Raw genomic sequence first — 1,153,433 nt, forward strand, 5'->3', positions numbered from 1 at the left:
CATGGGCTAACAGGGCTTATGAGAGTTGTAGTCCTTGCGGGGTTTGTTTGTGGTTTTTTTCTTTCTTTTGAAATAAAATAAGAAACGAGAAACGCATAATGCTCGCCTCCATACCATGAATAGTCTTACTACTCTCCATCATAAGTACTCAGAGCAAGGGGTAGTGCAGGTTGCTCGTTTTCGTTACAGACTGATTATTACCCACCAGGGAGCTTTTGGCAGAAAATGCTGAAAACTGTGTATTTTAAACCTCACATGTTCAGAAACATTGGTCAGCTGAACAGTGCGGCGTCTCCTCCAAGTTGAAAAAATAACTGGCACGCGCTAAAATGTTGGGTCGGCACTTTGGGCCATTTCCCCACAGCCCAAAAGGAAAGGCCAATCCTACACAGAGGACATGAATAATGACATTCTTATAAAGGGACGCCTGGGGGGGGGGCACAGCTGGAACAGCGTGTGCCTGGGTAGCGTACAGAAAGCCGGGCCTCCCGAAGCACGAGAGAGCTGTTGCTGGCTGGCCGCTCTGTGTCCTGTCCTCAACATCTGTAACTTGTATTTTTGTTGGCATCCCCCACAGCCGAACAAGGGAGGAAAGCCCCCCACCCCCAACTTCCTGTTTTCCACCCGTTCCGGCGAATTGTTATTCCTCTCTCTCTCTCTCTCCTCGCTCTGTCGTTCACTCCCCCTCTCTCTAGTGCCACAAAGAAAGGCAGGCGCGGAGGTAAGACTCTCGAAGACCCGCTGAAATGTTGCTTCATTATTATTATATTTATTTAAGTACCTGTAGGTTGAGATATTGCGCGTGTTTGGCAGCAGCTTGCAAGCAGAAATAGTAACGTCTCTGGACCTGGACTTCTTCTCACACGCGATTTACGAAGGGGGGAGGGGGTATCCGTTCGTTCTTTACATATGGGATGGCAAATTAAGAGTATCGGTGTTTACGAGTTTCACCGAAGCTTAATTCAGCAGTCGGGAAAAGACCCCCTGTTTACATCAATAGTAATGTAGCGGGACTGTATATTGCAAAGGAGCATTTAGTACCCAGAAACGCTGCGCGCGCGGTAGTGGTAGTTATGTGCGCAGAATACAGGTTTCGTTGTGTGGACGTCTGTCATATTTGTCACATTAACAGTTCTATGCATTCAACTTGCAGAAAGATGAGCCAAGCAGTTGCTTCTGGCGGGAGCATTTTTAAACTGTATACCAGTGCTATGCAGATGCTTTGACCCGCAGGGCTATCTAGCGTCACTTGGAATTTAAAGAACCCTCCACCTTAGCTCCCAAAGCTCGTTTTGTTTTGTTTTGGAGCCTGTCTCCAAGGTTTGGGTAACTTCTAGACAACTCAAACTATTTGAAAGTGTGTGGTCGGGCGAGGCGGGGATCATTTTGCAAGATGAACAGAAATGTGCACAACAAGACTTGAGGGGTTGTGGTGACGGGCGCCACACGCTGTGTGTAATGCACGGAATGTGGGGTTGTGGAGACGGGCGCCACACGCTGTGCGTGATGCCCGGAGTTTGGGGTTGTGGAGACGGGCGCCACACGCTGTGTGTGATGCACGGAGTTTGGGGTTGAAGAGACGGGCGCCACACGCTGTGTGTGATGCACGGAATGTGCGGTTGTGGAGACGGGCGCCACACGCTGTGTGTGATGCACGGTGTTTGGGGTTGAAGAGACGGGCGCCACACGCTGTGTGTGATGCACGGAATGTGCGGTTGTGGAGACGGGCGCCACACACTGTGTGATGCACGGAATTTTGGGGTTGTGGAGACGGGCGCCACATGCTGTGTGTGATGCACGGAATGTGTGGTTGTGGAGACGGGCGTCACACACTTTGTGTGATGCACGGAATTTTGCAGTTGAGCAGACGGCCGCCACACGCTGTGTGTGATGCAAGGAATGTGAGGTTGTGGAGACAGGCTCCACACGCTGTGTGTGATGCAAGGTATTTTGGGGTTGTGGAGACGGGCGCCACACGCTGTGTGTGATGCACGGAATGTGGGAACCAGCATTCTCGGTGCTTTCCTGTAAAATCCTGGATAGCGCTGCATGTCTGGCTAGCGCTGCATAGGGGAAGCGGGTGGGGTGTTTACAGGGCGAGGGGCGGGGCTCCTCATTTGCACGCTCAAAACGATTCATGCAGTGCCGGTGATCAGGGGAGTTGCTAGGTCTGGAAAAGACCTAGGGCTATGCTGATGGCCGAACTGTTGGGACTGGGGGCTAGCTAGTCTTTTGGCTGTAGCTCCTGAAATTCTATCCGTGGCTACAACCAAAAGATCAGGGGCTATAGCCCCCTTAGCCCCCCCTAGCAACGCCCCTGCCGGTGATGTATTATACCCTGCGTCCCCGTGGCAGCTTGAGGGCATAGTGTCATGTGTACGCTGTTTGTATGGCTGTAGCCATCGGTGGGTGGGCGGGTATCCAAGTGGGCGTGGTCTCGAACATTGCCGAACGCTGCCTCCCTCATGCTGCCATGGGGGTGCCGGATATCATACAACACCGGATCTCGAATCCGGGAAAATCCGGCCCAATGACCAGCGCCGGCTCACTAGTACTGCACCCCAAGCCCACTCTACTTTCAACGAGACAATGCTGCACCCATCAGCATGGCTGTGAAATATTTACAGGGACACTACTAGTGCTAATTCCTAGTGCTGAAGTACGTGTAAAGCGTCACTACCAGATCGCCTCTGAAGTGCTTCTCTAACCCAAGCAGGGTTTTACTATCACCTCTCAGCAGGACTTCTTTACTTTTATTGGCACAGCACTGATACTTGGAAGTGGTCCTGCAATACTTTGAATGGGACGGGTTTGCATTTCCCAGCAACGCGTATATACATTGATTGGCACAGCACTGATACCTTGAAGTGGTCCTGCAATACTTTGAATGGGACAGGTTTGTATTTCCCAGCAAGGCGTCTATACATTGATTGGCACCGCACTGATACCTTGAAGTGGCCCTGCAATACTTTGAATGGGACGGGTTTGCATTTCCCAGCGAGGCGACTATACTTTTCATAGGACAGGGTCATAACCCCTGCAGCCGTCCATTTGCCTTTACTGCCAATTATTCTTTGCGCATGCACCCCAATGCATTACTCCTTATCCCCACAAATTGGCATGACACAGAATTTCAAATGACAAACTTGGCCGCAGTTTTATTTCCATGACAACAGAATTATTTGTACACATTTGTGAACTTCATTCTGTCCGTGTGGCGCTTGCTTGCTGGATTTCCTTTGCTTCCCCCTATACTTGGTATAGTAGGCCCCCAACTCCCCCGACCCATTGTACCTGTTCCAATCCTGCCCGTGCAGGTGTCCGTGGATGGGGAGAGCGCCGTTTGTTTTTGGGGGAAGCTGAGCCTTATTTGTCCCTACCAGACGCCCCCGCCGTTTAGGCCCCCAAGAGGCGCTGGTCCGGAAGAGCGAAGACCCATTCCGTTTCCTTCTGGCTCGTCCGGAGTCTATCATTTGTGCTTGGTTGCCCAAACACCGCCACGCCACTGAGTGGGTTCTCGCCCACTGTGGCTCCCCTTCTTCCTGTCTCCTTCCCCCATTCCAGTAATTTGGTAGAGATGTCCCAGAAAAGAGCCCCGTTTCCTTCGTGGGCAAGTTTTCATCCATCCGTTAGGAAGCACTCGGGTGTTTTCCCATCAATCAAGCCATGCCTGGTCTGATGGAAACCCCTGCCCCTGCAGAATTTTGCAACGGCCCTGTTCAGCTTCCTCCTTGACTTCTCCACTGCTGCATGGCTCTCTGCCCCCCTCCATTGCGCCCGGGGAATACCTTTCGACCAACCAATTTCAGTTTCGCCCAACTGCGCTGCTATTTCTTGCAATGAGCTCGTAATGTCCCTCAGCCGGACACCCCTCCCCAGGCTGGTCAGGTCGTTCCCTCCCAAGTTTATTACCAACACCTCTGGCTTCTGCCGCCTACTCCGCAATTTCCATAGTTGCCCCTCCAACTGAGCCCACTTCATCCCTGGCACCCCGTGCCACTCTTGAATTCGCCGGCCGTCAGCGCCTCCTGCTGCTGAGTCCAGCTCGCATTAGCCTTTGAGGTGCATGAGTGCCCCACTACCTACACGGTACGTTTCCTCCTTCCTTGTGCTGCTGGGAAATGACAAAAAGGAGGGAACGGCATGGTTAACTTATATTCTTGCGGGCCTGATATATCGTTTGTAACATCCTGAAGACCATCTCCCCAATTTCTTGATGTCTTCCGGCCATGCCAGCTCGGGGCCACTTCTGCCCCTACCACCTTTCCATCTTGTTCCACCTTAACCAGGGTGGGCCAGCTCTGGGACACTTCTGCCCCTGCCACCTTTCCACCTTGCTCCGCCTTGACCAGGGCGGGCCTGCTCCGGGACACTTCTGCGCCTACCACCTTTCCATCTTGCTCCACCTTAACCAGGGTGGGCCAGCCCTGGGACACTTCTGCCCCTGCCACCTTTCCACCTTGCTCCGCCTTAACCAGGGCGGGCCTGCTCTGGGACACTTCTGCCCCTACCACCTTTCCATCTTGCTCTACCTTAACCAGGGTGGGCCTGCTACGGAACACCTCTGCCCCTGCCACCTTTCCATCTTGCTCCACCTTAACCAGGGTGGGCCAGCTCAGGGACACTTTCTGCCCCTGCCACCTTTCCACCTTGCTCCGCCTTGACCAGGGCGGGCCTGCTCTGGGACACTTCTGCCCCTACCACCTTTCCATCTTGCTCTACCTTAACCAGGGTGGGCCAGCTCTGGGGCACTTCTGCCCCTGCCACCTTGCTCCGCCTTAACCAGGGCGGGCCTGCTCTGGGACACTTCTGCCCCTACCACCTTTCCATTTTGCTCCACCTTAACCAGGGTGGGCCTGCTACGGACCACCTCTGCCCCTGCCACCTTTCCATCCTGTTCCACCTTAACCAGGGTGGGCCTGCCACGGAACACTTTTGTCCCTGTCACCTTTCCATCTTGCTCCCTTTTCACCAGGGCGTGCATGCTGTATAACCACTTTTGTCCCTGCAACCCTTCATTCTCGCTTTGGAATGATCTCGCTTTGGAACCACCTTCGTAAACCACTCTTTGAGTCTCACCACTCCCCCAACCCTTCAAATCTGCAGGTGTTCCTGGGCCGAGGGCCAGAGCTCCCCACCCAATTTATCCTCGCTCTGCCTCCCCCTGCAGGATTTACCATGTTAGGAGAGCGCCGTTCCTGCCGAGTGAAGTTGAACTGTACCTTTTGTTACCCATTAGCTGTCCATCATCCCCATGAAATCCTCTGCGGATTGCTTGCCCTTGCAGAACTTCGCTGAGCTCTCATCATGCCGGAAGGGGCTGAGCCATTCTCCTTTTTACCTAAGCCACTTTTCCTTCTTCCGTCCCTCTCGCACGACAGGGCTCCCCTGTCGTGGACCCAAAAGTTAGCAGAGCCGTTACCTCTCTCCAGCATCAATCCCCCTGTTACTTGATCCCCGCCCCGGAAGGATGAAGGTTGGCTTGGCCTTGCTGAGCTGTTCAAACAAACCCCGATACCACGGACAACCCTGTCCCCGGCGCCTTGCTTAAGCCTTGTTTTAGCGAGTGGGACCTCTCCTGTTTCTCCCCGTAGCCTGTAACGCCTGCTAAATGACCCCAATCGTACCTTCCAAAATCTTGCTGACCCCAGCGCCAGGCCAAAAGCCCTTGTTTTACTTTAGTAGCGGGTTGATATCATTAAGGCTATACAACCCCCACAGCCTGCTGACCTAATCTCAACCCCTGTTCCCTTGCACCCGGCTTAACCCCTTTTATTAATCGTATCCAACCTACTGCCCTATCCCCATGGCGTTATATTGCTCCAAATGGCGAGCCACTGTGTGCACAGCATGGCCCGTTAAGTAATTTTCGCTGCTACTATCAATCGAAACTCCTCCTCCTCCAACCTTTTGTCCTCAACCCTTGGCGCTATGTTGTTCCATTTCAAGCGGCACCTGCGCCCGCTCAATCGTCCACCCAGGTACTTGCACACCCAATCAACTTGGCCCTCGTGGGCGTCTACGTGCTTCCCCTGTTGCACAACTGTATTAGTAGTGAGAACGTGCGTATTATACCCGCTGAACACCTCGCGCCTTCCTTGTCCACTGAGGCCCTTATTCCATAATATCCTCAATGTTTTGGCGATAACATTTTTTGACCCAAGAACACTCCCACTCCGTGTTTCCATTGAGCATTTTTAATTCAACCCCCAGACCCCTAGCCTCAAGCGACCTGGCTGCCGTACCATGTAATCCCACAGCCGCTCCTGTCTGTTCTGGGGACTATGTATCTGACATAAGACATGCATGTACCACCGGTCCTACACCCCGGCCCTACCCCACATAAGTCTGCTGGGATCACGCGCAAAGCTGTCTGTGCTTGCACCTTGCCACTGGGCCCTCCTTTGAAATTCCTGGCTCCGACCTAAGACAATTAAGCACACCTGGTACCTTCCTAACTGTAGCCCGTGTCCCCTAATCCGTTGTAAAGGCTGCCCAAGCCATACCCGATCGGGTTATGTTAATCGGCGCGCTTCTACATCTTAAGTACAAAACCATTGTGAACACATTACAATAGCGACCCCGGAGCCCACCTGAAGTCCCTGGCGTGGACCCGCCTGTCTGTTAAATATCATATCACATGCTTAATGGCCAGAGGTTTCTCCGGGCGGACCCAGTGCTCGAACCTGATCTGCTTCGAGTCGTCCTGCTCTCCAGACGAGATGACACTAATTCTGCCTTTATATAGCGCTATGAACCCTCCGGTATCTGTGCGCTGCTTATTATTATTGAAATGTTGGGTTTGGACCTGCCGGGATTCGAACCTGTGTCCCCGGGTTCTGCCCAGATGCAAAGTGAGTGCTCGCTCCTGTCATGCAGCTCTACTTAGGTGCTGGCCTCCTGCGAAAGAGCGTGACCCCGTATCGCATTTGTAATGCAGCCAGCTTATCACCCTGAGCCTCGCCAGCCCAGCCATCATTCATCAGCCAATCCCGAGCAACTTTACCCCTAATTACTGATTGCTGGGTCCCACATTTCCCCCCCATATTTCTGCGCAACCGCCCTGCTCAAGCGGGACTCCCTTGAACGGCCATGATTAACCCCATCGCAAGAACCATTAACCGCCACGTGCAACATACTGAACCCTCGGTTTTTACGGTCATAACTCCCCCATGGCCACACTAACCCCATCGTAGGGAACCTGCTATGCGCCTCCACCCCAAACGTGGCGAAAGACATTGCCAGGCCCCCCACGCAGGTTACAGCACCTTAACTGCCCCGCCAGGTGAAGCCTGACATCTTGAATAAAACGTGGCAACCCAACAACCGTCCGCTTTCCCCAGCTGGATTTAACACACCTGTGTCCCTATTTAAGTGTAACCGCTCGGGGCACCTTGGTTACCCTTTCCCCCTTACGTTTGCCCATACCTCTACGCGCTACCGTGCAATGAGACTGTTCCTCTATTAAACTCGCAGTTGCTGAATGGTGACATGTATTTGACCTTCCTATCCAGGAGTGCCAATCCACCCGTCTGTTTTATCTCCAAACGGCATCAGTCATAATAATCATTTTTAGCGTGCACACTTCCCTTATCCCTAGGACATTTCTTAAGCACATAAGTGCCCTAGATACCGTGTGTTAGTTAAACAAAAAGAAAGGGGCCTCCACCCCGCTGTGCGCAACCTCGAGGAACTTCTTTTCCCCTGCATACCTAAGGCACAGCCTAGCGCCATATAGACGACAGTTTAGCCCCACGACCGCACTGGGAATGAAATAGTAAAGTGCCCTAATCACAAAGGGAACATGGTGTGTACATCCTAGCGGCGTCCTTTCACAACACCACAACAACCGTCCGCTACCCCAAGATGAATTTATGGAAATAATTCCCTAATTGTACCAACCCGCATTATAAATGCACCAAATGAGCGCGACACATTTTCCCTTCTGACCCGAGCCGTACGTTCTGTTAAAATCAACACTTGAGGTCACTGACATTTTTTGCTTCAAATCCACACACTCATCCCCATCCGTGTTTCCTCCTAACCGACTTCTGAAACTGCCTGGCCCCACGTGGACCGGCCTCTTGGTTCTCCTTCACATAATCCCCCAAGATGCATGTACCCTCCATCGTCGCCTGCCGACCTTTAAACACCTCGTGTGTGGCGCAGGTCCACTTTCATGCCCCATGCCCCTTTCTCACAAATACACGGCCAAAGACTTCCTTAAACCCTTACCCCTAGGACATTAAGCAATTACGGCACCAATATATTTTCCTAATTACTGCACCAAGCTTGGATGCGACCCCAGCACCCTAGTCTTACACTTCCTGGGTCTGCGCCCGGCGGACCAAAAGCGTGGAAAACGCAGGCAAGCTACTTCATGTATATTTCATGCGCGGCCCCGTGCCCGCATTCATCTTTTAATAAAATTTGCCTGTTTTAACCTGCCCAACGCACACCCGGTGCCCCAGTCGGCCATCCGACAACTTCGAACTTGTCCATCGATGGACATCCACGCCAACAACGTGGTCAAAAATGCAAACCACGTCCCTACCTCCCGCCTGCCAAACCACACACCCGCAGCGTGTGAACCACCCAGGGAAAACAGAGACACGACCGCACTTTCCCGTTGCTCGCTTCACAACAACTTGTCCCACGCCATGCGCTTCCCTCATGCCCTGCACTGCCACGACCCCCCATATTGCAATCCTGTGTGTCTGTCGCCACCGCACGCATCTTGCTCTCAGCCGAGACCGGCACCCCTGTGCACGGTCCCGCTTTCAACCTCCAGCATTACCCTGCTCCTTACCCGCCGCACCCGGCCTCCTGGCTGCAACATGCTGCTGCTTGGCTGGAACCCACGAGAGCCGGAGCCCTTCTTCTCTGGCTGGAACACTTCTTCCGACTCTGGAACGCGACCAAGACAGCAACACGAACGAAGGGCACGAAATTTCTTCCACCTGCGAGGCGGCAACCGGGTCCCAGTGCAGGAGCGAGATGCCTGGCACCCCGGTCCCGCCTGCTTAAATCCTGATGGCCCGCCCCATTTCCTTTGTTCAGCCCTTCGCGGGCTTTTGGGCCATCAGGCCTTTGGCGCCATTCCGCCCCTCGCCTCTTTGGCGCCGTTCCGCCCCTCGCCTTTTGACCCCCAGGGGAGGGTCCCAGGTCCTGGCGGCATGACCCCGCAGGGGTTACCCTGCTGCCTCCTCCATTTTGAGCTGCTTTTTCCGTCGTCAGCTCCAGATCATTTTAGCAGAGTACCGTTGCTTTCGATGGGTTCACGTTAGCCGCCCTCGTCACACTCCATCAGGACAGCACTGCGTTCCCCAGCAGACCTGCAATACTGTTACTGGAACGGTAGCATAACTTCCTTATCAATATCAATATCTTTGATAGGAACGTATAGGTAGTATTCAATGGGACTGTGATTCCTTTAATGGGACATTGTTAAAGGGAGCACAGCAGTCCTCCTCGGCATGGCTGCTATATCATGAATGGGACAGTACAAGCACTTCGGATTTTGAACGCTATGATGTTTATGGGTCCTCCTAGCAATTTACGCCCAGGACAGTCATTCCTCTGAAAGGGCAGCACTAGAATTGTTAAGCAGGGGAGCGAGCCCTTTCTTTGAATTAGATGGTTAAATCATCATAGGTGTCTTACCTAGTCAGGGGGCTCAGAAAGCAGGCCTTACCTCCTAATATGCCCCCTGAATTCTAGCAAACCGATGGCAGCGCTCAGTGGTGGAAATGGCAAAAATGTGGTGGGGGATCGCACAAGGGCCAGGGTGGGGGGTGGAGTTTGGTGTGCAGGGGGCGTTGTCTGAGAAGGCAGGGTTTAGAGGAGACAGAGCTGGCAGTTGACCTCCGATCAAAGGAAATGTCCACAATAATAGTTTAAAATGGCGCAATTCCTTTCATGCTGCTTCTTTTCCAAACTATATATCCATTCCACTTTAAACCACTTCCATGGCACTGGTGCACCCAAAATATGATATCATTACGGTTTTGAGTAACTTGTTCTCGATAAAAATGTCACCCAGAGCAGTGAACAAAGGGCGCAGACCCGAGGTGTCCCAGCCGGGGCCGACTGGCCTAGGTTAGAGAAACATTTGGAGGCTGTGGTACTGTGTTAGCCTGCCTAGCGGGTCAAACAAGCTTTGCTAACAAGCATCCTGGCTGTGTCAGAGACCTCACCCCAAGTACACCAGTCTCCTCAAAAGTGACAGCTGAGACCCCTTCCCAGCTCTGTTGGTATCTATCACAAGCGAATCTCTTGTACTGAGGCAGTCAGAGGGAGCAATTGCACAGGTCTTCGAATGTCATCAATAGGGCTCAAGTCCAGAAAAAAGTGTGGGGGATCGTTAACATAGGCAGAGGGACTTGACGCATCCTAAAGTGAAACACGCACATTTAATTCAACTGGCCTTCTTTAATAGAAAAAAATTCAAAATAGAAATGAGCACTGCCTTTCACAAAATAATACCCCGAAAAATGACAGCTAAAGGAGATTTTCCTAGAACACTGCTGGCAAAGTATAAAAGGTGTGCACCTTTTAAGCAAACATCTATATTGAAATATTCTATGGAAATCAAAATACCAATGGAAGACGTGTGCTTTGAAGACACTTTCATGTGGTTTTGTGGGTTAGTGAGTCCAAATTCTGGTGGATGAAAACTTGAGCAAACAAGCTTTTTTGAATGCTGGCCTCAAAAACACCCATGGGGGATGGAGTCGGCACTGTGAAAAAAAAGTGGACGGACGCTGTGAACCCACATGTAATCTCGACTTGTACACTGAAAATCAGCAGCGGGCCAGGTAGAACATCCTCAGTCCAGAAACCTCTTTTCCCACATCCCAACAAATTTCCCCTCTGTTCCTTTCCCCTCCTCACACCACGACGTTTGGCTTTTAACAATACTTTGTTTTATGAATCAGAACTGAAAAGTATACACATCATAACTGAAGTACTCCAGCAATATAGGAATCCTTATAGAAATATACTAAGCAAAAAGAGTACACATGTTGCGTTTTCACCCCATCTTGAAACCTACAAATACCAGAATGAATTCCACAAAATTATAGAAAATGGCTTGTAGGCTGTCTTTAAAGACTTACTCATAACAAAAGATGAGGTGAAATGGTAACCTTTTGCATTGTTTAACAAAGGCATGGCATTCTTTAGATGATGCCAGTGAAAAGTGACATTCATCCCAAAAAAACAAATGCATTTAGCACACCAAATGCGGAGATATAAATACTATTGAAATAGTGCACAACTCTTTTTTTTGTCAACATGTTTTATGGCAACTTGTTTTTCTCTGTGCTTTTCAGTATCAAATGCGCCTTTTCAAGCCTTGTCCACAACATAGGTTCTTAAATGGACCATTACTTTAAAAGAAGTGTGTGAATAAAGAGGTGACCGTTGATGCAGAGGAAAGCTGATAGTGACGGCCGGCCGGCCGGGGAAGTTCACACCAGTGCATTCCTGTTCATCAGGGCCGCGGCGGTGAAGTCATTGCACTGGCAACACTTCAGCCATCCTTAAGAAGGCTTTTGTCCTGCTGTGTGCACTTAGGGCTGTGTTCTGCTCCGCCCCCCTACTCCATACCGTCACAAGCACTTTATTTTTTTATTTTTATTTTTTGTAAAGTAATCCAGCGCAGAGCGCTGCTAATCGCAAGGGTTTGGGGTAGCTGACTCTGGCCGGATCCCGAGAACCGGCTACACATCTTGTGCCAGATCTTGGATTCAACGAGAGCCGGCCCAATCACCAGGGCTGGCGGTGCTGCCATGTACTCCCTACCCCCACCCCTCTTCTTCTGTGTCTCTTCTCACAATCCCTCCCCCTTACTTTCCACATGCCATGGCGACTGACCACCGCACTGTTCGACTGATAAGGTAGTCCCTAAATTTGCATGTGGATTGCCATCACTGGAAGTGACGTCACAGAAAATACATCACATGGAGTGACATTAGTCGTTGATATTTGAGGGAATCATAAGAAGTCATATTAGAGGACATTGCCATGCGGGTGCCAAGGGACAAATGATGGCTCTGCACGGAGACATCATTTAGGGGTCGCCAGGGGTTGCACTTGCTACCCCTGTGGTCTCCCTTATTACCCTGAAAAAAAATTGAGGCTCCTGGGCTGTGGCCAGCAGCATGTGGCTCTTTGTTTCTGGTGTGGCTGGATTTCTGATATCTATAGCCAATGAGATAGCTCAGTGGGTTGAGCGCTTGCTGCTACAATGTGTGTGTGATCTGCAGGTTGCAGGTTCGACTCCCGGGAAGGGCAACTCAGCCCTTCATCCTGCTGAGGTTGATAAATGAGTACCAACACAGGTTGGATGATATTGTATGCATATCTGTTCTATATGAAGCTCTTAAGAATAAGTGCTATATAATAACACATCATTATCGTTTTGCCTTGAACGTCTGCTTGCATTCACAGTAATTGGTAATATGGGCCAATATGCTCTGATATAAATGATATATATGGTGATCCATTCTTGTATGAAATCTATATCACTTTACAGAGATATCGTAATCATGTTTTTTGTAGTGTACTTAGAAACAATGCTATGTGATGCCACTTCCTGTTTGTCAAGGGGTGAAAGGTGGTGTTCATCGTTTCCCATGATGTCATTTCAGGTGGGATCAATGACATCACTTCCTGTGATGTCATCAGCAGTCAAAGGTCATGTGATGTTATTTCCGCAACCCCAGGCATTTTGGTGAAAGGACGTCCTTGGCTGCGCACAATATTTGTGGTCGCTATTATTTTTACAGTTGGAGCAACAGTATAGTCTATTAAACCATGATTAATGTTTTGTTTGAATTCTTGAATCACTTCCCGAAGGATACTATACCTTGAGAAGGAAGCTTACAGAATTTCTTACCAGGCATACCACATTTCAATGGAATGTTGTGGCATTTCTAGAGCTGCTATGCTGTTAATATGACAGTACATGCACTTCTTTGCATAGCTGCAATAGGTCTGATCGGAAAATCAAGTCACTTAGGATAGCTGATGCTAGGTTAGTATCTGCACGTCTTAGTAGGGCTGCTCCAGCTCCTGCATCATGAACAGGAATCGGGAAGAAAGAGCTTCTGAGTTCCTTTACATGTGTGCAGGGGCCTGAGCGTGGGGGCTGAAATGCCCCGCTCCATCCTGCTCGGTATGTGCGAGGAGGCACAGGAGCCCCCCTTCGGAGATACAGACCTACAGTTCCCTAGCCGGCATTTCCAATGAGCTATGCAAGATTGGCAAAGCAAAACAGCCCCAGCCTTTCTTAGCTTATTGAGCATGTGCGGCTGGGGAACTGAACTGTCAAAGGAAAACAGTGTTTCCCTTTGACAGTTCAGCCAGCCCAGGAGCCCTCCCTCAGCTGGAAAAAAAACAGCTGAGCGAGTGCTCAGTGTTTCACTGGGTTCGCCCCTCAGCTCCTCCATAATGGGTGAGGGGGGCACTGGGTTGACGCCCCCCTCACCCACTACGGATGAACCACCCCTCCCCAATGTACCCGCCTGCCCCGCTTTACCTTTCCTCCATTAAAAAAACAACATTGTACACATTTTTCAGTTTTTGTATTTTTACATTTCCGGCTGGGGTCTCATCCCCCCACCTCGCACAGCAATAAGGCCTCTACCCCCAGGGGGAGGTCAGCATGCCCCACAGTTCTAAGACCTCTGGTGTAGTGGGAGGTGAACAGTGCTTGGGCTTTTGAATCGAATGGGAGAATGTTTCTGGGCTTAAACACAAGTTTTAAAGTCAGCTCTGATGACAAAACATTGTGCTATTAAAATGCATTTTTCTTTCCACAATATACATTTTGCTTCAATGTCTTGCATCCTATGAGTAGCATTTTTCTTGCATCTACGTTCTCACAGCATATTTAAAAAATAAAATCTGTAGCCACCCGTTTCCTTAATGTGTGCATTTAAATGAACCTCTGCTGTGGAGTTTCATCTGTAAATGTTCATTTCCCAGCTACAGAATACACACATTTCCATGGTAGCTCTCTGTGTTAGCAAAGCTGCACTTTGTCTCAGTCACATGTATTGGACAGTAGGCCTCCAGTTTTGGGCTTTTCCATTGAAATACAGGGCCCATTTAATTTCCTTTTTCCTTTTTCTGAAAGCATTCAGTAACCAGTGGTCGAAGTTCATGAAAGAAGTAGTGGAACTGTGTTCTCTGCTGGTCTGCCCCGCTCCCCACAAACCCCATCCACGTACCCCCTCCCACACAGAATCCAAAGCCCTAAACAAACACACCTTCTATTTATGGGAATGTTCAGTGCAGTGCACTGAAGTGCAAGCTTCAACTTCATCCTACACTTTTATTTTAAAATGAAACCAACACAGAACGGTTTCTTTTTTTATATAAAAGTATAGGAACGGAAAAACTTAAAATGAAAAAGTATAGGAACACTGCTCCCGACTGGTCCCGCCCACTTCGACCTCTGTCAGTAACCTGGTAGTTCATAATGACATGCTGCCCTTATCTCTGCCAACTGTGTGTCCTCATATTTCTGCACCATTTGGTCTTATTTTAGCCAGAGGCAGTTCATTTCTATCTTGTGTTTTATGATGTCCTATGTGGATATAATCAGTACATTTGTAAAGTTCCTTTTGAACTAAACAAATAAGTTATAAATAAATGTGTATCTTGGGGCCACATTTACCCCAATGCAGTCACTAAGTACATGTTTCCTTAAGTTGGCTTTGCAGGTTTTACTGGTGTCAAGGGCAAAGCCTACCTGAAGAGGATTCTTAAATGGCGGTGCGCGAGTTGGACAATCATTTGTGTAGCCAGCAATAATATGTCTTCTTCCTGTAACAGGAGATTTTTACTGGTATCAAGGTCAAAGACAACAAGAGAACGTGCTTCTAAATGCAACAGTGATACATTAATGTCCCCGGCACCCTAGCTATTGAAGTCACATGAGGGTGTAGGTTGTGTCTGTGGGCCATCCCATCAGGTTACTTACTGATTTAGAAACTTAAGAGTGTGTGTTCTGAAATATATTTGTGTGGTATTTTATATTGCTCCCTTCTGAAGAAGGCTTACTCTAACTGACTGATAAATACATTTATAATTGTTTTATCAAGAAACCTTGTGTGTAAGAGTTTATTTGAATTCTTGTCACTGTGAACCTCTGTGTAACTCCCCTACAGCCCTCATTGACCCCTTTTGCGATAAGCCTGGCTTCTCCACACGCTACCAACCTGTGTAGTGTAGACTTATACCAAAGGTTGGGTTTCCATTGCCAGGAGGTCAGGGTTGTTGTAGTGCACCTACAATATGCCTATATCATATGTAACTGCTGCCTGTACCATGTAATCTATGTACATTGCTGTACTATGTAAATGTTCATCTCATGCCTGTAACCGCTTCCTTAAGCGCCCTTCTACCTACGGGTCTGGAGCACTATACAAATTAATAAAACAAACAAACAAAGGGTACTGCATACAATCTTGCCTAACACAGGTAATGTGTGCATCCGACCGAAACTCACCAACACTGCAGTATTCTGAATCTGTCTCTCCCTCTGTCCCACTAACGCTCCCGCCACTCATCTTTGGTGCAGAGCCACATACAGTGAGGCCAACATTATCGGCAGTCGGGGGCTTTACAAGACCATTTACCTTAGCTCACATGACCTTGAATATCAGTGATATTTTTAAATATGGCTGTTCTGTATTTATTTATTTAGATTTATATAGCAGCGCAAAGAGCCCAAAGGCCTTGCAGCGCGGTTAAATGCGAGGTCTAAGTTACAGTGGGTGTCGGTGACGCTTTTTGGAGTCAATACAGGCTAGTTACATACATACATAATATATTGTGGCAATACAGTATGTGTAGCAACTTGGGTGAGTGAGGATGTTGGGGAGAATTCTCAAGAATGTGCTAATTTCCCTTTCCTTTTGAGACCCCCATCAACTTTGCTGGATTTCTGGAATTTAATTTTTTTACCTGGGAAGAGTCTGAGCCTTTTTTTCCCACTCTTCCATGTATTTTGTGTGTGTTTTACTTTTGTGTTCTTTTGGTTATGGAGTTTTAAGCAACTTCAATGGCATCATCTTTTTCTGTGTGTCACACAGCACCTTCGGTGAAGTGGCACAGGGGTGTCTTTCAAACTCCCCAAAGTTTAAATACCTTATCTGGGACTGACTACCGTTTCCCAGAGCATGTAAAGTTAAATTGGTTTTACTAGTCTTTTTACATTTACTGACGCAGCAAGCACTATATTCCAATAGAGTCAGAACACTCATGTAATAGTCAAATGTTACATTTTCCTCCTTTAAATGGCTGGTGGGAGTGGTTTATTTCAACTACCGTGATTTTTCGTGACCGCTAACAACGGTAGCTCAAAATAAAGCCATGTTTTTCAATATGGTGCCGAAGACCTATCTGTAAAAACAGACTCTGGTCAACTTTTTTCGCCATTTCTTTTAGGAAAAATCCTTCTTGTGTTTGTCTCTGTGCGCCAAACCAGGTTTGGTCCCTTTGTTCGTGCCCTTTGGCGGGCTTCTGTGCTGAAGCCCTCCTCTGGTGCCAGAGTGTCTGGGGTGGAGAGGATGTGAGGTAGGTGCCCGTAACTCCCTGTGCTTAGTCTCCTAGGAGACCTGAATGCATTCTGGTGTGATTGGCTGGCTGACTGTCCAGCAACGACAGCCACCCTGCTGGTTGAGTAACAGCCATTCTGAATGAATGGGGGAAAACTGTTTAAAAGCAGGCCTCTGGGACTTGGGAAGCAGAGTCGACCACTGGAACAAAAGAACGAAGACGAACTGAAGGAAGAAGACTGCTGTAACTCCTGGATGACTGGTGAAGCTCTGCTACAGGTCCGAATTTACTGAAACTCCAATCGACAGTGAAGTCCTTCACGGTTAACTTCTTCCCTTGGTTTGGTGGGAACAACAAACTCGTAAGCCACCTGGACACCATCCATAACTGGTCCAAGGTACTCACACCTTAAAGCGATGTCTTGCTACAGCTTTTGGCCTCATCCCTGGCAGTGCAGGAACCTCCCACTGCCTCCTTCTTGTCCCCACGACTGAAGCTCAGGAACTGCGAGACCTGCTCGGACCTGCCAGGAACAACTGCCTCTGCTACCGCTTTCTTTGTTAAAAAGGTACTGTGCAAACGCTGTCCGGAAATATTTTCAGCCATCGAGAAAGTGTGTGAAACTTTCCTCAACTTTGAAGTTTCGTCCTTCTCTAAACATTCCTTAACCTTTTTGCCTAGCCAAATTCTTCTAATTTCTGTGGCAAAGACTTAACCGTTATATATCAGAACTGTGCTATCCTAGACAAAAGACTCTGAACCATTGACTTTGGCCCAGGCCTGTTGAGAAGATTTGCTGGTTGTATGTAACTGAAACCCTTTGCCCTGCCTATGAATGTATTTGGGCTGTCTATTCTTATAACCTTGTCTTTTCCTCCCCTTTATAAGTATTTGAAGTGCCATTTTGCTCCCACTTAATTTTGGAGCTAAACTTGTTCATTTACTTGCCGGTTGGATTTTTGTGGTTTATTAGTGTGTGATATTGAGCTTCTGGTGCTAGTGTAATGTTTTCGAACTAAATGTGTAAATAAATGTACATTCTTTTACCAAGAAACCTTGAATAAGTGTTTATTTGAATCACTGTATTTGTTGGTCCTTTGTGTATTTGTTCTACTGCTAACTCCAACTCTTGAGATAAGTCTGACTGCTCAGCCATCGCTACCACTTTGCTGTGTAGTACAGGCTTGTACCAAAAGTGAAATTGTGCTTACACTTGTAATCTTAATTGCCTGTAGTGTTCCCAAAGGGTACTGCAGGTGATTCTGCCTAACAAAGGATGATTAAGTGAAGAGTAGGGTCTTGACTGCTTTGCGGAAGGGTGTTCCAAATTCTGGCCCAGTTAAAAGAAGGATGAAAGGATGGAAACGTAAGTGGAGCAAACATGACCAAGGCATATTTTCTGTAAGGGTATGTGTGATTTAGGGTTTACTATCTGTGATGGACTTAATCAAGAATGCCCTCTTTTAGTTTTGAGTCAAATGAGGCACTTCATCAACACCTAGTGTGAGCCAAAAGTAAAGGTATAGAATCTATGGAGTATAAATAGGAGAGAAAGGCATTGATGGATCAAAACATATCCATGTCAGTGGTTTGATTATGATTCCTACTTCCCCTCGCTCCTCTGTCACTTCATGGCACGTTGTGCTTTTTGTATTGGCAGCCTGTGGTGTTGCGCTTGAGGTAATGAGCACCAGCTGTTCTCTTCTCTGTTATTTACTTTCATTGTGAGCAACATGCCCTGTTGCTTCAGATTCATGTGCACATTATTGGAATGTATTGCCAGTCTTTGTTCATTTTATGACTGTACAGTTTGTGGGACACATGGGCGTGTTTTCATGGGCTTCAGGTGGGATGATCCACAAATCTGTTGTTTTCATGTTTGTTTGGAGTTATAGAACAAATAGTGCTATACACAACCCATTTTGTTTTTTCTTATTGCCTGACTGTTTCTGCTTAGAGACTGTTAGGACTGATTTTCTATACTCTGGCATGGTGGACAGATGTAGAGAAGGCCAAACTATATTGTGAGAGGAACATTTCTGGGAAGTTGTAGCCAAACCAGTTTAGGAAGCAGTGGTAGGAGGTATAGGCTAAGTTCTTCAGAGGTGGTGAGTTTGTAAGGGGTCCACAATGAGGTCACACAATAGGAGTCACAGATTATACTAAGACAGGATGTATAAAAATACAGTTATTTATTTATGGCAAAACACACTATAGAAAAAGGACTACTAGTAGGTACACTTTTCACACATATATATATTCACTTTGTTATAGGGCATAATACAAATCAGAAACCCCTGTAAAGGAAAGGTTAGACAAGTATTATGTACACAAAGGTCCACAGAGATGATCCCTAACTAAAATTGTCCAGCCCTAGGTTGCCTTGGGCCTTTTGCCCAATAGTTCAGGTTTAACTTCCACAGAAGGTAAGAGGCAGAATAAAATGCAGGTAGGGTCTATGGGATCCCAGTGATGAGTTCTAAGGGTTCAAGTTGGTCTAATGCCCAAAAGTAGCCCCAACAGTCAGATGTCTTGCACAAGCAAGCAATGGTAAAGCCAAAAGTGTTATAATTAATCTTTATTATATGCCCATTGACTTATAAAGGGAATATAGGGGTGGTTATAAACTCTGTAACTTACCCCCTGTACTCTGATTCTTCCCCAGACTTTGTAGAACAAAGGAAGAGGGTCCGACATTGCTTTTCCCTCTAAGAGTCGCTTTTCGCGATGCATAGGGGTTACCGGTTCGAGCTGATCTCTGATTGGTGTCTTTTACTGTTGCAAGGAATCTCGATGGGTCCATGTGATAATGTCCCTTCAAAAATGTCGTCATGCAAAACATTTGTTGAAAAATTGCCTTTTTTTGCGGATACATTATTACATGGAACATGCAGGGGACAACCCTGCAACCACCAAAACCTTTTTTTTCCAAGGGGAGTGCGGCACATCCCAGCAACCCCTGCTCCCCCTGTCCATATATATATGGGCACCTATATAATGTTGAACAAACGTTTCCTGACAACATTATGTATGGTGACCATATATATAGGGACATTATTACCTGATACCCTCTCGATCGAAGAATGCAGAAAAACTCAATGTAGCACCCCTCTCAGGACTGGACTCGGGTCAGGTATGCTATTTCGGATGGTGGTCACCACAGCGGGGCGACGCACAAACACTCAGCAGCTGCGGTCAGACTTTCCCTCCTATCTCGGATCCCTTCGATGCTATGACGCTGACAATTTGAAGGTGGTAGTCTCATAGGACCACCCGAGGATCTGCCAAGTTTCAGGCCGAAACGTGGTACGGTGATGCCAGCAGCACGGTAGCCCAAAAACAAAGCTGGTCAGCCACAGGACGGTTCCAGGGCACTTCCGAAGGCTTCCTCTGGCAGGGATCTGAGCAGACGTTGGGAATGGATGGTCCCTCCACTCCAAGGGTCGCAGCTCTTTCGCAGGACTACTAAAGATCAAGAGCAAGACAGGGCTCCTCCAGGACAGCAGCAGAAGTTGGTTGCCAAGCCTCTTTCAGTCATGTCCCAGATTTCTTTGCAGGTCTCACAGCTGGACAGTATACTTGGATCCTTCAGGTTTCTCCTGGATCTTCTTATCCTAAAAGCCAGGTAAGAGCTGCTGCCTGCACTAGGCAATAGCAGGACTACCCCACACACACATCCCAGCAGTGGTCCAAACAGGACCAGTGGCGGGAACATTCATGCATACCATTCAGACACACAGAAATCAGTTTGTGGATTGGGACCAGACAGTCCCAGCCCACATCCTGCCAGCAAACACACACATCGCCCTCCAGTATCCCGCCAAAAGTTCCTTTTGTTCCTGGGCACTGGCAGTCCTTAAAAGGATTTTACTGGCCTGTCAGGCCAGGAAGAAGGCTAAAGAACAAGATGGCAAAAGGACAGGTGAAAAATCTGTGGCACGGCCATGTTTGACCAGTAGCCACAGTTAGTAGCCAAATGAGGCAAAGGCAGTAAAGCTAAAACGAAAATCCCCAAAAAGGGGAAAAGTCATTGCTGCCACCAGCCTATCCTTTTAGCGCACCTAGAGTAACCAAACATCTTCTGAGTGTTAGTCTAGGGCAAACAAAAATGCACCCCATTGTACCGAGTGTAAGCTGCATTGTACAATGATAAAAAGTTACCACAAGTGATACAAAAGTAACCAAAAGTAGTAACATAGTAACACGACTAAGGGAAGCAAGGTTTCCCAGTACTGACAGCCTGAAGGACATATCAGTTTCCCCATAACATATGAGCACAGGCTAGTGTACTGAAGCTTAAGGCTTCACTGCACTGCACAAAGTACTCAAAAATAAAAGCAAAAAGTTTCGGGGTTCCATAAAGATGGAAGGAACGGTGCAGTAAAGAGAAACGTTTCCTAACAGGGACAGAAATGTTAGAGGATTTCAAATAATTTATTGGCTATCTTTATCAAATTGCTGTACCATATGTAAGCATATGTTTATCACTCATAAACATGACACACATTAATTGATATGGTTAACATTTTGGAGGAGGACCCCACTGCTCCCCCTCCACATGTACGATGCAGTTACTGTAATGCATGAGGATGTTGGAAGACACAGAGCATCCTAAATACATTCTTATACCCTCTTCAAGAAATTGGTAAAATTATTCAGAACTTCTCACCTGTTGTAAATTGTTTTCAAGTGCCGTCATATTTACTTGGTCGGGGCAGGCAGCGGGCTCCCACACATGGCAACGTTACTGCTGCAAGGTACTTGTGTTGTATAATCAACCCACACAGTGTAGGGCAGGGCGCGAGCAAGACTGCCATTTTGCGTAGATGTTAGTAATCATAGTTAGGAGACAAGGCCAGCGCGGCGAATGCAACATTTAATGTGCTAGGCCCTAATTTGCGAGACAAGGGAAACTTCCAGCCATGCCCAAACTCCCATGAGGACAACCCCAACCGCCATAAAGCTCATTCCAAGTTCTAACAGTGTTGCAATTAAATGTTTCTTTCCAAAAGGAATATGTCCTACAAGGCCGCAATCATAGACCGGCGCCTGGTGTGCATGTTGTCTCACACTGCCCAAAGCCTGTCCGGCCCACCACCAGGTGACCACGAGTTATAGCCCATATAACTAACTAAGCCCCAATATCCCTGAATTCCATGGCACCAGGTGACCTTCGATTACTACCCATAAAGTAACAAGTCCTGAAATGTTCGAAGAGGACAGACATTGCACGTAAATTGTATGATTTATATTTCGAGGTGCTGGAAGAGATACATTATAGTTCAAAACGAGGGTGGAGACCTTGGAGATGGATGGAACAAAAGGGAGTGAGTGAAATGTGTGTGTGGAGGTCATAGGGCCCCAGAAACTCATTTGTGCCGTCTTGAGGCCTGCTAGGTGCACAGTATAGTGATGAAGTAGCATTGTGTTAGGGGTGTAGATAATGTGTTCCTTGACCTTCTTCGGCAAGAAGAAAATGATCTCTGCAGCACCCATGTGATGGAAGACGGACGACTGGGCTGGAACTAATGACCTGGCATCCATTATGGAGCAGTTGGATCCTGTATAGGCGCACAAAAAACCAACCGCGTGGGTTTTGAATGTATGGTATTGGGTCACAATGATGCAGTGTCTCCTTTTATGCCTCTCCTGGTACCCTTTTTCGGCAGAACGTTCTTGCCAGCAGAGTTCTATGCTGTTGCTTTCATCTGTGTGTGAGATTAAAACCTTTTATCTTTCCAAGATCGACACAGGCCTTTCTTCCCGAGAGGGTTGTTTTCTCTCTGGTGTGTTCGTTCAGGGACATGCCTTCACTTGTCAAGTCCTGTTCTTTTCCAATTCTGGGTCTTGTAGTCTGGTATTTCATAATAGTAAAATGCAGAACCTCAAACCCCAGAATGAGAAAAAGAATACGACTGGTCATGCATATCCGAAATGGAATGGGACGCGTTGGGAAGGATAGCCTGCAGGTTTTTATTATAACTTTTTCCACTGATCCCTAATGAAAGTTTTGATTTCAATTGTAGGATGTTGTGATCCTCCACACTTCGAGCTCTTTTAAATGGCCTCTAGTCAAATGTCATCAGTCTCCTGCATTCTTAAGTGAGGAAAGACCAGAAGGTTGGCCTTGATCAGGCATTGCTCCAGGTGCATGGGAGCTGGTGAACATTGAGGGCTTGGCTGTTTATGCTTTTGATTGTGAAGAGTAGTGTTTTGAGCCATTTCTGCTCCATCTGTAAAAAGTGCAGGGTTTTCATTCAGGTGAAGACAGTCTTCTTTCATCGCAATAATCAGGCAGCCAGCTGCACTCCTGAGCCTATGAATTTAGTAAAATGGGGGACACACGCAGACGACATTGTCATAATCCAATCTTAAATGATTTAAATTGATGCAATGCAGTTCATCCACCTATCTCTGCTTTACAGTTCCTACCTCCATTGGTAATATTTATTTGCATTTAAAATGGTTGACATGTTGAAATGACATTGTACCACAGCCAATTCAAAACGGATCATTCAAGCAGAAATGAGTTACTCTTTATCCAACTCATGATAAAATGCAGTCTGCAACATCAATACAGTGGTCAGTAGCCTTGTTGCTGTTACAGTCATTCCCCATATGAAGGCCTGCTGGTAATGTGTCCTTCTGGGCTCTGACCTCCCCCAATCACCTTCAGTCTCCGCCCACTCCCAGCACTTGCCTTGGGGCACCCACAGGCCTGCACTAATGTATTGGCAGGTGACCACTCTTTACCAAGTGATCTCTGCCAGACACTTAACTGTTGCTTGCCACAGACTCGCTTGCACTTCCCCTCTGTGGAACTCCCAGCACTTACCCGTCCCTTCTCTCTCTCTCTGCGCTTGTACGTTTTGAATGCTCACAAGGCCTAGTAGGACCGCCTCTGTATTTTCTCCTCATTGTTATTATATTTGCCTTTCGCTCCCATGTTCCCTCCCCGTTGCCCTGTGGGCGCTTTGTAACACAATTCTTTGATGTTTAAGCGCTTTACAAATGCACAATAAATAAAATTAAAATAAATAAAACACATCTCACTGTTGAAACAGATAGAACACATTTAAGTTCTATGCAGGCGTGCATTGTCGGAGGCGGCCGTGCTAGACAGTGCAGCCTGACATGGCTCTGCCTTCGTGAAGGGTTCCTTCCTCTAATCTCTGTGGCGGTGGAGCAGAGAGCCCAGCAGCGAGGACCGCTGCGGCGTTCGTAGCATTTCTTTGCAGCTTTCTATTTTCTCGCAGCTTTCTATTTCCTCGCAGCCTAACCGTTTTAGCCCTCATCTCCCCATTCTTCCAGCCCCGCTGTCTCGCGTAATTGCCCACTTACGGCTGTTGACAGCTGGTGGCTTGTGACTCGGACTGAAGTGAGCACTTTACAGCACCTTTCCAGCTTCATGTTCAGTGCCTCATTTGGTACTGGGCTGTACCTGCGGGTAAGCGGCTAAACGCCGGTTATTGTTTCAGGCGTGCAATTGGGTCTTTTCTATCTTGGCCTTTTATTGGGTTGGTAATCTTCCCCCTACACTATGCCAGTCACGAGACTGCATACTTTGTCAGGTAGGAACAAGGGCTTAGATCTGACAATGGAAGTGGAAACCACATCCACCAAGGGGTCGGGAGGACTTAGCGCTTAGTCCGACGTCATGAGCAGGACTATACCCCCCCACACTCACCACCCTTGGCCCTTCACAGGTGTGGCAACCGCTTATTGGAAATCTTAGCACTTAGTGCTAAAAGGAGACAGAAGCTCCAGCAAGAACATCGTTTATGTTCCAAACTTCTGCATATCAGCAAAGATCTCAAGAATGACTTCATGAATGATGATAAAATTGCATGCTCCCTTCTATCAACCTCTATGCCAGGGGTGCACCACTAATTTGACAGAGGGCCGAAAGTACATAACATGATGGCTATAGTGGGCCGAAAAGTAAATGTGGGTGGGGCAGTAGGCGGGGCTGGCAGGAGGATTTTTCAACCCCCAATTTTTATTAAACACATGGAAAAAGAATGTATTTGAGGTGTAACAATTTTTATTTGTATTTCAAACTTACATTTTGTACTACACATTTTCCATTGTTATCATTTATTTCTATTTAGTTATTGCATATCGTCTATTTAATTAAATTATATATATTTTATTGACCCTTGATTGGACATTCCGTTATTTTGGACTGCTATAGTTTGCTGTTTAGATTGCTCAAGAGGAGAATTGCCTTTGTTGAGTCAGGTTTCCACAAAAAGTAAAAGATGTACATCTCCCAACTGTGCCTGTTTTAGCTTTATTATTGGGTTCACTCTTGGTGTGCGACACTATGCCCCATGGCCCCCACCAAACACTATGCCCCATGGCCCCTACCCCCAACCAAACACTATTCCCCATGGCCTCCCCCCCAACCAAACACTATGCCCCATAGCCCCTACCCCCAAACAAGCACTATGCCCCATGGCCCCCACCCCTCAACCAAGCACTATGCCCCATGACACCCACCCCTCAACCAATCACTATGATCCATGCCACCCACCCCTCAACCAAACACTATGCCCCATGGCCCCACTCCCCAAAAAACACTATGCCCATAGCCCCTGTCGAGGTGGTCATCCCGGGGTCGGCTGGGCCGTGTGCGGGCCTCCGGGCTGGGAGGCCCCAACTCCTCCCGTGTTCGCCAAAAATGAATATAAGACACACACAAGAAGCAAGGCGGTTCTGCTGTTTATTAAAACAACGGCAGGGATGGGTCTAGGATCGTACGTGTCCGTCCAGACTCTCAAAATTCGTGGGGCTCGCAGGCCCTTTTTGCCGCAGTATGACGCGCTACTTGCGTCACCTGGGAAAGTTAGCAAAAAACCTATTGCCACTCCGGATTGGTTCCTCGAGTGGTAGGGTTAGTATAGTATACATATAGAGAACAATATTAGTGGTTGAGGATGAGCCAGGTGGTATACTTGGGTTGTCCCTTCTATTATATAGTTGAAAATTGTTACACAAAGACCCCTGATGATTGGCTAACGTTACTGGCGTCAGTGATGAGTGCCCCCATGTGCTGATTGGTCCTCCCGCGAGCCCCCCAGTCTGGGACCATCGTTGTTCTCAGCTCACGGTGTACCTGTCACTAGCAACAATGTGTAACTATGTGTTTGTGCAGACAATGTGCGGGTTTGCTCATAGGCCTGAGAGCACGTCAGTGGGTGTATCCGTCACCTACGTCATAGCACTGAATATATTCTTCGTGTAGGTTGGTGCGTGAGTGGCCAGTGTGCATGGTGGCACGTGTGTTCTTGGCAGTTGACTAGGTCGTTATGGCATCTCTAACGATGTGGGTGCTTGTTGTTGAGGTCTTAGTCGAGTTCATCCATGCCGCAGGTGTCGGCTTGAGTAGGGCAGGCTGGTGGGCATATCCTTATGTTCTTGAACCAGGGTATTTTGTCATCTGGTAGATAGACGAATTCATCTCGTGGTGGGTGTCTGGGCCGTGATCCTCTAGGCCATGGTCGCGAGGAGATTGGGGGGAGCTTTTTCTCCCATTCTCCCACTTCACTCCCCCCTCTGGTCGACTTGTCGACCACAAACACATCCTTTTCTTTATCTCCTCTTACTCTCCATATTTTAGTTACTCCTCCCAGGTGTCCATAGTGGTTGACATGGTCTTCAAATGACCAGTACATATAAACACAGCTCCCTCCCTGTTTGCAGTATACCCATCTTCCAATATAGCTCCTCGGGTTTCTTGGGTTCTCAAGCTTTAGGGATGGTGGGTCTAAGTGATTGGTGATGATCTGTTTGCGCAGTTTCTCTCTTTCCTTTATTACCATGTCGGTGTGCTGGTCATCATCAGTTGGCATGAAGGGGTGCATGCTAACCATTTCGATCATTTCGCCTGTAGTGCGTGCCTTCCTGGCCTTCCAAAACCTTATTACAATCAATACAGCTGCAGCCAGTATTATGCATCCAACTATTACCTTCAGTCCGTCTGACAGCCATGATGGCATCCATGACCATAATAATGAAAACCAGCTATTATCCTTCTTTACTCCTTTACTTTCTTCCATCATTTTGGAGTGCATCTGGGCTAGTTGTGATACTGCTTCAGTAAGTGTACCATTATCTGCATCGTTAGCAGGAATAAATGTGCAGCATGATTGTCCTATTTTTGCACAAACTCCTCCTTCCATTGCTGTGAGAAGATCCAGTACTTATCTGTTCTGTAGTGCTACCATTCTTACTGCTCGCAGCTCCTCTTTTGTGGCATTGAATCTATTTACTGTTGAATTAATCATCATCATTAGTTCCCATCGGGTGATCTGGAGCCATTTAGCGTTTGCATAAGCTTGTAGTCATGGGTGTATTATTGACGAAAAGAACATTGCGGCCCTGCTGAATAATCTATGCTCTGGTGGAATAGAAGTGAGTGCTGTTTCCGACCTTCCCCAGAGGTAGTTTCCTGTCAGGGGTTCTCCTTGTCTCTTTATCCTTGTTAGGACGTTATTGTTGTTGTTGTTCTCTCCCTCCTGTGATTGTACGGATCTCCTCTTCCTCTTGTTTCCTTAATCCATTTTGGGGAAGTTGGCCATGTTCACATGTTTTTGGGGCACCACTAGTGACGGTACGTTGATGTGTACCATTGTGCATATATCATTCCACAACAGAGGCAAGGTGTGATATGCCTTATCTCCGCAGGCCCAATAGTGATCCATTATCACTGCCATTCCAGCACCCCCTCTGGTAGTTCTAACACGCTTCCGCAGTTGGTGTTATATCCCACCTCCACATCTCCTCTGTGTTGGTAGCATAACTTGGGCGCGGTCAGCGGTAGTATGCTTATTGGGTCTTCATCCTTCTCCATCCATGTCAGCATGGGTACGTATTTGCCCCATGTCGTCCAACATCTGTCGTTGTGTTCCTGTATGGTGGTGATATTTTCTCTTGTTATCATGTTGCTACCGACCACTCCTATTTCCCATTTATTGTTCATGTATACCTTCCCTGTTATTGTTATCAGTGGCCTTTCCCAACATCCTTGTGTACCAAGAACCTCAGTGGCGTACCAATCACATGGTAGGTATTGTAGTGTTATCTTCTTCGTTTCTCCCTTTTCAGGGCCACTCGTCATGTATCTGAATGCTTCAGCGTGTAAGCTACTCTTATGGTAACTCAAATATGACTTGAGGAAATTGTTTTCGTATTGGTATGTGTCTCTTGTTTCCCACTGCATTCTCACCGCCGTCCCTTGAAATCGTCCTCTCATTTGAAATAGTGCCAGATATAATATACATCGTGCCGTCTTTTCCTGTATTTCCGTGGCGACGAATGTCCGTGAAGCGCTCATGGCGTATGGGATTAATGAGCACACATAACAACTATCTTCTGTTGTCTGCTTACCAATTTGGGTCATGTGCTGGTACCACATGTTGTTTGAGACGTGTGCCGAATCTGTTATGTAATTATCAATACCTCTGTTATCAGTATATGTGCTGTGCTTAACTCTACTTCCCTTATCCGTAGGGTTGCTAGTACCACCTGACGTCATACCTGTTGCAGCCGTGGGAGGGGGCATGTTAGTTTTTGGTGCAGCCATAATATTGATAGCATAACTTTTCTGCCATACAGAGGCAGCCAGCAGACCAGTGATGACCAATACTCCTATCATTTTTATTACAAGAGCTAGTCTCACCGGCATTTTGCTCTTACCTTGCTGCAGTCCGGCAGCTTATTCTTGTGACGTTAAAGGTGCCCGCCTGAAAATCCTCAATACGCTTGTTATTATTGTCGGGGGAAAATTCTGCCGGGGTCGGCCGGGCCGTCCGCAGACCTCCGGGCAGGGAGGCCCCAACTCCTCCCGTATATCCCAAAGGAGATAGAGTATGAGACACACACAAGAAGCAATGTGACTCTGCTGTTTATTAAACACAAACGGCAGGGATGGGTCAAGGATCATACGCGTCTGACCTGACACACACACAATCGTGGGGCTCGCAGGCCCTTTTTACTGTAGTATGACGCGCTACCTGCGTCACTCTAGAAAATTAACAAAAAACGTATCGCCACTCTTAATTGGTTGCTCGAGTGGCAGGGTTAGTATAGCATACGTATAGAGAATAATATGAGTGGCTGAGGGTTAGTCAGGTGATATATCTGGGTCGTCCCTAAAATTACATACATGAGAATTGTTACATGAAGACTCCTAATGATTGGTTGATGTTAATGGCGTCAGTGATAAGAGCCCCATATTCTGATTGGTGCGCCCGTGAGCTTCCCAGCCTGGGACCATCGCTGTTCCCAGCTCTCGGTGTACCTGCAATTTGCAACAATGTTTCACTATTGGTACATGCAGACAATGTGAAGACTTATTAATGAGCTGGACGGCCGACTACTCCCACCGTTGCAGATGTCCATTGATCCTTTCAAGTGTATCTGCCTGTGTCTTGTAACGAGGGATCCAGACGCCTCCTTCCTCCTGGGTTTGGCATCTCGTCAGGTTCGGCTTGGTCACGTGGGATGGGACCGTGTTTGAGGCAGAATTCTGCACAATTAATATTGTTTTTCCACTGTGTGCCTGGTTTAATTGCAGGTGCGACTTTGATGTTGGTGCACGGCGTGCGAGGTTGCAACATCGTGCCCTTGATGGTCTGCTTTTGGAATGTGGGTTTGCAACATTACGACCTTGGCTGTCTGCTTTCCCCAGGCTCATTCTGCAGGATCAGCAACCTGACTCTTGTTCTGTTAATCGTTCACGGGAGCTCTTGCTTGCGGCCTACTCAGGCCTAGTATATAGGTGGAACCGTCTGGTGCACAGCGCTTTAGGATATAGTCTCATATTGTCTTATGACCAGTATCGTGTCTTCGTTATAATTCTCATTATGGCATCTACGTGTAGGAGAAGCATAAGCAAGCTCTTTAGATGAGTTCATGGTGCGTCTTGCGTTTCTGCATTTTTGAAAGCCTATATGGAAAATAATAAAGATGCACGTCCGTGAGTATGTCTGTCGCCTACGTCACAGCACTGAGTATATTCTTCATGTAGATTGGTGCGGGAGTGTCCAGTGTGTATGTTGGCACAGGTGTGCTATCCGTTGGCTAAGTCGTCATGGCATTTCTAACGACGTATAGTTTTAGTCCAGTTGATCCATGCCGCAGGCATCGGCATGGGCAGGGCGGGCTGCTGGGCAGGCAGATGGACACATCCGTATGTTCCTGTACCAGGGTATCTGGTCGTCTGGTAGATGGGCAAACTCTTCTCGTGGCGGGTGCTTGGGCCGTGAACCTTTAGGCCAGGCGCGAGAGGGGAAAGAGGGGAGTCTGTTTTCCATTTTCCCACTTCAGTATTGTTAGTCGTTGTTATTAAGCTCTCCCTATCAAGTAATCGTTCAGTGCCCAGGCGAAGAGCTGTTCCCACGCTAATCTTAGTGATCTACCTCTTAGAGCCGGTAAGTGCTTATGAAGATGGGGAAACGATTGTTCTATGGCCAAAACAAATGCGGTGTAATATACGCGTACCCTCCGTCCTTTTAGGTACTTTGGTCTTCTTATATGATATACAAATTGGTGTGATAGGGCTTCAGGGGTGTTATCATCCGTGGGCAGCATCTACTCCTGGGCAGAGCACACTGTTAGTTACTTATTTCCTAAACAATACAATTATACGCGGTACCTGCATGTGCGAGAGAAAAAATAGAGAAAACATAAAAGTGTTTTATATGTGTGTGTGTGCAATACCCAAGTTTGTTATACAATGTCCTTCAATTAGGGAGTGACCTTAGAGGGGAGGGGGCTGGGGCTCAATTTGGGCAGAAGTTGTTTACTTTGTGATCTCGTGACCATGGGATGGTCTGTGGGCAAGCGTCCAATGTCTATCTCAGTAGTTGCCTCTGGGGAATCTGGGGGGTGATCAGGTGTAGTGACACTGTTGTCATCAGCTGTGGTCGATGTCTCCTTCTCTGTAGCCGATGCTGTTGATGTCGTTGTTCTTCCAATGGCCCTGTCGTTAATGCTAGGGCGGGTCTGGAGTTTGTAGATCTTTACGTCGTGTAGGTGATTCCAGGCACGCTTATCCTGCAATTTCACCGCTCTGGTAGCTACCTCTTCTACCAAATGAGGACCAGTAAAGCGTGGGCCGTTCCACTTTCTATTAAAGTTGCGGTGTAGCACATGGTCACCTTTAGCAATAGTGCATAGTCCTTCCTTTCCCAGTTCCTTGTTGGTGTCTTCTTGTTGGGAACTCTTCCACCCGCCCCGCGTGCACTCCAGCTGTTGAGATACAAACGCTACACTAGTAATCAAAGAAGACACATATTGATACATTTCGTCACCAAGAACAGTTGCAGTGTTTTCATGGTCCGTGAATGCTCTGGATGTAGGCGTTAGAGGAAGGCGCATTTGACGTCCTGTCACCACTTCGTGGGGAGTGAGGTGGTGATCAGACCCTGGCCTATTCCTTAGCTCAAATAGAGCCAGTGGAAGACAGTACAACCAGCTCTTCTTGGTTGTCTGCTGAATTTTTGCAATTTCTTCTTTCAATAGGCCATTCAGGCGTTCACATATACCGTTGGCCTGCGGGTGATATGCACATGCAAATGTATCTTTAATACCCAGCAAGGACGTGATGTGCTGAAACATTTCATTAGCAAAGTGTGGGCCGTTATCTGACCGCAGCACTTCGCACACACCCCACCTGGGGAAGACCTCCCTCACTAAAAATGTAGCTGCTCTGAACGCATCCGCATGTGAGCAGGGTCCGGCCTCGATCCACCTGGAGAATGGACATACCACTACAATCATATACCTATGTCCTTGACATACATTGATCATATCAACGTAGTCAATATGAATGTGAAGGAAGGGTCCCTCTGGCCGGGGTATAGTACCTTTTATCACTTGCAGCGTGTGACCGGCCGTAAACTGTTGGCATGTGAGGCAATTGCTGATGAAATTTGTTACCTGAGAATTTAGCTCGGGGCAGAACTGATCTTCCCTAATTCATGCTGCAATTACTTTTTTTCCTGTATGTGGTGGATGATAGAGCTGTGCCAGGGCGGTGTTCAACAGTGCCAACGGCATGACCACCTTTCCAGTGTTATTTTGACGCCACAGTGTGTCAGTTGGGGACATCGTACATCCTCTTTTTACCCATAGTTCCTTTTCTGTCATTGGTGCGGCTGCCTGTAATTCCATTATCTGTGTTGCGGGGAGATGGGTGTACCCTTCTTTCATCATCATCTGTTTTGCCATCCCCCTCCTCCTTCCTCTCTCTGACTCTGGGAGGTTCCATATTTCACTAAAGTATGCCTCATGCTTGGCATGTGCGTCTGCTGTTTCATTCCCTTTCGAGATATGGTCGTCTCCATTAGTGTGTGCCGGGCATTTAATCAAAGCTATCTCCTGGGGATCATTAATTACTTCAATTAATTCTGCTAACAAAAGAGCCTATTGCACTGGGGTGCCATCAGCTCTCCTAAACCCTCTTCTTGCCATTTCATCAGCCCCGAGTGGACGGTTGACCTGACATATGCGCTATCAGAATATATAGTAACTCTTTTGTCAACGCTTTCCTTCAACGCCAAGATCAGTGCAACCAATTCCGCTGCTTGAGCCGAATAATGCTGTGGTAACTGCACGCATTGCACCGGGACATACATCAAATCTTCTGTCATTTTTACAACTGCTGCCCCAGTTCTCCTTATCCCATCACTTTGATCAATTGTCGATGACCCATCAATGTACAAAATCTCTCCACCCTTAAGTGCATCCTCTTCAACTTTTCTAGTGCATGAGTACGTTTCGATAGTCTGTGTACAATCGTGTGCATTATCACCTTCCTCAATAACCTCCGCTATAAATCTGGCTGGGTTAACTGTATTGCATCTGATAATTGACAATTTGGGTCTAGACAAGATGATCTCATAACCTGACGCCCTCTGTGTGGTTTGTGTGGACTTAGACTTATTCAATATTGCAAATAGTGCATGCTCCACAAATAGTGTGGTGGGGCACCCCATTGTAATTGATGATGATTTCTCCACCGCAAATGCAGCTGCGGTGAGACTCTGTTCACAAGGGAAATGTCCTAGCATGACAGGGTCCAAGTGACTGCTGTAGAACGCTATTGGCTTGTGTCCCATGCTGGTTTTCTGAGTCAATACTGCTTTCATTACTGCTGAGCCGCAATGCAAAAAGATAAAGAACAGTCGTTCATAATCTGGGGTGGCTAGTACCGGAGCAGTGGATATGGCGTGTTTCAACTCGTCAAATGCCTCCTTCATTTCCCTTGTCCATCCCAATGTTTTGTCCCCTTTGTGTGCTTCTCTCAATGCCTCAAGTAGGGGTCCTATGTATGAGCTGTAGTCAAAAACCCATGCTCTACAATAGTTGCATAATCCCAGGAATTGCTGCAGTTCCCTCACCATTTGTGGTTGTGGCGTGTTGGATATCGCTTGTGCTCTTTGTGGTGCAATCTTTCTTCTGTGCTGGGATATTAGTTGACCAATGTATAATACCTGTTCCTGACAGTACTGTAACTTTTCTTTGTCTACCTTGTAACCCTTTTCAGCCAACACTGTCAGCATTTTCATTGAGTCCTCCCTGCACCTTTTCTCGGTTGTGCTGCAAATTATTATATCGTCAACATATTGCAGCACCGTACTTTCTAATTCAATGTTTCCCAAGTCCATCTGTATTACTCTGTTGAAAATTGAGGGTGACTCGCAGTACCCTTGTGGTAACCTGGTGTGTTTCCATTTTGTGTTCCTGTATGTGAAGCTTGTCAATTCTTGTGAATCTGGGTGCAGGGGTATTGAGAAAAAGGCATTTTTGAGGTCAATCACGGTGAACCGTGAGGCCTCTGCCGGAATTCCACATAATATTGTGGCAGGGTTTGCTGCTATGGGCTATTCTGCCTCTACAATGTTATTCAAGGGTCTGAGGTCCTGGATAAAATGCCAAGACCCTCCTTTAGCTTTGCGCACTGGGTACACAGCCGTGTTACATGGTGATTCTGATGGTACCAATGTGCCATTATTTATCAGGGCCGTTATGGTTTCGTATATGCCTTCATCTGCCTCTTTTGATAGTGGGTATTGTTTCACTCTAGGTAGTATTGCACCCTTTTTCAGCTTTATTCTTACTCCTCCGATACTCTTTATGCAGCCCACGTCATAGGGACTGATGGTCCATAGTGATGCTGGAACCTTAGCCATATCTTCCTCGTAGAATGGAACTGGGCTAGATGCGGGTGCCTCAAGTGCCATGGCCTTTTTCTGTGCCACTTGCTTATACGTCACTCTTAGCCATATATCTACACTCATCATAAATACCATCTCACCTTCTTCCCTGTCTTCAGAAAAGAGCTCTTCATCGGACACCTGGGTGAGCCTGCATCCCTCAGCCAGGGCTATCACTGCCCTCCATGCTCTCCCTTCCCTGTCTTTGGCATGTACTGTGATATAATCAACAGTTGCTATAATACTCTCGATGCTCACTGAAATCACTTTCCCTTCTGGTTCATTGGCTGGCGTCTCAGGCCTGAACAAATATGCTGCTGGCCTCCTCCAGATCTTTCCTTCTATTCCTGGCATCCAGGCAAATGCCATGTCTGTTCCGTACTGGAACAGTTCGCCATCCACCGGCTCAGCTCGAGCTACTGTCTGGCCACAGTACGCTTGCAGTATTTGTCGTGCAGTAAGCATGTTTATTCCTGGTGTGGAGAAAATTATGCCATTCTCCGTGAAGGAGATTGTCATATTTAATCTGCTCATTATGTCCCTCCCAAGTATGTTCACTGGTGACTCCCTTGAATACAGGAGCGGGACAGACATGTCATAATCTCCAATAGATAAGGAGATGTTATCAGTAAAGGGAACCAACCCCCTAGCCCCAGAAAATCCTTGGGTGTTCATAGTCTCACCTGACATTTTGAATCTACCCTCCCTTTGCAAGACTTGGTTGCCCCAGTGTCAACAAGGAATGGTTATTTTTTGTCACCTATCGTTACCTCAATGCGTGGTTCCTTCGCACTATTAGGTGTTATCGACAGGATGGGACACACCAAGGACGTCTGTGGGCTGTCCTATTGTGGATATAATGACTGGCCGCTTCCTGTGTAAGGGTTTTGTCCCAGGATAGTCACCCTTCCCAACTGTGTTTGCTGTAGCTGTGTATCGGTGGGGGTTAACGTATGGTCCTGTATTTGAGTGAGCTGTTCCACTGGCTGCACTTGGTGTTGTTGTGTTATTGCCACCTGTTGTTGCGGCAGTGAATATGTCTGCAACTGTTGTTGTGTTGCGCTAATTGCTGCTGTGTGCTGCTCTGTTGTAGTCCCTGTGGTTGTTGGTAACCCTGCTGCTCCCTCATAGGCCGTTGTTGTCCTTGTTCCCCCCATGCTGGTGGGGAGGGTATCATTCTACACGTACGCGACATGTGTCCTAACATCCCACAAAACCAACATACAGGTGGTTCCCTGGTCTGCCATGGGAAATTTCCTGCATTATCTTGGTACCCTGGTTGCCCATTGGGGTAGAAACTCCGAAATCCTCCCCCTTGCTATTGTGCAGGTTGGCCGTATCCCCTCCCCCTCATCATTCCTCCCCTTCCCCTGATATTGTTATAATATCCATTTCCTGGTACCATATACCCTCCTCCTATGTTAGCCGTGTATGGTGGGGGTGGTGGCAGCTGTTGTGTTATAAGTCGTGGTGATTGTGGTAGTGGTGCTATTTGTAGTTGTGAGGGATCCTGTGCGGTCACTACTTGCGTGGGGTTTGGTGTCACTGTTGTTGGTGTAGTTATTAGTGCTCCTTCCATGGTGTATTTAGTCAGTTTCTTCTGCACTAATTTAGCCTCTTCCGCTTTTCTATCTTCTTCCTTTCGTTTCATCTTTTCTTGCCACATCCTACAATGGTGTACTATTGTTAATTGTATTTCCGGCCAGGCCTTGGCTTCCATCCCCACTATTTTCTTCAATTGTTTTTGTACTGTCTCCGGAAGCCCTTGTATTAGCATGTGGTAAAATATTGCCGGTGTCTTATCCCATTGCTCTCTAGTTTCCATGCGCCACTTCCCCTGAATCTCCTGGATATAGTGAACAGGGTCTTCGTTCTCACGCATCTTGCGTGATGTAATTGCTCCTATATCTGAGGTGTCTGGGTATTGTACCCTCAGAGCTTGCCATAATGCATGCCTGCAATTCGCAAATGGCGCCCCGTCATGTGATGTGTTCGTTATTGTAACCCCGGGGAAACCCGCCCTCTTCCAGATGTCATCTGCCGCATCCCCTAATATTGATATTAATAGGCCCTTCACGTCTCCTACTGCTAGTTTCTGTCCTGCAGTGTGCTTTTCCATCTCGTATATCCATTTGCCCGCTCCTCCACTTAGTGATGGGAGCCTGCACTTTATATTTTCCTTATCAGCATGCTTCCAAGGGACGTATTGTGGTCTAACCCCCCCTCTCCAATAGCGGCATTAGATTGTGTCCCATCTGTCCCCCCAGTTGTCGCAGTGTGGAGTCCATATACCCCTCCTCTTCTTCTGTGTCAACTAGATCATCTGTCATGTCCATATTACCGCTGCTTGTTGTAGCTTCCTCTTCATTTCTCCCCCTTCTCTTATTATTTTCTTTATTGAATGTGGGTGTGTGTGTCCGTTCTTCCTGCCTACGTCCGGGGAGATCTCTAAGCCTGCCGGCGTAGGGGGTGTGTCCAGGAGCGGGTGTGGGCGGACATGTTGGGCGGAATGATGCGGGTGTAACTGCACTTGTTTGCCCTCCCGCCACTTCTCGTCCTTTCTCCTCACTTCCCTCCACTTCTTCCTTCTTTCTGCATGCCCATGGTGATTCTCGGTTGGTGCGGGTGATGTACAATTTGTCTAAGCTTTCCCTACCGCCGCTTCTTCCTTCTCCCCCCATTCCTTCTTCTTCTTCGCTGCAGAATTCATCCAGGAGCGACAACCCCCAATCTGTCCTTTTCCCCCTAATCGTCACCGTTTTTAAGTCTATTAAATCCATTCCTTCCTCTTCTCCTTTACCAATTGCTCCCCTTTGCGCTGATGTTGTGGCTACTTCTGCATCCCGACATACATATGTCCTTACCCCACTCCCCCCTTTCCTCTCTCTTCTTTCCTCTTCCCTCTTCTCCACTATTTCACCACCTATTTCCTCTCTTTTCTTTTTCAATTCCTCCATCACCTCATTACTCACCTTCTCTAATATCCTTTCTTCCTCTCTCCTCCTTTCCCATCTCTCTCTCTCCCTTTCTAATATGCTTTCTATTACTTTACCTTCCTCGTATTTCCTGGTGCTCTCAGAGAGTATTTTCTTCTTCCATATTTCCATTTCCTTTTTTTTCTCTTCTTCCTCTCTTTTCCTGTCACGCTGTGCTGCTCGAGATACCCTTTCTGCTATTGCCTTCATCCTCTCAGCTTCCCTATTCCGTTCTTCAGTTCGTTCCCTCATTCTCTCTAACTCATCCTTACTTTCCTTCCTTTCTCTCCTTCTCCCTCGTTCCTCTTTCTCGAGCTGTTTGATCAGTGCATTTTGCTCATTCCTTAATTCTGCCAATCGTTCCTCCAACATCTCCTCCTCTTCTCGTGACAGCTCCCCTTCTCTCCTTTTAGCTTCCTCCCCTCTTATTTCACTGCTACCCTCATCTTCCTGGTTCTTTCTCCGTACTACCTCCTTTTCTTCTCCCGTTAGTGTCCCTCGCAATTTTAACAGCACCTGCGCTGCTACCCACTCGTCGTGTCCTATGGTTGGGATCGGTTCTTCACTATTCTTCCCTTCCTTTGCGTGCATCTTCGTACAAGTTGGGCCTACCGTACTTGTCACCTCCTCCCCCCTTGTGTAGCTACTTGTAGCTGTGTATGGTGGTGGGCTGTACGCGGGGTTCTAATATCCCTCAGCTGCCATTAGTTTTCGCCTTACAGCTTCTCGTAGTTCCGTCACAGGATATAACCCCCTTCTTCCTTCTTCGCTACTTTCGCTAGGGGCATGTCGTCGATCCTTTCCTTCTTTACTTCTATTTCATTTGCGATGCCAAGCTTTTCGTCCCACTCTCAGTCTCTTCACGCGCACTGTGTGCTATCAACCTCCTTTTCCCCGTTTCCCTCTTCCTCCTTAATTTTCTTACCCTCCTTCGTTTCCTCCACAGTGAACATCCCAGTTGGTCCTGGTCGGGACCCCTGGAACATCCTCCATAAGTTAAACACCTCCACATGATGCGCCAACTTCTTCCCCTTGTACATGTTATGTATGTGTATTATGTATGTGTGTCAGTAGTGAGTGTTGGACGTACGGGTCGAAACTGCCGTTAGGCGGCCAGGGTGTCGTCATTTTGTTGTCTGTCCCTTGTGTCCATTCTATGCTGTATTTGATCAGTTTTTCCCTATGGGGCGATAGTGTTTTACACATATGCTGGAGTGGGGTTGTGAGGGTATTCCCCCACCCTCCCGATCCTAACCTGTATGACATGGTTACACTGTGTTTTTAGCTCCCTTCAGTATAGTTGTCGTTACCTGGCCCCAAAGTTTGGGGACTTGCGACCGTCCGCTAAAAGAAAACAGTCAAATATAACAATTGCAAATATGCTGTCTTTTCCTGTGTTTGTTTTTCTGATACCGTTACGGTCCCCTGCGGCCACAGCACACGAAGCCCCCTGTGGCTGCGTGCCCTGTGTGACGTGATTATACAGCCGTCCCACTTTTCTCCTCCCCTCCTCCTCCTACCTCACTCGGCGTGGCCGGCGTTCTCCATGCGCGGTCACTTCCCCCTCTCCACCTGTCCCGTATTTGGGGTGGCCGATGACCTCCGTGCGCACCCCCTGCCCTCTATTCAATTCCCCACCACCCTTCAACAATGCTGTGTGGTCAAGGTATCCTATGAAAGCCCTACGGGTGACGTCACCGACCTCTTCCAAAAACTACTGGTAAGATCTTTTACACTTCAAAAAAGCTCGCAATAAGTTTTGACTGTTTGTCCCTGTTATTCCCACAGCTGTCCTCTTGTCACGCCTGGAACATGGTAACCAACAATACACTTGTATAATCGGACTGCGCGCGCTGCTTCGCCTCGCATGTGATACGCCCCTCAACGGGAGGGCTTAACCAGCCAATTATCTTCCGTACTAGGCAACAAGTTAGCTACCACCTACAGGAAAACGTCATCTATCTATCGAGTTTCACTGCTCGATCAATAGGGATCCTCATCTACTCATTGATCAATAACCGCCAATTCATAGGAAAGCCACACACACACACCCCCCTTACATGTGGCCATGACCTAGGCCAATCAGTGTCTACGAGCAACCGCACGTGGTGCTTTCTTGCTCCACCCACCCTTTTCCGTGACGTTGTAGTGGACGGCTCTCGTACCTGTCCTGCTACCACTCACTTCACCGTCAACACTAATTGATCAAATCTCCGTGCTGGGAGGCCCCAACTCCTCCCGTGTTCGCCAAAAATGAGTATAAAACACACACAAGAAGCAAGGCAGTTCTGCTGTTTATTAAAACAACGGCAGGGATGGGTCTAGGATCGTACGCGTCTGTCCAGACTCTCAAAATTTGTGGGGCTCGCAAGCCCTTTTTGCCGCAGTATGACGCGCTACTTGCGTCACCTGGGAAAGTTAGCAAAAAACCTATTGCCACTCCGGATTGGTTCCTCGAGTGGTAGGGTTAGTATAGTATACATATAGAGAACAATATTAGTGGTTGAGGATGAGTCAGGTGGTATACTTGGGTTGTCCCTTCTATTATATAGTTGAAAATTGTTACACGAAGACCCCTGATGATTGGCTAACGTTAGTGGCGTCAGTGATGAGTGCCCCCATGTTCTGATTGGTCCTCCCGCGAGCCCCCCAGTCTGGGACCATCGTTTTTCCCAGCTCGCGGTGTACCTGTCACTAGCAACAATGTGTAACTATGTGTTTGTGCAGACAATGTGCGGATTTGCTTATAGGCCTGAGAGCAGGCCATTCCCATCGCTGTAGGTGTCCATCTAGTCATTTCACTGTTGCAACCTGTGTCCCAGACGTGGGACCCAGGCGACTTCTTCCTCATGGGTCTGGCACCTTGTCAGGCCGGCTTGGTCACGTGTGGAGAGACCGTAGCTGGGGCAGAATTCTGCACATTTAAAGTTGTATTTTGCTTCTGTGTGCTTGGCTTTGCTTACAGGTGTGACCTTGGCGCGGGCTGGTAGCATACGAGTTGCAACATCGCCCCCTTGGCTGTGAGCTCTCGCTGGGCTCGTTCTGCGTGATCAGCATTTGTACTCTCGCTCATTCAGTGTTCATGGCAGTTCTTGCTTGCGGCCTAGTTGGGCCTGGTTCATGGGTGGGGATGTGTAATGCACGGCACCTGTGTTGCGGTTTGCCATGGCTTTATAGGCAATATTACGTCTTCTTTATATATGCGAGGGGTGGGAGAAGCGTCAGCAAGGGTATACGCGAGTGCTTTATGCGTCTTGCGTTTCTGCATTACTAAAAAACCTGTGTGAAAAATAATAAAGATGCGCGTCAGTGGGTGTATCCGTCACCTACGTCATAGCACTGAATATATTCTTCGTGTAGGTTGGTGCGTGAGTGACCAGTGTGCATGGTGGCACGTGTGTTCTTGGCAGTTGGCTAGGTCGTTATGGCATCTCTAATGATGTTGGTGCTTGTTGTTGAGGTCTTAGTCGAGTTTATCCATACCGCAGGTGTCGGCTTGAGTAGGGCAGGCTGGTGGGCATATCCTTATGTTCTTGAACCAGGGTATTTTGTCATCTGGTAGATAGACGAATTCATCACGTGGTGGGTGTCTGGGCCGCGATCCTCTAGGCCATGGTCGCGAGGGGATTGGGGGGAGCTTTTTCTCCCATTCTCCCACTTCACCCCCACTCCCCAACCAAACACTATGCCCCATGGCCCCTACCCCCAACCAAACACTATACCCATGGCCCCCACTCCCCAACCAAACACTATCCCTCATGGCCTTCACTCCCCAACCAACCACTATACCCCATGGCCCCCACTCCCACCCAAACACTATGCCCCATGGCCCCTACCCCCCAACCAAACACTATGCCCCTTGGACCCCACCCCTCGACCAAACACTATGCACCATGGCCCCCACCCCAACCAAACACTATGCCCCATGGCCCCTAAACCCCAACCAAACACTATGCCCCATGGTTCCTACCCCCCAACCAAACACTATGCCCCATGGCCCCCACTCCTCAACCAAACACTATGCTGTACGGCCCACACCCCTCAACCAAACACTATGCCCCATGGCCCCCACTCTCCAACCAAACTCTATGCCCCATGGCCCCCACTCCCCAACCAAACACTATGCCCCATGGCCCCCACTCCCCAACCAAATGCTAGGGCCCCCACCCCAACCAAACACTATGCCCCATATCCCCTACCCCCCTAACCAAACACTATGCCCCATGGCCCCCACCCCACAACCAAACACTATACCCCATGGCCCCCACTCCCCAACCAAACACTATGCCCCATGGCCCCTACCCCTCAACCAAACACTATGCCCCATGGCACCCACCCCCAACCAAACACTATGCCTCATGACACCCACCCCTCAACCAAACACTATGCCCCAGGGCCCACACTCCCCAACCAAACACTATGCCCCATGACCCCTACCCCTCAACCAAACACTATGCCACATGGCCCCCAACCAAACACTATGCCTCATGCCACCATGCTTACATACCCATACAGACCCCAAAACCCCACTCCCACCCCTGCATACAGACTAACAAGCATACACCATGCACCCATACAGACCCGAACCCCCACCACAAACCCAGCATAGAAACTCACAAGCATAGACCTTGCACCCATACAAACCTGAGGTCCCCAACTCAGCATACAAACTCACAAGCATACGCCAATATACCTTGCACCCATATAAACCCGAGCCCCCACAACTCAGCATACAAACTCACAAGCATACACCAATACACCATGCACCCATACAAACCTGAGCCCCCCCAACTCAGCATACAAACTCACAAGCATACACCAATACACCATGCACCCATACAAACCAGAACCCCCACCCTACATCTCAACATACACAGCACTTCACAAAAACACACACTCAGGCAGAGCCGACACACCCCCAGCCCTGTATCTCAACATACACAGCACTTCACAAAAACACACACAACAGGCAGACCCGACACCCCCCGACCTCCGCATCACAACATACACAGCACTTCACAAAAACACACACTCAGGCAGACCAGACACACCCCCACCCCCGCATCTCAACATACACACACAAACATACAGGCAGGACAGACCCGACACAGAAACACAAACAAGCAAACAGCGCACCCCCTAACCCCTTTAATTACTGGATGTGCTGGAAGGCAGGCTAGTTGTATTGCTGGCAATGTCTCTGGCACTACGACTGGCGTGGGCGTGGCAAGGCTGAAATACCTTCCAGCATCAAGCCTTACTGGCTACGCCAGCCATAGTGTTTGCTCTCCATTGGTGCAGCATACACGCACTACGTGACTCCTACGAGCCACGTGTTGCGTATGCCCTGAGCCAATGATGGCCAGTGTTTTGTCCGGCCCATAAGAATTACAAAGGCTTTCCTAATGGAGGGCAACCGATGCTGCTTGCGGGCTGCCCTCCATTAGGAAAGTCTTTGTTCCTCACGGGCCGGACAAAATTGCATGGTGGGCCGCAAGTTGTGCACCCCTGTTCTATGCCTTCACAGTCAATGGTAGCTAACCCCCCCTGACGATCAAGGAGTGACAAATGGGATTTCCTTCAAGAATAAGGAACCAGATATACCAGAAGGCAACATTCCGAATGGTGCCCAGCTTGTGCTATCTCAGCAAATACCAAAAGGGGTGCAGATAGGAGACAATTTAGCAATAAGTACGGAAGGGTTTGGCTGACCCTAAAATATCAGAGACTTGACAAATCCTTAAGGAGCAGATACTGTGGGACCTTGTAGCCTGCTCAAACATTGAGGACTTTCAGAGATGGGTGGTGTCTGTTGCTCCTAACATGCTCTCCTCACCTATGCCAAACCTGCAGAACCCCATTCAAATAGAACCTAAAGGAATGGGAAAATCCACACAAACTTCCCTCGTCCAGAATGGTCTTCACCACGGTTGCCAAACAGACCTTATAGAGTCCCCTTTCTCAGGTTTGCTATTGCAAGTAAAGGCCGTTATCCCTGCTCCCTGTCTGGTAGGTGAACTCGCATGGGAGGTCACTATGCCGCCCACTAATTTAGTTATCCTACCAGCCCCTCCAATTCCGAAGGAAATTCGTCATAGAAAATCAAAAATGGCGAACATTCTGGATTCTAATCTAAGGAGCTTTGCCCTGGATCCTAGAAACTTCATCATCACCAATGTTGAAAAGCCAATCCAATTTGAGTCAAGGGTGGCACTGAGGAATAAAATGTTGGCTTGGCGCAACCTCAAATTGGGTCCAAACTATGTTAGAACTCCAGATCTAAGACTGACTGATAGTACTGATTGTATCATTGTGGGATGTTTGTCCCGTAGCTTACCCTTGTACCTGAACAGAATTTCAATCTCGCAGCACACGTCCTTGTCTACCAATCTTAGAATTGTTCTGAATTGATCAGCTTAAGTTTTAGTTTTTTTATAACAGTTTAGTCTTTTTTCTCTTGGTCTGATGCTGCATACTTGCCTTCGTCCTTGTAGTTAGTTTTGGCCCTATTTAAAAGTTGTTCTGTACTTGTTTTTTGATGTTGCTAATTTATTTGTTTTTGGTTGTTTTGTACTCAGTCTTTGGGCCTGTGTTGTTCTTTTGTATTTGCTTGTTTGTTGGTGCCCTCATGCCTTAGGGTCCATGGTGCGCGGTATAAATCAAATCAAATCAAATCAAATGAGCTGTGTATGACCTCACTGCAATGAATGATGGATCGGGATGACACACTGACCTCCGTTTGATGTGAGTGAGTGCCTATCAGTAGCTCTGTGAACACAAACCAGAGATGGTTCCACAGTTCTGTTAAACCTGCTCTAAGAATGCACACTTTCGGATTTATTGAGCCTTACAAGTAAGTTAAAGCATAAAACAACATAACCTAATTCATCACAAACAAACACACAAAGGTCAACCACGATTTGTGTGAACTGGATGCCCCAAAACAGTGTTTGCACTGCATCATTGTTACGTTGGAGTAAAACACCTGGTATAATTCTAATGGTTGCATTACGATTGTGAAGCCCATGGTCCACTCTTTGGATAGCAAGTGGCTAGTGCTCAACTGTAATTGGTGCTCAGCCTTTCCAATCAGAAAGATTAAATAGTGATTAAACTGAGTTTGTTAAATACCGACCAAGGTCTGAACCCCTGCAAAATATCTCTAATTCCGCCCATTTGAATCCCCTCAAACTGGGGTCTCATCCGACCACAAAGGATATTCCAACTTTTCAGGACGAATCCCATAGGCCCTGATTGAGATTTGAAAATTGAAAATCTCATCCTTAACCCTTCCAGTAGTTATTGGGTAATTTCTATACACAAGTATTAAATACTTTTTCAAATGTACCTTACTGAATGTTGCTGTGATAGACAGTCTAAGTACGGCATAGTGACCTCCGCATACCGCCGCTGATGCTGGGAATTTAGGTGATTAGGAGCTGTTGACTTATCTAACATTGTTTTATATATGCATTTTATATATGAATTGTCTTGCTCCCAAAGTGGATTGTTATAATTTTAATGTATATGAACACATGCTGTTTTTTGTTATAAGTTTACGGTTTACAAGTGTAAAACCAAATGCTAAATAAAAAAAAACACAAATGTTCGCTCTGCATTATTGCTTGTCATATTTTCAATTTGATCTGCGCCAAAGATCCAGATATTTTCTGTAAATTCGTTTTCAGAGACTTCTCAAATTATTCTTAATGATATGAACCTTTTATATACATAAAATATATTCCTCAAACCAACCTGTCACCAGAGGTTTCATCATAACCTTCATTTTTAAGGATTCATCCAATTTGAAGAGAATTGGGTTATCTAGTCAAATTAGTTTTTTTGTTGTTGTCATTTTTTTAAATAATTTTTATCATTTTTCCAACATGGCAACCATACTGGCGGGCAAGGATCTGTGCCAGCGGTCCAGGGCAAGTACACCGGGTTTACAGAAAAGATCTGCCATTTAAGCAATAGAACCCAAGCGTCGGGTCCTTACCTATGGGCCCCTGGGCATTACCAGAGTCGGCGCAAGGGTTCTATTGCTATTAGTACCCCGGCCCGGCCCGCAAAAATTACGTAACCGGGGCACTAAAAGCTTTTTTTTGTCCCGAAACGCTGCAGCGTTTCGGGAAAAAAATAAAAGAAAATGGAAGAGAAAACAGAGTCCGTTTTCCCTTTCCATGGCGGCCATCGGGAGTAGACGCGCTGGGAACACAAGTGTTCCCAGCGCGTCCGCTCCCGAAAAAGGATCAAAAAAGAAGGTAAGTGGGGTTGGGAGGGCGGGAGTGGGACGGGGGAGAGGAAAAAAAAATAATATAAAAAGTACCCGGCAGGGGACGAGTGAAGCCCCCAGCCATGTGGAGGCGCAGAGCAGGGATGGCCCCGCTCCGAGTATCCACGCGGCTGGAGGCTTCCTTCGCAGGACCAAGAAGGCAAATTGGGGGGGCGGGTGGGAGGGAGGGAATTTAAAAAAACAAAAAAGGGGCGAAGGCAGCCTCTCAGCCGCGGGGAGGCTCAGAGCGGGGATGGCCCCACTTCGAGCCTCCTCATTGGCTGAGGGGTTGCCATGCCCCCCGCCGGGGACAAAGGCCATGGAATACCGACGGAGCGATTCCCGGCCGGTAGGGACCTGGCGAGAGCCAATCAGAATGCTTGTTGCATTCAGATTGTCTCTCGCCGGGTTACTAATATAGAATAAACAACCCAGTTCAGGCCACCCTGGAGAGAAATTGCAATATATTTTTAGAATTTGGATTTGAGCAAAGCAGAGAGGGAAAGACCTCTGAATAAATGGTTTTCTCTCCAGTGACAGTGAAACTACAGCGAAAGGAGTTATGGATGAGTCAAATCTCACATGGACGCAATTTCAGATAGGAAAACCGAAGAGTGTGGGAATAGAGAACTAGTAAATATATATATATATATATCTTATTTGCTAGGCAAACACTTTGACCAGGATCTTATAAGGACTAAAGGCATGAAATTGGTTAAACCTGTTCCTATCCCTGAATGGAGAAGAGAGAACCCCTGCTCCTTCGTATAGTTCCTCACGGAAGACAGCAGATATTGTGCAGCCTGATACTCACTCTCACTGCAGTAAGATGTTATGGAAATGACATATTTTATTAATAATAACACATGTTGTGTTAGAGCTGAAGACGTAAATCTGGGATTCCCATGGAAATCTGTTTTTCATTCTAGATGCAGGTTTTTTAACTGCATTCACATCTTTAAACTTGACGCGCTTCTCCACACCGTAGTATGTTTTCCCTTTCTAGTAAAGACATCTATTTCTGTTTGGGCCGCCTCATCACACCCTGCATGCTGGTGGTAAACAAAGACCATATTCCGAGTTTACCAAGAGAAACTACTTGCTGAATACAAATGCTGCATCCTGAGATAAGTCCAATTTCCATAAGCAACCCAAGCCAAACCATGTGCAGACCATTTGTACTATATGATGACTATAGCAATCCCTATCACTCAAGCATGCACCTGTGAAGGAAAATGTGTATTCAAACGTGTTTGTAGGGATCTGGGCGGTACATCTGGCCAGACACCACCAAACTGTATTACTGTTATTGGCAATCCGCTGGATTATGAGTGCCAGCAATGGTTGTAAATCCCCATTGGATTAGGACTCCGTGGAGATATTTGCCGGTATTACTGTCGATTTCTGCTGGTAAGGCGTCTGACTTACCTCCAGATTTTAGCTAATCCACCTGCAAACTTGTAGCTGTTACCAGGACGTTATTACTGCACCGGCCAACTTGTAATGAGGCCCAATTGTATGATGTTTACAAGAGTGCCCCACTCCTAAAGCATCTGCACAAGAGAGACTTGACTAACACATTCCATGATGAATATAAGAGCACCCTTGTCCTCAGGCATATTTAAAAGAGACATTTGTGTGTGAAATTGCACGCTGGCTATAGAAGTCACAGATGTCTCCAACATTGGAGCAAAACCCATTGAAAACAAGGCTGCTCAACGAGTGAAGCCACAAAACGCAAACGATATCTGATGACTCGACCCAACCCGTGAATATCAAATTTTTTTTTTTTTAAAGATTTGTTTAAACTTTATTTCACTAGTCTGACTTTTTCTCTTGTCTAGTCAGTCACGCTTGGTGTCGCTGGATAAGGTGCCAGCCTTCAGTATCCTTGATTGATCCTATCACCTCGTGTGAACTAACAGCCCCTTGTAACACAAAGGACCTGTCTCACCTACCCATGCCCTCACTAGGCATATCCTGGATACCAGATCTCAAAATGGCTGCCTTGTCACCTTTGATAGCAGTCCCCTTTCAGTTGCCACCACTATTCTCGTGCTATTTCTGGTATGCTGCCCGCACTAGGCCTAGATCTTTCCTGATAGGGGTGTTGGCTCAGTCCATAAACTCTGTTTTTGTTGGGTGTGTTTCTTTTGAGACTGAAAGCATGGGCTGTTTTTTATGTATCACAAACCCAGCTGTAAAGCAAAAGAGCACTGTGCTGCCAGGGGAAACTGTAACGGGGTGCAATAATAATAGGGATACGCTCAGAAGTATAGACTATTTAGAGAACACTCGGATGAACATTGCGAGAGGGGATTGAGAGGCTTACGGGCAGAGGATACAGGTTTGCAGGGCATAGACATAAATGATACTTTCATCTTTAATTTCTCTTATTATTCATGGAAAAAGCCAGGTACTAATTCAAGAATTGTTTATACAATTCAAATGGAGAAATATTGTGTAGAAAACCTGCTAGAGTGCTTGGTGCAAACGATTTCAGTGCCATATGTTGTTTTACCTGTATTAGTTTGTTTCAACATTTATGATTGTCGTTGTTTGTAACAATATTGTTTATGTTCTATTTCTTGGGCTGGTATTTGTATAGCATTTAGAATCTGGCTATATTGCTATATCTTACTGCTAGTGCTATTCCTTTATCACATACAGACATTGGAAACCTGTTTTCTTAGACAATGGCTATATGTAGTTGAGCAAGACTACAAGTCCATGTTTTGTGTTCGAAAGAGTTGTGTGTTTTTGCTTCACACAACGTTTTGCTTTTTTTTTTTTCCAAAGGATGTTCTTGGTAGTCAGGAAGTCAGTTTCATCACTCCTGCATTCCAGGCAGAAATCCACAGCATGCTGTTGGCGGTGAATGTTTTCACTGGGGAGAGGGCGGGGTGTAAATATTATGCAGGAATGTGTGTGAGCGAACAAACCTAGCAAGAGAGCCACAATCAATCAAGGTCGATACAGAGTGCTCCAGCCAGGGGCGTTGCTAGGGGGTGGCTAAGAGGGCTATAGCCCCTGATCTTTTGCTTGTAGCCCCGGATAGAATCTCAGGAGCTACAGCCAAAAGACTAGCTAGCCCCCAGTCCAAACAGTTCCAACATCAGCTTAGCCCCGGGTCTTTTCCAGACCTAGCAACTCCCCTGCCTCCAGCCACGAGAATGACACTTAAAATAGTGCATGTTAGAGTACACCTGAACAATTGTTGAAAAGGCAGATCTTTTACAAATGAAACAATGAAATATATACCAGGTAACAAACAGTACACAGAAGCATTTATCAACACATTTTCTTCATGACTTTAACCACAACATATGGCAGTATAAGAAGACAATATCATGCTGGTTGTGCCAATATATGCCAGTATTTCCATATAATAAAGCACTCATGTTGACTTTGCTCCTAATTCATCAATGCCAATGTAAGAAAAAGCAATATACGGCAGTATGCATTCCCCACCTCAGGACAAACTCAAGTTGGCTTTCCCCATAATGTGATAATGTTGCTGTAAGATAACAAGTCAAAGTGGACTAAACCTATAAGGGCCAGTGTCAACATGTAAGAATTCACTCATGTTGGCCAGTGCTACAAAACATGTCAGTGATGGCTCCTAAGCCAATACACACCAGTATCCATTCCCCACCTTAGGTCACACTCACGTTGGCTTTTCTCATGTTGCAGTAATATTGGCAAGTTTAATAAAACATGTCCAGGCTGGCTGTGCCAATATATGTAAGCACTCCCAGGAGTCAAGCCCACTTTTGGCGACCTACACCTTCACCAAATTACTTTTTACTGATTGTTTTTCCACCTTTTATTGCCGCAAGATGCAGATGGTAAGTTTGGGTAATGTATTTATGGGGCTGGGTGTAGAGGGTGTAAAGGGAGGTGCAGGGAGCCCTGCCTCCATTTTGAGGTAAAATAAATGAGGAAAATCAGTAAAAAAAGATTCAGCAAAAGTGTAGGTCGGCAAATAAATGTCGGCAATCATTCATAGAACCCTCTCATATTGGCTTTTCCTATAATGCCAGTGTAAGAAAACATGTTCATAGTGGCTACGTTGATATATGCCAGAATCCCCATATGCGAACATACTCATGTTAGTTTTGCCCATAAGACAGTGGTAATGCCAGTGTAATGAAACATGTACATACAGCCTGGCTGTGCCGATATATGCCAGTAGTCCCATATAAGAACATGCCCATGTTAGTTTTGCCCATAATGCCAACAAAACATGTCCAGTCTGACTGCACCATTATATGCTTGTAATCAACGGACACACTTGGTCTTCTGCCACATGTAAAATATAGCATGCATGACAGAGTACTATGAAGACATCTCAATGCTGTATGTATGCATGTATGTATCTGTGGTTTTATAAAGCGTGGCTATCGCCCATAGGCATCTGCATGGTATTGGGGAGAATAGCTAGTGGCAGGAAAGTAGTGTCATGTTGTCTCCCATTTCTATCCACAACGTTAAGTGGCAGTTTGGGCTAGGGTGGGGGCGGGACTCAAGGGAGGGGAAGTGATGCGGAGCAAGGGGAAGAGGTTCGGGACATTTGAATAAAGACGGAGTGGAGACCAGACGCATCCGTGTGGGCCTCCTTATTTGCTGCTGCGCTGTGTGTTTACTGCAACGGCCGGGCCATCATCTCTGGAGTGCTACGAACACTCTCACAAGTAGGTTAAATAAATAGTTCTTATGTGGTTTCCTGAAGTTAAGCAGATCGTTCTACATTTGTAGTAAAAGTGGGAGAGATTTCCACAGTTTAGCCACAAGGACCAAGAAGCACTAGCTTCCAAGTCTTTCTCTTCTATGAGGCCAAACACGAATGGTGCTATCAGCATTAGATCTTAAGAGACGTTTTAGCAATGACATTGCCATTTTTGGGTAAATGCGTAATGCAGGGTAGTTAAAAGATTTAAAAACCAAACACATAGATTTACAAATAATATGTGCTTTCACTGTGAAAGTTAATAGTCCAAGAGAGGTGTGCTCAGACTTTTTTTTACTGAAGCAAAAGTCTTACTGCTACTTTTCCAACTCCTACAACTGTAGGAACAAAGTGGATGGCAGGCCAAGATAGATGCTGTTGTTAAAGCCAAGCTGAGAAGAGATGGAGCATTTATTACCATGTCCTGTTGTAGAAAGGATACCAGCGGAGGAGTGATTATATGCACCTAAAATAAAAATAAACAAGCACTTTTTCGAGAGATGGCACCCAATTCCCTGGGGTCAAGTCACTTTCAAGGGTAATACCCAAGTTCCTACCTGTGTCCTTGGCTTTACGGGCCAAACATGAAGAGGCAAAAAGAGGAGTTCCATGGATTTAAGGCATTGGTAAGAGCTAGCACCTCTGTTTTAGCAGGGTTTAAATTTCAGTTGTTTATGGAAGGTGAGATGATTCTCCATTTTTCACAGTTGTAAGGGTAGGGCATTCCAAGCCTTGGCTCCTTGAACATGGAACGAGCGTCCAAGGCCTCGGGTTCTAACTACCCAAAGTGATTCCAGTAGGAAACCTTTAGTTGATTGAAGGTTTTTCTTAGGTTGATAGACTTTAAGCTTATCCTTCAGGTATGCTGGGGCGTTACCAAAGATACACTTGTGACCTGTAGCTAACAGCTTGAACTGAATTCTAGCTGTCACTGGGAGCCAGTGTAACATTTTCCTAGATATGGTTGTAGGCTCTAATCTTTTCATCTGAAAGATGATACGAATGGCTGCATTTTGGATTTTTTGCAGCTGTTAGATTTCAGCTTTGTTTACACCTCCTAAAAGTCCATTGCAGTAATCGATGCGTGGGAGAATCACGGCTCTCACAAGTTTGGTACGGTTCTCCACTGAGATCAGTGGTGCTACCTGCCTAAGAACTTTGAGGTGGTAGTTTGTGCTGGTGGTAATAGCAGTTACATGGGCTTCACAATCTAAGTTTGCTTGCATGTATGTGCCCAGCGTCTTCACCTTCTGAGCTACCTTGATTTGGCTGCCATCTATTGTGAAGTTGGCATATCTTTGGTCCAATTTGGATTGTGTCTGCCAGGGACAAAAGAGCATAAGCTCCGTCTTGGCCGCATTCAAACAAAGCCAGTTAGTGGACATCCAACATTTTACCATGCGGTAAACCCCATTTAGCATCTGTTGGTCATTCTCATGGTCGCTAGTAATATCTAACACCAGCTGACAATCGTCCGCGTAATTACAAAAGAATATCTGGAGTAGTCCTAAATCGCCACATAGAGGAAGAATACATATTAAACAACAGGGGGGAGAGACATGCCCCTTGTGGCACTCCACATGTTATGGTTTGTGACACGGACGCATTGTCACCCCAGTGTACACTTGACTCGCGGCCTTCCAGGAATGATCTAAGCCAAATAATGGCCTCCTCGGACAGACCTCCAACAGTTAACATCCGGTCCAGTAATATTTTGTGATTTTGCAAGTCGAAAGCTGCCGACAGATCTAATAACATCAGCAGCCCCGACTTGCTATGCTGCAGCTTAGAAAGCATATATGTCTGAAGGTCCAGTAGTGCACTTTCTGTGCCGTGATAACTTTTGAATCCTGACTGTTTTATATGTACTATGCCAGCTGCCTGGACATGGGATTGCAATTGTATAGTAGCCACTTTATCAACAAGTTTGAGAAAAAATAAGGTATTAGTGATTGGTCTTAAGTTAGCTGCATCAGTAGGTTCTAAACCTGCCTTTTTTAGCAACCGTGTAACTGCCACACTCTTGATGGACTGGGGGATAACACCTGTTTGAAAGGATGAGTTCACAAACCTACAGAGGAAAGGGACAAACAACTCCTTATGTTCCAAAATATACTTGGACGGAAGCAGCTCTCCAGGGCAGCTGGTAGGACGCATGGTTTTAAGTATGTTAAGCATGTCCGTTGTGGTAGATTCCCTGAACCTGAAGCCAACAGGCTGCTCCTGCTGTATAGGAATTGCAGGCCTCTGGTTCGGTGGTTCGAATAGGTTTTTTTTATCTGTTTCTAATATTTCCATTGGGGGTTGATTTATGGTCGGTCCCAATGCGGAGGGTACCAGAGCCTCCTTCTTAATTTTATCTTGTGCTTTCTGTAATTTATTGGCTGTCTAATCTGTCAGAAAGGTCAAAAGGATTGCTAAAATGTCAAAATCCACCCACAAACTATGTTCAAGTTATATGTGTAATGAAAGATGTAGGTAACTTAAAGTTAAAACCCAGTCTGGAGCTAATCAACTATTTAATTCTGAGCTGACAGCTTCAGCCTGGGAATGGGTAACACCTCACTGCTAGCAGGACGCCTAATTGCTGCTGGAAGGTTCTTGCATACTCAGAACAATGAACTCACTAGACATTCACCTGTGGCCCAGCCAAAGACAGTAGCAGGCTGAACACTCATCCCTACAGGGGAGGGGCCGGGAGCTTCCCAGTCAAGGAAGAGGACACCTCACCCTGAGGTGAAGGAATTTGACAGCTGTGGCCAGTGAAAGAAAAGTAAAAAAACTGCTAAAGGACTTTTGGTGTTTAAATGCCTATTTGTAATTAAGCTTTAAACACCTTTAACTTTGCCATATGAAGGAGGACAAATTTAAAAATTGGTAGTTGTAAATATAATGTTATGCTCTTTCTGTGAAGACGGGATTGAACCCTCTACTACATAAGGAACAAAAGTTACGCAAAAAGAAGAATTGTGCCAAAACTATTAATGCTGCAAGCCTAATATTGTATACCCGTGTTCTAGTGGTGATTGCACAGATATGTGCTGAATTAGTAACTGTTAGGCAAAATCTTTATGATTAAAATTTACAAAATTCCACAGAAAGACAAAGTCAGCTCTCACTGACGTAAGAATTGGAGGTAAATGTAACTCATAAAATATGTAATGCATGTGTCCAATTTTATTAGAGAGCATAATCATAGAAATGTGTATTAGTGGAAAAGTTAAGTTTTGGTCCAAATCACTGTGGGAGTTCCCAAGTCACATCATAAAATATGACAGCTCTTTCTGTCTTCCAACCAGAAAAAGGCAAGTGCATTTGACCACTCACAGCCGTATGGGTGTGGATTGTAATTCTGCCCCTACCATAAACTGAGTGATGGCACTTTGCATGATAAATATGGGAACCTCACAACACACAGGGACACTGATTCCTGACCACATCCTGACTTCCGCGTGACGCTCTGGTTCCTTACTTCTTCATCCTGTTCCAGAACTTTTCATCTTGTCCTGATTCCAGAATACTTTGCAAAACCCAGGCCACAGCATTTGCTGAACTCTTCTTCAGCTAGGACCAAATCCTGAACCGTCCCAAACTTAAGGGAATTAATTCTGATCCAGTCTGGCTTGCTACCATTAAGGCTTGCCCGCTGAAACTCACCATCCCGCTAATCTACCGTGTCCAGTGACCAGAAGGGCCAATCCAATCTGAGGTGCAGTACAATTGACCAGAACCGCCTAGCTGACCATCCCCCCAGAAGGGCCCTGTTGCCGGTAGAACCGACCCGGGAGGACCTGAACCTGACGGTCCAATCTTAATTTACAGTGGACTGTAAGTATAAATAGGAATCCTAGCAACCCATAGCAGATTTGCCTTGTCCTATCCCAATATATAACCATCCTCTCTTTAACTTAAGTACTTGTCATAGTGTTACACCAGTCTTGAAACCTTGCTTTGATTTCTTGTGCTAGTAATCATTTCTGGAAAATCCTCTTGTCTTGTGAAAATCCCAAACCCTTAAAAATCATCCCACGGGTAATCCAAGGCAGACACGGAGGTGCTGGGGTTGGTTTCCGCAGACCATTCTGGGGCTTACTGTGTTTCAAACCAGTAAGCAGCCTGAATACCCTATTTTAGAGCATAATTGTCATTGTAAAAACTGATTTCTGTTTTCATTTTCGCGTCTTTATTTTCAAAAACTCCTCTCATTCAAACGTGCATAACTTCTTCAAATTTAGAGCTAGAGGCTTAATTTAAACTTTCACTTAAACCTAAGACCTGTAATAGCTACATCCACAACTAAGGAAATTTGACCCGTTTTTATTAAAAATCGCATAGCAGGAATTAGGCGCGAATTCGCTATTTTGCAAAGGTTTTCCACGTGTATTTTCCCATTCAAAGTATTCCCAACCTCCCATTCTGATTTAAAGTGTGTCCTGTTGCTCATATTGTAGCTTGTGTTTTTAGAACCTGTTCAGCATTGCTCCCAGAGGAATTTATATCAATTTTAGGATTTTTGCACACTTTTCATTTTTTTTTTCTAAACCATTTTTCAACTGTCATTTTTAAAAGTGTTAAAGTTCCAAAACACTTTTTTCTCTTGTTTGGGGAGGGAAGATTGCATTCAAACCCTATACACTGTTCTTTACTCCTGAATACCTGCTGCTTACCTACATCTGTGTAGAATTGCTCATGTGTGAATTAAGAACTTTGCAGGGGGAAATCTTAACGTAAGCGCTATCTTTTCACAAGTGAAAACTGTTCTTTTCCCTGTGTTGTATCTTCTGTGCTGCTCAAAAGTGAATTCAATTGCTTACATATTGTATTTGTCACCACATTGGTGACTGCTGCCCCATATATTAAAACTTATGTGTGATTTGAATTTTAAATAATAAATAAATATCTACCTTTACCAACAAGCCTGATTCCTGGTCCATTCTGACCTCGGGGGTATTTTGAGAAGGGTGTGATATGAGTGGTATATCACTCAGAATATTGAACCTACAGACACAATAAATAAGTATTTCATCTGTGCATTACATGCTAGGCGAGACCCGGGTGTATTGTCTGATTGAAATCCTAAACACTACGAGCGAGTCTCACGCCAAATTGGGCGTTTCAAGTCTACAAAATACTGAAGTGATGTACCCCCACTCACTCTAGTTGTTTCTCCAAAAATAGCAACTAGGAGATTGGCTGAAAGTTGCTGGGTATATCGAGGTCCAAAGAGGTTTTGTTCAAAAGTGGTCTTGCCACAGTTTGCCGCCAGGCGAAGGGCAACATTCCCAGATTCAGCAAGGAGTTAATTAATTGGTGGCTATCGTTCAATATTAAAGGGAATAAATCCAATGCCATCTTTGAGTATCTGGAGCAGAGAGATCCTGTCTATAATCAGTCTAAAAGACTCTAAAATCCTTCCAAGCTCAATAATGGTCTTAGCTTTTCTAGGTAGGTTTTGCTGTTGTTTGTTTTTTGTTGCTTGTTTATGGTTTGCAATAAAAACATTTGAAAATTCACAATTGACACTAAAAACATACAATAGCAAATTCCTTAAACAGGTGTTATGAAAAATAAAAATTACATTCCACATTTAATCAGATTTTTAAACCTGGTTTACAACAACTAAACCACAATGTTTGAAGACATTTCTTGAGCGTCTAATATGCAGTGGCAAAATTAATTTCCGGAGTAAACCATTTTGATCTAGCTCTTTCTGGACATACTTGGACCCTAGTGGGGCGGTCTGATACAAGAGAGCTACAACACATTCCCCCAAAGCAGCTATTAGCACTTCCTTGTGGATGGCCTAATGGATGCTATGAGGTTGTACCGATAGCTTGTCGGACACTTCCTCTCTGGAGACTAGTGTACACGTTTGGCAAAAGCTAGAAGAATATGCCGAAGGTTTTACGAGAATAGGATGGCCTACACCAATATATGGCAGTAATAAACCCTGTGAACAATCTCATTGTTAATATTGCCCATCATGCAGTGATGGTAATCCCAATATGCATACTGACTGGCTGTGCCAATATAGCCCAGCAGTTCCAAGGCACAGTCAGGGCCTGATTAGGATTGCCATGTAAAATCAGAAAAGTTTCTTCTGTGATGGAACAAAACCTTTCTTATTTGCTGCATATTCTGTATGGTTCCATGTCACTTCGCCAACAGTAATTACGTCGTGGTACTTTACCACAAAGTAATTACTTTGACATTTTCCATCTATTTGTGTTTTTTTTTTTTATTTGGGAGCCTCCCATACCCCATTTTCCTTTCATTACTGCCCCTACCCCAAATCCTTCCCACCCCCTTTTCAACCTCTAGCCACAAATATATATATTTAATCGATGACTTTTTGAAGTAATTACTTTGTGGTACCACAAAGTAATTACTGTCGGCGAAACAACAGGATACTATTCTGTATCTATCTAGGTGTTTGGACAGATTATGGAGCAAATAAGAATAGTGTTGTTCCCTCTTGGAATGAGACATTTATTATTTTCCCTAGAGCTCAGACTCATGCTCCAAGTCTCATGCCACGGTCTTATGAAGACATCTTAATGCTGCCTGAGCCAATTGTGGCCCATATTGGAATAATTATCAAGAGGACGTGTAATAAAACATGACACTGCTGGTGCCTCATTCTCTCCCTGCCATCCCCAGCCACAATGGTCGGCCCTCCTCCCCTCTCCCACCTCGCCTGCACACTCCATATGCCAATCACTAACACATCTGGCTTGCACACAGACACATTCATAAAGACAACTCCATGCATATATGGATAGTTGCCTCCTTGCCTGCCCTCCATCCCTCAACTCCGTGCCATGCCACAGCGCATCCCTTTATGACCCTGTCAGAGATGCACGCAGCACATTGGTGGAAGTGGAGAAGGAACTGTTGATACTCCGGCTGCATCCAAAAAGCAGGGAGCGGCATTGGGTGAGAGGTGGGTAGGGGCATGTTGGGGCAGGACGGGTCTTCACATTTAAGTTTGCAATCATTATTGACTCTGTTTGCCTTCGTGCTTAACTAGACAATGCCTGGAATAATGTATTTATTTATTTTGGATTTGTAGAGCGCACTGCAGCCCACAAGAATCGAGGCGCTATAATGGATACTTAAGAAGGCTTGCTTGAGGGTTACATAAGCGGCCCAAGAATAAAGCTTCAAGACAGTTGCTTATATGGTTATATCACATAGTACAGAATAAACTAGATATCCAAACAATATATCAACAAAGAGAATTTTATAATGACATGGTCTGTAATAAGAGGTACAGGGAGGGTTAAATTATAGTTCAAAGCCGAGGGTGGGAGCCACGGGAGCCAATGACGCGATCGGGAATGAGTGAAGTGTGTGTGGGTTGGTGTGACCTCGAGACTGCCCCTGGGCCAGTCTTTGAGCCTGCAAAGTGCACTGTACAATGATACAGTAACATTGTTCACAAATGTAGCTCATTGCTTCTCCGGCCTTGGTTCCTTGGAGATCATGAGCCCAGTAGAACCCACATGATGGAAGACGGACGTACTGGGCTGCGACCAATGACCTGGCATCCCCTATGGAGCAGGCCGACCATGTATAGGGTCACACCAACCAGCCATGCAGATTTTCACTGTATACAATGACGTCACCTATGAGGTTATGTCTCCTTATAAGATTCTGCTTGTACCCTTTTTTTGGCAGTATGTTCCGTGGCAGTAGAGTTCTTTGCTGATGCGCCTATCTTTGCAGACATAAATACTTGTTTCACTTGCAAGAGCATATTGGGCCTTCTTCCCTAGCGGGTTGCATTTTTCTCTGGTGTGAGCGTTTAGGGGCATGCCTTCAGGGGCTAGACCGAAAAGTCTATCCCCACATGTTATTTCTTTCTCAGCCCTGCGGCCCAATCAGTTATTGGAGGGTGGACTGGGAGGCAGGAGCCCAACCGACCAGGAAGCGGGTAAGGGAGGGAGTGGGGATGGTGTTAAAAGTGCAGAGGGGCGCAATAAGTATAAAAAATAAAAATCCATGGTGGGTGCGGGGTGCCAGTCAGGGCGAATACTTACCCCGAGCAGAGGTGTAGGAAAGGTGGCTCTGGGGGGGCTAGACCGAGGGGGTCTCACAGAGCCACTTTGGGCTAGACCGAGGGGGTCTAGCCCATCGTTTTGTGTCTTTGTCAGCCCGTGGCCCAATCAGGGCTTGGAGGGCAGGTGGGGAGGTGGGAGCATGACTAGACCAGGAAGCAGCATGGGAGGGAGTGAGGAGTGTGGGAAACATGCAGAGGGGCATAAAAAGAATATAAAATAAAAATCCACGACGGGTGCAGGGCGCTGGTCAGTGGGGAGCACTTACCCTGAGCCTAGGTGTAGCCAAAGTGGCTCCGGGGGGCTAGACTGAGGGGGTCTAGCCCCTCTTGTTGTTTCTTTCTCAGCCCTGTGGCCCAATTAGGGGTTGGAGGGCGGGCTGGGAGGTGGGAACCTGACCGACCAGGAAGCGGGAAGGGGAGAGTGTGGGGAGCGTGGGAAATGCACAGAGTTGTGCAAAAAAGAATTGAACTTAAAAAACCATGAGGGGTGCGGGGCACTGGTCAGTGGGGAGCACTTACCCAGAGCAGAGCTGGAGGCAAGGTGGCTCCAGGGGGCTAGATCGAGAGAACTAGCACCTCGGTTGTTTCTTTCTCAGCCCTGTGGCCCAATCAGGGGCTGGAGGGCGGGCTGGGAGGATGGAGCTCGACCGACCACAAAGCAGACAGTGGAAGGAGTGGGGATAGTGGGAAGCACGCAGAGGGGCGAAAAAAAATATGAAATAAAAATCCATGACGGGTGCAGGGCGCTGGTCAGGGGGGAGCACATACCCTGAGCAGAGGTGGAGGCAAAGTCCGATTGCACAGCTGGATTTATAAAGAGGGTCAGAACGTCTGCATCACATATAAGGACAAAGGGGCAGTTTCACAAATCTAAAGCCAAAGAATACGTTCAATCATGTGTTTTTTTTCATTTGTATTAGTTTAAGAAATGTGCATTTCATCTTAATTTCAAAGGTGGCTTGTAAATTTCAGGGGGGCTGGACAGCAGTTTAAAAGATGGAAGATGTGCTGACCAGCCCCCCGCCTCCCTGCATGCAGTAGTATCGGGAGCCTGAGATGAAAGATGTGCTGACCAGCCCCCTTGCATGCAGTAGTATCGGGAGCCTGAGATGAAAAATGTGCTGACCAGCCCCCTTGCATGCAGTAGTATCGGGTGCCTGAGATGAAAGATGTGCTGACCAGCCCCCTTGCGTGCAGTAGTATCGGGAGCCTGAGATGAAAGATGTGCTGACCAGCCCCCTTGCGTGCAGTAGTATCGGGTGCCTGAGATGAAAGATGTGCTGACCAGCCCCCTTGCGTGCAGTAGTATCGGGAGCCTGAGATGAAAGATGTGCTGACCAGCCCCCTTGCGTGCAGTAGTATCGGGTGCCTGAGATGGAAGATGTGCTGACCAGCCCCCTTGCGTGCAGTAGTATCAGGTGCCTGAGATGAAAGATGTGCTGAACAGCCCCCTTGCATGCAGTAGTATCGGGAGCCTGAGATGAAAGATGTGCTGACCAGCCCCCTTGCGTGCAGTAGTATCGGGAGCCTGAGATGAAAGATGTGCTGACCAGCCCCCCGCCCCCCTGCATGCAGTAGTATCGGGAGCCTGAGATGAAAGATGTGCTGACCAGCCCCCTTGCATGCAGTAGTATCGGGAGCCTGAGATGAAAGATGTGCTGACCATGAGATGAAAGATGTGCTGACCAGCCCCCTTGCATGCAGTAGTATCGGGAGCCTGAGATGAAAGATGTGCTGACCAGCCCCCTTGCATGCAGTAGTATCGGGAGCCTGAGATGGAAGATGTGCTGACCAGCCCCCTTGCATGCAGTAGTATCAGGTGCCTGAGATGAAAGATGTGCTGACCAGCCCCCCGCCTCCCTGCATGCAGTAGTATCGGGAGCCTGAGATTAAAGATTTGCTGACCAGCCCCCTTGCATGCAGCAGTATCAGGTGCCTGAGATGAAAGATGTGCTGACCATCCCCCTTGCATGCAGTAGTATCGGGAGCCTGAGATGAAAGATGTGCTGAACAGCCCCCTTGCATGCAGCAGTATCGGGAGCCTGAGATGGAAGATGTGCTGACCAGCCCCCTTGCGTGCAGTAGTATCAGGTGCCTGAGATGAAAGATGTGCTGAACAGCCCCCTTGCATGCAGTAGTATCGGGAGCCTGAGATTAAAGATTTGCTGACCAGCCCCCCGCCCCCCTGCATGCAGTAGTATCGGGAGCCTGAGATGAAAGATGTGCTGACCAGCCCCCTTGCATGCAGTAGTATCGGGAGCCTGAGATGAAAGATGTGCTGACCATGAGATGAAAGATGTGCTGACCAGCCCCCTTGCATGCAGTAGTATCGGGAGCCTGAGATGAAAGATGTGCTGACCAGCCCCCTTGCATGCAGTAGTATCGGGAGCCTGAGATGGAAGATGTGCTGACCAGCCCCCTTGCATGCAGTAGTATCAGGTGCCTGAGATGAAAAATGTGCTGACCAGCCCCCTTGCATGCAGTAGCATCGGGTGCCTGAGATGAAAGATGTGCTGACCAGCCCCCTTGCATGCAGTAGTATCAGGTGCCTGAGATGAAAGATGTGCTGACCAGCCCCCGCCTCCCTGCATGCAGTAGTATCGGGAGCCTGAGATTAAAGATTTGCTGACCAGCCCCCTTGCATGCAGCAGTATCAGGTGCCTGAGATGAAAGATGTGCTGACCATCCCCCGTGCATGCAGTAGTATCGGGAGCCTGCCTCTGGCACTGAGCCATTATTTGGCTCCCAACACCAACATAGTATTCGAGCACAATTGACTCTGACAGCCTCTACCAGAGCCAGTCGGTATGACATGCTAAAAAAAATTCTATCACTGTTTGAGGGATAGAACTACAAGTGGGATAGTAGCATAACAAGCTAACGAATGGCTCTGTCATGCTATGCGGATCCCCCTCACGTCTGTTCTAAACACTTGCAGGGGAATGTCTTCATTTTCTGCGTATTTTTTTTTAATACACTTGCCTTTGCCCTCTGATTTTTGCAAATGATCAAGGGGGATACAGAAGATTTACCTGTCTGCTATCCTGCACATATCTGTACCTATTTGTGATGCATTTAACTATTCCTGTGTACTGTCTCTTTTCTTTGTAATGTGTCAAAATGTGTAACTTTAAGAAATGCACTCAGATACCCTCGGTTCCGGTGCGCTATATATATAGATATAAGGACAAATGTCCTTTGAATATAGGGTGCATATTTCTGGGCGAAAATGTTGAGGGGTGATAACGCATATCATAATCTGTGTCACAAACGTTTTGAGAACACGGCTCATTCCGTTTCCCCTAGCGAATCATTCCCTTCTTTGTTCCACGCACACGAATGACCCCCTTTTTTTTGTTATTGTCCCACAAACTTTCAAAGGTTAAACTATTGGAAAAGCTCACAATTTTACGTCCAACTAAATAAATGAAAGGGCCGCCAGGTGGCAGCATTTGATTTTTAATAAAAAAAAAGTACCTGCGCATGGTTTTGAGTGAAATAGCACACCTGAGATTAAAAAATAAACTTTATTTGCTGGAAAGGCAGGAACCTGAGTTTTGTAATGAAAGTCGAAGTTTGGCGGGGTGGTAGTGCATCCAGTATTCTGAAATACACTCTGATTTCCACTACTGTAAACTTGTAATCAGCCCATACATTGGAAACTTTAGATAGAACACACTACTATAAACACGGAAAGGGGACAAGTCCCAATGCGCCATTGTTTTTTTCCTCTGGAGTGGAGATCTGTTCTTATACAGCAATGAGGCTCATAGGTAACCAGGCAACAGAGGCCCAGGCTGCAGAGGCCTACGCAAAATCTCCAGAGTTCCCTGTAGGCCAGTCCACCCCTGAAGTCAGGGAATAAGTCATCTCGCTTCTGCGTGGAAATCAGGTGTTAGCGTCAAGATATAGTCCTCGCGCCCACTAAGATGTCAATTAAAGAGGGGAGGCGCTACAACACAACCTTCGAGTATCGATTACAAAGGATTTGGTATGTTCCCTTTTTGTAGCGTGTAAGAGCAGGTGCAGAGGTATTAGAGTACCACTGAATTGCTGCGCGCAATAGTTGTTAATTCATTCTCATTTTACGGAGGACCTTCCATAACAAAGAATCGGTCAACGGTGTCAGCAATCTCAAACCTCACACCCACCACCACCCCCTTTTGCCTTGTGGTCAGCCGATGCCCCCTTTCCGCACTAGTCATAGTTTACTTTGTGATGTGCACTATACATATCATAATCATGAGATGCTTTAATTAACATTCAAGGCTGCATTTTACACGTGAGCTGTTCATGGGCAATGATGGCTATACCTGGCATGCAAGGCTAGAACTGGGCCGATGTCGTAGGGCGCGGCACAAGAGCAAACTAGGACGTGCCCATCATATGATGGAAGTACCTCCTAATATAAGACTGCCACTAGCACCTGTGGCTGTGAGGCTGTCTCTCGGCATACAGTGATGGCTGTAGCTGGGCACATACGTGTTATTTACTGGGACGAGTATGATCAGTCCACCAATCATTCTCACTCTCTTTCAGTACTGTTTACTGGGATGATTGTAAGTATTTGGTTCGTTATTCCGGGCTTCAACCTGGGTCTCCCTCTATACCCATTACTTTTATGTCGTGGGGATCGCATCACCGGGCCTCCAGTTAGGATACGGTTCTCCTTTGATATCGTCAGGTTGGCCTATCTGTTCTCTGTTTTGCCTTCGTCCACCATGCTCCTTGGTGCCTCCAGATAAGTGGTCCCGGCGTCCCACGTACTCTTGGTCACACCACCATGTGAGCTTTTGTTTGCCTCGCTTCTTTCGGCACACTCTGCAGTGCCCTCAAGTAAGTGGTCTTGGCGTCTCATGTACTCTTGGTCACACCACCACGTGATCTTTTCTTCGCCTCACTTCTTCTACCACGCTCCTCGATGCCTCCAGATAAGTGGTCTTGGCGTCCCACATACTCTTGGTCACGCCACCACGTGATCTTTTCTTCGCCTCAATTCTTCCACCACGCTCCTCGGTGCCTCCGGATAACTGGTCTTGGCGTCCCACATACTCTTGGTCATGACACCACGTGATCTTTTCTTCTCCTTGCTTCTTCCACCACGCTCCTCAGTGCCTCCAGGTAAGTAGTCTCGGTGTCCCACATACTCTTGGTCACACCACCACATGAACTTTTCTTCTCCTTGCGTCTTCCACCACGCTCCTCAGTGCATCCACATAAGTAGTCTCGGTGTCCCACATACTCTTGGTCAAGCCACCACGTGAGCTTTTCTTTGCCTCGCATCTTCCACCATGCTCCTCGGTGCCTCCAGATAACTGGTCTCGGCATCCAACATACTCTTGGTCACACCACCACGTGATCTTTTCTTCGCCTCACTTCTTCTACCACGCTCCTCGATGCCTCCAGATAAGTGGTCTTGGCGTCCCACATACTCTTGGTCACGCCACCACGTGATCTTTTCTTCGCCTCAATTCTTCCACCACGCTCCTCGGTGCCTCCAGAGAACTGGTCTTGGCGTCCCACATACTCTTGGTCATGACACCACGTGATCTTTTCTTCTCCTTGCTTCTTCCACCACGCTCCTCAGTGCCTCCAGGTAAGTAGTCTCGGTGTCCCACATACTCTTGGTCACACCACCACATGAACTTTTCTTCTCCTTGCGTCTTCCACCACGCTCCTCAGTGCATCCACATAAGTAGTCTCGGTGTCCCACATACTCTTGGTCAAGCCACCACGTGAGCTTTTCTTTGCCTCGCATCTTCCACCATGCTCCTCGGTGCCTCCAGATAACTGGTCTCGGCATCCAACATACTCTTGGTCACGCCACCACGTGAGCTTTTCTTCACCTCTCTTCTTCTACCATGCTCCTCGGTGCCTCCAGATAAGTGGTCTCAGCGTCCTACATACTCTTGGTCACACCACCACGTGAGCTTTTCTTCTCCTTGCTTCTTCCACCATGCTCCTCGGTGCCTCCAGATAAGTGCTTTTGGCGTTCCACATACTCTTGGCACGCCACCATGTGAACTTTTCTGTACCTCGCTTCTTCCACCAGGCTCCTCGGTGCCTCCAGATAAGTGGTCTCGGAGCTCCACATACTCTTGGTCATGCCACCATGTGAGCTTTTCTTCTCCTCGCTTCTTCCACCACGCTCGTCAGTGCCTCCAAATAAGTAGTCTCGGTGTCCCACATACTCTTGGTCACACCACCATGTGAACTTTTCTTCACCTTGCTTCTTCCACCACGCTCCTCGGTGCCTCCAGTTAACTGGTCTTGGTGTCCTACATACTCTTGGTTGTGCCACCATGTGAGCTTTTCTTCACCTTGCTTCTTCCACCACGCTCCTCGGTGACTCCAGATAAGCGCTCTAGGCATCCCACATACTCTTGGCACGCCACCATGTGAGCTTTTCTGCACCTCGCTTCTTCCACCAGGCTCCTCAGTGCCTCCAGATAAGTGGTCTTGGTGTCCCACATACTCTTGGTCACACCACCACGTGAGCTTTTCCTCCCCTCGCTTCTTCCACCATGTGCCTCAGTGCCTCCAGATAAGTGGTCTCGGTGTCCCACATACTCTTGGTCACGCCATCATGTGAGATTTTCTTCTCCATGCTTCCTCCACCACGCTCCTCAGTGCCTCCCGATAAGTGGTCTTGGCGCCCCACATACTCTTGGTCACACCACCACGTGAGCTTGTCTTCTTCTCGCTACTTCCACCGTGCTCCTCAGTGCCTCCAGATAAGTGGTCTTGGTGTCCCACATACTCTTGGTCACACCACCACGTGAGCCTTTCTTCTCCTTGCTTCTTTCGGAACACTCTGTAGTGCCCTCAGGTAAGTGGTCTTGGCGTTCCATGTACTCTTGGCCACGCCACTACTTCGTGCTCGGTTCCTCCTTGGACCTTACTCAATGCAGGTTCCTTTTTTGCATGTTGTGAGTTGCAGATCTAGATTTATAACGGAGAAAGCAAAACTAGTCACCCCAGAATGCAGAGGCTGGACGGGCATCTCCTGGACGGCATCGGGCATGCTTCAATGAATGCTATTCTTACCTGTCAGCTTTGGCTCCCACATTATAATTGAGAATTTCTCTCAGTAGCTCAGCAACGTTCTAGTTCTAATTCCTCTCAGATTATCATGGGTGCCTGCCCCTGCTGACATGCTATCCATACTGTGTGTGTGTATTCCCACGAGCACACACACACACATCCCACCCACATTTTAATGAATGGACCAATGATTTATTTCTTAATGCTTACCAGAGCTCTTACCAGGACACGCGCAAGCAGTTGGTCACCATCCTCAGTGTCCAGATAAAAGCCTGTGATGTTGACCCTCATTCTTAGGCCAGGTAAACAATTAAGATAATGACCCGTCGTGAACACACACATGTCTGTGTTACACTCATGAAGGGGTTCTGTAGTAAACTCATTGCCTCTCTCCCCAAGCAGAAAAGGTATAGGTAAAAACCATGAAGTATGACTCCTTTTAGTGTTGATCTCCTAGCAATTCTCAGAACACCTGTTATCACTTGTATGTGGTTTGCCGCCCCCCCCCGTATATTCATCGCAGTCCTTTTGTGGCTTCGGTTTACTGCCTAACACCAGTGAATGCATTCAGCACTCTTCCAATGTATCACCTTTTCAGGTGAGCGTATAATTCCCTGGTTCTGGAACGTCTAGTGCTTCTATCCCTCTTAACATGGCATCCATTGTGCACACAATAGTTAGGATGTGGATCGGAGTGCTTCTAGCTCTCAGCACATGGGCCTAATTCTCTCAGGGATCTACTTTGTGACAGGTATGAAAATACCTGTACCGGCTATCCGGCCCTTTTCTGCCAGGGTTCTTCCATATGGCATGACACTACCTTTGTAAATATGTCAAGCACATGCACCCTTCACTGGCTCACATTGCCTCATCCCACTTATATCATTATTTCAGATTGTGTCTGTGAGCCACCCATCTCCTTGTTCAGCATTCCTTCACTGTCTGGAAGGTTAGCAGGCAAAGGTTGCAGTTATGCCTGCTATAGAGAATGGGCTGTTTCAGAATTTCTAGTAGAGTTATAATTGTATATAACAATGTTCTATGTAAAGCACTAATCATAGCTGTTTATGAAGTATAGTAGGCCACTAAGAACGTTTATGTAGTTACCTTGCGTCCTGACCAATCAGTGGTTTTAGATCCTTTATAGAAGTGCCATCCAGCTGATGAGAGCTTTGTCTATTGAATGGAAAATGTGCCGAACTGAAATATTCTCATATTGGCTTTTACTTTTATGTTGTAGTTATCCAGGTTGTATTTGCCTAGTTTACAAAAAAAAAGAGATGTGGATAAGGGCTCCTAAAGTATGCATGGGTCTTTCTAAATATGGTTTAATTACTTGCTATGACACCCAGTAGTGATACTATACACACGCATAAGGGCATATTCAGAGACAATATTGGTTGCCACAAAGGGTTTGGCCAAAGAATACTCCTGGTATTCGGGAACACCCAGTGGTGCACAAGGGGCAGGGTCAGGAGCGTACCCACTTCAGTGAGTGAAGATAAAAAGGAATTAGGCCTGTTAGAAGCCAACTGGATCAAAGAATGTGTAGAGGCAGCATAGTGGCTATCACCTATACTGCTGCTGCATTAACAGAATAGTACATTGAGGTTATGTAGGAAATTCAGGGCATTAAATGAATGGGTGTTCCCTGGCACACAGAAGATATGGGCACTTTTATGCCCCAGAGACTGGTATTGGTTTCACTGAAAAATGGTTCAATTCAAATGTAGTGTCACTCCCCATCTAACCTAACCATCTCCCTCTCACAGAAACCGACACGCAATTGATTCATGTAGGTACTATTTCTACTGGGGCTCAAATATGTGTCTGTTGTGGATCAAATACTACTCCTGTAAAAATATAATGTTTTTCTTGCAGCAGAAGAATAATGCATTTGTCTACTGTAGCTGACCTTAGTGTCTTGGACTATTTAATAAATTCCCCTTTAGAACTGTCTCGTATCCAATAGCCTTTACCCAGCATGAAACACAATTTGCTTGCTGTATCAGCACCGTACAAATGCACTTTAAATAAATAAATAAATATTCTGGAACATATCATCTAATTTTGAGTTTTGCTATTTTGCAGGTTCTCTGGACTAATACCAACCATATTTTGAATTTTTACAAAGTGCAGGAAATGGAGGCATCTAATAACAGGATAACGATTAACATTGGAGGTGTCAGGTTTGAGACATACTCCAGCACACTTCAGAAATTCCCTGGGACCAAGCTATCCACTCTCACTGAGCCCCATGCCTACAGCACGTATGACTTCGACCATAAGCTGAAAGAATTCTTCTTTGACAGAAATGCCAAAGCCTTTGCGTGTGTGTTGGAATATTACCGGACGGGCCACCTGCACTTCCCGGATGATCTGTGCAGATCTGTCCTGGTCGAGGAGCTGTCCTTTTGGGAGATCAGTGAGACCCAATTGGCACGTTGTTGTTGGCTTAAGCTGAATATCAAGGAGAGTAACCTTGAGGATATCAATGGTTGGGATGATAGAGATCAAAATGAAGCCCAGGGACTTATCACAGCTACGGGAAGAACAGACTTCAGCTGGAGAGCAAGATGGCAGCCGAAGATATGGGCACTATTCAACACACCATTTTCATCTTTAACTGCCATGGTAACATTCTTCCAAGTTATTGTTTGTTTCATTCATTCATTCATTCATTCATTCATTCATTCATTCATTCATTCATTCATTCATTCATTCATTCATTATTATATTATTAGTTTTTCGCTAACAATAATTCTATTGGTTGCTTTAGAGACTCCTTACCAATGTACCTGCCTACAGGGCAAACACATTAGTTATCAGTCTGTTGAACACATCTTAGAAATGTCTATTTCTACCTGCTTGAGTGCCCTCTGAAATTATATATGAGCCCTAAAAAAGTGGTCCAGGTTGGCCCATGACACATTCAGTGAAAAAATGTGTGAAACACATAATTCAGATTTAAGATGATCCGATTTATCACATAAATCAGTGGGTGTAAGAAGTGACCACTATCTTAACTCGGAGCCCCCCGGTAGATGACCCCCATGATCTTATTTTGTATCTCATGGCAAATCCATGAGATGATGTCATGTATGTGCTCATGCGCTGATAAATCTGGATGACTCTGAGTTAAGAAGGTCATCAATTCCCACTCCCACTGGATTTCATGGGTTGTGTTGTGATAAATCGGGTCACGTTAACTCTGTTTCACTACATATCAAGGGTTTTGTTATTCTACATCACCAGGGATCACTGGCCCTGTCTTTTTTTGCACCAATTATTATACACACAGAGGTCTATGGCTCTCCATTCATCTGCCTTTCAATTATCCAGAGCCTACCAGCCATGCCCGTCATCCGTGGCTAGTAGCCACATCCTTTGGCCATATCTGCTGCCCATATTTCAACACTGAGGCAAAAGGACCACAGCGTACCACCTGTGGCCATGACCCATCTCCCCATGCCCATAGCCAGTAAGACGGTTCTCCCGCTTGTGCCCATATCCCTCTCACTCAGCCCTGGCCCATATCCCCCTGAATATTAGCTTTCCAGATCCCACTGGCCGTGACGTCAAGCCGTGTCCACTGTCCACATTGTAAAAATGTGGCCAAAAGAGCAAGGACCACTGCCCATAGCCTTCGGCTCTGTCTACTGTCCCTCTTGAACCAAATATGCTAAATGGACCAGCCCTACAGGTGAGGCCCAAATCTACATCACAATTACATTTTGAAATCCTACTGACCATGGGCGCTGTACTAACGTTGGTGGCCACTTGCATATTTTCAAAAGAGATTTTTTGGACAATCCATTAGTTCCTGTGTAAAATGACTGCAAAATGATGACTAACTTATCACAATTCTACCCACAAAACAGCCCTCATCAATGGAATGTGAAATGCATGACAATTTAAAAGTCTTCCCAATCCCCACTGCAACTGTCCATGTGCCCCCATCCTCGTTTCTAGCCCCCCCCTAGTATGAATCCTCCATGACTGTCTCCTATTACCACCTTTTTTTCTTGTCGGTTTGTTTGACACATTTTTATTCAGGCATGCCTTGAGACATTTCTGTGGAAATCCTGAGGGATTTGCTGGGTAGGATAAAAGCCGCTTGTCACAAATGTACTCTCCCCAACCCCAACACCACCAATACACTTGTACATACATTTGAAACCACCCCCTTCTCCTATAAATAAAATGTTGACCACTTTTATTTTTCAACTTCTCACAGGTTTACTGTGGGAATTGCTTGCATCAAGGGAAAGAAAAGACAGATTTTCATTTCTGAAAATCCTCACTGATGCAATGCGCCATTCAAAATTTGTAAACGATATTTGTGACCAAGGGCACCTATTTTTTTGGGTAAGCAAGCAGGTTGTCATTAGTAAGACCTTTTTGCACACCGCTTAGATGTACTTAATATGGAGAAGTAGCATCTGTCCTTGTGACAAAATGATTAGAGCAAGGGATTACTACTTTGTAGATACAACTCCTACTCACCCCCACACTACTACAAAACTAGCAGTCAAACAGGCACAGACCAATAGGTATACCACCTTTGCCTCTTTGGTAAAGTGTGCCATGGCCAGCATATATTGTTTAGAAGGGATGTGAGCTTCCAAAACAGCAAGAGTACTGTTGTAAAATAAAAGAATGTTGAGCCAAGGTTCAATACACATAGAAGACCTGAATAAACTAAAAATATAAACACGCTAATTAAAGTCACTGTGACCCACCCTTGTATGAGAAGACACAGTATATGCAGACTTTAGAATGAAAATGAGGATTATGTGTCCGAAAACATGGGCGCACAGGCAATTATTTCAGATGGAAAGTCAAGTTCAATGAAGAAGTTATTTAAAAGATAAGGAGTGTGGTCCTAACAGGCGAAATTCCTTCAAGGGTTTGTGTTCTAGCACCTTGAAGTCTCTCTTGTGCTAGATGTAATTACCAATAAAAGATCTCAGTCCAAATAACCGGACAGAATAAAGGAATATGGCAAATACTACTTTATTCTTATTTTAGTAAAGCAGGGTCAACTGACAAACATCAGACAGATGCTTGCCCACTCACACACGAACTTGATTACATAGAAGTCTTATACCCCAATATGCGTCATCTATGACGTCATCCTACGTGGAAAACTATAAAACCTACTGGCAGGAAGGATTGGTTAGGGGAACATGTCTACATATAGAAAGTATATGAGTTAGTATTTCATTGGCAGTCTTTTTCTGTAAAACACATCTCAAACAACTTTTTTATTGTAATGGTGCTTGGTACATGTCCACGTCGGAGGTGGCCGTGTAAGGCAGTGCGGCCTGATGTGGCATTTGGTGTAGGGTGTTTTACAGTATTCTCACTGCGACAGGGCAGCGAGTGTCTGCGGCAGTGAGGAGTATGGCGGCACATACCCTCTGAAGTCTCCCGGAGCCCTACAGTTTCCGGCTTCCCGCCCCACAGCCCTCTGTCACATTTGCTTTTGACGGTGGCGGCTCGTGGCTCATTCTGGAGGGAGGTCTTTGTAGCTCCAACGGTGCGTTCGCTCGCTGCCATGCAGTTTCTAGGCATGATACGCGGGTAAGCGTTTGCCGTTTTTCTTTGCCTTGTAATCCCCTTAGTGATCGTGCCTTGAATCATTTTGTTTCCCGCAATCACTTCTTAAATAGCCATGTCCGTTACAAGGCTACAATCCATGCTTAGCATGGACAAGGACACAGTTTGATCCTTAGAAGCAGATCTGATTTCTACCCCTTTGCCACCCAATGATCAGATGGAGGCGGGGGTAGGGCGGATTTCTTGCCATATTCATCACACTCGCCCCGCTGGAATTTCAAGGCGGAGGCAGCCGCATCTCTGAGGTCTTAGCTTTACGTTTAAAAAGGAGGCAGATGCTTCAGAAGGAACAGCGTCTACTCTCTGAACTTTTGTGTAACAACATAAATCTTAACAGTGATATTATGAATGGGGATAGGGCTGCAGGTTTCCCCTCACCCTCCGCTATGTATGTACATCCTCACGCACCAAAGCCTCTTGAAGAACTCGGAGTGAAAAAAGGGGTGCCCTTTAAGAACAAGGAATCTGATAAGCTAGAAGACTACGATCAGAAGTGTGCCCGAACAGTAGCAACTCAGCAAATGACAAAGGGGGGGCAGTTCTAATAAGGGGCTGTGTACACCTAAGGCACCCGATAACTGGTCATCCTACAAGGGCCAGTTGTTGCAGGACCTAGTGGCATGCCTAAAACTAGAGGATTTCCAGTCCTGGGTGACATCTGTTGGTCAGCAATTTCTTGAGTCCCCCCTGTTCACCCCACAGAAGCCTATAAAATCAGAAGCGAATAGATTCGAAAAGTCCTCTCAAACCCCATCTTGCCAGCACGGGCTTCATCAGGGATGTCAAACAGATCCTATTGATTCTGCTCATCTGGTCTTGGCATCGTAAAAGAAATTAGTCGTTCCTGTTTTTTGTCCTGAGGTCGAAGTTCCACCAGAGGGTACTTTACCTTCCATCAAGTCCACAGGCCTATTGGCCTCTAATTCTCATAAGGATCCACGACTCAAAAAATCAGCAATGGTGAAAATTATGGACCCCAACCTAAGGAGCTTCACTCTGGGCACCAGAAATGTTATGATTACCAATGTTGAGAAACCGTGTCACTTTGAATCTAGGGAGGCCTTAAAAAACAAAACTCTAGCCTTGCTCAACTTAAAAATGGCTCCTAACTGTATCGGATCTCAGGATCTAAGAGTACTTCAGAGAACTGAGATTGAGAATTGGTGCAGCTTAGATAACACTGACTATATTGTTGTGGGGTGTGGCTCTAGCAGCTTACCATTGTTTCCCCATAGAATTACTACTCTGAACCATTTATCACTGCATTCTAAGTTGAATATGGTTTTGAATTGATCTGTCTTAGTCACTTAACTTGTCTGCTTTTTTGGCATTGTATTGCTTTTCTAATTCTTACATCATGTTTTCCTTTTATGTTTTATGTTTGTTCAATTTTATGTTTGTTTGTTTTTGTATGCGCCATGATGCCTTCGGGTCAATTGAGCGCGAAATAAATAAATGAATAAAACCTACCTCTAAATATGTATAATACTGATTATAGCTGACAAAATGGTAGTGAATTGGTCTATGCAACATTGTATAGCAGGTTGCCCCATAGACCCACTGATTGGTTTGCATTCCACCCAACCTTGAACTTTCGTCTCGCTAGCAGCACATAAGAAAATTGAAACCTAGGTGCTTGAGACACGTAAGATTACCCCCCCCACTTTCCCAATTAGGTCATCATCTCTCATCATTCCGTCCATGAGCCAAAGTTTCCTGTCTGTAGTTGACTTTGCCTTTGCTCTCTCTTCTAGGACATTCAAAGGAGTGAAAGCACATCACTTATCTTCATTCGAGCCCCTGTTTTTGACCTCTGAATCACGTGTGAGGAGACTGCAAATGTGTCCATTTCAACCTCCTATTTATTGTTATTTGATTCAATTTAGCTCAGTGTTATTGCTCCTTTGGCCTCTAGAGACCTGCTCACTCCACCTTACATAGACTTTGTTCACTGTTAATTGTCCAATACTTGGCACTTGTAAATGTTTTCTTCTATTTTAATCTTAGAGAAATATGTCTTACGTCCATCACTCATCCATCTGCCTTCCTTTGTGCTCTACAGTTATTTCTTGAAATCCCATCCTTGATCCAAGGCCAACATAGACTCCTCTTCATGCGCACAAAGCCTATTTCCAGCATTTCCTGACTCTTCAGCCCTGATCTGTTTCTGATGTGGTTAGAATGGATCTTCACACGACCCGGCATCCATTTTCCAATAATGGCCATCCTTGCCACGTTCTATTTATTCCTCTATAGCAAGCTTCTATGCATCTTTTCTACCTTGCGTTACTGCGTATTTACACTTATTGATCCATAAGTTACTTCATCTTCTGTGATTTTTTTTATCATTTCATACGTTTCTCTTGTCGCTCCATTTACATTGTCATCCTTTAGTATTTTCATATTGAATCAGCATATTCTCGTATATCTTCTTCATGACATCACTCTGTCCTTGTCAGAAGTCACTCAGTATTCCATAATGTCTAATGGTGTATGCAGACATCCATCCACTCTCTCAATGGAGGGTACATTCGATAAGGGTGTCTGAGTGCATAGCGTCTCTCATACACTCGATACCGTATGGGGCAACACAGGGGGTCTCACGTGCAGCTCTTCTCCTGCTGTTCCAGTATGATGGTGGTGAGGGGGCGGGAGTTATGGTATATGCATCAGCATGCTCCTTTACAGGTTTGTCTTGGTCCTCCACTGTTTGAAACAGCATCAAGACGGATCGGGTTGATGGCTTCCATCTAGTCGCGTCTTTGTTGAGATGGGTTGAGATGACGCCAGCAGATCGAATTACCGTCAAGAGAAGGTTTGACGGAATTTCTCCTAGCGGGTTGAGAGGTGAAAAGACAAGTCATCGGTTGCTTGTAGTGGGACTAGTCAGTGTCGAGACAGGAAAATCCCATCTAAGGTATCCAGAAACAAGTTGGATGCTTGTTCTGCACTTCTCTGCCTCAAGATTTTTCAGAAAACACTTGCAGGGTCTGTCACTTCCTGTGTGTAGGTATCTGGGTACTAGTGGTCTCAGCTTCCAGTAGGCCTTGTCCAGCCAGCAGATCTTTCCAAATGTTCCTCTGGGATAGTTTCAGGAAAGTGCTTGGCCCTTTCTAGGAGGTCTTTATTTTCACCTCCATAGAAGAAGACCTTTGGACAGTGTGTACCCACAACAATGTTCCAGGTAAAATGCTTCTTCTGTAGTCCTAAGATGATTCAATAGAGGAGGTGGCCTCCACCCCCTTAATGGGCAAACTGCTACAGTTGATTGGTCTATTTCTGGCTTGTTACAAGAGCTCCAATCCTGGATTCTGTGTTTAAAGTCTTGTTCCTGGTGATCTCAGTCCAAGGATGCTTTGTCTGCAGGAAGTGGGGAGTGGACACAAGAAGTGTGGGAGTCTGGGATGAATCCAAGATGGTGGGACCATTCTCCTGACTACTCTATCTCTGCCCTCTTGCCCTGCTATCCATGTGAACTCTGTTTTGTCCTGGCACAACTCTCCTTTATAGCAGTGGTTTCCAGCTAACCCTTGTGGAGATTTCCTGTTCTCTGCTGAAAGTGACGTCCTTCTCCAGAGATAAAAGGCAGGGAGGGGGGGTGTGGAGCGGTGAGGTTGGGGGAAGGATAATTCCTGGGCTGGGCCCTGGGCCCAAATGGTTTTATTGGGTAAAACTCAGTCCTATAGGTTTTAGCCCGCATAATGGTAGATTCCCAGAGGCCATCATATTAAAACTAGACATGTGCTATATTTACATTTTTACCTGCCACCAGATCATGCATTTCTGGCACCAGAATATACATTTCTGGCTCATAGCTGCCCACAGGCAGACCATGACTGCTGGAACCTAGGGTTTCATCAGTCTCTTGGCAGGAATGCACGTGTCTCTCTAAAACCAACATGTTGCCAAACTACAAGGCAACTACTGAGAAGCTAATGAAGTGCTGGGCCTTTGGAAAGAAGGGGTATATGGAGGACCCTTGTGATGACCTTTGACCCAACTCACTGGAGAAGCTGAGCCCCCTAGAGGACAGATGAAGGGCAGAACAAGAAGCAGCACCAGAAGGGACATTGAAAGGATGGAAACAATCATCTGCATAGCTCTAAGCCCTTCCCATTGGCCGTGAGAGAGGTTTCCAGGTGCCAGTAAAAGTATACCACCAAGATATGCAAGCACAAGTGTATTCCTGCAGTAAAAACATGCCATCTGGCTAGAGCTTCTATCTCCAGAAAACCATCAGAATCACTGGAAAGTCCCTATCCTCTGCCTCCAGGGGGGCTAGAGAATGGATTCTGCCACAAAAGTGTCAATCTGGATCGAAGAAAAATATTGGGAATTTATTGGTACAATGATGCCAGAACTGCCTAATAGACTCCAAATAATGACTGCATCATTTGTTTTATAATTATGCTGTTTTGGATAAGGTATGTGAAATATTTTTAGTTGACAATGCCTTCCAATAGTATTCTAATCTCAATTAAGTATATATTTCAATTGGAAAATGTTACACACTTCCAGTTAGGGAGCAAGAGACAGAACTGTGGGTAAGGGAAGGTAATTAATCTGCTCAGTCTGCAAAATGAAAATGTTCAAATATGTTGTTTAGAATTTGTTGACATCTTCCCTAATCTCGTGCTGCCATGTGCCTACAAAAGCTTTATCACCTTTACCAGCAAACCATTGAGGTAGAGCAATAACAATTATTCAAGACGCGGCTTTCCTCTAAGAGAGTGCCATGGCGATTTTTCCCTGTGTGGTACTTCTTTGAGGGAGAACCAGTCCTTTGAATGTTCTGCCCCCTCAGATAAAAAGTTGATTTCTGTTTTAATTGAATGTTTTAGTCTCTCAGAAAACATTATGTGTGCCTTTACCCCACCAGGCAACTGAATTGTTTTTCTCCAGCAGAAAAAAATCATGTGTGTGTTTCTCTCTCCAGTCATATGGCACACAGGTGGCCTTCTCCTCATCACAGATTTCCCAGAATGCAACCACTGGATGATCCATCTTTCCCTAGATACAGGGAGAGACAGCCAGAAAGGAAAAGCTTAGAATCTTGGTGAAAGGAAACTCATGAGCTCCTTACAGAAAACCATTATGGGAACACCAGAGGCCCCAGAAACTATATATGGGCCTGAATCCTCCTTCTCTTTGATTCTTCTGAAGAGACATGAACAACTAGTAGGCTGCATATTGTAGCCCCAATTGATGTTCTTGCAGTCAGCCTCAACGAATTGCTGGACATAGTCTCTTCCGCTGACATAAAGAGATGACTAGAAAGTCTTCTTTCGGGAAACTGGGTTGCAGGGGATTTTAACCCTGAGACCCTTAGATGAAACCAGGCAGAGCTTCATTGAAAGTAACACAGTGTGTGGTGAGTTCATAAATCCCCTATAATATCTGTAGGGGGCGAGATGTCAGGGATTGTGGTGATTCCCATGTTATCTGATGTGCCTATCAGAGGGTGTATGAGAAAAAAATCACAGCAGATCGAAGACCCCACAGGGATGCAGTAACTTCTTTGCAGGCACAGACAGCTAATTTCAAACATACACCTGAGTAGTACAATTCCCAGCGAGCACCACAGGGGAATGGTCTGGTCCCCAGACATCTGCATGAAAGAAAGTAGTCCTAGAATGGAGGCTTTTGAAGAAAAGAACGGGACATTCAATCTCTGGGGAGAGAAGATGACTAGAGAGGTCCAGAAGCAGCTTCCAAACCCTTGCGGGAACTAGAGAGCCAGAGCCTAAGGCTTTCCCCTGAGAAGGAGAAGGAGCTCCAAGGAAAGCATACAAATTTGCCAATCATCCGTGGATACAACGGCTGAGCTACTTGGGAGAAGGTAGTGCTTGCCTTGGCCATACTGCACCAGCTACTCTACAGAGGGCTAACCTAGAGTCCCACAGGTTAGAGGACAGGCTGTATGGAAAAAGTTAAACCCAGTGGATGGTACTGCTCCAACAAGAGAGGAGACGGAAGAAAGGTGCTACCTTATTGACCCATGGCAGGAGGGTAACAAAATATCTCCTGTCTGGCAATCATCCTGAATGGGGATGGGGACTACCTTTCAACACAGGATCTGAAAGAGACCCATGGAGGTTGTTGCTATACCAACCCTGATGTGGGAGAGACACATTGCAAATGCTGTTAATCCAAACTCTGGGAAAGACCTGTTGAGCAAACAGAGGAAACCAAAGGTCTTGTGGAGACCTGTTGGGGAATGTTGTGAAACCCAAGGTCTTTGAGAGACCTACTGTGAAAGGCTATGAGTAAAACCTGCAAGACAGAACCTGTTCCAAGAAACTGCAGAGACTGTATTCTGAGGTCTTCAGGCAGCAGTGCAAGAAGGGAGACGGAGGAGCATCTGGACGGTGAGCAAACCCGGAAGAGGCCTCTCGGGTGGAGCTATTTTTGTTATTAGTTCAAGGCATTTAAGACTAGAATTAGTCACAGCCCTCCCGGCATTCCGAAGGGCTGTGAAGACCTATCGGTGCTGTTAGAACTCTCCTGGACCTTAGTTGGTGCATTTCTTTCTCATATGATTAAATGGATGAAGACATTGTTTAGTGGCAATTGATACATCTGCGCCCAATTGCGATTAAGTTTGTCCGGTGCACGTTATAAATGCTCAAAAATCAAAATCAATTAAAGAATGCATTTGTTGGCAGAAACGTAATATTTTGTGTTGATGCTTAAGTTGAAGCTGGAGGTTAAGGACTCAGTTAGACTACATTTTGAAGAACATATGTGGCCACAATCATTGATATTGATATTGATATTTTATTTCTATCGTGCTCGTACACAAGTGTTTCAGAGCGTGACAAGGCGAGGGAGGGGAACAAGGGAGTACAAAACAGCGATCTTACTAGGCCCAGTGACATTGAGAACGCGCAAGTGCATGGGAGAGGGGGAGGGGAAAAGTGCATGGAAGGAGGGAGAAGTGGGAAGTGCGAAGCAGAAGAGAAACAGATAAATAACAATAAATAAATAATAAAGGCAACAAACAGTGGTAGTGCAGCCAGCAATTTGCAAGTGCTAGGTTTAAGGCAGCAGACAGGGTAGGTCTGATAAGTGCAGGAAGAAAAAGGGGGGCTGTATGGGTACAGATACAGACCCCAGTGCAAGGGGTGGCCCGGAGGCAGTGCGGGATCGTGGCAGGGTGAGCAGGTACACGGGCCTGGAGGACAGAGGGTGGCCAGGTGCACGGTGCCAAGAGAGAACAGATCAGCAGGGGAGAGGGGGAGCGAAGGCAGAAGAAAAGAGAACATTTGTAGAATAGTGCAGGGACTTCCAAGAATCAATTTTGTAATTAAGTGTTTGGAACAGTGATAAGGTGTTGGGAACTAGGAGCCAGGCCCATAATTATTTTGTCTCATCCTGACATTGTGTACCTTAGGCATTTCCTATCAGTAGCTTATTCCCTCGAAGGTTTTGGCTTTTGATCCAACTTTTTCCATAAAAACCAATAATAAAGGTATCTGTTAACCTACATATAGGTATGCCAATTCTATCACTGATTGGCATTGCCACAGTCTACGAAAGCATATGGGGGAGTCATTGTCACTCATTCCTTCTTACACCATTCCCAGTTTTACTTTAGTTACCCAGTTTATTCTCCCTTAAGAAATACAGAAAACCCACAAACATACACACAAACCATTCAGAAGCCTGAGCACACATATGAACTGTTTTTCTGTGGGTTCAGAAACTTCACTTTTCCGAGCTCGGTGTGAAACACACACGTGATTTGATTTCTAAGAGAGTCAACTATGTGCTTTAGTGACTGAAGCAAAAAAAAACACAACGCCATTTCTTTTTGCGGGAGTAGAGCATTCAGTTGACTGACTGAAGTCCGAAACAGAGAAGTATGCCTTTTCTGAGGGAGCACGAAGTTTAAATTGACTGACTGAAGTTAGATGAATTTATTCTGCTGCAATAGACTTTTCAGTTTTCTGAAAGAACCTCTGTTTGGCCCTTCATGTGAGTACTCTCCATTTCCTTTTGTAAACTCATATGGATGAACTGTGCCCTTAACACATGGAATCTGCGGTGTAGTGGAAGGGGTTGCCTTGGTGTAGTGCTTCCAGCTCAGCCACCTGAATACGTAAATTGACGTCAGTAAGGGAAAGCATCTTATTGGGTGCCGGTGATATTTCAATTAGCTATCCACTTTTATGGCATCTCCCCCGTTTGTATGTGTGGAAGGTTCTCCAACAGAAAAATAATTCTGATAGTGTCCCTTATAGTTTGTCTATGCATTAGGTCTCTTAAAAGATACGTCTTCAAGTGCATGGGACTCCCATTGGCTTTTCGCAGATGGATTTTCAGGCTTACCGGGGCATGGCTGACTAACAAGTTTATAGAGTGAGACAATGGGCCTCATTACGAGTTTGGAGGTAGCCATGGTTCTATTAGCGCCATAACTGCCTCCAAACGTGGGTCCGGGTCTGGGTTCCTTGAATGAGGAATTACCGGGTCATTCCAACCTTGGAAGACCCGATAATTCCTCATTCAAAAAACCCATCCCCATTCGAGCCCCCATAGGGCTCAATGGGTATGGGGCGGGAGCTAATAACGGGCCCGTTAATAAAGGGCCCGTTATTAGCTCCCTGGTCCCCTTGCGGGACCCGCAAAGGACATCTGGTCTGACCAGATGTTCAGAGCGGGTCCCGCAAGGAAACCTCATAATAGGGTGGAATGGGTTTACCGGCACCATTACCGGCACTGTTAAACCCATTCCGCCCACCTCGTAATGAGGCCCAATGCCAGTACCTTCACCTTGTCAAGAAAGGATGGGTACCCATTTTAGCCTGTGAAAGGGGGCCTACTATGAAGACATCCGGTGCCAGTCCAATCCCCAAGTTCCAACTTTTATAGGTGCAGTACCAAATTGCATCTCTCCATTCCTATGACCCAAAATGCCAGTATAGTGTTTTCTTCTCAATTCAGAAACTTAATAAAACTTGCAGGCGAACACCCTTTCCATGCTCCACAAAGAGTCTTATGAATGCTCTTGGAGAGAAAGAAACTCTCAGAGGGAGATACCTGGTATCCAAGATGCCAATGTACCTGAGAACTATGCCATCAGCGCAGCGGGAAGGTGGGGCACAGAGGGAGTAGCTGGAGATTCTATACAGCAGTCCCATAAGCCATGCACCACACAACAGCCCCAGGACGCCAGAAGAGGAGCTCAGTTCATGCCCCTTAGGCAACCAGGGACCTGGAATGGAGCAGTGGTTGCTCAACCAGAATGTACTTACCTCATGGGGGACCGCTCCTCAGTTCCCAAAGACGGCAAGCATGTGGTACAGGACAGGCCACCATTCAAGCAACAACGCAGCCCTATGCAGAAAAAAGGGGTAGAGCAAAGCTGCCATCTAAAATATTCTGTAATGCAGATCCCCCACCTGGTGGGGAACACAGGGCCAGCACGGCCAGGGCCAGAGGATCAATCGGGAAGTAAGGATCGGGTTAAAGAAGCTACAGGAAATAGGAAGGTCTAGGCTGTCCGGGTGAGGTCAGAGGAGGTGGTGGTAGCAGACTAGCAGGAGGAAGGGCAGAGGTGTGGCATTGGTTAGTGAGTTAGTGAGTTTTGGAGGAGCATACCGCCCTACAAAGGGATTGATAAACCTCAAAAAGCTTGCCAATCCAGTGCAAGTGGTACTGCGTTGTGAGTGTTCGTGAAAGAGTGACGAGAGTGTTTAGCAGAGGAAATGTAGTGGGGGAATGTGTAGTGAGTGTGTGAGTGAAAGAAGGGTGTTTGATTAGAAGGCGGGGTGGAAAATGGCATAATTGTGTGGGGTAGGGAGTAGTACAGTGGAGGAGGGAGTATCAGTGTGGGGGAGGGAATGGTAGAGTTGAGGAGGGAGTAGTAGAGTGGAGGAGGGAGTGGTAGAGTGGAGGAGGGAGTAGTAGAGTGTGGGAGGGAGTAGTACAGTGGAGGAGGCAGTAGTCGAGTGGAGGAGGTATTGGTAGAGTGGAGGAGGGAGTGGTAGAGTGGCGGAGGGAGTAGTAGAATGAATAAGGGAGCAGTCGAGTGGAGGAGGGAGTAGCCGAGTGGAGTAGGGAGTAGTAGAGTGGAGCAGGCAGTATTAGTGTGGAGTAGAGTGTAATGTAATATTTGCCTCGAAAACTCCAGTTTAAGCGGAAATGGGAGGCAGTGAAATCCCAAAATCAATAACAGAAATAGTCAAGGCAGCTGGCAAACCCATTTTATTAACAATCAACATAAAGCAGGGATCTCAGCTCTTCTCAAGCATGACAATGGTTTAAAAATATAAAATATGTCACCTACAGGTTTAAGTGATTGGCTAAGGTAATAGACTATATACACACTATATATGTGTTAGTCCTTTAATTGGCTATTGCATATCTGATTGCTCCACCTCGGACCACCTCCAAATTGATAATAAAGGATACATGTAATTTTTTAAGTAGTTCATTGGTTAGTGCAACATATATTGGGCAGCATAATATTGGGGGTTTCCATTGGTTGGCATCTTACTGACCAACCTTGAATAGCCGAAAGGTTATCAAAATATGAGCCAAGAATGGGAGTAGGGGGAGGAAGGCCTGCAAACTGTTTTTATTCAATTAAAGAAGATACCATCCCTTATTCAGTGATAGAAGTGTACCAACAAAAAGTAGTAGAACTGTGGCCTCGGCAGGGAAGAGGGTCGGTGGAAGCATAGTGCAACATGTGACAAGGTATTGCAGCCAGGGCATTTCAAAAGTCTAAGTGACTAGTAACTAAGGCTCCTATTACAACTTTACACTTGCAAAGGGACATGAGTGGATACATTCTCTATATAGAATGGTGAATATGGTCATAAAAAGTAGTGGAATGTTAAACATAAAAAAATAAAAGTAGTGGAACACTGCTCCCGACTGTTCCCGCTCACTTCGATCGCTGCCCTTGTTCCTAGGGCATGAGCCAGAGTAATCCCTTTATACAGGGCCTTGCACGGTGCTGACAAGTGAATGCAGGTGTATATCTATGTCTGGGCTAATGAACAGACACTGTTCTTGAATTATAGGTCACATGTGAGGGGACCATGTTTTGAATTATTTCACCCTGAATTTACTAAGATTTTAGCTAATATGAACGTGAGGGCTATTACTTTTATGACTGCTAGAGACTTAATTGATCCATTCCTTATAAGGTTTTAGCCTGTAATTGTTCACCACCTGGCATTCAAATGATGGTTGTTCTTTAATAAATCTTGGATAAATATGTCTTACCTTGGGAATTGTTATCTCATGTTCTCTTCTGGACCATCCAAATCCTTCCTAATCTTCTGGTAACCTTAGCCAGGGGCCATGTATCCACTGCCTGTGCCTTGCCCAAATCTGTATTACAGTGAATTTTGCAGTTTCTGTTATATGAAGCTTCAAAGCCTTCCATTCATTTTAATGCATGTTACTGGTTCCATTTTGAAAAAGATGACTGCCCATTACAGTCACGTCTCTATATGAGTGAGCTATATACCTATCTCGTTCGTCTTGCAGCTCAGTGTATACATTGCTGATGTTATGTTATATGTGTCTATATGGTTGCAATCAATATTCTTTGTGTTTAAATAATTCATAATTGACAAAGTGCGTTTTCTTTGTGTTGTGCGCACACGTGCTTCATGGCTAATGGATGCATGTATGTTTCTATTGTACGTGTCGTCATTCTCACCATTTCAGCTCACACTGGTTTTATAATTTGCTGCACATCCTTGGGGTCTAGGTGATACGGCTGTCTCAGTGAATAGCGTTTGTAGCCTTTAAGATATTGGGGCGGGGGAGGGACAGTTGCCATGAATGACGTGTTCATCTGTCTCTTGACAGTGGTATTTTGAATAATGAGGTAGTAGTGTGGAGGAGGGATTAGTGATGTTGAGGAGGGAGTAGCAGTATCAGGGAAATAGAAGTATCATCTTAGGGTGAAGGCAAGGCTTAGAAGGAGTGAGACACATTGGAGGGATAGAGGAGGATGCACTTATGGTTTAATATTACAGGTAGGTCATATCATGCTGACTATCAGTCACACAAAATATAATCAAATGAGACAACCCTGGCCTACCTAGGAATAAGGCAATAATGCCTGCATCGGATGCAAAACAGTGACTAGGCTTCACTGGACTCTACGGAGAATCATGCGATAATCACAAACATGTCAGGAACTACCATGCCTCTCGCCAGGATCGGAGACCCGGAAAATGGGCTGTCTGACATCTATAACAGCCCAGACACGGCTTGTTCTTTGAGCACCGTAATGGAGGCCTCCTACAAGTAATCAGACGCTCATTCCTACTAATATGCTCACTCTGCACTTTACACCAACAAACCATAGAACGCGCAATCAATGTTAGCCTAACTGCACACATACCTACACTACTCCTTGAACACCTCACCGTCTGTTAGAACGCAGGTATAACCCACAGGAAAATCGGCCTAGCTGCACACATTACCTTTTACACAGACACCACGGCAGCCAGAATGCAGACTCGGAGACCACCTACCTTGCGCACACATTACACTTATCTCTCAAAAACACTGCACCGCACCTTGCATTAGAATGCAGCCAACCCCGCACAAACCCCTCTGGCTGCACACATACCAAAGGCAACCAAGCACTCTATGCTACCCTACTCTCTCTGCTGACCTGGACTACGGTCCACAAGGGCGTTCAACCCACAGCGCTTTTAGATCATACCAATGGTATATAAGGCGCTATACAAATGCATCGTAACGTAACATAACATAACATATACTCTCCTGGGGAGTGGGGACACCTGGGTTAGGGAGGATGGGTGCGTTTTAGATGAGAGAGGGACAGTCATAGAGCCCTAAAAACTTAAATAAAAACATGTGAACTGTCTATGGGTGCATTATTTGAACTATTGATGACTAGAGGCACTATTGGTGTTCTTCACTATTTTAACCAGGTTTGGAATGAAGAAAATCACATCCATCCCAGATGTGAGATTCTCTAAATATTTACAAGCCTGATGCCACCTAGATTTGCTTTGAGTCTTGCAGTCATAGCTCCCAGCGGTGAGCAACCTGGAAGCGCATGGTGAGCTGCGGGCCGGCCACTGCGATAATATCGCCTACCATTATCAAATGATCCATTCTTCCGAAACTAGGAAATGAGTGTAAACCTACCCCTCCCTGTGTGCCACTTATGAAGTGTGTGCAGATGTAGAACGAATACTGCACTGAGCCTCATTTGTGCTATTCTTTTTTAGAACATTATTCATTTTATTTTCAATTAGAAAACAAAATACAATACACAATGGTAAAATGTAACAGAATTCCTAAACAGGTCATACCTTTTCACATACATATAAAATGTAGCACTTTTTATTTGCAAGAAAAGTATTGGCATTAAAGTGCGCAAGTGCAAAGTGGGAATAGGTGTAGAAGAATGAAAGCAGCCTTAAGGCAACAGTGGGAAAATTCTTAGTTAAGATTGATGATTTGAACAAATTGGTATCTTAATTGGACAAAGGCACCAGTATAGAATCCCTGCCACTGAGGCTGCACAGTGGCTAGAAACAAAAGTTGTAAAGAAAATTCAGAATCCTTAAGTTGCACCAAATAAATTTGTTTTTTAATTGTAGAATCTCAAAGTTAAACCGAAGAAGAGAAATTTGTGTTTGGCCAAACAAACATTTCTTTTCTTCGATTTAACTTTGAGATTCTCCAATTAAAAACAAAATTTATTTGGCGCAATTTAGGGATTCCAAATTGTCTTTACAGCAAAGTGGGAATAGTAATGAGGAGTGCTTTGTATGCGTGCAACATATTTCTGAGAATTCTTCATAGTTGGTCTATATGGGTATGAGAACACTACCACATTAATTTTTCAAAAAAACTAAAACATTCTTATTTGTTGGTATACATAGATGGAATCATTCTATTGTTACATTTCACAGTGGTTTATGTGTTCGAGCATTTCCCGTGGTTAGACATCAATTGGTTTTTCTTTCCTCTTTCTTTAGTTCACAACAGGATGCTTTTTCTCATAAGGTATTCTGTAGACAGAAGGTGTTTCAGCCCCTTAATGAAGATTTGCACGTCCTTGCGATAATTTGTGTAAGTGTTGTACTGGGCCTTCTTCAGGACATACAATAAATCAACCATGATCAACAAATTGCTTGACTACCCATTAAAATGTATTCAAATTCTGAATCTTGTTTGGAAGATGGGAACATTTCTTCAACTGTTTTTTCTTTACGGTTTCATGGGTATCCTCATGATGTGGTTACAACCTAGTTTCGTGGGTTGAGGCCTTGTTACTTAGATCAGTCTCTCAGCACTTGGTGATTGTGTATCTTTTCTTCTTGGTTTCATTCACTGTCCGTGATACATTTGGCGGCCATGGCTGCTCGAGATGTGGTCTGTCAGGGTGCATCTGAAGCCAAACCTATAGCCATTCCTCCATTGATTTCATGCAGAACAACGTGCACAATAAACAGTCCTTGTGTCTGTTATGGGCCACCATACCTAAGGATTTCTCCATCAGACAACCCTCTACTAAAGCATATCTTCTCTTTGGATCTACATTTTCTTTCTCCAGAAGGAACAGGACACCTTTACACAGAACAATGGACACCCTGTCCTTTTGGATTTTCACCTGCCATGCAACTGGATTTAGTAATCTCAGTGATTTAATCTTAATTCATCCACCCTTAGAAAATGTTGTTCTTGAATGAAAACTATGTTAGGTGAAGATAGTTTCAACTCCTCAAGCAAGTGACCCAAGCTTATCTTCTCAAATTAATTGGGAATATGTGAACTGTGATTGCATTACATAATATTCAGTGAACACACTTTTAAATGCAGGTTATTAATTTAAAGGAAATTCGCTGAGCATGTCTAAATTAACACAAGCACTGTACATGCCAACAGTTTGGGCTTTTGTGCAGGCACGAGAAATGCACTTGCCAGGCACTGTCGTACTGGCATTAACTGGCCATTAATGGTAGCAGGTGAAAAATGGTGCGAGACCCTGAGCATCTAATTCCTGTGCCTTGCAAATGCCTAATACTTATAAACAAGCCAAAACTGTTGGCTTTGTCAATGCTTGTTTTAAAACTTATAAATCAAGTTGCTGAAGGCAGATCTGGTTTAGGTATTTTCATTACACCAGTAGCTGTTTACAACTCCACTTTATTCATTTACTCTCAGAAGAATGCTTTGAAAAAACACTGGCAGGCACTTTGAGTTCAAGGTTTGATGGTAAGGCTTTTAATTAAAGCCAGCTGAAAAAGTTTCCTGGAGGAGGTGTTTTGGGCAAGGAGTGGCAGGGACTGGGTGAGAATGGCCATAGGGATTAGCATAGCCACAGGCAGTCAGTGGGTGGGCAAATATGCCAAACAACACATTCAAGCTTGGTGTCCCTACTCATAAGCCATTTCGTCTTATCTGTAGTCTAATGCAACAGTTGCAGTTTACAGGTTGCTCTGCCTCCTTATATCCCCAACTAAAAAAGAAAGATAGTAATTTTGGGGAAAGGGATATTATTTTTTTAGGGATGGCTAGTAGGGTTGTGACTAAACAGGAAACTCCACAGGGTTCTTCCCCAGCTGCAGTGAAATATAAATTGGTGACACTTTTGTGGTAAAAACAAAAGGAGCCGGACAGTTTTACTCAAACCATAATTGTGGAAAGCAACACTGTAGATAATAAATGCACAAAGCTACATAAGTGAACCCTGTATTTTGCCTCTCAGTGCACAACCGTAATAGGAAACCATAGCAAATATGAATTCTGAAAAACAATCACCCACTCCTTTCCATCTAATATACTTTCAATGCAGCAAACATTTCAGCGATCAGTTCTCCAATAAACATCAGCACTATCCAAGATGGCCATTCAGAGACCTCCCAACATTCCTTTGCCCCTGCACTAATAATTGAACATAATGAAAACGGTGCAACAGGAACAATAGTAAGCTTTTTAAAATGTGATCAATGCCTCAAGTGCTTCTCTGGTGCACAAGGACTATATGAGCACTTTTTTCACTTCAAAGAGGAGCACTCACGCCTTTTAAGTATAATAGTCTACCCACCAGATGTTGAAGCAAAATATGGGCAGCATAATTAAACATAAAATATAACAACAAAAATCAGATAGCAGAAACATTCCCACCCAAACAAGAGTTCAGGAAGAGGGCCTCTGTGGCTTCATTGTAATACATTGTGCATCTGTCTTCCCCTACTAATTGTTGTTCAAGCAGAGTCAGAAAGAGAAATTCTGATCTGTAGCTGTTGTTCCATTCTCATAATATCTTCCCCAACTACTTGCAATTTTGCTGTGATTTAGATATATTGAAGCATCCAAAAAGTATGAGGTTTTTGCGATGTGCACAACCAAGATCATTTCTTTAACTTAGAAGTCAAGTGTTTTCACAAGAAAGTCTCTAAACGCGGCATTGGGTTCCCACATCCGGGAGCCCCTCCTTATGTGCCAGATCTTTTCTGCATGTCCTTTCAGGAGGTTTCCCAAAGGGAAAGGAAAGCAGCTGAGTGAGGCACCTCAGCATGTCAACATCCTTGGAATCATCCTTCAGTGATCAAATTGGAAGATCTTTCTTCTAGAGCAGGTATGAAGTACAGCCATAGTTTTTTTTTGCATTGCATCAATCTCTCTGTGGCTGGGTAGAACTGCTACCCTAAGGATTATGAAGTGATCCAATTCCAGAAACGGCTTTCAAAATGTACATAATTAACCTTTTCAGGTCTTCTCTTAGACAACTCATTTGATCTTTTAAAAGTGAACTAGTACCCGCCATCACACCCACTAGGGAGATGTGTTTAGTTGATCCTTTGTGAGATCCATGGCCTGTTATGATTCAATATATGGAGTATATATTAATTTCGGATATATGAGTCATCTACAGAAGAACTAAACAACCCTGATCATGACTATTCCACCCCACAATCTGGGAGAAGAAACCGACTGCTTTTAATCTTAATATTCTGTTTTATTTAAAATGAAAAATCAGTAAGTTAAAGGTGGCACCCTATCTTTGAATGCTGCGGCAATCACCCATAATATTCCATATAAATACAGGATGTTCGGACACAGATCATGGGAACATACTTTTCATTGCATAGAGTGCTTTTCATGAAGCAAACACATAACGGATGAGGCCTTAATGCTGTACTTAAGGTCAACATTCTAGGTTTTATATGGACATCTGTTCTTCAGAAGTGGATATTGCTGGCTTAACAAACATCCTGGACTCTAACCATACTTTTCTCATAAAATGGGTGGGTCCACAAACGTTCTTAATTTTGAATGCAATTAACTTATTATTCTTGTATTTTCCATGCAAGCCTTTTTGTCAGAGTACTCACATCTGTGCCTAGAAGACAGTTTAATTAATGTAGGCCATTTGAGCAAGTTTAACACAATCTATATAAGTATGTTGAGCTGTCATTTCCTCGCAGAGTATTAAAATATAATTTGTTTATGTTTACATGTTTGTATACACATGGCTGCACAAAGTCTCGTTCCATCAGGCATTTTGCAGGGGAAAGAAACACTTCTTCCCGTAATATTTAACATTAGTACCCGGCGAGCGTCAAGCAGAATGCAACACGCATTCTGATTGGCTCTTGCCGGGTCCTTACCCAGCCGAGAATCCTTCGATTCTCTGACTGGTGTTAAGATGGATTTCTGAACTCTGTCCTGGAGGGGCAGAGGTTCAGAAGGCCAGCCTAGTTTCTTGGAACAGGGTAACCTCTGGACAAGCCAGACCAATCAGGGTAGCGATGGCGGCGGTCAAGACTAGGTCTCAAGAGGGGTGAGGGTGACTGAAAGCCTGCAATGAGCACACAAAGCAAGGACGCTTACAAATTACTCCAGACAGGTGTTATATTAAAAATATAGACACACACATTTATTACAAGGCCTTTGTAACATCAACCATAGTAAAGAATCATGGTAAAACTCCAATAAACCAACACATCACAAGCAAAACAATATATATACAAGACCAAGGGGTCTAAAGAGTTAAAAGCACGAAATATGCAGACCACCTAGATGGGGAGGAAAACAGGCAGTGCAAGTAATCGTTAGACCCAGTTCGACATCAGAGGCCACCTAACTAGAAGGAAGTCCGAGCCCTACGAAGAGTGGAGCCTTGTGCTCAAAAGTACCTGCACACACGGGTGCCAACGGGCAAAGGAGAGTCTCTTCAGGGAGATCAGGCAGTTCAGAGAGGTGAACAAAATGATGAACAGTTCCCCGCTACTGAAGCGTGGCCTCCACTTGTGGGCAGAAGCAGGGCGCGAGTGCGGAAAAGGGTTGCTGTTTACGACAGCGGTGGAGAGCCACAGGCTCCTGCGGGAGGGCGACCGGTTAGTGTATTGACTACTCACCGGTCCCCAATGCAGGCTGACACAGGCTTCTCCGGTTCCGTTTCAGTACTGGCAGGTTAAGATGCGATCAGCAGGATGTCTCGACGCCGTGTAGATTCCGCGACAGCAGGAGTCAGGGTCGAGGGTGTCCCAAAATGCAGCGAACACGCACAGGGTTGTTACCACAGCAGGGCAACTCGGCAACTGCAGGTATTCCGGTCCCAAAGCACATGTCTCACTTCAGACCTGGGAATGCCAAGTGTACGAATCGTGTGAGAGTGCCGAGGACACGGGATTAGCAGTAAGCCAGCCGGCGGTGACAGAGCAAGGTTCCTGTGTAGGCTGGTCAGTCCACTGGATGGCCCAGGGACGCTTCCGAAGGCTTACATACAGGATTTGGTGAAGATGCCGAGAATAGTTGTTCCCACTATTCTAAAGGGTCGAAGCGCCAGTACAGGCCTTCTCATTCGATCAGAGGCAGAGGGGTCTCACAGGACGACAGCAGTGCAGGGTGCCAAACCTTCAGCGGGTCACCAGTGATTCCTCGACTCAGCTTCTTAGTTGCAGGATACTCGGCTCCTTATCCTTGGTTCGTGAGAACTCAGGAGATCGACATGGTAGTGGTGTTTCCAGCCTCCTCTTATCCAGAGTTCCCTTCACGCCAAAACGGTGAGGACCCAATGGGAGATCTGCTCACAAAACACTCACACCATATCAACTATCACGGACCACGGTGGTCCCAAGCATTCAAGATACTCTAGACTCTCTGGCACCCAGGATGTGTATTGGGAACAGACATCCCAGCCCACATCCTGGAGGCACACACAAGGCAATCAGAAGCCCGCAAAAGCGTTGTGTTTCGCGGGAAAGTGCATGACCAAATAAGGACTGCCCCGGGTTGGCTCGACCTGGGGGAAGGTAAAGGGGCAAGACGGTCAGCGGACAGGACAAAGAACCTCGTGGCATGGCCATTTTGGAGGCCAGACCACCCATTTGGGCCAAACGCGGGAAGCCTGGTTAACATGGCAAAAAGGGGTTAAAAACACAAAGAAACGATAGCTGCCACCAGTCCCATCCGTGACACACTTGCACATTTCATGATAAGTCCAGCGACAGTTTCTAGGGCCATTGGAATGACTAGAGACCCAAGAGCGCGGTAATGTAAATTACGGTGCACTCTTGTTTCATGTTGCTCAAAAGCTGCAACATGAGGAAAGGACTAAGGGAAACAAAGTATCCCGGTACTGACTGTCTTAAGGGCATGTCAGTTTCCCCGTAAGAATGGAGCGAAAGCCCAGAGGAGTGCGGCGGAAGGCTGCGCTTCTCTGGCAAAGTCTAGATTAGGGTGTAAAACAACAGCAAAAAGTTTGGGGGTTGCCACATGGAAGGAAAATTACCTACAATCATGAAATCTTTCCTAACACCGGGATTCCAGCCGCCTTGTCCTTCGCCCCCCGCCTGGGACTCGGGTAAGGCTTTTAAAAAATATTTTATTCCCTTTCCTCCCTCCTGCCCCGACCCCCACTTACCTTCTTGCTCCTGCGTCCCCAGCAGGGGACGATGGCAGCTTCCAGCCGTGTGGAGACTCGGAGCGGGGCCATCCCCACTCCACGCCTCCACACGGCTGGAGACTTCCCTTGTCCCTCTCCGGGGACGCAGGTATGTTTTTTCTTTTTGTTTTACTTTTTTCTTTATTTTTTCGTCCCCCTCCCAACCCCACTTACCTTCTTTTTGATCCTTTTTCAGGAGCGGACGCTTGGAACACTTGTGTTCCCAGCGGGTCTGCTCCCGATGGACACCATGGAAAGGGCAAACGGACACCGTTTTCTGTTTCCCAGCGGCCATGTTCTTGGTCGTTTTCTTTTGTTGTTTTTCTGTCCCGAAACGCTGCAGCGGTTCAGGACAGAAAAAATTATTTTAGTGCCCCGGTCACGCAGATATTGCGGGCCGGGGTACTAATAGCAATAGAACCCTCGCGGCGGGGGCATTACCGACTCCGGTAATGCCCCGGGGTCTTTGTTAAGGGCAATACCTGAGTCGGTAATGCCCCTGCCACTTGGGTCATATTGCTTAATTAAGTTACCTCATTCAGAAAGCATCCTGTTGAATGAAATGCATTACATTTATTCAAATAGTTATGACAGATCGTTCCGTCCGAAGGGCTACCATCATATACTGGTATTTGGGTAGAATCATGTGGTGCCGGTGTGCCTATCAGTGTGTGTCCCCCATGTGAGTGTGTTGAGTTCTCCACAGCGTGGTGTTAACATGAATAGCACTTTCTTATTTTCCTATTTGTTTCTTGGTGGATATGTGCCTAGGGTTCAGCAGGCTTCCTCCCGGGCTCCCGATTCAGAAAGCACTTTTTCTGGTTAGACAGACCTTAAGCAAGCAAGCAATCACCTCAGACACTTGGGACTGCAGGCACTCCTGTGTGCAGATCTTGGCAGACCGCACTTCAGTTTTGAACATATATTACTGCAATATGATTCCAGTTCTCTGTGGACACAGACCCGTCCCGTAGTCACATAACGTGCTTCAACATCCAGCAGAAGTGGAGTCTTTTCCTTGGGAATTGATAATCATAATGATTTGTTATTTATATAGCTTCACACCAAAGCGCTGTACAAAGAACATACTTACATGCATCATCGTCATCCCAACCAAAGGTGATACTCATTTATAGACCTAGGAACGTTGAAAGGCTGAGTTGGCCTTGCCGAGATTCAAACCTGCAACCTGCAGATCACACATAGATTGCAGCAGCAACCGTGCAACCTGCTGAGCTATATTACTGGCGAGCAGGCCACCCTCTGCTCCCTCCATGGCCAACCATTCACCTAGAAGAAGAGAAGTGCTGGGATCTGAGGCTGATGCAACTGCGAGCCCTCCCAAAATCATCAGGTTTCCAGCCCGCATCCTCTCCAGATTGTGGGGAGTGACAGAGTGTGGCTCCAGCTAGCCATGAAAAGGTTATCTAGTGAGCTATTCCCTCCAAAATGCTCACAGTGCACATTCACAGCTCTACTGATGATGCATCTCCAGTGCCATTGGCACCATATTGGTCTCAAAGCAGGCATCGCGTTTCACAGATGGCTGCACACCGATCAGCAAACCTCTGTTAGGGAGAATTCTCTGTTTAGGCTGAATTTCCTAACCTAGTGAGTCCCCCAGCCGCTTGGCTGGATTTCTGGAGTTTGTTTTTTTCCATCCTGCCAAGAGTGAGACTCTTTTTCTCCCACTCTTGGACATGAATGTTTGTAATTCCTTTGAATGTCAATGTGTTCTCTGGGCTATGGGGTCTTTTACCCCATAGGGTCTCATATGTTTTTCTATGTGTGTTACACCGCACCCTCCATGCCGTAGCACTGGGGCGTCCTAGCGGACCTCCATCATAGACTCCATACCCGGGGACTGACTACTGTCTCCCCGGGCATGTAAAGTCACCATTGGCTTTACTAGACCTAAATTTAGTAACAGAACTAGTACACACCATCCTATTGTGGACGTACTAGTAGGGGTAATTCGATTACTCCTGGGTCTGTTATTCGAGGGGGCACTGTCCCATCCCCCCTCGTCGAGTTTTGGCTGGTGGCAGTGGAAACTACTTGTTATATTCGACCCCGAATATAACCCTATGGGATTCTTCCCATTGTTGGAGGTTAATACTTTTTCTCGTTAATCTCGAACATACCACCGGTTTATTTATCTTAAATAAATCTATCGGTTGGTATTTTCTGCCAGAACTCGGTTTTTAAAAATGGCGTCTGTGTTCGTCTCTGTGACTCCTAAACCAAAGGTTGAGCCCTTTGTTCCACTTTTGGCGGACCTCTACACAGAGGCCCTCCAAAGTGGTGCCATTCTGTCTGGGTACCACAGGGGGTGTGGGAGGGGGTTTAGGCACCCTGGACTGAGTTGCCTTGCCAACTCAAGTCGCACTCTGGTGTGATTGGCCCAAGTGGTGAGCCACCCCGCTCACCAGTTAGCGTGTTTTGAGTGACAGCTAGGCTGAATGAATGGGGGTTTTCTGCATAAAAGCAGGGCTTTTGGGACTGGATCCTCAGAATTCGCCACAGAACCTAAGAATCCGACGAGGGTAAAGCTGAGCCGACCTGCAACGACGACACCTCCGGTGGAGCCCTCCTGAACCGACTCACCACTTCTCGACGACAGAGGAGATCTCCCCGTCGGAGAGTCTCTTCCCCTGACTGGTGGGAACAACCAGTCCCCTTTGCTTTTTCTTCGTTCCAGGACGTAGTGGTCGAATTGCCTGTGCAGAGCACCCCGGCATCCGGATAGCCACTACCCCTGTACCGCGACCAAAAGGTGGTGCCTTGTGACGGAGCACTCCGCGGCTCGTCTCTTCCCGACGTGCATCCACCACCAGGAACAACTGCCCCTGCCGGAGCTGTCTCTCCACAAACAGGGTACCGTGTCCGCCTGGCTTCCCTTGTGTCGGGTAGTGTGAGGTGTCTGAATCTTCGCCTCTCCATTGGGTCGCCTCCAAACTTTCTCACCTCTCTGTTCTGAACTGGTCCAATCTTTCTATAACAATTTGCGACAAAGACTCAAAGTGCATTTCCACTGTGATACTTTTTTGGATATATCGCCTTGCCTCTCTCCGAGTGGGCCTGGCCTCTGAACTTTGCGATCTACAGTAGACCCTGCCTTACTTGCCTTGCATTTGTTCGTAAAAGTGTTGGTACCGAGTTGATTTCATACCCTGCCTTTTCTCTCCCGTCCTAACGAATACTAGAGTACCATCTATGTTAAAGCATTCACCTCTGTCTGCAAATAAGTGGTGCAGTTGAACCTAGACTTGTCGAACTATTGTTAGGGGGATTGATTTTTCTTATAGTAATTGTGCTTGAAGTGTTTACCGTATTAGTGCCAGTGTGTTTTCATAGATGTGTTCTTATAAATAAATAACTATATATCTTTACACCGAAGCCTTGTTCCGTGTTTGCTTGTTCTGCTGTGTAAATTGCCCTATTCTGTATATTCCACATACTGCCTAACTCTTCTTGAGGGAAGTCTGACTGCTCAGCCACAGCTACCAAGTGAATCTGAATGGTACAGACTGCTACCAAGTGGGTTTACTGCCAAACACCTGTAGTCCTAAATCTTTTGCAGTGGTCCCAGAGGGAACTGCATATGTTTCCGCCTAACAACCTCCACACATCAGAGCACGGCCTTCACCATTTACCTGCCACTCAGGCACAACACATCTATGCAGGAGGTGTCCTGGCCATAAATAAGAGCATAGAGCCACAGAGGAATATCTTTGCTCACAGCATCATCTTGGCCATTCTCCGATCTGTCTCAATTCTGCACCTGCGTTATTCATTCAATAAGGCACTATGCTGTGTCCCAACCTGTTTTTTTTAACATCTATATCAGAGGTGTCACTTTACCAAGAGTGGAAATGCTCCCTACAAATGTGGCGAGTGGCTTTGTCAATAGGTCTCAAAACATACAGCGCTCCAACATGAGTTACAATGATGAATTAAGCATGACACCATCTGCTGCTACCTGCTGTACAGTACAGTGGTGCACTGCTTTCTTATCTTCTTGTAAACCTCAAGCATGCAACAATGTTCAGTTCCACCTTTTGAGTGCATTTTTCACAAGGTGTTGCAATGGTAAATTGCGATTTCTATGAAGATTCACTATCACGGCACCTGCTTGGGTAGAATGGAGATCAAGCCCAACAAATTCCCCACAAATTCTCTTTCCTGTAACCATCAAGGTCAGAACGGTGCTGCTCTCATGGACAAGTAGTTTCAAGCAGTGCGAAAAGCATGGAATATGTTGGCACTTGCAGACATTATGTTCGCCACATTATCTGACACCACGACACTGGTGTGGTGGTATCACACCTTGCAGTGCTTCTGCAATTTTGTTCACTGTGAAGGGGCACATAGAACGGCCATTTGTTGTCATGCCAATGCATTTTTTGCTGTTGGTGGAACAACACACGCAATGTGTGTGGCATTTGAGGGATGGTGCTTATGCGTTTTGAGATGGACAGTATGGCTTTCATTGGTCCTCATAATGTTTTTACTAACCCTTCAAGCAATTCAGGCATTGCAACAGTTGAAACATATATCCACCCTCGCGGGACCCAGAAAGGACGTCTGGTTTTACCAGACGTCTGTTCCGGGTCCCGCGAGGGATCCTCGTAATTGCGCATCCCGTAATGAACAGTGCCGGTCCCGTACCGGCACCCTTCATTACGGGAGCGCAAGCCTCGTAATGAGGCCCAGTGTCTCAAAGTGAATCAGGAAGCAGTCTTTGACATGTGGTAGCCATCTTGCTGGATGCCACATGCGTGGAAATTCAGCAGGTGGCAGAGATATACCTGTGCAGAGGGATTTGCATTGGTAGTTTCACTTTCCTTAATTGTGCCACTCGCAGAATGCAGATGTCTTCCCAACATGCATCCTACTTATCCAGAAGATGTGATGGGAACCTCCTTTCAGGTAACCACCATAGATTATTTTATGTAAGGTACATGCCTCATTTGTTTCTGATGTTAAGTAAAGTATATTAGAACTTTAGTGGACCTCTCACAATTTCATTGTTGAACTCTATGGGCCTCATCACGAGTTGGGAGGTAACCCTTAAATGCGGCGTTAACAGGGAGTGCGGCATGGCTGATTTGGAGACTGGCCATGGCTGCAAGCCATGAGCACTGGCCATTGGTTACATCATTAGAATATAGTGGACACTGAGCTAGGATGCAGGGAGGGGGTGCAGTGAATAATAGGGGTGGTTTGGTTTGGCTAGGGCCATGGTGGAGCCTTATGCCTTAGGCAATTGAATGATGATTTCCATCCCCAGCATGCACTGTTGATAACGACAGACATAAGTATGCGCTGCAAAAAATATGTTTCTTAAAGGAGGTTTATAGTTCTTTCATACATATGAAAAGAAGAATTATTAATAACTTATATACAGTGATGTAACATCATGAAACATTTTAATTTATAAAACCTATTAAATTGACAGAAAACTTTTTGTTAAAGGGATGTTACGGTTAAGATGCATCTCACCCTTGGGACTCCTCTAGTCCAGTAGTTAACCAGTGGCGTCCCACCTTGGCATCTGAAATGCAGATGCAAAGGATTTGTAGAAGATTGCTAAGTGGCAGTTGGTGTGTGGAAGCTTAATATGGTCATAGGGTTATATGTACAGTTTTTGGAAGTGATTGATGCATGGATGTGTGACTGTTTGAAACCAGGCATTGAGGGAGTGTTACAAATGTAAAATTAAAAAGCGTATAAGGACTGTTCTGTGCGATGGTTTGCATGTGCCATCCGGGTCTATTAATGATCGGGGACTATGGAGACCGTGGATTCTTACAAAGGTCCATCGATCATGGTCCTTATTGTATGCTAGAGAAAATTATTTGGGACAAAAAATTGTTTGTGTCCTTTATATTTTTTTCTAGTATACAATTGTCCATTAGCACCCTGGACAGGGGAGCCAGCCAATCAGGTGGCTAGGAACGCGGGCTTGAACCGCTGGTACAAGCCCGCATTCCAAGCCGCCTGAAGGCTGCCTCCCCCTGCTGCCATCGACCCCCCCCCCAATCCTCCCAACACCCTCCATTACATTTTTTCTCACCCCTCAACCCCTACTTACCTTATTTCGGCAGTGGTGGGTGCCGCTGCTGCATTCGTTCCTTCTCTTCGCCTCCCGCAGGCTGCCATGAAAAGGGAAGAGGGGCTACGTACGGAGCCCCACCTTCCCTTTCCATGGTGGCCATCTTCGAATAGGATGTTCCTTCCTAAAGTGACATACTGCGCGCGTCCCGCTGTAAGAAGGAAAATCCTTTTTATTAGCGCCCCCGGTTTACCGCTTTGGCAACCCGGGGTGCTAATGGCCTTCATCCACCATTGCAGGTGCTGGAATGGGGGATAACGGCCTGTAGCCCTCGTTACCGCCCTCGCTTCACTTGGGCCGATAACCTGGGATGCTGGGCCGTTATCCCTGATTTTAGCTTCTGGAACCGGGGATAAATGCCACATTATTCTATTAGCATAACACAAAATGCTAATCGAAATGTTGTAGAATCTTAATGAGTATATCTACTCTATTCAGAAATGTAAAGTAGATGGAGTCTATAAGATTATTTCTTTTAGTTCTAGTTTTTTTTACTGTGCAAGGTGGTTTTGAAATGAATCTATTTTTTGTTTTATTTTGCAGCAGAGGTCTGAAAGTAAGGTGGGGAGGGAAATGAGGTAAGGGGCACCAACCACTAATATGGAGGGGCAGGAGGTGAGGGGAAGATGTTGCACGTGTGTTACATCTAAGGTAGGGAGGAGTGTTTGTCATGCTCCTTGATTACAGTTTTAAAAACACTTTGAAATTGCTCCCCCCTGCAGAGTAGTGTGTTGCAGTATATCGAGAGTACTGTTGTCTTTGGAAGATATGGATCAACAGCCTCTTTTATCACTTGCAATGTAGCTGGTTGGAATTTGTGTCTGACAAATGTAGGCTCTGTGGTTACAGTATTGGTTGAGGAAGATGAGGGAAGGTGAGGTGGAGGAAGACAGCCTACTACTTGCTAAGAAAGGATAAACCTTTCTGAAAGCCTTGGAGTGGTTGGATTTGGTGTGCCAGTGCAGTGAGGTTGTCCCGTAGGAGTAGTGTCCATTTCACTTTGGTAGCTTAAGCCTTTGGTACATTCCCAACAGTGGTAAAGAACTGCCACACCCATGATTCTCTCTGGGTGCTAGAAGTAGGCACTTCCTCTCCCTCATCTTCTTGGTCCTCTTCATTGTCTTTGGAAGTACTGTGCTTTTTGTGTTGTGTAGGTCCTCCAGCTGGTGGTGGTGGCTCTTAGGGAGGAGGGATGGCAATAGCTGATGCCATTTATAGGGTAAATAGCAGATTTGCTAATATTCTTCCAAGTATGTGTTCTGTGCTGGATTGTTAATGGATAATGAGTAAGAATAGGTGTGGGAGCTGTGCAAGGGTACATTTCGAGCTTGAAAGTTCCTAGATCAGCATAAAATGCAGTTCTGAACTGTCCACAAAGCACAGACCTGATTGCGAAGTGCGGACGCATTCGTAAACACGTCATCATGCCGTGTGCGCATGTGGTCATGTGACACTATCCGGAAAGTCAGCGATGATGACAGATGTTTGCGGATGTCAACAGACACAAAAACGGAAAAAGTTGCAATAAGTGTATAGAAGTGTTAAAAATGATGCTAGAAGGTGGGGAATAGCAGAGTTTTAAGGTGAAACCTTGTAAATTGGACAAGAATGTTGATATATATTTATGGTTAGGTTGCACTAATAAAAACCTATACAATTCAGTGTTTGTTAAAGGGACCTTATGTTAAAACCGAAATACCCTTCGCAAGTTATGGTATGGTAAGCAACCATAACTCGTGCCACCTCCGTGCACTGCTAAGACTAACACCCAGGACATCAAAGATGACATCACAAATCCGAGGCAGTTAAACAACGGAAAAGAAGCCTTTCTCAAGCTCATTGTTTGAATGACCACATTAAGAATAAGTCGTTTTCTTAGAGACAGGGTGTTCAGACACCTGCCCGACAGCGGTATTCTATCAAAAGCACAAGGTCAACAAACGTATCTCTTATGCGAGCAAAGCGCTGTCCAAAGTGGAGTTCAATGATTGTGAACAGGCACTTCTGGCAATGGTAATGGCATTGAAAAATCATTGTCCGTTTAACCAGGAGAGCACATCATACTAGTCACTCCACACCAACCCTTGTTGTATTTACAAAGTGACAAAAACAGGCTGGGAATATATCTAATTCCAGAATTACTTGCTGGATTCTGTCCATGCAAGGCTTTTATGTGCAGGTCAGGTATAGCCAAAACAAGAAGAGCCCTTTAGCACAAGGATTGGTGGACTTGAATTGATTGTGCACAAGAAAACTGTCTCGAGGATGAAAGTTTAGTGACAAAAATAAATCTGGAGGCATACCTACTATCTCCACACAAGTTTTATGAAGAGCACACTTGCCAGGGGGTACCTATATTCTATGTGGATGGGTGCTCCTACCATGTTGTCAACAATGAGGAAAAGAACTAGTGGCTGGCATTGGGAATTCATGGGTTAATGATACCCCTGAACCCTCTACTGGTTACTAAATAGGACCTCAAACTAATCAGCTGGCAGAGTTGATGGCATTATATCAAGCCATTCTGACTGTGGTACACCATCAAGTTGGTGATAAATTCTGACTCTGACTATGTCAGGAATGGGTTTGTGGAACACCTGGTCAATTGGAAGAAGCATGCTTTGGGCTAACAATAAACCTTTAAAATACAGAACATGTATCCAGTCCAATTATGATCTGGTGACCTCAAATGAGATGCAAATCTATTGGAAAAAGACTAGAGGTGATTCCAAGATAGAATTCCGGATAAGACTGTGAATGACATGGCTGACCACATGCCTAAAACAGGAGTTCTAGAGGGGGATTTCATAGATACGGAATCCCTGATGGGAGAAATTCAAGTGACCGCTGTGACCTGGTCTCAAACTGTGCCAACAATGAACCCTTAGCTGCTCAGTGAAGTAAAGATGCCTCTGATACAGACTTGATCACTGCCCAAAGAGAGAACTTTTTCATGGGAAAAACCACTCCAACTCTCTGCATTTCCTAGAGCCCCTTTGCTGTGCTAGGTTCCTCACGTTAATTGGAACATGTTAATGCCCGTCACTAAAAGTATTTAGCCACCCCCATTGACCTTGAATCATTTCCAAGGCTGGTGCACCCTCTATATTCACCCACACCCCCTTGGCACTAAAAGCTGCCTCCACTACTGTTTCAAACATAAGCAGACACAGGGTTTGTTGCACACATCAACTGGTGTCTTGCCTGCACTCATTCACAGAAAGACGCGAAGGTGGAAACTAGAATTAAAACAGGCTTTTCAGAACTGAGGTCTGTGACTGCTTTAGTTTGGGAGGCCTTGAAAGATGCAGCACGATGGACCATATTTGTCAGATCGGCCCCATATTGTATCTCATGAACAGGAAACATAATGCACAACTGGAGGTAATAACAGTTGTTAAAGTAATAGCCAGACCACCTCAGAGGCAAAACTTTTCTGAGCCTATGCAGGGTGGAGCAGGCCTCCCCACCTTCATCTGGTTGTGACATATATGCTCCACACACATATTGCAGTGCACGGCTTGAAAACCAATCATAGCCTCATTTTCAATACGCTATATTCGAACACTGACAATGAAGTCCCTTAATCAAGCAATAAGCCCGGAGCTGCAGGCCCTTACTGAGTCATAGCCCCGGGGCCCATAGTTACAGGCCCAAGCGAAGCGTTTTCAGAGTATTTGCTCCTGAAAAAAGGAGAAAAAAGAAGGTAAGTGGGGTTGGGAGGGCGGGGAGGGGATTTTTCTGGAGGGGAGGTAGAAAACACTTATCTGAATCCCTGTCGGGGGAGGATGGCAGCCTCCAGCCGTATGGTTTTCTCAGAACGGGGATTACCCTGTTCCAAGCCTCTTCATTGGCTGAGGGGCTGCCACTCCCCCCCACCCCCCGATGGATTTGAAGATTCGAGGGATTCTGCATCGGGTAAAGCCCTAACGAGGGCAAGTCAGATTGCAGGTAACAATCTGATTGTCCCTCGCCGGGGTTCTAATGGAAGATAGGATTTCTGGATTGCTGTCTATGATTTTTGAGGGCTTGCTTCCTGTCTTCATCATTCTCCTGAAAGCATCTAGTCAAAGGCTGCATTAAGCATTAGGATCAACGAAAACTACATTTTGTCAAACATGATCTCATACAGGTTTCCTGTCTGTTTGTACAACTCCTTCCCCCGGAGCTGCTGCTGGAGGCCAGGGAAGTGGGGGCAGGTGGTGGTGAGCAGCTAGCACCGCTGCTAATGGAGCCCGCCTGACTGCTTACTGCTAAACTTCTCCAGTCTCCTCCTTTCAGGCTGCTGCCTTTGCCTCCTCCAGAACAGGGGATAGAAGGACATCGCGTCATACAGCCTTTTTCATTAATACTGCCCCACAGGCAGGCTCGAACGGGCCTATTGGGCAAAGGGCCCATGGGCGAACCAAAAACGCAAAATGCTTGTGTGAGCCTTTTTTTTTGGTCAAAGTGGAGCACTTTTTTGGCCAATAGTGGCCACTTTGATGAGTTACCTCACTATGCGGCTAATTAGTTTGACCAGTGTTGCTGAATACATTTTCTTTAAAATGTACAATTTGCATCATATTGTTTCAAAAACCTCCCCCTTGGCTACTATACAAAACAGCGTCACAAAAGGAATTAATTCCCATTAGCAACTGTGGGCCACTTTTTTGTTGGTGCCCGAAACTATTTTATGCCCCAGACCGACCATGCCCACAGGTGCTATCAGTCGCTCTCCCAGTAGCTGTCTCTTTTCTACATGTGCTTTTTTTCTTTTTTTTTTACTCCCTCCTGGATTTTAAACACTTTTTGCAACTTTGCTTTCCACTCAAATTAATTTATGCACTGCTGACAGACGACATCTCTAATTTAAGTGTGCAGTAGGAGCTTGTCTTCCATTGAATTTTTCAATCATATTGCCTTGAAAGGGCAAATAAAAGAGTAGCCCAAATGGGACAGAACATATTAAATGAAAGCAAGGAATGCTTTTCTATTTCCCCAGAGCAGACTGGATCCCAGTTTCCCAGAAATGTCTTACAGCACTCTATTTCATCAGAGCAGACATGAGCCCAGTTTCTCAGAATTGGCTCACAGCACTCCATTACCACAGAGCAGACCGGACCCCAGGTTCCCAGAAATGACTTGCAGCACTCTATTACCCTGTGAGGATGGGCCTTTAATCACTTTAAGCCAAACAGGCCCACCACGTATGAAGTGTGTACACGGTTGTATATAAAGCTAGTTTATTGTACTAAACTGCAGGGAGCGGTTAGATGGTGTTGCAGAACCAAACGAACCCAAGTCTCAACAATAGAACATCATTTGGCATCTTATATACTTTATGCAACAATTAAAACACTGACAGATATAATCCACTCCCCCAAATATGATTGGCCAAAACCTCTTCAAAGAAGTCCCATCTTTTGCCAGTTCTTCCATTTTCATTTGCGGGTCTTATCTCGATTTTCATTTTCGGATCATATTCAGAACACACCGCTTCTTAGGATTGGTCCTTAGTAGGCCATGACGTCAGTACATGGTTAAACATTGGAATTGAAAACCTAATTTATTGCTAGCAATAACTGACCTAAGGCCTTTAACTTTAAGTGTGATTGCACATTGTCTATCAAATAGAGGAAGGTCTGCATGGACAGGATTTTCTTTGAACTACTGATTGCGATCTGAATCCCCCAGAGTCCTGGCGCTTATGAAGACCAACTAATTTATGCAACCACAAATTCAGAACATACAGCCTGTGATGACCTGTAAAAAAATTAAACACTGGATACCCTGGCCTCAGCCCTCATTTTAACACCAAACAAATGACCAACCCCCTCCAGTGACTTCAATACAATGAGCTAGAAAATATCTTTTCCCTTGTGCAATTGTTAAATCATAAACCTTGTCCTGTTTGTAGGTGACCTTCTTTCTAGGTGACTCATTCTTCTTTACCTCAAGAATGTCCCTGCTACTTAAAATTCATGTGCAGCAGCTAACCACAGAGATGAAAATTACTGATTTACACATTTTTCTGCTGTCTGAAAACCTGAGAAAGTCAGTTTAAAAGTCAAAAATGCATTTTGCTAGAGATTACCATGTTTTTTTGCAAAGCACCCCGTTGTGTGGATTGTGTTCATGTTGCATTTGCAGTTATAACATTGTATCTTTCTACGTGCAGGAAGATCTAATATGTATACATTCTAAACAACTGTAACATTAAAAGTAACATATCCCATCCATAATTAACTGCACTCGATACATAGATGGAATTGCCGCATTGCGCCCAGTTTGTTGCCATCCCCCCAGTCATCAATACGGTGCGTGCATCATGAATCCCTTGTAATGATGGGGACCCTTCCTGACCACCCCAACAACCCAACAGCAGACTGGACACCAGTTTCCCAGAAATGGCTCGCAGTACTCTAGTTACACAGAGCAGACCGGACACCAGTTTCCCAGAATTGGCTTGCATCACTCTATTTCCCCATAGCAGATTGGACCCCAGTTTCCCAGAATTGGCTTGCAGCACTCTATTTCCCCAGAGCAGACCGGACCCCAGCTTCCCAGAATTGACTTGCAATACTCTATTTCCCCATAGCAGACCGGACCCCACCTTCCCAGAGTTGACTTGCAGCACTCGATTTTCCCCATAGCCGGCCGGACCCCAGCTTCCCAGATTTGGCTTGCAGCACTCTTTTTTTCCCCATAGCAGACTGGACCCCAGCTTCCCAGAATTGGCTGGCAGCACTCTATTTCCCCATAGGAGACCGGACCCAAGCTTCCCAGAATTGGCTGGCAGCACTCTATTTCCCCATAGCAGACCGTACCCGAGTTTGCCAGAATTGGCTCACAGCACTTTATTTCACCAGAGCAGACATGACCCCAGTTTGGTAGAGTTGGTTCGCAGCATTCCATTAACACAGAGAAGACCGGACCACAGGTTCCCAGAAATAGCTCGCAGCACTCTATTTCCTCATAGCAGACCGGACCCCACCTTCCCAGAGTTGACTTGCAGCACTCGATTTTCCCTATAGCAGACCGGACCCCAGCTTCCCGGAATTGGCTGGCAGCACTCTATTTCCCCATAGCAGACCGGACCCCAGCTTCCCGGAATTGGCTGGCAGCACTCTATTTCCCCATAGCAGACCGGACCCCAGCTTCCCGGAATTGGCTGGCAGCACTCTATTTCCCCATAGCAGACCGGACCCCAGCTTCCCGGAATTGGCTGGCAGCACTCAATTTCCCCATAGCAGACCGGACCCCAGCTTCCCGGAATTGGCTGGCAGCACTCTATTTCCCCATAGCAGACCGGACCCCAGCTTCCCAGAATTGGCTGGCACCACTCTATTTCTCCATAGCAGACCGGACCCCAGCTTCCCAGAACTGGCTGGCAGCACTCTGTTTCCCCATAGCAGACCGGACCCCAACTTCCCAGAATCGGCTGGCAGCACTCTATTTCCCCATAGCAGACCGGACCCCAGCTTCCCAGAATCGACTTGCAGCACTCTAGTTCCCCATAGCAGACCAGACCCCAGCTTCCCAGAATTGGCTGTCAGCACTCTATTTCCCCATAGCAGACCGGACCCCAGCTTCTGAGAATTGGCTGGCAGCACTCTATTTCCCCATAGCAGACCGGACCCCAGCTTCCCAGAATTGGCTTGTAGCACTCTATTTCCCCATAGCAGACCGGACCCCAGCTTCCCAGAATTGGCTGGCAGCACTTTATTTCCCACTGCAGACCAGAACCCAATTTCCCAGAATTGGCTTGCAGCACTCTATTTCCCAGTGCAGACCGTACCCCAGCTTCCCAGAATTGTGGGGAGAGATAAATGATATTGTATCCCCTCCACTCAGGAATCTGAGGGGAATATGTCCCCCCTCTCGATTCCCCTGCTTCCTTCACACCTGCCCAAATATAATCAATAACAAAGCAAGAGGAGAGGGATAGAGATTAGAGGCTTGGAGGCCTATCTTTTCCCTTCCTGGAGCTGTTACTATTCAGTGGTCTCTGTCATTACTTTCAAGGTCCACTGAGTTTACCTGGAACTAGAATACCCTCGATAGGTTTTTCCGAGGCTATGCCACAACAGCCAAGCTCTCTGGTGTCACTTTCACTGTCCTGGCATTCAGGCGGCGCTAATCACCCATTAAGGGGTGCCTTTCAGCGGTCATCGAGTTTGGCTCTTGCATTAGGAAAGGGTCTGGAATTCAGAAACTCCCTCAGGGAGTTGTAATTTCTTGCTCACAACCTTGGAGAAGAATTCTTTTGCATTCCTCATTAATATGACACTTCTCAGGGTTGTGCCACCACATCAATCCTGTCTAGAACAAATGTGGTTGCCCTGCCACCTATCCCACTCAGGGGGTTACACCATTCGCCCTCTCTTGACTGGTGCCATGGGGTTTGTGTCACTGTAAGGATCTGAGGTAGAGAGCACATGGAGAAGCACTGTTTACCTTGAGCCAACAGGTGTACTGGCCCCACCAATTATTCCTCATCAGGGTGGGTAGTCAAGGGCTCGGCCAGGCACGCAAGAGCTCTCTGTGGGCTATCCTAACAAGGATATGTGTTTGTGACCGAGAACGTGAAATGATTACCTCCCAACATGCTCATGCCCCAAGCTATTGTCCCGTTTGCAACAGCATTGTTTCTGGGAACAGGAGCACTGTATGATTGGTTCAGCAGTGTGGGTGGTTTGGGGCGCTGGACGATGCCGGTGGTTGCAATTGTGTTGGTAACTGCATGCATGCCTGATGAATTTCGTATTGTATTAATGTGTTCAATGGTGGCATAGGGAGGTGTTGCTGTTGTTTTACTGGGCAGGCAGGGGCATATGGATTGTATTCCGTTCTCATCTTACTTCTGCATTCCCTTGTGAAAAGACCCCCCTTCCCGCTTGCCCAACGCTAGACTGACATCTCTCCCCCTCTTTGGCCCATCCCTCCAAATCCGCCTCTGCTCCCTCTGCCCCCATTGAACCCTCTTCTCCCATGTTTCTGACCTCCTTGATACCATCCAGAGTACTGTGGCTGCGGTCCACTGCTCAACTGCCCTTGTCTTCCGCCTAGCCACAGTGTTGCTATTCTTGCTTCTGGCCACACTTCTCTCTGCCCCGCTAGTTCTGTTTGGTTCCTTGGGCTGCTATTTTCAGCTGGTTTTTTTGGTACCAGTTTCTCTTCCTCTACCTGCAACCTTTACACCACTTGCTTTTCCCTCTCTTTATCCATTTACAGTGGAGTATGATTATAGTCTGTATCTCGGCCCACCTCTTTTCTTCAATATCCACTATCTTCTTAAGTGCCTTCTGCACCTCTTTGGGCAATCCTCTTTTAATAACGAAATAGAAAAGAGGAACTAATCAGTCCCACTGTTCTCCCATCTCAACTCTCCACTCTCCCCATCTCCTCCACATTTCAAAATGTACTGTGCGTGGTCTTCATCTTCCCTCATGGTATACTGCATTATGGACTGCAAGTCCGGCCTGTCGGGATATGCCCTCCACAGTGCGTCCCACAACACGATCTGATATTGTTGAAGGGTGCCCCATCATGCGCATCATCATCTAGCTTAATGCCTGGATACCCTGCCTTAATCCGCACATACCCAACCTGATCTCCCACAATTGTGAAGAGCAGACTTTTTATGTCTCCCACAGAAGTCTGTTTCTCAAATGCATATATCCATTTCCCAGCCCCTGCAGTAAGGAGAGGGAGTACTTTGATCAAGTTGGTTTTATCCATCTGGGCACAGGGGTCATACTGCACCCTTCCTGGTCATTTATGCAACAATGGCAACTGTGTGCCCATTCCTCGCTTTACCTTCCTCCCATTACTTCTCTTTTTCTTGCCCACTGCTTCCCACCCAAATCGGTTCCTCAACCGCGGACCCACCATGCTTTCTGGCCTTGGTGTGAAATCTGGTGCATTCCTGTTCCTCCTCCTCATCCTCTAACTCACCCATGGTGTCCCAATTTCCTTCCCGCAAGTCTCTGTATGAGTTCCTGTCAGACCTTACAGTCCCATACCCTACACTTTCTGCTCCTCAGTTGCCACTATTCACCTTCTCAATGTGCACATCCTTTATTGTTGTGCTCTCTAATCTAAACATAATGTCTCCGGCCCTCCATTCATCCAGCCCACACCCCGGTTTGCTTCCACTTCTCTTAATGCCCTCAACCATGCCAACTCCACTTTTATCACTTCTAATGCCTCCAGTAACTCTTTCTGTGCTTTATTATCCCATGGTGTTGTAGTGTTAGATGTTGGTCAATATGACAGTGGTGCGGTGTCGGGGGCGGGCACATATGTTGGGTTCATGTATCCCAGGGCTGGGCAGGTGGTGAGCGGATGGATACAGCCCTCCTCCGGGTAAGGGTGGCTGTGTTTCCTTAGGTACTGTTGCTGTTTCTGCTTTTGAGGTGGGGCTACCATCACACTGGGGTTTGCACCCAACAGTGTCTTCTATGTCCTCTACCATTTTCCATAAATCTAAAATCTCTTTCCTTTTATGAAGTTTTTTACCTTTGTATTTGGCAGCTAAAAAGGTGAACATATGTTCCGATATATCCCCCTGTCATTTTTTCCCTGCATGGCCAGGAGCGGGACAGCCCCTGTGTCTCTGCCACCCACTGCCTGTGATACTTCTCTATCTTATCACTATACAATGGCAATGCACTGTACATATACTCCGACTGAGTCATTCCCCCCATATTGATGATCATTATGAAAAGTTATATACCATGCACAATTTGTCATAAATGTCATTACCGGTACTCCGTTCCCCCTGTCCATGCTCCCACCCATAACCACACTCTCTCACTCCTCACACTCGACACTCACACCACTCTCACAGGCGCTCCCTCGGCCTACTCCTAATACACAATAATATTTAATAGACTAAAACAACAAACTGAAATAACAAACTAAAACAACAACCACTACTTCGTCACATGCCCCCACCCGGAATATATTAGGTACAGGAATCCGAGATCTCTAATTATACAGAGCCCCTACTTGCTATATCCTCGTATCACAATGAAAAGTATGGTGCCACATTCTCTCCTAGCACTGAAGGATCCCACACTTCTGTTTCTCTTCTTGTATACTTATAACAATAATTATACTAAAGTACAAAACCACCATGTGGTCTTTTACACACTCTTCCACTCAATCACCTGCCAGCTCCCCATTCACTTCCGCCTTCTCTTCTATGACACACACACCGTTTTTCCTGTTATTCTCCTTCCCTCTTAATGTCAACCCCTCATTGCTGTTGCTCGCAAGAGATGTACAGACATCTGCCTGTTCAACAAGCTCCTTCTTCAGGGGGTCCCAAAAACAGCCTGCACCTTCCTAGGAGCCACGCCCTACTTCAAAGAGCAGACAGGAATTCTGTGAAAATGGCTCCTATACACCACTATGGGTTGCATGCTTGGGACTGGTCACTGCAGGTGGGCTTGGCCCCTTCAGAGATGCGGCCTGGAAGCCTTCGTCTTCAGGGAAAACCTGGCCTCACGTCTGGGTCAACAAAAATGTAGAAAAGCCCCTCAACGCTCACACCAGAAAAAATACAACCCACTAGAGAAAAAAGTAGAGGACACCTCTTGCAGGGAGAACAAAGCTTTATTAAAAAAAAGAAGAAGACACGCCAGCAAAGGACTCTGCTGCCATGGAGCGCTCTGACGAAAACAACATGGACAATATATTATAAAGGTGAAAAGCTTCACAGCTGACATACATTACATAGGTTACAGATCCATGTAGCTGGTTGGTGCGTCCCTGCACATAGGCGGCCTGCTCCATATGGGATGCCAGGTCATTGGTCCCAGCATCTCATGTACATCTTCTTCCACATGGGGTTCTTCCTTGCACGTCATTGAGCTCACAGTTCATAACTGCTAATTAAAAAAGCACAATTCACAGCATGCCCTATCCACCTAGTATTGCAGACATGGGCGCAGAGGATACTTTCGAGGTCACACTATCTTACAAACCCCAGCTCGACTCTAGGATTGTCAGGGACATTCCAGCTTTTCCCAATCCGGGCTTAACTTTTTTAATTTGACCTCCCTGGCACCTCGCAGAACAAATCATACAGGCCCAGGATATTGCGCTATGATCTTTCTGAGAAATGGGTTTTCTAACAGTTTTATGGTCAGTGGTCTTGGGCTCGCCGGTATTCTGGGGTCTTGGGAGAAGGTCACCTCGACACTATATCTTGGGTTTGGGGCTGGGGTAGGTCAGAGGCTTGTGCCCTCCTTCTCATGGGATAACCGTGCTAAGGAAGCTCTTCACCTCCCCATGGCCTTGCAGGGCACATTCTTTCAGGGCTACACATTCTAACAGTATAAGATAATGAGAGGTTTATGAGTTCCTGCTGGTTCAACCTTTCCCGCTGCTTCCCAGGTGGCAACTCGATCCTATATTCACAAACGTTTCTCTTTGTTCCAGGCCTACGGTTCTGGCTGCAGTGCAGCGCCAAGCCTCAATTTCAAGATGGCTGCTTTTTCCTAAAATGGCGTTTCATATTCTTGTGCAATATAGACCTGGTCATGTAATAATCTACCCATAATGCAGCTTCTAATGGCACCACCATACCCTTTATAAGCTTCCTAAGTATCTACGTCACACTCATGGGCCTCTGCCACATTCAGAACCACTTTGGGGCCTGAGACGATCGCCCCCGGTTTCCAACAAAGGAAAGGGGATGTACATTTCTTTAGAAACACTATTTGAACTATATAGAATATGAAGGGAGAGGACGTATTTAGTAGTCTACTAATATTATTATAGCAATGTACATTTAATGAGAAATATACATGAGCTACTTTGATATATATGGGCCTAGTAAGATCGCTGTTTTTTTCTGTTTCTTTCTCTCCCTTGTTCCTCTCCCTTTTTGCCTGGTCGCGCTCTGAAACACTTGTGTACAAGCACGATATAAATAAAATATCATTTCATTTCATTTCCTTTCATATACATTGATCGTACAATGCCTTGAAAAAGCCAATTGAGCGAAACATGTGTCGGCAGTAGTTTTTCCTGTTTACTAGTCCTATTAAGCCAACGTTGATGTATTGTTTTATAAATACTAAATTGTATTAACTTGAATTTTTTCTGTTGTATATTATGACATATCAATTAAGTTTCTGCCAATTATAGACATCAATAACTCTCAGAATAGCGTGCCAACAGGTCCAGTAGTACTAGCCTATTAATTATTTTGCGTGACACAGAGTATGAGTGCCATATTCTGGTCTATGCACACAGCCAGGAAAACGTGTTTTTACTTCATCAACCAAAGCATAATGTTTGGTGTCTGACCACAAAATGATACTAATTCTATCCAGTCTTATTAATAAAAAGAAAGTACCCAAGCATCATCTTTATCTCACAACTTTACTACATATGAAAATGAAGGCAGTGATCAAAGGATCTAATTTCCAAAAATCATTGTTCTGCATGAGCCTGCCATTTTTCACACCAATCATAAAGAAATATCCTGAATGTACCCATCTGACAAAATAATGTATCTCGCTCGCCCACCAAAAAAAACAAAAAACAGATTGACCATGATTTAGAAGAATGCAAGACGCACTTCAAATTTATGCAACCAGACACTCCAGGAGAGGTTCAGATTGCATTGAAAATCCTCAGCACCAAGCATAAAGACAGATCCTTACCATTACTAGGTACATTCCAGGAACCTTTGATAGATATACTACAGAAACCTTCAGGCTCCTTGAAACAGAAGACCATAATGCAGAAAGTCAGCAACAGGCCCACATGGAGCCCTGAGGTCCCATAGACCACACGACCCTTTGCTTTTGAATGGCAGTAATTTGTGAAAGTGACCCACATTTATCTGGGGGGGGGTGGTCTCTCACATTCCCACTCAGGAGTGTATAGCAGGAGCTGGAGGGCAGCTTATTCATCATCAATGGGCAACTATCAAGTCTGGATGGAAACCAGCTCTGGCCTGGCCCTAGGTTTGGTGTCCATAATCAGCTTCCTAGTTCCCCATCCTACATATGTTCCAAGGTAAATCATTTTGTAGACTGTATGTTTGCCACATCTGCTGATGTGAGGTGCCAAGAAAATGCATTAATTGACCAGTGTGTTCAAGCCAAACATTGACATTTGTTCTCAACGTTTGTTGTCTTTGCAGTGTGTCACTGTCATCTCCCTGCTCTTCACCATCGGAGTGATCATAATCTTCTTCGAGGAGACGAAAGACCAGTTCCTTTTCGAGAGCAACATTACTCATTACTCATCCTCCAGCATTATCATGAACCTCTCAGGCGAGTTGGCGTACACCAAGTCCAACTTCCTGCTCTACTTGGAGCTTCTGTGTGTTCTCTTCTTCATCGCTGAGTTCTGCCTGCGCGTCTTCTTCTGCCCAGACAAGAAGAAGTTTATAGGAAATCTTCTGAACATTGCTGACTTCATCTCATTTTTTCCTGTCTTCATTGAATTGTTGGCTTTCGGGCGCCCTAAAACACTAGCCAAGCTTTGGATCATCCTGGGATTTATGCGTGTAACCTACATCATCAGGTTGGTGCGGTTCTTCAAACTGCTCGAAGCCGTTTTTATCATCAAGGTCGTATCAGGCACGCTTAATTCTGCAGTTCGAGAGATCCTTATTTTGCTGTTGGTTTTGACATTTGAAACCCTTTTCTTCGGTACGATAATCTTCTATGCCGAGTTTCAGGCTGTTGAGTCTCAGTTCTTTCATGAGAGATACTTTGGGGACATATATGCGTCCTGCTGGTGGGCTATTGTGACCCTGACCACAGTGGGCTACGGAGACATGTACCCGATATCCACACCTGGTAAGATAGTGGCCGCCTTGACGGCAATGTCAGGCATCCTAACCATTGTGATCCCTATCCCGATCCTAATTATCAAGTTTCAACGCTACTACTCTATAGCCAAGGCGCAGGAGAAGCTGACCATGAGCAGACGGAAACACCCCCAGTGACTCATTCTGTGACTCGTGCGCTTGTTAATGCTTTGCACACATTACATTATAGTGATGTTTTACATGTATGAAATAGAATGGAAAGTCTTGAACTAACCAAACTGTATCTTTTCTATGCAAATGTGTAGGCTATTTTTTCCCATTTCCTCTAGCTGTATCACGCATCCTTTGCGTTTAAATAGAACATCAGAGTTGGCACAAGAATTATCCAGGGGGGATGTATTAGTCGTATTCTAAGAACACCACACATTAGGTTGAAAGGCCTTTCCCGTGTTGCCACTGTTCAGCATCACCCTGCATCCCGAGGGCCTCAAAGCACATAGTATTGCACTCAAAGGACCACTGTCTATGCTGTACAGTTCTGATTGTTTTTGTGAAAGGGTGTGTGTCAGGCACAGAAATACATGTGGGCTTAGATTTCCATGCCTGTTCTCACCCCCTCGCCAGAACAATTTGTGAATAGAGGCCAGCACATACCTGCAGGGGGGCGGCATTAGCATGAACATGCAAATTCCATGTGCTTGGAAATGCAGGCAGATTTTCTGCATGGATTTTCTGTAGACTCAACACTCTATACCAAAGCGCTGTGCTGCAAACCTATGAACATGGCATGGATTTTAATTCAATGGAAAATCACTTGGCTCTACCAAGAAGTAACAAACAAGCCATTTTCCCCTGGGCAATTTAAATGACCCTTCACTGACCTTGGGGGCCACGTTTGGACATACTGCTCTTTTTTTTTCTCACTACAAAGCGGCCCCTAAAAGACACACGTCGCCACTATTTCAGCCCCAAAATACCACCATAAAGAAGGGGGTATAGCCTCACAATGTACTGTTGATCGTTTCACCACTAGGTGTCACCTTGCCATTCAACAGGGGTTAAAGAAGTCTGCACATTCATGCTAAGAGTACAAGGCACATGGTTGTCTTGGCTGAAAATCGCTTCTTATGCGCTCGGTCGCGGCTCATTGCCAAAGCGTTGATGGACCAGAAGTAAGAACACTCACCTGGGAAGCAGACAGCCACAGGAGCTGCGGTTTTGCTCCTAACCACGAATCCTCTAAAATCATTAGTTTCCCTCCCTGTGCTACTAATTATCATATGTGTGGTCAGCAATATGAACAACCATTTGTTTTTTCAATACATGCCACGCATTTGGTGGAACCTGAAAACACCTATAGCATGCCATCATTGCAACAAAGAAAATCCTTTGCTTGATTACATATTCTTTATAGTTCAACTATTTGAGGCTTCAATTATAGTGAAGCACTATATGTTAAATTATACTTTAAGCATAATAAGGTAGTATTGGGGTTCTGTCTGAGGCGGTGAAATGCAATTATCAGCCTAAATCCGTACATTTATCCAGTTTCATTACTTTTTTGTAGCGAACCTGGCATCGTAATCCTGATACCTGTCAAATGTCCCACCCCTTCTATGTAGGTACGCCACTTCCCTAGATAGCCAAAACGCTTTTTTCATTTTGCTGTTCTGAATTTTTCCTTATATTGTGTTTAAATGTCTTTTATGCAGTTTTATATTGTGAGGACATAGACAATGGTCTATGATAACGAAACAAGAATTGGCAAAGCCAACAGTTTGGGCTTTTCTCTATTTATGGCATTGCTGAAAAATGGTGTAATTACCTAGACAATTGGTAGTAGTGATTGGTCAGTGCCCACTTAATATCTATACATAAGTCCCAACTGCTGGCTTTGTTAATGCTTGTTTTTAACAGGACTTCAGTGCAAGGAACAGATAATAATCAAGTGGCTGATAGCACACTTGGTCAAATCATGTGTATTACACCATTAGCCCTTAACTACTGCAAGTAAGTGATTAACTCTCAGCAGAATGCTTAGAAACAACTCTGGCAGGCAAAGGTTTGATGTTTATTGTTGATCGGGTGTGTTTAAAGAGATCCCAGAAGGAAGTGCTTTGGCCGGGGCGGGGCAGTAAGTGGGTGAGAATGGCCATAGGGATTAGCATGGCAACGGGCAGTCAATGGGTGGGCAAATAACCAAACAACACCTACAAGCTGTGTGTCCCTCCTCACATGACATCTCAAACATAGCTTTATTCTAATACAATAGTTTTGGCTTATAGCTGAAGCTGAGGCGCCACCTAATACCCCAAATTAAAAAGGTTCTCTGAAGATGAACTAGGGGTAGTGAAAAGACAGGAAAACAAATCTGTTTTAAGGCATGCTTCTGAGCCTATTTACTGGGGTCGGAAATATTGCATATCCACCCATGGGATCCAACCAACATCAGTGGCTCAGATATCATATTATGGAGTCTGCAAGGCAAGAGCAATACTTCTTCAGCATTGGATCTTTCATGGATTCACATGGTTTGAATATTCCCTGCCGCAGGCTAGGAATCCTCAGTAACATTTTATTATAGCTTATAATACAACTTTTAGGCTTTCTTTTGTAGCACATCCATGTCTTGTTGGGTGTATTATATCCCAGCCAATGAGACGTTGAGTGACAAGCCCAACCCAAGAGACCATCTTCAGATTCTAACCGCACACTGCGTCGAGGAGTCCTCAAAGCTTTATCTCTGGGAGAAATACGGACAGAAACCAACATATTTCCATCATAACTTGAAGAGCTTTCTTAAAAACAACAGATAAGTGCTTTAACCTTTCAAATATGGAAGAAAAGTGTAAAGATCTTTTCAAAGCATGCCAGTGATGTGGAATTAAAAACGTATATGAGGGAGACAAGCATTCTGAATGCATTTATTTTCTATATCCTAATCACATCCAGAAGGATTGTGAAATTTGTGTCACATTTAGCACAAAAACCCTCAAAGATAGAAAGAGAATCTTCTAGAAGTGTGGCGGAGAACAAGTCTGACAGGCCAAAGACACATAAATGGCCCAGGTCAGAAGACAGAATGTCTTCTTCTGCTACTTTTAAAAAGAAAAAGGAAGAGAAAACAGAAATCTGTCTGGCCGCCGACGATCTCGCTGACGAGAGACCCTGCGAGAATGAAAACTACGATGGTATTCACAGGAAGCGCTATGATCCTCACTGTCACCCAAAAACCGTTGATGGCTGTTAGAGCATGGTCGTCGGCTTCATCACCGTCGACAACCCAAAACCGTAGTTGACAACCTCATCGATGCAAACCACTCAAAATAATTGTCGACGACTGTATCGACTTCACACCTGTCGATGCCAATCATATCTTCAAAGGCCAGTCAGTAGCATCAGCTGCTCCCTCCTAGACGACACCATCCAGGGAAATCCAAATAACGTCGACAGTGGTGGCGACGGAACATGGAAAGTCACCAACATCTCTCCTGTCTCCACCGTCAACCCGTTGGGGCTGAAAAAGAACATTAGAGCATCCTTGTCCATGGGGACACAGAAAAAGTTGAAAATTAGGAAAACTGAAGAAAATTAGGAAAATTAAAACACAAAAACAGACCTGAAGGCATACACAGGCCAGAAAAAAAGGATGTACGAATCAATTGGAGACTCTGTCCCTGTACAAAGCCCAATGGTCCTTAAGATATCTGTCAGGTCACTGCATTCACCAAGTATCAAAGAGGACCAGATCATAATAACCGAAAGTGGCCCATCCTCGCTTCATCTAGAGGGAGACACCAATCACCCAATAGACTCTAATGGCCCAGCCCTGTTTCCGTTATCATCAATTCTTCCAGACAAGATACATGAGCACCATATTAATTTAGAATTAGAACAGGGGTACTCACCCCAGTAACCTCAGGGAGATCAATATTTCGCCACAGGAAGAAACAGTGGAACCAAGGCTATAGGAGTTACCAGTACCTACACCTGTGGTACTGGACACCCCTTTAAGGCTAGCAGAACCTTTACTTAACCTACAGCCCTTGTTATCAATACAAGTCTTATCTACTCTTCAGTCTCTAATTCAGCAACTGGGTACTAGGCTGACACCCAGTGAACCACAACCACAGATGCTAAATGACGCACCAGGCCCTTCGGGAGAACCCTGCAGGTCTAATACTACAGCAAGGGAACAACTTAACAAACCTAGAGGTAATACCCTCACCAGACATATAAACCCACTGCCGGGGCACCTGTCAAGCCTAGGAGGCATGCATGGCGACCCAGCCCCAATAGAACACAAAGGTCTTCTCCAAAACCGCAACATTATCCATATAGTCAAGAAGAAGGAGAATTAGAGTCCTCTAGTACGGACAAAGGAGACAATGGGGACACTGACAATTCTACCACAAAATCACCACAGTTAGACAACTGGGAGGACACCGACTTGGGTCTAAACCAAGATGCTGATGAACCACCATGTCATTCTTCACCTGATGACATAACTGCATTCCACAATACAGTCTAAAAGATTGTTTCCTGTTCGATGGAATGCACAAGCACAGGAAAGCGGAAATGTCAATGCCCATTCTAGACCCTGTTTTGGAGGAAAGGTTGTTGCTCATGAAGAAACCTTTCTTAGAACTGGCATTAAAAGTCCGCCTAGAGAAAAAATATAAAGCCCCGGAGCTGTTCCCAAAATGCCTTACAACCCAACCTACCCCAGAATCAGTGATTTCAGCGTGCAGAAAATCCAATACACAAGCTCAGAAATGCGCAGTTCTGCCTGACAATGACATCAGGAAACAAGACGCATTTGGCAAGAAAATTCTAGCCATTGGAGGCACGACAATAAAGCCAGCAAATTTACTGGCAATACTCTCAAGATATGACCACGAGATGTGGGACCGGATGGCGCAGCTACTAGAGTATTTGTCAGAAGAGAAAAGAAAGCAGGCCTTAGACATCCTGCGAGAAGGGGAAGATGCTTCAAATCATGCAATCAACATCGTAGTTGATATTGCAGAGACTGGGTTTAAGCAAGTCAATAATGGCGTTGTGCTACGAAGACGGGCATGGTTAAAATGCACAGACCTCAGGGCATATGTTCAGGCAAAGGTAATAGACATGCCTTTTCGAGGGAGACCAATTGTTTGGTCCCAAAAACGACGATGCTTTAAAAGCCATAAAAGCAGACACAGATACAGAAAGATAACTTACTACGCTAACCGCGAGATGCATTTTTCACTCCTTCAGAGGAGCCTCTGGTCATTCCACAATGAAAACAGAGGCGTAAAAGGGTATCAAAGAGGAACCTCTTATTCACAAACATACTACCAGGGGTATCACAGTGCGTACCTATAGAAACAAAAGGACTGCAAACAAGTTCCAAGAAGGTGACATACAATGTCCGCTTGTAGGGGCAGTCAGCAAAAGCAAGCCTGACTCCCATCAACCAGTTGCCCACAGCCCAACTACAGCAGGTGGGAGGCAACTTATAATATCATCTATGGCAGTGGCAACAAGTAACCAATGAAGTGGGCATGTCATAGAGTTCCAAGGAACCCCTCCTCTACGCCTCCAATATTCCATCACCAACCGCACTTAAACATTCTAAAGTGCGAAAGTAGAAACACTACTCACAAAAAACGCTATTGAATTCTTCGTAGTAAAAAAACAGTCGACTCATGAAGACCAATTCTGGACCTAATAAGTCTGAACAAATATGTCAAGAAACAACATTTCAAAATGTTCACCCTAGCAAATGTCATGAAGTCCATAAAGGAGGGTGACTTCCAGGCATCACTAGACCACAAAGATGCATATTTTCATGTTCCAATTTGCAAAAGCCACTGAAAATGTCTAAGATTTGTCGTGGGCACAAATCACTATCAATTCAAAATCATCCCATATGGTCTTCGCTCAGCCCCAAGAACATTCACAAAATGCCTAGCCCTTATAGCTGTGTCGATTCAGGAGAGAAGGATATCATGTGTATCCATATCTCCACGATTGGTTAGTACGAGCTCCAAGCAGTGGAAAAGGTGATCCATCAGGTGTCCAGCACCCTCTTACACCTCGGCTTTGCAATAAATTCAAGCAAATCTTGCTTCACGTCATCGAACAAGCTAGTGTTACTAGGGGCACAGTTCAACACCAATGAGGGGCAGGTGCACCCCTCTGTGGAAAGGGCAGCGCCCATACCCCACCTAGTCATGAAATGAATTCCACAAACACCATCAGGAGCGTCATGCAACTCTTATGCACCATGTCTTCCTGCATTCCCCTAATCCAACATTGCAGGTTGAAAATGAGACTGCTACAAGAATTCCTAGCGGATCGTTGGTCCCTACTAATGGGGACGTGGAACAGCAAAATAACAACAACAAAGGTCACTCACAGACAGCTTGCGGTGGTGGCTCGTACCAGCACACATCACCAAAGGAGTCCCGTTCAGGCATCCCCCATTCCAGGAGACCATAATAACGGATGCATCACTCACAGGATGGAGCGCACACACAGACCAGTTCTCAGTAAAAGGCTGTGGGTCACAGATCGAGACACAACTCCAAATCAACATAGTGCTCAAGGCAGTAGCACATGCCCTTTGCTCATTCCAGCCAGTGCTCAAGGGGAAAGTGGTACAAATGTTCACAGACAACACGACCACAATGTATTACATGCGGAACCAGGGGGGCACGAGATCAAGGGCACTGTCCTGGGAAGCCCAACAGTTGTGACATTGGGCCATCGAAAACAAAATGCAACTACAGGCTTTTCACCACCCAGGAAAGGAAAATGAAACTACAGCTCAGCTCAGCAGAGCAACGACCAGTCACACGAATGGCAAAAGCCAGACAGGAAACTTCAACAAATCTTCAACAAGTGGGGAACACCGACCATCGATTTGTTTGCCACGTCTGAAAACAATAAATGTCTGCGGTTCACAAGCAGGTATCTGCACCATCAATCACTAGGTGATGCATTTGCACTGTCATGGGCAGGAATGTTTGCCTATGCCTAGCCTCTATCGCCAGTTTTACACAAGGTCCTCCAAATGATGGCAACATACAAGGGCACAGCCATTCTCATAGCCCCGGCATGGATGAGACAACTGTGGTTCTCAAAACATCTTACCTCTCCCAGGACTGTCCAGTCTCTTTGGGTCAGGACCCCAATCTGTTGACTATTTGCAACCAACAGGTCAGACACCACGGCCCAGGGACACAAACATTAAAGGCTTGGCTCCTGACTTCAATGAGTTCACACACATCCCGCTCATGCAAGAGTGCAGAAACATCCTAAGGGCCGACACAGCAGAGTCTACCAACAAGTCATATGTGGACAAGTGGATCTCCCAGCAAGTAGATCCGTTAAACGTGGATCCTCACCAAATCCTTCCATACCGTTTACAGTTGGCAAAAGACAGTTTGTCTCACCCACCCATCAAAGTGCATCTGGCGGAAATCTCTAGGTGCACCAGGAAGCAAGGGAAAGCTCCCATTTTCAGAGCCTGCATTGTTAAGCACTTTATGAGGGGTCTATTCTGCACTTATCCCTCTCAAAAGAAATACTCCTCAGTGGAGCTTAAACACTGTGCCAGCAGCCCTCATGAAACCCCCATTTGAACCAATGGCAACTGCGGACATAATATTTGTGTCCTGGAAGACTGCTTTTCTAGTGGCAATAACATCCTTCCGACGGGTGTCATGAATTACATGCACGGTTAGTCCTCCGTATCTACGATTTGAGACGAACAAGATCATCTTAAAAACAAACCCTACATTTGTTCCCATGGTGCTGGCAAACTTAACACCTGTAAATTGCAGCAACCCTACCGGTTTTCTCTGCACATCCGTGCACACCAGCCGAACAGGCCCTACATTCACTGGACCAGCGGAGAGTCCTGAAGTTCTACAATGACAGAACCAAACATTTTTGACAATCATCTCAAATATTTGTGGCTTTTGACCCTCCTAACAAGGGGCGACCGATTTCAAAGCAAGGTATTGCCAGATGGGCTTCCACTGCAATTTCCATGGCGCACCCCCGTGCTAAGAGGGTACTGCAAGGACCCGTCCGTGCTCATTCCTGCTAGGGCAGTGGGGTCTTCGGAAGCGCTATAGACAGGGGCTCCCCTGTCAGACATGCGCCGCACAGCAACCTGGGCAGTTCTGCACACCTTCGTCAAGCATTACTGCATGAGGGGACAAGGAGAAGCTGAAGCAAAGGTGGGAAGAGCCGTCTGACAATGCTTAGTTTATTATTTGTTTGTTATGTATTATTGTTACTAGTTTCAGTAAGGTATGTCTTCTCCCTTTACACTTGCTGTTGAACATTCTTAACTGCTGTGGCAATCTATTCAAAGCATGTGATTCCATGAAAGATCCAATGCTTGAGCAGGAGTATGTCTCTTACCTGTTACCCCTGTTCTCCAGCATTGCTGTGTTTCATGGATTAACATGCGCCCACCTACCGCCTCTAAGGGAGCAAGGCTACATTACACCAACTCTCATCCCGGTGGGGTCAGAATATGAAGATGGCCTCTTCGGTGGGGCTTGTCACTCGACGCCCCATTTGCTGGGATACAGTACACCCAAACGAACATGGATGGGATACAAAAGTGAGCCGAAATATTCTATTATAAGCTACAATAAAATGTTACTGAGGATTCCCAGCCGGTCCATGGGGAATATTCAAAGCATGTGAATCCATGAAAGATACCAATGCTGGAGAACAGAAGTTACAGGTAAGAAACATACCCCTTTCTCTCCAACTAATATGCTCTTACCAAACGTACATAGGATCTATGACTACGAGGAAAACTCCTGGGACCGATCCTTTGATCGATGCTCGAGAGCCCTCATGCCTGCCCACCGCACCACTCCATGCCTCCCGGCCACCCCTTGTTGATGCATCTTCACTACATGTGTTTTGCAACTTGATTCCATTGGAGCTGATGCCACTCTCAAATTCCTTACCATAGATGTTTCTCTCCTGCAGGGTCTCACTCACACGTTGAGAAGTCCCTTCTCCTTGCGCAGGAACCACGTATTTCAAAGCCTCTCCCAGAACCTTGTTGCTCTCTAAAAGTAACTCTCATATGTTGGGAAGATTGCCGGGGAAAAGGGGTGATATGGAATCTGCAGAATCTAATAAGAGATGAATAAGTGTTAATATCACGCTTTTGTACTTATATTCTGATATCGAAACAGTATATGTGGAGTATATGTAAAATAATTACCCTTAATACTTTGTACCTGTGTCGTCAGTCCATCTCCACTTCCTTTCTGTTTTTTGTGGCAAATGGATTTCTTTCTTCAAATAATCTTTCCTTTGAAGAATTGATGTTCACAAGTTTAATTTATCTCCGGTCTTCTGCACAGTTGAACATTAAAAAGAGGAATTGTCTAATAATCACTTGACGGATTGGTCTTTACACTCGTTGACTCCTCGCTGGTAGCCGGCAGGCTTAATCACCTTGTCTGAAATGTCCTTATCAGCTGACCGTTCCTATATAATAGCAGGTGATCAGTGTGTAACATTATGTTAAAGGACTATTCTTTCCTAACCAAACAAATAATATTAGGGCTGGAAAGGTCAGAAATCATCTCACTGTGTGCCGTTGCATGACTCTCTACAGACCTTTGGAGTTTTCAGCCATTTTTTCAGTTTCTCGCTGGGCTATAACGCACATTCTTCAGTATAAGGCTCATATCGAGTGGGAGGATAGCTCAGGGGCAATGCGTTTGTTTTGGAAGCAAGTCAGCAGCAGAGCAACAAAGGTTCATTTCCCGGTCCGGTGATTAGAGACTGGTCTCCGGTGTTAAGCATGTAATGAACGATTAAGTATTTAATTATGTATCCCTTGTTTGTCTGTGGCCAACCATCAGGTGACAATTCTGCACCCAGCAGCGACTCCACTCAGAGCTCTGAATGGAACGAACTGGAAGCACCAGACAGACTAGCAGATATGTTGTGTTGATAGTTTTGATACTGGGCCACGTGACTCCTGTAGTAATCTCAGGGCAGCTGTACTGTCGGGGGTAAGTAGGGGAAATACAACAGGGGACAAATGTATGATTGCATGGGTGCATGTGAGGTGGATCGTAGGATTTATGATGTAGAAAAGATTCATAGTTGCCAACATCGCCCACTCCAATATATGGGCGCTTACCCTATCCTGTTATTTTCTTTTCATTCTGGGATGTTTAGTCAGTGTTTTATAATGGGAAATGTGGAACTACAAGTCCCAGAATGCAAAGAAGAAAGAAAGAAAAACAAGTCTGGATAAGCACTTATAGATTGCATTGGGTCATGTTGAAACTATGCAGATGGGGCATGCGATTATTTGGAATTCGATGAATGACAACAGAATCCCATACTGCTGCGTGAGCATAGTACCAACGAAGACTTTTGGGACATTACATGTGCCCCAAAAATATTGTAAATATATGTTCTTATTGTTTATAAATCATACATGATATCTGTGTTTCAAATATGTCATGTAGTCATGTATTTTCCTCAATTGTATATGCAAATAAAGATGGATGACTGACAGCTTCTGGTTACTGAATAAAGATGGACGACTGACAGTTTATGGTTACTGAATAAAGATGGATGACTGACAGCATATGGTTACTGAATAAAGATGGACGACTGACAGCTTCTGGTTACTGAATATAGATGGACGACTGACAGCTTCTGGTTATTGAATAAAGATGGACGACTGACAGTTTATGGTTACTGAATAAAGATGGATGACTGACAGCATATGGTTACTGAATAAAGATGGACGACTGACAGCTTCTGGTTACTGAATATAGATGGACGACTGACAGCTTCTGGTTACTGAATAAAGATGGACGACTGACAGTTTATGGTTACTGAATAAAGATGGATGACTGACAGCATATGGTTACTGAATAAAGATGGAAGACTGATAGCTTATGGTTACTGCATGTACATTCCTTTGCTGAAGCGAGTGTATGCATTTCTCAATGTGAAAAGAAACATGGCAACCGCCAAAGATTGATTCTGATGAGCATCCTCTCACATAAGCACAATGAATAAACCTTGTGAGGCGGGGCCCTGGCAACCTTACACCCCCCTACAGCGCTGCTCAACTTTCTAAGCACTATAAGCATCACAACAGCTGACAACCATCCTCCCCTGCCTGTGCTTAGAATGCTTCGGTCGCTGCATGTGCATCTGTAGTTTGCATACATAGCCTTTACATGTGTACTTGAAATACACAAGCCAACGCATGGCCATTTGGAATGCATCAGTCACTACATATGCACGTGCAATACTTCAGCTATTGCATGCACTTTTGTACGTAAAAAAGAATCAGTCATTACATGCACTTGAAATGCCTCAGCCTCTGCATGTACGTTTGGAATTCATCAGGTATTACATATGCACTTGGAATGCACCAGCCAATGCATGTGCATTTGGAATTCATCAGTCATTACATGCACTTGGAATGCCTCAGCCTCTGCATGTACATTTGGAATCCATCAGTCATTACATATGTACATTGACTGCACCAGTCAATCCATGTAATTTTGGAATTCATCAGTCATTACATGCACTTGGACTGCCTCAGCATCTGCATGCATATTTAGAACTCATCAGTTATTGCAAATGCACTTGGAATGTACCTGCCAATGCATGTACATTTGGAATTCATCAGTCGTTACATGCACTTAAAATACCTTAGCCTCTGCATGCACATTTGGAGTTAATCAGTCATTACATGCATTTGGAATGCCTCAGCCGCTGCATTGATATTGATATTTTATTTGTATCATGCTCGTACACAAGTTTTACAGAGCGCGACGAGGCAAAGGAGGGGAACAAGAGGGAACAAAACAATGATCTTACTAGGCCCAGTGACATTGAGAGCATGCAAGTGCATGGGAGAGGTAAAGGGGGAAGTGCAAGGTGGGGTGTGAAGTGGAAAGTGCTGAGCAAAAATAAAATAAATAAATATAACATGAATAAATAAATAATAAAAAGCAACAAACAGTGGTAGTGCAGCCACCTAGTGGCAAGTGCAAGGTTTAAGGCAGCAGTTACGGTGTGTCTCATAAGTGCAGAAAAAAGGGGGCGGGGGCCTGTAGGGTTACAGATACAGAACCCAGTGCAAGGGATTTGCCAGGAGGCAGTGCGGATAGGTGGTAGGGTGAGCAGGTACCTGGGCCGAAAGTCAGAGGGTGACCAGGTGAACGATGCCGAGACAGAACAGACAACAGGGAAGAGGAGGAGAGAAAGCAGAAGCAAAAAGGAAGGTCTTGAGGTGCTTCCGGAACCAGAGATGGTTCTCCTTAAGTTTCAGAGTGGCAGCCAGGCTGTTCCAGATGGAGGCCCCAGCCGAAGACAGAGATCTACCCCCAGCTTGTTTCTTAGAAAAACAACTGACCCTGAGGGAGTTAGAGGTGGAGGAGTGCATTTTTTAATTTTCATTTCTTTCCCATTCTCTATTTAAGTGCATTTATCCTTTCCATTTTTCATTACCCTTGTTTCTTGTTCTCCTTTCTTAGGATCCTTCCACTACTTCCCTTTTCCCTCCTCATGCTTCCCTTTTTCAAAACTCCCTCTCTTTCCCTGCACAATCGACTTCACCGGAGGAGCAAAAGCTCCGGACAACACTGCAGGAGCAATGCAACAGCGTGGAGGAGAAGCTGGAGCTTCCTCCAACATTCCAACAAGGCTGTGTCCTTATTCCCTCTTTGCCGGAATTTCGCCGTCCACCCATCCCAAATGCGCGGATGAAAGCGCTTTAACATTTGCTGGATGAAGAATTCCAGGTGCAAGCTTCAATTAACGCTACGCGGCGTTAAATCCACTTTTCTATTTGTGCACCCACATTGTAATGCACGTGGGTGCCCCATCTAAGATGGCTGCACGGGAGTCTCAGGCTTCCACCTCTCCTTGCCCACTCCCACCCGGATCCATTGACCTCCCCTACTGGCTATCCCAACCCACAAAAGGGCCAATAACCCATTGGCAGGCGTAATCCGGCCCTACTCAGGAAGGCCCCGAGAGAAGGCTGCTTCCTGTCCCAGCCTGTCCTGGCCTGACCTGCCGTCTGTCAGAGACCCTGATCCATGGGTGCCAACAAGTCCAGACTACTACTTACTTCAGGTACTCTAACTTTCCAACAAGCGCTATCACGGAAGCGGAGTAAGTACTCTCCTAGTACAGCATTACCTCCTGCTAGCTCTGCCTTTATCAGATGCACGAACAGCTGTTGATCACTTACCTCCATTGTCTCCACATCTGATAATTTTGCGCTCAGTTGTTCAGTATAACCACCATTACTGTTGCTACACATGTGCCCCATAACCTGTATTGTACTGCACCACCTGTCCTATGCATGTAAGTAGAATCGTATGAGGACAGTCTGCTCTCCATACCAATGCCTGCAAATTACATGTCTCACACAAATTTACACGGTCGCCTTAGATTGCTCTGCCCAGAGTCTGTGATTTTGTATGCACCCAAGTACATACACCAACTGTAGCTGCACCTTGCTTATTGTTGAGATAGCCTGGCATGCTCCCATGTTGTTGCTGACCCAAGCTGCCCTGCATCATTCCTGCATGTGGTCATACTGCTATTGTCTCCAGTAGCCCTCTTCCTTACCCCCGTATTGTTCACTGTTGATGACGGCCCGCCCCCAGCTGTCCTCCACTCCAACTTGAACTTATATGTTGGATCATGTGTTGATGACCTCTAGTCAACTACCACTCTACCTGGCATGTCCGCTCATATACTGTTGATATCTTCTACCTGTATTAGCAGTTCCCGATCCTGCTAGCATGCCCCTGTTAAACTGCTGTTGTTAGACTACTGTCTGCGTTATCTGCCCCTCCACCCCGTTAGCCTACTGTTAATTTGCTGCTGTTACACTGTTGTCCTTTCGCCGACTACTCCAATCTTGATCTTTCCTACCGTGTAATAACTTCCTCATCTAACTGCCTCCATAGCAACATCACTACCCGCTTTCAACCCAACCTTCCCCACGCATTGATCTGTTTGCACTACATAGCTACCGTGAGGCTAGTGCCTCCACATGCTTGCTTGCCCAATCTCACTTTCTTGTGCACGAGGCTAGCACCTCCTATGTGGTATTTGGATTGCATATCTATTGTTTTGTATACTTGAATGAGGCTAGTGCCTCCCCATGTTTGATTGCCTTGCAACTGCCTGTGCCTGTACTGCCCTGATGTTTATTGCTGGGACTGTTTAATTAGTATGTGGCCAGAGCCTCTCCATGCCTTGCCTTATTGACCCGCAACTGCTTGAGTCCGTATTGATCTATTGCATTGATTTGTTTGTACTACACAGCTAGCTCGAGGCCACTGCCGCCTTTTGCTTACCTGCTCTAACCTGACCTGCAATTGCCATCCCCTGCACTGATTGCATGTCCGACCTCTTGCCTAGAAGCCGCATCAGCATGAGACCTAGGACCTGAATGATCCGTTTGCCCCAACCCGACCTTTGTTGACTCATGCCCGCAGGATTGTTCTCCTAGCTACTGATTGATCGTGCATGCTAGCCGCCCTACTGGCCTGTATCTGTCTATGCCGGTACTGATCTATTACATCAACTAGATTGATACTATTGTGAGCTTGAGGCCAGCGCCCGCCAAGTTTGCTGCCCTAACTTACCCGCAACTGCCATATGCCCTGCACTGATTGCATGTCCCACTCTTCTATCTGCTAACCACACTCTAGTCGGGGCCAGCGCGCTCAAGGACACTGCAAGTTCTGCTAGTCTTAGTCTGCTCCGGTGCGGCTCAGGCCTGTATTGACTACTCACCCATCCTTAAGTGATAGAGCTAACTTACTAGCTCTCCAAGAACGTTTCTGCCATCACTATCTAGCATGCTCACCCTAGCCAGACCTCCTACCTTTCACTCATTATAATAAGTATCACACTATACAACATGCTACCACACTCCCCCAGCCCCATGCTCTCACCCAATCCCCACAACACATCAACTACTAGATCACTCTCAGATATGAATGACACCCAACCTCTACCACTAAGTAATCCTTGCCCAACCTCAGCTAGGAACTTACGACTCAGAGATAGATTAGTCAAAATCTATGAGCTTCCCATCAGTTCTATTCCCACTACAACACCACTAAGGACTATGCCAACCCGGCCCTGCCAATCCACTCGAAACCCAAACCCAGCTCGTAACTCTGACCTTAGGCCTCTAAATAGTCCAGCCAAGTATAGCAAACCTAAAAAGATACAAGTCCACCACCCTACCATAGCTACCACAAGTCCTCAGATTAAGGGAGCTCTAATTAACACCAGATCGTTAGTAGCACACACTACAGATTGCTGACCTGATCCTCAGAGAAGACTTTGACTTCCTCGCCATTACAGAGACATGGCCACACCCGGCAGCAGGCCCTATGCTCATGCTAGCAGTCCCGGATAGGTACTCCATATTGAAACAAGACAGACTAAAATCTAGAGGAGGTGGTATTGCTATTATCTACAAGCAGTCAAATGCTGGGCTGCACTCAGCCCAGCATTTGACTGCTGCTTTAGACTTGTATTTGATTGCGTTTAGCCCAGAATCCGATGGCTGCACTCAGCCCAGCATTTGACTGCTGCTTTAGACTTGTATTTGATTGCGTTTAGCCCAGCATCCGATGGCTGCACTCAGCCCAGCATTGACTGCTGCTTTAGACTTGTATTTGATTGCTGCATTTACCCGATTACTGCTGCCTCTAGTATCGGATCACTGCTCTTAGCCCAGTTCTTGACTGTTGCTTTTAGCCTATTACCTAGTACCTGATTGCTGCATTTATCTTGCCTAGTATCTGACGACTGTACTTAGCCTACTCTGCCCAGCATCCAACCTAGAAGCTAAGTCCAGTCCCACTAGTTTACTAATAGTAACATTATGTACTCCTTCCTGCCTAACCCAGCCCACCAAGCATCACTCACCAATCTGATAGTCATACTTACCATTGTCTATATGACCATGCCTACATTTCTGCCCACAGAGGGCCCAGGAGCCCACATACAACCTATCTGCAAACCTTGCATTCTAGCACAGAGGAACCTTAGCCTTCGGGCTCGACTTCCCAAAATATTCTAACCCATTACTAAATACAACATTAACCTGGAACACCTTCGACCCAAATTACTTCGACCATTGGTAGCCACAGCCCCTCCCAGACGCCAATTCTACCCCAGAAACAATAAACCTATGGCCAACCTCCCTCTCACAGTGCAGCCAGAACCTGAATTAAAAGCTGCTTTAATCAATGCCAGATCATTAGTCGCTCATGCTACCGACATAGCAGATGTCATACGGGAAAAAACCTTGACTTCATCGCCATTACTGAATCATGGCTCCACGAGGCAGCAGGTCCGGCTCTCACTCTGGCCATCCCAGAAAACTATACCATCCTCAGAGCTGACAGACCAGACGCACGTGGTGGAGGAATAGCAATTATCGCCAAATCTGATCTCTCTATGAGAATCACCTCCACACCCTCCCTTAAATCCTGTGAGCTTCTCTCTATCAAACTACCCACCGCTAACTTTCAAACACTAAATATCTATCTCCTCTATAGACCCCCTGGCCCCATCAGCACCTTCAATGAAGATATCACCACTGTTATCTCTGAGAAGCTAAAAAATTCCTCTCAAACCTTAGTGTTAGGAGACTTCAACCTAGGGTTCAACGATATCAATGACCACCAGGCTACTGCGACAGCCAATACCCTGTCAGAACTAGGTTTCACGCAGACTGTGAATTCTTCCACACACACTAAAGGAAGAACTCTTGACTGGATTGCCAGTCACAACTGTAACCCTTCTATAACAGCCATTGTCCCCCAAATATGGTCAGACCATCACCTTATCTCCTTTACCCTCAACACTAAAATACCCACAGTTTCAACACCCACGCCCGCCATACCCACTCTAACCAGAAATAAGAAAAATATCACAGCGGATAATATTCTGCCCCACATCTTACCCAAACTTAATTCTCTACCTGGCCATACCGTCCCAGGCATCCTAGTGGATGAATTCAACAATGCCTTGTCCTTTGCTCTTGACAGAGTTGCTCTGCTTAAACTTAGGAATAGTAAACCAAAAAAGCATCTGAACTCCTGGTTTACACCCCACCTAAAAAACCTAAGACTACAGAAGAGAAAATGCGAAACAGCATGGAACCGGCATCCTACCGCTGAAAACAAAACCAACCTAATAAACATCTCTTCGCAGTACAAAAAAGATATTATCCTGGCCAAACAAGAAACCTATAATAACAGGATCACCCAAGCCAACTGCAGTATGAAGGAGCTATTCTCCATCTTAAAAGAATTGGAAACTCCTATCGCAGTACAGGATGACTCCATTAAAGATAAAACCTGGTGCACAGACATACAACTGGCACTAACCAACAAAGTGGCCAACCTCCAAACTAAAATTGCCCTAAAGAAAGCCGCATTACCAACCCAACCTCCGTTGGACAAAATTTCCACACCCAAACCCAAAAAATCCACCCAATTCCGCTTCTCCAAGGTCTCAGTAATTGAGGTAGAGAAGACCATTCTGACTCTTAAACCCTCTAATTGTAAAGGTGACCAATGCCCCGCACAACAGATCAAGGACGCGGCTAGAGATCTAGCCCCCTTCATCACAAAACTTATTAATGCCTCCTTCACTACGGGAACCATCCCTCACAATCTAAAGGAATCTTGGGTGCTCCCCCTTCGGAAAAAGCAAACATTGGACCCCAACATTCCCACAAATTATAGACCCATCACCACAGTGCCTTTCTTACTAAAAATATTAGACAAGGTAGCGTACACCCAAATCCAGAACTTCCTAGAGATGAACCATCTCCTTGGCGCCCGCCAATCCGGTTTCCGTCCACAACACAGCACAGAAACTGCCCTTATCGACTTAAAGGCCCAAATAGACTCACTCAGAGACCAGGGCAAATTAGCTCTCCTCCTCCTTCTAGACCTCTCAGCCGCTTTTGATTTGGTGGACCATAGAGTCCTATGCAATCACTTGGACTTGGCGGCTCACTTCTCAGGAGAGGCTATAGTCTGGATACAGTCATTCCTTAGTGACAGGACCATGAGGGTGTTCTCCCCCGCAGCGGCAGCAGACCCGATCCCCATCACCTGTGGAGTGCCCCAGGGATCCTGTGTCTCGCCGACACTGTATAACATCTTCACCAAGCCACTCTTCGACGATCTCGATAATCTGGGTATCACCTATACCAACTACGCAGACGATACCCAGATTCTCCTACCACTTACTGGGGATTACGTTGAAGATCTGGCTTTGGAGTCTATAGCATCGTTTAAGCATGGATGGCCAACCATGGCCTTTGCTTGAACGATGACAAAACAGAGCTCATCATCCTGGGTACGGCAGCCCGCATCTCCAAACTCAACCAAAACTACTCATCCTTCATCATCGATGGAAACACTATCAAGGTCGCCAGAGAAGTAAAAACCTTAGGTTTCTACCTTGATGCGACACTATCCTTAACCAAACAGGCGAACTCACTAGCCTCATCCACGGCCTATACATACAAACTAATACGAGCTGGGAAACAATTCCTATCAGATGACAGCTGTCTTATCCTAGCGAGAGCCCTCATCTTATCAAAATTAGACTATTGCAACGCCTTTACATAGGGACAACCAAAGAAATCATCAATAGAATCCAAGTGCTCCAAAACAATGCACTTAGAGCAGCCCTAAGTATCCCCAGAAGAGTACATATCTCAGAAATAAGACGCAAACACAGATGGCTCTCCACCCAAGAAAAAATTAACCTCAAATCTGCTTCCCTTATGCACAAATGCTTAAACAATAAAGCCCCCCGCCACGTCTCAGAACGCTTCAACAGAAAAAATCCCACTAGACTTACAAGGACAGTCAGCTCTAACTGCCTCCTAGTGCCTAGATTTAAACTAGCCACTATTGGAGGATCCAGCTTCCCAGTTAAGGCAGCGCAATTATGGAACACCCTACCTCATGCACTTAGATCTGACCAAACGTTCAACAGCTTCAGAAAGAACACCATAAAATGGCTCACTGAGAATGCGATATAAATGACACTCTACCTCTCTCACCTCCACTTGTACTTCACCTGACACGCAACGACCCACTATATTGCTTGCTCGCCACTGACTTGCTATACTGTTCGTTTGCCATGGATTTGATTGACTGTGTTTTATCTGCACCTGCATTTGCACTACCTGGCAGAGTCAAGAAATGTCCACTCTATAACCTGTAACTTGTAAGGTCTATGACCAAGCTGTAAATTTCCTTGTTCTCTTGCGCCCTGCTACCTCAGGGTCCGGTGCGCACAATAAATAAATAAACAAACAAACAAGTGCAGCCTCTCCATGAGATTAGCTCCTCCTATTAATGTCCTCTCTTGTGAATTACTCTCTGTTAAAGTTCCACTCACTAACGCCCAAACCCTCAATAGCCACCTGATTTACCTCCTCCTTGGCCCCCCTGGAACATTCAATGAGGACATTAACACCATTTTGTCCAGCACCTCAAAAGCTCCACACAAGTACTTATTCATGGGGACCTCAACATGGGCTTTAATGAACCATCTGACCAGCATGCTATCACTACCCTCAACACCCTTTCAGAAATAGGATTCACCCAAAGAAGCAACGCACCTACCCACGATAAAGGTAGAATACTTGACTGGGTAGCCGACTACAATTGTCAAGCCACCATCCTCTCTATCGCACCTTTAGCTTGGACAGACCACCACCTTGTGTCATTCATGCTTTCTACCAATAGACCCCTACCCCCACCAGCCACCAGGGCTCCACCCACGCTAACCAGAAATGAAAAGAGTATTACTGTGGAGAGACTTATCCCGACCTTACTCCCTACCCTCAACACGCTCCCTGACAATTCGGATCCCGAGACCTTGGTCGAAGAATACAATAAAATCATGTCCTCCTTGCTGGACCTGATTGCCCCCCTCAAATTCAGACCAAGAAAGCCCAAAAAGCATCTGAATAAATGGTTTACACCATTCCTCAAAAATCTAAGGCAGCAAAAAAGAAACTGTGAGGCCGCTGGAAAAACTACCATCAGCAGCCAACAAACTTAAACACACTAAACTTTCAGCCCTTTATAAAAAAGAAATTTGCCTAGCAAAACGAATCTCTTTCGACACACGCATATCCCAAGCCAAATCCAATAAAAAAGGAATTATTCTCTATCCTCAAAGAAATAGAGACTCCGATAGCACCACCTGACACGTGCACCAAAGACAAAAAATGGTGTTCAGAGATCCAAAACGCACTAGCCAATAAGATTTTCACTCTACAAAACAAAATCTCCTGCATAAGAGCCTCCTTAAACGACCCCCACCCGTCCAAACCAACCGAGAGTACAACAGCTTATGAATTTACCCAATTTAACTTCACAAAAGTCTCCATTCTTGAAGTGGAAAGAATCATTTTGTCACTGAAACCTTATAACTGTCAGGGTGATCTGTGCCCCGCACAGCTCATCAAGGATGCCACCCAAGACCTCTCCCCTTTCATCACAATGCTAGCTAATGCGCCCTTCTCCACTGGCACCATCCCCACCAATCTTAAACAATCCTGGGTACTTCCACTCCTAAAAAAACCCACCCTTGACCCATCCACCCCAACCAACTATAGACCAATCACGACTGTACCCTTTCTCCTAAAAATCTTGGATAAGGTTGCCTACGTACAAATCCAGAAGCACTTGGAAGCACACCATCTATTAGGCTTCCGTCCCCAACATGGAACCGAGACAGCACTCATTGACCTTAAGACCCAAGTCGATGAGCTGAAAGATAACGGTAAAGCCGCCCTACTCCTCCTCCTAGACCTCTCGGCTGCATTCAACTTGGTCGACCATACTATCCTATGCACTCACCTTAACACAGCCGCTCACTTCTCCGAAGATGCCATTACCTGGATCAGATCCTTCCTAAATGGCAGAACCATGAGGGTTTTCTCGCCCACAGCAGCGGCAGACCCTATACCCATCACCTATGGCGTGCCGTAGGGCTCATGTGTCTCGCCCACACTGTACAACATTTTTACCAAGCCCCTTTTCGATGATCTGGATCACCTCAGTATCGCCTATACTAATTATGCAGCTGATACCCAGATCCTCCTTCCGCTTTCTGGGGATTAAAGAATTTGGCCTTGGTGAATAAAGTGTACATCATCATCCAGGCATCGATGGCCACACACAGACTATGGCTGAATGATGATAAAACTGAACTCATCAACCTGGGCACCACCTCTAGCCTAAAGAAACTAGGTCCTGTCTACTTCTCATTCATAATCGATGGTAACAGTATCAAAGTAGGACAAGAGGTAAAAACGCTGGGTTTTTACCTGGACTCAAATCTGACATTCATTAAACAGGTTAACTCCTTAGCATCCTCTACGACCTACACATGTAAACTGATCCGCACAGCTAAGCCATTTCTCTCTGATATTAGCTGCACAACCCTACCCAGAGCCCTCATCTTGTCTCGCCTGGACTACTGTAACACCATCTATCTAGGGTCTACCAAAGCTATTAACAGAAACCTTACAAAATAATGCCCTCAGAGCGGCATTAGGCATCTCCAGAAGAGACCACATGTCAGTGAGCAGCCTTCAGAATAACTGGCTCCCAATCAATGACAAAATTCTCTTAAAAACTCTGTCACTCACTCACAAATCTCTTAACAACGCTGCACCCATCTACCTGGTTGACAGATTCCACAGACAGACTTCATTGAGACCCTCCAGAACAGCCTACAAAGATTGCCTCTCTATTCCTAACTTCAATCGCTCCACAATAGGCGGCAACAGCTTCCCGGTGAAAGCAGCCAAACTTTGGAACTCCCTACCTCCCTCTCTGAGAACGGATCTTCCCTACCAAAACATCCGGACTAACGCTATCCTATGGCTGAAAGCGAATGATCATTAAATGCAACAAGTAGCCAGTTTTTACTGCGAGGAGCACCGCCCCTCCACCCCACTGTTTATTTGTACATACTTTATTTTACCTACACTTGTATATACCACCAATGCCAGTAAGTTGTTTGCTTGCTCCTGTACTTTATTTTTATATATAGTGTACTTATACTTGTATGTATGTGTATAATTACGCTGTTGTAACTAAGCTTCGCATATACATGTAACTGCTGCGCCCTGTTACCTGAGGGTATGTTTGTGCATTATAAAGCAAACAAACAAACAAAGAGTAGGAAGTTTTAGTTTTTGGAGACATCAGAGATGTGGGCGGAGAATGAGAGCGTGGAGTCAAAGATGACCCTGAGATTCTTAGCCTCGCAGGTGTGGGTAGGAGGAGGGCCAAGGGAGGCTGGCCAGAGAGTGACAGGAAAAGAGGATAAAGGTGGGCTGATGAGGAGGATCTCCATCGTGCTGGCATTCAGGCAGAGATTGTTGGCAGCACACCATTCTTGAATGGCAGATAGGCAATCTGAGATGAGAGAAATAGAAGAGGTGGCCCGGGCAAGCCTGACAATGAATTGAGTGTCATCAGCATATTAGAGCAGAAAATGGCAATGCGGTGGGCGAGAGTTGCCAGGTATTGGTTGAAAAGCAATGGCGAGAGGTTAGACCCCTGGGGAACACCATAAGTAGAAAGGGAGGTAGATGAATGAAAGGACCCAAGTTGGACCTGGGAGGGTCGATCGGAGTGGAAAGAGGTCAGCCAGGCCAGAGTCTGATCAGTGATAGCTAGGTTGTCACAGAGACGGGTGAGCAGGATGGTATGGTTGACCGTGTCAAAGGCAGAAGAGAGATCAAGTAGGATGTGGACAGAGGGGATGTTAGAGTCAAGTTTGGAGAGCAGATCTTCACAGATGTTCAGGGGAGCAGTTTACGTGCTTCTGGCAGCTCTAAATCCAGACTGGTGGTCACGAAGACAACCAACAGATGTACATTTGGAATCCATCAGTCATTACATATGCACTTGGACTGCACCAGTCAATGCATGTCCATTTGGAATTCATCAGTCATTACATGCACTTGGAATGCTTCAGCCTCTGCATGTACATTAGGAATTAATCAGTCATTACATGCACTTGGAATGCCTCAGCCTCTGCATGTACCATTGGAACTCATCGGTCATTGTATATGCACTTAGAATGCACCAGCCAATGCATGTACATTTGGAATTCATCAGCTGATGCATTGGCACATGGATTTCTCCAGCCGCTGCATGTGGGCGTGCCCTTGCATTCCCCTCATACTAGGAGGAAACCCTCAAGCCAGAGAGTTGGTATTAGAATGTCATAGGTATAACGGCAAACATGTGGGCCCCTCCCGTCACTTAAATATGATATTGGTCCTCGGACTGCAGAAAGGCTGCCACACTCTTTTCTACCACAGTCGCAATCCTATGGGTATTCCTAACTCCTCCATTATTCCAGTGTGTTCAAGCATTGGGGACTGTCGGAAATGCATTGTCCCACTCTCTTTCATGGTGGGACGGCCCCCTGTTCCTAGTGCTCTTGCTTTCTATACATGGTGTGTGCATGTCTTGGTGACTGGTGCATTGTGGTACCATGTTCTTATGAAAAAAGGGTATCTGCCGCTTCCTCTTTCTCCAGAGGGGCCTTGGATCTACACCTGTATTATGAAATGTGATGCATGGGGGAGGAGTGGAAGGACCTTTTGCCCTCTCCTGTTAGTCATAAAAAGAGGTTCTGCCACAGGGCGTGATCTCGGTCCATTCCATCCTTCCTGACAAGCAAGCCATTATTTCTCTCGTAACCAATGTGTAGTGGCAGCTGCTGAATTTAATAATTGAGGGTGGGAGGTGTTGTGTAAATATTGGCACAAATATGCAAGAGTGACCGAGCGTAGTGAGGGAGCCCGGATCAAGCAATTCATAATAATTCATTAAAGTTCAAACTTGATGTTAAATTTCAATTAGCTAAAACATTGCATGTGATTCAACATTTAAACCCATCCTGCTCCCACAGACACACTTTTGTCACTCTCCCATTCACTTGGTAAACTCACTCAGATACACCTCACATCCTTACCTTTAATCTCAATCATTCCCTTCACTTGTGCACTCTCACATTCGAGAACAACTTTCGCTCACCAACCAATACCTCACATTTTTACAATCCCCGTCCATGCTCTGCTGCACCACCATTCCTTCTATTGGTTTCTAGGCCCTCCTCCTCCTCCTCCTTTGATCTCATCCAAACCAACTTGTTAGTTACAAATGATGCTGGCAGCCTGAAAAAGTCCTTTCTCGCTCCTCAGTGCTGTAGGCGGCCTTACATTGGCACATAGCGCTATACAGTGTGCTTTTGGGCACACTAGTGCTACATTGCTGACTTGCAGCCTGAAGGATTGCATTCCCACTCCACAGTGTTGTAAGTTGGGCCTACTGTGGCATGAAGCACTATACAGAAACCATTGTTTACTTTGTCTGGTCCAGACATAACATATTTACTTAATTAATTCTGTACATCCCACTCCCTTGCCTTTTGTTACCAACAACAGTCACGTCTCAAACTTTCTACTCTGGGATTAGGCCATCTTTTTAGTTGGCTAGGCAGCCCAGGAATTGTTATTTGGGAATGTACGATGGTACCATAAGTAGAAACGGCAGGTATTCTATGCATAGATATTCAACCAGGGTTGCCTGAGCATGCTCCCAAGCCCCTCAAATGCCCAACACTGCTTAGGGTCTAATTCATGGAACTTTTTGCTCAGTGCAAAGTGACTTTGCACTGCCAACAAACTCCCTGATTTACAGAGCGGTGCAAAGTGTATTTTTGCAGTGCACTGGTGCACAGTCACTTTGCACTGCAAAAATATACGTTGCACCGCTCTGTGAATCATGGTGTTTGTTGACAGCGCAGCCAGTTTGCACCATGCTAAAAGTTCCATGAGTTCGGATCTTGACCTCTATTTTATAATACTCCAAAACTGCCTTGGAATCCTAGTCTGGATATTAGCTGAACATATTTTCGTCTATTTCGCCTCTTTACGGAAGATATCTCATATATAATGGTCAAGCACACACTGATACCAATACAAGCATTTAGCCCTGCCTAACTCCGGCCCTGATTGTGAACACAAATAACCCTTACCCATGGTATTCTTCCCAGCAGAGTTGGTTTATCGAGTTTGGTGGCACAGCACATCTTTCTCAAGGATTAGACCCTTTGAAAAGATTCAATGCAGTGCAAAAGCATGGAAGCATAAAGTAACCTGCAGCAAGTGTGCTGACACTCATGTGTAACAGTCATGTAACAAACAAAACCCTATGTGTAGGTGTGGGGTGCATTTAAAAGCCCCAAACAGAAGTCCCTTCCACAGGAATGGCAGGATCTGAAACACTGAAACAAAAATGGCCTGGCATTTGCTTTTGTTTTTCAAGTAAAATTAAAGAGTCGTGTAAAAAGGGGCCTACCTGTCATTACCAATGGATAAGCAGCATTTGAATTTACAAACGAAGGAGGAATCAAAGATCCTTTTCACATGGAAAACCGCATTTTTAAACATTGAATACAAAAACAGCCTTGTGTGTGCAAATAAAACGTGTTTTGAAAAAGTAAAAGTGAAACAAATATCACTGCTCACAGAAAAATGTCAGAAAAACAAAACATGATGTGTGGGTTGACAAAGAGCAATGTATATTATGTTTCACCACAAAACTACAGTGACATTTGAAGAGCCACTTTATCTTCATGAATAAAATGACAGCCCAAGGCAGAACCTTTTGCTGACTGTGGGTAAAACTTCACAGGGCCATCTCCCACTTCCAGCCTGGATGTCACATCTCCCATCTGATGACTAACTGCAATAAAAATATCCTTCTAAAGGCATTGAAATTCAGTGTTCTCCAGACCTGCTGGCTCTGAAAGCAGGAACTTCAAGAAAAGTAATCCTTGGCTGGAGCATGACTAATATGTGTGAAAATAGGGGCACCCACTTCAAAGAGCAAGCTTCCAAAACTAAGGAAACTGATAAAGGTACAGGCTGACCCAGTGAAAACAAATTGCCGGAAGCAGGTGCAGGACAATTTGTCCCACTTGAACATTCACAGTTTCATAAACCAGTAGAAAACAAAAATCCCACCGGAAATCCCAAACCAACCAACACCCCCACTGCTGCCAAGGAGGCGGAGGTGAAGGTTGCCCCCATTCTGGACCTAGAAATGGGGGGGCCTTGAAATACACCTTCCAAAAACCAACCAAATCAGAGGCAAAAAAGACCTTTTGATCAATCACAAGCAGGTGGTAGTCAGGTAGGATATCCCTCAAATGTGTCCCCTAACTCTTACAATTACATCAGCCTAGGTATAAGGGCAACAGACCCATCTTGGGGTATGTATGGACTCCCCTGGCCTAAGGGGGGATCCATTCAGGTGAGTACGGCCCCAGTGAACTTCCATCATAACTTCCCTCAGGAGGGCAGTTATGTCCCAAATACTAGTTTAAGCTTCTTCCCCCGGTAACCTCAAAAGCCACATCCAGGACAACCCGCCTTACTCTCCACACTTTCAGGAGTCCAGACCACCACATCTGGGATAGGGGAGGCCAAGGGTGGAGGGCAATCAGGGGAATCCCCAGTACCCAGGGTACTCAGGGAGAAGGGATAGTTAACCTTCACAAGAGCAACCCAGCGTTGATCCAAGACCCCCGTGCCAGCCAGAGCGGGTGTCCCAACTGGAGAGCCAAGTCCAGAACCTTACTCAAGATCTAAGTCGCATGTTGAGGACTCACTAGAACCCTCAGATGAACATGATGGTTCGGAATAACTCCAACCAAGGGTCTGGCACCCAGGAACAATGACATGGAGAGAGCTCTGTTAACCCACCGATTCCAGAGGAGGAGGCACAGGAGGGAGGGGGATGTAAAGCCCTGAAGGAGGCATCCTTCCTCACCTGTGAAAATCCCCTAGACACCCTGGAACTAGAACTAAAATCTCCTGCCCCCGAAAATCTGCAACTCAGGGAACAGAGTGTGGGTAGGAGAAACAAAGAGACAAAAAAAAAACATTTTGTAAAGTAAATCAGTGTCCTCAAGTTTGAAGGGGAAGAATCCTTGGTGGATTCTGGGAAGAAAGTCTTCTCCTTCAAGGACGGGGGAATTTCTCCCAAACAGAAATGGTTCCCAAAAGACCACAACCAAGACTGAGTAGGTGTGGAGACTGATTCAGAATCGCCTATCCCTGAACCCCAGAATTATGATCCAGAGAACATAATGATAAATGAGGGATCCTCCCCAATAACTGGTTCTAGTGACTGTTTCCCGGTAAGGGGGGACAGCACAGAGCTAAGGGAAAAGGGGATTCTGAAATCCCATCTATTTCAGGATGCCAAATTTTCTTTACAGATTCCCGAACTCTGACAAAGCAAACTGTCCAAACTGTCCACAGTGTCGGAGTCCAAAATAAAGAAACTAACCGCCCAGCATGCCCAAAATGCCCATTTCCTTTGCACCTTGGAGGAGAAACAAGGTAGGTTCAATGCCCCCATCCCAGTGCAAGGGCAATGTGCATTTTTCGCACTGGTGGATTCTGGATCCCAAGTCACTCTTCTGTCCAAAAAGGCCTTTGAACAGCTAAATTCAGGAAGGGGGAGGGAGGAGACACCAAATCCCTCTCACCCTTCGTCTTGGACAACTCCAGAACTTTGACAGGAATGAAATTCCCATTTAGGGGACTGCGAATCTGGAAATTAAAATTGGGCAACACAAGGTGAAGCACCCGGTCATAGTCAGTCGTCCAGAGGGAACCCTCTGTCTATTAGGAAATGACCTCCTTCGGAGTATGTCTCACCTGATAGACTGTGTGAACAAGGTCCTCTGGTCTCAGACTAACCGGCCAATAAAATGAAAACAAAGCATCAACTATGTCAGTTTAAATGGCGCATGCCACATGGTTGAACACAAATCTGACCAAATTCAGTTCCAATTCCAAAACAATTAAATACCTGACATTACAGTATTTGCTGAACGACAACAAACTGGTAATGGGAACCCCTCTCCATTCCTGAAAATCAACCTTTCTTCCAGTTTCAAGTGGCATTCCACACTGGAAGGAAATACCTGGAAATGTTATAGCGATCCCCAATCTGAAAATCAAAGTCCTGTAGTTAAAAGTGATGAAAACCAGCTCCAAGCCTGGCTGATATTCAGAAAATGAGTAAACAGCGGTTCCCCCCTATTCAGTTAAATGAGGGGAGGGAGCCTGTTCTCACCCGAGTGTGCCTGAATAATGGAAAAAGCTTCATCAGAAAAGCATTGTTCAGGACACTCTCAAAGGATCCGACCATTCCCACATTTACATTGATTGATAAGTGGGAAATGGGCATGTAAACTCCCAATTCCAAACATCTGCCTAGCAGGTGTATGCTAAAAATGCTCATAGGTGATCAAAGCATAGAGCATAATTGTTGGGTGGTGCAAGATGTCCCTGCTGCATTCTATTTAGGCAGTGACATTCTCAATCGGTTCGCAATTAATTTGGACCTTATAAATTACAATGCCTGGTCCCGACTGGGGGGCAACCCTATGGGCTTTATTGATTATGAAAAGGCATTTCGGTCAGCTCATTTGCTACCGTATGCAGTTGAAGTTCAAATTGGAGAGGAGGTCACCATCCCAGGACGGGCCCGACAATTCCCACATGACTTAAAAATTAAGAGAGGACAGAAACTTCAAAATCCAGACGCTTATGTATACCTCAATCCCCATCTCCAACAGCAGGGGTTGAGGTTAAACCCAACACCATTAGTTAACTTAGAGCTCAACACCATTCCAATATTGGTGGATAACAGCGACCCTAGGAGTATCACTCTGGGCGCAGGCACCATTATTGGAATGCCGGTTGATGACCAGCATTTTTCCATGGATTTAGGAAATTAAATCATAGGACCAATCCCCAATGACTGCGATGACATTGATAATGACATACCGCCAGAAAGGATATTCACCCAGCAAGGGGGGAATTTCCTGGTGTACTCTTCCTGCCCTTACGGGGTGGAAGAGGTGACCTGTGACATCGGGAAGGATGAGGTGAATTTCCAGGTCCAAAAGGACTGCCTCTCCTACTTGAAACCCTCTGTCCAGGTCAACACCCTCACCAGAGATCTCTCCACACAGTTGAAGGAGGCCGCAAAACCCAAGGTCTTCCCAGGCTTCAGACAGATGGTTGAAGAACGGGTCATCCTCGCTGATGCCTCTGAGACCAAGGAACAACAGCAAAAGTTGAAGCAGGTGTTTTTAGATTTTCAAGATATCTTTGCTGTGGTCTCGTACGACTGTGGTTGCACCGACAAATTATAAAAAACCTAGCGTCCATTGGGATAATTTGTCCAGTACCTTTAACAATCTGGTACTGGGGATTTTAAAACCAAATGGAGACTTTATGCAGACCTTAGGGAGCTGAACAAACTGATCCACATGTCTCGATGGCCTCCTCCCTACATTGACCAGGGACTGGCCCAGATCCAGGGGTCAAAGGTGTGCATCGTCATTGACCTGACCAATGGATACTGGACAGTACCCATCAGTAGGGAGGACCAGTACAAGCTGGCCTTCACCTTTGGGGGGCAGCAGTACACATGGATCCGGACTCCCTTCGGATACATAAACTCCGGCAATGAATTCAACATCTTTCTGCATAAGGCCATGCCCGGTTTGGGTAAAGGGGTAACCTGGCCTATGTGGATGATGTCCTCATTGAAAGCTCAACTGTGGAGGAACAAATAGCGGAAATCCACTATGTTCTGACCCAGTTGAAGGTTGCCGGAGCAAATATGTCCTTCCAGAAGGCACAGTGGTGTAGGACCCGTGTAAACTTCTTGGGACATGAAATCACCCCTGAGGGTCTCTGTCCCCAGGCAAAGAAAGGGGAAGCACTACTAAAACTAAAAGACCCCACAACTCTGTGTGAACTAAAGGGCCTTCCTGGACTGACTAATTACAGTAGGAAGTTCATTGAGGATTATGCAGACATCCTGAGACCCCTAGTCCATTTGTTAAAGGGAGGAGTCGAGTGGGGTCAAGCCAAGGCAGTGAAAGAACTCAAAAGCTTACCCTGTCAAAAATAAGGAGTTCTTCTTGGAGGCGGGGTTCACGATTACATGCTTAACAGCATTATTATATCAAAAACATGACAAGGTCAATAAAGTCATATCCTATGTGAGTAAGACTTTATCCTCTGTGGAGGAAAAATTCAACAACTGTGAGAAGGTACTCCTGCCAACAGTGTGGGCATTGAAGAATTACCACACGGTCATCCAGGGGGAGCAAATCATCATGGAGATACCGCACCAACCTTTGCAATACTTCCAAAGTGACAGAATCCAAGTAGGAAATGTAAGTAATTCCAGAATTACTTCCTGGATTCTGTCCATGCAAGGCTTTCCTGTGGAGGTCAGATATGGCCAAAACAAGAAGAGTCACCTTGCGCAAGGTTTGGCTGACTTGCATGATTGTGCCCAAGACAACTTTCTCGAGGATGAAAGTCTCATAATCCAAGATAACATGGAGGCATACCTGAATTCTCCACACAAAGTCTATGAAGAAGACACGTGCCAGGGGATGCCCACAGTTTATGTGGACGGGTGTTCCTACCATGTTGACAACAACGGGGAAAAGGAACTGGTAGCAAGCATTGGGAATGCCTGGGTGGATGATGCCCTGGAACCCTCCGCTGGGTACAAGATCGGTCCCCGCAGTAGTCAGGTGGCAGAGTTGATGGCAGTTCACCAAGCCATCCTCACTGCCACACAGCACCAACTTCACAAACTGGTCATAATCACTGATTCAGATTATGTTCGGAACGGGTTTGTGGAGCACCTGGTTAATTGGAAAACGAGAGGCATGCTGTGTGCAAATAATAAACCACTCAAGCATGGCAAACTCATACAAAATATTGATGATATGGTCACCTCTAATGGGCTGACTGTCTATTGGAAAAAGATTAAGGGTCATTCCAGAATAGAGGGACCAGACAAAACTGGAAACGACCTGGCTGATCAGTTGGCCAAAACCAGAGCCATCCAGGAGGATCTCCTTGAGATTGAGTCACTGCTGGGGGAAATCCAGGTCACTGCTGTCATCGGGTCCCAAACACTTGCTCACAATGAACTCTCAACTGCCCAGTGGAGGAAAGAGACCCCAGATGCTGATTTAATCACGGCACAAAAAGGGGATCCGATTATTAGGAAATTTTACCAATACATTGAGGACCCCGTAAACTTTCCTCTGACGGAAACCGATTTCATTGGTAAAGAGGATTTCCGGGTGTTGATGAAGTTTGCCAAAATGTTCCTAATCCAGGACGGTTTGTTGGTAATGAGATCCATCTCTGGATGTGACCAGTGGGTGGTCCCTACCTCATTCCGAAGTCAGATGCTAAGTCACACCCATGACATGGCCATAGCCGGTCATCTGGGTTTTCACACTGGGTCACATACTGGCCACACATGGGGCAGGCCCTCAACTAATATTGTAAGGGGTGTCATGTGTGTGCACAATTTCAGCCAAGGTCACTCACACACCGAGCTCTCCTGCAGAAGAGAGGGATGACACTGCCTTGGTCAGATTTACAATTAGATTTCTTCGGGCCCGTGATTCATTCCTCTAGGGGGAACAAGAAAAATGTTGCTACCTCAGCATCTGCTCTATAGAACACAAGAGAAGACACTGATAAATGCCTCCACAACACATGGATATGTTGAAAATCTAAGAAAACACCTACAGCATGCTTTTTAGTACGCTCAGCGGAATCTGGAGAAATCGTCAGATGGGATGAAAATTTACTACGATTTAAAAACAACTAAAAAAGAATAGGAGACAGGGTCTACTTGTACAATTTTCAGAGGAACCAGACTAAGGAGAGTAAATTCCTCCCTTCCTGGTGAGGTCCTTTTGAAATTGTAGACAAAATGTTACCTGTCGCCTGCAGGATCTGCATCCCATAAAGGAGTGCTGTCAGAAGAGAAATGGGTCCACATCAATTAGTTAAAAAGTTGTCACCCCAGACATACTTTGCAGCTGATTGATGAGCCAAAGGAAAATCAAACAGAGGAACCATTGGTAGAATGAGAAGAAAAAGCAGAAGGAAGTATGTAGGTACAGAGGTATCTCTATATAACAAGGAGTATGTTTCTTTATTATTAATGTAAAAATGAAACCAAGGTGTAAAATCAAATTGTGTTCTTGTTCTGGGGAGTAATTTGCTTGATGTTATTGTCTAAATGTAAGGATAAGACCATAGAGAATTGTAACTGTAAGTACTGTTCCGCTGTTGTAAATCTTCCTGCAATGCTGTCATTTAAATATCCTAAAACCTGTTTTCATCTATCTCCTATTAGATAATTAACTCCATTACCTTCTAGCCTGATGAGGACCTCCTTGGGGACCAGGAAAGGGAAGGAAGGAAAGGGGGTGCTGCTCCATACCCTACAACCCATCCTGGAAGGAAATCCTGGAGTGCTGCTGCCTGATGGAAGAAAACTCCGTCAAATGAACCCCACTGTGTCCTACTCTCCCTCAACAAAAAGTCACGGCAGAGCAGGGGGGGACTATGTGGGGTATATTTACCAGCCCCAATAGAAATTCCCTGCATTACAAAACTGCATTTCCAACATTCATCCAAAAAAGGCTGTGCTTTGCCTGCCCAGCACATGTGGGGCGAGATTTTGAACACAGTAACACAAGAATGGCTGCCTTTTATTTTCCTTCATGTGAATCCAGAGAAAATAACCAAATTCAGAATGACTCTGAAGTGCTGTTCTGTCATTTAAAGACTCAAGGCTTCGCTAGAAAATTACTTGCATTCAAGACGGCATCACACTTCATTTAAACATCACACAGTTTGCTACATTAAAACACAGCCCTGCCTGTGTATTTCATTCAAGTGCCATAATATAAGACCATCCCTCCCAGAATGGCATTTTTTTCTTCATAGAGTCCAGGAAAAGCAAAGAATTCTGTTTCAAGTCTGCACGGCTTGGATTTACTTTGAAATAAACCAGCAGACGCAAATTACTGCCAAGGAAAGTTATAGCGTGGATCTCTTTCTTGCCTCATGTCAACTGCCAAGAAACTATTTGCAGCATATCTTTGTGTCCAGAAACTGACCATCTCTTTTAAAGCCTTTCTGAAGTTAATACAAAGGAAACTGTGTGTGGACGAAAACCACATTTTGTGAAATCAACATGTAAGAAAATGAACACGTGTAAATCTGATTTTGCAAAGCAGAAAAATGCTCCTTGAAAACTAAATGTGAAATAATACCGTGGCTTTCACAGAAACATAAGTGTACATGTGGATAGAAGGGCTGCAAAGTATGTATATTATGATCTCCCCCTCCCAAAAGGACTTAAAGGCATGGTCTAGTAAAAAATGTTACTGTCCCTACGGGTCGGCCATGTTTTTTTAAGGCTAAGTGGCTCGATTTTAGAAAACTTTCCTATGGACCTTACCCGAGTTTTCGTCCATTAAACGCACACGAAAACAAGCACCAAGGAGCCGCCATTTTCTGATAATCCTATATTTTCCCCGATCGCCCTGGCTGACCTGCTTTTGCGGCACTAAATCAATTCCCCCGCCCCTGAGCCTGTCATCAGCAGACTCGTACCGCCCATTTCCCAACGCCAAAGCACGTCTCGTGTCAACATTCGCTGCGCTTCAGCTAATGACGTGTTGCCATGGAAATGGCAGGACACCTCTCCCCTCAATAAGTATAAACAGACCGTTTCACTACACACAGCAGCCGATTTTCGATTCCATTCCTCTCTCTGTGTTACTTTGAGTATTCTGTGACTCGTTTCAGTGCTCTGGTCAGCTACCTTCGCCGCTTGTAGCCCGTGTGAACAGATACCAGTACCACCGCTATAAATTATTTTAGTTTGTTTAACACACAATGGCTACAATAATGCCCTACATGTACGAGCCCGAGTATACCGAGGAGGAACTACTGGAAAGGGAAGCACGCGAAAACGATGGGGATTCGGACGGCAGTTGGCAGGACGAATCAACAGATGAAGAGCCTGGGCCTAGTCAAATGGACGCCGTCTCCACCTGGTGCACATGCAATCGGTGCGAGCTAATGCCAACAGAGGACGAGAACTGCTGCTGCCGAGAAAACTCGGGATGCCTGGCCTACATTTCGGAAGGCGAGCCACGACCGCAATGCATCACAGAGCTGCCAGACTTCAGGACAGCCTGCCTCACACGGGCCGTGTTGAGAATAATGATGGTGCTTATGCACGAACTTCGAGCAACTGTTCGTCCTCGTAATCCGAGTAACGAGTAAGTATACTCTGCTTGTCATGCCACTCCTATTTCATGGTCTTCTACTATATCCAAAATTACATCTACATATCATTGTAACGCATGTAAGTCGTTGAATAGTGTGCATTGTCTAGATAGCATTTGTCTGTGTAAAATGCCATTAGTTACAAGAATTATCATTGACAACAAACGTTTATTAAACTTATCTTGGTCATTTAAAAACAGTGTTTCATTCCTTTTCACAGGTGGTACAGGCTGGTGGCCTATCGTTCCTTTACATGGTGGCTTCACGGGAGGCTTGGACACCGCGTTCGAAGAGTGATACCCGCCTGTGCCGTTCGTGCCATTAGAGAAACGTTCCCGAGTGACAGCGGTCAGTATAATCTTTAAAGTCTTGTATTTTTGTGTCATGAAAATAAGATACAAAATAAAACACCACATATATTTTAACAACGGTTGTCTTGATTTTTTAAATGAATCAAGTGTGTCTCCATTCAAGGATGGACGTCAGACATCTGTGCTCCGAATGGGTGAAGGTCTGGTTGCTGTGAAGCAGGGTGGTCACTATCTATCTAAGCTAACATAACATATTCTCGATAATGCATGCACTAAAACACACTTGTTCAAAGTCTTTCAGTAGGTTATGTCTCTATAAAAGTCACACATATATCTATACTAACATTTACCATTGCATTATACAGTCTTGACCACTATAATACACCGGTTGAAGTGTGGGTCTGTGCTCACAAGAATCTCCGGTATGTGGCATTTGTTATTGATAAGCAACGATATACTATCATTGATATAAAGGCGATATACTGTATATTGATATAAAGGCGGTTCGCGCCGGTGGATGCGCGCTGGCATGGGGGGCTGTCAGGGGCGCGAAAGGCCAAGGTGCCAAACTACATGTACACTTCAAAAGGTGTCACACGCCAAGGGGCCATTGTTCACATGGTCTCCTCAGACCCCGTGTCTCCAGGCAGGCCTCCCCTGAAGCAGGCCGCCCCCCTGCAATCCACATAAGTCTGTCTCCATTCAGCAGTCTTCCTGTGCCTTATCTGCACTTCCCAGGGCCATCCATCCCACCCCCCTGTATCAAAGGCGGTTCGCGCCGGTGGATGCGCGCTGGCATGAGGGGCTGTGACGGGCGCAAACGGCCAAGGTGCCAAACTGCATGTACACTTCAAAAGGTGTCCCACGCCAAGGGGCCATCGGTCACATGGCCTCCTCAGACCCCGTGTCTCCAGGTAGGCCTCCCCTTCAAGCAGGCCGGCCCCCTAAAACCACGACATACATACGTCATTCATTCACAAACACACCCCAGTTTCTAATACTTTAAAAACCACTCGATATGTCTCATGAGAACATCTTTGTGCTTTGCAAGTCAACTCCTGAACGTGCTACCTGGGAACCACTGAGATCTATGCTAATCTGCTCGTCGTCGTGCTATCCGTGAACTTCTGTGACCGCTTCGAGCATACCCATCAGTGCGCTACCTGTGGCCATCCACCTATTCTCCCACAACATACTGCTCTGCTTGCTGAATCCAACTGTTTGTTGGTCAAGGTAAGTCCATGTATCCTGGTCATATTTCGCAGATTTTTAAATTTCTATCTATTTTCGAGTAGAGTACACAAAAGTGCTATGTTCATTGGTCTCATTGGAATTGACTTGAGTTTCCATTGCTATGCTATCAATAGATCTATTTATTTTCATCTGTGACTATTGTCATTGAATTGCATCCTTCGGGGGTCCAGTCTATAATGTAAGCATGTTTCCTTCTCGTGCAAGACAGAACATCCAAAGGACGAGTCACATGTTCAGATTTTAGTCACATCATTTATACATTTCTGCAACTTATGCAAATACTAAGCAGCACATAATGAACTGGTATAGTTCCTGCGACCAAAACAAACCTTGCATTGATCATTGTATGATTCATTTACTTTTGTATCAAATCTTTACTCTTGAAGATTGTATAATAATGTCGATATTTACTTTTCAGATTTATCAACAATGCCTGCCTGTTCGATTAGCGGTTGCCCTTCGAAGACCCATGCGAAATCTGAAGGAACTACAATACATGTATTCCCGAAAACTGTTGATCGAATAAGAGAATGGGTCAGACATTGCGGATATCCACTGGATGAGCTGGAAAGTAGAGTCCAACAAGTCTTAGAGGACAAGAGGGGTGATCGATACCGCATCTGCAGCCGGCACTTTTCCTTGGACATGTACACAACTTCTTGGGTAACAAAGAAGAATAAACGGCGAACGACACGGAAATTGGGCGAAAACGCTATTCCCACTCTATTCGTCCACATTCCGCCACCGGTGAGTCAAGTGTCCGGATTTAGCTTTCTGCCTTGTGGTAGTGTGTAGCCGAATGGATTAATTGATATTGTAGGCGTTCTATCCCTTGTAATAATTTCGATATTGATATGAGTGTATAGTTTTTTGAATAATGACATTTATCAATATATTCTTTTCGATTTCATAACCCACAAACACAATGTATATATATATATATATATGGGGACAGGGAACTGTGCTGTATTGAGCATTTTTCAATTATTCTGTCGGATTACATGGCTATTTTTAATATTGGCATTTCATTATCAATCATTAATTGACCTTTACAACTTCTTGACTATCCCTTGAATCTGAAGCAAGAACATTTTACATCCTTGACGTGGTCGCAGTTATCAACCACTTCTAGTGCGTATCAGGTAATCTTACTAGGCTAATCCGCTACATACTTGTTTTATGCATGTCAAGTAATAGTTTTATTCTATCGTGTAATTATTTTACCGAATGTTTGGTTACTGCTTTCCAATTGATATACACCTTAGTTATCGTCCACTGGTGTTTGTTTTCCGTTATAATTAGTGTTATCCATACTAATGCAAGTACTGTCTTTCAGGGAGATGCTGAAGCATCCGCCACATCTACAACATTTCTAGATGTTTTTCAACATCAGGAGGTATGGATACTGACAGCTCCATCGAGCATCATCACCAGAGCTGGAATTCTTGTAGTTTGATTGTTCTACACAATGTTTCATTCGTGGTTAGCCGTTGATATGTACCTGTGCTGTCGACCCCAGGTGTGTGTTATGTTTTCACAATTGTAATCCTCACTAATGCAAGTACTATGTTTCAGGCAGTTAATGGAGCGTCAACCCCTGCACTTGATGCAGAGCCTGACATTCAAGAATACGAATCGGCACAACATCTTTCGGAAGTGCGCACTACATTTGCAACATCCATAGATATTCTTCAGCAGCACGAGGTATGGATAATGACAGCTCCATCATGCGTGATCATATAACGTGATTCCATTTGCTATACTTTCTTCCCTATTAACGCAAGTACTGTGTTTCAGGGAGACGACAGAGCTTCCACCACAAACACAAAATCTCATTTAGATGATGCAGATGTAAAGGAATCGTTGAAATAAGTCGATGAAATGTGATCATATTTGGATTTTCCTTGATTCATTTGGACAATGCATCTTTCACGGTTATCTCTTTATATGTACCTGTGCATTCGACCCCAAGTGTGTGTTATGTTTCCAATATTGAAAACCATACTAATCCAAGTACTGTGTTTCAGGGAGATGACAGAGCTTCCACCACAATCACAACATCTCATTTAGATGATGCAGATGTAAAGGAATCGTTGAAATAAGTCGATGAAATGTGATCATATTTGGATTTTCCTTGATTCTTTTGGACAATGCATCATTTGCGGTTATCTCTTTATATATACCTGTGCCGTCGACCCCAAGTGTGTGTTGTGTTTCCAATATTGAAAAGCATACTAATGCAAGTACTGTGTTTCAGGGAGATGTGGATGCCTCCTCTCCAATACAACCATTCATGGCAGTCCATGCAGAACCAGAGGTATGGATACTGACAGTTCCATCGAAATAGATCATCACTGGTCGAATACTTGTCGTTTGATTATTGCACACAATGTTTAAATCGTATTTGGCTATTGAGATGTACCTGTGTGTTCGTCCTCACGTGTGTTTTATGCTAACAATATTTGGATACATAGTAATGAAAGTACTGTTTCAGGGAGATGATGGAGCCTCATTCCGTGCTGTCTATGCGGATACAGAAAATATAGTCGTTGCAGCGCAAGAGGAAGGGAGGACATGCGGAAACGAATCGGAGCTACAGCGTGCAGATGTTGAAGGTTGAGTCAAAAAAGTTGCAAAGAAAAAAAACAAAAAAAGGTTAGTTACAAACAGTTCATAACTTTAAAAAAATGTTTGTGCTGGGGACTATTTTATGTTTTTTTCCAGTCAATTCTACTACACTCCATCTTGTGTTTAAACTGAACATCCCTTTTCTAATCTCTCTTCCAGTTACCCGTGGGTGTCAGAACTATACACACACAGACAGTGAAGCGAATGAGAGATGTGGCTTGCCAGACCGTGTACACTATGGAGGAACTATTAATTGAGGCGAGGCGTGTTCAGGCTCGAGATGCTCATGTCCAATGGCCAGAAAATGAATTAATTGTGTTTGGAGACTACAGCAAAGTTGCATTGGACCATAGCTACAGTGCGACCGCACCACCACAAGAAGATGTTATTGAATGTATTGAAGATAGCTCTGAAGTAGTTGCAGATAAATTTACACAATCTACACCCGCCAAAAATTTGCCACCAAAAAACCTGTCGACATTGTTGTGTTCTCCCATCAATGTTGAAGTAATAGATGTTGAAATGACAGAGAATGAACCAGCCGCAGCATCCATAGACGCATCAGAACTTGATATCAGCAATATTACTTTCCAATGTGTTGAAATCTCCACAACGTCAAAGGCCGAAACAACGTTGATGCAGGATGACAGTCTAATGAAAGAGAGCAAATACATTGTATTCGACAGTTGTTTGATGGAAATTATAAGTATGCTGAAATGTGTGCATTCCATTAGAGGGAAATTATGTGGGAAGCCCATTCATTAATGTGACTCATCAAATAAAAGGCAGAAACGTCAAAATAAATGCCGCCTGTAGATTAAATCATAGGTTCTCATGGTCTGCACAACCGATGCTGGGGAAACTGCCAGCAGGCAATCTACTGTGTTCAGCTGGATCACTTTTTAGTGGCTCCAGTTTTAGAAAGTTAGAGGCTTTCTTTCAGTTTGTGGGACTCCATTTCATTTCTAAAGCGCTGTACTACACATACCAACGTGATTATCTGTTTCCGGCCATTAGTGATGCTTGGAAAATTGAACAATTGTCTCTAGCAAGTACATTCGAAGGCAAACGATTCAGGCTAGCCGACGATGGACAGTGCGACAGCCCTGGATTTTCTGCCAAGCACTGCACCTACCACTTTCAGGACATGGATAGTAAGAAAATTGTGAGTTTGGTGGTCGTGCAGGTAACACAAGGTACATCCTCAGTGGCCACGGAGAAACTAGGTTTTATAAAATCAGTGGAATATCTACAATCGAGGGGAATGCACATGGACCTCATAGCCACGGATAGACATGTTTCAATTGCCAAGACAATGAGAGAGCAGTTCCCACATATTGAACATCAATTTGACGTATGGCATCTTGCTAAATCAATCAATAAGAAAATCTCGGCTGCAGGGAAAAAAAAAGGTTTTGAAAGTATTTTTCAGTGGTCACATTCTATCACCAACCATCTTTGGTGGAGCTCAAAAACTTGTGAGGGGTCAGTGGAAATACTACTTGAAAAATGGCGGTCACTGATGCACCACTGTACCAACGTTCACCGCTGGACAGCAAATGAACATTTCCACCAATGTGAACATGGCCCTTTGTCCCCAGAGAAGGCACGGAAGAAGAAGTGGTTGATTCCATCTTCACCGACACACAAAGCCATTGAGAAGATTGTTTTCGACAAAACTCTATCAAGAGATTTGAGAGGACTGACAGAATTCTGTCACACTGGAGATTTGGAGGTGTTCCACAATATGTGCCTAAAGTACAGGCCAAAGCGCTTGCATTTTAGCTTTCGGGGCATGAAACATCGCATTCTACTAGCAATCTAGCAATGTTGGACGTGAACAATCTAGGACTAGGGGTAAAGTAAGGATGCCTCGCTAGACTAAGGTGTTTTCAAAACGAAGTAAGCAATGGGTGATCAAACCAGTCTATGATGAAATGCAGTTTGACTTTGTGAAAGGCCTTATTGTTGCTGTGTTAGAGAAGCACAGATATGGAATTTTGGACGTTTCTGTGCAGAGCAGTGATCCATTGCCACCGAACATTGTGACTGTGCCATGCCCACCCGAAGCACAGCTGATTGTGAAGTACAAAATCCGGTTTAAATAATTGCAATACGATTGTCTTTTTGTAAATAAATGTTATTGTACAGTGTACCTGTAAACCTAACCCCTACCTTCACCATCATAGGTGGCGAACAAGCTGGGTGTCATCTTTGAATTCTCTCTATTCACCTCACATATGTGTATGTATATATTTTTCTCATGTCTCATCTCATGTAAATGTAAATGCTGCGCACTATTAACGGAGGGGAGGCTTGCGTATTGCAAATAATAAAACAAACAAACAAACAATAAATCTCACTTTTAACTCAACTCCTGTGGTACTTTATACTTTCCCTGACCTTCCACCAAAAATTAAATGTCTCAATTTGGGCTGCAAAGCTCGCAGACAACGGGGACAAAATTGGGGCACTTAGAACGCGCCAGCCAAGCGGGCCGTGGCATTTGGGAGAGAAGCCAGTTCGCATTTGCACATTGAGGCGCACTACATAGACGGATGCCTATACTACGTGATGTTGCAAATAAAGAATGCGAAGGACAGCGCACAGATGAGGCCCACAAGTCGCACTGGAAGTATAAGGGTCTATTGTTTTTTGACCTTGAGACAGGCCCATGCCGAAAGAACTACATTTGAAGGGAGTGCGCAATAACGTAAGAGACGATAAGGCAGAAAATTCAGAAACTAGACCGAGTTTCAGTTTTAGGTCGGTATACGAAAAATCATTGTCAAGAGCACGGTCCGTTTTACAGACTGCATTACGAAGAGACACAATGGAAATTTCAAATATAATGTAAGTAAATCTTTACTCGCTTTTATACCGGAATGAAGATTTAATGAATGGATGCATGAATAAATGAATGAATGAAGAGCTAGGAAAAGCAAATAAAACTGTTCGTAGTGGGCACATGGGCATGCAGGTCCACTGGTCTCACCGATCTTGCTCCTTGGCCCAGCCACTTTTCCCTGCACTACGGGACTGTCTCTGTATCCTTCAGCCCCTTCTCCCGGCATTTACCTTGCACTTACCTTGCACCTTGCACTTGCCACCAGCTGGCCCTATTATTTAATTTGTATTCAACTAACCATGTACTGCCCTTCCCCATGCGCGATCAGAAAGACACCTGGCCTAGTAGGATCGTTGTCTGTCTGCCCTTGTTCCCCACCTGCCTCGTCACGCCTAGAAACACTTGAGTATAAGCGCGTTACAAATGCCATATCATATATCATATCATTCCTCACGCATGTAGACTGTCGTTTATCATTGTGTGTTGGCCTCGATTTATCTCGTTACTTTTCGCATTGATTTTAGAGACGAACATACTCCATTGAACTATCCTTGCAAGCAAATAGTTTCTGATCGGCCGTAATAAATAAAATGAGTAATATTAATGAAGTTCGGCTAGCGAGACTAATTATCATTTTTTTGTTTTCATAACAGGTATTTGATCCCTTACTGCCACTGCCATCTGTTTGAGACACCGGCAGATGGATTCTTCAGCAGACACCTGCAGCTTCGTGTCAACAACTGGAGCACGATCACCATATCATGAGACGATCACCAAGGGCCCACATGCCCTTATGCTGTACTAGTGGCTAGAACATATCAACCTTTAGGCTGGACTAGTGCCTAGTTGATAGAACAGCCTTGTGGTTCACCGTGCTTCCAAAGTGATTCTTTTTACGAAAATGAACACCCTGTGTACCATAAAGGAACAGCGCGTGACTCAAGATGAAACGGAACAGTTATTGCGGATACAGATAAAAGAAAATAAATGGCTTCCGGAGTTCATATGTCAATTGCTGAATATTCTCTAAAGATTTAATGTCAAATAAATGTACTTTACCAAATGTACCGTGTTGCTGTTTCATTTTAAAGTACAGTTTCATATTCCGAATTGTGGCGCGCTGTGTTGTGAGTTGATCTGTGTTGGTTTCCGGGTTCTGTGTGGAGTCGCGCAGAAGACGACGGGGCTGTTTGCCTACGCAGCACAGTAACGTCACGGGGAGAGGCGGGGAATATGAATGTTTTGATAATGTCAGGCTCAGGGGCGGGGGAATTGATTTAGTGCCGCAAAAGCAGGTCAGCCAGGGCGATCGGGGAAAAGATAGGATTATCAGAAAATGGCGGCTCCCTGGTGCTTGTTTTCGCGTGCATTTAATGGACGAAAACTCGGGTAAGGTCCATAGGAAAGTTTTCTAAAATCGAGCCACTTAGCCTTAAAAAAACATGGCCGACCCGTAGGGACAATAAACATTTTTACTAGACCATGTCTTTAAACAGCCTGGCTGAGGTCTAGGAATTCATTGAACTGCAACGTCATGCCAGTTTGGCATCGAGGCAAATTTTGCACCTGCCAGTGACAAAGGCTTCAAGGGCATGTGCTCTGTTCTCATGGCACTGGCAGTGTGATAATTACAGGTTCTACCAGACTGACTGGCAGGACTGCCATCAAATACAATGGAGATGACTGGGCCCTGTGTTTTTGGCCCAAAGGTGTGATTTCATTTACATGACTCCCAGCAACCACTGGAGGACTTCAAAAGGGAGTCATGGAAACCGTTTGTCCAAGCTGACCTAGGAAGAAGACAGTTTGGCTGGGGGTTGGAAAGACCGGCCACATTTGGAAAGAATCCAGCCCATTTGATTTAAAGACCTTTTCATATTAAGACATTTCTCCCAATTCCCTGAATAGCAGTAATGTTATATTAGGCCAGCATTTTATGTGAGTTATGGACAAACCCAAAGAGACTAAGCACTTGTTCCTATCACCTGGTGAACTAAAATGGCAGAAAAAAATGCATTTCTGCGTGAAGCATCAATGGCACAGATATTAAACTTGGGGAAAATATGGCAAATATTATTATGCATATGTGTAGCCATTTGCAGAATTTTAGATATTGTGTTTCTCCTGAAAATGGCGAAATGGTGCCAAAGGACGAGGCAACATCGCACAAAATTGGCGTTTGAGCTGGAATATTCCTTGTCAAATATGGGATCTACCTATCTGATTTTTATGAGGGTGACTATTGTAAATATGATGTTTTGTTTCATAACTAATGTTTGTGAAAAATAAGCTTGTGAGACAAAGGGAGTCATAAAATGCACAAACATATGGTGAGGTCACTTCCCTTGAAGCAATCAGCCCAGAGGGATGAGGTGACGCTAGTAGTCTGGCCTATCCTATTCAGGGAGTAAGGCCAGGGTACTGATACCCAGATCTCTGATGTCATTCTGGCTGTTTAAGGGGGTCCTGGGGAGAAGAGTTTAAGGGGTAGACAGGGAGACACAGGGATATTCAACATTCAAAATTCACCCTTCAAGATTCCAAGACACCAGATCAAATCCCAGGCAGAACCACCTATCCAGACCCAGGCATACCCAATAATCCAGGGAGAAAGGAGGAATTGCAACTGATCCCCTTTAGGAGAATCCAGTGACCAGACCTTTTTGTCCAGCTGACCCATCCCGCTGTCCACTGCAACCAGACCTGGCCCGCTGTTCCCATCCGGGAGAGCCCAGCAAACCCAGTAACCAGATTCTTGACCTCGCTGCCCGTGACCAGATTCTTGGCTCTGCTGTCCAGAGACCTTGCTGGCTGATCAAATTGTCCAACTCAAGTGTCATTTGTAAGTATCACACCAACCAGTCCCCAAAACTGCATATCCCGCTCTTTTACCTTGCATCTTGTTCAAATCCTATTAAAATCCCCTAAAAACCCTAGTCATTTTCCAAATTGCCAGTATTCTCTGCTCACCTTTTTCCTAGAAGAATCTGTTTAGTCTATATCTGTTAGCATATTTATTTCTATTTCCTTCAGTTACCTGTGTAAGTCTCTAGTATCATTTCAAATAAATTAATTAATTCCCCATTGAAAATTCATGTTCATTATTGTTGCACTTTGAAAGTAACAATTTTGTCGAGTGTTGTACTAATTATAGCCTTAAAATATTGTTTCAGTAGAAGTAATCATTGTGCTAACAAAACTGATTTTTTCCCGTGTATTTTGCTTTCCTTTAAAAATTTGACTTGCATTTCCCATGATAAAACCCATACTACCATCCTATAAAAAGTCATCCCTTCCCCTCATTATCCTATCTGTTCTGTGTCTTTGTTTGCCATACCAAAAACCGATTTACGATTTTGATAGCTACGCTCATTTTCTTAGCTGTTTGCCAGTTTGAAGACTGTGTGAAATAAGAAATTGCAATTCTGCCGCATGTGATTTTTGTTGCATTGTTTTCCTCTCAAAATCGATTTCCTCACCTGTGTTCACGTTGCTTCAGTGCCCTGCGCAGAAGCCTGTAGGCTTCCTTGTCTATTTAGTGCAGCCACACAAATTTCTGTCCAAGCTATCCTACCACTAGTGTAACTGATGCATAAGTAACATGTGAAATATGAGTATGCGATTTTGCTCCTTTTGAAGGTTTTTGTTTTCTTCTTGACCTCCTATCTTGGGGTGGTGAGTCAAATTTAAAAACTGATTTTTTCCTCTTCCTTCTGACTCCTTGCCACTGCTTTCTATCCACACATAATTTAGTTAGCAGGGGTTGGGGGAAGTGTTGCTGGAGGAGTGCATAACCTATGTGTCATCTGTGATTGTGAAAAAAAGTGATTTTGCATCCATTTCTATTAAAGGTTTATGCAGATGATGTAAGAAAGTTGAATTGACTGTATTATCAAACTTTGCAATTGCATTGCCCCACCGTGGAGGCTGCTGCCCTAAAATTTGTTTTGCTCTGATTTTTCATGTGACTTCTAGAAATAAATATATATTTCATTGTTACAGACCGGCCTGGTTCATGGTCCATTGCGAAACGGGGTATTTGTTAAGGTGGGTGTGATATGGGTTGGGTGCCTTCTCAAGAAAGAACACAGGGTTCAAATAAAAATAAAAAGGCGTTTTTTATTGTGCGCCACATTCATGGTCAGTGGAAGAAGTCCCTGGCTGGAGTGTGCCGTGCCATAAAATCCGTTACACGTAGTAGGATGAATCAGGCTGGAGACCTGTCACATGCCCAGGAAACACTGCAGCAAGATAGTGCAGAGCGTGAAACCCAGTTTCTTGCACTGAAAAATTTACAAAAAGAGTGTGCAGAAAATTTAAGAGCACTGCAAAACTGCAACACGGCAACACAAGCTAAATGACCAGTCTGCTCTTAATAGACTCTTTTTGCTGGCCATTATCATATTCCATTCTGAAATAAAACAATTGAAAACTGAAAATAGTCAATTAATTATCAAAGGGCTGATTCCCAAAATGACTTTGATCAGATATATGAGCAGGAAAGTACTCTGAAACAACAGAGGACACAGCTGGATCAGGGAAAAGACCTCTTGAATCAGGATAACAGCATCCTATTACAGAGGATACATCAGTTGGAAATGAGGGAGAAAAGCAACAATCAGGATCTGAAGAACTGACCAGAATTAGAGAAGAAAGGAATGAGTGTGTAGTGTGACTGAGGCAAATAGAAGCTGAAGTATTAGCGGTAGCAACATGTAGGGATGAACAAGAGAAAGAGATTAGTCTCCTGAAGGAAAAGCGCCTTGAATATGCAATCAGCTTACAAGGCTCACAGAGGGAGAATGAATCACTTCAGCAGGAGGTGCCGCAAACATAGGATTGGTGGGTTACTCAGAGCAGGGTAAATGAGATTAATCAGGCCTTAGTGTCAGAATTAAAATGACAACCATCCGACTACCAACTGCAAATAAATAGAGACACAGGTGTGAGAGCCTCACCAAGGAAATAAAAAATTAGAAATGGGACCTGAGGCACCCTGACCAATCAGGATATGGGACAAGACCCACTGATCAAGGTGTGGCACCCCTCCCAGCAGGGGCAACATGCCAATCATTTTTATCCTCTCATGCACAAATGGGGACTGACCTCATGCATGCCACCTATCCAGAACAGGGTGACATGAGGCAGTTCAACTTACCCAGACCTAGTGCAACTGATCAGGAAGGCCAATCCCTGTATGATATTGATGAGTACCACACAGAAGGGAAAGTGGCCAGACCAGTGTATCCTGGGAAGTAAGGAATAATATGATAAGATGAAAACTATTACGACCCTTGCGGAAATCGGAAAACGATGGCGGAAATGCAATACCGCCATCGAATAGCGCTTGGTGCGACTATGACCCGTCACCGCAAAGTACGAAGCCATTAGCGACACCGTAGTGAACGCCAACGCTAACTGCACCAAGCACGCGCGCGCGCGCCATGCCAAACCGCAAACACCACCATGGCGCAAGGGTACGCCAATTCCGACCCTAGCGGACATGTACCTAACGCCATCGAGCATGGCGGAAAGTACCATTCCGCCATGGTGAGAAGTACGGCATCGCGAATCAACCGTAAACGGCCCCACTGAGTGCCTGTACACCGCTCCCTGCCCACAAAGTACAACTCCCCGTAGGTGCAATGAAGACACAATGCAACCATTGAAATGTACAAGTCACCCATGCATGCCAACGAACAAAAGAAACACAACAGGGGCCAATGGGAGCTGCAGGGCACAGATGGCACGAATACAGAAGCCATCCCAATGGACATGACCACAGTCCCCCACCAAGAAACGCACGCAAACACAGGCACCTGTGACCAGCAATATTCCGAGAATCACATCATTCCACCAGTCCACCTGGCTGACCGGCATCTGTCACACAAAACCCAATCCCCCGCCCCTGAGCATGACAACATTCAAACTGTCATATTGGCAGCCCCCATCCCTGACCTCACGGGCTTCGTAGGCAAACGCGCCCAGTACAGTACCACGCAACTAAACTCCGAAGCTGGAACCCAATGCAGATCTCCCCACAATACATCGCCCCCCAAATAGGCATATGCCACATCACTTGCAAAGAAAAACGCTACACGGCCCAAATCAGAATGGAAATTTAATGCACATCAAAATCACCAAGCCCATACAGCCATCAGGCCATGAACTCCAAAACACTTTTCACCATTGTGGGCTGCATCCGCAAGAAATGACCAGCCACTACTTGTGTGACGCCCTGTTCCCTCATGGTACACAGAGCCACATTCACGTACGAAAAGGCAACATGGAAGCGCACAGAACCGCAGGGCCGTCCCAATGGGGAGGCACTAGTCCAGCTGAAAGGCCGAAATGTTGCTCCGAGCCACCAGTACTGCGTAAGGGCATGTGGGCCATTGGCGATCGTCCCATAAGATCGTAATGCTGCTCCACTGATTAACACGAAGCAGCAGGTGTCGGGAGTAAAACCCATCTGCAGGAGTGGCATACAGATGGCAGTGGCAAAAGGGGAGGAGATACCTGTCAACCAAAAGAAAAGAAAAAGAACAGAATGGCCATCAGAACTACATTCGAACAACTCACTCCAATGATCACACTAAATCCACAGCCATATGCATGCTAGCCCACTCCAAAGGATCATCACCACCACAAAACCACTTGCGACTCATAACCATCTATATCGAGGTGCCAACACCATCACAAACGAGTGTACCTGTGCATGCGTGTGTCAAAACAGAATCCATCAGATGGGAATGTTAACGTGCATGGACACAAGTGTCTGAGGGCGCGTCGAGACAGGGAGGGCTCAACAAGGCCAGATAGACGATGGTCCCACTATGGCAGCCCTGCATCACATAGCGTAGGGGAGGCGGATAGATCCCAAGAAGCCCTGTACATGGCAAACTCTGTATCAAATCACCTGCCCATGCATCCATCCATCATTCCCTCATCCCGGGATCAAAACGCCTGAATAATTACTCACATGACATTAGAAACATCCATTGAGTCTGTGCGTTATGCAGCCTGCAAAATCCACAGTGCCCCAGCCCGTAATTCCAGTGTCGTGAAGTAACATTTATTTGGGAACGGCCGGCCTCATCGCCGACGTAGCTATTGCGCATCCCAAACTATTCATATCAATCATTGCTTCCTCGCCATGGCCCCTGTCTCAAGGACATTGAACAATAGAACGTTATATTTGCAGTCAGACCTGTGGGCATCTCCTCGCCGCTAGCTGGAAACCGAAAGCGCCGCCCTTCGAATTCCTCATTTGCAACATCACGTCGAAAAGGCATCTGTGGCCGTTTGAAATCACTAATTATTCCATCGAGTGCGGCTGTGTGTGAAAATGGCAACTGCCTTCACCCACAAATGGGACGCCCCGCCCGTCGTTGCAACTCGGTACAGTGATGCATGAGGGCCCACCGTTACTCGAGTACTACGTTCCACTGACCCTTCACAAGTCTGTTCGCGACTGCACAGATAGTATGGGAAACAATGGGACCACAGCAGAATGAACATATCAACCAATCTTACACGGCCATCGGGTACAAATACATGATTGCAATAGCAAGATGCCATTCCCCGAATTGCAGCGTTGTGCGCGGGACGTGCCCGGCCAAAGGGGAGAGCAGTTTGCACAGGTGGAATGAATCACCACAGGTGGAGGCCATACAGCCTGAAAACACATAAATTGCACAGCCAGTCTCCTCCCACAACCACACCGAAATGCTACCGGCAGGACTCGCGATGTTGGCCCTGGGGGACCTGATAGCACTGCAAGTACTCCAACTCCAAGAAGAAGACGAACACCAACTACAACCGGCCGCACGGAGGAGACGCAGGAGGAGGAGGAGGGCAAGGCAGGGCCAGCAAGGGCCGCCAGCACAGCCACTACCACCACGCAGGCAGCCCGCAATCCCACGCCTCCGAGCACATCCGTTCAACCTCACTGATGAGCAGATCCACACCCTCTACCGTCTGGACCGGGACACCATAGCCGCCATTGTGGACATGACACAGGCTGACCTTGTCAGCATGATAGATAGCCCAACCGCCATCCCACCCCTACTGAAGGTGGTGTCTGTACTCCACTTCCTGGCCACAGGCACCTACCAGCACACAGTCGGACAGTTGCATGGCATTTCTCAGCCACTGTTCTCACGGACACTATTTCAAGTGCTCGATGCCCTCCTGCAGCACGCAGACGACTACATCTCTCTACCATGCTCGGAGCAGGAAATTACGAACACAAAAGTGGGATTCCATGCACTTGCCGGCATACCGGGTTGCATTGGTGCCATCGACTGCACCCATGTTGAATTGGTCGTCCCACATGCCATGGAGGCCCAGTACCGCAACCGAAAACAATTTCATTCCCTGAATGTAAAAATGGTGTGTGACTCCAACAGGATCATTACACATTGTTGTGCCCGATTCCCTGGATCAACCCATGATTCTATGGTCTTGAGGAACTCTACAATACCACGCTACATGGAGCGACACGCAGGGAACAGATCCTGGCTACTCGGTGAGTCTCATTACATGCATGATTATGTGGGGTATGTGATTTGGCAATGACCTGGCAGGAAGGGGGGGGGGGGGGTGTGCGTACGTAGCAATGGCATTCCACATCATGCGTTTCTCGTCCACATACAGGTGATGCTGGATATCCACTGAAGAGATGGCTCCTCACACCAGTCCGGAACCCACGGGACCAGCATGAGGAGGACTACAACCATGCCCACTCACGTACCCGTGTAGTCATCGAACAGGCATTCGGCCTACTGAAGACTCGTTTCCGCTGCCTCAGCAGGTCTGGCGGGGCACTCCTGTACCGCCATGAGAAGGTTGCAAAGATGGTCATGGCATGTGTCATGCTCCACAACATGTGCGTACGTAGAAATGTGCCCATGCCCCCTGACGCAGAACTGCAAGCACCTGATGATGGTCATGATGAGGGTGGGGATGTGGCAGCACCTCATGGAGTCTGCGAGGCACCGGAGGCCCGTGACATTCGTCAGCATCTCATTGATGCATGCTTCTAGCACTCACGCCTGGTGGCTGATACATGGACACGGGACTCGTGGCACTGTGTGTGTCTGGGACATGCACAATATGGACTGTACGACTATGATGGCCTAGTACACAAAGATCAATGTCCACACATCTCATTGGTTGATCGTGCACTGTTTATGGCATATGTGATATCATGTTGAACACCCTATCGACCCGCCACCCAAGTGAGCCCAACACACCCCCTCCACCCTCCTACCTCCCCCCCGAACACCAGTGTCCAAAGATGCTCATTGTCAGTGGGCAGTCGCTATTGCAAGGCCCCTCTGCGGGTATCAGGGGCACCCCTGCCTGTGGAGCGCAGGTTCCTCCCAGATCTACGTTGGGGGCTGCCCTGGACGGAACTTGCAACGGATGATGTGTCTGCCTGCTCACGTCCATGCATGTCCCTAAGGGTTTGCGAGAGCTCAGTGAGCACACGGCGCACTGCGGCAAGTTCGGCACATACGTCTTTGGACGTCGCATGCAGTTCCCCCCTCAGGCTCTCGGTGCTTCTCTCCATTTGTGCCCTTAGCGTCTCTGTACCTCTCTCCATTTCTGCCCTAAGTGTCTCAGTTGATGTTTCTATGTCTGCCTTAGTGCCCCCACATTCATCGGCATGGTCCTTGAGGAGCGTGGCCATTTGCTGCTGTTGCACGATTAACTGGTCGAGGGACTGTTGCCTCTGCTGGGCCATGGCCATTTGCGGGGGTGTCACAGAGGGGCTGTTGTCCTCATGTTGCCTTGCCACAGGGCTTGTGGGGGATGGCCAGTCGTCGTCTTGTGGGTGCCCCTGCGTGGTATCCTCATGTTGTACGGGATGGGACAGACAGGGGGATTGGGACAGGTCATGGATGGGTCTGACTTCGACATCCCCGTCTTCGGTGTCCGAGCATGCTGCCATCAATGGGGTGTCACCTATGGTGCTGCTGCCACCAGAGGCAGTGCCTTCTGTGGCATCCATTGGGGGGACCTGTGGTGGTGGTGTTGTGGGCATGCTGGCTGCTGGGGTGCCTGTTGATGTTCCCTCCTCTGTGCTGCCACCTGATTTGTGCTGCTGCCGTGTCTTGATGCGTGCAGCTGAGGTGGAGGGTCTCTGGCCGTTGGTCTTGGCCCTCTTTGCAGGTGTGCTGGTAGGGGTGTCCTGAAGCTCGTCGTTTGGATCGGACCCTGTGGTGGAGTAAAGGAGGGCGAGGGTTATTGATGGGTCTGTGGGAATTGGAATGGCATTGTATCACATGCATTGGAGTGGTACCTGAGGGTGATTTGGGTCAGGGCCTTGGAGGTGCTTTCATTTGTGTGTGGAGTGAGGGTGCAGTTGTTTGGCAGCCTGCAGTTAGGGTGTGCCTGCTGCACGTGTAGTGCGTGTTTTAGGGGTTTTTAATTATTTATGTATTTATTGTGGGTTTTGACGTGCGCTATCAGGCCGATGTGTGTGGACGTTCTCCTGGACATGTGTTTCTGTTGCACTATGTGGACGCATGGTACTTCACATGGATGGACTGTGTGGATTTGGCATTGTTTTATTTGGCCCACCTACCTGAATCTTCGGATGTCTGCACTCCTTTCTCCATCCCTCCGACTCCCTCTATGCTCTCCATTCCGATGGTGGAGGCACAGATTTCTTCCCAGGGGGTCAACTTGATGGGTGATTCAGGGCCTCCCCCGGTGGCTGTGGCAATGTTGCGGTTGGCAGAGAGTATGCTGCGGACGCGTATCCGCAGGTCGTCCCATCGCTTGCGGCATTGCTGTGGGGTGCGGGGTGCGGTCCCCACCGCACTTACCCGCTGTGCCACCAGAGCCCATATGGTCTTCTTGTTTGCAAGTGCCGTTCTGGTCATTTGCGTGGAGAAGACGACGGCAGCATTCTCCTGGAGGGTCTCTGTTAGCACGGTGAGTTCCTCACGGGAGAAGTGGACCTGCCGCTTGCGGTCGCACGCTTTCTTCGCTACTTTTCCCATTTTTCTTGGTTTCGCTAGGGTGGATGACGGGTTGGGGTGTGTTTCAGGGTAGTGATTTTAGTGGTTGTGTGGTTTTAGTGGTTTTATAGGTGTACGGCGGGATGTTTCCCGTTCCGGGGCCATGTTTTAACTTGCGTTTCCGTATATTTCCGGTCACCGTACTTTCCGGTAGGCGCACACTGCGGTGACCGCTAAGAGGGGTGGCGGTATTGCACCTAGGGCGCCGTACGGCGGCGGTGTGGGCCGTTTTGGGGTCATTTCCGCCATCGCGGACTTTGCACTTCCGCCATGGCGTGGTGCTCGTGCCCGATGGGTCGGAATGGGCCGCACTTTGCTCCTTCGTGCAATGGCGGAAACGCTATTTACGCTGTGGCGGTCCGGTCAGTCACTTTCCGCAAGGGTCGTAATGAGGGCCAGGGTCTTAAATTGGCTGAAGAGGTGGCTACAAAGAGATCACCTTGCTTGCTTTGCTGAAGGAGAAAAGCCAGACCCTCAGCCTAGGAAGGGCATTCTACAAATGTTTGTATATTCAGGGGAAGGGGGAAATTCCCCAGACTCCCTGGTAGGTGAGATGAGGAAACTGGGTTCAATCCTGGGCCTGAAAGGAAATCCAAGGTGAGTGACCCTGAGAGTTCACTTTGGTCCAGGTGGGAGGAGTCCATACCCCGTAGTTCTGGGAGATATTCTCAGCCACGTAGAGATAGGGAGGGCCTAGAAGACAGAGAAGGGAGTACCGGTAGCAGTTCTGAGTCAGAAGGTGAATGGACTCATGTGCATAGGAAGAAAAAGACAGCGAAGCAGAGCAAGAGTTTTGTGAAAGACCCAATAAAACAAATCAAGGCCATAAAGAGCTTCCTGACCCCATACCACAAAAAAGCCAAGTATTTGTTATGGGAGCACGTGGAACTTTATGAGCAGATGATGGAATTATTTCAGATCGGGAATGATGTGAATTGTAAAGCATTTGTTAAATGAACGTTCACACCTGAGTACTCCAGTTTCTTTGAAGGACTAGAGGACCAGGATCATCATAAATGGTACACTTATAAAGTTGCCATACTAAAAAAATGTTCCACCCATAGGAACTCACAAGAAGCCCGTCCAGCTGCATACAACTTGGAGTATGGGGAAGATCAGGCACCAAGGGAGTTTGTGCAGGAGTTTCTCATACTTCCTCACTAGTGAACACCAATAGTAGGGAGTTCATAAATACATATTTTCATGCTCTCCCCAAGTACATAACGACTCAGTTGGTGCGTCACTTTCATGAGCCTAGGACCCTGGATAGGGTGATTGAGCAGGCCACTAGTATTTAAGAGGTCCAAAAGCATGCTGAGAGTAAAGTTACAGTCAGAACCCCTAGACCATCTAACAGCCCTGCTGCTACAAAGGTGGCAGTGGTAAAAATGTTCCCTCTACTGGATATGTAGATGGGGGGCCTAAAAGTAACCCTCCTGCCATCAAGCAAAATTGAAAGCAGAAGTGACCCCCAACCTGGCCCAATCGAATGGTAGTCAGGTGGGGGTCCAGAACAATGATCCATCTGACCCTGCCACCTATATATGTCCTAGGTACAAGGGAACTAAACCAATCCTGAGGTATGTATACTCTCCCCTGGCCCAAGGGGGGGAACTAATCAGGTAAGTACTGCCCCGGGAAACTTCCCACCAAACTTCCCTCAGGAGATAAGTATCACTCCACCTCCCAATCTGAACTTCTTTTCTAGATTTTCCCTAAACCAGAACTTCCGAAACAATCCTCCTCTCTCTCCCCGGTTCCAGGACAATAGATCTCTGAACCCGGGAGAAGGGGGATTCAGGATGGGAAATTATGGGGGGATTTCCAGTACCTGAGCTACTATGAGAGAAGGGACTGTTACCCCCTACAGGAGCAGCAGAGGTATGACTTGAGAACCCCCTACCAACAAGACAAGGTCTTGCAACTGGAGCGACAGGTCCAGCAACTGACCAATGATCTGGGGTGCATGTTGAGGGCTCAGTCCCACTATCAACCTTACCCTGCTTCCCAGAATTCCCCAACACCTAGATCTGATACGCCAGGGGTGAAATGACGGGAGGAAACCTCCGACAAACCACAGGCTCCAGAGGAGGGGGGACGGGTGGAGGGGAGATTTCAAGCCCTTGAGGAATCTTCCTTTCTCACCCAAACAGAACCCCTAAAAACCTCTCCGCCTGTAAGAGTCTCTTCTACCCCAAAATGGTAGAACAGAAAGAGCAAAGGGTAAGTCGGAGAGGCCAAAGAAGAACCCACTTTGTAAAGGAAGTCCAGATTATCCCCTTTGTAAGAGAAGAATCGCTGGAAGATTCAGGTAGGCTGACCTTCTCTTTCAAAAACGGGGTATCCTTCACAAAGAATAATGGGTCCAAGAGAGCCTGAGTGGGACAGGTTAAGTATGGAGACTATGGAATTTAGAGAAATAAATATTGCCTGCCAGAAGTAAGTAATTTAAATACATATACAAAACAAGCCATCTTGCCAAATCCAATATCTTTTTTTGTGTAATTAGGACCCAAAGGTAACAGAATATCATACCCAATTATTCTTGTTCCCTTTGGATTACAGGCCAAACTTGGATTTGTCTTTGGAAATAAGTTTTGAAAATAATTAATTTGCACACCTCAACCCTCCTGATGAACCATCCAAAAAGGATGGAGAAACACGTGTCGAGGGGATTTTGAATCTTTATTTAAATGTTTATTGTGTTGAAATGACAATTTGAATTGGAGGGGATATTGAATCTTTATTACTTTGAAACAACAATTTGAATTGTTATAACTACAGTTGTGTAAGAGAATTTGCTGTTGCAAGAAAACTCATTTTGTTACATCCATTGAAATTGTGATTTAATTGGTTACATTACAGCATCTCTGTATGAATATAATACTGAGTGCATCCAGACCAAACACAAACTAATAAATAACTATTCAAACTGGAAGTTGGAGCGCATCGTCATCTCTGTTGCTAGTCTTAATTTATTACATGCACTGGTCAGTCACAGTGATTCAGAGACTGGTGCTGCATACAACGTTATTTCAATATAAATAACTATAATAGAAAGCTCGCCACAGTTGTTCAGACTGGTTCAATCCCATAACTATAAGTTAGGAGACTCACCTAGAACCAGAAACTATTCAACCGCAAACATGTACGCCACACAGATGTGAATTGGAGGGGGTGCCCTGTCTCTGAAAAGGTTTTGAGAACTGTTGCCAGCTAACGGGGGAAAGCCAAGGAGCTGGGGAAAAGGAGGATTCCCCAACAACTCCCATTGCGAGTTGGCAAGTTTTTTTTACAGATTCCCGAAATTCGACACAGAAAATTGCCCAAAATCATACAGTGTCAGAGTTCAATATTAAGAAAATGACCACCGGGGGGGCTGTCAAATAGCACATTGGAGGAGAAAAAGGCATATTTTATGCATCAGTTAAGGTGCAGGATCAGTGTGAATTATCAGCTCTGATGGATACTTGGTCCCAAGCCAATCTCCTGTCAAAAAGGGCCTTTGACCAACTAAACTGAGGATGGGGGAGGGCCACCAAATTCCACTCACACCACTTCCTGACAACTCCAAAATTTTGACAGGAATTATATTTCCGTCGAAGGGACTGCGGATCTGGACATAGAAATTGGACAGCACCGGCTGAAACATCCAGTGATCGTTGTGACTCCAAGATGGCACACCTTCTCCTTAGGAGGTTATCACCTCTGATCAACTGTGTAAACAAGGTCCTCTGGACTCAGACTAGCCATCCTATCTAATTAAAAGTGAGTACGAATTTTGTAAGCCTCAATGGTAGCTGTCACATAATTGAACACACTTCTGAGAATGTAGAGTTCCATTTAAAAAATAACCAAGTCCAGGACATCACTGTCATCTCTGTAGGAGAATAAACTGGTGATTAGAACCCTTCTCCATTCTTGAAAATCAACCTTTCTCCCAGTTTTAAGTGGCAATCCACACTGGAAGGGAACGCCTTAAAATGTTACACCAGTCCAAAATCAGAAGAAACCTTGAGTCCTGTGAAACCAGACAAGGAGGAATCTGCTCAAAGTCTGAAGAACATTCAGAAAAAGGGCAAACAGTTGTTTTTCCCCATTCAGTTAAATGGAAGGGAGGAACCAGTGCTCCCCAGAGTATGCCTGAATAATGGAAGGAGCTACATCAGTGAAGAATTATTCAGGAACCTCCCAAAAGATCAGACCATTCCACCATTTAAATTGATTGACAAATGTGAAGTTGGTCTGGAAACCCCAAATTCCAAACATCTCCTGCCTAGCAGGCGTATGCTAAAGATTTCCACTGGCAACAAAAGCATAGACCATAATTTTTGGGTTGTGAGAGATGTCCCTTCCGCCTTTTAAGTGACATCCTCAACCGATTTGCATTAAATTTGTACCTAATTAATAATAAAGCCGGTCCTGACTGGGGAGTAACCCAATGGGCTTTGTCAACATTGAAAAAGCAGTCCGATCAGCTCAATGGCTGCCTTATGTGGTTGAAGTTCAAGTGCGAGAAGAGGTTACCATCCCAGGACAGGGGTGACAATTTACTCTTCCCCTCAAAATTAAGCGAGGACAGAACCTCAACATCTGGACGATATCAAAATTTTAATTCCCATCTCCAACAACAAGGTTTATATTTAAATCTGACACCTCTAGTAGACCTAGAACACAACACTTTTGAAATATTGGTGGATAACAGCGACCTTCGAAGTTTCACTTTGGGTGCAGACACCTTTATTGGAATGGCGGTTGATGCCCAACATTATTCTATGGATTTAAGTAATGAATTCAAGGGACCAATCCCAAACGACTGTTTCGACGTCAGTGACGGTATTCTTCCAGAAGAGATTTTTACTAGGCATGGGGGGAATTTCCTGGTGTTCTGTTCCTGCCCCTACGTTGTGGAAGAGGTGACCTGTGACATTAGGAGGGAGTAGGTAGTGTTCAGAGTCAAGGACAACTACGTCAAATCCCCTGTCCAGGTCTTCACCATCAAAGGGGATCTCTCCACCCAACTGGAGGATACCTCCAAAATTGCCAAGCCTGAGGTCTTTCCAGGTTTCAGGCAGATGGTCGATGAAAGGATCAATCTGGCTGATTCCTGTGAAACCGAGGAGCAAAGATGAAACCTAAAGCAGGTCTACCTGGAATTCCAGGAAATATTTTCAGTGGACCCCGAGATGGCTCCTGTATTTATGAAACAATACCGGTTACCTCTCGCATCCATGCATTCCCTCACAGAGATTATTAAGAATGTAGAATCCTGTGGGATAATTTGTCTTATCCACAGTATCTTCAACAACCCAGTACTGGGGACCCTCAAACCAAATGGCCAATGGAGACTATGAGCAGACCTGAGGGAGTTGAACAAACTAGTCCACATTTCTAGATGGCCCCTTTCCTACATCGATCATGGGCTGGTCCAGATCCAAGGGTCAAAGGTGCACACCGCCATTGACCTAACCAACAGTTACTGGACAGTATCAGTGAGAAGGGAAGACCAGTACAAGCTTGCATTTACCTTTGTGGGGCAACAGAACACATGGACTTGAACCACCTTTGGATACATAATCTCTGGCAATGAGTTTAACATCTTCCTAAATAAGGCCATGCCCAATTTGGGTGAAAGGGGAAACCTGGCTTATGTGGATGATGTTTTGATCAAGATATCAATTGTGGAGAAACATATAGCAGAAATCCGCTATGTTCTTAACCAGTTGCAGAAGGCCAGAATGAAACTGTCCTTTCAGAAGGCAAAGTGGTGTAAGACCTGATTGAACTTCTTAGGGCACGAGATCACACCTATAAGTCTTAATCCCCAGGCGAAGAAGGTGGAAGCCTTATTGAAATAAAAAGACTGTACAACTCTGTGAGAAATAAGAAGTCTTCTTGGACTTACTAATTATAGGCAAAAGTTAATTAAAGACTATGCAAAGGTCACGCAACCCTTAGTTCATTTATTAAAGGCCAGAGTCAAGTGGGAGTGGGGTCCAGAACAATCCAAGGCAGTTAAACAACTGAAAAGAAGCCTTTCCCAGGCTCCTTGTGTGGCTTAACCCATAAAGAACAAGGAGTTCTTCTTGGAGACAGGGTTCTCTGGTTCTTGCCTAACAGCGGTATTCACCAAAAGCATGACAAGGCCAACAAGTCATCTCATACTCAAGCAAGACTTTGTCCTCTGTGGAGGAAAAATTCAATAACTGTGAAAAGGCACTCCTGGCAATGGTGTGGACACTGGTAAAATTACAGTTAATTCATACAGGGGGAGCACATCATTGTCAAAACTCCTCATCAACCCTTGCAATATCTACAAAAAGACAGAATCCGGGTGGGGAACATTAGTAATTCCAGAATTATTTCCTGGATTCTGTCTATGCAAGGCTTTCCTGTTGAGGTCAGATATGGCCAAAACAAGAAGAGTCCCCTAGTGCAAGGGTTGGTGGACTTGCATGAGTGTGCTCAAGAAAACTGTCTTGAGGACGAAAGTCTAATGACCACCAACAACATGGAGGCATACTTAACTTCCCCACACAAGGTCTATGAAGAAGACACATGTCAGGGGATACCTACAGTTTATGTGGATGTGTGCTCCTACCATGATGGTAACAATGGGGAAAAAGAACTGGTGGATGGCATTGGGAATGCCTGGGCGAATGATACCCTGGAATCCTCTGCTGGTTATAAAACAGGACTCTGAAATAGTCAGGTTGCAGAATTGATGGCCATTCCTCAAGCCATCCTCACTGCAGTGCACCACCAACTCAATGAACTGGTCATAATCACTGACTCTAATTATGTCAGGGATGGGTATGTGGAACACCCGATTAACTGGAAGAATCGAGACATGCTTTGTGCCAACAACAAACCCCTAAAACATGCCAAACTGATCCAGTCAATCAACGATCTGGTGACTTCCAATGAGATGACCATCTATTGGAAGAAGATAAGAAGTCATTCCAAAATAGAGGGGCCAGATAAGACTGGGAATGACCTGGCTGACCATCTGGCTTTAACGGAAGCCTTGCAGTGGGATTTCATAGAAACAGAATCCGTGCTGGGTGAAATCCAAATGACAGCTGTCACCAGGTCACAAACTAGGGCTAACAGCGAACGTTCAACAGCCCAGTGGAGTAAAAATACCCAAGATGCAGATTTGATCACTGCACAGAAAGAGGACCTGATCATTGGGAAATGTTATCAACAAATGGAAGACCCTGGAAGCTTTCCTCTAACAGAGTCGGATTAAGCTGTTAAAGGGGATTTGCGTGTGTTGATGAGGTTTTCCAAGATGTTCTGGATCCAAGACAGTTTATTGGCAAGGAGAGCCCTATCTGGCTCGGTTTTGTTTCCTGGTACCCACCTCATTCCGAAGCCTGATGTTGAACCATGCCCATGACCCGACCAATGCCGGTAATAGGGGGTTTCATATGACATTGGAAATCTTGCGCATGGTTGCATTCTGACCACACATGGGCCAGGACTTCAGCACTTACCTAAAGGAGTGTCTTGTGTGTGCTCAATTCCAACCCAGTTCACTCACACACAGATCTCCCCCTACAAAAAAGGGAAATGATACTGTCTTGGTCAGATTTGCAAGTCGATTTCATCAGGCCAGTTATTCTGCTTGTTCACAAAGATGGTAGAATGTCTTCCAGTCCTGAATTGTAAGGTGGAGAAAGCTGCTGCACTAATTAGCATCCACATCCTCTCTCGTTTCAGCTTCCCGTAAAGGATTGAGCCAGACCGAGGAAGCCATTTTACCAGTGAAGTGATGCCAAAGTTGCGGGAGATTCTAGGATTAAAAAGAAAACTCCACATTGCCTACCGCCTGGCATCAAGCAGAGGGAGTAGTGAGGTACAACAAAATGATGGTGAGTATCTTAAAAAAGTTTGTGGCAGACTCTGGACCCAGTTGGGACATCCAATTGCCGTTTGTCCTGATGCCGATTAGGTCGACACTATCTTCTTCAACAAAGATGTCTCCATTTGAACTCATGACCAGACGAAATTTGGTTTTACCAGAGCATCTGTCTGCTCTATAGGACTCAGGCGTAGACACTGATAAATGCATCCACAAATCATGAGAACATTGAAAAGTTAAGGAAGCTCCTCCAGCATGCTTTTGCTTATGCTCAGTGCAATTTAAAAAAGTTGACTGAAGGAATGAAGACCTACTTTGATCTAATGATCACCAAGAAAGAGTATGAAATTGGTGACAAGGTTTACCTGTACAATTTTCAAAGTAATCAGGCCAAGGCGAGGAAATTCCTCCCATTTGGCATGGTGCCTTTGAAATTGTAGATATAATATCACCTGTTGCTTACAAGATCTGCATCCGAAAAGGAGAACTGACAGCAGAAAAATTGGTCCAGATCAACCAGTTGAAAAGCTGTCATCCCAGACACGCTTAATGACTGATTGATGAGCCAAATGAAAGTTGAGCAGAGGAACCATCTGAAGAATGAAAAGGAAGGATGAAAAATTGGTATATATATATATATATATATATATATATATATATATATATATATATATATATATATATATATATATATATATAAAACAAAGTAATTTACATAGTGTTATTGTACACATGAAAAAATAAATAAAATGTGTTTTGTGAAATTGAAATGTCAGGTTGTAACTGTATGTTGTTGTTGTAAATTCTATGAAAATCTTCCCAGGGAAAAATGTGTGTAAAAAGTACTGTAACTCTTTGTACTAACTTCCTTAACTTCCAGCCTGGGGGTGAGAGTGCAGTCCAATGAGAACTCAAGGGACCTAGAAAGGACGGAAGCAAGGGATGGCCATGCTATGCCCTCCAACCCAAAGATGGAAGGGAAGGTCAGAGTGCCCACTCCCAAAAGAAGGAAGAAAAGGGGGTAGCATGCCATACCCCACAACCCAGAGATGGAAGAGGAGGCTGGAGTGCACACTCCATGATGGAGGAAATGATGCCCAACGAAACCCCAATCTGCCCTGCTCTTCCCTAACAAATAGTCATGGAAGAACACGGGAGGGGGGATGTGAGGTGTTGCACATGAATGACAGGATTTTAAACACTGAAACACTGAAACAAAAATGGTCTGGAATTAGTTTTTGTTTTTCTAGTAAAATTAAAGAGCCATGTGCAAAGGGGCCTAACTGTCATTACCAATGGATAAGCAGCATTTTAATTTACAAAAGAAGGAGGAATCAAAGGTCCCTGTCGCATGGAAAACAGTATTTTTAAACATTGAAGACAAAGACCCCTGCACATGTGTGTGCAAATAAACATTTTATTTGAAAAAGCAAAAGTGAAACAAATCACTTGTAACAGAAAAATGCAGGAAAACAAAACATGATGTGTGGGTTGACAAAGAGCAATGTATATTATGTTCCATCGAAAAAACTCCAGTGACAATTGAAGAGCCACTTTGTCTTCATGAAAAAACTTCACAAGGACATCTCCCACCTCTAGCCTGGAAGTCACATCTCCCATCTAATGACCAACCGTAATAAAAATGTCCTGTTAAAGGCGTCGAAATTCAGTGTTCTCCAGACCTGCTGGCTCTGAAAGCAGGGACTTCAAGAAAAGTAATCCTTGGTTGGAGCACAATTCATAGGTGTGAAAATGGGGGAACCCACTTCAAAGAGCAAGCTTCCAACACAAAGGCGACTGATAAAGGTACAGGCTGACCCAGTGAAAACAAATGGCCGGAAGCAGGGGCAGGACCATTTGTCCCACATGAACATTCACAATTTATTTAAAAGGACCATTATCATTTAAGCCTTTTTCTCAGCCAACATAAGGTGGATGGATTTCATCTATGAACAATTTATTATGTGATTTCCAGGCGATTGTGGGGATATAAGATTCATCTTCGTGTGAATCTGGGAACTGTAAGGGCCAGTTAAACTAGGTTTCTGGCTGATCTGAACATGTTCCAAATGTGGTAGTTGGTGAGTGGGTGGAAATTGAAATTAGGGATATGCTTAATAACTTACATATTCATAACTGTTGTGCTTTTTATGGAAATGGCAGAAAGATGCCACATCACCGTGCTACATGGTACAGATTTGGTGGTCGGCTTATCTAATTCCCCATGATTAGCGGAAACAGAAAATATGTTTAGTCTGGCAGTTGATGGTATAATTTTTAAGTTGTGATACATAACTAGTTTTTGACAACAAGTTGAAAGGAGAACAAAGGATGATGACACATGGGCATTGCCATATGTGGCTCCAAACCCCTAAACCAATCCTGACTTTGAGGCTGAGTTTGGGAGGAGGGAGAGGGGTAACTGTCCAATCCTAGTAGCAGGGATTGTTGCGGGGTACTTTCCCAATAATGTAAAATTGGTGGTGTCATCACTGCTATATAAGGGGGACCGCACTAGGACACGGACAGAGAAAAAGGAGAAAGACAGACAAGAGACAGACCATCAGGCAGGCTTCTGAAACTTACCATATGACAGCTGTAAGGAGACACCAGAGGAGATTGCTGAGAGTGCATCTGGGCTGACCGGTCTATTTCTAGGAAGGTCTCAAAGCTGACTGGGTCCTATGGTGGAGAGTGGGAGGACATCTTTGGAAATGGAGAGACCAGACCCCTGCCCTATCTTTCTAGACTGTCATGAGATGCAGCTGACTTTCCTGAACCTTAAACAGAGGCTTGCTATGTAAGTAGAACTGATCCCTGGGAAACCAAAAGGTGGGGGAGTCTGCTTGCATTTTATCCTTTCCCTTTATAGTGGGTGGGGAGGGGGCGGAAAACCTGTGTAGATCCTTAGCCTTTGTAACCAAAAACATTAATTTAATGACTTCCCCATTTGGCAGAACACTACAGGTGAATTTTGTTAAAATTCGAAATTAAAAAAGTTCACTCCCCATTGTGCGCTGATTTATTGGGTAATCCTTGTTGTTCAGTTGACCCCAACTTCTTTGAGGAAGAGGGGTGTCTTTGTTCTTAAATCAGTCCAACCTTCTTATCCAGCTTCCTCAACACAGGCCTTTCAGTAAGGGGGGTCTGAAATCCAGAATTCCCCTAAACATTCCAATATTTTTGTCTGCCTTCCCAACATAGACCAAAGCAAGGGGGGGGTCTGAAAAACAAAGTGATACATCACACTGTGTTTATTTTAAACCAAAAGTGTGGGCGATATTATAATTGCCATATGTATGTTTACCAATCTTGAAATCCTACTGGTACCCTTTTAAGCCTGCAGAAAAATCAAAATCGCACATTAGATAAGTGCCTTCTTTATGGATCAGTGCATTTATTTAGTGAATTGAACTTTACAGAAAGGGAAGAATTGTAATGGTCTTTTTAACTCCCTTTTGTGATTTATTTATGCTGAGAAAAGTTGATTGTGTTGCACCATAGATAAACAGGGTAATTCATAGAATTTCGCAGAAAAGTGTCGCAAGCAGCTGGCGCAGAGTGTCCGCGTGCGATTGTCTGCGCCAGGCACGTGCGCTAAAACCGATTTCCGCGCACAGCGTATTCATGGATTTTATGCTCCCAAACCAGCCGTGGCGCAGAGTATCGCAGCGACCCTGCAGCAGCGCCAGTAACGCCCCCAAGAACGCCCTCGCGCAAGGAAAAGCCATCAAAATCGCTAAATCATCGCAAAGGGCTGCGCTAACCCTGGACCAGTTTACAGGGCTGCCAAACAAGGAACGCAAAGCGGGTAACATGCATATCAGGGGTACGCGTGAAGTTACACACGCGATTAGCCAGGGTGCCAGGGTACGTGTATTTTAGGGGTGCGCGGGAAGTTCAACACGCGATAGTCCAGGGAACGTGTATTACAGGGGTACGCGGGAAGTTCAACACGCGATTGTCCAGGGAACGTGTATTACAGGGGTACGCGGGAAGTTCAACGCGCGATTGTCCAGGGAACGTGCATTACAGGGGTACGCAGGAAGTCTTACATGCGATTAGCCAGGGCACGTGTAATACAGGGGTACGCGGGAATTATCACACGTGATTTGGCAGGGTACGTGAATTACAGGGTTGCGTGGGAATTATCACACGCCATTTTGCTGGGTACGTGTATTACAGGGGTGTGTGGGAATTATCACACGCGATTAGGCTGGGTGGGTCCTCACAGGTGTTCCCTGTACACCCTCCACGGCCCCTGCAGGCAGCCCACAAAACAGGGGACTACCCTGCACACCTGCTCATGTCCCCCTGCACTCCCACCACCCAGCCACCAGGGGCACCCACCACCAGGCCCCCACCCATGTCTCCTACCAGCCCCCACCCCCCAGCAGTGCAGGGGCAGCCTCCACCAGGCCCCCACTCATGTCCCCCACCACCCCCAGCCCCCAGCCACCAGGGGCAGCCTCCACCAGGCCCCCACTCATGCCCGACTCATGTCTCCCACCACCCCCACCCCCCAGCACTGTGGGGCACCTGCCAGCAGGCCCCAACCCATGTCAGCCACCACCCCCACCCCCCAGCAGTGCAGGGGCATCCTCCACCAGGCCCACACTCATGTCCCCTATCACCCCCACCCCCCAGCAGTGCAGGGGCAGCCTCCACCAGGCCCCCACTCATGTCTCCCAGCGTGCTACGTGTATTCCAGGGGTGCGCGGGAAGTTCCACTCGCGAATAGCCTGGGCGCGTGTATTTCAGGGGTGCGCGGGAAGTTCCACACGCGAATAGCCTGGGCGCGTGTATTTCAGGGGTGCGCGGGAAGTTCCACACGCGAATAGCCTGGGCGCGTGTATTTCAGGGGTGCGCGGGAAGTTCCACACGCGAATAGCCTGGGCGCGTGTATTTCAGGGGTGCGCGGGAAGTTCCACACGCGAATAGCCTGGGCGCATGCATTTCAGGGGTGCGCGGGAAGTTTTACACGCGATTTCAGCAGGGTACGTGTATTTCAGGGGTGCGCGGGAATTCTCACACGCGATTTGGCTTGGTACGTGTATTACAGGGGTGCGTGGGAAGTTACACACGCGATTAGGCTGGGTGGGTCCTCACAGGTGTTCCCTGTACACCCTCCACGGCCCCTGCAGGCAGCCCACAAAACAGGGGACTACCCTGCACACCTGCTCATGTCTCCCACCACCCCCACCCCCCAGCAGTGCAGGGGCAGCCCCCACCAGGCCCCCACTCATGTCCCCTATCACCCCCACCCCCCCAGTCACCATGGGCACCCTCCACCAGGCCCCCACTCATGTCTCCCACCACCCCCACCCCCCAGCAGTGCAGGGGCAGCCCCCACCAGACCCCCACTCATGTCCCCTATCACCCCCACCCCCCCAGTCACCAGGGGCACCCTCCACCACCCCCACCCCCCAGCAGTGCAGGGGCAGCCCCCACCAGGCCCCCACTCATGTCCCCTATCACCCCCACCCCCCCAGTCACCATGGGCACCCTCCACCAGGCCCCCACTCATGTCTCCCACCACCCCCACCCCCCAGCAGTGCAGGGGCAGCCCCCACCAGACCCCCACTCATGTCCCCTATCACCCCCACCCCCCCAGTCACCAGGGGCACCCTCCACCAGGCCCCCACTCATGTCTCCCACCACCCCCACCCCCCAGCAGTGCAGGGGCAGCCCCCACCAGGCCCCCACTCATGTCCCCTATCACCCCCACCCCCCCCAGTCACCAGGGGCACCCTCCACCAGGCCCCCACACATGTCTCCCACCACCCCCACCCCCCCAGTCACCAGGGGCACCCTCCACCAGGCCCCCACCCATGTCTCCCACCACCCCCACCCCCCCAGTCACCAGGGGCACCCTCCACCAGGCCCCCACACATGTCTCCCACCACCCCCACCCCCCCAGTCACCAGGGGCACCCTCCACCAGGCCCCCACCCATGTCTCCCACCACCCCCACCCCCCCAGTCACCAGGGGCACCCTCCACCAGGCCCCCACTCATGTCTCCCACCACCCCCACCCCCCAGCAGTGCAGGGGCAGCCTCCACCAGGCACCCACTCATGTTCCCTATCACCCCCACCCCCCGCCACCAGGGGCACCCTCCACCAGGCCCCCACTCATGTCTCCCACCACCCCCACCCCCCCAGTCACCAGGGGCACCCTCCACCAGGCCCCCACCCATGTCTCCCACCACCCCCACCCCCCCAGTCACCAGGGGCACCCTCCACCAGGCCCCCACCCATGTCACCCACCACCCCCACCCCCCAGCAGTGCAGGGGCAGCAGGCAGTCAGGCAGCAGCAGGTGGGAGCGTGCTCGGGCTCTGGGGGGCAGTAGTTCGGCCTTCCGGGCAGGAGCGTGGTATTCCGTGTGCGTACGCGTGGCCAGCTTGGTACGGAGTGATTTGGCACGTGAAAATCCTGCACGTCAGCGTGAAAACTGAGGAAAGGCCCTCAGCGCGTAAGCACGTTTGTGACGTGACCCGCACAGGTGTTTCCCACACAGCACGTGATGACAGAGCACACGTGGAAAGACTGCACGTCAGAGTGTAATCGCGTGTGATTGGTGGAAATGGCCCTACACGCAGAAGTGACAAAGCATGTAATTGGTGGAAATGGCCCTAGCGCGTACACGCCGCGTAAGTGACGCTGGATGTGTGGGCCTGTATAAAAGGTACGTGTAGAACACGTTTTCCTTGTACGTGCTTTTCGTGGAGAGCGAGTGGGTGAATTCTGTACTTCTTGTCGTTTCACACGCGATTTACTTTACGGCGTTTCAAGTTCGTATTCCCTGTTACCTCTGACAGATTTTTCTCTTTTTTCTCTTTTACTGGTTTACCTGGGCCTGTTCCCTCAAACAGTGTTCCCTTCTACTGTTGTCCTGTCTCCTCAGACAGCGTACAAATCTTCTTTTGGCGGGGGTGTTGCCAACCAAACGTGCTCCTTTTACACGCTCGTTTACCAGGCAGACGGTGAGTCACGCACGTATCTAACATCTGTGCTTGCCCTGTGTGTAGCCTACCCCTTCAGAGGTCATTCTAGGCTGCGTGTGACACGCATACGTTCATTCTTGTGTTACTGGGTGCCACAGCGTAGTGCAGGTTTTTCTTTCTGCACACGTGGTCTAGGAGGGGTTGCGTGCACGTCATCTCCCTTTTTTGGGCCTCCTGTGCGTTGCGTGACCCGTCATCTTTCCCCAGGGGTTACAATCAGCCTTGCTAGAGCACTAGGGTACAATTACCATCTGGTACCCAACCCCTTTGACCCCCAATTGCCCAGGACAATAGTCTACATCCACTCCCATACGCACATTAACATCAGTGCCATGGCTGGGAGGCGAGGATTCCGTAAGGGTGGCAAAGGTGGAAGAGCCACAAGTGGTGGCCGTGGTGGATCCGGTAGGGGACGTGGTCGTAACTTGCAGGGTGAGCCTGTCCCCCCATGTGTGGAGGACCAGTCACGGGCACCCATAATCCCCCCCTCCCCCCCTCCCGTTGAGGCTGATGTGGCTGACACCATCCATGCTCAGCCCTTGTTGGACCAGCCCATTGTGGCACCAGACCTGGCTGACTCCATGGCTGACTTCCAGGTCAGCAGGGCTACGACACGTGCGCTGGTGCACGTTGATGCCATCATGCCACGTGGATCTGGGGCAGCAAGGTCATCTGCTGCACCAAGGAGGCAGGGCGGAGAGGCTGCAGGGGCAGCTGCGGCTCCATCCACCCCAGCCCTCACACACCCAGCCAGGACAGTGTCGGTCCTAGTCCATGCTGCTGACATTCCCCCTGACACCATCACACTAGAGCCAATGCCTGCACCAACTCCCATGCTGAGTGTGCAATCCCACCCTCCTGATACAGAGTCCACCAGGGCTCCTGCCCCTAGTGTCCAGAGCGGCGCAGGACACTCAGGATCACCACCACCTTCCAAGCGGAAGAGGAAGAGTGCTCGTCCGGCACAGGCTGATGCCCCAGACACGGCTACACAGTCCGGCCCGTCCAGGAAGCCCAGCTTCACGGATGACGAACTGAATGCACTTGTCGAGTATGTGTCCGGACATGACAACGAGATGGTCATTGTTGCAGGATCCAAGACCACACCTGCACAACGCCAGGCACACTGGCAGACCGTTGCGGACATCGTAAGTGCCCTTGGAATCGTGAGGCGCACAGCCAATGATTGCTATAAGCGTTGGAATGACCTAAAGCGCAGGGCAAAGAGTAAGCTGGCCTCAAGTCATGCCGCAACTCTAGTGACTGGAGGTGGGTCTCCAGTAGTAGACATGGAACTCACTCCACATGAGTCAGTCGCTGGGACCTACGTCACGGAGGAACAGATCCAAGGCGTGGGAGATCTGGCTGATTACGAGGCATTGTCCGGTGAGTGCACATGCATGTGTGTGTCATCCATGTGCATGGTGTGTGTGTGAGGGCTTCTGTTTGTGTGCCAGGTGAGAGTGTGTGCGCCTGAGTCGTATGGGTCAGCCATGTGCTTCATGCAATACTTCCTGCGCAGCTGCATTTGGCCATAGCAGTATCCCTTCTGCCAACAGTAGACATCTAGCCCAACTGCACGCCAGTTGCCCTTGAAGTGTCACCTTGCCACAACATTGTTGCTTATTTTTCACTGTTCATTCAGTCAGATTGTTTGCATTCCCCCACTTTTACTAGCCATGTCGCTGTCCACTAGTCACATGTCTGACATGGCAATGGTGAAGTGGAGTGACTTTGTTACCTGGATATCATTTGTACACACATGTCCCTGTGCAATTGGACCATTTCAGACTGGCAGCTCCAGGTGAAAAATCTGACCTGTTAGAATTAGAAAAGCAATTACATGCGGGAACTGGACTGAATGAATAGGTGCTGCCCTCCTCTCCATCTTCACTCAATAGCAATGGTACATGCCATCTGTGTGATGGCATGTGTGTTTCACCTGGCAATCACAGGCCAATGTGTGATGCCACTGCCAGGCAGCATGCAGAAAATGTGTTCATTTTCCATCTTGGTGTCATCAGTGTGTGCCATTTGCCTGCACTTCATACGCAGTGAGGGTGCATGCATGGGAGGGTTTTAGTCATGTGGGACATGTGCCAATCAAGTACTGGTTCTCTTGCTTCTCAGCCCTCATTGTGTGCCATGGTGCTAATGCCTGTTTCCATTTCTTTGTTTTCATGTCTTTGCAGGGGAAGACGCACCTGATACTGCTGGGGTTGTGGAGATGGTGCAGACCCAGGAGGGGTCCGAGGGCCGACCAACCACCAGTGAGGGACGTGGTGTGGTGGTGGGGGAGAACCCACAAGTGCTGCAGGTCGTGCTCTCAAGGGGTGTCTCTGGCTGCACCTCCCCCGAGCTGTACTCAGGTGTTGATTCGGATGAGACCTACGTGCCGTCGCAGGTGAGTGTTCCAGGGAGGGATTCTGTTCTGTCTCACCCACCTGCACCAGGGTCAGAACCCTCCATGGGGATGTCAGTGTTGGCAGCTACGCCTTCGGTGGTTACGGATGCAGGGTCACACTCCGCGACATCTGATCCTGTTCCTGGGCCAGCAGATCAGAGGGGGAATGCAGTCCTGCAGCCTCAGGCAGTGCCGGCACAGCAAGGCGCAGTTCGCCTTGCCCCAGACAGGTGTGGTGCCCGCCGACGTGGTGGCCGTACGCCACCCGGCAATACCGCATGGGAGCAATCCATTTACGGTATGGCAACCCAACAGGCTGCATCATCTGAGATGATGACTCAGGCCATGGATATCGTGGCCACTTCCATTGTCCCCCCAGAAAGGCTGATGGAGCGACTAGAGCAGGCAACCGACTCCATCTGCCAGTCACACAGGGAGGACATGTTGGGGTCCAACAGGGACAGGCGGGCGGCACTGGCGACTCTGCAGGAGGCCATCTCCATTGAGTCCCAGGGCCACAGGGAAGCCCTGAGGCAGGAGCTCCTTCACCTCAGGACGACTCTTGTTGAGCTTGAGGCTTCAACACACCAAAGGACAGAACAGCAGCTGGAGCGTCTCACCCGTACGCTCTCAGCTGAGATGCAGGTAACGAGGGCAGAGGTCCGGGCATCCCGTGAGTTGTTGCATGGGGACCTCCGCACACTCATCCTCCAGAACCAGACCTACCACACCCGCATGCTTGCAGCCATGGAGGAGCAGACTAGGGCCTTGCGTGGGCTGCCTCCCATAGTGCAACCACCTCCGGATGCAGCTGCACAGGGTGATAATAGCGACAGCAGTGATACTCCCACAACAGGGTAGCCGTGTGGGCCATGAGCCCATGGAGGTGTTTTATTTTCCCAGGATCCACGCAGGTGGGTTCTGGTGTGCATCCTGTCCTCGGACCTCCTGGGTGGCCTCCCCAACCCCCCCGGGCCCATCAATGGCCATTTTTGACTGTTTCTTATTTTTATTTTTATTGTTATTTCTTTTATTCCCTATTTTTTTGGGACGATTTGTTGGCTTCCGTGGTTCCTGTGGGCATACGCTGCATTGTGGCTGGGCACATGCAGGCTTGTAATGTATTTGGTTCAGATGCTTGGGTTTGAGTCACACACACCCCTCCTGCTTCCCGTTTCCATGGGCTTGCAAAGGGTGTGCCCAAGTGACAGTGAATTACACAGTGACGTTGGACTCCCATGAGCTGTGTGGGCAGTCTGTAGTCAATACTGTGTATACATTCCTAGTGCATATTGCTGTTGTGTTGTACACTGCATGTTGCATTGATGTGTAACTCATCTTCTGTGTCTACCTCCCAATTTGCAGGTCCCTTCCTCATGTCTACACAAGGACCTCTAGTCTGGAGATGGGGTCCATGTTGGCAGCAGTGCACCTACAACTCTACATGGCGCCAACACTGCACAGTTGGTAGTGGTGGGAGTGCAGGCATTTCCAGGTGGTGAGACTACTAATATGTAACATTTGTGATGTCATGTTAATGGTACTACGTGCTCAAGTATGTTGTTTGTCCGGCATTGCTGTGAGCATTTCAGGTGTTGCAGGTTTCTAATAGGGACACTGTACATAGTGAGACTAGTGTCATGTTGTGGGGATTACTTTGTTTACCTGCAATTAGCATGACATGGCACGGTGTGTCGTGTGGCGGTGCTGGGGTTGGGTTGGCTGACATGGCACTGTCCTCTTGTTGCATTTTGCAAGTGGGTAATCATTTTAGCTGCTTGAATGTGTAACTTCACAAAACTGCATTGGTGGTGTCTGTGTGGGTAGGGATGCACACATTGTGACACTTCCAGGTGAACAATCTCAGGCTGATATGGTATTCACGGTTCATTCTCCAGACATTCAGGATCAGTGTCAGGTTGAGTCATCATTGATTGTCAGATGGAATGTGCCAGGGCAGTGTGCACTCCACAGGGGTGTGATTTCTATGTGAAGTCATTAGCCACTAGCTGTGTACGGGCTGCCTCCCCCGTGCCCTTTCCCCTCCCATGCGCAGTGGCTGTGCATGTGGTTGGGGATGTGGCGCCACCACCATGTCCACGGCCAGGCCCCGGCGTGTTGCAACGTTGTGCAGGACACATGCTGCCACTATGATCCTGCACACTACTGGGGGAGTGTATAACAGCTGCCCGCCAGAACGGTCAAGGGAGCGAAAGCGTGAATTTAGCACTCCAAATGTGCGCTCCACTATGCCCCGGGCCGTAATGTGGGCTGTGTTATATCTTACCTCGGGTGGCGTGGTGGGGTTCCGAATTGGCGTCATCATGTGGGGGCTGAGAGGGTAGGCACTGTCCCCTGTGGAGGTGGTGATTGGTATCATTGGTGGGGTTGTGACCTTGCTCAGTATCCAACATGCATGCATGTGCAGTGGCATACATACTCACCAAGCAGCCATGTATCGCCATGCCGCTCAGCTTCTAGGTCCCGGCTTAGGGTGGACATTCGGTAAATGAAGCTGTCGTGGGTGGAGCCGGGATAGTTGGCATATACTGAGGTGATGATTCCCTTGGCATTACATGCTACCTGCACGTTGATGGAATGCCAGTGCTTGCGGTTCCTATAGATGTGCTCAGATGCCCTGGGGGGACGTAGAGCCACATGGGTGCAGTCGATGGCACCTAGCACTTTGGGGAATCGTGCCACACCGTAAAAATCCAGGGCGGCAGCATGCCTTTCCGCAGGTGTTCTGGGCAGGTATATGTGCCTGCGGACTGATGGGCGTGCAGTCATGATGTTCAAGACCTGGTGTAGGCAGCGTGACTGGGTGGCCTGTGACACCCCACCCACTATGGCACTTGTCCGCTGAAATGATCCAGTGGCTAAGAAGTGCAGTACATTGAGGACCTTCTCCAGGGGGCTGAGTGCTTGGGAGCACAGGGTGGGTGATGTGTGGTCATCCTCCCACTCACTCACCAGGTCCAGTATAATGTGTGGTGGAAACCTGTACCTCCCATACACCTGGTCATCAGGCATCCCGAAAAGGCTGGTTCTGGGTGTGAATATTCTGGCCCTGACTATCCTCCTCCTCCTCCTTTGGTAGCCCACTGCCACTGCTGCTAGGAACGGTATGTTCATCCTGGCGTCTGAGCTTGTTATTGTTAAAGTGCGCAAATTTATGCTTTGCACGTGTTCTAGGCGAGCGTGTGACCCGCGCACCCCTGGAATCCAGTTCCCAGTCCAATAGCGTGTGGAAATTCACACGCACCACGGGATACAGCGTGTGACCCGCGCACCCCTGGAATCCAGTTCCCAGTCCAATAGCGTGTGGAAATTCACACGCACCACGGGATACAGCGTGTGACCCGCGCACCCCTGGAATCCAGTTCCCAGTCCAATAGCGTGTGGAAATTCACACGCACCACGGGATACAGCGTGTGACCCGCGCACCCCTGGAATCCAGTTCCCAGTCCAATAGCGTGTGGAAATTCACACGCACCACGGGATACAGGTTCGCTGACGTACTTGCGTGTGTAAGTGCCCGCGCACCCATGAAATACACGTACATAGGCCAATCGCGTGTACGCGCACTTTTGTCCAATTACACGCGATGACACTCTGACGTGCAGTATTTCCACGTGTGCCCCGTCATCACGTGCTGAGTGGGGAACACCCGTGCGGGTCACGTCACAGACGCGCTTACGCGCTGAGGGACTCTGGTCCAATAGAATCGCGTATGCGTGCTGACGCGCTTACGCGCTAAGGGCCTTTCCTCGGATTTCACGCTGACGTGCAGGATTTTCACGTGCCAAATCACTCCGTATCAAGCTGGCCACGCGAAAACACACGGAAGACCACGCTCCTGCCCAGAAGGCCGAGTTACTGCCCCCCAGTGCCCGGAGCAGCCTCCCACGTGCCATCTGCTGCTGCCTGCCTGCCTGCCTGCTGCCACCGTGCCCTGCCATTTGGTGCCTGCACATCAGCCATCTGCAGGGGTCCAGTTGCTGTGTCCACCCCTGCTGGAACTGAAGACTCCCGACTGGGATTACATCCCTCCACAGCCCAGCCCCAGGACACAGTTGCCCACCCACACCTGCCTCTGGGGTTGCCATGTCGGGCACTTCCACATCTGGCACCAGTGGCAACCCCAGGCCAGAGGGGCAGAGGGGCACCAGCTTCACTGCCACCGAAGTTGGTGTCCTGGTGGAGCATGTCCTGGGGCAGTATGATGCCCTCTTTGGATCGTCCCGCGCCAGCAAGGAAGGACGGCAGAGGATCTGGGCCGACTGTGTGGTTGCCATCAACGCGGAGGGGGTGGCAACCCGCGACGTCCTGAAGATCAAGAAGCGCTGGGAGGACTTGAGGTCCAGGACCCTTGTGAAGGCCCGGCGCCTCGTGGAGGGGGGCCGGGGCCGCATGAGTTCCATCCAGATGAGGGTCCTGGAACGCGTATGCCCAGCGCTCCACGCCCAGATCCTTGAGAGGGAGGCCCATCTGGAGTTGAGCGGTAAGTGTCCAAGCATTACTGTGTGAGACAGGGCATGTTGCGGTGTGCTGGTTCTATGATACTTGCCTGTATGTGTGCCATAGGCCATGTATGCATGTATGTGTGCAGGGGCATCATGGTAATGCATGTGCGACCAGTGATGTGTGACCCACATGGTTGTTGCATGTGTTCAAATGCCGCATGGGGAGCCCTATGCAGATTTTGAACATGAGAGCATGCCAGTCTCTGTACCTGGACATGGGTGGGGGTGAGGGATGGGTGCTGATGCCAGGTACATATATGGTAGCCATGTCTGTGTGCCTGACCTGCGTGTCTGTGACTTGTGCATGCCATGGATGCATGACACATGTGTGTGACAATGCACAGATTCAGTGAAGCAGCCAAATTACCCTTGTATCCGCTGTGTTTGGTGTGTTTGGGGCCAGATGGATGTGACTGAGGTGAAGTGTGTGCATGTGATAGGCATGAGCCATGATGCATGTGAGTTACATATCATTGAATGTTTCAAGAGTCCATTGGACATGCATGGAAATGTCCATGGCATGCACCATGCCTGTTACTGTGTGTGTTTTGCCTGGACTGACCCATGTGTTGTGGAGGGACATGATGGAAGTGTACTTTGACAGTGGTGCTCATCTGCTATTGCTTCCTGACTAGGGGACCATTGTACAGTGCCCTGATGCTTGTGTTCTTTGTCTCCCTCTACGCAGCGGCTAGTGAAGAAGAGGGCGGAGACGGCGCTGTGGAGCAAGGCGGCGGGGATGCCCCCACGGCTGCAGCGGAAGGGGTGGGTGAGCCCCCACAGGGGCCTGCTACGGTGGGAGACGGTGAGGAGCCATCCAGGTTGGTGGTTTGCACAGAGGAGGAGGAGGCCGCCACTGGGGCACACATGGGGCCTGGTGGGGGCATCCCTGCTGGTGCAAGTGGTGCAGTCCAGGGGCAGGAGGCAGCACAGGTCACCGTGGAGGGGCCTGTGCATGTCGCTGTCCCTGACCCTGTGAGTGCACCACCATGCACCAGCAGGGATGCCCCATCCCAGGCCCGTCCGCAGGTAGAGGGGATGTCCATGTCACCTGACTCCCCTCCACCTGCGGACGTGGGAACCCCTGGCCGTGTGGAGAAGGTCCTGATTGGGGTCGCGATGCGCACGGCTGTGATTCGTGATGCTGTGCGTGCTTCCCGGGAGGAGCACGCACGTCATCACGAAGTGCACCGTGCCGACGTGGCCCAATTGGGATCGGCCATGTTCGGGGGTTTCCTGCATGTGTTGGCCAATGTGGCGGCCCTCTCCTCCTCTGTGCAGGCTATCCACCAGTCGTTCTCCTTGCCGTCTTCCAGCCAAGATGCCACCAGGGCCCCCTGTGGACCTGCCCCGACCAATGCAGCCAGCTCGGTGGGGATCCCATCCCTGCCACAGTTGGGAGTCGGAGGTCCAGCAGGGGTGGACAACACAGCAACTGGACCCCAGCAGATGGAAGATGTGGCAGCATCATCAGGCAGGGCACGTGCACGACGGCGTCGGTGGTTTCCATCAGCCTGGATGCCGTCGTGCTGGCAGAGGCAGTGGCGTCGGAGGCAGCAGCGGGCTCGACGTGGGAGGTATCATGGCTCGGGTCCATCAAGATCAGAGAGGCAGGCATCGGCCGGAGGGCAGGGCAACCCTGGGATGGTGGTGTCTTCCGTGTGGGAGCAGTTGGTCCAGCGGATAGGTGCGGAGCGGCAGCGGGCGGAAGAGGAGCGGCTCGCCATGGTCAGGGCAGAGTTCTCCATGCGTCGGGCGTTGAGGCGGGCTGAGTGCCTCGAGGAAGCTCGCAGGGAGTTTGAGCTGAACATGGGGTTATCCCTGCGAGACCTCGGGCCAGGACAGAGTCCCGCCTCCAGGACATCGACATGGAGTTCGATGATGCCCTGGCCAGCAACATCAACAAGTGAGCCGCAGGACTTGCCCGCTGCCTTTGTATATAGTTATATAGTTAGTTAGTGTTAGGTTTCCTTTATTTGTTTTTATTATTTTGGACCGCTCGGACAATGGCCACTTTTTTGTATATATTTTTTTCATTAGGTAGTAGTAGGTTTCCTTTATGGTGTTGGGCTCATGGACCCTGGTACATTCCTGTATTTAGTTTGTTTTTTGAAGGAACATTTTCTTTTTTTCATTATTGTGTTCACCATGTGGAAATGGTTTTTCATTCTTTTGCTTCTACTTGATATTGCTTTGGTCAACATTTGTTTTTGTATTCCTTTTTCGTTTTTTGATTTTTACTTTTGTTCTCCAACATGGACCATTTATTTTGTTATCCACATAGTTGTATGTTTGATTTCTTTACTTATTTTTAATCTTTAATACATTTTTTATTTTTACTTCCACTTGTGTTATTTTGTCTTTGGTTTCATACATGTCATGATATGGGTTTTGACATTCACTTGCAGCCATTGTGTATGTGTGTGTGACGGACATGTGTTCATTTACATACTTGCCATTGGGGTTGTGTCATGTAATTGCATTCACTATGTGGGTGGATGCAATCCTTGCCTGGGTGTTTGTGCTGGGTATGCTGCCCATTACTGCCTTGATTGTGTATCGTCAGGACCTGGGGGCAGGGGGACATGGGTGGGTGCCTGGTGGAGGCTGCCCCTGCACTGCTGGGGGGTGGGGGTGGTGGGAGACATGGGTGGGGGCCTGGTGGAGGCTGCCCCTGCACTTCTGGGGGGTGGGGGTGATAGGGGACATGGGTGGGGGCCTGGTGGAGGGTGCCCCTGCACTGCTGGGGGGTGGGGGTGATAGGGGACATGGGTGGGGGCCTGGTGGAGGGTGCCCCTGGTGGCGGGGGGGTGGGGGTGATAGGGGACATGGGTGGGGGCCTGGTGGAGGGTGCCCCTGCACTGCTGGGGGGTGGGGGTGATAGGGGACATGGGTGGGGGCCTGGTGGAGGGTGCCCCTGCACTGCTGGGGGGTGGGGGTGATAGGGGACATGGGTGGGGGCCTGGTGGAGGGTGCCCCTGCACTGCTGGGGGGTGTGGGTGATAGGGGACATGGGCGGGGGCCTGGTGGAGGGTGCCCCAGGTGGCGGGGGGGTGGGGGTGATAGGGGACATGAGTGGGTGCCTGGTGGAGGCTGCCCCTGCACTGCTGGGGGGTGGAGGTGGTGGGAGACATGAGTGGGGGCCTGGTGGAGGGTGCCCCTGGTGGCGGGGGGGTGGGGGTGATAGGGGACATGAGTGGGTGCCTGCTGGAGGCGGCTGCCCCTGCACTGCTGGGGTGTGGGGGTGGTGGGAGACATGAGTGGGGGCCTGGTGGAGGGTGCCCCTGGTGGCGGGGGGGTGGGGGTGATAGGGGACATGAGTGGGTGCCTGGTGGAGGCTGCCCCTGCACTGCTGGGGGGTGGGGGTGGTGGGAGACATGGGTGGGGGCCTGGTGGAGGCTGCCCCTGCACTGCTGGGGGGTGGGGGTGGTGGGAGACATGAGTGGGGGCTGGTGGAGGCTGCCCCTGGTGACTGGGGGGGGTGGGGTGGGGTGGTGGGAGACATGAGTGGGGGCCTGGTGGAGGGTGCCCCTGGTGGCGGGGGGGTGGGGGTGATAGGGGACATGAGTGGGTGCCTGGTGGAGGCTGCCCCTGCACTGCTGGGGGGTGGGGGTGGTGGGAGACATGGGTGGGGGCCTGGTGGAGGCTGCCCCTGCACTGCTGGGGGGTGGGGGTGGTGGGAGACATGAGTGGGGGCTGGTGGAGGCTGCCCCTGGTGACTGGGGGGGTGGGGGTGGTGGGAGACATGAGTGGGGGCCTGGTGGAGGGTGCCCCTGGTGGCGGGGGGGTGGGGGTGATAGGGGACATGGGTGGGGGCCTGGTGGAGGGTGCCCCTGCACTGCTGGGGGTGGGGGTGATAGGGGACATGGGTGGGGGCCTGGTGGAGGCTGCCCCTGCACTGCTGGGGGGTGGGGGTGATAGGGGACATGGGTGGGGGCCTGGTGGAGGGTGCCCCTGCACTGCTGGGGGGTGGGGGTGATAGGGGACATGGGTGGGGGCCTGGTGGAGGGTGCCCCTGGTGGCGGGGGGGTGTGGGTGATAGGGGACATGGTTGGGGGCCTGGTGGAGGGTGCCCCTGCACTGCTGGGGGGTGGGGGTGATAGGGGACATGGGTGGGGGCCTGGTGGAGGGTGCCCCTGAACTGCTGGGGGGTGGGGGTGATAGGGGACATGGGTGGGGGCCTGGTGGAGGGTGCCCCTGCACTGCTGGGGGGTGGGGGTGATAGGGGACATGGGTGGGGGCCTGGTGGAGGGTGCCCCTGGTGGCAGGGGGTGGGGGTGATAGGGGACATGAGTGGGTGCCTGGTGGAGGCTGACCCTGCACTGCTGGCGGGTGGGGGTGGTGGGAGACATGAGTGGGGGCCTGGTGGAGGGTGCCCCTGGTGGCGGGGGGGGTGGGGGTGATAGGGGACATGAGTGGGTGCCTGGTGGAGGCTGCCCCTGCACTGCTGGGGGGTGGGGGTGGTGGGAGACATGAGTGGGGGCCTGGTGGAGGGTGCCCCTGGTGGCGGGGGGGTGGGGGTGATAGGGGACATGAGTGGGTGCCTGGTGGAGGCTGCCCCTGCACTGCTGGGGGGTGGGGGTGGTGGGAGACAGCCTCCACCAGGCCCCCACCCATGTCTCCCACCACCCCCACCCCCCAGCAGTGCAGACATGGGTGGGGGCCTGGTGGAGGCTGCCCCTGCACTGCTGGGGGGTGGGGGTGGTGGGAGACATGAGTGGGGGCCTGGTGGAGGCTGCCCCTGGTGACTGGGGGGGTGGGGGTGGTGGGAGACATGAGTGGGGGCCTGGTGGAGGATGCCCCTGGTGGCGGGGGGTGGGGGTGATAGGGGACATGAGTGGGTGCCTGGTGGAGGCTGCCCCTGCACTGCTGGGGGGTGGGGGTGGTGGGAGACATGGGTGGGGGCCTGGTGGAGGCTGCCCCTGCACTGCTGGGGGGTGGGGGTGGTGGGAGACATGAGTGGGGGCCTGGTGGAGGCTGCCCCTGGTGACTGGGGGGGTGGGGGTGGTGGGAGACATGACTGGGGGCCTGGTGGAGGGTGTCCCTGGTGGCGGGGGGTGGGGGTGATAGGGGACATGGGTGGGGGCCTGGTGGAGGGTGCCCCTGCACTGCTGGGGGGTGGGGTTGATAGGGGACATGGGTGGGGGCCTGGTGGAGGGTGCCCCTGCACTGCTGGGGGGTGGGGGTGATAGGGGACATGGGTGGGGGGCCTGGTGGAGGGTGCCCCTGCACTGCTGGGGGGTGGGGGTGATAGGGGACATGGGTGGGGGCCTGGTGGAGGGTGCCCCTGGTGGCGGGGGGGGTGGGGGTGGTAGGGGACATGAGTGGGTGCCTGGTGGAGGCTGCCCCTGCACTGCTGGGGGGTGGGGGTGGTGGGAGACATGGGTGGGGGCCTGGTGGAGGCTGCCCCTGCACTGCTGGGGGGTGGGGGTGGTGGGAGACATGAGTGGGGGCCTGGTGGAGGCTGCCCCTGGTGACTGGGGGGGTGGGGGTGGTGGGAGACATGAGTGGGGGCCTGGTGGAGGGTGCCCCTGGTGGCGGGGGGGTGGGGGTGATAGGGGACATGGGTGGGGGCCTGGTGGAGGGTGCCCCTGCACTGCTGGGGGGTGGGGGTGATAGGGGACATGGGTGGGGGCCTGGTGGAGGGTGCCCCTGCACTGCTGGGGGGTGGGGGTGATAGGGGACATGGGTGGGGGCCTGGTGGAGGGTGCCCCTGCACTGCTGGGGGGTGGGGGTGATAGGGGACATGGGTGGGGGCCTGGTGGAGGGTGCCCCTGGTGGCGGGGGGGTGGGGGTGATAGGGGACATGAGTGGGTGCCTGGTGGAGGCTGCCCCTGCACTGCTGGGGGGTGGGGGTGGTGGGAGACATGGGTGGGGGCCTGGTGGAGGCTGCCCCTGCACTGCTGGGGGGTGGGGGTGGTGGGAGACATGAATGGGGGCCTGGTGGAGGGTGCCCCTGGTGGCGGGGGGGTGGGGGTGATAGGGGACATGAGTGGGTGCCTGGTGGAGGCTGCCCCTGCACTGCTGGGGGGTGGGGGTGGTGGGAGACATGGGTGGGGGCCTGGTGGAGGCTGCCCCTGCACTGCTGGGGGGTGGAGGTGGTGGGAGACATGGGTGGGGGCCTGGTGGAGGCTGCCCCTGCACTGCTGGGGGGTGGGGGTGGTGGGAGACATGAGTGGGGGCCTGGTGGAGGGTGCCCCTGGTGACTGGGGGGGTGGGGGTGGTGGGAGACATGAGTGGGGGCCTGGTGGAGGGTACCCCTGGATGGTGGGGCTGGGGGTGGTGGGAGACATGAGCAGGTGTGCAGGGTAGTCCCCTGTTTTGTGGGCTGCCTGCAGGGGCCGTGGAGGGTGTACAGGGAACACCTGTGAGGACCCACCCAGCCTAATCGCGTGTGTAACTTCCCACGCACCCCTGTAATACACGTACCAAGCCAAATCGCGTGTGATAATTCCCGCGCACCCCTGAAATACACGCGCCCAGGCTATTCGCGTGTGGAAATTCCCGCACCCCCCTGAAATACACGTACCCTGCTGTAATCGTGTGTGGGACTTCCTGCGCACCCCTGAAATACACGCGCCCAGGCTATTCGCGTGTTGAAATTCCCGCGCACCCCTGAAATACACGTACCCTGCTGTAATCGCGTGTGGGACTTCCCGCGCACCCCTGAAATACACGCGCCCAGGCTATTCGCGTGTTGAACTTCCCGCGCACCCCTGAAATACACGCGCCCAGGCTATTCGCGTGTGGAACTTCCCGCGCACCCCTGAAATACACGCGCCCAGGCTATTCGCGTGTGGAACTTCCCGCGCACCCCTGAAATACACGCGCCCAGGCTATTCGCGTGTGGAACTTCCCGCGCACCCCTGAAATACACGCGCCCAGGCTATTCGCGTGTGGAACTTCCCGCACACCCCTGAAATACACGTACCCTGCTGTAATCGCGTGTGGGACTTCCCGCGCACCCCTGAAATACACGTACCCTGATGGAATCGCGTTTGGAACTTCCCGCGCACCCCTGAAATACACCTACCCTGATGGAATTGCGTGTGGAACTTCCCGCGCACCCCTGAAATACACGCGCCCAGTATATTCGTGTGTGGAACTTCCCGCGCACCCCTGAAATACACGTACCCTGGCTAATCGCGTGAAAAACTTCACGCGAACCCCTGAAATACACGTAGCCCGCTCCCCCAGGCCCGATCGCGTGAAAAACTTCACGCGAACCGCTGAAATACACGTAGCCCGCTCCCCCAGGCCCGATCGCGTGAATAACTTCACGCGAACCCCTGAAATACACGTAGCCCGCTCCCCCAGGCCCGATCGCGTGAAGTTGTACCCTGCTGAAATCGCGTGTGAGACTTCCCGCGCACCCCGGTATACACGCACATGTATTTTTTGTCAGCGGGTGTCCGTGTTTGTGGGTACCCCTTTGCACGTCATTTGTCCTGAAGGGCCACAGTATAGGACATTCATCATGGCAGTATATAGGTGCTATTTGTTGACGCACCTTTTGGCGCACATTTCTTACAGCCGCAGAGACGCTACCGCCTGCTTTCTTGTGGCGGTCGTGTTTGTGCCTGTGCGCTGGTTTGAGCGTGCGCTTTTTTGCCCTATTCTATTCCATGAATACGTGTTGTAGGCGAGCGTGTGGGCGTTCCGCGCACTTGTGCCCTGTACTTCCCCCGTGACGCCCACGTTTTTGCAAGTTGTTCCCCATTCCGAGTGTTACGCCCGTGTTCCGCCTACTTTTGTTGCGTGCGCCGCGCTATGTGCGAATTTCGCTGTGGCCTGTGCGATTTTCGCTGTGACCTGGCGCACGCTGTTAGATGGCCTGTGCGCCAACGTGCGCGGCGCACTTTTTTATCGCACATCCGCTGGTTTTCTCGCGCACGGCCTTCCATGAATCGACGTGCGCTGCTTTTCGTGCGATTTTCGCACTTGCACTGCGATTTTCGCTATTCCACTGCGATTCGCACGTTTTTGCCCACTTGCGCCGCGCTAATTATTCCATTAATCGGCCTGAAAGTGGTGTTTTGACCTTTTCGTGCTAATTTCTATTACTTTTAATTTAAATAAATACCAATATATTTCCCTTACACCGGCCTGGTTCTTGGCTCATTGTTAGCTCAGGGGAGAGGGATCCAAGGGGCATGATATGTGTCTGAGATAGGGCAAAAAAAAAATCATCTGTTAAACAGTTTGTTGCATAAAAACTTGAGTGGGGAGGGAAGGACCGCCCCGTGTTGAAGGTGGCTTCTCAATAAACCATTACACAGGGTCCTTGAGCTCTTTAGTGACGGCTATTTGTAGCAATGTATTATTAGAATATCACACTGTTCCTTTCTCTTTCGTGAGTGCCAAGTTTGCAACATACCCTAGAATGTGCCAACAGAATCATAGCGGCTCTTCCTGCCCTTTTGTTCTGCAACTGCATTCATCTTTCTCAGAGTCTGTTCTAGACCAGGACACATCTTGTCTCCAGGCTCCTCAGCCCCAGAGTAGTTTTCCAGAATGGCCCATGGAAAAAAAAAGTATAAATGAATCCTGGATGAAAAAGGCACCACCCTTTAACTGGGTGGCCCAAGCCCATCTCCAGCCCATTATACATCCCAGGGTTGCAGGGACTGCGGCGCGTTAAGGTGCAAGCTTGCAGGGTTACAGGGAGGTGTACATGTCATTGCTACTCCCTGGGCACATTACTGTCCACAAACAGCCCTGCCTCTATCTCCATACCCTGTGTGCTCCCCGGAGCCTAGCCCAGATCCACACCTACCCATTCTTGTTTCACTATCACAGCTTTTGACAAAAGGCAGTGTAGCCATGCATGTCCAAATATTGCATGTTATGTGTAGACTTCCTCAAAAATGCATGCAAAATCAGCATGCAGCAAACAATGTTCCCTTAATACATACTCTCCAAAGTAGAGGTGGAGTAGGGTGTGTCCTTACGTGCACTATGCGGAGGTGAGCTCTAGATCTGAAGGCATCACTTAATCGCATTGCATATTCATAGTACCTGGACATATGATAGCAAAAGCCAGCAGATAGCAAATGCCTGACAAATGCCTGTATCCATGCTATCTCAAAGCCAGATGTATTGCTTGTTTCTCTTCCATCCCAAAATCCTCCTGCAACTCCCATTACGCGCCACACCCATTGCCTTCCCTGCATTTTACATCAAGCGGCAACTGCAGGGATGACTGGTGGAGCCCAGATATTGCAACTTAATCGGTTAAGTAGCAAATGTCGCGATGTAAGTCTTCAGTGACATGCAGTTAGTTGTATGACTGGGCGCGTCAAGTAGCATGGGAGTATTTTGTAGTGCGCCCCCTTTTCTGCACATTTTCACAAATGGAATGCAAATTGCGAGTATGCAATTAAATTCGAGTTCAGCGAAATGTGCATTGGTAGTAATCCAAGCATTTGTGCTTCCGCATCTGTTCGATAATCAGGCCCTTGGTGACCTTGCTCGTTACTTTATTATTCATTTGAAAACCGCACTTGAAAATGGAATGTGTTGTTAGAGGATTGAGGCAGTCTTAAATGGCCTTCCATCTTTACGTTAGTACTTCAAATGTGGTATCTAACGTTACGATGTGGATAATGTCTATGATTAGAAAGTTAGTGCACAACCAAATAGGATGGAACGCTTCCTTCACACTTGCTCACTAATCAATTCGCAAATCCACCGCTAGAGGGCGACGTGTCCCCACTTCGGAAAATAATTCGTGAAACCCCCAACAAGAAAGCTATCACTGCTGAGACCAGTAAATATTTGCATGCAGTTGATATGCATTTCTGCGTGATTGTTCCTAGGTCTCTATGACATTATACTTACATTTGATATGCACAAAATCAACATTGCAACAAAGCACCTCCTACAGCACAGCAACGTGCTAATAGTGATCGAATATAAATTTTGAAAGTAGAATATAGCCTCTCTGCTCTTTCTCATCCAAAACTTCCTGGGCTGTCTTCCGAGTTACGTCATGGGTACCAGCGGTGTGCCATGTGTACTCTGCCCTGATTAACACAACACCACAGCGCCATTCACTCTCCTCAGGGCACACCCAAAATCCTCCTACTTCTTCTGACCCACAGAATACTTGTTCGGGGACTCTGGTCGTATTTTGACCAATTTTATAGGGCTTTAAATGTGCAAGACTAGCAGGGGCTCAGCTCCAGCAGTCTCCAAAAAGCAGTGGCTGGGGCCCTGGCAGGGCTCACCTCCGACTAGCACTAGATACACCAGCCCACTCAGACAGTCCGTTTACTAAAGCACTGCATGGTTAAAGGGCTGCCTGCAGGTGCAAGTGCTTTTGATTAGAAAAAGGATAGGCATGCTGCTCCTTGAGTGAAAGGGTTGCCTGCAGGGAGTGATCTACACTCACTAAGAAACAGTAGTAGGGCTGGATCACTCGGCCTCTCCTTTTATTTCTTATTGAGGAGCCACTACCCAGCAGACAGCCCTTTCATAAAGGCGCTGCATAGTTAAAGAGCTGCCTTCAATTGTCAGTGTTTCTGATAAGAAAATCAGATTCTGGAGCTAGGTTACCTCTGGTGGAACCACAAGGACGGGAAGTTGGCCACCCTCTCACCCTGACTGTGATCTTGGCCACCATCAACGGCAAGGGGAGGTAGCCGACCAAGGCCTTTATTTCCTTGCCGAGGCATAACATCCTAGCAAACGAGCTGAACTCCTACAAAGAGAGCTCACTATGGGCCTCATCACGACTTTGGCGGTAACACTTAAATCCGGCAGTAGCGCTATTACTGCCGGATTTAAGGGTCCGCCAAATCAGGACTTCGGAAGATTTTGCCCCAGCTCTCAGCCGCCGGCGGTAAGAGCGCAAAAATTCCCCATTGAGCCCAATGGGGAATGGGGCATTCCCGAATGGGCTCAATGGGGAATGGGGATTAACATTAATAGCGGAACACGAGTTCGGCGGTAGGGCAGATAGCGCCGGCGCTAATGGCGCCGGCTTTACCACCCAAGTCGTGATCAGGCCCTATGTCTCGAAAAAAGGAAAGTACTACTTAGGGCAGAAAGACCAAGCCCCAAAGGAAACGAATAAAGACAGGAAGAACATTGCACTGACACCAATATGGGATTCTGTTAATCATGTAACCTCAGTGACGGTAGAGACTTTACCTGAAGAATTTGCTACCATGACTGTGATGCTGGAAATGCATCGGAGGGACAGGGCTTCCGTATCCTTGTCCTTTACTGCCTTTTTATCGTGTGTTCTGTCGTGTTTTCCGCGCAGGAGTTCATGTGGGACTCCTGGCAGTGCAGCTCTCTCTCTTTTGGTGAACAGACCCATGTTTTGTGAATATTTTGTGTATGTTTGTGGGCACCTGTGGGTGGCCCGCAGAGCAGGGTATGGGCTGGTGGCAGCTCCATGCTGAATTTGCGAGGTGCGTTGAGTATCCTACATTTTGGGATACCCCGGCCCTGCCGTTGGAATCAGTTGATTCCTGATGGAAAACAAGATGGCCCCTGTGGCCTCTTGCTTTCTATTCCCGGTTACCTTGTTTTTCCAAAGTCCTGGGAAGCGCTGACTCTGTCCCTTCCCCCTGACTGGCTATTGGGTGGAAGTTCCATATATGGTGTTGTTGTGAAGTCCAGTCCAGACTGGCTGGAGCCTTCCCAGTGACTGTATGTTGTGGGTACACCCTGTGGGTGGGACCTGGGTGTATGGAGTGTGTGACCATTATGCACTTCTTGTTGTGGCTGTCTGGTTTCTGGTATGAGAGACAAAGACTGAGACAGCCCTTCCCGAAACTGGCCTGAATGCAGTGTGTAGTGTTGAATGGCTGGGTACTTGTCCCAATCCACATTCCTTGTTGTGAGTGTCTGAGAGGGAGGAGGATTGGCCTGATTGGCTGACTGACTGCATGAATGCCCTTCTGTATGATTGGCTGCTGAGAGTGACCTAGCAGTGTGGATGAGAGACAGGATAGTATAACAGGGGACCTCTCACCACTGGAAATTGTTCAGAAGCTGTGTCTACAGTTGAAGAGTAACTGGAACTGCTGATCCTCGACGCCCAGCTGGAAGAAGAAGACTTGCTGTTGCATTTGCTTTGACCTGATCTGAAAGCTGCCGAATTCGTTGAAAACTGATCCGAGAGGGACCATCGAGCACCGCTAACCTTCACCGAAGCTCCCTGGAAGTCAGACCCTCGAAAGGCTGCCGACCTGAGGCAGGACTGCCGAGGAGAACGAAGCAAAGCACCCGGACTTCACAGCTCTCGAAGTCTATTGCCATCGACCAGGGTTCGCAGGTTTGTGTAACCACTGAAGGCCCGTCGAAGTTGTGTTGCCCAGCCGTGGGGACCACTTGACGCCATGCCGCCGACGACCGGAGCCGCCCGCTCCTTTGCCTAAGAACATTTGAATCAAAGGACTCCCTTGTCTGCAACGTCGACCGCTTTGACCCGCCGGAGAAAGTCGAGGACGACCAACGCGCCGAGGAGTATCCGCTGGTGGGTTTCCCGCCACCTGAAGGCCACAAAGACTTCGACGACTCAACGCCCTTGTTGGGCCACAGTTCTTCTGAAACTCTTTGCGGTCCTGAACAATCCATCGCCGAGGTGCCCCACCACCTCATCCTCGCAGGACCTTGCTGACGAGCACCGCCTGGATCGACGTCGTGGTCTCATCACCCTTGAACTGCTCATCGACGCCGTCAACGCCAAGTTCACCATCTTCGTCGCCTCTCGACGATCCGTGGCTCCTGCTTTAAAGGGAGTCACTCAAGAAGGATCCTTCGACACGTCTTCGAAGAACTCTACTCCACCAGGAACATTGGGGGGGTAAAACATTATAGGAGGAAATAAGACTATTGAACAATATATGGACTGGGCTTGTGCTATATATCTTTATTTTACAGGTTGCCCAGGTGGGGGGATCTCCACACAGAACTGTGTCTAGTGGTAGGGGCCAGAACTCTGCCTATTGTTTCAACCATCTTGCATTCTTTCCTATCTCTATTTCTGGTGTCCTTGTTATTGATCTGTGTGACATTCTAACAGTATAGTTCATGCACTTTAATGAGATCTGATAATATTGGTGGTACCACTTTTGAATTGCATATATTTATCATTATTGATTTCCGAGTACAAAGTGCGTTATTGTGATCGTGTACATACCTTTGAATATTAATTATATAAAGACTGTGTTTTCAGTAATACAGTGTGTGGACATTCCATTGTGGGGGTTCGGGGACTACACTGTACTTAAGAACCAGCCTGCATCACCTCCCGAGAAGCTAGGCCTTGATTGCTCGTCCATTGCTACCGAATAGCGAATCTTGGCTGGGGTCCTCTGTGCCTCTCCTCTACCATATAGAGAGCGGAAGTACAAGCATATCTTTACAATGACCTTCCCAATAAGTGACATTTGGCATAATCTGTGACACTGAAGAAGGGGGAATCTTAAACTTATTATTTATTCTCTGTAAACAAATTCTTTATAAAGTTCAGATCCATCCTGAGAATGTAGGTAGTTGAAACACAAAGAAATATCCTGACATTTCAGCTACAGTTTATTGCATTCCCATCTGTTATTTTGGTCCTACACTTTCTAAAGCCTTTAATGCACTTTCTCTGTATTGGTTGGTCATTGGCACCCTGGAAGTGATGCCACACTGCAAAATCAGGCAAGTTTCCCCCCTCCTACAGTTGGACCTGTGTAGCAGTGACCTGATTGTGCCCATGCAATTGCACTCATGCGCGGATAGTTTACAATTACATCAAGGGTTTTCTATCCAGCAGTGCAATATTTGAATGGCTACATGTACAGGATCAAGTGGAGGGATGGAGAGTGCCCTGTTTAGCACAAAGGTGGTCTCTTCCACTCATGGCTAGAGCAGAACGACATACAGAAAGACATGAAAGAGAGCAGGGTGAATCGCAAGACAGCGGGTTTCTTGAAGCTGCTGAAGCAACTGAATAGGTTACACCCACATCCAAGCAGACATCCTTGGGCTGCATTTTGCATAGATCTTTATAGCCAAAATACAAACATGGTTGCTGTCCACTATCTCAGAGATAGGTGATAGGGAGATTTATCATTTGTATGCTTCATTGCTTCATCCCCTCTCCTAGTGAGACCCTCCAGCACTTTTTGATGGACTTCTGGCCCTTTTTCTTTCAATCCTAAATGAGTGAAGCCTTTTCCCACTGATTCATTCTTGTGGGCTCTGTCTTTGGGAACTTTATTCTTTGTACTCTACCTGTACTATGGAGTCTGTCTGCTCCATAGCTCTTAAAGGCATCTGTATTTTACTACTGCAGCACATAGCTCCTTATGGGCAGTGTTTCTGGGGACCCTTAGCGTCCTCCCTCCTTTAAGATTCCTTTTTCTGTATCCTCAAGTAACTACAGGTTTAAGGTGAGAGATACTTAGTATATCTCCCAAAACTCTATAGTCTGAGAGATTGGCACACACCACCGTAGGTGGGGTGCCAAAGGGATACAGAGTATCCCCCTTCTCTCTGCTCCTGTGACTTTTTAGTCACATAGACAATCTCCTAGTTATGGCTGGTGGCAGTGGACATGCTCTACCAACTATTATGTAATTTTTGTACCGCAAGCTATGTACATAGCCCCGGGAGTTCACAATAGGGGCACGCAAGTACCAACTTGGGACCTCCCTTCTATTTCGACCATTACTAGCATGGTTGTTCTTTGTTAGCCCTTCCACTGCCATTCTGGGAGGGGGAGGTCACTGTGTGTGTTTTGCCTTTGGCGAGAACCCTCGAGTGTCCCCGCCTAGGCTCCAGAGTGTCTGGGCAGGAAGTGGGGGGGGATTTCCCACCCATGTTCTTTGACTGCCAAAGTGCCTGAATAGGACCAGCTCCCACAGGGGGTCTGGCTGTCCTGATTGGGCAGCCAAACGCCCCTTTCTGTAAACTGCTGAGAGATATTGCAGATGAGTGTGTGCTAGAACTGTATAAAAGTTGAAGCTTGTCAACTACTGGAAGCTGAAGTAACCAAAGAAGAAGACAACCATAGATGCCAGCAGACCCTTTCCAACACCGCAAAGCGACCACTGCTGTCCTGACCCTGTTTTTTGTGCGACAGACAAGCTCTGAAGAGGATGACTGCTTCCCTTTGGCTAGTGGGAACAAGCAGTCCCAATACAAACTTTGAATTGAGCCCTCTCCAGAGGTCCTAGGAGTTTCTAGAGCTGCAGAACCCCAATACCAGGAGACCTGCTGCCCATTTTGAGTACATCATCGTGGAAAGGCTGAATCTGTCCAACTCTTTGCTGAGCCCATAGGGATAGTCCAGAGATCTGATCCAACATGCACAGACCCTCTCATCAGAGCGTGGGACTGCAGGCAGTGAAGAAGATTGACCGGGTGATCAAGTCCTTTAATGGTGCTGAAGAAAACGTGCCAAAACCTCAGAGTGAACCAATAAGTTGCTGAAAGCCGTGTCAAAGGCTTTCCCTTGAGACTGCTGCTGAGAGATCCCGTCCACTGTCCTGCCTTCAGTCATTAGACCTAGGAATCCGGAGGTCGGGTCCAGTGCAGCAACATTGTAGAGCATCCAGCATGAACATTTTATTCTAACCTAAGGTACTGTAGGAAAAAAGGTATTGCTTACCTGATTCCAATAAGTTGCTCCAGAGCATTGGAGTGCATGTAGAGGTGCCCAGGGTAACCCCCTCTTACCTCCGACGCAAGCCGCTGCTTGTGTCCCTTCATTTAGTCCTTTGAAGGTCTCACTTGTTAGTTGTTAAATGTCTGCTTCTATAACACTAGAGATGGAAGAAACCCACAGGAGCTTTTCATATTCTGCTGCTTGTCAAGACTTTAAGCCCTCTCCGAACTGCATTCAGCTAGGGTTGCACTTTAGGACTTAAAAGACTTACTGGGCGAAGAAACAAACTCTCTCTAGAACCTTGACTGGCTAATGTTACACTAACTAACTATTTTCCTCCGTTTAAGTGACTTTGCTGTATGTGTTTGCAGAGTAAATGGATTTCTGTATGAACTGTTAAAATCTGCAGGTGAGCGGAATAACTGATAATATGATAACATTATCTTTTCCCTTTCTAACATTATTTGTTTGTTTGTTTTAATATTTGTATCAGGGCGCAATAAGCATCAAGAGGCTTGTTCAGCTTCGGTTAAATTGCTGTACAAGAACATACATTATATACAATAAGTTGTAGACAGGCAATATGTACAGAATACAGGCTTAAGACAGGCGGGTTGCACATTGCAGCAAAAGCACCGTAGGTAGTATATACAGTATGTACAGTCGGAGGGGGAGTTGCAATATATATGTAGTGAGAGGTCAGAGGTCGTTTTCCTTGATCCAATGGATGAGGTTGGACCTAAAGCATAGGTAGGGTAGGTCTTCCCTCAGGGTCAGACGGAGGGAGTTCCAGTATTGGGCAGCTTTGACCGAGACACTGCTTCCACCAGTCTTAGTGCGTTTAAATCTGGGCACCGTTAGGAGGTTGGCATTAGCCGTTCTCGAGGGACGGTTGGAGGATTGTCTCGTAAATCTAGCTATGTGGTATTGTGGGGCGGCTTGGTGGAGACATTTGTGTGTCAGGAAGCTGTTTTGAGGAGGTTTTTATCTTTCGTGGAGAGCCAGTTTTTAGATTTTCTGAGGTGTGGGCTTTCTTAGGGATGCTTATGGCTGCTCAAAAGGCATTATTTTGTAGAATCTGAATCTTATTGGTGATGAATTTGTTGCTCCCTACATATAAGGCATTACAGTAATCCAGTTTGGATAAGACAAGGGCTCTTGCTAGGGTGATGCAGTTGTTGGAGGAGAGGAAAGGCGTGGCTGCTCTGATTAGTTTACACGTGTAAGCAGTAGAGGAGGCCATGGAGTTGACTTGTTTTTTGAAGGTTGATGTGGAATCTAACATTGCTAAAATGTAACCACAAACAAACGCAAAAGTGAAAGTGAAAGTGAAGTGTATCTCAAGTATTCCTAAGTGTTATAATGTAAACATATAAAGTATTTAAAGTGATTCTCGTGTATATATAATAAATATATAATTTTATATAAATTATAAGTGTATGAGTTTCTTTGGTGCGCATGTCTAACTAGGTTCAGTGTACTTACAGCTCACATCTTCCCCTTAAGATAAACCTGACTGCTCTGCCACTCTTCCAAGGTCCTGAGTTAGCACATACTGATACTAAGAGTTTGAGATCTACAAACCACTGGGATAGCTAACTAAAATCTTACTAATAGCAGGACTTTAGGAACACACCCCTAACAATAGGCATACACTTGAAGATCATCTTGGTCACTGAAATTCGTGATGCTCCCCGTCCACATTAGAAGGCCAACTCCAAGCGTTCATGGGATTACACACACGACTTTTCAGAATAACATTCATATCCGCCACAAGACAGGAAGGAGTTTCTTTGGGATAAGTAATGTACCAAGGGGTCCCAACAAGTTATATCGGACCTCCTGGCTGTGATGAGATGCCATCTGCCAGGGCGTAAAAACCTTAGCTTTTTGATTATTAATATTGAAATAATTCTCTCTCCAAGAGAGAGTCGGCTAATCAAACCCCCCTTTTATAAATGCTGCATACCAGTTATAATGCACACATGTGCCTTGCTGCAACCAGTCACCTGGCATCTACAGAGCTAGCTCTGCAGTGGCAAAGTGCAGGATCAAATGCCATATGTGCATCCCTGACAGCTGCTAAGACACAAAGTACCTGCAAAGGGTGTGATTTAACTGTTTACAACTCCAATCTAGGTTAAAATTATTGTGAAATCTAGACAGTCTGGTGGCAAGTAAATCTGTAAATTTAAACCACGCCTGATTTGGCATTGTAACTGCTTGAATCATACAATTATGATGCCACGGCAATTTGATATCACACTAGTGTGAGCACAGTAAGCAGAGTCTACCTATGGCAGGACAGATATATATTGATGTCTAGGCTGACTGTCTCCATAACTGTCACATGGAACAATAGCCAGGATGCTGTCCCTATTATTATCCATCAGGAAGGGACACACCTACCCCACGGGCATAGAAACCTTCCCCAGTAGGATCTCCTGGAACAGTGCTTCAGTTGCAGCACTGACTATGGAGTCTCATTCAAGCCAGATGCCATGGGAAAGGGGACAGGGACATTATTTAGGGGTCTCCAGGTTCACATCTGCGACCCCTGTGGTCTCCCTTGCTACTCCTGTAGTCTCCGTGCTACCCATGAAAATAAAAATAATAAAACATCATTTTTTTATTGAGGCTCCTGGGCTGTGGTCAGCAGCAGGAGGCTCTTTCTTTCTGGAGTGGCTGGTTTTCTGATAGCTATAGCCGGTAAGATAGCTCAGTGGGTTGCACACTCGCTGCTGCAATGTGTGTATGATCTCCAGGTTGCAAGCTCGACTCCCGGCAAGTTCAACACAGCCTTTCATCCTGCTGAGGTTGATAAATGAGTACCAACACAGTTTGAGTGATATTGTATGTATATTTGTTCTATATGAAGCATTTAAGCGTAAGTGCTATATAATAACACAACATTATCGTTTGACCTTGGACATCTGCTTGTATTCACAGTAATTTGGTAATATGGGCCTATACGCACTGATATTAATAATACATATAATACATATGGTGATCCATTCTGGTATGAAATGTATTTCACTTAACAGTGCTGTTATAACCATATTTTTCTTAGTGTACCTATAAACTGTTTTATCAAGAGGTGAAAGGTTGTTTTCCATCGCTTCCTGTGATGTCACTTGGGGTTGGGGTAAAATGACATCACTTGGTGAAATGACATCCCTGAAAAGGGAGGGGTTAGAGTAGCCAGAGAGCGAAGGCAGGCGTTTGGAAGGGGCCCAGCATCTTGCTTTTTGTTAAGGTTCTCTTACATTTCCCTTCCCATCAATTTTCTGTAAGCAATGTATTCTGGGTGTGATGTCATAAGCTAAAGGGCACTTGTTACAACAATGGGTATTGGACCCCTTACAGAAGGCTTGCTTTGGACCAATCTCCTGTGGCATTGTGCTTTTAAAAGGAGAGGGATGCTCCCTTGCTTTGATTCATTCCTGGAGTTCCACAAGAACAAGAGTAATTCACTTGGACCTCTGTTGGGGATGCAGTTTTTCCCAAAGTCCCTTGCAAGGGAAGTGAAGATAGAAGACATTTAAGGCAAAGGGGAGGTCTGTCTCCTAACCATCTCCAAGTACCACGTCTTCAGGGTGGCTGCACTGGAACCAGGGCTCTGTCACTGGAGGTGAAGAAACCCTTGCAGGTACCAGCCAAGCACCTTTGAGTGGGGGTGCAAGGGAAGGACCTTCTCCTGGATCCCCTGGATTTAGGACTCCCAACAAACCAGAGGTCCACAAGCAGCTGAAATCCTGTTTCATCCCTTTGAGCCATCTTCGAGACAATTTGATGGTGCTTGACACCATTTGAGCCAATCCAGGACCCGTGGTTCTGCTGGTGCTGCTTTTGGCACCCCTTGAAGTTCAAGCTGCTTATCTGCATTTGCAAACTGTTTCAACACTGTCTCTCACCAGTGAAGATCACTGCTGCCTGCACTCAAGTGCTGGCACGCGATGGTGGAAGCATCCAACTTGCTACATCGGTATCCCTACATATTATCCCCACCAAAAATATCGCTGTACATATGGTTGTTTGTCTCGCCATAGGCGATATTTTTTGGGGGGATAATTTGTGGGAGCGGAAAGTTGCGGGGGTGTCCAGCGCACAATTAAAAATAATGCAGGGTTTGCAGTGGTGTCCCCCGCAGGGCCCATGGCTCAATAACACAGAAAAAATATGGTATTTATGTATCGCAATATTTTTGTGGGGATATTAACACATGGAACCGCTACATCCTGAGCACAGCATTGACCCAATCAGACCTTGTCTTAACCCAACTTGACCGCTCGCTGGACTCACTGAAAAGCTATAGTGTAACTCCCCGGCTCGACCCAGCAGAAGCATAATTTCAAACCGACTCAACCGCCAACTCTAAAACTGTTGTGGCCCATCAACTCACACCATTTCGAGCATTGACTTTATCCACTAAGAGCACCAATTTTAGACCAAACTCGACGCTGACACACAGCTAGATCAATGCGACTCAATCCACTTGACACTAGCTTGACTGCCTGGAAGCACATAGAAGCCCGGCTCAACGATGTTGAGCACACAAGACAAAGAAAGAAGATACTATGAAAAGGCCCTACCATTTGGAAATGCCCTGACTATTAACAGCTCGAAATCTAAAATGCTGGTGATTTATGCAGGGTGCAGGAAGTTGTCTACTAGTTGGTATCTTAACTCAATTAACATAGAAGAAGTGCGCCATGTGAAATATTTGGGATTTAACATCAATGGCGGAAAGAACAGAACAGTGTTAATCGAGTAAGTGGTCACTAGAGCAAAACAGATGTCCTGCCAAATGAAATCCCTCCATCGCCAGCTTGGAAGGTTCATTCTTAGACCTTTGCTCAAATTCTTGGAATCGGAGATGGTGTCAACGGTAAGCTTTAGCTCAGACATTTTTCATCAACTAACAAAATATGGTCTTAATTATGAAGATTGGCTTCTATGGAAAAATGTTTGGACTTACCAAGATCAGTTCCGATTTCGATTATTCGACATGAATTAGGCCTAAACTCAATAAATTATAAAAATCTGTTGGAATAGAGCTCTTTTATTTTCCAAAATTTGTCATCCAGCGATGCACTCTATATTTGGGCACATGGATCCATTAAAGGCATCGAGAATGTGCTGGTTCAGTCAAGTTGTGAATTTCTCGACACTGCATCAACTAGCTTAGACCAAGTAGCTGCAAATGATACACTAGCCAGGAAGACGTGCGGAGAATACAACTGGATCAAGATTGGTGATAAAGCAAGGTCGTATAAGTTAAATAATGAGGCTGGGGAATTGCATAGGAAAAGAGAAGTCTGTGCTCCCCATTCGCTTCTGTATCCTTCATGGGTTTCTTTGCAGATGCCTGCTGCGTTTCTGTTTAAATGTGTTGTCAACAGAAGAGAATGGTTTTAGATGGAACCTGAAAGATATAAATGATGCAAAATCTAGGCACTGTTTTGGGCCTGTAGAGTGTCTGAGGCATCTGATGGTTTGTGAATGTCCAGCTTTGAAGGCACTGTTTTGGGCCTGTAGAGTGTCTGAGGCATCTGATGATTTGTGAATGTCGAGCTTTGAAGTGACTTAGAAACAATTCTTTGGGAAGTAATGTGAATTACTCTGGATTACAACCTTGGGTATCTTTTGAGGAAACTGTTCATTCTGTTCACTGCTCAAAATCTACATTATTGGCTTCGTACTTTTTTCTGAGGAAATTGAATCTGTCTTAAACATCATTTTGGTATTAATTGGAAATATTTTATTCTTTTTCTTTTTTCCATGTTCAAAATGTTAACTTAAGTGATTGTAATATATTTATGTATTGTTGTGTTAAGACCTATTTATTTAGGTCACATGAGGCAAATAAAATAATTTAAAGAAAGAAAAAGGCCCTCCCTTCTGCTTCACTTTTTGGAACAGTTTTAAGCCCCCCTCTCTGCACTTTTCTACAGGACATCTTCTAGAACATTGGCAGTGTGCCAATTCAGTGCCTAAACAGACCCGCTCATCTTCCCAGAGTGCTATTCAATCACAGCTTTCATTTTCTGTGTTTATTTACAGGAATGGGGTTTTACTTGATTTTATAAGTGATTTGCAGTTGAGTGTTTAATTGAAAGTATATATTTTATAGAATTTTGATTGGACATTCATTTGTTTTTTCAGTTTTTGTACAACTGTTGTTTGTCTTGTTATTATCAGATCCCAATTTGCTTGAAAATATAGCCTGCCCTCGGCCTGCACTACCAAATGAGGCAAAGGAGGTATACCTGTAGGACTGTGCCAGTTTCATCCTTATGATTAGGTTTACTATTGGGTTAGTAGTAGTGTGGCGTCGAGTAGGAGGTTTATGCACAACTCATCTCTGTACTGCTGCAGAGAACTAGTAATTTCATCCCGTTGACTTCCCCATGAATCCAGCTGCTTGATTCGAAGAAGTGCACAGTCCTCACAGTGGAGGCCAGTGTGCAAGGATTAGCGGCAGACCTCATGCAAAGGGCTGCTGACGTTATAGACATAGTTGCCTTTGCATCAGAATCCTTGAACACATCTGAAGCAAAATGCAGTCATTGAGAGGGAAATACTGCCTCATTAATGAGCTACAGAGGACTTTCGTGCACATATTTGGTAAAGCCATTTCATGCTGCACACCTACCATCAGGGAGGCTGAGTACGTGGGTGCTCTGGGACCTGCCACCCAAGAAAGGCCATCTGCATACCGGGAAAGACTATCTGCGTGAAAGTCCCTATACTTGTGACTTTTTCGGGCACCTGCCCCTCCCTACCCGAGGGAAAACCTGAAGTCAGTTCCCCTGCCTACCATAAACCCCTAGTTCATCTGGGAACACGTTTGCTGTACAGTTTGCTGTATAGTGCACATTATAAATACTCTATAAATAAAAGTAAATAAATAAGGCAGGAAGAAGACTGCATCTTCTCCTGAACCATCCAGCCTCTAAGAAGCAAGAATGTCCATTCGACTTAGAGGGCATGTCAGACTGCAGAAACAAGATAGCTGGTTGTCGTTTTGGTGCGTGCACTACTGCCAGAAATGACCCACATCCTTGGGCACAAGATGAGTGTGTTGTATCTTGTGTCACAGGCACCATGGAAGTCACACGAGGAGTAATTTCAGAGGAGAAGTAGTTACTGCAACTAGGAGCTGATCAGATCCTAAAAAAAGCCATATAATGAGCTCAAGCGGGACGCCCAGATGAGAAGAAATTAGACCTGACACTTTTATGCATTAATTGTAGCAGAATTGTAAATAGAGTTGAGCCGACTTGTATGAAATGGTGTGTTGGTGCAGCCTAGGTCCCTTAGGAGCATGCCAATAACGTTGCCCAATGGGACCGATGTGGGAATGGACCCGCCAAGGACAGACTCACAATGGCTACTCATGGCCAACAAGGTATGCAGTCTTTATATCGAAATATTTTATAAAGAATGAACATATATCGAATATTTTATAACGAAATATTTAATGGAGAATGCGCTTAGGGGTCGGGTAAAGGGTTAGACATTGTTGGGAAACGGTTTTGGTGGGTTTTTAGGGGTTGGAAACGAGGGTTTGATTTAAAAAAAAGTGCATTCTCCATAAAAACATTTGCTATAAAATATTCGATATATGTTTATTGTTCATGAAACATTTCGATATAAAGACATGTAACCGGCCAACAATGACTTTGAAATTGAATTACTTGTTGGGAATAGTGTGACATGCGCAACAGCATCTACAAGCTAAACACCAAGGGTGTCCACGATGAACTAGAACAGCGTGCTCCCGAAGTACTCTTTATGCACAAAAGTACCATCAAGCCAACGCACAAGATCTTTCATGAACTGTTCAGAAGAGAATCAGTGGCATCCAGATGCCTAAGGGCTTGCTGCGCTATATAAATAAATACAATGGCCCTCATTACGACCCAGGCGGTAAGTTACCGCCTGGGTCGTACCCTTACTACGTTTAAACTACGTTTACACCATGGTGGATGGCGGATTTACCGCCCCATTCCAAGGTGAGTGGGGCGGTAAATCCCCATTTCTCATTTACCCTTCCCCATTCCCATTTTTGCCCCATCGGGCATAATGGGAGTGGGGAAGGCGCTAATTACGCCACCGTAAATTACGGTGGCATAATTAGCACCATGGTCCCTTAGCGCCATGGATTTTAACGCCTGCAAAAAGCAGGCGTTAAACTCACCATGGCGCAAAGGGACCTCGCAATCAGGCGTTAAGGGTCGGCGCCGTTTACGGCGCCGTTAACCCCTTAACGCCTGACTCGTAATGAGGCCCACTGCAATACAATATAATACAGCGACCATTGGGCAAACAGGGATTCAGCCCCCACCTATGAAATATTGGGCTATGTTGACTTGACCTGGCTGACCTACAGAGCCGTAGCTGGATCGAATCGACGCAGAGAATGAACGGCAAAGGGCTGTTGTAAAGCCTTAATGCTAGACATTCAGAGTGCACTTCTGAATCACAGACTCACCATTACTAATGTAAAGCATTTCATAGTTAGCAACTGCATTCAGGTGATATATTTTTAGGCAGTTGAAGTCATGATGGGGTGTTAATACTTGCATGTCAGGGGAATGTTTGAACGAGTAGGCGGGAGACATGAGGCAGCTTGTAAATAAAGTAAAGAAGTTAGATGCCCCCACAAAAGTACGTTTGCTCCTCCTCCACAGTCTATGAAGTTAGCCCCTCTCCTAACATTTGATGGGTTAGTCCCCACCCACTGGAAATGTGTGACCCCGGAAGAGAATGGTAGAGTGGTGGAAATTCCGAGAAGCAAGACAGGACTTAACTCTGGCAGAGCCCAGGGCGAGGAAAAGAAATGTGGCGCCCCTCCACCCCCGACCTTATTGAAGTGATTACCTCTCCACTCCAGCATGGGAGCAGGGACTTAATCACTTCAATAGTGCACCAATGCAAATCAGCATTGGGCAACCTTTCAAAAGTTGTCCCATGCTTGTTTAGCATCAGCACCCTATTGATAGGAAATGCACCCCGCTCCCGTGCTGGCGCTGGCGCGTTGGGGCACATTTCCTTTCAAAAGTGCCTTCACCCACCACGCCAGCGTGTGGGAGCCCTTGAAAGACTCCATGGAGTTGGCGTGGCAGGGGAGGATAGCTCAGCGGCAACGTTCTCGCCTTGGAAGCAAGATGACACAAAGCAACACAGGTCCGATCCCCGGGTCCGCTCTGGGTATTTAAGCGTTTAAGCGCGTTCGCAACTAAGACAAACAAAAAAAACCAATTCCTGTAACAGCGCCTCGATGCCCGCGGGCTGTGTGAGCGCTTTAAAAATGCAAAATAATAATAATAATAGGGGGGCTAATGTGGCAGCCCGGCTGCCGCTCAGGTTGCCCGGGTCTAAAGCCAGCCCTGCCGGGAAACAGCACACCACAATCCGGTGTCCTTTCCTCAAGTGTGTCACGTCCCACGGGAGCCACCTCAGCGCAGGGGATGATGGGGATTTGGCATGCAGAAGGCAACAATGGGAGAGAGAGCAGCAGCACGTGCGTGCTACGCGTTTAAGCTCACGAGTTGCCGTTTCTCAGACTCAGAGTGTGTATACATTTAATGAAGAACAATTGGCTCAGCATAGCAGAGTGAGAAGCAGCCTTACTGGGATTTCACTTCCTAGAATACCACCATGCCCGGTAAAGCAATTGCAAATTGAAGAGAAGAGAGGTCATTGCAAGTCACAAGTTCTGCTGTCAGCTACATGAATCCAGCCATGACATGCCTGCATAGCTACTTACTCAGGTTTTTAGTGTAGAGCAACTACTCCAAAAGAGTGTGTTGCTTTAATTATAGCATTACTCATGACAGAGGAAGAAACTGTCAACCACTATTTGATTACAGTGCAGCTTACAGCTGGAGTTCCTTTCTTTATTATATTAATCATAGTGCTTGGCCTGCTTCTGAAAACCAGGTAAGCCACCTCAATAGACTATCTACACCCAGATGTCTCCACAGTTCGGAAGAAGCCCAGCCCTTGCAGGGATGGGCAAAACACCTCGCTCACCAACTCGACCCAGGAGAAGCATTGTGTCAACCCGATTCCACCACCAACTCGATGGCCCGGTGGGCAAGGCTCCTCACCGTTCCAATCAAATGCTTCCCAACTGGGAATCAGAACTGCATGTGGACTACACTTCTTCAAACATGTCAACAAAAGGCCTCCCTTTGCATTGATTTCACAATGCCATTGTTAGGATATGCCGTTTAACCTGTTCTATCCTTGCAATTATTAAATGTGTTGGTATAGTCCTTAGCTCTAGTACTGGTTGCATAGTGATGTTCACTCAACTCCTTAGGCATTAGAATCATGTTCCCAAGCATGGACACCTTTGCTCATGGCTTCTCCATTGGCCTCACATCTAACCCCCTGAGAATCCCTTGACTGTCCTTTATAAACAGTGTGCTCTGAAGACCTGACACTGCCCCCTAACAGTAGGGAACTCTGGATAAGCATTATCTGCTGGCACCCCCCAAATATACCGGACAGAGTTTTCCAGATAAAGCCTACGCTGAGAATACCCTACTCTGGATCACTAGACACCATAACATCATTAATGAGCCTTTCAAAAGGAAGCACCCTATAGAACTACCGATGGAGCTGATCGAAGCATGCACGTTTTGAGAGTAAGGATGTGCCCTCCATCTAGCTCGGGTTTCAGCAAGTATGGGTACTCAGGGATTTAGTCGTAGAATGGGATGAGTTTGACACTTCAGCCATGCCTGACCCCTCAATGAGAAGGAAGACAGTATGACTTTCCTCAGTGGATAAGTGCTGTATATACGTGACAACGTATGCCTCCCTCTTCAAGCATGTCATTTCAGAAAAATCAGTTACACTGTGGTTAACTGGTTTTTCAAGCTATAAGGTCCTTCGTTATTCAGACTACTACAATTGGTTTGGCAGGCTTGTGCCATGTTGGAACATTCGGTTCATTTTAGCACCACACAAGCCAAGACGCAGGTGCAGCGAGCTAGGACATGAAGCTACCTCATCATCTTATTAGCCTCGTTTCTCTCATCACCCGTGCCTTCTGCCATGAAATCTTCTTTGTACCTGGCCTTGCAGTGTATTCTCATCCTTGGAATGCAAAGGGAGTGAGGGCACTTGCTAGCGTGTCTGGAACGCCAAGTTCAAGCCCTATTACCATCCTTGAAGCACGTGACAAGTAACCACGATTCTGTCCATTCTGTAAGCTTTTAAATGCTTTAAATGAATTAATCTTGGCATCCTTTGTGTTCTTTCTTGCACCTTAATGTGAAACGATTCATCCTCCACACAGTCGTTCTTCTTCAGCATACATAGCTGACCTCGATTTCTAGGATCTTGACTTCAGGCCAGACAGCCTTGCCACGCAGCTTCAGCAACCTGGTTTTCTACTGCAACACAGCTTTACATTCACCTTTCGTGGTTTTGGCTTATTTATTTAATGAGACCAATGTCCAGTTTCTATTCAATGGCGGCATCACCTGCACTCAATTTACTACTTATTGCTAGCCTATATGATGACTTGATCTATCTTGCATTTCAGCGTCTGTACATTCTTCATGCTTCTGATTTCTGCAGAGCCTTTCTACTGTGTAATCATCTTCTTTTACACTTGAGAGTTTACTTGATTCTTTACTTTGTCCTTCCTCCTCTAGGATCCATACATTGTCTTCTTTCAGTATCTCAGGACGTCGTGAACACTTTCTTATGATGTCACTAGTTCATTTTCATTAGCTCCTTCTCATATTTTTTCAGGGAGCTCCTCCTGAAGGCTGTCATCAACTCGAGGGTACATTCAATATGGTCTCCTAAATGGATATTGTCTTCCATATGCTTGTTGTATTATTGGTACAGTAGCTGAGGTTAGACAGGGCATGGTCTCCTGATTCCAAGTCAGGGGAGGTAGGAGGGCAGGATCTCCTGCGGATATGTACATCTCCTCCTCTACAATAATAATAATAATAATAATTATTATTTTGGATTGAGAGCAGCACAGTGTAAGAGAAGCTTATCTGGAGTTAAAGTCCCAGACCTCCTTCTGATGGAAAGACAGCGGACGGGCCCAGATACAGATTGAAGGAAACGATTCATGGATGATTTTCTGCTTCAAATGATGTTCTGCAGCCTCCATTAACCCTCAGTGGTTATGTATAGCATGTGTACTAAAATCCATGTGTATTTAAATTACTACATGTTATCAAATTATTTTGCAAACAGCATAATGGTGTAATGAGCATGTATTCCTGCAGTTGTTAATTTATCATATGTCTATGTATTTTGTCTTTGCCTAACGTTAAGTCGAATAAAAGTATTGTTAACTGATTGACAGAAAGAAGGGACCCAGGCTGTGGCGGGATGCTGCCAAAGAAGGGACCCAGGCTGTGGAGGGATGCTGCCAAAGAAGGGAACCAGGCTGTGGCGGGATGCTGCCACAGCCCTGCTGACTGATGCCCATTTGTTCCAGAGGGGGAGATTTAAACCAGTCCTTAAGAAGGTGCCCACCTCTTTGTAATACAGCCAGAGGAAATTCCAATGTAAGTATCATGCCAAGGGGAAATATCATTTAGTGGGGAAAATACTCTCAAGAGGAATAGATTAAATCCTTGCCCCTTTCATTTGTAAGTACCAAGGGACGGGGGTATATAAATTGACTGTACATCCTGGAAAATTAGAACTAATTTCTAAAGCATATGTGCTTCTGATATTCTAGATTTCATCAAGTAGATCCTATGGTCTGTATATGGTGAGATCGCACAACGCTTTCTCTGTGCATTTTGCAAGCACGGAAGAGTAAAAGACATCTGACTGTGTGCATACCTAGAAAGATAAAGTAATTGAAGTAATTTCCTGGTTAAACCACTAAGCACAGTTCTGATACTGGTGCTGATCCATTCAAGAAAAGGGGGAAAGGGTTATTAACTGCCCCCTATTTTCCTGCCTTTATGTTGCCAATTGATTGATTGATTGATATTTTATTTCTATCCCGTTCGTACAAAAGTGTTTCAGAGCGCGACAAGGCAAGGGAGGGAAACAGGGGAGAACAAAACAGAAATCTTGCTAGGCCCAGTGACATTGAGAACGTGCAAGTGCATCGGAGAGGGGGAGAGGAAAAGTGCATGGAAGGGGGGAGAGGTGGAAAGTGCGAAGCAGAGGAGAAACAGATAAATAACAATAAATAAATAATAAAGGCAACAAACAGTGGTAATGCAGCCAGCAATTTGCAAGTGCTAGGTATAAGGCAGCAGACAGGGTAGGTTTCATAAGTGCAGGAAGAAAAAGGGGGGGGCTGTATTGGTACAGATACAGACCCCAGTGCAAGGGGTGGCCCGGAGGCAGTGCGGGAGGGTGGCAGGATGAGCAGGTACCTGGGCCCAAAAGACAGAGGGTGGCCAGGTGCATGGTGCCAAGAGAGAACAGATCAGCAGGGGAGAGGGGGAGCGAAGGCAGAAGAAAAGAGGAAGGTCTTGAGGTGCTTCCGGAACCGGAGATGGTTCTCCTCAAGTTTTATAGTGTCAGGGAGGCTGTTCCAGAGGGAGGCTACAGCCGAAGACAGAGATCTACCGCCAGCACGTCTCTTAGAAAAACGACTGACCCTGAGTGAGTTGGAGGTAGAGGAGCTAAGAGCTCGAGAGGGGAGGTATTTGCGGAGGGATAGCTGAAGGATGAAGAATTGAAGATGACAAATTAACATGTTTACATAGTAATGCAATAGAAACACCACTGAAGGAAATTTAGAAAATATATTTTTCATTTTTTAAGTGACTCACATGCAGGAATGTTAGGCAGCTTGTCTTGCAATTGAGTTTTCTAGAACATGATTTTAACTCCTGTCTGTTTCATTGAGTAGAGCAGAATGGTTTATTACCATGAATAAGACGTACAAAGATTTAGATATGAAGTTTCTCATAACCAATAATGAGTTTTTCGTTTGTTCTTGAATTCAGAGTCTTGCTTTTCCTGAAAGGGGCCCTGTTATGTAAATCATAATTATTTTGCTCTGCTCTGACTTTACCAGGCATACTTTACAGATTTGTTGTACTCTGCTTGATTTATACTCAGGCACTGAGTCAAGGAAGCAGATATAAGCATTACTGCAGGTTGCTGATATCAATCTATGTTGTCAGAGTTATCAGCGACATGGAAATAGCAAGGCAAATCATCATAGTTATAAGTTACAAGCTGTTAATGTTATTCGCAGCTGGAGTAAGGCGATATATCTGCTTCTTATGGCGGTGGCTGGAACAGATTTGACGTTTTGCTTGATAACTTATTTTTGGTAAAAAGTAGCTTTGCGAGACAAAGAAAGGTCATAAATGCAGACACATAAATGATGTCAGTTCCCCTGAACCAATCAGCCCAGGGAAAGGAGGGGACACTGGGAGACTGCCCAATCCCAGCAGAGGGGTAAGGCCAAGAATTCTTCCCCCCCCAGGTTGTAAAACCGATGATGTCATTTTGGCCATATAAGGGAGGGACAGGGAACACAAGAGGATCCACTGACAATCCACTGAACCCCGACTTCAAGATCCAGGGAGACAGAGAAACATTGATCTATCCAGATCCAGGCACATACCCCAGAATCCATGGAGAAATTAGGGGAGGCAGCTGATCCCATTCAAGTGAGCCCGGTGACCAGATCCCATGCCTAGCTGTCCAGCATCCCATCCAACTGTCCACAGTGACCAGACCTTGCCTAGCTCTCCAGCATCCCATCCAGGAGAGCCCAGTGACCAGACCCCTTGGCCCAACTGTAGAGAGTGGCCAGATCCCTTGGCATAGCTATCCAGAGACATTGCTGGCTGTCCTGAACCCCAAAATCAAGCTTACATTGTAAGTATCACATCGCCCAGTCCCGAAATTGCATATCCTGCTCTTTTGACCCTTGAACCCCATTGAAATCCCAGTCAAAATCCGAAATTGCCAGTGTGATCTGTTCACCTTTCCGTGCACAAACCTGGATTATCCTGTGTATGTTAGTGCATGTCTTTGAATAATCCTTCCATAGTCTGTATAAATCCTTAATATTATTTTGAAGTAGGTCAATTCATTTCCCCATTGAAATTCATGTCTGTTATTGTTGCCATTCGAAACCAATAATTTTATGGAGTGTTTTTACTAAATATAGACATTAAAAGATAGCCTAAATAGAATTAGTCATTGTGCAACAAAAAACGAATTTGCCTCTGTTCTGTGTGCCTTAACCTTGAACTCTAATTGCATCCATCCCATAGAAAAATCCAAACTGTAATCCCAGTTAGAGTAACCCCTTCCTCAAGAATTTTACCTGCATATGCCTCTGTTCCTTGTCCTTGAAACCGATTTTCCTATTTTGACAGCTAAGCCCTTTACTTGGCTGCTGTCAGCACCAATCCTGTGTGAAACTAAATTCCCATTTGCGCGTGTGTGTTTTCTTTTGCATTTCTGTCATTTTCCTAAAATCGATTTTCTTACCTGTGTTCACGTTGCCTTGGTGCCTTGCTAGTAGTTTGTAAGCCGACCGGTCAAGTGGCACAGCGAGGAGAGCGCTCGCTTTGACATCTGTGCAGAGCCTGCTAACGCAGGTTCGAATCCCGGCGGGGCCAAACTCAGCCTTTCATCCTTCCAAGGTCGATAAATGAGCACCACACACCGTGGGTAATAATAAGCAGCGCTCAGATACCTGAGGGTTCGTAGCGCTATATAAATGCCAAAATAAATAAAAAATAAGCTTCCTTATCACTCGAGTGTAGCAACACAAATCTATGTCCTAGCTATCCTAATGCAGTTGGAAACGTCTGTGCAAGTAACAAGTAAAATACGGTTATGCTGTTTTGCTCCTAAAATGAGTTTTCATTTTCTTTTTTGGCCTCCCATCTTGGGGTGGTGGGTGTCATGATCACTGTTCCCAAGGAGCCAGGACCAGCCCAACGTCCTTGGGAGCAGGCCCCTAACCCTAATCCTAGGCACCAGCCGGTCCCTACTGGGAACTTTTGGACCCTGTCCTGGCGCCGGTGGCACCAGGCTCATCAAAACCATCGGTCCCGGCACTTAAAGCGCCGGGCTCATAATTGGTGTGAAAGTGCTTGGGTGGACTTACCTGCAGCAGACCATGCTGCTTACTTACCAGCCACTAAGAAGCCCTCTGTGAACAGGAACTACTTTCTTACCTGGGTGGGGCAGCTCCACTCCCTGGATACAGCACTGGAACTCTTCTGGAAACTGGAACTCTTTTCTTACCTAGGCGGGGCCGTGGAAGAAGACGCCTCATCACTCCAAGGCTATTTAAACCACACCCGATAGATGAAACGTGCTTCGCGTTATTCTGCATCTGCAGCAGAACGCTCACCGAGTCTGTTCCAGCCTTTCCTCTTTCGATCCTGAACCTGCAAGAATTATACTTACCATTCCTGTATCCAGTCAACATCAGCACCTACAAAAGACAAGAAACAACAGGTTAGCAAGACAAACTCTACACACGGTGCTTTCTCACCTGATCCATCAGCAGTGGCCGTGTCTTCACGCTGCACCTTCGCCTGCAAAGACAAAAGCATTGTTATACTTACCGGCACGCCGTGAATTCCGGATTTCTTCATTCTGCATCGCCGCCTGAGAAGACAAAGTATAGTTAAAACTTACTAGCATTCCGCTGACTCCGGCGCTGCAAACCAACATCTGAAAGACAAAAGAAAAAGACATTAAGAAGGTATTTACTCACGCCCATCACGCTCGTCGCAATAAAACGCCTGCGAATACTCCGGCGTCTCTTTAACACGAACTAAGCTGCAAGGAAAGAGACAGTTAGAGCGCTTGCCATACTTACGAATTTCCAGGCGCTTCACTCCATCTTCCATCCCAAGAGCCCTGCAATACATAAGGGAAAAGCATTATACAGAGTCTTCAATATTAACGTGCCACGCATTTAAAGACTATAAAGACAAAAGGTGTCCAGAAACTCACCGCTCGTGCAGATAACGACGGTAACCATCCTCTGAATTCAAGAGGCCAATGTTTCACCAGTGAAGGAACTGGCAACGGCACCCTGCACCAGACGCAGATGGAGAGCCCAGCATTCACCTATCTAAGGTGAGCACGTTGACCTGGGGGGGGCTCTACAGAAAATCTGGGAAGAGAGAGAGAGGGACATTCAACAACCCAGGCCATTAACCCCCATATTCTTTCACCTGCAGAAACCTCACTCTTCGAGTTCGACACACAGTGCGAAGAGGTTCGACCCCAGAAGCCAATCGAGTCCTGCACATCACTTTTCGAGTCACAGACACCTTCCTGCCAAGACCCGCGCCTCCGTGGGAATCAGGTGAGCGTTACAGAACGCGAAGCCCACCACAATACTCCTACCCAGGCGCAATGGAAACCTCAGACACTGATCAACTAGCCCAGTTGCTCGGAGAATTAAGAGCAGAAGTACATGCAGCTCGTCAGGAAACGAACTCTCTAAGAAGAGAACTGATAATTTCCAAAGAGCGAACTGAGGACCTCGCTAGGCAGTTGCTACAAACGCAGGCAGGACAGACACCTTTGCCCGTTCCAGGAGGAAGTTATCCTTCTGCATCATCTTTAAATCCAGTGCAAATCAATCTGCCCGGTAATGTGCCCTTGGCTCCGCCCGAACGCTTTTCTGGTGATCCAAAGAAATTTGCGGTGTTCATCAACCAGTGCCGCTTACACTTCTTATGTCGACCAGCTGCTTTCCCAACAGACCAGACCAAGGTGGCTTTCGTGCTTTCTTATCTCAGTGGCAGCGCCGCAGATTGGTCGATCCCTTTAGTCACCCAGGATGATCCGGTTTTACATGATTTCCAGGCCTTCCAGTCCAGCATGGAGAAACTGTTCGCAAGACATGCACAAGGGCAGGCCTTGGACAATGAACTTCTTTCATTACGACAGGGTAATCAAGACCTCTTGACTTATATATCCTCATTCACCAGACTTATAGTGGAAACTCAATGGCCCGAGGATAAGAGAATAACGCTTTTCTACAGAGGCCTGCATGGAGAGCTCAAGGATGTGTTAGCTCAAGTTGTGAATCCTCCACAAGAATGCTCAGACTATATTGACTTAGTTGTCCAATTGGACCACAGACTGCAGAACAGGAAGGCAGATCGTTCCATATTTGATACCCGAGTGTTTTCTAAACCACAAACCTCTACTAGGGGAACTGACACGGTGGAACCCATGCAAATAGGGGGCATGAAAGGACCTTTAACCCAGAAAGAGCGGGAAAGAAGAAGGCAGCTGCAATTATGCCTCTATTGCGGAAACTCAGGACACTTTCTTCGGGACTGTCCAGTGAAACCAGCTAAGAAGGCTGTAGGAGCCGCGGATACCTGTACCACAAATTCTGAGCAGGGAAACGACCTAGCCCGACAAGAGTAGAGGTCCTCTTGCCGAGCGTTAAGATCTGTCCCGTGACCTTGCATTTCGTGGTACCCATGGTCCTCATTAGTCCTGAACGTCCGGATCGTTTGCATGCAATTGAAGCTTACATCGACAGTGGAGCAATCGGAAATTATGTGGACCGTGAAATGGTATCAAGGATGAATCTACCCCTTGTCCCTAAGGCTGTAAAAGACGTCATTACTACTGTGGATGGCACGGAGATAGCCTCCGGACCAGTAACGCATGCCACCCAAGAAGTGACGCTAGTGAGTCAAGATGGACACCGGGAGAGAATCGTGTTTGATGTGATCAAGGCTCCTCAGTTCCAGATCATTCTGGGAATCCCTTGGTTAGAGAAGCACAATCCTCAGATCGATTGGCGAGCAAAGACGGTTCAGTTTCCAGAATGTTTTACCACTTGTTATCCTAGGCCTGATGTTTCACTGGCGGCAATCTCTTCGGAGGAGGTTCCCAAATTACCTCCCGAATACCAGGAATTCCAAGACGTCTTCCGGAAGGATCAAGCTAACACCCTGCCTCCTCATAGGTCTTACGACTGTCAAATAGATTTGATACCCGGAACAACTCCTCCTTGCAGCAGGATTTATGCCCTCACCGAGCCAGAGAATCTTCACCTTAGACAATATTTGGACCAATACCTAGCTAACGGGTTTATTCGTCCTTCAAAATCTCCAGCTTCATCGGCTTTGTTCTTCGTTCCGAAAAAGGAAGGAGACCTTAGGACTTGCGTAGATTATCGCGCCCTGAATCAAATCACCGTTAAAAACAGATACCCGTTACCTTTGATCCCTGAACTCCTGGACCAAGTCAAAGACGCATGTATATATACAAAATTGGATCTCAGAGGAGCCTACCACTTGGTACGGATAAAAGAGGGCGATGAATGGAAAACGGCCTTCCGCACCAAGTACGGGCTATTCGAATATCAAGTGATGCCCTTTGGACTTTGTAACGCTCCTGCCGCTTTCCAATATTTTATGAACAATGTCCTTAGAGAACTCATAGACGTGTGTGTTGTTGTCTACATTGATGACATCCTTGTCTATTCATCATCCGAAGAGGAACACCAGAGACACGTTAAAAAGGTTCTCGAGAGATTGCGCCAACATAATCTTTTTGCTAAGCTTGAAAAATGCGTTTTCAACGTAACTGAAGTCGAGTTCCTGGGATTCATATTGTCACCTAACGGAGTCCATATGGATTCAAAGAAAGTCGATGCAATCATCAAGTGGCCATCACCAACCTCTGTAAAAGGAGTTCAAAGCAGGTTAGGCTTCGCTAACTTTTACCGCAGATTTATTCCTGAATTTTCTCGGATAGTCCAGCCCATCACCGCTCTGTTAAAAAAGAACAAACGTTTTGAGTGGTCTTCTGAAGCAGAACAAGCTTTTCAGGACTTAAAAGCTAAATTCATTTCTGCACCTGTTCTAAAACATCCTCGCCCAGAACTCCCCTACATCATGGAAACGGATGCTTCTAGTCTTGCTATGGGGGCAGTTTTATCACAAAGAGATCCGGTCACACACCAGTTACACCCTGTAGCCTTTTGGTCCCGCAAGTTTTCGGCTCCCGAGATCAACTATTCAATTACAGACAAGGAACTTTTAGCTATCAGATCGCCTTTAAAGCATGGCGGCATTATCTTTTAGGAGCCAGACACACAGTCACCGTAATGACTGATCACCGCAATTTACAATATCTAAAGACGGCCAAAGCTCAGTCTTCCAGACAGCTTCGCTGGGCTCTGTTTCTGGCTGAATTTGACTTTATAATTACTTATCGACCAGGCAGTAAGAACGGAAAAGCAGATGCCCTCTCCCGGATGGGAGTAGATGAACATTTGACCAATCCAGAACCAATACCCATAATCCCAGAACAAAGGATTTTGGGTTTGGTCAGCACTCAATCTTTTGAAGACATCAAGACCACGGTTAAATCACTCCTAACTCCGGCCGATTTGCAGGACTGGCAATTAAAGGGAAAATAATTCTCAGTGGATCAAGACCTACCATATTTCCGAGGACGATTACACTTGTCCTGTGAGAAAATACAAAAACAAGTAATTTCCTGTTATCACGACTCTCTAATGGAAGGTCACCCTGGCATTACTAAAACCATGGAAAAGATTAAAAGACATTTCTGGTGGCCATCATGGAAAAAGGATATTAGAGACTTTGTAATCTCCTGCGGTGTGTGTGCCCAGAATAAAAGTCAGAAGCAGAAACCAGCCGGCCTATTACAGCCACTAGACATCCCTCCCTGTCCATGGCATACCTTGTCCATGGATTTTATCACGGACTTACCTCCATGCTCGGGGTATACTACCATTTTAGTAGTCGTGGATCTATTCTCCAAGATGGCTCACTTCATTCCCCTGAAGGGTCTACCTTCAGCCTCAGTATTGGCTCGAGAATTCTTGGAAAACATTGTTCGCTTACACGGTTTTCCCTCGGTTTTAGTCTCCGATAGGGGAAGTCAATTCATCTCCCACTTCTGGCGCAGTTGCTGTCGTCTAGCCCAAATTGATGTAAGACTTTCGACCAGTCACCATCCCCAAACTGACGGACAAACCGAAAGGACAAATCAGACACTAGAACAATATCTACATTGCATGCTCCAACAAACCCCTGGAAGGATATTCTTTGGATCGCTGAATACGCTTACAACAATTCGACTCATTCTGGAACCGGGAAGACTCCTTTTTTCCTATTATACGGACACCATCCTAGAACCTCCAACCTGGATCCTCCCCAAGAATTTGAAGAACCTGCTGTGGATCACTTGCACTCAGAAATCACCCGTGCTTTTAAGGAAGCCACTGCCCATCTGCAAAGAGCTAAAGCTCAATTCAAAAAAGGAGCAGATCGACACCGTAAAGAGGCCCCTCACTACGCTGTAGGAGATCAGGTCTGGTTATCCACTAAGCACCTGCCTCTAAAAGGACCCCGCACCTTCATCCCGAGATACCTTGGACCCTATCTCATATCTGCCATAATTAATCCGGTGGCTGTCAAATTGGAATTACCTACGCATATGAAAATACATCCAGTATTCCATGTCTCCTTATTAAAACCAGTACAACCAGAAACCCGATTGACTGAACTTCCAGAACCGGTTTTAGTAGATGGAGAACCTGAATTCGAAGTGAAGAACATCCTAGACTCCAAAATCTCCAAATCTAAGTTATATTATCTGGTTGATTGGAAAGGATACGGCCCCCAGGAGAGGTCTTGGGAACCCTCAGAATATGTCCACGCACCTCGTCTGGTCAAGAAATTCCATCTGAATCACCCCAAAAAGCCAAAACCCCCGGAGAAGACATGCTTAGGAGGGGCCTTGAGGGGGGTGCTGTCATGATCACTGTTCCCAAGGAGCCAGGACCAGCCCAACGTCCTTGGGAGCAGGCCCCTAACCCTAATCCTAGGCACCAGCCGGTCCCTACTGGGACCTTTTGGACCCTGTCCTGGCGCCGGTGGCACCAGGCTCATCAAAACCATCGGTCCCGGCACTGGAAGCGCCGGGCTCATAATTGGTGTGAAAGTGCTTGGGTGGACTTACCTGCAGCAGACCATGCTGCTTACTTACCAGCCACTTAGAAGCCCTCTGTGAACAGGAACTACTTTCTTACCTGGGTGGGGCAGCTCCACTCCCTGGATACAGCACTGGAACTCTTCTGGAAACTGGAACTCTTTTCTTACCTAGGCGGGGCCGTAGAAGAAGACGCCTCATCACTCCAAGGCTATTTAAACCACACCCGATAGATGAAACGTGCTTCGCGTTATTCTGCATCTGCAGCAGAACGCTCACCGAGACTGTTCCAGCCTTTCCTCTTTCGATCCTGAACCTGCAGGAATTATACTTACCATTCATGTATCCAGTCAACATCAGCACCTGCAAAAGACAAGAAACAACAGGTTAGCAAGACAAACTCTACACACGGTGCTTTCTCACCTGATCCATCAGCAGCGGCCGTGTCTTCACGCTGCACCTTCGCCTGCAAAGACAAAAGCATTGTTATACTTACCGGCACGCCGTGAATTCCGGATTTCTTCATTCTGCATCGCCGCCTGAGAAGACAAAGTATAGTTAAAACTTACTAGCATTCCGCTGACTCCGGCGCTGCAAACCAACATCTGAAAGACAAAAGAAAAAGACATTAAGCAGGTATTTACTCACGCCCATCACGCTCGTCGCAATAAAACGCCTGCGAATACTCCGGCGTCTCTTTAACACGAACTAAGCTGCAAGGAAAGAGACAGTTAGAGCGCTTGCCATACTTACGAATTTCCAGGCGCTTCACTCCATCTTCCATCCCAAGAGTCCTGCAATACATAAGGGAAAAGCATTATACAGAGTCTTCAATATTAACGTGCCACACATTTAAAGTCTATAAAGACAAAAGGTGTCCAGAAACTCACCGCTCGTGCAGATAATGACGGTAACCATCCTCTGAATTCAAGAGGCCAATGTTTCACCAGTGAAGGAACTGGCAACGGCACCCTGCACCAGACGCAGATGGAGAGCCCAGCATTCACCTATCTAAGGTGAGCACGTTGACCTGGGGGGGGGGGCTCTACAGAAAAGCTGGGAAGAGAGAGAGAGAGAGAGAGAGGGACATTCAACAACCCAGGCCATTAACACCCATATTCCTTCACCTGCAGAAACCTCACTCTTCGAGTTCGACACACAGTGCGAAGAGGTTCGACCCCAGAAGCCAATCGAGTCCTGCACATCACTTTTCGAGTCACAGCCACCTTCCTGCCAAGACCCGCGCCTCCGTGGGAATCAGGTGAGCGTTACAGTGGGCTAGATTCAAAATCCCTCTTCATTCTGACTCCTTGCCTCTACCTTCCATCCACAAAGAGTTTAGTTAGCTGAATGTGGGGGTGATTGTTGCAGGGGGAGTGCATAACCTGAGTGCTATCTGTTATTTAAAAAAACGATTTTGCTTATGTTTGCTATTAAAGATATCCGTACATTTTGTTAGAAGTTGAATTAACTGCATTGTGAGACTCTTTGCATTTGTATCGCCACTCAATTGGTGACTGCTGCCCAATTCTTTGATTTTGCCCATAGTTTTCATTCTTTGTATTTGTATTGCCACCCCATTTGTGACTGTGGCCCAATTATTTGATTTTTCTTGATTTTCCATTAAACCATGAACATTTATAAATATATTGTTACACAGCAGCCTGGCTCCCAGCCCGTTGTGACACGGGGTGTTTGTTAAGGTGGGTGTGAGACGGCTTGGGGGCCTACTCAAAAAAAGACCCCAGAGTTAATTAAAATAAAAAGCGTTTTTATTGTGTGCCACATTCATTGTCAGTGGAAGAAGTCCCTGGCTGGAGTGTGCCGTGTCATATAACCGTTGCAGGCCGAGATAGGAAATGTATAATTTTTACATGCTACTGCATGTTTTCTTCTAGGAAAGAAACCCTGAAAGCTCTTCTCTGAACTATTTTACAAACGTGTTATAATTTTGGCATCTTTTAGTTCACAAAGCTTACTTCCCTGTACGTGTAGTGATATTTCTCTTACCTTTTCTTACATAAAGATTATATTTTTTAAAAATTACAGTGTGGGGACATTCTCGCATTTTGCATAAATGAAAACTGTGTACTCTACCTGTAAACCAACCCAGCCCACCTCCTAAGAGTTAGGCCTGGGCGGCGCTTCCACCCAACCACTTGTCCTAACAGCGCCCGAGTCAGGAAGATATACCTAAAGACTCGGCCCACGTGGCTTAACGAAACCTTTTCTAAGACCAGGAAACACTCTCACTTCACGTCCAGGTCAGGGCCCGCTCCAGTAGTCATTGCACGCATGCAGAATTGAATTGACTACTCATTTAAAGCGTCCTATTGAACCTAGGTATCGCGCTGGCAAATTTGTCCCATTTCTTCCCACTCCTTTCCACCTACAGCCCCTACCCTGTTTTAATATCTGATCCCATGTGCAGGGCGTCACAGTGAGATGCAACCACTAAACAGCCACATAGTAACTCCCCTTGGGGCATTTAGCTGGGTCCAGCATGGGTTTAACAACCTGGCCTTCCACCCAGGGCACATCCATTTCCTGGCCAGCCAGAAACTTCCCTTAATCATTCTGGAAAAAAGGGTAAAGCGGGTGGGAGCCGGATCACACCCCTGTCTAGCACCCATCCCTACAGAAAATTGCCCCATCAGTTCTGCATTGGGGTTGTAGCTGAGTCTTGCCGCATTACCACCGTGAAGCACCTCCAGTAACTCTGTGTGCCCTTCTCTCGGATCTTTCCTACTCGGTGATCCCACAGCTAATCCAGATCAAAAGCCGCTTTCAGACCCACACATCTCTCTCTCTCACACTTTCTCTTGACCTCACCGGGGAGTCTAGTGCAGTCGGGGTGGAATCACTAAACGACAAGCCTATGAAATCATTAGCAGCTGAATGGGGAGATTGCAAAGGGACTGGATGCTGAAAGCATAACATGTAATGTAATGTACGCAAATGTCACTCTGTGATGCTGAACAACCTCCTCCCCCAGCCTGCATAGGAATCAGTGCACGGTATTTAAACATGTTTCAATGGGACTTCCATTGGTTGGATGTAGCATTGATATGATATGATATGTTATTTATAACGCACTTAATACCCAGAGGTTTCTAAGCACCGACCAGGGATCGAACCTGTGGTGCTGTGTGTCGTTTTACTTCCAAGGCGAGCACGTTGCCTCTGAGCTATCCTCCCAACACAATGGAGCTGAAGCTCTGTTGTGATGTGTGAAATGTTCAGTCACGGGTTGAGTATAGCACCTTCCTCAGTTTTCCAAGAGGTCAATTCTAAGGCATGAATATAGTTCAAATGTTTCTTAGCCAAAAATTATCATATGGCCCTAATCCTCTCATTTATCGCTATCATTTTAAAGAGAATATTGGTGCCTTCTTTGCAAGGGCATGACTCGTAAAGTGCTGCTGTGTCTTGGTACAGGACATCATTCTCCACTTCTGCAACCGATAGTAATGAAACAGTGCATACCCCTCTACGGTTGGTCTCTCATGTATAATGTAGGTCTGTTTCCGAGTGGTACAGTCCTGTCTTTTGGGCTGCTAGGGGATACACCATTCTGTTGTACATCATTTACAGCCTGGGTAATTGGGAACTAAAGGTGTGGTGTGACAGAGATCATAGCACGCTGTATGAGCTGCAGGCATAGAGCCTCAGACAATGATTTAAAATCTTAGAAGTATTTAATCAGCAAGCAGCGGTGGACAGCTCATCAGGTAATAGTCATGTGATGACCACCACTTCAGCTTGCATATTGTGTGAGCTTTGCCAATGGTTATTTGGAGTGTTGCTAATTTGTGTATGTGTGTATGTGCTAAAGGTATTCTGTGTTTAGCTTGTATACTGATGTTGTATGTGTGCGTATTCATACGTTGCAATTTAATGTCAGTTGTTTAGTATGAAGTGTGGTGTGAAGATTTTACTAAGAGTATATGAGTTCTGAGCTAGTGACTGGTAATTGTGAGTGTATGTGTTGAGGTTATTTAATATAAGGTGTGACTGTAAGTGCATGTTTTGAAGTATTTAAGATAGGTTATGACTGCTGGTCTATTTTAGGTCATTTAATATATATTGCAAACTAATTTAAGTTATCTAAATGCTATGGAGGAGTGCCTCTAGACCATATTGCATGTGTGCTAGTGGTGTGCATTGTAAAGGTAACCTATGTGTGTCCTTGTGATTTTTGAGGAGGAGTTAAGGGTCCAACAATGTTGAGTTTATTTTATGTTACATTTAGTTTTAGTGTTGCTTAAACATTGTTTATGTTTTGTGTTTAATAATAGGTCTCACTGCATTCCCAACATCTATAGACTTCACGTTTTCCAACTGAGTTTTTTAAGAGGCTATTGTATGATTTCGATGTTAGTTATGTTGAAAGATGTGTGTTGGGTGTGGCGGATCCTCTTTGCATTTAGCCATGTTTTTCACATTTCATTCGTGCACTTGTAGGCTGGCCCAATTGTGTGTGGCATGCTGTGTAAATAACAAAAACAAAATAACGACAAACATTTTAAACAACACCTGAATGACGACAGAAAGTCGAGGTCTTTAGTAAAAGTATATATGGGGGTGGGGTAAGGGATTAAAAAGGGGTAGCGTAAAAAGGCTATTGAAACGGGGATTTGGAAGGCAGAATCCCTCAAATAAAAAAATTTAAAAGTTGACTTTTTTCATTATTCAGTTGTTGTTTATAATGTATGTCGTTATTTAGGGTGTCCTTATAAAGACATGAAGGAACCCCAGTGTGTTGGGTGTGGCTGATCATCTCATGAATGTGCCAGATGATTTTTCATTTTTCATTTTGTTTTCTACCTTTGACCCTACTGCGCATGCATGGCAGCCCTACTTCTAATTTCACCAAATACTTTTTAATTCATGGTTGGATTTCATTTCTTTTTGTCCCATTCACTCCACTGCACCTGAATGATGGACGATTTTCATTTCTTTTTGTTGCATTCACTCCACTGCACTTGACTGATGGATGATTTTAATTTCATTTTGTCCCATTCACTCTACTGCACCTGAATGATGGATGATTTTAATGTCTTTTTGTCCCATTCACTCTACTGCACCTGAATGATGGATGATTTTAATGTCTTTTTGTCCCATTCACTCTACTGCACCTGAATGATGGATGATTTTAATGTCTTTTTGTCCCATTCACTCCACTCCACTGCACCTGACTGATGGATGATTTTCATTTCTTTTTGTCCCATTCACTCTACTGCACCTGAATGATGGATGATTTTAATGTCTTTTTGTCCCATTCACTCCACTCCACTGCACCTGACTGATGGATGATTTTCATTTCTTTTTGTCCCATTCACTCTACAGTACTTGAATGAATAGTTATGTGTTCTTTGAGGGCTGCAGATGTTTTGTTTTACAGTATATTTTTCATTCCGTTTTGTCCCTCTATGTGGCCTGCACATGTATGGGGGCCATCTCCCACATTTAAATGGCTGTAAGATGACGCTTGAACAGTGGATAATAATCAGAAGGATGTTTTGCATAGAACATACCTGTGCAACACTAGTGTGGGCAAGGGGTTTGCCCACAACCAGTGGTGGACAAGCATGTTTTTCACCAATTTCTTTTGGGAGAGGTAGCATTAAAACGTTTACAATGAAGACTAGGACTGGTAGTCATGAAGAGTATTGGCAATTAATCCAGGCATCCCTGCACAGATCTGACTCATCCCGTCACTATACCGACCACAGGAATATGCCTTAAGAATGGAAACATCAGACCAGTGTGACTATACATCAAGTGAAAACTACTGTTATATACATTATATAATACATTGAAACAGTAGTTGCTATGATGACCCCAAAACCAAAGTTCTCACAAGAGGAAGCTCCCATCTGCAAATGGCGGTATTCTGCAAAAGTCAGAGGACTGGCCCAAGTCTTTGCCCTGCAAACCACTTGCCCAAGGACCATGGCCATTATTATTGGTATTTCTATTGAGTGTGGACCTAGCTTAGGGAAGCAATAGATCACCTTACAATGTATACTGGGAAGTACACAGTGAGGAGAACAGAGATACAAAAGATTGGGGAACTAACAATGGAGGAGGGCGGGTAATTTGACAGCAAGAGATCTACAAGCAACCAGGGGAGGACTCAAGTGGTGCAGATTGCCCTGTCTAATGTTATGTGGGAAGTGGAGGGCGTGTGGACCTATCTGTTAGAGAAGAGCGATTCCTTGACGAAGTGTGTCTTGAGCTAGTTCTTAAAATGTTGAAACAAAAAGAGGTGAGGCTTGTGTTGATGCTGAGGAGGTACCAGAGTCTGGGGGTGTAGACTGAGAAGGCCTGTCTTCTGGTTCTCTCATTCCTGCTCTCCAGAAATGCTGAGCTTCTAAGCAAGGCAGATTGGGGACTTGAGGGCGATGACCTTTTTGATAATGAAGCAGAATTTGAAGGTGATATTTGCTTGCAGCAGGAGCCATAGCAGTTTGTTGAGCGTCGGGGTAATGTGGTTAAATTCGTGGAGTCCTTTGATGAGTCATGCCACAACATCTAGGGCAAATCTCAGGGGTGCAAGGGTGGTCACTGGAAGGCCTTCCTGAAGGGATTACCACCATCCAGATGGGAGAAGACAAAGGCTTGGACAGCAGATCTGAAACTCTTTGCTGGGATAAAGTGCTTGAATTTCCATAGGATGGCAAGCTGGTACCAAGCTAGTTGTGTCTAACTTGCTAGGTACTCCTTGAAAGGGAGGTGTCTGTAACTGTAGAAACCAAGGGGTTTTGCCTAATTGGTCAGCTGGGGTGTGAGGCCCTTACATTTCATATGGGAGAGCCAGGTGTGGATGTCAGGGTGTTCATTAATGTTGGCCAGCAGTAGGAATTTGGTCTTGGAGGGATTGTGTGTCAGGAGCGCTGGACATCCAGGACTGGATTAATGTGAGGCAGCCCTCAAGACTGTCTATGTCTTTGATGAAGGATATCCTGAGGTAGAGCTGTGTGAAATCTGCATAGTGGAGGATATGGATTTTGTGTGGCGCCAGGAGGGTTGCACGGGTCCAATGTAAAGTTTGAAGATCAGAGTGGACAGGATGGTTCAGTGGCAGAAATCTCCAGGTGATGGGTAGAGTTGGTGATCTGAAGGAATACATGTGGAAGAATTGGTAAAGGTTAGCAAGGTAGGATTTAGACAGCTGAGGACAGTCTCTGCGATCCCCATGTAGTAATGTAGAATGTTGGTATGTGTCTAGTTGTCTATTTTGTCAAATGCTACTGAGAAGTCAAGAAGGCAAGGATAACCATTGTCAGGGATGGTAAGGGCATCATCCATTACTTTGATGTTAACTTGTTTCTGTGCTGCATCTGTGCCTGAAGCCAGATTGGAAAGACTATAGGAGGTTGTTGATGTTGATGTTTTGGAGGAGTCGCATTACTGCTGCTTTCTCAAGGATCTTACCTACGAAGGGAAGATGGGTGATGGGGCAGTAGTTGCCAAGGTCGTTGGGGTCCAGTGTTGGTTTCTTGAGCAGTGGGAGGATTTGTCTGGTCTTGATGGTCAAGGGGCTGGTGCTGTCAATGAGGGAGCTGTTGATACCCGCCAGGTAAGGTTGCTTCGGACAGAAGATTCTTGAATAAGGAGGAAGGGAGGATGAGTTTGCATACATTGTGATCCTGAGGCATGCTAGGTTGGCAGTGAGGTCTTCCATGGTGAGTGTCTTGCAAGTTGACTTGGTAGGGGTTGTTTTGTGAGATGGGATGTGTGGTATGCTGAGAGCTGTTGCTTTGGGGCCTATGTGGTAGTGGATCCTGCTGATCTTGTTGCTGAAGAAAGAGTTGATGGCAGTGGGTTTTCGATGGAGTGTGACCTGGTGGGTTGGACAGAGGGTTTATGTAATGCCTGATGACTTTGAAGAGAGCCCTGCTTTCGTTGTTGGCCTTGGCTATGGTGTTATGGTAGAAGTAGGCCTTAGCAGTGGTGGTCAGTCATCTGTGTGTAGCACAGAGTTCCTTGGGCATGGCAAGGTTGGATGCCTGCAGGATTGTTGGCAAGGCTTTTCTTGTTTGCTGATGGTTCTTATGTTGCCATTGAGTTATTGAGTGTACTAGGGTGTGGGAGGTTTAGGCTTGATGGTGTGTTGTTTCATCAGGGAATGGTGGTTGATGTTGGTTGGGAGGATGGTGTTGAGTTCTTGGTGAAGCGAGTCACAGTCCTTATTCATCTGAGGCCGATTGGCCCTAGTCAGGAGGACGTTGGCAAGCTTTGAGAGCTTCCACTGGAACGTTCTTGAATGATCTGAAGGCTTGTTTGCTGAGTTTCAGAAGGGTGTGGCTGGGGTGATGTGACTTATGTCAAAAGGGAATGCCAAATGGTCCGACCAGTTGAGCAGAATTGGAGAGCTCTGATGGAGGGCGGGCAGGGTGGTGACAATGATGTCGAGGATATTACCCTTTCTGTGTGTTTGGTTTTCCATGTGCTGTGTGAGGTACAGTTTGTCAAGAAAGAAGTGGAGATCTTCCTTCATGGACTTGGTTGCTAGTTTGCCAGGGATGTTGAAGTCACGAGGAAGGTGTTGTTAGAGTGTGTGAGAGACACAGTGGTGAGCAAGTCTGTGAAGTCTCTGATGATGTACGTTTTGGGTTTGGGCGGTTTGTATATAGGGTGGAAGGTAAATGAGTCCGTTGGGAGAGTAGGAAGTGGCATGAGAGGTTGTGGCAAGATGGTGGTGATGTTCGGGTAGGTGCATGCCCATGATGCCATATGCATGATGACAAGGCCTCTGCCCATTTGTTTGTATGGTCTTTTTTTAGAATGCTATAGTCGGTGTAGTTGTGGACGTCTAGGATGTGGGCGTAGATGGATGTCATCCAGGACTCGGTAATGAACATGGCATCCACGTCTTGTGTGGTGATGAGGTCGGCAATATCTGTTGTGTGGTTGATTGCTGCCACCACTCTCATATACCTATTCTTAATCAAGAAGGCAGAGGCCTCAGAAACTGAGTAGGATAACGTCACAGTATTCTGTAACCATCTAGTCAGTGAGACATGTTCAGGTTTTGTGCCCCCTATCAGATGGTCAAAAGCAACAAGTGAGCGCTGTCTATTGTAAAAAGATGCATTCTTGCCAAATAAACCAAAAGCATTGCAATGCCATCCACACAGTTTCCCCTAGCCTCTTCCTCCATCAAAGATGAAGTCACTCAATGCAGGAAGAACGATCTCCTGGCTCATATGAAACTTTGAGCATACCTTAGGCTTGAAGGTAGAATGACAGAACCCAGTTTATCCATTAGGTAAGAGGCTCACAGAGGGGTGCACCTATTTCTACATTTCTCTGAGCTGAAGTTATTGCAATGAAAGGAAAACATTTTCATGGTCAAAATGTAATGTTGGGGGGACTCAAAAAGATGGGCCGAAGCACCTGGAGAACCAACTTTAAATCTTAGGGAGGAACAAGTCAACTATGTGAGTGTCTAGCACCTGCAAAGCATTTAAGAAGCCTCCCAACTAAATACTCATCCCTCGAGGTGCCAACCCAGGTATCCCTAAACCTGCTGATGGCTGCCCACTGAGCTCTATGAATGGAGACCACTAACCCTAGCGAAAACCCATCCTGAAGGAACTGAAGTACGGCAGGCGATCTCAGGAACCGAGACCACAGCGATCTGGTGCATGTCTAGTAGGGGTTTCAATGCCTATTATACAGTCTTATGGCGGAGCACTCCCTTGATTACTGGATAAAGAGGGTGAGATTATCAACAATACCCCTTGTCTGCTCAGCCTTCCTTCCAAACTTCACAGTGACCAATACCATTTGTTTGTCTAAGTTGGGAGTCAGATATCTGGAAAAAAGAAATTGGAGAATTCAAAAGGGAGCAAAGACTATCTGAGCCAGGAGCGGGAACCATGACCTTCGGGGCCAAAAGTTGGGCACTTCAACAAAATCTGATGTGCTGACCCTGAGCCTAAAGATCGATTTGAACTCGGGAGGATAGCTCAGCGGCAACGTGCTCGCCTTGGAAGCAAGACGACACGGAGCAACACAGGCTCGATCCCCAGATCTGCCTTAGAAACCTCTGGGTATTAAGCACATTATAAATAACCAATTATATCATATCATGTCATTTGACAAAATGGGAAAGTGTGGGAATGTGTAAAGGAAATCCGTCAGCCCCCTCAGAGTCAATGCTTCCGTTTCGCATGACTTAGGACTGGGAAACCTGGTCCAAGATAGGGCAGCAAAAATGTCCAGGCCTGGCTGTAGACGAGCTTAGAGAGAAAGAAGATGGCGTTCCACCCAAAGGCCAATTGAATATGCCAACACCTGTAGTACCTTAGACCTTTGGGTGTCTTGGGGTTGGTTGGGTCATGGCCAAAGTGGCCATCACCTGTGGCCACTTTGCTGGTGTTATGGCCTCTGGCCATGGCCCTGCCCCCTCCAAGGCACCCACAGTAGCCACTGGCCATGGCATGTGATGATAGCAAGGGCTAATGTAGCCAGGGCCGCCCCAGTCATGGCCCAGAACCCACCAAGACATCTGAATTGGCATTACAGGTCACGGCTTGTATCGGCTTTGCTGGGTGTACGGCCTTCTGGTTTGCTTTGGGCCTACAAATTCACCCTTTGGCCATGCCCAATGGGCACTTGGTCCTCACTGCGGGTCTGTGTGCAAGTAGAAGCCATGCAGCCTGGGTCAGCTAGCTTTATGCCAAGGCTTCAGGCATGTCCTGGCCGGCTCTGACAGCCATGCTGGGTGGGTAGGTTGAGCTGTGCCGAAAGTATAAGCATTTGAAAAAGCGCGCCTCCTTTGGAAAATCTAACATCGACATACTTAGAGTGTTGCTATTGATCAAACTGTATTGGTGGCTGGATCACCGCAGATGTAAGTACTGGGGCACTGAGATGAAAACGATGGATGTAGCGGTAATGCACAACGTAGAGATGGGTCTTTGAAACCCTTACCTTTCCCAGAAGGAAAATGCTCAAACAGAGCATGTGCGTTTCATTTAATGTTTACATTTTTTACCATTGAAGTATGGGTGTGAATTTAATAATGTCCTTTCTGAAGACGAATCCTTGCACGCGCCTCACCTGAAATGTGCACCCTTCACTCCCAGGGTTGTTGGCCTGGCCGTAGCCTTCCACCCACATGGGTTTCAGAGGGCCAATGCCGGCATGGGTGTCAGAACATGCCAGAAACATAGATATACAAGGGTTGCTTTCAGGGCACTTGCATCAACAGTTGTGACCCATGACCCATGCTAAATAAGGAAACCTGCTTGCAGTCATTGCCGGCTTCGATCATCGCGTCCTGCAACCAGGTAATACGATAATGCTTCATCTTCCTTATATGGTGCCATGTGTTTTTACTAGTCACATTTTCATTTTTCACCATTTCTTTTTTCAGTGCATATGGGAAAAATGGGCGTCAACCAGCGGACTCAAATCAACCACAATCACCTTTTCCAAACATGCCATCTGTATATCCTTTTGTTTTTGTTTTTTTATAAATAGATATTATAGGTGAATTTCTCTGCAATTGATTTCCTGCACTAAAAATGAGGGACGAATGTTCTGTTCTACAAATACTAGATACGCGTGGTATGCAGGCTTTATATCGAAAATGTTATCTTAACGGTTGGGGAAGGTTTTTAGGGGTGGGAAACAGGGGTTTGCGGGGGACGCCGGACCCCACCCAAAAAAAAGGTGTTATATTTTTCGTTATAGAATATTTGTTAGAAGTGCATTCTTCATAAAATGTTTCGTTATAAAGATATGTAATCGATACAGGTCATGTAACATCCTAATAAGAAAATAACCCAGCAGGAAGGACCGGATCTGCTTTGCGTATTCTTGCCACGTAGAGCAATGAGCTGGGAGCATCATGGCGGCTTCACTAGATGTAGTCGTTGATATTCCCCACTGGTATTAAAATAAACTCACAAAAAGAAATACCATACAATGAGTAAATAACAGAGACAAGACTAGCAATTCTTCCGCTAAGACAGCCTCCCGAATGCTGCAGTGGGAGTCTTGTTAACATTAACAAGATTTCAATATACACAAAACTGAATGTTGCAAGATGTACAAGAGACGTTACCAAAAACCTTGTTTTATTGATAAAAAAAGAATAAATATGAACATGGACAGTTGATATGAGGTTGACACGGGTTGAAGGCATTCTCACAGTACACAAATCAGAGGATCGGATGTGCCAGAACAGAAAAAGAATATACATGTGCATACATCCGTTGCAGTGAAAAACAGAAAAGGTTACAGAAGACAAAAATGTAAACTGCTGCGCGCTACTTTCTGGCGCGCATGACCTCAAAAAACACATTCAGTGGTTTCATCGGCAAAAGTTTGAAAGTCGTAAATGTAACCCCGCTAAAAATCATTAGGGTGGTAAATTAGATACATTTATATTGAAGGGGGCAGTTTTTAAGGGCGCATGGGGCAAAAAATGGTGTGGCAGGGTGCGGGACAAGGAAACTGCGGATTGGCGCCCCATTCATTATAAGGAAAGATCAATTTCTTGGATGAAACTTACCACTACTATATTTTTGTGGACGAGAGCACGTAGAACCCTGAAGCCGGAACGTTTTGTGTGATAAAGCTCTCCACTCTTACCATTGAATGGAGAATGGATTGTGTAACTAGGGAAATCCTGGGGGGGGAAAGGGGGTGCAGCTGTGGGCCAATCACAAACCTGGCCTTGAATGCAGTGGATGCCACCTGCCTTTGATTCATTGCTTGATGGGGTGGTCACTAGACGTTCCTGACAATGTGATTGGCCAAAATAATTCAGACCATCAAGTTGGCTGACGCACTCCATCATGCCATGAAGGATCCTGGGATGGTTGTGCCCTTTTTTGGGTATGTTCCGCCTCGAGATGGGAAGGTGAGCGGGATGGAATGGCGAAGGCTTTTCCGCTATTCTATTGGGCCAGATGTGACGGTGACAAACATCACAAGACTTGAGGTGATAGTATCACTTCTTTTAATTGTCCGTAAGATGCATCACCAGGGCTTTTTTTCCGATCTTTCCTTCTGAAAATGGGGGGTTGCCAACCGGTTACCAGACTCTGCCTGGCCCATGGGCAATTGGGCAATGCCTGAACAAGAAGCGCAACATGCTAGCGAGGGCCACTTGTTTGGATTAAAGTGGGACACTTTTTTGACCAATGTGGACCAGTTTGATGAGTTACTTCACTATGTGGCTAGTATTTTTGACCATTTGTTGCCGAATAAACATTCTTGAAATTGCACAATTTGCATCACAATTAATAAAAAAACTCCCCCTTTGGTACTGTTCAAACAGTCTGTTACAAAAGGAATGAATTGCCCTTTGCAACTGTGGGACACTTTTTCATTGGTGCCCGAGACAATTTTATGCCTCATTCCGACCTTGCCGGTTACTCACTTCCTGCATAACCTGGAAGACAGGGGGGGGGGGGGGCTGCTTCACAAAATGTGTCCCTCATGAAAATGTGGCGATGCCCGTGAGCGTCTCAGTTGGGCACGCGCTACTTTATACGTGATTCACAAAGCTTACAAGGGAACCAATCTGGAGATGCCTGGAGCATCTTTCAGACGCGCCTGTGCAAATGGCATTCACAATGGTTGCGCAATGGTAGGGTTGTGACAAATATTCACCCTGCAAGAATAAGTGGGTGAAAATGAGATTTGTACACATCATGAATGGACGAAAATCAGTAATCATTGTATTTGTGGTAAAGTAATTCCTCAAAAATGCGTTTGGTGGATTTTAAAACCTGCAAAACTGTAGGAAAAAAGTCAGAATTGAATCCGTTGCTGGAGATTTTCTCAGCAAACTAAGCAAAATGATTTCACTGTACTAATAAAATGCAACAGTAGTTTATGTGCAGGTTTGTACCTAGTAAAGTAAGCGGGTAACTCAAGTGAGTTGTTTCAAACTAGAGTTTTCAACTTATTGTAGAACAACTTGCAAATTAGTTTTCTGTTGGATTTCTTTTTAGGAAGTTGAATTATTACAAATCCAGCAAAACTATAATTTGTAGGATTCATTTCAGTAATTTCGCCCGAGATAGTTGAAAGAAAAATATAATACTCTTGAATTTCACAAAACAGGAGCACTTAAATGCAGCATTTCTCAAAATTGGAGGACAGGAAATGACCAAGTTTCGCACATACCAATAGCATCTCAGAAATCCCCCCGTCGTCACGCCTCCAACGCAAGGCTTTGCGGATCAGGTACCAGGTAGCCGGGGCAAATCCGAGATGCTTACAGGCAACTCCAGATCTTCTCCAGGGCAAATCCATGTGACTCAGTCTCAGGTCTGATGTATTTGCGCGCTGTATAAGTGTAAACCTTCACCTCCACCCTTTGGTCCAGCAAAGGCTGGAGGTAAAGGCGGCAAAGTCATGACGTAACACAGATCCCTTGTCCATGGAGTTTTGGAAAATGTAAAACATAAACCATTTTAGCTGCTGTAGGCTTGAAGGAGAAAACACATCTACACACACTTTTCCAATGTGCTTAGGGATTAGGAAACATCATTTTGTGTGATAACATATTGCGTCACAAAGAATGGTTCTGGGTGATTCCATCGAATCTATTTTTTCGAATCCGATTTGGTCGAGCTTTTTTTCACTCTAACTCGATTTGGCCGCAAATATATGCCGGGGGGAAAGCCCCTGCATCCCCGCCCTCCGACCCCCACCTCTATTTATATTCACAATCCTCCCCCACCGCCACATATATTTGCGGTCAATTTCGGTTAAAAAAACTGCGACCAAATCGAATTCGACCAATTGCACGGCGCAGATCTGCCGCTGTCATGAAGAAGAAGTTTGCAAAATGTTTGTAACTATGGTCCCCAGAGATTGTTTTTGGAAGCACTAGACACACCCGGGGCACATGGTTGAGTGTGAGCAAGGAGGTGGCAAGCGCACGACCACTAAGCAGCATCGTGTGGTGTATTGTGGGTGAGCAAAGCCCCTTCACGGGTTTCCGTTTCCTGTCCTTGAAACGTATTGCCTTAAAACCATGCACATACATCAGTGATCTGCCCAAAGCAACTTTCTTCTGTCTGTGGAAGAAATACCACTGATTCAAAATTGCCTCTCCATACTCGTTAATATCACACCAGGTGGTATTGGCTATGATATCGGTATTACTGATGGATATGTGGAATTCATACCAGTGTTGCATATTTCACTGGTAACTACTGCCTGTGTTCAAAGTACCAGTCGCAGAACGTATATGTTTCTGCGCTTTCTGCGTTTGTATACATTTTGCCCGTGGTACATTTTACCATTGTGGGAGAAATACTACAGTGAAACAAAAGTACTTTTCTATAGTTCAGGGCAGATCCTTTGCAGATATTACCACTTCTGCATTGTTATTTAAAGCACAATTTACACCAGCTCAGAGTTTATCTTATGTTAATACCACCAATTCAAGACTTATTTTTCTGTGATGGAGATCAGCGGTAGTAATGCATTTACCGCAGGTGGCAATAGTATCTTCATCAGTAAATGAACAGGAAAAGAGTGGAGCAGAGTTTCCAGTCCAGTGGCATGTCACCCTTCTGGAATAAGCAGTACTCTACCACTGGGGGTATTTACCATTTACAGCTGGGGCTTGCCTCAGAAACCTTTCCAGTGGGAAGTCATTTGGATCAAGCTGTTGCCACTGGACCCCCAACATTAGAAGCCTCGGGCGCCCCTCATATCCGCTTCAGTCAATGACAAATCAATGCATTCACAAAACAGGATACATTTCCATGGAAGAGAGAAATCCAGAAAAGAAAGCAAACAAAAAAAAGGGTTCCTAGTGATTCCATAGACAGCCAAACCATCAACAACCATATCATTGACACAAAAAGCATCGAAAAAAAACATTGAATCCATTTTTTTTTTAATGGGGGATTCCTCCCACCCCCTTTTTAAAACATTAAAACACATTTTTACTAAACTAAACCCTTTACCATTTTAAAAAAATGCATTCAATACATTTTTTCGATGCCTTTTTTTCAATGGTATGGTCTGTCGATGCTTAGGATTCGATGCAATGACCGGATACCAAAAAACACATGTCACCTATATTTTGGAATGTTCTATCACAGCTTGTTCCTATGTGGAATGTGGAAAAGGGTAGGCGTGGAAAGGGTTCAAGATTCCACCGCGAGGATTAGAAAAGCAATCGCAGGGGTCCAGCGCCTTGTCAGTAGTTAGTACTCATCATGGTCCATTCAACAGAATCCCCGCCTGAAGAACGAATGCATGGATAAAGGAAAAGTCCCACAGCGCCCACCAACAAACCACCTCCATTGGAACCAATGTCAAGAGGACTGGAGGGAGCATTCGGAATCCTGGAGTCGCCATGTTTGTTTGCGGTTTTTGCAGGTGCCCAGTGACTCTGGAATCCATTGGCCAGCTTTCTCAGTTCTCTTCGATATTTCCACCAGCCGACAACGTCTCAGCCGCGTCAGTGGCAAATCTTCTCTGTCATTTCTCTCTGCCGGAAAAGAGAAGAAAGCAATCAGGCTGTTAATGCCAGAGGTCTCTCAGGTTCATGCTACCGATTCAAATTATCAGGGTCAGGGCCACGTAATCAGAAGAAAGGTTACAAAACCAATTTCAAAGCAGCAAATCTCCACACTGTTGGGAAAGGCATGGTAAGTGCAGCACAGCGATTTTAGTCTTCATGGCACCCCCAATCTGATACAGCCCCATTTATGTGCTTTTGTAAATTTTGGGGCAGATTCGTAATGCTGTAAGTGGGCCGGGGCTAGCTGGGGCAGAGAACCAGCTGTCTCCAGCAAATGGTTCTGAGATGGCAGACTGCCGGGGCTCCCAAAAGTCCCCAGCTCAACCAATGAGACCTCTAGAGGCGAGAGAGTTTCAGGCTTTAGGAAAAAAGGCCTTTTCTCCAATAGTAGTGGCACCAGCACCTGCCAGGCACCCTTTTAACCAAGAGAGGAACGGGGCTGGTGCCATCAGAGAAAAGGCAAAGCAGCTAGAAGCTACGGCTTTTTCCAAAGCCTGAAGCTCTTGCTTATTAGCGAGAGCTTCAGGCTTTAGACAAAATGGACTTCACCTTTTCTTCCTTAATGGTTGCGCTGACTCCCACCTTGCATCCCTTCAATTAAGAGATGCAGCGATCACCATCTGGTGGTGATCGATGCATCTCTTAATTGAGGGGAGGCCTGGTGGGTGCAGGTGCCACCATTAAGGAAGAAAAGGTGTGGATCTGATCCCAGCCAGGCATCCCTTTATGTAAGAGATGCAGGGATCATCACCTTCGCACCCCAGTGAGAGGGTGACGATAACTGCAAAAAGGATGCCTGGCGTGGTGCGAAAGGTGGCACTCGCCTGCCACCCATTGGGCCAGGCCCTCTTTAGTCCATGCCTCTTTAGAGAGCACCCCCTCGATTTTCTATGCCACTTAAAGCACTGTGCTGGCTGGCTGCAAGACACTGATTCCCAAGGGGTCCTGCAACTCGCGCATTCAGAGTGACATGGTCCTAAAGGGCTCATTACTGTATATGCATGTTTAGAATTTACAAGCTCTGTTTGAGCGCTAGGAAGGGACGCATGAATGGAATGATGCATTCAACGCATGAACATTGCAATTCTTTACAGGTAGGGTGACCAGACGTCCCGGTTTTGCCAGGACTGTCCCGGTTTTTGATGCTCTGTCCCCCTTTCTCAAGATTATGTTTCCATTGGAAACTGTAGTGGTCCTGGTTCTTTTTAGTCGGTCTTCATAGCTGGCAGGAATGAATGCACAATCTCACACATAACGAATGCTGCATTTTACAACTTAAGATAGTGTTAGTTTGTGATAAATTAATTATAATATGTGTTTATTTGAATATTAAGACTTAAACCCACTTCCCCTCCAACTGCTACTGAAGTGTAGTGCCTTGACAGAGACTTTCAAGAGTTAGTCCTACTTTTATGCTAGTCGCCCTAATTCCGGTTTTCTACTTTTTAAATCTGGTCCCCCCATTGCAGGGGGGGTTCTAACAGTGGCCTGCACAGACCACTAGCTCCATTGTGCTTTCCCCGTTCTGGTAATCCGACAAGAGATCACAGGCCCTGGAGAAGGCGTTGCAAGTCACAAGCCCTTCCAGGGGCCTCCCGTTGAGAATGTCGCGTGCACCTGTCACGCCCCACAAGCGATCTGATTTAGAAAGATTAGTTTGTGACCTGCTCTACAAATATCATATACCATTACACAATAGCCTCTGCCTACAACAAACGCACGTGTGCACACACATGCACACACACACTCGCACGGTCGAACGCACACACACACGTGACAGTCATACAAAGATACACACACTCTTGAGTGTGACTGTGTGGGACGGACACACCCTCCTAATTTAGCAGCCTTCGGGGAACCGGACGTGGTGTGCCAATAGGGAATGACATCAGTATCACGCAGGCTTTATTCGGTGTGAGTACCATCAAAGCACGCAATAGGGAACGTGGTGATTGACAGAAGTGACATCCTCTCCATTGTTTATTTATTTATTGTCGTTTTTAGTTCAATTGAGCTTTTACATCAGTACACATACAAATACATAATGGGAGGGAAGTGCCATGTTATCAGTTACGGGTGGGCGTGGACTGTACAAAGGCCCATTGTAAACTATGTTCCACGCGCTCAAGAGCAAATTGTTACATTCAAACATGAAAGTCATTATATCTAAACCACAACCACAAAAAAAGAACCACACACGCATCAGAACCTCACAACATTTCATACGAATTTAGAAAAACGAAAAGAAAACGAAAAAAATGACCTTTGTGAGCAAATTACACTCAGTGGGGTGCATCAATATACGCCTTGCTAACCACACAACGCCAGCAAAGCGGACCCTGAACCCGCAAAACAGCTGCTGCCAGCCTGTCACTGAAGTCTCCGTGTCACGCACCGGGCCGCTCCCCAGTCCCTGCGCCAGGGTGACCAAGAGCACCTTCCTGCCAAGCCCCCGACTCAACCTCTTTCACCCCCATCCAACCTCCGCCTGAAATCCTTGCTTTTACCAGTAGCAAAACACAATGCTTCCTACTTAGGTCACATATGGCCCCTTACTACCCCCAAAAGGGGGCAACCCAAAATCAGGCCCGTTATCAACAATGAGAGAAACATGCTGGAGGCCCGCCACATCCTTGCTATCGCAGGAACCTGCCTATCTCGAGCCTCAACCCCATCTAAACTGTTCTTCTTCCATCCAGTTATAGAAAATAGGATATGTTTGGGGGAACATCGAGCAACGCAAGAGGATGAGTGCGCAAATGAAACAACTCATCCTCTGATCACATGCTAACATGGTGTGCTTACTTGGAAACAGTAACCCGTAGGTGTAAATCTGCGGCCAGACCACTACCCAGAATGCTTCATTGCTGGCAGAGACAGCCTCATTTTCACCTAGCTAGTAAGCCACCCTCTCGACCTAAATACTGACTCACACCCTCAACTTCGATTCCTCATGCACTACTAACTTAAACGACACTCACTTTCAACCACCCCAGGAATAGCCCTATACCCCCCTCTATCCGCTGACGACTTTGCTTCTGGGTCTGCAACATCCCCATCGTTTGTGACACCCTTCCACCCTGTTATCCATCCCACGTCCTCCCCTTCTCACCACTCCTCGCGTTCCCCCAAGCTCTCCTCACTGTGCCACTTTTCACCCACCTCCACTACTGAAGCGCTACCTGTGCTTCACTCTTCCAAATCTTCCTGTGCATCTAATGATCCCTTTGATCCTCAAACTATCAAGGAACTCACACCTGTTACCTCCACCCACCTCTCGGCCCTATTCAACCTATCTCTCTTCTGGCTTCTGCCCGGATTGCTACAACAGCCACCATAATAAAAGTACCTGCCGTCAACCTGATCAATCCTCATACTACCGACCGACCTCTCTAAAATCCCTCAAAGTCTTGTCTTCAGTCGTATTGTCAACTATCCTCAAACGTAATAACTCCGCTCACACCTAATCTGGTTTCCGGTCTAAACATTTCAGATTTCTCTCACAGCTCCAAATTCTCAACCACTGTACATCATTTCCCCCTTTTCCCCTTCTTCATGATATGATATGATAGGTTATTTATAACACGCTTAATACCCAGAGGTTTCTAAGCGCAGACCCGGGATCGAACCTGTGTTGCTTCGTGTCGTCTTGCTTCCAAGGCGAGCATGTTGCCGCTAAGCTATCCTCCCGGGACAAACATCCTCATTGTATCTGACCTTTCTGCTGCCTTTGACACTTCCCTCCTGCAAACTCTATCCTCCTTTAGTTTAAAAAACACACCACTTGACAAAACAGGAAGTGCTATCGCATAGCATTGTACACTACAAAAAATATGGTTACGATATCACTATAATGTGATGTACATTTCATACAAGAATGGATCGCCATATGTATCGTTAAGATCAGTGTGTGTAGGTCCATATTACCAAATTACTGTGAATGCAAGTACCATGACCAAATGATAATAATGTGTTGTTATATCGCACTTACGCTTGAGCGCTTTATATAGAAAAAATATACACCCAATATCACCCAACCTGTGTTGGTACTCGTGTATCGACCTCAGAAGGATGAAAGGCTGAGTTGAGGCGTTTAAGAACAGACTAAATCAGTGACTCACCCCCTGAAGTGTGCCTGAAATAAACCTTTAATGAGCCGAGCAATTATTGTATAGAATTCCAGAAAGACCCATTATTTGGTATTCCTAATCTTTCTTATTTAGGGTCAGTGCTGAAAGTGTTAGACTTGTGTCTCTCCTTTTCTTCTTTTTCTTCTTTTTTTAAGGGGCTTTAACAAGAAAGTCAGCACTCCAAAACTAAAGAGCCACATGGTGCTGGCCACAGCCCATGAGCTTGCATTACAAAAAACAAAAAATGTTTTAAAAAAAAAATCTTTTTTTTTCTTTTTTCTCGAGTTCGCAAGGGTGACCACAGAGGTCGCAAAGGAGACCTCAGAGGTCGCAAGGGAGACCTCAGAGGTCGCAGTTGCGACCTCTGGCGACCCCTAAATGATGTCCCTGGCCACTCCTCACAGCTCTGCAATCTATCTGTCCCCCGCCCCACCGGGCTTCCTCCAGATTCTGCTCCTCTTCTTTACTAACCAAACTCCACTCAAAATCTCTGCCCAGACATCAAAGCTTCCTCATCAATGGGCCTCTTCAAAACAAAACTCAAGCTTCACTGCCAGTGTCCGAAGGCACCTCTGCTACTCACCCCAAGGGATCACCTAACCCACTTCTTGCAACCTAATCTCTCAGGATCATGCCTTATGACTGGCCATTGGCTCATCATGTGAGATTATTCATGTCATATACTCTTCCATGTCCCTGGTATATGTTTTTGTATAATACCCTTCCATCTCCATGTAGAAAGTTTAATATACAGGCAGCCTACCCTGGGAATGCCTATGCCCTCCATTGATGCTTATTATGTAAATACTTTTTGTTAGCAGCAAAGCACTTTGGGTATGATGCAAGAAGGCCAAAACCACTTGTTACCTTATGATTGTCAAGCACTCTGTTGCTTTCGAAAGCAGGTATGTGCTAAGAAAATAACATAATGATAATAATAATAATAATACTAATATTATTATTATTAACAATCATGATAATAACAGGGATTTGACCTCTTAAAGCAGGATTGCTTTTACCCAATCCCATGTGACCTTTTGCCTTTATGAAGACTGGGTCACCAACTCCTTCTTTGATTCCTTTGGACTGGTACAAAAAGAACAGAGGAATTAGTTTGGACCTTCCCGGGAGAGCAGTCCTCTCCAAGGTCCTCCAGTTGTGAGGAGAAGGCAGGTGTTCCAAGGCAGAGGCAGGTTCTGCTCACCACCCCGTCCCCAGGGATCATTGGAGGTGGACTGCTGTTGGACCAAGCCCAGTGCTTTAAGTGGGGTAAGAAATTGAGGGGGGGCCCTCGTTTGGGGGCGTGGCTTTCATTGTGGGCGTGGCCTAAAAGTGCACAAATCATAGTAAGGTGCGCAAACAAATATATAAATGTATGTGAGCATTTATATGTTTGTATGCGTACTACTATGGTGTGTGTACTTTTCAAGCCATATTTTATAAACATAGCAATGTTACATATTTCTATGTTTATAAAAGGTGGTTTGAAAAGTGCACAAACCATAGTCAGTTATGCACACTTGTGTGCTTACCTTACTATGGTTTGTGTACGTTTCAAGCCACCTTTTATAAACGTAGATATTTGTAACATGTTTCTATGTTTCTAAAAGATGGCTTGACACGTAAACAATTCAAGGCATGACGGACAAAACAAACCGCAAGTGGCTTTGTCCGTCGACAAAGCTTTATAAAAGATGCCTTGAATTGTGCACGTTTCAAGCCGTCTTTTATAAACATAGAAATATTTCTACCTTTATAAAAGATGGCTTGAAACGTACACAGTTCAAGGCATCTTTTATAAAGCTTTGCCGACGGAGAAAGGCACCTCGGGCTCTGTGATCTATCTGCTATCACTGAGCCCGAGGTGTCTTTCACCCTCTGCGAACCCGCGGGCTCCATGATTTAATCTGCATATTAGATCACGGAGCCCGCGGGGGTCAGTGACCTGGGGAGGGAAAACAAAGGGACAGTAACTTCCTCTGATGACCCTGATGAGGGGTCATCAGAGGGAGTTACACTAACTGACAGAAGTGCCGCCAGCCTCAGCGTCGCTGTCGCTGGCTGGCACTTCTGTCAGCTTGGCCAACATAATGACGGGCGCATCTCCCGTCGCGGCTGCGGCCGCGGCGGGATAATGCTTCCCGCAATGTTGTGTGGGACGGGGGGCCCCGGCTGGGCCCCGGCTCAGCCCCACTTTCTGGAGACTGCCGGGGCCCGGCCCCGGCAGGCCCCGGCCCACTTAAAGCACTGACCAAGCCCTACACTCTCGGCCAGCTGCACTGGTAACTGGGCTCCTCACATAGGTGAATACCTCCGGCAGGGCTGATCTAGATTCCCCTGTGAGGCAGTGACGAGAAAAGGACCAATGTTATCCCTGGTTTGGGCATTATAGCACAAGACGAAGCAAAGCAGCTGGATTTCTGCCATCTACAGCTTTGAAACACCCCCAAACTAGAGGTGCCCATGTTTGAAAGCGTTTGAACCACCAGGTGCATTCATGGAACTGGCTTGACACTGCATCACACACAGCAGAGACTGTGATCTGTTCAGCTTAAACAACCAGCGGGCCATTGCAGACGGCTTTAAGTTGCCACCTCTTCTGACATTGCATCGGACCATCAGGATCATAGCTTTAAACTACCCTGGACCTAGACTAGAACCGCTGGAAGCATTACATCACTCCTCTGCCAACTCTGTTTTTACCAACATCCCAAACCAGCTCGACCCTCGGTGAGCCCTCCTAATTTCATCATTTGAACACCGTCTTATAACAGCATGGAGCTACAGATTTGAACCGCATCAACACCAGCCTGCTGTTTGAAAAATCATGATTCGCTGGATCCAAACCTGGTTCGGCCCATGCAGATACCATCCTGAAGCCTGGCTCAACATTGTCAAACTGCCCAAGAACTGAGAAGGTAATGTTGAGAGGCACCAGCCTCCTTAGTGCTAAATTACCCATGTGTACCTTTTTCTACAAGACTTATGGTCATTGGCGACATTGTTTGCAGTTTCTTGCATTTCACCCCAGCTAAATAAACCGGAGTGCTTGTACCATGTATATTTTGAAAATTCCCAGGTATGGCTCAGGAGAACGACATCATGTAGGTAGGCAATGCTGAAGTCCTCTGACCCAGACATGATCTGATTCGCCATCCTTTAAAAGGCGGCATGGGCATTTCTTTCTAACCCAAAAGGAAAAACAGTTAACTGGTTGTGCCCTTCTGGAGTGCAAAACGCTGAGTTCTCCTTTGCTTTGTCAGTTAGGCAAATCTGCCAGTGGTCAAAAGTTCTCATGAATTTGACAGTGACTAATCTGTCAATAAATTAATCTGCCCTAGATACAGGGTGTGCATCTGTTTTGGTGACAGAATTGAGCCCTCTGTAGTCCACGCAAAAGCAGACTTCAGTTTTCCAACTATTGGACTTTTTAGGTCCCAGTACCACAGGACAAACGCTGGGTCTGTGGGACGGCTCAATCACCACTAAGGTCCAACAACTAGGAGGCATCCAGCTTGACGGTGTCCTTGTCAGACCTTCAGTGAATTCTACTCTTCACCAGCTCGCTGTTTCGAGTGTCAATATCATGGATGCACAAAGCAAACGTTCCTGCAGTCAGCAAGATCAGACTGACATATTGGGCTAGCAAAAGCCGGCAGTCCCACAACTGCTGTTTCTTAGGTCTGAGGATTTCTGAACTCCCTTCATAGACCCATCTGCTCATGAAACAAGTCTGGGAGGGGACTGGTCTCCTCCTCAGTCTCGTCATCAGTCACAAGAGCCATCATCAAGTCACCCCTGCTGTAGTGAGGCTGCAGCCGATTGACATGGACCCTATGAGTCTGCCTTGAGGTCTATTTGTCAGTTAGTTAGTTAACCTCGCTGATAATTTCCAGAACCACATAAGTCCAAGACCAATTATGAAATGGGCTGCGCTTGACCTCTGCATGAGAGTATATTCCGGCTCACTTTAAAGGAAAATCATTTTCTCAGTACATCCTGAACATCAATGGGGCTACCCCCAAGCTTGTTTCTCTGCCTGTTCATGCAGACAAGTAAGAGTGACACAGTCTATGCATTTCAAAAGTCACCCAGACTTGGACTTCCAGCTGATGACACATCACTCAGTTCTAGCAGGCCCTTAAGGTTGTAAACTACTTTGTATTCCATCTAAGGTGTGGTTATATGCCTGTAGGCAACCTTGGCATCACTGAACACCATAGTAAGCATCTCAGGGGCCACTAGGTGCTCTCTGGCAGGTGCAGGCACCTCTGTAGACTGTGGATATGGACTGGGTAGTAACGGTGCACCTGGTCTTTCACCATCTCCAGAGCTCCTGGGCCCGTTCCCTCAAGTGCTGTTTACCACCCTCCTTCTTTGGCACAAAATCTATCGACCATGGCAATGATTTTGGTGTTGGGCAAGTCATTCCACAACAGAGAGCCCACTGGAATTGCATCTTTGACAGCAATATGGCGCTATGAGTTTCTCCCCTCCAAATCTATTCTACGATAGTCAGTGGGCAAAGGGTAAGGCCATCAAATCCCCTAAATAAGTTGTCTGAACCAGGAATGATCTGATCATCTTGCACCCACCATCTGCAATAAATCTTCCAAGATGGGGCGAGCAGAAATGGAATCACTCTGTCTTAGAGCCCATGCAGTGGGTCTCACAGCAACTGAAGAGCCAGAACAGCCAGGATCCCTGTTCCACCTCATTGAACCATTCACACCACAGTCAAACTGTGTTCACCGCACTCGAACCAGAGGAACACACTGGTGCTGCTTTTGGCACTTTATCGAATTTCAAGCTATCACTGCTTTGCATACATCGAACCGGCTCGACATGGTATTATGGCAAGCAGATCACATCACTTGTTTGACTCAAACAACCAGCTCACTGCTGCAGACAAACTCGAACCGCCATCTCGTCGAACCCTGCATTGGATAATCAAGATCACTGCATCAAACTGACGGCCCTCGACTTAAACCGCTGGAGCATCGCGTCTCACCAACCTGAACCAGCAGTTACCACTGTCTCGCAGCCAACTGATGCTCAAACTGACCCTAGTGAGCCATCCGCACCTCACAACCCGTTCACTACACTCAAGCCCCACCAAACTCTCACTTCGAACAAATTAGATATCAGCATGCTGCTTGAACCAGCACGACTCGCCGCATTCGAACCGCAACTGTTGAACCAAAGAACATTGTAATAAGGTACTTGTCCAAATGGTCTACTTTTGAGACCCTAGTCACCAGTAAGACATCTTGTTTTTCTTCAACAAAATATCCTTTTTGAACCATGGTCGCAGTTATTGTCCTCTCTTCCCTAAAGAAAGTATCTAGAGTGTATCTACAGTCTTGTTCTGAATTTCTTTGTCTTCTTTTGCAGCAGTGTTTTTTTAATGGTATTTTTTAATATTTTGTTGACAATTCATTTGTTTAGTATTTATATTTTTCTAAAACATTTATTCTTTTATTTTAGAATTGTGTTATGTTGACAACCCTTCTAAGAGTATAGTCTTCCAATGGCCCAAGTTACCACAAACGGCGAAGCAGGTATAGTTCTTAGCCGTGCCTGTTTTATCCCCATGATTGGCCTAACTGTTGTTTTATTGAAGTGTGGGGCCTGAGCAGGTGCTGTATCCACTGCTCATCTCTGTACTCCTGCAGAGAAGAAGTCAATTCGTCTCGTGTCATTTTTTTGCTTAAGTGAAAGCAGTAACCAACCTCTCCTTCTTTCACATCCGGCAATGGAGAGAAACCCGTCCATAGAATCAAACGTGTCGTCATCATCTCCCGACTCATCTAATGTAATGAAATCTACAGTAGACTGGATTACTGACAACATTCTTGCAGAAGTGACAAAGTGTCTACAGTCAAGAAGCCCGCCTGATCTTTGGCCAATAAGGTTCTGACCATGCCTTGTAGTTTCTCCACTGACTACCGTAATGAGGTGACTTTTTAGTTGTCTGACCTACAAGCCTACCATGGGCAAGCACTACGGTACCTTGTAAAGCATTGGCACATTACTAGCTGAACAGATACCTAACGCCAACCAAGGCTTCCCAAAACCAACTGGTTATCCTCCAGATTAAACATAAACATTTTAATGGTAGATTGCTCAACTGTCAAGGTGCTTCACTCCCCGCCCCCCTCCCTCTCTTAAGTGTGGCCAGATGATTTACCCAGGATAGTCAACACCACTTCATCTCTTTAACCATCCCTGTTATAGGTGTATGTAGAACCATGGTCTCATTGCTAATGCTATATTGCAATATAACAGAACATAACGTGACACTGTGGCAGACTCCCAAGTCTGACCGATGCAGAGTCAATGACGTGCTTTGTGTCCTTAAGCACTCTGCCTAGAAGCACCAGCTCACCTAGAGTTCAGGCCAAAAAAATCTTTCGTAACCATGACCTTATCGAAGAGACCCCTCAAATAAATCAGCGCTCTTTTGTTTGCTTTTTAGGGAGCTGTTGCAAAATTGGCAAATTCCGATTTTTGACATACAACCCCTCTCAAATATTGTTGGGGGCCCTAGGGAAATGAGCAGAAGGGATTTGTCATATGTGACTTCCTGGTAGGGCTACAACATGCTCAGGCTGAGAAGACTGACCAATGTGGAGCCAATGACATGATTTGTTTCTTACAGTTCTTTGCACAGAAGCACACGCCTAATGTTTGGTCAAGTAAAATAATGCATACCATTAAAAAAAAAAAGAAACTCCATTTATTGGAAGCCACCAATTGTTTCAAAGTTGTTTCAAAGATGAGCCATCACTCCCCCACCAAAAAAGACCCAAATGCTCCCTTCTCTGGTCAGCAGAGATAACACTTTTTAATTAATGGAGAAATGGCACCTCTTGATGAAAGGAAACAGCCATTTGCCACAGGACAGAGTCAAGGAAGGGTGTGAGGGGTGGAGTCTCTTACCTTCGAAGACCCCACGTCATGGCCTAAAAAAGAACAGATATTTACATCTTCAAATCAAGAGCAGTAGAAGACGTCAAACCCAGAAACGGTGAGTCTGGAGCAGTGTGTTTCTGTGTGTGTGCGATTTCTATGTGTATGTCTATGCGCTTGTGTGTGCATGTTTGTGTGTGTGACAAGCTATCTTTGCGGTACAGTTTCTGCTGTGTTACCTCTTTATTTGTTTCAGATGCCTAGCAATGGAGTGGAGTGTTTTGCTATATGCCTACACAGAGCTACATTATCTATGCCATGCCCAGTTTTAAAGTGAAGCATCCGGTTAGATTTGGTATGCTACATTGTTTTATGTAATGCTATGCCATGTCATGCTTTAAGCTGTAGAAACATCTTGTGTAATACCTTGCTCTGCTGGTATAAATGTGTTCTTTTCCCAAAGCTAATGCATGTTAACTAGAATGTACCCGAGTGGTACTGTATGTACATATTCACTCATTCAGGAGAAGGGGGGATATTATGTTGGTTTCCATTTGTACTAGCTGGGTAGGTCATGTTATATTATGTTGTAGAGAGCTGATAGCAACCCCCTAAACATACAAAAAAGAAAGAAAAACCTGAAGGTTAAACTAGGAAATCTAATCTGTTAACTAGACCATACACCCCTGTTTTGACCCAACATTCGCATGACGCTCTCTATTAACAGTGACAGGGACATCCCAATGCCCTACACTCTATTGAAGGCTATACCAGCCAAATAGTTATCACAATTCAATGATAGGCTTTTAGTCAGTAATAGACATTAAATAATGTTCTTCGTCAAATAGATTCAATCCTTAGTTTCTTCATCAAGTGCATATTTTATTCATACAATTCAGCTCAACGTGTTTCCGGATGGACATCCCTTCTTCAGGAGAAAATCAATTGTAATCTGTGAAATTAACACAGATGCAAACCATCAGTAACCTTATCCATCATTTATAAAGGTAGATGCTGAAAAAGAATATGGAGTCAGTAATTGACCTGATACAAAGTAAGAGGTCTCTAGGGTAAAAGTTTTCAACACCAGTGGGGTGCCAACTAAAGAATACCACACGGTGTACAACAAAGTACCAATATTCTGTAAATATTATCATTTTAATCAATCAGTTGAAACTTAAAACCAAAGGTATATATAAAGAGAGGGCCCGAAAAATGTCCTACCTTTCATAATTAATCCTTGGTTACATGTAATAAAGATGCTGTGTGCAAAGAAAAAGTGGGGCAGTCTGAGTAAGTTATATTTGTTCACTTACTTTCTTGACACTGATTCAGTGTTTCCAATCAAAATGGCGACTACCTCGAGGTAACTCCATCTCTACTGGCCGGTAGAATCTTGACCTGTTCTTGAAGAATTCACTACTGAACTCATACTTGCTGAAATCTTAAATAAGTTATTATTTATTCATTTTTTGTCGAATATTCTACACTTTAGATCTGCTTTCCTGAAATGTTTTTAACTATATTATTGAGTATGATAGCCTTATTTTATATATTTCTAATTTCGATTGTTCACTACACTTCCCCACAGGAGTCATTATAAACTTACTCCAAATGACCCACCTTTTCTTTGCAGACAGCATATCTATTGCACGTTTCACATTGTATTAGATAAATGAACAACCCCATTGGGAACCTATTCTCTTTACATAATTGGCAGTCCATTTGCCAGGATTACTTGATTTCTCCCCTGCGCCTGAAGTGTTTGTATAATTTTCAATAGACAGCAGCTTCATTCTATAGAATTCTTTGTAATCCTGGTGTGCAGTGTGTTATCCACAATCCAATGTTGTTGCTCTATATTAACAGGACACAGCAACTGCAGCCTAGGGTGAGAAGGCCAGTCAAAGCAGGGATTATGCAAATTAACGTCCATAAGCGCCCAGCCTCAGCCTAAAAGGATACGTGCCTCACGCACTAATATAACCATTTGATTAAAGCCCCTAGCAGGTCCCAGGAACCTCCCGTGAGGCTGGACTGGGGCTTCTGTTCCCAAGGAAGCTGCGGTTGCAATCCCACCATCAGTTAAATGTGTCCATTGCTCCTTTTAGCTTTCCCATTTATAGAACCATGCTGTTTCGTGGCTGTCCGGTACTCAGCGGAATGACTAGAGGGGCTTTGCACACTGTGTTTTCCTGGGCATGTTTTCTACATGCCTTGGCTCACCATGACACTATGGAAGGCTCAGATGTCTGACCGCGGCTAAGCCATAGACTGGCTTGGTGTTCTTAAGCACTTTGCGCAGAAGCCCAGGGTTTTGGTGACCATTACATAAATAAATGAGGAAACCAACAAATATGAGTTCTTTTGCTTGCTTTTCCAGGAGCTGTTGCAAAATTGACAAATTCGGATTTTTGACATACAACCTCAGCAAATGTTTTTGGGGGCCCTAGGGAAGTCGGTAAAAGGGCTTTGCTGCCCGTATTTACTGGAGCATCGCTTCAGCATGTCCCACCTCACCATGCAGTGAGTACATTCCAGACATAACCCCTGGTCCAGCGGACACCTCTTCTCCAGAGATCTCTGGTTTCGGCGCTGTGCCCCATAGAATACATTCATACATTAATTCAGTGCAATTGTACACATAGCACTTCCACCTTTTCCTTCTCATGCCTTTCTGAGCACCTTATCTATCCCCAACCTCATCTCAACTATCTACCTTACTTTGCTCCTCTCTACCATTACTGAATGTTCTATCCTACTCCTCCTTCACCTCTGTGACAGGCAACAGTGCTCCGACACCATGAACAATGGCAGTAGGTGCTGTACAAATGCAAGATAACATAACATTCCTGTCCCCTCATATTGCTCCATATTCTAATCCACCCCTCACGTCCCCCGCAACTCGAATCAGTTACATGCTACTGCTGCAATAGCTACAAAAATCCTAAAACAAAATAAAAATAAGCATGTTTAGATTAGCAAAGGGCAAAAAACATTGGAGGGCTTAAGCACCCCTAGCCAGACCTAATGATAACTGGACTCAGTTACAGAGAGGGTATATTGGGTTACCCTTAGCTGCAGCCTCCCACCCCAGCCTCCTGCCAGAATGCTATGCCATTGATACTTCCTGAATCTGTCTGAGCACATGTTATCAGGCGAAGGGCCGCTTCACCTTACAGGAAAGCATGACTCATGGTAGAGGAAGCCACCCACCCATCCCCTTTGAGGTCTGCTCATTTAATCAGCTGCAAGGAAATTCACCCTTAGCAAGCTAGGCATCGTTCAGTAACCTCGGCATTCCTGTCACACAGCTGAGGGCAGGCTCATAAACACAGTGGGCCTCATTCCGAGTATGGCGGTAAGGGATAGCGGCCACCGGTAACGAGACCGGTGGCGGTAATCCCTTACCGCCATACTCCGAGTTCCCTTTGCGCCCTCGCCCTTAATGCCTGCTTTGAGCAGGTGTTAAAGTCGAGGGCGCAACGGGGCCTCCAAGCCAATAACGGTGACCGTAATGAACGGTCACCGTTATTTGCATCTTCCCCGTTCCCATTGAGCCCTATGGGGGCTCATTTGGGAATGGGGAAGAGCCTTGGTGAATGGGGAATTACCGCCCCGCCAACCTTGGAATGGGGCGGTAATTCCGCCATCCACCAAGGCGCTGCCGGTCCGGGTACCGCGTCAACCAAGGCGTTAATAGCGCCATTGGTTAGCGCCGTACTCGGAATGAGGCCCAGTGCCTCCCATATTTATGTCTGCATGCATTCTACTTCCACTTGCATTCACTTTAGTTTGATGAAGGACCTCCCCTCTCCAGTATCCCATGACCAAAGAGAAACAGTCCTCCCCCTAGTCCTGCTTTGCTTGCCAAGCTTCTACAAAACTCTGGCAACACAATACACTTGTCTTTTTGATGCTGTTGAATCCACGTGTTGTTTTTCCTTTAAAGAGTACTCCTGATACAATTAGCTACACAGGAAGTGCTTTATACTTTGCATCTAGGAGCTTAGAAAAGGTGTGATATAGTGAAACTCCTGTACTATGCAGCCCATGCGCTGGTCAAAAGTAAATTTCTAGAGGAGACACTTAACTGCTTAAAGCATTGCCCTCTTTTCTAGATAATGATGGCTGGTACAACGGGCATTTGTTCACCTGGGTAATGGCGCAAAATGTCGCCCTCAGAATTCCGACTCCCGAAATATGTATGTGGTGTAAAGGGGGATGAAAAAAAGAAATCTGGATTTTCGGCCGTCGGAATTCTGGAGGTCGTAGTAATCACATAGATGGGTTTACCTGTAGTCCTGGTCAGTCATATCGTTGATCAGCCGTATTGATGGTGAGCTATATGGTAGATGCTGGTGTGCCGCTTGGACCAGCACGACTCGCCGCATCCGAACCTGGTTCGACCTGCAACTGCCGAACCGTCGGACATTGAAATAAAAACAGAATGTTTTTTACAGAAGATTTCCCCATGTAACCAGTGCACTATGCACCAGCTGCCCATATGGTTCCTTACCAGGAGAGCACATCAAATAAAGCACAGATATGGGGCCAACCCACAGTGTACAAGCGCAAATGACTGCGGGCCTGATGGGAGTTGTGGCAAACACTGGAGTTTAAGGCTGACATCATCCCTTCCAGCACAACCATTCTAATGTGGCTGGAAGGATTACCGAGACAGGGAACGTCGTATTTTCCAACTGAAAAAGCTCATAGAATCTTTTGATGTGGGTTCAATGTGTGCACCAGGGTCACTACGATGATTTCTAAAAACTCTGCAACATTTCTTATTTAATAAAGTCTTGTTGAGCCTCCAGTAAATTAGAAAAGTGGTGTTGCCAACTAGGGAAATAAGTTGTCTTTAATGGAAAACCTTGTCTAGAAATGTAAAGACACCTCACATGGGCTGTATTTAAGCTCCTTTTTTTAACAGAACTGGTCTCCGGTATTAAGCGCGTTATAAAAGAATAATTATAACATGCAGAAGAAGGGCTCTGCAAAAGAGAATGCCCTTGCAGGGTCAGCCCTCAATGGATTATGGTCACAAGGACTGTTGTCAGACCGTAAATCAATCACACGTAAAAGCTGTCTGGCCGCCACATTCACAATTTAACAGAATATGGTGCTTTTAAGAAAAGTGTTGCTTCTCCATGGAACAATTTTCAATTTTGTCATGCACGTCAGAATCGGACCCTCAGTGTTTCATCTCTCTGATGTCCAAAAATGCAGTGTTATTTCATTTAACAATAATAATAGAAAATATCACTGTGCTTATTTTATTTTACATGTATATCAGCGCAAAAAGCCCTGAGGCATCTTGGCGCTAGTTACAGAAAGTGCATGCACATTTCATAAGAGTTTAATGCGTATGTGGGTTACAGTGTATGTGTACATTATGGTAAAGCCTCGCCTCATGGAAAGTGGGGCTACTTCAGCGGTACAAACAAGCATAAGGACAAAATCAGTAGGTGGGCACAATCTGGAAAAGCCTCGCCTCATGGTACAGGGGCGCTACATCAGAAGTACAAGCACGCATAATGACAGAATCAGTGGGTGTGCACAGTATAGTGAGGCCTCGCCTCTTGGAGTGGTGGCTATGGCAGAAATGCAAACAAGCAAAGGGCTTCAAATGCTGGAGTATTCATACTTTGAGCTCACATGTGGTACTCCCCACGTACCATTTATCACATGGACACATGAGCACATACACTACAAAAGTGGTGTTGCATGTAATAAGTTGTTTTATGTCGCTCACAGTGCCTAAGCTAAGATGTACATAATTCTTGGATGACAGTGCATTTGGACACACCTTACATTTAGTATATATGAAGAAGCCTTTAACAGAATTAGCTAGTACCTCCAACTTCCTTCCTTTTAAATGGATGTAAAAAACTAGCAACCAATGTATCCAATGTAACTGCACTGGTTACCTGTCCAACCTCTGATCTCGGGCCCAGGTCTTCCTCCCTTGCCAGTCGCACACCTGCACTGCCTTCCAGGCAACCCACACACTTGGGGACTGTTTTCAGTATCCCTACAGTCCTACTACCAGCACTCGACACCTGTTGTCTGCACTTACCCTAGCACTTGCCACCTGCTGGCCGTACTTTTACTTATTGTTTATTTATTCTATTATCCCATGAACTGCACTGTCCCCTCCCCATACCCCCCGCACGTTCCCACTTCCCACTTCCCATGCACTTGCGCGATCTGAATGACACCTGGCCTAGTAGGATCATTGTCTGTCTTCCCTCTGCCCCCTCTCCCTTGCCTTGTCACGCCTTGAAACACTTGTGTATAGGCACGTTATAAATATCATATCATATCATATCCTTTAGGCTAGGTGCTTTCCTGAAAGTGAGACTGGGATTTGATGGCAGCAAGGAAGACAATTCTCTATCTAATTTAAGAACATGTCACTTGTCCGAATTGTCTCAGCTGCTTGACCATAAGTTAATATGAGTCATGTCTGATTAACCCCTTCCGGGTCTGGTGGATGCTGGTCCCTTGACAAACTTTGTCGATCCAGACCTCTTGCTTTCACATATGCTCTTCTAGCCACCTGTGTTGCACATCCTTGTGCCCTGAACATACAAGCAGCCTTGGAGCATGTGATATCGAAATCCTCCAGATGCCTGCAATTGCCTCAATATCTGACAAATCACCATATGGCATGCCTTTTTTGCAACTGGTAGGGTGGTTTACTGGAAGCATGAATGGGAATACCAGAACTGTTAGGTTTAATGTATAGGGCAGTATGAAAACCTGCGATGTCTAAGTTGACTACAAAATCCAAAAATATGACACGAGTTCCACTATGGCTTTCCGTAAAATGAAAATTGATATTATTCCCATTAAGTTGTTCAACAAATGCACACCAATCAATACTGGTGCCCTTCCAAATAACGAACAGGTCATCTATGTATCACCACCAGGAAACCATCTTGTCAGTACACACATTATTGGACTCAGAAACAATTGTTTCTTGCCACCACCCCATTGTCAAATTTACATAAGATTGGCAAACATACTCCCCATTGCTGTACCTTGCAGTTTGAGTTAAAAGACCTAATTGAAAAGGAACACCTTATTAGTAAGACACAATTCCAAAATGTCAATGATCACAACAGTATGGGAAAGAAAATTGAGGGAGTGTTGACTCAAAAAGTATTTGCATGCTTTCATAAAGACATTATGTTCGATAGAAGTATAAAGTAAGACCACATCAAGTGTGGCCATCATGAGGCCAGGCTTACAAGGTACCTCACTGATGTGCTTTAAGAAATCCTTAGTGTCTCGCAAATATGATGGTAGGCTAGGCACAAATGACATTAAAGTCTTGTCGACAAATTTCAAAAGATTTTCCAGCAAAGATCCTGACAAGTCACAATAGGTCTGCCCTGTGGTCTAAACAAGTATGTATGAATTTTGGGCAGAAAGTATATGCTGGGACAGTAAAAGAATTTGGTGACAAAACAACACAAGTGTCCAGATCAAGAATGCCCCTATCTATCCACTTCTGGAGCAGCAAATTGTTTGTACATCGGAAAAAGGACTGACCCAAAAATTTGGAATAACATAACTTATACTTCAATTGTCGATTGACTTGTCACATCGATTTAATAAGACTATGTTAGTGCCCTTGTTTAAAGATGACTTCTGGAAATGTAGAAAATTCAACGTCTCTTGCTGGTGGATGGTGAGATTATATCTCCTGCTGTAAACATTGGTGTTTCTTAGTTTGGGCAGATCATCAATAACTAGATCTTCAAATGCCTCCAGACATCCTCTGACTGAAAAAGTAGGATTGAATCTGGACTTATTCTTAAGCTGCATAGTACTGACCCAGTTAGGATTAATGTCCAAATCTTGAAAGTCTGAATCAGAAATCACATCTGCAACATTATCATCGGAAAATGTGACCAGGTTAGTTAAAGAGATTTTCAAATCAGTTTTACCATTTTGGAACACACTGGGAGTTGGCTTATTAGGGTTCAAAGCGAAAAACATTTTGAGTTTAAGCATCCTTATAAAATGGTCAAAGTCAATGCGAGTCTGAACATAATCATAGTTCATTTAAGGGCAGGACTTGAAACCCAAACGCAGTACCTGCGCTGTTTCTCAGTTAAGATGTAAGCAGACATGTTAACTAACCACTGTAGTAATGATACTACAGTGGAAGCAATTATTTCTTTCATCTGCCCCATAACGAGTTCATCTGGTTAGGGGGAACATCCCTGATCACACTACACAGTTTTCCACAGCAGGTCTTTTTCCTATTGTTTTCATGCATCCACGTCCTCTTCCGTGGCCCCTTCCCTGTTTCTGCAGTTTACCATCTTAACAAAGGAGCCGCATTTCCTCTAAAAAAATGTAACTTTAACATTGGTGTATTCGTATCATTATTGGATACATCTGATTCAGAGGAAGAAGATGCAACCTTGGAAATAGTGACGTCTGTAGAAAGTTGCCGTAGATGATCAAATCTCCTCGCAAAAGTATAAATATGACTTGATTCATAATCGTTTTTATCATGGATGAATTTACGATGTTATCGTTGTTTTTTTCTTTAAACTTTCTTTATTATTTCAAGATACCAAACACTCAAATGAATAAGCAAATCATCCACCTACCCCCCACCCTCAAATCCCCAACTGCAGACTCACAACTATGCCATCCCAGAACATAACCCATTCAGTGTCCATTTTAATACCGCCTTGAGCCACCTTTGTACTGTCCCAAGTTGTCAATCATATACACAGGATATTCCACCCCAGCAGCGTACACATTCCTCCTCCCTCTTAGCTGTCCGGTGTGGTATCAGGGGAGTAAACTGCCTGTGCCATATCCATTTGATATTGTCTATATGGGGCCCAATAATCTAACGGCAGACTGGCATTTGGAAACGTGAGGCGAACATGGTTTCCCATCGTTCACATAAGTCCATACAGTTCAGCCATTTAGCGAAAGTAGTCGGGGTCGCTTCGCCTATGCTCTAGCCACAAGATATCTAGCCATCACAGATGCCATACCCAGCAGTTTATTTTCAGTACGGCTACCCCCCTCAATCAATGCCAAAAGCCACATTTCAGGCAAATATACTTGCACTGATGGCAACATAAATGACATGGCCTCTTCAATTTTCCCCCAAAAAGTCCTAATTCTTGGGCAGCTCCAACATACGTGATAAAAGTCTGCACGCTCTACCCCACATCGTTTACATGCCGATGAATGATTTGGAAAGCATCTACTGAGAGTGAGCAGGGTGTGGTAGGCCTGATGTATGTACTTGTAGTGAATTAGCCTATTCCGGGAGTTCAGCGATATATGTCGTGTTTGTGTGAAAACGTGCTTCCATTGCTCCTCCCCCAGTGCTTTCCCACGAGAGGCCTCCCAATTGGTCTTGAATGAGAGCTTTCACATCACCTTCCTCTTTCTTACCATCTTATTAATTGTGGATACTACCTTTACCGATGATGTGGGGCAGACTATAGAGCACAGGGCTGGTTGGCGGAGTGGTGCTTGTGGGAAACCCGGCCATTTAACCTTGAGGATCCAAGTTCGTCCCATAGTATAAACTGCCGTCCTGCACTAAATCCCCCAGGGTTTGTATTCCGAGCGCCTGGAACCGTTCCTTAAAGGATCTCTCAAACGTAAGCAGAATCCCTATTACATTATACACTGGCAGCTCAGGCACACAATGCAGAATGGATTGCAATAACAGGTTGACCCTTTCCCAGGCCCTACAGGTTATCTCCACGGGCTGAACCTCCTCCCTCGGTACTGTGTCCCTGTTACCCTACAGCATACCCAAAAGAGTGGAGGGATGAGCGAGAGCCTTGGCCAACCTAGCATGCGGAGCCGCTGTGTCCAGAGGGTCCCAACCAGATATGTTCTGCACCTGAGCAGCCAGATAATAAAGATATACATCAGGGTATTCCAAGCCCCCTCCCCCGTACGGTCTAGTGAGAGTATCATACGTGATCCTAGGTTGCTTGCCCACCCACACAAATTTTGTAATTAATTTCTTAATACGAGCCCAATAACTTGCTGGGGGCCTTATCGGTACATTATTATATACATAAAAAGTCTGGGCAGTATCACCATTTTCGCCAAAGTGATTCGGGTGGCCTGAGACAAAGGAAGCCGTAACCACACCTCCACTTTCTGTTCCACGCTCTCTAACGAGCGAAGGTAATTATCTTTATATAGCTTATCCTTGACCGTGGACACCATAATACCAAGGTAACGGATACCATCCGTACATCACCGAAATTCCTCACCCACATCCGTTTTCTGAACTTCCAGGGTTAAAGGGAGTACCTCCGAGGTCTCCCAATTAATTCTAGATCCAGACAGTTCCCCAAACCTAGTCACCCCCTGCATCAATGGGGGCAAGTTCTGGCACAGGTGCTTAACATTAAGAAGAACGTCGTCAGCATACAAAGATATAATGGACAGATGTGTGTATGCATATATGTGTATGCATATATACCTCTCTGCGCATGGGATTCTCTAACATGGCATGCCAGAGGCTCCATTGCCAGCACAAATAAAACCGGGGAAAATGGGCACCACTGCCTCGTGCCTCGCGAGGGATATATCTGCCTTGAGACTAGGCCATTAGTGTATACCACTGCCTTGGGCACCGAGTATAGGAGCTTAATCCATTTAATATCCGTGAGACACAGGCCAGACCGACAGAGGACTTCAAACAGAAAAGGCCATTCTAGCGAATCAAAAGCCTTTTCGGCGTCCAATGCGGCCACTACCATCGGTATGTCTTGGTTAACGTTATGCAACAGGGTGACTAGGCGCCGAAGATTATTTTGAGTAGAACGTCCAGGGATAAATCCCGCCTGATCCGGCAATACCAAGGCAGGCATATGGGGAAGTAACCGCTTAACTAGAACCTTGGCCATGATTTTATTGTCTGTGTTCATAAGCGAAAGTGGTCTGTAAAATGATAAACGCTGGGGGTCCTTTCACAGGCATCAACAGTACAGTGATCAGAGCAGATCTGGTGGACTCAGGAAGAATACCGCTGGCCATGGCGCTATCATACATAGCCAGGGGATGGGGAGTGACCAAGTCTATGCAGGCCTTATAGAATCCGGCCGTAATGCCTTCTACCACGGGGCCTTCCGTTTGGGGAGCGACTTTATAGCCTCATGAACCACTTCTTCCATAATAGGCTCGTTAAGAATGCCGCCCTGTTCTGGGTCAAGCCAGCCTAAGGCCACCTCACCCAAATACTGCAGTAATTCATCATGCCCGGGCGTGGGCCACGACATATATAACTGTTCACAATACCGCCGGAACCTTTCATTTATCCTCTCTAGATCCCATATACAAACACCATCGTCCCCCTCTATTTCAGTTATGCAGGTAGATGGTCGCTCTTTACGAATATCCCAGGCCAGGGTCTTATAGGTCTATCACCTTCCCCATATTTCACTGCTTGTATTGGATCTCCCAGGTATCTATCCTCACCAATCGCCAACTCTTGCAGCCTCTCCCTGAGCCGCTTCAGTTCCTTGCGAAGTTCAGGAGTATCCTGGGTACTCTGCTTCATTCCCCCCTCCCTGATCTTGTCCTGTAGTTTCCTAATGGACCTTCTATTGGCTTTCAACACTCCTCCTTGCTTGGAAATGCAGCACTCCCGTATATAGACTTTAAATGTTTTCCACACTATGCCTGGGTCTGGAACTGACCCTACATTGGACTGAAAAAATACATCTACATCATTTTCTATCTCAGACCGAAATGCCCCATCCTGAAGCGCAGCTGCCCGGAATCACCAACGCAAATAATTAGGTGAGCGTGACGCAAAGTTGAACTTGACCACCACAGGATAGTGGTCTGACAAGGTTCGGTGCAGAATACGTCCTTTGGAGGCCGCACCCAGCATGGGCCCAGAGGCCATCACATAATCTATCCTAGTCGAGCTACCATCTACTCCCGAATAAAATGTGAACTCCTTATCAGTGGGATGCCACTTGCGGCACACATTGTGTAAGTCATGGGCCAATGCAATACTATTCCATGCTCTAGCCGCATGCGGGAGGCTCCGCTGCATCGACATGGCTCTGTCCATATGCAGTGTGAGTGCCACATTAAAGTCACCAGCACAAACCGTTTCATACCCAGGAAATTTATAGAGATGGCTTGCACATGTATGAAAAAAATCTGGAGAGTCCACGTTTGGGGCGTACACATTCACAACCAGGAGATTCAACCCCATTACTTCCCCTGCCAGTATTAAAAACTTGCCCTCCTCATCCAATATTTGATCATGAAATCTGTATTGCAGTGACCTGCGCATGTATGTGCCAACGCCTCTGGAGTGAGAAGAATAGGACGAGGTGTACCTATAAGAGCCCCAACCCGCCAAGTTGGGAGGGGCAAGGCAAATGGATTAAGCTCCTATACTCGGTGCCCAAGGCAGTGGTATACACTAATGGCCTAGTCTCAAGGCAGATATATCCCTCGCGAGGCACGAGACAGTGATGCCCATTTTCCCCGGTTTTATTTGTGCTGGCAATGGAGCCTCTGGCATGCCATGTTAGAGAATCCCATGCGCATAAAGGTATATATGCATACACATGCCCTGTCTCCTGAAGACATAATATATTCACCCCATGATTCCTACAGTAATTGGCTAATAACCTTGTCTTCTTCTGGTTAGTGAGACCCCGGATGTTACAGGACATCACTGCCACACTTTTCCCGGGGCTACTACTTGTTGAAGCCAAAGCCATTCACCCAATACATAGGAAGCAAACCACTCTTTCACGTGTTAATAACAATCAACCCACATACAGCATTTCCTATACCAATTACTTTCCTCAAGCGACCAACCGGAGTCCAGTTAACCACATGATCAACCCCTTCCAGGTGGTTAGCCCCTGCAAGAACAGCACCTCCATCGGACAATACATACCGATAAATCACAGCACCCTTCTGGTACAAAGTTGAAGTCACCCCCCCAACTAACAAAAACAGGCAACCCACAACAAGACTCCCCCCCCCATCCCACCTACGCCAGAAACAGTAACCTACTGGCACACCGACCCTTCCCCCCTACCGGCCCAACCAAACCCAACAAGCACCACAGCATCTGCGGTAACTGGAGCACTGGGGGCAACCCAAGCGCTCCTTATGGCAACGACTCATGAGTAACACAGCCCTCCCATGTCCCCCGCCACTCCAAGATAAGGCACTCAATAACCTCCCCACATATATGCAAATTCCCACGCTGCAGGATATCAATACCATATTCAGCCGGGTGCCACGGCAACCCCTTAGGCTCCGGCAGGCTTCTTGCAAATTGTTCAGCAGCCTCTGGTACAGTAAAAAACACCACTGACCCATTATGCTGCACTTGCAACTTGGCCGGATACATCATTGAGTACCCTATTTCCTTACGTGTCAGGATACTCTTGGCCACTTGGAAGTATTTTCTTTGATCCTGAACTGCTGGACTGAAATCTGGTAACAACGTATGGTGGAGCCCCCCCAACGCAGCTCCCCCGTCTCTCGGGCTGCTCGTAGTATAGCGTCCCTGTCGCGGTAACAAAAGATCCTCGCAATGATGGGGCGCTCTGGGGTGCCTGGGGGCAGTCTGGCAGCTGATGAACGGTGAGCCCGCTCCACCATAAACATACTGGACAGCGAAGGTTTATCAAGTACAGTGTTAGGAGAAGGTGGTGGGATGTGAGAAGGTTCATGGGCGAACAGATGTCTTAGAACCACTTGTCCCACCTGTGTATCTGTCTTGGAATGAGTGTCAATGCAGTAATACTGAGTGAAAGAGTGTATTGAGCTCAATGTAGCTGCTTTGCAAATGCTGTCTAGAGGGACATTTGCAATGAAAGTCACAGTGGCTCCTGTGCTCCTTGTGGATTGAGATCTAGGCATGACATGAAAGGCAGTGTTTTGTTTGATAATGAATAGCACAATGGTATACATCTGAGTATCCATCTGGAGATGGCATTTTTGGAAATGCGGTCTCCTTCTCTGCCGGTAGCTATGGAGACAAACAGTTGGTCTGATTTTCTTAGCGATCTGGTCTTGTTTACATAGTAAAGGACCACCCTCCTCACATCTAGCGTGTGGAGTTTTACCTCAGCTGAGCTAGTGGGGTTCTGAAAGAAAGCCAGTAGCTCAATAAACTGGTTTACGTGAAATTTAGAGTTGAACTTAGGAAGGACGAATATGTAAAACCAGCTTATCCTTGTGTACAACAAAGAAAGGATCCTGCACTGACAATGCTTGTATTTCACTCTCTGTTCTTATGGAAGTAATAGCCAATAAGAAGGCAGTTTTGTAAGTTAGGTGTTTGAGACTACATTTATGCATCAGCTCGAAAGGAGATTCCATGGGCTTAGCGCGTACAACATTGAGAACCTATCCTGGCGGCGGATTAGAAATTGGAGGGTGACGTCTCTTTACCCCCTCCATGAATGCTTTGATGACAGACACCTTGCACCATGAGACTTTATTGTGTGAGGTGGTGTTGGCTGACAAGATCGCCAGGTGGAACTTTAAGAAGTTGAATACTCATCCCGAATCTAGCAAGTGTAGCATATAAGTAAGAATATGGGATGAAGTACATTCTATGGGATTAATTTGTTTAGGCTGGCCCCAAATAACAAATTTCCTGTACTTGTCGAAGTAACAGTGCCTAGTGTTAGGTTTTCTTGCTTCTTTCAAGATATCCATGCACCTTTGTGGTAGGTTAAGATGTCCAAACTCTATGACTTCAGGAGCCATGCTGCCAAGTTCATTGAGTTAGGTCGAGGGTGCACTGTTAGCCCCCCGTGCTGAGTGAGTAGATTGGTTGGGCATGGGAGCTTGATGGGATCGCACATTGCCAGTCTGCACAGATGTGGATACCATGGTTGTCTTGCCCACATAGGAGCAACTAGGAGGTTGTTGACCACCTTCTTCATGAGAGGTGTTGGGGGGAAAAGCGTAAGCAAATTTCCCTGACCATTTCATCCATATGGCGTTCCCCTTGGAGCCTGGCTGGGGGAACCTGAATGCAAAGTCTGGGCATTGACTGTTTTCGCTTGTAGCGAACAAGTGTTTTGTGGGACAATCCCATAGAGAGAAGAGGTGCTCTACAACCCCTGTGTGTAGTCGCAATTTGTGTTCCTCTGGTAGGGGATCTCTGCTCAGTGAGTCTGCCAGAGAGTTGAGTTCCCCTGGATGTTAGGAATATCTTCCGTTTGAGTGCCCATCTCCAAATTTGTTGTGCAAGCCGGGCCAGATTTGGAGAACGTGTGCCCCCTTGTTTGTTGATGTACAACATCGCTGTAGTGCTGTCTGTCAAGACTTGCACAGATTGGTTCATTAGGTGAAACTCGAATGCCCGAAGGGCCTTGAATACTGCCAGTAGTTCCAGCAGATTGATGTGGTTCTGAGAAGCCCGCATGAGACCATAGACCATGAGATGTGTGGTGAAGGTAATGAGCCCCCCACCCAGTGAGTGAGGCATCTGCCCTGACAATCGCTTGTACTTTCGGATCGTGGAAGGGTTTCCCCCTCAGCAGATTTTCTACTAGTGTTGGCGAAATGACCACTAGATCATCCCATTGACCACTTGCCTGAGATCATTGTTTAACAACCACCCCTGCCTAGGTCGCATGCGCAGGTGCGCGTGTGGTACCAGGTAAATGCAAGATGGCATCATGTCCAGCAAACGCAAAGCTTTGCGCACCCTCATCTGGCGGCCGGCCTGATAATGTGGTATTTGCAGTAACATGTTTTGGACTCTTTCCTCTGACGGAAAGACCAACACCTCTTCTGTGTTTAAGCTCCTTGCAACTGTTTGGTTATGATTGGCACTAGGCTTGATTTTCTTTGAATGTTTTGCCTGCAAATTAGGGGAGACTCCCCCGTAATCAGCCAGTCATCCAGCCACCACCACCAGTACCTTTGTGAATACCCTTGGAGCATATGTTATTCCGAAAGGCAGCACTTTGAATTGGTAGTGCTGGTTCTGTATCTTGAAACGCAAGCATCTTATGTGCCCTGGGAACATTGAAATATGAAAACAGGCATCTTTCATATCCAGTGTTGCCCTGCAATCCCCCTTTTTTAGTTGGCGGATTACCTTTTGTAGCGTAGTCATGCAGAACTTTTGTGGCTTGACATATTTGTTTGCAGGGTGAAAACCTAATACAAGGCGCATAGTTAGATCTTTCTTTGGCATAAGGAAGTAAGTTGAATAAATACCCTTGATTACCTGGTTGGCTGGCACGACTTTTATGGTGTCCTTTTGGAGCAGCATGAGGTTTACCTCGAAGAGGATGCATTGGTTTTCTTTGAAGTGGGTTTTCTGTCATGTGGGGCGGTCCCGGCTTGCCTGAGAAGCTCTATACAATATTTGCCTGCTACGGTGGACAGCACCCATTTGTCTGAGGTGATTCCCTCCCATGCTTGGGTGAAGTTGGAAATGCGTCCTCCTACTGGAGAGTCATGGGAGGGCAACTGAAGCGGGATGCCACTGCTTCCCTGACCGCAAGATCTGTGCAGTCTTCTCTAGAAATTTTGAGAGGCTTGGCCTTGATTGTTCCCCCAGGACGTACCTTGACTTTGATTATAGGAACCCCTCTGGGCGAATTGTCCTCGTGTGTGACGAAAATTCCAGTTCCCCCTTTGGCCAGGAGGTTTATTAGTTTAGAGGTTTATTAGTCAAGTGGCTCAAAGATTTCAATGTATCATACACCTCCTTGGCTGTCTTCAAGACGTCCTCGATGGCCATGTCAAAGAGTACATTGGGCTCGACGGGCATGTTAATAAGAAGAGTAGCCTACATTTCTGGCTTAAATCCGGATTGGCGTAACCAAGCGTGACACTTAATAATGGTACCCTCGGCTATGATTCTTCCGGCTTTGTCAGCGGCGTCAAGGCCACTCTTTAGCAGGCAGCTTGGCACTGCCCTCCCTTCTGCAGCCACCAGTGCTAACTGAGTTTTGAGGGGTTCAGGGGCTGACAAGAGTAACACAACAACATTGTCCCATTTATGGCAGTTATAACTAGCTAATAAGGTCAAATTATTAGCAGTTTGGTCTGGAATGCAGCAGAAGAGGCCACATTCCTGCCCATTGTGTAAAGCCTCTTGCTTTCTTTATCTGGGGGAGCCTCAGAGGAGGCTAGGGCAGTACCGGCTCTCTTTCTTGTTGTAGTAACAAATGAGTGAGTCAGGCTTTAGTTGACCCCTAATGTACAGTGGGTACGATGGTGCAGATCTGAAAGGTTTTTCAATGCGTGGGTTCACAGCCCTCGTCTGATTGGGTGTCTCCAGTGAGGGTTGTACCTTCCACTGGACAGACTTTAGTAGTGGAATAAACTGGGTTTATCTCGCAAGATTTTGTCAACGAAATCCTTGTCCTGTGGATCCTACCTTGTCCTGTGGAAGTACCTCATTTAGGAGAGGTTGATTATCAATGGGTGAATCTACAATAGGGGGACTTGATCAACTGGTGAATCTATGATGTACATGTCTGGATCAGGGTCACCCTCATCCTCCTCATATCCCGATAATAAGGGTCTGCGGGTTCTTGGTCATAGAGCTCTTCATGATCAGTGTACGGGTCATATAGTTCAATTATAATTGGATCTTGCACTGGTTCACCGGGGTGGGACCTTTAAGCAGGGGATTCAACAGGGTTTTGCGACCCAGCGGCCGCTGTTGTGGGAGGGGTGGAGTGAAAACCTGTGAAGTAGCTAGGGTCTTTCTCATAAAAATTTGCCATGAAAGACATTCTTCTGATGACCCTATCTATATCTTCAGCTGACCATTGGGCAGAACTAGGAATGACCATAGATTGGGGTGGGAGACCTAGGTCTTCTGGAGTGGGTAGGATAACTTTAGAAGGTGTAGCCTTCTTCTTTAAGGCTGAAGACAGGGAATCCTGTGACTGAGGTTCCTTACTCTTATGAGGGGACCTATCCTTCTTTGTCCTATCCCTAAAAGGGGTCTAAGAGGAGCTCTTCTTAGACCGCCTTGAGTTTACAAGGCTCTCCGGTACATGCTTTTTAACTAACTGAGCAAGGAACATCGAATCTTGGCTATGGTTAGCTCCGAAGTTTCGTCAGCCGGCTCACGATCTTCGGGAATATTTTTATCCACAACGTCTGTTCTGTCTCTTGACAGTATGGACCTGTAATGTGGCAATCTCGATCTGGAGTGCCCAGAGGACAGCCATTTGCTCGACACGTGTGACGAGTCTCGGCGGTGGGTTTTGTGTTTGGTGGGGGGTTAGTGAGAGCGCTTTCACCGTCGGGTTTTGTCCAAGTAACATTGCCGCTGCCCTGTCTGTTGGCGTCAGGGGCCTGTGCTTGGGAAACCAGAGTAACTCCGTCACCTTTGCCGTCGGATACTGCGCGCTACTGCCGTCACTAAATGCACCTTCAACCTCCATGGCCTTGTCTCGAGTTGCCTGGGGTGATGGGCCCAGCGTTTAGTTAAGCGGTCCTTCAATGTCTTGGGTTTTAAGAGCCTACACACCTGACAGGGACTGTTGACGTGGTCCTGAGGGAGGCACAAGTTACACACAGGGTGTTTGTCGACCCACAGGAACTTTTTGTTGCACTTGGGGCACAATTTAAAGGGGTCCTTTCCATAACGAAATGACATGGCAGTTAGGCGATTGTAGTGTAGGAAAAGGGGTATATACATTCTAGTATGACCTCCACCCTCTCTCCCTACTATGTGGGCCGATGCCCGGAGCGGCCTTCCAAGGCCGTAATGGATCCGTCGACGGGAGTCTTCAACAGTCGTATCCTTTCTCCACCTCTGTCGGATGGTCTCGATAGCCAGTGGATATAAGGGGTTATAAAGGATAGTAAGAGAAACTATCGTTAATTGTATAATAATAAATGCCGATAAGCCAAAAGGGAACTCTGCAAAACAGCGCTTGTCGATGATGGCGGAAAAAAACAATCTGAGGGAACTTGACGCGTGAAGGACCAAGGGTACAGTGGACGTCACACTAGGGATAGTATTACTGACACGCCCTGTTGACGTCTCTTTTCGAGTTTGGAAAACAACAACTGTAATACTCTGAAGCTTCCAATAGATGTCGGCCTATGCACAGCATGTGATCTAAGCAGATTCCACAAGCCTCAGAAATATATATATATGTATACATATTTAATTTAATTAAGCACACCATCTGCACGTAGAATGAAAAGAGATTACCATACAAAACCCGCCCCAAAGGAAGGACAGAGAAGATGCAACGGACAGGAGAAAGTAGCACTTTAAGCGTAGTTACAGGGATGGTAGGTAAGGTACTACCATAAAAAGAATATATGTAGAAAACAGGAGCATTTGTGACCTAACCAGCCTCCAGGGTCCAAGTGGACCGAGGAGGCAGTACTGTGTCAACGGTACCTGGATTCAGTTCTTGGTGGGCTGACGAGATGATCAGGCTCAGTTCGGGCATGTAGGATCGTGGATGTCCCGGCAGTAAGAGGGCGTCGAGTAGGGACTTATGTGGGTGCTCTGTGCTATAGAACAGCGGCTCTTCAAAGATGCAGGTTGGGTCAGTCCCAGGAATGCTTCGCCATTTGTGAGGCCGAGTTGGGCTTTAGCTACTGCTTGAGGTCGATGAATGACAGCCCAGCTGTTTGAGTTAGCGGGCGATGGCCGCCGAAGTGGAGAGCTTGGGTGAGTCAGTGAGTGACTGTCCAGTGATTCGTTTCAGGTTCAGGTGCTGAGCAGTTGCTTTGTGCCTACCAAGTGATGAGGTTTGGTTGGGACACAATGATACATCAAGCTGGTGGAAGGTGCAAGCAAATGTTCAATTGGTGGAGGAGAAAAGCAGCAAGCGCTGGCAACTTCCCTCTTGTTCCAGGTGCGGTGAACACAGAGCGACCGGTTTGGTGCGGTGAACAGGGAGCTTTGGCTGGTCTGGTCCTCCGGTTGCTGTGAGGTCCTTTCGGGGGGGCTCGAGGATAGGATGATTCCTGTTCAGGGTCTTCTCTCCCAGCTCAGAAGATTCCAGTACAGAGTGGTAGGTCTTCATCCACAACAGAGGTTACTCCAGATGTGCCCTGCGAGTGGTAGGGGACACATCTTGGTTCTGCCTTGGATGATCCTTCTTCACCTCTTCACCTCAAGCTGAGGGCTTTGGAGAGTACAACTCTCCCAAAGGAAGTCCAGTAAGTTCTTCAGAACGACTATGCAGGCTTAAAGGATCCAAGAGGAACTCACCTAATCTGCTGAAGGAATGGAAGATCTCTTCTTTTAAGGGCAAAAGGTGATTGGACTAAAGTTAGCCTGCCTTAGTGGTCCAATCCCTCCCGTGGATCAGAGCAGACTTTGCCCTTTTGATGTCACAGAGGTAGTGGAGGGGACAAGAAAGAGAGAGAGAGAGAGAGAGAGAGAGAGAAAGAGAGAAAGAGAGAGAGAGAGAGAGAGAGAGAGAGGAAGTGAAAAACAAGATGGTGAAAGCCTCCTTCCCTTGACTAGAGTCTCCTGCCTGTTATGGTCCCGCCCTTTCCCTTTTTACTGAGAAGAAAGACCTTTAGATATTCAGCACCCTGGTGTGAGGCTACTCCTTTTCAATGGGTTTGCTCCCTTGGTTCCTGGGATAGCTGCCTGCTGTGCGGCTGTCTCGGGTGGAGGGCATTACCGGCCCTCACAAAGAGATCACAGAGGAGGCTCGGCCTTCCGGGTCTCTTCATGCTATTAGGCAGGCTAAACCCAGCTGACCAGAAAACACATCACCTTCCGTAGCTGAGCTGGCTCATGAGAGCTGACACATGTGCAATATAAATTGGAATGTGGTGGTTGTGATCATATGTAGCACCATGTCCTATGCTTACAAGTAGGCATAACTCTTATGTAAAGTTTACCCTGCCACCAGCATTGGCAATCTATGATCACCATGCTGCCACCGCGCTGCAGGGACTTGGATGCCTCTGCTGCTGTCAAGTAGGCATTGTCTGACCTCGGGAACCTGCTCTGTGCAACGAGGAGAGCGGGTACAGCCGGTCTGGCTTCTTATGCAGCAGGGCACAAGCACACTATGCTTTTGGCTTGGAGTTGACAGTATTACCTACATCATTCTATTTATTAATAAAAATAAAAAAGCCTGGTATTTGCATCCTTGCCAGATGGCAATTCCTCACAGTGTCTTTTCCGTAATTTTGATTATTTTGCAGTTTCACCACAATCAGGTGCATGGCCTAGTTTATGAGGAATATGGGCTGGTAGAAGGATTATATTTACCCAAAAACATATTGATGTACATTGATCTCAAACTTTTTTAAATATCTCAGAGAGCCCCAATTAAAAGACTTGGATTGGTGAAAGTGTTGTAGCGTGTTGTTTGATAAGCTTTTTACTGCACAGAATTTGTATTGTACTGTGCTGTTGTTGGTAATCTTAAAACCTTGAATCGTCCTTGAGGGGACAAGAGGCTCTACATCAGCACCAATACGCGATTTTATAGAGATTTCAAGCGGTTTCTGACAAGGCAGAGCCTCTGAAATGCACCACAGAATGGCCATGAATACAGGTGAACTGTCAGTAAAAGAATGCCTGCTTGCAACCTCCCTATGGGTTGGAAGGAGCTGTCTGGAAGACACCATGTTCCCATATACACACCAGTCCCCCTCTGCCTACAAGTGCTGCATTGCGTCCCTTGAATTAGAAAAGCACCTGCACCAGAGGCTGCTCCTCATATACTGAAGTCTTTTAAAAAGTTGATTTCACTCCTGGGTAGTTGGCATAAAGTAGATACATGTGAACACGAAACGGCTCCCAAAATAAAGCATCTTGCAGAAATAAGCAACAAGTCCCCTGAGAGACATTGCAAACATTTTCATGTATGGTGCTAGCCGAGCCATTTTACTCTACACCGTGCACTCTGTCACTTAGTGAGGAATCGCATCCGCCCCATGTCTCCACTGTGTCCTGCCTTTCCTTTTTGACTCGTCTCTTGAATGCATGTTGGCTTTCTGATTGTACCAGAAATGGACTGTGAGAGCTTTTGTATATAACCTTGACTGGACAGTAACCTTTTATCATTGGGCAAAAATTGTATTTTTGCTGTGTTGCAACTAACCAAAGATCCACGACCTTGCAGAGATAAGCCTGCTGTTCTGTCCATGTTACCAAAACTGGACAAGAAGGTCTTATAATTCACTTGTATTCCAATCTTTTGGATCCCTTCTGGTGTATTAGATGTGTGGGGCTGAATGATGGTTTAGAAACCGATATTCATCCCTGGACCACTTGTGCCTCGGAAGTTGATTTGTCACACATACACTAAGGAGAGACAAAAAAAGGTCACCCATAAAATGATTAACAGACTAGTTGAGAGCGGAAAAAGATTCCACTTCACCTAAGGGTAAGGTAAAATAGTTACCTAGCCAAAGCAAAAGGTTCTGGGGTTGACACAGGTCAGAAAGATTTATCATAGATATCAAAATCTTACCTAACGGGCATTAATGTTTATTATACTGCTCTGGAAATATAATTCCAAAGGCATGATGAGATGGTGCCACATCTGGGAATTAAACTCAGTGGTGCATTTATATTTCTGTGATGTATGCATCCTCTCCCTCAAAAACGAGGTAAGGGGTGCTTTAATGATGTGTACAAATTTGAGGTCTGCTTCCTTGAAATCCTAACAAAATGTTTTTTGTTTTTTGAGTGTGCATAATGGAGGTTGGCACTTACTTTGAGGAAACAAAGCCAAGCTATGATATAAGGAATAGCTTGGTGTCAAAGGCCTCCACTTCTTTCCCCAAGTCTGTTTTTTTGATGTCTTATGTTTAATTATTGGGCTGGGGCAGACACTTGTGAATTTGGGATTGCTAATGGCCCCTTTCCCTGTCACAGCTCACGGGAAAGATGCCATAAGCATTCCAAAGCCCCTCATTCTGCCTATTCTTAGGGTGACCAGATTTTTAAAAAAAGAAACCCGGACATACCACCGAAATAGAAGTAGGACTAAGGTAAATACACATAAAACTTTAGTCCTACTTCTATGTCGGTGGCCTGTTGCAGGGGGCGCAGAGGGGGTGTGCTAGCATGCACACTCCTCTCATTGGAGGAGAGCGCTGGGGAGGGGAAGGGGGAGGAAATGGGGGCGTGAAAAGCATTTCATGCCCCCATTTGCGCAAAAAGATTTGCGCCGGGGCCCGATTTTGCGATTTCGAAATTGGGTCCCAGCAAAAAAAGTGACCATATCCAAAACCCCGGACAGGGTTTATAAAAGTAAAAAACTCCCGGGACCCCCGGATATCGGGTGATTTCCCCGGACTGCCCCGAGAAAACCGGGACGTCGGGTCACCCTACCTATTCTCCACACAAAATCGCTGCACCACATAAGCCTGAAACAGTGCAATGCATGCACACTTCTGCATGCTTGTGTAAAACAATTCTGTGATGTGAAGACAAGCAGGGCAATACACAGAGATGTCTAGTTGTCTTGTGGAGGTAAGACATTTTCAGGCATCATGTAAATGTTTTTCTTGATTTCAAGAATAAGAGGTGTTTAAAAAGGTTTTTAAAATGGAGAGGAGCATGGTTATGAGGGGAGCGCCATCACGGGGAATGAATTGTCCTTTGAATTATTTATACTGGATTTCCTTCGGCCACAAGGTGCTCTGCAGATTCCCCGACATGCTGTTCAACCCGTGAAGCTGCGCGGCTGCATTCCTCCTAGCACAGCAAAGAAGCCGCTTGCAAAGAAATGAAAGCTGTAAATACAGGTCCCCGGAGGACAACAATATTCATCAAGATGGCTCCCATCCTTCCCCTCATGCCTTCAAGATGGCAAATGTGTCAGCCAGCAGGAAGGATTATTTTAATTAGCATTTTTCCACCAACACGCTTTTTCTCTTCTTATAATGGACAGACCAGCTTTCTCAGAGAATACGCATGCAGTGTAGAGAAAATACAGCGGGAGGAAAAATGAACAACGAGGAGCTTGAAATCCGCTGTCCCTTCCCGGAATAGCCAAGTATAGCCTGATTGCTTACCAGCAATCCAGCAATCTTAATTACTCTGAGTCCAAGTCTTCCTCGTCACAGTGTTGGGGGTTTGTCCTGACCCCCATCGATAGCCGTAAACCCCCCAGTACCCAAGGACTCACACCACACACGTCCTTCGGTCTCGGGCTTCCCGGTCGCACTGACGCGGCCGGGAAAACCCCCTTTATTTATGCTGCACGCGGCGGCGTGCAACATCACGCCGCCGCGTGCGCGTCCCTTCAAGAGGCAGCACCACACTCCTCCTTCTTCAGGAGGACAAACAAGAAACACTTTAATAATACACACTGCAAATCAAACAACTCTACTTAACTCAACACTTCAAACAGTTTCCCCACACACCACTTTATTATCAACACCCGGGTCCCCTTACTCAACAATCCCCGGACTTAGGTCGATCAGTCAAATGTCCCAGCACGCTTACCTCCGGCACAGGTAGTCTATCCGCAGGCGTTCCCCTGACAGGGGACTCAGGTGTGCTGGAGGGGCCTCCTCCGTCGTCAGGCATCTCCATTAGGTCCGGTTCCGGGGGTTGGTCAGTTCTTGGGTCCCCCAGCTTCTTGAAGAAGCTGACATTCCGGGTGACAGCGGACCTTCCGTCCGAGGCAGTCACCATAGACCCCTTGACGGCCACAACGTCCAACGGCTCCGGCTCGTAGGGAAGGGAGAGTTTTCCATGGGGGTGACTGTTGCGGATGAAGACCTCGTCACCTGGCTCCAGCCGCTGCGGGTGGAGCCCTCTTCTCTGTTCTCCTGCTCGATCCTCAACCGCCGGTCCACCTTGACCTATTGATTGTCGATCCTCAACCGCCGGTCCACCTTGACCTATTGATTGTCAATCACCCCCGGCTCCTTCTCCCCGACCTCAGGTATCAGACCCCTCGGGTAGCGCTTGAACAAAGCCTCAGCCGGAGCCACCCCCGTGGACGCATGCCGGGTGGTGCGGTACACCCGCAGAAACTGATAGAGGGCTCTCTGGAGGGACTGTCCCTGGCCTTGGGCGATCCTGAATGTCTTGTTCAGTGTCCTCATTAACCTTTCGGCTTCACCATTTGCCCTAGGCCACAAGGGGGTTCTCTTCTGGTGCTGTACCCCGCAGCTCTCCATCAACTCTGAGAACCGTTCACTCTGGAAGGGCGCCCCATTGTCAGAGCACAGCGTGTGGGGGAACCCATGGGCCGCAAACACCTTCTCCACGGCCACCACCACATGTTCGAAGGCCAGAGAGTCCATGAACTCCACCTCCGGATACCTTGAGTATTCATTGACGATCACGAGGAAGTGGGTGCCCATGGTTGTTGACCCGAAGTCTGCATGGACCACTTCCCAGGGTTGCGTGCCTCGAGGCATTTCCTCAATGGCAGGTTCTCGCTGTAGGGGAGATGCAGCTTGACACCAGACACAGGCCGCCACAAAATCGTCCACCTTCCTCTCCAGTTCAGGGAACCAAACCTTCATTCGTAGCCTGGCCTTGGTCTTTGCCGTGCCCTTGTGTCCATGGTGGGCGAGGGTGATCACATCCTTTACCTTGGACTGAGGGACTACTATCCGGTCACCTCTGAGCAGCAGGCCTGACGCTGAGAATGACAGTTCCTCCCTGACCTTCCACAGCTGCTCCAGTCCCGTCTTGGCCTCTTGAGTCCGCCCCGCCAAGGATTCCATCACCGACTTCCAGGAGCCTTGCTGCATGGAATGCTTTAGGATTTGGAATCACTCATCTTCGGCAGCGGCAGCCTCAAGCTCGGCCAGGGGCATTGCGTTGGACGTGGCCGCCTCCACCACCATTTGGACATGATCATCGGCCTCCTCAGCACATGTGTCATATTCTACTCCCCCATGCGCTCCCGGGTGCCGGGAGAGATAGTCCGCTGCGTTGTTCGCCCCCGGCCGATACACCAAGGTGACCCCGTACTCCAGAAGAACGAACATCCACCGCTCGATCCTAGCCGGTGGTTTCGAGGATGACCCTGCCAGAATGGGAAGCAGGGGCTTATGGTCTGTCACGACTGTCACCAGGTGCCCCAGGACATAGAGCCTGAAGTGCCTGCTGCCCCAGAGAACCGCCAGCGCCTCACGCTCGATCTGTGAATATCTTTGCTCCGTTTCAGACAGCGCCTTGCTGACGTAGGCCACTGGACGAACACCCCTGTCACGATCTATCTGAGTTAGCACGGCGCCCGGGCCAAATGGGCTGGCGTCCACGATGACCTCCGATGGTAAGGCCGGGTCGAAAAATGTCATGGTGTCCTCAGCCGTCAGCGCACCCTTGATGTCCTCGAACGCCGCCTGATCAAGTGGGCCCCAGTGCCAGGTGGATTCTTTCTTCGTCAGGGCCCTGAGGGGCTCAGACCTGGAGGCGAGATTTTGAATAAATCTCCCACAGTAAGTGACCATGCCGAGAAAGCTCCTCACATCGGACACCGACTCGGGTGGCTGTGCCTTCTTGATGTCCTGGACCTTCCTGGGATCCGGCGACACACCCCCCTCTTTGAAAACAAAGCTGAAGAATTCGATGGAGGGGCGCAGGGGGACATTTTTCCTTGTGAAGGGTGAGGCCAAGTGACTGCAGTCTCTCGAATGTCTTTGTCAGCCTCCGTAGATGGTCCACCTCTGTCCTCGCGAACACCAAAATATCATCACTAATGTTCAGAACGTCCTCCAGGTCTGCGAGGGTGCCTCGGATGATATTCTGAAAAACCTCTGCTGCAGAGGACACTCCGAAGCTAAGTCTTTTGTAGCGGTAGAGTCCCCGGTGGGTGGTGAACGTGGTGATGTACCTAGATTCCAGGTGGAGGACCACCTGATGATAGCCCGCCCGGAGGTCCAGCTTGGAAAAGAAACGAGGCCCCTGCACCTCCGCAATGATGTCATCAATGGTTGGGGTAAGGTGCCTCTCCCTCTTAATGGCCTTGTTCGGCAGCCTCATATCAACACAGATACGGACAGAGTCAGGTTGCTTGGGTTTCCTTGCCATGACAATCGGGGACACCCAGGGGGTCGGGCCCTCCACCTTCTCAATTATGTCGAGGTTAACAAGGTTGTCCAGTTCCTTGTCCATCTGCTCCCGAAGGTGGAATGGAACCCTGCGGTGTTTCAGGGCGATGGGCTGCATGGACTCATCAATATGCAACGTCACCGGGTCACCAGCCATCTGTCCGATTCCATTAAAGAGAGCGGCATACTTATCGAGCAGGTCGTTAATGTCCTCCAGGTACACGGAGTATGCGAAACTGACAATGCCGAGGGCCTCAGCTGCGGCACAGCTCAACAGAGTGTTCGTGCTTACTGGCGTTACGTAGAACCGGGCAGTGATCTGTGAGCCATCATACTCCACCTTCGCCACAAATTCCCCACCAAGTGGGATTGGTTCCAGCCCCCCAAACGCAAAAATGCAAGCTTTTGGTGTGATTAGCTTGGGGGGCATGTACATGGCATCATAATGTCCCCAGGCCATCACATTGACTGACGCCCCCGTGTCTACCAGGACCGAGACTGGCGAGTGATTGACCTCCACCACACATCTTGGCTGTCTCCTGTTCTTCCCTCTCAGGACTCCCACACTGGAGACAAAGAAAATGTTCTCTTCCTCCTCTTCGCCTGCCTCATCCACCTGGGCCTCTTCCTCGCTCTGGTCAACCTGGGCAACATTCGGCGGGTGGTTCTGGCGCAGGAACCCGGACCGGCCCGGGCCTCTCGGCACCATCACGGGCAGGGCTGCCTTGCACACCTGAGAAAAATGATCATGCAGGACACACCTACCACTTGTCCTTCTCGCCGCTGGACACTCCATCGGGTGGGGAAGATCATACCCACACTTCTGGCAAGATTCACCCGCTCTTCCAGCTCTGTCACGGGGTCCTACCCCAGGTCTTCTGAAGCCTCTTCCACCTCGCCACACGGCACACACCTCCTCAGACTTGACTGAGCCGGACCCCGCCTCCATCCTGGCTGCTCGAGCCTCAGCCACCTCGTGGCACCGGCCCAGTTCAAGGATGCGGGGCAGTGCGAGGCCCGGCTCTCTCAGGACCTGTCTTCTGAATTTGCCCGAGGAGCACGCCTGGATCTGCATGGTTCGTATCATGTCCTCTGTGTCGCCCCACGCACATGCCAACGAGAGGCACCTAAGACGTCCATAAAAGATGTCCAACGTTTCATCTTCCTTTTGTTTTGCAGAGAGCATTACGAATCTTTCATAGTCCGAGTTGGCAAGGGGCAGAAAATGAGCCTGGAGGGCAGTCTTTGCCGCATCATAGGAGCCATCCCCTGGTGGAAGCGACTCAAATATCCCCTGGACCGAAGGCCCCGCCGAATACAGCATAGTCGCCAGCCTACTGTCATCATCCGTCACCTGTGCGCCCCTAAAGTACATATCGAGGCGATCAACCCACCTCTTCCATCGGAGCCCAATGCTGGATGGCGGGCCCGACACATCAAACTCAGGGATGGGTTGCAGGGCCGCATGGGCTCGTGCTTGAGCCATGACGGGAAGACCTTGCTGGGTAATCGGCTGCACCGCTGTTGGCGGGAGCCTGGCCTCCTCCTAGAGGTTGAGGGGGTTGCTGTTGAACCGCTCCCTGGGGCGGTGCCTGAGGCAAAGGAACCTGGCCTCCAACTAGAGCTTGAGGGGGTTGCTGTGGAACTACTGCCTGTGGTGGTGCCTGAGGCAATGGTGCCTGATCCACTGCTGGAGCTGGAGGGGCTTGCTGTTGAGCTGTTGGCTGTACATCGTCCTGGGGAGGCTGTTGAATTGTTGGCAGCCCACCGTCTTGATCATCAGCCTCACTCATGGGTTTGAGTGCACAGGTACCCCCAGCATAGACCTTGGGGGCCGAAACTCAACACCCACCACCACCACGAATTACTGATGCCCCACCGAAGAAGATGAAGAAGATCTCTCCAGACTGCCTCATGCGCAAACACAGCAACTGGACATGACGAAGAACCAAGAAGAAGAAGATGGAGGGTCCACCGCTGCAGCAGTCTTCACTGATGATGAAGAGGATGAAGAAGAGGAAAACTCTCCAGCCTGATGATGAAGGGGATGAAGAAGTGATCAGAACCCCAGCTGCAGTAGCACCCTGTGGGCACAGATGTTCCAAAAATTGAGCCAAGAAAGAGATCTTGGCAATGGAGGCCCAGCCATTGTAGCCCTTCTCCTTGCTTGCACTCGACGTAGGAGACCCAAGATTTGAAGAAAAATCAAAAAGAAAGGGCATGGGTATGCAGGTATGACTGCCTGCTAGCAGTGTGTCCAAAAATTTGGCCTGGATGCCATTCACCGCCGAAACCGGAGCTCAGTGAAGTTCCACGGCCCCACATACAAAATGGCCACCAGCCGGTTATGTGATGCACAGCCTACGGCACGAAACGAAATGCTGTGATTCCGTTTCAGGGAAAAAATTGCAGATTTCGTCACCGCCGGGCCCAGGCATCATCCCCCACTCGTCGCCACTGTTGGGGTTTGTCCTGACCCCCATCGATAGCCGTAAGCCCCCCAGTACCCAAGGACTCACACCACACACGTCCTTCGGTCTCGGGCTTCCCGGTCGCACTGATGCGGCCGGGAACGCCCCCTTTATTTATGCTACACGCGGCGGTGTGCAATGTCACGCCGCCGCGTACGCATCCCTTCAAGGGGCAGCGCCACACACAGTCCCTGAACTACTAACTCGAGTGACAGGAAGTCATGGTCAGTCAGAAGTCCTCTAACACCCAGCTGAGTGCTGCCTTAGAAAATTGTGAGAACAAAACATTTTTTAGGGGGCCTTTCTCCCGCGTTTTGTGGTTCACTAAAAAGGATTCCCCCAAAAGCAGAAATAAGGAATCATTCTTTCCTATATATGGCAAGTATGTCATTTATGGTTTGCCACGGTCGCACCTGCGACCCCTTCGTTCACCCTTGCTACCCTTGAGATTTCCCTTGCTCCCCCTAAAAAAAATAATTCAAAAATATGTTGTTGTTGTTGTTGGGGTACCTGGATTGTGACCAGCAGCATGTGGCTCTTTGTTTCTGGAGTGGCTGGTTTTCTGATAGCTATAGCCGGTAAGATAGCTCAGTGGGTTGAGAGCTCGCTGCTGCAATGTGTGTGTCATCTGCATGTTGGAGGTTGGAATCCTGGCAAGGTCAACTCAGCCTTTCATCCTGCTGAGGTTGATACACGAGTACCAACACAAGTTGGGTGATATTGTATGTATATTTGTTCTATAAAAAGCGCTTAAGCATAATGCTATATAATAACACACTATTATCTTTTGGCCTTGGACTTCTGGTAATGTGGACCTATACGCACTGATATTAACTACACATATGGTGATCCATTCTTGTATGAAATGTATATCACTTTACAGTGATATCGTAACCATATTTTTAGTAGTGTACTTAGAAACAATGCTATATGATGCCACTTCTTGTTTTTTCATGGGGTGAGAGGATATGTTCCATCGCGTCCCGTGATGTCACTTCGGGGTGGGGTCAAATGACATCACTTCCTGTGATGTCACCACAGGTCAAGGGTCGTGTGATGTCATTTCCGCTACCCCTGATATTTGGGTGAAATGACGTCTCTGACATATGGACCTTCAAATGTATCTTTCATTTATTAATTGAGATCGGAGGTGCTTATCCACTCTACTGAGAATCATTAGGCTGTTTGCCCTGAGGGTTAACAAACATGCTCTTGCAGCAGGTGGACCGCTGCCCCACAGTTTGTTTCCCCAACAATCTGGTTTCTGAATGGGTTTCTGGCATCCTGATAAAGAAGTAGATTAGTCCCTAGCCATAGCAAGCATGGGCAAAGCCAACTGGGCATTTGTAAAGGTTTACTTGCTTTGGAAGTCCTGTAGATATGCGAGAAATTACGTAAAATAGCCCAGCTTCAAATTAGATGACTGGTTAAAAATGAAAAAAAATATGTGCAAGGGCTAAGTGAAGATTTCACTGAGAGGTTGTGCATTTGGCAGCTCCTGTTGGCTCCCAAGGGTGTCTCCAGCGAGCAGGAAGCAGTGCCATGAAAGCCTCAGAGCCACATGGAGCGCTAGCTGCATGGCTAAGTGTAGTCTGCACTGGGAAGCTCCCCTGGGTGCCTCGAGCCAACAAGAGGATAAGGGACTTAAGTGGGTGCCTAGTGCTTTAAGGAAGCATCGTTTTGATGGGGGCTTTAATTAGGGGGCATGGCCATAGGAAGTGGGGAGGAGTTGGTAGGGGATGGGGGAATTTGGAGAGAAGAGGCGTAGTGGGGCGGGGTCATAGTCAGAGCCAAGCAGGAGGGGTGGAGTGCATTGGTGTGCCTTCTTTTGTCTTGTTAATGAACTGCCCGGATGGAGTCCAAGGTGATTAAGAAACAAAAGGAGAGGGCGCACCAAAAGACTTGCAGTGACTCTCCTTTTCTTAGCCAGAGGCGTCAAACCTCTCAGGCAGCCCTTACCTCAACATAGACTTGTGTTTAAGGGCTGTCGTCGAGGTTGGGGCCTCTCCCTTTTGTCTAATTAGAAGCTCCGTTCTCGCAAACAAGCCTTTAACCATGCAGGCTCAGGCTGTCTTAGATGGCACCTCTAGGGTTAGTCAGGGCGGAAAACGGCAGAGCCCCGTCTCGGGAGCATTGTGAAGACTGCCAGGGCTCAGCCCTGCTAGCCCCGGCACACTTAAAGCCCTGGGGTTGTCATAAAAGACTGGGCACCACGCATAGAGCGAGCAAGTCGCAGTGCAGAGTGCACAGTTTGCACGGAGAGAAAACAAAAAAAAACAGTAAGAAGTGAAAAGAACTTTCAAATTACTGGTATGCAAACTTCAGATCACCTCGTTATAACCTGTGGAGTACCAGTATAATATTTTCTTGGTTTGTAATGCACTTCCCCTTGCCCTCTCTGGCCTTTACCAGCTCGTGAATGTTTCAGGCTTCTAGAACCATGCCTCCCATGCCCTCTGCTCCACTCCTCTTTTAACTCCTTCCTTTCCGCCTGGTCACCCTTGGCGCTTTGCAAAACAAACACATAATAAATAAAAGCGCTCTGATGGGACCAAAAGGCTACATGTTTTTTTTTTAAACACCTACAAATATTGAAGAACAAAGTTTTTGCTTTCAAGAGTGGGTGGGACAATATGGGTGCTGCCGCCAACAAAGATGCAAGAGGGCGAGGCCAGCATCGATGCTGGGGGCTGGTGTCCTTTATTTGGAGGCAATGTTGGACCCACCTGCTCAGGCATTGATTAGAGTGCAGCTGAGGGGAGCAGCGCTGTCAGGAGGCAGGGGCTTATTACCGGTTTCACTGATGCCCGGGGGCCACCAGGAGTGCGTGAGTGGTAAAGGATGGTGTGGTGGGCCGCAGCGCAGCTGCGTGTGTCTAAGAGGCCACTGATAGGTGTGATTGTCTTTCCTTGCACCGATCTGAATGTGGGAGCTAGTGACCGCATGGACATCTCAGGCAGTAGCACATGGAGTTAGGGCTCAGCTTGTGCTTTATCCTGGAAGCGGCTCAAAACTCGAGTCAGGCTCGAGCCAGCCACTGGGCCCTAGTCCATCTGGCTTGCCCACAGAGCCATATAGAACCAGACACACGTTTTAGGTCTTGCGAGGCAAAGGGATGCCTCAAAGCAGCTGGTGGTTGGTGAATACTAACCTGGGATGCAGGTCAGGTTTATTTTGCAGGACATTGAATATATGATGGTAAGACTAGGGTGAAATGTCCAGTCTCTCAGAGTAGGTAAGGACAAACGTGTCATAAAATGGTGTCCGTCAAGGATGAAATATCGGGGGAGCTGGTTGACTGGCGATATGAGACTCATGATGGACATTAATCGGATATTGGCGATGGAGAGTCAGCAGACCTGATGCATTGGGACGCCCTCAAACTATCGTTGGGGGGGTAAAGTGAGTGCACTGAAAATGACAGCAGCGCTGTGGATCACCTCCATCATGAGCATATTCCCTCATCCACCTTGTAAATCCATGATGAAAAAGGAGGACAGTATGGTTCTATCATTTTTATGGGAGCACAATCTGCCCAGACTTAAACTTTGGAAACTACAGCTTCTGATTTCGCTAGATATCACCTGGCGTGTATGTCAAGACATTTCCTGCCATTCTTGAGGGAGCCTTTTGATTTTTGGTCGATTGCTGAGGCGAGCATGCCTGGTCTGTTGGAACCCTCAGCTTTGCTATTCACCACGGGCAAAGGGAGGGGCGAGAGGTCTGTTCTGACTGAATTTCTGCGGTCCTGCTGGAAAGATATAACAGTATCTTTAAACATGGACGCAGGTCAGATGGGTTATGCATCTATATGGTTGAATCCTTCCATAAAGCTCAACAATAACATTCTGTTTTGGCCAAATTGGTATTTGGAGGGATCGAGGACGGTTGGAGACCTTTTTGGAGAAGGATCTTGGTTCTCATTTCATGACCTGAAGGTCAAATACGGCTTTGAAGTTTGCACATTTGGAGAGTACGGTCTCTTAGATCAGCTGTGCCAGTGTTTGATTCCATTGCCCATTTGGGAGGTCAGGAGCAGACAGCCACGGCGATGTACAAACTCCTGAGTGGTGGTTCAGTGGGGAATACACAACTCCTGGAATCTTGGTCGGCTCGCCTTCAGGATGAGATGCCGTGACAATGTGGGAGACACTTTGTAGGAATATTGCCCGGATGCCAATTAACATTGGAGAGAGGGCTCGTCAGGTGAAGTTGCTGAACAGGTTTTTTTAGACTCCTGAGCGGATGTGAAATCAAGAATTGAGCCTGTCGGACGCATGCTGGGGATGTGGCCGGTCAGTAGGAACACTTAGGGGGTTGCTATAAGGTCAAATCGTTCTGGAGCGATGTGACGAGTGTAATGAACATGGTCCTTGGAGTGGACAGAGAGTATGACCTTGGAACTTTGATTTCAGGAGAGGACACTGATCTGGAGGAGCTGTCATACCATCAGGTGACTTTACAAAATGCAGTCTGGTTGCAGGAAATATACCCTATCTGCAATGTTGAGAAGATTGCCATGCGGCAGCAGAGGGAGAGCAACATTTTTGCGGACATTTGAAGTGGATTTCTTGGTATTACCCAAATTGACCTTTTACAATTGACCTTTTGCACAATTTACCTAATTATAATGGTCCTAATGGACCTTCTGTACAATTGACCTTTATATTATTTTAGTTATTTTATATATGTATTACGTTGGTTTGGATTATAAATAATATAAGGGGATTGGGTAGGGGGTTGTGGGGGGTTTGATTGGTTGGGGGGCTGTGGGGGGTTTCCCCTCGCATATATGTCCTAATTGACCTTCTAAATGAGGTCAATTCTCCCGATGTCAATTCTCCCGAGGTCAATTGTGAAAAGGTCAATTAGTAAACAACTGATTTCTTGAATCTGATTTAGAGTAATTTTCGGTTTGGTGGTGTGTACCTGGAATCTGGAAGATAAGATAAGTTCTTTTTTTGAAGAAAAAAATGTAAATTAATTGTATACATTTTTCATGATGCTGTAATGAGGGAAGGGGGGAGGATGGTAATATTTAAACATTTTCATCTTATTGATTGTTGCTATGCTTGTTCTTTAGCATTGCTTTAGTGGAATTCTGATGCACTTGTTTATGCTAAGACCAAAAATCTTTAATAAAAAATAAATTTAAAAAGAGTGGGTTATTTAGGAGTATATGGAATCCTACAGGAATGGGCCATCGAATTGCTGAATACGCTACCCCGGGAGTACTGGTTTTTAGGTTTCTTTTCTTCTTTGAAATCCCTTTCAGAACACAAGCATCATTGAAAGTGCTGGCAAAGGGGAAGGCAGGATAACAGTTGTGGCACATTCAGATGCTGATATCAGGAATGAGCTGATAATGCAAGGTTCTAAGGCTCCCCCTGGCCAGAAAAGGCCTTCCAGCCTGAGTCGAGAGGCCAGAGCGTGGGAAGGGCTATTTCCAAGGGCTAAGTACCATTGCTGACCGATGCAGGCTCTGAACCCTGCTTTATCCCCATTAGCCCCGAGTCTAAAGAGCTAATGGGTCCTTGGTTTTTAAGGGACAACAGCTTTTCATGGTGGCAGCTACCGATATTCCTAAAAAAAAGTTTTAAAAAAAAGCTAAAAAGAAGATGGCTTCTGGGTTAAAGGCAAGCGGAGATCTTGGGAGAGCCCCTTTACTATTTTGCTGTCACCTAGCGGGGGATGCCAGCTCAGCCAGGGACGCAGCTGCTGGGCAACCATAGGTATGTGTATATCGGGGCCATTGGGCAAAAAGGTGCATGGTTCCAGTGGCCGTGCAGAGCTGCCATGGGGGAGAGGGCATGTGAATGAAAAAAAATGAAGAGAGCAGAAGAGTATCCCCAACTGGCAGGGAAGCAGGGTATGACTGGTAAATAATGCCTGCTTTCCTGGCTCGTTGATTGGCTGGCATCCACACTGTGGGTGCTAAGATTTTTGAACCGGCTATCTAACAGATTCCGCATCTTGCCTTTTTCATTCACTGTCATTTAAGCCTCCAGTCCATAATGCAGGTGAGGCATTAACTATCGTTATTGACCAGTCCCCCCACTGCTAATAATGGAACAGCGTTTTACACTGAAGCCCCAAGCGCTTATGTCTGGCGTGACTTCAATAGCAAAATGATTTCCTCAGTGCACACACTGATTTATTCGCGCCTCGCATTTGATTAGTATGTTGACATTTTCATGTTACCCACCCACGACCACTGCACCTTCTTGAAAGGGCGCGTTCACTGCAATTAAGAGCCGGCCCAATCGTTACTTTGCATAGACACTAATTATGACAATGTCATTCCTCAAAGTCCAGGCGCCTGAACTTTTCAGTCGGCTGCTGTCACATTACTGCACAGAAGATGAGAGCCAGCTGCAAGGGCAATTAATAGCAACGCACTGGGCCAATTAAATGGGTTGGATGCATTAACAGAAGCTATGATATAGCTGCTGTGTTCCCATTGGCTGGAAGTGGACTATTTTCGGTGGCCTTTGCCTAGAGTGGGCTTTGAAATATCAAAACGTATAGCACTAAATTGCTGAAATGGGAAGGTAAAAAGTAGCATGCAGTATACATCATATATTTATTTATTTTATACCTCATGGGTATAGTATGCTGCGTGTATTCCACTTTAGAGTTGCAGATCTAAATCGCTGTGCGGGCATCACTCTCTGAAATCTGTGCCTCCGCTGTATGAGCTCAGATTTACTACAGAAGGGTTAGAAGAGAGCATCCTGCGTAAAGTGTTCCTTACTCTGCGCTATACGAATATTGCAGTCACTGCTGAATGAGGCAAACGGGCCAGTTCCTGTGTATAGGCTTACTAAACTCCAAGGCCACCTGCAGTATTGTTTGTTTCCCAAATGGTAGGGGGTGTTTTATTCCTTATAATACATGGTTACACTATCCTCGCCTTTATCTTGAAGTCTCGCTGCCTCTGATGCACGAGACCTTCTAGTTGATATGTGTCCCAAACGTACAATCAGGACGCTTGGCATTAACTCACCGATCTGAAAAGCATATTTCCTAGCTTTTTGCATGAAATTGAATTTGAAAGCCAGCTTTGTAATTTGATGTAACCTGCAGATGATGACTGTTTTTTCTGTAAGTGACGAAATCTTCACATTACTACGTATGTTTCCGTATCGACGCTAGTTATGTCTTTCATTTGCTTGCACCCTGCCGCTGCTCACTGCACCCTAAGCCTCCTTTGCTGCTCCTGCTTGCCCCCACCCTCTCTCAACTCCCCTATGAATTCCTTGTTTGCATGTATTGTTATAACTCCTGCAGACAGCTGATCCCACTGACTTCTTTCCCCTTCTACCCCACACAGGGGTCAAGTCCTAAAAATAAAAGAGGAGGTGTGGGGGGACTCATCAAAAAACGGAATGGGATGTGATGTTGCCAGAGATTAGCGTATCCAGGGCTGTCACAAGACGTGGTGAGGCCCGGGGCAAAACTTTTGGTGAGGCCCCCTTACAATATTTTACACTAGGCCAGCGGCAGCACCTACGCAAACAGGAGACTCGAGAAATCTGTCCTTGAGTTTGAGTGCAGATTCCCAAATATGGTTTATGTTACGCTCACCTGGCTCCCACAGGGGCGTGGGTCGGACCCGGACAGCTGCGGTCTCCACCCACGTGATGCGTAGTGCAGCGATGACTGACTGGATCTGCCCTCCTAATCTTGTCTGCTTAACCCGTAGAAATATTCTCCTGCAAGTGGAGAGATGGATTTAGCCACTTGTGGATTCAAGTGATGGCACCCCCACAGTCCTCCCCAACTAATCACATCCGAAATGCCCTCACAGCAATCTCACCTTATATTGTTGAAAGATGAGCTCTCCATCCTGCATGGATTTGCAGGTGCACGTCGATTCCAGTTACTTCACTGGTTTGAAGGCTCGGGAGAGTTCCAGAGAGTATTGACTCTGAGGTTCCTGGTGAGGACCAGTAAATATTAACAGGGTAATTCATAGAATTTCGCAGAAAAGTGTCGCAAGCGGCTGGCGCAGAGTGTCCGCGTGCGATTGTCTGCGCCAGGCACGTGCGCTAAAACCGATTTCCGCGCACAGCGTATTCATGGATTTTAGGCTCCCAAACCAGCCGTGGCGCACAGTATCGCAGCGACCCTGCAGCAGCGCCAGTAACGCCCCCAAGAACGCCCTCGCGCAAGGAAAAGCCATCAAAATCGCTAAATCATCGCAAAGGGCTGCGCTAACCCTGGACCAGTTTACAGGGCTGCCAAACAAGGAACGCAAAGCGGGTAACGTGCATATCAGGGGTACGCGGGAAGTTATACACGCGATTAGCCAGGGTACGTGTATTACAGGGGTACGCGGGAAGTTCTACACGCGATTGGCCAGGGTACGTGTATTACAGGGGTACGCGTGAAGTTTTACACGCGATTAGCCAGGGCACGTGTATCACAGGGGTACGCGGGAATTATCACACGCGATTTGGCTGGGTACGTGTATTACAGGGGTACACGGGAAGTTTTACACGTGATTCGGCTGGGTACGTGTATTACAGGGGTGCGCGGGAATTCTCACATGCGATTTGGCCAGGTACGCGTATTACAGGGGTGCGCGGGAATTATCACACGCGATTTGGCTTGGTATGGTCAAGTGGCACAGCGAGTAGAGCACTCGCTTTGACATCTGTGCAGAGCCTGCTGACGCAGGTTCGAATCCCGGCGGGGCCAAACTCAGCCTTTCATCCTTCCGAGGTCGATAAATGAGCACCACACACCGTGGGTAATAATAAGCAGCGCTCAGATACCTGAGGGTTCGTAGCGCTATATAAATGCTAAATTATTATTTTATTATTACGTGTATTACAGGGGTGCGTGGGACGTTACACACGCGATTAGGCTGGGTGGGTCCTCACAGGTGTTCCCTGTACACCCTCGACGGCCCCTGCAGGCAGCCCACAAAACAGGGGACTACCCTGCACACCTGCTCATGTCCCCCTGCACCCCCACCCCCCAGCAGTACAGGGGCAGCCTCCACCAGGCCCCCACTCATGTCTCCCACCACCCCCACCCCCCAGCAGTGCAGGGGCAGCCCCCACCAGGCCCCCACTCATGTCTCCCACCACCCCCACCCCCCCAGTCACCAGGGGCACCCTCCACCAGGCCCCCACTCATGTCTCCCACCACCCCCACCCCCCCAGTCACCAGGGGCACCCTCCACCAGGCCCCCACTCATGTCTCCCACCACCCCCACCCCCCACCATCCAGGGGCACCCTCCACCAGGCCCCCACTCATGTCTCCCACCACCCCCACCCCCCAGCAGTGCAGGGGCAGCAGGCAGTCAGGCAGCAGCAGATGGCAGGTGGGAGCGTGCTCGGGGCTCTGGGGGGCAGTAGTTCGGCCTTCCGGGCAGAAGCGTGGTATTCCGTGTGCTTACGCGTGGCCAGCTTGGTACGGAGTGATTTGGCACGTGAAAATCCTGCACGTCAGCGTGAAAACCAAGGAAAGGCCCTTAGCGCGTAAGCGCGTCTGTGACGTGACCCGCACGGGTGTTTCCCACACAGCACGTGATGACAGAGCACACGTGGAAAGACTGCAAGTCAGAGTGTAATCGCGTGTGATTGGTGGAAATGGCCCTACACGCAGAAGTGACAAAGCGTGTAATTGGTTGAAATGGCCCTACATGCAGAAGTGACAAAGCGTGTAATTGGTGGAAATGGCCCTAGCCGCGTAAGTGACGCTGGACGTGTGGGCCTGTATAAAAGGTACGCGTAGAACACCATTTCCTTGTACGTGCTTTTCGTGGAGAGCGAGTGGGTGAATTCTGTACTTCTTGTCGTTTCACACGCGATTTACTTCACGGCGTTTCAAGTTCGTATTCCCTGTTACCTCTGACAGCTTTTTCTCTTTTTTCTCTTTTACTGGATTACCTGGGCCTGTTCCCTCAAACAGTGTTCCCTTCTACTGTTGTCCTGTCTCCTCAGACAGCGTACAAATCTTCTTTTGGCGGGGGTGTTGTCAACCAAACACGCTCCTTTTTCACGCTCTTTTACCTGGCAGACGGTGAGTCACGCACATATCTAACATCTGTGCTTGCCCCGTGTGTAGCCTACCCCTTCAGAGGTCATTCTAGGCTGCGTGTGACACGCATACGTTCATTCTTGTGTTACTGGGTGCCACAGCGTAGTGCAGGTTTTTCTTTCTGCACACGTGGTCTAGGAGGGGTTGCGTGCACGTCATCTCCCTTTTTTGGGGCTCCTGTGCGTAGCGTGACCCGTCATCTTTCCCCAGGGGTTACAACCAGCCTTGCAAGAGCACTAGGGTACAATTACCATCTGGTACCCAACCCCTTTGACCCCCAATTGCCCAGGACAATATTTTACAGCCACTCCCATACGCACATTAACATCAGTGCCATGGCTGGGAGGCAAGGATTCCGTAAGGGTGGCAAAGGTGGAAGAGCCACAAGTGGTGGCCGTGGTGGATCCGGTAGGGGACGTGGTCGTTACTTGCAGGGTGAGCCTGTCCCCCCATGTGTGGAGGACCAGTCAAGGGCACCCATAATCCCCCCCCCCCTCCCGTTGAGGCTGATGTGGCTGACACCATCCATGCTCAGCCCTTGTTGGACCAGCCCATTGTGGCACCAGACCTGGCTGACTCCATGGCTGACTTCCAGGTCAGCAGGCCTATGACACGTGCGCTGGTGCACGTTGATGTCACCATGCCATGTGCATCTGGGGCAGCAAGGTCATCTGCTGCACCAAGTAGGCAGGGCGGAGAGGCTGCAGGGGCAGCTGCGGCTCCATCCACCCCAGCCCTCACACACCCAGCCCGGACAGTGTCGGTCCTAGTCCATGCTGCTGACATTCCCCCTGACACCATCACACTAGAGCCAATGCCTGCACCAACTCCCATGCTGAGTGTGCAATCCCACACTCCTGATACAGAGTCCACCAGGGCTCCTGCCCCTAGTGTCCAGAGCGGCGCAGGACACTCAGGATCACCACCACCTTCCAAGCGGAAGAGGAAGAGTGCTCGTCCGGCACAGGCTGATGCCCCAGACACGGCTACACAGTCCGGCCCATCCAGGAAGCCCAGCTTCACGGATGACGAACTGAATGCACTTGTCGAGTATGTGTCCGCACATGACAACGAGATGGTCATTGTTGCAGGATCCAAGACCACACCTGCACAACGCCAGGCACACTGGCAGACCGTTGCGGACATCGTAAGTGCCCTTGGAATCGTGAGGCGCACAGCCAATGATTGCTATAAGCGCTGGAATGACCTAAAGCGCAGGGCAAAGAGTAAGCTGGCCTCAAGTCATGCCGCAACTCTAGTGACTGGAGGTGGGTCTCCAGTAGTAGACATGGAACTCACTCCACATGAGTCAGTCGCTGGGACCTACGTCACGGAGGAACAGATCCAAGGCGTGGGAGATTTGGCTGATTACGAGGCATTGTCCGGTGAGTGCACATGCATGTGTGTGTCATCCATGTGCATGGTGTGTGTGAGGGCTTCTGTTTGTGTGACAGGTGAGAGTGTGTGCGCCTGAGTCGTATGGGTCAGCCATGTGCTTCATGCAATACATCCTGCGCAGCTGCATTTGGCCATAGCAGTATCCCTTCTGCCAACAGTAGACATCTAGCCCAACTGCACGCCAGTTGCCCTTGAAGTGTCACCTTGCCACAACATTGTTGCTTGATTTTTCACTGTTCATTTAGTCAGATTGTTTGCATTCCACCACTTTTACTAGGCATGTCGCAGTCCTCTAGTCACATGTCTGACATGGCTATGGTAAAGTGGAGTGACTTTGTTAACTGGATATCATTTGTTCAAACATGTCCCTGTGCAATTGCACCATTTCGGACTGGCAGCTCCAGGTGAAGAATCTGACCTGTTTGAATTAGAAAAGCTATTACATGCAGGAACTGGACTGAATGAATAGGTGCTGCCCTCCTCTCCATCTTCACTCAATAGCAATGGTACATGCCATCTGTGTGATGGCATGTGTGTTTCACCTGCCAATCACAGGCCAATGTGTGATGCCACTGCCAGGCAGCATGCAGAAAATGTGTTCATCTTCCATCTTGGTCTCATCAGTGTGTGCCATTTGCCTGCCCTTCATACGCAGTGAGGGTGCATGCATGGGAGGGTTTTAGTCATGTGGGACATGTGTCAAACAAGTACTGGTTCTCTTGCTTCTCAGCCCTCATTGTGTGCCATGGTGCTAATGCCTGTTTCCATTTCTTTGTTTTTATTTCTTTGCAGGGGAAGACGCACCTGATACTGCTGGGGTTGTGGAGATGGTGCAGACCCAGGAGGGGTCCGAGGGCCGACCAACCACCAGTGAGGGACGTGGTGTGGTGGTGGGTGAGAACCCACAAGTGCTGCAGGTCCTGCTCTCAAGGGGTGTCTCTGGCTGCACCTCCCCCGAGCTGTACTCAGGTGTTGATTCGGACGAGACCTACGTGCCGTCGCAGGTGAGTGTTCCAGGGAGGGATTCTGTTCTGTCTCACCCACCTGCACCAGGGTCAGAACCCTCAATGGGGATGTCAGTGTTGGCAGCTACGCCTTTGGTGGTTACGGATGCAGGGTCACACTCCGCGACATCTGATCCTGTTCCTGGGCCAGCAGATCAGAGGGGGAATGCAGTCCTGCAGCCTCAGGCAGTGCCGGCACAGCAAGGCGCAGTTCGCCTTGCCCCAGACAGGTGTGGTGCCCGCCGACGTGGTGGCCGTACGCCACCTGGCAATACCGCATGGGAGCAATCCATTTACGGTATGGCAACCCAACACGCAGCATCATCCGAGATGATGGCTCAGGCCATGGATAGGGTGGCCACTTCCATTGTCCCCCCTGAAAGGCTGATGGAGCGACTAGAGCAGGCAATCGACTCCATCTGCCAGTCACACAGGGAGGACATGTTGGGGTCCAACAGGGACAGGCGGGCGGCACTGGCGACTCTGCAGGAGGCCATCTCCATTGAGTCCCAGGGCCACAGGGAAGCCCTGAGGCAGGAGCTCCTTCACCTCAGGACGACTCTTGTTGAGCTTGAGGCTTCAACACACCAAAGGACAGAACAGCAGCTGGAGCGTCTCACCCGTACGCTCTCAGCTGAGATGCAGGCAACGAGGGCGGAGGTCCGGGCATCCCGTGAGTTGTTGCATGGGGACCTCCGCACACTCATCCACCAGAACCAGACCTACCACACCCGCATGCTTGCAGCCATGGAGGAGCAGACTAGGGCCTTGCGTGGGCTGCCTCCCATAGTGCAACCACCTCCGGATGCAGCTGCACAGGGTGATAATAGCGACAGCAGTGATACTCCCACAATAGGGTAGCCGTGTGGGCCATGAGCCCATGGAGGTGTTTTTTTTTCCCAGGATCCACGCAGGTGGGTTCTGGTGTGCATCCTGTCCTCGGACCTCCTGGGTGGCCTCCCCAACCCCCCCCGGGCCCTTCAATGGCCATTTTTTATTTTTTTTTATTTTTATTTTTATTTTTATTTTCATTTTTATTTATTTTATTCCCAAATTTTTTGGGACGATTTGTTGGCTTCCGTGGTTCCTGTGGGCATACGCTGCATTGTGGCTGGGCACATGCAGGCTTGTAATGTATTTGGTTCAGATGCTTGGGTTTGAGTCACACACACCCCTCCTGCTTCCCGTTTCCATGGGCTTGCAAAGGGTGTGCCCAAGTGACAGTGAATTACACAGTGACGTTGGACTCCCATGAGCTGTGTGGGCAGTCTGTAGTCAATACTGTGTATACATTCCTAGTGCATATTGCTGTTGTGTTGTACACTGCATGTTGCATTGATGTGTAACTCATCTTCTGTGTCTACCTCCCAATTTGCAGGTCCCTTCCTCATGTCTACACAAGGACCTCTAGTCTGGAGATGTGGTCCATGTTGGCAGCAGTGCACCTACAACTCTACATGGCGCCAACACTGCACAGTTGGTAGTGGTGGGAGTGCAGGCATTTCCAGGTGGTGAGACTACTAATATTTAACATTACTGATGTCATGTTAATGGTAGTACGTGCTCAAGTTTGTTGTTGGTCCGGCATTACTGTGAGCATTTCAGGTGTTGCAAGTATCTAATAGGGGCACTGTACATTGTGACACTAGTGTCATGTTGTGGGGATTACTTTGTTTACCTGCAAATAGCATGACATGGCACGGTGTGTGGTGTGGCGGTGCTGGGGTTGGGTTTGCTGACATGGCACTGTCCTCTTGTTGCATTTTGCAAGTGGGTATTCATTTTAGCTGCTTGAATGTGTAACTTCACAAAACTGCATTGGTGGTGTCTGTGTGGGTAGGGATGCACACATTGTGACACTTCCAGGTGAACAATCTCAGGCTGATATGGTTTTCACGGTTCTTTCTCCAGACATTCAGGGTCAGTGTCAGGTTGAGTCATCATTGATTGTCAGATGGAATGTGCCAGGGCAGTGTGCACTCCACAGGGGTGTGATTTCTATGTGAAGTAATTAGCCACTAGCTGTGTACGGGCTGCCTCCCCCCGTGCCCTTTCCCCTCCCATGCGCAGCAGCTGTGCATGTGGTTGGGGATGGGGGGGCACCACCATGTCCACGGCCAGGCCCCGGCGTGTTGCAACGTTGTGCAGGACACATGCTGCCACTATGATCCTGCACACTACTGGGGGAGCGTACAACAGCTGCCCGCCAGAACGGTCAAGGGAGCGAAAGCGTGACTTCAGCACTCCGAATGTGCGCTCCACTATGCCCCGGGTTGTAATGTGGCCTGCGTTATATCTTACCTGGGGTGGCGTGGTGGGGTTCCGAATTGGCGTCATCATGTGGGGGCTGAGAGGGTAGGCACTGTCCCCTGTGGAGGTGGTGATTGGTATCATTGGTGGGGTTGTGACCTTGCTCAGTATCTGACATGCATGCATGTGCAGTGGCATTCATACTCACCAAGCAGCCATGTATCGCCATGCCGCCCAGCTTCTAGGTCCCGGCTTAGGGTGGACATTCGGTAAATGAAGCTGTCGTGGGTGGAATCGGGATAGTTGGCATATACTGAGGTGATGATTCCCTTGGCATTACATACTACCTGCACGTTGATGCAATGCCAGTGCTTGCGGTTCCTATAGATGTGCTCAGATGCCCTGGGGGGACGTAGAGCCACATGGGTGCAGTCGATGGCACCTAGCACTTTGGGGAATCGTGCCACAGCGTAGAAATCCAGGGCGGCAGCATGCCTTTCTGCAGGGGTTCTGGCCAGGTATATGTGCCTGCGGACTGATGGGCGTGCAGTGATGATGTTCAAGACCTGGTGTAGGCAGCGTGACTGGGTGGCCTGTGATACACCACCCACAATGGCACTTGTCCGCTGAAATGATCCAGTGGCTAAGAAGTGCAGTACATTGAGGACCTTCTCCAGGGGGCTGAGTGCTTGGGAGCACAGGGTGGGTGATGTGAGGTCATCCTCCCACTCACTCACCAGGTCCAGTATGATGTGTGGTGGAAACCTGTACCTCCCATGCACCTGGTCATCAGGCATCCCGAAAAGGCTGGTTCTGGGTGTGAATATTCTGGCCCTGACTATCCTCCTCCTCCTCCTCCTTTGGTAGGCCACGCCCACTGCTGCTAGGAACGGTATGTTCATCCTGGGTCTGAGCTTGTTATTATTTTTAGCGCGCAAATTAATGCGTCGCGCGTGTTGTAGGCGAGCGTGTGACCCGCGCACCCCTGAAATCCAGTACCCAGTCCAATAGCGTGTGGAAATTCCCGCGCACACCGGGATACAGGTGCGCTGACGTACTTGCGTGTGTAAGTGTCCGCGCACACCTGATATACACGTACATAGGCCAATCGCGTGTACGCGCACTTTTGTCCAATTACACGCGATGACACCCTGACGTGCTGTCCAATTACACGCAATGAGACTCTGCCGTGCTGTCCAATTACACGCGATGACACTCTGACGTGCAGTCTTTCCACGTGTGCTCTGTCATCACGTGCTGTGTGGGAAACACCCGTGCGGGTCACGTCACAGATGCGCTTACGCGCTGAGGGCCTTTGGTCCAATAGATTCGCGTATGCGTGCTGACGCACTTACGCGCTAAGGGCCTTTCCTCGGTTTTCACGCTGACGTGCAGGATTTTCACGTGCCAAATCACTCCGTACCAAGCTGGCCACGCGTAAGCACACGGAAGACCACGCTCCTGCCCAGAAGGCCGAACTACTGCCCCCCAGAGCCCCGAGCACGCTCCCACCTGCCATCTGCTGCTGCCTGACTGCCTGCTGCCCACGTGCACTGCCATTTGCTGCCTGCACATCAGCCAGGGGTGCTGTTGCTGTGACCACCCCTGCTGGAACCGAAGACTCCCGACTGGAATTCCATCGCTCCACAGCCCAGCCCCAGGACCCAGTTGCCCACCCACTCCTGCCTCTGGGGTTGTCATGTCGGGGCAAACACCATCTGTGACCACTGACAACCCCCGGCCAGAGAGGCAGAGGGGCACCAGCTTCAGTGCCACCGAAGTTGGTGTCCTGGTGGAGCAAGTCCTGGGGCAGTATGATGCCCTCTTCGGAAGTTCCCGCGGCGACAAGGAAGGACGGACTCGGATCTGGACTGACATCGTGACTGCCATCAACGCGGAGGGGGTGGCAGTCTGGGACTTACAACATGTCAGGAAGCGCTGGGAGGACTTCAGGTCCAGGACCCTGAACAAGGCCCGGCGCCTCTTGAAGGCAGCGGATGCCAAGGGGCGCCGGGGCCACTTGTCGGAAGAACAGATGGGGGTCCTGGAACGCATATCCCCAGCGCTCCACGTCCAGGTCCTAGAGAAGCAGACCCGTCTGGAGTCGAGCGGTGAGTGTACATGCATCCTGATTGTGAGCAGTGCGTGTGGTGATTATTCGGCATTGTGCCGGTTGCACATCTGTTTGTATGGGGTCGAGTATGGGTGGGGGTGTACAGGGCCGTGGGGCTGACACATGCGAGGGCTGTAATGTGTGAGACATGGATGGTGCTTGTGTGTGTGGGCTTGCATGGCAAATGCAGTTGTGCGTGCACACATGTTTGGATGAATGTGTATGTAAGTAGACATGTCCGTGATGTCAGGCATGTATGTTGTTTTCGGCTGCATGTATGAGCACTGTGTACATGTGCATGTGTGGGTATTTGTCAAGGGTGCAACAGTGATGCAACATGGATGCATGTGACAGCAGTATGTGGAAGCCTGATTGGCAGATGTGACATGGATGCCCGTCTGAACAGTGCAACACTTGGCAGAGGTGTAGACATGCATGCAAGTGTGGTGCTGTGTGTACATGTGTGGTGCACTTCCTGTGTTGCATGTGATGTCTGGCTCCTCTTTGGCTGCTGATGCTGTTGTATGTGTAGGGATGGTGGTGGCAGTTGCGATATGGCTGTGGTATGGCTCATGTGTGTGAGTTGCAATGACATGTGTGTTGGGGATTGTGATGACATGTCTGAGGTTTGCCAATGCCACTCATGTGCAACTGTCATGCGTGTATGTGTCCATTGTACAGTGCCCTGATGCCTGTGTTTTTTTTCTCCCTGTCTGCAGCGTCAACTGATGAAGAGGGCGGAGAAGGTGCTGTGGAGCACAGCGGCGGGGATCCGACCGCCAGACGGAGACGCAAGGCCCGGCTCCCCTCCCGTGTTGTCATCTCGTCGGGGAGTGAAGAGTCCGGTGCCGCGTCCCAGGCCGCAGCTGCCGGGAGGAGGTCCAAGAGGCGGAGATTGCAGTTGGACTCCTCGGCAGCAGAAGGGGCAGCTGGGACCCCACAGGGCCCAACAGGGAAAGATGGCACAGAGCCATCCAGGTTGGTGGGGGGTTTGGTGGAGGAGGGGGCCGTGCAAGCACCAGAGACGGGGTCTGGAGGTGGGGATCCCACTGGTGCTAGTGGTGCAGTGCAGGACCAGGGACAGGAGGCAGCACAGGCGGCCGCGGAGGTGCCTGTGTGCAATCCTGTCCCCGATCCTGTCCCTGCATCATCTTGCACCAGCAGGTATGCCTACGTCCAGACCCGTTTTCAGGCAGGGGATGAGCTGACGTCAACTGGCCTTCCTCTGCCTGCGGACGTGGCCATCCAGGTCCGGGTTGAGCCTGTCCTGGCTGGTGTGGCGTTGCGTCAACGGGCCATGCGAGGTGACCTGCAGTCTTTTCATGGAGAGACTGCACGTCATCTCGAATGGCTCGTTGACCACGTCAGCCTGCTGGGACAGGTCACCCAGGCCGGATTCCTCCATCTGATGGGGCTTGCTCCGACCCCCTCCTCAACTGGACCCCCTACGCGCCAGTCATCCTCTGTGCCATCTTCCCACCCATCAGTCACCTGGGTGCCCTGTGGAGCTGCCTCTGACGGTGCGGCCAGGCTGGTGGAGGAGGCATCCCTGCCACAGTCGGGAGTCGGAGGTCCAGCAGGGGTGGCCACATCAACAACTGCACCCCAGCCGGCGGAGGATGTGCAGGCAGCAGGAGGCAGTGCACGGGCAGAGGCAGAGCAGCAGCAACATGGTGGGAGACATGAAGGCTCGGGGCTTTCGACATCGGAGGGGCAGGCATCGGCCGGAGGGCAGGGGGACCCAGGACAGAGAGTGTCTTCCGTGTGGCAGCGGTTGGGCCACGCCTTAGGTGCGGAGCGGCGGCGGGCGGAAGAGGCGCGGCTCACAATGGTCAGGGCGGAGAACTCCATGCGGAGGGCCCTGAGGCGGGCCGAGTGCCTCGAGGCAATCCGCAGGGGGTTGGAGGAGGACACGGCGTCGTCCCTGCGGACCCTCGGGGCCATGGAACTGGACCGCCTCCGGGACATCGAACAGGAGTTCGATGATGCCCTGGCCCGGGACACCACAGAGTGAGCCGCTGGACTGGCCCGCCGCCTTTGTATATAGTTCTTTAGTTTAAGGTTTCCTTTCTTTCTTATTATGATTTTGAGTCGACGGACACTGCTCCACTTTTTGTATATAGTTGATTTTTAGGTAGGTTTTTTAGTAGGTTTCCTTTGTTCAGTTGGGCTCATGGACCCTTGGTAGTTTTTTACATAGTTCTTTATTGCATGGAGATTTTTTAACTTTTGACTTTGGGCAAATATTTTTTGGATTCTGATTTGCAGTTTTGTGTTTTTATACGGACATGCAGCTTTTTTTTTCTCATTCACATTGTAGTTTGTTTTCTTTCTTTAGCATTCTTTATTTTTTTCAATACAATTTTGTTTCCATATTTCACTGTGTGGTATCATCTCATTGGTGTCATGCATGTCATGTTGTGTGTTTTCCCATTCAATTGCAACCATTGTGTGTGACGGACATGGGTTCATTAGCTTAATGAACATTGGGGGTGTAACATGTGATTTCCATTTCCATGTGGGTGAATGGGTTACTTGGTAGGGCTTTTTGGCTGTGGAGGCTGTCCATTACGCACATGATTGGGGATTGTGAGGACCTGGTGGGGGCTGCCCATGGTGGCTGGGGGGTGGGGGTGGTGGGAGACATGAGTGGGGGCCTGGGGAAGGGTGACCCTGGATGCTGGGGGGTGGGGGTGGTGGTAGACATGAGTGGGGGCCTGGTGGAGGCTGCCCCTGCACTGCTGGGGGGTGGGGGTGGTGGGAGACATGAGTGGGGGCCTGGGGGAGGGTGACCCTGGATGCTGGGGGGTGGGGGTGGTGAGAGACATGAGTGGGGGCCTGGTGGAGGCTGCCCCTGCACTGCTGGGGGGTGGGGGTGGTGGGAGACATGAGTGGGGGCCTGGTGGAGGCTGCCCCTGCACTGCTGGGGGGTGGGGGTGGTGGGAGACAGGAGTGGGGGCCTGGTGGAGGGTGACCCTGCACTGCTGGGGGGTGGGGGTGGTGGTAGACATGAGTGGGGGCCTGGTGGAGGGTGACCCTGGATGCTGGGGGGTGGGGGTGGTGGGAGACATGAGTGGGGGCCTGGTGGAGGGTGCCCCTGGTGGCTGGGGGGTGGGGGTGGTGGGAGACATGAGTGGGGGCCTGGTGGAGGCTGCCCCTGCACTGCTGGGGGGTGGGGGGGTGGGAGACATGAGTGGGGGCCTGGTGGGGGCTGCCCATGGTGGCTGGGGGCTGGGGGTGGTGGGAGACATGAGTGGGTGCCTGGGGGAGGGTGACCCTGGATGCTGGGGGGTGGGGGTGGTGGTAGACATGAGTGGGGGCCTGGTGGAGGCTGCCCCTGCACTGCTGGGGGGTGGGGGTGGTGGGAGACATGAGTGGGGGCCTGGGGGAGGGTGACCCTGGATGCTGGGGGGTGGGGGTGGTGGGAGACATGAGTGGGGGCCTGGTGGAGGCTGCACCTGCACTGCTGGGGGGTGGGGGTGGTGGGAGACATGAGTGGGGGCCTGGTGGAGGCTGCCCCTGCACTGCTGGGGGGTGGGGGTGGTGGGAGACATGAGTGGGGGCCTGGTGGAGGGTGACCCTGCACTGCTGGGGGGTGGGGGTGGTGGTAGACATGAGTGGGGGCCTGGTGGAGGGTGACCCTGGATGCTGGGGGGTGGGGGTGGTGGGAGACATGAGTGGGGGCCTGGTGGAGGGTGACCCTGGATGCTGGGGGGTGGGGGTGGTGGGAGACATGAGTGGGGGCCTGGGGGAGGGTGACCCTGGATGCTGGGGGGTGGGGGTGGTGGGAGACATGAGTGGGGGCCTGGTGGAGGCTGCCCCTGCACTGCTGGGGGGTGGGGGTGGTGGGAGACATGAGATGGGGGCCTGGTGGAGGCTGCCCCTGCACTGCTGGGGGGTGGGGGTGGTGGGAGACATGAGTGGGGGCCTGGTGGAGGCTGCCCCTGCACTGCTGGGGGGTGGGGGTGGTGGGAGACATGAGATGGGGGCCTGGTGGAGGCTGCCCCTGCACTGCTGGGGGGTGGGGGTGGTGGGAGACATGAGTGGGGGCCTGGTGGAGGGTGACCCTGCACTGCTGGGGGGTGGGGGTGGTGGTAGACATGAGTGGGGGCCTGGTGGAGGGTGACCCTGGATGCTGGGGGGTGGGGGTGGTGGGAGACATGAGTGGGGGCCTGGGGGAGGGTGACCCTGGATGCTGGGGGGTGGGGGGGTGGGAGACATGAGTGGGGACCTGGTCGAGGCTGCCCCTGCACTGCTGGGGGGTGGGGGTGGTGGGAGACATGAGTGGGGGCCTGGGGGAGGGTGACCCTGGATGCTGGGGGGTGGGGGTGGTGGGAGACATGAGTGGGGGCCTGGTGGAGGCTGCCCCTGCACTGCTGGGGGGTGGGGGTGGTGGGAGACATGAGTGGGGGCCTGGTGGAGGCTGCCCATGGTGGCAGGGGGGTGGGGGTGGTGGTAGACATGAGTGGGGGCCTGGTGGAGGGTGACCCTGGATGCTGGGGGGTGGGGGTGGTGGGAGACATGAGTGGGGGCCTGGGGGAGGGTGACCCTTGATGCTGGGGGGTGGGGGTGGTGGGAGACATGAGTGGGGGCCTGGTGGAGGCTGCCCCTGCACTGCTGGGGGGTGGGGGTGGTGGGAGACATGAGTGGGGGCCTGGTGGAGGGTGACCCTGCACTGCTGGGGGGTGGGGGTGGTGGTAGACATGAGTGGGGGCCTGGTGGAGGGTGACCCTGGATGCTGGGGGGTGGGGGTGGTGGGAGACATGAGTGGGGGCCTGGTGGAGGGTGACCCTGGATGCTGGGGGTTGGGGGTGGTGGGAGACATGAGTGGGGGCCTGGGGGAGGGTGACCCTGGATGCTGGGGGGTGGGGGAGGTGGGAGACATGAGTGGGGACCTGGTCGAGGCTGCCCCTGCACTGCTGGGGGGTGGGGGTGGTGGGAGACATGAGTGGGGGCCTGGGGGAGGGTGACCCTGGATGCTGGGGGGTGGGGGTGGTGGGAGACATGAGTGGGGGCCTGGTGGAGGCTGCCCCTGCACTGCTGGGGGGTGGGGGTGGTGGGAGACATGAGTGGGGGCCTGGTGGAGGCTGCCCATGGTGGCAGGGGGGTGGGGGTGGTGGTAGACATGAGTGGGGGCCTGGTGGAGGGTGACCCTGGATGCTGGGGGGTGGGGGTGGTGGGAGACATGAGTGGGGGCCTGGGGGAGGGTGACCCTGGATGCTGGGGGGTGGGGGTGGTGGGAGACATGAGTGGGGGCCTGGTGGAGGCTGCCCCTGCACTGCTGGGGGGTGGGGGTGGTGGGAGACATGAGTGGGGGCCTGGTGGAGGGTGACCCTGCACTGCTGGGGGGTGGGGGTGGTGGTAGACATGAGTGGGGGCCTGGTGGAGGGTGACCCTGGATGCTGGGGGGTGGGGGTGGTGGGAGACATGAGTGGGGGCCTGGTGGAGGGTGACCCTGGATGCTGGGGGGTGGGGGTGGTGGGAGACATGAGTGGGGGCCTGGTGGAGGGTGACCCTGGATGCTGGGGGGTGGGGGTGGTGGGAGACATGAGTGGGGGCCTGGTGGAGGCTGCCCCTGCACTGCTGGGTGGTGGGGTGGTGGGAGACATGGGTGGGGCCTGCTGGCAGGTGCCCCACAGTGCTGGGGGGTGGGATTGCTGGGAGACATGGGTGGGGGCCTGGTGGAGGGTGCCCCTGCACTGCTGGGGGGTGGGGGTAATAGGGGACATGAGTGGGGGCCTGGTGGAGGCTGCCCCTGGTGGCTGGGGGGTGGGGGTGGTGGGAGACATGAGTGGGGGCCTGGTGGAGGCTGCCCATGGTGGCAGGGGGGTGGGGGTGGTGGGAGACATGAGTGGGGGCCTGGTGGAGGGTGACCCTGGATGCTGGGGGGTGGGGGTGGTGGGAGACATGAGTGGGGGCCTGGTGGAGGCTGCCCCTGCACTTCTGGGGGGTGGGGGTGGTGGGAGACATGAGTGGGGGCCTGGTGGACTCTGCCCCTGCACTGCTGGGGGGTGGGGGTGGTGGGAGACATGGGTGGGGGCCTGGTGGAGGGTGACCCTGGATGCTGGGGGGTGGGGGTGGTGGGAGACATGAGTGGGGGCCTGGTGGAGGGTGACCCTGGATGCTGGGGGGTGGGGGTGGTGGGAGACATGAGTGGGGGCCTGGTGGAGGCTGCCCCTGCACTGCTGGGGGGTGGGGGTGGTGGGAGACATGAGTGGGGGCCTGGTGGAGTCTGCCCCTGCACTGCTGGGGGGTGGGGGTGGTGGGAGACATGAGTGGGGGCCTGGTGGAGGCTGCCCCTGGTGGCTGGGGGGTGGGGGTGGTGGGAGACATGAGTGGGGGCCTGGTGGAGGCTGCCCATGGTGGCAGGGGGGTGGGGGTGGTGGGAGACATGAGTGGGGGCCTGGTGGAGGGTGACCCTGGATGCTGGGGGGTGGGGGTGGTGGGAGACATGAGTGGGGGCCTGGTGGAGGCTGCCCCTGCACTGCTGGGGGGTGGGGGTGGTGGGAGACATGAGTGGGGGCCTGGTGGAGTCTGCCCCTGCACTGCTGGGGGGTGGGGGTGGTGGGAGACATGAGTGGGGGCCTGGTGGAGGCTGCCCCTGGTGGCTGGGGGGTGGGGGTGGTGGTCGACATGAGTGGGGGCCTGGTGGAGGCTGCCCATGGTGGCAGGGGGGTGGGGGTGGTGGGAGACATGAGTGGGGGCCTGGTGGAGGGTGACCCTGGATGCTGGGGGGTGGGGGTGGTGGGAGACATGAGTGGGGGCCTGGTGGAGGCTGCCCCTGGTGGCTGGGGGGTGGGGGTGGTGGGAGACAGGAGTGGGGGCCTGGTGGAGGCTGCCCATGGTGGCAGGGGGGTGGGGGTGGTGGGAGACATGCATTGTTGATCAGTAGTGCAAGGTGACATGTGGGTTGGCTGGGGGGCATGCCCATGGTGGATGCGCTGCCTGCGGGACATGAGCATGGGTGCAGGGTAGTCCCCCGTGGTGTGGGCTGCCTGCAGGGTCCGTGGAGGTTGTGGAGCGTACACCTGGGAGGGCCCACACGGCCAATTCACGTGTGGTACTCCCCAGAACCCCTGAAATACACGTACCCTGATGAAATCGCGTGTGGAACTTCCCGCGCACCCCTGATATACACGTACCCTGCTGAAATCGCGTGTGGAACTTCCCGCGCACCCCTGAAATACACGTAACCTGCTGAAATCGCGTGTGGGACTTCCCGCGCACCCCTGATATACACGTACCCTGCTCGCACTGGGCCAATCGCGTGTGGAACTTCCCGCGCACCCCTGAAATACACGTAACCTACTGAAATCGCGTGTGGAACTTCCCGCGCACCCCTGATATACACGTACCCTGCTGAAATCGCGTGTGGAAATTCCCGGCACCCCTGAAATACACGTACCCTGCTCGCACTGGGCCAATCGCGTGTGGAACTTCCCGCGCACCCCTGAAATACACGTACCCTGATGAAATCGCGTGTGGAACTTCCCGCGCACCCCTGAAATACACGTACCCTGCTGAAATCGCGTGTGGAAATTCCTGCGCACCCCTGAAATACACGTACCCTGCTCGCACTGGGCCAATCGCGTGTGGAACTTCCCGCGCACCCCTGAAATACACGTACCCTGCTGAAATCGCGTGTGGAACTTCCCGCGCACCCCGGAAATACACGTACCCTGCTGAAATCGCGTGTGGAACTTCCCGCGCACCCCTGAAATACACGTACCCTGCTGAAATCGCGTGTGGAAATTCCCGCGCACCCCTGAAATACACGTACCCTGCTCACACTGGGCCAATCGCGTGTGGAACTTCCCGCGCACCCCTGAAATACACGTACCCTGCTGAAATCGCGTGTGGAACTTCCCGCGCACCCCTGTAATCCACGTACCCGGCCAAATCGCGTGTGAGACTTCCCGCGCACCCCGGTATACACGGCACACGTATTTTTTGTCAGCGGGTGTCCGTGTTTGTGGGTACCCCTTTGCACGTCATTTGTCCTGGAGGGCCACAGTATAGGACATTCATCATGGCAGTATATAGGTGCTATTTGTTGGCGCACCTTTTGGCGCACATTTCTTACAGCCGCAGAGACGCTACCGCCTGCTTTCTTGTGGCGGTCGTGTTTGTGCCTGTGCGCTGGTTTGAGCGTGCGCTTTTTTGCCCTATTCTATTCCATGAATACGTGTTGTAGGCGAGCGTGTGGGCGTTCCGCGCACTTGTGCCCTGTACTTCCCCCGTGACGCCCACGTTTTGGCAAGTTGTTCCCCATTCCGAGTGTTACGCCCGTGTTCCGCCTACTTTTGTTGCGTGCGCCGCGCTATGTGCGAATTTCGCTGTGGCCTGTGCGATTTTCGCTGTGACCTGGCGCACGCTGTTAGATGGCCTGTGCGCCAACGTGCGCCGCACACTTTTTTATCGCACATCCGCTGGTTTTCTCGCGCACGGACTTCCATGAATCGACGTGCGCTGCTTTTCATGCGATTTTCGCACTTGCACTGCGATTTCCGCTATTGCACTGCGATTCGCACGTTTTTGCCCACTTGCGCCGCGCTAATTATTCCATGAATCGGCCTGTAAGTTCATAGAGTTCAATATGTCCGATGTTCACTCTTTTTCCCCCCTTCCTTTCTTGTCTTGCAGCTGGCTCGTGAAAAGATGCTCTTGTGGCAGCTGGTGGGGCTCAGGTAAGAGTCTGTATTACCCAGCGCTGTCCGGTAAATGTTGCACGAGGAAAACGTGTTGTTTTGTCTCTCTTTACAGATGCGGCACATGAAAATATGGAGAGTCACAAAAAGATGCCTCCGGTGGTAAATCAGGTAAGTCTATGGTGGTAAGAATTATATTTGTTGGTTCCCTCGGCTCACCATGTGGTTTTCTTTTGTCTCCTAAGTGCCGAAGTTCGGCGAAGAAATGATGGAGGCAGCGCCGACCCGAAAGATGCTGTGAAGACTGGCGAGTATGGCGCGGTGCTGCAGCTGGAGGTGCGACGCGTGCAGAAATGATGTTCTTTACAGGTCGGGAGACAAGATGGATCCAGAATCAGGTGTGGAATAGAAATAAGTTTGTTTTCTAACCTTGTCCCTTTCTTTCCTCTTTGTTTTAGGAGCTCCGGATTCGTGGCAGAAGACTGGATGCAGTCTGCAGGCACGGTGAGTGTTACGCTGCTGGATGCAGAATAACGCTAAGCGTGTGTTGCTGGTCGGGCGTGGTTTAAATAGCCTCAAAAGTAGTCCCAGGTAAGAAGTCCCTAGAACCACACCCGAGTAAAAAATAGTCCCTGTAGAAAAATAGTCCCTTTCAGGCTTCATGTTGGATTTGGAGTCATTTGCAGCATGGTCTGCCTGAGGTAAGTAATGACTACTAAGGCGCCAGGACTGATATAAGTCTGGAAGCGCCCGAGCGGCGTATTGTTGTGCTTCTGTAAGTGTTGGAACACGAAGCGCAGACGTTTTTACTGCACTACTCCACACGGCATTGTGAGCCGTAGCTCTTGCCGTACCGCTTCCTGGAGGAGGCATGTCTTCAGCGCTCCACGTGACCAAGCACGTGACTAGCCCACGGGCTTTTAATAAGTCTGGAAGCGCCCGAGCGGCGTATTGTTGTGCTTCTGTAAGTGTTGGAACACGAAGCGCAGACGTTTTTACTGCACTACTCCACACGGCATTGCGAGCCGTAGCTCTTGCCGTACCACTTCCTGGAGGAGGCGTGTCTTCAGCGCTCCACGTGACCAAGCACGTGACTAGCCCACGGGCTTTTAATAAGTCTGGAAGCGCCCGAGCGGCGTATTGTTGTGCTTCTGTAAGTGTTGGAACACGAAGCGCAGACGTTTTTACTGCACTACTCCACACGGCATTGCGAGCCGTAGCTCTTGCCGTACCGCTTCCTGGAGGAGGCGTGTCTTCAGCGCTCCACGTGACCAAGCACGTGACTAGCCCACGGGCTTTTAATAAGTCTGGAAGCGCCCGAGCGGCGTATTGTTGTGCTTCTGTAAGTGTTGGAACACGAAGCGCAGACGTTTTTACTGCACTACTCCACACGGCATTGCGAGCCGTAGCTCTTGCCGTACCGCTTCCTGGAGGAGGCGTGTCTTCAGCGCTCCACGTGACCAAGCACGTGACTAGCCCACGGGCTTTTAATAAGTCTGGAAGCACCCTTGCGGCGTTAAGCCCGGCGGTGACAAGGCCGCTAACTGTGCTGTTGTGCGGCTGTTGGCGGAGGGCGGTGAGGTGACTTTGCTAGATATTGGTAATATTTGCTATAATTCCAATCTCACAGAACCATTTACGAGACTCTGTTTAATCCAACTTTAGCTCATCTTTCAACCTATGTTATTAATATTGTATATCTCAGTGTCTAATTCACAATAAGGGAAAAGTTGTATAACTTCAAATTTCTTTACCTGATTCATCCAAATGTTCACTTTGAAAACAGGCATGCCTTCTGATGCTATTAGAGATTTAATGGTGAACCCGCCAAATGTTATGCCAAGTTCGTCGGATCATGAACCTCTCCCACAAACTCCCCTAAATAAGAACACTCCTAAAATACAGGATAAGTCTAAAAGTGGGACGCGCATCTCAAAGAAAAACATCATTTTAACTCCAACTAATAAAACTCCTAGCCAACATGATATTCGCAATTTTTATGAAAAATTGCAAAGTGGTAGAGCTATGACCGAGCCGACCGACTTGGCTTCTCTTGCGACTACTTTAACTAATTTGCCCGTAGCTAAATGTATTCCAAGTGATCCAAGTTCACCGAAAATCCTTGTCTTAAATAATGATATCCTTGTTCCCCCCTTAAGTGTTACTATTTCCGATCAAACTTTACTAACCATATCACATTCTCCAATCAAAAAAACCAAACTCGTTCAAACATTTGCCACAGTCATTGAAGAATCTATGCAAGAGTCTGTAAATATAATAAATGAAGGTCATACTTCAGCACGAGAAACATCTATCTTGAATGGCTCGATGGCATCTGTAATTATTGAAAATGTAGGGCAAGTTAGCCCAATTAAGTCTCTTTCACCCCCATGCCCCACCTCTTCTGAATGTAGGGACTTAGAAAGTTCGAGGGCTTCAGTCATGACTGATTATGCACAACCATGCTCCATGGATTCGACAAGAAAGGATGAGGTCTCTTTTTTACAACCTACACCTCGCCGATGTCTAACTACTGACAGAAAAAAACAAGCCACTCTGTCTTTACCCAATCCTGCCCTCATAGAAATCACTTTGGGGGCCATTAATACCACTATATCTAGCCTATTTAAGCTCTTTGATTCTTTGGACCAGAAAATAATTGCTCAAACAAGTAAGCTAGACTATATTAGTGAGTGGATGAGAGACAATACAGTTAAATCTAATAAAAGTTTCTCACTAGAAAACTTGGAGCAAAGAATCAGCCTCCTTGAAACACACATATTATCTCAGCAGGGTTTGGTTGAAAATTCTGGTGTGCCTATCATGCAACGTCTTCGAACCTTAGAAACTACAAGCCAAGCACCTTATATCACTAACTCAGTATTACCAACATTTTCCAAAATTATTCGACCAATTGAGTGTGTCGAAGAAGTTACGACCACAAAAAACAATGAGTCTTGGATTAGTGTAGACTCCCCGGCGATGACTGTCGATCAACCTACTGTTAATCCTAATCCTCGTGGTTGTCCCAAGCAAAATCCATCAAAAAATAGCCGCACAGCCGTGAATAATAGGAAATTAAAAGCTGTGCCAGTAAGATTGGTATAAAAAAACAGTCCCAAATTAATCCTATGATAGAAGCCCCAAAAATTAATAAGTGCCTTCCATCTACCCCCATAATTAGTGGTGGTGAAATCACAAACAGAGACACGGTTGCTACGTCCAGTGATCTCCCAGTTGCGTCATGTAATTCATCTCTTCCACAAGTTGTTTTTAAGGAGGATCTAGCCTCTTCGGTTGATTATGACCCTCTGATTGAGTTGGTAAATGTATTAACATCAAATTCTGATAACACATTAGCAAGACAAGTATCGCCTGCTGCACAAACGACTCCCGCACATTATCAAACAACTTCAATTGGTGAAGTCAAGCGAGCACAGAAAGTCGTCCCCATAACAGGCGTTGATGATCGTCTAAGCTCATTAAGAGATGCAGTAGATTCTTATTTATTAAAAAGAATCTCAGAGGTTCTGCCTGAAGTTTCAAATGGTAATGGCCAGCCGCCTCACAGTCAAAAGCCACACATTGATAGCGTAATTGAGGTACCTGCCTGTAAAAACAGACCGGTTACCTGTTCAATTCTGAAACCACTTCCATGCAATAGTCGTCATAAACAAGATTTTATAAAACAAAACACCGGAAAGAATTCAGAAACTAGCAAAGCTGGTATAAAATCTCATATAAATGATGCCAGTGCTGCCTTGTCAAAGAAATTTAATTCATTCCATACTTTAATCTTGAAGTGTCGAGACGGGCCCTTCCCAAAATACGACTTATGTCGAGCTAGTGTCTTTAACATTTTTGGAGATATTGAAGGTTTGGATGCTATTTCTTCCACCGATATAGATCAAATAGAGTTTTTGTGTGACAAGAACCTTTCCATAATTAGATTGTGGATAAAATCGGAAATTGTCCGCAACACCCTATGGAATGCTAGAATGGACCTTTTTAATCTTGGTTTCTTACTAGCACAAGATCCAGCACGACAACCTCTCAAGGAGTCTAACACCAATGAGTCCTCAGTTGGTAATAATCTTCAACCATTGTGTGATTGTAACTACTGTTTGAATGAATCACTTTCAGATCTTGTGGCTCCTGCCAATCCTTGTTTATAACCACGAGCAAATTCTTCCATTACTGAAATTTCACTTGCTTGTTGGAACACCCGAGGCTCCTCTCACTTGCAATGGACATTAAATAACCAGCTGAATACATATGATATAGTAGTACTACAGGAAACATGGTTACTAAAGCCGCCTACATGGGATGACCATGATCTTATTCTTCTTCCAGCAGAACATAGTGGCAAAGGTAGACCTACTGCTGGTTTGTTAGTAGCGGTGAAAGTGAGTAAGGGTTATAAAATCTCGCCCTGGCAAGCACCAAACAAATATATACAAATGGTTAAGATTTCTTTCAACACACAAATATATGCTCTTATCAATGTGTATCGAAATCCTGTAGGTATTACTGATGAGTTTCTATACTGCTCTATCGTCCCTCTTTGAATTGATCTCTGCTCAGGGCAATATCTCTGGAATTCTAGTAATGGGTGATTTAAATTTCTCTTGTGTTGAGTCTGATACAAGGAGCAAAAATCGCGATGGTGTAAGATGGTTATCTTTTAGGAAAGATCTGGATTTAAAAATTGCAAATGGTGCAATCGTAGGAGACATCCCTTCAATGACCACTTGGGAGCGAGGTAACTCAAAAACCACAATTGATTACATTTTTATGTCCAACAACATCTTTATGAACACTACCAAATTTGTTGTTGTAAAACAAACAGCTAGTGATCATCATCTTTTATCGTTATATTGGTCAGTCGAAATGACAAAGGCCCTCATTACGACCCTGGCGGAAATCGCGGTGCTAAATGCACCGCGGAGCACGGCGGAAAGCTGCCGATAGCGCCATGGAGGTTGGCGGATTTTCCGCCCCATGCCGACCTTGGCGGGGCGGTAAATCCCCATTCCCCATTTTACCCTTCCCCATTCCCATTTTTGCCCCATAGGGTATAATGGGAGTGGGGAAGGCGCTAATTGCGCCACCGCAAAATACGGTGGCGTAATTAACATCAAGGTCCCGTAGCGCCATGGATTTCACCGCCCGGAAAAACCAGGCGGAAAACGTTCCATGGCGCTACGGGAACTCGTAGTAGGGCGGACGGGTCCGCCGCGAATAACGCTGGCGCAAACCCACTCCGCCAGGGTCGTAATGAGGGCCAAACTGTTTAAAAATTGTACGTCGTTATGAACAGACTTTGTTAGTTAACAATGGCAAAAATCGATTTAAATGGTCCATTAACAAATTACTAGCATTGAATGGAGCAATTTTAAATAATCAATGTTCTCAAGAGTTTGCATCCTATATAGACGTATTAAGCACCTTTGCAAATCTCCAGCCTGTTCAGAATAGGCCACCCAGGAGTCACGTTCATGGGTTTGATTTGGCTCTCTGTGAGAGAAAGAAAGCTTACAGAAGGGAAATCAGAAAACTTCGGAAACTACCATTAGATGATCAGATTAAAGTGATTAGATCTGCCAAGTCAAGATATCGAAATTGGGTACGGTCAAGGAAGGCTGCATTATACCAACTAGATAGTGAAAAATTTCTACGAGCATGTCGTAATAAAAACTCTGCTCTGGTCTGGGAACTGCTAAATAAATGTAGCACAGCACCACAAGTATATCTCCAACTTAATGGTGTCACAGAAACTGCGTGGGTTGCACATTTTTCCACACTATATGATGATCCCGAGATGAGATGTTACAAATATATTGGCAGTTCTGCAAAATGTTGGAATTTGCAATGTACAAGAAATATCATTCAGTCCTTTATTAAAACATCATCCTCGTCAAGAGCAGCAGGCCCTGACGGACTCTCAAACTGGATGTTTAAACAAAATATAAATGAATGGGCATTAATCTTGAACAACACATTTCATTACATTTTGCAAACTAAATGTATACCAGACTCCTGGCGTTCATCTGTGATTATCCCGATCTATAAAAAGGGTGATCGCATGGACGCCAAAAGTTATCGTCCAATAGCGCTATTGGATGCTCCAGGGAAGATTTTCACTAAGTTGGTATTAAGAGATTTCAACCTTTGGTCATCAACAGCTAGTCAACGTGACCCAGCACAAACTGGTTTTGTGGCTGGCCTGGGTACTGGTGTTAACTTACTCACTCTAAATGCCATCAGACAACAAGCACAGAGTAAGAGACAGCCTAGATACTTTGCTTTTGTGGATCTTCACTCCGCCTTTGATTCGGTATCACGACCAAAACTCATTGATAAATTAATCAAGGCGGAGTGTCCCTCTACTCTTATTGATATCATTTTTGCTCTTCATTCAAAAACCAAGGTCTTTGTAAGATTAAATGCTGAGGGCCTGCTAACATCTCCAGTTTACACGCATAGAGGGTTGAAGCAGGGGTGCAGTTTAGCGTCAGCCCTGTTTAACTTTTTTATTAATGACGTACGCTGGAAATTTAGCCAAATAATGGCTGATGCACCGAAACTAAACGGTGTCAAAACCAATGCATTATGGTATGCGGATGATCTTGTCCTAGTGTCAAAAACACCCAGTGGCTTACGCAATCTGTTGTCAGTACTTTGCTGCTACTTCAAAGAAAATGAATTAGTAGTAAATACTGCTAAAACACAGATTGTTACGTTTGTCCCTAAAGGCCAACGCAAGCATTTGTTAGAATGGCAAATAGAGTGAACGCCCATAAAGATAGTTCCAAACTATGTTTATTTGGGCGTCATTTTTGACGGTTGTCCCACATTAGAGTCGCAGCTGAATAAGATCAAACAGAAGCTAACTCTGGCAATCTGTCAAACACGAATAATTGTTGCCAAATATGGCAAATTTTCAATTAAAGCAGCTCTCGTATATTGGAATCAAAAAGTTGTCCCAACTATTCTTTATGGCTTAGAAACGCAAATTGTTCCCTCTGGATTTCTTAATTTAATAGAATCCAAATTCTGGCGTGCCATTTTGCGTCTACCACAATGTATTCCCCGGGTGATGATGCGATATGAATTGGGCCTAATTTCATTATCTGCCCTACATAATTGGCGCGTATGCGCCTTATTACGCAAATGGTTGCTTTCCACACGAGACACCTCTACATTGTCATCTATTTCTAGTTATCTACTTGAATCATCAGAAGAGTTTCCCAAACATTGGTCCACAAATGTCCTTGCCATTATGGTGAATGCCGATATATCGCTTGATCTTTTAATGGTTCATCCGGAGCGAGCAAAGAAGAAAGTATACATGATGGACTGGATTGACACTCGAGCAAAGTGCTTAACTTATAAAGATTTTGACTCTGCAATATTTGGACCTAAATGCTATAAAGATACTGCATCCTACTTGTGTTTAGCCCCTTCTGCTGCTATTAGATCTAACATTCTACGGTTGCGAATCAATATTTGGCCCACTCGGGAGGTTAAATCAAGAAGAAAGCAAATATCATCAGATCTTAATTGGTGTAGGTTTTGTCAAAATCCAGCTATTGTTGAGACTCTGCAACACTTATTATTGGAATGTTCAGCCCTCTCGAGTTTAAGAAGTATTCATTTCGTCAACTATCTCTCGTATTTTGCACAAATGGACCCTAGTAATAGATGGGTGGCTCTAGCGGCAACAGAATGTACTACAGGCATAAGGGTTGCTACCATTAACTTTTTAAAAGGCTTGAATATGGAATGACAATGTTACTTGAAGATGTCTGTCTGTAAATGTATATTAATGTTTGTTACATTGTTCATACTTTTCGAAAATTTGGATTTTTTATGTATAAATTGAAAAAGTTGTAATTTCAACTATATTCAATAATAAAAAAAATAAATAAAAAAAAGATAGCCCCTAGCCGGGGCTGCTGAGGTTTTACTAAATGTCTAGATGCCGACTCCTGGGGCTGATGGGCTTGGTCCGGATGCCTGGGGGTAGGCATCATGACAGTTTATTACTACAACTGCAAATCAAATACAGCAAAGTTAAATTTCTCTACTGAAGAAAGGTTTATGGCAGACTAACTTATGTATCATATGCATAAATATATATAGGATGGCATGAGCTCTCTGCTCTGCCACCTCCAACTCTCTGCGGGTCAGTCACTTTTCCAAGCAAAGATTTGGGGGCAGATCTCTTTCTTCGGCTGGGGCCTCCCTGTGAAAACAGCCTCCCTGCCTCTCTGAAACTTGAGAAGAACCATCTCTGGTTCCAGAAGCAACTCAAGACCTTTCTCTTTGCTTCGGCCGTGTCTCTTCTTCTCCCTTGCTGATCACCTGCCTGATCCATGCACTGCTTACCCTCTGAATTCGTGCCCAGGTCCCTACCTGTCCAGTTACAATCCCGCACTGCCTCTTGGCTCCCCTGCACTTGTGGTCTGTATCTGTAACCCTACAGTCCCCTCTCTTGAACTTATTCTCCACCCGTTGGCTGCACTTATGAGTACCCGCACATGCCACCTGTTGGCTGCAGTCTTGTTTCTCCTTTCTTCCTGCACTCTCAATCCTACCCCACCCTCTGCACTTCTCCCCTCCCCTCCTTACCTGCTCTGACACGATCTGAATGACACAAGGCCTAGTAAGTTCAGTGTTTAGTCCTCCTTTTTTGTTTCCCCTCCTTGCCTTGTCGCGCCTCGAAACACTTGTGTACGGGCGCGTTATAAATGCCATATCATATCATTATGGAGCCACCTGCCCCTATGTGCGCATTAAACACACACATACTAAAGACTAAACCAAACAAGGGTTGTTTGAGGGGGCTTCTCACTCCCAAGAACATGTTTGAAACATTGGGTGAAAATTATGCATTTTACAGCACTTTCTTCGCAAAATTGGGTAGAAATCCATACAGTTTGCAATTGGTTTTCTATGGAAGCACATGGAAAATCCCAATAGTTGTAAATCACAAACCGTGCACAAAAACATTTTCCAATACATTTCATGCTACCTTTCCACACAACATATGCTAGTATAAAATATATATTCATGCTTGTTTTTCTCATGTATGTCCATGCAGGCTGCATCAATATGTGCCATTATTACCATGTACGGACTCCCAGCCAGTAGAAATGCCATGCCACAGAAACTCTCAGCCAGTAAAAATGCCATGCCACAGAAAGTATGTCCAGGCTGACTGTGCACCATTAGTGTTATTACTGGCTATATTGGCCTAAATTCAATGTGGGCCAATTTAGCCAATTAGTATGTTTGCTTTAACTTTGATGTATAGTTCTGTGCATCAAGGGTAAAGCAAAAAAGAGCATTGGCAATGCTAACAGTTTGGGCTTTCGTGTAGGCATGGGAAAGGCACTTTGTATTGGTATTAGCTGGCCGTTGATGGTGCCAGGTGCAAAATGGTTTCAGTACCTGGGCAGCTAATAGCAGTGCCTGGAAAATGCCTAATACTTATACACAAGCCAAAACTGTTGTCTTTGCCAATGCTTGTTTTTAACAGGACTTCAGCTAAAGACATGCAGGGTGCTTTTAAATCGAGTGGCCGAAGGCAGACCTGATCAAGACATTTTTATTACACCAGTTCTGTGTTTACAACCTCAATGAAGTCATTAATTCTCAGATGACTCCTTTGAGAAAACATTTTCAGTCACATTGAGGGCAAAGTTTGATGGCAAGGCTTGTTTAAAGCTAGCTCAGAGTTCCAATGAGGAGGTGTTTTGGGTGGGGAGGGCAGGAACTGGATGTGCATTTCCATAGGGATTAACATTGGCCATGAGAAGTCAATGTGTGGGCAAATAACTAAACAACATCTACAAGCTTTGTGTCCCTCCTCATATGCCATCTCTTCCTATCTGTACTCCTTCCTGTCATTGCGACGGATCTTCCCAGATCCAGGATCTCGCAAAAAATTACTCACCAGATCTCAGATACAGCTCCACAATCTGGAAATCTATGTGCACTATATATTTATTTTAGAGTGCTGTGGTATGGTAGTGCTTTAAACTATGTTGGGCAGGGATTTGAACCTGTGGTTGTTAGGTTCCAAAGTGAGGCACTTCCCCATAAGACCACTTGAGGGTCTGAGTGGGAGCCCTGTGAAATCACTTGTCAATGTTGCACTGTACGGGAACAATTTATATGGTTTTTGTAGGTTTAAAAGGGGTGCAGATTTTGAACTTTGCTGATGATAAATCCTCTGAGGGGAAGAGGCAAATGTTCATGGGGTGACTAAAATACCTGCCCTACACCCTCCTAATCCTCCTGTCGCTGGACCCTCTTTTACTGCGGCAGGAGGGATGCCCCAGAAAAAAAGTCTATTTCCACCTCTGTCTGTTTGCTAAAGCAATAGTTTTGGCTTATTGGTGGCACACCGAATAACCCCAAAAAAAAGAATGCAGTGCTGTGGATGCAACACATTGAGCAGATTGTTAAGGAGGGGCATCAGTTTCAAACATGCAGAACACAAAAATCTATCCATGCAATATCAACAGACTCACTTTGATAAAACCAAAGTCTTAACTTCTGGTCTCAGCTTTTAGATAGCCCACCTCACCAGATATTAGCATAGTATTATGAAAGTAAACAGCCTCTGAATTGGGGTGAAAGATACCACTAGTGGCCAAAGGGAAGGTGCAATAGCTATTCGGCTTTCTAGCTGGGCTCAGGGAATTCGGAGGGAAGTGGGAGCAGGGCTGGCTGAAGATTTGTCAGGGCTGGCGGGGGCCCATTTCTTTTTGATGTTTGGGGGCAACCCTTGTCTTACTGATTGGAAAAATAGTCCAAGGCATCTGTGGAGTGCTTAAATCAATAAGGAAGTCAAAATAATGCAGCCAGGTGGTTAAAAGCTGCAGATTATCAGTAGGTTTCTGTGTCATAAGACTGCCAATATGGGGGAAACTACTTGGGGTGCCTTTTCAACTGTAAAAGCTGAAAGAGCCAGATGCCATCCCTCAGTGAGACCGACAGCGCAATGGGTTTATTGGCCACACTCACTTTTCGCTTACAAAGCTGTCACCCAGCCCCTGACGTGCTGACCAACAGAGCATGGCCAGACGGAACAAGACACAGGGGGTCATTATGACCCTGGCGGTAGGGGGTTAACGAGGCCGGTAGAGCTGCCGGCCCTGTTAACCCCTTACCGCCTCATTACAAGTCTCCTCACGGGACCCGCTATGGCTGCCTGGTTTTACCAGGCGCCCTTAGCGGGTCCCGCGAGCAGACCAGCATGCTCCCCATTCCCATTGAGCCCTATGGAGGCTCGAATGGGAATGGGGATGTACCAGGTCTGGGTTCCTTGAATGAGGAATTACCGGGCCCTCCAGGGTCCGAATGGGCCGGTAATTCCTCATTCAAGGAACCTGTTGGGTGTCCTGACCCACGTTTAAGCTATCATGCTACAACATTTGGTGCTGTGGGCTTAGAAAATTCAAGATGGCGGAAAACCCACATGTGCGCCGAAATCCAGGAAAGCTGTGCAGTTTGTGCGCACACCAAAATGGTTGCCTCACTTGCCACCCACCAGTGCGAGAATGAAAGGCCGGGTTGCCATGAGGGAAATGGGTTGCCAAAGGAAAAACAGTAGCGCCGGTTAGCTTCAAAGCGCTTTAAAACCACCATTGGACTACCCGCACAGTAGTCTGAAACCATTGGGAATGGCAATGCTGATTGCCAAATGCAACCTAGAATTGTGGGGAATTCATTTCTTAAATCCCAAAAATGGGTGCAGTACCAGTACTCACCACTATCCAAAAGCCGGCGTTTTAAAACCACCCTGTGTTTCTCTGAAGGCAGGCTCAAAATGCCTATTTTCAAACATTGCAACATGTGCAAAATATTCACTGAACACCAGCAGACATTTGGCAGAATGAGGTTTTGTGTGCTTACAAAATCTGGGAAATGAAGAGCCCAAAACAATGCTTATAACAAAACTGCTATGGAGTCAGCAGTTTAAGTTGCACTGGATTTAAAGACACTAAAATCGAAAATGTTTAGATTAAATGAGTGACCTATGTTTGGTGTCACATGCCTTTGTAACTGTTGAAATGTCATAGTTTTGCACTTAGAATCAGCATTCTAGCTGCATGTGTAAAATTGCAAGTTAATTTAAAAAGCAACAAAAAAACATGACAGTTAGCTGAAAGTCTTGCTTAAGGAACTTGATTCTGCCTGGCAACTACCCCCATCAGGAGTGAAACTTGAGTCACAACTGTGTTCCCAGGCCCATCTGCCTTTTGCTGGCCACACTAAGGATATGCCATCTCTCTGATAATTGAATTAAGGGGAGCCCCACAGAATACAGGAGCTCTGAACAAAGCCTGTCTTGACTCAGGCAAAGGTTTTATTACAGCGGTCGTAAAATGTAGCTTCCTCTTGGCAGAAGCTGGGAGGGGCACTGCCTGTGAGAGCAAGCTGGCTTGGCAGAACTGGATAAACCAGTATTTCCACCATGTGACCTGGGAAACCACACCCCTTTGTAGCCAGAATATTGTTTAGAAAAAGATGAATAACTCATGGTGCGGACATGTGAAAATTTTATAAATGATACCATAATTCTTGTGATTTTTCTGCCCACAGTTTAAGAGGTTTTTAGAACCGGTGGTATGTTCAGGGGGGTGTTAGCGGAAAAGTGGATATTACTCTAAATGTATGCATGTTAAAAATCTGAAACTTCATCAGTTAATGTCCATACTCCCTGCGCACATGTATGTAAAGTTGGGTCAATGTCAGAAATTGAAAAATCAGTTAAAAAGTCAATTATGTGCCATTTCTGAATGCAAGCTCTTAGAAACAGCAGATTTGGACAGAGACATGGCTAAATTCAGCCACACCATGTATATGTAATTTCAAGCAACTGTGTAACTGTGAAATATGTCTTTTGTTATCAAATATAGAATATGTGCAATCTGACAGGGGAGTGTCCTATCTGCAAGCCATAAAATGACATCACTCTGACTCACAGTTCCTTCCCCAATCAAGTGAGGAATGGAAATTTGACCAATGACAAGGGAGAGGGGCAAGTTTAGTTATGACCAACACACACACCCACTTGCAGAACATATAAATGGACCACTGAAACTTAGGTAGAGACCTTCAATTCCATCTGCCGCTGGAAGCTCTGCCGGAAAAATCCATACTTACCTCCATCAAATTTCAAAGAGCCAACACTTAGACTCCAAGATAAACAGAGACTTCAGAACCTTAACCAGAAAGGCCACTGCCAGCAAGAGTATTTGTCAGCAGGCCTCAAAATATTTTTGCAACTGAACTCTTCAGACAGCCGGGCGAGCCGTCTGAATTTTGCCAAGAACTTTTGCAAGAACCCGGTGACAGAAATATCCAAAGAGAAGGCAGGACCCGACCCAGAGAACCGGTGCCTAGCAGAGACCAGGCCATTGTATCCAGAGTGCTGACCCCGATGCTGTGAGCAGTTCCAGAGACCAGACACTGTGAAGTGCAGAGACCAGAGGCGAGTCTAAAACCTGACCAGATCCGTGGCGTGGCCCATTTCACTCAAGAATATAGTGTGAGTACCTAGAAAACTGTGCAGAACCCAATCTCTTAGTTAAAATAATATAATCCAAGCTATTTTAATCTAAGTAGAACTGCCTCCTAACTGTCACCTGTCATTTGTAAGCTGTCACTTGTCATTTTCTAGTTGCAAGCTGCACTTGTCTTTTTGAGCTTTTAAAATTTCAAATCTGAAAAACGACCTTCACAAAATCGCTCATATCTCCGCGACCGTTTGTCTTAGAGACTTGCAATAACTTTCATCTGAAAGCTTAGAATCGTGGCTTTCCTACGAACCTAGAACCGCATTAGTTTTACCGCAATCGCGGAACACGCATCCGCGAATTTTACCGCGATTTGCAAAATTCTCCACGTGTGAAAACAGCAGTTTGCTTGCCTTTCATTTGCCAGAAATTCGTTTAACCTGCTAATCATTCCTGAATCATTGCAAGAGTGAGCCTGAGCTAATATTAACTAGATACCATTCACCCTGAATCTCTAAAGGGAATTAAAAGCATTTTAGCATATTTTTTTAATTCATTGCCAGCACATATCAAAGCAATTTGGGCCTGTGTTTTCAAACTTCTGTAGTCTAAGCTTGCTGGGGTGAACTGAATTACAGTTGATTGCATTTCTGAGAACTGTGTGCTTCCTTCCATTTCCTTGCATTGTATCAAGGGGAGGAGGGGATTGCCAGAGAAAAGTGATTACATTGTTTTGTTGAAATCATATTGAGTATTTTCTATACTGCATTTCATTCATTCAACCTTGCATTTCCTTGAACCCTATAAAGCATTCTCTACCACATTATACTTCTGTACCTATTTACCACTGTGCTACCTTATCCATTTCATGTCAACTCCTTATTGATTATAGAGAAGCGTGTTAGTGCCAGATTCTCCGTTGTTAATCTTTATCATATCAGATTAAGTGTGATATTCAATTATTAATTTATTATAAGGTGTGACATATATATATCTATTGTTTAAATTATCAAATAAACCTTTTAACTTGCAAAACAGAACTACTTCTTGGCTCAGTGGGGTCAGGGGGATTCCAAGAGAGGGGTGTTATATAGGGGTAGTCATCCAGAACGCATGAACTGGACATAAAGATATATCAATAAGGGTTTTCATTCAGTATTATAGACTAGGCGTTGACTTAGCTGTAGTGTTGAATTGAATCCTCTTACAAACTGGGGGCTCGGCCGGACGTTTGGGTTAGAATACCACTTGTGCAGCTTAATACAGTGTGCTAACTGACGGGATACATACATCCGGTCGGATCACCACGCTGCATTACGCTGTGAAGCATTCCTCAAAAGGGACACTCCAAGAAAAGTTCTGTTCTGCAAAAATAAAATACAAACTTCTGTAAGTCAGGACAGAGACCAATCTCTAGAATGACGACCTTAGTAGACATGAAAATAGCCAGAGAGCACTTCTTACATAAGTTATTTGTGAGAGGTGAATGGGCTGAGCAGGGCCAGGATGCCTGGTTGCAGGCCATCACGCGACAGGTCACTGAAACAGGGTCAGACCTATGGAGAGATCAGGGTCCATTACATGTGGCCCTGAGTGAACTATATATGGCTCCTAAAGCCAAAGAGGAACACAATAAGATTGCCAGGATAGCAGCATACCTGTACCTATATATGGGAGACATGCAGGATAGATGTGCTGAAAGCCAAAATCTGGCAAATAGGCAACAGGTGGTGTTAGAGAAGGTCCAATCTGACCTGGTCTCTTCTGAGCAGAGGCTGCAGGGGAGCCAGGAGTCAGAAAATGACAGCAGGCAGTACATCATTAAAATAAAAGAGGATATGGGCATCCTACAACAGGAAAAGACAGACCAGGATACCAGATTTCTGGCCCTGCAGAAGGAGCACCAAGACAGTTTGGACTCCTTACTGCAGAACCAGAAAAAGTTGGAGCAACAGATCAATTTCAACAGGGCATGCGCGGAGCAGGTAGTCACCCTGCAAAGCCAGCTAGAGAGAAAGAGGAGAGCAATAAACTGATTCTGAAAGACCTGGATACCCAGGCAGAGTTTGATCAGGAGCGCCAGAAAGCTGGTGCCTTCCAAAGGCAGAGGGACGACCTGGCGGCACAAATGCAGGCTCTTAGTCAGGAAAGAGACGCCATAGGCCAGGAAGTCTGCCATTTAAAAAGGAAAATGGAAGAAAATCACCTGGCCCTCCAGGGGCTGGGTGACCTCCAAAAAGAAAACCAGAACTTGTTAGAGCACACCAGGAGGGTGGAGGATGCTCTAGCAAGAAAGGAGCAGGCCAATAGGGACACAGCTCAGGAGGTAAACCTCCTGCAGCAAAGACTGGCCCAGTTCTCCAGGACCAACCAGGAAGCACAGAGGGAAAATGAGGCCCTCTGTCAACACAATGATAGGCTCCAACAACACGTAGCGATGCAGGAGAGACTGATAGAGTCTAGTAAGGCCTTAACTGAGGAACTGAAGGCACAAATGCAGGCTCTTGCATTGCAACAGGGAGCAGGGGCGGATAGAGATGAGGTTCGCTGGGAAATGGAAACTCCGGAGCATAACCTCAGGAGCCCTAGTACCAGAGGCCCTCATACCTCTCAGTCCCTGGACTCTGCCACCCCCATGTCCCCTGGCGCACACGAGCACAGGGCCACAGGGATGGCAGATTACTATCCAACCAGAAGCATGGGGCTCATAGGCCAGTACCACTCAGGAATGGAGGGGTGGGCATCCGGGTATGGGCACCCAAGTACAGTACAGTTCAATGGGGAACCCCAGGAGAGTAGGCCCATTAAGGGCATCCTGAAAACCTCTACCCAGTTAGGTCAGTGGAGGGGGTACCCATCAAATCCTGGCAGCAAGGAGGAATCTGAAGACTCCTCTGAACTGCGCAGGACACAGGAGACCAGGTCCCCACATTCTGCCAGCCATTCCCAGGCTCGCAGAATCCGGGAAAACCTGGAAGAACAGACGGGAACCTCTGGGAGCAGTGCCTCTGAGTCCGAGGACGAATGGACAAGGGTTACCCGAACCAAAAAGGCCAATAAGGCAAAAAGGGCCTTGCTTAAGGACCCCTTAAAGCAGATTAAGGCGATCAGGAGCGTCATCACGCCTTACCATAAGAACGCTAAGTATTCTGTTTGGGAGCACTTAGAGTTGTTTGAACAAATGATGGAGACTTTCCATTTGAAGGACAGCCAAAGCTGTATTCAATATGTAAAGTGGACCTTCTCCCCGGAATACTCCAGTTTCTTTGCGGGGCTGGAGGACCAAAATCATTTAAGATGGTCCACCTATAAGGCGGCCATCTTGAAATATTTTTCTGTTCACAGAAATCCTCAAGAGGCTCGCAAGGCAGCCTACAATTTGCAATGTGGGGAGGATCAGGCCCCACAAGAATTTGTGCAGGAGTTAAAGCGTGCTTTTGCACAGACCACAAGAAGGGTGCGCACGGATAGCAGAGAATTTATGAATACGTTTTTCCATGCCTTGCCCAAATATATCATGACCCAGATCGTGAGGGATTTTCACGAGAAAAGATCTTTAGACTGGGTCATTGAACAGGCTACCCGGATCTATGAGGTGCAGAAACCGATAGATAGCAAAAGTAATGCCCAGAAAAACCCCAAAGCCAACAGCACCCCTGCTGCTGCCAAGGTGGCAGAGGTAAAGGTCACCCCCGTTTTGGATTTGGAGATGGGGGGGCCTAAAAACCTACCTGCACCTAATAATGCTAGGCCCAGGAGGTCCTCGGGTCAGTCACAGACAGGGAGCCAAGGAGGCAGCCCCACAAATGGGGTCCCTCGTTCTCCTGATTATGTAAGTCCCCGTTACAAGGGAAATCGACCCATCCTGGGTTATGTGTGGACTCCTCCAGCCCAAGGGGGGGGATCCAGCCAAGCACCTAACCCAGGGAACTTCCCTCCAAACTTCCCACAGGAGGGCAGAAATTTACCAAACCCTGGGCAGAACTTTTTCCCCAGATATCCACCCGACTTTCAGCCCCAAAACCATCCATCCTTCTTTCCCCAATTCCCTGAGCCCAGACCACTGAATCCGGGAGAGGGGAGGCCAAGGGTGGAGGGGTACCCAAATCTTCCCAACCCGGGGTATTACCAGAGGAGGGACAGCTACCCTTCCCGGGATCAGCCCAGGGGAGAAAACAGGGCCCCGTATCAGCCTGAGCGGGTTTCCCAGTTAGAGCGCCAGGTTCAAAACATGGCGCGGGATCTGGGTCACATACTGAGGGCTCAGCAGAACCCTCAGATGGGCGTGCCGGCGCAGAACGCACCCAACTCTGGACCTGGTGCTCCAGAACAATGACGGGGGCAGCACCCCGATAACTCACCGGTTCCCAGGGAGGAGGCACAAAGGAAAGGGTGGTGTAAAGCCTTGGAGGAAGCTTCCTTCCTCACTTGTAAACAGCCCCTGGAAACCCAGGAACCGGAAACAAAATCTCTTGCCCATGAAAGTCTGCCTCCTAAGGAGCAGAGGGGGGGTAGGAGAAACAAAAGACCCAAACAGACTCAGTTTGAGGAGGAGGTACAGATCTTCCAATTTGAGGGAGAGGGATCCTCAGAGGATCCTGGGAAAAGGATCTTCTCCTTCAGAGAGGGGGGAACTCCTCCCAAAGAAAAATGGGTCCCTAGGGATGCAAATCCAGACTGGGGAGATGTGGAGACTGAGCTACCGCCGCCCACCATCTCATCCCAGAACCAACATCAAGAAAATCCCCTGGTTCAAACCCATCCTGGGGACTGCCTCCAAAAAGGGGGGGGCGGCCCAGAACTGGAACCAGGGGAACCCACAATGGCTCTGATCTCCAGTTGCCAAATTTTTCTTTCAGATTCCCAAGGCTCTCCACAGAATTCTGCCCAAATCTCTTCTCTAGCGATGTCCAAAACCAGAAAATTAGCCCACCAGTTGTCCAAAAGTGTACATTATCTGTGCCCCCTTGAGGAGAAGGAGGGAAGATATTATGCCCCGGTACAAGTACAGGGGCAGGGTACAATCTCGGCACTGGTGGACACTGGATCTCAAGCTACCCTTCTGTCCAGAAGGGCCTTTGACGAACTGAATGCAGGAAGGGGAGAGAATTACCAAATTCCTCTCACCTCTCTTCCTGGGCAACTCCAGAACTTTGACGGGAAGGAAATTCCCGTTGAGGGGACGGCAGACTTGGACATAAAAATTGGGCGACATAAGTTGAAACACCCGGTCATAGTTGTGACCCCAGAGGGCACCCCTTGTTTACTAGGGAATGACCTCCTGAGAAGGTTGTCACCCCTAATAGATTGCGTAAACAAGGTCCTCTGGACCCAGACTAGCCGACCAATAAAATTAAAACAGAGTGTCAACCATGTTAGTTTAAACGGCACCTGCCACATGGTTGAACAAAAATCTGACCAAGTAGAATTTCACTTCCAGAACAACCAGATTCCAGACGTGACAGTAATAGCAGTAGGACAACAGACTGGTGATGGGGGGTCCTCTCTGTTTCTGAAAATCAACCTTCCTTCCAGTCTAAAGTGGTATTCCACGTTGGAAGGAAACACTCTGAAATTCTATACCAATCCACAATCTGAAACTCCCACTCCTATAGTCCAGAAAGATGTGAAATCAGCTCAGAGCCCGGCTGATATTCAGCAAATTGGAGAGCAGTTGTTCATCCCTGTTCAGTTAAATGATGGGAAGGACTCTGTTCTCGCTCGAGTGTGTGTGAACAACGGTAAGAGCTTCATCAGCGAAGCCATGTTCCGCCAACTCCCAAAAGATCCAGCCATTCCCACCTTCAAACTGATAGACAAATGGGAAATGGACCTGGAAGCACCTAATTCCAAACATCTCCTGCCAAACAGGTGTATGCTCAAAATCTCCATTGGCAACAAGAGCATAGTCCACAATTGTTGGGTCGTGCGAGACGTCCCTGCCGCCTTTTACTTAGGCAGTGACATTCTCAATCGCTTTGCCATTAGTTTGGACCTAATAAACTCCAAAGCTTGGTCCCGTTTAGCGGATAATCCCATGGGCTTTGATGATCCAGAAAAAGCATTTAGGTCAGCTCAATTGCTACCTTATGCAGTTGAAATTCAGGTTAAAGAGGAAGTCACCATCCCAGAAAGGACCCGACAATTCTCCCTGGAAGTGAAAGTTAAAAGGGGACAAGAGTTGAAAAACCCTGATGCTTACATACATCTAAATGCTTCTCTCCAACAGCAAGGGTTGGGGGTAAACCCAACTCCATTAGTCAACATAGAACATGACACCATTCCAATAGAGGTGGATAACAGCGACTTAAAGAGTATTACTCTAGCCGCAGGCACCATTATTGGAATGGCGGTTGAACCGACATTTTTCCATTGATTTAGGTAACGAACTGTTAGGGCCAATCCCCAAGGACTGCGTTGACAGTGACAGTGATGACAATACAACACCAGACAGGATTTTTACCCGGCATGGGGGGAACTTCCTGGTGTACACTTCCTGCCCTTATGGTAAGGAAGATGTGACTTGTGACTTCAGAAGGGATGAGGTGATTTTCCAGGTGCATGAGGGCTGCCTTTCCCACCTGAAGCCTCCGGTCCAAATCAGCACTCTGACCAGGGACTTCTCCACCCAGCTGGAGGAGGCCGCGGAGATAGCCAAACCAGAAGTCTTTCCAGGCTTCAGGCAGATGGTGGAAGAGAGAGTCAACCTAGCTGATGCCTGTGTGACTCTGGAACAAAAGCAAAAGTTGAAACAAGTTTTCTTGGATTTCCAAGATCTCTTTGCAGTAGACTCATATGACTGTGGTCGCACCGACATCCACACAACAATCCCCACGGACCCTGGCATGACTCCTGTGTTTGTGAAGCAATATCGCTTGCCTCTCGCATCAATGGAGTCCCTTACTGAAATAATTAAGAACCTTGAGTCCCGGGGAATAATCCGTCCAGTCCACAGCACCTTCAATAATCCGGTGCTGGGAATATTGAAGCCAAACGGCCAGTGGAGACTCTGCGCCGACCTCAGGGAGCTCAACAAACGGGTCCATACTTCCCGATGGCCTCTTCCCTACATTGACCAAGGGCTGGCCCAGATTCAGGGGTCACAGGTATTCACTGCAATAGACCTGACAAATGGATACTGGACCGTGCCTGTCAGTAGGGAGGACCAATACAAACTGGCTTTTACCTTTGGGGGCCAGCAGTACACATGGACCCGGACTCCCTTCGGATACCTCAACTCCGGCAATGAATTCAACATTTTTCTACACAAGGCCATGCCCGACTTGGGTGCAAGGGGTAACCTGGCTTATGTAGATGATGTCCTCATCAAAAGTTCATCTGTGGAGGAACACATAGCGGAGATCCGTTATGTTCTAACACAGTTGAGGGCCGCCGGAGCAAAACTTTCCTTTCAGAAAGCACAGTGGTGTAGAACCCGTGTTAATTTCTTGGGGCATGAGATTACTCCTCAGGGTCTCTGTCCCCAGGAAAAGAAAGTGGAAGCACTTCAGAAACTGAAAGACCCCACAACTCTGCGGGAACTAAGGAGCCTCCTTGGACTGACTAATTACAGCAGAAAGTTCATTGAGGGCTACGCAGAGATTACCAGACCCCTGATTCATCTCCTGAAGGGGGGGGTCAAGTGGGAATGGGGTCCAGAACAAGCCGAGGCAGTAAAACAACTCAAAAGAAGCCTCTCACAAGCGCCTTGCCTAGCTTATCCTGTCAGAAACAAGGAGTTCTTCCTGGAGACGGGGTTCTCTAATACGTGCTTGACGGCAGTATTATACCAAAAGCATGACAAGGTCAATAAAGTAATCTCATATGCGAGCAAAACTTTATCCTCTGTGGAGGAGAAATTCAACGATTGTGAGAAGGCACTCCTGGCGACGGTGTGGGCATTGAAGAATTACCGCCCGTTTATCCAGGGGGAACACATCATAGTGGAGACTCCACACCAGCCTCTGCAATATCTCCAAAGTGACAGAATCCGGGCCGGAAATGTGAGTAATTCCCGAATTACTTCCTGGATTCTGTCAATGCAAGGCTTTCCTGTGGAGGTCAGATATGGCCAAAACAAGAAGAGTCCCCTCGCGCAAGGTCTGGCTGACTTGCATGATTGTGCCAGAGAAAACTGTCTCGAGGACGAGAGTCTAAAAATAAAGGACAACACGGAGGCATACCTTAATTCCCCACACAAAGTCTTTGAAGAGGACAAGTGTGAGGGAATGCCCACTGTCTATGTGGATGGATGCTCTTACCATGTTGACAACAACGGGGAGAAAGAACTAGTGGCTGGTGTAGGGAATGCATGGGTGAATGAGTCCCCAGAACCCTCCGCTGGATACAAAATTGGTCCCCGAAGTAGTCAGGTGGCAGAATTGATGGCTGTGCATCAGGCCATCCTCACTGCTGTCCAGCATCAACTCCACGAACTGGTCATAATCACAGATTCGGATTATGTACGGAACGGGTTCGTGGAGCACCTGGTTAATTGGAAAACCAGAGGCATGTTATGTGCTAACAACAAACCCTTGAAACATGGGAAGTTGATCCAAAACATTGATGATCTGGTCACCTCGAATGAGATGACCATCTATTGGAAAAAGATCAAGGGTCATTCCAAAGTAGAGGGACCAGACAAAACTGGAAATGACTTAGCTGATCAGCTGGCCAAAACCGGGGCCATCCAAGGGGATCTAATGGAGATTGAGTCCCTGTTGGGGGAAATCCAGGTCACTGCAATCACTAGGTCCCAGACAAATGCTCACAACGACCTTTCAATTGCACAATGGAGTAAGGAGACCCCTGATGCTGATTTGATTACTGCTCAGAAGGGGGATCCAATAATTGGTCAATTTTACCAGCACCTTGAGGACCCTGAGAACTTTCCCCTGACGGATACCGATTACATTGGGAAAGAGGACCTAAGAGTGTTGATGAAATGTCCAAAAATGTTCCGGATCCAAGACGGTTTGTTGGTAAGGAAATCCAAAGCTGGCCACGATCAGTGGGTGGTTCCTACCTCCTTCCGAAGCCTGATGTTAAGTCACGCCCATGATGCGGCCACTGCCGGTCATAGGGGGTTTCACACAACACTGGAAATCTTAAGAGAGGTTGCATACTGGCCACACATGGGGCAGGACCTCGACCAATACTTGAAGGGGTGTCTTGTGTGTGCACAATTTCAGCAATCATCCCTCACGCACCGCGCGCCTCTCCAAAAGAGGGGGATGACACTGCCATGGTCAGATTTACAAATCGACTTTGTAGGCCCTGTGATTCGCTCGGCTAGGGGGAATAAGTACATGTTGACTGTGACATGCTTGTTTACCAAGTGGGTGGAATGTCTCCCAGCCCCAAATTGCAAGGCAGAAACGGCAGCTGCCTTGATGATTAACCACATCTTTTCCCGTTTTGGTCTACCTCAAAGGATTGAGTCAGACAGAGGTAGCCACTTCACCAGTGAAGTAATGACAAAGATGTGGGAGATACTGGGGGTCAAGAGAAAGCTGCATATTGCTTATAGACCAGCTTCTTCTGGGGCAGTAGAGAGATATAACCGAACCATTGTGAGCATATTAAAGAAGTTTGTGGCAGATTCTGGGCCAAGTTGGGATATCCGATTACCTCTGGTCCTAATGGCCATCAGATCTACCCCTTCATCTGCAACCAAAATGTCACCATTTGAGTTGATGACTGGGCGCAAGATGGTGCTTCCGCAGCATTTGCTCTACAGGACCCAAGAGCAGACACTAATAAATGCCTCCACTACTCATGAGTATGTAGAGAATTTAAGGAAACACCTCCAACATGCTTTTGCTTACGCTCAGCGGAATCTAGAAAGATCAGCTGATAGCATGAAGACCCACTATGACCTGAAAACTTCCAGGAAGGAATATCAGGTGGGAGACCGGGTCTATCTATACAACTTCCAAAGGAACCAGGCCAAGCAGCGCAAATTTTTGCCTACATGGAAGGGACCCTTTGAGATCATCGACAAGATCTCCCCTGTGGCCTACAAAATTCACATCCCCAAAGGTCCTTTGGCAGCGGGGGAAGACAAGTGGGTCCACATAAACCAGTTGAAATGTTGCCATCCCAGGCACACTCTGCAACAACTGGAGGAATCCTCTGGAATCCTAGCGGGTACTGTCTCAGACTAATTCAGTTCCAACCATAAAACATACCACATCTAGTCTCTAAAATATTGTGATTTGCATGGAACTGTCTCTTAGTTATACTGTTTTTTTTATCAAAATAAGAATGTAATGTTTCGTGATGATGAAATGCATATGCTGCCCCACTATCTCAACAGTGGTGGAAAAACGTCTATGAGTAGGTATTGCCGCTCTTCCTTTGTCGTCCTAGGAGAAAGAAAACCTAAAGACGGGCCAAGGAGGGCGATCCGGAGACCGGGAACGAAGATCCAATGGGCCCAGTGGACCGCCCAATATTCCCATCAGGACCGGCGAGGAGAACCGATCGATCAGTACCGGATGGAGAAGAAGATGCTGAACTGTGCCATCTACAGAGTAGGAAGAAGATTATGCGGACAGACCGGTGCGTGGGTCAAAACCCTTGGGCACGCGACTCCCCATCGACTCAAATTCAAAGTGCAGTCGCGTGGGGGGGCTTGTTGGGTGTCCTGACCCACGTTTAAGCTATCATGCTACAACATTTGGTGCTGTGGGCTTAGAAAATTCAAGATGGCGGAAAACCCACATGTGCGCCGAAATCCAGGAAAGCTGCGCAGTTTGTGCGCACACCAAAATGGTTGCCTCACTTGCCACCCACCAGTGCGAGAATGAAAGGCCGGGTTGCCATGAGGGAAATGGGTTGCCAAAGGAAAAACAGTAGCGCCGGTTAGCTTCAAAGCGCTTTAAAACCACCATTGGACTACCCGCACAGTAGTCTGAAACCATTGGGAATGGCAATGCTGATTGCCAAATGCAACCTAGAATTGTGGGCAATTCATTTCTTAAATCCCAAAAATGGGTGCAGTACCAGTACTCGCCACTATCCAAAAGCCGGCGTTTTAAAACCACCCTGTGTTTCTCTGAAGGCAGGCTCAAAATGCCTATTTTCAAACATTGCAACATGTGCAAAATATTCACTGAACACCAGCAGACATTTGGCAGAATGAGGTTTTGTGTGCTTACAAAATCTGGGAAATGAAGAGCCCAAAACAATGCTTATAACAAAACTGCTATGGTGTCAGCAGTTTAAGTTGCACTGGATTTAAAGACACTAAAATCGAAAATGTTTAGATTAAATGAGTGACCTATGTTTGGTGTCACATGCCTTTGTAACTGTTGAAATGTCATAGTTTTGCACTTAGAATCAGCATTCTAGCTGCATGTGTAAAATTGCAAGTTAATTTAAAAAGCAACAAAAAAACATGACAGTTAGCTGAAAGTCTGGCTTAAGGAACTTGATTCTGCCTGGCAACTACCCCCATCAGGAGTGAAACTTGAGTCACAACTGTGTTCCCAGGCCCATCTGCCTTTTGCTGGCCACACTAAGGATATGCCATCTCTCTGATAATTGAATTAAGGGGAGCCCCACAGAATACAGGAGCTCTGAACAAAGCCTGTCTTGACTCAGGCAAAGGTTTTATTACAGCGGTCGTAAAATGTAGCTTCCTCTTGGCAGAAGCTGGGAGGGGCACTGCCTGTGAGAGCAAGCTGGCTTGGCAGAACTGGATAAACCAGTATTTCCACCATGTGACCTGGGAAACCACACCCCTTTGTAGCCAGAATATTGTTTAGAAAAAGATGAATAACTCATGGTGCGGACATGTGAAAATTTTATAAATGATACCATAATTCTTGTGATTTTTCTGCCCACAGTTTAAGAGGTTTTTAGAACCGGTGGTATGTTCAGGGGGGTGTTAGCGGAAAAGTGGATATTACTCTAAATGTATGCATGTTAAAAATCTGAAACTTCATCAGTTAATGTCCATACTCCCTGCGCACATGTATGTAAAGTTGGGTCAATGTCAGAAATTGAAAAATCAGTTAAAAAGTCAATTATGTGCCATTTCTGAATGCAAGCTCTTAGAAACAGCAGATTTGGACAGAGACATGGCTAAATTCAGCCACACCATGTATATGTAATTTCAAGCAACTGTGTAACTGTGAAATATGTCTTTTGTTATCAAATATAGAATATGTGCAATCTGACAGGGGAGTGTCCTATCTGCAAGCCATAAAATGACATCACTCTGACTCACAGTTCCTTCCCCAATCAAGTGAGGAATGGAAATTTGACCAATGACAAGGGAGAGGGGCAAGTTTAGTTATGACCAACACACACACCCACTTGCAGAACATATAAATGGACCACTGAAACTTAGGTAGAGACCTTCAATTCCATCTGCCGCTGGAAGCTCTGCCGGAAAAATCCATACTTACCTCCATCAAATTTCAAAGAGCCAACACTTAGACTCCAAGATAAACAGAGACTTCAGAACCTTAACCAGAAAGGCCACTGCCAGCAAGAGTATTTGTCAGCAGGCCTCAAAATATTTTTGCAACTGAACTCTTCAGACAGCCGGGCGAGCCGTCTGAATTTTGCCAAGAACTTTTGCAAGAACCCGGTGACAGAAATATCCAAAGAGAAGGCAGGACCCGACCCAGAGAACCGGTGCCTAGCAGAGACCAGGCCATTGTATCCAGAGTGCTGACCCCGATGCTGTGAGCAGTTCCAGAGACCAGACACTGTGAAGTGCAGAGACCAGAGGCGAGTCTAAAACCTGACCAGATCCGTGGCGTGGCCCATTTCACTCAAGAATATAGTGTGAGTACCTAGAAAACTGTGCAGAACCCAATCTCTTAGTTAAAATAATATAATCCAAGCTATTTTAATCTAAGTAGAACTGCCTCCTAACTGTCACCTGTCATTTGTAAAGCTGTCACTTGTCATTTTCTAGTTGCAAGCTGCACTTGTCTTTTTGAGCTTTTAAAATTTCAAATCTGAAAAACGACCTTCACAAAATCGCTCATATCTCCGCGACCGTTTGTCTTAGAGACTTGCAATAACTTTCATCTGAAAGCTTAGAATCGTGGCTTTCCTACGAACCTAGAACCGCATTCCTACCCCCTATAGTTTTACCGCAATCGCGGAACACGCATCCGCGAATTTTACCGCGATTTGCAAAATTCTCCACGTGTGAAAACAGCAGTTTGCTTGCCTTCCATTTGCCAGAAATTCGTTTAACCTGCTAATCATTCCTGAATCATTGCAAGAGTGAGCCTGAGCTAATATTAACTAGATACCATTCACCCTGAATCTCTAAAGGGAATTAAAAGCATTTTAGCATATTTTTTTAATTCATTGCCAGCACATATCAAAGCAATTTGGGCCTGTGTTTTCAAACTTCTGTAGTCTAAGCTTGCTGGGGTGAACTGAATTACAGTTGATTGCATTTCTGAGAACTGTGTGCTTCCTTCCATTTCCTTGCATTGTATCAAGGGGGGGAGGGGATTGCCAGAGAAAAGTGATTACATTGTTTTGTTGAAATCATATTGAGTATTTTCTATACTGCATTTCATTCATTCAACCTTGCATTTCCTTGAACCCTATAAAGCATTCTCTACCACATTATACTTCTGTACCTATTTACCACTGTGCTACCTTACCCATTTCATGTCAACTCCTTATTGATTATAGAGAAGCGTGTTAGTGCCAGATTCTCCGTTGTTAATCTTTATCATATCAGATTAAGTGTGATATTCAATTATTAATTTATTATAAGGTGTGACATATATATATCTATTGTTTAAATTATCAAATAAACCTTTTAACTTGCAAAACAGAACTACTTCTTGGCTCAGTGGGGTCAGGGGGATTCCAAGAGAGGGGTGTTATATAGGGGTAGTCATCCAGAACGCATGAACTGGACATAAAGATATATCAATAAGGGTTTTCATTCAGTATTATAGACTAGGCGTTGACTTAGCTGTAGTGTTGAATTGAATCCTCTTACAAACCCGGAACCCGGTAAGGGGGTAGCCATGCCGCTAATAGCGGCATGGTTACCTCCTACCTCGTAATTACCCCCACAGATATTAAACGGGCCCTGGGCTTCGCTGTTAACAAAGGCCCTGCAATTACTAACATAAAACATTTCACTGTTGTCACATGTATTCATAACCATACATTTTTAGGTAATTGAAATTGTGATGTGGGGTTAGCACTTGCATGCCAGGGGAATGATTTGAAGGGAAGTGGTGACATGAGACATCTCATTCTCACAGAAGTACTTAAGTGTGACGTTTCAGAAATGGGGGCGAGAGTTAGCTGCTTGTAACATTAAAGCTTCACCAGGATAGTCTAATTCCAATGTAGAAAGATGTTAGATGCCCCCACACATGTAGGTTTACCCCCTCACAGCCTATTCCAATGTGAAAAGAGGTCAGATGCCCCCACACAAGTAAGTGTGCAACCACCCATCACAGCCTCTGAAGTTAGCGCCTCTTCCAATATTTGAATTGTTAGTCCCCCCCCTGACATTTTAGCCTAGGTCACCTCTGATGGCATGAACCCACCCCTTAAAGAGGTGGCCCCCCACGGAGGCTACATTTAGGGGTGGGGCTGAACACAGACTCACATAAAACACTTTCACCCATGCATTCATCCACCAGTTATTCAACTACTCCTTACATGCATGCATACATAAAACCAAACACAGCATTGACACAACCATAAACACCAACATGCATGCATGCATTTATACACATACTAATTTAATTTAAATACACATATATACACATTTAATTTAAAATAAAAAAACACTTACCTCCATGCACACTTCAAAAGCATCCACGCAGCCGACACGTAGACATGCAGCCTGACAGGAGAGAACTTCTCTCCCATCGGTCAGCGTGTTCACGCTGAGCAACGTGAACACACTGACTGACAGGAGAGGAGTACTCTCTTATCATTCAGCTTGGCAGCTGAATAACGGGAGGCAGCAGAGCTGACTTCTGAGCCCTGCTGTCTCCCATTATTTTGCTGTTTGTTGCGGAGCCAAATGGCTTCGCAACAAACAGCCCTGGGTCAGTAGTGATGTACTTTCCTGATGATAGCCCAACTAGACTTGTAATTTAAAAATAGATTTCAGACAGATATTTAGGGCTTCAGTGTATTAGATAGCTTTCACGCCCCGGCAGGGAGGCGGACATGGATTTTAACAGCCTGCCAGCCCGAGCTAACGCGAGGGCCTTAGCTCCTGTTGCAGGCCGTTAAAGCTCATGTGTGTCCCCACCAGGGCATGAAAGCTATTTGTAGGGTTTTACCAGGGTTTGGATAATTTCCTTTTATTTCCGTCTGACGGGAGATCAGCTAAGCACGAGCCCATTTCATGTTGGAGAAAAAAAATGCAAAAAGAAATTGCCACCATCATTAAAATGGAAAAGGGAATAGGTTCTTTTCCGGATGTGGCGGCCATAGAAAACGTTTACAAAATGGCCACCGTCATCTGAAAAAGGACTTGGTCTGTTTCCTAGTTTAATGGTGGTGATACGGGCGGTGAAAGCACAATCGTGCCCGGCAATAGAAGATTGTGATTGGTCAATCTGTGTTTACTGGGTGCGAATTCAGAAAAAGCCACTCACAAAAGAACTGACTGCATCCCCCATTTCCCAAGATTGGAGCATTAAGGCCAATAAATGTCATCAACTCATTGAGTCCCATTGCGACTGATGATAAGTGACTGTACACAGTCATTTTCAGTTTTTCGTTGGAAGGTGGTGTCTGGGCCACATTGGTGGCCATAACAAAGTGGTAGGAGAGATTTGTACACTCACTGAAAGACTGAGCACTTTAGCTTGCTGTTACCTTCCTGTACTGCATTCGTAAGCAGTATTTGATGTTGTAAACTTACCTGGCGCTCTTCTCAGCACAACGCCAAAACATCAATTCCTCATTGTCTCCTTGTCAGAGCTGGGAGAAAGGAGCTGTGTGCTGCAAAGTTATTCCTCATTGCCTGACCCATCCCAAGGCTGATATTGATATATGACTGATGTGTGATATTTTGAAGAAGGGAAAGCTGTTCTTCTACCTCCTCCCCATACTCCATAACCCCCAATCTCCCCTTTCCCTGCATCTCCCCTAAAAATGCTTCAAAACATGCAGTGAAATCTCTCTTCACTAAACGCTGTGAAAGGGCTGCAGTGAGTTGTGGATGCGGTCTGGCACAACCTTGGACAGGAAGGTTGGCCTCAGCCTCTGAGTCTCAGTCTCCTCAGAAGAGACAAGGTAAGAAGGTTCATCAGAGCCTGGCGCTTCTTCACCCACACAGCAAAAGTGATGGCGACCAGAAAAAAATCTCCTTTTGGGTGAGAATTCTTAAGGAACACAAATACAAAATCTCAAATGGAGCTGATGTGAGGAAAGTTAAAACAAGATTGACAACTAATGCACTGGCATGGTGGCAACTGGATAGATATTCCTCCAAACACATTCGCAACAGGTGGCATGGTAAAGAACATATGCCACCAACAGTCACAGTTCTATTTGATGGTAGTCCTCCTTGCAGAAAGGAGCTCATCCTGTAAGATCCCTGACAAATCCCACTCCTTGCCCCTCATTCTCTTAACAGCCAAGCATGAAGGTTGAGGATAAGGAAGCTTGGGGGGGGGCGACCACAACATCCCAATTAGAGGAGCAGATCCACCTGAATTGTGAGGCTCTAGCGGGGACACAAGGCCATGTAAAGAGGTTCTGGCAATACCATGTTGAACAGTAGGAGGGAATGGTATGCTGTGGATAGGAAGGATGTGAAGAAGAGTGGGTATTGACAGAAATAAAGACAGAATTCCTGGGAAATTATCTGTGGGCCCCAACGATCTGAAGTGGTGTGGTGCTGGGCAAAGGCTGCAGGGCCTGCTTGTCGGGGGGAACCTGCCAGCGCAGTGGTCAAAGTAGGCAACATTCCAAAAGTGGTAACCTTTTAAGAAGAATGCCACAGGTTACTGGAGTGAAACCATGGGATTTAGCCACTGCTGTGAGGCTTTGAACTTCTTCTCCAGAGATCTATAGGCTTTGGACCCAAACAGCTTGACACTTTAAAAGGGCATGTGAAGGAGCTTGGGTAGAATATCCAGGGTGTGCCACATTGTCCTCATGATGGAGAATCGTTCTCACCATGTGTGGCCTGTCCACATGGTCTCGGGAGGATAGCTCAGGGGCAACGTGCTAGCCTTGGAAGCAAGACGACACGGAGCAACACAGGTTCGATCCCCGGTTCCATGCTTAGGAACCTCTGGGTCTTAAGCGTGTTATAAAACCAATCATATCACCTCTGGGATGCCACCTCCTTGCCATCCTTATACAACCTTCCTTCATCTGAGGTATGAGTACATTCTGTGAAGCCTCGTAGATGATACTCCACAAAGTGTGAGTGTATTTATCCATGGTACAGGCTGCTCTACCTGTCTAGAGGCAACGACAGGAAGGTAGACACCCTGACACGTGCAATGGTGGTCTGGACCACCAAGCTTTCTAGAGTTGCATGGATAGAAATAGGTGTTCATGGCAGCCACTCCCATGCATCGTGGCAAGGTTGCAGGTCAGCTGGAGACCAGCCAAGCCAGGCTTCAACAACAGCTGGGCTGAAAGTAGAGTATGCCTAAACGGACCTTGTTGCATGGTATACACTGTTTATATTGAATCATTTATATTGAAAACCTATATATCAAATCTTTTCTCTTGAAAACCTTTATAGTGAATGTATTTAGGGTGGGGTAAAGGGCTAAACATTTTTGTGAAATGGGCGGGATGAGTTTTTAGGGGAAATGCATTCACTATAAACTTTTTCAAGATAAAAGATTGGATATATGGGTATTTGTTATAAATTGCTAATTAAAAAGGGGGGTCCTGGGAGTCCCTCTGCCAGACATTAGTCTTGGTTACAAGAGACTTACCCAGAGTCTTTAGCTCACTATCTTTCACAGAGAAGAAATATCCCAAACATATCAGTCTTTGTCCTGCCACGTGTTTCGGTCTGGTTGAAATTGGTAGGGGAATCCAGACGTGGACCCCTTGCTCACTATTCTTAGAGAGGCACAGCTACACCCTACTGATGAGGTTCAACCAGACCGAAACACGTGTCTGGGGTTGCTGTTGGTACTCTTGTTCAGAGGAGAATTGCCTAGCATTTCGGTGCTGGACTGCCCCAGGGCAGGACAAAGACTGATATGTTTGGGATATTTCTTCTCTGTGAAAGATAGTGAGCTAAAGACTCTGGGTAAGTCCCTCCTAACCAGGACTAATGTCTGGCAGAAGGACTCCCAGGACCCCACTTGTTATCTGCATATTTCAAGTAACTTTGGGTCTAGCCCTAAATTACTAGGGGAATCCAGACGTGGACCCCTTGCTCACTATTCTTAGAGAGGCACAGCTACACCCTACTGATGAGGTTCAACCAGACCGAAACACGTGTCTGGGGTTGCTGTTGGTACTCTTGTTCAGAGGAGAATTGCCTAGCATTTCGTTGCTGGACTGCCCCAGGGCAGGACAAAGACTGATATGTTTGGGATATTTCTTCTCTGTGAAAGATAGTGAGCTAAAGACTCTGGGTAAGGCTCTTGTAACCAGGACTCATGTCTGGCAGAGAGTCTCCCAGGACCCCCCTTGTTATCTGCATATTTCAAGTAACTTTTGGTCTAGCCCTAAGTTACTAGGGGAATCCAGACGTGGACCCCTTGCTCACTATTCTTAGAGAGGCACAGCTACACCCTACTGATGAGGTTCAACCAGACCGAAACACGTGTCTGGGGTTGCTGTTGGTACTCTTGTTCAGAGGAGAATTGCCTAGCATTTCGTTGCTGGACTGCCCCAGGGCAGGACAAAGACTGATATGTTTGGGATATTTCTTCTCTGTGAAAGATAGTGAGCTAAAGACTCTGGGTAAGGCTCTTGTAACCAGGACTCATGTCTGGCAGAGAGTCTCCCAGGACCCCCCTTGTTATCTGCATATTTCAAGTAACTTTTGGTCTAGCCCTAAGTTACTAGGGGAATCCAGACGTGGACCCCTTGCTCACTATTCTTAGAGAGGCACAGCTACACCCTACTGATGAGGTTCAACCAGACCGAAACACGTGTCTGGGGTTGCTGTTGGTACTCTTGTTCAGAGGAGAATTGCCTAGCATTTCGGTGCTGGACTGCCCCAGGGCAGGACAAAGACTGATATGTTTGGGATATTTCTTCTCTGTGAAAGATAGTGAGCTAAAGACTCTGGGTAAGGCTCTTGTAACCAGGACTCATGTCTGGCAGAGAGTCTCCCAGGACCCCCCTTGTTATCTGCATATTTCAAGTAACTTTGGGTCTAGCCCTAAATTACTAGGGGAATCCAGACGTGGACCCCTTGCTCACTATTCTTAGAGAGGCACAGCTACACCCTACTGATGAGGTTCAACCAGACCGAAACACGTGTCTGGGGTTGCTGTTGGTACTCTTGTTCAGAGGAGAATTGCCTAGCATTTCGGTGCTGGACTGCCCCAGGGCAGGACAAAGACTGATATGTTTGGGATATTTCTTCTCTGTGAAAGATAGTGAGCTAAAGACTCTGGGTAAGGCTCTTGTAACCAGGACTCATGTCTGGCAGAGAGTCTCCCAGGACCCCCCTTGCTATCTGCATATTTCAAGTAACTTTGGGTCTAGCCCTAAATTACTAGGGGAATCCAGACGTGGACCCCTTGCTCACTATTCTTAGAGAGGCACAGCTACACCCTACTGATGAGGTTCAACCAGACCGAAACACGTGTCTGGGGTTGCTGTTGGTACTCTTGTTCAGAGGAGAATTGCCTAGCATTTCGGTGCTGGACTGCCCCAGGGCAGGACAAAGACTGATATGTTTGGGATATTTCTTCTCTGTGAAAGATAGTGAGCTAAAGACTCTGGGTAAGGCTCTTGTAACCAGGACTCATGTCTGGCAGAGAGTCTCCCAGGACCCCCCTTGTTATCTGCATATTTCAAGTAACTTTTGGTCTAGCCCTAAGTTACTAGGGGAATCCAGACGTGGACCCCTTGCTCACTATTCTTAGAGAGGCACAGCTACACCCTACTGATGAGGTTCAACCAGACCGAAACACGTGTCTGGGGTTGCTGTTGGTACTCTTGTTCAGAGGAGAATTGCCTAGCATTTCGGTGCTGGACTGCCCCAGGGCAGGACAAAGACTGATATGTTTGGGATATTTCTTCTCTGTGAAAGATAGTGAGCTAAAGACTCTGGGTAAGGCTCTTGTAACCAGGACTCATGTCTGGCAGAGAGTCTCCCAGGACCCCCCTTGTTATCTGCATATTTGTTATAAATGACCTCGATAATACTCAACCACAGGCTTCGAAAGGTTCAGATAACCGAGGACTGCCTAATGCCTTGCCAGTTTTCCCTCTACAGAAGTTCTGGGCCATATGGGATAGCGTCACCCCTGCAACAACCTTTTGTTCCATAATTGAAAAGACGTTTCTTCTGGAAGCCCCCGTGAAGTTCAGCGAGATGTCAGCACAGACAGGTGCCAGTACTGATGGCGTGGAAGCATGTGCTCGGGCAGCGAAGACTGGAGTCAGAACCAAACAGCACTGGAGGAGGGCAGTCTCCACACGCAGGGACATGAAAGAGCCAGTAGGCACCCTGGTATGGCCCAAAGAGGTGCCCCTTTCAGCTTCAAGAAGTGCCGTGGAGGGGAGGTGGGCCTAGTTCCACTACTTGTGCCAAAGTCAACCTGACATCACCCCACTGCTCCAGAGTAGAGGAGCTGGTGAGGAACCCTACCTTCATTGTAGATGGTGCATCTGCGGTGTCATGACAATTATGTTTCCCAAAGGAACAGCACAGAGAGTGCTGTTTTGAGGTGCTACTTCTTCTTCCCATCCTTGCACTGAGTCCTCTTGGATGAAGGCTCTGAAACGAGTTACTTCATGGAGGGTGCTTACCGCCTTTATGGAGGAGGACCGTTTTGCGACAAGCTCCCATAGTGCATTTGGGTGTATGGTCTGGCAAGAGCAGCATTCTGCCTTTTTTTTGCTCTTCCTAAAGGCAGTACAGTCACAGCTTGTGAGGGTCTGCCTCCAACAGTCGCTGCAGGGCTTGAAGCCTAAGGTCTTCGGAGACTAGGCATGATATGATATGCGGCTTCATTGTAACCCTTAATCAAGCCTTCGTAAGCACTGTTTTAGCCTCGATGCCTGCGGGCTGTAGAGCGCTCTACAAATACAAATAAATAAAAATAAAAATAATAGGTTTTTCATAACACGCTTAATATCCAGAGGTTTCTAAGCGCAGACCCGGGGAGCGCACGTTGTCCCTGAGCTAACCTGCAGAGACAATGGCCATTCCTGAATCAGCACACTTGGTGCTTCTGCGGTCAAGGGGCACTACTGGCTCCATAAATACGGCCCATGATGTCACAGCCTGAGTCGCGGCCGCCACCACAGGGAGCTGCACTGCGCCCTCTTATGGCTGGAATCTTTCCCGATGACAGCTGGCGCTGCAGAAGATACATCTAAAATGAGTACTCTGTGGGAGGACGGAAGCCATTATACAATAATTTTAGCTATTTAAAGCTGCCCGGTGTGTTTCCTGGGAACTAAAGTCATTAATATTCCATAAGAATTGCAGTACAACACAAACTTTGCTTTAAAGATTGCCATAGGTGATAAAAACGCAGTAAGAGGTTTTCTGTATATATTGATTTGGCCTACCCTTAGTGGGGCAAGAAGGGCCGACCTGCTACAGCTGGCAGTGCCCATTTATATAGAAGTGTGAGATGCCCTGTGCAGGACAGATGGACGCCTGGGCATGGCTCAGGTTCTGATGAACGGATGGCCTGGGCTGGAGGAGCTGGCATGGCTGCTGTCTTTTTTCTAGGCTGTGTTGGAGGCTTTTCGGTTCTGATGCACGTTCCTGACACCGACGGCTCCACCCTAACACTGCCTGTGAAGACTAGCAAGGCGAATGTGTAAGGGCCCACATAGTGTTGCAAGTCGCACGCCTCTGCCGTTTGACTCACAACGACTACTAGGCTTTGCACTCCAACAGGCTAGCAAAGGGTGTGTGCAACACCCTCGTGTGGTTTTAGTTTAGTTTATTTGCTTATATAGCATACCGAACCCAGAGGTTTCTGGGCGTTTTTGTTTGAGTATACACTTATTACAATGTTTTAATGTAAAACACCCCACAATCCGCCACCTATTTCATATACAATACAGTTCAGACTGTTACCTCATTACCACCTCCCCATATCCTATGCAGACAGTGGAGTAACTTGGATGAAAATGTTGGGGGGGACATGACATCTGAAAAAAAGGTGCCCCAGCCAAATGAATGGGGACAAAATGGTGTGCCATGAAAGTTGGGGGGGACAAAGACGCCCGTTCCCCCCTAAAATTACGCCCATGTATGCAGAGACAAAGGATTATGACAAAATCACTGTTGATAATGATTATTTTATTTGTATCACGCTCGTACACAAGTGTTTCAGAGCGCGACGAGGATAGGCAGGGGACCAGGGGAGAACACAACAATGATCTTACTAGGCCCAGTGACATTGAGAACGCGCAAGTGCCGGGGAAAGGGTTAAAGTCACTGTTTCACATTCAGGAGCATTCAGACGAGTGTTCATTTCTGTAAAGGAAAGTGTGCTTCATAGAATTAGTGCATCTGTATTTTGTATGTATCTTTGTATCTTGGTTTTGTTAAGCACACGCCCAGCTGCAGAGCAGCAGAGTGCTGTGCTTGGTTAGCATAAACCTCGTCAGGGGAATCCTCATCGTAAACTTGGCAAACCAAGAAACTCCTACAGTTTCTATAAATATTCCCTCAGGGAAATCAGTGCTGCCAAATACTTGTCATTTCAGAAGCAGAATTTCACAGTTATGCCATTAGCTTTGAGCAGCATTTCATTTTGCTGTGCTTAAAGGCCAACACAGCAATTGGTTTGACTAAACCTGAAATGAGGAGCAATGGGGGACCGTCGCAATATACAACTTGCGAGCACGAATTTCATGATTTCGAACCAAATACCATCCATTGATATAGGAAAGTAAATATTTTGACTAAAGACCGACTTCAATAACTGATCTACAACTTATTTTTCTTGGAAGATGTAACCGAATGCCATCTGTGAGGGTGTGCAAGCCTGAGTGTTTTTTTAATTTTATTTTGAAAACATAATGATGCTGCTAAATCTATCTCAGAAAGTGAGCTCTGCAAATTAAATCAGTCATCACCTTCATAAATGCTTTTCAATGTTGCGGTTTGCTAAAAAAAAAATCTTTATAGTGGATTTGTTCTCTTTGTTGGACTCTGTATACTGACATATCAGCAACTGCTATGTCATTTTCCAACATGACAGAGTAACATGGACATTCCTTGCAAATAGTCTGCTGAAACTATATTAATCTTTAGTAGCATTGGATTGGCGCCCATTCATGACTACTCCAGGAAGGTGCCCTCCAAAGGATTTGTTACAGACACGTATAGTACCAAAGTTATTACAAAACTCGCATTGTCCTTTTTCTGGACTAAGAACTGGAATCCCTTTGAAAGTAAACAAGCAGATTTCAACTGTATATAACTGTTCCTGCCCTATGCCTAGTGAAGTTTGATTAAGCAATACATATAAGCCATATCTGGGTTGATATGGTGGCCTACAGGAATATACAATTATACTGGCCAGAAACCCTTTCATGTAATTGTATTGTCTGTCTGATTTCTAGTGAAATGTCAGAGTTTTTGTGTACTACTGTCTGGGACTGAGTATCAACCAAAACAAACCATTTGGGCTCAGCCCAGGAATGTCCCTTTGTTCTATTTGGGAATAGAACAAAGAATAGAACTGGTCAGCTTCCCCAGAAAACCGGATATACCCCCAGGAGGCAAGGAGGATACCTGTGCATAGTCTTTTTGATTTAAGGCAGATGGAGGATAGGAAGGGTTAGAGCAGCCAAGGAGGGAATCTGCAGTCAGGCAAAGTGCCTCACTGTCTTGGAATTTCCTAAACCGCTTGCTAATCCTGTACCCGCTCCCCACTCCCTGCAGATAAAGCACTCTGGGATGGATATCACCGGGAAAAGACACGTCACCACATGCAGAATAGAAACCTTACAAAATGCTTGAAATGGACCAATCCACGTTGGCAAAATAAGTACATAAAGGTGTGAGAACCCCCTTAAATTGAATCAACTTTGAATATCAAAAGTAGATTATTTCAACTGGAATGGTATTGGGATATCATCTACCCAAAGCCCTCTGCCACAGAGGTGAAGATAAAGACTCCAAGAGGAGAACAAGACCCTCACCTCCGCCATCCCTGAGGGCCATTTGGTGTGACGTTTCACTATAATATGGCCTGTCTGCCTGCAGAGACACTGGTACCCTAAACTCTGCTTACTGGAAGAGGCAGCCCTGTGTGTGCTCTCTGGCAATCATTCATGCCCGGACGGGTGGAAGAAGGACTCTATCTTGGAGATTCTGTACTGAGTCTCATAGTAACCCAGGAACAAAGGAATAGCTCTGAACTCTGGATCCCACCCCAAATAGCTACAGACATTTGCCAACCTACTCATCGCCTACCTGTGCAAGTGCCTTTCCCACTTGTTGAGTCGCTCCACACGTTGGATCCAGTTAACCCTTTCACTAGCCTGATGCTGCATTGCCACCTCGGAAAGCTCCCAGACACCTGCATCGATGTTGCTGTAAGGTATCTGTAGTGGTTCTGTCCTCCTGGCCTGACTTGAAGGGCCCTAATGACATTTAATAACCCTCTCTTTACCTTTCTAAAAGACATGCACTTTGAACTTGAACATTGATGTAGAAACTATTACCTATCTAACGCTTTCTTCAGACCCAGAGAGCACTCCAAATTCTGCATATTATGTGTCTACCTTTACATTGGTGGGTTATTAATGGTTAATCCAAGTGTTGATTTTTTAATAGAACCTTGATTGAACATTGCTTTTATTTGGGTGTCAAAGTACTACAGCTTTTTTGGCTGCTTTCTTGCTGGTTCACAAAAGGTATGAAATGTATAAGCTAATTAACAAAAGAAGAAACAAAAGAAATAAGGAAGGAAAGCAGGAAAATAAAAAAGGAAAAGAAGGAAAGACAAAATGAAAATGTAGGAAAGAAAGAAGAAACCAAAGAAAATAAAAAAGGAATGATCAAAGAAAGCAAGGAAAGAATGAAAAAGAACAAAAGAAAGATGAAAGACAGACGGAAGAAAAGAGGAAGAAAGTATAAGGAAAGAAAGTAGGGGAAGGAAATAAAGAAGGAAGGACCAAAAGAAATAAAGAATGAAGGAACAAATGAAAAAAGGAACAAACAAAATAAGGAACACATGAAAAAAGGAATGCAAGAAAGAAGAAAGAAAGACAGAAAGAAATGAAAGAACGAAGGAAAAGAAAAGAGCAAAGAAAAATGAGAAAAGAAAGAAGTAATGCAAGAAGGAAAGAAAGAAAGAACAAATGAAACAAAGCAAGAAAGAAGGAGAAAGGAAACTGTTAAAGAATGGAAAACATTAACAATGATTAAAAAAAGAGGAGAATGGAAAAAGAGGAAATGCTACAACCGCTCGGGGCTCTGGGCTATGCCCGTTGTGCAATGATAAACTATTCCCACTACCCTAACACTAGCGTGGCATAAAACATGCACAAAATAGGAGTACCGTAAATGCATAATTAGCACTGCAAGAACAGGTGTTTTTTTCGTAATCTGGAATGGTGCTAAACCATAGTATGTGCAAAATAACACTGCTATCTGTACTGTTTATATAATCTGGCCCACAATATTTTGTGCAAAGCATCTAGTTCCCTCTAACATCAAAACAGCTGCGTTCTGCACAAGCGGTAGCCTCAGCACCAGCCCAAAGAAGAGCAGTTCATATGCTATTCATTGATTGCATAGTCAATGAAAGTATATTATTCTAAAGTGTTAAGCACCCGTTCCAAGGTCTGGAACCAGTGTAAATGGCCCAGTGCCCAAGTTAAAGGAAGCATGAGGTTTTAACAAGGGCCCCACAAATGTAACACCAGTTGCAGACCTTCGAACATGTGCTTAACATTATTAGCAGCCGTATTTCCAATTCGGAAACCCGGGGTGTTAAGAAAATTGTATTTTCATTCAATGAATGTTCATTGAATTAAAAGACTGTCTCAAGATGGCCGCCATTGATGTGGAAGGTGGGACACCATACGGAGCCCCTCTTCCATTTCCATGATGGTCACGGAGTGGAAGCAGCAGTGCAATGGCAGTGGCGGAGCGGGCCACTGCAGCCGAAGAAAAGAGCTGAATGGGGTGGGGAGAACAGGAAAAATAAAAGATAGGGGACGGTGGGGGAAGCAGAGTAGAGGTTCCATGGAACACAGGCTGAGATTAGCAGTTTAATCCCGTGAAAGGATGTGCCTTTAATCACCTTAACCCAAACAGGCCCCCACTTAAGAAGTGAGTACACATGGCTGTACATAAAGCAAGTTTATTGTACAATTCTCCTGGGAGCCGTTAGATGGTGTTGCAGGACCAAGCAAACCAAAGTCTCAACAAACCACATCAGTTCACATCTTTTATACAGTTTTGCAACACTTAAAACTGTTTTATCTTAATAGTTATCTTCAGGTCATAGTCATAACACAACTCTTCTTAGGATTCGTCTGTCATGACATCAGCACATGGTTAAACATTGGTATTGAAACATAATTAATTACTAGCAATAACTGGCCTAAACCGTTTAAACCCTAACTCATGATTTGCACCTGGCTCGCATAAATATTCCTCCTGATATGAGGAAGGCTGGGTGAATGACTTCTTTTTGAGTTAGTGATGCTATCTCATTCCTCAGGTCATCGTTCCATTGACACTTTCCAATCTACAAAACTCCCACATCATTGCACAATTGAAACTCCTGAATAGCTTTAGGCACTGGCTTACCCCGTGTTTTACTGCTGACCAAAATAAATGTCACACTCTTAGGCATCAGGAGATATATCTACTATCTACGATACTTATCAGACCATAAAAACCCATGGCTATTTTCTACAGCTGTACTGACCGCAAAAGTTGAAGATATTCTTTCACCTGCCTTCTAAACCCCTAGCAAAGACAGTTTTTAAAGTCAAAGTACATTTTGCAAAAAAGGGTCCCAAAGTACTGTGTTTTTGATTCATTTGTGAGTTTCACAAATTCCCCATGTATTTCTATTTTTGCATATGTATGTTTTTACATTTAGTGGGTTTAACGTTTTATATTTCTGCATGCATGCAAACTTATATGTATCAATTTCTAGACCAACAGGAACACTAAAGTAACATACCCCATACATAATTAACTACACTTTGATAACTATGAAATTGCAAAATGCTACCCAGTCCGCACAACATGAACCCCTCGTAATAACGGGGGCCTTTCCTGACCACCCCAACACCCGCAATCCAAGGAACCTGACTGGCTGCTCCTCCCGCCCGAGGTGTTAATAATTAGGAACATGCAACATATGTGTCCCATATATAGTGACTAATCAAAGGCTTTCTCCATTGCCTGGAATTAGTCTATGGAGACATCTAGGTAGAAATAAGGTACCTGCTTGGGAGTGCCTCGATAGGGTGGGGAGGCAGAGTTGGACTAGTAAACAGAGATTGCTACAATATGCTCTGTATTATTTCTAAATATCTTTAGAGGAGAAAATACAGAAGAGGCCTTCAGAAGGGGATGTTTTCAGTGGGGGGGGACTCTCATAATGAAAGGGAGTGGAACAGCCAAGCAGCACTGCAGTTATTTTTGCAGTTCAAATGTGCTGATGAAGGAACGCTGTGAAACTTGAATCGCCAGTCAGAGGAAGCAGAGAAGCTAAGGAACTAAAACAAGAAAAAAGTGTAAAGTAATTTTTTTTTTGCAAGGGTAAAAAAAAAGTATCTCGTACCCACCAAACCATATACGGGGGAAGTGGCACCGAGTACACTGGTGTTCCCAGGGCCACGCCCTCATCCCCCTGCCCGAAAGTCTCTAGACTTGCAATGGGATGTTTTTTAATGTTGCCCGCTGGACTCCCTCCAACCCCCTCGGAAAACAAAAAGTATATGCCCCTGCGCAGGGGGCGGGGCGGTATATTGAATAACGTTGGCCCCAATCAACCAACCACACAGGTAGAGGTAGGTGCAGTTAAGAAGTCTGAGCTAGAAGTTTATGTAGATGATGGAGTAGTCAGTCAGAATGATTTCAATCATACAGTCGTTTTTTGTGTTAGGTGATCTGCCACCTATTCAATCCAAATACATATTGGAACTTTTGTATGGTTGTGCATTTTCAATAAGAAACCGGTGTCTCCAGGACCAACGATTAACTTGATGAAGCCTCCTATTAGAGTAGATCAGTCCGACCTTAAATTCAGAACCAACTATATAAATTGGTTGAAATCTCAGGACAGTTAGCTCCATACCAGCGTACATATACATTTATCCTTTTGTCACTTATGTACGACTTCTCATATGTATCTATTTACTTGACCTTCCACTGCCCTGTACATACATCTATTTCTGCTCATTTATGCTACCTATGTTATTGCCTGTATATACCTATGCAACCTTGTAACTTAAGCTTCACATATTCTGTACTGTTGCGCCCTGTTGCCTCCGGGATAGGCGTGCATTATAAATGAATAAACAAACAAACAAACAAACAAACATCTGGGGTCTGCAGAGAAAGAAGGGGCAATGTTGCTCTTCAGCTCCTGATGTCGTTTGACTCTTGCATGCTGCATGGATAGACATCATTACAAGGATACTAGAGTCGAGTGCAGAGGCCCCCCTTTCTCCGCCTCACTTTTTACCATCCATTGCCTTAACTGGAGGAACTCTGCGAAGAAAGCCTGAACTCCTGATTCTTCCATTTCACATTTACTAAGATTTGCCAGCAGAAGCTCATAGCATTGGAATGCGATGGCCGGGTTGAGAAGTTCATACAAATCACAGGGGAGGGATAGCCGTCTCTACTAGTATGGAAACAGTAAACTAGGAAACAGAGCTTTAGAACAGGCACAAGGCCAGCCTCTCTGGCGCATTTTATTTTCTCCTTCAAAGTAATGAAATGTCCATGCTAATGGAAAGACCACGATTTGCACAGCCCGGAAGACTGACATCTCTTTCAGACTTCCTTTGTGAACCACCGTAGAGTGACATAGAAGTGGTGGGTTAAGACGAATCAGGGTTGATGAGGTCAGAGGGGGTTGGGTGAGATGCACTCCGTCCACCCGCGTGTACCATTAACTTGAGCCCTGTTTCTACACATAATAACCCTTCTGGATAAAAGATAATATACTTCTGGAGAAGTAGACTTTGGGCCTGATTCATGGAAGTGTTTTATAATGGCGCAATGCCATAGGAAAAACGTTTTGTGAATCAGGCCCTTTGTGTCTCAAAAGCTGCGACCCTGTCAACAGGACAAGTGACCAAGGCAATGTTAGCTTTCCTGGGGTCATGTGAACTGAGAACGCCACTCATCCTGGAGTCAGAAACCTAGTATTGGCTAGACTCTGCCCTTTCTCTCATTCCCACATTAGATCACTGAAGCTGTGAAAAGAAACAACCTTTAGTTGAGAATCTTTGGAAGAGTTCTCCACCTGAGCCGGACGGCTCACCGAATATAATTAGGTACTGTCCTCTTCTGCGTTGACTACTGTGATGCAGTGTAGAGACGGAGCTCCGAAGAAGAACAAAGAATAGAAAATCACATGCCTATACTGTGGGTGAATCTTCGAAAAACAGACAGCTCCTCCCAAGAAAAATCTCCACTTGCTCCCAGTAGAGAAGAACACATGATATGATAGGCTATTTATAACGCGCTTAATAGCCAGAGGTTTCTAAGTGCGGACCCGGGGATCAAACCTGTGTTGCTCCGTTTTGGCTTGCCTCCAAGGTGAGCACATTGCCCCTGAGCTATCAAGACTACATGCGAAAGCAAATTTCCTGCTAGACTCCAATCCACAGCCTATGGTTGAACTACATTCCAGTCTCAAGAAACGTGGTGGTAAATCAGTTGGGTCCAGAACCCCTCCCCCTTTTGAATAGATTGGGTTCTCAGATTGGGTCTTCACCTTGTCTCCACTCTAAATAAAGAACTGCTCGAGGCTAAAGATTATAACCAAACAGCAGCTATCAGCAAGCCGGTCAAGTGGCACAGCGAGTGGAATGCTCGCTTTGACATCCATGCAGAGCTTGCTAACGCAGGTTCGAATCACACCAGTGGGTAATAATAAGCAGCACTCAAGACACCTGAGGGTTTGTAGCGCTATATAAATGCTAAATTATTTATTTATTATTATCTCACTCGACCTGTTCCGGCGCAGAGGTTCCAGGTTCGATAGCACAACTAGTAGAGCGCTCGCTTTGACATCCGTGCAGAGCCTACTGACGCAGGTTCGAATCCCGGCAGGGCCAAACTCAGCCTTTCATCCTTCCGAGGTCGATAAATGAACACCACACACCGTGGGTAATGATAAGCAGTGCTCAGATACCTGAGGGTTCGTAGCGCTATATAAATGCCAAATTATTATTATTTAACCATTATTTAGCCCTTCCTGAACTCATCCACTTTCACAGTATTTAATTAACTTCTGTTCTTTTGATCACCAACTCCGTATAAGTTACTGCCGAGACTTTCAATGCTTCCTAAGGGCAATACAAGAGTTAATGTTGAAGTATATAATGAAGAATTAGCAGACTGGACGGGTGCTCCCGCCAATTAGGTCGATCCAGTCCCAGGCTGACTCTAACGATCCAAGCCCAGATTGCGAGAAGCCCACGACCTGTTTGTACCCGAAGCCCCGCCACCAGCAACCCCAGCCCCACTCGCCTGTTGACCCACTGTCTCGCGATCTCGCAGTTTGCTATCGCAGCTACCAGTGGGGTTTTCACTGTCCCTGGCATTCCTTCCATGGCAGCCACCCTGAGGGTAATTTTTATGTCTGAAGCAAAAGCAACAGGTCACACACTTGCTACAATCCATTTTTTTCAGATACAATCATTCCTCTCAGTTTCTGGCTTTGTTACCCTGGGTTGCCCCTAGTAATACTCACTGGCTTAATAGTCTGTCTTGAGTGGTAATGGCCTGGGGGAATGTGATTTAGGAACACGGGTACTCGGGCACTGGGCTATTACCACGCCGTACAATCAGTGGAACCGGTGATTATCGCTTCAATCAATACCATCTCTGAGGTCTATGGAAATACGGTATGCGTATGAAGTACAACGTGCCTAGTTTAATCATCTGATTGTTCATACATACCTCATGGCTAGTGAGGTGAGCTGGACATTTTTCCGAACTCATTTGCATAACTTGAGAGTTTTGTATTTTACATCGAGGAGTGTTTGCAGTTCACAATGTTTTAATGGTCAAGTCTCACAGATGGAACGAACAAATTACTCACATTCGATCATTTTCTTTTGGATGGATTTGTCCTTACTCCCACCGACTCCTATTCGTAGAAATCTCCTTCAGATGCAATTTAGGCTTTGAAAACTATTTTTAGCTATCAGGGGGTGCACTGAACCCCTGCATCAGCTCTGTGTCGATGGCGCCCTTGACTCCAATGTGACACAACTGGTGTTATATATGGAGCTGGCTTCTCTATGTGGCCTCAGTTCCACAAATCTTTCCTGAAGAACTATAGCACTGCAAGAGGTTATGGCAATCCTGTATGATGATTAAAGAGGGGGGTGATGAGGAATCTGTGGGAGGAAGGACTTATCCATCAGAAAGAAAATTACCGAAGGTAAGCAATTGGTTTTTCGAATGGATTTCCAGGAGCAATTTACAGACAACATACTCTTTCTTAATGTGGCAAGGTATTTTTTACATTTTTCTTTCTTTGTTTGGCATACAAGGCCCTCCAGATGTGTGTTGCTAAAGGGTACTTGCCCACTATTTTGCTCTTCAGAATAAGGCTTCTTATTTACTATCCCTACTGTTATGAAGATCTAATGAATTTAAAGCAAACATGATAAGTGTTATTACGTGGCTAGACTGGCCTTCATTGAAAGTAGGATAGTCTAATCAAATTATAACACTTACTATGTCTGCATTACCCTTGGTGCCAAGAATAAAATGCCATTTCATGGTAAGAAAGTATATAGAAACTGGCACCAATAATGTAGGCCAGTCTAGCCACTTAAAACTGGTGATGTTTGCTTTACATTTGATGCCCAGTAAAAGATGCAATGCCACAATTAGAATGTACTAGGTGGTAATGGCCCGGGGGACCGTGTTTAAGGAACATGGGTACGCAGGCACTGGGCCATTACCACCCAGTACAGTCAGTGGAACCGGTGATTATCGCTTCAATCAATACAATCTCTGAGGTCTATGGAAATACGGTATGTGTATGAAGTACAACATGCCTAGATTAATCATCTGACTGGTCATACCTCATTGCTAGTGAGGTGAGCTGCACATTTTTCCGATCTCATTTGCATAACTTGAGAGTTTTGTATTTTACATCGAGGAGTGTTTGCAATTCACAAATGTTTTAATCGTCAAGTCTCACAGATGGAAAGAACAAATTACTCACATTCGATAATTTTCTTTTGGATGGATTTGTCCTTACTTCCACTGACTCCTATTCATAGAAATCTCCTTCAGATGCAATTTAGGCTTTGAAAACTATTTTCAGCCACTAGGGGGTGCACTGAACCCCTGCATCAGCTCTGTGTCAATGGCGCCCTTGACTTCCGATGTGACCAAACTGGCATTATATATGGAGCCATTTCTCTATGTGGCCTTAGTTCCACAAATCTTTACTGAAGAACTATAGAACTGCAGGAGGTTATGGCAATCCTGTATGACGATTAAAGGGGGGGAGGGGTGACGAGGAATCTGTGGGAGGAAGGACTTATCCATCAGAAAGAACATTACCAAAGGTAAGCAATTGGTTTTTCGAATGGATTTCCAGAAGCAATTTACAGACAACATACTCTTTCTTAATATGGCATGGCATTTTTTTACTTTTTTCTTCCTTTGATGGGCGTACACGGCCCTCCAGATGTGTACCGCTAAAGGGTACTTGCCCACTATTTTGGTCTTCAGAATAAGGCTTCTTCTTTACTATCCCTACGGTTATGAAGATCTAATGCATTTAAAGCAAACATGATAAGTGTTATTACGTGGCTAGACTGGCCTCATTGAAAATGGGATAGTCTAGTCACATTATAACACTTACCAAGTCTCCATTACCCTTGGTGCCAAATCATAAATGCCATGTCATGGTAAGAAAGTATATAGAAACTGGCACCAATAATGTAGGCCAGTCTAGCCACTTAACACTGATCATGTTTGCTTTACACTTGATGCCCAGTAAAAGATGCAATGCCACAATTAAAATGTACATGCAGACTGGCACTACTTACAGCTACCTTCAACAAAATAATATTACAATTTAAAGACATACCTCTGTCATGTATCGGTTTTGTCACTGAGCCTTTAATAAAAGTGATTTTGGCTTAAATAATAGCTAACTGGTGGTATATTAATATAATTAACATTATATGAAAACTTCTTACAATTCCTAAACTCCACCATTTTCATGGAGTATAACTTTCACCAATCTCGGGAGGCCACAGAATCCTTTTGACACCTTTGATCCCATTGATCACCCTACCTTACTTTTCTCTATGTTAGAACTTAGCATCTCAAGCTCTCCGCTTCCATGGTTGAAATCTCATCTTTCTGCTTGCTCCATTTTGGTCACTTGCGGAAACTCATTATCTATGTCTGTATCTTTTCCCTGTGCCATCCCCAGGGTTTAGTGCTATGTCCTCACATTTTTTTCTTTTTATGCTCCCCCCTTTGGCTGATCTCATTTCTTCCTCTGACCTTCATCCCACTTCTGTGCAGGCGGTTCTTAGAGTGGCCTCTTATTTGCCTCTTCCACTCCAGAACTTCTGAAGAATCTCTTATTTTGTCTTTCTGACATTGAAGCTTGGCTGATCTTGGAATTCGTATGGCTTAAGCTCTCAAAGCACAAGGTTCATGCTACTGCTGATATAGGACAAATAAGAGCTACATCAGTTTAACATGCTTCCACATTACTCTTTTGTGAAGCAGCTCAGTGGGTCTATGGACCTGCTGCAACTGAATGCGTCATCGTTCATCCTTCTGAAGTCAAAGAAATGATTACCACTGAGTTAGGTAATGGCTTGTTTCAAGAATTAATTTCATTAGTGTGATGTGCGCCCTATTAATATATGTCATACAGATAGTTGTTCCCAATGAGAATATTAGGCACAATAATTTATGAACTGTCAAATAAACACAGGAATGTGTTACTTGAGACAATCAATATTCTTCGAATTCTGATCTTATGATAATACACATCAGGCATTTTTTATTCTGTTGATCATTATCCGATTTTTAATTCAATAGTGCATATTTTGCACTTTTGAGTTACCATTCATGAAGAACACAGATGCAATTTAGAGCTGACACAACTATAATAAGATACCTCCTAACATTACAAAACTAAGAAAACAAGGTGAAAATGTGTCAGTCATAAAGTACCAAAAATGACAAGTATCAATTTGGGAAACACATGGTAGGCACATTTAGTTACAAAAGTTTCAAATATCCAAAAATGGTAATAAACAATCAAATGAAAACATGTAATTAGGATATAAAGTCATTTGCTAACAGCAAGTCCCCTTCGAGTTAAAGGACTGAATAGCCATCTAGTTTCTTGTAAGTAGTGATCTCTGAGGTACACGTGGCCACTCCCCTGCCCGATGACATCATGGTTTCGGTCATCTGGACCCTGCCCTCTTTGTTCCTAGAGCAACGTTTGTACTAGAGTATATCAAAGGACCTAAATAAAAGGCATGCAGTTGATGTGGGAATCAATTAAATACTCTTTCCATTGTGTTTATCCAGTCTCATTCCCATTCTGTGTTTCTCTTCTTGTACTTGGCCGCCTGTTACATACTTGCCAACGTGACCCATTCCAATCTGTAGGTGCTTATGCAGTCCTGGCTTTTTTCTTTGCATTCTGTTATTTGCTGCTCCACTTTTCCCATTATAAAACTCGGACCACAAGTCCCAGAATTGAAATAAATAAAAGGACTGGATAAACACCTACAGATTGGAATGGGTCATGTTGGCAAGTATGCTGTTTGGCTGTGTTTTCTCTTCACTTCTCCCTCCTCCCTCCTCCCTCTTAACTAATACTCTGTTCCTCTTGCCCCAGAGTCTTCACTCTAAGTGGGTTCAACATTCACTTGCATCCAAACAAGGCTCGATAAAACCATTATGGCATTGATACACTCAGTGCTAAAGACACTTAAGGAAACATAACAATACGAGCCCACCCATTGGACCCAAGCCTGGAGCTCCACCCTTGCTTACCAGAGGCTCCAGCTCCCGGTGGTCGATGAGGCTGAACTCTGTGATGAAGTAATAAAAGTGCTTGTAGCAGGTGTTCACATGCGCCTCTGCGCCCACGTTGATGACGCCATCGAAATGATGGATGTAAACATGGACAAAGACCCGGAACAATCTAGTGAGGATTTTTGTGCACACCTGCTGGAAGTTCTTGGGAAATGGGATCCCTGGAAGAAGAGAAAATACACAAAAAACAAAAGCAGTCCCGTTACTCACTAGCTACAGTTTTGTTAGATTTGCACAAACACAGGAGGCTAGCATGGCAGGCAAGAGTAGATTATGCAAATTAGCACCTGGGACGGGACGTCATGTGGCCTCCCAGCTAATGATTGTTGTTGGAATGACAGCTTTATCCCATGGTATTGCCTGTGTTTCGAACCCCAGTGCAGCGGGAGGCAGCAATTTTGCCTACTATGGAAAAGGCCCACTATTTCCGGCTCCCCTAACCCCCATAAACACACACCCCTGTCGAATCCTCCACCCCATCACCAACCCCTCACTTACTTGCAGCTGCAGTGACATTTTCCCACCTTCTGTCCCCATTTCCCCTCAGCGTCAATGGTCATCATGGAAAGGGAGAAGGGACTATGTTAAGTTCCATTCTCCCCTGTCCATGGTGGCCATCTTGTTTGTAGTTGTGAAACAGCATGCAGGTCCTTTCTCAAATAAAAAAAACGAAAGCTAGTCAGGCTGCTAATAGCTATAACCTTTCGATGAGTGGGCATTACTGGTTTTTGTCATGGCCCGCCGCATTACCAACCAGAACTTCACTGGACTAGTACATTGCAACCTACTTTTTTGAACATCCAAATATGGACATAATCTTGTTTGATTTGAAGATAAGAGATGGATAGGTCTTTGTTAAATCTTCTTTTCTTGGGGGATCTATCATTATATATGTTGCTGAAAGAGGTTGCTTTCCAGTTCTTGACATTTTTTGGTGTGAAACCTGTATGGGTCCTGAGTGGTCAAGACTGAGTACTAGCTACTACAGATGATGTGGACTAACTAACCATAAATGTTGTAATTTCAAATTTTTACATTTTATTCAGGCTACATATTGAGTGAAGATTAAATGCAATACCAGTCCAGGATTATACTGGAATGCGGGGAAAGGTCAGCCTTTGTCAACAATCAAACTAGGGGAATCCAGATGTGGACCCCTTGCTCACTATTCTTAGAGAGGCACAGCTCCACCCTACTGATGAGGTCCAACCAGACCGAAGCATGTGTCTGGGTTGCTGTCAGTACTCTTGTTCAGAGGAGAATTGCTGGGTATTTCGGTGCTGGACTGCCCCAGGGCAGGACAAAGACTGATATGTTATGGATATTTCTTCTATGTGAAAGAGATAGTGAGCTAAACAATCTGGGAATGACTCTCAAAATCCGGATCTATTGGCTGGCAGAGGGACTCCCAGAACCCACTTGTTTTTGCTAACTATCAAGTAACTTTGGGTGTCACTCTAAGTTACTTGGGTAATCCAAATGTGGACCCCTTGCTCACTGCACTCAGAGAGGCACATCTCCACCCTACTGATGAGGCCCAACAAGGTCAAAACACATTTTTAAAAAAGCAGATGTTGCAGCCAATATCGGCTTGAGTTCCTATCTAGAGCGAAGCCTTTGTGCCTCTCTGGTTCCTTTCTCAGACGACCAAGGGTCTGCACCAGGGGTGCCTGTATTGTGGCTGCAGCAATATATGTACTATTCCAAAAAATAAAATTGGTACCCTTTAGTGCGCTCCTTGGGAAGAATTACTCAATCACTTGGTTATGCTAATTCCAATTTGTTTATTCAGTATAGGTTCTGGATACTCAATGCACTTCAAGTTTCAATCAATAAACTTTGTCTCCCAGATTGTCTCCCAACACGTGTTTCCCCATGACTTTAGCCACGGTTCCTCAGGGGAGATTCTAAAATGAAAAAAGAACCCAAATTCATACATTCTATGTAAATAAACAGAGACTTTAAGTGCATAAAACCTCTAGTTTCATAACCACTTCTGTCTGAGAAGAGGACATACACTCACCCTTGTCATGTTTTTCATATTTCTGATTAAGTATTGATTGGTATTCAATTTTCTCTCTCATCGGCTCTCTATTTGTCTTCCTTTTGTTCTTAATCCATTTTTTCTTCTCTTTTTCTATAAGAAAAATGCACAAAGCTCACATGCTTTGGTTCACACTCTAATACTGGCTATTAATGTGTTATATTTCTGAACAGCAAAGCAGTCTTTGCTGTTCTAAACAGTGTGCTGTATCCATCCTAGCTTATATATAATGGCATTTTAGCATTAGTCCATTATTACTAGTAAGAATTCTGCTTTTGCATTGATATACAGTTTATGATTGAATATATGCACCCTCTTTAAGATAGCCCTTTACTTTTCTAAAAAAAAAATATTATAAATTGCTATAGTGTTTACCTTGTGTGTAGATTCTTAAGGATTCAAAGATGTTCCTTTCTCTCGGTACGATTGCCTCTGTGCATCCGTGGTTCCCGGATGCATCTTACCTCAAATCTGCTTCTGTTTATATATTGCGAAGCACGTCGCGTGATGACGTCATCGCGTAATGTGCCGCGATGATGTCATACGCGTCAAAAAACGTGTGGCGGCCATCTTGGATTTAAATTTTTCAGGTAGCATATCTAATTTGCAAAAGAATGGATTTATTTTCAAAGAACCCCTAAGCGAACACTAATGTCTTCTTTAATTTAGTTGTGTCTCTAAATGTTGTAATATCTATGCGTATGTGATGGCATCAACACGTTGGATCCAACTTTCCATTTGCTATATTTCAGTGTATGTGGTATAGTGTATATAAACTCTATGTATAAATGAACAACAAGTTGCTTATACATGCTTTCAGTGGTAGATAGAGAGATACTTAGGATAATGTACATATTCAATCAATGGTGTTTTTATAACCAGTTTGCCATCTCTGGATCTGTGTTTAGACCAGTATGGCATGTATCCATTATACAAATCCATTTTGACTCCATTCTCCTTAATATAAGTTCTCTGTCACCTCCTCTTTCAGGTTTCTCGATTTTTTCCAGTCCAATGATTTTGATGTCCTTAATGTCTGATTGTTGGTGTTCTTTTGCAAAGTGTATGGCCATTGGGTACCTTGCATCCCCGTTCTTGATTGCTCTAAGATGTTCCAATATCCGTATTCTAATTTCTCTTATCGTACTTCCGATGTATTTCTTGTTGCAAATGCATTTTATAGCATAGATTACATATTGGCTTCTGCAGTTTATAAATTGTTTGATGTCAATCGTTTTTCCAGTGGGTAATTTAATTTGTTTGATTCCATTTATCATGTGTGAACAAATTAAACATTTGCTGCATTTGTAGGATCCTGTTGGTGCCGGCACTTTCAAGAGAAATCAGAGGGAACCAGGAAATCTAGTCCTAAACCTCTCCAATCTAAATATTGATGAATCTCTTAAGACAGCACTTAATAGAGGACTGAATTTCAGTCCAGCTAATAGGGCGGATTACTTCCAAACACAAGTAGACCTTTTTAAATTTTGTCGGAAACTAAAACTTAGAAAATACTTCGCAGAATCAAAACTACTCAAGGAGACCCTTACTGGGTTCCTTGGATGACTCGGACTTAATTTCTTTTTCAAAGTTGGAGCTTTTCTAAATACCATTGATGGTTTTTCTTCAATAATGGTGCTGAGTGTATCATCTGTGAATAGAATGTTCCAATGTTTATTACATTACATACAAATGCAGCAAATGTTTAATTTGTTCACACATGATAAATGGAATCAAACAAATTAAATTACCCACTGGAAAAACGATTGACATCAAACAATTTATAAACTGCAGAAGCCAATATGTAATCTATGCTATAAAATGCATTTGCAACAAGAAATACATCGGAAGTACGATAAGAGAAATTAGAATACGGATATTGGAACATCTTAGAGCAATCAAGAATGGGGATGCAAGGTACCCAATGGCCATACACTTTGCAAAAGAACACCAACAATCAGACATTAAGGACATCAAAATCATTGGACTGGAAAAAATCGAGAAACCTGAAAGAGGAGGTGACAGAGAACTTATATTAAGGAGAATGGAGTCAAAATGGATTTGTATAATGGATACATGCCATACTGGTCTAAACACAGATCCAGAGATGGCAAACTGGTTATAAAAACACCATTGATTGAATATGTACATTATCCTAAGTATCTCTCTATCTACCACTGAAAGCATGTATAAGCAACTTGTTGTTCATTTATACATAGAGTTTATATACACTATACCACATACACTGAAATATAGCAAATGGAAAGTTGGATCCAACGTGTTGATGCCATCACATACGCATAGATATTACAACATTTAGAGACACAACTAAATTAAAGAAGACATTAGTGTTAGCTTAGGGGTTCTTTGAAAATAAATCCATTCTTTTGCAAATTAGATATGCTACCTGAAAAATTTAAATCCAAGATGGCCGCCGCACGTTTTTTGACGCGTATGACGTCATCGCGGCACATTACGCGATGACGTCATCACGCGACGTGCTTCGCGATATATAAACAGAAGCAGATTTGAGGTAAGATGCATCCGGGAACCACGGATGCACAGAGGCAATCGTACCGAGAGAAAGGAACATCTTTGAATCCTTAAGAATCTACACACAAGGTAAACACTATAGCAATTTATAATAATTTTTTTTTAGAAAAGTAAAGGGCTATCTTAAAGAGGGTGCATATATTCAATCATAAACTGTATATCAATGCAAAAGCAGAATTCTTACTAGTAATAATGGACTAATGCTAAAATGCCATTATATATAAGCTAGGATGGATACAGCACACTGTTTAGAACAGCAAAGACTGCTTTGCTGTTCAGAAATATAACACATTAATAGCCAGTATTAGAGTGTGAACCAAAGCATGTGAGCTTTGTGCATTTTTCTTATAGAAAAAGAGAAGAAAAAATGGATTAAGAACAAAAGGAAGACAAATAGAGAGCCGATGAGAGAGAAAATTGAATACCAATCAATACTTAATCAGAAATATGAAAAACATGACAAGGGTGAGTATATGTCCTCTTCTCAGACAGAAGTGGTTATGAAACTAGAGGTTTTATGCACTTAAAGTCTCTGTTTATTTACATAGAATGTATGAATTTGGGTTCTTTTTTCATTTTAGAATCTCCCCTGAGGAACCGTGGCTAAAGTCATGGGGAAACACGTGTTGGGAGACAATCTGGGAGACAAAGTTTATTGATTGAAACTTGAAGTGCATTGAGTATCCAGAACCTATACTGAATAAACAAATTGGAATTAACATAACCAAGTGATTGAGTAATTCTTCCCAAGGAGCGCACTAAAGGGTACCAATTTTATTTTTTGAAAAGGTCAAAACACATGTTTAGGTTTGCTGTCAGTACTCTTGTTCAGAGGGGAATTGCCTGGCATTTCGGTGCTGGACTGCCCCAGGGCAGGACAAAGACTGATATGTTATGGAAATTGCTCCTCTGTGAAAGAGATAATGAGCTAAAGAATCTGGGTAAGACTCTTGAAACCGGGACTTATTAGCTGGCAGAGGGACTCCCAGGAACCCCCTTTGTTTTTGCAGGTAAACCTACTGCCATTTTATATTTGGGGTAACAGTAGAGTTAATCAACTTTTATGGAGTCTTTAAAACTCCATGGGGATTGTGAAGGATTTACTACCAATGGTAATTCTGCTGCCATAATTCATCAAATTTGGTAAATACATTGGAGGCATTAACTCCAGCTATGTGCTCAGGGTAGGACCTCCATTTCATCAGCAATCTCAGAATTTGACATTGTGGTAAAAGTGAGAGTAAATCTGTTATTGCCAAATATGCGCAATAATGGATTTACTGCCCCTTTCTTACCGCACCGCCAAACCCGGAAGGAGACCTGTATTGTGCTGTCCTCTAACTTACAGGGAGGCTAATTATTTCACCTAGAAGTGAAACCTATATTGATTTCACTGCAGACGAAGAAAGAAGAGCACCACCCCTCAACAAAGCCCTCAGCCGAATAAAAACATGTTGCAAGTGGCTCTTTTCCTTAAGGAGAAGTGTCTTAAGTGCCACTGCAAGAATTGCTTCTGTTTGAGGTTACTTGTCTATTTGTTCATTGTGTTGTTTTGTACCTTTTGTTAGCACAGGAATGAAGAAATAACCTCTTCGCAACATTAGGTGGGAGTGTTGGAAAATGATGATGTGCCAAGGACGGTAAGTAGGGGGTCGGGGGAAGTACTACATTCAATGCATGATCCCAGTCATGAGAGGAATGCTGGGAAGGATGGGCCACCATAGTCATCTTTGTCGATGAGTTGGTTGGGTCCAAAAAGAGGTCTTCGGCTGCGTTACATGACCATTGACCCTGCTGAGTCAGAAGGATCATTCCAGTCCCCTTGGGTTGCTTCCTGGGAGAATCACCCCTAGTCTCTTTGGGTTACCACCCAGGATGATAACTACTGGTCACTTTGGGTTACATCCCAGGAGGATCCCCCTAGTCTCTTTGGCTTGCTTCCCAGGGGGATCACCCCTAGTCTCTTTGGCTTGCTTCCCTGGAGGATCACCCCTAGTCTCTTTGAGTTGCTTCCTGGGAGGATCACTCCTAGTCTCTTTGTGTTACCTCCTGGGAGAATCGCCCCTAGTCTCTTATGGTTGCTTCCAAGGAGTATCACCCCTAGTCTCTTTGGGCAACCTCTCGGGAGAATCACCCCTAGTCTCTTTGAGTTTGTCAAGGGTTTTGACCCAGTTGAATCAATAGACTGGGTAGATGTGGGGATGAGCTGTCGCTGCCCACATTCACGCCAGAATCCAGGAGAACCGCGCAGTTTGCGCACACCAAAATGGTCACCTAACCTGCCACCCACCAGTGCAAAGAAAGATGGTTCTGTTCAAAATCGGTTTTTATTGATGTGAAAAAGTTGCTAAAATCATGGGCACAAGACCACTCTAAAGATACAACCTTCTTGTGGGGGGTTCCACATCACCACTCTACTGTAAGGATGTCATCAAAACAATGTTAAGCAAGGATCCTATACTATCAAGCAAAAGACCACTCTATTGAAATGCATTAATTCAAGACAGATCCCAAAAATGGGTGCAGTACCAGCTTTGTCCACAAACCGGCACTAGCGGTCTAAACTCTGACAGGAGAACTGCTACTTCAGAAGCTAATCAGCCTCCTGAGACAAATGGAAACTTCAAAGGCCCGCTGGTTAATTAAAACTCTTAACCACCTGCTGTTCCCAGAGACAATCTGATTGCATTAACAGGCCAAGAGGCTGGGAAACCTTCTCACCTCAGAGACCCACACAACAGCCCAGGAGATCACATGGACATGCTAACCAAATGCAGAGTGGCCCCCTGGCCTGCTGACCTCAGCCGACACAATAGACCCTTGCATTTGAATGGGGTATGTTGATTTTGTGTGGACTGTAAACAGAGCCCTGCATGGGAGAGGAGAGACATGTGGTACTCCCAAGTTTCTGGGGGTGGACTCAGACACTTTTGTGTTAAACCCACAAAAATGTGCAATTTGGAGAACCTTAATGTGTGTAGAAGGAGGGTGTACATTTGTGTAATTTTTGATACAGATTTAACATTGGTAAACCAACTAAAAACGAAAATAAGTTGTCATTTTTGAATGCAAGCCCCCAGGAAGATCAGAGTTGAACAAGCATGGACCTTAAGTAATCTGTAATATGTACATGTAATGTCAAACAACTGTGTATCTGGGAAGGATGGGTAGTTATGACAAATGATGTTCTAACCAAAAGTAAAGGGGCGTTCTTCAATAGATCATAAATGGCTGACATCACTCTGGCACTCCATTTCCTTCCCCCAATCAAGGAAGAGAGGAGGAACTGGCCAATGATAAGTTGAGAGGGTTGGGCATGCAGAATGAGCCGACCCACCCACTTGCAAAACACATAAAAGGAGACAGTGCAGGACAGGTAGGACATCCAATTTACATTTCCTTGCGGAGCACGCTGACAGACGACTTCACATCCAGCACATAGAACTTAACTCCAGATAGACTACAGATCTCTGAACCAAGAAGGCCTACTCCAAGCTAAAGTATTCTCAGCTGGCCTTGCAAGTTTGCAAACTGATTACCCCAGATTTACAAGGGCCACATCAGAGTAAAACAGCCGGGCTGAGCTGTTTGATTCTGGCCTAAAACCCTGTGCCAGAAACACCCAGAAAGCAGAGCTGTACGAGGAACCAGAGACCAGACCGCCGTGCAGTGCCAAGAACTTTTGTCAGAACCAGAGACCATCCCGCCGTGCAGTGCCAAGAACTTTTGTCAGAACCAGAGATCCAGAACGCTGTGCAGTGCCGCTAGCAGAGCTGACCCAGATCGCTGTGAGCAGAACCAGGCATAGATCGTCCGTGGTGAGAGAACCGCCAGGAGTCCAGTCCAACTGGTTGACCCGATCCGTGACCAAGTCGCATTCCTGTCCAAAATCTAGTGTGAGTACCCAGCTAGCACTGTGCCAAAACCAATCTCTTAGTTTAAAATAATCTAATCCCAACTATTTTAACCTATTTAGAACTGCCTCCTAGAATCGTGTCATTCTGTCAACTTGAAACCTGAAAACTGTCATCTGTCATTCTGAGCTTGCAAATTTCAAATCCGAAAAACTTCCTTTACTAAATCTGCCGTATCTCTGGAACCGTTTGTAATGGCGAGATTTAACTTTTATTTTGAAGCTGAGATTCTAAGCGCTCCAACAAGCTCTAAACCGACTTGCTACTCCTCATAGTCCCTCTATAATTGCGCTGGACGCACGCAACTAAATTGCAGCGATTTGACATTTTGCTTAATTTCAGCCACGTGTAAAAATATTTGTCCTTGCTTTCCTTTGCTGAAATTCATTTGCAACCTGACAATAATTCATAGAGCATTGCTAAAGTGATCCTGAACTAATACAAAGTAGCTGTCACCCACCCTGAATTTTAGCATATTTTTCACTTCTTTGCATACCACCTTTAAAGTACTTTGCCTGTGTTTAAAATCATCCCTGTTGCTCTAAGCGTGCTAGGGGGGAACTGAATTATATTTGATTGCATTCCTGAGAACTGTGTGCTTTCCTTCCATCTTTTTACATTGCATAAAGGGGGGAGGGGGTGAATTGCTACCAGGGGGAAAAGTGATTACATTGTTTTGGTTGAAATCATATCAAGTTTATTTTCTGTACTGCATTTCATTCATCATTGCATTGTCTTTGAGGCCATATGAGCATTCTCAGCTACTTTATCCTCTCTATATCAACTTCTAAGCCATTAAAAAGAGTGTACCCCTATAACATTATCCATTGTTGATCAACATCATATTCTCAAGTGTGATATAAAATATTAATTTATTATAAAAGTGTGATATATATATATATATTTCAATTACGAACGGCTTCAACCAGAAACTATTCAGGCGAGCAGCACTCCACGAACAAAAGTGTTCCAGTAATCCAAGAAATCACGGAAATCCAACAGCAACAACTGCAGCAAAGGTTGCATATAATATAACAGCCTTTATTTAACGTGTGCAACAGATGAAAAAGTAATCTCCCAGTGCAATTTTATGCTTGGCCAGACGGCAGCCTGACACGTTTCACCACTAACCAGTGGCTTGATCACAGTTACTCATCAACCATAGAGTGTTTGTTTTTATACCAAACACTCCCACCAAAGTGTATATATATTGTTTAATTTTCAAATAAACCTTTTAATTTGCAAAACAAACCTACTTCTTGGCTCAGTGGGGTCAGGGGGATTCTAAGAGAGGGGTGTTATATAAGGGTTGTCATCCAGAGTAAACGAACTGGACATAACAATATATCAATAAGGGTTTCTCTCAGCATCCCAGACTAGGCATTGACTTAGCTGTAGTGTTGAATTGAATCCGCTTACAAGTTGCTTCCCAAGAGAATCACCCCTAGACTCTTTGGGTTATCTCCTCGGAGGATCCTCCCAAGTCTTTTATGGTTGCCTACCGTGAGATTCACCCCTACACTTTTTGGGTTAGCTCCTGGGAGGATCACCCCATGTCTCTTCTGGTTGCCTACTGGGACAATCACCCCTAGACTCTTTGAGTTAGCTCTTGGGAGGATCAACCCTAGGCTCTTCGGGTTACATCCTGGGAGAATCCCCCCTAGTCTCGTTGGGTTGCTTTGCAGGAGAATCACCCTTAGACTATTTGGGTTTGTTCCTGGGAGGATCACCCCATGTCTCTTCTGGATGTCTACTGAGACAATCACTGCTAGTATCTTTGGGTTACCTCCTAGGAGAATCACCCCTAGTCTCTTTGGGTTGCTTCCCAAGAGAATCTCACCTAGACTCTTTGAGTTAGCTCATGGGAGGATCAACCCGAGGCTCTTCGTGTTACATTCCTGGAGAATCACCCCTAGTCTCTTTGGGTTGCTTCGCAGGAGAATCATCCCTAATATCTTTGGATTTGCTCCTGGGAGTATCACCCCTAGTCCCTTCTGGTTGCCTCCTGGGAGAGTCACCCATTGACTCGTGTGGTTAGCTCCTGGGAGGATCACCCCTAGTGTCTTTGAATTGCCTCCTACAGGAGTTCAATTCTTGAGTGAGATAAGATGCGTGGTTTGGATCTTCCTGGCAATTTCTGGCTTGAGCAGGAGGTTGGATCGTAGAGGTAGATTAAGGGAGCAATGTCTGACCAAACGGAAGTACCGAGTGGGGAAGAAGGGAAAGACGCTGTGCCATGGATGGTGTTCTGGTTTTTGAAAACCAGGAGACCAGGAGTACATTTTTTGGGGTAGACCTTCAATCTGATCTGATTCTGATGAAATATAAATTGCTGTGATGTTGTTTTAAGATTATTATTATTTTTTTTTTAAGATTATGTAATACATGTACACTCCTTAAATCAAGGGTAGAGATTGCTTAAGGATGGGGTTCATTTGGGTTTGACATATTGACAAATAAAATATAAGTCAAGTGCTGAGGGATGAATACGATCAAAACAGCTGCATGGATTGGATGCTTAGCCAAGGAACATGTGGCAGGGGTGGGAATTCCCAATGGACACCTGCCTCCATGTTGGTTGCTAGACTAACATAAAGGATCCCCTGAAGGCACTACGTATGCAATTAGGATTATTCACAGGATGACTTTGGAACCAAGTCCCAGAACAGACAAACTCTGATGGTCCAGGATTGCTGTGGCAAAAACATCATTGGTATTAATATAGTTTTGTCTGTTTGGCCATACTAATGATAATTCTGCCATGCAGGAAAATGATTGGCATTTCTCCATTCCTGCTCTCTAAACCTGCAATTTGAAGAACCTTCAAATAGTTGCATCTCAAATGAGAAGCTGTTCAAGGCCTTCCGCTAATGGCAGCTCAGCCCATGGCCCTCCCGCTAACAGTATCTCAATCCAGGTCCGGAAATCCATAAATGAGAATCTTTACAAGGCCCTTCAGCTAATGTTAGCTCTGCCTAGGTTTGTGAATCTGCAAATGATAAGCTGTACAAGGCCCTTCAGCTAATTGTAGTTCAGTCCTGGTTTGAGAACTTGTAAATGAGAACCTGTAGGAGGAGACCTTTTTCCATTGACAATATTGTTCAATGAATATTGCCTATAACATTTTTAGGATGCATGCTGCAGCTTTGATAATCACTGGCATGGCGATATTGACAAGTAGGATTTGCATACAAAGAACGATACTCATTCTTGAACTGAATTAGGTGGAAGATGGAGTCAGAATGGTACTGTGGTAGGAGCAATGTCAGCAGGTCTCATTACGAGTCCGGTGGAAACCGTACCGGAAATACCGGCAGGTAGCCACCGGACCCGTAATGAATTACCGCCACCTGACTTGCTGGAATAACTGGGGCATTGCAGCCCTAAATCAGGCAGCGGCAATTGTTAATACCCATTCCCATTTGAGTCCCATAGAACCCAATGAGAATGGGGACCATGGAAGCACTGGCACTGTTAATAATGGTGCCCTTGCTTCCATGAACGTCTTCGGCCGGGTGCCGTTCCACCCGCCACAGCAGACCTGGCAGACGAAACAGCACCTGCCTGCAGACTAGGAGTGTGCCAGTCCTGTAACAATGGTGCCAGTAGTCTTACTGGCACTGTTGTTACCAGACTGGCATGCTCGTAATGAGGTCTAGTGTGTTAACAAGGCAGGAGTATCACCATATTGGATGTTAAGGCCTAGTACACAATTAACAGAATAGGCCCTGATGTGGAGCTGAGGTTCCGTTTAGCTCAGTCCCAAGAAAAATCCCTTTTCCGTTCCTCAAGAGAGAAGCTAAGGTCCAAGGCACCAGCGGTGCACAGATAACAACTAATTGTATCCAGTAGCAAGGCCTGAAAGTGATGGGAACTGAATGTTAGCTATGGGGAGAGCAGGCAGGGATGCACACTTTAAAGGGTAAGTTCATGAGAAAACGGCATGAGGTTATATGATGCCAATAAGATGGGCAAAGATTTAGAGCACTATTGTCCCCACCCAAGGACGGTCATCCCATTTGAATTACAAGTACACACATAACCAAAAGCAAATAAATCCCTGAAATTCAGAATCAAGAGTGGTGCCTTGGTCAGGTCATTGCTGGGAACCTGGGGTTTAAAGGAGATGAGGAGGTAGCCGTGTCTGGAACGTTCCGAGGAGCAGCGGTGATGCCAAGAAATCCAGTACAAGGTCAGTGGTGAATTTCACGGGATGGTCATGATTTATTAGTGTGTAAATATACTCAATGGCCAATCCTGTATCTGTATTTAATAGTGACAAAGTAGTGGGCCACGTGTCTAGGGGAATGGGTTTAGATAAGGTGTGGCCAATCGGTCCAAGGACTATAGGGGGATTTTAGCATGTTCTATAGGTGGTAGCCAATGAGGGTGGTGGGATAATCTTGTAATCTATGTATGCAGATTTGCAGTTTTCCGCTGTATAACCTGTAACTACATGGGAAGTGAGGAGCCCTGTGTCAGTTCAGTTCTACAATGCCCTCTGAGAACATTTGGCATGTAATAAACCTTGTTCTCCCTTGCAAAGAGGTGCATTTATTATTTGGTGTTTTGGATTATTTTTATCGTTCAGTTTTGGGTTGCTATTCTCTTTACATATGTGCAAAGAGAGTCTGACGAGCGGAGCAGAGTTCTTCCCCCTATTGCAGAGGGAAATGCACTATCCTGAGTCAAAGCTCTCCCCCTTTACAGAGGTGGACAAACATTGACATTGACATTCTTAGCATGGATTCAGATAAAATGCTTGAAGAAAAATTAATGACCCTCTGTTTTATACAGGACCTAAAGTCCACTTGGCTATGAAGTTATGGATAAAAAGGGATTCTTAGGATTGAGCTTTGCGCATAAAGAGGTCTCCTCCAAAACGTGTCTATGTCCCTAAGAGCTGAGATAATTGTGTTTGGGATTAAGACTGTAGGCATTTGGTTGGCTAGTATGCCATCACTCCGTTTTGCAGATTTGTATCTGCTTGGTGATGTCGGGCATGGTGGACTAAGATCCTGTTCTAAAGTCTATTGTGATTGACAGATCATCGGTCGAGCTTCTGCCGGATTGTCATGTGGTCTGAACAGATTAAGGCTAAAATTAGGTGGACTGTGAAAGTCTTCATCCTAACAGATATCTCTGCTGCATTCTGAGCAGTCAGCAGTTGGTAATATTTAGCAACAGCCGTTGCCTCCTTGCAAGCATCCTAGTCCATCACTAGAAGGCTATGCGGTTGACAGAAAACATTCACCGCAACCTATCGAAAAGAATAGTCTTTGAAATAGACTGCATAGTCCATAGCTATGTCATGGTTTTATATCCCAGTTTTAGCATATAACTGAAGTCCCTTATTTGTGTTTGCAGAAGGGAGGATGCGTGCTAGAGATTTCTCGAAACTGTGTCGAAACACCCCACCTTGATTTGTAAACTCAACATCACAGAGAATTGTTAGGAGTTGGAACCGAACAGAATCAAATATCTTCTTATATTGCACTTCATGCCAGATTCCACACGTCTAATAAATGCCATTGCAGGTGATATTACCACCCATACTAATGTTGCTCAAGTTAAGGATGAAGGGCTGAGTCGTCCTGCTGCAGGATCCGGACTTGCCAAGTGCAAGCAGCCCTGTCCCAGAGGCGAGCATGGAAATAGCGAGTCATCGAACTAGAGCGCATTTGGTGTGACTTTCTAGGTAAAGTCAAGACGAGATTTTAAAGCTGGTGGTTTGAGTTATCACAGATTTTCCTCACAGTCTGAATCTGACTTAAAAACCAAAAATCTCCAGGAAGGTTTGATATGGTCAGAGGAAGGGTTGGGCTGATTCTTTGGAAAACCTAACTTCAGGGGCTGCAGGGAGGCAGAGAAGGCTTGGGAGAAATGGATATGGTATGGAGGAGGGTTAAGTGTCGACGAGGGGTTTAGCATGGGGACAGAGACTCCTGCGCAGGGCTGAAGTCGAGGGTACACGCAGGGGGACGGAGTCCACCCACTTTTTGGACTCAGTCCCCCCCAGCTAAAATGAGAAACATTGAATGTCCTCTTTGAATTTATGAAATAACGCCAACCTCGTGGATCGAAATGCAGTTGTCAGGCTAGCAGGCCTTAAACTTCACCACTGCGCTATATAACCTGATGAAAAATAACAAACGACTAAAGGTGAAATGTCCCATTTCCGTACTGCAAATCCCAGGGAAAACATTAGTATTGGTTCTCGGATATTAAAACATGCACACTTTTTAACGTTTTCAAAAACACTTTTAGAAGAAAATATCCTCTCTTGGTTTTGTGTGTGTGTTGATTTTATGGTAGGCAAATGCCATTTGTCCCGACCAATTTGGGTGGTTATCAGAGTCAGACTGGGACAAGAAATAGGCCCGGTCACCCAAAAAAAAGTGGCCCACCCCTCGCCTGAAAAAAGTGGCCCAACCCCTCGCCTCACGACCCTTGACCCCTTGACCTCTGATGACATCACCGGAAGGGATGTCATTTGATCCCACCCCAAAGGGGCATCCCAGGAAGCGATGAAACATGACCTTTCACCCTTTGACAAAACAGGAAGTGGCATCAAATAGCATTGTACCTAAGTACATTACTGTGAATCCAAGCAGACGTCCAAGGCCAAATGATAATATGTTATTGTATAGCACTTACGCTTAAGCTCTTTTTTATAGAACAAATATGCATACAATATCACCCAACATGTGTTGGTACTTATTTATCGACCTAAGTAGTATGAAAGGCTTTTGAAAAAAAAAAAGGAATTTGAAAAAAAGATTTTTTTTTTTACATTTTATTTTCTTCCAAACCAGCCCAGGCATAGACAGAAACCGGCCCCTACTCCCTGGGGACGATTGCGGCCCGGGCCGAAAGGCAGGGGGCCAATCCGACCCTGGTGGTTATGCAAATCCGATTTAATGAAATGTGCATATTTCAACTTGATATGCTAATTTCTGGTGATGTCACATCCCATTGCGTTTCTTGATGAGTCCCCCCACTTTCATTTTTAGGACTTGACCCCTGCTCCTGCGGTTCTTTGAATGCTATCCACATAGGACAGGATATTAAACTCTACAGTAAAATATCTCAATAGTTTCATATACCTGCTGAACGTACCTTTGGGCAATCTGCAAGTCACAGGTGTGCCTGGACTGCGAGATTTCACTGAATACCCGTCAAGTCAGTCACAAATCGTGCAAGCTTGGGATATTTTTCATTATACTGCGGTTTAGAAATTGAACCTAATTGAGGTCCATGTTATTACAGTATATGGCATTAAATGCAGTCTTGTGCCTCTGAAAACTCTGCACAGCTGGGGAAGTTTCACGCTGCATTGAGTGCACACGAGACAGGGTTTCCACGTGCGCCACTGGGGTAAGTATTGCTTCAGAACAGTCCATGGATCGCTGAAGACAACAGCCACATGCCGCCAAGCAAGCGTGATACAGACATTACGTCTTCTAACGTTGCCTAAATGAATTGCATGTACATGGGTTGTATTGCAGTATGGTGCATTAAAGGCAGCCCTGTACGAGTGCGCACAGGGGCTGACAGACACGGCGATGCCAGGCAGAAGGCAGAAGGCAGAAGGCGGGAGCCATCGACACAGCAGGTAAGCCTATGCGTGTATGTATGTGTGCAGCGTCGGAATGGGCCATACAATTGTCCTCTGCACCAATGAAAAAGTGGCCCACAGTTGCAAATGGCCATTCATTCCTTTTGTGACAACGTTCGAATTGTAACCAAGGGGAAGTTTTTTTTTATAAAGTGTCGTACAACTGCTTTTTAAAGAATATTTATTCAGGAACACCAGTCAAAACTACTAGCCGCAGGGTGAATTAATTCATCAAACTGGCCCAAATTTGCTAAATAATGTTGCCCACTTTGACCCAAAAAACTGGCCCACACCATCATTGTGTGTTTTTGGTTAGGCCATGGGCCAATTGCCCTATAAACCAGTCCGAGCCTGTATGTGTGTGTGTGTCTGTTGGTGCTTTTGTGCATGCATGTCTGTGAGGAGATGGGCAGTGTCGGCTAGTGGAGTTAAAGTTAGGGCATTGGTAGGTTGTAAGGAGGAAGGCGGGGGGGGGGGCGGTCAAATATTGAATGCTGCATCAAAATCGGCCGGAGAAAACGGTCTATTTTGTGTGTGAACTTCAATGTTCGGAAATGTCACATAGAACCCCAAATTAACCACCAATTCAGAACCACCAGACAGTAGCATCACTATTTTTTGAATCTTCCAACTAAGGCCTGCCGCACAATGGCGGCTTCCAGAATCAAGACAGGAAACACAGGGAGGCGGTGGCAAGTTTCACCCTCGTTGCTGATAACAGTCTCGCCGTTTTGACATTTTCCTATCATTAAAGGAAGAAGAGGATCATGAATCTTTTACTAAGAAACACTTTGTGTACGAGCGCGATAGAAATAAAATATCATATCATATCATATAAGGAACGACTCATGACTGGAGTCGAGATAGAGCTTATTTAAGGCGCAATTTCCTGGGCAGTGATATGGTTGGAGTGGAGAGATTGTGCTCAAAGGAGAGGAACACCGAGCAAAGGGAAGCGATTCAGATAGGAGAAGTATTTGGTTAATGGAAGGAATTCTGATTCAAATGGAGAAATCCTCACATAGAAAGATACAACCATGCGGCTGCGCCCTTGCAGAATGATCAGTAACAGAAGTAAAGTGTGGCTCGATTCAAGTTGGCAATTTATGAGTTCATGTCCCGGTTCTATCACTTCAGACGTTTGGGAATATCCCCTTAAGTACAGGTGCACTCAACCTTTAACCGATGCCTCAAGATAGCCAGCAATGTTCAATTTTCGAGATTGTGTTGATCAAATAATAGCACAATTCATGCATTTCAATATGTCAAGGTCCACAGAAGGCAACTGGATCATTGCATGGCTGGAAAGAGGTGCAAGGGATTATGCCTAATCGCTGACACGCTACCCTCTGACACAGCAACCTGTGGTAAGAAACGGAAAAGTTCTGCCCTCTCCAAAACTATTTGCGCAGCTAAAGAAGTTGGACAATAGCGATGACAGACTCAAAAGGAAGCGGCAGGAGCTGGGTTACAAATGATGAAGAAAACCTGCACAAGAGGATAAATAGGGTAAATAGGGAAAAAAGGGAAAGCGGGACCACAAAATAAAAAAATAAAGGTATTTGGCAAATCCAAAAGACATTGCCAGGAGGGATTTGGGAGGAAGAATACACAAGAACATACACGGTTGGATGCAGATCATCAGCATTTGCCTTGTCTTAAATTCACAAAGAAGGCAGACATCTTTGTTCGGCATTGCGCATTATTGGTAATCGCTTGCGCGCGGCCAGTGATCCCGCAGCAAGCAGAATCTGCATAGAAAGAATGAGCCCCATTATTCCACACAGTAAACAGATGCATTGAACACACCATCGGGGGCTAACGACCAGCCTCTCCTTCCGGGAACAATTGTTGCCAATTCACATCAATCAGTCAACAACCAGCAGAGCATGGGACCTTTTCCCTGACCCCCTCATGGCTTTATCTTCCATTCCACACTTCACAGGAGACAAATGAAAGCTCTAAAAATGGCAAATTACCTTTTCTTTGTCTGGCCGCAATTCATCTTATTCTCTCTTCATTTGTCAAAGATAACTCTGCCATGATAATCCTTCCCCTTGTTCAATAAGGGCTCAGCGGTGCAGGTAGTAACCTTTCTTAAAAGCTTGAACCCGCTGTATGACTGCTAATCGCTGCTTCCTAATGGCAGCCATCTTAGATTAAAGTCCAGGGCTTCTGTTTACAATGCCTTCCATGACTGCCAATCAAACAAGAATGAGTTCAGCAGTGTTGAAAATTAAATACATTACAAATTCCAGCCACCTTTTATTATTATTAGGATATTTATGGAGCGCGGACCTGGCTGTAGCAAACAAACCGAGCACTTTACAACTCATAGCGGGTAGTACACAGCGAGGGAAGCAGATTGCAAGGGATCAATTCAAGGGAGCGGGGAGCTAACAACGGAGAATAGCGGGCAATTGGGCAGAAAGGGATTTACATGCAGGGGAGGAAACGGGAGCGGGAGGGCAGATTGTCCAGTCTCATGTTAGGTGGGCAGTGGAGGGTGTGTGAACCTTTTTTTATGTTGATGCTTCTTGGCTATCTTGCAGTGACAACCTTGCATAACAAGCATTGGCAATGACAACAGTTTTGGCTTTTGTGTGGGCATGCAAAAGGCATTTGCCAGGCACTGCCCTAGTGGTATTAACTGTCCATTGATGGTAGAAGGGGCAAAACTGTGGGAGTACGTGGGCATGTAACAGCAGTGCCTGGCAAATGCCTAATACTTACACACAAGCAAAAACTGCTGCCTTTGCCAATGTCTGTTTTTACCAGGACTTCACTGAAAAGCACACATAGTGCTTATAAATTAAGTGAGTGAACACTAACCTGGTTAAAACATTTTTATTAACACATACGTCAATGCTTGTTTGTATCTGGATACAGGCTCGGACTGGCCTATACTGCAATAGGCCTAGAGCCGAACCAAAAAAAAAAAAATGCTGGGGTGTGCCAGTTTTTTAGCCCAATTTGGGCCAGTTTGATGAGTTAATTCACTCTGAGATTAGTAGTTTTGACCAGTGTTGCTGAATAAATATTCTTTTAAGTGCTCACTTTGCATCAAACATTATCAAAAAACTCCCCCTTGGTTACTGTTCAAACAGTGTCACAAAAGGAATGAATAGCCATTTGCAACTGTGGACACTTTTGCATAGGTGTAGAGACAATTTTATGGCCCAGTCTGACCCTGTTGGTATATGGAATTTTGGAGAGGATAAAAAGAAAATGGCGGCCATCACGAGGGAACCTCGTGGGTCACTGCCGGCATTTCACTGACGTTACTAATATTTGCAACGTTAGGGAAAATAAATCGCAGCCGGTGGCGGCATTAAAAGAGCCAAGCCACCGCTGGATATTAATTCTATAAATTAACGTACTAACGTTACTAAATCAAAATCAGAAACCGGTTGCAGTATCGGGATTCCCAATGCCGCCGCTGGCTCTGAGTTTGTTTTAGTAATGTTAGAACATTAATAAAAATGAATTCAGAGCAGGTGGCAGCATCGAGAATCCCAATGCCTATGCAAGGAACTGACCAATCCTGATGCAGTCTCTACCGCTCCTGTTCCCTCCCAGGCCCTCTGTGCGGCTCTGTTCTCTCACTTCTCCGCTAAAACTCAGGACATCCTATCCTCTATCTCCTCTTCCTCTCTCAGCGCCCCCACCCCTTTGGCCATCTCTCTCTCTCTCCTCCTCCTTTCTTCTCTTTCTCTCTGACAACACCTGACAAGGTTTCTATACAAGTCCGATCTATGAAAATGTTGTCCAAACAGGTGCTCCCCTGCTGCTCCAGAACCATCAAGGACCATATTGACTCCCTCGCTCCAGCCTTCAGTGATTTCTGTAATCACTCTTTTGCCACTGGAACTTTCCCCTCTCCTCTTAAGCGCTCCCTTGTGCACCCCTTCCTCAAGTAGCGTCTGCGTATCCTACCTGCCTGGCAAACTTTCACCTAATCTCCAACCCCCTTTTCCTGGGTAAAGTCTTGGAAAAGCTGGCCATCTCCCAGCTTACTCTCCTCACTGAATCTGTTGCTTGTCTCCATGACCATCAGTCTGGCTTCAGAGCTGCCAGAGACACGGAAACTGCTCTCCTGAAGACCTGTGGAGATCTGCTCTCTAGCCTTGATTCCAGCATTCCTTCTGTTCTCATCCTCCTTGATCTTTCCTCTGATTTCAACGTGGTCAACCACGCCATCCTAATCAATCGACTCTCTGAGAATCTGGGCATCACAGGTCAGACCCTGGAGTGGTCATTCTCCTTGGACCGCTCATTCCTTTTGGACCGCCCCTCCCAGGTCCAACTTGTTCCCTTTCTCTCTGTCACCTCTTTATCTATCTGTGGTGTTCACCAGGGGTCTAACCCTGCACCCGGGTTTTCCAACCTCTGCTTGGCCCTTTTGGCCCACCTGATCGCTACCTTCTCCACTAACTTTCAGTGTTAGGCGGATGACACAAAGCTTTCCTTCAGGCTCCCCTCAGCTTCCTCTCCTCTCTCGCTCATTCTTGATGGTCTATCCACGATTCAGGATTGGTGAGCCTCCAATGATCTCTGCCTTAATGCCAGTAAGACAGAGATTCTTCTAATTTGGACCCCTTCCCCTGCTTTCCCTCTCTCACTCTGGCTGCCCACCTTGGGACCTCTTTCTTTGCCTTCCTGGGAGGCAATAAACCTTGGTGTCATCTTGGACTCCACTCTCTCTTTCTCTCCTCACATCTCAGACATCACTAAGAAACCCACTACCAACTGCACCTCCTCAAAATGACTCTTCCCTTTCTAACATTCCGCCAAAAGCTCACTGTCGCCAAAGCCCTGGTTCTTACTAGGCTGGACTACTACAACAGCCTCTTTCTCAATCTGCCTTCCTCTACTCACTGCCCTCTGCAACGAATCCAGAACAGGACTGCAAGACTTATCCTTGGTCTCAAGCCCAGGGACTGTATCTCTCCAGCCCTGAAATCTCTTCACTGGCTCCCGGTGGCTGCAAGGATCAAGTTCAAGACCCTTTGCATTCTCCACAAGGCTGTCCGATCCATGCCCTGACCCCCTTAGGTATAACAGCCCCCTGGCAGTATTGGGGCTAAAGCCCTCACACTGGCCCCAAGGGCCTTAAAACTCCATCAGAAACATACATGGAGTCAGTCCTGGTGACTTTGGCACCAGGCTCATTATCAGGAATAAAGCAATACCAGTTTTAGACCTTAATCCAACATGGAGGCCTATTACACAGCTCAGTTCTTTAGAACCAAGCCAAGCAGTCTAGTGTTTTGGGTGTGGCTGGGCCTGGAACTACTTGGCCTGGAACTACTTTACCTGGGCTATTTAAACCACACTCAAACAGCAGAACACGCTTCGTGTTATTCTGCACTCCTGCAGTGTAACGCTCACAGTGTCCAGCTCCTGCTCATCTGCTTCTCCGGCGGGCCGATCCTGAAGCCCCTAGATCTGGATTCCATTAATAACCCGGAAGAACAGGAACAGCATTAGCGAGCAAGGAACACTTACCTGTGAAGTAACCGGTCTTGAATCCATCCTGCGCTTTGCTTACCTCTCCCATCTCCGGAGTTCGCTGCAACCTGCTAAGGTAAAGAAACAAAGACAGCATTAATAACAATTCTTACCTGGGCAAGCAGCGAGTCATGGCAGCACCCTGTGCTTCTCTTACCTCGCCCATCTCCGGGTTTCACCGCAACCTGCAAGGGAGAAGGAACAAGGTCAGCATTAACAAAGCACTTACCTGGGCAAGCAGCGCTTCGATCGCTCATCACTCCGGAACATCACCGCAACCTGTACAAAGAAGGGAAGAGAACACAGGTTAGCAATTAACACCAATAAACAGCGCAGCACTCTGCGCATCAATAACTCACTGTGGTCTTTGCCATCAGAGCGGCAACTCCGAGATCGCAACCATTCCTGTGAAAACAAACAAAAAACATTGTTAGGGAACAGCGTAGTGGAGCAAGACGCCGAGAAGACAGAGAAAACGGAGGGAAAGCAAGGGACAGAATAAAGACGGAAAAGACATTATAACTCACCTGGAAGACAGCAAGCAGAGTCGGAGTCACAGCTGGTCTGGACCCGACATAAGGGCACATGGACCAGTGAAGCAACTAGGTCCACGGAACGCCCGCACCAACCACGTGCCCCTGCACAGAGAGTTCAATGCACAAAAACCTAAGGTGAGCAATAACCCCAAGAGAGGGGATGTGGACCAGAGGGAGGTGGGAGTCCATCCATCACTAAACCAGTATCTTAACCCTCCATTCTCCTGTTATAGGCGCCACCCAATGTCTGGCACATAACCAAGCAGAGAGTGGTCCGGGATAGCGCTTAGACCTCCATCCAGTATCATGTGGCTCCCCTGTGGATACCAGGTGAGTGTAACAAAGGCTTTCTGGGGTCGGGACCAGCACTACATCTAACGCTCTCTTCCAAAAGACCTTCCTTCTCAAGCCCATTGCTCAGTTTCCTCCAACTCTCTAAGGGTTAGACACTTCTCCAGACTGAGAGTAGGGGGTAGATCACTCTCCTCTGCAGGTACCTCCTTCTGAAATGGCCTCCCCGCCCCTCTCAAACTTGGGCCGAATGTCTTGAAGTTACGGAAGCAGCTCAACACTTTCCTCTTATCCTCCGCTTTCTCTCTTTCCCTTCCCTGCTGACCTACCTGACCTTTTTTACTAACTGGTTGCTTGGCTACCCTCAGAGTCTCACTGGGTACCAGGCTCTTTCTTGATCACTCACCCATTCACTGCCTCACGGCCTACCATGCACCTAGGGGCTGTAACTGTAACCCTACTGCCCTGGCTGCACTTAGTCAGAGATTTGCAGCCCTGTTTTCCCCTCCCCTCTCCCTTGCACTCCCCACTCCCTTTCCCCTTGCACTGCTTGTTCTCGCGCTTGCACAATCTGAATGACACAAGGCCCAGTAAGATCGTTTGTCTTGTCCTCCCTCTGTCTTCCCTCCCTTGTCTTGTTGTGCTTAGAAACACTTGTGTACGGGCGCGTTCTAAATGGCTTATCATATCATATCATAGTGGGCGGCAGCATTGGGAATCTGAATGCAGCTGCCAGCTCTGAGTTTGTTTTAGTAATGTTAGAATGTTAATAAAATGAATTCAGCGTCAGCTCTGAATTTGGTCCATTAGAGGTCTAACATTACTAAAACAAACTCAAAGCCGCTGGCAGCATCACTAAAGCAAAACCGCTGCCAGCTCAGAATAAGTTCCACTTATGTGGAAAATATGTGCCGGTGGCAGGATGACAACATTAATCCGCCGCCAGCACACATTTCTATCATTAGTAAAACACATATATCATTTTTAAAAATCCAGGGCTTTTGTGCGTACGCTGCCCATTAATGGTAGCCAGTGCAAAATGGTGCATCTAACTAGTAAATCAAAAAATAACGCCCTTACCTAATGTCCATGCTGAAAACAATGCCTGGGATAAACAAACACAGACTGCAGAACCACTCATATCACTCACTACACAGCCATTCAGGTGCTCCTTACATCAAAAACACTTGACCTATCCCCTACAAGTCACTAGATTTACATTTTCAGTGCCATTTTAAACCAAAACATACTATTACACTGCGTTGTTTATTTTTAACAATAAATACTGTAAAATTTGTAACATAACTTGATAGCTGCAGTAAATATATCTGAAAGCATCAATCGAGTTAAATATCTTTTTAATTACATTAAAATATGGCTGCTGCCATTTTGGAAGGAAAAATGGCTGACAAAGTCACCGCACAGTACAAAATCACCCAAACAGTGCAAAAAAGAGGTGTGGTTGGAGGGGAAAATTTGTGGGAATGGGAGGCAAATCCTATAGATTTTACTTATCAATGGGTGTCAAATGGGTGTGACACATATCCAAACTACATCTATCCATCCTTCTATGTCAACCTGCATCCAAAGCCCCTATGTCAAGCTCTCATGTTAAAGCTCTTATTTTGAGGACAATAGTTTCGGCTTTATAAGTAGCGCTTTCAGTGCCACCTCATAGCCAAAACTAAAAATGTATGTGGCAGCAGAATTGGAATCACAATCCTGATGAATTCACAGGATGTGACACTACATGACCTGCAAGCCAGATGACATCACAGGAAGTTATGTCTGATAAAAAAATGCTACTCACGCAGACAAAAGATTTTTTTTATTTACCAAGAGTATTTTATATAAGGGCTGCCTTAATGTGGGAGGTGTGGTGTCATGATATGACAGGGGTACAACCTCTAGAACCAACATAGAGCAGCAGCACTGCCTTCATATAACAGTAGAAGGACACGTGGCCAGTTACTGCCATCTTCAGCTATTTCATTCCTTGTAGGATTGATAGAGCCATCATGTGCAGAATACAGCCTCATGTGTCTAGAGTGTATAAAGCTGTTGGGCACACCAGGGCGAAGGTGCACCTTAGCTAAAATAATACCAAATGTTTTTATATTTTATCTTAGGTGTGTTGAGTTGTGCACTTCTGCGTGTCTTGGTGTATATAAGGTTAAGCCCTAACCTCAAACACTATGAACAATTCTTTACAAACTACACCATCCAGACTGCACTTGTCCTATCTCATATAATATAGGCACAGAGGAACATTTGCATGCCCCTACTCCTGAATTATTGTATATGTTCCTGCACAACACAAACAATTGTTAGGATATCCTGTAAGGATCATCCTTTAACCACATCCTGCTAAATGTATGTTCCTGCCCAGCAATTACAAATGTTAGAATGTCCTGCAAGGATCACCCTTTGACCGCAATCAGTGTCGGCCGTGTGTCGTGCAGGAACATATATAATCATTTTGAAGTAAGGTCATGTAAATGTTACTCTTTGCCTATATTATATGAGTAGGGATTGATTGCTACTTTTGTACTAGCCAATGCGTAGCCTTGAAAGGGACCAAAAGTGGCAACACATGTGTCGGCTAAGGCAAAACTGTATATTAGGTCAAGAAATGTATGATGTATAGATATTAAATATTGAAACAATGATGGGTCAAACGCAGTCTGGATGGTGTATTTTGTAAATACATGTCTAGAGTGCTGCCATCGTTTGGCAAGTTCAGACTCAAATGCCCCAGTAAGGGCATCAAATCACTTGTTTTTTTTATATACAAACAGGGTGATTGATAGAAAGCTGTTCCTTATTGCATTTTACAGACACTCCCCTTAGAGAACATTGCAAACAGAAGGCCAATCAGTAATATTTTGCAGATGTCTCAAAATAAAAAGCAAGGGAAGAAACGAGTCAATCATTATAAGGGCAATGAAATGTAGAGTAGAGTCAGAAATGTCCAGAATACATGTAAGATATTGACGGACCCTAACACCATCTCCCTGGCTGCAGATGACATCTTCACAGAATGCATGAAGACAGACAGCCACAGGGCGGATATCAACAGGGTGAAAGTTCAAGGGTCTAAAAACGAGCTCATCTATATTAGTTATCCCCCAAAGACATTGGGCCTCATTCCGAGTATGGCGGTAAGGGATAGCGGCCACCGGTAACGAGACCGGTGGCGGTAATCCCTTACCGCCATACTCCGAGTTCCCTCTACGCCCTCGCCCTTAACGCCTGCTTTGAGCAGATGTTAAAGTCGAGGGCGCAAAGGGGCCTCCAAGCCAATAACGGTGACCGTAATGAACGGTCACCGTTATTTGCATCTTCCCCATTCCCATTGAGCCCTATGGGGGCTCATTTGGGAATGGGGAAGAGCCTTGGTGAATGGGGAATTACCGCCCCGCCAACCTTGGAATGGGGCGGTGATTCCGCCATCCACCAAGGCGCTGTTGGTCCGGGTACGGCGTCAACCAAGGCGTTAATAGCGCCATTGGTTAGCGCCGTACTCGGAATGAGGCCCATTGCAGACCTTTGCCCAAGGAACATTCAACCATATTTCGTCCAGTATTTATAATGGTTTAGCCGTTTAAGGGGTAGTGAAAATGGGAATATGGGTGCTTGGGGCTTAAAGTTGGTAATGGAGGCTAGCTACTCATACACAAATCGAAAATAAATATAGTAAAAAGTCCTTCCTGATGGAATGTTACAGATCCCTATTTTAGAGGCTTTAGTGTGTGATCTCAGCTTCTACTTTGGACCAGTGCATTGGGCTCACCTCCCATACCTTCGAGGGCGGTTCCTATCTTGGGTATGTGGATATTTGCCAGCCTAGAATTCACCCCTCAGTTCAGCAAAGGATCATATTCATGTGCTGTCCAGATGAAAACTCTGAAAGAAATATTGCCATATTTGAACTTGCCCCTCAAGGTAATGACAATGAATGCCCTTATCCCTGCCAGAATAAAGTACAGTCATTCAGTCGACCTCTGCCGCCGCCCAAAAAAATCTTCAGAAGCTCATCGAATGTAAAACTCAGTAACCACGTTAACCCTAAAGCCGCCAATTTTCTCTAATACCCTGAGGCAGGCTGGTGGTGGCTGAGTGGATCCAATGTAATCCTCTCTGCTGGATAGTCTAGGCTCAAACACACATATGACCAAGTGCTCTTTCAGGCACAATTTCCTTCTAAAAGCCCTCACGATCATAATGCTCAAAAGAAGTCCTCAAATTTAATTTCACCAAATTGGGCTACACGTAATGTTCCTATCAAGTGGCAACTTTGTGGAACTCTGTGCCCTCAGCTCTTCAGAGACGGAAAGATAAAGGTGTTTATTCAGAAAACAATGCCTGGCCAATCTTGTCCCAGGAGGATAGCTCTGCTGCAACGTGTTCGCCTTGGAAGCAAGACAACACGAAGCAACACAGGTTCGATCCCGAAACCTCTGGGTATTTAAGCGCGTTATAAATACGCAACTAAGAATAAGAAAAAATTAAAAAAACAATTTACACAACTAAAAAATAAAAAACAATTCCTGTAACAGCGCCTCAATGCTGTGTGAGCGCTTTAAAAATGTAAATAAATAAATGTGTTTGGCCAGGTCGTCTTCCACACGGAAGATTAATGCCTTGATGACCTTGAGGGCGAGAGTGCACGCTACAAGCAATACAAACATACTTATAAATTGCCAGTGAATGCCTCATATGCCTGGCATAGTCAGCATAAGTGTATAGCCTCACATGTCCAGGTGCAGACAACATACGCCAAGCGAAGCCTCAGATGCCCCAGTAATATCAGGCAATGCCAGTTACGGCCTCATATGCATGGTTTAGTCATAATATGTAATACGCCTATTATTTTATTCCAGTAGTGATCTCCAGCTATGCCTCAACACTTCCCCCATTCTTACTTGTACAAATCCGGTGACATCCACGTCGTTTCTCTGAATTCACAGCTAAATCCTTTGGCTTCCGGTTGGCCAGGACACTTGTTCCTCTTGCGGGGCCGTCTTCCCGGTTGCACTTTGTAGGAAACCTGCTTATGACGTGCATACGAGAAGAACAGTCCCCACTCTTGCCCCTTACCCTAGCGTGTCTGAATTAGGAAACTGTTAGAGGGTAACGGACAAGAGGTGCGACCTACAGCTAATAAACAGGCATCTGGAGGAGGGTTGCTTTCTGTTTGTGGCACTGTCCCAACCATCCCTGAACCTGAAGGTGCAATGCCAACGCTACAGGTACCAAAGAAGTCATAAGGGCTACCACACCCTTGCAGCTCATACATGATGTCCATGATCTGTAAGTGGGCCGGTATCCTCTGCCGCACCTGCAAACTAAGGGTTGATGCGGCGCATCAAAGACATTCCACCAAGAAAACCTTCTCTAGAAGATGTACCGTCAAATCCAACATTATAGAGACAGACAGCACAGCAATCATTGAGGATAAGAGGGGGCCTCAGTCTGCAGGTTCTCTTTTCTTCATCAGTGAGCTGACGCGTTCTTGACAGTATACTAGATGGACTACCGCGGGAATTGCGAGTGTACCAAAAAATGGTGGTATACGAACAATGGCAGAGCCAGTGGAGCGAGAGGGAGGGAACCTCCCAGTGTGTCTCTCCCAACATTACCCTTTTCTTGCCAAATTCTGCCTTAATTGGATTGCAGTTTTCAAAAACGTATGGGACAAAATAGGAGGTCATATGTTTTGGCAAAGACCGTGTTTGCCTTCCTTTCGGTTTTCCTATAGGTTCCTCGCCCTGCCTACATTCCTGGCCCAGCACTGTCTGCCATGTGCCATCTGCAAGCTGGTGGTGGTGAGCACCGGGGGTCTCCTGTATCTATTTCTTTATATCCCTTTGGGGACCAATGTGCCACCTTGTGCCTATGTCTGGATGTGCTGTAGTGGAGTCTTGTGGGCAATTACCATAATGCGGACAAGACGATGGTGTAAGACTGCCCTGATCCAACGTAGCGCAGCAAACAACCCAGAGAAGGGCCTTCACCACGTGCCTGCCTTCGGGTGTAGTCGAGGAAAATGTGAGACTCTGGGCACCTAACCCCAGGCCATTGGGCATGATTGTGTAATTAGGCGTAATACACCAGTGAACCAAGCACAGGTTCTTTGCAGAACACAATGAGCAGGACTTGAGTGAAGGGGTAATTTTGTCCCAGCTTTTTTACTATCTGCCAAATAGTGTGGGGAAAATGTAGGATTCTTAATAAAGATTCTAAAATTCTGGATACTGGAATTTGTATCAGTTCAGCTTTGAATCCAAATTTCATGTTTTTTTGATGGTCGGCTCAGATAAAGAAACATCTAACCCTTATAAAACCTAAATGACTTTGAATCTCTGAACAACATTGAATGTAACTGGAGTAGTAAAGCCTCAGCAATACCAAGCCAACCATTCCAGGTTCCGAGGTCAGTAGATTGAGCACCAATACATTTGGTAATAGAAACAACTTTTATCTGTAGCTCAACGGAACTGAAAACACTGTGGCTCAAAATAAGGTATTATGTTCCTTATTTCTGCCCATTAACAAAACTGCAATTTTTTGGCGTCATGTCAACATGCTCCATTCCACACAGGAGGTTCTAGTCCAGTCCAACTGATCTAGAACAGGACTGCAAGACTTATCCTTGGCCTCATGCCCAGGGAGCGCATCTCTCCAGCCCTAAAATATCTCCACTGGCTCCCTGTTACTGTTTGTATTAAATTCAAGACCCTCTGCATCATCCACAAGGCGTTCTGGGGCCTGGGACCCCGCTAAATCCAACTCTCTCTCCATAAATACCTCCCTGCTAGAGCCCTCCGGCCTTCTAGGTCCAACTCTCTGCAGGTCAGATGCCTCTCTAAGCAGAGAGTGGGGGGTAGATCTCTCGCCTCTGGGATGGTCTTCGTGCCCCTCTCAGGCTTGTTCCGGATCTCCTTAAGTTCCATAAGCTCCTCAAGACCCTCCTTTTCTCTTCTTCCCTCCCTCTCCCCTTCCCCCGCTAACCCCTCTATCTGCCACAGTGACTGGCTGCCTGGTTCCCTCTGAGTTCTACAGGGCACCAGCCCCCCCACCAGTCCACCCCTCTGCATGCACTTAGCATGTGGACCCTCACCACCTACACCCCATTCCCTGGCACTTGCCCTCCTGGCCCCCCCTGAGCACTCGTCCAGCCCCTGTGGCCCTTCCTCCCCTCCATCCTCCCTTCACTTGCACTCTCTCCTCTTTACCCTGCACTTGCCTTCCGTGCCTAGCACTTCACGCTTGTGCAGACTGGCACTTCCCTCCCCGCTATCCCTCGCACTTCTTTTTACTGCATTTGCACAGTCCGAATGTCACAAAGCCTAGTAGGACAATTGTTATCTTTCTCACCTGTCCCCCACTCATATTTCTTTGTCTTGTGGCACCTTGAAACACAATGTGTTGCATATGCGCCTTACAAATAACCAATAAATAAATAAAGATTAATGCTGTACATTATGGTATATGCGTTCCTAGTGTTTGCAATTATAAATCCAGGACTACAAGTACCAGAATACAAAGTAAAAGACATAAGTGGACTAGTATCTACCGCATGGAATGCAGAGTGTTGGCTTATATGCTTTAATCACAATGTACGAGATATTGTGAATGTTTGGAGAAATAAATCAAAACGGTAATTTCCTTGATGGTAGGAACAGGAATACATAGGTTATAATGGCAAAACCTAGACTCAGAGGATTACCATTCATCTGTTTACAGAGGCAACATATTATATAATGATTATATTTGCCATTCTGCATGGGACCAAATTGCACATCTGCTCAGGGGTCTGCAACCTTTGGCTCTCCATATGTTTTGCACTACAGCTCCCATCATCCCTAACCTACATAGTCAATAGCCAGATATCATGGGAATTGTAGTCCGATCCAAGAGACAGGTTGTTATTCTTGTATTGAATCACTTTCAGCATCCTGACATCCTGCAGCTGTTGCATGTGCTGGCGCAGCTGGCACGCAAATGTGGGGCTGATGCGCACAGAAGTTACCAGGAGGAAGTGTGACCTAACCCTGTCTGGCTCCACTTTCCAGGAGAAAGTCAGAGGCAAATAAGAGTTACTCCGGTTGACTATTTTGTGAATTTAATAGCCTGTATTCAGAAGTGGGCCAGGAGCAAGTCAGAGCTACTACTGGTTAAATCTTTATGAATCTGCTTAAAATAAGCCGGAATTTAAAGCACTTGTTCCACAAAGTGGTACTTTCCGCAATCAGGTGGCGGCAATACTGACACTGCATTTAGCGATAAACTGCTCACTGTGCGGAAATACCACATCCATGGGGTGCATCTAATTGCCCTAGAATTGCTTCAACCTTTCGAGTTCCTCTTTCCGTGGAAAGGCCGCAGAGGTTTTTATTTCTAAATTACACACCACCTTCAGAGTCCGGCTCACCACTTTTCCCTAACACATCCACAGGTTTAAACGTTTGCAGGCAAAAAAAAGTCCAGAACCGCTACTTTAATCAACACGTCATCTCTTCCATCCAACAGTGAAGGCGGGGGGAAGGTTGGGAGACAAAAGGGACAGTAAACAGGGTTCTTATTTCATTTTCCATAGCATATTTTATTCCAGAAAGAAAGCAAATATTTTAAACACTGGAACAATTCATTTATGAACAAAATAGCAACAGTTTGAGTTACAGTCGTTTAGGTCGAAACAGCAAACTATTAAACTTTTCCAGGTCGGTTATATTTATCAACCTCACAGGGAGTGGGGGTGGAGGGTGCAAAGGAGGGAGAACATTGGGAACCTACACCGATTCCAGGCTATCGGCATATGCCAAAGAACCAACCAATTGCCACCCGGAGCCATGCCCGCTATCTGCCTCCATAAATGGAGCCCAGATCTCCTCGTGCCCATCCACATCATTACTCGACTAATATTTCTCTGTTTCCACATCCCTGATTAGAGGAACAACGCGCGCCTCAAGAAACATCTCAACATCTGGATTCATCCCACACTTCCAGAGTTGCACACTCTCTATTTTGACCAGGGCCCTGACAAACCATAGCCTGTGGGACATTTCTAATTCTGCCCAGGGTTCATGATTGTGTGGCAAGAATAATGATGCCATAGTAGACCAATCAATAAGGTACCCCAAAAAACGTAGTGCATTTTACTAGAGTCCGCTCTGCATCCGGGGGCGGGAGTTGGGGGAGGTCGTTCTTGTTTATCCACCTGATCATCCAGGTGTGCAGGGCAGAGCTAGTTATCCAATTGCATGGCTGCTATGAATCTGCGGATCGCCCTGAGCACATGTTGCAAGCCTGACGCGCAGAAAGTGGGCGGAATCATTTCATAGTCATATCACCTGAGAGTGCAGGGAGCTGCTGGGAGCTGCATGGGTTTCATGACTGCGGGTGTTGCTTCTACAATGCCCCATGACGCAGTAGGCCTGTGTCACGGGATTGAAAAGCAGGCAGGGCATGCTATGTGAAAATTAACAAGTCTGTCTTCAGTGGATTTCTGAACCTCGTGTGGCTCTGTGCCAGGCACAGAAGCATCTGGCGTGCTTTCCAGAAGGAAGGACCGTGGTCCTAGAAAGCCCTTCCCCCATAATGGATGTATTTTGACTGGCGGGTTCTGGGAAGCCTACCTTCGTCTTCTGGTGGCCTGTTAGGTGGAAAGGGATTTGGAAAGGTGGTTTGGTGCCTGGACATTATTGCCTTATGCTTCAGGCATTATGCTTTGAAGTGTATGTGTTGTTTGACTGGATTACTAGTGCAACTAACATGAAATGGCTGAAACTCAATTGAGCAGCATAGTTCTGCACCCTGTGCAGCATGTGCAGCTGGCATATTCATCAGTGAAGGATCAGGGGAGTTGCAAACCAAAACATCTGGGGACAGGTTACATAATGAATAACCATACTATATATGTAAAAAAATGGAGTTGGGAATACTGGTATGATATGATATGATATGGCATTTATAACGCGCCTATACACAAGTTTTTCAAGGCACGACGAGGCAAGGGAGGGGAACAGAGGAAAGACAGAGGCAACGATCTTACTAGGCCAGGTGACATTGAGATTGCGCAAGTGCAGGGGAAGGGGAAGGGGAAGGGGAAAAGGGCTAGGGGGAAGGGCGAGGGGAAGTGCAGTACATAGGATAAACAGTAAATAAATAGAAACAATAAGAATAGCGGCCCGCTGGTGGCAGGTGCACGGTTAAGTGCAGACATCAGGTGTCAAGTGCTCGTAGGGGGTTGTAGGGATACAGAAACAGCCCCAGAGTGCAAGGGTTACCAGGGGGCCAGTGCAGGTGTGCAACTGGCAGGGAGGGGACCTGGGCCCGAGAGACAGAGGGTAGCCATGTGGCCAGTGCAGTTTCCGTTTCATCCAGGAGTTCAGCAGCGGAGAGGAGGAGAGAAAGCAGAAGTCTTGGGAGTTTGCCGTCGGCTGGCTGCAAGTCCACACAAAGGGTGGAGGTTGTCAATGTAAGGACGAGGAGGAGTGTGGACACCTGCAGAGGCTACCAGCAACAGGGAAGGCATGGTGGGGTTGGGAGTGACGTAGGAAGAGGACAGAAGGGTGGGTGGCCTACCAGAGTGGCGCAGATGGGGAAATAGCAGCCTGTGGGATTATGAGGTGAGTGACATGGTCTGTATGAGAATTTCCTGGCTATGCCGGCTCGTATAGCCCAGCGTTTGTCCTATGCGGGAGCGAGTTCAACGTTTCAAGGGTTATAATTGTGAATATGCTTGTTTTATTTGCATAGAGAATGATTATGCAATGCCAATATCTGTCCGCACCTCGTTCACACTCCGAAAAGGTCAGTACTACAATTTGGCGTGGTATATATTTTTAAAAAATGAATAGGTAAAACAAGCACAATTTTAAAATATTTTGCATTTCTCAAAACATAATATAACAATATTTCCCTTTCCAGCAGCAAGCACACTAATGAACTGAATAATCTTGCCAGCGACATTATAAATACGATGCTGATATGATTGTCTGTCTTCCGCCTTCTATTAAGAGCTGTCTGTCTTAAACTAGCAACAGTACCCTTCTGATGTTGCTAGGCAACAACACGGTGCAGACGATGAGGCCCCTGGGGATCCACAGCGGCTACTTATGCATGAGATACGGCTGCAGGCCTGTTCTGTCTGCTGTACCCACATGGCACAGTGAAAAACCGCGCCAATTGTGTGCTCATGAAAGGGGGTATCGCACAGAGTGTAGGAAGCTGGTCTCATACCCAGCGTGTATAACAGCACACCCCAGGTGCATGCTGTTTGCACGTGTACTGTTCTCCGGGTATGGCTGCCAGTCACGCCCGGTGTGTTGTGTCCACAGCGCTTCACTTATGGGTAATGTGGTGAGGGGCACCGTGCTTGAGGTACGATGGCACGCATGGTCTGTGCACAATACCCATGGAGCGTGGCCATACTGAATTCATTGGTGATTTTATCGGTATCGTACCAAAATGTTTGTTGTAAGAATGCTGAATGGCGAAGGCTGCATTTGGCTGCATACATATGTGGTGGAGTGGGTAAGGGTGACAATAAATGTGAGGAGTTATGGGGGAGGTTGCAATCTCCACCCGCCATATATTTTTTCAAGGTGCTCTTATAGGTCTATTTTATCTGGGCAAGTGCGATGGGGCGATACACGGTTACATTGCTAACCGCAACAGTCGGTTTATCCGTGTTGCATTGTAACCATAGCCAGAGGCGAAGCCAGGATTGTCTAACAAGTGGGGCCTGAAGCTAATGTAGTTGGGACCACCGCAGTGACATTAGCATCTGTAAATGCCCACACACCGCTGCTGAGGGGGTGTTTACAGATTTTTTGGCGGGCCTTGCCTGCTCAGGCCCTACTCTGTCTACGCCTCGGACCATAGCGCGCATCTTAACATCTAAGGCTTCTTCTGGGGAGCAGTGTTCATCTGTAGAGCTTTTGAGCACATGTGCAGCTCTGCATAAACAGGGCACTTGAAAGCCCAGCTGGGCCACAGTTAGAAAACAGCAGTACGAGTTCTATAACCGAAGCTAATCTCAAGCTTGAAGCACAACGTGAACCAACTTGAAAAATAGGGATACTTAACGTTGTAGGAAAATGCCGGCAGATAACCCCCTGCCGGTTGCTGGCAAAGGGCCGCAAAAAAGCACAGATCTGAGACGCGCGACTTTAATCCCGCCTGTCAGTGGATTAAAGAGGCGGTGGCGCGGCTTTCCCGCCAATAAATATAACAAGGCTTCTCCTTGGCTCTGCAAAGAAGTAAATGCTGGCTGCCGGCTGTCATTGCCCACCAGGCCTTGCTTACCGATACATGTCTGCAAATAGAATTTACTTGCCCTGACATAATCATTTGTCTAAGAAGCTAAAGAGATGTCTTCCCTTCTACCCATCGTTGATGGGCGCACCCCAAAGTGAGCGACATGAAGGGGGTGCAGTTTAGTCATTCTGGGGTCCAGCACCACATCATTTTAGTCTCGGTGGGCGAGCAAGCATCGGCTATCATCTGCTACTTCCCTAAGGTCAATTCTTGCATTCTTTATTTGTGTTTTACATAGCAGGAACTTAACTTGAGAGCGAGAGTTCAAGGAGCAAGAGGGCAGTTTATAATGGGTAAAACCGAGGACCTAAGTCATACCTCAGAATTCTCAGGTCTTTCCTGAACTGCGGGAGTGTTGGAACAGCTGTGAATGCCACTGGGATGGTATTCCCATTCTACCAGAGCACAGTCCTGGCAGGATAGCTCAGGGACAACGTGCTCGCCTTGGAAGCAAGACGTCACAGAGCACCACAGGCTCAATCCCCGGGTCTGCACTTAGAAACCTCTGGGTATTAAGCGCATTATAAATAACCTATCATATATCATATCAGTAGAAGGACTGTTTCCTGTTCTTTTCCATGTGGGCTAGTTTAGCTTCCAGCCTAGCAATGGGCTGGTACCCGGAGGAGCGTACATTACCCCGAGTGGTTCATATGTCCACAAGGTAGGTAGGCGTCCTGTCGGTGGTTCCCTTTAGGTTATACGGGGCATTTTGAAAAGTATCCTCGAAGGAATAGAGAGCCAGTAAAGACTGCCCAGGATGACTGTGGAGTGGTCGAATTGTTTAGGACTAGTGATAAAGCGGTCTGCGACGTGATGGACTGCATTGAGGGAAGCCAATTGTACCACTGTGAGCGTGACTAAAATGGCGTTACCCCCGTCAGTGAATGTAATCACGAGAGCACGTTCCAGAAGTCCTGTGCAGGGAGGAAATGCTGAAAGTTGTGGAGCCGTGTTTCCTAGTAGCACACAGTCTGGGCCTTCTTGTTCATAAGCTGCTGAAAGGAGGTGTTTCTGTCCCCCATGAACCGGAGGGATTTGGCGGATAGGCAAAGTTGGGGGGTCAATTTGTGCAGGTGCATCTTGTTCAGCTATCCTAGGATGGTTTCCTGTTCAGGGGCTACCACATCTCATCACTTGTCCATGGGACCCATAGGTAGAAGGCCCAGAGGCATAAGTTGGGAGGTGGGAATGGAGGAAGGAAGGGCTTCCTCACAAGGAAATGCGAAACAGCCAAAAGGCGCGTTTCCTTTGGCACCCAGGTGTGCAGGGATGCGCACAGGAGAGGAAAGACCAAGGTCCTGCAAAGGTGGCTGTGACAGGTAACACACACCTGACAAACAGGGGGTCCTAACCCTTGACAACAAAGAGCAAAGGACACCTCTCATCCAGACGGATGGTGGGGGGGTCACTGGTCCTTTGAAGGAACAGGAGGTGACTGTCTGCCCTCAGGCCAATTTTGTCCCATATCTGGAGAGGGCAAAGTAAACGCTCCTCATAAGTTTGCCTCGCAGCACGGCGACCTGCCCCAATGATGCAAGGCACACAAGTGCAGAAGAAGAGCCCTTCCACCCACCCCGAAGAGGCAATGGAAAGAAAGTTTATGATGGACAAAACAATACGAAAAAAAGCTTTGAATGAGAAAATATGACACGGCGCAATGCTGTTCTGAAACAAAAAGTCGTGAGCTTTGGTTAAATGCGGCAGGGATCAGCCTCGAGCTGGCGCTACGATGGAGCAGGGTCCACGCTCACCTGATCCCATGTTCCCCAAAATGATTTTCCCATTTCTGATTTGATCTGATTAGGTTTTTTGTGCATAGCTTATTGTGCAATAAAGCTCAGGGCCTCATTTTCCACCTTACATGGGTTGGGATTCCTTATTGCTGTGCATGATAACCCTGGACGAGGGAGGGGTGGACCGAAAATGTTTTGGACAGCTTTATTCTGACACCCCTGCGCAGCTTCCCCGCGCTACAACACTTGCAGGCAGGCTTATGTGTGCAAGTGTCTGGCCAGTCCAGCTTTTTCACTGCCACACAGCCCCCAAGAAATGCTCAGCTCAGCCTTGCGGATAAGATGATCTGCACATTTCTAAAACAAATGCAAATGGAAAAAAAGTGCATCCTCTGCACTTTTTCGACTTGCCTTTAATTCGGAGTATCTCCCGCCCCGGTCTTCTTCCGTCTGTGGCTGAGAATGCTGGCCATGAGGCCGACTTGGTAGGACCGATGAAATAGGTTTCTTGAGATGGGATCACGAGGGCAGTTATCATGTGACCCAAGCAGCTCACATTGAACTGTGGCTAGTGCCACTCACTTTTGATTGCATCAGCTGGGCGGGAAAACACTGAAGCCCTAACAAGCCAATAGGCACGCCAGATGGGTGGTGCAGTGACCACGTGACCAAAAGCAGCCTAGACTCACCTGTCACCTGGCTTTTGAACACCAAGGCTGCAGTATATCCCATTTCGGTGCGGCCAGTTCGGCGCAGGCCGGTTTGGTGCGACCAGCCCGGCACGGGCATGTTTTGGCACCAGCTTGTTTCGGCGCGGCAGATCAAGTATTTTAATGAAGTTTAAAAAATGTAATATAGAATCTGGCTCGAACCCTAACCAGTAGGGCGGTGTGACGGAGCTAACCACTAGAGTATGGAGATGTTATCGTTTCAGGTGCACCAGTTAATTATATTAACGTGGGTTTTCAGAATACATTACGGTTAATATATGTAACTGTTGCAAATTAAATCCTTAAGATCTCTACGGCCTTGCGGTTAATAGTTCAGCCTCGCAACCCTGCAGGCCAGCGTTTCCGACGCCATCATTCTATATTTTTTGTTTGTTTGTTTAATTACAATTACAATACATTTTGAATAAACTTGAACTGGAACGGCTGCGCTGAAGAGTGCGCGCCAAACCAAACTGCAGTGAAATGTCCACGCCCAATCGGCCTGCGCCAAACTGGCGGTGCCGAAATGGCCTGCTCCGCCAAGGCTGACCAGGAAAAACAATGAAGTAGTAATGAGGCAATGGGCAGACAAGAGGGGGCGGAGCAATTATCATGTGATCAAAGCAGCACAGACTCAACCACAGCTTGGCCATACAAAGGAAGAAGGGAGAGGAAAGACAGGTAATAACAAATCAATGGCAGCCATATAGATTCTTACTTGGTAGCTAAGCATCTTTGAAACATAAAGTCAGCACCCCCTGCAGCAATGAGTATGTATTTATTTATTTATTTATTTATTTATTTGAATTTGTAAAGTGCCCACTGCCCTCAGGCATCATGGTGCTGTTAAGGAGGCTTACTTAGTTACATAAGCACATTAGAAGGCATACATACATGTTGCTTTAAACAATTCAAATAAGTGCATAACAGTGGTTACATAGTTTGGTGGGCAAGTATATGGTGCCAGCCGCATTTTACACAGCGGCAGCTACATAAGGTTGCGAGGTTAGAATCAGTGGGCAAGAGCATGGTGCCAGCCACATGTTGTATGGCGGCAGCTACAAAACAGTGCGTGGTCAGAAACAATATGCATATATTAGGTGCCAACCTAGAGTTGCAAGGCGGCAACAGCACATATATGCGTGGCCAAGGTCAAAGGGCAAATGTGTGGTGCCCGGCACAGAATACAGCGGAGAGAAGCTAAATGTGGGTGCATAGTTGGTGTCAACATAGAATAGCATGGGGCTGGTCCAGTATTGGACGCTGGCAAGTGCATACTGGTACATAAGTTTCATTCAATGGGCACCAACCTGGAGCAGATCTCAAGGAATGGCTGGCATCTACATACATTTGCTGTGTTGGGGGAGGGAGGTGGAAAACGACTAGGGGGGTAGGTGGGGGGAGTACAGACAGACAAGGGCAGACGGGGGGAGGGGAGTAGAGATATACAGGGGGAGGTGGGGGGTGGAGGGGTATTCACTCACACTAGCGACCAAGGGGAGTGGGTGGGGGGCATTCACTCACACTAGCGACCCATGGGGCAGTGGGGGGCATTCACTCACACTAGCGACCAAGGGGAGGGGGTGGGGGGCATTCACTCACACTAGTGACCAAGGGGCGGGGGTGGGGGTCATTCACTCACACTAGTGACCAAGGGGAGGGGCTGGGGGGTATTCACTCACACTAGCGACCAAGGCGAGGGGGTGGGGGGGCATTCACTCACCCAAGCGACCAAAGGGAGGGGGTGGGGGGCATTCACTCACCCTAGCGACTAAGGGGTGGTGTGGGGGGCATTCACTCTCACTATCGACCAAGGGGAGGGGGCGGGGACCATTCACTCTCACTATCGACCAAGGGGAGGGGGTGGGGCCATTCTCTCACACTATCGACCAAGGAGAGGGGGTGGAGGGAATTCACTCACCCTAACAACCAAGGGGAGGGGTTGGGGGGGCATTCACTCACAGGGATCAAGTCGAGGGTACACACGGGTGGACAGAGTCCACCCACTTTTTCAGAAGGTGGACTCAGTCCCCCCCTCAGCTAAAATGAGAAAGATTGAATGTCTCCTTTGAGTTTATGAAATAAAGTCGACCTCAGGGATCAAACCGCAGCCGTCAGGTTTGCAGACCGGACTCTTCACCACTGCACTATATAACCCTATGAAAAATCACAAATTAGAGGTGAAATGTCTAATTTCTGTATTCCAAGTTCCATGTAAAACATTTTTGTAACATGCACACCTTTTAACGTTTTCAAAAACAATATTAGAAGAAAATATCCTCTCTTGGTTTTGTGTGTGTCGATTTTATGAAAGGCAAATGGCATTCGTCCTGTGACGTCGCATCCCATTGCGTTTGTTGACGAGTCCCCCCACTTTAATGCTTAGGACTGGACCCCTCCTCTACATAGGAACCTGTGAAAACGTTTTTTCTATGCAACATATGAACTCATCAATCAATGGTTATCAAATGAGATAAAAGGAAATGTTTGCCCACATACGTGTAAATTTGATATGATATATGTCAATAGTAAGGTATATGATATGATATTTTATTTATAGGCATGGGAAGGTAACAAGAGGGAACAAACAACGATCTTACTAGGCCAAGTGACACTGAGATCGCGCAAGTGCCTGGGAAAGGGAAAGGGGAGAAGTGCAGGACATATGATCGACAAAACACGAACAAAGCAATGCAAAATAAAATTAAAATAAAAAGGGAGCGCGGCCAGGTGTTTAAAAGCAGTTTTGTTTGCCTGCTGCTTTTCCATAACCAAAGAAAACATGGTTTGGGACCAATACATTGAAATGTCCACTTTTTTTTTTTTTTTTTAGGCGGCGCGTGCAACTAAAAAAAAAGGAAATTGAGCAAGTTCGAGTTATTTGCTTTTGTAAGTTAAACATGTAACTAGAATAGGAGTGTACAGAGTTAAGAGAAATGAACACAAACACTTATTTTCTATGGATGACACATGCACAAATACACACACCAGCTGGCCACACCATGCCATCCACGACACATATGTGCACACCAGATGTGACACACACACAAACACACGTGCGCACACACACACACACGCGCCAGGCTTACTGTCTACTTATATATAAATATCATTAAAACACAGAAAACAGTACTATTTTGATCGGAGAGAGGGGTCTGGCTTGAGCACTGTGCACCCTATTAGTCGTAGTGCCTGTCGCAGCATAAACTAGGATTTAACGGATTTAAAATCTGCTTAACAATCACTGTAGGATATCTTTATTTAGAGATGTGATTAACCAAGCTCTGTGGTGCAATATACTGCCATTTCTCTTCCTGCTAATACAAAGTTCTGGTCGCAGCATTTCATCATACATTCCAGTTGCACCAGCATTTCATCAACTACCTAACTAATTAAATTCTTGCATAGCGCAACACTAACCCAAAGGTCTCAGGCACTTGCTAAACTCGCCACATACTAGATCAGTGCCCCCTGCTTCCCCCACCCACACCACCACAGTGGCGCCACACTTTCTTGCCGACTTCTCCCTTCTCCACAGCAGTTCGTACAGTGTGGCAAGCCACTGGGGCTTGTTTTGATGTAATGACAGCATGCCACAAGGAGACACACCCACCTATGTCAATCCAGGGACCGCTTTTCATGTCCTACTTAATAATCCAGTGCTTGCTGGAAAATGCAGCCTTGGTTCAGTTCCTGTGAACTCTGTGAGACAGCACACCTGCGAATCATTTATTAAACAAAGGCCCATTCCTGGAAACGTGGAGGGGGAGGGGTCATCTAGCCACCCTAATTGCATCGGGATCACGGATGCCATTCGAATGCAGTGCAGACCGGAGGCGTTGCTAGGGGGGGGAGGGCTAAGGAGGCTATAGCCCCTGGTCTTTTGGGTGTAGCCCCGTATAGAATCTCAGGAGCTACAACCAAAAGGCTAGCTACCCCCCAGTCCCGACAGTTCCGACATTAGCGACATTAGCGTAGCCCCGGGTCTTCTCCAGAACTAGCAACACCCCTGGTGTAGACTACTTTTGAGACTGCGATGCTGCAAGGCATTTTATTCTGCAGCTGAGCAGAACATGCCTTTATAGGAACGTGTCCGTCATGGTGCAGCCAAGAACTCATACTTTTCCATGGGTTGTGTAACCAATGCATTTTCCTATTTTTTTCCTCACCACTCGGCATTTGTATTCTTAATTATCCATTTCAAAATGAAACACTAAGCCCCTACAATGTGTTATCAAAACAGCCCTGGATGAGCTAATCATGGTATGTTTGGATCTTTTTGGAAGCACTGAATAGCCGGGACTATTGGAGCATGCTGTTGCAAGACCTCTTTCTGGAGGTGACGACGGGGGTACCTTAAGGAGGCGCCCAGATAACTTGCCACGTCCTTCCCTCCCCCGGGAAAGGGGCCAGGGAGTGGGCAAAAGCCAGCGAAATCTGGGCTGCAGCCTGCGAAAAAGAAGGAGGCGGGATACCACATATGAGCTTGGGAGGCGTTTTTCGCTAAGTTCGTGATCGGCGCTCCTCTGAGGGCTAGCGGCAAGGGCACTGGAGGTATGTAATAGGGCTCGGCTTCCCCTGGCAAGAACGGCACTCCTCCAGCCCAGGATCAACTGCAAGGGCAGGTGGGGCACAAACAATAACGGGTGGGGGAGGGCTTTGGCTTTGATGTGAACTTGGTTGGAAATTGGGGGAAGCAATGTAGGGATGGGGCAGTCAGCTGGTCGCCGCACCTGGAGAACAATTTTACAAAGATTGTTTTGAAGTGATGTCAAACATGTAGTGTTTAGTAATGTTGTGATAATAAACCTGCACCCTTTTATGCCAACAAAAAAAACAAATGTCTCCATCTGCCCTTTTTTTCAGGAATAGGGGGAGGTAAGGATAACAGATGGAAAAGCAATGATGTTGGTACATTTTATGGAGAAGTGCCCAGGTAATGTGGTAGAGCAGAGACTGCAAACAAATACTGCTGCAGGGCTCCGGCTAGCGCGGTGCATCATGGACTGCAGTGGCATGCTGCCACGAGGACCCATTTTGTGCTTCATACCTGGGTGTGAAAGTTGTGCTGCAGCAAGGCCATCCAGTCGCATAGAGCTTTCCCAATCATAGTGGAGTTCTGCCCTCAGCACACGCTAACGTACTCCTTTCCTACTGAAAGGCCGTCCAGGGGCCAGGTTGCCAGTACTACTATTACTGCAGCTGCCCTTGCTCTGCACAGGCTACTTGCTGCTGTACTTTCACTTTGCTCTGTGAGGCTGCCAGTTATTTACATTGAACATTCTTCCATAAATGGCAGATGCACACAATAGGACCTGCCAATTGTTAAAGACTCCAATCAAGCAGTCCCAGTGCCTTGTCTGGGATTGCTCAAGGGAAGCCCTTATTTATATATTTTTTTGTCCTGTTCGTGTACTCTGGATGACAACCCTTACATAACACCCCTCTCTTAGAATCCCCCTGACCCCACTGAGCCAAGAAGTAAGTTTGTTTTGCAGATTTAAAAGGTTTATTTGAAAATTAAACAATATATATATATATATCACACTTTTATGATAAAGTAATATTATATATCACACTTGAGAATATGATGTTGAGCAACAATGGATAATGTTATAGTGGTACACTCTTTTTAATGGCTTAGAAGTTGATATAAAGAGGATAAAGTAGCTGAGAATGCTCATACGGCTTCAAAGACAATGCAATGATGAATGAAATGCAGTACAGAAAACAAACTTGATATGATTTCAACCAAAACAATGTAATCACTTTTCCCCCTGGTAGCAATTCACCCCCCCCCCCCCTTTATGCAATGTAAAGAGATGGAAGGAAAGCACACAGTTCTCCGGAATGCAATCACATATAATTCAGTTCCCCCCTAGCAAGCTTAGAGGAAAACAGGTAGACATTTTAAACACAGGCCCAAAATGCTTTGAAATGATGACAATGAAGTGAGAAATGTGCTAAAATTGCTTTTAATTCCCTATAGGAGGTTCAGGGTAGGTGATAGATACTTGGAATGAGTTCAGGTCTGCGCTACAATGATTAATGAGTGATTATTAGGTTGGAAACGGATTTCAGGGATGCAAGAAAAGACAAATATTTTTACACGTGGCTAAAATGAAGCAAAATGTCAAATCGCGGCAAATTTTCTGAGTGCCTAGGGCGCGATTACGGAGGCACTATAAGGAGTAGCAAGTCTGTTTTAGGCTTGCTGGAAAGCTTAGATTCAAAGCTTTAAGATGACAGTTAGCACAAACGGTTCCGGAGATATGGACGATTTTGTGAAGGTAGTTTTTCGGAAATGAAATCACAGTTTCAGAATGACAGATGACAGTTTTCAGCTTTAAAGATCACAGAAGGAACACAAGATTTCTAGGATGCAGTTCTCAATAGGTTAAAATAGTTTGAATTAGATTATTTTAAAATAAGAGATTGGGTTTTGCACAGTTCTGGCGGTACTCACACTATATATTTGGACAAGAATGCGACTTCGCCACGGATCAGGTCAGGATTGGACTGCGGTTCCCTTGCCACGGATGGTCTCTGCCTGGTTCTGCTCACTGGGTAATTCTGCCTTCTGGGTCTGTCAGGCACCGGTTCTGCTCACAGCGATCTGGGTCAGCTCTGCTAGCGGCACTGCACAGCGGTCTGGATCTCTGGTTCTGGCAAAAGTTCTTGGCACTGCACGGCGGTCTGGTCTCTGGTTCCGGTTACAGCTCTGCTTTCTGGGTGTTTCTGGCACAGGGTTTTAGGCCAGAATCAAACAGCTCAGCCCGGCTGTTTTACTCTGATGTGCCCCTTGGAAGTCTGGGGTGAATCAGTTTGCAAAAGATTTTGAGGCCTGCTGACAAATTCTGAAGTCTGAATTCAAAGTTCTGGTCTCTGTCTGGATGTGGAGTTGTCTGTCAAAATGCTCTGCAGAAAGTGAAAAAGAAAGACCTATCTGGCTTCCAATGGCTCTTTTTATGTGTTTAGAAAGTGGGTGGGTCGGCTAATTCTGCATGCCCAACCCTCTCAAGATTTGATAGGCCAAAGGATTCTTTGGTCCCTGATTTGAGAAAGGATAGTGTGTCAGAGTGATGTCAGCCATTTATGATCTATTGAAGAACGCCCCTTTACTTTTGCTTAGAAAATCATTTTTCATAACTACACATACTTCCCAGATACACAGTTGTTTGACATTACATGTACATATTACAGATTACTTAAGGTACATTCTGGCCCAACTCTGATCTTCCTGTGGGCTTGCATTAAAAAATGACAACTTATTTTCGTTTTTAGTTGATTTACCAATATCGGACGTTTACCAAAAATGGCACACATGTACACCACCTTTCTACCCATATTCCATTAATTTACTAGGTCTCTAGCATAAACCCAGTGTCTGTAATATCAATAAATAGCGAGTTTTGCCTCAGAACATGGTACAAAGTTGAATCAAGTCTTGAATTGTGGGTACATTTCTTAGATTAAGGATCTCCAAATTGCACATTTTTGTAAGCTTAATACAATATTTTTAGAAGCATTTAACTTAAACATATATTTGCCGCAATATGATTCCACAAAAGTGTCTGAGCCCACCCCTAGAAACTTGGGAGTACCACATGTCTCTCCTCTCCCAGGCAGGGCTCTGTTTACAGACCACACTGAAAATCAACATACCCCATTCAAGGGAAAGAGTCTACTGTGTTTTGTCCGGCAGGCTGAGGTCAACAGACCAGGGGGGCCACTCTGCATTTGATTAACAGAAACCTGTGATTTACTGGGCTGTTGTGTGGGTCTCTGAGGTGAGAAGGTTTCCCAGCCTCTTGGCCTGTTAATGCAATCAGATTGTCTCTGGGAACAGCAGGTGGTCAAGAGTTTTAATTAACCAGTGGGCCTTTGAAGTTTCCAGCTGTCTCAGGAGGCTGATTAGCTTCTGAAGTAGCAGTTCTCCTGCCAGAGTTTAGACTGCTAGCGCCGGTTTGTGAACTGCGAGACTTGTCCTTGGCCTCAAGCCCAGGGACCGTATCTCTCCAGGACTGAAATCCCTTCACTGGCTCCCAGTGGCTGCGAGGATTAAGTTCAAAACCCTCTGCATTGTCCACAAGGCCTTCTGGGGCCAGGGACCTAAATACCTTCAACTCTCTCTTCCTAAATATCTTCCTTCACGAGCCCTTCGCTCATCCGTCTCCAACTCCCTCATGGTCAGCCGCTTCTCGAAGCAACGAGCTGGGCGTAGATCTCTCTCCGCAGCAGGGGCCTCCCTCTGGAACAGCCTTCCTGCCTCCCTGAAACTTGAGGAGAACCATCTCCGGTTCCGGAAGCACCTCAAAACCTTCCTCTTCGCTTCTGCCTTCTCTCTCCCTCTCCCCTGCTAAACCTGCTTAACCCCCCACTGAATTCAGCACTAAACCTGCATCTGGGCCACTCTCAGCAACCTCGGTCCAGGGCCCAGCCACTCTCCACTTGCACTGCCTCCCTGGCTCCCCGTGCACTGTGGGACTGTCACTGTATCCTACAGCCCCCTTCCCAGCACTTGCTCTGCACTTACCTCGCACTTGCCACCAGCTGGCCCTTTTTATTTATTATTTATTAATTATTATTTCTTACGCTACTTACCTTGTACTGCACTTTCCCCCCCACCTCCTCCCCCTGCACTTCCTCCTTTTCCCCTTACCTCTGCACTTGCGCGATCTGAATGACACCTGGCCTAGTAGGATCGTTTGTCTGTCTTCCCCTTGTTTCCCTCCCTCCCTGCCTCGTCGCGCCTTGAAACACTTGTGTATAGGCGCGTTACAAATACCATATCATATCATATCATATCATATCATAAAGCTGGTACTGCACCCCCATGATTTTAGCAACTTTTTGACATCAAGAAAATGAATTCCCAACAGCTCTGGGTTGCTTTTGGCAATCAGCCTTGCCATTCCCAATGGTTTCAGGCTACTGTGTGTGTAGCCCAATGGTGGTTTTAGGAAGTGCCCCCCTGTGCTCACAAAATAGGCAACAATGGGTGGCAGCCTATTCTTCATGTTTTCCCTGTGCATTTTCTGGGGAGTTCTGGCCATCTTGATGTTTTCAATGCCAGTAATGCACAGTTTTTGTGGTAGGGCTCGGTTGCATGGGTAAAACATCCCACACAATTGTGAACATGCCTTAGAGACTGCAGCCGCACCACCTCCTCTATACGGTGGCAGCAGAGGGTGTTACAGGCTGGACTCGATTATGAGCATGACAAACCACGCTGACACTCATGTAAACTGCCTTACTGGCACTGCCCCGTTTGCTGCGCGCGTGCCTCATTTTATTTCACTTCTCCTCACCTTCCTTCCATCATGCGAGGTTGGGCTTCCCCTCCCATCACGCGATGTCAGGAAGGTATAACACCACACCAAACACCATCAGATAGCGTAGAAGGAACTATATTAGCTCTGCCATAAGGTATTCAATCCCTCTCAATTTAGGTCACTAACATAGCAAACAAACATCCCAGATGGGACGCTCACCCTCAAGGGTGCAATGAAAATGTCTCTCAATCGTCCTAAAATGTATACGACTATGTAAGTGGTCGATTGGATTCTGCCTGCCCTAAACATGCTACCCTAGCACAACCTTAACATTTCCATGCTTTCCTTACATTGTCCAATAGTACACATAGTAAAAAGACTTCTGTATACTACAGTTATGGGAAGTCTCTCTTTTATGTCTATTACTGGTGCCATTTTTCTGTGCGCACTAATTTGCTGATATGCTTGCAATTACTGGCAAGTTAGAGCCCAACTATTTACTGCATTTCTGCCTACAAATTTAAAAAGCAATAACAACCACGAATGCCAACACTAAAAGGAGTTACGAATTTTGGAAATGCCAATGCGATTGTGCAAACACCCAGTACACAGCATTTCACTAATCAAATGAAAGTGCATCAGACTTCAAATAAAACCTTAACTCATACTACAGCGCCACTCCAGAACGCTCACTTCGCCTATAGAACTGATGTCAGCTACAGTTCTGACTATAGGCTACATTTGTAGCCTGATTCACTTTCTTTGTTTAGGGAAAATTATTGTTTCAGGTAAAAATCCTAACCGCTTGCTAGCACCACCTAAATCTGTGGTGGGTTTAAACGTCTTGAAGTCCCTTTCACCTGAAACCCACCACAACGTAGCTGGTGTTTGTTCAACATCCCAGAATGCAAAGTGTACAATGCATGCAGTTGTCTGAATCCTTCGTAGCTGGCTGTCTCATATTGCAAAATGCTATGCTTAAACAAGGCTGTTTCCATATGTTACGATGTGTCTCTTTTGTGGTGTGATATATGTTGCCCACACGAGTGCAACATGTCTGTTTCCACATTATGTGAAATACCTGTAGATGTCAGTGTATTGTCTACTTGCAGGAATGGTGACATTTCCATAATGATATGGCATGTGTGTTTGTGCTCTCGCCACTTCTGTCCCTACACGTGTGTTGTTTTCCGCATGTAGTTCGCACGCTAGAATTGTGAGATGTCCTTATTGACAGTGCATTGCAGTTTGATATGCGTGTTTCCCCTTTTTATGTGTTATCGTGTATTGTTCACATGCTCATAAAAAATGTCACAAAGTGTCTATTTTTCTTTGTTTCTGAATGTATGTTACGTTTCCATGTGTGTATGTGTAAATTTGTATTTTCAGCTGGTCTGCAGCCCCTGAAATGACAGTACATTAAAAGATTCTGAAAAGTGAATAACTCAAAATTCTGTGAATTGATTTTTGAAATTGTGGTTGTCTATAAGTTCTAGCTTAATGTCAGAAATCTTAAAAAATAGAATCAAACATTATTTACACATTCCTTAAATGCATGTGTTTTTCGGTCAAAATCCCCCTTGTACTAAAGATGACACTGACTTTACACGTATGAACACGTCGATGAATCCTTGCAAATTTGGCATGCATGATCTATTGTAGCGTAACATAAAGTTGGTCAGTTTTGGTGAAGCACCATGGATTAGAGCCACTGGTACAGAACAAGCTGAGTTTTCTGTTTTCCGCTGAAACCTTTTATGTAACTTAACGATGACGTGACCACAACATATGCGTCGTTAAGATGAAACGTCGATTCATTGGGGGTCATTACGAGTAGGGAGGTAGCCATGGTGCTATTAGCGCCATGGCTACCCCCATACCGCATACCGGGTCCGGGTTCCTTGAATGAGGAATTACCGGGCCATTCCTTATCGCCAGGGTCGGAATGAGGCCCATTGACTTTCTCAAAATTCTATGAGCCTCATTATGACCCAGGCGCTAAGTGTTTAACGGCGCCGGAGTCCTAAAGAGGCCCTATGACTACAAATGAGGACCTCTTTTACGATGCAGAATTACATTTTCCCCCCAAACATGTCTGTGCCAAAACCAGACACAAACTGGAAGTTTGGTGCAAATTCGTCTATCCTATCAAAAGTTATAAAACAACAAAAAATGTTTTTTTACTTTAATTTGTTTTCCCATAAGGAAAAATTCAAATTCCTGCTGACAGCCCGTACCACCGGATTCATTTTGGCCTTTTTTTTACAGTTGCAAAAATTGTGGAAATAAGTTATTTTGCTGGTTTGGTAGACATCCATCCAGTAGTTTAATTCTAAATTATGCAGAGTGTGTTGCCCTGGCAGCAAAAATCACATCTATTTATGATGATGCATGACTGGCGCTTTCCAAGGGGACAATCCAGCGTTTATTCAGTAGGGAAAATGATGGTTAGCTTACTTGTTTATTTAGCTGAAGGGATGTTATGGTTGCAGCATTCGGTCTAAAATCCACTAAAAGACACTGGTTATGGTAAGTTATGTAACCATAACTTGCGCCCTTATCATGCAGTGCACAAACCGAAACACATGACATCACAAATCGCACCATCAATGACATCACCAATTGCAAAGAGGTTATACAATAAACCTGACCCACGCTATGGCTATATCCTTGGAAGCTGTTCTTGATAGTAAGCACATGCCCTGACCTGTAGTAAGTGCATTCAGAACATGGCCTATAGATTACCTAGAAGAGGATCTGATGTGGTTACTAATGGTGAGCCCAAGACCGGGCATTACCAGCTAAATGACTAATCACAAAACCCACTTTGGACCTGAGAGTACTAAAGTGAGTGTGTGTGTGGGGGAGGTGGGGAGTGTCGAAGGGTCAGATGTACCACTCGAGAAGCAATAAACTCTTTGACATTCCTAGGTTTAACTTTATTTCCCCCCACTCATATCAGCTAAGGGATGGTTAAGCGTAATGAATGACAGCATCCTCCAGGCTGTTGCTATATATCCGCATCCAACCCTCCTGTCACTGTAAGCCCAGCCCCATGTCTCTATGTGTCCGTGTGTCGCCCTGTTCCCTGCCATCCTGTTCACATTCCTGATCTCGGGCGCTTCAAAGATAACCATCATATCAAATCACTACGGTTACTCTCTACTTTACGCCATCATTCAACTAGAACACAGCTATACCCCTGACTAATTCGGCCTAGCTGTTCACATACGAATATGAGCCCATGAACAACTCATCACCCTAATAAAATGCTGCTAGCCGAGCACATTCCGGCCCAGTTGCTCACATGTGCGTCCTTCAGGCCTAACACAGCCAGAACCCAGTCTGGGTGTCCACCCAGAAGACTGCACACATCCAACTGATATCTTCAGCACCACACCTAACGCTAGGATGCAGCTACCATCCAGCAATTACATCAGCTGCACATATATCTGGTGCACCCACGCACCCTACGGCACTGTCTCTCTCTACTGACCAGAACTAGGGTTCCTGAGGGCGTTCAACCTACCAGCGCTTTGAGGTCATACCAATGATATATAGAGCGCTATATAAATGCCACATCACATAACATAACATAACATGCAGGAATGAGCACAGAGGTTGACCACATATGCCAGTGATGTGAAACAACAATTTTAGTAAACACATGGAGTAATCTTCAAACACATTTTTTATATGGGGGACCGATCACCACAGGTGGATCTCAATGAAGGTGCAGCAGTGTGGCTTTCTTTACACGAGTAACCCAAAAAATCTAGTTCTTTCCTCCTAGTGGTGCAATTTGAAAAAAAGCCTCCAGGCATTCTACCTACGTCCTCATCTTCGGAAACAAAGACCTGCAAAATGGAAAAAACTTCAAAAAAGGCTTTTTCCTGCTATACATCCTGTTTCTCGAAATATCTACCAATGCAGCTAAGACTGCCCACTCCATCCTCCACTTCAGAAAGGATTTGAAAATACTATTCTTCAAAGAACATCTAGCCAAACACTCCACTCAACTCTATTTCTCTTGCTAACAATCTACCCCTCCACTTCCCCGACAAGCTCCATCACTTCTGCTACACCCCCCACTGCATCCTAAATGTAACTCCATAGATGCGACTCCTATATACAACACTCTATGGCTTCACAGCTAGGTTTGTGTAAAAACAAAAAAGGCCCCATTTACTGCGCTAGAAAAAACGATACAAAAAAATTGAGTACTCAAAGCGCACAGTAAAAATCAGTTTTAGTGTAAGCATTGAACCTCAGTCGGGACAACATACAATCAGCTCTCTTCGTTACGATAGATGTCAGTGGTTTTTAAGCAAAAGAGATGTCATCCATGTCATCATAATACTGTAGCGATTACCAGATGTATGAAAACATTTGATTGAATAACATTGCAACTATATATAGAGAATATAGGTGTTTATGATTGGGTTAGACATATCTGATGGATGTTCCTGGGCACAACCTACTTCATAAAAACTTCCAATACTTCATCACATTGATACTTAATTTGTTGCCATAATTTATCATAGGCATGGTATGACTCAAGGGATTTCTATTGGTCGGCAGTTTGCTCGCCAACCTTGAACATCCTGAAAGACATGAAGATATGAGAGAGAGACATAGGCCCTCATTACAACCCAGGCGTTAAGGGTTAATGGCGCTGTAAAAGGTGGTGGCGCCGTTAAAACCTTAACGCCTGATTACGAGGTCCCTTTGCGGGAGGCACTTTAACACCTGCTTTTAGAAGGCATTAAAAAACCAACCCGCAAAGGGACCTAGGAGCTAATTACGGCACCGTAATTTACGGTGCCGTAATTAGCGCCTTCCCCAGTCCCATTGAGCCCTATGGGGCAAAAATGGGAATGGGGAAGGGCCATGGCGGCATGGGGAATTACCGCCCCGCCAACCTCGGAATGGGGCGGTAATTCCCCATTCAGCCATGGCGGAGTCGGTAAGTTACCGGCATGGACCATGGTGCTATTAGCACCATGGTCCAACGCCTGGGTCGTAATGAGGGCCATAAGGTGGGGGAGAGAAGTCAATGTGCTGCTCTAATTCCAATTAAAGCACCTCCTGGACAATACAAGGCGATGGGGCCTTCCCTTTTCTTTGTACATGGTCTTGTGTATAATCCTGTGTCTGTCTGTGTTACAGAGAGTTGGGCAGGTGTCTTATCTGTGCTTGTCTTGCAATGAATAGTCAGGGTTCGCATTGCCTTGGTCATGTGTTAAAGGACCATGTTGGAGACTGAATTTCTCTCTATTTATTGAACTTTTCAGCTAATTCTAGCGTATGTTTTATTTCTTGTCACCACTCAGGGCACCCTTCGTCTTGCTCTCTATAAAGTCTTTTGGCATACTATTTTCATGCACCTGAACATCAATGGCTGTGTTCTTATTCATTTATTAACTTGGGAGGCTGTTGTTTTGCATCCTGGGAACTGTTATCTTCTCTCTGGTCATCCACTACTCCCTTACTGGCATTCCGACCTTCTTACTTGCTGTGAACTACTGTTTGTGCAGCTTCAGAAGCTTCTTAAATAAATGGGCTGTTGAGAATTCAGCATCTTGGATTATAATACTTTGCTAATTCATTGGGCCTGATGCAGCCTCCATGTTAAGAAAATGGCTGTACTTCTACAATTTCGCCTTCATGTTTGACAACTTATATTGACGTTAGTTTTTATTACATTCACCTTGTACATCTATCATACGTTGGTTTCGCTGCCCGTGTATTCTGCGCCTTTATCTACCTATAATTCATCTGCCCTGTCAGTGTAGTGAGTCCCTCTCTTGGTACGCAGGACCCATGTTATTTTCAGTACACTGCTTGTACATTCCTGAGACTAGATTAATTCCCTACTAGTGTGGTCCAACCTAACTAATCCTTTACAACACATGGATACGCATTAATGGTTTGACTGTTTTATATACTTTGCCTCAGCTTGTATCGTTTCTCACCCCAGGCTCATGGGGCTGCAGGGCCTGTTTATACTCTTTCTCATCTTTAGAGTAACAACGAAAGGGGGTGGCAGAAATTGGTACTGGCACATTTTTCTGTACCATTATATTTGCACACATACATACATACATTAGTAAACACATACATAAAACACATCTAAAATAAACCATTATTATTTTAACAAATATAAATAAAACACATATTATAGTTAGGGACCTCAAAATGTACACTGATTAGCACTCATTACATTAACAACACATAACATCTATCAATAGCCAGAGCAACTATTGCTGCCAAACTAGACTATTGCAATGCCCTACTAGCAGTTATATCCGAATAAAATCTAAACAGATTACAAGTCACGCAAAACAAGGCAGTTCGTGCAGCTTTAAGCATCCCGAAAAGGGAGCATATTTCCCAGGCCAGACAATCAGCTCAATGGCTCTCGGTCAAAGAGTAAATCACTTTTAAAATCCTCACCCTCACGCATAAATGTCTCTCCCTCGCTGCACCATCATACCTATCAGAGACACTTACGAAGTCCTCCTCTACATGGCCCACCAGGACACAATACACCAACCTACTCCACATCTCACGAATCAATAGGGCTAAAGCTGGAGGGCTAGGCTTCCCCTACATTGCCACCAAATCTTGGAACGCACTACCCACAGATATCAGAGCAGAAAATGTGTTCCTTGCCTTCCGAAGAAAACTCAAAATCTCATTATCTGTACTTTAAACTGCAACTGTTTCATTTTCAACTGTAACTATATATTGTCTGTAATAATAGCTACCATACTGTAAATTGCAAATGCTTATTTATCTGTAACTAAGCAATGTGTGTAACAAGTGCCACGATGCCCGCGGGCTGTTCCACGCTCTACAAATCCAAATGAATAAATAAATAAATCAGCACCAACAATGACTAAAGTTACTATCTCAAAACAACACACTCTTATACTACTTCACTCCAAACAACAATTAACATGTACATGCCAAGTACAACCTAGCCCACATACAACATCAGTAAGAAGCTAAACACGGTTTCAACAATGTTGAGTTTATTTTATGTTTAGCGTTACTGTTGATTTTACTTGGCATGTTTAGTGTTCAGTAACAGGTGAAACCTTTATTTATTAGGTACTTATATAATACACCTATACAGCAAATGGTGTTTCACGGCGCAACCAGACAGAAGGGGGGCGAGGCGGGTTTTAAGAAGAACAAAATCGGTCCTCCGTGGCCTTGTGTCATTCGGATCGTGCAAATGCAGTAACAAGACGTTCAGCTGGGTGGTGGGGGTGGGAGGCGGTGCCGGTCAGAGCAGAATGCGCTAATGCTAAGGATGGAAAGGAAGTGCAGGTCAGAGAGGAGAGCGCCAAGTGCTGAGGGTGAGGAGCAGAAGAGGGCCTCTGAGCTAGGCGAGTGCTAAGGGGAGGCCAGGTGGACAAGTGCCAGGGGAATGAGAGAGTGCAGAGTTATGAAGGTCCACATGCTAAGAGCAGGCCCAACCAGGCTAGTGCAGGGGGAGGTAGCCCAGTAGGGCAAGTGCAGTTTAGGTGGGTGGGTCATTCTTAATTCTGCTATACCCTACACTTATAGACTCCACATTTTTCTAGATAGTAACATTTACTTTTGAAAAATCATTTCAAAATGTGTGTTTACTTTGCCATTTTAGACAGGTCATATGCAGCACAACAGCACACAGAAGCCATCACTGGAAGCTCACATCCAGATTACAGCCAGACGGGCCAGGTATTGTGAGTATGAACATGTGCTCAAATGTTAATCCTTTGCTCCAGAGAAATGTCTGTATGTAGGGAAACGCTATTTTAAGCAAAGCATTTTGCAATATGAGCCAGACAGCTCTGAAGCATTCAGACAACGGCATGCATCATTCACTTTGCATTGTGGCATGTTCATCAAACACCAGCAAAGTTATGGTGGGTTTCAGGACGTTCAAACCCACCAAATATTTACTGGTGCTTATATTTATATATATTCATTGAGTGCCCCTGTGATGTCATTTTGCATCCCATTGTGTATCCCTTCTGCAATATCTTGTAGGTGCTCATGGGCTTTGCAACACTGGAAACACAGAGTTAGTATGTGCATCACTTCTCACACCTGCAGAATTTCAACTTTTTTGTTGCATTAAATCTGATCACCTTAACTGTCTCCTAATTAAAGTTTTTTCAATTAATTTTAAGGAGTTTGTTATACTATAGCTTCTTCGGTCCCACTAATCATGGACTTTGGCCATGGCCAGTGGCAACGGCATTTGGCGTGGTCACTCTACGTGTTGCATCAGTGATATTAAAAGAGGCCTGTATCCCTTCCCTAGTACATCACTATATCCAACTAGCATGACAAGTCCATAACCAGTTACCTCAGGCTTCACTGCCTCTCGACCTTTGCCAGTAGCCCACAAACTATGGCTTTTGGCCATCGCCACTGTCCATATTGCTCTAAATATTGAAAAACACAGAGAGACTTAGCTGGCAGGACTCAGGGTCCACTGGCCATGTTCATCAGCCACTGTACATGTGGCAGCAATTATTAAAAAAGACCCATATCCCCCTGCATAGTAGTTCTAATCCCACCTCTTGGCAGGTTTAAAAGACTAACAACAAACCTCAGTGGCATATAGGCTATTGATTACCACACTTTTTTCCATTGATAATTTGTTGGGCTAACAATAATTCATTTGCTGGTGTCTTCTATGGCTGTGGATTTCATTCTCGATAATCATTCCCACGGTAATACAGAGTATACCCATTCCAGCTGTATCATAAAGGTTTGCTAACGGGAAAACTTTCTATCTACTCCATCCCCACCTAGTCCTCCTTCTGTGCCTCCTTGAAATCACTCCTTCTTCATTCCCCACCCTGACACCTTTTCCCCCTTTCACCTTTCTCTCTCTCCCTCTAGTACCCGATCATAGCTCTCTTTACCTTCCCCCTTCTCTCCTAAATCCTCCTCTCTTCCTACTGACTCACTCTACTCCTTACTCCCTCCCCCTCTTCCTTTCCTTCCCCACCCCCTCCTCTCTTCTTCATCCTCGTATGCAAATTGTGCTACATACTGTTTTATTGGTCTGATTCATATATATTGTTATTTGCTTCTACTGCTTCATGTTTGATGATTTCTTGTTGTTAAACTAGAAAGCGCTTTGGATTAAAGCGCTATATAGAAATAATAAATACAAATATAAATACAAATACAAAACATTTAAAAAGTCAACATTCTGCCCTCCCCAGAGACTCACCAAGGGACCCCCTCTTTTCTTGGTCCTACCACTCCCTCCATGTATGTTATTTCCCGTACCCTCTCTCATTACCCCCTTTTACTCTTTGGTGCATGTGACACCTTTTATTTTACCAAGCATACCTTGCAATGTTACTGTGGGAATCTCATAGGATTCCTGCAGGAGTCCCCCCCGATAATCCAAAATGTTCTCCCCCAAATAGGCTCCCAGCCCACTCCAAACATACCCACTGCACATGTGGGCCTCCCGGCCCCACTTGTAGCATGATATGAACGCACCACTTTTTCTCCTCCAAAGCACTCTTCTCTTGGTATTTGTGACAAAATGACTTCTGCTTTGCAGGAGTGCAATAGTGAGTAGTAGTGAAACCACTTACTTAGAATTTACACTTCTGCAAACCGGGGCTCAACGGCATCCATCCACTTTTTTTAGAGGGTGGCCACCATCCACATGGGTATTTTCTGTGAGGCCGTGTGTATAAATGCAAAATATCGGCTGTCGTTTTTTAACTCATGCCGTTCTCGGGCCTCGAACTGCGGTTGCCAGGTTCACAGGCGGGCTCTTCACAACTGCTCCAGATATACTGAAGAATGAAAGTTTGAAACATGCATAAATAAACAGTTTATCAATAGCAGACTGGCCTGGTTGCAGCCTGGCTCTGCTAGTAACAGAAACATTATTACTTTTATTTAATTGGCTGTTTATCAGCCAATGAAAGTTGTTAACACTGGGTGGGGTGGACGCAGTGACGCACGAGAGCCTAGTAGTGGAGCCGCCTTCACTTGATGCAGTGCCATCCATGGCCCATGCAGATTACCAGCATAGGCCCTGTGAACCAGGGTGTGGTTGGCGTTGGCCTCGCTGAGCCTGAGTCTCAGCCAAGAGTGCCGAGACAGAAGAAGCAGAGCGGACCCTGGGTATGGCCTTCCTGTAAGTGAAAGTGAGTCGGTCACTACCTGCTTCGTACGAGCAGCTCTTTCCTGTCTGTAACTGACTGTTCCATGAGGGACCAAAGGGACAGCCCTTGGTGACGTGACGTGCACCGATGTGCTGCTGCCTCGGTGTGTCTGGAGTGCAGGTTAATCACTGTTCTATAGGCAACCCTCGAACCGGGGTGCTGGGGTTGACCGATCATCTGCTTTCTCAAAGAAAGACATTATTTTGTGGCGCTTTAGGTATTTGGATTTTCTTTGTGGCCATTTCAGAGGCTGTATATATAAGTGGTTTTCAGTAACATGCAGTATGTTTAATGTGGGCTTGCAATGATATTTACTCTGCTTTTTCCGGGATGCAATTCTAGTTTATTGAAAAGTGTTATGATGGGATAGTTTATTTATAACACGCTTAATACCAATAGGTTTCTAAGCGTGGACCCGGGGATGGAACCTATGTTGCTCCGCTCGTCTTGCTTCCTATGCGAGCACGTTGCCCCTGAGCTATCCTCCCGACACAGTAATGCATTTAAGTTTGCGTGGATGCATAATGCTAAACACCCACTGCTCGATTGCTTGCTTCATGCACGTATCTGTTTGCATGACTATGGGTCGGCGTCCACCGGTCGGGTACGTTTTAAAGTGTCTCCCAAAATCGTACAGGTTAACTATTTATTTTATAAAAATCTATGAGTTTGTTGTTAATCTCTATGAAGATGTTGGGGTCAGAGCACATTTTGTGCAAGAGGTGGTGTTTTCATAACGTACTGAAATGCTCAATGTGCTAGTCGGGTATCATGGGGGTAATCGTCAACTGACGGTATTACGTAGGCTAATTGCAGCCCCAGCTCAATATTAGCAGGGTGCATTTTCATGTGTTTGCCCGTATATCACGAAAAGAACAGGCGAGGGTAATTAAGTTTAACAAGCCAGTGTTGAACACAAGCGTTCACGCACTGGACACGCAGCACCAACCTAGGTCTGTGCTATCCGCTGTCCTTCTGTTACACTGACTGCATGCTTAGTCGACAGGCAAGGCCATAGGCATTACGATTCACATTCCTTGTACCAACCCTGGAGTCAGGGCTGACTATTTACAACCTCACTAGCTTGTCAGAGATGCTCACCTTCAGGCTCCGGCTGGCTTATAGGGCAATAGGCCTATGGCCAAACCAAAAACACGAATTGCTTGTGTGGGCCAGCTTTTTGGGTCAAAATGGGACTCCTTTTTGGCCATTGTGAGTCAGTTTGATGAGTTACTTCACTATGCGGCTAATCGTTTTGACCAGTGTTGTTGAATAAATATTCTTTAAAATGTACAATTTGCATCACATTTTATCAAAAACCTCCCTTGTGGGTACTATTCAAACAGTGTCACAAAAGGAATGAATTCCCATTTGCAACTGTGGGTCACTTTTTCGTTGGTGCCCGAGACAATTTTATGCACCAGTCCGACCCTCCCCTTTCTGAAAGGCAGGTAGGTGCGAGTAACCTTCAGCTTGGAAGCTACTATCCAAGAGGCTGTGTAAGACTCGTTAAGAGGTCAAGTATGTCTCGAGTCGTGATAGGGTCTAACTGTGCCCCAGGTCCACAGACCTTTCAGAGGTCAACTTGACCTATGTATGACGCATACGTTCATATAACTTCCTGCCTTTTAAAGCTGTCCTGCCTTTTAAAATGAGGCTTGCCTGTGACCACCCTGCCACTCACCCAACCCCTTTTAAGTGAAGATTCTTATCTACCTCTAGGTGGGTTTCGGGGCACACTGGCCTGAAATGCGAACCACGTCCGTGAGTTAGTCCCCTCTAGCCCCAGCACTATGACCTTTTGGAAGTGAGCCTGACAGGATTGAGGAAAGCCTAGTATGACTGACGCTATCCAAGCAAGCTGCGTGCCTTTTTATAGGTGGATCAGAAACGTGTCTCTCCTCACAACCCTCCCCGAGAGGAGGCTGTTGGGTGTCCTGACCCACGTTTAAGCTATCATGCTGCAACATTTGGTGCTGTGGGCTTAGAAAATTCAAGATGGCGGAAAACCCACATGTGCGCTGAAATCCAGGAAAGCTGCGCAGTTTGTGCGCACACTAAAATGGTTGCCTCACTTGCCACCCACCAGTGCGAGAATGAAAGGCTGGGTTGCCATGAGGGAAATGGGTTGCCAAAGGAAAAACAGTAGCGCCGGTTAGCTTCAAAGCGCTTTAAAACCACCATTGGACTACCCGCACAGTAGTCTGAAACCATTGGGAGTGGCAATGCTGATTGCCAAAAGCAAACCCATAACTGTTGGGAATTCATTTTCTTAAATCCCAAAAATGGGTGCAGTACCAGTACTCACCACTATCCAAAAGCCGGCAGTTTAAAACCACCCTGTGTTTCTCTGAAGGCAGGCTCAAACTGTCTATTTTAAACATTGCAACACATCTAAAAACTCACTGGACACCAGCAGACATTTGGCAGAATGGAGTTTTGTGTGCCTACAAAATCTGGGAAATGAAGAGCCCAGAACAATGCTTATAACAAAACTAGCTGAGCTATGGAGTCAGCAGTTTAAGTTGCATTGGACTGAAAGACACTACAAATCTAAATGTTTAAATTGACTGAGTGACCTACTTTTGAGTGTCACATAGGTTGCAATTGTTTAAATGTCATAGTTTTGCACTTAGAATCAGCATTCTAGCTGCATGTGTAAAATTGCAAGTTAATTTAAAAAGCAACAAATAACATGACAGTAGCTGAAAGTCTGGCTTAAGGAACTGAATTCTGCCTGGCAACTACCCCCATCAGGAGGGAAACTTGAGTCACCACTGTGTTCCCAGGCCAACCTTCCTTTTGCTGCCCACACTAAGGATATGCCATCTATCTGATAATTGAATTATCTGTGCTCTGTAGGAGAGTGAACAAAGCCCTCTTCACTCAGGCCAAGGTTTTTATTACCGCAGTCGTAAAATGTAGCTTCCTCTTGGCAAGAGCTGGGAGGGGCACTGCCTGTGAGAGCAAGCTGGCTTGGCAGAAACTGGAAAGACTGGTTTCTATACCATGTGACCTGGGAAACCACACCCCTTTGGAGCCAGAACATAACTTTAAAAAGATGAATAACTCATAGAGCGGACATGTGAAAATTTTATAAATGATACCATAATTCTTGTGATTTTTCTGCCCACATTTTAAGAGGTTTTTCGACCCGGTGGCATGTTCAGGGGGGTGTCAGCGGAAAAGTGGATATAACTCTAAATGTATGCATGTTAAAAATCTGAAACTTCATCAGTTAATGTCCCTACTCCCTGCACACATGTATGTAAAGTTGGGTCCATGTCAGAAATTGCAAAATCAGTTAAAAAGTGAAATATGTGCCAGTTCTGAATGCAAGCTCCCAGGAAGAGCAGAGTTTGAACAGGGGATACCTCCTGTAATGCATGATGGGTGCATATGATTTTAAAACAATATGTACCTCTGCAAATATGTATTTGTTTCAAATCTAGATTTGTGTGTAAGTTGACAGGAGGAGTGGACTTTCTGCAGGCTGTAAAATGACATCACTCTGACTCACAGTTCATTCCCCAATCAAATGATAAATGGAAGTTTGACCAATTAGAAGCTGAGAGAGAGGTAGGGTCAGTGATGCTAGAACACACCCACATTCTAAACACATAAAAGCAGACAGACAGGACAGATAGGGCTTTCCAAATCCATCTGCAGCGGGACGCTCTGCCGGAAAAATCCATACTTACCTCCATCAACCTCCAGAAAGCCAGACTAGAGACTTCAATCTATCCAGAACTAAGAGAACCAGAGAGAAAGCAGTGCTGTACCCAGAGAGACCCAGACCAGCAGAGAGAGCTGACCCAGATCACTGTGAAGTGCAGAGGCCAGACCAGACCAGACCAGAGTCCAGTCTAAAACCCTGACCAGATCCGTGGCGAGGCCCATTTCACTCAAGAATATAGTGTGAGTACCTAGAAAACTGTGCAGAACCAATCTCTTAGTTAAAATAATATAATTCAATCCTATTTTAATCTAAGTAGAACTGTCTCCTAACTGTCACCTGTCACTTGTAAAGCTGTCACCTGTGATTTGCTAGTTGCAAGCTGCACTTGTCATTTTGAGTTTTTGAAATTTGCAAACCCAAAAACGACCTTTATTAAATCGCTCATATCTCCGCGACCGTTTGGGCTAGAGACTTGCAGTAACTTTCCTCTGATAGCTTAGAATCGTAGCTTTGAATCGCACCAAGAACCGCATTCCTACCCCTTATAGTTTTACCGCAATCGCGGAACACGCATCCGCGAATTTTACCGCGATTTGCAATTTCTTCACATGTAAAAACTGCTGCTGCTTGCCTTCCATTTGCCAGAAATTCGTTTAACCTGCTAACTATCCCTGCATCATTGCTAGTGTGAGCCTGGACTAATATTAACTAGATACCACTCACCCTGAACCTCTGAAAAGGGAATTAAAAGCATTTCCAGCATATTTCTCATCCATTGCTAGCACATATCAAAGCATTTGGGCCTGCGTTTTCAAAACTCCTATCTGTTTTCTGTAAGCTTGCTGGGATTGAACTGAATCACATCTGATTGCATTTCTGAGAACTGTGTGTTTCCTTCCATTTCCTTGCCTTGCATCAAGGGGGGGGGGAGGGAATTGCCAGAGAAAAGTGATTACATTGTTTTGTTGAAATCATATTGAGTATTTCTATACTGCATTTTATTCATTCAACCTTGCATTTTCTTGAACCCTGTAAAGCATTCTCTACCACATTATACTTCTGTACCTATTTACCACTGTGCTACCTTATCCATTTCATGTCAACTCATTAGTGATTATAAGAAGTGTGCTAGTGCCAGATTCTCCGTTGTTGATCTTTATCATATCAGATTAAGTGTGCTATTCAATTATTAATTTATTATAAAGCGTGATATATATATATCTATTTTAAATTATCAAATAAACCTTTTAAACTTGCAAAACAGAACTACTTCTTGGCTCAGTGGGGTCAGGGGGATTCCAAGAGAGGGGTGTTATATAGGGGTAGTCATCCAGAACGCATGAACTGGACCTAAAGATATATCAATAAGGGTTTTCATTCAGTATTCTAGACTAGGCGTTAACTTAGCTGTAGTGCTGAATTGAATCCTCTTACAAAAGTGGGGGCTCGAGCCGAGACGTTGGGTTAGATTTACCATTTGTGCAGCTTAATACAGTGTGCTAACTGACGGGATACATACATCCAGTCGGATCACCACGCTGCATTACGCTGTGAAGCATTCCTCAAAAGGGACACTCCAAGAAAAGTTCTGTTCTGCAAAACTAAAATACTAACTTCCGTAAGTCAGGACAGAGACCAATCTCTAGAATGACGACCTTGGTAGATATGAAAATAGCCAGAGAGCACTTCTTACACAAACTATTTGTGAGAGGTGAATGGACTCACCAGGACCAAACAATCTGGTTGCAGGCCATCACGCAACAGGTCACTGAAACAGGGTCAGATTAATATAGAGATCAGGGTCCATTACACGTGGCCCTGAGTGAACTATATATGGCTCCTAAGGCCAAAGATGAGCACGACAAGATTGTTAGGATAGCGGCATATTTATATTTATACATGGGAGCCATACAGGATAAATGTGCTGAAGGCCATGATCTGGCAAAAAGGCAATAGATGGCGTTAGAGAAGGTCCAATCTGACCTGGTCTCTTCTGAGCAGAGGCTGCAGAGGAGCCAGGAGTCAGAAAATGACAGCAGACTGTACATCACTAAAATAAAGGAGGATATGGATGTGCTGCAAAAGGAAAAGTCAGAACAGGATACCAGATTTCTGGCCTTGCAGAAGGAACACCAAGAAGGTTTGGACTCCCTACTGCAAAGCCAGAAAAAGCTGGAGCAACAGCTAGACTTCAATAGGGCATGTGCTGAGCAGGTAGTCACCCTGCAAAGTCACCTAGATAGAGAGAAGGCAGAGAGCAATAAACTAATTCTGAAAGACCTGGATACCCAGGCAGAGTTTGATGAGGAGCGCCAAAAAGCTGGTGCCCTTCAACGGCAAAGGGACGACCTGGCGGCACAAATGCAGGCTCTTAGTCAGGAAAGGGATACCTTAGGCCAGGAAGTCTGCCATTTAAAAAGAAAAATGGAAGAAAATCACCTGGCCCACCAGGGACTGGGTGACCTCCAAAAAGAACACCAGAACTTGGTAGAGCACACCAGAAGGGTGGAAGATGCTCTAGCAAGAAAGGAGCAGGCCAATAGGGACACAGCTCAGGAGGTAACCCTCCTGCAGCAAAGACTGGCCCAGTTCTCCAGGACCAACCAGGAAGCACAGAGGGAAAATGAGGCCCTCTGTCAACACAATGATAGGCTCCAACAACAGGTAGCGATGCAGGAGAGACTGATAGAGTCGAGTAAGGCCTTAACTGAGGAACTGAAGGCACAAATGCAGGCTCTTGCATTGCAACAGGGAGCAGGGGCGGATAGAGATGAGGTTCGCTGGGAAATGGAAACTCCGGAGCATAACCTCAGGAGCCCTAGTACCAGAGGCCCTCATACCTCTCAGTCCCTGGACTCTGCCACCCCCATGTCCCCTGGCGCACATGAGCACAGGGCCACAGGGATGGCAGATTACTATACAGCCAGAAGCATGGGGCTCATAGGCCAGTACCATCCAGGAATGGAGGGGTGGGCATCCGGGTATGGGCACCCAAGTACAATACAGTTCAGTGGGGAACCCCAGGAGAGTAGGCCCATTAAGGGCATCCTGAAAACCTCTGCCCAGTTAGGTCAGTGGAGGGGGTACCCATCAAATCCTGGCAGCAAGGAGGAATCTGAAGACTCCTCTGAACTGCGCAGGACACAGGAGACCAGGTCCCCACATTCTGCCAGCCATTCCCAGGCTCGCAGAATCCGGGAAAACCTGGAAGAACAGACGGGAACCTCTGGGAGCAGTGCCTCTGAGTCCGAGGAAGAATGGACAAGGGTTACCCGAACCAAAAAGGCCAATAAGGCAAAAAGGGCCTTGCTTAAGGACCACTTAAAGCAGATTAAGGCGATCAGGAGCGTCATCACGCCTTACCATAAGAACGCTAAGTATTCTGTTTGGGAGCACTTAGAGTTGTTTGAACAAATGATGGAGACTTTCCATTTGAAGGACAGCCAAAGCTGTATTCAATATGTAAAGTGGACATTCTCCCCGGAATACTCCAGTTTCTTTGCGGGGCTGGAGGACCAAAATCATTTAAAATGGTCCACATATAAGGCGGCCATCCTGAAACATTTTTCTGTTCACAGAAATCCTCAAGAGGCTCGCAAGGCGGCCTACAATTTGCAATGTGGGGAGGATCAGGCCCCACGAGAATTTGTGCAGGAGTTAAAGCGTGCTTTTGCGCAAACCACCAGAAGGGTGCGCACAGATAGTAGAGAGTTTGTCAATACATTTTTCCATGCCTTGCCCAAATATATAATGACCCAGCTCGTGAGAGATTTTCATGAGAAAAGATCTTTAGACTGGGTCATTGAACAGGCTACCCGGATCTATGAGGTGCAGAAGCCCATAGAAAATAAAAGCAATGCCCAGAAAAACCCCAAAGCCAACAGCACCCCTGCTGCTGTCAAGGTGGCAGAGGTAAAGGTCACCCCCGTTTTGGATCTGGAGATGGGGGGGCCTAAAAACCTACCTGCACCTAATAATGCTAGGCCCAGAAGGTCCTCGGGCCAGTCACAGACAGGGAGCCAGGGAGGCAGCCCCACAAATGGGGTCCCTCGCTCTCCTGACTATGTAAGTCCTCGCTACAAAGGTAACAGACCCATCCTGGGTTATGTGTGGACTCCTCCAGCCCAAGGGGGGGGATCCAGCCAAGCACCTAACCCAGGGAACTTCCCTCCAAACTTCCCACAGGAGGGCAGAAATTTACCAAACCCTGGGCAGAACTTTTTCCCCAGATATCCTCCCGACTTTCAGCCCCAAAACCATCCATCCTTCTTTCCCCAATTCCCTGAGCCCAGACCACTGAATCCGGGAGAGGGGAGGCCAAGGGTGGAGGGGTACCCAAATCTTCCCAACCCGGGGTATTACCAGAGGAGGGACAGCTACCCTTCCCGGGATCAGCCCAGGGGAGAAAACAGGGCCCCGTATCAGCCTGAGCGGGTTTCCCAGTTAGAGCGCCAGGTTCAAAACATGGCGCGGGATATGGGTCATATACTGAGGGCTCAGCAGAACCCTCAGATGGGCGTGCCGGCGCAGAACGCACCCAACTCTGGACCTGGTGCTCCAGAACAATGACGGGGGCAGCACCCCGATAACTCACCGGTTCCCAGGGAGGAGGCACAAAGGGAAGGGGGGTGTAAAGCCTTGGAGGAAGCTTCCTTCCTCACTTGTAAACAGCCCCTGGAAACCCAGGAACCGGAAACAAAATCCCTTGCCCCTGAAAGTCTGCCTCCTAAGGAGCAGAGGGGGGGTAGGAGAAACAAAAGACCCAAACAGACTCAGTTTGAGGAGGAGGTACAGATCTTCCAATTTGAGGGAGAGGGATCCTCAGGGGATCCTGGGAAAAGGATCTTCTCCTTCAGAGAGGGGGGAACTCCTCCCAAAGAAAAATGGGTCCCTAGGGACGCAAATCCAGACTGGGGAGATGTGGAGACTGAGCTACCGCCGCCCACCATCTCATCCCAGAACCAACAGCAAGAAAATCCCCTGGTTCAAACCCATCCTGGGGACTGCCTCCAAAAAGGGGGGGGCGGCCCAGAACCGGAACCAGGGGAACCCACAATGGCTCTGATCTCCAGTTGCAAAATTTTTCTTTCAGATTCCCAAGGCTCTCCACAAGATTCTGCCCAAATCCCTTCGCTAGCGATGTCCAAAACCAGAAAGTTAGCCCACCAGTTGTCCAAAAATGTACATTACCTGTGCCCCCTTGAGGAGAAGGAGGGAAGATATTATGCCCCGGTACAAGTACAGGGGCAGGGTACAATCTCGGCACTGGTGGACACTGGATCTCAAGCTACCCTTCTGTCCAGAAGGGCCTTTGATGAACTGAATGCAGGAAGGGGAGAGAATTACCAAATTCCTCTCACCTCTCTTCCTGGACAACTGCAGAACTTTGACGGGAAGGAAATTCCCGTCGAGGGGACGGCAGATTTGGACATTAAAATTGGGCGACACAAGTTGAAACACCCGGTCATAGTTGTGACCCCGGAGGGCACCCCTTGTTTACTAGGGAATGACCTCCTGAGAAGGTTGTCACCCCTAATAGATTGTGTAAACAAGGTCCTCTGGACCCAGACTAGCCGACCAATAAAATTAAAACAGAGTGTCAACCATGTTAGTTTAAACGGCACCTGCCACATGGTTGAACAAAAATCTGACCAAGTAGAATTTCACTTCCAGAATAGCCAAATTCCAGACGTGACAGTAATAGCAGTAGGACAACAGACTGGTGATGGGGGGTCCTCTCTGTTTCTGAAAATCAACCTTCCTTCCAGTCTAAAGTGGTACTCCACGCTGGAAGGAAACACTCTGAGATTCTATACTAATCCACAATCAGAAACTCCCACTCCTATAGTCCAGAAGGATGTGAAATCAGCTCAGAGTCTGGCTGAGATTCAGCAAATTGGAGAGCAGTTGTTCATCCCTGTTCAGTTAAATGATGGGAAGGACTCTGTTCTCGCTCGAGTGTGTGTGAACAACGGTAAGAGCTTCATCAGCGAAGCCATGTTTCGCCAACTCCCAAAAGATCCAGCCATTCCCACCTTCAAACTGATAGACAAATGGGAAATGGACCTGGAAGCACCTAATTCCAAACATCTCCTGCCAAGCAGGTGTATGCTCAAAATCTCCATTGGCAACAAGAGCATAGTCCACAATTGTTGGGTCGTGCGAGACGTCACTGCCGCCTTTTACTTAGGCAGTGACATTCTCAATCGCTTTGCCATTAGTTTGGACCTAACAAACTTCAAAGCTTGGTCCCGATTAGCGGATAATCCCATGGGCTTTGATGATCCAGAAAAAGCATTTAGGTCAGCTCAATTGCTACCTTATGCAGTTGAAATTCAGGTAAAAGAGGAAGTCACCATCCCAGAAAGGACTCGACAATTCTCCCTGGAAGTGAAAGTTAAAAGGGGACAAGAGTTGAAAAACCCTGATGCTTACATACATCTAAATGCTTCTCTCCAACAGCAAGGGTTGGGGGTAAACCCCACTCCATTAGTCAACCTAGAACATGACACCATTCCAATAGAGGTGGATAACAGCGACTTAAAGAGTGTTACTCTAGCCGCAGGCACCATTATTGGAATGGCGGTTGATGACCGACATTTCTCCATTGATCTTGTAAATGAACTGTTAGGACCAATCCCCAAGGACTGTGTTGACAGTGACAGTGAGGACAATACAACACCAGACAGGATTTTTACCCGGCATGGGGGGAACTTCCTGGTGTACACTTCCTGCCCTTATGGTAAGGAAGATGTGACTTGTGATTTCAGGAGGGATGAGGTGATTTTCCAGGTCCATGAGGGCTGCCTTTCCCACCTGAAGCCTCCAGTCCAAATCAGCACTCTGACCAGGGACTTCTCCACCCAGCTGGAGGAGGCCGCTGAAATAGCCAAACCAGAAGTCTTTCCAGGCTTCAGGCAGATGGTGGAAGAGAGAGTCAACCTAGCTGATGCCTGTGTGACTCTGGAACAAAAGCAAAAGTTGAAATAAGTTTTCTTGGATTTCCAAGATCTCTTTGCGGTAGACTCGTATGACTGTGGTCGCACTGACATCCACACAACAACAATCCCCACGGACCCTGGCATGACTCCAGTGTTTGTGAAGCAATATCGCTTGCCTCTCGCATCAATGGAGTCCCTTACTGAAATAATTAAGAACCTTGAGTCCCGGGGAATAATCCGTCCAGTCCACAGCACCTTCAATAATCCGGTGCTGGGGATATTGAAGCCAAACGGCCAGTGGAGACTCTGCGCCGACCTTAGGGAGCTCAACAAACGGGTCCATACTTCCCGATGGCCTCTGCCCTACATTGACCAAGGGCTGGCCCAGATCCAGGGGTCACAGGTATTCACTGCAATAGACCTGACCAATGGATACTGGACCGTGCCTGTCAGTAGGGAGGACCAATACAAGCTGGCTTTTACCTTTGGGGGCCAGCAGTACACATGGACCCGGACTCCCTTCGGATACCTCAACTCCGGCAATGAATTCAACATTTTTCTACACAAGGCCATGCCCGACTTGGGTGCAAGGGGTAACCTGGCTTATGTAGATGATGTCCTCATCAAAAGCTCAACTGTTGAGGAACACATAGCGGAGATCCGTTATGTTCTGACACAGTTGAGGGCTGCCGGAGCAAAACTTTCCTTTCAGAAAGCACAGTGGTGTAGAACCCGTGTTAATTTCTTGGGGCATGAGATTACTCCTCAGGGTCTCTGTCCCCAGGAAAAGAAAGTGGAAGCACTTCAGAAACTGAAAGACCCCACAACTCTGCGGGAACTAAGGAGCCTCCTTGGACTGACTAATTACAGCAGAAAGTTAATTGAGGGCTATGCAGAGATCACCAGACCCCTGATTCATCTCCTGAAGGGGGGGGTCAAGTGGGAATGGGGTCCAGAACAATCCGAGGCAGTAAAACAACTCAAAAGAAGCCTCTCACAAGCGCCTTGCCTAGCTTACCCTGTCAGAAACAAGGAGTTCTTCCTGGAGACGGGGTTCTCTAATACGTGCTTGACGGCAGTATTATACCAAAAGCATGACAAGGTCAATAAAGTAATCTCCTATGCGAGCAAAACTTTATCCTCTGTGGAGGAAAAATTCAACGATTGTGAGAAGGCACTCCTGGCAACGGTGTGGGCATTGAAGAATTACCGCCCGTTTATCCAGGGGGAACACATCATAGTGGAGACTCCACACCAGCCTCTGCAATATCTCCAAAGTGACAGAATCCGGGCCGGAAATGTGAGTAATTCCCGAATTACTTCCTGGATTCTGTCAATGCAAGGCTTTCCTGTGGAGGTCCGATATGGCCAAAACAAGAAGAGTCCACTCGCGCAAGGTCTGGCTGACTTGCATGATTGTGCCAGAGAAAACTGTCTCGAGGACGAAAGTCTAAAAATCAAGGACAACATGGAGGCATACCTTAATTCCCCACACAAGGTCTTTGAAGAAGACAAGTGTGAGGGAATGCCCACTGTCTATGTGGATGGATGCTCTTACCATGTTGACAACAACGGGGAGAAAGAACTGGTGGCCGGCGTAGGGAATGCATGGGTGAATGAGTCCCCAGAACCCTCCGCTGGATACAAAATCGGTCCCCGAAGTAGTCAGGTGGCAGAATTGATGGCTGTGCATCATGCCATCCTTACTGCTGTCCAGCATCAACTCCACGAACTGGTCATAATCACAGATTCGGATTATGTACGGAACGGGTTCGTGGAGCACCTGGTTAATTGGAAAACCAGAGGCATGTTATGTGCTAACAACAAACCCTTGAAACATGGGAAGTTGATCCAAAACATTGATGATCTGGTCACCTCGAATGAGATGACCATCTATTGGAAAAAGATCAAGGGTCATTCCAAAGTAGAGGGACCAGACAAAACTGGAAATGACTTAGCTGATCAGCAGGCCAAAACCGGGGCCATCCAAGGGGATCTAATTGAGATTGAGTCCCTGTTGGGGGAAATCCAGGTCACTGCTATCACTAGGTCCCAGACAAATGCTCACAACGACCTTTCAATTGCACAATGGAGTAAGGAGACCCCTGATGATGATTTGATTACTGCTCAGAAGGGGGATCCAATGATTGGTAAATTTTACCAGCACCTTGAGGACCCTGAGAACTTTCCCCTGACGGATACCGATTACATTGGGAAAGAGGACCTAAGAGTGTTGATGAAATGTCCAAAAATGTTCCGGATCCAAGACGGTTTGTTGGTAAGGAAATCCAAAGCTGGCCACGATCAGTGGGTGGTTCCTACCTCATTCCGAAGCCTGATGTTAAGTCACGCCCATGATGCGGCCACTGCCGGTCACAGGGGGTTTCACACAACCTTGGAAATCTTAAGAGAGGTTGCATACTGGCCACACATGGGCCAGGACCTCAACCAATATTTGAAGGGTTGTCTTGTGTGTGCACAATTTCAGCCGACATCCCTCACACACCGGGCGCCTTTACAAAAGAGGGGAATGACACTGCCATGGTCAGATTTACAAATCGACTTTGTAGGCCCTGTGATTCGCTCGGCTAGGGGGAATAAGTACATGTTGACTGTGACATGCTTGTTTACCAAGTGGGTGGAATGTCTCCCAGCCCCAAATTGCAAGGCGGAAACTGCAGCTGCCTTGATGATCAACCACATCTTTTCCCGTTTTGGTCTACCTCAAAGGATTGAGTCAGACAGAGGTAGCCACTTCACCAGTGAAGTAATGACAAAGATGTGGGAGATACTGGGGGTCAAGAGAAAGCTGCATATTGCTTATAGACCAGCTTCTTCTGGGGCAGTAGAGAGATATAACCGGACAATTGTGAGCATATTAAAGAAGTTTGTGGCAGATTCTGGGCCAAGTTGGGATATCCGATTACCTCTGGTCCTAATGGCTATCAGGTCTACCCCTTCATCTGCAACCAAAATGTCACCATTTGAGTTGATGACTGGGCGCAAGATGGTGCTTCCTCAGCATTTGCTCTACAGGACCCAAGAGCAGACACTGATAAATGCCTCCACTACTCATGAGTATGTAGAGAATTTAAGGAAACACCTCCAACATGCTTTTGCTTATGCTCAGCGGAATCTAGAAAGATCGGCTGATAGCATGAAGACCCATTATGACCTGAAAACTTCCAGGAAGGAATATCAGGTGGGAGACCGGGTCTATCTATACAACTTCCAAAGGAACCAGGCCAAGCAGCGCAAATTTTTGCCTACATGGAAGGGACCCTTTGAGATCGTCGATAAGATCTCCCCTGTGGCCTACAAAATCCACATCCCCAAAGGTCCTTCGGCAGAGGGGGAAGACAAGTGGGTCCACATAAACCAGTTGAAATGTTGCCATCCCAGGCACACTCTGCAACAACTGGAGGAATCCTCTGGAATCCTAGCGGGTACTGTCTCAGACTAATTCAGTTCCAACCATAAAACATACCACATCTAGTCTCTAAAATATTGTGATTTGCATGAAACTGTCTCTTAGTTATACTGTTTTTTTATCAAAATAAGAATGTAATGTTTCGTCATGATGAAATGCATATGCTGTCCCACCATCTCAACAGTGGTGGAAAAACGTCTATGAGTAGGTATTGCCGCTCTTCCTTTGTCGTCCTAGGAGAAAGAAGACCTTGAGACTGGCCAAGGAGGATGATCCGGAGACCGGGAACGAAGATCCAATGGGCCCAGTGGACCGCCCAATACTCCCATCAGGACTGGCGAGGAGAACCGATCGATCAGTACCGGATGGAGAAGAAGATGCTGAACTGTGCCATCTACAGAAGAGGAAGAAGATTATGCGGACAGACCGGTGCGTGGGTCAAAACCCATGGGCACGCGACTCCCCATCGACTCAAATTCAAAGTGCAGTCGCGTGGGGGGGCTTGTTGGGTGTCCTGACCCACGTTTAAGCTATCATGCTGCAACATTTGGTGCTGTGGGCTTAGAAAATTCAAGATGGCGGAAAACCCACATGTGCGCTGAAATCCAGGAAAGCTGCGCAGTTTGTGCGCACACTAAAATGGTTGCCTCACTTGCCACCCACCAGTGCGAGAATGAAAGGCTGGGTTGCCATGAGGGAAATGGGTTGCCAAAGGAAAAACAGTAGCGCCGGTTAGCTTCAAAGCGCTTTAAAACCACCATTGGACTACCCGCACAGTAGTCTGAAACCATTGGGAGTGGCAATGCTGATTGCCAAAAGCAAACCCATAACTGTTGGGAATTCATTTTCTTAAATCCCAAAAATGGGTGCAGTACCAGTACTCACCACTATCCAAAAGCCGGCAGTTTAAAACCACCCTGTGTTTCTCTGAAGGCAGGCTCAAACTGTCTATTTTAAACATTGCAACACATCTAAAAACTCACTGGACACCAGCAGACATTTGGCAGAATGGAGTTTTGTGTGCCTACAAAATCTGGGAAATGAAGAGCCCAGAACAATGCTTATAACAAAACTAGCTGAGCTATGGAGTCAGCAGTTTAAGTTGCATTGGACTGAAAGACACTACAAATCTAAATGTTTAAATTGACTGAGTGACCTACTTTTGAGTGTCACATAGGTTGCAATTGTTTAAATGTCATAGTTTTGCACTTAGAATCAGCATTCTAGCTGCATGTGTAAAATTGCAAGTTAATTTAAAAAGCAACAAATAACATGACAGTAGCTGAAAGTCTGGCTTAAGGAACTGAATTCTGCCTGGCAACTACCCCCATCAGGAGGGAAACTTGAGTCACCACTGTGTTCCCAGGCCAACCTTCCTTTTGCTGCCCACACTAAGGATATGCCATCTATCTGATAATTGAATTATCTGTGCTCTGTAGGAGAGTGAACAAAGCCCTCTTCACTCAGGCCAAGGTTTTTATTACCGCAGTCGTAAAATGTAGCTTCCTCTTGGCAAGAGCTGGGAGGGGCACTGCCTGTGAGAGCAAGCTGGCTTGGCAGAAACTGGAAAGACTGGTTTCTATACCATGTGACCTGGGAAACCACACCCCTTTGGAGCCAGAACATAACTTTAAAAAGATGAATAACTCATAGAGCGGACATGTGAAAATTTTATAAATGATACCATAATTCTTGTGATTTTTCTGCCCACATTTTAAGAGGTTTTTCGACCCGGTGGCATGTTCAGGGGGGTGTCAGCGGAAAAGTGGATATAACTCTAAATGTATGCATGTTAAAAATCTGAAACTTCATCAGTTAATGTCCCTACTCCCTGCACACATGTATGTAAAGTTGGGTCCATGTCAGAAATTGCAAAATCAGTTAAAAAGTGAAATATGTGCCAGTTCTGAATGCAAGCTCCCAGGAAGAGCAGAGTTTGAACAGGGGATACCTCCTGTAATGCATGATGGGTGCATATGATTTTAAAACAATATGTACCTCTGCAAATATGTATTTGTTTCAAATTTAGATTTGTGTGTAAGTTGACAGGAGGAGTGGACTTTCTTGCAGCCTGTAAAATGACATCACTCTGACTCACAGTTCATTCCCCAATCAAATGATAAATGGAAGTTTGACCAATTAGAAGCTGAGAGAGAGGTAGGGTCAGTGATGCTAGAACACACCCACATTCTAAACACATAAAAGCAGACAGACAGGACAGATAGGGCTTTCCAAATCCATCTGCAGCGGGACGCTCTGCCGGAAAAATCCATACTTACCTCCATCAACCTCCAGAAAGCCAAACTAGAGACTTCAATCTATCCAGAACTAAGAGAACCAGAGAGAAAGCAGTGCTGTACCCAGAGAGACCCAGACCAGCAGAGAGAGCTGACCCAGATCACTGTGAAGTGCAGAGGCCAGACCAGACCAGACCAGAGTCCAGTCTAAAACCCTGACCAGATCCGTGGCGAGGCCCATTTCACTCAAGAATATAGTGTGAGTACCTAGAAAACTGTGCAGAACCAATCTCTTAGTTAAAATAATATAATTCAATCCTATTTTAATCTAAGTAGAACTGTCTCCTAACTGTCACCTGTCACTTGTAAAGCTGTCACCTGTGATTTGCTAGTTGCAAGCTGCACTTGTCATTTTGAGTTTTTGAAATTTGCAAACCCAAAAACGACCTTTATTAAATCGCTCATATCTCCGCGACCGTTTGGGCTAGAGACTTGCAGTAACTTTCCTCTGATAGCTTAGAATCGTAGCTTTGAATCGCACCAAGAACCGCATTCCTACCCCTTATAGTTTTACCGCAATCGCGGAACACGCATCCGCGAATTTTACCGCGATTTGCAATTTCTTCACATGTAAAAACTGCTGCTGCTTGCCTTCCATTTGCCAGAAATTCGTTTAACCTGCTAACTATCCCTGCATCATTGCTAGTGTGAGCCTGGACTAATATTAACTAGATACCACTCACCCTGAACCTCTGAAAAGGGAATTAAAAGCATTTCCAGCATATTTCTCATCCATTGCTAGCACATATCAAAGCATTTGGGCCTGTGTTTTCAAAACTCCTATCTGTTTTCTGTAAGCTTGCTGGGATTGAACTGAATCACATCTGATTGCATTTCTGAGAACTGTGTGTTTCCTTCCATTTCCTTGCCTTGCATCAAGGGGGGGGGAGGGAATTGCCAGAGAAAAGTGATTACATTGTTTTGTTGAAATCATATTGAGTATTTCTATACTGCATTTTATTCATTCAACCTTGCATTTTCTTGAACCCTGTAAAGCATTCTCTACCACATTATACTTCTGTACCTATTTACCACTGTGCTACCTTATCCATTTCATGTCAACTCATTAGTGATTATAAGAAGTGTGCTAGTGCCAGATTCTCCGTTGTTGATCTTTATCATATCAGATTAAGTGTGCTATTCAATTATTAATTTATTATAAAGCGTGATATATATATATCTATTTTAAATTATCAAATAAACCTTTTAAACTTGCAAAACAGAACTACTTCTTGGCTCAGTGGGGTCAGGGGGATTCCAAGAGAGGGGTGTTATATAGGGGTAGTCATCCAGAACGCATGAACTGGACCTAAAGATATATCAATAAGGGTTTTCATTCAGTATTCTAGACTAGGCGTTAACTTAGCTGTAGTGCTGAATTGAATCCTCTTACAAGGCCTTTTATTGGTCTGATGTGTGAGCTGAAAACCTTGTATAGTCACCCCCTCCTCTAACCCAAACAATTATACTTGTTAACGGCTCTCTCATTAACCTCACCTCTTCCTTTCCCATACTCATGTTTGCCTGAGAGGGGCCACAGAGACAGCCCTGTCTCCTCCCACACCCAGCCCCACCCAGGTGTTGCCCCATATGAGGTCCCCTCGGCACCTGTTGTCATATCTCACGCCTGACACACAGCTGCATGATTGAGAGAGATGCTGCATGGACAGTCGCATGTCTTCTATTCCTATCCACTTGCAACCCTTTGGTCGCGCAAGTTTAGTTAATGTTGGTTGGGTGTAAATGAAAGGAGAATTGGCGCTGCCTTGCGACACTGTCTGATAGCTTTGATGCTGTGGATTTCTGCATGCCATTGTGGCAAATAGGTCCTCATTTCTGGCAATGTCACTTCCGGCAATGTCACTTACCATTGGCTATGCTAATGAGCCCCCCCACTTTTTTTTTTAGGACTTGACCCCTGCTGCAAACCAACAGTGATCCCAATCATAAAGGTAAAACAGACACTGTTAACAGATATACCTCCTTCGCCTTTTGATGTAACGTGGGCTGTGGGTAGGCTATACTCTCAAGAGGGGTGTGAATGTGATTCAGTAGCGACCCAAACAGCAAAGTATAACAGTCCAAAATAAAGGGAAAGTACGATCAAGGCTCTATGAAAATATCTATACTTTAATTAAACACACCATCTGCAATAATAACTAAATACAAAAACACCTGTGGAAAGAACAGAGAATATGCAAGGATTGAAGACGGAGCACTCTGGTTAATTTAGCATGTAGAGAAAAGGCAACAATTAACCACATTGATTGTAAAAAAGGATATGCATTGGAGCAAAAAGGGATGAATGGTGACCTAGCAAGTCTCTAGAGCCCAAGAATTGTCATCCAGAAAGTTCCCAGTCAATAGTACTTTTCACTGGTTTTGGCTGTTTGATGATGGCAATCCAGACTTCTTGGTGCTGTTCGAGCAGTTCAAAGTGGTACAGGTATGGCACGCACATTGTTCTAGCTGGGGAGCAACGTTGGGCAGGGGTGAACTGAAGTTGGTAGAGGTTCAAAGCGATGCATGAAGAATGTTAGATTGTGTGGGCCACCATGGTCTGTTTGATGGTTGATTCGACTATGAAGATGCTGGTGACTGGATGAACTGTCCTATGAGGTTGGTTTGATGAGGCACTCAAGAAAGTGCAGATCTTGAAGGCTGCCAGGGTTGATTTGATGGTTGGTTCAATGGTCAGTTTGATGGAGAAGATGCAGGTGACTGGATGTTTAGTTTGTATCGGGTTCTTCGATGCAGCATTCGATGGTCACAGTTTGATGGGTCAACAGGGTTGATTCAACTGGCGATGAAGATAAGCAGCGAACATACGAGCGGATCAAAGAGCGGTTCCAAAGGGACGGTTGCTATTTGGAACTTTGAGTTTGAGCCGATTCAGACACCCGCTCAGCTAGCGTAATGCAGTGGCAAACGGGTTTGAATGGGCGGTTTGTAGAGTGGGTGAATTCCAAAGGCAGCTCTGTAGTGGCTTGATGGTTTGATGTGGTCAAACGGATTTGAAATACAGTACAACTCCATTGAATAGCAGGAAATGCAGGAATCCTGGCTGTCTTGTCTCTCAAGTGATGTGAGTCCCTTTCAGGGATTCTGAGGGACAGCCCTGGACTGGCTAACTAATATACCAGGAGTTTTCCGGGTAGGCCTCTGTGAGGAATTCGACCATCCGCACAATGTCATACCAAGTTGGGATCTGACAGGTGGAGTACACAATGCATCTCAGAAGAGGGAGGGCCAAAGCCTTCCGCCTGCCATGGCAAGCCTAATTACTATCAAAGGCTCCATGGATCCACCCTGTCTGTTTGTTCACCTCTGCAGATGGCGGCGGCAATTAACATAATTAACATACTAATAGAGTATACATCAAACAGGTCCACATGTGGTCTGGCTGCAGACTCTAAAACAAAGGAGACAGGAAACCCCAACGACCTTTGATATGCACTGTGTCAACCTGAAGACAACTCCCGCCTCTTAGTATCAAGGACAGTGAACTGTCATGTCTGGGACATGTGTTTACAATAGGCAAGCCCCACAAGTGGACCCCATTCAGAAGTAACAAGAATGTGTGTGGATTGCAGGAGACATTAATTCTGTTCTCGCCACAGCTTCAAGGGAGACCTGCCGCTTTAATCAGGATCCCCAGAGATATCCATTAACTAGAGAGGCCCTTTGATCCGCAACAAACAGGAAGAAAGATGGGACTTAGTATTACATGTTTTCACTCATTTACCTTTTCTGTTGCAAAGCACTCTGGTTATGACCTCATGCATACAGGAGACTGTTGGTGGGGACCCCAGAGTGGTTTATTAAGGCAGGCTTAGCCTACACCAATTACTGTGACCCATTTGGCTTTAAAAGAGGGCTGAGTCCCTCTTTTGGGAAGATCATCTGAATACTAGCAAGGAGTATTTGAACCCTGGCGGAAGGTACTGTCTGCATTACAGCTTCCGCCAATGAAGGAAGGCCAGGATTTCCAAAGAGGGAAGTAAGATCCTTCCCCTAAACATCTCCCAGGAAACAGAGGGAGACACCGAATCCAGAGGACCTCCAACAGCTCCAGAACTGGTACCAAGCCAGCACACATCGTGCCCTGGCTCTGCAAGCAAGCTTCCTAGGTGGGAAGTGCCAGAGAGGTTCTGAACCAAAATCAGGACATGGCTGTTGCCTGCAACTCTCTCTTTAGCTTTGGCCCGTCGACCTCAAAGGAGGACACGACCCCAGTGAAGAAGATAGGAGGCGTGCATCGACAGGCATCAACCAGCGTCCACATTTTCAAGCCAATCGAGCCCCTGGAGCTGCAACCGACTGCACCGCTGACTGTTGTTACGCAGCAGTCACTTAATCCATCCGAGATATGATACGATAGGTTATTTATAACACGCTTAATACACTCGACCAGTGCTTGAGACTCGCCAACCAGCATTGAGACGATTCCTGACCCCGAGTCACTATGTAGGCCAGACTGCAGCCGTACATCCAGCCTCGCACGCCACACTGCCTGCTGCCTGATACCCACAGCTGATTCCCGTCTTGAACTCTGTCGCAGAAGCTGCAAAGCACCCTGAAACCGACTCTACACTGTCAAGCACCAAGAACTTCTACAAGCACAAGGTACATTGATGTTCTGTCCCGCTGGTCCTTCTCCCAAGGCCCTTAGTGACATTTTACAAACCATTTCTCCCTTTGTACTGAAACCAAGTATCCTTGAACTATTGCGATTAATTACTTTACCGACTACCCTCCTGTCAGTACCCAGAGTGCATCCCTTTTCCTTCTTAAAACTGACTGTCCTCTGCATTCCTTTAGAGGGTAGATTTTCTTCGTAGTGTGCTAGAACTGTCTGTTGTAATAATAATAAAGTTGTTATTTTTATACAACCTTGACTGGGCAGTCCCTTTTATCATTGGGTAATAATTGTATCTTCGCTCTGTTGCATCTATCCACGATTTACGGCCTTGCAGAGATAAGCATGCCGTTCGGCCAATGTTACCAAAATTGGACAGGGAGGTTTCTAATTTGCTTGTGTTTCAAATCTTTTTGGATCCCTCCTGGTGTACCAGAAATGTGGGGCTTATTCATCACTGGCCCACTGTTGCTTTGGGAGTTGATTCGTCACAGGCTCAGTGACATGAGGCCTAATTTTTCGTGTGGAAGGATACATGAATTCACATATGGATCAGTGGCCGAATGTTTATCTCTCTGGGCATTGGGGTCAAACTGAATATGTGTACTAGTATCGCAAACCTGTCAGCCTCTAGTTCACCTGAGTATTTGCACATTGCAAAAATGGTTGTGCAGCGCAGTGTTTTTGGGCTGAGTTCTGGTCACTAATTAATCCCCCAGAAAATGTGAAGTAGCTGCCCAGCACTTACTTAGTTTGATGGAATTGAGGCTGTAGAGGCGTTCGTGCAAAATTTAACTTTAGAGAGTGATGGACAGACGGAGCAACAGTATGGGAGATGGGAGAAACGGAGCACCAGTATGCAGAAAAAGCGGGTGCTGTGCGAAATTGGCGACAACCGGGCCTCTCTTAAGTGCGAATGACGAGCATGCTTGTCCTTTTTGCATAGACTTGCATAATAGCCTGGCAGTTAAGGGGTTTTAACACAGAAACAGCTGTCAGTGCTGTCATTTCAGGCAGGCCCCGGCCTTCACGCTTCCCTGAGCAAAGCTGGTTGATCTATACTTCATGCATGCCCTTTCCCGTTGTGGACAGTGGAAGAGCTAGAGGGGCAGAGAACCTCTTGCTCAAAGTAAGCGACGGGAAAAGGAGACACGAACAAATGGCCATTTCATATGGGCGGAAGCTACACTGCAAACAGATCTTTTCCAACTAATATAGTGTAAGTACACACACAGATTGAACGTGTACTCATATTGTGACAGAACAATGCTTTTTTTAATACAGTGCGTTTCTGCAATGCCTGGTTTCATGTACACATACAATACATGTGATTTCCTTAGTGGCTGCCCGCCGGTTGGAAACAAGCATGTAGTAATGATTAAACAATGTTTAACCACACACTGCCAGTTAGAGCCACGACAGGCAGATGCCCGTGCGTCGTCTGCAGTTTTTGTTGCATGGAGGGAAGCATGATCAAAAGCCTGCCAGGGGCAGGACTGCCCTCACGTTTTAAAAAGTTCAAAAGTCAGTACGCGCCATTTCCTTGTTGCTTCTTCCGGTAACCATCCTGTGTAAAAAGAGCACATCCGCAATGAGTCCAGGGCTGTTTCATCAAATGGGATGATGCAAGTGTGGGTTAATCTTTGCTGCTCTATATTCTGCCATATCTTTATTTAACCTCAATCCATTCGGCGGGAACTTTTCTCCTTTAATGTGTCTGTGTATCTCTAAGGTCATGCTAGTGTTACTTTACAATCCTCTTGTGACCGAATATCATCTGGCATGGTTTGTAAGTCCTAGCTTTTCTGAGTTTTATGGATATAACATGATGTCATTCTATTTCAGAAGGGGGTGTCTTCTAATCAGACACCCCATTTCTTGAAGTTCCTAGCCAAAAGAATAGTGCAAACAGATACCCTTGCTGAGCCAGTCTCCTGACAACTGCAGCACCTTCTCTTGAGTGGCAAATGGCAGGCTCGAATGTCACATGTGCATTCCTGACAGCTGCAGTGACCCAAACTGACAGCAGAAAGAGGTTTCATTTTATCCTGTACATCTCTGATCCAAAGTGTAATAGTTGTTGCCTTATTCATCTAGTGGAAGGGTAAACACTAAGAATAAGCCATACCTGGTTATGGTATAGCAACCGATAAAAACAAACAATTATTAAAGCCACACCATTTTGATATCATAACAGTGTCAACTATGTGAGCCCAGGCCAGCTAATGGAGGGCAATATGTATTCATGGCTAGCCTGTCTGCCATCCCTGCTCCCAGGGAGTCAATAGCCATGATGCTGATCTCCTTTGATTTCCTAGGAGGAAAGGTAGCACCTCAGTTTAGGCCACAGGATGTCTCCCCGGGAGAATGTGTGGGAAATCTGCTTCAAAGCAGCACTCACATAACAAAGGCCAGCTCCACACCAGGGTGCTGCACACCAAAGGGGCTTAGAAATGCAGGTTTGGGAAGGAGGGAGGAATTGAGAGGCAGGACTGGACAGTCCAATTGTGTCTACCATCCTGCTTTTCTGTTTCCTTCCTGTACCCTCCATTTCCCACAGAAGAAAACCCTCAAGGCATTATAATAACTTGTTACAGTAACAGGGACTGGCCCCCTTATAGGAGGAGTGCTTATTACTAATCGCCTGTGACATTTTACATTTATGAGGTAGGCGTCTCCCACTCCTTTTGGTTTTTTCCTCAACACCAAGAAGGAGAGTTCGCTGGGGCCCTTTTGGGAGCACAGTCTATTCAAAGGTTACCTGCCAAACAGGCGAAGACAGGTACCCAAGACAGAGGATAACTATGTCCCCTAACTGTCCCCAGGGAACATAGGAGGTGAACAGCTCGGATAAACACCTGCCATTTTGCCATCTCACCTAGGACCAGGCTCATCAGAGGAGGTGGATAAACCTCTGCAAGTGCCAGCTTAACTCCCTGGACAGTAAGAACATTGTAAAGTGGGCTCACCTGGCCCTAAAACTGCTTGATTGGGACTTCCAGCAACCAGAAACCCAACTGCAGCTGGAACCCTGTTTAACACCCTTCTAGTCAACAGAACTCACAGTGCTGCTCTTGGCACTCCATGGTTTCTAATTCCTTGCATGAATCTTCGAACCGGGTAATTTTCCCATCAGAGCAGCAGTGGGCATCGCCACCCCAGCTTCGAGCACCGGCTCAAGGCTGCGGAAGTCTATAACCCACCACTTCTTCTGGCACAGCGTCAAACCAACAGGAAGACCTTGCATCATTCTGACTTGAATCACTAGAAGCCATCAGTTCAAGCATTGATTCGACCCAGCTGTAGCATTGTCTCAAACCGACTCATTCGCTAACATAAGTCAAAAGCCCATTGGACCCTTTGAAACTGAACCGTCCCGTCTAGAAACTGATTAGTAACATGGATCAACATGACTCACTGCATCTCGAACCCGGTTTAACCACACGGACGACAAAGAGAAGCTTCGTTTAATACTGTTTAACCACCCAAATCAGAAATAAGGTAGTGCTGAGGTGCCCTGTCCTCTGGTCCACTTTGAGGACTATCTAGGCCCCTCTGGAAAAGAGGAATCCTTGAAAGTGACATTCCTGCCATTGCTTTCCTAATCACCCCTGCCCAAGTACCTTGAGTGCTATTCTCTACAAGTGGTGGGTTTTGCTTGCGTTTTCAAGTTAGTTATTTGCATTTTTGATTGTTTAATTAAAGTATATGTATTTGTACTGAGCCTTGATCAACCATGCTTTCATTTTGGAGTCTTTATACTAATGCTGTTTGGGTTGCTACTCAGTCACCACACACCTCTCCTGAGACTATAGCCTCTATCAGAAAAAGGCCAAGGTTGTATTCCCATCCTGCTGTGTCTGTTCTGTCTTTATGATTGGGATCACTGCTGGTTAAGTAGTGTGGAGCTGAGTGTATGTTTAGCTACTACTCGTCCCTATACCCCTGCAGAGCAATAGTCATTTCATCACACATCTCAATAAAGCTATAGCTGCAAGTGACCTCCATTTTATCTGTGATATATTCAGCCTGTCCTGAAAACCTGTTTTCAAATAAACTGTGCATACCTTTGAATCGAAACATGGGCATGTTAAGGATTCTTTTCTGACTTGTGAGACTGCCCGAGGTGCCACTTGAAAGGAGGTGGGTGTGTTCCTAATACATATCCTAAAATAATTCAAGGTGATTTATCCAAAGATTGGATCTCTCCCACTGCTGGCTACGGTCCAGAGGGCGGTCACAGAACAGCTCTTTAAAAAGATCTTGGACAGATTTCTGTTAATGGTCAAAAGACCCGCTGGTACAGTGTGCCATATACGTGTTCAAATTAGACGCGGCAGCTTTGCATCCAGTACAGTGGTGCACTAGACTGCAGGGATGACTAGAAATTGCCCAGAGTGCTTCTGCACCCTCAGCCTTTTTTGTGTATTATGGATTTTTTTACATAGTCACATGGCTTCAAATCAGGGCACTCTCAGGAACTCTCTATATGTGCAGCCCTGTAAGGGAGGTATTCTGTGATGGTCATGACTTACGATGGTGGGCAATTAAAATTCATAGGCCTTGTCAAGCAGGCATACATACATACAAGGCAAGCTAGTGCAGTGCATGGATGGAGATTAGAGATCAGGGTACATTTAATGTATAATCTAGAGCTTCAAGGCGAGATGAGCCTGAACATATGTGTATGGTCAAATGCAGTTACTCGTTTTTGATGATTTCTAAGGGTACAGATACACACAAGTGGCAACTTCTGCCCCCAGTACTCATCAGTAGGGAGCAGGTGAACATTGATACAGACTGAGACAGACTTACTCCATTCTAGAAATATAAAGGTGAAAAGAAAACATGCGCTGAAGCAGAATCCATGACTTAGTATATTTAAATAGGCAATGCATATGTAGCTGTCATAAAGTAATAGTTTGCTTGAATGACATTAGTGTAGGAACTAAACTAGATTAAATAGAGCACAGTATGTTGACACCAGGATAGGGTGGAGCCAGGTTCGCGTATACAAAAGGTAGGCACTCACTACAATACTAGGAACAGATTAAAATGTGTTGGGAAGGGGGGACGATTGTCCCAGACCCCCATGCGCTTTCGGATGAGGCAGAGGCTTGGGAGTATATGGTAGAAGCTCGGGAAGGGCATAGGGGCCAGAGGGGTGTCGACAGGGGCTATCGTGCGGGCAGGGTAGTGCACACTTTCCCTTCACAGTACATTGGGTATCAAATGCCATCTTAGACAATAGCAGCCATATTAAAAACGAGGCCTAACTCGGAGCTGCAGCCTAGGGCTAGGGCCAGGCCTAGGCCACAAACATGGAAAAAAGTCCATGCATGTGAACATAGGTTGTATTATGGACACCAGTGAGAAAGGCCAAAGCTGTAGAGATTCATAGACCTTTCATAGTCTCATGTTGCCTGTGTTATGTATCCCAGGAGGAATGCCACCTGCAAGGCCATGAGGGGGTTGAGAGCTCCCTGTGAAAAGCGATCCCATGAGAAGGAGGGCACGAGCCTCCGACCCGCCCCGTCTCAGCTGTAAGTAATAGCACCCAGATGCCCCAGCACCATTACCCCAGCATTCCAAGGCACCAGTCAGTCCCAGACCACCGATCATAAAGCTGTTAGACCCCCCCTCAGCCCCAATCGATCAGAAAAGATCAGAAACCAAGGACAGTCTGCCTTCACCAAGGGTCACATGGTTTGTGCTGCAAGTGACTGGGGGGGGGCAAAACAACACACCTAAAATGAGGATGGAGAGCTCTGGAAGTGCGTCGACATGTCTGGAATCAAGTTGGGGTTTGTTGGTTGCAATGACCTCAAAGTATCCTCTTAGCCCTTGTCTGCAGTACTAGGTGCAAATTATGTTAAGGATAAAGAATGTATTGTTTTTCTTTTTATAATGAGCAATTAATTGTAGCTTCGCGTGTGATGACGTGCCAGGAGGAGCCCACATGGAAGAAGATGGACAGAAGAGGCTGGCATCCCCTATGGAGCAGGTAGCTTATGTATAGGGTCTCGCCAACCAGCCATTCAGATTTGTAACGTTTCTAACTTATGTCACTTATGACGCTGTGCTCCTTCTCAATGTGTTGTTCATGCTGATTTTGCCAGAACGTTCCACGGCCGCATAGCTCTTTGCAGGCGCAGCTTTATTTTTGAAGAAATAAACCTTGTTCTATTTGCAAGAGGTTTGCTGGTCCTTCTTTCCCTAGTGGGTTGCATTTTGCCTGGTGTGAGCATGAGGGGCTTCTCTACAAATGCATGCAGGGATAGATGCCGCATACATTTACAGCATACATGTACGTATGGCAGATAAATGCATTTGATTCTAGTACAATCGATACAGCCATTGAAACATTGCAAATGAACAGCAAGACTCACGTTACATTTGAGCTAGGCCTCAAATGGGTCATGAAGGAAATACATTCTAGAAGCCTGCAGAACCGCAGAGCTGCTCACTAGAAAGGAATGCCAAGGTTAAAAGAAGGAAAAAGAGAGGTTTGCTCAAGGGAACGTCAAAGACAAAAAACTGATTGCAGGCTGGTGAGTTTTCGGCTATTACGTTTAATTAGCTGCAGTGCAAGTCAGTCTTTTGATGTCCAGGTGTGCACATGAACAAGTAAAAAACAACCTGTTGACGCAATGATGGAGGTCTCAAGTATCCAGCCAGGCCGAAAATTAAAACACGGTCCAGTAGCATGTGATTAGAAGGAGCTGTTAGCTACAAGGGGCCAAGAATGAGATAATGCACCTGCAATGGGGTACCCCACAGACAAACCAGCAAGGGCAGCTTTGGATCCTCAAAGACATGGCACTGAGATAAAGAGAGCTGTGTTTAATTGGAAATAAAAGTGGTACACTGATCACTCTAGCCTCATTATAAACTCCATATTTTATCACACCTTATCAATGCCCATACTGCTTGACAATCAATAGACGCCCATGCTTACACCAGATTAGTCCCAACCAATAAACCTATAAATGGTGATGTGGCACATGGGCAATCTGAAGTGGGTGGCCCAGGTTGGAGCTGTAAGATAGGGACCCACCAATCACGATTAGCACACTTACATGAAATATATGCAGCTTGATAGTGTGAACCAATGAATGTTAGATATAGGCTTTGTAACTTGTCATCATGACATCAGCGGTGACATAAACTGCTGTCATCTATCCTCCCAGCCCAGGAAAATGCAAATAACATGCAATTATACTCCAAGAACCAATGAGATATCTCCACGTTACGAGTGCCACATGTTTGAGCTTATATTTGCAGAAATACTAAATATATCCTGCTTCAAGGTGATTTAGGCCTCCTTGATGTGGGATGGAATATTTTTAGGCACAGGAGCAATGGGTAGGGTACGTAGGTGTGGATTAGAACAGATAAACACCAACACTTGGCATAAACCAACACAACTCTTGTTATACGTGCCTTAACCCATTCTACAAACACTTTCTTTGGGTACCCCAGGATACGGCCTAGAATATTTTTACTTTCCTCAGTCGCACGCCACAATCCTGGGTAAGGAGCAAGCAGTTGTACGAAAACCCCTATTTATTTAAAGACAGTTACATTTAAATCCACACAAAGGTGGTGTCCATTTTTATGCCAGGGAAGTCATCACAACATTATATACTCAAATGGTCAGCAAAATGAAAGTTCACCTGCCGGCATGAAACTCACTATGTTTCACATACAAGCATTTGTTTCCATAACTAAGTCCATGTACTGTGACGAATTCCTGGATGTCGTCACTTCTCCCCTACGGAGAACCCCTTCCCATGAGGCCAGGGAGGTGAAGCCAAAATCTATTAGTCCGATTGGGGGTGGTACTCAGCGGGTGGATCTCATGGGGAGGGATCCCCCTATGGGACTATGGATGACTATCAAGGGAGAACGGGGTATGTCCACACTGCACCACAACCTCCCTCATCCTCCTAACCTATCCAGAATGCACTTGTTCCCCAGACTACCATGTATTTGTGTAAGCCATACATACCAACTCTTAGGAAAAGTACTGAGACAAGGAAGAGTAGGGACTAGCTGCCTGACTCGCACCAGAATACTGGGACAAGGAAGAGTTCAACTAACCCAGTAGAGACTGACCATGTCAGTACGGGGATGAAGAAGAAGTGAAAAGCAATAAGGAATGCCCCGCGGAACGAAAGTAAGCATTCAAGTCAATGTGGGCACTCTATGAGCATGAAAAGTGAGGAGGGACTCAAAAGTGTGTTTGACCCTTTCTGGAGGAACCCACAGAGAATTCATCCCTGGAGTAGCTGGGATCGCAAGAGCCGGAAAGAATTCAAAGGCATCATCTGGAATGCTTACAGATCCGCTCAGAAGCTCACTTACCGTTTGCTGTCATTGGGCAGCAAAGGCTATTGGAGCCAACCTCCTGAAGACGGAGGCCGTGGAACAACACAGTCTGAGGCAGACACGTGGCCAGCAAGGAGTAAAGAGCGGCGGAGCAGCCGCAGCATCCAGAAAGGCAAACAAACCCTGCAGGAGCACTACAGAAGTCGCAACAATGATACACACCACCTAGAAAGCGCTGTGATGATTGGTGAGGCTTTGGAAGGGTTCAAGACACACAGAGGTCCTTCTGGGGCGTGCACCCAATTGCGAAGAGCATCATAAATCTTCTTCTTCGGCACAGTACCTGGCAGAGGTGTATTCCTGGATGGCCATAGCAGTCAGAAGGAGAAGTATGGGTCTGGGACCTGCACATCTTCTGTGGTGCAGTACCTGGCAGGAAAGTGAACCAGGTGTGCCAAAGGAAAGCAGCTGAATTCTATGGGTCTGGGACCCACACCAACAAACAAGTAACACCAGGCGAAAGGAGGCCAGGGGAAAGGAGTCATCCCCCTGGCACTGTGAACTTTGGTAAAGAGACCGAGAAGAGGCTGGGGAAGGGAGTCATTCCCCCAGCCTTTGTGAACTGTGATAAGTAGCCTGAGGAGGGGAAGGGAGACCTTCCCCCTATTACTGTGAAAATTACAAAGAAAGAACAAAGATCAGGGGAAGGAGACCATACCCCCTGGCATTGTGTACCATGAATCAAAGCTGAGGAAGACAGGGGAAGGGAGTCATTCTCCTGGCCTGGATACAGGAAGCATTCTCCAGGAAACCAATAGCGAGGAAAACTATGGGCAACAAGGAATGATGTTTGACTTTTGCTTTTCAACTGAGAATTTTACAGCACTTCAAGCTGGAACTTTGTGTTGCATCCTGGAGAGGAACTAAGACCTCGAGAAGGGAGTCATTCTCTCAGGCACAGTTCCCACCTGCCAAATGGAACTATCATCCAGTGTCCAGAAGAACAGAGCCATTTTTCTACACCAAAAAGACCTAGTATCTCTTTATTTCAGTTAATAGTGTAAGGAAGAGAAGTAGGAATGTTGACACATGACAGTGGACTCTTTTTAATTCACTGGGGCATTATGACAGATTCCTTAGTTCCTTATTTGAGGCTTAGAAACCCTGCTTAGAGCTAGTGAGGGATAGGATTCCTCTTTATTTTTGAACAAATAAAGGTTTATGCCAACAACCCTGCCACCTGTGGGTCAGTCTCCTCCTTGTGCACCCTTGCAGTACATATTAAGCTCTAAAGAATTCTGGACATACTTAAGACACTCTTATTGCTTTTCAATAAATGTCTCTCAAAATCCTTGACTGCACAAAAGCAACCTGACCAAATATGCAAGGTTACATTAGCAAATTCATCAAAATACTGTTTTACCTTCCGCACTGACACTCACCATTTACAATGTCAGATCACTTTTAATACCGTAAATGGGGTGTTGGGGCTTTGGAACATGTGTGTGCAATTTACTCTGAACATGTGTGTGGAGCTAACAATCTCCTTCTATTGATTTGCCTTTCTAGCGACAGGTGTAATTCTCACCAATAAAAGGGTACAATGTTAAAGCACCCTTGCACTTTCACATTACACATAGGTTTACCTGTGCATTTCAGGATAAGGGATTGCATGGGTTTTATAATTTTCACGGTTTTCTGTGAGTGGAATTAACTTTCGGAGCTACTTTCAACTGTGCCGGTCACAGGTGTACACTATGCTTTTGTCATGGAGATTGTGCAGAGGAGGGGTCTGGTCAGCAGACTACCCTCTCCGAGAGAGAATTACCTGTATAATTTTATTTTAATAAAAATAAAAATCGTCATGGCTTCTACGCCTTGGCCAGATGTCAATCCTTCTCAGACTGACCTCGAGAATCTCTTGCACAGAGCAAATAAAAACAATGGCAGATGTTAATTTGTGTAAAACATTTCATTCTCTCTGCTGCAAAGAACTATGGGAGGTAAAAAATAAATTGGGAGCAGGGGGGGTTACCCCTTCTGCATTAAATATTATAAAAACTACTAATCGAATTCACCCCCAAACCACCTTAAAACTTTGTTCCCAAGTTATTTGTTATTTGGTGCAAATACTTCCAAATGTTTTGCTTTTCTTAATAACTTTTCCACCTTTTAACAAATTACTCCCAAAATTCGGAGTTTGGCGAAGTATGAGACAAACTTTGGAAACTGTCATCCATATTGTCCACCGAGTCAAAAGTTCATATGATTGGAATTTTGTGAAATGTCGATGTAATCAGGCTTCACCTTAACAGGCCTGGTTATACTTTTGTCTTTTAAACTCAGTACATTTTTACAATTACAAGCAGGGGATGCATTAATAATAATCATGTATTTCTTGTACAGCGCTACACACCCATAGAGCGCTGAAATAACAGAAGGCACTAATGTTAATGTTTCCCTGCATGCAATTAACACTTTTTGCAAATTTCCCACGTGGTGTTTTAATTTACATTTTGACCCCTTTCTTCGCGATTTTACAATCAATTGACTGCATTGTTACAGCAGAATCACAGCGAAAATGGGTTGCAATGTTGAAACAACAAGAGAGTGTATTTTCATTTCTGAAAAGACCCACAGCTTCTCTGGTGTATAGCACAATGATAGATGCATACATGTTTTTCAGGAGTACCCTCTTTTCCATCTAATAGTTTACAAACCACCAGATTGATTCACCCCAAACCACCAAAAGGCACTTCTGTGACACTTTGTGCCCGAGTTGTTTCTTATTTAGGTCAAACAAAAACTCTTTTTCACTATGGAAAAATGAATGGGACTCACCCGAAAACAGTGATTTTTTTGTTTTCTAAATAACTTTTTACCTTTTTAAATTTATTTCCCAAATATTCCAGTTTGGGTGGGCCGCAGGACAAACTTTCTTTTTGGAAGATTCCATCCAAATCCATCCAGCAAGTCAAAAGCTATTGGTAGCAGAATTTCAGGAAAAGTCTATGTAAACTGGTTTCACCTTAACTATAGGGTGGAGAATATATATATATATATATATATATATATATATATATATATATATATATATATATATATATATATATATTGTTTTTGTTACTGAGTGCTCTGCTTACTGTACTAGATACCGGGCCTGAACTCCTCTTGAGACATAGATCGTACTGTACCTCCATACAGGAAAGCACTGCAATAACCCGGCAGATGGAGAGGCCAGCCTTCTGCTAATGCAATACATGGAAGGAGAGAATTAACAACATATTTATTAGGCAGCTCAGCAAGGCAGACATTTTTCTTGGCTTCCACTGAATGCTCATATGATTTACCTGCCTGACGGGTCATACATATTTAAATACCCAATCATGTTTCACAATTCCAACTAAGTCGGCCTTCCATTATTTAATATACAGCTACAATTTAAGCCTGGGAGGTTTAAAATGCATTTGACATTTACGTAAATATTGAACGAGTAATGGAGTGAGTAATGGAATGAGACTGATATCGGTTTGTGGTAGGTGCGGTTAAATGCTTAACAATGAGTCATTTGGCTTTGTTAGTATGGTTCCATGTCATTTCGCCGACCCCCTTTTTTCTGACGCGTGTTTTGCTGCAGGAGTTTTGCCGAAAAACATTGACATTTTTTAAAATTATTTTTGGAGGGTATTCACCTATGTCCCCTAAATTTAATTATTAACTTATGTCCAACCCTTATTTACCCTTTCCTGCCCCCCCTAAAATTAAGATGGAAATTCTTGGTAAAACTGGCGGCAAAACACCAGTCGGAAAAATGGGTGTTGGCAAAAGGACGCAATACCGTTAGTATGATGGACATGCATGTTTCTGTAGCAAAGAGCGCAGATGTACATGAGAAAAGGAAGACGTATTCTACTGGTGTAGGTGTCTGCAACCTGCGGCATGCCCGATGTTCTGACTACAACTCCCATGATCCCTCACTATTAACTGTGATGGTAGAGCTACTGGGAGTAGTTGTGCGCAGCACCTGAACATTCAGCCCCTGGGCCTCATTACAACTTTGGCCGTGTGGGGAAAAAGTGGTGGTAATACTGTTACAGCCACTTTTCCTGCACCGCCAAACCACAAGTTTGCCGGTAGCGGTGACCTGCTTTACCTTCAGCTAAGACTCCATAGAATGGGGACTTACCACTGCCGGCACCTGTAATATGCCGGTAATACGGGTTTATCGGGCACAAGTAAAGGTAATACTGTTTGGTGGTATCCTGCGGGAATTACCAGCGGGATTCCATCCAACTCATAATGACCCCAATGTGTTTTCTAGTTACTATTCCCTTGAATAAAGGAAGATGGCGACCCAAATCAAAACCAAAGACACTGAAATATTAAGAACATTTAAAAGAACATTTAGACATGTAAATCGGTGGCTGTGGGGGACTCTCTAACTACTGTAACACATTTGGAAACTTTCTTTTCTCATGTGAAAAACGTGGAAATTCTGGTACAGGTGAGCTATAAACTAATTAGGAACCTATTTTCCATTGTTCTTTGCTGAGGACTACACAAAATGAGTTTATTAAAAGGCGCACTGCTTTCAGGGGTGAACTGGCCTATAGGGAACTCTGGAGATTTCCCGAGAAGCCCCTACACTCTGAGCCTCTTATGTATGGTTACCTATTTTATTTCCAAATGTTCTCATAGAAAAAGAATTGGGCTTGCTGAAAATGTGTAATAAGACCCACTTTGAAAATGATTTCCAGGGCCCCTTTTGGTTCCCAATCCACCACTGACGACTGCTTTGTATAGCTTTTACAGCGCCTGGATGAAGTTGACCCTTGCACCCTGAGAAGAGTTTCCTCTGTACCTCGGGGATGCTGGGGAAGTCAAGGAGCATGAGGCACGCAGAGGGCAAAGCGCTAGCTGAATGACCAGTGCCATGTGTGATCAGCGTTGAGGGGCACCATGCTGACTCAGTCCCAGATTGCTGCTGGCACTGCAAGCGTGATGTTGCAGAAAATGTCGGCTCTATTGAGAAAAGAAACCGATGCAATCAGAGTGGGTACTTGGCTGGAAAACGATAGGGAGAAGGAAATGGATAGTAGTTGCTTGTTTCCATGTGGGAGGCACAACTAGAGGGTGGCCTCGACGGCGATGCAAGTGGCATCGGCATTCTTTGTGGAGTCCTCGTTTTATTGCCATGGGCTGGTGGTGCCGGCGCTGTTAAACCCATTCTGCCCTATTACGAGGTTCCCTTGGGGGACCCACTCTGGATGTCTGGTCAGACCAGACGTCCTTTGCGGGTCCCGGAGGGGACCAGGGAGCTAACAACGGGCCCGTTATTAACGGGCCCGTTGTTAGCTCCCTCCCCATTTCCATTGAGCCCTAGAGGGGCTCAATGGGAATGGGGATTGTCTGGGTCCAGGTTCCCTGAATGGGGAAATACCGTGCCCTCCAAAGTCAGAATGGCCCGGTATTTCCCCTTTCAGGGACCACGGACCCGGACCCGAGTTTGGAGGCAGCCATGCCCTTTTAAGGGCATGGCTACCTAAAAACTCGTAATGAGGCCCAATATGTTAATTCCCTACTACACAAAAGGAGAGGGGCTACCCCGCTGAGTTCTTTCCCATACTCTGCTATCAGCCTTCACTAATGACACGGGGCACAATGTTGGAGTGTATAGGCCCAACCGACCACCTCTTTTTAATCAACAACACTGTTAGACCTCAAACTTATAAATTCCCTCAATTTACCAAACTACTATTGGTCCTGCTGAGTTGGCCTACCCTCTTAGAGGGGTCATGGAGGAACCCTATGAGTGAACAGGTTCACCCTGTTTGGTGCCACCCACACAGATGAGGTACCAGAAAATGGCCCCGGTGTGCAGACCCTCTCACAGGGCAGCCTCTGGCAGTCCACTATCTAATCACTAAATACACCTAACTACCACCCCAACTATACTCACGTATCCGTATGTAAATAAATACATAAAATACATAGATATATGCCTATACATCTATAACAAATTAAATATACACATTGGTAATACATATATACATTAAAATAGGGTGTGTGGCTGCTGCAGTCAGCTACATCCCAGGGCCCTCCACTTCTTATACTGGCCACACACAGCACCTTTGGTTGAAGGTTTTGGTTTAGTGGGGCAGGTCCTGCCCCTCCCCACTGCCTCGGAGCGGCTCCCCTTCCCCATGTGCTATCATGGGTATGGCAGTGCCCCTTAGCGGCAGGGGCTAGGGGGCACCGCCTTCTTCACCGCTGGCTGCCTCAAAGCTGGCCAGACGTCAGCTTCACCCCGGTTGCACTCCAATCACGGCCCAGGGCTTCCATCTTCTGGGCCCGCCCAGCATGGTCCTGGTGTGGGCCAACACTCTTGCAGAACCTGTGGGTTTCCCGGCCTGCACCGGGCATGTCGCTTCAGACTCATGTTTCTTGCCGGATCAGTCCTGAGATACACAACCTGGCTTTATAAAGTCATTGTAGCCCCGGTGGCAGCCCACGAGCACAGCCAGCAGGAAGCAAATGACAAAGCCTCATGCTCTTGCCAATCTATCTTGCGTTGCTCCCCAGAACCGTTCTTTATAAAGGGTTTAGTTCTGGGTTTTTCTTCTCTCCACTGTCAAGTCCATTCCTTGAGCAGGGTAGACCTCTTCTAGGCTCCATCTAACCCAGGTTGGGGCTGGATGGTACAGTCCATGGAGAAACCATGCAAGTTCTATCTCAGCAGTATCTTCAATATAACCCTGGTTATATTTGGCCTGGCCTTGTGGCTTGTGCAGACCTTTGCCCCAAGTCAGGGAGGCACCACTTACCCCCTCCTCCGCAAACCAGTTGCAAATATATACATCACATACATACATACAATCAGCCACACTCGCAGTTCCTCCAGTTCGTTTACTGGCCACACACAGTACCTTTTGTTGATGGAATTGGTATAGTATGGAGAGGCCTGCCCCCCCCCTGCTGCCTCAGAGGGGCTGCCTTGCCCCCAAATGCAGTCATTGTTGTTGCAGTGCTCCATACCCATGTGGGACACCACTGTCTTCATCGCCATTTGGGGGCGTTGAACCTCTCTTTCATTCTTCAGCACGCTGCAGAGGGCCTGGACACTACAATACACCCACTTTAAAGAGTTTGATGGCAGTGCCTGCCCGCTTTGTCGTTACTCGGTAGAGGCATTGACGGGTTGGCCCGCCCCAATCCGTGCGACACCAGCATCTTCATTTTGGCAACAGTGATGGCCCAGTTTGGGACTTCTCTCTAGGGCCACCACGAGGATGCAGGCCGTGGCTTCTTTCCTTCGTTGACCTGCCCCACCTGACATCGGGCTGTCCGGCACTTGTGGGCCTGCCGTGACTGGCCCTAGGGCTGGTTGACCCTGTGTACCCCTTGTCTCGGACTGTCCCACTCACTTGGCTTGGGGCTGGGCAGCCCTTATCGTCACCCCACAAGCAGCACAGGGCTTTCATCTTCTGGACTCAACCAGCTTGGCCCCTGGTGCTTCCACACGTATGCAGTCCCTGTGGGCGTCCGGGCTTCACTGGGCACTCAGTCTGGGCGCCATGGTGTATGCCGTGCCACACTTAACGGCTTTTGCTTGTGTTTTGTTTAATTCTCGACCCTACCCAGTCCATTTCTTGGACAGGGTAGACCTGTCCATTGTTTTGCCCTCTTCTAGGTCCCATCCAGGAGAAAACTAGAGACGTCTCATGCACAGTAAAACACATGTATACACACCTAATAACATATGTTTGCTGCCACCCTGGTACCAGTTTCTTTTATTTCCCTAGGTTCCCTCGGTGGGTGTGCAATGTAAGCCACCTAGCCAGGACCTAATTGGGCCAGGGGCAACATTTGCTTGTTTCTCTCCCGGCAAAATGAGAAGTCCCAGCACGGGTGGAAAGGCACAACAGAGGAGGAGTGGGGCTGGGGTCATGGCGGGGGGGAAGAAAAATGCTGAGGAAAGTAAGTGGAACTGTTCAGGGGGCCAGGACTAGATCCATCCCCGCTCCCCCTGCCAGGGACGTCATTTGGGGATTGCCAGGGGTCACAATTGCAACCCCTGAGGTCTCCCTTGCTACCCCTGAGGTCTCCCTTGCTACCCCTAGAAAAAAAAAGAATTTTCTTTTAACTTATTTTTTTTAACTATTTTTAAAAAATAATGTAAGCTCCTGGGTAAGCTCCTGGGCGGTGGCCAGTGTCATGTGGCTCTTTACATTTGGAGTGGATGGCTTTCTTGTTAAGGCCTCTAAAAAAAAGGAAGAAAAAAAAAGACTAGGGGTGTCACAAGTCTAACACTTTCAGCACTGACCCTAAATAAGAAAGAATAGGAAAACCACATAATTTGACTTTCTGGAATTCCATACAACAACAATATACAATAATTACTAGACTCATTAAAGGTTCATTTCAGGCACACTTCAGGTGATGAGTCACTGATTTAGCCTGTTCTTAAACACCTCAACTCAGCCTTTCACCCTTCTGAGGTCAATAAATGAGTACCAACACAGGTTGGGTGATATTGTATGTATATTTGATCTATATAAAGCGATTAAGCGTAAGTTCTATATAATAACATATCATTATCAGTTGGCAATGGACGTCTGCTTGCATTCACAATAATTTGGTAATATGGGCCTATACACACTGATATTAACGATACATATGGTTATCCATTCTTGTTTGAAATGTATATAACAGTATAGTGATACCGCAACCATATTTTTCGTTGTGTACTTAGGAACAATATGTGATGTTCCTACCTGTTTTGTCAAGGGGTGAAAGGTTGTGTTCCGTCGCTTCCCATTATGTCACTTCGAGGTGGGTGGTCACATGACACCATTTCCTGTGTTGTCATCAGAGGTCAAAGGTCATGTGATGTCACTTCCGCTACCCCTGGCATTTTGGTGAAATGACGTCATTGCCCTCCGCAGGTTCCATATGGTAATATCACCGCAAAAAATGGCACCATTCTTGTACGGCAACATTTTTGCAGGGATATTATGACATGGAACCAGAAACGCTGGCTGTGGCTCACGGATGCCGGCGACAGCAGTGGAACCTAATATGAAGGGCCAATACATTTTTAAAAAAGGAAGCGCAAGAGGGGTTCTGTTGGATGAATTCTGACTGTAGCATGGCGAGGGATGAAGGAGATATGCTGCTCTGAATCCTTGGGGGAGGTGGTGGGGGTCGCATAACAAAGGAGATTATGCTGAGGAAGGGGCCAGAGTGGTGGCCAGTTGTTAACACTTTCCACTGGGAAAGGTCATAGAGTCAACACATCTGCCTCTATAAAGTGTGCTTTTATTGAACATATGGTGTTGCATGGGTCTTTTTATTTGTCATCTTCCAAAAAAGGGAGTTCTATGGTTCCGGATGAGGATGCTGGGTCGCGGAGGAAGCTGCTGCACACCGAGGGCAGTGCTGCGGCTGCTTGTCCAACGCCGGGTTAAGTGCTGCACGGCTGCTGCAGTGTCGAGCCCCAGCCTATTTTACTGGTGGGACTCGCACTGTGATAGTCCGTCCTCCCTCCCCGTGAAGTTGAGGTTTTGGGGGCGCAGAGCAGGCAGCATTGTGTCAGTCTTGTCAGGGTAACACATTGTGAATAAAAGTTATGCAGAGAAAATAAGAAAGGTGGAAACAAAACAGATCCAGGGCAATGTGACGAAGATGGTTGGGGGGGTGGGGGAGGGAGGCAGGAGATCAGCAAGGCTGGAGAGCAGCTGGAAAATGATGGAATTGGGGAAAACTCTGTTTAGCGTGGGGAAGGGGAGTAGGGTACCTATGCACGGGTACACTGATATTGACCTTTTTAGCATGGGGGCAACTGGAAAGGACCCTGCCTTAAAAAAGCAGCCTTTTATCAAACACCTGGCTTTGCATGCATCATACCCATTTTCCACTCCAAAGATAGCCACTGAGCAATGTGATTTTACAAGAACTGACTGGGGGGTGACACTACTGCACACTACTCACACATCGTTGTCAGCCTCTATTACTGGCTCACCACAGAAACCAAGGTATGTGTGCATTCTCCTCCTCCTCCAAGGCCTCCCCACAGGGACGTCATTTCGCCAAAATGCCAGGGGTAGCGGAATTGACATCACATGACCCTTGACCTCTGATAACAACACAGGAAGTGGTGCATTTTACCCCACCCGAAGTGACATCACTGGAAGCGATGGAACATGACTTTTCACCACTTGACAAAACAGGAACTACGAAAAATATGGTTACGATATCGCTGTAATTTGATATACATTTCATACAAGAATGGATCACCATATGTATCATTAATATCAATGTGTATAGGCCCATATTACCAAATTAGTGTAAATGCAAGCAGGCCAAATGATAATGATGTGTTATTATATTGCACTGACGCCTAAGTACTTTGTATAGAACATATATAAATACAATATAACCCAACCTGTGTTGGTACTCATTTATCAACCTCAGAAGGATAAAAGGCTGAGTTGACCTTGCCAGGATTCGAACCTGCAAATCACACACATATCACTGCAGCGAGAGCTCAACCCACTAAACTATCTTTCCAGCTATAGCTATTTTACCGGCTTCAGCTATCTTACCGGCTATAGTAAAATTACCAATTATATGCCTGAATGTTCTCAAAGTCAGAAAACAAATTACACTCTATAGTGTATATCATTACACTGGCAACTGTGATTTAACAGCAGGCCAGATCATCTGCAGGTGTGGTGCAAGGTTGGTCACATGTCAAGCCTGCGTGAATCTACTTTTCAGGTTTTAGAGGTTGGCAAAATACATACCATTGCGAGGGTTCATAATTGTGTATTAAAGAATTTAGAATAGTGCAGTGAAAGCAGCACACTCACACGGCATCCGTACTGTGGACACTCATTACCTCATACATTCAAACAAACATCCTGAACAGCATGCCACAGAGATAGGAAAGATAGATATATTACAAAAAAGCATTAATTGTGGCACAATGAAAACAAGGGCCACTTTATGTGCTATGGTCAAACATTTCTACACTGTACACAAGCTTTTAGGCACAAGGATTTTGCCAAGTGACCGAGGACACTGAGAATGTCTTGTGAAGATCGTAATAGAGACAACAGCAGAATAAAATATGCTATAACTTCAACTTGTGAAAAGCAAAACACATAGGGCCTCATTAAGAGTTCGGCGGTAGCCATGGCGCTATTGGTGGCATGGCTGCCGCCGAAACCACGTCCGTGTCCGTGTCCGTGTCCGTGTCCGGGTCCTCGGAATGAGGACTTAACGGGCCATTCCGAGTTCGGAAGGCCCGGTAATCCCTCCCTCCAAGGACCCGGACACAGTCCTTCCCCATTCCCATTTCAGCCCCCATAGGGCTGAATGGGAATGGGAGAGGGAGCATACAACGGGCCATTACAAGATGGCCCGTTGTTTGCTCCCTCTTCCCCTCGCGGGACCTGCTCTGCACGTCTGGTAAAACCAGACGTGCAGAACGGGTCCCGCGAGGGGAACTCGTAATCGGGCGGTACGGGGTTGACGGCACTGGCACCTTTACCGGTGCCGTTAACCCCGTAACGCCCGACTCGTAATGAGGGCCATAGTTCGAAATGGATGCTTATTCTACTCTAAATGCTTTTGGGAAGTTTTTGTCTGCATTGTGAATATGAGGTGTTTAAGAACAAACTAAATCAGTGACTCACCTCCTGAAGTGTGCCTGAAATAAACCTTTTATGAGTTTAGCAATAATTGTATAGAATTACAGAAAGACAATTCATTTGTTATTCCTATTCTTTCTTATTCAGGGTCACTGCTCAAAGTGTTACACTTGTGGAACGCCCTGTTTATTTTAAAGAGCCCTAAACAAGAAAGCCAGCCACTCCAGAAACAAAGAACCACATTTGCCACAGCACAGGAGCTTCCATTAAAAAAAAAAATGATATTGTTTTTTAGGGGTAGCAAGGGAGACCACAGGGGTAGCAAAGGAGTACTCATGTGTCGCAACTGCGACCCCTGGTAGCCCCCAAATGATGTCCCTGCTTCCCCAACCCTTGACCAGGTTCTATAGTAGTGACTTCAGTGCCCCTCATAATACGTCCTGAAACAGATCTGGGGGATGCCAGGCCATTACATGTTGGTGCACTCATCAAATATGCAGAGATCTGAATCTCATATTCTCCACATAGCATCAATGATTTATTAATTAGCAAAACTGACACAGTTAAACATCACATTGATACCTCCAAAGCATTTCCGTCATTGCAATCTAACCCGCACCTGGCCCCCCTGGACTAGACTGGCTCCAACGCCTCTCACCCAAGGATCTCACTGACATGCTTGCATCACTAGAGCCACCCTGCAATACTGATGACATCCTACCTCCTACCATCCTCAAAAAGATATCGGGCCATCGTCTAACCATGCTCCATCAGGATGTTAATGACTTCAACTACAGCATTTTCCCAAGTTGAGTAAAAACAGACCTGATCTACCCACTCCTTCGTAAACTCAAACTGGACCCTGAAGACCTCACCATCTACCAACCAATCACCGGCCTCCTATTGACTGGTTAAATCATTGAGCAGTTAGTGGCAAATCAACTTCACAGCAAATCAGCATTGCTCCAGGACTGCCAACTCGGGTTCAATAACTAAATGGACGAAAGAGATTCCTGCCTCCTTATCCTCATGAACCCATCTGGCGTTTTCAATATGGTGAACACTCTGCTCAGATAAAGGCTGTTCACTCAAACAATGAGCTCTGCGGGAACAGTTCTTATCTTGTTTTCCTCCAACCTCTCTGACAGATACCAGGCTGTTCAGATGGGCACCTTAACTTCTGACCTCGGCACGGATACCAGAGGAGTGCAACAGGGCTCAATACTCTCTGCTGTGATCACTCCTTCCTACAACAGTACAAAGGTGACACGCAGCAACACCTTAAAGCAAATTGCTCCCATGACATCACTTGCCTTTGGAAATGCCAAGTCACCATTATAACGAGGATGACAGGTGCATACGTAAAACTCAACCCGGCCAAAATGAAATCGTGCTCCTTGGCCACTCCTCCAAACATAAAACCATCCAATGATGGCTGAATGAGATATACCTGGATAGATTTACCCCCATACTTGCCCCAGGCATCTAATCCTTTTTCAGTAGCACTTTAACAAGAAAGCCCAGACCACGTAGTACCAAATCACGCTGCTTTACAAGATTAAGCCCTTCCTCTTTACCCAAGACTTGAAGAACATGGTTCGGGCACTCATTCTTGCACAAATTGATGGGGTAATGCCCTCTTCTCCGGGCTAACCACTGTTCACCTGGTAAACTCAAAGCAGTCCATCAAGCCGTAGCCCCCTTTATGATCGGTTCTGAAAGGTTCGACAACAGCACCCACATAGTTCACAACTTAACTGGCTTCACATCCCTAATAAGAATCCTTTTCCAAACTGTGCATATCGCCTACAAGGCAACCTCTGCTAGGATGCCCACCTACATTGTGGCCAAACTTTACACATCTGGTGGTACACTTTCCTCTATGAGCCGGACCATTGCTAGGCTGGAAGAAAAACTAGCCACAGGGAAAAAGAACAGGAAACTGACATCTTCCTGATATACATTGTTTAGCTACTAGTTCCTGTAACTGATGTGGCCTTGGGTGTTACACGTATCCACAAAAGTCGAATTAACTTTGGTGGGAAAGGACACATCGGAATGCTGCCTAGGCCAAAGAACTATCAAACTCACTCCCATCTTATTTCTTCACGCCAGGCCCCAATATCCCAAATAGTTGGTCGACCTCGGAAAGCTTGTCCTGTACTCCTTTTGACACATACTGCTGCTTGCAGGTGTTTGAGCTAATTGGGTCGTGGCGTACATAGCTATTCATTCTAGTGTGAGGTCAGTGTACGAGACCTTTTGCCATCAGTTTATTCAACCTATTAATGTGTTCTTCATGCGTGCGTTGAACTGCTTTCACCAATGGTGGGGCTGTGGATGTATCTTGCTAGTGTGTTATTGGCAACATTTCTATGTCTACCTGGTGATGGAACCGTGTATATTTATGTCTGCTAGCACACAACAAACTCAATTGTTGCTTATCTAAGCTGGAAGCATGGGAAAAGCCTATTTGTGCAGTTTCAGCTATCCTCGCTTTTCGCTCAGCCTTGGTTGGCACTTTCAGTCGTCTGGACACCACCATGAACCAACAAAAATACCTATTAAGCTATTTAAACAGCAATGCTGTGCTTTCTAACTGTGTGCCGTGCGGGGCCTTGTAACGGGAAAAATGTAATTTCTCTTGTCATTTTTAATGTTGCATTTATAATGTTGCTTCATACGTGTACGGTACCTAACCCTACCGAACTGTGCATACCACCATTCATTACATTCCCTCTCTGTGTATTCAGAAAACGAACCCTCTCAATAATGTAAAACCTAGCTCCCTGCAATGTGGCAAACTAATTCTATCCTACTTGTGTTACATTCTACATGGTGGCGGCATACACAAAATGGCACTTTTATTCTAGTTTCCTCATTCTATATGTTCGCTGTCGCTAAGGAACAGGTGGGGACATGGCCTTGCACGTCAAAGGTCTCAACTAGACTTTGGAGAGGCAAGCATCATATTGGAGGTTGGTAGAAATAGGGAAGGATCTGGTTAGGTTGGAGAGAGTGCAGGTAGCAAAGTTGAGGACTTTATCTAGTAGGAGGAAGCATTAGTGAGGAAGGCAAAGAAGTAGGCTTGGGTCATAGTCAAGTTTGATTAGCACAAGAGTGGAGATTACAGCTTTCTTTGAATGGTTAGTAAGAAAATCCAAATGTTGCGGAGACCAATATGAGCGGCAGAAGCAATGGTAGAGATGAAGTGTGCAGTTAGGGGTCGTTATCAAAGAGGATCCCAAGGTTGCAAGCCTTGTGCGAGGGAACAGGAAGATCAGGAGGGAAGGAGATAGTAGAGGGGAAGGATGGAATTAGAAGCTAGGAGAAAGATGCCTTGCATTTGTGAAGAGTTCAGCATGAGGACGCAGACAGTCATTCCGTGACATATTGATGGATGGGGTAAAGGTGGTGAAGGAGAAACAGATTTGAGTGTTATCAGCAAAAATGTGATACTGAAAACCAAAGTTCTTTGTAGGGCAGAGGTATAGAGTGTAAAGAGCAGAGTTCCAAGGACTGATCCTTTGGGGATGACGACAGGAAGACGAGTAGGGGCAGATGTTTGTGAGTTCCAGCAGATTTGAAAGAATTGACCATCCAGGTAGGAAGCAATCCAGGTGATAGCAGATTTGTGAAACACAAGATTCTTGAAAGTGGCAAGGACAGAGAAGTGGTAGATGAGTATAGAAGAGAGTTTGGAGTGGTGAGCATCAGAGAGAAAGTTGGAGTTTCATGAGTGCAGTCTCAGTGGATTGTTTACTACAGAGGCCAGATTAAAGTGGATCTCCAAGGCCATTAACTTCAAGTTATTTAGGGATCCGGTTGAAGACAATATGCTCAAGACAATTTAATAATGGGGAAGGAGGAAAACTGGAAGATAGTATGCTGAGATGTTTGGGTCAGAAGAGAGTTCCTTTAAAAAGTGTTTTACAAAGGTAGCGGGCGCCCCTCTCTCGCAAGAACAGACATGATAACCTGTTCAGTGGTTATTAACCACTTGAGAGTTCGCAGCCACTGCTTTTACTCACTGTGCCTTTCACAGATGGGAAATATCCATTTGCATATCAGTCTTTGTCCTGCCCAGGGGCAGTCCAGCACCGAAATACAATGGCAATTCCAATCTGAACGAGAGTACCACCAGCAACCCCATACACGTGTTTCACCCTTGTTGGGGATCATCAGTGAGGTGAAGCTGATGCCTCTCTAAGCACAGTGAGAGGGAGACCACGTCTGGTTGCCCCCAGGAGACCTAGGGTTACCAATCCCAGGTTCCTTACAAAATAGTTTTACAAAGGTAGCGAGCGCCCCTCTCTCGCAAGAACAGACATGATAACCTGTTCAGTGGTTATTAACCACTTGAGAGTTCGCAGCCACTGCTTTTACTCACTGTGCCTTTCACAGATGGGAAATATCCATTTGCATATCAGTCTTTGTCCTGCCCAGGGGCAGTCCAGCACCGAAATACAATGGCAATTCCAATCTGAACGAGAGTACCACCAGCAACCCCATACACGTGTTTCACCCTTGTTGGGGATCATCAGTGAGGTGAAGCTGATGCCTCTCTAAGCACAGTGAGAGGGAGACCACGTCTGGTTGCCCCCAGGAGACCTAGGGTTACCAATCCCAGGTTCCTTACAAAATAGTTTTACAAAGGTAGCGGGCGCCCCTCTCTCGCAAGAACAGACATGATAACCTGTTCAGTGGTTATTAACCACTTGAGAGTTCGCAGCCACTGCTTTTACTCACTGTGCCTTTCACAGATGGGAAATATCCATTTGCATATCAGTCTTTGTCCTGCCCAGGGGCAGTCCAGCACCGAAATACAATGGCAATTCCAATCTGAACGAGAGTACCACCAGCAACCCCATACACGTGTTTCACCCTTGTTGGGGATCATCAGTGAGGTGAAGCTGATGCCTCTCTAAGCACAGTGAGAGGGAGACCACGTCTGGTTGCCCCCAGGAGACCTAGGGTTACCAATCCCAGGTTCCTTACAAAATAGTTTTACAAAGGTAGCGGGCGCCCCTCTCTTGCAAGAACAGACATGATAACCTGTTCAGTGGTTATTAACCACTTGAGAGTTCGCAGCCACTGCTTTTACTCACTGTGCCTTTCACAGATGGGAAATATCCATTTGCATATCAGTCTTTGTCCTGCCCAGGGGCAGTCCAGCACCGAAATACAATGGCAATTCCAATCTGAACGAGAGTACCACCAGCAACCCCATACACGTGTTTCACCCTTGTTGGGGATCATCAGTGAGGTGAAGCTGATGCCTCTCTAAGCACAGTGAGAGGGAGACCACGTCTGGTTGCCCCCAGGAGACCTAGGGTTACCAATCCCAGGTTCCTTACAAAATAGTTTTACAAAGGTAGCGGGCGCCCCTCTCTCGCAAGAACAGACATGATAACCTGTTCAGTGGTTATTAACCACTTGAGAGTTCGCAGCCACTGCTTTTACTCACTGTGCCTTTCACAGATGGGAAATATCCATTTGCATATCAGTCTTTGTCCTGCCCAGGGGCAGTCCAGCACCGAAATACAATGGCAATTCCAATCTGAACGAGAGTACCACCAGCAACCCCATACACGTGTTTCACCCTTGTTGGGGATCATCAGTGAGGTGAAGCTGATGCCTCTCTAAGCACAGTGAGAGGGAGACCACGTCTGGTTGCCCCCAGGAGACCTAGGGTTACCAATCCCAGGTTCCTTACAAAATAGTTTGACAAAGGTAGCGGGCGCCCCTCTCTCTAACCACTGAACAGGTTATCATGCCTTGTTCCTTCGAGAGAGGGGCGCCTGCTACCTTTTTTGTATTTTTGAAAGGAACTTGGGGTTGGTCACCCTAGGTTACCTGGGGGCAACCAGACGTGGACTCCCTGCTCACTGTGCTTAGAGAGGCTCAGCTTCACCTCACTGATGATGCCCAACAAGGCTGAAACACGTGTATGGGGTTGCTGATGGTACTCTTGTTCAGAGAGGAATTGCCATAGCATTTCGGTGCTGGACTGCCCTTGTGGGCGGGACAAAGACTGATATGCAAATGGATATTTCCCATCTGTGAAGGTACAGTGAGCAAAAAGCAATGGCTGCGAACTCTCAATGTGGTTAATAACCACTGAACAGGTTATCATGCCTTGTTCCTTCGAGAGAGGGGCGCCTGCTACCTTTTTTGTATTTTTGAAAGGAACTTGGGGTTGGTCAACCTAGGTTACCTGGGGGCAACCAGACGTGGACTCCCTGCTCACTGTGCTTAGAGAGGCTCAGCTTCACCTCACTGATGATGCCCAACAAGGCTGAAACACGTGTATGGGGTTGCTGATGGTACTCTTGTTCAGAGAGGAATTGCCATAGCATTTCGGTGCTGGACTGCCCTTGTGGGCGGGACAAAGACTGATATGCAAATGGATATTTCCCATCGGTGAAGGTACAGTGAGCAAAAAGCAATGGCTGCGAACTCTAAATGTGGTTAATAACCACTGAACAGGTTATCATGCCTTGTTCCTTCGAGAGAGGGGCGCCTGCTACCTTTTTTGTATTTTTGAAAGGAACTTGGGGTTGGTCACCCTAGGTTACCTGGGGGCAACCAGACGTGGACTCCCTGCTCACTGTGCTTAGAGAGGCTCAGCTTCACCTCACTGATGATGCCCAACAAGGCTGAAACACGTGTATGGGGTTGCTGATGGTACTCTTGTTCAGAGAGGAATTGCCATAGCATTTCGGTGCTGGACTGCCCTTGTGGGCGGGACAAAGACTGATATGCAAATGGATATTTCCCATCTGTGAAGGTACAGTGAGCAAAAAGCAATGGCTGCGAACTCTCATTGTGGTTAATAACCACTGAACAGGTTATCATGCCTTGTTCCTTCGAGAGAGGGGCGCCTGCTACCTTTTTTGTATTTTTGAAAGGAACTTGGGGTTGGTCACCCTAGGTTACCTGGGGGCAACCAGACGTGGACTCCCTGCTCACTGTGCTTAGAGAGGCTCAGCTTCACCTCACTGATGATGCCCAACAAGGCTGAAACACGTGTATGGGGTTGCTGATGGTACTCTTGTTCAGAGAGGAATTGCCATAGCATTTCGGTGCTGGACTGCCCTTGTGGGCGGGACAAAGACTGATATGCAAATGGATATTTCCCATCTGTGAAGGTACAGTGAACAAAAAGCAATGGCTGCGAACTCTCAATGTGGTTAATAACCACTGAACAGGTTATCATGCCTTGTTCCTTCGAGAGAGGGGCGCCTGCTACCTTTTTTGTATTTTTGAAAGGAACTTGGGGTTGGTCACCCTAGGTTACCTGGGGGCAACAAGACGTGGACTCCCTGCTCACTGTGCTTAGAGAGGCTCAGCTTCACCTCACTGATGATGCCCAACAAGGCTGAAACACGTGTATGGGGTTGCTGATGGTACTCTTGTTCAGAGAGGAATTGCCATAGCATTTCGGTGCTGGACTGCCTTTGTGGGCGGGACAAAGACTGATATGCAAATGGATATTTCCCATCTGTGAAGGTACAGTGAGCAAAAAGCAATGGCTGCGAACTCTCAATGTGGTTAATAACCACTGAACAGGTTATCATGCCTTGTTCCTTCGAGAGAGGGGCGCCTGCTACCTTTTTTGTATTTTTGAAAGGAACTTGGGGTTGGTCACCCTAGGTTACCTGGGGGCAACCAGACGTGGACTCCCTGCTCACTGTGCTTAGAGAGGCTCAGCTTCACCTCACTGATGATGCCCAACAAGGCTGAAACACGTGTATGGGGTTGCTGATGGTACTCTTGTTCAGAGAGGAATTGCCATAGCATTTCGGTGCTGGACTGCCCTTGTGGGCGGGACAAAGACTGATATGCAAATGGATATTTCCCATCTGTGAAGGTACAGTGAGCAAAAAGCAATGGCTGCGAACTCTCAATGTGGTTAATAACCACTGAACAGGTTATCATGCCTTGTTCCTTCGAGAGAGGGGCGCCTGCTACCTTTTTTGTATTTTTGAAAGGAACTTGGGGTTGGTCACCCTAGGTTACCTGGGGGCAACCAGACATGGACTCCCTGCTCACTGTGCTTAGGGAGGCTCAGCTTCACCTCACTGATGATGCCCAACAAGGCTGAAACACGTGTATGGGGTTGCTGATGGTACTCTTGTTCAGAGAGGAATTGCCATAGCATTTCGGTGCTGGACTGCCCTTGTGGGCGGGACAAAGACAGATATGCAAATGGATATTTCCCATCTGTGAAGGTACAGTGAGCAAAAAGCAATGGCTGCGAACTCTCAATGTGGTTAATAACCACTGAACAGGTTATCATGCCTTGTTCCTTCGAGAGAGGGGCGCCTGCTACCTTTTTTGTACCTTTAAAAAGTGTAATACAGTTGCAGAATTGAGGGAGCAGGGTAGAGTTTATCAGAGAAAGAGAGAGAGATGGAAAGAGAGTATATAGCTCAGAGACATAAGGGTAGATGATTAAGACGAAACCTTTGACGATTTGGCGCACAACATGGTTTGGCACTGCAAAGAATGGGCGCTCATAAGCGAGGTAGGGGAAAAGTAGTTGAGAGGTATTGTTGGCATTAAGTTGAACAGGCAATTCTGATAATGAGTGAGAAACCGTACTGAATTAGTCAAAATCACCTAGTTAATTATGAGATCATAATTAAAGTGACAGTGAAAAACAAAAGAATAATGGAATTTAAAACCTATAAATCTAAATTGTTTATTATAGATGGAACTACAAGACCTTTGAAGAAAATAGATAACTCCTGAAGAAGGGGAGCATCAAACCCCGAAATGCGTAGAGACACAAGTTAACGGATTGTTATTCTAGAAAATATTGCCCAGATGGGTTATTATTGAATAATCAAACGTCATACTGTATATTGTCTATTTCGAATTGTGAAATGATCAACAAAGTAAAATTTGAAATTCAACAGTTTGGTATTAGGTATGGTCTAACATAAATGAATAAGTGTGTATATATACATTTCTTTGAGTAAAGAATTTTTATAAGACAAGAGTTATTAGCAAAGTGTTATTTTTGAATTACAGAATTGAACATATAGGAATCATTCACTAATTGGCTGTGTTCACAATATTTTTTGGTGTGCAGGGGATGGGAGAAATCCACAAGTGTGTGGTTATCTGTTGTCTATAGTATAGTTTATACAACCTAGTGTCAGGGTTGGTTTTCTCCCCGGCACCCCACTACTAAATTTATACTTTATCAAATTTTAAGGAATAAGAGGAGTGCACTGTGATAAATTGGCTAGAGATTTCATGTAAATCCCCTATTGATAGGGTGTGACACTATAATCTCAGTAGCACCCACAGAGCCAGAGACATCGGGAGATGTCATTTTCCAAAATCAACCCATTAACAGAAAAACATGCTACCACTCTAGCATTCAATGAAGAAGAAGCCAACCGGATATTAGGCCTTTTGAAGGACATAGAGACCAGTATACCAACAACAAGCAATCCAGAGAAACTAATAAATCAGTTGGAACGCACCATTAGAAGAGAAATATCTCAAAAACTACATGCCACCACGCTAGCCCAGTTCTTCCGAGCCCAACGCATACCAAGAGGACTTTGTGTATATCTGAAACCAACCCTTTGCATACGAGAATGGTGAGTTTGTGAAAAAATGGGAACACATTTTACACAAATGTTCACTGGATCTAATTCTCTTGACGATTGAAGAACTATCGAAATCAGTCAATAATTTGGACAAAGAAATTGAAGATCTATCAGAACAATTAAGCAAGTTTAAAAACAAGGAAGATTTGAATAAAATTCTAACAGAGGTCAATGAATCCCTAGAGAATTATAAGAAAGAAATAGAACAACGTAAAGTCCGTAAATTCAGGAGAGATACTTTGGACTATTTACAGGACATTGTATATACCTGGCAGGAACTCTACGCTCAAAGAAGACCCATACCAGAGAAGAGACAACCACCGAACCCGAGGAATACTGAAGACAACACTAGTGATCTGAGCAGTGAAGCACCCAATAGTGGAGAAGATCGTACCAACGCAGAGAACATCCCGAGACAAGCTCCGAATCTACATACATCACAAGAAGCGACAACTGCAAACACCGAACCTTCTTCTTCTTCTTTTTTAGAAGGAAGATAGCGAGAAGAGGCAAAAAGAAATCTAAGACCCAAAAAGAAACCGAACAACTAGTGATTAATATTTCGAGCAAACCATTAACCAAAGAACAACTAGACATTCTCAATCTAGGATTGTCCTTTATACCCACACAGAACTCTAGTTTATTAGAAGAGAAGGTCAATTTACACAGATTAACCAGAAAAATTAGATTGAAAGTATTTTTTGATACTAACACGACGATGGGGGAACCAACTGTACCACATGAATATCTAGAAATAAAACCGAAGAGTACCTTTGACCCACAGGTGAATAGCATTGGAATAAGAATGTTCGAGGAACAAATGCAAAAGCACCTCAAGAGGGTCAGCTTCAATAAAATTAGGAATTACAACATCAGAAGACACCAAAGCCAACTAATTAAAGAATTAGCAGATGACGTGAGTTTGACTCTGAAACAAGCTGATAAGGGAGGGGCAATAGTCATAATGGATACAACATATTATGACAATGGAATTAAAGAATTACTAAATGACGAAGGAACCTATATCAAGGTTACACAAGACCCCACTAAACAAATAAAGGACAAAATCGAAACAACATTGGAGAAAGCTACAGAGGAGGGATGGATCTCTGAGAAGACCAAGAAATTTCTCACCAAAGAATTTCCAATAACACCGGTTTTGATTGCCTAAAATACACAAGAACAAACAAACACCACCACTACGTCCAATAGTAGCAGGAACTGACAGTATTTTTAACCCCTTGGCAGTCTATGTAGATAAGGCCTTACAACCATTAGTCCAGACCACTACGACATATTTGAAAGATACCACAGATTTCCTAAACATACTGAAGAACTTACCAGAAATCAGGGAAGACGATACACTTTTATCTTTTGATGTACAAAGTCTATACACCTCGATTCCCCACCAAGATGGACTGGAGGCCCTAGAATGGATGCTAGTTAACACCAACGAATGCACAGCGAATAAAGTCTTCCTATTGGAACTAAGTAAGATCATACTTGTCAATAATTACTTCAGATATGGTAATCAATTTTACATACAAGCAGCAGGCACCTCCATGGGGTCATCAATGGCACCCGCATATGCAAACTTGTTCATATACTTCTTGGAGAGCACGCAAATATTAACTGAACAAAGATGGATGTCCAACCTGGTAATTTGGAAGAGATTTATAGACGACATTTTTGTTGTCTGGAGAGGAACAAGGACAGATGTCGACTTATTTTTAGACTTCCTGAACTCAATTCACGATAGAATAAAATTTACCATGGAAGTGGGTACACCCAAATTACATTTTTTGGACGTTGAATTGGAGATAGGACCACAAGGCATAACAACGAACATATACCATAAGAAAACAGATGTAAACAATTCACTACATTATCTGAGTCACCACCCAGAACACCTACGAGACAATCTACCATACAGCCAATTTCTACGCTTGAAGCGTACAATTTCGACATCTACAACATTGGAAGAAGCAAATCTCACCATGACTGAGAAATACAGAAAACGGGGATACCCAAACAATATCATAGAGAGAGCCAGAGAGAAAACAGAGAGATTAACAAGAGAAGAATTACTCACTCCAAGAGTGAAATCAAATGAAACACCATTCATATATGCCTTAAGATATTCGGGACAAAGCCATCATGTCGCCAGGATGATCAAGAAGAATTGGAGAATTATTGAAATGGACCAACAGTTGAATAAATTGTTCCCTAAACCACCAATCATAGCATACAAAAGAGGCCGGAATTTTAAAGATCAAGCTAGTACATGCTGAAAGACCACCAAAAGAGAAACAGATGTCTCTACAAACAAGAAAAACAGGAACCTTCGCGTGTTTAAACTGTGGACATTGCAACAACATAATCAAGGGCACCCATGTACGACATCCATACAATGATATGAGGATTAAATTTAGGGATTATGCCACATGCGACACGAAATCTGTGATCTATGGACTTAGTTGTCCATGTGGAATATTTTACATTGGTCAAACGAACAGAAAAGCCAAGGAACGTTGGCATGAACATAAGAGCAACATTAGAACTAAGAATATAAGATCACCAGTTGCACGCCACTTTAATGAGAACAAACACAACATTTCACAACTAAAGGTTATCATTTTGGAAGTAGTAAAAAGATCTCCACGTGGGGGAAATCCTACTAAAAAATTAAATCAGAGAGAGATATATTGGATTGAGAAACTGGACTCCATGTCACCTAGGGGTATGAATGAAGAATATAACCTTGGGGTATTTCTGTGAACAAAAGGAAAGTGAATCTATATGTAAAATACATGCAATATAGACTACCATAAAAACCAAACGGATCTGGAATGTGGGTGGATCATAGATAAAAAGCATTATTAACAACTCAGATTACAGTACAATTGATATAAATATGGTCTGTAAAGTAACTGGTGAGTCCAAGAAAGTATCAAGTACTAAAATGTGTATCTATTCTTACTGTATATAATATCTATGATGAAAAAAATATAGTTCAAATGAAAAAATGGACACGAATCATATTGAAATGTGGTAACATCATGGAGATGAACGGGAATACATTATATATACAATTCAGAATGTACAGAAGAGAACGAACAATACATTATGACTAATGTCTAATGGTTGGATATACTTTCATCTTCATTGCCAAGAAATGGTAAAACGAATTGTGAGCATGTTTATGATCTCAGAATTAACATGAGACACCCCTGGTGAAAACATATGGGAGAACCCATCATATAGTAATTTGCCTAATGACACCACAAGGGCCTTTTTTAAACCATCCTTAAAGGACAAAGCCACAACTAAGAACAGCGGCATGTGATGATATCATCCATGCAGGTCGACAAACCATGAGATATTAACATAAACAACGAACACATCGAACGAACACATCGAACTAAGACAGAACGGTGGTGCGTATGACGTCATCGCGTTATCACGTAATGACGTCACACATAGAACGTAAATAAATAGAACGGCGGCCATTTTGCGGCCGTTCGCACGCGAGGCTGCAGAATTTGGCGCTTGGGAGTGAGAGATACAGAGACTTCTGTCTGACAAGGTAAATGCTGGAGATAGAAAATAGAGTTTTACATGTATGATGACATTGACCTTAAGTTCAACCCCCCCCATTTTTAAGAGGACAATATAGTGATAAAGGATTTTTTTCCCTTAGAACTAAAGGAGAGTTTTCAGATGAACCAAATTCCGAATAGTGATCACGAAGGGCAATATTCAGCCAACATTAATTCATCAACAACCAAGTAGATAGGTAAGCAATAAAGTCTCTACAATTTCTGTAATACAATAACTGGGGAGACAGTTTACCACAAATTGTGAACTTTTATTCACAGAACGGTCTACACATTGAGATAATCAAAAGGGCATCATTGGCACTAGGAGGGACCTAATTGCATCACCAAGGGCAGTTTACTGCACAAGCAGTGGTGAGATTCCAAACAGAAGTGGGAGACACCATTGGAAGTATCACACAGATGAATATTTGAATGGATCTAACTAAAGAAGTTAACATGCTAAAATCTGGACACCCCATCTGGGTATATATTTTTAACTGGATTAGTGTAAAAGGATTGAACTATTCTTATTTATCTGGTATTGTTGGCATTAAGTTGGACGGGCAATTCTGATAATGAGTGAGAAACCGTACTGAATTAGTCAAAATCACCTAGTTAATTATGAGATCATAATTAAAGTGACAGTGACAGTGAAAAACAAAAGAATAATGGAATTTAAAACCTATAAATCTAAATTGTTTATTATAGATGGAACTACAAGACCTTTGAAGAAAATAGACAACTCCTGAAGAAGGGGAGCATCAAACCCCGAAACGCGTAGAGACACAAGTTAACGGATTGTTATTCTAGAAAATATTGCCCAGATGGGTTATTATTGAATAATCAAACGTCATACTGTATATTTTCTATTTCGAATTGTGAAATGATCAACAAAGTAAAATTTGAAATTCAACAGTTTGGTATTAGGTATGGTCTAACATAAATGAATAAGTGTGTATATATGCATTTCTTTGAGTAAAGAATTTTTATAAGACAAGAGTTATTAGCAAAGTGTTATTTTTGAATTACAGAATTGAACATATAGGAATCATTCACTAATTGGTTGTGTTCACAATATTTTTGGGTGTGCAGGGGACGGGAGAAATCCACAAGTGTGTGGTTATCTGTTGTCTATAGTAGAAGAGTGGTGGACAGAAAGAAGGTTGTGGAGGGAGAGATGTATAAGGTACTTAGAAGGAAAGCGGAGCTGCTTAATGGACACGGGCTCGACTGAGGATATCTGAAAAGCCACAAGGCATTGGAGGTCCTTGGTCTACTCCTGTTGTCCTAGCGAGCATGATCTTGCATTGGTCTCTATACAGACTACTTTGTTCTCTCTGCTCAGTATTTCAGGTTGTACCCAAGTGTAAATGTCCTACTAGGGGCGTCTGCCACTTCACTGTATGGGCCCAGTTAATGGAATCGCCGGTTGGAAGCAGACCATCTACCCCGCTACTGTATTTTGAAAACCTTCCTCTTCCAGGACACACCGCTTGATGTCCTCTCGCTTGGGCGTGCAGCATTTAGACTAGCACCAAGATACAGTTTTGTTGGCAGTGTCCTCCTATGAGCCCCATCAGAATTTGAAGGCTGGGTTCACCACTGCAAGTACGACAGAAGGAGGGGCTTCAGAGTTTGAATGGGGCGTGGATAATCAGAACTTTAGTTTTGAGTGATAATCCAAACTTTGGCTTTGATGGGGTTTTTTTCAGATGAAAAGCAATACAGCCAGGACACTAGCAGAAGGAGCTACAGATTCTGTGAAGAAATCAAACAAAAGAAAATAGAATACACATTGGCAAGCAAAATTAACTACACTGGAATGTGGAACTGCAAGGTCTTGCCAACATTATGCAAACGATGATCAACTAGTATCCACCTATGCAACTGTGACAGAGTGTGTGACAGCGAGGGGGACAGAGAGAGAGAGAGAGAGAGAGAGAGTCAGAGACAGAGAGAGAGAGAGAGAGAGAGAGAGAGAGAGAGAGAGAGAGAGAGAGAGAGAGAGAGAGAGAGAGAGAGGGACAGAGAGAGCTAGTGAGCTATTTTTCTGAACCGGTCTCCTGATATTCATTAAACAACAAACCGATTACCCCATGTCTAATGTCACTTGCAGTATTGTGTCATTTCCTGTTTACATGGCCTGCTTCCTGTTCAAGCTGAACCTGCTTCCTATGTGTGCCAGCTGTTGCCAGACCGCATGTTTGTGTGTGAAGTCTGGTACTCATCAACACAAATGCATCATACAGAACAGGAAATGTGCCTACAAACTCTAAGAAACTCTATTAACCGGGCCCTGCCTGTAATGATTATTAGCATGTGAATGGCAAGAATTTCTTTTTGTTGCCATAACAGCTCGCCCCATCATATGCCAGAACAACATCCGTTCCCTGATCCGTAAATGTTGCCTGATATATCAAATGCAGAGGTTCAACTTCACACACACTCCTACAACCTCACGTGCAGAGGGAAGGCCCATAAATAATAAATAATAAATATGGTTGCAGAGCACATTGTACACTTGGTAGAACAGCAGAAGAGCTAGGCCCAGGTTTAATCTCACACGCCCCAGTCCTGGGGTAACCATTTTAAGGAAACGTTGATATAGCAGTTTCTACATTGGCCCAGGACATCAAGAATAGACTTCAGCAGCATAGCTGCTGTCTCTCACATTTACTCAAGAGGTACAGAGCAGGCAGCCCCAAAACACACTTCACTCACACTCACTAAATAGATGCAGCAGCAGTGCAGGCTTAGCTTGCAAACAGAATGAAGTCCACCAGAGAGATCATCGGTGCACGCATCCTTCACACGTGAGGTCTCTCACACGCAGCATTGCCAACGCCCTTCTACAGAACGAGTACAGCAGTTGCAGCTTCCCTTCCACAAAAGGTCCAGCACGACTAGCAGCAGTTAGAGCTTCGCTCCCACTGAACAGCCGCAGACCTGAGAGCTTCCCTCTCATCAAATAGCCGCAGCAGAGCAAGCTTCACACCCGCAGAACCGGAAAATCCCAAGCCGCAAAGTGGATGCCCTTCTCCCCACATACCTTCTACAGCACTAAACGAAGGAGTGCAATATTCTCTTGCACAACAGGTCCAGGCTCGGACTGGCTTATCGGGCAATAGACCCATTGCCAAACCACAAAACAGGGAATGATTGTGTGTGCCAGTTTTTTGGATCATAGGGGGGCACTTTTTGGCCAATATGGGCCAGTTTGATGAGTTACTTCACTATGCGGCTAATAGTTTGGACCAGTGTTTCTGAATAAATATTCTTTAAAATGTACAATTTGCATCACATTTGATCAAACCTCCCCCTTGGGTACTATTCGAACAGCGTCACAAAAGGAATGAATTACCATTTGTAACTGTGGGACACTTTTTTGTTGGTGCCCGAGACAATTTTATACCCAAGTCCGACCCTGAACATGTCCAGCACTGGCACTGTCCCTGCAAGGGACACAGGCGGCAGCAGCGCAAGTGCCACTCCCCCACATAGCACACGCAACACGAGTGCAAGGGTCCACCACGCAACTGGCACAGCAATGGTAGTAGCAGTCCAGTCTTCCCATCCCAACATAACCCACAAAGAGGGGAGCAATTTAAGCTTCATTCCCGAAGAACAGGTGTATTACAGGCAGAGCGGGCAAAATGGAAAGAAATGCCCAAATATGAAGAAAAAATTAATACGGCCCTGATGGCAGCTCGGGTGCTGAGAGGTCACCAGGGCCGCGTTTATATGAAAAATGCGGCCCTGATGGCAGCTCGGGTACGCTTTGATCGTTGTCTGAATACAGGTGACATCCACGGCTGTGCTTGCATTCACCTGGGTATAGGAGAATGTTTACGGTACACAATAATATGGAGAGGTGAGGGTGAAGATCAATGAGGCGTATCGCATAACATGCCTCCCTAGTAAACATTGAATTCTCTCAATATCCTTCCACCTTTTATATATATAGATAAGTTGCTCCAGCCAGGCCAAGGTGTGGCAGGTTTCACAGCCAAAGTATTAATAGTTTGCTGCATGCTCATTAAAAGGTTTGCTCTTAGTTATATTAGAGTCATAAAATTAAGGGACAAGGTTTGACTGAGCTAAGAGGGAAGGGGTTAGGTGGTGTGCAATTAGCACATGGGGTCTTCCACAGGCTATTTACTTATCACTCTGGGCTCAGCCCGTGGTGGGCTCCTAGAGCCAGGCCTAACCCCCAGGCTCGGTCTTGCCTCAGCCCAACCCATGAATTCCGTGGCTCCCCCAGCTCTAGGATCATGGATGGTAAAATGAGTGTTATTACCGTTGGCAATAAAAAGCCCTACTATCAAAAAACTTAGAAAGATCATTTACAAATTATTATTTTAAACTCTATTGGACAAATTGGGCTACGCTTCATCCATAGCATGGGACGATGCAGCTGTGGCTGTTCTCACAATACATAATAGCAGCCGTTTTATCATAATACAATTCAGCCTGGGAGGGGCAGCATTGAGGGGAGCGTGAGGCAGAGCAAGATGGCGGAAACTGTTTCGTCACGCAGCCGGGCCTCCTCCTCATCAGTTTAGAAACAGCGCGCGCTCCGTTAAGTGGCAGGTCCGGCCCTGCATTGTTTCCTGGGCCTCGCAGTAGGCTCGTGACTTCTTGGAAAAGCAGGTCGCCTGCCCTTTTCGGCTTTTTCGTTTGATGGTTAGGCGTGTCCATTGTTTCCTGCTCGTTTATCACAAAAACAAAGCTGAGAACGGAGCTCAGAGTGCACGCCATTCCGCAGCACAGCGTGAGAATCTGAAGGAGAAAATGCCATATTCAATCTCCAGAAAAGTGAAAAAGATTAGTATGTGGTAACGGGAGAGGTTGCTGTCAGTGCTGTATGCAGCAGTGGACTGGGAACCAAAAGAGCGTTCTATCTTCATTCATTGACAGTTTTTCAGTGGTTTTGTTTGCCACATTTTTTCACCTGAAACAATTCATAGAAAAATTGTACTTTCATGTTTGTTTGTTTTTTTGCAGCCAAACCCCCTTCACCTATTTATTTTACACTATACCCGACCCCACGGTAATCCCTTAAATATCCTTACTCAAAACCCCCTATAATTTTTCGATTAGTATTTTCGAGAAAAGAAAATTCGGCAAAAAACCCAGTGAAAATAACACTGTTGAGGAATGCAATACCCCAAAAAAGGCCCTGGAAATAATTTTGAAAGTGGCCCCTATTGCACATTTTCAGCAAGCCCAACCCGAGAACATTTGGAAATAAAAGAGGTTACAGCACAACTGATGCCCAGAGTGCACAGCCTACTGGGAATCATCAGAGTTCCCTATAGGCTGTATGGTTCACAATATGAAACACCAGTCTTCACTTGGGCCGTTAACTCGAGCCACCGGGCCGTTACACCACGGTGTTGCCAGTGGAATGCGTGCATTACGCCACTATCATACTTTTATTATTCGTTAATATCGCGCACTCCAGTAGTGCTCATTAAAACAATAAAGGGTGGGTCATGCCTTCACATGTCTGTATCTGATAAAGGAAGGTTACATGCATAGCTTTGCAATAAGCATTAAAATAGATTAATCCATCCTCTATATAGCCGGTAAGATAGCTGCTGTGCAGGCCACAGGTTCGAATCCTGAACAACTCAACCTTTCGAGGACAATAAATGAGTACCAACTCCAGTCCGGTGATATTGTAATCATATATGGTCTATGTAAAGCACACAGGCATAAGGGCTATATAAATACACATCATTATCACTATCTTACCAAAAGAATGTCACAGGAAGACGAGGTGAGAGTCATGTATTGGCCATTACATATAGAGAATGTAAGACCACTACCGTGGTGACTCATGCGGTTCAAAAGCCTACCAACATAACACCACAAACAGAAACAGTACTAATTTCATCGGCCTCAGAAAATAAATTGAAAGCTTGAGTAAAACGTAGCAGTTATGCGATTGTCTCTTCCCTACCCCTTCCGCAATTTGAGAGGTTTCTGCCTACCAGAAAACCTGTTTGGAGACATCAGTGAGCAGGCCAGCCTGGGCCAGTTCATGATTGGTCATCGAGAGCACTTATTTATTTATTTATTTATTTGAACATTTATATAGCACAGAAAACCCAGATGTATGCAGGCACTTAATCTTACGAAATTGGCTACAGGCATGAATTTCAGCTTAATCATTGAGAGGTCAAAGGCAAGGTAGAGTGAGCATGAGAGTTACCATGTCATCTTACATTCTTATCATACAGCAAACAGTGTCAGACATAATCAGGCATTGTTTGACAGTTTTTGCACTATATACACTTGTTAATTGGTTCAGCCTTTGGCATCCACCTGCTGCTGCTAGATCTTTCTGGGTGTCACATGCGAATTAAAGAATGTGCCAGAGAAAAATGAAGGTTTACAGAGAGCGGAAAACAGGAGAACCAAAGGTGACAAGCGAGAAAGAGGGGGAAAGAATTGGGACAAGAGTGGTAGTAAGAAAAAGAGAAAATTAGAATGAAAGAGACAAGGAAAAGAAAACTGAAGTGAGAGCTATGGTAAATGAACGTAGCTTGAGGTAGAGTCTGGTGTGGGACCCGCCCTCTTCAACATTGAGGAGGCTTTTGTTAGAGGCACATGTCCAATCAAAATGCAATTAACATTCGTCAACAAAGTATAAACAGTATTTTGATCATCTTTAGCCCATCAAAAAGTAATCCACAATATTTCACTTGCAAGATGCAGTTTGATTGACTGTGGCCAAATTCTGGGCCTGGGGCAGTGTCAGATACTGACTCTCATACACGAATCCCTCTCCCACGTGTCCTGCCCACCAATCCAAGATGGATGATGGGTGAATTCACGCTAACAGTAGCAGTGCTTTTCTTCACGTGCCCTCATGTTCAGCACTGATAGGCGCAAGTATAGATGAAAGAGTGATTCATCTGGCTTAGAATGAAAACTATGTAAAGGGCAGATGGTTCAGTAAGTTGAACTGTTTTCCCAAAGCTGTCTGGGTTCATTATACTGCCACCTGTCAAACAAACTAGGCAACTGCAGCTCAGGAAGTGGTTGGGAAGGGGAGGTTTATTTTCAGATTATTCCCAGAGGAGCCCAGCGACCACCTAGGTGGAGCACAGTCTTCACAACAACACCCCAGGAATCCTCAATGATGGCTCGGGTAGCTATATCTTCAACCAGCAGGCCACCCTAACCTGGAAGTGCCTATAGGGCCATCCACTTATCTCTCTCTTATTGTTGAACCGAAGGGCCCTTCGGTGCTGACCTTTGGATGCGTTGGTGCTTCTGTTGCTGGCTTGCAGCTTGAAAGGTTCTCTCCCTGCAACTCAGGGTTAGAAGTGGTTGGCTTTACTGTGGCATAAAGTGCTATACAAGCAGCAAGCAGGGTCATAGCCTTATGGGCTTACAGACATGTAATACAAGCACCCCCTTGCACGGGAATCCTGAGATGTGCGGTGACAGTATGCTAGGACATTATTTGATCAGAAATGCACCTTACTTCCCCCTTCCTTCTGAGCTTGCAACATATTCTAGAATGTGTCCACAGATTGATATCCGTCTTTCCTCAGTGTTAGTTCTCCAGCTGCTCTTACCTTTCCGCAGTGTATTCTAGACTGGGCCACATCTGACCTGGTCCACATCTGACCTCCTGGCTTTGCAGTCACACATTCCAGAGTTTTGCCTTGCGTAAGCATTTAAAAAGTAATTTCAGGTTAAAATGTTACCACGCCTTAACTTGCCATCATGCAGGCAACATCTATGTGGTATTAACACCATATTGCACCTCTAAAATGCTACACATAGACAATCTGTTTGATGACAAACATTTTTAGAACATACCTTTCTTTCTGCAGTGAAGCCATAAAAAGCATTCTTTCACCCCCTTTCACATAACCAAATCCATACGTCTGTGGCATTTCACCTGCTTTCATAGCCCCTAATCTTCTTTTACCTAAAGGGATTCAGGTAGAAGCCTTACGCTGCGAATTGGGCCTTTGGTCTCTTCGGGGACATTGGTGATTAAAATGCTGTAGGTTCTACTGTTCCCTGTTACTTAGATCAGCAGAGGAAAACACACGTATGGGTCTGGTGGCAACCAGACTGGAAATGGATCCTTTGAATTCCTTCCTAGGGAATTTCCAAAGGGAGGCCTGCGAACACTGTGATAATATGAATTTTCCACTAGAGAAATTCTCGGAAATCCAAACTATGAGAAGCAGCTCAAGAGGAAGACCCATGTGGTAGAGGAGAGTGGATGCAAAAACATAGCAAAAAAAGACGGTATCTGGAATATACTCAACAGGGGTTCACTGTGGTTCACTGTTATGATATGATATGATGTGGCATTTATAACGCGCCTGTACACAAGTTTTACTAGACGCGACAAGACAAGGAGGGGAAAAAAAGAGAGGACAAAATAACGATCTTACTAGGCCTTGTGTCATTCAGATCACGCAAGTACAGGGAATATGGAAGGGGAGAAGTGTCAGGGGGAGCGATAGGAAGAAGTGCAGTTAACTCACAAGTGCAGCCAGCAGGTGGCTCATAAGTGCAGAGAGAAGGGACTGTACGGTTAGAGATACAGACCCTTAAGTGCTGGAGAGCCCGGAGGCAGTGCAATGGCAACTGGACATGCAGGAGCCCTGGCCCGAGTTCAGAGGGTGACCAGGTGACCAGTGCGTGAGCAGTCAAGTGCATCAGCAGGGGAGAGGAAGAGAGAAAGCGGAAGCGGAAAGGAAGGTCTTGAGTTGCTTCCGGAACCAGAGGTGGTTCTGCTCAAGTTTGAGAGAGGCAGGGAGGCTTTTCCAGAGGGAGGCCCCAGCTGAGGAGATAGATCTTCCCCCAACTCTCTGCTTGGAGAAGCATCTGACCCTCAGAGAATTGGAGGTGGATGAGCGGAGAGCTTGAGAAGGAAGATGGTTTGGAAGAGAAAGTTGGAGGTAAAGCGGTCCCAGGACCCAGTTGTTGATGGCCCCTGTTCTTATTTGCTAAAACCATACAATGGGAGAATGAGGGAATTCATTATTTTTCGCTGCCTAAGCATTCTTCCCACATATGAATATACGGGTAGCTGGATAGGTGTACCATACGAAGATCGAATGTGTAGATTGTGTCAAACTCTGTTGACACATACTGACACAATGTCCATGGTTGAAAACTCAGTCTGAAAGGGCACATGATGAAAAGCAGAAAGGTATGTGCTAGATTACACACATTTATTTATTTATTTGCATTTGTAGAGCACACTTGCCGTAGGGCATCGAGGCGCTGTTACAGGATTATGTAAGAACATTTGATTAAGGTTACAGGCAACCAGAAGTCTCTTGGTTACAGAAAGCAAAGACAGTGTGCGCAACAGCGATGAGCAGGGTTACAGGCAGAAGCACATAAACAGTGGTTAGGTATACAACCAGCATGAAGATTATGTTTTTAGATAAAGAGTTTGGTGTTGATGGCTTTCCGGAACACTTGTTGAGAGTCTATCATTCTTAGGTGAAGGGAAGAGTATGTGGGGAAGCTAGATTCTCCAGCGCGGGCTTTCCGAGTTTTGGGCGTGACGATCATGTTAGAATAGCACTTCCTGAGGGGTCTTGTGGCAGTGTGCTTGGTGATTCTCTGAGCAAGGTACGGCGGTGCAAGTTCATGGAGCCACTTGTGTGTTCTATGTGATGCTTTCCCTATTGGATGACCTCTCTTAACTGTTCTATGTGATGCTTGCCCAATGAGATGACCTCTCTTAACTGGCGCCCCTAGCCTCGGTTTTCCAGCCATTCTGTCTCTGAATTCTACACCTTTTTGTCCAGGGTTCCATTGCTTGCTTGTGCAACTACACCTGTGCAACATAAACCCCAGACATATAGAGGTAAATGTGATCCCCTCTTCCATGCAACAATAACATGCATGTAAAGCACTTGTTCAAGGTGAACATTATTAATCCAAAATCACTACCCACGTTCCTCACCCAACTACAGTATTGTCCCTCTTGTTTCATGAACATGTGCTGGTAGAACTCACCCAAATCATGTTCTGTAAATGCTGGCATTGGTGGCACATGTGTTGCGTTCCTGTACACTTTATCCTTCCAACTCCTAGCACCTCTACACTGGAACTCCCGTCCTCTTGCTATCCGTTCTTCCCCCACCCTCACTTCATTCCGCACTTCCCTTAAATCTCTCCTTCTCCATTCTCCTCCTTGAAACCCCTTGCCCCTTCTGCTTCCCCCTCCTCATTCTTTTCGCCTTACTTCCCCCCTCTCCTGCCTCCCCTCTTCCACCCGTCCCCTTCCCTCCTCCTACTCTTCTCCTCCTCTCCCCCTATCCAGTCCCATTTCCCTTTCTTCCCTATCCCCTTCAGTTAATTGCTCTTCTCACTGTTTTATTGATTGATTGATTCATATTGTAATTGCTTCAACCGTTATATCGTTTATGTTTTATGTATTATGTTGTTCCACTGTACAGCGCTTTGGCGTAAGGTGCTTTATAAATCAATAAATACAAATACAAATACATGTAGAACTTACGATATGAGCCTACAACCCAAGGCTGGTTGATTATTTCAGATGTGGCATGGTGCTTTCTTTTATTTTTTAATTTATTTTTTATAATTGTGGCTGCATAAAAAATAAATTAAAAAATAAAAGACAATATTAATATCAAGAGTTCTGAACTCTGAGAAGCATCTGCTAGGACGTGGGCAGCGAAGACACCTTCACACAGGTATTAAGGCATAGAGCACCCCTTTTCATGTCGGAATTTGAATGGAGTGAGGAGGAGCAGTCCCTAGACTTGGCTGCCAGCTTCAAGGAGGTGCTGGGGAATTCCCTAGTAGATGCAGTGGCTCAAGGGGTGAAGCCTTTACAGGAGAGGCTGGAGACACTAGAAGCAATGCTTCATCAGCCTAAGGAAAGCACCAAGAGGACTCGCAGCTTGCCCGTTGAACCCTCGGGAGCAGGATCTAAGGGGAGTATTCAGGCCCGCAAGAGAAAAGCCTCTGCAGACCCCCATGGCCCTATGGATGGGGCGGAAGATAAGGCCCCGGAGTTTGCCAACGCCTTCGCAAAGCTTAAGAAAGCATATTTGCAGCGTCAGGCCGTGCCGGACCCAATGACCCCCTCTCCTGGGGATGAAAATGAAGGAGATGATGACCTGGGCTCGGAAGAAGAGCCAGAGGAGGGAGGCCGGAGGAACCAGTCGAGGAAGACTGGGCATAGCCCAGCGGGGGAAAGAAGGCCCGCAAAGGGAAGCACCTCGAGGAAGAGCAGGACGATATGTTCGACCCGGATGCCATTAGAAATCCGAGATCCTCCGACTGGCAGCCTTCTCCGAGAGTGGCTCAATATATGACAGCAAGGCTGAGAAAAGCTTTGGATAAGGAAGTGAGACAGCGTCTCCGAGCAGAATGCCCTTGACCAGACTTGCCGGGGAAGGTGTTGAAAGCCCCTGAATTGGACCCCAAGATACTCACCTTTGTCTCAAAGACCAATAAGGACCCCCGTAAGGGGATAGACAGATCCTGGAATAGCTGCCAGGAGAAAGTCCAGGACTTAGCCGGTCCTCTCGCTAGGATCATGGTCTTAGCAGAAAGGGCGAGGGACACAGGCGAAGAGGTGGACCCAGAGGCCCTAGCAGGTTGGGCGCAAAGAGCAGTTTGCCTCCTAGGAAACGCGAACTGCGCCATAGCCTCCGAGAGAAGAAGAGGGCTGCTTCTGAAGCTAGACTCGAAGCTTAGTGATCTAGCATCCTACGAGGCCGGAGAGGCAGCCCAAGGCCTCTTGTTTGGGGAGACATTTGGGAAGGAAATGGGCCGCTTTGTAGGCACTTACGCTTCGCTGGAGAAAGCGCAAGCATCCACACGTAAGATCTTCCCGCAGAGAGTTTTTGCCGGGACCGGTCACCACAGGGGTCGCTCGACTGGTCGCCAACAAGGAGGTAGAAGACCCTCAAATCATAGAGCCTAGTATTGGGAGAACAGGCAGGAAGACACGTTCTTCCCGGCCAGAGGTCGCAACACCAGAGGGGGCGAAGAGGAAGAGGTTTCGGACGAGGCCAGGGGTTTACACCAGGTAAGAGCGATAGCCTATCCTCCAGTGGGAGGGAGGACAAGTATGTTCTGGGGAAACTGGCACGCGCTTTCCAGCGATGCCTGGATTTTGCAAACCATCAGAGGTCTGCAGCTAGAGTTTATTCAGGACCCAGTACAGACCACTATACCCCAGCGCCCGCACCTAGCGAAAGCGGAGCAAGAGGCTCTCAATATCGAATTAAAGCATTTAGAGAAGAAAAGAGCCATAGAAAGGTGCCCCGGGGCCCCAAGCTTTCTCAGCAACATGTTTCTCGTTCACAGGAAGGAGAAAGTACGCCCAATTATAAATTTGAAGGAATTGAACGGATGGATAGTCTACCATCATTTCAAGATGGAGGGGATCCATCAGCTCAGAGACACCCTGAGGGAGGGAGACTGGCTGACCAGATTGGATCTGAAGGATGCCTACCTTACGGTTCCAGTGCAGGAACAGTTCAGGAGATGCCTAGCTTTTCGCTGGAAGGAGCAGTTCTGGCAATTCAGGACAATGCCATTCGGCTTGCGTCAGCGCCTTGGGCATTCACAAAACTGATGAAACCAGTCGCCGCAGCCATCCGAGAGAAAGGAATTTGGCTGATTATATACTTGGACGACCTGTTGCTTCTCGCAGAGGATCGTCAGGTGCTGGAATATCAGACGAAGTGGGTACTAGACCTGTTGCAATCGCTGGGGTTTCTGGTAAACACGGAGAAGTCGGATACAAAGCCGGCACAGAGGTTGGATTTCCTCGGCTTCGTCCTGGATACAAGGAAAGCCACCCTGGAGCTACCAGCAAGGAAGATTCGAGATATCAAGAGAGAGATCAGAGCATGTCTGGCGAAGAAAGTGATTTCTCTAAGAGTTCTAGCGAGAATAGTGGGCCTCCTGGCAGCCTCCATACAAGCCATTTTTCCAGGTCCCTTACACTATCGAGCCTTACAGAGGTTAAAGATAAGACACCTACATCAAGGGTGGAGATATCATCAATCGATACCGCTAGATCAGGAATCTATCACGGAATGGAATGGTGGTTGCAGAATATGGACGCCTGGAATGGGCGTGCCATATTCGGAGACCGGCCAGACCTCGTGATAGAGTCGGACGCCAGTCGTCTAGGATGGGGAGCTCGGTGCGGAGAGTTGCAGACCGGAGGCAAGTGGAGTGCAGAGGAGCTGAGCCTGCACATAAACTGCCTAGAGCTCCTAGCAGGCTCTTTCGCGATAAAGCCATTCACAAGAGACAAAGTGAAGTCGTGCGTCCTGCTGAAGATGGACAACATTTCAGCAGTTCGTTACATAAACCACTTAGGAGGGACGAAGTCCAGGATGCTAGCCAAGTTAGCGAAAGACTTCTGGCATTACTGCCTGAGGACAGGGACATCAGTGACAGCGGAGTATTTGCCCGGAGCACTGAATGTAGTAGCAGATTGGAACTCTCAATACCTCACGGACTCCAGCGATTGGAGGCTGGATCCAGCAGTGTTTCAGAGGTTGGATCGGAAATGGGGCCCATTACACACAGATCTGTTTGTGTCTCGCCTCAATGCTCAGATACCCAGTTATTTCAGCTGGAGGTAGATCCAGACGCAAAAGGTACGGACGCATCCCTACAAGAATGGGCAGGCGGCACGCATTATGCATTCCCTCCGTTTATGATGCTGAGCGGAGTGCTGGCGAAGTTTCGGAGGTAGAGAGCGTAGCTAGTACTAGTAGCACCGCTGTGGAAAGCGCAAGTGTGGTTCCCGACGCTGATAGAACACTTGATAGATCTGCCGAGGGTCCTCCCGGAAGGAGAACGACTGCTCACGGACCCAGCTGGGCAGTGTCATCCTCTGAGAGTGAGAGGGACACTCCCGCTCATCGCGTGCAGGATATCCGGAGACGATGGGAACTGCCAGGCATTTCGATGCAGGCGGCGGAACTTATTGCCGAATCCTGGGCTCCATCGACTAGGAGGAGCTACGACGCGGCTTGGGCCAGTTGGACGAATTGGTGTAGAGGGAGAGGTTTTCATCCCATTTCTGCACCTGTAGTAGTCATGCTAAACTTCCTAGCGCCACTGCTGCAAGATGGGAAAGCTTTTCGCACTATAGGGATGTACAGATCAGCGATCTCCGCAGGCCACGTACCAATTGAAGGAGTGCCAGCAGGTGAACACCCAGCAGTCTGTAGTCTTATTAGACGGGCTAAGTTTAAAGCGCCACCGGCTCCCAAATATACAGTATTATGGGACGTGGCGAGAGTATTGAGGCTATTGGAAAGCTGGCCGCATTCAGTGAGAGGGGCCATGGCGTCCAAAGCATACAGGACAGGAGTTCCATTGCAAGATATTATGGCAGCCGCTGACTGGGCGAATGATCGTACCTTCAGGGAATTTTATTTTAAACCACCTGAGAGTTTAGCGGGTACAGTGTTGGGACAGCTTTGAACAAGCATAATGCTCACCTCCAGTCTTGTCATAGAATAAAGATTACCCCTGCAAACTGCGCAGGGAGTATTAATTATATTAAAGACTAGGAGGCGAGCATTAGTTCCCACCCACGACTGTTTGATAATCATATTGTATTGTAATGATGTATGGATAAGATGACAAACTAGATTCCACCCTGATGTTATGTTTATGTTTTCCCTAGGGGAAGAGCAGAAGAACAATTGAGGGGATGATCTAGAAAGGAAGGTGTGAGTTCAGCCATTGTGAAGTTAATTGTTGAAGTTCAAGAAGTCCTTGCTCGGTTGACGGGACGAGAAAGTTTGGTTCAGGACATTCAGAGCATGTAAAAGAGAGGAGGAGCTCAGGGACAGGATGTGGTCATAGCTGAGCTGGAAGGAGAAGGACTACAGAGACTTTGGGATTTGTAGTTTTTGAAAGGGAAAGTTATATGGACATATGAACATTTCTTTGTGTTGATTGAGATAGTTTGTTGAAACTGCTGAAGGGTAGTAAATAAAGAAGTTGAAGCATAATGCTCGCCTCCTAGTCTTTAATAGAATTAATACTCCCTGCGCAGTTAGCAGGTGTAATCTTTATTGTTTGTTTGACACAGGCATGCATTTTGTTATTAAAAAACATTTTCAGTTCCACATTGGTGGCTAAGACAAGAGAATATATTCACCCTATTCAAGTGTCAGAAAAGTGTCTGAACACAGCTATGCTACGCTGTGGCCCGAACATCAGTTTCGGGGCCGGGGTAATGAGGATAGACACTGCACACATCGCACGATAGTAGCAAAGGTTGCATTAATTACCTTACTCTATCCTAACAATAAGTCATGAAAAAACGTATCAATGGACTTCGATGGGTTCAGATGTCAGTAGCCTCTTTGGCAGTAGGTATTGCTTGTTATTTGAAGCACTCAATTGCTGATGAGGGCAGACAAACAGTAAGGTTTAAGGCCCGTTATGCAGAAGTAGATTTAGCTCGGGCTGCCACTCTATCAAAGCAGGGACTATTTTAAGTTGAATACTGGCTCGTTTAATGTCACAGTCATAGTTACTCATTGGGACTCAATTGAAGTTTGGTGGTATCCCGTCGGTAAATCTGATGGGATACCACCAAACTGTATTACCGTTACAGCCACTTGTCCAGTGGTATTACCGCCGGATCATAAGTGGCAGTGCTGGTGTCGGTGTTAGTCTTTTAATTTTGAGTCCATAATGTGGGAAATGTTGCCAGAATTACCACGCTGGTAATTCCAGTGCCAGTAATTATGGTAAAATCAGCTGGAAAGTTGGCGGATTTACCTCCAGCTAAGAGCTGGAGGTGAATCCTCCAACTTTCCAGCAAACTTGCAGTTGGCCAGTGCAGTAATATTCCGGTATACATTAATACTGACACGTTATTAACGAACCAGCCAAATTGTAATGACCCCCATTATGTGGCCCTCTGGAAGATGTAGACTACAATCCCCAGGATCCTTCAGCACCTACTATGATGGCCAAAGAAGTATTTGGAAGTTCACATAACGAGTAACCCCGACTGTCACATAGTTTTGGCATGCATTGCATGTTTTTAATAGCTAATGTGAGGTATTAATATTACCAGGGAACACACCTCAAGTTAAAAAATGTGCCGATTCAGAAGTAGCAGACACCATTAGTAAAAACACAACAGTTTGTAAGGTTACAGGAAATCTCTCTAGTTTGTAGAGGTAGTTGACATCCATTCTTAATCACGGAGTATTCAGTGTTTGCATTTGATGGGATCCGCCCTGGGTAATGGAAACTAGTGAAACGGATGCATGTGCGGGAGAGCCAAGATTGCACGAATCAGGCATTTGAGCCCGCCCCACGGAGTCAACCAATGACTGGCTGTGAGTTAAAATGATCCCTTTCTCTCGTGAGAAGTCCTTTTTGTTTAAAGTCACAACTGGAATAAATGCAGCAAAGGAAAAAGGGAGCACATGAGCCACATAGCTCTGTAGAGCGGTAATGGAATACATGAAGCATTAGGGTAAAGCGTTCCAGTTGAAACCATGGAGCGGATCTTTAAGGGAGTGGAATAACCACATGTTGGGAAGAAAACCCCACTGTGCAGAAGAGGATGATTAACCATCAATGATTGTGCGATTGTGTTGCTTTGTTCTGTGTTGAGTGTTGTCCGACTGAATGCACAGTCCTGCGACATCTGCTGTGATGCTATTGATCCTGTACATCTGGAACAAAATTATCTGTGTGCTCTAAAGTACACTACCTGCATCATATTTAACACTTAACTGCTAAGTAACATGATCACAATGGGCCTTTGCTTGCACCTAGGACGAGCAATCTCGTCCTTCACACTTAAGGGGTTAAACTTCCGTGGCTCTGATCACATGACTCCTCCCATAGGCACTTTCCATTGGCCGCCTGTCAGTGCTCGAGTTTCACTTCAAATCCCTGTCCCTTGTACGCCAGGCCCTGAAAGGTAGGACTCCAGTATATATTTGGATCAAAAAATGATTTAATAAACAGTAGAAATAACCAGCTGCTGTATATCAGGCCAGTAAGTAGCAGCTACTCTGAGCAACAAGGAGCGAGTACACAGCGCGCCGCAAATCAAACTTTCACATAGGATCCACGTCCATTAAAAATGACACAATGTGCTTTAAATGCCTTCTAGACCTGTCCTGGTAAGAAACCAGCTATCCTAGGATGAGACTACCAGAGGCTCTTAAGCATCAAATTGGATGCATGGTCCATGGAATACGCCTACTGTGCCCAGCACAAGACAGTGATGGATCTCTTCACTGACTACCAGAGCATTTTTCACAAATCAACCAGAATGCTCAGGCACTATCTTCACAAGCTATCACACTGAATCTGTTGGTTGTCTCCATGACCATGAGTCTGGCTTCAGAGCTGCCAGAAGCTTGGCAACTACTCTCCTGAACATCGTGAAGACCTGCTCTCCAATCTTGATTCCAACACCCCCTGTGTCCTCATCTTACTTGATCTCTCTTCTGCCTTTGACATGGTCAACCATGCCATCCTGCTCAACCGTCTCCATGATAACCTGGGTATCACCGATCAGGCCCTGTCTTGGCTGACCTCCTTCCTCTCTGATCGACCCTCCCAGGTCCAACTTGGGTCCTTCCTTCTCAATCTCTACCTGTGATGTTCCCCAGGGATCTAACATCTCTCCCTGGTTGTTCAACCAACACCTGGCACTTCTTACCCACCGCATTGCCACTCTCTGCCCCCAATTTTCAGTGCTATGCGGATGACACACAACTCATTTTCAGGCTCCCTTCCGCCACCTCTCCTCCTTCTCTCATCTCTGACAGTCTGTCCGCCATCCAGGAGTGGTGTGCCGCCAATGAGCTCTGCCTTAATGCCAGTAAGACCGCGATGCTCCTCATCGGCACACCTGCTCCCTCCTTTCCTGTCACTCTCTGGCTGGCCTCTCTTGGCCCTCTTCCTGCTGTGAGGCTAAAAATCTCGGGTTCATCTTCAACTCCACGCTTTCTTTCTCTCCTCATATCTCTGAGGACTCTAAGAAGTCAAACTACCAGCTGCACCTCCTCAGACGTATTCCTCCTTCCCTCTCCTTCCCCCAGAATCGCACTGTCTCCAGAGATCGGGTTCTCTCTAGGCTGGACTACTGCAACAGCCTCTTTCTAAATCTGCCTGCCTCTACTCTCCGCCCTCTGCAAGTCATACAAAACAGGACTGCAAGACTTGTCCTTGGCCTCTAGCCCAGGGATCATATCTCTCCAGGACTGAAATCTCAGCACTGGCTCCCCGTGGCGCGAGGATTAAGTTCAAAACTCTCTGCATTGTCCACAAGGACTTCTGGGGCCTGGGACCTCAATACCTTCAACTCTCTCTTCCTAAATATCTTCTGTCTCGAGCTCTTCACTCATCCGCCTCCAACTCCCGCAGGGTCAGTCGCTTCTACAAGCAGAGAGTTGGTGGTAGATCTCTTTCTTCTGCTGGGGCCTCCCTCTGGAACAGCCTCCATGCCTCTCTGAAACTTGAGGAGAATCATCTCCAGTTGGGGAAGCACCTCTAGACCTTCCCCTTTGCTTCTGCTTTCTCTCCTCCTCTCCCCTGTTGATCTCCTGGCTGAATCTAAATGGCACTGGTTACCTGGCTATCCTCTGATCTCAAGCCAGGGCCTTGCACTCAGAGACTGTTTTTGTATCCCTACAGCCCCTACTAGCACTTGACCCCTGATGTCTGCACTTAACCTTAAACTTGTCACGAGCTGGCTGCACTTTTTATTTTTTGTCTTATTTATTGTATTTATTGTCTTTATTTATTTTACTGTTATCCTATGCATTGCACTGACCCCTCACATCCCCCACACTTTTCCCCTTCCCCCCCTCCCCTGCACTTGCACAATCTCAATGTCACCTGGTCTAGTAGGATCGTTGTCTCTGTCTTCCCTTTGTCCCCCCTCCGTTGCTTTGTCGCACCTTGAAACACTTTTGTATATGCGTGTTATAAATGCCATATCATATCATGGCTCAGACACCACTCCAGTAAAGCACAAAGTACGTCCAGTTCTCTCTACGGTGTGAAATGTTCGCCGACAACATAGGCATGGGTAGCATAGCTCAGAGGTAACGCGCTCGTCTTGGAAGCAAGACGACGCAGAGCAACACAGGTTTGAATCCCGGGTCCGTGCTTAGAAACCTCCTCAGTATTAAACATGTTATAAATAACCAATTATAATTACAATAAGAACTGATGAAGAGTGGCAGCAAGTCATCTTCGAACTGGTTGAAGCCACTGAATGGTTAAGACTGGTGGTACAAAAGGTAGTCAAAAACTATGGGTGTGTGTAGACCTCTGCTCTCTAAATTCTTATATTGTTACAGACTGATACCCTTAACCAAATACCTTACACAAAGGTACTTTCAAAATTAGACGTACATAGGCTAGAGCTTTCAATAATCCCGAATGCAGCAGCCATGCTCCAGAGACTGATCACAAATATGGTCAAAAATGTGATCTACATTGCATTCTTCCAGGATGGGGAATCACACTGAGTCACATTGAGGAAAGTGGTACGGAAACTTGAAGACAGTGGGCTGAATCTCAGGAGGGAGAAGGGCAAATTCGCGCAACCAGAGCTTGAGGACCTATGCTACACTATATCGGCAATAGGTATCGGGCCAAAAATATTGTTGGGTGAAGCTATAGCAAACCTCCCAGTTCTGAAAATAAAATGAAGCTATGTTTCTTCATGGGGTTATCGGACTACTGCACTAAGTTTGTCAAAGCACTTTCAGCTAAGATAGAAGCACCCCGAGCTCTCCTCAAGAGAGGTGACAAATACGAGTGATCAGAAAAGTGTAATATGGCTTTCAGCACAATCAACTCTAACACTATCAGTGCCTTCACTCTCCGTCCATTTGTGCCAGACAAACCCACCATAATTGCCACTGACACCAGTGCATACGGCCTATTAGCAATCAGGATGCTGAAGGAGCGGGAAGGCCATTCCATAGTAAAATTTGCATCTAGGACAGTCACGGAACCGGAAAAACGCTACTCAGTGGTAGAAAAGGTGGTGCATGTGTGTGTATTGTCAACCAAACCCTTGAGAAACTACAGCTGGGGTAGAAGAGTCACCCTTTGCACAGGCAATAAAGTCCTTCTCCATATTCAAGCTCTTAATGAGAACTCTAATGAAAGGTCGTCTCAGTCTGCTACCCACCCAGGAAGTTTTAGCAATAAGAACGCCCACCAAAGAAAAAACTTGCCGACTTTGTAAAGATCTGCAAACTATAGAATCAATCAGACATCTTCTGATGGTCTGCCCGGGTACAGAACAAGACAGAAACACTTATTTCGGCCCGCTACTTTCAAACTCTTTTGTCGACGATGAAGACACATGGTGGAACCGCCTCATCACAGGAGCCCAAACTAGATGGCTAATACCAACGGCAAAATTCCTAAGTATCACCATGGAAAAGGTCAACCAACTTCAACATCAACCCCAACTGGGAAACTAGCAAAGCTATGAGACGACCTTGAATCTCAATCTCTTCATAGCATCTGTGTTAATTCTATCAGCCAGGGACAGCAAAAGCGCACAATACTCTGCGAAACTTCGCTTCACTCCACAAATTGTTCCTCTTCTGAATTTAAGAAATTTTCTTTGTAAAAATCTTAACAAGATTATACACAAATAATAAAAAAAATAAAAAAAATAAAACAAAAATAAACTCCTTCTCCATATTCTGACACAGTGGGAATACCAACGTCACTTCACATTTAGCAAGACTGGCTGCGTGGTTACAAGAATTCATGTTAATGGTGGAGTACGTACCAGGCTGGCAGATCACCCAGGTCGACTGTCTATCAAGACTACCCTTACACGCTCAGTTCTATGTCATTCCATCGCCAGGGTTTTTTTCGCTGAGTTTTTTGCCGCCGATTTTTGGTTGAAAACAACTCATCACATATTTCTATTTTTATTTGGGGGGATTCCCCCCGAATCCTCCCTTCCCAGTTTATTAAGTACCTATTCCCCACACGCCTTACCCCTTAAATCCCTTTACACCCCCTCCATAAAACTCCAAAAAACTCACTCAAAAGAAACCCTGGCAATGAATGAACGTTGTACCACACGCTCAAAGCAATACAGGGTGGAAGGCAAATTACTGCATTGTCCCATCCATACAAGACGCAGAGGAAAACACCTAATCCAGCATTTCAGCCCAAGAATGGGTAATACACTCACAAAGGAGCCACACATTACAAATGGTAATCACGTACACCAAAATAAGTTGGCCATTAGAGAAACACTGCCACCCAGCATTCGTCTGTTCAGCAAAGTGGCAAGGAAATCATTGAAGAAGAATGACTGCTTTGTAGAAACAAAAAGTTAATACCACTCACGGCACTCATAAAAACCTTACTGTCTCATCTCAAGCACACGAATAGCACCTTGGCAGCACAGGCCCGGCTCCAGGAATTTTCATCTGGGTGGGCCAGGGTTGTGATCAGGGGGGCCCACATTCCATTGGGTGTGGGTCTAGGAGTACCCTAAACAAATTGCTGGCGTTGATTCAGATTTCCTAGATCCGTGATCCAGCAAAACATTTCTTCCCAGATCTGCAAAAATATGTTCGCACCCCTCTATAAAAAACAGTACATAGCAAAAGAGAAGCAAGGAAAATAGTGTTGCAACATCAATCTACCTATGTTCCCTTACCATCTGCTCTCCCCTTTTTATTATATCTGATCCTCCTTCACCTTTCACCATCCAGTCACCTTCCCTTAGCTGCCCTAACCACTGTTCCCATTTACCTCCCCTCCCACCTATTCACACCAGCACCCAGCATGCCTTTCCTTGCCTGGCTTCAGAGAATTGAGGGTGATGCCTCCTTTTCCTCCTCTGAGAGGGCTGAGCAGTGAGGCCCCCAGTCTTTGTACCATCTCAGATGGTGTCTGCCCAACAATACCTTCCTGAGAACTGTGGCTACTCCCAGTATGCCCCGGAGTAGATGCTTTAGCTCCCTCCATCTTGTTGTGAAAGATAGAGCCCCCCCAGAATACTGAAGCAAGGAATAGGAGATTTTGTTTCCTACAAAATTACATTTTTTTTCAACCTTCTTTTAATTTCAATAACAGAACATACCATGTCCAATCAACACAGGTAGTCTTTTGATCTTAAGAATATTTTGAGCACAAATACATATCCTCCAATAACATACACATGTATATACAATCCTCCCTTCACCCACCCATTCCACAACCTCCCTGCCCCTCCTTTCCAACTGAAACACTACAGTAGTCCCATTCTGAATGTCTTCTATCAATGGTTCATGTCCAAAATTACATTTTAAACACAAAGGGCCTCATTACACAGACGGCGGTAAGGGTTAACGGTTCACTGGACCCCAGAGACCCTATGTAATGGTACCGGTGACCGTTAACCCTTACCGCCTTACTACGAGGTCCCTTTGCGGGTTGGAGAATTTAATGCCTGCTTTTTGCAGATTTGCGGTGCCATAATTAGCACCCTCCCCATTCCCATTATGCCCTCTGGGGCAAAAATAGGAATGGGGAAGGGCAATGGGGGAAGGGGGAATTACCGCCCCACCAACCTTGGAATAGGGCGGTAATTCCCCTTTCCACCAAGGCGGTGCCGGTATTTTATCGGCATGGTCCATGGTGCTAAAAGCACCTTGGTCCAACGCCGTCCGTGTAGTGCTGGGCCTCCTGGTATCGCTCCTGGTGGGGCGTGCCCCTGTACATCCTTGTCTGGTACATACTGTTTACACACGGGTTATAAATGCAATTGTCCATGATGACTCTTTGTTTGATGTGTTTACTTTGATTTGGTATTGAATGACACAATTTTGTTCAATAAATGTGGCACAGACATTTTCAAAGTTAGATGTGCGTGTGTGTGTCCTAATGCCTTTGCTGTCCATCTATTAAACCATGAGTGAGGCTTTTTGGAATAGCTTATAATGCGAACTGAATCACTTCTAGGGGCACCTAATTTTTAACAGGTAAGGCATAGTGAAATTAAAAATATGCCAAGGATCACACACTTTGATCAAGTGGTAAAGCCATATTTTGAGTCTAGCCTGAAATTTAGATACTTGATCGCACATCTTCCTAGCTCAAGTTGGTACAAATATGTGTTGAAGTTTGGCTTTGAATACCTAAAATAATACTAAATGTTATACAGATTACTTTAGAAATGCACAAGTCACATGATAAACCAACCTCACAATGTATTCATCATTGTAGAAACATGTTGATGAAAAGATTAAGGGAGGCAATTTGTTTTGAATCCTATATTGCACAGAGCGTTATTCTCCTGTTTGCACATTCATTAATTTTAATTGTTTCCACCAAGTACTGGAAAAGTAAAGAGTAAAACACAGGCGAAAATTGCCTTTGCTCCTTACTTTACCACTACGTGTCTGGAAAGTGTAAATCACTTCCACAATTAACGATTGTGGGAGCCATCCACATCGTATTCCTTTGGACTCTGCCCGCTTATACCAGGTGTAAATGTCAGGCAGATCCGATAGGAATCCTTTGATTTTCCGCCAACATAAAAATAAATGCTGGTGGAACACCAATCGGTTTTGGCAGGGGGACCTTGTTAAGTCCGATCTGCTCTCCAACTTCGCCTGTCAAATCATACAAAATCCTGCAGCTCATAAAAAATGGAGCTAAATGCATTTAGCGCCACTTCTTCCACACCGCTTGACCTGGAAAATTATCCCCTATGACTGTAGCTTTATTTTCCCCATCCTGAATGGAAGCCTACAAGCTCCAGCATATCAATTAATGAGAACCTACACAAAATCTCATACAGACACAAAGTGAAATGAAATGCATGAAAAAAGTTATTGTTTTACACAGCTTGTTCTGTATCGCCTTAATTACTAATCACCCAACAATCACACTTAAATAGCTTCTTAAAATCCTATATAACTTTTTTTAAAGTGCCACAGCAATGGTCACTATCTTTTTACCTTTTCCCATCTCTAATCACTTCCTGTTGTAAATAATCTGCCTCTGAGACACGTTAAAAAGATAAGATCTCACTGGTAGGGCCTGTTTAGCCCTGCTGTTCTTATTCGAGGGGAGGGAGTAGAGCAGAGGTGCGGGGGGTTGGCATTGGCATTTGTCCCTTCTCCAAATGTTAAATCCACCTCTGATTGCACTCTTTAGAAAATATTTAAAAACGGCTTTTTAGGTATAAAAGATGTACACTTTTTATTCTTTGTCTGTAACATTATAGAAAACTCTCTTCTTTTTTGTTATTTTAGGGGTGTTTATGTTTCATTTCTGGCACTGCCTAAACACCCAGCACCCAAGATTTACATCATACTTTCCAAACAAATCCCACAAAACACATGACCTGTTAATGCAGCAGAATATATACTTTGAATGTAATCTGTAAGGCCCCCCCCCCGTCAGTTGACACACCTTCTGCAGAGATCTGTTCTGTTTCCATGCAAACTCTGTAAACTTACTCAAACAGAATGAGGTTATCAAGTCAGTACTTATCAGTTTGAATCTTGAAACGTTCTGGCAGAGTAGACTAGGCTTCCAAACAAAGATACATTCTATTTAGGTCAGAGCCCCACTGGTAAGTATGCATGAGAAGATCTGAAATTGGTCAATACTTGCCAACCTAGCCTTATCATTTTCAGGTAGGGCCTTGTTGGACCAGCTCAGTGAGGTGCAGCTTGATTCCCTAGGCATAGCAAGCAAGACACCCACATCTGGGCATATACACGTTCACTTAGGGAGACTAACTCAAGGCAACATGCATTGGCCTAGCCAACAGCTTGGGCTTTTGATTAGGCATGGATAGGCATTTGCCAGGTACTGCCATAAGGGTACCACCTGGCCATAAAATGGGAACAGCTGGAAAATGCTGCCAGTAACTGGGCATATGATGGCACTGCCTGGCAAATGTCTGCTAATACCTACAAGCAAGGCAAAACTGCTGGCTTTGTGATTGCTTGTTTAAAACAGGACTTCAGTGCAAGTCAGAGGCATTGACAAATATATTGCTTATAAAATCAACTTGCTGAAGACACACATTAAGAGAATTTTACTACAACAGGAGCTCATTTACAGAGGCAATTAAGTAATTAAACACTCAAAAGAATGCTTAGATATAACACTGGCAGGCCCTGTACAGTAACACATTTGTTGTTACTTTGTGATAGAGCTTGCTCAAAGAGCTCTGCAAAGGTTTTGTTTTGGTGATGAGGCATTAACATTGCCATGGCTAGTCATTATGTGGGTAAATAACCAGACACGCCCATAGAATGTGTGTTTCTCCTGACAGTTTATTGCCATTGAATCTGTGTTCCACAGCATGAGTTCTGTTTGTACCTAATAGGTAAAAAGTCTCTGAATCAATTAGAACCACCGTCATTGCTCTGGCCAGCCTTCCATTGCATTGTTTACATATCAGCCTTAGCCCTGTCACTAATGTCAGAAGCCCTTCCAAAACTGCTAAACCACAGGGCCTTAACATTCATGTGGTTGCCTGTGTTCCAGTGCAGATGCAACACTACCTAGCAATTGAGATTGAACTGCACCTTTCGATGGCAGCACCAAAGGTCATTTGCTAATGGCTTGTCCCCTTCTCTAATTGCACAGACATACTACAGAATGATGGCATGGAATGTTGCGCAGAACAACGGTAGTGATAATGTTTAATTCAAATATTGATTTGCATCTATCACTTTTTGATTTTACTACACTCCCCTCCAGAATTACATTTTTGTTACTACCAACCTTATCTTTTCACTTATACTCAAGTAGTTAATGCAGCAGAATATATACTTTGAATGTAATCTGTAAGGCCCCCGTCAGTTGACGCACCTTCTGCAGAGATCTGTGTTAAAGCAACTTTACCTGTCATTTATTGTTTGATATAGTTAACCATTTTATTAAGCATGATGTGAAAAACCACTATATTCCCACAAAAAAAAACATACTTTAAATTACGGAACCAAAATTGTGATTTTAGGTTTCAGAAAATGGTTGTAGGCAGCCTGATTGAATAAGTGTGCTACCTAACTTAGAGGTGTGAATGGCCCTCCATCTCCCTGGTCGTTTGCACTTTCATGGCTGTGGGGCATAAATCATTGTCTAGGGTAAGAAAACAAATCCTGGCCAGGCCTCCTGCAATTCAGTTTAGAGCAGGGGTGTACAACTGATTATGGCAGAGGGCCGAAGGTATCCTACATGCTGCCTATAGTGGGCCGAAAACTAAATGCGGGAGGAGCGGCAGGTGAAGGAGTGGCAGGAGTGTTCTTCAACCCTCAATTATTATTAAACACATGGAAAAAATACATTTTTAGGTGTGCCGGTCTTTGTGTATTTCAAACGTACATTTTGTACTACAGATTTTCCATTTTTATAATTCATTTCTTTCATAAGGATATATTGGCAATAGTGGACAAAGATAAATCATTCAGGAGAAAAAACACTGTGCTCAAACATTTCACGCATTATGCCGCTTTAGATTTGCAAGGCACAAGCTCATTATTTTGGACTGCTATTTGGACTGCTATACACTGCTGTTTGAGTTGGTCATACTCTTGGGAGTATGGCCTTCGTTGTGTCAGGTTTCCACAAAAGGCAAAGGAGGTACATCTCTTAACTGTGCCTAATTTAGCTTTATGATTGGGTTCACCCTTGCATGTGACACTATGCCCCATGGCCCCCACCTTCCAACCAAACACTATGCCCAATGGCCCCCACACCGCAACCAAACACCTTGCCCCATGGCCACCACCCCCAACCAAACACTATGCCCCATGACTCCCACCCCCAACAAAACACTATGCCCCATGGCCATATTCCCACAACTGAAAACTATGCCTAATGGCCCGCACCCCCACACTATCCCCCATGGCCACCACCCCTGAACCAAACTCTGCCACATGGCCCCCAACTAAACAATATGCCCCATGGCTCCCACCCCCCAACCAGACGCTATACCCCATGGCCCCCACACCGCAACCAAACACCTTGCCCCATGGCCACCACCCCCCAACCAAACACTATGCCCCATGAATCTCACCCCCAACAAAACATTATGCCCCATGGCCATATTCCTACAACTGAAAACTATGCCTAATGGCCCGCACCCCCACACTATGCCCCATGGCCACCACCCCTGAACCAAACTCTGCCACATGGCCCCCAACTAAACAATATGCCCCATGGCTCCCACCCCCCAACCAGACGCTATACCCCATCGCCCCCACCCCCAACTGAACACTTTGCCTCATGGCCACAATCCCATAACTAAAAACTGTGCCCAATGGCCCGCACCCCCACACTATGCCCCATGGCCACCACCCCTCCAACCAAACTCTGCTACATGGCCCCCACCCCCAACCAAACACTATGCCCCATCATTCCCACCCTCCAACCAGTCACTATTCCCCATGGCAACCACCCCCCAAACACACACTATGCCCCATGGCCCCCAACCAAACACTATGCCCCATGGCCACAATCCCACAACTAAAAACTGTGCCCCATGACCCGCACCCCCACACTATGCCCCATGGCCACCACCCACAACCAAACACTATGCCCCATGGCTACCACCCCCAACCAAACACTATGCCCCATGGCTCCCACCCCCAAACAAACACTATGCCCCATGGCCACAATCCCACAATTAAAAACTGTGCCCCATGGCCCGCACCCCCACACTATGCCCCAAGGCCACCACCACTCCAACCAAACTTTGCCACATTGGCCCCACCCCCAACCAAACACTATGCCCCATGGCCCCCACCCCAACCAACCACTATGCCAAATGGACCCCACCAACCAAACTCTATGACCAATGGCCCCCACCCTCCAACCAAACACTATACCCCATGGCCATAATCCCACAACTAAAAACTGTGTCCCATGACCTGCACGCCCACACTATGCCCCATGGCCACCACCCCCAACCAAACACTATGCCCACACACCCCCAAACAACAGAGTGACCAGCGGATTGCATCAGCGCAAGAGCCTTTTCACAAAGAGAGTGAGCTAAATAGAATTGGCATCAACAAATGACTCTGTCTGCATCCCGGTTTCACTAAGAACCAAAGTGTGTGATCCTGGGCAAATCATGTAATCGCACTGTGCCTTATCTGCAGTGATTCACTTCATAGTTTATGTTAGCTCATCATGCTGTTATAAAGTCATTAAGAAAAACAAATCCTAATGACTATAGAGTTGTTATATAATAACAGCGCGATTTAGGCATTTTGCACCACAAAGTTATGTGCCACTTGGCTTACTTATGGCAACCTTTTCTAAAGTCACTTCCATTGTACCTGCAAGTACTAAAAACTGATGATGCTCCTTGCAAATTCCTTTTCTGTGAGGCCCCTTCTCTTGGTGCAATCCATATGCAAGTGTAGGTGTTAAAATGCCATCTGCCACTAATGTTACCAAAAAGAAGTTGATGGGAGGGGAAGCTGCGTGAATGAGGCTGTATGTATGGAATTGCGCACACTGCATTTGGGGGGAAAGTAGCAGGACTTTTTTTGCGCTTCACCCGACACACTGTTGCAATGCTGGATACTCCCCTGCACACACCCCAAACTCCCAGTACACAAACACCGATAAAGACATGAGAGCGCCCCCACTTACCAGCACTGTGGATGTGCTTGCGCAGCAGCTGGCGTGGCAAGGCTGAAATGCCTTCCGGCAACATTCCACGCCATGCCAGCCACAGTGCTGGCCCTCTGTTGGTATAGCCCATGCACTACGTGACTCGCAAGAGCCACGTAGTAAATGCAGTCCACCAATAGAGGGTCAGCATTTCCCATTGGCAAGTCAAAAAAAGACTTTCCTAATAGAGGACGGCTGTAGCTGCTTGCGGGAAAATCAACATGCTGGGCCGCACTTGGGCCCCATGTTGTGCACCCGTGGTTAAGAGTGACATCCACCCCCCCACTCCCTCGGCTACCTGGTGGTCATAAACATCACTGACATGGCCTCCTTTCTAGGGGGGGCCAGAGGCTGGCTCTGGGGGGGCCTGGCCCCCCTGCCCGTCCTGCTGGAGCCGGGCCTGTGGCAGCACACTGTCTAAATGCAGATTGTGAGAACAGTACTGGTGGCCAGGAATGGATGGTAACATGGAAAGACAAAAGTGCTTGCTCAGCAAGTAAGGAAGGGGACAGACGTGTCCTTACTCGCGCTCCACCAATGAGGTCAGTAGAGTGGACGGATGTCCTGTGGGTGAAAATAGAAATATCCTTTATTAGTCCTCTGGATCACAAGCCCATAGAGGACTATACATCAAAACGGGTTGAATAACATTTCATGCAAACTATAAGCACAGCAACAATCAGAGCACTTGCGAACGTTTTCCACAGCAAAGGGTGTTATGTTATGCTATGTTATGTTGATTTATACCGCACACTGCTACCACCTGCAGGCAGTCTCCAGGCACTCACTTGGCTATGCTAGAAAGAGGACAGGGTTGGTTAGTTGGGGAAGAGTGATAAGGGTAGGTCCAGAACCAGGCCATATTCCCATGGGGAAGAGTGATAAGGGTAGGTCCAGAACCAGGAGAAACTGGCATCTGTGTATGTTGGCTTGCAGATGGATGGTTGCATGCACTGGCTTATCTTATCCATACGGGTAAGGTCCAATGCCTGGGTTGTTTCTATGCAACTGTTTGTTATGTAGGAGTGTGTCTATGTGTTTTATGTGTAGATTGGATGGCCAGCGATTCGAGTGTTGGAAAATGGAGTACAGTTTTTTTGAATAAGATACTAGACTTTCTAAAGAGAAAACACAAATGGCTTCTTTATTCAGCTCTATACCATCCAGAGGAAATGAGCAAGTAAAGAGGGCAAATCGGATGATTACGACAGTAATAAATAAACCCGGGCAGGTGGCTCAGATTGTTATGAAGTGGTACAGAAGACAATTTCGGCTCAAACAGTTGCAGTGAATTCCAAGACAGGGATCACACCTCTTCAACTAGTGAGAGGATGTAATGCAGGGGCAAGGTTGAATCCATCATGGACACATCAACTTATGGAGATCCAAAAATACAATCCTGAGAGAACTACAAAAAGGTGCACAATGCCCAGCAGAGAAAAAAAGAATGCCGTTCAAAAAAACTAATGGTGTGGCCACGACGATCATCAATGTTGCAGACATGATGAAGATAAAGATGCCCCACAAGAATCGATACACCTCCTCAAAATTCAGTGCCTCCAGGAGAGTCATTGAAAGCCATTGTGACACCATTAGAGAAGGAGGGAAGAAGTGGAACATGTCGAGAGTCGCTATGTATCCAAGGAGCAAAGGCAGGCACAGAAATTAGGAGAGGAGAAGATACCATATATTACACACTGGACAAGAAGGACCAATGTCCTGAAAATAAACTAAGAACATGCACTTTCACAGTTAGGTGAAAGTCATAATTATTCAGAACAACAGACAAAATTGAGGATCATTCCAAGCAGTTAATCAATGGAATCGATGGAGACAGAGAAGGCGACGCACAGGATGCTGTAAACTGTCCAACGAGGAAAAAAGAAAGGAGCCAAAAGGTTCAGTCAGTATGAACTGTATTAGATTGACAAAGAATCGCTCCTGCCCCTTTAACGTGCAACTCTTTCACGACATGTCACGAACGCACCATGGCTCGTGAGGCTGACGTGGTGCGAAGCGCAAGCGAGCAAGAAGTAGACCAGACCAAAGAAAAGACGGAGCACAGGCGTGCCTTTAGTAAATGATCTTGTATTCAACACTGGGTTGCGGTGAGAAATGAACATCCCTGCCTCTGCATCTTCCATCACAAACCCCTGACTTCCAATCTTATCCACATTCCCGGGTATGCACGCATTTCGTCGAATGATTTTACATCGTGGGACTTTTCATCGCCAACCCTTTCATCGCCAAAACCTTTTTTTTAAAAAAACTTTTTTATGGGGGGGGCGTTTGGTGTGTTTTGGGGTATGATTATTTAAGTAAAGGAGGGTTTGGGGGGGCGAAGACCCCCCATAAATAAAACATTTAAAAAAAGGAGTTTTTGGCGATGAAAGGGTGGCGATGAAAAGTCCCACGATGTAAAATCATTCGGCGAAATAACGTAGAACCCATTCCCGATGCCTTTGCCCAGGTCAACTGAAGTGGATGGTCAACTGAGTCAAACACAGCATGAGTACAGGCCCAGAGACACATCCCGCGACTGAATATGATCATGGATTCATGAGTTATAGATAGAGATATTACTCTTTAAACCACTGGGAAAAAGCAAACAGCACATGCTCAATCTGATATGCAATTATATGAAAATCATCTGTTTCGAGTCCTCCTACTCGATCACAATTAAAAAGCAGGAAAGGACTTGCACAATTCGATTATGCATGTCCATACTGCTACACGCAGCAAATAATAAAGTGAATTGAATATGGAAACTGCTAGCCAAACATCATACATGCCAACATTATCTATTCCATTCAGGAGATGCTTGTCCAATCCTGGGGTTAAGTTTACAATCTGAGATTTGTAGTCCTGGATTGTCCCATTTTAAACTCATGACTACAAGTCCCAGGATGCAAAGTTTAAACAAGAGCTGATTGATACGCTATGTTCTAGCTCTTTGCTCCACTGGGTTAGAGCTTGCTTACTAGCAGATGAACCCAGGAACGGAGTTCAACTCCTGCCCATTACATGTATATTTCAAAACCTGAAACACTGTGATAATTTCCATTTTCACAATGCATGCTGGGAGATTTTCTTTTTTTTTAAACAAAGCACAGCCTACTTTTAGTTTTACAAAGGTAGCGGGCGCCCCTCTCTCGCAAGAACAGACATGATAACCTGTTCAGTGGTTATTAACCACTTGAGAGTTCGCAGCCACTGCTTTTACTCACTGTGGTCTCCTGGGGGCAACCAGACGTGGTCTCCCTCTCACTGTGCTTAGAGAGGCATCAGCTTCACCTCACTGATGATCCCCAACAAGGGTGAAACACGTGTATGGGGTTGCTGGTGGTACTCTCGTTCAGATTGGATTTGCCATTGTATTTTGGTGCTGGACTGCCCCTGGGCAGGACAAAGACTGATATGCAAATGGATATTTCCCATCTGTGAAAGGCACAGTGAGTAAAAGCAGTGGCTGCGAACTCTCAAGTGGTTAATAACCACTGAACAGGTTATCATGTCTGTTCTTGCGAGAGAGGGGCGCCCGCTACCTTTGTAAAAACAGCCTACTTTTAGGCTGTGTACGGAGGTACTTAAAAAGCTGCTGGCGCTGTGTTCTGCAGAACAGATCTAAACACTGCTGTCGTGCAATTGTACTTTTCTTGGTAGCAGCCCTTTGTTTGCTTCCCACATGTCTCTCTCTACTCGTTAGTCCTTCTCAGAAGAAAGCGAAAGGACCCCGTCATCTTTTAACACAACAATTGTTTTATTGTGTGCAGGCAGGACAGGGTTGACTGGGGCATAACATTGTCTCGAGCACCAGCGAAAAAGTGGCCCACAGTTGCAAATGAGAATTCATTCCTTTTGTGACGCTGTTTGAATAGTACCCATGGGGGAAGTTTTTGATAAAATGTGATGAAAATTGTACATTTTAAAGAATATTTATTCAGAAACACTGGTCGAAACTATTAACCGCATAGTGAAGTAACTCATGAAACTGGCCCACATTGGCCAAAAGAGTGCCCCACATGACCCAAAAAACTTGCCCACACAAGCATTTTGAGTTTTTGGTTCGGCCATGGGCCTATTGCCCTATAAGCCAGTCCGAGCCTGAGGCAGGACTTAATAACACAAAGGTCACGTGAAAGCAAACCAGGCACTATATCTCAGCACAGGTAAGCTCCTGTGTTCAACCGAAGACCCGTATTTGAATCTCGGCTTCTCTGAAAATCATGTTAAAAAGTGCCAAACATAGACTTGCAAAATAGCCTGGCAGTTAAGGGGCTCATTGTTTTTCATGTGAGGCTCAGGCCGCACATTGGGCAGCCACTGGGATCGAGCCTAGGGTTGAGCTAGAGCCTGTGGTTTGACCCGAGCTGAACGGAGCCTTAGCCGGCTCCCCTAGCTCCACATCGCATTCATAGTTTTCTCGTAGATGTATATGGTAGGTACTCTGAAAACCTGACTTGTCTATTATTTGGTTTGGCCTACAAGACCAGTCTTAGTCAAACAGAACTCTGCAGACTGCTGCTGGAATCTGCGGAACTAGTCCAATGGCAGGGCTCTGCGTTTGTGGAATGCTGCACGTTCTATCGTGCAGGGTTTGCACATCTCCTTATGCACACACCTGTGTATTCTTGGCAAGTTTGCAAACTAGAGACCACTCCACTCCGTGCTTGAACAGGCAAGGCGGCCCGCTGTGAGCGAAAGGAATGACAGATAACTGCTCACACCTACTGCCTTAAGGCCAAATAAGACTTCTGTAACGAAAATTAAAAACCTAACTGTGATGAACGCCCTGTAGAAAGAAGCAGTTGTATGATTGTTTTCCTGAAAGGGTTTTAGCATTACCATGAGGGTAAGAGGCCAGAAGGAAGGCATGGGGAAATACAAGGCCACCCTCACCTACAAATGTCTGAATAATAAAGCACCTCTATACTTAACTGATAGGATTATCAGAGAAACTTCCCTCAGACCGACCAGATCAGCCAATTCCAACTGCCTCTTATTACCACATTTTAAACTGTCCACCATTGGGGGACACAGCTTCCCAGTTAAGGCAGCTCAACTGTGGAACTCCTTGCCTGCCCACCTAAGAGAAAACCAAACCCTTGCAAAATTTAGACAGAATACGACTAAATGGCTGAAAGTCAACGACAAGTAATATGCGATGCTATAGCCCCACCTCCGCTGTATCCAAAACACGGAGGCCAGCCCTAGTACCCTGCTAATTATGCACCGGAATGTCAATATGCCTCCGTATTGTACATTCCTATTTATATTGTTTCATTTACTATGCTTTAGTCCCTTTTGGACATTATTCTGTTTCTTAATTCACTATTACTGTTTTACTTATTCCCTCATGTAAATTTCCCCTTCCCTATGATTCTTGATGTATTGTATTTACCTGTGTAACCAAGCTTAACATATTCTTATGTCTTGCGCCCTGAAGCCCCAGGGTCCGGCACGCACTATAAGTAGATAAAACAAACAAACAAACAAACAAACAAGGAAGCATATTTTGCAGGAAATATGGGGAGGTAGGGTAAGGGTTAATGACAAGAAATAAGGTACTTCTTATAATTTAACATTAGAAATTGAGTTTTCTAAAAGAGTCCTTGAAAGTATAGCTGAAAAAAAAGTAATACAAAAAAATAAAACGATTTAACTTCTAAATCAGTGAGGCAAGCTGCCCCGTCGATCCATCGTCTTCCAAACTGAGAATTTCCAGTCCTGAAATCTGCCTCCAGTCCATACAAAAAATGATTTTAAACATTTTATATGAAACACACTGAGGTACAGCATGGGTGACCTTAGGTAACCCTTTGTTATGCAGTGTCATGCAGGGGGATATCTGCGAAAATGTCAAAATAAAGGGCAAACGCACATTTACTGCACGTTGGGCAGTAAAGAAAATGCAGAATCACTTTATACTGAAGAAGGGGAGCGGAGGTGTCCCCCGCTATCCTTGAATGGTATATAGTGTTCCAGGGTTGCCGGGGGGTCCCCCGCATCCATTGGTTCAGAGGTCTTCAAACATTTTTGGCCGCCCCCTGAGCAAAATTGCCAAATGGAGAATATGTAGAAATGGCTATGAGTCAGCATCAGTCAGAATCAAAGCGGCATGGGTCACCCCCCTACTGAAAAAGCCCACCTTAGATCCATTAGTGCCTACGAACTACTGGCCTATAACGACTGTCCCCTTTTTACTTAGAATCATTGATAAAATACCCTACAACCAAATACAAACCCACCTCGAACATAATAACCTATTAGGAGCTAGACAATCAGGCTTTAGGCCTAACCACAGTACGGAGACAGCCCTTTTGGATTTGAAAATCCAACTGGGCTCTATCAGAGACTCAGGCAAATTAGCCACCCTACTGCTACTGGACCTATCTGCAGCATTCGACTTGGTAGACCACGATAAATTATGTGACACTCTAAAAAAAGATTTTAATTTTTCCAACAACGCCACCCAGTGGATCAACTCCTTTTTAACGGACCGCACATCCAGAGTTGCCATCGGAAATTATGCAGCGGACCCTATAGTGGTACCCATAGGAGTCCCCCAGGGATCCTGCCTCTCCGCCACCCTCTATAATGTATACACTAAACTCCTATATTCGGCTCTTGACGATATGGGTGTCATCTACACCAACTTTGCAGATGACACCCAGATCCTCATCCCCATTACAGGCGACTACACCCAAGACACCTAGACCATCAATAAAGTATACTCTATAATTAAAAATTGGATGGCCCTAAACAGCCTCTGCCTCAACAATGAGAAAACGGAGGTCCTCATAGTGGCCTCCCAAAAAAGAATAAGCACCCTCCATTCTGACTACTCTCATATCAACATTGACGGCACACTGATCCCAGTACTCAAACAAGTCAAAACTCTTGGTGTATATATAGATGCTAACCTCACTATGCACAAACAAATAGCAGCCCTCTCCTCGTCCACAGCCTACACAGCAAAACTCATTGCACTCAGTCGCCAAATTTCTTACCCCTACAAATTGCATTACTTTGGCTAGAGCCCTGATCCTAACGAAATTGGATTACTGCAACATCCTCTTTCTAGGAACCTCTAAAACTAACTTAAACAAAATTCAATTACTACACACCAAAGCCCTTAGAGCGGCACTAGGTATAAAGAAATCCGAACACATACCTAGCATCAGAAGATAAAACCACTGGCTGCCAAGTGAAGCAAGAATCATTTTCAAAACACTTAGCACCGTCCATCAATGCATCACCAACAAAGCACCTAGCTACCTCAACAACACCATCAAGAAAGAAGCCTCCTGTAGGACACTTAGATCTAGTAAACTGGTCCTCTTCGAAGTTCCTCAATACAAATACAGTAGAGCAGGAGGATGTTGCTTGAAAGTCCTAGCCCCATCACACTAGAACGCACTACCCCTCAGCATCAAAAACGAGGACTCCCTGCTAAGATTAAAAAAAGCACTGAAAACTTGGCTATTCAACAAATATTAACCCTAACTAGTCCTACTCTACTTCAGTACTAGAACGCTTCAGGTTTACCTCCCTTCTTTGAACCGAAACACTAAATCCAGCACCCATGGCCCACATGTATCTTCAAGGGGCGTATTTTCAAGGGGTAACTAGTGTTTAAATGAACTGTGACCTGCTACCTTGACCCATTGTAACTTAGTATATGAAACTTGATTATATCACTTTATGTGTAACTTAGTATAAATGTTGATTTATCTGACTGTAACTGAAACACTGTATAGAAATGTAAGAATTCACCTGCACTTTCGCTGTGATACCCTCGGGTTTGGGCGAGTAACAAATGTAATAAATAAAATAAATAAATAAATAAAATATGAACTATTACGCACCCTACTCCCAGTATAGTCCCTGGGCTCCCCCACCTGCTCCCATCACAGTCGCTGGGCTCCCTCATCCCACTCCTACCCAGTCCCTGGGCTCTCCCCACCGCATCACAGACCCTGGGCTCTCCCCACCCTGCTCCCACCACTATCCCAGTGCTCCCACCCATCCTGCTCCCACCACAATCCCTGGGCTCCCCCTACCTTGATCCCAACACAGTCAGAGGGCCAGTTGGAGCTGGTGAATATTTCAAGTGGAGGGGCATAAATATTTACCACAAAAATACCATAGCGACCGAGCGAAGTGAGGGAGCCCAAACGAATCAAGGAGGGTTCAGGGGTTTTCCCCCCATGACTTTTTTTAAATCATGGGTTAAAATGGTGCCTTTTAGAGCATACTTTATAAAGAAAATGGGTAAAAAGCTAAATAGTTTGCAATTGGCACTGGGTGGCCAAGGGGGAAAGCATGGCATTTTTGACTGGACAACTATGATAGACATCCAGTAAAAAAAAAAAAATACCATCCCTGTCCCCTGAGCTCCACAGCACCTCAGAAGGAGAGCTGATTTTGCCATGTGGGTAGGGGGATTGTACAACAAAGGCATTTCTCTCACACACACACACACACCCCCACCCCCCATCACCATACACTCACTCATAACACAAGAATACACGCATCCATACACATATTTAAATAAAAAATAAATGAACCACTGTACTTTCTGCAGGGGCCTGCGCGTGGGTGTTGAAGTGCTCCAGGTTGCTCTGTCCCTATGTGTGAGGAGGCGCAGGACCTCCCACTCGCACATACAGACATGCAGTGCCCCAGCCAGCCTTTCAAATGAGCTAGGCAAGGGTGGCGAAGCAAAACGCCCACAGCCTTGCATGGCTCAGTGAGCATGTGCAGCTGGGGAACTGAACTGTCAAAGGGAAACAGTGTTTCCCTTTGACAGTTCAGTCAGCCCAGCAGCACTTTTTTCCAGCTCCCAATCCATCTAATAATTAGATGGATTGGGAGCTGGAAAAAAGTGAAACATCTTGCGTATATTTAAACGTGACTTTAGCTTCATTTACATGAAAGCAGCGTTGCATCAGGGCCATGAACTGTGGGCAGCCGGCAGGAAATGGAAGAGATAAACCATGGAGAGAGGAGAGCAGGGGTGCAGGGCGAATGTCTGAGGCATCCGCTCTCAATAAACCATTACTTATACATTTCCCGATACCGTACGAGCAAACTATGTGATCACGGCGTGCCACCGTTATGGACAACAGGATTTTAGGATTCAGTATTTTCGGCGGGGCAGTGATCATGTAGATCCAAGCAGGATACTAGGTTACAGTCTCATTATAAAAAGGGCGGTTATATGCCACCAGGTGTATTTAATAACTACACCAGTGGACGACTACCAGCCATTATAGATGAAACACCACCTATGATAAATCCCAGTTCAGTCACGAATACTGCTGTATGGCATTCGCATTGTAACTGTATACTGTCAGTGGTTTTGCTGCCACCAATAAAAATGCCTCCCATAGAACATAGCATTTTTTGCTACTTACATTATTTCCAGCAACTAAACAACTACCCCTGTGAGGGGAAAATGTACAAGCAGCAACAAACAATACTCATTGCCAAAAACAAAGGTTCAGCTTCACAGAACAGCGAACCTTACCAGGAGCCGAAATATTGCCACTGCAGGCTATAGTAGAAGTTTGTCTACTCTATAAACATTTCAGAGAATCCTATTTGGCAACTGTTGCTCTTTGTGCACACATCCATCAAATTGTCCAGCACTTGATTATTTATTTCAAAATAAACATCCAACTAATTAGTATCACCAATAGAGAAAATACTGGCAACTTTGATAATAAACAGGCAACAGCAGAAAACACTATAAGGCTTGAGAAAGCAGGTCAGCGATAAACATGGGCCCACATGTTGAATATCATTTCTTTCAAAAATATTTCATGTAATGTGTAAAGACCTTATTTATATGGCTACTATTACTTACAAGACTATTTGTTGTACCAAGCTTGTACATAAAAAAGGAAATGTCTGTTATTTTATTCCAAATGTGATTCATATTTGTATAACTCAATATTCATGATCAATAAATAAATAAAAATGGTCCACGGAAATTATTTTCTATACAAATTCATCTACTAAATACAAGGTTTGGCACATATGTAAAGACTTGTTCTCTAGCTATCTGCCATGTGCTCTAGAATCTTCAGCAGGGAGCTCCATAACTGATATAGCCAGTAAATTGTTCATTAACTCTAATTAGTACCCAGAGAGGGACAATCAGATTATTACAAACAATCTGATTGGCTCTCGCCAGATCCTTACCTGCCTGACCAGACTCTGCTCGGGGTTCCTTTTGCGACGGGCCGCCCTGGCGGCCATTTCCTTTGTTTACTTTTGTGTCTCTATCTTTTCAATGGCCACCATGGAAAAGAAGATAGGACTACTTCTCACACATAGTCCCTTCTCGCATTACATGGTAGCCATCTTCTTTGTTTACTTTTTGAAATCTTTTAAAAGGCCGACATGGAAAGAGAGAAGAGACCTTGTTTCCTGTTCCATAGTGGGCATCTTTTTTTTTCTTTTCGTTCTTTTTTCGGTTGTGAAACACCAGAGCGTTTCATAACTGAAAAAAGATGCTATTAGTACCCTGGTCTCTTGGGCTTGAGTGCTAATAGCAATAAGCCCCTGGCTGATAAGCAATAAGCCCCTCGCTGGGGGTGCTTTACCGCTTCTGGTAATTCCCCGGGCTTTCGTTAAGGGCCTCGCTTTGCTTGGGCTGTAACTATGGACCCCAGGGCATTACCTGAAGCGGTAATGCCCCCCCCACAGCTCGGGGCTTATTGCTTATACAATCTGTTGTAGCAGAGACCTAGCTCCTAGGAGCAGCTAACACTTTACAGACATTTACTGTAGCAGTTGCATCTTGAAGAAAGGGTGCTGTACATTTGTCAGTATATGTAAAGAACAACATACAGGAATTAGGAAATAATGAGGAGGAGAATGGCACGTCTGAGTGGGACTTTACTGGAAGGCACTGTTTACAAGTGTAATGGACATGCACATTTCTTCTTTCTTCTATTTTAGCTTTCTCAAGAGCAACGGAATTCAAATGTTAAACAAACAGTGAATGCATATAATGTAGTCAGCCAGTGAAATTTGAATTCCCTCCTCTCTATTACGCTTCCTGTTTGCAGAGGAACAACAGCGCCTTTAACGAGAGGAATGTTATGGATGGGAGTTGAAGTGTTGCGACTGAGGGATGTTATGACAAAAGCTGGTAACTTCTCATAAATGTATATAGATCGAAGGTGGGAGAAGGTTCTCGAGTGATGACATAATCTATAAAGTGCTGCTCCTCTCTCAACCGCCTGGAAACCAGCCTGGAGCTATATGTACTGCCAGGCTTCTATAGCAGCAGATTGATGCTCCATAGGACCCCTCTCTGACCTCATAAATCCCCTAACTGAATCATAGTAGAGAGGTTCAGTCTGAGGGTTCAGGGGTCAGAAGGCAAAGTGCCCTCACAGCTCTGGACACACAGGGTTTGGGGAATGTTCCCTGTGAATATATTTTGTATAGCCAAAGGATGTGCACATATATACTGGCCATAGAGGCCGTTGGGATAGAATCCTAGTGTGTTTTGTAGGTCACCAGTGGATCTTAGTTTCTCTGATGGGTCAGGTAGTTCCACCATGGCTTTAATCAGGGTTTCTGCCTGGCCCGTCTACTCTTTCTCCCTTCCTACTACTGTATAGTAAGTCTGGTTTATTTTTCCTGGTGGCATTGCTAGTAAAACATGAATATGGGTTGTCCCTCCTGGCTATGCTCACTCTTCTTTCAGTTTCACTCTTGGAGTTGATAGGCTATTGTTCTGGTCTCAGTACAATAAGGGTCTCTCCTTCCACAGCATTTTCTTTATGGCAGGGGTCGGCATCCGGTGGCTTCTGGATGTTTTGGACTACAATGAAAGGATCCCTCACCATTGGCTAAGGTTCAAAACATCTCGAGAGCTAAAGGGTACACCGGTCCCCCAGCTCAGGCCCCAGTGACCTTAATGCCTACCTCTTAGCACTCTGTTCAGTCCCAAGCCCACTTGGCTTGGCCACTGCTGGGTTTTTGTTCTGGACCTCAGGTCTGGCTCCATTTGCACTCTGTCCTTCCTCGTCTTGTCCTAAACCTCTCCCTACCTCTGCGATTTCCTTTGTCAGTTTCTGTGTCTCCCTTGACACTTCCTCTTGGTCCACTCTTTCATCCTTTATTGTTCCACTGCCTCAGACTGTTCCTTGAATCCTGACTCTTCCTGATGTTGCCTCTCTCTGTTTTCTTCTCCGTGTTCATTTTTTGACCTCTGGCCTTGCTCTTCTCCACCGTATTCGTTGATGTGTCTTTGAACGTACACCACTTCACTAATTCACCTTGTCCTTGCCCTCGAACGCTGTTCTCCAAACAACCTCGTCCTGGGCTTGACCCACCAACCCCCATTTATAACATGGTTTATTGAGTGATTGTGACACTGAATGCATGGCTGGGGGTCCTGTGTCCTGCATTTGGTGTTGCTGTTTGATTTGATCTGACGAACAAAATCAGGACTGGACTAGCAATTCCTGAATGGAAGGGGACATATTGGCATGCATGAAAAGCATCGTATCCGACAGTAGTCCATGTACGGGTGTGAGGTGCCTGGATTTGGGAAACTGTTCATTCCCTCCCCAAAGATTTAGTTATGAGAACATATGGTTTCCATCACATACTTTTCCAATTAAATGATGTCAGGTGTTTAAATTGATTGGGCACCAGTTGGGCAAAATGTCTCATTGTCCGTAGGTTTTTTTCACAGGGGGATAATTATATAGAAAAGGGCCGAAAGAAAGGTGGACCCTGATGATCTTGCTTGCTGGGTGTTGAGAATGCCTCTACCTGTACATTCTTGCAGCAACTTCTAATTATCAAAGAGGCTCAGCAGGTACCCATTTTAACCCCAGACTTTGCAAATGGTCCAGCAAATGACGGCACATCAATTAAGGTAATATCTGAAGGGGCAATATGTTTGCAGAAGCCCACTGACAGCAGCTCAGCCACTTGGTTGGTACAGCCTCAATGTTCTCAGAGGAGCACCCTAGACCTCTGAGGGTCAGCTCGTTAGGTACCAGGCACTCAAGTTTACAGACTAAACAGAGGTTTGTACTACCTTCCACCCTCTCTGAAAATGGATTTGCAGATATAAGAAGCATGTGTGATTTGCTGAGGTAAAGCATCTAAACCGGACCAATCTGCTAAAATGAGGGTTCTCACACGGTCCAAGGTGTTCCCAAATTTCCGATGGAGCTTTCATATCCCGGGGTTTGGGGAATATGTCTAGAATTTGTATTAACCACTGGATCATGAGAACACCTCTTAGGGAGTGTGATCCTGAACCTATACAAGACACACATTTAATTATTTTTTGTAGTGTTATGTGTAATTGCAGACTGACAAGGTGCCAAAAAAGGGGAAAATACGGTGGCACAGAAGGAAGACAGTAAAGCACGAACAGAATGAAAATATCTAACTCAATTAGAGGTTACCAAGAAAAGCCATATCGCAAAAAGAAATTGAGAGAAGTACAGAGGAGGATAAGGAGTTCAACGCTGAGAAACCTTAAAGGTTTCCCCTGAATAGGATCGTCGTTAGGTATTTCCTGACGCCGATGCCCAATGTGGTCACAGTAAAAAAAGGCCCAGTTACATTTTGCACAGTAGCTAAAGGGCACACAGTAAAAGGTAATTATTTCAAGATGTTTTGGGAAGATATATGTTTTGGGTTATTATGTCACATTTTTGGGTCCATATTTTGATGGAGGTTTAGTTGTTCTCTGGCGATTTGCTTTCTTTCGATGCATTTTAGTGACTGATTTTGTGTCTCAAGGGTTGTTGTTGCAACACCTCATGTAAACCTTTATGATATGATAGGTTATTTATAACGCGATTAATACAGAGAGGTTTCTAAGCGCCTACCCGGGGATCGAACCTGTGTTGCTCCGTGTTGTCTAGCTTCCAAGGCGAGCACGTTGCCGCTGAGCTATCCTCCTGGGGCAAAGTGCCCACCGGCATCCATACCATTTGTGCTTTTTAGGTTCTGACCGGCTGTTCATATTTTTCCATGCATTCCCTGCCATCTGAATCCACATGTGTTCAGACAGTGGGGTAGGTTCAAGACTGCATGCATCATCTACAAAGCAGTCACCAGTAGCACGCCAGTGTGCATGGCAGATAAGCTCAGCATATCTCGTGTCACGTGCTCCTTGCGCAGCAAATCAACCAACCTACTCGAATCTTAACTTGACCGTAATGAGAGGACCTGTAAACACTCCTTCTCTTGTCATGCACCCACCCTCTGAAGCTCAATCCCAGTATCAGCTTGGAGTGTCCCCACAATTTTTCAATTTCCCAAATCTCTCAAAACGTGACTTTTTCAATGAACCCCTGACCAAGGACTAATCCCAATGTATGTAGACTGATGCACCCACCGTAACTCACAGTACTAGACAACTATTAAAATATGCCATCCATATGATGTCTACCTACACCCTGTACAGCGATCCGCTGTTCTCGTGCTAGGTCTGTGTTTTAAACAATAAACTATGTTTCCGAAAAGGCTCAACACGCGTGAGATGTGCATGAACCATCTTTGCTGAGTTTTGTTTACTTTCTTTGTTTTGCCTCATTTGGCCAGGTTCCAAACGTTGCAACTTCAGTGACCTTATTGGTTTGAGCACACTATTTAAACAGACAGCCTTTCTTCGATCTCTGCTCTGAAGCATAGCTGGTCCTACCGCATAGGTATAACAACCTTGACCTGCTGACGTATTTCTTCCTGGCTCAATATCAATCTTGTCCTTTTTCCTGGAACCACTCTGACTCTCCCTTTTCTGTATCCACCAACTTGTCCAGTTCCATTCATCCAAATGTCCAGAGTACCCATCCAGCCCACTTGCAATCATGGTCCCTTGAAATCATGTTCAGACCTTTCTTTGATGCCTGCATGTGACCGTGTCTGTGGACTTGGACCTTCATCTTTCACCGTAGCTTCCACGTGCCTCCGTGTCCATCGAACACAGGATTCAACCTTCACCTGAACTGGACAACTGTAGACCATCTCACTACTGGTGTACCACCAACTCATTGTTGAACGCTGAGTGGTGTTGGGAAGGAATTTGGCGTGTGACTCGTCTGCACTGACTCATTTTTCCTTTGATCTTTCAGACTGTGGTACAGCCAGTGATCAGATACATTTTCCTCCCCACCTTTCACCATGACTCACTCCGACCCGTTGTGCGTTTTTCAAGTCTCAGGTGAAGTTTGGGTGGCTATGTCTGTGGGCATAGGTGGATACTGACAAGTGTCAAGTAAAAGCGTGGACCTCGGACCACTCGCTTCTGGTAAATGCGTCAATTTTGTGTCTTGACAGGTAGTCGTTCAACCAATCGCCACCAGCAGAAGGTGTCCATTTTGGGGTTTGAAGAGTAAACAGGTAGCCCTATGACAACATATGGCTACCTGTTAATAAAGGCGGCCATTTTGAGGCACTGTCAAGTAAATCAGAGACGTCAGAGTGCAAGTAACAGCCGCAAGATCAGCACATGTTTTCTCTATCTCCCTGCTCCGTCGCAGGGAAACAGGTTAAGACTACTGCTCACTTGCCAATTCATATATTCCATGGACTGGGTCTTCTTTCTTCTGCACACAGCTATATGACACATAGTGAGTATTGATGCTTCCAGCCGTGTATGCACCGGCACTGAGATTTTGGATCACGCTGGTCTGATGGCTTTTGATACATACCAGAGAAAATCAATGAAGACATTAAAAAAAAACAAAAAGAAAGAGAATTAATCTGCTTGCAGGCTTCTCGTGGTTCAAATCATTACAAAAAATGTTGAATCTGTCAAACTCCTAATATATGTTACATCGTCCCTGCCAGGTTGCAGGCTTTCTCGCTGCACTCAGATAATTTAATTTTTCATTACCTGTCAGAGGCAGAAGGCCTGCAATTGTAAAGACTTGAGGGGAGAATAATGAAAGTCACTAACTGACGTGGTGATAGCAGCTTCCATTTAAAATAGGTATTTTTGAATTATATGCGCCTTGGGAAACTTCTTACGCTGCTGTGAAGCCATCATCTATCTGTCCTTTGAGTAGTACAAATAATTATGAATGTTTCCGATATAAGGAAGAATCAGAGAGAACATTTTCATGATAGCCGGCGAATCTCGAGCATGAGGTGTCTGTTATAGAACCCTGGCACCGTTAGAGCATTGGTGCTCTAGAGGGGAAAGTGGGCTTGAATTCCTAGTATAAGGCTGGGTTGCATCCATGGCTCCTCCTTCCTGGCCGCCATGTAGTTGTTCAGCGTGCTTCCCGCCAGCGACTCGCCACACCCACCTCTTTGACTGTCTCTCCTTTAGCTGCCCTCTCGTTGTGTCATTGGTTCATCTGCAGGATTTGCCTTTACCCCTCCCCATTCCCACTCTCCTACAGTCTCCACTTCTGCACTCACACACTGTCTCTCATTCCCCGCTCCACAGTGGGTACATGGTGTACGTCATGCTTGTGCGTCCACACACCACACTCTTTCCATTTTTTTTTTCTAGACCTCCATTTCTCCTGCTGCCCACTGGTGCTTAATATGGCAGTGAAGGCCTCGGGGGCAGACTGTCGCATCTGGATTGAGCTTGATGGCCCCAGTAACGGCAATTACTCCGGGATCATTACTCCATGATAGAGCCCTTCTGTGATGCCATTATTTCTGTAATACTGTGGGCAGGATTTACTGCGAAATCTAGGCCTAGACTAGGAACCTTGTCCCGCGGCATCTCCCCACCATCTGCCCCCTCCCCGTTGCTCTTCCCAGGAGCACATATTTGAGATCACAGTCAAGTAGGTCAGTAGGGAAGAACAAAGAGATAAACTAATTACGTAATTGGTGACATCTACGGAAGAGGTGGGGACCCTGCGTTAAGACTGTTGCCACTTCCCCCATGGGCTTTGTTGTGATGAATTGCATCATCTTAACTGTCTTAACAAAAGTTTGTTTCACTGAATATATGTAGCACAGCATGGAGTTTTAGTTTTCCTGATATAAAAACCACACAAACACACACACACGCCACACATGCACACATACACACATACACACACCGTACAAACAGGCACCACGCATGCACGCATACACACACAATACATATGAACACATGCATGCACACACACAACACACACACATGCCACGCATGCACACATACACATGAACACATGCATGCACACATACAAACACACGTGGGCAATGCTAGACATGTGAAGACATGCGTGGTTTTGGAGTCACGTTTGCTGAATCTTCAGCGGGTGATAGTGCTTGACTGGAATCACCAAGTCACATTGGAATGTCACGCGTGCAACTCATGAGCTACAATGGGCTGACATAAGTAGCACATGTTATTCATCGGTCACATGCATTCACTTACTTCACCAGTCACATGACTAAATACCATGCAACAGAATAGATCATTCACGCCCGTTTTTACACATGTTTTATTTTTTATTTAATTAGGACTTTTTCATGTTGGATGTTCGCTGAAGTTAAGACCAATCTCGAACTAGCAATGCAATACGGACATGGTCTATTGTAGAATCTAAAACTGAGGTACCGTACCTAGAAGGTTCCATGTGTTAGTATCCCCTGCAAAATATTGCCATACAAAAATATCGCCATATTTTTGCACCGATATTAAGCCATGGAACCTGCGGGGGACACCTCTGCAACCCCCATAATTTGTTTAATGGAGTGGGGGACACCCCCGCAACCCACGGTCTGTCAAGGGTTTTGACCCATGTTGAATCAATAGACTGGGTAGATGTGGGGATGAGCTGTCACCGCCCATTATTCTATCCCAGAACAAACTAAATCAATAGACTGGGTGGATGTGGGGATGAGCTATCGCCGCCCACATTCACGCCAGAATAGGAGAACTGCGCAGTTGGCACGAGACCACTCCAAAGATACAACATTCTTGTGGGGGGTTCCACATCACCACTCTACTGTAAGGATGCCATCAAAACAATGTTAAGCAAGGGCCCTATACTATCAAGCAAAAGACCACTCTATTGAAATGCAGTAAATCAGGACAACTCAAAAATGGATGCAGTACCGACAAATTGCCCAAGGTGGCGCTAGCGGTCTAAACTCTGACAGGGAAACTGTATTTAGGAGTTGCAAGAGGGGCAGGGACTTCAAAGCTTGTTGGTTAATTGAAAATCTTAGCCACCTGCTGTTCCCAGAGGCCAAGAGGCTGAGAACTCTTAACACCTCAGAGATTCCCACAGCAGGAGGCAGGATATCACATGACCCTGTTGATTGATTGAGGAGAGACTTCCAGGCAGCCTGCTGGAGCCCACACAAAAGGCTCTTTCTGTTGAATGGGGTATGTTAATTTTGAGTGTTTCCTGTCAACAGCCCTCTGCCAGCAAGGAGAGACATGTGATCACTGACCCACCCAGACTTCTGGAGGCGGACTCAAACACTTGGGGAGTTGAATTGCAACAAATATATATTTTATAGAAATAGTGATAACTTATTGTAACCAAATGACACGAATGTACAACTTTGAGAGTCTTAGTTTGAAAAATGCCCTCACGATTTGAGTCCAAACTCCAATTTGTACCATGTTCTGGGGCAAAACCCCGCTAATTATGAATATTGTAGACAATGTGTTTAAGCTAGAGACATGGAAAGTTACTGGGATATATGTGGAAGGGAAATGTACCTTTGTATAATTTTTTATGAAAATACCATATTGCACAACCCACTAAAATCGAAAATAAGATGCCATTTTTGAATGCAAGCTCCTAGAAACGCCAGAGGCGGAACAGAGACTACCTTAAGCAAGGTGCCATATGTACATGTAATGTCAACCACTTGTGTACCTGGGAAATATGTATTTGAATCAAATATAGATTTGTGGGCAAATTGACCAGGGGAGGATCCTCTGACCCATAAACAGACCTCATCACTCTGACTCACAACCCAATTCCCCTAACCATGGGAGAGGGGAGAATTGGGCCAATGACAAGTAGAGAGGGGCAGGCTCAGTTATCCCACGCACACACCCACTTCCAAAACACATAAAAAGAGACGGCTGGGACAGGTAGAGACATTCAATTCCATTTGCTCCGGAGCATGCTGACCGACGACTTCACATCCAGAGATCCAGCACTTAGACTTCCAAGCTAAACATAGACTACAGAACTTTGAACCTTGAAGGCCCACTGCAAGCAAAAGTATTCTTAGCAGTACTTCAGAATCCAGCAAACCTAACCAAACTATTCAACAGCCGGGCGAGCTGTTTGAATTCTTTGCCAAGAACTGTTGCCGGAACCGCAGACCAGACCCAGACCGCTGTGAGCAGAACCGGTGCCTGATTGACCCGCCGTATCCAGAGAGGCTAGACTGGCAGAGCAGAGCTGACCCAGATGCTGTGAGCAGAACCGCCCAGTCCAGTCCAGTTGACCAGATCCGTGACAAGGCCATTCATTTCAAAATTAGGAGTGAGTATCCGCCAGAACTGTGCAGAACCCAATCTCTTAGTTAAAATAATCTAATCCAAACTATTTTAACCTAATTAGAACAGCCTCCTAGAAATCGTGTCATCTGTCATATGTAAAGCTGCACAACTGTCACCTGTCAATTCTGAAGCTGCAAGCTGTCACCTGTCATTTTGAGTTTTACTTTAAATCCGAAAATCTACCTTTATTAAATCGTCCGTATCTCTTGAACCGTTTGGGCTAGGAACAAAATTGCTGTGATTGTAGGCTTTCCAACGAACCTAGAACCGCCTTCCTACTCCTTTTACCGCAATCGCGATTCACGACTCGCAAAATTTACCGCGATTTGCGATTTGGCTCAATTTCTCCACTTGTCAAAATAGCAGCTCCATTCTTTCCTTTGTTAAAATCCGTTTGCAACCTGGTAATAACTCATAGAGCATTGCTAAAGTGAGCCTGAACTAATACCAACAAGCATCTCTCACTCTCCCTGAATATCTAGAGGGAATTAAAAGCATTTTTAGCACATTTCTCACTTCATTGTCATCACATTCAAAGCATTTTTGGGCCTGTGTTTCAAACCTCTACCTGTTTTCCTCTAAGCTTGCTGGGGAGAACTGCATTTCGTATTGCATTTTGTTGGGATTCTTGAAGACTGTGTGCTCTCCTTCCATTTCTTACATTGCATAGGGGGGGGAGTGAATTGTCAAAAGAAAAAGTGATCATATTACCTTTTGCTAAAATCATAACAAGTTATTTCTGTACTGCATTTTATTCCACCTTGCATTTCCTTGAAACCATCAAGCATTTTCAGCTACCTCATCCTCTACACTACTCCTAAGTAACCAAATCAGTGTACCCCTGTAACATTATCCATTGTTAATCACGGTCGTATTCGGAAGTGTGATATCAGTTATCAATTTATTTATAAAGTGTGATAGATATATATTGTTGAATTGTCCAAATAAATCTTTTAAATTTGCAAAACAAACCTACTTCTTGGCTCAGTGGGGTCAGGGGGATTCTAAGAGGGGTGTGTGATACAAGGGTTGTCATCCAGAGTACTGAACTGGACATAAAAATACATCAATAAGGGTTTTCCTCAGCATCCCAGACTAGGCATTGACTTAGCTGTAGTGTTGATTGAATATCACTTACAAAAGTGGGGGCTCAGAGCCGGGATATTCTGGGTTAGATTTGCCACTTGTGCAGATTAATACAGTGTTCCAACTGACCAGATACACATATCCGGTTAGATCACCATGCTGTTTTACACTGTGAAAGCATCCCTCAAAGGAACGCTCTAAGGAACGGTCTGTTTTGCAAAATAAAATAGAAACTTCTGTAAGTCAGGAAGGACCTCAAATTCCAGAATGACGACCTTGGTAGATATGAAAATAGCCAGAGAGCACTTCTTACATAAGCTATTTGTGAGAGGTGAGTGGACTCATCAGGACCAAACGGTCTGGTTGCAGGCAATCACACAACAGGTCACTGAAACAGGCTCAGATATATGAAGAGATCAGGGTCCATTACATGTGGCCCTGAGTGAATTATATATGGCTTCTAAGGCCAAAGATGAACACAATAAGATTGCCAGGATAGCGGCATATTTGTATCTATATATGGGAGCCATGCAGGACAAATGTGCTGAAGGCCAAGAACTGGCAAATAGGCAACAGATGGCGTTAGAAAAGGCCCAATCTGACCTGGTCTCTTCTGAGCAGAGGCTGCAGAGGAGCCAGGAGTCAGAAAACGATAGTAGGCAGTATATCATTAAAATAAAAGAGGACATGGATATACTGCAACAGAAAAAGACAGACCAGGATACCAGAATTCTGGCTTTGCAGAAGGAACACCAAGACAGTTTGGACCCCTTACTGCAGAGCCAGAAAAAGCTGGAGCAACAGATCAATTTCAACAGGGCATGCACAGAGCAGGTAGCCACCCTGCAAATTCAACTAGACAGAGAGAAAGAGGAAAGCAATAAATTGATTTTGAAAGACCTGGATACCCAGGCAGAGTTTGATGAAGAACGCCAGAAATCTGGTGCCTTTCAAAGGCAGAGGGACGATCTGGCGTCACAAATGCAGGCTCTTGGTCAGGAAAGGGATACCTTAGGCCAGGAAGTCTGCCATTTAAAAAGAAAAATTGAAGAAAAACACTTGGCCCTCCAGGGGCTGGGTGACCTCCAAAAAGAGCATCAGGGCTTGCTAGATAACACAGGAGGGTGGAGGAGGCTCGGGAAAGAAAGGAGCAGGCCAGTAGGGATGGGACTGAGGAGGTAACCCTCCTGCAGCAGAGACTGGCCCAGTACTCCAGGACCAATCAGGAGGCACAGAGACAAAATGAGGCTCTCTGTCAGCACAATGATAGGTTCCAGCAACAGGTAGCGATGCAGGAGAGACTGATAGAGTCTAGTAAGGCCTTAACTGAGGAACTGAAAGCGCAGGCTCTTGCATTGCAACAGGGAACAAGGGCGGATAGAGATGAGGTTCGCTGAGAAAGAGAAACTCCTGAGCATAACCTCAGGAGCCCTAGTGCCAGAGGCCTTCACCTCTACCAGTCCCTGGACTCTGCCACCCCCATGTTCCCTGGCGCACATGAGCACAGGGCCACAGGGATGGCAGATTACTTTCCAGCTAGAAGTATGGGGCTCATAGGCCAGTACCTCCCAGGAATGGATGGGTGGGCATCCGGGTATGGGCACCCAAGCACAGTGCAATTTAGTGGGGAACCCCAGGAGAGTAGGCCCATTAAGGGCATCCTGAAAACCTCTGCCCAGTTAGGTCAGTGGGGGGGAGGGGTACCCATCAAATTCTGGCAGCAAGGAGGGGTCTGAAGACTCCTCTGAGCATTACAGGACACAGGAGACCAGGTCCCCACATTCTGCCAGCCATTCCCAGGCTTGCAGAATCTGGGAAAACCTGGAAGATCAGACGGGCACCTCTGGGAGCAGTGTTTCTGAGTCAGAGGATGAATGGACAAGGGTTACCCGAACCAAAAAGGCCAATAAGGCAAAAAGGGCCTTGCTTAAGGACCCATTGAAACAAATAAAGGCGATAAGGAGTGTCATCACGCCTTATCATAAGAACGCCAAGTATTCTGGTTAGGAACACTTGGAGCTCTATGAGCAAATGATGGAGACTTTCCATTTGAAGGACAGCAGTAGCTGCATCCAGTACGTCAAATGGACCTTCTCACCAGAATACTCCAGTTTCTTGCAGGGCTGGAGGATCAAAACCATTCAAGGTGGTCCACATACAGGGCGGCCATCTTGAAAACAATTTCTGTGCACAGAAATCCTCAAGAGGCTCGCAAGGCAGCCTACAATTTGCAATGTGGGGAGGATCAGGCCCCACAAGAGTTTGTGCAAGAATTAAAGCATGCTTTTGCGGAGACCACCAGAAGGGTGCGCACGGATAGCAGAGAATTTATCAATACGTTTTTCCATGCCTTACCCAAATACATAATGACCCAGCTCGTGAGAGATTTTCATGAGAAAAGATCTTTAGACTGGGTCATTGAACAGGCTACCCGGATCTATGAGGTGGCGAAGCCCATCGAAAATAAAAATAATGCGCCGAAAAACCCCAAAACCAACAGCACCCCTGCTGTTGCCAAGGTGGCAGAGGTAGAGGTTGCCCCTGTTTTAGATTTGGAGATGGGGGGGCCTAAAAACCTGCCTGCACCAAATAATTCACAGCCCAGAAGGCCCTCGGGCCAGTCACAGACAGGGAGTCGAGGAGGCAGTCCCACAAATGGGGTCCCCCGCTCCCCTGACTATGTAAGTCCCCGCTACAAGGGAAACCGACCAATCCTGGGTTATGTGTGGACTCCTCCAGCCCAAGGGGGGGGATCCAGCCAAGCACCTGACCCGGGGAACTTCCCTCCTAACTTCCCCCAGGAGGGCAGAAATTCACCAAATCCTGGGCAGAACTTTTTCCCCAGGTATCCACCCAATTTCCAGCCCCAAAATCATCCATCCTTCTTTCCCCAATTCCCTCAGCCCAGACAACCTAATCCGGGAGAGGGGAGGCCAAGGGTGGAGAGGTACCAAAATCTTCCCAACCAGGGGTACTACCAGAGAAGGGATAGCTACCCTTCCCGGGATCAGCCCAGGGGAGAAAATAGAGCCCGTATCAGCCTGAGCGGGTTTCACAACTTGAGCGCCAGGTCCAAAATATGGCACGGGATCTGGGTCACATACTGAGGGCTCAACAGAACCCTCAGATGAGCATGCCACCGCAGAATGCCCCAAACTCTGGACCTGGTGCTCCAGAACAATGACGGGGGCAGCACCCCGATAACCCACCGGTTCCCAGGGAGGAGGCACAAGGGGAAGGGGGGTGTAAAGCCTTGGAGGATGCTTCCTTCCCAACTTGTAAACAGCCCCTGGAAAACCAGGAACCGGAAACAAAATCTCCTGCCCCTGAAAGCCTGCCTCCTAAGGAGCAGAGTGGGGGTAGGAGAAACAAAGGACCCAAACAGACCCACTTTGTGGAGGAGGTACAGGTCTTCCAATTTGAGGGAGAGGGATCCTCAGAAGATCCTGGGAAAAGGATCTTCTCCTTCAGAGATGGGGGAACTCCCAAGCAAAAATGGGTCCCAAGGGATGCCAATTCAGACTGGGGAGATGTGGAGACTGAGCTACCGCTGCCCATCATCTCATCCCAGAACCGACAATACCAAAATCCCATGGGTCAAACCCATCCTGATGACTGCCTCCAAAAAGGGGGGGGCGGCCCAGAACCCGAAACCATTTCCAGTTGCCAACTTTTTCTTTCAGATTCCCCAGGCTCTCCACAGAATTCTGCCCAAATCTCTTCGCTAGCAATGTCCAAAACCAGAAAGTTAGGCCACCAGTTGTCCAAAAATGTGCATTATCTGTGCCCCCTTGAGGAGAAGGAGGGGAGATATTATGCCCCGGTACAAGTACAGGGGCAGGGTACAATTTTGGCACTGGTGGACACTGGATCCCAAGCTACCCTTCTGTCCAAAAGGGCCTTTGATGAACTAAATGCAGGAAGGGGGGAGAATTACCGTATTCCTCTCACCTCTCTTCCTGGACAACTGCAGAACTTTGACGGGAAGGAAATTCCTGTCGAGGGGACTGCAGATTTGGACATCAAAATTGGGCGACACAAGGTGAAACACCCGGTCATGGTAGTGACTCCAGAGGGCACCCCTTGTTTACTAGGGAACAACCTCCTGAGAAGGTTGCCACCCCTAATAGATTGCGTAAACAAGGTCCTCTGGACGCAGACTAGCCGACCAATAAAATTAAAACAGAGTGTCAACCATGTTAGTTTAAACGGCACCTGCCACATGGTTGAACAAAAATCCGACCAAGTAGAATTTCACTTCCAGAACAACCAAATTCCAGACGTGACAGTAATAGCAGTAGGACAACAGACTGGTGATGGGGGGGGGTCCTCTCTATTTCTGAAAATCGACCTACCAGTTTAAGGTGGTATTCCACACTGGAAGGAAACACCCTGAAATTCTTTACTAATCCACAATCAGAAACTCCCACTCCGATAGTCCAGAAAGATGTGAAATCAGCTCAGAGCCTAGCTGATATTCAGCAAATTGGAGAGCAGTTGTTCATCCCTGTTCAGTTAAATGATGGGAAGGACTCTGTTCTCGCCCGTGTGTGTGTGAACAACGGTAAGAGCTTCAACAGCGAAGCCATGTTCCGCCAACTCCCAAAAGATCCAGCCATTCCCACATTCAAACTGATAGACAAATGGGAAATGGACCTGGAAGCACCCAATTCAAAACATCTCCTACCAAGCAGGTGTATGCTCAAAATCTCCATTGGCAACAAGAGCATAGTCCATAATTGTTGGGTCGTGCGAGACGTCCCTGCCGCCTTTTACTTAGGCAGTGACATTCTCAATCGCTTTGCCATTAGTTTGGACCTAATAAACTTCAAAGCTTGGTCCCGATTAGCGGATAATCCCATGGGTTTTGATGATCCAGAAAAAGCATTTAGGTCAGCTCAATTGCTACCTTATGCAGTTGAAATTCAGATCAAAGAGGAAGTCACCATCCCAGAAAGGACCCGACAATTCTCGCTGGAAGTGAAAGTTAAAAGAGGACAAAAATTGAAAAACCCTGATGCTTATATTCCTCTAAATGCTTCTCTCCAACAGCAAGGGTAGGGGGTAAACCCAACACCATTAGTCAACATAGAACATGACACCATTCCAATAGAGGTGGATAACAGCGACTTAAAGAGTATTACTCTAGCCGCAGGTACCATTATCGGAATGGCGGTTGATGACCGACATTTTTCCATTGATTTAGGGAATGAACTGTTAGGACCGATCCCCAAGGACTGTTTTGACAGTGACAGCGATGACAATACAACACCAGACAGGATCTTCACCCGGCATGGGGGGACTTCCTGCTGTACACTTCCTGCCCTTATGGTAAGGAAGATGTGACTTGTGACTTCAGGAGGGATGAGGTGATTTTTCAGGTCCATGAAGGCTGCCTTCCCCACCTGAAGCCGCCAGTCCAAATCAGCACTCTGACCAGGGACTTCTCCACCCAGCTGGAGGAGGCCGCAGAGATAGCAAAACCAGTAGTCTTTCCAGGCTTCAGGCAGATGGTGGAAGAGAGGATCAACCTAGCTGATGCCTGCGTGACTCTGGAACAGAAGCAAAAGTTGAAACAGGTTTTCTTGGATTTCCAAGATCTCTTTGTGGTAGACTCATATGACTGTGGTCGCACCAACATCCACACCACAACAATTCCCACGGACCCTGGAATGACTCCAGTGTTTGTGAAGCAATATCGTTTGCCTCTCGCATCCATGGAGTCCCTTACTGAAATAATTAAGAACCTTGAGTCCCGGGGAATAATCCGTCCAGTACACAGCACATTCAATAATCCGGTGCTGGGAATATTGAAGCCAAACGGCCAGTGGAGACTCTGCGCCGACCTTAGGGAGCTCAACAAATGGGTCCATACTTCCCGAAGGCCTCTGCCCTACATTGACCAAAGGCTGGCCCAGATTCAAGGGTCACAGGTATTCACAGCAATAGACCTGACCAATGGATACTGGACCGTGCCTGTCAGGAGGGAGGACCAATACAAACTGGCTTTTACCTTTGGGGGCCAGCAGTACACCTGGACCCGTACTCCCTTCGGATACCTCAACTCCGGCAATGAATTCAACATTTTTATTACATAAGGCCATGGCCGACCGGGTGCGAGGGGTAACCTGGCTTATGTAGATGATGTCCTCATCAAAAGTTCATCTGTGGAAGAACACATAGCGGAGATCTGTTATGTTCTGACACAGTTGAGGGCCGCCGGAGCAAAACTTTCCTTCCAGAAAGCACAGTGGTGTAGAACCCGTGTTAATTTCTTGGGGCATGAGATTACTCCTCAGGGCCTCTGTCCCTAAGAAAAGAAAGTGGAAGCACTTCAGAAGCTGAAAGACCCCACAACTCTGCGGGAACTAAGGAGCCTCCTGGGACTGACTAATTACAGCAGAAAGTTCATTGAAGGTTACGCAGAGATCACTAGACCCCTGATTCATCTCTTGAAGGGGGGGTCAAGTGGGAATGGGGTCCAGAACAATCCGAGGCGGTAAGACAATTCAAAAGAAGCCTCTAACATGCGCCTTGCCTAGCTTACCCTGTCAGAAACAAGGAGTTCTTCCTGGAGACAGGGTTCTCTAATACGTTCTTGACGGCAGTATTATACCAAAAGCATGACAAGGTCAATAAAGTAATCTCCTATGCGAGCAAAACTTTATCCTCTGTGGAGGAAAAATTCAACGATTGTGAGAAGGCACTCCTGGCAACGGTGTGGGCATTGAAGAATTACCGCCCGTTCATCCAGGGGGAACACATCATAGTGGAGACTCCACACCAGCCTCTGCAATACCTCCAAAGTGACAGAATCCGGGCCGGAAATGTGAGTAATTCCCGAATTACTTCCTGGATTCTGTCAATGCAAGGCTTTCCTGTAGAGGTCAGATATAGCCAAAACAAGAAGAGTCCCCTGGCGCAAGGTCTGGCTGACTTGCATGATTGTGCCAGAGAAAACTGTCTCGAGGACGAAAGTCTAAAAATCAAGGACAACATGGAGGCATACCTTAATTCCTCACAGAATTAAGTCCTTCTTCTTTGAAGAAGACAAGTGTGAGGGAATGCCCACTGTCTATGTGAATGGATGCTCTTACCATGTTGACAACAACGGGGAGAAAGAACAGGTGGCCGGCGTAGGGAACGCATGGGTGAATGAGTCTCCAGAACCCTCTGCTGGATACAAAATTGGTCCCCGAAGTAGTCAGGTGGCAGAATTGATGGCTGTGCATCAGGCCATCCTCACTGCTGTCCAACATCAACTCCACAAACTGGTCATAATCACAGATTCGGATTATGTACGGAACGGGTTCGTGGAGAAACATAATCCGAATTTATCAAACATGGGAAGTTAATCCAAAACATTGATGATCTGGTCACATCGAATGGGATGACCATCTACTGGAAAAAGATCAAGGGTCATTCCAAAGTAGAGGGACCAGACAAAACTGGAAATGAATTAGCTGATCAGCTGGCCAAAACCGGGGCCATCCAAGGGGATCTAATCGAAATAGAGTCCCTGTTGGGGGAAATCCAGGTCACTGCTATCACTAGGTCCCAGACAAATGCTCACAATGATCTTTCAACTGCACAATGGAGTAAGGGGACCCCTGATGCTGATTTGATTATGGCTCAAAAGGGGGATCCAATAATTGGTAAGTTTTACCAACACATCGAGGACCCTGAGAACTTTCCTCTGACGGATACCGATTACATTGGGAAAGAGGACCTAAGAGTGTTGATGAAATGTCCAAAGATGTTCCGGATCCAAGACGGGCTGTTGGTAAGGAAATCCCAAGCTGGCCATGATCAGTGGGTGGTTCCTACCTCATTCCGAAGCCTGATGTTAAGTCACGCCCATGAAGCGGCCACCGCCGGTCATACGGGGTTTCACACAACACTGGAAATCTTAAGAGAGGTTGCATACTGGCCACACATGGGGCAGGACCTCGAACAATACTTGAAGGGGTGTCTTGTGTGTGCACAATTTCAGCCATCATCCCTCACACACCATGCGCCTCTCCAAAAGAGGGGGATGACATTGCCATGGTCAGATTTGCAAATCGACTTTGTAGGCCCTGTAATTCGCTCGTCTAGATGAAACAAGTACATGTTGACCGTTACATGCTTGTTTACCAAGTGGGTGGAATGTCTCCCGCCCCAAACTGCAAGGCAGAAACAGCAGCTGCCCTGATGATTAACCACATCTTTTCCCGTTTTGGTCTACCTGTCACGGATGGCACTCTATAAAGAGTGGCACAGGACACCCAGAAGAGTTTGGGTGCTGAAAATAAGTGGACAGACAAGTACACACACAGCAGAACGGAAATAGAACGAAGAGTAGGAAAGAGTAGCAAGGGAAAAGGTACAGAATGGATACCCTCTTGGGGTGTATGCAGAATAGAAAAAGAGTATTCCACGAACCTTGGAAATACTCTAGCCTTCTGCACAGTTTGCTATAACAGAGGCCCACGCTGTTTGCTCATGACTTGGAACAGCAGCTATGGGTGTCTGTAATGTAGAAACAAGACAAAGGAAGGGGCAGAGGTTGACTGATGGGGAACCAACAGACAAGCTCTGGAACAAAGGGTCGACAAACGGTACAAGAGATGTTACAACAGACAAATCCAGGAAAGGAGGTGATAGCAAACTAGCAGAAGGAATAGAAGGGAAAGTCGAGTAACAGGATAGGATAGCAGAGGACAGTAAGGTACAAGGTAGAGAGTTCAGAGGAGCAGGAAAGCAGTTAGTAAACCTACAGGAGTAGGATGGTAGGGTAGAAAGCCAGAGGAAAAGGGTTTAGGGCAGCCGGAAAGAGGTAGGCTGTAGAGCAGGGAGCCCAGAGGACAAGGGCTAAGGCAGCCGGAGTGAGGCAGGCTGTAGAGCAGGGAGCCCAGAGGACAAGGGCTAAGGCAGCCGGAGTGAGGCAGGCTGTAGAGCAGGGAGCCCAGAGGACAAGGGCTAAGGCAGCCGGAGTGAGGCAGGCTGTAGAGTAGGAAGCCCAGAGGATAAGGGCTAAGGCAGCCGGAGTGTGGCAGGCTGCAGAGCAGGGAGCCCAGAGGACAAGGGCTAAGGCAGCCGGAGTGAGGCAGGCTGTAGAGCAGGGAGCCCAGAGGACAAGGGCTAAGGCAGCCGGAGTGAGGCAGGCTGTAGAGTAGGAAGCCCAGAGGATAAGGGCTAAGGCAGCCGGAGTGTGGCAGGCTGCAGAGCAGGGAGCCCAGAGGACAAGGGCTAAGGCTGGAAAGCAGCAGAGCTAGATCCGCTGTAATGTGGAGAGCCCGCAGGGCAAGGGCGGAGGCTGGAAGGCAGCAGAGCGTGATCCGCTGTAATGTGGAGAGCCCGCAGGGCAAGGGCGGAGGCTGGAAGGCAGCAGAGCGAGATCCGCTGCAATGTGGAGAGCCCGCAGGGCAAGGGCAGAGGCTGGAAGACAGCAGAGCGAGATCTGCTGTAATGTGGAGAGCCCGGCAGGGCAAGACTGTGAAGAAGGGAGCCTGAAAGGCTATGGCTGGAGGCAGCAGGGTGAAGCAAGCAACAAGGCAGGGAGCCCAAAAGGCGAGGGCTGTAGGCAGCAGGGTGTAGCAAGCTGCAAGGCAGGGTCCAAGCAGGAGTGCAGGAGTGATGATTAACAGCATACAAGGAACCGAAGTCAGGAGCGAAAGGTGGAGGGAGGACTCTCGGATGCAAGAGGCTGAGCCACTGCAGGCAGCAGCCTTTATACTGCCTAGCCCTGCACAGAGGCAGGCTAATTGGTTTCACCTGGCGAATCACACCTGCAGGCAATCGGCCACCTCCCTTTCTGTTCCTGGGCTGGTGGAAGCAGGAACAGACTCTAAGGCTTCTGGGGGGTGTAGTTCCATAGAAAACCAATAGGAACGGCCAGGAAACAATGCTTGCGGCCAGGTGCATTATGGTATGCGTAGTTAGTTTACAATAATCATTTAGCAGCAAAGTCCAAATGGAGCATAAATGGATGTGCCCATGGCGCAGGCATGACAGTATGCCCCTCTCCAGGCCCCTCTCCAGGCTCCCTGAAGACCGACCTGGAGGAAGAGTGTCTGTACCACAGTACAAGAGTCTTACTCCAAATAGGCACATCATGAGGTACCAGAAACGAGTTGTAAGGTGAGAGTCTTGAATTACGGAGCCAGTACCAATGTTCTGAACCTTTGATGTAGAATTCAGAAAAGATGAAGTCTTTGGAACACAGACCCCAACTGTGTGTGCATGAAGAGAGGAACTGCGAAAAACTGCTGCAGGCTCCAAGATAGAATTTTTCTTGACGGGCAACAGTATGATGTTGGAAAGTGGAGCCATAGGTACAGCAGAATTGGTATCTTTAGGAAGGTTTTCCAAGACATCCGAAGTAGCAATGACAACATTAGAGTTAGCCATAGAGAGTTCAGAGGATACAGCAGCGGTGAGATCTTGGATGGCTGTAGGGGGTATCGATGCTGTAACAACTGGGTGTGAGGGTACCATGAGGGAGCCAGCAGGCTGGAAAGCACATGAGACTGGTAGAGTAGAGTCTGGCAGTCTTAGAGCTATAGATATACCAGCAGGCACAACTGGAGTAGTAGTTTCAGGATTCCCAATAGCTATAGCAACCTCAAGATCGGTAGCAGGGACTTCAGAAGTCTCAAATGTGTCAGGGGGTTTTTGAACCACAGCAGCAGAGAGATCTTGAATAGTAGTTGGAAGTTCGAGTGCTATCGCAGCCATAGACAGATCAGGTGTTGCAACTACTGGTAGATCGGGTACCACAACCACTGTCGATTCAGGGGGTATCGAAGAAACAGAAGATGTTAATTGTTCGAGAGTGATGTCTGATAGCACAGCCGCACTTTGGCAAGCCCCGCTTGCCACTTCAGCATGCTCGGTGTGAACTGTGCCAGTCTCTTCAGCTGCTATAGACATTGCAGAGGAGGTTGTAGGTGTGAGAACTGGACGATAGGCAAGGGTGAGGGCGGAACCATCCTTTGACTCAGAAGAATTTTCAATCAGAAGACCACCCTTGTTTTGTTGTGTAATGGCTGTGTGCGTGATTTGACCCACCGGAGAAGTTAATTCTTTGCTGTCAGTACAACAACCTGAGTTTTTGCGGCTGGAAGGTGAAAGAGCTGTGTCAATCTCTAGAAGGGATACATATGCAATATTTAGGTCTTCCATCTGCTTGGTAAAAGTCTGTATACTTTTCTGTATGTCAACTCCAGGCCTTATCATGTCGATCTCTAACGAAAAGATGTCAGGTGTTGGACATATTGTCAGAAGGTCTGGTGACTTGTGTCCCTTCATAAGATTCTTATAATACAAAGAAACAAAGTCGTCATAGAGGTCTTCGGTCTTTCTTTTAAGGCGTAGGAGTTGTTCGTGTAGCAGGTAAGTATCATTAGATTGATCCAAAGCTTCAGAAGCTGGTGTGGCAGAAAATTTGGTTGTAGCAATGGGCAGACAGACCTTAGGGTTATTGCGATTAGCAGATACTGGGGAAGCATTAAGACAACCGATGGTTAGTATAGGTCTTTTGTATCCAGAACCAGATGCACAAACCTCAGGATCATGACTGCCTTGTCCTGACAAATAAGGGTTTCCAACATTCTGGGGAGCTTGCCAAGCAGATCTTGCGCATATCACACTGGCAACGGCGTATTCAGGTTTAGATTCTCTGACAATGAGTGATATGTCCTTAGCTGTGGCGGTGTTAGCAGGCTTGTCAGAAGACGCAGGAGAGTTTTCCACTGTCTGGTCTAACAAGATCTGTAAGAATTCATTCTCTTGCTGTAGCTCTGCAACAGATAAGGACTGCGGATCATAGTCGCAAATGTCATAATAATTGTACATGGAAGAAGGGTCAGCTAGCCAGTGAGTATAGTACCGTGCTTGTAAATCTTTGTTTACTAAGGCGAGTCTGTCCTTCAGACTAGATTTCTTGTCTGCTGTCTTTAGGGAAACCATAGGTTTATGCAAAGGTTTCTTAACTCGAAAGGAAAGCATCTTAGGTCTGTGTGTGCCTTTCCGGCCAATGAAATAAGAAATTTTTGGCTCTTGCATTCTGTCACGGATGGCACTCTATAAAGAGTGGCACAGGACACCCAGAAGAGTTTGGGTGCTGAAAATAAGTGGACAGACAAGTACACACACAGCAGAACGGAAATAGAACGAAGAGTAGGAAAGAGTAGCAAGGGAAAAGGTACAGAATGGATACCCTCTTGTGGTGTATGCAGAATAGAAAAAGAGTATTCCACGAACCTTGGAAATACTCTAGCCTTCTGCACAGTTTGCTATAACAGAGGCCCACGCTGTTTGCTCATGACTTGGAACAGCAGCTATGGGTGTCTGTAATGTAGAAACAAGACAAAGGAAGGGGCAGAGGTTGACTGATGGGGAACCAACAGACAAGCTCTGGAACAAAGGGTCGACAAACGGTACAAGAGATGTTACAACAGACAAATCCAGGAAAGGAGGTGATAGCAAACTAGCAGAAGGAATAGAAGGGAAAGTCGAGTAACAGGATAGGATAGCAGAGGACAGTAAGGTACAAGGTAGAGAGCTCAGAGGAGCAGGAAAGCAGTTAGTAAACCTACAGGAGTAGGATGGTAGGGTAGAAAGCCAGAGGAAAAGGGTTTAGGGCAGCCGGAAAGAGGTAGGCTGTAGAGCAGGGAGCCCAGAGGACAAGGGCTAAGGCAGCCGGAGTGAGGCAGGCTGTAGAGCAGGGAGCCCAGAGGACAAGGGCTAAGGCAGCCGGAGTGAGGCAGGCTGTAGAGCAGGGAGCCCAGAGGACAAGGGCTAAGGCAGCCGGAGTGAGGCAGGCTGTAGAGTAGGAAGCCCAGAGGATAAGGGCTAAGGCAGCCGGAGTGTGGCAGGCTGCAGAGCAGGGAGCCCAGAGGACAAGGGCTAAGGCAGCCGGAGTGAGGCAGGCTGTAGAGCAGGGAGCCCAGAGGACAAGGGCTAAGGCAGCCGGAGTGAGGCAGGCTGTAGAGTAGGAAGCCCAGAGGATAAGGGCTAAGGCAGCCGGAGTGTGGCAGGCTGCAGAGCAGGGAGCCCAGAGGACAAGGGCTAAGGCTGGAAAGCAGCAGAGCTAGATCCGCTGTAATGTGGAGAGCCCGCAGGGCAAGGGCGGAGGCTGGAAGGCAGCAGAGCGTGATCCGCTGTAATGTGGAGAGCCTGCAGGGCAAGGGCGGAGGCTGGAAGGCAGCAGAGCGAGATCCGCTGCAATGTGGAGAGCCCGCAGGGCAAGGGCAGAGGCTGGAAGACAGCAGAGCGAGATCCGCTGTAATGTGGAGAGCCCGGCAGAGCAAGACTGTGAAGAAGGGAGCCTGAAAGGCTATGGCTGGAGGCAGCAGGGTGAAGCAAGCAACAAGGCAGGGAGCCCAAAAGGCTAGGGCTGTAGGCAGCAGGGTGTAGCAAGCTGCAAGGCAGGGTCCAAGCAGGAGTGCAGGAGTGATGATAACAGCATACAAGGAACCGAAGTCAGGAGCGAAAGGTGGAGGGAGGACCCTCGGATGCAAGAGGCTGAGCCACTGCAGGCAGCAGCCTTTATACTGCCTAGCCCTGCACAGAGGCAGGCTAATTGGTTTCACCTGGCGAATCACACCTGCAGGCAATCGGCCACCTCCCTTTCTGTTCCTGGGCTGGTGGAAGCAGGAACAGACTCTAAGGCTTCTGGGGGGTGTAGTTCCATAGAAAACCAATAGGAACGGCCAGGAAACAATGCTTGCGGCCAGGTGCATTATGGTATGCGTAGTTAGTTTACAATAATCATTTAGCAGCAAAGTCCAAATGGAGCATAAATGGATGTGCCCATGGCGCAGGCATGACACTACCTCAAAGAATTGAGTCAGACAGAGGTAGCCACTTCACCAGTGAAGTAATGACAAAGATGTGGGAGATACTGGGGGTTAAAAGGAAGCTACACATTGCTTACAGGCCAGCTTCTTCTGGAGCAGTGGAGAGATATAACCGAACCATTGTGAGCATCTTAAAAAAGTTTGTGGCAGATTCTGGGCCAAGTTGGGATATCCGATTACCTCTGGTCCTAATGGCCATCAGATCTACCCCTTCATCTGCAACTAAAATGTCTCTATTTGAGTTGATAACTGGATGCAAGATGGTGCTTCCCCAGCATCTGCTCTACAGGACCCAAGATCAGACACTGATAAATGCCTCCACAACTCATGAGTGTGTGGAGAATTTAAGGAAACACCTTCAGCATGCTTTTGCCTATGCTCAGCGGAATCTAGAAAGATCAGCCGAGAGCATGAAGACCCACTATGATTTAAAAACTACCTGAAAGAAATATAAGGTGGGTGATCGGGTCTATCTATACAATTTCCAAAGGAACCAGGCCAAACAGCGAAAATTCTTGCCTACATGGAAGGGACCGTTTGAAATTATAGACAAGATCTCCCCTGTTGCCTATAAGATCTGCATCCCCAAAAGCAGTTTGGCAGAGGGGGAAGATATGTGGGTCCATATAAATCAGCTAAAGTGTTGCCATCCCAGGCACACTCTGCAACAACTGGAGGAGTCCTCTGCAATACCAGAGGGGACCGCTCCAGAGTAATTCAATTCCAACCCTAAAATATCCCACATATAGTCTCTAAAATATTATGATTTGGAAAAAAAATGTCTTATAATTGTATCTTGTTTTTTGTTAAAATAAGAACGCGAATGTTTTGACTATAATATGTATATGCCACCCCACTATATCAATGGTGGGGAAGAAATGTCTACGAATAGGTATTGCCGCTTTCCTTTGTCGTCCTAGGAGAAAGAAAACCTGGAGACTGGCCAAGGAGGACGATCCGGGGACCGGGAGCAGAGACCGGAGTGGCCCGGGGTACCACCCAATATTCCCATCAGGACCAGCGAGGAGAACCGATCGATCCAACTGGGTGGAGGAAAAGATGCTGAACTGTGCTATCCACAGAATTGGAAGAAGATAATGGGGACATACCAGCGCAAGGGCTCAAAACCTCATTTGCACCCGACTTCCCCTCGACTTGAATCAAAGCGTAGTCGGGCGGGGGGGGTTTGTCAAGGGTTTTGACCCATGTTGAATTAATAGACTGGGTAGATGTGGGGATGAGCTGTCACCGCCCATTATTCTATCCCAGAACAAACTAAATCAATAGACTGGGTGGATGTGGGGATGAGCTATCGCCGCCCACATTCACGCCAGAATAGGAGAACTGCGCAGTTGGCACGAGACCACTCCAAAGATACAACCTTCTTGTGGGGGGTTCCACATCACCACTCTACTGTAAGGATGCCATCAAAACAATGTTAAGCAAGGGCCCTATACTATCAAGCAAAAGACCACTCTATTGAAATGCAGTAAATCAGGACAACTCAAAAATGGATGCAGTACCGACAAATTGCCCAAGGTGGCGCTAGCGGTCTAAACTCCGACAGGGAAACTGTATTTAGGCGTTGCAAGAGGGGCAGGGACTTCAAAGCTTGTTGGTTAATTGAAAATCTTAGCCACCTGCTGTTCCCAGAGGCCAAGAGGCTGAGAACTCTTAACACCTCAGAGATTCCCACAGCAGGAGGCAGGATACCACATGACTCTGTTGATTGATTGAGGAGAGACTTCCAGGCAGCCTGCTGGAGCCCACACAAAAGGCTCTTTCTGTTGAATGGGGTATGTTAATTTTGAGTGTTTCCTGTCAACAGCCCTCTGCCAGCAAGGAGAGACATGTGATCACTGACCCACCCAGACTTCTTGAGGCGGACCCAAACACTTGGGGAGTTGAATTGCAACAAATATATATTTTATAGATATAGTGATAACTTATTGTAACCAAATGACAGGAATGTAAAACTTTGAGAGTCTTAGTTTGAAAAATGCCCTCACGATTTGAGTCCAAACTCCAATTTGTACCATGTTCTGGGGCAAAACCCCGCTAATTATGAATATTGGAGACAATGGCCCTCATTACGACCCTGGCAGAAATCGCGGTGCTAAATGCACCGCGGAGCACGGCGGAAAGCTGCCGATAGCGCCATGGAGGATGGCGGATTTTCCGCCCCATGCCGACCTTGGCGGGGCGGTAAATCCCCATCCCCCATTTTACCCTTCCCCATTCCCATTTTTGCCCCATAGGGTATAATGGGAGTGGGGAAGGCGTTAATTGCGCCACCGCAAAATACGGTGGCGTAATTAACATCAAGGTCCCGTAGCGCCATGGATTTCTCCGCCCGGAAAAACCAGGCGGAAAACGTTCCATGGCGCTACGGGAACTCGTAGTAGGGCGGACGGGTCCGCCGCGAATAACGCTGGCGTAAACCCACTCCGCCAGGGTCGTAATGAGGGCCAATGTGTTTAAGCTAGAGACATGGAAAGTTACTGGGATATATGTGGAAGGGAAATGTACCTTTGTATAATTTTTGATGAAAATCCCATATTGCACAACCCACTAAAATCGAAAATAAGTTGCCATTTTTGAATGCAAGCTCCTAGAAACGCCAGAGGCGGAACAGAGACTACCTTAAGCAAGGTGCCATATGTACATGTAATGTCAACCACTTGTGTACCTGGGAAATATGTATTTGAATCAAATATAGATTTGTGGGCAAATTGACCAGGGGAGGATCCTCTAACCCATAAACAGACCTCATCACTCTGACTCACAACCCAATTCCCCCAATCATGGGAGAGGGGCGAATTGGGCCAATGACAAGTAGAGAGGGGCAGGCTCAGTTATGCCACGCACACACCCACTTCCAAAACACATAAAAAGAGACTGCTGGGACAGGTAGAGACATTCAATTCCATTTGCTCCGGAGCATGCTGACCGACGACTTCACATCCAGAGATCCAACACTTAGACTTCCAAGCTAAACATAGACTACAGAACTTTGAACCTAGAAGGCCCACTGCAAGCAAAAGTATTCTCAGCAGGCCTTCAGAATCCAGCAAACCTAACCAAACTATTTAACAGCCGGGCGAGCTGTTTGAATTCTTTGCCAAGAACTGTTGCCGGAACCGCAGACCAGACCCAGACCGCTGTGAGCAGAACCGGTGCCTGATTGACCCGCCGTATCCAGAGAGGCTAGACCGGCAGAGCAGAGCTGACCCAGATGCTGTGAGCAGAACCGCCCAGTCCAGTCCAGTTGACCAGATCCGTGACGAGGCCCATTCATTTCAAAATTAGGAGTGAGTATCCGCCAGAACTGTGCAGAACCGAATATCTTAGTTAAAATAATCTAATCCAAACTATTTTAACCTAATTAGAACAGCCTCCTAGAAATCATGTCATCTGTCATATGTAAAGCTGCACAACTGTCACCTGTCGATTCTGAAGCTGCAAGCTGTCACCTGTCATTTTGAGTTTTACTTTAAATCCGAAAATCTACCTTTATTAAATCGTCCGTATCTCTTGAACCGTTTGGGCTAGGAACAAAATTTTACTTTCATTTTAAAGCTGTGATTCTAGGCTTTCCAACGAACCTATCACGATTCACGCACTCGCAAAATTTACCGCGATTTGCGATTTGGCTCAATTTCTCCACTTGTCAAAATAGCAGCTCCATTCTTTCCTTTGTTAAAATCCGTTTGCAACCTGGTAATAACTCATAGAGCATTGCTAAAGTGAGCCTGAACTAATACCAACAAGCATCTCTCACTCACCCTGAATATCTAGAGGGAATTAAAAGCATTTTTAGCACATTTCTCACTTCATTGTCATCACATTCAAAGCATTTTTAGGCCTGTGTTTCGAACCTCTACCTGTTTTCCTCTAAGCTTGATGGGGGGGAACTGCATTTCGTATTGCATTTTGTTGGGATTCTTGAAGACTGTGTGCTCTCCTTCCATTTCTTACATTACATAGGGGGGGGAGTGAATTGTCAAAAGAAACAGTGATCAGATTACCTTTTGCTAAAATCATAACAAGTTATTTCTGTACTGCATTTTATTCCACCTTGCATTTCCTTGAAACCATCAAGCATTTTCAGCTACCTCATCCTCTACACTACTCCTAAGTAACCAAATCAGTGTACCCCTGTAACATTATCCATTGTTGATCACGGTCGTATTCTGAAGTGTGATATCAGTTATCAATTTATTTATAAAGTGTGATAGATATATATTGTTGAATTGACCAAATAAACCTTTTAAATTTGCAAAACAAACCTACTTCTTGGCGCAGTGGGGTCAGGGGGATTCTAAGAGGGGGGTGTGATACAAGGGTTGTCATCCAGAGTACTGAACTGGACATAAAAATACATCAATAAGGGTTTTCCTCAGCATCCCAGACTAGGCATTGACTTAGCTGTAGTGTTGATTGAATATCGCTTACAGGTCCCAATAACCCCATGAATTATCCCCACTAATAATATCGCCTATGGCCTTACCCCACAACCATATAAATGGCAATATTATTGGCGGGGATAATATTACCTGACACCCCCTAGAGTACAGCATGTGTGGGGACCCGTAGAGATTGGATTATATTTGGCAGGATAGGAAGGCGAGCAAACTAGATTGCATACTTGATGCTTGGTGTTACTCTAGCCCCAGGCTTAAAATAGGGACAGTAGCAGCATTAGTATTTATTCTCTTTCTGTGTGTCTTTGAGGTCACAGTTTTGGTGGTTGAGGGTTTCCTTTCTTGTCCATTAAGTGACATCATTTCAATAACCAGGTTGGACCTGTGGTGAGGCATCCCTCCCCGAAAAAGGAGGTGATGATTTGGTTCTTGCTGTGTCAATAGAAAGGATTAGAGGATTGACAGGAGAGTGATCCAATGAGAGAAGAACATTTTTGACAATTGGTGGTGACAGCATTTCCCATGGGGGTTCTGAGTGGGTTGTGGAGAAGGATGAAGAAATAGGTGTTTGTTATGGGGTCCCATTAAAAGATGGCCCAGGGCTGAGAGCTGTTTATTTCTAAAATCCCTCCTCTTGTAAAGATCGTGTCCTGCCACCACCTACAAAAGCATATGGATTAAATCTACATACTTAAGGCTGACTGTTTGTCATTAAAACCTTTTGAGAGGGAGACTGCATCAGGAACAGCCAAGGTATAGGCCCTGGAGGGTTTTGGTACTGACCGCCGGTGAGTTTGGCCGACTTGTCTAATGTGTAGAGAGAGGCGGGTTGGCTGTTTAGACTCAGTGCTTGCGGTTCTCTGCAATCCACCGAGTACCCCCGTGAGAAATCATGCCTCCGCCCACTGTCAACAGTGCTTCGCTCTCATTGGATTAGTTATATGGAGTGGGCACTGGTGCAGCGGTGGAGATACAGTTTATTCAATAGGAAATCATAAGCGCCCCGAAGGTGCTCTGAGGAAGAGAGGACCCTAAGTTTACACTCGCTGTTGCACTCACTTGACATCTGAACCTGGGCAAAGCACTTTCTGTGCTTCTAGGTGCTACCATCAGAATACAAGTGGAGCTATTATAATGGAGATTATTCTGGGTTTACTATCAGGCTTTGTTCTGTGCATTGAAAGTAGGTGTCCTTACCTTTACATGACCACAAGTTGGATAAAGGGTTGAGATTTCTCATTACTTTATAGCATTCCAGGAGGGTCACCCACATTTCTACCTGTGCAAATCAGGAGAAACCTGTGACCATCTCAGATGTGCACCTGCTACTTACACCTGATGCTCCGAGCTCAACACTGGGGCCATTGAGAATACGTCTGGCGCGTCTTTGCAATGCACACTGACTTGCTCAAGGCAAGGGCATAGCAGGGCTGCTCAAGGCATCTCCAGATCTGCTCCGGTTTTGTGAACGAGCTGTAAGGTAGCAGGTGGAATCCCGGATGCTCCAAGGCTTCTGCTGATCTGCTGACCTGCTGTTCTACTGATCTGCTGATCTGCTGATCTTCTGATCTTCTGATTTGCTGTTCTGCTGATCTGCTGATCTGCTGATCTGCTGATCTTCTGATATGCTGTTCTGCTGATCTGCTGATATGCTGTTCTGCTGATCTGCTGATCTTCTGATTTGCTCCTGTGCAATTCATTGTGATTGTAGCCCTCAATATGCCGAGAACCGATGTTCTACATACAAGGAGTACTCGATTTTTTCAAACACAACAGCTGTGAATATTTAGTACTATCACACATTGCACTGTCTTAAAATAATGACATTCCAAACAATTGTTCGTCTTGTCCCCTTATCAGTTTCGCCCCAATCATTTTGTGACGGTGGGTTGCATGCACTCTTCACCTTAATTATCTGGAAGGATATTGATTGGAACAGCAGCCTTGCACCACTCCTAGCTAGCTGTGATTTGTTATGCAGTGTGAAAATTGCCACTCACCACATCAGAAAATGAACTTTGCACACTGGCAAACCTAAATGCTGCACCATGCAACGATTATGCACCATGACCTCTGAAAGAATATTGAACCACTTGGCTGGTGTCCTCCATAACCAGCAACAGTAAACACAACATGGGATGCTGACCCAACAGACACCGGACAACAAATAACCTTGCAGGACATTAGAAATGCATATCAGCCATTAACAGTGTTACACTTTAGGGGCAATGGTCCAGGAAGAATGGTTCAGGGTCTTGTAGAGTATCTGATTGGATGGGATGATCAATGTGCTGTAAACTGCATGGCATGACAGCAGAATAGAAACGTTTGTCAGCCAATCAGCAGGGCTGACTTTGGACCGCGCCCGGGTATGAAGTTGGACAGGACTGGCTTGATGAGGAGTCGACAGGACTGGTTTGATGAGGTGCCATTTATCCGAATAGTTTTGAACCGATTGACAGCGACGACGGTGCGTCCATATCCATCACATTCAAGACAAGACTGCGATTGCACTTGGCAAAGTCCTTAGCTGCACGCACACAGATCCATTCAACATGTAAACTGGATGAATAAATACAAGGAACATGTGGAAAATTCACAAAGAGCCCCTGGAGAAATGCACATGAAAGTGAATGGTGCATTTATTTATTTATTTTTATGTTTACATTTACAAAGCGCACTAAACCCATAGGCATCAAGGCGCTGTTACAGGCAGTTGCACTTTAGTCATGAGTGGACATGCAGAGTGGGCGGAGTGGGAGGGATATATGGTAAGGCAGGGGCAGAGCCCTTAAGCGCAAGGTTTGTTGATGAGCAATGTTGTCAGTGTTCTCCTGAATGCCCAGTACGATTGTTCTGCTCTCAGTGATGGCGGGAGAGCGTTCCAATGTCTAGCAGCAAAGGTAGGGGAGCCCCGCCTGCTCTGGATTTTTTTAATTTAGGAAGAAACAGCCTGTGGGTGCATGCCGATCTGAGTGGTCTGTCTGATTGGGCTCTGTTGAACGTCTGGGAGGGGTAGGGTGGGGCTGAGTCAGAGAGGCATCTGTGTTTGTGATGGAAAGAGTCTTGAAAATGATTTGCTCTCGAACAGGGAGCCAGTGGATCTCTTCCCTGGGGCTGGAGATGTGGTCTCTTTTAGCAATGTTAAGGGCAGTCCTGATGGCATTTTTCTGGATCACCTGCATCTTGCTGATGTTGTGTTGTGCGGTGCCTGCGAAGAGGGCATTGCAGTAATCTAGCCTTGACCCAATGATTTCTCTAGTGATGATAAGGCAACTGTCCTGGGAGAGGAAGGCTCTGGAGGCATTGATGAGCTTTGTGGTGTGGGCAGCGGATGATGCAATGGCATTCACCTGGTGTGTGAGGGAGAGGATGGGATTGAGGTAGACTCTAAGGGTCTTAACTGAAGAGGATACAGGGATTTGTATCCCATCAATGTTGAAGGATGAGTAGGTGGGGTTGAATTTCTTAATTGTAGGTGAGGGGCCGACCAAGAGGAGCTCTGTCTTTTCATCATTGAGGCAGAGTCGATGTGTGGCCATTCAGACTTGGATGGTGGAGTACATTTTATTAAGGGCATGCGTGTCATTTAAGTAGTTGCCGGTCAGTGGGAGAAGAATACGGGTGTCATCAGAATAATTGGTGTAGAATATGCCGATGGAGTCAAGTAAGTCAAAAAGGGGGTGGTGAATATATATTGTATAGGGTGTGGGCTATGTACGATCCTTGTGGGACTCTGCAGGGAATGGGCTTGGGTGGGGCATTGACATTGTCAGCGAACACCCTCATGGAACGGCCGCTCATGAAAGATGCGACCCAGGCCGTCCCCTCGGGTGAGAAATGAGCGGCTGTGGTGAGGTGGTGGCAGAGGATGTGGTGGTCGATGAGGTTGAATGCTGCTGAGAGCTTTAGGAGGAAAGTAGGCATACCTTTGTCTCTGAACTCGTCCATCTGGTTCTTCAGGTCGAGCAGGGCAGACTCAGTGCTGTGGCCTGGCCGGAAGCCTGATTGTTTGGTTCCTAGGATGTGGTGGGCCTCAAGAAAAATGCAGGATTTGCGTGTAGGCTGCTCTGCGACCCACTTGTTCCTCATGCTCATCTTTCTTGGAGTTCTGTTTGCCTGCAGCCATGTATTTTCTTTTCACCGGCGCAAACGTCTTGGCCTTTTGTGAATTCAGTACACTCACAGAGTCTTTATTCCCTTTGCAATCAAGATCCTTCACACATAGTCTTTTGGCAATCTCCAGCACTGCCTCTAGGCTGGGATCCTCCCTGGCCCATATCCCTTATTGTGTTCTCTTTTACTTTTAACATGAACTGGTCTCTAAGACGTTCAGCATATGATTGCCCAAAGTTGCATTTATTTGCCAGTTCCCTTAGGGAGGTAATTACATGTTCAATAGATTCATCTTTAGCAAGTTCTCTAGTGCTAAAGTGGTAGCCCTGTAATATTATGCTTATCTTCTTCTCATAATGTTTGTCATTTTTTTAAATAAATGACCTTTGTAAGGGCTGGGCGCTTCTACACCCTCGCCAGATCCTTGTGCAAAAATAGTGAGGTCAGGCAGACTTTTTAGTATGCGTCTCCCTTCATAGCCTAAACCGTGCATAAGAAGCGCCCTGCGGCATTCCATGTTGAAATTGGGGCCATGAATGGCTGTGGTGTAGTCTTGGAAATCATCCCTCCAACTATCCCATGGCACAACAGGTTCTCCAGGTGTGAGAAGGAAGAGTGTAGGCAGGTTACCCATGCTAACAGATGTGTGCCCTTGTATGCAAGCCAACTAGAAGAAAAGTCAAAAGTCTTACCAATGTAGGTGTCCGCTGGTGATCAATCTTTAAAACACTAAATAATTTGTTAGCAAAGCGAGTTGCAGTGAACTTAATCCCCTAGATAATGCAGCAGGGGGGGAACATTTAAAAATATCAGACAAACCAAGTCAGAAAAATGTAATGAACTGAACAGTTAATTCCCAGATAATGCAGCAGGAGACAAACCGTGTTTGAATGCTGGAGAAAGTACTCAAACCAGCAGTGAGGCTTTCCAGGTAAAATCGTATTGCCCGTTGGCCCAAAAATTGGCATTTCCTCTGTTTGCTTACCCCCAGCTTTGAGCTGGGGGCAAACACACCAGACTTGTGATGGGGCCAGCCCTTAAATGCAGCGGTAAAACCGTTACTGCCACATTTAAGGGTTACTGCCCAACTCCTGATGAGGCCTATAGTGTTATAAAGTGAGCAGGAGCCACACACTGGATTAAGGTGAGTTTATTGGTAAGAGGGGTCGCACGCAAGGAGCGCAGAGGACACGAGAATAGGGCCCTTCCGTCTAACATCCTTCCTCCAACTGCTACAGCAGAACATCAGACAAATACACACTGCACTCATGCACCAAAATTCCAACTGGTGGCAACTGCGTGGACGATGCGCCAAGACCTCTTCAGCACAGGCACCTTGTGCAGCTTGAGGATCGGTTTCCACCCGGTCATCAATACTATTCGCTAGGGCGATGGGGTTGAGTAGACCTCCCCACAGACTGAATTATGCACTAACCTCGCATCGCTGGTGATGTGGGGGTGCGTTGAATGCCGTGCCAACACCGGCTTTGGAAGTTGGTCCGTCTGCCCCTGCCATCCTTCCTGTTGTGGCACTTAGCAAGCTGGCCCTGACTTCAATTAGTACCATCTTCAGAGGTCGAAGTGGGCGGAAGCGGTCGGGAGCGGTGCTCCTATACTTTTTATTTTTAAGTTTCACTGTTCCTATACTTTTATTTTAAAAAGAAACCATTCTGGAATGGTTTAGTTTTAAAATAAAAGTGTAGGAAGAAGTTGAAGCTTGCACTTCAGTGCACTGTACTGAACATTCCCATAAAGAGCAGGTGTGTTTGTTTGGGGGTTTGTATTGTGTGTCTGAGGGGGTGTGGTGATGGGGGTTTGTGGGAAGCGGGGGCAGGCCAGCAGGGAACATAGTTCCACTACTTCTTTTCGTACACTTCAACCACTGACCATCTTCTATCACCAACACTGATCTCTGGGGACAAAGGGGGCGCAACTCCTTCCTCTAATCTGCGTTTGTTATTCGGAATCAATCACCTCCCTTTAGGGATGACATACACATGCTCTTCGTCTCGATATACCACTTCATGGCCTGGCCCTTTTCAGCACCCTGTAGGAATTACTGCCTGTTCACACGCACAGCTACACCCAGCCACTGGCTCTTCAAATTGCACTCAAGCTTGCAACCTTTAAAATTAAAAAAAAGTCGTAACCATCTCCTTAATGAGCATGCACGCAATCTAATCTGGAAATAGCGGACAATGGAGAGTAAAGATCATCCGGAGGCCATTTTGAATAGGACAAATGACGCCATGATGTATTGTCGCACCCCCGGCCTGGTTCAATAAGTCATGTACCTACTGTGATTTCAATTGGATGTCTGACAATTAACAGAGTCGCTGGGAAAAACGGCCTCATGGAACACCCTAGATAGAAACTGCACCACAGTGGAAACAGTGGCATGGACAGCCAAAGCCTGTAATGGACATTTGGGCTTTAGCCCATAAGTAAGGTGAGCTAGCTCAGTGGGTTGAGCGCTCGCTGCTGCAATCTACATGTGATCTGCAGGTCACAGGTTCAAATCTCAGCACCGCCAACTTAGGCTTTTCTCCTTCCGAGCTCAATAAATGAGTACCAGTTTCGGTTGGGATGATTAATGTATGCAAATATGTTCTATGTACAGCGCTTAGGCGTAAGCGCCATATAAGTAACACATCATTTTTATTATCATAAGCACATATAACAATCTCACCCTAAGCTCTAAATTAGGCACACCGGTCCTATAAGATCCAATGCCAGATTCAACCAGAGTGTGCCTGGAATGTGTACCAGCTGCAGAAACAGTTTGGCGCTTGTATCAGATTTGTCACTTCGCCTGATGAGCAAGCAGAACATTACAACTTCCTCAAATTGCTGGTCCATGCATGGCCACCAATACCACTCACAACCCGATCATTGGTCATTCTCCTGCCCAAGTGGACGCTTTGGGTCATATCAATGATGAGCGGATGGGCTCCCTTAGTGGAAAGTATATTTTCCCCTGCGCCACAATTATTTCATTGTGGAATTTGCTGAACTGCACCCCAAGCCCCTCCCCACTCATCACTTCTGTTTGGTCATTCCTCTGATCCAGACTCCAGACTTCTCAATGTATTGCTGTTCTGCATCTGCCTGAGACTTCCTACACCATACGGAATTATCCAGCGAGGCACTCACTGCCATTTGGGAAGTCACAGCCCCCTGTATCTTCCTCCTCTTCCCCTGGAAGATGCCCAGCGTAGGCCAGGATAGGTAGTCAGCCACCAGGCCCTTAGCCCAAGGGAATGCACTACCTTGCAATTGTACTCCTTAAACACTACCACCCACCGACGGATTCTAGGAGAGCAAAATGGCTACCGTGCACACGTAGCATGTGAACTAGAGGTCTTTGGTCCATCTTGATGATAAAAGGTATGCCCAATAAAAACAATGCTAAAGCGCTCAACTGCCCACCTGCATGCATACACTGTCGTTTCTACTATCAAATAATTATCTTCCATGCCAAGCAAGCTGCGAGACACAAACACCACAACAACCTCATTCCTGTCTAGCCATTGTTCATGTTAATGTTAAAGGATATTAGTACCCAGCGAGAGTCAAGCAGAATGCCACACGCATTCTGATTGGCTCTCACCGGGTCCTTACCCGGCCGAGAATTCTTCGATTCTCGGCTGGGACTCCAGCTGCCTTGTCATCGGTTGGGGGGCGTGGCAGCCCCTCAGCCAATGAGGAGGCTCGAAGCGGGGCCGTCCCCGCTCCGAGCCTCCCCACGGCTGAGAGGCTGCCTCCGCCCCCCGCTGGGGACTCGGGTAAACTTTTTTTTTTTTCCTTCCCTCCCTCCTCCCTACCCCACCCCACTTACCTTCTTGCCCCTGCGTCCCTGGTGGGGGACGATGGCAGCCTCCAGCAGTGTGGAGACTCTGCGCCTCCACACAGCTGGAGGCTTCCATCGTCCCCTGGCAGGGACGAAGGTACGTTATTTTATTTTTTATTTCCCCCCCCTTTCCCCGTGCCTCCCGCCCTCCCAACCCCACTTACCTTCTGCTTCTTTTTTTTTCGGGAGCGGACGCGCTGGGAACACTTGTGTTCCCAGCGCGTCCGCTCCTGAAGGCCGCCATGGAAAGAGAAAACGGACTCCCGTTTTCCCATTCCCGGCGGCCATTTTCTTGGTCGTTGTTTTTTTTTCTGTCCCGAAACCCGTGGCTTTTCGGGACAGAAGAAAATGCTTTTAGTGCCACGGTCACGCATATAATGCGGGCCGGGGTGCTAATAGCAATATGACCCGAGCGGCGGGGGCATTACCGACTCTGGGTCATATTGCTTAATTATACCACAATATCACCACCAAGGTGGTCCCCTGGTGCTCTCTGTGTAAGAGTGACCCCTAAGTGCAACATTGCTTGTGTCAGTGGCCAAGGCAGTTAGGTCCCGTGTGTTAAAAGTATCCACCACCAGCACGTGCCCATTGTGCTCTTTGATTATTGTGAAGGCATCAGCCCGATTACCTGGCCATACATCGGTCAAGAGTTCCCTTAGGTGCATACATTTTGTGGGAAATAACACGAATTTGGAATAGTGTTGCACTTATCCAGGAAAAGTGTAAGGAATCATTATCACTAAGCAAAGGGTACTGTGTGATGGACTTCAGCAGACTCCATTTGGGCAAAATCCCAGTAGCACTCACCACATGGTCCATATATGTTATCACTGAGCCCATTACACTGCATTTCTAAAGCTCTGTGTACGCCAATCCAGAAGCTAGACCAAATTGTATGCGCTTAATTTGGAATGCTCCCAGCATTGTTATGACTGAGGGTAGAGGTCTGCACTCTATTCACAACTCAATCTTAGGTAAACATTCAACAAATCCAAGCTGGAAAAGTACTTTGCACCCTCTAAGAGAACCAGCATTTCTACCACCATGGGCAGGGAAGCCATGCCCACCCAGATGTACTCATTGAGAGGGCTATAGTCTATGCAAATGTTGATGGCACTGTTATCCTTACTAGCAATTACTATTGGTACTACCCACTTTAAGGATTCTACCTGATCAATTATGTCACTGACACAGAGTTTGTCAATTTCTTCCTTAAGAGGGCCCTGAAACGCAAGGGGAAACTGACACACCTTTTATTCAACAGGAACTGCCCTCTTTCTTAATATATTCTTGTCTGTATAGTGTTTAAGCCTTCCCCTGTAGTCATTGAAAACCTTTGGGTAGAAATTCCATATGTCCCATTCAACAAAGATCAAGGGTTTGGTGATGTTGGGGTCCATTTTAATGCCTAAGGGCTTTGATGATGCCATCTCAATAAGTCTCTCTCCTTAAGCTCCACATACAACTTGCCTTTGATTCTCCGCTCCTCGAATTCAATCTCTGTGGTGCAGAAACATACTAGGTACATCTCTGCTCCACTGTACGCACACACCTTAAGGTTAGTCCCCCTCAATTCCTCCATTTGGCATCCTACCCAGTTTTCTGTGCTCACTAGGGTGTAGAGGGAGCTTGAATCTGCTATCACTCTAACCTTTTTTCAATCAATATACACTGCACACCATGAGTCGGCTATATCCTCTTCATACACAGTGACAATAACAAATGCACTAATTCCATCCCTGACTATGTGCACCTCTTTTTCAACTCGCTTAATCTCTCCTTAGCACACAAGCGCTAAGTGGTCTTTCTTCCCACCATTCCAGGAAACATCATCCGTCAATAACATAAGGGACTGGAGGCCATGTGATCCTTGCGACCACACCCAAAACATTCATATTGCTTTCTTTTCACCTGACCTCTGCACTCCCCACCATCCCAAGGCAGCATCACTCATGTTGGCTTCCTGGGGCCCCTGGTATTCATGCTCCTGTTTTATCCCACTGCACTCACTTCACCTCCTTCTGGCTTACTGATGACCAGCGTGTATTTGGTGCATTACTCTGCCATCCTAGCTACACTAATGGTTTGCACTAACGTGGGTCCATAACCAGGAGTTGTCTCTCCTGCAGCTCCTTATAATCACATCACCACACCCCCTGATGGCTGGTGAGCCCCTCAGTAAGTGTTCACAATCCACATTCTTTGGCAAGGCCACGTGGTGCAGTGATATATAACACCATCTGAGCTGTCACAAAGAACAAGTGTTTTCTAGTACAAACCTTTCCTTGGTTCCAAATTATTCATTAGGCGTAAATTCAGTGCCACGGAACACATCCAGTGCATCACCGTCATGCTCCCTTCAAGGGACAATATCTTGAAGACCCTGCAGCCATCAATGCAGAGAGATGTTCACAAAATAGCTCACTTAAGCATCATAGTTCCTGCCCGAAAGGGGATAATGTAGGTCTTAAACATTTTTAAAAAGCCAGGGGAGGCTTAATAGATGTGTTCATGATCTTAGGTGATTAAAACAATAATAAGGTAACACAATTTGCCAAATTAACAGGCTAACAAAACGAGACAGGTTCACAAACCTGACTGCAATAATAATTCAACAAAACAAATCAGGTTGTCTGTGGCTGGGCAGCCCCCCCTGGCTGTGCTTGCTAGACTTCTCCAGCTTCTCTCTGTCTGGGCAGCCTCACTGGCTGCTCCTGCTAGGCTTCTCCAGCTTGTCTCTGGCTGAGCAGTCTTACAGGCTGTGCTTGCTCCACTTCTCCAGCTTGTCACTGTGCTTGATAACCTTCTCCAGCTTGCCACTTGCTGGGCAGCCTCACTGGCTGCTCTTGTTAGACTTCTCCAGCTTGTCTCTGGCTGTGCTTGCTAGACTTCTTCAGCTTGTCTCTGGCTGGGCGGCCCCACTGGCTGCGCTTGCTAGACTTCTCCAGCTTGTCTCTGGCTGTGCAGCCTCGCTGGCTGTGCTTGCTAGACTTCTCCAGCTTGTCTCTGGCTGGGCAGCCTCACTGGCTGCTCTTGCTAGGTTTCTCCAGCTTGTCTCTGGCTGAGCAGTCTTACATTTGTGGTTAAATAAAAAAACGTTTCTCACATATGCTGATAACGGTTCCATGTGATTTTAACAAATCACAAAACAATGAATACATTTTTTAAAGAACCAAAAATACCTACAAAAAAATAACACATATTTGGCCCTCATTACGACCTCGGCGGTAGCCATACCGCTATTGGCGGCATGGCTGCCACTGAAATTGCGTCCGGTTCCACAGAATGAGGAATTACCGGGCCATTCCGAGTTCGGAAGGCCCGGTAATTCCTCCCTCCAAGGACCCGGACCCGGTCCTTCCCCATTCCCATTTCAGCCCCCATAGAGCTGAATGGGAATGGGAGAACGAGCAAACAACGGGCCATTACGAGTTGGCCCGTTGTTTGCTCCCTCTTCCCCTCGCGAAACCTGGTAAGCACGCCTGGTTTGACCAGGCGTTACTTACCGGGTCCCGCGAGGGGACCTCGTAATGAGGCGGTACGGGGTTAACGGCGCCGGCACCTTTTACGGCGCCGTTATCCCTGTACCGCCAGGGTCGTAATGAGGTGTTTTTCTTTGTTTTTGGGGGGTCTCCCCAAACCTCCTCCTTTTTTAGTCATACTTTTCCCCAGCACCTACTACTATTTCCATTCCCAACTACATATATTTAGTTTTTAAAAAATCGTAATTTTCTAGGTTTTGTTTCATTATGATTTCATTCCTCATATTATCATCATTATAATCACTGCATACCGCAGATAGCAGACCCTATACTTAGGGCAAATAAGACCAGGAGCGACAGTTGTTGATTGTTTGTGTTTTGTACCACTGCATGAATCATCCACAGGATCGGAGGTCTTCTGTGACATGCGTGCAGAAAAAGACAGTGGGTGCTCCACTAATAAAGTACAAATCGAACTCTAATCTTCATAGCTAGACTCATATGGCCCGATCCATAGAATATTTGCCCGGTTCAAAGTGAATTTGCCCTGCTGAAAATAGACTTTGCACTACTGACACAAACCCTGATTCATGGAACTGTGCAAAGTGTATTTTTGTGGTGCAAAGTTCGGCCCCACACTGTCCAGCTCTTCTTGTAATGCAAAGCAACAACTTGTTATGACCCTCGTTTGGAGTGACCACATGAAAGAACATTAATTAGCAAGCACATAGTTCTGGCTCTGTGTGCTATCTTATGTTAAGCTGTAGTCAGTGCTCCAGATAAGATTTTGAAGTGGGTGTATATTACTCCCTTTTTTTAAAGTTGGGTGAAAAATGATTTTTTGCTGTAAAATTAGTTTTTGGGGAGTAAAAAAGTAAGTACCATTACTAATAGGAGTATTTTATAAGCGAGTAAAAAAAATGGTTAACTCTAAAACAGAAATAGCCTGTAGCTGTCCATGCACATTAAAAGATACCTTTGACCTCTTCAGTTCAGGCTCTAATAATAGTTGTTTTTTCCTATGGCTCTATATGCACTACTTACCCAAACATATCTATGGAGCCGTATGGGTGAAAGCAGTGCGACAGGCACCTTATGTGTCTGTTTCCTATTTCTTGTTGAGAGTATTTGTAATCCCTATTTTTACTTTTTGATTTTTTGTGAGCATTTGTGCTTTTTAGGGAGTATAAGTGGCTGTCACACCCCTAATCTGTAGGGATGGCTGTAGTTGTAAAGTGTATTGTTCACCATTTCACAGGCTTCCTGGCACTGAATGTCAGAGGCAAGGGGTATCTACTTGTACATTACTTATTTTATTTTTTAAAATGTGTTTTTGGTTAGTTCAAACCTTTAAAAAACACATAAGATCGATGACAAACATAGAACCACATAATAAAAAAATAAAAAAATCAGCAACTACTGTTTCATAACACAGATAAAAAGATCAGCAACTACTGTTTCATAACACAGAAAAAAAAGATTAAAAAAAGGAAATACCACCATAATAAACAAGAAAGAACCAAAAATAAAAAATTTCACAAATTTCACATTTTAGCAATTATTTTGATCTGGTGGTACAACCGAACGAGATACTCCCTAAAATATCAGAGCTTTGTAGTACAGCATTCCCCAGACAGAGTCATAGAGCAAACTGATACAGAAAAGGCTTAGTAAAAACACAATATGACATGACCCAGCCCTTCAGATACAGTCCTACCAACCTATAAGTGCAGATACTTAATAAACCCAGATAAGCCCAGCCCTTCATATATGTTGTAATTGTGAAGGCAATGTTTCCATATTAACTCTTCGTCATAAAGATAGGGAGACATAACCAGTTGGTTTAGGAAATTACCTCTAAGGCCCTGTAAGGAGCATCATTCAAGTACCAGGTGCCTAAGAGTTTCCAATTTACCCCAGCAGAACCTACAAGATGCCTTCTCCAGAGTGATAAGGTTCCATATAACCCTCAGGAGAAGACCTCAATTGAATATGTTAGGGAATTGTATCAAAATCCTAGATAAGGTGCTCATGTGCCAGATGTCTCATCGATGGGTACGAATAGAATTGATCGGTGTTCACTGCCCAATCATGATCTAACAGGGCCAGCTTGGTAAAGGAGTAAAGAACCAGCAATGCCCAATGACACCAACTCAAAACGAATAGCTGCAATTGGTACTGCGTTCGGGACTCCCAGGATGCACCTCCAGATTTTCCCCTCAATTTTATTCAACATATTACTGAGGTTATCAGATCTTAACTCTAGTCCATAGATCATTTAGGGACTATTTTTCCTTCATAGAACATCCTCAAGGGTTTTAAAGAAAATCTACCAAACTTACGATCAATTCGGAAAACGTGGGACTGCAGGATTTTTGCCTTGTGTAACAAGATCTCATTCGCAGATTTAATGTATCTAGAGGCAAAAACCTGAAAGCCCAGGTACCTAATCGAATCCACCAGCCTCAGTGGCATATCTCCCTCTGAGCACACATAACCTTGAGTTTGGCCTTTCTTTTTTTTTAAATGCCAGGATCTTTGTTTTCATCGCATTGATTACTAGCCCGTTTTCATTAGCAAAGGTTTCAAATTCCTTCAGTGATCTTTGTAGCCCTACTTTAGTGCAGTCAAAGATCAAGATATCATCTGTATATATTAAGCAAACGATTTTCTCCTTGCCAATTTTTGGTGCAACTAGGCCCTCCTTAGCCAGGGATATAGTTACTTCCGAGAAATACTGATTAAAGAGCCAAGGCGCTAAAACACAGCTTTGTCTTACCCCTCGGAAAGAATTGTCAAGGGTTTTGACCCATGTTGAATCAATAGACTGGGTAGATGTGGGGATGAGCTGTCGCCGCCCATTATTCTATCCCAGAACAAACTAAATCAATAGACTGGGTGGATGTGGGGATGAGCTATCGCCGCCCACATTCACGCCAGAATAGGAGAACTGCGCAGTTGGCACGAGACCACTCCAAAGATACAACCTTCTTGTGGGTGGTTCCACATCACCACTCTACTGTAAGGATGCCATCAAAACAATGTTAAGCAATTGACCTATCAAATCAAGAGAGGGGCAGGCTTAGGGATGCTAGCCTCTCCACCCACTTTTTAAAACACATAAAAAGAGACTGCTGGGACAGGTAGGGACATTCAATTCCATTTTCTGCGGGACGCTCTGCCGGGAGACTCCAGACTTCACATACATCAATCTTCAGAGACCAGAAATTTACTTCAGAACTTAAAGCAAGGGCCTAAACCCACAAACTGAGAACTCTTCTCAGCAGGCCTCAGCATCCTTAAAATCATCTGCAAACTATTCCACAGCCGGGCGAGCTGTCTGAATTCTGTGCCAAGAACTTTTGCCAGTACCCAGAAAGCAGTGTTACATCCAGAATCCACTTGATCCGGCCCGAACCAGACCAGAGATCCAGAGAACCACAGGCCGCTGTATCCCGAGAGCTGACCCAGATCGCTGTGAAGTGCCGAAACCAGAACCGGTGCCTGATTGACCCGCCGAGCAGAGAGAACCGAAGTCCAGTCCAGTTGACCAGATCCGTGACGAGGCCCATTCATTTCAAAATTAGGAGTGAGTATCCGCCAGAACTGTGCAGAACCCAATCTCTTAGTTAAAATAATCTAATTCAAGCTATTTTAACCTAATTAGAACAGCCTCCTAGAAATTATGTCATCTGTCATTTTTAAAGCTGCACAACTGTCACCTGTCAATTCTGCAGCTGCAAGCTGTCACCTGTCATTTTGAGTTTTACTTTAAATCCGAAAATCTACCTTTATTAAATCATCCGTATCTCCGGAACCGTTTGTGCTAGGAACGAGATTTTACTTAACCTTATACTTTTACCGCAATCGCGATTCACGCACTCGTAAAATTTACCGCGATTTGCGATTTGGCTCAATTTCTCCACTTGTCAAAATAGCAGCTCCACTCTTTCCTTTGTTAAAATCCGTTTGCAACCTGGTAATAACTCATAGAGCATTGCTAAAGTGAGCCTGAACTAATACCAACAAGCATCTCTCACTCACCCCGAACCTCTAGAGGGAATTAAAAGCAATTTTAGCACCTTTTCACTTCCTTGCAAACCACATTAAAGTAATTTGCCTGTGTTTAAAACTCATCCCTGTTTTCTCTAGGCTTGCTGGGAGAACTGGAACTGTGTATTGCATTATAAAGTGTGATTTGTTGGGATTCTTGAAGACTGTGTGCTCGCCTTCCATTTCTTGTATTGCATGGGGGGGGGAGTGAATTGTCAAGGAAAAGTGATTACATTGTCTTTTGTTGAAGCCATATCAAGTTATTTTCTGTACTGCATATCATTCATCATTGTGTTTCCTTGAACCATATAAAGCATTCTTTCCCACCTTATTCTTCTGTTCCTATTCATAAGTTACCTCTTGCTGATTACTGCTCATATTCACAAGTGTAATATCCATTATCAATTTATTTATAGAAGTGTGATATATATATATATTGTTTAAATTTTCAAATAAACCTTTTAATTTGCAAAACAAACCTACTTCTTAGCTCAGTGGGGTCAGGGGGATTCTAAGAGGGGGGTGTTATACAAGGGTTGTCATCCAGAGTACTGAACTGGACATAAAAATACATCAATAAGGGTTTTCCTCAGCATCCCAGACTAGGCATTGACTTGGCTGTAGTGTTGATTGAATATCGCTTACAGAATGAATTCTTCTCGATAAATCCCCTTTCTAATTCAATCGGACCTGGATACCAGAGGTTTCATAGACCACTGCAAAAAGTCTTAGCAGACCCTCCGGCAACCCCCAGTTTGACAATTTTGCCCAGAGCCTTCCTCGATCAATGGAGTTGAAAGCCTCAGTTAAATAGATTGATGCCATGAACGTGTAGCCCCTTGGTGAATTCCAGGCATCCTCTTGAATACATTTCAGGGCCAATCCATTTATATTAGTTGAATGACACTTTCTGAAACCAGTCTGGAATAGGTTTAGCTGGTGATGGATAGCTGACCATTTTTCCAAATGAGAGAGTAGGAATGCCGAGAAGATTTTATAGTCAGCATTGACCAATGATACTTGACGATAGTTGCTAGGATCTGTTCTGCCCCCACACTTGAAAATCGGGATCATGTGTGCCGTATTCCATGAGATAGGGGTAGTTCCTGTGCTGATGATATCCTTTAATTCCAGGAACAGGAGATTGGACCAAAGGTTACGGTCACCCTTAAAAATAGCATTAGTTAGCCCATTAGGGCTGGGTGCCCAGGAATACTTTGATCTGGTTATTAGGCACTGAATTGTAGCTAGGTCTAAATAAGGGTCTCAACTATCGTTTTTCTTAGCTGGGGTTACCGTTAGGTAAGCGCAGGGGGCCCGAATCTGTCTTCAAAGAACTTGACCCAAGCACATTCAGAGATGCAATTGAGCTGGGATACAGTGTAGTTAGGGTCTTGGCCGTAAACAAGATACCAAAATGCACTCACATCAGCCTTCATCAGTATACCAGGCATCAGTTCTGCATCCTGTTGTAAGGCGATGTGCTTGCGTGATTTCCTGTAGGCCTGTCTCACCTTTCTAATTAGGACATTGCATATATCTTGCTCAGGGTGATTGTTCCTAATCATACGGATCTCTCTCTTCATAGATTTCTTTTTGTCAGCAGCTACTGAATTGAATACATGAGTGTGTCTAATCGCCGACTTACATCTACTCCCCTGAGCCGCCCCAATATCAGTGACTATGTCCTCCACAAGGTGTTGGAACTCAATAGAGTTAAAACATCCCATCTTCCATTCATAGGAGGACTGGGTCAAGGGAACTCCTTACCCTTGAATTGAGCTGGAGTATATTCCAAGTAGACCAATTGACTGCATTCCCAGCCACATTAGACGTTACAAGAGGCTGGGTCATGGAGACCCGAGTGGTATAAAAGCAGTCGAATGTGGCCATCAGAATAGAATGGTCGCTCCAGACAGTAGACTTTACCTCAAAAGAGTGACAGTGATTCATTAGGAAGGAGTCGACAAAGATGTAATCTATCATAGAGCTGCTGGGCCTCTATGCCATGTATTCCAATCCACTGTGATGTTTCGGTTAGAGTTCACTCCCACAACAGGATGAAGACCACGCCCCTCCAGCCCCAATCTCCATTTGCAGCCTCGTGATCTTTTTGCCGACACCCCCTCAATTATGTCATCCCCATTCCAAATGGGTTAATGTTGGTCACAACCAGCATTAAGATCACCAAGCACCATAATTCTTCCGTTCAAGTTTCTCTCGGTCCAAAGATCAATTATATTCCCACTAGTGCCCAGGAACTCAGATCAGGGTGGTAACCCTTTATGCCAATAAATTTTGATAACGAGGACCTTTCTCCTATTGTTGCCCATACATAGTTCAATTTCCAGGGCCACAAATGGCAGATTTTCAATATTAGCTCCCTTCAGCCCCCAAGAATTATCAATGGCTATCAACAGTCCCCCCGGCGGTCTACCCCCAGGTCCTTGTTTACCAGGTTGAACAAAAATAGTAAAACTATCTAGAATAGGGGCAGAGATAAGCAAAGTCTCCTGTAAGCACACACAGTTGGCTGATCTTAGTTTGTTAACACAATCCTGATCAGTGAAGAGGTGTGAATTACCCTGAGAATTCCAAGATTTAACCAAAAAGTGTTTATCTTCCCTCGTGGTTGTACATTACTTTTTTACTCTTTCTCTCCTGGTCTAATTCTTTTCGGTCTCATGTGCACAGTTCTCGAGTATTTCTACTGCTACTAGCGGACCTTGTTTTTTTCAATTGCCCAACCTATTTGTGGTAAAGGTAGTTGGTTACTCTATGGGGCTATTAAATGTATTTTCCACACAGACTACCTGCTCTTAGAAGCAATATCCGTTCACTATGCACAGGACGCCTAATACATTGAAAGTAGTTCCTGTTTTGGAGGCCAAAATACTTCCATTTTAAAAAATACCTAACTTCTGTTTTTTACAAGTATGAAAAAACTGGAGTTCAGAGCAGACTATCGAAATTGTTTGCGTTCCAATCTGCACTGTGGGATTGAATGGTAGGAATGACTTGCGAAGGTAATGATGAAAAAATGCTCTTTCATCAAGTTAGAAACTGATCTAAAGAAAGTTTAACAATCATTGTAGCTAGTTATCCCCACTTAGAAATATGATAGGCAACCATTTATGACTAGGAAGTCCTTAAAGCAAATATCTTTGTAGAACTATGCATTGTGTCTAATGAGAGATCAGACAATAGGTTGCTCAAAAGTGATTATCCTCGATCCAGAATCCTTGATTCAAATATTACATCAGATCTGTGCCAAGCTGCAGTATCATAAACAAAGAATTTGACAATAGAAAATGGCCCATCTTGTATATCTCATTTGTCCAATGGCAGCACTGCCACTACACACAGCTGCCGATGCCGCAGCAGTTCGACATAGTGGTCACTGCCCAAATCAATCACATAAATTAATGAATTCATTGAATGAAACGAATTCACTGCTTGAATGAAAAAGATGGTGGAGGAATGGATCCTTGACGAGCTCAAAAAAGGTGAATCATGGTTGTTGATCTCTGTTGCAGGTTCATTAGCTGTGAGTTCTAGATTCAGGGTCATGTGTCTGAATAGTGGATTTCTTTTGATCCGCAAGTTGCAGTCATCTGCGATAGGAACGGATGGAGGCGTGCAGGGATCGTTCTGGAGTCGGTCTTTTGCTCCTAAGCTTTTGAGGCGATCTATCATGAATGCATTTGTGAGTAAAGCTGGGGTCTTAATATTGATTGCGTACCTGATTGGGAGCTGGTGGATACATTTCAGGAACACTCGCTGGTGTTAAGCGCGTTATAAAAGAACAATTATATTTATAATCTTTTCACAAAACTCCTTCTTAGTCTCCCCAACGGCTTAGCCTTCAGATTCTACAGGGTAAGATTATGGTTTAGGTGGCCATCACCTTAGCTGGTAGATTGGTTCCGGGTGCCCGTCTGTGTAAGCTGTGTCCTTTGAGCAGGATTTGTGCTTAAATCAAGATATTGGCTTCTCCTTAATTTCTTGTGAGAGGTTGTAGGGTGAAAGCATTTGCTTGTTCAGTTGATGTATGTAGAGCACTCAAAGTGTGTGTTTTTGTTGAGCAGACAGCTTGCTTTCGGTAGTGCTGTACAATCAATTTAAAACTGGTCAATACAAAAAGTACAGGTAATGTAATCTGGAACCCCAGACTAAGGTGAGTAAGCAAATAATTACAAAAGAAACCCACAACCACGAAGGACACAGAAATGTCATCAACTGGTGTGGAAATAGCAGAGGTCAAGGCGCCAATGGTAAAGAGACCCCTTTGGTGATGGACAGATGGATGCCGGCTGCCATTTTCTTTGCATACTCTTCTCAATAAACTCAGCTTCCTCCTGTGGCGCACGGTAGTTCTACCAAGGCTAGGGTGGCCTCTTGGTTAGCATGCAGGGGCATTGCCCACGTGGACATTTGTCTGACAGCTACACGGGCTACTCCAAATATGTCTGTCACATTGCAGACTGGACGTTAAGCCCTCTAGGGCTTCATTTGGTATGCCGGCTTGTGTGCACTTTCAGTGTAATTAGTGTGTCTTAAACTCTAACATAGGTGTAGCATCTGTGAAGTGTATTTCCAAATGGTGACTGCCCTCCTTGGTGCGCCCTCATTGAAAAGGATGGTGTTGACGAAGTGATTGTCCTCCTTGGTGTGCCACCATTGATAAGGATGGTGTTGAGATAGTGATTGCCCTCCTCGGTATGCCCTAATTGATAAGGATGATGTTGAGAAAGTGATTGTCCTTCTTGTTATGCACTCGTTGATAAGGATGGTGTTGACAAAGTAATTGTCCTCCTTGGTGTGCCCTCATTGACGAGGATGGTGTTAAGAAAGTGATTGCCCTCCTTGGTATGCCCTCATTGATACGGATGGTGTTGAGAACATTATTGTCTTCCTTGGTATGTCTTCGTTTATAAGGATGGTGTTGAGAAAGTTATTGTCCTCTTTAGTATTCCTTCGTTGGTAAGGATGGAGTTGAGAAAGTGATTGTCTCCCTTGGTATGCCCTAGTTGATAAGGATGGTGTTGAGAAAGTGATTGTCCCCCTTAGTATTCCTTCGTTGGTAAGGATGGTGTTGAGAAAGCTATTGTCCTCTTTAGTATTCCTTTGTTGGTAAGGATGGTGTTGAGAAAGTGATTGTCTTCCTTGGTATGCCCTAGTTGATAAGGATGGTGTTGAGAAATTGATTTTCCTCCTCAGTATTCCTTTGTTGGTAAGGATGGTGTTAAGAAAGTGATTGTCTTCCTTGGTTTGCCCTAGTTGATAAGGATGGTGTTGAGAAAGAGATTGTCCTCCTTCGTATGACCTTGTTGATAAGGATGGTGTTGAGAAAGTGATTGTCCTCATTGATATGCCCTCATTGATAAGGATGGTGTTGAGAAAGTGTTTGTCCTCCTTGCTATACCCTCGTTAATAAGGATGGTGTTGTGATGGTATTGTGAAAGAAGTGATTGCCCTCCTCTGTATGCCCTCATTGCTAAGGATGGTGTTCAGAAAGTTATTGTCCTCCTTGGTATACCTTTGTTGATAAGGATTGTGTTGAGAAATAGGAATGACGAGGTGATTTACTGATTGTTTACTTTTAATGGTATTACTCGTCCTATGACACCTCCATCATCACATCTTCCTCCTGTAGTTATGCTAAGATGTTTTTATACGCCAGTCAGCACCGTGATGGTCTGACACCTCTGAGGCATTCCCAGGGTGTGTACCTCGGGCTCACACCAGGAGTAGGCCGACCTTGGTCTAGGAGAGACTAGAAAAGGGCTATAAAGGAAGGGGAAAGCGAAGAGGCAGCAGTGGGCACAGAATGAGGGAGGGACACCCTGGCACTTGGGGGAGCTGCCATTAACAAGAAAGCTAAGAGAATTATCTTTAGTAAACGAGGAAGAGGGACCTAGCACTTACAGAGGAAATGCTGCTTGATAAGGATCGCGACGAGGAAACGTACACCGTGTTGACTGTCGGCAATTCCATACAGCCTCCCTGCCTCTCTGAAACTCGAGAACTACCTTCGGTTCCGGAAGCACCTCAAGACCTTCCGCTTTGCTTTTGCCTTCTCTCCTCCTCTCCCCTGCTGATCTATCTGTTTCTGCACTGTGCTCCTGGTTACCCTCTGCATTCAGGCTCAGATCCCTGCCCACCTGTCTGCTGACCCGCACTGCCTCTCGGCAACCCTGGCACTTGGGTCTGTATCTGCAGCTCTACAGTCCCCTTACCTGCACTTATCTGGCATGCGTTGTCTGCGCTTAAATTACTGCACTTGCCACCTACCGACCGCACTACCTGTTGTTATTTTTAACTCCTCCCCTGCCCCTTGCACTTTCCCCCCTTCCTCTCCCCTTTACTTGCGGGTTCTCAATTTCACTGGGACTAGTAAGATGGTTGTGTTTTTATTGTGTTGTCCTCCCTTGTTTCCCCGACCTTGCCTCGTCGCGCCCTGAAACACTTGTGTATGGGCGCCATATAAATATCATATCATATCATATCACGATGCTGTATAATTCTAATGCCGCCAAGACTAAGCTAACAGCAGGGAGTCATTGACTTCCCGCAGCGTGTGGCCCTCCTGTCTCTAAATTGTTAACAGGGAAAGTACAGCTGTTCCATGCATGCAAAACCAGCCTCACATGTGCATGGTAGCTGCTATATATGCCATGCAAATTCTCTCTCCATTTCAACACGGGTTTATTGCGCTGAATAAATACCCTGACAATAATAACCTTGCTTGCCATCAGATGGTTATCTTTTCCTGGGTACATTCTGCTAAAGCACGCGAGAGATGAAGACCTCGCTCCCCGGTTCGCTTTATTTAAATATCTCTAAATGTCACTTGCCTGATTGCTCGCGGCTAATCACATCTCATTGTTGAGTTCAAATAAAAAGGACACGTCTCCGCGGTGAAAATGAATTTGCCCTTTCGCGTTCCTCGAATAGTTCATCGGAAATGCCAGCGCTTACAGCGCAATTAACCTCCGCGTGGCACCGACGGAAAGTGCACGTTCTGGGCACAATATTTACGGCGGAGTCTCTTCGGGAATTGACGTGCTCGCCTCTCTCAGGCCTCCATTCAAGGAGGGAGCTCGCGCCAGAGTGCATGAGCCCAGGTGAGCAGGCCTGGTGCAGGAATAGGTGCCCTTCTAGTCGAAAAGGTCACTTTGATGACCCCACCACCCCTACTGGTAGCCCCGGATAGAAGCTCAGGGACTACAAGCAAAAGTCTATAGCTAGCCCCGCATCCCGCCATTCCCGACATTAGTTTAGCCCCTGATATTTTCCAGACCTACCAACACCCCTGGTCCTGACTACACCATCGTCTCCCCCAAAATGTATCTTCACTAGGGTGACCAGATTTAAAAAGTAAAAAACCGGGACAGGGCTACTAACATAAAAGAAATGCTAATCCTTGAAAGTTGCTGTCAGGGCGCTTAGACTTCAGTAGCGTTTGGAGGAGAAGGGGGTTTAAGTGTTACTGTTCAAAGAAACACATATATTATAATTAATTTATCACAAACTAACACCATCCTAAGTTGTAAATGGCAGCATTTCTTCCGTGTGAGATTGTGCATGCCAGCTATGAAGACAGAGTGCCAAATACCGGGACACCCTAATCACCACCCCTTCAAATGCATGCCCTGTCTAACACAATCACAAGCACAGTTTCACCATATATTAAATATTGTTTTCATAACATGGTGAAATCAAAATAACCGCACACACAACCAAAAACTCAATTAGGATCCTGAAAAAATCTAAGACATCAGGTGTACATAGAAATGACCATTATGCATCCCACCCAACTCCCCCTTGCCCACTAAACCTTACCAACAAACACACAAGTGCCTCTGTGAGCCATTTTACTGAGCAGATGTGGGTCACTTTCATGGCCTACAGTTGGTAAAATGATGTAGGAATCAGGCAGACCCTTCCTTCTGGTAAGACATGATTACTTTGGCAGGCTTTTTTAACGACGTTTTTTGCTGCACATTTTCGGCCGAAAAACGAATACAAAAATGTAGGGGATGGGTGGGTAGGGCATATAGGGGGTAGGTGGGTGTGTGGTACAGGGACTACAAAATAGGGAAGGGGGTGGGTGAACCCCAAATATAATAAAAATAAGAATGAGATTTTTTCCGCCAAATATTTTCGACAAAAAATGAGGCAGAAAAAAGCCTGCCGATCTAAGAACATAGAACTCTCCTTCCACCAACCAACGTTCTCTGCGCCAGCACCTCAAGATCAGCGTCCCCTATATGCATTGTCACTATTAGTGGCTTTTTACTCATGCGCTGATTTTCAGCGAACCTTATTTAGAGGGTCGTACCTTTTGTCTATCACTAGGTTACCTTACCCATATTCTGCAAAGACCTTCCAAGTGTTCAATTAGTTTAATACCTTTCACTGTAAGTTTAATATAACAGATGCACCATGTAAAACCTTGACAGGTTAAGCAATATGCAAATGAAACACATATTCACAGGCAGCATGTTTATTTTGGTTTATAACCTGCATTAGATAAACATACACTTGTATACATAGGTAATCCCTCCCCATTGCATTTCAGCATTGTTCGGAAAGTTAGTACAGACAATGGCAATTTAATAGGGAAGTTTTTGGTTGCTAACTTTCCCAGACATAATGTTTGCATCTTTGCAATCACCCACATGCAACCTATGGCATGTGACGTTTGTGCTCAAAATAGTCAGTTCATGATTTTTTTCCAAAGTTGCATGACTATATGCTTCAGAATGCAAGGGCTGTAACAAACCCCTCAGGAGGTTAGTACTCAGAGGCAGCCTTCTAGTAATGCTTAAAGACGTGTATCATCTATACGATTGTTCCCCCTAATGAAACTGCTTAAGAGAAAATAGGCTGAAAGCACAGCACACTTTGTCCTATTCTGAGACTGTCTGCCTCACCACGAGTTTGGCGGTAACCCTTAAATGCGGCAGTAACGCTATTACCGCCGCATTTAAGGGTCTGCCAAATCACGGGCTTAGCGGATTTACCCCCAGCTCTGAGGGCAAATCCGCAGTGATTTTTCTGATTTTCAGCGCTATTAGCGCCACCAGTTATACCGCCAAACATTCCCCATTGGGCCCAATGGGGAATGGGAAATTCCCGAATGGGCCCAATGGGGAATGGGAAATTCCCGAAAGGGCCCAATGGGGAATGGGGACTTACCGTTCCGCCAAACCCGTGATCTGGCGCTAATAGCACTGGGAGGTTTGGCGGTAGGGCTAATAGCCCCGGCGGAAATACAGCTGGGGTTAGCGCCCAACTCGTGATGAGGCCCCTGTGTGTTAAAAGTCTATTTGGGTCCTTGATGTTGAATTTGCATGACACCTCTACCACTCCCTCCTTCTTCTATCCATGAGGCGCCTGATTTAGTGAGTCCATGCTCTGCCTCCAGATGTTCCAGCAGGGCTCTTCTAGCATAACTCTGACCTGTGTGGGATGAGTGTTCGGGTTCAGATGTTTTCATCAATACTTCTTCCTGCTAGGCCTCAATGTTTTAACTGTTATGCCAGAGAATGTTGTGTGCAGCCCGAAACTAGCTGTAAGCAGGAAACAGCCCTACTTCCAGTGCCAAGTTAGTGACTCGTAGTCCTTTGGGCATTATGGTTGCCTGAGTGCATCATGCAGCCACATTATTATGGATGATGCCACTGCTATTGTCGTAATTGATAAGAGTGAAAAGGATGCTGTTTGGCACCCCCTGCTGGCCAGCACCTAGCAGTAGTGCAAATTAAGATTATTCTGTTAAATGTAATCTTCAAACAAACAACATACAGTATAGTTAAAAGGGCTTTTCTCCTCTTTTTATATTTGCTATGAGGCCATCTTTACATTATGAACGCTACTCATGAATTTAGAAGACTTGTGTTCTTTATTGTTTATTATTAACTTGAAAAATATTGTTTTTACATGTTTAAACATTTATAAAAACATTTACATTTGCTAAATTTCATGCATGTCTTATTTTACACTCCTGGTGCTAATCTGCAGATGGGGTTCCTTTATTAGGCTGCAACATAGTCCACTTCTAAAGTGCGTTTCTATCACTGTGCCCCCCGTGATGTGCTTTTATAGACAGTACATTTGAAAAACAAACATTTCTAAGTGGAAACATTACATACAATTTCAAAAATGAAGCAAATACATTGGACATAACTTTATGTATTTATTTATTTATTTTTGGATTTGTAAAGCGCACTGCAGCCCTCTAGGCAACTTTGGCTGCTTGCTCATTAGGGAAAGGGGCAACCGTGGTTTAATTCGAATCATAGTACATAAAGATGGCAGCACTAAGAAAAAGTGGAGCAAAGAGACCTTTCACATTAATCTTCTGTTTTCATAACAGGGAAGGGTGCAAACCAGGCTTGCTCCAAATTTAGCAGGGTGCATATTCCCTGAAAAGTTGAACCAAGGCAAGCAAGATAACAGATTTTTTAATTTTTGCGTTTTGCGCAATGATTTCTATAACAAATACATTGTTCTTACTACATTTGTTTTTATCCATTTATTGTTACTTTAAGTAGCAAACATAGTTCCCAATCAATTGACATCATTTTTGCTCCAGTTAAAAATCCTTTAGTTAGTATGGTTGAGAATAAAACGGTTTGCTTCATTTCTAACTATGCAGTTCTGCAAAACAGATTCAAAATTGAATTTGCTCCTTTGTTTCTGGAATGCAAACTATTTGTAATCTGACCTGATGTTTTCTACTATCGAGTGCACTATTCCCCTGTGCAATTTAAGCATGCTTAGAGCATAACTACACAGAAATGCAATTTAACACAACACGCTGAATTTGCAACCCTCATTGCGGTTTGTCTAATCCAGGCCTGTGGTGTCGCATCCTTTGCCAAAGCCCTCTTTTTCATTTAGGTGTTTCCGCAAATCCTAGCATCTCAGAATGACGTCACTTAAGTCAATAGTGGGCATATGAAAAAGCACAAGATCTGCAACTTTCAGAATTGATCATTTTCATATTTGAGATTTTTGTATTGCATATGTTTAAAATACAACAGAAATGTAACCTTTGCAAATATTAAATAGAATCATATTAAAATGTCATTATGCATCATATCACAATCGTTATAATATCAAACTAAATGATGGACGTTAGTTGCAACTAAGACAGTCTTGTAAGGTGTTTCACAGAGAATGAACAATCCTTATGGCTACATTACGATGCTTCAATTTGGCATAATCGGCACTTCAACTTCAAAATAAAAGTCTACATTGGTATAGTTGGATAGCAAGAGGAATTTTAAGGGTGGGCAACATTCTAAAGGAAGGCAGAATATTGGAGTTTGAGGAACTGCAAAGAAGATTTAGCCTGGGAAGAAGAGAGTTAAGCCGTTATGTAGAGCTCCGATCACGGTTGACCCAGAGAAGTAATATGCTTGATAAAGCATAGGAATAAAGGCCAGGAATGTGTAAACTATTAGATGGGTTGGATACAGGGTGTCTACTTATATGAATTGTATACCTATAGAACATGTTCATGTAGAATCCTGGACACAATTCAGAGAAGCATGGTCAGAAGATATAAAGTCTACAGATATCTGAGGAGTAGTGGGAAGATTTACTCAGAGGTGGCCCAAGAGCTAAGACGGTACATGTTTGAGATTAATAAGACAAAAAATGATAGGGGTTTTTTACTGGACTCGGCAAGAATGCATACATTAGAATTGATGGGCAACAATGTGTGTTGGGGCTGTGGGAGTGATAGAGGTAAATTGTTGCATCTGCTTTGGCATTGTTCACGAATATGTGTTTTTTGGAAGGATGTTTTAGTCAGAATAGATATGGGGCCTCATTACACTATTAGCACCTTGGTCCATGCCAGTAAAATACCGGCACTGCCTTGGAGGAAAGGGGAATTACCGCCCTATTCCAAGGTTGGCGGGGCGGTAATTCCCCCTTCCCCCATTGCCCTTCCCCATTCCCATTTTTGCCCCATAGGGCATAATGGGAATGGGAAAGGTGCTAATCACGGCACCGCAAATTGCGGTACCGTAATTAGCTCCCTGGTCCCTTTGCGGGTTGGTTTGTAACGCCTGCAAAAAGCAGGCGTTAAATTCTCCAACCCGCAAAGGGACCTCGTAGTAAGGCGGTAAGGATTTACCGGTACCGGTAAAATACCGGTACCGGTAAACCCTTACCGCCTACCATGTAATGAGGCCCATGGTCTTGAATATTGCTTTTCCTAGGTCAGCTATGTATGTGATCTTACTGACTATTAGTGGCAGATACTCAATTGCAGTAGGATAGGGTGGGTGGTGGTAAAGAGAGTGAAGGTAAGGTGGGGCAAGAGAGAGTGGAGGTTTGGTGGGTGCATGTGGGTAAAGAGAGTGGAAGTAGGGTGGGTGTGGTAGAGAGAGTGGAGGTAGGGTGGGTGGGGTAGAGAGAGTGGTGGGTTGGTGGGTAAAGAGAATGGGGGTAGTGTGGGAGTGGAGAGAGTGTAGGAAGGGTGGGTGGGTGTAGGGATAGGGTTGGTGGAGGTAAAGAGAGTGGAGTTAGGGTGGGTGGTTAGGTTGTAGCGAGAGTTGTGGTATGGTGGGTGGGGTACAGAGAATGGAGGTAGGGTGGATGGGGTAGAGAGAGTGGAGAGTGGGTGGGTGGGACTACAGTGAGTGGAGGTAGAGGATTGGGCGAGAGTTTAGAGAGTAGAAATAGGGTGGGTGGTTAGGTTGTAGAAAGAGTGGTGGAAGTGGTGGGTTGTGGGGTACAGAGAGTGGATTTAGGGTAGGTGGGGGAAGAGAGAGTGGAGGTCGGGTGGGTAGGGGTAGAGACAGTGGAGGTAGGGTGGATGTTTGGGGTAGAGAGGGTGGAGGTAGGGTGAGTGGGTGTGAATATAGTGGAGGTAGGGTGGGTGGGGGTAGAGAGAGTGGAGGTAGGGTGGGTGTAGAGAGAGTGGATGTAGTGTGGGTGGGGGTAGAGAGAGTAGAGGTAGGGTGGGTGTAGAGAGTGGAGGTAGTGTGGGTGGGGGTAGAGAGAGTGGAGGTAGGGTGGGTGTAGAGAGAGTGGAGGTAGGGTGGGTGTGGGTAGTGAGAGTGGGTGGTATGGTGGGTCTGTGGGGGTAAATAGGGTAGAAGGGGTTTGGAGGGTGGATGTAGAGAAGTGAGGATTGGGTGGGTGGATGGGGTAGGGAGAGTGGGTATAGGGTAGGTGTGTAGAGAGAGTGGGGATGGAGGGGGTTGAGAAAGTGGTGTAGTGTGGGTGGGAGTAAGGTGGGTGGTGGTGGATGAGTGGGTGGGGCTGGAGAAGGTGGAGGTAGTGAGTGGAGGTAGGGTGAGTGCATGGGGGTAGATTGAATGGCCGTAAGGTGGGTCAGTGGGGATGAACGTGTGGAGGTAGGGTAGGTGGGTGGGGTAGTGAGTGGAGGTTGGGTGGGGAGAGAAAGAGGGTTGGGTGGGCGGAGGTAGAGAAAATGTGGGTAGGAGAGTGTGGGGAGGGTGGGGCTAGCAAGAGTGGCGGTAGGGTGGGTGTGGATACAGAGAGTGGAGGTAGGGTGGGTGGGGTAGAGAGAGTAGATGTTGAGTGGGTGGGGGTACAGTGAGTGGATGTAGGGTGGGGTAGAGAGTATAGGTAGGATGGGTGGGTTGGAGAAAGTGGGGGTAGTGTGGGTGGGTGGGGGTAAAGAGAGTGGAGATAGTGTAGGTGGGTGGGGGTAGAGAGAGTGGAGGTAGGGTGGGTGGCTGGGGGGGTAGAGAGAGTGGAGGTAGGGTGGGTGGGTGGCGGTAGAGAAAGTGGAGGTAGGGTGGGTGGGTGGGGATAGAGAGAGTGGAGGTAGGGTGGGTGGGTGGGAGGCAGAGAGAGTGGAGGTATGGTAGAGAGAGTGGAGGTAGGGTGGGTGGGGGTAGAGAGAGTGGAGGTAGGGTGGGTGGGGGTAGAGAGAGTGGAGGTAGGGTGGGTGGGTGGGGGTAGAGAGAGTGGAGGTAGGGTGGGTGGGTGGGGGTAGAGAGAGTGGAGGTTGGGTGGGTGGGGGTAGAGAGAGTGGAGGTAGGGTGGGTGGGTGGGGGTAGAGAGAGTGGAGGTAGGGTGGGTGGGGGTAGAGAGAGTGGAGGTAGGGTGGGTGGGTGGGGGTAGAGAGAGTGGAGGTAGGGTGGGTGGGTGGGTGGGGGTAGAGAGAGTGGAGGTAGGGTGGGTGGGTGGGTGGGGTTAGGGGGGTAGAGAGAGTGGAGGTAGGGTGGGTGGGTGGGGGTAGAGAGAGTGGAGGTAGGGTGGGTGGGTGGGGGTAGAGAGAGTGGAGGTAGGGTGGGTGGGTGGGGGTAGAGAGAGTGGAGGTAGGGTGGGTGGGTGGCGGTAGAGAGAGTGGAGGTAGGGTGGGTGGAAGGGGGTAGAAAGAGTGGAGGTAGGGTGGTGGGTGGAGGTAGAAAGAGTGGAGGTAGGGTGGGTGGGTGGGGGTAGAAAGAGTGGAGGTAGGGTGGGTGGGTGGGGGTAGAAAGAGTGGAGGTAGGGTGGGTGGGTGGGGGTAGAAAGTGTGGAGGTAGGGTGGGTGGGTGGGGGTAGAAAGAGTGGAGGTAGGGTGGGTGGGTGGGGGTAGAAAGAGTGGAGGTAGGGTGGGTGGGTGGGGGTAGAGAGAGTGGAGGTAGGGTGGGTGGGTGGGGGTAGAGAGAGTGGAGGTAGGGTGGGTGGGTGGGGGTAGAGAGAGTGGAGGTAGGGTGGGTGGGTGGGGGTAGAGAGAGTGGAGGTAGGGTGGGTGGGTGGGGGTAGAGAGAGTGGAGGTAGGGTGGGTGGGTGGGGGTAGAGAGAGTGGAGGTAGGGTGGGTGGGTGGGGGTAGAGAGAGTGGAGGTAGGGTGGGTGGGTGGGGGTAGAGAGAGTGGAGGTAGGGTGGGTGGGTGGGGGTAGAGAGAGTGGAGGTATTGTAGAGAGAGTGGAGGTAGGGTGGGTGGGTGGGGGTAGAGAGAGTGGAGGTAGGGTGGGTGGAAGGGGGTAGAAAGAGTGGAGGTAGGGTGGGTGGAAGGGGGTAGAAAGAGTGGAGGTAGGGTGGGTGGGTACTGGTAGAGAGAGTGGAGGTAGGGTGGGTGGGTGGGGGTAGAGAGAGTGGAGGTAGGGTGGGTGGGTGGGGGTAGAGAGAGTGGAGGTAGGGTGGGTGGGTGGGGGTAGAGAGAGTGGAGGTAGGGTGGGTGGGTGGGGGTAGAGAGAGTGGAGGTAGGGTGGGTGGGTGGGGGTAGAGAGAGTGGAGGTAGGGTGGGTGGGTGGGGGTAGAGAGAGTGGAGGTAGGGTGGGTGGGTGGGGTTAGAGGGATTGAAAGTGGGGAGGGTGGGTGTCGGTAGAGAGAGTGGAGGTAGGGTGGGTGGGTGTCAGTAGAGAGAGTGGAGGTAGGGTGGGTGGGTGGTTAGTAGAGAGAGTGGAGGTAGGGTGGGTGGGTGGGAGTAGAGAGAGTGGAGGTAGGGTGGGTGGGTGGGGGTAGAGAGAGTGGCGGTAGGGTGGGTGGGTGGGTGTGGGTAGAGAGAGTGGAGGTAGGGTGGGTGGGTGGGTGTGGGTAGAGAGAGTGGAGGTAGGGTGGGTGGGTGGGGTAGAGAGAGTGGAGGTAGGGTGGGTGGGTGGGGTAGAGAGAGTGGAGGTAGGGCGGGTGGGTGGGGTAGAGAGAGTGGAGGTAGGGCGGGTGGGGTAGAGAGAGTGGAGGTAGGGCGGGTGGGGTAGAGAGAGTGGAAGTAGGGCGGGTGGGAGGGGTAGAGAGAGTGGAGGTTTTAGAGAGAGTGGAGGTAGGGCGGGTGGGTGGGGTAGAGAGAGTGGAGGTAGGGCGGGTGGGGTAGAGAGAGTGGAAGTAGGGCGGGTGGGAGGGGTAGAGAGAGTGGAGGTTTTAGAGAGAGTGGAGGTAGGGCGGGTGGGTGGGGTAGAGAGAGTGGAGGTAGGGCGGGTGGGTGGGGTAGAGAGAGTGGGGGTAGGGCGGGTGGGTGGGGTAGAGAGAGTGGAGGTAGGGCGGGTGGGTGGGGTAGAGAGAGTGGAGGTAGGGCGGGTGGGTGGGGTAGAGAGAGTGGCGGTAGGGCGGGTGGGTGGGGTAGAGAGAGTGGCGGTAGGGCGGGTGGGTGGGGTAGAGAGAGTGGAGGTAGGGCGGGTGGGTGGGGTAGAGAGAGTGGAGGTAGGGCGGGTGGGTGGGGTAGAGAGAGTGGAGGTAGGGCGGGTGGGTGGGGTAGAGAGAGTGGAGGTAGGGCGGGTGGGTGGGGTAGAGAGAGTGGGGGTAGAGAGAGTGGAGGTAGGGCGGGTGGGTGGGGGTAGAGAGAGTGGAGGTAGGGCGGGTGGGTGGGGGTGGAGAGAGTGGAGGTAGGGCGGGTGGGTGGGGGTAGAGAGAGTGGAGGTAGGGCGGGTGGGTTGGGGTAGAGAGAGTGGAGGTGGGGCGGGTGGGTGGGGGTAGAGAGAGTGGAGGTGGGGCGGGTGGGTGGGGGTAGAGAGAGTGGAGGTGGGGCGGGTGGGTGGGGGTAGAGAGAGTGGAGGTGGGGCGGGTGGGTGGGGGTAGAGAGAGTGGAGGTGGGGCGGGTGGGTGGGGGTAGAGAGAGTGGAGGTGGGGCGGGTGGGTGGGGGTAGAGAGAGTGGAGGTGGGGCGGGTGGGTGGGGGTAGAGAGAGTGGAGGTGGGGCGGGTGGGTGGGGGTAGAGAGAGTGGAGGTGGGGCGGGTGGGTGGGGGTAGAGAGAGTGGAGGTGGGGCGGGTGGGTGGGGGTAGAAAGAGTGGAGGTGGGCCGGGTGGGTGGGGGTAGAGAGAGTGGAGGTGGGGCGGGTGGGTGGGGGTAGAGAGAGTGGAGGTGGGGCGGGTGGGTGGGGGTAGAGAGAGTGGAGGTGGGGCGGGTGGGTGGGGGTAGAGAGAGTGGAGGTGGGGCGGGTGGGTGGGGGTAGAGAGAGTGGAGGTGGGGCGGGTGGGTGGGGGTAGAGAGAGTGGAGGTGGGGCGGGTGGGTGGGGGTAGAGAGAGTGGAGGTGGGGCGGGTGGGTGGGGGTAGAGAGAGTGGAGGTGGGGCGGGTGGGTGGGGGTAGAGAGAGTGGAGGTGGGGCGGGTGGGTGGGAGTAGAGAGAGTGGAGGTGGGGCGGGTGGGTGGGAGTAGAGAGAGTGGAGGTGGGGCGGGTGGGTGGGAGTAGAGAGAGTGGAGGTGGGGCGGGTGGGTGGGAGTAGAGAGAGTGGAGGTGGGGCGGGTGGGTGGGAGTAGAGAGAGTGGAGGTGGGGCGGGTGGGTGGGAGTAGAGAGTGTGGAGGTGGGGCGGGTGGGTGGGGATAGAGAGAGTGGAGGTGGGGCGGGTGGGTGGGGGGTAGAGAGAGTGGAGGTGGGGCGGGTGGGTGGGGGGTAGAGAGAGTGGAGGTGGGGCGGGTGGGTGGGGGGTAGAGAGAGTGGAGGTGGGGCGGGTGGGTGGGGGGTAGAGAGAGTGGAGGTGGGGCGGGTGGGTGGGGGTAGAGAGAGTGGAGGTGGGGCGGGTGGGTGGGGGTAGAGAGAGTGGAGGTGGGGCGGGTGGGTGGGGGTAGAGAGAGTGGAGGTGGGGCGGGTGGGTGGGGGTAGAGAGAGTGGAGGTGGGGCGGGTGGGTGGGGGTAGAGAGAGTGGAGGTGGGGCGGGTGGGTGGGAGTAGAGAGAGTGGAGGTGGGGCGGGTGGGTGGGAGTAGAGAGAGTGGAGGTGGGGCGGGTGGGTGGGAGTAGAGAGAGTGGAGGTGGGGCGGGTGGGTGGGAGTAGAGAGAGTGGAGGTGGGGCGGGTGGGTGGGAGTAGAGAGAGTGGAGGTGGGGCGGGTGGGTGGGAGTAGAGAGAGTGGAGGTGGGGCGGGTGGGTGGGAGTAGAGAGTGTGGAGGTGGGGCGGGTGGGTGGGGGTAGAGAGAGTGGAGGTGGGGCGGGTGGGTGGGGGGTAGAGAGAGTGGAGGTGGGGCGGGTGGGTGGGGGTAGAGAGAGTGGAGGTGGGGCGGGTGGGTGGGGGGTAGAGAGAGTGGAGGTGGGGCGGGTGGGGGGTAGAGAGAGTGGAGGTGGGGCGGGTGGGTGGGGGTAGAGAGAGTGGAGGTGGGGCGGGTGGGTGGGGGTAGAGAGAGTGGAGGTGGGGCGGGTGGGTGGGGGTAGAGAGAGTGGAGGTGGGGCGGGTGGGTGGGGGTAGAGAGAGTGGAGGTGGGGCGGGTGGGTGGGGGTAGAGAGAGTGGAGGTGGGGCGGGTGGGTGGGGGTAGAGAGAGTGGAGGTGGGGCGGGTGGGTGGGGGTAGAGAGAGTGGAGGTGGGGCGGGTGGGTGGGGGTAGAGAGAGTGGAGGTGGGGCGGGTGGGTGGGGGTAGAGAGAGTGGAGGTGGGGCGGGTGGGTGGGGGTAGAGAGAGTGGAGGTGGGGCGGGTGGGTGGGGGTAGAGAGAGTGGAGGTGGGGCGGGTGGGTGGGGGTAGAGAGAGTGGAGGTGGGGCGGGTGGGTGGGGGTAGAGAGAGTGGAGGTGGGGCGGGTGGGTGGGGGTAGAGAGAGTGGAGGTGGGGCGGGTGGGTGGGGGTAGAGAGAGTGGAGGTGGGGCGGGTGGGTGGGGGTAGAGAGAGTGGAGGTGGGGCGGGTGGGTGGGGGTAGAGAGAGTGGAGGTGGGGCGGGTGGGTGGGGGTAGAGAGAGTGGAGGTGGGGCGGGTGGGTGGGGGTAGAGAGAGTGGAGGTGGGGCGGGTGGGTGGGGGTAGAGAGAGTGGAGGTGGGGCGGGTGGGTGGGGGTAGAGAGAGTGGAGGTGGGGCGGGTGGGTGGGGGTAGAGAGAGTGGAGGTGGGGCGGGTGGGTGGGGGTAGAGAGAGTGGAGGTGGGGCGGGTGGGTGGGGGTAGAGAGAGTGGAGGTGGGGCGGGTGGGTGGGGGTAGAGAGAGTGGAGGTGGGGCGGGTGGGTGGGGGTAGAGAGAGTGGAGGTGGGGCGGGTGGGTGGGGGTAGAGAGAGTGGAGGTGGGGCGGGTGGGTGGGGGTAGAGAGAGTGGAGGTGGGGCGGGTGGGTGGGGGTAGAGAGAGTGGAGGTGGGGCGGGTGGGTGGGGGTAGAGAGAGTGGAGGTGGGGCGGGTGGGTGGGGGTAGAGAGAGTGGAGGTGGGGCGGGTGGGTGGGGGTAGAGAGAGTGGAGGTGGGGCGGGTGGGTGGGGGTAGAGAGAGTGGAGGTGGGGCGGGTGGGTGGGGGTAGAGAGAGTGGAGGTGGGGCGGGTGGGTGGGGGGGGTAGAGAGAGTGGAGGTGGGGCGGGTGGGTGGGGGTAGAGAGAGTGGAGGTGGGGCGGGTGGGTGGGGGTAGAGAGAGTGGAGGTGGGGCGGGTGGGTGGGGGTAGAGAGAGTGGAGGTGGGGCGGGTGGGTGGGGGTAGAGAGAGTGGAGGTGGGGCGGGTGGGTGGGGGTAGAGAGAGTGGAGGTGGGGCGGGTGGGTGGGGGTAGAGAGAGTGGAGGTGGGGCGGGTGGGTGGGGGTAGAGAGAGTGGAGGTGGGGCGGGTGGGTGGGGGTAGAGAGAGTGGAGGTGGGGCGGGTGAGTGGGGGTAGAGAGAGTGGAGGTGGGGCGGGTGGGTGGGGGTAGAGAGAGTGGAGGTGGGGCGGGTGGGTGGGGGTAGAGAGAGTGGAGGTGGGGCGGGTGGGTGGGGGTAGAGAGAGTGGAGGTGGGGCGGGTGGGTGGGGGTAGAGAGAGTGGAGGTGGGGCGGGTGGGTGGGGGTAGAGAGAGTGGAGGTGGGGCGGGTGGGTGGGGGTAGAGAGAGTGGAGGTGGGGCGGGTGGGTGGGGGTAGAGAGAGTGGAGGTGGGGCGGGTGGGTGGGGGTAGAGAGAGTGGAGGTGGGGCGGGTGGGTGGGGGTAGAGAGAGTGGAGGTGGGGCGGGTGGGTGGGGGTAGAGAGAGTGGAGGTGGGGCGGGTGGGTGGGGGTAGAGAGAGTGGAGGTGGGGCGGGTGGGTGGGGGTAGAGAGAGTGGAGGTGGGGCGGGTGGGTGGGGGTAGAGAGAGTGGAGGTGGGGCGGGTGGGTGGGGGTAGAGAGAGTGGAGGTGGGGCGGGTGGGTGGGGGTAGAGAGAGTGGAGGTGGGGCGGGTGGGTGGGGGTAGAGAGAGTGGAGGTGGGGCGGGTGGGTGGGGGTAGAGAGAGTGGAGGTGGGGCGGGTGGGTGGGGGTAGAGAGAGTGGAGGTGGGGCGGGTGGGTGGGGGTAGAGAGAGTGGAGGTGGGGCGGGTGGGTGGGGGTAGAGAGAGTGGAGGTGGGGCGGGTGGGTGGGGGTAGAGAGAGTGGAGGTGGGGCGGGTGGGTGGGGGTAGAGAGAGTGGAGGTGGGGCGGGTGGGTGGGGGTAGAGAGAGTGGAGGTGGGGCGGGTGGGTGGGGGTAGAGAGAGTGGAGGTGGGGCGGGTGGGTGGGGGTAGAGAGAGTGGAGGTGGGGCGGGTGGGTGGGGGTAGAGAGAGTGGAGGTGGGGCGGGTGGGTGGGGGTAGAGAGAGTGGAGGTGGGGCGGGTGGGTGGGGGTAGAGAGAGTGGAGGTGGGGCGGGTGGGTGGGGGTAGAGAGAGTGGAGGTGGGGCGGGTGGGTGGCGGTAGAGAGAGTGGAGGTGGGGCGGGAGGGTGGGGGTAGAGAGAGTGGAGGTGGGGCGGGTGGGTGGGGGTAGAGAGAGTGGAGGTGGGGCGGGTGGGTGGGGGTAGAGAGAGTGGAGGTGGGGCGGGTGGGTGGGGGTAGAGAGAGTGGAGGTGGGGCGGGTGGGTGGGGGTAGAGAGAGTGGAGGTGGGGCGGGTGGGTGGGGGTAGAGAGAGTGGAGGTGGGGCGGGTGGGTGGGGGTAGAGAGAGTGGAGGTGGGGCGGGTGGGTGGGGGTAGAGAGAGTGGAGGTGGGGCGGGTGGGTGGGGGTAGAGAGAGTGGAGGTGGGGCGGGTGGGTGGGGGTAGAGAGAGTGGAGGTGGGGCGGGTGGGTGGGGGTAGAGAGAGTGGAGGTGGGGCGGGTGGGTGGGGGTAGAGAGAGTGGAGGTGGGGCGGGTGGGTGGGGGTAGAGAGAGTGGAGGTGGGGCGGGTGGGTGGGGGTAGAGAGAGTGGAGGTGGGGCGGGTGGGTGGGGGTAGAGAGAGTGGAGGTGGGGCGGGTGGGTGGGGGTAGAGAGAGTGGAGGTGGGGCGGGTGGATGGCGGTAGAGAGAGTGGAGGTGGGGCGGGTGGGTGGGGGTAGAGAGAGTGGAGGTGGGGCGGGTGGGTGGGGGTAGAGAGAGTGGAGGTAGGGCGGGTGGGTGGGCTAGAGAGAATGGAGGTAGGGCGGGTGGGTGGGGCTAGAGAGAATGGAGGTAGGGCGGGTGGGTGGGGCTAGAGAGAATGGAGGTAGGGCGGGTGGGTGGGGCTAGAGAGAATGGAGGTAGGGCGGGTGGGTGGGGCTAGAGAGAATGGAGGTAGGGCGGGTGGGTGGGGCTAGAGAGAATGGAGGTAGGGCGGGTGGGTGGGGGTAGAGAGAATGGAGGTAGGGCGGGTGGGTGGGGGTAGAGAGAATGGAGGTAGGGCGGGTGGGTGGGGGTAGAGAGAATGGAGGTAGGGCGGGTGGGTGGGGAAGAGAGAATGGAGGTAGGGCGGGTGGGTGGGGGTAGAGAGAGTGGAGGCAGGGAGGGTGGGTAGGTGGGTGTAGAGAGAGTGGAGGCAGGGAGGGAGGGTGGGGGTAGAGAGAGTGGAGGCAGGGAGGGAGGGTGGGGATAGAGAGAGTGGAGGTAGGGTAGGTTGGTGGGGGTAGGGTAGGTGGGTGGGGGTAGAGTGAGTGGAAGTAGGGTGGGTGGGTGGGGGTAGAGTGAGTGGAAGTAGGGTGGGTGGGTGGGGGTAGAGTGAGTGGAAGTAGGGTGGGTGGGTGGGGGTAGAGTGAGTGGAAGTAGGGTGGGTGGGGGTACAGAGAGTGCCAGTAGGGTGGGCTAGTGGGGGTAGAGAGTTAGGAGGTAGGGTTGGTGGTGGTAGAGAGAATGGAGATAGGTTGGGTGGTTGGAATAGAGAGAATGGAGGTATGGTAGAGAGAATGGAGGTAGAATGGGTGAGTGGGATTGAGAGAGTGGAGATATGGTGAGTGCGTGAGGGTAGATTGAGTGACCGTACAGTGGGTCAGTGGATCAGAAAGCATAGAGGTAGTATAGGTGGGTGGGGTAGTGCGAGTGGAGGTTGGGCAGGTGGGGCGAGAAAGGGGGTAGGAAGGGTGGGTGGAGGTAGAGAAAATGGGTAACAGGTAATATTATCCCCACCAATAATATCACCATATATATGGTCGTGGGGTAAGGCCATAGGCAATATTATTAGTGGGGATAATTTATGGGGTTATTGGCACCAGGGGTTGCGGTGGTATAACCCGCTCCATTAAACAAATGATGGGGGTTTCTGATGTGTCCCCTTGCAGGTTCCATGGCTAAATATCACCACAAAAATATAGCGATATTTTTGTATGGCGATATTTTTGCAGGGATATAACACATGGAACCCGAAAATGGGCATAGGGGAGGGTGGGTGGCTGTTGGTAGAGAGAATGGGGGTAGGGTAGGTGAGTGAGGGTAGGGTGGGGCTAGAGAGAGTGGAGGTAGGGTGGGGGTGAGTAGAGAGAGTGGAGGTAGGGTGGGTGTGGTAGAAAGAGTGGATGTTGGGTGGGTGGTGGTATGGAGAGTGGAGGTAGGGTGGGGTAGAGAGCATGTAGATAGGTTGGGTGGGGTAGAGTGTGTGGAGGTAGCTTTGGTGGAGGTAGAGGGAATGGATGTTGGGTGGGTGGAGGTAGAGAGAGTGGGGAGTTGGTGCGTGCGGTAGAACGAGTGGAGGGTTTGTGGGTGGGGGTAGAGAGATTTGGGAGGTTGGTGGGTGGGGCTACTGGGGGTAAAGAGAGTGGGTAGTGGGGGAGTTTAGAGAGTGTAGGAAGGGTGGGTGTGTGTAGGTTGGGTGGGTGGGATTGGGTGAGGGTAGAGAGTTTGGAGATACGATGGGTGGTTGGGTTGCAGAGGGACTGGTGGTAGAGAGAGTGGAGATAGGGTGGGTGAGTGGTGGTACCAGGCTTCAGCCAACATCTCAATGGGTGCTCAACGCATAACAGGCTTCAGATTCGTCTCAATAGGTGCTCAACGCATACCAGGCTGCAGCCACTTCTCAATGGGTGCTCAACGCATACCAGGCTTCCTGTACTCTCTTATGTTTCACTTAAGCCTCTGCTAATCCTATCCACTAACCACAAATATTTCCGTGCACAAACTCAGCACTTACAAACCAACTAAGCCACTTACTTACTTACAGTTTTCTAACATCCCACTCACAAGATGGAAAACAATAGAACAATACACAATCATAATCATCAGAGACCATTGCAAGAGCGATAATAGGGGCCAAGCTGCACTATTGTCTATTGTTGTAGCCTACTGTTAGGTACCGGCAAGCTGGCCCTACAGAAACTACAACTGGTTCAGAACTGGGCTGTGAGAGTTGTAGTGGGGCTTTCAAAAGAGCAAACATGTTTCGGAGTCCAGGCAAGGGCTTCACTGGCTTGCAGTGGAGTCTAGAATTGAATTCAGAACCCTTGTTATAACCTTTAAGTGCAGAATGCAAATGATGCCTCCGTATCTTCAGTGTTACATCAACGATAAAGTAAATACCAGATTGTTAAGGTCTGGTTCTCATAATCTTCTGGAGCAACTTAGACCAAAAACTTCAAAGGAGGAGAACCTAGCTTTTGCGTTTAAAGCTCCCAATTTGTGGAACCAATTTCCAGACTATCTGCGCAAACATAAACTCCTTGCAACATTCAAGAAAGATCTCAAAACGTTTCTTTTTTCATGAGTCTGCCCTAGGGGGTAGCACTGTCCTAGAAGCATATTTTCAGCCGGCTTGATCTTTTGTCCCTTCCGTAAAGGGCTTTAGATAAGTATGCTGTAGCTTTTACAGGTGTCCACAGATGTTCTATGTCTTGTACTTCTGTTAGCGCCTTTATGCCTACGGGCCCATAGTGCGCAATATAAATATCATGCAATGTAATGTAATAACAAACTTACATACCAAATTCCCCAGCCAATCTGTGGGGTACTTTTGCCAGCCCCAACAGAAACCCCCCTACCACAAAAACCACATTTCCCCATTTCACGCAAAAGCGGCTGTGCTTTCTTTCACTGGCGCAGGGGTGGCAAGCTTTCAACACTGCCACTACAAAGAATGACTGCATTTGCTGCTTTCATCTAAATTCAGCACAAAATGACTTCTGCTCAAAACGGCATCACCTTTTTCTGTTCTGTCATGTTGAATACTAAAACTGCGCACATGACACCCAAGACAGCTTTGAAATTTACTCTTGATTTCATTTTCCACCAGGTTGTGTCCTTCAAGGAAACCCCTCCTGGCATGTTTTATTTCTGCTGAGTAGCAAGACGTGAGGCAAAAACATTCCCAGAGCAGCTGATGTACTGGGAAATCATTTGAAAAGAAAAGAATTCGGATTTCTACTGAAACACAGCTTGAATTTACTTTTGGAAACTTCAAAAGAAGCTCTCTGTCTCACTTGTTATCTGTCAGTTTCAAAGAAACCATTTCCCAAGCATATCCCTGTGTACATAAACTGACCAGATCCATAAAAAGCTTTCAGAAAGTTAATGCCATAGAAAATGTGTGCTACAGAAACCGCATTGGGAATCTCAAAATGAACTGAAATAAACACACGTGTGATATCTGCTTTTGAAAAAGCAAGAAAACTGCTCTTTTGAAAGCTAAATGTGAAATCTTCCTAATATTTGCACAGAAACAGTATTATAAGTGTGGGGCTGGGGTTGTTTAAATGTATATTATATTTATTTAAAAAAAGATTTGGGTTCTGGGGAAGAAAGAGAGAAAAAGAAAAAAAAAATGTCTCCAGAACCAGTTTGGTAAGGCAGGCACTTCGAAGGTATCCAGCCCCCATAAGATAGGAAGCCCCTTTACAAATATGAAAGGGCCAAGGTGTGGAAATTCACGACCTCGTCAGACTGGCTGGCATTTCCCCAGCAGGGGACAATGGACCAAGGGGAATTAGCACTTCACAAAGAAGTGTGAGTTCCCTTCCTTTCAAACTGGAGGACTTCAAAGGGGGAGTCATGGCAATCCCTGTTCAAGTTAACCAAGGGAAAACATTTGGCTGGGGGTTGGAAAGACGGACCCACTTTTGGGGACAAATCGGGCCAATTTGATTTAAAATACTTTTGACATTAAGACATTTATTTCAGTAATCTGAATAAGCAGTAATGTGAAATTATGACAGTTTTAATGGAATTTCTGTACAAGTAAAATAAGAGCATGTGGGTCTTCCTGACATGTGGTGAATGTGAACGGCAGTAAAAAAGGCTTTTCTGGGGAAAACGTAATTGGCACAGATATGAAACTTGATGAAAATGTGCCCAATACAATTAGGCGTATTTGGAGAATTTTAGATCAAATGTTTTCCATGAAAAACTGAGAAAGAGTGCCAAAAGGGCGAGGCAGCATCGCACAGACTGGGCGTTTGAACCAGCATATTCCTTGTGAAATATGGGATTTGCCTACCTGATTTTTATGATGGTGATGTTTGTAAAATATAAGGTTTTGTTCCATAACTTATTTTGGTAAAAGTAACTGTGGTGAAACAAAGCCAGTCATAAAACACCCACACTTAAACTGATGTCACTTTCTTGGAACCAATCCACCGGCATGGAGGAGGGGACACCGTTAGCCTGACCTATCCCGTCCAAGGGGTATGTTCAGCCTACTTCGACCCACATTGTAAAACTCATCTGATGCCCTCCTGCCTATATAAGAAGGGGGCATAGGGAGATTCAGGACATTAAAAATCCTGACATTCAATATTCACCCTGCAAGACTCCAAGACTCAAGAACCAGATCCAGAACCACCTATCCAGATCCAGGCAGAACCACTGATCCAGAACCATCTATCCTGATCTAGATCAAGGCAGAACCACCCATCTAGGTCCAGGCAGACCCATTAATCCAGGGAGAAAAGAAGAGAGGCTGCTGATCCCCTTTGGGAGAATCCAGAGACCAGACCCCTTTTGCCCAGCTGTTCCCATAAAGGAGAGTCCAGCCGCTGCCCAGTGACCAGACCCTGGCCTCGCTGTCCAGAGACCTGGCTAAGCTGTCCCAATAACCATCTCCAGTGCATTTTGTAAGTATCACCCTCCCCAGCACCAAAAAGCTGCATACACCAATCTTATCTTGCATTCTGTTCAAATCCTATAAGAAACCCTAGTAATTTCCCAGATTGTCAGCATCCTCTGTTTTATCCTGTTCTTAGAAGAATCCGGGTTAGTCTCCATGTGTTAGTGTAATTCTGTTCAAATCATTTCAGCTATTTGTGTAATTCCTTAGTACCATTTTTGAGAAAAAGTAATTATTTCACTGATAAAGAGGAATACGGCGCGAATTGGTTAAAATGACAAATTAACATCCTTGCGTGCAGTCTTTCTTAAATGATCTAGTCACTAAAATAAAGTCTCAGTTTGGTAAACAAAACCGAGTTTGCCCGTGAAATAGTTTTCTTTATAAAAATCCGATTTACCTTTCCTATAAAGAATCCCATACTGTCATCCCATAAAAAGTCATCCTTTCACTTCAATATCCTACCTGCTATGTGCCTTTGTAACTCATCAGAAAAACGATTTTGATTTTGACTGTTTAGTGCATTTTCTTAGCTGTTTGCTTGTTTAAATTCGTGAAAAAAGAAGAAATTGAAATTCTGCCACCTGTGATTTTTGCTGCATTGCTTTCATTCCAAAGTCGATTTTCTTACCTGTATTCATGTTGTTGTAGTTCCCTGCCTTATAGCTTGTAAGCTTTCTTGCCTTTTAGTACAGCCACGCAAATTCCTGTCCTATCCATTCTACCGCACATCTAAACTGACCTCTAATTATCCAGTGATTTCTAAGTGCCATTTTGCTCTTTTTTCAAGGGTGTTTCATGTCGTTTTGCCTCTCACTCTGGGGTGGTAAGTAAAATTTACAATCCAACTTTTCCCTCTTATTTGTGACTCCTTGCCACTCCTTTCCACCCACAAAAAACCCAGTTAGCAGGTGTCTGGGGGAGTGTTGCAGGAGGAGTGCCTAACAGTTGTGCCATTAATACGTATGACCAAAAAGTGACTTTGCATCCACATCCATTTAAATGTATGAGTCAACTGTGAGAAAGTTATATTTAGTATATCATAACATTTTGCTGCATATTATCACCCCACTGGTGATTGCTGCCCTAAATTTGATATGTTTGATTTTGAATTTGAATTTAAAAATAAATAAATATTTAATTATTACACACTGGCCTGGTTCATGGTCCATTGAGACACGGGGTGTTTGTCAAGGAGGGTGTGAGACGGGTTGGGGGCCTTCTCAAAGCAGAATCCATAATCAATCAAATTAAAAGTGTTTTTATTGTGTGCCACATCCCCAGCCAGTGGAAAGAGTCCTGGTCTGGAGTTTGCTGTGTCCTTAAATCCATGACAAATCATACCTGCGTAGTCTCTGGGTTTATCCCAGAGACTCTGGGCATTTGCTCTCTTCTTCGGGGAGGAGCATGGAAGCCCCTGGATTTCCAGCCCTTTCAGTAACTTTGCCCACATCTCGATGTGATTGGCTACTATCTTGTAGTCAATCACATTGAGGTATGGGCAGAGGAGCCCTGCTGCAGTGCCGGCGCTGCTTGCGCAAAGAAACAAGGAGTATGCTTGTCCCTGCACAGGTCTGAAAATCGAGTCATTCACGCCTCTAAGTTCCTTTTGCTTCTATTTCATGGCACAGACTTTCTGACCTCTGTGTAGCCGAAGCGCTGCAGTTACACAGGCTGCCTGTAGGTGTCAGCACTTCGGAAGTACTGACACCTGCTAGCAGCCTTTGTAACTGTGCAGCGCTACGGCTACATGGGCTGCTTGATGTGTCTGTACTCAGTAACATGAGGAGGGCTGGACTGGCCAACTTTCCTTTTGTTACGGAGTAAATAGTCAACACGCAGCAGGAAGTCAACGGTCACCTCCAGTTTCTGAGTACAGAGACATCAGCAGCAGGGTAACCTTGCATTCAAGGAGCCAGTGGTTAGAGAGTTGCCTACCCCTGGCTCTTTGGATGAAAGGACTGCCTTCTGTGTGTGAGCTGGGGCACACTGGTTTCACTGCTTTTGTTTAAAAGGAGGGGCTGGGAGCATTAAAGGTAATAATGCCAGTGCGCGCCAGCTCTAATTCTATTACTAGCACCCGCCCAAGGGGGGGCTCTGGTTAGGGGACATGGCCTAAGTACACCTACTTAGGCCACACCCCCTAAGAAGAGCCCCCCTTCGATTTGTAATCCCACTGAAAGCAGTGGCCTTAAGGTTAGTTTTACCGCATGGCATTCCTCACCCATGGAGACGAGAATGACTGCAGTTGTTAACCAAACAAGTTCCCAGACGGATTTAACATTTGTTTTTTATTTATGTATTTGTTCCTTTGTATGGCGTACCAAACCCAAGGGTATCTGGGCGCATTACATTTTAATTAACATATTAAACGTGTTAGCTAACTATAAGCCAGTGTTTTTCAAAGAAATTGCGCGGCGCGGTGGGCGCAGTTTCGGGGCGAAGGGAGCGGGGCATCCGATGACGTCATCCTCCGGGTTTTCCTTTATCAAATGTAGGCAGGTATGCAGCTAATGCATTCTAGCACCAAGGGCACACGTTCTTCTTTCTGTACACAAACACCTCAATGCTCTTACCACAAAGCACCTAGAAACTCGCACGCATGCGCAGCTTAGGGTACTTCGTGTATGCATGCTTCAACATGACAACACAATAATCTAGCGCTTTCACTCTCACTCCAACTAATCAAGCCCCATGCAGGCTGCACCTGGACCCCACGCAAATCACGGCCGTGCGAGAGATACAATTTAAAAGCACAACATTACATGAAATAACATTAAAGTATGTAGAGACATATCAATCCCCTCATTAGTGGAAATGCTGGGTTTGTGTTAGAATTATCCTTTAGGCCAACGTAGGTTTCAATCACTTTTTACAAGTAGATGGCCACGCGACGGTGACGGTCTTGAATGTCACCCTTCAGCATCTCATCTTTCAAGCAGTAATATATTCCCAATATTGCAGTTAAAAGGAGACATGTTAGGCTTCCAGTTACTACTTCTCCGGTAGTTTAAAAAAAATAATATCTCAAGGGAATGAGATGCACTTTTTCGAACAAATCCAAGATATAGTACATTTTCGTCATCAATTTATATAGCAATTAGGGTGTGATTGCTCTCTTTGGCTGCAGGGCCAACACTGATTTGCATATGGCTGGACACCTTCATCAATAGCGCAGACTAGGTAAACACGGATTGGCAATGACAACCGTTTGGGCTTTTGTTGCGGCATGGGAAATGTGCATGCCAGGCACTGCTGCCCTGTTATTAACTGGCCATTGATGGTAGCAGGTGCAAAATGGTGTCAATAACTGGGCATCAAATAGCAGTGCCTGGCAAATGCCTAATACTTACACAAAAGCCAACACTGTTAGCTTTGTCAAGCAATCCGTCCCACGAAGGAGGGACGTTCCTCAAGCTTCATATGCACAGAGGGCAACGCTTCCAGATTTCAGTGTCCATACCGGGAAGCCAGATTTTGACCTGCGCCTGCATCTTGTAGAAGCACCATAAGGGGTCAAGCACTCCAGATGCAGATCCCATATGAAGCTGGGACTTTAGCTCAGACACATGCGTGCAGAGAGACTCCAGAGTATAAAGCAATATTCACGATGGGTATATGGTGTTTTATTAGATTAATGAGTACATTTAAAAGAGGGTGCTTAGGTGAAATAATGTACAAAGTTCTACGAAATGTAACCCTTCTATTTTATGAAGGCAATTTAAAGATGGCCACTAATTTTGGCTTGGTTCTAAAGAGCTTCCTTAGAGGCAGTCATCCAAGATGGCAGCCTCCATGACAGAGCTCAGAGCTCAAAAAGTTCAGAGAATCGCAGGTATAGTTGGGAATATCCATAAGGATTAGAATGGCCAGGAGCTGGTAATGGGAGGGATTCAATAATCAAACAACAATCAAATGTCATCTCCATTGAAAAGCATTACATACTCTCATTCAAAGCCCATATTCAAAGCTTTTATGTTAAAGTTCTTATTTCAGCGCCACCTAATAGCCCAAACTAAAAAACAATTAGATGGAAGCTGTCTGGAAAAAAGGAAGTCGTTAAGATGAATTCAAAGCTCTCCATTCACATCATTTCTTTGTGGCTATATAGAAATAAAACAGACGACTGACACACAAAGTGGCACATCATACTATTTGTCAGTGTTACCACATGAAGCTCCCAGAGTTTAAGGCATAATCCTCACTATGCATTCACCTTCACAGCTGGGTCAAAGATAGATGGTCACAGCAAACAAAGTCATGATCAATTTGCCATTGAATCATACAGAATCTAGCATGTATAAAGCAAAGGCTACGGGCCAGAGTGAGAAAAGCCCAAATCACCCAAATAGGTGATTATTATACATGCCACAATATGTTCACATCTGGCATCTATGATTATCTAGCTTCTCATACTTTAGATAATTACTTCTTAAAAAATGCATTGAAACAGCTATAGTTTTGGCTGGTGTATAGCATTGGGCAGGTGTTTGTTAGGTAAAGGCATTAAATGGCCAGGTACACACACTGTTTGCCAGCTAGAGACATCATAAGCCCAGTGAGTAATGTTGTGTATTAGATTTGCAGATGGAGTGCTCTGGTACTCCCATCATATGGCAGGTATTGCCATCATGTCCCCAGTACTTACATCACAGCCCTGATACTTCTACCATTTCTATCCAATGTCCCTGTAGACACACCATGGCAAATATGCCCAGTAAGCGTAGCAATGTACCACTGCAGAGGGCATGGGGTGATTACATTATACCTACTTAGTGTGGAAATGGCAGATTCAATTTTGCCTAGCCAACAGTGTATTGTCACAGTCAATTACTCTCATATAATAAAGCAGTGACAGATGACATTATGCCCAGTAAGGAAATATTTAACGGGTTAGCACAGTAAAGGGAGATACAATTATGCCCAATCAAAATAGTGGCAGTGGCAGATTCTCTTCATGCCCAGTTATCACAGTGAAGGCAACCCCTGTCCCTAGTCAGAACAGCAGTGTCAGACTTCATTAGCCCAGTTAGCATGGTATGTTACATTCCATAGGTCCAGTATGCAGAATACGTTTGGATTCTGTATGCCCAGTTAACACCGCAGTGCTCAGCTAACTAACATGTATATGTGCCCATTAGCAGAGATTTGTCAGACCACACTGCAATAATGTAACTAATAATTGTAATTTCTCAGGGTCGCTTCCCACTTTCGGACCTCCAGAGAAAATAGTTGGGTATGGTTAGTAGGGGCTGGGTAAACCTCTATTTATTTTCTGACACTCAGTTCATTGGGAAGTGGCCTGGGTGTACCTTGATAGGACTATTGTGTATCTGGTTGATGCCTGTCATGGCGCGCATGAGGTTTGTGGGCCGTGCTGTGAACTACTGTCTTTGCTTCAACTGTGGGTTTGTGTGGCACCGTCATCAGTTACTGCTTTTCCAGGCTGTTGTTCTGGTCAATACGTTTGTTTCTGAGTTTTAAGTTATGTTGCAAGATGTGGAGGGTTCCTTGGGAGTCTGAAAAGGGTTGGTGGGGTGCAGTTTGAGGATCCAAGGAGCCAGGATTCAAAACACTGTATGGCACAAACCAGAAGCAGAAGATTGCTCTGGGGCGTATTATTGCAGGGTGCACTAAAAGGTGCACAAACTAAAATGTACTTTGTCCTGAAATACATGTTCAATATGTGGCTCCATTTTTGGATGAAATCAAAGTTTGCAATCCTTTTCCAACTGCTTCCTGGAAAAGTACCTGCCATTTTATGAGCAATTGATGGATTGTGGACTGATCATTGTCTGACAACTACCAGAATTGAGTGTTATAGCAACTTGTAGACCAGGGTTCTCAAACATGTTGCTCGGCAGTTGTTTTAGACAACAGCTCCCATTACGCCCATCACCACACTGATTATGTGGGCTGGAGCGAATGGGAGTTGTAGTCCATTGGAGTGCAAAGGTTTGCAGTCCGCTTTTGTAGAAGGAGGCAGTGACAGTGCACAATTCTCAAAATGAAAAGCACTGCCCCTGCTTCCCACCATTGTGCTGCCCTTCCTTCACACTATTGATTGGAGTATGCTGACCTTTATGGCCAAATACTAGAAGGATATCCACAAGGGCAGGTCGTGGCACGCCTGTCAGGACAAGATCCTTGTTGGCACAGGCCCACTCGCTAAGATACTAGAAATAGGAGAAGAGGACAGGGAAACCAACAGTGTTATCGACCCGCAAGTTGATTTCTCTGTACCTCAGGTTGCCTGGGACCTGAACCCGTTCCACGCCACTGCCCAGCAACTGTGATAAGGGGGCGGTGAATGGGAAGCCGCAGCAGGTGGAGCTGCCATGACCGAGCCGCTGAATTCTGGAACAGAGTGGGGATCTGTGGGCTAATCTGCTGTTGAATCCGCCTTACGGATGGAGCTGAAGAAGCCAGGTGGGAGTGGGTATCATACAACTTGCCCGCACGGCGCCCCTCGATGGAAGGGTGAGCGGCCATCGGAACTTAGTAATGCAGGTCCCCGGGCTTGCGCTCACACTTCCAATCGCGCCCGCGTTGCTGCAGCTCTGCGCTGCTGGCTCTTGAGAGCCTGTCCTTGCTATGATGATAGCTGCACACTGCGCTGCATGGTGAGAGATTAACAGTCTAAGAGATTAACACTCTAACTAATACACTTATGCTTGCATTTCTACAAACATGCATAGGTAAAGAATTGGTACTTATCTGCTGCTCGTGAGTTTGCTCAGGAGCAGTCAGGTTTCAACTACAAACAGACTGACAGTTTCCAGGAAATTGTAGTTCTTGTTGTTTGTGTTTTTCTAGGTTGAAACATTGGTTGTAAATTACAGCTCGAGTTGTACAGTAAGAGATCAAAGCCTAATAATTCACCTCTGTGTGTTTAATAGTTTCATGACTTTCCTCAATGATAGAATGGAAATTCTGAATTGTTTAAATCCTACATTGTGCACGTTGAAAGGCTGAATGTATTGTCTGGGAACATTGGAAATAGAAATAGGACTGTGAGCATCCCGTTCGGTAGCAAGTCAGTTTGTGCCTGTGAATGAGAGCTCAGTCACTGTCTTCCCCTCTGCCACACTGGCTTTTAGCCATGTTGTGGCATTTGAGTATTAAAAGTGCACATTATGCGTTGCCTGTATTGATCGAAAAATGTGAGTTTGTCTAAAGATGTAACACAGAAAAATACATAATGGCACCTGACTATATAAATCGAATTCTATGTCAAGACCGGAGGCTCGGATTATGCTTTCTCTCTTTACTTTAAACTCGAGCGGCATTGAAACTATTGCAAACCATATACAAATACCTTCATACAACATGTCAGGCCAACGGTGCGGCTTAAGTAGCTGTCGTACCGTAGGGACAACAATGCTGACTGGATGAATGCAGTACAGGAAGGAAACAACAAGCTGAACTACTGCAAATAATCAGGAATGTCACAGCCACAGGAATAAGCACATTTAATCTGGCTGCCAATAACCTATTCAATGGCAGTGATGGTTTTCTCTGATGCCAAGGATCAGTTTCACACCATAACACTTACAATGTGTTTGCATGTGATACAGTTTAAAGGGTAATTTAGAACTGCTACATAAACATGCTCATGTGGACATGTTGCTGGTCAATGGCCATGGCTGTGTGTTCATTTCTGTTTTGCCTATATTTAATTTGCTGGATGCATTGTTCCCATGCCGACGGGGCAGTACTAAATGAATGCCTTTTGACATGAAATATTATGTATGAGCACCTTCTTCACCTTAACCGCAAGGTGCAGTTTCATTGCGATTAGCGTCAACTCTTAGAAACGTGGTTCTTCATTTAAGAGCGTGCTCTTTTAGGAGGCATCCGTGCCCCCAACCTTCCTCCTTGAACAGGTATATTTAGCCTTTCATATGCTTGGGATTCCCAGTACATGCTGAGACTAGACCTCAAACTGCACCTTTTCCAGGGCATGAGCTGTGATTGACATCTGAGGCCGCCGTCCTGAGTCACTCCTGCGAATCATGGGTGCCCTCAGCAAGCAGGTGCGACTACGGAAATTAGTCATTCATGAGGGTGTCTCACCCACTCATAATAGCCTAACATATTCTTTAAGGTGCGGAACATCATACAACGGCTCTTGCTCAAGTGCTGTTATCGTCCGAAGTTGGGAGGTGATTTTGCAGGATTCCATGTCTTAAAATATCCATGGTTTTGCCGCCACAATCATGTAAAGGATGCAGGGGACAACCGCGCAACCTGCAAACACATTATACCATTTAAGGGGAGCGTGGGATACCCCCGCAACCCCTGCTCCCCTTAAATGGTATAATTGGGTACACCTTTACAGGGTCAAACCACAGCATTTTTGCCATGATTTATTTTACCGGTGACATTGTTGCCACAATTTTATTACCTGATATCATTTTGCAGTGACCACTTTTTTCCCACAATCCCCTTCTTGCGATAATAAAGTCCTTGTACTATATGTGTAAATATTTTGAGCCTGATTACAGGTTCGGAGGTAATAGTAAAACATCCTTCACCAAACAATGAGTTTCGTTACCGAAACGCTTCCTCGCCGCCTGCTTTTATTTGGCAGGAACTGCATCAATGTTCATAATGTGCATTTCAATTAATCGAAAGACCATGTTAATATACCACACATACAACCACACCACATATCAAGCCACACAATTAAAATCCTTGTGTGAGGTAAGAACAAACAAAAGTGAAAAGTTTCATTTAAACAACAGTATGGTTCCTATACAAGTCTGTACATACAAATATTACAATAGGGACACAGTGTGAATCTACACGTTAATTCATCACTCTACACAAGTCACGTATTGTGCCTGCTAAGCCACATCATTTCACTTTATATTCCTTAAATGCAAAAAAATTAAACACCCCTTCTCTTTTCAACAGCAGCCTTCATCAGGACAACCACATAATAGTCCATGTAAATAATGCGTCTTGCCTTCCAGGTGCAACTGGACAACCCTTCCACATCCTACTTGCCTGGCACTTTAAGAATGGCTGCAAGTGCAGCAATAACAATGACCACAGTGTGCTCACCTGTTCTCGTAGGAAAGATGTCCTCATTGTTAATCAGGTTCTCAATCCAGTCCATTAGCATACTCATGTACTTGGGTGCCGATACCTTTGTCGGCTTCTTGTATTTGTGGTCGTCCTGCCACCTATACTCATACCTCAGCCCCCCCGACATGTTGGGGCAACTCCGGTCTGTGCAAAACTCAGACATGGTCCCATAGATAAGGTTGATCCGGTTAAAGAAGTCGACCACATGCACAGCGATCCAGTCATTAATATTCTCTCCTGGCGGAAGCTGTACCACAGTCTTGAGATCCAGACCAGACTTTAGCGAGGCCTGCGCCTTCTTGTACAGTTCAAAGCGCTGAGTCCCTGGCTCAAATTTCTTTCGAGGACGAAATGTTTTATCTTTGTTGAAGACTTGTTTCAAGCACAGAGCCATCTTGGTTCGGGGAGGCCAGAATATCTGTAAGATGTACAGAGGAGGTGTGGTCTAAGGTAGGCGACGCCACACGCTTTGACGACTTCAATTTATGTTCTGAAAGATCAACTGAAAGACAGAGAAAATTTAAGGATCAAAATTTCGGTTTTAACAGATGAAGACCCTTAAGAATGTTGAACGTATCGATGCATTTTCAGAAGCACTCTTATCTGTGTTCTGTCATCTAAGTGGTTATTGATTGACAAGCTGACATGTTATTCTGTCTGAAGCATTCATTTACTTGTGTTACTTATATTTTATTTATTTTATTTTCATATTTATTGACCGTCAATCCAGCTTTGGGAAGTAATGGAGCGCTTGAAATCCATATGGGTTCCTAGCGATTCATTGGTTGCTAATTATGTGGCTCTCCAGATGTTATGGACGACAACTCCCATGATCCTTCACCACTTGCTATGATGGTGGCTAGGGCTTGTGGGAGTTGAATTCTAAAACATCTGGAAAGTGACATAATGGGCCTCATTACACGGAAGGCGGTAATGGTTAACGGCCACCGTTAATGGTAACGGTGGCCGTTAACCATTACCGCCTTACTAGGAGGTCCCTTAGCGGGTTGGTGTTTTAACGCCTGCTTTTTGCAGGCGTTAAAAACCAACCCGCTAAGGGACCTCGGAGCTAATTACGGCACCGCAAAATTGCGGTGCCGTAATTAGCGCCTTCCCCATTCCCATAGAGCCCTATGGGGCAGAAATGGGAATGGGGAAGGGCAATGGCGGAAGGGGGATTTACCACCCCACCAACCTTGGAATGGGGTGGTAAATCCCCTTTCCGCCAAGGCGGTGCCGGTATTTTACCGGCATGAGCCATGGCGCTAATAGCGCCTTGGCTCACCGCCTTCCGTGGAATGAGGCCCAATGACTGCTTGATTAGATGGTTACGGCAGAACAGTTCTTGCAACAGAATATTCAATGCCTGCATACTATATTGATAGCAGGGAATAGTTATTATTGTCAGTGAGAGGGGGGCATGTAACAGCGCATTAAAGTGGGGTGGGACGGCAAGTGGTGGCAATGAGGAGAGATACATGGCTGGGTTTGTTCAAGGGATCTGTGTCTTACTGTTTGTGAAGAAGGACCACCTTCATGAGATCTTATGCACTTTTTGTTGCCCTACACGCTTGGTCATGTTTGCCTATATTTTTAACTAGCAATAATTCCTACTACAAAGAAGTATTATTACACAAAGGTATATTTATATTTAATACTTTTTACATTGTCCACACCATGGAACCTACCCACATTCCGAATTTCAGGTTTGCAACGTGTTGGTACGTATGCTAAACATTTCAAACAGACACATACATCAATCCAAGTATTGCAGACCGCTTAAAGAAAAAGCTTAAAAATTAAAATTAGAAAAATGTACATTATATACTTTTTACATTGTCTACACAATGCAACCTACCCACATGCTAATTTTCAGGTGAGTAGCATGTTGGGAAATATGGTAAACATTTCCAACAGACACACGCACATATATCGAAGTATTGCAGACCGCTTAAAAAAGAATTACAAAATAAAAATGTAAATCATTTATATTTTATAATTTTTACATTGTCTATACCATGGAACCTACCCACATGTCAAATTTCAGGTGAGTAGCATGTTGGCAAGTATGTTGAACATTTCGAACAGACAAACACACATATCCACAAATTTCCCTTTTATATATATAGAGAGAGATTTCAGGAGGAAAAGTTACCTCTTCCCGCCAACTTGGTCGAAAAAGGAGTCTGTGTGTATATGTGAAAGATGGCTAGTCCCACAGGTGCATATACCCCAAAAATAACCAACATGTTTTTTTGCGTTCAAGTTTCCGATTTATCCATAGTAATACATCACTCATGTCCTAGCACAAAGGTAGACCCACAAAATAAACAGTGCTGTTACAAAGCAGTGAGTTCATTGCTATCTTCAGTCCCTGTTCATAACAAATCAGCATTAAACGAGGAATGATGGGTCACTATGAGTTTGCCGGTATCCAACTGGTAATACAGCAGGATAGCTGCAAACTGGCTCTACCGTTTCCGCCACCTGATATCCCAGTATAACTTTGATATTCCAGGTGGGGGAAACACCTGTAAATCCCCATGCCATGGAGTCCTCCACTACTCCATGGAGGGGATTTCCGGAATTATTGGCACTGATATTACCAATGCTGGTAATTCCAGCATTTATTTGCCTGTAGGGGGCTGTTTACCTCCAGCTTATTGCTGGAGGTAAATCCGTGACTCCCATCGGCAAACTTGTGTTTTGCCGGTCCCAAAACTTTCCGGTACAATAATTACCGCCCTTTTTACCGGCAATGTTTCAGGACTGGCAAAACTGAAGAGAGACCCACAATGCTAAGAATGAAATCAATCAGAAACTTGACATACCACCACAGGGTTCAATAGTTTTTGCATATTCGATCTACACACACACACACACTACGCCCCATAATGCTTATATCACTTATCAATGTGAGAATAAGGTCACCCAGAACCTTTATGGTCCACTGTGTTCTGCACCCTTCTCTTTATTCTCTGTACTCTGTAGCTAGTAGCTTGTAATGAACTCCATGCTGGTCTCACCTTGAAGGATCACAAATATGATTTTGACGTCCGGTTGTTATTCAGAATCATATGCAAAATCAATTCTGGACTCAAACAGCCTTGATAGCCGAATCGTCACAAAATTGATAGATTTCAAATAGTTCAGCGACCAGACTGAGCTCTTTTTAGAAGGATCATTGAACAGCATCATCAAGTACAGGTCAGCCTACTTACAACCCTCTCATCTCTGGTGGAACCATGGACAACACGCCACAATCAAGGGGATATAATTTGGGTTGTTGGTGTTGTTGTTTAGTATTTATTATGTGCGCCAGACCCGAGGGTATACGTGCGCAAGAGCATAAGAAAACGTACAACTTGGTGCAAAGTTACAGGTTACAAAGTGTCAGTAGTGAGCAAGGATTAAACAATCCAACAATTTAACTTAACAATATGGGAATAACAGTTGTAAGCAAGATCAAAAGTATATACAAACAAGAACAGATTTGTGCATTCGTTTGTCATTTGTCTCTATTAACCAAATGATCAAATTTTGACTAAATTTAGTGAAGGATTGTTCCATTCTCAATGAAGTGGGTAGCTCGTTCCACAGTTGGGCTGCTTTGACAGGGAAGCTGGAGCCTCCAATAGTGGAGAGTTTGAATCGGGGTACCTGAAGGCGATTAGTGTTTGGTAGTCCTGTTAGTCTGGAAGATGCTGTTCTAGAGAATCTGTCTGCTAGGTATTGTGGGGCTTTGTTATTTAGACTTTTGTAAGTGAGGGAAGTGGTTTTGAGTCTAATTCTCTCGTAGGTGGAAAGCCATTTGCGCTTCCTTCTTGTTTCAGAGATATGTTCTCTCTTAGGGATATTCAGTGTGGCTCGAAGAGCATTATTTTGCTGTTTCTGTATTTTGTTGATAGTGGATTTGGTTGCTCTAATGTAAAGGGAATTGCAGTAATCTAGTTTGGAAATAATCAAGGCTCTGGCTAGGGTCATGTAACTGTTCAGGGATAAGAATTGTTTACCTGCTCTAATAAGTTTACATGTATAAGCTGTTGAGGAGGCTAGGGTATTTACCTGTTTTGTGAATGATGGAGTAGAGTCTAAGTATAGACCTAGCGTTTTTACTTCCTTATCTACTTGAATAAGGTCCTCATCGATGATGAAGGAAGAGTAGCTCGCGCCTAGTCTGTTGAGAAGGGGTTTAGTACCCAAGATGAGAAGCTCTGTTTTATCATCGTTCAGGCAGAGACCATGGGTGGCCATCCATGCCTGAACGATGCTTTAGATGCTGTTCACCATTGCTCGATCCTCACTATAGTCCCCGGTAAGTGGGAGGAGGAGGATCTGGGTATCATCTGCATAATTAGTGTAGGTGATACCCACAGGGTCCAAGTCATCAAACAGGGGCTTAGTGAAGATATTATATAATGTTGGTGAAACACATGAGCCCTGTGGCACTTCACAAGTGATGGGGATAGGGTCAGCAGCTATAGATGGTGAGAAGACCCTCATGGTACAGTCACTGAGAAATGATTGAATCCACATTATTGCCTCACTGGAGAAGTGGGCTGCTGAATCTAAGTGGTTGCATAAGACTTTATGATCCACTAGGTCATACGCCGCAGATAGGTCTAGTAGGAGAAGTAATGCAGGTTTTCCATTGTCTCTTAGTTTATCTATTTGGGCTTTAAGATCCATAAGTGCGGTTTCGGTGCCATGTAGGGGACAGAAGCCGGATTGACGAGAGCCTAATAGTTGGTTAAGTTCTAGTTTTGGATGTATGCCACTTTATCCAGAATCTTCAGCAAGAACGGCACAGTTGTACTGGGTCTGTAATTGGTAGGTATAGCCGGGTCTAAAGTTTGCCTTTTGAGGAGTGGAAGTACCCATGATTCCTTTAGGTTGCTGGGAATGGTGCCAGTGGTGAAGGAGGCATTGATCAGCTTAGTGATAAATGGTTCTAGATCCCTAGCGGCATCTTTAATCAATTGTGCTGGGCATAGATCGCCTTTGCAGTTGGAGGGTTTGAGTCCAAGTATTACTTTCTCAACCTCTATTATGGAGACTTTAGAGAAGTGAAATTGGGTGAGAAGCTTGGTTTTGGAAGGTGATCTGGTTTTAGGCAGTGAATCTATTTTCTTTTGGAGGTTTAGGACTTTGTTCGCTAGCGCATGCTGGATTTCAGAGCACCATGTTTTGTCTTTGACACTGTTATCTTGAGCTGTTATGGGGTTTTCAAGTTCTCTGATTATGGAGAACATCTCTTTCATGCTAGCGTTTGCTTGTGTAATTCTGTTATTATAGGCCTCTTGTTTTGCCGAGAGGATCTCTTTCTTATATTGAGATGAAATGTTGATTAGTTTCAGTTTGTTTTCTGGAGTAGGGTATAGTTTCCAGGTATTTTCCCAATTTACTTTTTTCTAGTCTGAGGATTTTTAGGTTGGGGGTGAACCAGTTGTTCAGATGACTATGAGGTTTGCTATTTCTGAGTTTTAAAGGGGCAATGCTATCAGGAGTTTTGTTCATAATTTTGTTGTATTCTTCAACAAAGAAGTTAGGATCTAAATTAGCAGGTAAAGCGTTGAGGGTAGGCAAGATACCAGGGAGTAGTTTATCTACTGTCATATTTGTTTTTATTTCTGGTAAGTATAGGTGGCGCAAAGAGTTTCTGTGGGGTAGGAAATTTAGTATCTAATGTAAAGGATATCAGGTGGTGGTCTGTCCAGATTTGGGGTGAAATAGTTAGGGTAGAGATGTTGCAGTTATGGTCGGCAACCCAATCTAGAATTCTCCCTTTGTTGTGAGTTGGCTCATTCACTCTTTGGGTGAAGCCCAGTTCTGTCAGAATGTTAGTTGCTGCCGTGGCTTGCAGGTCATTGATGTCATTGAAACCAATATTAAGTTCGCCAAGCAGTAATGTTTGGGATGTATCTTTTAGGTTTTCTGAAAGAATAGTGGATAGGTCTTCTATGAAAGTCTTGATAGGATCAGGGGGTCTATATATCAAGTGAATGTTCAATGTTTGGGAGTTAGCTGTGGGTATTTTAATGGACATTATTTCACAGGATTCAGCGACCGATGAAGAAGATAGACTCATGCCGAGTTTAGTTTTGGCAATAATGGCTAGGCTGCTGCCTCGAGCTTCACATCTATCCACTCTGAGGATAGTATAGTTGTTTGGAACGGTTAAGGACAGTGCTGGGCCTGATGTCTCATGGAGCCAAGATTCAGTGATAGCTAAGAAATCGTAATTTTCAGTGGAGATGGCTTCAAATATTTCTATAGCATGGGCAACTATTGATCTGGCATTTATTAAGGTGCCTTTGAGTTTAGGTATAGACTTGACTGGAGGAAGTGGGCCTGTTGGGCGGCTAATAATTCTTCCTTTTTTACCTGTGGGTTATTATAGCTGTTGTAATCATAGTAGTTAGATTTAGGTGTAGGTTCGGGGGCAGTTTTTGTTTGGAAGGTGTTGGTCTCATATCTGATAAGAGGATCAAAAATTCTGGGTAGTCGTGCCCGTAGTCTAACATTTCTAAGAGCTATGTTACAAGGTGTAGTTTGGTGTGGTAGACTATGCTGATGGCTGACTAGTTTAGGAGGCGGTAGGTGGGTTTTGAAGATGTCTGTTATGCCTCCTGATGAAGACATTGTATAGAATACTACTAATGTTAGTAAGGTGCACAAGTGTACTAAGTTGGACAGTATCAGGTGTATGGTGTAGGATGTGACGTACAGTGGGTATGTGTCTAAGTGAGTGGTCTGAATGGACTGAGTGCATTGGACAAATAGAGTAGCAGACCTCAGACGTGTTAACACCCTGTTCAATTTAAGCAGTTACTTGAATTTAGGCTATGGACGCACCTAGGTTCAATCATATAATGCAACAGAGTCCACAGTTGTCTAAACAGTTATCAGAACGATTATGTAGTCTTACGCTATGTGCATACTTAGATTCAAATTTCCGTAAGTATAGCCCAATTTACAGTTGTGTCTATTTATAGCAACCCCGGGTATAAAGCAGCCCTGAGCGGCTTACTAGTCTAACTATAGGCACATCTGGATTTGAATTTCAATAAATGCAGCAGGAACCATAGTTGTGTCTACTCATAACAATCGCAATTATAAAGCGCGTCCTGAGCATTGAGCACTGAACTTTTAAACTGGCTATAGGCACACCTAGATTCGAATTTCGATGAATGCAGCAGGAATCACAGTCACAAACAAGTAACATCGCTCTAAACGCAAGGATCCGAGGGTACAGGCAGAATCAGAAATGTTATGCAAAGGCCTACATTTGAGGTTAGTCAGGAGGGGCTGGTACAATATACAGTGAGCAAGCACCAAGGTTAGCATCTGGTCAAGTTTGAGTGCACTTCATGTCGGGCCCAGGTTTTCAGCCTGATAAATAAAGGTATAATTGATGTGGGTTAAACAGAGAAGTGGGCGGGAATTGTATGCAGTTTCGACCGGAACAGTGGTTAGCCACAAACAGATTGGAGAGCGGTAATAAAAGCATGAGGATAAGCTCTATATTGTAGAATACACGTGCGTTTGAGTGAATATTTCAATCAGAAGAGTACATCAGCATACACATGTTCAAAGCAATATCTATATATAAAAGTCTTACAATATGATGTTCCGTGGATTTCAAGACGCTCATAATACGGGACCATTTGAGTGAAGGTGAGGAGCTGAATACAGGGTGGCAACGGCACAATCAGTGCAAACAGGGGTAAACAGGGGCTTTATGAGGGCCTTAGAGGGGCTGCCGGTGGATGTTGGTGAAATATGAATGTGCTAGTTACCTAGCAACGAGGCTACAGCCTAGCTTTAGCACCACGCTGGGCCCGGCATCATGGAGTCAGGCCGTGAGGGTCAGGCAAGGATCTGCGTGATTAGGAAGGGTGAAGAGCTGCTAAATCTAGCGCAGCCAGTGTGTGGGCAGGGTGGTGCCTTACCACGTAGTGCGCTCAGCATGGAGCAGCTGGGCCTCATGGATCAGTGGTCTTCAGGGGTGAACAGCCCCTGTCGGTGAACAGCCGTCGGTGAGGAAGGGCTCCTGCCCTCTCCTCAGTGTGGCTGCTGGTGCGTCGTGATTCCCAAATAATTGCTCAACTCAAAAAAGTACAGAATGATGTTTTTTTTACGTTATTCTGCAAAATGCACACGTCACCATACTCCTGTGAATTTCTATAGGGCTGAGCCGACAGCATACACGATGCACTGTCCGGCTCCCTTGAATACATTAGTATTAAGGCTTCCAGCAGTCACGTGGGTGCCAGTGAATGCATTTCACTATGACAACCAAATAATTATTTCTATGCCTGTCTGAGGATTAAATGCAAACGGGACTGCATTTGTTCATAATCTGTCAATATCAGTTTAAAAGAAATGCCCAAAAAGGATCAGAAATGCCCCTTTCATGCAATGTGCAGCCACATGGACCTGTTCCTAACATACACAAAGAACGGTTTTTTATTCACACCCGGAGACGGGCTCTCAACCAATCAGCTGGCTGGAAGAGCAGACGAGAATACAAAGTTTAGTTTAGTTTATTATTTGATAATGCGCTCCAAACCCATGGGTAGCCGCTCGCAGCAGTTACAAGAATACTTAGGCTTAGGTTTCATACATACAGAGAATACATACAGAAGATGCATTATGTGGGATATTAACATATATGAATACAAATATACAAATGTACAAGAAATGCAAAATGTGAGTCCCTCTCATTAGTCTGGTGTTGGTAGAGTCAAAAGTGGTTATGTGCAGTGATAGGACCGGGTTCAGTAGGTTAGTTGTCGTTACTCCAGAGGCAACTTTTCAACTTACATCTGAATCTAACGTAGGGCTAATTGGCTCTCAATGCCGTAGGGAGTGCGTTCCAGGCGCAGGCCGCTCTAACAGGGAAGCTAGCACCACCTGCTTTAGTTAGTCTAAATCTGGGCGTTTTCAGTAGGGCGTGGTTAGAGGCTCTAGTGTGTTGAGTAAATGATTTTCTAGTCAGTCTAGCCGAGATATAAGGGGGTGCAGTGTTGTGCAGTCCTTTATGTGTGAGAGATAGTGTTTTAAGGAGAACTCTATCACTGATTTTTAACCAGCGATTGTCTTTCCTAATGTTGGATATGTGTACTCTCCGGGGTATGTCAAGGGCTGCTCTGAGAGCATTATTCTGCAATATTTGCAGTTTGTTTGTGACAGTTTTATTAGCACCCGCATATAGGGCATTGCAGTAGTCCAGTTAGGACATTACTAGGGCATTAGCTAGTGTGATGCAATTAGTTTTAGACAAGTATGGTCTGCAGGGCCTGATTAGTTTGCAAGTTTAAACTGTGGAGGAAGCCAGGGAATGAACTTGTTTTTTGAGAGATAAAGTGGAATCGAGGTAAAAACCTAGTGTTTTCACCTCCGTTGCCACTTTTGATTATATTGCCGTCTATATTGAAGGCGCTATAGTTGGGGCTAAGTTTTTTTAGGTTGGATTCGGAGCCCAGTATCAGTATCTCTGTTTTGTCCTCATTCAGGCAGAGGCCGTGAGAGGCCATCCATGCCTGAATGATGAGATAGATCTTATTTACTAGAGCTGTGTCTTCAACAAAGTTGTCAGAAAGTGGTATGAGGATATGCGTATCGTCCGCATAATTGGTGTAGGTTACTCCCAATTTATCAAGTTTGTCGAAGAGTGGCTTATTGAAGATATTGTACATTGTGGGGGAGAGACATGAACCTTGTGGGACGCCACAGGTGTTATGTATTGGGTCCGCTGAGGCTAATGGGGAGAACACTCTCATCGTACGGTTGGCTAGGAAGGATTGTACCCAAGCTATAGCTTCGCTTGAGAAATGGGCGGCAGACGCTAGATGGTTGCATAACACTGCGTGGTCCACTAGGTCGAAGGCTGCCGATAAGTCAAGGAGGAGGAGCATAGCTGTTTTACCTTTATCCTTCAACTCATCGATTTGTGTCTTAAGGTCGATTAGGGCCGTTTCAGTACCATGTAGTGGTCTGAAGCCAGATTGGCGTGATCCTAGTAGTTGGTTTGTTTCCAGATAATTTTGGATCTGAAGGTAGGCTACTCTGTCAATAATTTTAAGGAGAAATGGGGCTGTGGTAATGGGCCTATAATTGGTCGCGATGGCTGGGTCAAGGGTCTGTTTTTTTAGGAGAGGCAGAACCCAGGATTCTTTGAGGTTGGTGGGTACGGTGCTGTATCTGAAGGAGGAATTTATTAATTTGGAAATGAAGGGCGCCAGATCTCTAGCTGCATCCTTGATAACTTGTGCTGGGCAGCTGTCACCTTGGTAGTTGGATGGTTTCAAGGATAATATCACCTTTTCCGTTTCCAATATGGATATGTTGGAAAATCTAAATGGTTTGCAGTTACTTTGAGTGACTGTACTAGGTGTATCTGCCATGTGGGAAGTATGACTTTCAGTGGAGTTCAGGGTAGCTTTCTTCTTTGCAATTTTTGTTTGTACGGTTGTAATTTTATTTGCTATGGCATTTTGGATGCTAGTGCACCATTGTTTGTCTTTGGGGACATTATCTATTGGTGTGATTGGGTTTTCCATTTCCTGAAGGATGGAGAAGAGTTATTTGGAATTAGAATTGGCTTTGCTACTTCTCTCATTAAATGTATTCTTTTTAGTTTGGATTATTTCCTTCTTGTATTTTTTGGCCAGGCTGTCAAGAGAGTTTTTATTCTCAATTGACGGTGTATGGCCCCAAATAGCTTGGAGTTTAAATTTTTGGATCCGTAATTCTTTGAGGTGGGGAGTGAACCATGAGTTAAGATGGGATTCTCGTTTACTTTTGCGCAATTTGATCGGGGCAATAGTATCCAAGGCTTTAGACATGGTATTATTGAAAGTCTCAACTAGCATGTTAGGGTCAGAATTGATAGCGCTAGCGGTAAGGGCTGGTAGGAGGAGTGGAAGAGGTTTTTCAGCTGTGATTTCTTTTTTGCTTCTAGTAGGCATGGGTGGAGCTGTTTCAAGCTGATCTAGTTTAGGAGGCTCTATGGTGGATGCGAAGCAGATGAAGTGGTGGTCAGTCCACGTTTGTGGTAGGATGTTGGAAATGGTAGTGGCACAGTTTTGGTTAGCTATCCAGTCTAATGTCCGTCCTTTTATATGTGTGGGGGCTAGGACTTTTTGGGTAAGGCCATGGTCAACTAGAATAGATTGGATGGAATGGGCCTGTTTGTCAGTGTTGTCATTGAATCCCAAGTTAAAGTCGCCTAGTAGCAAGAGCTGAGTGGAATCTTTAATATTCGTAAGGAGGCTAGACAGGTCTTCCTCGAAGTTGCCTAATGGGCCTGGTGGTCTATACACCAGAAGGACAGTATGTATACTGTTGTGAGAAATGGGTATTTTAGCAGAGAGAAGTTCACAAGAAGGTCTCAGTGATAGCTAGGAGATCTAAGTTGTCCATGGCTAGTATGTCAGCAATTTCCGTATTGTGTGCTATGAGGGACCTCACATTGATGAGGGCTCCTGATAGGGTAGGGATTGTGATAGTTTTGGGGGTCGGTCTGGGATTGGGAAGATTGGGTCTCTTTTGGTTGTGAGAGAGGTCAATGTGTATTTTAGGGCGTCTGGCTGCAGATAGGGCAGCGGGGTTGGAGTCAGAGGCAGTTCGAGTTAGTGTGAAACCAGGTGGTCTAGTTCTTTTGTTTTTACGGTCGTACAGTCATGGTAGTCTCGCTGTAAGTCGCATATTTCTCTCTTGAAGGTTACAGGGTGTGGGGTTGGCATGGGCCATTGCTATGATAATAGTGAGAGTGGTCCAGAGTAGGGAGCAGAGTATGCATGTGCCGCAAGTCTTGGTAATGCACATGTTGGGAAACGGGTAGCAGTGGCACTTGAGTGCGACAATCCCCGCAGTGACTAAGATGACTAGATACAACAAGTGTACCACCCGCTGCTTCCAGCCACCCAAGGCCATTCCCAAGGTGGCGCCATCGTTTTTAATATGTGGAGGCAACCGAGAGCTTCTCCATCTTCCAAAACAAAGCAAAACATATCCTTTCCCCACCCGCCTCTCTCCCCATTTACATGCTGGGCGGAAGCTTTGTGCTCCAGTCCCAGTGCTCCTTCTGCCCACGGCCACCATGATGGAGATCTTGCTGAACCCATCTCCCGAGGAAAAAAGAAATAAACTATCTGCACCCCGGGAAAATCTGAGGTGAGAATAGCTATCATGCCCGAGCTGGGGGACGTGCATAACAGCCTGCAGCCCCTGCCTTGGTTCGGGTTGGTGGCCCATTACCGGTCATATCTCTCCCTGGCAGGGGCGTGATTGCCACATTCCATGCATTTACGATCCGGTTTGTTGATTGGGATTCATTGTTCAAACATATCTAAACATTGCCTTACTCCCTCTGCTTGCAGAATTGAGTTTAGGGGGAAGGGGCATCCAAATGCAATGTGAGAAACCCTCTACTGAGAGGGAACTAAAGCTGAAATACTGAAATACTGCAGCTTGTTCTCTGGGCTGTAACCCACATAGGAGGATCTGAATTCTATTTTAGCTCTCTGTGCGATCACAGGCGCCAATAATGTGCATGTCTGTTTCATCCCAGCTCTAAGGGCAGTGTAACCTGAAATTCTAAGCACATCTCCTCTGAGCAAGAGTACCAATGTCAACACTGTAATTCGGGCCCAGGTACCTGCTCACCCTGTCACCCTCCTTTACTACCTCCAGGCCACCCTCTGCACCAGGGTTCTGTATCTGTACCCATACAGTCCCCCTCCCACTTTTCTTCTGCACTTATCAGATATACCCTATCTGACCAACTTTTCACTTGCCACTTGCTGGCTGCACTACCATGGTTTATCGCCCTTATTTATTTATTTTTTATTTAATATTTATTCTGTTTTTCTCTCCCCTCATCCCTTTCATGCACGTTCCCCCTTTTCCCTTTTCCATGCACTTGCGCTTTCTTAAATGTCACTGGGCCTAGTAAGATCTCTGTTTTCGTTGTTGTTTCTCCCTTGTTCCCCTCCCTTTTTGCCTGGTCGCTCTCTGAAATACTTGTGTACGAGCACGATATAAACAAAATATCATTTCATTTCAACACCAGACAAGGTTGCAGGCTTCCTTCTGTGTCACCAGTGAAGTGCTGCTGAAGTTACAATTACCTCTCTAGGCAGCGAGAGAAAGAGGCCCTCATCTGGATTCCCCTAGTCCAGTGGTCTTCCACTCTGGGCTCACTCCCCCAAGGGGTGGCGAAAGAACGTTGAGAAAGGGTGCAAGGCTCTTTAAAAAGGGATTACAGTTACTGATTTTAATAGAAAATGAAAATATTGAATAGAATACATAAAGAGCTATAACTTGTGGTGGGGCCCGGAAACAATATTTTTTACTTGTGGCATTGGGGAGTAGGAGTCAGTATAAAAACATTTGAACACTACTGCACACGTCCCTTAGGGGGGAGTCTCAGGCGATTCACAATTAGCCAGGACTGTGGGAAATCATCTAGCGAGAACGGATTGAATCTGTATAATGAAGGTTCTGTGTACTCTAACCCACTCAGGAGGACCCAAGCTAAAGGGGTTGGGGGAGGGTTCGCTGCATGACGGGAGCCTGGGACACTTGTAACTTTGTGGCACTTGGACCGTAGCTGCCAGTCATGTGCGTGAAATGGGAGGAGTTTCGTGATGTTTTTCACCTGGGAAACAGTCAGATTTCAGGAGTTAGAGACGGGCGGTCTTTTCCATGTGACAGATTACGGTTGGAATGCAAAATCACTAGGAAAACAAAACAGGGGTCACTGTAGGCACCCCGTGATCACAGATTCTCTGAAAGGAGAGCAAGCAGTTAGATTGGGGCGCTGAAACAAATGTGCATGATTTTTAGTGTCGCCAAGAAGACATTTCCTATATTACCTTTAAAACCTCCTCTTTGCCGTGATATTACCCACTTTTGCTGAATTGCAATTTGGCTGATTTACATTTTTCCACGTTTTTACCATTCTTTTACCACAAAACAGATAGATGTTGGGTTTGGTTAAGGTATATGCAAAGGAGAATGGGGGTAGAATCAGGAGTACTGTATCATGTAGCGTGTCACTTTCTGAGCTGGGGCCGCGTAGGGATCTTTCTTTTTGCAGCCAGTGGGAGTTGGGCTATATTTTGGCTACTTTCCTGGCTCCTTTGGGCTAAATGTAGGTTTCTCTTTCTGGATACTGTAACCATGCAAGCAATTATTTTTTTTAAATGCTGCCATAGCACTGACAAGATACAGATGCAAAGGGGGTCGCCAACCATCATGTTGAAATGGGCCCCCACACATCTACAGCTGGGCCAGGCTGTCACTACTTCCCCTCTAGCTTTGTTGCTCCTCCCCCATGTGCTCTCGCACCTCCCCCATGCACTATCGCCTTGTGCGGTCTCTCCCCCCTTCTGCGTCACCCCTTGCCCCTCCTTCCCCCTCTAGCGCTGTTGCTCCACCCACCTTTGCGCTGTCGATCAGCAACCCGCCTTTGTGCTGATGCCCTGTCACTCCTTCCTTCAAATGTTGCACAATGATCCTCTGAGCTGTTGCTGGCCTAGCTTTCATCTATTGGAATTTGTTATTCTCCATTGTGTTACCATGCACTTCTTATTCCTCCCACCACAGAGCTTCCCGCAGCCCCTCCCCCGCTGCCCTTCATTCCCTCCCATGCTGTCATTTCTTTCTCCCTTTGCTGTCATTTCTCATTCCTTCCCTCCATGCTAAATGCAAAATGCAATAAACAACCACAAACGCCACAACTGGCTTTGCCAATGCTAGTTTTTATGTGGAACGGGTGTCCTCTGCATCGTCCCCTACACACTACGTAGCCCCTCATTCTCTCCCGATCATTCGCCCGTTTCAAATACTTTTCACGTTCCTCTCTCCACTGTACACTGCTCTAATACTTCATACAGCTAAATTCACAAGCCATTTTCATAGCAAACTTATAGTAAATTAAACACCTGTCACAATCGGCCAGACGTTAGCAGATCCATAAACAAAAGAAGAAACTCACGCAGCTGAGGTGGGCCTCAAACGTCCACTTCCGTGTGCCAGGACTCAGACAACAGCACGAGACGACAGACGCAGCGGCCGGACGGAGAACATGAAACACCCTTCATCTGGCGCCGGGAGTCGAAGAAAGTTTACCCATAATGTAGACATGGGCCTAAAACACCTGCTCCCGAAGAAAAAATAACCTACAGAACAACCAAGGACGCACTTGGGTGCCCTCGAGCTCAAACGTTACATAAAAGAAAAGAAAATGCACATTTCAGGACATGCAAGTCAGCCCGTCCTCCTCCAGTGGAAGGAAATCGAAAATTCAGTGCCGCCGGCCTTCCATCTCGTGAAGCGCTATAAAGCGAAAGGAGGAGATCAGGCGCGACAGGCACGACGTATACAAGAAAGGTTGAACGCTCCACCGCATAGTGAAAAGCCTCCAGGTGTTTTCTCCCTCTGTATACGATATTTAAGTTTCAGACCATGGACCCAAATTTCAAAGTGAAGGTGGCAGCCCGAAGAGTTTTCATGCACGCGATAGACATGACATTTAGGGCCGTTTTTTTTAATATATTTACCATCCTCCTGTGTACAATGTAACCCACTCCATTTGGGCTTATTTTCTCTCCATGTTCTTGTCTCTCTCGTGAGAGAAGCCCCCCGCCCTGGCAGGGTGCCTATATTGACCTATCAAGCGTGGTTGTGGAAGAACCCTCCATATCCAGATTAGGACTAGCAAAAGGAATTTCTTGGGCGACTCCTATTCCCTTTCAATTTAATAAATGGAGCCAGAGTAACCCTCAGGGCGGCATCAGATGTGGATATGGAGTGCCCCTTTACAAATATGGCCCGCCATCTTGATTCCTTCCAGAAGTGATATGATAATAATATGATATAATTGGTTATTTTGGACCCGGGGATCGAACCTGTGCTGCTCTGTGTCGTCTTGCTTCCAAGGCGAGCACGTTGCAGCTGAGCGAACCTCCTGAGACCCGTGTTTGGAAGAGGCTCTTGTGGCAGGATTGTACCTGCGGGTGGGAGCCTTCGCTTGATGCCACCATGTAACTAATCAGGCACAGCAGTTTAAGCAAGCTTTGCGGGGTGTCTCCAGGGCCATGTCTATGTACAGAGATAGACCAATTGCTCCAGTGTTGCAGTTGTACAAGGGCAAAGCGGCCTCGGCTGACAGATTTGGGATGGAATTGTGGAGCTACTCTAATGTCAGTGCGTTCAGATACCTTAGAACAATTTCTTCAAGAAACTGCTGGGGTTGCTAGCTTCGGCTTCACATGTCGGAGTACATGTGGAATTGGGTTGTACACTGATTCGGAATGTGGTCACACTGCAGCCAGTATTGCTCTGGCTTAGGTTATGGGGCAATGGCAGAGCTGCACTTACCCATGAACTGATTACCTTTCTAATCAGGGTCTTTGCCAGGTCTGGAAAAGACCCGGGGCTACGCTAATGTCAGAACTGTCGGGACTAGGGGCTAGCTATAGCCTTTTGGTTGTAGCTCCTGAGATTCTATCCAGAGCTACAACCAAAAGACCAGGGGCTCTAGCCCCCTTAGCCTCCCCCCAGCAACGCCTCAGTCTCTGATTGAAAAGGAGTTGGGTGGTAGGGTCCCATGGCTGTCCCATATTAAGGAACAGCTGATGCGATTAACATTACGCATTTGTATCCACCTTGCAGTAAATATTGAAGCCAAAGAACTAGAATAATCATGTCGCTGGTCCAGCGCTATTTGTTAGGATATGATATGATATGATGATATGATATAGCATTTATAACGCGCCTATCCACAAGTGTTTCAAGGCGTGACGAGGCAAGGGAGGGAGAACAGTGGGAAGACAGAGACATTGATCTTACTAGACTAGGTGACATTGAGATCGGGCAAGTGCGGGGGGGGAGAAGTGCAGGGGGAAAGGAGTGGGGGCAGTGCATTATATAAGATAACCATACAAAATTGCTGGTAGGGGGCTGTAGGGATAAAGAAACAGACCCAGAGTCCAAGGGTTGCCAGGGGGGCAGTGCAGGAGTGCAACTGGCGGGAAGGGGATCTGGGCCCGAGATCGGAGGGTAGCCAGGTAAACCAGTGCAGTTGCAACCAGGAGATCATCAGGAGATCAGAGCAGAGAAAGCAGAAGCAAAGAGGAAGGTCTTAAGGTGCTTCCGGAACCAGAGATGGTTCTCCTCAAGTTTCAGAGAGGCAGGGAGGCTGTTCTAGAAGGAGGCCCCGCGGAAGAAAGATCTACCACCAAATCGTTGCTTGGAGAAGTGACTGACCCTGTGGGAGTTGGAGGCGGATGAGCGAAGAGCTTGAGATGGAAGATATTTAGGAAGAGAGAGGTTGAAGGTATTGAGGCCCCAGGCCCCCAGAAGGCCTTATGGACAATGCAGAGAGTTTTGAACTTAATCCTCGCCGCCATTGGGAGCCAGTGCAGAAATTTCAGTCCTGGAGAGCAACGATCCCTGGGCTTGAGGCCAAGGACAAGTCTCGCAGTCCTGTTTTGGATGAGGTGCAGGGGATGAAGAATAGAGGCAGGCAGATTTAAAAAGAGGCTGTTTCAGTAGTCCAGCCTAGAGAGAACCAGAATTAATCATGAGGTTTGCTTATAACAGCAAAAATGCCACAAACAAGAGAGAATAATATGCGTCACCGCTTTATTCCTCTTAGTAACCTTATCAAGAAGGAGATTAGAAATCATTGGCACCTACTGAGAACTGCTGACTGATTGAAGAAGCCCCTTTTTGCTTTTAAAAGAAGTAAGAATACCCAACAAAACTTGGTCCGAGCTCAACATGTGAGGTCCAAAGATGCAACGAAGATTGGAACACTCTGGGTGTTACCAACAGTGGGAAGCCACTATAAATGTGGCAACTGCTCTATGTGCAGTCTTACTAAAAACATCAAGGCAATAGAGCTAAATGGTACACTGTGGAAACTAAAACACTTTTCAAATTGTAAGAGTAAAAACTTTGTCTATGGAATTAAATACCTTTGCCATCTCCTGGCTTAGGCAAAACCAAAAGGGAAATACAACTAATTAGTGAACATCGGTCCTGTGTCAGGAATCGTGTTCCAGACAAGCCCTTGGTCGAACATTTTACCAGTAAAAATCAAACTGCAGAAGAGATTTTCTGGTTTCTGGTGTCACAAGTTAAATTCAAATCAGGAGAAAACACAACAGATGTTCTACAAAAAATGTAACAGAGACATACTAAGAAACTTAACACAGTGAGGAGTGGTTTGAATGTGTCTGTTGAATGGAGCCTGCTGCTAGTACAACGTTGACAAAGTTGACAGAGTTGATGTGATGAGTGTAGGAGCAGTCGCTCCCCTATTCATAAGCCCTAGAGACATTATCAGGGCCAAGAGATGATTTCCTGTGCAGGTTCAAATATGAACACAGGTTTTAGCCATGCTTTGGGGGTTGAATGTGAGGAATCATCTTTGAGTATTGCAGACTACTTGTGATCACATACAACACCTCCTGATTTGTAGCATTCAATTGTACATACAGCCAAGTGAGAAAGAAAAATTAGCAACTTCTGGCTAAGTATTATTGTGATATTAAAAATACTTTTTTATGAGCAAGTGGCAACTTCTCATTTTAGTATAACCAGGGAGCGATTTGGGGACAAGTGGGAATGAAAAATAATATTGTTCCTTGTCCCTCTGCACTTCATGCACAGTGCGACAATCGTAGATCGATGGCAGCACTGTAAACTATTAAGATAGGGAATCCAAGATGGCTACTGTTATTGAGGCACAGAGGATCGGTGAGCGGTGGTCCCGTTTCTAGCATTGGAGTTAGCAGGTGAATGGTGCAGCGGCACCAGATGCCTTTGAATTTGAGTTGCTGATATTTCTTAGGGCTTCCCAATCCGTCTCGGCTAGAGGTACCATTAGAGACTGGACTAGTGCCAGCCATAAGGTATGTTTTGAAGGTGTGGGGATGGGCCTTTAATCACCTTAACGCAAAAAGCCCCACCACTTAAGAAGTGTGTGCACGGTTGTACATGAAGCAAGTTCATTGTACAAAGCTCTGGAGAGCGGATAGATGGTGTTGTAGGACTAAACTAACCCAAGACCCAAGTCTCAACAATATTATATCAGTTTTGTGTCTGTGAATTATAAGGATGGCATCAAACCTGGAATTGTGTGGGAGGCTTTCAAATGTGCTATGCGTAGTTACTTGATTGGTTTAACGTGTGGTCTGAACAAGAAGCGCACTAGTAAGCTAAAGGATCTTGAAAGGAGAGTTAGTGAATTGTCTAAAAAAGTTATGCAGGACCCGACAGACTTGGAGCGAACTAAGGTCTTGTTGAAGTTGAAGAGGGAACTTAGACATGAATTTGATGAACAAACAGAACGGAGGTATCATAATCAGAAATGTGTGTACTTTGAATATGGAGAAAAGTGCGATAGGTGGCTGGCCTATCGGCTGAAGAAGAGGGAATCTGAGAGATCAAAATCTTCGATTCAAGCTCAGGATGGTCGGGTCACGTTTGATCCTAAGGAGATCAATGATATATTTCGGGATTACTATACTACTTTATATAGGAAGGACTTAGGTTCACCAGCTAGCTGTGGGGACTTTCTGGAAAGGGCGCAGTTGTCCAGGCTCTCTGAGTCTGACTCAAATTTGCTTGATGGGGTCTTGGCTTTGGATGAGATTAAGAGGGCAATTTTTAGGCTGAATGTAGGGAAGATGCCAGGGCCAGATGGCTTCCCTGTAGAATTCTATAAATTATTGCCAAACTCGGCGCTTGAAATGTTGAGAGATATGTATGTGGCTTCTTTGAGTGAAGGCCTTTTACCAACTACCACGAGACATTCGTCGATAACAGAACTTCCAAAAAAGGGGGGAGATGAAATGCTGCCCATGAATTATAGACCGATCAGTCTTCTTAATACAGACAATAAAATTTTGGCGAACGTCCTGGCTATCACACTAGAAGCTTTACTACCTTGTTTGATTGATGTGACCCAATCGGGTTTTGTGAGAGGCAGAAAGACTTCGAGTAACATTCGGAGGCTGTTACACACGATTTCTAAGGCTTCTGACTCTCTAGAAGGTGCTGCTGTCTTCTCATTAGATGCAGAAAAAGCGTTTGATCGTGTAGATTGGAATTTCCTCTTTTGTGTGTTGGAGAAAATGGGTTTTGGGGTACGGTATAGTTCGTGGATTGAACTGTTATACACAGAACCTACAGCTGATGTGAATACTAATGGCAGGCACTCAGACCCATTTAGACTAGAGAAAGGGACTAGACAAGGGTGCCCTCTTTCACCACTACTGTTTGTTATTGCTATTGAACTGCTGGCAGCAGTGATCAGAAAAGTTCCGGATATTTGCGGAGTCTCGTGTTGGGGGTTGCAGCAGAAGCTATGGATGTTTGCAGATGATGTCCTTTTGGTTCTCCGGGACTTGGAGAAATCTTTACCGGTTCTTATGGAGATCTTGGCTGAGTTCCATGATTTTTCTGGCTTTAAAATTAATTGGACAAAGTCAGAGGTACTTCCCTTGAATTCTTGCTGTAGGAAACAGTATGTTACAGGTTTGAGGTTCAGGTGGTGTCGTGATAAAATGCAGTATCTCGGAATCTGGATTGCTACCAATATCAGTGGGTGGGTGAAGGAGAACATGATTGTTGTGACTCTTAAGAATGACCTAGAGAGGTGGGGACTATTGAATCTCTCGTTATGGGGGAAAGTGATGCATAAAAATGGTTTCATCTCCCAAAATCAATTATTACTTAATATTGAGAATCGCTATTGGAAGGAGTTGGACAGGCCTGTTCAAGGATTTTTGTGGGATAAGAAGCCCCCTAGGTTATGATTATGGAAGTTACAATTGCCCCTAGAGAAGGGTGGCTTAGGTGTCCATAATTTCAGGGCCTTTCATCTTGCATATACTTGTGATTTTATTGTTGACTTCTTGTCACCCTCACCCGACGATTGGGTTAGGGCTGAAACGAGTTGCAGTGGCCCATTATCACCAAGGGCGTTCCTGTCTTCGGAATCGGGGGGAGAAAGGGAAAGGGTCCACTGACGGCCTGTTTGAGGAGCTTGTGGTCGAAGCTGGCTGGTTTTTTGGGTGTGGATGCGTACAGGAATCCGGATGCCTCCATTTGGCTGAATCCCTCTGTTAAGTTGGGCAATAAATCTTTGTTATGGCCGGATTGGTTCTTGTGGGGGTGTTCATTGGATTGGTGACTTACTCTCAGAAGGTAATTGGATGTCTGCCAGATAGGTGCAACAGTGATTTATGATTGACAACTTTAGGGTATCGGACTATAGACGGTGGAAGGCTGCTATTGGTGGGCTTGATCCTCAGGAGAAGGTTGATGTGGTCTTTCTCACTAGGAAATCAATGGTGGGTGAGAGTGGCCGGGCTAGCCGGGTGTACAAACGGATTGTGAGTGAATATAATGGCAACGATGGACTGAGAGTCGAGTGGAGTAAGAGGCTTGGTGTTGTGATAACAGTAGATGCTTGGACGAGGATGTGTGCTAATGTCAGTCTGTGTTCCCTGAGCCTTTCTGAAAGAACGAGACAAATAAAGATTCTGAATATGGTGTACTGGACCCCGGAAAGATTGTGAAAGAGGGGTTTGAGGGATGGGCCGGAGTGTTGGACATGTGTTGTTGAAAATCGTACTTTCAAACATATGTTCTGGACCTGCATGAAAGTTAAAGTTTTTTGGAATGATATAGGAGGTGTTATGGAAAGTGTCTTGAATTAACATGTTTGTTTGGATTTTGAAACACTAATTCTGGGGAATGATGTAAATTTGGAGGAGTTTACTAATTGCCAGAAGATATGGATATTTCTTGGTGCCTTGATGGGGAAAAAATCATCCTAAGAAATTGGAAGTCTAATGTAGCACTATTAAAGGAAGATTGGTTGAATGAAATGCACAGTCTTGCAGCAGTTGAGAAATGCATATATAGGAAACATGGCAAAACGGGATTGTTCATGAAGATTTGGGGTAGATTTCTGGCAATGTACTGAACCTGGATTATATATATATTTTTTAGTACTTTTAAATGTGAACTGTGTACATACTGCGGAATGGGGGGTAGGGATTTTGGAGTTATTATGTTATAATGGTTTATTCTTGTAATTTGTATATATTTGTACCTATTATTGTTATTGCTTTTCTGTATGTAAATCTTAAATCTTAAGTATTAAAAAAAAGCATATCATATCAGTTAATACATTTTTCAAACAGTTAAAACACTTTATTGCAATCCACCCCCAAACATGATTAGACACAACCCTCTTCAAAGAAATCCTATCTTTTCCCAGTTTCTACATTTTCATTGGTTATGGTTATCTCAATAATTATCTTCAGATTATATTCATAACACACCTCTTCCTATGATTCGTCTGTAGTAGGTCATGATAACAACACATGGTTAAACATTGGTATTGGAAACATAATTCATTGCTCGCGATAACTAGCCTAAGCTGTTTAAACCCTAACTCTTTATTTGCACATGGCTTGTATGGACATTTCACGCAAAATGAGGAGGCCGGGTGAATGACTTCCCTTTGTTTGTGATGCTCTCTAATTTCCCAGGTCACTGTTCCATTAAACATTCCAATTTACAAAGCCCCCACTTTAACACACAATTGAAATAGCTTTAGGCACCAGCTACCCCGTGTTTTACGACTGACCAAAATAAATGTCCAAACTCCCTCGGTCACGCTCTCAAACAGCAGGAGATTATATCTATTATCAAATCCACGAGACTTATCAGACCATAAAAACTCAAGGCTATTTCTCAAGGCTATTCCTGGAGTTGCTGACCGCGAAGGCCTAAGTCACTCATTCACCTGCTTTTCTGCCGTTTGAAAACCTGTCAAAAGTGCATTTGGCAAGAAAGCACTAACCACTGTGTTCTGATTCATTGTGAAAAGGCCACTTATATTGAGATTCATAAATTTCACATGTATTTAGATTAATGTGCATATATGCTTTTATATTTGGTAGTTTTAATACTTTATCTTTCTGCACGCATGCAAGCTAATATGTATCAGTTCTGATCAAAAAGTAGCACTCATGCTCAGTTCACCGCACCCCCAGTCATCAATATGGCGCGTGCCACATGAATCCCTCGTAATGACAGGGACCCTTCCTGACCACCCCAACAAGGGTTCTTTTAGGCTTGTTAGTCTGCTAGGTTTGTCAGCACAGACAATGGCCAGACCCGTGGCATTTTTTAGTGCAAGTGTTTTAATCTAATAAGGGCCAACAGAAGGACGCTACAATGATTAAGTATTCTTTTAGTTTTATGGAAAGTTGAGAAAGTTAAACAATAGTGGTTTGACAAGGATTATAGACATTAAGGGCCTGATTTACAGAACGTTTTCTAATGGGCTTTTGCCATTATAAAACGCTTCTCTGAATTAGGCCCTAAGGGAGCATTCTTAAAGAAGAATTTCCGAGCAGTGGGGATGAGTAAAAGAGTCACGCCCTAATATTCAGGTTCTTTACCATAGTTGGGATAGAGAGTGTTGATCTGGATCAAAACTATACCAGTTCTACTGTCTTCTATTTATAGATTCAGAGACAGGAGGCTGAGAATACATGTGGATTATTATATCATCATTTGAGAACGAATGGTGTCACAACAATTCAAGCACAATAAATACAAGACAAGTGAGTAATACAAGTTTTCTTTCCACTATATACATTTTTTTAGAGTAAGGGTTTACGAAGCAACACATCTCTGATTTTTGGTCCATTGAATGTATTACAGAGTAAGAGAGAAATCCATTGGGAGGTGAATTTTGGAAGAATAAGAAAAGCAGCAAAGCAAGCAATCAGAATTTAAGTCATTGGATGACTCCGTTAAGAGGTGCCAGGTGAGTTTGGTTCGACTCTATTGTTTGCATTTGAATACTTGTGGCCAATGTTCCCTGTAAGGTGCGCGCCTGTGCCGCCGCGCACCTTTGAGTTGGGAGCGCGCATACTGCTTATTTTGCCGTGCACCTGCTCCCATCATCATTTTGCTGCAAATACATTTTTTTTTACAATTTCTTTTTTATAAACCACATTTATATTTTGGGGACCTGTTGGCTGGGCTAGTAATGTGCTGAACTAGGGTCCGACTAGGAGGAGGATGGCCCTGTCAGCACTCAGCACTCGGCATAAGTCTGCTTCTGTTTCTGTTTCTAGGGCTTCAGGAGGGAGACTGCTGGGTGGAGGAGGTGGAGTTTGCCAGGGCCTGGGAGGTGGAGTCTGCCTGGGCCCATTGTGTGCTGGGCTGCTTCACCATGCTTGAAGGAGGTGGAGTTTTCAGCTTGGAAGAGGTGGAGTTTGCCCGGGCCCTGCCAGACTGGAACATTCCAGAATCGATTGTTCCCAAAGCATGTGTAACCTCACTGTCAGAGACAGTTGAGCACCATTCGGGCACCATATAAAATCCTGTTGCCAGTGCTGTGCCAAGGATTTTAAAGGTGAGTGAGCAGCCCCCACACAGGACCACTATACTGTTTTTCTTCTTCCCTTCCCTCCCGTTCCTTCTTTCCCTCTGTCCGACTCCATTCTGTCACGCTTCCCCCTTCGGGTACTTACTCTGCTCCAGTGCGGTGAGCATTGTAGATAGTAAATAACCGACCCCAGAAAGCGTATATATCGAGAACAGGATTGTATGACATGTCTTAGAGCAGACAATGTGGACCATAAGATTGCATGGCTTGCAAGCCATGGCAGGCACCTATTCGGGAGGTGGCATGGTTTGGGGCACATTTTGCCTACAATAATTAAATTGACAAGGACATGAGCCGACCTTAAACAAGGTTTCTTGCTGTGATCTTGAGTTTGGACATCCGGCGTAAGATCAACACTAGGTCGGTGTTCAGCCCAGATGTTCATTTTCTCGAGGAAGAGGGCATGTTGCAAGATGTAAATTCTTAATTGGGCGCGGTTGGCAATGCCAGACACAAAGGACACAACCATCGACACTGAGCCTTGTCTCTCCTTGTGCCGACTCTTCAGAATAGTGCAGCATTGATTTCCAAATTTTGGAGCCAAAAATGGAAATATTGTGGCACAAACACATACATCTTGCTTAATTAAAATCGGTGTCGGTATTAGATTCCAAACTTGCAGAATTCCAGTCCCAATGTTCTTATTTAGCTTCCAAACTAGAAACAGTCTCTCACAGAGAGAGGTTTTAAGGCCACTGTTTCTCATGCGAAAATATAGAAGGCCCGAAGGCCTTTGTAAGTATGTCCTACTGATTATCTTGTCTGGTACCTGTACTAACACATGTGCACCTTTTTGTCTGCAGCTAAAGAACTAAAACGTGCTATTTAGCCTGAAACCTTGCAGTTTCATATTGTCTAAATATACAATATCCATTGCTAGAAATGTTGTGTTTTTGGCCCCATCTAAAGCCACTCGTAATTGTTATGTTGCATTTGTTTCACAGGATATTTATAAAGTGAACCATTGCCATTTACATTACATTGTGACTTTAAGGACCTCTTTGCTTGATTGCATTTGAATTGGGCAGTGTTAGGATTGGTATGGTTTGGGTCTTGGTTGTAGTAAGTAGTCCGGGTGATCGGAGCAAGGTTGACTGGGTGGATATGCATCTGAGGTGTTTGAGAAGTGAGTAACCGTGGCAGGGAAGTCTGTTTCCCTGTGCATCACTTACCGGGTGTGTTTACTGCAGTGATAAATAACCCTGCAAATCCTGAATGGTGCTGTCTGAAGTGAATGATGATGCACTGGCTTGCACACAGCATTTTATGGTATAAGATTGTGGGGTAGGGTAGGTTTGCCATCGTGCCTGCCTGTCTCTGGTGTATTCAGGTGCGGTATGAGTGTCTGTGCAATTCCCAACTATCACACTGCGATTGTTGGTGATGCATGGACCTCTGGAAGGCCTACCAGCGAAACACACCAGGGCAATGGTTAACCCAGCAAATGCCAGAAATAGACTGGAATGGGTTCTCAGGGGAAACCCGTTGAATAAGGAAGGGGTGGGATATGACGAGGAGCAAGGGTATAATATGGTGTCACAATCTAATTGATATGGTGTCGGCAGCAGTTATCACCTTAAATATACGGGGGCTGGGAAAGCCGATTAAAATGTGCAGATTATTGGACAGTATGAGGGATCTCCAGATAATTGATGTTAGAGCTCTGTGATTGGAAGGATGGTAAATTCGTCAAGGGAATAAACACAGAACAGGAGGCTCAGTGAGGCGGATTCAGACATTGCTAACATTCCCTCCGTCTTTCATTTGGAAAATGCTCATCAAGTCGCGTTTTCAGTTTTCAGTTTTGGTTATTAGGCAGCACTTTAGCGACACTCTAGGAAAGCCCCTAGAGCTTCACACCAGAAAAAATACAACCCCAGATTGGGACTTACCACATTTTGTGCCTTTGTCTAGTAGGCAAGCAGCAGATTTATTCTCACTTTGCTCTGTCCCAAATCTAAGCATGCTGTTTTACTGCATTTTTACTTTTGGCCTGGCCCTCCTCAGTGCATATAGCGATCTATAATGAGGCAGGGGTGCACCTAAGTCAAAAGGTTGGAGGGAGGAGATCTAAACCTTTAAATGTGGGAGAGGTGCCAACTTCATAGATTGTGGGGTCAGAGCAAACTTACTTGTGTGGGGTCCTCTAACTTCTTCACACATTCTAATGAGATTATTCTAGTGCAGCTTCAATATTACTAGCAGTTAACTCTCTCCTTCACATCTGAAACCACACAGTAAAGGAGTGCTGTGAGAATGAGCTGTCTCCTGCCCCTTAGTACCCTTCTAATCACTCCCAGTCCCTGCTCTGACATGCAAGTACTAACCCCATCAATTGCCTAAAAAAGTATGCATATGAATAGGGTTGCTAACAATGAAACCCTTTACATTAGTAATTGCAGAGCCTTTGTTAACTGTGCAGATGCGACGAGCACGGTTTTTCGTCTGTGCCCTGCCTACCAAAGGGACTGTAGTGTACGTCAGGCAGGTAATGTCAACAGACTCAACATAACCCAACATAGACAATAGAGCACCCAAATGTCCCTTGAAGTAGAGCTTGTTGTGCCGCAAATTTGCATTCCTCCCTTCGCTTGCACATTGTGGAATCGTATCACTAAGCCTTGCTCACTGGTGGGGTGCCGGGCCAGTACCGGCGCCACCGCGCTACCCTCGGTCTGGCAGCGCATCACTCAGTTGCGCACATGACTGAAAAACAGCCCGCACACAACGATTCTTTGGCGCACACAGCCCAAGAAAATTAGAGGGAACATTGCTTGTGGTCCACAATGATGTGTGAGGAAATTATCCTTAGCAATGTGCTTTTCTTCTAGGTGAAGACACACTGAGAATATTGTTTTAATACATACCTCTGAAGTTGAATAATTCTAATACATACCTCTGAAGTTGAAGAATGGGATCCAAACAGTGTTGTAGATGTTTTCTGTTTTCTGTCCTGATGAAGGCCTGACGGAGAGATTAGGGGCATGACCTTGGGGTCATGCTTGTGGTCCACAATGATGTGTGAGGAAATTATCCTTAGCAATGTGCTTTTCTTCTAGGTGAAGACACACTGAGAATATTGTTTTAATACATACCTCTGAAGTTGAATAATTCTAATACATACCTCTGAAGTTGAAGAATGGGATCCAAACAGTGTTGTAGATGTTTTCTGTTTTCTGTCCTGATGAAGGCCTGACGGAGAGATTAGGGGCATGACCTTGGGGTCAGACCTCAGGTTGAAGGGGCCAAAACACAGATTTGTCAACAAATATAGATGTTACATTGTACATCTAGTACACAAAGATACTAGGGGTTGAAGATTTGCACAGTAGCATAGCGTTATGTGGGAAGGGGCGCCTGTGTGTTTTTTGCCTTCACAGAACTGGTGTAATTTTGAATAAGTATCTGTCATTGCAAAATGTGACATTTCGAGTGTCTAAAGGCAAACCAAATCTTAACCTGTACAATGGTCGTTAGTAGGCTCAGCAATATAACCTATAACCTAAGCATGAGTAGTTAAGTCACTCATTAACTAACTCCTGTGCCTAATTCATTGTTTGTGTCTTTTTAATGCATTTTCATGGGTTTTTGTTATTGTTTTAAGGATATATGTCGAGGTTTATATATTTTAATATACTTGTTGTGAATACACATATGTATTTTTTTGAAATATTCTTCTGAGTTTTGTTGCTCCAGAGTACTGTAGTAGAGCAATAGAGCCAAACTAGTCATTTTCTCAGCACCCCCCATAGGAGCTTTGAATTTGGAACTTTAAACAGGGACACGATGAAAAGAAAAACTAATAGCCACCTTTCCACATACTATCAGAGACCCAACTATGGGGGCGAGTGCCAGCTCTCAAAAGGCTGAGGGATCATAACATCACTCAAAGCCATTGTGATATCCTTCATCACTTTTAATATTAGTACAACATAGACTAGGGATAACTGAAGCAACAGCAATGGGGTTACAAACAGTATAACAATCTGTCTGCCACATAACCAGATTCTTAACTTCCATGGTCCGGAGGACTTCCCTCTCTCTTAAATCAAGACCATCTCGCCGGTGACGTAGACTCAAAGAGTCACTCACTGGCTCTGGGGGTTTAATGTGTTCATAACACATATTTTGTACTCTTCTGGCATTCTTGACTGGTACTGGTGCCATCACAGTTGTGGGGTACATTTACAAGCCCTAACAGAAATTCCCTTCACACCAAAAACCACATTAGAATAATGCCACAGAAGTGGCTGCGCTGTTCTTCCCTTGATGCATGTGTGGTCGGCACTGAATGCTACCACTCAAAGAATGGCTCTGCATTGTTTAATTTACAAAGTAATCAGAAAATGACCTACGCTCAGAACGGCATCACATCTGCTGTTCTGTCAGTTTGAAATACTAAAGCTGTGCATGACATGCAAAACGCCTTTGCAACTTGTTCTTTCCTCATGTTGAACCCCACAAATTTGTGATTGTGCCCTTTCTGAAAACACACCCCTGCGTGCTTTATTTCTTCAAATTGCGAAGAAGTGAGGCAATATATCTCAGGAACGGCATTGCTACTGAAAAAACACTGGAGGAGCAAAAAAGAGTGTGAAATGTTGCCACCTCGTCTGACTGTCCGGCATCCCTGCAGAAAGGAACAAAGGACCCAAGTGGAACTAGTATTTCACTGATAGGTGCGAGTTCCTTCAGCACCCATTCCCAGGACAAATTGCAGAGTTTCAAAGGGCGTCATAAAAGTCCTTTGTGCACACTGACCCAGGAGGAGACAATTTGGCTGTGGGGGTTTGCAGGACCACCCACACATGTGACTAATCCAGCAAATTGAAGTTCGACTCCATAACTAATTTCTGATAAAAAGTAGCTTTGTGAGACAATGAAAGGTCATAAATGCACACACATAAATGATGTCACTTCCCCTGAAACAATCAGCCCAGGGAAAGGAGGGGACACTGGGAGACTTCCCTATCTCAGCAGAGGGGTAAATAAAAGGTACTTTCTCCCCAGGTTGTAAAACCGATGATGTCATTCTGGCTATTTAAGGGGGAGACGGGGAACACAAGATACTCCATAATCCACAATCCACAGACAAGCCACTAAAACCCACACCTCAAGATCCAGTAAAGCAGAGATACATCCATCTATCCAGGCAGAACCACCCATCCAGACCAGGCATACACAAGCATCCAGGGAGAAAGGAGGAAAGGCAGCCGATCCCATTTAGGAAAGCCCAGTGACCAGACCATGCCTTGCTCTCCCGCATCACATCCAGGAGAGCCCAGATGTCCCAGTGATCAGATCTCTTGGCCCTGCTGTCCCAGTGACCAGATCCCTTGGCCCGCTGTCCAGAGACCTCGCTGGCTGTCCCGATTCCCAAATTGAAGCTTACACTGTAAGTATCACATCACCCAGTTACAAAACTGCATATCCCGCTCTTTTGAACCTTGCATCCTATTCAAATCCCATTAAAATCCCAGTCAAATCCCAAATTGCCAGTATCATCTGTTCACCTTTTCCATAGAAGAATCTGTGTTAGTCTATGTCTGTTAGCGTATTCCATTTCTGATTTTTGTTCAGTTATCCGTGTAAGTGCATATTACCATTTGAAGTAAATCAATTCATTTCCCCATTGAAAAATCACGTTCTTTATTGTTGCCCTTCGAAAGCAACAATTTTGTTGAGTGTTTTTACTAATTCTAGCCATTAAAATATAGTCTCAACAGAAATAGTCATTGTGCAGCAAAAAACGAATTTGCCCGTGTATTGTGTTTTTCTATAAATTCCGATGTGCATTCTTCCCATAGAAAAACACAAACTATCATCCCATTAAGAGTAATCCCTTTCCATCAGAATCCTATTTGTTATGTGCCTGTGTTTCTGATCCTAAAAACCGATCTCCGATTTTGACGCTTCAGCCCTTCTCTGTGGCTGCCTGTCATCACAAGTTCTGTGTAGAAAAGACTTGCCATTCTGCTGCGTGTGTTTTCTTTTGCATTGTTTGCTTCCCAAAATCGATTTTCTCACCTGTGTTCACATTGCCTTGGTGCCCTGCTCAGTAGTCTGTAAGTTCCTTGCCTCTTAAAGTGCAGCCACACACATTTCTGTCCTAGCCATCTCGTTGCAATTGTAAACTGATGAAAAAGTAACCAGTAAAGTCTGAATATGCCATTTTGCCCCTAAATAAGGTTTTATTTTCGTTTCTGGCCTCCCATCTTGAGGTGGTGTGTTGGATTCAAATTTAGAATTTTCCCTCTTCTTACTGACTCCTTGCCACTACTGTCCATCCACAAAGAATTTAGTTAGCAGGTGTTTGGGGGAAGTGTTGCAGGGGAAGTGCATAACCTGTGTGCTATCTGCTATTTTTAAGAAAAACGATCTTGCTTCCGTTTTCTTTTAAAGGTTTATGTAGCTTAGGTTAGGAGTTTGAAGTAACTGTATTGTGGGATTTTTGCATTTGTGCTGCCATACAGGGGTGGCTGCTGCCCTATTATTTGATTTTGCTCTGATTCTTCATTGAACCATAAAAATAATAAATATTTCATTGTTACACACCGGCCTATTTCATAGTCCATTGCAACACATTGCAAAAATAATAATATTCATTTTTAAAAAAGTCTTCCTAAAACACATGAGTAATTTGTTGGGTGTGTGAGATGGGTTGGTGGCCTTCTCAAGAAAGAACCGAGGGTCCAAATAAAAATAAATGCATTTTTATTGTGTGCCACATTCATTGTCAGTGGAAGAAGTCCCTGGTTGGAGTGTGCCATGTTCTAAAACCGTTACATGGTCTTATGTTGGTTATGTTGGTGCTCCTGCAATCTGCTCCCATGCACCACCTCCTAGCATCCTTTGGTTTTCCAATCGAAGTCAGGTGGGTCCTAAATATGTTGGCCTTTTCCCCTTCTAGTGCATTCTCAAAGACATCCTGTCAAGGGAGGGCTCTACTAGATGCACCCTTCCCCAGATTCTTGTCTCTTGCTTAACTTCGGCAATTGCTTCAACCCTCTCTACCAACTCAGGAGCAGTCTCCTAGTCTTAAAGGACTTCTTTTACTTTTAATTTCTGCAACTACCTATTCCCTTGCCCTCCTCCGTATTTTCCACTATATTCCTGTTTGTGCACCCCTTGTTCCTCTCTGTTTATCATGCTCCCCACTCATTCAGTCCTCTCTCTTCTTTGGTGTATCACTGTTTCTGATCTGTTCTGAGGCCCCCCTTCTATCAATTCCCCCATCCAGAGGTTCTATCTCAGCCTCCCCTCCTCTCTCTGTTTCCAGGGGGTTTACATTCTTTGCCTTCCTCTTTCTTATGATCTCCTCTGCTTTCCCTTGCTGTTCCTATTCTGCCTCCCCTTCTTTGGGCTCTTTTTTCTCTATCTCGCTCACTCTCCCAAATATGCCTCCATCTCCTGATGGCTGTTTGGCTCTTTGTCCCTTTCCATCCTCCTTTGATGTTCTTCTTTACTTCCTCCACTTTCTTGCTGTATACATTATCTTCTCATTATCTCTTTTCGCTCTTTTTCTATACCACTTTCTAACCCAGTGCTCTACCTTCACCCCTTCCTCTGCTTGGGGCCCTGTCTCTTTATGTTCTTTCTCCTCCACTCTGTTTTCTTGCCCGTTCCTTCACTCCTCATCTCACTGCATTGTTCCTCAACTGATTCCTAGCTCCTCCACTTCCCCTCTGTTGACTTGATTTGTGTAACCAAGTGGCTTGGAAAATGGGTCTTGTAAGTGTGGGATCTCAATCAGCTGTATGTGGTTCAGGAGGGGGATTTGTGGACTGGCTAAATACTATTTCCCCCTGTGAGAACATTTGGCGGTGGACCATTCCCTTGCTATGTGCAGCAATGCTATGTAATGACAATCTGCCATTTTGAAGTCAAGCAGTGGCCACCTGGCTTAGTGATGGTATCTCTGCAGTGTGATAAGCTCTCCCTTAAACTAGCATATGCATCAAGGGTTTGCCATGGGAAGAGTTTTTGGCAACTCGTGCAAGCAGTGGCAACATTGGGCCTCATTACGAGGTCAGCGGTAACCCGCTGGTGCTACCAACCAGTTGCCGCCAACCTCGTAACACTGTTTCTGTTCACTGAGGAGATCTTGGATCACTTACCCTCCTCCTTGGCAGGTTCTGTGGGAGGGGAATATGGACTGCTAAGTGTGACAATACTGGAATGAGATGCGGACACAGAGGACTCATGGTGTTTGCCATCAACTTAAATAACGAGGTTGGTAAATGCCTGACTGGACCTAGTAGTTATTTCCCTACCTCAACCAAAACTGAGGGCCTGTTGTAAATCAAGATTTCCAAAGCAAAAATGTCCTGTGTCCGGAATCCTATCCTAGCCCTCACACTCTAAAAGCAACTCTACTCTAAGGTACTAAGGGTAATTTCTCTGACTTGCAATGTTCCAGTTCAACAAAAAGGCGTACATCCAACAAAAGTTCCAAATTTTTTTTAATGTTTTTTTTTTTAGAAAACTACAGTTTTAACATATAGAGAAAACCTTTGTTTCAAATGGTCACTTATAAAATTCTATCAGATCAACATCCTAAAATTCATCACAATTAGTTCAAAGTTTCTTTGGGGTGCCTAATTTTCCCAGTGCAGGCGCAAATCTTCGTTCATCCATGAATGAACTAAGACCGACAGAGAAGATAAATAGAGAAATAGAGAACGAAACTCAGATACAACATAAACATTCTTAGCCACGTCTGTTGTCAGTCAAATTTCAAGGCCAGATAAGGCCTGAGTACCAAAGCACCCGACAGTTTCAATCAAACAATAATAGAACCACGCCACCGGTCCCCATAAGTTACGCCCATCTTGGTAGCATAAGTTAACATGGAAATTGAAGCAATACGTTTAAATAATTTACAATGGCACACACGTGTTTAACGTTGTTGCCACTGGAAATTAGTCGCCACCAAACCTCCATGTCTCCATCAAGAGGTGCAAATTGGCTCAAATGCTTTGAACGTAAGTCGCACATGGTTAGGCAATCAAGAATTAGATGTTTTAGGGTTTCAGTGGGCCCTCGACAAAAACGGCATAGGTTGTCCTTCAACATAGTATCTTTTCTTTTCCATAGAATTTCCTTTGTTTTCAAGATGTTTAAGCGAAATCTTAGGAATTGCTCGGGATAGTATCTCGAGTAGCATCATGACAGATAGGGAGATTGTGCATTTAGTTTTTTGTGATCCGGACTCAGCCATTTTGAAGAGGCTAGTTTCTCGTGTGCTTCCAAGTTGATAATCCATGCCCAGGAGTCAAATTTTCTTTTCGCATGTTGTGGTCGTATGAACAAGTCGTAATTACTAATTTCCGCAGCATCAACCCAATGTGAAAAGTTCCAAATTAATAACGTTCACAGTTCCAGGGAATGACTCCCTTCCCCAGGTTTTTCTCCACCTAAACAAAAAAAGTTCAAAAGAATAAGTTCTTCGTAGCTCAAGAGGATAACTCCCCTCCTCTTGATGTTGCAACTTATTCCAGGGGACATGTCTCCCTTCCCCAAGTCTTTCTCACATTCGACGTAATCTGCAAATCCTAAGGGCATGAATCTTCCTTGGGATTCTTTACCTCACAAAACACTTGGTATACTCTCCTGCCAGGTTCCTTTTCACATTCGCTGTAATTCACTTCACACACTTGGCTTTGCCTGCTATGCTCTCCTGACCAGTCTTTTAATATTCATTGCATTTCAGTCTTTTCTGCCACACTATTTTCCCACATGTATTTTATAATGAGGCTACGGGCCTAGACCCTTTTCCAAGGACTTCTCATTATGTAATGAAATGTCCCAGGGGCCCAATAATCCTGCTCTGGCTTCCCCCAGCCCTTGGCTTTGGTACACACTTCAAAGTGCCCCAGTGCCCAGTCCTCCTGAGCAGGCTTACTGGTTTTCAGCTGTGCCTTCGATGTCCCTCGCATCTCCAGTATCAGTCTGCGGCTTGTCGTCGGGTCTGTGGAGCGCTTTGTTTGCTTCTACCATGCCTCCGGCTCCCCTTGACAACTTTCTTAGCATCTCGTGGCAGAGCTCCGACCCATGAGCTTCACTGGATAGTGTTCCCAGGCTTTCCATGACCCCAGCAAGACTATCAGCTTCTTTTGGCTACTTCGACCCACGTCGGAAGCTGTGAATCTTCTGCGCCATCAGCTGCCGTACTCCTGGTCTCCCCCTCTCCCCCAACCTTGGTAAGGAGACAAACTCCAAGCTTCTTTTCCCAGCATGGTTTTAAATCATGTAAGGCCAATCACATTCTTTCAGCCACTAGATGCTAACCCCCTCTACCTCAGAGTCCATGCGTACCAACTGACTAAATTACAAAGAGCATGGAACGCCACAGCCAAACTGCTACTAGCACTTGACCCAAGAGATCACATCTCCCCAGCCCTCAAAACTCTGCACTGGCTGAACTCTGTGGAAAGGATGAAGTGTGTGGAAAGCATGAAATGGGTGGAACGGATGGAATGCATGGATCGGACGAAGTGCATGGATCGGAAGGAATGCATGGACCTGATTGAACAGATGGAGTGCATAGAACTGAGGGAGTACATGTGACGGATGGAATGCATGGAACAGATACAGGGCATGGAATGGATATTGTGCAAGAACGGTTGGAACGGTTGGAGCGCATGGAATGCATGGGGCATGAAGGCGCTCAATCTCAAGCACCTAATGAAAACCACCATATCACATTACCACGCTTACTCTCTTCTATACACCACCACTCAACTAGAACACAGCGATACTATGATACATTCGGTATAGCTGTTCTCATACCAACACCTGCCACATACTCCCCATAATCCTAACTAAACATAGCTGGCTGCACACCCGCCAGCATAGGCGTTCTCCTCAGGCCTAACACAGCCAGAATCAGTCTGGTATCACCTTGCCAGAACGAACACATACTCCTGATCTCCCAACCACCACATAACTTACCACTGGGATATTGCAAGTCCCGGCAGCTCGGGATGTCAGGCGGTGGGAACTGTAAGTCCCCATTCCCATGGAGTCCCAGAGGACTCCACTGGAATGGGAACTTGGAAGCACTGGCACCGTTGCTAACAGTGCTGGTGCTTCAGTGAAAATCATGCCTGTAGGGGCCGGTGCAGGCATGCTCGTAGTCTGGCGGTCCAGAAACGGTGCCGGTACATTGCTACCGGCTCCCTTATTTCCGGACCGACAGACTTGTAATGAGGCCCAAATTGTCTAGTAAACACTGGTTTCCTTTTATACTTTGTATATACTAGTGGTCTTGGGGCACAATCAGATAAATGGCATCTAAGGCAAGGGAGGAGGGGTTGGAGAGATGCCCTGTATGGAACTTCTGTTGCCAGCATTGATGGACAGAAGGTGGTCCGCATCCCCAGGGTCTCCCAAGTGTCATCAGCTTGACTCTCTCTAGTGACCTCATCACACAAAGCACTGCTCCAAATACTTAAGTACAATTCTTGCATCTTTCAATATTGCCCCGTAATGCTGCTCACATCCTATTCTAGTACTAGCAGGAGAACACAGCAAGGATTATATCCTGCCACCGCCCTCAAAATGAACCTCATGAATTTAATGTGACGTTTCTCTGTATAAGCGCCATTATCACACACCCAAAATCTGATGCAATAATAGCATGGAGCTCATGTTGAAGTCTAAGGCTTCTGTACAATGATCCAGAATGCGCCCCCAAACTTGTCACAAAACCTCATCAAGCCACCAATCTCTAGGCCAGCACTACCAACAGTTTCCAAGTAACAAGCCCAGGTAAGTACGTGCCTATGCCTCTTGAAATGTTTGATATCAAGGCACAAAGCATCACAGCACTAGATCTAATAAAGCTGTATCAGCTCCATAGATACCTTTCATCATCAAAATCATCAAGGACCAGAGAAACTAGTAAGGCAGTGGCATCAAACCACATGGTCATCTTTGAATGGATGTTGTGTCCGGCACGGAAACGGCTAACTTGGCGTGACAAGAGGCCTCAGCATTCCAGACTCAACCCATTGCATGTGCGCATGATCGAGCATGCACAGAAGAGATTTTCTGCATTAGGCATAAAGAGAACGGAAAGATTATAGAAATACTCTGTTCTCCTGGCTCTGTGTCCCTCATTTTGGCACTATTGCGCGCTGGTGCCAAAAAGGGGGATTAAGGTTGACCCCTGCATGGGGATGCAAAATCTGGTGACGAGGATGGGATACCTACACCTCCTCACATAGAAAAGAAAGATGAAAAGAAATACATCCGTTTGTTGAGCATCATGGGTTTTTCAATAAAACGACGTGCGCAGCTGAAAGGTGTCTGACTGCAGCAAGATGTCTACAAAGGAAGAGAGAGAGAGTCAGAAGCAGACAAGTGATGCATATGATGATGAGGGGCCCACTGGAGCCACATTTTGTCAACCAGCTCCTTTTAATATGGGTGATCAACAAGCTCTGGGACAGAGATGGGAGCGATGGCTATGAAGATTAGAGAATTACATGGCAGCTTATGATGAAAAGATTCAGACATGTTTGCCAGGAGATTACTTTTCAATTTGGTTGGTGACAAAGTTGAAGACCTCATCCCTACGTTCCTGCCTGAAGAGGTGAAGATGTATGAGGGACTTAAAGAGGCTTTGTGTTCATACTTTGACCCTCAACACAACATAGACTATGAAAGACATACTTTCAACATGGGCTGTCAAATGACTTAGTCCATGGATGCATTTGCGACTCGATTGGGAAAGCTGGTGGCTCATTGTGACTTTCATAAATTCTCGAATGATGAAGCCATCAGGTTAAGGATCATCGGAGGGTGTCTATCATCCACCTTTAGAAAGAAATTACTCAGTGGACCATTTCCCCTTGGCACCAGTCTACAAATGGCACAGATGAAAGCGAGAGCGGATTCACAAGCTATGCAGATGGAGACCAACAGGGGGCAGGTGAAAGAGCAAGTGTATTATGTCAGTCAAGGCGGGAGAAGCAACAATGAATGAAATGCCCCATCCAGAAGCTACAGTACCACCGGAAAGTGTTACAGGTGTGGTCTGCCTTTTCGCCATGATGAAGGAACACAATGCCCTGCTTTTGGACAGAAGTGCACCAACTGCGGGCGGGAAAGTCATATGGCGAGGGTATGCCATGCGCCCCTGAACAGGTCACAAGGAGGCGGTCCTAGTGGGACTAGACCAGAGTACAACTCACTGGTTCAAGAGCACAGAAGAGACACCTACGCAGGAAGATACTTGATTAGCCACCTTCGCCAGATCACTGGGCTGTCACTGTCACCTCCACCAGAGCAAGAGAGAAGCCAACATGAATATGCCTACATGACGAACTATGTAGTGACTGCTCCAGAAGGAGATATTGACATTCAAGTGGGTCAATACCCTGCCAAGTTCGTCATCAACAAGGGAGTCACCCTAAATATCACGTGCATATCTGAAATTCACAAGATGGCACATCCCCCGGAACTGAAACTGTCGGTCTCAAGATATTGCAGTGGGATGCCCGGGGGCCAGTTCGGAACCTTGGAAAACTCCCGATGAAACTGTACTACAAAGGGAGACGGACCATGGCAGAGTTGCTCCTCCCAAGGCAGCCATTACCAAACACTGTACAAACTGCCTTCCTTTGCCAAATGAGTACACCTGTTATGTCCTGGCTGTTGTTTATACCCCATGCTTGGTATGGGAGAGTACCTGTATCCCATTAGCAACTAGTATTGTGTGCCTTGCCCATTAACAGTACCAACATTTTTCACTATTGGAATACAAATGTCTGATTACACATGAATCACTTACAAATGCTATTGCTGACCATGATCCACATTGACTGCATATGTATGCGAGTGCCCAATATTGCAAGCCTGTCGCATTTCTTTTTTAATCACATTTGTTGGTAGAACTAATATTAAGGATATTTTAAGTGTACTATGCCTGTGATTTAGAGATTCTCAGACAAAACCATACCTAACCCATGTTATTCTTATCAATGCTATGCTATGCAAATGCCATGCCTACACCCTGTTTAGCTTGACCTCCCATTGCCTTATCCTACCTAGCATCGCCAATCGCCTCTGAGATACTTACACAGTACCAGTTTCTAATGCTCACTATATCCTCCTTTGCCTGACTGCTCTCAGGCCTATAATGTCATCTACGAGCCTACCCCTTCAAGAGATGACTACTCCTAAAAGCGCCAACTGCATTTGCAGACTGGATATGCGCACCCCAGGAAAAACACCCTATCCTAACCCCATTATAACCAACATTCCTTGCGACCTCAGACAAAGGAATTCCAAACTACACGTGAGACTACCTAACATCCACGAACCGCTAACAAGGCACCTCTATGCCTTTAGCGGAAGTCCTCAGAAGGACACTACAAAACTAAACCGCCCCTCGCTGAATAACTCTACTAATCACAACTACAAAAGAGATAATGATCATAAATCACAAACTAAGCTAGCCAAACAAAAAAGACCTGCTACTGCAACATTACCCACACCCATCCCTACCCTTACAGGAGCACTTATTAATGCCAGGTCATTAATAGCCCATGCTACAGAAATTGCCCACATTATTCAGTCAGGCAATTTTGACTTCCTAGCCATTACTGAAACATGGCTACACCAAGCGGCTGGCCCAGCCTTGATGCTTCCGGTACCGACCAATTACACCATTCTCAGGGAAGACAGAACTAACTCCCGCGGAGGAGGCCTAGCCATCATCGCCAAAACGAATCTATCAATTCGAATAGAAACATCTATGCACAGAAAATCCTGTGAGTGCCTAACTGTCAAGCTCCTAACAGCTAACTCACAAACAATCAACTTAAAGGACTTTCGAGGAGGACAGCTTCACTATCCTTTCAGATAACCTGAAAAACTCCTCACAAGCCCTCTTACTAGGAGATCAGAACCTAGGCTTTAATGATCAAAAAGATGTACAAGCATCAAATATCGCCAATGTCCTGTCAGAGCTGGGCTTCGCCCAAAGAGTGACACATCTGACCCATGAGAAAGACCGGACACTTGACTGGGTGGCTGACCACAAATGTAACACTACCATCACCTCCGTCTGCCCACAAGCCTGGACAGACCATGCCCTCATATCCTTTACTGTAGATGTAAAAATCTTCCAACCTCAAAATAATACTCCAGCACCCCCTACGCTAACAAGGAACAAAAAAATATAACAACAGACAGGCTATTACCACTAATTCTCCCAACCCTAAACTCGCTGCCGGACTCACTAGATCCCTTCTCTCTTGTCAACAAATTTAACACTGTCATGAACAATGCACTGGACATTATCACCCCATTAAAACTAAGAAACAGCAAACCTAGAGCACACCTAAATGCCTATTTTACCCCTTATATACAAACACTAAGGAAAGAAAACCGCAAGTGCGAATCCGCATGGAGAATACTTCCATCAGAAATGAATAAAGCCGCACTCATTAACATCTCCACAAAATACAAAACAGAAATAAAGCAAGCCAAAAAAGAAAGTTTCGATAAAAGAATAATGCAAGCCAAATCAGGAACTAAGGAGCTTTTCACAATCCTGAAGGAACTCGAGAACCCTATCCCAGCCCCAGATAACGGTGAAAAAAATAAAACATGGTGCAATAACATCCAGAAGGCCCTAAGTGACAAAATTGCCACAGTCGAAATCAAAATTGACAAGAAAAAACTAAACATACCCGCGTCAACCATCCAAACTAACAACTCACCTACCAATGCCAAACCAGAACATAACTTTAACTTCACTAAAGTCTCCATACTGGAAGTCGAAAAAATAATCCTATCTCTGCAACCATCAAATTGTCTAGGCAATAACTGCCCGGCTCAAATAATAAAAGACGCTGCCAGAGACCTATCCCCATTCATTAATAAACTTATCAACTCTTCATTCTCTTCATGCACTATACCAAGTAACCTTAAGGAATCTTGGGTCCTGCCGCTCCTTAAGAAGCAAACACTAGACCCAGCGATACCAACAAATTCCCATCACTACGGTGCCCTTCCTACTAAAGATTCTAGATAGAGTGGCCTATTTACAGATCCAAAAATTCTTGGAGATGTACCATCTCCTAGGCACTAGGCGATCCGGATTCAGACCACAACACGGTACTGAAACAGCACTTATCGATCTCGAAGCCTAGGTCGACGAGCTGAGAGACCAAGGAAAAACTGCCTTACTCCTCCTCTTGAATCTCTCAGCAGCATTCGACCTGGTGGATCACAAAGTGCTCTTCAACCATCTAAAATCAGCAGATCACTTCTCGCCACAAGCCATAGCTTGGACTAAATCATTCTTAAGTGAGAGAACAATGAGGGTCTTCTCCACCTTAGCAGCTGCCGACCCTGTGCCCATCGCATGCGGTGTGCCCCAGGGATCTTGCGTCCTCCCCACCATGTACTAAGCCCCAGTTTGATGATTTAGACCATCTGGGCGTCACCTACACTAACTATGCAGATGACACCCAGATTCTCATCCCACTTTCTGGGGATTACAAACAGGATTTGGCCTTGGTGAACAAGATATACCTCATCATCCAGCCATGGATGGCCCATCATGGTCTATGCCTGAATGATGACAAAACGGATTTCATCATAATGGGGTCTACACACATCAAGAAACTCAGTCAAGACTACACAACCTTCGTCATAGATGTCCACATAATCAAAGTTGCCAAGGAGGTAAAAACACTAGGTTTTTACCTCAACGCCAGTTTAACTTTAGTAAAACAAGTGAACGCTATGGCCTCATCCACAGCCTACACTTGTAAGTTAATCCGGTCAGCTAAACCCTACCTCTACAACGAGTTGCACCACACTGGCACAAGCACTTGTGCTGTCCAAACTGGATTACTGCAACACAGTCTATCTAGGTGCGAATAAATACATCATGCAGAAAATCCAGATACTGCAAAACAATGCCCTTAGAGTGGCACTAGGAAGTTCCAAAAGAGAACATATTTCAATAATCAGCAGAGAATCTAATTGGCTATCCATGACAAACAAAATGAAATTTAAAACGGCATCCCTAACATTCAAATGTCTCAATAATTTAGCCCCAGCTACCTCTCAGAGAGGCTCAAAAGAGGAATCCCATCTAGACCCATGAGAACTGCCTATACAAACTGCCTTGCAGTTCCCCCTTTCAAAATGACTACAATTGGAGGGAACAGCTTCCTGGTCAAAGCTGCCCAATTGTGGAACTCCCTCTCGCCGAGCTTAAGACTTCACCAAACATATCCACACTTCAGATCAAACTGTATCAAGTGGCTCAAAGAAAACGAGCCATAGGTGAGCCTACCAACCAACGGACCAATAGCCAAACCGACCTTTCCACTGTATCTATCTGCTATGCAAATGTGTTACCTGCTATATTGTCTTTGATCTGCATGTTTTTGTCATTGATCTATACGTTTTTGTGATTGTGTAACCTTGTAACTTGTAAGCCTAAAGTATTCTTATCTTCGCGCCCTGATACCTTCGGGTCCAGCGCACGTTACAAATAAAGAAAGAAAGAAACAAACAATCAAAGGAGAAGTGCTGGGAAACAATCTGCTAGGCGATGACACGGCCCATGAAATGAATATTGCTGCTGTGATGTACATAATGCAGCATGAAGTCCCAGTGATGCAACGATTTCCAGAACTATTCAAAGCAATTGGATGCTTTAAGGGAGATCCAGTCACCCTCATAGATCAATACCTGGCGCAACACCCCCGGCAGATACTTATTCACCTGCAACCACAAGTAGAGAAACAGATTAAGTGCCTGTTAAGGGAGGACATCATAGAACCTGCCTGTGGTCCCACCTCGTGGATCTCGGACGTGGTGACAGTACCCAAGTCATTTGAGGAGATTTGCCTGTGTGTGGACATGCGCCAGAGAAACAAAGCGATTCAACGAGAGAGACCCCCTGGCATGCATCTGGATGACATAATTAGCATGCTAAATGGAGCTACTGTTTTCATGAAATTTTATGTTTGTTTAGGTATAAACAGTTAAGATTAGGGATTTCATAGGCTGCTGAAATTTTCCAGTAGAGCATTAGGAGGGTAATCCGGCACATAAAGAATTGCTTCAACTACAGCGATGATATTCTGGTTTTCTGAGTAAGTCTTGAACAATATGATCTAGCACTGCATCAGGTGTGCCTAGCTCTCTTTCAGGCAGGGCCAATTTTAAATGCTAAAAAGTGTGCATTTCACAGACAAAATCTCAAGTTCTTTGGACGTATGTTTTCACAAGAGAGGATGAGCCCTGATGTGAGTGATGTAAGAACATTTCTATGAATGGCCAGCTATTTCAGCAGATATCTGAAATACTTTGCTACCATTATCGCATGTTGGGTGTCCTGACGCAGCTGCACCATTTGGTGCTGTGGGCTTAGAAAATCCAAGATGGCGGAAAAGCCCACAGTTGTGCCAGAATCCGGGAAAACCGCGCAGTTTGTGCGCACACCAAAATGATTGCCTAACCTGCCACCCACCGGTGCAAGCCTGATGGGCCAGGAGTGCCATGAGTGAAATGTGTGCCAAAGGAAAAACAGCAGTGCCGGTTGGCTAAAAAAGCGCTTTAAAATCACCTTTGTTTCCCTGAATGCAAGCTCAAAATGCCTATTTTAAACATCACAAGATATTCAAAAATCTCAAGGAACACCAGCAGACATTTGGCAGAATGTATTCTTGGGTGCATACTAAATCTGGAAAGAGAAAGGGCCCAAAACAATGTTCATAACAAAACTGGCTGAGCTGTGGATGTCAGCAGCTGAAGTGAAATTGGATTTAAAACCATTAAAATCAAAATGTTTAAAATAAATGAGTGACCTACTTTTGTAGGTTGCAACTGTTAAATGTCATAGTTTTGAACTTAGAATCAGTATTCTAGCTGCATGTGCAATAATTGTCAGTTTGATTTGAATGTAGAAAACTGGGAACATTTAGCTGAAGCCTGGCTGGAAGAGAGTGAATTCTGCCCGGCAACTACCCCCAACAGGAGTGAAACCTGCTCAGCCACTCTTCCCAGGCCTGGCTGCATTCTGCTGCCCGTGCCAAAAGGAGATGACACCTCTCTGATTGAATTAGGGGAGTGGCACCTGGGGACTACAGGAAACTAAACAAAGCACTGTCACTGGCTCAGGCAAATGTTATATTGGGGGGGGGGCGTAAAGTGGCTTCCTCTTGGGAGAAACTGGGAGGGGCAGTGCCTGTGAGAGCAAGCTGAGCTTGGGGGAAGTGGATAAACCAGAAATTCCACCATGTGCTTTGGAAAACCACACCCCTTTGGGGCCAGAGCATGATTTTAAAAAGATGGATAATTCACAGTGCGGACTTGTCAAAATTATATAAATAACATCATCATTAAATCTTGCAATTTTTCTGTGCACATTTTAAGAGGTGTTAGGACCCTGTGGTATGTTCTTGGGGATAGTAGCGGAAAAAAAGGTTGTTACTCCAAACGTATGCATGTTAAAAATCTGACACTTTATCATCTGAAACCCATATCCCTGGTGCACATTTGTGTAAAATCTGGAAAGGTTTAGAGGTCGTTATATGGATGAAAAGGGGAGAATTCTGTCATAAGTGGACACAACATCGTAGAAAGACAGGGATCGGTTGGTTTGGTGCTACAGAAAATATGTTAACTGGACATATAATATTAGAAAAATGGTACATAGATAAATATGTATTTGGGTCAGAAATAGATTTGTGTGCAATTTGACAAGGGGAGGTTCCTCTGACCATAAAACCTACAGCATCACTCTGACACTCCATTTCTTTCCCCCGAGGAAAGCTTGGCCAATGATAAGTGAGAGGGGCAAGATTAGCCAGGCCCAGGCACACACCCATTTTCAAAACACATAAAAGGAACATTGAAACCCAGGTAGGGACATTCACTTTCCACTTTTTTGCGGGACGCTTTGCCGGGAGACTTCAGACTTCACATCCAGAGATCCAGACTTCAAATCCATCAATCTCCAGAGACCAAAAATTAACTCCAGAATTTGTAGCAGAGAGGCCTGAATCCACAATCTGAATCCTCTTCAGCAGGCCTCAAAACCAACCAAACTATTCAACAGCTGGGCGAGCTGTTTGAATTCTTTGCCAAGAACTTTTGCATGAACCTGTAGCAGTATCCAGAAAGCAGTGCTGTATCTGGAACCAGAGAGAACCAGAGACCAGATCGCTGTGAAGAACTGCTAGCCGAAGTCCAGCCAATCCTGACCCGATCGGTGACGAAGTCGCATTCCTGTCCAAAATCTAGTGTGAGTACCCAGCTAGCACTGTGCCAAAACCAATCTCTTAGTTTAAAATAATCTAATCGCAACTATTTTAGCCTATTAGAACTGCCTCCTAGAATCGTGTCATTCTGTCATCTTTAAAACTGAAAACTGTCACCTGTCATTCTGAGCTTTAAAATTTCAAATCCGAAAAACTACCTTTACTAAATCGACAGTATCTCCGGAACCGTTTGTGCTAGGAGCGAGTTTTAACTGTCAACTTAAAGCTAAGTGCCTCCGTAATTGCGCTCGATGCACGCGACTAAATTTGCCGCGATTCGACATTTTGCTTAATTTCAGCCACATGTAAAAATATTTGTCCTTGCTTTCCTTGCTGAAATTCGTGTGCAACCTGACAATCATTCATAGAGCATTGCTAAAGTGATCCTGAATTAATTTAAGTATCTCTCACTCATCCTGAACCTCCTATAGGGAATTAAAAGCATTTTTCGCATATTTTTCACTTAATTGCAACCACATCAAAGTAGCTTGCCTGTGTTTAAAACTCCTACCTGTTTTCCTCTAAGCTTGCTAGGGGGAAACTGAATTATATTTGATTGCATTCCTGAGAACTGTGTGCTTTCCTTCCATCTCTTTACCTTGCATAAAAAGGGCGTGGGGGTGAATTGTCAAAAGAAAAGTGATTACATTGTCTTTTGTTGAAGTCATATCAAGTTTATTTTCTGTACTGCATTTTCATTCATCATTGCCTTGTCCTTGAAGCCATAAAAGCATTCTCAGCTACTTTATCCTCTCTATATCACTTCTAAGCCATCAAAAAGAGTGTACCACTGTAACTTTATCCATTGTTGATCACTATCATCTTCACCAGTGTGCTATCAAACATTAATTTATGATAAAAGTGTGATATATATATATATATATATATATATTGTTTAATTTTCAAATAAACCTTTTAATTTGCAAAACAAACCTACTTCTTGGCTCAGTGGGTTCAGGGGGATTCTAAGAGAGGGGTGTTATATAAGGGTTGTCATCCAGAGTAAATGAACTGGACATAAAAATATATCAATAAGGGTTTCCCTCAGCATCCCAGACTAGGCATTGACTTAGCTGTAGTGTTGAATTGAATCTGCTTACACGCACCGTTAAGAGAACTCACCAAGCAAGGGAAAGAGTTTCAGTGGGACCAATCGTGTGAAAAGGTGTTTGCACTGATCAAGAAAGACATTAGATCTACTGAGTGCATGGCCTATTTCGACCCTGCTAAATGAACTGAACTTATGGTGACGCAAGCCCAGTAGGCTTGGGAGCCATCTTGGCGCAGCACAAGCCTGGCAGGGACAGTCCAAGGGCCATCATCGCTCATGCGTTCAAAAGTCTGACGGATGTCAAAAGAAGGTACTCACAGCCGGAAAAGGAGGAGCTGGCAGTCGTTGGGTCATGCAAGCACTTTCAGATGTTCTTATTGGGAAAACGGTTAACAGTAGTGACTGATCATCTTAAATGATGAACATGATCTATGGAAACCCTCAGTGTAAAATGCCTACTAGGATTGAGAGGTGGGGTCTAAGATTGCAGGATTTCAACTTCACCATCATTCACAAGCCGGGAACAGAATACAATCTAGCAGACTGTCCCGGCATGTCCCAGTTGTGAAACAAGAGTGTGGCCCATCAATGGCAGAGGAATACATACATTTCCTCGCTCAGCGCGAAGCTCCAAAGCCGCTTATGATGAGCATGGTGAGGGATCACACAATGAGCGATAGGATATTGCAGAAAGTGAAACAATTTATCGCATCGCGAAAGTGGAGAGACAGTTAGCTCGAGTACACACAAGGGAACCAAGAGACTTTGAAGCAAGAAATGCAAGCGTTGAGTCAGGTGAAAGATGAGCTGTCAGTTACTGTGGAAGGCCTTGTGATGCGCGGGAGGTGGATCATCATATTCTTGGATCTACGACAGCAAGTAGTGGACTTGGCACATGAAGGACCTCAAGGTATGGTGGCCACCAATCAACAAATAAGAGACACTATGTGGTTCCTGGGGATTGACTCAATGGTAGAAAACACAGTGAAAAGATGCCACTTGTGTCAATGCATGTCGAAACCCAGCAATCCAGATCCGCTCAGAATGTCGGAACTGCCAGAAGACCTGTGGACCCATGTTTCGGTTGATTTCTTTGTACCATTTGGTGGTGGAAAGTATTGGAGCCTTCTCCCCCCATCTACAGGAGCCAGGAGTTCATCGTGACCCCAACGGCCCGTCCCCGCTCTGAATGAGCAACGTGGGTTCGTTTTCGCTATTTTCCTGCTTTTGGCACCACTTTACTGGGAATCTGCCCCCGACCTTGCCAAATTACCCTATTATAAATTTGGGGCCCATAATACCGAGGAACAGGCCAGTGGCTTCACTGCCCCCCATTACCCGCAACGTGGTCAATGGCCGCAGCCCAGGACGACATACAGCCTCTGTAAGGAGCCCAGCAGCGTTTGCAGCCTGTGATTGGCTACACCTGCAATCACCCGCCCTCCAGCTCACCGATAGGCAGTAGCCGAAGGGCAAGCCAAAGGGCCTGTCTGCGTCTGTCAGCGTCGAACAGCAAGCAGCTGAGTCGCAGTCTTCTGTAATTACTTTCTTGAGCTTCACAGTAGCGACACTAAAACCACCTGCATTGACCCATGCCTCGTTCTACTAGTGCTTGGCTACTGAATCCTTCCTCGCACTACCCTGTGCTCAATAAGTACTCTTTCAAACATCTGCTGCCATGCTCTGTCCTGCCTATATTTGCCTGCGCTCATGCCCGCCCCGTCTCCCCACTCCCAAGGTGGGATTGCAGCGTCCGCCCAAACATAACATTAAGAAATCTGTATTGCTTTGTAGCATGTTGCTTCTATGCATCTATGGCCATCATGTTGGCACCTTGTACTAATCAGCGCCAACTGTGCTTATCTGTATATCTGATATCTTCCTGATTTGCCTGCATGCGTTCTCACACCATATCTCAATAGTGCCGCTTTGGCTCCCACCTATTGGGATAAGGCGCCTTAGCCCCCACTGTGATCTTTAAATCTTGCTGGAGCCCTGCTGCCATAATCACTTTGTGCTGGTACACTGCATTTGTTATCATATTGGGAATTTCACATCTAGATGGACCCTGCTGCTATTTTCGCTCCTATCTGCTGGTACACGGCATTTCTGATCATATTGTGCTCGTAAAACACAGTTGCACTCTGCTGCTATAATCGCCTTGCCTGTTGGTACACTGCATTTCTGATCATATTGTGCTCGTAAAACACAGTTGCACCCTGCTGCTATAATCGCCTTGCCTGTTGGTACACTGCATTTCTGATCATATTGTGCTCGTAAAACACAGTTGCACCCTGCTGCTATAATCGCCTTGCCTGTTGGTACACTGCATTTCTGATCATATTGTGCTCGTAAAACACAGTTGCACCCTGCTGCTATAATCGCCTTGCCTGTTGGTACACTGCATTTCTGATCATATTGTGCTCGTAAAACACAGTTGCACCCTGCTGCTATAATCGCCTTGCCTGTTGGTACACTCCATTTCTGATCATATTGCGGCCCAGTGTTGCCTGTATTAAAATATTTCCCTAATGCTCTCACCCCACATTCTGACAACCTCAAATCTGCTGTCTCAACCCTCTGCCACTACTACCGGGAGCCTAACCTCCCTTGATGGCCACTCCAAGAGGCGCCACTTTCACTATGCCAACGCTTCTCCCGTTACTCCACAATGTTGCTCCCAGAACAGCACCAGCACGACCACTCCACTCTATTCTGACCTCCTATCCCCGATGGAATGGATAAACAGATTCGCTCGCCCACCCACACCCTTCACACCTTGCCCTACACCCATCAGAAACACATGATTAGGCTCTCGCCTCTCCCCACCCACTACCACCAGCCTGAATACAGCTCCGTCCTTCATGCACAGAAATGCTAGACTAAGCCTCCGCACCACCCTTAGTCACAAATCCATCAGTACAAGCACCAACCTGACTAAGAACCACAAGCATCAGACGCCGCATAGCGACTCCACAGCAAGCTAAAACCCCGCAATTTGTCACACACCACCACCTATGAAAGCCAACCCTACTTCCATACCCATCAAAGGCGCTCTCATCAACGCCCGCTCCTTGGTAGCCCACGCCACCGATGTTGCAGATATCATCTCTGCTAACCACCTTGACTTTATCGCTATCACAGAGACGTGGCTCCACCCTGCAGCTGGCCCTACACTCTCCATAGCCAACCCTGAGAATTACAACATCATCCGTGCTGACAGAAAAAACGGAATAGGAGGAGGTGTGGCAATTATTGCCAAATCTAACCTAAACATCAGAGAAGCAGCCAACACTACCTTAACCTCAGCCGAACTCCTGTCCATCAAACTTCCATTATCGGACACCCAAACCATCCTCCTACACATTATATACAGACCCCCAGGCGCCCTATCCACCTTTGAAGAGGATATCTCTCTTCTACTCACCACGAACACCAAACCAAAATCACAAATAATCATCATGGGTGATTTCATCCTGGGACTCAATTACCCCAACGACAATCACGCCACCTCCCTTAATGACACTATCACCCACTTGGGCTTCATCCAACACATTAACAAACCTACCCACACCAAAGGAAGATCCCTAGACTGGCTAGCAGACGCCAATTCCAATCTATCTCTGATAGACATCACACCCTGTGCTTGGACAGACCATCACCTCATCACCTTCTCTCTACCCAGAACCGCACCCCATACGACACCACCTCCCAGGACGTCCCAAATTTCCAGAAACAATCGTAACATCACTATGGAAAACCTGAGACCACTTCTCATGCCCATATCTAAAGCTAACCTTCCCACTCAGAGTGATAGATCTCTATAACAATACGTTGGAACTAGCACTCAACCAGATAGCCCCACTCAAACAACGTAAAGCCAAACCCATCAGCCACACTAACAAATGGTTTTCAGCAGAACTAAAAGATCTCTGCAACCTTAAAAGAACTGCGGAAACCAGAGGGAGAAAAGCTCCATCTCCAACTACTAAAGACAACTTCACTACAGCTGCCTCTACCTATAAATCTGCTATTTTAAACGCCAAAAAAGAGATTTATAACACAAGAATACACAACGCCAAATCTGGCACGAAATAATTATTCTCCATACTAAGAGAACTTGAATCGCCACTGCCACCCTCAGAGGATTGCACTAAGGATAAGGCATGGTGCAATAATATCCAACTAGCTCTCTCTAACAAAATCGCCCTTCTTCAAGCTAAAATAGAAGCCAAAAAAGCCAATCTGGTCGCCAAAGATACCCTCAATAGCAAAAACGACGACACCACTCCCAACTGCCCCCCTTTCCATTTCTCCTGAGTGACTGAAGAGGAAGTAGTTAAGATAATCGCCAGCCTCAAACCATCTAATTGTAAAGGTGACTTATGTCCTGCCTCTGTCATCAAAGAAGGAAACAAAGATCTAGCTCCCCTTATCACCTCTCTGATCAATTCTTCTTTCAAGAACTCTATAGTCCCTAACAACCTCAAAGAAGCGTGGGTCCTCCCCCTCCTCAAAAAGCCCAACCTAGATCCCAACACCCCTACAAATTACAGACCCATCACCACGGTCCCTTTCCTCCTCAAAATACTAGAAAGAGTCGATACAGCAACACTTGGAAGACAATAACCTCTTAGGCCTGCGACAATCCGGCTTTAGACCCAGGCACGGGACCGAAACCGCCCTCCTGGATCTAAAAATCCAAATGGACGAAGCCAAAGACAAGGGCAACCTGGCCATCCTGCTCCTGTTGGATCTCTCTGCGGCCTTCGACCTGGTTGACCACCAGATCCTTACACAACACCTTTCCTCGGCTGCTGCATTCTCACAGAATGCCACCAATTGGATTCAATTATTTCTGTCTGACAGATCAACTAGGGTCTTCGCCCCCTCTGCGGCTGCTGACCCTATCCCAATCCAATGCGGAGTTTCCCAAGGCTCCTGCATCTCTCCACACTCTACAACATCTTCACGAAGCTTCTTGAAGAGGGAAAATGGAGACCAAATCCATGCCCCCGCACCCCAAGCGCCCCAGCGCACCCATGGGTGACAAATATGCTGAAACACACCCACTTCACCAACAGTGCAACTTCTATGCTACATTAGAATCAATGCTGCAATATCAGAATCTACAAACACAAAAATCCCTGTTTAAAGCCTTGCAAATGCCTATATGAACTAACATGGACTAAATGCACAGTGTAAAGCTATGTTTCAGGAAAATTACAGCTAAGTTCATTTCACTCACTGAACACTGAACACTGGCTGCGGGAGCCTTATCAACATTCCTCGCAAAACAAGTCCGACTTGCCAAGGCCGCAAATTCAAGATAAAACTACTTTCTGCAGACAGACATTTTTTAATTATCCACAAATGCGAGTAAATCACGGCAACCCAGTGTGCTTTTTTTTTCTTTCTGGGAAAGAAAGACATTTTCTCAAGGACACGCACAACATTGAAACATAATTTGTAACAAGCCAGAACCAGGTGCGAACTGCTTGTCCAGCTAAAAGTTATGGGAACAAAGTCACGTTGCAACATGATTAGGATTAGGTAATGGGGGCTGGCACAGCTAAATCAACCCACTGACGCAGGAGGTAAATATCCAATTATCAGGCTCTCTATAAGTGCTACATATGTAACCCACCACTCTGCAGCCAATAACGGGAGGAGATAGGTTTCTGGGAGCTGATCCAATTTTGTGAGGTCAGCCTGCAGTGTGATTATAAAACTTACTTGCAAGACAGCCCCGGGGGAGACGGCGCCTGAACTCACGATGCTTTTCTTTGGCTTTTTTCTCTTTTCTGTGCTTAGAAATAAAGCAGTTTGAAACATGTTGCTGCCTGCTTGGAACTCTGTTGCATTTCTGGGGGCCATATGGGAGGTGTTGGGGCCTCCCATAGCTGGTGAGGATATGGCTGCTGGCCCCCCACTGCCCTGGGGGTGGGGGGGGATCCAGCTTCTCCCCGACAAGTTGGTGCCCTCTGTGAGGCTCATTGCTCATTGTAACATGGGTAATTGAGCTCTGCCTGCGCAAGCCCTGTGATGGACTGAGCTCCCTGCCGCCGACTCAAGGAAGCTGTGAGACCCTCGCCTGCACCTGAAGACCACCGGAAAAACGCGTAACCGGCTAAAGGCTTCGGGGGCCACTTGGAAATACCCCGCTTGAGGGCAGGTGAGAGCCCTGCAGGAGAAGGGGTCCGGTGAAGCGCATTGAGGGAGTGTCCAGCAGTGGTGCAATTGCCAGTGCAGCATAGGAAAATGTAAGTAAACCAGCAACATGGGCTCTGAGGGGGGGAAATGTTTAAAGTAGAAATGTTAAAGTGTTTTTTTTTAAAAATTTCTTTTAGGGAGGGATTGTAAATTGGGTGGTGGGTGATTGTACATTGTCACAAAATTCAGCGCATTGGTAGTGATCGGCACGTGAATTGTAGTTGGGACTGGGGTGGTGGCAGTGGTCCCTTCTTGTGTTTTTGAGCATATTGGGTGGGGTAGTGACTCCCTACACATAGAACAGGAGTGCCGCGCTGATTGGTCTAGAACAGGAGTGCCGCGCTGATTGGTCTAGAACAGGATTGCCGCGCTGATTGGTCTGGATGGTGATTGCATGTACGGGGTCTGGATTTCCTATGAATTGACGTTATAGATCAATGAGTAGATGAGGTTCCCTGCTAATTGAGCGTTTTAGTTCAGTGAGTGGATGATGTTTCCCCGCAGGAGGTAGCTACATTGTTCCCGAGTGCGGAAGATAGTTGGCTGGTTAAGGTCCCCTGGTGAGGAGCGTATCATGCACTAGGCGTCGCAGTGTGTGCAGTCCAATTATAAGAGTTTATTGTGGTTTACCTTGTTCCAGTTGAGACAGGAAGACAGCTGTGGGGATTGTGGGGTTTTATTTTGGGATTTTTTGTGGGGTTGGGAGAAATGGGTTATTGTTCTGTGTATGCACATTTGTCTTTTCATTTGCATTGTGTTTTTAGTTTGGTGACGTCACCTTCAGATTGATGCATAAGGACACAAAGTTTTGATGGTGAGGAGATAGTGGTGTGGTTTTGGAGAATAGGTGACCCAGAGGCGGTGTGTGGAAGACACATGCGCAAGATTGTGGGGGTGTGCCGGAGAAGGCAATGGTTTGGTGAAGATGGATTGCACGTGGAGTGCACTGGCTAAGGTGCGGAGCAAAGAAGGCTCACAGAAGTTGAAAAAATGTTCAATTATTTTCTAACTTTTGCTCCCTGAACAGCGGACTACCGAAATTTTCGAATTGAATAGAGGTAAAATGTATCACACAATACAGAAATGACTCCCCTTCACTTGTTGTGTAGCACACAGCTTCCATGCTGAAATAAGTGAGTAAAACATAGTGTGCAAAGATTCAAAAGTACTGAAGGTAAATTAAAAAGACCATGGCTGCTCATAGGCGGCTTCTCCAGAAGCGTGCAGCAATCGCTAAGGACACACATACACAGCACTTACACGGGAATAGCTTTAAAAGCACATGTGCAGCAATAGCTAAGGACACACATACACAGCACTTACACGGGAATAGCTTTAAAAGCACATGGCTACAGTTGAACTGTGTGCACGAAGGAAAAGGAAAATGCGAGGGGTCAGCTGATGTTGAACAAACACGAGCAGAGGGAAGAGGGGATTCACCCTTCTGAACCTCCGCGAGTGTAATATTTGATGACACAGGGGCAGAGAAAGGCAGATGAGGACAAGTAGGCACAAAATAAATAATTAAAGCATGGGATGGGAGGGGCAGTTAAAAACAGCTTCAACACACACGCACAAGAATCACAATAGCAGTGTCAACAATCACCACAATATGAACCGCCCATGTGGGGAGGATACATGGGGCAGGATGGGATCATTTCAGCAGACACCACAAGCACCAATGCAGGTACTGTTACCACTACATGTACAGACACAACAAATGACAGCACCACTACCCCAGGACTGACTAGAATGACAACACAGGGGCACTGCACAGCAGCCAGCACCCATACAGAACACTGACACAATAGCAATGGTACCGGTTACATGACTGGGTGGGGTCTTCCTGATGGGGAACAAATCTTTCAAAGGACATAGATTGACATTATACCGCTAATAGGACAGCCCAAGACAAACTTGATTTGACTCACTCTGCCACACACACTCATGCTCCGCTTCACCGACAGAGCGGGCGAGACGCGCGCCGACACACACACTCACGCACACTCAATAATGCAGAGGACAATTGCATAGGGGTGGTGATAGGTATCAAAACATTTTCTTTTCTGGGTGACAGTGGGGCGACTAGGCCATGCATTAGGGAAGAGACATTTGTGACATCATGAGCAATGTGGATATGACCACCTTATTAACCGAGAAATACATAACTTGTTAAACACCAGACATACACATGTTGAAAGTAAGGAAGATTGTTTAAGAATAATGGGGGTGCACGGTACAGAGGGGGGGTGCATAATGATAGCGCATCACAAGAGAGTACATTTAGCTACATTTTGAGCACACATCTTTCAGTGAGGAGACTGGGCTCATGAATACACGATTAACACAGAACAATTAAATGAGACACACAAGGTGGAAGAAGGTGCACTTGAGGGGGGAGGACTACATTTCATTGACAGTTCACCACAGGAGGAGAGAAATAGGGGTAAAGGGTGGATGATCCATGTTCCCAACAGAATTAATTTGGCGACAAAATAACAGTGCAAGTGGTACTGCCACTAGCGCTTTTGAAAATAACACTGGCACAAATGCATTAGCCAACACACATAGGGAAAGAGGTCATTGTTGCACGAACTGGAGCATAATGGTTGTATTAAAATTTGAAAGCAGATATTGGGGGGAGAAATATATATTGTTTAAATGTAACAGTAATTAGAAATATATATTGTTTAAATGTAACAGTAATTAGAAATATATATTGTTTAAATGTAACAGTAATTACAGTAGTGGAGTAATAAAATACTAGACTAAATGAGTAATTAACAGAGTAGGTAAGGTTTAAAAAGTGGACATGGGGTGGGATAGAGAGAATGGGAGCAAATTGGTAGCGGGTTTCATTAGTACCAGCTTAAAGTGCCTGCAGTTAGTACCAGCTTAAAGTGCCTGCAGTTCACTGCGAGGCACGCCCTGAGAAGTGTGAGAGGAGCCATAGAAATAAATAAATAAATAAATAAATAAAAAAGATTTTAAAACCCTGCGATTATCTTAACTAAGTAACATGGTGCACTTAATTTAGAAACACAGCCACCCTATATGACAAATTTACCACCCTAATGTTTCCCTATTTAGCTTGTCAGTGCCTGATGCCCCACGGGACAAAGGCACGCACTATAAACAGCTTACAACAAAAGCACTGTAAATACAAAGATCCAAAGGCCCATTTGTACACTAGCACCCAAATTGCATATATATGATCCAAGTGTGTAATGAGTATCTTCACAAAAATTAAGTGCCTACCCATTTTCTGGGTACATTCCGAATTGTGTAATAATTTACAGTCAGACCGCCATTGAACGCCACCAGGTGGTGACAGGATGGTGCATAGGTGTACCATTGGCTCCTCCCACTAGGACACTGAATAATGTGAGAGTAGTGCAGAGAGGTTAGGTCAAGAAAATGAAGAATATGTAAATTCTCAGGTCTCAAGCGCTTCCATTTCATTTCTCGCCAGATACAAAGGACCCAGGGCAGGCCTGAAGACAACGGACAACCAACACCCAATGGCTATGGACTACAGTGGGACATTTTCCCCTCCTGACAGACTTTGTCAGAAGTGTAAGGCGTCAAGCCCTACAAAGCGGTGGCCACCCTGGCAACGAGGGAGCAACGATCAACAGGGCCAACGCAAGAGATTTTCATGAACTGCAAAATAGCACAAACTCTCCCGAGTTAGGGAAACATGGCCATCCCATGGTCCAACGCACACTAGCAACTAGAATAGGGACAGACACACGCATTTCCAAAGTTTAATTGAGTTTCATATTACATTTTGTGCACCTACAGCTGTAACACTGTTTTGTTTCTTCTCTTTTCCCCGCACATGCAGGTTGTTGCGTATGTATGCTGTTAGAAATGTGTAGGAAATTTCCTTAATGTTATCTTCCATTAGAAACTGTGAGGCCTACTGATTAGAACATTGTGTAGCATTCCCCACTCAATTGCCCACCCTATCAAGAACCTCAGACCCGTTAGAGCATGTTTCCCTGAAGTATATTTCCTTGCTTCCATTGAATAAACAGCCCAAGATTTTCCCTACCCATATTGAGAAATTTTGAAAACCCAAAATGTCCGGGGGAAGGTTTGATTTTTGCCCTTAGTGATTGTTTAGTTCGCGGAGCTTGATGTTACTAACATGTACTAACGTATTAACGCTTTTCTTGCGATTTTCAGGCGGGCAACTTTATCATCTCATCAGCTGCAAGGACCCAGCAGCGTAAGTGGTTATGGGCACGCAAATAAGGACTTTTACCTTCACGATGGGACTATTAATGATGAACGAAATTATGGGGGTGGTACTTTGAAAATTATTTGTAATAATGAGCATTACCGCTGTATCCCCTGCTAACATTCCCTAACCTAAGCAGGAACAGTTACGTCGTCAGTGGGTAAGGAAAAGCTGCTGCTAAACTAAGGAGAGTTAAAGGCAGACACAAGGGGAGTAAAACATACACATAACACACATATCAGAAGTGACCAACAACATGCACACATGTACAAAATTGGTAGGGACACCACTGGAGAGAGCTGTCCTGACTGTTCTTTAACATATGCCGGAAGAGAATTGATTACAACAGAAATTACTACAGCAGAGCACGACGCCCATGTATGACAAGGTGCGAAGAAGATTGCAAGGGAAAACAGCAACATTGAGATTGGAAATAAATAAATAAATAAATAATAAAAGAAGAAAGAAAAACAAAAGGAGAGAAGAACAAATAAAATAATAAGAGACAAAAATATGATAAGTGCCTAACAGAGTGAGAGAAAAGAGCAAAGATGGTCACTGAAGAAGGACGTATACTGTTAAGGTACCAACGTTATGTTACCAGCACAACAGTGACAAGAAGTGGACAATCATGCTGGATGCAAGAAGGTTGAGAGAAGTTGCGAGATGAGAGCAGGAACATCACTGCTTATGGACTACTATTGACCACATGCATCCAAAGGTCAAGAGAAACTACCACTGAATTGGGGAGGAGAGTGTTAATTGGAGCGCACCAGCATGCCCTTGTTGGTGATGACCAAGGAAGATGTGGAGAGTGACACATTCACCTAGATGGAAAACAACGGAAGAAGAGAAACAGACAGAGAAGTAAAAAGAGGGGGGAATTACTTCTCGAGCGAGACAGAAGGATGAGTGGGTGCAGTACCAGCATACCAAAGAATGATCAGCAAAAAATGTATCTGAAAAAAGAAAGCAAAGAACTAGCTAGTGCTTGCATGGTGATGGATGACATCATGACTGCCTGGTTGCTTGAAGGTGATAACGGAAGGACGAGTACCGAGCACAGCACCATTGTGCAAGATAGAGATACATTGCAAAAGAACAACAGAAGAAGTTATCGGAATGCAAATAAGAGACATGGTGAAAGGAAGAGCCGGACTAAGATAGCGGTGCGCAACATGGTTCCAGCAGTAATAAAGGTGGCCACTCCCTGTGATCAGAGGAAGTACGAAGGGGAGTGAGTGTGGTGGAACACAGAAGGGGAACACTCCTATATGTACTGTTGATCAACAACAAATGCAGAAAATTATGGACACTTCAAGGAATTGGCAAAGATATGCAGACCGGAAGGAGGTGAATGTTGCTTGGTGGTGTGGTCGACAAAGTCGACCAGAGGGGGGACTGAAGAGGGAAAATGGAGACCAAATCCATGCCCCCGCACCCCAAGCGCCCCAGCGCACCCATGGGTGACAAATATGCTGAAACACACCCACTTCACCAACAGTGCAACTTCTATGCTACATTAGAATCAATGCTGCAATATCAGAATCTACAAACACAAAAATCCCTGTTTAAAGCCTTGCAAATGCCTATATGAACTAACATGGACTAAATGCACAGTGTAAAGCTATGTTTCAGGAAAATTACAGCTAAGTTCATTTCACTCACTGAACACTGAACACTGGCTGCGGGAGCCTTATCAACATTCCTCGCAAAACAAGTCCGACTTGCCAAGGCCGCAAATTCAAGATAAAACTACTTTCTGCAGACAGACATTTTTTAATTATCCACAAATGCGAGTAAATCACGGCAACCCAGTGTGCTTTTTTTTTCTTTCTGGGAAAGAAAGACATTTTCTCAAGGACACGCACAACATTGAAACATAATTTGTAACAAGCCAGAACCAGGTGCGAACTGCTTGTCCAGCTAAAAGTTATGGGAACAAAGTCACGTTGCAACATGATTAGGATTAGGTAATGGGGGCTGGCACAGCTAAATCAACCCACTGACGCAGGAGGTAAATATCCAATTATCAGGCTCTCTATAAGTGCTACATATGTAACCCACCACTCTGCAGCCAATAACGGGAGGAGATAGGTTTCTGGGAGCTGATCCAATTTTGTGAGGTCAGCCTGCAGTGTGATTATAAAACTTACTTGCAAGACAGCCCCGGGGGAGACGGCGCCTGAACTCACGATGCTTTTCTTTGGCTTTTTTCTCTTTTCTGTGCTTAGAAATAAAGCAGTTTGAAACATGTTGCTGCCTGCTTGGAACTCTGTTGCATTTCTGGGGGCCATATGGGAGGTGTTGGGGCCTCCCATAGCTGGTGAGGATATGGCTGCTGGCCCCCCACTGCCCTGGGGGTGGGGGGGGATCCAGCTTCTCCCCGACATTCTCTTCGACCATCTTGATGAACTGGGTGTCAGCTACACTAACTATGCTGACGACACCCAGGTCCTCATCACACTCACTGGCTGCTACGAAGAAGATGTTGCAAAGCTTAACAAAATCTACCTAGAAATCCAAGCCTGGATGGCCACACACAGTCTCTGCCTTAATGACGATAAGACAGAACTGCTTATCGTAGGCTCCCAAGCCCGCCTCAATAAATTAGACTCGAGGTACAAATCCTTCACCATTGATGGCAACATCATAAAAGTCTCCAAAGAGGTCAAAAAATTAGGTGTGTACCTCGACTCCACCCTATCGCTGAAAAAACAAATAAATGCCACCATCTCATCTACCACATACACCAACAAACTTATCAATGCCTGCAGACCTTTTCTATCATCCTCCAGCTGCCTCACATTATCCAGAGCACTGATTTTGTCTAAATTAGACTATTGTAACACACTCTTCCTAGGCACAACCACCAAGAATCTAGACAGACTCCATATCCTCCAAAACAATGCCTTAAGATGCGCTCTTAACCTCCGGCGCAAGGCACACTTTTCCCGGGCTAGCAAAGATGCCCACTGGCTCCCAATTCGCGACAGAATCAAGCTAAGAACTCTTGTCATTACACACAAGTGCCTGTCACTGACTGCCCCGCGATACCTCTCTGACAAATTTGCTAGACACAGCACTTCTAGACCCACCAGAACGCCCTACTTGCACCAACTCAAGATCCCTAAATTCAACCTTAAAACAGCAGGAGGTTCCAGCTTCCCGGTTCTTGCAGCTCAATGTTGGAACACACTCCCTCTTGCAATTAGATCGGAAGCATCCTTCTGGCCATTCAGAGCCATGGTGAAATCCTGGCTCTCTGCCTAACACCGTGCCACCTACTCACGTATTCTAGGCCTTAACTATACCTGGAAACGGACCACCTTGTAACCTGGTCCGCTATGTCCTATTATATTACTGTATATATTATTGTATATATTTTTTGCTTATTTCTTACTTCACCATCTGTCTGCACCATTGAATGTATGTACTTTCCCTGCTGTGCGCAACGATATGTAACTATGCTGTCCATACGATTATGCGCCCAGCTACCCGAGGGTTCGGTCGCGCTCTATAAATAAACTAACTTAACTAAACTAATTGGAAGGTGGTAATGGACGAATTCTCTCTGTTTCCTCTTGTACAGGTGATTTCGGCCACAGCAGACAGCACCTTCATCCCCGAGTTGGACATTATAGTTTCCGCGTGGGCTTCCGCGAGACTCTGAAATCAGACAATGGACCTCCATTTAGCAGTCTGGACTTTGCTCGATTCACGAGTCCCATGAGCATACGTCACAGGAAAATCACACTATTTGGCCGCAAGCCAACAGGATGATTGAGAAGTTTATGGGGAGTTTAAAACGAGATAAATCCGATGTTGCTCAACCAAGAAGCGTGCAGCATGCTCCGGGATTACTGGAACACACAACGTGGAACAACGAGAAGATGACCATCAGAATTGGTGTTTCAAAGAAAGGTGAAGACAAGATTGCCCCACAGAGAAGAGGGTCGAGAAACCAACCTCATGATGCTACAGGCCGAGGATGTGAGTAGAAAATGTGAGATGAAAAGGTATGCCGATGAAAAGCGGGGAGCAAAGTCATCAACACTGCAGACTGGGGACCTGTGTGTCGAAAGCCGGAACAATAGATTTGACCCTGCTCATGTAGTCATCATGCAGATCAAGGGATCCATTGTGACAGCCCGATCCCCGGGCAGAGTGATCACATGAAATGTGTCACAATTTAGGCTCTACTGAGAGGTGGAGAAGGCGCTCGAGGACGAAGCGAGAGTTGAGAACAATCATCAAGAGAGGTCAGAAAATGAGAACATGGCATTGACAGACAATGGGCAGACTGTGGAGATGTTGATGAGACCAAAGCGATGCATTACAAGGCCTATTAGACTGATTGAGGAAATGTGAGGCCAACTGTTTTGGTAACAAGATTCTGTTTTGCCCGAGAGAGGGAGATGCCATGTCCGGCATGAACACGGTTAACTTGGTGTGATGAGAAGCCTAGCCACGCCGGACTCAAGCGTTTGCATATGCGCCAGCTGGTGCATGCACAGAAGAGGTTTACCGCTTTAGGCAGAAAGAGAAAGTAAAGATTAAACAAACTACTAGGTGCGCTTGTCTCCATGTCCCTCATTTCGGGCGCTGCTGCACGCAGGGTTCTAAAAGGGTGATTAAAGATCACCCCTGCATGGGGATGCTAAAGGTACCAAACAAGTCAGATTGTGTGAAGCATCACTATACATAGGTTGCATTGCCTGATGATGACATCACAATGACTAATGACCAATAAGGTGGCAAAATGGAGGGGGATGTTGCCCATACAGGCAACCTCCAACCAGAACACTCTCCTAGGCTTAATAGCTTTACCCATTGGACATTCCATCGTGCAAATCACTGGACTGGGAACCAACAGAATCTCTGTAAACACAGTCTTCTGTTGCAAAGAGTGAGCCTGGCAAGAAAGAGAATGAGGTACTGAGTTGAGGAATAGAGAGTAGGACGAGAAGGAGAGAGTGCAGAAAAAGAGTAACGAGGGGAGGAAGAGCAGAAGATAGTGTTGGAATGCAAAATGTTCCAGAAGGGGTAATACCCACATTTTCTTCAAAAATGCATTTTTTGTGATGGAGCAAAATTCAGATGCACACCATTTTTTCTCAAGAATTATGTTGATCTCCTTAGGAATAATATGTGGCATAAAATAGGCACTTTGAAACACTGTCTTGTTGTATAAGGGCCATGTAAACAAGCAATACATAAATAAATAAATAAATAAATAAATACCCCCGTAGAGGGGGGGGGTGGCCAATGCAAATATTTACATGTGCACAGTTATTAGTCATTAAAAATTAATTCACCTAGAAATAGTAACGGAAGGAGCAGACCGGCCTATGGCAAAGGTTCTATGAATGTTTGCTGCAATCTTTTGACCGAATGGCAAATGGTGATTTTGCTATTTTTATTAACCTCAAATATCCCCCTGTTCCACTCACTATATACCTTCCCTCACCTTACCAAATACCTGTTTGTGATAAAAAGAAAATTGTGCCAAAAATGAATTCGGCAAAGTTGCAGTTCGGCAAAAGGGATGTTTACAATGGCCAAGATGGAGTCTACATAAACTGCACTGAGGTGTGCAAATTAAGATTGCTATTTAAACCACAGATCTGTGTTGCTGCTTGTCTAGTGCTTAATTGCACATATTGATATTTCCCATGGTGGTAGCCAATTAGGCCACTGGACATGTTCCATTAGCTATGTTATGTGAAGGGCTATTACGTGTGTATATTGTTTGTTTAATGTGGGTATGATGGACTCCTAAATGTTGGATCCTGTGAGCAGGAGAGCTGAGTAATGCTTATCTTTGGCAGGTGATCCTTCAAATGGAGCACCAAACCACCCCTCCACCCCAAGTCACATGTCCAACCATCCGCAATGTACCGGGGAGAATCCTTGGATCCCATATGGCCAGTGTAGCCTGGAGGGGCCCATTCATGTCTTTCCTGGCAAGGTCACTCCCCCAGCTTTTCCTGGAGTCAAGTAACCAACTGTGGTGACCTTCTGTTCCCGTTTGCTCTCTTGGCCCGCAGTGCCCTCTGATCAGGTCTCTCTTGTGTGGACCGGAATGGAAGCGCAGGATGTTAGAAAAGAGAAGTAATGTATGGCAGACAGATTTCTTTTTGTTGATTCCACTCGACATGGACTTGGGGCAACATTGTCCATCTCAAGGCACCGCAGGTTTAATCTCAGGGCACAATCAGCCTATCAACGAAGCAAGGTGTATTGGCAAAAGGAAACCCAGAAAGGAGGCGCTTCATTGCGGGAGCCGGGTTTCCCATATCCTTCACAATCTATATATATAAAAGTAAAATGTTGTATATGGGTTTGTGGCAAAGCTTTGTTCCTTATACAATTCAACACCGTTTCACGAATCTGCACCAGATTTTGCACAGATACCTGTTTGGATCCCCTGGACAATACTGACTACATAACATTTGGACACCCCGGATTTCACCACAAGTCAAAATGTGTGGGATTGTGGCTTGGCGATGCGTTGTTCCTTATACAATTCCACACTGGTTCACCAATCTGCACCAAAGTATGCATAGTTACCTGTTACGACCCCACAGGCATTACTGGCTACATGACTTGTGGACACCTCACTCCTTTCCTCTGATTTCAGCACAAGTCAAATTTTGTTTGTGGATTTGGGGCTTTGCAAAGCGTTGTTCCTTATACAATTCCACACCATTTCACCAATTTGCACCAAATTTTGCATAGTTACCTGTTAGGACCCTCTGGACATGACTGGATACATAACATCTGGACACCCACCCCTTTCCCTGGATTACAGCACCTTCACACATGTGACAGTTGCCTCAAATCGGCGAAACATCAATGTGGTCGTAGAAGGACCAGTCTCGACACGAGGAACAAAGCTCAGGGTCCTCGAAAACGATGTTTCAAGGCCCTAGGATGCATGGTTTCTGGGATATCTGCAGCACAATGCACCACAACGAACTGCACCACATAAGGGTGAGGCAACAGGTGGGAAAAGAGCACAGAAGGTCCCAGTATACAGCAGTACACCAACTCTCGCCTCCCAACGTCTCCTCCGGGGTATGTCAGCCAGCCACACGCACCCATTCTTAGTGCATTTTACTTCAGGCTGTAAAGCACATAAAGCGATAAGTGAATCGGAACAGCGCCCTGCAGGATCATTGATTTTCAACAATTGATGTGAGTGTTTGTCTACAGAACCCGTCAGAGAACGCATACTTTTGCTAGTGATCTATAACATACAACTTTTGCAAATCGTGGTACACGTTTTTGCTTAATTGCCATTGTGCAATTTGTTTATGCAACTCAGCAGGAAACAAGCACTTCACCCTTAGGTTTTGCAATGCTGGCTCATTCAAGTTTTCCCTGACTCAAAGTACCATCTTCCTGCCAACACAGCTCTCTGCACCCCAGATTTTGGAAAAGGAATGAAGCAGCATAATTCTCTGGCTGAACGAGCCAAGAACATAAGAAACGATGCAGTTCATGAGCATGTACAGTGATACTGGGTGTACTGTACACATGCAGGTGCCTCTGCGGCAGCCCTTCCTGCTGCCTTCGCTCGGACATCCGCCCAGCGCTGCCCGGCCTTTCATTGGCACCGGATGATTCAGAACTGCAGAGCAGTGAACCCAGGGAGCAGGAAGTTTCAGAGAGTGCCTCCCCCGCCCTTCAATTGTTAACTTTATCAGAGGGCCTGCAGATTTTCAGCTGCCAGCGTAGACGTGTCTAAACTGCTGAACAGCTCAGCTCAGAGGGGTACGCCCACGATGCTACAGCAGGGATCCGAATAAGAATGAAAAGAGTTTAACAATTTTGAATTAATTAAAGAGCCCACGTCGTGAAACTTGGTTTTGCAGGTACGATTTTACAACCACCAGGTTAATTTTTGAAGAAAAAGTTGTGCCGTCCTCACTCCTCTATCTAAAGCACTCCGAAAACCACAGGGGGTTCCTGCAGCAAAAATGAATGTCCCTTTTCCATAGATAAACAAGGGACCCAAAACAGTTCCTGGACCTGCTTGCAGCCATTTTTGGAACAATAATTGCAGGGATGTAATTTCACCAAAATTCCTGGGGTAGTGGAAATTACATCTTACAACCCTTGACCGCTGATGACATCACAGGAAGTGATGACATTGGACACCCCCCAAATTGACATCACAGGTAGCTATGGAACACAACCTTTCCGGCCTTGACAAAACAGGAAGTGGCATCACATAGCATTGTTCCTAAGTACACTACGAACAATATGTTTACCATATCACTATAATGTGGTATACATTATATACAAGAATGGATCACCATATGTATCGTTAATATCAGTGCGTATAGGCCCATTTTACCAAATTACTGTGAACGCAAGTAGACGCCCAAGGCCAAATGATCATGATGTGTTATTATATAGCACTTACACTTTATATAGAGCAAATACACCAAGCCTTTGTTGGTACTCATTTATCGACCTCAGAAGGATGAAAGGCTGAGTTGGTGTTTACGAACAGCCTAATTCAGTGATTCGTCACTGAAGTGTGACTGAAATAAATCTTTAATGAGTCTACTAATGATTGTATAGAATTCCAGAAAGACACATTCGCTGGTTGCGAACTTTACCAACAAGCAAGGAGGTTTCACGTTATGGGGCACTCGCCAACTATATGTGCAGGTTTTTACTCCCATGATAACCTATGGTCTAGAGGCCTTGTTCGACCTAGATCTTAGCTGGCTACAAGTTATAGAAGGGAAATTCTGGCGGCGGGTCTTGGGGCTGCCCCCAGGAATTCCAATGGCCATTTTACGCCTAGAATTGGGCATACCATCATTGAAAGCTACAGTGATGAAAAAGAGACTAGGGTTTTTTATCAAAATGCGTAGTGGTACAACAAATTCAATATTGACTGCTGTGGATAAGGAAATATGTAAAAAACAAAATATCCTCTCACCCGCTGCTATAATGTTAAAATATCTCGCTGATATAGGATGGACGTATCGTGAAGGGGACTATACCCGGCAAGTTCAGAGAGCCTTAGACAAGCGAATAGATATGTGGGATTGGTTGGAAAATTTTGCCCACCTCAGTATAGTGAAAAGTTATGAATTTGTGAAATTTAGGTTGTATACATATATGAGACCGCAAGATTACCTTAACTTATGCCCTTGCAAAAGACTGCGACGTTTTGTACTCCTATTAAGACTGGGCCAACTCCCGACCCTTTGGGTCACGGGCCGGAGAGATCGACTGCTGTCGACACTAAGGATCTGCAGATTGTGTAAAATCGATAATGTTCTTGAGACAGCAAGACATGTCCTGACTCAATGCAGTGGGATGACAAACATAATATATCAACATATGGGAAAGTATACGCATGACTCTGTAACAACCTCTAAGGCATTATTTTGGCATCACTGCTTAAATTCCGAAAATATCCACATTTTTACTGCTTTATATAACATTTGGTTGGTCATAGAGGGAAAATTGGGCATTAGGATCTGAATAGGCAGCATTATCTACACCCAGGTGCAGAGATGGGATACACCTTTACTAGAACCCTTCCTGGGTCATGCGTGACTCTGTAATTGTGAATCCTGTAATTAAGAATTCCTACTGCTAACCGCTCTTCCAAATATTGTCAGTATTTCGTATCCTGGTGAGTTCTGATGTGATTCCCGCAGGGTTTGATTTAGGACGATCTAGGTTGTTTTAGGTTTTAGAATGCACGATTGTGTCTGGGCTAGATTTATTTATTTATGGTGAATCCTGTAATTATGAATTCCAACTGCTAACCGTTCTCCCAAATATTGTCAGTATTTCGTATCCTGGTGAGTTCTGATGTGATTTCCACAGGGTTTGATTTAGGATTTAGGACGATCTAGGTTGTTTTAGGTCTTAGAATGCATGATTGTGTCTAGGCTAGATTTATTTATTTATTGTTATTGTTATTAGCATTCTCAATTTTTACTTAGTTGTGTAATCTTAATCTTATTATTGTATTTTGTTGTCATTCATGTGTAAAGTTTATTAGCTAAACTGTAACACATTAAATAAATAAATAAAGAAAGACACATTATTTTTTATTCCTATTCTTTCTTATTTAGGGTCACTGCTGATAGTGCTACACTTGTGGAACCCCCCTAACAAAAAAGCTAGCCACTCCAGAAACAAAGAGCCACACAGTGCCACGGCCCAGCGGCTTACATGAAAAAAAAAAGGTTTTACATTTTCTTTTAGGGGTAGCAAGGGGGACCACAGGGGTAGCAAGGGAGACCACAGGGGTAGCAAGGGAGACCACAGGGGTCGCAAGTGCGGCCCCTCGCGACCCCAAAATTATGTACCTGTCTAATTGGCTCCAAGAGTGTCATGTGACCACAACAAGACAGCTTGTGGAAATATCAGTTTTCTGAGATATTCTTACTGACACATCCTGCCCTTCCAGAGGATCCTGACCATCACTTGAGGATCCTGCAGGAAAACAAGCTCCCCTCTCCATGCATTGTATGAAGACATCTTGAGAAATCTGATTGGCTCTGCATGGTCATGTGGGCACATCATGACAGGAAGTGGAAATGCAATTTATCTATGTTTTATTTGCCACCTGCTGTTATTCCAGAAGACCATTAAAAGCAACTGCAGCAAAAACAGCCCTTCTACTGATGCAGCACCCTCTTACCACTTCTATATTTCCATGCCTCTACCCTGCCTTCACTCTCCCTTTGAGCATCATCAATTTGCTTACTCCTTTTCCTCCTTCCACCCATGCCCAGGCATCTCTCCAGCCATCCGACAGCTGATGAGAGCAATGCACCTCAACGTTTTCCCCTCGTTCAAAACACACTCTCCCTTCCTCCTTCTTCCTACAAGAAATGTCTCCTTTTTATGATTGCTGCTCTGGAATCGGTCAAGTTAAACTATTACACTAACCTAATATCCACACGCCGTGCTCATCCTATAAAGTTATCCATTACAAACCCATAACACACCAGTCAATACTTGCTCCCACTTGACCAACCTCTTTCTCCTTGTGCTCAAATGACGACATTACCACCTACTTCTCAAAAATCTCTATGATACAGACCCTCCTCTCTTGCCCCCTTCCAAATTTCTTCTCTCCAATACTCCCACTCTCATCCTCCGCACTTCAGCTCAGCTGACACCAATCCTGCGAAAACCACCCAGGGCTGCTTCTTACCCCTTTTGCACAACAAATAGTAAAGACGTTGGTGGCCTGACCTGTTGCTACCTCTTACCTCACATCAGCCTTTCACATCTGGGGTCGACAGTAGACACTCCAAAGAGTTGAGAAAGAGTTTGCCCACATTTGTAAATCTCTTACTATGGTTGACTCAGCAGTCTAACATCTATCCACATTCTCCTTGATCTCACTTCTGCAGTTGATACCATTGACCATCCCTCCACCCTTCAGACCCCCTCACATCTTGGCTTTCCGGGCACTGTCCTTGCTTGGTTGTCATGCTATCTGGCTTCCCCTCTCTCCTCAAGCACTCTTTTGTGCACCCTCTCCTCAAAAAGCCTTCTTTCAACCCTTCCTCTATGGCTAACTACCACCGTATCGCCATTACCCCCTACCTGGGCAAACTCTTGGAGTACCTGGCCATCTCTCATCTTACCCTCCAAACTGAATCTGTTGGCTGTTTCCACAACCACCAATCCAGATTCAGAGCTGCCAGAAGCATGGAAACTGCTCTCCTGAATACCGGGGAAGACTTGCTCTCTAATCTCAATTCTGGCTCTCCTTCTGTTCTCATCCTTTTTGACCTTTCCTCTGACTTTGTTACGCATCAATCATGCCAACCTGATAAATCGGCTCTGCGATACCCTTGGTATCATGGACCTGGATCTGGACTGGTTGTCCTCCTTCTTCTTGGACTGACCCTCCCTGGTACAACTGAGCACTTTTCTCTCCACCATCTCACTCTCCACCTGCGGTGTCCCTCAGGGCTCTAGCCTCTCACCTTGGCATGTAAAAATCTACCTGGCCACTCTTGCCCATTTGATCACCACCTTCTCTCCTAACTTCCAGCGTTATGCAGATGACACCCAGCTCATCTTCATGCTTCCCTCCTCTGCCTCCTCCTCGTCCTCTCTCATTCCTGACCGCCAGTCTGCTATTCAGGCATGGCAGGTTATAGGTCAACGGATCGATTTAAAAGGATCGAATGACAAAAGGGTCGAATGAAAAGGACCGAAAACAAAAGGATCGAAAAATGTTAATTTTTTTTTTACATTTTTTATTTTTGGGGGGGTCCCCCCCAACCCCTGTTTTTGTGGTAAACAACACTTTTTTTACCTATATGAAACCCCCCCCAAAAGAAAATAATTAAAAAAAAAAATTAGATCCTTTTGTTTTCGTCCCATTACGTCGATCCTTTTGCATTCGATCCTTTTACAGTTCACACTTTAACTGGACACCGGCATATGGCACACTGATAGCAATCTGTGCTTTAATGCCAGTAAGGCAGAGATCCTTCTCATTGGGACCCCTGATCCCTCTTTCCCTCACACCCTTTGCCAACCTCCATGAGCCCCATATCCTCACCCTCCTGTGAGGCAAAAAACCTTGGTGTCATCTTTGACTCCGCTCTCGCCTTCTCTCCTCACATCACGGACATTGCCAAGAAGGCCCGATTTCAACTACACCTTCATAGAGGGATTCTACCTTTCCTCACCTTCTCTCAGAAACTCAATGGGGGTCATTACGAGTGAGGCGGTATGGGGTTAACAGTGCTGGTAATGGTGCCGGAGCCGTCAACCCCTTACCGCCTCATTACGGGGCTGCCCGCGGGAACCCGCTAAGGATGCCTGGTTTTATCAGGTGGCCTTAGCAGGTCCTGCGAGCAGACCAGGGGTTTCTCTTTGATGGCAGCCTGAAGCGTCTGCATTCCACCACTTCCACAGCTGCGACTGCCAGGATTAACCTTCTGAACATGTGTAAAATCTGTCCCTATCTCTCCAGTCGCTCAACCAAAAACATGAATCATTAATTGTCTCCCCAGTCCTGAGCATGTTGGATTATGGCTCGATCTGCCTCGTGTGAATATTTATATATAATTTGTATTACTACATAAATTGGTCAGTATTCCCCACTTTTATATTGTGCTACTGCATTTTCAGTAACAATGCGATACAGCACTTAAGAGTACTGATATATTACCACCTGCAACATTCACAAATGGCCCTTATTGGGAGATTGCCGGTATAAAGCTGGTCATTCCAGAGGGATACCAAACAGCTCCACTTGCCGTCTCCGCCACCTGATATGTGGGTATTATCAGGATATTAAGGGTGGCAGAGAGCCAGTAAGTTCCCGTTCCAATGGAGTCATATAGGACTCCATGGGATGGGATTTACTGAATCACTGGCATTATCTGCTGGTCTGGGCCTGATCTCCCGGCAGGTCAGGCCTAACAGGTGAATTACCGGCATTTATTCCATAACGGCAAAGTTGTAATGAGGCCCAATATTGACTCATACCCTGGACATAGTGCCTATTACTATTCACAGTGATATCAGATAGCCATCATAGGAACTCGCATACAGCCATTCTTTGACCATATTTTCCGACGTTGGTCCTTTTAATAATACTTCCTTTTCTCTATCGTACCTGACTACAAATGGCCGCATCATGTACGGGAACTCCACACCATGACATCATGATGTGCGTGAATTATGGCGAGATAGAACACCCTCACTACAGCGTTTTCTTTTTATATACATGGAAGAAACTGTACAAAACGTGTGCATATACTGTAGCGCGAGCAGCTGCAAGGTGGCGGTTTGCATTCAGGAGCTCACTCTTGAAGAGGTAAGATACAAAATACAGAGAGTTTTCCTATTGAGAACTCTGCCTCAAGGGACCTTTCTATACATGGATCCTGCTTTTTTTTTATTCCTTTTTTAGCAACAAAGCACATCGTGAGACTAACTGAAACTTCTAAACATTTTAGAGCAGCGGTCATGTACTTCAGGTATGTGACATTGAGATATACATGTATCTCCTGATCTCTTTTGTAATCTAGTAAAGTACCTACAGTGCATTTATCTGACACACTTGGTTCACTCTATGAAGCACAAGCTCGTGTAGGCAGCAGGCAGGTAGGTAGTTATAGAACACATGTGATTTAGATTTTAATGTATATATTGTCTCACCACTCTCCCATGACCTAACTTTTTCGCACATATGTTGGTGATTTCCGGAATGTTTTTCCAGAGGATGGACTGTTAGTGTGAAATGCATTGGAGGATTCAGTTTAACTCCTTCTGCCTGCACTGTTTTAAATATGGAACTTCTTTGACTTGAACACAATCTGGTGAACCATTATGTATAAAACACTAGTATTGATTGCATATGGTAATTCTTGTACACTTTAGCTTACTCATGATAGCTCATGCAAAGTCCTTCCAAGTTGCTGTCTAAAGTGACAGGGCCGTTTAATTAAATTACATTTAATTAACCTCAAATTTACATTTTTGACACTTTTAACATGGTCTGTAATTTTTTCATGAATTCTTCTAATTCTTCTGCCTATATGAATTTTATTACAAATAAATGAGATGTACACGCACATGTTCGTAGTGCCGTTCTTGTACTTTTTTGCTGAATTGTTATTTAAAATATTCTTCTACTTCCCATCGTTCAACACTGAGCTGTCCTCTCACATCACTACATGCCTATGGTGTAGGTTGCTTGGTTCTCAACTTGGTCCATGAAAAACATTTTGCAATTTCAACATTTAAAAATGTATAAAATGTGTTAAGTTTGGTAGATATTGTCACCTGACGTTTCAAAGTACTCTGAGTATATTTTTCGATGTTTTTGTGTAAGCGTGTCTTATAAACATTGCGTATAGTGTGCATTCATTGAGTCAAAAATCATGTATATGTTCACTTTCCTTGTAAATACCTGCTTGATACAAACATCATTTCTGATATGTGCAAATTGGACATGGTTTGCAGACAATATAGCTTAAATAATTAATATTAGTTAAAATGATAATAATGAATTTAGCAATGATTAACAACCAAGCCTAGGCATAGCCTTCACTGGAAAGCCTATCTGTTATTTGCTACCTCCTCGATGGGCAGGTTGCATTTGCTCATTTCTCAGAGCATCCAGCTGCGGGTTCACAAAGCAGGTGGTGTGCAAGGCTCACAAGCCTTGTGTGAGAAAGTATATGACAGTTCAACACAAGGCTTTTTCCACAACATCTGACCAAGAACTTATTTTCAATGAACACACATACTGACACACTGAACTCAAATCACAGTACTTAGCAACTGTTAAAAGATGCCAGCCCAAACGCTGGCTAGACACACTCTGTACAGCGTTTGCTGCGCTCTAGTAAGGTTTGCACTTTAAACTATAAAATAAAAATACAGTCTATAAGATGAAGGAAGGTGAGACTTGCAGTGAAATGCTGGGTGCAGCTTCCTAGTGTTAGACGTATGGATCATAACATTCGTTTGACTCATCCACAATGAATGTGGTACAGCCTAGTTGATCATAGTACTGTTCTACACAGAGTGCCAGTAGCCATGAGTGGCATACCAGAATTGCAGAGAATTCTTTAGTCCCACTCCCCCAGATAACTTGCTGTTCAGCTATGTTGTTTTGCAATGTTTTTGTACCGCTACACAACCTTCACTCCAATTGTCAGCATTCAGGGCCAGTTCAACCATCTTGTTCTCTGCTGGAGATCCACCAATAATGCAGTCCCACCACCTATTCTATCTACACGTGCTCTGCAGTTTATCACCTTTTAAATGATGATCCCACAAAATGTAAATGTGCAGCATTTAATTGGGGAGTGAAATCTATGCACAATATCCATTGCGTGCACTCCGGTCCAGCCAGTATCTCTCTTGACACTCCACCATATAAGAGCAAACAGACGCTAGGCTCCAGCTTCGCAGTTGCTGCCCCCATTCTATGGAACACTCTGCCTGCCTCCATTAGAAATGAGCAATCGTACTCGACATTCAATAATCTGTCTCTTTGACAAATATGAGTGATGTCCTAAATGTATCTGATTGTTTGTCCTATATGTAACTGAATTGCATGTACTATCCCCCTTTGTTCTTGTTGATTGTAACAAATGCTGTGATACCCTTGGGTTTTCGCATTTTATATGTGCCATAAATAAATAAAAAAATAATGAATATTCATTACTGTCTCTTGTTACGCCCCACACTCTGTTCGCTTCCTCATTGAATTGGTTCCCTATTGTCTAAGCACCAATGATCACACTTATAGGAAGGAATGATCATTCTATTGAGAAGAAAGTATAACTCATGAGAAATGAGGGAGATGATCCCATATTGCCATGCTGAGAGGGAAATGAGTTGAGGGAGCAGAAACCCCTAGAGACTCGGCCTACCAAACCTTAGGAGTTCATTGCATGGAGATAACTAGAGGCAGCGCAGGGCCTGATTGTGGATCCATGCACAAAAAAGGACTCCACTACTAGAGCAACTCAGTGTGGATCATGGACCAGTGCAAGACAAGAACTACACAGTAATAGGGAAACACAAACAACTGAAGAACACATGCTTACACCCATGTGGTTTGCAAACTATGAAAAATATTGGCAGCATTTCCACTGAAGGTTCTACAGGGACTGGCCACCATGAACCACAGTCTGATCCCAAAATGGCAGACAGGGTTTTTGAGAGCCTCACTGTTGGACCTGGGGCATGGGCTAAAGTAAATTGTCAGACAAGTACAGCACATGAGTGCAACTGAAAAATAAGAGTTTACCATTGGAGATGGAGAAGAGCTTTTAGGCACACGCCAATTACTAACACCATGTATTATGAAAAACAAACACACTACCCAGAACACTCATTGAATCAACAAGAGTATCAGTGGTGCAATTGACTGAGAAAAATGTGTATTAGTAGTGACTAACAACCTGAGTGGGACACAGATTCAGACAATTACAGAAAAAGAGGTGGTTAAAACAAGGGAGCCACATGTTAAAAAGACAATGCTTAGAGGAAAAGAACTAGTAGAACACCTGCTGGGGGCCTTAGTCCAAAGGCTTGAAACAAGATAGACAGAAATTGAGAAGGAATACCTTGTGAGTAGCCTGCTGGGAGCTCTTGCACAGATATGCATCGTAGCTACAAAGCCACCTGCAAAAACTAAAGAAATCTGCATTCTTTGAGAAAACTGTGGATGGTGTGTCATAATTAATGCAGCATAACAAATATCTTGTTGCCCTCCAAACCGATTTTTTTGTGACCTTGAACCATAAACAGAATGGCATGAGAAACTAAAAGCATAAACAATTGAAAGTGCATATGTACCACTAAAGGACACAATCTAGGTACAGCTTTGGATATAGATTGATACACAGCAAGTAGAGTGGTGTGCAGTGACCAGAGAGGTAATTCACAAACCTTGTCATATGTCCTGATGAATGCTGCAAATTAGTGACAGCAGAAACCGGTATACAGTATCGTTGAGGTCTCTCTATAGTGTGTGATAGCTCTTGTCAAATAACTCTTTTTAGACACATTTCTTTATTGTTTTCATTCTGGGGGAGTTGCAGGGCTATATATACATTTGGAAATATTTTGCATTTTTGTTGTTATGTTATGAGATGGAAAGAAGAATTTAAACTGCACCCATCGCTACTGTCGTGGTCTTACATCATCAAAGCTTGTTCAATAAAGTGGTGGATTGTGCACCGACATGGTCTGAACAAGTATCTGGAAGAAGTAGCAGAGTTGAGGCATAAGGAGAGGAGAGAGTAGGATAACAATGGATAAACAAATGGAAACCGAACATGGTGATGGTGGAAAAGGAATATAGTTGTGGTAGTGGGAATGTATGTCTAGTTACTACTGATAGATGAGAGAGAGTCATGATCCAAAGATCTTCTGCAAAGAGGATAATCTGGAATTGTAAAACAGTCTGACCAAAGTGACAAAAGTGTGATCACCAAGATTTATCTGTGTGTAGGTGTGTATGATAGGACACAAGAGGTGAGAATGGAGAATAAGGCCTGTTGTTGAGTTCATTCACTGATAAATTGATTTAACAAGATTTGGGGAGTTGTTCCAGTTCAGTATGCTCATTGAGGTTCATGGGAGAGAATGTATTTGACCACACACAAAACCTCCTGGAACTAACATGGGCCCACTGCTGCACTTTCTAGGATTAGTTATACTCTTGAGTTAGTGAGGGAAAGTAATTGAGTTTTTCAACACTCACTAGGGTATACTTTTAAAATACACCTGTCCTTTTTAGCTAATATGGATTTGGATTGGGATAAGTAAATAGGTAGTGCACTTGGCTAAGCCGTCAGTGGGAAAATTCCCAAAATTTTGTTTGCCTTTAAGATAACTCTCTGTTAAGATAACTCTATGTTATGAGTGACTGATGCAGAAATGTATGTGTAGCATAAGCAGTGCTGCAGAAATCTGTGGTAACCTACACATTACATTAGAGGAGGAGGTTTAATTGGGAACAACACACTATTGAATATGGTAAAGGCAGCATTTAAGTCCCATTGTATTCTGCCATGCATGTATTTCACTTTGAATCACACTGCATATTATTTCAATCAAGTCACTGTATTCAGCGAATAGAAGTGTACCCCCACCTAAAGAATGCAGTCATATGACTAACAATCATGATTTAATAGCCTTGTTTACTTAAGTAAGATAACATGATCAGCAAGGCTTGGTCAAGCTGGGTTTTTCCAGGCCTAAAGTCTCAGGACAAACCACAAGTGCACAGCATTGAATTCACAGGTATTTTAAATTAAAAATGTAATCATAACAAAATACATGTTTCTGTAATTGGAGGACTGATCAACGTTGGACGAATTGGCAATCGTACTTAGAAAATATGTCTTCCACCCCATATAAAATCTGCCTACGGCATGATGGAAATAATTGGGAAAAATTATTATTTCTGGGAATATTTGAACACACTGGCACCGGTCGCACATGTGAGTGTGCGTACTTATCTACAGAGTAGGATAATATTGATTTTATTAATCTTGCACTTTCACAACCAGTGGCCAAAACAGAATTCCTTGTCATATGTTTAGGAATTAGTTTCCCTCCTGCCATCTGTATCATGAGACTGGTGGTGCAACTTAATTAAATGGATATTGCATTCTAACATGAAGTAACATTTAAAACAGAATCTGTAGCATTATCTGGTTCAGAAACATCTGGACCATAGTGTCACTGTTCGCCTGCATTGGAAGCTCTGGCAGAGGTGGCGTCTGTTACGCTAAGTGTTCCTTCACATTCCACCATGGAATGCGTTCGCGGGTCTAGCATTGCAAACCTGCCTTGCTTCTTTGGGTAATACACTGTTTTCATTTCTATGAGCTTTTTTCCTCTGAGCTTGGTTCCTTTCCCTTGCACTCTTTGCCTCTATCGGCTGCTCTTTCCTGTGACCCACTCTGTTTTGCATACCTGCTCTTCCCCTTCCCTTGCAGTACACCTTGCCGCTCCTCCTCTCTTCTGCCTTCGGCTGCCCCTTACTGGCTATCCGCTACTCTTCTGTTCTTCTCTTCGATACTGACCTCTCTGACTGGACTACCACATCTGGCTACTTATACCTCTTCCCGAGCCTAGTCGGCAGCGCTCTGCTTTCATTATTTGAGCTACTCACCTGGAATATTGCTGGACTTCGCTTGCCTGGAATAAAACACCATGGCATGGGTGGGGGACTCTTGCCTTAGCTGACAATTGATGGGCATAGTGTATTCTTTCCGTGGCAGGCCCTTTCTCTTCAAAGAAATGAGATCTTTAAGAAAGAAGGCAACTACACCTCTGCTGGAGTTACCATCGGAACCCATGTCCAGCGAAGATTGAGGTGAGGAGGGAGTCAATCGTGACACATAGTGTATTCAAGCACACTATTATCTACTATCATAAAAGCTGGTAAGATAGCTGAGTGGGTTGAACACTCACTGTTTCAATATGTATGTAATCTGGAGGTCACAGAATCCTGGCAAGGCCAACTCAGCCGTTCACCCTTCCGAAGTCGATAAATAAGTACCAACTACGGTTGGGTGATATTGCATGTATATTTGTTCTATGTAAAGCACTTGGCCATAAGCGCTATATGAATAACACATCATTATAATTATATACTAGACACCATTCTTCTAAGCAGCTAGGGGAATACTAATTATAAATGAGATGTTTGAGCAACAGAAATGAAAATAGGTAATTGGCTTTATTCACTGAAAACCGTGCAAAGTGTTAAACCCTTGCAGCCCCTTATCTTGAAATGCAAACGGAGACCTATGTGTAATATGAAAGGGTTCAAGGTGTTTAAGCATGGTAGCTGTTACTGGAGAAAAGTACATATCCAGACCAAAAACACATGTAGGTTGAAAGCTGTGCACACACACACATATATATATATATATATATATATATTGAAGACTGCACAAAAATAGAATGAAAATGCCCGCATATAGAGATTGAAAGCTGCACACCCATATTCTGAAAAGACCACTCACACATGTGTTCAGAGAACAGCACAACATTCCTGGGAGCATTATTTATATCTGAATCCAAACCTGTAGGAGTCATATGCAAGCTGTCCATTGTCTATATTTAAATGACCTGCAGATATTGTCAATAGTCAATTCATTCACGCCCCATACTTACACCGGGGAGTTGAGTTGAATAAATATATGTTTCAAATGTTTTTTGTTCAATTAACCTTACCCCAAACCCATACTTGTCTTGATATTTGAGAAAAACAAGTGTTCCTGTAGAATATTGGATTGGTGCCACTGAAAAATACATACACTGGCCGAAAAGCAGCAATGTTATCATTTGAGTAAAGCTGTGCTGCCTAGATAGAAGCAATCATATGAGGAGTGGATTTAAAATGCCTTGTAATTTTTATAGTATAATATATATGTCATGATCTCTCCTTCCAAAAGGTCAGGGTTTTCCCAACTCCCTTGGAAGCAGATCCATAACCCAGGTTCCGAGTGCCAACCAGTCCCAATTGGGACCTTTTGGACACAGTACTGGCGCCAGTGGCACCAGGCTCATAAATATGCCCAGTCCCAGCGCTGGAAGCGCCGGGCTCATAATGCTTGGGTGGACTTACCTGCAGCAGACCATGCTGCTTACTTGCCTGCCAGTTGAGCCTCTGATCCTCTTCTGTTTGGAACTACGTTTCCTGTTGGGAGTGGCAGGAGCCACTCCCTAGATTCAGAACACTGGAACTCTTCTGGAAAGCAGGAACTCTTTTCTTACCTAGGCGTGGCTGTGGAAGGAGACACCTAAGCACTACAGGAGGCTATTTAAACCACACCCGATGGATGAATCTTGCTTTGCGTTATTCTGCATCCTCTGCAGCAGAACGCTCATCGTGTCTTCTGCATCTGATCCTGGGCCTAAGGAAAAAGGCTTACCATCCTGAATCCAGTCTTCAGCAACACCTATAAAGACAAGAAAGAACAGGTTAGCATTACGGTCTTCAGTGACAGCTCTTCACTTACCTGGTCCATCGGCTGTCACCAACGCCTCGCGCTGCATTCCGGCATCTGAAAGACAAAGGCTTACCTACTCTTCGTGCGCTCCGGAGGTCTTCACACTGCATTCCGGCATCTGAAAGACAAAAGCTTACCAACTCTTTGCACGCTCCGGAGGCCTTCGGCGCTGCATCCCGCATCTGAAAGACAAAACAAGGTGCGTTTAAAGACATTGGGGAACTTTAATACTCACGTGCCATTACTCCTTTCCACATCTAACCCAGTGGGTATTCCGGCACCCTGCAGCCGCTCCGAACTTGTACCTGCAAAATAAAAAGACAGTTAGAGCGCATCGTGAAGCAGGCAACAAGCGCTTACTTACGTGCTTCCAGGCGCTTCTATTCATCACACGGGCTCCATCTTCAACTCACTTCAGCCCGTCATCCGCCATCGCCGGAACCCTGCAAAACAAGAGACATCATTACTAAAGACTTTAAAGACATTAGAATTACTCGAAACTTACCGTTCGTGCAGTAAACGACGGACAGCAGTCCTCTGAAGTCAAGAGGCCTGCTCCCCTCATCTAGTGAAGAAACTGGTTACAGCACCCTGCCCCGAGGCAGATGGAGAGCACGGCGTTCACTTACCTAAGGTGAGAGCGTTAACCTTTGGGGTTCTACAGGAGAAGAGAAAGGGAAGAAGAGAGAGACATTCAATAACCCAGTTCCTTAATCCCATATTTTCTATCTGCAGACATCTTACCCTTCGAGTCAGACATACAGTGCACAGAGGTCCAGCCCAAAGAGCCAGCCGTATGTTACACATCACCTTTGAAGATACGGTATACGCTCAGTCAAGACCGGCGCCTCTACGGGAATCAGGTGAGCGTTACAATATATACCTATATATAATCCTAGAAAGAAATGCTTTTGAGAACCAGTAGTGCGATTCATGTAGGCTGAGAGAATTTCGTTTGGTTGACTAAGTGTCTATGAATATATAACGGTGTGGTGTTTTCCCTGGTGAAAGTTGGAGACCGCTTTCGTTTAAATTGGAGTGATTCTTTAAATACATTTAGTTTTTAAACTACACTGTCCCGAATTTGTGGGGTGGGGCTGTATACAAGTCGTGTCATCCTAATGGGAATACAGAATTTAACATGTGAAAATAAATATATTTATACAGAATTGTAATGAAGTCCATCCAGTGTGCTGCCCAATGTTTTTAGTTTTGTAGTCAGATAGTCTGGCATACTGGTGGTAGTTGCCCTGTAGGTGAGGCGAGACACACGGTTTTGAACCAGATCCTATCTGGTGCCTGGCTTGAGCCAGTGTAATTCGTGCAAGGTGGGGTGAGGTGGTAAAATGTCCTAGTGCTGGGTGATAAAGTAAGCCGAGGCATTGAGGGGGGGCAAGTATGAAGCCTCCTCCTGTTCCCCCTTCAATATGTGAAATCACTAGGGCCTGCAACACTGTTTGGCAGTCCTGGGATTTAAAGAAGGAATTGATCTTGCAAAGTTGAGCGATCTCATACTAAGCCATTTGATGCTTTTTCGCAATGTGCTATTGGAAGGATAGATTGCTCTCCATAAGAAAGCCTAGGGATTTCGCAGAGTGGTGGAGGAAGGCCAAGTGTTTTTCATTCAGCCACCTTTGAGTGGGTTCCTGCTTGGAGGGGTGGCATAGAGTACACATTTGGTCTTGGTTGGGTTAAGCTTTAAGTAGGCACTTGTCTTCCCCTTTTCAATGGTTCCAAGGCATGTGTGAAGCCGAGCAGTATCTTGTGGGTCCTTGGCCTTTAAATACTATTGTGTATCACCTGTGTACAATTGTATTGCAATGTTTGGATTGTCTAGGAATGAGCCCAGCTGTTAAAGAGGTTGACTATGACAAGTGGCAGAATGAAACCCTGAGGAAGCCTAGCTGGACAGGCTGCTGTGAACTATTTCAGGACAGTGCCAAAAAAAGTCTATCCTGTGTGCACGGAGGGTGAATAGTGTGTTATGATCAAGTAGATTAGCAGGCATGAGTCGCATTTGCCAATAATCTGATGGGCATAATCAACCACCTGAATGTTGGCAGTTTCACTGCTGGTTTTGGGTTGGAATGCGGACTGGTAATCTCAGAGTAGAACGAATTGTTAGCAACTACCTTCTTGATGATTTTGCTCATTCATTAGCACCTTGTAATCAGACATTCGATTGCTAGGTCTTTTGGGTCTTTTGAGTCGAGGGTATGTTTTTTCAGGTGTTGACAGACAAACCTTGTTTTTCGGATGTCTGGGAAGGTGCCCTCGCAGAGGCATTCACTATCATAACAACAGTATTAAGGGAAGGACTGGTCCATTAATTAAGGCTGATGTCTGACAGTAAGTCTTTGGTGCAAGAGGCCGGTTTTAAATTTGAAAGCGTGTACAAGAGTTCTCTGGAGTGAAGGGAGAGAAGTCGGCCCAGGGTTGAATGGCCTAGCATGGTTTACATCAACATGAGATATTTTCTGCATACTATTCCCTCAAAAGCAGAGACAGTTTTCTGTGTTTAATAAAGTTGATTTGCAAGGCACTAAACAACATGCTAAACCAACACAATATTAAGAACACCTTGGTAGAAATGTTTCAGTCTCTTGTTTTCTATATATTGCTTGGTCACATCATTTTTGCATTTTGTTGTGGTTTTAGCAACATATATTACTGTTATCCAACTTACCGGCACTAAATCAGAAGGAATAAAGACTCCCTTAAGCAGCCAATAAATGCAGCTCAAGCAGCTCTTGCATGAACAGCCTGTAGTGATTGATCAAAAAGGACTGCAAACACAACAGAGTGAACAAAAACAAATAATGTATTTCATGGCAAACATGAAATGAATCACATTATGACACTTTCATCTAATTGGCCGATGGCAACAGCCACTGCTTATGTGAGCTGGGGTTGAAGAGACATTTTTAAAAAAAATGTTGTATTTATTTACTTTGCACCTAACCCATAGATATCTAGGCGCTAGTTTCATTGCGCAAGGGTAGGTTATTTATAACACACTTTTTTTGTTTTTGTTCAAGCGTGGGTCCATGATTCGATCCTGTGTTTGCACAGCGTCGTCTTGCTTCCAAGACCTGCGCGTTGCCTCAAAGCTATCCTCCCATCAGTGGCGAGGAAAGGGATAGCAAAGGGATTGCCATGTATTGCAGCTACTACTCCTGTGGCAACCCCTAATCGACCTCTATGCTGCTGTAGGGTCCCCAGAGCTCTCAAATGTGCCTATACGGCAGGGCCGGCCTTATGAGTAGCAGCGCCCTGGGCGAATTGGTGCCCCACCTCCGTGCACGCCCATGGTCAACACCGGGTGGAACGGAGGGGGGGCAGGATGCACCACTTTTATTTTGTTTACCTCCTCGCTCTGTCACCTCGCAGGGGTTTAATAACTGGAATAGGGTGCATGAGTGCCCTATTCCAAAGCAATCTGCCTCGCTCCCGTGTCAGAGCGAGGAGGTAGCCATCTGAATAAGGTTCTATCGTCATTAAATGCGCCCCACCGCCACCACCACAGGCGCATTTAATAACAAAGGGGAGGCTGCCGCACCTTCTCCCACTATGGCAGCTCGGGGGAGCCCTTGAAAGACTCCCCCAAGCTGATCTGGTGGCGCCCTGGGGGCGTGGCGCCCTGGGCGGTCACCCGGCCCGCCTTCCCCTAAGGTCAGCTCTACTAGAATGTGTGAGAAGGTCATCTAGTCATTTTGTTTTTCATTCACTTACATGGCATGTCGTTTTGTCTTTCCCAGTTCCCATGTAAGTGTATAACTTGGTAGGGTTCCTACGCATGGAGAGCTCTGTGCCCTACTGATTTATGCAGCAACAGCCATCGAGTCTACTTCAATCTTTTGTTTTTAGTGTTGCTCTATTCCATTTTGAGCACTTTCGGTCACAAATCGAAATAACTAAGCTGACATAATCACAGTGGCCCTCATTACGACCCTGGCGGAGAGGGGTATACGCCAGCGTAATGCATGGCGTACCTCTCCGCCAGATTAAGACTTTCCATAGCGCCATGGTGATTTTTCCGCACGGATTTTCCGGCCGGAAAAATCCATGGCGCTACGGGACCTCTTGTTAATTACGCCACCGTATTCTACGGTGGCGTAATTAACGCCTTCCCCACTCCCATTGTACCCTATGGGGCAAAAATGGGAATGGGGAAGGGTAAATGGGGATTGGGGACTAACCGCCCCGCCAAGGTCGGAATGGGGCGGTAAGTCCGCCAACCCCCATGGCGGAGTTGGCAGCTCTGCGCCATGGTCCATGGTGCAAATTGCACCATGGACCTCCGCCAGGGTCGTAATGAGGCCCAGTGTGCGCGTGTTCCATGAACTCAACCACAAAGCCGTTTTAATTCTGCTGTTTGGCTGGTGGCCTCAACTCGGGAAGAAATTGTTATTTTTATCTGAGTTGCCCTCGGCTCGCATAGTGAAGTGACAATGCCAGAGAGTTTCATTTGTGTTGCTTTTATTTCGGGCAATATTGGCTTGCAACAAAAAAGGCACTTTTCAATGTGTTGCACATTTTAGTTGCGTTTGCCGCTCTGCCAGCAACAGACTGGGAAAACTGCGGGTCAGCCAAAGGGCACGAGCTTTGTGTCTGCCAACACACATGCTCGCGCAATGAGTTTTTCAGTTTGTGTGAACGACTGGTTCTCACTTGCCGACCACCATTAGAAGCGTGAAGAGGCAGTCTAGAAGCGTGTAAATTAATGCAGGCAGGCCTGTGGCACAGCAGCACAGTAAACTGAAAATATGTACAAGGCATTTAAAAAATAAACTTTTTAATTTAATTATAAAGGGCAAGGGTTACTGTTATGTAAGGACCGGAGCAGGACCATTGTACGTCCTCTCCAGTGAGAGCTCTAGGCTTGATCAAAGGACAAAAAGGTGTCACAGCACAGGAAGTGGGAGGTACAGGATTTGGGTGCACTGCTGTTGCCGTGAGACAGAGTTGGCTGTGTGAGGGCTACGTTCATATAAGCACTTCTGTATAGGCGCTAAAAGAAAGCAGAGTAGTAATATTGAAATCCAATGTCCTAAACTCAGGCATGCTTCCTTGTCTGACTTGTGACCGACTGGCTATTTTTTCTAAAATAAGGTAAACAGGAAGGGTTGCTGGGTGATCTTATGTTTCTCCAGCATCTCCTGGCAGCTGTACCATCCACAAGTACAGTGATGATCACTTCTCTTTCTCCACACGGCTGCTTCGTTCCTCTCCGCTCTGCAGTGCCTCTGCTGGAACGGCATTCTGCAGCTCTCTTCAATTGGTGAACAGGAGTGATAATGGCTCATTCCGTTGGACCATGAATAGGGATACAGGTGCTGAGAGGAGCGATGAGTGCCCCATAACACAAACTGAGTAGCCTACAGAACAGCCTGTTTAAAATTATTTTGTCCGTCCTCTTCGCGACAGCCATCTTAAGTTTGGCTGCAAGCCTATCAACAGCTCAACATCATCACTGGAGGGCAGCTGATGGCCCCACTGGCTTGAGCGATTCATTTAAATACTCTTACAAGTCCCCGTCCAGTACACATTCCAGTGTGACTGCATACTGCAAAGTATGTTCTTAGCTAGGCCTGTCAGAATAAGGCTAACAGGCACTGTGCCTGCAGAAAGCTAGCAACTTTTCTCCTTTAACACCTTGTACCAGGGCAACTATCAGGCCTATCCCATCACAGTATTTATCATTGACATGTATTGCATTGCCGCTGCCTAAACAAGGTACTGCAACCATATAAGAAACTGAGAGCAAAGGGAATTCGGCAATCTGTCATACCCTCTCCCCCTGTTTGATATGTCATAATCCAAAGCACTGAGGCTTAAGTGGGAATAGTGTTTGTAGCTTTGAGTACTAGCTGGTCGCTGCAAGGTGAAAACTATAGCACATTTACAATATGAATGGAACCCAGTTGGTTAACCCAAAGGCAGTGTGTTTCGCTTGTTCATTTCTATAATGTAACAACCTCACAAAGGTCACAATGAGACATATTTTTGCTGCAAGCTCTGTTGCACCAAAATTATAATAACAGTATATAATTATGCCACAAATCCAACCATATGCTTTAACATTCACGCATTTGCATTGCACATTGATTTTCATCTCTGTAAGGTACATTCCCACTGAACTTGTTAATAAACAGAAGTTTGCCATATGTGCTGTGTCATTTCTCTAATATGTCATCTCAGTGCTTTAAAATTTAAGAAAGAATAAAGGAGGTATGTTTTAAATTCACACTTTACATTACAGATTGTTGAATTGAGAGAAAAGGTATACCATAGCCTGATGCTTTGTGTCCATGTGTGCAGATCTGTTATCAGAATATTTGTCTTTGAAGCTTGCTTGGCAAGGCAAATAAGTTATCTGCAAGATCAAAGTCTTTCTTCAATCATTACATAAACAAATTAAGCTTCTAGGCTGCACCCACAGGAGCACATGCTTATCTTAAAATGATAGAGATAATACATCTAAACACATTCCATTAGCTTGGTCTTTAGAGTCCCCCTCTGCTTATGGATGAAAGCTGGTCCCATGCAATGAGGCTTAGTTCGCACAACACAATGCATCAATGAATTTAGGCCCCAAACAAATTTTGACCTGTTGATACAGGACAGATCCATACTATCCAATCATGTCTGCTTCATGGCTTAAAGCCCACCCCAGCCTTTAAAATAACAATTAAGCTAACTGTAGCTCCTTTGCACAGAAAAATATTTAATTTAGTTTGCACACATTTTGTAAATGATATTTTCAACCATAACTGTGCTGGTCATTTTGAAAAGTGAAAAAAGATTTGGATTCAGCTGGCTGTTCCCCATAATTGTAATTCAAGCATGATATAGTTGTTTATAAAAATTATTAACAAACGTACATATTTTAAAAATGTTTTCATATGTCATGCTGCCGGGGCTTGCAACATGTCTATAGATGCAGGATTATCAGACAATTTTAAAACAAACATTGTTATGATGGAATATGTTCATAACAAAATGTATGAATGAAATTGGAATCTGGTGCAAATCTAACCAAACCTCCACATGACACACAGCAAAGTAGTTTGGTCCTATCCAAATAAAGGGGTGTATCACTGGGAGTGCCACTATCTGATGGGAACCAATAAGAAAACAAATCCAATGAAAGTTTGGAGTGTCAAATGACACTGCATGGATACAAGTTAGCCTCTATTTAAGTCCACACACGCAGGAAATAGGGACAGATCTGTGATTCTTGGCAAGTCAACTGATGGGTTGACCCAGCCCAAAAGGAGAAGTGCTGATGTGGTATTTTGCCTTGGAAAAAGCTAGAGGTGCCCTTCAAAAGGCCTTTCATACAGAGAAAGCCTGTTGCAGAAACATCTTCCCATAATAGAACCAGATTCCTGGAGAAGAATATTGGAAGCAGAGGGCAGATTGGAGGCCTAGTTGACTGGGGGAAGTTGCTGGAGCTGTGTTGTCCCACCTGTCCTGCAATTTTTAAAAGACAAACCCAAATGAGTATAAAAGTCCCAGCGCAATTACATAGATATTCTCAGAAATCAAAATCCTTTACCAGCTAGACGATTAAAGGGGGCTCGATGTAAAGGAAGCAATGGGGGAAGTGATTTAAAATACAATACAATAGCATTTTGAGCACAAAATGCACTTTACCTTTGCCAGTAACCAACTAAATTGATCCCTGCGTTTAAGAGTTGTATTTTAAGGCTGGAACTGTGTACTAGTGTTCAACATCTTCACAGTGTACAGGGTATTTTTCAACCTTTGACTGTGTAAGACATAATTTACATAAAAAGAGAAGGTTGAGTGAAACCACATGTGGGATGTATTGACCCACTCTGCTATACAATGCGGCCTCACTCTGCTATCTATGGTGTGAGAAACAGTAAAATGGCGGCAAAACCCTTGTGAGCACCAAAACCTCCAAAACCGCGTTTTTCAACACACAAAAAGATGGCTGCACAACCTGCCACCCATCGTGCATGTGTGGTGGAACAGAACACACACTGCAGAAAAAGTGCCAGTGGGCTCCAGGACAAGTAAACAGAGTGCAGAGGGAGAAGCAGCGCTTTTCAAGTGAAACTCCAAAATTTGCCCGTAAATGACATCTACTTTGCTGCTGAAACTTCAAAATGCCTGTACATAACAATTTCAAACACTTAAATTCGTGCTTGGTGCTAAAATTCATTTAATCTAATGAAGCACTGTGAATTTATAAGGTCCTGAAAAACACCTTCTCAGCAAAACTGGGCTACCTGTAAGTGACAGCCCCTGTCAAATGGGCTCTCCTGATTAGACTTTAAGGTTGTCTAAACTAAAGGTCAGCCGGATTAGCAAATATAAAAGGACTGTTGCTGAAAGGAACACAGATCTCAGTTGTTTTGATGCCACAGGTCTAAATCAAGAATGTAAATTATATGTTATTTGATGAAACAAGTTTGTTTTATGCTGGATTTCAGGTCAAGAATTAACCTAGGCTGGCTGGGCCTGCAAGGGGTTGAAAAACAGGTTTCCACCCAAGGGGAGGGCATTGCTCTCAGCAGGTGCTCACTGACACATGATCATTGTGGGGTATGCCAGACTTGTGCCTGCTGCCAGGGTCTGAACAATGGAAAATTCTCCAGGCCAGCAAATGGACATGTGAAGAGGTCATAAACTAGGCTTGCAGAAGGAAATCCCAAAGGTGGGGGCTGCTCCGTGCCTCCAGAGACAGAAAAAAGGCTGACCATTTGCTGCTAAAGAATATGTAATGAACATTTTTTAGATATTTATAACTCACTATCAGAAGTGGTGAAAGATATAAAATGGGCAGATTTGTTCATCTAATTTTTGGCCCTACATTTGAAAACTTGGTGGAACTGTGTACCATATTCTGAACAGGAATGGAAATATATGTGGATTTATGGGAACTGTATTTATGCTAGAATTGTTCAACTTTGTTAAACTTTGCAAACACATTTCTATGGTAGATGTGCATATTTGTGGAAATTTGGAGAAATTTTGGAAAATGTTTTCATGGCGAAATGGACAAAATGCTGCAGAAAGGCGAAACAAGGGCTCACAGCTGTGGGATTTTGATGAACAGATACTCCATAAAATATGTAATCCTTGTATGTGATTTTCGTAGAGGTTACAAATGTATAATTATGTATTAAGGCCAAAATTCGATTTTGATACTAGTGGCTAGGGGCTAGGGGAGGTTTCTAAGTATTGTGAAAATCAAACCATAAACCTGACATCATCTGTCTTTGATCCAATCACCCGGATGCAAGGCGGATATGAGGCTCTGATCCAATCCCATTTCACAGTGGCAAGTTTAGTTAAGCCGGCCCATACACTCATTTGGTGATGTCATCTGACAAGATAAATAGGGACATCTGACAACACATAGGACACAAAATCTCTCTTCTGATTCCAGCGAAGCCTTTTGATTCAGCATTCAAAATCCAGCCTTCAACATCCTTCTAGATCCAGATGCAAACCACTAGGCCAACCAGTAGCTGAACCATTTTCAGCTAGGCCTCAATCCTCAACTAATCCCACAACCCAGTGAAGCGCTGTGGTGGGGGGAAGCATCCTAAAACTATCTGGCTTGCTACCATAAATGCTTGCCTGCTGAACTCGCCATCTCACTGATCTGAATATCCAGAAACAAGAAGGGCAGATCCTGTGCAGTTCCGGTGACCGGCCTAGCTGATCCTGTCCCGCCTGATGTGCTGTCCTTCCCCGATAGACCCGATCCAATTGACCAGAACTTTGACGGTCCTAAAAGCTTAAATCCCATTGGTCTGTGAGTATTAACAGGACGCTAGAGAACTATTGTATACCTTGCCTTATCTTGTTCCACCCTAATCTCTGCACTATCCTTACTTTCATAACCAGTAACAGTGTCAACATCTTTAGTGCTATCCTGTCCTGTCTATTTGCTAAAGCGTCATTTTTATTGTCATTTTTATTTGTGTAACTCTTATCCATAAATCCCACTTGGAGTGTTTGGACTGGTTCCGCCGGGGAAGGCGCTGGGGATCTGTTACTGAAGTCATGAATCAGTCTCAGAGCTTACTTCATCCCAACCTGGTTGTCTAGTTTGAATGCTCTAGTCTTCAGTAAAAGCATAATCCATCTTTTCTGGTTTTAAACTGAAGTCCTTGTCCAAATTTGTGTCTTTATTTTCGAAAAACACCTCTCCCAAAAAAAAACTATAACGCCCTCATTTTTCTTCAATATCGCATAGTAAAAGCTTGCAGCGAATTTGCAATTTCAGCCAAAGGTCACGTGTCTTTTGCCCATTTCAAAGTGCTTTTTCCATCCCATCATGATCTGAAGTGTATATTGTGGTTCATATTATAGCCCATGCATGTTAGGACCTGATTAGTGTTGCTTTCTTTAGAATTTGTCTCCATCTTAGCATTTTGATAATTTTGCAGTGTTTCACCAAGCCATTTTCACCTATCATGTCAAAGTGTCATTTGCCAAAATAAGGTTTTCTCTCTTGTGTGGGAGGGAGGATTGCCTAGAACTCTAGACATTGTATTTCATTCCTGGAAACCTGCTGATTACTCACATTGGTGTAGGATTGCTCATTTGTATTTAAAAAAACTTTGCAGGGGGAAAATTAACCTAAACGCTATCTGTGTGCAAAACAAGACTGTTCTTTTCCCCTGAGTTTTCTATTTTGCCTCTTTATAAGTGAATTAAATTGATTGACTTATATTTCTGAATTGTATTGTCACCCTTTGGGTGATTGCTGCCCCATATGCCTAGCTAGAGTAAACCTATGTGTGATTTGAATATTAAATAAATAAATACACCTTTACATTTGCCAACTAGCCTGATTCCTGGTTCAGTGTGACCTGGGGGGTATTTTGAGAAGGGTGTGATATGAGTGGTATATCATTCAGAATATTGAACTTATAGACAAAAATAAATAAGGGTTTCATTTGCGCACTACATGCTAGGCGAGACTTGGGTGTGTGCCTTATTGAAATCCCTTACACACACCATTCTAGAGGTAAGAGAGAGGCCACATCTATTCCCAAAACAATTATGCCAACTTAAAAAAGTCCTTTGTACAGTGGTTAAAGGACCATTGCCATCTTTCCAAAGCATTACACAGGCAATGAATGGGTCTGCATTAAGCATACTTCTAAGTCCAAGGAGGATTTGGAGGTGTGATTTTCAAATGAATCAATATTCTGTGCTCTCCAAAAATGAAAGCACGGTTCCCTAACCCAACACTGTAAATGACTAATTAAAAAAACATACTTTGTATTATTTTTAGGGGTGTACCGAATAGCAAATTTACTATTTGGCCGAGTACCGAATAGTTGGCCTACGTATTCAGCCTGAGCGACATGAGCACCAATACACATTAAAAAAAAATCAGAACAAAACTGTTATACAGTTCTTTACCGCTGAGCATCATTATCACAAGCTCAGCTCCATATTTTCACATTCATGTGTTATAATGCCCTTTGACAAAACCAACCATTGAATAATACCCAAAATCCAAGTGCATGTAGCATTTCCCTAACACTAAGGGCCTCATTGCACGGACGGCTGTAAGGGTTTACCGGTACCGGTATTTTACCGGCCCCGGTAAAACCTTACCGCCTTACTACGAGGTCCCTTTGCGGGTTGGGGAATTTAACGCCTGCTTTTTGCAGGCTTCAAAAACCAACCCGCAAAGGGACCAGGGAGCTAATTACGGTACCGCAATTTGCGGTGCTGTAATTAGCACCTTCCCCATTCCCATTATGCCCTATGGGGCGAAAATGGGAATGGGGAAGGGCAATGGAGGAAGGGGAAATTACTGCCCCACCAACCTTGGAATAGGGCGGTAATTCCCCTTTCCACCAAGGCGGTGCCAGTATTTTACCGGCATGGACCAAGGTGCTAATAGCACCTTGGTCCACCTCCGTCCGTGTAATGAGGCCCTAAGTGTAGCATATGTAACCTTTCCACAACAACATGGTCCAAAATAAGTTGCTAGTTTACAACTAAGTGAAATTGAAATGCATTTAATATTTCACAACAAATTACAATGTGTACAGCTCATCCCAACCCCACCCCCATCAACACACTGCAATGTATGTAGCCTTTCCCTGCAAAACACACACAATAATGCATGTGGCCTTCCCACAATTCCATTTCAGCATGTGCGATATTTCCGCAACAACAAACTTCGATTCATGTAGCCGTTCTATAATAACCCACTGCAATGTTTGCAAATGAATCTGTCAGATAGCTCAGTGAGTTTCCGGCAAGATGCTTGAGATCTGTGTTCAATCTGCAGATCACAATGGCCCTCATTACGACCCTGGCGGAAATCAACCGACCGGACCGCCACAGCGTAAATAGCGTTTCCGCCATTGCACGACGGAGCAAAGTGCGGCTCATTCCGACCCATCGGGCACGAGCACCACGCCATGGCGGAAGTGCAAAGTCCGCGATGGCGGAAATGACCCCAAAACGGACCACACCGCCGCCGTACGGCGCCCTAGGTGCAATTCCGCCACCCCTCTCAGCGGTCACCGCAATGTACGGTGACCGTAAATATACGGAAACGGAAGTAAAAACATGGTCCCGGAACGGGAAACATCACGCCTTACACCTATAAAAACACTATTTCCACACAACCATTAAAAATACTACCCTGAGACACATCCCAACCCGAAATCCACCCTAGTGAAACCAAGAATAATGGGAAAAGTAGCGAAGAAAGCGTGCGACCGCAAGCGGCAGGTCCACTTCTCCCGTGAGGAACTCACCGTGCTCACAGAGACCCTCCAGGAGAATGCCGCCGTCGTCTTCTCCACGCAAATGACCAGGACGGCACTTGCGAACAAGAAGGCCATATGGGCCCTGGTGGCACAGCGGGTAAGTGCGGTGGGGACCGCACCCCGCAACCCACAGCAATGCAGAAAGCGATGGGACGACTTGCGGATACGCGTCCGTAGCATACTTTCTGCCAACCGCAACATTGCCACAGCTACCGGGGGAGGATCGGAATCACCCATCAAGCTGACCCCCTGGGAAGAAATCTGTGCCTCCACCATTGGAATGGAGAGTATCGAGGGAGTCGGAGGGATGGAGAAAGGAGTGCAGACATCCGAAGAATCAGGTAGGTGTCCCAAATAAAACAATGCTAAAACCACAATGTCCAATCATGTGAAGTACCACGTGTCCACATAGTGCAACAGTAACACATGTCCAGGAGAACGGCCACATACATAGGCCCGATAGCACACTTTAAAACTCACATTAAATACATAAATAATTAAAAATCCTAAAAACACCCTCTACATGTGCAGCAGGCACACCCTAACTGCAGGCTGCAAAACAACTGCACCCTCACTCCACACAAAAAAGAAACCACCTCCAAGGCCCCAACCCAAATCACCCTCAGGTACCACCCCAATGCATGTGATACATTGCCATTCCAATTCCCACAGACCCATCAATAACGCTCGCCCTCTTCTACTCCACCACAGGGTCCGATTCAAACGACGAGCTCCAGGACACCCTTACCAGCACACCTGCAAAGAGGGCCAAGACCAACGGCCAAAGACCCTCCACCTCAGCTGCACGCATCAAGACACGGCAGCAGGACAAATCAAGTGGCAGCACACAGGAGGGAACTCAAACAGGCACCCCAGCACCCAGCATGCCCACAACAGCACCACCACAGGTCCCCCCAATGGATGCCACAGAAGGCACTGCTCCTGGTGGCAGCAGCACCATAGGTGACACTGCATTAATGGCAGCATGCTCCGACACAGAAAACGGGGATGTCGAAGTCAGATCCATCCATGACCTGTCTCAATCCCCCTGTCTGTTCCATCCCGTACACCATGAGGATACCACGCAGGGGCACCCACAAGACGACGACTGGCCATCCCCCCCAAGCCCTGTGGCAAGCCAACATGAGGTGACCAGCCCCTCTGTGACACCACCGCAAATGGCCATGGCCCAGCAGAGGCAACAGTCCCTCGACCAGGTAATCGTGCAACAGCAGCAACTGGCCACGCTCCTCAAGGACCATGCCGATCAATGTGGGGGCACTAAGGCAGACATAGAAACATCAACTGAGACACTTAGGGCAGAAATGGAGAGAAGTACAGAGACACTAAGGGCACAAATGGAGAGTAGCACCGAGAGCCTGAGAGTACAAATGGAGAGAAGCACCGAGAGCCTGAGGGGGGAACTGCATGCGACGTCCAAAGACGTATGTGCCGAACTTGCCGCTGTGCGCCGTGTGCTCACTGAGCTCTCACAAACCCTTAGGGACATGCATGGACGTGAGCAGGCAGAGACATCATCCGTTGCAAGTTCCGTCCAGGGCAGCCCCCAACGTAGATCAGGGAGGAACCTGCGCTCCACAGCCAGGGGTGCCCCTGATACCCGGAGAGGGGGCTTGCAATAGCGACTGCCCACTGTCAATGAGCATCTATGGACACTGGTGTTCGGGGGGGAGGTAGGAGGGTGGAGGGGGTGTGTTGGGCTCACTTGGGTGGCGGGTCGATGGGGTGTGTAACATGATTTCACATATGCCATAAACAATGCACGATTATCCAATGAGATGTGTGGACATTGATCTTTGTGTACGAGGCCATTATAGGCGTACAGTCCATATTGTGCATGTTCCAGACACACACAGTGCCACAAGTCCCGTGTCCATGTATCAGCCACCAGGCGTGAGTGCTAGAAGCATGCATCTATGATATGCTGACGAATGTCACGGCCCTCCTGTGCCTCGGGGACTCCTTGAGGTGCTGCCACATCCCCACCCTCATCATGACCATCTTCAGGTGCTTGCAGTTCTGCGTCAGGGGGCATGGGCACATTTCTACGTACGCACATGTTGTGTAGCATGACACATGCCATGACCATCTTTGCAACCTTCTCATGGCGGTACAGGAGTGCCCCGCCAGACCTGCTGAGGCAGCGGAAACGACCCTTCAGTAGGCCGAATGCCTGTTCTATGACTACACGGGTACGTGAGTGGGCATGGTTGTAGTCCTCCTCATGCTGGTCCCGTGGGTTCCGGAGTGGTGTAAGGAGCCATCTCTTCAGTGGATACCCGGCATCACCTGTATGTGGACAATAAAGGAATTATGAGGAATGCCATTGCTACGTAAGCACCCCCCCCCCTTCCTGCCAGGTCATTGCCGCATCACATACCCCACATTATCATGCATGAAATGAGACTCACCGAGTAGCCAGGATCTGTTCCCTGCGTGTCTCTCCATGTAGCGTGGTATTGTAGAGTTCCTCAACACCATAGAATCATGGGTTGATCCAGGAAATCGGGCACAACAATGTGTAATGATCCTGTTGGAGTCACACACCATCTGTACATTCAGAGAATGAAATTGTTTTCGGTTCCGGCACTGGGCCTCCATGGCATGTGGGACGACCAATTCCACATGGGTGCAGTCGATGGCACCAATGCAACTCGGTATGCCGGCAAGTGCATGGAATCCCACTTTTGTGTTGGTAATTTCCTGCTCCGAGCGTGGTAGGGAGATGTAGTCGTCTGCGTGCTGCAGGAGGGCATCGAGCACTTGCAATAGTGTCCGTGAGAACAGTGGCTGTGAAATGCCATGCAACTGTCCGACTGTGTGCTGGTAGGTGCCTGTGGCCAGGAAGTGGAGTACAGACACCACCTCAGAAGGGGTGGGATGGCGGTTGGGCTGTCTATCATGCTGGCAAGGTCAGCCTGTGTCATGTCCACAATGGCGGTTATGGTGTCCCGGTCCAAACGGTAGAGGGTGTGGATCTGCTCAGCAGTGAGGTCGAACGGATGTGCTCGGAGGCGTGGGATTGCGGGCTGCCTGCGTGGTGGTAGTGGCTGTGCTGGCGGCCCTTGCTGGCCCTGCCTTGCCCTCCTGTAGTTGTAGTCGGTGTTCGTCTTCTTCTTGGAGTTGGAGTACTTGCAGTGCTATCAGGTCCCCCAGGGCCAACATGGCTAGTCCTGCCGGTAGCATTTCGGTGTGGGTGTGGTTGTGGGAGGGGGTTGGGTGGGCAATGTATGTGTTTCCAGGCTGTATAGCCTCCACCTGTGGTGATTCATTTCACCTGTGCAAGCTGCTCTCCCCTTTGGTCGAGCACGTCCCGCACACAACGCTGCAATTCGACGTATGGCATCTTGCCATTGCAATCATGTATTTGTACCCGATGGCAGTGTAACATTGGTTGATATGTTCATTCTGCTTAGGTCCCATTGTTTCACATACTATCTTTGCAGTCGCGAACAGACTTGTGAGGGGTCAGTGGAACGTAGTACTCGAGTAACGGTGGACCCTCATGCAGAACTGCAACGAGGTTCACCGACGGGCGGGGCGTCCCATTTGTGAGTGAAGGCAGTTGCCATTTTCACACACAGCCGCACTAGATGGATTAATTTGTGATTTCAAGCGGCCACAGATGCCTTTTCGACGTGATGTTGCAAATGAGGAATTCGAAGGACGGCGCTTTCGGTTTTCAGCTAGCGGCGAGGAGATGCCCACAGGTCTGACTGCAAATATAACGTTCTATTGTTCAATGTCCTTGGGACAGGGGCCATGGCGAGGATGCAATGATTGATATGAATAGTATGGGATGCGCAATAGCGAAGTGGGCCATAAGGCCGGACGTTCCCAATTACATGTTGCTTCACAACACGTGAATTACGTCCTGGGGCACAGTGGAATTTGCAGGCTGCATTACGCACAGACTCAATGGAAGTTTCACATGTCATGTGAGTATGGAAGCAGGCGTTTGTGATGGTGTTTTCACCTCGATTTAGATAGTTATGATTCGCTAGTGGTTTTTGGTTGGTGATGATCCTTTGGAGTGGGCTGGCATGCATATGGCTGTGGATTTGGTGTGATCAGTGAAGTGAGTAAATCAAATGTAGTTCTGATGGCCATACTATTCTTTTTCATTTCGTTTGGGTGACAGGTATCTCCTCCCCTTTTGCCACTGCCATCTGTATGCCACTCCTGCAGATGGATTTTACTCCCGACACCTGCTGCTTCGTGTTAATCAGTGGAGCAGCATTACGATCTTATGGGACGATCGCCAATGGGCCACATGCCCTTACGCAGTACTGGTGGCTAGGAGCAACATTTCGGCCTTTCAGCTGGACTAGTGCCTCCCTATTGGGACGGCCCTGCGGGTCGAGGCGCTTCCATGTTGCCTTTTCGTACGAGAATGTAGCCCCTGTGTGCCATGAGGGTACAGGGCGTCACACGAGAAGTAGCTGGTCATTTCTTGCGGATGCAGCCCACAATGGTGAAATGTGTTTTGGAGTTCATGGCCTAATGGCTGTATGGGCTTGGTGAATTTGTTGTGCATTAAATTCCTATTCTGATATGAACCGTGTAGCGTTCTTCTTTGCAGGTGATGTGTCATAGTCCTATTTGGGGAGCGATGTATTGTGAGGAGATCTGCATTGGGTTCCAGCTTCGGAGTATAGTTGCGTGGTACTGTGCTGGGCGCGTTTGCCTACGAAGCCCAGTGAGGTCAGGGATGAGGCCTGCCAATGTGACTGTTTTGATGATGTGATGCTCAGGGGCGGGGGATTAGCTTTTGTGTAACAGATGCCGGTCAGCCAGTTGGATTGGTGGAATGATGTGATTATCAGAATATGGCTGGTCACAGGTGCCTGTGTTTGCGTGCGTTTCTTGGAGGGAGACTGAGGTCATGTCCTTTTTTGTGGCTTCTGTATTCGTGCCATCTGTGCCCTGCAGCTCCTATTGGCCCCTCTTGAGATTCATTTGTTCGTTGGCAGGCATGGATGACTTGTACATTTCACTGGTTGCATTGTGTGGCTTCATTGCACCTACGGGGAGTTGTGCAATGTGGCCAGGGAGCGGTGTACAGGCACTCAGTAGGGCCGTTTACGGTTGGTTCGCGATGCCGTACTTCTCGCCATGGCGGAATGGTACTTTCCGCCGTGCTTGATGGCGTTAGGTGCATGTCCGCTGGGGTCAGAATTCGCGTACCGTTGCGCCATGGTGGTAATTGCGGTTTGGCATGGCGCGCGCGCGCGTACTTGGTGCAGTTAGCGTTGCCGTTCACTGCGGTGTAGCTAATGGCATCGTACTTTGCGGTGACGGGTCATAGTCTCACCGAGCGCTATTCGATGGCGGTGTTGCATTTCCGCCATCGTTTTTCGATCTCCGCCAGGGTCGTAATGAGGGCCAATATCATTTTTCCAATCTAGATTACTTGAAAATCTTGTTATTCACAGAATAATAAAATAGAATCAGTCATATTTTTAGAAATTTCCGTAAACCAGTCATCATTATAAGGGAATACACAGACACATGTCACTGCATTCACGGTATACTTACATTTGCCCCATTGAGCAGCAATACCCGAGAAAAGCTGTTCTTTAATTTGAGAAGGTAGGCACAAAAAAAAGGACATGACATCCGTGTTGGGAAAAATGCCAGCTTTAACATTACATTACATCCATTGGCTTTTCAGAGCCTCTCACCCACACTGTCAAAGAGCTCAGTACCTTGATAAGCAGCGCCAGCAATTTGCTGGCAAGAGCCCCTTTTTATTCGGAGCAAGCATCTTCAATCGCTGCCTTGCCTGACAAACCAAGCCATGCTAATGCAAGGCGTTCTCCTTCTCCTCCCGATAAGCCGCTTGCCTCCACAACTGCCATAGATTGCGTTTGCAAAAAGAATGATGCCCTGCCACCCGATACAGTAACCCTTAGGTGAGCAGGCTCGGGTATACTTCGAAAAGGGTGCTTCCAAGCATGCTGTAGTGGGTTAATGGCTGGCTTTCGGCAGTGGGGTAGATCCTAGTCCACAATTGCCTTTGCAGCTCGTGCAACGTGGCACAGGGGCACTAGACGTCAACAGAGTATGGGCCTCATTATAACCTAGACGCTCCCGTAATTAAGGGTGCTGGTACGGGACCGGCACGCTTAATTACGGTAGCGCCTATTACGAGGTTCCTTTTGCGGAACCCCTTAAAACCAGGCATGCTTAGCGGGTCCCGCGAGGAGAACAGGAGCTAATAACGGACCGTTATTAATGGGCCGTTATTAACAGGCCTATTATTAGCTCCCTCCCCATTCCCATTGAGCCCTATGGAGGCTCAAATGGGAATGGGGATGGGTTCCTTCAAGGAGGAATTACCGGGTCCTCCAATGTCGGAATGACCCGGTTATTCCTCATTGAAGGAACCCGGTACTGGGACCCGGTATGGAGGCAGCCATGCCTTATTAAGGGCATGGCTGCCTCCATACTCGTAATGAGGCCCATAGTGTTTGTGTCACATAAAGAGTGGGCTGCATCACGAATTGCGTAAACACCAATAGACCGATAACATGCTCCCTATGGCCCTGCAGCTTTCTGGGTTCATGGGCAAAGTAGGGTGTGAATGCGGTACATAGAAGTGCAAGACACAGCTGGAAAGGGTCAGAGTAGAAAAGCGGTTAATTCAATCCAGGTAAGGGCCAGAGGAGGAAAATGGGGAAAAGAACTGAGAGTCAATGAGATAAAGAAGCAGCGTAAAAAGGGGGCGAGGGCCCAGTTTTTGTTTTGTAGCCAAACTGCCTGTGATTGTATAATATTGTGGGTCAATTTTCCTGCATAATGTTAGGGGGCCACAATAGGTTCTGATTACTATTTTAAAGAATGTGGCATTATATTGAGAGACCACTCTTAACCTGGGGAATGCCCACTGCCCCCAATCAAGATGCCCAACAATTTGCATACTTTTCTAGCGCTGGCCCTAATGACGACTATAGAGCCACATAAATCTCCCCCGCCCCCATGCTCCCCTGTGCCAACAGTTAGCCAAGAAACAGACCAGGGCATATAAAGAATATATATTTATTTAAATTATAAATTCAATGAATAATATGTTTAATTAATCACACATGCCACCTTCGCTGTGGCAGAAAACAATTACAAAACACACTTTTTAGGATGTTACTTTTAAACACACTTCTTCTGCATTTACTTTTGCCCCACAACCATGGACCACAAGCAAAATAGCTGGTATAAGCCTCTTATCACATGAACCCAGTTTTGGCACATTAAAGAATACTTAGTAAAATGATTAGAGCATAAACATCAGTCCTTCTTAATCGAGGTATACTTTTAAATCACAAACACATTTCGATTTTCAAAGCAATCTGACAGCAATATTTTTTAGGTTAATTTCCCTGCCTGTCCGAAATTACATGTAGTTTTGGAAACAAAGATTTGAACAAATGCATGTGGCAAGTAGAACCCGGTTTCATTTTCACCCAAAAGCAGTGCAAAATCCTTCAGCTATCTGGGTCACTTAATCTCAGGAAAGAGTTTGCATTGTTCACTGGAAATCACACAAGTTTCATTTTGCAACCACTTCTCCATCCAGCAGCAAAAACCCAAGTATCAATGACATGCCACACCCTTCTGTTCAAAGGTCATATTTAGGGAGTGGGGGCAGCTTAGATTTTTCGTTTTTGACCAAGGGCACCCCTTTGTTAAATACAATGTTGAAATTGGGAATTTCGTTTTAAAATAATACTTTTTATTTAAAAGCACATATTTGGGAGTGGGTTTCTGTGAGGGAATTCGTTTTAGGGACAAGTATCTTTGGATTGAAAGGCAAGGTTTGGGGATGGAACTGGCACCTTTTTGTTTTAGAGGCAATATTTGGGAAGGATGTCAGTTATCAATTTCGTTTTGGAGGCAAGGATACCCCAATGAATTTAAATTACTAGTATCTTAGTTCTAGGAGAGAGGGTGAACGTTTCAAATTCTCCCAAGCTCCCCCCTGCATCAATCTATTTTGGAGTTAATTTTATTTATTTATTTTATTTATATATTTATATCGCTCCAAAGCCCGTGGGCATCAGGGCGCATAGACATAGACAAGGACATACACAAGTATAACAGGACATCACAGATACATTGTCATCTCCTAGCTCTGTGCTTATTTAAAAATGTTGTTTTTTAGTCTCTTCCTAAATGTTGTGTAATTTTTCTCAAGTCTTACCGAAGTTGCAAGCCCATTCCAGGCCTGGGCTGCTTTTGCGGGAAACAATCGTCCAGGTCCATTCGCTCTTTTGGCTGTGGTCTGTAGGATCTGTCAATGCGCATGTGATCGTAAAGATCGACCCGGGGTGTAGAGGGTGATCCGCTCTTTCAAAAAGACAGGTGCTGTTCAAACAGGCAGCGGTGTACCATAGTCAAGATTTGGAAAGTAATCCTGTGCTTTATTGCTAGCCAGCAAAGGCTTTTCCTGTCAGCTGTGATGTCATCCCATCTGTTTTTTTTGTCTGACAATTCTTACTGTATTGTTTTGGATGATTTGACAACGTGCTATAGATCCCTTGCTTGCTCCCGCCAGTAGGGCATTTCCATAGTGAAGCCTGCAGAGGATTTTTCCTACCTGAACAAAACTAAGGAAATTCTGAGTTTGAAAGTCCAACTTAAAAGTCTGTCTGTGTCCAGAACCTATCCCTGCCCTCACATCAAAAGCTATCCAATGTGTAGGGATGTCAACAATACAAGAAGCAGTGATCAAAACAAAGTGCTGAGCTTCTTCCAGCTCCTAGCTTTATTTTCAGCTTCCCTTCCCCAAATCCTTGGGGCTCCCTTCCCAAGATCAAAGTAATACAGTTCCAAAGAAAAAGGTCTTGAGGGCTCCATCCTCATCAAGTCTCAGGTTTCCCTTCCCCAAGAATTCAACTTGGTTTCAGTTTTTAAAGTTTTACAACATGTTCAAATCCACTTGACACTCCTCCTGCATTCAATTAATAGTTCACTGAGATTATTTCTTCTTGGTTTATTTCCACAATGTCTTTGGCTTTAAGTATTGAAGGTTCCCTGTTCTAGGCACAGTTTTCAGACAACACGGTCCACCCATTATAGGTCCCACAACCAGGAACCCTGGGCTCTTCAGCCCACACAGGTTCTTCTGTATTTGCCCCCGTGTACAGATTCACACTCACTTAGGGAGCAAATGCTTTCTATGTCACAGTCGGACAGCAGCTCTAAGGAATACATTAGTATGTGAACATGCTAAAAGGGGACATTCGAGTAGATAACATTTTGGGATAAATGACTGCATGGGCTATGGACATAGCTGCATCATCTATCACGAAACATATCAAACATAAGAACACTCAATAGTAAGGCATTTCTCGCTTTTTGAAGCTGTTAGGACATGAAAAGGAGCACCAGTCACATTGCACATTAATGAATCTGTGCAGTCTGCACCTGGTTGTCTAACATCACCTCTAATTTCCAATATATTTTCAACCTCAAGTAGAGGGTGAGAGTGGGAACCGTATACCTGGCACAGATCCACCTCATGGATTTCTCACATTCAACAGGGCAATTGGGATATCAAACGGGAACCTCATTCATGATTTCACATTGATCATAACAAACTATTTAACTGTTGCCGGGGTGTTTGCTATGGTGGACTCAAACAAGTGGTGCCACCAAACACAACTAGATCCAACCACTGAAATGTGTTGCAAGGTCTTCCAATCACATGGGCCTGTACAGATACAAGAGGCTCAACTTCGGAATTTCTTTAGATGCAAAAATATTCCAAGAATGCCTCAGAAACACATACACAATTGAGTCAATTACAGCTTTGACAACTATGAGTTTAACCAGATGGAATTAAAATCCTTTGGCAACACCTTCTCCCGCAAAGGAATGCAGCCTTATGAGAGAAGGTTAAAGCCACTGCTGTCACCCATATGCTACATCTGAGGTCAGTGACATTCACTACTTGCTGGATGTGACTTCAGATGATACATAAAAGGCTTTGCAAGGAGGAGCACTCCATTAGGGTGATAACAAACCAAGCTGCATCATTTATCTGGTTGAATAACTGAGAGGTAACTTTTCAAAACATAAAAAGCATCTTTGTACGAACAAAAACATGTCTGATTTGTAACCCTCACCTTGGTGTGGGTAATGCCTGTTCAGTGGGACATAGGGCTATACTCTATCAGCACAAGCCCGGAAGCGACTCTGTGAGGCATGTCGTGGTGTATGCGCTTATGCTAGTCAATATCACAAGCCCGGAAGCGACTCTGTGAGGCATGTAGGGGTGTATGCGCTTATGCTAGTCAATGTCACAAGCCCGGAAGCGACTCTGTGAGGCATGTAGTGGTGTACGCGCTTATGCTAGTCAATGTCACAAGCCCGGAAGCGACTCTGTGAGGCATGTAGTGGTGTACGCGCTTATGCTAGTCAATGTCACAAGCCCGGAAGCGACTCTGTGAGGCATGTAATGGTGTACGCGCTTATGCTAGTCAATGTCACAAGCCCGGAAGCGACTCTGTGAGGCATGTAGTGGTGTACGCGCTTATGCTAGTCAATGTCACAAGCCCGGAAGCGACTCTGTGAGGCATGTAGTAGTGTACGCGCTTATGCTAGTCAATGTCACAGGCCCTGAAGCGACTCTGTGAGGCATGTAGTGGTGTACGCGCTTATGCTAGTCAATGTCACAAGCCCGGAAGCGACTCTGTGAGGCATGTAGTGGTGTATGCGCTTATGCTAGTCAATGTCACAAGCCCGGAAGCGACTCTGTGAGGCATGTAGTGGTGTACGCGCTTATGCTAGTCAATGTCACAGGCCCGGAAGCGACTATGTGAGGCATGTAGTGGTGTACGCGCTTATGCTAGTCAATGTCACAAGCCCGGAAGCGACTCTGTGAGGCATGTAGGGGTGTATGCGCTTATGCTAGTCAATGTCACAAGCCCGGAAGCGACTCTGTGAGGCATGTAGTGGTGTATGCGCTTATGCTAGTCAATGTCACAAGCCCGGAAGCGACTCTGTGAGGCATGTAGTGGTGTACGCGCTTATGCTAGTCAATGTCACAGGCCCGGAAGCGACTCTGTGAGGCATGTAGTGGTGTACGCGCTTATGCTAGTCAATGTCAAAAGCCCGGAAGCGACTCTGTGAGGCATGTAGTGGTGGACGCGCTTATGCTAGTCAATGTCACAAGCCCGGAAGCGACTCTGTGAGGCATGTAGTGGTGTATGCGCTTATGCTATTCAATGTCACAAGCCCGGAAGCGACTCTGTAAGGCATGTAGTGTTGTATGCGCATATTCTAGTCAATGTTTGAAGGACATTGAAAAGGAAAACCCTCTGCCAGAGAAAGAGATCCTGTTGGTAATTGTTCATATTTAGAAAATGGTTTATCATCAAAATGTCCACCTTTGACACCGATATATTTGAAAATAGAAGTTCAAAATTGTCCACAAGCTTGGGAAATAAATAGATCCTGATTTCAATTCAAGGCATTTAGAAGAAACTATGCAACAACAGGAGTCATTGGCTGAAGAACATATATGCTTCATAATGCAAGCAAGGCTCCATTCTCTAGTATTCCCCCTTCCCTCCTACCGTCACTGCTTATCAGGCACTTGCATTATTGTCCGCTTGTTTTGCATGTACCCCCTCCCTCTGTTCCCCCTCCCTGCTTTCCCCCACAAACTGTTAACACACTTGAATGAGCAGATATGTCGTCGGGCCTAGTATGCTTATTATTACTGTTTATGATTCTGAATTTCCAAGACCTTATGAATGATTGTATCCCATGTGCCCCTTCAGTTTTGGAGTGCTTTGAAGCACTCGTTTTGTGTCTAAGCACTTTATAAATAAACAATACCATACAATCCTTGATTGAATGAACACAAGTGGGTGCAACACTCTGCAGAGTGATTAATCTGTTATCAAAGCTTATAAGAAGCTGCAATCATATTTCCTGATGATGTGAACACAATGGTTTGTTTAAACTTAAGGGAGCGAGCTGTCACATCAGTGGAAAGCAACCTTCTTCAAGGAGCTCACGTTGTCACACCTAAAAGAGTGCAGCAGATAAAAGCGATGGCACGCAAGGGACACAGAGCTGGAGTAGCTACGACACAGCAAATACAGGACGTCATGTGCTTTCCTTCAATGAAAAGGATGGTCACATGAACTGTAAATACATGTCATCTTTACCAGTACCAGTGTAGATCACCAACCCAACCATAGCCATTGGTAATGTCACGACTTCCAGAAGCAAAATGGGAAAATGCAACGGATTACTTCTTTGGACCTCTTATAGATACCTGCTTGTGCTCATGGATAAATATTCTCGGTTCCCTCTATGACAGGTGACTCAATCCATACCTGCAGCTGCTGGCACTCCCCTAATACAGGGCTCTGCAACCTTTGGCTCTCCAAATATTTTGCACTACAACTCCCAGCAGTCCTAATCAGCAAAGTCAATGGTTGGAGATCCTGTGAGTTGTAGTCCAAAAGATCTGGAGAGCCAAAGGTTGCAGATGCCTGGCCTATTAGATGACATCTTCTCAGTGTGGGGCATTCCCATCACTCTAAAAAGAGATAGGGAATCCCCAATGAATGGACATGAGTTTGCATCTTTTTATAGAACACATTGGAATTGTCCGCAGGAAGATAGCCCAGCTGGGGCCTCAAGCCAATGGCATTGTGGAGAGATTCATAATGGCGCAACACAGTAAATGAAGTGAAAACTCTCTTATTCAAACTCTAAGACACGCTGAAAGACTATTGATACTCTCCTAACAGCACCACAGGGAAATGCCCGGCTGAACTTATGCTAGAACGGAAACCAGGCACAACACTCCCACAGTTACTGGCAAGCAGGCCTCCTATTCATGAAGATGTCACATCCCACGATCAAGTTCATGAACTAAAGGGCCGGGGCATTTTCTAGTGAGTGTTAATTTCATGCAGGGACACGCCAACACTACTATTTAATTTGCTGTTGAATCCCCTACATGTGGTTTTCAACGTTTCCAGTCTAGAGCATAGAAGGAAATCAGGTGAAATGACCTTTCCGCTTGACTTTTACACTCCACCATGAAAAATATTAAGTGCTGTCTGAAAATGGACGCTTTGCAGCGTTCACCAATGAATTCCAATGAATCTGCCTGCTTTTAGCAGGTGCTTAACGGCGGCGGATTCCATGGGAATCCCATTCGTTTTATACTTGCATGAAAATCTCATGCAGGTGTAAAAACGAGGATGAAAGCATCGAAGAAATAGTAAGTCCACTGCGTGCACGTCTCCACTTGAAAGATATCGTGTATGGGCTGCAGTGGTGTAAATGAAGTGAAAACTCTCTTATTCAAACTCTAAGACACGCTGAAAGACTATTGATACTCTCCTAACAGCACCACAGGGAAATGCCCGGCTGAACTTATGCTAGAACGGAAACCAGGCACAACACTCCCACAGTTACTGGCAAGCAGGCCTCCTATTCATGAAGATGTCACATCCCACGATCAAGTTCATGAACTAAAGGGCCGGGGCATTTTCTAGTGAGTGTTAATTTCATGCAGGGACACGCCAACACTACTATTTAATTTGCTGTTGAATCCCCTACATGTGGTTTTCAACGTTTCCAGTCTAGAGCATAGAAGGAAATCAGGTGAAATGACCTTTCCGCTTGACTTTTACACTCCACCATGAAAAATATTAAGTGCTGTCTGAAAATGGACGCTTTGCAGCGTTCACCAATGAATTCCAATGAATCTGCCTGCTTTTAGCAGGTGCTTAACGGCGGCGGATTCCATGGGAATCCCATTCGTTTTATACTTGCATGAAAATCTCATGCAGGTGTAAAAACGAGGATGAAAGCATCGAAGAAATAGTAAGTCCACTGCGTGCACGTCTCCACTTGAAAGATATCGTGTATGGGCTGCAGTGGTGTAAAAGCATTATGCCTTAATTTCACACTAAAATGACGTATAAGATGAAAATCTACGCTCGGAGACGCCATATCAAACGGTCCAAATTGCACATAGGTGATCATGTACCAATTCACAAACACAAATTACGGAATCCGTGTACCAGGGTTTGGCAAGACCCCATAACCTGTGACCATGGTCAAAGGTTCTTTGACAACCATGGAGACACCAGGCAGAGACATCCCAAGAAATGCTTCCAACTAAGGTGGCTCCAGGTCCAGGAAATTCCAGAAAAGGATTTAGCCAGCCGATGGTTACATGTCTTTATATCGAAATATTGTATATTGAATGCACATATCTCGAATATTTTATCTTGCAAACTTTTATAGTGAATGCACGTTTTATTTTTTTGTTATTATTTTGGGGAGTCCCCCCAAACCCTTGTTTCCAACCCATAAAATCCCCCGACCGTTTCCCAAAAATATTTAACCCTTTACCGCACTCCTGAATGCATTCACTATAAAGGTTTTCAAGATCAAATATTCGAGATATGGGCAATCAATATAAAGGATTCGATATAAACACTGTATACACCAGCCGATCAGCAGAAGAGAGCTTGGGAAAAGGAAGTCATATGCTCAGCAAAAACCGTACCGGAAACTAACGAGACGGACCCCTCATCACATCGTGGGACTGATTAAAAGACATGTAAGAGCTTGGAGCCCACTAGGGGTCATCCAGGTACATTCCTTTTATTCAGCACATGTTCTTTCTTTTTCAACCCCGGGGAAGAGTGGCAAGGGTTAATGTTGTTTACGGACGCAGAGGCTGTGCGACTGAGTCGCCTCCAGTGAGACCTCTGGGATTGTCACAGGGCAGGAAGTCAGAGGGCAGAGGTTTACACACTTCTGGTGTCCGTAGAGACAGGGGTGGGAAGGTGGAGGGTAGCTCCATACAGGCACTGAATGAAAGCAGAATCGTGATTTTGAATTTCAAAATAAAACAAAAATGATTGTATGCTTGGTTGTCTTATTTGTGATACTGGTCTTCCCAGGCGACAAATACCTTCCCACGCTCACATTTGAATCAATTGATTTATAATAATAATCTGTTTGCTTATGTAGTCTTTCATGCTGGATTCTAGTACCCCATTTTAATGACACTCAGTGTGTAAAGACTTCTAGGGGATCCAGGGTAAGTCAGAACAATTATACGATAAGTTTACAAAATACTTTTAGAAATGGAAATAATACATTGTTTTGCATGTAGAACAAAAGATGGTTGATGTGCCTAATGAAAATAAAGTTTCGAACAGGGGGCCGGGTGAATAAATAAAGAAGTATAGGTAAGGTCTATGGGGGTGGGGGGGCATTGGTGACTGTGAGCTTGACGGAAACGGAACAGGCTAATGTTAAATGTTAAAGTTATTTGTACCGCGAACTGTCACCAACGGAATTGGTCCCCAGGCGCTCAGGCGGATCTGTAAACGATAAAGGTGGGATGGGTTGGTAAGGTGAAGAAGGGAGTAGGATAGTGAGAGGAGTGGTGTTCTGTTGGCAGCTATAACTCAGTATACACCGGGTGCTGAGCTTTGGTGCGGGTATCGGATCGGAGTCAGTCCCCGTGTGCTGTTGTTCAGGCTTGTGTGTTGTTGCAGTGTTGTAAAGTGCGTGCGGCTTGTTGTGCGAGAGATGGTTGTGTGAGTTTTTGAGTTAGATAAGTATGCAGAGTTTGAGCTTATATTGGTCAGTGGGTTACCTGACCTTTACCATGCTAACATTCGTAGTTCAGTCTGAGTGTGAGGTTAATCCATCCAAAACTTTATATAGTGGTACGATAAAAAAGAAACGAAAATGATTGCGAACAAGTAAACTAATCAGTACAGAAATCTAGTGGAAATTCACAAGAAGCGTCTGAAACAGTGCACATAAAAGAAGGAAAGAACAATAACGTAAAAGAAAAGCTTGTTGCCATGGCGGCCGCTTCTTCCGGTTGGCTAAGCATTTCAATTGCAGTTGAAATGGCTCTTTTAGAATGTCTATATCAGTTTCACAAATGCATCTAACGATTGACTGGCAACTTTAAGAGAGGATGACATGCAGACAACTTTAGAGTCTGACATTATGATCCAAAAATTGTGAACAGAGAAACGAGCCGGCGCCAAATTTAAAGTTCAGTCCTAGAAATAACCTGCGTGCAAATAGTTTGTAAATTTAATGATATACACTTGCATTATGATTGTTCAGTGACACATAAAAAATAGTTCATCATTCCCACTTTTCCTCCATATACAAATACAAAAAGACACACAGGAGCTACAACCAAAACGCTAGCTAGCTGAGAGTCCCGAATGTCTCAACATTAGCATAGCCCCAGACCTTTTCCTGAGCTAGTAACACCCCTGCGTACCATCAAAATGGCAGCCAGCAGCACTAGCTGTGAGTAAAAAGAAGACAGAGGAAGAGAAGAGACCCTAGAAACATGTCACCTAAGCTGAGATCCTTGAACCTTACTGGTTGACAAGTAATGACACTGTATATGCTAGACACAACACCCATACTTGAAATACTAAGGGACCTCGAACATGCTTCATTTATTCCATAATCTCCATTACTCATAGTCCTACATTTCCTCGTCACAGTACTCACTTATGAAGCAAATACTTCTAATCTAAGACGATATTCCCACTCTTAGGGCCTTCTCTCTTGGGGTTATAAACCACACTTTACCCACCATCTAGTAGTTTCTACTTTTCCCAGAGAGTATAGGTTCTTCTATCGCACCATTGATGGGAGAGGCAAGATGTCAGTACTGAGACTAGTAAGAAAAGGACTAGGGACTAGGAGGAAAGTAGGTAAGTAATCGAAGCATTTACCTCCACATAATCCTTCCTCATCCCAGTACTCACTTAGGAGGTACACCAAACCTGCTGAACCAAGGGACCTTTGAACAAGTCAGAAAGACCACTTTGAGAGCTCTGAACCACCCATCACAGCAAGATTGTCAGCCTGACTGTTACCCCACTTCGAGCAATGAGTGTCTTTTTTTAGGGTGCTTGTGCAAAAGGAGCATGATGCCTAGACTGCAGGCCCCAGTACATTCACGCGTGCACACTAGGCCTTCCACACTGGACACAGACTGATGGAGCTGGGGTGTCATCAACCTTCCCTTTATTCTCTCCTTTCCACGACTGCCTTTCCTTCCTCCCTCTTCCCCTTTTGCTGCCCGCCCTGTGCCTCCAGCTTCCTGTGCCTTTCTTAAGGTCGTCCTGCGTTTAAGGCAGCCTATCGTCATTTCTGATCAAAATACCTAATAGTCCACATTTAGACGGCAATGACATAGGAATGATGACAGAGAGTGCCTGAATTTTCTCTGGACTCGGTACTCCTACTGTGTTGGAGGCCAGGATAATAGGTGCTCGAATCCACCAGCTTATGGGAATCAGTGACACATTCAGTGACACATTCCGGCATACCCCTACTACCCCCACTACAACAAAGGGAGCGAGCCAATTGAGTTCATTAGGTGGTGCTTGAAGTCTTCTAAAGGGACAAGCGAACCTGTAAAAAGCCTGGAGGAACTATTTCTTGGTTGACTGATGGATCGCAGGAGCTAGAAATGATAAGGATAGTGGCAGTGCTATTAATAACGGTATACACGCATTTCGTCGAATGATTTTACATCCATTAATAAATTAGAACCATTAATAACACCAGTTCCCCCAAGTCTGCAGTATGATGTAATTGCCAATGGATCACAGGGGTCCAAAAGGATGGGATTGGGAGACACTAAGAACTACAGACATTTCCAAGAGAGCGGCAGCTATGAATGTGGCTTGAGGAAAATAGTAGGAAACTTCAGAGCAGCTTACTGAGCAGAGTCTCCACTTAGTTCTTAGATTCCCAGGTGGGATATGAAGCTTTATGGAGGCCCGCTGAGCCTGGCAGACCACCAACCCTCCAAAGAACCTATCCTGTAAACATTGCTTGATGTCTGTCTGCAATGCCACAAGCTAGAGGGTGTGCATCCTTCGTACTTCCCCGTGCTACAAAAGTCTTCTAATAACTTTTGTACACCATCAGTGTAGTAGGCAGTATTGTGCTCTGCACTGACAGAGCTAACTGGGGAGAGACTACCAATTCCTGCAGTTTCCACTTTTCAACCACCTCACCTGTCAGGTTCGACAAACAGCATATCTTGGTCCTTCAAGTGGGTCGGGGGAAATACTTTTCTCTGATTGCTTGGGAATTGGTGGTATGAACCGACACCCCTTCCAGGTAATTAGGTGCAAAGGCTGTGGAATGTACCCATCTCACTGGCTGGAAAATTAAAAACATACTAGTAACAAGTTAAACCCATGTCTAAACCCCTCCTCTTTTAACACTCAAACAGCCCTATCCTGCCACACCTTAGAGAGAGAATCTGTGCTGCTAAACCTATGGTGGGGAGTTAACCCATTTACTTTTGTTCCCCGAGTTATCATCAGAGTCCAAAGACGAGGAATACATCCCAGCATTGGTTGGATGACCTTGTCTGACAATAAACCTAGCACACACCTTGTACTAATGCCAACCCAATCAAAGGAGATAACGTAAAGACAGTTCAGAAAACACTGAGCCAGGAGTCCAAAAAAACAAGAATTCCTATAAACAATACTTCTGAAAACTAGGAAAATCATGGATCCAGAAGTACACATACAGAGAGTTTGAATCCAGGCAATGAAACGCAGAGGAGATGCAGGATGATCAAACAAACTGATCATGCAGTGCGGGTCAGTGACTCAGTCGTGTTGCTCGCATCTGGACCTCTTGTTTCCTTGTATGTATAAACCAGGAAACAATGCATGGCCCTTGTTGGTGGGACGTGCATTTGTGTTGTGCGCTGAGCCAGGAAGCATGAGATGAGTAGTTTCTTGTTGATCTTCCGCTGCTGCAACCTCCATGGGAGTCACCAGGAGTTAGGGTGTCCGCAAACTCAGGAACTGCTCATTCCCCTGGATTTTGATTGGGGGATACCTTCTCTATCGCTATTTCTGAAGGTCCTTGCGAAAATGGATGTCATTCATCTCACAATCCCTGATTTTGATCAATACCATGGGATCAGGGAAATACTGTGGATGGTGATGTGAGGAACAAGCAATTCACTCCCTGTGCCCTCTCAGATAGGAATGTCATGTAAAACAGCAGTAAGAGCACATTTTCTAGGGTAAAAAAAGATCTGTATGGAGAACACTGAATTTCAGGCACATCTTTTCAAAGACTCAGGGCTGTATTGGAAATTTCCATCTCAGAAGATGTGAACTGCTCTTCAGTGTTTCTCTACCCAACAGAGAAGCCATAGGTCATATTGGCCAGCAGACTGGTCCGCCTAGCTATTCTTATGTGCTACAGTGGTGATGTTGTCCATCCTGAGCCTTGACCTGGAACCACTACAGTGCCCTGAGGACGCCAGCTCCTTCCAATTTGATGAACGACTCTGTTCTTCTGGTTCCCATTGATACTGGTGTACATCTGGTGATGCCCTCGGTACTGCCCCATCCCAGGCTGATGTTATCTGTTAGCGAGTCGAACAGGAAGTCTTTTTCCAAATTGCTCTGTATCAATCACCAATCCAGTCCTTCCCTCTGTACTTTGGATATTGGGGTCATCCTACTGAATTTCCAATGCTGGTTTCTGTGAGCTGTCAGAATCCTTTGGTATATGATATGTTATTTATAATGCGCTTAATACCCAGAGGTTTCTAAGCGCAGACCCGGGGATCAAATCTGTGTTGCTCCATTTCATCTTGCTTCCAAGGTGAGCACGTTGCCCCTGAGCTATCCTCCAGAGTCTTGCCCATGGGACCAAAACCACATATGATGCCATGCACCCATTAAGCAGTAATAATTGTCTCAGTGAGGCTCCTTCCATCTTAAGAATACTGATCAGTAAATAATGAACACTCCTTCCCCTGTCCTGGGGTAGGAGCACTATGCCCCAATAGGTTGAGAAGTGTCCTCCTAGGTACTGAAACCTGTGTGATGGCAGTAGTTGCAATTTGTTCCAGTATGCCATCGGCCCTAACAAACTCAGTACTTTGCAGGTCTTCTTATCTTCGACCCTTATTTGGATTTCCGAAGCCGGCTTAATCATCCAATAATACAGATGCGCGAAAAACGTGTCCCACCTCCATGTGCACAGTTGCTACCATCAGACCGTGGTAAGTACATGAGAGTCTTTTCTCAGGCCAAATGGAAATGCACAGAACCGGTAATGCTGGTCTTGGACCTCAAACCTGGGATATCTTTGTTGGGACTCTCGGATAAGCATGTGGGAATAGCCATTTTGAAGATCTAATGATCGCAAGGTGGTCACCCCTTTTCTCTATTGGGCTAATTTATTACAGTGTGTGAAAAGGAATTTCCTGACAAACTGGTTCAAACCTTTTAAATCCAGCACCAGTCAGTATTTCTCCAGTGTCTTGGATGGCAAGAACCTGACTGAGTATACAGCTTCCCCTTGCATTCCCTATAGCGCTGGAGACGTTATCTTCTTTGATCTTAGTTTCTCTGTTCCACATGACACTGCTCTGCAGCAGAGTGTAGGCGATACTTGATGGAGTCGGCCAGAGAATCCAGACATCCAGTATCATTTAAGCCAAGGCTTCTGGCGAGCTCCAACTGGGTATTGAGGTTCAGGATTCTCTCCAGTGTTGTATTGGCTTTAGCTATCTGGGCATCCCATTGCCAGTTTTCTGAAACTCCGATGCCCAGTTAATCATCTATTGAGAGTTGGTCCTGTCTCCTCCCATCGATGCTAATATTCAATCTATGGCTCTTTGTGTATTTAGAATGAAACACTACCGCATTCGTTTTACCGACATATATATATATATTTATTGGTGTCGCATAAAGAGCACCAATACAAACAAGTTGTTTCACAGTGCATGTGGGAAATAAGGAAACGGGGAGGAGAACACCAAAACTGTTTGAGTGAGAGAAACAATACAATACAGTCTAGCTGACCGATGGTCGTTGACTATGATGAGTAGATAGCTCAGGTGCAATGCGCTCCCTTGGAAACAAAACAACGCAGAGCAACACAGGTTCGAACCCCCGGTTCGCGCTTAGAATCTTCTGGGCATTAAGCACATTATAAATAACCAATTACAATAGGCAAAGCCACAGCTTCCTAGTAAACAGACACAGGAAGGTAAAATGAACAAGAGTGCAACCTTTTAAATATGCTGTCCGGTCATTTGGTCGACAGAAAATTGGTCGACAGACAAATGGTCGACACATATTGGTCAAAAGACAAATGGTCGCATTTTTTTTAAATTTTATATATATTATTCAGGTTTACGTTTAGGAAAAAAAAGGGTTTTTAAGCAAAAAAAGGGGATTGGTGGGTGACCCCCCCCCAAAAAAAATGTGAAACTACCAAAAATAAAAAATTCGACCATTTGTCTTTCGACCAAATTGTGTCGACCAGTTGTCCTGTCAACCTTTTTTTTTCAACCAAAAGACCGGTAACCTTTAAATATATTACCACATCAGTGATGCTGTAACTTGACAGGTCGTAACAGCAAACCAAGAAACTCACAGCACCGAGTTCAATCTTCCACAGATTTACCAACAAACATATTGTGTTCCTGTTCCCACTACTGAGGATGACCAAGAAGGCAATGCCATACAACATATTGACAACACTGGAACCCTGATTTATAATAAACAGCCAATTCAGAAAGTGATTCATGGAACATATGTCAATATCATCAGTGATTAATACACTTACAAGCAACTGGTTGAGTAAGCTGACGAAAACAAAAAGATAGGACAGGACTGGAAAGTCATTTGATCTGAGAGCACCTTAAACCACAATACAATACCAATCGCCCTTCATTTAAAAAAAGCTCATCCTAAAAGCTTAATCGCCACCAAGTGCAGGATGCCTACACTGAACAATGGCAGGAAAACACCAAAGGAGAAATTCAAACCAAAACACAGAGGCCCACATCTGACAAAGGCGCAGACACATTGTTTAGGCAGAGGACGGACACGTAGGAGACAATGCCACCTGAGGTCAGTTCATCCTCAGCCAAGGCTTCCCAGACACACCTGGCCTTTGAAGAGAGCAGATCAAAGGCAACCCTCACAGTGTTCAACCCTTGTCAATATAGAGTGAGAGACCGCTATCTCTCCCTAGTAACGTACTGTTGTTTGTTCCTACACAGACTCCTACATATAGAGATACAGGACTAGAAATATTCACGCTTCTTTGTACGATTCAATTTAGATAGGATCTGCCTTCACCCCCGGCTCCAAATTAGCCTCAGGACTCGAACGCTCCTCTGTGTGAGCCGCCTGGCCTGCCATATTGCCACCAGTAGCTGTGCCGCGTTGTTACCTGCACAGTGTATGCAAGAGCAAGTTGTCGTAGTAACTCAACAATAACATGGGCGAATGAGCATATGACGTCATCGGAAAGGTATAGGAAAAGAAGTGTATTTCATTTAGGAGATTGTGTGTTCTGGCCATTCCACAGGGCCCCCGAGTTTGCCAGATGATACAGGCAGTAAAACAGATGATACAGGCAGTAAACCAGAACCCATCCTCTTGAGTCTTTCATGGTTGTCCTATTGATATTATACGATATGATATGACATTTATAACGCGCCTAAACACAAGTGTTTCAAGGCGCGGCAAGGGAGGGGGAACAGAGGGAAGACAGAGACAACAATCTTACTAGGCCAGATGTCATTCAGATCACGCAAGTGCATGGTAAGGGGCAAGGGGGAAAGGTGCAAGGGGGCAAGGAGGAGGGGAACAGTGCAGGACATGGGAAAAAAGAATAAATAAATCAATAAATAGAAAATACACCAAGCTGGTGGCAAGTGCAAGGGTAAGTGCAGACATCGGGTGTCAAGTGCTGGTAGGGGACTGTAGGGATACACAAAAACAGTCCCCAAGTGCGAGGGTTGCCAGAGGGGCAGTGCAGGAGTGCAACTGGCGGGGGAGGTGACCTGGGCCCGAGACCGGAGGGTGGCCAGGTAACCAGTGCAGTTTCAGTTTTAGCCAGGAATTCGACAGGGAAGAGAAGGAGGAGAGAAAGCAGAAGCGAAGAGGAAGGTTTTGAGGTGCTTCCGGAAGCGGAGATGGTTCTCCTCAAGTTTCAGGGAGATAGGGAGGCTGCTCCAGAGGGAGCCCCCAGCCGAAGAAAGAGATCACCACCTACTCGTTGCTTGGGGAAGCGAATAACCCTGAGGAAGTTGGAGGCGGATGAGTGAAGAGCTCAAGAAGGAAGATATTTAGGAAGAGAGAGTTGAAGGTATTGAGGACCCAGGCCTCAGAAGGCCCTGTGGATAATGCAGAGGGTTTTGAACTTAATACTTGCAGCCACTGGGAACCAGTGCAGAAATTTCAGTCCTGGAGAGATACGATCCCTGGGTTTGAGGCTAAGGACAAGTCTCGCAGTCCTGTTCTGGATAAGTTGCAGAGGGTGGAGAGTAGAAGCAGGCAGATTTAGAAAGAGGCTGTTACAATAGTCCAGTCTAGAGAGAATCAGAGCTCTGTAGACAGTGAGCTTCTGGGGGAAGGAGAGGAAAGGAAGAATACCTCTGAGGAGGTGCAGCTGGTAGTGTGACTTCTTAGAGACGTCAGAGATGTGAGGAGAGAAGGAGAGTTTGGAGTCGAAGATGACCCCAAGGTTTTTAGCCTTGCAGGTGGGAGCAGGAAGAGGGCCAGGAGAGGGCGGCCAGATGGTGACAGGAAAGGAGGGAGCGGGTGTGGCGATGAGGAGAATCTCAGTCTTACTGGCATTAAGGCAGAGATCATTGGCAGCACACCACTCGTGGATAGCAGACAGACAGTCAGAGATGAGTGAAGGAGAAGAGGTGGCTGAAGGAAGCCTGAAAATGAGCTGAGTGTCATCCGCATAACACTGGAAGTTGGGGCAAAGCACAGCAATGTGGTGGGCAAGAAGTGCCAGGTATTGGTTGAACTGCCAGGGAGAGAGGTTAGACCCCTGGGTAGAGATAGAGTAGAGGAAGGACCCAAGTTGGACCTGGGAGGGTCGATCAGATAGGAAAGAAGTCAGCCACGCCAGGGCCTGACTGGTGATACCAGGTTATCACAGAGACGATTGAGCAGGATGGCATGGATGACCATATCAAAGGCGGAAGAGAGATCAAGTAAGATGTGGACACAGGGGTATTGGAATCAAAGTTGGAGATCAGGTATTGACAATCCTCTTAGTAAATATCCTCAGGTGCCTACTGTAAACTATCACCACTGATGCTCCACCAGCCTTTGGACTGCCTTACTTCTTAACTAAAATCTTCTCATGTGCCAGGAGATCCTTGAGGGTCCTTACACTTGCATTGCATAGGGACAGACATCCATATATCAGAGCATGCAACACAGCTGCCAATCACCTCAATGCACACCCAGCCGCAGGAGATATTCTAAAGCAGTGGAGGGAAACCTACAGCTGAGGGAGCCAACCACTTTCATACACGTGAGACTACCATCATGTTGTAAAATGTGTGCCGTGACTTGGGAGACGAGAAAAGAAAATGAGCAAGAAACACACGTTGCATGTCCACGTGTTGAATCAGCATTTTATTTTTTAGCATTCATGGCAGTGGCCAAGATCCTCAGGTATCATGGCGCTAGTTACAGTAAGTGCAAAGTAAACAGGTAATAGAGTAAGAGACAACGGTTAACAACATGCAGAAGGGAATTGAAAGACAAAATAGGTATGCATATATACAGAAAGGAAAAGCCTCACCTCATGGTGCAGAGTCTACATCAGGCATGCAGACAAGCAAATGAGACACAATGGGTATGAACCTATACAGACTGGCAAAGCCTCACCTCATGGTGCGGGGGGCTACATCAGGCATACAGACAAGCAAATGAGACAAAATAGGTATGAATGTATACAGACTACAAAAGCCTCACCTCATAGTGCGTTGGGCTACATCAGGCATGCAGACAAACAAAGGAGACAAAATAAGTAGGAATGTGTACATGGCAAAGCCTCACCTCATGGTGTGCGGGGCTACATCAGGCATGCAGACAAGCAAATGAGACAAAATAGATATGAATGTATACATGACAAAGCCTCACCTCATGGTGTGCGGGCTACATTGTGCACGTAGACAAGCAAATGAGACACAATAAGTATGAATGTATACATGGCAAAGCCTCACCTCATTGTGTGGGGGCTACATCAGGCATGCAGACAAGCAAATGAGACAAAATAGGTATGAATGTATATATGGCAAAGCCTCACCTGATGGTGTCGGGGGCTACATCAGGCATGCAGACAAGCAAATGAGACAAATAGGTATGAATGTATATATGGCAAAGCCTCACCTCATGGTGTCAGGGGCTGCATCAGGCATGCAGGAAGGCATATGCAGGACGTGTGGTTTTAGACAAGATAGGTTTTAAGAACAGTCGTAGCTACCAGGTCATAATACAGGGCTAGTGAGATGGCACAGTCTGGCAAGGCCAAGCCTCATGGATGCAACTGCTATAGAGGTAAGAAAAAGTACAGAGTGGTGTTGGTACTTAGTTTGGAACGGTCTAGTGTCATCAAGTTACAGATCTGGGGTCAAATGTGGAGTAATACAGACACAATAGGAATGCATGCACAGTGCTCAACTGTGGGTCAAGACCGGTATGTTGCATACGTGTTAAGAATACATAAGCCATGAATGGCTGTAGATACGATTAGACAAGATAAGATTACAATTTCAGCATACGATCGCAAATTAGCGTGGTAGACCGGCGGGAAACCCAGTGAACAGGGGAGGAACAGTGAGTTTATTCAGGCACAAAACATGGGAAACTCACCCAGTGAGGAGGGTGGCTACATCAGCTGTGCAAGGTGCCGCTTGGATGAGACAGAATCAGCATAGGGTTGCAATGTGGCTCCAATGGCAAGAGGCACAGACTGCCATTAGGTCCACAATAATTGTTAAATAGTAAACAGCTGGGGCTTGGGTTAATCCCTGGGTAAGCTCATAGTAGTCTGACAAATTGCAAACGTATTCAGGGTACAATGGTGAGTGCATACCTGAATCGTTGATAGTTTGTTTACTGCCAGGCCGCTTGCCAGGCCTGGACAGGCACAGACAGGCCTCAGCCTTTCCCAGCGGCCTTCCCCTGGTGGATAATGCATAATGTGTCAAAATATTTCAACAACCTTACGCACAGCTACTACGCTTGTTGTTATTTAATTCATGGCAGAAATCAACAACGTCATACACAGGGGGTGTAACCTTAATTTTTAAAAAAACAGAATCAAAACTTTGTATGCCAACAACACATAATACCATTTCATCCATAGACATTAAAGAGGTGACAGTGTTCCATATTTCATATACTACTCAACTGAGACTTGTTACGTGGAGGTAATAAGATTGTTTAAATGTACTGACAAAGCCAATATTACTTTATGGCTGATTACATTATCAAAACCTCAAAAAGAAGAGGTTGGGACTAGTACACCTCACTCGTGAATGTCTTTAATAAAGGTAGTGAATGATACAAAGTGGCCCGTTCAAATGATTCTTTTAAGCACCTCCTCTGGAACACAACCACTCACATACTTTTTTATAAAGCCGTAAGTCCCTATATGCTTCCATGCACCATCTTTTCATCCTTAAGGAAAGGTATAATACCTAGGGGAAACTACTACTACCTGAATTGATCAGTGGCAATAAGAGACAACCATGTACTGTCACCAATTAGATATTCCATTTTTTTTAGTACGGGATTGCTGCAACATAGGTTCCATCCCCGGGTCCATGCTTAGAAACCACTGGGTATTAAGCATGTTATAAATAAACTATCATATCATATCATGCATTTAAAATGTCACGCTCCATGGTGATAGTCGCAGTCTAGGTTCCTTAATTATTTACCAGGGTTCTCTCTTTGCTAGAATGGCACACTATTCCACAGCTTGCCTTGTTTCAAGTCCCTTAATGGCAACGTTCAGGCAGTATTGGGTCTAAAAATTAAGATCACCAAATTCACTCAAAGATCAACTGTACGTAAAGAAGAAATATTCTACCAACTTTAATAGCATGAAACCTATCACCACTCTGTGTCTTACCACGTAAGTAATATCACTGTTTTTCAGATCATTTGGTCAAGAATGAGGTATCGATTCCCCGTAGGCAACTGAGGTCCTAATCGCTCACGTTTTATTAACTGGGCTTGAAAGAGCTACTGCTGCGGGTTTTCCCAATTTTTAGAGGAAAATATAGAACATTATATGCTAAGTAAAGTATTGCTGTAGAGCGTGCAAATACTACCTGGTCAAGTGGTCAGATCAGAATCTTGGTCCTAATCATGACGTATCAAGTTATTCAATTCGAAGGTCCAAAGATGGATCAAACATCTTTTCAGTTGTTAGAAAGCAGAAAATTGAGTACTGTTCTTTTCTGCTTAAGGTTTTTTCAAAATCCCCTGAACTACAAGCATTCATCAGGAAATTCCCTAGCAGGAAAGCGCAAAACTACCTCCTAAGAGCCTGGCTTAACCTACTAGATCCCAATGAAATCCGGGCCATTTGAGGCCAATCTCTAACAAGTGATTGTCGACTATGTCACACGGAAAACGAGAAAGAGACAATTCGCCATCTGCTCTTGTCGTGTCCATGCACTGTGTGGGTAAGATCCCAATACTTGAAGCACTTCTTCACACATCCTTTACTAATGGAAGAAGAAACATGGTGGTCCAGGATGATTGGTGGAGAAAAGGAGACTTGGCAAACGGCAATGTTTAAAATCTTGCAACACACAATGGAAATTTTGACTAACCTAGCTAAACTACCTTCTTAGGTTTGGCGGGTGCCGAGAAAAAACAAGATATATTCATGAAACTGAAAGATTTTATGTAAGTGACAAATAAGAGTTCAGAACAGACTTCATTGACCTTTTGTAAAATCACATTTCTTTGATTAAAACAAATAAAACATTTATTTTTTTTAAATCCCCTTTTCTGCGGGATCCGATCCGTCACCAAACACGTGAGGTCTAAGTTCCTATAGTGAGCTTGATGAGTAGTGTCTCATTCGTTTTGCTCTTTGATGGCCTGCCTGAATCCTTGAACAACGTTCATTTATCCTAACAGATACTTCCCGTATAGTGCGTTCTACAAACATTAGGTCTCATGGACATTGTATTATGTAAACCAAGTTTGAAGTATGCCAGTACAGATCAAAATAGCAGTGGTTCATCCCTTTCATGGTGATGCCTTTTCCTTCTGGATTTAGGGGCCTAGAGAAGCAAGCTCCACATTTATATTGACTTCAAAACGGCCATAAGCCACACTGTCAGGCGTTTGTGTGGTCTTCTGGTTCTTGATATGTAGAATATTTGAAGATTCTTTTAACACAAACTACGGAATTGTTCCTGTAATACTGGTAATTTTTGATCAGGTAGAATTTTCATAGAATGAATCTGCCTAAATCATTGCTTGCTTTGTTGAAGTTGGTCACACATACAAGCCAACTAGATTAATCCACTTGATGGAATTGGGTGCAGTCTTTTCTTTCTGTCCATGAAGCCAGATTGCTTCTGCAGACTGCCTCACATCCCAGTCTTGTAGAAGCATTCTTGCTCTTTTCAAGCTTTCCCACTAACACCTATTTCCACAAGAAGAGCACCAAGAAGACATGTGAATGTTACGAAGACTCAATAACATAATAGCCAATAATAGAAGAAAACAATCAATCCCAGAAGAAGTGTGCTCCTAGAACAGCCTGAGTAAGAAGATGTAGAGCTGGCAGAATGAGTGCAGAATCCTCATCAGTGATGTCATTACGGTATTACCCAAATTGACCTTTTACAATTGACCTAATTATAGTGGTCCTAATTGACCTTCTGTACAATTGCCCTTTATATTATTTTATTTATTTTATATATGTATTGGGTTGGTTTTGGATTATAAATAATATAAGGGGATTGGGTGTGGGGTTGCAGGGGGTTTTGGATTGGGAGGGGATTGTGGGGGGTTTCCCCCCGCATACATGTACTAATTGACCTTCTAAAGTAGGTCAATTCTCCCGAGGTCAATTCTCCCGAGGTCAATTGTGAAAAGGTCAATTAGTATACAACCCCAGGTTTCGATGACATGTGTGCTTATCCTGTTGGACAAACTCTTCCTAATGTCCTTTTTCTTTCTCTGCTTTCTGTAATTTAGAAAGGGGTGATTTTGTGAGAGCGGGAATATACCGTGGTGCCTACTGGCCACTGGCCACAGGATACCACAGGACATAACACGTTTTGGTAGGAAGGACCGTATGTGGAAGTATGTCAGTGTAGAAATAGCAGAGTCTTTCTGGGGCAAATGACAGTCAGAAGTGGAGTTAGATGGTTAAGGACAGGCCTAGGGAGCCCTGTTCCTAGGGCAAGGGGCCTGTCATATGTCATCAGCCTCACACTAGCTGTTGCAGGGCAGCCACCAAATCTAGGGCCCTGGGCAGAAAGACATGTTATAGCTTTCCAGGTAAGGAGGTGCTGTAAGCTTGGGGTTATTGGGGGTACATGCAGGCCTTAGGACACAGACCATTGCTTCACAGACAACATTATTGCAGCTTCAACTGCAGAGTTGTCAAAACTGTAAATAAATATCTCCTGCTTTTGACTCTTAAAAAATAAAGGCCCTTCTGTGGATTAGAGTAGGGGTAATGCCATATGAAGACAAGTTGTATGGAGGCTCTTTTACAAACTGCATATGTCTATGTCATGTTATCTTCACTTGAAGAGCATAAAAATGCAGAGTACATAACAGAGACTTGTCACAAAGGATTTTGAGGAAATAGAGAATAGTTAAGTCTTATTGGCATTTCAGAAGTATGGGTGATTGTCAATGGATCAAATGGATACTAGTAGCAAGTTCCAGAGTTCAGTTGCCACCTCCAAGACAGCCTTTCTGCAGGAATGGATGTAGAACACAAGGGGAATCAGAATGGGCTGAGCATCAGATGATGGCATTCTGCCTGCTGATTTTTAAAGTCGATTTATCAAGAGGGAGATCATAAAATCCTAAAAGGTAACTGACGAATCAACTTCTGGGGCACCAGTGGTCCAGGGATTAATATTGGTTTATAAACCATCAATCATTCCCACACCTCTAGTATGCCAGAAGGGATCCGGACAGATTGTAAACACAAGCAAATTATAAACCTCCTTGTCCAATTTTGGTAACGTGGACGGAAGCACAGGCTTATCTCGAAAAGGTTGTGGATTGTTGGTTAGTTGCAACACAGCGAAAATACAAACATTAGCCAATGATAAAAGGGGCGTTCCAGTTAAGGTAGTGTACACAAATCTACTTTATTATTATCACAACAGACAGTTCTAGCAACTGCTGGGAAGGGGACAGCCATGCACCCCCCTCGTAGGAGCTTTAGAGTGAGGCAAGATGCAATTGAAGCACTATGAGGGGCCAGGAGGGAGAGGGGACAGTGAGAGGGATGCCTTCCCGTTTAACAGGACCCCACTTCAGTATAACCAAATATAGTCCAACTACATGGTACAGTATAAGGCGCAAGCAGCATTGCTACTTTGCATAGATGTTAGTAACCATAGGTAGGGCATAGGGAAGGCCTGTGCAGTAAATGCTACATTGCATGCACTAGGCACACATTCGTGAGATACAGAAATCCCTAGCCATGCCAAGCTCCCATGAGGACAGCCCGCACCCCCAACCGCCACAAAGCTTATTCATTGTTATAACAGTGTTGCAAACATGTGTTTTTACCCAAGACGAATGTGCCCTACAAGGCTGCGATCAGAGACAATCGATTGGTGTGTATGTTATATCACACTGGCCAAAGCATGACCCGGCCCATTCCCGGGTGACTACGAGTTACAGCCCATATAATGGACTAAACATTAGGATCCCTGAATTCCATGCCACCAATTGTCCTTTGACCACTAACCCCAAAGGATGGACAGGGCATGTCGTTGAAGCGACAATCATGTCATTTGTATTGCGAGGTGCTGGGAGAGATACATTATAGTTCAAAACAAGGGTGTCGGCCTTTGAGCCGGATAGCGCGGAGGGGAGTGAGTGAAATGTGTGTGTGAAGGTTAGAGTGCCTCAGAACCTCCTTTGTGTCCATCTCAAGGCTTGCCAAGTGCACAATATGAGTGCTAGAATATTTGTATGGTAGGATCCAGCCACTCTGTGGGCATTAGAACATTAATCCAGTGGAGAGGCTACAAGATGTCCCACATTGTGCAGATAACCATGAGGGGAAACTGCATTTCTCATGGGGTTCCCGCACCCTGCACCTTACAAAGAATATATAGAGAATGGGGCTGATGTGGGGAAAGGGCACAGAAAGCGTTTTCTGGGTGTTTTTTGCTCATCAGCCCCATTGGAATGAAAATGCACGTGGGGTTGGCATCAGAAGGATTACAGATCTTGAGTTTGTAAATAGGCAGTGGGATAATGGTGGGAATATGTTTATGGGATACTGGATGGTGCACTGGACAGTGTATTATTTAATATTTTTAAAAAAGAAACAAGAAATACCATGAATTTCCCATATTGAAAGAATTTATAGTCAAGACCCCAAGCTTGGGTTAAAATCTAGGGCTTGCAGTTAAGAAGACAACAAATTAAACACTATCCAAGCCTGCTAAAAAACTATCACTGTGGCCACTTTATCATTTAAGGGAATTATAGTGCGTTGTGAATATCCCCCCAAAATCCCCACAACTATTTCACAACAAAGTAATGCAACAGCTCTTCTAAACAAATCATGGAACTTTAAAAAGAGTCCAGCCAATGTTGCAAGATGACTCATTTACACAAAACGAAACCTGCAGTGCCACCGACCACTCCAGAATAACTGTATGTATTAAGAGGAACAAAAAGTGACTGTATTTGTCAGGAAATGCCAGAATCTGAAGCGATTTTCTGGGCAATTTTGATGATGTATTGTGAGATCTACCACATCTTCACACATCCACAGCAATGGTCCAGTCTCACACTGATATCATTATGAACATTGTGCTTTATGGATGGTCTCTAAGCACTTTCACTGAATTACTAGACACACTTTCAGTAGCCTTATTAACCATATAAGCAATTTGTGCATTTGCATTTTACCATGCAGTCAACAATTTTTAGATTAATAAAAATAATTATTAAAGTTTGTAAATAGAAAAGCAGAAAGTTGATAAGTAGAGGGGCCAGTGAACGCATTCATAAGGAACTAAATCATACTATATATAAAAGGCCAGATGTATGTTTGTTTGAAGCTGTCCTGCCAGCTTCGCCTGTTATCAGCGAGGGTACTGTTGTATAGAGGAGCTGTTGGACGCATTTTCACTAACTCCCACCCCCTCATCGTCGTCATATTGGAACAGTAGGAGATGGGCCCTATATAGGACTCCATGTATTGTCCCTATACCGCATCTAGTGTACGAGAGACGATATGCACTAAGACAACTGTATTGAATGTACCCCTGCACTGAAAGTGTGGAAGGATGCCGTATGGAAGGATGTCAGCACACATCATTGGATAACATGGAGAGCTGAGTGAAACCTGATGAGAGCAGAGTGATATCATAAAGAAGATATACGAAGCCAAACTGAAACGATATGAAAATACTTAAGAGTGACGATGTAACTGAAGCGATAAGAGAAACATGTACGAAGCGATAAAGTAATCATGAATGGAAAAGAAGACAAAGTAACTTTCTGACCAATAAGTGTAAATACGCAGTAACGTAAGGTAGCTGAGATACATAGAAGCTTGCTATAGAGGAATATATAACGTGGCAAGGATGGCCATAGTTGGATAATGGACGCCGGCTCGTGTTAATATTCAATTCAGCTACCTCAGAAACAGGTCAGGGTTGCAGAATCAGGAGACGCTGGAATAACAGCTTTGTGTGCAAAACAAGTCTATGTTGGCTTGGGATCAATGGTGCTATGTTTAAGGAATAGCTGCAAAGCACTAAGGGAGGCAAATAATGGACGTGACATATTTCCATTAGATTAAAGAAGAAGAAAACATCTGCAAGAGCCAAGTATTGGACAATTAAAAGTGTATGCAGTCTATACAAGGTAGAGTGAGCAAGTCTCTAGAGGCCAAGAAGAGCAATGACACTCAGTATAATTAAATCAAATAGCAGTAAACAAGAGGCTGAAATGTACACATTCGCTGTCTCTTCACATGTGACTCAGAAGTTGAAAACAACGGCGATTCATTAAGCCTCGGATAAAGATAGTGATGTTCTTATACTACCTTGAATGTCCCAGAGCAGACAGATGAGGCTACAAGGTCAACTACAGATGGCAAACTTTGGCTCATGGCCGGACTGATAAGAGATGATGGACTAATTGGGAAAGTGGCGAGTAATCTGACGTGATTCAAGCACCTGGGTTTCGGTTTCCTTGCATACTGCTAGCCAAGCCAAAAGCCAAGGTTGGGTGAGAATGCCAACCAATCACTTGGTCTATGGGGCAACCTGCTAAATAATGTTGCATAGACCAATCTGCTGTCATTTTGTTTGCTATAATCAGTATTGTACGTATTTAGAGGTAGTCTGAGATGTGTCTTACAGATAAGCGAAAGCCAATGAAGTACTAACCTGTATACATTCTATAACTAGACAAGTTCCCTTAACCAATCACTCCTGCTAATACATTTTATGGTTTTTCATGTAGCATGATGTCATAGATGACGCATATTGGGGTATAAGACCTCTGTGTAATCAAGTGTGTGTGCGTGTGTGCAAGTATCCGTCCAATATCTGCCAGTTGACCCTGCTTTATTAAATTGAGAATAAAGAAGTACTTTGCCATATTCCTTGAGTCTGTCCGGTTATTTGGTCTGAGATCTTCATTGGAAATTCCCTCTAGTACAAGATACGCTTCACGGTGCTAGAGCACAAGTTGGTAGCAGTGCGGATGGTTCAGGTCTAGCTGACCTAGGCCCAGATCCAGATCTTCTGACTTTTGGCAGCTCCCGCCATCAGCAAGAAAACCGCAGAGCTTCCTGTGGAGAATGCCGCACAGCAAAACATGTGTAAAAAGATAAGGTTGGCAGGTCCCCCTTTGATGATATTCCTGAACGGTCCCCGCAGGTGCCCCATGGACGGAAGCCAAACTGGTCGTTTGAGGGAGAGTCGATACCAAGTGACTCCAGCTGAGCAACGGATGTAAGTAGAATAGAGGGGTTGTACTGTAAATATAAGGTTTAAAAGTAACAGGAATTTTGGGGATCATAAAGAAGAGTAGTAGATACCTCAATTCCCGGTTCCAAGGAGATGGAAGGGTATGCACTAAAAAGACTTCAGGGGTGTTAAGGATTCCTGAAGCCAGGCCAACAAGAACAGTGCGTATTAAGCTCCAAGATGGAGAACAAATGGGATGAGATATATTTACTAAAGAAGATACATCTACTAAAGATAGTAAAGGAAGGTATACACAGAAACTTTTATTTAAGTGCACATTTGTGGGGTTATAAAGATGGCAGTGTAAAGCTTTTGTTGTGTTTAAACTAGTAGATATAAAACAATAGTAAAAAATAAAGGTGATTTTTAGATTTTTTGGTCAAGAGATTGACGTCAATCAGGGGGGTAAAAATTGATGGAAAATATTAAATAAAGAAGATACTTAAAATATCAATGATAGAACAAGATATTAATAATTGCAAGAAAGTGTAAACAAAAAGAACATTGTTGCGTAGATAACCTATTTTGATTTTCCGATAATTAAGCGAAAATTGATGGTGACTGCTAAATTTAATCAGTCTGGTATATTTGATAACATAAAGAGAAGAATAAAAGAATCGGGTAAGTATAGACAGTGAAATTGACTTTTCACCATGGGGGACACTCCTCTTCTACACTTATGCAGAACATTACCAAGACACACAGCTAAGATAAGGAAATATCATTTGGAATGGGTTCGAGGCACGACTAATTAGACTTGTGCCGTGGCCTCGGGAGGGTTAGTTGTCAAAAACAGTATTGCGACATATGACAAAATATTTGCATGCTACATATAGGTAAAGAAGTTACAGAACAAGTGGGCTGTTTTAGAGCTATGGAAGATGTACCAGAGTAGGAAAGAAGATCCAGCGGAGAAGGAGTGGATGCTTAATGAGCATAAAGAGGAGGATAAAAAACTTCGGCTCCCCTTTTCCTTCCTGAAAACAAGCACGTAGACACAAAGGAGAAGGGATTTTATCCTTTAAAGGAATTGTAAGCATTTGTGGGTTATGTTAATCCGACATATGAGCCCTCCACCCCCGTTTATAATAGTGAGGACAATGCGGAAGAGAGTAAAAGCAGAGAACGCAAATATATCTTGACATGCGATGAAAGTAAACAGTGTGATCAGAGGAAGGATATGCAAGATAGACAGATGGGGATAGAGGAAGAAGTAAAGAAGCTTCAAGAAATAAAGGACAAAGCTAGGGGAATAACAATAGTACAGAACACATGGATGGGAGGACAGGTATTACTTAAGCAGGATGATAAGGGCATTGATGGGGTTCGAGAAAGAGAAGAGAGAGAAGAGAGAGAAGAGAGGGAAGAGAGAGAAGAGAGAGAAGAGCGAGAAGAGCAGGAAATGAAAGAAACAGTAGCATTATTTTACCACATTTTGTGTCAGGGACTACCCGAGCCAGTGCAATGGCAAATGAAGAATCAGGTGGGAATGGTAGCAAAGTCATGGCCAGAAAAACAATTGACGATTGTGCATCACTGCCGATTGATGCAGGACAAGAATAAGAAGAAAGCCGATAGTAGAAAGCAGGAGGAAGCGAAGCTAGTACAGAAAAAAGTTGTCATAGAGGGAGCGGTATTGATGAGTAATGGTGGGGTGACGCAGGAGATGCAATCAGCGCAGCGAAACAACATAGTGTATCCCACAGATCAGAGTGGGTAACATTTTTAGCCAAGTGAAAGAGGAAATGGACTAAGAGGAGGACAAGGTGAATTTAAAAAACCTCAGGGAAAAAGAGGATTTAATGGACGACAGCCGCAACAATGCTGGATTTGCTGGAGAATAGGACACAGCCAGAACATGTAGAAGCAGAGGAGGCATGCAGCAAAATTGGCAAGCCCCAAGAGGGGAGAATGGCTATGCTCTACAATATAATACAGAACAACAGGAATATTATGCCCAAGTTCACATGCAACTTCAGACATAGGCGCTGCAACCAGAGCAAATGCAGCAAGCGCCATTACAAATGCAATCGCCGCAAGGGCAATCATAGCAAGTATCCATGCAAGCACAGCAGGTACAAACTCAGCAAGCACAGACACAGCAGGCTATGGTGCCACAATGGAATATGACTACAGGAGTCCAGCAAGCACCTGCACCCAAGTTAGGTAGTTTTACTGTGGTAGGAGTAAATCCTTTTGCAGGTTCAATAGGTACAATAGGACAGCCCACAGAGCAATCTGATGTGTTCAGTACTATCAGTGACACCGGACCCCTGAGAGGAACCAAGGGTCAAGGTGTCAATAGGAGGCAAGACATTTTCATTTCTTGTGGACACTGGAGCAACTCGTTTCTATGTCCGTGAGGGAAAATACCCAATGTCAGGTATTGCAATGAATACACAGGGATTCTCTGGGGCAATGAGTTTAGTTCCTTTCACAGACGAATAACCAATCTCTATAGTAGAACATGACATGTCTATGCCACTATTATATATTAGGCAAACACCCGTTAACAGATCTGCCCTTCTTCATCATCCCTATGATGAAGAAGGGCAGATTATCCCATTGTAGTTAGAAGCAGCAGTGCTAAGAGAGGAAAGAGTGGTTCTTCATGTGACAGATGATGAGGGAAGAGGATGGAGGACAGCGATAGCCCTTAGTGAAGGATACAAGCTGACAAATTTGACAGACGAGAAGTTGTTTAAGGATGAGTACTCAGATGATGAATTAGTATTTCTCATAAGTCCTACTTATTGGATAAAAGTAGAGAATAGAGAAATACCACAGAGAATGGTATTGGTAAAAAATAAACCATTATTTTTCCAGGAAGATTTAGAGAAAGTGACAAAGATTTTATGGACCACAAGTCCATAAGACATGGGTCTATTGAAAGGAGTAGGAGCAGTTAAAATCAAGCTTAAACCAGAACACTGTTGTCATGTACAAAGCAATGCCCTATATCCAGACAGGCGGATGAAGGTTTATTCGAGACCATTTCTGCTTTGATGAAGGAAGGAATATTAGTACCATCCTATTCTCCATGTAACACAGCTGTGAACCCAGTGAGGAAATCGACTGGGGGTGGGGGCGGTTTGTGGAGATGTATACAGGACCTTCGCCCTCTAAGCAATATAGTCAAAGCCAAGTTTCCTTTAGTTCAAAATCCTGCGATAATATTGTGCAACATCCCATTTAAGGCCAAAATTATACAGTCATAGATTTAAAGAATGTGCTCTTTTAAATTCCCCTTGATAAAGGCTCACAGGATTTGACTTTCTTTTCTTATAGAATGATCCACCTGAAACATACTCAATTACCCCAGGGGTACTGTGAGTCCCTTTCAATCTTTAATAGAGTACTCCAGATGGATTTAAGCAATGATCAGTTTGAAAGTACAATAGTGCAATATGTGGATGCCATTTTGGTGTGCAGTGAGACAGAGGAAAGATGCAGAGAAGATTCAATTAAACGTATGTCTACCCTCTCAGAGAAAGGATATAAAGTGGACAAAGAGAAGTTCCAATACTGTCAGGAAGAGGTCTTGTATATAGGAGAGTTGAATTCTCATGAGGGGAGGAAAGTGACATCTGAAAGAGCAGGAGCAATTATGAAGACCCCAGAACCAAAAACGATGAGGGAAATGCAACAATGTGTAGGCCTATGTAATTATTGCAGCACCTGGGTTTTCGATTACAGTACATATTTTCAAACCCTTTTAAAAGGGCCTAAAGAAGCACAGGTGGGTAAGAGTAAAATAATATGGACAGATGAAATGACTGGAGGATTTGAAGAATTAATTAATTCAGTGCCTGTGTTGGGAATTCCAGATTATCATGAAGAATTTTATTTATTTTCCCATTGAAATGGAGAAGTCATGACGTCCTTACACAACAAATTTACGATATTGACACAAACCATTAGCCTATTATAGTCAGATTTTAGATCCAGTTATGAAAGGGCATGATCCTTGTGAGCAGTCTTTAACTGCTGCCGCATTCACGATTGAAAAATCTTCAAGTATAACAATGGTGTGTACAGTAAGATTACCTGTTGAGCATGCATTATTTTTGATTTTGGAGAAACCCCAAAGTACATTGACCACACAAAGAGCATCAGGATATGAAGTCATTGTATCGAATGCTGTGATTAAAATTGTCAGATGTAAGACAGTGAATCCAGAAATGTTCATAGCTGAACCAGTAGGGATGAATGATTATACTATAGAGAAATTCCCCAAGCTAGAGAAAATGCCCTCTGGAGGGGGGAAGTTGTCTTTATTGATAGTTCTTTAAAAATTGACCAAACGACTGTCAAAAGGCATACTGTATCAGCAGTAGTAAAGTTGAACCGAGATAGTGGATTTGAGGTAGTGCCAAACACGAGATTGCCTTCGCATTGCTCAGCACAGGCTGTAGAATTAGTGGCACGTATCTCCACGCTTCAGAAATTTGAAGATGAGGAAGTGATGGTGTATTCTGACTCTGCCTATTTGATATCAACCATAACCGCAGATCTGTCACGCGTGAAAAGGACGGGCTTCCTCCACACAGACGGCACTCCAGTGCAATTTTCCGGCCCTATTGTATAAACATATTGCAGTACTAGCACTCCCATTGACTCTAGCAGTTGTAAAATGCGCGTCGCGTTCTAAAAGGACAGCGGAAACAAAGCTGCTGAATTACAAGCCATAAAGGCAGTCTATTTCCCAACCATTTATAATTTTGAAATAGAAAGTGGTAAAAAAATGACAGGATGACAGCTATTTTTAAGGGATAGCTGCAAAGCACAAAGGGAGGCAGACGGATAAGACATGGACGAGACATATTTCTCTTAGATTAAAGAAGAAGAAAACATCTGCAAGAGCCAAGAATCGGACAATTAAATGTGTATCAAGCCTATATATGGTGGAGTGAGCAAGTCCGTAGAGGCCAAGAAATGCAATGGCACTCAGTATAATTAAATCAAATAGCAGCAAATATGAGGCTGAACTGGACAAATGTGAGGTCTCTTCACATGTGACTCAGAAGTGGAAAACAAGGGCTATTCATTAAGCCTTGGATGAAGACAGTGGTGTGTGTATACTCCCTTGAATGCCACAGAACATAGAGCAGGCTACAAGGTAAACTACAGATGGGAAACTTTGGCTCATGGCCGGACTGATAAGAGATGATGGACTATTCCTTGAGTCTGTCTGTTTATTTGGTCTGAGATATTTATTGGTAATTCCATCTAGCACAAGAGACACTTCAAGGTGCTAGAGCGCAATTGCCTTACACATACAACAGTAAGACTTCAAGTGCACTTCCAGGTGAACAATATGTGTATTTCAACAATATCACCACTAGGTGCTGCCTTACGCATACAACAATAAGACTTCAAGTTCATCTTACAGGCGAGCAAAATGTTTATTGGACTTTAGACTCAGTTCCTCACTCGGCAGTAGTCCTCTTGATTTGCTATTGGACTTAAAACTCTGTTTCCCAACATAAAGCATTTAATTGCCCATCACTGTGAAAACAGTATCTGCCAAGGTGCTCTAGTCTTTCTCTTTCAGTCTGTACTGGTCAGAATTTCTCCTCCACATTTGGGTACCTTCTCTCCACTTGGAGCGGTTTGATCTCTGCTTGACTGGGGATGTTTTCAGGTCCATAAGTTGTCTCTCTGAGTGCACAAAGAAAATGTGCCAATTCCCCTTCTCTAGGACGTCATCCAAGTAGTGGTAACACTCAAACTTTTTCTTTACTTCACTTTCCCTGCTCTGAACCCCTTATGGAGACCACTGCCTGTGAGCCAGTACATATCAGTGGATCTTCACGCTAGTGTTGGCGTCTGCACTCCTTGCTACTGACACAATGTCAGTCATAACCAACACCTTTGGGTTCCTGGCAGGGCTTCCCCACCATGTATCTTACAGGGCATAATTCAATGGCCTGTGTGCCATGCTTCTTCACTGTCTTTGTACCTGGTGTATGTGGCTTGAAAAGCTACACATGCGCACTGGTCATGGTTTCTCACTGTTTTCCTGCTGGGTTGGCTCATGATCCTTTCCATGATCCCCGCCTTAGCCACGTCATTCCATTTCACTTCATTATTTTCCCCTTGTTATTTGTTGGTCCCTCCACACTTATGGAGGTGGTCTTATTTCAGCCAGGTACATGGGCAGATATTATTTATGCTCCTGACCCCTGGGATATTCATGACATATGTATTTGTGTGTCCCTGCAGATTTTTGCCGCTATATTTAATACAGGTACACTGCACCACTTTCTCTGTTGCTGTCATGCCATTTGCTTCATTCTCAGCCACCTTTTCGGGATCATGTGGTACACTGTACAACTTTCTCTATTGCTGTTATGCCGCTTGCTTCATTCTCAGCCACCTTTTCGGTATCTCGTGACAGCCACTGCAGTATTCGAGATTATACCTTTGCGTGCTGGCTCAGACGTCAGCTTCACGCTCAGCACGTCATGCCGTTCTGCTATTTTTTCAGGTTGGCCCCAGAGTGCATGTGTAGCTTTTCCCCCACTACAGCCCTGACTTCTTCCGGCGCTGGAGAACGAACTCCTCCATGCATTGCAGTTTGTGTGAGTCTTTTTCGTCTTCTTACTTTGTATACTTGGCCCGTGGATACCCCTGCGAGTGGCCACAGCTTCTTTCACGTGGAGTACGGCCCGGCAGGTCATCATTAGCTATTTAGCTAGTCGGGCTTTCCTCAGCTTCGTGCGAGGTTCCCTAACCTACCCTGCCAGGGTCACCTGCCTTACGAGCCGCATGCCCTATTATTCAGTGTATGAGTCGGGAGCACGGCCCGGCAGGTTTTCATTAGTAGTCCAGTTAGTTGGTCTTTTTTCAGCTTTGTGTGAGGCTTCCCAATGCATCCTGCCCGGGTTACCTGTCATAAGAGCCGCATGTCTTATTATTCAGTGCACCAATTGGGCTCCTATTTACAGGGTCACAGTGCTTTTCCCATTCATGTGGGCCCTATATTATATATTTTATTGCTCTCAAGCATCTTTTTAGGTGTCATATATGACTAGCCAAGGCCCTCTTCATCGGTTCCATTCTCTTCTTTGTTCTTGACAGTATTACCTTTAACTTTGGAGAACGCGTTCAACACATTGATTGTTCTAATGTCGAGTTCCTGATACTGGCAGTCCAATTACAGACTCTCCAGTAACTTGGCCTAATTTGAAGGTGAGCCTTGTGCATGTTTATGTTGTAGTTAGTTGCTCCCTCACCGGGGCGGTGCCTTCCATTTTTGACTATTTTGCTTCATTGATCCATCTAGGCTCCGCTAATTCATAAGGCCTGCCTTGTTCACTTCACACTTGTCAGCTTTGGCACAAGACTCCTACCTTGGATCCAGTGGTCCACACATACAAGGTTTGTCCTTGGTTTTTGTGCATTGCTTGGATGGCTTGCTTGGTCTACGGTGGCACTTGCACTTTTTCACTTATTCATTTTTCATTAATTGTCAATTTTTGATTCAGCCACCTCACGGTTTGGTCTGCCCCTAGTACCAGGCACGGTTTCATCCCTCCAGGTCTCACTAACCTTTTAGTCTGTTTATAAAACCCTGAGGGATGGGCACGTCTTTATTTGTAATTATAGAGTCCATTTTCCTAATTTTGGGCTTTCGCCAAAATATTTTTATTCTGCAGGTAGCATGTGGTGAGGGCACTAATGTTGTTAGATTTAGCATCATGACAGATTATTGCCTTACATTCATGTAGCTATGTCCTTGTTTTGCAGTATGTTTATATCTTCCTCCTGATGAAGACGTTGACAAATTCAAAATCTCACGTCGAAACCGATCGAGAAAATCTAAAAGGGATGTGATCTTTTTAATCTTCTGCTGTTTAGATCCACCTTTGCGATAGATTACATGTAACAAGTTATGTTGCTGTCCTTAATATATATAAAAAAATAACAAGACTGTTTGTGGGGACAATTTATAAACCCCTCCTCTTAATGTTTTTGGTATCGTTTTTAGCAATTGGTGTATTTATGATTGACACTGTATGTTGAGGAATGTTTGAATGTTGCACTATGAATGAAAAGTTTTGTGGTATGACTTTTTTATGTAATTTTTTGCTTTCCTGCTATGTTATATAATGATGAAGTGTTTAGAGGTATGTGATTCATTGAAACTATTTTGAAATATTGTATCATGGCAAATACATGTTGATACATCATTTATAAAATAAATACGTCCTCTGGGTAATTTCTTTCAGTATTTCATGTTATAATAATACTCTGATCCCGAGTGCAGAGTTTCCCTGCGTCTTTCAGATTTCTCATGCATTTGCTTATGAGCAGTGCATGGCTGGTGGACATAGGGTTACGTAACAATCCTTGTCTATTGACTTTCTAGGGTAGTGCAGTTCCATAATATAACCTTAACATCACTCGAACTATGTTTTTTCTGCTAATATCAATAGAGAATTTAACAGATGAATGCAATACATCTAATTGTGTGTATTAACATTTCATTTTTTATTTTCACTTACCACAAATCAAAAATCCTTGGTTTTTGTTGCTAAGAGCTTGAATTAGCTTTACTAATGTAGTTTAGATGCTTACCTACCTGAATTGGTATGTTCTACTCCTGCTGTAGAGATAGATGGAAGAGAGGGGTAGTAATATAGAAATTACAATAGCAGAAATCAATTTTTGAAGATCAGGTTAAATCTGCTTCCCACTTGAGAGGCACTCCGTATCAGGGAGAAAAGTAACGTGGAATCAATACGGGAAACTTAATATCACATTTGTGTAGGGGTTAATAATATAGTTGATGTACGAGAGAGCTTTTTTTGTAAAATGTGGCTATCATTTTAGTAGAATGAACAAACAAGACTTTTGGCAACATATTTTACTTGGCAAACAAATATCCTTGATTTTAGCTACCCTAAGATTTGTAGTTGGGGTTCTAGAGAGGAAAAACTATGAATATTTGGTATTATGTACATGTAGTATTTGAACGTTCACTGAATAATGAAGTATGGAATGATTTTTAGTATCGGAAATGTGTTTTATAGGAGGAATTGTTAACTGTGAATTGTGCAAAATTTATTTGTAACTTTTGCACAATCTAAATGATTTTTTTTTTTTTAGAAACAGACATTCAGGTAGCAGTACAAACAAGGGACTGGTGCTAGACCGTGAAACTCGGAAACCACCATCCAGAGGTACACAATTACTCAAAACAGTCAATTCTCCCATCTGTGAAACTGTCACAGGTTTCTTGCCCAAGGAGAGCGATTGGGGAACTCGTGTGGCCATCAGGCAGCCACCTGCCCTTTGCTGTGACCCCAGTATTCAGTACAAGAGGGAAACCACAGAGCACCCCCAGTCTTTCCTCAGCATTTTACAGGGGTCACCACTGTCTAAATCAGCCAAGGACAGAAATTATGCCCGAATGGAGGAAAATAGTCAGAGTGTTCAGAATGGTCTGAAAGAGTCCGCCGCTCTCACTGGGGGAAGTAACCCAAAGAAAATCCAACCCTGGACAATTGTTGTGCGCATTTGGGTCCAATAAATGGTTTGTCATACTCAATTGAAAGTGCTATCTAGGTGCATGCACCCTGACATGGAGAACAGACTGGAGCCAAAGGGGTAGGAGCTGGACCTATTAGGAGATGGCTTACCACAAACCTCCACAATAATGGAAAACTGGACCCACAAATGACTCATTGTGCCAATCATTTAATAAGCAGTGATGAGAAGAGACAGATGCCTCTTATCTTGGCCACTACTAGGATGGCATTCCAAAAAGAGAGTGGCAGTATAATGAGTAGGGAAAAGAGAAGTATAGATAAGTGTGTCAGATCCTGTGCTGGCCAAGCCAACGAGGCCAACTAGAAGGAGGTAGATACACCCAGTCTAATTATGCCACACCATAAACCAGCCTAGGTAGAAGCGAAAGGCAAGACCAAAGAGCCTGCTAGGAACCTCGACCCTGAAGCTATCAGGAGCCAGGCCTTGAGAAAAGAAAGGAGTAGAAGCCAGCTCCAGGCTCTCCCTGATGCGCTGCAAGGCCACCAGTCCAACTAAAGAATCTGCACAATTTGAGAAAGCATGGGGGAAGTGAACATTATACCCAAGTAGGGCGGAGAAGAGTGGTCCACAATTGCAAAGAATAATCCATACAGCAAAGGGAAGTTATAGGCCTCCCCTCTGGTAATACCCTGGTGAAGACAAAGGCAATAGAGGTCTGATATAGGATTTGCAGTCAACACAAAGTCAAAGACCCAGGCAAAGATCAAAGCAAATATTAAAACCAAGGCAAAGGCCAAGACCAAAGACCAGGGGAATGAAAAGCACCCTGGGGCACTCAAAACTCCCTGTGGTTTTAAGAGACGTCATGCCATACATTCTGGGGAGACACTCCAGTGATTACAAGTTAGACTTGGGATCAGACTTGGGATATTAGGTCGTTCCGAATAGGCACTCGTGGAATTTGCTTTACCTCTCCTTCCGCCAAAAGTGCTCTTAAAGACTTCCATATTCAATTAAACCCACACTAATAGCCATTTCTCAAACCATACCCTTAATATCAGGAAAATGGGAACACAAATTCTGCGGAAATCTAGCAAAGGCCCGGGGACTGTCTGGCTCACCCTGAATGATCACACTCTGACCCTTAGTGGAGAAGCGATACTTATTTTATTGTTATATTCTTGTTTTCGCCATTTGTGTTGCTAGGTTTTCCCTGGCATGTAGACCTGTTCATTTTTGTGTTGAGATCCTTACATAAGTGACCTAGCTTTTCTTTTGACCACTGAATAAATGTGGGTACATTGCAACCCTTGTGTGTCCCAGTGATATGTTACTCCATCATCACACCTCTGGAAGAGAGGCAAAATGTTGTCTACACTGAAAGACTTCTTTGCACTATCTTTATCAACACATGCACCCTGTTTCACATGTACATTTGGCACACCAGTAAGGGTATGAAATGTGGTTGCGGCAAAATTATGTTCACAGGTGGGCAATACTTTCTGGCCCGGAGCAATACATCTCTGTCTGGTAAAAACCCTAAACCGCTCATGGGCTGTGAACCAGTCACAGAACAGAAGCATAGATATTGTGTTTCTTTGTGCGTGGAAAATCATGCTGTTGTGGCGGAAGGCGGAACAATGAGCGGGGTAGAATGCTCTTAGATTCTGTCATTCCATGGCACATAACAAGACTGGGACTTTTCAACCTGAAATTAGGTATGCCCAGGTATTTCTGCATGGGGGACTGAGATATTGTAATGAATTAACAAGACTGGTAAACCTTTCAATCAATTCAGGCAAAGCAAAGATTATAATACCAAGCGCATGCAGCAACACTTGCTATTGGCGAGTGATAACTGACTTGGAAGTAGTTGTAGTAGTAGTTTGTCATTTATAAAGTGACTTTATCGCATTAGTATGGCCTGAATTTGCTGGTGGGGGGAATGCCCTTGCGCTCGAAGTCCAAGATGTGGGAATATTGTCAGAAGGGTTAGAATGTGCATTTTGCCGAATATTAAAATTAGCAGAATGGCTGAGCCGCAGTAAGGTACCCATGATAGTCAGGCATGTGGATGTGTGCTGAGAGGCGGGGTCATAAGAGTGTGTGTGTGCAAGGGACTCATTATGTTTCCAGCTAGACAACCGAGGGTTATCAATCATCATAACAACATGTCATGCATTGCAATATATACAGTCTATACCCAATAGGCAATAGTCCTCAACCTTCAGCTCTCCAGATGTGTTTGACTCTTCTGCCTTAGGTGACAGAATCCACAACATAACCACGCCCACCTGATTTAATTTGTATTAAGAACAGAGTGATACATGCCTCGAAGGTATAGCTTCAAGGTGATTACTTACAAGGAAAATAATCAGGGACATGGTTTTGTATAACATATAAAACATATCACAAGCAAGGTATTGGCCAAAACCACAATGTTATAGACATGTACCATACACTCTGTCGATCATCAGATAATACAATATTTACTTTGAACAAACGATTACTTTTAGATATTTTTGAAGATATGGCTGTTCTCAATAATGGCTAATTTATTGACTGGAAATATTGTCTCCCTCGTCCTCAACCCACATTTCGGCAAAGCTGTAAATACTTGAATTATACAGAACACATTTGGAACATAGGCTGCATTATCAGCCTGTGGAATAAACGGGGTTAAAATCAGAGTTATAGCATGATCGGTGGCAGATCAATGCGCTGGTGACTTGCGATCTGCTGTAATGATTGGTTCTCACACCTCATGCATGCATTCAACCGCATCCTTCGGGTGGGCTCTTTTGATAGGTCGACATGGATCTTTAAAAGGAAACAGAATATGAAAACAAACTTCACGGCATACGGCATACCGCTGACGGATATTACACAGACGACACTGACCTCGTGCATGGAGAGGTAATTTCCCCTAATTCATGGGACCGGTGACAGCAGAGCAAAAGATGCAGCAATGCAGTTACTTGCTGCAGTGTCAACTGTAAACTAATGAAAATGATTGCATGCTGGACAGCATGCACGCGCAGCAAATTCTACCTAAGAAATAGAAAATCGAAAGGAAATTGTCTGGCTAACTCTTGGATGTAATATCATCAGAGGAGATCGAGGTTTCATTTACTGTGAGCTCCAGGTCAGCAGAATGGGTTTCATATAAATAAAATGGGATGAATACGTCGCCCGCCCTTCCTATTATCAACGCTTCTCTCATGCTGCTTACCTGTGCCACTGCGCCAGCATGTTCATAAATCAGGGGCCGACTGCTGCGGGCTTCCGACCTTCCATGTTATCGGATTGTGGTTGGAAACTCTTTCAGGTTTGCCAATGGAGATTAAGCGTGTAAACCAGCACCAGCTCAATTCTGTATAATCACGCCCCACCTGTCACATCAGCAAGTCTCTCCCTTGGGATCAGGCCACTCCCCTGCACATTCCTATTGGTCAGGAATGATTTAAAAAGACTTAATATGCCAAAACTAAAGAAGGACACTCCCTTTTGGCTACCTATTATCCAATAATATGGATTAGAACATTGCAATCCTGGGAATGGGATACTTTATACGTATAGGAGTAGAATTTAATAGCATCACTTATCCAAGGGAAGTGGGGGGCAGAGAGAGACATAGGGATAGAGGGAGGGATAGAAACAGAAAAAGGCATAAATAAAGAGACAGAGAGCAAGAGACAGAGTGAGAGTGACAGAGGGACGTGGACAAGGCTCAGCCTGAATGAAAGAATTACGTTGCTCCCGAAGATAGTTTCCTTACACATCTGGATAGGGCCTGCATGCAGCAAACAACAGCTGCATACAGGCACCGGGTTCCAAGGTGGTGCAAACATGAGTAGTGGAGGCGAAGGGGCTGTGAAGCTCCTTTTCATTATAATTAAAACATAGGTAAGAATCATTTTTAAATATATTTTTTTTACCCAGCAGCATCCTTCAACAGAATGGAATACTCTAACTGTTACTTTGTGGTAGAGGATGATTGACTATAACAGGTGCTAAAAAGAAATTTTAACTGTAAATGGTGATGATATGCAAAGCCAATCCTATGGCATGACCTCCACTCGGGAAATGGCAAGTCTGTTACAGTTTCGGCGGATGTATGATATCTCAATGAAAGCGATCCCCCATAAAAGCCAACTCATTGCAGCCGTTCCATCTCATGGAAACTCAACTCGCCAACAAGACCTTTCTGGGCCAATGCACCCCAAGCCATCTCATCAAATTGTGGGGTATGTTTGGTTTTCTCAATTATTTTCGCCCCTTCTTATTTCAAAATGGGTGGGGCAATCCCTTTAGCCCATGTTTGCCCTGTGTGTCTCTTCTTTCCCTTTTCCTCACTATTATTTGCTGTTTTTCTTTCCCCCCCTCTTCTTATGCCCTATCTACACTTAGGGCCTCATTACACGGTAGGCGGTAGGGATTTACCGGTACCGGTAAAATACCGGTACCGGTAAATCCCTGCCGCCTTACTACGAGGTCCCCTAGCGGGTTGGAGTTTTAACGCCTGCTTTTTGCAGGCGTTAAATACCAACCCGCTAAGGGACCTCGGAGCTAATTACGGCACCGCTAAATTGCGGTGCCGTAATTAGCGCCTTACCCATTCCCATTGAGCCCTATGGGGCAGAAATGGGAATGGGGAAGGGCAATGGCGGAAGGGGGATTTACCACCGCTCCAACCTTGGGATGGGGCGGTAAATCCCCTTTCCGCCATGGCGGTGCCGGTATTTTACCGGCATGAGCCATGGCGCTAATAGCGCCATGGCTCACCGCCTACCGTGTAATGAGGCCCTTACTCTTTAGGTGGTGAATGATTCCCACGGGTTATATGAATATGTTACTCCTGACCCCGGAAGGTGAAGTGCCCTAGGGAAGGTTGGGTCGGGAAAAGCAGTCTAGACCCTCATGGCCAAAATTAGAGTTGACAATTGTTGAATGGACTACATATTTTTTTGAAGAAGATGATTCATGAAAACGAATGCACATGTTTTTGGAATATAATGAATATTATGTAGATTTTACAGATTGTATTGGCTGCACGTTAGAGGGAGTAGTGGCAGACAAGCTTAGTTATATCGGCGCTGGGTGATAACTTACAGTATCACTCTTGGGTTCATTATCTTATTGGTCGATGGTTTGATCCATATGTTTTGATGCATATGAGGAATGAGTGGATAGGTGAACAATGTGGCGAGATTGTGAATGCATGCTTTGGTAATTCAGGTGTGTGTTGGGTTCGAGTGGGTTTATTTACAGAGGTATTGATCTCTGGTTTATATATATTTCTCATGACCCTTGCCCCTGGCCCTCACTGGCAAGTCAGCCTTCCAGTTAGGGTCAGGTCAAAGGCCTTAAAACCTCATCCAAGACTCTCTTGGAGTCAGTCCTGGCGCCTTTGGCGCCAGGCTCATAACCATCATGAAGACCAACATTAGAATAGGACTATTTACTTGGGACTATTTAACTTGGGGAGGTTCAGCCAACATGAAGGCACACACATAGCTCAGTTACAAGGAACTGAACTATGCGGTCTAGTCTTTTGGGTGTGGCAGGCCTGGGACTACTTTACCTGGACTACTTTACTTGAGACTATTTAAACCGCAACCAAACAGCAGAACATGCTTTGCGTTATTCTGCTGTGGGCAGCGTAACGCTCACCGTGTCCAGTTCTTTGATGCCATCTTACCTGAAACCAAGGACCTGCAGAGCGAGAAAGAACACTACGAAACTTACCTGGAACAGTATCCTGTCTTCAATCCATCGCTGACTTCAGTTCCACTCACCTGAAGGTACGAACTCCATCATCCGGCACCACATGCATCCTAGAATACCATAACCTGGAAAGAGGAGAAAGAAAGACAGCATTAATAAGCGTTTACTCAAGTTTCCTCCCGAATGAAGAAAGCCACACAATTCTTACCTGGGTAGTCATCTCCTGGTCAGTATCATTGCTGGAACATTACGGTGCTCGGCGAGGAACATCGCAACCTGCAAAGAGAGAAAAGACACAGGTTAGCAATATAAAAGGCGAAACAGCGCCGCGCATTGCGCATTACTCACCGAGCAGCATTGCGCACACCGCGCTTTCACCTACCGGCCCATGCTCATCTTCAAACTGCATGACAACACCAAAATACCTTTCCATACCTAAAAGGAAAGAAGCAAGACAATATTATTCGAACTAAGAGGAACATAAGAATTGTATATAAAGACTGTAAAGCAGCAAACCTACGGAGTCGCAGCAAGCCTGGATTCCCACAGGGGGGGCTTGCACCAGTGAAGTAACTTGGTCGCTGCTCGCCCCCCACATCTACACGCCCCTGCCATGAGGAGCAGGACGGAGAATCCACCTTTTACAATATTAAGGTGAGGAGAGGGCCCAAGGGTGAGGAAGGAGTTGAGGCCAAGGGAGGTGGGAAAACATAAAGACAATCTGGTATTGAATACAGCTCTCCTATATTGCAGACCCATCTTTAACCAGAGGCCTTACCAAGGGACTGGGAGAGGGTTCGAGAGTTCAAATCATCCAACCAGGGCTGGGTGGCGTCCCCGTGGATACCAGGCGAGCGTAACAATATTCGGTTTATATTATTATTAACATGGCTTAACAAATGAACAGATATTTTGATTAACTGTTGATGGCCTGTTGACTACAGCTGGGGTTCGAATTTGAAATGGTCATCAACCACTGCTCATGAAAAAAATTCAACTTTGAGTCTAGGACTTTACTTGTTTTGTGTTACTTTTGGATCGTGCCCTGAAATACGTTCGTGGGGAGACCTCATTTTTTGTGTGACTGTCACCCATTTTAGCCTAGGAAGACAGGGTGAACCTGGATCTGAAGATAGTTTCAGGCACAGGAGATGCCGAGAGGCCAACTCAAAAAATTGGATCCTACTAGACCTTTTCATTCTACAAGAAGCAAATCTCTGCATGGACCACACATGCCGAGTCTTTGGGCCTGCGATAGTCTTTACTCGCTGCAGTAACCTTTACGATTAGGAGGGAATGGCGAGATTCTGTGAACATCTCTATTACTCGCTCCTGGAAGAGGATGCATATTCTAATGGGATGGTGTCGTTTGAAGCGAATCTCTGCACGGAGCGTACATGCCGAGTATAACCGTTTCAGGAGTCTTTGGGCCTGCGATAGCCTTTACTCGCTGCAGTAACATGTACGATTAGGAGGGAATGGCGACATTCTGTGAAAATCTCTATTTCTCGCTCCTGGTTGAGGATGCATATTCTAATGGGAGGAGGTGGTTCGTTTCCATGTGAGGTCTGACACAGAATCCTTGTATGCCCTTTATGGCTAGAGCCATAAAGGATTCAGTGGATAGGAAGATGGAGTCTGTACTGAAGCGATGTTTGCAGGAGCCTGCTTGTCCTTTGGAATAGGTTTGAACTCCACCTTCACCTCTCAGGCCGTTCGTGTTTGATTGAAGAGGGTATGTAATGTTACGTCACACTAGATACGGGCACTGGCCAGTGTAACTATTACAAGACTTGGCCTTCTATGGGATTTCTTATTATTAGCCTTAGCTATGGATGCAGTATATGTTTTGATTTGTTTGCACTCGGGGTCTATGTTTCTGTGTGAGAGTGTGCATGCCTGAATGTGTGGGGGTGTGGTTCTTTTTCGGGAGCTGTGGATGTTTTTGTTCTTTTTAGATTTATATTTTAATTCCACTTGTCCACCACACCTTTGGATACACTGATACATGTATTGGTTCAAAAAAACGAATATCTCGAGTTTGGTTGAAGCAATTTTCGAAGTATTTGCAGCGTACGCTACTTCAGCCGAGGATCAAAGTGTGTGCAAAACATCTCACAAACCAAAGGGGTCAATTCTGAGATATCGTATGTTTCCACCTCTATGGAAAGACTGATACAAGTAAATAAACAATCATTTTTGGCATGAAATCATTGGAGAAACATGGCTCATTTTGGCACGAGTGTTCAGAGATGGCCATTCGTTAACTTTCATGGACGGGAACAAAAGTTAGGGAACAAAAGTTAGAGGAAATCATCTTTACGTTCTCGTACATATAGTTTGATGTTAAATCACCTATACAGTTCCAACTCTTAATTAATACATATCTTATGCATGTTAATATCTGAATTTGGGTAAATATCTGAAGAACGATTTTCAAATTTGGGGAACGGATAGTGCACACGTCGGTAGTTTTACAGATGATTCAAATCGTTTGGATGAAAATGGGTTAAAAATTCAATGCACAAACTTTTGGTACGTGGACAGGTTCCTATATAGTTTTTGAAAACATAAATTAGAAACTTTGGTCTATTTGCATCCTTAGTTATCAAAGAGGAAAGTAATAAAGGTGTGCTGCAGTTGTAGCAGAGTTTTATCAGAATGCTTAAGAGTGTCAAATGACTGGGACAATCACTTTTTTGCTAGATACTTTATACGTGATAAACAGTCTGGCCAATGTGGTTTTATCTCCATGATCGTAGTGGAAGTTTGTCCACATAAAGATTTTGTAAATCATCATTGTGCATCATTGTGTTTCTTGTAGTAATCAAGGATTTATCGTTTCATGATTTTACAGCTTTACTCATAGTCCAATGATTCACCCAAATAAACATTCATGACTAAAGACTGAAGTCTATCCATCATGGATGGTATCTTATGTGATAAGGCAGGAAGTGAGTCCCACACACACAACACACCCAGTAAAGGGTCAGCTGCTCCGCTTCTGAAATAGTTGCTGCCAAACACACACCTCGGGCCTTACCAGAGAAGCGGCTCGATGCCTTCACTGCAGACCTTGTGGTGATCTGCAACCTCTTCACAATATATTGAGCACACAAGCCTGGTTAAGGACATCTATTGTAAGTGAACATTTGTGGAGTATAGCATTAGAACACAATTCTGCACCCAACCTCCACCCCGACCCTAACCTTGAACTTCGAGAGAGGAAAACACTATGCCTGCCTACTGTGTAGCAAGCACGCAAACGATATGAATTCCCTAAAGGCTGATATCAGCTCCAAAGAATTCCCCCATCAGTGAATTTCTTACTCTCTGTTTCGCACTTAAGGGAATCCAAGTGTTTACTCAGAATTACCCCGAAATCATTAAATATAGGTTTAAAAAAATACCATAACAGATGGATCGTTCACGGTTGATTGCCGATTTTTAGAACATTGTTTAGTGTTACAACTTGAAAGATTGACAAGGCGGTGATCAAGCACGGACCCTATTCAAAAAGGCACTTAGAGGAACCAACGTGCACCCCATATTTGTCATAGATCTGAGGTCCTGATTACAAAGATTTGCACTGAAGCAAATCAGGGGATGCCCGGAGTATCTCATTTTCTCTCCTGCTAACTTATGCCCGATTCAAAAAGGGCCTATGGCACGCGGTAACAAATTGGGAGTAATGGAAAGCACCACTTTTCCTGCACCACCCTCCTATGAGTGTGAACAGGAAGTGGAGGAAATACCACCTTGACTTGTCAGGTAATTTCTTCCACTTTAGCCCCAAATACTGAAGAATGAACTATGGGCGGAAGGACCCGTAGTAAAGGCTAAAAATTCCAATGGAATCCTATCCACTCCATGAATGGGGACTAATGCCGTCATTCAGCCACTCCTAATCTGAATGATTTAGCACGTGATGGGAAGCGGTAAGTGCGCTTAGCGCGTGCGTGCATGCGGAAGTACATACGTACGTACGTACGTAAACACACACAAACACACAAGTGTGCCCTTTCACAAATGTGAACCTGTCAATGTAAAATGCATTTGTGCAGCAAGACTCATTTTAGTGCATAAGGCCACATGGAGCATACAGGCAGGAGTGGGTCTACCAAAAAATATATTCTGATTGACAATGGGATGTGCTTTGATCTGAGGTAGAGCGTTCCCCTATGAGTGGTGTTGTCTGTCGTAGGACAGGTGCAGGGAAAGGTTTACTGTATATATTCAATGAGCCAATCGCTGATTCTGTGCCCCCACCAACACCAGAATGCAACGCCTGATGACAATTGTGTGGAGAGTCGCTGACAGCCGGCTGTTTGTTGTATCCCAGGTGCGGCAGAGGAGTGGCTGCAGAGAAGAGATTCCTTGCCAGTGGAAAGGAGGGGGGCATTCAAACAAAGCAAAACGGGTGCTTTGTGTTAGTGTATGGGTTGGAGAAAAAAAAAGGTGTGGGTGTAGGAAAAGGGATTGGGAGTTGTTACTGCCCCCCACTGGCACTAACAGGGAAGGCATAAAGAAAATTAGCCAGCGGTGAGGGAAGGGCAAATTGAGTTTAATTCTCTGATTCCGAGAGCGGGCACAGAAGGGAGGGGAATCGGGGGTGGGTTTTGGCGGGTTGTAATGAGTGTGCTGGGCAAATGACAAGCAGGTTTTTCAGACAGAACATAGGAGGGATAAATGCAGTGCAGCTAGGGATCTGAAACAATGCCCAGCAGAACTGATCCTACCAAAATAAAAATGCTCATGATTTGCCTGGGCATATCAATAGTCTAGTAAGAGAGCTCTCCCAGATCACCTGCTGCGTGCCCTTGCATCAATGAGTCGTTCCGCGACGTAGAAACACTGCATCAAGGTGACAACTCTGGTAAAATGTTGGTCATCTTGAAGAAGTTGATGAGGATGTGCAAGTTGTGGAACTAGTTGTTAAATGCTACTTTTAAGAACTTTCTTTCTTTGCATGCTGCTTAGTAACACCTAGCTCCAAACACCGTCCACTCCCCACCTTGCTTGAGACTGGGTGATCTGCTCCCCACTGTTCCCCCCCTGGTCACTTGTAAATCCCTTGCCGACTACTGCCCTCCATACCCTGTTGTATTGTATTGCATTTTTATTTCTATAGCGCACCAAGCCCTTAGGCATCTGGGCGCATTTCTTACATTGGTTAAGCAAGATCACATGTACATACAGAGGTCAATTACAAGGATCGCAGTTAATAGAAATACAATAGGTAATTTACAAGGATTTACACGAAAATTGCAGAGAAGTGGATACGCAGTAAATACAGAGGCAGGCGATTAATAATCCTACAGTAGGTAAGTTACATGTGCTTACAGAGAATCGCAGAGATGTAGGTACACGGTAAGAATGAGGTACAAAGGACAAGTAAGGTGGAACAATATCCAACCGGTAAGATATACCGCCTAGGTGGTGGTAGCATTGTGGATGATCAGACAGTTTGAGCCAAGTTACTACCTGACTTCTGAAGGTATTGTATGAAGGTTCGGATCCTCACCCCCTTGTTTCTTAGCTCCCTATACTTATTCTCTCCCCTCCCCCTCTATGATTTTAAAGCACTCCACCTTGGAAACGCATAACACACCTGACAGTGTCCTCGTCTAGTTATTATGTGTGCTATTAGCTTGTTTGCATTGGGCGTGTGTTTCTCTTGTGTGTGACAACTTTGAACTGTGATCATCTAATGTGATCATACATTATTAAATGAATACCTGCGATATATTTTTTTCTTATGGGAGGTGTTTTTCAAGGTAGTGTAATTGCTTCTAGGATGTTTTACAAAACAGCTGTCATGGCAATGGTTTCGTGAAAGCAGCTGGAATTATTTCTTGTAAGTGTAATGTACTGAAGCGTTTCTGAAGTAAAACAAGTTAGTACATATATCACTATTTCTGGAGAATGTCAAAGTTCGGGGTGTTCCATTTTATTCTCACTTCACTGTTCATCCATTTCACTCCCTTTATTCTACCTCTGCACTCCTTCCTGTGTGGAAATATAACACGATTTACAGGAAGACAGCAGTAGCATCTTCACAATACAGCATGGCTTCATGGGTATGCAAGCAAGACTGGGCTGATTTCTCAAGCATGCAGGTCAGGTATGTACAAGCACAGACACGTCTCCAAAAGAAACAGGAGGCTTCCAATAGGACATGTATTATGTATTATGAAAAGAACAACTCGCATGAATCTGATGGTACATGGTAACCTTATACCTTACGCTCCATCCTACCGCTACTTAGGAGTTGACATTGAGCCCCTAGGCGACTATGCACTTTGTAGACAGGGGCGAATCACAAGAGCAATGCAAGTCACCTCACTTATTTCTGCCTTCACAAACAAGCAGGGTGGCTTCACTCTATGGGGGACGCGTCATCTTTACATTCAAGTGTTTGCACCCATGATCGTTTATGGACTTGAATCACTGCATACTATGGATCTAGGGTGGTTACAAGTGCTGGAGGGTAAGTTCTGGAGACGAATCTTGGGACTACCTCCGGGGATACCGATGGCACTGATTAGATTAGAGCTGGGCCTTCCCTCCCTCAAGGCTATGGTTATGAGGAAAAGAGCTGGTTTCCACCTCAAGATGATAAGTGACTCTAGCAACCCCCTACTATCTGTGATCCACCAGGAGGTGATCAAAAAATATTCCACCTCTCCCTTCAATAAAAATATGGTTGAATTTTTCACTGAGATTGGTTGGATACACAGAGAGACTATGGTCACAAAAGAAACTATACATGCATTAGGTAATAAAATAGACAGATGGGACTGGCTAGAGAATTTTGAGCACATAAGTAATCTTGAGACATATCATTTTGTCAAATACCGGCTGTATGATTATATGAAGCCTCAAGCTTACTTTTCTCTCTGCCCCTCCAGGAAACTCAGACGCTTCATCATTCTGTTTAGACTAGAACAATTACCTACTTTGTATATCAGAGGGGCCTGGGAGAAAATCCCGATGGACAAGCGTATATGTCGTCTCTGTAAATCCCCAGACTGTCTTGAGACTGCTAGACACCTTCTCACGGGATGTCAGACACTGAGAGATACTATCCTTCGCCATCTGGGCGATTTTGTTCACGATTGTGTAACAATACATGATATGTCTTTCTGGATTTATTGCACCAATACCAGCAATATGCACTTATTTATTGCACTCTATAACATTTGGCAACAAGTAGAACTTGGCCTTAAGGGAAGGGTGGAATCTTCCCAAGATTGGGGAGCACAGGAAAATACTCAGAGATCCTCTATGGAGAGGGAAATTAGCTTCCCATGTAGTATATGTAATGGTTCTTCTCAAGTTAGAGTTTTTTAATGTTGATATGCATATATGATTATATTTGTTTTTTAGGTTTATGTACATTCTATATTGAGCACAATGTTATGTATCTTGCAATATGTAAAACTGTATGTGTAAAGTCTGAATTTATTTTCATACTATATCACATTAAAGAATTTATTTATTTATTTAATAGGACATGTATTATGAGATGGAAGCTTTGGGAATTCCCTACAACGGCAAATCTATAATAACTAGGATTGGCAATAGGCCTAGCTTTGCAAAAGTTATAGAGTAAGCCATTTTCCTCTTGTGGGGATTTTACAGAAAAACTTTACTCTCGTTATTTACAAAACCATTTACCTACTGCCTTTGCCAATTCTTTATATATTTAACTTTTCCAACTCCTGAACGGAGGTTGGAATGTATAAAATGAAGTTACAGTGATGGGCACTTTTAGTCCTATACCTGCAAGAGTGTTCTCTGACATCACGAGGATGAGACTGCCACCTGACCTGAACCTCTACAAATGTGTGGGGGAGGGGACATCTTTATTTATGTAGTAGCTGACTAAGGGGTCTATGTACAGGCAGCCTGCCCATCCAGTCAATGAATCAGGCAATTAAGAGGGGAATTCTTTGAGGGCATGGTTTCGAGAGGTGGATAACCTCCCTTCTCTGTGCTCATGGAATATTTTTTAATCAGCCCCTTATATTTTACCCCTTGATCAAAACTATTAAAAGGACTGACAGTTAATGTTTGGACATACAAAAGAAAGATTATTAATTGTAGAGGGGCAGTAAAGTCTCTCAAAACAGGTAACGGTAAAAAACATGCATTGACAAAGCCAATAGTCTGAGCTTGTGTGGGGGGATGGGATAGGTATTTAGATAATTCAGACAGTCACTACCATAATGATACTACCTAGAAACAAAACGGAAATGGCAGGAACATTGTGAGGTTACCTGGGCATATGACAGCAGTGTCTGGCAAAGGACGATTTAATATGTTTACAGAAGCCAGAACTGTTGTCTTTGTCAATGCTTGTTTTCAACAGGACTTCAGTGAAAGAAACCTATATAAATGAAAGATCTGAAGGTACACTAACATAAGAATTTGTATTATACCAGTAGCCATTTATACAGCTGCAAAGTTTGATGTTACTGCTTGACAGAGCTAGCTCAAAGAGATCCTGAGGTATGTGTTCTGGGTGAGGTGAGGTGGGTAACAGGCGGGTATGGATATAGGAATTGGCATGGCCATGAGCAGTCAATGGGTGGGAAAATAACCAAAAAACACCCACAAGCTTTGTGTCCCTCCTCACATGCCATCTACCACTCTATACAGTTGTAATAAAGTTTTCTGTAAATTGCAAAACAAACTCACAAAAAAAAAGTTGGAATAGTTTTGTCTCATAGGTGGTACTTATGTGCCACCGAATATCTAAATCTAACAATAAATAAGTGAAAGGAATCTGTTTACTTTTGCACTATGCCGATGATTTGCAAAATGAAATGACATTAGTGTTTTGCATATCATTAGAAGTAGATGCTCTTTAATTTAACACATGCCAAGTTGTGTACACTGCTGTATCAATGCCAGAGCGACGGACCGATGTATTATGCACATAACATATCATTTACTTCAGTTCCCGAGCCGAATAGGAATCCATTGCAGAAGAAAGATTGCAGGCCACTGCTCGCCTTGAAGCCTGTCTACACGAATGAGAAAAGCGAATGCGATCTCACCTCGCACACACAAGTCACCTCCCACATGAAACATGTTGAAATAAGGTTGCAAGCAGGAGTCGCATTAGACTGCAGGCTGATGACTCATCCGACTCTGCAATGTGTTGTGAGCATTTACGTGACCCCGCACTCAGAGCAGTGGTATTCATTGTAGGGCTGAAGTGGTCAAAGTGTCCAACAATGGGTTGAGGACTTGAAACCCTCAAGGCAAAAGAATAAAACAATATTTGTCCCTGTAGGTTTTCCCAGGTCACAAATGTAATGTATTCCTAATCGGAACAGGAAGAGCAACAGGACTGAATTGCCTCCATCAGGACCCATCGTATGCATTGGGCAGTGCCTGCCCATGGGCACTACTCTAGGTACACACATTTTTCTTATGCACAATAGTATTCACAACTGACTCACAGCTTCTCAGATACGCGTGTGACCAACTGTAGCACAATGTGAACACAAAACCTGTCTACGCAACCGCTCACAAATGGTCTACATAAGTGTATTGCGAATCATGTGCAATTTGCACAGGCACACATTGCGGCTGCAAAAATGCTTTGCCAATCGGCCCCCTTGAGTTTACTTACCCACATATATCTGTGCCCCAAAATCACATCACTGGATACCATTGGATCTTAGAATTGCTGCAAGTTGAAGTTTGCAAACTATCATGTGAACTGGAACAACTCCAAGATTTCTGAACCATACCAGTCCTGCGGGAAACATTAAGATTAGCCTTCTGCAAAAGGCCAGAAAATGTAAACAGGAATGCACATTGGCCCTCAAAGCAACTTTAACGGTATCCTGGCGGTAATTCTGCCAGGATACCAGCAAATGTTCATACCACTACCGGCACTCATTCTGGTCATATTACTGCTGAACTATGAGGGCCATCGACGGTCGTAAATCCCCATTCCATGGATTCAACTCCATGGGGGGATTTGCCAGCATTACCAGCACCGGGAATTCCGGTGCCAGTAATACTGGCTATTTTTTGCTGGTTAGCTGCCGGAATTACCTCCAGCTCTAAACTTGTAGTTGGCCGGTGCGGAAACGTGCTGGTATACAGTAATTCCGGCATGTTAATTACGCACTGGCCAGCTCATAATGAGGACCGTTGTCAATGCATATTCATCGGCAATTTGGTACTTGCCCTAGTACTGTATCGCCATGGTCAAAGAGCTGGAAAAAAGGAAATGGTCACTGTAGATTGCTTCCTGGGATTCAGAGTTGGTTTGATACTTACACAAGTTTTCAGGAGTGTTTTGTATTTGTCAAAACAGTCATCTCTCTTCGCCCCATGTCTAGAACTCATTGTATTACACCTATACTTCTTTTCATGCATTTTGTCTCATGGCAAATGTGACAGTATGCGAACTGAAAGACCAAGGTCACTTATTTTGGGTCTGTGAAAAAAAAAGAATGTCTTTATTTTTAGTCCAAGGTCTCTGCATCGTAGAGGTATGATGAAGCTCTGCCGGAACACATGCTCTCCATTTCCCCTTTCATTCATTCATCAGAGATCCATGAGACTGCCCCCATCTACCTGGAGATTTCTTTATCAAGGTTCAAACTAGAGGGGAGCTGAGAGCTATTTAGCATCTGCTTTTAGCCTAGAAGAACCTGGTCATCAGAGCTGTCTTTTTCTCCTTACTTAGTCTAGATGTAGACAAGCTGAAAGGAAAGGGCGCTCTAATTACTCACCCACGGCTAGAACTTTCTTTCACGATATGACAAGAACTTTACTATTTTTCTTGTCAAATTGTATATGCTCTCAGTCATCCCAAAGAATTGTTTAAAATTGTACGCTCCGTTTCAGATCTAATTCCGTTTCTTCTTTACAGATTCTGTGTGACTCCTTGTCAAATTATTTTCATTTCCAAAATTGACCTCATTCATCAAAAAATGTCATCCTCTCCTTCTAGTCCTCCTGTGGATAATCAGGTTTCACAAATTGCTTCTATCAGTCAACCTTCTGGGTCCTCTTTTTCGCCTGTTTGTTCTGATTACATTATTTAGCTACAGCCAAACTTAAATCTACTTCCCCTCTTGATCCTATTCCTCTTTCCGTTTTGAAACTAATCATATCTGGCATCTGCTGTAAATCACTTGTTCATTTCCAGTTCAATCCTCTCTACTCTTCAACATGCTTTGGTGATCCCACTCCTGAAAAAGGCTTCTCCAGATTCTTTGCTTCCCTCTATCGCCCACATTCATTGCTTTCTTTTCTTATTGACCTTTTGGAATCTTTCGTCACCACTAAGCTGTGCTCTTCTGTAGAATATTTTTTTGTTTGTATCCTTTTCTGTCAGGCTTCAGACCATGCCATGGCACTGAGTCAGTGCTGGCGTCTGTTGTGAATGATCTTTCAAGACTTTCTGATCTTGGTGGCACTAGAACTCTGATTTTATTCGACCTATCGGCCTCCTTTGACACTATAGATAATTCCATCTTACTTACACCTTAGCTAGGGCAGGCATTTCTGGCTCAGTGCTGGCCTGGTTTGGTTCCTTTTTTGCTGATCACTTTCATACTGTTTCCTTGCCTCCTTAAACCTCGTCACCAGCTACTGTCACATGTGGTGTTCCCCAGGGATCTGCTCTTTCACCTATTCTTTTTGATGTATATGTTCAGCCACTCCCAAAACATATTCAGTCCTTTGGCGTTCGCTGCTCTATATGCTGATGATGCACAGATGGTGGTCCTGCTCAACCTCGACAACCCATTAGCGGCTTCTAACCCTGACAACTTTTTGGAATCTGTTGGAGACTGGATGTGCCATAACTGGCTTAAGCATAATGGAAGAAAAACAGAGGTGTTGATCATTGGCTCCCCATCGACCACCTCCCTCTGGACACCTGATTTCTGGCCTACATTTTTGGGCCGCTTTCCACAGCCAGTGTCGGTGGTCAGAACTCTTGTAGCAAAAATATTTGCCTCCCTTTCTATGGAAGTGCAATTGAGCTCAGTCTCTCAGCAGGTCCATATCAAAATCAAGGTTTTGTGTAAAGCTCTCCCCTTTCTTCCTTCCTCTTTCCGCACACCAGCTGTGGCTTCTTTGACTCTGAGCACTTTGGACTACTATAATGCACGATACCTAGCCCAGCCTGCCTACCCGTTAGACAAGTTGCAAGTTCTGCGAAATGCAAGCGTTCATGCTGTTTCCGGTTTATCAGCTCATGACCATATTTCTCCAACTTTATGTAGCCTTCATCGGCTTCCAGTGGCACGCTGTATTGAGCTTAAATCATTGTGGTTAGTTCAGGAGCCTTCAAAGACCTAGGTGCTGACTATTTACAGCTAAAGTTCTGTATGTATATTCCCTCTCTGCGTTTGATTTCTTGATCCAAATTCCCAGAGTCTATAAATCAATCTAGAACTGGCGGCAGACTTTTTCTGTTGGGGCCGCCCATCTGTGGAGCATGCTACTCCGCACTTGGTTGATCATTTGTCTTTTCAACGTTGTCTTAAGACTCTCTTGTTTAAATACATTTCTGTGGACTCTTCCACGCACGACTGCTGTACTTTGTTTCATTGTATTTCTCTTTAGCACCATGTTGTCCTAGGGGTTGAGCCACGCTATATATATTTTTTTAACATAACATAACATTAGCTTGGCACCAAGAGCTACTTTTGGCTCCCCGGGGCCAACTGATGCCAAACAAACACAACAATGTGAATCAACTCTGTGTATTTGGGACAATCTATGAATAAACACATCTATACGACATCTAAAGCATAAGGTGTCCTAAATAATGGACAAAATTATACGTTTCCATCTTATGTGGAAGTCCAATTTGCAAAGCGCTATGCACTAGCTCCTCGTTCCCCCTAGTAGCTCCTTGTCACTGGTTAATGCTGGAGACCCAGGAACTACTTTTAGCTCCTGCTTATCCAATCTTAATATCATCCCTGTCTATATATTCAACAATGCCTGTTTTCCATGGTTAATGATTTTCAGTGTTCTATCTGATTAGATATTATTATAAGGGTATTATCTAAGACCTTATAGTAATCATGCCCCTTACTGCGGAAAGTGACAGGAGCTCTTTTCAAGTCATGGGGGACATATACAGGGAAGTAAGCAGATCATAAGGGATCAATACAAGGGTGTGGGGAGCTAACAACAGGGGAGGAGAAGAAAGGCTGGGCAATTTGCCAGCAAGTCATCTACAAGTAACCAGTGGAGGAACCGCAGGGGAGCTGATCATCCAGTCACAACTTTCCTGGGAAGTGGAAGGAATGAGGAGCTATCCCTGCCATTGCTCGAGGAGGTGGGTGTAAGGAACTGGTAGGGGGTGATCTGTACTTCTGCTCTCTATATGGTAGAGGGGAGGCACAGAGGACCCCAGCCTAGATTCTCTATTCGGTAGCTATGGTCCAGCAATCAAGGCCTAGCTTCTCAGGAGGTGATGCAGGCTGGGTCTTAAGTACAGTATAGTCCCCAAGCCCCCACAAAGGAATGTCCACACACTGTATTGGTTAGAACACAGTCTTTATATAATCAATATTCAAGGTTATGTACACTTATCATAATAACTCACTTTGTTCTTAGGAAAATCAACAATGGCAAATATATACAATATATATACAATTCTAAAGTGGTACCACCCTTTGTATTAGATCTCATTAAAGTGCATCAACAATACTGTAACAATGTCACACAGATCAATAGAGTGAATCCAGCAATAGAGAGAGGAGAGAAAATAAGATGGTTGAGCAATAGGCAGAATACTGGCCCCTACCACTAGACACAGTTCTGTGTGGAGATCCCCCCACCTGGGCAACCTGTAAAATAAAGATATAGCACAAGCCCAGTCCATATATTGTTCTGCAAGTCTTATTCCCTCCTATAATGTTTTTACCCCCCCAATGTACCTGGTGGAGTCGAGTTCTTCGAAGAGGCGTCGACAGATCCTTCTTGAGCGACCCCCTTTCAAGCGGGAGTCACGGATCATCGAGAGGCATCGAGAAGCGTCGAGGAACTCGGCGTTCGACGGCGGGGAATCGACGGCCCTTCTTGAATGCCTTCCCTTTCAAGCGGGAGACACGGGGCGTTGAACGTCCGACGACAAACAGGGTAGAACGGCGTCAATGAGGCGGCAGCTTCGATCCAAGCGGTGCTCGTCGACGACGGAGCGTTGGCGTCCTGCAAGGTAGAGGCGTGCGGGGCACCTCGATGACAATTGTTCTGGACCGCAAAGATTGCGAAGACGGGGGCCCAGCAAGGGCGTCCAGTCGTTCGAGTCTTTGTGGTCCTCGGGTGGCGGGAAACCCACCGGCAGGTTTCTCCTCGCGCGTTGGTCGTCCTCGACTTTCTCCGGCAGGATAAAGCGGCCGACGGTGCAGACGAGGGAGTCCTTCGATTCAACTGTTCTTAGGCAAGGAGCGACGGCTCCGGTCGTCGGCGGCACAGCGTCAAGTGGCTCCCACGGCTGGGCAACACAACTTCGACGGGCCTCCAGCGGTTACACAGACCTGCGAACCCTGGTCGACGGCAATGGACTTCGACTGCGGCGATGTCCAGGTGCTTCACTTCGATCTCCTCCGCGGTCCCGTCTCGGGTCGGCAGCCTTTCGAGGGTCTGACTTCCAGGGCGCTTCGGCGAAGATGTAGCGGTGCTCGATGATCCCTTGGAGCATGGGAACAGGGCGCCTTACCAGGTCCTCTCTCGGGTCAGTCCTCGACGAATTCGGCAGCTTTCAGATCGGTCGAAGCAAGTGCAACAGCAAGTCTTCTTCTTCCAGCTGGGTGTCGAGGATCAGCAGTTCCAGTTACTCTTAGAGTGGAGACTCAGCTTCTGAACGCTTCTGACCGCTTCTGACCGCTTCTGACCGCTTCTGAACGCTTCTGACCAATTACTAGTGGTGAGATGTCCCCAGATATACTATTCTGTCTCTCATCCACACTGCTGGCACACACTCAGCAGCCAATCATACAGAAGGGCATTCATGCAGTCAGTCAGCCAATCAGGCACACAGTGCATTCAGGCCACACTCCTCCCTTTCAGACACTCACAACAAGGAATGTGGATTGGGACAAGTACCCAGCCATTCAACACTACACACTGCATTCAGGCCAGTTTCGGGCAGGGCTGTCTCAGTCTTTGTCTCTCATGCCAGAAACCAGACAACCACAACAAGGAGTGTATATTGGTCACACACTCCATTCACCCAGGTCCCACCCACAGGAGGTACCTGTTGGGTGTCCTGACCCACGTTTAAGCTATCATGCCACAACATTTGGTGCTGTGGGCTTAGAAAATTCAAGATGGCGGAAAACCCACATGTGCGCCGAAATCCAGGAAAGCTGCGCAGTTTGTGCGCACACCGAAATGGTTGCCTCACTTGCCACCCACCAGTGCGAGAACGAAAGGCCGGGTTGCCATGAGGGAAATGGGTTGCCAAAGGAAAAACAGTAGCGCCGGTTAGCTTCAAAGCGCTTTAAAATCACCATTGGACTACCCGCACAGTAGTCTAAAACCATTGGGAATGGCAATGCTGATTCCCAAATGCAACCTAGAATTGTGGGGAATTCATTTTCTTAAATCCCAAAAATGGGTGCAGTACCAGTACTCACCACTATCCAAAAGCCGGCAGTTTAAAACCACCCTGTGTTTCTCTGAAGGCAGGCTCAAACTGTCTATTTTAAACATTGCAACACATCTAAAAACTCACTGGACACCAGCAGACATTTGGTAGAATGGAGTTTTGTGTGCCTACAAAATCTGGGAAATGAAGAGCCCAGAACAATGCTTATAACAAAACTGGCTGAGCTATGGAGTCAGCAGTTTAAGTTGCACTGGATTTAAAGACACTAAAATCGAAAATGTTTAGATTAAATGAGTGACCTATGTTTGGTGTCACATGCCTTTGTAACTGTTGAAATGTCATAGTTTTGCACTTAGAATCAGCATTCTAGCTGCATATGTAAAAATGTTTAGTTTTATTTGAATGCAGGAACTGGGGAACAAAAAGTGACATTTTATCTGAAACCTGGCTTAAGGAACTGAATTCTGCCTGGCAACTACCCCCATCAGGAGTGAAACTTGAGTCACAGCTGTGTTCCCAGGCCTAGCTGCCCTTTTGCTGCTCACACTAAGGATATGCCATCTATCTGATAATTGAATTACCTGTGCTCTGCAGGAAAGTGAACAAAGCCCTGTCCTGGCTCAGGCAAAGGTTTTATTGGCAGGAGTCGTAAATGGTCGTAAAAAGTGGCTTCCTCCTGAGGAAAGGGGAGGGGCACTGCCTGTGAGAGCAAGCTGGCTTGGCAGAACTGGAAAAACCAGTATGTTCTACCTTGTGCTGAGAGGAAACCACACCCCTTTGGAGCCAGAACATAACTCTAAAAAGATGAATAACTCATAGAGCGGACATGTGAAAATTTTATAAATGATACCATAATTCTTGTGATTTTTCTGCCCACATTTTAAGAGGTTTTTCGACCCGGTGGCGTGTTCAGGGGGGTTTTAGCGGAAAAGTGGATATTACTCTAAATGTATGCATGTTAAAAATCTGAAACTTCATCAGTTAATGTCCATACTCCCTGCGCACATGTATGTAAAGTTGGGTCAATGTCAGAAAGTGAAAAATCAGTTAAAAAGTCAATTATGTGCCATTTCTGAATGCAAGCTCTTAGAAACAGCAGATTTGGACAGAGACATGGCTAAATTCAGCCACACCATGTATATGTAATTTCAAGCAACTGTGTAACTCTGAAATATGTCTTTTATTATCAAATATAGAATGTGTGCAATCTGACAGAGGAGTGTCCTATCTGCAAGCCATAAAATGACATCCCTCTGACTCACAGTTTATTCCCCAATCAAATGATAAATGGAAGTTTGACCAATTAGAAGCTGAGAGAGAGGTAGGGTCAGTGATGCTAGAACACACCCACATTCTAAACACATAAAAGCAGACAGACAGGACAGATAGGGACTTTCCAAATCCATCTGCCGCTGGAAGCTCTGCCGGAAAAATCCATACTTTATCTCCATCAAACCTCCAGAGAGCCAAACTAGAGACTTCAATCTATCCAGAACTAGAGACCCAGACCAGAGAACCAGAGAGAGCTGACCCAGATCACTGTGAAGTGCAGAGACCAGAGGCAAGTCTAAAACCCTGACCAGATCCGTGATGAGGCCCATTTCACTCAAGAATATAGTGTGAGTACCTAGAAAACTGTGCAGAACCAATCTCCTAGTTAAAATAATATAATTCAATCTATTTAATCTAAGTAGAACTGCCTCCTAACTGTCACCTGCCATTTGCAAAGCTGTCACTTGTCATTTCCTAGTTGCAAGCTGCACTTGTCTTTTTGAACTTTAAAATTTCAAATCTGAAAAACGACCTTCACAAAATCGCTCATATCTCCGCAACCGTTTGGGCTAGAGACTTGCAGTAACTTTTATTTGAAAGCTTAGAATCATAGCTTTGAATCGCACCAAGAACCACATTCCTACCCCTTATAGTTTTACCGCAATCGCGGAACACGCATTCGCGAATTTTACCGCGATTTGCAAATTTCTTCACATGTAAAAACTGCTGCTGCTTGCCTTCCATTTGCCAGAAAATCGTTTGCCTCATAAAAACTATCCCTGAATCATTGCAAGAGTGAGCCTGAGCTAATATTAACTAGATACCACTCACCCTGAACCTCTAGAGGGAATCAAAAGCATTTTAGCATACTTTTCACTGAATTGCCAGCACATATCAAAGTATTTTGCCTGTGTTTTCAAACTTCTGTAGTCTAAGCTTGCTGGGGTGAACTGAATCACATTTGATTGCATTTCTGAGAACTGTGTGTTTTCCTCCCATTTCCTTGCATTGCATAAAGAGGGGGGGAGTGAATAGCCAGAGAAAAGTGATTACCTTGTTTGGTTGAAATCATATTGAGTATTTTCTGTACTGCATTCATTGAATATTGCATCCACCTGAGCTTACATAAAGCATCCTCTACCACATTATACTTTTGTTCCTATTTACCAGTGTGCTACCTTATCCATTTCATGTCAACTCATTAGTGATTATAAGAAGTGTGCTAGTGCCAGATTCTCCGTTGTTGATCTTTATCATATCAGATTAAGTGCTATTCAATTATTAATTTATTATAAAGTGTGATCTATATATCTATTGTTAAATTATCAAATAAACCTTTTAACTTGCAAAACAGAACTACTTCTTGGCTCAGTGGGGTCAGGAGGATTCCAAGAGAGGGGTGTTATATAGGGGTAGTCATCCAGAACGCATGAACTGGACATAAAGATATATCAATAAGGGTTTTCATTCAGTATTATAGACTAGGCGGTGACTTAGCTGTAGTGTTGAATTGAATCCTCTTACAAATTGGGGGCTCGAGCCGAGACGTTGGGTTAGATTTACCACTTGTGCAGCTTAATACAGTGTGCTAACTGACGGGATACATACATCCGGTCGGATCACCACGCTGCATTACGCTGTGAAGCATTCCTCAAAAGGGACACTCCAAGAAAAGTTCTGTTCTGCAAAAATAAAAGACTAACTTCTGTAAGTCAGGACAGAGACCAATCTCTAGAATGACGACCTTAGTAGACATGAAAATAGCCAGAGAGCACCTCTTGCATAAGCTATTTGTGAGAGGTGAATAGACCGAACAGGGCCAGGATGCGTGGTTGCAGGCCATCACACAACAGGTCACTGAAACAGGGTCAGATATATATAGAGATCAGGGTCCCTTACATGTGGCCCTGAGTGAACTATATATGGCTCCTAAAGCCAAAGAGGAACACAATAAGATTGCCAGGATAGCAGCATACCTGTACCTATATATGGGAGACATGCAGGATAGATGTGCTGAAAGCCAAAATCTGGCAAATAGGCAACAGATGGCATTACAGAAGGCCCAATCTGACCTGGTCTCTTCTGAGCAGAGGCTGCAGAGGAGCCAGGAGTCAGAAAATGACAGCAGACTGTACATCACTAAAATAAAGGAGGATATGGATGTGCTGCAAAAGGAAAAGGTAGAACAGGATACCAGATTTCTGGCCTTGCAGAAGGAATACCAAGAAGGTTTGGACTCCCTACTGCAAAACCAGAAAAAGCTGGAGCAACAACTGGACTTCAACAGGGTATGTGCTGAGCAGGTAGTCACCCTGCAAGGCCACCTAGATAGAGTGAAGGCAGAGAGCAACAAACTAATTCTGAAAGACCTGGATACCCAGGCAGAGTTTGATCAGGAGCGCCAGAATGCTGGTGCCTTCCAAAGGCAAAGGGACGACCTGGCGGCACAGATGCAGGCTCTTAGTCAGGGAAGGGATACCTTAGGCCAGGAAGTCTGCCATTTAAAAAGAAAAACGGAAGAAAATCACTTGGCCCTCCAGGGGCTGGGTGATCTCCAAAAAGAGCATGCAAACTTGTTAGAGCACACCAGAAGGGTGGAAGATGCTCTGGCAAGAAAGGAGCAGGCCAGTAGGGAGGAGAATCAGGAGGTAACCCTCCTGCAGCAAAGACTGGCCCAGTGCTCCAGGACCAATCAGGAAGCACAGAGGAAAAATGAGGCTCTCTGCCAGCACAATGAGAGGCTCCAGCAACAGGTAGCGATGCAGGAGAAACTGATAGAGTCGAGTAAGGCCTTAACAGAGGAACTGAAAGCACAAATGCAGGCTCTTGCATTGCAACAGGGAGCAGGGGCGGATAGAGATGAGGTCCGCTGGGAAAGAGAGACTCCTGACCATAACCGCAGGAGCCCTAACACCAGGGGCCTTCATCTCCCCCAGTCCCTGGACTCTACCACCCCCATGTCCCCTGGCGCACATGAGCACAGGGCCACAGGGATGGCAGATTACTATCCAGCTAAGAGTATGGGGCTCATAGGCCAGTACCACTCAGGAATGGAGGGGTGGGCATCCGGGTATGGGCACCCAAGTACAGTACAGTTCAGTGGGGAACCCCAGGAGAGTAGGCCCATTAAGGGCATCCTGAAAACCTCTGCCCAGTTAGGTCAGTGGAGGGGGTACCCATCAAATCCTGGCAGCAAGGAGGAATCTGAAGACTCCTCTGAACTGCGCAGGACACAGGAGACCAGGTCCCCACATTCTGCCAGCCATTCCCAGGCTCGCAGAATCCGGGAAAACCTGGAAGAACAGACGGGAACCTCTGGGAGCAGTGCCTCTGAGTCCGAGGAAGAATGGACAAGGGTTACCCAAACCAAAAAGGCCAATAAGGCAAAAAGGGCCTTGCTTAAGGACCCCTTAAAGCAGATTAAGGCGATCAGGAGCGTCATCACGCCTTACTATAAGAACGCTAAGTATTCTGTTTGGGAGCACTTAGAGTTGTTTGAACAAATGATGGAGACTTTCCATTTGAAGGACAGCCAAAGCTGTATTCAATATGTAAAGTGGACATTCTCCCCGGAATACTCCAGTTTCTTTGCGGGGCTGGAGGACCAAAATCATTTAAGATGGTCCACATATAAGGCGGCCATCCTGAAACATTTTTCTGTTCACAGAAATCCTCAAGAGGCTCGCAAGGCAGCCTACAATTTGCAATGTGGGAAGGATCAGGCCCCATAAGAATTTGTGCAGGAGTTAAAGGGTGCTTTTGCACAGACCACAAGAAGGGTGCGCACGGATAGCAGGGAATTTATTAATACGTTTTTCCATGCCTTGCCCAAATATATCATGACCCAGCTCGTGAGGGATTTTCACGAGAAAAGATCTTTAGACTGGGTCATTGAACAGGCTACCCGGATCTATGAGGTGCAGAAACCGGTAGATAGCAAAAGTAATGCCCAGAAAAACCCCAAAGCCAACAGCACCCCTGCTGCTGCCAAGGTGGCAGAGGTAAAGGTCACTCCCGTTTTGGATTTGGAGATGGGGGGGCCTAAAAACCTACCTGCACCTAATAACGCTAGGCCCAGAAGGTCTTCGGGCCAGTCACAGACAGGGAGCCAAGGAGGCAGCCCCACAAATGGGGTCCCTCGCTCTCCTGATTATGTAAGTCCCCGTTACAAGGGAAATCGACCCATCCTGGGTTATGTGTGGACTCCTCCAGCCCAAGGGGGGGATCCAGCCAAGCACCTAACCCAGGGAACTTCCCTCCAAACTTCCCACAGGAGGGCAGAAATTTACCAAACCCTGGGCAGAACTTTTTCCCCAGATATCCACCCGACTTTCAGCCCCAAAACCATCCATCCTTCTTTCCCCAATTCCCTGAGCCCAGACCACTGAATCCGGGAGAGGGGAGGCCAAGGGTGGAGGGGTATCCAAATCTTCCCAACCCGGGGTATTACCAGAGGAGGGACAGCTACCCTTCCCGGGATCAGCCCAGGGGAGAAAACAGGGCCCCGTATCAGCCTGAGCGGGTTTCCCAGTTAGAGCGCCAGGTTCAAAACATGGCGCGGGATCTGGGTCACATACTGAGGGCTCAGCAGAACCCTCAGATGGGCGTGCCGGTGCAGAACGCACCCAACTCTGGACCTGGTGCTCCAGAACAATGACGGGGGCAGCACCCCGATAACTCACCGGTTCCCAGGGAGGAGGCACAAAGGGAAGGGGGTGTAAAGCCTTGGAGGAAGCTTCCTTCCTCACTTGTAAACAGCCCCTGGAAACCCAGGAACCGGAAACAAAATCTCTTGCCCCTGAAAGTCTGCCTCCTAAGGAGCAGAGGGGGGGTAGGAGAAACAAAAGACCCAAACAGACTCAGTTTGAGGAGGAGGTACAGATCGTCCAATTTGAGGGAGAGGGATCCTCAGAGGATCCTGGGAAAAGGATCTTCTCCTTCAGAGAGGGGGGAACTCCCCCCAAAGAAAAATGGGTCCCTAGGGATGCAAATCCAGACTGGGGAGATGTGGAGACTGAGCTACCGCCGCCCACCATCTCATCCCAGAACCAACAGCAAGAAAATCCCCTGGTTCAAACCCATCCTGGGGACTGCCTCCAAAAAGGGGGGGGCAGCCCAGAACCGGAACCAGGGGAACCCACAATGGCTCTGATCTCCAGTTGCCAAATTTTTCTTTCAGATTCCCAAGACTCTCCACAGAATTCTGCCCAAATCTCTTCTCTCGCCATGTCCAAAACCAGAAAATTTGCCCACCAGTTGTCCAAAAATGTACATTATCTGTGCCCCCTTGAGGAGAAGGAGGGAAGATATTATGCCCCGGTACAAGTACAGGGGCAGGGTACAATCTCGGCACTGGTGGACACTGGATCTCAAGCTACCCTTCTGTCCAGAAGGGCCTTTGACAAACTGAATGCAGGAAGGGGAGAGAATTACCAAATTCCTCTCACCTCTCTTCCTGGACAACTACAGAACTTTGACGGGAAGGAAATTCCCGTTGAGGGGACTGCAGACTTGGACATTAAAATTGGGCGACACAAGCTGAAACACCCGGTCATAGTTGTGACCCCGGAGGGCACCCCTTGTTTACTAGGGAATGACCTCCTGAGAAGGTTGTCACCCCTAATAGATTGTGTAAACAAGGTCCTCTGGACCCAGACTAGCCGACCAATAAAATTAAAACAGAGTGTCAACCATGTTAGTTTAAACGGCACATGCCACATGGTTGAACAAAAATCTGACCAAGTAGAATTTCACTTCCAGAACAACCAGATTCCAGACGTGACAGTAATAGCAGTAGGACAACAGACTGGTGATGGGGGGTCCTCTCTATTTCTGAAAATCAACCTTCCTTCCAGTCTAAAGTGGTACTCCACGCTGGAAGGAAACACTCTGAGATTCTATACTAATCCACAATCAGAAACTCCCACTCCTATAGTCCAGAAAGATGTGAAATCAGCTCAGAGCCTGGCTGATATTCAGCAAATTGGAGAGCAGTTGTTCATCCCTGTTCAGTTAAATGATGGGAAGGACTCTGTTCTCGCTCGAGTGTGTGTGAACAACGGTAAGAGCTTCATCAGCGAAGCCATGTTTCGCCAACTCCCAAAAGATCCAGCCATTCCCACCTTCAAACTGATAGACAAATGGGAAATGGACCTGGAAGCACCTAATTCCAAACATCTCCTGCCAAGCAGGTGTATGCTCAAAATCTCCATTGGCAACAAGAGCATAGTCCACAATTGTTGGGTCGTGCGAGACGTCCCTGCCGCCTTTTACTTAGGCAGTGACATTCTCAATCGCTTTGCCATTAGTTTGGACCTAATAAACTTCAAAGCCTGGTCCTGATTAGCGGATAATCCCATGGGCTTTGATGATCCAGAAAAAGCATTTAGGTCAGCTCAATTGCTACCGTATGCAGTTGAAATTCAGGTTAAAGAGGAAGTCACCATCCCAGAAAGGACCCGACAATTCTCCCTGGAAGTGAAAGTTAAAAGGGGACAAGAGTTGAAAAACCCTGATGCTTACATACATCTAAATGCTTCTTTCCAACAGCAAGGGTTGGGGGTAAACCCAACTCCATTAGTCAACATAGAACATGACACCATTCTAATAGAGTTGGATAACAGCGACTTAAAGAGTATTACTCTAGCCGCAGGCACCATTATTGAAATGGCGGTTGATGACCGACATTTCTCCATTGATCTTGTAAATGAACTGTTAGGACCAATCCCCAAGGACTGTTTTGACAGTGACAGTGAGGACAATACAACACCAGACAGGATTTTCCGCCGGCATGGGGGGAACTTCCTGGTGTACACTTCCTGCCCCTATGGTAAGGAAGATGTGACGTGTGACTTCAGGAGGGATGAGGTGATTTTCCAGGTACATGAGGGCTGCCTTTCCCACCTGAAGCCTCTGGTCCAAATCAGCACTCTGACCAGGGACTTCTCCACCCAGCTGGAGGAGGCCGCGGAGATAGCCAAACCAGAAGTCTTTCCAGGCTTCAGGCAGATGGTGGAAGAGAGAGTCAACCTAGCTGATGCCTGTGTGACTCTAGAACAAAAGCAAAAGTTGAAACAAGTATTCTTGGATTTCCAAGATCTCTTTGCGGTAGACTCATATGACTGTGGTCGCACTGACATCCACACAACAACTATCCCCACGGACCCTGGCATGACTCCTGTGTTTGTGAAGCAATATCGCTTGCCTCTCGCATCAATGGAGTCCCTTACTGAAATAATTAAGAACCTTGAGTCCCGGGGAATAATCCGTCCAGTCCACAGCACCTTCAATAATCCGGTGCTGGGAATATTGAAGCCAAACGGCCAGTGGAGACTCTGCGCCGACCTTAGGGAGCTCAACAAACGGGTCCATACTTCCCGATGGCCTCTGCCCTACATTGACCAAGGTCTGGCCCAGATTCAGGGGTCACAGGTATTCACTGCAATAGACCTGACCAATGGATACTGGACCGTGCCTGTCAGTAGGGAGGACCAATCCAAGCTGGCTTTTACCTTTGGGGGCCAGCAGTACACATGGACCCGGACTCCCTTCGGATACCTCAACTCCGGCAATGAATTCAACATTTTCCTACACAAGGCCATGCCTGACTTGGGTGCAAGGGGTAACCTGGCTTATGTAGATGATGTCCTCATCAAAAGTTCATCTGTGGAGGAACACATAGCGGAGATCCGTTATGTTCTGACACAGTTGAGGGCTGCCGGAGCAAAACTTTCCTTTCAGAAAGCACAGTGGTGTAGAACCCGTGTTAATTTCTTGGGGCATGAGATTACTCCTCAGGGTCTCTGTCCCCAGGAAAAGAAAGTGGAAGCACTTCAGAAACTGAAAGACCCCACAACTCTGCGGGAACTAAGGAGCCTCCTTGGACTGACTAATTACAGCAGAAAGTTCATTGAGGGCTACGCAGAGATCACCAGACCCCTGATTCATCTCCTGAAGGGGGGGGTCAAGTGGGAATGGGGTCCAGAACAAGCCGAGGCAGTAAAACAACTCAAGAGAAGCCTCTCACAAGCGCCTTGCCTAGCTTACCCTGTCAGAAACAAGGAGTTCTTCCTGGAGACGGGGTTCTCTAATACGTGCTTGACGGCAGTATTATACCAAAAGCATGACCAGGTCAATAAAGTAATCTCCTATGCGAGCAAAACTTTATCCTCTGTGGAGGAAAAATTCAACGATTGTGAGAAGGCACTCCTGGCAACGGTGTGGGCATTGAAGAATTACCGCCCGTTTATCCAGGGGGAACACATCATAGTGGAGACTCCACACCAGCTTCTGCAATATCTCCAAAGTGACAGAATCCGGGCCGGAAATGTGAGTAATTCCCGAATTACTTCCTGGATTCTGTCAATGCAAGGCTTTCCTGTGGAGGTCAGATATGGCCAAAACAAGAAAAGTCCCCTCGCGCAAGGTCTGGCTGACTTGCATGATTGTGCCAGAGAAAACTGTCTCGAGGACGAAAGTCTAAAAATAAAGGACAACATGGAGGCATACCTTAATTCCCCCCACAAAGTCTTTGAAGAGGACAAGTGTGAGGGAATGCCCACTGTGTATGTGGATGGATGCTCTTACCATGTTGACAACAACGGGGAGAAAGAACTGGTGGCCGGCGTAGGGAATGCATGGGTGAATGAGTCCCCAGAACCCTCCGCTGGATACAAAATTGGTCCCCGAAGTAGTCAGGTGGCAGAATTGATGGCTGTGCATCAGGCCATCCTCACTGCTGTCCAGCATCAACTCCACGAACTGGTCATAATCACAGATTCGGATTATGTACGGAACGGGTTCGTGGAGCAAATGGTTAATTGGAAAACCAGAGGCATGTTATGTGCTAACAACAAACCCTTGAAACATGGGAAGTTGATCCAAAACATTGATGATCTGGTCACATCGAATGGGATGACCATCTACTGGAAAAAGATCAAGGGTCATTCCAAAGTAGAGGGACCAGACAAAACTGGAAATGACTTAGCTGATCAGCTGGCCAAAACCGGGGCCATCCAAGGGGATCTAATTGAGATTGAGTCCCTGTTGGGGGAAATCCAGGTCACTGCCATCACTAGGTCACAGACAAATGCTCACAACGACCTTTCAATTGCACAATGGAGTAAGGAGACCCCTGATGCTGATTTGATTACTGCTCAGAAGGGGGATCCAATTATTGGTAAATTTTACCAGCACCTTGAGGACCCTGAGAACTTTCCCCTGACGGATACCGATTACATTGGGAAAGAGGACCTAAGAGTGTTGATGAAATGTCCAAAAATGTTCCGAATCCAAGACGGTTTGTTGGTAAGGAAATCCAAAGCTGGCCACGATCAGTGGGTGGTTCCTACCTCATTCCGAAGCCTGATGTTAAGTCACGCCCATGATGCGGCCACTGCCGGTCATAGGGGGTTTCACACAACACTGGAAATCTTAAGAGAGGTTGCATACTGGCCACACATGGGCCAGGACCTCAACCAATATTTGAAGGGTTGTCTTGTGTGTGCACAATTTCAGCCGACATCCCTCACACACCGGGCGCCTTTACAAAAGAGGGGGATGACACTGCCATGGTCAGATTTACAAATCGACTTTGTAGGCCCTGTGATTCGCTCGGCTAGGGGGAATAAGTACATGTTGACCGTCACATGCTTGTTTACCAAGTGGGTGGAATGTCTCCCAGCCCCAAATTGCAAGGCAGAAACTGCAGCTGCCTTGATGATTAACCACATCTTTTCCCGTTTTGGTCTACCTCAAAGGATTGAGTCAGACAGAGGTAGCCACTTCACCAGTGAAGTAATGACAAAGATGTGGGAGATACTGGGGGTCAAGAGAAAGCTGCATATTGCTTATAGACCAGCTTCTTCTGGGGCAGTAGAGAGATATAACCGGACAATTGTGAGCATCTTAAAAAAGTTTGTGGCAGATTCTGGGCCAAGTTGGGATATCCGATTACCTCTGGTCCTAATGGCCATCAGATCTACCCCTTCATCTGCAACCAAAATGTCACCATTTGAGTTGATGACTGGGCGCAAGATGGTGCTTCCTCAGCATTTGCTCTACAGGACCCAAGAGCAGACACTGATAAATGCCTCCACTACTCATGAGTATGTAGAGAATTTAAGGAAACACCTCCAACATGCTTTTGCTTACGCTCAGCGGAATCTAGAAAGATCGGCTGATAGCATGAAGACCCATTATGACCTGAAAACGTCCAGGAAAGAATATCAGGTGGGAGACCGGGTCTATCTATACAACTTCCAAAGGAACCAGGCCAAGCAGCGCAAATTTTTGCCTACATGGAAGGGACCATTTGAGATCATCGACAAGATCTCCCCTGTGGCCTACAAAATCCACATCCCCAAAGGTCCTTTGGCAGCGGGGGAAGACAAGTGGGTCCACATAAACCAGTTGAAATGTTGCCATCCCAGGCACGCTCTGCAACAACTGGAGGAATCCTCTGGAATCCTAGCGGGTACTGTCTCAGACTAATTCCGTTCCAATCATAAAACATACCACATCTAGTCTCTAAAATATTGTGATTTGCATGAAACTGTCTCTTAGTTATACTGTTTTTTTTGTTTTTTTTCAAAATAAGAATGTAATGTTTTGTTATGATGAAATGCATATGCTGCCCCACTATCTCAACAGTGGTGGAAAAACGTCTATGAGTAGGTATTGCCGCTCTTCCTTTGTCGTCCTAGGAGAAAGAAAACCTGAAGACGGGCCAAGGAGGATGATACGGAGACCGGAAACGAAGATCCAATGGGCCCAGTGGACCGCCCAATATTCCCATCAGGACCGGCGAGGAGAACTGATCGATCAGTACCGGATGGAGAAGAAGATGCTGAACTATGCCATCTACAGAAGAGGAAGAAGATTATGCGGACAGACCGGTGCGTGGGTCAAAACCCTTGTGCACGCGACTCCCCATCGACTCAAATTCAAAGGGCAGTCACGTGGGGGGGGTTTGTTGGGTGTCCTGACCCACGTTTAAGCTATCATGCCACAACATTTGGTGCTGTGGGCTTAGAAAATTCAAGATGGCGGAAAACCCACATGTGCGCCGAAATCCAGGAAAGCTGCGCAGTTTGTGCGCACACCGAAATGGTTGCCTCACTTGCCACCCACCAGTGCGAGAACGAAAGGCCGGGTTGCCATGAGGGAAATGGGTTGCCAAAGCAAAAACAGTAGCGCCGGTTAGCTTCAAAGCGCTTTAAAATCACCATTGGACTACCCGCACAGTAGTCTGAAACCATTGGGAATGGCAATGCTGATTCCCAAATGCAACCTAGAATTGTGGGGAATTCATTTTCTTAAATCCCAAAAATGGGTGCAGTACCAGTACTCACCACTATCCAAAAGCCGGCAGTTTAAAACCACCCTGTGTTTCTCTGAAGGCAGGCTCAAACTGTCTATTTTAAACATTGCAACACATCTAAAAACTCACTGGACACCAGCAGACATTTGGTAGAATGGAGTTTTGTGTGCCTACAAAATCTGGGAAATGAAGAGCCCAGAACAATGCTTATAACAAAACTGGCTGAGCTATGGAGTCAGCAGTTTAAGTTGCACTGGATTTAAAGACACTAAAATCGAAAATGTTTAGATTAAATGAGTGACCTATGTTTGGTGTCACATGCCTTTGTAACTGTTGAAATGTCATAGTTTTGCACTTAGAATCAGCATTCTAGCTGCATATGTAAAAATGTTTAGTTTTATTTGAATGCAGGAACTGGGGAACAAAAAGTGACATTTTATCTGAAACCTGGCTTAAGGAACTGAATTCTGCCTGGCAACTACCCCCATCAGGAGTGAAACTTGAGTCACAGCTGTGTTCCCAGGCCTAGCTGCCCTTTTGCTGCTCACACTAAGGATATGCCATCTATCTGATAATTGAATTACCTGTGCTCTGCAGGAAAGTGAACAAAGCCCTGTCCTGGCTCAGGCAAAGGTTTTATTGGCAGGAGTCGTAAATGGTCGTAAAAAGTGGCTTCCTCCTGAGGAAAGGGGAGGGGCACTGCCTGTGAGAGCAAGCTGGCTTGGCAGAACTGGAAAAACCAGTATGTTCTACCTTGTGCTGAGAGGAAACCACACCCCTTTGGAGCCAGAACATAACTCTAAAAAGATGAATAACTCATAGAGCGGACATGTGAAAATTTTATAAATGATACCATAATTCTTGTGATTTTTCTGCCCACATTTTAAGAGGTTTTTCGACCCGGTGGCGTGTTCAGGGGGGTTTTAGCGGAAAAGTGGATATTACTCTAAATGTATGCATGTTAAAAATCTGAAACTTCATCAGTTAATGTCCATACTCCCTGCGCACATGTATGTAAAGTTGGGTCAATGTCAGAAAGTGAAAAATCAGTTAAAAAGTCAATTATGTGCCATTTCTGAATGCAAGCTCTTAGAAACAGCAGATTTGGACAGAGACATGGCTAAATTCAGCCACACCATGTATATGTAATTTCAAGCAACTGTGTAACTCTGAAATATGTCTTTTATTATCAAATATAGAATGTGTGCAATCTGACAGAGGAGTGTCCTATCTGCAAGCCATAAAATGACATCCCTCTGACTCACAGTTCATTCCCCAATCAAATGATAAATGGAAGTTTGACCAATTAGAAGCTGAGAGAGAGGTAGGGTCAGTGATGCTAGAACACACCCACATTCTAAACACATAAAAGCAGACAGACAGGACAGATAGGGACTTTCCAAATCCATCTGCCGCTGGAAGCTCTGCCGGAAAAATCCATACTTTATCTCCATCAAACCTCCAGAGAGCCAAACTAGAGACTTAAATCTATCCAGAACTAGAGACCCAGACCAGAGAACCAGAGAGAGCTGACCCAGATCACTGTGAAGTGCAGAGACCAGAGGCAAGTCTAAAACCCTGACCAGATCCGTGATGAGGCCCATTTCACTCAAGAATATAGTGTGAGTACCTAGAAAACTGTGCAGAACCAATCTCCTAGTTAAAATAATATAATTCAATCTATTTAATCTAAGTAGAACTGCCTCCTAACTGTCACCTGCCATTTGCAAAGCTGTCACTTGTCATTTCCTAGTTGCAAGCTGCACTTGTCTTTTTGAACTTTAAAATTTCAAATCTGAAAAACGACCTTCACAAAATCGCTCATATCTCCGCAACCGTTTGGGCTAGAGACTTGCAGTAACTTTTATTTGAAAGCTTAGAATCATAGCTTTGAATCGCACCAAGAACCACATTCCTACCCCTTATAGTTTTACCGCAATCGCGGAACACGCATTCGCGAATTTTACCGCGATTTGCAAATTTCTTCACATGTAAAAACTGCTGCTGCTTGCCTTCCATTTGCCAGAAAATCGTTTGCCTCATAAAAACTATCCCTGAATCATTGCAAGAGTGAGCCTGAGCTAATATTAACTAGATACCACTCACCCTGAACCTCTAGAGGGAATCAAAAGCATTTTAGCATACTTTTCACTGAATTGCCAGCACATATCAAAGTATTTTGCCTGTGTTTTCAAACTTCTGTAGTCTAAGCTTGCTGGGGTGAACTGAATCACATTTGATTGCATTTCTGAGAACTGTGTGTTTTCCTCCCATTTCCTTGCATTGCATAAAGAGGGGGGGAGTGAATAGCCAGAGAAAAGTGATTACCTTGTTTGGTTGAAATCATATTGAGTATTTTCTGTACTGCATTCATTGAATATTGCATCCACCTGAGCTTACATAAAGCATCCTCTACCACATTATACTTTTGTTCCTATTTACCAGTGTGCTACCTTTTCCATTTCATGTCAACTCATTAGTGATTATAAGAAGTGTGCTAGTGCCAGATTCTCCGTTGTTGATCTTTATCATATCAGATTAAGTGCTATTCAATTATTAATTTATTATAAAGTGTGATCTATATATCTATTGTTAAATTATCAAATAAACCTTTTAACTTGCAAAACAGAACTACTTCTTGGCTCAGTGGGGTCAGGAGGATTCCAAGAGAGGGGTGTTATATAGGGGTAGTCATCCAGAACGCATGAACTGGACATAAAGATATATCAATAAGGGTTTTCATTCAGTATTATAGACTAGGCGGTGACTTAGCTGTAGTGTTGAATTGAATCCTCTTACATACCCACAACATACAGTCACTGGGAAGGCTCCAGTCAGTCTAGCTGGGCCTTCACAACAACACCATATATGGAACTTCCACCCAACAGCCAGTCAGGGGGAAGGGACAGAGTCAGGGCTTCCCAGGACTTTGGGAAAACAAGGTAACAGGCAATAGAAAGCAAGAGGCCACAGGGGCCATCTTGTTTCCTATCAGGAATCAACTGATCCCAATGGCAGGGCCTGGGTATCCCAAAATGGAGGACACCCAGAACACCTGTCAAATTCAGCATGGAGCTGCCACCAGCCCATACCCTGCTCTGTGGGCCACCCACAGGTGCCCAAAAACATACACTAGGGGCACAGGGTTGTACCCCTACCCATGGGTGCCATAAGGGTATCCCATGGGTCTGTTCACCAAACCAAAAGAGAGAACTGCACTGCCAGGAGTACCACATGGACTCCTGGGCAGAAAACACGACAGAACACACGATAAAAAGCAGTAAAGGACAAGGATTCAGAGGCCCTGTCCCTCTGATGCATTTCCAGCATCACAGTTGGTCTTGAGCTCCTTCCTGGAATCTAGAAGCCAGGGGTCACATTTCGAGTTTACAGGCATAGGCTCCAGAGCCCGGCGGCATAGACAGAGTTGGTCTGTCTGGTTCTTTCCTTCCAGCACTAGTGGAATCCATTATCATTATATACATGACATCATTATATAAACTTCTCCCAGCAGACAATTCAAATCATCATACAGAACTCTGCCCCCTTTGGACTGCTGCTGGGTTTTTGCAGGTTCAACAGTTCATGGAGTTTTTCAGTGTCTTTATGCATGGCTTGTTCTTTGAACAGCTTGCTCAATGTGTAGCCCCTGCGTCCTGTTCCTCTTCCAGATCTCTGTGTACTATTGCTAAATCATTGAACACTTTACTCAATGTAAATTTCAAATGCATCTTTTACTATTTCTAGCCTTCAGAAATTGTGAATCCTTCCTTTGACCATATTTATCAACAGGTGATTCAAATTACTCTTTATAATAGGGTTAGGAATAACCTTGTTTTGTGACACAAACATCAGCCTGTGGTTCACTTGACTTTTCTTCTGGTCCTTCACGACTTTAGCTAACTGCTTTTCAAAAGCATATAGAAGCATTTAATTAAAATAACTTCCAATTCTTAGATTTTGGCTGGTTCTTTGGAACACATGCATCAGCCTGCCATCCATTTCACGCTCTTCTGTTAGAGTTCTTCTTCGAGTAGTGCAGACTTGCTGGACCACATATACCAGCATTCAATTCAAATGATATTTCCGTTCTTTGACTCTGGCTGGGATTTTGGAACACATGCATCGCCAAGTTATTCAATTTTCGCTTTTAGCTGTCCTTAGGCTGTTTGAATGAATTTGTACTCTTTCATTCCCTGAAAGACTTTGGTTGGTTTATCGGACCACATATACCAGCCTGCATTTCTATTCTCTCCCTTTTCTATGATGAGCACCTAATTTAATGTATTACTGACTTCTGCAACTAGAATGCTCAGCCTGCATCGCAAATTAATTCTCAACATCAGACTCTATGTGTTTCCTCCTCAATGTCCTCCTTCCAAATCTGGTCCCCTCCCCTTCTGTCGCCACGCCCCTCACACGAGCCACAGCAGCCCAGAGAGCATCAATGGCAACCGGCACCGTTCCAGCCCTGGCAGTTTTGCCACAGGCATTGGAAGGAGAGCCACAACTTCTGTATGTGCACAAACCCACCAGATTGCATCAAAGTCAATGAGGGGCTCCAAGCCTTGAACACTGCAACCCGCTAAATGGTGGGATATGCCAGCAAGGCAGGGAAGCCCCTGAATCCTCAAGATTACTACATTCTGACAGACAAAATCAGAATTACGTCACCAGATGGGTGCATGGCTGCAATGACACCATCGGTTGGCAAGTCAACTGGGAACCAGCATCCGCCCAGACCACCTAGTCCACCCAAGAGGAATTTTGCCTGCCGTCTAACTTTCAACAAGTGCAGCACCCTAACATCTTAGAGAGTACCTGAAGTGATCGTAGTACCACCAGCCACTGTGACAGTTATCATAGCTGGACGTGAGGCACAAGCACTACTGTATAGCGGCTGACCATTGTGTATGAGACGCGATACAGGAAAGACCTATTACATACAGCATTGGAACCCTTGGCTAGACTGAATGTTCTGAGCGGAGGAGGCAGGCCCTGCAAATATCTGGTGGGCATCTGGGTCAGACTGCACTGTCAACGCAATGTAGCTGGAGTCAGCACACCATTGGCTCTGGACTGCAGCTGTTGGAGTTAAGAACCTGTAACACTGGTGGTAATAGGGACGCCCTACTCGCCTGGCTTCCCAAAGTACACCTGGCGTACACCTGGCTCCCCCCCAAAATCAGTCCATCATGCCACTATCACGAGTTTCTATTCTACTACATCACTCCTGTGTGACCTTCTCTGGCTCCCTGTCCCTGCCAGGACCCTAATCAAAATGACCTGTACCTCCATCGAGCCAGACAGTGCCCTGACGCCCGGCTACCTTGCGGGCAAATGTAACACCTCAGGTGGAACAACCTTGCCTAGGAGTCAGACCATTGCTAGCCTCGAAACTAAACTAGCCCACAGGGAAAATAACAGGAAACGGTCCTTCTCCTACTCTGCCAGAGCCCAGAAGCCTCCGGCCTCAGGGTTTGGTGCGCTATACAAATGTCAAAATAAAAAATAAAAATAAATAAATAAATACTGGAACCACATCCCAGTGGCAATCAGGAATGCTCCAATGCGCCTGCCTTCTCACGCACATTTTGTATTTTGGTTGGAAGCCCCAAGAAGATTCTTAGTGCGCCATTGCTTTGTATTCTTGTACTTACAGGCCCCCATTCAGGATGGCTTCGTGCTGCCACCATTTCCAGTACAGAGGGTGTTCCTAACACTGGTCTGGCTGATTATTAAGAGATTTTCACTTAAGCACTCAGATGCAGATGGATGTCAAGGCATCTGGATTACGTATGAGTTACTTAGACAGAGATGGAAAATCCCTGAAGGACTGTCCATAGTCTGAAATGCACTGGACTGCTTTCTTGTATCGTCTCTATATGAAAGTTGGTTTTACTTGGCTGCCAACGTGCAATCACTCCACGTGGTACAAAGCGACGCAGTTCACCCCTTCCATGGCCTGTCAAAACAGACTCACGTCCTTGCCATTCGCAGGAAACTTTGCTGGCTCCCTGTTAGACATCGTATTACCTATAAGATCCTTACCCTTGCTTATACATGTCAAACCAATGCCAGTTTTAAATACCCCAAAGATTGACTATAGTCCTACACCCCAGGGAGACAGCTTCGCTCCTTTGCCTAGCCTTCCATATACCAGCCGAGCTACAAGCTGGCTCAGTTTGGAGGGACAATCTTCAACATCCAGGCACCTCTGACATGGAATACCTTACCAAGAACCATGAGAGTGGCTGAGACCTTTACAAAACTGGTCAAGGATCCCCTTTTCAACCTCAAACCGGACTAAGCATGCACCTCAACTGGTCTCTCTACCGGTTTTTGCTTTGCTCATCCTCCTCTGACTTTGATGTTCCTGTTTGTTAGTCTTTGTCTTGTTTCACATACGCCCTTACGCCCATGGGCATGCGGCGCATTACAAAAATCAAATAAATAAATAAATAAATAAGCAACTGGTGTGAATTTCAATTTTTTTCTGAAGTAATGCTTTAAGGAACACAGATTAATTAGAAGCAACTACGGTTGAAAGGGGACACACCGCACTAGGGGAGGATACACCTGGCACCGCTTCTCATTTCTGTCACTTAACCACGGTCTGTGAACGTGGCAAGCTGCCATGTTCTTAATGCATGCACAGAACGATCAAACAGAAATGTTAGTGCCTAATTTGGAACCAAGGTTGGGCCATTTACCCAGGGTATTATTTGGTAAACAAATCTACAATATTTTTAGATTTACTTGAAATGTTTCTAAGGATTTATATATCTGTTAGGTTGATGGGTAATGTTATTCTTGAACTTTGTATCACATTTCTGTATGTATAGATGGATGTATTTATTTATTTATGTTTTATACAGAGCAAACCTAGTTCGAGAGCAGTGCTGCGCCTAGGGATTTCCGCTCTTCCCTGAACTGCAGGAGCATTGGAGCTTTCCTGATTGCCACTGGGATGTGGTTCTACTATTTATTTATTTATTTTTATTTTTTATTTTGACATTTGTATAGCGCACCAAAGCCGGAGGCCGGAGGCTTCTGGGCTCTGGCAGAGTAGGAGAAGGACCGTTTCCTGTTATTTTCCCTGTGGGCTAGTTTAGTTTCGAGGGTAGCAATGGTCTGACTCATAGGCAAGCTTGTTCCACCTGAGGTGTCATATTTGCCCATAAGGTAGCCGGGGGTCCGGGCACATTCTGCCTCGATGGAGGTACAGGTCATTTTGATTAGGGTCCTGGCAGGGACAGGGAGCCAGAGAAGGTCACACAGGAGTGATGTAGTAGAATAGAAACTCGTGATAGTGGCATGATGGACTGATTTTGGGGGGGAGCCAGGTGTACTTTGGGAAGCCAGGCGAGTAGGGCGTCCCTATTACCACCAGTGTTACAGGTTCTTAACTCCAACAGCTGCAGTCCAGAGCCAACGGTGGTGCTGACTCCAGCTACATTGCGTTGACAGTGCAGTCTGACCCAGATGCCTGGATGTAAACCAGATATTTGCAGGGCCTGCCTCCTCCGCTCAGAACATTCAGTCTAGCCAAGGGTTCCAATGCTGTATGTAATAGGTCTTTCCTGTATCGCGTCTCATACACAATGGTCAGCCGCTATACAGTAGTGCTTGTGCCTCGCGTCCAGCTATGATAACTGTCACAGTGGCTGGTGGTACTACGGTCACTTCAGGTACTCTCTAAGATGTTAGGGTGCTGCGCTTGTTGAAAGTTAGACGGCAGGCAAAATTCCTCTTGGGTGGACTAGGTGGTCTAGGTGGTCTGGGCGGATGCTGGTTCCCAGTTGACTTGCCAACCGATGGTGTCATTGCAGCCATGCACCCATCTGGTGACGTAATTCTGATTTTGTCTGTCAGAATGTAGTAATTTTGAGGATTCAGGGGCTTCCCTGCCTTGCTGGCATATCCCACCATACCGAAGGTAGCATTTCTTATTTGCAGTGGAGTGCTACTGGTGGTAGGAAAGGATGTTACCACCACCGGCGGTATTTTTATAGTGAGGCTTCTTCATTCATTATCAATCATTCCAAGTGCCCTATCACTAGAGTTTTGTTGTTTTCTGTGCAGGCTATAAATCGACATACATATATAGGCACATACATAGATGACTTTTAAACCTTTTAAACCTGATATTCGCTCACATTCCGTATGGATACTACTACAGTTAGAATGGGGGGAAAATTAGCAAATAAGGTAGAGTGTGTGCCTGTTATATATATATAATGTTGCGGGAAGTACCCTCCAGTACTGAGTCACATCAGCAAGCCATTGTGGGTATGCAAATTAGCTCAAATGCAAGCAGTTTGCTCAAGAAAATTGCCTTTGTCTTACCCAAGACAAACATTTCTTAAGACTGCAGACAACTACATACCTTGTTTCACCCTTGTTAGGGATCATCAGTGTAGTGTAGTCTGACAGCCTAGCGGTTGGGGCATGGTTAGCAAACACCAGCAAAGTTATGCTGGTTTTAATAAGGTTTGAAAAAAGTTTCACCTGAAATGACAGTAGAATCATTAAAATATATATATACATATATATATATACACTGAATAAACTTTGTTAAAGGGATGTTATGGTAGGGATGTTATGGTTAAGTTGTACCAATATAAACCTATCAAATTCAATGAAAAAACGTTGTTGAACAGACATTATGGTTACAAGTAAAACCGAAAAAAATCTCAGAAATTTGCCAGTTATGGTAAGCCATGCAACCATAGCTCGCGCCAGCACCATGCAATGCTAAGACTAACATCCAGTACATGAAAGATGATATCACAAATGTTATTGATGACATTACTGATGACATCCCATATCTGGGCCACTTGTTTTTGTTCACTAACATGTCTAGGCTTGTTTTTATTTTGACTAACAATGAGAATATTAAAAATGGAAAAGGTGCTATAAATATATATACACATTAACCTTCTTATATCTTCTGAAAGTGCTTTCCATGGAATTTGATTTGACCTCGTAGTGCATATACATGGGGCAATACGTCGGCCTGAAACACAAAATTCATTTGTGCACATGATAATCAATGATGTCATTTTTTTTTGCTGTTGTTTCATTTTTACTTTAGTTTCCCTGTATGTGGCTCTAATTCGTTTGCATTCTGGGGATTTATATGTATGTGTTGTACTAACACAAGTATGTTGTAAGTTTGAAATTGTTAGCTATTTATTCCATGTTTAACATTATGCAAAATGTTGATAAGGTAGCATTTATTATTTTACTATTGGAAATTACCAGATTTGGTATATGCTGCAGCCATTGCCTATGTCTATGTATGATTAGGTTCCTATATTAACAACACTTGACTATAATATTTTCTTTAGATGAGAACATTCTGTAATACATGAAGCAGTTTATGATATATCTCCTGATCACACCTGACATCTTGTTACCACCATTATAAACACTACACCTTGTAGAGACTATTAATGAAAATGATTTTAATACGTGATGTCATCAGTGATGCCATCAATCACATTTGTGATATCCTCTTTCATGCACTGGGTGTTAGTCTTAGTGCACGGTGGTGGCGCGAGTTATGGTTGCTTAGCTTTCCATAACTGGCAAATTTCTGGGGTTTTTTGGTTTTACTTGTAACCATAATGTCCCCTTTAACAAAATGTTTTCAGTAAATTTCATCAGTGTTTATGAGCGCAACTTAGCCATATCGTCCCTTTAACAATGTTTTTTCAGTGAATTTCATAGATTTTTTATTAATGCAACATAACCACAATGTCCCTTTAACAATGCTTTTTTTGTGAATTTCATTAGTGCAACTTTACTCTGCTACAAGTCCCTTGTATTGTACAACCCACCCACCCCCAATGTGGCAGCTATGGAGCCCATGCACAGTGTCCGTGGATGTCGGGCGGCATTTACAAGGCTCAAAGTATTAGGGGAGACACAAAAAAGATGTACTCATCAACCAACAAATAGATGTACCTAAAACCACAACTGTTTACAACATGCAAGTATACCTTTTTGTACACATACTCAAATTTAAAAATACTATTTTTATTAATGTAAGACACATTGCAATGGAATGCACCAATCACAAACCATAACTGTACACTTCATATAATCTACTCAATACAACTCTGGATACAGATTAAGAAAAAAGTCACAGGCCCCTGTGCAGCCTGCATTGTCATGGACAGCATGGTAGACTGCGGACATGTAACAAAATCAAGACGGGGGACGATTGAATTCATTTTAATTGGTTTGCATTCAAAAAGAGTGACTCTTAAAAGAACCTTTTTCATGTTTTTGGTTTTTATATTTTTTAATGTTTGGTTTTACTAACTAAACTAAGAATACATTTCACAAATTTTCATTATTTCTTCTCACTTTCACAAAAACCTATTCAAAGCATTTTGAATGTTTTCCACAAAAGTCTGATTACCCAGATCAGTTTGCTGGACTCCATATCGCCGAAATATTTTTCTCCTATCAAATGTAATGTTCTCATCATGAAATGATGTCATGTCAACATTGCAAACAAAAGCACATACGGCTTTATTGATGTTGCACTTCGCTTTTTCCATTTGTGGACCAAATGAACTGGAATGCATCGACATCTGTCTTTGCGCTATGCGTGAACATTTTTTGGGGAATTAGGGAGCATTTTCTTCAATTTTCCCAATGTGTCCTTCATTTCAAACTGCAAAGAAATTCCAGTCACATTTCCCAAACTGTTACCACCATAATGAATGATAAAGATGTCTGGATGCTTCAATTGAACCATACTTGCACAAAATGGGAGCATGGCAACCCACTTCATGCCACGCACTCGATAATAGAACATGTCCAATTCAGAGAATCCAAGATTTTTGGCTTTTCCACAATGCTCAGCATACCTTCACCCAGTGGACCAAAGAGTACCCCAAAATCCAAACACTCTGCCTGCTGAAAGACATTGCCATGACCATTTTCAATCCTCTCAAACTCCTACTAACAAAACTCCTGCTACTCTCTCTTCCTGTACACCGCACCCATGAAACCTGATTGGCTGATCCTCGATGTGCACGGACACCTCGACTGTCTGCAGTCTCTGCAGTCCCCTTTCCATGCAAGGCATCCTCAAAAAACCCTGACGTGGCACGAGCCGTCCGCGGACTACCGTGCTGTCTGCGGGTAGATCATCCAATTGAAAGGGGTGGAGAGGGAAATGAAACACAATGTACATTATTTCATATTTAGTGGTGGCTCTGAAAAGAACTTTTTTGGGTGTTTGTTAACAAACACCCTTTTCCCTTTTTATTGCTTTTATGTATTTTTTATCCTCACAGGAACCTCTTCAATGCATTTCTAAGATTCTAAAGGAAAATTGCATTTCCGCCATCTGTGAAGTGAACTCCATCTGGACAAAAAGAATTCACACCCTGAGAATTGATATTATCATTCTCAGAAAATGACATTCATGCAGCATACAAAAAAGCAAATGCTCCTTTATTGACAATATGCCTTGATTGTTAAATTTGAGGACTGAAAACATTTTTTTGGATATCTCCATGTGTGTCTATCATTTATTTCGGAAAAAATAATCTGGGCAGCAGGACCCAGTTGCATTAGGCTTTTTGAAAAATCCTTCAGCACAACTTGCAAAGACACTGGAGTCACAAACCAGAAACTGTCCCCCCCACAATGGACAATCCCAATATCTGGACATTTAAAGTGAGCCATACTCTCACAGAATGAAAGCAAACTTGCCCAGTTTGGGCCACAAACTGCATGGCAGGAAACATTCACTTCTGCTAATCTAATATTTCCAAGAATGCCATGATTATCAGCATATACCTTCAATGACTGAATTGAAGGGACCTCCAGAATCCACACAGTCTGCCTTCTCAAACACATAGCCATAGCCATTATCACTGCTCTTACAACTCCTGCAAACAAAACTCCTACTATCCTCTCTTTCTGTATACCACACTCAGCAAGCCAAATCCCCACAGAACCCTTTCCATGCCAGGCATCCACAAAAGACCCGGATATGGCACGTGCTGTCCCCAGACTAACGCTGTGTCCGCGGATCCCGTAACACAGGGACAGCCCTTCTACCCTTTCCACTTCGATGTTCTCAACACACCCTCATTGGCTGTTTTCAAAGAGTCACACATCCATCCACCAATCACATCCCAAACCTCTACACCTAGACCTGTCATCTCATTTCAACACTTCAGATATACACTTGAACTCTCAAGTGCATATCTCCTGCTAATGAAAGGCATCTGCAGCCAAAAAGAATGCTAATGTGACAACTAATCTTCTTTTTCAATTGCAATTCAGACAATCATTCCACCATACAAATAAACTCACATAGCCAATATGTCATACTAATGCTTCTAAGGTACAATGTATATGGTACCAAAAACAACTGTAAGCTTACAGGCTTCACACATGGCCAAACATCTATTGGAAAGAAAACCTTCACAACAGAAGGTATAATATACCATGCTGGTGCTGCAACTACTTAAGGGCACTACACTGCATATATGGAACAAATACGTTGTTGTTTTGAATGTAACGATACATCCATTACCCCAAAACATAGGTTATCAGCAAATTTAACAAATGCCTACTTAATATTCCTTCAACCCAAATTTAGTCACTAAACTATTTACCAATTAGAATACGCCAGCAGATATCTAACTACATCCATAATACTGCAAGAACACTTTTGAAAGTCAATTTAGTTAGAATATGCCATATCTAACTACTTCAAAAACACCCTTCATTGCAAAGCACATCAGATACGCCATCTCAATTCTTATATGAAAAAACATCTTCTAACCTTTAATGTCGTTGTTATACGCCAACAGGTATCTAACTATTTCAAGCATTCCCTTAATTACGACATACTTCAAACAAACATACTATCACCGTTACACTCTCGTTACTGTAATTGTTTTTTTTATCTCATACAGATATTTTTCCCAATGACCAAATGATTATAATGTCAACAGCAGCAGTGTGTCATACACTAATGTTGTACCAAACATAGAACTTAATATTTACTGTTTATGAGGGTCTAAAAAAGAATTGGGCCCATTATAAGTATGGTGGTAAGGGAACAACGGCACCGGTATCGCTACCAGCACCGTTGCTACCGTACCATCATACTACGAGTTCTGCTCGCGGGTGCCTTTCCAGCCACCAGGTCTGACCTGGTGGCCGTATCGGCACCCGCGAACAGAACAGGACTGTAGCACTGGTACCGTTATTAACGGTACCGGTGCTACCACCTTCCCCTTTCCCATTCAGCCCTATGGGGCTGAATGGGGATGGGGAGTCCCTTATTACCGGCACCGGTGAATGGGCAATTACCGGGTCTGCCAAACTCGGCATGACCCAGTAATTGCCCATTAGCGGGTGCCGGTAAAATCACGGGTTCGGCGGTCCGGCGGTAATGCATACGACTACAGCTTTTAAACTATCATGCTTAACCAATTGTACTGTTTCTTTTCCACAGAAAAGAAACCAAAGATGGAGCTACATGACGCTACACCACTAAGTAGCCACAGCAATCTTATTCATCTGTGATCACTATCCTCAATTGTACTACAATCATAAGTACTGTATACAATTCAATGACATAATTCCCCCAAATTACAAACACTTTGTACTCCCACTGCATTACGTACAATTACTTTACACATATTCCTACTATGGTGATTCTAGCCATTCTCCTACTACATTACCTATAATTACAATACACATATTACTACTGTGGTCATTGTGGTCAGTGCACATATTCTGGCCACCCAGAATCTGGCAACTGACCACAACACAATTAACTGTATAACAAGTCATACACAGTCAACTAATAAAACTCACCCCCACCTCCCGCCGAAATTGACCGCGGACCTTGCAGCATTTCCAAACCCTTTTTCACCTATAAATACAGCTCTACATTACTTTAATTCCATTTCCCTACCATTTCTATGCCCGCTTCCAGCCATCAAATAACCCCAAATGTCTTTTCAGAGCTGTCTGTTCAGTGCGCTATCCGCGAACTACCTCAGTGTCCGCAGACAGCTACGGCACCTGCCCAGTCTTTTTCAACCTACAAAACACCCCCATATCATCTTTTTTCCACTCCCGCACCCTTCCCACACACTCTTTCCTCCACCAAAACACCCAAAATGTGTTTTCCAGACTTTTTCCCCACCGTGCTATCCGCGGTCAGCTGCGGCTGTCCACGGATCCAACATGGTGGGCGTTTCCAAAAAATATGACGTACATCATGTTTTTTATTGACCAATCAGCGGGAGTATCCAATGTCCGCAGACCTCATGACGCCATTTAGACCAATAGGAGACTGAACAGGGAAGTGAGTCTGCGGACCAAACCCTGTATATCACAATGTTATTTTTACCTACTTTTTGGTTATTTATAAAAAAACAACTGGATGGATTTACATCAAATTTACAAATGCACGCTTTCATGACCAAGCCCCCGGTCCTGCTGCAAATTTGGTGAAAATCCATCCATCAGTTTTGGCTGTAGACGTGAGCAAATTTTTTTCCATTGCGTCTATGGGAAAAAACACACATTTTGGGAATCCCTATAACTTTGCCCCCTACCCCTCAACAAAACCTCACCAGACTCTGCAGTATCGCTCTGACGGCCCATATACTTTTTTTGCAAAGTTTTGTAAGGATTCGTCCAGGGGGGGCGAAGTCATAAGCCGCCCAAAAAGTGCTCTCCTTGTGGGTTGAGCAACTTAACCATAACTACAGGGCTGCTACCACAGGCCCTGTAAAACATATATATATATATATATACACACACACTGAAGAAAACTTTAGTTAAGGGACAGTTAAGGTGGTTAGATTTAAGGCAACAAAAAACTTGGTATTCAGCGGATGTGGGGAGTGGTGATCATCATAACTCTGCTTCCCCGCATTGATGGCCCCTAGAATCAATGATGTGTTCACACACACACACACCGCAGCAGTGAGTACTCAACCCACTGAGCTAACTTTGTTTATCATTGTGAATCCCATCTGTTATGTATGTATGGGCTTTGCAACAGGGAGGACGGCGAGTTAAAATGCTCATCACTTCCTGCATCCGCTGAATTTCAAGGGTTTTGCTGTGTTAAATTTGATCACCTTAACTGTCCCTTAACTAACGTTTTTTCAGTGAACTATGGTAAAACAAAGGTTTTGTAATACCATAGTTTATTCACAGTCACTAGCCATGGCCTTCTGTCATAGGCAGTGGCCACGTCCTTCAGCCATGCCCACTGTGCATGTTCCCCCTATAGGTTTCCTTAGGGCCCACTAGCCATGGCTTTCAGCCGTGGCCACTGTACATGTTCCACCTATAGGTTTCCTTAGGGCCCACTAGCCATAGTCTTCAGCCGTGGCCACTGTGCATGTTCCACCTATAGGTTTCCTTAGGGCCCACTAGCCATGGCTAGAGGCCACGGCCGACTGCATGTTCCGCCAATAGGTTGCTTTAGGGCCCACTATCCATAGCCTTCCTCCGTGCCACTGTCCATGCTAAACTATTAGGTTTCTTTATGGCCCTCTAGCCATAGCCTTTGGCCATGGGCACTTTTTCAGTTTAAAAAAAAAAATATTTTCCCATTCCTGCAGTACCTGTAAAATTTCCTTTTTTTAAAAACTCTTTTTTGATGCTTGCGGTTATGCAATTGCACTACTCATAACCTGGGTATAACCGCGGGTATATGAAAATGCTCGAAAGATCCAAAGCTCTTCCCCACCCTTAAAGGCACTCAATTTCAAAGGTTTTGTTATACCATAGTTTATTCACAGTCTCTAGCCATGGCCTTCAGCCATGCCCGCTGTCCATGTTCCATCAATAGGTTTCTTTAGGGCCTACTAGCCATGGCCGACTCTCCATGTTCCACCAAAAGGTTTCTTTAGAGCCCACTAGCATGCCCTTTGGCAGTGTCCAATGTACCTGTTCTACCTATAGTTTTCCTTAGGGCCCACTGGCCATGGCGTTTGGCTGTGGCCACTGTCCATGTTGCACCAATAGGTTTCCTTAGGGCCCACAAGACATGGCGTTCGGCTGTGTCCACTATCCATGTTGCACCAATAGGTTTCTTTAGGGCCCACTAGCCATGGCCTTTGGCTCGGTTATCCCCAGGTATAACCATGGTTATACGAAAATGCTTGAAAGTTCCAAAGCTTTCCCCACCCTCACCCCTCACAGGCACTCACCAAGTGCCCCCTCCGCTTCCCGTGGTCCCCCCACTACCCTCAGGTGCATTTTCCCCTCCCTACCCCTCTCAGGTAACCCCCTATCAATCTTTGTTTCATGTGATGCACTTTCATTTCCACTCACGTCTTCCGTTGTAGCCGCGGTTAGAACTGTGGATTGCGCATGCTATTCCGGGGGTTATATGAAAACGTTCATCCCCTTAACTTGATCCCCATCCACCCCCAACTCCCTAATTTCTCATGGTGTCCTCCCCACACCTAGCCTGATGCCATTTCATCCTTTTTCGTCCTCCAAATGCCTTTTTTAATGAATCATTCCCACACTTTCCAGTCTGGTGGGGAGGAAGGTCTGTGACAAACTTTGTTTTCTAAATATCAGCCAAATCCATCATGCAAGTCAAAAGATATTAGCAATTCAATTTTCCTATGGAAGTGGATACTCACATTAACTATAGTGCGGCAATACACACACACAGAACAATTCATTCACCACTGAATACTTGGGAAACACAATGGCAATTCTCCACGTTTAGGATCTTTTAATAAATATATTCCCAAGCTCTCAGCTGTGAATTCTTTAGGCGTTCATGTACAGTAGGAAGCCACTGTGAGTGAATAAGTGTGTGTCTCAGAGAGTGAGTTAAGAGAGGAAGAAAATCAGTAAGAGTGTGAGTGACTGCGTTAGTGAATCAGTGGTACAGTCCGGGACAATAATTACAGGTCCAAGCGAAGTAAGGGCCTCAAAACAAGGCCCCTGGTGCCGTTACCAGGCAGATCCGACCGCCACCACACAAATATTGGTGCTAGCCTCTCGGGCTCAGCTAAGAGGTGCTAATAGCAAATTCATAAAACTAAATAAAATGCCCTGACGCGTGTGTGCTAATCGCAGTGGAGCCCGTCATAGAAATGGAAGACGTCCTCTGCGTGTGCACCGTCTTCCAATTCCACGACTGGCTGGGGTCGGAGCCCGATTTATCCACTGAGCAGAAGTTGGCAGTGAAGGTAAGTGTAGGGCGTTTTAGCAGAGAAGATTTAGGAGGAAGCGGATAAGCAGGAGAAGAGATATTTAGGCGAGAGCGGTTTGTGGATGACGGAGCTAGAGTACTGCGACAGTGTGGTGGGTGGCGGGGTGGGACAAATGTGCCAACCACAGGATAGAAAGTGGGCTTTGATTATAAGATTCAGTCTGTGTTAAACGAGACCTGATTGACTAGCGCCTTCTGCTGGATGCTAAAATACGGAATGAACGATCTTCAAGACTGGAAAGATACCCACAACATCTAGCACCAGACTCACCCCCTATTAAAATAAAATATACATTCATTCATTCATTCATTTTGTCATTTGCATAGAGCCTTTCACCATAATTATGTTACCAACGTGCTGTTGATTGAACTCCCTTGGAAGGACAGGAATCCAAATTTGGAAGAGCCGAGAAGTGCTATTATGCATGTGTGCATTAGACATTAAGGTTATGTGAGGGTGACCGAGATTCTGCTAGTCAGCCATGGCATGTGGATGAGAGTGGCGGTGGTAAACTATAAACTAAACAGGTGGATTGTGTTTAATGAGATAGAGAATTATGTGGGAAGCTACAGTTCTGATTGGAGTCTTTAAGGGCAGCTTCATTCTTATGGCAGAGGTGTCGTGCAATAGTGTTTGTGTTATATGTGAGTGCAAGGTGTGTGGAATGAGCCTGTGCCTTCTAAGTTATGAAGGTGTGAAGTGTGAGGGGAGAAAAAAGGCTAGCTGTACAAATAACAATGTTTGCATCGTGGGTTCTGTCTATGTACCAAGAGCAGTGCTACGCATCACAGACAAGGCAAGTGCTAAATGAATACACAATACTCACCTACTGCGAGGATCTTAGAATGATGAAATGCAATCCCTAGTCCCTTCTAGTGCGAACAAGACCCCCCCTTTCATGTTTTCTTACGGCGGCATGTCCCACCCTCATGTGCATTAGAGTAACATGCAGTGCCTACTATAATAGAGGCGTCCGATGGGCACAATTGTGGAGGATCTGAGAGGTTACCTAAGTTGCAATTTAAGTGTGATGCACTGCCCACGCTCCGTGCCGATATGAGTGCAATACCTGGCCCACTGTCAGGATTCTAATCCTTCTTGAGTCATCCGTATGGGGTTGGTGACCCAAAGCGGGTTTTGAGGGGGCAGAGCACAGAAGAGGAAGGAGAGACGAGGCCAGTATTTGAGAGAGGGACATGTGGGAGAGAGTGCATGGGGGAAACGGGAGGGGACACTGCTGGAGGAAGCTAGTGTGCGAGAGGGGGCGTGGGTGCAGGGGATGCAGGCAGGAATCAGGAAGTGGAAGGGAGCAGCCAGGTTTTGAGCCCCTTCCTAAAGTCCAGGTGATCCTCTATGAGACAGAGAGAGAGAGGGGGTGGGGGTTCCAGAAGATGGGTGCAAGGATGGAGAAACAGGCACCTCCTAGTGTGGAGAATTTGAAAGGGGGTCTACCAGGAAGTGTGCCTAGACTGATCTCAGCATTCGGGTGGGGCGTTAGCGTGTGAGCCTGTTTTGGATGAATTCAGGGCCGTTTTTTGTGGATGGCATGGTGGGTAAAGCACTTCAAGTGTAAGGGCTTTTGAAAATTCTGGAGGTCATAAAATAGCTTGAAATGGTGTGTAGATTGGGAAATCCTCTACACCTTTTCTGTGTTACACAGAAGGGAAGCCATAGAATACCTCACTTTGCTCATGTTTAGTGCAATGCCCTCTTGGGAAGAGCGAAAAGATTCAAAATGCTGTGGTGCACATCGTCTTTCAGATGAAGTGCCTAGAGCCCACATCAGCAGCCAGGAGGAGTCTCCACTGGCTGCCAGTCTCAGCTAGAATACTGTTTAACCTTTTGACAATTTGTCACAATGTGTCTATGGTGACACACCTATATACCTCAAGAGCAGGCTGAGACTATATATGCCTAGTAGATCTCTTCGCTCAGCTCAGGCCTGCTCCCTACAAGTAGACCGAGTTAAAAGAGCTTGCGGAAATGGTCACACTTCTCATGTGCAGGACACACAGGCCTGGAATGCCCTGCTGGTTCTCTTACGTAACACAGCCAATCTCCTGATCTTCCGGAAACAGTTGAAGACCTTTTTATTCTCATAATTTTTCTGAGCCAGCTACCTGGTTGTATTAGATAGGGCTCCGTCTTCCTTCTTCATGGCGCCTTGATGCCCTCGGGCTTTGGCGCCTTATAAATAACATAACATAACATTAGAAAAACAATGTAATTGAAGTCATTCACAGGCTATATCACAGAGCAGGGTCTGGTTATTAGTTTTACACATACTCATGGAAATCGAAGAGTGTTTTTACTGCCACCTGTTCTTGCCCACTTTAAATTGCCTATTGAGAAATGACAATGAGGGGAGGATAGCTCAGGGGCAACGTGCTTGCCTTGGAAGCAAGACAGCATGGAGCAACACAGGTTCAATTCCCGGTTCTGCACTTAGAAACCTCTGGTACACTGTTATAAATAACCTATCATATCATAAATGTGCACTTTACACAGCAAAAAAAGAAGAAACACCAATGAAGGGCCCCTAGCAAACATACAAGTTAAATAAACGTATTTATTTTTGTAAGTAATTTACATGCAGGAATGTTAAATAGTGAGTCTTTAAATTGAATTCTCAAATTATATTGTCTATTGAGTCCTCTTTCACTCAAAGCATGGTGAATGTGCAGAGGGCAAAGCAAGGTGATGTGTGGGCTTTAAACAGTCTAAATTAAAGTGTATTGATCATTCTTCATCATAGCAACCATTGGCATTGGGATTTCACTGAGCGTGATTAATTAGTGTAACTCATTTTGTATCTTAAACTGGTTGGATTACATCTATTTTGTAATACAGAGCTGTGCTTCTCTTGTCCTGAAAGGGAAGGGAGCCTGTACGTGATAGATATTGTAAGCACCATGCACCAAGTTCATAAAAATACCTTTGTCAAATAAATAAATAAATAAATAAATAAATAAATAAATACATAAATAAATAAGTTGAGGGCATTGGCAACTGGCTTCACCAAATGGGAACAGAAACCAACTGCGCGGCGGGGGTTGGAGGGGGTGCACTGTGCAGGCAGTGATGGGATGACGGCAGGACTTTGTAATCTCTCTGTACACGAGAGGGCTCACCGTTTCCAGTCCCCCTGGGGGCTGTCGCCTAATGCAGACACGATAAACACGGGCTTATCGTGGTTCAAGGGGCATGTGTCTGACTGGACGTGTCACTCAGCGGAATCATTCGCTAGGATTACACTGGAAACCCGAGAGCTCTGCATATTTACCAGCTCAGCCGCCTAACCACAGAAACAGCCCCTCCCGGCCAAAAGACAGCAGAGAGCGCTCCAGGCTGCAAGTATGCCGAACAGCTGCTCGGGAGATGAGACCATTAGCCTCCCCTGAATGCTAGCACGGGCGAAGGCTTGCACGCCAGAGCAACTAGGAACTCAACTCCTCACAACGGTCTTCATCAGGTGCAAGAGACTGTACGGCTGCAGGGAAGTTGCCCGCGGGAGGGGGGCGACCCCCCTGTCAGGGAACTCTCTGAAAAGTCTCACGCTTACCTCGTGCAGGGGTTCATGACTTTCCCAAAGACGAATGACTCGGCAGTTCAAAGTTGCTTTGGTGCTGGCTGTCCCACGCCAGGCTCCTGGGCTCAGCTGCGGTCCACCCCCTGTCACCGTCACCACTTACTCACGGCTAATGTGACCGGGCTTTTCATTAAAGAAACTGCCCGACCTCTTGGTGTTTTTTTTCTCCCGAGTGATGTCACATCCTGATTTTGTCTAGAACTGTACAGCTGTCCTTGTACTAACTTGCTGAGAAAAAAAGAGGCAGCGCTCCCATCCCCCTCACCTCCTGGCTCCGTCTCTTCTCTTTTTCTCCCGCACACACTCCCACTGTACGGTACTCCCTCCTCACAACACACACACACAACCTTCCTGTCTCAGGTTTCCCCCCTTCTAACGCGCACATACCTGAGCTCTGTTGTCATGGCAGATTCTCCTGAAAGCTCTGTAAACACAGCTCTCTCTGTACTCTCTACGTCCCGCATCACATGCACGCCACAAAGCCAGACCAGTCGGGGAGCTAAACAGCGCTGGCCTTCAGCGTCGCCCCGTAACCAGGCCAGGTGACTCTTCTGCACAGACAGCACGTGACGGTGTGTTTAGGGAAAAAGGGGCAAAGTAGTTCGTCAATGTGTCAAATAGTCAAGAGTTGTCACCGGCGACTCGCACCAGATTCTAAAAAGTATCTTAATATTTCCAATATTTACAAGGCAATTCACACGAGAAACACGCAAACACACAGTCACACAGGTGGTCATTTTTCGGAGAGCATACAAGCCACTCTGGAAACCACTTGTCGAAGTTAGTTTCTTGTTCAACCAACTTATTTTTCACTGGCTAACGCACTTACGTTGCCTGAGTTTAGGGTATTGGCTTCTTACCTGGGGCACACTGCTCACGAGCAGTGCTTTAAGTGGGCAGGAGCTAGCTGGGACCAAGCATCCCGAGTCTCTGAGATGAGCTCCCGAATCCAGGCACTGCCATGGCTCACCCCAATTAGTCCCAGCCACGACGACCTCTCAGGCAGCCGTTTAACCCAGGTCTGCACCTTTACACGGCTGCCTTCAGGTGTTGGCATTTTGGATTAATCCGAAATACTGACACCTGAAATCAGATGTGTAACGGAGCAGCACTTCGGCTAAACCTGCTGCATGATGTCTCTTTATTCAGATATGGGAGGAAGGCTGTGTTGGCCAGCCTCTCTTTTTGTTTCTGAGTAAAGAGCTGACATGCAGCAGGAAGCCCATTAACCGCGCTTGGTTGAAGGGCCTCCACTGTCTTGAGCCGGATCTTCTAAAGTTCCAGAAACCCCTAAAGACTTTCCTTTTTTAGTCTTCCTTCCCTTTTCCCCGCCTGTGCTAACTATCCCTCTGCAGCCTGCAGCTACGACTGTAGACTGGTCCCTTCAGAGTCATACAGGAGCTAGACCCCTCCCCCTCCCCCTCCCCAGTCCCTCCTGCATCCTTTGCCAGCACTTGCCCTCTGTCTCCCTTTTCCAGACTACACTGCCGACCACACTCATCCTCCCTTTTTTCCCCTAGCACTTGCCTTCTTGGCCTCCCCAGCACTTCCCTGCCCCTCTCATTTGGGGGCGTCCCACTCTGGCACTTCACGCTCGACTCCCACAACCCCTGCACTTACCACCTGAATAAAGAACTTGCACGGTAGGATTGTCACAAGGCCAATATAACCGTTTTTTGTTTTGTTGTTATTCCCCCGTCCACAACCCAAAATCTTGTCTTGTGGCGCCTGGAAATACTTGTGTATAGGCGCTATTCAAATGTCCAATGCATGAATGAATAAAATAAAATTCCAACGATGATCCATAGAAATAATAAAATCAACCCAGACAACCCAAGCTCGTGACGCATGGCAATACACAGCCGAAATCCATACCTGTGCCCTGGCCGGAAGCAATGCCCTCTGCCTATGCCAACCATCATAAACTTTGGCACCTGGATGGACAGCAACTTCACAGTCGAACTGCAGGTTATATCCATTAAAACGATCAGCTTTCTTTCAACTATGATGTCTGAGGCATTGGACAGGCACATAATCATAGCAGTGATGGAACTAGTACTCTAAAGATCAGGCTCCGGCAACCGCCTTTACCTAGGCTCCCGGTTTTCCAATTGGACATGCTGCAAAGAGTCCAAAATGCAAAGACACAAACACATCACCCCAGTCTTCTGAACACTCCACTTGTCCAATGTATCTTATGGGGCAGGAGCCTAGAATTTACAACAACAAAATAAATTCATCACAAGCCATTGAGAAAACGTTGCTCCAGCAATGCAGCACTAATTGAGGTGGCAAGCGTCAACCCGAAACGCCATGGAGGATCATTCTTTTCCACCTGGAATTCAATGCCCAATTGTGTGTACCCAGAGGAACCCACCTGACCTTTAGAAAATCCCTGAAATCCTGGCTATTCATCCAACATCACCACGAGAACAGTACATAATCTTCAGCTAAAATAAACCCACTGTGGGAAGCTCTGATCAGTCAGAACCTCCCGTGCATAAAATAACATGAAGGTGTCACCGATCTGCACACATTTCATCAGCCACATACTGACATAGATCGGACAGAATCAGTTCAGCCTCCTTGCAGCCTCTAAATGGAATCAGATTGATATTTTCACAAACATGCAATAAGTCAGAAGACAAGGCACCAGACTAGATGTACATGTATTGGACTCATTCAACCAGCAATAATGGGGACAACAACCAAACACTCCATCAACGCAGGACCAACGGTCCTCAAGAAAAAGTGTCCCTGTCACTCAACCATTCACTCTCTGTCTCATCTTAACATCTTTACATCAGTTTTGTAGATGTCAGCAACACGGAAGCCCATTTATCTCTCCGGACCCCGTGAAGCAAAGCGGGCGTATACAAACCTCCGCCCTGCGTTTCAGAAGGTAAGGGAACCGCCCGCACAATATGACCGGCTACCGGTTGAACAAGCATGGAATCATGCTGCTCTTTGCAGACATAAACAACAGCGGTTCGAGTCGCTGTCCGTTAGGAAATGCAATTCGGAAATTGGCATGAACGAGGACCATATACAGTGCCTCTTTTGGTCCTTGCTGTAGTTGTAAATGCATAAGAGGGAGCATTTAGCTAACGTGTCATTTGGTGTCTACAATTGTTACCGCAGGCACCCCATGCGTTGGATCTCCTGTGAGGAGCGGATGATTTAATAAAACAGACGTCTCTCACTTTTGGACAGATAATCATTTATTTTATTTTATTTATTTGCACTTATAAAGCGCGCTTGCAGCCCATAAGGCATCGAGGCACTGTTACAGAAAATGCGAAGATTCAATTTACAGGGTGTGCCCAATGGGTTCTTGGTTGCAGGTATGGAACAAACATGCAAAGCATTGTTAAACGGAACAAAAACTCATGAAAGAGTTCTCCGTCACGAGACGACATTGAGGGGTCTCCTCATTTGGAGTGTTATCAGATTGGGTGACAGTCGGAAGATAACCCATTGATGACGGGCGCAGCACCGTAGGCACCAATCATAAAGGTGATTTTAAGATACTATGATTGTAGCCTAATCAAGTTAGTTTGTGATCATAGATCACATGGGGATGAAGATAACACGGAAGCCCTTTCTTTCTTTTTTTTGACTCCTAGCAATCAATCAGTGAACACACACAGACTCAATATGTGTGCATAAACAAGTGGCCCAAGACATGCATAAGCAATGGAAGGTGGGTGGTCAGTTTTGGCGTATTGGCTGGATCCCCAATGGTACCTCCCATGGTCAGTTTTCAAACTCCATTACGTCTTTCATTTGTAGCGTTCATCTGGAGATGTTCTCCATAACTGGGGAGCTAAATAGCCTTACATCTCCTTGTGCTGGATATCCTGAAGAAAGCTCGGAGGAACACATTAAATCCTGAATTGATACAATACACAGTTTTCCCTGTGAGCCAGAAACACAATGTGTCGACCTGTTTAGTGTAACGCTTGTCACACTGTTACTGACCCCACGTAAACACAAGGCATATATACAATGTTCTCTGAACCCATGAAATAGGTCCTGTAGTACAGCTGTCTCCAGTGGCTGTCGTGATGCATTACTGATTGTTGTGCAGTGTATATGTTAAATGTATGTTACGTGTTTTTGATCCTGCAATCTTTTGCCTGTTTTTGAATAAATACTTTAAAAAAAATCTCCTGACCATGAGTATTGTCGAGAAAACTTACCGTAGTTGTAATCCACCCACTCACGTGTGGAAAGGTGGGTTAGCCTGTGTTCATAGGGCTGATTCCAGGCAATCAACTTTGAGCTTTCCCGTCTTGACAATACACACACCCAATGTTCTCTTGGCCGGAAAACACCAAGTATCACACCAGCACTCATCACTTGTGTACTTCTAATTGCAAATATCAACTCCACAGGATTCAGACTTGCCTCCCCCTGTAGCCCTGCAACAACACCCCTCCTTTTGTTGCAAGGCCACACTGGCATAAGTATGTTTCTGTTGCCCATAAACCCTTGTACCTGCCACAGTGCTCTCCTTGAATGCTATTGTCCTCTCCATGTCCCCTGTGCAGACTGTTTCTGCCACCTCTCAATTCCCCTTACCCACCTGCACACTGTGAGCAGTGCATACCCCCTGATTACAGCTACACACCTCTGGTTGCTGATAACCACCCTAGTTGCTGATACCCCTCTCACTGCTGCTTTAACCTTCCTGACTGATGCTGCATCCCTCCTGAGAGCTGATAAACCCCAGACCGGTGCATGAAAGCCCCCTGAATGCTGCTACACACTGTTGACTACTACTGCACACCTCCATGACTGATACTAGACCCTCTGACTGTCATGCCTCCTCTTTCACTGCCCTACTTCCTCCCTGACTGTCATTCACACTCCACCTTGCTCTTGTTCTCCAGATTCTGCATCCATGATTTATTTTGTTTATTGTCCATTTATTAGGCGATTATACAGTAAATAAATTCTGTTTCAATGCATCCACAGGGCAACAGGGAAAGAACATGGGATTGAAAACAATAAATACAGTGAAAAATAAAGACAAACCTACTAGGTCTTGTGAGTGTTCAGAACATGCAAGTGTAGCGAGAAGAGGGGAAGCGTGAGTGTGGTAGCTGCTGGAACGTCTGTGCTCATGGGTTAGCAGCTGATGAAGTTCTATGGTAAGTGCTATGTGTCCTAGAGCTACATTGGGTGGATAGCACACGCCTACAGGATGAAGGCCAGTGAGTGCAGAGGCAAATGCTGCAGGGAAGGCAGAGGCTGGGGTGATTGGGTGTGGGATGCCAGGACCCGAAGGATACATAAGGGCCCTGGTCACCAATCACAGCGACTGTGAGATTGGCAAAGGGGCAAAGAAGGGAAGGAGGAGGCGAAGAGGAAAGTCTTCAGGAGCTTCTGGAATTTGAGGAAGTCCTGCTCAAGACAAAGAGGAAGTGGGAGGCTATTCCATAAGAGGGTGCCAGCTGAAGAAATTGTTCGCACCCCAGCCCTCTGTTTAGTGAAACACTTTACACACAGAAAGTTAGTGCCAGAGGACCATAGAGGTCTAGGGGGAGAATATTTAGTAAGAGAAAGTTGCAGATAACGTGGACCCCGAGAGACTTGTGGATGATGCAGAGGGATTTGAATTTAATCCGTGCAGCAACCTGGAGCCAGTGAAGATTGTTATAGGCAGGAGAGATGCGGTCCCTGAGTTTAAGGTGAAAGATAATTCACGCTGCTCTATTATGGATTAGCTGGAAGGGTCATAGAGTAGAGGAAGATAGATTCAGGAGGAGGCTATTGCAACAGTCAAGCCTAGAGAAAACCAGGGCTCGCGTAACATTGAGCTTCTGAGGGAAAGTGAGAAAAGGGAGAATTCCTTTGAGAAGAAAGAGTTGAAAGTAGGACTTATTGGCAATTTCCTGAGTGTGAGGGAGGAAGGAGAGAGAGGAGTCAAATGTAACTTCAAGGTTTCTGGCAGGGGGAGAGCCCATAGAGGATGGCCAGAGTGAGGGAAATAAGCGGGAGCAGTGGTCACAAAGGGAATGATCAAAGTCTTTCTAGCATTGAGGCAGAGGTCATTGGAGGTGCACCAGGACTGGAAGGCAGAAAGGCAGTGAGGGATGCTGGAAGATGCAAGAGGGTCAGCAGGAAGTTTGAAAAAGAGATGTGTGTCATCTGCGTAGCACTGGAAGTTGGAGGAGAAGGAGGAAATGAGGAGTGTCAGATGAGCGAGATAAGTGTTGAAGAGCCAGTGAGAGAGGTTTGAGGCTTGCAGGGCCCCACAGGTGGAGGAGGAAGTAGGTGAGGAGAAGGTGCCCAAAATGACTTGGGATGAATGGTCAGTTAGGAAGGAAGTCAGCCAGTCCAGTACCCACCTGAGACACCCAGGGTATCATGGAGCTGTTTTATGAGGATAGGCCGCGTCGAAGGCAGAGGAGAGATCGAGTAGGATGAGGACAGCTGGAGAGTTAGAATCCAAAGATGCAAGCATTTCTTCATGGGTGTTCAGAAGAGCAATCTCTGTGCCTCTGGATGCCCGGAATCCATATTGATGGTCGTGGCGACCACCAACAAGTTCAGTGTGTGAGGTAAATTGTGAAAAAGCCAGCTTCTCTGGCAGTTTCCCACAGAATAGGTTGTGCTGCCTACAACCTCGTTGGCTTGCTCCAAGTCATTGTATCCCTATTCTCTGATGCCACCCGCAGACACCCCTATCCATTAACCAACACCCTACTCCCACAATGAGATCCTGTGTCCCACTCCCTGCCTGACCACATTGCTGTTTTCTTTGTCTCACAGCGCTAAGCACCTACTGAGACCACGTCACAGAGAAGATGTCCAAAGTTCTCAAATGATGAGCTTAACGTCATGTTGAAGGACATTGGGAAGGACCCCACAGCAATAAACTGTGTAAACCATCCAACAGAATGTGAATGGAGTGGTGACCACCCCACCCTAATTGGCCTGGTTCCAGAAGCGCTGTGACAACCTAAATAGGCGTTCAAGGGAGGTGGTCTCCAACCACTTCAAGGATTGCCTAGCACCTGGATATGTTTCACCACCATTGTCACTGGAGCTGCAGACATGGGAGAAGCATGTGCTGACAGTAATTCATGTCAGCAGCCTCGTGGGAATTGAAAGAGTTAATAAGGGGTTTAAAGATGAGTAGACTGCATTCATAGATTAAACAAATACATTGTATGAATTCCGAAGCTTGTGAGTTAGTAACTGCTTTTGCGTGTAGCACACATGCGCACAGGTGCTGATGTCAAAACGCTGTCATACATGTGCCAAAAAATCTGGACATGCATCATCACCAGTGTGCGCTAAACCAAGACATGTTCTGCCATCACTGTGGACCCTTCTTCAACCTGCCCGTTGATTCTGGCAACTCCTTATTTTCTAACAGGTCAATGGGCACCAACACCCCACATATTTGACCAAAGGACCTCATGCATCAGGGTATTTGTACTTGTGGCATTTTAAATGCCATCAAGAGGTAGAGCCACTGTATGCAAAAGAGAACACTGGGCAATAACCCAGAACAGTATCCCCAAGAAAGTGGAGTAGTGACATACCTGAAGTCGATTGGGGTGCATAAATGCATGTTTGCCTCTACCAACATACTGCCGTGCCTGTGATTACCATGTACTGATAGGTGAGCAGATGCATGCAAAAAGCAATGTGTTTTCTGGAGGAGTGATCTGAGACAAGTGATTGTTGGATCTCTCCCATGCTTGGTCTCAACTAGAACAGGCATGCACTATTTTCCTCCCATTCTCAGCCACTTTTGACTGGAGGGCCTCCCTTGCTAACAGTCCCTCTGCAAGGTCTTAAGTCTCCCCACCTCTGGGGTCTGTCCTTCCACAGTCATCTGGGGGTACCCTGTGCTCCCCTGTCTACTGCTTATCCCAGGCTCTAGGGGATCTACTCCAGTATCCTGTCTCTCGCTCTTCCTCCTTCTCAAGCTCCTTCTCCTAATCCATCAGGTAACCGCTCCTCTCAGCTTCAAAGCAGCTATTCCTTCTAACTCCACCACCGCCCTTTCTTTTTTACAGTGCTTTGACCCCACTTTCCTGCCTCCATTTGGTGCTCTAAGGGGACTCAGGCGTGTTAGCTGGGATGGGGTTTGGCTATCTTGTACCATCCTGTTATGAGGTACTTGGGATTGGCTCACCCCTGCCCTCGGGCAGTCCTCTTTATGCCTGAAAGACTGTGGCTCTGCCTTCTATCCTCTCCCTAGGGTAAGTGAACTCAAGTGTGCAAACTTGGTATAGGGAACGTCGGAGTCACAGTTCTTTGGATCTGAGCGTGTCTCTAGTGTCTGTTGGAGCACAGCTTTAAGAGCCCTGTCCTTATTCCTAAGTCTCACCTCCTCTTTTGCTAACTGGTATAGGGACAGGCTGGTCGGTCCCATACTGGAAGATGGTTTTCAGTTCCGAACTAGGACATGGGGCTGACTAGACCATATGGGGTGGTCATGTCTTTGGCTGTCGCCCTCTCGCCCTGCCCTTGGTGTGGTCTCCCTTATCTGTATGCTCTTAACTGTGTGAATTTGGGGACTGACTGATAGCCTCTCAGTTTTCTTGAATAGCTGAGGTCCCTCTCTTTCTCTTGGTTTACTTAGGGGCGGTCTCTGCAGTCACGCGAGGAATTATTAAAATGTAGGCACTGCTTGCTGTAAGTGACTTCAATCCAGCAATCCAACTAAGTCAATGCTTAGGATGGGATGCCCAATGGAAGCCCTTATTTATATATTTTTATGTCAAAGTTATTAAATCAGGATGATGAACCCTTATATAACACCCCTCTCTTTGAATCCCCCTGACCTCACTGAGCCAAGAAGCAGCTCTGTTTTGCAAATTAAAAGATTTATTTGAATAATTAAACAATATATACATCACACTTTTATTAATAAAATAATATTTGAATAGCACACTTATGAATATGGACGGTAATCAACAATGGGTAATATTAGAAAATTGACACTCTCTTTAATCACTTAGGAGTATGAATATGGAAGATACTGTTGCAGAGAATACATATGTGATTCAAGGAAATGCAATAATGGGAAAGAATGCAACACAGAAATCGACTTGATATGATTTCAATCAAAAGATAATATGGTCACTTTTTCCCCTGTGACTACTCACTCCCCCCACTATGCAGTATGAAGTGATGGGAAGGAGGGTACACAGGTTTCAAGAATACAATCAAGAAGGCAGCTCAATTCCAATTCCCCAGCAAGCTTAGAGAAAACAGGTATGATTTTAAAACACAGGTCAAAACGCTTTTGAATGTGATTGCAATGGATGGGAAATATGCTAAAGTGATTTTAATTCACTAAAGGATATTCAGGATAAGTGAGAGTTACTTGGGATTAGTTCAGGTCAACACTAGCAATGATTCATGAGTGATTACCAGGTTGAAAAAGAATCTAAGCAGTTGAAAGCAAGAAACAGCTATTTTAACATGTGGTGAATTTGAGCTAAATTGCAAATTGCGTCACTTTTTCCACGTGCGTAAATCGCAATTACGGAAAAACTATAAGGAATTGGAATGTCGTTTTAGGTTTGATGGAAAGCTGAGGATTCAAAAGATACGGAAATTTTTGTGAAGGTAGATTTTCAGAAATAAAGTCAAGATTTCAGAAATGACAGATGCGCTTTACAGATTTGGAATCACAGGATGGACACAAAATTCTAAATGCAGTTCTGGGCAGGTTCAACTGGATGGGATAAGATTACTTTAGAGATGACTATGCGTAGTTCTAGACTAGATACTCACTCCCAGTTTTTGGAATGGAATGCGCTGCGTCAAAGATCTGGTCAAGGGTTTAACTTCTCTCGTCACTGGACAGGTCTCAGGCCCTCTGGGTTCTGCGTTCAGCACTGCACGGCAGTCTGCATCCTCTGGAACTGGATATGACGGGTCTTGGATTATAGCACTGCTTTCTGGGTCCGGATCTGGGTTCTAGCACAGGGTTCTTAGCTAGAATAGAACAGCTCAGCCAGACTGTTGAATGTGAGAGCCCCAGGGGAGTTTAGGGGTTAGAATCAGATTTGCAGAAGATCCTGAAGGCTTGCTGAAGAGGATTCGGCTTGTGGAGTAGGCCTCTCTTTCAGGTTCTAGAGCTTGGTTCTAGAGTCTGTTCTCTGGATCTATCTGGATATTCTGTCTGGATATTATCGGGATCTGGAGTCTTCCGGCATGGTGCTGCGCAGGAATCAGTTGAAGTGGGAAAATGAGTTTGTCCTTGCCTGTCCTAAGCAGTCTCTTTTTATGTGTTTTCAAAGTGGGTTGGAAGGCTGATTCAATATACCCAACCCCCTAAGGATTTGATAGGTTAGAGGATTCCCTGTGACCTGACTGGAGAAAGGATTAGCGTGTCAGAATGAGTCAGAGTGATGCTGTGTTTTACAATCTAGTGAAGAAACTCCCCTTTGCTTTTACTTAGAAAATCAATTTTTCCAAAAAACATATTTCCCAGATACACAAGTTGTTGGGAATACATGTACACATCACACATTAATCAAGGCATGTCTCTGTTCAAGTCCCATGTTCCTACGTGCTTGGGTTCAGAAATGACAACTTATTCGCAATTTTGGTGGGTTTGCCAAGACTGGTTCTGCACCCAATTTTACACAGACTTCTGAGCATATTACTGTAAGTTTCTATGTTTCTAGCATAAACACTGTATCTACAATATTAATAAATCCCGGGGTTTGGTCTCAGAACATCGTACGGCGTCCAGGTTAGTCATGTATCGTGAGTGAATTTGTCATTTTAAGAATCCCAAAGTTTCATATTTTTGTCAGCTCGGTAAAATTTGTTATAAGCAATTGTATAAAACATACATTTGCTCTCAATTGAATTCACATCTCATTCCGGTCCGCCCACCCAGAGCTGGGTGAGTCAGATGTCACATGGCCTGTCTCTCCCAAAGCAGTTGTTTGACCAGTTACACCCAAATCAGCATATTCTTATTCCATCCCCAAAGCCCCCATTGTTCCTTCCTCAGGGCTGCAGGGAAAATCTCCTCCCTCCGAATAACATGTCCATGTAACCTCCTCTCCTGATGGTGAGAAGGCCCCAGGTGTGAAGGGTTCTCAGGGAAGCAAGTCTTTTGAAGTCTTAGCTGCATTAGGTTACTTTCTGATCAATTGAACAAAGTTCCTTGTGACGAAAGACATACATTTATAAACTTAAAATGAGCAATATATCTTTAAATCAAGTCTTAGTCAGAATGAAATCACTGTGTGGCACTTTATATGGCATTTTGATGGAATTCTCTTCTTTGGCATATTTAGCTTCTGCAACACCGCTCTCCTGTCAGAAATTTAAATCTCCAGCACCTGACAGAGGCGAGTAACAGTACTACACCCATTTTGACAGCTGTCTATCTTTAAAAGGGGATTTAGCTTGATAGCATATGATTCTTTCTGACATTGTACTGATGTGGATTCTTGTGGTAGAGTCATGTGGAACACCCAACAAGAAGGTTGGATCTTTTTGGTGATTTGTGAGCCATGATTTTAGCACATTTTGACAATCAAGAAAATTAATTCCCAAACAGCTCTGGGCTGCTTTTGGCAATCAGTATTGCTATTTCCAAGTGGTTTCAGGCTACTGTGTGTGTAGCCCAATGGTGGTTTTAGGCAGTGACCTCCTGTGCTCACTAATATAGGCAAAAGTGAGTGGCAGCCTATTTTTCCGGTTTTCGCTGCACATTTTCTGGTGATCTCTGGCAAGCAGCATGCTTTCCAGTGGCCATTCTGATGTTTCTGCTGCCAGCAATGCACAGTGATGTTGCAGGGCTTGGATGAGTGGGTTAAAACATCCCACAAGCCCCCCTCTTGCGATGGTTTTGATTTTCCATCAATGGAACTCGCAAGACTGGGATGTTAGCCTCATCTTCTTCAGATTCCAAAATGGTAAAGTTCAGTATCTTTTCCTCCATCAGGGGTGGATCGATTGGTTCTCCCCGCCAGTCCTGATGGGAGCATTGAGCGATACCCCGGCCCCTCGAATCTTTGCTCCTGGTCCCCGGGTCGTCCTCCTTGGTCAGACTCCATGGTTTATCTCTCCTAGGATGACAAAGCAAAGCGGCAGAAACATATTCGTAGACATTTCCCCACCACTATTAATGTAGTGGGGCGGGCATATACATTTTATAAATCAGTAGACATTTGCATCGTATTATTGTATTTTCTAGATTATGTGTGGAATATTTGAGGGTTGGAATTTTATTGATCTGGAGTGGCCCCCTCCGGGTTTCCCGAAGACTCCTCCAGTTGCTGCAGAGTGTGCCTGGGGTGGCAACACTTTAGGTGATTAATATGGACCCATTTATCTTCCCCCTCTGCCAAATTGATTTTGGGGATGCGGATCTTGTAGGCAACTGGTGAGATCTTGTCTACAATTTCAAAAGGTCCCTTCCAGGTAGGCAGAAATTTCTGCTGTTTGGCCTGGTTCCTTTGGAAATTGTATAGATAAATCTGGTCTCCTACATTGTATTCTCTCCTAGTAGTCTTCAAGTCATAGTGGGTCTTCATGCTATCAGCTGATCTTTCTAGATTTCGCTGAGCATAGGCCAAAGCATGTTGACGGTGTTTTCTTAAATTTTCAACATACTCATGAGTTGTGGAGGCATTGATCAATGTCTCCTCTTGGGTCCTGTAAAGCAGATGCTGGGGAAGCACCATCCTTCGTCCAGTCATCAACTCAAACGGTGACATTTTATTTGTAGATGAAGGGGTAGATCTGAGGTAATCGGATATACCAACTTGGCCCAGAATCTGCCACAAACTTTTTTAGATGCTCACAATGGTTTTGTTGTAACGTTCTACTGCTCCACTAGAGGCTGGCCGGTAAGCAATATGTAGCTTCCTTTTAACCCCCAGTATCTCCCACATCTTTGTCATTACTTCGCTGGTGAAATGGCTACCTCTGTCTGACTCAATCCTTTGGGGTAGTCCAAAACGCGAATAGATGTGGTTGATCATCAGGGCAGCTGCTGTTTCTGCCTCGCAGTTTGGGGCCGGGAGACATTCCACCCATTTAGTAAATAAGCATGTCACAGTCAACATGTACTTATTCCCCCTAGATGAGCGAATCACGGGCCCTATGAAGTCGACTTGCAAATCTGACCATGGCAGTGTCATCCCCCTCTTTTGGAGAGGCGCACGGTGTGTGAGGGATGTTGGCTGAAATTGTGCACACACAAGACACCCCTTCAAGTATTGGTCAAGGTCCTGCCCCATGTGTGGCCAGTATGCAACCTCTCTTAAGATTTCAACTGTTGTATGAAACCCCCTATGACCGGCTGTGGCCGCATCATGGGCTTGACTTAACATCAGGCTTCGGAATGAGGTAGGACACACCCACTGATCATGGCCAGCTTGGGATTTCCTTACCAACAAACCGTCTTGGATTCTGAACATTTTTGGACATTTCATCAACACTCTGAGGTCCTCTTTCCCTATTTAATCAGTATCCGTCAGGGGAAAGTTCTCAGGGTCCTTAATGTGTTGATAAAACTTACCAATTTTTGGATCCCCTTTTAGAGCCGTAATCAAATCAGCATCTGGGGTCTCCTTACTCGATTGTGCAGTTGAAAGATCATTGTGAGCATTTGTCTGGGACCTAGTGATAGCAGTGACCTGGATTTCCCCCAACAGGGACTCGATCTCTATTAGATCCCCTTGGATGGCCCCGGTTTTGGCCAGCTGATCAGCTAAGTCATTTCCAGTTTTGTCTGGTCCCTCTACCTTGGAATGACCCTTGATCTTCTTCCAGTAGATGGTCATCCCATTCAAGGTGAACAGATCATCAATATTTTGGATTAACTTCCCATGTTTCAAGGGTTTGTTATTAGCACATAACATGCCTCTGGTTTTCCAATTAACCAGGTGCTCCACAAACCTGTTCCGTACATAATCCGAATCTGTGATTATGACCAGTTCGTGGAGTTGATGTTGGACAGCAGTGAGGATGGCTTGATTCACAGCCATCAACTCTGCCACTTGACTACTTCGGGGGCCAATCTTGTACCCAGCGGAGGGTTCTGGGGACACATTCACCGATGCATTCCCTACGCCAGCCACAAGTTCTTTTTCCCCGTTGTTGTCAACATGTTAAGAGCATCCATCCACATAGACAGTGGGCATTCCCTCACATTTGTCTTCTTCAAAGACTTTGTGGGGGGAATTGAGGTATGCTGTTGTCCTTGATTTTTAGACTTTCGTCCTCGAGTCAGTTTTCTGTGGCACAATAATGAAAGTCAGCCAGACCTTGCGCGAGGGACTCTTCTTGTTTTGGCCATATCTGACCTCCACAGGAAAGCCTTGCATTGACAGAATCCAGGAAGTAATTCGGATATTGCTCACATTTCCGGCCCGGATTCTGTCACTTTGGAGATATTGCAGAGGCTGGTGTGGAGTCTCCACTATGATGTGTTCCCCCTGGATAAACGGGCGGTAATTCTTCAATGCCCACACCGTTGCCAGGAGTGCCTTCTCAGAGTTGGGGAATTTTTCCTCCACAGAGGATAAAGTTTTACTCGCATAGGAGATTACTTTATTGACCTTGTCATGCTTTTGGTATAATACTGCTGTCAAGCATGTATTGGAGAACCCTGTCTCCAAGAAAAACTCCTTGTTTATGAAAGGGTAAGCTAGGCAAGGCGCTCGTGAGAGGCTTCTTGTGATTTGTCTTACTTCTTCGGATTGTTCTGGACCCCATTCCCACTTGAACCCCCCCTTCAAAAGATGAATCAGGGGTCTGGTGATCTCTGCGTAGCCCTCAATGAACTTTCTGCTGTAATTAGTCAGTCCAAGGAGGCTCCTTAGTTCATGCAGAGTTGTGGGGTCTTTCAGTTTCTGGAGTGCTTCCACTTTCCTTTCCTGGGGACAGAGGCCCTGAGGAGTAATCTCATGCCCCAAGAAATTAACACGGGTTCTACACCACTGTGCCTTCTGAAAAGAAAGTTTTGCTCTGGTGGCCCTCAACTGGGTCAGAACATAACGGATCTCGCTATATGTTCCTCCACAGTTGAGCTTTTGGTGAGGACATCATATAAATTAGCCAGGTTACCCCTCTCACCCAGGTCGGGCATGGCCTTATGTAGGAAAATGTTGAATTCATTGCCAGAGTTGAGGTATCTGAAGGCTAGCAGTCCATGTGTACTGCTGGCCCCCAAAGGTAAAAGCCAGGTTGTATTGGTCCTCCTTACTAACAGGCACAGTCCAGTATCTATTGGTCAGGTCTATTGCAGTGAATACCTGTGACCCCTGGATCTGGGCCAGCCGTTGGTCAATGTAGGGAAGAGGCCATCGGGAAGTATGGACCCGTTTGTTGAGCTCCCCAAAGTTGGCGCAGAGTCTCCACTGGCCGTTTTGCTTCAATATCCCCAGCACCGGATTATTGAAGGTGCTGTGAACTGGACGGATTATCCACCGGGACTCAAGGTTCTTAATTATTTCAGTAAAGGACTCCATTGATGCGAGAGGCAAGCGATATTGCTTCACAAACACTGGAGTCATGCCAGGGTCCGTGGGAATTGTTGTTGTGTGGATGTCAGTGCATGTGAGTCACACAGGCATCATCTAGGTTGACTCTCTCTTCAACCATCTGCCTGAAGTCTGGAAAGACTTCTGGTTTCGCTATCTCAGTGGCCTCCTCCAGCTGGGTGGAGAGGTCCCTGGTCAGGGTGTTGATTTGAACTGGTGGCTTCAGGTGGTAAAGGAATACCTCATGGACCTGGAAAATCACCCCATCCCTCCTGAAGTCACAAGTCACATTTTCCTTACCATAAGGGCAGGAAGTGTACACCAGGAAGTTCCCCCCATGCTGGGTAAAGATCCTGTCTGGTGTTGTGTTGTCATCACCGTCACTGTCAAAACAGTCCTTGGGGATTGGTCCTAACAGTTCATTACCTAGATCAATGGATAAATGTCGGTCATCAACCGCCATTCCAACAATGGTGCCTGCGGCTAGAGTGATACTCTTTAAGTCGCTGTTATCCACCTCTATTGGAATGGTGCCATGTTCTATATTGACTAATGGTGTTGGGTTTACCCCCAACCCTTGCTGTTGGAGAGAAGCATTTAGATGAATATAAGCATCAGGGTTTTTCAATTTATGTCCTCTTTTAACTTTCACTTCCAGGGATGAATTGTCGGGTCCTTTCTGGGATGGTGACTTACTCTCCAATCTGAATTTCAACTGCAGAAGGTAGCAATTGAGCTGACCTAAATGCTTTCTCTTGGTCATAAAAGCCCATGGGATTATCCGCTAATCGGGACCAAGCCTTAAAGTTTATTAGGTCCAAACTAATGGCAAAGCGATTGAGAATGTCACTGCCTAAGTAAAAGGCGGCAGTGATGTCTCGCACGACCCAACTATTATGGACTATGCTCTTGTTGCCAATGGAGATTTTGATCATACACCTGCTTGGCAGGAGATGTTTAGAATTGGGTGTTTCCAGATCCATTTCCTATTTGTCTATCAGTTTGAATGTGGGAATGGCTGGATCTTTTGGGAGTTGGCGGAACATGGCTTCGCTGATGAAGCTCTTACCTTTGTTCACACACACTCGGGCGAGAACAGAGTCCTTCTCTTCATTTAACTGAACAGGTATGAACAACTGCTCTCCAATTTGCTGAATATCAGCCAGGCTCTGAGCTGATTTCACATCTTTCTGGACTATAGGAGTGGGAATGTCTGATTGTGGATTGCTAAAGAATTTCAGAGTGTTTCCTGCAAGTGTGGAATACCTCCTTAAACTGGAAGGAAGGTTGATTTTCAGAAATAGAAAGGACCCCCCATCACCAGTCTGTTGTCCGACTGCTATTACTGTCACGTCTGGAATTTGGTTGTTCTGGAAGTGAAATTCGACTTGGTCAGATTTTTGTTCAACCATGTGTCATGTGCCGTTTAGACTAACATGGTTGACACTCTATTTCAATTTTTTTGGTCGGCTAGTCTGGGTCAAGAGGACCTTGTTTACGCAATCTATTGGGGTGACAACCTTCTCAGGAGGTCATTCCCTAGTAAACAAGGGTTGCCCTCTGGAGTCACTACTATGACCGGGTGTTTCACCTTGGGTTGCTCAATTTTAATGTCCAAATCCGCAGTCCCCTCGACGGGAATCCCCTTCCCGTCAAAGTTCTGAAGTTGTCCAGGAAGAGAGGTGAGAGGAATTTGGTATTTCTCCCTCCTTCCTGAATTTAGTTCATCAAAGGCCTTTCTGTACAGAAGGGTAGCTTGGGATCCAGTGTCCACCAGTGTCCACCAGTGCCAAAATTGTCCCCTGCCCCTTTACTTGTACCGGGGCATAGTATCTTCCCTCCTTCTCCGCAAGGGGGCAAAGATAATGCACATTTTTGGATAACTGGTGGGCTAATCTTCTGGTTTTGGACATGGAGAGAGAAGATATTCGGGCAGAATTCTGTGGAGAGTCTTGGGAATCTGAAAGAAAAAGTTGGCAACTGGAGATAGGAGAAGTTTTGAGTTCCCCTGGTTCCGGTTCGGGGCCGCCCCCAACTTTTTGGAGGCAGTCACCAGGATGGGTTTAAACCAGGGGATTTTCATGTTGTTGATTCTGGGGTAGGATGATGGGTGGCGCTAGCTCAGTCCCCACATCTACCCAGTCTGGATTTGAATCCCTTGGGACCCATTTTTCTTTGGGAGGAGTTCCCCCATCTCTGAAGGAGAAGATCCTTTCCCAGGATCCTCTGAGGATCCCGCTCCCTCAAATTGGAAGATCTGTATCTCCTCCACAAAATGGGTCTGTTTGGGTCCTTTGTTTCTCCTACCCCCGCCACTCTGCTCCTTGGGTGGCAGTCTTTCAGGGGTAGGAGATTTTGTTTCTGGTTCCTGGGTTTCCAGGGGCTGTTTACAAGTGGAGAAGGAAGCTTCCTCCGAGGCTTTACACCCCCCTTCCCCTTGTGCCTCCTCCCTGGGAACTGGTGGGTTGTCGGGGTGCTGCCCCGTCATTGTTCTGGAGTACCAGGTCCAGAGTTCGGGGCATTCTGTTCCGGTATGCTAAACTGAGGGTTCTGCCGAGCCCTCAGCATGCGACCCAGATCCTGTGCCATATTTTGGACCTGGCGCTCTAACTGGGAAACCCGCTCAGGCTGATACGGGGTTCTGTTTTCTCCCCTGGGATGATCCCGGGAAGTGTAGCTATCCCTTCTCCGGGTTGGGAAGATTTGGGTACCCCTCCACCCTGGCCTCCCCTCTCCCGGATTAGGTGGTCTGGGCTCAGGGAAGTGGGGAAAGAAGGATGGATGATTTTGGGGTTGGAAGTTCTGTGGGTACCTGGGGAAAAAGTTCTGCCCAGGATTTAGTGAATTTCTGTCCTCCTGAGGAAAGGTAGAAGGGAAGTTCCCTGGGTTAGGTGCTTGGCTGGATCCCCCCCTTGGGCTGGAGGAGTCCACACATAACCCAGGATGGGTTGGTTTCCCTTGTAGCGGGGACTGACATAGTCAGGGGAGTGAGGGACCCCATTTGTGGGACTACCTCCTTGACTCCCTGTCTGTGACTGGCCAAATGCCTTCTGGGCTTGGAATTATTCTGTGCAGGCAAGTTTTTAGGCCCCCCCATCTCCAAATCCAAAATGGGGGCAACCTTTACCTCTGCCACCTTGGCAGCAGCAGGGATGCTGGTCGGTTTGGGGTTTTTCTGAGCATTATTTTTATTTTCAATGGGCTTCTGCACCTCATAGATTCGGGTGGCCTGTTCAATGACCCAGTCTAGTGACCTTTTCTCATGAAAATCTCTCACTAGCTGGGTCATGATGTATTCGGGTAGCACATGGAAAAACGTGTTAACAAATTCTTTACTGTCCGTGGGCACCCTTTTGGTAGTCTGCGCAAAGGCACGCTTCAACTCCTGCACAAATTCTTGTGGGGCCTGTTCCTCCCCACATTGCATATTGTAGGCTGCCTTGCGAGCTTATTGGGGATTTCTATGAACAGAAAAGTGCTTTAAGATGGCCGCCCTATATGTGGACCATCTTGCATGATTTTGGTCCTCCAGCCCCGCAAAGAAACTGGTGTATTCTGGGGAGAATGTCCATTTGACATACTAAATGCAGCTACTGCTGTCTTTCAAATGGAAGGTCTCCAGCATTTGCTCAAAGAGCACCAAGTCTTCCCAAACAGAATACTTGGAGTTCTTATGATAAGGACTGATGATACTCCTTATTGCTTTGATCTGTTTTAAGGGGTCCTTAAGCAAGGCCCTGTTTGCCTTATTGGCCTTCTTGGTTCGGGTAACCCTGGTCCATTCATCCTCTGACTCAGAAGCACTGCTCCCAGAGGTGCCCGTCTGATCTTCCAGGTTTTCCCGTATTCTGCGAGCCTGGGAATGGCTGTCAGAATGCGGGGTCCTAGTCTCCTGTGTCCTGGGATGCTCAGAGGAGTCTTCTGATTCCTCCTTGATCCCAGGATTTGATGGGTACCCCCCCCCCCCACTGCCCTAAATGGGCAGAGGTTTTCAGGATGCCCTTAGTGGGCCTACTCTCCTGGGGTTCCCCACTAAACTTCACACTACTTGGGTGCCCAGACCCAGATGCCCGCCCATCCATTCGTGGGAGGTACTGGCCTATGAGCCCCATACTTCTGGCTGGATAGTAATCTGCCATCCCTGTGGCCCTGGGCTCATGTGCGCCAGGGGACATGGGGGTGGCAGAGTCCAGGGACTGGGAGAGATGAAGTCCTCTGGTACTAGGGCTCCTCAGGTTATGCTCAGGTGTTTCCCTTTCCCAGCGAATCTGATCTCTATCAGCCCCTGCTCCCTGTTGCCCTGCCAGATCCTGTGCTTTCAGTTCCTCAATCAAGGCCTTACTAGACTCTATCAGTCTCTCCTGCATGGCTACCTGTTGCTGGAGCCTCATGTGCTGACCGAGAGCCTCATTTTCCCCTCTGTGCTTCCTTGTTGGTCCTGGAGTAATGGGCCAGTCTTTGCTGCAGGAGGGTTACCTCCTGAGTCCCATTCCTACTGGCCTGCTCCTTTCTTGCCAGAGCATCTTCCAACCTCCTGGTGTGCTCCAACAAGTTTTGATGCTCTTTTTGGAGATCACCCAGTCCCTGGAGGGCCAGGTGATTTTCTTCCATTTTCCTTTTTAAGTGGCAGACTTCCTGCCCTAAGGTGTCCCTTTCCTGAGTAAGAGCCTGCCTCTGTGACGCCAGGTCGTCCCTCTGCCTTTGAAGGGCACCAGCTTTCTGGCGCTCTTCCTCAAATTCTGCCTGGGTGTCCAGGTCTTTCAGAAATAATTTGTTGCTCCCTGCCTTCTCCCTATCTAGGTGGCTTTGCAGGGTGACTACCTGCTCTGCGCATGCCCTGTTGAAGTCCAGTTGTTGCTCCAGCTTTTTCTGGCTCTGCAGTAGGGAGTCCAAACCTTATTGATACTCCTTCTGCAAGGCCAGAATTCTGGTATCCTGGTCTGCCCTTTCCTGTTGCAGGATATCTATGTCCTCTTTGATTTTAATGATATACTGCCTACTTTCATTTTCTGACTCCTGGCTCCTCTGCAGCCTCTGCTCAGAAGAGTCCAGATCAGATTGGGCCTTCTCTAATGCCATCAGTCGCACTGTACTGTACTGTACTGTGTGCACTGAAAAAACACGACAGTCACACCTTCTGAAAGTGTGACAAATATTGAAATTGCTGATGCTTCTATTGTTTTAGCATGCAAATCTGGTGAATTGCATGTGTCCCAAATACCTATAATTCCTATCAAAACATCGGTGGACTTATTATCAACTAACCCCCCATTATGCTCGGCACAGGCCCAACTCCTGCTAAGAAAGGAATATGAAAAAGATATTTTTGCAGGGGAAATAGATGCAGATAGGATAGAATTCTTTAATTCTTCCCCGCAGCATGAAGCTAGCAATTCTGAAGTGTAATATATCTGCACAAACACTGGCGATTTAATACAATTAAATGATAGATCAGGTAGATCTAGTCCTCCGATGGCTATGTCGATTCCTGCTTCTCCAATCATTTCATTAGACCTAGCCCTCAAAAATAAGTCAGAGGACATTGATAAGCAGGAATTGTATAAATCTCCAGTTATGTTTGATAAATCTTCCAGTGTTTCTAATCGCTCTTCATCTTTTGTGGCTCCCACACCTAGAAGATCCCAATTTCAGGAAAACGTTGGTGATTATCCATTCTTCATACAAGACCCACAAATTTCAAATAGAAACAATAGACCCTCTTTTCCGGAAGCTCCGGCACTTAATAACACCCTAACTGCTATGAACACTGCTTTATTATCATTAGCCAAGCTTTATGAATCTTTAGATGGCAAAATACAACATCATACAGAACGCCTGTTACAATCACATGATTATATAATCCGTGAGATTGGTGTAAAAAAGCATATTGATGTTAAACATCAAATGACCTATAATGAGCAAGGCACTCAAACAATTACCATCGATAAAGTTAACTTAAAGCCTTTGGTACCAATGGTGGCTCCGACCTTAGCATCTCATTCGGTCAATGTGGCTGATGATGCTTCCAGTAAATCTGTTCTGTCGGCTCATGCCTTTGAAGCTACTGTTGGGCATACCCTCCAACAAGCCTCTGGGCAATATATAAAGGCGATGGTTGATGCCCAGGTAACACCGGCATCATTCATAACTGTTTCAGAGGTTGTTACTGTCTGTGACGTGCAACAAGCTCCCAGGCCAAACACCAACGGCTGTGGTGAACAAAAATCATCATCTGATCTAGCTCCCATGTTTCTCACCTCCAAACGTGCTGCTTCGAACACCGCAATTGATGCCGTGCCATCGAATCCAGCTCAAACTCTTGGCAGGCTGCCTTCTACCATGAAACATAAAAAGGTTGCCAGAATAATTAAAGCAGCAAAGAAAAAGAGGCGATTACAACAAAATCAAGTTGGTGAGAGTTACATATCAAAACCTATATCCTATAAACCTTTGGATGATCTTTTGGCGGCCTCTGTTTTAATGGCTTCGGTAAAAACCGTTAGTCCATTGCATGACCAAAATCTGAAAAATCTTGCGTCATCCGAACAAAGGATGAACACTACTCATCACATGAAACTCGCAGAACTGTTTCAAACACCACTCAATATCAAAAAGCTGGTTTACTTGCTGGCAGTTGCTTAGTACAAGGCATCGCATCTGCTGACTCAGAGTGTACTCTACAGGAACTCCGGAATGAAATACGGACATCATTTGCAAATTATAAAAGAGAAAATGAAAACATCAAACAGCTGATGCTGCAATCATGCTCTGGTGTGGTTAGTGGCTCACCAAATGTGACACAAACTAATTATCCAAATATTAAACAACTTCTGAAAGGTCCAACTTTGCAAAATCATGACCAAGAAACTCAGCCTCTCGATTTACAAAAACCGTTAGTTGTGGGAAGGGAATCAGCTTTTCACAATGAATCCAAATCTTCCACTATTATATCTAAGAACCAGGCTCAGTTTAAGAAACATCATCGATTACTAATTAAATGTAGAGGGTCTCCTTTCAATAGGTACGATCTCAACCGTGCAAGTTTCTTGAATATCTGTGCAGAGATAACAGCTCTGGAAGATTTAACGTCCTCTGACATTGACCTTGTCGAGTTTACTAATCTCCTTGATCTTTCTGAGGCTCGACTGTATATTCGATCGGGCGTCATACTTAATACCTTATGGCTAGCCCGAACAGCCTTTTATTACATCGGCTTTATTCTTAGTCAGGACCCTGTGATAAACTCACAGATTATAGCTCCACCCATCATGCCGCAATCAAGAACATATGGCGATAAAACCATTGTCCAATTGAATGAAGAACACAATTCTCACAAAGCCTGGGAGTATCAGGATTGTAATGCTTCATCGTAACAATCCCAGTCAGAAGAATATATTAGCCTGCTCTCATGGAATACCAGGGGTTTTAAACATCTTATCAATAGTAGTAATCACAATCTTTTAAAGTATGACATAATAGTCTTGCAGGAAACCTGGTTAAGTCACATTCCAACTTGGGACCTGTATGAAGTATATCTTGTACCTGCAATCATCACACTTGTTGGTCGACCTATGGTGGGCCTTGTAACTGCTTTTCGAAAAGATCGAGACTTTACAATCATTTTGCAGCAGTCTCCGTCTCCTTGCTTTCAAATTATTAAATTTAAACGGAATGCAATTACTTGTGTAATTCTGAATATCTACTAGGGAAAAAAACACCTAACCTCAGATGAATTCTTTAATAATCTTAATAAAATATTGGACCAGTTTTCACAAGATACTTTCATCCTGGAAATCTTTATAAAGGGTGACTTAAACTTACATTTATTACCTGGCTCAACATATGTATCTACTCAAACTGTTGATGAACGGCATTGATTAATGCTAATGCAAACCAGGAAGTTCTCAATGCTAAATGGCACCGTTCCAGGGGATGTTCCTCATCGAGCCACCTGGCATAACGAGGGTAGTCACTCCACCTTGGATTATATAAATGTTAATGATCACCTTCTCTCTAACATTATTTCCTTAGAAATCAGTCAAACGAAAATGAGTGATCATAGTCAATTAGTGGTTACTTGCAGATGGCCGACTTTGATTCCTAGAAATTATAATTCAAACCTCACAAATCTTTATGTTAATTCTGCGGGGAATCGTATGAAATGGTCCAAAAATAAGTTATTTTGTCTAAAAAGAAAGCTGTACGATGCATATAATCATCCGACCGGGGAGGTCTACCCTTGGTATGCAGATACAATGCTGTTGCTTTCATCGGGTCCCTCACAAGGCCAGGGTCACCGTGTAAAGCACCTCCATGCTTTTGACGGTGATGTAAGAGATAAGAAGCGTGAATTGAGAAGGCAAGTGAAATGTTTGCTAAAAGGTCCAACAGAACTTCTTGCTATTAACCACAAACAAATTAAACGATTAAAAGTTTGTTATAAAAGATGGTTACTCAATCGTCGTACGCTCCAATATTAACGTGACGGCGAAGCAATGCTAAGGCAAATTCTCTTTAAATCTTCAGGAGGCATATGGGCTCTGCTGAATTCTGCATGTCATCATCAGCAAATCACACTTCAAATTAATTCTATTTCTGAAAGTAACTGGGAAGTGTATTTCTCTAGTATCTACAAATCCCCTCTGCCTGACATTGGTCTGGAGTGGAATAAAATAGATTGCAATCATGAATTGCAATTTAATCAAGAAGATGTGTTGCATTGTATAGCCAAGTTGAGTACGTCTAGAGCAGCAGGGCCGGATGGCCTACACAATGCACAAATCAAACAAGATAAGGAAATATGGTCTGAAATATTACATCTCATATTTAAAGAGATCATGAGATCTGGTAAATTGCCTCCATCGTGGCAAACATCAGTGATCATCCCTATATTTAAAAAAGGAGATCGAACAAACCCTACATCCTACAGACCTATTACTTTATTAGATTGTCCAGGAAAAATCTTTGCTCATCTTGTTCTGAATGAATTTAATAAATGGCTTGACAATCTGAATCATCATGACCCATATCAAACTGGCTTCGTTCCTGGCCTAGGCACTGTCATTAACTTAATGGTTCTACATGCCATTATATTACATGGTAAAGAGATGAAAAAACTAACCTATGCCGCTTTTGTTGACTTTAGATCTGCATTCGATCTTGTCCCAAGAGAATTGCTTTTTAAGAAACTATTAGATCTAAAATGCCCTTGGAACATATTAAAATGGATTGTTGAGTTTCACTCTAATACATCCATACAAATTAGGCTAAACAATCTTGGCCTATTGTCTGCTCCAATAGGAACGGCTTGTGGCTTGAAGCAGGGGTGCCTTCTGGCATCTGCCTTATTTAACCTTTTCATCTGGGATATTGGAACTGGCTTTACTAATGTTATTACTGATCCAGTGAAACTTCAAGGCTCAAAAATTAACTATCTTTTCTATGCGGATGACATGGTCCTCATTTCTCAAACACCAATTGGCTTGCGTAACATGTTAAACATACTAGATATTTACGCAAGCAAAAATTCTATTACCATCAATTTGAGGAAGACTCAAGTCATCCAATTTGGAGAAGAAAAAAAAGAGCCAAAAAGATAAACAATGGTATCTGCAAAAAGTCCCGTTGAGGGTTGTACACTCTTACATATATCTGGGTATTTGCGTCAATGATGACATCTCATACAAACCATATGAGGAACAACTACAGATAAAACAAAAAACAGCTCTGTCTCAGATGTCCTTGATTCGCAAAAAATATTGCAAATTTTCAATCAGTCCTTTAATGGTTTATTATAAACAAAAGTATATACCCACTATATTGTATGGATCGGAGACTAAGAAATGCCAGTCCTATTCCTATTGGTTAAAATTTGAAAGCACCTATTGGAAAAAAGCCTTGATGTTGCCTATGTCTGAATCCATGTGTATTATTAGGCATGAGCTGGGTTTGCTCTCAATCTATGCCATATATAAGTGGAAAATGTGTCAGCTACTCAGAAAATGTGTAATGAAAGAGAACAGGAACGGTCTGCTTTTTAGGCTGTCTAATTATTTGTCATACTCAAATGACAAATTTCCAAGGAGCTGGCGTACGCTTGCTTATAAAATTATGAATGCTGCAAACATTACTAACAAACTTCTAATTGAGAACCCTGACAAAGCAAAAACTAAACTTTGGAACAACGATTGGATTAAAACAAGAATGGCTTGCTTTGCACTGCAAAAATTTACAAAACAAATATATAATTATAAATGTCGTGGACAAATTGAAAAATATCTGATTCAATCTCCGAGTCCGTATCAGCGGTCGGATTTCTTGAGATTTAGGCTAAATATTTGGCCAACAAAAGAAATTATGGCAAAATGGGGTAAAACCCCAAAAGAAAGCATTCAATGTCGTTTCTGTATGACCTGTAATGAGACTTTGAAACACCTAATAGTGGAATGTGGAGCCTTATTGTCTGTACGAATATTTTACTTCAAACATTTATTTGACAGTAATTATGTATTAGATATGAAAGAGCTATGGATGAGACTATTTGTGGGAGGTTCTAAATCTATAAGATATGCAACTATAAAATATCTTAATCATGTGATGCCGAAGCCAACTACTAAACTCGGGATAGATGAAAATCTTTATATTCCATCAAAAATGAATTAGCACTTTTTTTCATTTAAATGCAATGACTATGTATATTATGATATGCTCACCGCGCCTCAAATGTGAAATAAGAAAGAATCTAAATGTGAATAATCTAAATGACGTAATTCAGAAAATATGTGATTTTTCTTTTTAAACTAAGTTATTTATTTTACCTATTTTGTATGTACTTGTTGAAAGGTCAGACTAATCTCTGAACCAAAACAACAATAATAAAAAATAAAAAAAATAAAAAAATGCCATCAGTCGCCTATTTGCCAAATCTTGGCCTTACAGCACATTTGTCCTGTATGGCTCCCATATATAAATATAAATATGCCGCTATCCTGACAATCTTGTCGTGCTCATCTTTGGCTTTAGGGTCCATATATAGTTCACTCAGGGCCACGTGTAAGGGGCCCTGATCTCTCCAGATATCTAACCCAGTTGCAGAGACCTGTTGTGTGATTGCCTGTAACCACACATTCTGGTCCTGCTCAGTCCACTCACCTCTCACAAACAGCTTATGTAAGAGGTGCTCTCTCACTATCTTGATGTCTACCAGTGTCGTCATTCTGGAAATTGATTTCCTTCCTGATATACAGAATTTTGTTATTTTATTTTGCAAAACAGACCGTTTCCTGAGAGCGTTCCTTTTTGAGGGGTGCTTTTACAGCATAACACAGCATAGTAGCCCAACAGGATTTATGTATTCTATTAGTTAGCACACTGTATTAAGCTGCACAAATGGTAGTTCTAATCCAGAAGTCCCATTGCGAGCCCCCACTCTGTAAGTGACTTCAATCCAGCAATCCAACTAAGTCAATGCTTAGGATGGGATGCCCAATGGAAGCCCTTATTTATATATTTTTATGTCAAAGTTCTTAAATCAGGATGATGAACCCTTATATAACGCCCCTCTCTTTGAATCCCCCTGACCTCACTGAGCCAAGAAGTAGGTTTGTTTTGCAAATTAAAAGATTTATTTGAATAATTAAACAATATATATATCACACTTTTATGAATAAAATAATATTTGAATAGCACACTTATGAATATGGACGGTAATCAACAATGGGTAATATTACAAAATTGACACTCTCTTTAATCCCTTAGGAGTATGAATACGGAAGATACTGTAGCAGAGAATACTTATGTGATTCAAGGAAATGCAATACTGGGAAAGAATGCAACACAGAAATAGACTTGATATGATTTCAATCAAAAGATAATATGGTCACTTTTTCCCATGTGACTACTCACTCCCCCTACTATGCAGTATGAAGAGATGGAAAGGAGGGTACACAGGTTTCAAGAATACAATCAAGAAGGCAGTTCAATTCCAGTTCCCCATCAAGCTTAGAGAAAACAGGTATGATTTTAAAACACAGGTCAAAACGCTTTTGAATGTGATTGCAATGGATGGGAAAATATGCTAAAATGATTTTAATTCACTAAAGGATATTCAGGATAAGTGAGAGTTACTTGGGATTAGTTCAGGACAACACTAGCAATGATTCATGAGTGATTACTAGGTTGAAAACGAATCTAAGCAGTTGAAAGCAAGAAACAGCTATTTTAACATGTGGTGAAATTGAGCTAAATTGCAATTCGCTGCACTTTTTCTGCATGCGTAAATCGCGATTACAGAAAAAATATAAGGAATTGGAATGACGTTGTTGGAAAGCTGAGGATCTTAGCTTTAAAATGGCAGTTCAATTTTGTTTCTAGGACATGCGGTCCAAATGATGCAGACGTTTTTGTGAAGGTAGATTTTCAGAAATAAAGTCAAGATTTCAGAAATGACAGATGCGCTTTACAGATTGGGAATCACAGGATAGACACAAAATTCTAAATGCAGTTCTGGACAGGTTGAAATGGATGGGATAAGATTACTTTAGACTAAGAGATGACTATGAGCAGTTCCAGACCAGATACTCACTTCTAGTTTTTGGAATGGAATGCTGCTCGTCAAATATCTGGTCAAGGGTTTAACTTCACTCGCCACCGGACAGGTCTCAGGCCCTCTGGGTTCTGCGTTCAGCACTGCACGGCGGTCTGCGGCCTCTGGAACTGGATCTGACGGGTCTTGGATTATAGCACTGCTTTCTGGGTCCGGGTCTGGGTTCTAGCACAGGGTTCTTAGCTAGAATAGAACAGCTCAGCCCAGTTGTTGAATGTGAGAGCCCCTGGGGAGTGTAGAGGTTAGAATCAGGTTTGCAAAAGATCCTGAAGGCTTGCTGAAGAGGATTCATCTTGTGGATTAGGACTCTCTTTCAGGTTCTAGAGCTTGGTTCTAGAGTCTGTTCTCTGGATCTATCTGGAGTCTCTGTCTGGATATTATCTGGATCTGGAGTCTTCCGGCAGTGTGCTGAGCAGGAATCAGTTGAAGTGGAAAAATGAGTGTGTCCTTGCCTGTCCTAAGCAGTCTCTTTTTATGTGTTTTCAAAGTGGGTGGGAAGGCTGATTCTACATGCCCAACCCCCTAAGGATTTGATAGGTTAGAGGATTCCCTGTGACCTGACTGGAGAAAGGATTAGCGTGTCAGAAAGAGTCAGAGTGATGCTGTGTTTTACAATTTAGTGAAGAAACTCCCCTTTGCTTTTACTTAGAAAATCAATTTTTCCCAAAAACATATTTCCCAGATACACAAGTTGTTGAGAATACATGTACACATCACAGATTAATCAAGGCATGTCTCTGTTCAAGTCCCATGTTTCTACGTTCTTGGGTTAAAAAATGACAACTTATTTGCGATTTTCGTGGGTTTGCCAAGATTGGTTCTGCACCCAATTTTACATAAACATGCGCACCCTCTCTGAGAATATTCCTGTAAGTTTTTATGTTTCTAGCATAAACACTGTATCTACAATATTAATAAATCCCGGGGTTTGGTCTCAGAACATCGTACGGCATCTAGCTTAGTCTTGACCCGTGAGTGAATTTGTCATTTTAAGAATACCAAAGTTTCATATTTTTGTCAGCTCGGTAAAATTTGTTATAAGCAATTTTATAAAACATACATTTGCTCTCAATTGAATTCACATCTCAGTCTGGTCCGGCCCCCCAGAGCTGGGTGAGTCAGATGTCACATGGCCTGTCTCTCCCAGAGCAGTTGATTGACCAGTTACACCCAAATCAGCATATTCCTATTCATCCCCAAAGCCCCCATTGTTCCTTCCTCAGGGCTGCAGGGAAAATCTCCTTCCTCCGATTAACATGTCCATGCGACCTCCTCTACTGTTGGTGAGAAGGCCCCAGGTGTGAAGGGTTTTCAGGGAAGCAAGCCTTTTGAAGTACTAGCTGCAGCAGGTTACTTTCTGGTCAATTGCACAGAGTTCCTTGTGAAGAAAAACATACATTTATAAACTTAAAATGAGCAATATATCTTTAAATCAAGTCTTTTTCAGAATGAAATCACTGTGTAGAACTTTATATGGCATTTTGATGGAATTCTCTTCTTAGGCATATTTAGATTCTGCAACACAGCTCTCCCATCAGAATTTTAAATCGCCAGCACCTGACAGAGGCGAGTAACGGTACTACACCCATTTTGACAGCTGTCTATCCTTAAAAGGGGATTTAGCTTGAAAGCATATGATTCTTGCTGACATTGTACTGATGTGGATTCTTGCGGTAGAGTCATGTAGAACACCCAACAAGAAGGTTGGATCTTTTTGGTGATTTGTGAGCCATGATTTTAGCACATTTTGACAATCAAGAAAATGAATTCTCAAACAGCTCTGGGTTGCTTTTGTCAATTAGTATTGCTATTTCCAAGTGGTTTCAGGTTACTGTGTGTGTAGCCCAATGGTGGTTTTAGGCAGTGACCTCCTGTGCTCACTAATATAGGCAAAAGTGGGTGGCAGCCTATTTTTCCGGTTTTCACTGCGCATTTTCTGGTGATCTCTGGCAAGCAGCATGCTTTCCATTGGCCATTCTGATGTTTCTGCTGCCAGCAATGCACAGTGATGTTGCAGGGTTTGGATGAGTGGGTTAAAACATCCCACATTGCCCTGCATGACCACTACTCTTCGATTCCCTTAAAGAGGCAGGAGCATCTAGGATCGCACTGTGATGAAGCCCTGCTCTATGCAAGTGTCAATTTGGGGTGGGTAGCTTCCTTCTGTGAAGGATTGCCATCTGGCAAGGGTTTTGAAGCCCTGGCTTTTTACGTTTGAATTAGATTAATAAAATGATGTGGATAATTCCATTTTATAAAGGGTAATCTGATAATCGGATTCCCCTTTCAGTAGATCCATGCCAAAAATCCAGTGTACACCTATGTCCTTCTGGATAAGTAGCCTGATCTTCAGCACCTTCTGTAAGAGTGACACACATCAGGTTCAGAGGTTATAGGAACCCATTTGACAGCAGCTGTCACAGTCAAGTCTCTGCAGCGCAGGGGCTGCATTTAAAATATGCACCCCTGTTGCCAAAACTACATAACTGTGAGAATGCAGTCCTGGTTGCACGTCAAACTGGAAACATAAGCCATACATGAGTTTGAGGTATGGTGATCAGCATCTCTCATAATTATCCAAGCCACATCAATATCATCTCACACATATGTCAGCCCTGTGAGCCCAGCTCAGTTGTGGACGGTTTATGTGTTTTCCCCCAGTCAGGCTGTATGCTATTGCCAGCAAACATGTAGTTTTGGGTGTTGGGTGTTGCCACTCTTTGTTCTTTTGTGAGGGCAGGTAACACTCTCCCCAGAGAGACAGCTACTCTAGAGAAAGCTGTCCTGGGAACACGAATCCAAGGCCACATTGTCACACTGTCTCATACCTGGACACATCACTGCAGCCCACGAGACACGTTTGGCATCTCTATCCATAGTGATATCCACATCTCTATCCACTGGGATGCAGGCAGGCGGGGAAGGCAGCAGCCAGAATCAGAGACGGCCCGATGTGGCAGTGGGACCTCTGCTGCTTGTGTCCTGGGTGCTGCCACGACAGCTGCGCATGCGCAAAGGACTGGCACCTCATTCTTGCACATGGACAGTTCTAGTGGCATCCTTCGTTGCCACGGCAATGGAATGCCCTTCCAACATCCCTAAGAGCTGAAGCCTCCCATACAGCCTTCCGCAAAGCTGTTAAGACACTTCTCTTCACCTAATCTTGATTATGTTCCACCTGCATACTCTGTAATATGTATACAACGCTTTCATTATATATGCCTGCTATAATGTATTTAATATTTGTACTAAGTTTGTAAATATTTTAAATGCCACTCACATGCTTCTTGTTACTAGGCTCATCACATGTAACAGCGCCTTGATGCCCAAGGGCTGTTTGTGCGCTATATACATTTAAATAAATAAATAAATAAATAAATACATAAATAAATAAATAAATGATGTGGACACCGCCTACACCAGGCTTCCAGCGCAGGGAGATTTAAACCCCTCTGACACACACAGATGAATCATAACACGTTCTGTGTGTTGTGTACTTTCTCCAAATCTCTCTTCCCCCAGACTTGTTTCCAGACCTGTTTCCTCTCACTGCTGTGCCCTCCTTGCCTTCTGCTCCTCTTTTCCTTGTGGTCATCTTCTGCTGGCTGCCCTTTTCTCCTTGGTCTGCTGCCTTCCCTGCTTGGGTCCATCCAGTTTGTCTGCCTAGCCTGCTCTCCCTAGTCCTTTGCTTATTCTGCCCAGTTCCTTTTGGCTTCCTCCATCTCACCATCTGGCTCCCCGGTACAGCGCATGTTGCTGTCCGTGCACCACAAATGTATGGGGAGTCATATCGTGTTGTAGGGAGTTGTTTCTCAGTAGTCAATTCCGTGTTCTCACCCAGGAAATTCTCAGGGGCCAGCTCCCACTCTGCATCTGCCACCCTAAGGAAGCCTGGACCACCCATTGAAGACGAAGACCAGTTCTAGTCAACCCAAATATCAACCCAGATCCGCAGCCCAGCAATGACGTGATCAGGTACTTGACACACACCCATTCACAAAAGGATTAGCCTCACAGCAGAGGGAGGGGTTTTGTAGGCAGAGGGCGCTCTTTACTGCTGGAGGAGGATATAACCATCTTGCATCGCCCTGCTTCTGTCTTTCATTCCTGTCACCCACTTCCTGTAGCACAAGGCTCTTTGGTTGTGATGTCAGAAGGCAAAGTCCATGTGTTTCAGGCTGATTGTGTCCAATTACGAGCAGACCTTTGCCTTTAAAAAAACAGTCCTCCAGTTCCTTCTGATATTCACTTTGGAACAAACACCTAAGGAAAATGGCATCGGACCTCTGTAGGGAGATTTGACTTTCCAAAGCTCTCCACTAGTGAGGTGAACACTGACTGTCCAAGTCAGAGGCAAGCTCTATTTCATCCAAATCCCAAGGGCACATTGGGGGTGAAGCTGCAGCTGGAAAAGACCTGCATCTCTGGCAGTCACACTGCTGCCCAGTACCTTTTCATGGTTAAGGAGCCCTGAAAGTGTGCACCACCCTCCTTTGCTTTGGGAGACTGAGAACAAGGGCTACACTTGTCCCTGAAACCGCTGTGAAGGACTCACAGCACCTGAGGGCCAAGACAGCCTGGATTCCTACAGTTCCAATTGTCAAACCACTGCAAAGCTAGATTCAGGCCCCTTCAACTGCATTGAACCCCCAGAACCTGCCGGAGCTGGCTTTGGAACTCACTAACTTCTTTGAACTCGAACTGCATGCTCAAACCTGTTTGCGGCCATACAACGCTAGCTGAGCTTGTCGACTCTGAGAGCCCTCATGATCTGCGTATCCTCAAGAGCTTCATCGAACTGATCCCCTAGACCAGCGCATCCAGTCACCAGAATCTCTGCAGTTGAACCAGCAGTCAAACTGACCCTGGTCGACTGCACAATCTGCTCTTCTTCAAGCATCGTTTTCAAAACATAACACACTCCTGTTCGATATCTGCTCGATAACACAGCCCATCTAGGATGGTGCGACTACCACACTTGACCTTTCTCACCTCTTCCTCACTCAGTATACGTCTGGAAGCTACTAGCCTCCCATTGGTCTCATCAATATAAAGAATTATGATCAGGATCTAATTTCTTTGTTTGATAACTATCTCCAACCACAAAAGTGATGGGTGGAAGGTTTTGAATTAATCTGACCCACTGACACTGCTCTGGGCAAACTTCAAAACCACAGTCTGTTAGCCTGTCAGTGCCATTGCAAAAGGAGTCCAGCCATATGCAAATAAGTCAGGTACTGCCACAAATGGTGACAGCCCAGCCCGAACTGCTAGTCCAGGTCCCCTCTGCATGGAAACACAAGAAAGTCCAGGCATGTTTCGGTCTTGTTGGGCTTCCTCAGTGAGGTGCAAATTGGTTCCCTATGGTGCAGCGAGCAAGGAACTCTGCCGTGTCAATCTTCCTTCTGCAACTAATGCAGTAATGAAACAGTAAAAATCCAGTTGATAGATGATGCCTTGTGAATTATCGATAAACGTGATGCATACCTATTGGTCCTACTTGACCCCTCGTAAACATCAACACGGTTGACCACAACATGCTACTGTCTCTCAATACTCACAGAATTGGCTTTTCAGACAATGTCATAAATTGGTTCTCATAACTATCTGGGAGACACCAGGCCATTGAGAGGGGTTCTCTGAGGTCGACCCACTGCCATTTGCTCCATCCTCCATCTGGTTTTATTCAATCTATATATGGAAACCCTCAGTGCACTCCTAGCCAACTCTGACATCTCAATTAAACAATGCACAAATGACACTCGGTTATACCTAAAAGTTAGGGGCCCTCAAGACATCATCACTGGGCACACAATGCGACCATTCAAACATGGCTGTCAAATGCCTACTTGAAATTGGACGTTAACTAGACAGAATTCATTCTCTTACGGTACCCCACCATGCAAGCTCCAATTCAAAGATGCACTTGGGAAGATTTACCCAGCAACTCACCAACTCAGCAAAATCTCTCAGATTCATTGTGAACAGCAACCTATCCTTTCAATAACACATAGCTAAAAATATCAAATCTGCTTGCTATCAAATCACCCTACTTTGCAAGATCAAACATTTCCTTCCACCCTAGGTATTCTGAACAGTAAACTCTCAAATAGATTGAAGAAATGTCCTACTAGAAAGGCTCCCAGCCACACACCTATCACCTCTGAAGGCGGCACATCATGCAGTAGCGTGCCTCATCACCAGGCCATGCAAGTTCATAACAAGTATTAGTACCCGGCATGGGTCAACCAGAATGTAACCACCATTATGATTGGCCCTCGCCGGGGCTTTACCCAGCCGGACTCCTTTGTTCCTGCCGGGGGAGGGGGCATGGCAGCCCCTCAGCCAATGAGGAGGCTCAAAGCTGGGCCACCCCCACTCTGAGCCTCTACATGGCTGGAGGCTGCCATCGTCCCCCGCATTGGGTTCAGGTACATTTCTTTTTCTCGCCCTTCTCCCCCCTCCCCTGCACACAATCCCCTCCGTGCCCTCCCAACCCCACTTACCTTCGTATTTCTCATTTTCAGGAGCAAACGCGCTGGGAACACTTCTGTCCCCATCGCGTCCGCTCCCAATGGCCATCATGGAAAGGGAAAACTGACTATGTTTTCCCTTCCCAGTGGGCATTTCCTTTGACATTTCTTTTTTTTTCTGTTCCGAAACTCTGCAGCATTTAGAAACAGAAAAAATGCTTTTAGTACCCTGTTCATGCGGCCCGGGGTACTAATAGCTATAAACCCCTCGCTGCAGGGGCATTACTGAGTCAGGTAATGCCCCGTGCCTTCATTAACTATGGACCCTGCGGCATTACCTGACTCAGTGATTCCCCCACGGCTCGGGTTTTATTGCTTAAGTGGTAAATCTCCCAACAAGTGTCAGCACCAGGAAACATGAAAGACCCATATTAAAAACAGTTAATACTTCACTTCAGAATTCTTAACAAAGGAGACCAGATGCAGTTCAAATGTTTGTTTCATTGTCAAAGGTTTTCAAGAAGGCAATACTCTGCAGACCCAGAAACAATAAGAACAGCAATGCAAACCAAAAAAGTGGTTGTCATTTGGATGCACTAATGGTTGCACAGAAATATAAGCAATGTCATTAATTTTTAGAAATGGCCATGCATCTGTATAAGTATCTAGATACCAACTATGAACAAGAATAACCCAGTGGCACACTTGTAGAAAGGAAGCCAGAAGTGCCCTGGCAGATTCGATTTTCGTATTCCTCAAGATCGCCTTGTTCAAAAAGCAACATAGTACTTTGCTTCGATGCTTTGATTCAAATAGGTAACATTGCCAACAAAGAATTATGTGTATTCTTTCCCTATCAACAAATCACGTAATCATTGCTCCGTCGTCTGCATGGACGGAAATTATATTGAAGTGGAAAGCGAAACTAGGGGCAGATTGTTGCACGCACTGATGATGATACCGTACCACTGACTGAAGATGCCTGTGATGGCTATGCTGAAGCAGTATAACTACCATGAAAATGCGTGTGGAAGACATGGCATTTGTCTCAGTAGAGTCACATACAGTAACAGATTCGACTGTGGATGATTCTGAGAAGTCAATCTCTCCAAAAGCCAATCAGTCGGAAGCTGCACCTTCCAGCAGTTGGAGACATGGATCCACATCGGAAGGCCCTCACATTTGATTGAAGTCTTTGTGGTGAGAACAGGGTGGAATGGCCCTGGAGTCGAAATGCAGAATTTCTCTGATGCACTCACAGATAGACCTAGTTGCTGGGTCTAAGGACATAGCATTGTTCCTCAGCAGGTTCCGGCATTGCTTTCTTCTTGACCTGCTAATAGAGAGATCTGACAGCTTTTGCAAGGGACTTACAATAGTTCAAAACAGAGTTATCTTCCAAATGCAAATTCAAACAACAGACTGGGGAGGGGCTGCACGAGTGTGCATAGTGTGCACATTCAGAATCCTGTGGGGTGACAGCCCATGCTATTATTCAGATTTTCACATGTGCAGCAAAAGCAGTGGTTGGGATTCTGGCCATCAAAGATCAATCTTTTTACACAATTTTGATAGTCTATTCTTAATAATGTTTCACTAGACTGGGGATGTTATGCACAATGAACATAATGAGAGATGCTTAAAGTATTGCTGGTATATTTAACCACCTGGCTAGTGAAATGTGAACCTCTGTCACTGTCTATAACTGCTGGAAGACCAAACAGAGGTATGCATTCTGTAGGTCAGCTTTTTGACTTGGGTAAACTTTCTCCCACCTAGAAATCATGTCAACAACAACAAGACGGATGTCGAACTTAAGGCATTTAAGCAGTTGCATAAAATTGATTTTCCTATTTTGGGCTCGACCTATTTTGGACTCGACCATTCACATAGGGACTTACCAGTCCACATTATGGAGCAAGACACATCATGTCCTTTGCACTTCCCATTGTCAACGTACAAGGTAAGATCAGTGCTTTCAATAGGGCTGGGCCATGAACACTGTTCCATGTGGTCGTGCCTGCTGACGTCAGATAGCCACGTTTCTTCCACCATATGTTGTGAACCACACCTTGGAAAATGTCTCAATGGGCACAATGCAGCATCAGCTCGAGTAGATGTACTAGGCAAACAAAGGTTGCAGATGCCTTAGATGCAGGTAAAGTATCAAAAAGATTGGAAATCGGCCATCTACTATGCAGAGCACCAATGCAGAAAGCGATTGCTATGCAGAGCCTCACTGGTAATCGGTTTATAATGCATTGACCATTTGGCGGCGGTTCACAGAGGGATGAATTTGAGCTCTGGAATCAAATCCGCCCACCCAGTTGGGATCATGGAGTGGATGCAGCGGCTTGGGGTGGTGCGGGTGCCAGATCAGGTACAGGGTTCAATATAGAATGTTTATATGACTCTAAAATATCTTCTTGAGTTTCCTTCAGTGGGGGTAACGCTTGACATCGTGGATAAAGTCTACTGTAAGTGTACTGGTTTTAAGGAAGGGCACATTATTTCTCTCTGCTTTCAGTACTTTCAGTTCTTTCAACTGCCCTTGAAGTTCCTCATCATGCTCTTTTCTTTGACATGGAACACCTTTGAGCGACCGCCGCGTACCAGTCGAAGAAGCAATTCAATGATTTTCATGAACCTTCAAACTCAGGTCCACTAGAGCTACTCTTAGGTAATCCAATCTATCAAGATAAAAGGCTTCTTTCTTTGGAGCTGCTTTGTGGTGTTACTACATGTAAATGAATGTAATATGTCCACTGAGTAATGTACAAGTCTTAAACAGATAATTTGTGTACATACAATTACCTGGACTTCCTTTAGGGGCAAGTGGCACTTGCTTTGGCTGACCTGTTCCCATTCTCACAAAGGCACAACAAGAGGTGGTTTGTAAGGAGGTCTGTGCCGCTCTTGTCAATGAGAAAGATAAACAGAGAGAGAGATATGATATGATGCAGAGAGACAGACATTGGCAGCGATTGCCATTGTCAGAGGTATGTAATATTCACGTAACAGTAACATATAGGGGTCGATTCATGGAACAAATGTGTGAACCGAAAATCATGGTGCAAGCTGGCACAAGCGTGAAAAAGCAAGCGTGCGATTCATGGAAGGGCCTGCGCGTGTTTACTCTGGAATGTGTGCCAAATCCGAGCGTGGTACGCACAGGCGCACACGTCACAGCAACATCCTGAACGACGTGTGCGACATGCTCGGATTTGGCGCACATCCCGGAGTAAACACGTGGAATCGAATACGGGAAACCCGCACACGCCAAAAGACATGCACAGGCATCAACAGGTCCGCCACACGAAGGCAGGCGGAAGTGTCCCCGTGCGCAATATAAAAGTGCACGCAAACAACAAACACGTATATGCAGCTATGATGAATGCCCCATTTGTCGCAGCACTGATTGTGGGACACCGCAGGAGGAGGAGAATAGCCAGGCCCCGCATTTCTTTGCCCCGGCCCTGCCTTTTTGGGATGCCTGACGACCAGGTCTATGGCAGGTATAGGTTTCCACCTCGTATCATCCTAGACCTGGTCAGGAAGATGACCTTACATCACCCACCTTGGAGAAGGTGCTCAATGATCTGCATTTTTTGGCCAATGGGTCATTTCAGCGGACAACTGCCATTTCATGCTGGTTGTCACTGGGCCATGTCTGAGACCTACATCTGACCTCCTCCCACCATCATTGTGACTTTGACAGCCAACTGTACTGTCTACAGCATGAAGTGCATCAAGCACGGGTACAGCCAAGAAAAGAACATACATCATAATCAACATAAATAAATGGACATTTCAATAATGTACTCACCAAAATTGATTGCAGACATGCCGTGGAGAAAAAAATAATAATCCCCACTAGGGGTGTTAACACAAGTAGTACAGCAGCAGACAGGCCACAGATATGACGAAAGTCCAATTCCCTTGTGTAAATGATTGTAACACTGAACCATCCTTGCAAGCCCATGGATAGGGGAAACAGGAGTGGCATATGTGAGTCAGGACCCTAAGCTGCAAACACATACACGAGACAAGCTTGAAGGGCCCAGCTGGAACAGACAGTGGATGTTTTTAAAAGCCACAAAGCACTGCACCGTCACATGAATGCACAATAGACAAGCAATTTTAAACTATATTAACTAATTAAACTAACTATAAAAATCAAAAATAGGCACATACGACCTGGGGGCACCAAGGAGGGGGGATGTACAGGGTGCACCTCAACACCCACATGCGATGATGTTGAGATAAAAAAAACCTCCATGGGCTTAACGCCTGCAAGCCCGACCTATGTGGGAGATAAGTCATCGTCCTCCTCACCCTCTGACTCAAAAGGTGGACGTGGCACAGTACCCTGACCACGACTATGTGCAGTTTGCCCCTCATCGGCAGCAAGTCGGCGGGACCGGTGAGCCTGGTTCTGTGCGGCGATGACACATAGGTCTGCATGCAGAACCTCACGTGATACGTGTGCTTCCTCTTGCAAGGTAGCACATGTAGCACAGAGTTCTTCCTTCATGGCCTGGCATGACATCTGGAGCACCTCCCGGAAAGCAAGTAGCTCAGCCGAGATGGTATTCTCAAGCTGCTCCAACCTCTCTTCTGTCCGCTGCCTCTGTGTCATGTTGAGCACACCCAGGGTGGCTCTGAGGGATTCATGGTCTTCCCGCTGGGCCTTCCTGTGTGCCTCTGCGTAAGCAGCAAGTGCTTGACGCAGAGACACCATTTCATCCCTGCGTGCCCTGTCTGAGACCACCATGCCCAGCCTGAGTGAGCGGGCCGTGGACTGTACTGCCCGCTGCTGGAGATCCACCTGCCTAGCAGGGGGGAGCATGGATTGGGCCACACGTTCCATGCTCTGAGCGATATTAGCAATTGCGGCCCCCTGGTGTTCGGAATTGGCAACCATGGCTTGCTCCCACTCAGTATAGCCCGGTGGCACACAGCCACCGCGTTGCTGGGCTTGACACCCACGGGGCCCAAGGAGCCGCGGTCCTTGTTGCGTTGGCACCACCCGCGGCTGCAGGACTACATTCCTCCGTTGACGTGATGCCCCAGGCACATCAGCAACTGGTGTGGAGCGTGACCGTGCGTCCTGATCCACCAGAGGCAGATGTCCCACCACCATTTGGACCCTCAGTGCAGGTGTCACGGACAACGGATCATCCACATCAGAATCACTCACCGTCGACGAACGGACATGACGTGCATCCAACTCAACATAGTCGTCAGTGGGATCATCTGGTCTGGACTCATTGCCAGACACGATGGTCTGGAGCACAAGTGGGTTCTCATGGCCTACCACCCACAACCACCACTTGTGGCGGGTTGCTGGTGTAATGGCAACCCTGTGTCTGGATTGACATCACCATCCTCTGCCTCCATTGTGTCATCATCTGAAAAGTTGAAAAAATAAACATGAGTACACATGTCAGAAGCACATAACCCACACACACATAGACATCACATCGACAGCCAACACATGAATCAGACATGTCACACACAAATGAGAATCCGGCATGCATCCAGTGGCATTGATATGCAAACACATCCCAAAAGCAGAAATGGATGTGTCCAAATAGAGAAGCCTACACAAGTACAAAATGAAGTATATCACCTCCATCAGCCACAACCTTGGTCAGGCACATGTCACAGGCAGAAAAGACAAATGGCAACAAAGAGATGGCACATACCATAAGCATGTCAGAACTGCAAATTGACCAAAGCTGCAAGTGGATCAAAACACACAATGACACACATAATATGCATGTACACATGCATCACTAAACCATCATCACCAAAATAGCTTCATCCATCTGCAGCTCGGCCTGTACCGGGTGTCATGGCCCATGTAGATACAGTGAGTGTCCAGAGCAAAGCAAGGGCCTGCAGGCATGAGGGACCATAACACCCAGTACGGTCTGAGCTGCAGGCCATGACGCCTCCTGTACACCCCTCAGGGCCTGATAGGGCACATTGTGCTATGAATGTGTCCTATTCCATTATTCCGTGTGTAAGTACTGCACTGCCAGGCCCCACCATATTAGCTAAGTGGGCCTGGGCGTACACATACTGCACAACAGTTTATGCCAGTTGAACATAACATGTGCAATGCTGAAATCTCACCAGCATTAACATCAATCAAATACTTGATAGTCAGTCAACAAAAAAGCTGCGGAAGACACATGTATAAATGAACACTTTCACACACACATAAGTGAGTAGCCGCAATGTTGCACTACACAACGTTGAAGCTGCTTGCTTATGTACATGTGAAAGTGTTCCAAAACACCCCTTTCCCTATACACCAGTATTGTGAACATGAACAGCATCCAATACAGCAAAGCAAGCAGCTACAACGCTGCTTGCTTTGATGTATGTGAAAGTGTACACATACACGCGTGAAGGCAGCTCCATAGTCATTACAACCCGATTGGCAGGCTATATTCAATCTGCGCCACATACCAGTTGTTATAGGCCACACATTGACCAATCAACTTTGCTAAACACCCACTAGGGTGTTCCAATACTGAGTACATGTGTCACAGGATGCACCTGTGCCTGTGGCATTCATGACAGAGAAGGGATGAAAATCTGACCATACATGCCAGGTAACTTTGACATTGCAGCAGTGAGTAGGCATGTAGAACAGTGTAACAAGGCTCAAAAGTGGGTTGATGCAGTGCCGAACATGTGTACCTTACCCACTATCTAATTGAACAAGTACATTATGATGTCAATCAATGAACATAAAGGCAGTGTAAGGAAAAGTTCAGGCATCACGTGCAATGTGCATGCAATGGGTTGCATGCCTACAGGCAATCCAGCCCCCCACCTCCCCTAAGTGAAAATGCAGGGAGGCATTGCATGGCAGCGAAAGGGTGACTAGAGAACTGTGTATTGCCAGACAGTGTCGACTAGCGTCAATTGCATCATCCGATTCAACTGGCAACACACCAGATGAGAATGGGACAGTAAGCAGGACACATGATGAACCCTCAGTAGAAGACCCATGTGTGCAGGAGCCACCACACCAGTTGAACATAGTCAGGGGGCCTGAAATAGGGGGAGGCCTGTGCCCCACACAGACTGTGACACCCTAAACATGTGCATGATGCAGGACTGAGCCAGAGTGGCATGGAATGGATGATCAAATTCCATTAAATGTATGTCATCATGGACACGTACTACAATGATCATCCGGGCAAGGACACATAGGGCCATGCATGGAATGCACATGGAGCATGAATGGGCACTCATGTCCCAGCGGAGCATCTTCCATCTGCACAGTCCGAGTGAGACACCCTGCATCAAGGACAAAGGATGTAACCCACTGTATGTGTCTGGCAGGTTGGCAGGGGGAAGTGGGCATGTACACAGGAGCGTTGAACAGGCCATTGCAGTTCTCCAACATGACACCCACCAGTGCCATGGTGAAATTGGTGTGCAGGGGGTTGAAGGGGCAAGGGAGCATGCCTACGTGGAGTACCCGCATGCAGGCAGAAGACATATGCACGTCAGTCATGCGATGACATAGTCCCAGTGCTGAGTGGAAAGACACCCCAGGCTACATGCAGAAGGGTCAGTGAGCTGGAACATGGACTGGAGGGGCAGCCGGGTGACTAGCATGTGAGCATGGTGCAGGTGTGGTGATGAGGACAGTCCCCGTCTGCTCTACATGTCCAGCATCCTGCACAGCAGGCACGCATCAGTGAAGCATTGCATGACTCGCACATGAGAACCATGTACACATAGCATGTAGTGGCGGTCAAGCACAACACATTACACAAGCAAACCACACATGGCCTGAACAAACACGCGACAACACTCACTGGACGGGGCATCAAAGTCCGGCATCTCTCCCACTCCTTTGTACAATTCTGCCGGTATGAACCCCGCAGCAAAGGACTCGTGCTAAGTGAGGTCTTCCTCCTCTGGTGGTGGCCCACTGAAAGTCACCAGAGTCATGTTATAATTAGAGGCACGCTTTAGTTTAGCAGAGCGTCGGAGGTCATCCCAACACTTTTTGCACTCCTGGGCTGTGCGCACCTCATGTCCGATTGCACTGACACCCTCTGCAACATGCTTCCAGTGGGTCAAACGCTGGGCAGCCGTAGTGTGACAATTCGGGGCCACTAGCATATCGCGGTCGTGTTCTGACATGTAGCCCACAAGGAAGTTCAGTTCTTGCTTGCAGATAGGCTTCTTCCTCGAAATGCCAGAGGCCGGAGCCGTGTCTGGGGTCTCAGCCTCTGCTGCAGATGCAACCTTCCTCCTCTTGAGCAGTGACCGGACCCTGGCTGGCAAATGCCGCCCTGATCAGTGTGGGCAGTGGCACTGGTAGACTGAACCGAGGGAGTGGCAGGTGGAACTAGGATGGAAGCCCTGACTTGCATCAGTGGCTGCTGGGTGCCCTGTAATGGACCCTGCACAGCAACATCCGCTGTGCCAGTGTCATTGACCGGGACTGTCCTGGATGGTAGACTCACAGCCGGGGTGCTGTTGGCTGCATCTGCCCATGCATTTGCCAACATCCGGCCGCTTGGGGCAGCAGATGACAATACTGTCCCAGGGACACGTGCCTCGGTCAGGGCAGCCCTGCATTCACTTACGGTGCGCCTCTTGACCTCCTGGAAATCGTCCTGGGACTCTTCAGGTGCCAATGCAGCATGCGCTGGCAGACCCTGAGCCTGGGTGGTGGTGTCCACAGCTGCAGCTAGCACTACCCTTGGGCCTGTGGCAGTTGATGAAACGGACTGACGGGTCACATGGGTGCCAGTGCCAGATGCAAGAGCTGCATCTCTCGGGGCCACAGGGGGTGGTGGCATGACTGCACCAACACGTGGCACAACATAGTGCTGAAGTGGTGCACCCCTGCCTCTTCCCCCTCTGCAGCCGCCCTGGGCACCCTGGAGTCCCCCTACTCCCTGGTCACCCCAGCCACGTCCCTGACCACACCCGCCATGTGGAGTATGCCCAGTTGAGGCGCCCCTCGCCTTTCGTTGCCTCCCAACCATGGCACAGATGGAGTAGTGCCGGCACAGATGGAGAAGTGCCAATGGGAGGTGTACACGACAATTGTCCTGGGCAATTGGGGTGAAGGGGGTGGGGTACTAGATGTTAACAGCACCCCTGCAGCTGCAAGGCTGTATGTGACCCCGGTGATAAAGTGACGGGTCACGCAACGCTCAGGCACCCCAAAACTGCAGTAAAACTGTGCACGCAACCCCCGGTAGCCCACGTGTGTGGAATTAACCTCCCGCAGTACGCGGTGGCACCCAGGGACACGAAAAAAACATACGCGTGGGACACGCAGGCTACTATGACCTCGAAAACGGGTACGCGATACACAGGGGCACCCGTAGTGGGAAAAATAGCGTGCGCGCCTCACCGTCTAACTAGCGTGGTAATGAAAAACACACGTAGCCAATACCCCCACCAAAAGAAGAGATACGTCCTTGAGCCGCTGTGAAGTTGTGATGGCGCGCAAAACAACACGAAGTAGCAACACACACGACGGTCTCCACGAAAGGCACATACAGCAAACTGCTGGGCCCGCTCACCTTTCACCCGTGCTGAGGGAAACGCCAGTGCGCGTCACATCACATACGCACTTAGGCCCTTTCCTCGAATTACACGCATTAACACGCGGATGTGCTGTTTTTTCAAGTGCTGAATCACTATGCACCAGTGCTGAGGGGAACGCACGCGCGTGTTACGTCACATACGCGCTTACACGCTAAGGGCCTTTCCTCAAATTACACGCTGACATGCTGTTTTTTCATTGCCAAATCACTCTGTATCAAGCTGGCCACGCGACAACACAGGGAAGACCACGCTCCTGCCCAGAAGGCTGAATTACTGCCCCCCAGAGCCCTGAGCTGACTCCCACCAGCCATCTCCTGCTGCCTGCCTCCCTGCTGGCCACGTGCCCTGCTATTTTGTGCCTGCACGTCTGCCATCTGCAGGGGTCCAGTTGCTGTGACCACCCCTGCTGGAACAGAAGATACCCGACTGAAGTTCCGTCGCTCCACAGCCCAGCACCAGGACCCAGTTGCCCACCCACACCTGCCTCGGGGGTTGCCATGTCGGGGGAAACACCATCAGAGACCACTGGCAACCCCCAGCCACAGAGGCAGAGGGCAACCAGCTTCAGTGCCACAGAAGTTGGTATCCTGGTGGAGCAAGTCCTGGTGCATTATGATGCCCTCTTCAGAAGACCACGCGCCAACAATGAAGGACGGAAGAGGATCTGGAAGGAAATCGTGGCTGCCATCAACGTGGAGGGGGTGGTAGCCCGCGACATGGCACATGTCCGGAAGCGCTGGGAGGACTTCAGGTCCAGGACCCTCAGCAAGGCCCGGTGTCTCTTGGAGGCAGCGCATGCAGAGGGATGCTGGGTCCGCCTTACCAACAACCAGATAAGGGTCCTGGAACGTATTCGCCCAGCGCTCCACCTCCAGGTCCTTCATAGGCAGACCTGTCGGGAGTCGAGCGGTAAGTGTCCATGGGTACTGATTGGACGCAGTGCATGTTGAGGTGTGCAAGGAGTGTGCAGCTTGGACATATGTCTGGAAAGCCCCATGTATGGATGTGTATGTGCAGGGACATGAGTCTGCCGCATGTGAGTCCAATAATGTGTGAGTCACATCAATGGTGTATGTGTTCAAATGCATGATGCACGGATGCATGTGGGGATGCACACCTGTTTGCATTTCTGTGTATGTACTGTAGCATGGTTGTGGTGTGACACATGGGTGCTGGTTCCACCTTCATGTACGTGCACGGCATACATGTGTGTGTGTGTGTTTGACATGTGTGTGAATGTGATACGCCATGGATGCATGTGACACAGACATGTAGGAGTCTGATTGGCAGATGTGACATAGTTGTAGATGATTTCACTGTGACAGGTGGTGGAGATGTACAGATGCATGTATGTCTGGTGGCGTGTGTGCATGTGTTTGGCGCTCCCCGTGTTGCATGTGATGTCAGGCTAACCTTCGGATGCTCATGCTGTTGTATGTGCATGGATGTTGCTGCCTGCTGCAACATTCCTGTTAATTTGCGCATGTGTGTAGGTTCAAATGATATGTGTGTTGGGGAGTGTGATGCCATCTGTGAGGTTTGACACTGCCACTCATGTGCAACTGTCATGTGTGTATCAGACCATTGTACAGTGCCCTGATGCCTGTGTTCTGTCTCTCCCTGTCTACAGCGTCAACTGATGAAGAGGGTGGAGATGGTGCTGTGGAGCACAGCGGCAGGGATCCCACAGCCAGCCAGAGACGCAAGGCCCAGCTCCCCTCCCGGTTGTCATCTCTTCGGGGAGTGAGGAGTCTGGTGTCGCATCCATGGTCGCAGCTGCCGAGGGTAGGTCCAAGAGGTGGAGGTCAGAGGTGGACTCGTCGGCAGCAGAAGGGGCAGCTGAGCCCCCATGGGGGCTTATGGAGGAAGATGGCACAGATTCATCCAGGTTGGTGGTGGGTTTGGTTGAGGAGGAGGCTGTGGAAGGCCCATACATGGGGCCTGGAGGGGGGTATTCCACTTGTGATAGTGGTGCAGTCCAGGGTCAGGGACAGGAGGCAGCACAGGCTGCCGTAGAGGTGCCTGTGTGTAATCCTGTCCCCGATCCTGTGACTGCATCATCCTGCACCACAGGGATACCTTCGTCCAGACCCATTTTCAGAGAGGGGATGCGCAAACAACAACTGGCCTTCCTCTCCCTACAGACGTGGCTATCTGGGCCCGGGTTGAGCCTGTCCTAGCTGTGGTGGCGTTGCTTCAACGTGGTATTCGGGATGGCGTGTAGGGTGCTCGTGAGGACAATGCACATCATTCCGAATACCTCATTGACCACGTCGGCCTACTAGGACAAGTCACCCAGGCTGGGTTCCTCCATGTGCTGGATCTTCTAGCGACCCCCTCCGCAACTGAACCCCCTATGTGCCAATCGTCCTCCATGCCATCTTCCTGCCCAAGTATCACCTGGGCATCCTGTGGAGCTGCCCCTGAACCAGCGGCCAGGAAACATCCCTGCCACAGTCGGGAGTCGGAGGTCCAGCAGGGGTGGCCACCCCCACAACTGGACCCCAGCAAGAGGAGGATGCAGGCATGGACCAGCAGGGCACGTGCACGGCAGCAGCAGGCTCAGGGTGGGAGGCATCATGGCTTGGGGACATCTACATCAGAGGGGCAGGCATCGGCCAGAGGGCAGGAGGACCCTGGATTGGGAGTGTCTTCTGTGTGGCAGCAGTTGGGCCGGCAAATAGATGCGGAGTGGCAGCAGGCGGAGGAGGTACGGCTCACTATGGTCAGGGCAGAGAACTCCATGCGCAGGGCTTTGAGGTGGGCTGAGTGCCTCAAGGCCACTCGCAGGGAGTTGGAGGCCGCCATGACTGCATCCCTGCGAGACCTCGAGACTAGGGAAGAGGCCCGCCTCCAGGACGCAGAAAAGGAGTTCGATGATGCCCTGGCCCGGAACATCAAAGAGTGAGCCGTAGGACATGCCCGCCACCTTTGTACATAGTTCTTTAGTGTTAGGGTTTCTTTGTTTATTTTTTTATTTTAGAGTTCATGGACTTTGCTCCACTTTATGTACATAGTGTTTTGTAGGAGTTCTGGTAGGTTTCCTTTGGTTTGGGCATCATGGACCCTTTGGACTTGCAGTGTATATAGTCCATGAATTTATAATATGTTTTTTCAATACGATTTTTAATACATTTCATATATCTTCATTATTGGTGTGGTCTACTCTCATTGGATTTGTGCATGTCTCTATGAGCATTGACTCAGTCATGTGTTGCCACTGTGTGGCTCTGTTCTACATTTATGCATGGCCATGGTGGTTCTTTTGAGACTCTCATGGCATGGGTAATTTAGGAGTGGGTGCAGTGGATGGTTGTGTGCTTGTACTGGGGAACAAGGGGGAATAGGGTTGGCATTAGGGACATGGGTCAGTGTTGTTAGGACATGTTGTTTGGTGGGACATGTGTCGTGGCCTGCTGGTAGATGCCCGTCACTGCTAGGTGGGTGGGTGGTTGGGTGGCTGGGGGACATGTGTCGGGGCCTGCTGGCAGGTGCCTGTCACTGCTGGGTGGGTGGGTGTTTGGGGGACATGTGTCGGGGCCTGCTGGCAGGTGCCTGTCACTGCTGGATGGGTGGGTGTTTGGGGGACATGTGTCGGGGCCTGCTGGCAGGTGCCTGTCACTGCTGGGTGGGTGGGTGTTTGGGGGACATGTGTCGGGGCCTGCTGTCAGGTGCCTGTCACTGCTGGGTGGGTGGGTGTTTGGGGGACATGTGCCAGGGCCTGCGAGCAGGGGCCTGTCACTGCTGGGTGGGTGGGTGTTTGGGGGACATGTGTCGGGGCCTGCTGGCAGGTGCCTGTCACTGTTGGGTGGGTGGGTGTTTGGGGGACATGAGTCGGGGCCTGCTGGCAGGTGCCCGTCACTGCTGGGTGGGAGGGTGGTTAGGGGACATGAGTCGGGGCCTGCTGGCAGGTGCCCGTCACTGCTGGGTGGGAGGGTGGTTGGGGGACATGAGTCGGGGCCTGCTTGCAGGTGCCCATCACTGCTGGGTGAGTGGGTGATTGGGTGGTTGGGTGTTTGGGGGACATGAGTCGGGGCCTGCTGGCAGGTGCCCATCACTGCTGGGTGGGTGCGTGGTTGGGGGACATGAGTCGGGGCCTGCTGGCAGGTGCCCGTCACTGCTGGGTGGGTGGTTGGGGGACATGAGTCGGGGCCTGCTGGCAGGTGCCCGTCACTGCTGGGTGGGTGTGTGATTGGTTTGGTGGCTCAGGGCCATGTGTCGGGGCCTGCTGGCAGGTGCCTGTCACTGCTGGGTGGGTGGGTGTTTGGGGGACATGAGTCAGGGCCTGCTGGCAGGTGCCCGTCACTGCTGGGTGGTGGGTGGTTGGAGGACATGAGTCTGTGCTCCCGAGTGCATGGTGCCATGTGGGCTGGCCGCGGGGCATGCCCAGGGGTGTGGGATCGTCCCCTGTGGTGAGTGCTGCCTGCAGGGCATGGCCAGGGTGGATGTGCTGCCTGCAAGGCATGGGGAGGGGGGAAAAGGCACACCCGAGGGCCCACACTGCCAAATTGCATGTAAAAGTCCACGCGCACCCCTCGGAATACGCGTACCTCACCCGGCCAGCGAAAACAATTGTAAAAGTCCACACACACCCCTCGAAATACGCGTACCCCGCCCGGCTAGCGAAAACACGTGTGTGGCTCCGTTGTACATTTATGCATGGCCATGGTGGTTCTTTTGAGACTCTCATGGCATGGGTAATTTGGGAGTGGGTGCAGTGGATGGTTGCGTGCTTGTACTGGGGGGCAAGGGTGAATAGGGTTGGCATTAGGGACATGGGTAAGTTTTGTTAGGACATGTTGTTTGGTGGGACATGTGTCAATGCCCTGCGCATGGAGTTCTCTGCCCTGACCATAGTGAGCCGTGCCTCCTCCACCCGCGGCCGCTCCACATCTATCCGCTGGCCCAACCGCTGCCACACGGAAGACACTCCCAATCCATGGTCATCCTGCCCTCCGGCCGATGCCTGCCCCTCTGATGTTAATGGCCCGAGCCATGATGCCTCCCGTGCTGAGCCTGCTGCTGCCTCCGGCGCAACTGCCTCTGCCTCCACGACGGCATCCAGGATGATGGAATCCACCATGCCCTGCTCGATGATGTCGGGACATCCTCCATCCGCTGGGGTCCAGTTGGTGGGGTGTCCACCCCTGCTGCACCTCTGACTCCCGACTGTGGCAGGGATGGGATCTCCACCAGGCTGGCTGCGTTGGTTGGGGCAGATCCACAGGTGGCCCTGGTGGCATCTGGGCTGGAAGACAGCACGGAGAACGACTGGCGTATGGTGTGTTGGCGTATGGTGTGCACAGAGGAGGAGGGGGCTGCAAGTGTGGCCGACACATGGAGGAAACCCCCGACCATGGACCCTCCCAACTGGGCCACGTTAGCACACAGTTCTTCGTAATGGCGTGCTTGGTGCCCCCTGGAACCACGCACGTCATCACAAATGTAACGTGTGCGCAACACGACACCAATCAGGACGGACTCCATCTGGTCACGGGTCCCCTCATCCGCAGGTAGAGGACTGCCAGATGACATGGACCTCCCCCCTACCTGCGGACGGGCCTGGGACGGGGCATCCCTGCTGGTGCATGGTGATGCAGTCACAGTGTCAGGGACAGAGACATGCACAGGCACCTCTGTGGCGACCTGTGCTGTCTCCTGCCCCTGCCCCTGGACTGCACCACTTGCACTAGTGGTACCACCCTCACCAGGCCCCATATGTGGCTCTGTAGCAGCCTCCTCCTCTATGCCCACCACCAACCTGGATGGCTCTGCACCGTCTTCCGCCGTTGCAAGCACCATGTGGGGGCTCATCCGCTCCTTCCGCTGCACCCGTAGTGGCAGACGCGGGACCAGTCCCCTCACTCCCGCATGATGGTATTTCCTGGGAGGCTGACTGGGCCTTGCATCGCCGGCCGGTGGAGGCATGCCTGCCGCTTTCCTCCACAGCGCCATCTCCGCCCTCTTCTCCACTCACCACTGTGTAAAGGGAGACATTGAACACAAGCATCATTGTACTGAACTATAGTCCCCTAGACACAAAACAATGGCACATGAGTGGCATTGTCAAACGTCACTTCCATCATGTCCCTCCACAAAACATGGGTCAGTGCAGGCAGCACACATGCAGGAACAAGCATGGCACATGCAACATACATTAGCATTGGGGGATGTTTTTACCCATGCATCCAAGCCCTACCATAAAACAGTGCAGTACTGGCATGGAAAACATCATGATGGCCAGAACTCCCCAGAGAGTGCACAGGGAAAACATGAAGAATAGGCTTCCACCCATTTTTGCCTATGTTGTGAGCACAGGAGGGCACTGCCTAAAACCACAATTGGGCTACACACACAGTAGCCTGTAACCATTGGGAATGTCAATGCTGATTGGCAAAAAGCAATTCAGAACTGTGGGGAATTAATTTTCTTAATCCCAAAAATGGTTGCATTACCAGTACTCGCCACTATCAGAAAGCCGGCGTTTTAAAACCACCAGACTTTTGTGTAAAACTGAACAAATGAAACAAAACCAGACCAAGGAAAGACTTGCTAAGAGGTGGATACAATGTAAAACTATATTCTGAAATGACTTGAAGGAAGTAATTATTTAATGTATAGGTAAAAATTGTCAGTTTGATTTGAATGTCGAAAACTGGGAACAAAAAGTGTCATTTAGCTGAAACCTGGCTTAATGAAACTGAATTCTGCCTGACAACTACCCCCGACAGGAATTGAAACTGGATCAACAGCCACTCTTCCCAGGCGTAGCTGCATCCTGCTGCCCCTTGCCAAAAGGAGTTCACCTCTCTGATTAGATTAGGGGTGGAGCACCTGGGAACTGGAAGGGACAGAACAATGCAACTTCCTTGACTCAGGCAAATGTTATATTGGGGGCGTCGTAAAATAGCTTTCTCTTGGGAGAAACTGGGGGGCGGCTGTGCCTCTGTGAACAAGCTGGTTTGGGGGAAGTGGATAAACCAGTTATTCCACCCTGTGATGTGGGAAGCCACACCCCTTTTTGACCAGAGCATAATTTAAAAAAGATAGATAACTCATAGTGCGGACTTGTCAGAATTATATAAGTAATATCATTATTTTTGTGATTTTTCTGTGAACATTTTAAGAGGCGTTAGGACCCTGTGGTGTATTCTGGGGGGTTGCTAGCGGAAAATAGGGTCTCACTCCAAATGTATGCATGTTAAAAATGTGACACTTTATCATCTGTAACCCATATCCCTGGTGCACATTTGTGTAAAATCTGGAAAGGTTTAGAGGTCGTTATCTGGATGAAAAGGGGAGAATTCTGTCATCAGTGGACACAACATCGTACAAAGACAGGGATCGGATGGTTTGGTGCTACAGAAAATATGTTAACTGGACCTATAATATTAGAAAAATGGTACATAGATAAATATGTATTTGGGTCAGAAATAGATTTGTGTGCAATCTGACAAGGGGAGGTTCCTCTGACCATAAAACCTACAGCATCACTCTGACTCACATTTCCTTCCCCCAATCAAGGGAGAGAGGAGGAATTGGCCAATGATAAGTGAGAGGGGCAGGTTTAGTTATGACCAACGCACACACCCACTTTCCAAAACACATAAAAAGAGACTGCTGGGACAGGTAGAGAGATTCAATTCCATTTGCTGCGGAGCATGCTGACCGACGACTTCACATCCAGAGATCCAGACTTCAAATCCATCAATCTCCAGAACCTGTAGCAGAAATTAACTCCAGAATTTGTAGCAGAGAGGCCTGAATCCACCAGCTGAAACCTCTTCAGCAGGCCTCAAAACTAACCAAACTATTCAACAGCCGGGCGAGCTGTTTGAATTTTTGCAGAGAATTTTTGCAAGAACCTGTACCAGTACCCAGAAAGCAGTGTTACATCCAGAATCCAGAGAGGCTAGACCAGCAGAGCAGAGCTGACCCAGATCGCTGTGAGCAGAACCGGTGCCTGATTGACCCGCCGAGCAGACAGAACCGCAGCCGGACGTGTTGACCAGATCCGTGACGAGGCCTAGTTCAAATTTATATTGTGATTTGGCTCAATTTCTCCACTTGTCAAAATAGCAGCTCCATTCTTTCTTTTGTTAAAATCTGTTTGCAACCTGGTAATAACTCATAGAGCATTGCTAAAGTGAGCCTGAACTAATACCAACATGCATCTCCCACTCACCCTGAATCTCTAGAGGGAATTAAAATCAGTTAGCACATTTTCCCGTCCATTGTCATCACATTTAAAAAGCATTTTGGGCCTGTGTTTCAAGCTCCTACCTGTTTCCTCTAAGCTTGCTGGGGGGGAACTGAAATTCGTATTGTATTTGATTGCATTCCTGAGAACTGTGTGCTCCTCTTTCCATCTCCTTCCATTTCTTACATTGCATAGGGGAGGGGGTGAATTGCCAGAGAAAAAGTGATTATCTTATCTTTTGCTAAAATCATATCAAGTATTTCTGTACTGCATTTTATTCCTCATTGCTTTTCCCTTGAAACCATAAAAGTATTTTTGCTACTTTATCCATCCTATACTAACTCCTCATTGATTGTAAAGAAGTGTGCTAGTGCCAGATTACCCATTGTTGATCAACATCATATGTCTAAGTGTACTATCAGATATTAATTTATTATAAAAGTGTGATATATATATATTGTTTAATTTTTCAAATAAACCTTTTAATTAAACAAACCTACTTCTTGGCTCAGTGGGGTGAGGGGGATTCTAAGAGGGGGGTGTTATACAAGGGTTGTCAACCAGAGTACTGAAATGGATATAAAAATACATCAATAAGGGTTTTCCTCAGCATCCCAGACTAGGCATTGACTTAGCTGTAGTGTTGATTGAATATCGCTTACAGCATCCATGTCTAAAGCACCGTAGTTGCATCCAATGGTGGGCTGATTCTCACATGCACCATGGGACATGCTGGTAACATGCACACACATCACCGGAGGGTCATGCATTTGGCCTGGTATACCCCCGGACACAGTGGATACAGGGATGAGTAGGCTGTATCTGTGAAGCAACACATCGTCACCAACATGTGTCATGCATCCATGGCGCACACACTACTCAAACACACGGACATGTACATCATGCATGTCCATGACAACAGCACACATCTCTCACACCCCAAACATGTCAAATTACAGACACAGGCATGCATACATGTGTGCCTTCCACATGCTGCTCCGCATTAGGCATTGTTACACATGCACCATCCATGTGGGTCACGCCTGACTGGACTCAAATGTGGCACCATGTCCCTGCACACACACATCCAAACATGACCCATTTCACACATGCAGCCAAGTAGCTAACTACCAGCACACTGCAACATGCCCTTTTTTAAACGTGAGTGCATGGCCACTTACCGCTCAACTCCAGATGGGCCTGCATCCTGAGGATCTGGTGGTGAAGCACTGGGCGAATGCGCCCCAGGACCCTCATCTTCTGGGTGGTAAGCTGTCCCCGGCGCCCCACTGCTTCCTCTGCTTCCAAGCGGCGCCGGGCCTTCTTGAGGGTCCTGGACTCGGAGTCCTCCCAGTGCTTCTGGACGTGTTTGATGTCGCGGGGTGCCACCCCTTTGTGTTGATGGCACCCACTATGTCCTTCCAGATCCTCTTCCGTCCTTCCTCGTCAGCACGCAATGGTGTGGAGGGCATCATAATGCCCCAGAACTTGCTCCACCAGGATACCAACTTCCTTTTCACTGAAGCTGGCAGCCCTCTGCCTCTCTGGCTGGGGTTGCCACTGGTGCCGGAAGGTGTTGTGTCGGACAGGGCCAACCCTGAGGCAGGTGTGGGTGGGCAACTGGGTCCTGGGGCTGGGCTGTGGAGTGATGGTACTTCAGTCGGGAGTCTTCTGTTCCAGCAGGGGTGGTCACTGCAACTGGATCCCTGCAGATGGCAGATGTGCAGGCACCAAATGGCAGGGAACGGTGGCAGCAGGCAGGCAGCAGCAGATGGCTCGTGGGATGCTGCTCGGGGCTCTGGGGGGTATCAATTCAGCCTTCTGGGCAGGAGCGTGGTCTTCCGTGTGTTGTCACGTGGCCAGCTTGATACGGAGTGAATTGGCACGTGAAAAAACAGCACATCAGCATGTAATTCGATGAAAGGCCCTTAGCGCATAACACGCGCGGGCGTTTCCCTCGCCACGGGTTGAAGGTCCCACGTGGGTTTCCATTGCTCTGTACATGCTCTTTGTGGGATGCGGTACGTGAATTCCGAGGGTGCGCGTGGACTTTTCTACACGTTTTGGCTGGCGCGAGCAAGGTATGTGTATTCCGAGGGGTGCATGGTGAGTTTTACAGCATTTTTGCTGGCACGATTGGGGTACATGCATTCCGAGGGGTGTGCGTGGACTTTTACATTGGTTTTCGCTAGTGCAGGCGGGGTACGTGTATTCAAAGGGGTGCGCGGGAAGCTTTCCATGTGTTTTCGATAGTGCGGGAGGGGTACGTGTATTCCGAGAGGTGCGCGTGGACTTTTAAACGTGTTTTCGATAGCACGAGCGGGGTAAGTGTATTCCGAGGAGTGCACGTGAAGTTTTACACACATTTTTCCAGGGATTTTTCCACACGTTTTGGATAGCGCAAGAGGGGTACGTGTATTCCGAGGGATGCGCAGGGAGTTTTCCATGCATTTTCATGCTTGGGGGGGGGCTGTATGCTGGTCCCCTGGCCTTTGCGCCATGTAGGAGATGTGTGCGGTGTTTTTGGCGCACGTGGCAGGATTACTGGTGCTGCTGCAGGGTCGCCGCGCCGCTCTACGTCACGACTGGTCATGGATGTTGAAATCCATGAATACGCTGTGCGTTGAAATGGGTTTTGGCTCCACTTGTGCGCCGAATTCTATGATTTACCCCCATAGTGACATGCCATAATTCACCCAAGTTTTACACAGGATAGCATTGCATTACTGTACACTACGTGACAGAAGAAAAATCGAGAGATAGACCGAAAGAGAGAGAAAGAGAGAGAGAAAGAGTGAGAAAGAGACGTGCAATATAAACCACAGTAACATACTCTACATAATGTCACATAATGAATGCAGAACGTTCTGAAAGCATTTGCAGGGCCTCCAAGTGGGATGGTGCAGCCGGTCCTCCTTCCCTAGGCAGGCTAATGCTGATTCTGTGTGTGGGGGGCCTTTGCTGATGAGCTGATTTAGGCATCCATAATCCTACCACACAGAGACAGTCTTCCACGCAGCAGATATTTTGGAGGGCCTCTCGATATTGGGGTGGGGGGCTCTATGAAGTAACGAACTATGTTACATTAATTGGACACATAGCCACATGCATACTGCAGCAGAAGACATTGCAGGACATTACAGGACAAAGGGCAAGCGAGAAAGAGGCACCTGGTTTGTACGCAGGAAAACATTGCATTACTGTAAGAGGCAGCAAAAAGCTAGTGGGATTAAGAGAGACATAATGGAAGTGAGAGGCAGAGAGATAGACCACAATATGACATTCAACAGTGATAAACTGTGGATGGCATCATTTATGAGCTCCAATTCGAATGGATGAGGTGACTATGAATGTCAGTCCACAAGGGACACCAGCAACCATGTTTCTTTTCTTTTGTTATAAGTGGTAGTGCTGCACAGGTATATGATTGGTTGGTATGACAAGGCATGCAATCCAGGAAGCTTTGCAAACAGAAAATTGGGGCTAGTCTGCCTGATTTTTCCTTGCAGTGCGATAAAATAAACCTGCCTCTAAAAGCGTTTCACCCTAAATATGAGTCTGAAGTGGTTTTGCCTCCGGCAGAGAGTAATAACTGCAGAATATAATGTAATGCAGTGTCATCGGAGCGGGATAGTGCAGCTGAGCTCCTCTTTCCGGAGGCACATGGATACCGACTCTAGGGAACCTCTGCCAAGTAAACAATCATGAATGAATATTGGGGCATATCTCCAGATATATACTTTAGAAGAACACATTGCAGGAGGTGACAGACGAGAGAGTGGGAGGGTGAGAGAGACAGACAGAACAATTACAACTATTCCACAACTGAGAAAACCTATTTTGTCCTGAAGAAGGATGGGCAAGTCAAACATCACAGGCCCCCACAGCTGAAACCCCTATATTTGGCTCAACATAAATATACTCTTTACCTCTAATTTACATTACTCGTGCTCCTTGATTGATTCTAGTTGTTATATATGTTGTCGAGAACACAAATGCACTTTACGTGATATGCTATTACTTTCTGACCCGTGTGCAACTGTTATAAAACACATGTAATTTCATTTAATGTAGTATACACAATGGGCCTCATTCTGAGTTTGGCGATAATTCAGTGGTTATTTCACAAAATTACCGCCAGAATCATTTACCATTACCGCCACTTGGTCCTGTGAGTTTACCATGGGATTAAAAATGGTGGTAGGGTGGTGTTAGTGCCCGTTTTGGGAGTCCATAGGACTCCATGCGGTTTCGCTGTAATTCTACTGGTTTTGAGATTTAAAGCGGAGGATGTTCCTCCAGCATGATGCTAGAGGTAAATACTCTACTTCAGCACCCAACTCGTGATTTGGTGGAACGGTAAAAGCAACATAATTCCATTAACACAAAAAAAGTAATGGTAACATAATTACCACCACTTTTCTACTGCTCCACCAAACTCTCAATGAGGCCCAATGTCTTTTTACTTTCATTAACCTTTATCCTTTTGCCAATCATAGGCTTGTGTGTTTTTTTGTGTATCTTCATTACATACATGCACTCATGTATATACCTTAATTAAACAACCATTTGCCATGCCAACAGTTTGGACTCTTGTGTAGGCCTGGGAAATGCACTTGCCAGGTTCTGAGATAACTGGCTATTGATGGTAACAGGTGCAAAATAATGTGAGTTCCTGGGCTTCTAATAGCAGTGCCTGGCAAATGCCCAATAGTTAAACACAAGCTAAAACTGTTTCTTTGCCGATGAGATGCTTGTTAACAGGACTTCAGTGAAGGATACACAGAGTGACTATAAATCGAGTCACTGAAGGCAGACCTGGTTAAGACATTTTTATTACACCAGTAGCGGGTTTACAACTCCATTGAAGTCATTAACTCATAGAAGACTGATTTGAAAAAACACGGGCAGGCACTTTAAGTGCAAAGTGTGATGGTACGTCTTGATTAAAGTGAGCTCAAGAGTTTCCATGAGGAGGTGTTTTTTGTTTTTGGCGGGGAGGGGCAGGAACTGTGTGGTAACGGCCATAGGGATTAGCAGGCCATGGGCAATCAATGGGTGAGAACTTTCCCAAACAACATCTACAAGCTGTGTGTCTTTCTAAAAATGGCTGTTCCTACAAGACTGTTCCATTTGGACTTTTCTTGTTAATAGTAGGAGAGGCAGTAAGAGACTGACATTGTCAGCTATGTGGTATACATTGTTCTGTAACATTCCATGCTGTACTAAAGAGTAATGTTTAAGAGGAGAGGAAGGGAGTTTACCGTGTGCACATTAGAGTACTAGAAGGTTTGGTGGGTGACTTTGGGGGCATTAGGGCTATTTACATTTCAGGGGTGAGAGTGGTCTTTCAAGCCCTGGCTGATGAAAGCAAGGTTTATTCGGCAATGTGCAGTCATTGTGAACATTCTTTGCTTCCATGGTTGGTGACTTCTTCTGTCCAATACGAAGAAGAATGTTGATACATTGGAATTTTGCCTGATCATTTAAACACACTCAGACCTTTGTCTCGGCCATGTAACTATTAGTTTGCTAGGTGCAGTCCAGCCGGTATGCAAAGCCAAAAGAGATGTGTGAACAGGTGGAGGTAGAGAAGGAGTGTTCCAAGCTAAGAATTCCTGTGCATTGAGCCATCTTGTTCTTTGATTGGGGGGCAAGTGAAGACAGTGGGCATTTATATTTGCAGTATATGTTCCCTTCTGTATCCTGTCTGATATGAGGAAGGGGAGACATTGCATTGCACTGCGCTCTTATCCGCCTGATGAAGGACTTCAGACCCAGATACAGCACAGAAACAGCTACCATCAAGGTAGGTGATCGACGATGGCCTTAAAATCATCGATGATGGCCATCCTTGCCTCCTAGTTCTCCTTGACCTCTCAGCAGCATTTGACACAGTAGAACCCCAGACACTCACCGACAATCTACATCATTGCATGGGGATCAGCGAAATCATCCTCATCTGGTTCAATTCCTACCTTGCGAATCACCAACAGTTCGTACAAGGGATTCTTTTAGATCACTAACTCTACCGTTCACCTGTGAAGTGCCACAAGAATCCACACTGTCCCTAGTAATCTTCAATCTTTACATGGAACCACACAGAACCCTCCTAGATCCACACAACATCCACATTCACCAATACACAGATGACACGCAGATGTACCTCAAGATATCCCCCATCGAAGACATCCACAGGCTCAAGGCCTGTCTCACATTGATCCAGTCCTGGATGACCAGTGCTTACCTGAAGCTCAACCCCTCCAAGTCTGAATTCCTACTGATGAACTACAACACCGAACACCCTGACATCCAGACCTGGCTCTCTGCTATGAACATCAAGTAATTCACACCCTATCTGGCCACCTGTGCTAAGTCCTTTGGGTTAAACATCCACAGACACTTCACATTCAAACAGCACACAAAAAGAAAGACACAAACCACCTGGTACCAACATTTACTCCTGCAGAAAATCAAGACCTTCATTCCAGAAAACAATTTCATATCCACTGTCCAAGCCTTGGTCCTCTCCCACCTGAATGATGGCATTGCCCTTTTGGAAGGCCTTCCCGTGACTACACAGGCCCCCCTAAAATGTGTCCTGCTTGCTGCAGCAAGACTCATTGAAATTTGACCACATCACCCTGACCCTCATCGAACTGCAGTGGCTCCCACTACAAGCCTGTATCATCTTCAAATCCTGTTGCATCATCTACAAGGCTCCCATCCTGAAGTCCCCATGCTACCTCACTGTGATACTCAGCATCTCCGTAGGTCTGTGATCCACCAGAAATAAGGAAATATGCAGACTTGAATTACAATGGTACAGGAAGGAACGAACCAGAACACTGGGCTTCTCTGTCTACGATCCAAGACTCTGGAACCTCCTTGCCCTCAAAATCAGACCTGCACCATCACTTCTATAATTCAGGAAAGAGCTCAAGACCCTCCTCTTCAAGGAATGGCTCCACCTTAACACTGAGGTTCACACAAACTGCACTCTGTACATTACCTGAGACTCAGTGATCTACTACCCACTGTCTCCCTCCCTGGTTGCTTATAGATCCCTTGCCGCCAATTGCCCACTCTGAGGAGCTTAGAATGAGATGCGGATACTGAGGACTTATAGCTTTGGCTATAAACTCTTATTCAAAATCAAAAGGGTTGGGGAAATGCCTTACTATCCTTATCCTAGGTGGTATTTACCTACCTCAACCAAAAACTAAAGCATCTGTCCAGTGCTTAATTTGTAAATAAAATAATTGCCAGGGCGCAAATATTTTCTAACACTCCTGTGACACTACAGATGGAGAGTTCCCCACCACTGCTGCCACAACCCATAGCTGCTCCCCACAGTGTTGACATATTTCAGGTTACACTAGAGCTTGCATCTGCACATTGTGGTTGATGGATGCACTGACTAGCAAGTGAGTCTGAGATAATGGGCTTCATTACACGGACGGCGGTAACCATGGCGCTATTAGCACCATGGTTGCCACCGGTATTTTACTGAGTCCGCCTTGGTGAATGGGGGAATTACCGCCCCATTCCAAGGTTGGCGGGGCGGTAATTCCTCATTCACCAAGGCCCTTCCCCATTCCCATTCGAGCCCCCATAGGGCTCAATGGGAATGGGGAAGGAGCAAATAACGGTACCGCTATCAGCGGTACCGTTATTTGCCCTAAGTCCCTCAGCGGGTCCCTTCCTTAACGTGTGGTCTCACCACACGTTAAGGACAGGACCCGCTGAGGGACCTCGTAGTATGGCGCTAAGGGATTACCGGCACCAGTGCCCTTACCGGTGCCGGTAATCCCTTAGCGCCATCCGTGTAATGAGGCCCACTAAGTGCTCAAAGATAAGAGCCTGGATTGAGCCCTGGAAAACTCCCCCACAAATTAAGCACTGGGTCTGTCTGTTGTCAAGATGTTCAAAGTAGAATTACGTCCTATGTCCAAAATCCTATTCTGGCCCTCCAATTCTTAAAATTAACTCTAAGGTGCAAAGTATATTCTCTCTGGATCGCAAGGTGCACAAATGTTCCAGTTCAACGAAAAGATATAACTCCAACCACAAATTCCAAGTGGACAATGTTCACAGTGCCAGGGAATGGTTCCCTTACCAATATGCAGTTTCTTGTAGCCCAAGAAGATGGCTTCTCCCTCTTGGCACGCACACAGTTCTCAGAAAAATAGCTCCCTTCTGCAGGTTCCTTTTTGCAGGTAATGTTCAAAACAAAAAATCACGTTTGAAATAGTTCAAGATCATAGGGCATGTGGCTTCCTAGGGATTCTCCTGTAATTTAACACACTCTTGATTTGGCCTGGTATATTCTTCTGTCAGGACTTCTTTACGGTCTTTAACACATTTATCTTCACCTGCTATACTCTCCTGCCAGGATTTTCATATCATAACTTTATTACAATTCTCTTTTACACATGAAACAATACCAGCCTAATGTTGGCGTATCTTTTCTTGAATGGTTCTCTGCTTCATATATATTGATATTCATATTTTATTTCTATCGCGCTCGTACACAAGTGTTTCAGAGCGCGACAAGACAAGAGAGGGGAACAGGGGAGAACAAAACAGCGATCTTACTAGGCCCAGTGACATTGAGAACGCGCAAGTGTATGGGAGAGTGGAAAAGTGCATGGAAGGGGGGAGAAGTGGAAAGTGCGAAGCAGAGGAGAAACAGATAAATAACAATAAATAAATAATAAAGGCAACACACAGTGGTAGTTCAACCAGCAATTTGCATGTGCTAGGTTTAAGGCTTCAGATAGGGTAGTTCTGATAAGTGCAGGAAGAAAAAAAGGGGGGGCTATATGGGTACAGATACAGACCGCAGTGCAAGGGGTTGCCCGGTGGCAATGCGGGAGGGTGGCGGGGTGAGCAGGTACCTGGGCCCGGAGGACAGAGGTTGGCCAGGTGCACGGTGCCAAGAGAGAACAGATCAGCAGGGGAGAGGGGGAGCGAAGGAAGAAGAAAAGAGGAAGGTTTAGAGGTGCTTCCGGAACCAGAGATGGTTCTCCTCAAGTTTTAGAGTGGCAGGGAGGCTGTTCCAGAGGGAGCCCCCAGCCGAAGACAGAGATCTACCCCCAGATCATTTCTTTGAAAAACGACTGACCCTGAGGGAGTTAGAGGTAGAGGAGCAAAGAGCTTGAGAGGGGAGGTATTTGCGGAGGGATAGCTGAAGGTATTTTGGATCCAGGCCCCAGAAAGCCTTGTGGACAATGCAGAGGGTTTTGAATGTATTCCTTGCATCCACTGGGAGCCAATGGAGAGATTTCAGAGCTGGAGAGATACGATCCCAGGGCTTGAGGCCAAGGACAAGTCTTGCAGTCCTGTTCTGGATTAGTTGCAGACGGCGGAGAGTAGAGGCAGGTAAATTCAGAAAGAGGCTGTTACAATAGTCCAACAAAGAGAGAACCAGAGCTTGGGATACCATGAGCTTCTGGGGGAGGAGAGGAAAGGCAGAGTACCTCTGAGGAGGTGCAGTAGGAAATTTGACTTTTTAGAGACCTCAGAAATGTGAGCGGAGAAGGAAAGGGTGAAGTCAAAGCTGACCCTGAGGTTCTTAGCCTCGCAGGCGGGGGTAGGAGGAGGGCCAAGGGAGGCCGGCCAGAGAGTGAGGGGAAAGGATGGTGAAGGTGTGCCGATGAGGAGGATCTCCGGATTTCTGGCATTCAGACAAAGATCATTGGCGGCACACCAATCTTGAATGGCAGTTAGGCAATCAGAGATGAGAGAGGGAGAGGATAGCCTGAAAATGAGTTGAGTGTCGTCAGCGTAGCACTGGAAATTTGAGCAGAAAGTGGCAATGCAATGGGCGAGAGTTGCCAGGTATTGGTTGAAAAGCCAGGGTGAGAGGTTAGACCTCTGGGGAACACCACAGGTAGAGAGGAAGATAGATGAAAGGAAGGACCCAAGGACCCAGTAAATAGGGTCTTTGCCCCTTTCTCAAGTTCGTACATTTTTACTCGGTTTTCTCTTTCTGTCCCTTTGAGATGCAAGTTTAATGACCCATTCGTTGAATAGCTTATGGGTCTTTCAGTGGTATAGCTTTTATTTTTATTATTTGCTTCTCCACATATTTCACTTTGTATACTGATAGCTACTTCAAAGCAGTGCACACTTTCAGGTAACCCGGTAACCCTCTCCGCTTCCCTGGGCTTATCAGGATGCTCTAATTGTCTCTCGCACCTCTCTGCTTCTGTTCTTGTTGGATTGCTGGTATAGCATGCGCCCTGTCATCTGCTCCTCCTCTGCCATACCGGTTTTCCGTTTTCTCCTGCCTTTCAATCTCGGGCAGCGCATTCTCGCACTCTGGTTCATTCTCGTGCTGGGCGGATTAGCTTTGGCAGCCTTTCCTGCAGTGTCTTCTACCCCAACGTTCCAGCCAGTGCTCTTGCACGTAAACGCACAACTCAGCACCTGCTGCTCTCTCCCATTTCTGCCAGCTGTGTGGGTTTTACATCTCCCGGTCTGATTAAAGTGTTTCCAAAGATTAGACTGCAGCATAGGTTTCCCGGCCTTAGTGATCTTTTCATTTGTTGTCTCTGCCTCCTCTCAATAGTTGATGGATGTCTCTTTGTGTTGTTGAGGAAGCGGGTATGCGATTCATTTAGGAGTAATCATTACTGCTCTCTGCCTCTTCCTCATCTCAGTAATTAATGTATTGCTCTGGTTATCATGTCAGGTAGCTATTAATACTGGATAAAGTGCATGAATGAGGATGAGTGGTGCAATAAGCCATTGATGCCTAAGGAATGGGGGAACATCCCCCAGAGGGAAAAAGGGGATGTGACTGTTTCCAATGGTGTCCTCCCTTCAACCAGAGGGTCATCTCCCCCATAGTGGTCTTCCCTCATTCAGCACCCCCAGTGCCAGGATGAGGTTGCGGCTGCCGTTCCTTGGCCACATAGGGAGAGACTACCTCATGGGTAATGACATGGTTAGATTCATCACACCTCCCTCGCTCCTTCCCTGTTAGCTTCCGCTCCTTTTCCTCTCTGCATTCCTCACTGTGTTCTTCCCACTATGGTTGTAAAGCGCTCTGTTGCTTCCCAAAGTGAGATCTGTAGTCAATAAATACCCGAATAATAACAAGGACAGGTATGCTCTCATTATGAACATGCAGCTGGCACAGGAGTGCGTCCTTAAGCAAACTTTCTTACATACATTCACAGAAACTGGGTTGATTTAATATCCAAAACAACAGATGTATCTGGTGTGGGGATCTCGAGCAATAACACAAAATACAACACATGATTTGTTTAGGAAGGGTTTACTGTGATTTACACTGTAAGGTATTTGTTTAGAGGAATTCCTAAAGGTATTAGGATACTATTCTTAACAAAATAAGAACATCTTTAATAAACGTGGTGCCAAGGAGGGCATAACCCAAAGACCTTTGCTCTCTAGGTAGTCCCTGCACCTCAAGGTGAACCAGTCGTATAACACAAAAGTCAGTGCCTGGACGCCCACGGTTAAGCGTGCTATACAAATCTATAAAATAAATAAAGAAATTGAACCTATTCTTATATCACTGTCCCTTCAGGGTTGAATTATTCTAACAACGAAACTTCAAAAGGGATGGCCAATTAAAGGTTCAAACCTATTATTTCCTTTAGCCTAAAGCACTAACGCTGAGCTGCAACATATTTCTCCAAATTCGGACTACAAAAAAGTGTCCTTTTAAAGTCCATCTTTATTGTAAGAAAACAAACATATAACAGATGCCTTACTAGGCATTCCCCTCCTAAGGCTGATAACGGTTCTGCCATCTGCAAGATCTCTGGTCAACACAGATTCATAAGGTCTTTTCACGGCCTCTGACTTCTTAAAAAACATACAACTTCTCAGGTCTGTGCAGGACCTTAGATTCTCTCATGCTTCTTTCAAGTCTCTCCACAACCTTGGATTCTAGGTGTCTCCATGATGTGGGATTCACCCAGACATCGTTTAGGTTTCACCATGACGTTGGATTCACTTAGGCTCAGTAATATGTATGTCTCCCCCCCTCGTTCAGGGAGATGATATCCTCACAATTCTTTCAGAGGTCCCCTTACTACATTTCCCAGAGTCCTTTCTTCAATACAGCATCATCTCTTCTAGTAGATCCTCTGACATAACCTTGCTGGAGCTACTCTGATATGGCTGATGGTAAATGCACTACCTCTTCCCTGGCAGTGACCTCCTCACCTATCCAGCCAACCAATGAAAGCATATCGACTTCCACCTAGTTTGCACTACTCACTGACTCACATCACCTTACTTCATAGGGCTGGGCTAGTGACTGATTCCCTAAACGGTATGGAATCATTTCGCAGACACCGATTTTTACAACAGGTTTTTTGCCGTATGAAAAACTCCATCGAAGGTTTTTGTGGGGGTGGGAAACGGCAAATAAAGGGTTGGGGGGAGGGAAATAAAAAGAATAGTAAAATGAAGGGGGGTTTGGTGGAGAAACCCCCCAAAAATAATGTAAAAAATGTTGATGAAGTTTTTCATAAAAACTCCCACGGCAAAACACCCGTATGACATGGAACGCCCTAACCCATCCCAAAACGAGCACCTCCCTGGTATGGCTCATTTTAGAGCTGCTGATTGGTATGTTCCCCCATAATGATTCATTTGAAATGTGGGTATATTGTCAATTCCATTTTGGCATTGGTGTGGTCCTAATTCATAACTAAATGGTTTAACAGCTAGCACCAAGGCTTTAACCACAGTCAGGCTCCTCAGTGCCATTTTGGATCTGCAATTCGGCCTGTGCCTCTGCGATGCTCCTTGTTGGTAAGCAACTTTGACTAAGTGGTGCAAACTGCCTTAACTGACCATGAGCGCTCCAACTCTCACTTCAAAGGTGCAATGCTTCCTCCTGGAACAGTTTCTGTCCATATTTGCAGTCCACTAACTCCTGCAGCTTGCCCCCTCTTCGTTATCCAGTTTTGTTAAAGTGCTGCGACCACATTTCACTTAATGACGCCTACTCCCTGCACTCTGGTATTTACTTGGCAGTGAAAAGGAAGCTTTTATAGTTTTGCGCCCCCTAGTGTTAGAGAGTGACTCCACGGAGGCATCATTGTAGTCTGGGATCACCGTTTCAGATAAAGATGAATACCTTTGAAAACAGGTAACAAAATGACTCTGAGAGGAGGTCAAGCTCAGAGAATCTCACTCCATCCACCCTCTGGGAGCCACATCAGGTAGCGACCAAGACAGTTGCCCGTATCTTGGCCCCCTTACACAAACTGATAGGGAGTTTCTTCAGCTCATCACCCTTGAGAGACCTGTTCACATTTTGTACACATAGACGGGTCATAGGACATTACTGTAACTTGGTTTACATAACAGTGGATAAGATGCACTGTATTCTGCCACACCATTTCCCCATATCATTACAGAAATGCTGTGTACACAACTTTGTATGTTGTTGATATGAGCTCAGGAATGTCAAAATGGACTGAGACAAAGAAGGCGAGCGATGCAAGCCTTCTGCATGTTGCACAGACTTCACAGAAAGCATATATTGTAGCGATACAAATGAATGCCTGCATCCTGATCTTATCTGGATATTTTGTACAACAACTCCCATGACAACTCAGGAGGATTGATCAGGGGCAACGTGCTCGTCTTGAAGCAAGTCGACAGGGTCTGAGCTTAGAAACCTCTGGGTATTAAGCGCATTATAAATAACCTATCATATCATAACATAACTAACCATTAACTATGCTGGCTGGGGTGGATGAGGGCTTTTGTCAAAAACATTTGCAGAACCAAAGATACATAATTTGTGCGGTGCCGAGAAATTCTCTCCTTTATGCTTGGGTATGTATTTGGTGATTTCGGGTATGCATTTGCAGTTTATGAATGCTGTGGTGTGCTGACCTGCCAAACAGCATCAAACTCTGCTATGAGGTGAACATACATTTGCCATTGGCAATAACCCTGCCAATCTTGTCCTATAGAGGAACAGAAGCTTTGTGTCTGAGAGTTCAGCTGCCATAATTGCTCATAATTGCCCACTAAATAGGGACCCATTTAAGGGCCATTATCACGTCGATGTCAGGGGAGCAGCTTAAAGTCAGGTGTCAATTATGTGCCACTCTGTTGTAATAGCAGTTAGAGGTGAAAAGGCAAGAGAATGACATTGATGGGATACGGGGTGGGGCGGAATCGCCTGAATAGCTAGTCCTGAACTGCCAAATGGTATTCCAACCCACATCCCCCAGCATCAAGATCCTGAATGTGGTGGTTGCTTTCAAAGAAGAAAAAGTGTGAACACTGGCCATAGAAGCTCGCCATAGAAAAATGTGTGACTGCTTGTATCCCGATTAACAGAGACATGCCTGCAATAAAAACAAATCGTACCCAATTACAGCTTTCATGTGCCACAGGGTCTGTGCTGAAGACCTTAAATGTACAAGAAAAAGCACCTTTACAGTGGTCCACTCTCAAGAAATCAATTCACACATCTTTCAGGGGAAAAAGAATTAACACTTTTTTACACCTAGTGCCTGATTCACAGAGCATTTTCCAATGGGATTGCACCATTGTAAAATGCTTCTGTGAATCAGATCCAAGATGTCTGACAGAGGAACAGGCATATGCTGTAATTATTCAAGGGACAGGGTAGCTGGGTCAACAAATAGCTGAGCAACTGGATTTCAAATAACCTTTTGTCATGACCACATGGTTCACAGGAGTCATAAAAGCCTCAGCTCTAAGAGGAACTGACACCATTTGAATGTCCCATCCAGGAACTGAAATGCCACTTCAGATTGCAATTCATCCCATTACATAAAATAATACCTTTTGAATTCTACATTGGGGATTACAACATTGCTTGTAACTGTTGAACAAACGGTTGAGGAGACTTAATTCTTTTTTAAAATGTTCAGTTGAGAAGCCCAATCAGATGGCTGCAAAACGAAATGTGTTCATATTGTTTGTTATGTAAGTTTTGCAATTGTGGCAATCTACGTGCAGAAATGGTGCATGCTAATGAACCATATAGCCTAGTATTCGTGCTGGTGAGCCTGTGCATGAGGAACAATGTAATAAATCTGTAATTTATGCCATACTGAGATGAAAATTGCATTATTTGAATCGCCTAAGTGAGATGACTTTAGATCAAATGGGAGGAAAATTAGTTTGGAGGTTACGCCCATTAGACTGCCTTCATATGCCCAATGACCAAAGAGGGTTTGGTTTAGTGTGGTTAGTTTGATGTTCCTTTTAGAACACTGTCCTATCACATGCATTGTCCACTTAGATTAGAAAAATGATAAACACCTTTCACCTTTTATAAATGTTCAAACCCATAGGTTCTCGACAGACACTCACTCACTGAAAAAGAGGAAGCAGGAGAGAGAGGAGAATTGATTACAACAGAAAGGCGATGGAATAGATTGCTTTCCTTGAGACCTACCTGGAGTTAAAATCCCAGACCTGCTTCAGTGGAAGAGACAGCAGACAGGCTGTAGAGGGAAGTTGTCCCATCTCGTTGACCTCTGCCCACCTGTTCCTAGAGGGGAATAATTAAACCAATCCTTAATTATGGTGCCCACCTATCTGCGAGAAAGCCAAAGGAAATGCATATGTAAGTATGATATAAATGGAAATACCCCTGAGGGAAGCAATACTATAAAGGGAAAGCGATGAAACTCCGGCCACTAACATTTGTAAGTACGAAGGGGTGGGAGTATAAACATTGATTTTCATTCCTTAAAGGTTAGGGAATATTTCCGAGGTTATCAATATTTCATCTTCTTAGGATGCTTTTTTGTTTCCCTAATAGAATAAGCCATTTCACACTGCAAGTGACCCTCATTTTTCCAGGTACTTCTTCCTTTCCATTAGTCATTGAGGTGTGTACAGTCAATGATTTGTCTTATAAATGATCTGTTAGTAGCTACATGTACCCTCCATAATAGGTCTTCTTTCATTTTACAGGGTGTATCCTGCACATTGGTCGATTCAGTTGGGATTACATCAGGATTCGTTTTGATGCCTCTATCATTCCATTCAAATACTTCTCAAGATTACTTGATAGAGACAATTTCGACTATAATACCCCTATTTCCATGAGATATCTTACACTGTAATACATTGCATGGCGCTGTTTGTTTACTACTGTGGAATATCCAGCATACGTGCAATTAGGACAGAAATATGTTAGATTCAATGCAGAAGTATATATGTTTGATATGCCTTTGCTTTAATCGAGTACATCACTCAATTTTGGTATACCACATTTTTATGTAAATCATTTTATTTGCAGTTTTTGTTGCACAATTCACATCCTTTTTGTGTGTGAATTTATATCAGTGTATTGCTATTTTTGTAAATTTGTGTACAGATTTTTGCTTTTTTCATGTGCTTTAATGTGTTTACATACATGTATATGTGTTTCTAGGTTAATAATTATTTGCATTGGTCTCATTATCAGTTTTATATGAGGAACTTCATATCATTTTATCATTCTTCATTCCATATTTTGTAATTAAATGTCCAAGCAAGGCGGATTTGACCAGTGATGTGAATGGAGTTTTTTTTACTTTTGCTCTACAAATTACTAGCCTAAGTGGATGTCCATTCTTATATTTTCTTTCATATTCCACCAAAAAACATGAACAAATATTGTTGTTTGCCACAAAGGTCAAATGCAATAAATGTTAATTTCACTAATTAATTGAACACCAAATGTTCATTTATCTCCTGATTAAATTTTCACATGAATATCATATTTGTATGCTTACTCTGATTATTCGCAGTGTTGTTAGCAATGGTGGTCATGTCTCTGCTAAACACAAATTGCAAATAATCAGAGTAAGCATATAAATATGATATACATGTGAGAATTTAATTTGAAGATAAATAAACATTTGGTGTTTAACAAAAAAAGTTAATTATCTAGGGATCGGGATGACTTATCGAGCTAGAAATAGTTGCATTCATTTGGCAATGAAATAAAGAATATTCCATGCAAAATACATGACGCCAGACCTCACCGTTCATGAGGAGTTATGCACCCAAGATCAATGCCTCATACAAATCCACAAACAAACACGAGTTTGTTTTATATATTTAGATATGTTTGCAGTCTTGTCTGCTTCTTGCTATATAGACGTATATTGTTATCACAGACAGTAGGAGAGAGAGTACCACATCTCAATCATTCTGGGATTCCCCCCTTTTGTTATATCAGTGTATTGCTATTTTTGTAAATTTGTGTACAGATTTATGCTTTTTTCATGTGCTTCAATGTGTTTACATACATGTATATGTGTTTCTAGGTTAATAATTATTTGCATTGGTCTCATTATCAGTTTTATATGAGGAACTTCATATCATTTTATCATTCTTCATTCCATATTTTGTAATTAAATGTCCAAGCAAGGCGGATTTGACCAGTGATGTGAATGGAGTTTTTTTTACTTTTGCTCTACAAATTACTAGCCTAAGTGGATGTCCATTTGTTATAGCACGATCTATTACCTGATCAGTATTTATCAAAGTAAAAATGTGCGGGATTGTGGCTTGGCAAAGCATTATTCCTTATACAATTTCACACTGTTGCACCAAACTTTGCATAGTTACCTGTTAGGACCCTCTAGACAATACTTGCTACATGACATATTGACACCCCAACACGTTTCCAGTATTGCAGCAAAAGTCCTAATTTGTGGGTTTGTGGCTTGGCGAAGCATTGTTCCTTATAAAATTCCACACCGTTTCACCAATCTGCACCACATTTTTCACAGTTACCTGCTAGGACCCTCCGGACATTACTGGCTACTGACAGTTGGACACCCCCTTCTAGAGAAAACTCTAGACTTTCTGGTGGGTTTGTGGCTTGGCTGAGGTTTGTTCCTTATACCATTCCACATTGTTTCACCAGTCTGTCCCAAATTTAGGACCATCTGGACATTAGTGGCTACATGATATGTGGACACACCACCCCTTTCCTCGGATTACAGCACAAGTTAAAATGTGTTTGTGGGTTTGTGGCTTCGCAAAGCATTGTTCCTCATGCAACTCCACACTGTTTCACTAATCTGCACCAAATTTTGCATAGTTACCTGTTAGGATGCTCAGGACATTAATGGCTTCATGACATTTGGACACCCCACCCCTTTCCATGGATTCCAGCAAAAGTCAACATTTGTGGCTTTGTAGCTTGGCGAAATGTTTTTCCTTAAAAAGTTCCACACCGTTTCACCAATCTGCAAAACATTTGGACACCACACCCCTGTCCTGGATTTCAGCACCTTCACACATGAGACTGTTGCCTGAAATCGGCAAAGCCATCAATGTGGTTGTAGAAGGACCGGTCCTCAACCCTAGAATGCATGGTTTCTCAGACATTTGCACAGCAATGCACTGCAACGGACTGCACCATGCCACGGTGAGGCAACCAGTGTGGAGAGAGCACAGTAGGTCCCAGTATGCAGCAGCACCCCAACTCTCACCCCCCAAATCATTTATTCTGGGGTATTTCAGCCAGACACCCATACCCATTCTCTGTGCAGTTTACTTCAGAGTGCAAAGCGAATCAGAACAGTGACCTACAGGATCATTGATTTTCAACAATTGATGAGAGGGTTGTCATGTCTGTCCACAGAACCCCTTCATAGAACGGGTACTTTTTGCTAGTATACAATAAAATGGAGCGAAAGGTACGTCATTTTCACTTTGAGCTGTATGCTTTGTCAGTTTGTAAGTGAGCACATTGTGCCATCTGGAGATGGGGTTAAAACTCATTTATGCCTATCCAGGCTTCATTGCCACAGTGCTACTGCTGAAGTGCATTCGCTTTTGGTTTGAGTGTTCTTCCCGATATCTCTTTAAGCTAGAACTATATAGCAGGAACATCCCATTTTGGCCTGCCAGTGTTATTTCTAATCAGATAGTGGCTAAATTACTGCTTTAAATGTGCTACAGGTGTAATAAAAGGGTTTTAACAAAGTGTGCCTTCACCAACTTTTTCATATTGCACTGACGTCCTGTTAAAATAAGCGTTGACAAAGGCAACAGTTGTGACTTGTATAAAGGTATTGTGTAGGCATTTTCCAGGCAATGCTATCATATGCCCTGGTAATCACACCCTGTTGCAGCTGTTGACATCTTATTGCAATTATGTCAGTGCCTGGCAAACGCCTATCCCATGCTACCCAAAAGCCAAAACTGTTGGTTTTGCCAATGCTTGCTTGACATTTAATTTGGTGCTTCTGTTTGATGCCTCGAACTATTCCAATATAAAAACAAAAAGAAAATAATAATCTCTATAGTAAAACCACTTGAATAAAATCAGTGTGCAGATACAAACTGGAAAGCATTAATACAATGGATACTCAATAAATGACACAGGTGTAAAATGCCAGAATTAATAAACACATTTAAAGTGACAATTCATATTGACTCCTGAGACCCAGCGATTGAGAGGTCACTCATGTAATGAAGTGTTCACGCGACTGATGTAGCTTACAAAATGTTCGAACTCTGGTCACCGGTCTGTCACAGGTACCACCGACAGCTGTTCAACCCTTCCTGTGTCACACACTCCTCCCATTTGCAATGTGCCTCTAGTCAGGGCCAGCAAATAAACGAGCGGATGCTCACATCCCTATTGAATGGCAAGGACGTGCCTTGTGTTGAAATGATAAACAGCTTCCCAAAAGGCAGTGCACAATCAATACCGAAGATAGACTTGAGCAGACACGACCGGAGCCGAGCTCTGTGGCCAATGCGCTCACAGGTGCTGTGTTAGTTATATCTAAGTTATATGTACTCTTCCATACAGGCATAGATCACTACGCAGATATTCCAACTACAGATTTATTTTATTCCTAACAATTATATTGTCTTTTCCACATAACGTCGTATTGCTACTGTAAGTAAGCAAATATTGGCACTGCACATGTCTCTGGTCAAAAATGCCATATTGTTACTTTAAGTCTGGGTTCCACAACCTTTGACTCTCTAGATGTTTTGGACTACAACTCTCATGAGTCCCAACTAGCAGAGTCAATGGTGAGGGATCATGGGAGTCATAGTCCAAAGCATTTAAGTAGACTTTAAGTAGACATTTAGTCTGTCCAATAATGCTGTAATGCCCTTTTAAGAACACCCTGCGTTATTTATTTATTTATTTATCATGCGCAACCAAGGCGGCCCGGGGGCATACGGCCGCAGATCGTAAAGAAAATACTCATCCCAGAGGAACGTACAGGTGCCTGTTTATCTGAATAGATGAGTCTTAAGTTTGTTTTTAAAGTCTTTAATTGTTCTGCAGTTTCTGATAATAGGTGGAAAGGCGTTCCCAGAATGCTCCCTTTCTCACCAGTTCTAAGGAGGTTTTAGGTACCTAAAGGTTCTGTTCTCTGTTAGAACGAAGTGAGCGTTTTGCTTGCTTGATTTTTAGCCTCTTAGTTATATATGGAGGCGCATCACCGGATAAGGCCTAAACTCCACCCTTTGTTCCATAGGTAGCCAGAGCAGCTTCCTTCTTAATTCAGAAACATGGGCATATTTTCGTAAACCCATGAGAGCTCTTATTGCACTATTCTGCACTACTTGGAGCTTTCTCAGTTCAGCTTTATTTAAGCCAATGAGCAAAGAGCCACAATAATCTAGTTTTACGGATATTATGGCTCTAGCAATGGTTTCACATCCTACTTGTGATAAGAAAGATCTTATATGTGCCAGAAGTCGAATATAGTATGCAGAAGAGGATACTAGGTTGTTGACATGGGCTGACATACTCAATGATTGATCGAAAATGACGCCTAGAATTTAAATTTTTTCCTTGACTTGAATCACATGATTATCAATACGGAAGGTTTGTTAATCTGATGTCAATTTATTGAGTCTTTGTTTAGAGCCGATCAACATCAACTCTGTTTTACCAGGATTCAGGGCCATGCCATTTGCATCCATCTATTTACGAATACGGTCATAAATTCCCGCTGCAGTCATGACACCCTGATCATTGTTCCCTGACAAGGTGTTAAGGCACTGATAATCATCAGCATAATTGGAGAAGCATATGTTATTATTCTCCAAATTATCCAAAAAGGGAATGGTAAATAGATTTTAAAGAATCAGTGACAACGCTGCCCCCGGAGGAATTCCATAGTTCATGGATATAAGGTCTGCCTGTGCTTGCTTGCTGCAAACCCAAATTGTTCTCGAGCCTAAGAAAGATAGCAACCATTTCCTGGCATTGTCACTAAAATTCGCTCTATCCTCCAATCTTTGCAAGAGGAGTTGATGGTCCATCAAATTGAATGCCGCTGAGAGGTCCAAAGACATCAGAAGCATTGTGGATCCTTCATTATTTTTTGTCATCATGTTGGATTTGAGTTCCAGAAGGGCTGACTCTGTGCTGTAGCCCAGACGAAAACCTGATTGTCCGTTATTAAGGATAGGGTGTTCAGTAATAAAGCCTGCTAGTTGATCATATGCCACTGTATCCATAATTTTTTAGATAAAAGGAGAGTTGGTAATAGGCTGGTAATTCTTTGCCTCTCCAGGATCCAGGTCAGCTTTTTTTAAAAAGAGGAGTAATCCAAGATACTTTAAGCCTATTAGGAACTAAACCATCTCTAAACGAGGTGTTTGTGATTTTGGTAAGGGAATCAATGAGTAGTTTGGAGCACGCTTTAAAAGATACAGCAGTAAAGTGGTTTCCCTTACATGATGATGGCTTCAATTTAGCAAGCGTGATCCTGAGATCATCCTGCGATATATCCTTAAAATTAAATTCCGGTATGGTTTGTGTCTTGTTGGTGATTCGAGCCCCTTCTATGACATTAGCTGTAACTGTTTATTTTTTATTTTTTCAATTCCTTCTTTTTTTTATTGGCCTTGTCTATCGTGGAAAGTTGGATTGATGTACACCGGACCTGATTTATTTCTAGTTTTACTTGGTGTGTGGATTCTAGTTTTTCCAATTCTCTTAGAATCGTAAAAATGTCCTTAGTATCATATTGGGCCTCGAGAATTCGAGCCTCATAAGATGACTTTTTTGCTTTGATGACTGCTTTTTTAAAAATAAGGGCACCAGCATAGGGAAGTTTATCCTCCTATGTTTTGGTCTGCTTCCATTTATAAAGTGCTTTTCTTTTTTAAATTCTCAATTGTTTGAGGTTTTCCATGAACCAGGTGTTCTTTTTGTGGTTGGTCACCTTACGTCGTTTCAGATGTGCCCGCTTAATGCACATTGGCCCTTTATGCTACCATTGCACCTTAACACATTTTGTTGCAAAACAACATCTCTGCCTCCATGTCCTCCCTCCCACCACCACTACAATCATCTGCCACCCTCCCTGGCCTCCACACAAATCCATTCCCATTCCAATCGCATGCATGCACAAACACACCTGTACAGGCATTCACACACGAACACACGTGCACACTTACATGTATAAGCAAGCATAGATATACATAAACACACATACCCATACACCCCCAAACCCCCACACACCTTACCTGCTCCAGCAGCCTGGCAATGCTTCAGGTAGGACCCACAAGTCTCTTCGCTGAATGGCCCACCTCACACACCGGCACGAAGAAGGTGGAAGTGTCAATCTGATTTCACCTTGAGTACTGGATCCTGCGTAGTGGCCATGAGCGCCAGATGTTGCCTCTCTTATAGGCCATTAAATCAGGGATGGGCAGAACCCCACCCATCATGCCCATTAGAATATATTAAAGACTGGGATAGGAAAATGCACCCGGCCCTGTATGGCCCACTGAGCATTTGCCGGCTGCTGTACTGTCTGAACACAAAGGAAAACCATGTGTCTCTAACATCAAAAGCCGGTCCAGGAGCACTCACTCAAGCTGAGTGAGTGCTCACTGAACCTGCGTGAGGGCTCAGATGTACTTGGTCCTGTCCGTTGTCTCCTTGATGGCAGGTTAACGCCCTGTCACCTATTATGGGCGAGCCACAGTCCATCAGAAAGTGCAAGTATTATGCCAATTAGTCACTTGATGTAGAAGTGATGCATTTCACCCTTTATCCATATAGTGGTGAGCCATCAGATACTTTTAACCCAATAAATGGGTTAATCCCTATGAAATCTATATGTAGCCAAACCCACTAACTTACCTCTGTTCCCCATAACTTGTGTAAACTGATATTATTTTATGACATCACTGATGATGAGTTTGTAGTACTTAAGCTTATGTGTATTATGCTCTTCTGCTGTTCGGCCTTCAACAGGACAACCACAAGCTTTCAATATACAGTCAATGAATTCCCATTGAGAAAACAGCTCAATATCAAAGAACAATATCATGACAGCATTAATGGTGGTGCAGACTCAGAACTCCAGAGATTAAAGATTAATTGCCCTCAATGTGATACTCACTGTAAGGTTACTTCCAAAAAGCAACTTCCCCTGGCCCCATTATTACCTAAAAAAAGTATTAAGTTTATTCATGATTATTGCTTATATCTTACATTTTTTTATTTTTAAAGTCCCCTTTACATCAACCTAATTGATATTGGAAACAGGAACATTTAACCTTAACATAGGCTTAACAACACCATCCGGTAAGCCTTCCATCATGTATAGATCCTTTAAGTTATCTGGAACTGGATGTGTACTTAATTTAGTCAGTGAATGTAACAGAGGTTGTATCTCATTTTGTGTCACACTCATGTGATTATTGTTTTGTTAAGAAGCAACACACTGAGCATAATCTTGCTTAAGGGAACATCCGCCAGTGAGGTGTAGCGAACCGCTAGCTGCGTTGTCTAGAGTATGCATGGCTCACCTGGAACTAATGAAGGACCTCCTTCATCCCTACCCGTAAAGAGGCCAAAGTCTCTTTACTCACTAAAGATCTCAGCTACGTCCCTTGTAGTCTTGACAACATTGTTCATTGCACAATGGAGGCCATTATGGCCATATAAAACACTTGTAGCTGCCTGTGCCCAAACAGGTGCCACTATTCCACTGTGAAATACTTTCATGATCTTACCCACAATATAATGTGCCAACATAGACCATTTTTGATGCTGCCTTTGACAGTGTTCATCTGTCTTGCCAGGACTCCAGTGTAAAACACTGTTAGGATGGACGCCACATTATACACCAGCAGGACCTTTTGAAACACTTTTCAGGCTGCCTGTGCCCGTAATCGTACGTTATCCTGATAACCCATTGTAAAACCATGTCATGTTGGCACCCACAATATATGTCAGTTTGGATGTTTGAAACACTGTTTGTGCTGCCTATGCCAGTATTCACACAACATAAAGAAGGAAGGCCACAGTGGCTTTGCAGAAACCAAAGTGGACTCTAACCAGAAGACGCACAAGCATGGGGTTCCTGCCTGGAATGTATAATTCATTGTACAGGGCTAGTTTTAAACGTTTACACACATGTGTTTATTTGATGCACAAGATTCAACGGATTCACTAGAAGAAAAAATACACAAAACAAAATCACCCTGCTCATACCTTAAGTCACGCATTTGGCTGCCCAACATGCAACGCAGAGTATTAGCCCTTGTAGAAGCCTGCAGCGCCTGCTGCTCCTCACGTCGCCCGGGACCACCAGAGGCACTACGGGAGCGCCTATTACGAGGTTCCCTTTGCGGGACTCGGAACAGACATCTGGTAAAACCAGACGTCCTTTCCGGGTCCCGCGAGGGGACGAGGGTGCTAATAACGGGCTGTTAGTAACATGCCCGTTATTAGCTCCCTCCCCATTCCCATTGAGCTCTATGGCGGCTCAAATGGGAATGGGGAATGGTACCTTCAAGGAGGAATTACCGGGTCCTCCAATGTTGGAATGACCCGGTAATTCCCCATTGAAGTAACCCGGTATTGGAGCCCGGTATGGAGGCAGCCATGGCGCTAATAGCACCATGGCTACCTCCATACTCGTAATGAGGCCATTGCAAGTGCCCCTGATGGGGCAGAGTATTCTTGTTTGCACCACAACACCTCAACGCAAAAGAAATAACCAAGAAGGGCTATCACAGAGACCAAGTGACATTTAGATAAAAAGAACACATAGGGCCTCATAATAACCCTGGCGCTCCCGTAATGAAGGGTGCCGGTACGGGACTGGCACCCTTCATTACGGGAGCGCCGATTACGAGGTTCCCTTTGCGGGACACGCCAAGGACGCCTGGTAAAACTGGGCAGGTCCCGCGTGGGGAAGAGGGAGCAAATAACGGGCCGTTATTGACGGCGCCTTCATTAGCTCCTTCCCCATTCCCATCGAGCCCTATGAGGGCTCAAATGGGAATGAGGAATGGTTCCTGCAAGGAGGAATTACTGGTCCTCCAATGTCAGAATGATCCGGTAATTCCTCATTGCAGGAACCCGGTATTGGAGCCCGGTATGGAGGCAGCCAATGGAGCTAATAGCACCATGGCTACCTCCATGTTCATAATGAGGCCCATAGATAGGATGTGGAGATAAGAAGTACTTTACACAGGCTGAGTTCTCACTACCCCAGAGCAGGTCATTTAAAATGGAGGGGACAGGAAGTGGACGTTCAGCAGATCGCATTAGAAATGGAGCAAGCATATTGAGCAGAAGTGAAACAGGTCGCGTTTGTTGAGAGCTGGGCTGGGCACACTAGTGACCAGCTGAATTAGGAAAAGAAGCGGTATAGCAAGATTGCATGGGTAGTGAGGTCACTTCCGGTCTGGCAGCGGAAGACGTGGGTTGTAAGAATCATAGTGGGTCATTGGAAATGTACCCGGTGCAAAATTAAGGCATAAAAGCAAGGAGAAGGACGTGTATAACTTACTTTCGCAGCCATTCGATGTCAGTATGCAGGTTCAGACCTGATCACATTTCCGCATGTACTCATCCTCTGCCTTCGGAGGGCACGTGCTTCTACGCTTCGGCGAGATTTGTATGTAGATATAAAAGGAATTTTTGTACAAAACGTAAAGGAAAAGCAAAGAGTAGAGGTGAATTTGCGAGTTTTCGCTCTTCACTTTTGCACTCAACTTGCAGCTTTGTGAAAGTTCAAATGTACGTGCAGACGAACCATCAGCACATAAGCGCTAATGTTCCTAGTCTCCTGCGTGCAATTTGCACTTTTTACTAAATCACCATCAGAGACTGTGAGGAGGGGAGATGAAAAGCGGGATGTGAGTGGGGCATGAGGGGAGTAGAGGCGCAAGCCTTCTGGGAAGGGGCAGGGAACCAAAAACATGTGAGCAGCAAAAAAAGGCAGGGAGAGGCAGGCAGAAAGCGGTGGTAGAAGCAGGCAGGTTCCGTAGAGAGGGGCAAGGTAGGGTCGTGCAATAGAAAAAGAGGCAGTGATGGTCATTGGGCCGGCTCTTGGCGGATCCGAGATCCGGCACCAAATATGGAGCCGGATCTCAGGAAACCGGCCGCCCAAGACCATGAACCGCAATGGAAGAGTAAAAAAAACAAAAGATATATATACAAAATAAAAAGAAAAGCGCACGCGACGGCAGCATTGCCTTTTAACGAGGCTTTGGCACTGGTGTGTAAAGCACAATGCTGCCGTCGCGGCGTTTTTTGTTTTTTTTGTTTACGTATTCCAGCAGTGCTGGATGTCCACTAACAGCCCCGCCCCCTCTCGACCACGCCCCCTCGGGCACCGCACCCCTCCCAACTCCTCCCCCACCCCGGCCCTTGCGTTGTTGGATCCCCCACCATATTTTTTCCATTTCCACCACTGAAAAGAGGTATAGGGGTTAAGGTGATAGAGCGGGACCGGGACCGCTGAGTGTGTGGTGTGAGAGCAGAACATGAAAATAAGTGGCAGAGACAGGAAGCAACTAACAGTCGAAACAAGGCAACAACCATATGTGGATTATTTGGTATCACTCGTTTACTGCGAGTGCAAAAACAGTGAAAGCAAAAATACTTAATGCAAAAATACTGAATGCAAAAAATGCCCCCTTTTTTCCAGCGAATTTCGGCACAGTTATATGTGGGGACGAGGGGGGTCGTGTGGTGAAGTGTAATTAAATAAATATGTAAGGGGAGTATGGTAGGAGTGCGCTGGGCTCTCGCCTGCATATAATTGCACAAAACCCGAAAAGAAATTGGCATTTTTTTATTCAGTATTTTCTTTTTTTTGCCTTATTCACATCCGATTATTTCACTACAAAGGCCAAGGAGACCAGCAAATAGGTAAAGCATACAAGTGACACATATAGATGGAGTGGAAATTTAATAAAAGACTTGAACTATGATTACCTTCCATTTTTATCTCTTTAGAAAATATCGACCTGAAAGTTCTGGGCCAAAATGTACTATGGCTTCCCGGGGGAAGATACTTAAATCGGGCAACCACTCACTCTAGGAGATTCTACCAAATGTGTATGGTTCAGGGATTTGGAGGCAATGGTGAATTCCTATTTACTTGAAATTGGTGTGAACAGTGTCCCAGAATCATGGCTGGACTTTACCTTGGAAAAAAGAAGTCCAGATACCATGAAGCCCTGAACCATCTTGTTAAATTGCGTAGGTTTGAGATCTACTCGCAGGCCTGGATGCCTCTGGGTTGGGTGCGCTACACAAATTGCAAAATAAATAAATAAATTAATTAATAAATAAATAAATAAATAAATAAAGCTTGCGTTCTCCATAGAACACCCAAAGTCGTATCCTCTACTGCTCCATTTACCTGCACTAATCAGATTTGTGCTTTTGGTCCAACTGTACACTCTCCCTGTTTTAGAAAATACGGGTGGTTTGGCTGGACTCCCCAGGGGATATGATATGATATGATATGATGTGGAGGGACCGACTGTGCAGACTATGTACTAAACCGGTAGAGCCCCGACGACATATCCTCCATGCGCTGCACTTAGTATGGAGTATCAAAAAGCATATAGAAAATGTGCACTCTGCACTTCGGATCAATTCTGGAGTATGGTTTTTGGCGCTGAGTCCTTGATGACCGCCACAGCGGCCTACCATATATGGCAAGTAGCAGCCAATGAATTCTCTATTTAATCATAAGGATTTTAAATTTAGTACAATTTTAAGATGCGTGATTAGCACGAAAAGTTTTATTTTTGGGATTACGTGGAAGTTTTATTAACAGGGAAAATGAAATGTATTTTAACTAATATTGTGGTATGAATTTGTGATATGTATTCATGGATTATAAGTGTTGATATAGTGTAAAAGATCACTGATATGTAACCAAATGCACTTAATACATATATTTTCTTTAAGTAGTAATTGTAATGGAGTGCATCCCTAACATTAGTACTTACTTGCCTGCTGGGGGCCCCCTCGATGCACATTTCCACATTTGCAAAATAAAGTGCAAAAGAACAGATGACATGCAGGCAAAATTCCCTTTACACCTAGGTTGTGTAAGAGAATGTAAATATAGCCTACCATTAATGAAGGGCAGGTAGCATTTACAATGGATAACTATCGAATCACCTGATATTTGCTGCTTCTACGTGAAGACTGGTCCCCTCGAAAACCATTGGCAAACACATGCTGGCGTTGAACTATGTGGTGTTTGATGGCGGAAGAGGAATTCACGGCTAAAAGGTTATTTGGGTTTTGTGCCCCTACTCCGCCTTCAAATTTAAAGAAAATCTCTGGAGCAGTACAGCAAGTTATAAACCACTTTACACCTTCGTTTTTTGCATTGTTTGGCAACTTGCCAAAGACAGGCGGCCACCAGAGGAAGCTCATGTTTGCGTTCCCCGTAAGTACGAGGAGGGGACCTGTTACGTCTACACTTAGCCGTAAACAGGTGCTCATGCGCATACATTTCCACTTTTACATGGTGGAGTGCAAAAGTGGAGTGTAAAAAAGTGGCATGCTCACTTGTATGGTGCCCTCTTGCACTCTGCCATGCAAAATCAGTAAATGCCGCGTAAAATGTATACACTGGATACCTTTGGAATCTATCAGCTTTTTTGCTGGTGTAAAAAGCAGACGGATTCCATAGGAATTCACTGCATTTGGGCCGGCATAAAAATACATGCTGGCGCAAATGCTGGAGTATTTGTATGGTGGAGAAAAGGGGAGAGGCGGATTCGTAACCTATGACCCGCCCCTCCTCTCTGCCACACAAATTAATCAAAATGAGCAGTGACCAAAATCGAATGCGTAAAAATTTTACACAAGACTTTTACCCATACGATTTCTGTTATGCCTCATTGAACATAAGCCTCCTAGGAGTCAGAGGCTAGTGCTAGGGTGAGCCTCCCGGGCAAGACAGCCCGTTCCCCAACTGGTGGAGTAGGTGAGGCTGAGCCATCAGGTGTCACCTCTTACAATCCATCTCTGACTCCTAGGGGCTTCTGTACAATGAGGCATAACGGAAATCTAATGGGTAAACGTCTATTTATTTATTTATTTATTCAGATTTGTAGAGCGCACGTCAGCCTGGGGGCATCGTGGCGCTTGTTACAGACAATATCTTAGTTACATAGGATACAATATTTACATGCACATCAAATATTTACAGTAGACAAGGACATATATACAAGTTAGAAATGCAGTATATTTACATGGATTCCTGAGGGTTGCCTATTATTTTGCCAGGAAAGAGGTTTTCAGTTTCCTGCGAAAGATCAGGAGTGAGTTTTCCGCTCTAATGTCTGCAGGAAGGGCGTTCCAGGTCTTGGCTGAATGTAGGGGAAACTAAGACCTCCAGCTTTGGCTTTTTTGCTACGTGGTATGTAGAGGAGGTTGGAGTATGGCGTCCTGGTGGGGCGGGATGAGGATGGTTTGAGGATGGTCTCTGATAGATAGGGCGGGGCAGAGAGAGAGAGAGGCATGTGTGTGTGAGGGTGAGTATTTTGAGAGTGATCCGTTCCTTGACCGGGAGCCATTGGGCTGAGTGTCTGGCAAGGGAGATATGCTCTCTTCTTGGGATGCTGAGAGTGGCCCGGAGCACATTGTTCTGTGTGACTTGAAGTCTGTATAGGTTTTTGGCTGATGTGCCTGCTAGGAGGGCATTGCAGTAGTCCAATTTGGCTCCAATGGTTGCTCTAGCTATAGAGAGGCAGTTGGGTTTAGAGAGGTAGGGCTTGATGGCGTTTATAAGTTTGGTGGTATGCGCAGATGAGGAGGTGATTGCGCTGGCTTGTCTGGTCATAGATAGTGAGGAGTCTAGATATACTCCCAGTGTCTTTACGGCTGTGGAAACAGGAATGATGGAGTTGTCAATGGAGAAGTTAGCGTACAGTTTGTCAAGTTTGTCTAGGGTGTTCTGTTGACCTAGTATCATGATTTCCGTCTTGTCTCCATTGAGGCAAAGGCCATTAACTGCCATCCATGCCTTGATGATGGAGTAAATTGTGTGGAGTGCCTTGGCGTCTTCGTTGTATGATCCCGAGAGGTGAAGAAGTACTTGTGTGTCATCCGCGTAGTTAGTGTAATACGGTGTGAGTCTAGTTTTTCAAAGAGGGGCTTAGTGAACAGGTTGTAAAGTGTGGGTGCAGTGCATGATTTCTGAGGGACCCCGCAGTGGATTGTCGTGGGAGTGGCATTGGCGATGTCCGAGAAGACTTTCATGGCTCTTCCCTCTAGGAAGGATGTGACCCAGAGAGCTGATTCTTTAGAGAAATTGGCTGAGTGTGTGAGGTGTGCTGTGAGAGTCTTCCGGTCAACGAGATTGAAAGCGGCTGAGAGATATAGAAGGAGCAGAAGAGCAGGCTTGCCTTTGTCCATGATTTGGGTGATCTGGCTCTTCAGATCCACAAGGGCTGTTTCTGTGCCATGTCCTTTCCGGAAGCCTGATTGCCTAGTCCCGAGGATGGAGTGGGTTTCCAGAAAGTGTTGGATTTGGCAGTGTGCAGCTTTGTCCAATAGCTTCAGGAGGAATGGCACTGTGGTTATTGGTCTGTATTTGTTGGGTTGTGAGGGGTCGAGAGTAGGTTTTTTTAGGAGAGGCCAGACCCAGACCTCTTTGAGGTTGGCTGGGATGATGCCTGTTTTAAAAGAGGCATTAATGAATGCCGTAAAGAGCAGCGCAAAACAGTCCACGCAGTCTTTGATGAGTTTTGTAGGGCAGATGTCGCCTTTACAGGGGGAGGGTTTGAGATTTTTTAGTAGGTTGATCACCTCTGATTCAGTGACATCCCTGAAGGAGAAGTCAGGTATGGTGGGCTTGAACGAGGTGGGTGGGGCGTTGGTAGGCTTTGTTTCTGTCTGTTGAGGAAGTGTTTTGCAGTGGTCTTTGATTTTCTTTTGGAGAAGGTCAATTTTATGTAGCATGGCAGCTTGAATGCTGGTACACCAAGCTTCATTTTGATTATTTCATCCGGTGTATTGGGGGGGGGGGATGAGCTTGTTGAAAATGGCAAAGATCTCTTTAGAGTGTGATATGGCATTAGAGATTCGTGTGTTGAATGCGTTGGCTTTGGCATCAGTGATGGCTATTTTGTATTGGTGGGAGATTGAATTGAATTTGTTTTTGGTGCTGGTGCAGGGGTCAGATTGCCAGTTTTTTTGTGCTAGTCTTTTGTGGGATCGCATTAAGTGCAGTTCTTCAGTAAGCCATGAGTTGGTATGTAGGGATTTCTTCTCTTTTTTCCATTCAAGTGGTGCTATTTCATTGATAGCTTTGGTGATGATATCTTTGTACATGTCTACTAGGATATTGGGGTCATTAGCGAATGGGGGAGCTAACTCAGGGGTATTGAAGTATGGGCGCAGGTTATCCTCTGTGAGTTTTTTTGAGCTTCTGACTTGTGCAGCGATAGCAGGGGTCAGGGTTTTGTGGTTTTTGGTGATAGGAATAGAGAACTCGATGCAGTTGTGGTCAGTCCAAGGCAGTGTGGAATTAGAGGTGATAGTGGAGAGGCAATTATGGTCTGCAATCCAATCAAGAATGCAGCCTTTGGCGTGAGTAGGGCTTTCTACTTTTTGGGTGAAGCCCAGGTCATTAAGTTCCTTAGTGAGGGTGACTGCAGATTTATCCTTAGTATCGTTGAATCTGAGATTGAGGTCTCCTAGTAGCAGGGTTTTGGTGGAGCTTTTGATATTATTACCGAGGATGTGAATGATATTTTCCTGGGAGTCTGTGGTGATGCCTGGGGGGCGTTATAGAAGGTGTATGTTAATGGTGCTGTTGGGTGATAGTGTGAGTTTGGCCGAAAGGAGGTCAGAGTTGTATGTAGGGGGGTGATTGACGGGTCAGAGCTGGAGGTTCTCCTTGTAGATGAGGGCTACTCTGCCTCCTATTTGATCTGGCCTGTCTTGTCTGAGTATGGTGAAGCCAGGTGGCATCGCAAGTGCAATGGCGGGGCCTGATGCTTCATGTAACCAAGTTGCTGTGATGGCTAATAGGTCAATGTTATTGCAGGTTATAAGGTCATGAATATCAGATGTATGAGCTGGGAGTGATCTGACATCGAGGAGGGCACATTTGATGTGGGGAGTGTGTGGTTTATTAGAGTTGGTGCGTGTGGTGGTCGTGACAGATATTTTATGTGAGGTAGTATTGTGGGCTGTGATGTGGTTACCGGGTGGAAGTCTGTGGAAGAGTGGGTGACCCATGCGGGGGCTGTGTTTGGGGGTGGTGCGGGAACTCAGTCTATAGTTTCTGTGTTCAGTGGGAGGGGGTTTAATGCAGAGTTCTATGGTCTGAGTGCGAGCTCTAAGTCTTTCTCGTCTAAGCATAATTACAACGCAGGGTGTTTGGGGTGGCTGAGTATGTGGGGTATCCGGGGTAGCGAGGTGCTTGGTGGTGGGGCATGTGTTGAATGGTGTGGGAGTGAGGGGATGGATATGTGTATAGCGTTGGAGAGCAGTGAGTTTTGCGAGGAGAGTGAGCAGCGTGGTGGTGGTAGTGGCGAGCTTGCAGGACGCTATGTGCATGATTGTATAATGGGATGGGCTGTGTGTGGAGGAGGGCACAGTAGGTGGGGTGGACCTAGCCTAGGGTAGGCGGGAGTGGATGGTTCAGAGTGGGCTGAAAGGCATCATAGATGCTAGGTGCAGATGAGCGACTATAAGGCACAATACGAGTCAAGTGTGGTCTGGTAGCAACCATAAGGCACAACACACTTCAAAATGTGGTCTGTTAGCGACCATAATGCACAACACAATTCACAAGGTGGTCTGTTAGTGACCATAAAGCACAACACAATTCAGAGGTGGTCTGTTAGCGACCATAAGGCACAACACACTTCAAAATGTGGTCTGTTAGCGACCATAATGCACAACACAATTCACAAGGTGGTCTGTTAGTGACCATAAAGCACAACACAATTCAGATGTGGTCTGTTAGCGACCATAAGGCACAACACAATTAAAAAATGGTCTGTTAGCGACCATAAGGCACAACACAATTCACAAGGTGGTCTGTTAGCGACCATAAGGCACAACACAATACAGATGTGGTCTGTTAGCTAACATAAGGCACAACATAATTCAAAAATGGTCTGTTAGCGACCATAAGGCACAACACAATTCACAAGGTGGTCTGTTAGCGACCATAAGGCACAACACAATTCACAAGGTGGTCTGTTAGTGACCATAAGGCATAACACAATTCACAAGGTGGTCTGTTAGCGACCATAAGGCACAACACAATTCAGATGTGGCCTGTTAGCGACCATAAGGCACAACACAATTCAAAAATGGTCTGTTAGCGACTATAAGCACAACACAATTCACAAGGTGGTCTGTTAGAGACCATAAGGCACAATACAATTCACAAGGTAGTCTGTTAGCGACCATAAGGCACAACACAATTCACAAGGGGGTCTGTTAGCGACCATAAGGCACAACACAATTCACAAGGGGGTCTGTTAGCGAACATAAGGCACAACACAATTCACAAGGTGGTCTGTTAGAGACCATAAGGCACAACACAATTCACAAGATGGTCTGTTAGCGACCATAGGCTCTCAAAAATTGGGCCTAGCAGGTACACTGATGCTCGCATCAACGTAAGCGGAGCAGGTAAAGAGCAGGGCAGCGTGGGTGGGGTGTGCCATAGGGGCTGAGTCTTGCATGGCACACATTAAAAGGCAGAGGCGAAGTAGCATGCAGGTATTGAACGCATTCTAGGGCAAATTACAGCAATGAATATCGGATCTAGGCACATCTAAATTCGAATGGAACCTTATTGGCAGAACAAGGAGGTAGGGTGGTCCAGGTCAGTATTGGGTTCAAAATGTGCTCACCTTGATAAGGTAGCTCACGCCACTCCTGGGGGTGCTGCGGGTGTATGTTGCGCCAACGGTAATTAAGACAGTGTAGCATAATACTAGCAGCAGACAGTTTCTAGGGTACAATACGAACATTGCAGAAAGATAGCTAGGTAAAGTGTAACATGTTCGTGGTGATTCTGCTGCGGACACTGGGCCTGAGTGGCGATTGTACAGGTAGCGTGGTGATTATAGAATGGCAGGCGCAGTGATATTGCAGAGCGGGACGCTCGTCAGGTTAGATATAGGTCAAAGTAGAGTGCGGGATATAGGTACGCTCCATGGGTCTTATTGAAGCAGGGCAGACAATAGATAAACAGAAACCTGACACAGCATTTAGAAGTGGATGAGACAGATGTGACGGTAGCTGGGTAACGCCTTTGGGGAGTCGGTGGGTAGAGACGCCCAGGTAAGATGGTGAATGGCATATACAATAGTCGTTTCTGTGCTGGCGCCTATGTAGGGCGTAGACGTGAGGCAGGTTATTAGGCAATTTCGATGGGAAGCAGACGATACTCAGTGCAGGTGAGTGGGTAGTAATTAGCAGCAGTAATGTACTCACAGGTATTGTGGGGTAGGTCGACCACGGGGTCTGGCCTGCGGCCCGGCAGGCATTGGACAGGCTTAGGACAGATGCTATCCTTTGAACGTGGTCCTGGAACGGTGGGCCGGCTACGCCTACCGGCGTAGGATTGGTGCTGAAGTAGGCTCACTCAGCCAGTCCGAGGCCAGTGAACACCAGGGTGTGTATCTGCGCTTCAGAGGCAGCTTGGTGTGCTATAGGCGGCCATCTTGGCGTGGGGCTACCCTCGTGGCGTGCAATGGCGAAGAGTTGCACTCAGTAGTGAAGGCGGGTGAATGGCGTTTCTGCAGCGTCTCCTCTGGCAATAGCATTGAGGGACGCTTTGTAAGAGGATTCAATTCAACACTACAGCTAAGTCAACGCCTAGTCTATAATACTGAATGAAAACCCTTATTGATATATCTTTATGTCCAGTTCATGCGTTCTGGATGACTACCCCTATATAACACCCCTCTCGTGGAATCCCCCTGACCCCACTGAGCCAAGAAGTAGTTCTGTTTTGCAAATTAAAAGGTTTATTTGATAATTTAAACAATATATATTATATCACGCTTTATAATAAATTAATAATTGAATATCACACTTAATCTGATATGATAAAGATTAACAACAGAGAATCTGGCACTAACACGCTTCTCTATAATCAATAAGGAGTTGACATGAAATGGATAAGGTAGCACACAGGTGAATAGGAACAACAGAAGAAGGTGGTACAAAATGCTTTATAGAGTTCAAATGGATGGAATGTTGAATGAATGAAATGCAGTATAGAAAATCCTCACTATGATTTCAACAAAACAATGTAATCACTTTTCTCTGGCAATCCCCTCCCCCCCTTGATGCAAGGCAAGGAAATGGAAGGAAAACACACAGTTCTCAGAAATGCAATCAACTGTAATTCAGTTCACCCCAGCAAGCTTAGACTACAGAAGTTTGAAAACACAGGCCCAAATTGCTTTGATATGTGCTGGCAATGAATTAAAAAAATATGCTAAAATGCTTTTAATTCCCTTTCAGAGGTTCAGGGTGAATGGTATCTAGTTAATATTAGCTCAGGCTCACTCTTGCAATGATTCAGGAATGATTAGCAGGTTAAACGAATTTCTGGCAAATGGAAGGCAAGCAGCAGCTGTTTTTACACGAGGAGAAATTTGCAAATCGCGGTAAAATTCGCGGATGCGTGTTCCGCGATTGCGGTAAAACTATAAGGGGTAGGAATGTGGTTCTTGGTGCAATTCAAAGCTAAGATTCTAAGCTAGAAAATGACAAGTGACAGCTTTACAAATGACAGGTGACAGTTAGGAGACAGTTCTACTTAGATTAAAATAGGATTGAATTATATTATTTTAACTAGGAGATTGGTTCTGCACAGTTTTCTAGGTACTCACACTATATTCTTGAGTGAAATGGGCCTCGCCATGGATCTGGTCAGGGTTTTAGACTGGGCTCTGGTCTCTCTCTTCACAGTGATCTGGGTCAGCTCTCTCTGGTTCTCTGGTCTGGGTCTCTAGTTCTGGATAGATTGAAGTCTCTAGTTTGGCTCTCTGGTGGTTTGATGGAGGTAAAGTATGGATTTTTCCGGCAGAGCTTCCAGCGGCAGATGGATTTGAAAGTCTCTACCTGTCCTGTCTCTCTGCTTTTATGTGTTTTGAATGTGGGTGTGTTCTAGCATCACTAGACCCTACCTCTCTCTCAGCTTCTAATTGGTCAAACTTCCATTTCTCATTTGATTGGGGAACTAAGTTGTGTCAGAGTGATGTCAGCCATTTATGATCTCTTGAAAAAACCTCCCCTGTCATCTGTGCACCCAAATCTATATATGATCAAAATCCATATTTCACAGTTACACAGTTGTTTGAAATTACATATACATGGTGTGGCTGAATTTAGCCATGTCTCTGTCCAAATCTGTTGTTTCTAAGAGCTTGCATTCAGAAATGGCACATAATTGACTTTTTAACTGATTTTTCAATTTCTGACATTGACCCAACTTTACATACATGTGCGCAGGGAGTATGGACATTAACTGATGAAGTTTCAGATTTTTAACATGCATACATTTAGAGTAATATCCACTTTTCCGCTGACACCCCCCTGAACATACCACCGGTTCTAAAAACCTCTTAAACTGTGGGCAGAAAAATCACAAGAATTATGGTATCATTTATAACATTTTCACATGTCCGCTCTATGAATGATCCATCTTTTTAAAGTTATGTTCTGGCTCCAAAGGGGTGTGGTTTCCTCTCAGCACAAGGTAGAAATACTGGTTTATCCAGTTCTGCCAAGCCAGCTTGCTCTCACAGGCAGTGCCCCTCCCAGCTTCTGCCAAGAGGAAGCTACATTTTACGACCGCTGTAATAAAACCTTTGCCTGAGTCAAGACAGGCTTTGTTCAGAGCTCCTGTAGAGCACAGGTAATTCAATTATCAGATAGATGGCATATCCTTAGTGTGAGCAGCAAAAGGGCAGCTAGGCCTGGGAACACAGCTGTGACTCAAGTTTCACTCCTGATGGGGGTAGTTGCCAGGCAGAATTCAGTTCCTTAAGCCAGACTTTCAGCTAACTGTCATGTTTTTTTTTGTTGCTTTTTAAATTAACTTGCAATTTTACACATGCAGCTAGAATGCTGATTCTAAGTTTAAACTATGACATTTAAACAATTGCAAAGGCATGTGACACCAAACATAGGTCACTCATTTAATCTAAACATTTTCGATTTTAGTGTCTTTAAATCCAGTGCAACTTAAACTGCTGACTCCATAGCTCAGCCAGTTTTGTTATAAGCATTGTTCTGGGCTCTTCATTTCCCAGATTTTGTAGGCACACAAAACTCCATTCTGCCAAATGTCTGCTGGTGTTCAGTGAATATTTTGCACATATTGTAATGTTTGAAAATAGGCATTTTGAGCCTGCCTTCAGAGAAACACAGGGTGGTTTTAAAACGCCGGCTTTTGGATAGTGGTGAGTACTGGTACTGCACCCATTTTTGGGATTTAACAAATGAATTCCCCACAATTCTAAGTTGCATTTGGCAATCAGCATTGCCATTCCCAATGGTTTCAGACTACTGTGCGGGTAGTCCAATGGTGGTTTTAAAGCGCTTTGAAGCTAACCGGCGCTACTGTTTTTCCTTTGGCAACCCATTTCCCTCATGGCAACCCGGCCTTTCATTCTCGCACTGGTGGGTGGCAAGTGAGGCAACCATTTTGGTGTGCGCACAAACTGCGCAGCTTTCCTGGATTTCGGCGCACATGTGGGTTTTCCGCCATCTTGAATTTTCTAAGCCCACAGCACCAAATGTTGTGGCATGATAGCTTAAACGTGGGTCAGGACACCCAACAAGCCCCCCCACGTGACTGCACTTTGAATTTGAGTCGATGGGGAGTCGCGTGCCCAAGGGTTTTGACCCACGCACCGGTCTGTCCGCATAATCTTCTTCCTCTTCTGTAGATGGCACAGTTCAGCATCTTCTTCTCCATCCGGTACTGATCGATCGGTTCTCCTCGCCAGTCCTGATGGGAGTATTGGGCGGTCCACTGGGCCCATTGGATCTTCGTTCCCGGTCTCCGGATCGCCCTCCTTGGCCCGTCTTCAGGTTTTCTTTCTCCTAGGACGACAAAGGAAGAGCGGCAATACCTACTCATAGACGTTTTTCCACCACTGTTGAGATAGTGGGGCAGCATATGCATTTCATCATAACGAAACATTACATTCTTATTTTGAAAAAAACAGTATAACTAAGAGACAGTTTCATGCAAATCACGATATTTTAGAGACTAGATGTGGTATGTTTTATGATTGGAACAGAATTAGTCTGAGACAGTACCCGCTAGGATTCCAGAGGATTCCTCCAGTTGTTGCAGAGTGTGCCTGGGATGGCAACATTTCAACTGGTTTATGTGGACCCACTTGTCTTCCCCCTCTGCCGAAGGACCTTTGGGGATGTGGATTTTGTAGGCCACAGGGAAGATCTTGTCGATGATCTCAAAGGGTCCCTTCCATGTAGGCAAAAATTTGCGCTGCTTGGCCTGGTTCCTTTGGAAGTTGTATAGATAGACCCGGTCTCCCACCTGATATTCCTTCCTGGAAGTTTTCAGGTCATAATGGGTCTTCATGCTATCAGCTGATCTTTCTAGATTCCGCTGAGCATAAGCAAAAGCATGTTGGAGGTGTTTCCTTAAATTCTCCACATACTCATGAGTAGTGGAGGCATTTATCAGTGTCTGCTCTTGGGTCCTGTAGAGCAAATGCTGAGGAAGCACCATCTTGCGCCCAGTCATCAACTCAAATGGTGACATTTTGGCTGCAGATGAAGGGGTAGATCTGATGGCCATTAGGACCAGAGGTAATCGGATATCCCAACTTGGCCCAGAATCTGCCACAAACTTCTTTAATATGCTCACAATGGTCCGGTTATATCTCTCTACTGCCCCAGAAGAAGCTGGTCTATAAGCAATATGCAGCTTTCTCTTGACCCCCAGTATCTCCCACATCTTTGTCATTACTTCACTGGTGAAGTGGCTACCTCTGTCTGACTCAATCCTTTGAGGTAGACCAAAACGGGAAAAGATGTGGTTAATCATCAAGGCAGCTGCAGTTTCTGCCTTGCAATTTGGGGCTGGGAGACATTCCACCCACTTGGTAAACAAGCATGTCACAGTCAACATGTACTTATTCCCCCTAGCTGAGCGAATCACAGGGCCTACAAAGTCGATTTGTAAATCTGACCATGGCAGTGTCATTCCCCTCTTTTGTAAAGGCGCCCGGTGCGTAAGGGATGATGGCTGAAATTGTGCACACACAAGACACCCCTTCAAGTATTGGTCGAGGTCCTGCCCCATGTGTGGCCAGTATGCAACCTCTCTTAAGATTTCCAATGTTGTGTGAAACCCCCTATGACCGGAAGTGGCCGCATCATGGGTGTGACTTAACATCAGGCTTCGGAATGAGGTAGGAACCACCCACTGATCGTGGCCAGCTTTGGATTTCCTTACCAGCAAACCGTCTTGGATTCGGAACATTTTTGGACATTTCATCAACACTCTTAGGTCCTCTTTCCCAATGTAATCGGTATCCGTCAGGGGAAAGTTCTCAGGGTCCTCAAGGTGCTGGTAAAATTTACCAATTATTGGATCCCCCTTCTGAGCTGTAATCAAATCAGCATCAGGGGTCTCCTTACTCCATTGTGCAATTGAAAGGTCGTTGTGAGCATTTGTCTGGGACCTAGTGATGGCAGTGACCTGGATTTCCCCCAACAGGGACTCAATCTCAATTAGATCCCCTTGGATGGCCCCGGTTTTGGCCAGCTGATCAGCTAAGTCATTTCCAGTTTTGTCTGGTCCCTCTACTTTGGAATGACCCTTGATCTTTTTCCAATAGATGGTCATCTCATTCGAGGTGACCAGATCATCAATGTTTTGGATCAACTTCCCATGTTTCAAGGGTTTGTTGTTAGCACATAACATGCCTCTGGTTTTCCAATTAACCAGGTGCTCCACGAACCCGTTCCGTACATAATCCGAATCTGTGATTATGACCAGTTCGTGGAGTTGATGCTGGACAGCAGTGAGGATGGCCTGATGCACAGCCATCAATTCTGCCACCTGACTACTTCGGGGACCAATTTTGTATCCAGCGGAGGGTTCTGGGGACTCATTCACCCATGCATTCCCTACGCCGGCCACCAGTTCTTTCTCCCCGTCGTTGTCAACATGGTAAGAGCATCCATCCACATAGACAGTGGGCATTCCCTCACACTTGTCCTCTTCAAAGACTTTGTGTGGGGAATTAAGGTATGCCTCCGTGTTGTCCTTGATTTTTAGACTTTCGTCCTCGAGACAGTTTTCTCTGGCACAATCATGCAAGTCAGCCAGACCTTGCGCGAGGGGACTCTTCTTGTTTTGGCCATATCGGACCTCCACAGGAAAGCCTTGCATTGACAGAATCCAGGAAGTAATTCGGGAATTACTCACATTTCCGGTCCGGATTCTATCACTTTGGAGATATTGCAGAGGCTGGTGTGGAGTCTCCACTATGATGTGTTCCCCCTGGATAAACGGGCGGTAATTCTTCAATGCCCACACCGTCGCCAGGAGTGCCTTCTCACAATCGTTGAATTTTTCCTCCACAGAGGATAGAGTTTTGCTCGCATAGGAGATTACTTTATTGACCTTGTCATGCTTTTGGTATAATACTGCCGTCAAGCACGTATTAGAGAACCCCGTCTCCAGGAAGAACTCCTTGTTTCTGACAGGGTAAGCTAGGCAAGGCGCTTGTGAGAGGCTTCTTTTGAGTTGTTTTACTGCCTCGGCTTGTTCTGGACCCCATTCCCACTTGACCCCCCCCTTCAGGAGATGAATCAGGGGTCTGGTAATCTCTGCGTAGCCCTCAATGAACTTTCTGTAATTAGTCAGTCCAAGGAGGCTTCTCGCAGAGTTGTGGGGTCTTTCAGTTTCTGAAGTGCTTCCACTTTCTTTTCCTGGGGACAGAGACCCTGAGGAGTAATCTCATGCCCCAAGAAATTAACACAGGTTCTACACCACTGTGCTTTCTGAAAGGAAAGTTTTGCTCCGGCGGCCCTCAACTGTGTCAGAACATAACGGATCTCCGCTATGTGTTCCTCCACAGATGAACTTTTGATGAGGACATCATCTACATAAGCCAGGTTACCCCTCGCACCCAGGTCGGGCATGGCCTTATGTAGGAAAATGTTGAACTCATTACCGGAGTTAAGGTATCCGAAGGGAGTCCGGGTCCATGTGTACTGCTGGCCCCCAAAGGTAAAAGCCAGTTTGTATTGGTCCTCCCTGCTGACAGGCACGGTCCAGTATCCATTGGTCAGGTCTATTGCTGTGAATACCTGTGACCCCTGGATCTGGGCCAGCCCTTGGTCAATGTAGGGCAGAGGCCATCGGGAAGTATGGACCCGTTTGTTGAGCTCCCTAAGGTCGGCGCAGAGTCTCCACTGGCCGTTTGGCTTCAATATTCCCAGCACCGGATTATTGAAGGTGCTGTGGACTGGACGGATTATTCCCCGGGACTCAAGGTTCTTAATTATTTCAGTAAGGGACTCCATTGATGCGAGAGGCAAGCGATATTGCTTCACAAACACTGGAGTCATGCCAGGGTCCGTGGTGATTGTTGTTGTGTGGATGTCAGTGCGACCACAGTCATATGAGTCTACCGCAAAGAGATCTTGGAAATCCAAGAAAACTTGTTTCAACTTTTGCTTTTGTTCCAGAGTCACACAGGCATCAGCTAGGTTGACTCTCTCTTCCACCATCTGCCTGAAGCCTGGAAAGACTTCTGGCTTGGCTATCTCAGCGGCCTCCTCCAGCTGGGTGGAGAAGTCCCTGGTCAGAGTGCTGATTTGGACTGGAGGCTTCAGGTGGGAAAGGCAGCCCTCATGGACCTGGAAAATCACCTCATCCCTCCTGAAGTCACAAGTCACATCTTCCTTACCATAGGGGCAGGAAGTGTACACCAGGAAGTTCCCCCCATGCCGGGTAAAAATCCTGTCTGGTGTTGTATTGTCCTCACTGTCACTGTCAAAACAGTCCTTGGGGATTGGTCCTAACAGTTCATTTAATAAGTCGATGGAAAAATGTCGGTCATCAACCGCCATTCCAATAATGGTGCCTGCGGCTAGAGTAATACTCTTTAAGTCGCTGTTATCCACCTCTCTTGGAATGGTGTCATGTTCTATGTTGACTAATGGAGTTGGGTTTACCCCCAACCCTTGCTGTTGGAGAGAAGCATTTAGATGTATGTAAGCATCAGGGTTTTGCAAAGATTGTCCTCTTTTAGCTTTCACTTCCAGGGAGAATTGTCGGGTCCTTTCTGGGATGGTGACTTCCTCTTTAACCTGAATTTCAACTGCATAAGGTAGCAATTGAGCTGACCTAAATGCTTTTTCTGGATCATCAAAGCCCATGGGATTATCCGCTAATCGGGACCAAGCTTTGAAGTTTATTAGGTCCAAACTAATGGCAAAGCGATTGACAATGTCACTGCCTAAGAAAAAGGCGGCAGGGACGTCTCGCACGACCCAACAATTGTGGACTATGCTCTTGTTGCCAATGGAGATTTTGAGCATACACCTGCTTGGCAGGAGATGTTTGGAATTAGGTGCTTCCAGGTCCATTTCCCATTTGTCTATCAGTTTGAAGGTGGGAATGGCTGGATCTTTTGGGAGTTGGCGAAACATGGCTTCGCTGATGAAGCTCTTACCGTTGTTCACACACACTCGAGCGAGAACAGAGTCCTTCCCATCATTTAACTGAACAGGGATGAACAACTGCTCTCCAATTTGCGGAATAACAGCCAGGCTCTCAGCTGATTTCACATCTTTCTGGACTATAGGAGTGGGAGTTTCAGATTGTGGATTGGTATAGAATTTCAGAGTGTTTCCTTCCAGCGTGGAATACCACCTTAAACTGGAAGGAAGGTTGATTTTCAGAAATAGAGGGGACCCCCCATCACTAGTCTGTTGTCCTACTGCTATTACTGTCACGTCTGGAATCTGGTTGTTCTGGAAGTGAAATTCTACTTGGTCAGATTTTTGTTCAACCATGTGGCATGTGCCGTTTAAACTAACATGGTTGACACTCTGTTTTAATTTTATTGGTCGGCTAGTCTGGGTCCAGAGGACCTTGTTTACACAATCTATTAGGGGTGACAACCTTCTCAGGAGGTCATTCCCTAGTAAACAAGGGGTGCCCTCCGGGGTCACAACTATGACCGGGTGTTTCAACTTATGTCGCCCAATTTTAATGTCCAAGTCTGCAGTCCCCTCAACGGGAATTTCCTTCCCGTCAAAGTTCTGTAGTTGTCCCGGAAGAGAGGTGAGAGGAATTTGGTAATTCTCTCCCCTTCCTGCATTCAGTTCGTCAAAGGCCCTTCTGGACAGAAGGGTAGCTTGAGATCCAGTGTCCACCAGTGCCGAGATTGTACCCTGCCCCTGTACTTGTACCGGGGCATAATATCTTCCCTCCTTCTCCTCAAGGGGGCACAGGTAATGCACATTTTTGGACAACTGGTGGGCTAACTTTCTGGTTTTGGACATTGCTAGAGAAGAGATTTGGGCAGAATTCTGTGGAGAGTCTTGGGAATCTGAAAGAAAAATTTGGCAACTGGAGATCAGAGCCATTGTGGGTTCCCCTGGTTCCAGTTCTGGGCCGCCCCCCCCCTTTTTTGGAGGCAGTCCCCAGTATGGGTTTGAACCCGGGGATTTTCTTGCTGTTGGTTCTGGGATGAGATGGTGGGCGGCGGTAGCTCAGTCTCCACATCTCCCCAGTCTGGATTTGCATTCCTAGGGACCCATTTTTCTTTGGGAGGAGTTCCCCCCTCTCTGAAGGAGAAGATCCTTTTCCCAGGATCCTCTGAGGATCCCTCTCCCTCAAATTGGAAGATCTGTACCTCCTCCTCAAACTGAGTCTGTTTGGGTCTTTTGTTTCTCCTACCCCCCTCTGCTCCTTAGGGGGCAGACTTTCAGGGGCAAGAGATTTTGTTTCCGGTTCCTGGGTTTCCAGGGGCTGTTTACAAGTGAGGAAGAAAGCTTCCTCCAAGGCTTTACACCCCCCTTCCCTTTGTGCCTCCTCCCTGGGAATCGGTGAGTTATCGGGGTGCTGCCCCCGTCATTGTTCTGGAGCACCAGGTCCAGAGTTGGGTGCGTTCTGCGCCGGCATGCCGATCTGAGGGTTCTGCTGAGCCCTCAGTATGTGACCCAGATCCCGCGCCATGTTTTGAACCTGGCGCTCTAACTGGGAAACCCGCTCAGGCTGATACGGGGCCCTGTTTTCTCCCCTGGGCTGATCCCGGGAAGGGTAGCTATCCCTCCTCTGGTAATACCCCGGGTTGGGAAGATTTGGGTACCCCTCCACCCTTGGCCTCCCCTCTCCCGGATTCAGTGGTCTGGGCTCAGGGAATTGGGGAAAGAAGGATGGATGGTTTTGGGGCTGAAAGTTGGGTGGATACCTGGGGAAAAAGTTCTGCCCAGGATTTGGAGAGTTTCTGCCCTCCGGTGGGAAGTTAGGAGGGAAGTTCCCTGGGTTAGGTGCTTGGCTGGATCCCCCCCCTTGGGCTGGAGGAGTCCACACATAACCCAGGATGGGTCTGTTTCCCTTGTAACGGGGACTTACATAATCAGGAGAGCGAGGGACCCCATTTGTGGGGCTGCCTCCCTGGCTCCCTGTCTGTGACTGGCCCGAGGACCTTCTGGGCCTAGCATTATTAGGTGCAGGTAGGTTTTTAGGCCCCCCCATCTCTAAATCTAAAACGGGGGTGACCTTTACCTCTGCCACCTTGGCAGCAGCAGGGGTGGTGTTGGCTTTGCGGTTTTTCTGGGCATTACTTTTGCTATCTACCGGTTTCTGCACCTCATAGATCCGGGTAGCCTGTTCAATGACCCAGTCTAAAGGTCTTTTCTCGTGAAAATCCCTCACGAGCTGGGTCATTATGTATTTGGGCAAGGCATGAAAAAACGTATTAATGAACTCTCTACTATCTGTTCGCACCCTTCTGGTGGTCTGCGCAAAAGCACGTTTCAGTTCCTGCACAAATTCTTGTGGGGCCTGATCCTCCCCACATTGTAAATTGTAGGCTGCCTTGCGAGCCTCTTGAGGATTTCTATGAATGGAAAAATGTTTCAGGATGGCCGCCTTATAGGTGGACCATCTTAAATGATTTTGGTCCTCCAGCCCCGCAAAGAAACTGGAGTATTCCGGGGAGAAGGTCCACTTTACATATTGAATACAGCTTTGGCTGTCCTTCAAATGGAAAGTCTCCATCATTTGTTCAAACAACTCTAAGTGCTCCCAAACAGAATACTTAGCGTTCTTATGGTAAGGCGTGATGACGCTCCTGATCGCCTTAATCTGCTTTAAAGGGTCCTTAAGCAAGGCCCTTTTTGTCTTATTGGCCCTTTTGGTCCGGGTAACCCTGGTCCAATCGTCCTCGGACTCCGAGGCACTGCTCCCAGAGGTTCCTGTCTGCTCTTCCAGGTTTTCCCGGATTCTGCGAGCCTGGGAATGGCTGGCAGAATGTGGGGACCTGGTCTCCTGTGTCCTGCGCAGTTCAGAGGAGTCTTCAGATTCCTCCTTGCTGCCAGGATTTGATGGGTACCCCCCCCACTGACCTAACTGGGCAGAGGTTTTCAGGATGCCCTTAAGGGGCCTACTCTCCTAGGGTTCCCCACTGAACTGTACTGTACTTGGGTGCCCATACCCGGATGCCCACCCCTCCATTCCTGAGTGGTACTGGCCTATGAGCCCCATGCTTCTGGTTGGATAGTAATCTGCCATCCCTGTGGCCCTGTGCTCGTGTGCGCCAGGGGACATGGGGGTGGCAGAGTCCAGGGACTGAGAGGTATGAGGGCCTCTGGTACTAGGGCTCCTGAGGTTATGCTCCGGAGTTTCCATTTCCCAACGAACCTCATCTCTATCCGCCCCTGCTCCCTGTTGCAATGCAAGAGCCTGCATTTGTGCCTTCAGTTCCTCTGTTAAGGCCTTACTCGACTCTATCAGTTTCTCCTGCATCGCTACCTGTTGTTGAAGCCTATCATTGTGTTGACAGAGGGCCTCATTTTCCCTCTGTGCTTCCTGGTTGGTCCTGGAGAACTGGGCCAGTCTTTGCTGCAGGAGGTTTACCTCCTGAGCTGTGTCCCTATTGGCCTGCTCCTTTCTTGCTAGAGCATCCTCCACCCTCCTGGTGTGCTCTAACAAGTTCTGGTTTTCTTTTTGGAGGTCACCCAGCCCCTGGAGGGCCAGGTGATTTTCTTCCATTTTCCTTTTTAAATGGCAGACTTCCTGGCCTATGGCGTCTCTTTCCTGACTAAGAGCCTGCATTTGTGCCGCCAGGTCGTCCCTCTGCCTTTGGAAGGCACCAGCTTTCTGGCGCTCCTGATCAAACTCTGCCTGGGTATCCAGGTCTTTCAGAATCAGTTTATTGCTCTCCTCTTTCTCTCTATCTAGCTGGCTTTGCAGGGTGACTACCTGCTCCGCGCATGCCCTGTTGAAATTGATCTGTTGCTCCAACTTTTTCTGGTTCTGCAGTAAGGAGTCCAAACTGTCTTGGTGCTCCTTCTGCAGGGCCAGAAATCTGGTATCCTGGTCTGTCTTTTCCTGTTGTAGGATACCCATATCCTCTTTTATTTTAATGATGTACTGCCTGCTGTCATTTTCTGACTCCTGGCTCCCCTGCAGCCTCTGCTCAGAAGAGACCAGGTCAGATTGGACCTTCTCTAACACCACCTGTTGCCTATTTGCCAGATTTTGGCTTTCAGCACATCTATCCTGCATGTCTCCCATATATAGGTACAGGTATGCTGCTATCCTGGCAATCTTATTGTGTTCCTCTTTGGCTTTAGGAGCCATATATAGTTCACTCAGGGCCACATGTAATGGACCCTGATCTCTCCATGAGTCTGACCCTGTTTCAGTGACCTGTCGCGTGATGGCCTGCAACCAGGCATCCTGGTCCTGCTCAGCCCATTCACCTCTCACAAATTATTGATATATCTTTATGTCCAGTTCATGCGTTCTGGATGACTACCCCTATATAACACCCCTCTCTTGGAATCCCCATGACCCCACTGAGCCAAGAAGTAGTTCTGTTTTGCAAATTAAAATGTTTATTTGATAATTTAAACAATATATATTATATCACGCTTTATAATAAAATAATAATTGAATATCACACTTAATCTGATATGATAAAGATTAACAACGGAGAATCTGGCACTAACACGCTTCTCTATAATCAATAAGGAGTTGACATGAAATGGATAAGGTAGCACACAGGTGAATAGGAACAACAGAAGAAGGTGGTACAAAATGCTTTATAGAGTTCAAATGGATGGAATGTTGAATGAATGAAATGCAGTATAGAAAATCCTCACTATGATTTCAACAAAACAATGTAATCACTTTTCTCTGGCAATCCCCTCCCCCCCTTGATGCAAGGCAAGGAAATGGAAGGAAAACACACAGTTCTCAGAAATGCAATCAACTGTAATTCAGTTCACCCCAGCAAGCTTAGACTACAGAAGTTTGAAAACACAGGCCCAAATTGCTTTGATATGTGCTGGCAATGAATTAAAAAATATGCTAAAATGCTTTTAATTCCCTTTCAGAGGTTCAGGGTGAATGGTATCTAGTCAATATTAGCTCAGGCTCACTCTTGCAATGATTCAGGAATGATTAGCAGGTTAAACGAATTTCTGGCAAATGGAAGGCAAGCAGCAGCTGTTTTTACACGAGGAGAAATTTGCAAATCGCGGTAAAATTCGCGGATGCGTGTTCCGCGATTGCGGTAAAACTATAAGGGGTAGGAATGTGGTTCTTGGTGCGATTCAAAGCTAAGATTCTAAGCTTTCAAATGAAAGTTACTGCAAGTCTCTAGCACAAACGGTTGCGGAGATATGAGCGATTGAATAAAGGTCGTTTTTCAGATTTGAAATTTTAAAAGCTCAAAAAGACAAGTGCAGCTTGCAACTAGAAAATGACAAGTGACAGCTTTACAAATGACAGGTGACAGTTAGGAGACAGTTCTACTTAGATTAAAATAGGATTGAATTATATTATTTTAACTAGGAGATTGGTTCTGCACAGTTTTCTAGGTACTCACACTATATTCTTGAGTGAAATGGGCCTCGCCATGGATCTGGTCAGGGTTTTAGACTGGGCTCTGGTCTCTCTCTTCACAGTGATCTGGGTCAGCTCTCTCTGGTTCTCTGGTCTGGGTCTCTAGTTCTGGATAGATTGAAGTCTCTAGTTTGGCTCTCTGGAGGTTTGATGGAGGTAAAGTATGGATTTTTCCGGCAGAGCTTCCAGCGGCAGATGGATTTGAAAGTCTCTACCTGTCCTGTCTCTCTGCTTTTATGTGTTTTGAATGTGGGTGTGTTCTAGCATCACTAGACCCTACCTCTCTCTCAGCTTCTAATTGGTCAAACTTCCATTTCTCATTTGATTGGGGAACTAAGTTGTGTCAGAGTGATGCCAGCCATTTATGATCTCTTGAAAAAACCTCCCCTGTCATCTGTGCACCCAAATCTATATATGATCAAAATCCATATTTCACAGTTACACAGTTGTTTGAAATTACATATACATGGTGTGGCTGAATTTAGCCATGTCTCTGTCCAAATCTGTTGTTTCTAAGAGCTTGCATTCAGAAATGGCACATAATTGACTTTTTAACTGATTTTTCAATTTCTGACATTGACCCAACTTTACATACATGTGCGCAGGGAGTATGGACATTAACTGATGAAGTTTCAGATTTTTAACATGCATACATTTAGAGTAATATCCACTTTTCCGCTGACACCCCCCTGAACATACCACCGGTTCTAAAAACCTCTTAAACTGTGGGCAGAAAAATCACAAGAATTATGGTATCATTTATAAAATTTTCACATGTCCGCTCTATGAATGATCCATCTTTTTAAAGTTATGTTCTGGCTCCAAAGGGGTGTGGTTTCCTCTCAGCACAAGGTAGAAATACTGGTTTATCCAGTTCTGCCAAGCCAGCTTGCTCTCACAGGCAGTGCCCCTCCCAGCTTCTGCCAAGAGGAAGCTACATTTTACGACCGCTGTAATAAAACCTTTGCCTGAGTCAAGACAGGCTTTGTTCAGAGCTCCTGTAGAGCACAGGTAATTCAATTATCAGATAGATGGCATATCCTTAGTGTGAGCAGCAAAAGGGCAGCTAGGCCTGGGAACACAGCTGTGACTCAAGTTTCACTCCTGATGGGGGTAGTTGCCAGGCAGAATTCAGTTCCTTAAGCCAGACTTTCAGCTAACTGTCATGTTTTCTTTTGTTGCTTTTTAAATTAACTTGCAATTTTACACATGCAGCTAGAATGCTGATTCTAAGTTTAAACTATGACATTTAAACAATTGCAAAGGCATGTGACACCAAACATAGGTCACTCATTTAATCTAAACATTTTCGATTTTAGTGTCTTTAAATCCAGTGCAACTTAAACTGCTGACTCCATAGCTCAGCCAGTTTTGTTATAAGCATTGTTCTGGGCTCTTCATTTCCCAGATTTTGTAGGCACACAAAACTCCATTCTGCCAAATGTCTGCTGGTGTTCAGTGAATATTTTGCACATATTGTAATGTTTGAAAATAGGCATTTTGAGCCTGCCTTCAGAGAAACACAGGGTGGTTTTAAAACGCCGGCTTTTGGATAGTGGTGAGTACTGGTACTGCACCCATTTTTGGGATTTAACAAATGAATTCCCCACAATTCTAAGTTGCATTTGGCAATCAGCATTGCCATTCCCAATGGTTTCAGACTACTGTGTGGGTAGTCCAATGGTGGTTTTAAAGCGCTTTGAAGCTAACCGGCGCTACTGTTTTTCCTTTGGCAACCCATTTCCCTCATGGCAACCCGGCCTTTCATTCTCGCACTGGTGGGTGGCAAGTGAGGCAACCATTTTGGTGTGCGCACAAACTGCGCAGCTTTCCTGGATTTCGGCGCACATGTGGGTTTTCCGCCATCTTGAATTTTTTAAGCCCACAGCACCAAATGTTGTGGCATGATAGCTTAAACGTGGGTCAGGACACCCAACAAGCCCCCCCACGCGACTGCACTTTGAATTTGAGTCGATGGGGAGTCGCGTGCCCAAGGGTTTTGACCCACGCACCGGTCTGTCCGCATAATCTTCTTCCTCTTCTGTAGATGGCACAGTTCAGCATCTTCTTCTCCATCCGGTACTGATCGATCGGTTCTCCTCGCCAGTCCTGATGGGAGTATTGGGCGGTCCACTGGGCCCATTGGATCTTCGTTCCCGGTCTCCGGATCGCCCTCCTTGGCCCGTCTTCAGGTTTTCTTTCTCCTAGGACGACAAAGGAAGAGCGGCAATACCTGCTCATAGACGTTTTTCCACCACTGTTGAGATAGTGGGGCAGCATATGCATTTCATCATAACGAAACATTACATTCTTATTTTGAAAAAAACAGTATAACTAAGAGACAGTTTCATGCAAATCACAATATTTTAGAGACTAGATGTGGTATGTTTTATGATTGGAACAGAATTAGTCTGAGACAGTACCCGCTAGGATTCCAGAGGATTCCTCCAGTTGTTGCAGAGTGTGCCTGGGATGGCAACATTTCAACTGGTTTATGTGGACCCACTTGTCTTCCCCCTCTGCCGAAGGACCTTTGGGGATGTGGATTTTGTAGGCCACAGGGAAGATCTTGTCGATGATCTCAAAGGGTCCCTTCCATGTAGGCAAAAATGTGCGCTGCTTGGCCTGGTTCCTTTGGAAGTTGTATAGATAGACCCGGTCTCCCACCTGATATTCCTTCCTGGAAGTTTTCAGGTCATAATGGGTCTTCATGCTATCAGCTGATCTTTCTAGATTCCGCTGAGCATAAGCAAAAGCATGTTGGAGGTGTTTCCTTAAATTCTCCACATACTCATGAGTAGTGGAGGCATTTATCAGTGTCTGCTCTTGGGTCCTGTAGAGCAAATGCTGAGGAAGCACCATCTTGCGCCCAGTCATCAACTCAAATGGTGACATTTTGGTTGCAGATGAAGGGGTAGATCTGATGGCCATTAGGACCAGAGGTAATCGGATATCCCAACTTGGCCCAGAATCTGCCACAAACTTCTTTAATATGCTCACAATGGTTCGGTTATATCTCTCTACTGCCCCAGAAGAAGCTGGTCTATAAGCAATATGCAGCTTTCTCTTGACCCCCAGTATCTCCCACATCTTTGTCATTACTTCACTGGTGAAGTGGCTACCTCTGTCTGACTCAATCCTTTGAGGTAGACCAAAACGGGAAAAGATGTGGTTAATCATCAAGGCAGCTGCAGTTTCTGCCTTGCAATTTGGGGCTGGGAGACATTCCACCCACTTGGTAAACAAGCATGTCACAGTCAACATGTACTTATTCCCCCTAGCCGAGCGAATCACAGGGCCTACAAAGTCGATTTGTAAATCTGACCATGGCAGTGTCATTCCCCTCTTTTGTAAAGGCGCCCGGTGCGTAAGGGATGATGGCTGAAATTGTGCACACACAAGACACCCCTTCAAGTATTGGTCGAGGTCCTGCCCCATGTGTGGCCAGTATGCAACCTCTCTTAAGATTTCCAATGTTGTGTGAAACCCCCTATGACCGGAAGTGGCCGCATCATGGGCGTGACTTAACATCAGGCTTCGGAATGAGGTAGGAACCAACCACTGATCGTGGCCAGCTTTGGATTTCCTTACCAGCAAACCGTCTTGGATTCGGAACATTTTTGGACATTTCATCAACACTCTTAGGTCCTCTTTCCCAATGTAATCGGTATCCGTCAGGGGAAAGTTCTCAGGGTCCTCAAGGTGCTGGTAAAATTTACCAATTATTGGATCCCCCTTCTGAGCTGTAATCAAATCAGCATCAGGGGTCTCCTTACTCCATTGTGCAATTGAAAGGTCGTTGTGAGCATTTGTCTGGGACCTAGTGATGGCAGTGACCTGGATTTCCCCCAACAGGGACTCAATCTCAATTAGATCCCCTTGGATGGCCCCGGTTTTGGCCAGCTGATCAGCTAAGTCATTTCCAGTTTTGTCTGGTCCCTCTACTTTGGAATGACCCTTGATCTTTTTCCAATAGATGGTCATCTCCTTCGAGGTGACCAGATCATCAATGTTTTGGATCAACTTCCCATGTTTCAAGGGTTTGTTGTTAGCACATAACATGCCTCTGGTTTTCCAATTAACCAGGTGCTCCACGAACCCGTTCCGTACATAATCCGAATCTGTGATTATGACCAGTTCGTGGAGTTGATGCTGGACAGCAGTGAGGATGGCCTGATGCACAGCCATCAATTCTGCCACCTGACTACTTCGGGGACCAATTTTGTATCCAGCGGAGGGTTCTGGGGACTCATTCACCCATGCATTCCCTACGCCGGCCACCAGTTCTTTCTCCCCATCGTTGTCAACATGGTAAGAGCATCCATCCACATAGACAGTGGGCATTCCCTCACACTTGTCCTCTTCAAAGACTTTGTGTGGGGAATTAAGGTATGCCTCCGTGTTGTCCTTGATTTTTAGACTTTCGTCCTCGAGACAGTTTTCTCTGGCACAATCATGCAAGTCAGCCAGACCTTGCGCGAGGGGACTCTTCTTGTTTTGGCCATATCGGACCTCCACAGGAAAGCCTTGCATTGACAGAATCCAGGAAGTAATTCGGGAATTACTCACATTTTCGGTCCGGATTCTATCACTTTGGAGATATTGCAGAGGCTGGTGTGGAGTCTCCACTATGATGTGTTCCCCCTGGATAAACGGGCGGTAATTCTTCAATGCCCACACCGTCGCCAGGAGTGCCTTCTCACAATCGTTGAATTTTTCCTCCACAGAGGATAGAGTTTTTCTCGCATAGGAGATTACTTTATTGACCTTGTCATGCTTTTGGTATAATACTGCCGTCAAGCACGTATTAGAGAACCCCGTCTCCAGGAAGAACTCCTTGTTTCTGACAGGGTAAGCTAGGCAAGGCGCTTGTGAGAGGCTTCTTTTGAGTTGTTTTACTGCCTCGGCTTGTTCTGGACCCCATTCCCACTTGACCCCCCCCTTCAGGAGATGAATCAGGGGTGTGGTAATCTCTGCGTAGCCCTCAATGAACTTTCTGTAATTAGTCAGTCCAAGGAGGCTCCTTAGTTCTCGCAGAGTTGTGGGGTCTTTCAGTTTCTGAAGTGCTTCCACTTTCTTTTCCTGGGGACAGAGACCCTGAGGAGTAATCTCATGCCCCAAGAAATTAACACAGGTTCTACACCACTGTGCTTTCTGAAAGGAAAGTTTTGCTCCGGCGGCCCTCAACTGTGTCAGAACATAACGGATCTCCGCTATATGTTCCTCCACAGATGAACTTTTGATGAGGACATCATCTACATAAGCCAGGTTACCCCTCGCACCCAGGTCGGGCATGGCCTTATGTAGGAAAATGTTGAACTCATTACCAGAGTTAAGGTATCCGAAGGGAGTCCGGGTCCATGTGTACTGCTGGCCCCCAAAGGTAAAAGCCAGTTTGTATTGGTCCTCCCTGCTGACAGGCACGGTCCAGTATCCATTGGTCAGGTCTATTGCTGTGAATACCTGTGACCCCTGGATCTGGGCCAGCCCTTGGTCAATGTAGGGCAGAGGCCATCGGGAAGTATGGACCCGTTTGTTGAGCTCCCTAAGGTCGGCGCAGAGTCTCCACTGGCCGTTTGGCTTCAATATTCCCAGCACCGGATTATTGAAGGTGCTGTGGACTGGACGGATTATTCCCCGGGACTCAAGGTTCTTAATTATTTCAGTAAGGGACTCCATTGATGCGAGAGGCAAGCGATATTGCTTCACAAACACTGGAGTCATGCCAGGGTCCGTGGTGATTGTTGTTGTGTGGATGTCAGTGCGACCACAGTCATATGAGTCTACCGCAAAGAGATCTTGGAAATCCAAGAAAACTTGTTTCAACTTTTGCTTTTGTTCCAGAGTCACACAGGCATCAGCTAGGTTGACTCTCTCTTCCACCATCTGCCTGAAGCCTGGAAAGACTTCTGGCTTGGCTATCTCAGCGGCCTCCTCCAGCTGGGTGGAGAAGTCCCTGGTCAGAGTGCTGATTTGGACTGGAGGCTTCAGGTGGGAAAGACAGCCCTCATGGACCTGGAAAATCACCTCATCCCTCCTGAAGTCACAAGTCACATCTTCCTTACCATAGGGGCAGGAAGTGTACACCAGGAAGTTCCCCCCATGCCGGGTAAAAATCCTGTCTGGTGTTGTATTGTCCTCACTGTCACTGTCAAAACAGTCCTTGGGGATTGGTCCTAACAGTTCATTTAATAAGTCGATGGAAAAATGTCGGTCATCAACCGCCATTCCAATAATGGTGCCTGCGGCTAGAGTAATACTCTTTAAGTCGCTGTTATCCACCTCTCTTGGAATGGTGTCATGTTCTATGTTGACTAATGGAGTTGGGTTTACCCCCAACCCTTGCTGTTGGAGAGAAGCATTTAGATGTATGTAAGCATCAGGGTTTTGCAAAGATTGTCCTCTTTTAGCTTTCACTTCCAGGGAGAATTGTCGGGTCCTTTCTGGGATGGTGACTTCCTCTTTAACCTGAATTTCAACTGCATGAGGTAGCAATTGAGCTGACCTAAATGCTTTTTCTGGATCATCAAAGCCCATGGGATTATCCGCTAATCGGGACCAAGCTTTGAAGTTTATTAGGTCCAAACTAATGGCAAAGCGATTGAGAATGTCACTGCCTAAGTAAAAGGCGGCAGGGACGTCTCGCACGACCCAACAATTGTGGACTATGCTCTTGTTGCCAATGGAGATTTTGAGCATACACCTGCTTGGCAGGAGATGTTTGGAATTAGGTGCTTCCAGGTCCATTTCCCATTTGTCTATCAGTTTGAAGGTGGGAATGGCTGGATCTTTTGGGAGTTGGCGAAACATGGCTTCGCTGATGAAGCTCTTACCGTTGTTCACACACACTCGAGCGAGAACAGAGTCCTTCCCATCATTTAACTGAACAGGGATGAACAACTGCTCTCCAATTTGCGGAATAACAGCCAGGCTCTGAGCTGATTTCACATCTTTCTGGACTATAGGAGTGGGAGTTTCAGATTGTGGATTGGTATAGAATTTCAGAGTGTTTCCTTCCAGCGTGGAATACCACCTTAAACTGGAAGGAAGGTTGATTTTCAGAAATAGAGGGGACCCCCCATCACTAGTCTGTTGTCCTACTGCTATTACTGTCACGTCTGGAATCTGGTTGTTCTGGAAGTGAAATTCTACTTGGTCAGATTTTTGTTCAACCATGTGGCATGTGCCGTTTAAACTAACATGGTTGACACTCTGTTTTAATTTTATTGGTCGGCTAGTCTGGGTCCAGAGGACCTTGTTTACACAATCTATTAGGGGTGACAACCTTCTCAGGAGGTCATTCCCTAGTAAACAAGGGGTGCCCTCCGGGGTCACAACTATGACCGGGTGTTTCAACTTATGTCGCCCAATTTTAATGTCCAAGTCTGCAGTCCCCTCAACGGGAATTTCCTTCCCGTCAAAGTTCTGTAGTTGTCCCGGAAGAGAGGTGAGAGGAATTTGGTAATTCTCTCCCCTTCCTGCATTCAGTTCGTCAAAGGCCCTTCTGGACAGAAGGGTAGCTTGAGATCCAGTGTCCACCAGTGCCGAGATTGTACCCTGCCCCTGTACTTGTACCGGGGCATAATATCTTCCCTCCTTCTCCTCAAGGGGGCACAGGTAATGTACATTTTTGGACAACTGGTGGGCTAACTTTCTGGTTTTGGACATTGCTAGCAAAGAGATTTGAACAGAATTCTGTGGAGAGTCTTGGGAATCTGAAAGAAAAATTTGGCAACTGGAGATCAGAGCCATTGTGGGTTCCCCTGGTTCCAGTTCTGGGCCCCCCCCCTTTTTGGAGGCAGTCCCCAGTATGGGTTTGAACCCGGGGATTTTCTTGCTGTTGGTTCTGGGATGAGATGGTGGGCGGCGGTAGCTCAGTCTCCACATCTCCCCAGTCTGGATTTGCATTCCTAGGGACCCATTTTTCTTTGGGAGGAGTTCCCCCCTCTCTGAAGGAGAAGATCCTTTTCCCAGGATCCTCTGAGGATCCCTCTCCCTCAAATTGGAAGATCTGTACCTCCTCCTCAAACTGAGTCTGTTTGTGTCTTTTGTTTCTCCTACCCCCCCTCTGCTCCTTAGGGGGCAGACTTTCAGGGGCAAGAGATTTTGTTTCCGGTTCCTGGGTTTCCAGGGGCTGTTTACAAGTGAGGAAGAAAGCTTCCTCCAAGGCTTTACACCCCCCTTCCCTTTGTGCCTCCTCCCTGGGAACCGGTGAGTTATCGGGGTGCTGCCCCCGTCATTGTTCTGGAGCACCAGGTCCAGAGTTGGGTGCGTTCTGCGCCGGCATGCCAATCTGAGGGTTCTGCTGAGCCCTCAGTATGTGACCCAGATCCCGCGCCATGTTTTGAACCTCGCGCTCTAACTGGGAAACCCGCTCAGGCTGATACGGGGCCCTGTTTTCTCCCCTGGGCTGATCCCGGGAAGGGTAGCTATCCCTCCTCTGGTAATACCCCGGGTTGGGAAGATTTGGGTACCCCTCCACCCTTGGCCTCCCCTCTCCCGGATTCAGTGGTCTGGGCTCAGGGAATTGGGGAAAGAAGGATGGATGGTTTTGGGGCTGAAAGTTGGGTGGATACCTGGGGAAAAAGTTCTGCCCAGGATTTGGAGAGTTTCTGCCCTCCGGTGGGAAGTTAGGAGGGAAGTTCCCTGGGTTAGGTGCTTGGCTGGATCCCCCCCCTTGGGCTGGAGGAGTCCACACATAACCCAGGATGGGTCTGTTTCCCTTGTAACGGGGACTTACATAATCAGGAGAGCGAGGGACCCCATTTGTGGGGCTGCCTCCCTGGCTCCCTGTCTGTGACTGGCCCGAGGACCTTCTGGGCCTAGCATTATTAGGTGCAGGTAGGTTTTTAGGCCCCCCCATCTCTAAATCTAAAACGGGGGTGACCTTTACCTCTGCCACCTTGGCAGCAGCAGGGGTGGTGTTGGCTTTGCGGTTTTTCTGGGCATTACTTTTGCTATCTACCGGTTTCTGCACCTCATAGATCCGGGTAGCCTGTTCAATGACCCAGTCTAAAGGTCTTTTCTCGTGAAAATCCCTCACGAGCTGGGTCATTATGTATTTGGGCAAGGCATGAAAAAACGTATTAATGAACTCTCTACTATCTGTGCGCACCCTTCTGGTGGTCTGCGCAAAAACACGTTTCAGTTCCTGCACAAATTCTTGTGGGGCCTGATCCTCCCCACATTGTAAATTGTAGGCTGCCTTGCGAGCCTCTTGAGGATTTCTATGAATGGAAAAATGTTTCAGGATGGCCGCCTTATAGGTGGACCATCTTAAATGATTTTGGTCCTCCAGCCCCGCAAAGAAACTGGAGTATTCCGGGGAGAAGGTCCACTTTACATATTGAATACAGCTTTGGCTGTCCTTCAAATGGAAAGTCTCCATCATTTGTTCAAACAACTCTAAGTGCTCCCAAACAGAATACTTAGCGTTCTTATGGTAAGGCGTGATGACGCTCCTGATCGCCTTAATCTGCTTTAAAGGGTCCTTAAGCAAGGCCCTTTTTGTCTTATTGGCCCTTTTGGTCCGGGTAACCCTGGTCCAATCGTCCTCGGACTCAGAGGCACTGCTCCCAGAGGTTCCTGTCTGCTCTTCCAGGTTTTCCCGGATTCTGCGAGCCTGGGAATGGCTGGCAGAATGTGGGGACCTGGTCTCCTGTGTCCTGCGCAGTTCAGAGGAGTCTTCAGATTCCTCCTTGCTGCCAGGATTTGATGGGTACCCCCCCCACTGACCTAACTGGGCAGAGGTTTTCAGGATGCCCTTAAGGGGCCTACTCACCTAGGGTTCCCCACTGAACTGTACTGTACTTGGGTGCCCATACCCGGATGCCCACCCCTCCATTCCTGAGTGGTACTGGCCTATGAGCCCCATGCTTCTGGTTGGATAGTAATCTGCCATCCCTGTGGCCCTGTGCTCGTGTGCGCCAGGGGACATGGGGGTGGCAGAGTCCAGGGACTGAGAGGTATGAGGGCCTCTGGTACTCGGGCTCCTGAGGTTATGCTCCGGAGTTTCCATTTCCCAGCGAACCTCATCTCTATCCGCCCCTGCTCCCTGTTGCAATGCAAGAGCCTGCATTTGTGCCTTCAGTTCCTCTGTTAAGGCCTTACTCGACTCTATCAGTTTCTCCTGCATCGCTACCTGTTGTTGGAGCCTATCATTGTGTTGACAGAGGGCCTCATTTTCCCTCTGTGCTTCCTGGTTGGTCCTGGAGAACTGGGCCAGTCTTTGCTGCAGGAGGTTTACCTCCTGAGCTGTGTCCCTATTGGCCTGCTCCTTTCTTGCTAGAGCATCCTCCACCCTCCTGGTGTGCTCTAACAAGTTCTGGTTTTCTTTTTGGAGGTCACCCAGCCCCTGGAGGGCCAGGTGATTTTCTTCCATTTTCCTTTTTAAATGGCAGACTTCCTGGCCTATGGCGTCTCTTTCCTGACTAAGAGCCTGCATTTGTGCCGCCAGGTCGTCCCTCTGCCTTTGGAAGGCACCAGCTTTCTGGCGCTCCTGATCAAACTCTGCCTGGGTATCCAGGTCTTTCAGAATCAGTTTATTGCTCTCCTCTTTCTCTCTATCTAGCTGGCTTTGCAGGGTGACTACCTGCTCCGCGCATGCCCTGTTGAAATTGATCTGTTGCTCCAACTTTTTCTGGTTCTGCAGTAAGGAGTCCAAACTGTCTTGGTGCTCCTTCTGCAGGGCCAGAAATCTGGTATCCTGGTCTGTCTTTTCCTGTTGTAGGATACCCATATCCTCTTTTATTTTAATGATGTACTGCCTGCTGTCATTTTCTGACTCCTGGCTCCCCTGCAGCCTCTGCTCAGAAGAGACCAGGTCAGATTGGACCTTCTCTAACACCACCTGTTGCCTATTTGCCAGATTTTGGCTTTCAGCACATCTATCCTGCATGTCTCCCATATATAGGTACAGGTATGCTGCTATCCTGGCAATCTTATTGTGTTCCTCTTTGGCTTTAGGAGCCATATATAGTTCACTCAGGGCCACATGTAATGGACCCTGATCTCTCCATGAGTCTGACCCTGTTTCAGTGACCTGTCGCGTGATGGCCTGCAACCAGGCATCCTGGCCCTGCTCAGCCCATTCACCTCTCACAAATTATTGATATATCTTTATGTCCAGTTCATGCGTTCTGGATGACTACCCCTATATAACACCCCTCTCTTGGAATCCCCCTGACCCCACTGAGCCAAGAAGTAGTTCTGTTTTGCAAATTAAAAGGTTTATTTGATAATTTAAACAATATATATTATATCACGCTTTATAATAAAATAATAATTGAATATCACACTTAATCTGATATGATAAAGATTAACAACGGAGAATCTGGCACTAACACGCTTCTCTATAATCAATAAGGAGTTGACATGAAATGGATAAGGTAGCACACAGGTGAATAGGAACAACAGAAGAAGGTGGTACAAAATGCTTTATAGAGTTCAAATGGATGGAATGTTGAATGAATGAAATGCAGTATAGAAAATCCTCACTATGATTTCAACAAAACAATGTAATCACTTTTCTCTGGCAATCCCCTCCCCCCCTTGATGCAAGGCAAGGAAATGGAAGGAAAACACACAGTTCTCAGAAATGCAATCAACTGTAATTCAGTTCACCCCAGCAAGCTTAGACTACAGAAGTTTGAAAACACAGGCCCAAATTGCTTTGATATGTGCTGGCAATGAATTAAAAAATATGCTAAAATGCTTTTAATTCCCTTTCAGAGGTTCAGGGTGAATGGTATCTAGTCAATATTAGCTTAGGCTCACTCTTGCAATGATTCAGGAATGATTAGCAGGTTAAACGAATTTCTGGCAAATGGAAGGCAAGCAGCAGCTGTTTTTACACGAGGAGAAATTTGCAAATCGCGGTAAAATTCGCGGATGCGTGTTCCGCGATTGCGGTAAAACTATAAGGGGTAGGAATGTGGTTCTTGGTGCGATTCAAAGCTAAGATTCTAAGCTTTCAAATGAAAGTTACTGCAAGTCTCTAGCACAAACGGTTGCGGAGATATGAGCGATTGAATAAAGGTCGTTTTTCAGATTTGAAATTTTAAAAGCTCAAAAAGACAAGTGCAGCTTGCAACTAGAAAATGACAAGTGACAGCTTTACAAATGACAGGTGACAGTTAGGAGACAGTTCTACTTAGATTAAAATAGGATTGAATTATATTATTTTAACTAGGAGATTGGTTCTGCACAGTTTTCTAGGTACTCACACTATATTCTTGAGTGAAATGGGCCTCGCCATGGATCTGGTCAGGGTTTTAGACTGGGCTCTGGTCTCTCTCTTCACAGTGATCTGGGTCAGCTCTCTCTGGTTCTCTGGTCTGGGTCTCTAGTTCTGGATAGATTGAAGTCTCTAGTTTGGCTCTCTGGAGGTTTGATGGAGGTAAAGTATGGATTTTTCCGGCAGAGCTTCCAGCGGCAGATGGATTTGAAAGTCTCTACCTGTCCTGTCTCTCTGCTTTTATGTGTTTTGAATGTGGGTGTGTTCTAGCATCACTAGACCCTACCTCTCTCTCAGCTTCTAATTGGTCAAACTTCCATTTCTCATTTGATTGGGGAACTAAGTTGTGTCAGAGTGATGCCAGCCATTTATGATCTCTTGAAAAAACCTCCCCTGTCATCTGTGCACCCAAATCTATATATGATCAAAATCCATATTTCACAGTTACACAGTTGTTTGAAATTACATATACATGGTGTGGCTGAATTTAGCCATGTCTCTGTCCAAATCTGTTGTTTCTAAGAGCTTGCATTCAGAAATGGCACATAATTGACTTTTTAACTGATTTTTCAATTTCTGACATTGACCCAACTTTACATACATGTGCGCAGGGAGTATGGACATTAACTGATGAAGTTTCAGATTTTTAACATGCATACATTTAGAGTAATATCCACTTTTCCGCTGACACCCCCCTGAACATACCACCGGTTCTAAAAACCTCTTAAACTGTGGGCAGAAAAATCACAAGAATTATGGTATCTTTTATAAAATTTTCACATGTCCGCTCTATGAATGATCCATCTTTTTAAAGTTATGTTCTGGCTCCAAAGGGGTGTGGTTTCCTCTCAGCACAAGGTAGAAATACTGGTTTATCCAGTTCTGCCAAGCCAGCTTGCTCTCACAGGCAGTGCCCCTCCCAGCTTCTGCCCAGAGGAAGCTACATTTTACGACCGCTGTAATAAAACCTTTGCCTGAGTCAAGACAGGCTTTGTTCAGAGCTCCTGTAGAGCACAGGTAATTCAATTATCAGATAGATGGCATATCCTTAGTGTGAGCAGCAAAAGGGCAGCTAGGCCTGGGAACACAGCTGTGACTCAAGTTTCACTCCTGATGGGGGTAGTTGCCAGGCAGAATTCAGTTCCTTAAGCCAGACTTTCAGCTAACTGTCATGTTTTTTTTTGTTGCTTTTTAAATTAACTTGCAATTTTACACATGCAGCTAGAATGCTGATTCTAAGTTTAAACTATGACATTTAAACAATTGCAAAGGCATGTGACACCAAACATAGGTCACTCATTTAATCTAAACATTTTCGATTTTAGTGTCTTTAAATCCAGTGCAACTTAAAGGATAGTTCCGGGACTTTTTTTTTATTGTCCCTACGGGTCGGCCATGTGTTTGTAAGCATAAATCGGTCGATCGTAGGAAACTTTCCTATGGACCTTACCCGACTTTTCGCCCATTATCGCACTCGAAATCAGCCTCCATTTTGTGATAATCCTATCATTTCGCCCCATCGACCTGGCTCACCTGCCTTTGCGGCACTAAATCAAATCCCCCGCCCCTGAAACAGACTTTATCAAAACATTCATATTCCCCGCCTCTATCCGTGACGTGACTGAGCTGCGTAGGCAAACGCGCCCAGGCGTCTTCTACGCGACTCCACACAGACCCCGGAAATCAACACAGATCAGCTCACAATACAGCGCACCACAATTCGGAATATGAAACTGTACTTTGAAATCAAACCGCAAGATTGTAAATGTGGTAAAGTACATTTATTTGACATCAAATGTTTAGAGAATATTCAGCGATTTGCATTTTTATTTGCTCATGTTCCAAAAAGTTCGTATTGAGGAACGCGATGGTCCTTTGCTGTACACAGGGTCTTAGAGCATCTCACAATACAGCGCCACAATTCGGAATGTGAAACCGTGGTTTAAAAGCAAACGGCAAGATTGTACATTTGGCAAAGTACATTTATTGGACATCAAATGTTTAGAGAATATTCAGCGATTTGCATTTTTCTTTGCTCTCGATCCAAATTAGTTCGTCTTGAGGGAAGCGATGTTCGTGTGCAGTACACAGGGTGTTGGTTTACGATAAAAATAAGCTCTTCGGTCGCACTGATAATCGCATGGCTGTTCCAACAACGAGGCACTAGGCCACCACAACGGTAGGTATGTTGCATCTAACCGTTAGTACCGCGTAAGGGCATACTTGTACTTGGCGATCGTCCCATAAAATGGTCATGGTGGTAACGTTGTTCACGCGGAGAAGCAACTGGCGGCTGTAGAAGCCGTCCGCCGGTGTCTGGTACTCGTGACACAGACAGTAGTGAATGATGTACCTAAAAACATAAAAAATGAAATTAGTCTCACCATCAGATCCTTATTAAAATTATTCATTTCATAGCGAGGACAGCGCTACTGGGTGTACACAAGTGTTTAAAGGCGTGGCGAGGCATGGAGGGGGGGGAGTGGAGTACAAGGTAAGTAGCATAAAATAATAAATAAATAGGGCCAGCTGGTGGCAAGTGCAAGGTAAGTGCAGAACAAGTGCTGGGAAGGGGGGGCTGTAGGATACTGAGACAGTCCCCCAGTGCAGGGGTTGACAGGGAGGCAGTGCAGGTGGAGAGTGGAAGGGCCCAGGACCGAGGTCGCAGACAGTGGACCAGTTGTAGCAGGGGAGAGGGAGAGAGAAAGCAGAAGCAAAGAGGAAGGTTTTGAGGTACTTCAGTAAAAGCAGATGTTTCTCCTCAAGATAGTGCGCGGTAGAAAACAATATGCCACATAGAACGAACAAGTACAACTGAACCCGTCTTTAAAGCCACTGTATAGTAATGAAATTGCGGTATAAACTCATCAAAAGTTACTTACATTATATTTGCATTTTCCATTGTGTCTCTGTGTAGGGCAGACCCGAAACACCACTCCTTCTTTGCCGACGTTACTTCTTCTAATGAACGTGGCTCATCGTTTCGTTTCTGAAATTTTATTCATTATCTTTTCTTAGTCTTTCGGGATGGTCCCGGCCTGTCAAGGTCAAATCACAATAGAACCTTATACTGGGTCGTGGGCCGTTCCGCCACCCGAGCAAAACATCAAAGCAGCTGACCTTCACTTTGAGCGAGCACACATTTCTAGTTTGGGCCTGCAACATGAGGAGACTCGAGAGAACAGACAATCAAATTACAATCATTTAAACCGTGATGTGTATTTCTCAATGAGCTCTGCTTCAGGTGGACATGGAACAGAGGCAATGTTGGGTGGCAATGCAGTTGTCCCCTGCATAGGTTCGTTCACCACTCCATGTATGTGCCTATCGAGGACATCTACGATAAGTCTCTCAATAAACTCATATTGCATATCCTCAAACACTGGTTTGATCACCCATTGTTTACTTCTTTTAGTGAAGGCCTTATTGTAGCGAGGCCTTATTCCGGTCGTCCTACTTTGTTGACCGCCAACATTATGGTTATGTGCCAAGACCGCTAGAAGAGTCCGATTTATCATGCCTTCCATGCCAAAATGCAATCTTTTGGGCCTGTACTTTAGGCACATATTGTGGAACACCTCCAAATCTCCTGTGTGGCAGAATTCCGTGAGTCCCCTCAAATCTCTTGTTATAGTTTTATCAAATACAATCTTTTCAATGGCCTTGTGAGTGGGTGATGAAGGAATCAACCACTTCTTCTTCCGTGCCTCCTCTGTGGACAAATGGCCATGTTCACATTTGTGGAAATGTTCATTTGTCGACCATCGATGTACGTTGCTACAGTGCAACATTACTGACCGCCATTTTTCCAGTAGAATTTCCAACGACCCTTCACATGTTTTTGAGCTTCACCAAAGATGGTTGCTGATTGACTTGGACCACTGTGAAATACCTTGCATATCTTTTTTTTTTCCTGCAGCCGACAATTTTTTATTGATTGTTTTTGCAAGATGCCATACGTCAAATTGGTGATTTATATTTTTGTACTCTTCTCTCATTGTCTTGGCAATTGAAACGTGTCTGTCCGTGGCTATCAGGTCGATCACCATTCCCCGCGATTGTAGTTCTTGCAATGATGCTACAAAGCCAACTTTCTCCATGGCCACTGAGGATGTACTTTGTGACACCTGCACGACCACCGAACTCACAATTTTCTTACTTTCCATGTCCTGAAAGTGGTAGGTGCAGTACTTGGCTGAAAATCCTGGGCTGTCGCACTGTCCATCACCGGCTAGCCTGAAGCGTTTGCCCGCGAATGTACTTTCCATTGACATTTTTTCCATTCTCCAAGCTTCGCTGATGGCTGGAAATAGATAATCGGTTTGGTATTTGTAGAACTGAGTTTTCGCAATGAAATGGATTCCCACAAACTGAAAGAAATACTGTAACTTTTTAAAACTTGAACCACTAAAAAGTGCAGCCGCTGCACAAAGTAGATTGCCTGCTGGCAGTTGCCCCAGCATGGGTTGTGCAGACCATGCGAACGGATGATATTGTGTACAGGTGGCATGTATTTTAAGGTTAGTGCCTCGAATTGCACGAGTCACATTAATCAATGGCTCCCCACATACTTCCCCACCAACCCAATGCCCACATTTCATCATCATAATAATATCCATCAAACAGCTATCGAATACAATGAATTTGGCCTCTTTCCTTATACTGTCACTCTGCATCCCAGCTGGTTCGGCCTGTAACGTTGAGGACATGTCACTCGCATGAAAGGTACAATCTCTGATATCGTCTTCCGCTATGCTGAGTGATATTGATGGTGTTTCATTGTCGTCCATGTCATTCTCTTCCACTGCAACAACTGTTCCTTGTCCGGAGATGGGAGAAAAAAACAATGTCTTCAACTTTCGCGCGCTCTTATTTTTTGCGGGTGTGGATTCTGTGAATTGATCTCCGACTGCATCCAAACTACCAGGAGGACATTCACTATCAATGGCTGGTGGTGGTATAGCTCCGTTGTCAATCACTTCATATTCTTCCCATTGGCACGATGCATCTCCAGTCTCAAGTCCCTGCCAAAAGGTTTGACAAGCAACATCTCTCGTTCGCTTCACTGTCTGTGTAGATCTAGTTCTTACACCCACTCGCAACTAGAGGACAGATTAGAAAAGGGATGTTCAGTTTAAACACAACTTACAGTATTGAACTATTGACAGTGAAAGACAACATAATATAGTGAACAGGACACTAACCTTTTTGTTAGCTAATGCTACACACTACCGCAAGTCCGAGAGATAAATACGTAAACTTGACTCACCAGTGGAGGGATGTGGACGAATAGAGTGGGAATAGCGGTTGAGAGCAATTTTCGCCTCGCTCGCAGTGTTTTCTTCTTTATTAGCAATGATGTGGAGTACATGTCTGGGCTAAAGTGCCTGCTGCAGATGCGGTATCGATCACCCCTCTTGTCCGCAAAGACTTCTAGGACTCTACTTTCTAGCTCAGAGGCTGGATATCCGCAATATCGGACCCATTCTCTTATCTGATCTATTGTCTTAGGGAAAACATGCATTATAGTACCTTCAGATTTGTTATGGGTCTTCAAAGGGCAACCGCCAATGGAACAGGCAGGCATTATGGAAAGTTCTGAAAAGTAAAGATCAACAATTCTCTATGAATACCAATGTGTTAAAACATTAAATGACACATAAAAGGTTCAATGCAAGGTCCGTTTTGGTTCTTGGAACTATACACGTTATTCACATGCGGATAAGTATTTCAATAACTTTCAAAAAATAGAAAAAGTAATTTGACTAAACTCAGAACATGTGACTAGTTCCTTGCATGTACTGTCGTGAACGAAAAGAAAACATGGATGCAATTTGATGACTACTAGCAAATAGATATAAATTAAAAAATTGGACGCAAAATGATTATGGTACATGGACTTACCTTGACGAACAAACAGTTAGATGCAGGGATCAGAGTAGTTTCTTGTCATAGAACAGGGAGCAGTTCACAGGTTGCAAACTGACGAGTTTGCTCAAATTGGTCACGGAAGTTCACAGAGACGAAGAGCAGATAACCAGCACCTTCACGGGTTGACTAGCAAAGCGCAAAGAAGTTCTCATTAGAAATATGAAGTGGGTTATAAAGAATTCGAAACAGGGGTGTGTTTGTGAATGAATGACGTGTATATGTCGTGGCATTATGCGGATTGCAGGGGGGCGTCCAGCGTGAGGGGGGATGCTTGGCAGGAGACACGGGGTCTGGAGGTAGACATGGGAACAACAACCCATGCTCTATAGACCACTTTGAAGTGTACATGGTCTTTGGCACCTCTTGGCCTTTATCGCTCCCTGACAGCTCCACTTGCCAGCAGCGCAAGTACCCTGGTGCGAACTGCCTTTGATAGGGCGGGGGGTGGATCGGGGCGGTGGTCGTGCAGACAAGACACAGGAAGACTCGTGAATGGAGACACACTTATGTGGATTGCAGGGGGGCGTCCAGCGTGAGGGGGGATGCTTGGCAGGAGACACGGGGTCTGGAGGTAGACATGGGAACAACAACCCATGCTCTATAGACCACTTTGAAGTGTACATGGTCTTTGGCACCTCTTGGCCTTTATCGCTCCCTGACAGCTCCACTTGCCAGCAGCGCAAGTACCCAGGTGCGAACTGCCTTTGATAGGGCGGGGGGTGGATTGGGGCGGTGGTCGTGCAGACAAGACCCGTTTGCCGCAGGGCCTCACCAAGGAGAGGCCATCTAACTGAATGTAAGAGGATGGCTGCAGGATCTACTACATGGAAGGCAGGGGGGTGAGTTTATAAATACCTCACCCTCCCAGGAGAATATATGGGGGTCATCTCTGTACCCGGTGCCCAAAAAGAGGATTTATTATGATCAACCATATTTATTATTTACCTATAACCATGTTTTGTATCAATAAAATCCAACAGCTTTTTATTGCCAACGCTTGATGCCAACCCACAAAATAATATATGTATGACTGCTGCATATATGGGTTCAACGGTTATGTGGATTGAAGGTGTGCGGCCAGCGTGAGGGAGGATGCTGGCCGGAGACATGTGGTGTGACAAGACAAGGCACTGGAAGGCTATTCAACGGAGACACACTAGATTCATTTAAAAAATCAAAACAACCATTGTTAAAATATATGTTGGGCTTTATTTTAGATTTTAATTAAACATAAATAATAAACATTACACATTGTAAAGTTGAGGTTGCAGCACATCGAGGGAAAATCCGCGGTATTGTCCACTGTCACTGGGGAAATGTTGTCTAATGGCAAGTACCGCACAGGCAGGTATTACTCTCCGAACGCGGTGTCCGAGCCTCCCGTGAAGCCACCAAGTGAAGCAACGATAGGCCACCAGCCTGTACCACCTGTGAAAAAAAAAGATGCAAACTGTATTAAACTGACAAAACTTTCTTATCAATGTCGATTCAGGTAACACATGTCATTTTTCTTAGAAAAAAATTATATCTAGAAAATGCACTATATGGAACCAATTTACATGCGTTCGAATGATATGTAAATGTAATTTTATATGTGGGAGACGACCATGAAATAGTAGTGGCATCACTGACATCACAAACAGAGTATACTTACTCGTTACTCGGATTACGCGGACGAACAGTGCCACGAAGTTCGTGCATAAGCACCATCATCATCCTCAACACGGTCCGTGAGAGGCAGGCTTCCCTGAACTGTGGCAGCTTGGTGATGCATTGCGGACTTTGCTCGCCTTCCTGCAGACTTTGCTCGCTTTCCGAAATGTAGGCCAAGCACCCGGAATTTTCACGGCAGCAGCAGTTCTCCTCCTCAGTTGGCATTAGCTCGCACCGATTGCACGTGCACCAGGTGGAGACGCCGTCCATGCGACATGGTCCAGGCTCTTCATCCGTTGACTGGTCCTCCCAACTGCCGTCCGAATCCCCATCGTTTTCGCGTGCTTGCCTTTCCAGTAGTTCCTCCTCGGTGTACTCGGGCTCGTACATATACGGCATTATTGTGGCCATTGTGCGGTAAAGATAGTAAAATAATTTACAGAGATGGTACAGGTGTTCACACGGGCTACAAGCGGCGAAGGTAGCTGACCAGAGCACTGAAACGAGTCACAGAATACTCAAAGTAACACAGAGAGAGGAATGGAATCGAAAATCTGCTGCTGTGTGTTGTGAAACGGTCTGTTTATACTTATTGGGGAAAGAGGCGTCCTGCCATTTCCATGGCAACACGTCAATAGCTGAGGCGCAGCGATTGTTGACACGAGACGTGCTTGAAATGGGCAGTACGCGTCTGCTGATGTCAGGCTCAGGGGCGGGGGATTTGATTTAGTGCCGCAAAGGCAGGTGAGCCAGGTCGATGGGGCGAAATGATAGGATTATCACAAAATGGAGGCTGATTTCGAGTGCGATAATGGGCGAAAAGTCGGGTAAGGTCCATAGGAAAGTTTCCTACGATCGACCGATTTATGCTTACAAACACATGGCCGACCCGTAGGGACAATACAAAAAAAGTCCCGGAACTATCCTTTAAACTGCTGACTCCATAGCTCAGCCAGTTTTGTTATAAGCATTGTTCTGGGCTCTTCATTTCCCAGATTTTGTAGGCACACAAAACTCCATTCTGCCAAATGTCTGCTGGTGTTCAGTGAATATTTTGCACATATTGTAATGTTTGAAAATAGGCATTTTGAGCCTGCCTTCAGAGAAACACAGGGTGGTTTTAAAACGCCGGCTTTTGGATAGTGGTGAGTACTGGTACTGCACCCATTTTTGGGATTTAACAAATGAATTCCCGACAATTCTAAGTTGCATTTGGCAATCAGCATTGCCATTCCCAATGGTTTCAGACTACTGTGCGGGTAGTCCAATGGTGGTTTTAAAGCGCTTTGAAGCTAACCGGCGCTACTGTTTTTCCTTTGGCAACCCATTTCCCTCATGGCAACCCGGCCTTTCATTCTCGCACTGGTGGGTGGCAAGTGAGGCAACCATTTTGGTGTGCGCACAAACTGCGCAGCTTTCCTGGATTTCGGAGCACATGTGGGTTTTCCGCCATCTTGAATTTTCTAAGCCCACAGCACCAAATGTTGTGGCATGATAGCTTAAACGTGGGTCAGGACACCCAACAGCTTATTGTTGCAATTGTAGGATTTAGCAGCAGACGATCAGGTGGAATACCAATAAGCCTACAGGCTTACCTCATGCCACTCCGGATTCATGGGCGACCTCCCACTGCTCCTGCAGGGAGAGGGAGTTGCTTCTGCAGTGGAGGGGAAACGGAGACTAGTGTCTAGTGTAACACTGCATTCGATTTTGGTCACTGCTCATTTTGATTTATTTGTATGGTGGAGAGGAGAGGCGGATTATAAGTTACGATTCCGCCTCTCCCTTTTTCTCTGCCATATAAATACTCCTGCATTTGTGTGAGCATGTACACCGGAAATGGATAGAATTAGGTACTGGCTCAAAACTTGGAGGACCCACATTGGAAGAAGAAGTGATCCAGCCTCCCAGGGCACTCTGGGCGATGCAAGCAGCAGAATTGCCACCCTCTTACCATGGCTATATTGCGGATATCACGGTACGGAGAGGGAGAGCAATTGGTAAAGTTGATAAAAGGCCACTGATACTGCTGACCATAATTGAAGACCCATTGGCCGAAACAAAGAAACGTGTGCCTCCTGCCTGTAGGAGGAAAGGGGGTTACTTGCTTGTCACTTTGCCATCCATATGATCTTCTGTTGATCAAGTCCTCCTCGTTAAGCAACCCACATAGCTGGTCCCATGTCATGTGTGACTCCTTCAGCTTCATAATAATATCAGGTTATTACATAGCTCTTCCTCACGGATTTCTTCCGCATCCTAGCACTTTAATAACTGCTGTTATTGTCATCTAATGTAATGGTGATCCATTTTTGATGAAGTACTGAGTTGACCTTGCCAGGGGGTTCAAAATTGAGAAATGCAGACTGCCCCCATGTCGAAGCTTAGTGTGTTACCCATGACCTAGTCCTCCTGGAGGTCATCTCCTTTTTAGCCACCAAAACTCTGATTTGGTAATAGCTATAATAGAGAACTACAAACCACAGGTCCCAGAATGCAAATTGGTGTTCGCTACTTAGCTAGAGCTGGAGGCACTTGGATAGCATTTCCCCATGCAGTCCTAAGGGGCTCCAAAATGGGGATGTGGAATAACTGAAGGGTCTGCATGACTGTGAATCGTGTGGACTATTCCCATAAACCACGTGTGTGCCACATGCGGCAACAGTATTTCCATGTTGTGTTACATCTCAGGGATATTCTGCCAGCCCTCTTAATGCAGCACCGCAGAGTGCTTCGATTTAGACATAAGCCAAAAGGTAAAGGTCGTGAGGTCTAGCAGTAAAGAACCTGGATTCTAATTGTAACTCTCCTGCTTTACCAAAATACAACAGGATTTACGAATTTGGTTGTATTTCGCCTGCACATCCACCGAAAATACTGCCAAACTCGATTACTGATAACGTTACTTGGTCGCGTGGATTTACTGTGGGATTACAAGCGGTGTTAGGCTGATGTAAATCCCCATTTTTGGAGTCCGTAGGACTTCATGGGGATTTCGGTGAAATTACAGCAAGCAGTAATCCTGCCCTGGTCATTTTGGTGATTTTGAGAGGATTGAGTGAATTACTTACCTCAAGCTTCTTGCTCGATGTAAACCCTCCTCTTTTCCTCCAAACTCGGAATTCGGTGGTGGGGTAAAAAACACAGTACTTTGGTTACCGCCAAAGTGGCTGTAACGGAATGACCACCACTCCTTTACTGCGCAGCCGAACTCGTAATGAGGCCCTCTTTACCACGACGCGCACAATACAGGGAGCACCATTCCTCACATTTACAGCTCTATTAGAAATGCCTTGCCACCAATTCTTTTTGTATCCACGCTTTACATTTAATTACTTTTGAAACCAGTTTTCCATAATCGCCGGCTATGTTTTACACTCGAGCGTGTAATGGAGCAACCTAATAAACACGTGCACGTTTACTACTCAAGCTTTCACGTGACAGGCTGGTGTGCGGCGCGAGGGAACTTTCACGTGACAGGCTGGTGTGCGGCGCGAGGGAACTTTCACGTGACAGGCTGGTGTGCGGCGCTGGGAGATTCGCCCCTTCTAAATGTCAACCTCCGAGCTGTGGCGTGAAGGCCAGCTGGCGCGCTGTCAAGCGCACTTCAATGCCTGCTGACAGAACCCAATGAGAAGACCAGTGTTCCAAAGAACGCAGAACAGCCCACCGGGAACCCTGGAGGCCTAACATTTTCCCTGCACGTGGAGGGCTGTGTATGTCTAGCTAGCACTGGATTGCTTCTCAGAAGAACCATTTCATCAGCATTCTGCAATAGTAAAATATCTCCCTTTCACCCATGTGAAGACAAGGTACAGAGAGAGTATTATTTCTCTGTTCAGGCAGGACCATTTTTGGGGCGCTGATATCTTGGGGCACCGTCCCCCAACCAATCTCCGGTCTTGTCTCCCACCACCAGCAGTCAAAATATGCATGGTACTCACTACCAGTCCTCTTACCTTCTACAGATTTGCTGAAATCACAATAATAAACGCGTGTCATTTGAAGGGCAACATTTGCCGTCTACAACGAGGGTACAGGACACATTGTAAAAAATAGCAGCCACGGCGGGTGCAGTCTTAGATGCAGCAGTATAGAGGAGGCATACATACCCCAGTATAGACAGAGCACTTATATCAGCACTCTCACCGAATGTAAAAGTGCTCAAGCATGTAAACACATTGGAACCCATAAGGAAGGTTCACATGCCATTGTGTAGAATAAAAAGTGGATATTTAAAAGTTGCCAGAAAGTTGAAGTATGCCAACATAGACTGAAAAAGAGCTATGGCTTTGAAGGGGAAGAAGCAAGAGCAACAGAGGTTCGAATCCCGGGTACACACTTAGAAACCAAAGGCAGATTTTAGGTATTAGGTTTGTTATAAAAAAAATAAAAAAATAAATAGAATACATTTTGGGTTGTGCAGTACATTAAGGGCACTATTACTAAACATGAAGCAAAGCTATAGCTAGCTAAACCATGGGTGAGACCTTTTGAAGAGCACACCCTTGGGGCTGACAATTTGAAATTTTTAGAGAAATGCAATTTTGACTGGTTAGGCATCACAAGATTAAATGTGTTGCCCAAAATCACACAAATGGGTTAATTGGTGAAGCTTGGATTTGAGACAAATGTGCACTTGACATTGTTTGCCAGATCTTATCATGTGCACTTATTTGTGTCTGACTTTCATGAACTAAAATACTACCCTATTTTTTTTAGAACTGACTTGGAAAGTATATAAAACACTCAATAGCACAATTTGACAATATTTATAAAGCACAGCTTTATAGGATTATGTTGTGCAAAAGGAGAATGATGCTGGCTTCATATTCTCCATCATCAAGGCAAGTATACAAGTATCATAATTTTAACTGATGTGAGCTTAATGGATTTCATCTAGGTTATTCTATTGTTTGTTAAAGCTTTAAATACACACAACACACACGACTTGTTGAGTGCTTTTGATAATGTGCAGAAATTGTAAAAAAGTAACCCATTTCTTGTGCCAAATAAGCAGACCTGAAAATATTCTTGCCAGAGGCGTGTCACCTTTGGTTGTCTCTCTTCTGTCTATGACCCCTTCACTCAAATGGCTTGCATAAAAAGAGATCTCAGGCAATGGGCAAAGCATTGTCACCAGTTTGTGAGAAGGCAGCAGAGTGCTATACAGTGAGGTAAGGTGTTTTGCTCAAGGTCAGTGTATCGTCTGATGACAACGGCAGGATATGAGCCGCAACTCTTTGGTCCCACAGTCTTGAATTTGAATGCATATTCATCTCTCCTGACTAACACCTAATGCTCTTTATTTGGATGGAGCTGCTAGTTTTTACAATACTTGTTTGGATGAACAAAGGTCTAGACCTGCATCATACTGATGTATTGTTACTTTTTTATAGCTAACATTATCTGGTGGATGTGTTTTGTAGTGCAGTAGGTGTTACTATCACAAAGGTATATTACACGGCCCACAGTAGTGGCATGTAGTTATGGTTAAATTGCTAATCCCCTAGGAAGAGCACTTTTTGGGTGGTTTATAACTTCGCTCTCTCTGGACGAATCCTCACCACACTTTCAAAAAAAGTATATGGCCCACTCTGAATTTTTTGCAAAGTTTAGCGAGGTTTGGTGCAGGGGAGGCAAAGTTATAAGGGGGGGGGATCGCAAAATATTTTTTTTCCCATAGAGTGAATTGGGAAAAAACTTTGCTCACGCCTACAGCTCAAACCTCTGGATCGATTTGCACCAAATGTGCGGCAAGAGCAGCGGCTTGGTCCCAAAAGCGTGGTTTTGAAAATTTGGTGTAAATCCGTCCAGTAGTTTTTTTAAAAATGACCAAAAAGTAGGTCTCAAAAAATGTGTAATATCTATGTCCGCTCCGTGGACACATTTCCCTGTTCGCTCTGCGGACAGGACACCGATTGGCTAATCGTCTTGCGTCATGTTTACGGACATACAACGTGTCCGCTGATTGGCTGGATTGAAGCGTGAGGTGCGTCATATTGTTTTGATGCGTCCGCCATCTTGGATCCACAGACAGCTTGGCGACGAACGGGGGAAAAATACAACTTTGGGGAGTGTGTTGGTGTGTAAGAGTGCCTGAGGAGGCTGGGGGAGTATGAGATGTGTCAAATGCTGTATTTGTTTAGGTGGCAGGTGCCCCTGATGTATTTGTCATGTCCGTGGTCACTGCGGCTGTCCGCGGACATAAAAAATGCACTTCTGGCTATTTTAATTTAGTATGATATTGGTTTTGGGTTGTTAGTACAGTGTTGATTTAATTAATATCCCGTATAAGTAGCCCATATAGCACAGTTAAAATGTTTGATTCTATGGGTGTTTTATGCTGCGGTGGTAGTGGCCAGGGCCTGGAGTGTTGGGTGCATGGCCGAAGGCCCTGGCCACCACCACCGCAGCATAACACACCCATAGAATCAAACATCCATCAAATATCTTCAAATCTAAAGTGTGTGTACTCTTTGATTTGTCTAGTTTGTATGTGATGTTTTGGCAAAGTCATGCAATTAAGATTGTAGAGTTTGGTAACAAGCATTGCAGTATAACATATCCATGTAAGTAAACATTTTGGTTTGTGGTGTATGGTTAGATGTTTGCTTCAATGGTTGTGTTATGGAGCAGTATAATTTCTGTAATAAAAGAAAAGATAACATGTTAGTGTAGGTAGTTCATAATGAGTTATTGCATAATAGACATTTCTGCATTATTTTGACCCTCATATTTAGTAGTTTACAAACCAGTGTACTGTGCAATTTGCTCAGTTTCTGTGTTTGTTTATTAAATCATTGGGTCTGTGGGAAATAAATCCATGCTTAATTAAAGAAAACACATATTTTGTTGTGGTACAATATATTTCTTTCTTTGTTTTCTGTGTGTATTTGTTGTTTCTGGCTAATGTTCTATCTGTTGGCTTGTTGCAGATTTTTGGGGCTGTTTGATACTTGTTGGTGTATTCTAATAGTTTACTTATAAGTTGATGCTAATATTCTATCTTTTGGCTTGTTGCAAATTTTTTGGGGCAGTTAGATACCTGTTGGCGTATTCTGACCGGTTATAGTTTTTTATTTATATTTTCAAGTTATTCATCTATCTGTTGGATTGTTGCAGATTTTTGGGGCAGTTAGATACCTGTTGGCGTATTCTAACTGTTTATTTCTTCTTATATTTTAGTGGTATTGATTTATCTGTTTGGTTGTTGCAGAATCTTGGGGCAGTTAGATACCTGTTGGCGTATTCTAACTGTTTATTGTTTTCTAATTGAAGTTTTGTTAATGTTTATGCACAGATTAGTTATTCAAGCATTTATAAGATGTGCTGGTAATCTCTGCTTTAGAGTTATGCTACTATCATTACATTCAAACCATCCACAATTCTTTTTTATATATGCAGTGTAGTGACCTGTATTGGTTGTGGCTTCTGCGTGGTAGATAATACCCGTTGTTATGAAAGTTTTCCTACCAAGTGATACTTGACCATGTGTGAATCCAGTCAGTTTGCAGTTGTTTTTGGTACCATCTGCATTTGACGGTCTATTTCTAATCAACTTTATTGCAAGTAAAGTAAATGCTGATATTCCTTGCATTCTAGAATACAATAGACTACGTTCACTGTCAAGTGTACATAAGAGTGATAGTGCTACATAGCTCATGCCTTCTTTAAAGACTGTGTTCCCAATATCTAACAATGATTTATCTAGAGTAAGACCTTGTGATGTGTGAATGGTGACTGCGTATGTTAGCGTTAGAGAAAATGTTTCTCTGCGTGCATACATGTCTTTGAAAAGAAGGAATTGGGCTGTTGAGCATCCTATCCTTTTAACTTCTGATAGTTTGTCAAAGAGAATATTGACAAAAGGAATGTTGTTGTCACGTGGGTATGTTTGAAAGCCAACAACTGTACCAAGTGCTCCATTAACTAGTCTTTCACCTCGTCAAGGTTACGTTTAAGCATTATCCTACAGTTTAAAGATAATTATATTTTTTCCAAACCAGCTGTGTTGGAGATAGAGTTTTCTAAGGTAATTAGTCTTGTTGTGGCTTGTTGACACATGGGTAGTGCCATACCATGTACGTCCAGTTTGTCTGAAGAGCAAATTTCAATTATTGGTTGCATTTCTTTTTCAACATTGTTTCATTGAATTTTTAACAGCTTGCAACAGTTGGCATCAAGGACATACAATTGCCATTTTTGTTTGCTAATTTTTCCATGACATTAGTAGCACATGAGTTATGGCCATAGAGTGCATGGATGTGTCGGGTTTTTAATATTGATTGTGATTCTTGAGATAGTACAGCAACTCTAATACTTTTTATTTAAAATGTTGCCATATGTGACGTCTGCAGACTGGCGCATGTTTTATGTTCATTCTCTGTATTGGAAATGTTGCCAAAGGTTGACATTTCCTATGCTGCCAACAGTTTTACGGCAGAGTTTGTGCCCTAAGGTTTTAAAAATAGGTGAACCTTTCACTGGTGTCAATTGAAGATCTCCGAAAATAATAATGTGTTTTCCTCCAAAGAGCTCTTCGTAGTCTGTTTTAGTACTTCTTATAATCTGAGGTGAATCAAAGCCAACATTAGGTTGGAGACCATGCTTACTTCATCTAGTAGTAGCATTTTCATTTATTTCAAAACTCATCTTTTTCTTGCACTTTTTGTAGTAATTGCCTAGCTGACATATTTTGAAAATGGGTACCTGATTTCAATGTGTATGCAACTCCGTAGCATAGAGTTGCTAGTTCACTTTCAAAGAGTAGGTGGAATATGTTTTCCACATTTTGTTTAAATCTGGGATCTTCAGAATACATTCGTAACGAGCGGTATTCTGATGCTGTTATCTGAGTGGGTCTATCAGTGTACATTCCTCCTTTTCCAGTAGGAAAGAGTAGAGGAAAGGCACGTGCTTCTATACTTTTTTCCCATATGCTGATTGGTGATCCTTTGGTTTGTCACAATTGGTACGTTTCTAGTGCATCATCTATGGTGTCTTTAGGGTGTAATGGATGAATTGTATAATGGTCTAAAATATTGGATACTGTAGCAGGATTTAGAAGTTGAAATTGACCAGTTTCTGGTGACTCTTGAATTATTTTAGTGGTTTCCCTCAGATTTTCTTCAATATTATTTTCTTTGTAGTATTCATTATTGTCTTTTAGATATTGCAAGGCTTGCCTAACTTTATATAAGTCCACGAGTTGTTGCCAATTTTTGTTGTCTTTTGTAGGTACACCATTTACTAAGACAATGAAAGATTGATCTATTGGATCTTGCACTCCCAGAGTGTGTACATTTTCTTTCAAATCTAATGGTAAATAAACTACTTTGCCACAAATGCCTTTCACTAATTCAGAGGGAGGTAATTTTGTTGTTTTTGGTTGAAGGCGTATTATTGCTTGAAATGGGTGTATTGTTTGAATTATGATGCTCTCATAAATGGAGTTGTTGCAGGGGTTTTGGTAGTGGGAATAATTCCATGTTATTTGTGATAGAGTTTGGTTGCTGTCAAGTTTGGCAGTGCAGTAACTGCAAAGTATTAAGGGGTCAGTTATTTCGTATTTGTTTTCTGCTATAAGGTAGAGAGCTAATTCAAACCATTTGGAATTGTCATTGTCTTCTATTTTGTATGTTATGTCTACAGTTTTTGTGCTACTGTTATAAGAAGTTCTGCAGCAACACACACACACACATGGTTTGGTACTTCAGCGGATGTACTTTTAAATGTTAGTATTTCTTTTTTGTATGTGTGTAGTAGAAGGTTGCCATTTGTACAATGGTTCCTAGTCTGTTGTAAAGCTATTGCATTTTGTAAGTGGCTTTCACTTGCAAAATATGTTCTCTGGATATGCTCTATTTCTTCAAGTAGGTCTTTGGCTGTACCATGTAGAAGATTGTTATTTAAATTGCCTAATGCTAAAGCAGGACTTTTAGCATAGTAAAGTTTATGGACTAGATTTCTTATACTTGAATGATGTGTTGATATAATTTTGATATGATGGAAGGCGCTTTTGCAAAAAGGTCCTGAAATGCAGGCTTATGAATGTCCTGGTAGTCCTGTGTATTTGCGCACTGGACAGGTGTCCATATATTGTACTAGTTTCATTTGAATTTGTCTTTGCCTTTCACATACTGATTGAGGAACTGGCATAAAGATTTGAAAGTTTTTTTCAATGTTACACATTGACGTGCACGGCCATTTGTATACTGGACATTTTGGTTCAGTCAGATGGCGAGGTGACACTGAGTTTTCTGGGGATACTTTTGTAAGCAGCATTTCTTCTTCCATTATGGTATTATTACATTTTTCATACCTTCGTCCACTGCTATGTATGGCAATTGTGTTTGTTTGCTTTTGTTTGTATGCTTCTTCATTGAAATATGGTTCTGTGCTCGTGGTGTGACTCCATTCACCTCCACAGATATTTAAGAAGTTATTTTTGTTGACATTCCATTTATTGAGAAGTCTTTTTTGTAGTTTAGTAGTTAGTTTTGTTAGTGGTTTCATTCTGTTTAACACTAAAATAAATAACTTTCTTTTGAAAAGGAGTGCACTGTCTATGAGAGCTTCTAATATTAAACTACAGTAGGTTTTAAGGGTTGTGCATGATTTGTCTCCTGTTTTAATAAGATTCTGAAGGGCTCTGTGTCGGAACATTTTTTGTAAAATAATTTTTTTGGTATGGTTACTTGCCACTACATCAAGATTTATAGGAGCAATGCTAGCAGTAGTGGTAGCTGAATTCTTGTTAATCACTTTCTGTTTCGTTTTACATTTTGAAAGAGGAGGCAAAGTTTCTGTACTGGAAGCTTGTTTTGTTTTGCTTAATGACTGTATTAGATGTTTTGTTTGAACTTTTTTTACAAATTCTGCTAGAGATGGTTGCTTATTTTGGACACTTTTATTTTGATTTGCTCTACTTCTGTTTGTTTGTTTGTTTATTTAATATAGCGCAAAACCAAACCCGCAGGTAGCCGGGCGCAAACATTACAAGGATACTTGAGAACTTAGTTACAGTGACAAGCAAAATAGGCAGTAGGACAGTTCAGCAGCGTTACAGTCTGAATATACTTATGCAGTTAATGCCAGGTGTCGGAAGCATAAACAGCTAAGTAACAACCACAGTTTTGTAGTCCCTGTAGGATCCAGTAAAATTCCTAGATACAAGCAGTGGTAGTCGGAGGTCCCTATGGGGGATCATGTTAACAAAGGGCATAGTCGGGAGGTGGTACTCCGGACGAGTGGTTCTTGTAAAAGAGGGTGATCACATTAGATGTCATTAGATCGTATCCATGAAAGAACCGTGCACCTGAAACTTAGGTAGGGTTGGTCCTTTCTAATTCTAAGGGGAGTTTGTTCCAGGTTTGGGACTGCATTGCTTTCTAAGGACTTGCTTTTTGGTAGGCATTCTTTGGGGTCTGTTGGAAAAAAAGAAGGTATGGGTTGGGCTGTTCTGCAATGTATGTGTGCTGTGTGCATGAGTGTCTGAGTATGATGGTAAGGATGTATGTGGAGGTGTGTGATTGTGCAAGGGGCAGCTACAACTAGTTGGGAAGGGCATTGTTGTATTTGTGTGTTACTATACTGGGGTTCAGATGACAATACAAAGTGAGCTAGTGGTGAGGAGAAGCACCAATACTAAATCTAATGGTATAGCATTAAAACAGTTCTTTGTTCTGCAATACTAACATTCTAGGGGCTGATTTGTGGAATTTGTGCGCCAAAAAACAGGGATTTGTGTGCCATTCTGCCCGTAAATTCCTGTTTAACAAATGGGGATTTGTAGGCAGAATGGCCCAGAAATCCCTGTTTTTCGGTGCACACATTTCATGAATCAACCCCACAGTGTGTTTGAGTAACAGGTAGAACATTATGGTAGTATTGTTTGGAATGGGCAGGTTTCTTCTGAGTTGTTGTTTGTACTTCGGATGCTGCTGCTTTTCAGGAGAGTGGTCTTCAATGCAATTGTAAAAGAAAGAAGTTAGTAATTTTGTGTGTTTATAGTACAGTTGTTAATTTAGACGTTAAATTTTTATGTTTTTGTAGTAGTATTGTTGTTTGATAACTGAACATAGTGTGTGCATGAAGTTTCCTATGACTATGTGCCCGTTATATTTTACTTACAATCTGTTAAATGAACATGCTTTGCAAATGAATATAATACTAAGCGTATGAAACTCATTTGGTTTCTTAAGGCTGTGTTGTTGGATGTTAGGAGATAGAAGAAATAATAATATGCTTATTTTTCTATTTTTATAGGTTAAATGGCAGAAACAGTATAGAAAAGCATGGAATGTATGCATTTGTGAAGATGTGGGTAATAAAGCAGAAGGATGTGATGTAGAGGCAGTGGTGCTATTGCAGCTGGGAGCTTTTCTAATGATAGTGTCTATCTGTGTGAGCATATAAAGATGCATGACCTTACCCTGGCTGTGTGCAATTGTATAATACACTACTCAGTGTTTTTCTACAATTACACTGTTATTTCTCCCATCTTTTAATATTAAATTACACTTTTTTAGATAGCTGTTTGTGTAAAAAAGAATTTAGATAGCAGACAGGTTTGGAAGTGACAGTTGATTATAGCAGATGGGAAAACTGACAGTAAGTTCATTTTATAGGTTATACAGGTTACGTCTAGGAGGCTTATACAGTAGTTTTTGTAGTAGGTGCGTTCCAATGACATGAGACTTATACTCAGAGTGATCAACATTACATTTGAAGTGCTGAATTATGATGATGGAGTTAGATGTAGAGGTCCTGGATGTGATTGGTGGATGGTTGTGTGACTGCTTAGCTGTATCCAATGAGGGAATGGCACAGAGAGTGAAGTGGAAAGGGTAGAAGGGCTGTGTAAGAGTTACGCGCTCCGTGGACACTGCGGCTGTCCGCGGACAGGGTGTGCCACATCCAGGGTTTTCCAGCAAATCCAGCATGGAAAGGGGACAGTAGGGATTAGCCAATCAGGTGTTGAGGTTGTGGATTTGTGTTGAAAGAGGCTGTGTGTGGTGAAGATGGCAGAGGCGGAGAAAGTCAGGGTGTTGGTGGTTGGAGATATGTTTGTGTATGGTTTAGAGTAGTATGCTAAATGCAGGAATGTGGCAAACAATGTTGATGTTAAAGGAGTGAAGGTGTGTGGAGCACTGTGCCTGATTGCATTGTACAGGGAATTGTACAAGTTTGTGAAGATATGGGTAGGATGAGCAGTCCCCATGTAGTAGGTTTGCGCTGTGGTGCTTTGCATTTGGGCTATGTCAGTGTCCCTACTTTGTTGGCAGATTTGGAACACTTGGTTCAAGCAGTAATGAACGTCCTTCCAAATGCCAAAGTCATTTTTTCTGGTTTAGAACCTAGGGAAATATGGGACAATAGTTCTGTTTTTTGTCCTTAGCAAAATATTGCTAGGTGTGCAATAAACCGAGGCATGTTTGCTTTCATGCTTAGAGCTGGTATGCTCTTTTGCAATAATGAGAACAGTGATTCTAGTAATGCTGTTTATTTTAATAATAATTCTTTAATGTGATACAGATTGAAAGTAAATTAAAACTTTACACATAATACAAATTACATACATTAACATTAACTCATTAAAAGAAACAAATCAGCAGTTGTCATATACAGAAAAAAAAATATGTGGTAAAGCAAAATTTTTCTTTAGAATATTTACCACCTAAGAGAAAACAAAATACTCAGATAAAAACAATTGTGTGTAGCTAATAGTCTTTGCCTACACATCAGCACAATCTTAGCCATATACGCAAGCAATAAACAACTCAACAAAAGACACCCTACCTCGGAGTAATAATAAAGGTACAAAAGGTATGAAACCCCTGCCTGATCAGAGTGTCACAAGCAATCTTTAACCCACCATAATGAGATGTTTCAGATCAAGGAGCCCAGGTCTTTTTCAATCAGCTGCCACACATTATACAATGCAACAAACAAATGCATGTTGCAGGTGTTAGTGCAATACAGCCGGAATGAAGTTTTACAAATGGTTAGTGGATCGTGCACAAATTCCCCAAGATATTTAGAGATTGAACACCCCAGTGTCGAACACTCAGTCAACAAGTGCTTGGCTGTCTCCAAACATTCAGGAGATTTGCACAAGCGACAAACTCGCTCACTGGCAGGGATCTTTTCCCTGGATCCTATGTTATACAGGGTGGGTAATTGCTCCAGACGGAACAAAATAATGAAACGTCTGAGCCTTTTGGTGGGGCAGAGATACAGATATGCTTGTGGCTGCATAAAATTATAAAGTCTATATTTTACAAAATAAAAAGTCTTTAGGCTGCTCAGGTGTGAAAAATTCTCTAACCTGTCCCATAGGTCCACCTTTTTGCTGAGCGCTTTTAGAACATCCTTAGAGACAGTCACCCCTCTGTGCGTCCAGCCTATATCCATGAGAAATGTGGTCATGTCTTTCAGGAAGGGAGAAGTGGTGTGTTTTTTGCTCACTTCTTGATGGATCACAGCCAGTAACGGATTGGAAGGGCGGCCCTTCATTTTAAGATAGAATCCTGCCCTTCTTTTGAGTACCAATGCTTTGAGTGAGGGGAGGCCCAATTCAAGCCTAATCAGGGCCACTGGGACACTCAGAGGTAATCCCAGTATCCAGCGCCAGAATTTACCTTCCATCACTTGCAGCCATGCAAGATCGAAAGAGAGAAGAGACTCAAGGCCGTAGGTGATCATGGGCGCAAACACTTGGATGTATAGGTGTCTAGTCCCCCACAAGGTAAAGCTGCCTTGCTTATTTGTGAATGAAGATATTAATGCCATTACTTGCATCGCCCTGGTTATACATCCTTGCCGGCACATGGGATAATCACCCAACTGCCCAATTTCTACTCCAAGATACCGATAGGAAGGAGAGTAAAGTATAAGGGTATTATGTACCCGCAAAAATGCTGTTTATTTTAAAGAAGATGGCATTTCTTTATCTTTTATGGGAAATGCCATGCTGTTTTGGAATATAAGGGTTGCTTTGGAGAAGCTTATGTGAAGATTTTAGGAGTAAAGTAAGAAAAAATAATTACAAATAATACAAAATAACAGATGTCTCTCAAGCATCTGCAAAAGAACCAAAAAAAGTCTCTTTTCAGAGCCAACCTCAAAGGCGAAATGGGGTAAATTATTTACATTTAAATTCATCACGCTCAGATTTTTCGATATGTCCGCAGACACCACGGTTGTCCGCGAACATCACGTATTACATACAGTGATATGGGGGGGTTGAGATGCATGCAAATGAGAATGAGCAGAGCAAGGTGTTGGTCAATAAGGTTTACTGGGTGTATTGTGTAGGGAGAGAGTTTGTCAGAAAGTATTTTTCCTGAGAGAAGAACAGATAGCTATGGCTGTGTGTTTCAGAAAACAGATCATCTGGATTTTGGGAGACTCATGGATACATTGGTTGGAGGTGCATGCCAAACGCTGTGGAGTGGCTGCAAATCTTGGATTCCCTCATGTGGAAGTGCACTGGCATGGAATGCATGGAATGAAGTGACTGGATTTGGTACCTCTCTGTGCTACTTCGGAAACACAGCTTCATCCAAACATAATTATTATTCATTGTGGAGGGAACAGTTTAGGACATGTGTCTGGAATTTCTTTGCAATTTTCAATGAAAGAAGGACTTGGGAAGGGCATGGACACGTTTTCAAATTCCCAATTAATGTTTTCTCGTATTGCGCAGAGACAAATCTGGGTGCGTTCTTCTTCATGTGGTCCACAAATGGAGAAAGCGAGGCGCAATGTCAATAAGGCTGTTTGTGCCTTTTTAAGAGATGTTGGCATGTCCTCTTTTCACAATGGAAATATCATGTTTTGTACATTTTTCGTAGAGATGGAGTACATCTTACTTATGCTGGCAATCAGATTTTTCTGCAAAATATACAAAATGCACTGTAACCTTTTTTGTAATTGCATTAATACATTTTGCAGTAGGTGTTAATCATTTGAAGTTTTTGAAACACAAAAAAAAGACACTAAAAAGGCTTATTTTCAGAGCCAGCACTTCTTCCCATAGAAAAGTGCAATGGTTCTGATAGGGCAGAGTCCTGCACTATTTATTTGTCACTTCTATTTCTCAACTTTGAAAGGCGGCTCTGAAAAGAGCCTTTTTTGGGGGGATTTGTTGTTTTATATGTTTTTGTTTTTTTTTAAACACGACACACAAGGAAACGAGGGTAAAGGAGGGTAAGGAAGGGACACCAACCACAGGGATAAGAAAGGGCAGATGGAGAGAGGAAGATGTAGGGTGGGCCTTATTCAGGCAGGTAGCAGACCTTCTCATGCTCCTTGTCCACAGTCTCGAAAGCACTCCGAAGATTCTCCCCCCTGTAGAGTTCTGCATCGCAGTACATACACAATATTGTGACCCTCGCAAGGTAAGGGTCAACAGCATCATGAATGGCCTGTGAGGCAGCTGGATGTATGCATTGTCCCACAGGAGTGTCTTTTGTGGTGACAGGAGCGGAAACAGAGGATGTTGTAGAGGAACTCAACCTACTACGCTTATCACAAGGTACAATCTTGCGAATAGCCCCACCGTGGAACGACTTTAGGTGTCGCTTCATTGATGTCGTACCAAAGCTGTACAAACCAGGCCTCCCATGACTCAGCACCATTTTGCACTTATTGCAGGTGACTTTATTCGCACATGCTTTTGGCACTTCATCAAGAGTGGTAAACAACTGCCACACCCAAGACTCACGGCGAGTGCTGGTAGTAGGGACTTCCACTACCTCATCCTCTTTATCCTCTTCATCCGTCTCCTCTACATCCTCACGCCTGTTCCTCTCTGCAAAACCTTGGGGAGGTGGTGGAGAGGGTGAGGGTGCTGATGCAGCTGAAGCAGCCATGGTCACCATCTGGAAGACAGCAGGCAGAAGTCACCAGCAATGCAGGCAGTCAATGCAGGTCTGAAGCAAAGCGCTGTCAGGTAGTCAGAAGCACAATGAGGAACAATTCTAGGGTGTGACCTTTTATAGGGGTGCTGGTACGTGCTTCACGGACAGCGGGGATGTCCACGGACACTTCAAACACCAAAAAAAGGCTCAAAAAGTTCCCAAAAGTATGTAGATCGCCAGGGACAATGTCTGAGACATGTGCAATGGTGAACTTTTACTGTAAAATACTTTGTATTGTCCGAAAATGTATTTTTAAAATGTTCGGGGACCCGGACAGTGTCCACAAATAAGGACACACGCTCAGCATGGGTGCGGTCACATGATGATGTCGCGAACACGTTCGTGAATGGGACAGATGTCCGCAGGACACCAAATGTGCAGGGACAGTTGTGCGCATGCGCGCTCGTGTTCTATGGAGAGTGTTCGGGTCCTCAAACTAATTAAAAGTGCGATACACCTGTAACGGACAGTTATGGACAGGTGCAATGTTCGTAGGACCTCTGGGTGTGGTGCGCATGTGCGTAGATGTTCTACGGACAGTGTGGACACTCCCATTTTAATTAAGAACAGTACAGACAGGTATTGTGTCCTTAAGACACCCCCATTTTGGTTAATTGCAGACATTCCGGACATCGAGTGTTTTCTAAGAACAGTTCCATTTTAATTGCGGACAACGGACAGGCATAGTGTTCTTAGGACACGCCCATTTTGGTTAATTGTGGACATCCCGGACATCGAGTGTGTTCTAAGAATGGTTCCATTTTGATTGCGGACAGTACGGACAGATATAGTGTCCTAGGACACCTCCATTTTGGTTAATTGCGGACATTCCGGACATCGAGTATGTTCTAAGAACAGTTCCATCTTGATTCCGGACAGTACGGACAGGTATAGTGTCCTTAGAAAACCTCCATTTTGTTTAATTGCAGACATCCCGGACATCGAGTGTGTTCTAAGAACAGTTCCATTTTGCTGCGGACAGTACGGACAGGTATAGTGTCCTTAGGACATCTCCATTTTGGTTAATTGCAGACATTCCCAACATTGAGTGTGTTCTAATAACAGTTCCATCTTGATTGCGGACAGTACGGACAGGTATAGTGTCCTTAGGACACCTCCATTTTGGTTAATTGCAGACATTCCGGACACCAGCGCTGTTCGCGGACTTCCTAACTGCCTTTTAAAAAACAAATGACACAGTGGACTGAATTAAAACACACATAATATTAGTTTTATTATATACAAATATAAAATGTATGAAAGTGAGGGGGAAGCAGAAACTGACACAAATAAAGGGGAATTAGGAGTTTGGCGAGGATGGATGGGAGGGGATGAAGGGATGAAAGTCTCATCATAACGTTTTTCTTGGTGGTGAGGGTTTGGGGATAGTTGACTGGGACATGGAGAGGGGGAAGAGGTACATGTGGGACAATGATATTTATTTTTTTCTTTTATGTGGTCCTCCACAAAATGTTTTAAAAGATTTCAATTTACCATTAGCATATACACTTTTTGTTCCATGCTCTTTTGCTATATCATTTTCACTGTTTGTATGGTCTGTTAAAAAACAATGTGTAAAGTAATGATTATTAATTGGCTTATATAGAGAAGTGTCTACCATTAGTATCACTGTCTTCACTCATTTCATCTGATGGGAAATTTTCTTCAAGCCATTCAAAAGTACTGTACATTTCTGTGTAAAAAAAATATATAACTTTTAGTGTACCTAATACAGAACGTTTAGAAATATATAAGAAAAATTAAGTTTACTTACTAGTTTCTGGTAAGTTTTGTTAATGTTGTGTAGGTCTGCTGTTGCTTCTTGCTGTGCAGTTTCTGTGAGATAATTATGTTGGAGGCATATCTTTTTTGTTTTGGTGTATTAAATTTTAGTACATATGCTATTTAAATGGACGGTTGATGTGTTACATATATAGGTTCCACTTATTTATTATTACATATAATGTGTTCATGTGCTGCTTTTTGAACTTGTTCAGTGTTTATATGGCATGATAGAACAATCTAAGATACCCCCTGAATTTTTGGGTAGTGATGATGTTGTCGGCATCCGTTCATGGACATACGCACAGTCCGCAGACATCAAATCACTAGCAAGTGGTTCAGTATATTCTATGTTACATGCATATAAAGTAAGGGAATCCTAGTAAACATCTACTAAATTCACACTATGTATATGTAAATTCAGTAAGAAAAACTTTGATAAAGGGAAGTTATGGTTAAGTTGCGCTATTAAAAACCTATGAAATTCAGTAAAAAAACTTTGTTAAAGGGATGTTATGGTTAAGTTGTGCTACTAGAAACCTATGAAATTCAGTAAAGAAAGGGACGTTATGGTTCCAAGTAAAACCGAAAACCCCCTGAAATTCGCCAGTTATGGTAAGCTAAGCAACCATAACTCGCGCCACCACCGTGCATTGCTAAGACTAACACCCAGGACATCAAAGATGACATCACAAATGTCATTGATGACATCAATGATGACATCACATGTGCATTTACTTTTCATGAAAAGATTGTACAAGGGATTCTTATAATGTTGACAAAAAAGTGTCAAGGATCATTGGAATAGATATCATGAGCTATGTAGTACATTAAGCAATGCATTGATATAAATAGCATTCTATTATAAAGTTCTTTACAGTATACTAAGCTACTCATGTATAAACATAAGCATTGTGTGCACCATACATGATGGAAGTTCAATATTCATAATCTTCCCATGTTGAATAGTGACACGATAAATGCTTTATTATTAGAGTGTTGTGCACAGTGCAACATGTAATAAGTAGCTAATAAAACCCACTTACTACATAATTTCATTATTCAATACAAAACACAAAGACACAACAACACATACAAATATGAGTATGTACAGGGAAAGTGAAGTACACAAAAAAGCAGCAGTAGAACCAGAAAGTGTTCATAACCTAACTGATTATCTTTATGCACAGAAATGATTGCTCTGCTTCAAACCTACTACTTCCCTATGTATAACTTTCACATGATGTGACTGCACCCTAAAGAAAGTAATGCGAATACAAATATGAGAATATCCAGAGAAAGTACAGAAATAAAAAAACAGTAGAACAAAAAGAAAGTGTTGATAACCTTACTGATTGTCTTCATACACAGAAAGCATTGCTATCTTTCAAGTGTGTATATGTTTCATGTGCTGTGAGTGGATCCTAAGTGAATTATTGTAAGAACATATTTGAAGTATAAGTCTACAAATATAGGGGGGCGTGGCTACATGGCCACGAACTAGGAGGTGCATCCCGTGAACTACTGCAGATCTGACGGTGATCCGGGGGAAAAAAAAGGTATTTTGAGATGCACCCCAAAGAATAGACATAAAGCTACTGCGCTATGAAGACTGTGGGCAGGTGCCCGTGAAACCTGTGACGAGAAAAAAGGGTGCACATGGGAGGAAATAGGATGCGAAGTTTGCCAAACTCTGTGGCGAAGAAGAACCAAAATGAGGGGAACAAAGGATCTACAAAGCTGTGCTGATGAAACAGAACGAAGGCAGCCTCTACACGGAACGGACCCGACGTGCGGGCACGGGTGGATGTGTACCAGAACAGACAAGATACATATGTATCCAGCGGACTGGAGGCCAAACTGGAGTCTGGTAACAAATTGCGCAAGATACACTGTCACCAAAGGATGTAAAGAGAGAGGGAGGCAGACGCAAGCTTGCAAGGAGCCGGTCTGCAAACAGAGCGGCGACACGACAAGATACATGCAAAGCCCCAGAGGAGCTTCTCTGCAGGGAAGAGACCCGAAAACACTGCACGGTGCACAACGAAGTTCACAACTGAAGCGGAGCATGGAGGAGTAAGCACACAATGGGAGGTGGGCTAGGAAGGAGCAAGAACTCCAAATTGTGGCGCTGCAGGGAAGACAGACTTTTGGGAATCATAGTGTGCCCGATGAAGCCAGGAGGAGAATGAAACCGTGGACATACGCTGCGGGCCCAACAGACTGGGGCCCATGGAGAGGCTAGACAGGGAGCCTGGACGGAGTCCAACAAACTGATGGGCAGCACGCGGATCAATACGAGACAGATCAGGACATAATAGGTTAAGGGCACCTAGGAGACATTATATTAATACCCAGTCCGGGTGCGAATCAAAGGATCAGCTGGTGGATGATTGTAGCGTGCTGTGCTAGTGTACACTGGAAGAAGGGGGGCCACCTACGGCTGCACTTTGGAACTGGGTGGAGGCCCTGCCCTTCCCTTGGCGCAATAAGCAGACACAGGCACGGTGAAGAACGGGCCTGCAATAGTGGACAGCACTAAGCACAGACAACGGAAACAACTGAACGTGGTAGACACCATCCTGGGATGCGGCATGTAAGATGCAGTAGACAAACCACGGGCATAGTGTGGATAAGATACGCCATGGGCAGACAAAAGGCAAGCGGTAGGTGAGAGTGAGGGGGCCCGGACGGGACAAGTGGAGAGCCCGGGCAAGAAACAGGCATTATCCCCCTTCGCCGCTCTCTGGAGTCACACAGAGAATATAAGCAGTCAAGCAGTCAAGCAGGGGTTCCAGCTGTAAGCAGAGCCCAAACAAGACTAATAACACCCCAGTTGCGGCACAAAGGCTGGAACAAAAGAGGGATGACATGGCATCAAAGTTGCAAAAAACAAAAGGGAAACAGCCCATAATGGAGGAGTACTCAAAAAACTCCACAGATGGAAAAAGGGACCAGGAACAGAGAGAGGAATATCCAATGAGACAGGACACCAACAAGGAACGACCAACAGATCCTAGAGGCGATCGCAGATCTGAAAGCAACATGGGAAACTAAGCTTGATGCGGCTCTGGCAGAACTAAAACGTTGCTAGAATTTAAGATAGACGCAGTACAAATAGATGTCAATCTCTGAAGGCAAGATGTGAGAACAGAAGCAGAACGTACGAGTGGGCTGGAGAAAAAAGTGGAATCGAACACATCAAACTGTGCGTCAAACACTGCAGAGGTTCACACGCTGCGACAGCAAGTGAACAACCTAGAGAACAGGGCAGAGGATGGGCTCGAAGGACTAATATAAGGATTGTGGGGCTTCTGGAAGGAGAGGAATGAACAGAACGCTTACCCAGGGATTCGAGGTGGAAAGAGCACACAGGGCCATGATGAGAAGGCCACTGCCAGGAGCTCCTCCGAGACTGATTATTGCCAAAATCTTGAATTACAGAGACAGGGAGAAGATCCTGGAGCACTTTCGGAAAGGGGGCACTATTCAACGAGCATCTGCGTCAATTACGGCGTACCCGGATTACAGACTTCAGGTGCAGAGGCGGCGACTGAACTACCGTACAGTGAAGAGAAGGCTACGCGCAGCGAATTGCAAATACATGTTGATGTACCCTGCAAAACTGAAGGTACTCTACAAAAGCAGGGCCTTATTTTTTGAAACCCTGGAGGAGGCCACAACGTGGCTGGATGCACAGAATTGCCCGACAGGAGCTGAAGGCTGAACGGAGAGCGAGACAAACGAATGAAGGGTTTGTCCTGGTGACGAGGTGCTGTATAACATGTGACTTTGGGACTGGATTATAGCATATTATAAGTAAGGAGAGAGACACTATTCTGGTGGGTGGGGGATGTAGACGAGCGAGGCACATTGTGGCTTGATGCAGGAGACACGGAGGCATCAATTCCTACCCCAATAGTTAGATTATTTGAGATACTCATAGGGCGGTATCCCCCTGCTGGGTTCCAAGTATCGGCGGAGACCAGGAAAGGACTAGATGCGGGGTAGCCCGAGATCCAGGGATGGAGCTGGGCAGAAGTTGGGGATGGGTAGGACGGGTGGGGCGGAGGTGGCCAGGGGGCGGGAAGGGAGTAGGGGGGTTTGCAGTGGGGTTTGGGAGGACAGGGTCCGGGGGGTTATTTGGGGGGTGTGGGGTGTATTTAGACAGGAAGCGAGCTCACATCCACGCCAAGCGCACTTGGAGAGAAAGACAAGGAGGGAGAGAGAAGGGATGGGATATGGATGAAAATGGGAGACCTTAGAATACTAACCTGGAACATCAGGGGACTCAATAGCTACCTGAACAGAAATAAGGTAATGATGTACCTGTGAAGGCAAAAAAAAAGGCCAGAGGGGTAATCATTTTGGGTGGCGCCACATGTTCCCTTCCAGATGCTGCAAGGCCACGGTGGATCTGGATGGGAGGATGGTAGTGATTCGGGGGCTGCTAGAGAATAGGGAATTGTGCATCATAAATACATACGCCCCCAACCAAGATACAGTAGCCTATTTCAAGACACTGGGCCTCATCACGAGTTGGGCGGTAATGCCGGCGGTATTACCGCCGGTACTATTGGCCCTACCGCCAAACCCCGGCACTATTAGCGCTGGATCATGGGTTTGGCGGAACGGTTAGTGCCCATTCCCCATTGGGCCCATTCGGGAATTCCTCATTCCCCATTGGGCCCAATGGGGAAAATGTGTGCTATTACCGCCGGCAGATTTCCCGTTTGTGGTAATAGCACTGAAAATCAGCAAATGTGCCGCAGATTTCCCCCAGCTTAAAGCTGGGGGGAAATCCGCCAAGGCCATGATCTGGTGGACCCTTAAATGGGGTTGTAATAGCGCTACCGCCGCATTTAAGGGTTACCGCCAGACTCATGATGAGGCCCACTATATAGTAAAATCAGTCTTCATATAGGAGGCGCGGTCATATAGGGAGGGGACTTTAATTGCACGCTGAACCCCAAAATTGACAGATCAGACACAAAACTAGATAAGCCCACCCCCGCAGCGAAAACGCTACAAGCCCTGCTGAGAGACTTTAGGCTGGAAGACATATGGAGGCAGAAACACCCAAATGATAGGCACTACTCACACTATGCCGCGCCACAAAACCTGTACATGAGACTGGATTACATGTTCGCCACTCTGGAACCTGTGGGGGAAATGACGGGCTCAGAATATATAAGGCAAGAATACTATCGGATCACTTCCCTCTGGTCCTGGCATGGCGTCATCAGCCCCCCAGAGCCAGGATCCCAACATGGAGGCTTAGAGCTGAGGCTTTAAAGGACACTGCATTCCGAGAGGACCTAAGGGAGGAGCTAATTGGGTATATCGAAAAAATAATACTGGAAGCGTGGAGTCAGAGGGTACCCTGTGGGAGGCCTTTAAGGTGGTAGTAAGGGGTGCAGCCATATCCAAATTTAGAGGGCTCCAACGGGCCTTAGTGCAAGTTTTACAGGAGACAGAAAAAAAATTAGAAGTAATTATGAAAAGAGGGGGCACCTCACAGGAGGATGCTGAACATGTGAGTCAATTAAAACAGGCATGTGGTGGGCTCTGGGAGAGGCTACGCAACCTGAATTACAAAAAATATATTGAAAGACAACATGCAGGGGGAGACAAACCGGGGAGGCTGCTCAGTTAGTTATACAAGAACGAGACACCAAGATCAATAATTAGAGAGATAACAGGAGAAGAGGGCCAAGTCAGGAACACCCAGGAGAGCGTGAACGAGGGATTCCATAGATTCTACAAACACCTTTATGAAGATGTAGGAGAGACGGCAGGAGACCCAGGAGATGCTAGAAGACATAGGACTACCTAAATTGAGTGAGGAAGACAGGGAGAACCTAGATGCCCCAATGACAATAGAGGAATTAGAGACAGTGGTATTGCGAGCAAAGCACCTGGGACAGACGGGCTCCCTAGCGAATTCTATAAAACGTATAGACAAGAAGTGCTCCCCCACTGTTGGCAATGCCAAACGAGACCTTCGAGAAAGGGAGACTGCCGGAATCTCTGAGGGAGGCGGTAATCATTCCACTCCTCAAACCTTACAAGCCAAGCAAAGACTGTGGGTCGTACAGACTATTATCTATGTTAAACCAGGACAGTAAGATTCTCACGGCTGTGCTGGTGAACAGACTTAAGCGGGTAATAAATAAACTCATACACCCTGATCAAACTGGATATGTCCCAGGTAAAAGCATATCCGATAGCCATGGTGGGGAGGGAGGCCTTGCTTAAGATGGTGGTCCTGCCTAGGCCACTACATTTTTTCGTAAATATCCCACACATGTTGCCCAAACGCTTTTTTAATAAACTCCAGAGCTTATGCAGAGGTTTCCTGTGGCACGACTCCAGAAACAGAGTGGCCCTATGGAAATTACAGAATACGTATGACAGAGGGGGTATAAACCTGCCGAACTTTGAGATATATCACTTGGCAGGGCATCTACAGTACGTTGCTAGGTGGCTGTCGGAAGACGAGACAGCAGAATCTAGATTGCTAAGGGGTGAATGCGAACCTTATTTCCTAAAAGAACTGATAGGGCTATCCAAACCAGAGTTGAAGGGGCCTTCGAGATTGGCGGAAAGCGTGGTGAGCGATGGGAAACCTGTCCCCATCCTCCCCGCAGGCACCACTCATGGTGCTATGCAGGGTGGATGAGCAACTGAGGAAAGGGATCTGCAAACACTGGGAGCCAGTAGACCTAGCGACCCTGGGAGATATATGGCAAGAGGGGAAGGCATTGGACTTCAATGGTGGACGAAACGGGTACATACGGTGCAATATATCACATATACTAGACGGGTGAAGGAAACGTGGTCCGAAATAGCACTGGCAGAAAAGCTGATACTGCTATAGAAACGATGTATGATATCTCAGAGGGAGGGCATGAAATATCCCGGATTTACGAACTGGTGATATCTAGAGTAAGGAGTGGAAGCAGGAATACCTATGCAAGACGGGCAATGGGAAAGAGCTCAGAGATATAAAAAGGTACCTAGGAATGCGAGGCTGCAGCAGATTCAGTTATATGTCACCAATAGGGCGTATATGACCACCTGGAAGATCGCTAGATTTGGGAGTACAGGGATGATCTATATGTTCTGGGAGTGCCCGGAGGTGGGAAAATTATGGGAGGAAATTAAGCTACGACTATCCGAAAAGGGAATCAAGCTAGATGTGGAATCCGTGTGGGCATGCATGTTGGGGGGATTCACCAGACCACGCAACCTGGAACATGTGTGCAAACACAAGGACCCGGCCTACATTCTAGCCAAAAGCAGAATAGCCATGAGCTGAAGGGCATGCCATAGACCCAGATTAGAGGTATGGTGGAACGATATCCTGAAATGGGCAGACGCTGAGACAGCAGCATGGTATGAGGCAGCCAGCAGAGGGGAGGATAGTGAAGTGGGACCTCTGATAGCATGGAGACAAATGGTAGCCACATTGTCGGGATCCTCCCATGCCAACTCCAGTGAATATGACACGTCTGAAAATGGCGAAAGGGATTAACCCTAAGAGAAGGGAAGTCTGAAGAACTGAGGTGGAAGCTGGAGTTAAAATGGGGGGAGAGGGGAAGACAGTAATAAATAACATGCAACTGTATGCTAAAAAGCTTGTAACCGAAAATGTCGGGTGTGATGGTTATATTTTGTTTGTTGTAAAAATGAATAAAAATGTTTTTTTTTAAAAAAGTCTACAAATATAGTACTTTTTGATTTTTTTGTTCCTAACTATTACTGGCCAAGATATATCACTAAAGGAAAAAAGAGTGAGTCAGACATGTAATGTCATCAGCGATGTCATCAATGCACGGTGGTGGCGTGAGTTATGGTTGCTTAGCTTACCATAACTGGCGAATTTCAGGGGTTTTTCGGTTTTACTTGGAACCATAACGTCCCTTTAACAAAGTTTTTTCACTCAATGTGTATATATAGACATGCACGTTTATCAACCTCAGTCATAGGAAAGGCTGAGTATGCTTTGCTTAAATTTGGTACAGTGTTCAGGCATATGAATGCAAATCTCTTTTACAAGTGTTTAACTCACTGAGCTATCTTCTGAAAAATGGTGGCATTTAAATGTATTAATATGCATTTCAGCTTTCATGATTGCACGTGATCAGTATATTCCCCACAGAAAGCTGAACATGTTACAGGAGTTGTGCTATAGTGAACAGACAAACTGGGGTAGAGTATCAAAAAATGAGTGCAAATGAAATAAGAGCAAAGGACACACTTTTTTCATATGCGCTTATTTTAGAAATTTGCAGGTCACCTTATTCTCAAGGGCTAGTTGAACAGAAGCGCAAAGATGCGTTTCCCAGCACCCTTAAATACATTAGTGTATGGTGTGTGTGCCCACCGCTAGTGTATTACAGGCTGCTGGGAGCGTATTTCAGGGTGAGAGGCCCTTACAGGACATGCCACTGTGAAATGCAGTAAAAATAGATGTCTATCCTGCTCTCCCACTTCAAAGAAAATGCATGAAAGGTTCAGAAACAAACCTATCATCTGAACAGGCGCAGTAGAATGTTCTTTCATTGTTTGCCACTTGAAAGAGTATCCAAGGTGTGGATTTGGGATGAACATTGAAACGCACAAAAGAGCAGTTTTAGAGCTTCAGCAGCACACCATTAAACATCCTGCCATGTTTTGTTAAATACAGGCACTGATGTCTTTGAATCAGGCAGCCATGTAGGTGCAACCCCCAAAGTAGAGGTTTGGAACAGAAGCCCCTTTTTCCCATGCCATCTCTGCATGCAGGTACGGCATGGTGTGCTCTTGTTCAACTCGATGGCATTAAAACGTCTCTGCAGATCCTCCAATCAGTGGTCATTCTGTAAGCATAGCTATTTCTGGTGGAGGATGCTATTATACATGGATCGATCTGTTGCTTTGGATTACCATGATATAATCGAATCGGAAATGACAGAGGGAGCAAAAAGCGAAAGCCATTTTTGGAAAAATAACTTTTGGTTTTCCTCCCGTGGTCATTTCAGATAACCCCACCCCTTTACTAACCTTCTGTGTGCTGCTGCCTCACCACCCCTCTGCGACGCCGTTCGTTTTTCTTTTCTTTGACAATTCTTTCAGATACCTGTTGCTGTGTGTGCTGCTGGCTTTATATGTGTATGAGCTAAGGTAAGGACTGGGCTATCACTCATTTTACAGGCCAATGCCTCTGTAATTTCCGATGCACTGGAGCAGAGGCATCCGCAACATGCCGTGTACCTGTGACGACATGGGTACTACGCTGCAGAACTAAAGTAGGGCCTAAACCGCCTACTAAGCCCAACGCTTCTACTGGACCAGCAGTGAAAGGTAACTCAGACACTGTCTGATGGGTAGACCTTCTTTGACTTTTCTGGTAACCTGGGCCAAAGGCAGGCTATATACGCTCAGAAGGGTTAGGGAGTGATATCAGTAGCAAACCAAACAGCAATAGTACAAAGACTTCAAATTATAATAATGTCAAATGAAGGTTCTATTAAAATATATGTACTTTAGGAAAACAATAAAAAATACAATCAACTAACTAAAAACAATAGAAAAAATCCACCCATGTAAATAAAACACAGAAAAACACAGAAATGCAGCCTGGTAATGTATGTCACTATGGGTTTTTGAGGAGGCAAAGTTCAAAATGGATATGTCTTTGAAGAATGAGATGGGCAATGGGGCTTATAAGTCACTATTGCCCCAGAAAGTGGCCCAGGGGGACAGAACCTCTTAACGGGGCTGTATTCTTTTCTTAGTAGTATTTGAGCTGGGCTTTAAGTGCTTTAGCTGTGTTCAAGCAGATGTCGAGACGGTTTGAGTCAATGCGATCCCACTGATGGCCAGAACCAAGTTGAATTGATGGTGCAAGCCCCCAAAGTGTTGAGCCTGTGTTTTGAGAATGTGAAATGATGTTTTCCAATGGTCTGGACAGCGGTCGGGTCAGTGGTGTGACAATGGTTTGGACTGGGTAAAGTTGGAATTTGCAACAGAAAGTTCCATGGCTTTGAACAGGTCGAGTTGGCGCTCGAGTCAGCCTGCTGTTCGAGATGGTCCATCGGAATGGGTTGTGCCGGTGCCTAAATGACTTGAAATATGGTGACGTGCCAAGAGCAGCAACACAGATTCTGTGTCTGCTTGAAGGGCATCGAAAATGGTTGAAGCAGCTTGAAGATGGTGGAAAGTGGTAAAACAAAATTCCAGCCACTCTTGACATCTCAGTGTGCTAGGGGACCCAATCCAGGGCTCCAAGCGTGGGAGACCGTCCACAGCCATTCACCCCCAATGTGCACTCGGGTAGATAGCGAAGTAGAGAACCTTTGTACCACATAAATCTGGAATGTACACCAAAAAGAGGTTCAAAAGTGTATTCTCCTTTTTCCTGGAGTCCAAAGAAAAATCAAGGTAGGAATGAGGGAACCCTTCCTTATAAAGTCAAAATGTCACTGGGGATTGGTTCAAAGCAACCTTGCTGTAAGGAGTCCAATCGTAACAAGTGATCCTTGCGTTCTGACACCATACCCAGTATGCCTGTCCTGCAGGAAATGAAAGGAACAGGAAGGAAGAGAGCCCTGGCAGAAAGCCAAGATGGTGTGACCTCTTCTCAGGCCCGCCTTCCCTCCAAGGCTGCTCTAATTCTACCTTTCCCATTGCCTGCTGACTCCAAGGCCCACTGGTGTGTAACACCCTGTTGTGATGCTGATTTAGTTATGTCAGTGCTGCCTTGAAGCGCTGACTTCCAATAGGTCTCCCACTCATAGGTCCTGGGCCTTGAGAGGAGGTGAAACTCTAGGATTTATTAGAGGTAGTATTCTGGCTAGTCTCTCATTTGATTGAGTGGAGACAGTCAGCTAATCTCACATGCCCAGGCACAGGTTTTGCCTGGGCTCACAGAGTTGACATTATCAAATTATTGTGGCTTTCATAATCGTGTGCTCTTAAGTCAGCATACCAGAGCCAGGAATGGTTTATATTGAGAGATTACCCGGCCACCAGACTGATTAAGGCAGACAATTATTATTCTTTAGATGAGCCATGCAGAATTTAAAATGCTACCTCTGCCTGCATGGAATTGATTCCAACCTCTGCAATGCACATCTGACCCTTGAAGCTGCACTGTGCCACTGAAGACCAGAAGCTATGGATGCCAGAATAGTGTTGCAGCGGAGGTGCATGGATGCCCTATGCTTTTGACGTGGAGATTTTATGAAAGGGGGTCTAGTTTGCAGAACTCCCTTTCAGAAATAGAATTGCCTGCATCATTATATAGTTATAAAAATCCTGGGCATCTACACCCACACCAGATGGAATTCTTCACATTACCCCTATGTTCGCTCTTTCTCAAACCACTTCTTAATGCCTTGATGTGAAACACAACGGAGCTTTAATAAAAAATAAAAAAAAACATTTTCAGGCCGATTCATGGAATAATTAGCGCGGCGCAAGTGGCCAAAAACGTGCGAATCGCAGTGGAATAGCGAAAATCGCAGTGCAAGTGTGAAAATCGCACGAAAAGCAGCGCACATCGATTCATGGAAGGCCGTGCGCGAGAAAACCATCGGATGTGCGATAATAAAGTGCGCGGCGCACGTTAGCGCACAGGCCATCTAACTGCGTGCGCCAGGTCACAGGGAAAATCGCACAGGCCACAGCGAAAATCGCACATAGCGCGGCGCACGCAACAAAAGTAGGCGGAACACGGGGAGTAACACTCGGAATGGCGAACAACTTGCCAAAATGTGGGCGTCACAGGGGAAGTACAGGGTACAAGTGCGCGGAACGCCCACACGCTCGCCTACAACACGTATTCATGGAATAGAATAGGGCAAAAAAGCACACGCTCAAACCAGCGCACAGGCACAAACACGACCGCCACAAGAAAGCAGGCGGTAGCGTCTCTGCGCCTGTAAGAAATGTGCGCCAAAAGGTGCGGCAAAAAATAGCACCTATATACTGCCATGATGAATGTCCCATACTGTGTCCCCCCAGGACAAATGACGTGCAAAGGGGTACCCACAAACACGGACACCCGCTGACAAAAAATATGTGTGCGTGTATACCGGGGTGCGTGGGAAGTCTCACACGCGAATTGGCAGGGCATGTGAATTCCAGGGGTTTGCGGGAAGTTCTACACGCAATTTGTCAGGGTACGTGGATTACAGGGGTGCGCGGGAAGTTCCACACGCGATTTGGCCGTGTACGTGGATTCCAGGGGTGCGCGGGGAGTTCCACACGCGATTTGGCCAGGTATGTGGATTTCAGGGGTGCGCGGGAAGTTCCACACGCGATTTGTCAGGGTACGTGGATTTCAGTGGTGCGCGGGAAGTTCCACACGCGATTTGGTCGTGTACGTGGATTTCAGGGGTGCACGGGAAGTACCACACGCGATTTGGCCGGGTACGTGGATTTCAGGGGTGCGCGGGAAGTTCCACACGCGATTTGTCAGGGTACGTGGATTTCAGGGGTGCGCGGGAAGTTCCACACGCGATTTGGCCGTGTACGTGGATTTCAGGGGTGCGCGGGAGTCCCACACGCGATTTGGCCGGGTACGTGGATTTCAGGGGTGCACGGGAAGTTCCACTTGCGATTTGTCAGGGTACGTGGATTTCAGTTGTGCGCGGGAAATTCTACACGCGATTTGGCTGTGTGCTCCCAGGTATTCCCTGTACACCCTCCATGGCCCCTGCAGGCAGCACACACCACAGGGGACTACCCTGCACACCTGCTCATGTCACCCAGCACCCCCACCGCCCAGCATCCAGGGGCACCCTCCACCAGGCCCCCACTCATGTCTCCCACCACCCCCACCCCCCAGCCACCATGGGCAGCCCCCACCAGGCCCCCACTCATGTCTCCCACCCACCCCCACCCCCCAGCCACCATGGGCAGCCCCCACCAGGCCCCCACTCATGTCTCCCACCCACCCCCACCCCCCAGCCACCATGGGCAGCCCCCACCAGGCCCCCACTCATGTTCCCTATCACCCCCACCCCCCAGCAGTGCAGGGGCACCCTCCACCAGGCCCCCACTCATGTCCCCCTGCACCCCCACCCACCAGCAGTGCAGGGGCACCCTCCACCAGGCCCCCACTCATGTCCCCCTGCACCCCCACCCCCCAGCATCCAGGGGCACCCTCCACCAGGCCCCCACTCATGGCCCCTATCACCCCCACCCCCCCGCCACCAGGGGCAGCCTCCACCAGGCCCCCACCCATGTCTCCCACCACCCCCACCCCCCAGCCACCATGGGCAGCCCCCACCAGGCCCCCACTCATGTCTTCCACCCACCCCCACCCCCAGCCACCAGGGGCAGCCCCCACCAGGCCCCCACTCATGTCTCCCACCCACCCCCACCCCCCAGCCACCATGGGCAGCCCCCACCAGGCCCCCATTCATGTCCCCTATCACCCCCACCCCCCAGCAGTGCAGGGGCACCCTCCACCAGGCCCCCACTCATGTCCCCCTGCACCCCCACCCCCCAGCATCCAGGGGCAGCCTCCACCAGGCCCCCACTCATGTCTACCACCACCCCCACCCCCCAGCCACCAGGGGCACCCTCCACCAGGCCCCCACTCATGTCTCCCACCACCCCCACCCCCCAGCCACCAGGGGCACCCTCCACCAGGCCCCCACTCATGTCTCCCACCACCCCCACCCCCCAGCAGTGCAGGGGCAGCCTCCACCAGGCCCCCACTCATGTCCCCTATCACCCCCACCCCCCAGCAGTGCAGGGGCACCCTCCACCAGGCCCCCACTCATGTCCCATATCACGCGCACCCCCCAGCCACCAGGGGCAGCCTCCACCAGGCCTCCACTCATGTCTACCACCACCCCCACCCCCCCAGCCACCAGGGGAAGCCCCCACCAGGCCCCCACTCATGTCCCCTATCACCCCCACCCCCCAGCCACCAGGGGCAGCCTCCACCAGGCCCCCACTCATGTCTACCACCACCCCCACCCCCCAGCAGTGCAGGGGCACCCTCCACCAGGCCCCCACTCATGGCCCCTATCACCCCCATCCCCCCGCCACCAGGGGCAGCCTCCACCAGGCCCCCACCCATGTCTCCCACCACCCCCACCCCTCAGCCACCATGGGCAGGCCCCCACTCATGTCCCCTATCACCCCCACCCCCCAGCCACCAGGGGCAGCCTCCACCAGGCCCCCACTCATGTCTACCACCACCCCCACCCCCAGCCACCAGGGGCCGCCCCCACCAGGCCCCCACTCATGTACCCTATCACCCCCACCCCCCAGCCACCAGGGGCAGCCTCCACCAGGCCCCCACTCATGTCTACCACCACCCCCACCCCCCAGCCACCAGGGGCAGCCCCCACCAGGCCCCCACTCATGTCTCCCACCCACCCCCAGCCACCAGGGGCAGCCCCCACCAGGCCCCCACTCATGTCTCCCACCACCCCCACCCCCCAGCCACCAGGGGCAGCCCCCACCAGGCCCCCACTCATGTCTCCCACCCACCCCCACCCCCCAGCCACCATGGGCAGCCCCCACCAGGCCCCCAATCATGTCTCCCACCACCCCCACCCCCAGCCACCAGGGGCAGCCTCCACCAGGCCCCCACCCATGTCTCCCACCACCCCCACCCCCCAGCCACCATGGGCAGCCCCCACCAGGCCCCCACTCATGTCTCCCACCCACCGCCACCCCCCAGCCACCATGGGCAGCCTCCACCAGGCCCCCACTCATGTCTACCACCACCCCCACCCCCCAGCCACCAGGGGCAGCCCCCACCAGGCCCCCACTCATGTCTCCCACCCACCCCCACCCCCCAGCCACCATGGGCAGTCCCCACAAGGCCCCCACTCATGTCTACCACCACCCCCACCCCCCAGCCACCAGGGGCAGCCCCCACCAGGCCCCCACTCATGTCTCCCACCCACCCCCATCCCCCAGCCACCAGGGGCAGCCCCCACCAGGCCCCCACTCATGTCTCCCACCCACCCCCACCCCCCAGCCACCAGGGGCAGCCCCCACCAGGCCCCCACTCATGTCTCCCACCCACCCCCACCCCCAGCCACCATGGGCAGCCCCCACCAGGCTCCCACTCATGCCTCCCACCCACCCCCACCCCCCAGCCACCATGGGCAGCCTCCACCAGGCCCCCACTCATGTCTACCACCACCCCCACCCCCAGCAGTGCAGGGGCAGCCTCCACCAGGCCCCCACTCATGTCTCCCACCACCCCCACCCCCCAGCCACCATGGGCACCCTCCACCAGGCCCCCACTCATGTCTCCCACCACCACCACCCCCAGCCACCAGGGGCACCCTCCACCAGGCCCCCACTCATGTCTCCCATCACCCCCACCCCACAGCAGTGAAGGGGCAGCCTCCACCAGGCCCTCACTCATGTCTCCCACCCACCCCCACCCCCCAGCCACCATGGGCAGCCCCCACCAGGCCCCCACTCATGGCCCCTATCACCCCCACCCCCCCGCCACCAGGGGCAACCTCCACCAGGGCCCCACCCATGTCTCCCACCACCCCCACCCCCCAGCCACCATGGGCAGCCTCCACCAGGCCACCACTCATGTCTCCCACCACCCCCACCCCCCAGCCACCATGGGCACCCTCCACCAGGCCCCCACTCATGTCTTCCACCACCCCCACCCCCCAGCCACCATGGGCACCCTCCACCAGGCCCCCACTCATGTCTCCTACCACCCCACCCCCCAGCAGTGCAGGGGCACCCTCCACCAGGCCCCCACTCATGTCTCCCACCACCCCCACCCCCCAGCCACCAGGGGCAGTCTCCACCAGGCCCCCACCCATGTCCCCCTGCACCCAGGTCCTCACAATCACCAACCATGTGCGTAATGGTCAGCCTCCACAGCCAAAAGGCCCTACCAAGTAACCCATTCACCCACATGGAAATGAAAATTACATGTTACACCCCCAACGTACATAAAGCAAATGAACCCATGTCTGTCACACACAATGGTTGCAAATGAATTTGAAAACACCCAACATGACATGCATGAAACCAATGAGATGATACCACACAGTGAAGTATGAAAACAAAAATGTATTAAAAAAATATGAATGCAAATGAAATGAAACAAACTACAATGCCAATGAAAAAAAGAAAAGGTGCATGTCCGTCCCAAAAAATGAAAAACACCAAATCCAAAAAAAATGTACTTCAAAGTCACATTAAAAATGAAATCAATCCGACAGAAAAAAAATAAAATCCAAACACCATTGCTCCATGGAGAAGAAAAAATAAAATTAAAAAATAAAACAATCCAATGAAGAACTATCTACAAAATATCCAAGGGTCCATGAGCCCAACTGAACAAAGGAAACCTACAAAAAACCCTAACAAAAATGCAGCTATATACAAAAAGTGGAGCTGTGTCCGTCGACTCCAAATCATAAGAATAAACAAATGAAACCTAAAAATAAAGAACTATATACAAAGGCGGCGGGCAAGTCCAGCGGCTCACTCCGTAGTGTTCCGGGCCAGGGCATCATCAAACTCATCGTCTATGTCCCGGAGGCGGTCCTGTTCCATGGCCCCGAGGGTCCGCAGGGACGACGCCATCTGCTCCTCCAACCCCCTGCGGATTGCCTCGAGGCACTCGGCCCGCCTTAGGGCCCTCCGCATGGAGTTCTCCACCCTGACCATCGTGAGCCGCTCCTCTTCCGCCCGCCACCGCTCCGCACATATCTGCTGGCCCAACCGCAGCCACACGGCAGACACTTCCTGTCCTGGGTCCTCCTGCCCTCCGGCCGATGCCTGCCCCTCCGATGTTGATGGCCCCGAGCCATGATGCCTCCCACGTTGACTCTGCTGCTGCCTCCGACGCAACTGCCTCTGCCAGCACGACGGCATCCAGGCTGATGGAATCCACCGACGCCGTCGTGCACGTGCCCTGCCTGATGATGCCGGCACATCCTCCATCTGCTGGGGTACAGTTGCTGTGGTGTCCACCCCTGCTTGACCTCCGACTCCCGACTGTGGCAGGGATGGGATCCCCACCGAGCTGGCTGCATAGGTCAGGGCAGGTCCACAGGGGGCCCTGGTGGCATCTGGGCCGGAAGACGGCAAGGAGAACGACTGGCGTATAGCCTCCACAGAGGAGGAGAGGGCCGCCAGATTGGCCGACACATGCAGGAAACCCCCAAACATGGAAGATCCCAATTGGGCCACGTCGGCACGGTGCTCTTCGTGATGATGTGCGTACTCCTCCCGGGAAGCACGCACGTCATCACGAATTGCACCCGCGCGCATCGCAACCCCAATCAGGTCCTTCTCCATACGGACACGGGTCCCCTCGTCCGCAGGTGGAGGGGAGTCAGGTGACATGGACATCCCCTCTACCTGCGGACGGGCCTGGGACGTGCGTGCATGGTGGTGCACTCACAGGGTCAGGTACAGCGACATGCACAGGCCCCTCCACGGTGACCTGTGCTGCCTCCTGCCCCTGGCCCTGGACTGCACCACTTGCACCAGCAGGGATGCCCCCACCAGGCCCCATGTGTGGCCCTGTGGCGGCCTCCTCCTCCTCTGTGGAAACCACCAACCTGGATGGCTCCTCACCGTCTTCCACCGTAGCAGGCCCCTGTGGGGGCTCACCCACCCCTTCCGCTGCAGCCGTGGGGGCATCCCCGCCGTCTTGCTCCACAGCGCCGTCTCCGCCCTCTTCTTCACTAGCCGCTGCATAGCGGGAGACAAAGAACACAAGCATCAGGGTACTGTACAATGGTCCCCTAGACAGGAAGCAATAGCAGATGAGTACCACTGTCAAAGTACACTTCCATCATGTCCCTCCACAACACATGGGTCAGTCCAGGCAAAACACACACAGTAACAGGCATGGTGCATGCCATGGACATTTCCATACATGTCCAATGGACTCTTGAAACATACAATATTATGGAACTCACATGCATCATAGGTCATGCCTATCACATGCACACACTTCACCTCAGTCACATCCATCTGGCCCCATACACCCCAAACACAGCGGATACAAGGGTAACTAGGCTGCATCAGTGAATCTGTGCATTGTCACACACATGTGTCATGCATCCATGGCATGCACAAGTCACAGACACGCAGGTCAGGCACACAGACATGGCTACCATATATGTACCTGCCATCAGCACCCATCCCTCACCCCCACCCATGTCCAGGAACAGAGACTGGCATGCTCTCATGTCTAAAATCTGCATAGGGCTCCCCATGTGGCATTTAAACACATGCAACAACCATGTGGTTCACACATCACTGGTCGCATATGCATTACCATGATGTCCCTGCACACATACATGCATACATGGCCTATGTCACACATACAGGCAAGTATCAGAGAACCAGCACACCGCAACATGCCCTGTCTCACACAGCAATGCTTGGACACTTACCGCTCAACTCCAGACGGGTCTCCCTCTCAAGGATCAGGGCGTGGAGCGCTGGGCGTACGCGTTCCAGGACCCTCATCTGGATGGAACTCATGCGGCCCCGGCCCCCCTCCACGAGGCGCCGGGCCTTCACGAGGGTCCTGGACCTCAAGTCCTCCCAGCGCTTCCTGATCTTCTGGACGTCGCGGGTTGCCACCCCCTCCGCGTTGATGGCAACCACACAGTCGGCCCAGATCCTCTCCCGTCCTTCCTTGCTGGCGCGGGACGATCCAAAGAGGGCATCATACTGCCCCAGGACATGCTCCACCAGGACACCAACTTCGGTGGCAGTGAAGCTGGTGCCCCTCTGCCCCTCTGGCCTGGGGTTGCCACTGGTGCCAGATGTGGAAGAGCCCGACATGGCAACCCCAGAGGCAGGTGTGGGTGGGCAACTGGGTCCTGGGGCTGGGCTGTGGAGCGATGGAATCCCAGTCGGGAGTCTTCAGTTCCAGCAGGGGTGGACACAGCAACTGGACCCCTGCAGATGGCTGATGTGCAGGCACCAAATGGCAGGGGACGGTGGCAGCAGGCAGGCAGGCAGGCAGGCAGCAGCAGATGGCACGTGGGAGGCTGCTCGGGGCACTGGGGGGCAGTAATTCGGCCTTCTGGGCAGGAGCGTGGTCTTCCGTGTGTTTTCGCGTGGCCAGCTTGATACGGAGTGATTTGGCACGTGAAAATCCTGCACGTCAGCGTGAAATTCTAGGAAAGGCCCTTAGCGCGTAAGCGCGTCAGCACGCATACGCGATTCTATTGGACCAAAGGCCCTCAGCGCGTAAGCGCGTCTGTGACGTGACCCGCACGGGTGTTTCCCACACAGCACGTGATGACAGAGCACACGTGGAAAGACTGCACGTCAGAGTGTCATCGCGTGTAATTGGACAGCACGTCAGAGTGTCATCGCGTGTAATTGGACAAAAGTGCGCGTACACGCGATTGGCCTATGTACGTGTATATCAGGGGTGCGCGGGCACTTACACACGCAAGTACGTCAGCGCACCTGTATCCCGGGGTGCGCGGGAATTTCCACACGCTATTGGACTGGGTACTGGATTTCAGGGGTGCGCGGGTCACACGCTCGCCTACAACACGCGCAACGCATACATTTGCGCGCTAACAAAATAACAAGCTCAGACCCAGGATGAACATACCGTTCCTAGAAGTACTGGGCGTGGACTACCAAAGGAGGAGGAGGAGGATAGTCAGGGCCAGAATATTCACACCCAGAACCAGCCTTTTCGGGATGCCTGATGACCAGGTGTATGGGAGGTACAGGTTCCCACCACACATAATACTGGACCGGGTGAGTGAGTGTGAGGATGACCTCACATCACCCACCCTGTGCTCCCAAGCACTCAGCCCCCTGGAGAAGGTCCTCAATGTACTGCACTTCTTAGCCACTGGATCATTTCAGCGGACAAGTGCCATAGTGGGTGGGGTATCACAGGCCACCCAGTCACGCAGCCTACACCAGGTCTTGAACATCATCACTGCACGCCCATCAGTCCGCAGGCACATATACCTGCCCAGAACACCTGCAGAAAGGCATGCTGCCGCCCTGGATTTTTACGGTGTGCTAGGTGCCATCGACTGCACCCATGTGGCTCTACGTCCCCCCAGGGCATCAGAGCACATCTATAGGAACCGCAAGCACTGGCATTCCATCAACGTGCAGGTAGTATGTAATGCCAAGGGAATCATCACCTCAGTATATGCCAACTATCCCGGGTCCACCCACGACAGCTTCATTTACCGAATGTCCACCCTAAGCCGGGACCTAGAAGCTGGGCGGCATGGCGATACATGGCTGCTTGGTGAGTATGAATGCCACTGCACATGCATGCATGTCAGATACTGAGCAAGGTCACAACCCCACCAATGATACCAATCACCACCTCCACAGGGGACAGTGCCTACCCTCTCAGCCCCCACATGATGACGCCAATTCGGAACCCCACCACGCCACCCCAGGTAAGATATAACACAGCCCACATTACAACCCGGGGCATAGTGGAGCGCACATTCGGAGTGCTAAAGTCACGCTTTCGCTCCCTTGACCGTTCTGGCGGGCAGCTGTTGTACGCTCCCCCAGTAGTGTGCAGGATCATAGTGGCAGCATGTGTCCTGCACAACGTTGCAACACGCCGGGGCCTGGCCGTGGACCTGGTGGTGGCCCCACATCCCCAACCACATGCACAGCCGCTGCGCATGGGAGGGGAAAGGGCACGGGGGGAGGCAGCCCGTACACAGCTAGTGGCTAATTACTTCACATAGAAATCACACCCCTGTGGAGTGCACACTGCCCTGGCACATTCCATCTGACAATCAATGATGACTCAACCTGACACTGATCCTGAATGTCTGGAGAATCAACCGTGAAAACCATATCAGCCTGAGATTGTTGACCTGGAAGTGTTACAATGTGTGCATCCCTACCCACACAGACACCACCAATGCAGTTTTGTGAAGAAACACATTCAAGCAGCTAAAATGAATACCCACTTGCAAAATGCAACAAGAGGACAGTGCCATGTCAGCCAACCCATCCCCAGCACCGCCACACGACACACCGTGCCATGTCATGCTATTTGCAGGTAAACAAAGTAATCCCCACAACATGACACTAGTGTCACAATGTACAGTGTCCCTAATTGAAACTTGCAACACCTGAAATGCTCACAGTAATGCAGGACCAACAACAAACTTGAGCAGGTACTACCATTAACATGACATCACAAATGTAATAAATTTGTAGTCTCACCACCTGGAAATGCCTGCACTCCCACCACTACCAACTGTGCAGTGTTGGCGCCATGGTGAGTTGTAGGTGCACTGCTGCCAACATGGACCCCATCTCCAAACTAGAGGGCCTTGTGTAGACATGAGGAAGGGACCTGCAAATTGGAAGGTAGACACAGATGATGAGTTACACATCAATGCAACATGCAGTGTACAACACAACAGCAATATGCACTAGGAATGTATACACAGTATTGACTAGACTACCCACACATGTAGTGGGAGTCCAATGTCACCATGTACGTCAATGTCACTTGGGCACACCCTTTGCAAGCCCATGGAAACGGGAAGCAGGAGGGGTGTGTGTGACTCAAACCCAAGCATCTGGACCAAATACATGAGAAGCCTGCATGTGCCCAGCCACAATGCAGCGTATGCCCACAGGAACCACGGAAGGCAACAAATTGTCCCAAAAAAATTGGGAAAAAAATAATTAAAAATAAAAATAAAAATAAAAATAAAAAAAAATCAAAAATGGCCATTGATGGGCCGGGGGGGGGTTGGGGAGGCCACCCAGGAGGTCCGAGGACAGGGTGCACACCAAAACCCACATGTGTGGATCCTGGGAAAAAAAAATACCTCCATGGGCTCATGGCCCACACGGCTACCCTATTGTGAGAGTATCACTGCTGTCGCTATTATCACCCTGTGCAGCTGCATTCGGAGGTGGTTGCACTATGGGAGGCAGCCCACGCAAGGCCCTAGTCTGCTCCTCCATGGCTGCAAGCATGCGGGTGTGGTAGGTCTCGTTCTGGAGGATGAGTGTGCGGAGGTCCCCATGCAACAACTCACGGGATGCCCGGACCTCCGCCCTCGTTGCCTGCATCTCAGCTGAGAGCGTACGGGTGAGCCGCTCCAGCTGCTGTTCTGTCCTTTGGTGTGTTGAAGCCTCAAGCTCAACAAGAGTCGTCCTGAGGTGAAGGAGCTCCTGCCTCAGGGCTTCCCTGTGGCCCTGGGACTCTATGGAGATGGCCTCCTGCAGAGTCGCCAGTGCCGCCCGCCTGTCCCTGTTGGACGCCAACATGTCCTCCCTGTGTGACTGGCAGATGGAGTCGGTTGCCTGCTGTAGTCGCTCCATCAGGCTTTCAGGGGGGACAATGGAAGTGGCCACCCTATCCATGGCCTGAGCCACCATCTCGGATGATGCTGCCTGTTGGGTTGCCATACCGTAAATGGGTTGCTCCCATGCGGTATTGCCAGGTGGCGTACGGCCACCACGTCGGCGGGCACCACACCTGTCTGGGGAAAGGCGAACTGTGCCTTGCTGTGCCGGCACTGCCTGAGGCTGCAGGACTGCATTCCCCCTCTGATCTGCTGGCCCAGGAACAGGATCAGATGTCGCGGAGTGTGACCCTGCATCCGTAACCACCAAAGGCGTAGCTGCCAACACTGACATCCCCATTGAGGGTTCTGACCCTGGTGCAGGTGGGTGGGACAGAACAGACTCCCTCCATGGAACACTCACCTGCGATGGCACGTAGGTCTCATCATCCGAATCAACACCTGAGTACAGCTCGGGGGAGGTGCAGCCAGAGACACCCCTTGAGAGCACGACCTGCAGCACTTGTGGGTTCTCACCCACCACCACACCACGTCCCTCACTGGTGGTTGGTCGGCCCTCGGACCCCTCCTGGGTCTACACCATCTCCACAACCCCAGCAGTATCAGGTGTGTCTTCCCCTGCAAAGACATAAAAACAAAGAAATGGAAACAGGCATTAGCACCATGGCACACAATGAGGGCTGAGAAGCAAGAGAACCAGTACTTGATTGACACATGTCCCACATGACTAAAACCCTCCCATGCATGCATGCTCACTGCGTATGAAGGGGAGGCAAATGGCACACATTGATGACACCAAGATGGAAGATGAACACATTTTCTGCATGCTGCCTGGCAGTGGCATCACACATTGGCCTGTGATTGCCAGGTGAAACACACATGCCATCACACAGATGGCATGTACCATTGCTATTGAGTGAAGATGGAGAGGAGGGCAGCACCTATTCATTCAGTCCAGTTCCCGCATGTAATAGCTTTTCTAATTCAAACAGGTCAGATTTTTCACCTGGAGCTGCCAGTCCAAAATGGTCCAATTGCACAGGGACATGTGTGAACAAATGATATCCAGGTAACAAAGTCACTACACTTTACCATAGCCATGTCAGACATGTGACTAGAGGACTGTGAAATGCCTAGTAAAAGTGGTGGAATGCAAACAATCTGACTGAATGAACAGTGAAAAATAAGCAACAATGTTGTGGCAAGGTGACACTTCAAGGGCAACTGGCGTGCAGTTGGGCTAGATGTCTACTGTTGGCAGAAGGGATACTGCTATGGCCAAATGCAGCTGCGCAGGATGTATTGCATGAAGCACATGGCTGACCCATACGACTCAGGCGCACACACTCTCACCTGGCACACAAACAGAAGCCCTCACACACACACCATGCACATGGATGACACACACATGCATGTGCACTCACCGGACAATGCCTCGTAATCAGGCAGATCTCCCACGCCTTGGATCTGTTCCTCCGTGACGTAGGTCCCAGCGACTGACTCATGTGGAGTGAGTTCCATGTCTACTATTGGAGACCCACCTCCAGTCACTAGAGTTGCGGCATGACTTGAGGCCAGCTTACTCTTTGCCCTGCGCTTTAGGTCATTCCAGCACTTATAGCAATCATTGGCTGTGCGCCTCATGATTCCAAGGGCACTTACGATGTCCGCAACGGTCTGCCAGTGTGCCTGGCGTTGTGCAGGTGTGGTCTTGGATCCTGCAACAATGACCATCTCGTTATCATGTGCGGACACATACTCGACAAGTGCATTCAGTTCGTCATCCGTGAAGCTGGGCTTCCTCGATGGGCCGGACTGTGTAGCCGTGTCTGGGGCATCAGCCTGTGCCGGACGAGCACTCTTCCTCTTCCGCTTGGAAGGTGGTGGTGATCCTGAGTGTCCTGCGCCGCTCTGGACACTAGGTGCAGGAGCCCTGGTGGACTCAGTATCAGGAGTGTGGGATTACACACTCAGCATGGGAGTTGGTGCAGGCATTGGCTCAAGTGTAATGGTGTCAGGGGGAATGTCAGCAGGATGGACTAGGACCGACACTGTCCTGGCTGGGTGTGTGAGAGCTGGGGTGGATGGAGCCGCAGCTGCCCCTGCAGCCTCTCCGCCCTGCCTACTTGGGGCAGCAGATGACCTTGCTGCCCCAGATGCACGTGGCATGATGACATCAACGTGCACCAGCGCACGTGTCATAGGCCTGCTGACCTGGAAGTCAGTCATGGAGTCAGCCAGGTCTGGTGCCACAATGGGCTGGTCCAACAAGGGCTGAGCATGGATGGTGTCAACCACATCAGCCTCAACGGGGGGGGGGTTATGGGTGCCCTTGACTGGTCCTCCACACATGGGGGGACAGGCTCACCCTGCAAGTAACGACCACGTCCCCTACCGGATCCACCACGGCCACCACTTGTGGCTCTTCCACCTTTGCCACCCTTACGGAATCCTCGCCTCCCAGCCATGGCACTGATGTTAATGTGCGTATGGGAGTGGCTGTAAACTATTGTCCTGGGCAATTGGGGGTCAAAGGGTTTGGGTACCAGATGGTAATTGTACCCTAGTGCTCTAGCAAGGCTGAATGTAACCCCTGGGGAAAGATGACGGGTCACGCTACGCACAGGAGCCCCAAAAAAGGGAGATGACGTGCACGCAACCCCTCCTAGACCACGTGTGCAGAAAGAAAAACCTGCACTACGCTGTGGCACCCAGTAACACAAGAATGAAGGTATGCGTGTCACACGCAGCCTAGAATGACCTCTGAAGGGGTAGGCTACACACGGGGCAAGCACAGATGTTAGATACGTGCGTGACTCACCGTCTGCCAGGTAAAAGAGCGTGAAAAAGGAGCACGTTTGGTTGGCAACACCCCCGCCAAAAGAAGATTTGTAAGCTGTCTGAGGAGACAGGACAACAGTAGAAGGGAACACTGTTTGAGGGAACAGGCCCAGGTAAACCAGTAAAAGAGAAAAAAGAGAAAAAGCTGTCAGAGGTAACAGGGAATACGAACTTGAAACGCTGTGAAGTAAATCGCGTGTGAAACGACAAGAATTACAGAATTCACCCACTCGCTCTCCACGTAAAGCACGTACAAGGAAATGGTGTTCTACACGTACCTTTTATACAGGCCCACACGTCCAGCGTCACTTACGCGGCGTGTACGCGCTAGGGCCATTTCCACCAATTACACGCTTTGTCACTTCTGCGTGTAGGGCCATTTCCACCAATTTCACGCTTTGTCACTGCCGCGTGTACGCGTTAGGCCCATTCCCACCAATTACACGCTTTGACACTCGGACGTGTCTTTCATTTTTTTAACACGCAACATTTTCAAACGTGTGCCCAATTCAACGTGCACGTGACTTCATAGACGCGCATACGCTGGCGACGCGTTTACGCGCTAAGGGCCTTTGGTCCAATGACATCGCATATGCGTGCTGCCGTGCATACGCGCATGGCCCTTTCCTCGTATTGCACGCAGACGTGCAGTTTTTCATGCGCGCTGAAATGCGCATGCACGTCTGTACGCGTCACGTCACAGGGGCGCTTGCGCTTGAGGGGCCTTCTGTCCAATGAAAATGCGTATGCATGCAGACGCGCTTACGCGCTAAGGGCCTTTCCTCGAATTACACGCTGACGTGCAGATTTTTCACGTGCCAAATCACTCCGTATCAAGCTGGCCATGCGTATGCATGCGGAAGACCACGCTCCTGCCCAGAAGGCCGAACTACTGCCCCCGAGAGCCCCGAGCACGCTCCCACCTGCCATCTGCTGCTGCCTGACTGCCTGCTGCCCACGTGCACTGCCATTTGCTGCCTGCACATCAGCCAGGGGTGCTGTTGCTGTGACCACCCCTGCTGGAACCGAAGACTCCCGACTGGGATTCCATCGCTCCACAGCCCAGCCCCAGGACCCAGTTGCCCACCCACTCCTGCCTCTGGGGTTGTCATGTCGGGGCAAACACCATCTGTGACCACTGACAACCCCCGGCCAGAGAGGCAGAGGGGCACCAGCTTCAGTGCCACCGAGGTTGGTGTCCTGGTGGAGCAAGTCCTGGGGCAGTATGATGCCCTCTTCGGAAGTTCCCGCGCCGACAAGGAAGGACGGACTCGGATCTGGACTGACATCGTGACTCCCATCAACGCGGAGGGGGTGGCAGTCCGGGACTTACAACATGTCAGGAAGCACTGGGAGGACTTCAGGTCCAGGACCCTGAACAAGGCCCAGCGCCTCTTGAAGGCAGCGGATGCCAAGGGGCGCCGGGGCCACTTGTCGGAAGAACAGATGAGGGTCCTGGAACGCATATCCCCAGCGCTCCACGTCCAGGTCCTAGAGAAGCAGACCCGTCTGGAGTCGAGCGGTGAGTGTACATGCATCCTGATTGTGAGCAGTGCGTGTGGTGATTATTCGGTAGTGTGCAGGTTGCACATCTGTTTGTATGGGGTCGAGTATGGGTGGGGGTGTACAGGGCCGTGGGGCTGACACATGCGAGGGCTGTAATGTGTGAGACATGGATGGTGCTTGTGTGTGTAGGCTTGCATGCCAAATGCAGTTGTGTGGGCACACATGTTTGGATGAATGTGTATGTAAGTAGACATGTCGGTGATGTAACGCATTTATGTTGTTTTCGGCTGCATGTATCAGCACTGTGTACATGTGCATGTGTGTGTATTTGACAAGGGTGCAACAGTGATGCAACATGGATGCATGTGAAAGCGGTATGTGGAAGCCTGATTGGCAGATGTGACATGGATGCCCGTCTGAACAGTGCGACACTTGCCAGAGGTGTACACATGCATGCAAGTGTGGTGGTGTGTGTACATGTGTGGTGCACTTCCTGTGTTGCATGTGATATCGGGCTCACCTTTGGCTGCTCATGCTGTTGTATGTGTAGGGATGGTGGTGGCAGTTGCGATATGGCTGTGGTATGGCTCATGTGTGTGAGTTGTAATGACATGTGTGTTGGGGATTGTGATGACATGTCTGAGGTTTGCCAATGCCACTCATGTGCAACTGTCATGTGTGTATGTGTCCATTGTACAGTGCCCTGATGCCTGTGTTTTGTTTCTCCCTGTCTGCAGCGTCAACTGATGAGGAGGACGGAGAAGGTGCTGTGGAGCACAGCGGCGGGGATCCCACCGCCAGCCGGAAACGCAAGGCCCGGCTCCCCTCCCGTGTTGTCATCTCGTCGGGGAGTGAGGAGTCCGATGCCGCGTCCCAGGCCGCAGCTGCCGGGGGGAGGTCCAAGAGGCGAAGGTTGGAGTTGGACTCCTCGGCAGCAGAAGGGGCAGCTGGGACCCCACAGGGCCCAACAGGGGAAGATGGCACAGAGTCATCCAGGTTGGTGGGGGGTTTGGTGGAGGAGGAGGCCGTGCAAGCACCAGAAACGGGGTCTGGAGGTGGGGATCCCACTGGTGCTAGTGGTGCAGTGCAGGACCAGGGACAGGAGGCAGCACAGGCCGCCGCGGAGGTGCCTGTGTGCAATCCTGTCCCCGATCCTGTCCCTGCATCATCTTGCACCAGCAGGGATGCCTACGTCCATACCCGTTTTCAGGCAGGGGATGAGCTGACGTCAACTGGCCTTCCTCTGCCTGCGGACGTGGCTATCCAGGTCCGGGTTGAGCCTGTCCTGGCTGGTGTGGCGTTGCGTCAACGGGCCATGCGAGGTGACCTGCAGTCTTTTCATGGAGAGACTGCACGTCATCTCGAATGGCTCGATGACCACGTCAGCCTGCTGGGACAGGTCACCCAGGCCGGATTCCTCCGTCTGATGGGGCTTGCTCCGACCCCTTCCTCAACTGGACCCCCTACATGCCAGCCGTCCTCTGTGCCATCTTCCCACCCATCAGTCACCTGGGTGCCCTGTGGAGCTGCCTCTGACGGTGCGGCCAGGCTGGTGGAGGAGGCATCCCTGCCACAGTCGGGAGTCAGACGTCCAGCAGGGGTGGCCACATCTACGACTGCACCCCAGCCGGCGGAGGATGTGCAGGCAGAAGGAGGCAGTGCACGGGCAGAGGCAGAGCAGCAGCAGCAACATGGTGGGAGCCATGAAGGCTAGGAGCCTTCGACATCGGAGGGGCAGGCATCGGCCGGAGGGCAGGAGGACCCAGGACAGAGAGTGTCTTCCGTGTGGCAGCGGTTGGGCCACGCCATAGATGCGGAGTGGCGGCGGGCGGAAGAGGCACGGCTCACAATGGTCAGGGCGGAGAACTCCATGCGGAGGGCCCTGAGGTGGGCCGAGTGCCTCGAGGCAATCCGCAGGGCGTTGGAGGAGGACACGGCGTCGTCCCTGCGGACCCTCGGGCCCGTGGAACAGGACCGCCTCCGCGACATCGAACAGGAGTTCGATGATGCCCTAGCCCGGAACACCACGGAGTGAGCCGCTGGACTTGCCCGCCGCCTTTGTATATAGTTCTTTAGTTTTAAGTTTCCTTTGTTTGTTCTTATGATTTGGAGTCGACGGACACTGCTCCACTTTTTGTATATAGTTACATTTTAGTTAGGGTTTTTTGTAGGTTTCCTTTGTTCAGTTGGGCTCATGGACCCTTGGAAGTTTTGTACATAGTTCTTCATTGGATTGATTTTATTTTTCATTTGACTTTGGACATTTTTTTGGATTAGGATTTGGTGTTTTTATTTTTTTAAACGGACATGCAGCTTATCTTTTTTTCATTGCCATTGTAGTTTGTTTCATTTCTTTTGCATTCTTATTTTTTTTAATACAATTTTGTTTTCATACTTCACTGTGTGGTATCATCTCATTGGTTTCATGCATGTCATGTTGGGTGTTTTCCCATTCAATTGCAACCATTGTGTGTGACGGACATGGGTTCATTAGCTTTATGAACATTGGGGGTGTATGGGTTACTTGGTAGGGCTTTTTGGCTGTGGAGGCTGACCATAACGCACATGATTGGGGATTGTGAGGACCTGGTGAAGGCTGCCCATGGTGGCTGGGGGGTGGGGGTGCAGGGGGACATGAGTGGGGGCCTGGTGGGGGCTGCCCATGGTGGCTGGGGGGTGGGGGTGGGTGGGAGACATGAGTGGGGGTCTGGTGGAGGGTGCCCCTGGTGGCTGAGGGGTGGGGGTGGTGGGAGACATGAGTGTGGGCCTGGTGGAGGGTGCCCCTGGATGCTGGGGGGTGGGGGTGGTGGGAGACATGAGTGGGGGCCTGGTGGAGGGTGCCCCTGCACTGCTGGGGGTTGCGGTGATAGGGGACATGGGTGGGGGGCCTGGTGGAGGGTGCCCCTGGTGGCTGGGGGGTGGGGGTGGTGGGAGACATGAGTGGGGGCCTGGTGGAGGTGGCCCCTGCACTGCTGGGGGGTGGGGGTGGTGGGAGACATGAGTGGGGGGGCCTGGTGGAGGGTGCCCCTGGATGCTGGGGGGTGGGGGTGGTGGGAGACATGAGTGGGGGCCTGGTGAAGGGTGCCCCTGGATGCTGGGGGGTGGGGGTGCAGGGGGACATGAGTGGGGGCCTGGTGGGGGCTGCCCATGGTGGCTGGGGGGTGGGGGTGGGTGGGAGACATGAGTGGGGGCCTGGTGGAGGGTGCCCCTGGTGGCTGGGGGGTGGGGGTGGTGGGAGACATGGGTGAGGGCCATGGTGGAAGGTGTCCCTGGTGGCTGGGGGGTGGGGGTGGTGGGAGACATGAGTGGGGGCCTGGTGGAGGGTGCCCCTGGTGGCTGGGTGGTGGGGGTGGTGGGAGACATGAGTGTGGGCCTGGTGGAGGGTGCCCCTGGATGCTGGGGGGTGGGGGTGGTGGGAGACATGAGTGGGGGCCTGGTGGAGGGTGCCCCTGCACTGCTGGGGGGTGGGGGTGATAGGGGACATGGGTGGGGGGCTGGTGGAGGGTGCCCCTGGTGGCTGGGGGGTGGGGGTGGTGGGAGACATGAGTGGGGGGGCCTGGTGGAGGGTGCCCCTGGATGCTGGGGGCTGGGGGTGGTGGGAGACATGAGTGGGGGCCTGGTGAAGGGTGCCCCTGGATGCTGGGAGGCGGGGGTGCCGGGGGACATGAGTGGGGGCCTGGTGGGGGCTGCCCATGGTGGCTGGGGGGTGGGGGTGGGTGGGAGACATGAGTGGGGGCCTGGTGGAGGGTGCCCCTGGTGGCTGGGTGGTGGGGTTGGTGGGAGACATGGGTGGGGGCCTGGTGGAGGGTGCCCCTGGTGGCTGGGGGGTGGGGGTGGTGGGAGACATGAGTAGGGGCCTGGTGGAGGGTGCCCCTGGTGGCTGGGTGGTGGGGGTGGTGGGAGACATGAGTGTGGGCCTGGTGGAGGGTGCCCCTGGATGCTGGGGGGTGGGGGTGGTGGGAGACATGAGTGGGGGCCTGGTGGAGGGTGCCCCTGCACTGCTGGGGGGTGGGGGCGATAGGGGACATGGGTGGGGGCCTGGTGGAGGGTGCCCCTGGTGGCTGGGGGTGGGGGTGGTGGGAGACATGGGTGGGGGCCTGGTGGAGGGTGCCCCTGGGGGGTGGGGGTGGTGGGAGACATGAGTGGGGGCCTGGTGGAGGGTGCCCCTGGTGGCTGGGTGGTGGGGGTGGTGGGAGACATGAGTGTGGGCCTGGTGGAGGATGCCCCTGGATGCTGGGGGGTGGGGGTGGTGGGAGACATGAGTGGGGGCCTGGTGGAGGGTGCCCCTGCACTGCTGGGGGGTGGGGGTGATAGGGGACATGGGTGGGGGCCTGGTGGAGGGTGCCCCTGGTGGCTGGGGGGTGGGGGTGGTGGGAGACATGAGTGGGGGCCTGGTGGAGGCTGCCCCTGCACTACTGGGGGGTGGGGGTGGTGGGAGACTTGCATTGTTGATCAGTAGTGCAAGGTGACATGTGGGTTGGCTGGGGGGCATGCCCATGGTGGATGGGCTGCCTGCGGGACATGAGCAGGGGTGCAGGGTAGTCGCCCGTGGTGTGGGCTGCCTGCAGGGGCCGTGGAGGTTGTGGAGCGTACACCTGGGAGGACCCACATGGCCAATTCACGTGTAGTACTCCCCAGAACCCCTGAAATACACATACCCTGCTGAAATCGCGTGTGGAACTTCCCGCGCACCCCTGAAATACACGTACCCTGCTGAAATCGCGTGTGGAACTTCCCGCGCACCCCTGGAATACACGTACCCTGCTGAAATCGCGTGTGGAACTTCCCGTGCACCCATGGAATACACGTACCCTGCTCGCACTGGGCCAATCGCGTGTGGAACTTCCCGCGCACCCCTGAAATACACGTACCCTGCTTGCACGGGGCCAATCGCGTGTGGAACTTCCCGCGCACCCATGGAATACACGTACCCTGCTCGCACTGGGCCAATCGCGTGTGGAACTTCCCGCGCACCCCTGAAATACACGTACCCTGCTGGAATCGCGTGTGGAACTTCCCGCGCACCCCTGGAATACACGTACCCTGCTGAAATCGCGTGTGGAACTTCCCGCACACCCATGGAATACACGTACCCTGCTCGCACTGGGCCAAACGCGTGTGGAACTTCCCGCGCACCCCTGAAATACACGTACCCTGCTGGAATCGCATGTGGAACTTCCCGCGCACCCCTGGAATACACGTACCCTGCTGAAATCGCGTGTGGTACTTCCCGCGCACCCATGGAATACACATACCCTGCTCGCACTGGCCCAATCGCGTGTGGAACTTCCCGCGCACCCCTGAAATACACGTACCCTGCTGAAATCGCGTGTGGAACTTCCCGCGCACCCATGGAATACACGTACCCTGCTCGCACTGTGTCAATCGCGTGTGGAACTTCCCGCGCACCCCTGAAATACACGTACCCTGCTTGCACGGGCCAATCGCGTGTGGAACTTCCCGCGCACCCATGGAATACACGTACCCTGCTCGCACTGGGCCAATCGCGCGTGGAACTTCCCGCGCACCCCTAAAATACACGTACCCTGCTGGAATCGCGTGTGGAACTTCCCGCGCACCCCTAGAATACACGTACCCTGCTGAAATCGCGTGTGGTACTTCCCGCGCACCCATGGAATACACGTACCCTGCTCGCACTGGGCCAATCGCGTGTGGAACTTCCCGCGCACCCCTGAAATACACGTACCCTGCTGAAATCGCCTGTGGAACTTCCCGCGCACCCCTGGAATACACGTACCCTGCTGAAATCGCGTGTGGAACTTCCCGCGCACCCATGGAATACACGTACCCTGCTTGCACGGGGCCAATCGCGTGTGGAACTTCCCGCGCACCCCTGAAATACACGTTCCCCGCTTGGCGTTTGCTGTTTGCCAGCCCGGTGAACTGGTCCAGGGTTAGCGCAGCCCTTTGCGATGATTTAGCGATTTTGATGGCTTTTCCTTGCGCGAGGGCGTTCTTGGGGGCGTTACTGGCGCTGCTGCAGGGTCGCTGCGATTCTCTGCGCCACGGCTGGTTTGGGAGCCTAAAATCCATGAATACGCTGTGCGCGGAAATCGGTTTTAGCGCACGTGCCTGGCGCAGACAATCGCACGCGGACACTCCGCGCCAGCCGCTTGCGACACTTTTCTGTGAAATTCTATGAATTACCCTGTTATTTTTCTTTCCTCTAGTCTCAAGCTGCCACTCACAAAGTTTGAGCCTGGTGTTTTGCGGGAAATTTGGAGAAATTGAATTATGCAGTAATCACACTGAGGCGTTGTGTATGTGCTACTCTAGTCCTCCACTAAGGTGGCAGCAACGATAAACACTGAGAAAGAGGTAGGCAATTACAGATTTGTGAGTGTTCTCTTTAAATTGTAAATATGGATAGGAAACATTCCAGAAACATTACGTAATCCTGAACTACAAGCAGGCACAATGGTAGTCATAAGCAACGCAGGCACCACTAATTAAAATGTTGTAGGAGCTTTGTATTATCCCTAACCCTAGCACCAAAGTGCCTTCTTTTTTGTTTACTGTGCCACTTGCCCATAACAGCTCCGTCATCTGTGCCTGTTCTAGACACCTGTACAACCCATTGTGACACTGCATGTGCCCCTACGAGCCACAGTACCCGCTCCTGTCATTGCAGGTACAGTTTCTCATACAATCTCATCTGCAGATGAGCTTCACCAGATTATTGTTGTGGAAGAATGCCATCTATGAGGGTGTGCAATCTTGAGCTTTTTAGATTTTTGCTATGCCAAGTGATGGTAGTTTTCCGTATAAAACAGTGTACACTGTTAAACGGACCTCCGTTTTAAATGCTCCAGGCTAAAAAGTAATGATAACCAGTGTGTATTCTCATTGGCCTTGTCTACAGACTCATTAGTGGGGCTGGGTGAAATTGTGAAATTCTATTGTACGAGCAGCAGAAGCGAAATCTGTAAGATTTTGATTCATGTTGCCACAATCCGCCATTTGGTCAACCCTGCATATCGAAAAGAGTGGCGCAAAGTTTCTCGTGCCATTTCGTGAGTCAAAACAAGCCACGGCAAGTTTCTCGTGCCACTGCTTGAACCTAGCATAGTTCAAAAAGATTGGCACAAAGTTTCTTGTGCCGCTGCGCAAATCTAGCACGAATCAAAAAGGGCGACATGAAGGTTCTCATACCTCTGCACAAACCTAGTACAAATAAAACAAAAAGCAATGTGAAGTTTCTTGTGCCGCTGCACGAACCTACCACTGTTAGAAAAAACAGAGTGATGTTTTTCATGCCTCAACTCAAAGCTAGTATGGTTCAAAAAATAAGCCAGTGCAAAGTTTCTCATGTCGCTGCGCAAAACTAGCACGGATCATGGAAAACAGCACAATCTTTATCATGCTGCTGCACGAAACTACCAAGGATTGGAAAAGACCCTCACGAAGAATCATGTGCCGCTGCACGAAACTAGTGCGGATCAAAAAAAGACCTGCACAAAGTTTCTCTTGTCTCAAACCTAGCATGGATCGAGGAAAGACCTGCACGAAGTTTCTTGTGATGCTGTGTGGAAACCTATAACGAATTTAAAAAATGCTCAAAGTTACTTGTGGCACTGCATGAAACTAGCACAGTCTAGAAAAAAATGCACAAAGTTTATCTTGCCGCTGCACAAAACTAAAATGGATCAAAAGAAAAGACCTGTGCAAATGTTCTCGTCGCTTACACAAAACTAACATGGGAACGAAACAGCAGACTCCACCAAAAAGGCACAAAACTGGACAAAGTTTCAGTGTTGGCGGAACCGTAATGCTGATTTTGCGGAAATAGCTGGAAGGGGATTCTAAACCATTCTATTGGAATCAAATACATTCCAACAGCTATGGGCTGACTTTAAAAGCACTGACAACCATGTACAAACTATCTTCAACTGCATATCCTCATTTGTCCGGTGGAAGTACTTTGGCTAAATATAAATATTAAGCTATATCTAGCAATAAATGGTGGCATTTGTGGAAATACATTTCTGCTGCCAAAACCGAATCTGATGTCATTATTTGATCCACTTAATCTGCAACTGCAGAGCCATTTGTGTATTTACGCCTGGCCTTGGGAGTTTCACCCACAATTGATGCTGAGCCTGCTCAAAATGTCCTTGGTCCTTTGCTAGGGCAACCCTGACACCTTCCCAAGGAGAACACGACATAGCTCCTTTGGGTTATGGATTGGAGACCTGTCAAAGCAGGTGGTGGCTCACACATAAACCCAAGCCTCGTCTATTTAGGGATTCTTACAGATTCATCAAGTAAAAGGGTGCATCTTCAGGTAGTGGCCTATTCAGAGATAAAGCTAGTGGCTGGGGAACATCTCCCCCAGGAAGAGGTTACACTTGGCCCCTTCCACCCAACCACTATCTTGACTGGAGAGTACACATCCAGAGCATCCCTCATGCTCCTTTCACACCCGTGGGACAGGTCCAGAAATTCTTAAGAATATTGAAAGAAGACATATCAGATGTTTAAGTAACAGAACTTGTGCACCATGGGTGCAAGATATAGTTGCTTTCACTACCCCCAGATTCCCTTCAAGATTATTTCTCTGCAGGAAGGACTATAGATCAGAGGGTGAAGTGGTTCTGCTTCACGCGCAAGAAAGTGGCTCAGGTACCTTCTCAACACTCTTTCCTTTCCCTCATCATTCCGGTATATTTAGATTAATCATCATCATCAAGCAGGTCAACTAGTAAATTTGGAATCTTCCATTCAGGATGGAAACTATCCAGAACAGATCAAGGTCATGTTTTAGCTGCTTTCTCGCAGTGGAACATGAATCTGTTTGCCTTTTTTTCTGCCTCATCCACCCCTTCTCACATCTTTGCCATCCACCACGCATTGTCTGCTCACAGAGTACTTTGCTTCCTCCTTCATTGTTCGCAATGCCCCCGCTCCCTCTTATTTTCTGCCACTCTCCATTTATCCTCTATTGTAATCACGCAAATGAATCATCCCGTTTGGCGCGTGTGTATCTTGACATTTCCGCTTCATTTGTATTTGTTTATGTATAACGCGCACCATCCGGCCCAGGTGCATCTGGGCGCAACTTGAGCAAATATACATACATATCCTATATACATACATAGTTATATACATGCATAGTAGGCAGACAGATATATATACATACATTGCAATAGCAGTTAACCAGGTGAGGCATAGAGACAGAAAATGTACATCGGGCAGAGATCAATGGATAGATATGAGATAGCAAAAGTGGAGCGATAGTCATAGTAACATAGAAGTTTGGCAGGTAATTATGCCGTGTTTTAGAAATTAACAAAGTAGTCGGAAGCAGCAGGCTGACGGGCTGAGGCGTATAGCACAAGTCAAGCAGTGCCTCAATTCTGATCGAAGAGCCAAGATTTAGTTTTCAACTTGAAGGTGTTAAATGAGTCTTCAGATCTGATGCTGACAGGGAGGGTGTTCCACAGCTTGGAGGATAGGACAGGGAAGCTTGTGCCCCCCCGCTTTCTGGAGTTTGAACCTTGGAATCGATAGGCTATGGATCTGTGCAGTTCTTTGCAGTTGGGTGGAGGAATGGAGGGAGAGCCGGTTGCAGAGGTGGGGGGGGCCTTGTTGGCAAGGCATTTGTGCGTGAGGGCAAGAGTTTTTAATGAGATTCTCTGCTTGACCGGTAGCCAATGTAGGTTAGTTCTGGATTCGGAAATTTGGTGGTTTCTAGGAATGTTTAGGGCTGCCCTGATGGCATTGTTCTGAGTGATTTGTAGTTTATTCAGATTCCCTTGGTTAGTCCCTAAGTAGAGGGCACTACAATAGTCAATTTTAGACATAATGAGCGATCTGGCTAGAGTGACGCTGTTAGAGGTAGTCAGAAATGGTCTACAAGCTGCAAAAAGTTTACAAGTGTAGGCAGAGGCTGATCTGACTGCATTTGTTTGACGAGACAAGGATAGAGTGGCGTCAAGGTAAAAACCTAATGTTTTTGTGTCTTTGGAGACTTTGATGGTGTTTCCATCTATGGTAAATGACTGTTAGGAAGGATCTAGTTTGCAAAAATGCTGCGAGGAGCCAGGATGAGAAGCTCCGTCTTGTCATTGTTGAGGCATAGTTCACGTTGGGCCATCCAGGCTTGGATGACCAGATAAACGTTGTTCAAGGCCTTGGTGTCAACTAAATAGTCGCCAGTGATGGGGATGAGTATCTGGGTGTCGTCAGCATAGTTGGTATAGGAGACACCCAGATAATCAAGTACATCAAAGAGCGGTTTAGTGAAAACGTTATAAAGTGTAGGTGACACGCAAGAACCTTGGGGAACGCCGCAGTGAATTGGAGCGGGGTCAGCGGCTGCGGTAGGTGAGAAGACCCTCATGGATCTGTTACACAGAAAGGATTTGATCAATGCCGTGGCTGAGTCCGAGAAGTGGGCAGCAGAATGAAGGTGCAGGCATAAGATTTGGTGGTTGACCAGATCAAAAGCCGCTGAGAGGTCTAGGAGAAGTAGCATTGCAAGTTTCCCATTGTCTTTCAGGACCTCAATTTGGGTTTTTAGTTCTATCAGAGCTGTCTCAGTCCCATGTGTCGGGTGGAATCCAGATTGCCGTAGACCTAGGAGATTATTGGATTCCAAGTAGTCTTGGATCTGTAGGTATGCCGCACGGCCTAAGATCTTGAGCAAAAACGGGACGGTGGTCATGGGTCTGAAATTAGTGGGAAGCTTGGGTCTAAGGATGTTTTTTTAAGCAGTGGGATCACTCATGCATCATTGAAGTTGTCGGGGACAGTGCCTGTTTTAAAAGAGGAATTAATGAAGGCCGTGATGAATGGGGCCAAGTCGTGGGCAGATTCCTTGATGATAGGAGCAGGGCACGGATCACCATGGCAGTTTGAAGGTTTGATTCTCTTGATGGGGGCACCCCCATGACTTCTGATTTTTTCTTATTCCCACAAGGGACACCATAGTCTTGTGCTGTGAGGGATTCCTCACATTTCATTGTTTTCCATGCCCTGAAATGAATGCTTCTTTCCAGCTCCCATAGACACTCATGGGAACCATGGAAAAATTGTGCATGGATTCAAAGCTATGAAATAAGGTGTGTCTACCCTACAAAGCCATCACTGCCCTGATTAAGAGGGGAGAGTGTATGACTTCAGTGTATCCAGAAGGTGCACACTTCCATGTCCCAATCTGCCCTCCCCAAAGGTGCATCCTGTAATTTGCCACAACCTTGGACAGTTTCTATTCAAAATGCACAGTTTCCTATTTGCTCTGGCATATCAGAAGGAGTTTGTGGTAATCTAAAAAGTTCTACTAGAATGCCAATGGCTGCTGGTTTTGGAGATCCTCATGACACGATGGAATATTTCTAAATTCTTCCATGGAGAAAAGTTGCTTGTCTGATACCGCCATCACAACAATCCCAGCCCACAATCTGGGAAAGGATACAGACTGTGTTTAAGCTAAATGATCTGTTTTATTTAAAATAATAAATGAAGAAATTAAAGGTCGTACTTTGATTTTGAATGCTGAGGAAGTCACCCACAATATTCCACATAAATATTGGAAGCTTGTCTACAGGAAAGAAACATAACCTATCTGTTATTATCTCGATAACGTTTACATTCACAATGCACACAGACATCTCTCCACATCAAAAAGCAAATCTGAATTCTAGACAAAAAAGTAGAAGTCCCTCGACTATGAACATATCAATTACCACTTAATATCAGTGTCAAAAGGTCAAAACAATTTTTAGGATACACTTCACACAATCAAATGTACTTAGTCTTCTCTGAAACCATCGACAGGTGTTGGCATCAGACAAAAATACTGGGTTTAAATATAATGGTGTTATTTTAGAATGTTGGACACTATTGTTATCTAGCTTGTGCATAGATACAAGAATGTTTGATAGGTTAAATTTAGCTACCTTGTCTACAGGCTTGGGTTTAGGGTAGACGCTTTTATTCTGGAGAGAAAATAATCTTGTTGTATGAAAGGGCTGCACAGGCATGAGATCACAACATTGACGTAGGAATGGAATCAGAAAATTAACTTTACTTGCCATTAGGAGTCAATTGAAGGTATAATCCTGTGCAATCTTTTATTTGGAAAAATAATATTGGTTCTTTATCTTGACATTATTTTCTTGTGGTTTACTGGAAGAAAATCACCTGCTTCCTATTCCACTTTGAGGACTAGAAAGCTATATTCAGAATGTGTTAATCACTGGTTACTGTCAGAGACATGCATGCTCTGTGCAATTATAGATTTTAAGACATTCGATTATAAGTGTACATCCACAAAGTTTCTTCTGTGCACGTCGCCCGGCTTACCTTTCTACACTTTCCTTAGTTACAATCTGAGTGACTTCTACCTCCTCGACACTACATCTATACAACCTACTGGGTCCATGTAATAACGTCCCCACAAAAATATCGCCATGCAAAAATAATGCTGAAAAATGGCTGTTTTTTGTGGGCACATTATTGCATGGAACATGCGGGGGACAGCCCTGCAACCCCCAAACCCTTTTTTTTTTCCTTTATTTTTTTTTGGGCTGCTCCTATCCCCATATATATGGTCACCCATATAATATCGCCATGACCTTTTCCCGGCGATATTATGTACGGCGACCATATATATGGGGATAATATTACCTGATACCAACCTACTGCAAGGATTGCATTATCCATGCTGCACTCTGGATCCATTTGAAACAGAACCTGAATCCATTGGACTACAGGTTTTATTACCCGAGAGGGGATCCCTGGGACCTTTGTTTTTTACATATAAGCTGAGTGATAAATGTCTTGGGGCAATTCCTACAGCCACATTACCGATTATGCTTCAGTTCAGGTCAGTCATTTATATTTACTTGTTAATTGAAGTCCAGTCATAACAGATAGTGATGCCCAAAAATATCTTTTCAACATGGATCAGATGCAACAGAAAGAAGACATATCAGATGTTTAAGTAACAGAACTTGTGCACCATGGGTGCAAGATATAGTTGCTTTCACTACCCCCAGATTCCCTTCAAGATTATTTCTCTTCAGGAAGGACTATAGATCAGAGGGTGAAGTGGTTCTGCTTCACGCGCGAGAAAGTGGCTCAGGTACCTTCTCAACACTCTCTCCTTTCCCTCATCATTCCGGTATATTTAGATTAATCATCATCATCAAGCAGGTCAACTAGTAAATTTGGAATCTTCCATTCAGGATGGAAACTATCCAGAACAGATCAAGGTCATGTTTTAGCTGCTTTCTCGCAGTGGAACATGAATCTGTTTGCCTTTTTTCTGCCTCATCCACCCCTTCTCACATCTTTGCCATCCACCACCCATTGTCTGCTCACAGAGTACTTTGCTTCCTCCTTCATTGTTCGCAATGCCCCCGCTCCCTCTTATTTTCTGCCACTCTCCATTTATCCTCTATTGTAATCACGCAAATGAATCATCCCGTTTGGCGCGTGTGTATCTTGACATTTCCGCTTCATTTGTATTTGTTTATGTATAACGCGCACCATCCGGCCCAGGTGCATCTGGGCGCAACTTGAGCAAATATACATACATATCTCATATACATACATAGTTATATACATGCATAGTAGGCAGACAGATATATATACATACATTGCAATAGCAGTTAACCAGGTGAGGCATAGAGACAGAAAATGTACATCGGGCAGAGATCAATGGATAGATATGAGATAGCAAAAGTGGAGCGATAGTCATAGTAACATAGAGGTTTGGCAGGTAATTATGCCGTGTTTTAGAAATTAACAAAGTAGTCGGAAGCAGCAGGCTGACGGGCTGAGGCGTATAGCACAAGTCAAGCAGTGCCTCAATTCTGATCGAAGAGCCAAGATTTAGTTTTCAACTTGAAGGTGTTAAATGAGTCTTCAGATCTGATGCTGACAGGGAGGGTGTTCCACAGCTTGGAGGATAGGACAGGGAAGCTTGTGCCCCCCCGCTTTCTGGAGTTTGAACCTTGGAATCGATAGGCTATGGATCTGTGCAGTTCTTTGCAGTTGGGTGGAGGAATGGAGGGAGAGCCGGTTGCAGAGGTGGGGGGGGCCTTGTTGGCAAGGCATTTGTGCGTGAGGGCAAGAGTTTTTAATGAGATTCTCTGCTTGACCGGTAGCCAATGTAGGTTAGTTCTGGATTCGAAAATTTGGTGGTTTCTAGGAATGTTTAGGGCTGCCCTGATGGCATTGTTCTGAGTGATTTGTAGTTTATTCAGATTCCCTTGGTTAGTCCCTAAGTAGAGGGCACTACAATAGTCAATTTTAGACATAATGAGCGTTCTGGCTAGAGTGACGCTGTTAGAGGTAGTCAGAAATGGTCTACAAGCTGCAAAAAGTTTACAAGTGTAGGCAGAGGCTGATCTGACAGCATTTGTTTGACGAGACAAGGATAGAGTGGCGTCAAGGTAAAAACCTAATGTTTTTGTGTCTTTGGAGACTTTGATGGTGTTTCCATCTATGGTAAATGACTGGTAGGAAGGATCTAGTTTGCTAAAACGCTGCGAGGAGCCAGGATGAGAAGCTCCGTCTTGTCATTGCTGAGGCATAGTTCACGTTGGGCCATCCAGGCTTGGATGACCAGATAAACGTTGTTCAAGGCCTTGGTGTCAACTAAATAGTCGCCAGTGATGGGGATGAGTATCTGGGTGTCGTCAGCATAGTTGGTATAGGAGACACCCAGATAATCAAGTACATCAAAGAGCGGTTTAGTGAAAACGTTATAAAGTGTAGGTGACACGCAAGAACCTTGGGGAACGCCGCAGTGAATTGGAGCGGGGTAAGCGGCTGCGGTAGGTGAGAAGACCCTCATGGATCTGTTACACAGAAAGGATTTGATCAATGCCGTGGCCGTGGCTGAGTCCGAGAAGTGGGCAGCAGAATGAAGGTGCAGGCATAAGATTTGGTGGTTGACCAGATCAAAAGTCGCCGAGAGGTCTAGGAGAAGTAGCATTGCAAGTTTCCCATTGTCTTTCAGGACCTCATTTTGGGTTTTTAGTTCTATCAGAGCTGTCTCAGTCCCATGTGTCGGGTGGAATCCAGATTGTCGTAGACCTAGGAGATTATTGGATTCCAAGTAGTCTTGGATCTGTAGGTATGCCGCACGGTCTAAGATCTTGAGCAAAAACGGGACGGTGGTCATGGGTCTGAAGTTAGTGGGAAGCTTGGGTCTAAGGATGTTTTTTTAAGCAGTTGGATCACCCATGCATCATTGAAGTTGTCGGGGACAGTGCCTGTTTTAAAAGAGGAATTAATGAAGGCCGTGATGAATGGGGCCAAGTCGTGGGCAGATTCCTTGATGATAGGAGCAGGGCACGGATCACCATGGCAGTTTGAAGGTTTGATTCTCTTGATGGGGGCACCCCCATGACTTCTGATTTTTTTCTTATTCCCACAAGGGACACCATAGTCTTGTGCTGTGAGGGATTCCTCACATATCATTGTTTTCCATGCCCTGAAATGAATGCTTCTTTCCAGCTCCCATAGACACTCATGGGAACCATGGAAAAATTGTGCATGGATTCAAAGCTATGAAATAAGGTGTGTCTACCCTACAAAGCCATCACTGCCCTGATTAAGAGGGGAGAGTGTATGACTTCAGTGTATCCAGAAGGTGCACACTTCCATATCCCAATCTGCCCTCCCCAACAGTGCATCCTGTAATTTGCCACAACCTTGGACAGTTTCTATTCAAAATGCACAGTTTCCTATTTGCTCTGGCATATCAGAAGGAGTTTGTGGTAATCTAAAAAGTTCTACTAGAATGCCAATGGCTGCTGGTTTTGGAGATCCTCATGACACGATGGAATATTTCTAAATTCTTCCATGGAGAAAAGTTGCTTGTCTGATACCGCCATCACAACAATCCCAGCCCACAATCTGGGAAAGGATACAGACTGTGTTTAAGCTAAATGATCTGTTTTATTTAAAATAATAAATGAAGAAATTAAAGGTCGTACTTTGATTTTGAATGCTGAGGAAGTCACCCACAATATTCCACATAAATATTGGAAGCTTGTCTACAGGAAAGAAACATAACCTATCTGTTATTATCTCGATAACGTTTACATTCACAATGCACACAGACATCTCTTCACATCAAAAAGCAAATCTGAATTCTAGACAAAAAAGTAGAAGTCCCTCGACTATGAACATATCAATTACCACTTAATATCAGTGTCAAAAGGTCAAAACAATTTTTAGGATACACTTTACACAATCAAATGTACTTAGTCTTCTCTGAAACCATCGACAGGTGTTGGCATCAGACAAAAATACTGGGTTTAAATATAATGGTGTTATTTTAGAATGTTGGACACTATTGTTATCTAGCCTGTGCATAGATACAAGAATGTTTGATAGCTTAAATTTAGCTACCCTGTCTACAGGCTTGGGTTTAGGGTACACGCTTTTATTCTGGAGAGAAAATAATCTTGTTGTATGAAAGGGCTGCACAGGCATGAGATCACAACATTGACGTAGGAATGGAATCAGAAAATTAACTTTACTTGCCATTAGGAGTCAATTGAAGGCATAATCCTGTGCAATCTTTTATTTGGAAAAATAATATTGGTTCTTTATCTTGACATTATTTTCTTGTGGTTTACTGGAAGAAAATCACCTGCTTCCTATTCCACTTTGAGGACTAGAAAGCTATATTCAGAATGTGTTAATCATTGGTTACTGTCAGAGACATGCATGCTCTGTGCAATTATAGATTTTAAGACATTCGATTATAAGTATACATCCACAAAGTTTCTTCTGTGCACGTCGCCCGGCTTACCTTTCTACACTTTCCTTAGTTCCAATCTGAGTGACTTCTACCTCCTCGACACTACATCTATACAACCTACTGGGTCCATGTAATAACGTCCCCACAAAAATATTGCCATGCAAAAATAATGCTGAAAAATGGCTGTTTTTTGTGGGCACATTATTGCATGGAACATGCGGGGGACAGCCCCGCAACCCCCAAACCCTTTTTTTTTCCTTTATTTTTTTTGGGCTGCTCCTATCCCCATATATATGGTCACCCATATAATATCGCCATGACCTTTTCCCGGCAATATTATGTACGGCGACCATATATATGGGGATAATATTACCTGATACCAACCTACTGTAAGGATTGCATTATCCATGCTGCACTCTGGATCCATTTGAAACAGAACCTGAATCCATTGGACTACAGGTTTTATTACCCGAGAGGGGATCCCTGGGACCTTTGTTTTTTACATATAAGCTGAGTGATAAATGTCTTGGGGCAATTCCTACAGCCACATTACCGATTATGCTTCAGTTCAGGTCAGTCATTTATATTTACTTGTTAATTGAAGTCCAGTCATAACAGATAGTGATGCCCCAAAAATATCTTTTCAACATGGATCAGATGCAACAGTTGGTTGGAGCTGTACAGAATTTGACCATAGAAGAACAGACCTTAAAACAAGAGAACCTAATGTTATATCAGCAAGTGGCTTGCACAACTGGTCCTGTGGACATACCCCCATGGCTTTTACCTGAAGGCAAATATGACGGCAATCCTCATAAGCTGAAAGAGTTCACTGTACCATTTACCTTTAAAGCAGCCTAATTTCCAACAGAAAGAAACAAGTTTGGCCATATGTTATCACACCTCCCAGGAGCAGCCATAGCATGGGCTACTCCTTTGGTAACCACAAAAAATCCCATACTAGATACTTGTCAGGCATTTGTAAACAGTCTAGGGGCTATGTTTGGTAGACACAAATTAACAGTATCAGCACAGGAACAACTCTTAGATTTCAAGCTGGGATCCATCGACCTCTTGGCTTACATAACCCGCTTCAGACAGATGGCTGCCGATACTGCCTGGCCTGATAATGCCCTGATTACTCTATTTAGAAGGGGTCTTGCTGAAGACCTAAAATATGAAGTTTCCTGAGTACCACAGTTAGCCAACTTGGCTGAAATAATCACTTTAGTGAAGCAATTAGACTACCGTTTCCAGGAGCACCACATGGAACGTAAAAAGGAAGATCAGTACAACAAAGCAATGACCCTCCTCAGAGCCTTACTAAAGCAGTCGAACAAGAGGAACCCATGCAATTGGGAGTAGCTAGAGGTCTCTTAAACACTGACGAAAGAAACAGAAGACATACACTTGGTTTGTGTATGCACTGTGCTTCCAAACATAGACATCAGGGAAACACCAATTCCCAATTGTAAAAGAAACCGCAATCCACGAAGGCCAGCTAGGTTCCCCTGAACAGACAACCCTTATGTCTTCAAGACCAATGGGCTAGGTTTAATGGAATCCGTAGGGTTTTAAAGGATATTCCTATCACAATGGAAGTCATGGATGGTTCTCCTTTGGTTTTGGGCCCCATTTTTGAACAGACTTCTCCTTTGGTCATGAGTAGTGCATCTCATAAGGAACAACTTACATTTGACATCATAAAGGCTGCCCACTATCCAATAATGTTATGTTTGTTTTGGTTGCAACGTCACAACCCCTTTGTCAATTAGAATGTTGGTTCCTTATTCCTGGCATATGAATTCTGCGTGTCTTATTCTTTAACTCAGGGCTTTATTAGATTACACTATTCCCACTCATCAATACCTGTTTTGACTTCATCAACCCCTATTGAAAATATTAAAACTATTCCTGAACAATACCCTGAATTCCAAGATGTGATCTCTGAATTTCAATACAAAGAGTTACCTCCTCATTTTAGGGATGGCTGTGTTATCAATCTCATACCGGACAAACCGGTACCCTTTGGCCAAATCTATTTCCCATCAGAGAAAGAAAAAGAAGTACTGGAGGAATAGCTTCAGACCAATCTAAATAAGAGTCTAATTACTGAATTTAAATAACCTGCTGGAGCGTTCTTGTTTTTTATTCGCAAAAAGAACTACATCCTAGCATTGACATTTGTGGCCTAAATAAAATCAGAGTGCCTGATAAATATCCTGTGCATCTAATTCCAGACATTCAGGAAGTAGTCGAAGGAGCCTCCATCTATACAAAACTTGACCTTAGAGTAGCATACCATCTCATCCGAGTGCTTGCGGGTGATGAATGAAAAATGTCACCTTGCATGCCATTTGGTCATTATGAATTTCAAGTAAAGCCATTTGATCTTTCTAATGCATCCGCAATTTTCCAGAGATTCATGGACCACGTATTTTGCTGAGCGTCTTTTTCAATCAGCTATTGTTTATCTGGATAATATATTGGTTCATTCACAAAATCCGTCTGACCATACGGTAAACGGAAGCACAAAAATACAAATCAACTACATCTGTCTCAGTCTGCTATGTACCGGGCAGACCTTTACAAAATCAGTTGGTTGCTCGCTACAAACATCTGTATCATGTCCAAATTCCGAGTGGCTTTTAAAACAAATTTTATTCACAGCATCGAATGCATTTATACTTAAAAAATGACAGAGACAATTGATTATTTCACTAAATTAGCAAATATTTTAGCACTACCTCAGGTACCCACAGCTTCATGGATGGGTCAGCACTTTCTACAAACCATCTTTTACTGACATGATTTGTCAGATATGATTTCCTTAGATAGTGAAACACTATATATTTCTATCAAGAGGGCCTTTAGTTCGGGATTTCATCCTCAGACAAACTGATAGATGGAGAGACTGAGCCAGATATTGGAAGGGTATTTAAGGTCTTTAAGGTCTTTTGTATCTGCAGCACAAGACAATTGATTTGATCTCCTGCCTCTCGGGGTGTTTGCATGCAATAATTCCTGTCATTCTACATTGGGGACAAGTCCTTTTCATTGCACTTATGGCTTTCCCACTTCCTATTTTCCTACTGCTACTCCTACTACAACACAATTTCCTGCTATAGCTGGCTTAATAGTGGATATCCAACAAGGACATAAAAACTGCTGTTGCTGCTCTGACTGCGGCACAAGTGCTTTGCTATCCTCCGTCTATCTTCGGCTCCTGTGCTTAGTCCTGGTGATAAAGTGTGGCTTGACGCATGTTTTCTTCCTTTTTATTTGATTTCATCCAAACTCTCACCTAAATACTTTGGTCCTTTTAAAATAGTGGGAACTTAAGGTCATGTTGCCTTTTTGTTGCATCTCCCTCCTTCCTGGTCTCAAATACACCCTCTATTTCATGTGTCCCAGTTGAAGCCTGATCTTCCTGATCATGTTCGGAGGAATGCAGTGCCTCATCCTCCTCCTGGTTGCTCACATTTGTGATTCCCGTTATTTTAGAGGACATCTCCAATATCTGGTGGATTGGAAGGACTATTCGCCTGCTGATCGTTCATGGGAACCAGTCTTTTCTGTCCATGCTCCTAGACCTGTCTGTCTCTTTCACAGGCTTCATCTGGGCAAACCGGGCTCTTCTCCTCTGGGGAGGGAGCATACTGTCACAACCCGCATCGGACAAAGATTGTTGTGGCACAGGTGGAGGTAGATTCATGCTGTATGGTTTACTGCTATGCCTTCTTCCAACATGGCACCCAGCGTGATAAGTGGCGGTTTAGTCGTTCCTGTGAACGCATGCCGTGCCACTGGCAACCTTCCTACAGCAAAGTATGTTGATCCAAGGACAACAGCACAGCACTATTATCCTAGCAAGATGCTCTGTCAGTCCGTTATTGTTTCATCCCTTCTGTGCTATTGAATATTCTTGTGTTCCTTCTTTGCTCTGTCTTTGTGCTATCTTTTCATAACTGACCTCTACCTCCTTTATATGTTTCATGCTCAGAAAGCCTACAGTCTTTAGGATTCAAGCTATTGTCCTGCGCTGTTGCTACCATCTTCCCTGCAGCTCTCTGCTTCCCTGAAATACACAAACCTTTTCAGCGTGACACTTCTCTACTGTACAGTAGCAATCTGAGTCCTCTTCTGTGCGCGCCCCCCGCTTACCTTTCTACTCTTTCCTCTGTTCCAATCTGGGTAATTGCTACCTCACCAACACTACATGTATACAACCAACTGTAAGGATTGTATTATCTATGCTGCACACGGATCAATTTGCACCAGAACCTGAATCCATTGGAGTACAGGTTATTTTACCCCATAGGTTTTCCCTGAGACCTTTGTTTTCCCTGCTTTTTACATATAACCGGGGTGATAAACATCTTGAGGTAATGCCTACGGCCGCATTACCGATTCTGCTTTAGTTCAGGTCAGTAATATATATTTACTTATTAATCAAAGTCTAGACATAACAGTCAGTCTGGCAGCAGTGATTCTGGAGAAAAGGGCAGTAATGAAATTGCTATCTAATCAGGCATCATGGATTGCAGGGATGTACTAAATTGAGGCTGTTATTGTAAAACTGGGTATTTCCAACATTAACTAACCTTTTGCAGTTATCCAAGTCATTCATTGTTATCTGCAGAGAATTTGGGATGCCAATTGTAGAACTATTTGCCTTTCAAAGACAGATGCTCTATCCTCTGTGCTTGAGCAAAGATCATCAAAACTGGGGTACAGATGCCCTGCTCTTCCAGTGGCCAAGGGGTCTCCTGCTTGCCTTCCTTGCCTGTGTGAGTCATTTTTATTACTGTATAGCTCTGTGAAGAACTGTTGTAAGCCTTCAGCCACTCCTCTGACCAGATTAATCTACTTCACCATCTTCATGTCTGACTTTATGATAGTTCACAACTGCTCATTTACTGATGATTCAGGCCAAATCCACCTGGATGAAAGCTTCCAGGGCTGCATTTGGTAGTGATTCCTTTACATACATACATTTGATGGATATTTCTGCTCACTACAAGCTATGCTATACTGATCCATCATTTGGTTTTTCTGTCCTGAAAGCAGGCGGCTCCTGATATATTATGTCTCGTGATTACATATTTTCAAATCTAATTGCACAAAGATAAGAGTGGATTTTATATTAGATTTCCAAATAGCTACACTTTTTTGTGTATCCTTAAGACATAAAGACTGGTATGAGGAAAAGTGCACAACAGAGTAATGCCCTGATTACATACTTGCATTCTTCCTTACACTGAGTCCTTCCCTTTTTCATCTCATTCCTACATCCAGCCTGCTCTTGCATTGGGTTATGTTGGGTTACTTGGCTTCACCATGGTCTTACAGGAAGGGTTGCAGGTGAACAGGCTGTTTACACTTCATAGAGGCAATGGCCTGACTGGGTTTGCTTCGGACTCATTGGACTTTAAAAAATGGGGCCCGAGGCCAGGGCTTCCGGTAGTCAATTGTTTTCACAGGTTGAAACTAGAGGCTGTACGTGCTGGAGTACTGGTTGCATAAATGAGTCTTAAGAGGAGCCAGTATTCTGGGGCAGATGAGATCGCAATCTGTAGTTCAAAGAAAACCTGTTTGTTCAGCCCTTCCTAAAATATCCGAGAGGTCCATGTGCAAACACACTTAAGGTTGAAGGCTCTATGCCAGTTGTTACTGAGTAATACATTATGTTACATGTGAATGTTTCATTGTACCATGATGTCATGACGTACCACGGACCAATCTCCAGCAAAGGCAGCCTTCGGACACGAGCTGAAGATGGTTGTAAGGATTGTCAATGACCAATGGGAAAGAATTAATTTGGAAAAGATGGAAGTTCTTTGTAAATGTTTTGTCCAATCATGTTTGAGGGGTGGGTGGTAAAATATGTGGTAGTGCTTAAACTGTTGCTAAAATGTATAAAAGGGTATCAATTGATGTAGTTTGTTAAGACTTGAGTTGGATAGTTCCACAGGACTATCCAACTGCTCCCTGAATTTGTGTACAATAAATCTTGCTTTACATACAAAACATGCACTCGTTCCTCAGGTGGTGGACCCCGGTTTGGGCTGAGCTAATTAGGGGTCTACCCCTACACCTGTGATGCTAATAGTATTAAGTACCTTGTGGTGCAGGCTTCTCCAATAACAGCCATTATCCCTCCCTTTGCTCAGACCTACCATGGCGTGAACTGGCAAGCCATTACTGGTAAAGGCCACACCACCACACAGTACTTAATGCTACTGTAGTATGACATAACATCTTTCTAAGTATAGTCCCCGTTTTCAGGATTACAATGCAGTGAATCTAAATGGGAGCTTTATACAGTCAGTGGTTATCTTGAAAATATTTTGTGGTTGAGATATTCAAGGACTATATTTGGAGAGCTGTTATGTCATTCTATGCTATGTCATGCTGTGGTAGAATTCAGTACTGTGTGGTGGTGTGGCCTTTACCCTTGCAATGCGTTAATATAGTGTTGCATACGTATACTTTATTTGTTTTATCTTACCTACACACATTGCTGCTTCAGTGTCCTCTTATAGGTCTGGAAGTGGTAAGGACAGTTCTCTGAAACAAAATCAGGCGTCCAGACAGCTTGGGGCTTGGTTACCTAGCAACTAGTTGGCAGCAGTATGCAGAGCCTGATTGTCCCAAGCAATAGATCATGAAAATTCCTGCAAACAATTCTTAGGTGGTCTTGTTTGCATAGAGGCTGCATGTTTAAAATTCACTTTCTGGCTAAATTGGAAAAAGATTGCAGATTTTAAATAAAACAATCTCTCATGCAACTGAATCAGTGAGCAAGTCACCCTCATTCTGTAAATAAACACCGTATTCTAAAAAGGATGAGGACAAACAGTACCTGCAAAATTTGAATACAATTAAAAAGCATTATGGGTGCGTCAGAATGGGCACATATGTTTTAAATATAAAAGTGATTCCTCATAAACCCTTCTCAGCAGGTAATGTACAATGGGTTTCCTGCTCATGTCATTTGTCACAACACTCACCCTAACACTAAAATGTCTGCAAGCCACAAATCATGTGTAATACATTGGACGTGGAGGTTCTGGGCGCGGCCGAATTGAAATAATGTATCATGGGTCTGGCTGCTGCTAGGCAACGCTTTCAAGCAGTTTAGAGTGAGCACAGAGCCATGCCTGTTTTTTTTTTTAGAAACGAAAGAGTCCAATAGGCAGAAGCGCATCTGGATATCTCCAGCATCCCGCCAGGTCAGTCAGTCCTGGCTCCAGTAGCAACATGGACATACTGTCCCTCGGGTGACACACGTGGCATCTGTGTAGTCACGTGGTTCCCCTGCATGAACGTTTATTGGATTAAATTCATTGTTAGGCTATTATTTTGAAGTAATATTTTTGTAGTCAGAACCCTCATTTTTCGATCTTTAGAGGCAACGTACACTCTGCTTTCATTGCTGGTAATTTGCCATGGTATGGTATCTTGTATAGCGCAGCCATGACCCAATGGGTATCCTGGCGGCAGGGGTTTTGCTAGGTCTAGAAAAGATCCAGGGCTATGCTAATGTCGGGACTGTCGGGACTCGGGGCGAGGAAGCCTTTTGGTTGTAGCCACTGAGATTCTATCTGGGGCTACAACCAAAAGACCCAGGGCTATAGCCCCCTAAGCCACCCTCTGGCAACGCCTCTGCCTGGCGCTAAGAGAAAGGAAGAACAAAGAAGCGTATTGAACTGTGAATTCTCGTGAACAGGGCATCCATCCCGGGCTACCTGATGCTTCGTCGTTTATTGGGAGCAAGAAGATTTGAAAATGTTTCCTAAAGCCTGGATAGCTTTCTGTCACTCGCAGCATCATTGGTGCTCAGATTGCTTGCACGCCCACACCACCACTATGCACCCCTTTCTCAGGTTCCACATATCATCTTTTTACTCCAGTTGGTGTTGGCCACTACATTTCCTACAGAATCTCTACCAGGCCTGTACTCAGTATCACTTCAAGACCCAGGGAAATGGCAATAACTGTGAGCTCTGTGAACATAGATGGATTGAAATATAACATGTATTCTGCCAATATTGTGGCTGCCAGCGTGCATTCGTTTGACCACACACATCATATTCCTAGCTATTCCCACGAATGAGAGTACGCCTACATCAGATATGGCAGATGTCTACGCAGTGGCTGCTATTTTGAATGGGTCTGATTGCATTCCCCTAACTAAGATTTCACAAAAGAATTTTAGTTAAATTGTATTGAACACACTCTTGTTATGAAGTATATTTGGTGGTAGTAAAGCTGGGACTCAAGACACAGACCTGCCGTGGAGTCATTGGGTTTATACCAGGTAGCTTTATTTACATAAGTACACATTTACATCGAACAGTTTCTATTGTGGGTATTCAGTGGCACATGGACAGGACATAGTTAAATAGCAGACCCACCGGCCATCCTCTCATCCCCAGCTCAGGCCCCCAACTGACACTCCCAGAACATTCACCCACTCATCCACACAACATTCTCCTGAGCTGCATTCATGCATCAACATTCTAACAGCAAGCACTCCAGGCCAGTGACAAAACAAGACAAGACTACATTGCAACAACTCTTGTGGTTATTCATTGTTATTCCTGCATCCTTGATTAACTCTTGTGGTTATTCATTGTTATTCCTGCATCCTTGATTGCCATGCCATAGATTGTCAAGGACACTATAATGATGTTCTGGTGTTTTCTGAAAAAACAAATCTGCCTTCAATGCAAATGAAACCAGGATTGACAATGCCAACAATTTGGGCTTTTGTGCAGGCCTGGGAAAGGCACTTGCCAGACACAGCCGTACTGGTATTAATTTACCATTGATGGTAGACAATAGCAGGTGCAAAATGATGTGAGTACCTGAGCCTCTAACAGCAGTGCCTGGAAAATGCGTAATACTTATACACAAGCCAAAACAGTTGGCTTTGCCAATGCTTGTTTTCAACAGATCTCCAGTGAAGGACACGCACAGTTCTTATAAATGGAATCGCTGAATTGCAGACCAGGTAAGACATTTTTATTACACCAGTAGCGGTTTACAGCTCCAATTAAGTCATTAACTCGCAGATGACAGCTTTGAAAACAGCACTGGCAAGCACTTAGAGTGCAAAGTTTGCCGGCAAGTCTTGATTAAAGCGAGCTCAAAGATTTCACATGAGGAGGTGTTTTGGGCGGCGAGGGGCAATGTCTATAGGGATTAGCATGGCCGTGAGCAATCAATGGGTGAGCAAATAACGAAAAACCTACAAGCTGTGTGTCCCTCCTCATATGCCCTTTCTCCCCATCTGTACTCTAATGCAAATGTTTCGGCTTCAAGGTGTCGAAAGCGACACTTAATAGCCCAAACTAAAAACTATGCACATGTCTGATGACTTTCTTTATACTTTTTTAGAATATTTCCGCAACAGATGGAATCCCAAAATTGTGCCACATGACGCGAACGTAACGATGTACCAGCATTGTAGGTCCAGAAGTGGCCAGTATTAATCTTTGTTTAGGTTTCCAGGACAACTCCGCTACATATTAAGTTCTAAGGGAATCTATGTTCATCCTGAATTCACATAAGAAATAATTGCTGGCTCCGCCCACTCCCTCAGTTAAGGTAACTGATCATGTCACCAATACGAATGTCCTGATGATGTTCTCTTGCTATAGATACATTTGTTTGTCGTCTAGCAACACACATGCATATTTGACCATTGGCGTTCTTTTAGGAACTACTACAATGTGAACATTCCCAGGGCTTAGGTTGTCTCCTTCAATGATGTCCTCAGAAAGGCAATTTGCTTTTTCCTTCTCCATGGACCTGCTGCTGCCATCTGCTATGTGATGCTGGGCCCAAGGTCAGTGTGGGAAGGATACCCTGGCCTTTCCCACCATGGCCCACCCAGTCTTTTTGGCAAGGGCTTGGTACTTTAAGTAGAAACACATCCCTGTCCCTTTAAGAGGAACTCCAAGCATTTCTAATACATCTGATCCTCTAGCAACCCTATGGTACAGACATTCCCAAAAGTTGTTACATAGAACAGGCACAGGACTCGGTTCTCCTCCGAGGCATTTTTGCAAGCAGGTTACACATCCTGATAGGAGAGTGTTGGGACCTCAGTAGAAGAGGGGTTTACCTTGCCATATGCAAGCACCAATGCATGCAAATGTTTACCAAGAGAACTTTGCTTTACTGATTAACACACATGGCGAAGCAGTACCTCATGTGAACACAGACCACAAAGGTCCACAACAGCACCCCGATTGCCAACGTTCAAGAAATGGGATTCGAAGATCACAACCGGCTTCATCGTTGCAACGTCAGCAGCCCTGCACAGGGAGTGGTGGAGCAACAGAAGCAGCAAAGATTCACCAATCCTGCTCTAAGCCTGGGCAACAGAGAGACATTTGAAAAAGGCTAAGTGAGGGGGTTCCCCTGGGGTGGGACCAGCCCACTACATAAACTGTGTTCGAGGGGATTGGGTCCTCCGACGTATTCCATATCTATGACATGTAATCACCACAGCTGTGCTGCTTCGGAAACTTTTTCGGCGTCTGCGTCCTGCGTCGATGACGTCGATGCGCCGTCGTCGAGGACCTCCTCCGATGTCCGACGTCATCCGATGTGATAAGTAGGACGCACGACGCCCATAGCCTCAGTTCCGTTTTTTTCCGCGAACGTGTTGCTTCATGTTTCTCGGTTCTAAGCCTCGACTCTTTGGAGTTCTGTTCTTTCTGGTTCTTCGAACCTGTTCGTTTGTGAATTTCCTTCGGCGATGTCTTCCACTTCGTCTTCAACCCCGCGTCCGGGCTTTAAGAAGTGCGGGGAGTGTGGGTCCAAGATGTCGGTGACTGACTCGCACGACGCCTGCCTCTGGTGCCTCGGGGAGGCCCACGACACGGATGACTGTATCGACTGCCAGTCGCTCACGTCCAAAGCCTTACGCGAACGTAAGAAGAAGTTGTCGGTAGGTCGGGTGTCCAAGCCCTGGAAGTCGAAGTCGGCGGGGCTTTCGACGGATGATTCGAGGGGTGACTCTCCGCGTCATCGTCGGAAGTCTCGTCGGTCTTCTTCTAGGAGTGGGTCTCGCCACTCCTCAGCCTCTTCGAGGCATTCTCGGAAGCGCCGTCACCGGTCGCGTTCCAGGTCCTCTTCCGAGGATTCTGCACGGCACGTCGGTTACCCCACCAGCCGTGCGACGCCGGAGGAATGGGCTTCCTTCGGGAAGAAAATGTTGGCGATTCTTGAGTCGCAGGGTACTCAGCCGTCCGCGCCCCCGAGTGGGGTCGGCCGTGTGAGGTCGAGAGACGCCGCTCGCAAGAGTGGTCGGCACGAGTCACGGGAGCGGTCCCGTTCGGACAAGGAGGCTCGTTCTCGCCGTACCCGTTCCAGGTCCCGGTCCTCGACGCGTTCGAGACCGTGTGCTCCTGTGCAGTCTTCGAGGAAGACATCGACGTCTGAGGCGTCGAGGGCGTCGACAGGCTTTCTCGAGGCTCCGGCTTCGAGGACGTCGTCGAGGCCGTCGACGATCAGGTCGTCGAGGGACACGCTCGGGGCTCCGGCTTCGAGGGCTGTGTCGACGCCGCCGATACTGGAGGCGCAGCATCTGACGTCGACGCCGATTTCCTCGACGTCGACGCCGATCCTCTCGGCGCCGTTGCCGGTTTTCTCGGCGTCGGCGCCAATTCGCTCGACGCCATCGACGCCTTTCGTGTCGGAGGTGCCCCGTGACACGGGTGTACCCCCTAGGAAGGCTCTGGTTAAGAGCAAGCACTCTCGGGTGCCTTTTCGCCACCTGGAATATATTTCGGAGGCGGATGAGGATTCTGATGGGCTGGTTCCTAGTCAGGTGCCAGATGAAATTGTCTCGGGCCATAGTCAGTTTGACGATTTGAGGCAGTCACTGCATGATGCCAGTGGACTGGACACCTCTCCGGAGGTGGAATTTTGTAGGCCTGAGCCTGGCTCCCATGCCGATTCCTCGTACCGGCGCCTTATGGCTAGGGTGTCTGAGTATCTGGGATGGTCTGCTCCCCAAGGGGAGTTTGTGCAGGATGATCTGACGGACATCCTTGATGTTGGTCCCCCAACTGACCCGGTACTGCCGTTCCATATGGCTTTACAGAGAAGGGTGGCGGCGGCTTGGACTGCTCCGGAGAGTCTCCCGGCGGTGGGCAGATCCTTGTCACGTAAATACCGTCCAGCCAGTAGCGACCCCTGCTACTTGACCAGGCACCCCACTCCGGAAAGTTTGGTGGTGCAGGCGGCCACGGCCCCGGCAAAGCAGGCGTCGTACCCTACCATCCCTCCTGATAGGGACGACAAACGTTTTGATGGCTGGGCGAAGAAAGTGTTTTCTTCTGGTGGTATGGCGCTTCAGGCGGCCAACTCCATTTGTGCTTTGTCACGTTTCACGCACACTCTGTGGAACTGTGTTGCGTTAGCGGCTGAACATATTCCCGAAGGGGATGAACGGGATGGTTTCCTTGCTATGGTCCAGGATGGTAAGGATGCCATGTGTGAGTCCGTTCAGTCGGGTCTGGACTTGGCTGAATGCGTCAGTAGGTCCATGGCGGCGAGCACCGTGATACGCAGGTTTGCGTGGTTGCGGAAGTCGGGGTTTGCTCCTGATGTGCAGTCCCGGCTCCTCAACATGCCCTTTGATGGTGAACACCTTTTTGGCAGCAAGGCTGACGAGAGCCTTGAGAGGTTGCAGACCTCAAAAGCTGCAGCGAAGTCGTTGGGCGCTGCAGTTCGCCAACCTCTGCCTTTTCGTCCTAGGGGACAGCAGTGGAGGGGTGGTTCCTTTCGCTATTACTCATCCTTCAGTAAAGCGAGAGGAGCTGGCAGTCAAAGAGGCCAACGCAGGGGTACCAGAGGTGGACGACAGGGTACCCGTGGTGCCAAGGCCGCTCGGGCAGTTGCCTCTTTGCCCTCAGGTAACGCCGCAGCCGCTCCCACTCAGTCGTGAGGCCATGTCCCATGGTTCGCCGGTTGGGGGAAGGCTGGCGCAGCATCTTGTAGAGTGGCAAGCCATTACTTCAGATGTGTGGGTTCTGGAGATCATAACCCACGGCTACTGTCTTCCTTTTCGGCACAGGCCTCGCGACAATCCACCGGGGAACCTCTCTTTGCAGAGTCCGGATCCGCTCCTTGCGCAGGAAATTCAAGCCCTGCTGGAGAAAGGCGCCATAGAACTGGTGCCTGTAGCGGAGAGGAACAAGGGATGGTATTCCCCTTATTTTTTGGTTTCGAAGAAAGACGGGGGATTGAGACCCATCATGGACTTGCACGGTTTGAACAAACTCCTCAGGAAGGACAAGTTCAAGATGGTTACTCTCTCTCAAGTCCTCCAGGCCCTTCAGCTTCAGGACTGGTTGGTGTCACTCGACCTCAAGGATGCTTACTTCCATGTGCCGATCCATCCCAAGCACAAGAAGTACCTGAGGTTCGCGGTTGGCGACTCGCACTTTCAGTTTCGGGTCCTGCCGTTCGGATTGACCTCCGCCCCGAGGGTTTTCACCAAGCTCATGGTGGTGGTGGCAGCGCATCTCAGGCAAGGGGGGATTCACGTCTACCCCTACCTGGACGATTGGTTGATCAGGGGGAGCTCTCCCGAGCAAGTCCTGGATCATCTATCGATCACCTGTCGCTCCCTTCACAGGCTGGGCTTCTCCCTCAATTTCAAGAAGTCCCATTTGACACCAACACAGCGGCTCCAGTACATCGGAGCAGTGCTCGACACTTCCCTGGGGCAGTGTTTTCCTCCCCAGGTGAGGGCTCTTCACATTCAGCAGATGGTGGACAAGTTTCAGCATGCCCAGACGCTCCCAGCGTTCGAGTTCTTGAGGTTGCTCGGCCTCATGGCATCCTGCATTCTTCTGGTGCCAGAGGCTCGCCTGCGGATGAGATCTTTGCAGTGGGCACTCAAGACGCAATGGTCGCAGTCCTCCGGCAGGATGTCGGACTCGATTCAGGTGCCGTCCTCGGTCTCCCGGGACCTTCTGTGGTGGGCCGTCGAAGGCAACTTGATGAAGGGGGCTCCATTTTGGCTTCCCTGGCCGGAGGTGACGATCGTGACGGATGCATCCCTCACGGGATGGGGAGCTCATGCCAACGGGCTGACAGTCAGCGGTCGTTGGTCTCCGTCGGAGTCCAGACTCCATATCAATCTGTTGGAGCTGAGGGCCGCCAGGCTAGCCCTGAAGGCTTTTCTGCCGTCTGTGCGAGGGAAGAATGTCCTGATCCTGACGGACAACACAGTGGCCATGCACTACCTCAACAAAAAGGGGGGGGCAGGGTCACTTCCTCTGTGCAGAGAGGCGATGCAGCTCGAGTTCTGGGCCATCCGGCAGGAAGTTTCGATCTCGGCAGTTCATCTGGCCGGAGCCGAAAACGTGACGGCGGACGCTCTGAGCAGGCAGAGCGCAATCTCTCACGAGTGGGAGTTGGCTCAGGAGATTCTCCTGGAGATCTTCGCCCTTTGGGGGACCCCTCAAGTGGATCTCTTCGCCTCCAGTGTCAACCGGAAGTGCGAAAGGTTTTGCTCGCGGGAATTTCCTCCAGAAGGAGCCTTAGGAGACGCGTTCGTGGTGGAGTGGTCATTCCCGCTGCTGTACGCGTTTCCTCCAGTCCCCGTCATCCCGCAAGTGCTGCGGAGGTTACGGAGGTTCGGTTCCCGGATGATCCTCATTGCCCCGGCGTGGGCTCGGAGGACGTGGTACCCGGACCTTCTTGACTTATCCATCTGCCCTCCACGTCGTCTTCCCTACCGAGACGATCTGCTCTCACGGGAGGGGGTTCAGATCCCTCAACCTTCACGCTTGGCTTCTGAAAGGTTGAGGTATAAGGATTGGGACCTCCCTGAGGACGTGATGGAGGTGTTGCTTTCGGCCAGAAGGCCGGCAACAAAGTCTCTGTACCGTTGCCGTTGGCGTAAGTTCTGCGACTGGTGCAGAGTTCAGAATGTGGATCCTTTTGCATGTGACATCCCCATGGTTCTGTCCTTTTTACTTTCTTTGGCCCACAGGGGCTTGCAAGTGGGTACCGTTAAGGGTTACCTGGCGGCGCTGTCCATCTTTAAGCGCTCGTCTGAAGAGTGTTCTTACTTTAAAATCCCTTTGATTTCACAGTTCCTGAAAGGGCTCACTAATGTGTTCCCTCCGTCACCTTTCCTGGTGCCCGGTTGGGATTTAAACCTGGTTCTTAAGTTTCTTATGGGTGCTCCGTTTGAGCCTTTACATTCTTGCCCTTTGAGGCTGTTAACTCTGAAAACTGTGTTTTTAGTTGCGGTTACTTCCGCTCGCAGAGTGAGTGAGTTACAGGCACTTTCAGTTAAGCCTCCCTTCACTGTATTTCACAAGGACAGGGTTGTCCTTAGAGTTCGTCCTTCTTTTCTTCCGAAGGTAGTGACGGAATTTCATTTGGCCCAGAAGGTTGTTCTTCCGGCATTCTATCCTCCTCCGCATCCTGGTAAGGAAGAGGAGAGGCTCCATAGGCTTGATCCTAGGAGAGCTTTAAGCTTTTATGTTTCACGCATGTCCCGGGTCAGAGTGGTTGATCAACTCTTTATTGGTTACGCTGGAAAGCGTTTGGGGCAAGCTGTGACGAAACAGACTTTGTCTCGCTGGATTATTTTGGCCATCTCGGAGTGCTACCGTTTGGCGGGTGAGGACCCACCGGCTGGCTTGCGGGCCCATTCTACCAGGGGTATGGCTGTGTCTACTGCCCTGCAGAGGGGTGTTCCTATTAGCAACATCTGTGATGCAGCCACCTGGGCTTCAGTACATACATTTGTACGTCACTATTCCCTTGATTCCATCCGAGCACAGGATCTGGCCTTTGGCAAGGCGGTCCTTTGCTCTGCTATTTGATTGGCTATTCTACATTTTGATTCTAAATTCTTTCCCTCCTCCTTGCTTTGGTACTGCTTTGGGAGTCTGTCATAGATATGGAATACGTCGGAGGACCCAATCCCCTCGAAGAACAAGTTACTTTCTTACCTGGTAACGTTCTTTCGATGGGATGGTCCGACGACGTATTCCATATCGCTCCCGCCCGGCCTTCCCCGCTGCAGAATTTCTTTTGCGATTGCAGCTTACGTTCCTCAAGGCTTTGTGTCTGACTGGCAGTTGACTTATGTCACACGTTCTGGGGTAAAAAACTACAACTGAGGCTATGGGCGTCGTGCGTCCTACTTATCACATCGGATGACGTCGGACGTCGGAGGAGGTCCTCGACGACGGCGCATCGACGTCATCGACGCAGGACGCAGACGCCGAAAAAGTTTCCGAAGCAGCACAGCTGTGGTGATTACATGTCATAGATATGGAATACGTCGTCGGACCATCCCATCGAAAGAACATTACCAGGTAAGAAAGTAACTTGTTCAACTACCTGATAGTAGTGGAGGTGTTTGGAGGGGGGTGAGGAGTTGGAGGCAAGAATACCAACGTATTGTGATGAAGTTGGAGCTAGGAAGATGGATAGAGGTCGGTAGAGGGCAAGAGAAGAAGTGAGAGAAGGTACCACATATTCTGCAAGAGCTGAGGCTGGACCCACAGGCCCCTGTGTGAGTGTAGTGTACAAAAGCTTAGTATCCTCTTAGTACCCTGCTACACTCTCTACACCCCTGCAGAAAGAAGGCTGGTACAAAATGATCAAATCAGACACTCCTCTGTCTTCGAGACACCTGCAAAAAGGAGATAAGAGACACAAGAGTGCTTCCTTACACCTTAAACCTTTGCTGATTCTTTCACACCCTTCTGTTCCCGCTGTTCACCCAGTCCCTAGCATTTTTCATTTATCTTTTTATTTGGTTAGGCAAAAGCGCTGTCTCCCTGTTGGTGATGGACAAGTGCTGTTCTCTATAAAGTAGCCTGCGCATGTGAACCATTTCTGCTGTTTAGGAGCCTTTCCGAACATCCCAGGTTACTGGGACATGGTTGCTGGACTAAAGCCAGTGGAACGCACCTGCACAATCTAGTTTTAACAATAGACTGTTCAGTATGATGAGAAGTAATCATGGGGAGGAGGCCCTATGACTCTCACTTGTGGGGCCGAGGCCGGAACTCCTTCAGGGCGGCCGTGATTAACGGAAGTGGTATGACATACCACATTTTCTGCCAATAGTAACGCTGTAGGACTCATGCCTCCCATAGTTGGCTAATTTGTGTAAGGTGGGAAGAAGTATTAGCATGGCGGAAGGCCTAATGTACACCTTCCATAATATTGATGGACAGGTCGGAGGAACATTTTAGCAGGTGGGATGCTGTCTGCTTGTCTTGCAAGCAAAATAATAAGCACAACAATTTACGCTGTCCTCACCACCCACAGTCATCAGAAGGAGTGGAAAGAAGGAATCGGGTGATAAAAAAGACATTTCAAAATTATGTCAAGAGAAAAGACTGATATGTCCAGACGCCTTTCCCTGTTGTTGCCATTGCCCCTATACAGCTCTTGTCATCCCCACCTATTAATTAGGTTGAAAGCCGGTAAGAGTTCAGTGGGTTGAGCGTTAGCTGCTGTGATCTGTCTGTGACCTGCAAGTTGGAGGTTCGAATCCCGGCAAGGCCAACTGAGCCTTTCATTCTTCTGAGGTTGACAAACGAGTAGCAACTTCGGTTGGGTGATAACTGTATTTAAATATGTTCTACGTGCTGTGCTTTGGTGAAAGCGCTATATCAATAAATCATTATCATTAGTAGTCTACACCTCAATAATGAAAAACACTTTGATTTTGTGAGGTCTTTCATTTTCTCTGTTAGTTCTATCCATAACTATAAAAAGGCCACTTGCCCCAAGGAGCCACCAGAACCCTGCCACACCGAACAGCCGGCGTACTTTGTCATGTTGAAACCAATCCGCTGAAATCAGCTCTAGCTCCACCCTGGTGTGGGCCCTTCCATCCTGACAACCAGCTCTGCAGTGAAGGTGAGGAAGTGGCCTACCTTGGTGCATACCACTCAGTGTGAGAAGACTGTACCTCCTGCATGAGTTGAAAAAGAAGTGTGTACTGAGTTGAGGGTTCTCTTGCTCTTCTGCTGTTTGTGTATGTATCTCATCTTCTCCTTCTTGATGGGTTGTAACATGTTTCTCTCACCCAGTTTGGACCAGGAAAAATGGTTCAACCTTTTGTAGGTGATTATCATCTCACATATACAGAGTTGGCCCTGTGCAGTGCTATATTGTGGGCCGGCTGCAGGGTAACTGTGGGTATTTGGGTAGTTCGGAGTGAAACTACCCAATTTGCAAATGGGTTTTCATCTGAAGGCAACTTGGTGTACAACATGTCAGATTCCTTATCATTGTGAAGCTCTCCTGAATTGGATGTCCGACAAGGACTACTTTAGGGGCCTTATAGAAGTGCAGTGGTCGAAGTACCCCGAACCTAGTCTGAAGTCTCAGTGGGGCAATGCTTTAATTTATACTGCTACTGTTTAATCGACTTACATTTATCCTGAGCCCTCTCGTGTTTCTGATCTAATATGCTAGTGTAATTCTGTTCTGGACTCTAGGAGAGGGCAGGAACAGACACTGAAGACCATAATATGGCATTGCTACAACTTGCTCCAGGCCCAGAAACCTGACAGGTTTTCAGGATATCCCGCATTCATATTTATGAGGAAAAATGTGCATACGTTTCTTATCATTTTATGCATATTATCTCATGAATATTAATGAGGAGTATCCTGAAAATCTGACATGGATCAGGCCCTCGAGGCCTGGAGTTGGACAAACCTGCAGGATATTGAGAATGAGGCAACAGAGTTCAAATGACAGTGACAGTGCTGCTGTAGTAGATCCACCAATGGGCTTTCATAGAGTGGTTGTGCCGGGCAAGTTTAGCACAGAAGACGAAAGTGTAGCTTTAGGAAAGGATTATAATGCTTCTACTGAATTGTATTGTTTCTTGGTGAGGACATTGAGTTACAGGAATGACACTGAGGTGGTAAGAGTGTACTCTAAAGTGACACGCTATATGTCCGTATGATACCCAGCAAGAGAATGGAGCATGTATGTACATTTTCCGTTTCAGGAATATTTCTAATGGACTATATGGAATATATTTATATGATATCAGTCCTCACTCAGTCCTTAGCATATTTTATTTTATTCGTTTTAAGTGGCATTTGGTAAGGTGAAAGCCCTGTTTCCCTGTTGGCGGTGGACAAGTGTTGTACTTTATCAATTGGACTGCATATGTGCGTCAGAATTGCTGCCTATGAGCCTTTCCTTTTGGCCCAGGTTAAATGGAGCAAGTCACTGGACCAAGGCCAGTGGATTGTACCGGCACATGCTAGTTTTAACAATGGACCGTTAAGTATAACCGGAAGTGGTCATGGGGATAGAGGCCATATGCCCCTCACCTGAAGGGGTGAGGCCGGAACTACTTCAGGTCAACCATGAGGAAGCAAAAGTGTTATGGTCATACATCATTTTCCGCCACTAGTAACAGCGTAGGACTAATGCTTCTCATAAATGATCCCTTTTTATAAGATGGGAGTCCTAATCTACACTTTCCAGAATATTTGGTGGTTAGGTAACAGGAGGGAACGTTTTATCAGGTGGGAAGCTGTCTGCCTGTCTTGTAAACAAACCAATAAATGGCCTTTGATTTCCCATCATTGAAAATCGAATGGGAGTCTGATTACTCCATCACCTTAAGTCCTTCCAGCTTCCCTGGAAGCTCCTTCTGCTTCTAGAGCATCTTTTCATCTACTAGGAAAAAGCTGCTCAAAGGATAAGTTAACTGGTGAGGATCTATTAACTGGGTTTTCAAATATTAACTCTTCATCAGGAGAGGACTTGCTCTCCTTTGTACTGACAGTCTCCATCTTAGATTAGTGCTTGTTATACGTGCTATGATCCGGAAGTAGCGCTGCTAGATTAAGACACTTTTCCATTCTGTGAGGAGTGTCTCAACCATGGAGTAATTCATTGAGCTTTTTCAAGTGGAAATGTGTACAACTCAGGAGGGCCTTGAATACCTGGTGCCGCCACAGGGAAGAAAGATGCTTTCTCTGCTCTGATCGCATGAATTTGGCTCTCTGAGCATGTGCGGAACACTGGTTCCTGCGCTACTACTCTTCACTGTATGAGCACTGAAGCATTTGGAGATTGTGCTGAATAAGGCTCCAGGTGAGGCTTCATATTTACAGAAGTCTTTAGACAAACACAACTCTTCACATCCACGCAACAAGAGGAGAGTGGTGTGGAGTACTGGAGAACACCTTCTCCTGAATTCCTATGCAACGCCCAACCAGATTACTCCAGAGCTTGTCACACAAAGGTTTTCTCCGGATCTTTTCATAGACATCAGGTTTTTAGATTCTTTAATAAAATTGTTCCTTGAAGAAAGTTCTGACACAGACCTGTTCCTTGGACTTAGGTTGATGAAAGGCTGCTCAGAACACATGCCAAGATCCCAAACATCCTGTCTTGTGTATCAGTCTTCAGCATCTCCCTCACTATCTTTGATTGGGAAGAACTGTTCTCCTTTGGAGGGAAATCTAGTTAAGGAAAACCAACTCAATTTCAGATATAATTTAATCAGCATACTTAATCTCCAACTAACTAAACCTAATTAAAGCACCTTTTACCTTTCATCTCAACCACAACTTGCTCCATGACCCTGTTAGACTTGACAAGGTTGGAGAAAACACAGGAGAGGACAGAAGAGGAATTTTAAGGAGGATGTGTGGGAGACATCAGGAGAGTAGAGGAGGAACTTATTTAGGAGGAGGCTGGAGGAGACATCACATGAGAAGTGGTGGGAAACTCGGTAGGAGGCTTGTTGGAACATCTGGATGAAGTAGTTGTGATGATGGATGAAATATTTGGAGGAGGTAACAGGAGCATGGAGAAGAAAAGTAGTGAGGAGGGAGGCGGAGAGGAAGGTGTAGAGGAGAGAAAGATGAGAGGAAGAACCACAGGTAGAAGGCATGTAGGATGTTTTAATCATGCGCCATCTAGTTCAGGGAATTTTCCATCCCAAATCAGGAGCGCATAGTTTTGATTCATTTAACATTGTTCTTTTTATGAACCTCGACATGCCAGTTTACCAGTGCTGATTCTGTACAGTCACACTCCACTTTTGGGATAAGAATCTCGCAAGTCTGCACAGAAGATCTGTTTATTTTTCACCAAAAAATGTAAACAATCAAATTAGTTTTGAAGATAAACACATTCTACATCTTTACAATTTTTGATGAAATCTCAATGTCAATGGTTCCTACAATTATGAATGAACAATATAATCATCAATTCAAATGTCAATTCTGCAATTAACAAAATAGATTTTTGAAACAACACACAGGTCACCATATGTACATATGATTTACCCAGAGCCACGTTCACCATGGGGTGGAAAAGAGAAGGAGGGTTACGGACAAAGCTTTCATGTTATAAAATAAAATCATTCAGAACATCCTGCCCACTATAACTCTCTCTACCTTTCATTTGTTGAACATAAGCACCTCCTTTTAACTCTATGGTTATGTGAGTATTTCAAGTATTCAGAAAACTCAATTTAAAGATTGGCTACTTGACATTCCTGCATGTAAGTTGCTTGCCAAAGTAAAAATGTCTATTCAACGTATATATATATATATATATATATATATATATATATATATATATGCTAGATTTCCTTCAATGATGTTCCTATTGCAGTAATGCATAGGCAGTGCACTTTTGTCATTTTTCAATGGGCATTTTAAAGTGGGAGAAAAGGCTGGCATTAAAAATACTTTTCCTTTTTCCTTGAGAGCCAGTAACAGGACTCTGCTTGGTGATATAACCATGGAATAACTTCAATTACTTTATTTTCCTAGGCATTTGCACAGTTAGATATCAATTGCCTACCATTGCACAGAAGGAATCAGTGGTCTCCCCACATACACACCAGGTGGGTCTATTTTGTCAAATCCAAAGGTTTCAGAAGCATAAATACTTATTAACTATTTACTAAGTTACTAGGATGTACAGTCAATGTATATAACACCCTCAGTACTTTCCCCATAGAAGGAGCTGTGATTTAATTGATTCCCTTTTAGAGTATATTTCCCTTCACAATTACATTTCCCCTTACCATTGTACATGCATATGAATTTCTTTTTTGTGTTTTTCCTCACAGAAAGACGGGTGACCTCTTAAGTACTGGTTATATTCCCCTATTAGGAAAAGGTGTCCATCAATCTGCAAGATGGGTCACCTTCCCTTCACAAAGGCCTGGCATTGAAATCCAGGTGAGCCTCTCTTACAGTGGTCTGCCAGCAATGTGAAATAAATCCAGGGGAAAACAAGATATTCTATTCTCCTTTTGGTTGTTCTAAATTCTTCTTTCTATGCCCATCTTGCAGTCACTCATTCCCCTGAAATCCAGGGGCTTGCACTTTTATAGGTTAATTGGACCTATGTGATTGGACATTCTTCCAAAAGTGACATCACACTAAACCATCCTAAACATACTCATTGGGCATATTAATAAAGAGGGCAGTCTAAAGGAAGTAACATTCTAAACCCAGTTTCCCTCCCATTTGATGCAAAGGCATCTTGAATATTTTTACATTAAACTATTGTGATTTCCTAAAACCTTATGTTTCAAGCATGTGATTAATTTACTAATTTGTTTGCTGGATTGCTGTCACTCAAATGAATAAAAAAAGACTAGCCTCCCCTTGGAATTTCATAGGTGTGCGTGTGGCAGATTTCTGCTTTCTATCCTCTGATACCGTCACTCAAAGATTCTATTCACATATCAGAATATTGGCCTAACCTGGAAAGATGCCAGTATATGTGAAACACTAATGTATGACTTTTCTGTGCAAAACAATGTACATTAATATACTTTGCATAATAGCAAAACATAAAATATTACTGTGAGTTTCTCACTCTGAAAATGTTTTAAAGAACAAATAATTGGTTACGACACTCCTATCAAAAGATATTCCAGAAATATGATCCCAAAGGTAAAATTCAAAGATGCAATTATTTTCCTTTCCATGTAAGGTATTAACAAAATATTAAATAGCATTTCTATTCATAGAACTGACAAAAGGCCATATGGTGTCTGTCCTTTGAGGATTCAGAGTGACTCCATTATGAGAGGCTTGGATTTCATGGCACTATTGTCAGAAAGTTCTTTGAAATTAGGTTGTTTAGAGCAAAATGCGGACACAGCTCTCTGACTCTTGAGTGATTAAAACCAGCTGGCTGCCATAGATGCCAGGTTGCTGCCAGCTTGAATGGCATCCCTTAATGGAATCCATATTTGAAGAGAGTTCCTGATACCTTAGGCAAGTCCACTACTGTCCTAGGTTTCAGAATATATTTCTGTATATTATTTTATTTGATAGATCCAGTGACAAAAGGAAGTTGTTAATAGGCAGCACCTCTTTTCTACTTGGGACTGTTTTGTTAGAACAAGGACAGCATTTTATCCTTTGGTGAACCAGGCCCTGTCATAAAGTATATAGCTCATCCTCAAAAGCCTTGCATTATTTCTTTTGGGAAAACATCCCTTCAGCCCTGTTGCTTGTGTCAGAGAAAAATGCAACTTTCTGTTTCTATCAATATTGCTGGTTTCATTGCACAAAGGTAACATATAAAGTCAATTTATTTTCCACATTTCAGATTATAATGTATTCTTTAAACAGGTACACTGTTACTACATTTTTCAATCGGGCTTCTGTCGATAAAGATTTGCACTTCAAGCCTCTGTATATTTCATTGCATATGGTTCACTCTCAATCCTGTAAAGACGAAAGACGAAATCACGCAGGCCCTATTTCGATTTTCACTTTTTATAAAATTCTGTGCTTTTTCATTCCAGACCCACTGTCCTCCATGTAGTAAAGATTAATGTACACTTTCCTGTACCTGGAAATATTTATTTTTTGTCTTGTCACTTATTGTGGACAAATACACTTTTGTAGCAGATGGGCTGCTGACATCACAATATTTTCTTGCATGCATTTATTTCAATGGCTTTGCACAAAATGCAGTTCATATCTTTATTTTTAAATGTGAAATGTTCATGTTCTTCCTTTTATATCTTTTGTATAGATGTTCGTACAGGCAGGAGGAGTTAAAAAGGGACAGGCATGATGCAGATCTGACATAAGGGAGTCATGGAGGGATAGAGAAACATGCTTGGATGTGGAGGAGGTACACTAGGAGTTTATGGAGGAGTACAGTGGTGAGGAAGAGGAGAGGGCCCTTTGGATACGAGACTGGTGCCATTTGTTGAGGAGGTAGATAAAAATGCTTTGTGGGGGAAATAGAGTCAGGATCCTGAGACAGGGAGGTAGAAAGAATTTCTATGCCGGGCATGTGAAGAGACCAATGCTGTCAGTCATATGGAGGTAGATCTAGTGGACTTTATGTCACTATTTATCCCAGGATGCTTTGCGAGGCAGAGCATGTGTGCACACATAGTTTCTCAGGAACTGAGAAGCAGAGGACCTGAATCCAAAGAATGAGATGAGAAAGAATGATATACTAAAACCCAGCTGCTGTGAGTCATGAAGATATCCCCAGATTGAGGATAAAAAAGCCAGAGATTTTGTTGTTTGAATCCAAGATTTCTAGAGAGACTGCCATGATGCAGTGCTCTTCCTTCCCTTGCTAGTTCCGACTTCTCTGGAATCTCTCTCCCTCTATTCCGAAAATGAGTACCATAGAATGGACCTAGGGTTTCACAGGTAAAGATTCTGCACTGGGATGATCACTGAATCACAACATATAACACACCTGCCTTGCCTGCTCACCAGGACTGCCCATCTCACTTGGTCATGGTGCACAAGATCTGCTCCCTCTTCACCACCATCCCCTTGTCCCACATTCTTACATCATCGTTGATGACTCCATCATCTAACACTCTTTCAATCCTCTGCATTCCCCAAAACCTTTCTGAAAAAGCCCTGCCACACACGTTTTAACCTATCATGCCTTGCCTTTATCTTCTCCGTTTTACTTGTGCTCCTCTTCTCAACCTCTTTTCTTCCCACTCTACAAAACATGCCCGTCTCAACTATGGAGGATAGAGGGCCATATTTGGCTGCCTTCAGGCTCGGACCGGTCCATAAAACTGTCTCGGGCACCAATGAAAAATTGGCCCACCATTGCAAATGGCTATTCATTCCTTATGTGACACTGTTTGAATAGTAACCAAGCGGGAGTTTTTAGATAAAGTTGAATCAAATTGTGCATTTTAAAGAATATTTATTCAGCAACACTGGTCAAAACTACTTGCTGCAGTGTAAATTAACTCATCAAACTGGCCAAAAACGTGGCCCACTGTGACCAAAAAAACTGCCCCACACCAGCATTTTGTGTTTTTAGTGTGGCATGGGCCTATTGCCCTATAGACCAGTCTGAGTCTGGCTGCCTTCTTCACAGCATTTCAAATGGGACTAACCCCCCGGTGGCATGAGGCTCTAACCTCTATGCACACGCAGTTTGCTCCAAAGCTTCCTCCCATCTATTTCCTGATACTCTGGTCATCCTCACAGCCTGCATTAGGGTGCAGTTGAACCACTGAACTGCTCCATATGTCCCAAGATCATGCAGACATGTTTCGTGGTGAATCACTTCTCTTCCTTCCAGAATAAACTCTACCATCCTCAAAGTTAATTGAACCCCATTATCCGTCAACAATTTCCTCAGAAAACCTTCTTGTACAACTTTCACTTCTACCCATAACGAGTACAGGTCCATCAAAACAAGCACATATTTCCTACTTCCTCTTTCTCCTTCTAGGGGTCCCAATACATCTAGAGCCACATACTCCTAAGGAAGACTGGGCAATTTAGATGGCCTGAGTCCTTGAGTGTGACTCCTGAGCACGTTGTCAGCATCGCCACATAGCTCACATCCCTTCACCATCTCCTCAACTACAGCATCCGTCCTTGACTACCAATAATAACTCCTAAGCCTCCCTTTCGATCTGGTCATACCAAGATGACCACCATGCACGGCATCAAATATCAGTGGCAATTCATTGACCAGTAGCTGAGAGGCTCCCAGGGAAACGGAGGTGTTCTCCAGCAGTGCAAGGGGAGCTGGTTTGAAGAGAGGACATCACTGCCGAGCCACAGCTGCAAATGTAACCACCATGCAGGAAAGCAGTAGTTCTCCACCACTCGGGGGACTGGAGAGCCGGCTCGACTGTGCAAGTAGCATCACTGTTCCTCATTTGGTCTGAACTCCTGCCAGGCATCTGGAGAAGAAAGTGAAGTTAGAGGGCACATTACGCAGTCCCGAAGAGAGGAGAGAGCTGTGGCCCTCCATTCATGTGGGGAGGCATACCGGCATGTGGTACCCAGGAGGGTATACATGACCAGCGCAATGCCGACACCAATGAGCTGGTAGAGTATGTGCGTATGTCATAGCGTTCCTTGTAACCGAGGAAGAACTTTGCTGGAGATCAAGGAAGTCATTTCAGTAAAACAGAATGCCATGTTGGAACATTGGTTCCTTCATTAGGAGCAGAGCATGTTGCAGGTAAGGAGTTAGAAGGGGAATAGTGATCCTTTCAATTAGACTATGTGGTATCCACTCCCTACCCTTCCTGAGACTGTGTGATCTTATCCCCACTGTTTCCTCCCCTTGTTGCTTCTAGATCCATTGTTGACAAATTGCCCAGCCTAAAACTTACCTGTTGTTAGCTCCTGGCTGCCTTGTTTTTCTACTTCTCTCAACACGCTATTCCCCCTATGATTGTAAAGTGCTATGCTGCTTCCTGAAGTTAGGTCCGTCCTCAATAAATACCATAAAAATAATAGAGAGGAGGAGGGCTCGCCTCATGCACTGCTTGGGATTTGAGGGCAGGATGACTCTGAAGTGTTTGCCCGAGTTAGCCTGTGGGACTAGTGGGAAAGGCCAAGGACCAGGAAGTGGTGAAGCACTAAATGCATTTGAGGCAATACTAAAACAAATGGACATGCATTTTGAGAAGACAAGTTTTATTCTTCAGAGGTACTACTTTTGAGTTCAGGATAAAACTGTGGGAGCTACTGTGGAGGACTTTGTGGCATACCTGAGAGAACTGGCAAGCCAATGCAACTTTGGTCAGTCATACAGTGAGCGAGTGAATGACCAATTGATGCTTAAAATAAGGGATCACAAAATAAGGGAGGAAATATGGAGTACAAGAGACCCCAGCCTGGGAATATCCAAACGGATGGAACACATGATGGAATGTGTCAGAGGGTTGAAAAGAAGGCAGTGAACGTGAGTAGGGAGCAGTGTGCTGCAGTCCAATACTTGAAGGACAGGAGAGGCACAGCATCTGCCAAAGGAGTAATGAAAGGGCAGAAGGTGGGGGAATTAAGAGACAGCAGCACCTCTGAGCAAATTCAGTAGTTGTCCTGGTCTTAAGGCAGATTGCCAGAAATGTGGAAAAAAGGACACTCTGCTAGGTGCTGTGAGAGTTTCTCAAGGGGTGGGATGAGAGAAATTAATGTTGGGAATAGGGTGGTGGCAGATGCTGAGAATGTAAGCGAGGATGTGGAAAGAGTGAGTTTTTTCTTCAGCCAGGTAATAGGCACCACCAGAAAAGCTGTGATGCTGCATGTACTAGTGAAAGTGATTGTTGTATGTGTGCTGATGTTGCTGGATTCAGGATCAGATTATACTATCATTGATTTGAATGTGTGGGAGAAACACTTTGAGCCAATGAGTTTAAGGCTCATACCACTGAGGGCTCGAGTTATAGCATATAGTCGGATGCATATTTATTTAAAGGGAGTTTTCTGGGACAAATTAGAATTCAAGGGGCACACTACGGTAGCACACATATTTGTGTTTAGTAAGGGAGGAAGACTGTTAAGCTGGTGTGAGCAGAGGGACTTGAGCTGAGAATTGTATTGGACCCAGGGGTACCTGGTCTCATAGCGGTGGTCAACAGGTGCCAAAAAGACAAACGAGAGGACAGATATGGGGAGGAATTCATGGCAGAACTAGGGTGCCTCAAGGGTTTCCACCAGAAAACCAAGTTGAAGGTGAGGGCTGAGCCAGTTGTAGCCAAGGTGAGGAGGTGTTCTCATATCCTTGATTGAGGAGGTTGCAGCCAAACTCCAGAAGCTCGAGCGGGATGGTGTCATTGAGGCTGTAGAAACCTCTGAATGGATATCGTCCACAATGGTGTGTGCAAGACTAATATGCAGACTCAGTTATGTGTGAATCTAAGAGGGCTTAACAAGTCAGTGGTAGTGGACACGTTTCCTCTACCTAATATAGGCGAGATGGTAAGTGTTGTTGCGGGGGATAAAGGTATTCAGTATGGTTGACCTGGCCTTGGCTTAACACCAGGTAGAGGTACATCGCAGGTTGAAGGAATACACCATGTTTTTCACATATGAAGGTACCTGTAGGTTCAGAAGAATGCTGTTTGGGCTGGGTATTGTCTGTTTTCAGGATGACATATTGGTTACAGGAGTCACAGGAGTTACAGAACAAGAGCATGACCAAGGGCTAGGGAAGGTTCTAAGTATAATTGTGGAAGCTGTCCTTATGTTGTGGAAGGAGAAGTGCAAGTTTGGAGTTCAGTAGACTGACTATCTGGATTACAAGCTGAGTGCACCAGGTGTGGAAACAGAGGAAGAGTTGGTTGCACCCAAAAGGGTAAAGCAAGAATAAGTGTTTAATAACACCTATCAAGTTTGCTTTACCTTTGATGCACAGTACTGTGAAGCAAGGATAAAGCAAACAAAAGTGTTATTACATGTATAGACTATCCTACATTCAATGTAGGCCTGTTGAGACATGTACTAACACTTACCCTTTTTTCTTGACCCTTGATAAGAATGCCATTCCCACAGCACCCGCATCGGGTGTGGCCTGCTGGAGGCATGGCAAAACCCACTCCTAATTTTAGCAGCTCTGCTTGACCTTCACAGCCCCTCACACATACACTATCACCCGTACATTCATACATCAAACAACTCCTTGCACGCATGCATACATAAAAACAAACACACCAACATACATGTACACATATATACCTACATACAAACACACACATCACATAAAAAAGCACTTATCTGATCGCATCTTCACTGTGCGCCACCACCTGTCAGTTAGCATGTCCGTGTAGGCTAGAGGAGGGGATGGACATCCGGTCCTTGAATGGCCCTTCCCTCCTCAAAGCGGACATGCAAATTGACAGCTGTCAGTCAGCGTGTCCACGTTGCCCTAGTATTAGGAAGCACTGCATACCCCAACTATGGACCCTCAGAGCCTCTTGCTATTTAGATGTTAGGCGCATTCAGGCATAATCTTTTCTTCAAGAAAGTTGGGTTTTCCGAGTTTTCATAGCCCAGTTCCAACCACTAAAGATTTTACCAATTCTATGTATTATGTCTTCCTGGCCTGTCTCAAAAGAGGATGAGTGTCCAGGTTTCATGTGGTGTTCACATTGAGCAGTTCCAGTATTTCTAGGATGTTTGACCCCTCTTTTTCTGAGCCGTGATGTGACTTCTTTAAAGAAGCATTGGCTAGCAAAGGGCGAAGAAGAGGGACACTGAAACAGAAACACTGAAGCGCCTTTATAATTGATGTGACCTTTTCTTTCACTTTGTAATAATGCACTCTCATAGGTAAATTCATTAGGGATTGGACAGTTGCTACACTAGTAGGAACAGTACACCCAGTGATTGCAGGTGTCCAAAACAATGCTGTCTTCTTCTGGGAGAGACAAGATGTTCTTGTAGAGGCTGTCAGTGTAATCTTCCAGATCCTGGTCCTGATCCTGGAGATAATTAGGAATCCCCCTTATTCGAAATGATACTTCCCTGTATTCACTTTTTCAGATCCAATAATACATTTAGCGAATCAAGCTTTGTAGCAGGTGCATCAAGAGATGGATCAGAGCCGGGAGTTATATGGACTTAATCTGCAGTGAGGATTTCACATCTTTTCAGTTTATTAACAGTGAAAGTGTATCAGCTGATGTACTGCTTTTAGATTACTTTGCCAGGTTACTGTTGGATGCCAAAACCCGAGATGATCCCCAACTCTTTTCTGTTTCTCCAGAGGCTGACGTCTAATGAGGAGACACAAGTCTATGATTAGTTGGGTTGTAGACTGGAAGTGGGCTACACATTTTCCGCTTAAGGTGATAGTAGTCTAGTAGACTGATCCACACAATAAACTTTCCAGGTCCTTTTATATTCTTTTATGACTTCTCAAATCTGGGGTAGACAGCACTTTTTTATAATGCCTCCAAATCATACAAAATGTGTGGCTTAACTACACATATTTTGTGGTAAACACACACCTGTGCCCTGGATGTACTCCGCTCTCTCCTGTCCAATCCCCAGTGCTGTCTATGCCACCAGTGTGGTCCTGGTTGGAATAACCACAGCAGCATGGAAGATCCTGCCGCCCCCTCTCTCCAGGCCTCCACTGTGGGGTGCTGCAGATTCCCCAAATCCCAATGTGTCAAGCGATGCTCCGGATCTCTCACCCCACGGACAGAAGTCAGGCTAATCACTGATAATGCACCCGAGCCCAGGATCTTCCACCAGGCACTACAGCCCTGTGGTCCCACAGGAGCAGGTTGGATTCCCGAAAGAGGGTTTATGGATCCTAGTGGGCAAGACCATGCCCCCTGCACCCGATCAGGTGAGTCGTCATCAGGAATGCATCTCTGTTGATGGGTAATGCATCTCTGTCAATGTTACCATGCCTTGGAGTGGCCTCTAGGCCCTGCCATCCAGTGGCCCCAACGGAAAGGCTGAGTGCTCCTGTTGAGGATCCTAGGTGCCATGGACACCAAGAATGGTGCTTCTTCATCCTCCAATAGGTGCTAAGGGGTGCAGAGCATTCGAAACTGATTGCCTCGGTCGTCCACTTCACAACTCCAGTAAGGACTGGGAGATGGTCCGAAGTAGAGTTAGTGTGTGTCCACCATGGCTTGGGGCCAGGCTACAAACCCGTACATCGCCACTGTTTTTACCGCACACCTGGCCATTTGATTACTCTTCCTCATGACATTTTTTTCCATTGGCCATATTGCAGATGTAGTCTTCAGAGTTGCCCTCTGACCCTGACATGGAGGAGTTTCTACCCTTGATTTCCATGTTTGTAATGTGTTTCTCGAGGTCCTTCAATGCTTTGTCTGAATGTTTCTTGAGGCCATGTTTACATGCTCTTGCAAAATGAATTTCCTTCTAACAACTGCTGCATTTCTGGCCTACTGCAGGACATGTACCCTAAAGAGCTGATCACATCTATAACACTCTTTGCTATTGGCTGCTTTATCCTTTGCCACCTTGTTCTTGCCTCCGTCTTGTTGTCTGCTTGTCGTGTAGCACATTTGTTCAGGTCGGCATCAGCCCTTCTTGGCTGCTTGAGCGTCTCCCATCCCTTCCACCTATGTTATCAGGAGGATGTTGGTTCCTGTGATCTGTGCTTCAATGGCCTTTTTCTCAGCTATCTGGGGGAACTTCCAACAATGATGCAAAGCTGGGTGGGGCCTCATCATTCTTGAGATCATACTATGTACATGGTAATCGATTCTTCAGGGAGTTGGCATCCAGAACTGAAAAGGTATCTCTCATGGTCAATGTTTCCCCGAGACGTTACTTACCAACTGGTAACGTTCTTTCGATAGGATGTGCCTCCAACGTATTACACATCTTTGACATGTAGTGTCCACAGCTGTGTAGTTCAGAAATTTTTTCGGTTTTCGGTAGAGGGCGTCCTGCGTCGATGGCGTCGATGGCGTCGAGTCGATGTCCCTCGAAGGCCTCCGCCGAGGGCGACGTCACCGGATGTTTTAAATAGGACGCAGGCCACCCGCAGCCTCAGTTTGTGTTCCCCATAACGTGTGACATGCACATATCCAGTGCCTGCTGACTGCAGATAGACTTGTGGAAACGTAAACTGTAATCCCATAGGCAATTCTTCAGAGGGGCAGGCTGGGAGGGCAATGTGGAATACGTTGGAGGAACATCCAATCCAAAAAACGTTACAAGTTGGTAAGTAACCTGTTCTGCGAATGTATTCCACATCTTTGATAGAATCCCAAAGCAGTAACAGAAAGAATGGAGGAGGGAAAAGAATTTAGAATACCCACTCAGATGGCAGAATAAAGAACCAACTTACCAAAGGCCATATCTGGACCATGCAGTGTATCCAGGGAGTAATGTTTAACAAAGGTGTGGAATGAAGCCCATGTGGCAGCATCACAAATATTCCTAATAGGAACTCCCCGCTGCAGGGCTGTGGAAGTAGCCACGCCCTTAGTGGTATGATCTTGAAACTCCTCCGGATTGTCCTTGCCCGCCAAACGGTAACATTCAGTAACGGTGAGGATAATCCACCTGGATTCTGGATACTGGTCATCGATTGGGCCAGCTTGGCCCAATCGATGACCAGTATACCCCACAAAGAGTTGATCGTCCACTATGACCCTGGACATCCAAGAAATATAAAAGCTCAGAGCTCTCCTAGGGTCCAACCTATGGAGACGCTCCTCTTCCTTACCAGGATGAGGAGGAGGATATAACAAAGGAAGAACCACTTTCTGGCTTAAATGAAATTCAGACACAACCTTAGGTAGAAAGGATGAACATACCCTCAGTACAACCCTATCCTTGTGGAACACAGTAAAGGGTGGCTTAGATGAAAGTGCCTGTAATTCACTCACTCTGCGAGCAGAAGTAACCGCAACCAAGAACACTGTCTTGAAAGACAATAACCTCAGAGGACAAAGGTTCAAACGGAGCACCCATAAGGAATTTCAAAACCAAATTTAGATCCCAAACCGGCACCTGGAAATGGGACGGCGGGAACACATTAGTGCGGCCTTTAAGAAATTGTGAAATCAAAGGAATCTTAAAGCAAGAACATTCTTCAGACGAGCACTTGAAGATAGACAGCGCTGCCAGGTAACCTTTAATGGTACCCACTTGAGTACTGTGGGCCAAAGAAAGTAAGAAAGGTAAAACCATGGGAATGGAACACTGAAAGGGATCAACATTTTGTCATCTGCTCCAGTCGCAGAACTTACGCCAATGGCAACGGTACAGGGATTTCGTTGCTGGCCGCCTGGCCGAATGCAAAACCTCCATTACGTCATCCAGGAGGTCCCAATCCTTATACCTCAACCTTTCAGATGCTAAGCGTGAAGGTTGAGGGGATTGACCTCTGGATGGAGAACCTGACCCCCCTCGCGCGAGAGCAGATCCTCTCGGTAGGGAAGACGGCGTGGAGGGCAGATGGACATTTCTAGAAGGTCCGGGTACCACGCTCTCTGGCCCAATCCAGAACAATGAGGATCTTGAGGGATCCGAACCTCCGTAACCTCCTTTACACTTGAGGAATGACGGGGACTGGGGGAATCGCGTACAGCAGTGGAAATGACCAATCCACCATGAATGTGTCTGCTAAGGCTCCTGTCGGAGGAAATTCTCTTGAGCAGAATCTCTCGCACTTCCGGTTGGCACTGGTGGTGAAGAGATCCACTTGTGGGGTTCCCCAAAGGGCAAAGATCTCCAGAAGGACTTCCTGAGCCAACTCCCACTCGTGAGAGATTGTGCTCTGCCTGCTCAAAGCATCTGCCACCGAATTGTCTTCTCTGCCCAGATGAACTGCCGAGAGTGAACTTCCTTGCTGAATTGCCCAGAACCAGAGCTGCATTGCCTCTCTGCACAACGGGAGTGACCGTACCCGCTCTTTTTTTATTGAGATAATGCATGGTCACTGTGTTGTTCATCACGATCAGGACATTCTTCTCCCGTACAGACGGCAGAAAAGCCTTCAGGGCCAGCCTGGAGGCCCTGAGCTCTAACAGATTGATGTGGCGTTTGGACTCCGACGGAGATCAACGACCACTGGTGGTCAAGTCCTTGGCATGAGCTCCCCATCCTGTGAGGGAAGCAACCGTCACTATAGTCACCTTCGGCCATAGTTGCCAAAACGGCTCCCCCTTCATCAGATTCCCCTCGTTGGCCCACCACAGAAGATCCTGGGAGAACGAGAGTGGAATCTGAATGGGATCCGACATCTTGCCCGAGAACTGTGATCACTGCATCTTACAGGGCCCATTGCAGGGATCTCATCCTCAGCCTGGCTTCTGGCACCAGAAAAGTGCAGGATGCCATGAGGCCAAGCAGCCTTAAGAATTCGAAAGCCGAGAGACTCTGGGCATGTTAAAACTTTTCCACGATCTACACAATGTGGTGAGCCCTCACCTTGGGAGGCGAGCACTTCCCCAAGGACGTGTCCAAAAGAGCTTGATGTAGTGGAGCTGTTGGGAAGGAGTCAGATGTGACTTCATGAAATTTAGGGAGAAGCCCAGCTTGTGGAGATAGCGGCAGGTGAGACAGAGATGAGCCAATGCTTGCTCGGGAGAGCGCGCACGAATCAGCCATTCGTCCAGGTAGGGGTAGACGTGAATCCCCCTCAGCTAAGATACGCTTTCACCACCAACTTCAGCTTGGTGAAGACCCTCGGGCGGAGGTCAATCCGAATGGCAGGACCCGAAACTGAAAGTTTGAGTTGCCAGCCACAAACCTCAGGTACTTTCTGTGTTTGGGATGAATCGGTGCATGAAAGTAAGCATCCTGTAGGTCCAGAGACACCAACCAATCCAGAAGTTGAAGGCCAGGAGAACTTGAGAAAGAGTAACCATCTTGAACTTGTCCTTCGTTAGAAGTTTGTTCAACCAACATAAATCCAGGATGGGTCTCAATCCTCTGTCTTTCTTTGAAGTAAAAAAATATGGGGAATACCAACCCTTGTTCCTCACCTCTACAGGCACCAGTTCGTTAGCGCCTTTATCTAGCAGGGTCAAGATTTCCTGCACAAGGAGCGGTTCTGGAAGCTTCAAAGAGAGATTCCCCAATGTATTGTTGTGAGGCCGCTGAAGGAAGGGAAAGCAGTAGCCGTGGGCTATTGTATCCAGAACCCATGCATCCAAAGTAATGGCTCACCATTCTTCGAGATGCTGAGACAGTCTGCCCCCAACCGGCGAATCATGGGATATGGCCTCATTACTGTTTAGGAGCAGCTGCAGCAGCACCTTAAGACAAAGAGGCAGCTGCCTGAGCGTCTTTTGCACCTCTATTTCCCTGACCACCACAGATACTTTACGCTGACCCCTTTGACTGGCGGCTCCTCTCATTCTACCAAAGGTAGTAACAATAAGAACCTCCCTCCACTGCTTGCCCCTTGGACGAAAAGGCAGAGGTTGACGCACAGCTGCACTCAAAGACTTAGCAGCAGCTTTTGAGGTCTGCAACCTCTCAAGGCTATCGTCAGCCTTGCTGCCATACAAATGCGCGCCATCAAAGGGCATGTTCAAAAGACGGGCTTGCACATCCGGAGCAAAACCTGACTTCCGCAACCATGCAAATCTGCAGATAACGGTGCACACAGCGATGGACTGGCTAACACTGTCGGCCGTGTCCAAACCCGACTGAAGGGATTCACACATGGCATGAGAGCAAGGAACCCATCCCTTTCTTCCCCTTTGGGAATATGCTCAGCCGAAGAGAAACACAATTCCACAGAGTGTGTGAAAATCTTGCCAAGACACAAGTGGAGTTGATTGATTTCAACGCCATACTCCACACAGAAAACACCATGCGTGCTCAACCGTCGAAGCGTTTGTCGTCCCTATCAGGAAGGATGGTAGGGTACGCTGCCTGCCTCGAGGTGGCCGTAGCCGCCTGACCCATCAAACTCTCGGGAGTGGGGTGAGATGAAAGGTAGCTGGGGGTCGCTACCAGAAGGGCAGTATTTTTTGGTTAACGATTTGTTAACAGCCAGAAGAGATTCCGGTGACTGCCAAGCAGCCGTCACCCTTTTCTGTAATGTCAGATGAAAAGGTAATACTGGGTCAGAGGACGGACCTTGATCCAAAATGTCCACTAGATCATCCTGTACAAAAGCCTCAGGAGGACTGAACCACCCCAGATACTCTGTGACCCGAGCCATGAGCCTCCTCAGACCTGCCAAATTCCACTTCCGGAGAAGTGTGCAAACCACTGGCATCATGAAGAGTTTGCCTCAACTCCTCCAACTGACTGTCTCTAGAAAAGACAGGAGCCCCAGCAGGCTCAACAGGGTCCAGATCGAAGTCTGACCCCTCCTCTTCCTCATATATGTCATCCAGAGGGAGGTAAAAACCCTGCCTCGGGACAGAAGAGGGTTTAGAGTCCACCACAGGCCTCACAGACTTGGAAGTAGCCTTTCTAGGAGGTTCCACAGTATCAGGGACCTCCATGAGGGGGCGTGGCCAGCTAGAATGGAGTGAGAACGTGCTCTACTCGTGCACCTGCCCGAGATCCTACAACGGACCGAATCGTTCGGCCTGCTTAAGCTGAACAAGCACACTTGAAGTAGCTACGGGAAGAAGAACCGTTTCCCTACCCTCAACGAAGTTTCCGCATGAAAATCGGACCGGGATAACGGTTATTCAAAGCAAACAGAGAGGAGGCCCCCGCCCAACAAAATTGCGGCGCACGCCGGCCCTATCTGAGACACACCGTTAGAGGGCGGATAACCTCTGGGGGCGAGAGAGAAGGGCCTGCAGCATCCAGCCCAGCAATCCGGCGACACCGCGGGGGGGACTGACCCCCGCTGCCATCTGCGGCCCGGGCCTCTGCCTCTGAGACCGCAAGCCGAGAGGAGGAGACAAAGGGGAGGACCCCCGTGCAAGACCGCTGGGTGCGCCGTCTCCCGGGACCCCGCGCACGAAGTGTGGAAGAGAGGCCCCGAGCGGTGCCGGCTGGCGGGAGACCACGAGAGACACGGAGAGACACGAAGAAGGGAGAAGGTGACAGGCGGTTCCCTCCGGAACATCCACAAGCTGACGACTCCCCATCTGTGGCGACCGCCCTCGCAATTGACCCTACATACACTCCCCGCTGAACGTGGAAAGTCCGCGGAGCACACCCAAAGACAGGCAATGTCGCCCCCCAAAAGCAAACTAAAAACCGCGACCATGGACTCCTTCACCACGGTCAGGGCGAAACAACAACAGGGAACAGAAGCAGCAGACGACCCGACGGCTAAGGAGGACGATCCAACAAATATGCAAGTGCTACAAGCTATAGCAGCGCTACGAACGTCCATCGAAACCAGGATTGATGAAATCAAGTCGGACATGCAGCTGATGAGACAGGACGCCCGTAACCTTACTGAAAGGGTGTCTACAGCGGAGGCAACGCTCCAAGACAATGTTAACGACACCACAGAACTTAAATCTAAGGTCCAAGACCTTGAATTGCAAGTAGCGCGACTAGAGGCGCGATCAGAAGACACTGAACGACGTGCCCACTGCGGCAACATTCGAATCCTGGGGGTACTGGAAGACAGAGAGGGCCCAGACCCGACCGACTTCGTAGAAACGATGCTATTGCAAGAAATTGGGGCCGGCAAACTGACCCAGGGCTTCTCGATAGAACGGGCCCACAGGTCACTTCAGAAAAGGCCCCCCCCCCCGGGCTCCCGACCGCGCACAATTATTGCAAAAGTCTTGAACTTTTGCGACAGAGAGACTATATTGAGATTTTCAAGAGAAGGAGGGGAAATCGAGAAACATGTCGCCAAAATAGTCATTTATCCAGACTAACCCCCGTGTTACAGCGAGCAAGGAAGTCATTTGTACCGGTAAAAGCTAGGTTACACAAGCAAGTACATGCTAATGTACCCGTCCCGCCTTAAGGTACTATACAAGGGGAAAGCTATCTTTCTTGAGACTCCGGCAGCGGCAAATATGTGGCTTGAGGACAACAACCTTGCAGATGAAAAGGAAAGCACTGCGCATGAAGTCACAGGCCATTGAAAGCACCAAGCAACAGGAAAATAAAGGTACTGCCGAATGAATACCGGACCGCTTGAGATTTACAACTCTACGAACGCTACGACGGGCAGGAGCGCACCGACCCATGCGAATAACAACGAAGCCGACGCACCCCCCTGAAACACGTGGAGGCCGACTGCCGACACACCACCCGCACCAGGAGGCCCAGAAAGGCCTGGAAGGATTGCGTGCCCCCGGGCGCTGCAAGTTTGAAGCAACTGCTGGGGGCAGTTTTGAGTTGAAAGGTTTGTTGCCCTCATTCACTAGAATGAGGATAGTTAATGTTAATAAGTCTCCAACTAACACTGAGAGGGGAGGAGGGAGGGAACGAGGAAAGGAGGTGGCTCGCGCCCCAACCCCAACACAGACCGACCCCTGGATAGCAGGTCCAAGCCCGGGGGCGGCATAGACAGGGAGAGGGGGGGACAAAGGATCCGTTACTGAACCCCTATGGCTGCGACCACCATAAAAATAATGACATGGAATGTAAGGGGCCTGAGGACTTATCTCCAAAGGAACAGGATTAAAACCTACCTGCAGAGAAAAGGGGTAATGATAGCATTACTACAGGAGACCCACTGTACGGCGGACTCGGTGGCCAAGGTACAAACACATTGGGGTGGACAGGGATTTGGTACCACCTACTCTAAATACGCAAGAGGGGTCTACACCTGGATCCACCCACAGCTCCCATTCCGGGTGGACAAAACAGAGATAGACCCGGAAGGTAGGTGTGTCGTGATTTGGGGATTCATTGAACAAGAAGCAGTATGCATCATGAACTCCTATCTCCCTAACAATAACATACTGTCCTACTTGAACACACTGACTGGCTGAGAGATTTCACAAACAAGCCTCCATCAGACCAGTAAGACTTGCCAACAAAGATCGTCTGATTGTACCTAGCTACAAACGGTCCACAATTGGAGGTAACAGCTTCCCGGTGAAAGCGTCTAAACTATGGAACACCTTGCCCCCTAGCATAAGAACAGATCAATCTTACCACAAGTTTAGAGCCAATACCATCAAATGGCTAAAATCCAACAACCAGTATTCCTAACCACTTACGACTCTGGACCCTAATACTTTGACCATAACAGCGAGTATTTACCGCTCTGCTAGACTCCACTCTACGTATACTACCCTGGGACCATATGCTCTCTCACTGTGCACCTTGCGTTTAAATATGCAATAGGCCTTCTTGTATATAACTATCATTTGTATATATCCTACACAACCTCATGCTTTCTCACCGTGCACCATGCTTGCAAATATGTAAATATGCTGTCTTGTATATAACTGTCACTTGTATGTATTCTGTATAACTTTGTGCAACTAAGCTTCGCATATACGTATATCTGCTGCGCCCTGTTACCCCCGGGTATGATGCGCATTACAAATAATAACCAAACAAACAAACGAACACTGTACCCCAGAGTTGTACAGTACAGGAACAATCTCTTTATTTGGGAGGAGATTTTAATTGTGTACACGACCCAAGGCTGGACAGGTCCACACCACAGCTGGGAGGCCCATCGACCGCTATGGCAGCACTGTCCGCCATGTTGGGGAGGCTGGACATGACGGATGTGTGGCGGGAAAAGCATCCTGAAGCACGCAAATACTCATTCTACTCATCCCCACATAAGTTACACAAAAGACTAGATTATATACTCATAGGCAGGGAACACTTACCCCGAGTGGAGGGAGCACAATACCTGGGGAGGACTATCTCTGATCACTCCCCGCTCCTGATGACATGGAATCACAAAGGGCCCAGACCCCCCATTCCCATGTGGAAAATGCCCACAGACGCCCTAAAGGACCCGGCCTTTCGAGAGGAATTACGCGATTCTATTGATGCCTACCTAGAGGTTAACACCGGTAGTGTAGCTTACAATAGCACAGTGTGGGAGGCTCTAAAGGTGGTAACCAGGGGAGAAATTATTGCAAAGGCGGGCGGTATCAAGAAGCTGCTCAGAAAGAACTAGACCTAGTGGAACGGCAGATTGAGCGACTCAAAGCTACCCCCGTAGATACCCAACAGAGAGAAGAGGAGCTTGTGAATCTTAGAGAGAGGAACATAGCTGCGTGGAACAGGCTGGAAAAATTTGACTATACTGCCAGAACAAATAGAGCACATGTCGAGGCGGACAGACCGGGCAGATTACTCGCCTGGCTCTGCCGAAAAGAACACCCCAAACACCCCACCACCTCACTGCAAGATGAGGACGGAAACACACACTATACACAGCAGGGCATAAATGACACTTTCACTCGCTTTTACACCCATCTGTATTCACATGAGGAGCTGGTCCCCCATGAATGGTTGATAGAAACATTGGAAGAGATAGGGCTCCCCAGGCTGTCCCCTGAGCAAGCCGACTCCCTTGACACAGAAATCACACCCAAAGACATTACCGATGCAATTAGGTCCCTGGCCACAGGCAAAGCACCTGGAACAGACGGGTTGCCCACAGAGTTTTTTAAAACGTATGAGTCCTCCCTGACCCCCCTATTACACGCTGTATATCAGGAGGCATACGAAGAAGGAATACTACCCGAAAGCATGAGGGAGACGCTTGTGATTCCGATCCTCAAGCCCAATAAGCCGGCAGACCAATGTGACTCATATCGCCCGATTGCAATGTTAAATTATGATGTTAAAATCCTGACTACGATCTTAGCAAAGCGGCTGTCTAGAATAATTGGAGACATAGTTCACCCAGACCAGTGCAGCTTCGTGCCGGGCCGAAATACGTCCATGAACCTACGCAGGCTGCAGCATATTATAGCGCAAACCGATAAAGACAAGGACTCATACGCACTGGTATCTCTAGACGCAGTCAAAGCGTTTGACTCCATCTACTGGGAGTGGCTGGTAGCAGTGCTCAGGGAGTTTGGCTTTGGTCCAGGGTTTATCAGGTGGATTAACATCTTGTATGCTAAACTGAAGGCAAGGGTGAAATCTGGGAAGTATGTGTCGGAGGCCTGGGATATATGCAGGGGGACTAGACAGGGCTGTCCACTATCCCCAATGCTTTATATACTGGGACTAGAACCCATAGCTGTCTACTTTAGAAACCAGTTCTTCGATGCAGGCATAAGACTGGGAGACGTGGATCACGTCATCTCGCTCTACGCGGATGACGTTCTCATATACGTCAGGGACCCACACCTCAACGTACCAACCATGATAGAAGTGCTGGACACTTATTCCAAGGTCTCTTGGATATGATTTAGCAGGTCGAAGTCTTGTATGTTCCCCCTAACGGCCCTGAAAGCAGAGAATTTAGAAGCACTCCCAGAGGTAGGGATCCAGTGGCAGAATACATCATTCCGCTACCTTGGAGTGCACATTATGCATACCCCTGAGTTAATGCACGAACGAAACACAAAGGCAGCACTCCCAGCTCTACGCAAATCAATGACGTTCTGGGCGAAACTCCCCCTTTCAATGATGGGCAGGGCTTTGATAATTAAAATGATCGTTCTTCCATGTTTCCTTTATGGGTTTCAAAATGTACACTACTATATACACAAACCCTTCTTCCGACTGCTTGAGACCATACTGCGAGAGTTCCTATGGGGGAAAGACAGGCATAGGATAGCGTTGCAGATGCTAACCCTATCATATAGCCAAGGCGGTATTCAACTTCCAAATCTAGAAAGATATTACATAGCAGCACAGCTTAGTTTTATGACCAAATGGCTAGATGATGAACCCACATATGAAACACCATTGCTACAGGCCATGCTTCCCCAATTCCATCTGAAAGAACTAGTCTGGGCGCCGTCCAAACTGCTGGGAACTTTATCCTTTTTGGCTGATTTGGGGAGGAAAATTTGGCACAGGGCGAAAATGCTCACTAACTCACGGAATTCTTATGCCCCGGAAGTTCCCCCTGATCGCAGACTTATGCACAACACTTTCTGATTTGAAACACATCAGGCTCTGGGAGAGGGAAGGGATCTACACCTGGGGAGATCTGTATGATGAAGGCACTTTCAGGGAGTTCACCTCACTACAGGAGACGGAGGGCATACATACCGGCCAATTTCTATGGTACCAAAGAATCTGAGCTGTGGCCCGACGCAAATGGGACTTGTGGCCGGAAGAACCAGCTACAGACCCACTCCTCACTCTGATGTACAACTTGGGAGAGGGCGGTAAACCCATTTCGCAAATATACGGCCACCTGATAGACATGCCAAATCCTCGGAGCATGGAAATGAAAAGCAAATGCGAGGTGGACATAGGCCGGGAAATGTCTGAAGGGGAGTGGAACAGAGCTCTTACATTCCCCAAAACGGTGTCCAGAAACCATAGATTGAGGCAGATTCAGTTGAACATTCTGCACAGAACTTACCTGACCCCGTGCTGCATAGCCACCTTCAACCCCCAGGCACAACCGACCTGCAACTGGTGCAAGGGGGAAAAAGCGGATCTGATCCACATGTTATGGGAATGCCCCAGAACAAGGGCTCTGTGGGAGAGGGTCCAACAAACCTGTGAAAAAGCAGGCCTGAGCAAATATAACAGGACACCCGATGAGTGCCTCCTAGGAACCTACCCCAGACCGACTAAACTCAAGGATACGACAAGGCTCATGGACATATTGTGCATACTGGACAAAAGAACTATCGCAATGGCCTGGAAGAAACCCATGGGCCCTCAGTTCAAACTATGGCACAAAGAGACTGAACGGTGGGTGCGAGCCGAGACCGTGGCAAGGGAGGACTGTGTGGCCAGATCCACGGATGACTCTAGTATGTCATTCGAGGCATGGAAGGAACTCACCAGACACATGTTCCACCCCTCGGATGATAAACCCCCCCTGAATTGGAACTCAATCTAGGCCCATGTGGGACCTATCATAATGCCAGCAGCAGCAGAAGTGCTGCAGAGAATAGAGACCCTTCGGAAGCCCTCCCCCTTTTGAAGTTGCCAGATGGTTCCCCTTCGCTCCCACCCTCCCCCCGTAACAGTTGACGATATATGAAACGGACAGAATATGGAGACAGTTATGGTTGTTTTGTTTTGTATTTGTAATTTTTTGACGTTAAGTTAAACATATGCTTATTGCTAATTGAGAATGGCTCTATTGCACATAACTTGTTTGATATTATTGAAAATGCTAATAAACAAATTTGAAAATAAATCAGGGACCTCCATGGGCAAATTTCAGGCAAATAGCTCCGAAGGCGTCAAGGGCTCCAATGGCTTTGACGTCGATAACGGCGCCGACGGCACAGAGGGCTGGGACAAAGGGAAAGTTTTGACGTCGGTATCCGACAGACACGGCGCCAACTAAGTCGACACCGACCTCGAGCCCTTACCAGGTTTCTGCGGTCTCGGTGGAGACGAGGACCGAGACCTGGAAGCACGCATCTTGCGACTATCCTGAGCCTTGTCCGACCGGGACCTCAAAGGTTCCCGATGAGAGTCTCGTCGAAGACCCGAGCCCGAAGGCGTGCAAGCCACGGTACGAGACCGTTCCTTGCCGGCTTCATCAGAAGGCACGGACGAAACTGTGGCTAGCAATTGAAAAATCACCAACATCTGCTCCCTGAAGGCAGCCCAAGCCTCATGAGTCGAGGAATTAGTTGGACATGCCACTTTCCTTGCAGCTCCATCCTCCGAGGAGGACAGAGAAGGCGACCGATGATGGCGTTTCCTAGAATGCCGAGACGAGTCAGACGAATCGCGGGAACCACTCCGGGACAGAGATCCCCCGGACTCCTCCCAACGCAGAGAGTCGCCCCTCGAATCATAAATGGACACCCCCTTGGACCTCGATTTATGGGGTTTAGAACCCCTACCTACCTGAAGCTTCCCCTTACGCTCCCGCAAGGCCTTAGCAGTCAGCGACTGGCATTTGGAACAGTGGTCGGTGTCGTGACTCTCGCCCAAGCACCACAAACAAATGTGATGCGGGTCGGTGGACGACATTTTGGACTTGCAGTCCTGGCAAGTCTTTAAGCCAGACCGTGGAGTCGGTGGGGTCAAAGAAGAAGAGAACTTCACTAGTAATATCACAAGGCACGCCGAGTCCCCGAAGCAAACATGTTTGCGGAAAAAACGGAACTGAGGCTGCGGGCGCCGTGCATCCTATTTATAACATCCAGTGACGTTGCCCTCGACGGAGGCCTTCGAGGGACATCGACCCGATGCCATCGACGTAGGACACCCTCTACCAAAAAAGTTTCCAAACTACACAGCTGTGGACATTACATGTCAAAGATGTGGAATACATTGGAGGACACAATCCATTTGAAATGAAATATTCCCAGAGGCCTTCTTTTGTTTTGTCCTGTGGAAAATCTGTGTGTCATCTTCAACTTCCTCCCCAACCAAGTTCAGGGAGAATCTTCTTGCATATATGTAAGCACAGTCCTCCTGTTGGGATTTCAAACAGTCCTCATATCTACCCATTCCAACCCTCCCACTTGAGTACAGATGCTTGAGAATCTGTCATGGCAAATGCAGGTGAAGGTTGAGCGTTGAGGCCCCAATGCTTTTGGTGGCAGGCATGGTGCTGCGGCACTCTTCCCTATCGCTCACATTTACAGCAGCACCCCACAGTGCTTTAGAATGAAGCTGTGTCTCAGCAAGCATGCATGGTTCCATTTTGAACCTTACACGGCAGAGCAAGGATAGAATGCAAAACGAAAAAGTTCTATGTAGCCTTTTGCAATGTACCCAATACGTCCATATCATTGCGCCCAATCAGTAACCTATGTCGGCACCGACAACAGAAAACCATGTGTCCAAAGAAGACCAAACATCCATGTAGGTCTCTCCAGGTGAGGGTCATTCCGTTCCAAAAGAGCTCCTACACTAACTGCCGATTTGCACTGTGAGGTCACATATACAAAGACTGCTATTGCCAACCTTTCACAAAATGGCCACTGTGGTGTGATCAATCCTGCAAGTTTATCATAGTGCTCGTGTGATCCCGCTCATGAGCTACCCACTAGGCCAGCTACGGGTCTACATGCAGCAGCGGGCACGTCACCCTGACAGAGCCCCACTCAGCAGATACTGCATGCCAGGAACGCCTGCAGGGTGGGTAACAATGGATGAGCATTCAGGAAAGAGTTCACCAGCACTGGCTGACACAGAAGAGCCCCCCCTCCCCGACCTCCCTGCAGACATCATCAAAGGCCAAAGTGACCAGTCACAGGTCATGCTCCACCTTGTGGCCAGTTGTGTTTTTGTACCCTCAGGGGCAGATTCTCAAAAAGCAGAGCAAATGAAAGGAGCACAGCGTATGTGCTGCATAGGGCTGCTTTCAGAAATGCATAGGTCACCTTATTCACAAAAGTGAACTGAACGTTTCAGGAGGGGCTGGATTGTAAAGCAAAGATGTGCTGTCCAGCCCCCTTGCATACTTTAGTGTCGCGAACGTACTCATGTATGCCAGACTCCGAGCAAGGAGGTAGTTGCGGGGAGCTCATTTCACAGAGACGGGCCCTTAAAGAGCCCATCTCGGTGAAATGCTCATTTCGAAAGCATTTCCATCTCTGTTTGGGGAGAGGAATGGCAAGTGTGACAGCTGTGGTTTAACCTGCGGCTGCCGCACTTCAAATGAAAATCATGATATGGTCAGATTTACGCCTCCCCCTGCGGCTATTTCAAAAAGCGCAGGGGCGGGGGGGGGGGTTGGCCCTCATTTCAGGGCATTTAAAAGTGAATCGCGTTTGGGAATTCAGATGCGCTTTTACATGCTCAGAAACGTGCCAATTTGCACAAACGCATAAAGGAGGGACAGAAGGCATCTGAAGGACCGCCTCTAAGATGCGCTGATTCATAATCTGGCCCCAGAGTCACTTGACAGGCAAGAAAAAATCACGGACGCAGACTGAAACTACATCCGCCCTTTACTTCTTAAACTGTACTAATATGCATAGCTTGTCTCATCACATCCGACACCTAGGATCCCTACCCACCGCCCGTACAGCTACAACTAGGTACCACGGGGCTGTGGAACGGACGAGATACCACCCATCACCACACAATCTGAAGTATGAACACTAGCAGGTGCGCTGGTCATGTGGGTGGGGGTGAGGAGCATGCAAAGTTACTGAGGGAGCTGACGGAGGGGACAGCTAAATGCTCAAGGGGCTGTTAAAAAACTGTTAGAACATAGACAATTCTGAACAAAAGATAATGGACAGGAGTAGGCAAAGAAGAGGTTTAGCAGAAAAGGAGTATCTTTAGTACCTGTTTGTATTTCTGAAAGCTACTACAGGCTCTCAGATCGGCTGGGAGCTCATTCCAGAGCCTGGGAACTGCATGGGAAAAAGAGTTCCGTGTGACAATGGCCAGTTTTGCCTTAGGAATGAGCAGAAGATTCGAAAATGGCTCCTGGGTGTCATGCATCTCCAGGCTGTTTTCAGCTCCTTCCTATCCCACAAGAATGCATGATGTGAGGGACCTCACTTACTGACTTAAGGGTACAATCAGAGCTCAAGTCGAGGGTAAGCGCGGGTTGATGCAGTCCCCCCACCTTTTTCAGAAGTCCCCCAACTGTTTTCAGCCGGCACCTTGATATGCTAATTTCTGGTGACCCCACATTCAATTGGTATGCTAAAGAGTCTGCCCACTTTTTTTTTTAGGACTCCTGGGTACATACAATGTTTTAACATACATTGTTAAATTTAAAGGTCCATATAGAGCAAGCAGCATTGAAGCTGATATATCAAAAAGCATGGAAAGATCCGGAATCAATCATGTTACACATGTATCGTTGTGGAAGGCAAACTATGTTTACAATAACACATGAACATCACACACGTCCTCCTGGGCTTTCTTTCTGTTTTTTTCTGAAAACTATCATTGTACTTTCATTATTTGTCTGTCAGTGTTTTGTAAGAGGGCCATTACTGCCGGGTTTATTGCGGTTGTAAAAAAAATAAGAGACCATTTTGTACAGAGTTAAATCATAGGTGCCAGCTCAGTACTGTATTATTGCAAAATCCTTAGTAACTTGTCTTTTTATGAAGCAATAAACAGGCTTCTATTATTGGACTCCACAATAGCACATTTTTATGGAAGAAAATAAAGAACACATTATGACCAGTTTGGAAACAAATATGTTGGTTGCTTTTAATATATCTGGGCAAAGTGGAGGAATACGAATGTGTATGATTTGTTCACTGCAATTAACATCTGTGGTGATAGACACAAATAACGCGGCTGGTGAAAAGTGACAAAACTAAATGTATTTATGTTGATAAAGCACATGTCACTGGTCCGGTGGCATAATAGCGCTAACAGCACGTACAATATATAATCATAACATATAAAAACAGGCACTATGCCTAGAAAATGGTGGACAGCCCACAGGCCAAGCCTGGCTGGGGCGCTGTAGTTAGACTAGGGTTCATCCAAACAGCTTGGTTTTCAGATCCTTCTTAACTTCAAGTACAAGTGTAGTAGAAAGGTTGTGTATGGGGCACATTGGGTCTGTTCGGGTGCAATTATTTAAGCAGAGTTTCCTGGGCCGTCTGTTTAAGGGGCACCCAGAGACATGGTCTACATACACCATCGTATGATTACATTGACTAGGCAATGTGAGGCTAGAGAGGGATGTCAAAAAAGGCTTCTTACGCAGGGCATCTCCACCCTTTCTTCTGCACACGCACACCCTGCAGGGGAGCGGTCTTTTGAATTTCCCAGGGCGGAGGAGGGTATGGGGGAGCCAGCAGACAGACTTTAGGCAAAATGCATTGAAAGTATAGGGACACGTAGCCCAGATGTTCTAACCTGTCTACCATGTACATGTGACCCGTTTATAGTCGGTGGCAATGCCACTGATCATATAAAGCTACACATGTGTAAACAGATAAATAATATGGCAGGCAGATAGATGGATACACGCACCGCAGATTGAGTTCATAAATGTATTGCTGTTTGGGTTTGTATAGAGCGTGACTGGCATGTAAATTCCGCCCCCGATTCATTTTCGATGTCTAATATGTTAAATGGCCTAAAAGGAAACATATTGTGCCTCCCTCCGAGTTCAGTGATTACTGCAAAAATTTGGTACTGTTACCGTCACTCAGTTCCGTGGACTGACCACTGGATTCCGAGCAGCGGAATGTCAGTGTTGGGTCCCTTGTTACCGGCACCTTTTCCAGACCTTGTCCAGACCGGCTCACTCTTAGTCTGCTTGTAGGGGCTGTGAACTACCAACAGACTTAACCTGCCTGTAGTTCAGGCTCCTCCCGGCAGATAAATCAAGGAAGCACTGGCATCGTTACTAATGGTGCAGTCGTTCAGTGTTCCCATTGCCATGAAGTCCTATGGAACTTCACAAGAATGGGAACTTACCGTTCCTCCACCACCAATAATATTGGGATATCGGGCGGCGGAAACTGTATGCCGAGATTGCCAGTACTACCGGCGGCCTGTCGGCAACCTTGTAATGAGGACCCATATGACTCCACAGGGATTTTGGAAGATGTACCGCAAGCGATAATTCCACTGCAGTAACTCTGCCGATTTTTGGTGTTAAAGTGGAGGATTTACCTCGAGCATCATGCTGGGGGTAAATCCTCTACTTCAAGGCCAAACTCTTAGTTTGGCGGTGTGCTAAATGCAGAAGTAATCCTGTTCACGCCAAAAAAGTGTCGATAACGGAATTACAACAACTTTCTTAATGCACAGCCGAACTCCTAATGAAGCCCGTTGGCTTTATTTAAAGTCCTTCACAACATTTATCCAGAGCCACCCTTGATATTCAAGTCAGTGCTGGTGAAAGTGATTGTGACCAGTGTGAGTATGGGTGTTGCCTATTATAGTTAAAGGGTCTGATGAAAGAAATACCATTACATGTATTTACATGCTGTGCAATAAAATGCATTTTTAGGATTACCATAATCTATTGTATACACTAAAGTATGTGAAAGCTAAATTATTGACTTCAGGATGCAGTTTGTCAGATTGATCTACAGATCGGCAGCTGTAGTAGTTACGTTTGGCCTGAAGGCGGTGTTGGGTGCTGATCGTCACACACTCTGCTATCTGTTACCACACAAGGTGGAAAGCGCGCCAAAAGAACAGGATAATCAAGCATCAAGATGGTTGTTGGGGAGGGTACTGTATTTATGAGAAATGAAATCTCTCGCATGGCCCTGAATACTAGCATTGCTTTGATGCATGAACTTTTAGATGCATGTGTGGGATGACTAACCCCTTTTTCAGGAGGAGGATGAAAGAACTGTATCACATCTGAAATCAGTCCTATCTTTCATGGGATTGCAGTCACACAAGACTTATGTTTGGCGCGCAGCAGGATCTCAGTTGAAAATGCCACACCAAAACATGAGCCATACTTTCAACAGCCTACAAACAAATCTCTCTTTCTGTTGCAAAATCACTGTCCTTCAGCAGATGACAGGAAGATTGGTACTCCAAATGCCTACCTGACCTACATCTACATATGAACAAGAAGAGGTAGCAGAAGATTAGCCTGTGGAGGACAACATCATGAGTCCTTCTTCAGGTTAGACAGACTATCTAGCCTCTTTGGGGTCCTCTCTATTACCAGCGTGGTGTGCTCCATAGCACAAAGTGAACAACAACCACATATGTCAACAAGATCTTTGGAGGATATTGTATGTGAATCCATTTTCCAAGGAGTATGTACCTACTAAAAAAGAGTGATAACCAAATTCACAAACTACTTGATCTCCTTGTCGGGAAAAACACAGGCCAGTTTTATCAGTCGGTCACATCTATTACTATGAGGAATGCCTTTCTATGCTGTAGACACTAGTTAGCTTCATCAATAGAGTAGGTAACTCCTTGTAGGTGGCAGGTCAGTGCTACTTATAGTTTTAAAACCTTTATTTATAAAAAAAAGTCTCAGAGTATTCAATGAACAGGTATCAAAAACATCAGTTTTCATCATCCAACTCTGTTAAAGAGAGAAACAGAAAGGGCAATCATTCATCACATCTTATTTTAATAAGATAAAGCCCAGGATTTAGGCAGAGATTATGGTAAAAATAAAAAAGGCTTTATTCCCTTGGCGATTCCTTTTTGTGTTTTGTATAAGGTTTCTCTATTGTAGTTGTCAGCACAATTGGACACCTTTATTGTGACTGTTTGCAATATTGTAAGACTAACTCTATTCTCTATTGGTGTTTTTAGGGTGATTGCTCTTACAACAATACTCACAATGATCCATTCGTTTTTATTTGCTTTTGCTCTTTTTATTTTTTCTTGCACACTTTATTTTTCCCCCTCTATTTTTGCTCCCACAGTTTGTTTTTTCTCTTGCTCCCACACTTTGTTTTTCTCTCTACACATGTTTCTTCATGGTATTGTTTCCATGGTTCATCATGAGAGAATCCTATTTGTTCCTCTTGCACATATGTAGCTGTTCCTCGGTTATGTTCTGTTTTGCTTTCTTCTGTATATTTTGAGTGTTTTCCTGTCAGCTATTCATCGGGACAAATCGGATCATGACTCAAGATCAAGGTTGTTGAATAGCTGACAATAGCAGCAATCGCCACTAGGTCACCAGGAATTCCTTTTGGGGTACAGGAGGAGGGGCCACATAGCATAGAAGTGGGCTGCTCCCCCCATGACCCAAAACGACTGAAGAAGGCAATTTTGTCCTCACTGAAGTCAGATTGGCTGTGTAATCTGCCGAGCTGCCACTTGGGGGGGGGGGGGCAAAATGTGCTATGTGTGTGGTTTTTGTTAAATTGGGGTTTATTTCGATGGGCTGGCCTCCAATTGCAGGATCACCCCACGAAATGCCCCCACCCCCACCTGGCTGCAGAACATTGCTGCTCCCCTGAGTGGGCAACATGGGGGTGTTTTCCACCACCATGTTGCCACCCCTGGGGAGCAGCAATGGCCACTACACCACCAGGGATTTCTTGTAGGGGAGGGGAGAAGGCGGCCACTTAGCAACTAAGTGACCCTCTACGCCTCAGGACCCAAAAGGGATGGGGCATGCAATTTGTGCCCTCCTTAGTGGCAGATCAACACCATAACCTGCCAATGTGCCCCTGGGGAGGGTACAATTTGATATATATATATTTTCTTGTTGGTGCATGGGCTGAAAATTGACACAATGGACTGGGGGAACTCTCTCCCCAGCGAAGGTAGAGGGGATTATCAGTGGGGTGGGCAGAAGGAAAGGGCAGGGCTAAATGTTGAATGATGTGCGTGCCCTGAATGTAAGATGCTGGCTGCTTTGCATAAAACAAAGTGCAGATTTGTGTGGCAGACACATGTGAGTGATCTAAAAGCAGTCTAGGACCAACAGTCGATTCAGCAATAACCGGATTTAGAGAAAATTGCATTTGTAAAACATCTAAGCCCGAGGGCATCAAGGCGCTGTTGCAACCAGTTACACTTAACGTAGGGACACAGGGGAAAAGACACAGCATATATATATATATATACAAAGAGCTCAGAAGTGTTCAGAGGCCAGATAGAGTAGTTAAGCATGTAGCCAGGTTTTGAGGGCTCTGCGTAAGGCCCAGTAAGAGTTCCCCACTATTAGGGTGGGTGGGAGAGCGATCCAGTGATTAGCAGCCTCCGTAGGGAAGCTATAGTCTCCTCCTCTGACTCGTTTGTATTTAGGTTTGGCAAGGTAGTGAGAGTAGGCTGCCCTTACCGGGCTAGACAAATTGACTCTGGGGATTCTTTGTGACAAGTAGAGGGGAGCAGAGTAAGACAAGCATCTATGTGCGATGGTGAGGGTTTTGAAGATAATCCTTTCTCAGATAGCCAGCCAATAGTCCTCTCTTCTTGCCGCTCTGATATGTTCTCTTTTAAGGATTTTCAGGGCAGAACGTAGGGAATTGTTTTGGATCACCTGACACTTATTGATATTCTACTTAGAGGTACCTGCATGTAGGGCATTGCAGTAGTCGAACTTGGATCCAATTATTGCTCGTGCGATCGCGAGGCAGCTGGTTGGTGTAAGGAATTGCCTGGCAGCGTTGATCAACTTGGTCGTGTATGCAGCCGAGGAAGCAATGGAATTCACTTTTCTTGTTAGCGAGAGATGGCATCCAGGTGGACACCCAGCGTTTTCACTGAGGTGTAGACCATCTATGTTGAAGGACATGTATTGGGCTCTGAGCTTCTTTAGCATGGCTGGTGAGCCCACCAGCAGAAGCTCTGTTTTGTTATCATTTAGGCAAATATGGTTAGTGGCCATCCATGCTTGGATTGTCAGGTAGGTTTTGTTGAGAGATCTGGAATCTTCCTCATAGATGCCTGACAGAGGGATGAGAATGTGTGTGTTATCGGCTTAGTTGGTATATGATATGCCAATGGAGTTGAGGAGGTCAAAAAGTGGCTTGGTGAATACATTGTTTATGTTATATGGTGGGGGAAACACAAGATCCTTGTGGGACTCCACAACCTATGGGTGTAGAATGGGTGCGGCGGAGGCTTTGAGGTGGTGACAGAGTATTTGGTGGTCGACCAGGTCAAAGGCAGCTGAAAGAAGTCCAGCAACATGAGCAAGACAGGTTAACCCTGATCTCTGAGATCATCCAGCTGTTTTTTTAAATCCAGTAAGGCTGATTCAGTGCCAGGTCCTGGCCGGAAGCTGGATTGGTGCATGCCTAGGATGTGATTAGATTCCAGGAAGTTCTGTATTTGAATGTATGACATCCTATCCAGAATCTTTACGAGGAAAGGGACTACTGTTATGGGATGGTAGTTACCAGAATCAGTGGGATCTAGCATGTTTTTTTTAGCCAGGCCAAAACCCATGCTTCTTTTAAGCTGGGTGGAGCAAGGCATGAATCAAAGGAGGCATTAATAAACCTTGTGATAAAAGGGACAAGGGCTTCTGTGCAGTGTTTGACAATAGTGCATATATCCCCTTTGCACCTCAATGGTTTGAGGCTTCTGCGGATGTCACTAGTTTCAAGTTCGGTCACTTTCCTGAAATGGAATGTGCAGATGTCAGGGCAGGTAGGAGGAGGTGGAGGGGGGAGACTGTAGGATAATAAAAGAAAGTCAATGCAGGAAAGTCCTTTATGTACATGTTAGTTATAATCACGTTATTCCCCATGCATTAATATCCAAACCTCAGTGAGACCCCACTCTCAAAATGTCCTTTCTTATTAGACATGATCACACTTAGATTGAAGCCAATGATCTGTTTCTTATAGATCACCAAGGCACTGATTTGTCGGTAGTGTGGGCCTGCACATTTTTTAGAGTATGCACAAATACTAATAAATGCAAAATAGAAAATAACTAACACATATATACTCCGTGCAGTCTGGTCCTATGGTCCCTTACATTGTCTGTCAGAGGTCCAGCATCAGCCCCCCCTGCATAGCCTCTCCGCATCCCACTCAATTCCCCACCTATGATAAATACACCCTCAGTGTGATGGCGACATTCCTGCAGAACAAAGAATGCATGCTTCCAAATACCAGGAAGGTTCCCACCCACCTATGGGACGCCTCTTTCACTGCTACTCTTATTCTACTATCAACAATAAAAAATAAAAAATACAGCACTCACCCATCTCATTCAAGACATGTGTGCTTTTTAACGTGCACCTGGCAACACAACTCTCACCACAGAGAGTGAGAGACAGCATATTCCACAAGAAGCATCCATCCAAGAGACAGAGAGAGAGAGAGGGGGAGCGTGAGATTGAACAAGAGTGTAGAGGGGCAGGGTGCTAGATAAGCACGTGATATGCCAGGTTCAGCTGGTTAAATGAATACTATCAATTCAAGCATGGGTCATTAAATGTCTGCTCATCATTTCTGAGCACCTCCCCAAGAAAAGCAATATCCCCAAATTCCAGATGTTCATATCTTTTTAACTGGGTGCACACATTTCCATCATTTGCCTGTGTCCAAGTTCCCAAAAAGTAAACCTCCATTGGCATAAACAAAATGTTCAAATGCTGGGTGCACACGTCTCACTGCTTTGCCAGTACCCACATTAATGCAGGCACTATGCGCCCAGCTGTGCTTTACTCCTGCCTTTATATACTTCCAGAACCTTCTTAATTTCCTTCTCGTTCTCCTGATGTATCAACAACAAGCAGGGGGGCAGATAAAGGGTTGCCCTTTATGCATGTGCAGGCACACACAATCCATGTTCTTATAACTTTATTGGACTGACTGAACATATTGTTCTGAGACATTCATCATATGGTGTTCACTGAATAAAACGAGCATCAAGAGAGCACAGTTGACTCACCGGTGTTTGTTTTGTGGTTGGCGATGGTGGGCCTGTGTGTACTCATTATTTGACACAGTCAAGCCCTAAGAATGACAACTGTAATCCTTTCTTTCCTTTCCCACCTTGAAGCGCTTTGAAGCACTTCACTTGTGTATAAGCGCTTTACAAATAAACAATTACAATTGCAAGTTCCTGGCAAGTGTCTCCTACTTATTTTCCAGGCAGGCATTTCTGGGAGTGGATGACGTATACATTATGGGATTACTTGCACTTGTAAGTCCCTTGAATATGTACTGTTTGGTTCTGTGAGGTAGTCATGGCAGATTAATTGCAAATGTGTTGGCAGGTTTTTCATCTCCTGAAATTGGATATTTGTATGTCTGCACATGGATTGTGCTGGATTTCTCAGTTGTTTGTATGCACTCAAGGCAGCTTCTGAGCGTTCTGAATCCAACGTGGCTACAGCCGACCACCGAGATAAATACTGCAACTGCAAAGCAAGAGAGTATTGCATATACCCGACAGGGTTCCAGCAGGTAGTGGTACCTGACTGGATTAAATTGTGATCTGCAAAGATTTCTGCATAAGAAAGCCTCCGTTGAAGAACACGTTTATGTTCGAAACACGTGTCAGGCTGAATCTTCTGTAAAATAAATATTACCAGCAACTGAAGCATATCAGAATCTAAACAATTGGCGCTGAGTGACTGGACTTTTCTCATTCTATTGAATTACTGTGATGTACACAGGCAATGTACCCACGCAGACCGGTTACCTGCAGCCTGGTTTATTCTTGAATTGCATTGCAAGCACGGTGGACTCAAGGGACTTTTGCCACTAGAATTGCTGTTCCTTGAGAAGCACCTAGCCTACAGTGCCATACCCAGCATCTCACTATACTCTCTATTGTGCCGCCCCAATCTTAGACTTTCTTGCCGTAGCTCACATGGCAACTCTACGGAGAGTAATGCTCACTATAGCTACCCTCTTATCACTGTTTCATACGATAGCTCCAACCAAGTTCCTACCTCCCCTAAAGCCACACAAACCTCACCCTGACTTGACCTCAGCGCTAGCCAACAAGGACCATTGTCCTTTCAGCCCTGCTGAATGGCTCCTTCTCTTCGCCTCCCCACCTACGCCACTGATCCCATGTCCCGTAAGTTTAGGGAATGTGAGACTGGCCACTTGCTTCCTCTGCAACAAGCCCACCACCAAGCCCCATGTTGAGTCGGACCTCAACCATCCATCCAATACCCAGCCTTCATCCCAACCTACTGTGTCTACGGAATACAACAAAAGCTTCTGCCCAATTATGACCACAATTCCTCTACCTAGAGTTCCTGACCTAATCACACCAGCAATCAAAGAAGCTGTTCGCTGTTGGTAGAGGGGCGGGTGAGGGTAATATAATACATGTGAGTAATACATGCTTTGTTGTATGGGTTCTTGAATGTATGGTGTAACCCTTACAGATGTACATTGCTTCCCAGAGCAAGGCCTAAGCTCAATGAATGGCTAAAATAAAATGAAACAACTGAAATATGCGGACACAACGTCCACAAAGGACTCACCTCTTACAGCATTTTTGTACAGAATGTTGTCAGAGATGATCTGACTCCCCTCCATATCATGCTAATAATTAGAAAGCAGCAACGTTGAAGTACAATAGGCACAAAGAAATAGCTTCAGCCCCAAGAGTCCATCATATCCATTCAGCACAAGGTCTGGAAAAGACCCGGGGCTACGCTGATGTCTGGACTGTCGGGACTGGGGGCTAGCTAGTCTTTTGGCTGTAGCTCCTGAGATTCTATCCGGGGCTACAACCAAAAGATCAGGGGCTATAGCCCCCTTAGCCCCCCCCTAGCAACGCCCCTGAGCACAAGGATGTGTGCAGGAGGAGTACTCTCATCAAAAGTAACTCTTAAAGCACAGTTCTGTGGAGCAGTGCCTTCAAGAGTACCTCTCATTATGAGTTTGGGGGTAAACCATGTACTGTTGCCACCACTTGGTCCTGTGCGCATGGTCCTAGTCCCCCGTGTTTATAGTCCATAGCAATCTGTAGGGATTTCAGCAGAACTACTGCGAGCGCTTATTCAGCAGTGGTAATTCTGCCCATTATTGGCAGTAATGTGGAGGAATCAGACCAGAATCCGGCATTGCAGAACAAGTGGTGGTAATTCCATTACTGCCAAGAAAAATGTCAGTGGCCCTCATTACGAGTCTGACGCAAAAGTGCTGGTGATTCCATCATTTCGGTAGTACCGTTTTTGGCAACCGCAACAACGGAATCCCTGGCCCATTTCAACCCAGCGGGAGCGGGCAAACCGCCTTGCAGGAATCAGTGTCAATGGCATGATGGAAACACTGCAAAAGTAAGAACGTCTGGTGTTTCCGTGAGAACACCCACTAGAAACATGGTGTCCAGCAAGCAAACAACACAAACACTATCAAAAAACCAACCGATGATGGTAACACCGGCAACGGAAACACCAGGAGCAGAAACAGCATCATTGCAGAAACTGGAAGCTCGCTGGCGGCCATTATGAAAAGCACAATCCATATAAAATCCCCCACTTCCTGTAGCCATCCACTCACTGAAACACGAGCATTATGTCAGGATCATTCAAGGAATGTGTCCCAGAGGTCCATTAGAGGAAGCCACACTTCCCAGAGCCAGAGCTAACTATCTTAACAGACACAATTGTGGCTAATGCTGATGAACATTTTACCACTGATCCCAGGCGAACAAGCCAACGTAGAAAGTCCGCAATATGGGAGGAGGTGGCCCAGAAGGTCTCTGCTGTGAGCCCTGTCCACCACACCCCTAAAGATTAACACCAGAGGTGGGACAACCTCTACTTCAGAGAGAGGAACCTGCTCTCAGCCCACAGGAAGGAATGCCTTGTAGTCAGAGGTGGGACGGCATCCCCAATTAAACTCATGTCCTGGGAAGAGACATGCAGCACAGTGCTGCACCTGAAAGGGATCGAGCGAGTAGGAGCGGCAGAGGGTGGTGCAGGGACGCAAGCAGAGGCAAGTGAGTAGAACGAGCCACATCAAAAGCTAAGCCTGAGTTGACTGTGAAATGCACCACACACATCATGGAGTCCAACTGAATGACACCGAAACACAATGACTCCATGAAAAGGGCCATAGTACAGGGCTGTAGTCCAGGGGAACACATGCATTGCACCCAAATGCATGCGCACACACATATGGGCACTTGAGTACCGGTCATGTGCACAAAGAGACAACATGAGAAGTAGCACATACATGAAGCACAAACCTGACCACTATGACCAATGTGCATTCATACCACACACACATGCATACGCACAATAATGCCAGTAAGACAGAGATCCTTTTCATTGGGACATCTGCTCCTTGCTTCCACCCAGCTTTCTGGCCAGACTCCTTCGGTCCTCTCCCCTTACCCACTTGTGAGACAAAAAACCTTGGGATCATCTTTGACTCCTCTCTCTTTTTCTCTCTTTATATCTTGGGCCTTGCTAAGAAGTTGCATCTCCTCAGGGGCATCCTCGTTTCCTCACCTTACCCCAGAAGCTCGTCTTCAGAGCCCTGGTTCTCTCAAGGCTTGACTACTGTAACAGCCTCTTCCTCAACCTGACTTTTACCTCCTTAGCCCCCTTCAACTAATCCAGAATAGGACTGCAAGGTTTATCCTTGTACTCAAGCCCAGGGACTGCATTTCTCCAGCCCATCTCTACACTGGCTCCCTGTGACCGCAAGGATCAAATTCAAGACCCTTTGCATCATCCACAAGGCTATCTGGGGCCTGGGACCTCTTTACATCCAGCTTTCCCTCCCTGAATACCTCCTGCAGAGTCCTTTGGTCTTCTGGCGCCAACTCTTTGCACGTCAAACTCTTCTCCAAGCAGAGAGTGGGCGGCAGATCCCTTTCCTCAGCTGGCTCCTCCCTCTGGAACAGCCTCCCTCCCCCGCATGACTTGAGCTGGATCTTCTTAAATTTGAGAAACGTTGCCAGACTTTTCTTTTCTCCTCTGCCTTCCCTCTCCCACCCCCCTTCAAACTCCCCATCTGACACTGCGACTGGGGCCTGGTCCCTTAAGAGTCATGCAGCAGCAAGACCACCCCCACCAGTCCCTCCAGCATCCTTTGCCAGGACTTGCCCTCGGGCTCCCTTTCCTGGACTAGCCCAAGTTGGTGCTCCCTCTCTACCGCACTCACCCCATCCCTTTTTGGCCCTCTGGCACTTGCTGCCTTGGCCCTCCCAGCACTTGCCTGCCCCCCCCCCTTTGCCCTTACCACCTTGTCATGCACTTGCACGGTAGGATTGCCACAAGGTCAATATAACCGTTGTTGTTCTACATTTTTGATTCCCAGGTCCCCACCCCAGTTTGTCTTGTGGTGCCTGGAAACACCTGTGGATAGGTGCCATACAAATGTCCAATAAATACAAATAAATAAAGTTGTCCTGACACCCAGACATCATATACAGGCAGAATATAACACAACGACGTATCTGTGTATTGCAAGTCCGTTGGAAGACACAGAGTTGTTTAACTGCATGCCCATCTCACCCTCACAGGCACATCCTCTGACAGCAACCATGGTGGACCCTGAACATCCCAGCCAGCCATGCAAAAGACGAAGACCACACCCTGCAGCACCACAGCACAGGTGACGCCAGCCACAGCAACGCAGGCCCCCGGGCCCTGTGACCCAACCACCTGCCCCTGTAGTGCTGCAAACTGTCACTGTGGCCCAGCCACCTGCCCCTGTAGTACTGCCGACTGTCACAGTGGGCCAGCCACCTGCCCCTGTAGTGCTGCCGACTGTCACTGTGGCCCAGTCACCTGCCCCTGTAGTGCAGCCCTCTGGCCCGCCAACATAGCCAGTGGCCACCCAATACCAGTCACCTGGGAACATCGAAGGGTGAAGATGCCATGTATGAAGCTGAGGACAGCACAGAGGGCTCCCCGGACCACAAGCCTACCATAGGCCAACATTCACCCCCTCCGACCTACATAGCCCACCTACACCACCAATGCACAACATACGGGAGATGGATGTAGGCATCCGCAGAATAGAACAGAGGCATGATGTGATGGACGACCTTGTGTGGCAGCAGCTACAGGAGTCCCGCATGATGCAGGACTGTGTGCAGACCATCAACCGAAAATGACTGTGACCCACAGCATTAATTACACCCTCTGATTTGAGAGTCTGTTTGGGGAGGGAGTGTTTGTGGGGGAGTGTTTGGGGAGGAAGTGTTTGGGGAGGGGGAATTGGATCTGACGCATATATTGTGCAACATTGCTCCAGCCAGGACTATCTTCCCCACCTTCTCAGGCCTCTACATGAGTGGCCCCCCTGACTACATGAGTGGCCCCCCTGGCCTCTACATGAGCGGCCCCCAGGCATCAAAATTGTGCATTCAAGAGACCAAAGGTTGTCTCAATAGTTGTCTGGGTTTCCCGTATGCATGACTGTAGGCCACTTCCTGCTGAGTCTGGGGGTCTCTCACAGGTGTCGTCAGCAGTAGCAGATAACCTGAATCACCTGCAAGGGATGGGGCATAAGGTGAGCCATTACATGCATGTGGCTGCACACTGCCTTGATCAATGAATGTCTGTGTGTTTGACACATGCCTCTGGGACTGTGAACATGCGGGACCTGAATGTGCTCCGCTGCAACCTGTGACAGCCACTGCTGTAGATGCTGTGTGTGCAGGTTTTGGTAACATGGGATGGGTTGCTAGGGGTAGCACCTGACTGACTACTGACTGGCCATACTGTGAGTCACCCATATGCCTGCATATCTACAGTGACAAGGTTGATGTTCACCTGCCTCTGCCACGGCTGCACACACTGCATTGTATCCGCAGTGCAGGTTTTACTGTGATTGCTGTGCATGCACATCACATGTAGGATCACATGCACAGAATACATGGAAGGCCAATCCCCACTTTGGTCCCACTGCGGCCATTCATGTAATGGTGTGGACGGCTTGCCCCTCTCCTTTCAGTTCCCACCTTAATCCCACCCCTGTGCTACCCACATTGCAGTACTATAACAGCACACTGTGTCTGCGCCAGTGTACACTGTGCAGTGTATGGAGTGGATTGGCATTCAATTTCATACACATCTGATGTGTGTGTGTAATGGTGAATGGCAGTGGTATTGAATGTGACTGTGGATCACATGCAGTTGTGGTGTACCCATGCATGTGCCTTGTCTCATCAGGGCATTTGCCAAATAAGACTAGGTGGGCCTGTGTGGAGGTACACTGGGATTTGAGATATGGCTGTGTTGCATGCTGGTATCTGTAGTGAATTGCATGTGCTTGTCCATATGTGCCGAGAATGGAATGGCCTGTCCCAATGTTATCTCATGTGGTTTAATGTGAGTCGTGGCCACTCAATTGTGCATGCCATTTACGACCCTGCATTGGCATGGTAGCTGTGAGACATGCATTGGTGTCAGCCAACCCACCCACCCTTGTCCTATGGCCCATGCAGCAATGTGGGTGCGGGTTTGCTTTTACTCACCCAATATCCAGGTCCACTGTCCCCATAAAATGCTATGTATGCTAGCAGGACCATGGAGTCATGGTTTGATCCTTGGAAACGGACACAGCAGTGAGTGATGGTGAAGTCGGCATCACAGGTGTGATGCTGAATTCACCGTTGTAGGTCACCTGGACGTTGAGTGAGTGGTACAGCTTACGGATCCTGTACACCTCCATTGTGGCATGGGCGGCCACCAGTTCGATATGTGTGCAGTCCAGTGCTCCCAACAAATTGGGCATACCCACAAGTGCATGGAAGCGGGCCTTGGTAGCATTGACCTGTGTCTGGGTGGTTGGGAGGGCAATGCGATGGGACATATGGTGCAGGAAGGCGTGCAGGACCTGCACCAGCACACTTGAAAATGCAGGCTGCGATGTGCTATGCAGATCGCTCACTGAGTGCTGAAATGTGCTGAAATGTGACTGGGGCAAAGAAGTGCAGCACGGACACCAGCATCAACATGGGTGATATGGCTGTCTGGATGCCTATGCTGCTCTCAATGTCATCCTGGATGAGCTCCACCAGTTCCAGGGTGGTGCTCCTGTTTAGACGGTACAGGGTATGGATCTGCCTCTCAGTCAGGCCCAGGGTGTTGCCCTTGGGCAGGGTATTGCTGCACGCCTCTGAATCGTCACTTGCATGGCATTGTTCCTCATCATCATCCTTCTCCTTCTCTTCCTCCCGGTCCATTGCTACAACTATACGTGGCAGCATGGTTGTGTTAGTGTTTGTGGTGTGGGTGCTCATTGGCTGCACCTGTGGCCTGCTCTTCGCCACCTGTGCCCATTTTCCACCTGCTCCGTAGTACCGGCAGTGTTTACGGCAAAACCACTCTCGTAATGCTGCCTTAATTCCATTGTGCCGGTGTTTCCGGCATGTGTTACGGTAGGTCCTGATATTTCCGTTGACTGTGCTACCGGCAGCGGTGTTCCCGGCATCTGTGTGACCGGCATGACATCTTGTAGTACTGCAGTCTGGAAAAAGTGCCGGTAAATGGAATTAATGGCACTTTACTGCTGGACTGACAAATTTGGAATGACCCCGAGTGACTTATTACTGCCACTTTTTTTTTTTTACATCACAGCTGATCTCATAATATAATAGAGTTCTCACAAAAAAGTATAGCTTTTCCAGTGAAGCCATCTGCAGCCTAATGGCGATCAAGACTGCATGCCTCTTAAATAAGAAGCCCTGTGAAATATTCACATGTACCCCATCAAATCACTTACTAACTTATCACATCAAAACTCCTTGTCAAGTTCCGCCTGAAAAGTGTAGCCTCCAGCTCCTCAGGCCTGGCTAGCGTGACCTACTGTGTCAAAAGCAACTGACAATTACTGTCAGAAAAATGTCAGAAAAATGTCCTCTGCTACCGCTTCAATATAGTTAGTGTCACACCGGATCACGCCATCGCCATCTCCTGGAGCGACAACCTTTCCTTGCACAACAAGCTGCCTGCCAATGTAAAGGCATCTCTGAGGACGGATTCCACAGCACTCTAGTGTAGAGAGGAAACATTTATGCATGGGTTTGTGTATTGGAGTCTCTCCTTGACATAAAGTGGAGAGGTTACGTTAAACTAATGTTGGCATTGCAGCCTAATAGTAATTGGCAAACATTAAGCAATAATTGTGAAAGGGGCATCACAGTGTAATAACAACAGATGCATCCGAAATGTTACATATTGTGTATGTTGGGACTGTTTCACCTTTATGTTTAGGATACCGGCTGGGTTAGCAGTAGTGCAGGGCTGATTAGGAACTTAGAACACACCAATCAAATGCAGAGCAGTAGTCATTGCGTCACAACACCTCCCAGCATGCATTATACCGGAAGTGATGTTAATTGTGTAACCTGTAAATGGGGAAAATGTACTTTTGGAACCCCACCAAGCCTCGTGCAGGGTGTTGTAGGACTAGGGGTGGGGTTATGTGGGTGGGGCGGATGGGCGGAGCAGCACCCTGTCTGCTAAGGAAACCCAATCTTGGCGAATTGCTTAAAAGCAAAGGGTCCTTTGAGAACCTAAGAATTCGTTTTTCAGCATGAAACCGTCCTGATAAAGTAATACAAATTGGGATTGCATGTAAACCCCGCGGGGGTTTGGGGGAGAATTGAGCCTCACGACGAAATAGTACCGGCAAAACAAACGTTGCCAGAGCTCAGCTTCATCATGTTCCAGCTGGAGTCTGACTGGGGCATACAATTGTCTCGGGCGCCAATGAAAAAGTGTCCCATCGTTGCAAATGGCTGACTATTTGAATAGTACCCGAGGGGGAGGTTTTTTATAAAATGTGATGCGAATTGTGCATTTTAAAGATATGTATTCAACAACACTTCTTAAAACTACTAGCCGCATGGTGAAGTAACTTATTAAACTGGCCCACTCTGATTGATTGATTGATTGTTTATTTGTATAGCGCCTATACACAATGTGTCCAAAGAGTGGCCCACTTTGACCCAAAAAACTGGCCCACACCAGCATTTTGCATTTTTGGTTCAGGCATTACCCTGTGTGCCAGTCCGGGCCTGGTTCCAGCTCATTTCCTACCCTGTGGTCAGGGACTGCATTAAATATAGCATACTCCCAGAATAAATGACAGTGTCCTGTGTCTATGATTGATTCTGCTGAAAGGAGAGTGTGGTGTGGGCTGAGCCACAAAAAGTGGAAGCTACTATAATAATAATAATTTCATATTTACATAGCGCTTTGAATAAAGCGCTTTACATAGCACATATTTACATGCATTTTTATTATATGCACTAAAATAAGGGAGTGGCTAGAGCCATTGAGAGAGTGATGCATAGGGGGACGGGCAACAGAAAAGTAGGCTTACTGACTCGGCACACTGTTACTCACATGCTGAGCGGTAGATGGTGTTGCTGTTACAGGTGGGATGGTATATATAGTATGCCACCATTTTCTTTGGCTTTCACTGGGTCTGTGTTGTCCGCTGTCAAAATTGTCATGGTTCATCGTTATTACACCTGGACTCTCTTCCCCCGTACCTCAGACCCTTAGATTGTTCTAGAAGGGTTGAGCATTGAATAGTAACACAGTTATAAAGATCACAGGAGTTTTCAGCCCTACCCTTATCAGAAGTAAGCATATTCCAATGAAAGGACCTTGCTGACAACTTTAGGTCTGGATTATTACTCCCACCTGTTTCCAGCCCCTCCTCCCCAAAAGGCCACGTTCTTCCTCTCTCCTTCATTCTCCTTTCCACCCCCTCTGCTCCTCTCAATCTCTTGCCCTCCTCCCCTGTCTCTCTTGTGCACTTTTCCCTAATTTGTTCTTCTGTCTCCCCTTCTCCCTACTAGGTTTCTCTCCTTCTCCTGTCCATCGCCTGTGCACTCTCTTATCTTTTCTTGGTCAGCTTGGTTTTCTCTCTCTTCTCTTCTATCTCCACGCTCTCTTTCCTCTTATAAGCCTTTTCACCACGCTCTTTTCAATCATAGTGTCTAGTCCTGCACCTTCTTGCCACAACACCATGCTCCTGAATTGCCCTCGAACCCCCAACTCACACATTATATCTTGATGCTTGGTGGGTTTGGGCCCTGGTCGTACAATGGTCTGAGCAAGACCATCTCCTCCGATTGGATGTTCCATGGGGGGTGGGGGACAAGAGAAGAGTGGGGGAGAGCTAGATCTTTAGGCATCAGAACAAGGAACATGACATAATCTGACCCTTTGGAAGTCTTTATTGATCTGAAAGGGAGCAGTGTCATTCTCCCCTAGAATATTAACCCAAGGCCCTGGAAGTAGATGAAGGGGTGAAAGCCCCTACTCACATCTCACCGGAACCTCAGTCACTACTGCACCTGTCTCCCGCAAGCCTGAATGTCTTAATGACCTCAGCACTTGAATGGAAACCCTACATGTAATGAAATTGGAGCTGGGCATTCAAAGGACTTAGGTGGCAGATGGGGAAGGTCTTGGCGACATGGCGAGAGAGAGAGATTGCCAATGAAGCAGAAGGAGCTGGAGGCTGAGTTCACAGAACATTGCCATGTAATGAGATTGAGAGAACAATGAGTGAAACCCGGCTACCCCTCACAATACAGTCTTCTGTCAAACGTGGAAACAGATGCTGCGTCTATCAAAACATCAGCCCAAGCCTTAATGAAGACAGTTTAAAAAGGAAAGATTTTATTTCATTCCAACAACATTACAATTCTTTCCAAATCCACTGTTACAACCTAGTGCAAAATATGTTGTTCGTGCAGATCATCACATAAAGTGCGGTTGCAGTTGGTGAAAACGAGGTTAGTATCAGGTGTGGGAACTACTGCATTCACTCATTTTCTTTTGTGTTTTACATATAATTCACAGGCAAGTCCACAAAGAGAGAGACAGGCTGTCCCAGCTTCTGTAGCTAATTCTTCACTCAATTGGGTCTAGACAATAGTCATTGTGCTGTAATAAAGATGCAAGTTCAACGCGGTATAAATCAACGTACCTTTCAGCTGCGAGAGTAGCACTGTGAAAGGGTAGGAGGGCTCTTTCGGATATCTGAGCAGAACCCATAATAAAACAAATTCATAAATATAGGGGCACAGGTAAGTATAATCAAACTTAGTGGTAGGATGAAACGTGGTAAATAAGCCTTAAAAGCTTGCTTTTGCAGAAAGCGTGTGTTAGCCTTTTGTGTGCGGAAAAAAACCACTGTGGTTGGTCTTTTAGTACAGTATCTGCAATCCCAGGCCAGCGCTGAAAGAAGTGCACAATGGTTGTTCTTTTTCGAGGTCACAGATTAGACCTCACAGGTTTCGCCGAACAAATAATGAATCGAGGACCATTTTATAATTCAAAATCATTTGTAAAATACGATTTTCTAATGGAGCCGAGAAGAACCACATCTGCTTCAAATTGCCCCGTAGTGTATTTTTCCTGGCAAAAGGGTTAGAATGTGCCCGATATGCAACATTTGTGAAGCAGAACATCTGTGGTTCAAGGCTCTGGCGGTGACATGCTGGTAAGCACTTCTCATGAGAATCAGGATGAAGCAACCAGGGCAGTTGATTAACATTCTGCTGGTCGTCTCAAATGTTTCAATTGATTAACTTTGTGCTGTGGGAATTGGGGGTGGATTGTGACATCACATTTTGTAATTGAGGGCAGTGTGGGAAGGTTTGTGGACCCAATGATTGTGCTTTTCTATAAGCGCTCAAAGTGCAAACTCCAATCAGCATTGTCTGGGGATATTTTTTCATGCCGCACGATCACGAACACTAATTACTTTGCATTGTACACAAGTTCTAGATTTAGGTGTGTTGCATTGACAGCCCCTTTTCACACAGTTCTGTTCTGCAATATGTTTGAATTTGCTGTCCCAGTTGTGTCTGGGGCCCTGAATAAAATTGTGTTACTTCTTGCACTGGCGTGCACTCCTTTTTGAGTACTTTTATAGTTTTTCAAGGTGACCCCTAATACATTTTTGAGGCCCCAGCGAGATAGTTCCACCTATCGGCCAAGGTGTGGGAAATCCAGCCGTGCTCCTGGAGGAGTACGGGACAGCGTCCGTTGGCCAGTACGAAGAACTCTAGTAAGAGGAGGTCCATGGAACCAGAGTTCCCAAAGGTCCACCTGTTCCTGTGCTGCTTTCACTCCAACTGAAGTGCAGGCCTTTACAAGGAGACTCTGAGGTCAAGAGAAGTGAAGAATCTCCTAAAAGGATACGTGAGTCTACCCATGCATGAAAGCTCAAGGGGCGGGAGGGATTATGTTATGGTGTATAGGATGCACCCTCATTAGTGGTGGAGGGCAATTGACCATAGTAGTCTTAGATGTTAGGTGTGCCATTCCAATAGGCAGCAGGTAGCTGGTGGCACATCTGCATTAGAGCAGAGGGTTGCATAGTAAGTGGCGGACTTTGTTAGACAAGAGTTGCGCATAGTGCAGGCAATTGGTATAGTTGCGTCATTTTATTTTCTTGGGGGAAGAACTCTTTTGAGGGAAAAACACGCACGTGTTTCGTGGGTAGCAGTAGATTGTTTTTAGTGTTGTGGAAGGTGAACATAGTATTTGTTTTATGTGGCTGTGGAAGAAACGGAGGAAACCGAACCGAAGCAACTTGTAAAAAGTGAAGAGCCATGTAGGGTGAGTAAATGTTGTAGTTAATTAAGGAGAGGAGTAACCACTTTTTCTAATGCACTAACACAGGTCTTCGTTGTAAAGGTGGTGTGCCTGAGGAGAAGGCCATTTCTGTACTAATACAATATAACAAGGCAGGCCTGTGAAGACGGCCTTTGTATGCAAGCATTGAGTGCGAGATGTGAAAGGGAGGGGCCTGCAGAGTAGGCCGGCACAAATGAAAATAAGGCGATCAAGTGAAGTGTAAGTATAATAATTGAGCGATTGGGACTGCCTGAAGAAGGAGTGAGAGTTTAAAGGCTTAACACAATAAGGGGAAGGAGAGAAAAAGGGAGAGAAGAATACTTTAATAAAAAAAGGATAAAGGCGGTGACAATCACGTCCTATTGGATGGAAGCCCCATTTAATCACATGTGCAGAAATGTACTCCAATATCGTGATAAAATATCAAAATACCGTTTTGAGTGGGTACACAACACAGTGGGAAAGTGTTGCAAAGAATGGCTCGGAGAGGGAACGTTCGATAAAGATACTTGACAGCTACATATAAAGGAACAAAGCTTAAAAAGAGACAGGATATTCTAGGACTTTGGATCTGTACAAAGAGAAGGAAAAAGAGACAGAGAAGGGGAAGGAGAAGGAGGAGCAGGGAGGTGCACCGCCCCCTCCCTATATTATATACCCATTATTAAAACCAGCTGCAGGGTATACGAATCCTAATCGAGTGTCTCAAGACAAGGTAGGAGCACATACAAAGAAAGAGGAGGGCGCCACAAGCATTATTAGCAAAGATGAGAAAGGGAGGAGGAAATATTTTAAATGAAATCAAAAAGAGCGCTCAGCAGCAACTTGACAGTGTATTCAAGAAAGCAGATAAAGCTATGGAAAGGGAAATAGAGGGAAAAGGAAAGTAACAAAAGAAGAGGGCCAACGAACAGGGGTGGAAAGCAGGACGCATAAAGTTTAAAATAGACAATTGGGGACAAGACTCGTACCATAGTGAAAATAATACGACAGAAGAAGGGCACACCATATCGGATTGGGAAGACAGCGGTGACAGCCATAATGGGGAAGGTGGAACAGACACACACAGTTTCACACACAAGAGAAGGGAAAAGAGAAGAAATGAGAGAGAGGAGGAGGAAAGAGAAGAATCACTGCATGACTGGGGAAATAGGCTTCATAGCAGGAAAACCAGAATGACAGTAGCAAAGAGACCACAACGTTGTAATAAACGTGGAACACACACCCAGATGCCCCTGTTGCAGAAAGCGAGGAGCGAGGTTCACAACATACCATGGCAGAAAAGGACAGGGACAATTTAGTTTACAGTTTACCTTCATTAATGGCAGGGGTGAGCAAGTGGATTTATGTTTTTGAAACAGAGACAGCAGGAATCCCATTAGCCATAGGAGACATAAAACCTTTAATGGCAGTATTGGTCGGGGAGAGAAGTGACAAAATATGGCAACAGGCCAGATGCGCTGGGGTTAAATTAAGCTGTAATATACATGATGGAGGATATTTTAACAACTATCAAGTACATATTTTGAAGGCTCTAAGGTAGTTGTCTCCAGACACGCCAGACATGGGTTCCATTCTGGCTCGTAAAAAGAAGCCCACTGAGGACCCTGCGGAATTCATATGATCCACATAAGAAATGTGGACAAAGGGGAATAAACAGTCATGGGACGAAATATTACCCTTGTTTGACCACATCCTAGTAAGGGAGCTCCCAGTGGATGTGCAGAACTCCTTAAAAAAGATAGTGGGGATTGAGACAAAGGGCTGGCCTGAGATACAGGCAAAAATTGTACACTATTGCAAAAGCAAGCAGGATAAGAAGACAGTCGATATTGCACCAAAAGCAGAAAACAAATTAGTTCAGAAAAACGGTCAAAAATACCTATGGAGGGAGCAGAACTGACAGGGCCAGTTGTCATTACACGAGCTCAGCAAGAAAGCTTCCAGTGGCTGCAGTAATGCAGCCAGGAGGTTACACTCAGGTGCCACCCAACAGGCAGTGGGGAACGGTACAGAAGCAGCAACAACTCGCATTCATAATCGTGCAGCAGCCAGGGGTTATGCAGGTCAGCAGAGGAAATGGGTACATTGGACAGTATCAGACGGGGAGAGGATACTATGCACATGGACGGGGAACGGGATACAGGGGAATTAGGTCACATTTTGGAGTACAGTGCTTTGTATGTGGGAACTTTGGACATTTTCACAAACATGCCCACTTATTGCACAGGCAGTGCAACAACAGCAGTCATACATGCAGCAGACTCCTCAACAGGTGCAGGACATGCCACAGCAACAGCAATTACATATACAGCCCACACAAACGCAAGGTATTGCTACCAAGGGACAAGCGCAGGTACAAGGTGGGGAAATGGCAGGAACTCAAGGTACAGTTAGCATACTTCAGGCACTAGTACAGACACAAATATCTAACAATACTGGGACAGAATACCATGCTCTAATACACAGCAAGACACAGCAATACACAAGAAAGTATTCTTTCTTGCAGCGCCCAGCTTCCTACTTGTTTGGTGCGCATTACTAAATAAACAAACAGTGACAGTGGTGGTCGGTAACCCATTTACATCAGCTGCAAACACATTTTACCAATTGGGGTGACCATGGGGAGTGTGAGTGTGTCCTGTTCGAGCAGTAACTGAAAACCCAGAGGAGGAACTGGAGGGCACAGTTCAGATAGGACAGAGGGGATTTTCCTTTCTTGTAGACACTGGAGCAACTAGATCATGCATCACGGAAGAAGGATTTTCATTATCTAATAAAAGTTTGGACACACAAGGCTTTTCAGGGCCATTTTTGATAGTTTCCCTGACAAATGCGTTACCCCTGACAATAGGTAGACAGCATATTGTAGCACCTTTGCTGTATTCAAGAGACTCTCATCAATATTTTGGGGAGGGAATTACTCAGCAAATTGAACACAATTTCATTTTCAGAGAAAGGGATGGTGTGCATCACACCCGGAATGTATCCAGCCTGGGTGGCAGTACTGATTCAGGCATACTATGCATACACACAATGAGTGGGATACTCACACACATAGACATGTTTTTATACGGGGTACACGTGTTGTTGGGATGGTTGCCAGGGATAGAGTGGAAGGTGTTCCGGCTGTCCAACACATTTTTGGTCAGGCCCCAGTGTGCCCCCTTGGTTAGCTCAAGCACACACACACTCTACTGTACCTGGAGGAAGTAGTGTTAAGATAAGACATGATTATACTGATTGCCACTGTTGATGAGAAAAACATGGAATGGCATTCAATATTATGTTAATGATCCCACACTGACATTGACAGGAGTAAGTGACACAAAGTTGTTTGCAACAAAAGACAATGAAGAAGGAGAAGCAGTGTTCGAGCTGAGCATACCTTACCTAGATATAAAAGAAAGAAAGGGCAGTGCCCCAGATGACTGAGATAACAAAAAGAATCAAAATGTCTGCAGGAAGATTTGGAAAAGTGCCCAAACGTTTGTGGACAACAGGACCCCATGATGTAGGAATACTTAAAAGGGCTGTGGCAGTACACATGAAGTTAAAAGATACAGGACCATAATCCCAGCAGAGTTCATTGCAGAGTAAATAGAAAAAGGGGATTATGTACATGACTGCATAGACAGGAGTGAAGGAAATCCCCTTTTTAAGGAAGAAGTAATTGAAGGGGAGGACATGATTTTCATTGACAGAAGTTCCAACATTGATCATACGACAGGGCAAAGGCATTCAGGTTGTGCAGTGGTAGGGCATAGACAAGGAGTACACAAATGGGAGGAGTTGATAGTGTACTCACAGACACAACTGCCAAACCATTACTCTGCACAAGCAGCAGAGCTAGTGGCCATGATTGAAGCACTAAACATGTCAGAGGGCCAAGTAGTGAATATCTTCTATGATTCAACCTATGTCACTTCATCAGTGCACTCAGGGTTAGCAAAATGGGAAAGGAGAGGGTTCAAAAGAAGTGATGGGACTCCCGTTCAGCATTCAGCATTAATGAGTAAATTACTAGAAATGTTACCGACCCAGTAGAGTTGGCATTAATAAAGTGCAAAGCCCAAACAGGAGGGCACAATTTTATATCACTAGGAAGCGGAAGCGCAGACAGAGCAGCAAAAGAAGTAGCATATCTACCAGAGAGGTCACATGTGCTGTTATTATGCAGCTACACTGGCATTTCAATGCAACCAGTTCATTCATTTTGTACTGTGGTGTGGGAATTTGTATTGGGCATCTTTGGTAAAGCAAGCATGATAAGTGTTATTTTGAAGCAAGGCTGTCACTTTAATGCCCTTATTTCTTATTGCGGTATGACATTTTTTATTGGGCATCTTTGATGAAGCAAGCATGATAAGTGTTACTATGTAGCTCGACTGGCATTTTAGTACAGCCAGTCTGGACTTGTTTTGATACTCTGGCCTGCATTTTTAATGGTAAAGCCAACTAGAGTACGTTCTTAAATGGGGATACTGCCATATATTTGCAGAGCAAACATGGATATGTTTTATTATAGTATCATTACTGGCATTATGCACAAAGCAAACATGAGTATGTTCTTATATGGGAATAATAGGGTATAATGTTGCAGTCAGCATGGAAATGTATGGGCACAGCCAGTGTGAAAATGTTTTATACTGACACATATTGTGGGAAAATACATCATGAAAATGTGCTGAAGACATGCTCTTGTGCACTGTCGGTGACTTGCATCTAATGGAGTCACCATACACAACTCAATTGCAAACTGTATGGCTTTTTACACAATTTTTCTAAAAAGTGTGCTCTAAAATGCAATAAAATGTATTTAAAAAGAATTATTGGGGAGAGAACACCCCCAAACACACCTTTTAGGGTGTGGGCTCCCTCCATACACTCGGTCACGCTCTGCCATATCGGGGACAAATATTTATGTCCCGCTGCATAAAAAACTCACAAACCGCCACTGAAAACAGCACTTAAAAGTGAGAGATAAGCCAGCATAAAGTACTGGTTTAAATGCACATGTGCTGTCAAATTTCATTTAACAAGATTAAATGCATATATTGTATGTATGCAACTGCTTAAAACAGAGACTTGGCTAGAGAACAGCAGAGCACTGTATGGGGTGTAGGGTAGCCAAAGATTGGGCTGGTGTCTTTTAACAGAAGCACAGTACTGCAGTACTAGAGAAGTATTGCTCTGTGCATATGACCGCAGATAACCCTTTATAGAGGCTTCTTTATAGAAAAGAAATGCTCTTTTACCGTAAATTCGAGCCCACTGTTCTCTTGAGATATAGCCTTGTGAGTGTGACCAGAGTTACTGGTAGTTGAGGCAAGTTGAACAAATAGATTAGCATCACATTTTAGCAACAAACAGCTTTTTAAGGGACATATGTCACAATGTGTTACCAGCACACATTGATTTCACTGATAAAACAGTCCTCTCTAACATCAAAGATCACCTGAAACCATCTCAATATAATTACATTTTACAAATTCATGAGTTAATTGTGTTTGAGTACATGACAGGCAAGAACTAACATTGTTCATAATTATCGCGTCAGTGAGGATCTATTGAAGCATAGCAGTTTAGAAACCAATCTCATGCCAGCCGCCTCCCAAGACTCTCATGATCTCAATGAGGGTCTCTTGAAGGACAGTAGTTGAGAAACAGATCTCACACCAGCCTCCGTCCAAGGCTCCCATGCTCTGGTTAAGGTCTATCGAAGTCCAGCAGTTTAGAAACCGATCCAACTCCAGCTTCCTTCCAAGAGTCCCATGCTCTCAGTGAGGGTCTATTGAAGCACAGCAGTTCCGAAACAGATCTACTCCATCCTCCTTCCAAGACTCCCATGCTCTCAGTGAGGGTCTACTGAAGCACAGTAGTTTAGAAACCAATCTCACGCCTGCCTCCTCCCAACTGCCAAAACTCCCATGTTCTCATTGAGGGCCTTTCAAAGCATAGCTGTTCATGCCAGCCTCCTCCCAAGATTCCCATGCTTTCAGTGAGGGTCTACCGGAGCACAGCAGTGTGTAAGCGATATTCAATCAACACTACAGGCAAGTCAATGCCTAGTCTGGGATGCTGAGGAAAACCCTTATTAATGTATTGTTATGTCTAGTTAAGTACTCTGGATGACCACCCTTGTATAGCACCCCCCTCTTAGAATCCCCCTGACCCCACTGAGCCAAGAAGTAGGTTTGTTTTGCAAATTAAAAGGTTTATTTGAGAATTTAAACAATATATATATATATCGCACTTTATAATAAATTAATATCTGATAGTACACTTAGACATATGATGTTGATCAACAATGGGTAATCTGGCACTAGCACACCTCTTTACAATCAATGAGGAGTTAGTATAGGATGGATAAAGTAGCAAAAATACTTTTATGATTTCAAGGAAAAAGCAATGAGGAATAAAATGCAGTACAGAAATACTTGATATGATTTTAGCAAAAGATAAGTTAATCACTTTTTCTCTGGCAATTCACCCCCCTCCCCTATGCAATGTAAGAAATGGAAGGAGATGGAAAGGGGAGCAAACAGTTTTCAGGAATGCAATCAAATACAATACGAAATTCAGTTCCCCCCCAGCAAGCTTAGAGGAAACAGGTAGGAGTTTGAAACACAGGCCCAAAATGCTTTAAATGTGATGGCAATGGATGGGAAAATGTGCCAACTGATTTTAATTCCCTCTAGAGATTCAGGGTGATTGGGAGATGTGTGTTGGTATTATTTCAGGCTCACTTTAGCAATTCTCTATGAGTTATTACCAAGTTACAAACGGATTTTAACAAAAGAAAGAATGGAGCTGCTATTTTGACAAGTGGAGAAATTGAGCCAAAATCGCAAATCGCGGTAATTTTCGCGAGTGCGTGAATCGCGATTGCAGTAAAAGTATAAGGAGTAGGACGTTGGTAAATCTCGTTCCTAGCCCAAACGGTTCCTGAAATATGGACGATTAAATAAAGGTAGTTTTTCAGATTTAAAGTAAACTCAAAATGACAGGTGTCAGCTTGCAGCTGCAGAATTGACAGGTGACAGTTGTGCAGCTTTAAAAATGACAGATGACACGATTTCTAGGAGGCAGTTCTACTTAGGTTAAAATAGTTTGGATTAGATTATTTTAACTAAGAGATTGGTTCTGCACAGTTCTGCTAGGTACTCACAATATAAATTTGAAATAGGCCTCGCCACGGATCTGGTCAGGTTTTGGACTGGACTCCGGTTCTGGTCTCGGCACTTCACAGTGATCTGGGTCAGCTCTCTGGTTCTGCTCACAGCGGTCTGGGTCACTCTGGTCTCTGGTCTGGTCTCTGGCAATTGTTCTTGGCAAAAGAATTCAAACAGCTCGCTGTTTCCCGGCTGTGGAATAGTTTGCAAACGATTTTAAGGATGCTGAGGCCTGCTGAGAAGAGTTCTCAGTTTGTGGATTTAGGCCATTGCTTTAAGTTCTGAAGTAAAGTTCTGGTCTTTGGAGATTGATGGATTTGAGGTCTGGATCTCTGGATGTGAAGTCGTTGGTCAGCATGCTCCACAGCAAATGGAATTGAATGTCTCTACCTGTCCAAGCAGTCTCTTTTTATGTGTTTTGAAAATGGGTGTGTGCCTGGGCCTAGCTAAGCCTGCCCCTCTCTACTTGTCATTGGCCCAATCCTCCCCTCTCCCATGATTGGGGGAAGGAAATGGATTGTCATCATGATGAAGTCTGTTTATGGGTCAGAGGATCCTCCCCTGGTCAGTTTGCCCACAAATCTATGTTTGATTCAAATACATCTTTCCCAGATATACAATTTGTTGAAATGACATGTGCACATTATATATTCCTTATGGTCCATGCTTGTCCGCCTCTGATCTTCCTGGGGTCTTGCATTCAAAAATGACAACATTTTGCGCTTTTTAACTGGTTTTGCAATATCGGACATTTACCCAAATTTACACACATGTGCGCAAGGAGTATGGACATTAATTGATGAAGTGTCAGATTTTTAACATGCAGACATTTGGAGTGAGACCCTATTTTCCGCTAGCAACCCCCCAGAATACACCACAGGGTCCTAACGCCTCTCAAAATGTTCACAGAAAAAACACAAAAATAATGATATTACTTATATAATTCTGACAAGTCCACACTATGAGTTATCTATCTTTTTAAAATTATGCCCTGGTCAAAAAGGGGTGTGGCTTCCCACATCACAGGGTGGAATAACTGGTTTATCCACTTGCCCCAAGCTCAGCTGCTAGCAGAGGCACTGCCCCTCCCAGTTTCCCCTAAGAGGAAGCCACTTTACGACGCCCCCAATATAACATTTGCCTGAGTCAAGGGAGTTGCATTGTTCTGTTCCTTCCAGTTCCCAGGTGCTCCACCCCTAATCTAATCAGAGAGGTGACAACTCCTTTTGGCAAGGGGCAGCAGGATGCAGCTAGGCCTGGGAAGAGTGGCTGAACAGGTTTCTCCTTTCGGGGGTAGTTGTCAGGCAGAATCCAGTTTCACTAAACCAGGTTTCAGCTAAATGTCACTTTTTGTTCCCAGTTTTCTACATTCAAATCAAACTGCCAATTTGTACCTATACATTTAATAATTACTTCCTTCAAGTCATTTCAGAATATGGTTTTACATTCTTCCACCTCTTAGCAAGTCTTTCCTTAGTCTGGTTTTGTTTAATTTGTTCAGTTTTACACAAAAGTCTGGTAGTTTTAAAACGCCAGCTTTCTGATAGTGGTGAGTACTGGTAATGCAACCATTTTTGGGATTAAGAAAATGAATTCCCCACAGTTCTGGGTTGCTTTTGGCAATCAGCATTGCCATTCCCAATGGTTTCAGGCTACTGTGTGTGTAGCCCAATGGTGGTTAGGCAGTGCCCTCCTGTGCTCTCAACATAGGCAAAAATGGGTGGCAGCCTATTCTTCATATTTTCCCTGTGCACTCTCTGGGGAGTTCTGGCCATCATGATGTTTTCCATGCCAGTACTGCACAGTTTTATTGTAGGGCTTGGATGCATGGGTAAAAACATCCCACAAGCTCAATACCAGATCTCACATCAACCTCCTCCCAAGACATTCATGTTGAGCCTTCCAAGTTTCCTCTGAGAACTTACATCTTGACATTATGTCCAAGCAAGATTGTGCACGTGCAGTTGCCACTTCCACGTCGGACCCGCCCTTTGCGTCTCTTCCACGAGCACCGGGTAAATATTGTGTCGATTAAAGTTTCCAGCTTGTGACATGTAGTTTTTGTGTGACTCCATGTACCGCTCCCGAAGCCCCTCTTGGCTGACTGTTGACCCCAACCGGTCCTTATCAGTGTCTTATGCAAATCCTTAACACACATGTTGGGTGTCCTGTTCTGTAAATAGACTATCAAAATGACTAGGCAGTACTGGGTGGTTTGTTTTGTGCCAGGCACAGGTTTGGGTTTGTATGTACGATAGTTGCCATGTAACCACGTGACACCACCTCCAATTTTTCTTGTACAATATGTTCCATGATGAACCCATAGACAAGCATATGGCTGACTATATAGTGATGCCACTTCAAATCTGAGAACAGCAGTACCTCGCACCTTAGCTGAGCTGGAGCTTCAACAGAATCGAAGGTAGGCCCCCTGGCTGCCTTGCCACTTACTGCAGAGAGCAGTTTCACCGCCGACGATTTTTTGCGCAAAGCACATGTAAATTATACTTATGGGCACCCGCTTGCTCGAAATTGCGTTTTGCGCTGTATTGCCACTGAAAAAGCGCTGTGTAGCTGAAATTCGTCCTGCATCCATTGTTTTCCACGAGGTGACACCAATCAAAGATGGCCGCCGCCACCCCAGCCCATTGAGGCAGCCCAGATCCAAGTACCTACAAGCCCTGTAGGCTGCCCTGATTGGCCACTCACCCTCCTAAGTGGACCAATCCCTCGCCGGCAGGCGAGCGCCGGCCCACCCACTCAAGGAACCCAACCAAGGAACAAACTCCTGTGCTGATCCTGTCCAGAGCCGACAGAGACCAGGGCCAGGAACTCTGCTCGAGCTTCTTGAATCTGCTTTGAATCATTTTCATGAAACCCTCTCCTGTGACGGGTAAGAAATCCTAAAACTGCCACTAACAATTCACTTGACTCATTCTGCACACGGCATGCAGAGCACTTCACTGACTTTGAAACAGTGCTCATGACTTAGCTCTCAATGCCGCAATCATCTCCAACCCCCAACATCCTAGCCTTAGCTGGTAACATAAGGTTATCATACTTTACCATCAATGCCCCACTCACACTTAGCTTTTTGACTAGGTATTCACACCTGTATAGCTTAGTTTGCATTTAGCATTTTTACTGTGTACTCCTGCCTCTGAGCCCCATTTGCATTTAGCATTTTTACTGTGTGCTCCTGCCTCTGAGCCCCATTTGCATTTAGCATTGTTACTGTGTGCTCCTGCCTCTGAGCCCCATTTGCGTTTAGCATTTTTACTGTGTGCTCCTGCCTCTGAGCCCCATTTGCGTTTAGCATTTCTTTTTTTCTTTTATTAAGAGAGCAGGTTCACAGCAAGACCATTTGCATAAACATTACAATATGATTTGAACATAATTCCGTTACTTGTATACATATAATAGGCAGGCAAACATCGCAATTCAGGGTGAAGATGTAGGCGTTACATCCATGTCTGGCATCAGATTACACAAGTATAGGCGCAGCAGTGTCCATATGTCCTTGGGGCGACAGGGTGTCGGGACAGATAGTACAAAGAGTTCCTCATCATCATTTACCATACATAGGTCTTCCAGGAAATTATCTCGTGTTGGTCCAGCTGTGGATTTCCAACATTTAAGGATACACCGTTTGGCAACAATACATGAGATATTAAATAGTCGCCTAGTGGTTTCCTTCACTTAACCGGTGTCACCAAATAAAAACCTCAAGGGGGACAGAGTCGCCGGGATCAACGTTATTTCCTCAAGGAGTCTGCCACCTCCCGCGAAAATTCCACAATCAAGGGGCATGACCAATACATATGATACGGCCCAGCATTGGGAGCATTACATTTTGGACATGACCCTGTAGAATTTTCCACAAATTTAACTAGCTTAGCAGGGGCGTAGTGCAGTTGATTCAAAATTTAATCAATCAGAGCCCAGAGTTCATTGAAACAGATTTAGTGAGTTGACAGTAACAGGCCAATCTGATGTCATCGATTTGTGTGCCCACATCCCGCTCCCAGGTCTCTTTTATTGTGTTACGTGAAGGGGAATGAGTTTGCACTAAAGAGTATAGCATTGAGACCCCCTTGCTGTGGCCATCTGTGGACACTACAGCTCTGATATATTCGTGTGTCTGGGGTTCTTGCGGGAATGTTGGCCATCTAGCAGCAAAAGCGGCTCTCATACGATGAAACTGGAAGCGTTTAAGCTGGCCTCCTCCAACCGCATCAATGAAGTCTGTGAGTTCGCAGAACGTGCCATCTGGGAACATGTCCTGCATCGTGAAGAGCTTATTGGGGTCCCAAGATTGCTGAAAGGCCTTGTCAAATGTTGTGGAAATGCTAGAGAAGTTCCACAGGGGAACTCTGGGTCGTAGGGGGTCTCCAGGCTCATCCTTTTGTAGATCTTGGACCAAGCGTGTGTGGTGGTATATACCGGGTCAAATGGGCAGATGTCCCCATAAATGGGGTTGAGGATGACAGAACGTATGTCATTGAGACGGACAGCGTGTTTTTCAAGGGGTATATGTGGGGCTGTGTCCTCAGGATCGAACCAATGCTTTGCAAATTGTGCCTGTGCAGTTAAATAATACAGTTCGAAATCCGGTGCAGCAATACCGCCCTGTGAATATGGTTCCACCATCTTAGCCCATCCTAGCCTGGCCGTTTTCCCGTTCCAAATAAAGGAGGAGGCAAGTAACTTGTGTTTCGTGAAAAAGGGCTTAACGGGCCAGATCGGGATGTTGTTGAAGTAATATAGGAGTTTGGGGAGAACCACCATTTTGAGTAGTGCTACTCGGCCATACAGGGATACTGGAAGGTTAGCCCACAGCTGGAACTTGGTCATCAGGTTTAGCAACAATTCACTGTGGTTATGTGTGTATAGCAGTTGTCTCTTAGCCACCATGATTCCCAAGTATCGGACCTGAGTAGGAGCGGGCTTAAACCCCGCTATCTCAGATAGGTCACCCGTATCGTGGGTCAAAGGAAATATTTCGGTCTTTGGGACATTGATTTTGTATCCCGAGTGCTCTTAGAACTCATGTATGTCTGACACTGACATAATGTGTTGCACATTCTCCTGTGGGTCTCGGACATATAACAGGGTGTCGTCTGCGTATAGTGATATGATCTGTGGGGGACCAGTCATCCTGAGACCTCTATGTGAGTGGTTCTGACGGATATATTCTGCCATTGGTTCTATGGTAAGTGCAAAAAGTATAGGTGAGAAGGGACAGCCGTGCCTGGTCCCCCTGTGTAGCTGAAATGTAGAGGATAAAGAGTTATTAGTTAAGACTTTAGCAGACGGCTGGGTGTACAATAGCCGCACGCATTTAAGAAAGTATTGACCGAGGCCAAACTGCTCGAGCACCAGGAAGAGGTATGTCCAGGACACAGAGTCAAAGGCCTTTTCGGCATCCAGGGCTACTACAGCCGCCTTTGCCTCCGGATCTATCTGTGACATTACGTTAAATAGACGCCTCAAGGGCCGTGGATCTTGTTGGTATAAAGCCAGCCTGGTCTGGGTGGACCTGGATTGGCATATACGGCAGGAGTCTGGTGGCTGGTACTTTAGCAAAAATCTTCAAGTCAGTGTTTATCAGGGAGAGGGATCTATAGGAGGCCATGTCTTGTGCCGGTCTACAGGGTTTCAAAAGGACGGTGATGATTGCTTTGCGCATCGAATCCGGAAGGACACCCCGGTCCATTGCCTCCTCTCATACTTTCAATAGCAGCGTGGCCAATTCACTCTGAAATTCTTTATATAATTTTGCGTTCAGTCTGTCCGAACCCGGGGGCCCGGCCACCGGATAAGGATTTATTAGCTGCTACAAGTTCTTCGACTGTAATAGGTTGATCCAGTATGTTACGTGTCTCAGGGGTTAATGAAGGGAGGTCTAGGCCATCTAGGTACCGGAATGTGTCTTCTTTGGTTTTTACATCGTGATTGGAGTATAGGGAGGAGTAGAAGTGGGCAAAGGTGGAGTTAATGTCTTGCTCTTTATGTCTGTATGCTGGCGATCAGATTTTGATGCCTATCGGCTTTAAGCATATTGGCCAAAAATGTCTTTATTACTTTCCCGTATCTGCGGGCTTTGGCCGGGGCAGCCATGTATAGGACTTCCCTATTGGCCAACTCATTAAATTCCTTTAGCGTAATGTGGATTTTCGACAGGGTTTCCTTATCCAGTGTGACGCTATATTCCGTTTGTAACAAATCTATTTTGGCTTCGGCTATACCCAGTTCCCTTCGCACAGATTTCAGCATACCCGTGGTCTAGCCCAGTATGGTTCCCCGAATCCAGACTTTGAACTCCTCCCACAGGGTGGCATAGGTGTTCACAGAGCCCTCATTTAGTTCCAGAAATTCACCGATTTCAGTACGTAGGGCCTCACAGACATGGGGGTCTCTAAGGATCGTGGGGGGCATCCTCCATCTTCTAGCCGGAGGTGGAGAACCATCCAGGCCAATGTCGAGTATTATCGGTGAGTGATCTGTGAGAGTGCGGGGATGTATTTCGCAGCTGGAAATCGTTCCAGCTAGGGATGAACTGATAAGCCAGTAGTCTATGCGCGAGTGGGAATCATGGACGGACAAATAGAAGGTGAATTTCCTCTCACATGGGTGCAATATATGCCATGCATCTATCATGTCAGTCTGTTCCATCAATTGTTTCACAACCAGTGCAGCTTTGGGTGGGGCTCTAGGGGTGGATGAGGAACGATCTAGGATTGATTGTGTTAAAATCTCTGCCCCAAATTATTTGTGCCTCCCCTGATGTGGACAGCATATCCAATATTGTACAGTAAAATTGCGAGTCATCTAAATTGGGTCCATATGTGTTAATCAGAATTATCTGGTGCCCCGCCAACTCCCCCCATACTCAGCATTTCCCTAGATTGCACTGAGTATTCCGTATAATATCTGTGGGGGCCCCACCGTGGTAGGAATTTGGTATTGACATTCCCCAATGCGTGTGTCTCTTGTATAAAAAGGATATGGGGGTTGTGGCGTGCGATATATGCTGCGATCTTCCTTGCTTTAACTGGGTTATTAAGCCCACAAATGTTCCAGGGGAGTAGCTTAATGTTTAAGCCTCTATTAGCCTGTGTCATAGTCGTATCTCGGGATAACCATTTGCCCGTTGCATTGCCATTGTCCAAAGTGGTGCGGGTGTCTCGCTATAAAACATCTCTTTGACTTTAACATTATAACTTCCCCAAACTGTCCTGGCGCAGTGCCAGGATGAACCCTTTCTTGATTTCCCCACCAACCCCCACCCCATCATCAACCCCAACCCGATGATGTATGCCTTGAAACATAACTTGGGAAGTCTCCTGGGGGGTGAGAGCTGTACTCACGTGGCCGTCTACCAAGGGGTGCTCATGGCCTTTCTTCAAACATGTGGCGGTCAGGGCCACCTCGCCGCTCACAGGATTTTCAACTTTGTAATAGTTCAGTGTGGACTAAGACCTGTCAGCCAGCGTGGTCCTATGGCTCATCAGCTGGTTGGGGTGGCAAGTTCTGGTTCATTGCCCGGCCCCCCTGGGGAAGTGGGATGGAGGCTTCAACATACGACATGGCTTCCGTAGGATTTTCAAAGAAATGCGCTCAGCCCCCTTGTTGGATCCTCATCTTAGCTGGGATGACGAGTGCATAGGGAATCTGGCGTAGTCTCAGCTGTTTCTTAACTGGCTCGTAGGACCTTCTTAATGTTTTCACATTTGTCGAGAAGTCAGGGTATATGTGTATTCCGTTGTTCTCGTAGAATAAGGAGCCTTTCTCCCTGGAAATTCTCAGGATAGTGTCTCTGTCTCTATAATTAAGGAGGCCGGCAATAATTGTTCGGGGTGGTGCTCCAGGCCTGTGAGGGGGTGCCAGGGTATGAAGAGCACATTCCACAAGAAAATGGTCTGAAAAGGAGACAGAGCCCAGAAGGGATTTCAAAAGGGTTTCCACTTGGCGTTCCATGGATCCCCTGCCAAAGGTTTTGGCTACCCCAACCAGACGGATGTTGTTCCTTCTGGACCGAGATTCAAGATCCTCGCATTTATTTAGGGTTTTCTGAAGGTCACCTTTTAGCTGAGCGATGTCACGGCTGTGCTGTGTTATCGAGTCCTCATTAGCGCTGATCCTGTTTTCCGCCTCAGTGGTGTACGCGCTTTCCTTATCGACTCTTGCCTTCAAGGAGCTGATTGTTGCCCCAATATCATCCAATTTACTATTGACTGAAAGAAAGCCATCTGGACCATTGACATCAACCTGTCCACCCTCTCGTCCATTGGGGGTTCTAGATGGCTGTCCACTGGCCTAAGTGTTAGTGCGGTAGACCCATGCGGCTGTGAGCTGCCAAAGGAGTCCATTGGGCCAGTTTTCTTGGGGCCTGTCCCCTTCTTTTCGTGGTGGCCCATATGATGGGTCGGGTGGCTTGTGTTCTCCCTCGTCACTCCATTCTATGTTGTGTTGTTAACATTTGTCTCGTATGGAATGTAGTATGTCGGTGCACCCCAATGTTGATCGCCCCTGCCGCCCAGGTCGGGCTTGTGACGTCAACCGTCAAGGGAGTAGGAGTGCAGAGGGTTATATTGGAGGGCACGAAGCTGTAGGTCAATATTTAGATACTTATATGAGCTCCGCCGGCCTCTACAGTTTGTGTTCCCAAAGTTTTGGTGGGTGCCCCCACCATGGTCCGTTGCCGTGGACAGAGGTTGATGTGTGGAATATACAGGGAACTGCCCGGCTCCAGTGATCAATGTGGCCTGCACCCTCTCTGTCCTCCGCGCCGCGGGAACCTCCTGGGCCCCCTATATTCGGCAAGCAGGTGGTCTCTCCTGGTCCCCTAGGTCACAGACACAGTATTGAGTCAGGGTGCAAGTTGGGCCCAGTGGATTATTGCCCCCTGGGTATGAGGTAAAAGGATAGTACCTTCTGGGTTGTAGGAATCCAGGAAATCAGCTCCCTCCGTGTAGCGGCCTCGCCGCGGGGGGTTCCCGCCTCGAGGTCAGCGTGTGGAGGCCCAGCAGCAACATATGCCATGCAACAGCGGTCCGCGCCGCCAGCCACAGTGGGCCCTGTCGAATCACGGACCCACACTTCAAAGGCAGTCCCGGCCACATAAAGCAGGTGGGTCCACGTCTCCCTGAAGTGGGATCGAGGGGCTCCAAGCCCTGAGGGGGCCACGGCTAAGGATTCCACTGTAGTGGTCCTCACCGTCTGGCGCAGTGTTCGAAGGGAGAAGCAGGTTCGCTCAGCGGGCAGCGGGCAACCTCCAGTTCGTTCAGGGGGACCCGCTTGGGCAGGTGACCATCGAGCTCATTGCAGGCCAATAGGTGGGTCTACGTCCCCCCGACGTGGGATCGAGGAGCCGCAAGCCCTGGGGGGGCCGTGGCTGAGGATTCCGTTGCAGCGGTCCACCGCCGTCCGAACGCAGCGTTCGGAGGGAGAAGCCAGTTCGCTCAGCGGGAGGGGGCCAGTGACCATGGAGCTCGTCGCAGGCCAACAGCAATGTCTCGGAGGGACTCCAGATCGAGGGGCACGCAACGCGGTCCCTCCTCCACTCGGCCTGCAGTCAGGGTCACGCCTCCGGGCTATATTGGTCTCGGCGTGAGGCCGCCACACGGGGCCGCCTCCTCTGTTCCACTGATGGAAGTTTCTTGGCCCGTATCTTGCGAATCCGTGTCCGTTTTCCTTTTGGATTCGAGTGGGTAGTGCTGCAGGCCCTCCGCCACCAGTCAACGAATTATCCGGCGCTCCGGTGGCCCCAGCAAGGATTAATTCTTTTCAAGGTTAGATTACAGGCCGGAGCTCTCCTCTCAGGCGGCCATCAGCGTCGTGAGCAAAAGCGCCCTCGTTGCGGTTAGCATTTCTACTGCGTGCTCCTGCCTATGAGCCCCATTTGCATTTAGCATTTCTACTGTGTGCTTCTGCCTCTGAGCCCCATTTGCATTTAGCATGTTTACTGTGTGCTCCTGCCTCTGAGTTCCATTTGCATTTAGCATTTAGGATTTTTATTGTGTATTTCGCCTCTGAGCCCCATTTGCATTTAGCATTTTTACTGTGTGCTCCTGCCTCTGACCACCATTTGCATTTAGCATTTAGGATTTTTACTGTGTATTTCGCCTCTGAGCCCCATTTGCATTTAGCATTTTCACTGTGTGCTCATGCCTCTGAGCCCCATCTGCATTTAGCATTTTTACTGTGTTCTCCTGCCTCTGAGCCCCATTTGCATTTGGCATTTAGGACTTTTACTGTGTACCTCTGCCTCTGAGCTCCATTTGCATTTAGCATTTTCACTGTGTGCTCCTGCCTCTGAGCCCCATCTGCATTTAGCATTTTTACTGTGTGCTCCTGCCTCTGAGCCCCATTTTCATTTAGCATTTAGGATTTTTACTGTGTACCTCTGCCTCTGAGCCCCATTTGCACTTAGCATCTTTACTGTGCACTTCTGCCTCTGATCCCTTCCTGCACTCTGCATTTTTACTATGTATCATCAATTCCAGAGCTTGACTGCCACTTCTTGAGTATATTGTGCCTTTTGGCTGTTCTTAGGTCGCATTGCCATTTTGATTGTGCCTTTTGTTGTTCCTAGGCCACACTGCCATGTTGATCGTGCCTTTTTGTTGTTCCTAGGCCACATTGCCATTTTGATTGTGCCTTATGGTTGTTCTTAGGTCACATTGCCATTTTGATTGTGCCTCAGGATGCTTTCCAGCCCACTCTGAGTCATTCTCGTCCTGCCTACCACTGGCCGGGACCATCCGAGCCAATTTGACTGTGCCCACCAGTGCCCCCTGCCCTCCCAGCATACAATCATACCCATAGCTTCCTGCAAGCTCTCCATTGCCACCACCACGCTGCTCACCCTCCTTGCAACACTCGTTGCTCTCCAACCTTACACCACACTCTGCCCCCTCACACCTACTCCACAAAGCCCCTTCACCAATCCCACTCAGCCCACTGCCCTGGATACCTCACAAACACACTCACCTCTTATAGACGCACCCCCTGCACCCTGCATCACAATAATGTATAGACTAGAAAGACTTAGAGCTCGCAAACTGACTGCTGAATTCAGCACACAACTCCCTCCCATAGAACACAGAAACTATAGATTGAGCTCCCGCACCATTTCCCAACACATCCCTCGCACTGAACATCCCCACACCTGCAAACAACTACCCACCAACCAAACCATTCCCCACAATGTCACCACACACAACATATAAGACACATCCGCCACCCATACCTCCACCAATAAACTACACACACCTCACATCAAATGTGCCCCCTCAGTGTCCGCTCCCTCCCAGCTCATGCATCAGATATTCACAACCTCATAACCAACAACAACATTGACCTATCAGCCATCACAGAAACATGGCTACATGAAGCATCAGGCCCCGCCATTGCACTTGCACTACCACCAGGCTACCACCAGGCTTCACCATACTCAGACAAGACATACCTGAACGAACAGGAGGCCATCATCACAGGGAGAATCTCCAGCTCCGACTTGTCAGTCACACCTCGACCAGCAACTCTGACCTCTTATCGGCCAAACTTACACTGTCACCAAACAGCACCATCAATATTCACTTACTATACCGTCCCCCAGGCCTCACCCTAGACTCTCAGGAAAACATCATCCACATTCTCAGTAATAATATCAAAAGCTCCACTAAGACCCTCTTACTAGGAGACCTCAATCTGGGATTCAATGATGCTAAAGACAAACCTGCGGTCACCCTCACCAAGGAACTTAGTGATTTAGGATTCACCCAAGAAAGTAGAAAGTCCAATTCACTCCAAAGGCCACATTCAAGATTGGATCGCGGACCATAACTGCCTCTCTACTATCCAATCTAACACCTCACTGCCCTGGATCGACCACAACTGTTTCGAATTCTCTGTTCCCATCACCAAAAACCACAAAACTCTGACCCCTGCAATCGCAGCACAAGTCAGAAGCTCTAAAAAGCTTAAAGAGGATAACCTGCGCCCCTACCTCAACATCCTCGAACTAGCACCCCCATTCGCTAATGACCCCAATATTCTAGCAAACATCTACAAAGATGTCATCACTAAAGCTATTAACGAAATAGCACCACTCGAATAGAAAAAAGAAGAGAAATCACTACACACCAACTCCTGGTTCACTGAAGAATTGCACTCATTGCGCTCCTGCAAAAGAGCAGCACTAAAAAACTGGCAAACCAACCCCTGTAGCAGTGCCAAAAACAAATTCAACTTAATCTCCCACCAATATAAAACAGCCATAACCGCTGCCAAAGCCAACGCCTTCAACACACAAATCTCTAAGGCCTAATCGCACTCTAAGGAAATCTTTGCCATTTTTAATGAGCTCATCTCCCCCCCCAATACACCTGATGAAATAACCAAAGATGAAGCCTGGTGTGCTAGTATCCAAGCTGCCATGATACACAAAATTGACCTTCTCCAAAGGAAAATCAAGGACCACTACATAGCCTTACCTCAACAGACACGGACCAAGCCTACCAATTCCACGCCCGCCTCGTCCAAGCCCACCATACCTGACTTCTCCTTCAGGGACATCACTGAACCAGAAGTTATCAACTTACTAAAAAATCTCAAACCCTCCCCTTGCAAAGGCGATATATGCCCACTCAAGCTCATCAAAGACTGCGCAGACTGCTTTGCGCCGCTCTTCACGGCCTTCATCAATGCGTCCTTTAAATCAGGCATTATCCCAGCTAGCCTCAAAGAGGCCTGGGTCCGCCCCTCCTAAAAAAACCTACCCTTGACCCCCTACAACCCAACAATTACAGACTGATAACTACAGTGCCATTCCTCTTGAAATTATTGGACAACGCGCACATTGCCAAATCCAACACTTTCTGGAAACACACTCCATCCTAGGGACCAGGCAATCAGGTTTCCTGAAAGGACATGGCAGCAAAACAGCCCTTGTGGACCTGAAGAGTCAGATCACCCAAATCATGGATAAGGGCAAGCCAGCCCTACTGCTCCTCCTAGATCTTTCAGCCACATTTGATCTGGTTGATCACAAGACCCTCACCTCACACCTCACACACTCAGCTAATTTCTCTAAAGAATCAGCTCTCTGGGTCACCTCCTTCCTCGAAGGAAGAGCCATGAAAGTCTTCTCGGACACTGCTAACGCCACACCCACTACAAGCCAGTGTGGGGTCCCTCAAGGATCCTGCACTGCATCCACACTTTACAACTTGTTCACTAAGCCTCTCTTTGACAAACTCGACTCACATGGTATCACGTACACGAACTACGCGGACGACACACAAGTACTTCTACCTCTCTCAGGATCATACCACGAAGACGCCAAGGCACTCCACACGATCTACTCCATCATCGAGGCTTGGATGGCAGTTAATGGCCTCTGCCTTAATGGAGACAAGACTGAAATCATGATACTAGGTCAACAGAGCACCCTAAACAAACTGGATAAACTGTACGCCAACTTCTCCATTGACAACTCCATCATCCCCGTATCCACAGCTGTCAAGACACTGGGAGTATACCTAGACTCCTCACTATCAATGACCAGACAAGTCAGTGCAATCACCTCCTCATCTGCGCAGACCACCAAACTAATAAACGCCATCAAACCATACCTCTCAAAACCTAACTGCCTTTCAATAGCCAGAGCAACCATTGGAGCCAAAGTGGACTATTGCAATGCCCTCCTAGCAGGCACATCGGCAAAAAACCTAAACAGACTACAAGTCACACAGAACAATGCTCTCTGGGCTGCTCTTAGCATCCCAAGAAGAGAGCATATCTCCCAGGCCAGACACTCAGCCCAATGGCTCCCGGTCAAAGAGCGGATCACACTCAAAATCCTCACCCTCACACACAAATGCCTCTCTCTTTCCGCCCCTTCCTACCTATTAGAGACCATCTCCAAACCCTGCTCCTCCTCACGTCCCACCACGACGCAATACACCAACTTACTCCGTATCCCACGCATCAAAAGAGCCAAAGCCGGTGGCCTAAGCTTCCCCTACATTGCTGCCAAGTCCTGGAACGCTCTACCTGCAGACATTAGAGCGGAAAACTCACTCCGAATTTTCGTAGGAAACCGAAGACCTCTTTCCTAGCACAATAATATGTAACACTCGCTAACCTATGTAAATATACTGCACTGTAAATTTGTACAAATGTCATACTTGCTCCTGTAAATTTATGTATTACTCGTGTACATGCAACTAAGATATGTCTGTAACAAAGCGCCACGATGCCCCCGGGCTGATGTGCGCTCTACAAATCCGAATAAAATAAAAATAAAATATCAAAGCACAGCAGTTCAGAAAAGATCTCACGCCAGCCTCCTCCTAAGATTCCCATGCTCTCAAGGAGGGTCTATTGAAGCACAGTAGTTCAGAAACAGATATCATGCCAGCCTCCTCCCAAGACTCCCATGATCTCAGTGAGGGTCTTTCAAAGGACAGTGGTTCAGAAACAGATCTCACACCACCCTCTCCCAAGACTCACATGCTGTTAGTGAGGGTCTTTCAAAGGACAGCAGTTCAGAAACAGATCGCACATCATCTTCCTCCCAAGACTACCAGCTCCCATTGTCTCAATGAGGGCCATTAAAGCAGCAGTTTGGAAACAGATTGCACAACAGCCTCCTCCCAAGACTCCCATGCTCTCAAAGAGGATCACTCAAAGCACAGCAGTTCTGAAACAGATCTCAAGCAAGACAACTCAAAATAAACCAATGCTCTCAGTGAGGGTCTATCTAAGCACAGCAGGTCAGAAACATATATCACACCATCCTCCTCCCAAGCCTCCTATGCTCTCAGTGAGGGTCTATCAAAGCACAGCAGTTCATAAACAGATCTCACACCAGCCTCCTCCCAAGACTCTCATGTTCTCAGTTAGGGTATCTTGAAGCAAAGTAGTTCCGAAACATATCTCACGCCAGCCTCCTTCCAAGACTCCCATGCTTTCATTGAGGGTCTCTCAAAGCACAGCAGTTTAGAAACCGATTTCACACCAGCCTCCTCCCAAGGTTCCCATGTTCTCAGTGAGGGTCCATCGAAGCACAGCAGTTCAGAAACAGATATCATACAGATATCATGCCAGCCTCCTTCCAAGATTCCCATGATCTCAGTGAGGGTCTTTCAAAGCACAGTAGTTCAGAAACAGATCTCACACCACCGCGCTCCCAAGACTCACATGCTCTTATTGAGGGCCTTTCAAAGCACAGCAGTTCAGAAACAGATCTCAAATCACCTTTTTCCCAAGATTCCCAACTTTCATGGTCTCAGCGAGGGTATATCAAAGCACAGCAGTTAAGAAACCAATCTCATGCCAGCCTCTTTGCAAGACTCCCATGCTCTCAGTGATGGTCTGCCAAAGCACAGCAGTTCAGAAACGATCTCATGCCAGCCTCCTCCAAAGACTCTCAAGATCTCAATGAGGGTCACTTGAAGACACGTAGTTCAGAAACAGATCTCACACCAGCCTCTGTCCAAGGCTGCCATGCTCTTAGGGTCTATCGAAGTCCAGCAGTTTAAAAACCAATCCAACTCCAGCTTCTTCCCAAGACTCCCATGCTCTCAGTGAGGGTCTCTTGAAGCACAGCAGTTCCAAAACAGATCTCACTCCAGCCTCCTTCCAAGACTCCCATGCTCTTAGTGAGGGTCTATTGAAGCACAGCAATTTAGAAACCAATCTCACGCCTGCCTCCTCCCAACTCCCAAGACTCCCATGTTCTCATTGAGGGCCTTTCAAAGCATAGCAGTTCCGAAACAGATCTCATGTCAGCCTCCTCCCAAGACTCCCATGCTCTCAGTGAGGGTCTATCGAAGCACAGCAGTTTAGAAACCTTTCTCATGCCTGCCTCCTCTCAAGACCCCCATGTTCTCAGTGAGGGCCTTTCAAAGCATAGCAGTTCCGAAACAGATCTCATGTCAGCCTCCTCCCAAGATTCCCATGCTCTCAGTGAGGGTCTATCGAAGCACAACAGTTCAGAACCAGATCGCACATCAGCCTCCCTCCTCCCAAGACCTTCATGCTCTCAGTAAGGGTCTATTGAAGCACAGCAGTTCAGAAACAGATATCACGCCTGCCTCCTCCCTAGACTCCCATGATCTCAGTGAGGGTCTTTCAAAGCACAGTAGTTCAGAAACATATCTCACATCACCCTCCAAAGACTCCAATGCTCTCAGTGAGGGTTGTCAAAGCACAGCAAATCAGAAACAGATCTCACGCAAGCCTTCTCCAAGAACCCAATGCTCTCAGTGAGGATCAATCAAAACATAGCAGTTCAGAGGCAGATCTCACACGATTCTCCTCCCAAGACTCCCATGCTCTCATTGAGGGTCTATCTAAGTACAGCAGTTTAGAAACAGATCTAACACCAGACGACTCCCATGCTCTCAGCGAGGGATTATCGAAACACAGCAGTTCAGAAACAGATTTCACACTACCCTCCTCCCAAGACTCCCATGCTCTCAGTGAAGGTCTCTCAAAGCACATCAGTTCAGAAACAGATCTCATGCCAGCCTCCTCCCAAGACTCCCATGCTCTCAGTGACGATCAATCGAAGTACAGCAGTTCAGAAACAGATCTCAAACCAGTCTCCTCACAGGGGTCCCGTGTCTATCAGGATAAGCAACTTGTGACTCTGGCTAAAAAAAAGAAATAGCTCATCGCTCCTCTGTAGTGGTCCACACCAACTATTGGTCCCACACCACATGGAATCCATGAAACCAAAGGATAAGGCATTTTCTATTTAAATAGGAAACATTCATGCCACAACATAGCCACCATATTTCTTGAATTTGCCAAACTCACTCCCAAAGTGCACCTTAGGAGACTATCAATCAGAAACATAACCAAAATAGTGCCCCAGTTCTCGATTGTGACACTCTACTTTAAAAATGTGTCTTTTAAACACAGTCTCCCCAGAAAGAATGCCTGCATTCATTTTCTGTTTACAGTATGTAATGAAGGCATAGTATCAAACAGTGAAGACAGACACAAGTGATCACATTCAAAGGTGTTTATTGAACTTCAAATGGGTTGGTTGAACGCCTATCTAAACCTTAAGCTAAGGATGGGTGCAAGCTATGAAAATCATATAATAATAACTCAGTCCTAGTCGAGTCTCGTTCAAATAAAAGGGCTTGTACTAATAAACCTATTGCCAATCCTTACTTCTAAATACAAAATGGTGTGGGACAATGGTATATGTCAAAGGAAAAGTGTTCAAGACATAATATGTCAGGACAGTTGAGCAGTTAGCTTCCCTTGCCCACATTTTTAGAATGGGACAAGGCGGCATTTTAGAGCTTCGCACACGATCTTGCTTCTCGGCCACAAGGATACAGTTCTTACTGCAGAGGGTCTGTCATAAAAAACAAAGTCTCAAAGTTCCATTCCTATCAGGATTTTCACATGTACAAGTTCTCGCTTTTCAATGTTCATCATGGGTCTCCCTCTTCAGGCTGAGACACCCTTTTTATCACACTGTTCATACTTGGTCTCCCTCTTTCGGGCTCAGACCATGGATCTCCCTAATTTGGTCTAGGATCATCTTGATATGGATCTCCCTTGTTCTGGCTCGGATCCTACTATCTTTATATTTAAATCGAAGACTCTCAAATGTGGGATGGGTTTTGCATAAACTGTTGCAGGACCACTTAGATTCACTTCATACAATGGTTCTCATCAATCTTCTACTTTCATTTCTCTTGCCGCGATACCTCACAGAGACCTTTGATTGAGCACATACATGGTGCCGGTCCACTCTGTCAACGGTATCATATCTTTCCTTCTCAAGTTCAAACATTCATCAGCAGTTTAGCTTTACTTGCATATTTCATCACACAGGTTTAACAAAGTTAATTCTAGCGCTCATTATACAATGTTGGCGCTTGCAACCTTGACTTCAACACAGACCGGTCTTGCATCAGACTCCACAACTCATTGACTGTGTTCATCTTTCTGGCACATCTTTATTGTTGGAGACAAGGACTATACCACAGCGGTTGCTGTTGCTGCTCCCCGCCTTGGTCAGTTGCGCGGGATAGCATTCGGTACCTCTGACACACAATGCAGGATTCTTCAGTCTGGGTTCCAGACCTTACACTTTTTGCCTCAAAGGTTTCTTGAAAGTAACGGCATCTTGCCAAAAAGGTCAAGGGTAAGTTCTGTCTTAATAAACCATCTTGGTTTGCCTCTTTCTCCCCTAGTTTAGCTGCCGACTCCAAACTGCTGTACCTTTGTCTGCCTTGCCTCACTCAGAGTGTGCTTTCATGCTCCTCCTTTTATCCATGTGGGCAGGTTTAATGGAAGTCAGGTGTGAGTAACTGTCAGTAATTGCCTGGCCTCGCCTGACCACAGTAGCGGGACATGTCAGATAAACTGCTTTACCTGGTAGGATGGGGTAAAGGTGTTGCAGGGGAAGGGATTCCGCTTCTCACCATCCAGTGTCCCACTCCCACTCCACGAAGATCCCTCACCCATGTGATCCTCCCTCACTGGTCTACCCCGAGGTTCTTGGTTCAAAGATGATGGCCGTGCCCTGGCCACTTGAGAGAGAGATCCGCGTGGATTGGTGAGAAACCTTCTGGTTTCTCACAAGCATCACACTTCTTTGTCACATGATGGAGTTTCTTGCTTCACTCTTACGATCTTTGACAAGATTGTTAGTGGTCATACATGTTAACTCGTCTGCTTTTGGCATGTGTCACCTGCCCTGGAGTAAGTGCACTCCCCTGCTGCCATTCCTTTTGCCCGTCCATAGGAGTCAATGTAGTTTTCACTTGCATTAAGAAAATCCTCTTTTTCCACCTACGTTGGCAATTAGAAAGGTTGGCAGATTTGTTAGTCTGCTTTTGTCATATAGAATATATTAATATATTGAGGCTGATCACATGATCGTTACCATGCACAGGACAATCTTTTATCAATATAGTTTTGTGAGCTATGTTAAGGTTAATATACTAATGTTCTAATATCTCTTTCATGTAAATCTTCATGGTCAAACTACACCAATCAAAGTCTTGCGCAAGCACAAACGTTCCCTCATAAAGAGACCTCATAAACGCTTTCAAGATCTTAGCTAACTTTGGCCACCACTCTACTAAAATGGCAGAATACAACATCACCAACCTGCAATTGTTTCCTCTACCTCACGTCCAACCACGCAACCAAAAGGGCTCACCACCCTATTAAACATCCACTACTTTATTTTCCCTACAACCTGGCCCATGCTAAATTAGCTAGAGTGATGCATATGCCACTTGTTTATACCGATTCATAAAAATTACCTTATCGATATAAAACTAGTGCCTAACTACCTCACATCAAATGAAACTGAGGAACATGCAACAGTGGTGAAAGAGAGTATGGTGGTGGAACAGTGGAATTCTGTATTTATTTAATTTGTAAAGCGCACATACAACCCGGAGGCATTGAGGCGCTGTTGCACATACAAATCAGGTACAGGTGAGGGGAGCACAATTAGACAGATAGTAAGGGGAGGGAGATATACGTAAGGAGACATTGGTTGCACAGAGAATAGTGTTACATACATATTAGGCATTCTGAGCATATCGAGATAGGGAGACAAGGGGTGGTAGAGAAGGTGGTAACGGTGGGGAGGTTATGTCAAGAGCTGGGTTTTGAGGGCTTATCAAAAGACCAGTAGGTTTTTTCAGCCCTTAAGGATGGTGCGTAGACATTGGAAGGAATACTGGACAGGGTTGGTTTGCGTGGTGTATCATGTGGCTTGTGAAGAAGGTGCCCCTTGATGAGGATGAGAGTGAGTCTGATGAGGATCTAAATTTTGAGGAGGAAGACTACGAATGTTTGTTCCCTTATTGGTTCTTTTTTTGTATTACTGCTGCTCTTGTCTGGCAAGATCCTGACTTCTGCTGATGTACTGGATGCCTGGGATATTGACTACCTCTACCAGTTCGGAGGTAATGTTCCTGGCAATGGCTTTGTATATGGCCCAACTTGCTTATATGTGATTGTAATTGGTTACTTATAACGCGCATAATACCCAGAGGTTTATAAGCACAGTCCTGGGGATCGAACCTGTGTTGCTCTGTGTCATCTTGCTTCCAAGGCAAGCGTGTTGCCCCTGAGCTATCCTCCCGAGACAGATCTCTACCAGGTAGGAGGTAATGTTTCTGGAAATGGCATTGTATGTGGCACAACTGGTTTGAATGTGATGCAGACTTGTAGGTGCTGTGACCCAATGACTACTGCTATTCGTTTCAGCAGTGGTTTCTGAACTCCTACACCCCACACTATTCCTAAACCAGCAATGATCGCCAACATAAGGATCACACGGTTCCAACATGAATGATACACCTCCTTCCCCTCTTTAATGGGTATCTAGTGATTTTATAGCCAACTATTCACCGTACATAGTTTTTTCAGTGCAGAATATTAATCAGTAAAATCACTGATTTTTGTAAAGTAATAGATAGATGTGGGGGCTGTGTATAGGGTGAACAGGTGGTTGCAGATGGTGGAAAAATGTCAGTAAAAAATATGTTGTGAAAATGGATGGTAAAAACACATGACATTGATATTTATATTTTATTTCAATTGCACTCGTACACAAGTATTTCAAAGCGCGACAAGGCAAGGGAGTACAAAACAACGATCTTACTAGGCCCAGTGACATTGAGAACGTGCAAGTGCATGGAAGAGTGTGAGGGGAAAAGTGCATGGAAGGGGGGAGAAATGGAAAGTGCGGAGCAAAGGAGAAACAGATCAATAATAATAAATAAATAAATAATAAAGCAACAAACAGTGGTAGTGCAGCCAGAAATTGGCAAGTGCTGGGTTTAAGGCAGCAGACAGGGTAGGTCTGATAAGTGCAGGAAGAAAATGGGGGGGACTGTATGGGTACAGATACAGACCCCATTGCAAGGGGTGGCCGAAGGGCACTGCAGTATGGTGGCAAGGTGAGCAGGTACCTGGGCCCGGAGGACAGAGGGTGGCCGGGTGCACGGTACCAAGAGAGAACAGATCAGCAGAGGAGCGAAAACAGAAGCAAAGAGGAAGGTCTTGATGTGCTTCCGGAACCAGAGATGGTTCTCCTCAAGTTTTAGAGTAGCAGGGAGGCTGTTCCAGAGTGAGGCCCCAGCCGAAGACAGAGATCTACCCCCAGCTCGTTTCTTTGAAAAATGATTGACCCTGAGGGAGTTAGAGGTAGAGGAGCAAAGAGCTCTAGAGGGGACATCTTTGTGGAGGGATAGCTGAAGGTATTTTGGACCCAGGCCCCAGAAAGTCTTGTGGACAATGCAGAGGTTTTTGAATTTAATCCTTGCATCCACTGGAAGCCAATGTAGAGATTTCAGAGGTAGAGAGATACGATCCCAGGGCTCAAGGCCAAGGACAAGTCTTGCAGTCCTGTATTGGATAGTTGCAGAGGGCGGAGAGTAGAGGCAGGTAGATTTTGAAAGAGGCTGTTCCAATAGTCCAACCTAGAAAGAACCAGAGCTTGGGAGACCATGAGCTTCAGGGTGAAGGAGAGGAAAGGCAGAGGAGGTACAGTGGGACGTTTGACTTTTTAGAGACATCAGAAATGTGGGCGGAAAAGGAAAATGCGGAGTCAAAGAAGACCCCGAGGTTCTTAGCCTTGCAGGAGGGCCAAGGGAGGCAGGCCAGAGAGTGAGGGGAAAAGAAGGTGAAGGAGTACCGATGAGAAGGACCTCAGTCTTTCTGGCATTCAGACAAAGATCATTGGCACACCAATCTTGAATGGCAGTTAGGCAATCAGAGATGAGAGAGGGAGAGGAGGTGGCCATGTGCAGCCTGCAAATGAGTTGAGTGTCATCATTGTAGCACTGGAAAATTGAGCAGAAAATGGCAATGCAGTGGGCAAGAGTTGCCAGTTATTGGTTGAAAAGCCAGGGAAAGAGGTTTGACCCCTGGGGAACACAGGCAGAGAGGAAGATAGATGATAGAAAGGACCCAAGTAGGACCTGGGAGGGTCGATCAAAGAGAAAAGAGGTCAGCCAGGCCAGAGCCTGATCAGTGATACCCAGGTTTTCACTGAGACGGTTGAGCAGGATGGTATGGTTGACCGTGTCGAGGGCAGAAGAGGGATCGAGGAGGATGAGGACAGAGGGAATGTTAGAGTCAAGGTTGGAGAGCAGATCTTCACGTATGTTCAGGAGCAGATTCCGTGATTTTGGCAGCTCTGAAGCCAGACCGGTGGTCATGGAGACAGCCAACAGAATTGGATTGAAGGTTAAGCTGAGAGATGGCCAACTTTTCCAGCAGTTTGCCCAGAAAGGGAGTAATGGAAATGGGGCGATAGTTAGCCGGACAAGAAGGATCAGCTATGGGTTTCTTGAGAAGAGGATGTACAAGGGAGTGCTTCAGAGGGGAGGGGAAGGATCCTGAGGCAAAGGAGTGGTTGCAAAAATCAGCAAGGGTTGCAGCGAGGGTGTCAATGTGGTCCTTGATGGTTTCAGAGTAACAGGGATGAACCTGTTTTGATGAGGCTTTCATAGATCTGACTTGTCTAGCAACCTCATCAGGTGAGAAAAGAGGAAAGGACAAGAAGGAGGGTGGGGGGGTAACTGAAGGAGGGTCAGCAAGCACAGACGAAGAGGGGAGAGGAGGGGAAGGGATGGAGAGGGTGATATGATATGATATGATATATTTTATTTGTACACAAGTGGTTCAGAGCGCGACAGGATGTCCTGGGTTTTTGAGATAAAGTGAGAGGCAAGGGCATTGCAAAGAGCCTGGGTGGCAACAGGAGAGGTAGAGACGGCAGCAGGGTTTGCCAGCTCCTTGCAGATTTTAAAGAGTTCAGCCGAGTTGTTAGATACCGCAGCGACACAAACTTGAATGTGGACTCTCTTCTTGGTGAGGACAGATTAATATTACTCTGTACCAAAAGAAAGGACATTTCCAAACAAGGCTCTACATAAAATAGGAGTCTTTAACTAAAAGAACAAGCATGCTGTTGAAAACATTAAGAACCCACCAATGTCAATAAATTCGTAGGATATGCATACTTTTGTGGGTGACAGTGTTAGGTCAGATTTTTGCAGCAGTTTCTGCAGAGTCAATACAGTATTCGTGTTTTAACACGTGCTAATCGGTTTGAGACTCAAAGGAAGCTTGAAAACAGGTGATATGTAGACCTGCACGCTTTGACTGCTTGTGGGCATCTGGATGGACTGATTCAACTGCAAAGGTGAGCCAGTTACGATTAGGACCTACGATCCAGTGTGGTTTGACAGCACATAATGGATTGGAAGTCATTAGAGAAGAGGAAGGCAAGAAGAGGTTGAAGGCTTGAAGTGAACAGTGGGGATTCGCAAAGCATAGCATGTCAAAGGTCACTCCATTGGATCTTGTAGCCGCTCGGAAATGACTCAAGAGTGGGTGAGTGGTCTCAAAACAGTTTGAAGTGGGAAACATAACCCAAGCCTGCTCCTTTAAATCCAGGATTGCTGTGGGACCAGGCCCAGGATGCCAAGGAAAGGTAAATCCTTCTTCTGCCCTTCCCAGCCAGTAAGGTTGCAAGAGACCATTTGCAGGTATTTTACTTCCAGTAGACAGCATCTTGGGTACCAGTGCTTTGGCAGCAGGCAGTGTTTGCAGCAGTGGGCCACTCCAAATGTTGAGGGAAGGTCTTGCTCCTTTCTTGGAACCTCTTAAATTCATGCCAATGGCAGGGGGCTTTGGGCAGATTGATTCCCCAATAGAGTTTCATTGAAATCCTTCTTCTTCTTGAGTGCAAAGATGATTCCAATAAAAAGGGAAGTCTCACTCCCTTATACAGAAATGTTGTCATAGTGGCTTCTTCTATTCTAAGTCTTCTGTAAGAGACCAACTCTAGCTGCTGTAATACGTGTATTGCCTTCTATGTCAGCTCACAGAGTGCTTTTTCTACAGGAAGTTGGGAGGGGAGACAGGAAGGAAAGGTAGCTTAACCCTCTCTTGGCCTTGGATCCTCTGTGTGCTTTGCTTCGATACACCCTCATTGAGATCATGTGAGTAGGCCGGTGTTATGTCTGTTTCTGAACTGCTGTGCTTCAATAGACCCTCACTTCACGCATTGCGTTCTTGGGAGGAGGCTTGTGTGAGATCTGTTTCTGAACCGCTGTGCTTCGAGAGACCTTGGGAGGAGGCTGGGGCGAGATCTGTTTGTTAACGGCTGTGCTTTCTAAAACCTTCACTGACCGCAGAGGATCCTCCTGAACTCCCCTACACTTCTCTCAGCCTCTGCCTACCTGAGAATAAAAAGCCTCCAGTACATATGCCTCTGGTGTGACTTCCCTATTGTGTGGCAGGGATCATTTTTATAGTACCTCCTGGGGCCATGTTCTGTCCTCCTGGGTTCTGTTTCCCAGGCAGAGAGCATATGTGGCCTCAAGTGGGTACCCCAACCTCATGTAGCTGTACTTCCCAGCCCCAGACAGTAATACACATAATCTCTTTAAACTATAGAAGTAACAGGAAATCAGTTGATAATAAAATGACATCAAATGGTTTTGGCAATGTATACTTTATCACAAGCCACTATATTAAAATGGATGTAGCTTTATTTTTATATTTAACAATGCTACCACCAGGCCCTGAGGGAGACACACTTATATGTAATTTAAATTATGGGTGCCTGATGTCACAGTCAGCCCTGACTGATGGAATTAAGATTCCAGCAGGCTGTTGTCAGGTCTGCACATATTACTCGGTGGCTGCAATGTTGCCAAACTACATTGCATGTGCTTACATGTCAGTAGACAGGGCGCAGGCAAGAGAGCACATGTGTACTGTACTTGCTCAGGATGAAGCATTTAGAAAGGGAGACCTGTGTAACCGAGCTCAGTTTCTGAGAAGGAAAACCAGCATCATTTTACACTGTAAAAAGCTTAGCCTTTCACACTCGAGTAGATAGATTGCAGTTACTCACATGCACAGCCAGTGATGTTCGACGAATGTGGATATTATGTGTCAAGGTCAAGGTCTCGAACCATGTTAAGACACACAGAGTCTACCTTGACTCCGACCTGTCCATGGATAAACAGGTCAATGCTATCGCTGCATCCTCACCCTACTACTCCAAAGTCCTCAACGCAGCCAGGCCCTTCTTGGCCCGTCAAAACTGCCTCACGATTGCCAGGGCAATTATCGGGTCAAGACTTGACTACTGTAATGCCCTTCTCGTGGGGACATCCAGCAAAAACCTGGCCAAATTGCAGCTAGCCCAGAACAATGCGCTAAGGGCAGCTACCGGCACCTCTAGAAGAAACCATATCTCCGAAATCAGAAGGCAAGCACACTGGCTCCCTGTCAAAGAGAGAATTGTTTTTAAAACTCTTGCTCTCACACACAAATGCCTTCACGAACTTGCCCCTCCTTACCTGACCAACAGAATTACTAGGCACACCGCCACGAGACCTCTCAGGTCCCCTTATGCCAACACAATCGTCACGCCTATTACTCGGAAAGTGCGCGCTGGTGGCTCCAGCTTCCCCACCCTAGCAGCCACGCACTGGAACGCTCTGCCACCTCACCTAAGACTCATTCAATCCCACCTAGCCTTCCGTAAGGCTATCAAAACCAGACTCTTTGTTTAACCTGAACCTGTATCGTCCACTGCATATATGCCTACCAATCTGTAACTAAGAGCCCTCCTGGCACCTGTCTGTAATCCTAAGTTTGCGTATCCTCTGTAACAGCGCCTCGATGCCTTACGGGCTGCAAGCGCGCTTAACAAATGCAAATAAATAAAATAAATAAATAAATAAAATGTGCTTGTATTTGTGTAGCCCTTTGGTAAAGCATGCAGTGGTGTGGAGGAGAGTTCTCATAGGCTGTGGGTTTGTGATGGGGACCAGTGAGCAGGGTGATTCATCCATCCAGATGAAAAAGCATCACAGTCTGTGTGGTGCATCTGAATACAGTCTCTGGTAGGATTTTCTGAAAGAGGTGTAGTTAATAGGACTTCATAGAAAATACTAGAATCCATGTCTCCCAGGGTATGAGTTCTTGTTCTTGAAGTCAACATTGGTGCCGGTGGCCCCAAACGTTACTAAAATTCACTCTTACGCGAAGAACTTAGCAAGAAAATGTCCTCCAATGTTCAATGCTTATTAATAGAAATTAAAGATGTGCTCCCCAAATTCGGTATCAACGATCAATATATAAACTGCACTATGATATGATATAATATGATAGGTTATTTATAACGTGCTTAATACTCAGAGGTTTCTAAGCACAGCCCGGGGATCAAACCTGTGGTGTTCTGTGTAGTCTTGCTTCCAAGATGAGCACATTGCAGCTGAGCTATCCTCTCGAGATCGCTCAACTTATGGAACTAGCCAGAAACAATTCCATGAGGACCTGGAACACCGCTGAGAAAACATCACTTACAGCCTCTTTATGACTTGCGTTTGAGAGTTCATGAGGTTTTTCGCCAACCTATGCCCTCTAAAGCAGAGGTCTTCAAACAGTGGCCTGTGCCCCGATTCTCAGGGTCTGGCATGGGATCCCACCCTGACCTACCAACAAAAAAACAATGGGCCTCATTATGAGTATGCCGGTCTGGTAACAACAGTGCCGGTAAGCTACTGGCACCGTTGTTACCGGACTGGCATACTCCGAGTTCTGCGGGCGGTTGCCGTCCCTCTTGCCAGGTCTCACCTGGCGGGCGGAATGGCACCCGCTCGCAGACTTGGATGGAAGCACCGTTCCGTCCTCCCCATTCCCATTGAGTCCTAATGGCGAGTAATGTTTACCGGTACCTGGCTTTGAGGAATTACTGGCAGGCTACCACCAAGGTCGTAATGAGGCCCAATGTTTTTTTTTTAAAAGGGGAGGAAAGAAAAATCCTACCATGGCCCCCGCTGCGCATGCACAATGTGACGAGCCAGGCTTAGAGTTAGTGGGAGTGGCTGACCCACAAAATAGACACCCTGGAAGCGCACTCTCTATCCCCTTCCAGAGAGCACCCTTCCAGGGTGTTTGAATCCAGTCGCAGGAACGAAACGGCACCAGGATTATACGAGATAAGGAGGGGGCCCTGAGGTCGTTTTTGGACTAAGTGGGACAGCCCTCGCATTGTTTGTGGAAAGGGTGGGGGGAGTGTCTTCTGGGTTGTTTTTGGAGCAGGTGGGGGAGCCCTGGGCTTGTTTGTGGAAAGGGTGAGGGAGTCTTTTGGGTTATATTGGGAGTGGGTAGGGGAGCCCTGGGGTTGTATTTGAAGCTGGTGGAGGAGACCCTAGGGTTGTTTTTGGAGCGGGTGGGTGGGAACCTGGGGTTGTTTTTGGAGGGGGAACCTGGGGTTGTTTTTGGAGCGGGTGGGGGGGAACCTGGGGTTATTTTCGGAGCAGGTGTGGGGCTCCGGGATTGTTTTTGGAGTGGCTGGTGGGCCCTGGGACTATGTAGGGTTTGGTGGTAGAGGGGTACCAGGGACTGTGCTGGGAGCCGGGTGGTGGCGGCCATGGGACTTTGCTGGGAGTAGGTTGGCGGAGCCATGGCAAAGTGGTGGGAGCAGGGTGGGGAGAGCCCAGGGACTATATTGGGACTACGGGTGCAGCGACAGCGTGCATATGGCATTTTGGGGGAGGGGGCGCATGCCCATATTTTGCTCAGGGGGGACAGACAAAAAAGTTTGAAGACCACTGCTCTAAAGAATTTAGGGGGACATTGTGAATAACAAATTGGTTTGTGATATACCGCAGTTGGCAGTTACCACCCCTGCTGGTGGTATTTAACACATGTGCCCAACTCAGAGGTTTGTAATGGCGGGGTGGTATTGTACATCTGCCAGCGGTAACATTAAAAGGTATAAGTTTAAAGTTTTGTATTCAATCATTTCAGCCAATAACTTTATTTCCCACCTTGATTGCGAAGGTGTAATATACAGTTGCGTTTAATGGCACTGCTGTACACTTATTTATTGCCCCATATATGTAGGGTTTTGAGAGGCCTTGTGTTCTGTCTTTACTGCCAAACGAATACAAATCCCTCCCTCATTGCACCAGCAGTACCGTGCTCCTGAAAAAAATGTCAAACCCGATGGTGGGTGGCACCCTACTTCTATAAAACACTCTGCTGCCCTTGAGCTGGGTTTGCACTATAAGCAATCAAATAAAAAAAAATACTAATAATACAGTCTGTCTTGGGAGGATAGCTCAGGGGCAACACGCTCGCCTTGGAAGCAAGACCACATGGAGCAGCACAGGTTCGATCCCTGGGTAAAATAACCTATCATGTCATATCAATATAAAAGAAAAAGATAATGAGAACACTTTGGAATGTCGCTCCACTTCTGAGAAGGAGGTAAACATAGCAGACTTTCAGCTGAAAGACCCCCTGGAATGCCACCAGAGGTATTCCCAACCTTGAACTTGGCAGATGCTAAATACAGTAGTATTTGGAAAATGCCACCAATTGTACCAATACCGCTCAACTATTAATGACTGCGTGCTATAGTCCCCTCCAATTCCAATCCGGAAGCTGCAGCATTCCTAGAAATCCTTTCAAGGAAGCTCACACCGTGGGGCACAAAAATAGCTGCGCCGCAGCTGGCCAATAATGGACAGCGTGTAGGCATGTCTTGTAAAAGCTGCACACCACGTTGTTATAGAGCCGAACACAGACACCTGCTGGCAATGCTTTCAATGTCTGATGACAACACTGACAGACAGAACTGCAAGCCACAACTGCAACAACCCCAACTCTGCTGTGACCACCGTTCAGACACCCGACTCCGCCCACACGAGACCCCATAGATCCCACCTACCTAACGCCTTCTAGCCGAGGTACCTGCAGAATTGCATGCACCTCAACTTCCTTCATCGAGCGTTTACACCATCATATCGTCACATCGCGACTTTATATTACACTGACAGCCCAGTACTGACACAGACCCCTTAGCTCTCTCATTGCACCTTTATGCTGAACCGACCCATTCACCCCTATGACAGCACTGAAACATACGCAGCGCTCTCTCAATGCACCTCTATATTGAGCTGCTCCATACACCTCTATGCCAACACTGAGGCATCAGAAGAGATCTCTCATTGCAACTCTATCCTGAGCTGCTCCATGCACCCCTATGCAACGCACCTCAGTCCCGAGCTGTTCCGTCTACCTCTAGGCCACCACTGAGACATTAGCAGAGCTCTCTCATTGCACCTCTATCCTGAGCTGCTCCATGCACCCCTGTGCAATGCATATCTGACCCAAGCTGTTCCGTCTACCTCTAGGCCACCACTGAGACATTAGCAGAGCTCTCACGATGCACATCTGTCCAGAGCTGCTCCGTCCACCTCTCTGTCAGCACTGAGACTTCAGCAGAGCTCACTCAATGCACCTCTATATTGAGCTGCTCCATCTACCTCTATGTCAACACTGAGACATCAGCAGAGCTGTATCAATGCACCTTTGTCCTGAACTGCTCCGTCCACCTCTGTCAGCACTGAGATGTCAGCAGAGCTCTCTCATTGCACCTCTTCCCTGAGCTGTTCAATCTACCTCTATGCCACCACTGAGACTGCAGCAGAGCTCTCTCATTGCACCTCTGTCCTGAGCTGTTCCATCTATCTCTATGCCACTAGTGAGACATCAGCAGAGCTCTCTCAATGCACCTCTATACTAAGCTGCTCCGTCCACCTCTCTGTCAGCACTGAGACATCAGCAGAGCCCTCTCAATGCAACTCTGTCCTGGGCTGCTCTGTACACCTCTGTCAGCACTGAGACAGTAGCAGAGCTCTCTCATTGCACCTCTGCCGTAAGCTGCCCTATCCACATCTATGCCACCAATGAGACATCAGCAGAGCTCTCTCATTGCACCTCTATCCTGAGATGCCCCATGCACCCCTATGCAATGCACCTCTGTCCTGAGCTGTTCCGTCTACCTCTAGGCAACCACTGAGACATCAGCAGAGCTCTATCAATGCACCTCTGTCCTGAACTGCTCCGTCCACCTCTGCCAGCACTGAGACGTCAGCAGAGGTCTCTCATTGCACCTCTGCTCTGAGCTGTTCCATCTACCTCTATGCCACCACTAAAACATCAGCAGAGCTCTCCCAATCCACCTATGTCCTTAGCTGTTCAATCTACCTCTATGCCACCACTGAGACATCATCAGAGCTCTCTAATTGCACATCTGTCCAGAGCTGTTCCATCTACTTCTATGCCACCACTGAGACATCAGCAGAGTTCTCTCAATGCACCTCTGTCCTGAGCGGCTCCATCCAGCTCTCTGTCAGCACTGATACATCAGCAGAGCTCCCCCAGCGCACCTCTACTCTGAGCTGCTCCGTACACCTCTGTCAGCACCGAGACATCAGCAGATTTCTCTCATTACACCTCTGCCCCGAGCTGCCCTATCCACCTCTATGCCTCCAGTGAGACATCAGCAGAGCTCTCTCATTGCACCGCTGTCCTGCGCTGGTCCAGCTACCTCTATGCCACCACTGAAACATCAGCAGAGATCTCTAAATGCACCTCTGTCCTGAGCTGCTCCATCCACCTATGTTAGCACTGAGACACCAGAAGAGCTCTCTCAATGCACCTCTGTCCTGGGCTGCTCTGTACACCTCTGTCAGCACTGAGACATCGGCAGAGCTCTCTCATTGCAACTCTGCCGTAAGCTGCCCTATCCACATCTATGCCACCAATGAGACATCAGCAGAGCTCTCTCATTGCACCTCTATCCTGAGATGCTCCATGCACCCCTACGCAATGCATCTCTGTCCCGAGCTGTTCCGTCTACCTCTCGGCAACCACTGAGACATCAGCAGGTCTCTATCAATGCACCTCTGTCCTGAACTGCTCCGTCCACCTCTGTCAGCACAGAGACATCAGCAGAACTCTCTGATTGTACCTCTGTCCTGAGGTGTTCCATCTACCTCTATGCCCCCACTGAGACATCATCAGAGCTCTCTAATTGCACATCTGTCCTGAGCTGTTCCATCTACTTCTATGCCACCACTGAGGCATCAGCAGAGTTCTCCCAATGCACCTTGGTCCTGAGCTGCTCTGTCCAGCTCTCTGTCAGCACTGGTACATCAGCAGAGCTCCCACAGTGCACCTCTAGACTGAGCTGCTCCGTACACCTCTGTCAGCACTGAGACATCAGCTGAGTTCTCTCATTACACCTCTGCCCCGAGCTGCCCTATCCACCTCTATGCCTCCAATGAGACATCAGCAGAGCTCTCTCATTGCACCGCTGTCCTGAGCTGCTCCGTCCACCTCTGTATCAGCACTGAGACTGCAGCAGAGCTCTCTCATTGCACCTCTGTCCTGAGCTATTACTTTTACCTCTATGCACCCACTGAGACATCAGCAGAGCTCTCTCATTACAACTCTGTCCTGAGCTGTTCCATCTACCTCTATGCCACCACTGTGACACCAGGAGAGCTCTATCGATGCACCTCTGTCCTGAGCTGCTCTGCCCACCTCTCTGTCAGCACTGAGACATCAGCAGAGCTCCCCCAGTGCACCTCTATACTGAGCTGCTCCTTCCACCTCTCTGTCAGCACTGAGACATCAGCAGAGCTCTCTCAATGCACCTCTGTCCTGAACTGCACCGTCCACCTCTGTCAGCACAGAGACATCAGCAGAACTCTCTGATTGTACCTCTGTCCTGAGGTGTTCCATCTACCTCTATGCCCCCACTAAGACATTAGCAGAGCTCTCTCAATGCACCTCTGTCCTGAGCTGTTCAATCTACCTCTATGCCACCACTGAGACATCATCAGAGCTCTCTAATTGCACATCTGTCCTGAGCTGTTCCATCTACTTCTATGCCACCACTGAGGCATCAGCAGAGTTCTCCCAATGCACCTCGGTCCTGAGCTGCTCTGTCCAGCTCTCTGTCAGCACGGGTACATCAGCAGAGCTCCCCCAGTGCACCTCTAGACTGAGCTGCTCCGTACACCTCTGTCAGCACTGAGACATCAGCAGAGTTCTCTCATTACACCTCTGCCCCGAGCTGCCCTATCCACCTCTATGCCTCCAATGAGACATCAGCAGAGCTCTCTCATTGCACCGCTGTCCTGAGCTGCTCCGTCCACCTCTGTATCAGCACTGAGACTGCAGCAGAGCTCTCTCATTGCACCTCTGTCCTGAGCTGTTCCATCTACCTCTATGCCACCACTGTGACACCAGCAGAGCTCTATCGATGCACCTCTGTCCTGAGCTATTACTTTTACCTCTATGCACCCACTGAGACATCAGCAGAGCTCTCTCATTACAACTCTGTCCTGAGCTGTTCCATCTACCTCTATGCCACCACTGTGACACCAGCAGAGCTCTATCGATGCACCTCTGTCCTGAGCTGCTCTGCCCACCTCTCTGTCAGCACTGAGACATCAGCAGAGCTCCCCCAGTGCACCTCTATACTGAGCTGCTCCTTCCACCTCTCTGTCAGCACTGAGACATCAGCAGAGCTCTCTCAATGCACCTCTGCCCTGGGCTGCTCTGTACACCTCTGTCAGCACTGAGACATCAGCAGAGCTCTCTCATTGCACCTCTGCCGTGAGCTTCCCTATCCACATCTATGCCACCAATGAGACATCAGCAGAGCTCTCTCATTGCGCCTCTATTCTGAGATGCTCCATGCACCCCTATGCAATGCACTTGTGTCCCGAGCTGTTCCGTCTACCTCTAGGCAACCACTGAGACATCAGCAGGGCTTTATCAATGCACCTCTGTCCTGAACTGCTCCGTCCACCTCTGTCAGCACTGAGACGTCAGCAGAGCTATCTCATTGCACCTCTGCCCTGATCTGTTCCATCTACCTCTATGCCACTTCTAAGACATCAGCAGAGCGCTCTCAATGCACCTCTGTCCTGAGATGTTCAATCTACCTCTATGCCACCACTGAGACATCATCAGAGCTCTCTAATTGCATATCTGTCCGGATCTGTTCCATCTACATCTATGCCACCACTGAGACATCAGCAGAGTTCTCTCAATGCATCTCTGTCCTGAGCTGCTCCCTCCAGCTCTCTGTCAGCACTGATACATCAGCAGAGCTCCCCCAGTTCACCTCTACACTGAGCTGCTCCGTACACCTCTGTCAGCACTGAGACATCAGCAGAGTTCTCTCATTACACCTCTGCCCTGAGCTGCCCTATCCACCTCTATGCCTCCAATGAGACATCAGCAGAGCTGTCTCATTGCACCGCTGTCCTGCGCTGTTCCAGCTACCTCTATGCCACCACTGAGACATCAGCAGGGCTCTCTAAATACACCTCTGTCCTGAGCTGCTCCATCCACCTCTGTGTCAGCACTGAGACTTCAGCAGAGCTCTCTCATTGCACCTCTGTCCTGACCTATTCCATTTACCTCTATGCCACCACTGAGACATCAGCAGTGCTCTCTCATTACACCTCTGTCCTGAGCTGTTCCATCTACCTCTATGCCACCACTGTGACACCAGCAGAGCTCTACCGATGTACCTCTGTCCCGAGCTGCTCCGTCCACCTATGTTAGCACTGAGACACCAGCAGAGCTCTCTCAATGCACCTCTGTCCTGAGCTGTTCCATCTACCTCTATGCCACCACTGTGACACCAGCAGAGCTCTATCGATGTACCTCTGTCCCGAGCTGCTCCGTCCACCTATGTTAGCACTGAGACACCAGCAGAGCTCTCTCAATGCACCTCTGTCCTGAGCTGTTCCATCTACCTCTATGCCACCACCAGACATCCTGGTCTTGCTGTGACCATCCCAAAATTAGAACCTCTGCCTCCTCGTCCCGAGAGTTTTTAAAATTTAAAATACATGTTCCGGTTTTCGGAAAGGGAGGGTGGATGTTGCTGTAATGCAATAATTCAACCGGACATGTTCTAGCATCACCCATTGTTTGTCCATAGCCACATACATCTACTGATAGCACCATTGAGACTGATTAACGAAAAGAGTGTAGCAAATCCTGTAACAAGAATCAAAGCAAAAGCTACTCAAAGCTCAATGGTGACGTATAATATTGCAACCATGCAGTTAATATATACGAGAGTGCTGGAAATATTTATTTTAATGCATGATCCCACGAGGAGGGTGTGCCACGGAAGGAGGACGTGACAGAGGTAGGGTTGGGCAGGGGGTTGAATGTGCTTAGTGTGCTAGTCCTGCTTTTATGTTTCTAACCTGTCCCAGTTTTTCATTTTCAAAATCTGATCACCCTACCACTGAGACATCAGCAAAGCTCTCCCATTGCATCTCTGACCTGAGCTGCCCCATCCACCTGTATTCCACCACTGAGACATCAGCAGAGCTCTATCAATGCACCTCTGTCATGAGCTGCTCTGTCCACCTTTCTGTACTGAGCTGTTCCATCCACCTCTATGCATTCACTGAGACAACAGCAGAGCTCTATTTATGCACCCCTGTCCCGAGCTGCTCCGTCCGCCTCACTGCCAGCACCGACACTTCAGCAGAGCTCTCTCATTGCACCTCTGCCCTGAGCTGTTCCATCTCCCTCTATGCCACTTCTGAGACAGCAGAGCTCTATAAATGCATCTATGTCCCGAGCTGCTCCATCCACCTCTCTGTTAGCACTGGGACTTCAGCAGAGCTCTCTCAATTCACCCCTGTCCTGAGCTGCTCCGTCCATCTCTCTGTCAACAATGAGACATCAGCAGAGCTCCCCTAATACACCTGTATACCAAACTGCTCCGTCCACCTATCAGCACTGAGACATCAGCAGAGCTCTCTCAATGCACCTCTGCCCGAGCTGCTTCGTCCACCTCTGTGTCAGTACTGAGGCTTCAGCAGAGCTCTCTCAATGCACCTCTGTCCGAGCTGCTCCGTCCGCCTCTCGGTCAACACTGAGACTTCAGCAGAGCTCTCTCATTGCACCTCTGTCATGAGCTGTTCCATCTACCTCTATGCCACCACTGAGACATCAGGAAAGCTCGCTCATTGCACCTCTGCCCTGAGCTGTTCCATCTACCTCTATGCCACCAATGAGACAGCAGAGCTCTATAAATACACCTCTGTCCCAAGCTGCTCCGTCCACCTCTCTGTTAGCACTGGGACTTCAGCAGAGCTCTCTCAATGCACCTCTGCCTTGAGCTGTTCAATCCACCTCTATGCCGCCACTGAGACATCAGCAGAGCTGTATCAATGCACCTCTGTCCTGAACTGCTCCTTCCACCTCTGTCAGCAATGAGACTTCAGCAGAGCTCTCTTATTCCACCTCTGCTCTGAGCTGTTCCATCTACCTCTATGCCACCACTGAGACATCTGCAGAGCTCTCTCAATGCACCTCTGTCCGGAGCTGTTCAATCTACCTCTATTTCACCACTGAGACACCATCAGAGCTCTCTCATTGCACCTCTGTCCTGAACTGTTCCATCTAGCTCTATGCCATGAGTGAGACATCAGCAGAGCTCTCTCAATGCACCTCTGCCCTGAGCTGTTCCACCCACCTCTCTGTCAGCACTGAGACAACAGCAGAGCTCCCCAGTGCACCTATATACTGAGATGCTCTGTCCACCTCTCTGTCAGCACTGAGACATCAGCAGAGCTCTCTCAATGCACCTCTGTCCTGAGCTGCTCTGTACACCTGTCAGCAATGAGACATCAGCAGAGCTCTCTCATTGCACCTCTATCCTGAGATGCTCCATGCACCCCTATGCAACACACCTCTGTCCCGAGCTGTTCTGTCTACCTCTACACAACCACTCAGACATCAGCAGAGCTCTATCAATGCACCTCTGTCCTGAACTCCTCTGTCAGCATTGAGACTTCAGCAGAGCTCTCTCATTGCACCTCTGCCCTGAGCTGTTCCATCTATCTCTATGCCACTAGTGAGACATCAGCAGAGCTCTCTCAATGCACCTCTGTCCTGAGCTGCTCTGCCCACCTCTCTGTCAGCACTGAGACATCAGCAGAGATCCCCCAGTGCACCTCTATACTGAGCGCTCCATCCACCACTCTGTCAGCACAGAGACATCAGCAGAGCTCTCTCAATGCACCTCTGTCCTGAGCTGCTCTGTACACCTCTGTCAGCACTGAGACATCAGCAGAGCTCTCTCATTGCACCTCTATCCTGAGATGCTCCATGCACCCCTATGCAATGCACCTCTGTCCCGAGCTGTTCTGTCTACCTCTATGCAACCACTGAGACATCAGCAGAGCTCTATCAATGCACCTCTGTCCTGAACTGCTCCGTCCACCTCTGTCAGCATTGAGACGTCAGCAGAGCTCTCTCATTGCACATCTGCCCTGAGCTGTTCCATCTACCTCTATGCCACCACTGAGACAGCAGAGCTCTATAAATGCACCTCTGTCCTGAGCTGCTCCGTCCACCTCTCTGTTAGCACTGGGACTTCAGCAGAGCTCTCTCAATGCACCTCTGCCCTGAGCTGTTGCATCCATCTCTATGCCACCACTGAGACATCAGCAGAGCTGTTTCAATGCACCTCTGTTCTGAACTGCTCCACCCACCTCTCTGTCAGCACTGAGACATCAGCAGAGCTCCCCAGTGCACCTATATACTGAGATGCTCTGTCCACCTCTCTGTCAGCACTGAGACATCAGCAGAGCTCTCTCAATGCACCTCTGTCCTGAGCTGCTCTGTACACCTCTGTCAGCAATGAGACATCAGCAGAGCTCTCTCATTGCACCTCTATCCTGAGATGCTCCATGCACCCCTCTGCAACACACCTCTGTCCCGAGCTGTTCTGTCTACCTCTACACAACCACTCAGACATCAGCAGAGCTCTATCAATGCACCTCTGTCCTGAACTCCTCCGTCCACCTCTGTCAGCATTGAGACTTCAGCAGAGCTCTCTCATTGCACCTCTGCCCTGAGCTTTTCCATCTACCTCTATGCCACCACTAAGACATCAGCAGAGCTCTCTCAATGCACCTCTGTCCTGAACTGTTCAATCTACCTCTATGCCACCACTGAGACATCAGCAGAGCTCTCTCAATGCACCTCTGTCCTGAGCTGTTCAATTTACCTCTATGCCACCACTGAGACACCATCAGAGCTCGCTCATTGCACCTCTGTCCTGAGCTGTTCCATCTATCTCTATGCCACTAGTGAGACATCAGCAGAGCTCTCTCAATGCACCTCTGTCCTGAGCTGCTCTGCCCACCTCTCTGTCAGCACTGAGACATCAGCAGAGATCCCCCAGTGCACCTCTTTACTGAGCGCTCCATCCACCACTCTGTCAGCACAGAGACATCAGCAGAGCTCTCTCGATGCACCTCTGTCCTGAGCTGCTCTGTACACCTCTGTCAGCACTGAGACATCAGCAGAGCTCTCTCATTGCACCTCTATCCTGAGATGCTCCATGCACCCCTATGCAACGCACCTCTGTCCCGAGCTGTTCTGTCTACCTCTACGCAACCACTGAGACATCAGCAGAGCTCTATCAATGCACCTCTGTCCTGAACTGCTCCGTCCACCTCTGTCAGCATTGAGACGTCAGCAGAGCTCTCTCATTGCACATCTGCCCTGAGCTGTTCCATCTACCTCTATGCCACCACTGAGACAGCAGAGCTCTATAAATGCACCTCTGTCCTGAGCTGCTCCGTCCACCTCTCTGTTAGCACTGGGACTTCAGCAGAGCTCTCTCAATGCACCTCTGCCCTGAGCTGTTCCATCCACCTCTATGCCACCACTGAGACATCAGCAGAGCTGTTTCAATGCACCTCTGTTCTGAACTGCTCCATCCACCTCTGTCAGCACTGAGACATCAGCAGACCTCCCCAGTGCACCTCTATACTGAGCTGTTCCGTCCACCTCTCAGTCAGCACTGAGACATCAGCAGACCTCCCCAGTGCACCTCTATACTGAGCTGCTCCGTCCACCTCTGTGTCAGCACTGAGACATCAGCAGAGCTCTCTCAGTGCACCTCTCTCCTGAGCTGCTCTGTACACCTCTGTCAGCACTGAGACATCAGCAGAGCTCTCTCATTGCACCTCTATCCTGAGATGCTCCATGCACCCCTATGCTGTTCTGTCAACCTCTACGCAACCACTGAGACATCAGCAGAGCTCTATCATTGCACCTCTGTCCTGAACTTCTCTGTCCACCTCTGTCAGCATTGAGACGTCAGCAGAGCTCTCTCATTGCACATCTGCCCTGAGCTGTTCCATCTACCTCTATGCCACCACTGAGACAGCAGAGCTCTATAAATGCACCTCTGTCCTGAGCTGCTCCGTCCACCTCTCTGTTAGCACGGGGACTTCAGCAGAGCTCCCTCAATGCACCTCTGCCCTGTGCTGTTCCATCCACCTCTATGCCACCACTGAGACATCAGCAGAGCTGTTTCAATGCACCTCTGTTCTGAACTGCTCCATCCACCTCTGTCAGCACTGAGACATCAGCAGACCTCCCCAGTGCACCTCTATACTGAGCTGTTCCGTTCACTTCTCTGTCAGCACTGAGACATCAGCAGACCTCCCCAGTGCACCTTTATACTGAGCTGCTCCGTCCACCTCTCTGTCAGCACTGAGACATCAGCAGAGCTCTCTCAGTGCACCTCTGTCCTGAGCTGCTCTGTACACCTCTGTCAGCACTGAGACATCAGCGGAGCTCTCTCATTGCACCTCTATCCTGAGATGCTCCATGCACCCCTATGCTGTTCTGTCTACCTCTACGCAACCACTGAGACATCAGCAGAGCTCTATCAATGCACATCTGTCCTGAGCTGCTCTGTCCACCTCTCTGCCAGCACTGATACATCAGCAGAGCTCCCCCAGTGCACCTCTACACTGAGATGCTCCATACACCTCTGTCAGCACTGAGACATCAGCAGAGTTCTCTCATTACACTTCTGCCCCAAGCTGCCCTATCCACATCTATGCCTCCAATGAGACATCAGCAGAGCTCTCTCATTGCACCACTGTCCTGCGCTGTTCCATCTACCTCTGTGCCACCACTGAGGCATCAGCAGAGCTCTCTAAATGCACCTCTGTCCTCAGCTGCTCCGTCCACCTCTGTGTCAGCACTGAGACTTCAGCAGAGCTCTCTCATTGCACCTCGGTCCGAATCTGCTCCGTCCACCTCTCTGTCAGCACTGATGCTTCAGCAGAGCTCTCTCATTGCACCTCTGTCCTGAGCTGTTCCACCGACCTCTATGCCACCACTGAGACATCAGCAGAGCTCTCTCATTGCACCTCTATCCCGAGCTGTTCAATCTACCTCTATGCCACCACTGAGACATCAGCAGAGCTCTCTCATTGCACCTCGGTCCGAATCTGCTCCGTCTACCTCTCTGTCAGCACTGAGACTTCAGCAGCAATCTCTCATTGCACCTCTGTCCTGAGTTGTTCCATCTACCTCTATGCCACCACTGAGACATCAGCAGAGCTCTATCAATGCACCCCTGTCCCGAGCTGCTCCATCCGCCTCTCTGTCAGCACTGAGACGTCAGCAGAGATCTCTCATTGCACCTCTGCCCTGAGCTGTTCCATCTACCTCTATGCTGCCACTGAGACAGCAGCAGAGCTCTCTCATTACACCTCTGCCCTGAGCTGTTCCATCTACCTCTATGCCACCACTGAGACAGCAGAGCTCTATAAATGCACCTCTGTCCCGAGCTTCTGCGTCCACCTCTCTGTTAGCACTGGGACTTCAGCAGAGCTCTCTCAATGCACCCCTGTCCTGAGCTGCTCCGTCCATCTCTCTGTCAATATTGAGACATTAGCAGAGCTCCCCTAATGCACCTCTATACTGAGCTGCTGCGTCCACCTCTATGCCATCACTGAGACTTCAGCAAAGATCCCCCAATGCACCTCTATACCGAGCTGCTCCGTCCACCTATCAGCACTGAGACATCAGCAGAGCTCTCTCAACGCACCTGTGCCCCGAGCTGCTTCGTCCACCTCTTTGTCAGCACTGTGGCTTCAGCAGAACTCTCTCAATGCACCTCTGTCCCGAGCTGCTCCGTCCGCCTCTTGGTCAGCACTGAGACTTCAGCAGAGCTCTCTCATTGCACCTCGGTCCGAATCTGCTCCGTCTACCTCTCTGTCAGCACTGAGACTTCAGCAGCAATCTCTCATTGCACCTCTGTCCTGAGTTGTTCCATCTACCTCTATGCCACCACTGAGACATCAGCAGAGCTCTATCAATGCACCCCTGTCCCGAGCTGCTCCATCCGCCTCTCTGTCAGCACTGAGACGTCAGCAGAGATCTCTCATTGCACCTCTGCCCTGAGCTGTTCCATCTACCTCTATGCTGCCACTGAGACAGCAGCAGAGCTCTCTCATTACACCTCTGCCCTGAGCTGTTCCATCTACCTCTATGCCACCACTGAGACAGCAGAGCTCTATAAATGCACCTCTGTCCCGAGCTTCTGCGTCCACCTCTCTGTTAGCACTGGGACTTCAGCAGAGCTCTCTCAATGCACCCCTGTCCTGAGCTGCTCCGTCCATCTCTCTGTCAATATTGAGACATTAGCAGAGCTCCCCTAATGCACCTCTATACTGAGCTGCTGCGTCCACCTCTATGCCATCACTGAGACTTCAGCAAAGATCCCCCAATGCACCTCTATACCGAGCTGCTCCGTCCACCTATCAGCACTGAGACATCAGCAGAGCTCTCTCAACGCACCTGTGCCCCGAGCTGCTTCGTCCACCTCTTTGTCAGCACTGTGGCTTCAGCAGAACTCTCTCAATGCACCTCTGTCCCGAGCTGCTCCGTCCGCCTCTTGGTCAGCACTGAGACTTCAGCAGAGCTCGCTCATTGCACCTCTGCCCTTAGCTGTTCCATCTACCTCTATGCCACTACTGAGACAGCAGAGCTCTATAAATGAACCTCTGTCCCGAGCTGCTCCGTCCACCTCTCTGTTAGCACTGGGACTTCAGCAGATCTCTCTCAATGCACCTCTGCCCTGAGCTGTTCCATCCACCTCTATGCCACCACTGAGACATCAGCAGAGCTCTCTCAATGCACCACTGTCCACTATCTGCTTCGTCAACCTCTATGTCAGCTCTGAGACTTCAGCAGAGCTCTATCAATGCACCTCTGCCCTGAGCTGCTTCGTCCACCTCTGTGTCAGCACTGAGACTTCAGCAGAGCTCTCTCAATGCACCTCTGCCCCTAGCTGCTTCGTCCACCTCTGTGTCAGGACCGAGACTTCAGCAGAGCCCTCTCAATGCACCTCTGCCCCGAGCTGCTTCGTCCACCTCTGTGTCAGCGCTGAGACTTCAGCAGAGCTCTCGCAATGCACCTCTGTCCTGATCTGTTCCATCTACCTCTATGCTACCACTGAGCCATCATCAGAGCTCTGTCAATGCACCTCTATATTGAGCTGCTCCATATACCTCTATGCCACCACTGAGACTTCAGCAGGCTAAGGGGGCTATAGCCCCTGATCTTTTGGTTGTAGCCCCGGATAGAATCTCAGGAGCTACAGCCAAAAAACTAGCTAGCCCCTAGTCCCAACAGTTCCGACATCAGCATAGCCCCGGGTCTTTTCCAGACCTAGCAACTCCCCTGGTGTCCGCACTGAGACTTCAGCAGAGCTCTCTCATGGCACACGGATGCCAGTACTAAGAACTCTTTCCTGCTCTGCAGTTTGCATTTGTATTCAGTAATATGAACCATCAATCATCATTAAATAATGTTATTTGATTGCCGTTTTGTAAAGCGGAGGGGAGCGGGGCGTGGCGGGGGTGATGTAAAAGAAGCGGAAGGGGAGTAAGAATGTGAGAGAAAACGCGCGAGAGCAGTGGTTAATTGGAAAGCTATTTTTTATTGTTTACACTTTAACAAAAGCACCTCCTGGTCCCTTACAAAAAGTGGCGCCTCTTTCCTCGTGTGGTGACAGATGTGAGCTGCTTGCCACGATGGATATAGCGTGAAATTCAAGGTGCTCGGTGGCGGCAGCCTGCTGTGTGAGGGCCACATAACTGGATGGTCGTTCATAAGCGAGACTGAACGAAGAACCACAATATCTGTAATGGACATAGAATGGTTATCTAATCCGCAAACCTCGACGCGGCCTTTCTTTTCTCCTCACGTTTCCTTGACCTCTCTCACCCCTCCTCCACAGCAAACACTTCAGCATGCAGCAATAACATTTCAAGGACCGTGGGTTCGCTTCCAGTTCACCTCCCAGCGTGGCTGGGGCCCGGGTGACCTCTGCGAGCATTACCTCCTGCTTCAGCTTTCCTCCAAGGTCACAGCTCTCAGGCTGCAGAGGATGAGTCTCTGGGTGCGCAGCTGCCACAGGGCTGTGACAGCACAGAACCATCACAGTTGCAGGCTGTCAGCGGGAATATGCCAGGTGCCCTGAATGTGTTTTGTAACGCAGCCATGCCCTGTTTGTGTTGACAAATACTGTGTGTTTTACTGTCACAAAGTAAAGGATTGCAACCTTTTTGGCCCTTCATATGTTTTGGACTGCAACTCCCATCACCCATATACATCATGATCAAAGGTGGGTCGTCATGGGTGTCGTAGTTCAAAACATCTGGAGAGCAGAGGAGTAACTTTGCTGAAAATGTTGAGGGGGACATGACTTTTGAAAACAAGGTGCCCCAGCCAAATGAATGGAGGCAAAATGTTGTGCCATGAAAGTTGGGGGGACAAACACCCTGTGCCCCCCTAAAATTACGCCCATGCTGGAATGACCAGATTTCAGCTCTCTCTTTAGTTTGTATGCATCCTACTGTATACTGAAGAATGCATTGATGAACGAGGCCGAAAAGCTTCAGATACTATTTAACATAGGGCAGACCTCCCTCGCATCAAGGCGCTTTACAAAGACATTTTCTTATTCAAACCAGTTGAATTGTTTCTCAATGGATAACTTTACAACGTCTCAATAGCAGGAGCATCTTCAAAAGGAGACTCTGTGCACAGAACAATATAGGGTGTGGATGTGTGTGTGGGTGGCAGGGTAGTGTTGGAGTGGTCACGAAGGGTCCCAAGGATTACGAGGGGTTTATGTTTACTGCACCGTATTGATGACTGGGCGTGCGGCCAACTGTGCACAATGTTGCAATTTTATATATATCGAGTGCAGTTAATTGTGGATGGGATATGTTACTTTCTAGGGTTACTTTTTGTTTAGAACTGATACATATTAACTTAAACGCACGCAGAAAGATGAAATGTTAAAACCACCAAATGTAACATAAACATGATTAACACATGGGGTGCTTAGAAGTACATGGAAACTTAGAGATGGGGAAGGGTTTTAATGTGCATGCAAGGAAGAGGACAGTGTATAGAAAACATGTATTAAACATATGTGCACATTGATACAAATACATGGGGAATTCATGAATCTTCATAAAGTGGGTTTTTTACAAATGAATCAAACAGGGTAGTCATGGATGTCTGTAAACTCAACTTTGACTGTTGAGAAACTGATTTTGTGAGATTTTAGAGGCCGGAGGACGGGTGAGTAAGTAACTTGACAACCTTCAAGGTCAGCACAGCTGCAGAAACTGGCCATGAATTTTATGGTCTAATAAATATCGCATATGGCAGAGGTAATCTCCTGATGCATGGGAGCGTGACAGAAGGAGTTTCACTATTTGTTTGGCTAGCAGTAAAACACAGGGTACGTCAATGCCCAAGGCTAACGTAAAGGGGAAACCAGGAGTTTATATTGTATTTTCAGATGTACTATGTGTGATGAAGTGGGAGCTATTTAGATTACAATGTTCCAATGAAACCCGTGACTTGGGGAATGAGATAGTATTGCTAACTCAAAGGAATCTATTTACCCAGCCATCCTCATATCGCTTGAAATATTTACGCAAACCATGTGCAATTAAAAATTAAGTTTAAAAGGGCTTAGGCCAGTTATTGCTAGAAATGAATTATGTTTGCACACAAATGTTTAACTGAATAATGATGTCATGACCCACCACAAATGGATCTTAAGAAGAGGAGTTTTCTATACATGAGCTGATGAAGGTAGTTAAGATAAGAGTTGACAATGAGAATGTAGGAATTGGAGAAAGATGGGATTTATTTGAAGAGGGTTTTGTCCAATCACATGTGGGGGGTGGATTGTAGGGAGTGTTTTAACTGTTGCAAAAATGTATATAAGATGTCAGCTGATGTGGTTTGTAGAGACTTGGGTTAGTTTGGTCCTACAGTACCATCTAACTGCTCCCTAGATAACGGTGGAGTAAACCTACATTATGTACAAAATGTGCACTCATTCTTCAAGTGAAGGGCCCGCTTGGGTTGCAGTGATTAAGGAACCTGCCCTTACAGGAGGCAGATAACAACAGATAACGGAACCTAGGGTTAAGTTGAGTGTGATGTGATTGTGGGCAAAACAGTGTTCTGTTGATTATTGTTAATGCATCCTTACTTTACACATATTTACAATATGAGGCACAATACAACTCAGAACTGTTGATCAAGTTCCACAGCTATGATTGCAGCCGACATCATAAAGTTCAAAGATCAGCATCTGAGCCACTAGCCCAAAGTTCTTATGTAGATTATTACTATTTAGATGGCCAATAATTGCTCAAATAATACCACTCTTAGTAGCTGAAGGGATGCAACAGGAACTGTTTTATAAAAAAGAGATATTAATATGATTACCTTGGTGCTGAGAAGGTTCTCCACTCATTCACTGGCCAATGGTTTGACTGCCTCGAATAATGAAAAGAGTGGAAACCTATAGTTCTTTCTTCATTTCTTGGTTGTCGCTAGTCTAGTGATATTTTTGGATAATCTGTGTGTACGTTTGAGTCAGATGTTCAGGGGTGGAGGCAGAAGTTGATCCGATGGGTAGTGGGAGAAGTTGAGTCCAGGGGTGGAGGCAGAAATTGTGTACAGGGGTAGAGGAAGAAGAGTTCCAGGGTGGAGGCAGGGGTTGTGTTCAAGGATGGATGAAGAAGTTGAGTCCGGGCTGGAGGCAGCTGTTAAGCCAAGCGTTGAAGTAGAAGTTAAACCCATTGATGAAGGCAGACGTTAAGCCCAGATACAGATGCAGAAGTTGAGCCCAGGGAGAGAAGCAGTGTGTTATTTGAGACAGGTCTACTTTTAAAATTCATATCGTAATACATTTTTTTACGATCATTTATTTGAAAGCTAGACTGCCAGTGATTACATAATTTGACAAGTGAATATTTTTTTTTGTAAAGTACTGTCTTTTCTGTTTCTTTTGTTGTACAGTGATTATACAGCAGGGACATTCTTGCAAAGATAGAGGCACGGAGATTAAACATTAAGTGCTGCGAGTGACAGCGAGACAGACATTATATAGAGGCCCGAAAGTTTGAGAAATAGAGTGAACATAACAAAAAAGCAATAGACCAATGAAACAGAGAATAGGGGAGAACAGAAAAAGTAAATATCAGAAAAAGAGAGATGACGATTGAAAGAGATACAGGTGGCAGCAGCAACAGACAGAGTGCTGAAGCCGGTGAATAGCGCTATACAGAAATGGAGAGTGCAAGAGCCAGCAATAGATAACTAATAGTGCTAGACAAAGAAAGGGAGAGGGATGGAGAGGAGAGACTGCTACAGGGAGACAGTGCGAGGCAGAGAGCGAGAGAAAGAGAGAAAATGAGACAGCAACAGCCAGAGTGCTAAAGGGAGAGAAAGAAAGTGCTAGACAGACAGAGAGAAAGGGAGATAGGGATTGTGGGGGACAAAGGGAGTGGGTGGAGAGAAAAAGAGAGAGAAAGATAGATACAGCTAAAGGGAAAGAGAGATAGTACTATACAGGCAGAAAAACGGCTTTGGCTAGAGAGAGAGGCACGAATACCGAGAGCGTTAAAGGGAAGGAGAGAAAGTGCTAGACAGGGAGAAAGAGGGAGAGTCAGACATAGGGAGAAAGAGAGGCAGACAGACAGGAAGCCAGAGAGGCTGCGGAAATCAGTATTTGGGATTGTACTCTTGTTTACTTTGGCTCTTTGTGTTTGTTCTGCACTCACATACTTTTCGTTAGGTGAGGGGAGGTTTCAGGGGACGCAAGGAGGCACTAAATGCCAGGCTATTATGCAAGTCTATGCAAAAAGGACGAGCATACTCGTCCTTGGCACTTAAGGGGTTAAGTGGTTTAGAGAGGGAAACAGCCATTGAATGCCAATGCACACAAAGAGCAAGAGAAGAGTTTTCAGATGATTCCCAATACTTCAGGAAGTTAACTTTGAGGATTAGATTTGGTGCAGGGGGGTTCCGGAGAGCAGAATCTTATGTGTGACAATTCACTTCCGCATGAAGGTTACGTCACAGTTAGCGATGGTAAATTGGGCAACAGTTAGTGATGGGATACCGAGGTTGGGAACCTGTTATCCTAAAACAGTTGTGTGGAGGCACACCCTAAAATGATATCCATGGGAGCACGCATGGACTGGTCTCTCAATTCTGGAGAGGATTTTAAGGATCACAATTATCTTGGTAAGTAATAAACGGAAATATCCTTTGGCACTGCAGGGTGGATGTGGTTGAACCATAGGCTCAATAGATGAGGCAGGCCATCCAGACTTAGATGGCAGGCATTGAGGATCCCCCCCAGCACTGTTGAGTGGTCCACTCTTTGCAGAGCTCAACCGATAATGTTGGTAACGTTATAGGAGAAAGGTGCTACTTTTACCTTATGGGTGCTGTTGATCAAGAGGGGTGATAGCCATGTTAAAGGCACCTCACATGATCCAGCGATAGAGAAATGTGATATGATGAGACTAGTGGTATCAAATGGGACTGAGTGGTCAAGGAGGATCTTGGCACAGACATAGAAGCAATCTGTGGATGGGATCAGCTCCTTCCTTCTCGAGGATCATTTCTTTCCAATGATGAAGATAGTCACTGAGGAGGCCATTTGCTTCCAGAATGGAGGAGAGTTAGGATGTGGCTATAATTCTGAGGACTTGTCCCTCTCAAGGAATACTCGTGGTGTGGTTGTCAAAGTCCAGTGTCTCTAAATCACATTTTCTTTTTATGGCACCGGTTATGATGACATGTTTGAGCGTCTGGCCCTTCCCATCCAGTAATGGAGGCCTTTATTCATCATGGGTCGTGGACGAATGGGCAAGAGGAGTCATAAGTGTCAGAGGTGAGCTACTGCAAATTACAACATCAGGCCACTACAATAACTGTATTGTTGCTTTCTATTCAGCTTGTGTTGGCCAACTCTGCAGATGGTAACCGCTTTTGATAAGCACTTTCACAATTGTTGCCAATGTAGCATTGGGAATGATTGCCATCTGGCAAGGTTGTAGAAGCCCTACCCTTTGTGAGTTCTGTTCATAATAACATTATGCTTGGAATTCCATCTCAGAAAGGGTGGCCAGCTAACCGGACCCCACTTTGAGGAACCTTCAAGCCACAAGCCATATTGTACCCCTGTGCCCTGCAGCATCAGCATCTTGATCTACAGCACTTTCTCTCCAGTGACACAGAGCAGGTTCAGAGGTGACAGGTCCACTCTTGACTGCTGCTGTGACTGCCATGTCACGTCACTTCAACGCAGGGGCTGCATTTGAAATATGCAAATCTGTTCCCAAACTACAGAAATATAAGAAATCACCATCCTGGTGCCAGCTATAATATTTAAACATGTGCCATAACTGTGTTAGGGGTATGGGGACTAGTATATCATTTAACTATTAAAGCCACACCTGATTCTGTACCGTACATGTGTCAACACTGTGAGCCAGCCCAGTCCTGGTCAGGCTGTACGTACTCAACCCAGATTAGCAGTCTCTGCTGCTGGACCCAGCAGGACCATAGCCAGTGAAGACTGCCTTCTTTTGATCCTTTATGTGGTTGGGTAAATCTCCAGCTATACAGCCCCTCAGTAGGAGATGGTTTGAGAGACAGGAATCAAAGGGCAACACAAAAGGACTAGCCTCACAGCTAGATGTTGCATAACAAGGGAACTTTTTTTTTTCCCCAAAATATATTTATTGGTTTTAGTACAAACATTGCATCAGGTGTTAGCGAATACATAGAGAGCGCTGCGAGCAGCGACGTTGAGCTTCAAGATACAAGTAGTAAAACAACAAGGACTGTGTCCATTATAACAAAACAACAGTAATAACAGGTCAGGGGACAGTTCAAGGGGAAGGGCAAACGATTAATTTAGCCCTGGTGGGCTGTGATAGGTTACAAGTGGGCCGGAGGGGATCCTTGAAAGTACTATAGGCGCTGGGTCATGAGTGGGTGGCAGCGAGTGTCAGTTTGTCCGGGCCTTGATGCATTATTCCTGGGTTTCATCGCCGACGGGGTCTTGGGCCAATCTAGACCTCTGCTACTGCATTGTCCCTTCTGTATTTATTAGGTTTTGTCCATCCATCGCAGGGAGGGGGGTTGTCGTGCCAACCCTGGGAATTTCTGGGTGTAGTCCAAAAAGGGAGCCCATGTTTGGGAGAATTTGTCTCTGTTTCCGAATCGGAGGGCAGTTATCTTTTCGGCTGCAATTATGTCCCAACATTTTGTCCACCACATCTGTACTGCTGGGCCCTCTGGGTTTTTCCACAGCCTAGCTATGGAGATTTTCGCGGCCGTCAACAGGTGGGAGCATAACTCTGCTCTGTGTCCGGAGAGGGGGAATTGGCCCTCCCCGCTTGATCCCAATAAAGCGATGCCCGGGTCCCATGGAATGGAGAGACCTGTGATTTGCTTGATGTGGTCCAGCACTGCTTTCCAGAATTGGATAGCTTTGGGACATGACCAAAACAGATGGAAGAGAGTGCCTTTGTCTGGGCATCCTCTCCAGCAAGCCGGGGGAATCGTAGGGTTGCATTTATTTAGTGTCTCTGGGGTCCGATACCATCTGAAGCATACCTTGAATGCTCCTTCCTTGTTGGAAACGCACTTCGAGCTTCTGTTTGCTCTTGTCCAGATGTGATTCCACTCCTCTAGCTCAATTGGCCTCCCGATGTCATTTTCCCACTTCAGCATATATGGTTCTTTGCGGGGTGGGTCTGATCTGTCCAAGAGCTTGTAGAGGGTGGAGATTCTACCCTTTGGCGGGGAGCCTGTGAGGGTGAGTTCCAGGGCTGTAAGGGCCCTAGTTCCGTGACGCTTCATCTCTCTGCTCGAGAGCCAGTGGCGGAGCTGGGTGTATCTGAATCTTTCGCTCTCCGGCACGTCGAACTTTGCCTTACAGGCCTCGAAGTCTAGAGGGCTTCCTTCCTCGTAAAAATCTTGTATCTTCTCCAGCCCTCCAGCTTTCCATCTCCTGAAGTTACTGGGGATGCAGCCTGGGGTGAATTCTGGGTTTCCCCAGACCGGGGTGAGTGGGCCCATCGTGCCGCGGACATTCCATAGTCGCGCCGCTCTCTTCCAGCTCTTTACTGTGTTTTCAGTTGCCGACAGAGGACCCATTCCCTTGTTTGCGTTGGGGTCCTTCAGGTGTGGCAGTGAGGATATAGGGACTGGACTCCAGGCCTCCTCCAGCTCCAGCCAGCAGGGCTTGGAGGCGGCGGGGAGCCAAGCGAACGCCGATGAGAGCTGAGCGGCCAGAGCATATCTTGCAACGTCGGGTGCTCCCAGTCCCCCTGTCTCCCGACCCCGGAGCATGATCTTTCGCGGGATGCGCGGCTGTTTCCCTTCCCAGATAAAGCTCATGATGTTCTTTTGTAACTTCTGGATCTCTTGCTTCGGGATTGTAGTGGGTATGGCCGCACACTGGTACAGGAGTCTGGGTATGAGGTTCATCTTTACGGCCGTGAGTCTTCCCAACCAGGAGATCTCCTGTTTTTGCCAGCGTGAGAGATCGGATTTGAGCTCTTTCAGGAGTGCCGGGAAGTTGGCTTTGTATAGTCTACTTAAAGCGGCGGGGAGCTGGACCCCTAGATACGGGAGGTTCTTTCTGGCCCAGGGGATCTGATATTCTCTCTCCAGGTCCGATAGTAGCTGGCTGGGAAGGTGGATGCTCAATGCTGTGGACTTGGTGAGGTTGACCTTAAACCCAGAGGCTTCCCCAAAATCTAGCAGTTCTTTCCACAGGGCTTTCATGGAATCCTCTGGCTTGGTTAAGGTGAGGAGGTCGTCGTCGGCGTACAGGGCGGCTTTATATGTTTGGGACTTGACTGCCAGACCCTGGATCCCTGCATTGTGGCGAACCCTGATCGCGAATGGCTCCATGGAGAGGGCGAAAACCAGGGGGGACAGGGGACACCCCTGCCTAGTGCCTCTTGAGATTTTGATCGGGTCGGACTTAGCTCCATTCATTCTGAGGCTGGTAGATGGGTGTTGGTAATTTGCTAGTGTCCATTTTATGAAGTTTGGGCCGAAGCCGAAGTGTGTAAGTGAGTTTCGGATATAGCCCCAGTCAAGCATATCGAAGGCTTTATGTACAAGGGAACTTTTAAACAATGGGTCAGGGAAGTTGGCCGAGTTAGTGTAGTCAAGGGGTGCACAGCACAAGTGGGGACAGGTTACCCCATCTTGTTTAACTCTGTACCTCTCCTCCCTCCCTCTCTCCCTTCTTCCTTACCTCCTTCCTTCCTTTCTTCCTTCCTTCCTCTTTGGGTATGATGCAAGCAGGCCAGGCCTACTTGTAACAAGAACAGTGATTGGACTCATAAAGCAGGCTTGCTTTCATCCAATCGCTTCTGAGCTTTTGCCTATAAAAAATGGGTCTCCCGCTCCTTCTTGGATTAATTTTTGGGACATCCTAGACATAATCAAGAATTTGTTTTGGCCTTCTTTTTCAGAGATAACCTTTGCAAAGGCCTTAGCCATTAAGCTTAGGAATGAGCATGCCCATATTCACGGCATATTGGGGGTGACTCTTGCTGAAGACGAGTACCTGGCCTTCTGTTTGGAAACCTCACTAGGCCGGGAGAGCAGAACCTGAAAGGACAACCCTTCTTCTATAGACCACACAGGGTGTTTCACAACATCCTGAGAGCCAATACAGCCAATACAGCCAGGATCCCTGTTTTGCCATTAAACCACTTCAAGAAACCTTTGTGCCACTTTCAATGCTGCCAAACCAATGGGAACTCCCAGTGCTGCATGAGTGCAGACTTCGAACCACCATGCTCACATTATCAAACTGGCTCAATGTCGGAGTGCTCTAGCAGAGTCTCATCACCAACCTGGCTTGCGCAACTGCGCACTTAACAGCAGACGCAGCATCGAACCACCAGGACTTCTCAATGCAGCTCAATGAAACCTCTAAATCATCACGTCATTCACAGACCTGGACCAGCAGTAATTATTGCTTTGAAACATGCTTGATCATCATTTTTTAGTTATTGCTTTGATCATCACTGCCAGATACCTCTTCAGAACTGTATGTAACACCGGCGCGATTCAACTCAAAGCCAACTCACCGCCTGGACCAACGCTATTCAACACTTTTGACATCGATTCCACCCACAGACACAACCGCTAGATACCTAGCTCGATGCAGTCGGCCACCGAACATTGGATTAAGGTACTTTGACCTGGCCATGTTCCCCTGGTCCACCCATTGGTGTTCTAGAGACTGCTAAGTCACCTTTTCACCTTTTCTCCCTAAAAGATACAGGGCCTCATTACACGGATGGCGGTGAACCATGGCGCTATTAGCGCCATGGTTCATGCCGGTAAAATACAGGCACCGCCTTGGTGGAAAGGGGAATTACCGCCCTATTCCAAGGTTGGCGTGGCGGTAATTCCCCCTTCCACCATTGCCCTTCCCCATTCCCATTTTTGCCCCATAGGGCTCTATAGGAATGGGGAAGGCGCTAATTACGGTACCGCAAATTGCGGTACCGTAATTAGCTCCCTGGTACCTTTGCGTGTTGGTTTTTAACGCCTGCAAAGAGCAGGCGTTAAATTCCCCAACCCGCAAAGGGACCTCGTAGTAAGGCGGTAAGGATTTACCGGTACCGGTATTTTACCGGTAAATCCTTACCGTCATCCGTGTAATGAGGCCCATATTCTTTTAAATTCACTGTGATTGCTGATTGCCTTTTTACCACTGTTTTATTAACCAGAGTGCTGCATCCTTCTATATTTGCATTTCTCTGTCTTTCCTTTACAGGGTAGATTTTTATAGTGTGTTGTTATTTTCATAGTGGCGTATATACAGTTTACATCTTTCTATAGTACCCTGAGTGGACATTCCTTTATTTTGGACCCTTTTATCTTGCTGTTTGGGTTGCTACTGGGTCACCTTCATACCCTTCCTGTGAATATAGCCTTCTCTCGACCCATGTATCCATAAAAGGCGAAGGAGATATATCTCATGTCCGTGCTTGTTTTACCTATGATATGATATGATAGGTTATTTCTAACACGCTTAATACCCAGAGGTTTCTAAGCGCGGACCCAGGGAATCGAACCTGTGTTGCTCCGTGTCGTCTTGCTTCCAAGGCGAGCACGTTGCCGCTGAGTTATCCTCCTGAGACGGGATCCTGGTTGGTTTGTGGAAGAGTTTGGGCTGAGTAGGCGGTTTAGCCACTTCTCATCCTAATACAGTTGCAGAGTAGAGGTCATTTCATCACAAGCTGGTAACTGATGCCATGGGGGTTGGATAGCTCTTCACATAGTGCATGTGTCTCTGATGCTAACTGATTCCATGGGGGTTGGATAGCTCTTCACATAGTGCACGTGTCTCTGATGCTAACTGATTCCATGGGAGTTGGATAGCTCTTCACATAGTGCACGTGTCTCTGATGGTAACTTTTTCCATGGGAGGTGGATAGCTCTTCACATAGTGCATGTGTCTCTGATGGTAACTGATTCCATGTGGTTTCGATAGCTCTTCACATAGTGCACGTGTCTCTGATGGTAACTGATTCCATGGGGTTTGGATAGCTCTTCACATAGTGCACGTGTCTCTGATGGTAACTGATTCCATGGGAGTTGGATAGCTCTTCACATAGTGCATGTGTCTCTGATGGTAACTGATTCCATGGGGTTTGGATAGCTCTTCACATAGTGCACGTGTCTCTGATGGTAGCTCTGCACATAGTGCACGAGTTGGATAGATAGATCTTCACATAGTGCACGTGTCTCTGATGGTAACTGATTCCATGGGAGTTGGATAGATCTTCACATAGTGCACGTGTCTCTGATGGTAACTGATTCCATGGGAGTTGGATAGCTCTTCACATAGTGCACGTGTCTCTGAAAGGTAACTGAGTCCATGGGGTTTGGATAGCTCTTCACATAGTGCACGTGTCGCTGATGGTAACTGAGTCCATGGGAGTTGGATAGATCTTCACATAGTGCACGTGTCTCTGATGGTAACTGATTCCATGGGAGTTGGATAGATCTTCACATAGTGCACGTGTCTCTGATGGTAACTGATTCAATGGGAGTTGGATAGCTCTTCACATAGTGCACGTGTCTCTGATGGTAACTGAGTCCATGGGGTTTGGATAGCTCTTCACATAGTGCAAGTGTCTCTGATGGTAACTGAGTCCATGGGGGTTGGATAGCTCTTCACATAGTGCACGTGTCTCTGATGGTAACTGAGTCCATGGGGGTTGGATAGCTCTTCACATAGTGCACGTGTCTCTGATGGTAACTGATTCCATGGGGGTTGGATAGCTCTTCACATAGTGCACGTGTCTCTGATGGTAACTGATTCCATGGGAGTTGGATAGCTCTTCACATAGTGCACGTGTCTCTGATGGTAACTGAGTCCATGGGGGTTGGATAGCTCTTCACATAGTGCACGTGTCTCTGATGGTAACTGATTCCATGGGGGTTGGATATCTCTTCATGGGAGTTGGATAGCTCTTCATGGGAGTTGGATAGCTCTTCACATAGTGCACGTGTCTCTGATGGTAACTGATTCCATGGGAGTTGGATAGCTCTTCACATAGTGCACGTGTCTCTGATGGTAGCTCTTCACATAGTGCACGTGTCTCTGATGGTAACTGATTCCATGGGGGTTGGATAGCTCTTCACATAGTGCACGTGTCTCTGATGGTAACTGATTCCATGGGGGTTGGATAGCTCTTCACATAGTGCACGTGTCTCTGATGGTAACTGATTCCATGGGGGTTGGATAGCTCTTCACATAGTGCTCGTGTCTCTGATGGTAACTGATTCCATGGGGGTTGGATAGCTCTTCACATAGTGCACGTGTCTCCGATGGTAACTGATTCCATGGGAGTTGGATAGCTCTTCACATAGTGCACGTGTCTCTGATGGTAGCTCTTCACATAGTGCACGTGTCTCTGATGGTAACTGATTCCATGGGAGTTGGATAGCTCTTCACATAGTGCACGTGTCTCTGATGGTAGCTCTTCACATAGTGCACGTGTCTCTGATGGTAACTGATTCCATGGGAGTTGGATAGCTCTTCACATAGTGCACGTGTCTCTGATGGTAGCTCTTCACATAGTGCACGTGTTTCTGATGGTAACTGAATCCATGGGAGTTGGATAGCTCTTCACATAGTGCACGTGTCTCTGATGGTAACTGATTCCATGGGGTTTGGATAGCTCTTCACATAGTGCACGTGTCTCTGATGGTAACTGAGTCCACGGGGGTTGGATAGCTCTTCACATAGTGCACGTGTCTCTGATGGTAACTGATTCCATGGGGGTTGGATAGCTCTTCATATAGTGCACGTGTCTCTGATGGTAACTGATTCCATGGGAGTTGGATAGCTCTTCACATAGTGCACGTGTCTCTGATGGTAGCTCTTCACATAGTGCACGTGTCTCTGATGGTAACTGATTCCATGGGAGTTGGATAGCTCTTCACATAGTGCACGTGTCTCTGATGGTAGCTCTTCACATAGTGCACGTGTCTCTGATGGTAACTGATTCCATGGGAGTTGGATAGCTCTTCACATAGTGCACGTGTCTCTGATGGTAGCTCTTCACATAGTGCACGTGTCTCTGATGGTAACTGATTCCATGGGAGTTGGATAGCTCTTCACATAGTGCACGTGTCTCTGATGGTAGCTCTTCACATAGTGCACGTGTCTCTGATGGTAACTGATTCCATGGGAGTTGGATAGCTCTTCACATAGTGCACGTGTCTCTGATGGTAGCTCTTCACATAGTGCACGTGTCTCTGATGGTAACTGAATCCATGGGAGTTGGATAGCTCTTCACATAGTGCACGTGTCTCTGATGGTAGCTCTTCACATAGTGCACGTGTCTCTGATGGTAACTGATTCCATGGGAGTTGGATAGCTCTTCACATAGTGCACGTGTCTCTGATGGTAGCTCTTCACATAGTGCACGTGTTTCTGATGGTAACTGAATCCATGGGAGTTGGATAGCTCTTCATGGGAGTTGGATAGCTCTTCATGGGAGTTGGATAGCTCTTCACATAGTGCATGTGTCTCGGATGAGGGGTTTGTGATCCTCTAGGCCAGCTAATACCTTCATCCTTCCAATATATGATATGATATGATATGGCATTTATAATGCGCCTATACACAAGTGTTTCAAGATAGTAAATTGAGTATCACACACACGGACAGCAATGATAGAAATTAGTAACACTGTATACTAAGTGATCTGAGACTGGGATATCTGCAACGCAGCACTATATAAAACACCAGCTATTATTATTGGTATCGCATTGATTTGCTGACAACACATTTCTTTGACTATAGTGTTTAAATACATCACTTTGAATTAATATATAATTAAAGAACTGGGTCAATAATAATAATAATAATAATAATAATAATAATAATAATAATAATAATAATAATAATAATAAACTGTTTGCCGTCGCGTTTCTTTTCAAAGTAAGTCTGCCATAGGGGGGATAACTGTCCAGAACAGAACAGCATCATTCATGGCTAGGCAAGAGAAAGGTAGTGCTTGGACTTTACGCCCATACAAGAGTGGGGGTTGGGCGCTTCACCCCATGTACTGATCCTCTCAGGGGCCACCTGAATGGCTCCTGTATTCACTGAGTCTTCTGAATTCGTGCCTTGGTTCTGTTGAAGGAATTCTCGGGGCCTCTGGTGCACAGGTCACTTCAGGCATTAGGTTATTGGGTCTGGCTAGACCGCAGTTCCTTGCTCCGATGGATCAGTGCTGGACACCCAGGTCACAGACTAGTGGACCACCATTCCGGCGACTACCACTGAGGACTACCAGAATGCGATGCAGGCAGCGAGCAGCAAGGGCCAGTTGAAGAAATGGCAGAAAGTGAGCATCATGGCAGAAACCAAGGAACTGGTCCAGCAAGGCCTCTCTTGGTAGTGGAGAGCTGCAACTTCAGGGAAATGTTTCATGTTTCATGAGATAATGATCTGCACAGTCCCACAGCTCAACTTGGGACAGTGACTGTTGCAGTGATGTAGCCTAGGAGGGCATCTGGCTAGCCCACAGGATGACTCTGGGAGTGTGCGAGTGCTTGTGCAGTGGCTGGATTTTTTAACTGAGGTCTGGACTGATTGATCCCATTGGTCATGGGGTTGAAGCACTGATGAAGGTCTTCAGGCAATCTGCAGGGAGACAGGGCTTCTCTTGGCAAATGAAGAAAGTGCTGCTGACTAGCTTCCAATGACAAAGTCTGAGCCTTTTGTGGACTGCTATCATTGGTAGGGGTCTTGGCTCGAGCAATCTCTTGAATGGCAGTAGGAGCCCCCTTTTAATCAGTATCTGGACTGGAGTTGTGTCAGTCCACCAAGGGTTAAGATCTGCAACTTTCAAACTACAATCTATGCAGCAATAGACACTCGGGCTGCGATGTGTACTGGGTCCAGACTAGCAGTCTTCTGTTTGGTGTCTGATTAGTCCCGGCACCTCCTATGTGACTGGAGAAGCCGGGTAACCTGGTGTCTCCTTGTGTGCACCCTGTAACCATGTCTACCTAAACTACTGGCAATAGCAGTCTTCTGTGTGGTAAACACCCTGCTTTAATTAGTTATTTCTGCTTTCCCGCCCATGTTAGTTCATTCCTCACTCCCCTCCCCCACCTGTATTCACTTACTTATCAATCCCCTCCCCACTACCCCCTGCCCGCCCCTTGGTGTCTGATTGGTACCTGGCACCCTCCCATGGGACCGGAGCAGCCAGGGAAGCAGGTGTCTCCTTGCGTTTATCCCGCACTCCCCGTACCATTTATAGTTGAACTGCTAGCAATACCAGTCTTCTGTGCGGTAAGCGCTCTGCTTTAATTTATTATTTCTACTTTCCAGCCCGTGTTATTTTGTTGCTTGCTCCTCTGTAACCCCTGTATTCACTTCCTTATCCCCACCGTCGCACTCCCCCCTGCCTACCCTTGGTGTCTGATTGGTGCCCAGCACCCTCCCTCATGACTGGAGCAGCCCTCATCATCAGTGGGGCCTCCAGGAAGCCATCGGCTTAGAGCCAGAGACAAAGGGCAGCTCCTTTTGGGCAGCCCCATCCCTGTTTGCCCCTGTTCGCCCTACGACACACAAAGGACCAACCTACATCGACAAGTAAGGTTAGGTTGGTACAGCAATGAACACAGCCATTGCTATGCTGAAATAAAACCATACCACTCTTACATTTGCATTTCCAGCACCGATTTACATTCTGTTCAGTGGCTCAATGTTTGTTTTTGAATCGAGGTGCATTTTCCCACTACGGTTTCTTTTGAATTTAGGTGCCTTTCTCCCACTTCTGTTTGTTTTGAATCTTGGTGCATTTTTCCCACTACTGTTTGTTTTGAATTAAGGTGCATTTTTCCCACTACTGTTTGTTTTGACTATAGGTGCATTTTCCCCACTACTGTTTGTTTTAAATCTAGGTGCATTTTTCCCATTACTGTTTGTTTTGAATCTTGGTGCATTTTCCCACTACTGTGTGCTTTGAATCTAGGAGCATTTTCCCCACTACTGTGAATTTTTAATTTAGATTCATTTTCCCACTACAGTTTGTTTGAATTTGGGTGCATTTTCCTGCTACTGCATGCTTCAAATCTAGGTGCATTTCTCCACACTACTATGTGCTTCGAATTTAGGTGCATTTCCCCACTACTTTGTGCTTCAAATCTAGGTGCATTTTCCCACTACTGTGTGCTTCGAATCTAGGTACATTTTCCCCACTACTGTGAATTTTTGTTTAGGTGCATTTTTCCCCACTACTATTTGTTTTGAATCTAGGGGCCTCATTACGACCCAGGCGGTAAGTTACCGCCTGGGCCGTGACTTTACCACCATGGCGTAAACTACGTTTACGCCATGGTGGTTGGCGGACTTACCGCCCCATTCCGACCTTGGCGGGGCGGTAAATCCCCAATCCCCATTTACCCTTCCCCATTCCCATTTTTGCCCCATAGGGCATAATGGGAGTGGGGAAGGCGTTAATTACGCCACCGTAAATTACGGTGGCGTAATTAACTCCATGGTCCCTTAGCGCCATGGATTTTAACACCTGCTAAAAGCAGGTGTTAAAAGCACCATGGCGCTAGGGGACCTCGTAATTGGCGGTAAGGGGTCGGCGCAGCTAACGCTGGCGTAAACCCCTTACCGCCAGGGTCGTAATGAGGCCCTAGGTGCATTTTTCCCACTACTCTTTGTTTTGAACCTAGGTTCATTTTTCCCACTACTGTGAGTTACAGTGCCCAGTGTAAGATCTGTATCTAGGAGCATTCACCAAATTCCGGACACCATGCCTCACACCACCAAGATCTGGCATTCCAGAAACCTAACTAATGACCTACCCAGGCAACCTCTCCCCTCTTCCTCCACCAGCCCACCCCTCTCCTCCACCAGCCATACACACAGCCTTTTCCCCCTTCAGCACACCTAGTTAAAATTTTGCCTACCCCCAATACCAACCCCCCACTACCCACCTGTCCACCCTTGATGAAGATCTTGCGCCTCCCAAATCAGGGCTGTACGCTGGCAAGCTACACTTGAAAAACCGACCCCACGCTACTCTTCCATCTCCCCTCTCCAGCCCCACCCACTCACCCCCAACCATTTCTCTGCTTCTCCCCCTGCCCACTTCCTCCTCTCAACCACCCCATCCCGCCACCAACTCACACTTCCCATCGCTAAGTACAGCAAGGGCCACGCCAGCCAACACACCTATCTCAACAGCCCCTCCCCCCACTTCCCACTGGCCGCCAAAATTCCCTGAAAGGGCTATTATCGAATCCACCTCAGGACCCCCACCCATTCTCTTCTCCTCATCGCCACCCAAATTCCCCCTCACTACTTCACCCAAATCTCCCCACCAAACACTAACCCTGTCCTAGATCTCTTTCCCTTTCCCACCAAAGCCCCCCAACCCCAAATGGCCACCTTCCACTACCATGCCCTCCTCTGCAACCCCATTCTTTCCTCTGTGCCCTACCCACTTATCATCCCTACCCTGTCGTACAACAACACACTATTAATAAAGAAGGAAACCCGGTAGTCGCTAATCCACTGCTAGGTGGAAATAGTGTCTACTCTGTCTATGGCCGGGAAGGGAAAACCTTCCTGTGAGGACCAACTGGAGACGGCCGAGCAAGCTGCGTACCGCACGGACGCTCTGATTTCAATTATTGAGAATTTGACTCTTGATGTGCAACTTCGGCATTTGCTGTATTCTACTTTAGGAGTTACACGTTCCGTCTATTGACTAAGACGTGACTGTATAGTTGGGGTTTTTCATCTGCGATTACGTCCCTAAACTCTGAAGCTCAGCCACATCTAAGGATCCTCCCCACCTTTCCTCCTGAGTCCATTCTTCAACCGAAGGCACACTCAGTTACAGGTTAAGAGCTACTTGACAGCCTTCCGCAACCTACACTGTTTGATGTTGTGAGCCCCCTCAAGCACCATGCAAGGTTGCACGTGCTCACTATATCATTCTCCTTGTGAAGCACTTGAAAAAACGTTTTAATTGGGATATTCGTGACTATGACAACCCTCCTGATGAATGTTCTTTAAATAACTTGCCCAAGAACAGAAACATGTCGAGACTTTTTTCTGGATTGATACAGGGAAACAAAAACTTGTGTTATCTATTAGTGATTAGAAACTGATACAATATCAGCTATATGTTGAATGTATTGCTCACTCTATGTCGACCAACCATTTGATTGTTATTACCGAAATCCTATGTTTTTTGCCGTGATGATCAACATTGATCCTTTATGTAGTGTAATTAGTCTGGTGATGATTGTTATTAATTGTGAGTTTTATTCATTCTTAATATGTATCAAATTAAAGTTTATATACAGTGTTTTAAGTAATCTATCCAGGTGTGCAACCTACTTTTGAGCTCTGTCTCAGATATAATTTGATGGTACAACAACACACCACATGACCCTAGCCCGATCAGACATGCCCACTCATCACTCTTCTCCACCAACACACACACCAATCCATGCTTTTAGCCGTAACACACTACCCCGGCCCGGAAACAAAACCTCATCTCTTGCATACTCATCAATGCCAGGTCGGTCTCCAAAAACAAATTTAACATCTTTGACTTTCCAGCTTTGAAAACAGCAGTCTAGTTGGAGGATCAGTCACGGAATACATGTAGGGACTTTGCTTTCTATATAAGGATAATGCGACAAAACCCAGGGTTTTGATGGCTGACCTACAGTAACGATCCAAGGTCTACTTATAAGGAGTTAGAAATCTGTTGTTGTAGTAGTTTCATTGAGTGGGAGCTTGTCCTGATTTATAGTAACACCTGTTTTTATTTAGTTTGCATTGAAGCAAGGCGTGCTACATTTTACTGATGAAGTGACTGAATTGAAAATTGTTTTATACTATAAGGAATTCATTTATGGAAGTTGCTTTGTGTTACTTTTAGGAACCAGTGGTTGTTATTTTGAGTAATTAACAAAATCTATCATGGTGCAAGTGGCGTAATTTAGGTTTTTCGTACAATAGTGACATTTGGTGATTTTACGTTGACATCTTTGAAACTAGAATAAAAGACTAACTTCTTTGGTGAATTTACTTATGTGGCTATATTTACCCAATACATACATTTAACAATATGTGTGGTTACCAATATACAACTTTTGATATTGAAAGAGCAGAAAATTAAAGAGCCTTTAAAGTAATAGATAGCCTCGAGTAATTAATGTTACATAGAGAATTTGAGTAATCCACACATAGGTTTGGCCACCTGGATTATGTCCTAATCATTGGAATGGCCGTATGGATCCAGCCCCTATTATCGCAGATCACTCCCTAATTATGATAAACACAGCCCAGCCTATAAGCTGTTTAAGCGTGGACTGAACTCAACCATTGAGTGCAATCCTTGTCAGACTGTTTATTTAAGTGCTCCATCTGGTTTCACTGATTCCTTTACCACAGGGAGGGTAGGCCCATGCCACCAAATGCCATACCAGAGATATTACTGGGAATCTTGAACACCACAATGTATAGGATCCCAAGACTTAAATCCACAGGTAAGGCACCTTTGTTGGGGCAGACCCCTAATTACCTTAACCCAAAGCCGGTCCACCACCAGAGGAACGAGTACACGTTGGCGAGTTTATTGTACGATCGTCCTGGGAGCAGCTAGATGACCCGTTTGAGCCAAACTTACCCAAGTCTCAATGAACCACATAGATTGACAGAGTTTATAAAATTTTGCATAAAATCTCCACACTGGCACCTAAAGTATTAAACTTAAATTGTGATTTAGAATGCTTTTTGTAAGCGCTGTTTAACTTTTTCTTTGATTTCAAAACTGGTGCAGTTTGTTTACATGTTTTAAGTTTGTGGCTACGTAAAGAAAATGATATGAAGGGACATTTTTTTTTAAATGTGTAATTAGTTTTGCCATTGATATAGTACTACAAACATTTTTTTGTAAACATTCTGTGTTAGATGTTCTGTGCATGTGTGTTTTTTCAGATGAGTGGAGGGATTCATTACTATGTATAGTGCCATTAATTTTTAAAGTAATACATGCGTTTTTGTACTCATGGAAAATAGACCAATGTTAAACGTTGTTACTTAGATGAAAATCTGTGTCGTAGAATTTGGTAGTTAAAAACACTCCCATATATTTTATTACAATCCACCGCCCACACGTGATTGGACACACCCTCTTCAAAGAAATACCATTGTTCTCCAATTCCTACATTCTTATTCGTACCCGTTATCTTAAGTGCCATCTTTAAATTGTATTCATAGCACCCCCATTCTTGGGATTCATCCGTGATAAGTCATGACATCATCAAATCGTTAAACATTTGTTTGCAAACATAATTCATTGCTAGTAACAACTGGCCTGAGCCCTTTAACCTTAAACCTAATTGCACATGGTTTACATAGAAATTTCAAGCGATGTGAATGAGGCTGAAAAAATAGGTTCTCTTTGAACTAGCAATACCCAGGCTTACTTGCCCCATTGAGATTCTCATTTATACAACTACCGCTTCAGCACGTATAGCCTCTAGTTTCATCCTGAGATACGAACTGAATATCGCTTACTATGGCCCCAGACATTGCAACATCCCACATTTATTGCTTGTCAAAAAGCAAATGGCTGAAACCCTCTGTCAAGCTCTCACGCTTCCAATATATTACATCTGCTTACTACTAGGCCATAAAACCCATGTCCGGTTCCTTTAGCTGAGCTGACCATCACCATGGTCGTAGTTGCTCTGGTCCTGAAACTGCAAAAATCAGTTTCTCAAAGTTAAAGTTCACCTTGCAAAAAACCCTGACTGCAGAGTTTTTATCCATTTGTAGAAAATCCCTCTACATTTAGATTCACAAATTCCCTGTGTATCTGTATCAGTTTGCATGCATGTTTAATCACTGTCATATTTTCTTCACAGTTTACACGTATTTGAAGATGGCGGCCACTGTGATTCTAAGACTAACGAGACTGGTACCTGAGTCTCTCCCTCACCAAAGCCATCTCTATGGCCCCATTGAACAGCTGATAGGCCAGATTCAGCTTCTTCAGGCCCTGTCTCCCAAGGCCCAAAGCCTGGCTGGTGCCTGTCTGGTGCCTGTCTGGGGCATGTTCGGCGCATTTGGCACGTTTACCACCTCGATCCTTCACTTCTTGTCTACCTAGTACTCCACACCACCCCTGGCATCCACTTGTTGTGCCACCTTGCTACCATGTCACGCCACATGCAAGCTAAGAAGACCTTTAACCCTGCCTACAAATATCTTCTAAATCACTTGTTGCAGCACTCCTGTACTCGCGACTTGACTAACCAAAAATGCTGGCCTTCGGAAGACCTCTGCCACTGAACGCTACCCTGTTTCCGAACTAAGCCCTCCTCCACAAACTGTCTGTATTTGCTGATCTGCCTGACTGACGTAGCCCCTCCTTCGAGAGGTGCGGCTTTCCCAGCCAGCAGCCACCTTTATCAGACTGTATGACTATATGTCTGGCTCCCCTCATGCTCTTTACCAAACCTGTCCGCTCATTTCTCTGTATCCTGTCAAAGTTACAACCTCCTCCCTGACCTCCCCTCCTACAATCCTCCGTCCCGTTACATGTTAGCGGTCCCGCATGCAAATGATGCTGCTACCTACCCATCTACCTTTAACTGCATATTTGAAGTAGCCTCCATACACTGAAGTGATGCTTTCCAAATTGTGCACGCACTTTTGTCACTCTCTGCCTAACTGTAACTGCATATTTGAGGTAGCCCCATCACCATAAGGCGATGCTCTCCAAATTGTGCACACTTATGTCGCTCTCTATCTACCTGTAACTGCATACCTGTTGTAGCCCGCCACACAATTTGAGTTGAGGCTCTGCCAATCGATATACATTCAGTACTTCTTTTTCTGTAACCTTATGAGTATTCATGTACCACACTAATGTACCACGTACTTTCTGTAACTAGTGCCCAGATGCCTTTGGGTTCAGTGCGCTGAAATACATGCAGACATAAATAAATAACTAAATAAATAAATAAAGTCACCCATCAACTCAGACTCTCATGGGAGGCCACTCAATGCTCCAAGGTCATCAAATGATGCTCACAACTTTCATAAGGACAGTGGTCATTTTAGCAAGCAGGCATCAGAGAAGACATTGCCACGTTCACTGTTAAGAATCGACTTGGAGTAACAGTAGTAACATTTACCAACCTATTGATGAAATACAACACAGTGGGTCTCAACACCTTACTCGAAAACCTGGAAAAAGGGGTTGGAGTGACACGAATGGGCTTTGATAAATGTGGTCATTGCCATCGGACTGGACCCAGCAAATGGAATTGTCTAAACCTCATATTCAGTTAGAAGTGTCACATACGCATTCCCCAGTACAGGTCTCCTCCACGTTAGCAATTACATGATAGATATTAATAATACATCCTCATCTATAAGTTCAGATGTATGAGGACGAAGCCTTCATGAACTACATTTGGGTCAGGCATATCACATGGGTATCAGGTAATATTACCCCCACCAAAAATATGGCTGTATATATGGTCATCGGGAACGGCCATAGGCGATATTTTTAGTGGGGATAATATTAGGGTTTTTTGGGAGCGGTGGTTGTGGGGGTGTCCCCCACTCCTTTTAAAATAATACTGCGGTTGAAGGGGTGTCCCCCGCAGGTTCCATGCCTTAATATGTAAATATTTTAATATGGCGATATTTTTGCTGGGATATTAACACATGGAACCCATCACATGACTAGCATCTTAGAGTGACTGAGAGATAGCTTCCTTTGGAGGAAACAGTGAGCTGTGCTTCAATGGGTATTATAAGAGAGGTTTACAGTATGCACAGGAGTCTGGAATGTGTCTAGCTGTATATGCTGTCAGCTGTGGGCATCGGATCATTTCAGACTGGCCTGGGATAACAAGCACATAGAGTTGTGACAGCACAGTCCTAATAACAAGGCTAAATGCCAAGGGCCGCTTCTTTAATATGGGATCATAGAAGACATGGGTAAAAAGCAGGTGTTAAATTGTGCTTGAATGTTATGTTCAGCATCTCTTTTTACTGATAATATTGCATAGCAGGGATGTTGCCCTCCCCCTCGCCCCTATCCTCTTCGCCATACAATTCTAAATTGATTTCCGCTAGTTTAGGATTGAAATGCTGCTGGAAATGCACTGGACACCTCTGAAATATATAAGCTTTTAGATCCGGCCGGCTAAATCTAGGAGTATCCCGCCATACATGCTTTGATAGCAGGGCGGTGTTGTATGGCCGAATGACTGGAGACTGATTGCATGTGAACTTGGACTTTGTTAAAGGAGACTGCATACTATTTTTGGAAGAAGTGATGGTGGGAGGATAAACAGCTGCAGGATTATGGGAGTTGTAGTTTCCTTTCCAAAACGATGTCTTTTCTTGCTGCTATGAGCAAAACAAGCGGGTAATGAATAATACTGGATAACAGGAGCTGCTGTTCCATAGAATCAAATAAAATAGAACGTTTTTTGGCAAATAACTCGACATGATTGAGAATTAATGCCTGTGAAGGATTCCTTTCTGCTATTTCTCAGGGTTTGGTTTCCTGCACTAGCATGACAGCTCGCTAGGTTAAGTAGCTGCTGCTGAGATGTTTGTGTAACCTGTTGCCAGTAGCCCATCGTCCTTCAGAAGTTGGTAAACTGAGTATCAATGAGTTACTTACAGCACCCCGGAATGGAACAGCTGTGGCTGTAGACACTGTTGTAAGCTTATATTATAATGAGACAATAAAAAAATTACTTGATCAAATAAAATAAAATATGAAATAAAATAATACAACATAACATATGGCCATCAAACTGTAAGGCACACATTTGTGCGTGTCGCAGACTGCACACACTTTGTGGAGTGGGCATATGCAAAACAACTGTGTAGGTAAACACATATATAATTGCCTTCTGAGAAAATTGATGTGAAGCAGGTTAAAAAGTAATAAAAAAAAGAGAAAATGCTCCACACGATCCTTACCTACAAACATGCATTACCAACCCCCTTTTCCCCCAGAAGCCGGCAACATTGCTCTGACGTTTTTAATATCAACAGTGTGAAGAATCACATAATAACATTCTCATTGGGAAGTGTCGTTTCCTGCAGCAAAATCACTGCCATTTGTCACTTCCAGCAAAGGGACTGCATTCGGCGCCTCCATTTAGCAGAAATGATATCATAGGAGGAGGGCAATGCAATGTTCAGCGTGAAAGTGGCCATTGCCTTCCCAGCTCGGTCTGCTACATTGGAGGGCGACGTGCCGTGGGAAAATCTGTGTGGGCGGACACGATGCCAGGGATGGAAATTCGATAAAGAGAAACATGATATGTTATGAAGAATCGGGTGTCTGTAAGGCACATCATGATGTTAATAGAAGATGTCTTTTTTGCGCCAAGCTTCAGTACCTTTTCTGTTGAACTAGAAAATCGCGAAAACCAATGTTTATGCCAAGAACCGGGCCGCAGCTACAATAAGACAATTCAAGGCAGCTACCTGGCTTCTTCTTTTGAAGGACACAATACTTTGGCCGCTAAAATCTACAAGGACCTTTGATAAATCGTCCCCTAACCCCAAGGGGGAGCTACTCTTTTTGGGACTAGAGAGTTGAGCCTGCTCAGCTTAACACCCCCTAGGAGATAGGCCAACGTGACCCCCCCCTTTGAGGACAAGCCATCCCCAAATAGGGATAAGTATCATCCTCCCTCATCCCAGGTTTACATGACAGTTAGTATGTGCAATGACTTACCCCTTTGTTGTACCGACAGCTGGTGTGATTTCTGATCCCTGTTAGGCACCGTTGTACACGCAGGGCAGAGAATGGGAAGAAATTGCACCCCCTCACTGCAAAGACGATAAGGGTCCCAACAGCACCAGAAGATAGACAGAGGGAAGCCTGCAGGGCTGCCGAGAGCAATGGCGCTCTCGAAAGGAGACCGACCTCCCACGGCAAGCAACGCCATAGCAGAACCCCAAGAGGCCAAGGCTGGGAACCTGTTGAACTGCAGCGGGAGAGGAGATACAACTCCAACAGACGTGGAACCACCAGAAGCAGCCAGAGGACTAAAGCTGCATCGGATGAACAGAGCACAGGCGGCTGAGCACAGCACGGAGAGAAGAGGTACCTGGTTGTTCCTCAGAGCCTTGAGGAGGGCGGAGAGGAAACCTGCAACCCCATGGCGGGGGACAGCCAGAGGGGCCCAGAGTGAGCCAAGGGAGAATCGACCACAAGAAAAAGGTGTGCAACTCGAGACCCCAGGGTGGGGTGAGACCAGTGGAGCCCAGATTCGGCTGAAAGCAGCCGAACCGCAAAAGGGGCATAAACCTGAGACCCCAGGGTGGGGTAGGAATCAAAGAGGTTCCACACAGGGGCAGAGAGAACTTTTGTGGATCACTTGATTTGAACTGGGCTATGGGGTCGGAGGCCTAGAAACAATCACAGATAAAGACAGAACTTTTGTTGAGCCTTGATTCGCACTGTATATTGGGCAGTAAGCACTAAAGACATTTTGCTGATACTAAATTTGGAACTGTGAACTGGGAGAAAAGCCCAGAGATATTTGCAGGTGACCCGACCTGAACTGACTCTCGGGCGAGTAGCCCCTTCCACTACAGAGACTCTTTCAGTGGGGGTCAGAAACCAGCCACCCTTCTATTATTTGGATAGAAGATCCTTATGATATCTTCCTGTTTGAGCTAGGTTATTTATTTTTCTTTATAGTTGTATGGCCAGATGTCATGATATGACTGGTTTCTAGGCGGCGGACTGACTTTCTTCTGTGAGGTGAGACATCATGATGAGCACCTTATTGAACTCTTTCTTTTTCCTTTAGTGTAGGGACTTTAGGTATAGGGACAACATAGGGGTTTGGTACTTTAATAAAGCCAGTGTTGCAAAACTCATTCTGAGTTTGGAGGTAACCACGCCGCTATTTGCGGCATGGTTGCCTCCAAACTCATTCCGATTCCGCCCTGGTGAATGGAGTAATTACCGGTCCATTCCAAGGTTGGAGGGACCGGTAATTCCCCATTCACCAGGGCCCTTCCCCATTCCCATTTGAGCCCCCATAGGGCTCAATGGGAATGGGGAAGGCGCTAATAACGGTACCGTAAATTACGGTACTGTTATTAGCTCTAAAGTCCCTTTGCGGGTCCCGTCTTTAACGCCTGCTAAAAGCAGGCGTTAAAGAAGGACCCGCAAAGGGAACTCGTAGTAGGGCGGTAAGGGTTTAACGGCACCAGTCTCGTTACCGGTGACCATTAACCCTTACCGCCCTACTCGGAATGAGGCCCAATGAGTTTTCCGTCTCTTCATTTTGACTTACCACTAGGCCCAGTCTCAAAAATGGGTGTCCGGTCAATTGGTCGACAACAAACTGGTCGACTGCAATTTGGTCGACACCATTTGGTCGAATGCCAAATGGTCGAATTTTTTTTTTTTTATATATATGTTTTGTGGGTTTTCGTGTGGGGAAAAAAAAAAAAAAAAAAAAAAGAAAAAAAGGGGGTTGGGGGGGGGGACCCCCCAAAAAAAACCAAAAAAGGGGTAAAAAAAAAAAAAAAAAAAATTCGACCATTTGGCATTCGACCAAATGGTGTCGACCAATTGTCCTGTCGACCAAATGTTTTCGACCAATTGACTGGTAACCTCAAAAATGTGCACCGGAAGAGGAGATATTTGCAACTGCTACTATATCCCTGATTCCCAAAGCCCAAAGCTAATACTGGAGCGATTCTGGATATGGTCTCAGCATCTTTGAAAGGCGCACATGCAAATTCGAATCGCAAGGAATTTCTTAAGGATGTCTCAGAAGTGATGCAGACATCCACAGATTTGCTCCAGTTTGAATGCTCCGCGAATAAGGCAGAAGGTGACAGTTGCAAAGCTGCAATGCTCACGGGTATCTTCTGTTTTAGGCCAGTGGTTTTAGACTCAAGCTTCAAATGTGCCTCCTCATAAGGAAGTGTGTGCTTCTGTTAGCCACATATGTGTGGTACTAAAGGGCCAGAGCCATTTGCTAATACTGGGCGGGCTAGCATTGAGACATGACAAGAATCCTTTTCAATAAAGAAATGGACGGTGTAGGGGGACAGTCTAGTGAGAGTTGCGCACGAAGGAAATGTTGCTTATAGCAACCCTCCTAGATCAACTTCTGGGAATATGGTGGTGCATGTGCAGGTTGCACGAAGGAATTCAAGTTGTGAAAAGAGGGAGTGTCGAACACGGGTTTTCTGTAGTAATGATGGGGGCTGACTCCACAGTTGAGACCACAGTGAAGTCCTCAGCAGTATCTTTAGTCATCTTGACAAGGTCACAGGTAGGAAGTCATTTTGGAACGTAAGAAACTTCTCTGGTCCAAAACACAAACCCTTCACATCCATTCTGGAGCAGGCAACATTCACTCAGCATTCCACAACCCATACGCGGCAACATCACCATCCGTTCTCACAGGAGAACATATACCAAATTCACGCATACACCAGACATAGGTCACCACAATTCTACCTCCTAAACGATCACTAAACACATCATCACATTTCTCCCTTATGCAGCAAAAACGCCATCACCACCCATCATCAAATTCTCCCTCCAGAGATAAACAACAGATAGGACAACAGCATGAAGATGTAAGAGACAAAATACTCCGTTTGGGCTGCCCCTCCTACAATGACACTAAACACTAGCAAAGCTACTGCTAATGTAGTGTTCGCTATAAGGGACTGCTAGTAACACCCAGGCATGAGCCAGGTTGTAGAAGTGCTGCCTGCTATAGGCCGTCTCTGGTAAGAACCGCCCACTGGAGCCTTTTCTTGGCTCATTCTTTACAGTGGGTGGTGTAGGGGAGCGAGAAGGGGTCTGCCCTGTCAGTCAAACCGCAAAGGGTCTATCTATCATTGACCCTTCTTAGGGACGGAGAGCAGATGGGGCAGAACCCTCAAAGGGAAATCACGCCAGGGGAAAAAAGGGTATTGGAGTACTGGTTGATTTAGTGTTATTAATGTTTATTTATTCATTGTGTAATATAAAATGTGGTCCCCATTGGAATCCCTGAAACATCCTTCTTGGTGTTGTAGTGAATGAGGCAAGGTAAGAACTCAGGATGTTGCACATCTTCTCTGAGACTTCTGACATCTTCTGTTGCAGGTTGCTCAGCGCCTGTTCATGATCAGTTGGTCTTAAGGGGTGAGGTGGGTTTAGTGGTGCCTCTCTGGCCTGGGATATTGTGCACCCTTGCTCAGATCTGTGCCAGAATCACCCGGGTTACACAAGACTTGAAGACAAAGTGGTCCGCCAGGCCATGCTGTGCCAGGAAGGTCATGAATGTGTGGGCTTCTCCGCCATCAGATACAACTAAAGCTCAGCAGTAGCACCCTCATTTGGTTCACACTCCTCACCAACTGAGGGCAACTATCCACCTGGCCATTACACTAAGGTAAGGATGCCTTGCTCAGGAGGGAGCTCAGTGGTCCATCTCTTTTCTCTCCACTGTCCTCCCTCACAGACTCTTCTTTTTGCTCACCAGTGTTGCAATAAAAGGATGCAGACTCCAAAGATGAGACCTGAGTGTCAGGTCCTTAGTAGCTTCTTCAGTTATCTTGACAGATGGTAAATTGTCATCTTGACAGGTAAGTCATTTCTTTAGTCCATCACAGACCCACTGGCACATCCATCCTCTTGCAGCCAATAGTTCAATTGTCACTCCCGGAACATTTACGCACGCGCACACTACCCACTTAAAATTTCACAACCCATACAGGACACCACCAGCATCCAGTCTCACAGGCACGTCATACACACCAGATAAACTAATGGAGCTGACATTGGTTTAACCTTTAAGCATGGCTGAGGTACAACATGAGGATTTGACCCTCAAATTTTGTTAGTTTCAATAATGGCTGGATCTTTTACTATTTAATATTCATTATTGTAGATACAACACTTATTGTAATTATTTAAAACTTTTGCACGATAAGTTGTCATCTTCCCTCTACTAATTGCTCGTTGTGAAACGGTTGGAAAATATTCCATAAGGACACATTGGCGACAATGGAGGGTGTCTCAGTCAATTTGCTTTTGAGGAAAAGCAGTCATTATTGCATGGCATTTAACTGACAGGTATCAGATCTGTTCAGCAAAAAGTAACGTATTGATCAATCTCAATGCTGTTGATATATTCTTTAATTTACGCTCAAACAACTCATTTTCTTATGTATTTCTTTTGCTGACTAACAACGTTCCTCCAAATGGCACCTCAGGATTCATTAACAGTTAACTGGAATCCTGCTACCGTGCGAGAACCAATCAAGTAGCGAGCGTAGAAAGCAGGCTATATCTACTGATCAAAGTCTCGTTCTCTGCTCCTTAACTGATGTCAGAACAAGAGCCTACGTAGTGTGGTGCCCTGGCCAGTCTCCTCTGGCTGCCTCCATCCGGGCCAAGTCCATATCCCCCTGCCCAGCCCAAAACACACTTATTTGTTCTACAAAGCACATTTCTTTTTGTCGTTGCTGTCCTGCTTTCGGCCATGTGCCTTCTACCCCACTGGTGATTATAGAGATCAAAATGGGGCTTAACTTCTTTAGTCCCTTTTCAGTTTCCCTGACAGCCCGATGTTTTGTACTATAAACGTTTTCAATAAGCACTCCCGTGTGCCCTCCGCTGCACTAGTTGAGTACTAATGACAACAATTCTTTCTGTGGCAGGACATTCTGAAGCGGAATAGCCTGTCATGCCTGGTGTTGTTTCCTAAAAAATCCCGATTTGCTGCAGAGCGGTCTTAGTCTCAGCCAATGTGTCTCAGATGGCAGATAGACATTCGTCGCTGGATGCGCGCCTGCAGATATGAAATAATAACGGCCTTCTCCTTTGTTTCATCAAAATTAAACCGTACACAGAACACTTTATCAGCCTGGGGGGATTATGAATTAAACAAAAAATGAAGATAATCCTTAGTTTCCTGCTGTGACAGTAACAACTTCATCACTGGAACATAAAAAGAAAATTCTACATTGTAAAAGAGCTGTAGGTTTCCCGCCCTTGTAAGGAGGCGCTTTCTATCTTTACTGGCAGTGTTCGTATGGATATAGCATGCACATGTGTTCAGAGATTTTTAGACATGTCACTTTTAGTTGCTGCCCAAGGCCACTAGGGAAGATATCTACACAACTCATGAGATTCTCAAAATGTGTGCTCCACTTTCCTTCCTGATGAGGTTGCTCGTTTGTCGCAGACTTGAGGGCAGAGACGTGCCCACAAAGCTAAGTGGGGAACCCTACACAAGAGATCGGAGTGTAAGGAGTCTTGCAGACAAGGAAGGATAGGCAATAATTACAGACAGGCAACATGGGCAGTGACCAGAAGGGGGCAGGGAACACAACCAAGACAAACACATTAGGTTTCCACTTGTTGTGTATGTAGAATGGGGAAAGAGTTTCCTAGAGGTCAGGAAACTCTAGCCTTCTGAGCTGGTCAGTATTACAGGGACCCACTCTGTATGTTGATGGAAAGGAGCTGTAGGAGCGGGCATCTACGTCTGGACCCTAAGGCATGAGCAAAATAACAATACTTACAAAAATTAAACCTGGACGGGTCCAGCAGGACCGGAACAGAGACTGTCTCCGTGAAACAGGAACCATCACAGTGTTCACAAATATGACACAATGGACAAGACTGAGGGCCTCATTATGACTTTGGCGGTAGCCAGGCCCTTAATAAGGGCATGGCTGCCACCAAAACCGGGTCCGGTTCCGGGTTCCCTGAATGGGGAATTACTGGGCTGTTCCAAGTTTAGAGGGCCCGGTAATTCCTCCTTCCGGGAACCTGGGCCCGGACCTTCCCCATTCCCATTTGAGCCCCCATAGGGCTCAATGGGAATGGGTGCAGGGAGCTAACAACGGGCCGATTACGACCGGCCTGTTGTTAGCTCCCTGGTCCCCTCGCGGGACCCGGTAAGGACGCCTGGATTTACCAGGCATCCTTACCGGGTCCCACGAGGGAACCTCGTAATGAGGCGGAATGGCTTCAACGGGTCCGCCTCCATTAACGGCACCAGTTAACCCATTCCGCTAGGGTCGTAATGAGGCCCTGAGACTCAATAAGGAAAAGGGCAGAGATTGTCTGTCGGCAAACACAGCAGCCAAACTCTGTACAAAGTAATCACACAAACACAAGTGAGTACACAAACAGTAGCAGAAACATCCAGGGAAAGAACAGGAAATCAAAGTGCGCAAGGTTCAGGACAGAGAACAGGAACAACGAGCCTAAGCAAGAAGATAAGAATCTAAGCACAAGGGTACAGGAGACTGGAACTGTAGACTGGAAACTAATACCCAGAATCAAGGAACAATGGACTGAACTATAGAGCATGAAAAAGAAAAATGAGTATTGAAACTCTGAACGAAGATAGCAGCGGCTGGTCTGCAGACTTGTAACAAGGAATACAAGGCACTGCAACTCTGGACTGGAATAACAAGGGCAACACTGCAGGCAGATAACACAGAAACTCAGGAGTGGAATCTAGGAAGCTAAGGCCAGGTAACACAGACCATGGGCACAGAACACGGAATGCTGGTAGAGAGCCAGGGGCTGTAGGCAGTGAACAGATGATGATGAGCAGTGCAGCAGTGTAAGCAGCTCGGAGGCGCAGGGTCGAAGGCAGGGGAGTTCAGGCAGAGTAGAATGGCTGCAGGGCAGGGAACATATGGCACTGTCACAGGAGCAGGTTCTGGAAACAGGGTACAGCAGAAATCCACAGATCAAAGCATGTAGTGCTGATAGTGAACTCATTGCAAGAGCGCTGTTCTCCTGGAGGCAGTTGCTTAAATACTGACCTACCTTGTGCTGAAGCAGGATTGTTACCAGCACCACACCTGAAAGTAATCTGCCTCTTCCCTCTCTGGGCCTAAGAAAGTGCAAGCAGCACTGAGCTCTTAGGTGTCTGTGGATTGTAGTTCTAAGACTGGTGGACATGAATAGCCAGGTCATGAGAACTTTCACAAGGTGCATTGTGGGATATGTAGTTTGTGAAATGAAATAGGGAAGTATCAACGTCTTCCAAACAAAAAATTAAGATAAAAATATGCAATGTAATGTAATTGTCATTTGTATGATGTCTTTTCCCTTTGGTATGGCCTCAAATTGCTGTAGGTCAATGCCCCCGGGGAACGGAAGACCACGGTATGGGAAATTTGTCCGAAAAGTTTAGAATACATGTGTGCATTTTAGCCAATACGAAGGAAGGTAGCAGTGGCCAAGTCCCTGTTAGCTACCTATGGTGCGCTGGCATGTGGATTGGGGCAGTGAGGTAGTCTGGAGAGTATGCAAGTGCAAGAGAATCATTATGTGTCCAGTTAGACCGAATTTGCCATGGGGAAATAACAGCATTCCTTTGGTAGAGGTGCTGTGCAATGTGTCTTAGAGTAGTGTAAGATAGCAGATGCGTGTGGGTGGGTGAGTAGCTGTGCTTTCGGCTATCTTACAAAAACATGGAGTGTGATACGTACCCGTCTGTCTAGGCCATTCATCACTATATGGCGATTCATCACCATAAAACTCCCTGGACAATACCTTTTTCATATACGAAACCAAGAAACCAATGGGTGCCAGTTGGTGTTCCAGTGGCACATCATAACTTCGTTACCCCCTCAGCAAGCCGGCTTCTTTCTCTGAGGCATCTCATTGTAATTGTTCAGTGAATCCACTGTGAGGAATTGCCACCTGGCAAGGGCGTAAGACTTGTGGCATTTTTTTATTTTTAGTAAATAATAAGAAGATGCATGCAATTCCATCTCAGAAAGGGTGGGCTACTAACAAAATCCCCATTTAATTATACTCCATGCAAAAAAGCATAGAGCACATCTGTGACCTTCTCGATCAGTATCCTTATTTATATTTGTATTTGTATTTGGTTATTTATATAGCGCTCTTTCCTCACTTGTATGACCTCAATGCGCTTTTACTGGTAGGAACGCCGTCGGGGACCCGTGGTGCTGGAAAATTCTAAGGGGTTTAGCTTAGAAGATGCATGTGTGCATTTTGCCGGTCTAGGGGTTAGGTGGCTGGCTAGGCTCAACTAAGCAGCCCAAAGAGAGGCCAGGCACGTTGGTGGGCGCTGTTGGTGGTTTGCAATAGATTGCTATTGTATAGACAGTTGATGTGGCCAGCTATACTGAGTACCTTTTGGATGGTAGCCACTGTATGATAGTGGCAGAGTTGTTGAGGTACGTTTGGTGTTTCAGTCTGGGTGGCTATGTGCTTGCTAGACCGGATGTGCATAGCCATAGCAGCATTCTACGGTGCGTGGTTGCATGGCCGTGCCTGTGGCCTGTGTCCACACTGGTGGTGTGAGGTATACGTACCGTAGGCTTCAAAGTTATTTTGCTGGAGGTTTCACAATATAATAGACCGGGAATTAGACTACACCTAAATTGAGAGTCCTGTATAGTGGGAGAGAGGCCTATGTTTCACACTACAGTAGGTTTCACAATATAGTAGGCCGACGTGGGGCTATACCTAGATTTGAGAATCCTGTATAGTGGGAGAGACGCCTATGTTTTACAATGCAGTTTGAGTACAAGAGTAAAAGAGAGAACACACCTAGAACTGAGAGTCCTGTATAGTGGGAGAGAGGCCTAAGTTTAACAAAGCAGTTTAAATACGGGAGAGGACACAGCTAGGGAACGTAGTAGCATGTCTAGATGTGGCAGAAGCTAGTATTCACATTCAGAACTACCTGTGGCAATGTCTTACATTCACAGTCCTGTCTGGTGGTTAAGCTGGTTATTATTGACATCCTGGCCTGATGGGTTTTGAGTGTAAGAAGAGTGGCAGGGTGTTAGGCAGAATCCTGTGCAGTGCCCTTAGGGCAACTACACACAATTAAGACTACAGGTGGCAATACAAGTTTTACCTTTGGTACAAGCCTGTACTACTATGTCAGAGTGGTAGCAGTGGCGGAGCAGCCAGGCTTATCTCAAGAGTATATGAGCAGTAACAGAGATTACACAAAGGGACCACTATTACTGTGACTCAAACAAACACTGACTCAAGGTTTCAGGTAAAAACATATAAGTACATTTATTTTTAAACCATTCGTTATAAACACAACACTTCTATTAAACTCAAATAAAAACCACACGTTACATATACCACAACTAACCAATTCACTTTGTACAGTATGTCTAAAGGTAAGTACCCTGTGTTTGAATGAACCAGTGTTACGAACAAAACACGTTAGCGCAAATACGATTGCGATCACTTTTTAACAGTTCCGTCTACTAAACAAACGCATATCTGTGAAATTAAATGCTACCGGGGCAAAAACACACTTAGCACCTGAGATACCCAGAGGGAGTTGGAGGCAAAAATCACAGGCAATATTTTGGTTAGGCAGGCAGAATCAAGAAACACTCAGAGACAGGAGTTCAAAAGTCAAAGGGCCGGAGCCAGGGTCGAAAGACACCGGGGCCTGTTGCCGAAGATCACACAGTCAGACAGTTCACGATACAACGTAGCCAAAAGTACTTCGATATTGTCAATGTTCGGAAGAAAAAGTTATAAGAAGGAGGGAAGACAAGGGCAAGCCTTGGAAGATGAAGAAAAGGGATTCACCCAGTTTCCTAAAGTAGAACACAGTACCTTGTTCCAATGGTGCAGCTGGTGCCCTGGCAGTTGCTCCTGTTGGTTTCCCGCAGACCCACGATTCTTGGAGCTTCGTTGTGAAGGAGGACGTCTGAAGGGGATCTGCACCATACAGGGATGAAGCCGGCAGCAGCGACGAGGAATAAAAGGTGCGCTCCTTAAAAACAGGAGAGGCTCTTCAGGTGGCTATCTGGACCACTACAGCAGCATGTAGCGATTTCGACCAAGGAAGAGGATCATCTGGCTGTAGAAGTTGAGCTGGTTATTCCCACCAAGCTCGAGGGAAGAAGACTCCGGACTGGATCTTCTCTGAGTTGTTGAAGGGCAGATAGCTCAGGACTGCAGCAGGGCTTCACTGAGACGGGGTAGTTGCAGCAGCAGTCATTCTCTCTGCTTCTCTTCGGTTCCTTGTAGTTCCAGTGGTGACTCTCTGACTTCTAGCCCAAGAGACCTGCCTTTTATGAGAAAAAACCCCATTCACACAGCCTGGCTGTCAATCACCCAGAAGGAGGGTTGTCCAGCCCGGACAACTACCCTGGCCAATCATGACAAAGTGCGACTTGGGCTTCCTAGGATACCTGTGCAGGTGGTGACTACACCCCTACCTCACATTCAGCCCAGCTAGACACCCAGGTGCCTTGAGGAGGGCTTCTGGGCAGAAGCCTGCCAAAAGACAGTGAACAAAGAAGGCGAACCTAGTTTGCCATGCAAAGTGAAACACAAGAAGGACTTTAACAAAAAGAAATGGCGAATAAACCCAACCGGAGCCAAAAGAAAGACGATTTGGTCAAGCCGGTTTATGTTCAAGGCTAATATAATAGCCAAGAACAGTACCACGTTTATTTAATATCATCGCGGTAGAAAAGTTCGGGTTGATACCACTGCCACCAGCCAAGTCTAAATGTTAGAAGAGCGAAACAATGCTCTAGGAGGTACAGATAAAAAGGGATCCATGGAAGATGGAGTGTACTGGATCTGTGGTAGATTGACTAAGTAAAGTTAATGGTAACTTTACCCTTTTCTGGGGGACGGTAGTCGCCTCAGAAATGGAGTTGAGGGAAGTCCCAAAGACAACCCTGTGCCACAGCACTGAAGGTGCTGTGTGCCACACAAAAGAAGAGGGCTACTGAAGTGGTGTACTTCAGAGTCCACAATCACAAAAACAGGTAGAAACACACAGCAAAACACAGGTAAGAGTGGGGGGAAAGCTCTCACTCTTACCAAGTGGAAAGAATTAAACTCCAGAAGTCCAGCAAAGCTGCTGGGGGACTCACTAGGTGAGGGAAATCAACCATAGATGAGAATTCTCCCTAACACAGGGCTTCCAGAGTACAGTGATTGCAGTACTCCCCACCTGTGCCACACCTACCTGTGTAGTCGCTGCTGGTTGATGGCTGGCCACTGGCTTCTTCTGCTGAACACCGGCAGACACTTTCTTGAGCTGCCTCAGTTGGAGCCGCCCTTTGCCTCGGGGCCTTAGCCGCAGGGACTGCCGTACAGGGGGCTGCCCTGGGAAGGTCAGTTATGACTAACAGATAGCCAATCAGAGGGGAGTGGGTTGGATGGGAGGCGGAAGGAGGGAGGCTAATGGAAACTGGAACAGGTCAGGAGGGAGCAGGGAGACAAGGGGTACAGTCTGGCAGGGAAACTTTTCTTTAGAGGTATAAAAGATCCAAAAGTGGTCCTGGGGGCCTTTCACTCACCTTGGTGTTGGCTTGTGGAATGGCGAGGCAGTTCTCCAGTGGTATGGAGCAGGTTCTGTGATTGCAGGTGCCCTCTTTGACAGCTACTGTGACATCCACGTCACTGCAGTATAGAGGCTGCACTTAATTTTGAACCTCTGCTCCACAACTATAAACACTTCCAATAAACCACCAGGCAGGCTGGTAAAGGGGCAGGGTTAGACAGTCAGAGAACACAAGTGGGTTTGAGAAAGGATTCCTCCATCTTACTTTTCTGTGCGGTTTTCTCTCCTACCTGTCCCCTCCTGCAGAACAAAGAACTCTGGGTATAAAATCAGGTGGCATGGGTCATTAGTCCAAAGGACATGGATTGGACCCCTTAGTGTAGGCTTGCTTTCTTCCAATACCCTGTGGTCTTTTGCCTTTAAAAGAGGGGGGTCTCCGATTCATTCTTTGATTCATTTTGGATCTTCAAGAGTTCAAGAAGAATTAATTTGAAACCTTTTGTTAAAGACAGATGGTCCAAGTTAAAAGACACTCAGCTCCATATCCACCCCCAGAGCAAATTAGGGGTGACCTTTGACGAGGGCCAATTCATGCCCCTCTGCTAGCAAACCTCCCTAGTCTGGAAGAGCTGGGACTGAAAAGGACTCACCTTGCCTTCTCTGGGACTTACAGAATCCAGAGGACCAAAGTAGCCTTTTCTTCTGTTTTTCATCACTCGAACAACCAGATTGAACTGACTATATTCAAACCATGTTTGCTGCTTTCAGACATCCAGCACCTGCAGTGCTACATTTGGCACGCCCCCTTCAAACTCTGCACTTCTATTTCTGTACCATTGAACTGGCTCAATGCAACATCGCCCCACCAGCGCTATGTCACCTGTCCAGCTTGAGCACTAGTGCACTATGCCGATGATTTTGAACCACCACGTCGAGCCAAGCATCAAACAGCCAGGACTTCACATCACAGCTTGAATCTAACTGCTGGGTCATTGCTTCACTTCTTGACCTGAAACAGTGGCAGTCATTATTTTGAACCACACTCGATCATCAAACCACTCCTATTGGTCTATCGATCTGCATTGCACATGGAGTACTGCTCAGATCAACTCAATACTGACTCGCTGCCTGGAATCAATGTGTCTCGCGGCAGTCAAACATGGTTCTCCAGGCCATGTACTCCTGAGTGGCAGAAGTTACTTCATCACACAAGCCTTTACACAATGCTTATGAACTTTCAACAAAAGAGAGGCCACCTCGCTAGTTAGGTTATAGACACATAATTCGCTGGATATTGGTGGGATACTCACATCTGTGGGGGAAGTGCAAACCTAAAAACCAGAAGTCTTAGGAGAATTCAACCTGACTTCATCAGTAATTCTGTTTCAAAAGCAAATGTTAATATAAATAGTAATCATATAAAAACACATAAAAACTAACATAGAAAACTAGCTAAAGTGACAAGTGCTTCATAGACAGTGCTTGGTATTCATCATCAAGGAGAAAACTGTATCTCTACTATGAGGTACTCTACTAACCTCAAGTGTACAGGTCAACATGTAAACAGTTCTTGAATACTTGTAACATTCATTCTTTGCTGAACATTAAACCTCACAATATATACATTTAGAAACCCTTGTTGAACAATGTCTCTAATTATGATGCCTCAGTAACCATATATTTAGAGTGCATCAAGGTTAATTGATACTCATTTAGATACTACTCAGTTGTATCTGTATAGACCCAACATGTTTCGTTCCTTCCAAGATTCAAACTAGTTGTAGGAACTTCTTCAGGGGGATAGTTGAGTTAAGGCCTACGAACGCCCTTGACCCAATTGGTGATGGTATTAGATGGACACTTGAAGACTTGATGTTGACATAACAGTGTGAGTTTGCGGATGGTTTATCCCTTTTGGGTGCATAATAGACGTGCCAAAACCACTTTGTTGGTGTTGAGTACCGAGAAGTGGATCCAGTGTGAACCTAATAATAAAAACAACAAACCACAGGCTAATTAGTGTGGTTGCTTTAACTCAAATACACCATTCATTAATTGGCTCAGTAAGGTGTATGTTGGAGCTTACCGTTTCTCAGTGTCGGTTAAGCATCTTCAGGATACTGCACTTTGCTACTAAGTCGCAGTTCAAATTGGAACCCTGTAGACATACAACAACATGACAGGACACTCAGTCCCCTATGGTGTAGTGATAGGGCAAAGGAATTACAACAATCTCGGCCAATGGCCTTATTTTCAAATATTAACGAGTTGATGCAGGTGGTACTGGCTTTAAGAAAAAATGGCAAGACTTACTTGACTTGTGTCTCTAGTTTAAATACGTAATTTGTTGTGGTAGCAGTACTAGAGATGTTTCATGCGTGACATCAAGTGAGCAGGATTGTAGATCAAACTGAAAAATAGATAAATACTAGATTCAGTAATCAAAAGGTGGGGTGCTAAACGATTTAATTACATTCGTGCTTCTGTTCACGAGTGGTAAATCGTGATGAACAGAGCTAGAAAAAAAGGGCTAAACGCAAGACTATTTGGCTACATGCGAATAGATGGTAAGTGTTGGAAATATACATCCCCAATGAGATAGTAATGTGGATGTAAGGGCAATCAAGTTGCCATGAGATTAACCATTGCATGTGTTTCACTCAGAATCAAGGTACAATCACAGGTGTGTAAAGTAGTGAGGGGAGAAGCAAAACGTATACTTGTTAATAGATGATCACAGCAAGTGTTCGAGCGTTGGTACTGCTGGTGCTCCTCTCACCGCGAATGCTCGGAAAGACTGAGCTGTCAGACGCTTTATGAGGGGTGAGTTAACTCTGGTTCTATGTCCGCATGCGCGTGACTGAGGATGCTAGTTCCTACGCTCATGCGCATATGGAGGATATTCCAGTGCGCATGTGCAAAAACTGTACAGATACCACTGCTCCCCTCATATTGCTCGTTTCTACGGAGGATAGGTGGTCGAAAAGATAGAGGATCCTATCTCTGAAAGCTTGCACGATGTGCCGGCTTTCGAAACAAAAGAGAGATTAACATTGAAATAGTGCTCTCATCAGTTGGCAAGTTCATGGTAAGTTCGTAGTAGATAATAGTAAAATCATATCGATTGTGGGCCCGTGATGGGAAAGGAGAAAAGCAAGGTTGTGCACATGCGCCAGGGTAGAAACACTAGTCCTTCGCATCCTACGCGCATAAGGTGTAGGGAAGAAAGAGCATTAAATTTCAGTGATGGCGCGGTGTGCCTGAAATCGCAGAGTAACAGTTAATACTGTAGTAGTTAGATATCAGGGAGCTAACTAAAATTTAGAAAGTGTCGTAGGGGAGTGGGGTGAATATGAATTAATTAATGAAGACACTCCAATCGATATTTTCATTTAGACCTTCAGGATAGCTTTTTGTCAAAAAGATCATTTTTTGTTCTTGTGTGCTTAAGGTGCGTTTGTCTGCGTTAGAGTGTTGGGTTGATTCAATCTTCATAATTACAGTCCATTTGAGTTCTTCCGGTTTATGGCCTAGGCTGGTAAAGTGTCCCACTAGAGGTGCATTCGCTGTATTGTTTCTAATACAGCTTTTGTGTTCTCCTATTCTGACTTTTATCTTTCTTTCTGTTTTTCCGATATAAAGTCTATCACAGGGGCACCAAATGGCATACACTATCATCATAAAGTTGCAATTGGTAAAGGCTCTTTGTTCCCATCTTTTGTGCAGGCCCAGGTCAATGTCTTTTGTCCTGCACGTTTGTGCACAGCACTGGCAGTGTCCACATGGACTATGGCCTTTAGTTCTGGGGAGGCCCCAACTTTCTGTTAGTGTCAGTTGTGTGTACCGGTTTGTTGTTACTTATATCGACCATGCTTCCTCACCCATGTTGCCCTATTTATTAACATACTTTAATTGCAAAGTCTGCCAATTAACTGTTCTGGTTCCAGAGATTCTGCATCTCACGCATTTCATGGGAACCTGGTTATTGTGATATATATATAATAACCTCAGAAAAGGGGATGGGTTGGTTTTCTTTCATCTCCCTTTTTGTGAGTCTCTGTGACTTCTCTTCTGTGCCATTCTGACGCAACGCTGGGGAAAAGTAATTCCCTCAATGTTCCTCAAACGTGCATCAATTACCCTGCTCAAAGTGACAACCCACTACTCCAGGGGACCCTCAATCTTCCCATAGCAGGACGCTCAGTTATCTCAAATCACCATTAAGTTATGTTGCATTTGCCAAATAAACTCAGCTTGCCTCCAAGTTCCTCTCTTCTTTTGTAAATCAATAAGAATCTTTGTAGTATGTATTGCATCCTGTGATCTACTAGAATTCTGTCTTTAGTCTAATATTTAGTTTGCGTTTTGTCTATTCCAGATGCTCTATTCTTATACCTCAACCAGTGGTAAGCGATAACAATACTTATAATGTTGTTTATAATATTTCCTTTACTTGAAGCTGTTAATAAAATTACCTAGATCAAGAAAATATTGAGAAATTCAAGACATAGCACTGCCCAGAAGAAGCTCACATGAACTAAACACCTGTCGCCACTCTGGTCACATCATAGCGATCTATTCACATAAAACTGGCTAAGCTATCTCACAACCAATAAACTTGTCACATCATAACACAAAAATAACATCATCTGAGACTCATATTTAGGACAACTGTTTATTTACATTATAGTTGAATTGCAGCGCAATGTGTAATTCTAACTGATGGACAAGCAGAATGTAATACTGACAATGTAAGACTACATGTAACCCTTATGGTTTGTATTAATAATCATTTCCCTCTATCATTTTTCAGTCAGGGTGAATAGCTTCAGAGGTCAAGGGGAAGAATTGGACTCCCATTTTCTTTTCTAAGAGCTGGAAAGGGTGCATCACACTCTCCATCGATTTCTCACCATTGAGGGAAAAAAGAGTTTCCTAGGGTTTGTCTCTTGATTCTAAGGTTTCTGAGGATCTAGCATGGATATTTCTATTTGGATTTTTTACATGTAACAGGGTGCTCCAACTATCATCAATTGGATCAAATCCCCTTCCTGACACCACATGTAAGGAACTCATGATGGCAACACTAAAGACAGACACAAGTGATCACAGTTCAAGGGTGTTTATTGAACTATAAATGCAGGGTGGAAAAACACCTAAACTAAACCTAAATCTAAGATGGGAGCAAGCTTCGACCATCAAATGAAAATAAGGCAGTCCTTGTGGCATCTTGTCAAAATAAATGCCAATACTAAAAGAAAACTATTGCCAAATCCTACTAAGCTTGGAGTCCCCGAGGCCTCTGCACTTCCCCGGGCCACTGACAGCCAACTGCACCGAACCCACTCCGAATGTCTGGCCCGAAATATAGCTGGAGAGACGCATCGACCCCCTGAAAGAACCCTACTACTGAACTAAGATGTAATTTGCTCCTACTGTGCATAAAGCTCCATGCCCTGCCCCCTCCCTTGTTCCCGTTCCTCAGTTGTTATTATCATTTTGTTCTGTAAATTAATGCATAACTTGCCATGACGAAGTTACATACAGTGCCGCTTCTATCTCATTAATGCTATAATTGACCTTCTAAGTATGTAACACTCAGAGAACCGATATTACCTGTTGTGCCATAAAACAATAAAAATAATGTTGGAAAAAAAAAAAAGAAAGCGTGTGGGATAAGATTTTCAATAAAGAAAGAAGTGTCCTCAAATCAAAAGTCAGGATGGGCTTTAGCCAGGGGTCTCCCTTCCCCACTTTTTTAGCACAGGATAAGGAGGGACTTCTGAGCACAGCACCCGCTCAAGCTTTCCTAGCACGAGTTGACAGTTCCGTACCCTTTATCAGGTTCTTCGATGGTTAAGTCTCATTTAATAAAAGTTTCTTGCCTTTGAGGCCTGATGCATCCAACAAACAAACAGAAAGTTCTGCTTCACATATATCTCAGGTGATGGCTTCACCCACAAATCCCCCTCTTCCCGGGCGCAGGCACCTCACAAATCGTATTCAACTTAATCAAATAAACAGTTCCTTTCCTCAATGAACTTAGAGTGATGTGTTGGATCCCCGTCTTCCGAACGCATATGCCTAGACAGTTCCTTAATAATATCAAGGCCTCGGATAGCTATGTTCTTTTGCTTTCGAGGGCCTGTCTGGTTCAAAGTACCGAACAAAAGTTCAATCAATCAGTTTTTCTCTTTATTCAGGTGATAGTTTTTCACCACAGGGTTCCCCCTTTTCCGGGCTCAGACCCCTCTCAGATGTCAGCCTTCCTCTGCCGGGTTCACTATGGCTTTTCCTTGGTCCACAAATATTAAGGTCTTTTTAAGCAAGTCTTCAGACTTCACCCCTTTCTGTTGACATCCCTCTGCCGGGTTCACGCTTGTCAACTTTTGCTAAAGAGTTCACTGTGGACATCTTTCAGTCGGGTTCACTTTTGTCAATACACTATTCTTAGGGACTTCAGTCTCTTATTTTATCTTAACAGAATATATAGAGCGCAACATAAGCCCAAAGGCATCTTGGTGCTAACAAGAGGTAGGAATCAAGGTCATGGAATTAAAACAGAAAAGTCTTCAGGGCACGACGAAATGCAATGTGAGACTCAGTGCTGCGTAGCAAAAGAGGAAGCTGGTTCCAAGCTTTAGCAGCAGCTACCGAGAATGCACAGCCCCCCGTACCTGAAGCTAGGGAGTTATAAAGTCCCAAGATTCTGAGACCGAAGGGGCAGAGCAGGAATGCAGAGAGCAAATTTGCTCCGAAGAAATTCCGCACCCAAGCCATAGATGGCCCTATGCATGATACAAAGTGTCTTAAACCAAATGCTTTGCTCAACAGGGAGCCAATGAAGTTGTCGTAACAACGGAGTCATATTGGCACTCCAGGGCGGATGGAGAATAGCCCTAGCAGCTGCATTATGCAAAAGCTGAAGACGACGCAGAAGATGTTTAGGGAGAGCCAAGTAGAGAGCATTGCAGTAATCGATGTTACTGATAACTAAGGCTGCCACAACCGGTGCATGGAACTTAACCAGAATATACGGAAGAACCTTACGTAACGTGCGTAACTTGAAATGGGCCTTTCCATATACAGAGGAGTCCTGGTGGGCCATGGACAGAGAAGCTGAAAGTCTCCTCCCCTTTTCATCAGCATCCCTCTGCTGGGTTCACTGTTGCCGACTTTATCAATCATGTCTTTCTCAATCAACTGTCAGTCAAAGTCTTTTGAATGTACAGATGATTTTTAAAGACCCCTTTATGACCACTTTCCTTTATGGCCTTCCCAAGGTCTTCTGGTATTTGCAGTTTCAACAAACACATGATTGACCAGAGTCTCTTGAGTAAGCATCCATGTGGTGCCGAATCCCTCTGCAGCTGGTCTCCCCTTTATTCTTAACAGGTCTTTGAACTTCCCTTAAGTTGCTACTTTGCGGCTTTCGTCAACACAGTTCAGCTTTTTAATGGTTCTCCCCTCGAATCACCAGCTGTGATGAACTGCTTGGCTTTTCAGGATATCTGGAGTCAGGGTTGGTACCACAGAGACAAGCGTCTCACCCCGGCTTGGTTATCAGCGGAGGAGGGTCTCATGTACGGTTGACACCTGCTGCAACACAAGCTGTCTATTGTTGGCGGTCTTACGATTCCTTCTGTGGAGGTTTCACAGCCTTGGTCAGAAGAGACAAGGTTGCTTCTCTCCTTGTCATCCACTCAGTCTGCGTCGTCTTCCTCCTCCTCTTGAACTGCTGTGCTGAGTTAGCTCTCACGTCATGCCGTCTGCCTTGCTCGTCTCGTGCTCTTGTGCTCCACCTTTTACCCTGTAAGGAAGGGAAAGGGCCTTCAGGTGTGGTTGATTCTGGTCGATTGCCTGACTTTGCCTGACCCTTGTGTCGGGACATGTCAGGTAAACATCTCTAGGGTTAGTCTCAAAAGGAGGGTTGGTAAATTCAGAAGGGTGAGATTGGTAGGGTTTATAAAGCAAATGGGAATGATTGGAATTATTATCATGAAATAAACAAAAGTATTTGTGGGAACGGTAGTGTTTTATTTGAGCAGGTTGGGAATGCGGAAATAATAATCAGAGGGATGGGAAAGAGAATAACCAAGAATATTCAGGTATGTAACAGAAAGACAGGGATTCTGGGAAGTGTAGTTTCTCATGGCACTGAGTTCTTAAAGAGTTTACTATAGACAGATGGGTTGTTGGATTTGGATGAGGGAGATTCATCAAGAGGAAGGGGTTAGATCTGGAGCAGACTACAAAAGCTTCCTGGACTTCACCCTCCACACCTTCTCGCATGGTAAAATACTGCATTCTCCCCTTGGTTATTTCCCCAAGCACAACCCCCCAGGATTCCCGAGGGCTACTTGGGAGAATACAATCAGGTTTCTCACACTATGTACACACTATTGAAATAGCCAACCTCAGTAGGATGTGTGCACTTGCAAATGCTCCTCAATGATAGATTTCAATTGTAGGAGCCTCTTCCTGGGCATACTCGGTGGGCGATTCATGCATTCGTCTTCTTTATCCTACTCTCAAATGGTACGGAAAAGGTGTCACAGGTATAGTGCACATCTAGTGTGTCTAAATGTATCATGATTTTCAATATATCATAACAATCTGGCATCGTTCTGGGTTCACTGTGCTTGAGGACCCAATCTACACCACACCGTTGATGCCCAATGAGACTGGAAAATGCTTGCATATGATCTTATACTGAAGTGAGGTGCCATAGCAGTTTGGGTGGAGTTTCCCTTTTTGTGCTGGGATTGAGCCTTATTTGGCTATGGGTAGGGTTCACTGGGAGGACTCCTTAACATACCAATTGAATGTGGGGTCCCCAGAAGTTAGCATATCAAGGTGCCCTCAGAATAAAAGTGGGGTGACTCCGTCCACCTGCATGTATCCTCGACTTGAGCCCTGGCTATGGTACCGACATATACTTTTATCCAAGTCTCAGTCAGTGATCCCATACGGATGGAAAGCATGGACCAGAACAACAGAGATGCGAGACACATGCTTTGCAAAGTGTGCACTGTCATAGCTTTAGTTTGCAAAATGAAAATGAGTAGCAAATATATAAAGATGTAATAAACAGTGAGAGATTGGCAAGCATGGTTTCAAACAGCCTGTAGAAATGCTGACAGGAATGCTGGCCTTCTAGCTAATGGAACAATTTCACCTGGACTTAATAGGATTAGTCCCTCACTCGAAATAACTCTTGGAATCTTATAGCAGTTGGTCTGTTACGGGTCTCGTCTCTTCTTTCTGCTCTCACCAGCAAAAGGGCTTCTGATAAGCCTCATTCTGAGGCTGGAATCCTCTCTGTTATGCAGCTTGTCCACTTGAGGACAGCCTTTCTCATGTGTGGCCTCCGAGGTAGATGGTGGCAAAGCTCTACTTCTGTGGTTGCTGGTGTAACGTTTTTTTGAGAGGCCACCCTCAACATGGGGTGTTCCTTCCCTCCACAATCAAGGAGTCATGCAACAAACTGTTTAATGGATCCTTTATTAAGCCATATTTCAGATTGATATAATGCCCCTTGGTTCCCTCCCCCTGTGCCACCAATGAACTAAGAACCAGGCTGGTGTACAGAAAATATATTTATATTTATTTTAATCACAGGTAATGGAGATCACACTAAAACTACACACGCCACCTTCTCTTTGGCTCCCAGTTCGACTTCTTTTTACATAAATAAATCACACAAGTTTGTTGGGAAAACACAAATCACAATACTTTACTTTATGCAGATTTCAATTCAAGGATCAACACTGGTCAATGATCAAAATTAATGTACATGTGCAGTGCTGTGTAATTTCGATTTTACTTCACACTTAAAAAAAGGCTAGCAGTTTGCTTCACAGTGTTCAATACATGAGGTCTCACTTGTGCAATCACTTCTCCCATCAGCCTCAAAACCCAAGCATCAATTGCATGCAGCACCCTTCTATTCAAAGGCAAGGTCTAGGGAGTGGGGACAGTTTTGGAAGTTTGTTTTCAGACCCCCCTCACTTAAAGGCCTGTGTTGGGGAAGTTGGACAGTAAACATATGGATGATTTAGGAATTTTGGATTTTCAGACTCCCCTCCATTTAAAGGCCTGGATTGGGGAAGTTGGACAGTAATAAATTGGGATGATATGTGAATTATGGGTTTTCAGACCCCCTCTCTACTTAAAGGCATGTATTGGGGAAGTTGGCAGTTCAGGGATTGTTCTAGTCTAGGGACAAGGGCACCCCTCTTCCTTAAATAAGTCGGGGTCAACATGACAAACAGGATTACCCAATTAAATTGCAGGCTATAATATTCAACATACACTGGGAATGACCTTTGTTAATTTCGAATGTTAACAAAAAGTCACCCTCTAGTGTTTTGCGAAATGGGAATAAATTAAATTATATCCAGCCAAATAAGGTCAAGGATCTCTATAGTTTGCCCCAACCCCACTAATGGAAAATAACCCACCAATGAATGGGTTAATTAAATAAACCCTCCCCGCTGACCTTTTGTTGGATAATCTACTTACTTTTGGAAATCTCTGGGCCTGGCACACAGGGACCGAGCAGCTTTGCTTGTAGGGGAAAAACAGGATTCTAGCCAGCACTTCAGTGAAAATGGATCCCACAGCACTTCTCTCTCTCTGGCTCCAATTAAGAATCAAGGCCTCTGCTTTTTAGTCTCCCCAGCAATAGAAATCTTCAGCCCTTCCAATGTTTCCCCCAGATGACATTTCCAATAGATCTCCATTGGTGATTTTGGCAACTGTCCGTCTGCTGGTAATGTTCGGCAGCTCTCTGCTTCCCTCACAGTGCATCTACTTTATATACCAGTGAGGAGACCATCAAGAGGACATTCCTTATCTCCACTGGACATCGACTGGAAGCTCCAGTGCACCTCACATTCTCTATGCACAGCCTTTCTACAGAACCTGGATGTCCCTAAGCCCGCCTCTGAGGGTACCAATTGGTTGCACTCCCCTCCTATGAAGGAGCCCTGCACGAGCCGACAGGCGAAGCCGGGCCACACCAAAGACAGAGGCACAAGACTAATCAAGCTTGTCATGCCCTGTCTGGCTGTGGCAGCTGGGCAGCCCGTGTTCTTTGGCGTGGATACTTTCTTTCCTACTCCTATACACCTGCAGGACTGAGACCTCTCTTTACAAGGTAAGGGGTGCATTTGCTTCTTGCTCTTCCCTTCTGTTGTGCCCTCTTGTGACCCTCAGGCACTTGCCTACCCTCATTTTGCTAACCTTACCGCTTGTGAAATGTACCATCACGCAGGGGTGCAATTCCAGCCACCCAAGCAAACTTCCCCCTCATCTTGGTCCGTTCAATTCCTTTGTGGAACCCTGACCACCGCCCTCCGGAATGCTGACGGGTCTAGAGCTTCCTCCTACCTCATTGCTACTATCCCAGCACCTCCACCTGACTGACTCCAAGGACTATGCTGTGCCCATTGACTGACTCAGGATTCCTGCGTGCCCGTTGCTCCAACGAACAGTACTTATAATGTCTCAACTCATGCTAAACTATGTGCTGATACTGCATTGCACCTTTCTGCCCTTACAGGAGGTGTCGTTTTGCCTATCACCCACTCTGTAACCTGCTTAAACAATGTTTAACTGCCATTTAATCAACAGGATTTTTTTTTACTGGTGCTGGAAAGCCTCCCATTGGAATTTTTTGTTGCCATCCTCTTTTCCCCCAGCTGGCTCTAATGACGCTATGCCGCCCTATACACAACATCATGCTGATAAGGTGCTCCTGCCCGAGCTTGCGCATGTTGATGCACTTCCTGCCTCCATTGACTCAGATTGCACGAACATTGGCATGTTGCCTGCACCTAGCTGCTTGAAAGTCTCCACACACCCCTACAAGCCTGCCTGCCACGACCTCTCGCACTCTACCCCATCTTTACCCATTCTGTCCTTTTCTACCCTTGAATACTAACAAACTGAAGGGCACAGATTTTGAATAAACAGGGTTTTGCCCTAACTCATCAGTGATTTAACACACAAATAGGTAAAACACATCTGTGTTTAGTTTATCTGCAACAAAGCTTCTCAGTCACTCGGTGGCCTTCGGAGGTTTAGTTTAGGTCATGATATGATATGATATGATATGGCATTTGTAACACGCCTATACACAAGTGTTTCAAGGCTCGACCAGGCAAGGGAGGGGGAACAGAGAGAAAACAGACAACGATCCTACTAGGCCAAGTTTCATTCAGATTGTGCAAGTGCATGGGGAAGGGGGAGGGTGGGGACTGTGCAGTACATGGGATGATAGAATAAATAACAGTAGGTAAAGTATGGCAAACAGGTGGCAAATGCAGACATTTGGTGTCAAGTGCTGGTAGGGGGACTGTAGGGGTACAGAAACAATCTCAAAGTGCGAGGGTTGCCAGGAGGGCAGTGCAGGAAAGCAGGAACTGGGCCCGAGATCAGAGGGTGGCCAGGTAACCAGAGCAGTTTCGGTATCAGCCAGGAAGTCAGCATGGGAGAGAAGAGAAAGCAGAAGCAAAGAGAAAGGTTCTGAGGTGCTTCCGGAACCGGAGATGATTCTCCTCAAGTTTCAGGGAGGCAGGGAGACTGTTCCAGAGGGAGGCCCCAGCTGAAGAAAGAGATCTACCACCAACTCGTTGCTTGGAGAAGCAACTCACCCTGAGGGAGTTGGAGGCGGTCGAGCGAAGAGCTCGAGAAGGAAGATATTTAGGAAGAGAGAGTTGAAGGTATAGAGGCCCCAGGCCCCAGAAGGCCTTATGGACAATGCAGAGGGTTTTGTAACTTAATCCACGCAGCCAATGGGAGCCAGTGCAGAGATTTCAGCCCTGGAGAGATATGATCCCTGGGCTTGACGCCAAGATAAGTCTTGCAGTCCTGTTGACATGTTGAAAGTCTATATTTGAATATAAAACTATTTCCTTAAGTTTAAATGACCATATGATAGCAGTATGATTTTGTTGTATGCATAAGCACGCCAATTTTACCCACTCAATAAATGAGTTATTCAAGCAGTGCTGTTTGGCAAAGTAAGGTGTCTCTCCACTTACTGTTGACTCTCAAACTCTCAGATGTAGGCGTCCTCTCTAGCTGGCCAATTGTCTCAAATCAAGCTGTTTGTTCGCGGACTGCTGTGTTTCAAATCTCAATGTCACTGAATTTACTGTCTAGTCCCAAAAATAGGTGTTTCTCCATTTATCCAGGTACCCCAGATTTGAGCATTATAATCACTGACTGCTGTATTTCAAGTCTAGGTGTTGGCAGTGACGTCTTTATGGGAGGGCAAAAGGGGCACTTACCCCGGGCCCCCACCTTGGAGGGGGGCCCCCACAAGGGTGTCTAATCTAAAGATGTTAGTGACAATTGTTTACAAAACTTAAATAGCACATGTCAAGATGGAGTGTTGCTGAGGCTCTGAACCTATGGCCTGTCTGTTGGAACAAATACTTTCTGCTCTAATCAATTCATCCTGTAATGCTTTCTGTGTTCACTGTACCACATATAGTTTGTGTGTTCACGGCAACTCCTGTAGCTCACCTTTCTATGGCAATTATATTGATCATGTGCAATAGCCAACGTTGAAATGCACATTGATAAATGTGAGTGCCGCGTTGGTGCAGAAGATAGCTCAGTGTGTTAAGCACTAATTGCAGAGATCGGTGTTCATATGCAAGGCTAGAATACAGAATTCCAGCAAGGCCAACTCAGCCTTTCCTATGTTTGAAGTTGATAAATCTGCAGGTATGTGTACTTAGTTTTGTAGCGTAACAGGTGATATTTTCAGCGGTGTACTTGTACCTGTGGTTACTATAAAAAAAACAAATATAGCATCAGTATGGTGAAGGTCTAGAAATTGGTTTCTGTAGATGGAGGCTTGTAAAACCTAGGCAGCCACCTCAAATGAAGACTATAAAGTGTTACTCCTCGAAGTGATTAGGTTTGCAAATTCCAGACTGTGGAACCAAAGTGTTCAGGCTTCTATCCTGGCTTCCCCAGAAGACGAGACGATACAGTGATCCTGGACAAATCAACTTATTTCACTGACATTACTGAACTGTCATCCTTGAAAAGGTTGGCTTCTCACATGCTGGGGGTATTGTTTAGCTCATTCCTTACCTGATCTGACTTTTTATGGAGGTCATTTCAGCTGAAGGGGTCCTAGACAGAAGAGATTGGATCAAATATTGCAGGCCTCTGGCACGCATATTTTAAGGTCTACTCATTTGCGCAAAAAGTTTGCTTTTTTGTACAATCGATAGGTTTTAGTGTATTTTCTTTAGTGTATTTTCATGAATACCAATTTCACAAGCCTGTGTTTTGGGACAATTTAAAGCATTAAAATACAAAAGAGAAGCCCAGATGTAATCTTTTAGGATCACATCAAATAGTATGTTAGCACCTATATACTTCCCTTGGTGATTGAGACAATGAAGCTAGAATCATTCCCATTTTGCATAATAAGCTTCTATAACGTTTTATTTTTAAAATGGTCATGTTAGGTTATGTGATGGGTCTACTTTCTAAGTCAGATCTATAAAATGGTATTATTTTAGTTCATGGTACGTACTAGAAAAGCAAGAGGTAAAGAGCAGAAACTGCAGAGGGGGTGCAAATCCCAGCTTCACTTTTTAACCATTGTGTAATACTGGGCATCTCATTTAGGGGCCGATTCATAGAACAGATCCTGGCGCAAGCGTGCGATTCAAGGAAGGGCCTGCGCGTGTTTTCCCCTGGATGTGCGCCAAATCTGTGCGTGGCGCACACGGGCGCACATGTCATTGCAACATCCCGAACGCTGTGCGCGACGCGCACAGGGAAAGCGCACAATGTCGGCGCACACACCAAAAAGGGGGCGGGACACAGGGTGTAACACGAGGAATGGGGAACAATGCATGAAAAAGAAGGTGTAACTGGGGAAGTACTGCAGGGAAATACACGGAACGCCCACACGCATGCGAACAACACGTATTCATGGAATCGAATACGGGAAACCCACGCAGACTAAAAGACACGCACAAGCGTTAATACGTCCGCCACATGAAGGCAGGCAAAAGCGTCCCTGCGCACAGTATAAAAGTGCGCGCAAACAACAAACACGATATACAGCTATGATGAATGCCCCATTTGTCGCAGCACTGATCATGGGACACCGCAGGAGGAGGAGAATAGCCAGGGCCCGCATTTTTTCCCCCGGACTAGCCTTTTTGGGTTGCCTGACGACCAGGTCTATGGCAGGTATAGGTTTCCACCTTGTATCATCCTAGTCCTGGTCAGGGAGTGGGAAAATGACTTTACATCCCCCATCCTGTGCTCCCAAGCATTGAGCCCCTTGGAGAAGGTGCTCAATGTCCTGCATTTTTTGGCCACTGGGTCATTTCAGCGGACAACTGCCATAGTGGGAGGGTCTCACAGGCCACGCAGTCACGCTGCCTACACCAGGTGTTGGCAATCATGAATGCGCGGCCCTCAGTCCGCAGGCACATATACATGCCCAGAACACCCGCAGAAAGGCAGGCCGTGGTCCAGGACTTTTACAGGGTGGCGCACTTCCCCAAAGTGCTCGGTGCCATAGATTGCCCCCATGTGGCCCTACGTCCACCTAGGGCCACTGAGCACATCATCGAAACCGCAAGCACTGGCATTCCATCAACGTGCAGGTCGTATGCGATGCACAGGGAATCATCACCTCTGTCTATGCAAACTACCCTGGCTCCACCCATGACAGTTTCATATGCAGAATGTCCGCCCTGAGTCTGGCCCTGGAAGCTGGGCAGCATGGCGACACATGGCTCCTAGGTGAGGACAAATGCCTGTGCACATGCATGCATGCCACACACAGACAAATACACAAACCCTAATAATCACAACCATTATCACCTCCCCACGGGACAGTGCCTACCCTCTGAGCACCCACATGATGATGCCAATCCAGAACCCCACCACACCACCCCAGGTAAGATACAATGCTGCCCATATTGCAAGCAGGGGCATAGTGGAGCGCACATTCGGAGTGCTCAAGTCACGCTTACGCTCCCTTGACCGCTCTGGCGGGCAGCTACTATATGCACCCCCAGTAGTGTGCAGGATCATTGTGGCAGCATGTGTCCTGCACAATGTTGCAACACGGTAGGGTGTACTGGTGGACATGGTGTGGCCCCCACATCCACAACCACAGGCACAGGCGCTGCCCATGGGAGGGGATAGGACACGTGGCGAGGCAGCCCAGACCCAGCTTGTGGCCACATTTTTCACCTAAACTCCCACCCTTGTGGAGTGCACACAGGCCTGGCATATACCAGGTGACAATCGATGATGACAAAGAGACAGTCAACTGTCACAACCTTACCACCCTGAGAATGCTTCCATGGAAGTGCTACATTGTGTGCATCCCTAGCTACTTAAACCCAACCAATCCTGTGTGACCAAAAGGAACACATGCAAGGTGTGTATCACACCCCCCCACAAAACAGGCCATGACAATCCCTGGTATGTCACCCATACCCTCCCAACCCACATCACCCTTGTCTGCCACACCATGACATGGCATGCAATAGCAAAATCCCAACACATGACCAATAAGATACAAAGTGACATGTGATAAATGGAAAGTGGCTCGAGACAATGACGCCTGACATGGAATCAGATGAAATGACTGACCAAGAACCTCCCACACATACCAAGTCATACACAAATGCTTTCCACCAGTCGTAGCATGAACATAACACTGAATGCCTGTTCACATGCACATTGTGCATGGCAAAATCCCTACTCCTGAACCCGTGTGCTGTGTGTGTCTCCTGCAACACACTGCTTAGCACACAGCACAGTGAGCAGCCATTGTGTTGCAGATACACCTTGAGCATCACATGAAAAGGACTAATCAAATAAATAACGAAATGACGCATGTACAGGATCCCCAAATGGTCATAGATCATGCGCTGCAGAGACACAGTGGGCCCCAGAAGGCAATCTGTGTGCACCTGTGGCCATGGAAGGGTGGTTGTACATGTGGTGGATCATTGTGCAACTGTGTGTGTCAGTAGGGACATGCACTCAATACATGCATGTGAAATAAAGTGACCCTCAGTGTCCTGTACACATCACATGTGAACATTGCCCATGTGTACACACCAGCATGTCAAACCACACCAATCCCCTGACACCTGAAAAGTAAAGACAACACAGGAACAGGCATTGACCAGCAGAACACATCATGTACATAGTACCCCACAATTACAATGTCTGACAATGCCGCCCTGATCAGTATGGGCAGTGGCGCTGGTGGAATGAGCCAAGGGAGTGCCCAGAACACTGTAGCCCAAGCCAACTGTCCAACAACAAAAGGCCCTCCCTCATTTACACATCACCATGACCTACTGAACAACTGTGTCTGGGGTATGTAGCCTTCTTCCTTCAAGTCTACCTGGCTACAGGATCACCTTACCCCTTGGTCTCCATGTTCCACCTTGCGTGTAAATAGGGTCCAGCCCCCTCAGAGGCCACCTTGACTGGTAAAAATACCAAATTGCAGAGAACTCCAAGGAGCCAAACCCACAAACCAGGGAAAAAGCCTGTAGGCACCAAAAAACCCTGGAAGTGTCTCCAGTAGATGACTTTAAGTAGCAGAAAATGTCCAAGTACATGTCCAAGCACAATGATAGAACAACCAAGGTAGCACAGTTCAACAATGCTCCTACAGGATGGGTACCATGTTTGGTACATAATAAACAATGATGATGCAACAACTGATGGGTAGTGTCACAGCTCCAGTGTCCAGGCGCAGGAGTGGCATGAACCAACCACCCCATCCGTGGTCTGGGTGCCTGCAAGGTCAAACTTACACAAGCCTCTGAGACCCTGGCGGGGAAGGAGGGTTTGGGATATGTTGTTCGGTCAGACAGGCATTGGTATTCAGCATAACCGGAAAGAGGGGCAGGAGAGGGGAGTAGGATTGTCATGGGAAAGTAGGCAAAATACAAAAAACAACTATTGACAATAACACATACTCAATCAGACAAAACATGTTCATCATGCACATTGTACCAAATGAGTCAAATACAAGCCAAAGAGAGACTTATCTCTGCGCACTCTCAGGTCCGGTAACAGGAGCAGTTCAATGCTGCAAAGAGAGTGTGAGTTACTAATATGTGTGTGTTTACAACACACACACACAACACCATTCATGCCCCAAAGTAAGTGACTCCTCCACAAACAAACAATCTTGTCTGCTGCTTTGTACCCATATGTTAGCTTGCCCCGTGATGGTTCATACTCTGTCAATGCAGGTAGGCACACGTGGGCACGTGGGCACGCGGGAAATGGAAGACCAATGCGTCAAGAATCACACATCATACAATGGTCCGTGGGTGAGCAGCTAGACGCCTATAGCGAGGTGCGACTTCAGTACAAGTTGGTTCTGGCATCTGCAGATTTCAATAGGTAGTGCACGTGTCAATTTGCACATGCCAATGATATGCACTGCACACGAGTCTGTGCCTCGCTGGGTGTCCATGTGCACTGCACCAGTTTCTGGCTAGGAACCCTACTGCACTAATAACTCTGCTTCAATGGAGCAGGGGGGATTTGGGATATGTTCGATGGCGCCTGCGTGTGCCCCGGACAACTAGTAAAGCTACTTGTCATTTGGCCATCAACGCATGTTAGCTGTACTGTGCACTTCTCCAACAATGCCTGGCAAAGCTCCCCAGCACTGGTGCTACTTAGCATGTATGTGCAAGTGGCCTGGTGGAAGGTTGGCTGCGGTGTGGCCACTTGTGCTGCTCACCTGGCTTGGAGCTCCTGGAAACACGTCTGCTTATTTCGGACATCTGAGCACAAGCCCTGTGCTTCTGCTTGCACACACATGCGCACGTCTGCACCACCGAACGTGGCCAGGTTTCATCATAACTTGGCCCTGTGTCTGCTGGCAAAGGTAGTCTGGATGCTCATTTTCCTGCTAAAAGGGCATAAAAGATGTTAAAAAGGCTGGAAAGTTCCCTGTGTGTGTGTCTTCAAGCTGGTTATCACTGGGCCAGGTTACAGACCTACATCCAAACTCCTCGCACCATCAGTGTGACTTTGACAGGCAAAGGGTGCAGACTACTGTCTACAGCATGAAGTGCATCAAGCACATATACAGGCAAGAAAAGAACATACATCACAATCCACATCAATTAATGGAGATATCAATCATGTACTCACCCAAAATGATTACAGAAATGGGGTGGATAAAACACAACCAATCCCCGTAGCAAGCACATGGATAAGGGAAGCAGGAGTGGCCTATGTGAGTCAGGACCCCAAGCTGCAAACACATACACGAGACAAGCTTGAAGGGCCCAGCTGGAACAGAAAGTGGATGCTTTCAAAAGCCACAAATCACCACACTGTCACATAAATGCACAATAGAAAAGCAATTTTAAACTATATTAACTAATTACACTAACTATGAAAAATCTATATTACCTAATTAAACTAACTATTAAACACAATATTAACTAACTAAACTAAAAATAAAAATCAAAAATGGCCACATATGACTCGGGGGGCACCCAGGAGGGGGGAGGTACAGGGTGCACCTCAACACCCACATGCGATGATGTTGAGACAAAAAAAAAATCCATGGGCTCAACGCCTGCACAGCCCGACCTGTGTGGGAGATATCTCGTCGTCCGAGTCAGCCTCTTCCTGAAAAGGTAGACGTGGCACAGGAGCCTGACCATGCCTAGGCGCAGCTTGCCCCTCGTCGGCAGCAAGTCTGCCGGATGGGTGAGCCTGGTTCTGTGCGGCGATGACACGTAGGTCAGCATGCAGAACCTCCCGTGATATGCATGCTTCCTCTTGCAAGGTAACACGTGTAACACAGAGTTCTTCCTGCGTGGCCTGGCTGGACAACTGATGCACCTCCCGGCAAGCACGTAGCTCAGCCGAGAGGGTACGCTCAAGCTGCGCAAACCTCTCCTCTGACCGCTCCCTCTGGGACATCAAGAGCACACCCAGAGTGGATCTGAGGTAATCATACTGAACCCTCAGGGCCTCCATGTGTGCCTGTGCATGAGCAGCAATTGCTTGACGCAAAGACACCATTTCAGCCCGGCGTGCCCTGTCTGAGGCTGCCAGGCCCAGTCTGAGCGTGCGGCCGTGGACTGTGCCGCCCGCTGCTGGAGTTCCACCTGCCTAGCAGGGGGTAGCACAAATTGGGCCACACTCTCCAGGCTCTCAGCGATGTTATCAATTGCTGCCCCCTGGTGTTCTGATTTGGCAACCATGAATTGCTCCCACTCAGTATACCCCAGTGGCACACGGCCACTGCATTGCTGGGCTTGCCACCTGCGGTCCCAAGGCACCGACATCATTGTTGGGTTGGCACCGCCTGCAGCTGCAGGACTACATTCCCCCGTCGAAGTGATGCCCCAGGCACATCAGCATGGCAGTGAAAGGGTGACCAGAGACCTGTGTATTGGCAGACAGTGGTGGCTAGCATCAATTGCATCATCTGAGTTAACTGACAACACAGCAGATGATGATGGGACAGAAAGCAGGACACTTGATGTCCCCTCAGTAGTACAGCCATGTGTGCAGAAGCCACTACACCAGTTGAACAGAGTCAGTGGGCCTGAAACGGGGGAGGCCTGTGCCCCACACAGACTGTGACACCCTAAACATGTGTGTGAGACAGGACTGAGCCAGAGTGGGCATGGAATGGATGATCAAATGCAAAGAAATGTAGGTCATCCTGGACACGTACTACAATGATCATCCAGACAAGGACACATAGGGGCATGCATGGAATACACATGGAGCATGAATGGGAACTCATGTCCCTGCGGAGCATCTGCCATCTGCACAGTGCAAGTGAGACACCTGCATGAAGGCCAGAGGATGTACCCCATTGCATGTGTCTGGCAGGTTGGCTGGTGGATGTTTGCATGTACACAGGAGTCCTGAACAGGCCATTGCAGTACTCTAACATGATGCACACCTGTGCAATGTTGAAATTGGGGTGCAGGAGTGGAAGAGGGGCAAGGTAGCATGCCTACGTGGAGTACCCGCAAGCATGCAGAGGACACATGCACATCATTCATCCAATGACATAGTCCCAGTGCTGAGAGGAAACACACCCCATGCTACATGCAGAAGGGCCATTGAGCTGGAACATGGACTGTAGGGGCAGCTGGGTGACTAGCATGTGAGTAGGGTGCAAGTGTGGTGGTGAGGACAGTCCCCGTCTGCTCTACATTTCCACTATCCTGCACAGCCAGCACGCATCAGTGAAGCATTGCATGACTTGCACATGAGAACCATGTACACATGACATGCAGTGGCAGTCAAGCACAACACATCACACAAGCAAAACACACATGTCCTCGACGAACAGGCGACACCACTCACTGGACGGGGCATCAAAGTCCTGCATCTCTCCCACTCCTTCGACCATTCCTGTAGGTATGAACTCCGCAACGAGTGACTCGTGCAGAGTGAGGTCTTCCTCCTCAGGTGGTGACCCACTGCCAGTCACCAGAGTCATGTTGTAATTAGAGGCACGCTTTGCCTTAGTGCTGCGTTTGAGGTCATTCCAATGCTTTTTGTACTCTTGCCCTGTGCGCACCTCATGGACGAATGCACTCACATGATCCGCAACTTGCTTCCAGTGGGTATTACGATGGGCAGCCGTAGTTTAACAATTCGGCCCCCCTAGCATGTCACGGTTGTGTTCCCGCACATAGTCCATGAGGAGGTCCAGTTCCTGCTTGCAGAAAGGCTTCTTCCTCGATGTGCCGGAGGCCGTAGCTGTGTCTGGGGTCCCAGCATGTAATGCAGGTGCAACCTTCCTCCTCTTGGATGCTGGTCTGGACCCTGGCTGACAATGCCGCCCTGATCAGTATGGGCAGTGGCGCTGGTGGAATGAGCCAAGGGAGTGGCAGGTGGAACATGGAGTGAAGCCCTGACTTGCATCAGTGGCTGCTGGGTGCCCTAGAATGGACCCTGCGCAGCAACATCCGCCGTGCCAGAGTCATTGACCGGGACTGTCACGGTTGGTAGACTCACAACTGGGGTGGTGTCAGCTGCATCTGCCCCTGCACTTGACAACACCCGGCTGGTCAGGGCAGCAGATGACATTACTGTCCCAGGGACACGTGCCTCTGTAAGGGCAGCCCTGTGTGCACCTATGGTGTGCCTCCTGACCTCCTGGAAATCTTCCATGGGCTCTTCAAGTGCCAATGCAGCCTGCGCTGGCAGACCCCGAGCCTGGGTGTTGGTGTCCACAGCTGCACCTGCAGCTACCACTACCCTTGGGCCCATGGCAGTCGATGAAACGGACTGCTGGGTCACATGGGCGCCAGTGCCAGATGCAAGAACTGCATCTCCCGGAGCTGCAGGGGGTGGTGGCATGACTGCACCAACACGTGGCACAACATCGTGCCGAGTTTGCGCACCCCTGCCTCTTCCCCCTCTGCAGCCACCCTGGACACCCTGGAGTCCCCCTACTCCCTTGTTACCCCACCCACGTCCCTGACCAAGCCCACCATGGGGAGTACGCCCAGCTGAGGCGCCCCTCACCTTTCGTGGACTCCCAGCCATGGCACAGATGGAGTAGTGCCGGCACAGATGTAGTAGTGCAAATGGGAGGTGTACACACCAATTGTCCTGGGCAATTGGGGTGAAGGGGGTGGGATACAAGATGTTAACAGCACCCTTGCACCTGCAAAGCTGTATGTGACCCCGGTGATTAAGTGACGGGTCACGCAATGCTCAGGCCCCCCAAAACTGCTGTAAAACCGTGCAAGAATCCCCCGGCAGCCCACGTGTGTGAAATTAACCTCCCGCACTACGCGGTGGCATTCAGGAACATGAAAAACGCGTACGCGTGGACACGCAGGCTACTATGAGCTTGAAAATGGTACGCAATAAACAGGGGGGCCCAGAGTTGGAAAAATAGCGTGCGTGACTCACCGTCTGACTAGCGTGATGATGAAAAACATGCATAGCCAATACACCCGCTAAAAGAAGAGATACATCCTTTATCCACTGTGAAGTAGTGATGGCACGCGAAACAACACGAAGTAGCAACACACACGTCGGTCTCCATGAAAGGCGCGTACAGTGAACTGCTGGCCCCGCTCACCTTTAACCCATGCTGAGGGAAACACCAGCGCGTGTCACGTCACTTACACGTTTAGGCCCTTTCCTCGGATTACACGCATTAACACAGGGACGTGCAGTTTTTTCACGTGCTGATTTACTATGCACCCGTCACGAGGTAAATGCCCATGCGCATAACATCATAGACGTGCTTACGCGCTAAGGGCCTTTCCTCGAATTAACCGCTGATGTGCAGTTTTTTCACGTGCCAAATCACTCCTTATCAAGCTGGCCACGTGACAACACACGGAAGACCACGCTCCTGCCCAGAAGGCCATTTTCCTGCCCCCCAGAACCCCAAGCAGCCTTCCACGAGCCATCTGCTGCTGCCTGCCTGCTGCCACCGTGCCCTGCCATTTGGTGCCTGCACCTCTGCCATCTGCAGGGGTCCAGTTCCAGTGACCACCCCTGCAGGAACAGAAGACTCCTGACTGGTGTTCCATCACTCCACAGCCCAGCCCCAGGGCCCAGTTGCCCACCCACACCTGCCTCAGGGGTTGCCATGTCCGACACAACACCTTCCGGCACCATTGGCAACCCCCAGCCAGAGAGGCAGAGGGCTGCCAGCTTCACTTCAAATGAAGGTGGCATCCTGGTGGAGCAAGACCTGGAACAGTATGATGCCCTCTGCACACCATCGCGTGCCGACAAGGAAGGACGGAGGAGGATCTGGACGGACATAGTGGGGGCCATCAACGTGGAGGGGGTGGCAACCCACGACATGAAACTCGTCCAGAAGCGCTGGGAGGACTACAAGTCCAGGACCTTCAAGAAGGCCCGGGGCCAGTTTACCAACCAGCAGATGAGGGTCCTGGAGCACATTCGCCCAGTGCTTCACCACCAGATCCTCAGGATGCAGGCCCGTCTAGAGTCGAGCGGTAAGTGGCCATGCATTTTTGTGTGAAACAGGGTATGTTGCAGTGTGCTGGTAGTCAGCTACTTGGCTGTATGTGTGACATAGGCCATGTATGGATGTGTGTGTGCAGGGACATCATGGTGCTGCATGTGATACCAGTCATGCGTGAACCACATGGATGGTGCATGTGTTACAATACAACATTCAGAGCAACATGCAGAATGCACACATGAATGCATGCCTGTCTCTGTTGTTGGACATGGATGGGGTTTGAGAGATGGCTGCTGCTGTCAAGGACATGTATGGTGTACATGTCTATGTGTCTGAGTAGCGTGTGTGTGACTTGTAAATGCCATGGATGCATGACACATGTCTGTGACAATGTTCTGATTCACTGATGCAGCCTAGTCATCCTTGTCTCCACTGTGTCTGGGGTGTACAAGGCCAGATGGATGAAACTACGGTGATGTGTGTGCATGTGATCAGTATGACCCTTGATGCATGTGAGTTTCAAACCACCATCGTATGTTTCAACACTTCCTTGGAAATGTATGCAAATGTCCTTCGTATGCGCCATGCCTGTTTCTGCATGTGTGTTGCCTGCACTGACCCATGTGTTGTGGAGGGACATGATGGAAGTAACGTTTGACAGTGCCACTCATGTGCTATTGCTTCCTGTCTAGGGGACTATTGTACAGTACCCTGATGCTTGTCTCCCTCTACACAGCGGCGAGTGAAGAAGAGGGCGGATACGACGCTGTGGAGCAAAGCGGTGGGGATGCCTCCACTGGCCAGCAACGCTAGGCCGAGTCACCCTCCCAGGAATTACCATCATCCGGGAGCGAGAGGACTAGTGCCGCGTCTATCACTATGGCTGCAGTGGAAGGGATGGGTGAGCCCCCACAGGGGCTTGCAACGACTGAAGACGGTGTGGAGCCATCCAGGTTGGTGGTTTGCACAGAGGAGGAGGAGGCCGCTACTGAGCAGCACATGGGGCCTAGTGTGGGTGGTACCACTGGTGCAAGTGGTGCAGTCCAGGGGCAAGGGCAGGAGGCAGCACAGGTCACCGTGGAGGGGCCTGTGCAGGTCACTGTCCCTGACACTGTGACTGCACCACCATGCACCAGCAGGGATGCCCCATCCCAGGCCCGTCCACAGGTAGGGGGGAGGTCCATGTCATCTGACACTCCTCTACCTGCAGACGAGGGGACCCGTGACCGTATGGAGACTGTCCTGATTGGTGTCGCGTTGCACACGTGTGACATTCATGATGACGTGCGTGCTTCCTGGGGGGAGCATGCCCATCATCATGAAGAGCTGCATGCCAACGTGGCCCAGTTGGGAGGGCCATGGTCGGGGGTTTTGTACATGTGTCGGGCACTCTGGCGGCCCTCTCCTCCTCTGTGGAGACTATGCGCCAGTCGTTCTCCATGCCGTCTTCCCGTCCAGATGGCACCAGGGCCCCTGTGGACCTGCCCCGACCAACGCAGCCAGCTCGGTGGAGATCCCATCCCTGCCACAGTCGGGAGTCAGAGGTCCAGTAGGGGTGGACACCCCAGCAACTGGACCCCAGCAGATGGAGGATGTGCCGGCATTATCGGGCAGGGCACGTGCACAACGGCGCCCGTGGATTCCATCAGCCAGGATGCCTTTGTGATGGCAGAGGCAGTTGCGTCGGAGGCAGCAGCAGGCTCAACGTGGGAGGCATCAAGGCTCAGGGGCATCAACATCAGAGGGACAGGCATCGGCCGGAGGCCAGGAGGACCCTGGAATGGGAGTGTCTTCCATGTGGCAGCGGTTGGGCCAGCAGATAGATGCGGAGCGGCGGCGGGCAGAGGAGGCACGGCTCACTATGGTCAGGGCGGAGAACTCCATGTGCAGGGCGCTGAGGCGGTGGACATGGCGTTATCTCTGCAAGACTTTGGGGCCAGGTAACTGGCCCACCTCCAGGACGTTGAACAGGAGTTCGATGATGCCCTGGCCCGGGAAATCAACTAGTGAGCCGTAGGACTTGCCCGCCGCCATTGTACATAGTTAATTAGTGTTAGGTTTCATTTATGTTTTTCTTTCATTAGGAGGGCTTGGACTATGCCCCACCTTTTTGTAGATAGTTCTTTATTAGGTAGGGTTTTTTGTAGGTTTCCTTTCAATAGTTGGGCTTATGGACTCTGGATTTGTTCTTTGGATATAGTTGAAGACTGCATTTGTTCACCATGGAGCAATGGATTATTTTTATTTTTTTTCGTTGGATTTGGTTTGCTGGATGGACACTTTGGACCCATTTTCATTTGGATTTATTTGGATTCTGCTTTCATATTTTTTATTTCATTTTTTTGGAACTTGCTGCATTTTCTTTATTATTTCATTATTGTGATTTTTGATTTAATCCCCTTGCTTTTGTGTTCAATACATTTTTGTTTCATACTTCAATGTGTGGTATTCTCTCATTGGTTTCATGCATGTCACGATGTGGGTTTTCTCATTCACTTGTACCCATTGTTTGACGGACATGTGTTGATGTGCATACTTGCCATTGGGTTGTATCATGTAATGGGCATTTCTATGTGGGTTGGATGGAATGCTTGGTTGGGTGTTTGGGCAGGGGTGGCGTGGGGTGTGATTTGGGTGGCCATAAGGCCTATGATTGTGGATCGTGATGACGTGTTGGGGGGACATGAGTCGGGGCCTGCTGGCAGATGCCCGTCAATGCTGGATGGGCGGGGGTGCAGGGGGACATGAGTCAGGGCCTGCTGGCAGGTGCCCGTCAATGCTGGGTGGGTGGAGGTGCAGGGGGACATGAGTCGGGGCCTGCTGACAGGTGCCCATCAATGCTGGGTGGGTGGGGGTGCAGGGGGACATGAGTCGGGGCCTGCTAGCAGGTGCCCGTCAATACAGGATTTGTGCGCTGTTCATGGCGCACAGGGCGGGGTTGGGGGCGTAACTGGCACTGCTGCAGGGGCGCTGCGCCACTCTGCGCCATGGCTGGTTATGGATGTTGAAATCAATGAATACGCTGTGGGCTGAAATGGGTTTTGGTGCACGCGGCTGGCGCAGACTGCTGCACGCGCACACTGTGCACCAGCCGCGTGTGCCACTTGTGCGCCGAATTCTATGAATTATCCCCTTAATCTTGCATTGCCTAAAAGATCAAAATTGGCAGTCTCTAAACCATTTACAACTGTCACTCTTCTGAGTGATGTTGTTCTCAGGGTATGATCTTAACAACAGCTTCACACAAGGTTTGACTGTCTATAGTGTTGTTTCCTCCATAATAATAACGAACATTGATATATTGCACACCACAGTCACTTGTTTCTTTGCTCTCTAATGACAGCCCTACTTGAAAACCACGTCCCTCTTCTAATCTCAATCTGTCTGGATGCGTGCACCTTCCTGGTATCGTCTAATCTTCATCCACTATCTGTTCTATGGTAAGTATATCTTTCTCCTTGCTTCGATTTTGGTATCCCATATTCACGCTTGACCATTTTTGCATTCTGTGAGGGAGCTAATCTGAGTTATCTGTCTATTCTGGATTATGTGCTCATTTTACATACGATGTGTGTCCTAAATGTATACTATGACTGGTGTACCTTCCTCGTGGCTGCTAATGATAAACAGTGTCCCGTACCTATATTAGAATGCAAGTAGCCTTCTTGTGGACTGCTGATATTGGCTTTAAAATGCTACTTATTTATCATTCTTATTACATATAGCAAGAATGAAGAGGGTAAGTGGACTGAAAGGGAGTACCATTGGCTATTTTAATCGCTGCAGGGTAACATGCCAAGCAGGGACGTCATTTAGGGGTCGCCAGCAGTCGCACTTGCGACCCCTGGGGTTTCCCTTGCTACCCCTAAAAAGAATTTAAAAATAACTTATTGTTGTTTGTTTCTTTTAACAAATTGTAGCTCCTGGACTGTTGCAAATGTCATGAGACTCTTTGTTTCTTGTATTGGCGTCTTTAAAAAAAATACAGGGGGTTGCACAAGTGTAAGACTTTGAGCAGTGACCCTAAATAAGAATAGGAATAACAAATGATTTGTCTTTCTGGAATTCTATACAAGAATTGCTAGACTCATTAAAGGTTTATTTCAGGCACACTTCAGGGGGCGAGTGACTGATTTAGTCTGTTCCTAAACACCTCAAATTCACAATGCACAGACAAAATCCTCCAAAAAGCATTTAGAGTAGAAGAAGCATACATTTCGGACTATGGCCCTCATTACGAGTTCGGCGGTAGCCATGCCGCTATTGGTGGCATGGCTGCTGCCGGAATCGCGTCTGGGTCCTCAGAATGAGGAATAACCAGGCCATTCCGAGTTCGGAAAGGCCCTGTAATTCCTCCCTCCAAGGACCCGGACCCGGTCCTTCCCCATTCCCGTTTCAGCCCCCATAGGGCTGAATGGGAATGGGAGAGGGAGCAAACAACGGGCCATTACGAGTTGGCCCGTTGTTTGTTCCCTCTTCCCCTCGCGGGACCCAGTAAGCACGCCTGGTTTTACCAGGCGTGCTTACCGGGTCCCGCGAGAGGACCTCGTAATGAGGCGGTACGGGGTAAACGGCGCTGGCACCTTTTACAGCGCTGTTTACCCCGTACCGCCAGGGTCATAATGAGGCCCCATGTATTGTGCTTTTCGCAAGTTGCAGTTATAGCATGTTTGTTCTGCCGATACACATGGTGATCCATTCTTGTATGAAATGTATATCATGTTACAGTGATATTTTAACTATATATTTTTCATAGTGTACTTAGAAACAATGCTATGTGATGCCACTGCCTGTTTTGTCAAGGGGTAAACGGTTGTGTTGCACCGCTTTCTGTGATGTCACTTTGGGGTGGGGGTGAAAAGACATCACTTCGTGTGATGTCATCAAGGGTCATGTGATGTCACTTCCGCTACCCCTGCCATTTTGGTGAAGTGGTATCCCTGATGCCAAACTATGTGTTGTGATCGCGATGAGTTGGGGCACGACCAGCTATTATGGATACCTTAATTCCTTTAGCTCGATGGAGGGGCCCCACAAAGGTGTGCGTGCCCCGGGCCCCAAAAGGGCTTAAGATGGCCCTGGGTGTTGCTACATTTACTGTTGAGTCCCGGGTTTGGGCGTTTCTGCCATGAGAAGGACTGGGGAGTAAGCAGGAACGGAGTGGAGTGCTAGGAGGGAGACTTAGGGGTACTCCTTCTTTATAGAGGGTGAAAGAGGAAATTGGGGAGAAAGATTGGTCCTACTTTGGACCACTGACAAAGAGCCTTAGAAGAAGATGGGAAGGGGGGAGGCGTCCTGATCGCAGAACTGATGGACTGCTGCCCACGAGGAGTGAATGCCCCCCTGCAGGAGCCTGTCTGGGTAGTGGTCATATACGCCAAGGGGTGCAAAGGGGGAAGGGATATGGCCAGCACTTGGGCTGCAAGCTGTGGGTGGAAGGGTACCGCCACTGAATAGCCCATTGAGGACCCACTCTTCAGCACACAACATAGTGTTAATTGTAGCACACTGGAATATACGACAGGGGAGTGGACATGGCCACAGCAAATCAAAACAGTGAGGGTAGGACAGGGTACCGCCACAAACCAGCCGCAAAAAACTCAAACTCTAAACCAAACACAACCAGACCTCTAACGCACAACAAACTGCATGCACTTCACCAGAACTAATCAAACCACATAGCCTTGCTCAACAGCACATGACTGCTACCAACCGACATATCACACCTATGCTCAGCCAACGGTGTAAAACGCTGCCAACAGCACATCACTGTGCTCTTTTCCCCGGCTCATCCTACTAACTTAAACCCCCCTTGCTTTACAGATCTGCCAGAGCACCATGTGACCACGCAGGTGGTGACAGTGCACACTATAAGAACCTTTACATAACATAAGTGTGAGGGACAGATACCTTTTGATATTGGAAATTTTTTCCTTTAGTCTTAGTTTGACCAGTAGGGAAATACTCGCTAGTGAAAAATAGGTGTTTATATCACCCTTATTGTTTAATAAAATGGCTACTTGTGAGAAAACTCCACCTGCTTTTTTTCTCACATGTCTGACTCCTCACACCACTTCGTAGAGAAATCCACCATCACTTTGCATTGCCAAAAATATAAAAAAAATAAAAATGGCTCATGCGGCACAATTTCACAGAGGGCATTTGGTTGTTGCATGGATGTGTAAATCTCTCCCTGTTACAGGGGAGATAGATAGCCCTCAGAACGTCACCAGCATTAAATAATTGCTGCCGGAGTTACCCAAGCCTGCAACACGACCCTTACAGGTCAAACCCACATAAAGTGCATTAAAACAGTTAGTGGCCTCAGACTTTGCACAGAAGTGGAAAATGCCTTGTGTCATCATAAAGACACAAGGATAGATCGATTTTCTTACTAAAACTGCCTACTTGGTGACTAATACTAGAAAGCGCATGTTAACGGCTTCAATTCAACACTACAGCTAAGTCAATGCCTAGTCTGGGATGCTGATGGAAACCCTTATTTATATATTTTTATGACAAGTTATAATCTGGATGATGAACCCTTGCATAACGCCCCTCTCTTAGAATCCCCCTGACCCCACTGAGCCAAGAAGTAGGTTTGTTTTGCAAATTAAAAAGGTTTATTTGAAAAATTAAACAATAGATATATATCACACTTTTATAAATAAATTGATAATTGATAGCACACTTGTGAATATGAGCAGTAATCAGCAATAGGTAATCCTACAGTAGCACAGTTCTTGGTTACTTATGAATAAGAACAGAGGACTAAGGTAGCAGAGAATGCTTTATATGGTTCAAGGAAATGCAAGTTGGGACAGAATGCAACACAGAAATAATTTGATATGATTTCAACAAGAGATAATGTGATCACTTTTTCTTTTGACAATTCATTCCCCCCCTTTTGCAATGTAAAGAAATCGAAGGAGAGCACACAGTCTTCAAGAATGCCAACAAAAATGCAATACAAAGTTCCAATTCCCCCCCAGCAAGCTGAGAGCACCAGGGATGATTTTTAAACACAGGCCCAAAATACTTTAATGTGGTGGCAATGAAGTGAAAAATATGCTAAAAATGCTTTTAATTCCCTCTAGAGGTTCAGGGTGAGTGAGAGATACTTTAAATCAGTTCAGGCCAGCCCTATAAATGATTCAGGGATGGTTATCAGGTTGAAAACGGAATTCCGTAATGGAAGCAAAAGACAAATATTTTTACACGTGGCTGAAATGAAGCAAAATGTCAAATCGCGGCAATTTAGTCGTGTGCGTCGAGCGCAATTACAGAGGAACTATAAGGAGTAGCAAGTCATTTATTGGGAAGCTTAGAATATCAGCTTTAAAACAAAAGTTAAATCTTGCTTCTATCACTAACGGTTCAAGAGATACGGATGATTTTGTAAAGGTAGATTCTCAAAATAAAAGTAAAGCTCAGAATGACAGATGACAGTTTTGCAGCCTTGAAATGACAGAATGAACACACGATTCCTATGATGCAGTTCTCAATAGGTTAAAATAGTTTGAATTAGATTATTTTAAACTAAGAGATTGGTTCTGCACAATTCTGGCAAGATACTCACACTATAAATTTAAACGGAATGGCCTCGTCACGGATCTGGTCAATAGGTTTAGCTGCGGTTCTCTCTGCTCGGCGGGTCAATCAGGCACCGGTTCTGCTCACAGCGGTCTGGGTCTGGTCTGCGGTTCTGGATACAGCGTCTTGTCTGGCACTCGGCACTGCATGGATCTCTGGTTCTGCTGGTCTGGATCAAACGGATTCTGGATATAGCACTGCTTTCTGGGTACTGGTTCTGTTCTGGATACACAGGACTCTTAGCAAGTAGCAAACCGCACAGCCCGGCGGTTGAATAGTTTGCAAAAGATTTTGAGGCCTGCTGAAGAGTTCAGCTATTTGGAGTTTTTGTTCTGGAGTTAGTCTGGATCTCTGGAGTTCTGGATCTGGAGTCCTCCGTCAGCGTGCTGCGCAGGAATTCAGTTGAAGGTTGGAAAATTAATGTCCCTGTCTGGCTTCCAGTGGCTCTTTTTATGTCTTTAGAAAATGGGTGTGTGTTGGCATAGCTAAGCCTGCCCCTTGCAACTTATCATTGGTCAAGTTTTTCCTCTCTCCCTTGATTGGGGGAAGGAAATGGAGTGTCATCGTGATGAGGTAGTTTATGGGTCAGAGGATCCACCCCTGGTCAATTTGCACACAAATCTATTCTTGATCCAAATACATATTTATCTACGTACAATTTTTCTAATATTATATGTCCATTTAACATATTTTCTGTAGCACCAAACCATCCGATCCCTGTCTTTGTAAGATGTCGTGTCCACTTATGACAGAAGTCTGCCCTTTTCATCAAGAATACAACCTCTAACCTTTTCTAGAATTTACACAAACATGCACAAGGAATATGGGCATAAGATGATAAAGTGTCAGATTTTTAACATACAGACATTTGGAGTAATACCTTATTTTCCACTACTACCCCCAAGAACATACCACAGATTCCTAACACCTCTTAAAATGTGCACAGAAGAATCACAAGAATAATGATATTAATTATATAATTTTGACAACTCCGTACTATGAATTATCCATCTTTTTAAAATTATGCTCTGGCCCAGAGGGGTGTGGTTTCCCAAAGCACATGGTGGAATTTCTGGTTTGTCCACTTCCTCCTACTCAAGTTGCTCACAGAGGCACTGCCCCTCCCCGTTTCTCTCAAGAGGAAGCCATTTACGACCTCCCCTAATTTAACATTTGCCTGAGCCAAGGAAGGCTCATTGTTCTGTTTCCCTCCAGTCCTAGGTGCTCCTCCCCTGATTCAATCAGGGAGGTGTCATCTCCTTTTGATGGGGGCAGCAGAATGCAGCCAGGCCTGGGAAGAGTGGCTGAGCAAGTTTCAACTCCTGTCGGGGGTAGTTGCCGGGCAGAATTCAATCTCTTTAAGCCAGGCTTCAGCTAAATGTCACTTTTGTTCCCAGTTTTTCTTCATCCAAATACATTTTCACACATGCAGCTAGAATGCTGATTCTAAGTTCAAAAGTAGGACATTTAACAGTTGCAAACTATGTGACACTCAGCAGTAGGTCACTCATTTATTTTAAACATTTAGATTTTAGTGTCTTTCAGTCCAATTTAATTTAGGCTGCTGACATCCACAGCTCAGCCAGTTTCATTATGAACATTATTTTAGGCTCTTTCTTTTCCCAGATTTTGTATGCACACAAGACTAAATTCTGCCAAATGTCTGCTGGTGTTCAGTGAGATTTTTGAATATCTTGCAATGTTTAAAATAGGCATTTTGAGCTTGCATTCAGAGAAACAAAGGTGATTTCAAAGCGCTTTTTGAGCCAACCGGCACTGCGGTTTTTCCTTTGGCACACATTTCACCTATGGCACTCCTGGCCCATCACGCTCGCACTGGTGGGTGGCAGGTCAGGAGAACATTTTGGTGTGCGCCAAAACTGCGCGGTGTTCCTGGATCCTGGCGCAAATGTGGGCTTTTCCACCATCTTGGATTTCCTAAACCCAGAGCACCAAATGTTGCAGCATAATAACTCGAACATGGGTCAAAACCCCTGGCACGCTGGTGTGCCGCTTATCTAAAAGGAGACAGTAAAAGAAGGGAATGAGATCTGCATAACAACAAATTGTCCAGTGCTTTTCCAGGTGGTCAAAGCTCTAGGCAAGTATTCAACCTGGTCAGTTTTAGGCAATTCTCTCACAAGTATGTAAATACATGGAAAATAAAGGTTACAAAAGAACACCTATGGCATATGATCAGTAATCTATTATGGGTACATGACAATTTAATATCTTGTAGACTTACTGAATAAACCTAGGGTTACTTAGGATTAAAAGGGAAAACCCAATATGAGAACATTTTACTTAAAGTTAGCAACAGCTATTGGGTGATAAAAGAAGACAAAACACTCCTCACTCTCTGCTCTTAGGTACTGTTTCTTAACAGGGAGTGTGAAGAGTTGCAGATTGCTCAGAATAGGGTTAGGCAGACTTTGGCCTCCTATATGTAGCAACCACTGTCTACCGGTTTCAGTGGTATTGGTGTTGATGTAACCACTTTCTTCAGGACAGTCTTCACAAATATCTAGTACTACGGAACATTGGATAGGCAGAATAAATGCTGTGTGGAGTACACATTACCACACTTCTAGTGTCATAGACTGAAGAGGCTTGAGCAAGAGACCTGTTAGGTAGCTCTTGTGGAGGTCAAATAGATGTAGTATTACAAGAGAGCACTCTCCCACTCACATGGGTATTGTCTGGTATGGTATATTTTCACCATCTAGTTAGGCATTGCTAGGAAAGTATGTGATGCCCCGCTGGTACGTGTAGCTGTTAAGCTCTGTTGGTGACCGGTAAACCAACAGAGCTTAACAGCTACCAAAGCACAATACAGAAATGATCTTGTTGGATCTAAAAATCCAAATAGATTCCATCCGCAACTTTGGCAATTTAGCATTTCTCTTATTATTAGAACTTTCTGCTGCATTTGACCTAGTTGATGAAACACTATATCTCCATATGAGTCACCATTTCCACTTCTTCCTCAAAACCTGTGTCTGGATCAAATCCTTTCTGTGCAATCGTACCACCCGAGTCTTCATCAGGGAATCTGCGGCTGACCACATCCATGCCCCTGTTGGTGTACCACAAGGATCTTACCTCTCTCCTACGCTCTGTAACACATGCACAAAACCCCTTTTTGATCTGTTGGACACCAGGAAGATTATATACACTAACTTCATGGGCAAAACCCAAATACTCATCCTTATCTCAGGTGACCATGCAAAAGATACCTCTACTACCAATGCTGTCAATAGCACCATCCAAAACTGGCTGCCACACGCAACCTATGCCGAAATGATGATAAAAACTGAGCTCCTCATCATTGGCTCCCCTATCGGCTCAAACACGTTGACCCCTCCTTCTCCTCCATCTTTATCAATGGGTCCAACATCCCCATCCTCAATCATGTAACAACACTGAGAGGACAGATCCATGCCCTAATCTACTTGACGGCCTACACTGCAAGACTGATCTCACTCAGTAGGAAATTCCTCTCTCAAAGCAACTCCCTCACACTGTCCTCTGCTTTTATTCTATCCAAACTGGACTACTGCATTGTCCTATTCATGGGCACAACTTCCACCAACCTGCCAAACTCCAACTACTATAAAATAAAGCCCCTTTCTCTAAAACGCTCCGACCACACATCTCTGCCATAAAACGTGAAGTACACTGGCTCCCCGTCAAAGAACACTAGCTATTATACACCGTGTTCCCACCAAGAAGCCCCCTCTTACCTCAACAGGTGCATCTCCAAATCTGTCTGAGTACATTCACTCAGGTCAGGTACCAGCACACCCCTTAACACCCCCTGCTTCAAGAGAAAAAGATCTGTGGCTTGAGTTCCTACATCATAGCCCCATACTCTTTAACTCCCTATCTGCACACATACGCAAAGAGCACTCACTCCTTACATTCTAGAAACTTGTTAAGACGTGTCTCTTTGATAAATATGAATAACTAATTGTCACACTCTGCCTCTTGTCTCACCTGTTTGTCCTTTGAAGTCTTCTTTCTCGGAGGTCTTTCTTTCTGGACGTTCGGGACTTGTACAGCTACAGATGGGTATCCTCTGTCTCCAGTGTGTAGACCGGACACCAGCCTCAGAGAGATGGTAAGCTTTCAATATTCCAGGAAGATGAGGTGAGTAATGGTCTTAAATCCGGGATGGGTCTAGGAACCAGGGAGGAGACGAGGTACTCGCACAGTGCAGAAGGCAGAATGCGAGTACAGAAGGAGCAGGGCCGAAGGCCCGGGAAGGAAGAGGGACGAGTGGATCCTGAGGTGGAAGCACGAGGAGCAGCACAAATTGATACCAGGACAGATATTTAGGAACCGCTAACTAGAAAGGGAATAGCACGGGGTTAGAGGGAAAGGTTAGGTACCCACTTGCTGGTTACTAGGAAAGGTAGCATTGAGACGCGCAGAGCTGCGGGGGTGTATCTGTTTTCTAGGAAGTGGCAGGTCTTGCGGAAACACTAGACAGCGGCTTCTCAATGGTGTCAGCCATGTTGGTAGAATAGCGGGTACGACATTGCAGTGCTTGATGAACCATGAAGTCCAGAAAGGGTGGAAATGACACTAATTCTGTCACACCTTACCTGTGTTATTGCTTGTTTATGAAGCTTACCTGCCCCTGTACAAAATTGTATGATACCCATTGGGTTTGGGTATTCCAAAAATGTCAAAAATAAATAAAATAAATAAATAAATTGTGGGCAGTGCCCTGCAAGAATTCCCACACCTTTGATTGGACATTCACATTCCTCTCCAACCCCCAGCCCATCCCCTGGCTAAGGATTGGTTCAGGAGTCTAGAGCAGAAATTCCCCTTTGAAATTCCTCATTTTTTTATGTCAACTTTAGCCAGAAAGTAGCTCTGTGGCAAAACTTTGTAATTTAATAGTAACTGCCATAATGTATATATATTCTGCTTCAGCTAATCATGGGGAATTCAATAAAACAACAGCCGGGTCTGCACCATGTTACATGGGCATGTGGCAATTTTCTGCCATTTATACAAAACACATAGTAGATATGAACATACTCTCCAAATACCAAATTTTACCATCCACCATCACGCCAATTCTTAAATTCGGACATGTTCAGAGCAGCCAGAAACACATTTCAGCTTGCCATTACGATTCCCTAAATCACATGTAGCCACATTTTATTTCAATAACATCACCTTGAAATTATCTTACAAATGGCACATGAATTGATGCAGTGCAGCTTGTGGTTACTGAGAAAATGTATCAGTTATGATTGTCCATTTAAGCTAATGGGAAATATTCATGTGTATGCAAATCTTCTTTCCTTTCTTCTGGCCATTTGACATTCTGTTGTTAGAGGTTAGTGGGCTGTCGGTCATAAATACTTGGGATGCATCAGGCACAGAGATCCTCCAATGCAGATAATGAACTTGGCCGGCCCTGTGATGTCACAGTGCCGTGCCGTAAATCTGGCATCCTGTCCTGTTATCTGTGGTGGACCACCATTTAAATCTATTTCAGAGTTCAGCTTCCCTTAATTGCAGCCCCTGTTTTCACAGCTCCTCCCTACATTCCAGTCACACACTGGGTAGGCCATTTGTAATTCTGTTGTTTGAAGCTGTGGACAGATGTGGGCTGCAGGTTGTAAATCTTTGGGATGCATTAGCCTCAAAGGGAACCCCTTTCCAGACCAGACTAGAAGGCCAACAGGCCTGTGTGGGCGAGTCCTTTCTAAAGTCTGCCTGATAAACAAGCGAAGGGTCTGCCTTTTGCCTAAATTGAGTTTACATGTGGGCCATGAAAACAAAATGGCCTTTTCTTTTCAATTGTTGCCCGTATTTTGCATGTGAAGCATAATATATCTTTAAATACATTACATTGAGCCAACACACACCAAGTCTTTTCCCTGATATCTTTATGCTGTCAGGGGAACATGTTTGTCACATGTCTTGCTTTAAAACTGCAAAAGCACATGCACAGCCATTTTAGTGTCACTGTATTTGAGAATCCTGCTTTTCATGTAAAAGGGGCACTTGAATTTCTCCTGCCACTGTGAATTAAAAGGCTGCTTTTTAATTGGACCTTTCCTTTTGTAATGACAGATAGGCCATTTGATTTCCAATTATTGGTCTTTTCCCATACCCCTTACTTGTTTTACTTGCTGAACCCCACAGTATGCCTTAATGGGCCCATTTTCAGTGTGAAGGCTTTTTTGAAGGCTGGCAGGTCATTTTTCAGTGGACCCTCCAGTGCTGTTCATTTGGGGCATTTGATTAAACCCCACACTGGCTTGAATTTGTATCTTCTTCTTAAGCTTGTCAGTTTGCCACTTCTGGAATTAAGTTTGTTTGTTTGTTTGTTTGTTTATTTTATTTCTAATGCGCTCCAGACCCTTGGGTAGAAGGGCGTAGCAGGTAGGATAATGCGAAGCTTACAAAGTTACAAATTATGCAAGATACAGAAAAATTATACAATTTATACAAGATACAGTAATAATATACAAATTATACATAGTTCAGCAGGAGAGAGAGGAAGGACCAGTGTCATACCTGGGACTAGGGTGGACCGGTGACTAGTGGTCGTTGGAGATAAAATGTTGGATGGCGTTCCTTCTAAATAGTGGGTAAGGTTGGTCTGCTCTTAAGTTGTTTGGTAGTAGATTCCAAGTTTTAGCAGCCTTCACAGGGAAGCTATTGCCACCAATCGTGGTTAGTTTAAATCTAGGTACTACTAGACAGTTGGTGTTGGTAGCTCTGGTTGGTCTGATAGAGGTTTTCTTTTGTATTTTGTTCGTGAGGTAGCTTGGGGCGGCATTGTTGGGAGCTTTGTGAGTCAAGGAGATCATTTTTAATTGTATTGTGTGGTTTGTAGATAGCCATTTGTATTGGCGTCTGGTGGCGGAAATGTGAGCTCTTTTATTTATGCCAAGCGCTGCTCGCAATGCCTTGTTTTGGAGCGTTTGTAGTTTCTGGATGGTTGATTTATTGGCACCACTGTAAAGGGCATTGCAGTAGTCAATCCTGGAGAGAATAAGTGCTCTGGCCAGGATCATGCAGCTATTGTTGGAGAGGAAAGGCTTACCTGCTCTTATCAGTTTGCAGGTGTAGGTGGTGGTGGAAGCCAGGGATTTAAGCTGTTTATCGAATGAAAGTGTGGAATCCAAGTAGAAACCAAGGGTTTTTACTTCCTTGGAGACCCTAATGGGATTTCAATCGATATTAAAGGAGGAGAATTCCTGGCCTAGTTTTTTGGTATTTGTGTGTGTTCCCAAGATGATCAGCTCCGTCTTGTCGTCGTTCCAGCACAAGCCATGGGTGGCCATCCATGCTTGAACAACGAGATATACCCTATTCACCAACTGCAAGTCCTTCTTATGATCCCCAGAAAGTGGGAGGAGAATCTGTGTATCATCTGCATAGTTGGTGTAGGTGATACCCAGAAGGTCCGAATCGTCGAACAAGGGTTTGGTGAAGATATTGGGCCTCATTCCGACCCTGGCGTTAACCAAGGCGCTATTAGCGCCTTGGTTGACGCCGTTATCACTCCGACTCCGCCATGGTGAATGGCGGAATTACCGTCCCATTCCAAGGTTGGGGGGGGCGGTAATTCCCCATTCACCATGGGCCCTTCCCCATTCCCATTTTTGCCCCATAGGGCTCAATGGGAATGGGGAAGGTGCTAATTACGGAACCGTAAATAACGGTGCCGTAATTAGCTCCAAGGTCCCTTTGCGGGTTGGTTTTTTAACGCCTGCAAAAAGCAGGTGTTAAGTTCCAACCCGCAAAGGGAACTCGGAACAGGGCGGTAAGGGTTTAACGGCACCGGTCTCGTTACCGGTGACCGTTAACCCTTACCGCCCGACTCGGAATGAAGCCCATTGTATAGGGTTGGCGAGACACAGGAACCCTGGGGAACGCCACATAATATGGGGGTAGGATCAGCTGCAGCCGATGGGGAAATTACTCTTTGTTCTTTTGCTAAGGAAAGATTCTAGCCACTTGATGGCCTCAGGAGAGAAGTGGGCAGCAGAGTCCAGGTGCCTGCAAAGGACCTTATGATCGACCAAATCGAATGCGGCTGAGAGATCGAGTAAGAGCAGGTGTGCTGTTCCCCCTCCATCTCTCAGCTCATCGATCTGTGTCTTTAAATGATTAGGGCAGTTTCCGTTCCATGTAGTGGGCAGAAGCCAGATTGTCTAGCTCCTAGGAGCTTGTGCAGGTCAAGGTGTTTTTGTATCTGGATATAGGCGGCTTTATCCAGTATTTTGAGGAGGAATGGCACAGTGGTATTGGGGCGATAGTTGGTCGGGATGAGTGGATCTAAGGTCTGTTTTTTGAGAAGTGGGAGCACCCAGGAGTGTTTTAAATTAGCAGGGATAGTACCTGATATGAAGGAGGCATTAATTAATTTTTAAATGAATGGTGAGAGGTCTCTGGCAGCATCTTTTATTAACTGTGCTGGACAGATGTCGCCCTTACAGTTGGACGGTTTGAGTGAGAGAATGATTTTTTCTACTTCTAGTGGGGAAGTTTTGGAGAAGTGAAATTTGTTGTTTGCCTCAGGTGAGTCACTGTGTGTTGAGGTATTAGGGGAATACTGTAGATTGAGCATATCTTTTTTTTGTTGTATTTTGGTTTGGCGTGTATTAATTTTATTTGCTAGTGCATTTTGTATGTCTGCACACCAAGTCTTATCCTTGGTAACGAAATCTGGTGTGGCTATTGGTGACTCTAATTCTTTCAGTATGGAGAAGAGCTCTCTCATGCTAGAGTTTGAATTAGTGATCCGTTCATCATAGGAATTCTTTTTGGCAAGGTGCACTTCTTTTTTGAAGTGTGAGGAAATGGAGGTTAGTTTTGTTTTATTTTCGATTGAAGGGCATAGTCTCCAGGAGTTTTCACTTTTTCTTTTTAGAAGTCGTAAGTCTCTTAATTGGGACGTGAACCATTTGTTAAGGTGCGCTTTAGGTTTACTTTTTCTAAGTTTGAGAGGGGAAATTTTGTCCAGTGTGCTAAGCATAATCTTATTGTATTCTTGGACTAGAGTACTAGGGTCTCGGTTGTCAGGTAGAGCTTTTAGCATAGGTAGGATAGCAGGGATGACTTTTTCCGCTGTAATACTTCTTTTTTTATTTCTAGTTAGACATGGTGGTGCTAGCAATGAGACCGTTGGGGAGGGTCTGGCAGTAGATAAGTTAAAGGCGACGAGTGAGTGATCTGTCCATGATTGAGGAGAGATGAAGGTGATGGAGACTGTGCAGTTGTAGTCCGCTATCCAGTCCAGTGTTCTCCCTTTGGAATGAGTGGGTTGGTTAACTTTCTGAGACAGGCCTGAGGCGTTGATGATATTGGCTATATCTAAGGCTTGTTTGTCCATTAAAGCCAAGGTTAAAATCTCCTAATAATAGAAGCTGGGAGGTAGGTCTAAGGTTGTTGGTGATTAGACTATACAAGTCCTCCTCAAAGGTGCCGAGAGGACCTGGGGGTCTATATATTAGGTGGATTGTGAGTGTTTGTATATTGTTTATCTGGAATTTAACCGATATATTTTCACAAGATTGTAGGATTTGAGGGGGGGATGTTCTGAGAGAGAGGCTCAATTTAGAGATAATGGCGATTCCGTGAGCCGTCCCTATCTTGTCTTGTTATGGTATAACCTTCTGGAATGGCTAGCATTAGCGATGGACCAGCTGCATTGTGTAGCCAGGTCTCGGTTACTGCCAAGAAATCTAGATTATTTTCTGTAATAAGGTCGGCTATGTCGAGGGCATGTGCGACAAGGGATCTCACATTGAGGAGTGCTCCTCTGAGTACTAATGTCTCTTTAGACATGTTGGCTTGGCTGGGGGTGGTATAGTTCTTCTCGGTGGTTCATACAGTTGTATGAGTCTTGCGCGAAGTTTAAGATTTCTGTCTAGTAAATTGCGTGGGAGGGAGGTGATGGTTTTACCTCTGACTCTAATGTTATTCGGTAGAGAGGTGGTAGGGTTATTAGTCGCTATATTAGACAGCGTGCGTGGGATAGGGTCTGACTCTTGGGTCATGGTGATAAGGAGTAGAGTAGCAGCTATGATGCTGTAGTGCAGTGATGGATACAACATGTTCCAACGAGTCAAGAAATGTGCACATGGGTACCTGAGACTAATGGTGGTGGGTTAGGACTAGCTAGTCTTGTGGTGTTGGTAGGTGCAGTAGTAAATCATAGGAGGCTAGTTTGTTGGCACAGCTAGATTCAATGGAAAAAGGCAATCAATGGCAGGGCACATATGGGCTAAGTGAGGCATTCAATGGCGAGGCACATATGGGCTAAATGAGCCATTCAAAGGCAAGGCACATATAGGCTAAGTGAGGCATTCAATGGCAGGCACATATGGGCTAAATAGGGCATTCAATGGCAAGGCACATATGGGCTAAAATAGGGCATTCAATGGCAAGGCACATATGGGCTAAGTGAGGCATTCAGTGGCGAGGCACATATGGGCTAAATGAGGCATTCAAAGGCAAGGCACATATGGGCTAAATAGGGCATTCCGTAGCACATAAGGCTAAATGGATATGTAATGACACGCGCCAATAAGAGAATGGAGCTAGTCGTGGACACAGGCAATAATGAGAAGTTAGCAGCAGGTAAAACACACAATATTCAATGTTCTACGGTCTGGCCAGAACAGTGGCAGACTTTCGTGAATTAGGCAACCTAGAATCGAGTATCCACAATAATGCAAGACAACACCTAGATTCGAATATCCACGATAGTGCAAAAACTGTGGTGGGTAACAGGCAGATTTTCATGGGTTATGCAACCAGTATTGTGCATGACAATAGAAGGGAACATGACGAGAATGAGCCAGACGGCATAATTGTGACTGTGATGTAAGTTGAACTGTTGGGCTATGGGAGGTAGGAAATGCAGTGGGCTGGGCACTAGCAAGTGAGCACAAAGGTTAATTACAGGAGTAGGGTGTGTGTGAGTATGGCTTGCGCTATGTTTTAGGCAGAATGGGTAGATGCAGGTCTAACAAGTAGGCTAATTTAATTGTACAATAGACATGCAAAGATAAGCAGATTCAATTTGCTAGGACAGTGTAAAATAGGCTAAATCGGCTTTGCTAGTAGAATGCAACAGTAGGTAGGTTCAGTTTTGCACATAGAATAAACAAATGGCCAAAATCGAATATGCTAGGGCAATGCAAGAGTGTGCCTGTTAAGGTAGTACCAGTAATAGGAAAGGCGTGACATGCAGAGTCTGAAAGTGGGTCAAATGCTATATGCGTGAGTAATGGGTCTTCTGGAATCGATTTTAAACAGCCCAGGGATCTAGGTGAAAAATAGGCATCTAAAAGGCAGTAGGCAGGCAGATTGTAGTGGTCACAATACAGTTACTAAATGGCTAGTATAGTCAAAAGTCAAGCGGGTGGCAGCAGACTAAATGCATTTCCAGGGGATGCAATTCTATGATCACACAATATCAGGTGAGGTGCACGGCGCTGCAAGGCAGCATAAATCAAGATGCAGGTCATAAACAGACAGCATAAACACGGGTTCAAAGCAGTGCGTGGCCGTGATAAGGTAGCAGTATTGGTGCAAAAACATGCAACACAGTGCTACAATGATGATCCAAAGTCAGATGTGATTGTGAGTACAATTATACTTATGGGTGGGCAACAACTAGATAGACATAACTAGTATCGTGGCATGTAGCAAGAGGAGGAATGTTTTTTGGGCAGTCTCTGCTGGAGCGCATTGACGTTAGTGAGTCATCTGGTCATCTGCCTCCACAGAAATGCAGACACAGTAAGGGAGTGTCGAGTCAGGAGAGCTTACCTAGTAAAGCGTGTCCTTTAGGTGCGTGGATCCATCTGGATGGGGGGACGAACAGGCAGCGATCCTGGCCCTGGGCTCTGTCAGCTCTGGACAGCCTCAGGACAGGTAGTAAGCCTTTGTGTCGTGCCTTGGAGGCGGGCCGGCTTCTCGCCTGCCGGCGAATCAGGTCGGTGTAAAGAGGATGGCTCCAGCCAATCCTGCGCAGCCTTGTAGGGGCTGCAGGCAAAGCAAGTGAGGGGCAGCTTAAGGGAACAATGCGGCCATGTTGGAAAGCTAAACCTCGTGGTTTAGCTGATGCGTGTGCCTTAGATTCTGGTGCAATGGACCGTTTTGCATAGGTGATGGTGCATCCTTGATTGCCATTGAGGTCTATGGCCCTTTTTATATCCTTCCATAGCTGTCCTCAAATTCTTGTTCTGGTTGTTTCTTTCATTAGTGGCCCCTCATGGGCTTTGTGTCAGCCTTTCATATGAGCAAGTAAGCAAAAATGCAGCATAGCTGGAGGATCTGGCCAGAGCAATTTTTTTCAATGTTTCTGGATGATTTTTGGACAAGGATAGGTGTCTACTTGAAAGGGCTTTCTGCAGTTGTTTTTACCCATCTATAGTGGTGGCTGGTTAATTTTTTAATTGGAAGGGCATGAATATTTGTCGCAACTATGCTTGAGTGAACAAGCATACTGAGGTAGCCCAAACCAACAAAGGTGGGTTCTGTGGGGTTATCCCCAACGAGAACATTGTTTTGAATAATGGGTTATACAGCAGATTTTCTGTTGATTATTGAATAAAAGGCCAGACAGTTTGCAATCAATTGTATAGGGTAACGCGTGCAAATGCACAATAGATGCAAGTCAACAACAGTGAACAGGAGCATTTCCGAACTCATTTTCATCATATATTTCCCCACAATATATGCAAGTATAAAAACATTTTCATGCTGGATGTGCCAATACATTGACATGCTGGGTTCCCCTGTGCATGCCAGTACTCTCATATAAGAACATACTCATGTTTGCTAAGTACATAACGCCAGTAGTCATTCTATAAGAAAACATGTCCAAGCTGGCTCTGACAATTTATGCCAGTACCTGCGCGTAACAACTTACTCCTTTCTGCTTTTCCATTAAAAATGCCTTGCCACAATAAGAAAATGTGTCCGACATGTACACTTATGTATGCGTTATGAAAGATGCCCAGTAAAAATTCCATGCCATAGTAAGAAACGGACAGACCAGCTGCATCAAAATACCAGTCTAGCCACAAAATAACACTTATCCTGCTTGCTTTATCATAAATGTCCACTAAATATTCCGTGCCAGAGTCAGAACATGTAACCAGACTGGCTGCACCAATGTATTCCATTCTAGCCAGTAAGTGCATTCATCATGCAAACATGTCCAGTCCAGTTACGCTTTATGCCTTTGGCATAGCATTTATTTTGGTATTACCCAAATTGGTCGTTTACAATTGTTCGAATGAACAATTGACCGAATTTAAAGTAAAGGGTCACAATTGACCTTTTCACAATTGACCGAATATATATATATATATATATATATATATATATATATATATATATATATATATATATATATATATATATATATATATATATAATGGTTTGGTAATATATATATATATATATATATATATATATATATATATGGGTTTTGGGGGGTTTGGCGTTGGGTGGGGGATTGTGGGGGGTTTCCCCCCACATATATGGTACAATTGACCTTCACAATTCGGTCAATTGTGAAAAGGTCAATTGTCATTCGAGCAGTTGTAAAACGATCAATTCGTATACAACCTTTATTTTTACTAGGCATCATTTTTTAAGCAAACATGATTTCATGTTTGCTTTAATATTGAAAAATGCATTCCCAAATCATTAAATCATTTGTGGGTGTAGGGGAACAGGGAGTCCCCAAATCAGAGGCCCGCTCACTGTGCTGGTGAAAGGGCCTCTTGATTCATTGGAAAATCCAAGCCAGCTCACCATGGTGCTGATGAGCGGATTACTGCTTTCCATGGCCCGCTCACCTGCACAGTGGGTGAGCCTCTGACCATGCTGGTGAACTGCCTGAGGTTGTAATTAATTAAAGCAGCAGGCCTTTGATTTTTAATGTATCAAAGGAGAGACGTGCTGCTGAGCATGATGTATTCATCATATACATTGCCATGCACCCATTCACATTCGTCTTTTCTTACCTGCAGGCACCCCTGTCCAGAATCTAATATTCCAGGTCCTGCGATGGCCTGCTCCATGCAACATGAACAGGATTCAGGAAGGTGGGAACGTGTCCTGCTTACTGCACATGCGCACAGGAGCTGGAGCGTGACCTGGAGGATGCACAACAGCTCTGCATGCATAGGGGTATTCAGGAGCACCCCTTGCACATTCAGAGCAACAGGACCCCAGCCTGCACCCCCAATGATCCTTGCAACACTGCTGAAGCAAAACGGCCTTTCACTTATGCACATTTTAGAAATTCGACCCCATTTCAATTTCTCTGTCCATGTGCTTAAAAAAGAACCCATTCTGGTCCTACCAGAAAAAACCGGACACATTCGAAATTATAATGACAAAATATTGTAACACTAAGGGGAGAAGGTGATAGATACCCTGTAGGAGGTAACACCCAGAGGGGCTGTTGGTTTAGGCACAAGATCAGAAGGAAGACATACTAGAGCAGATCAGAAAGTAATATCCCAGAATTGGAAGGAGAGGTAAAACCATCAGGAGGAAAGAGAGGGAACCAACTCCTAGATAGCCAAAACTACCTGGGGTCACATAGAGTATTCTGAGCTCAGAAAGGTAGGT

General features: G+C 46.4%; 2 protein-coding genes and 1 non-coding gene across 4 annotated transcripts; 2 read left to right on the forward strand and 1 right to left on the reverse strand.

Moving 5' to 3' along the window:
• Window positions 1–620: 620 nt before the first annotated feature.
• LOC138548176 (voltage-gated potassium channel KCNC1-like) lies at window positions 621–121,879 on the forward strand. Its single transcript, XM_069642260.1, has 3 exons — window positions 621–721; window positions 66,974–67,516; window positions 110,681–121,879. Exons 2-3 carry the CDS (start codon window positions 67,025–67,027, stop codon window positions 111,491–111,493), a joined length of 1,305 nt encoding a protein of 434 aa, XP_069498361.1. The 5' UTR covers window positions 621–721; window positions 66,974–67,024; the 3' UTR covers window positions 111,494–121,879.
• A 113,312-nt stretch (window positions 121,880–235,191) lies between these two features.
• Window positions 235,192–773,123, reverse strand: MOB3C (MOB kinase activator 3C). Of its 2 annotated transcripts, none has more exons than XM_069642262.1 (4): window positions 773,035–773,123; window positions 583,627–584,152; window positions 354,550–354,752; window positions 235,192–239,603 (listed from the first exon to the last, which is right to left on the reverse strand). In XM_069642262.1, the coding sequence occupies exons 2-4, from the start codon at window positions 584,042–584,044 to the stop codon at window positions 239,574–239,576; spliced, it is 651 nt and encodes a 216-aa protein (XP_069498363.1). In that variant the 5' UTR covers window positions 584,045–584,152; window positions 773,035–773,123; the 3' UTR covers window positions 235,192–239,573. The 2 variants fall into 2 exon arrangements, with proteins under 2 accessions (XP_069498363.1, XP_069498362.1); XM_069642261.1 differs by lacking the exon at window positions 773,035–773,123 and adding an exon at window positions 772,621–772,845.
• Window positions 773,124–1,031,499: 258,376 nt separating this feature from the next.
• On the forward strand, window positions 1,031,500–1,031,567 carry LOC138565379 (small nucleolar RNA SNORD27). Its single transcript, XR_011301266.1, has one exon. It is a non-coding gene; the product is annotated as a small nucleolar RNA SNORD27 (small nucleolar RNA).
• Window positions 1,031,568–1,153,433: the final 121,866 nt, after the last annotated feature.

The sequence above is a fragment of the Ambystoma mexicanum genome, chromosome 1q, assembly GCF_040938575.1.
Source record: "Ambystoma mexicanum isolate Mex_15411 chromosome 1q, UKY_AmexF1_1, whole genome shotgun sequence".
Classification (NCBI taxonomy): domain Eukaryota; kingdom Metazoa; phylum Chordata; class Amphibia; order Caudata; family Ambystomatidae; genus Ambystoma; species Ambystoma mexicanum.

Bases quoted from the DNA above. Each gene is read 5' to 3' on its own strand.
- MOB3C (XM_069642262.1), bottom strand. From the start codon at position 584,044: ATGGCTCTGTGCTTGAAACAAGTCTTCAACAAAGATAAAACATTTCGT. The intron at 354,753-583,626 runs GTGAGCACACTG...CTCTTCTTCCAG, and splicing joins CATCTTTCCTACGAGAACAG to GGATCCCATTTCCCAAGAAC. The intron at 239,604-354,549 runs GTAAGCAAGGGT...CTTTTCCGGCAG, and splicing joins ACCGGGAGCTGGAGCCTCTG to AGAGAAATGACAGAGAAGAT.
- LOC138548176 (XM_069642260.1), top strand. From the start codon at position 67,025: ATGGAGGCATCTAATAACAGGATAACGATTAACATTGGAGGTGTCAGG. The intron at 67,517-110,680 runs GTAACATTCTTC...TTGTCTTTGCAG, and splicing joins TTTCATCTTTAACTGCCATG to TGTGTCACTGTCATCTCCCT.